At 42.5% G+C, this 1089178-nt stretch overlaps 7 protein-coding genes and 1 long non-coding RNA gene across 15 annotated transcripts; 5 read left to right on the top strand and 3 right to left on the bottom strand.

Annotated features, from left to right (window-relative positions):
- Nucleotides 1-32903: 32903 nt before the first annotated feature.
- RNF6 (ring finger protein 6) lies at nucleotides 32904-42810 on the top strand. Of its 4 annotated transcripts, XM_033237028.1 has the most exons (6): nucleotides 33031-33252; nucleotides 33703-33785; nucleotides 35341-35551; nucleotides 37018-37113; nucleotides 39974-40092; nucleotides 40797-41374. In XM_033237028.1, the coding sequence occupies exons 1-6, from the start codon at nucleotides 33144-33146 to the stop codon at nucleotides 40917-40919; spliced, it is 741 nt and encodes a 246-aa protein (XP_033092919.1). In that variant the 5' UTR covers nucleotides 33031-33143; the 3' UTR covers nucleotides 40920-41374. The 4 variants fall into 4 exon arrangements, with proteins under 4 accessions (XP_033092897.1, XP_033092919.1, XP_033092889.1 ...); XM_033237006.1 differs by having other exon boundaries at nucleotides 32904-33031; nucleotides 39974-42805; XM_033236998.1 differs by having other exon boundaries at nucleotides 39974-42805.
- Nucleotides 42811-116640: 73830 nt separating this feature from the next.
- LOC117096573 lies at nucleotides 116641-123955 on the top strand. The gene is made up of 3 exons (XR_004442518.1): nucleotides 116641-116763; nucleotides 122800-122885; nucleotides 123559-123955. It is a non-coding gene; the product is annotated as an uncharacterized LOC117096573 (long non-coding RNA).
- Nucleotides 123956-125097: 1142 nt separating this feature from the next.
- Nucleotides 125098-131556, top strand: SHISA2 (shisa family member 2). The gene is made up of 2 exons (XM_033236985.1): nucleotides 125098-125575; nucleotides 129107-131556. The coding sequence occupies exons 1-2, from the start codon at nucleotides 125245-125247 to the stop codon at nucleotides 129658-129660; spliced, it is 885 nt and encodes a 294-aa protein (XP_033092876.1). The 5' UTR covers nucleotides 125098-125244; the 3' UTR covers nucleotides 129661-131556.
- Nucleotides 131557-156389: 24833 nt separating this feature from the next.
- ATP8A2 (ATPase phospholipid transporting 8A2) lies at nucleotides 156390-805442 on the bottom strand. The gene is made up of 37 exons (XM_033236971.1): nucleotides 805146-805442; nucleotides 700041-700185; nucleotides 654828-654927; nucleotides 654262-654360; nucleotides 652862-652907; nucleotides 651670-651710; nucleotides 646994-647067; nucleotides 642898-642967; nucleotides 641234-641361; nucleotides 639877-639988; nucleotides 631441-631606; nucleotides 629026-629153; nucleotides 627891-627968; nucleotides 623607-623695; nucleotides 622844-622888; nucleotides 618556-618631; nucleotides 611551-611656; nucleotides 610414-610496; nucleotides 607245-607294; nucleotides 604976-605045; nucleotides 603218-603302; nucleotides 602161-602300; nucleotides 600157-600295; nucleotides 590695-590759; nucleotides 489044-489216; nucleotides 413788-413971; nucleotides 408175-408285; nucleotides 354477-354551; nucleotides 345540-345662; nucleotides 343332-343410; nucleotides 322395-322456; nucleotides 321791-321847; nucleotides 320248-320355; nucleotides 218977-219065; nucleotides 212039-212143; nucleotides 169560-169651; nucleotides 156390-162276 (listed from the first exon to the last, which is right to left on the bottom strand). Exons 1-37 carry the CDS (start codon nucleotides 805219-805221, stop codon nucleotides 162179-162181), a joined length of 3567 nt encoding a protein of 1188 aa, XP_033092862.1. The 5' UTR covers nucleotides 805222-805442; the 3' UTR covers nucleotides 156390-162178.
- A 3469-nt stretch (nucleotides 805443-808911) lies between these two features.
- On the bottom strand, nucleotides 808912-861199 carry NUP58 (nucleoporin 58). Of its 3 annotated transcripts, none has more exons than XM_033236961.1 (16): nucleotides 859801-861199; nucleotides 852556-852698; nucleotides 851248-851283; nucleotides 847536-847685; nucleotides 846710-846847; nucleotides 844966-845076; nucleotides 840771-840795; nucleotides 839559-839624; nucleotides 839080-839254; nucleotides 834655-834734; nucleotides 832704-832822; nucleotides 832223-832305; nucleotides 827733-827934; nucleotides 822187-822285; nucleotides 820495-820590; nucleotides 808912-809146 (listed from the first exon to the last, which is right to left on the bottom strand). In XM_033236961.1, the coding sequence occupies exons 1-16, from the start codon at nucleotides 859905-859907 to the stop codon at nucleotides 809064-809066; spliced, it is 1713 nt and encodes a 570-aa protein (XP_033092852.1). In that variant the 5' UTR covers nucleotides 859908-861199; the 3' UTR covers nucleotides 808912-809063. The 3 variants fall into 3 exon arrangements, with proteins under 3 accessions (XP_033092852.1, XP_033092832.1, XP_033092842.1); XM_033236941.1 differs by lacking the exon at nucleotides 808912-809146 and adding an exon at nucleotides 816803-819264 and having other exon boundaries at nucleotides 847536-847688; XM_033236951.1 differs by lacking the exon at nucleotides 808912-809146 and adding an exon at nucleotides 816810-819264.
- Nucleotides 861200-873861: 12662 nt separating this feature from the next.
- MTMR6 (myotubularin related protein 6) lies at nucleotides 873862-915691 on the top strand. Its single transcript, XM_033236929.1, has 14 exons — nucleotides 873862-874643; nucleotides 887863-887979; nucleotides 894469-894631; nucleotides 896078-896235; nucleotides 896416-896544; nucleotides 900570-900704; nucleotides 903624-903756; nucleotides 904466-904575; nucleotides 904982-905107; nucleotides 907416-907465; nucleotides 907871-908071; nucleotides 909844-909975; nucleotides 910054-910180; nucleotides 912405-915691. The coding sequence occupies exons 1-14, from the start codon at nucleotides 874620-874622 to the stop codon at nucleotides 912663-912665; spliced, it is 1866 nt and encodes a 621-aa protein (XP_033092820.1). The 5' UTR covers nucleotides 873862-874619; the 3' UTR covers nucleotides 912666-915691.
- A 79999-nt stretch (nucleotides 915692-995690) lies between these two features.
- AMER2 (APC membrane recruitment protein 2) lies at nucleotides 995691-1006223 on the top strand. Of its 3 annotated transcripts, XM_033236915.1 has the most exons (3): nucleotides 995691-996074; nucleotides 996268-997142; nucleotides 997521-1006223. In XM_033236915.1, the coding sequence occupies exons 2-3, from the start codon at nucleotides 996368-996370 to the stop codon at nucleotides 998396-998398; spliced, it is 1653 nt and encodes a 550-aa protein (XP_033092806.1). In that variant the 5' UTR covers nucleotides 995691-996074; nucleotides 996268-996367; the 3' UTR covers nucleotides 998399-1006223. The 3 variants fall into 3 exon arrangements, with proteins under 3 accessions (XP_033092806.1, XP_033092789.1, XP_033092796.1); XM_033236898.1 differs by having other exon boundaries at nucleotides 996268-1006223; XM_033236905.1 differs by having other exon boundaries at nucleotides 995691-997142.
- A 69730-nt stretch (nucleotides 1006224-1075953) lies between these two features.
- Nucleotides 1075954-1078174, bottom strand: PABPC3 (poly(A) binding protein cytoplasmic 3). The gene is given in 2 exon segments (XM_033236888.1): nucleotides 1075954-1076414; nucleotides 1076417-1078174. Coding segments are annotated over 2 exon segments (1911 nt in total). The 5' UTR covers nucleotides 1078089-1078174; the 3' UTR covers nucleotides 1075954-1076175.
- Between the last annotated feature and the right edge of the window lie 11004 nt (nucleotides 1078175-1089178).

The raw sequence follows: 1089178 nt of genomic DNA, 5'->3' as shown, positions 1-1089178 counted from the left end.
GCGTACTTTTAGAAACACATTTTGTGCCACTCTGAACTCCAGATGTTAAAGGCCATCATCTATAAAAACCGATATATTTGTAAACAGCTCGCGGGCCAGCAGTTGGGGTACTCTTGGTGTTCACAATCTGATAAGGGCTGCACAATGATGTCAACATACTGACATTACAAGCTCCAATAAAAGTGAATCAATGACTACTGTCCAAGCTACTTCTAAACATTGTTACTCTTGTGACAGATGACCATCCAACCTTTCCTATCCATTTACAGGAAGTATTGAGTACAGTACAGCCTTCTGCCATGCTCCCTATAAGAACACCGGTTTCTAGCTATGATTACAGAAAGGATCTAAATCCATGTGAACTAGTTTGTTAATAATTTTGCGGTAGCAATATGTCCTGCTTCAGGAGTCCTGCTTCAAGATTGATACTAATCTATCACTTTATCTTATCCCTCTTATTTGTCTGTTTTTAATTTTTGGTTTCCAATTGTTACCATTTCCGCTAAAGCTCCCCACTTCCCAAAGGGAACTTTGCACTTTTAATGTGAACTTTTTAACACTTTTTTTCCACCTTTCCTGTGGTATTTATCAAATTCCGTTTCATCTTTTATCTCCTCTCCCTTGCTAGATCCTTAGTTGTTATAGGAAGTCATATTTGCATCTTCCATAAAACCTAGTGTCATGCCTTGATAATGATGCACAGTAAACACTTGTTAAATTAATGAATGAATAAACATGTTTATCTCAAAAAAATCCATATGCATATGATGATGATGAAGATACCATCTTATGAAAAAACCGGCCGGGCGCGGTGGCTCAAGCCTGTAATCCCAGCACTTAGGGAGGCCGAGATGGGCGGATCACGAGGTCAGGAGATCGAGACCATCCTGGCTAACACGGTGAAACCCCGTCTCTACTAAAAAAAAATACAAAAAATTAGCCGGGCGAGATGGCGGGCGCCTGTAGTCCCAGCTACTCGGGAGGCTGAGGCAGGAGAATGGCGTGAACCCGGGAGGCGGAGCTTGCAGTGAGCTGAGATCCGGCCACTGCACTCCAGCCTGGGCGACAGAGCGAGACTCCGTCTCAAAAAAAAAACAAAAAACAAAAAAAAACCTCCAAAGGGCTTTCTCTCATATAATTTTTCCTTGGGGAAAATTAGTGACTTCACCACTGTGTAAAATTAAATTGTTTTTACCTAGCATACTATATAATATAAGTATTTAGCATTTTAGTATACTGGGTTTGAATCCTGTATTATCATTTATTAGTGTGTTCTTGGAGCCTAGAATTTTTTCTTTGCAAAGTGCAAAGCACAAAACAAATGTAAGCTTTCATTAATGGCATATTATTTGTTTCCATTCAGTGATGTAAATTGGGTGACTCTAGCAGAACTGCTCCTTTGCATCCTTAAAGAATTACATCATTTTCTAAATACAGATTTACAAGATTCTTCCTTAGACAGTGTGTTTTGTATTTTTTGAGGAATGTGTCTTTTGTGCACGTATTTACTCTCAGATCTTGAGAAATCAAGCTACCACACCAGAGGAGAAGTTGTGAAGGGGCCTGGGACTCAGCTTGGCCCTACACTGTATCGGGTTGCCCTTCCCCCACCTCCCGTACCAATTATACACGCTATTCTAGAACACTGAAGGTCTCAGACCTTTTTGTGTGTGTGTGTGTTTTTGTTTTGAGACAGGGTCTGGCTGTGTCACCCAGGCTGGAGTGCAGTGATGCGATCATGGCTTACTGCAACCTTGAACTCCTCGGCTCAAGCAATTCTCCTGCCCAGCCTCCTGAGTAGCTGGGACTACAGGCCTGTGCCACTACACCCAGCTAATTTTTTTTTTTTTTTTTTTTTTTTTTTTTTAGAGGCAGAGTCTCACTCTGTTGCCCAGGCTGGTCTTTAACTCCTGGGTTTAGGTGATCCTCCCGTCTCAACCTCTCAAAGTCCTGGGATTACAGGTGTGAGCCACATACCCAGCCTCAGACTTTTAAAAATGTATTTTTGTACACTGTTTTGGCTGGCTTCACTCTGGGTGAAGGTGAACTCTCCCTGAAGGAATTGAGTGTCCTCACTGTCAACTGAGTATCCTGAATGTCAATCCTGACTGTCAGTCTTTTCCTGAGGCAGGAAAAGAAGCTAACCTTGGTCTAAGGAAGAGTAAGGTCTGCTTTTCTCTTTGAAGCCAGGGTGAGAGTTAGAGGCCTAGACTATAGGTTGGAGAAATATGGTGGTAGGAGGTAAGCTGACCCTGTAAAATGGTATCAGGATGGGGAGCTGAGGAAGAAAGAGCCACTAACGGCCCTTTATAGGAGAGCATGGCTAATGCTAGGAACAGTAGCATCTAATATTCAGTTTTAAGTGTCTCCTTTTGTGTGTGGTAATTCCCTGCTGCCATTCCCAAGCTATCAGCCTGGTCTTAGCTGTAAAGACTATGTGCATGCTTGCAGGAAAGAGAGAGGCAGCAGCCAGACACTCAATTATGCAGGATGGAAAATGGCCTACAGAGCCAAAGCAAAGAGCTAGGAAGGGTTTGTAGCACTTATTACCACTATTGCAAAAACTTAAGGAGTAGAACCTGCATGGAATCAACTTCCTAGAAATCATGAGATGGAGGTTCAGCATTGTTGTTTGAATGAACTGAGCACATCAGGGACACGGAGTTGTAATTTCAGTTTGATTTTCAACCCCAGATTATACTGATGTCCCATATCTCTTTGCTCTATCATGACCTCTCCAGTGATATTCTAGAGCCTAGGACCCTCTTTGGTCCATGTTCTAAACAATGCACAAATAATGGCTATGCTTCTGTGCATAAAATGTGGTTTGATTTACATTTTATATTTAACATCACCAGTGTTAACTTGCCTCCCAAAAGCCAGTCCCACATTTCAACTACCTCCTATACTACCTAAGGGGATATTCTACTGTCATCTCAAACAAAACTTCTGAAACTGAACATACCATTCTATCCCCTGAAGCTCTCAATTCCTGTGATTAGTGATGCCAGTAAATAGTCATTTGGTTGTTTACTGCCAACTCCATTCATTTATGCCTTCATTACCTACACAATGTGCTTCATACTCATGCCAAATATGCTGTCCGGTTCTTAAGGACTAAGAAGCTTCATGGGTGAATTGATAGGGAAGGATGGAGATGGACGGATGGATGGATAGATAGATAGATAGATAGAGGTGGAGACAGAGATTTATGGAACATGCTGATCAGTTGGATGGGAAGTAAAGAAAAAGAAGTAATTAAGATGACTCCTGAGGATGTTGCCACTTACTGAGATGGGGAAGACTGAGAGTAACAAGTTTAGATGAAAAAAGTAAGTTCGATTTTGGACATGTCAAACATGCGATGCCTCAGAAATCCAAGTGTCAAACCTTTATCCAAAGTCAGACCTTTACAGTCCTACCCATCCCCCAAGTGCCTAATTTGGTCATGAAGCCTTTCCCAGTTCTTGCAACTAGATATGACCCTTCTTTACCATGAACCTCTACCCCAGCCTTGGCACCATTGCACTTTATTTGTAACTCATTATAGCTACTTTGTATTTTAATCATTTATTTTATGTGATTAAAAAAATCTACCCCTTAATAAATTTAATGACTAAGTTTCTACCTTAATCATCTCTATATCCCCTACAGTGCCAAGCACATATTGTTTGCAGAATTATATTTCATTAGAATGTGTTTAATTGGATTGATTTCAATAAATGTTGAAATGGACATTAATAATAATAAAGGTAGAGGACAGTCATTTTAAAACATTTAGTATCTTGCCTCAGTCTTGCCTCTAAAAAGGGCTTTTTATAACTGCAAAAGGACTGAGTGCTTCATGATATATTAATGCAAAAGCCCAAGTGGCTCTTATAGTTAACCACTGCAGTCTCTACAACTTTGAGTTCCACTGTCTCACTCATAACGCATGCTTTCAGTGGCAAGCAAGTACCCTCTCATTCTACAGATGGCATGTTCATCCCGCACATATTAACCATCTACGTGTGAGCACAGTGTTCAACACAAGGAAGAACAAGTTAGATTGATCAATCACAGAGCCTTTTTTAAATTTTTCATTTTTTTTTTTCACTCTGTCTTTCTGGCCTGATTTTTTAAACATTTTCAAAGAAACTATAGATGCAAAAACTTCCTTACTAACTCTGCAAGCATCCAGAATATAATTTAGACCTTAGAAATAACCAGAATATAAAAAAAATTACTTTCAAAAATATCTTACTCTTCTCCCCTTTACCATGTGGGTGTCATTTGCCTTTGTGCACTCATCTCCTCCACACAATGGGAAACATGACCACCAATAGTTGCTGAATATTGCATCAGACAATGGCTATCATTAGTGAAGAATTGACTGTTTCTCAGTTCTAGTTCTAAAAATCTCAAGAAGGGCTCTAGTATGGCTGAGTCAGGCCCATCCTAGGCCAACTAAGTGTAAGCACAGGGACAGGACCATGCAAGAATATGAGCGCTCCTTTATTAGGGGCATGAGGGAGATGGTGGTAGAGAGTTCACAGGAGGGAGAATGCCCCAAGTATTATAAAGGAAATAAAACAGGACAATGTGATAGAAAGTGGGACTAGGAGGAAATTCCTTTAGACTGGTAGATGGAGACAATGCTAAGGAGACAATGCTTAAGCAGAGACTTGAATGTTGAGAAACAAAATCTGCTGTGGATGAGGGAACAGAGTAGTCCAGGCAGATTAAACAGACAGCAAGTGCAAAGGCCAAAGCTGGGAATGAAGGCACAGAAAGATGCTAAGAATATAAAGAGTAAGAGGGGAAATTGTGTGAGGTGAAGACAGACAGGTAGACGGGGACCAGCAGGTTATAAGGAGGACAGTGACCAGATGTGATTTATGCTTTAAAAAGAACATCCTGGTGCTATGTGAAGAATTAATTGTAGAAGGCAAGGCGGATGGATGGATGGTGAGATAGATAGATAGATAGAGAGATAGATAGATGAATAGATGAATGAATGAATGAATGAATGGATGCATAATGGATATATAGATGGTTGAATAGATAATGGATGGATGGATGGATGGATGGATGGATGGATGGATAGATGAATGAATGGATGGATGGAGGGATGGATGGATGGATGAATGATAGATGGGTGAATGGATGGATGGATGGATGAATGGGTGAATTGATAGGGAAGGATGGAGATGGATGGATGGATGGATAGATAGATAGATAGATAGAGGTGGAGACAGAGATTTATGGAACATGCTGATCAGTTGGATGGGAAGTAAAGAAAAAGAAGTAATTAAGATGACTCCTGAGGATGTTGCCACTTACTGAGATGGGGAAGACTGAGAGTAACAAGTTTAGATGAAAAAAGTAAGTTCGATTTTGGACATGTCAAACATGCGATGCCTCAGAAATCCAAGTGAACATATCTGGTGGGCAGGTAGTTGTGGGAGTCTGAAGCTCAAAGGAAAGAGCAGGGCTGGAGAATCACCAGCTATAAGAGTTGGTTAGATTGCCTGCAAAATAAATATGTTACAGCAAGAAAGAACAAGTCCCTGAGGACCTCCAACATTCAAGGACCGAATATAGGAGAAAAGGCCAGAGGGTTATTTGGAAATCAGGGAATATGAAATCACAAAAGCCAAAGGAAGAACATGTTCTGCAAAGGAGGGATGGGCAATAGTACTGAATGCTGCCAAGAAGTCCAGCAAGATAAAGATTGTAGTGTTAAATGTATCACAGTTTCTCAACCTGTGTGAAAATGGTTTCCCTGCTAAGGAGAATGTTTAGATTGTTTGCTAAGGAGAATGTTTAGATTGTTTTTCTGTCTGCCCCGCATGAAATGTTAATTTTACAGATATAGTGTAACTGTTTGTGTACTGTAGCACATTGGAGGACCGCATACCATTTTAGGGTCTTTTTTTCTGAGCCCTTAAGAATCAGATTTTGCCCCTTAGTAAGTGATACTGTCCCACTGAGAATGCATGATTCATTGATACATAAATGATTTTGGACAGTAACAACAGTAGCTGTGGCAGTGAAGCGGGGGTCGAAGCCAGTCTGCATTGGATTGAAGACTGAGTTTGAAGTAACGAAACGGAACCAGAAATCTAGTTACATTTATAGCAGAAAGGTTGAGAGAACTGCCTCTGTAATCTGGCCTCTACACTTGAACCTGCCCCTAATTAACAAGGCAAGCTGCTTTATTTGTGTCTCAGTTTCCTTCTTCATCTGTAAAAGTGGAATAATAGTAACTACCTCAAAAGGTTGTTGGAAGGGTTAAGAGAGTTGATGGCAATATATGTAAAATTTAGAATTGTGCCTGGTGTTAATACATGGTATATGTTCTAAGTTAGCAGTTATTCTTACGAATGACGATATTAGCTGTAAAATGCAGATGAAAGATAGGACCTGCTGAATGTAGTTCCTTATCAAAGAGGGGACTATCACAGGAGGTGAATGTGAAGTAGAAGGAAACATTAGTCAGGAGAGACTGGAGGTATTTCACTGCTGATTAAATGGAACCACTTGCAAGAAGATACTGAGAACAATAGTTCTGTATCTCTAAAATAGGGAGAGGGAATGGTCCCAGGGCATTGGTGAAAGCATTGCTCTTAAGCAGGAAGAGGCACATCTCTTCCATGGCTAACAAACAGAAAGAAGAAAAGGACAGCAATCCTTATCACATATCTATTTCTGCCCTACACACAATGCCCAAAGACAGTGATATAAAACAACAACAATTTATGATTTCTCATGATTCAGTAGGTTGGCTGGACTCAGCCAAGTGTTTCTGCTGGTCTCATCTGACATTACTCACATGGCTGTAAGTAGTTGCTAGACTGGGGCTGGAGGGTCTAAGATGACCTCGTATGTACGTCTGTGGCCTTGGTGCTAGCTCTCGGCTGGGCCTCTCTCTGAACATGGTTTTTCCTCATTCGGTAGTCAAGCTCAGACTTTCTTATCTGGTACTGACATGCTTTAAAAGGGCAAAGATAAAAGCCATAAGGTCTCTTGAGGTCTGGGCTCTGGAACTCACACATCACTTCCACCATATCTTAGTTAAAGCAAGTCACAAGACCAGCCCAGATTCAAGGAATGGGCAAATAGACTCCACTTCTTGATAGTAAGAAGTGCAAAACATTGTGGCCATGTTTTTCTCTGTCTCCCAAACATGGATGCATATAAATCTGTAGATCTGGTAAACGTTGAAGCAGTTCCCTTTCAAATGGCTTTGGTTTTCCCTGTAAAGTAGAAAAGCTCACCTGCTGTGAAGCAGGGGAAGGAGTGGAAAGAGAGAAAGCAATGATTGCATATCTGAAAAGACTGCCGGTTTAAAATAGTGCTTGAGCAGAATGGGAGAGATAGCTGGCCGGATGTCATCAGAGGACTTCTAGCCAACGTATGGGGCCCATTTGCAGGTGCAGCCATGCGTTTATATCAATATCTGTTTGTCTTGTTGTGTGATTTTCATCTCTAGTAGTCAACAGCTCAGGTGGAGGCTGGGCAAAGACAGACGCTGGATTCATCTAGGGTTGGGGCCTTGCCAGCTGGGTATGATGAAAAGAAAATCAGGCGAGGGAGGTTAGGATCGTTGGCAGGAGAGTAGTTAAAATGACAGACCATGACACTGAAGTTGAGTAGGGAATGAAATGGGGACAGGATTTCCCCTTTTACCTTGTAATACTAGCTTGAAAATGTTTACCTTTGTGCAAGATAATTTTAGAACAGTAACCTCATTCCCTGCTTCCTTAAGATTGGTAGCAATACACTTTCATCAAATACATACTAAGACAGCTGAAGTAATAATGCAAGTGATAGGTTTAAAATGATTTCTCCTTTTCTGGACTAGTAGATTCCTATTACTTTGACTGTTAAGGGCATCCCTGACTGAAATCTCTGAGATTTGTTGTTGGTGAATTCCATTCTCACATTCTGTAAGTATTAAGGAGAAGTTACCTCTTTAAAATGATATTTAGTACTATAATTTTGTGCTTTTTTCCGCTAGTAGACACCTTTTTAAAAATAAACGGACCACTTTATATTTTGCAGTTCAAAATGTATTTTGCTACACAAGTGTGTAGCAACTAATCCATAGGAGCACAGTTTAGTTTTGTGTTCAGTTTTTCAAGGCTTAATATATTGCTCTGGCTTCTTGTTTCCGTGTGTTTCACCCTCCATTTAGCTGGACTGTGTTACTCAGGCCCAGTTGCCAGGAAAGCCAAGTCTTTTCTGGCTGGTTCCGGCACAAACATGTACCTCTCCTGTGAGCCATGCAGCTTTTTCTACCACACATAAACATGGCTAGGTCACCTCTGCAGCCACCTGATATTTGATCCCCAGGGCTGTTTGCTTCCACGCAACCCCATGCCCAGAACCTCTGGGACTCTTTCTCCCTTAGCAGCCTTTTCCCGGCCCTCAAGGTCAGGTTCCGTCAGATATCATCCTTCTCGCCCTGAAAGCCTACATCCTGTTTAAATTTTTTAATGTTTTATTTACATCATTCCTCTGCTTAAAAAATCTTCAAAGACCCTACATGATTTTCCATTGCCTACAGCTTAATTTAAATTCCTTCATCTAATATTTCAGGTCCCGTATTTACTTTAGCCTGGCTTATGAAAATACTTTAAGGCAGCTTACAATAGAAATGTTAGAATTCAATTAGTTAGCTCCACGTAGCTAAGTTTTCCACAATCTGAGCTCTTCTGTATTTCCAGTATAGCTGTTGAACAGTTTCTCATAGGCTGCTTCCTATCCAATGAAACAGTGGTTCTCAACCTTGGTTGTCCATTGGAATTACTAGGGAATCCCCCCAGCAATCCCTTTTCCCCGTTCTTAAAATTTTAATATATTTAATTGACAAAGATTATATATATTCAAGGCATGTAACATCATTATTTCATATATGTATACATTTTATAATGATTATCATGGTCAAATTAATTAATGTGTCCTTCACCACCCATGGTGTACCTTAGATCCTCAGAACTTGTTCATCTTTTTTTTTTTTTTTTTGAGATGGAGTCTCATTGCATTGCCCAGGCTGGAGGGCAGCGGCGTGATCTCTGCTCACTGAAACCTCTGCCTCTTGGGTTCAGGCTATTCTCCTGCCTCAGCCTCTTGAGTAGCTGGTATTACAGGCACGCATCACCAAGCCCGGCTAATTTTGGTATTTTTAGCAGAGACAGGGTTTTACCATGTTGGTCAGGCTGGTCTCAAACTCTTGACCTCATGTAATCTGCCTGCCTCAGCCTCCCATAATGCTGGGATTACAGGCGTGAGCCACCTTGCCTGGCCAGAACTTGTTTATCTTATAACTGAAAGTTTGTATCCTTTGACCAACATCTCCCCATTTCCCTCACACCCCCAACCCCTGACAGCCACCGTTCTACTCTGTTTCTATGAATTGGACTTTTTTAGATTATACATAAATATGAGATCATACAGTACTTGTCTTTTGATTCTTGGCTTATTTCCCTTACCATAATAGCCTCCAGTTCCATCCATGTTGTTGCAAATGGCAGAATTTCCTTCTTTTTCTTTCTTTCTTGTTTTTTTTGAGACGGAGTTTCACTCTTGTCGCCCAAGCTGTAGTGCAGTGGTGTCATCTTGGCTCACTGCAACTTCCGCCTACGGGGTTCAAGCGATTCTCCTGCCTCAGCCTCCCGAGTAACTGGGATTACAGGTGCCCACCACCACACCCAGCTAATTTTTGTATTTTTGGTAGAGATGGAGTTTCACCAGGTTGGCCAGGCTGGTCTCAAACTCCTGACCTCAGGTGATCCGCCCGCCTCAGCTACCCAAAGTGCTGGGATTACAGGCACGAGCTACCATGCCCAGCCTTCCCTTCTTTTTCATAACTGAATAATATTCCTGTCTCTCTGTGTGGGTATACACACCACTTTTACATACACACATCACTTTTTCTTTATCCATTCATCCATTGATGGACATTTAGGTTATCTTCATCATCTTTGCTATTGTGAATAATCATGCAATAAACATGGAATACAGATATCTCTCTGAGATACCAATTTCATTTCCTTTGGGTATATGCCCAGAAATGGGATAGATGGATCATATGGTAGCTCTATTTTTAATTTTTTGAGGAACTGCCATACTGTTTTCCATAATTGCTGTACCAATTTACATCCGCACCAACAGTGTTCAAGGATTCCTTTTTCTCCACACCCTTGACAACACTTGTCATCTCTTATCTTTTTGATAATAGCTATCTTAACAGGTGTGATGCAGTATCTCTTAGTTTGGGTTTTCCTTTCCCTGAGGATTAGTGATGTTGAGCATCTTTTCATATACCTATTGGCTATTTGTATGTCTTCTTTGGGAAAATGTCTATTCAGGTCCTGTGCCCATCTTTTAATCTGATTGTTTTTGTGCTTTTGGGTTGTGTGAATTCCTCATATATTTTGGATATTAAGCCCTTATCAGATATATGGTCTGCAAATATTTTCTTCCATTCTATAGGTTGCTTTTTCATTTTGTTGATTGTTTCCTTTGTGGGGCAAAAGTTTTTTGGTTTGATAAAATCCTATCTGTCTATTTTGGCCTTTGTTAACTGTGCCTTTGGGGCATAGCCAAAAATTACTGACAAAACCAATGTTAAGGAGTTTTTTTTTCCTATATTTTCTTATAGGAGTTTTGTAATTTGAGTAGAAATGTTAGAATTCAGTTAGTTAGCTCCACGTAGCTAAGTTTTCCACAATCTGAGCTCTTCTATATTTCCAATATAGCTGCTGAACAATTTCTCATAGGCTGCCTCCTATCCCATGAAACAGTGGTTCTCAACCTTGGTTGTCCATTGGAATTACCTAGGGAATCCCACCAGCAATCGCTTTTCCCCTTTTCTTAACATTTTAATATATTTAATTATATATGTTTAATTTAATATAGTTAATATATTTAATTTAATAATTAAATTAATTAATTAAATTTAATAATTTAATATATATATATTCAAGGCATGTAACATGATTATTTCATATATGTATATGTTGTATAATGATTATCATGGTCAAATTAATTAATATATCCATCGCCACCCATGGTGTACCTTAGATCCTCAGAACTTGTTCACTTTTTTTTTTGAGATGGAGTCTTGTTCCACCGCCAAAACCAACATACAAAAATCAGTTGTGTTTCTGTATACTAACGATGAACTATCCGAAAAAGGCATCATGAAAAATAATCCCAAATTATGATAACATCAAAAAGAATAAAATACTTAAGAATAAATTTAAGAAAGGAGATGAAAGATCTATACACTGAAAACTATAAAACATTGATAGAAGAAACTGAAGACACAAATAAATGGAAAGATATCCATGTCCATGGACTAGAAGAATTAATATCGTTAAAGGGTCCCTACTACCCAAAGCAATCTACAGATTCAATGGAATCCCTATCAAAATTCCAATGGCATTTTTCATAGAAATAGTTTTTATCCTAAAATTTATATGGAACCACAAAAGATGCCAGATAGCCAAAGTAATCTTAACAAAGAAAAATAAAGCTAAAGGCATCAAAGTCCCTGGTTTCAAACTGTATTGCAAAGCTATGGTAATCAAAACAGTATGGTATTGACCTAAAAACATACATATAAGTCAATGAAACAAAATAGAAATCCCAGAAATAAGCTCATACATATATGGTCGATTAATCTTTGACAAGGGTGCCAAGAATACACAATGAAGAAAGAAAAATATCTTTGATAAATGGTGTTGGGAAAACTGGATATCCACAGGCAAAAGAGTGAAGTTGGACTTATCTTTTATACCACATACGAAAATTAACTTGAAATGGATTAGAGACTTTTTTTTTTTTTTTTTTTTTTTTTTTTTTGAGACGGAGTCTCGCTCTGTCACCCGGGCTGGAGTGCAGTGGCCGGATCTCAGCTCACTGCAAACTCCGCCTCCGGGGTTTACGCCATTCTCCTGCCTCAGCCTCCCGAATAGCTGGGACTACAGGCGCCCGCTACCTCGCCCGGCTAGTTTTTTGTATTTTTTAGTAGAGACGGGGTTTCACCGTGTTAGCCAGGATGGTCTCGATCTCCTGACCTCGTGATCCGCCCGTCTCGGCCTCCCAAAGTGCTGGGATTACAGGCTTGAGCCACCGCGCCCGGCCTGGATTAGAGACTTAAATATAAGATCTGAAAACAGCAATCCTGATGTAATTGAACTGGTTATAGGTGGGCACTGGGATTTTTAAAGGCTCTTGGTGATTTTAACATGAATTCAGAGCTGATAAGCACTACATTAGAAGTTTATTAATTCTCCATATAGCATTCACTGCTTTCCCCATTAATATTACTCTTTTCTTCTTTGCTTGTCTAACCCCCACCCACTCTTTGAGATCCAACTCAAAGTGACCAAAAGGATAGGTCACAGATCTCAACTCAAAGTGTCATATAGTGATCCAAACTCATAGATCCAACTCAAAGAGTACTATGGGATCTTTCTTTACCACCTAATGCCAATACGTTCCCATAGCATATACCTTGTTTACATTTATTTGGCTCTTAGCATATACTTATTTTACTTCTGTGTGTTCTTCCTGACTCTTCAAAAGTTTGAAGGTGCAGAAGGAAAGGGATTGTTATTTTACAGCTTTTTAAAAATCCCTAAAACCTAATATAATACCTTTCACACTATGTGCCATTTTTGTGTTTTACGGGAGGTGATGATGGTAATGATGGTGATGATGAAGATGATGATATAGCAGATGCCCATTCAGTGCTGTGACCTAGCCACTTAAATTTCCTTATTTCTCTCTTTTTTTTTGTCCTTTATTTTGAGACAGAGTCTCACTCTGTCTCCAGGCTGGAGTGCAATGGCTCAATCTCCACTCACAGGAACCTATGCCTCCCAGGTTCAAGCGATTCTCCTGCCTCGGCCTCCGGAGTAGCTAGGATTACAGGCATGTGCCACCATGCCCAGCTAATTTGTGTGTTTTTAGTAGAGACAGGGTTTCACCGGGTTGGCCAGGATGGTCTTGATCTCTTGACCTCGTGATCCGCCTGCCTCGGCCTCCCAAAGTGCTGGGATTACAGGAGTGAACCACCGCGCCCGGCCCAATTTCCTTATTTCTTAATGGGGCTGCCCTGAGGCAACCGGAACAGACTCTACCTTTTTCTTTTTTCTTTTTTCTTTTTTTTTTTGAGACAGAGTCTCGCTCAGTGGCCCAGGCTGAAGTGCAGTAGTGCGATCTCCGTTCACTGCAACCTCGGATTCCTGGGTTCAATCGATTTTCCTGCCTCGGCCTCCTGAGTAGCTGGGACTACAGGCATGCGCCACCATACCCAGCTAATTTTTGTATTTTTGGTAGAGATGGGGTTTCACCATGTTTGCCAGGCTGGTCTCAAACTGCTGATCTCAAGTGATCCACCTGCCTCAGCCTCCCAAAGTGCTAGGATTTCAGGCTTGAGCCACCGCGCCCAACCCAGACTCTACTTTTTACAGACAAAGCTGAAGTGTTTGGGAATTCAGCCACTCCCGCCTTAACTCAATGACTGCGAGTGCCCCAGTTCTCCTGGCCCCCGGTTGGGACAACACTGGGGTGACCTGCACTGTCTCCTGTGTTTGAGTCAGCTCGCCTCTGAGTTTGAGTCCGTTTAGCTTATACCTCATTTACGCTTATTTCCTTCTCAGTTCCATTCCCCACTCCCTTGCTGGTTTTCCTGGGAACACTTCCTAAATAAATCATTTTTACATAAATTATTGTCGAAGGTTCTGCCTATGGGGGAGTGAGGACAGGTAGCCAACCTAAGACAGATAATAGTAATATCATAAGAGTAATAGTAATAGTGACTATTATTTATTGAATATTTTCTATGTACAAGGCATTAACTAATTTAATCCTCAGAATTCAATAGGTACTACAGTTATCCTCATTTTACACATGGGGAAACTGAGGCTTATAGAGGTTAAGTAATTTGCTGAAGGTCACACAGATAATAAAAGAACAGCTGAGAAAAGGAGAAACAAGGACAGTAGAAGCTCAAATCAAATAAAAAATTAATAAACGTCAACAAATGACCACTTTAATAAGCTTTATGGGCTGGTTAGAAACTAAACCATCATGTGTACTTTTTTTGACAAAATAACTTTTGAGTTCCAAAAAACAATTTACAAACATTTGAAACACAACAGCTTGTAGTTTAGAAACTTCATTTCTAGTTTACCACCAGAAAATCTTCTTCTTCTTCTACTTTCCTCCCTCTTCCTCACTCCTCCCTTAATACTTTCTTAATAGTATGTACCCCTGATCCCAGGAAGTAAAACCTATATTTGGACAATTAATAATTTAGATCTAGGCTGGGCATGGTGGCTCATGCCTGTAATCCCAGCACTTTGGGAGGCCGAGGTGGGCAGATCACTTGAGGTCAGGAGTTCGAGACCAGCCTGGACAACACGGTGAAACCCTGTCTCTACTAAAAATACAAAAATTAGCCAGGTGTGGTGGCACATGCCTGTAATCCCAGCTACTCGGGAGGCTGAGGCAGGAGAATCACTTCACCCTGGGAGGTGGAGGTTGCAGTGAGCTGACATTGTGCCACTGCACCCCAGCCTGGGTGACAGAGCAAGACTCTGTCTCAAAACAAAACAAAACATAGATCTAGTACATATTAAATGTGTATATCTAGGCTAGCCTGGAAACTACCATGCATGCTTTGTCTGTAGAATAGGCATTCTAAATTACAAACAATGCATTTTGGAATGAATTTACAAAATGTACTATTTATAAATTGAGAATGTTTACATAACACCATTACTTTAATAACATTATAAACTCATACATCATTTTAAATTTTATGTTTGAATTTTACAGTAGTCTGATCTACTTATATATATAGTGACCCAAAGGGAGGGGGAAAAAAGTAGATCAAAATATCTTTATTATTCAAATCATTTGTCTCCCTCTCAGAAATTTAGTAATGCAGCAGCTTTTCCATTTATAATTTGTGGGATCCTGTGCAAGTTATATAACCTCACTTGGCTTTAGTTTTCATATTTGTTAGCTAGGACTATTGCCAAGATTGTAGGATTGTTGTACAGGTTAGAGAGATTATATTTAAAGGGTTCAGTGCAGGGCCTGGCATATTGCGGACATTCAGCAAATTGTATCTAACAATAATGATAATAATTCTTCCCTGGCCAGTCTAGCCTAATGCCTTTGATGTCTGTGACTTCTCTTGAAATAAACAATAAGCATTCATAAAAAATGACACAGATGAATGGCAGTTACAAACTGAGCTTTCCGAACTATGCTTCATGCCTTGTTTTTTGTTCTTTTTCTCTTTATTCTCACACATGCCAAACCTGTGCTTCCAGCTTTATGTTCTTGCATCCTATTCTGCCCATTCCTAGCCAGTTCAGTTGCATCTCTTCCAGATATGTTATGTTTCACTTTTAATTATTTTTTAAAAGATAGGGTCTTTCTCTGTCACCAGGGCTGGAGTGTAGTGGTGTGATCTCAGCTCACTGCAACCTCCACCTCCCAGGTTCAAGCAATTCTCCTGCCTCAGCCTCCCAAGTAGCTGGGATGACAGGCATGCACCACCATACCTGGCAAATTTTTGGATTTTTAGTAGAGACAGGGTTTCACCATGTTGGCCAGGGTGGTTTCAAATTCCTGACCTCAAGTGATCCTCCTGCTTTGGCCTCCCAAAGTGCTGGGATTACAGGTGTGAGCCACTGCGCCTGGCCTATCTTTCATATTTTAAAAGATGGTTTAACAAGGCACATGTGCACTACTTGCACAGGAGGTATTCCTATTCCCCCCTGCCCTCTGCTCCATGCCTACTCCATTAGACAGATGGCTATCCCATGACACTTGCTGAGTTCCTTTTGTATACTATGCCTCACTGGCTGTTATGCAATAGCTAGCATGGTGTCTGGAACATGGTGGGTCCTTGTAAATGTTTATTCTGTTTTCACTAACATTGACCTTCATACGAAATTGTACATCCCTGTTCTAATGTCTCTTTTAGTAAAGCGGCTATGCTTTAATCTTAAACTCTTGTGCCAGGGCTATGTTTTATAAGCCTAAGTACAATATGGTAACTTTTCTAAAGAGAACGTTTGTATTTTATTTACAGTGAAATAAACAATACAAGATTGATTTTCTTCACTGAAAATAATAGCAATATTTTCTGCATTATTTCTAGGTAAACCACCAAATACTTATTTTTTGTAGATTTTTCAGGTTTTGCTTATAAATCAAGGTGAGGGCTGGGCACGGTGGCTCACGGCTATAATCCCAACACTTTGGGAGGCTGAGGCAGAAGGATTGCTTGACCCCAGGAGTTTGAGATCATCCTGGGCAACATAGTGAGACCCCGTTTCTACAAAAAAAAAAAAAATTATCCAGTCACGGCGGCATATGCCTGTTATCTCAGCTACTGGGAAGGCTGTGGAGGGAGGGTCACTTGAGCCACAAGGTCAAGGCTGCAGTAAGCCTCAATAACGTCACTACGCTCCAGTCTGGGTAACAGAGCAAGGCCCTATCTCTCAAAAAAAAATCAAGACAAGGCTGTAGATATACTCATTGACAAAGACAGAAGAAAACAGACAGGTCAGTTGTCAGTATCCATGGCCTCTGATTCTGTCTTGACCATGAAACAGAAGTGTTGAACATACACCTAATAAAAAGCTTATGAAGATGTAGCCTCAACAAAGGAATGCAGACAGCAACAACCAAATGTGAACAACAATGGTGGGCTCTTCCATTCAAACTTATTCCTTTAAGTTATTCACTATAACTTATTCCTTTAAGTTCATTTGGTAAAAACAAAATCTACACTGAAATTCTTGTTTGGCAAACTCACACATTTCTGTCTGGTAATTCCCTTTACTGTCCATTATGGATTTTTAGATATATTCTTAAAACTCCTTCAATGCCATCTCCATTAAGCTACCAATGACTTTCTTCACAGAATTGGAAAAAACTACTTTAAAGTTCATATGGAACCAAAAAAGAGCCTGCATTGCCAAGACAATCCTAAGCCAAAAGAACAAAGCTGGAGGCATCACATTACCTAACTTCAAACTATACTACAAGGCTACAGTAACCAAAACAGCATGGTACTGGTACCAAAACAGAGATATAGACCAGTGGAACAGGATAGAGCCCTCAGAAATAATACCACACATCTACAACCATCTGGTCTCTGACAAAGCTGACAAAAACAAGAAATGGGGAAAGGATTCCCTATTTAATAAATGGTGCTGGGAAAACTGGCTAGCCATAGGTAGAAAGCTGAAACTGGATCCCTTCCTTATACCTTATACAAAAATTAATTCAAGATGGATTAGAGACTTAAATGTTAGGCCTAAAACCGTAAAAACCCTAGAAGAAAACCTAGGCAATACCATTCAGGACATAGGCATGGGCAAGGACTTCATGTCTAAAACACCAAAAGCAATGACAACAAAAGCCAAAATTGACAAATGGGATCTAATTAAACGAAACAGCTTCTATTTACATAGCAAAAGAAACTACCATCAGAGTGAACAGGCAACCTACAGAATGGGAGAAAATTTTTGTATTCTACCCATCTGACAAAGGGCTAATATCCAGAACCTACAAAGAACTCAAACAAATGTACAAGAAAAAAACAAACAACCCCATCAAAAAGCGGGCAAAGGATATGAACAGACACTTCTCAAAAGAAGACATTTATGCAGCCAACAGATACATGAAAAAATGCTCATCATCACTAGCCATCAGAGAAATGCAAATCAAAACCACAATGAGATACCATCTCATACCAGTTAGAATGGCGATCATTAAAAAGTCAGGAAACAACAGGTGCTAGAGGATGTGGAGAAATAGGAACACGTTTACACTGTTGGTGGGATTGTAAACTAGTTCAACCATTGTGGAAGACAGTGTGGCAATTCCTCAAAGATCTAGAACTAGAAATACCATTTGACCCAGCCATCCCATTACTGGGTATATACCCAAAGGATTATAAATCATGGTGCTATAAAGACACATGCACACATATGTTTATTGTGGCACTATTCACAATAGCAAAGACTTGGAACCAACCTAAATGTCCATCAATGACAGACTGGATTAAGAAAATGTGGCACATATATACCATGGAATACTATGCAGCCATAAAAAAGGATGAGTTCATGTCCTTTGTAGGGACGTGGATGCAGCTGGAAACCATCATTCTCAGCAAACTATCGCAAGAACAGAAAACCAAACACCGCATGTTCTTACTCATAGGTTTGAATCGAACAATGAGAACACTTGGACACAGGAAGGGGAACATCACACATCAGAGCCTGTTGTGGGGTCGGGGGAGGGGGGAGGGATAGCATTAGGGGATATACCTAATGTAAATGACGAGTTAACGGATGCAGCACACCAACATGGCACATGTATACACACGTAAAAAACCTGCATGTTGTGCACATGTACCCTAGAACATAAAGTTTAAAAAACAAAACAAACAAACAAAAAAACTCCTACTAGTCACAGATCAATCATGAGCTTCACTGTAACATTTTATAAAATTTATTCTTTCCTCCTATACCTCTTCAACGTTTATTTCTTGGAAGAATTGATAGCTCGAGACTCGACAATTAGATCCATGGTGATAATAAATGTCATATCTAAAATGACAACTAAAACAATTCAAGAATGCCACTAGCAGAGCTCATGTAGCGTGAAACCTGGAAACTTCAGTGTCACTTTCTGGAAGAACAGATAGGTCCCCAAAACAGGAGAGTTCAAACAGAGCCCATTCAAAATGGCAGATTATCAAGAGCTAAAGTATGCAATGGGAGGCCTGTAGACAAAGACACTCAGTGATTAAGTGGCCTACATACACCTTACAGCTTTTCTTTCAAATATCAACTATAAGAGAAGCCCTATTTTTAAAGTCTCTTGGGTATTTTAACTAGTTTCTGAATTATCTGTAGGAAGCACTGACTTAGTTGTATAGAGTTGCTATATGTGTTTACCATTAAATCCAGATGATGTTTCATATCAAAATTTATGTTATGCAAAGCCAAGTCACTCAATCTTTAGTCAGTCAATGTGTTCGTCAAATATACTTTGAAATGCTTTTGTCCATTTTTATAGCACTCATTCTCAACCTTCATCACAGGAAGAATACATGAGACCTTCATCGATGCGTACACATCAATGCCTACACATCTGCCTCATGTCAGGCAGACTGAGGGCTTCATAAATGTTGATGGAAGCTTTATATCTTTTGCTCTGTGTTGCCTTTTGTCTCTGCAACAATGAAGCTCAGCTGAGAGCATGTCGGGATCTGTTAAGTCACTTCTGTACATGGTGTTCCTCTGACATACTGAGTTTGAGTTATCCCATGACTGATAGTACCAGAGATATGCATTTAAGAGCTCTGAGGTGCTGTTCTGAGGATATATCTTTCAGCTCCTGAAGAACGTGTTGCACTGTTGGAGCACTTAGGGTTTCTTTACAGTAACTCTGAGGTTAGTTGAGATTCCAAGTTGCCTTGCTGAGCTCTATGGAATTTCCCAGGGAGGTGCATTTGAATATCAAGTTTGGTTGCCAAATGTGTGGCTTCCTCAAACCAAAACTCAGGATGAATTCAATATTTTCCATCACTTTATTGAGTGCATGCAGTACAGCAGTCAAGTTATTGGCTGCAAAGAGGAAATCAGAGGTTTGCCCCCAGAAATTTTCCCCAGAGGCTCTTGTAAAAGATAGGACATTTTAAAGAACAACAATGATAACAGTGAAATCAAAATCTGCTACTGTACTACAGAGTACAAATGCTTGGCCATCTAGTATTTAGGTCACTATTTATACCATCTAAAACAAGTGCTTGCAGGAGGTCCGCTACAGTTCAAAAGCATCACGCCTGCCTGTCCACGGAGAATGGCACATTTCCTTCAGTCCTTTACCCTTTTCTTCACTGTTCTGAAAAAGAACAGAAATTACATTGCCAAGCTCTAAAAGCAGTTGCAGCCAACGATGGAAAAAAGAACAAGCTTCCTCAACTGTTCCTATAATAATTGTTATAGGAAAAGTTATAGCATTTGTTCCTCAACTGCTCCCATAACAGGCACTGATTTTGCCACCCACATATTTAAGGCACAGGAAGAGCAGAGTATGTAAACACCGTCTAGAAGCAAACAACTTCCATTTTAGAAGAAAATCCACCAGACAGAATGTAAATCTGGCCATGACAATATTACATATTTAGTTCCCACTTCTAACTTTTAGTGAGAAATTACACAGCCAGCACTTTGGGAGGCCGAGGTGAGCGGATCTTGAGGTCAGGAGCTCGAGATCAGCCTGATCAACATAGTGAAACCCCGTCTCTACTAAAAATACAAAAATTAGCTGGGCATGGTGGCACACTCCTGTAATCCCAGCTACTTAGGAGGCTGAGGCAGGAGAATTGCTTGAACCCAGGAGGTGGAGGTTGCAGTGAGCCAAGATTGTGCCACTGCATTCTAGCCTGAGCCACAGAGCAAGACTGTCTCAAAAAAAAAAAAAAAAAAAAAAGATCAAATATTGCTGGGATTGTATTATCTCAAAGATTTTCTATTAGGACTAGCTCTACAGATGGTAGAGGACTCAGAAGAGGTTGGTACCTAATTGAGAATGTGTATTTAATTAATTAGATGTTTTATCTTATAGGTCTGCTCTCTGACGTTTCTCCACCTACTTCATGCATCTGGATGGATCCTGTGGGAACCTGAAGACGACCAAGTTGGACCATGTGCTCTTCTGCATACAGGTGGGGACACCACAGAAGTTCTGCACTGTGGCCCCACACTGCCTCAGGAGGCAGCAAGGCCACCTCTGCAGGGTTTGTGCACCGACAGAGAAGCTAAAACTAGTCTGGTAACTTTTTTTTTTTTTTAATAAATAGAGATGGGGGTCTCACTATGTTGCCCAGGCTGGTCTTGAACTTCTGGGCTGAAGTGATCCTCCTGCCTCAGCCTCCCAAAGTACTGGGATTGCAGCTATGAGCCACTGTGCCTGGCCTTGGTTTAGTAACTTTATTTTTTTTTTCTTTTTTTTTTGAGATGGAGTTTCGTTCTTGTTGCCCAGGCTGGAGTGCAGTGGCACAGTCTTGGCTCACTGCAGTCTCTGCCTATCGAGTTCAAGCAGTTCTCCTGCCTCAGCTTCCCAAGTAACTGGGATTATAGGCGCCCACCACCACGCCTGGCTACGGCTAATTTTTTGTATTTTTAGTAGAGACAGGGTTTCACCATGTTGGTCAGGCTGGTCTTAAACTCCTAGCCTCAGGTGAGCCACCCACCTCGGCCACCCAAAGTGCTGGGATTACAGGCGTGAGCCACACTGCCCGGCCCCCAGTTTGGTAACTTTTGACCTCCATGTAATGTACACAAGGCAGAGAGAATTACTTTTGAAAATTGAAAGCCAGGAAAGTTGAGGAGTGTCTGGGATCTTACCTGAAGCTGTTTGAGACCACAGGAGTGTTGTCTGCGGGTCATACTCCCAGGGATATTTGTGATCATTAAAGTGAAAAATTCGGTCAGGTCAATTGTATTTATAAACGTGACTTATAAATATTAAATGTCAGGTGATGACATAATGAGGGAAAAAAAATGCACTTATCTCTCTACCTTTTACAATCACTCGTTCATTTGTTCCATATTTATTATCTGCCTACTACAGAGACTGAGGCAGGCCCTGGAACTATCTAGAGGAGTAAGACGAAAAATCAGCCACCATGGACATCATAGTCTAGTCCAGTAGTTCTCAATCTCAACTGCATATTAGAATAATCTGGGAGCTTTTTAAAAAAAAAAAATCACTGATGGCCGGGCGCAGTGGCTTATGCCTGTAATCCCAGCACTTTGAGAGGCCGATGCGGGTGGATCACCTAAGGTCAAGAGTTTGAGAACAACCTGGGCAACATGGTGAAACCCTGTCTCTACTAACAATACAAAAATTAACTGGCAGGTGCCTGTAATTCCAGCTATTTGGGAGGCTGAGGCAGGAGAATCGCTTGAATGAGGGAAGTGGAGGTTGCAGTGAGCCAAGATCACACCATTGCACTCCAGCCTGGGCAACAAAAGCAAAACTCCATCTCAAAAAATATATAAAAATTTAAAAATCACTGATGCCCAGGCCCCATACCCAACCAATCAATTCTGCATGTTTTGGGAATCAGGCCCATGCATCAGTAGTTTTAATAGCTCCTTAGAAGATCCCAGTATGTAGCCAACATTGAAAACCACTGGGCTAGTAGATATGAAAGGGTTTAGGGTAGGGCTGCAAATATAATATAATCACCTGGGAAGTTAAAAGTGTATATGTGTGTATGCCTGTGTGGGTGTATGTCCTATCCCTCCCCTCACCCTAAGGCATGCTGAGATCCTTAGAGAAGGGAGTACCATTTTGGAAAATTCCTTTCCTTAAACAAGTAGAAAGGAAATTATAATACCATCTGATAAGTGAAAGACACAGGTTACCGCAGGTTACTGTAAGATCACGTAGACAGAAAACCTAGCCAATGCTGAGGGGGCCAGTGACTCTCATCCAAAAGGAGCTCTAAGAACAATGACTCCTAAAAGAGTTAGCCAGGCAAAGGGAGATAGGGTTGGTTTTTCCAAAAAAAAGGCCTAAGCTCAGGCTAGTCTTTGGCAAATTCTTGTTCAGCTCTTTCCCCTTCCCTGTTCTTCTTCCCTCCCTACTGAAAGGTCTCCCCTGAATAGTACTTCATCTCAAATCACTGACTCAGGCTTTGTTTCCAGAGAATCCCACCTGCAATAGTTGGTGCCAGAGGAGTTCCGGGAAGCAGGACAGACTTCTGGAGTTGGATCATCTACTAGACAATGGATCATGAGGACGTTGGTGGAGTATTGTCAGTTCTCAGCACACCTGCCCAGGCTGCCTTTCACCTGTGGTGGGCTGGAATATGATGCGGGTGAAAGGGAATGCAGTGGCTGGTGCTGTCCCTGGCATTGTGGAGATATTGGAAAATAGTAATTGAAGGGACCGTAGAATTGGATGGCTGCTGCTGGTCACCAATGATGTGCTTAAGAGAGGAAATGACAGGCTCAAGTCAGCTAATCATGAATGAAAAGTGCACTGTGAGAGACAGAGGGCCTGCTAGACAGCATTGCAAGAGACTCTCGTCACCTGCAGCTGGAAGACAGCCCAACCCTTTTCTGCAACAAAGAACTACAGTGAAGGCGTAATGTTCAGTCAAAGCAGATCTCCTTCGTTAAAGGCAGAGCCCTGCAAGGGTAGGGTGGGACTCTGAACTGTGGAATAAGGCTATATCTCATTGCTGGGTAGACAGATGCAGCATTTGACCCCCAGATTCCACCAAACCAAGGTGCCTGCAGAAGTGATCCACTCCCACTGCTAAAAGATAATGCCCTCCTTTCCTTGCTATGCAGAAGTTTCAAATGAAACAGACCCTTACAGGACAATGTTTTCCTGCCTTCCACCTTTCACTTTTGGACACCAGACCAAAACTGGGGTCACACTTCATCATGACTCAATTGGGGTAATTAATGTTTGCTGTGCTGAGTGGAAAGGGGCTACAGGCCAAAGCGTTACCGGACATGGGCACTATATACCAGCAAAACAGGGAGAATGGGAGGGGACCATGAGGTGCTGGACCAAGGGGCATAGAATATCAAGCAGGAGAAGGGAGAATTTGTATGGGGTATGGGGCCTACAAGACAGGATTTGATTCGCTGGAAAGTTACCATCACAGAGAACATGAGGGTAAATAATCATGATAATAATAATAATTCACTGGGAATTGCCTCCGGGATGGTTCTATTATGCTACTGGATGACTCTTGGAAGCTTGGGGGAAAAGCGGCGTACATTCAATGAAGTGGAGAGACCAGAACTGCCATGGCAGGCTGTGGAGGAAGAGGACAAAAGGCTCAGGGAAGTGGGCATGCTGGAACAGATCTACTGTCTAACACCAGGAAGTCTACCAGTGATTACTTTCCTCGGGAGGTTCCGAGGAAACTAATGGAGTAAGAAACTCACCGGTGAAAGGGATACTGACATCATTGCGAAGCTGCCTTCTGCAGCTGAGGCTGATGATAAGCGATGCTGTTACAGAACTAGACTTCCTGGTAGCAAAGGAGATTAGAGTGTTCCAGAATAGCAGAGGCCAGGTGACAGCACTTAGCCATCAGAAGCACTTAACTATTAAAACCACTTAATTACTGTAATGGGCAGCCAGGTCAGGATGTCAGCCAGGGGCACTGACCTTTGGGGACCTATGGAGAGGACTAATCGAATATGGTGTTCCTAGGAACAAGAAAGATAAGTAGGAGAATAGTGCAACAGAAAAAAATAGTGCTAAAGGCATATAAATAGAAGATAACCTACAATTAATAACAGGCTACCAGAAGGCTGAGGTCGGGCACCCCAATAGAAAGTCATGATCTCTTGTCCCATTTCCAGACCTGAGCCATTTCTCAGACTCAGAACCAATTGACTGAAAGACAGGCTGCATTATTACGAGGAAGGCCTGATTGACAGTCAGGTGATAACTGAAGGTCTGGCCCAGGCCCATCTAAAACAGGTTCACTGAGTCTGTGGACTCCACCAGTGGTTATTCCGCTGGTTCCTTCATGGAGAATGGAAATACCTAGCACTTGGCAGGATCCTCACATTGGTTCCCTGAGCTGTGAAACTAGAGCTATTTTAGTAGGAACTTTAATAGTAGTCCTTGAAACAGACCCTCTCACACTAAGAAGAGTATTACAGGTCCCGAGAATGGCAGACATTAGCACCATCCCGAAAGACTTCAAGAATGCAGAGATGGTGCTCTTTGTCATAACCCTATTTAATTAACCAGTCTGACCTCAGAAACACTGGTTAGATCACAGTGTACTACAGTGGACTACCAAGAACTTAGCCGAATATTGGCCCCATTGCAGCTGGTTTGTGAGATCTGGTATCTTTACTAGAGCATATTACTACAGCCTTGGTACATGTATGCATTAGGTTGGTGCAGAAGTAATTGCAGTTTTTGCCATTACTTTGACTTTTCCACGAGCCTAAGAGCTATCCTTCTGTAAATGTGTTCTTTTCTATATGCACCAGGAAGAAAGATCAGAAGCAGTTTTTTTCTACGTGGCATTGACGTAATATTCTCTTGCCAGGGCAATGTTAATATCCTGCTTTCTGTCATATAATATAGTCCAAAGAGACTTGGACAACCTGGGCATCCTGCAGAACATGGCACTGGTCTCCAATATTTATGAAACCATGTTAATTAGATGTTAGAAGCAAGAAATGGCAAGTACTCCATATGCCTTGGTAAGAAACATGTTCTCCACACGCAGTCCCTGCTCCCTGCTCCGCCCACGCAGAACATGAACCTGGGCGTCGGATCCCTGCACTCCCAGGGCAGCCTCAGTGGCGCCATCAACACAAGCCTGCTGCCCTCCTCCCTCACGCAGGGCCTGATCGGCAGCGGTCTGAGCCACGTGTCCATGCAGCAGACGGCACAGAGCAGGCTGCCCACGACCTCCATGAGCATCACAGGGCCCGGCCACAGCCCCACGGGACCCACCTCGCAGGGCGTCCCCATGCAGGGGCAAGGCACCATCTGCAACTATGTGTCTCGGACCAAAATCAGCATGTAGTCCAACCCAGATAACTCCTCTGCCTCCGCCCAACCCCAGGGAGCCTGGGCCTGCCTCCAAGACCCGTGAGACATGTGGCTGCTGGACGTGTGGCGCCCCCCCACACCAACCCAGGGAGCTGCCCTCCTGCTAAGTGCTGGTGGGGAGGGTGGGGGTGAATCTCTGCTGGCCGCCTCCCCTGAGAGCTTCCGGCGGGACGGGTGCCCCTGGGTACATAGCAACTCCTCCTGTTCCCCTGATTTGAGGGGGCTGGGCTGTTCCCCATGGAATCTCAGGGAAGGCCGCTAGGAGGCGGGGGGCGGAGGGGGAGGGCGGGGGGGGGGCGGTGGGGCCTTGGCCCTGGGTCTGGACAGATAGCACTGGGCTAACAGAGGTGGGGTAGAGTCGTTCCCCGGGTAGGGTAAAGCCCGGCCAGAGGCACCGCAGTGGAGAAGATGAGGGGCCGGAAGCTCTGGGCCAGAGGCCCCAGCCTTTTTGCAGGGCAGTGGGACACGGAGCCCAGCCGGGCCGTGGTGGCCACATGTGGTGCTGAGTGCTTGAGAAGCAGCAGGTCCCTGTCACGTTTCATGAGTGTTGTAGACACATGGACTTCAGAGGTTTTGTCCCAAAAAAAGGGTGCAAAGTATCTCCTTAGTATTTCTTCATGATAATTGAATGTTAAAAATTTATTTTGGATATATTGCCTCAAATAAAACTAATGATTAAAATGGGATAACAAAAATATGTTCTCCACAAGGTAGAAGATAGAAGCTAACAAGATTCAGAGGCCTGCCACATCAGTGAAGTTTTTAAAGATCCAGTGGTCTGGGGTATGCTGGAACATCCCCTCCAAAGTATAAAACAAGTTCTTGTAGCCTGAATTCCTACCACTAAGAAAAAAAGCAGAATACTTGGTGGGCCTTTTTGGGTTTTGGAGGCAGCATATTGACTGTACTTGGCAATGTATTTATCAGGTGACTTGGAAAGCTGCTAGCTGTTAGTGAAGCCCAGGGTGATAAAGGGCTTTGTGGTAGGTACATTCTTTGGTACAAGCAGACCTGCCACTTGGACTCTGTGAGCCAGCAGATCCCATGGTACTAGAGGTGTCTGTCGTAAAGAAAGATGCTATGTGGTACTTCTGGCAAGCCCCAATAGGCGAGTCATAGACCCCAGGATCCTGGAGCAAGGCCATGCCATCTGCTGCAGAGAAATATATTCCATTTGAAAAACAGCTCTGTCATGATACTGGGCCCTGGTAGAAACTGAGCATCTGACCACGGGTCACTAAGTGACCATGAGACACCAAAGCGATCATAAGTTGGATTCTGTCAGACTCTCTGTGTCATAAGGTCAGCTGGGTGCAGCAGCAGTCCTCTGTAAGGAATCCAGTAGGTCTGCAATTAGGTTCAAGCAAGTCCAGAGAGCATGAGTGAGCTGCACAAATAGGTGGCTGAGACCCCCATGTCACCTGCTACTGTTGTACCAATGCCTCTCCCTAAACTCATAGCTATGGCCTAGGGGAGTTCCCCATGAACAGTTGACAACAAAGGAAAAACTCCAAGCTTGGATCCTGGGTGGTCAGCTGGGTGTGGATGCAAGCTGGAAATACCTGCTGCAGCACTGCTGCCCCACTCAGGGGTGGTTCTGAAAGGGATGAAGGGGAAAGCATCCCATTTGGCAGAGCTTCAAGCAGTGCATTTAGTCATCGACTTTGGACATAGAAGTATGTTGCCCATATACTCATGGACAATGACAAATATGAGCTTCACTTGTTGGGCAAGAGCCTGGAAGAAGGAAGACTGGGAAACGCTGGAGAATAGGCAGGTAAATAGACTTATGGGAGGGGCACATAGTATAAGGACCTTTTAGTACATAATGCCCATTAGAAAGTTTCCACTGCAGAAGAGGCATCAACCAACTGTGTAGACAGGATGTCTAGCCCAGCAGATATTCGGCAGCCTCTGTCTGTGGCCACCCCCGTTCTCGCACAAGGGGCCCATAGATGGAGTAGCTATGGTAGCAGAGGTGGAGGCCATTCATGGGCCCAACAGCTTGGACTCTCTCCAAAGCTGATAAAACTACTTCTGCTATTGAATGTCTGATCTGTTTGCAACAGGGACCAACACTGAGTGCTCAAGAATACCAAACAGCTGCTGGGTGGCAAGTTGATTACATTGGGTCCTTCTAGCCTGGAAAGAGTCCCATTTCATCAGGACTGGATTTGACATATATTCCCAGTACAGGTTTGCTTTTCCTGCCTACAGTGCTTCAGCCAGTACCACTACTGCAGGACTTACAGAATGTCAGACAGTCTGACACAGGATCTCACGTAACACTGCCTCAGACCAAGGGTCTCACTTTCCAACAAGAGGGTATAGTGTTGGGCACCTGACCAGAGGATCCACTGGTCATACCACATACCATACCACTTGGAAGCTATCAAATTGATAGAGTGGAGCAATGGCCTATTGAAGACGTGGCTGAAATTCCATCTTGGAAATAACCCCTTGTGAGGTTGGAGCGTTATCCTTCAGGATAACGCAAATATACTCCTTAAACCAATGGCTGGTATATGGTGCTGTGTCCACGGGAGATAGAAATGTGGACCCAGTGATCAAGGGATAATCAGGTCCTATACTCAGAGATGGGATGCTTTCATCATAGGACACAGTAAGAGTCCCACGAAACTGAAAGCTATAGTGCTCGCTGATCACTGTGGTCTTTTAATGTTGGAAGACCTGCAAGCAAACCATCAGAACAAGGTGGAGGCTGCTGCTACATAATTAGACCAAAGAGGAATACATTGGGTACTCAGGAGATCCCATGGGGGCATTTCTTGGTATTGCCGTGCCTAGTTGTACCTGTAAATGAATAAGTACAGCCACCACAGCCTGGTAAGAGCATGATAACTAGGGTCTGAAAGCCCTCAGGGACGAGTGCCTGGCTCAATCCGTCAGTCAAGCCACCTGCGCCAGCAGAAGTGCTAGCTGAGGTGGAGGGGAATCTAGAAAGGGTAGTGCAGGAGGGAGATAATGAGTATCAGTTACGGCCTTGGAACCAGCTGCAGCAGCAGGGGCTGTAGTTTGTCCCAATACCCTTGTCTTTTAAAAATTTCCCAGAAATTGGGATTAGAAACTGCTCAGATGGAGAAACTTAACATGAGAAGCAAATAATCTCAATAATACAAAGCGTGGACCATAGTGAACGTTTTTTGTTTCCTGCCCAAATCTACTCTATAAGCTCATGCATCTGTACTCCAGCTGTTGGGAGTGTTGGCTAACAATTTCAGCTGCCTTCTTCTCTAGAGAATTTCCCTTGGCTAAAACAGGAGCCACCTCACGCATGAGGTTCTGCTGCAATCCTGCCCCTGAAGATCTCACCCAGTGATGGACGGGCATGTATGTACAAAGAGCTGGCCTTGTCGGCCAGCACGTGGTGGTGAATTTCATGGGATCAGTGGAGGCTCATTCTTGTTTCCTTGTCCTTCTGGCCAGTCCTGCTTCCTCTATCCCCTTCTCCAGAGTGCACTGTCCTAATAAAACACTTCAATAAGAATCCTTGTCTCAGGCTTCATTTCTAGGTAACCTGATCCAAGACCATCTCTGGCCTAATTAAGACCCGGGTTATCAGGAGTGTCCTGGAGGGTTGTTTTCATATGCAGAAAAGGATTCTTCCGAAGTTTCTCTTGAGGAATGAAATACTGAGACATGCTGCAACATGATGACCCTTGAAAACATTACGCTAAGTGAAAGAAACCAGAAAGAAAAGAAACCAGAAAGAAAAGACCACGTGACATAGAATACCATTTGTTTGAAAGGCTCAGAATAGGCAAATTCAGAGACAGAAAGTACGTTAGTGATTGCCAGGGGCTGGGAATAGGGTGGAGTAGGAATAAGGGTAACTGTTTATAGGTGTAGGGTTTCCTTTGGGGTGACGAACATGTTTTAAAATTAGATTGTGGTGAATGCTGCGCAACTCTGATTATACCAAAAACTACTGGATTATATACCTTAAATGGGCAAATTTTATGGTATGTGAATTATATCTCAATAAAGCTGTTAAAAGAGCTATGAGGAAATAAAGAAAATATTCTTTAAAAAAATATTTGCCTTAAACAGTTAATATTCAACTTACTAGTTCCAAATTCAATGTCCTAGTTACACGTTAGGTTTTTACATTTGGTTCACAGCTCTTATTATTCTAGTGGTAAGCATAGTAAATCTTTTTGTTTTTGTTTTTTGTTTGAGACAGAGTCTCGCTCTGTCGCCAGAGTGGAGTGCAGTGGCACGATCTTGGCTCACTGCAACCTCCGCCTCCTGAGTCCAAGCGATTCTCCTGCCTCAGCCTCCCAAGTAGCTGGGACTACAGGTGTTCGCCACCGTGCCTGGCCAATTTTTGTATTTTTAGTAGAGACGGGGTTTCACTATGTTCACCAGGATGGTCTCGATCTCTTGACCTCATGATCTGCCCGCCTTGGCCTCCCAAAGTGCTGGGATTACAGATGTGAACTGCCGTGCCTGGCCAAGTATAGTAAATCTTAACAGTCATTTGGAATTAGCCTTTCACTAACTTTCAATCTCATTCACATACTTATTTAATTATCTTCAAACCAACATTTTAAACTGTATTTATAAATTTAATATTTTATCTCATTCACAAGTACTTCAAATGTTAAATTTAATTCCTTCTTGAAATCTTACACAATAATTTTTAAACCAATAATAAGACAATATGGCGAGCCTAAATTTCTCTTTGCTGTTCCGATGCCATCCATAAACTTAGTAAGATTTCAACTTAAACTTAAAAACTTGAAATCGAGTGCTCCATTTTGTTTTAAATTGTAATTAAGGCTGTTGTTGTATGAAGCCAAAATCTCTTAAACATGACAAGTACATAATTTACCAGATATACAGAAAATCCGTTTAATCTTATGGTTTTAATTATTTTACACCTTTTTATTCCTAATTGTAAAAAGTGCAGGAGTTACATGAGGCATACACACTTAAAAAGGCCAGGTACCAATCCAATAAACAGAAATTAATTAGACCAGAGACCTTGGCAGGTCTGGAGACCCAGAGTAGATATCCAGAATGATTCAGCTGTCTATTCCAGCTATTGTATCTAAGGCCTTCTTGGTAGTCATTTTTTCTTGGACTACAAAAACTGAAGCAAGGTGTTGGATTCAAGTTACATACATTACCTCTCTACTCACAAAAACCTGCAGCTTCCTACCTGGTAAATCACTTGATTGGATTTTTATTTACACATTTTTATACTTTTTTTAATTCTTAGGGTATATAATAGGAAATAGGAAAAATAGGAAGAGACACAAATGTCTTTCCCACTCAACATGTAAAAAGTATTTGCACTTGGATTATTGCATTTGATTGCACTCTCCAAAATTCACATAGATATTAAAAATGATTTCTACTTATTTTCTATGATGTGTGTTCACAATATCTGAAGTCGTTGCACTATGTGCATTAATCCTGTTTGCCAAAAGCTTGCACTTTTCTCTGCTCATACATGCAGTAGGCTGAGGAGAATGTTCTGCCAGGTGCTGTGCTCAGTTCTGGGATTACAACAATGAATAAGACCATTTGTTCACACTTAAGGAGTTGAGACTCTAGGTAGGACAAACCTAAAATCAGAAAATCATTGCAAGTATTTGCTCAATGACTCTTTTTCCAGGGGAAAAGAGGGCAAGGACTTCATTCTGTGAGGACGTGACTGTTTGTCTGATTCACTGCTGTCATTACCAGCACCTAATACATAGTCACAGTATTTGTTAAATACATGAATACATGTTAAAATGGGTTCATATAGAGGGAGTATGGGAGCCCCCAAAAGGGACATTTGCCTAGTTTTATGTGTAGATATTGGGCTCGAGGGTGAGATAAGGGTGTTATTTCAGAGGTATCAGGAAAAATTCCTTAAAGATGAGAACTGAGCTGAGTTTGGGGAGACAGAGGAAATTAGGTAAAAGTGGAGTTGGGGGTTGCTTAGGAGTTCCCGTAGCTTGTGGCGGAACTTCAAGCAGTTTCAGAGTGCCAAGACATCAGTCTGTCAATGTAAGCAGCGGAGAGATCTGGAAGGGCTTTCTAGGCTGTTTTATGTATTTCCATTTTAGTATCCATATCCATATGCTTATTTTAAAAACTTGTCCATAGATCCTTACTACACTGGTAGCTCACTGATGCTGAGGACTGCCCAGCATAATAATGGGAATATGGTAGTTCCTCAAAAGTTAATGCAGAAATGAAATAACAAACGGGGGAATGACAAGTAACGGCATTGTGAGCACTCTCCAGTGATGAAGTCATCTGGATAGTGGGGATGTCAGGAAGGGGGCCTATACCAGGTTAGACGGAGACCTACTCAGCATATTAACTAATGGTGAGCCAAGTTTAGTAAGCCTCACATCTCAGAAATAAAATCAGAAAGAGGAATGTTGGGAGTTTCAAACTGCTTTCCTAGCGGGAAGGTGAAAAAACGCAAATGTAGCGGGGTGCCTCATGCCTGAAATCCCATTTTGCTGAGGTGGGAGGACTGCTTGAGGCCGAGTACGAAACCAGCCTGGGCAACATAGCGAGACCCCCGTCTCTACAAAAGAAAAAATGTGAAATTAGTGTCAAGCGCCTGTAGTTCCAGCTACTGGGATGAGAAGGGAGGATCGCTGGAGGCTGCAGTGAGCTACGATCGCTCCACTGCACTCCAGCCTGGGCGACAGGGCGAGACCTTTTCTCCAATAGAGATGGACAGACAAACTTCAGAATTTATTAGGGTTTGTAATTTCCAGGTTCCAACGAACAGCAAGGGAAAGGGCCTGGCTGGGTAGTACGTTACACCCGGAAGTAAAGAAACGAATACACCTTTGGGTGCACTGTGTAGTCTGGCTGGCAAACAAGCAACACCGACGCGCAGAGTTAAGTGCTGGGACTTCCCAAGCCTGGAAAGGAAGCTGTGTCTCTGCGACTACGCGGCTGCCACCAGCGCTGAGCGGCCGGGTATTTGGCCTCGAGGAGCAGGCACTGTAAGGGCGGCGCGGAGAGGGCGGAACGCGGGACGCAGGCACCCTAGCTCCCGACGGACGCAGTTTTCAGTCGCACGGGCGAGCTCCGGTGCGAGCTCCGGGCCGGCTGCGGAGCGACTCCCCTCCGCCGAGTGGGCGGCCTGGCTGTCTGGAAAGAAGGGCTGGGGCCTGCCATTCCTTCCGCGGAGCATCCTCCCCAGCTGGACGACCCCACGCTGCAGCACGGGCTTCCGGCTTCTCTCCTCAGTGGCCAATTCGAGAGCACAGCGGGCTCCGGAGGCGCGGCGGCAAGCCTAACCCGCCTCCTAGACACAGCCTCCAGCACCCGAAAGAACGGCCGGCCGCGGCACACTTTTTCCGGGCAGGAGGCGGAAGGCCCGGGACTTGGAGAGGTGGGTTCGAGAGAAAGATCTGGGTCCCATCACTACTTCCTGGAGACGCCGGGGAAAGCAGGCCATCCTGCGAGCCACCCATCTCTTCTCCGATTGGTTAACTGCCCTCTTAATGCGCTCCGCTGGCTGGGGATTGGTTGGGATGCACCGTCTATCAGCTGCTTCCCTGTGGGAATCTAGGTCGCTAAGGGAAGCGTTACTTGAGGCTCGTTTGGAAAGAGGTTGGTTGGGCCCCTGGAGCCCACTTTGTTTATCATACTGGGGATCGTCCCCCGGCGCGAGCTTCCGTCGCAACGGCAGGGAAAGAAACCAGTAGCGGGACGGAGGGCGGGGGTGGCAAGAAAGTCAAGGTTTAAAAGTAAGCCAGAGACGCCTAACCCTGGTAACATCCGAATGGGAACGGGATAGGAAGGAAGGCCTTTGAGAGAGGAGGCGTAAACCCAGGAGCAGTGACAGTGTAGGACGAAAGGCCTAAGTTTGTTGCGGGAGGTAGGGGCCTTGCGGAGGTTTGCATGACCTAATTGTATGGGGATCTAATTTTCTAGATGTGTCTAACAAAATCCACTGGAGAATTCGCTTTGGCTTTGCAGCAGAGTGGGGAGACTACCACCCGTTTCTGGCCTTCAAAGAGACAGTTTATTGAACTATTCAACTCTCTTTTATTGCTTCAGATGGGCCACTCTCAAAAAAGGCACAAACAATTGAAGGATGGATACCATGGCATATGTTAAAAGCATGTCGAAAGGAAAATAAGGTATTCGCTTTGTTTTCATTGTGATTAATTGTATAAGAAAATTACTTTTAAGGAGAAGCTCTTAAGTTTTAAATAATATTAGCGTAGCTTGATTTTATGATAGGTTTCTGTAAACTTATTTATTACAAAAATCCTATTATTGCTGTACCTACGAAATATGCTCTTTGCTAGTTATGGTCCTAATCTGAAGATAGAAATCTTGAGTTTTTAGTAGTGTTAATTCGTATTTGAGTGGATAATGTTACTAGGTCATTTGTTCAAAATGACAAAATAACCACAGTGAAAAAAATCCTTGAATTTGTAATTTAGTGTTACAGGTGAAATTGAATAGTTGCTTACTCCTACGGTATTTTAGACTTGTAGGCTAATTTCACCTTATATTTAAAGCAGCTTGCTTATTAAACACCTGGTGTATTTCGAGAGGCAGAGTTGCACAGTTGCTTCACTGGTAGCCCAGCCATTTGAGCCTCCAGGCTCTACTGAATCAGGTGCTGTATTACTCATACCGTTTAGTGACATGCCAGAAGTTGTTGAGGAATAGTTTATTTCATCTGCAGAACACCCAAATTAGCCCTTAACAGCAGACCTGGTCCTACTCTGGGAAACTCTAATCAAGGATTGGGGATGAGATTTGGGCATCTGGATTTTTAAAAATATCCTTACGTGAGTTTTAGTGTGACTTGCTAAATAGATGTGTTTAAGAAATTTTGAAATATTTATGAAACAAACATCTTTCTCCCTTGATTTCCTTATCGTTTAAAAGCGAGCTTCTCAGGAGTGACATTTAAATATAATTCAAAAATAGTGTTTTCTTCGGCAAAGTCAGGAACTTTCACTGGCACTCTGAAACTCCTGGGACTAACCATCCCAGGCTTAAGGATGAGGCTTGATATGGGGAGATACAAAGTGCTCCGATGCACTTTCACAATCCTTGAGCCATACGTGATGTCTTGTTTCCTGTTGGGTCTCAAAGTCTTCCTGGTAGGCTTTAACGAGAGATCACCTCCCAGTCTGCTCAGTAGATATTAATTAGGCTAAATGATTTTCACCTCAACAAAGTACAGTGGGGGATAATATTACATTCATGAGCCTTATTTTGGAAAGAATACTTTGCTGAAAATAAATGTAAATTATATCATCCCAATATCCCTTTGCTCATTAAGTGAAGAATGTGCATAATTCAAGCCTAAACTTTGTAATTAATGTGAAGTACCCAGATACTGAAACATAAATGAGGACTTCTGGATTAACTTTTCCAGATCGTTAGCCGGCTCAAAAATGAGATAATCACTATGGTATTCAGGCATGAGCATTGTGTGGTAAACCCAAATCCAGTCTGACTTAATGGCTTTAGGCAAAGAAGTAGCTCCAATTGTGTTGTATTTCCTAGAAGTTGTTTTTCATTTTATATGTAAGGTTCTCACTGCAAGACTTGGCAAATACAGTATTTGGGTAGGGGACAACATTTAAAAATTTAAAACTGTAAGTTAAAAATACAAAGCCAAATGTGGTCCATGACTTAACACCTTGAATTTTGTTTCTGTTGTTTGAACAGAAAGCCAGGAATCTCAGGATGAATCAGTCTAGATCTAGATCAGATGGTGGCAGTGAAGAAAGCTTATCTCAAGACCATAATCATCATGAAAATGAGAGAAGATGGCAGCAAGAGCGTCTCCACAGAGAAGAGGCCTATTATCAGTTTATTAATGACCTCAATGATGAAGATTATCGGCTTATGAGAGACCATAACCTTTTAGGAACCCCTGGTAAGAGATGGGTAAAAGAGGAGACACCTTTTTTCATCATTAGGTGGAAGGATTTCAAGATAAGTAGAATTGGTATTCTTTTTCCCTGCTTCTCTTTATGAAAGTATAGTATATTGTTTTTGTGAGTTTAAGAACTTTTTAGTGTAATAAAGTAGAAAATCACTGGCTTCTGTATTTTATAAGGTGAAAATATGGGACATGGAGCACTGTTACACAAATGCCAAACTAAGAAACAGGTTAATGTACATAATGGTGTTAAGTATTTACATATATGGTCCTATTTGTAATTTTTATACAAATAAAATATGACTTGGCTGGGTGTGGTGGCTGACGCCTGTAATTCCAGCACTTTGGCAGGCCAAGGTGAGTGGGTCACCTGAGGTCAGGAGTTCGAGACCAGCCTGGCCAATATGGTGAAACCCCATCGCTATTGAAAATACAAAAAATCAGCCGGGCGTCGTGGTGTGTGCCTGTAATCCCAGCTACTTGGGAGGCTGAGACAGGAGAGTGGCTTGAACCTGGGAGGCAGAGGTTGCAGTGCACTGAGATCATGCCACTGCACTCCAGCATAGGCAACAGAGCAAGGCTCCATCTCAAAAAAAAATTTGACTTAAAACCCAATTTGAATTCATTTGGGGTATTATAATTTGTTTATTCAGCTGAATTAATAACTCCCCCCAAAGCCCAATGTGTTCCATAAAGTTTTTTACAAATGAACTAATGGAAATTTGTATATTTATATATTGTATGTTTTTATATTGATGATCCATATAATGAAGTATTGGGGATAAAATTCAAGTAACGATGTGAAGTTTTCTCTATAAAAGCTCCCTTAATTTCTTTTTAACTGACAAAAATCCACAGAGTTATTGCTTATAGATTCCTAAGTGTATCAACTGGCAGCACTTTACCAACTATTCAAATTAAATCTTTTTTTGTTTTGTTTTGTTTTTTTGAGATGGAGTCTCCCTCTATCCCCCCTGCTGGAGTGCAGTGGCGCGATCTCGGCTCACTGCAAACTCTGCCTCCCAAGTTCACACCATTCTCCTGCCTCAGCCTCCTGAGTAGCTGGGACTACAGGCGCCCGCCACCGTGCCTGGATAATTTTTTGTATTTTTAGTAGAGACGGGGTTTCACCATGTTAGCCAGGATGGTCTCGATCTCCTGACCTCAGGTGATCCACCTGCCTAAGCCTCCGAAAGTGCTGGGATTACAGGCGTGAGTCACCGTGCCTGGCTATTCAAATTAAATCTTATTTTGATAATTTTTAATACAAGATTAATAAATGAAGCACAACCAAATTGATGCGCGTTGGTATAAGTTTTTAACTGTCTTCAATTTACAGAACATATGAAAGTAATAAGACATTTGTCTTCTACAGGTTACTAAAGATTAGTCTTACGCTTCATGAGGTCTCATAAAACTTAATTCAGAATTCTTAAATGAGCAATTTTTCATTGTTTTAGGAGAAATAACATCAGAAGAACTGCAACAGCGGTTAGATGGCGTCAAGGAACAGCTAGCATCTCAGCCTGACTTGAGAAATGGAACGAATTACAGAGGTACTATGGAGTCCTTTCCGTAAGGAACAGGCTTGATTGGAGCACTTGCAGAAATGAAATTCTTAGACCTTGTATAGTATGTTTGTCTTCAATTTTTTCCAGTTTTAATGTGATACTCATTCAGATAATATGTATATGAGTAGTAAAGCAGTATGGTTAGGCAGTATAGGACGGAGGAGTGAATGCAAAGATGTCTTAAACACACAGATTGCCTTCAGAGAGCTTTATGAAATAATATACAATTAAGTTAACTCCCAGCATAGTTATTTTTAATCTTGGAATGTACACACTACTTTTTCTAAAGTGATATTTCTCAGCTTCTAAAAATTTGTATATAGAACCATGTAGAAAGACTGAGTTAGGAAACCTGTTTCTATTTCTTTGTTCTGTTTGATGGTTTACATATAAAAAGTTCTTATAAAGTACTGTAAAAGAGCTTCAAACTAAATGAAGTATGTACAGTTAAAAGTAAAAGCCACTTTTGTGTTCCTCTTAACCAGTTCTGCTTCCCTCCTCAGAGGTATTTATTAGTAGTTTCACATATTATATCAAAATCATTGTGTTAGTTACCATGAAGTCATATAAAAACCCCAAAGTGCAATGGCTCAATAAGCTAGAAGTTTCTTACTTAACAGTCCGGGGAAAGAAATCCTCCTGGAATCCACTCAGCTAACAGAATGGTTCTGCAACTGTGCTGTTCAGTACAGTAGCTGCTAGCCACATGTGACTATTTAAATGGAAATTAATTAAAATTAAATAAAACGTAAAATTTAGCTCATCATTCATACTAGCCACATTCAGGTGCTTAATAGTCACATGGGCCTAGTGGCTTCTGTATTGGACAGCACGAATACAGAACATACTCATTACTTGAGAAAGTTTTATGGGGCATCACTACTCCAGGGTACCATTTGTATGATCTGGCTAAGTTGCAACCATATCTAGGTTCTAGCTGGTAGGAAGGAGGTCCAGGCGCTAGCCTGAGAGTAGGATGTATTGCTTACTCTCCCGTTCCATTCACGAGAACTTAGTCTCATGGCCATACCTAACTGCCAGGCTGTCCACATGCCCATTTCCAATGCTTTTACAATGGAAGAAGAGTAGGGTAGGTTTGACTAGGTACTTGGCAAACTCTTTCACATGCACCATCATCGCTACACTTAATCAAAAGTTAATCAAAAAAGGAAGTAGCATTTAAAATAATTCATGTTCACCTGCCTTTTACTCATATCTTTTTCCAAACAAATGGAAAGTAGACATTAACACATTTTATTCTTTGTGTTTAGATATGTGAGTTGTACTATATAGATACGATAGTTAATACTGATACGTTTGAATGGAGAATGTACTCATCAAATATAAAACAGCTCATCATCTTTGGAATATGACTCAGTTGCTGTTTATTTTATTGGCATCAACAGCTGATTAATAGCTTCAACTTCAACATTTTAAAAAGTCTTATGACAGATTGCAGGAATGAAATGAAATCAGAATGATGTCATGTAATAGCTGTTTTATTTATTTATTTATTTATTTATTGACAAGGAGTCTCACTCTGTCACCCAGGCCGTAGTACGGTGGCACAATCTTAGCTCACTGCAACCTCTGCCTCCCGGGTTCAAGCAATTCTCCTGCCTCAGCCTCCTGAGTAGCTGGGATTACAGGTGCACACCACCATGCCTGGCTAATTTCTTTGTATTTTTAGTAGAGACGGGTTTTTACCATGCAGGTCAGGCTGGTCTTGAACTCCTGACTTTGTGATCCGCCTACCTTGGCCTCCCAAAGTGCTGGGATTACAGGTGTGAGCCACTGCGCCCAGCCTATAATAGCTATTTTTGAGTAGAACAAACTTTAAAGTTGAAGTTTGTGTAGTTAATGTGTTGATGCTTTTTATTTAGTACTTTATATAATCTCTACTGGTTATAAATGGAAAATTTAAGCTTGGCACAGTGGCAGTACCTTAGTCAAAGAAGTTTATGTGTGACACATTTACTTCTAAATTGATTAATTGAGCAATATTAATTGAAAGTCTGATTTATACCAGGTACTGTTGTAGAGGCTGGAGATGTAACAGTGACTAAAACTACAAAAATCTTTGTTTTCTTGGAGCTTACATTCTAAATGAATAGAAAATGTATTTTATTATGTATAACAGCTAACATTTATGGGGTGGCTTTTTATGTGCCAGATATTATGCTAATTATGTTATATATAGTAGCATCTTATTTTATCCTCAGGATAACCCTATGAGATTGATTCTATTATTATCTTCAGTTTATAGACAAGGATCAGCCATAGAGACCTTAAGTAACTTGCCTAGTTTCTCAGCTTCACACAAAGACAAGTACAGTAATGTGGTTTTAATGTTATATTCAGAAACTCACGTTTCTTGATACGTACATTTTTGGCAGCACCTGAGAAATAGGAAAAATTTCTAAGATTACAGAAATACCTAGTTGCCAAAATGACTGAGTTGACTTTTCCAGAAAGATTCCACAAATACAGGACAAATTTTACATAAAGTTTGAATGTAAAATTTTGGTAGTGGATATATTTCTCATTCGCCTTAGTATTTTGCTAGTAATGGGCAGATAGAAAGTAAGAATGAGGATTTCTCCATAGCGTTGCATAAATAGTATTTAAAACTTTGTAATTATGTAAATAGTAATTTAATTTTTATAATATGCTTACAGTATATATACTTTTCTTTTAAAAAGTTGTCTTTTTACCATCTTTTATTCATTAAAATCCACAGCTATTCTTTAATTTATTACAAACTTTGTTTGTCTTACAAGTTTTCAGTAAAGCTGTAAGGTGTGTCTTAGGAATTGACCTTAAGTTGATTTGCTTTGCTTTCTAGACTCAGAAGTCCCTAGAGAAAGTTCACATGAAGATTCTCTTCTAGAATGGTTGAATACCTTTCGGCGCACAGGAAATGCAACTCGAAGTGGACAAAATGGGAACCAAACTTGGAGAGCTGTGAGTCGAACAAACCCGAACAGTGGAGAATTTCGGTTTAGTTTGGAAATCCACATAAATCATGAAAATAGAGGATTTGAAACTCATGGAGAAGATTATACAGACATCCCACTTTCAGATAGGAACAGAGCTCATACTGCAAATAGGCAACAAGCGTCCACTAGTCCTGTGGCTAGGCGAACAAGAAGCCAAACCTCAGTGAATTTCAGTGGTAGTAGTTCCAACATTCCAAGGACTAGGCTTGCTTCAAGGGGGCAAAATCCAGCTGAAGGATCTTTCTCAACACCGGGAAGGTTAAGAACTGGAACTGGGGGAGCAGCTGGCATTCCTCGAGCTAACGCCTCACACACTAATATCAGTAGTCACACAAACCAATCAGGTGGTAGTGAACTCAGGCAAAGGGAGGGGCAACGTTTTGGAGCAGCACATGTTTGGGAAAATGGGGCTAGAAGTAATGTTACAGTGAGGAATACAAACCAAAGATTAGAACCAATAAGATTACGATCTACTTTCAGTAGTCGAAGCCGTTCACCAATTCAGAGACAGAGTGGCACTGTTTATCATAGTTCCCAAAGGGAAAGTAGACCAGTACAGCAAACCACTAGAAGATCTGTTAGAAGGAGAGGTAGAACTCGAGTCTTTTTAGAGCCAGATAGAGAACGAGAACGCAGAGGTACTGCATATACCCCATTCTCTAATTCAAGGCTTGTGTCAAGAATAACAGTAGAAGAAGGAGAAGAATCCAGCAGATCCTCAACTGCTGTACGACGACATCCAACAATCACACTGGACCTTCAAGTGAGAAGGATCCGTCCTGGAGAAAATAGAGATCGGGATAGTATTGCAAATAGAACTCGATCCAGAGTAGGGCTAGCAGAAAATACAGTCACTATTGAAAGCAATAGTGGGGGCTTTCGCCGAACCATTTCTCGTTTAGAGCGGTCAGGTATTCGAACCTATGTTAGTACCATAACAGTTCCTCTTCGTAGGATTTCTGAGAATGAGCTTGTTGAGCCATCATCAGTGGCTCTTCGGTCAATTTTAAGGCAGATCATGACTGGGTTTGGAGAACTGAGTTCTCTAATGGAGGCTGAATCTGAGTCAGAGCTTCAGAGAAATGGCCAGCATTTACCAGAGATGCACTCAGAACTGAGTAACTTAGGTACAGTTAACAACAGGAGCCAGCACAGGGAAGGTTCCTCTCAAGACAGGCAGGCCCAAGGAGTCAGCACTGAAAGGCATGGTGAAAACGAGACCACCCAGCCTCGTACTGGCAACAGTGAGAATAGGGGTGGCAGGCAGTTGCGAAATTCAGACAATGTAGTTGAAACTGGAACACTACCTATTCTTCGCCTTGCTCACTTTTTTTTACTAAATGAAGGTGATGATGATGATCGAATACGTGGTTTAACCAAAGAGCAGATTGACAATCTTTCCACCCGGCACTATGAGCATAACAGTATTGATAGTGAACTAGGTAAAATCTGTAGTGTTTGTATCAGTGACTACGTAACTGGGAACAAGCTCAGGCGATTACCTTGCATGCATGAATTTCACATTCACTGTATTGACCGATGGCTCTCCGAGAATTGCACTTGTCCGATCTGTCGGCAGCCTGTTTTAGGGTCCAGCGTAGCAAACAATGGGTAAAGTGGGATTTACTCAAATATTGTTTTTTAGTAGAACTGAATGTTCAAGTAGTGTTTTGCTGAGTTATTTGTGAGAAGCTAACCAGGATGAAAAATAACAGATTATATATAGTTTGAACTATTTTTTGTGTGCTTTTTTAAACTTGTTAAAAAGAAATTTATATAAAACTTAAAATACAAATGTTAAATTATCCAGAAATACAGAATAGTTAATATTGCTAGAACCAAATAACCTCTAAAATGTTTTTATTTTTGGTAATTTTGTCATGCTAAGCACTTTTGTATCTGCGCAATTCAGTAGGTTAAGAATGAATCTTTTTTTTCTTAATAGTATAGCAGACTTTAGTTTCAAGTTTCATAGGCTTAGTACTTACGTCTAGACATTTGTGTCTAAATAAGCTTTTCATTAACTTTTTATTTTAAGGACAGTATCTTTTCATGAAAGAGTATTTGGCTGAATGTTTGCTTTATATGTTACTTGAAATGTTAAATTTAATATGCAGCATACCATAGGTGTATATATAGGTATGTAATTTTAAGGTTAAAGTATTCAGTCTACAGGTTTGGTTCTTATTTAAGCTTTTGGGCTAATACTGCATATGGCACAATGTTTAATATTGGTAAGATCATCTCAGAGAAAGGAGATTCAGATATAATTTTAAAATAGAGATAATTTACTGACGCGTCTCTGACAATCTAACTTATTAGACAGCAAGCAATATATAATACTGAAAAAGTATTCAGAAATGGAAAATTTAGATCCATATAGGTTATTTAACTTGTGTTCAGCCTTTTTGTAACTTTTTTGAAAGTGCAAACAATTCTTTGGATTATTAAATAAGGTATAGAATATGCATGGTTTCTCAAATCTAGTTTTAAAATCTTAAAAAAAGTCTATAAAGAATCAGATGCATAGATGCTACGTTAAGTTCACTTGGAGGCTAAAAATCTCCAATGAAAACAAAACAAAAACCTTTAAGAGAATGTAGAGTTTATATAAACACAAAGTATGCATTGAAGATCTGTTTCTACCAATAAACATTAAAACAAAGACTGAATGTGAACTATTTTTTCTGTTGCTCCACTGTGGTTTTTTTCACCCCTGCTAATATTTCATACTAGATGCCAGGCAGTGTTATGGGATAGAGGATTCCCCAGACGACAGACAAAAGTCCCTGGCTTCATGGAAAAGATTTATTTACTCTTAGAAACTGAAAATCAATTGATAAAGTGGATTATTATTCTTACTTTCATATTTGCTTATTAATATATGACAAGGTTTTCTTGTGGTGATACCGCTTGGGCAAAATAACAAGAATAGTACTTAAGGCCAGATTCTGTGAGATTTAGAAATATCTCCACGTTTAATTTTCCTTTCTGACTGGTGACTATATTCGATTCGTTAGGTTAGATTCATGCCCGTTAAGGAGTGCATTTAACGCATGGAGTAAAAGGTTTTCATAAAAGTTGTGACTTTGTTTGGAGTAAATTATTTACGTAGGTCAGTTTGAGGACATAAAACTGGGAAGGTTGATCGATCAGATTTGAAGGCTTTACATAGCAAACTAAGGACTTTTTATCTTACCTTATAGAGATGTTAGATGTCTCTTGATTTTAGTGGCACAGGGTAAGATCATTTTTCATGGCCCAGGAAGATGGGTCTGCTACAACATATAGAACACATTGGAATGGAGAGAGGTGAGAAGCAAAGAAATAAGAGAACTATTGTGATAAAAGACATCATTATTTGTATTACCAGTTGTCATCAGTTATTTAACCTAGAACGATGGCAATGAAATGGAAAGAGACGGGTGTAAAAATGTTTTTTTTTTTTTTTTTTTTTTTTTTTAAAAAGACGTTATTTGGTGAAACAGAAAAGAGAAGGGTGTAAAAATGTTTTTTTAAAAAAGACATCATTTGGTTTCTAGTTCAGTACGAAGAGGTAGAAGAGAGTCATATATTCACAGATGAGGAGAGAATCGCCTAGGTGGAGGAGGGAGAGCTAGCACAAACTACCATTATAAGGTATGCCAATTTAAACGTCTTGCACATAGCTTAATTCATACATCTCACTTATTTTAGTGTTACAATTTGCCCCCAGTATGAGGAGAGACTGAATCTAGCGTTTATTTTTTATTTTTATTTATTTATTTTGTTTGAGACAGAGTCTCACTCTGTTGACCAGGCATGAGTGCAGTGGCGCAATCTTGGCTCACTGAAACCTCTGCCTCCCGGGTTCAAGCGATTCTCCTGCCTCAGCCTCCCAAGTAGCTGGGATTAAAGATATGTACCACCACACCCGGCTAATATTTTGTATTTTTAGTAGAGACGGGGTTTCACCATGTTGGCCAGGCTGGTCTGGAACTCCTGACCTCATGATCCGCCCGCCTTGGCCTCCCAAAGTGCTGGGATTACAGGTATGAGCCACTGCGCCTGGCCCGTTTATTTCTTATATGGAGTATTCCTTAGGAACTTCTACCTCCCTGGGCCTGATGCAATAGGAAAATTAGGAGGAGGACAAAGGAAGAGTGGAATGAAAACAGTAAGGTTACAGAAAACATAAAGGCATATGGATTCTTTGACTTAGTCCTTTGCAAGACATGCTAGTGTTACCAGCATGGAAAGAAATCCCATATATCCCGTATAGGCATTTGAAACAGAAGTAGGTTGTGTTTTGTATGGAAAATTCCCTGAAAACAACAGTACAGCTTAATGAATTTCCTAAGTTGATAACCCAGTTGAGAACAAAAAAGGATATTCTTTAATATTTTCATTCATTTCCTAATAAACAAGGCTGATGACAAATACAAAGACACATTAATCTATTTATAGTTTCTATTTAGCAATGATTATACCCTTTGTGGTTCCAATGTAGAGAGGAACAAATAGTTAGAAACTCTTCATTTGAATATTATGTTCCGTGTCAGGTCTGTAGAGGTTGTTCTTTATAGTGCGGCTGTCTGGCAACTTCTATTTCTAGATTGTCAGCTTCCAGCCGCCCTCTCACATACTTACATCCTTTTACCCTGTTTTCTCCTTTCCTAGATTTTTTTTGTTTCAGCCAGCATTATGACCCTTACTTAATTATCACTCTTATGAGGTTATTTTCCTTTCAGTATTTAATGTGAATTCATAATTGGAACCTCTGAAGGTCTCCTTTAAGTATTTTTGCTATCTAACCTAGTAACTGGCAGAGTTTAGGGAGTCAGTCACGTGGCTGTTTGCCTCCAAAGCTCCTGCTTTTCCTGCTATGTTGCATTTTGGAGAAGTACAAATGCCTTGGGAAGTTTTCAGTCTAATTCCTCCTAAAGATATTTTTCTAATTTTGCAACTTTGTTTTATCATATGTCTGATTACCCTAATTTCCATATGCAAATACTACATCCTTCTCTCTCATGAATGGAGAAGGGTTGCCCCTGAAAGATATAACAGAATCTGTATTATAAAGATGAATCCAGGAAAGAGATGAATGAGGCATCTGAAGATGCTGCATTAAGGGCCAGAGTTGACAAGCTCAGCCTGAGGCATTTTCATGTATATTACTCCCAGACAAGAACATCTAATGAACTTTTAATTTTCCTGCATCTCTGCATTGGAATAATCTGTGGCCAGGGGAGGGAGAAACTAGAAACAGCACTTTAGGAGGAGGAAAGCAGGTGTTCAGCGTAAACTATATTGTTTGCACAAACAGTTTAGGCACAGTGGTCCACCCTTCTCAGGGAATAGTGAGAATATTCCCCCAATCGACTTCCTAGGTGCCAGCTAAGAGCCAACCTTGCGAACAGGCCTCTCTAGGGCCAGCCTGACGCTTACCATGTAAATTCTTTTCTACACACACCTAAATCTTCCTCTCCATTCCAGCACATTCTCCTAAATTCTAGCACCACATGTGTGATTGCCTTAGTTAATGTCTACTAGGTTGTCCCTTTGGAACCTCAAATTCAGCATACTGGGACTGGAAATAATCATCTTCTCCACATCGTTTTCTCGTCATCTTTTTCCTAGCATAGCCAATGCCTCTACCATGCACCAGTTCAATCAAGGCAGAAAAGTCTGCTCCACATGAGGCCACGTGGGACTGCCTTAGCTGGCATGGGTCCAAGGGGCCAGAATGGGCAGCAGGATTGCCCCGTGTTCATGGCACTGGTGTAGTCAAGGGTCAAGTATGAAACTGTGACCAAGACACTGAAAAGCCTTATAGGTTGAGAACTGAGTTAAAATAGGGTGTTGTCAGAACAGGAGGGCTTGGAGATAAGGCCAAAAGGTCAGACCAGCAGTTTCCCATATCTGAGCTGGCTGGCTGCTTTGATGTGGTGTATGTTTGATGGCTAGTCAAGCACTAAAGGGCTAAGAAGGGAACAAATAGGAACCCAGACTTCTTCCTCATTCCTCCTACCCAGTGAATCAACCTGCATCCTTTGGAATACTTGTTATTTTCATTTTTGTTGTCTCAGTTAGGGTTGCCACTATTTCTCACATAGATTCGTGCCATCATCTCTCAGGTAGTCTCATATTCTGTTTCCAATTATTCCAGTGTAATTTTTCTACAAGCCTCATTTCGACTTGTCACTCCTCAGCTGTCCCTGTTAATTTCCCACTGTTCTTAGAATAGCACACAAGATTCTTCGTATTTTGGCCTCTGCCTGTCTTTTGCAATCTCATTTTTACCGTTTAGGATCACTTGCAGGGTGGCTCACCTTGCCTTTCATACTGGTAAGGTTTTGCCCATGCTGTTTCCTCTTCCTAAAATGGCCTTTCCCCTCTTGCCTCTCTGGTTCATTCCTGCTTATCCTTTAACCCTCACCTCAGGTGTCACGCCTGCAAGTCCTCATCTTGCCCTCCTCCTCTCCAGGGCCAACCTATCCATTAGGCTCAGTAGGCACAATCCTACTGAGGGTCTAGGATACGTTTAGGGATCCATGAAAATGTTTTAATTTCTTTTAAAACCAGCCACATACCAAGAGAGAATATAATCCAACTTGGATTGTATCTATACCAACACAATTGTAAAATACATTTTTTAAATTTTTTTTTTTTTTAAGGAGGAAGGGGCCCACGAAGGGCAAAGTGTCGAGGGCCCATGAGAGTCATAATGTGGACCTGCTCACTTCCTCATCTGTGTGCTTCTTCAGAGGACTGTGAAGCCCGTAGTTACTCTCAGCACCTAGCATGGTATCTGGTACACGCTAGGTCCCTCAATGGATATTTAAGAAACAAATGCGTAGAAGTTTCAGTAGATAGATAGATCCTGGCTTACAAATAGCTTCTGCATTAGAACCTTGTTTGTAAGATTTTCTTTGAAACTCAGAACACATTTCCCATAGAAATAATATCAGATATTAGTGGTTTGAGGCAAGAGAGGAAAGGCTCCCAGGCCAGTCCACGAAAATGTATATAACCCATATAACCCACAATATTTCTGAAATACTATTCAAGTGCAGCCAAAAGCAGAAAAATCAATGGTCCTGAAAGTTAACAAACAAAACAGAACAAGAGTTCTTCAACAGTTCATCTTGCACCCAAGTGTTTGACACTCTGCGAAGCCTGTCTTTCTCAAATTTCAAATTGCCCGATCTTCTACGGCCTGCTGCAGACACTGTCTGCTTAACCACAGTGGCTACACCAGCGTCCCGAACTGTCTCGTGCCACCCTGCCGGGCAGATGGTGGCTTGGGCTGTATGCTCATTGTCTTGTCTCTCACTGCATCCATCTATTTCCTCTGCTGGCTCCCCTCTCCCAACCAGCAGGGAGTAGGTAAAAGGGCCCCCCAATCAAAGGGCTGGCTGGCAGGCTGTGGCTCTTCTGACTGTGGGCAGAGCAAAGCGGGAGAGCAGCATGGTAGAGCAGGTTAACCCTTCACACCTTAATGCTGCATTAAGCTTAATGCTGAAGTGTGTTCAGAGTTTTTAAAAAATTTTTTGAGACAGGGTCTTACTCTGTCTCCCAGGCTGGAGGGCAGTGGCACACGATCACAGCTTACTGCAGCCTCGACCTCCTGGGCTCAGGTGATCCTCTTACCTCACCTCCTGAGTAGCTGGTATTGCAGGCATGTGCCACCACACTCAGCTAAATTTTATATTTTTTGTAGAGACAGGGTTTCGACATGTTGTCCAGGCTGGTCTCGAACTCCTGGACTCAAGCTATCCTCCTGCTTTGGCCTCCCAAAGTGCTGGGATTATAGTTGTGGCCACTGTGCCCAGCTTTTTTACTTTATTTTTTTAACAAAGAAAAGGGATTTAGGTTTAATCTTAAAGAGGGTTTACCCTGTGTGGTTGATAGTAGAGTTGTTTGTGTCTTGGAAACTGATGTTAGTAGACACCTTCCTATTCAATACATTACATGAAGCTCTTCAAACAGTTTGTTCAGGTGAGAAGTGAGGTTTCACTGTCTTGACCGCTGAGTATGCTGAGACAGGGACAATTACCACACCCACCTGAGCAAAATGGATATCTATCCCACGGAAAGGCATTTTCTGAACTAGTGCAGTCCTATTGAGAAACAGTGACCTCTTAACAGGGTGAGGATTACAACTTCAATGATTTTATAACATTGAGCATCAACTCTCAGAATTTCTTAGGTGATCTGGAGAGCTTAACTAATTTATCCAAGGTCAAGTGGCTGGTTAGAAGCAAGGCAAAACATCTTGTATTTTTAAATGTCTTTACTAATAATGTACATGATTTAATGTCTGACGCCATGTGTTTATTGTCAGAAGATGTCTAATTATTGGTGGTGTAAGGCTAATAACTGAAGCTCAACACAGAGAAAGACCTCTTCTAACCTATTCGGGACAAAATGATGAGCCGTGGTCTATCTGGCTTGGTAGGACTCTGGGAAAGTTTGGGCCAATTTATCATGTTGCTCCGGGGACTCCGAGTGCACTTCCCAAACCGGTTTGGAGGGCCCAGGCCTCAGCTCTGCAGCTTATGGTCTGGAGAGTATGGTCTCTGTTCACCCTGCAATAATTTTAATAGCATGTGTGTGAGTAGAGCAGGTTTCAGATCAGAGACCGTGGCAGATGCAGTGAAGATGCCATGTCAGGCATTTCTCATTTTCAATTAGATAAATACCTTCAATTAGAATTGAATACCTCTCAATTAGATGAATACCATGTCAGGCATTTCTCATTTTCAATTAGATAAATAGTCATATTTCTTAGGCCCTTCTTACATGGAAATAAACTAGGAACATTTAACCTGTTATATTGAAGTGATGAGTACAGACTCATAGAATCTCAGGCCTAGGAGAAGATAGACAATCTTCTAAACACATCCTCCTTGGGCTCTCGAGAACCTGCACTTAAAATTTCTCAGTTAATTGCCAAGCCTGCTTTTAAAGACCAAAGGGGTTATTGTTTCCCTTTTCTTTTTCTTTTCTTTTCTTTTTTTTTTCAGATGGAGTCTTACTCTATTGTCCAGGCTAAAGTGCAGGGGTGGAAATTCGGCTCACTGCAATCTCCACCTCCTAGTTTCAAGAGATTCTCCTGTCTCAGCCTCCTGAGTAGCTGGGATTACAGGCGCCTGCCACCACGCCTGGCGAATTTTTTGTATTTTTAGTAAAGATGGGGTTTCACCATGTTGGTCAGGCTGGTCTCGAACTCCTGACCTCAGTTGATCCATCTGTCTTGGCCTCCCAAAGTGCTGGGATTACAGGCCTGAGCCATTGCGCCCGGCCTTATTTCCATTTTCTATACACTCAATATTTTGTCAGTTTGGGTCTCTGAGAAGTGAACACCAACACAGGATTATACATACAGGAAATTTATTGGGGAAACACTTGTTGACGATAAAGGCAGAGGGAGTGGGAGTAGGTGAGGAGAACCTCCAGACTGCATTGTGAGTCTGACACCTTCCAGAGAAGAAAGGGAAGGAAGGAGGCCTGAGCAGGAAAAGCCTCAGACTGCATTGTAGTTTTGTTTTGTTTGTTTGTTTGAGACCGAGTCTCACTCTGTCACCCAGGCTGGAGTGCAGTGGTGTGATCTCGGCTCTCTACAAGCTCTGCCTGCCGGGTTCAGGCCATTCTCCTGCCTCAGCCTCCCGAGTAGCTGGGACTACAGGCGCCCACCACCATGTCCGGCTAATTTTATTGTATTTTCAGTAGAGACGGGGTTTCACCGTGTTAGCCAGAATGGTCTCGATCTCCTGACCTTGTGATCCGCCCGCCTCGGCCTCCCAAAGCGCTGGGATTACAGGCGTGAGCCACCCCGCCCGGCCTGCATTGTGGTTCTAAGAGAGCTCTCCAGGATCATAGAGGAGCCACCACTGGACAGAAATGGCCCAGTTGTAATACTGCCTTCATGCGTAGTCACTGCTAGGAGCAGCCTGGGGGAAGCATGGCCTGGGCCCGAGCACTGTGGCACACCCAAAGGTGTGACAACTGGAGGCTCTGTCAGTCGTGCTTCTCACGCAGGTTCTCTTAAGTGGTGCACCTCTATGACTGCCACAAATATTTAACATCCTTAGCATATTTAGAAACAATCACAGTTTGGTTCTGGCTTAGCCCAAATCCTCCTTTGCGCTCCCAAATCACCTGCATCTATTATCTGTTTCTTGATCCCAATTGCCATCAGAGAAGCTAACACTGCTAGGGACCATAGCTTAGCTTTCTCTTCTCCAGGTGAAATAACCTTACTCCACTGCTCGCCTCTGAATCCTCTGCAGGTCTCCCAAGCCTCTTTGTCAAAGCCCAGAACTGCAACCTGCACTCTGTATGAGCAGGATGCTCTCCAGAGGCAATTTGCAACCAGTAATTAGGTACACAGACTTTGGTGACAGATGTCAGCTCGTGGCCCAAATTGCCACAGAATGGTTTGGAGGCCTTATGCGAGTACCTTAATTTTCTGGTCATCTGTTTTTCCATTTGTGAAATACAAATAACAGTCACACTTACCTAGTGGGGTCAAGTAAGATAATACAGGTATACACTAAAAGCCCTTGGCATGTGGTAAGGGCTTCGTAAACATCAGCATAAAATATTGTTAACATTGTATCCAGTCTTGAGCTTAATTAACAGAAGGACTTTTGTTGCTGACTCATATCCAGTTTGTGGCCCATTTGCCTCAGCCTTGAGGTACTTTTGTTCATGGTGTGTTCACAGTAAGTAGCTGCCCATGTGATGTGAGTGTTTGTTTTCCCTTTCTAAATGCACCATACTATTTTTATTCTTGATCACTGGCCCTCTGTCTGTCAGCTTTTCTGAAGAGTCTGTTCTTCTGGGGATCAGTTAAAAGTTGTATTTTCATTTTGTTTTGTATTTTTTAAAATTTATTTTCAGTGATGCTGTGAAGCAAGAGATAAGAAGCTGCCTTGTGTCACTGCTAAAATATTTCCTCTCTGAGCGTTAACAGTTAATGCTTCTTCTGGATTCATAGTGGTTCCCAGGATTTCAGGAACCTGGAATAGCCACAGAAGCTTTTGATCGTGGTTTAATGAATTCTTCAGTATTTTAAAGAGTAATGTGGATTTCTCAAATCATCTAATGATGATCTTAATTTGATTCTCTCCTATTGCCAATAATCTGAAAGCGAAGGGGAGGGTGTCAGCACCCCCTTGGAAATGCCAAGAATAATAACTGGCACATCATCTTAATTTTCTATCACATTTCATTTTATCTGAAGAGATTCCATGCTCATTGTCTCATCTGATATTCAAACCAACTCAAGAGTAGATTGGTGAGAATTACTTGTGCTTATTTTGGAAGAAACGGGAATACAGAGAGATGTATAATTTACCCAAGTCATCTGAGAGGCCACTGGCAGCACCTGAAACAGGCCTTGGTTCTCCAAGTTTATCACTGTTAGCTTCATTTTGGCCAGACTGCCAAATATGGTAGGATAGGGCTCCGTTCGCAGAATAAGGGCCTAGTGGCACAAACCTCTCTTTCTTCCATTATCCTGGGGTCTAGAACCACACACCTTCATAAGTGGCCTCTCTTTGTGGTCCTCATAAAGAATAAGGAGTTAGTCCTTGCAGCTTCCAAGCAGATCCACAGCTGGGACATTGAGTATCAGTCAACTGGCTCTCATAGGATGAAACCAAACTTTTGAGTTGTAACATAATGGCATGTAATGGGCCTCGTTTAACCATAAATTATTATTTTAGGAATCTGAGCCCATGTCTGCCTCTTAATTATGCTACTCTTAAGCAAAATCATTAATAATTTTATACTCCCAAGATCAGAGTCGCATACGCAGTTGTGTGCATTTAATCCATGCTCAGTTGTCTCAGGAATTGACAAGCAATCTTTTGCATAAACAAGCCATTCCTCTAGATAGTGTCCTAATGTAGACTTGAATCAAACAAGTGCTTTATTGAGGCTGGCAGGAATCTTAAATTTGAGCTCTGCCATCTGCAAATGGAATATTCTCAGCTTTCTTACCTCCTTCCTCCCCTCCCCCAACATCTCCCACTATTTATCTTCTGCCTCTGTTATCATTGCTTGCTCAGCATCCTTTACTCCATTCATTTGAGAGAATTACCCCTCCTCCATTCCATGTGGTTCTTGGGCTGCCAATCATCAAATCTGTTTCACAGTCTTCGCTAGTGTACAAATGTAACCAAATTAGTTCAAACAGCTTCTGGCTCCCATGGGTCATGTGGTAAGCGTGTTGCTAACTTTACAAGAAATCACCAAACTGTTTTCCAAAATGGTTGGACCATTTTAGGTTCCTACTAGTGATGTATAAGACGGTTGGCTACATATTTGCTGGACTCAGTGCAAAATAAAATGTGGGGTCCATTATTAAAAAAAAAAACGGAAAATACAAAGCTTTTTTCTTCTGCAGTATTTTCTTGACTTGTCATGGTGTTTTTTACTTGCTATTCATGCTATTAATTATCAGCGTGAATTTTACTGCTGTTTCATCTTTATGTTATGCAATGCCAGAGTCTCTGCTTTTAATTATTTGGGCATATACAGAAACAGAATTGCTGAATCATATGGTAATTCTATTTTTAATTTTTTGAAAAATAACATGATTACTTTTTATTACTTTGAGTCTTGCTGAACTCCCATGCATTTTGCCCATCAGAATTCATGCTCATAGGTCACTGCAAACACTATATCTGAATGGGGCAGCAAGAAGCAGCACACATATTGTGAGTGTCTCCTCTGCTCACACTATCCTCCATTGCCCTATTGGACTTTGCTTACAAAACACTAGTTCAAAGGTAAAATTATTAAGAATTTTAGGCCAGGCATGGTGGCTCACGCCTGCAATCCCAGCACTTTGGGAGGCCAAGGCAGGTAGATCTCTTGAGGTCAAGAGTTCAAGACCAACCTGGCCAACATGGCGAAACCTGTCTCTACTAAAAATACAAAAATTAGGGGGGTGTGGTGGTGGGCACCTGTCATCCCAGCTACACGGGAGGCTGAGGCAGGAGAATCGCTTGAACCTGGGAGGTGGAGGTTGCAGTGAGCCTAGATTGCACCCCTGCACTCCAGCCTGGGCGACAAGAGCAAAACTCCGCCTCAAAAAAAAAAAAAAAAAAAAAAGAATTTCAAACAGTGACAGCAGAACATTAAACCAAGGGTGGGGCTCATCTGAGCATGGCACCTGTGAAGCCAAGCCTGGGATGAGAATTCCAGTTGTTCTACATTCTCCCGAGCAATCAATCCTGTCAGGCTTTTTGATTTTAGCTATTTGTATGGATAGAAATGGTATCTTGTTATGGTTTTAATCTGAATGTCCATAATGATTGATGATGTTAGGTATTGCCTTAGTCTGTTTAGGGTGCTATAACAGACTACCATAGACTGGGTATCTTATAAACAACAAACATTTATTTCTCACAGTTCTGGAGGTCGGGAAGTTCAAGATTAAGGCACGGGCATATTTGGTGTCTGGTGATTGCTTACTTTCTGGTTCATAGATGGCTGTCTTCGTAAGCATCTGGCTTCTTCCTAAGTGGCTTCTTCCACAGGGTGGAAGGGGTGAGAGCTCGCTGGGATCTCTTTTATAAGGGCATTAATCCCAAAGTCACGGGGACTCCACCTTCATGGCCTGATAAGCTCCCAAAGGCCCCACTTCCTACCACTATCACATTGTGGGTTAGGATTTCAACACCCTAATTTTGGAGACACACAAACATTTAACCCATAAGAGTTATCTTTTTCTGTACTTATTTTTTAATGTATCTTCATCTGTCTCTCTCTCTATATGTGTCCTTGCCCGTGTTACCCCATTGGTTTATTGTGTTACTATCGAGTTGTAAGAATTCTTTAGTATTAGGAGTATTATTCATCTGTAATTTATATCTACATACATATACAAATATATGTATGTAGATATATGTTTTATCCTCTCAGTCTCTGAATTTTTACTTTCCTAATAGTATCTTTGAAGAAAAAATAGTTTTTAATCTTGATGAAGTCCAGATTATCAATGTTTTTCTTTTGTGGTCCATGCTTTTTGTGTGGTACCTAAGAATCTTTGGCTATCCAAAATCACAAAGACTTTCTTCAGTTTTTGTTGTTGTTGTTGTTTTCATTTAGTTTTTTAGCTTTTACATTTATATCTATGATCCATTTTGAGATCATTTTTAGTGTGACAAGAGGCAAAAATCCAGGTAAATTTTGTTGGTTTGCATATGGATACCCATTTGTACCAGCAGCATATGTTAAAAGACTATCCTCTTCACTGAATTTCTTCAGTGAAAATTAGTTGAACATATACGTGTGGGTCTATTTCTAGGCTCCCTAGTCTGTCCCATTGTCCTATATATCACTTCTTCTATCATTCTACACTATTTTGACTGCCCTAGGTCCTTTGCATTTTCATATACATTTAAAACTCAGCTTATTAATATCTGTGTAAAAGAACATTGGGATGTTGAGTGGGATTGCACGGACTCTATAGATCACTTTGGTGAACTGCTATCTTAACAATATTGAATCTTCTAACCTATTAACGTGGTATATATCTCTATTTAGGTCTTTTTAAATTTCTCCAAGCAGTGATTTGTACTTTTAATTGTGTTTTGTACATTTTGTTAAATTTATGCCTAAACATTTCAAGTTGTCTGAAGTTATTGTAAATGTTATTTTTTCACACTTTTGATTTCCAACCATTTATTATTCACATATACCTATACAATTGATTTTCGTATTTTGAGCTTATGTTCTCTGATCTTGCTAAATTTACTTATTTAATAGCTTTTAAAAGTATTTTCTATTATGTTCTATGTACTGAATGTCATATGCAAATCAAGATACTTCTGCTTTTTCCTTTTCAATATATATGCCTTTTTAAAAACACACTATCTAGGACCTTCATTACAGTGTTAAGTAGAAGTGGTGAGAGTGGACATCATTGCCTTGTTTCTGCTGTTAGTGGAAAGCATTCAGTCCTTCACTATTAAGTATGTGAGCTCTAGGTTTTTCATAGATGCTGTGATAATTAGTTTTATATGACAACTTGGCTGGGCCATAGTGCCCAGCTATTTGGTCAGATATTATTCTGAATGTTTCTGGGAAGGTGTTTTTTGGCTGAGATTAGCATTTAAATCAGTGGATTTTGAGTAAAGCAGATTTCTTTCCATAATGTGGGCAGGCCTCATCCAATCAGCTGTTGGCTTTAGTAGGACCAACACTGACCTCTTCTGAGCAAGAAGGAATTTTGCCCGCAGACTGCCCTTGAACGACAACTGTCATTGTTTCCCGGGTCTCTTCTGCTGGCCTACCCTGCAAATTTTGGCTATACCAAGCTTCACAATCATATGGGCCAATTCCTTAATATGAATATTTCTCTCTCCTATATATACACACACAGACATACACACGCTCTCATATATATACACACACACATATACTTTCATACTACACACACATACATATTCTCACATATATACATATGTATGGATGTGTGTATATATATGTACATCCACAAATTTTGATATTTTATATTTTAATTTTATTCAATTCAAAACATTCTCTAATTCTCTTATGATTTCTTCTTTCGCCTACAGATTATTTAGGATTTGTTTTACTTCCAAGATGCTATGGGGCTTCCTGAATACCTTACTGTTACTGATTTCAAATTCAATTCCCATATGATTAGAGAACAGATGGGGTTTCACCGTGTTAGCCAGGATGCTCTCAGTCTCCTGACCTTGTGATCTGCCCACCTCAGCCTCCCAAAGTGCTGGGATTACAGATGTGAGCCACCACACCCAGCCTAAAATATGTATTTATCAGCGATAAAGTTGGACATTAGTTAAACAGATGAAAACAGATTTTATTCAGTAACTATTGCAGTAGAGAAAAGAGCTGATTTCCGTTCTGATTCCTACACAGGTAACCGGGTGTCTTAAAAGACCCATGAGAAGGAGTAGGGAGGGAGAGCAAGCAGAGGGCTTGAGCAGTGTCAGGAAAGTGACAAAATTTCAGAAAGTGGGTACGAGGATTGGCCAATGTAAATATGATTAGGCCATCTGTGTTTGTTCACTGCCATTTATAAAGTTAGACTTCTACCTTCCCACAGAGACTGAGAGACAGAGGCCCTATCCTTTCTAATGATTACATTTCACAGGAATGGCCTGTAGGTCCTCGGGAAAGAGACTCCTGAGTTGTAAGAGATACATGTATATCCCAACTGGGCAGAGAAAAGATTTGTAGTTGTAAGCTTTTTAAGGTAAATACTCTAGGAAAGGGAGGTCAGGAACCTTTCCCCAGGTGTTGGCTGGAACAAAGGGTAAATTATTTGTCAGCCTTGAGTTTTTCTAGGCAGGATCTCAGGGGCGTGCTGGATCATCCCAGGGGCATGGGGCGTTAGCCTGCCAGAAGTCATGTTAGAGTTTGGCCAAGTCTCTTAGTGCAGGGGTTTGGATGTAGTCACTCATGCTGAGAGTTTCTGCAGTTCTCAGCATCCTTAACTTATCACTCTTCCCCTGTCCCATTTCCCACTTCCCATATTTAACTTTCCATTTCAAACGTCTCACTTTATATATATAAAAACTTCAAAGCAATATAATTCCATTCTCCCATTCATCATTTGTGTTATATCTTTGATTTCTATACCTACATTATAGACTCACCTTATAATGTTAGTTTTTGTTTTCACAATCAGTTTTCATTTAAAGAAATTACAGGAAGAGGGAAGCAGCCTTTATATTTACCTACGTACTTAATATTTCTGGCGACTTGCTTTCTTTTCTATGGATTTGCATCTCTATTTGGTATACTTTCCCTTCAGCTTAAAGGACGGTGTAGTATAGAACTACAAGTGGCAGATTCAGCTTTTTGTTATCTGAAAATGTTTTCTTTTCTCTTTCTCTCTCTTTCTCTCTCTCTCTCTCTCTCTCCCCCCTCTCCCCCCTCCCCCTCTCTCTCTCTCTCTCTCTCCCCCCTCTCCCCCCTCCCCCTCTCTCTCTCTCTCTCTCTTTCTTTCTTTCCATACAGTCTCAGTCTGTTGCCCAGGCTAGAGGGCACTGGTGTGGTAACCTCCGCCTCCCAGGTTCAAACGATTCTCCTGCTTCAGCCTCCCCAAGTAGTTGGGATTACAGGACATGCTGCCACACCTGGCTAATTTTTTGTATTTTTAGTAGAGACTGGTTTTCACTGTGTTGGCCAGGCTGGTCAGAAACTCCTAACCTCAGATGATCCATCCACCTTAGTCTCCCAAAGTGCTGGGATTACAGGCATGAACCACCACACTCGGCCTGAAAATGTTTTATTTCTTCCTCAGTTTTGAAAGATTTTTTTGTTGTTGTTGGGTATAGCATTCCGGGTTGACAGTTTTTTTTTCCCTTTCAGCATTTTAATGATTTTATACTTTTGACTTCTGTCCTCCATTGTTTCTGATGAGAAGCAGTGCATGTTTGTGATAACTGTTTTCTCTTGTTGTTTGTAAGAGATTTTATCTTCAGTTTTCTACAGCTTGACTGTGATGTCCCGAGCTATAGTTTTCTTTGAATGTATTTTTTGTGTGTGTGATTTAGTAAACTTTTGGGATCTGTAAGTTTTGATAAAATTTTAGAAAATTTTGGCCATTTTATCTTGAAGTGTTTTTTACATCTCAGTCTATTTCTCTTTCTCTTTTGGGTCTCCTACTATATGTATGTCAATCTGTTTGAAATTTTTCCATTAGACCCTGGGTTTATCTTATTATGATGCTGATGAATAAATCATGTATAATGTCTGGTTGAAAATCAGGGTCAAATGAATAATAAGGTCATCTTGAGAGAAGTTACCAAAAGATGCAGTCTTGTGTAAAATTGTATGTGTGTGTGTGTGTGTGTGTGTAAGAAAGGAGGTGTTGAGGCTTGTTTGTCACCCCATGATGATACAGGGGTTAGGACCACTAGCTCTGGAGACAGATATACTTGTTTTGAATTATAACTGCCATTTACTAATTGTATTATCTTAGGCAAGTTAATTAGCCTCTTGATTTCTTTCAGGATTTTTAATTTATCTTTGATTTTCTGTAGTTTGAAAATGATATGCCCAGGTGTAATTTTGTTCGTGTTTAGCATTTATCCTGCTTGGTGTTCTCTGAGCTTCCAGGAGCTGTGGTTTGGTATCTGACATTAATTTGGGGATAATCCTAGTCTTTATTGTTTCAACTATTTCTTTTCTTTCCTTTCGCTTTTTCTTCTTCTGGAATTCCTATTATATGTGTGTTATATCTTCATAGTTGTCTCACAGTCCTTGAATATTCTGGTTTTTTTTTTTTCTTTTTAGTCTTTGTCCTCTTTGCTTTTCAGCTTTGGTTTCTATTAAGATACCCTAAAACTCAGAATTTTTCCTTAGCTGTGTCCAGTCTACTAATAAGCCCACCAAAGGCAGCCTTGATTTGTGTTAGTATTTTTTATCTCTAGCATTTCATTTTGATTCTTAGGATTTCCATCCCTGCTTACATTGCCCATCTATTCTTCCATGCTGTCTACTTTATCCATTAATCATAGTTGTTTAAATCCCCAGACTGATGATATTTCTTCTAGTATTTCTGCTATATCCTGGTTTAAGCCAGCTCTCTCTTCAAATATTGTTTTTTGGCCATTGTGATGGTTAATACTGAGTGTCAACTTGATTGGATTGAGGGATGCAAAGTATTGATCCGGGGTGCATCTGTGAGAGTATCGCCAAAGGAGATTAAGATTTGAGTCCATTGGCTGGGAAAGGCAGACCCACCCTTAATCTGGGTGGGTACCTTCTAATCAGTTGCCAGCACAGCTAGAATATAAAGCAGGGGGAAAAATGTGAAAAGACAAGACTGGCCTAGCCTCCCAGCCTACATCTTTCTCTGGTGCTGGACCCTTCCTGCCCTTGAACATCAGACTCCAGGCTCTTCAGTTTTGGGACTTGGACTGGCTCTCCTTGCTCCTCAGCTTGTAGATGGCCTATTATTGTGGGACCTTGTGATCGTGTGAGTTAATACTTAATAAACTCATATATATATATATCCTGTTCTGTCCCTCTAGAGAACCCTAATACAGCCATTATATCTTCAAATATTTTAGTATGCCTTGCAGTTTTTTCTTGATACCTGGACATGACGAACTGGGTAAAAAGGAACTGCTGTAAACAGGCCTTTAGTGATATAAGTGACGTGATGATAAGGTCTAGGGTGAGGTGAAGCATTACGTTGTCCTATTATTAGGTATTAGTCTTTTAGTGAGCCTATGCCTCTGGACTGTAAAGTTCACAAGTGTTCTTCAGTTTTTCTTCTCCTCCCCTTTGATGGGACAGAATGGCTACAGTGGACCTGAGTTAGGTATTACCTTGTATTTGTTACTCTTTCTTACTTAAACCCTCAACTCTCTTGCCTCTCTCCTGCTTTTTGGTACTCACTTGGCTAAACCATAACCACTGGTAAAATTTAATTTGATGCTCACACTCTAGCAACCTGAATATGGCTTCAGAAAAATACCCATCTGTCTATATTGACTTTTCTCATCTATATTGACTAGTCTCATTTAAATTCATTATTACCAATCTCATGTGGAATCTTACTGCTTCCCAGCAGTAATATTGTATTTCCTTAGTGCATTTGTGCCCTGTCATCCTAGGTAACTATTTTATATCTTATTATTTAAAATTCCATTACCTCCTGTTCCATTCTTCTAGATAATAATCTACTGTCTTTTCACTAAGAAAATAGAAATAATCACACAAGAACATCTACAAACTTGTGCTACTACATCTACCACTCACCTGCTTCTCTGCCCATGCATGCTCTTTTCTCACATCTTGTCTGTGCTTCAAATTAAGATCAACTCTTCCACTTGTTCAATCAACTCGTCTTCAACATAACTGCTTCGACAAATATCTACTGTATCCTGCATCAACAGATTTTATTCTTATACTGGATCATTCCTTAAGTATGCAAGTGTATTAAAAAAAAACTCTCTCTTGATTTCACTTACCCCTCCAACTACCATACCATCTCTTCACTTTCCTTCACTGCAACACCCCTTGGAAAAGTTGTCTACATTCCATATTTCCACCTTCTCTCTCCCCCAGGTCTTGCTATAACACATTCCAGTTAGGCTTTAGACCCCACCAGTCCACTTAAGTTTTTCTTATGAAAGTTGCCAATGTCCACCAGGTTTCTACATCCTTTGGCTAATTATCAATCCTCATCTTAATTGACCTACCATCATGTCAGTTGATAACTCCCTCATCCTCTCTTTCCATAGCTTCCAAGATACCAGTCTCCTGACTTTCCTTCCATATTACTGACCTCTTCTCAATCTCCTGCCTCCTCATTTTTTTTAACCTCTTAATGATGAATTTTCCCAGGCTCTGTTCTTGTACCTCGATGTACACTAACTGCCTTAATTATTTCATTAACTTTCATGGCTTTAGAAACCATTTATAAGCTGATGCCCCCCAAAGTTACATCCACAGACATCTCCCCTAAATGTAAAACTTGTATATCCAACTGCTAACAGGTTATCTTAACTTGGGTGTTATTTAGACTCACTGCTTATTTAGTAATTGACTCCCACTCTGCACTAGAATGTAGGCTACACAAGAAAGGAGATTTTTGAGTGATTTTTCCATCCACAGCAACTTGAACAGGATAGTGGCTTAATAACTATTTGTTGAATGAATGAATGTATTTAGATATATTTAATCCATCTGGGATTAATTTTTATGAATGGCTGGAGATAAGACTGTGGCTTAGCCATTTTTTCCCTTCTAAACAGATGGCCAATTATCTCAACATTGTGTACTGAACAATCTATTTATTAAACTACCCCTGCCCCCCAACTTAAAATGTCTTTTTTTTTTCCTAAATGGAAAGGCTGTTCCATGGAATATCACCTATTTATTAGTGTTTCATGTTCTCATTTTATGGCATCCTTTAATGAGGCTTGGCCTACTGAACACTGGAGCTAGATGATGGTTCTGTATTCTCAGAACTAATTTATGGATTGTCACTCTATTCTGACATTTCATGTGACTCAGCCCCTTTGGATTTATAGATTTTTGTTTCATGCTAAGTGACCAAAAGATCACAGTGTTGATATTGATGATGATGAACCCATGAATCCACTAACCACTGCAACCTTTGAGGAAGACAGGTGGCAAACCATGATGAATTAGGTCACATTAACAGTCGTAAACCTTGCCTGGCTGATTAATCATTTTATTACTAGAGCCTAGAATAGCACCCACATATCATAGGTGTTCAAATGTTCAATTGATGGACAGAACATTTGCTGTCTTCAAATATTTAAAAAACTTCATGTGGTGGGTGTGTTATGGGGCTACAAGGTGAGGTTTTCTCCTGTGCTTAAGGTAAGAACCCATGTATGTGAATTGTTGTGACTGAACAGAATAATTTTCTCACTTTTAGGGTTGGCCAACATTCTCCTTAGCAGCTTCATGAATCAGCAACCTCCACATCAGTGGAAGTACTGAGTTAAGTAAGCATCTGTCAGAAGTCACATAGGAGGGATTCCAGCTTTGAGAAGTGAGTTGGAAGAGATAACTATGATAGGCGGGAAAACAATGCCCCCACCTCACCCTCTGAAGATGTTTATATCCTAATGCCCAGAATCTATGAATATGTTGCCTTATGTGGAAAAAGATCTTGTAGATGTGATTAAATTAAGGACCTTAAAATAGGGAGATGATCCTGGATTATCAGGGCGGGCCCAATCTATTCACATGTCCTCAGAGAACCTTTCCCTGCTGAGTTGAGTCAGAGGAAAATGTGAAGAATGGTCAGAGATTCAACATTGCTGGCTTTGAAGATGGAGGAAGAGGGCCACAAACCACATTTGATCGGCCTCTGAAGGGTAGAAAGGGCAAGGAAAAGATTCACCTCTGCACCCTCCATTAAGGATCACAGTCCTGCCAACACCTTGATTTTAGCCGAGACCTGTGTTGGATTTCTAATGCACAGAACTGTAAGAAAGTAAGTCTGTGTGTTTTAGTCCATCAAATTCGTGGAAAATGAATACAGTGATCTTCGGGGCTATTTTCCATATTTTCCAGATCTAAGAATCCAAAATGCTAAACTGTCAGAGGAGTGATTGGATTAGAGTCAGGAAAACAATTCCAACAGTAAGGGTTATTAAACACGGAAGTGGTTACAGCAAAATTGAGCAGACAGTGTCAATAAACAAACATGGAAGTGGTTTATTAAGCAGATTGTGAAATCCCTATCTACAAGGAGCTTAAAAATGAGAGTGAATGAATGCTACCTGTCTCCAACTCAGTCTGAAGTTTCATCACCCAATGTCCTGAGGATGAAGCTAAATCAATTTCTACCCCTCTGGATTCTGTAAAAGGAAGCCTGAAGCAAAAACAGGCAGAGTTTCCTTAAGATTGGGGCAAACTGCCTTTAAATGAGAATAGTTTCCCTTCTGAAAATTTTAGGAGTTTTCCATTTCCGATTTGGCATGAAATATGAAATTCTGCATGAACACAGATATACATCAACAAACAATGTAGCCATTGATAGGTTTATTCCAACTCACACTCACACTCAGCCTTTTGATTTAGAGTAACTGAGGCAAGGCGGCATATTTTCATCAAAGGATCTGTTACAATAGAAAGCTTTTTTTTTTGAGATGGAATCTGGCTCTGTCGCCCAGGCTGGAGTGCAGTGACACGACCTTGGCTCACTGCAACCTCTGCCTCCCAGGTTCAAGCAATTCTCCTGCCTTAGCCTCCCCAGCAGCTGGGACTACAGGTGCCCGCCACCACACCCAGCTAATTTTTCTATTTTAGTAGAGACATAGTTTCACCATGTTGGCCAGGCTGGTCTTGAACTCCTGACCTCAGGTGATCCACCTGCCTCAGCCTCCCAAAGTGCTGGGATTACAGGCGTGAGCCACCACGCCTGGCTAATAGGAAGATTTTGATTCTTTCTTAAATTTAAGAAAGCTCCCTCTTACTTTCTGGGAGTGTAAGCCTTTGAGTCTACAAATCAGTTTGCACACAACGTCTTCAGAAATCTGTTCTGGGCCGGGCTCGGTGGCTCATGCCTGTAATCCCAGTACTTTTGGAGCTGAGTTGGGCAGATCACGAGGGCAAGAGATCGAGACCATCCTAGCCAACATGGTGAAACCTCATCTCTACTAAAAATACAAAAATTAACCGGGCATGGTGGTGGGCGCCTGTAGTCCCAGCTCCTCGGGAGGCTGAGGCAGGATAATTGCTTGAACCCAGGAGGCGGAGGTTGCAGTGATGCAGTGAGCCAAGATCATGCCACTCCAGCCTGGCAACAGAGCGAGACTCCGTCTCAAAAAAAAAAAAAAAGGAAATCTGTTCTGACTTGTCCAACTAAGGCCCCCACTAAAAGGGAGAGAATAGCTGATAGCTGCAGCTTTCACCTAAACTCCCCGTCTGCACTTCTGTGTGTCACCTGCTTCTGGCTTACACAGTGGCTGGAATTTCTGGTTATATTTGTTTTGGAAAGTAAAATGTAAATGCAACCAGACTCTGGATAATTCCAGTAGTTATTCAGCCAGCCGTGTTGGGAGGCTCTCTCTGCAACAGTGATCAGTAGCGTTTTGACTGCAGATTCACTGGTCTCAAGAGTCAGTTGCCCTTTCTCTGTGCCACAATTAAGTCCTCGTCTATGTCTGTCAGAAGTGGGGTGGAGAATGGGGTAGAAGGGGGGGATATTGTTATAATTGCCTCCCTTGCCACCATCAGCACTTCTCACCTGTTCTTGTGACTCACTAGTTTACCCTTACAGAACCCAGTTTTGCATCAGCAATTGAGGTCACTTCGCCTTGGAGCTGCTGCACCAATCTGAAAGTCTCCATGAGCCACAGATAGTTGTGATGGTCTGGATGGCAGCCTTCAAGTGAGCAGTTACACTCTCTAGAATTCTTAGACTATTAGGGCTGGAAGGGACCTTGATATTAACACAGGTTCAAGCCCATTTTATCCAGATGATGAAACTGATGCCCAGACACCTAAAGAATCTTGTTTTAGATCACTTGCTGACTTCTAGTTCTCTTTTTTGACACCTAGTGTCCAGTGTGCTTTACACTTCAGGCCACTGTGGTCTCCAATAGAGCTAGGAACCAGGTGTAGTGGCTCACGCCTGTAGTCCTAGCTACTTGAGAGGCTGAGGCAGGAGGATGGCTTGAGCCCAAGAGTTCAAGGCTGCAGTGAGCTATGATTGTACCACTGCACTCCAGCCTGGGCAACAGATCCAGACTGTCTTTAGAAACCCCCAAAATCAAACAGAGCTGGGGCTAAACATTTAACAAACTCCAGCCTCTGGAGTCCAAGAGATCTGCGTTTCAATCCTGACTTTGCCACTGATTGGCAAATAAGACCTTGGGTAAGTTACTTAACCATTAACACACCCACCAAGTCACCGAATAAGCTTCCAGAACTTGGCCTAATCGCTGGGGAGGGGACCCCTGGAAGAACTAGGGTCATTTTTCTTTTTTAACCAGTTCACCAGTTGGGGCCAGGGAAGGGCGGTCGTATGCAGCCCAGAGGAGTCAGAAATTCACCTGAAGTCCAGAAAAGAGGCATTTTTCTTGCACACCAGAGCTCATGGGCTGACATTCTCACTGGACATCTCTCTAAGTCTCCTGCTCTGCGATCCCCAAGGCCATCAGCCTTGCCTGACCTCCAAACGTTTCCCCTTTCTTGTGCCGGCTTAATTTTCCAGGGCTTTCCCCCTTTCTATTCGTCTCCTATCAGGTTCTCAGTCCGATGACTAGGACGCCCCACGTCGCAGCCAGGAGCAGAGGCGCCCAAGGTGGCGGTATAAGCCGTCTTCACGCCTGTGGCCCCACTGATGGCAGAAACAGGTCGCGGGGGCAGCCCCAGCCCCGGACCTCAGGCCAGGCAAGGCTCTAGAAAGGTCCCTGACGCTTCCCTGCCCTCCCCGAAGCGGGCACTCTAGCGCCCCAGAGATCGACACTCAGCACAGCGAACTAACGCGCTACCGGCGGCCGAGGGTAAAGCGCCACTGCGGGCCCCGTGACAGCCGAGAAGACGACGGCGGCCGAGGAGGCCCAATCCCGAGGCTCGGCTGCGTCAGGGTCCGCGCTGGCGGTGTGCGCGTGTACGTGCGCTCTGCACGTGCATGTGTCTGCGCGCGCCCTAACAGACCTGCTCCGAAGCGTCTCCGCTGACTGCCCGTCGGTGGCACGCGTGGCTGCGGCGCCCACGTGCCACGCAGACGCCCCCTGGCGCATCCCACTCTTGCTCTGCAGCCCAACGAGCGTGTTGCGGCCGCGGGACAGCCTTGCAGAGAAACGCCGTCACACACGCACTGGCCTCCCTGTCTGGGTTTTTGACTGCTCAAAGCTCCACGCGCCCTGGCGTCTCCACACAGCACTCCAGATGTGTCAGATTTCCAGAAATGTTTTGATCGCTTGCTTTTACTTTTTAAGATCTGTTTTTGAACTCTTCCTCTACAGTGTGTATATCATGACTCTGACATGTTTTAGGGCCGCGAGGAGGGGTAATGAATCTTTGACATGGGCGCCTTGGTGAATGACCTGAATTCTCACTCCTGAGTAAATTGTCTGACTGGCTTCCCCGTCGCATTTTAGGGTTAAAATGTGCATTTTGTGTTTGTCTAATATCTATGTTTATATAGACTGCAAGTTTCATAAGGGCACGGGGTGGGAGGGGCTGTGGCTCTTTTGCCTCTTACTGTATTTTCAGAACCTAGCAGAAACTAGGACATAGTGTGTGTTCTGTAAATAGATATTGAAGGTAAGGGAGGAAGGAACTTTCCAGAAGTGTGACCTTTGGTTTTGGAAAGGCACAAGGTTCTTAGGCGAACACAAGTTTAGAGTCATGGCCTCTACAGTTTTGTTGACAATACATTACTTTAACAACTTAAAAAAAAAAAAGCACTTCAAATGTATATGTATATATATTTATTTATTTATAAGTTATAAAAATGTAATGCATGCTCATATATATTTATGTATTATTACAAAGAGCTCACCAAATAGAAATTTTAAAAAGCTAAAATAAAAATAATACCTTGGTCGGGGATGATGGCTCATGCCTGTAACTCCAGCACTTTTGGAGGCCAAGGCGGGCAGATCACTTGAGCCCATTAGTTCGAGACCAGCCTGGGCAGCATAGTGAGACCCCATATGTACACAAAGTAATTTTAAAAAATTAGCCGGGGGTGGTGGTGCGTGGCTGTCATTACAGCTGCTTGGGAGGCTGAGGTGTGAGAATGGCTTGAGCCTGGGAAGTGGAGGCTGCAATGAACCGTGTTTGTGCCACTGCACTACAGCTTGAGTGGCAGAGTGAAATCCTGTCTCAATCAGTCAATCAATCAATCAATAAATAAAATGATAACAATACCTGCAAGTTCTAAAATAATTTCCTGCAGCACACTTTGGAGCCCACCAAGTAGACAGTTTGTAGGGAGAAGGCTGCCCTCTACTGGTGGAGGGCCGCTAAGGACATTTGCTTTGGATCGTCTGCCTTCTGCAGGAATACACACACAGATCTATCCTTTGTGGCCTACACAGTGTGTACACTTAGCATTCAGTCTAGGTTATTTTCACTCATAGAAAATGTAAGGCGAGGCATTGTTTTAAGCCGGAACAGCTTTAAAAGGCTGAGATACTCGTATTGTGCAGTCATTATGGACCAGGAAACGTTGAAACATCTGCGAGTAGAAACGACTCAAAACCGAACGTCTGTCTCTGTAACATCATGGCCAATACTCAATAAAGGGGAAACAATTAGTTAATCTGTTCTTATATGTCAAGTCTTACAAATCCTTTTACTTTGAAGACAACTAAATTATACTGTTGTAGTTTTGATAGCAGAATATGCCCTACTGATTTTTAAACCTTAGAGACTTTTAGAGCAAAAAGAGTAGAATAGATTTTTATAAAACAACGTGTCTTTTTCACTTGAGAGTTCAGTGTTCGAAAAGCTTTAAAGTGCCTTTATGCAGAGGCTAAACTGAGGAAAACTGATTAAAATATAATTTGAGGAATATATTGCAGATTTTTGTATGAATTTTCCAGCAAAGTAATCTGTACTTTCTGTGACAATATGAGTGAAAAGTATAGCACAGAATGCAGTCAACCATGAAATTGTTTGCTAAGCTGCAAATTGTATAGATAAATAATTCAGTTGCTATTCTGTATTAGTCCAAAACTATTCTTTACTGCATGACTAACATATTCCATTTTATCTTCTCAGTTTCACTTCTGCAAAAGTAATATGTTTCAGAATCTGTTTAAGCTGCTCGTACCTTCAAGTTGCTTACAGTCTACTATGGATATAGGCAGGAAGGCAAATGATCATAAGTGAATAAGAGTCCTGATCCCTCATCCTATCCCACAAATAAAACACCTACCAGCAAATATACACAGATGCCCAAAGTGTCTAGGCAGAGTGGGGAAAGGAAGGAAGGAAGAAAAAGTAGAATTGCTTTACGTGTCTCATTGATTTCGAGCTCCTCACACTGGCGCTTCTAAGTTGTGAGGCTTCCTTCACAATTCATTGTATTTCTCTGTAATGTCATGGTCAATACTCTATAAAGGGAAAACAATTAGTGAATCTATTCTCCTGTGTTGAGTTTCACGAGTTTTTCCCATTTGAAGACAAACTGATGACACCATTGTAGTTTAGCTGATTTTTAAGCCTTAAAGACTTTTAGAGCAAAAGCATGTAACAGATTTCTATAAAACAGCATGTCTTTTTGACTTGAATAGTTCAGTATTCAAACACATTTTAAAGTGCCTTTCAGCAGAGGCTAAACTGGGGGAGAGGCCGTCCTTGGCTCAACAACAAATGTCAGCAAAGAAAATTATGCAGCAGCATAAAATCCATCCACAGTATACAAAGGGTACAAATCTCCCAGAATTCTTACCTCAAAGCCTACATGCTAATTCAATGTTCCCAGCCATTTGGCTACTCAAGGTCACCAAAGAAATTCTTTTTTCAAATCTGTTAATAGGTTTTGTGGGATAGTAAGTTGTGTATGGTAATCAGAGTTTCTGAAAATAGCAGATTTTGTTGTGTTCGTTTGTTTTCTTGAGACAGGGTCTCATTCTGTTACCCAAACTGGACTGCAGTGGCATGATCATGGCTCACTGTGGCCTGACCTCCCAGGCTCAGGCAATCCTCCTGCCTTAGCCTCCTGAGTAGCTGGGACTACAGGTGTGTGCCACCGTGTCCAGCTAATTTTTTGTAGAGATGTAGTTTTTCCCTGTTGCCCAGGCTGGTCTTGAACTCCTGGGCTGAAGCGATCAGCCCACCTCTGTCTCCCAAAGTGCTGGGATTACAGGAGTGAGCCCCTGTGCCCAGCCACAGATTCCTTATTAATTACAAATGGAAAAAAGTACCATTTACAATGAAGAAATTTGGAAGACACTATTTTAATTAGATGATCAATTATCATCAATAGAAGGACACACTGATATTTTATATTTCATGCCCCTGATGGGATTCACTGAGGAGGCGTTCTGTCCTGTGTAACACTGTTGCCAAAAATGTGTAATCAAAATTTAATTTGAGGAAGCAAAGAGACAAACCTAAATAAGGGACATTCTTTACATCAATGGGTCTGAACTCTTCAAAAATGTCTAGAAATGAGAATAAAAGTAAACATAAGAATGATCATGAAACACCACATTTCAATCCATGCTATTTGCTTTATGTAATAATGTTTTATTGTAAGTGTGATAATTTGTTAATCATTAAAGTATTTTGTGTGTCCTGTCTCCACACCTGCTTAAAGCATTTTTGAAAACTTCTGGAGATACGTGTTTTCAATTAAATTATCAGAAGAGTTTTATAAAAACAAGCCTTAAGAAAGGTCAATGTCATGAAGATTTTTTTAAAATATGGAGGAACTATTTGTTCCAGATTAAAGACAGCTAGCTGTTTGATCCTTGATTAGATCCTGGGTCAAGAAATAAAAAAACTCAAAGGATGTGATTTAGAATTGAAGAGAAATGACTTCAGCAAGATAGTGGATGAGGAGGCACCAGCTCTTGTCCTGCAAAAACAGCAATTTATCTACCAATGAAAATAGCTCTGAGAGTGCTCCAGAATATAATTAAAAACCCGTAGCATCCCAGTGGAACACGGAAACTGAAGATGGTTGCATAGAAAAGCATTGGAGCATTTTATCTGCATCACTCTAACCTCCAGCATCACTCTAACCACTGCTGGATGCCAAGAGGAATCCCCTTGAACTTGACCTTCTCCCCTCGTTCTGTGGGGAGAGGTCCAAGATACAGAGACATACCTACCAATGGTATAGCTTGGTTTACTGACAGCTCTGTGAAACTGAATGCAGACAGAGTCCACTGGGTTGACCATCTTTTGACTGAGACTGGACATGGACATTTCCACCCAATGGGTTAAACTATGTGCAGTGGTTATGGCTGTGCAGGCCACCACTGACATCACATCTTGCGACATTTTCATGGTTTCATGGGCTGTTGCCAACAGCCTAGGCGTTTGGTCGGGAGAATGGCAATTGAGTGACTAGATTCTTAAAGGCCCAGGCAGACACCTGATTGGCCTGTACCTGCCAATGACATCCCAATCTTGGGGTTCCCAAGGATTCTTTTTCCTTTTTCCCTTTAGAGTACACATCCTGGAGGTGCTCTGCAGTTCAGGCCATGATAGTATCCCAGGCAGAGCCCCCTGACTCTAATCTGGAAACCATGCTTTCCCTGGTGCTGCTTTTCCTGGGTGCACAGGGGTTGGGAATGGAACCAAGGAGTACCTGGATCTAGTCCAGTGCCTTCTCAAGTACAGGATGTAACCCCCCTTCCTAGACTGGAAGGCTGATGTAGAAAGGCCTGAGTTAAGAAGCAGGGCAGCGGGAGCTGCAGAGGTAGTAACCTCAGGACTGGACAGACAGACTGGGTTACAATACCTGGACAGCCAGCACCCCAAGTGATAGGTGGGACCATCTCCAACTACAGGAAATGCAGGAAGCAGGCAAGGGATTGGGGAAACTAGCCCGAATACGCAGTGGGCCCTGGACTGACAAAACGTTGGTGAATATCGGCACGGCAGTGGGAGCAGGTGGTGACGGGAAGCTTTGCGGGATCTGCCACCCGGATATTTGGAGCATTTCCTCCCAGATGCCAATAGTCCACGTGTGGCCTATTGCCAATCTGATGACATCCCAATAGCCATCAACGGTTCTAATCGGGAAAAGACATCCTGAATGTGGGTTGTCTAGAATATGGACATAAAGTCAGAGACAGACTTTAAGCATCAGCAATGGTATGGCAAGGTCCATAGATTCCGCAACTTTATCCTGCTACTTAACTCATGGCTAAACCAGTCACAGGCTGTGTCCAATTGGATTAGAGACTTTTATAGCAACTGCTCTCTGACCAGAGTGACATGTGGTTCCCTGGGTTATCTGTTCCTTTGAGGGGCCTACTGGGCTGCAGAGTACCCATCACCCTCAAATGGGGCATGCTGTTTGGGAATTTGGGGTCCTCAACTGTGTGTAAAAGGTGACCCTCTAAACTGGAAAGGCCCCCCAGTCTTGCCATGTTGCAGGGTTGCTTGAGACACCCTAGTAGGACGACAAACAGACAGCTGGTTCCACTCTGCTGACTATGTCCTCATACCTGGCATAGGTGTACATGCTCTGGAAAAAAAAATAGTACACAACTTGTCTTTGATTGTGGCAGAAATAGCTCATACTACAGCTGGAGCTGTTTGGGGCCAACAGGGTCACTGAGCTCACTAGCCAAGACGGCGATGGTAACTGGATAGCCCTTGATTATCTGGGGGCAGAACGGGGTGGCATTTGGGTTATTGCCAATGCTCCTGCTGTACCCGGATAAACACCTCAGGCTTATAGGGACACAAGCGGAAGAGGCCCAGAAGCAGGGTCGCTGGCTGCAGACAACGGAGCCACCTGAGGATCCTTCTTTGATTCTTTAGCAACTTCTTGCCTGGACTGCTGGGATCCTGGGCTAGACCCTGCTTCAGGCAGGCCTGGATGTCCTGCTTGTAGTAGTAGTCCTCCTGGGCCTAGTGAAGTGTACTCTGGTGAAAGCTCAATGATGTTGCACTGAGAACATGTCAGTCAAGGTGCTACATCTATCTTAAGAGACAAACCTCTGCGTCCGGATCCAAGGACGTCACTGGGTGTGTGAGGTGGACTGACCTTGCCTAGGGGGTACCTGAGTTGGCGGAATGCGTTGCGGGAGGACAGGACCGTGAGTGGTCTTGGCAGACCTAACACTTCTCCTTCCCACTTACACTTCTCATAAGAATAGAATGTGCTGAGAATGCAGAGCTGTGAGATAAGAAGGAACTATTCAGAATAGCCAGGGCTTTGTCCTTGTCCCTCCCAGAACAGGAGGTCCTGCAATGCTTGTACTCAGTGATCCCAAGTGCCCCTGGGATACACAACCCAGAGCGGAGTGCTTTTGGGGTCTCTCAGCTACGGTGTGAAGTGAGGCACAGGCAGATGAGACTCCATTCCATGCAGCTCTCCTGATCCTTGGGAGACTGGCTTGCCACGGGTTCTAGGCTTCTGTTGATTCTTGCTGTCTATCTGTGGGTAATACATTTTCTTTGCCTGACTTGTTACGTGAGTGTCTGTCTCATCGACTAGACCTAAGAATGCAAACTGTAGAGGTCCGACTGCTATGGCAGCTGGATCTACTCTAAGCCCCGGCAGCATCAAGAGCGCTTCCAGAACTCTGGCAGCTGGGTTTGTGCAAAACCTCCTGCCAGACCAGGAACCTTAGCAGAAACTGGCAAGGTGTTTAGAGTCCACCTCTGGGATTGGTAACTGGTGCACGGTGTTCTCCTCCCGGGAATTAACACCAGTGCACAGCATTTCTGCTTACAATATACACAGTGAAATATTATTCAGTCTTAATAAAGAAGGTAAGCTTGTCCTTTGCGACAGCATGGATGAACCTGGAGGACATGACACTGAGTGAAATAAGTCAGATACAGAAAAACAAACACCGCATGATCTCACTTATATGTGGGATCTAAAACAGTCAAAACTCATAGAAGCAGAGCGTAGAATGCTGGCCGCCAGGTGCTCAGGGGAGAGGAAAATGGGGAGATGTTGGTCAAGGGGTACAGTTTTGGTTATGCAAATGAATAAACTGTGGAGATCAAATATATGTCTGAAGACTGTAGTTAACAATACCGTATTATATAGTTGAAATTTGCTGAGGATAGATCTTAAGCTTTCTTCTCACAGACACACACACGGACTAGGCAGACACCTGATCTGCCTGGGGGGAAGAAAAGAAAATGGTCTGAATGTTTTCAGGTGCCCTCCCACCCCGCTCCCCCGCCACATTCACATGTTGAAATGCTAATCCTCAAGGTGATGGTATTAGGAGGTGGGGCCTTTCAGAGGTGTTTAGGTCATGGGGATAAAGCCCTCATGAATGGGACTAGTGTCCTCATAAAAGAGGCTCCAGAGAGGCCCCTCTCCCCTTTCACCACGTGAGGGCACAGTGAGAAGGCACCATCTATGAACAAGAAAGTAAGCCCTTCCGAGACACTGAATCTGCTGGGATCTTGATGGGCTTCTTAGCCTTCAGAACTGTGAGAAACAAATTTCTGTTGCATATTAGCTACCCAATTAAGGGATTTTATTTAATTTTATTTTTTGAGATGGAGTCTCTCTCTGTTGCCCAGGCTGGAGTGCAGTGGTGTGATCTTGGCTCACTGCAACCTCTGCCTCCCAGGTTCAAGCAATTCTCTCACCTCAGCCTCCTGAGTAGCTGGGATTGCAGGCACCCACCACCACGCCCGGCTAATTTTTTGTATTTTTAGTAGAGACAATGTTTCACCACGTAGGCCAGGCTAGTCTCAAACTCCTGACCTCAAGCGATCCGTGCGTCTCTACTTCCCAAAGTGCTGAAATAACAGGCGTGAGCCACCGTGCCCAGTCGACAGTAGTGTTTTTAAGCAGAGTGACATCATATTTGTGTTTTAGAAAGAAGTAATGTGGTGGAGTAGGGCACAGCTAGAGCTGGGAGGCTCTTGCAACAATGCAGCTGAGAAATGCAGGCCAGTGGCTTGCCATAGCCTTTTGGCAGAGATGGTAGATAGGAAAATGTTTAGGAGGAAATCGTTTATCAATTGGATGTGGAGGGTAAGAGGGTAAGCTGAAGGGTGGTACTTGGGTTTCTAGCTGGATCAACAGGATAGGTTGTGAAGCCATTTCCTGAGATACAGAAAACATAAGGTGGAGGAGGTTTGGGTGAGTTGGGTTTGGGGCATACTGTCAGGACCACTCTCATGGTTATGGTTATCACCTGTGTGTTGAATTACAGATGGGCTCTCCCACTGGGTACTTAAAATTAGAAGAGAAAGGAACCAAGACAGAACTCCAACTGATAGACAGTGACATGTTGGAGAAGGGCAGAGGAAAAGGATGCTGCCAGGAGGTAACAAGAGAGACTATGAAGAATCCACTAGATCTGTTGACAACCAGGATTTTGGTGATGTTGGCAAAGTGGTCTCCATGGCGTTGTGGCAGCCAGTTTCTACCAAGTTGAGGAGTGAATGGGAGTCGATGAAGTAGAGTCGCTGGTACAGACACTGCTTCCAGGAGGTTTATCTTTCTCTCACTTTCCTAGGGCTGCCACAAACTGCTGGCTTAAACCATCATAGATGTATTCTCTCACAGGTCTGAAACCAGAAGTTCAAGATTAAGGTGTCAGAGGTTCCTTCTCCCTCTGAGACTCTGGACAGAAACCTACCTTGCCTTTTCCTAGTTCTGGTGGTCCCCGTCCATCTTTCCTTCTTGGCTTATAGACCCATCAGCCTAATATCTGTTGCTGTCATCACTTGGCATTCTCCCCCTTGTGTCTCTGTCTTCACCTGGCATTTTCCTCCTTTTTTTCTTTTTTTCTGAGACCGGGTCTCACTCTGTTATCCAGGCTGGAGTGCAATGGCACGTTCAGCTCGCTGCAACCTCTGTTTCCCGGGTTCAAGTGATTCTCCTGCCTCAGCCTCATGTATCAGGAGAGCTGCATGGAATGAATGGAGTCTCATCTGCCGGTACCTCACTTCACACCACAGCTGAGAGACCCCAAAAGCACTCTGCTCTGGGTTCTGCATCCCAGGGGCACTTGGGATCACTGAGTACAAGCATTGCAGGACCTCCTGTTCTGGGAGGGACAAAGACAAATCCTGTAGCTGGGATTACAGACCTGCGCCATCACACCTGGCTAGTTTTTCTACTTTTAGTAGATTCAGGGGTTTCACCGTGTTGCCCAGGCTGGTCTTAAACTCCTGACCTCAGGTGATCCACCTGCCTCGGCCTCCCAAAGTGCTAGCGTGACAGGCATGAGCTACTGTGCCCAGCCTGCATTTTCCTCTTCTTTTAAGGACACCATTCATATTAGATTAGGGCCAACCCTAAAGATCTTAACTGAATACATTGGCAGAGACCCTATTTGCAAATAAAGTCACATTTGCAGGTACTAAGGGTTAGGATGTCAACATATCTTTTTGAAGGACACAATTCGATCCCCTCAAAAGTCTCTAAAGACGAGACTGGGGGCTGGGTGGAGTGGCTCATGGCTGTAATCCCAGGACTTTGGGAGGTCGAGATGGGAGGATCACTTGAGCTCAGGAGTTCAAGGCTACAGTGAGCTATGATTGTGTCATTGCACTCAAGCCTGGGTGATAGAGCAAAACCCTGTCTCGATCTCTCTCTCAAAAAAAAAAGAGAGAGAGAGAGAGAGAGAGAGAGAGAGAGAAGAGCCTGGGAAAAAGAGTATGCTTAAAGCAAAAGGAAAAGTAGTTAGAGAAAACAGAAGACAAATTCCCTTACATAACAATGGCCAGCCTTGACTAGGAAGGGTGAATTTCAATTCAGAGAGTTTACCAACCAAACCCTCTGTCCTCCTTCATGCCCCTTCATTAGTTCACATCAGGCCTCACACCTTAGACAACCACCATGGCCTGTTTAGCAGAGTTAACTCCTCAGAGAGCTTTCTACAAGATTTACTTGTAAAGAGTTGATGTGTCCTCTGCCGGTTGCTACCTCACCGTATCCTTGCCGATCTTTGGCATTGTCATCATCTTTAATTTTTAGTTTTGAGCTTCACTGAGTTTGTGCATGTTCTCATATAATTATGACTCGCCCGGCTTTTTTCCTTCTCTAAATTACCGATTCATATCTTTTGTTCATATATTTTGCTCACGTTTCTATTTTTTTAGTGATTTCTAAGAGTTTTTACATAGTCTGGGTAGAAAACCTTTCTCCGTTTTCTACATTATATACAGTCAAGATATATTCTAGAACTATGTGGCTTGCTTTTAAAATTTATCTTGCTGTTTTAATGCACAGAAGTTTGTTTTAATGAAGTCAGATTAATTAGTATTTTCTTTCATGGTTTGTGTTTTTTCACCATTTTTGAAGAAATCGTTCCTTTATCCTGATGTAAAGATGTCACCAATGTTTTCTTTTGAATTTTTAAAGTTTTGCTTTTCCTCTTTAGACCTTTAGCCTATCTGGGATCTATTTTTGTGAGTCGTGGAAGGTGGAGATCTGTATTTTTCCCATAGTGCTAACCAGCTATTCAAGCATCGCTGACAGAATGGTCCATTCTTTTCCCAGTGACCTGCCACGGCATTCGTCACTTGCCAGACTGTGAGTGGAGGTTATATATACTCACTTCCCTTTGTGTATTTTTCTGTCCCTAGTCACTGTTTAATTTTAATATTTTAAAATATCAGTTATATGTCTTACTGTAGGAAAAGACATTACATAAAATTTACCATGTTAACCATTTTTAAGTATACTATTTAGTGGCATTAAGTGTCATTCACAAAGTAATGCAACTATTACTTATCTCCACTATTTCAAAACCCATTTAATCATCCCAGACAGAAACTTTGTACCCATTAAACAGTAATTCTTCTTTAACCCCTTCCCCTAGCCCCGATAACTTCTATTCGTCCACTTTTTCTGTCTCTATGAATTTGACTAGTCTAAGTACTTCATATAAGTGGAATCATGTAACATTTCTCCTTTTGTGTCTGGCTTACTTCACCAAGCATAACGTCTTGAAGGTTCACCCATGTTGTAGCATACGTAGGAATTTCATTCCTTTTTAAGACCGAATCATATCTCGTTGTATTTTTGTACCACATTTCATCCATTCATCTGCTGATGGACATTCAGGTTCTAACTCTTGGCTATTGTAGATTATGCTGCTATGAACACTTGTGTGCAAGTACCTGTTTGAATCCCTGCTTTTAATTATTTTAGCTATATACCTAGAAGTGAAATTGATGGATCACATGATAATTCTATATCTAACTTTTTGAGGAATGACCATACTGTTTTACACAGAAGCTGCACTATTTTACATTCCCACCAATGCACAATGCTTTCAATTTCTCCATATCTTAATGAACACTTGCTATTTTCTATTATTATTATTTTTATAATGGCCACCTTAATAGGTGTGAAGTGTTATTTTACTGTGGTTTTGATTTGCACTTGCCTAATAACTACTTACGTTGAGGACGTTTTCATGTGTTCATTGACCATTTATTTGTATATATGCTTTTGAGAAATGTCTACTCAAGTCGTTTCCCCATTTTTGAATTGGATTGTTTAGCTGTAGATTTTAATATGTTATAGAAATTAAGCTCTTATCCAATACATAATTTGCAAATATTTTCTCCCATTCTGTTGTCTTTTCATTTTCTTGATAGAATCCTTGATGCACCAAAGTTTTTAATTTTGAAGAAGTCCAGTGTATCTATTTTCTCTTTTGTTGCCTGTGCTTTTGGTGTCATAAGCAAGAAATCATTGCCAAACTCCAATGTCGTGAAAAGGTATTTTCCTCTATGTCTTCCAGTACTTTGATAGTCTTTGCTCTAATGTTTAGGTCTTTGATTCGTTCTGAGTTATTTTTTGTAGATGATGTAAGGTAAGGATCCAATTGTATTCTTTTGCATGTGAATATACAATTTTCCCACACTGCTTACAAGTGTGGCTCCGATATTCCCTTTCTCCAATCTTTGTAAGTGAATTCAGTTGGTTTGTGATTAAGAATCATAAAATTTATTATTATTTTAAAAATCTAATAACTTTACTAAGGAGTGTCTAGGGAGGTACTTAGTGTGTGAGCTAGGATGTTAGCTTAGGTTTAGACCTTTCAACTGGGAACATCTGGTCACCAGCAACTTTCCCTCTGGGAGCAAGAGGTCAGCACACTTCATGAGACAGTTTTGAAGATCACACTAAAATGATTTGGGCTTTATTTATTTTCAGCAGCAGCTGCTTAGCTAACTGTTACCCATCTTTTGTTCCTCACACATGGATAGTTAGTAAAATGCTTGAAGAGAAATAGCCGCACAAAACATAGAAATTACGGCGGGAAAATTCCCTCACCCAAGCATTTGAACATGTACACTGATCTTGGACTACAGGACCATTGACAAGTCAGGGAAAATTCTTCGATAGTAAAGTGCTTTTGAATTCTTCACCTATTAAATCTGGGTTTTGCTTTTGACTAAATTTTGGCTTGATAATAGCTGGTAGCTTGACTCTTCCAAGCATTTTTTGTAAAATCCAGCATTTTAAGGTGTTTCAACAGGAAGTTTGATCCCAATCAGATGACCCACCATTATCTAAAGCCTTATTTTTGTATTTAAGTAAATCACTTACTTAATGGACTCTGGTATAAACACACTCCCTTAGTGTTGAGTGCATACAGGGCAAATCCTTTCCCAGCCTGACCTCTATTTGTCATCAAAAACAAATGAAACTCACTTTAATCTTTTTGTAAAAAAAAAAAAAAAAAAAAATCCCATTTGTTTTTAGGTTAGGAGATGTCAAAGTATAAATTAAACCGGACAGAATTAAACAGGCAAGGAAGATTTTTAGAAAAAAACTATTATACTAGAGAGTGTGAACTCAGATTCACTGAAACAAAGGACTGGAGAGTTTTTAAGAGTTAGGTGGGCACAGGGAGATTGTAGCCCATCTGTATTTGCTAATTGGCTTTACCAAAAGGAAAAGTAAACTCTCTCCTGTCTTCATGACCGGAGGTAGTTTTAGAATATGGAGCAAGGCATCCACTAAAGTCAGACTCCTAGCCTCTCAAAGAACCCGAGATGGGGTGCTGTCTTCTTTGGTGGTTACATTTATAAGAGATGCCCTAGTTCCTTCAGAAAGACATTCCCTGGGTCTTAAAGCTGGCAAAAGGCTCTTAAGATGTATATATATTTCAAAGAAGATAGAGGAAAAATGTATGATTACAAGTTTTCTCAAGTGAATTTACTGTAGGACACAAAAAAACGTAGTTCAGGGGCCTGTAGTCTGGACGAAACCCATTTACGGTTTAGCCAAGCTGACGGGACACTAATGCCTGCCTTGGTCAGAGCACTCCTCTCTGGTCAGGGAGATAATGTTCTTCAGCCAAGACACTCTCAGGTGGATCTCCCCTTTCCCTCCTCCCCTTACCTCTTTCCCTACTCCTTGCGCTTCTGCCTCCCACACACTCCTTCCTTTTTTTGAGCCCAGCCTGGCTCCTTTCTCATCCTAGTCCCCACGGCTCCCTCAGCCTGGATGCCCACCTAGAGTCTGTGGAGCAGGGAGGGAATGGGGTGCGTGAGCTGCCAAGAAACCCTTTCTATGCAGCCAGCCCCCCATCACCTGGCCAGGGTAACAGATCCCTGAGGGAGAGGGCGGGCAGGAGAGGAGCTTGTGGCTGGGAGTACAGTCTGTTCCCAGGGCACCCAACACAGCTGACATCTGTGAACCCGTCTTTCTGGGAGTTTTTTTGGTTTTGGTTTTCAGACAAGGACTCATTCTATCACCCAATCTGGAGTGCAGTGGCATCATCATGGCTCATTGCAGCCTTTCCTTCCCGGGCTCAAGCAATTCTTCCACCTCAGCCTTCCAAGTAGCTGGGACTACAGCTGTGCGGCCACCATGCTCGGCTAATTTTTAAATGTTTTGTAGAGATGGGGTCTTGCTTTCTTGCCTAGGCCAGTCTCCAATCAAGCAATCCTCCTGCCTCAGTCTCCTAAAGTGCTAGGAGTATAGGCGTGAGCCACCACGCCTGGCCAGTGTCTGCCTTTGTTTGCATTTCTGTGTAGTGCCCTGTGCCTTCTGGCTGCAGGATCTACTCATTTGTCCTTGGGCATTCAGAAAGTGAAGGAGAGGGTGAGCTGGCTACAAACTATGCAAGGCTCCGAAGAGCCAAAATGCCACACCATTTACGTCAACAACCCCTGTAAGAACATTTTCTGCAAAAACTTCATCAGATAAGAAAAGCGTATGTAGCTGGGAAGAGAAAAGGAGGAAGAAGATGTGGTCCTACCCTTGCCCCAAAATGACACTTCGTATGGACCAATTCATGTGACTCAGGCTACAGTGGTTTCCTCAAACCTTTGAGGAACTTTAAATTTTCATGTGCACTATCAAAAATTGGATGTGTTTTTACCTCACGCGGAAGGGCCAATCTGCCTGAGTGGCCTCTGCTGTCATTTATTCCTGTTCATAGCCATCATCATGCAGTCCACTGAGAGAGAGAACTCTCCTTAGCAACACCTATACATATGAGGAAAAGTGCTTTCTTTCTCTTTTTCAAACTTTTATTTTAGGTCCAGAGGTACATGAGCAGGTTGGTTATATAGGGAAACTCTTGTCACGGGGATTCATTGTACTTATTTCATCACCTAAGTACAAAGTATAGTACATAATTATTTTTTTTCTCTTTCTCTCCCTTCTCCCACCCTCCTACTCTTAAGTAGGCCCCAGTGTCTCTTGTTTTCCTCTTTATGTCCGTGTGTTCTCATCATTTAGCTCCCACTTGTAAGCAAGAACATGTGGTATTTGTTTATCTGTTCCCGTGTTAGTTTGCTAAGGATATTCAGTTCCATTCATGTTCCTGCAAAGGACACGATCTTACTCTTTTTTATGGCTGCATAGTATTCCATGGTGTATATGTAGTACATTTTTTTATCCAGTCCACCAGTGATGGACATTTAGGTTGATTCCATGTCTTTGCTATTATGAATAGTGTTGCAATGAGCATATGTGTGTGTTTCTTTATGGTAGAACAATTTATATTCCTTTGGGTATATCCAGTAATGGGATGGCTGGGTCAAATGGTAGTTCTGTTTTTAGCTCTTTAAGGAATCAACGTACTGTGTTCCATAATGGTTGAACATGAAGAAGCAGAGGTGTTGAGAGGTGAAGGGATGCAACCCAGGTTCCAGAGTTAGTGATGTGAACCCAGGTCCCTGGACACAGTTAGTGTGTGCTCTTTCTTTTTGAAATTTATTTAAGGAATTTACCTATATCTTCATTCTTAGATGTAAATACTTATGGGTAGGATACATATAGCTTATATAGATATATATGTAAAGCTAGTTTTAAAATTATCCATCTAATTTATTCTGAAGTATTGACAGATGAAATTACAGGATGCTTGGGACTTACTTCAAAATAATGCAGAGGTCCGGTGGTCAAGTGAGGAGTATGGACGAAATAAAACTGGCCACAAGTTGATAATTGTTGGAGCTTGGGGATAAGTGTGGGATTTTGTTATCCAGTCTCTCCATCTTTGTATATATTTGAAAGTTTCCACAGTAAAACAAATATTCAAAAATTAGTTGATCAATAAATATTTCTTTCTGTTGGAATCAATGTGCTAGAGATGTTGTAAATATTACAATCAGGTGTCAATCATAAACTGTCATGCTATCTTTAACAAGTCTTAAGGCCGGGCGCGGTGGCTCAAGCCTGTAATCCCAGCACTTTGGGAGGCCGAGACGGGCGGATCACGAGGTCAGGAGATGGAGACCATCCTGGCTAATCCAGTGAAACCCCGTCTCTACTAAAAAATACAAAAAAACTAGCCGGGCAAGGTGGTGGGCGCCTGTAGTCCCAGCTACTGGGGAGGGTGAGGCAGGAGAATGGCGTAAACCCGGGAGGCGGAGCTTGCAGTGAGCCAAGATCTGGTCACTGCACTCCAGCCTGGGCGACAGAGCGAGACTCCGTCTCAAAAAAAAAAAAAAAAAAAAAACAAGTCTTAAAATAGCTCTTCATTAGCTAAATTTTGTCATAACTTCAATGGTTTTTAATCTTATTTTGTTAATATCTCACACTAATGTTTGGTTTTGCCAAAATAGTAGAATTCTAAGACAAATTAAAAATAGTTGGGGCTTGCAGGCTTGGGAGAGAAGCAGATTTGCTCATAGGAAATAGTCTTCTCTTCCACTGAGGAAAAACACGCCTTAATGAATGTTTCATTTTGACAGTAGTTCTGCCCTGGTACAGTGTTCTGTGTTCTTCCATGAGATGATCAGTCAGGTGCAGCAAAAGAGGAGACACAGGAGAGGTGCTGGGAGACAGAGTTTATTGCACTCAACGGGTGTTACAGAGAGGTCAGCACATGTCATGCAGGGTCACAGAGGAAGTACCAGGTTTTCCTCAGGAGGCAGAAGACAGAAAGAAAGGGAGAGTTTAGGCTACAGTCTTTACTGTGATTTCCCCAGGAAAAGCAGGGCAGGGCGTGGTGACCAGTTTAGGACTGGCTAGTTTGAATAATACTGGTGGGTTCTAAGCTATAGGGGTGGTCTTTAGTGACCTGTTACATGGCTCTGGGATGATGAAGGCACCCCCTTCTGGGGTGCACAAGCCAGATAGAGGAGGTGTGACTCTTCATTGGTTAGATTTTGTATCAAAGGCATGCTCTGGCCTAGTCCTTAGCTGTCTCTAAGAATTGGCTAGCCCTAGAAACGCAGTCTCTCACCAGTCAGAAGAGTTTTTAAGATGTGAAAACATCATAATATACAGAAGATAAAACTATAAATAATACATATAGCATAGATAGGTAATGTTTAGACAAAAGATTTAAATTTCTCAGTATATGAAAGTAATAGAAATCTGGGGGTTGACTTGGGTCAACTGACAACATGACATTGGAGTCCCTGGAAGTTAATTGGAGGCGGCTTTGAGTGGAATAGAAAGCGAAAGAGAAGACACAATGGGATTTTCTACTAGGCAGGGCAAAGGGGGAAGAGTGTGTTGAGGTGAACCTGACAAAAACATCTGAAGGCTTTTAGTACACACTTTTATAATTAAGTTCTAAAATTGCAGAGAAAACAGAAACTACTCAAACATAAAAGGTGCTAGAACCAATAAGATAATTCAGTAAGTCAGTTAGATATAAGGTCAACAGAAAAATAGTTTTACCATATACTAACAACAACCAACAAGTAAACATAATAAAAATACGCTATTTGCAATAGCAACCAAAGCCGTGTAGAGCCCTAGGGGAAAAAGCAATACGTATAATATTTTCATAAATAAAACGAAAACACTTTACTGAAGGACACAAAGGGGACCTAAATAAATAGACTTCATATTCTTGAAAGGAAAAAGTCAACGATGTTTAAGGTCAACTTTACCCAAACCATTCATAAAGTTCGTAACATTTTATTCAGAATCACAGTAGGAGTTTTTATTATGCGAAATTTAACAGGTTGAAGGCAAAGTATATCTAGAAGATTAAATGAGAACATTTTTTAAAATGTTATAAAAGAATACAGACGGGATTTGCTAATCCGGATATCAGAACACATCATAAAGGTGCAGCAATTCGACTAATATGGTATTGAGACACAAATGGTCAAACAGGTCCATGGGACAAGATGGAGAAAACACAAATAGATTCACTTTTATTATTAGATTTAAAATTAATAAAATGACATTTCAAATCAGAGGGCTGAGGATGACTTTTTTTTTTTCTTTTTATGGCCATCTGAATTTTTGTTTCCCCAAAATGCAGATGTTGAAGCCCTAGCCCCCAGTGCCTCACAATGTGGCTGTATTTGGAGATAGGGTCTTCCAAGGGGTAATTAAGTTAAAACGAGTCCATTCAAGTCAGCCTCAATCCATTCTGACTGGTGACCTTATAAGAAGAGGATCTGAGGACATCCACAGAGGCACCAGGAGCTTGCATGCCCCGAGGGACGGCCACAGGAGGACACAGCGGGAAGGCCATTTTAAGTCCGGGAGAGAACCCGAGAGAAGGCCACATGAGGACACAGCGAGGAGGCCATTTTAAGTCCGGGAGAGAAGCCTCGGAGGGAAATCAGCTCTGCCTACACCTTGTTCTCAGATGTGCAGCCTCCACAAATGTAGGAAAACAGGTTTCGGTTGTTTAAGCCACCTAGTCTGTAGCATTTTGTTAGGGCAACTCTAGCCAACCAATTCATCATCCAATTGTCTCAGTACAATTTGTAGAATAATATTAGGGTCCTACCTCACACCATGTGCAAAATAGTGTTTACATGAATTGTCGACAAATGTTCAAAAAAAAAGATAGGCTGGATGCAGTGGCATAAGCCTGTAGCCCCAGCTACTTGAGAGACTGAGGTGGGAGAATCGCTTGAGACCAGGAGTTTGAGTCCAGCTGGGGCAACACAGTGACTTTATATCTTAAATAATAATAATAATAATAAAATAGGTGATAGGATAAAATAGAAAACTTTTAATAATCTTATAAAATTATGATGATGCTATTATAAAAGCTAGTAGCCAAGTCAAAAGTAGTGAGGTTAAGTTAAAAAGGTTGATATTATAGTATGGGAAGGCCCTCAAAATCAACAGTTTCTAGGTTGGGTCTGTGTTTATCGAACTGCACATTTTTGATACTAAGCATATTCTCTCTTTAATTGACATGTTTAATATTATCACTTACTTTTTGTGCATAGCTCAATCTATTTCAAGAAAAAAGAATTTAAGCAATATTTTGTTTCTAGACAGGCATTGTTTCTAAGATTCGTAGTTCAGACAAAAATTCTTAATTTTCAATGAGTAGAAATGGTCAATAGTTTATATCATAGAAATAATTTCGACAAGATTTTGTTTAAAATTTTAGCCTCTACAAATCTAAAAATATAAGGAATTGAGTTCTTTACGTATTCTTGTATGTCGAAGCATGGTTAGTAAAAACAATGTGTTTTGAGTACTTAACTTTTCTTCAATGCTTTCTTCCTTTCATATACTCCTTATGTTCTTTATTGTATTTGCATTTTCTGGATGTCATGAGTGTTGCTTTACATAATTTTGGAGTTTGAGATGGAAAATTTGTTATTTCTGTTTTTAATTTATTCTCTTCAAATTTGAGGAATTCCCTAGGCAGGATATTTTTCAGATTCTTAGCCTAAATGGAATTGATAATTAAAAACAACTCATAATGTTTATTATACTTAATAAATTTTTAATACTTAATAAATTTTTAATGTTAACACTAAAAATACTGATACACCATTTAAGCCTATAACTACTACAATTGATGAAATAATCTAATTTCTATCTTCTATGATGTATTGCTGTTTCAAATTTTGTGAACATCTTGGCGCAAAGGCAATATAATGTCCCTGAAGTTTATGTAGCCAAAACCTACAATGTTTACAGTAAATATTAAACTGTTTTCATATTTACACATTTGGAAGTCTTTAGCAATTTTTTTGTTAAAATTTACAGCTTTCACAATAATTAATTATTGTAGTATATTTATACTTCTATTAGCTCATCACATTTTAGCATATAAAGAATACTAATATCTGAAAGCTGATATTCAAATATTAATAATAAATGTAAATAACAAGCCCTGTTCATATTATTAACTTTGTTACATAAGGTTTATGTCATAAATTATGAACATTAGAGATGGTAGAAAAGAAGTTCAAATAGGAATTCAGCTATTGGACCTTCAGAATAATGGGGAAAAAAACTTGAAACAAAAAAAGGCAAACACAAAAATAATTGTTGCCTAAAATTCTACTGTATAGAAATAACCACTTGAAGTATTTGTTAAAAATTCAATACACACCCCCACATACCCACACACACACATTCACCTACAGAGATATAGATATGCAATTTTATATAACGGGATTCTACTGCAAATATTGTTCTAAAACCTGTTTTTATCACTTAGCAATGTCATGTAAATCAATATAAATCTGCGTAGTCATTTTTAGTGACTACATGATAGTCAATTGAATAATTATCATACTTTTCTTAACCATTTTTTACTAGTAGATATTTATAAATAGACCAACTTTCACAGATACCCTAACACTATGATAAATACCTTTTTACATACATTTAAATTTACTTGATATTTATCTATCTTGTTATGGTAAATTCCTAGAAGTGTGAATGCTGACAACGAGCTTCCAGGGGCTGGATGGTCAATTCAATGCCCCAACGTACACATATATACACATGTGCTGCTCATAGTTGATCATTCCTAAGGGATAGACATCTGACCCAAGGTGAGCCCTTTCGATCCCCTCTCCTTGGAACTTGAAACTTGAACGCAGAGGCAGAGACCTCAAGTCATCGAAACTGTGTCATCATCTTATGGAGGTATTGCAGAGAGAAAGTACTTTAATGTTTGCCGAGTTACTGTAGCTTCCCTGGCTCCTCTCTCCTACTTTCCTGGAGTCCTGGAGTCTCTATCTATCTATCCATTCATCCATTCATCCCTCATCTATTCATCCATTTGTCTTTCTATCTCTCCATCCACCTATTCATCTAACCATCCAACGACTTATACTTCTATCTATCTATCTATCTATCTATCTATCTATCTATCTATCTAGCCATCCATCCATCTATCTCTTTCTCTCTGTATGCTATCTCTTATTCTGTGGGCAACTACAACAAATTAACCAGAGTAAAGGTTCTAGACCAAAGGGCACACTCTGTTTATGCTTTTATACAAGTGCCAAATAATTTTCCAGAAAGATTATGCTTGTTTACATGGACACTGTCAGTTTGAGGATTCACATTTCTTCATGTCCTCATTGATGATGGAATTGGTCAATCCTTTTAATCTTTGTCAACCTGCAAAGTGAAAAATCTCTTTTTGATTTCACTTCTTTGATTATTACTGAGGTTGACTTGTTTGTCTTTTTTTTTGCCCCTTTTAAACATAATTACTTGTTTTTGCCTTAGTTCTATTTTTATACTGTGCTATTTTATTAATAATTTTTAAAGACTTTTTGTATACTAGATATATTAACACCTTTTTCACATGTGCTACAAGTATTTTTTTTCCCAGTTGGTTATTCATATTTCTGTCTTTTTTGTTTTAGACAGAGTCTTGCTCTGTCTCCCAGGCTGGAGTGCAGTGGCCGGATCTCAGCTCACTGCAAGCTCCGCCTCCCGGGTTTACGCCATTCTCCTGCCTCAGCCTCCCGAGTAGCTGGGACTACAGGCGCCGCCACCTCGCCCGGCTAGTCTTTTGTTTTTTTAGTAGAGACGGGGTTTCACCGTGTTCGCCAGGATGGTCTCGATCTCCTGACCTCGTGATCCGCCCGTCTCGGCCTCCCAAAGTGCTGGGATAACAGGCTTGAGCCACCGCGCCCGGCCTGATTTGTCTTTTCTTACACTGGAACTGTAGTACCTGGCAGTTCTGATTTCTTATTTTATCTAAGTTCCTAAAAAATTAGAAAATCTAATACTTTCTAAATAGTTTTTATTTTATTTTTGTTTTTATTTCAGTTATTTAGTTCCAGTTTTATTGCACTGTGGTCAGAGAAACATAGATTTAGTTATTTCTGTTATTTGAAAATTTGTTGGTTGATTGTTGTAAATTTCCCATGTTTGAAAGAATGTTTATTCTTCTCTATTAAGGGTACAGGGTTTGATAATACACAATAAAATGCACACACCTCTCTCGACAAATACATATGTGGTATTTTAACTATAATACCCAAATTTAAAATATCCTTTTATTTGGGCAAAGACTGAAAGAATAATGTCAGTATTCCCCACCATTTTGTATCTGTCCATTCCTTCTATTTCCTCCATTTTTAAACCTTATATATCCAATGTATTAACTGATGCGTAATGGCTTATCACACTTGTATCTTCATTTGTGGATCGTCCTCTTAATCTTTACAAGGTGATCCTCTTTTTCTCCCTAATATTTTTGAGTTTGAATTCAATGTTGTCCAGTATTAATACTGAAAACTCTTACTACTTGATTTTATTTCTTTCTCTTCCTAATTTTCCTCCTCTACATTTGGATAGCCATTTACCTGGAACTATTCTGAGACATTTTGTAGGAATATTTCTTTTAAGTTGGGTTTTGTGTTTTGATCCATTCTATGTTTTCTGCCACTTATATTTATTATATATAATGTATATTTGGTATATTATATATAATGCATATTGGTATATATAATGTATATATAGTACGTATAATGTATATTATATATAATGTATATGTAATGTATACATTATTGTTATATAATGTATAACAGTTCTGTTATTATGTTTTCTCTCTCTTTTAAAAGCAGCTTTCATGCTGTTCTTTTTGTTTTCTGCAATCCAGTGAGCAGAATTATCTGAGTGACCCAGAAAGCTCACTCTGGGTTGTCTAACCAGGACCTGTGGCTTGTTTAAGACTCCTTCTGCCCTGTCCGCCCCTTAAACTGAAAGCGCTGCACCCAAAGCCCACTCTTCAAGGTGCCTACAGCTGGGCAGCTGGCTTTTCCATACAACCCATGGAAACAGATGACACCTGAGCCATGACTCTTGGGACCTGGCTTTCTCTCTATTCCCCTACTGACAAGGTTGTTCTCACCCTTTTCCTACCAGAATGGGAGCAACAGTTGGATGGGATCCCTTCAGACCCATTGCCCGTCCAGCAGCAGTGCAGGCTCCGGCTTGCCTTTCAGAGGCAGAATCGGGGACCCGGGCCTTCCCTTGATGAGCCTGTTTGCTTTCTATACCTATACCGAACCCAGGTGATGTTGTAGAATTCATCCTGAATCCTGTTCTATATTATTGCCCCATCCTCCACCCCACATCACAGGGATAATTTGGGATGCATGCAGTTTCGATTTTAGTCTCTCTGATTTTTAAACCAGAAACTTGTTACACAAAGCAGAATTATTAGAAAAAAAGAAACATACCATGGGGGTTTTCTCTGTCTGTGACATGATCTAGTCATTTAGATGCAGATAGATTTAGGATTTTTTTGTTGTTTATTTTAGAGACAGAGCTTTGCTTCGCCACCCAGGCTGGGGTGCAGTGGCACGATGACAGCTTACTGCCACCTGCAACTCCTGGGGTCAAACAAGCCTCCTGCCTCAGCCTCCCAGATTTAAAATATCTTTTAATAATAAAATAACTATGAGAGAGAGAGAAGGGAGAAGAATTGATGTCTCTTGTTACTCCTGAAACTATAAGACAGAGGTTGGTTAGGAGTTTTCTTTTTTTTTTTTTGAGACAGAGTCTGGCTCTTTTGCCCAGGCTGGAGTGAAGTGGTGTGATCTCGGCTCACTGCAACCTCTGCCTCCTGGGTTCAAGTAATTCTCCTGCCTTAGCCTCCCGAGTAGCTGGGATTACAGGTGTGCACCACCACACCTAGCTATTTTTTTTAATTTTTAGTAGAGATGGAGTTTTGCCATGTTGGCCAGGCTGGTCTGAAGCTCCTGACCTCAGGTGATCCACCTGCTTTGGCCTCCCAAAGTGCTAGGATTGCAGGCATGAGCCACCACGCCCGGCCGGGACTCTTGTCATAAGTATTACAAGCTAATAGAAAAATGTGGAATAAATCTTGCTTGTTGCCTTAGCATATATGTACACCTAACTTATCATGTTTATTGATTATTGTTTATATTGCTCTATCAGATAGGCAGGGATCTCTGTGTTTTCTCTGATGTATCTCAAGCACCTAGATAAATACTGGTATGCAGCAGCTACTCAATAAATATTTGCAGAGTGAATAAATGAACGAACGCTCTCAATCATTAGTGAAATAAAAGATGGTATTCTTTGTCATCTTTCCCTTTGGATGTGTTTAGATACTATGACTTGGATCCCTGGTTTTCCATGTTAACTCTATAACTACTACTTAGTTCCTGAAATGGGGAAGACTATTCTTTTATTCTGAGATTGCTTTCAGGTAACAGTGAGTACTTTCAAAAAAAGACAAAATATCTCTAGAAAAGGACCAGTGTTTTATAACTGTTTTATTTATAATCCACTTTTGATTTATAACTAACTTTTCCTGTTTTCTGCTAGTTGTTTTAGAGTTCCGAATATCAATGGAAAATTGTACTTTTCACCTACAGCACAGCCAAGTACAGCGTGTGGTCATTTCTCCCTCAATTTTTGTACCTGCAGTTTACCAAAGCTGCCAATGCTTTCTTCTTGTTCCTTACTATATTGCAGGTCATGTTTTTGAACATGTTATTAGATTAGGATTCTTAAAGAGTTTAAGGAAACACTTGTAAGAATTTCATTTAGCTGAAATTAGAGTTTCAAATTAAATTCAATGTAGAGAATACATTTAAATACTCTAAGGAGAGAACTCTCAGCCGGGTGCAGTGGCTCACGCCTGTAATCCCAGCACTTTGGGAGGCTGAGGCGGGCAGATCACAAGGTCAGGATCGAGACCATCCTGGCTAACACAGTGAAACCCCATCTCTACTAAAAATACGAAAAAATTAGCTGGATGTGGTGGTGGGCGCCTGAAGTCCCAGCTACCCGGGAGGCTGAGGCAGGAGAACGGCGTGAACCTGGGAGGCGGAGCTTGCAGTGAGCTGAGATCGCGCCACTGGACTCCAGCCTGGGCGACAGAGTGAGACTCCTTCTCAAAAAAAAAAAAAAAAAAAGAGAGAACTATCTTCTTACAATATTTCAGTCATTCAGTGAGACACTGAAATTCCATTTTGGGGCTGAAAAATACACGGATGCACAATAGATGCTCTGGCCTGCAGTTCATCCTGATCGAGATCTTTAATGACAAATTATTGGAGCAATTTGGTCATTTATGGCACCTCCAAAAAAGATAATTGTACTATATTTTGAAATAAAAAATTTAAAGGAAGTTCAAATAGTAGCTTAAATAGCATCTTTTCAAAACGAGTTAAACTCAAGGCTTGACATCATCTGGTTTATTCCTGTTTGTTCAACCTTATTTCTGGTATGAACCCCGCAATTTAGCCAGATACGTTTCCTCCCATTTACTCAATTTTCTTCCTATATCCAGACTTTGGCACCTAAACCTAGAAGGCATTAATCTATCTATGTCCTACCCATTCCTTCAAAATATCTTGGCTGGGTGCGGTGGCTCATGCCTGTAATCCCAGACTTTGGGAGGCCAAGGTGGGTGGATCACGAGGTCAGGACTTCAAGACCATCCTGGCCAACATGGTGAAACCCCGTCTCTACTAAAAACACAAAAATTAGCTGGGTGTGGTGGTGCATGCGTGTAATCTCAGCTACTCCGGGGGCTGAGGCAGGAAAACCACTGAAACCCGGAACGGAGAGGTTATAGTGAGCCGAGATCGTTCCATTGCACTCCAGCCTGGGTGACAGAGCAAGACTCCATCTTGGAAAAAAATGAAATAAAACATACAATGAAATAAAACATTTTACATCTTTAGTCTTTTTTTTTTTCTTGAGACAGAGTCTTGCTCTGTTGCCTGGGCTGGAGCGCAGTGGCTCAATCTTGCCTCACTGCAACTTCCACCTCCTGGGTTCAAGCAATTCTCCTGCCTCAGCCTCCTAAGTAGCTGGGACTACAGGCGCATGCCACCACACCTGGTGAATTTTTGTATTTTTAGTAGAGACAGGGTTTCACCATGTTGGTCAGGCTGGTCTCAAACTGCTGACCTCATGATCTGCCCGCCTTGGCCTTCCAAAGTGCTGGGATCACAGACATGAGCCACCACGCCTGACTACATCTTTAATCTTTTAAAAGCTCTAAGCCATCCTCCTCCAAACTTCAACAAATGCTATAGTCCACACTGATTTCTCACTTCTCTAATGTCTATAACAATGATCTATGTTACATATTATAACTAGTTTTGTTTCTCCCAGGAAGCTTTAAAGTCATTGAGAAACAATGTCTTAGAAGCTGCTAAACTCTGAGATAAGAATTTGATAAACTTGTTGAATTGACCTTAAACGGGAGAATTTGATTCAGTAAACATGTATAGAGGACACATAGCATGTGTCAAAACCAGTTCATGGAATTAAGCATTTAAGGATGAATGATTAGACATGCTGCCTGCCCCTGGAAAGCTCAGAGTGTAATGTATAAGATTTTATAAGACAGAGTATTTATAAAGTGCTGAAGGAACACAGCCTGCTTCTGGCTTGGGGGTGAGTGGTTTAGAAAAAGCTACTGAAAAGAGGTGACGTTGAAGCCAAACATTAAAGAAGGAGGAAAGTAATTCCATGGGCCAAGGAAGGCCTCTGGGCACAGCACGCAGCATGAGCAAATACATGGAAACTGGAAACACTGACTGCCTTTTTGGAGACAACTAGGAACCAAGGGGACAGTGGGAACTGTAGAACTTTCATACTGAATCCTTCCATATATTTTGAATTGTGAAACATGTTGAATGTGTTACATATTCAAAAATAAATAAGTTACAAATATAAAATATTACATTTTTATCTAGTATATGAAGTGTTCCAGAAACAGTAAAAATTTTGTTTGGGCAGCATAAGATAGAGTGGAAAAGCAGCTCAAGGTGTTAGCTGAGGCCAGGTTATAAAGAGGTTGGTGTGTTACCCGCAGAAGATTGGACTTCATCCTGGAGACAGTGAGAAGGCAGTGGCAGTCGTGAGCAGCTCACTGACATGAATAGCTCTGGTGCCTTGTGTGAGGAAAAGACAGGAAGGGGTCCATGGGTAGAGGGACCAGCTTGAGCTGCACCCCAGAGAAATGGAGAAGAGGGAGACATACAAAAGGTGTTTCAAATGAAGTTCATTGAGAGTGTAAGCGATCCTAAAATTTCCCCCTTTTTTTCTTCTAGTACTCAGATTCCCTTTAACGTTGTTATAATAACTACTGGAAGCTTTATTTCCCATCTTCTAAACAGTGGGTAGTCCTAGAGCACTATCCGCAACTGATTCGTACCCAAGAAACATTATTCCCTTGGGTCTCCAAAAAATGTCTCCTCTGCCTAAAAAAAAAAAAAAGAGAGAGAGAGAGAAAAGGTTCAGTTAAGATGTCAGTCCATCTGGGCTGGGCATGGTGGCTCGCGTGTAATCCCAGCACTTTGGGACACTGAGGCAGGTGGATCACCTGAGGTCAGGAGTTCGAGACAAGCCTGACCAACATAGAAAAACCCTGTCTCTACTAAAAATATAAAAATCAGCTGGGCGTGGTGGCGTGTGCCTGTAATTCCAGCTATTCAGGAAGTTGAGGCAGGAGAACTGCTTGAACCTGGGAGGTGGAGGTTGCAGTGAGCTGAGATTGCGCCATTGCACTCCAGCCTGGGCAACAGAGTGAAATTCTGTCTCAAAAAAAAACAAAAAACAAAAAGAAAAAAAAAGATATCAGACCAGCTGGATTTAACTGTTTTGAAAAGTGCTATTTCAGATTAAGATTTTGATTTTGAAATATCCTTTCAAGACATAATAAAAGTATTCTACAAGGAAGGCAACCTGTGACTGAGGTGTTAAGTACTTGCACTGATGACTTTTCTATCACGTAATAGTGTCACACTCAAGGGATAGTTTTAATATGCTAAGAGTTTCCTTCCCCTTTTAATTTAACATGTCTATTGTCTTCATGCCCTGAGTCATGTCACTAGTAGTATGACTTTGAGTGTAATAATACTGTGACTTTGAGCAAAATATAACAAGAATTGGTCATGAAATTAATAGTGTAACTCTGATTGTTTTGCAGTAAATTCCAGATGTGTCTGTCTCCAACAAGAAAATATAGAACTCTCTTACCTTTAATGATTTTTCTTATGATTTCAGGCATCGAAGAGATTATAAAAGATTATGTAAGTTTACTGTTAAATAATGAAATGTTGTTAAAAGGACAGCCGTGTACATAAAGGTATTATTTGTTCCTCTTTTTTTCAGGCAGTTGATTAAAGTTGGTGTAATTCCTTAAGTCTATAGTTGGTGTGAAGAGTGAATTAAAGTTTTGAGGTTTTAAATTTTAAGTTACATACTCTTTGGCTTATATCTCTAAGAGACTAACAGGACTTATTAGCTATCATAAGAACTACGATAGTATCTTTGGGATTATAATCCAACTGTAGGTGAAAGTCTTAAGCGTCTGAAAGGAATGTGCACACAAATTGTGCTGGATCTTCATTTCATTTAGCCTTGTCTCAGGTACAGGGACATATTTAATCTTGTTTTCTGTTTGCTCTGACCCTATCTGCTATGGCTTAGGTCACTCTGGTAGAGTCTCCTTCCTCCACACTCACAATCCTAATGATCATTTTCTAAAATCGCTAGCTATTGTTATGCGCAAGCTTCAATCTATCCTGGAAACACATGACATCACTAAATCTATTCAGTGTTGTCCTTTCAATTGGTTTATAATATGAAAGAATCATTAAAACTTGATCAGAAGCTTTAGGTTAAGTTGGGCAAAATCCAGAATTGCTAATTGTGAGTCTAACAAAATATGGTTAAACACAAGTAACATGTAATATGCTAACACTTCAAGTGTATAATACTTACTGTGTACCAGACACTCTGTACTCTGTGTGTGTGTATATATATGTATAAAAATATGTGTATACACATTATATATACACTGTGTATGTGTGTTTATGCTCATTTAAATTGAGATAGACAAGTTAATGGCTGATGAGGTTGCATTAGTGAGGAGCAGAGCTAGGATGTCAACCAAGGCATGCTGGCTCCAGAGTCCATGCGCTTCACCACTTTGCTCTATTGCCTCCAATAGGACACATCTCAGTCAAGGGAGTCAGGTAAGGGCAAAATGAAACTAAAATCAATTATAGCCAAAGAGGACTTCACAATTAGGTTGGCTGCCTCTATTCTTTCTTTCTTTCTTTGTTTAGATGGAGTCTCGCTCTGTCTCCCAGGCTGGAGTGCACTGGCGCGATCTCGGCTCACTGCAAGCTCCGCTTCCCGGGTTCGCGCCATTCTCCTGCCTCAGCCTCCTGAGTAGCTGGGACCACAGGCGTCCGCCACCACGCCCAGCTAATTTTTTGTATTTTTAGTAGAGACGGGGTTTCACTGTGTTAGCCAGGATGGTCTCGATCTCCTGACCTCGTGATCTGCCTGCTTCGGCCTCCCAAAGTGTTGGGATTACAGGCGTGAGCACTGGCCGGCTGCGTCTATTCTTTCTTAAACCTACTACATCTTGTATTACAAATTGAATTATTCAGATGGAACTTTTGATGGAATGAAATTTTCCCCAATAACAGAAACGACATATGGCAGACAAAATAGTTAACACAAAGAACACAAAAGGTAAGTGTGATGATTAATTTTGCATGTCAACTTAAGTGGGCCACAGGGTACTCAGATATTTGGTCAAACATTATTCTAGGTGTTTCTGTGAGGCTGTTTTTGGATGAGATTAACATTTAAATAGGTAGACTGAATAAAGAAGACTATATATCTACTCCATGATGTGGGTGGGTTTCATCCAATCAATTACAGGCCTGAATAGGTAAAAAAAGCTGGCTATTCCCCGAGCAAGAGTGAATTCCTCCTGCATGTTGGCCTTCAAACTGGGACAGTGGCTTTTTCTTGCTTTTGAACTGTAACAGGAGCATTGGTTTTCCCTGGATCTGCTGGCCTTTGGACTGGAATTACATCATTAGCTTTCCTGGGTTTCCAGCTTGTCAGCTCACCCTACAGATCTTGGGACTTGCCAGCTTCTGTAACCACATGGGCCAATTCCTTATAATGTATATAATATATATTTATTATACATTTTTATATATTTACACCTATCTCTCATATATATATATATATATAAAGATATTTATACTATTGTTTCTATTTCTCTGGAGAACACAGACTAATACATATTTTGGTACCAAGAGTGGTTCTACAGGAACAGAATTTTGAGAATAAGTTATTTTAACTGATTCTGGGATTTCTGGAATGTGTTCCCTAATATGACTAGATTTAAAAATGCTAATGACTTTCTTCCCAGTAGGAAAGGGTGCATTGATAGTTCATGGCTATAGATATTTCTGGCAATGGAAATATGTAATTCTCATAATTAGATCATTGTAATCAATCACTTATAAGAAGCAAGGATCTGGGTACCTGTGTGGCATGGTTTGGATCCGTGTCACCACCCAAATCTCATCTCAAATTATAATCCCCATGTGTCAAAGGACGGACCTGGTAGGAGGTGATTGGATCATGGGGGCACTTTCCCCCATGCTGTTCTCATGATAGTGAGTGAGTTCTCAGGAGAGCTGATGGTTTTAAAATGTGGTACTTCCTTGCTCTCTTGCTCGTTGTCTTTCCTGCCCTCATGTGAAGAAGGTGCTTGCTTCCCCTTGGCCTTATGCTATGGTTGTAAGTTTCCTGAGGCCTCCCCAGCCATGTGGAACTGTGAGTCAATTAAACTTCTTCCTTTATAAATTACCCAGTCTCAGGTAGTTCTGTATAGCAGTGTGAAAATGGACTAATACACTGTATATTACTCTTAAACATTTTTGTCAAACTGATAAGTATAATGAGGTTGATCTGTTGTCCTAATGTCACTGGACAAAGTGGAGAAAGAAGGGAAATAACTCAGGGATTTGAATTCCCAGCTAAAGTGCCACACAAATGACCTGAGAACTTTCTTGTGTGTCCTAAAGGAGACTCTTGTGTCCTGTAGCCACAGAGCTGAGATTGCTGAAAATAAGACCCAGAATCTTATCCTACAACTGGCTGAAGGATAACACAAATTGAACTCCCATCTTCACAGGATGTCTACCCTTAAAGTGAGAACATGGATTGGGAAAGAATGGGATCCCAAAAGTTGGGATGAGGATATGTGGGAAGACCCTGATGAAGCTGAGGACTTGACTCCTAATTTTTGATGGGTCTTCTTTGTCAGTGGAAGCAGCCTGTCTACCCTCCACCCCCACCTCATAGAAGCATCCTGTTCACACCCAGTGATATAAGTCTCTCTACCTCCATTAGTATCAGCTCCTCCACACACAGTGGTATATGCCTTCCCACCTGAATCTGAAAATATTAACCTAACATTCCTGAAGGAACTTTAATAGCCTCCTCTGAGAGAGTCGCCTTGCAAGACAATGCTCATTCTCCTCATGACTCATCCCCATCACCTCTCTTTGTTTTTAGACTTATAACCAGATTCAAGTCCCATCGGGACCCTAAAGATATAGTGTATACCAGTGAGGGAGTGCACTACACTTCAAAAGAAATACTTGAGTTTCCTAATATGCACAGGCAGAAAGTTGGGGAACTTTCTGTGGGAATGGGTATTAAGAGTGTAGGGTAATGATGGGAGAAACGTAGAGCTGGATCAGGCTGAATTGATCGATATGGGCCCTGTATTAGTCCATTCTCACATTGCTGTAAAGACATATCTGCGACTGGGTTATGTATGAAGAAAAGAGGTTTCATTAGCTCACAGTTTTGCAGGCTGCAGAAGAAGCATTGCTGGTGAGACCTTAGGAAAGTTATAATCATGGTGCATTTCAAACAACCAGATCTCATGAGAGCTCTATCATGAGAACAGCGAGGGGGATGTCTGCCCCCATGATTCAGTCACCTCCCATCAACCCTCTGCTCCAACACTGGGAATTACAATTTTACATGAGGTTTGGGTGGGGACACAGAGTCAAACCATATCAGATCCATTAAGTAGGCATTGTGCATTTAATTTTGCAGAATCTTGGGAGTTGTAAAAGATTCTAGCTACTGGGGATGGTTGGCTGAAACAGATGAAAACGTGGTCCATAGAGAATGAGGTAGAAGCATCAGAGTTGCTTTGGTTTCATACAGAAGGAAGGATTCTAAGGCTTAGGGTGATTTGATGCTAGAGTATATCTGTCATTTAAGATCTATTCAGTGACCCTAGGATGGTCCAGAAAACATACCTTTCACCATGACTGTGAGAAATAAAATTGTGAGTAGAGCTCTGGCATCCTTAAAGAGCTCTGTGATCACTCTTCTCTGTAGGCCACACCTTACAGTGGGAACTATGATCACTTAATTGAAAACCTAAATGCAATGGGAATAATTGGATCCATGGTGGCCAGGACCACGTGGCAGCACCCAACCACCAAAGGCGAGGCAGGTGTGGTTACCGTAATGAACAGCAGTGTCAATGCAACACACACAATAGTCTGACTTCCAGAAAGCTGTGTTGTTGAGTCCCCTTGAGAAAGGACCCAGTATACTGCCAAAAATTTATACTGTTAATACTTCTACCAACCTTTCCCAAAGGGATCTATAGCCTTTTAATCAGAATTACTGTGCACTGGGGCAAAGGAAATAATGAGACCTTCCTAGGGACTTTTGGACACTATCTCTGAATGGACAATGATTCTAGAAGACCCAAAATGTCACTGTGGTCTACCATTTAGAGTAGGGGTTTATAGAGGTCAGGTGATCAATGGAGTTTCTGTCTAGGTCTGTCTCACAGTTGGCCCAGTGGGTCTCCAAACCCATCCTGTGGTTATTTCCCGAGTTCTGGAATACACAAGCAGCTGGAAAAATCCTCACATTGGTTCCCTGACCTGTAGAGTGAGGTCCATTGTGGTGGGAAAAGGCAAGTGGAAGGCACTAGAACTGCTTCTACCTAGGAAAATAGTAAACCAAAAGCAATCCTGCAATCCTGCAGGGATTTCAGAGATTAGTGCCCCACTGGTATAAAGACATACCTGAGACTGGATAATCTATTTTAGAAAAGAGTTTTAATTAGCTCATGGTTCTGCAGGTTTCTGCTTCTGGGGAGACCTCCAGAAACTTACAATCATGGTGGGAGGTGAAGGGCTAACAATTGTTCTCTACTTGCTTGTTAACAGAAAGACTTGGTTCAGGTAGCCATACTTTCTTCACGTTAGTCAACTCAAAGTAAGTCCCGTTTTGGTTTAAGCCAATTATGATGGTTCTCTTTCAGCATCTGTGACTAGTTTATAAGTGGGCATGTGACTTCATTCTGGCCAATGAGATTAGAGGGGAGTCTGCAGAAAAGCTTGTAGGAGAGATTGTTTTCCTCTGAAGAAGGAGACCAGGAGCCATGGCCTCTTTCTGCTTCTGGATGTTTCTGTACCTGGATGTGATACCTAGAACTGCTGCAGCAATCACGTGAGGAGCCAGCCTGGGTGGAGGCAAGGCCAATGCTCAGATAGTGAAACAGAGCGATGGGAAAACCTGGGTCCCTGCAGTGGTATCTTTGAGCGGCTGTCTCAATCAGCAATCAGGCCACCCTTAATAATAAGGTGCCTTACCATTTAAGCCACCTTAAGTCAGGGGCTTCTGCTCAGTGCAGCTGAAGTCATCCCAATTTACCTAACATAAACTACTTTAAAAAGTACCAGATTACCATATTTGAAATGCTAGCATTTATCATTTTCAAACCTTTAAAACTTTTGCCCTCATAAACTTTAAACATTAGAGCATGCAAAAAGCAAAGGTGCAAACAGAAAACCACCTAAACTTTGAGGGAGAAGTACTTTTACCATCAATGTTAGGCAGTTCTTTAAGTCAGTTCATATTTTGTTTTTTTTTTGTTTTTTTTTTTTTTGAGACGGAGTCTCGCTCTGTCGCCCGGGCTGGAGTGCAGTGGCCAGATCTCAGCTCACTGCAAGCTCCGCCTCCCGAGTTCACACCATTCTCCTGCCTCAGCCTCCGGAGTAGCTGGGACTACAGGCGCCCGCCACCGCGCCCGGCTAGTTTTTTGTATTTTTTAGTAGAGACGGGGTTTCACCGTATTAGCCAGGATGGTCTCGATCTCCTGACCTCGTGATCCGCCCGTCTCGGCCTCCCAAAGTGCTGGGATTACAGGCTTGAGCCACTGCGCCCGGCCAAGTCAGTTCATATTTTGAAAGATCACAGGTTGATCTACACTGGCGCTATAAAAACATCTGAACAGTGCGTTTTTACAATTTCTTTCTAGTTTTTGCCCAAGACCTAATTCTAACATGAACACATAAGCCATTGGTAATGTGAACCGGATAATATGCATTTACTGTAGGTCACATCACATGTGACCTAAACACTTCTGGAGAACTCCAGATCACGTGATAAATGGCCTTCAGTGGCAGAGTAGTTGCCTTTCTCAGAGAAAGAGGCAGGAGCTGGTAACACTCTCAAAAGGTGGCTAAGATGCCCTTGAATTGTGTCCAGCACATCATAAAATTGCAAGACAAAAATAGAGAAGAAAAGATTGGAAGAGAATACAGAACCCTCGTGGGCCCACCATGCCATTGTACCCAGCACAAGAATTATCTGCAGCTTAAGGAGAAGGTGTCCCATGCACTAGTGGCCATGATCATTACTGGCAACTCCCCCAGTACATGAGCTGTGTTTACGTATTAACAAAGACAACAGGAAACTCAACCAACATCATCACTTCTCTAGAAGTTCAAAGAAGAATAGCTTGGTCATAGAGAAATATGCCTGGGAAATGCTGTAAAACAATGTATATGAAGTGAACCAAGCAGAAGCCAAGAAATGGTAGAATACATTGAAAAGAGAGTCGCCCCCCATCACAACGTAGTAAAATCCTTGTCTTATCGCAACATGACGCAATGCAGCAGCCTCCTGGGGTCTGAGCACGTTGCAGCAGGAGCTTTCTTTCTACTATTTCAGGTTTTGTCAAGTAAGACTGAGGAGCCTGTGCAACATCCACATGGAGATATAAAGGGAGCAGCTGAGCGCACAGATGGAGAACGCAGAGAAGGGGCTGCAGGCAGAGATCTCAGTCATTGGTCTACGGGAGGCTGCATGAGCTGGCTGAGGAGAACTGAGAGTAAGAAGAGAAGGAAACCAAGGCCTGAATCTCCAGATGTCTTAGAATACTTGCTATTTGTATGATAACACAACCCCAATATTAATCCCCAAGTCTTCAGTGAATGTCTAAAACACACTACCACTTTAGTAGTGTTTGGGAAATGTGGAGAAAATGCCTGGGTTCTATTTTGGGGTCAGCACATACAGAATGACTGTAAGTAAAAAGGGAACTTCTGCAGGGTCACCTAGAGCAACTCACTGAAATCTCTAAAAGGGGCTGGGCTCCCAGCAGAATGTGTGGGGGGTGGGAGAATGGGAGGAGGTTGAGTTCATGTTTTTTTTGCTGTTGCTTGTTTTGTTTTGTTTTTTTGAGACGGAGTTTTGCTCTGTGGCCCAGGGTGGAGTGCAGTGGTGAGATCTTGGCTCACTGCAACCTCTGCCTCCCAGGTTCAAGTGATTCTCCAGCCTCCCCAGTAGCTGGGACTACAGGCACACGTCACCATGCATGGCTAATTTTTTTGTACTTTTAGTAGAGATGGGGTTTCATCACGCTGGCCAGGCTTGTCTTTAACTCCTGAGTTCAAGTGATCTACCCACCTCAGCCTCCCAAAATGCTGGGACTACAAGTGTGAGGTGAGCCACTGTGCCTGGCCAGTTAATGTGAATTTAATGTCAGCACATAGAGTGTCTTCAGCTGACACGTGGCTCACTTGAGCAATTTTCAGTCCTATCAGGTGTATGATATGATTAGTCAATACTTTAATCTGCCTGTGTATTGTAATAAACGTTTCCTATGCAGCCACTCTGCCACACATTTGCTGGGACCTGGGGTGACAGCAGGAAACAAAAACCTGTTGCTTGAGCTCATATAGGTTACAGTCAGGTCAGGTAAAAATTATTAGATACACAATTCGTTTTTACAGAGTGTTATCAATTCTCAGAAAAATTCCCTATCCCCAGCCAGGAAGCTCCTTGAGAAAAGATTTCCTAACACAAAAACTAACCCAACTATGGTCCATCCTAGGTAAATCATTTGGGAAAACTTCCTGCTCCCAAACTCCCTGCCAAAGTGTCTTCTCTGCTCAGGAAGACTTTTATTTTGTAAGGCTCCCTCTTGGGATGGAACTTTCTAAAGGCAAGTGTCTGCAGTCTCTTTCCAGCCTGCCTTTCTCAAGGCTATTTGCTCAGACTTTCTGTTTGCTGTTTGTTTGGTTTTCCTAAGAAAACCAAGGATACTAGATGGAACCCATGGTCCATCATTTTCCTGCCAGTACAGGCCAGCCACTGGCCACGTGCGGCTTTGGGTGTTTCCTCCACTCTGCTGACTTGTGTACATGGTCCACTGCTCACCCTCAGCTCAGGCAGAATAAAATGCAATCTCCACTAGGAAATATGCGATTATACACCAACTACAAGATCAGGCTTTTCATGAATGTGATTTTTTACCCCTCACATCAGTATTTTTTTTTAATTAATTAATCTCAGATGAGATTAATATAGTCATATAGCCACTATGTTGCCCAGGCTGTTTCGAACCCTGTGCTTAAGAGATGTTCTGCCTCAGCCTCCTGTCTACTGAGTAGCTGGGACTATAGGCATGTGCACTGCACCTGCCCAAGTCAGGATTTGTCAAGTTATCCTAAAGACGACATTTATGGAACTATGCCCAGAAAGACCAGCCACATCTAATACTTAGAAAAAAACACAAAAATTTAGATACCCCTGGAAAAGTTGCTTCTCAAGCATTTTACTTCCATAGAACCAAGAAAAGCCATCTGCCTCTAAGGCCTCTTGGGGTTTTCATGTCGAGGAATCATCATTTCTATGCGGGTGGGAGCCGGAACCACTCCAGGTCCCAGAAAAGAGAACTCACTATATGGTTTTTGTTCGTTCGTTTGTGTGTTTTAATGTCCAGGGTGGTCCTGAAATTTGCATGAGGAGTCAGCCTTGATTTTTGGAATCCTTGCAGTTGCAGTTCACAGCCACCCATGCTTGTAACTCTGGGCTTTTTAGGGTGGAGTGAGGACTTGCGACACTCTTCAGCTGACTCAAAGGGAAACCAGCTTCTGGACGTAGCCAGGGGGAATGTGCTGCCCTCACCCGATGACACACCATGTTCCTGGTTCATTCAGTGGGTATAGCCGAAGATTGTTTTACCGGGCATATGTCACATTCTTTTAATTCTTGGGAAAAAGTAAGGCATGACTGTCGTGTTCATCTGCTGCATCTCAAAAGGGCAGTGACACTGTGTTTTAAAAATACAGGCCGGGCGCGGTGGCTCAAGCCTGTAATCCCAGCACTTTGGGAGGCCGAGACGGGTGGATCACGAGGTCAGGAGATCGAGACCATCCTGGCTAACACGGTGAAACCCCGTCTCTACTAAAAATACAAAAACTAGCTGGGCGAGGTGGCGGGCGCCTGTAGTCCCAGCTACTCGGGAGGCTGAGGCAGGAGAATGGCGTAAACCCGGGAGGCGGAGCTTGCAGTGAGCTGAGATCCGGCCACTGCACTCCAGTCCGGGAGACAGAGCGAGACTCCGCCTCAAAAAAAAAAAAAAAAAAAAAAAAAAAAAAAAAAACTATCCCCGGACCATGAGAGCATGAAGCACGGGAAGCTGTGGACTAAAACCTGCTTCCATTCTTCCCACTGCTCTGGGTTCACTTATGTCAAACCAGCGGTGTTAGGCGATAAAAAGTGTTTCTTCTTCCTTTGAATACAATTGAATTATCTTGATATTTTATTGGTAAGATAAGTTTTGTTAGCTGTTATGCCTTATGACGTTTTTGAGCAGCCACACAAATTGTGCTCTGAAAAGCAGTGCGTTTGTGATTATAATAAATCAGTGTTGGAAAGAATGAACAGGTGGCTTTCTGACGGAAATACTTTTTATTTATTTATTTATTTATTTATTTTAGATGGAGTCTCACTCTGCTACCCAGGCCGAAGTGCAGTGGTACAATCTCAGCTCACTGCAACCTCCGCCTCCTGGGTTCAAGAGATTCTCCTGCCTCAACCTCCTGAGTAGCTGGGACTATAGGTGTGCACCACCACGCCCGGCTAATTTTTGTATTTTTAGTAGAGATAAGGCTTCACTATGTTGGCCAGGCTGGTCTTGAACTCCTGACTTCAGGTGATCTACCCACTTCAGCCTCTCAAAGTGCCAGGATTACAGGCATAAGCAACTGCGCCCAGCCCAGGAATACATTTTCATTGAGGGGAAGAGGGAGTTGGTGGAGACTAACAGTAAGGTACTCTTGAGGAAATATAGAAGGATGGGTAAATATCAGCATATGAGACGTTGCTTCACAAAAATATCCAACCTACTGACAAACGAGTTGTAGAATATTTCGTGATATAATAGTAGTCATTGTTCTGTGTCTGTGAGACCTCCTTGCATCATTTTATCTTGGTTACTTCAAATCCTATAAACAAACATTTACTGAGATCTCCTGTGCAGCGGGCACGGTTCTGGGGGCTTGGTCTTAAGGCTTAAGGAGGTGGAGGAGATTGGGCTTCCAAGGAACAGGTGAATAAATAGATTCATTGAGTTGTGGTGGTTCTATTTCCTCTTCCCACCAAAACCACATGCAGGAAACATTTCCTCAAAGTCTGTGGTGTGAATTTTAATTTTGTCCACGTTCTTAGGTTTAAAAGAATTTTAAACATCAAATTTTAGCAGCTTCTGGTAGAATTGGAAGAGCAGATATAGGTAAACCATTTTCTTCACTAGTTTGATCACATTATTTGATTGGTTCTCTAAAATGGGATTTCTTTTCTTAATGGCCTCTTGTTTGTTTGTTTACTGAGAGATGCTTATTCTACTGTGTGTCTTCCAGCTAAACTAGATTGGAGCAACACTGAATTCCAGGTCTAGTCAGGTTCTTCTTCCTCCCGTGGTCCAGCGTACACAAGGGCTTCCCACCAAGTGCCCATCTCTGGTTCTCCTCCTGTCCTCACGGTTTTCCTCTTTGGCCATGGTCTCTGCTCAGCACTAGTTTTCACTTTCACACACTCTGCTGCAGTTTATAGGCACACAGCCCTGGTCCCTGTCCACCCGGTAATAATTTCAGAAGATCTCCCACGTTTATTCACGGGTAGCAGGCACCTCATCACATCCTCGAGCTCCTCTTGGCGTCCTTAATTAGCCCCATATTGCAGCCAGAGTAAATTCCATGCACACAGCCATCAGCAAACACCAGGCCTCTGTCTACCACAGTTAAATATTTAAATTATTGTCATAATAATAACAAAGGAGGAGGAAACTTTTGTAAATAAGGATGATGAATTAAAATTCACTGTGATGTAAATTGGCGGGATTTTCTCTGAAATGATTGAAAAATCTTTGGATGCTGCAGGTCAGGCCAGTAGACACTGGGGGGCATGAGAGACATTTCTCCCGTTCTCAGCCCTGTCCCCGAGCTTGTGAAGGCAGAGCATACTTGCTTCCAATGCGATCCTTGCAGCTTTTCCACCCATCTGTATTTGTTTTTTTCAATTTTTATGTATTTTTCTATCACAAACTTTGATTTTTTACCCCCTGCACTGTGTAAGAATCTATGCATTAGCTGAAAATAAAACATCTGGGCCAAAAGAATAGTAGTTTTCTGTTCCACATAACTTGCTCCCAAAGCAGTGGCCGAGCACCAGATGGCAGCATCCTTCTGCTTCAGAATCTTAGGGTGCATTGAAAAGGTGCTTCAGTAGCATTCACCATTTTAAAAACAAATATAACATATAACATTTTTAACCTTTTTTAAATGCACATAACAACTTAAAACATTATTTCTGTTTTTTCTTTAATAATACTGGAAATTTCAAAAGAAGCCTTTTATTGATTTGTTGGTTCCATTCTGCAAATAGCCACTGATCTTATAACAGTGAATTTTATCCACCAGGAATTCTGGCCTGTTTTGGTTGGGGAAGTGTCAGCTGTGGTTTGGGAGGATGAGAGTTTATGATGTAACTAATTGGAGACAAAAGAAAATATTCAGTTTGCTTCTCCTGTAGTCTCTGTCTGCCCTCCATCCAACCTGTCCAGGCCACCTGCAAACTCCCAGTGGAGTTATCTTCTAGAGCTTGACCTTGACAGATGATGCTAGCCATAGCTGAATGCGCTTCCCAGCTCCATTCCGCAGCCACTCTCCAGGTGTGGCCTGCCAGTCAGGAGGACTTCCCAGTCCTTTGTGTTTTCAGACTGGTCTGTCTTTGCAGAGTCCCCTCCTCCTGCTTGAAACCCCCCTCCCTCTTCTTCACCTAGCTTGGGACTCTCGTCTTCAGGGGAAGTTTCTTCACTGCTCCCCTCCTCTATGCCCAGGTTGAACAAGATTCACCATAGCACTCACTACGTCTTATTTAATTCATTATCTATCACATTTGTTTCCTTCCTATAGGTTAAGTATCTTTTGACTTTTATATTCTGTATTAGTTTACCACCTAGTAAGTGCTCAATAAATGTTTGCAGAGTAAATAAAATAATGGCTAATTTGATCCAGCAATCCTACTTCTAGGCATATATAACCCCCCAAAAGCGGTAAGTTTATCAGGATATCTGCACTCCCATGTTTACTGCAGTCCTGTGCACCACAGCCACAATGTGGAACCAATATAAGTATCCATCAACGAATGAATAAAGAAAATGTGAGATATATACATAATGGAATACTCATCAGCCATAAAAAGAAGGAAATCATATCATTTGTAGCAATATGAATGGAGCCAGAGGTCACTGTGTGAAGTGAAATAAGCCAGACACAGACGAATATTGCATGTTCTCACTCATATTGGGGAGCTAAAAACATTGATCTCATAGAGCAGAAGTTAGAGTGATGGTTACCAGCGACTGGGAAGGGGTGGGGGGAGAGGAGGGATGAAGCAAAGTTGGTTAATGGGTTCAAACATACAGTTAAGAGGAAATAAGGTCTAGTGTTTTTTAGTATAGTAGGATGATTACAGTTATCAATATTGTGTATTTCAAAATAGCTAGAAGAGAAGATTTGGAATGTTCTCAACACCAATAAATGATGAATAGGCCGAGTATGGTGGCTCATGCCTGTAATCCCAGCCCTTTGGGAGGCTGAAGTGGGCAGATCACGAGGCCAGGAGATCGAGACCAGCCTGGCCAACATGGTGAAACCCCGTCTCTACTAAAAGTACAAAAATTAGCTAGGCATGGTGGCAAGTGCCTGTAGTCTCAGCTACTTGGGAGGCTGAAGTAGGATAATCGCTTGAACCCAGGAGGCAGAGGTTGCAGTGAGCCCAGATCACGCCACTGCACTCCAGCCTGGGTGACTGAGCAAGACTCCATCTCAAAAAACAAACAAACAAGCAAACAAAAATAAAGAAATGATAAATGTTTGAGGTGATGGATACCCCAATTGCCTTGATTTGCTCTACGTATTGTACGTATGCATCAAAATATCCTATGTACCCCATAAATATGTATATTAGGTATCAATAAAAAATACAAGGTATGGCAACACTAACGGGATGATTCATGGGTAAACTTTTCTGCAAGCTTAGTGTCCTCAGGCAGTGAAGCATTGGCAGGTTTTAACTGGATGTTTGAAACTCATTTTTATGGAGAACAATGAATTTGGAGGGGAAAAAAGTCCAGACCTGAGGAATATTGAATCTGTTGTGTCTGTGGTAAAAGGCACTTCTGATTTCCATGCGGTATTGCACAGAGCGTTCCTGAATGTAACCAGACAGTTCACCCAGGCAAGCGGTCAACAAGGAACGCACCTTCCCTGGAGTCTGCAGGGGCTGGATTTCATCTTCTTTTTCATCTAATTCCACAGTCCCTTAAATCCCCAAAAGCTGAATTTCTTGATTCTAATTTCAGAAGGAGCTTTGTTACAATTAACTAAATTTTAGGCTATCAGACCAAAAAATTATAATATAGGAAGTAAAATAATATCACTTTTCCTCACACATTTCTTCCCCTGTATGTGCCATTTCCCAATTCTGAGGAAAAAAATATTTTAAAACTTTTTTTTTTCCTGTACATAATACACAGTCCCTCCCCATCTCACACACTCCTTTTGTCTAGGTTTAAAATAGCAACTCCAGCTGGTGGCAGACGCTCTTTGGGGATTTTAAGCCAGGAATCAATTTCGCAGCTGGAGGCAAAGCACTTTGCTTGGAAATAGTTTTCACATGACATACAAGGTGCTTCGACCTCCTCAGAGCAGCCACAGGATTCCGCTGAAGGAGAGGGGAGGCTGCTGACCTGCACCAGAAACCAGGGGAAAGTGAGGTGGTGGCAGGAGGTCACAGCCATGGGCAGCCAAGGGCAATCACTAGCTACCTTCTCCCAACCTTTTTCTCCCCTACACTTTCATTTTTAACAAACTGAGACACAGAACAAGGAAATTCCAACTTCTGCAGGAACCTCTGGGAGCAGAGAACAAGGAAGGTAACAGCTGCCTGATTCCACCTTTCTGGACTGAGAGTAAGACCCACACTTAAAGCACAGGAAGGAGGAAAGCCTCCTTTGGAATGACGCTGTTCTCTTACCTGGTGGTGCTCAGGCTTCAGCAGGATCAGAATCATGGAGAGTGTGTTGGAGACTGGGCACGGTGGCTCACATCTGTAATCCCAGCACTTTGAAAGGCAAAGGTGGGCAGATCACTTGAGTTCAGGGGTTCAAGACAAGCCTGGGCAACATGGCGATACCTCGTCTCTACAAAAAATACAAAAATTAGCTGTGCGTGGAGGCATGCCCCATAGCTACTCAGGAGGCTGAGGCAGGAAGATCACTTGAGCCCAGGAGGTAGAGGCTGCAGTAAGATGAGATCATATCACTGCACTCCAGCCTGGGCCACAGAGCAGGAGTCTGTCTCAAAAAAAAAAAAACAAAGTGTATGTTAGAGCCCAGATTGCTGAGCCTGACTCGAGTTCTGATTCCACGGGCCAGAGCGAGGCCCGAGAATCTGCCTTTAACAAGTTCCCAGGTGATGCTGATGTTGCTGGTCCTCAAATCACTTTGGGAACCACTGATCTTATCTACCCCGTCCATTTGCCTTCTATCACTGGCATCCTTACTCACAGCCTAGTTGACTTCGTTTGTACCAATCTTACAAACACACTGCTTCATTCCCCCAACAACTTCCCCTCAAATGGCAGTTTAGTTGAATCTGAGGAGACCCATGTAGTCACATTGGTGCTCTAATTTTAGAGTAACTACGTCAGGAGTGTAACAGAAAGGACTGTATTGCAAAATAATTTTAAGAGGCTGGGCATGGTGGCTCATGGCTGTAAACCCACTACTTTGGAAGGCCAAGGCGGGAGAATCGCTTGACCCCAGGAGTTCCAGACCAGCCTGGGCAACATAACAAGACCCTGTCTCTACAAAAAAGAAAAAAAATCAGCTGTGTGTGGTGGCTCACACCTGTAGTCCCAGCTACTTGGGAGGCTGAGGTGGGAAGATCACTTGAATTTAGGAGTTCAGGTTTACAGTGAGCCATGATTGTGCCACTGCACTCCACTCAGGGTGACAGAGCAAGTCTCTGCCTCAAAAAAAAAAAAAAAAAAAAAAAGAAAAAATAAGAGATTTTTCTTTAAACTGCAAAATATATTTCACTGAAATGTGTTTCATCAATTCAATAAACTTTTACTGAGTATCTGTGTGTCAGTATGTCATGGGATTATAGTACTTCCTGCTATCAGACCCTTTTCCAGAAAATCATCAAATTAATCCTATGTTTTTGAGATGGAGTCTCACTCTGTTGCCCAGGCTGGAATGCAGTGGCGTGGTCTCGGCTCACTGCAACCTCTGCCTCCCGGGTGCAAGTGATTCTCCTGCCTCAGCCTCCCGGGTAGCTGGGATTACAGGTGCGCGCCACCACACCCAGCTGATTTTTGTAGTTTTAGTAGAGATGGGGTTTCACCATGTTGGCCACGTTGGTCTCAAACTTCTCACATCAAATGATCTGCCCACTTTGACCTCCCGAAGTGCTGGGATTACAGGCTTGAGCCACCACACCTGGCCCCAGTTATTTTTAATAGTGTACACAGGTATCAGTTTTCAAATGGAAGCAGCTTTCTTCATTTTCTACCCAGAATAAATCATCTATCATGCCATACAATGACTTCTCCATTCTTGCTGGAGCTCATTCCTGATGTAGCTGGAGTTGTTTTATTTGTTTTGTTTGTTTGTTTAAAGATAGTATCTCGCTCTATCACCCAGGCCGAAGTGCATAGCGTGATTACAGCTCACTGCAACCTCGAACTCCTGGGCTCAAGCCTCCTGAGTAGCTGGGACTACAAGCACACAACACCATGCCCGGCTAATTTTTAAATTTTCTGTAGAGACAAGGCCTCTCTGTGTTGCCCAGACTGGTCTTGAACTCCTGGGTTCAAGTGATCCTCCCTTCCCGGCCACTTAAAGTGCTGGGATTACAGGTGTGAGCTGCCTCAGAAGGATGTAGCTTAGTGTTAAGAACACAGCTCTGGAGTGAGATAGCTAGAACTTGGGTCTGAGAAACCCTCATGAGCCTCAATTGTATGTGTGCTTTTTAAAAATTATTTTTAAGCTGAAGATAACAATTATTACCTCTTAGAGATGCACCAAATCCATACTTTGGCTGAATTTTAAATGGCTAAGTGGAAAAGTTGCTGCAACAAGGCCAAATATTACCATGATAACATCGATTTCTGGAATAAAAGGATAAACCTGATATTCTTATTAAAATGTAATAATTGACTGGGCAAGGTGGCTCGTGCCTGTAATCCCAGCACTTTGAGAGGCCACCTAAGGTCAAGAGTTTGAGAATAGCCTGGCCAATACGGTAAAACCTCGTCTCTACTAAAAATACAAAAATTAGCTGGGTTTGATGTCGGGCACCTGTAATCCCAGCTACTTGGGAGGCTGAGGTAGGAGAATCACTCGCACCTGGAAGGCAGAAGTTGCAGTGAGCCGAGACCACGCCATTGCACTCCAGCCTGGGCAACAAGAGTGAAATTCCGTCTCAAAAAAAAAAAAAAAAAAACACAAAAAAGTAATCATTAACTATATCATTATTTTTGTCATAACGCTGTGTAACCAGTAACCATAAAACTTCAGTTGTATTTAACAATAAACAACTGTTCTTCACCATTCTGTCAGTTCGTTGGGTGGTTCTACTGACCTGGGCCAGAACTGTAGAGTCTCAGCCAGGCTGACTCAGCTCCCGGGGTTGCAGCCACTTGCCGGGTGGGTGGAGGGCTGCCTGCCACATGTCTGTGCTCCACACTGTCTCTCATCTTCCTGTAGAGAACTGAGCTCGCCCTCATGACATGAGAGGGTTCAAAGGTTGAGAATGGAAGCTTGCAAGGCCTCCTGAGAACTGAGTTCAGAATGGTCACTTCTGCTGCATTCTGTTAGGCAAAGCAAATCACAAAGCTGCCCAGATTCTAAGTGGGAAAATAGACTCCGCCTCTCGGTGGGAGGGGCTCCAAAGTCACATTTCGAGAGTCTGAATATGTGGAGGGGTAGAGAATTAGAGCCATTCTTGCATTCAACTCACCTCATTAACATGATTTTATCATTAACGTTGTATCACTCAAATGTTATAAGTTTGACATGATGGGGAAGATACAATAATTTCTCCACTGTCAGTAAGATTTCTCCTCTGTCAGCTGCCTACCAAACATATAAATAGAGCCCACTTTCACCTGTGATTGTTAGAGAAGCAAGGTGTTTGAGTAGCTCATTTTAATATAAATATTCTACATTTCTCCCTTTGGTCTTTATTGTATCTGAATCAAAGATGATGTGTAACATACCTTGTTGTAGAATGATTTGGAAGATTTTCCTCCTTGTGATTTTTTCTTTTTTGAGACAGAATCTCACATTTTCAGAGGCTGGAGTGTGGTGGTGCAATCACAGCTCACTGAAGCCGCAAACTTCTAAACTCAGGTGATCCTCCTTCTTCAGCTCCCCAAATAGCTACATCTACAGGCTCCTACCACCACACCTAGCTACATTTTTTTTTATATATATACAGACAGGGGTCTTACTATGTTGCCCAGGCTGGTCTCAAACTCCTAGCTTCAAATGATCCTCCTATCTTGGCCTCCCAAAGTGCTGGGATTACAGGCGTGAGCCACCATGCCCGGCCTATTAATCTTTTTTTTTCTGCCATGTATTGTCATCTAAATTTCCATGTATGTTGGTGGACTCAAAAAAAGATACAGATCCTAAAACATGCTTTCTTTTACATAAGATTAAAGACTTTTGCGCTCACTGCAGTCTTGCAATAAGAAGTATGAATTCGACCAGGTGCAGTGGCTCACACCTGTAATCCTAGCACTTTGGGAAGCCCAGGCAGGTGGATCACAAGGTCGGGAGATCAAGACCATCCTGTCTAACACGGTGAAACCGCATCTCCACTAAAAATACAAAAAATTAGCCTGGCATGGTGGAGGGCGCCTGTAGTCCCAGCTACTCGGGAGGCTGAGGCAGGAGAATGGTGTAGACCCGGGAGGCGGAGTGTGCAGTGAGCTGAGATCGCGCCACTGCACTCCAGCCTGGACAACAGAGCAAGACTCCGTCTCAAAAAAAAAGTATGAATTCATACTTGGACTGATGCAATTCCAATCTCTAAACACTTAAAGGAGGTTTTTCACTCCAAGTTGAATGTTTATCTATATTTAAAAGTGAAAACTGTATCGTAATAACAACAAATTAAAATGTCACACCACCTTTGTATCACTGATGTTCTTATAATGATTAGATACAATGGTAGCCTATGCAAGTGGATGACCATTGATCAGATGCAAGTTCAGGGGTGACATAAAGCAGGCTTCCAGAATGGAAGCAAAGGCAGACAGCAGGATTTTAGCTGAACGCAAGGCCAAAGCTGAGCTCTGCGTGTCTCTATGATCCCACGTGGTGCTTAGATGATGAAAGGAGGCAATGCATGTAGAGAATATGGGGCGCACAGTACGTCTTTGATAAACGGCAGGTCTTCTTTTTCACTATTTTTCCCTTTGGTCAGAATTAGCTATAATACTGCACTGTATATTTTTGTATTTTTTTGAGATGGAGTATCGCTCTGTTGCCCAGGCCGGAGTCCAGTGGCACGATCTCCACTCACAGCAACCTCCGCCTCCCGGGTTCAAGCGACTCTCCTGCCTCAGCCTCCCAAGTAGCTAGGATTATAGGCATAAGCCACCATACCCAGCTAATTTTTGTACTTTTAATAGAGATAGGGTTTCACCATGTCGGCCAGGCTGGCCTCAAATTCCTGAGCTCAAGCGCCTGCCTCCCAAAGTGCTGGGATTACAAGCATGAGCCACCATGCCTGGCCCTGCATTGTATTTTGACCCTCAGTGAAACTTACCAGCAAAGCTTGTAGAGTCAAAGTATAGATGAGGTTAAGGACAGGGACTATCTATGCAAAAAGGATCCTAGTCCCTGGGAGATTTACACTTGATGTTGTGTAGAAACCTGTCTCCATGCCTTCTTGCTTCAATTATCCAAAACTTTCATGTTTCTTACAGTTGAGACAGTCACTACCATGGCATCATGACAATCATTTCACTTCTTTTAAGAGTATGTTGCAAATATTGTTAAATCCAGAAGAGGCCAAAGCATATGGAATCTATAGATAGGATCTGTAGAATTGTTTATGATGCTTTTAAAAACCCAAAAAGATAACAGTTAATTTTGGATGTAAACTATATACTCATTCTAGCCCACTCTGGGTCTGGAATAATTAGAACTCTAAATAGATCATTTGTTTCCACAAATAGGCTCCATCTCAGGAGCAAATCAAAAAATGTGACTACATAGACATATTTCTAGAAATATTTCTATATTTAATGTTTGTGTTTCAGATTAATTTAAATAGCATGGCTGGACATTTAAAAAAAGAGTGAATACATTAGTGGCTCATTCTTAATTCACTCATTCAACAAGACACTGTGTGGTCTGTGGATGATACAAAGATGAACAGGACTCAGTTCTCGCCTTCAAGGAGTGTAGATCTCAGAGCTGGTGTCTTGGAGAAAAGTTACCTGAGATGTAAAGTAAAATCGCAATAATCAGACCATGGCTCCCTGTGCCTAACCCCGCCTCCCACCTCTTTCTTCTCTGCCTGTGCCACCTGGCCTTACAACCTTGGCCTGCATACTCCTGACATGAGCATCACAGGTCGGCATTCCAGGTGAGCACAGGACGTCATTTTAGCTTTGTCGTCATCTTCCTTCTGATCCTGTAAATTGCTTTTTTTTCTGTGGAGGTAGTACATTTCCATGGCTATAACGTTCATGCGTTTCTTTTGCTGAAATCAGTCTAACGCTCTGAAGTCTCTACGTCATGTAACTAATTGCAATGAATGGTGTATTCAGTTTAAACATCTCAAGACCAACTTTTAGCCAGAAGATGGAGTGCAAGAGTCAAAGCTAGGAAGTCTTAGGCCTGTTACGGTGTTCGTATATTTTTCTCTGAATTGAAAGACCTAAAATTGTATTCAGTTTAGCACTTAGGCCCAAAGTTCAGCCTCATAATATGTGTGAAGTTAGCCAAGCTGCTAGCAGTGGGCTACCCAAATAGTATTTCACTAAGCATAGGATTTAGATTTAATAATTTGTTGAAAACAGGGAAAAATCAATGACCAGTGCAAGAGAATGGTTTGGGTTCTGTCATACCAAACAATGTAAAACTAGTAATGATGGTGCTTTTGTCTATAAGTCTATGTGACAGATAGCCACAAATCAGGAGTAGGGTTAATTCAATTTTATGAGTCACCGCATGGACATAAAATGGATCACCCAGAATCTTAACAATCAGTGATTCTTTTGTACTATTCTTTATTTTTGCAGCTTTTTCTCTATTTTGAAATTACTTGCAAATAAAAAGTTAAAAACAAACAAAAAACAGAGTTTCTAATTCATTTTAGTCAATTAGACATAGCATGATTTTATCACTCCGTAAAAAGCAGAGCACTTAAACTGGTTTAGTGGGGAAAAAACAATCAGTGTTGAAGTCTGCTGAGATCAATAGCTCATGGTGAAATTAATTAAGGGAGTGTGAAAATTGATACACATCAATGATCAGAATCCCAAGTTTTCTTTATTCTTGGAATCTTGGAATCTCCAGTGAGTTGGAGACAAAGCAACAATGTCAGAGTATTTCCATAGGGAGGCGGTGTTTTCTTACCGTGACACACAGAGCGGCAGAGAGGATCTCTTCTTGGATTTCTCTAGTTGTCTTTTAGAAAGACTGCTGGCTTAGTGAGCTTGCTCCCTACTCAGGACTCAGACCCCACAATGCTAGCTCACACTAGAGTTCAACAGCTGGAGGACCGTGCTTCCTGTATTTGGAAGGCTAAATCTATTCCGACACTCGGATTGTAAAGTAAGCCAGGCTCCAATCTTCAGCTTCTCTTCTAAGACTACCAAACAGAACCCACCATAATGAATAAAACAGTAGTGAGTGCTGTGCTGTGGGACCGGTTACCCATTTTTTATTACTTGGAGTTGGCTTAATCTTTCTCTTTCTATCAAATGACATATGGAGTATATTTTCCCAAAAATTAGGGTGAGTTTGACAGTCTGGTACAGATTTTGGAGATTTATGAATGAGTTCAAAAGGAAGTGGTTTGCTTTTTGGTTTGGGGGTTTTGTTTCTTTGTTTCTTTGTGTTTTGTTGTTGATGTTGTTGATGTTTCTTAGCACTTATTACCCATTCTCTACCATGGGATAGTGAATATTCAAGTGCATCTGAAATAGTACTACAGACGTTGGAAGTTCAATATCAAGAACAGAGTTTGCCTCTCCTGTGGTTTCAGCACTCAGTATCGTGACCACTGCATTCAATCCACTTGGCAAGGTTTCTCCAAGTGGGGAGAGATACGGATTTTACTGCACTCCATAAATATGACCATTTATAGGCCCCAACATATTTATGTTCCCATTCATTCAGTGCTCACTTAAACTGTCCAATTTGCTTGACCCGGTCTATAAATGTAAATTGCCTACATCTGAAACTGACTCTGGCTTTCCAGAGTGCAGAAGTCGGAACTGTGTTACTCCCACAGATTATCAGGTCTCCAGGCAGCAGGCCTGTGGCAAGTCACTCTCTGCTCTCCCTTTCTTTACACTCTCAAAAGCACTAAAAATGGTTATTGTTCCAAAGCATTGAAATACTATTGGAATCAGTTACCAGATACATTTAATAGCAGTCACAATTTTGTCTTGTTTAAAAATCTTTTTAGGCCGGGCAGGGTGGCTCACGCCTGTAATCTCAGCACTTTGGGAGGCGGAGGCAAGTGGATCACCTGAGGTCAGGAGCTCGAGACCAGCCTGGCCAACACGGTGAAACCCCATCTCTACTGAAAATACAAAAATTAGCCAGGTGTGGTGGTGCACACCTGTAATCCCAGCTACTCAGGAGGCGGAGGTGGAATTGCTTGAATCTGGGAGGCAGAGGTTGCAGTGAGCTGAGACCCCACCACTGCACTCCAGCCTGGGTGACAGAGTGAGACTATGTCTCAAACCGTCATCATCATCATCTTTTTATTTGTTTGAGGAAGTCAGGAAGATTGACCTGTGTCAAAAGAACAAATATCAACCATGTTTGCTGTTTTCTTTATGACAAGCCTCAAAATGTTTCACTGTATAGTAAGGTAGAAAGAAATCCTAGTAAGAAGTCTCCAGGATTTTAACCAGTGCTGGCCCTGTCCACTGGCATAGTAATATCTGAAGACTCCCCCTCTCCATCTAAAGCTAGAGGTGATTTCACAAGTCTTTAAGAAACAGAGGGGTTGGGAGATCTCCTCACCTCTCAAGTCATCTGCATGACCGTTTCTGCATCTATGTTGGTTAGAGAGTGTTCTTTAAATATCACTTTTCTGTAATTCAACTCCACTTCCTCTGCTCTGTCTTCTCTGTACTCAGGTCCCTCCTAAAATATTCCTTCACGTTGTTAAAGATAGTTTCGGAGCAACTTCCCCCTTTGCTTTCTTTGTGCGTAATAATAATCATCTTAAACTTTTCTATACTTTCTGTTTTGCATTTTTCTAGTATTTTCTTCTGGGCCTCATGTCTCCAAAATAAATTGTTCCACTTCCAGGAATAAAGTAACTAAAAATATGTACACCTAATAAAACTAAACCATTGTGCACCAAAAAGGAAATTAGTAATAGAAATTAAGAATGCCAGTGCTTTGTGGATTTTTTTTTCTGATAAGATATCGCATCTCATTTGTGTAACATGAGAAAACAGTTCATTGAAAATAAAAACTAGAAAAGGCTTTGTGTTAAAATACTTGGATAACATTCTGCATAGGCTGGAAATTTCTTTTCAACTTAGGAAATTTTAGAAAAGCGGATGAAGTGAAACCTTTTTTTTTTTAACCTTACTTAATAATGTATTTATTAGATGAGACACTATAATGATGTCAAAAAATTTAGCACAATGCCTGGCACAAACCAGATGCTCAATAAATAGCAGCTATTAGCTGATTGAACTTCATCTGTTCAAATATATTTTCTAACGTAAAAACAATAAAAAACAAAAAAACCGTTCCTTCTAATTTGGTAATGAAGGCTAGTTAGTTGAAGACTCTCTAGATAACTAGTATATTATATAAGAATTAACAGTATGAAGCCAGAAGTGTACTGAATGCTGTAAAGCTGTGAAATGGTCTGAAATACTTAACAAGTCTTACGGTGTTATTGGGACGATAACATTTTCAGAATATGGAACTTGTTAAACATTTTCCTGCTCATTTGGATACCACACAATGCAGAACATTCTGTTTATTCTTTCATCGGAGACATTTTGAGGAAAGGCAGATGTGGGGTACTATCCAAGGACTCCTTAAACAAACATGAAGTTTAATTCAATTGTTTCCTGAGAGGTTGACTTCTTCCAAAAGCCAAAGAAAATCTCTTACTAATCCAAAAGGTACAAAAATGAGGTTGAAACCATAGAACGAGGGAGGGCTTGGTTTGAAAAAGTTAACATATTTGGACAGGGATAATTGCGGCCACTGTGAGGCTGTGCTGTGAAGGCCATAATTCTGCTTCTGTTAAAATAAGCAGCACAATGATTCTTTATCTTTTCATGTCTTTACCAGGAGGCTGCTAAGGCAGCTTTGATAAAGGGAGTTCCTGTTTATACCAAATCTAAACACCCAGGATCAATGGGACTTTTTTCCCTACGACCTGATCATATAAAAACAATAATTTTAATAATGAGAAATCTCAAGGAAACTATGATCCAAAAATGCCTTCTGAATTATTTTATTTAAAAATGTGAAATTATATTCAAGCAATCTAGTTTCTCAGCCTGAATGTAAAACAATAAAATTTCGTACAAAACATTTCTCTACCTCCTCTGGCTCCATCCCATTCAGAAATGTGTCTCCACTGTGGGAATCCCTGAAAAGTGTCTCCAGCTGCTTCTCGAACTCATATTCCTGGTCACCAGGAAGTGGGCACAGTTTCCTCATCCCTCCTCTAGCTCTCAGCCATGCCTTCTATTCTGAGAACAGAAGTCCGGGAGAACAGCTAGTGCTGCAGAAGGCACTGGCACTGCCATTGTCCACCGATACTGAACATGAGGCAGCTACAACCAAAGTGAAGACCACCAATGACAGCACATAGCTGCCATGTCCTACTGTCCGTCTGTGGGTAGCTTACATTTTTCTTTCACATGGTAATGGAGAGGAAACAACTCGTTCCTTTTTTGCATCTTCTTTCATTGCAAAACTCTTATTTTAAGCCTCGAATCTGTGGGGGCAGGACCATGGGAGGCTATGTACTAGGAATCACTAGGAATCACCTTCCCCTCTAAAACCACCGTCCAAGGATTTATTCTCAAGCATCGGTTATTTTTATTTATTTATTTTTTAGATGGGATCTAGCTCTATCGCCCAGGCTGGAGCGCAGTGGCACAATTTCAGCTTGCTGCAACAGCCACCTCCTTTATTCAGGTGATTCTCATCCCTCAGCCTCCCTAGTAGCTGGGATTACAGGTGTGCACCACCACACCTGGCTAGTTTTTGTATTTTTAGTAGAGACAGGGTTTCACCATATTGGCCAGGCTGGTTCCTGAGCTAAAATGATCCCCTACCTTGGCCTCCCAAAGTGCTGGGATTACAGGTGTGAACCACTGGGTGCGAGGAAGCATCAGATATTTTTTTTTCCCCTAGTCTTTTCAGATAGCCTATATCTGAGCTGCTGTACAGTACTCAGAATGATTTTCACAGTTAGGTAATTTCACTGGTTTCAAATTCCTTGAAACTAATAAGTCAATATTGAGGATTTTTGTGCCTGGCATATAGTACATGCTTAATAAATATTTATTGAATGGATAAATAGAGCCTACTCTATGTCCAGCATTCAGAGCACTCAGAAATAAGCAAGGGCTGGGTGCAGTGACTCACATCTGTAATCCCAGCACTTTGGGAGGTCAAGATGGGAGGATTGCTTGAGCCTAGGAGTTCAAGAGCAGCCTGGGCAACATAGCAAGACCCTATCACCACAAAAATAAAAAATTAGGCATGGTGGCACACACGTGTAGACCCAACTGAGGCTGAGGCAAGAGGATCTCTTGAGACCAGAAGGTCAAGACTGCAGTGAACCATGATTGCACCACTGCACTCCAGCCTGTGTGACAGTGAGATCTTGTCTCAAAACAAACAAACAAACAACAACAGCAAAAAACAATGAGTAAGGTTTAGTTTCCATTTTCAAGGAGTTGATTGTCTGGAAGAAGAGACAAGGGAATAAAAGAAATCCTAATTCCATAGAGAACAGAATAAAATGTACTGGAGGAAATTGAACTTGGATATGTACAATATTCAAATCTTAGCAGCCAGTTGGCCTCACTCCATTCTTCAACCATTTCATATCAGCACACATTTACTGTCTCTTATTCTAGACTGAGATCTAGTTTTCTCAAACTGTTTCTAGGGCATACGTAGCTCCTGTCACTTCAAGTCATCCCTGTATGATCCATAGATAGAGTTAAGGCCCAAGCTGCCTTACATTTGAAGACTACGATGAAGGAAGACCTCATGCTTGCATCTCATGGCATTCCTGATGTTAGTGGAGAGGAGAAAGGGGAGGGATGGTCTGTTGGTCAACTCGGGCTGCTATAAGAAATGCCACAGATGGTGCTTAAACAGCCAACATTTATTTCTCACAGTTCTGGATCCTGGAAGTTTAAGATCAAGTTGCCTGCAAGTTTGGGTTTCTCCTGAGACCTCTCTCCTTTGCTTTTAGACAGCGGCCTTCTCACTGAGTGAGGACACCACCTTTGCTCTGTGCCAACACATGGCTGGTGTCTTCTTCTTCTTCTCATAAGGACAACCGTCCTTTTGGATTAGGACCCCACTGATTTAACCTTAATTACCTCTTTAGAGGCACTATTTCCTAGTAAAGTCACGTTAGGGATTAGGGGCTTTAACATATGAATTTTGGGGAGACACAATTCAGTCCGTAACAGAGTTTAAAACATTTAGCTTAGGGACTTGGAATCATGCTCAGAGGTATCTGGCTGTGTTTCAGACTTTCTAAATGTTTCTCTTTCTGGGCCATTCACTGTTAAAAGAATAGATCCTCTCAAAATTGGTGCACCTGCTTCAGAACCTTCAAGTGACATCATGGGCAGATAACTACTTTCACAGCTGCAGGGTTTTATTTATTTATTTGTTCTAGATTCTTTTTTATTATGGTAAAATACACACAACATGAAAATACCATTAGTGACATTTATTATATTCGTAATGTGTGCAACCATCACCACTGTCTGGCTCCAGAACATTTTCACCCCAGAAGGAAACCGTGTACCCATTAAGCAGTCACTTCCCCTTCTTCCTTCCTCCCAGCCCCTGACAGGCACTGATCTACTTTGAAAGAAAAAATTTGTAGAGACAGGGTCTCACTATGTTACCCAGGCCAATATTAAACTGCTGGGCTGAAGCAATCCACCTGTCTCAACCCCTACAAAGTGTTAGGATGACAGGAGTGAGCCACTACGCCCAGCTCTGATCTAGTTTCTGTCTCTTTGGATTTGCCTCTTCTGGACATTTTATATAAATGGGCTCATGCAGTATGTGCCTTTTGTGTCTAGTTTCTCTCACTTGCCCAGTGTTTTCAAAGTTCTTCTGTGTTGTAGCATGTATTCATGCTTCATTTCTTTTTATGTCCAAATAACATTCCAGTCGTGCGAATATAACCCATTTTGTACATCCATTCATTAGTTAGCAGATATTTTAGTAGTTTCTACCCTTTGGCTATTGTAAATAGTGCTGCTATGGACATTTATATAGAAGTTTTTGTCTCTACATATGTTTTCATCTCTTTGGGGTTACCTAGGGGTGGACCTGCAGGGTCATATGGTTATTCTATGTCTGACTTTTTGAGGAACTGTCAAGCTTTTTTGCACAGTGGCTGAACCGTTTTACATTCCCATCAACAACAGCGTTCAAGGGATCTGATTTCCCTACAACCTTACCAACATTATTTCCCATTATCATCATCATTACTGTTATTGCCATCCTAGTGAAAGTAAAGTGATATCTTGTGGTTTTGATTTGCATTTCTCTAATGATTAATGATGTTGGAGGTGTTTTCATGTGCTTATTGGCCTTTTGTAGATCTTATTTGGAGAAATGTCTATTCAAGCCAGTTTTTTTGGTTGGGTTGCCTTTTTGTTCTGGGTTGTAAGAGTTCTCTTATACTCTGGATACTAGATTCTTTTCATATATATGATTTGCTTTCCCTTATGCTATTCTTTTAGATATGAAGGCATTAGTGAAATAAGCCCTCCATGAAACACCATATCTCCAAAATGAAAATGTATCCATAGTAAACCTCAAAATCAAAAATTAAAGGGGGTTCAGTAAAACAATGGAGTAAGGAGGGGGGATGAGAGAGAACTATGTCAATAGTTTATAATGACAAATGAGAAGAAATATAATTGAAAATATGGAAATTACTTTTCTGGAAGTCAGTATGTCAATTACAAGAAAAATAAGGAGGGTGAAAAATTAAAAATTTTAAAGCAAGAACAATTTTTTCACAAATTTATGAACATTTTTATTTTTAGATGAAGTTAGGTAATCAGAAGACAAAATTAAAATAAATGTAAATTAACACATTTGTTTGGGTTTTAACAAAAACACTTTAATTTAAAAGAACTTTTGGTAAACCAAATGCCAAATTTCAATACTATTTCTATTTATGAGAGAAGAGGAGAAAAAGATGAATGAACCTAGTGAAGGCCATTCTCCCTAAACAGACTGCTGACGGGTGTGCAGATGGTAAGAACCTTCTGCTCTTGCTGAAACTTGCAGAAAAACACTGTAGATCTTGCAGCTTTTAGAACTGCCAGCCAAATGAAATATGATTACCTCCATCTGATTTGTATCAACTCTAGTTAGTAAAGTTGTAAGTAATCATTTCTTTAGTTACATGACTTGCTATTTGTACTAGTGAAGATGTGTCAGAAGTTTGCTTTTAAATCAACTGGATTTTATTATATATATATCTATGTATATACACACACAGGCACATACTGAAAGGCAAAATAACTTGAAAATACACTTTTTCAGTTAGTGTCTATAGAATTCAATTTTTTAAAAAAGGGGGCGGCACGCTTTCATATGTTTTTAAATATATTTTGGCAGACTGCCTGACATTTCATTTTGGTTATCATAAATTATGATTACTACTACCTTTATGTTGTAATTACTAGTTATAGTTTCTCAGAAGAAATGAGTAAAATAGTTTTGGTTGTCTTTTAAGACCAATGAGGGATTTTTTAAAAATTTCCTATGGAAGGAACAAGACTATTTTAACATCTCCCCATAGCACCTCCCATGCAGAACCTCACTAAATACTTGGCAAGTGATTTTATAAAATTTCAGTACAGCATTCCAGATATACAAAGAAACGATAATACAAGAGAGACAAAGTGACATAAACGAGCTTTCAGCATTGAAGATAGTCAATCACTACATAAAGTAATCGTGAAAGGGCCTCCCCCTAACTGCTAAGGAAGAAAGGAAACACAGTAATAAAAAAAAAAAAGAAGATGAATTTGCTTAGAGCACCATACTTCTAAGTTCACCAATTATAGATTAAACTGTAGACTATTTGGGAAAAACTTTGTGTTTTAAAGGTGGCACTATCTGGTCACCAAATCAATTCCAATATGAAATGTTAAACAATTTTTTTCTTCATAAATAAATTCTAACAAGTTGTGGATGTCTTGGTGAATAGGATCAGCGGATCGTGGAAGGAGGTTATGGCATAGGTACTGTCTGAAATTATACAATTCTAAATAGTATAATAAGTACAATTCTCTTGCATTAATTGTTTTTCCAAATGGCAAAAACAAAGTATTCACCCTCTGAACACCACCCAAATCAATTCGTGCTGCCATAGGAAGATGATATCTAACCATCTCATGGTCTGTACAGAACTCCCAGTTAAGCAATCCTGGGCTTTCTGTAATGGAGGCTGTGGTGACCAGCAGTGTGGTGGGTGGGCTTAGGAGTCAGGAAAAATTGGGTACAGTCCAGGCAAACTGACACTCTCTATCTTTAGGGATTGAGCAAGTATCCTCACCAGTAAAATGAGGATAGTAATACTGTCTTATTTATAGGGCTGCTGTGAGGATTAAATGAAACCATGCACGTGAAATTCTTAGCATGGTGGCTGGCTCATAGTAGGCTCTCAATAAATGTTGGCTAATGGTATCTTCTAAGAAAACGACTCATTCTGGAAAACTCAGTCTTCCCTTGGCTTCTTCTGGTCTCATTTTAAGTGTTATTCCTTTGATGATTTTTCTGACCTCCTTCCCCACCCTAACCTAGATTATGTGCTTAAATTGATGCTGTTCATTGTGGGTGAGAGCTTTGATCATACTTGCATTCTCTTTGCTTATTCAGTTCTTTGTCTTTTTCTCTGATTTCTGTGTTTTACCCAGGAGACTTTAGGCCCTATTTGAAGGAAATGGCCGTGCTGTCTGGCTTCTTGATGAGTCCCAGTAAACAGCACAGAACACAGTACACTGTAAGTGCATGGCATGTATTTCTTGAATGAATGATTTCTTGATATTGAAATTTTTTTTAGCTTACTAGCTTAAGAAATTTGGTGACTAGTGCATTTAAAATACACAATTCTGTGTAGCTAAAAATGACACACAACCAAAAAAACTGCAAGAAAACAAAGTGCAATGCTTGGAGAGAGGTTTAGTGAAAAGAATAAGGTGTGTGTTGGGGAGCGGGGACATAGGGTACGGTTTTTTCTTGGATTTGACATTGTTGGGACAAGTGGAAGAATAATCAACAATGTCTGAATCTTCACATTAACCAGAATACACAAGCATCCAACGGTTGCTTGAATCTGAGTGTCTTTGCTGTAAATAAAATTGCCTGTGTTCTGAAGTCATGAACTTGGAAGGGATCTTAGTGATCATCACGTCCTATGCTCCACTTTATAGATGAAGACACTGAGACCAGAAAAACGCAGTGATTCTCTACTAGTAGAGCTAGGTCTAGAATTCAGGTCTGCTGACTCCCAGACGGTGTGGGAAGGGGCGTTCGTTCCTTTAAAAATAATCACTGCTGCTTTAATAACATCAGCACCTGTTGTTCCAGCTTCTGGAAGAGAGAAGCTATTAATTTCTCCTTCATCAAAGCTGAATTTCTGGTCTGTCTGAACCTTGTTTTCTTCCTGACTGCAGCTGTCTAAACCACTAAGGCCACATGTTGGACGAAGGCACTTTCCTGCTGGAATCCGATAAATCACCACACCCAAATATAGAAAGAAAAAGGGACACAGATCATCCAGACCGTGGCCGAATGTGTGACATCGTTGCGGAACTCTCTCCGTTCCACCTTGTGGTGGAGGCCTCCAGCCCACCAGACACAGCCCCGGGCGTGTGAGTGAGCCACAAACATCCGAGCTCTTCCTGCATAGGGCCTGGGACCAACCGTGGCCAGGACATCAGCTGCTGGAAGCTGAGAGAGTTCATCTGAGCGGCGAGTTTATGATCTGTAGAGTGGACAGTAATCGTAATCCCTTGAGAAGTTTGCAGAAACGAACCGAATGTTGAATGCCAAAGATCTTCACAAAGCAAATTGAGTTTCTGCCATTATTATTGTTATTTGTGTTAGCGAGGCCTGGATTGCTTAGGGTGTGTTTCCTCCCGCGCCTATTTCAGCAGGCAGACCCCGCCCACGGCCACACCTTTCTCCTCGCCGGGTTAGGAAAGAGAGGGGCTGCCCTGCGCCGGCGGGGGTTCCTGGGCGACCCGCAGCCGCGCAGCGCGCATGCGCGCTGGGGAGCGGGGCGCTGCCAGCGTCTATAAAAACGCAGCTCAGCGCGCAGCTAGCGGAGTCGGAGCTGTCCTGGCGCCGGGGGAAGAGAGGTTGCGGGCGGCTGCAGCGCTCGGCTTCTCCCGTAGCCCGGAGGAACGAAACTTCCGTGGGAGGCTTCCATCGGTGCGCACCTCCCGAGGGCGAAGCAGCGACCCGGAGAGGGAGCGCCGGCCGGAGGCTGCCGGGCTCCTGTGGGACCGCGCTGCAGCCGGGGAGGCGGAGAAGGGGAACCCGGGCGAGCCGCCCGGCTGGATCCGCGCCCAGCAGCAGCCGCGGCCGCCGCCAGCCGGGCAGCCTCCGAGGACTGCGGCTTGGGGCGCGCCGGATCCTCGCCTGCGTCCTGGACGTTCCCGGGATCGGGAGCGCTCCCTCGGCAACGTGCTGGGAGGATTGGCCGTCGGCCCCGCCGAGTGGAGCGTCGGGACTGCACCCCTGAGGGCTGCCCGGGCGGCCCGGCCGGAGCCATGCGGACCAAGTTCGGGGCAGAGGAGGCTGAGCGCGGCCGGCTGCCTCACTTGCTGCCCAGAATCTTGCGCGCACTGCCCGCCTTCGCTCCTTCTACCTGCCCGAGGAGGGGATAAAGGAAGGGACACGGGCCCCAATTCGCGCGCGGGACCCTGAGGCTTAAACCCTGCGGCGGAGTCCTGGCTCCAGGTCCTTGGGGGCTCACCCAGTGGTCATCCGGCTAGACTGAGCGTCCCTTCGGGGATGCTCAGGGAGGGTCCGGTTGCCGGTGAAGCCTCCAGAGGCTTCGGGACGACAGTCCCGGGGGCCTTCTTACTGCATCCTGAGATTTCCATCAGCGAGTGCAACTCATAAGGCAGCCCCTAAGGGGACCGGGCCACTGGCTGAGGAGGGGGATGGCTTAGGAGCTCCTGGACCTAGGGCCCGGCGTCGTCGCCTCCTGGGCGTCGCGGCAGAGGTTAGTGGCCCGCGCGGAAAGCGCCGCGGGACAGTCAGCGACGAGGCCCGGGGGTCGCCGGGGCCACGACTTCTCGGAGACCGCCCTGCGCTCTCTGGAGACGCGCCGCCCGCGCCAGGGTGGTGCCATGTGGGGCGGTCGCCGCTCATCCGTCGCCTCCCGGAACGCCGCTTCGCTCCTGCAGCTGCTGCTGGCCGCGCTGTTGGCGGCGGGGGCGAGGGCCAGCGGCGAGTACTGCCACGGCTGGCTGGATGCGCAGGGCGTCTGGCGCATCGGCTTCCAGTGTCCCGAGCGCTTCGACGGCGGCGACGCCACCATCTGCTGCGGCAGCTGCGCGTTGCGCTACTGCTGCTCCAGCGCCGAGGCGCGCCTGGACCAGGGCGGCTGCGACAACGACCGCCAGCAGGGCGCGGGCGAGCCTGGCAGGGCGGACAAAGACGGCCCCGACGGCTCGGCAGGTAGGGCGGCCTGCGCCCAGCGCGAAAGGGAGGACGGTTGGCGTTGCCTGGACGTCAGGGACCTGGGAGCTTGGAGGGGGAGATTCAGGAAAGGACCTAGGACCAGGAGGCGGAGTCTGCAGTCTGGCTTATTACTTGGTCGATGTGGGTTACTAATTCACCCCCACGGGCCTCAGTTTCTCCATCTGTCAGCCAAAGGGTGGCTTAGAGTGAATTTTCCGAAGAAGATCACACTCCTAAGGCAGTGTGGGCCACAGAGAGCCCCCATATTCCTTCCGACCAGGGTCCTCCGGGTCCCTCGGGCGTCTCCTGTCTCCATAGGGCTCCATGTCTTAGGGGTACCCGAGAAGACGGTGAGGGTGCGCCCCCGCCCGTGAGGGCCTGGCAGACGTCCTTCCCTGAAGGCTCCCCGAAAAGAAGGCAGCTCCTCAGAGCTTTCCCCGGGGCTGCTGCCCTGTGCCAGACGCGGCGGATTCCCATCTTCTCCACGCGGCGGCCCCTCTTCCCTGCAGCCACCCGCCTCTGGGGTTTCTGGACTGTTTTCCTTACCGCGTCAGACTTAGTAGGTGTAACATCGGAGCAGTGCCCAGCCTTGCTCTTTGTGGCTTTGATTTCTTTTTTTTTTTTTTCAAATTGCCAAAGCCAGACTTGGAAAGTAAACCCGTTGAAGAATTTGGTAGGTTGCGTTGCACTTCACTCTTCAGAAACCTTCCGGAATGCCTCCCAGGGGTGTCTACACCGTCTCTCTCTCTCCTCTCTCTCTCTCTTTCTCTCGTTCGGGGGAGGGGAGGTAAAATGGCAAACGTATCCCCGAGGGGGCGGCTCCTCCTTTTTGTGGGCCCGCTGGGTGTACGTGGGAGACGCCGCTAGCACGCGGAGCCTGGGTTCGGGCTGCCTTGAGCTTTGGCACAGCATGGTTTGTGTTTCTAGAGCTGCCTCCCAGGACCCGGTGGGAGACGGCTCTTCTCAGTGCCGTTCCCTTTTGCAGTCAAGCATTTTATTAGCATGCTACTCCTATTGTTCTGTCTTGAATCTGAAGAGAGGGTAATTCCAGAACCAGCGCAGTCTTAAAACACAGGCTCAGCCTCGCAGACTGTGTGGCCATGGAAGAAAGCCCGGAGAAGCGAACCAGACCCCAAACACCTACAGTGAGATGTCTGCTGAATGGGGCTCATGAATGGTTTCCAAAAAGTTGGGATGGCTTTGGACTAGTCGGGACTGCTCATGACGAGACTTTTGACGCCCTGTGTTGTGCGTGGGTGCCTTCTTCATGCTACTTTTAAACGTTTTTTCCCTAAAAATTGTATTTCTTCCACTTCTCTTCTGCAGTGAAGGACAACATGCCTAATTAAGCCTGCCGGGAGGCTTATGGTAGCACTGCATTCCTTACCCCTGTGCAGTTATTTACATTTCCAATTAAAAATCCTGGAAAGAGAACAGTTATTTCTCCCCAAAACTCATTATGTGGACTGATGCTGGTTTCAGCCAGTTTCTGCTATGACTGGGGTACATTTTTTTCCTGTCTTTCTCTTATTAACTTATTTTTTGATAACATATTTAGGGCTTGTGTCTCAATTTAGAGAATGAAATATTTATAACACGCCAAGGAAAAAGCCCTGCATCCACTTCTCCAGTGATCCATAGTTAGCCTGAAGTGATAGTGTAATTAGAACAGGTCTACTGCCAGGCACCAGCTGTGCTGCAGACACTGTAGCAAGTGTTTCTACCTGCTAAACGGGCGCTATATATAGAAACTGCTCTGTTTAGCATTGAAACTCCAGGAAATCTTCCACAGTCCGTCTTTGGTTAAATACCTATAAAGTATTGTTTTACTTACAAAGCATTATTTCTCCATAATTCCACCTGGTGTTATACTTGAAAAACACTGACTCCAGGAATACCAGAACAGTCGAAAGGAGCGTAATTAGAAAGCCTGGCTGCTCTAATGGATGATCAAAGGGTATTCATAGAGCTGACCTCAAAGGCGCGGGATCCTTCCAAAAATGCTGCCCCATCTGACTGTGGGCTGGCATTATGTTTTGCCAAGACCAGTAAGACCCAATCCGTCCCTGTCTTCATGTATTTCCCAAAAATGTAGTCAGGGGGATGGGGCAAGCACACATCAGAAAATGCAGGCTGTTGGTAACATAGGGTAGAATTCCACGAAGGTGGCTCAGAGGCATTCTGCAGGTACCTCCCGTCTGATTCTACCCCATCAACCTGCGTCTAGTTTCTAAAGCCTTGTAGTGCCATCCCTATGGCTCCTAAAAGATTTAAGAAACTAATTTTATTTATTTATTTATTTGAGTTGGACTCTCACTCTGTCGCCCAGGCTGGAGTACAGGGGCACGGTCTCAGCTTACTGCAACCTCTGCCTCCTGGGTCCAAGCGATTCTTCTGCCTCAGCCTCCAGAGTAGCTGGGATTACAGGTGCGCGTCACCACACCCAGCTAATTTTTGTGGTTTTAGTAGAGACGGGGTTTCACCACGTTGGCCAGGCTGGTCTTGGAACTCCTGATCTCAGGTGATCCACCCACCTTGGCCTCCCCAAGTGCTGGGATTACAGGTGTGAGCCACCGTGCCCTGCCAGAAACTAATTTTAAAATGGAGTTTGCTAGTGGTTTTATCAAAAGGTTTTTATTTTTACTTTTTATTGTTTTCTATTTTAAAATCAGCTTCCCTGGTGAAGTATCATGGCCGTTGCTTTATGCTCTGAGGGCTTTCCCTGTGCACTTTTGCCTTCTTGGCTTGCCATGGGTGACTCTTCTTCCTGCAACACATGTCTTGTTGCTCCTGATGTTTGCTCTTGGGACACTGTTTCAGGATGGCCCAATGCCTGGAATAACTTCCCGCCACCTCCACACAGACCCCGTCACCTGGACCCAATGCTACCCAAGGACCCTGGCTTTTGCTAGGAAGGAGTGAGGAGGGTCTTTTTTCAGCCCCTCCTTGACCCTCTTGTGCCGTACAGATGCCTTTTGGAAATGGTAGTGACTTAGAGTCTGGCCTACATTTTTGACTTAACTGCTTATGAGAAAAGAACTTGTTAAAGAATGGTAAAAAGAAATTTGCAAGGAACTTAACTTTCTGGGGGAAAAAAGACGTTTAAATAAGTTACAGTCATTATTACTATGAAGATCCTACAACAATATGGTAGGGCAGACTTGTTTGCACAGTTCGATTATGGTAGGAAGTTTAGAACCATAACTGTCTTAACCTGTTAAACCCATATTTTTGCTAAATTGGATATCCGGCTCGATCAGTCTTGCAGTTGATGAGTTGAACTAAATATAAACAGTTTGCTTCTAGGGGCTGAACTGCCATGCCTGTAGGGTCTCAGGATCTTTCTAAACACTTGATAAAGAATGGTGCATCTTATGGACTCCTAATATGCGAACCAATTAGCCCAGCGTTGGTCCTTCAGCTGTGGGTTATCGGTGTTGCTCATTCATTCATTGCCATTGCCAGTCGGTGATTGGTACTGCATTCCTAGAGTAAATCATAATGTTGTGCTTCTGTCCTTTGCTTCAGTGCCCATCTACGTGCCGTTCCTCATCGTTGGCTCCGTGTTTGTCGCCTTTATCATCTTGGGGTCCCTGGTGGCAGCCTGTTGCTGCAGATGTCTCCGGCCTAAGCAGGATCCCCAACAGAGCCGAGCCCCAGGGGGTAACCGCTTGATGGAGACCATCCCCATGATCCCCAGTGCCAGCACCTCCCGGGGGTCGTCCTCACGCCAGTCCAGCACAGCTGCCAGTTCCAGCTCCAGCGCCAACTCGGGGGCCCGGGCGCCCCCAACAAGGTCACAGACCAACTGTTGCTTGCCGGAAGGGACCATGAACAATGTGTATGTCAACATGCCCACGAATTTCTCTGTGCTGAACTGTCAGCAGGCCACCCAGATTGTGCCCCATCAAGGGCAGTATCTGCACCCCTCATACGTGGGGTACACGGTGCAGCATGACTCTGTGCCCATGACGGCTGTGCCACCTTTCATGGACGGCCTGCAGCCTGGCTACAGGCAGATTCAGTCCCCCTTCCCTCACACCAACAGTGAACAGAAGATGTACCCAGCGGTGACTGTGTAACCCAGAGTCACTGGCGGGTTCCTTTACTGAAGGGAGAGGAAGGCAGGGGTGGGTTCTCGAGGTGGAAGTCCGCACATGTCGGTGGTATTTATGGCACGATTCCTTTGGATGGCTTCATTTGCCCCTAGACTGTATGAAAACATCTCCACATTAGCATTTCTGGATATGTTTCATCCAGGGTATCGTTGATTTATGATGGGAAACCGGCCTCAGCTGGAGATGCCTGTGATGTTGCTGATGGGTATGTAACAAATGCTTGAGTTCAAGTGCCCTTGAGATATGGTTGGCGAAAGAATTTTATAAACTGATAAATTAAGGGTTTTTATTATGTTGTTATTATTATTTCTTTTTTGTTGTTCACTGCACAAGATCAAAATGCCTGTTATCTCCCTTTTACCTGGGCCTTTTTTTTTTAATGAGACAGGATCTTGCTCTGTTGCCCAGACTGGAGTGCAGTGGTGCTATCTTGATTCACTGCAACTTCAGCCTCCTGGATTCAAGCAAGTTTCCTGCCTCAGCCTCCCAAGTGGCTGGGATTACAGGTGCCTGCCCCCACGGCTAATTTTTTGTATTTTTTGTAGAGATGGGGTTTCACCATGTTGGCTAGGCTGGTCTCACACTCCTGACCTCAAGCGATCTGCCTGTCTCAGCCTCCCAAAGTGCTGGGATTACAGGTGTGAGCCACTGCCCCCAGCCTAAGCCATTATTTTATTTTTTTATTTTTATTTTTTAATGCATGCAAGGTTAAGGGGAAGACACAAATAACAGGACTATTCTAAAAGGAAACCTGTTTGAACTCTGTGAGATCAGTCATCAGCCTCAGTATTCCACAGGCACACCTTACTTTCATTGTAAAAAGATATATATTTTGTCTATTTTTGTGCTTTTGGGGCCTATTTTGTGCTTTTTTACCTTGTGTAGAGATCTTATTACAAAGTGATTTTCTACATTAAAAAGAGACTGAAATAAATTGTATAGTTACTTAACTAATGAAGACATTTCAGAACTCTGGGATGATTTTAATCTTGAAGTAGTAGGTGGTGTAGTATTAAAACCATTCACCCCCTTCTTGATTGTATCTTAATTTTCTGGCTTTAAGGTGACACCTGAGAGAGGTAATGTGTTCTTTTTTATATTGAAATCATAAGCTGTCACCTGCTGCTTCTCTGAGTTACTTTGAATTTTGCCTTGTGGTTACGGTTTGGCATTTCTTTCTGTTTGGTTTTCAGATCCCTGTGTCTATATAGTCCTGAGTGCAAGTAATTACTATACTTATAAATGAAGATCAGTATTTCTGCCTAGATCTGATAAAACATTTTCTTGTTTTAGTTATAAAAATTCAAAGAAATGTGTTACAAAGATACTTAGTATAGCTCCTTAGTCATAACCTGAGACTTGGGATGAAATTTAAACCACAGAGATGATTTACTTTGCAGATCATAAGGCTTTTTATACTCTTGTTATCAAAATGGCTTATTTTTCGGGCAATAGGGACTATTAGGTCAAGAGAAAAGCTTTTCAGAGAAGTATTGCCTTTCTTCTCCCACACAGTTCTTGATTTCGTCTCTCTCTCAGGCCTCAACAGGCACTGTATTCATTGCCAAGGTTCCAAATTATCAAATTCAAGTGAATTTATTTGTGTGTTGTTTACTTATTAAAAAAAGGTAACTTTAAGGATGTGCAGGATTTTGTAATTAAACAAATCGTTGTGTGGTATTGTCTTCTACACACTTATATCTATAGATATCTATCGATCATCTTTCTATTCTGTCTGTTTCATGACTGAATAATGTAAAACCATTGTTGGCAACTGGTATCATCAAAGATACTCCTTTTTTAATAACCAAAGGCAGGGGAAAATCATTTTACTTATTAATAAATATTTTATGATGTGAATTCCTAGGGGAGTTGGGTTTCTTTTTTCATTTTCATTGTACTTGGTCATTCTTCAGATGGTCTAGTCAACCTGTTAATGGAGTAAAATTTCTCAAAATTATGAATATTGCTTTCTAGAACCAACAGCCTGCTTTTCAAAGTAATCAATATCTGGGAAGCTTACATGAATGTTCTGTGAGTCAGTGAGTATTATTTTACAGGTTTCATGCGAAATGTTGATAACAGAAAAGAAACAGTTCTTTTGGAATCATTATATTATGAGGCTAATGGGTGTTCCCTGTATTGTGTTTGATGGCAGATTCCTGCTTATCTCTGGAAGTGAAATTCTTAGAACTTTGGAATTGAAAGGGACTTCAGATATCACCTAGCCTAAAGATTGGCAAGCTTTTTTTTTTTTTTTTTTCAGTAAAAATCAGGGACTGGGTGGGCTCAGTGGCTCACTCCTGTAATGCCAGCACTTTGGGAGGCCAAGGCGGGAGGATCGCTGGAGACCAGGAGTTCCAGACAAGCGTGGGCAACATAGCGAGACCCCATCTCTACAAAAAAAGAAAAAATAAATAAAAATTAGCTGGGAGTGGTGGCGTACTTGGTAGTATCAGTGATTTGGGAGGTTGAGGCAGGAGGATCACTTGCAAGCTCAGGAGTTTGAGGCTGCAGTGAGCTGTGATTTCACTACTACATTCCAGCCTGGGTGACAGTGAAAACCTGTCTCAAAAAAATAAGAAAAAAAGATCCTGAGAGTAAATACTTTAGGTTTTGCCAGCCATATGGTATCTAGCAGCTATTCAGCTCTGCAGTAGCACACAAAAGCAGCCATAGATATACATAAACAAATGAGTGCATCTATATGCTCATAAAACCTCCTCTTTTTTCTTTTTTGAGACGGCGTCTCACTCTGTCGCCCTGGCTGGAGTGCAGTGGCGCAATCTCGGCTCTCTGCAAGCTCTGCCTGCTGGGTTCATGCCCTTCTCCTGCCTCAGCCTCCCGAGTAACTGGGACCACAGGCACCCGCCACCACACCTGGCTAATTTTTTGTATTTTTAGTAGAGACGGGGTTTCACCATGTTAGCCAAGATGGTCTCGATCTCCTGACCTCGTGATCCGCCCGCCTCAGCCTCCCAAAGTGTTGGGATTACAGGCGCGAGCCACTGTGCCTGGCCAAAACCTTCTTTATATGCACTGAAATTCAAATTTAACATGATTTTGACATGTCACAAAATAGTCTTCAATTTTTTCCCCAAAACATTTCAAAATGTAATTGTAAGCTCCAGTGCTGTACAAAAGCAGGCAGTGAGCAGGATTTCCCTGGCAGGCTATAGTTTGTCAGTCCCTCATCTAATCCTCCCTTCCCCTATGCAGGAGTCACCTCTGTGACATTTTTGGCACTCTTTTTTAAACAGAGGGATGGAAAATGCTTGCTTTTCTTAGCATGAGATTGTATAGTTCTTCTTTTTCTATGTGGTAATTAAATACACCTCAATGAATGAATTTTTCATTTAGTGAATGCTACTTCGTTTTCCAAAAGTATAACATTATTAGAAGCAACCTCAGATCTTTTCGGTTTTGGTAAGAACTGGAAAAATTTAGCTGACAAAGCAAAAATGTTCCACTACCTGGTTTAAGGACACCTTCCTTGTCATGAAAGATAAATCAGAACCTATAAAGGGTAATTTGCACCCTGCAGAAATATTCTAAGTTCTGTCATTTACAGATAGAAAAATAGTTTGCTGCTGTACATCTTCTGCTGTATCTAAACCTCTAGTGTCGGTTTATGATAGTTCTGGGGGGATTCTATATCCCTGCTTATAGGACAGAGAATCAGACTCTGACTGCAAAGAAGAAGAAATTAGCATGTTGTGTCTATGAAGAGCGTGAAAACTACACATCTGTCATTTCTGCTGCCACTGGAGAAGTTAAGATTTAGCAATAAAATCAACATCCAAAGTGGCAAAAATACCATTAAGACAAGTGTGTTTTGGTTTCGCGTATTTCCTCTGCAACACGCACTTTCACGTAGCCTTCCATTTCTGATTACGTTCTCATAAGCTTGACTAATGAAATATTTCATCTATTAAATTTACCTTGAGCTCGTTCTTTTAAGATTGCACAGTTTTATTTCACAAACTCTGTAACCCATATTTTCTCCTTGTTTTGTTACAAATGCTGATTTTTTTTTTTTTTTTTTGAGACAGGGTCTCACTGTGTCACCGGGCTGGAGTGCAGTGGTACCATCATGGCTCACCACAGTCTTGAACTCCTGGGCTCTAGGGATCCTCCCGCCTTGGTCTCCCAAAGTGAGAAATGAGGATTTCAGTTCCTTTCAGAAGGCTTGCCTGAAGAAACCATGAAGGTTAGAACAAAGTTGATGATGAAAGTCAGGGCAAATGTTCAGAAATGGACTGAATCCCAGAGAGAAAGTTTGGTGCTAAAAGTTGAGATCGTAGAGAGCTTAGAATAACACATTCTCTTCTGTTTGGCCCTTACCTTGTAGTGGCACTTAAGACTAGTCCTTTTTTCTCTCAGGGACTTTGTCTCTGTTTCCTGCAAACTCACTGTGGTCTTTTCCTAAGAGTGTAAGTTCCCTACCATACATATTCTCAATGATTTTTTCAAGTGGGTCAGCAGTTGAAATTAATAAACAGCAAGCTTGCTTTTAGTTGCTTGAGCTTCCTAAATGCTTAAAGGGAGTAGGTTTGTTTCTCTTTAGTGGATTTCAGAATGGAGACTTCTCATTCACTTAGCCTGGCCTACCTCCAGTCAATCAGAATGGTCGCATGAAAATATGCAGTGTGCACTTCACCCATGTCTGGAGCTGACTTCCTCTCATAGAAGTTGGGGGAAGCTCATGGGAATCTGGAGAGAGAGGTGATGCTGGGCAGACAGAGAGACCAGACTGACCCTGTCAGTTGTCAGGATAGAAAATAAGCATCCCAGGCACTTGCCAGCCCTACTGGACTGAGTTACTGCTAAGTAAATAATGCATCAGCAGTAATGGTTCAATGAACTTTCTAGGATTTTAAAAAATGTGGTCACTTCCCATTTTGCTTATTTCTCTTGCTTGTTAAGAGAACAACCAAACCCTCTGAGGAAGCTGCATGATCTTACAATGGCACTGCTCTCAAGCAGAGCAATCTCAAGGCACGGAATGGGGGGTCCTGAGGCTTACCAGGAAGTATGTCGGCTCCCTGTGACCTGCCAGAGAAGGGACGGGGATGACATGGGTCTCGGTCTGGGCCTGGCCATTAAGGAAGCCACACTTGTGCTCAAGTTTTGTGCACATTTTATGTTTAAAAGGGGGCAGCTGAAATATTGCAATGAGGAATGAAGCATGCATACAAAAGAGAACACCCTTCCTCATCACTCAACGTTAATCCTCCTTTTATTCTACTTGCTTAGATGGTAGAGCTTTGAGGACATATTCTCTCTCTCTCTTTCTCTCTCTCTCTCTCTCTCTCTCTCTCTCGTCTCAGATCTGGAGATTAGCTATTTTCATTCAGCCTATTCTTTCAAAAATACCTATATCAAGTATTTCTTTGCCTTCCGAAATGTTTTCTTAATTGAAAGCACTAATGCTATTGTGATTCAAGTGCCTATCAGAGATTAAGGGAGAGATGACAAAGAATTAGCAATCACTAACTCTGGCCGGGTGTGGTGGCTCACTGCTGTAATCCCAGCCAGCACTTTGGGAGGCCAGGGTGGGTGGATCACCTGAGGTCAGGAGTTCAAGACCAGCCTGGCCAAATGGTGAAACCCCATGTCTACTAAAAATACAAAAATTAGCTGAGCATGGTGATAGGCACCTGTAATCCCAGCTATTCGGGAAGCTGAGGCAAGAGAATCGCTTGAACCCGGGTGGTGGAGGTTGCAGTGAGCCGAGATTGTGTCAGTGCACTCCAGCCTGGGCAACAGCGTGAGATTCTGTCTCAGAAAAAAAAAAAAAAGAAATTACTAACTCTTCTCCTTGAAAGTCCCTGCAGTGTACTAGGTAGAATGTTTTTTAGGGCACTAATTTGCATTTTCTCTCCTTTGCTCTCTCTTTTTTTTTCTGTATAGAATCATTGACCAGTGAAAAATGGAAAAATAAAACCCTAGGAAAACACTCAGTTATTCCTGTCAAACATGTTAGGTATTTTTGGATATCAACAATAACCCTGCATCACCATGACAAAATAACTTGGAGATAAAATTACAGCTTTGAGTGGAGATTTGGCTAAAATTACAGCTTTGAGTGGAGATTTGGCTGTGAGGGTCATTTTGCCATTCCAGTTAAATCTTCGTAATATCTTTACCATTTATACTCAGAATTGAAGGACCTAGATGCAAGTTGGGAACGAGAAGTTTAAAATTAATGCTTTTTAAAACGTCTAAATGAGAAATAATAAAACAGTAAAAAAAAAAGAGTTAACGGCAGCCTTAAGACGAATTTTAAGCATGACAACTTGCATCTTAATTTTAACCATCTTGAAATGTAGGTCTTTCCATTTAGAAAAATCATACGTTACACAATACATTATTTACTCAGAAGACTTCACAGCTGGAGAAGACTGATTGCCATCTGTAACATGTATATAACATTGCCACGTGTGTATACATACGTGTATAGAAGGATCATAGGAAAATTTGAAACAGAAAGAACTTATTATATGAGGCTATCTTACCCAAGACTCTGTTCTCAATTCTTGGCTGATTTTTAGAAGAAGAGTTTAAAGTGCTCAGCATTGCTTGTCTCCGTTGTAGTTGATTCTATCAAACCTCCTGTGGAATGGGATGAACCCAGTTCTACCACTTGTGCTGTGGCCTTTGGTGTGCACTTTGTGTCGCTGAACCTTGGAGTGTTCTCTGTAAAAGGGGATTGGTGTGGGGACAGAAGGATATAATATTGGGCCATGCTAGTAGTATCCAATAGATTTTTGTAATAAGCATATAATTTAACTTCTTTCCAGACATTTTAAACCTTTCCAATACAGAAAAATATATACATTTATATTGACAAAATATGTCAAATAGATGTAGATCCTTAGAACCAGTTTAAGATATTTTTCTTATTTTTGTTCCAGTAACAAATCAATAGTATTTTACCAAGGAAGGCCTAAATGTATTGTATTTTTAGATTGACTAAGCAACTTGTACAGAACCGACTTTCTCTGTCCCTGGAGTCAAGCCCACACTTTGGAATGCCCTGAGTGGTCTTGTCTTATTTCTCTGCACGGTTGCTTTGCAGTCACAGAACATCTCATTCTTACATCTCTGCTGGGCTTGGCTCCTCTCCGTGAGCCTTTCTAGCCTGTCTCTTGCCATCTCTCTGAACCGATCAAGGTTCAATCAGGAATATAGACCAAATCATTTTATTTTACATTTATTATTTATCTATTTATTTTGAAATAGGGTCTCACTGTCCCCCAGGTTGAAGTGCAGTGGCGTGATCATGGCTCACTGCAGCCTCGACCTCCCAGGCTCAAGCAGTCCTCCTGCCTCAGTCTCCCAAGTAGCTACAGGGTCACCACCACACCTGGCTAATTTTTTAATTTTTTGTAGAGACAGAGTCTTTTCTGTGTTGCCCAGGCTGCTCTTGAACTCCTGAGCTCAAGCGGTCAGCTGGCCTTGGCCTCTCAGAGTGCTGGGATTATAGGCATAAACCACTGAGCCAGGCCTATTTTATTTTATTTTATTTTTATTTTATTTTATTTTTTTTTGAGACTGAGGCTCGCTCTGGCACCCAGGCTAGAGTGCAGTGGCACCATCTCAGTTCACCGCAACCTTGGCCTCTGGAGTAGCTGGGATTACAGGCACCTGCCACCATACCCAGCTAATTTGTGTATTTTTAGTAGAGATGGGGTTTTGCCTTGTTGGCCAGGCTGGTCTTGAACTCCTGACCTCAGGTGATCTGCCCACGTTGATCTATTTTAATTTTCTACTGAATTCATTATAACCTACACACAGTAAAGCACACAAATCTTAAATGTATAGCTCAGTAAGCCATCACCCAGATCAGGAGACGGAAAAATATCAAGTTAATAGCCCCCTTCAAAGACAAATGCTCCTCTGATCCCCATCTCCATGGATGAGCTCTGCTTGGCTTTGGGCATCATATAAACGGAATCATACCATAAGTACTCTCTGGTGTCTGGCTTACTGGTGGTGTTGTTCCTTTCCATTGCTGTCTAGTATTCCATTCTGTGACTGTACCATAATTTTTGCATCCACTCTACTATTGATTAACATTTAGGTTCTTTTCAGTTTTGTGCTATTAGGAAGAATGCTGGCAGGAAAATTTAAAAACATTTAAACATCAGGCTGGGTGCAGTGGCTCACACCTGTAATCCCAGCACTTTGGGAGGACCAAAGTGGATGGATCACCTGAGGTCAGGAGTTCAAGACCAGCCTGGCCAACATGGTGAAACCCGTCTCTACTGAAAATACAAAAATTAGCTGGATGTGGTGGCATGCAGCTGTAATCCCAGCTACCTGGGAGGCGGAGATGGGAGAATTGCTTGAACCTGGGAGGCAGACGTTGCAGTGAGCCAAGATCACGCCACTGCACTCCAGCCTGGGCAAAAAGAGTGAAATTCCATCTCAAATAATAATAATATTAATAATAAAATCGTAACATCAGCACTCAGTTCTCTCTGTGGACTCCCAGGGGTGGAGTTGGCTGTGTCACAGGGTATACGTGGCCACAGTCATACCAGTTATTGTAACAGAGAAAATCTGTATGAGGAATTGGTTACACAGATGTTGGAGAACTGAAATAGAAAGAGGCAATGCTGAGATAATACAGAAATAGTGAGTGGCAGAAGCTGCTACCACCGTAGGGCTGAGGGCACAAAGGAAGAGGCTGAGGGTATTGGAATCTAAAAGCTTGAAGGAGAGGCCTTGCCATGCTCAGGGAGGGGCCTCTGGCAGCTGGTCCTGGTGCCCCATGGGGATACAGTGAGGCTGGTTCTGAGAGTACAGAGAAAACCCTGGAGACTGGTACCAGCTGCTGCCAGGGTGAAGGGTGAGACTACAGAAGATACTGGCAGGATAGAGGGAAAGCCAGCTCCTCTCCTTCAGGCTTACAGTCTACCTCTACTGCCCCCTATTGGCAGAGTTGAGCACACCAGCTTTGCAGAGTCCAGGGTCCTGTACGGCAGAGCCTTGTATCTGGGGAAGGACCAGGTTGGAAGTCAGTACCGGCACACCTCAAGGAGAAACTATGCCTTGAGACATGAACAGTTCTTATGACATGCCTCATCTTTCTGATGTGTGTGTTGCAATTGTATTAATCTACTTACTATAAACATTTATAAAGTCAGTGATACTTAAAATATTCATACATCTCATTTTAATGCAAAAATAAAAATTGGATACTCCATTAAAACTGAGTTTAATAGCATTCCCTGGGCATTTGCATTGCTGAGGATTTTGCAGGCATCTTTTTCAGGGCCTGTTTGTAGATGGACATTCTTTTTTGTTTTTTTGAGACAGGATTTCAAGTTTGTTGCCTAGGCTTGAATGCATTGGAACGAGCATGGCTCACTGCAGCTTTGAACTTCTGCGCTCAAGCAGTCCTCACACCTAAACCTCCTGAGTAGCTGGGACTGCAGGCTACTGCAGTGGACTGCCACCACACCTAGCTAATTAAATTTTTCTTTTCTTTTCTTTTCTTTTGTTGAGACGGAGCTTCCCCAGCTGCTCAGGCTGGTCTCAAATTCCTGGGCTCAAGTAATCCTTTGATCTCAGCCTCCCAAAATGCTGGGATTACAGGGTGTAAGCCACTGTGCCCAGCCTAGAAGGTCATTCTGTTGAGCTGAAGCACAGGTGTTGGAGGACATGACAGTTAGATTTAGGTCCCTATTTCACCTCTGCCAAGTATGTGACAATCAGGAGACCTCTCTGAGCTTTGGCTGGTTGAAATGGAACTCATAGTCACACCTACTCACAGGGAAGTTATATGGATTAAGTGAGACAATATAACAGTGCCTACCACCACAGCTTTCTCCTAACATGGTATTGCTTTTGTAGGCAAGAGCTCTGATTTTAGGTAAGTGGTGGGGTTTCCTTGGTTAAATTTTAAACCATCTTTAAAATCTCACCTAGCCACATTCTAATTGGATCTTTTTTCTTTCTTTCTTTCTTTTTTTTTTTGTCAGATGGAGCATTGCTTTTGTTGCCTAGGCTGGAGTGCAATGGCATGATCTTGGCTCACTGCAACCTCTGCCTTCTGGATCCAAGTGATTTTCCTGCCTCAGCCTCCCAAGTAGCTGGGATTACAAGCATGCAATACTACATCTGGCTAATTTTGTATTTTTAGTAGAGACAGGGTTTTGCCATGTTGGCCAGGCTGGTCTCAAACTCCTGACCTCAAGCGATCCACCCACCTTGGCCTCCCAAAGTGCTGGGATTATAAGTGTGAGCCACCACACCCGGCCTGGGTCCTTTTATAGTTCCTCTGTTTTCATGTTATCCAACAATCCTTAGAAATCAGGCGACAGGAACAAAAAGCAGTAGCAATGGGTAGAAGATAGTCCTGCTGTCTGCTCCTCTCACATACATTTGGTGTAGTTAGTTCCTCTTTATTCCTCATTTCTGTAGCACTTGCTGTATTCTGATTTCATTCTGCCTGGCACTGCACCGAAATGTGTACATGTCCCCTTAGATGGTGAGTTGCTGAAGGTAGAAACCAAGATTTCTTCAGCTACAGAGGGCTCCTCAGCACCTAGTACAATGCCTGCACGCAGTAAGACAGTCCTTGACTTATGATGGCTTGACTTATTTTTCAGCTTTACAATGGTGTCAAAGCGATACGTATTGAGTGGAAACTGCCCTTCAGGAACCCGTACGGCCACTCTGTGCTTCATTTTCGTATAGTAACCAATAAATTACATGAGATGTGTGACACTTGATTATAGAATAGGTTTTGTACTAAATGGTTTTCCAAATTTCAGGCTAATGTAAATGCTCTGAGCACATTTAAGGTGTTCCACAGGTTAGGTGCCTTAAATGCATTTTCAATTTCCAACATTTTCAACTTGCTGTGGGTTTATCAGGATGTAGCTGCATTGTAACTTGGAAAGCATCTGCACATTTAAATTAATATTTGTAGAGGTAAAAAAATGTGTATATAAACATTTCAAGTATTTCAAAAGGAAGTTAAGAGATAGCCTTAGGCTAAAACAATACCATATTTATTTAAACTAAGCATTATATGGACTATATAACTGGCTTATATTGTATTATATGGACTAGCCACAGGCTTTTCTTTGGTTACAAAAAATTTCAAGCAGCCAGTGAGTTCACAATGCCTGAGATAGAATAGGAACATTAGTCCCTTTTCCTTTATTCCAGGACCTTTTGTTTGGTGACTTTTGTGCGGGTGATACTTGCTGCTTCTGTCTAGATTTTAGTTGCTATTTAGCAACAAACATTTGGTCTAACAGAACCAAGTAAGGATGGCAAAGGTTTAAAATCACCAGAGCTATCCTAAAACAATTTCTTTCACTAGTAAATTGTAAAGCTAAGCATGACTCGCAGTGGATTTTTTTCTAGCTTTTATTCTTAATGAATTTTCAATTTTTTGACCAGGGTAATATTTCTATATTAGTTTTAGTTTTAAGAAACCTTGTATCTAACGAAAGGCACATTGGACCAGAAAGACTTCTTTTTGTCTAAGGATCAGGATTCATCCAGCAACCATTTATTGAAACATAAAAGGCCAGGTGCAGTGGCTCACGCCTGGAACCCCAACACTTTGGAAGGCTGAGGTGGATGGATCACCTGAGATCAGGAGTTTGTGACCAGCCTGACCAATGTGGCAAAACCCCGTCTCTACTGAAAATACAAAAATTAGCTGGGCATGGTGGCATGCACCTGTAGTCCCAGCTACTTGGGAGGCTGAGACAGGAGAATTGCTTGAACCTGGGAGGCAGAGGTTGCAGTGAGCCAAGATCACTCCACTGCACTCCAGCCTGGGCAAAAAGAGCGAAACTCCATCTCAAAAAAAAAAAAAAATTAAACAGCCTGATTTGATTCAGTGACATTTTCACAATGTGGTTATTAAGAAGAACCGTGCTTGACAGATGGCCTTTGAGCCCATATGCATCTTTATGATGAACAGAAAATGAATTGGCTATGTTGGTATGACCACAGTTCACCTTGCAGTACATGGCACATAGTGTTCATTGCCTGCTTGTGGCCTTGATTTGCCAGAGAGAGGAATTCAGAGTGACAGGCTCTACTTGGACATCACCCACAGGCTGCTCGGTTCCTGAAGTACGCACACGTTTCTGTTTGGCGGGCCTGCTGCAGGCACTGCCAGATCAGTAGCACAGAGTTTCTTTCATGAATTTAATGGGGGTGCAGGTCAGGTCTATGTTTTATTACCTCTTACATCTTATTGATTGGGAAACAGCTGTAAAACCTTGTCTTAATATTTACTGTAGCCATCATTGATAATGCATCAGTGGAACATTTTATGGTTTAACTTTACAAGATCTTTTCACATGAATGACCTCATCCTAGAGGCAATCTTCTCCTTTTCCCTGGAAGTCTCTCTGAATCCCCCGAGTCATCCTGTCTCCACACCATCCTGTACCTTGAACGCACTTCACTTACCACATTGCGGTACAATAGAAATGACCACAGATTCTTTCAAACTCCTTCGGTGGAGAAGTGGGAGTGCAAGCCCCTCCCCTTGAATCTGGGTGGGTACTGTGGCTTTGTACCAAAAGAATTTCACTAAAGGATGCTGAGCCTGTCTCCTGGTCCAGGCCTTCTGTTTCCTGGCTTCTGGGATACTCAGTCTTGGAGCCCTGGGCTGCTGCGTAAGAAGTCTGACTACTCTGAGGCTATCGTAGTGGAGAAACCACATGGGGAGGCCACAGGGAGAGGCCCTGAGATGCCAGAAAGAGATGGAGATGCCCAGACAGCCTACTTTGGTCCGCTCCAGCTGCTATAACAGAGTTCTACAGACTGGGGACCTTAAATAGCAAGCATTTCTTTCTCACAGTTTTAAAGGCTGGAAGTCTGAGATCAGGGTGCCAGCATGGTCAGGGTTTAGTGAGAACTCTCTTCCTACTCTCTCTTCTAAGGGCACTAATCCCATCACAAAGGCGTCACCCTCATGCCCCAATCACCTCCCAAAGGCCCCACCTCCTAATATCATCATCTTGAGGGTTAGGGTTTTAACATATGAGTCTGGGTGGAGGGACAGAATATTCAGTTCACAGCACAGCCCCAGCCATTTAAATCATCCCAATTGAGCTCCCAAAACTCATGGATCAGAGACAGGTCATTCCTGCTGGGCACTCTCCAAATTGTAGATGAGAACAAAAAGAAAAAAAAAAGATTGATTTTGTAAAAATCGGGGTAACATATGCATAACAACATTTTAAGCATTTTGAAGTGGACACAGTTCAGTCCACTGAAGCACGTCCACAGTGCTGGGCAGCCACTGCCGCCACCTCCACCTCCAGCACTTTCAACTTCCCAGACTGAAACTGTGCAGGTTACACATGAACTTCCAATCCTCCCTCCCCTAAGCCCCATTGTACTTTCTGTCTCTATGAATTTGACTACTCTAGGCACCTCCTATAGGTGGAATTGTATATTTCTCTTTTTGTGTCTTATTTCACTTAGCATAATGTCTTCAAGGTCCATCCAAGGTTTATTCTTACACTTGTAGCAAGTGTCAGAATTTCTTTCCTTTGAGAAGCAAGTATTCCACTGTCTCTATAAACTACACTTTGTTACCCATTCATGCATCGATGTGCATTTGAGTTGTTTTCATCTGGCTATTGTGAAGACTGCTGCTGTGTATGGGTGTACAAATATCTCTTTAAGATCCTGGTTTTAATTCTTTTGGGTATGTACCCAGAGGTGTGATTACTGGATCATGTGATAATTTTATGTTTAATTTTGTTGGTTTTTTTTTTTTTTGACATGGGGTCTCACCATGTTGCCCAGGCTGGTCTTGAACTCCCAGACTCCAGCGACCTTCCTGTCTCAGCCTCCTGAGTAGCAAGGACTACAGGTGCCTGCCATTATACCCAGCTATTCAGTGTTTAAAAGAACTTGTTGTTACTTTAAGTTACTAAGTGCTGAGGTGGTTTGTTGCCTAATAATAGATAACTTTTTGGCTGTGTCCTGTATATTTACATATCTGTGTCCCCTCCTGGGCTGAGGTCTTTGGGTGCCTTATTTCTCTGTATCATTAGCATAGACCAGAGTGCCTGGAATAGTTATGAAATGGCATAGTTATGGGAGGAGTGAATGGAGAGTCTCCCTGAGCGGTGAAGCCAGCTGGACTTCCTGGGTTGAGTGGGGACTTGGAGAACTTTTCTGTCTTACAAGAGGATTGTAAAATGCACCAATCAGTGCTCTGTACCCAGCAAGAGGATTATAAAATGCACCAATCAGTGCTCTGTAAAATGCACCAATCAGCGCTCTGTAGCTAGCAAGAAGATTATAAAATGCACCAATCAGTGCTCTGTAAAACGCACCAATCAGCGCTCTGTAAAATGCACCAATCAGCAGGATCCTAAAAGTAGTCAATTGCAGGGATGATTGAAAACAGGGCACTCTGATAGGACAGAAATGGAACATGGAAGGGATCAATAAGGGAAAAAAAGCTGGCCACCCCAGCCAGCAGGACAACCTACTCAAGCTCAGGTCACCTTCTGCACTGTGGAAGCTTTGTTCTTTTGCACTTTACAATAAACCTTCTTACTGCTCACTCTTTCAGTTGGTACCATTTTTAAGGGCAGTAACACTCACTGCAAAGGTCTGCAGCTTCATTCTTGAACTCAGTGAGACCAGCAACCCACTGGAAGGAACAAACTCCTGACACGTCACAACCAGGGGTGTTATTATAAAAACACTTTTCAGGCTGGGTGCAGGGCTCAAGCCTGTAATCCCAGCACTTTGGGAGGCCAAGGTGGGTGGATCACCTGAGGTCAGGAGTTTGAGACCAGCCTGGCCAACCGTGCGAAACCCTGTTTCTAATAAAAATCAGCCAGATGTGGTGGTTGGTGCCTGTAATCCCTGCTACTTGGGAGGCTGAGGCAGGAGAATCACTTGAACCCAGGAGGCGGAGGTTGTAGTGAGCTGAGATTGTGTCATTGCATTCCAGCCAGGGCAACAAGAGCAAAACTCCATCTAAAAAAAACACTTTTCAATCTGAAGGGTGGTAGGCACTGACCAGTCATAATGGACAAGGACCATCATGCTAAAACGGGCCTAATTTCCCCACAGAAGGAAGTTTATGGTTCTTTTGAATAAACAGAAATGGATCCCCCAAGTCTTAACACCTGAGAAACTTGTATTTGTGTATCTGAGTTCCTTTCTCTGGAAACTGACCATCAGTTCTCCCAGACAGGAGAAAGGAACTGAAATTTATCAGATCGCTGCATCTGGACAATGGGATGCCAGACTCCTCACTGTCATGATTGCCTAAGACTACCTGTTGACCAGCTCCCCTTCCTTACCTCTCCTTAATTCCTGTTTTCCCACACGTGGTTACATTTCTTCCTTGCTAATAAACCCCACATTTCAGTTATAGAGGAGATGGGTTTGAGACTCATCTCCTATTCTCCTCACTGCAACCCTCCCTGGCAGTACTTGTCTCAGCGACTAGCTTCCTGTGTGGACAGCAACAGAACCTAGAGTAAGAGTGTTGTACGGTAAGGAGGCCCCCATGACCAGTATTACCTCTTCGTTGCTGGACTGTGGGAAGGTCCGGAGGTAGTGGTGGGTGCCCCAACTACTTAACTGACAAGAGAAATAGCTATTGATCAAACAGTAATAGTATCACTACAGTGTGGATGCAGCAGGTGAGCCCTGTTTATATCACCTTGTGAGGAGGTAGGAAGGTAACCTCCCAGTCCTGTAGGTGAGGAAAATGAAGTGCAGAGAAGTGAAATGATTTCTTCAAGGTCACAAGGCTAATAACTGGGCAAATAAATACTTTAACACAATCATTCCAATTCCAAGTCTAATGTTCATCTTGCTACACAAACCACACCATGTACTTGCGGAAAGAGGTCTTTGTGGGAAAGTTTATAATCTTCTTGGAGATATAAAGCTGACACATGTAAGATGCATGATAGAAAAAAACTACAAGACTGGGTGCCCGGATACTGCAGGTAAAGCTATCTGTGGGGAGAGAAGGGAGCACTGTTGTTTGAGAAGGGTTCATGTATGAGGTTGATGAGAACAAAGCCTCCAAGGGTAGGAAGGATTTAAGCCATGAGGGAGGAGAAAGAAGAGTCAGCAGCAGAGTTTAAGTAGGGAGGATAAGCTTGAGACATTAATAGACCCTGGGGTCTGGCTGAGGCAGAGGTTATCTTTGGTGAGCAGACAGATTGCCATCAGGTGGGAAAGAACAGAGGACATACTATACTGCTCTCCCTCCCAGGCACTTATGTGTATGGCCAACAGGTACAAGTCAAGTCAGAGTTTTAAGAGGTTCTTTTGAAAAGAGAAAGATGATGGCATTTGTTAAGACTAAAATGTCTTAATTTAATTTAATGTAACTTAATTTAGGAGAGCTAAGTAATTAAACATGAGGCCAAAGTACATAAGAAAGCGGCAGCCCTTTTTTGCAAACATGCACACACTCTCAGGCGAGGTTCTCTGGTCCTCAGGTATGGGGCCAGGGAGGTCGCGCCAGCACTCTCCGGTGAGGTTCTCCGGTCCACGAATGCGGGGGCCGAAGAAGTCACGCCAGCTCCTGCCGGCAGCGGACTTTTATGTATTGGTACTGGAAGGGGGAGGGCAGTGGGCAGGATAAGGGCGTGATAGGGGCGTCTCCATAGGCGTGGCCCGGTAAGTTTTGATCTCTTCGGATTGACGTCACCTGGAGCATGCTCAGTTGATCTGCATCTTTCCCGGGCGCGGGCTGCATTTTCCCGCGCGCGGGAAAGTTGGTGAGGAAGAACCTGGAAGCAACATGGATTGTGCCTTCTTGTTCACCTTCCTCCATCTTGTCCTTTGTCCCTTACCCAAACAGTCCAACCTTTTATTGATTATAAGAATTTGGGGCGCCGTTGTCTGTCTGGCTGCTTCCTGCTGTTAGGGGGCGTCGTTAGGGTCTGAGGTTGGCAGTTGGGTGTAGGGATGCAGGAGCATTTGGTTGAAGGTGACTCGGCTGATCTCTTGGACCCTGGCTCGGAGAAGTTTTATTAGAATGGGAGCAAGACATAACATAAGGCAGAGGATTAGTATGGGAATTAGGAATGGAAGCATCTGCTGTACTACAGGCAGCAGCCATACTGGTGGTCCAGGGGTTAAGGGGGCGTTAAATTGTTGAAGCTCCTTTTTGATTTTGTTTAATGTTTGGACGTTGGTGTCAACCAGGCCTGATTCGTTTATATAATAGCAACACTCTTCTCCTAGGAAGAGGCATGTTCCTCCTTTTTCGGCAGTAAGAAGATCTAATGCTCGCCTATTTTGTGCTGCTACCTGGGCCACTGAGATAATCTGATGCTGTAAAGAGGCCAGACTTTCAGCTGAAGCCTCTATGGCTTCCTGGACCTGAGTGGAGAGAGCCCGTGTGGACTGAATTGAGTGGGCGAGTGCCCCTGTCCCAAGTCCTGAGGCTATTAGGGACGATGCTAGGGAAACCCCGATGACTAAGGGAAGAAAAACAGCCCGTTTTTGAATTTTATTGCTGGAAGTGGTAAGCTGTGAAGCTAACTCGGACAATTCTGCTTCGCCACATAGGGTTAAACTAGGCACTAAAGACACCGGAACGCAAAGGGATTGGGTGATGGAGGTGGGGTTAAGAGTTTTAGATAAAGTTTGCTTACACCAGAAGTAGCCGCCAATGGGGGCCGTCTGGATTCCCTTGGGAGCTTGGGTGTGATTACACCATGAAGCGTTGGGAGTAGAGTAGCAAAAAGGAAGGGTTTGACTCTGTGGATTACGGTATAGTGGGACTTGAGGCAAGGATGTTGCTTGAGAGGAGCTGGTAGAGTCGGTGGTGATATTGAAAGCGGCTGGTAGAGGGACTGCCACTAAGGGAGCTTTTCCAAGTGCAGCGCAAAGGAAGCATTGGGAGAGGTTTCTTACTCCAGCAGCCTGGGTTAAGTCCCTGGCAAATAAGTGTTAGCCATGAGAATGGGTCTTCATTGTTAGGGGGGGTTGGGGGGCTTAACAGCTTCTGTATTTTTTGTTCATGAGACAAAATTTACGGTTAAATTTTGTAGGGTCTGTACACTCTTAGGAAGATGTACTTGTTTACTCTTAGGGAGGGGTACTTGTTGCACGTATACTCTCTTTACCTGGATGGTTGCAGTGGGATATGAGGAAGAAGATGATGCATATAGTCCACCTTTTACTCCCTGTTCCTGGCGAAGGGCTTTGAAACATATTTTTATGTTGAGATTATGCAAAGAAGTCATACAAAGGATGGATTTTGCAGTAATTGTATGGATACCCTAGGTTGGTTTCTTGCCAGTAGTTTTTACAATTATATTCTGTTTGGTCGTACAAGAAACATATGGCCAGGAGGCCTCCAGTGATGGAACTTAGGGAAAAGTTTAGGGAGAGAGCAGATTGACAGCCCTGGGAAGGGACATTCTGCAGTGCCCTGCATGAATGAGTGTATCTGGTTGTCTGTAGACCAGATTTCAGTTATAGAGAATCTCCATACAAAGTTAGGATTAGTAGGAGTAACTAGGGGGATTAGAGTGAACCATAATAATGGTGGTAAGCGTGTGGAGAGTAAGTTCAACACTGCTGAAATTACAAAGGGCACCCTGCCAAGCTAGGTCTTCTATGAGAGTAAAAAGTCGGGAGACCCACTGGTTGGGGGATGGGTCGGGGAGGAGGGTATCTATGGGGTTTGTGAGGAAAAAGTCAGTTAAGATGAAGAATAGTAAGGAAACAGGAAAATTTGAGGAGGGTGTGGCTCATCTAGCTTGTTTCTATCTTGGCTATTTTTAGACGGGTTGGGCAACAGTTGGGTGGACTGCCACTTAGCCTGAGGAGGCTAGGCTCTCTTCAACTGGGTAAAATGGACCCAGGAACTGTGACCTAAAAGCTTGGCTGCTGCAGAAATGGTAAGAATTACTGTATATGGGCTCTTCCACTTAGGAATAAGGCCCTTTGCATGTGGATCCTTGAGTAGAACCTGGTCACCTAGAGAAAGGGCCGAGGGGGTGTCTGGATTTCCTTGTGTAGGTTGGGGGAAGTGACCTTTCAGCATGTTCTCTAAGTAATTGTCTTAAAAGAGAAAGGTATGGAAGGTAGGGTGCTAACGGCTTGGGGAGGGTAGGGAATTCTTGTAGTGCGAGGGGGCGCCCGTATACTAGTTCAAATGGGCTAAGGCCTGTAGGGCTTCTAGGTGTCGCCTGTAGTCTGGTAAGGGCAAGGGGAAGTAGGGTTACCCACGATTGACGTGTCTCTATGGAGAGTTTGGTTAAGATGTCTCATCCTAAGAGGGGGGTGGGACATGAGGGCATGATGAGGAAAGAGTGGGCAAAACAGGCATAGTCCAGGCAACAGTTTAACATTGAGTCTAGACAACAGTGTAACACTGAGGTCTGGCGAGGGTTAGATGGCTTACTGTCTACTTCTACTACTGAAATAGTGGAGAGTTGGCTAGGTCCACTATAGGATGGCAAAACTGAGTAGGTAGTCTTCATAACGAGGAGAAAAGAAATTGGCTTACCTGCTACCTGTAGCGTTACCCTGGGCTCGGTGAGGGTGACCGGGGTCTCTGAGTGTGGGCACCGTCAGTCGTCGTCCAGGTGTAGGAGCTGGAAGGAGCCTTCCGACCCTCGAGAGGCACCACGTTGAGGCACAATGCCTGCCCTGCTGGCGGGGCAATCAGACTTCCAGTGTCCTTCCTGTTGGCAGGTTGGGCACGGCATGGTAGTCGGGTGAGGATTTGGACACCTTTTTGCCAAATGCCCAGTTGTGCCACACTTAAAGCATGGGCCAGACGGAGTGGCCACCTTGGCCTGGGGACACTGGTTTGCCCAGTGTCCTGGGTCTCTGCATTTATAGCAGGAGCCCTTAGGGAGACTTGCCCTGTGTCCTCCCTACCGGCAGAGTGGGCAACGCTGGTTGGAGGGCAGCCACTAAAGCTTGCGCCTGAAGCGCAGCCCTTCTTTTCTCCTTGTCTAGCTCTGCGGCCTCAGCTGCTTCTTCTCTGGAGTTAAAAACTTTGAAGGCTAATTTTTACTAGGTCCTGTACGGGAGTCTGAGGACTATCTTCAACCTTTTTAAGCTTTTTTCAGGAAATAAAATAGGAGGCTAGGACAGCTGCCCCGGCTGGGGAAGTGAGGTCTAGCCAGGTAAATTGGGCCAGTGCCTCTGTAAGGCGATTTAGGAAGGAAGCCGGGTTCTCATCTGGGTGTTGGATAATTTCCCTTATCAAAATTTACCACTTTGTTAGAGGCTGCCTGCATACCGGCCAAGAAACATTGAATCATAATGTCCCTCCTACAGCGGCCAGGCTGCTGTGGTTGGTAGTCCCAATCTGGTTCTATGGACGGGACAGCCATCTCTCCTAACAGGACAGTGGTGTTGGTTAAATGCCATTGATCTGCATGTTGCCTGGCGGCTGCGAGAATGCACTCTCTTTCCTCTTGGTTAAGGGAGGAGGACAAAATGACCTGTAAGTCATGCCAGGTTAGATCAGATGCCTGACAAAGGTACCTAAATTTTTTGGAATATCATGTGGGGTTGGCTGAGAAATCGCCAAGTCGTTGTTCAATTTTGGAGAGATCAGCCAAGGAAAAATGGACATGGACTCTAGCCCTTCGGCTCCGGCGACCTCTCGGAGGGGGGCCAGTAGATTGGTAGGGGAGGCAGGGTTAGGTTGGTTAGTGGAAGGCTGATTTGTAAGGTTTGGTATAGTAGTCTTTGAACGGGTATGGGCTGCAATGGGAGAGGTGAGAGGAGTGGCTGCTGAGGGAGGAGTGTCTAGAGGGGCGGTGGGAAGTGCATAGGGAGGGGTAAGGGGAGTGGCTGAGGGAGGGGCGTTGGGAGGGGTGGTGGGAGGTCCATAGGGAGGGGAGGGGTTGGAAGGTCGGGAGGGAGGTTGCCCGCCATCGGCCCCATCTGAAATGGAGGTGGACTCCTCCTCAGTTGCTGAGGTGGGGGCCAAGGGCCGGGTTTTTGCTAACAAGACCTGGGCCATTGAACATTGGGCGCACAGGTCCGGGCGAGAGCGCAAGTCCTAAAAGCCTTGGACATAATTGATTTCTGACCACTTTCCTAGCCTTTGGCAGAAATTAGACAAATCAAGTACAATATTATAGTCAAGGGTTCCTTCTGGTGGCCATTGAGACTGATTATCTAACTTGTATTGCGGCCATGCCACCGTGGAGAGGAAAATTAGTCGCTTTCGTTTAAGATCTTGTTCTAATTGTAAAGTTTTGGGATTGGCCAGAAGACACCCTAAATGGATGTCTCTTGGTATTTTGGATTGGGGATTTCCTATTGCCTTCCTCTTGCGGTAGGCGGCAGCCGAACTCTATCTGGCTCCAAAGCGTCCTTTGGAGCCACCAGAGACTGGGAGGCTCCTGGAGCCGGAATGGAGAATACCTCCAGGTGGACGTCTTCATCCTGGATGGGTCTCCCGTGGATTGGAATGGAGGGTCCTTTGGGCAGACATCTCCGCCTTTGGGAACCTCCTTGTGGGTCACCTGGTGACCAAAGAAAAAGCCTTGGGCCTGCGCAGGACTTCTGGCCAAGGAGTATGAGAGGGAGGCAAGAGGTACTCACCTCTAGGAGACTTGGAGGTGTGGAAAGCGATGTCTAGGTCCTGGTCTGTCCGCGGCGTGGAAGGAGGAGGCTCCTTGGACCTTGGGGGGGCCTTGAGGAGGGGTCTCCTCCTGGGTCTCGGCACCACCTGTCTTAATTTAATTTAATGTAACTTAATTTAGGAGAGCTAAGTAATTAAACATGAGGCCAAAGTACATAAGAAAGCGGCAGCCCTTTATTGCAAACATGCACACACTCTCAGGCGAGGTTCTCTGGTCCTCAGGTGTGGGGGTGGCCAGGGAAGTCGGGCTGGCACTCTTGGGTGAGGTTCTCCGGTCCACGAATGCAGGGGCCAAAGAAGTCACGCCGGCTCCTGCCGGCAGCGGACTTTTATGTATTGGTACTGGAAGGGGGAGGGCAGTGGGTGGGATAAGGGCGTGATAGGGGCATCTCCATAGGTGTGGCCGGGTAAGTTTCGATCTCTTCGGATTGACGTCACCTGGTGCATGCTCAGTTGATCTGCATCTTCCCAGGTGCGGGCTGCATTTTCCTGTGCGCGGGAAAGTTGGTGAGGAAGAACCCGGAAGCAACATGGATTGTGCCTTCTTGTTCACCTTCCTCCATCTTGTCCTTTGTCCCTCACCCAAAGATAAACTATCCACTAGGAGCCACAGGATCTACAGCCCTAGCACCAGGCCTTGGAGCCTATGCTTACATTACCACCTACACTGTAGGACATGATATCACATTACATTTTCCTTTACTGTCTGTTTCTCCCACTAGAATGTAAGCTCCATGAGGGCAGGGACTTTGGCTGGTTGGCCACTCTCTCTTCAGTGTCTGGAAGTCAGCTTGTATTCACAAGAATACATGCACGGGAGATCATGGCAGAGGCCCCAAAGCTGAAGCTCCCTCGGGTGGTGAGATTCCAGATTGCTAGCAAGTCCGGCCTCCCCTGCTCTAAACGCAAGGCCCAGTGCTCCCCCGCCTCTGCCCACAGTTCAGGCTTCTCCTTGGGAGCAGAAGCCTCAGCAATTTTAGCAGAAAACGCCCTGGTTCTCAGACAAACATCCAGCTGGCTGTTCAGCTGGGATTGAAAGAGCCCAAAGCATTTTCCCTTTAGAACACACAGTTTCCAGAGAATGGGTTATCTCTTGTCTCCTAAAACAAGACTTGGGTTAAGCCCTTAGTCCATGGCACTGTTGGAGCTGCTTTGTCAAATTCTCAAAGTTAAAAGTGAATTTTTTTCTTTCGTATTCCTGTACAGTGGTTTACTTCATTTTTTCCCATGGAACTATCAGGTACGCATGCATGTGTATACTCACGCACACAACTGCAAACGCATCCTGTCTGTCTGAACAGTTCTCCCTCACTCACAAGGACAGGTGCTTCTGTGGAGCACCCCTTAGCTCTCCGCTCTGCATTACAGGGGGGTTTTCATCATATAAATCGGGAAGTAGGATTGCATGAAGACATTTTCCAGCTAACGTATTAAATACATTGCTTGGAGGCAGTTTCTTGAATAAGGGCCTCCCAATCTCACTCTCTGCAACCACATGCAATTTATATGTAATATTGAAACAAATTCAAGGGCTTTTCCTGCAGCCATTTTTGTAAGTAATTTGCAGGCAGCTCCTCTTAAGGACACTGGGAAAGGAAAAAAGAGCTTAACAGTTTTGTTTGTGGCTAGTGGGCTGTGGGCTATTCTCTTTCAGCTCTTAACAGCTAGTCATACCTTCCACTTAAGGCCACTCGGGAAGCAACAGCGATAAGTGACAACCATCTGGCCTCCCAGTCACAGGGCAAGATGTGTTAGGTTGGCATAAGAGCCCCCCCCCTTTTTTTTTGAGATGGAGTCTTGCTCTGTCACCCAGGCTGCAGTGCAGTGGTGCGATTTCAGCTCACTGCAACCTCCACCTCCCAGGTTCAAACGATTCTTCTGCCTCAGCCTCCTGAGTAGCTGGGACTACAGGCATGTGCCACCACACCTGGATAATTTTTGTATTTTTAGTAGAAACACGGTTTCACCATATTGGCTAAGCTGGTCTCGAACTCCTGACCTCGTGATCCGCCTGCCTCGGCCTCCCAAAGTGCTGAGATTACAGGCGTGAGCCACTTCGCCCTGCCAGGCATAAGAGCTTTTTAATCGTACACCACAGTTTTAAAAGTTGGGGGAAGGTCGGGTGCGGTGGCTTATGCCTATAATCTCAGCAGTTTGGGAGGCTGAGGTGGGCAGATCACGAGGTCAGGAGTTTGAGACCAGCCTGGCCAACATGGCAAAACCCCGTCTCTACTAAATATACAAAAATTAGCTGGGTACAGTGGTGGTGCCTGTAGTTCCAGCTACTCAGGAAGCTGAGGCAGGAGAATCGCTTGAACTCAGGAGGCAAAGACTGCGGTGAGCAGAGATGGCCCCACTGCACTCCAGCCTGGGCGACAGAGTGAGACTCCATTTCAGGAAAAAAAAAAAAAAAAAAAAAAAAACGGGGAAAATCAGGAAGAAAGTTTTCTCAGCAATTAATTTAGAGTATTTCAAATCAAAACCCATTTTTTTAGAGTAGAGGAGAGAGTACCAGTAGCATTACATTTTGTCAACTGTCTAGTAACAGTGATATAGAAACTCCCAGGGCAGACATGCAAATCCAAGGTTCAGGCTAGTGCAGTTGCTTTAGAGATTACCTGTGCACCCTTTCTTCAAAAAGCCATTGCTCTGGAATCTTAAGTCAACAACAGTTCACTGTAGAGAAGGACGAACAGCTGAAGACGGAGCTCTGAGACCAACCCTCAGGAATTTTAAATCATCTTATTTATGTGCATGGCCTACTTTTAATAAGTGAAAGCTTAATGCTTTTGAGGTGGACCAGATGTGTTTGGTGCTTGTAGCTTTAGTAGGTGGAAGGGTTTCATTTTTGTCCCCCTTTGGTAATCAAGTCCCAGAGCCTCATCTGTAGCCCCAGTAACATTAACTGCTCGGGCCGGGCGCGGTGGCTCACGCCTGTAATCCCAGCACTTTGGGAGGCCGAGGCGGGCGGATCACAAGGTCAGGAGATCGAGACCACAGTGAAACCCTGTCTCTACTAAAAATACAAAAAATTAGCCGGGCGCGGCGGCAGGCGCCTGTAGTACCAGCTACTCGAGAGGCTGAGGCAGGAGAATGGCGTGAGCCCGGGAGGCAGAGCTTCCAGTGAGCCGAGATTGCGCCACTGCTCTCCAGCCTGGGCGGCAGAGTGCGACTTCGTCTCAAAAAAAAAAAAAACAAAACAAAACATTAACTGCTTGGCATTCCAACCAGAGCTGGAAAGTTCCCTCAAAAGACTCACATGTGGGACAGAATGAGGTGGAAGATATCAGAGGCAGAGCAGCCCCACCTCACATGCCCTGTTGCTCTGCCATACACCCAGGGATGTCTGATCTTTTGGCTTACCTGGGCCACGCTGGAAGAACTGTCATGGGCTACAAATAAAATACAGTAACACTGGCCAGGTGCGGTGGCTCACTCCTGTAATCCCAGTACTTTGGGAGGCCGAGGTGGGTGGATTACTTAAGGCCAGGAGTTCAAGACCAGCATGGCCAACATGGTGAAGTCCTGTCTCTACTAAAAATACAAAAAATTAGCTGGGTGTGGTGGCGGACGCCTGCAATCCCAGCAACTCAGGAGGCTGAGGCAGGAGAGGCACTTGAACCCGGGAGGCAGAGGTTGCAGTGAGCCGAGATCGTGCCACTGCACTCCAGCCTGGGCGACAAGAGCGACACTCTGTGTCAAAAAAAAAAAAAAAATTCATACTGTTTTAAGAAAGTTTATGAATTTGTGTTGGACCACATTCAAAGCTGTCCTGGGCTGCAGGTTGGACAAGTTTGCTATACACTTTAACCCCTCACATTACGTATGTCTCTTCCATAATACACATTTTGAAAATAGTAGCAGAAGCTGAATGATTTTTCAAAGTATCCTGAAACTTTTTCGGAGGACATCATTACAAGGAACATTGCTTTAGGCAGAAAGGTTAGGGTCTGCAAACTGTTTTCAGCTGATAAGGGCCTCGCAATGGTTTGAGTTTATTCTGCTGAGAACCAGTGAAGAATGACATTTCAGGAAAACCACTGCAGCTGCAAAGGCAGATTTTGTAAAGATATGAACAAGAAATGGCAAAGGTTGGAATTTAACACTTTGCTGTTGATTGTATTAAATCATTTTTATTTTTTCACCATTGGGGGAAAAAAAGGCCTGGCCAATGTAGAGCAGGAGATGAAAGCCCTTCCCTGGTGAGCTCTAAACTGTAGAATTCTCTGCCTGCAAGTGAGGCCTCCCGTGTCCTTGCCATGCCTGGGACACCGTCACTGAGGTCAGGACTGCCCTGGGCTGGTCAAATCCAGGTCTGATAGGAACTGGACCATCTGGGAGGAATCAAAGTCCGCTATGGAAAATTGCTATAAATTCAGAGTGCAATTAAGAAGTCTTTTGGGAACCAGGCTTAAGCCCCTACAGAGGAACTGTCATCTAACAGGCTTTCATCCCCAGGTCACACTCTGCTGGGGAAGTATAGAGCTACACAAACAAAGCCAGGCAAGGGGCCAACATCGGGGCCCCCCCGCTTCCTCCCACCTTACCCCAGGTGCGAGGAGGCTGCCTTGGCTGAGGCATCACAGAGAACCTGGAGGCAACGGATACTGACCTGAATGCAACTCCTTGTACCTAGAGAGAAAGGGCAGGGGTGTCTTTCCTCTTTTTAAAGTAAGAATGTTATGATTTCCTGCTTGCCAGTTGAATTTGAGCTGCCTCCCTCTCAGTTTGTAGCCAACTGAGATGAATTAGAGGGAAGGAAGTCATGGAGGAAGGAGGTCTTGTAAGCACCATTCTTTCTTTTGAGCGACTGAATCCAAACTCAGTGTGGCCCCCTGGACTCGCTTCTAGAAAAGGGGGCCTTGCCTCAGAGAAAACAGCACGTGTTCATCTGCAACTCAGACTCTCCTGTGCTCCTGCCAGGGAACACTGTTGCCTGGGCCTCGGCTCTCCAGGCAGTGTATGTGTCCTTGAGCCTGCACCTGCTGACAAACCCCTGTGTTACAGGCCGCAGTCCCTGTGGCAGTAAATGCTTATTAGTGGAAAAGAAAATTCCAAAATAAAACAGTCCAATCACTTCCTTTAACAAAAAATTTATTTGAAACAGGTTTACACAGACATACACCAGTCAACAGGATTGATCAAAGCCACAAATCACTACATTCTCCCAAAACTTCTAAAAATACAAGTAGATGCCCTTCATTTATTCACTCCAGGAGGGAACCCAGTGCACTATAATGTGCTGCTGTAATTTAACAACCAAAGGACATTAATAGGACGTGAAAACGGTAACACTTCTAGAGGGAGGGAACAAAAAACCCCACACACCACAGAAGCGCTCACCACTCTGCTGGGAGCCAATTAAACGTGCCCCCACCGCCCCGCTTCCCTCTGCATAACCAGATTAAAACCTCCCCGTCGCAAACAATATTTAAGCAGTCCAGGCACAGATGTGACAGCAGACAGGAGAGCACATGGCTTTGCTCGCATGAGAAAGAGGCCACAAAGATGATGCATTTGAGCGACAGTTCAGTGACCTGCAGCCCCAACCTGCAGCTGGCCCTGCTGCGGCTGCCTGCATGGCCCTGGAGAGGGAGGCTCAGAGGGAAGCGGCATTGCACAGGCCTGAACTTGGCCATCTTGGGCAACGGGGGAGAGTGGGGCAGGAGAGGAGGGTGAGTGTCAGTACTGACATTGATTTCATCCATGAAAACCCACAACTCTTTACTGTGCAGGGAAAGAGAGAAACACCATAACAGGGCAGGTTTCCTTTTTTTGTTTTTTGTTTTTTGGTGGTGTTGATTGATTCAGCTATAAACCATATATCAGGCTATCTCTAGGAATGCAACAGACTCCAATCCCATTGGAAGTGAGTTCACAGCCTGCTCTCCGGGCTCTCGCCCTCTTTCCGGCCTTTTTCACAGGAAGAGCTTACCTATAAAAGCCTCTTGATAAGCTCTCTTGACCCCCAAGTTTCCTGGGCAGGGTTATTTGGATAGTGCTATTACTCCAACTTTCTTCTTCCTCTTTCTGTCATAAATCAAAGCTACCTGACACTTTGCGCCTGACTTTTAAAACAAGCAGGTCTCCTTTCTTTCTTCAGCCAGGTCACAAGAACTGCCTATGGGCTAATCTTGAGAGCATGTTTTTCTTGGTCTGAGGCCTGGGAGAAAGAGCAGAGTGGATATCTCAAAGGCAACTAGAGCCAGAGATTGTCACTTGAAAATGCGCCAGCCTGGGTGTAAAAAGAATCCCTCTTTTGTCTCTCCTCGGTCGGGAGAGCCGAGGTGTCCCTCAGAGGTTAACACTGGATTATACAAGGGGTACGGTGCCGGGGAGCTCGTCCTTCATTTCTGCTCCCATTTGTTTGTGGCTTCTGCCCGTTAAGATTTATGCTGGCTCAATGCCCTTTTCTCCTCACCCAGCGTTACATCCCGGATTCACAAATCACTCATAGCCAACAAATTAAGAGAGCTTTAAACAGAACATTAGTTACAGACTGGGCATTAAGTGAACATCAGGTAAGGTGAAGGGGAATGCACTGATGGACAACTTGGGAGACTGAGAAAAAATAAATAAATGAAGGGGACAACACATTGAGCATGCTGGTCTGTTCCTTTCAAAGATACCTAATGATGTCATTATGGGGGTCTTGGGCCCTCACCTCTGAAACCCATCCAAAACCCTTCTAATAGTCCTTCTTGGCCTTTGAGATGGAAAAATGGCTAGAATGAGGTTAAATAATCTCCCCCACGGCTATTATGAGACGGTTAACTGCCTTGAGCCAATGAAGAACCAACAACAAACCCAACTGACGTAGATTTCCTTTTTTTGAAGGGAGGGGGTTTTAACTGTCCCCATCGTTATTACATACGTCCGTGTAAACAGTTACAGGAAGAAAGCATTTCTTCAGTGTAACAGGGGACGCCATGTTTTGACTCGACCTGATAAACTCATTTCTTTGCCAAGTTATTATTTCAGGCTCTGCTCAGCCACCATTTCCCTGTTCACATTTTTTTATGGATCCCAGGAGATAAAGGCTACATTTCAAATGCTGAAGTTAAATCACTCCTTGAATTACTTTGAGACGATGACCCTGGGCAGTAACTCAAACCCTGGTTGAAAAGTGTGCAGTCTTTTCACACGTTCAAAACTAAAGACCACCTTATCCTATAGCAGAGTTTTGCAAACATTCAATTCAGCTATAGTCTAAGACATAAATCCCTTGGAACAGAAGTACCTGATAAAAATGCTTTATGGTTCCAAACAACAAGATTAAAGGTCATTATTATAACAAATGGAAATTATAGACGACAGCTTTCTTTTTACAAAATTCAACCTTAAAGCCTGCAATATTTACTTATATATGCATTATAAGACATTAGTTACCTAGACTCACTTTTCCCCCCCATTTTTCACCGCTTCTTGACAAGTTATTACTGATTTTCACAGCCAGCTCCCCATAGTGAGACAGACCTGAAGCCTTGTCAAGGGAAAGAAAATGTCAACAGAATTCTCAGCTGAGCTCTCCCAAAGCCCAGGTTCACTTCTCAGGATATTCCTCTACAAGTGTTAAAGAAACAGCACTCCTTGCTCCAAAGCACGTTTTGTACGCTGTACTGAACCAAAAGAGTTACCATGTTTTTGTCTTCATGTGCGCATGTGTGTTGGGACGTGGGCGGACATAACCCTGGTCAAGCAGCCTGGAATATTCTGCATTGAGGCAGGACAGACAAATCAGCTCCACTCCTAAACTATGAGCGAGCCCGTTCTGATCAGCACGGAGTATTAATCCAGATGACCCTGCTCTCCTGATACGTGTTTTCCACAGCTACCCTTGCTGGCACGTGTCCGTGTGCAGTGGAAACCCAGAACTAAACCCAGAGCATAACTGGTCTCTTCCTTTTGCAGGGTCATCCAGGACGAGAGAGACAACACAGGACTGGGCTGTCTGTGTACAGCAGTAGACCAAGGGTTGGCCTAAGTGGATTCTGCCAGTTTAGCTCAATCCAGAGTCAGGCCCTGGAGCACTAACCAAGTGAGTCAGTCAGTGTGTGGCAGAGTGACAAGCCCCATGTGGCATTTTCGCTGAGCTGAGAGCCAGCGTATGCAACCTAGTCCAGTCCACCCTGCCCCAGGGAAGGGGTTGTGTGTGACACTCTGACCTCAATTTGAAGACAGGACAAATGACACAGCCCCTGAGTTGGCCCTGGCTAAACATTATATATCACATGCAGTGACAGCTGCTCCTCCTAGAAACCCAATTTAGTCATTTGGCTGTAAGAATGCTCAACCACATGAGAGGATAGAAAGTAATGTCTTCTAATGTTTTCTTCTGTGTGCATCCGTCATCATTGCAAAGATTGTTTAGTTTACTTCTCAAGAGAATAGGAAAATACACCTGTATATTTAAATCCCAGCAAATATGAACTCTAATGTAATAAATAAAAACAAAAACCCCAAACACAAACACACAAATTCATAATTCTGATTTGCAAGGCTTCAAGTTCAAGACAGAGCTATTTGACAAAGAATTGAATTTCTAATCCACTCTTTCCAAATAGGTTTATTTCCCAAATAAAACAAAATATTAATAGTTACGATGCCTAATGCGCATTCAATTCCAGTTTTCGTTTCTCCTCTGTGTTGTGGCCATCACCTTCTGGGTGTGCAAAAAAAAAAAAAAACCATACACCTTGGTTTGTCGTGTTAGTCATAGGCACATTTTGTGTTACAGTTCCTGCATGACAATCCTTCAGTCTTGCTAGGTACTCCAGTATTTAAAAATGTTTTATGCACCTTGGGGAGAAAGGAACGGCCCTTTTGGGAGCCTCACCTGTGAAGTGCATTGTTCTGCTGCCCCTCAGGCCCTCTCTGCATCCTGGTCCCCTCCTAAGTGAGGATTCGTTTTCTTAGTCAGTGCAAATCATGTTTTAAATGATTTCCATGCCCAGTAAGTTGTAGATTTCTGAAAATAAAGGGTTAGGAAGCAAAGTGCACTAATGTGCTATTTCCTCATTTAGCACAATCATCCCCACAGGGTTTACTCATCCTCTGACTCTAGAGCTAAGAGTGGCAGGTGTGCTCCTTCGCTGCACAGGCGTGTTATCAATTCATTCATTTCCCAACAGTGAAAATCCAAAACGTGCTCTGAACTCCCATTTTCACCAGTAACAATTGCCCAGAAGTATTTAGGCCATCCAAAAATCTGCTTGGCAACCAGAGCAGAGAACAGGGCTCCAGGCAGGTTGTTTAGTAAGGGCTCCAGATGCTCACATTCATGCCTGAAGGCATCTAGGTTGGGTTAAGATTTAGAGTGCGGGACTCTGCAGTTGGGAAAATCAGTGATTCAGCACTTCACTTCCTTGTCTCAGAATTCAGGATATGCCGTATTCTGATGGGTACCTGTGTCTAACACTGATGGGATACAGAAAGGAAACCATGTCGGTGTATTTAAAAAAAGTGCTTCCCTGAAATGTTTGGAATTCTTTTCAATTAAAACTGCGTGTGAAGCTCTTGTTTCAGCTCTCATACACCCTGGGCTGATCATGACAATTGTCTGGGTCTCAGGGTTTATTTCAGAGTTTCTACTGCGGAGATCTGGGGGCGATTCCTCTGTGTCCTCCTCTCAGTGTCTTCTGCGCCCTTACTTCTCCTTCTGAGGACTTCTGCGGTCGTCTTGTTCTCCCCGTTCAATGTCCTATATTCTTGCATCTGGGTTTACTCATCCTCTGACTCTAGGGCTAAGAGTGACAGGTGTGTTCCTTCGCTGCACGGGCATGTTATAAATTCATTCATTTCCCAACAGTGAAAGTCCAAACTGTGCTCTGAAAGAAGCATGGGTTCTAATGTAAGTGGATGCCAAAGACCCAGCAGTCTGGATGTTGGGAAGGGAGTATTCAGAGCCTGACCACGGCTGGGAGTGCTGAAGGGGTTCTACCACCACTCTGACCTGTGGGGTGGCCCCATGTCAGACAGAGGCAGAGACATTTAGAATATATGCGGAAAGGCTATGCTGCTTTTCTTTCTTTACAGAACAAAAAGGGCGGTGGAAGAAGGGATTTTTCGCATCTGTTTCTAAGTCTGCAGTGGAACAAGGAAAGGCGCAGGTTTGGGTTGGCTGCCCACCAGCCGCCATGCACTGAGCGCCGTGGCCAGCCATGCAGCAGGTGTAGGGGTGAGCGACGCCTGCACACGGCGGCGGGACTGGGCCGAGTGCACCTGGAGAGGGTGCGGAAGACTCTGCCAGGGCATCCGTTGGTTTGCCCTGCTGGAAATGTGGCTAAGAGGTTCAAATAAATCTTCTCAGGTTGACCACCCCGATATAGAATTTTGTGATTTCACTGCAATCAAGAAGTTTATGCCAACTTTACACAAACAAAACAGGAATCAAAGCAGGAGAGCAACCTGCTTACAGTGAAGTCTGCATGTGGCCCGTTGGACTTAATCTGTGAGTTAACCAAACAGGAAGCAAGTGTGCCCTGCTCCAATTACACAAAATGGGCTTCTCACGCAACATAAAACTTTCCCTTTCTCCCAGGACAACTAGTACTGATGTTTAAATACTGGTGAAACATAATGTTTTTAATTTCACACCTCACAGAGCACAGTTGACTGCTTCATAACGACGTAAACAAAAGTTAGGCTAAGCACTGCAGACAAGTTGGGAGGGCAAAGATAGCTTCCCCTGCGGTCTACACTCCAGGTTTGCGAGGGAATATGTAACTAACAAACTGCTTGGCTAAGGCCACAGAAATGTATTTTCTGGTGTTTTGGCTGCTGACGCCAGTCTTTTCTGACAAAGATGTGTTAACACTGGGTGCAACAAACTGAATCTCTTTCCTAAGGTCAGTCAGGAAAATTTATGTCTTATTTCTTCCTGGATTTCTTTTTGGTAGTGTCATAAGCACGGATGACTTCTTCCTGACTAACAGCTCCGTGTTCTTCTTGAGAAAAAGCATACCCATCTGAAAGTGAAGCACACAGGAGAAACTGGTTAAGAGGAGAATTGGGGGGAGCACACTTGGTTTAAATATGCTGCTTTTTTGGCAGCGTGCGGGTGAGTGGTGTGCGACACCTGGCCTCCTTAGCCTTGGAGAGTTGGAGGCTTGAGATGAAGAAACCTGTGGCCACAGAGGGGCCGTGGCCGTGGGCAGGCTGACTGGGGTCCCATGATGCTGGGATGGGAATGGCTCTGAGGGTAGGTTTCCTATTGCTAGGGGGCTGCGGCTGAGCTCAGTGTGGGAATCATATACAGTGGGTCGCTGGTCCCCGTCTCCACTTTCCCACTGCCAATTAAGAGGAAATACTCCTGTCTGCCTGACGCTGCAGGAGAGCCGGCGAATTTATGAAGCTGAAAACATGCCAGGGAAAACACACACAACACTAATAGTGCAAGCTGGCAAAATGCACGTGATGCCTGGGGCCTTCCTGTTTATTTGTTTATTTATTTGAGACACAATATTGCTCCATTGCCCAGGCTGGAGTGCAGTGGCGCGATCCTGGCTCACTGCAGCCTCCGCCTCCAGGGTTCAAGCAATTCTCCTGCTTCAGCCTCTTGAGTAGCTAGGGCTACAGACATGCACCACCATGCCCAGCTATTTTTTTGTATTTTTAGTAGAGACGAGATTTCACCATGTTGGTCAGGCTGCTCTCGAACTCCTGACCTCAAGCAATCTGCCCACCTTGGCCTCCCAAGGTGCTGAGATTATAGGCGTGAGCCACCGTGCCCAGCCCTGTTTTTAAATCAAGACTGATCTGGACTGGTAATAAGTAATCAAAGTAGGGTTGTTTTTGTGTAAATAAAGAAAAAGGTCACACAATAAAGTCAAAAGGAATTTAGTGATTGACTGGACCTGTCACCACAGGAAGACTGGTTCTTACACAATCAGTTCATATACTACTAATAAAATAAATAGTAGCCAAGACTCATTAAATGCCATGTGTCTAAGACACTGCTCTGTAACATATAGCTCATTTAATCCTCCCAGAAACCCTATGAGATAGGTGATTATATTCCTCCCACTTCATAGATGGGAAAACTGAGGCACAGAGATTTTTGTGACCTGCTCAAGGTCACAGGCCTCATGCGTGGCAGAGCTGAGAAGTAAACCCAGGATCCACACTCTGTAGCCGAGAAACGGCTTTAGTGTTCACAAGCCCAGAGTGGGGCTTTGCTGCCAACTGGCCCTTCCCACAGAAAGACATGTAGAAGGCCCGCTCTCCGTAGGCTAACCCTTGTGTGTCAGGGGTCTGGAAAAGTCCCACAGCTCAATTAGACATTCTGGCCAAAAGACAACACAATCAAAACCTGACAATCTTGACTTCCATCCATGTATGCTTACAGCTTATCAGGGGAGCTGTGAATTCACTGTCATACTCTTGAAAAGGAGAAAAGAAGTCGGAAAGTGTGCCAATGTGTCAGTTCCTAGACCGCCTGCTAATTTCCTCAGACATCTGGCTTAAAAAGGAAATTTCTAGAGTATCAAGATGTACAGTAACAAGACAGAAGAGTCCTCGTGGGATGGCGAAGAGGAGGAGATTTCAAAGGAAGACATTCAGGCTGTTTTCTCACTCTGTGTTTCCCATAACTGAGAGTCCCAGTCCAGGGCTGGCTTCCCGGCTCTCCCAGACAGCATGTCTTCCAGCCACTGCCTGAGAATCCCAAGGGCTCAGGGGGGTTATCCGGGGAGGCAAGGGCTTGTCTGCAGAGGTGGCCTGAGAATTGACTAAGGACATGGGCTGAGCAGCAGAGAGGAGGGCCCAGACCAGTGAGGCCACGGGAGGAAGAGACAGTAGGTGGGAGAGAAGGTGATGCAAGCTGAGCCAGGTGAACAGAACAGAGGAATCTTCCACAGGAGGCTTTTGTCTACTTGCTCACCTCCATTTCTAACAAAACAAAACCTACAAACCAAAAATTCCCACCACGTGAAGCAGCTCCCAGACCAGTGTGAGCCCCCAGATAGCTGGGAACAGGAGCAGGCGGGTCCCTGAGCCTGAAGGCAGCACCAGCCGGGAGGGGAGCTCCCTTGGGGGCGAACATGCTTGTTCCAGCCTTGGGCCCACACCGAGCGCACGTGAACTTCCTGACCAGGTGGCTGTGCTTTCATACTCAGGGCTTTAGAGTCTTCACAAGATCTGCTTCCAAGCACTGAAGAGCAAACGCCACCACTCCTGTTCTCCTAAGAGCTTTTGGATTTTCACCAAGTTGCTTAATCAGAAATCAGCAGGGACAAGGAAACCTCCGTTGCCCAGCTTTGGAGGAGCTGCCCCAGCCTCCTGCCTCCCTCTGGCACCGTGTGGCACACACACTCTCATCCCAAATCCTGTACAAGCAGGTCCTTGTGAAGTATTTTTACTGCAGTCCAAGAGGAGATGTCTTTCCTTGGGATGTTTCAAAGCAATGCCTAGCAAATAACACCGTCTCGTCTGCTCCAGTAACAAGGCTATGTACTGTGGTCAACTTGGACAATTTCCATTCTCCAGTTCTTTAATAAGGAACGTTTCTAGTACACATCTGATGTCTTCCTGAGGGGGCCTGGCAGAACAGCAGCTGCAATGGCAGGGTCACCACCGGCTCCACAGCTGCTGCATCATCCCAAGGGCTGCTCCTCAGTCCCACTGAAGTGGTTCTGAGTAAGGAACAGTCACCCCAAAGAATTGGACATACTCTTTATAAACTCTTCTAGTGGCAGGCTGAGGACTACTGAGCTCTCCGCCCTGAAGACGTCTTTCTCCACTTGCTTGTTTTTATCTTAGATTCTGGGGGCCCCAAGTGGCTGCAGCATGGGGTCGGGTTTATGGCCAGGAAACAAAGGGTGGTTCTAGTCCTTGCTTGCTGCTACTTGTCCATGTGACTTTGGGCTCTTTAAGCTCCCTGGGTCTTGGTGTACTTTTCTGTAAATTAAATGGCCTGGACCAGGCAAGGCGCAAGTTCTCTCAAGCTCCAATCCTCTCTATGGGCTCCAGGACATGTTCAAGACCCATCACACCCAGGCTGCAGGATCCTCTCCCTCTGTCAGTACTAGTTCGCACTGCACCGACATGGAGGCCTCCACCTCCATGCCAGAAAAGAAAGGGTTGGTGTTTGGTGTCAACAGTCTGTCCAAAAAGAACAATTAACTACGTATTATATCTCTTTTGGCCTGCTTTTTTCTCCTGGTTGTGGGGAACTCATGGAGACATAAAAATAAAATTGGGAGTGTCCTTTTGGGAAAGGTATCTTAGCCTTTGGAATAGTCTACTTCCTGTTTAAATGGCAGGTGCAAAAGCTTTTTTCTTTTATTTATCTTGTTTTCCACAACATGCCTGTGTCTACTGGAAACCCAACTCCGGGGGTTTCTTCAGCTCATAACGCTGTCACTTCTTCTGCGTGCATTAGTGCCGCGGTCACAAGGGCCTCCCACGGGATTGCAGCGGGATAATTCGGCCCCCCGGGGTGGGAAGGGTTCCGAGGTTTTCCTCTGAAGAGACAGGCAGAGAAGAGTTCCCCCTCCTGTTGTAAACCTCCCAGGGTAAGTAGAGCACCCCGAGGTCTGTGCTAAATGTCTCCCACTATCCTCCCTAGTTCCCATTGTTTGCACCTACCACCACATTTCCAGCATGTTGTATGCTAAGACTTTCTTAACCTTAACCAAGAATGAAAGTGGAGTCTACAATTTAAGAGTGAAAGGAGGATGGCCTGGTAGGTTTATCTTGGGAGAGGGAGTCCTCCCAGGTTCAGATAAAACATTTTCCTCTTAGAAAACAGGCCTGGTGGGAGTTAGAGCTGTCACGGGAGGATTTTTACTGGAAAACCAGACACCATCACCCCTCAACCATCCCTGCCTGTCCAGCCTCCGTCCCACCTGAGGAAGACACAGACCTGCTCCCAGCTCTGCCTACTGAACCGTTAACTGCCATTTGCATCCAAACAGGAAGCTCAGAGGAAGCCTCCAGGTCTTTGTATCCCCCACTTTCACTCATCCTTCAGGAAGTCCAAGCAGCCAGAAAAGTCCTGATGGGGGCCTGGAGGGAGCTCTCATGGACCCAACTTTCCCTGGCTGGCTTCCTAAAGCATCTGCTTTCTAAATAGCCACAGCCAGAATGGAGGGTGGAATCCTGTAGGTGAAAGGAGGTGGGAAGATAGATGGATTTCTTAGCTGTTTTGTCTTCTCTGGGTAGAACATTTGGTAAAATCCATAAAACCATGTCATTTTTTTTTTCATTATTTTGGAATAAAACTCCCCTTAAGTAGCATTCCTTTGAATCTGCGCTCTGATAGCATCTTAATGAAAATAGCAGTTTCCTGTCTGGAAAGATTCCTAATAGCCATAGAAATGAGAAGACCATGGGGACAATGAGGAAATCAGACTGTGTAGGAAATGCTGATTACAAATATTGTATGTTGGTGGCTCACAGGAACTAAAATACTACCAAGATTAGAGTTTTTCCTGCCAGTTTCCTGGACAGACCCGGGGGAACATAAAAGGCTGAGATCTGCTATACGCCCGTCCTGCACCCCAGGACCGGCTCTGACCACCCAATGATCTTCTCTGGCTGTTAGTGACAGAAATGTCCTAAGTTATCCATCAGGTTCTGGTACTAGTCACTGAGTGCTTAAAAAATATGGTGTGATTTTGGAAGCCTTCTTATTTCTTATATTTATTCAGTAGATTTTTTTTTGGCCTTCCAAATATTGACTTAAGAAAAGCATTTAGTAGTTGTCTTAAGACATTTATGACTCTCCCATAAAAATTCTCATTGGGTCTTTGATCATAATATGTATCTCGTGTATATTCTGTCTATGGTTATTTTGAAACATTCATCAGAGAGGCAACACGGCTCCATAGAACAGACCCTGTAGAGTTCTGGGAACCTGTATGTGTTATCTCTGTGTCTGGCATACAGAAGGTGCTTTACACCTACTATCATGAAGACTCACAAGAACTGTGTAAGATGTTTATCATTAAAATTCTTTTTCTTCCATAGGAGAAAATAAAAATTTAGAGAAATTAACTTTCTCAAAATTATTCAGCTCATGACAGAAAAATAATACCCAACATTTATTGGACTCTATATTGCCTTTACTGTTCTAGGCACTTTATGATCTCATTTAATCCTCCTAATTGAAACTGACCCAATAGTCCCACAGACAGTTTTTTTTTTCTTTTTTTCTAACATAGAAACGACCTTTCTGGTCTTAAAGCTGGACACTTAATATTTGTTTTATCTGAGTTCCTTCCTCGGTAAGGACCCCCAGGCCTCTCCAAAAGTAGCAAAGATCTGAAACTCACCCAATGATCTCATGCAGACAATGAAGATGCTAAGCCCCTCATTAATCTTGATTGCTTCCTTACCCATCCTGAGTCCTGTTTTCTTACACATTGCTAACGTTTCTTCCCTGCTATATAAACCCCTAATTTTAGTCAGTGAGGGAGATGGATTTGAGACTAATCCGCCACCTCCTTGGCTATAGCACTAGATAAAGTCTTCTTCCTTGGCAATAACTGTTGTCTCAGGGATTGGCTTTCTGTGCAGCTGTGGGTGGCAGGATCTACACCGAACCTCTAGCGTCCAGTAAGTTCTCATATTACCCAACTTTACAGATGCAGAAGCAGACATTAAGTAAACTGCCCAAAGTCACAAAAAAGTAGGGAGGCAGGGACAGGAACCCAGGCAGCCCATCTCCAGAGGGCTGCCCTACAGTTAGCACTCCTGTCCCATCAAACCTCTTGACTTGACCTCTCTTTTGGGCCAGAGTCTGAGGCTGCAATCCAGACCTCATGGCATGCCACTGAGCAATGCTGGGCCAACCACTTTCTGACCTGAGCCTCTGCTTTGTCTCTTTGGGGTGGCATTAGCCACCTCCCAGGGCAGTGGAGCATTAAAGGACAGAAGCACATCAGTCCCCTTCTTCCCATACGATATTCCACATGGCAAAGTGAGGACAGGGAGTAGATCACTGAAAAGCAATGATATTCTGTCTCCCTCCTTCTCTCTCCATTGAGAAAATCTGCCAATACCTGTTGACAGGCGGAGCTCAACTGAACACAGATCCTTCACTGCCTATACTGTGTGAACAATGATTCTTCACGTTCAGAAACCTGTCTCCTTCCTTCCCTCCCTCCCTCTCTCCCTCTCTCTCTCTCTTTCTTTGAGATGGAGTTTCACTCTTGTTGCCCAGGCTGGAGTGCAATGGCATGATCTTGCCTAGCCACAACCCCCGCTTCCTGGGTTCAAGTGATTCTCCTGCCTCAGCCTCCCAAGTAGCTGGGATTACAGGCATGTGCCACCACGCCCGGCTAATTTGTATTTTTAATAGAGATGAGGTTTCACCATGTTGGTCAGCCTGGTCTCGAACTCCCGACCTCAAGTGATTCACCCACCTCAGCCTCCCAAAGTGCTAGGATTACAGGCCTGAGCCACCGCGTCCGGCCCAACTCATCTTTTTCTACCAGTTTCCCTCTAAACTCCTAGGGAAGGGAAAAGGAAGCAGGGAGTAGGTATGGGAGGAAAAGCTGGCATGTGCACATGATGGGGGTGGAGAGGGGCTGGGGAAGGCTGCAGGACCCAGAGAGGCAGGGCTGGGTTGGCCTTGGCCCTGGGGAAGGTGGCCTGGATCTGCCTCAGCTGGGATCTGATGACTGGATTGCTAAAAACAAGCCCATGAGCTCCCCCGCGCCCGCCGAGCTCCAAAGTCGGAGGCAGGGGAGAGGGGATGTTTCCCAGCCTCCCACTCTCCTCTGGAATCCGGAGGTGGGACGGGGGTGGCAGGGGGACGTCAGCCTTAGACGTGGGGCAGCCTTCCTGGGAGAAGCATGATGTTTTCCCCCAGTGATGGTCATTGTTTCAATCAATATGGCAATACTACACAAAACAGTTCATATTGCTAGCTTTAGGGGCAACAGTTTAAAGGTCATACTGCTTCAACCTTAAAAAAGTCCTCTTGGGAGGCTGACGGAAGGATCATAACCTCATCAGGATTTTAAGTTTAAGGATTTTGTGGTCCCAGGGAATTACCTATACTCAAGCTGCACGTTTCTGGGGCCAAATACACATGTTGCAGTTCCACTTCCAAACGCGCGCCCCGCCCGCAACCCCCATCAGCACCCACCCAGGCCCCCATCAGCACCCACTCCAACTCCCCATCAGCCCCCGCCCGCCACCGACACCCACTCCCCATCAGCCCCTGCCCGCCACCGACACCCACTCCCCATCAGCCCCCGCCCGCCACCGACACCCACTCCCCATCAGCCCCCGCGGGACTCACGCGGGACGCCCTGCTGCAGGGAGCTGCCCCGGAACAGCGTCGGGGGCGTCTTCCGGCCCAGCCTCTTGATCAGGCGGTCGCGCTCGTTCAGCCTGCAGATAAAGCAAGCGCGTCAGTCTCGAGTCACCCGAACACTCGGGTTGTACAAGGAGACAGACAGAAGGGGGTGGGGTGAGGTGGGGATCACCTCCCCACGTCGGGTAAGGCTTGCTGCTTCACCAGCTGCCCGTGATTTCCAGCACATGCCATCTGGGCGCCTCGCTGCTGGCTCCCTGTTGTGGAAAACGCCGTTTCCAGTCCCTCCCGCAGCCAGCGCCTCCTCCTCGCTGAAGTGTGCCTGTGCCCGGTCCATACCCGCGGGACCCTGGGCTTTTCAGGACACTTCTGCAAGGAGAGGCCTGTTTCCGGGTAAACGTCTCAGCGCTCACCCCTGCCTGCAGCCCCCTGCCTGCACGTGGTGAGAGCCCCGCGGAGGCCTCAGGAGCCCAGCCACAGCCCAGTTTCTTTCTGCAGAACTTGATTATTTTGAACCCCAATGAAAAGTCAAGGCGAGTTTTCTAAAACAGACGCCTAAGGAGCAGTCCCTGCCTTACCTGAACCTATTCCCTTCCAGGTTGCCACTGCTGTGAAGAAATGTGGAACTGTTCGGGAGCTTGCCTATTTCTATTCTAAGTTTCAAAAAGCTGGGGTCTCACTGTTGTCCAGACTGGAGTGCCGTGGCACAATCACAGCTCACTGCAGCCTCGAACTCCCGGGCTCAAGCAATTCTCCCACCTCAGCCTCTTGAGTAGCTGGGACTCCAGGTGTGCGTCACCACACCTGGCTAATTGTAAACATTTTTTGTATAGACAGGGCCTTGCTTTGCTGCCCAAGCTGGTCTCAAACTCCTGGCTTTAAGTGACCCTCCGGCCTCAGCCTCCCAAAGTGCTAGGATTACAGATGTGTGCCACCATGCCCAGTCTGTTTATTTCTATAAACCCAAAGGGACTGCTTGAAAACCGCCCAGGCAGGTCAAAGTGCTTTGATTTTTACTATCAGGCTGTCGTTTCACTTGTCATTTTGGGAGTTTGCCAGTGACCTACAGGCATCACAGATTATGGGCTGAATGTCCCCTCTAAATTCACATGTTGAAGTCATTACCCCTAGTACCTCAGAATGGGACTCTATTTGGAAACAGGGCCTTTAAAGTGGTAATTAAGGCAAAATGAGGTCATCAGAGCAGGCCCTAATCCAGCATGGGTGCTGTCCTAATAAGAGGAGATGAGGACACAGGCACCCACGGAGGGAAGACCACGGAACACACAGCCACATGTAAGCCAAGGAGAGCGCTTGCACAAGAAACCAATCTGTAGATAGCTCGAGTTTGGACTTCCAGCCTCCAGACGGTGACACACTCAATGTCTGCTGTTTAAGCCACGTAGCCTATGGCACTTTATTGTGGCAGCCCAGGCAGACAAATACAGCCCCCATCGCGTTTGTGGGAATGTGACGACATACAGACTTGTAGAAGAAGCTGCAGGTGCTGGAATCCCATGTACCCCCCTGACCCGACTATCGGTGAGTCTGGAGCCTGAGGAGGCCCCTCCCATGACTGCAGACCCCCCTAGCTCCCCCAGGGCCATCGAAAGAGGAGGGGGACCCTGGCTGTTCTTCACAGTTCTTTGAGCTGAAGTTCATTTTGAATTTCCAAGAGAGAGCATTTTTCTGAGTGCCTTGGTTGAAATAACAATGTTTAATTCATCACCAATTAAGGGCGAGCCTCAGCTAGCTAAGCTTGGCAAAACGTCTCATGGCTGAGGAAGAAAAATACTCTCTCCCTCCTTTCACACTGGTCCTCCCTCCCCTCTCCTCTTTCTTCTGTGGGCCAAGTGAATCTCACTGGGCCCGGCTGAGCAATTGCCCTGGATGGCACGGATGTGCAGACACAGGAGGAGTGAGCCCATGGCACCTGTCTCTCTGTGTAGCTGCCATCACCGACTGTTCGCAGCTCCCTGTGCTGCCTGGTTTCAGAATGTGGCAAGTGTAAAGAAGGACGTGTCCTCCCTGTCCAACACGTTCCCAGCACTGGCCACGACTCCTGCACAAAATGAAGGGTACTGTGTGCAGAGGGGGCTCCTCCCCCTGCCTGGCCCCAAGGCAGCCTCACCAGCCAGTCCCCACATGGGGACATAACGGGCACCCGATACATCACTTCCTCAGAAGCTGAGGACCATGCAGGACTAGCTCTGCCCCCACACCCCGGACCACAGGGACGTGCCCCCTGAACCACGCTGGCTGTCCCAGAAGCTTCTCATAATGGCCTTCTGAGAATGTCACAGATCCTCAGGAATGGGAGGGATCATTGAAATGACACATGTTGGTTTCTCACCAGGCAGGTGAGAAAACAGACTCAGATGCGTCAAATAACTTGACAAAGGTCAGATGGGGCTTCGCTGGCAGGGCTCCCGTGCTGGCAGATGCCGCCTAGAATGGTGAACACTTTTCTCTCTCTTCTTTTTGTATAATGATTTTTTTTTTCTTTTTGTTTTTTGAGACAGTCTTGCTGTGTCGCCCAGGCTGCAGTGCAGTGGCGCAATCTCGGCTCACTGCAGCCTCTGCCTATCGGGTTCAAGCGACTCTCCTGCCTCAGCCTCTCCAGTAGCTGGGATTACAGGTACGTGCCACCATGCCTGGCTAATTTTTTCATTTTTAGTAGAGATGGCGTTTTGACATGTTGGCCAGGCTGGTCTTGAACTCCTGACCTCAGGTGATCCACCCACCTCAGCCTCCCAAAGTGCTGGGATTACAGGCATGAGCCACTGCGCTCAGCCTATAATGAAATATTATTTAAAAATGTGACGTCTTGCTTCAGAGGAACCCACTCTGTGCCACAGCCCTTCCTCCACACACAGTGAGGGGTCCACAGCCAAGGAGGTACCTCCTCCCATGGCCCAGGCCTGCCGTCCACCATCTCAGTTATTTGGAACCCTAGAAGTCCCAGGCCTGCATCCAAGGCTAACTTGACTTCATCCTGAGCTCCATTCCCCTAAAAGTACACCATATAGCCAGTGTGCACGCCCCAGACCTGTGGGGGTGGCCAAGGGGTGTTTTTTGCATGGGGGTGTGTGAACAGAACCTGGATGTGTGGGCTGGGATGTCCACCACACCATACGTGTGCAGATGCCCTCAGTGCAGGGCAGAGCTGGGGTTCTGAAGCAAAGACAGGGTGTCCAGGGAGTGAGCTCTTTCCCACGCTGCCTTGCTCTGGCCGAGGCCTTCAAATAAGCCAGGAATCAGGAAGCGCACCAGACTTTATGAAGGTGTCATCACGAAGGGACAGAGTTCTGTGCTAGCTTCATTTGTAACTTTCGCATATTTGTGCGTGGTTCAAGGTCTCCATGGGTGCTGTTACACGGAGTCCTGCAAATGTCAGGAGCAGGCCTAACTATGATAACTACTTCAGATTTTAATAAAATAATAAAGTCTCAAATGTAAATTCCTTATACTCCCCATTCTTCTCCCTTCTATAAAAAAGAAATCACTTTCCAGTCTACATTTTATACTGTTGCTTCATAGATACGTATGGGTAGTTAATATCTAATTATATTTAAAAATATGTATAAATGGTGTCATTTATTTTATGCTTCCTGTTTATCATGTTTTTTGCTTTTTTTTTTTTTTTTGGTTTAGAGGAATACTTTATTATTTATTTCAGTGGTCACCCTTACATTTCTAGCCTTCATATGTGACAAGGTCAAAAGTTAGAAAATAATTTAACCCCCTTCTTGAATAATGCAAACACTTTAGAACACACAACTCTGATTTTCCCATCTCTTCTTGTCTTCAGCACTGAACCTTACTCAGGTTGCCATTTTTTGCAGGGAATCTGTCTTTTCCTTCTGGTTGCTTTTACAATAATTGCCTTTGTCTTTGATGGGCTACAGTTTCATGACAATATTTAGTATGACTGGTTATAGGTTTTTTTTGTTGTTGTTGTTTTTTTTGAGACGGAGTCTCACTCTGTCGCCTGGGCTGGACCGCACTGGCCAGATCTCAGCTCACTACAAGCTCCGCCCCCCGGGTTCACGCCATTCTCCTGCCTCACCCTCCCGAGTAGCTGGGACTACAGGCGCCCGCCACCTCGCCCGGCTAGTTTTTTGTATTTTTTAGTAGAGACAGGGTTTCACTGTGTTAGCCAGGAATAGGTTTGTTTTTATATCCTGTTCAGTTGCTCAGGTCTGGAAAGCTACAACAGCTTGAACGTTTGTGGATCTTCACTTACAGAAAACACTGAGATTCCTGCCTCCCCTCCGTTCTCTATTTTACTTTCTCCTGGAGCTTCTATCTACAGTGTCTCCATATCAATCTCATTCTATCTTCCACATCCCTAAATCGCTTCCATGTTTTTCATTCCCCTTCTCCCTTCGGTTTTATCTAAACTACCTTAAAATTTTCCAATATGTTTTAATTTAAATCACTGGACTTTTCATGTCTATATGTTTTATTTTTCTTCCAAATCCACCTGTTCTTACATACTACCCTTCTCTTGCTTTTTAATTTCTGTATCTTCTTTCATCACTATTTTATAGAATCTTTCAGACTTTCCTTGCAATTCCAGCTATTGGGAAGCTAATTTGCCTATCCTCAGTACAGAAGGACTTTCTCCTTCATTGTGGTTCATTTCCTGTGTGTGCTCTAGTTCTTCGGAATGAGTTTTCTTCTGCCTCTGCTAGGGCCATGTGGGTTCCATCAATTTGTATATTAATATAGAAACCCCGTCTCTACTAAAAATACAAAACAATTAGCTAGGCGTGGTGGCAGGCACCTGTAGTCCCAGCTACTTGGGAGGCTGAGGCAGGAGAATGGCGTGAACTCGGGAGGCGGAGCTTGTAGTGAGCCAAGATGGTGCCACTGCACTCCAGCCTGGGCCATCTAAAATAAATAAATAAATAAATAAATAAATAACTATAAAACACTGCTGAAAAAATTAAAGACATCCCAAATAAATTGAAAAATACCCTGTGTTAAGATAGCAATACTAATCAAAGTGTTTTACAGATTCAGTGTAACTCCTATCAAAATCCCATTTTTTTTTTTTTGCAAAGATAGAAAAGCTGATCTTCAGATTCACATGGAATTATAAGGGACCCAAAATAACCAAAATAATCTTGAAAAAAGAACAAAGCTATAGAACTCACACATACCTATTTCAAAACTTATTGCTAAACTACAATAATAAAAATAGCATGGCACTTACAAATCAAGAGAATATAATTGAGAGTCCAGAAATAAACCCATACATCAATGGTCAATTAATTTTTGACAAGGATGTGAAGACCATTCAATAATAAAAGAATAATCTCTCCAGTAAATGGTGCTGGACAACTGGATTTCTACATGCTAAACAATGGAATTCGGCCCTTCCCACCACATACAAAATTAACTTAAAATGGATCAAAGATATAAATATATTTGAAACAAATGAAAATGGAAACACAGCATATCTAAACTTATGGGTTGCAGCAAAAGCAATCCTAAGAGGGGAACTTATAGAAATAAATGTCTATAGCAAAAGAGAAGAAAGGTTTCAAATAAACAACCTAATGTTACACTTTGAGGAACTACGAAAGGAAGAACAAACTAAGCCTAAAGTTGGCAGAAGGAAGGAAACAAAAAAGATCAGAGTGAAATAAATGAAACAGAGACTACAAAAACAATGGAAAATATCAGTGAAACTAAAAGTAGGTTTTTTTCAAAGATGAAATCTACAAACTCCTAGCTAGACTGACTAGGAAAAAAAGGGGAGACTCAAATAAAGTGAGAATTGAAAGGTGAGACACTATAACAGATAATCACAGAAATGTAAAGGGTAATTAGACATTACTACAAACAATCATATAGCAACAAATTGGATAATCTAGAAGAAATGATAAGTTCCTAGACACTTACAACCTATCACAACTGACCAATAGCAAGGAAGGAGATTGGATCTCTAGTAAAAAATCTCCCATCAAAGAAAAGGCCAAGACCTGATAGCTGCTCTTCTGAATTCCACCAAACACTTAAAGAACTAATGCCAATTATCAAACTTTCCAAAATACTGAAGTGGAAGGGATACTTCCAAACCCATTTTACAAAGTCAGCATTACCCTAACACCAAAGCCAGACAAGGACATCACAAGAAAAAAACTTACAGGCTAATATCCCTGATGGCTATAGATACAAAAGTCCTCAACAAAATATTAGCAAACTGAACTCAACAACACATTGAAACTATCATTCACCACGGTCCTGTGGGATTTCTGCCTGGGATGCAAGCATGGTTTCATATACACAAATATATAAACACACCGCATTAACAAAATAAAATATAAAAACAATGTGATCATCTCAACAGATGCAGAAAAACCATTCGACACCTCTTCATGATAAAACTCAACAGATTAGGTATAGAAGGAATATATCTCAACACAATAAAATATGACAAAACCCATAGCTAACATCAGACTCAATGGTGAAAAGTTGAAAGCTTTTCCTCTAAGATTAGAAACAAGACAAGGATGCCCACTCTTGCCAATTCTTTTCAACATAGAACTGAAAGTCCCAGCCAGAGTCGTTAGGCAAGAGGGTAGAAAAAAGTATTCTGATAGGAAAGGAAAAAGCAAAATTATCTCTGTTTGTTGGTACACATAATCTTAGGTTTAGAAAATCCTAAAGACTCCACCAAAAAACTGTTTAGAACTAATAAATTTAGTAAGGTTGCAGGATACAAGATCAACATACAGAAATGGGTAGTGTTTTTATATATTAATAATGAACTATCCAAAAATGAAATTAAGAAAGCAATTCCATTTACAAGTGCAACAACAACACAAAATACTGATGCATAAATTTAACCACGGGGTAAAAGACCTATATAGAGAAAACTACAAAACACTGATCAAAGAATTGAAGAAAATGCAAGTAAATGGAATGCTATCCTGTGTTCAGGAACTGTAAAACAACACTGTTGTTAAAATAGTCATACTACACAAAGTGATCTACAGATTCAATGCAATCCCTATCAAAATGGCAATGTCATTTTTCACAGAAAGAGAAAAAAATCCTTAAGTTTATATGGAACCACAAAAGACCCTCAATAGCCAAAACCATCTTGAGCAGTAAGAAAAAGACTGAAGGCATCACACTCCCTGTATCCAAAATATGTTATAAAGCTATTGCAAATAAAATGGCATGGTACTGACGTAAAAACAGATGCATTGACCAGTGGAACAGGATAGAATGCCCAGAAATAAACCCATGCATTTATGGTCAATTGATTTTCAATAAAGGTGCTAATAACACACAATGAAGAAAAAGCAGCATCTTTAATAAATGGTGTTGGAAAACTGGATATTCACATGCAGAAGAATGAAACTTGATCCTTATCTCACACAATATACAAAAACAACTCAAAATGAATTAAAGACTTATATATACGAATTAAAACTAAAACTACTGGAGGAAGATAGGGGAAAGATCTAAGACACTGGTCTGGACAGTAATTTTTTCAATATAACTCCGAAAGCACAGGCAGCAAAAGCAAAAACAGACAAATGGGATGACATGAAACAATAAAGCTTCTGCACAGCAGAGGAAACAGTCAACAGAGTGAAGAGACAACCTACAGAGTGGGAAAAAATACTTGCAAGCTATACATCTGCTAAGAGATTAATATCCAAAATATATAAGGAACTCAAACAATATCAAGAAAACATAACTCCATTAAAAAAAGAACAAAGGACCTGAATAGACATTTCTTAAAAGAAGATATACAAATGACAAACAGGTATATGAAAAATTCTCAAACAACTAATCATCAGAGAAAGGCCAATTAAAATCACAATGAGATACTACCTCACATATGTTGGAATGGTTATTATTTAAAAAAAAAAAAAAAAAGAAAGCTAACAAATATTGGTGAGAATGCAGAGAAAAAGGAACCCCTGTACACTGTTGATGGGAAAATAAATTAGTATAACTACTATGGAAAACAGTGGAAGTTTGTCCAAAAAATTAAAAATAGAACTATCATATGATCCAGCAATCTCACTTCTGGGTATATAATCCAAAGGAGTGGGAATCAGTACGCTGAAGGGGACATCTGTGCTTCTCTGCAGCATTATTCATAATAGCCATGATATGAAACCAACCTAGGCATCCATCAATGAATGAGTGGATGAAAAAACTCTATACACACACACACACACACACACACACACAAATGGAATACTATTCAGCCTTAAAAAGGACATCCTGTTATTTCCTATAACATGGATAAACCAAGAGGACACTATGCTAAATGAAATAAGCCAGGCACAGTAAGACAAGTGCTGCATAATCTCATTTATATATGGAATCTTAAAAAGCTGAACTCATAGAAGTGGAAAGGACAATGATGGTTACCAGAGATTGGGGTTGAGAGTGGAGGAGTGAGGGAATGGGAAACTGTTGGTCAAAGGGTACAAAATTTCAATTAGACAAAAGGAGTAAGTTTTTTTTTTTAATACTTTAAGTTCTAGGGTATACGTACACAACGTGCAGGTTTGTTACATATGTACACATGTGCTGTGTTGGTTTGCTGCACGTATTAACTCGTCATTTACATTAGGTATTTCTCCTAATGCTATCCCTCCCCAATTCCCCCACCCCACGATAGGCCCTGGTGTGTGATGTTCCCCGCCCTGTGTCTAGGTGTTCTCATTGTTCAGTTCCCATCTATGAGTGAGAACATGTGGTGTTTGGTTTTCTGTCCTTGCGATAGTTTGCTCAGAATGATGGCTTCCAGCTTCATCCATGTTGCTACAAAGGACATGAACGCATCAAAAGGATTAAGTTTTAAGATCTATTGCACAATAGGGTAACTATAGTCAATAATAATGTGTCATATACTTCAGAATAATTAAGAGTAAATTTCAAATGTCTCACCACAAAAAATGGTAACTTGGTGAAGTGATGACTATGTTAATTAGCTTGATTTAATCATTTCACATTGTATAGCTGTATCAAAACATAACTTCGTACCCCAGAGGCATATAAATTATAATTTTTTAATTAATATTAATTAAAAGCATAGATATAAGAGCTAGAACAATATAAAGTAAATCTTTATGACCTTGGCTTTGGCAATGGCCAAATGCAAGTACCAAAATAAAGGACAGATTAATGGGACTTCACGAAAATTAAGAACTTTTGTGCATCAAAGGTCATTATCAAGGAAATGAAAAGATAAGCACAAAATGGGAGAAAATATTTGCAAATTATGTCTGATAAAGGTCTAGTATCCAGAATATATAAAGAACACCTACAACTCAAAAGCAAAAAGAGAAAAACAAACAACTTGATTAAAAACCGGGCAAAAGACTTGAACAGACCCTTATTCAAAGAAAATACACAATAGCCAACAAGCACGTAAAGATAATCAGTATCATTAGTCATTAGGGAAATGCAAATCAAAACTACAATGAGATAGCACTTCACACCTACTAGGATGGCTACTAAAAAAATCCAAAAACCAAAATAACTCAGAAAATAAGTGTTGGAGAGGAGAGGGAGAAACTGGAACTCTTGCATGTTACTTGGTGAGATGTAAAATGGTGCAGCCACTGTTCCTTGGTAAGTTAGACACAGAATTATCTCATCACCCACCAATTCCACTCCTAAGAATATACCCAAATGAAAGGCTGGGCGCGGTGGCTCATGCCTGTAATCCCAGCACTTTGGGAGGCTGAGGTGGGCGGATCACAAGGTCAGGAGATCTAGACCACGGTGAAACCCAGTCTCTACTAAAAATACAAAAAATTAGCCTGGTGCGGTGGTGGGCGCCTGTAGTCCCAGTTACTCAGGAGGCTGAGGCAGGAGAATGGCGTGAACCCCGGAGGCGGAGCTTACAGTGAGCCGAGATCACGCCACTACACTCCAGCCTGGGCAACAGAGCCAGACTCCGTCTCAAAAAAAAAAAAAAAAAAAGAATATACCCAAATGAATGGAAAATGGACTCAGACAGATACCAGTACAATATCCATAGCTGCATTATTCACAAAAATCAGAAGTAGAAATGACCCAAATGTCCACCAACTGACAAATGTGTAAGCAAATGTGGTCTCTGCATACAATGGAGAATTATTCAGCCATATAAAAAAATATGGTATAGATACACACTTCGCAGGGATAAAGACTGAAAAGATTATGCTGAGTGAAAAAGCCCAACCTCAAAGGCTGTGTATTATATGATTATATGAAATGTCCACAATAGGCAACTAAGTACTGACTGAAAACAGGCTAGTGGTTGCCAGGGGCTGTAGGGCAGGGAGGTGGGGAAAGGGAAAGGGGAAGGACTGCTTCACACGTATGGGGTTCCCTTTTGGGGAGATGAACATATTTTGGAACTAGACAGTGGTAATGGTTAAACAACGCTGTGAATCTACCAACTGCCACGTAATGGCACACTATAAAATAGTAAATGTTATCTTACGTGCATTTTATCACCATTTTTTTGAGAAAGAAAGTTGAATCAAAAAACATAAAAAAAGGTGGATTGGGTCCCAAATCAAGGTCATTTCCCTCCTATCACATGAGCTGTTGGTAATGATGCCATTTTTTTTTTTTTTTTTTTTGAGGCGGAGTCTCGCTCTGTCGCCCAGACTGGAGTGCAGTGGCGCAACCTCGGCTCACTGCAAGCTCCGCCTCCCGGGTTCACGCCATTCTCCTGCCTCAGCCTCCCGAGTAGCTGGGACTACAGGCGCCCGCCACCTCGCCCGGCTAGTTTTTTGTATTTTTAGTAGAGACGGGGTTTCACCATGTTAGCCAGGATGGTCTCGATCTCCTGACCTCGTGATCCGCCCGTCTCGGCCTCCCAAAGTGCTGGGATTACAGGCTTGAGCCACCGCGCCCGGCCAATGATGCCATTTTTACAGTTTATTTCTCCCATGGTGGGGGGATATTGGCATTAAAGTACTTAGTTTTTTTTTTTTTTTTTCTGGCTCTGTACTGGCAGAAGCAGGTATGGTAGCTGGGAACTACTGCTATGAAAGGTGTTGTGTAGACATTAATTCACCAGAGATACGTGCAGTCTTGGTGCCTCCCCAGTAATGATGGTGAAACCCAGGCTCATACAAGTCCTTCCAAAAAGGTTCTTTTTAGAAGCTGACAAATCCTAGAGAAGGTGTTATGCTCCTGCCTCGAAAAACGATCAGTCTCAGGAAGAAGTGGAGAGCTGAGCTATGATGGAGAAAAAGAAACTCTTGTGTCCACGTATCTGTTAGAAAGCTATTCCTGCAAAAGTCACACATGCATAACTGCCAAAGAGTGGGAGCGTGGAGTACACAGCAAATAATAACTCCAAATCTGAATTTCAGAGCTTGTCAATAGCTACAGCTGATCGGAATCACAGCTGACATTACAACAAAGCCAAAAACAAGCAGGTAGTTTTAGAAACTTATTTTTCAATTAGCTGCTGGGCAGTCTGCACAACACAGATGTGACAGGCCCTCAAGAAAAAAAGTTGGTCCCAGGTTCCCTGTCCTTCAGGGAAGGCCAAACATCTACCAGTCCAATCCACCAGGTTGTTAACATTCTAACCTGTTTTAAAGGGAATGATATTTCACAGCCTCAATTGGCAACTTATTTGACTCATTATCATTAGGAAATGAAAACCTTTGGGGCTCAACTGTATTCCAGACCTACCTAGGCCTTTGTTTTATCTGAAAGTTTACCTCAGTTAAAGACACTTACGTAATGAAGGAAAATCACAAGAATAAAACAAAACAAAATCAGTTTTCCAGCCTAAAACTTCAATAAGAGTTATATTTATTTACCACGGAACTAGAAGCCCTGCAGAAATTCCATTCTATTAGATGGTAGTACGTGATTCCCCTTCCCCCTTTCTGCCAATCCATATGCATCTTCTTTTTAAAAACATGACTTTGGCCGGGCGCGGTGGCTCAAGCCTGTAATCCCAGCACTTTGGGAGGCCGAGATGGTTGGATCACGAGGTCAGGAGATCGAGACCATCCTGGCTAATACGGTGAAACCCCGTCTCTACTAAAAAATACAAAAAACTAGCCAGGCGAGGTGGCGGGTGCCTGTAGTCCCAGCTACTCGGGAGGCTGAGGCAGGAGAATGGCGTAAACCCGGAAGGCGGAGCTTGCAGTGAGCTGAGATCCGGCCACCGCACTCTAGCCTGGGCGACAGAGCGAGACTCCGTCTCAAAAAAAAAAGTAAAAAAAAAAAAAAAAAAAGACTTCTTGACCTCTTGTTCATTTAGCATTTGTACTGCACCTACTGTGTGTGAGACCCAATGCTGGAAACAAAGTCACCCAAGACACACCCTCTGCGCTCATGAACTCACAGTCCTCAAGGTGACCTCGCTGTGCAGACACTTATCATGCGATAAGGTGATGATGCCCTTACAGAGACTGTGCTAGGCTCAGGAGAGGTGACATGGAGGAGTGAAGAACTTGGAGAAGGGCGGGGAGAGAATCAGCACTGAAGCTGGGTCCTGAACAATGGACGGCCCTTTGCTGACCATCCAGATGCAAACATGGGAGGAGGAAGAGGTTCAGCAGGAACAACAATGAATCCAGTTTCAGATGTGGGGCCTGTGAGCACCTCTGAGGTGTTCAGAAGACAACGGACCAGAGAGAGGCCAAAGCTCAGATGCCACTTTGGACTCAGCTTACAGAAACCCTTGGAGAGCCGGCAGACTGAGGAGCGCTGTGCATGCTGATTCCTGGAAAACACCACACACCATCTGTATGTTCAACTAGAGGCTTCATTCAGCTGGAACCAAGTCTCACACGTTTTGTACATTTTTCAAACTACCTATCCTGGGCTGAAAACAGAGGATGTGGTTCAATATGTAAAATTGCATGTGGGCTTTGTATTAACTGATTCGTGGTGTGACTTCCTTCTTAGGTTGTGTCTCCACAACTCAGTCCTTCATCATTTGTCTCTTTGTCTGTCCATAATGCCCAGCATTGAGCTCAGGACACACTAGGTTTTCCAATAGTGGCCAAGACAAATTCCTCTGTATTATTCTTTTAAAATGCCAGAATATGGACACTGTCCCTATTCTCTTCCAGAGAGAAAAGCCCTCTCCAAACTCAAGAAGTTACTGTGAGCAGTGTTTGTGGATTTATAGAGATGAAACATTGTAATTTTTTTAAGAACTCAGGTTACATGGAACAGTTTGGGGGATATTCTGGCTGAAGAAACCATAGGGTTCAAGGTTAACTAACCCTAATACAAATTCCATTCCAAAAATAAGCAGCAGATTCCTCCAGTCCTCCCTGGACCCAACTTTCCTCTAATAATAAAAATGGGGCTATTGGAGAGAAGAGAGGCTTGTAGCAGCACAGAGCCTGATTTCCTCTGTCCCAGACAAGATTTTGCTAGTGGAGGCAGGGGACGATTCTGGATGTCCACAGGTATGAATAAAAGGGCCTAGCAAATGCCTTTTCTCTCTAGACAAAGGAACAGGAAAGGGGCAGCCTAGCAAAACAGAAAACGTTTAGGCCTGAACTACTCATCTGCAGCTAGATACCCCAGAGAAAAGGGTGGCCCCTCCCACCCATGCCAGCAAAGACCTAGTGGTGATCTTAGACTTCTTCCCTCAGGAGACTGTTATGAGGCTCTCCAACACCCTTATGGGGAGGTGACAAAGACCAAGCAGGGAGCCTGGACTTTCATCCCAGTCAGCCAGTAAGGCCCCCTGCCTGCTGGGGTGTCAGCAGAGATCACTTCGGATGACTAGACTTCCATGGCCAACCCAGTGAAATGTGAAGGCATCCTTTTCCCTCTTCACTGGGTGATGTCAGAAAAGGTCTCATGGAGAATCAGGACCCCTGCACCTGGAGAGCAGGAGCTCCTATCCCTACCCTGAACACATAAACAGAGGCCATTAGTGAATCTGGATTACCTCTACCTGTCAGCAGCCAGGCTGCCATGAAATCCAGAGTTCATCTCATAATAGCCAAAACGTCCAGGTTTCATTTGAAAATCACTGATTTTACCATAAACCAGGAAGATCTCAAACAAGGAGAAAAATAAAAATGATCCATAGATGCTAACACCAAGATGTCAGAAATAGTGGAACTGTCTGACAAAGATTTTAAAGTAGTCATGGTAAAAATGCTTCAGTAAGTAATTATGAACACACCTAAAACAAACAAACAAACAAAAAAAAATAGAAAGCTGCAGGAAAGAACAAATGTGAAAGTTTAGAATGGAAAAATATAACAACTGAAATAAAAACCTTAGTGGATGGGATCAACAGCAGAATGCATGGGACAGAGGAAATAGTCAGTGAACTGAAAAACAGAACGGTAGAAATTACCCAGTCTGAGTAGTAGAGGAAAAATAGACTACGAAAATTAACAGAGCCTTGGGAGCCTGTAAGAATATAAGAGAAGATCTAACATTCATGTCTTCAGAGTCTCAGAAAGAGAGGAGAAATAAGGCAGGACTAAAAAAGCACTAGAAATAATGGCTGAAAACGTCCCAATTTTGATGAACAATATAAACTTACAGAGCAAACTCTAAAGGGGATAAACCCAAAGAAATCCACACCAAGACAGACTTTAATTACACTCCCGGAAACTAACAACAAAGATTCTGAAGGCAGCCAAAGAGAAATGACACCAATAGAGGAAAACCACGTACGCTGACAGTGGATTTCTCATCAGAAACCATGGAGGCTACAGCAAATGGCACAGCATTTTTCAGGTGCTGAAAGAACAGAACTGTCAACCCATTGAAAGTATCTTTCAGGAATGAAAAGAAATCTCTCGAATGGTAGGAAAACTAAGAAAATTTGTCACCACCAGAACTGTCTTACAAGAATAGCTAAACAAAGTTCTGTAAGGCGGGGCACAGTGGCTCATACCTGTAATCCCAGCATTTTGGGAGGCCAAGGCAGGAGGATCACTTGAGGTCAGGAGTTCGAGAACAGCCTGGCCAACATGGTGAAACCCTGTCTCTACTAAAAATACAAAGATTGGCTGGGCACGGTGGCTCACGCCTGTAATCCCAGCACTTTGGGAGGCTGAGGCAGGTGGATCACCTGAGGTCAGGAGTTCGAGACCAGCCTGGCCAACGTGGAGAAACCTTGTCTCTACTAAAAATACAAAAAATAGCCAGGCATGTTGGCAGGTGCCTGTAATCTCAGCTACTTGGGAGGCTGAGGCAGAAGAAATGCTTGAACCCAGGAGGTGGAGGCTGCAGTGAGCCGAGATCACGCCAGTGCACTCCAGCCTGGGTGACAGAGTGAGACTCCATCTCCAAAAAAAAATTAGCTGTGCATGGTGGTGTACACCTGTAATACCAGCTACTTAGGAAGCTGAGGCAGGACAATTGCTTAAACCCCAGAATGCAGAGGTTGCAGTGAGCCGAGATCACACCACCACACCCTAGCCTGGGCAACAGAGTTAAGACTCCATCTCAAAAAATAAAAAATAATAAGAAAGTTCTAGAAACAAAAAGGAAATGATAAAAGAAGAAATCTTGGAACATAAAAAAGAAAGAATACAGTAAGCAAAAATATGGGTAAATACGAGAAGCTTTTCTTTTGCTCTTGATTTTTCCAAATTATGCTTGATGAGTTAAAGCAAAAATTATACATTGTCTGATATGGTTTTAAATGTATGTAGAGCTGGGTGTGATGGCTCACACCTGTAATCCCAGCACTTTGGGAGGCCAAGGTGGGCAGATTTCTTGAGTCCAGAAGTTCAGGATCAGCCTAGGCAACATGGTGAGACCTTGTCTCTATAAATTTTTTTAAAAAAATTAGCCAGGTGTGGTGGTATGCACCTGTAGTTCCAGCTGCTCAGATGGCTGAGGTGGGAGGATAGCAATCCTCCCACCTGAGAGCCTGAGAGGTTGAGGCTGCAGTGAGCCATGATCCCACCACTGCACTCCAGCCTGGGCAACAGCCTGTCTCATAAAATAAAATAAAATAAAATAAAATAAAAGTGTGTAGAGAAAATACTTAAGATAATCATATTATAAATGGGAGTGGGGAATAGAGATATAAAAGGAGGCAATGTTTCTGTACTTCACTCAAATTGGTAAAATGACTGTGATAAGAGATATATATATACGTATACGTAATGGCAATGAGTAAAAAATCTAGAGTAAAAGATGGACTCAAAACAGATAAATCAAAATGGAATTCTAAAAAATGTCTGCATAATCCACAAGAAGACAGGAAAAAGAAAACAGAAAAATGAAAAATAGAACAAACAGGAAAAAAAAAGTAAAATGGCAGACTTATGCCCCAATATATCAGCAATAAATTAAATACAAATGGTATAAATAATGCCAATTAAAAGATACAGAATGACATAATGAATTTAAAAACATGAGCTGATTACATACTGCCTTTTAGAAACTCGCTTCAAATATAATGATATAGGCAGATAGAAAATGATGGAAAAGGTACATCATGCAAACATTAATCAAAATAAAGCCTAAGTAACTATATTAATATTAGATAAAGTAGTCTTTAGAGCAAAGTAATTTACTGGAGAAAATGAAGGACATTATGTAATGACAGAAGGATCCATCCATTCAGAATACATAGCAATCCTAAATGTCTATGCACCAAGTAACAGGGCTGCAAAATATGTGAAGCTAAAGCTGATAGAACTGAAAGAAGAAATAGACAAATTAACAATTATAGTTGAATTTTTCAATATCCCTCGTTCAACAATGGGTAGCACAAATTGAAAATCATCAATAAAATTTAAAGAACTGCCAAACACCATCAACCAACAGGATATATTCATGGCATACTCTACCTAATAACAGCAGAATGCACATTCTTTCCATGTGCACATGGAATATATAACGAGAAATAGAATATTCTGGGCCATAAAACAAACTTCAACACACTTAAAAGTTATACACAATACATGTTACAAACACAATGGAATCAAACTAGAAATAAATAAAAAGATGACAGAAAAATCTTTAAACACTTGGAAATTAATAACACACTTCCAAATAATAAGGGATAAAGAAAAAGCCTTAAGACAAATATAAAAATTACTGAACTAAATGAAAAAGAAAATACATTAAAATTTGTGTACACAGTTAAAACAATGCTGAGAGGAAAATTCACAGCAGTTCATCTATATATTTAAAAAAAAAAAATTCCAAGTTCTCACATGAAGAAACTAGAAAAGAACAGCAAAATAAACCCAAAGCAAGCAGAAGGAAGGAAATCATAAAGAATAAAAACTGATAGGTTAAAACAGAGAAACAATAAAAAAAAGTCGATAAAGAGCTTCTTATTTGAAAAGAACAATAAAATTAACAAACCTCTAGCAATACTTACAAAGAAAAAAAAGAGAAGACACACATTACCAATATTAGGAATTAAGTGAGATATTACTCAGACCTTGCAGATATCAAAAAGATAACTGTGGGATACTAGAAACAATTCTACACATGTATTTGACAAACCAGATGAAATGGACCAATTCCTTGAAAAACAAGACTACCAAAAATCACACAATTTGAAATAATTGTAATAGCTCTCTAAATATTAAGGAAATTGAATTTATATGGCCTCACTGGAGAATTTTACCAAAAGTTTAAAGACTTACCACCAGTTCTACATAATCTCTTCTAGAAAACAGAAAAGGAAAGGACACTTCCCAATTTATTTATGAAGCCATTATTATACCATACCAGTCCATACAAAGACATTACAAAAAAAAAAAGCCCCAGTCCAATGTACCTTACAAACATAGATGCAAAAAACCTGACATTAGTAAGTGCAATTCATAAACATATAACAAGAATTACACAACACAACCAAGTGGAGATTACAGAGATACAAGGATGGTTCAATATTCAGAAATCAATGTAATCTACCATGTCAACAGGCTAAAGAGAAAAAAAAAAAACACAATCATATTGGTTCATGAAGATAAAGCATTTTACAAAATTCAACACCCATTCATGAGTTAAAAACAGACAAAAAATCTCTTAACAAATTAAGAAAAGAACTCTCCTAACTTGACAAAGAGCATCTACAAAAAAACCTGCAGCCAGCACCACACTTTATGATAAAAAGTTGAATGCTTTCTCCCAAATACTGGCAACAAGGCAAGGATGACCATTTTCACCACTTTTATTCAACACGGTGCTAGAAGTTCTAGCTAGTGCAATAACACAAGAAAAGGAAATAAAAAATACAGGGACCAGAAAGGAAGTAATAAAATTGTAGCTATTTGCAGATTACATGATTGGAAAATCCCAAGAAATATATATATATACACACATAAATATGTATATATATTTCTGTATGGATATAAAACTCCTAGTTCCAATAAGTTAGTTCATCAAAGTTACGTGATGTAAGATCAACATACAAAAATCAGTTGCATTTCTATGTATTATCAATGAACACACAGATCCTAAAATTTAAAATACAAAGCAATTTGTGATTGTTCAAAAATATATGAAATACTGAGGCATAAACAGAGCAAAACATTTACGAAATTTGTGTGCTAAAAGCTACACAATGCTGATGAAGGAAATCAAAGAAAATCTAAACAAATGGAGAGACTTGCCATTTTCATGGATTGGAAAACACAGCATAGTAAAGATGTTAATTCTCCCCAAATTGATATACAGATTGAAAGCAATTCCTGTCAAAATCTCAACCATTTTTTGTAGTTACAGATAAGACTATTCCAAAAAGTATATATGGAAAGGTAAAAGAACAATTGTTAAAATTTTGGAAAAGAAGAATGAAATGGAAGAAATCAGTATATCTGATTTCAAGGCTTACGATATAGTTACAATAAGCAAGACAGTGTGTCACCCAAATAAACAGATGAATAGAATAGAAGACAGAACCCAGAAACAGACCCACATAAACATACCCATCTGATTTTTGATGAAGGTGCAAAAGCAATTCAGTGGAAGAAAGCCTTTTTGACAAATGGTGCTGGAGCAACTATATATGCACAGAAAAAAAGAACTTTGATCTAAATCTCAGACCTTACACAAAAATTAACTCAACATACATACTTGAAAGTAAAATATAAAATTATACAACTTTTAGGAAAAAAAATCGGAGAGTATCTTTGAAATCTAGGGTTAAGCAGAGTTCTCTTAGACTTGACACCAAAAACATAATTCACAAAGAAAAACTGATATTTGGACGTCACTAAAATTAACTTTTCTTCTATGAAAGACCCTATTACGAAGCTGAAAGAACAAGGTACAGAATGGGAGAAAATATTTGTAAGCCGTATGTCTCACAAAGAACTAATATCTAGACTATATAAATAACTCTTAAAACTCAATATAAAACAAAACAAAGAATCCAATTAGAAAATGGTCAAAAGCCATGAAAAGACGTTTCACCAGAGAGACTATAGTTGGCAAATAAACACATGAAAAGATGTTCAACATCATTAACCATTAGGAAAATGCAGACTAAAACCACAAAGAGAGATCACTAAACAGCAATCCCAATGGCTAAAATTAAAAAAAAAAAAAAAAAAAAGCACTGAATGGCTGGCAAGGACATAGAAAAACTAGATCACTCATGCATCATGATGAAAATATAAAATGGTATGCCCACTCTGAAAAACAGCTTGGCAGTTTGTTTAAAAACCAAACATACCACAGCCTTGTGAAAACACTAAAAACCACTGAATTATACACTTTAAAATGGTGAAGTTTATGTGTTTGAATTATGTCTCTCACACACACAAATCAGGTAACCCTCCACTAATGTGCAGCCCAAACTGTCAACCCACAGAATCATGAGCTAAATACATGGTTGTTACTGGAAAAAAAAAAACAAACCTAAAACTAAAACTAAATATGAATCTACTATAAACCCAGCTATTGTACTCCTGGACATTTATCCAAGAAAAATTAAGACCTAATATTGACATAAAAGCCAGTAAACAAATGTTTGTACTAGTTTTATTTGTAAGAACAAAAACTGGAAATCCAGATCTCCTTCAACGGGTGAATGGTTAAGCAAAGTGTGGTACATGTGTGAGGTGGAATATTACTCAGCAGTAAACAGGAAGAAACTACGGACATATGCAACAACCTGGATGAAACGCCAGAGAACTATGCTGAGAGAAAATGTCACTAACAAAAGGTTCCACGTTATACGATTCCGTGTATGTGCCATTCTTGAAATGACAAAATCATAGAAATGGAGAACAGATCAATGGTTGCCAGGAGTTAAGGAGTGAGTAGAAAGTAGGGGTAGCTGTAAAAGCACAATGGTGGGGTGGAAAGGGCGGGGGAGAAGCGGTTCTTGTGGTGATGGGTGTTTTGTGTTGACTGTGTCAATGTCAGGTTCCTGATTGTGATACTGTAGTTTTGTAAGATGTTACCATTAAAGAAACTGAGTAAAGGGTACATGCGAGCTTTCTATTATTTTTTACAACTGCCTATGAAGCCACAATTATCTCCAAATAAAAGGTTTAAATAAAAAAAGTCTGTCTCTTCCCTTCTATTCCCTTTTATTTCATGTTTTTCGGCAGTTATCCCTTTGTGAGCAGCGCAGAGCAATGCTATCTCACCAGGCTTCCTTGAAAGTGGGTGGGGAGACTTCCTCCAGCATCTCCAGCAGGCACACTAGCCGAGGGAGAGGCTGTCCACGGCAGGCAGAGCCATTCTGACCTCATTAGCTGAGCAGGCAAAGAATCTGAATGACAGCCCCGGCACATATGGAAACCATTACCTCATTCCACGACTTGCAAGGCTGAGCTCTGTGGTCCTGTCGGCAAGCCTATGAAAAGGTCAGGTTGGAGTCACGGGGCTGCTAGGAACAGATAAATTAGCAGGGCACCTGGCTGACCTGGACAGGCCCCAAGTGAAATGCCGTGCCACGGGGTGAAAAGGCCTGGGTGTCACAAAAAAGTGAAGGATAGTCTAGGCTCTGTGCATTTACAAATAGGGGCATTTGGGAAATGGAGAAAACATACTATAGCAGGGAAGCACTAAGTTAACCACAAAGATGCAGCTTTATAAGCAGAAAGTTCTGTTAAAATTCTACATCCACAAACAGGACCATGCTGCTTACCTACTCAGAATCATACAATAAACGCAAGGACCCTGGCTTCCTCTCGATGCTATTTCCTACTGTGCTTCCCTCCCTCCCTCTGCTCCAGCCAAATGGCCGTCCTTGCAAGTTCCCGGATCACTCTGGTTTCCCGCCTCAGGGCCTTTGCATATGCTTTCCCTCAGCCTGGGATGTTCTTCCCATGGACAAGTCTCTCTCCCTCAGTTCACTCGGACCAGACTCCCCCGACCAGCTTCCCAGAAACCCTCCCCTCATCACTGTCTGCACCCACATCTAGCTTGGCTTTTCCGTGTCATACTTTTCATGACATTGTGTGTACTGTCTGTGTTCCTCACTAGAATGTAAGTTCTATGAGGGCAGAAATTTTGCCTTCTTTTTTTTTTTTTTTTACAGTTATATGCTTGGCACCCAAAACAGTGCCTGGTACACAGTGGATGCTCAAAAACTATTTGTTGAAGGACTGAAGAAGCAAAGAGATGAAAGAGTCAACGAAGACTGGGCCAAAGTACAAAAGCAAAGACAAAGATGGAAATGGCAAGGCCACAAGGCCTTTCTCCTGCCAGAGGCTCCTGGGAGCACCTCCCTGAAACCATGTCTGAGATTCCGCTTCTTCCTGGAAGGGGAAGGGAGGCGCTGGCCTGCTGACCTTCTAAAACCCGCTCTAAGGGAGCTGCTTTGTTAACAACACAATCTCCAGGGCCAAAGGATAACCAAGGCTACATCCTAACTTTGCCAAAGAGCAGTGGACACTTTGCAGAAAGAGGCACAATGTGGCTGAGACTTACTGTCCTGTTGAGTGGAAATCATGACTTCAGCCAAAGTTCACCCTTCCGCAAAGCATGAGAACAATGGCCGCATTTAAGGAACAAGTAGGTGGAAGTGAGGAGGAAGGAAAGAAATGGAGGGTGGGAAGAATTCCTTATAAAAAGGTAAATATAGATCAACTTTAAAGTGTCTGGTCATCACTGAAAATAAATAGAGGAGAGAATGAGCATCAGGTGCTAGAAAAAAAAGAAAAGGAAATGTCGGCCAGGCATTAAGGAGAGTTTCTGAAGAAAGCCTTTGGGCTGGAATATAATTTCCCAAGGTTGATAGCTTTATTATGTACAACACTGAAAATTAAATGTGACTGGACAAAGCACCCTATATATCAAGACATGGAGTAGAGACCTAATAATATGTTTTAATCAACTAATTATTTGAATGTGAACTTATCCTTGTATGAAAAATAAAATAAACGTGCTCATTGGAGCTTAAAAAGATTTGCATCGAGTTTGAATTATTGATCTCTCACGTGACTGATGCACTTTTAAAACTGCAAACTTTCTGGGCTCATTAGGCTGCAAATTAATCGCAATAAAAATAACTTTCCCCATACTTGTCTCTCCTCTTTTCCTAACACCTTCCTCCACGCACACAGGGTCTAGGTCTGGGCAATAAACATCCAACTTTACAAATTCAAATAAGCATCCAAACAAACAGAATAATTCAAAGCTGGCTACAAGGACTCCCTGACTGAATTGCTGAAGTAATTAAAGAAAGATGAGCTTCACCACCGATTAACCTCCTAAACACTAATTAAAGATAATGAGGGTTCAAGGTGCTTGGCACAGGCTGACCTCCATGTCCTGCCACAGTTCACAAACAGGCTGACGGCCCGTGCAAGACTCACAAGGAGGAAAAGAATAAAGTGGATGCAGGTGCCTGCTTCATGCTGTCTCCCTGGGAAAACACACTGCCCAATCAGTGGAGAACACAGTAACTCCCTCCGTAAGAATTGCAAATAGAACAATCTCCAGATCTCCGCCTAGGGTATTTGTTTCTTGGACTTCAGACCACGGGTGAGTCACTCAAAGTTCAGCCCAGCCCATGGAGAGAGCCAGAGGACTTGGAGAAATTCTTTTTTAACTATAGCTCTTTATTCCTTTCTTGAGCTCCTTGGAGTCCTTTTGGAAATAAGGTGGGGTGTGGGTAAATAAGCTGTCACGAAGGGGTGAATGAATTAGCAGTCCTGGGCACTTTGGAGTTTAGCCCTGCCACAGTAAACGGGTGGAAGTATTTTCCTATCATCCTTTTCCCACCTCACCCCACATGGAGGGAGGCAGTATTAGCAATGAAGTCCTGGGTAGATGCAGAAAAGCCATAGAAAAAAAGTAATGTGTGTGCAGCCGGGCTCCCCTTCCTTTTCCAGTGTGTGTATTTTAACTGGGATGTGGCATGGGATCTAGACTTTCCCACATGTCATCATTATGGTATTGTAGGTTGGAGGCTGAGCTGGATGCATGAGAAAGCATATGGCTGCCATCCTCATTACCAGAGAGTTGAGGCCTTTCACCATCTGCCTGTGCAGGTGCTGGCCCAGTGTCTCCACACTCACAGTGAAGACACCATCTGAGCCACGTGATGCCACAGGACCAGGCGGGGACCCCAGCGGCTGAGGCTGACATGCATAAGCTTAGCTGGACCTGGACATACAAGTGTTTCAGGCAGACCCTTCTCAGTCACCAACCTGTGACAAGTCTCCATGAACTAGCTGAGCTGCTTTGTAGCTGAAGTTACAATTTCATTTTCTGTAATCCTGTATAGATACTCATGACTTTGTTTCTTCTGGTCAAGCAGTTGGGCTAAATATATGAAAACGCCTCTTGAAAAATCCTGCATCATCCAAAATAAATCAACTATCCCATAGTCTTTAGCCAAAGGTGAATGTGACTAATGGATTTGCAAATCAGTCACACAAAGAAAGCCAAGAGTGCAGCCATTTTTCAAGGGAGGCCACACCTGGGGAAAAGTTCTTTTGTGGAACAAACAGGACCCATTCCATGGTGCCTTTTTTATTTTTAGTTGTGTTACTGTTGAGATTTAAGGTAAATGGAAAGGAAAATTAGCCTTCAGTTATCTGGTGCTGAGTGAAGGCTGTCCAGATCAAGAACCAGGCCTATCATCTGTGTTGCTGTGGGCTAAGAAACATGACCCCACCCCTGCATGGCTGGTGGCTACAGATGGTCTTGGCAACATCTTGGATCCTCTCTGGGCCTTGTATTTAAAGAGGAGGCTTCACGGTGGTGATGGGGAGGCAACAGTATGCTGACTTTGCCAGTGTCTTTCTTCATTGCTTCAGTGCAGGGTTTACTTAAAACTGATCAGCACATAGACAGACAATGCTAAAGGGTCCTTCACAGGTCAAGAACCTTTCCTCCTTCCAGGTAGAACAGCTGCTAAACCTGCCCAGTATTTCTGGCAAACCCTTTCTTTTAAAACTGCAAAATGAGATGACTGGCGCCATTGTTGCTTGTTGGTATATTCCAGTTGGGAGAACAGCTGTTATTGGAAAAACTTCACCTGGGCTCCACAAAGTGAGGCTGTCCTGACAGGTCTGGCTGAATTACCTTACTCTTGGTACCTCGCCGTCTATGAAAAGATTGACGGTAATGATGGGAGGAAGATGTGAAAGACATGATAAAATATAACAACATCTGGGGCGCAGGAGCTGGAAGCCACATTTCCCTGTCCTTTCCCAATGGGGAAAAAAAAAAAAACATTTGGGCTATGAGTTTTTCAAAGAATGAGCTGAATGTTTAAAATCAATTATTTACAAATTATTACTTGGCCTGTCTCTAGATCATCCGTAAAAATTATGAAGTAAAAGCTTAAAACCGCAATTTATCTCCAGTGTCTGATGACTGTAGTTCCTCCTGAATGGATAAACAGTACCGGAGAATGCTGAAATCTAGGAACGAGGTGCACCTCTGCCTCTGGGAAGCAATGCTTTTCTAAGGTAAATAATGGTCCTTATTCTTTACAGGATTGGTGGGAATGTAAAATGGTGTAGCCATTATGGAAAACAGTATGGAGATTCCTCAAAAGATTCAAAAATATAGAATGGTCATATGACCCAGCAATCCCAATACTGGGTATATACATCCAGAGGAGATAACAGCAGTATACTGGAGAGACATCTGCACTGCCATGTTCACTGCAGCATTATTTACAACAACCAAGATACGGAATCTACCTACGTGTCCATCAACGGAGGAATGCATAAAGAAAATGTGGTACAAATCCACAATGGAACACTATTCAGCTGTAAAACAGGAAATCTTGCCATTGGTGACAACGAGGACAAACCTGGAAGACATCACATTAGGCCAAATAAGCCAGGCACAGAAAGACAAACACTGCATGATCTGATTTGTATGTGAATCTATCAAAAGCCAAACTCAGAAACAAAGAGGAGAAGGGTGGCTACCAGAGGTTGAGAAGTGAGAAAAACAGTAAGAAGTTGGCCAAAGGTATAACCTTTCAGTTTTAAGATGAGTAAGCTCTGGAGAGCTAATGTACAGCATGGTGATTATAGTTAATCACAATGTATTGGTATAGCTGAAATGTGCTGAGAGTAGATCTTAAGTGTTCTCTCCACACACACGAGGGTAACTGTGAAGTGGTGGCTAAGTTCTTTAACCTGGTCGTGGCAATCATTTCCCAACGTACACATATATTAGACCATCTGTTGTACACCTCAAATATATACAATTTTTATTTGTCAATTATACCTCAATGAAGCCGAAGAGAAAAAAAAAGAATGACAGTCCTCAGTGGGTTCGTGAATCCTCCAAAAATCAAATGCAAAATTAACACACAGGGAGATAGCACATTGCTCTTATGAGACTCTCAGAGGCCTGAAGGAGACATGTGAATATTCTCTCCAACATCCATTTCTTCCCTCCCTGTTGAAGAGCATGTATAGCCACAGTGACACCCCCACCCCAATCTTCCTACACGGATGGGTTTTGGTAATCCCAGTCTAAACCAATCCACCGTGGTATTTCCCGGACTGTAGGGATTGGCTCGGGGTAGTCCCGGCAAGGCGAACAGTAACTTCGGTCAACTGGTTGTCAGGGGCAAACACCCCCTCTCCACTGGTGAACAAGGATGCCCATAGTCCCCATTACTTTGGGTCACCTCCCTGTTATTTCCACAGGGGCCATGGACCAGACTCAGTATAAAGCACTGGGGGCAAAGTGAAAAGATGGAAAGAGACTGGTGGGTCTCTGACAACATTCTGGGATCGACTGACCATGACTGCCCCTCAGCAGGACATTCAAATTAAACAAGCTAGGTGCTTCTCCAATCCTGAAAATCAGTTTGAAGTGGGGTCTCTGGTATTGGCAACTGAAAGCATCCTCTATTGACATAAGAGTTAGTTAAGAACCACTGGCCCAAGGACAGACTTTAAGGAACCATGAGTATATGTGTGGGGTGACAGCAGGGAGAATGAACTGAAAGGAGATGGAGAAGAAATAAGAACTTGGCTCTTTATTTTGGCCTTCTGACCTTGAGATATACACCTTGTGGTTATTTTTTTGTGTGCCTTTTGGATGTAATTGATAATAGTAATTTTAGTTTTATCCTCTTTTCCATTCTTGTAACCAGCATACACTATTTCTACTAAATAAACAGCTACCCAGTAGGTCTTGTATAACAAACCACATTCTCCGCATTAGCAGTGCCCTGGGGATGGAAGGTACTTTACGGTCAGCCCAATGCAACGTCATTCTAAATTTGCACATTTGGTTCCTTCATTCTTACGTGTAAGGTGGTTGTTAAACTACAGCTTTTCATTTCTCCTCAAAAGGGTGTGTGTGAGGCCACTGTAAGAAAACCTTTCTCTAATGTAAATTGTTCTAGAGTGGGGGTGAGAGGTGACTTTCCAAACAATCTCTGATGAAATATGTGTGTCCTAACACAGCCGTGCATGAGACAGGAATCCTCGTGACACATCCCTTTGTTTCTGCATGGTCATGCTGCCAAGATCTTGATAAAGCAAAGGCCAAGTGGCACATGTTCTCTACTCACAGGCTCTCAATCAATAACTAGTTCTTACAAGTGAGGCTTTTGATGACTCTTTGTGGCTTACAGAATACAGCCCCAACTTCATCACAGGTCTTATGATTTGGCCTTCACTTACTTATCCAACCTAACCTCTTTTTGTTTTTGAGATGGAATGTCACTCTGTTGGCCAGGCTCCACCTCCCAGGTTCAAGCAATTCTTGTGCCTCAGCCTCCCAAGTAGCTGGGATTACAGGTGTGTGCCACCATACTTGGCTAATTTTTGTATTTTTAGTAGAGGCGGCGCTTCACCATGTTGACCAGGCTGGTCTTGAACTCCTGACCTCAAGTGATCCGACTGCCTTCGTCTCCCAAAGTGCTGGGATTACAGGCATGAGCCACCAGGCCCAGTCCCAACCTACCCTCTTAGCACCTTTCTGGACTCTCAGCCTCATCATACCAAACTTTTCATTATTCCCAGATAACCTTTTTTTTTTTTTTCTTTTTCTGAGATGGTTTCTTGCTCTGTTATCAAGGCTGGCATGCAGTGGTGTGATCATGGCTCACTGCAGCCTGGAACTCCTGGGCTCGAACGATCCCCATGCCTCAGCCTCTTAAGTAACTGCGACCACAGGCACGCACCACCACACCTGATTTTTTAAAAAACTTTTGTAGAGATGGGGGTGTCTTTATGTTGCCTAGGCTAGTCTTGAACTCCTGGCCTCAAGTCTTTCTCCTGCCTCAGCCTCCCAAAGTGCTTGGATGACAGGTGTGAGCCACTGCACTCCAGCTCCAGATAACTCTTTACATCAGCTGTGTCATTCTCATCCCCTGCTTCACTACCTGCTCTGTAATTCTAACCTTCCCTGGGCTCTCTGGAATGTCACTCATCACTTTATTAAGCTGCTTTTCACATTGTGTTCTCATCCTGTGTCTACTATTTGTCATCATTACCTTACTGTTTCTCTGTTTCTTCACTGCTTAGCTTGACCTCTGGCAAATCGTAAGCGTTTGATACATGCTTTTGCCTGGATTCGCATCGCCATAAAGGATGACAATAAATACGTCTTTAAGTTAACAACTACAGGAGAGGAACCACGCCTGGAGAATTCTCAGAAGCCCTAGTTTGATCCAAGTTGACCCCTGAAGATTAGGAAGAAAACTCACCAACGTTCTCCAAAGGAAATCTACTTTTAGAACATGATTCTCTACAGTAGGATATGCCTACTCACGGGCATTTTAAAAAAACTTACAGTGCTGCTTGCTCGGCAGGTATTGTGTGTGATTTTTTTTTTAAGGATTAGAATGTCAAGGGGTAATGGTTTGTAGAAGACAAAACCGGGTGCATTATGTTCTGTGCTGCTCTCAGGTGGGCGAACAAAGTTTTGGGGGAACAAACTACAAACTCTATGATCTGGTTTTTCATTTGCTGTTGTAACTTCATTTTCTTTTGCTGTTGCTCTTCATCGTGTAAGTGAATGAGAAATGTTGCTGAATATATATCAGTTTTTAGGAATGTAAAATTATTTTCTGGGGACACTATCATGAAGGCAGCACAGAAAATCAAAGCAAACACACAGCAGGTGCATCCCAGAGCCTACACAACATTGCTAATGATGTCGTAAGTCGGACTCACTCCAACAGAGCTACGAAAGAACTAAAGTCAGAAAACATGAAACCCACGCATGGTATAAACTGCTGTGTTCCAGAAAGAAGCAAATGCAAGAATAAGACACTGACACAAACCATGAAGTAAACTTGATGGAATGATGTGGTTATATCCTTTGAGAATATTACATAAAAAGGAAGAAGAAAAAGACATCCTATACGGAACAAAAAGGACAGAGAATCTGAGGCACATAGATGAGGATGTCTGCTATGCCTAATGGAAGAATTGCCTGAAGATCCATAGAGAGAAATTTATTTACCTGGAATCAAATGGTGCACTTTGTAGATATTCCTTGCAAAACTGTACAGTTACAAAGATTAATAAATTGTTTTTCAGGGCATAGGTGTATTTCCATTTCCAAATATCAAAGAAACTAAAGTGAAAACCCTTGAGGACACAGCAGAAGTGTTATCTCCAGCTGGCTGCACTGCAATCACATAGCATATGGGTCCAAGAAGCAGAGGCCAACAGGGAGCAGAAAGGTGTGGCCACTGCATTTCTCCAGGTTATCAAATAAAAAAGCTCACTTGGATTTTATTTTGAAATGTCATTGTGTCTCCAGTGCTCCAGTGTACAGAATATCTTTAGATGTTTGATCACAGAGTACAACCAATTTGTCCAGCAACATGGCAGCAAGTTCGTGTCCAACCCAGCCCCGGTGAGTCTTTGCTTTTCAGTGCTTTCATGTCTGCCATCTTCTGCATCATGTGAAAGGCACTGTGCATAAATTGGGAACATGCAAAAGGAATTTGTCTCCAGTCTGTGACAACTTGGACAAGTCTTCAGTTTTCAACAGATTTGTGAGGATGGTGAAAAGATGATAGCTTAGACAATAAGCCCAAAGTTCCATATGACAAAAGTGTATTCAGCCGGTTCCTGTCCTCAGTTCTTTTTTAAAAAGCAAGTGCTTTTTGAATAGGTGAGACAGAGCAAGAAGGGCAAAAGGTCTGGGTGACAGATCAATGCTTTGAGAAACAAAACCACTATCATTCTAGAAATACCTTAAGGATCTAAAATTTCTCCCGTCTAAAATATTTGAGTACTTCTGATGAACCGGCCAAAAAAATAGATATGGGAGAACTAAAAATTTTTGATTCCACTAGTAATGAAAAGTTGTATTTATCAGTAAATTCAGTGAGGACATGTAAAACTCTTAAATTATACCTTTAAAATCATTAACATTTTAAATTCCTCATTTTATATTCCAAAAGTAAATGTATAATATTAAATAATTAAATGTGCCTTACTCTCTCAAAAATGTCTGTTCTTAATAAAGACCTCACATTTTCTGAGGAACGTATGCATCTGGATTTTGTGACTAAATTGAAATATAAAGTTAATGCAAGCTTTTAGGGTTACAGTGCTGTTTACTATTCTTTCAGCCACTGGTTTTTAAAGTGTATTTTTCATACATTGAATATTTTTAAAAATATTTAATTAGTATAAGAACATATGAATTGTTTCATATAATACACATAAAATCTTAATATATTGAAATCCACAGATATTTTCAAGTTAACTTGCTTCTGTCAGGATCTCAGATTAAATAAAGGTTCTTATTTTTGGTCTTAAAAATAGGCCACTGATCAGTAATCAGTAATTGTAATTACATATTGCTATTTTTCAAACAAGCATTCTTACGTGTCCACTCACATAAAATAATACTGGCAACTAGCCTATTCTAACAAAGTGCATTACCTGATCCATGTTCCTGTCTGCATAAGTCAGTCACATAAGAAGAGAACAATTATCACATGATGCTATTTTGATTTTAGAGAGAGCATGTACACAAACTGTTGGTTCTTTCTTTATATGACTTGTATATTTAAGCAACAGTTAAATATAATCAAGAACAAAAATGAGAAAGTCTGAGGTCACAAGGCAAACTATGAAAACACAAACTTGGCAACTAATCTTTATTCCTCAAGGCTTTTCTCAACACAGCCCAAAACAAAACAAAAGTAAACTAGATACAGAGATGATAGAAGGCAAACTGCCTTCCCTAACACTCGCTTCTAATTTTTGTCATTTTGAAAAACCACCTCATTGCTAACGCTAATTGACTTTAAAACAGTAACTGTCTTAACTTGAACACATATCATAAATTCATACTAATAAATATTTTGTGTATGTTTTATATACAGTATTGAGGTTTTATTTAACTTTTTCTTTATTTTTAGAAACTAGGTCTTGCTGTGTTGCCCAGGCTGGAGTGCAGTGGCTGTTCACAGGTGTAATCACGGCTCACCACAGCCTCAAACTCCTGGACTCAGGTGATCCTCCTGCCTCAGCCTCTTGGGTAGCTGGGAATACAGGTGCGTGCCACTGTGCCTGGCTAGAGATTTTACTCAATTTTTAAATTTGAGAATGGGATACTATGGCTTTTAAGTGGTATGGTAATCACACATTCTAAAAATTTGTGTCTTGTATGTTCCTTGCTTAAACTCCCTCCATGGAAATGTTTCCTGGTGGCTACAATTCAATGCTCTAGGACCTTGCTCACAAACGCCCAGGTGATCTGGCTCCTGCTGCCTCTTAGATCTCTTAGATGACTTTGTCATGCATTTCCCAGGCACTGGTCACACCAAGCATCTCTCCCACTCCCCCTGCAGGCCTTCCTATCAAATTTTGGCGCCTGGAATGTTCCTTCCCGACCTCCTCTTGGTTGACTGCCTGTTTAGGTCTCAGTTTAAAGGTTGTCATGGCTCAGAAAACATGACCCTGAGCACTGTGAACTGAAGGAGATTGAGAGGGCCTCAAAAGCAAGAGGGTTGCTCTGACCCTCCCTACCTTTCAGTGGGAAGCATGGTCATGAAGAAGCTTCCTGACCTTCCTTCCCTGAGAGGAGGTCTGCGTTCCAGAGCGGTCCTGCCTCACACCCAGCGGGAAGGAGGGCTGCGTAGAGAGGCCCACAGTTCCAAAAGACAGGTCTTGCTGAGTTCCCCACACTTGATAAATTACCCCCCCTTTTTGTCCAATCACTTTTTTCCATGACTGTCTGTTTTTCATCGGCATAAAAATACATACGTTTTTCCCTGGGTTTTTGGTCTTCACTTCTGAAGGCTCCCATGTCGCATAAAACTTTGACAAGTCAGTCTGTTATGCTTTTCTCTGATTACTCTGACTGTTGTTACAGGAGTGTCAGCCATGAGCCTTGTAATGCATGAGGAAAAGACATTACTTTTTTCTTCCCTGACACCGTCATCTTAGGAGGCTTCCCTGACTGCTCCAGCCCAGCCATTCACTCCCCATTATGTCCTCTGCCTCATTTTCCTCCTAAGAGCCACCACTCACTGTCTCCCACTACCAGGTGAGCTCTAACGCAGTAGGAATTCCCTCTCTTATTCTAGGCCGGAGTCTGGCCTGGCACTTCCTCCGTTTTTAAGAAATGTCAGTTGCATGGATACATAAATGACTCGCCCCACATTAGGCCAATCACTGGCTCTATTTGCTATGAGGCCAACATGTTTACTCATTAGTAACTGTGAAGGCCCAATTACCACCACCTAAGGGGCCTTGAGCCAATCCTAATTGCCGGAGAAAGAGAATAAACACTGAATAATCATATTATCACTGCCCTATTAGAAAAGGAAGACTTCACTGGGACTCACTGAATCACTAACAATCCAGGCTGTGTGACAGTCACTCACGTGTCCTGGTCTACAGAAGAATTTACTCTTAGGGATACCAGCCTGAGACCCATGCCAGTTTTTTTTAAACCCAAGAATAATTTTTTTTTTCTGCTCCTGTTAATAGAGAAATATCTCCAAAAATCCAATACATCTATTGCTAAATGCAGTGATTCCTGCTACAATGACCATCTCTTAGTGATAACTTTTACATATTCTCCAAGTTCCTCTCAACCACAAGGTCAATGATGTCATTCACCTGTGATCTAACGGGACCTTGACTGGCTTTCCAAAGGCTGGCTATAGATACAGAACTAGTGTACCTTACCACAGAGACCACATCAGGGGCCTGGGAGGGCATGCTCTGTGCTGTAGTGTGCAAAAGCAGCCATCAAATATGAATGGAAAACACCCAGCATTTCTCCCGAGGCTTCCTTTCCCCTCTAACAGTCCAGTACGTCCCGGGGATCCAGCAGTTCTCTCAGATGCACTACAAAGTCATTTTAACCCTGAATGCTGGGGTGCCTGGGAGTCTACACTTCTCTACGCCTTTGTAAGAACTTAGGGAGAGGCTAATTGAGAAATGAACAGTAGAATCCGGTTATTCTCAGATAACATCTAAATTGTAACTCAGTTTCAGATTGGGTGAACCTGCCTATTTGTTTTCAGGCTGGAATGTCTTACTCTCAGAGATCAGTCACAGTTGGAGGTAGGCAAAACGGGAAGCCAAAGGGAAAAGCAAACAACTCACGGATAACGCAGGAGAAAAGCGATTAGCAAAGAGATCCCAGAACCTCCTGAAGAACGAATCCCTGCCTGGAATGTATAATGTCGCTATTCAAATTACGTGACCTATACAATGGTAATTTTTTTTTTTTTTTTTTTGCACATCTACCTTTAAATGTTTCTGTTGCTGCTCAAGTGGGTTAAATAAAACTATCTTCCCCCAAAAGGGATTAACATATTTCATTACTTCTTAAAAAGGGAAACAGTGAGCTGTCCACACTAGTTTTGTTCGGAACGGACAATAAATTCATCAGTAAAAATGGTTCTTGAAGAAAAGTCTTGTTGGCAAATAGAGAAAGTTGACATGGAACTAATTTAAGTCATAATTCAAAAAAGGAAATGTACTCAAGTCATCGTGGAAATACAGCCTGAGGCTGTGTTACCAGCAAACCACTAACGCTGGTGGTTCCTCCAGGCTTACCTCCCTCCATCACCAGGACACCTCTTCCCATTTTCTCTCCAGGCGTTTCCTAAACATGCCGCACTTCTTCATCACAGCACTGAGCAAGCAGCTAAGCTCCTGATTAGACATCTGATACAGCTGCAGCACCGTTTTAAAGCTGAACAAGAAGCTTAATAATAACATCTGGTATTTAATTTTAAAAATTTCTAATTATTAAACATCGGTCCATAAGAACAATAACAACAGGCTCTTGGAATTTAACATTCTTAAAATAACAGAGAATCAATTATTTTTAGTTGACACAGGCAGCTTAGGCATTAACTAAATGCTAATGAGGTGTTTTACTTTCTGAAGAGTTTATTTTCCTCCTCCTCTCCTTCCTGTGGATGCAAACAGTCCGCAGAATCCCGGCTGGGTCATGCGGGCAGCCTTTCGGTAATTTCCTGCCCCATTCACTCCCTTTGTTCCACTAATGCATTTCCTGACCTGTCGCGAGTATTTGTCAGCAAGGCGAGAGCTTTAACTGGCTTTGCCTGGGAGCCTCATTGGCTCTCCAGCTGTTCTCCTAAGAACTCTTGCTGTTGTCTCAACTAAAATGTTTGCGGCACTCGGCTTTGCCCAAGGTTCTTCGCTCTACAAGATTAAATGCATTCAATTAATTTCTTTCATAGATCATACTAGGCTCCATGAAGGTGATTGTGGGTGGAAATTGGCTTCTTTAGCAAGGCTTCTCTTTTCTGAGCCATATCAAAACGTGAGCCGCGGCCGGGAGCCGTAGTTCAAGCCTTGAATCCTAGCACTTTGGGAGGCCGGGGTGGTGGTGGGGGAATCACAAGGTCAGGAGTTCAAGACCAGCCTGGCCAAGAAGGTGAAACCCTGTCTCTACTAAAAATACAAAAATTAGCCGGGCGTGGTGGCGGGCACCTGTAATCCCAGCTACTCAGGAGGCTGAGGCACAGAATTGCTTGAACCCGGGAGGCAGAGTTTGCAGTGAGCTGAGATTGCGTCACTGCACTCCAGCCTGGGCAACAGAGCGAGACTCCATCTAAAAAACAAACAAACAAACAAAATGAGCCTCTTTCACGCACTCCTTTCTCTGTCTTTGCTCTGAATTTGTCCACTAGTTTGGCTTCAGCATTTCTTGGGGGGAGGGTATGATTTCTCTGCTTGGTCCATGTTCTTCCTACATGTAGGGATCTAAAAGTCAACAACATGCAACTATAATTCTCTAGCTTCCTTGGACTCTGCACGAAGCTTCATCAGACAGCAGACTGTGACCCTTTTCAGTAGACCCTGCCAGAAGGTAAGCACCCCTCCTGGTCTCTCTGGGGGCTCCGTGGCTTTCCAGTCTCTCTAATAAAGATGTAATTGCAAATGCAAGCATTTGGGTGGCTCTCCATATCTTGGCTTGGTGGAAAGAGGCCTGAAGTAAGAAGATGCAGGGTTGCCTCTCTTTAGTTGGGTGACAATGAGGACAATGAGCAGACGTGACTCCATCTCTCTGAGTCCTCATCACCTTTTCTGCACATGAAGAAACTTTCATTTGCTGCATGTGGGGATCAGTGTTATGACAAAAAAAAAAAAAAAAACCAAAAAAAAAGCCCCCCCAAAAAACTAAAGTGGAGCATAATGAGTAAATCCATGGCACTAAAAACCAGGAAGACAGGTCTCGGCATGGTGGCACTTCCCTGTAATCCCAGCTGCTTGGGAGGCTGAGGCAGGAAGATGGAGCGAGCCCAGGAACTCAAGCCCAGCCTGGGCAACCTAATGGGGCCCTGTATCTTAAAAACAAAACAAAAAAACAAGAGAAGGTTCTCCAGATTCGGAGGAACTTGAGGAACACAGAAACCAAATATTATGTGCGAACCTTGCCCAGATCCTAACACCAATCAACCAATCCTAAAAAGGCAGGGCTGAGGCATCCAGAGAGTCTTTTTATGGACTAGGTGTTGGACTGATACCAAGGAATTATTATTAACTTGTTAGATGTGATCATGGGGACTGGACTTTCACATTTAATAACATAAACAAGCATGTTGTGTATCACAGATGTTATAAAGTCTCGTGGAGTATTTCGAGATGCCCCCTAAAGCGTAGGTGGACTGTCATGATGCCTGGGATTCGCTTTATGTTTCTGGAAAGAAAGACTCTGAGCAGAAGGGGCGAGATGAAGCAGTTCTGGCAGAATCTTGATAATGATTGGATCTGGGCAATGATTTCATAAGACCTTATTGTGCTCATCTCCCTACCACTGTGTATGCTTGAATATTTGAATAATGAAAATAAAACTTTTAAAATGAGTGTTTTAAGGGAAGGCCAGGCTGCCATCAGCACAGCAGGGAAGTTGGTGACATCAGAGAGTGTGTCCTGAGGTGGATGGCATTTGTTCCCAGGACAAGGCCTGTCCTGCTGCCCCTGAGTAGCCCACACGTGGTCCAGTGCTTGGGACACAGTGCGACACTGTCATATAAAACCAGTCAATCAAGAAGGGCCAAGGGTAGCGTCAACCACAGAAGGACACAGTGTGGGGAGGACGGGGAGGTGGAGGCTGAAGGTCGTACACGTCAGAAGAGAAGCAGAGGCGGAAATCACTGTGGCTCTGGTCTGCACTGGCTCAGCAGGTGGTGGGCTGAGGGCAGAAGGTGGCATGATGAGGCTGTGCTTCACAGAGGATGTCTTCAGCTGTGGGACGGTAGGTGAAGAGGGATGGGCACCACAGCAGGGGACCGGGGGGAAAACTGCACAGATGCTGGGAAGACGTCGAGACCTGGCACCCAGGGATGCTCAGGACACGAGGGGACAGTGCAGACACCAAGAGGGAGTCTGCAGTGTGGGAACAATTCATCCCGATGGAGCAGGGGACTCTGAAGGAAGGGCTGGTTCCTGGGAGGAGTGGTGAGGGCCGGCATAGATGGTACAGACAGACTGCAGCTCAGATGGACAGGGGCAGGCCGGCGGGAGACCCTGGGGCAGAAGGGACAGCCTGGACTGGGTACACTGTCCTCTTCACAAAGAGGAGCTCCTTGAAGCTGTAATCCAAAGGCTGTCTTGAGGAGACCACAAGATTCAGAACTCACTAGAGTTCCCCCCAAGCCCCCATCCAACATTCACTACGACCGATCGTCCACACCACTCCCATGTGCCTGGGATTCTGCTAGATTTCTCCCTTTTGCCTCAGACTAGGGGGCGCACCCCGACAATGCAACTCGGAGAGCCTGCTGCATTCGCATCTTCCCCAGGCTTACGTGTCAGATGGTAAACATGGCCAGTGAAATGTACTTGTTATGCAGCTTTTCAGTTAGGGGACGCTTCCTGAACATCTACATATGATATAGATTTAATCTGCATTATTTATTTAAACCTCCAAGTAAATGTATGATGAGAAAACTGAAGTTCAGAGAAGTGACTAACCCAGCCAAGGCCACACAGCTAAGCCAGAGCCCAGCTCAGGTCGTCTGTCTTCACCGTCTGCACTCGTTTCTCTGCTTCATGACAGAGTCCTGGAAAAAATGCAGCTGGAAGGAAAATAAATCTCAACCAGGTGCTGGAAGCAGACATTTGCCACCTGGCCTGGAGAGGTTTGCTGAAATGATGCCCTAATTTCCTATCCTTTTGGCTAGCAAAAAGCCAGTAATAGATATTTGAGGAGGAAAGCGTGGGAGAGGTGGGGCGAACACAAAAGGAAGACGCACCACACGTGCACTGCCAACGGCCAGTACTGTGAGAAAACCGATTTCCTAAAGTGACAGCGTCCTAAAGCAGGCAACGTCGTCGTCTCATGCAAAAGGCCAGCGTCCCTCCTGCCTCAGGCTGGCTCAGCGTCACGCTCAGCTTGGCAGTGGGACTGATTTTGACTTAGAGGTGTGATGATTCCAAACAGCTTTCTCAATGCTGTTTTAAAGATCAAAGGATTTCCGTGAAAGATCAAAGCGTGGCAGGTATTTCTGAGTCGAGTACTCACTCCGAATGCACTGGGGAGTTTGTGTTGTTTCCTTTCTTTAATACGGCTGGTTTTCAAAGGAGCACTCGAGAGCACTGCCTGCAGTGGAGGAACAATCTTGGGTTTGTTTGAAATCCTGCTGCTGTGGTTCAGGCTCCGTCCCTGTTTTTCAGCAGAGAGAGCTCCATTAGGATCCCTGGCCACCTGTCCAAGGCTGTGACCAGGGCCCTGTTTAGAGGCAGCCTGGATGAAATGGAAGCCGCAGAGCAAGCGGCCGTGGCGCCTGGGCGGAGGAGAGAGTCAGGTTTCCCTCCTGAATTCCCTGGCGGTGATGGGCTGTCCAGATTACCCTGGGTCACAGGGCCACGCACAGATGTTCACAGAACACAAAACTGAAGGGAGACGAGGCAATGGCTCGCCAGAAGGTTGAAGACCAGCCACACAGCTACCTTCTCCAAAGTCACAGCGTAAGCTACACCCAGGGAAAGCACTTAAGGGGAAGACACTGCCTTCCTGGCGAAGGCAGGGGCGGCAGCTGGGTCTGTTTGCCCTTGACAATGGAGGAAATCAGCCCTGGGCCCACCCCACCCCACCCCACTCCCACCAACTGGGATGAAGGGAGTGAAAGGCGATCTAGAAATCGAACAAGCTCTCCTTGTTTATTCAGGCTACGCATACCTCAAAAACTAGATGTTTTCAACAAATATATTCCCCCTTTTCTTTCTTGCTTGCCATTGTACCTAAAATATTACAGGGCAACCGCTTATCTCATTCCAAAAAACATTAAAGAACAAAAGTCTGTCATCTTACCTGCTGTCATCGGTTTATGTTATATCTGTAAAGGTGAGTGGCCAAAGATAGATTTTCTTTCACCAGGAAAGAAATTTGCATGGCTTACACTTCAGGAATAAAGAAGGGAAAGATGTTACCAAGACGTTATAAAACAAGGAATTTTTTTCCATTTAGCTCCTCATTGTTGAGACACTCAGAATAACGATATGCAGGGTAGACTATTTCATGTGCGGTACAGGGGGCTTCCTGCTTCCCCGGGTAGGGATTACCAGGACGACAGTTTGGGAAAAGGTATTCGGATCAGCCCAAATCGTCATGTGTCCAGTGTCCACGAGGTGCACAAACACCACATCGTGGAAAACACTCCTTCAAGAAGAACAAACTAAAGTCAAGACACACATTTTTATTCACTCCCTGAAGCACTTTCTTCACTCTGCTTTCTGGATATCTAATTCCCTTATCTCACCCTTTCTCATTATCTGCTGCTTCATGAGAACAGGCTTATCAAAGTATCAATTCCACAGGTTGATTCTGGGAGACAAGATTTACTAATGAGAAAGTGCAGAAGCGTGTTCATGAAAATTTAACTTTATCAAAATAGTATAAAAGGATGGGGCTTAGACAAGTTCAATAAAACGTTAGATGAAAATATTTTATTGAATGAATACGAGGCACAAAGAGAAACTTAGAATCCCTTGCTACAATTTCAAAATTGTAATTGTAAATTTGGCACAAGAGGGTTTTCTAAAAAGATTAATGCATAAAGACTTTTTTTGTTCTACTTCCTGTGATTACATTCCTAAGAAAAACCGCTAGAACATTTGCCAGTGACTTGGACCTGGGTTTCATAACCTGTCAGAATGTCCCTTAAGGGGCCCTAAGCAATGCCGTCAGGACTGAGCTGAGTAAGCCCCTGGGGTTAGGGATGCTGAGGACCCCCAGGGGTGCCCCGGCTTGGCTGGCACAGGAAGGCAGGAGAGGCGGTGGGCTTCAGGGAGGATGGGCTCCTGGCCTGTGCATCTTTGCAAGGATAGGATTTGCTAATCTTACATCACAAATGCCTCTCCATGTGTGAGTCTATGTTAGCTGTACTCGTAAGCAATGAGATAAACTGCCCCTCCCTGGAGGCCTGGTGACTGTCAGCATCTCTCTGTGGCCACTTTGTGCACATTTGACACACGAGCTGACACACCAGACACCCGTGTGTCAGCTCATCTGGCACTGAAGTCACCGTCCTTTCCTCACTACCACCTCACTAGACTTTGGTATTGCCAGCCAGTCAGTCAGCAAATATTGACAGAGCTTCCTGTGCGGGTAACAGCTAGAGAGATACACAAATCAGCTGAAAGATCAGATGAGGGTAGCAAAGAAGGAACAGGGAGGGGTGAGAAGAGCCAAAAGCACTCAGGACCCCTCAAAGAGGCGGGGGTCTATAGGGTCTTTAGAAGGGAGGACAGAGCTGAAGAAGCGTCTACCCGCCACCCCTCAGGAATCTAAGCAGGTGTGAAAGAAGAAAGCAAAGGTGGTAAAAGAACAATTGTGAGGCAGCTCAGGAGGCCAAGCAGGACAGCACAGTCTCCATGCAGAGAGCGGCACGCCACCATTATTTAGTTTGCAGATGGACCACCCAGAAAATCTGTGAGCAATTAGAAGTGAGAAAAACAGATGGGAGGGGGTTCCTGAGGAGGATGAGCTGTGGAGTCCCCAAACTATGTTCTGGCTAGGAATTCCAGGGTAAAGTAAGATACTAGGACTAGAAGAAAAAGAAAATGGTGCAACCAAGTGGGAGCATGCAGACCCACCCATGCACATGTGCACACGCACACACTCACACACCATCATATGAACTACAAAGTGACATTGACAAGGAACCAGAAAATAAGACTTTTAAATGTAGAAGGTAGGAAGCCACATTTAAACTCTTATTTTCTGATATCCATTTGAAAGTTTAAAAGTGAATTTTGAACAGGATCAGTGAATTGTAAAAGTAACATTCGTTTGATCAACAACAAGCAAAAATGGGCTCACACACTCTTTCAAGGCTGACAGCCCACAACTCCCGTCAATACAATTCAAGGCTGACAGCTCATGACTCTCCTGCCCAAGTGAGGATGAGCAGCTGACCTTTTACGCACCCCAGATGGGTCAGGTAATATGCTGCGTTGTACATGTTTCACAAACCCTAATGCCCCAAAGAAAATATTAGCCTTCTATGACAGAGGAAGAGACAATCTCAACCTATGAAGCATCCTGCACAAGGCCTCACCGGTAGGTTGCAAAGCCAGAATTCAAACGCAGGTTCCATATCTCTGCAAAATGCACATGGCCCTCCAAACTGGGTGGTTGGTCCCTGTACACAGTGTTGGACCTGAGCCTTGGCATGTGCCACTCCCTCTGCCCAAATCGGATTCTCGGCAGTTCTGTCCATTCAAGACCCTCCCAACCTCAAGGGCCTGGTGTTCGTCCATCTCCAACATGGAGCCTTTCTCGATTGCTCAAGCCAGATGACCCCTCCTCACATCAGAACAAACACGCTAAAGCACATTCTCACACCACATTGTAGGTCATGTTTTCCTGTAAAATGTTTGAAAGGAGTTTCAGAATTTTGCTCTGAAATTCTCATTTTATTTAGAAATGACTTATGCCCCCTGAGCAATCATTGTGTATACCTGAGATATAAGAGAGCCTGTAAGTTGTTTCTAAGTATAATAAACTTACTGTGCTTACTAAGCTTAACAGTTAAGAGTGATACGCATTTTACAGAGTTTTACATATTTATTAATTTCATTATGCAGAAATGAAATTAATTTCCTGCCCCCTAATTTTTGGAGCCTATGAAGATGTTTTTTTTTCAAGTCTCAAAGAGCATGGTAGGTGCCTGAAACTTGAAGAGGTTCTCAGTCCTATGCCTCGGCTGTCTGACGGATAGAACAGCCCTCAACAAGCCTCGACCACGCATAGTGGTTACACATACATCTGCGGTAAAATCAGCCCCCATCCCCATATATTCACAAACGTAAGCTTATGGAACACAGTGCTTTTCGTCCTGTTGACTGATGTCAACAAGACTGATGTCTCTGACTCCTGAATATGTGAAGAAGACAGTAACAGAAAGAAATGTGAGCGCACTTCAGACTGTGGACAAAGCACCAGCAAAGACGTGAAGTCAGGTTCACACAGGGTATTGTTCTGAACTTCTCTGCCTGGAACTTTATTCTGTAGAAAATGGAGAGCCCACAGAGATTTAGGACCAGAAGGAGACTAGCATAGCTGCTATAAAATGAATGCTGGATAAACTGACTAAAAAATAAACTCATAAATAAATACAAAACCACAACTTCAACTCTCTGCCATCATCCCTTTCCTAAAATCTGTTTGAAGTTGTATTTTGAAAGCCTCTCAAAACGTTTGCATTCTCTTTAACAAACAAAATTGCTTTGTCTTCATTGCTCTAAAAGATGGTGCAAATAAACACAATATAAAGCAAAACACAAAGTGAGGATCTCTGTAAGTATTTGATTTTCTGATGTTTGTTTCATTAACAGTTACTGATTTCCTTCTAAGCATTTTAGGAGAGTTGTACTCAGAATGTCATCGATATTCCATGTCCTTAACAGAGCAATAGCTTTCCAGTACCCTGCAAACTGTTCTTAGGCCCAGAGAAATTTCCCTTGATGGTACAAAGATTTTAACAGAGTGCACTCTAACGACATTCTAACGTCTTGTGATGAAACGAAAACTGCGCTCAGGCCCAGCTGTTCCTTGTGGGGAAGGGCAGGCTCGCGTTCAGGAGGAATTAGGCGAGCAAGCAGCAGTGTCAGTTCCAGGAGTTCACACGATTCCTTTCACCCCCCAGCAGAAAACGTTAACACTAAAAACTACTCCCCCACGTAGATCTGCTGAAGAGGAATGTGACAAGGTTTACCTGAGTAACAACGTGCATTATTCCACATGCAAACCTTCACCGCAGAGACTCATGCTTGGGTACGAGACTTGGGTTTGAAATCCAAAGGCCTGGCTTTAACTCCTCGGTGGTAATACTCCTAACCCCGAACTCTTCCACCTTGAGATAATCGGCCACGACGTCGACTTTCTGCACATGGGTTGTTTTGTTCACCTCCAAATCCAGTAAAACCCCCAGTCTTACCTGGAGACTTCCAGAGATTTAGGTTTCATGTGGTCACTGAGAGAGTGTGATTTAAATCTGAGAATAACCAAAATTCTTAAACCTGAGCACACTGTGCTCCCATCGAACACCAAGATGAGAAAAAGAAATACAGGAAGGAAGAAGGGAACAGGGCCGGGAGAACACGTGTTCTGTGCGGACTGGGACGGAGTTCCCCCACCTCTTTCCATTGCTATCCCGCAGCACCGCTTTTCCCAGGACTCGAGCCTTGGTTTCCAGCTCCTGCACCTCCTCCAGCAATGTCTTTTTGCAGGTGTGCTTGGCTCTGTATTATGAGGAAAAGACAAAAAGAACATGGCAGAGAGACTTGACACAGCTGGGAAAGACAGGCCACTCCCCTCTCAGGCCACAGCCAAATGCCCTTTGGTGGAGGCCGAGGCTCGGGAAGTGGTGGAGCATTCACAGTCTCCATGCATGACCCGGGTTCCACCTCCACAGCCCGGAAGCATCCTGAGTGCTGCAGACCAGACCTGGATCATGCATGTCAAGAGTCACCCCCACCCCGCAAAGAACTGGAAGTGTGCTGAGGAGCCCGCTGCTCAAAAACTGGGTGGGGTTCACGAAGACCTAGGGTCTGCCTCTAAAGCATTTCTTGGCAGGAACTGAAAACTCAGAAGACACTTTAAACCCTCAACTCCGTGAACAGGCACTGGCTGCCTGGTCCAAGGACCCCAACTACAGTCAGAGATCCCAGGGGTTAGCGAGTTTCCTCCCTCCCTCTTTCGTGTGAAAACAGCCACTGCCACAGCAGCCACAGGGCTTAGGATGCTAGAGTGCATATTCTGGATGCAAAACCATCGACCTGAAACGTGGAGTCAACACAAATCCCGAGTACAGGTTTTCCATCTTCCTCTGGCAACAACTTACCATTTTAGTCCACACATGCAGGCCTCAGTGGCATTAATACAACGTATGAAATAACCCGCAGCCTAGACAGCCCACTCGTCTTGAATGGTAGGAAGAGTTCCCTCTACTGTTTTACTGATTAAACTAAGATGAATACTTCACAATAACTGGCTGATCTCAGAATCTTCATCAAATGGAAACTAAACAAAGCTAAAATTGAGCCACTAGTTGGAAACAATCTAGCTGCTAGTTGGAAACAGTCGAAGTGAAAAGACTTTTAACAAGATACAGGTTATGTAAGAGGGAAAAACCGTAAAGGGAAAAGACTCCTAAACTAGTAACACACCAGATTGAACAGCTTTGCATCAGCTTAATTTCCATATAAATACATGTGAGGATCCTGCTACGTACTAGGACCCAAAGATAGAATGAGAACAAAAACTGAGCACCTTTGCCCAGAAATGAAAACAGTGTCGTGGGAACATTCCGAAGATGTGGGGTCTTCCTGCAGAGTCCTGTACCACCTCACCCACCCTCCACCTTCAAGGGAAGAAAGCCTGTTAAGATAATGTGAGCCATCTCCTGACACTCCGAGTTAATCTATAATGGAGTATTAGCACTGAGACACTGTCTATGCCCCTGTCATCCTCTCCCCCAAAGTAAACAAGGGAAAGCCACACAGGCTTTAACACGTAATGCCTTAATTCCATCAAACAGTGTCCTGAGACTCAGGATTGATAAAACACTGCAGTTCAAAGCAGAGCCTGTGGAATTTTAATTTAAACAATAAATGAGCAAATATCTAACAGTTTGCTGGGAAGGAGAGTCAAAAACGATGTTAAAATGTACCCTGCTCATTATTATGTAATATGTGGGGCCCCGAAAGTGGTCTTTTATCTCCCGGGCTTCTGGGGTTAGACTGACAGCAAGGCCACCGAGTGCCTGCCCCGCCTGCCCTGAGCCACGGGCTTGCATGGGTCCTAGAACAGCCTGGTTACTATGAGCAGCACTGCTGGTTCTTCGAGGATCCCTCTCTCCACCATCATCCTCCCTCTCCCCTTTCCCCTGCACAGGGGTAGAACAGACCCCATTGTTATTTCCCGGGCTGGGAGGAAATGCGGTTCCTAGGTGGGAGGCTGGAATAGGAAGGTTAGGCACTGGGAACCTACAGCTTAGGTCAAATCCAAACCACTGTGGAAGCTGCCGGTTTTCACTCAATCCCAACACGGCCTTAAAGGGCAAAGGTCTGAGCATCTCAGTGCTCCCAGGCATTGTGCGTGCTCTCAGGGGATGAAACTGCGCCCATATTCAAGAGTGACTCAGCAGTTTGATAACTATTTCCACCAGGCTAGCCCCTGTGAGCTAGCCTGGGACCTTGGTCGCTATTGGAAAACACTAAATTGCAATGCTGGGGATGATTCAACTTCTCTTTCTGCGTGTATTTAATAGCACCTGAGTAAAGGGATGCTGGCAATTTAAAACCCTGTTCTCAAGCACCTTTATCTACTAACGCCTGAATTAGAAAAACTGATTCTAAAATCTCCCGTCTAAAGGCTACATGTGAGTGGTCTAAAATTAATATTTATAGGTTATAAAGTCAGTTGTTAAGCATTAGCCACTGGCATGCCACTTAGGTCTCACCAGGAGCTGGGGTTTGGCGTGTTCTGAGCAGCAGCTTTGACAGAGTGAGCCCCTTATCTGTAAATGGCTTATTGCCTACTGGCCCAGGGCTTGCTTCCTCTAACCCCACGTCGAGGGGCTGGATGAGCACAGAAGAGACGGAGTTGGGGTGCTGGCTACTGACTCGTGAGTGTGAGAGTTGTCTGAGTCTTCAGATACACCTAAGGGTGTCTCCAGGTTCTCAGAGACTCAAAAGAAATAGATTGTTTTAGGATCTTGAACTTTCCATCCTTTTTTTTTTTCTGAAACTCTTTCCCTGGACTCTTCTTTTGTATGCAAGAATAGCAAGTCAAAAGGAAACATTTAATTCGAAATGTGGGTGGAAGCATAAATGTTACGTGCTGCCAAAGAAATTAGTTAAGTCAGAAAGTTAAAAGAAATCAAGGCCCATTTGTATATAGAAATTGCTCATTACGTCTTATTTCCATTTAACTGCCTATCTGGGATTATAATAAGGAAATGAAGTCATTCTGGAATTGGGGACTATATTGTTGATGTACGGTAAAATACAGGAGATACAGCTAGATAAAAGGAAATGGGTTCCTCTGTGTTCAGTGGCCTTGAGCTTATATTATTTTTATAAAGCAATACTAACAAATTTCACCTAGATGAGAGTGGGTACATGGCAGCTTACCTCAGCATGCTGTCATTGGTAAACATTTTGGATGAATATAAGCGAAGGGATATTAAAATAGTTCTGGGCAATTTAAACTTCATACTTCTAATAAAAATACTCATTAGCCAGGTATCACATATAATCAATCAATTATTTTAATAAAAGGTAGGTTAGTTTTGTCCCATATGAAAATTTTGGTTAGCGGGATAATAGTGTAGGCATTTTATGGCGTGCCAAATCTGACTTAAGATAGTCTAATAACGGATCTTCATCCAGAAAGTCGACAGACTTCATGGAAAAAGTGATTGAATTACCTCATTCTGGTTCTCTTTTCTTACTCTTAACAGCTCAGGTCCTGAAATGGAAGCGAGAAACTGGGCAAAGAAATGGGGAAAATGTAGAAAGATGGAGCAACTCACTTTCTTTAGTGCTCACAGAAATATACTTGAAAAGGCAGGTCTGTGTTGGGCTGGAATTTAAAAGTCTTTTTTTTCCTTCGAGACGGAGTCTCGCTCTGTCACCCAGGCTGGAGTGCAGTGGCGAGATCTCAGCTCACTGCAAGCTCCGCCTCCCGGGTTCACGCCATTCTCCTGCCTCAGCCTCCCGAGTAGCTGGGACCACAGGCACCCGCCACCTCGCCCGGCTAGTTTTTGTATTTTTGTAGAGACAGGGTTTCACCATGTTGGCCGGGCTGGTCTTGAACTCCTGACCCCAGGTGATCTGCCCACCTCGGCCTCCCAAAGTGCTGGGATAACAGGTGTGAGTCACTGTGCCTGGCCTGAAAGCCCTTTCAAAAGAGAGAGATAACCACCAAAGTTTGGAACAAAACAAAACATCCTGAAGATGGGCCCAAGGCAAGATGAGAGGCCTGCAGCACCCCTGTGGAAGCTCTCCCAGCATCGCCATGTACTGCTATCACAGCTGCCCCTGTGCCCACTCACGAAGGCACACCCCTTCTGGGAACCCCAAGGTGCATCACAGACATCGTGTCTCGGTAGATACCTGACAACTCAAATCTGATGATGGGTGGTTGGGGACAAGCAGGATTAATATTTTTGTTCAGTGCATGGTAAGAAGCAGCCAACAGCGTTTTCTAAAGCTGCAATTCAGCAAGAGAAATCTCCGCGAAGCACTGTAGCCTTCTCAGAGGTAAGTGATTCACAACAGGCCTTCTCTTTTTGCGAGAGGCCTCTGAATTTACTTGTCTCAAAAACAAGTATTTTGGGTTTGGAGAATAATACGAGACATAATGTGGGCCTCACAGTCAGAGGGAAAATGCGCCAATAAACTGAAAAATGTCTTGTTTTTGAGGAAAGGGGTGAGGGTAGTTTAGATATTAAATAGATGTTACAAACTGAGCATGTATGTGCTTTGGGCAAATATTCCAGCTCACAGCCAATATATGCTATTTTCCCTGCTCCCCTAAATAAAACAAGACAAAAATCCATTTTAGAAAGCACCTCTGGAATTCAGCAGGGGCCTTTCTGGCTCAGCCCAGAGCTGAGATGCTGTTGGCTCCCAGGAAAAGCTGAGTTCTGGGCCCATGGTGCCAGGTGCTGGGTGGCCGAGTGCTCCTGCTGCAGAGGGATGGCCCTCAGCCTCCCCTGCTTGCCCCTCCAGCACCTTCACTGCAGAGCCCAGGTTTATTCTCTGACCCAGTTGGCACACTCCTTGGAAAGGAAGTGACTTTTACTTTTTCCATATGGTGAAGCTGGGAGTAGCGTCATTTGATTTATCCGTGTTAAAATGTAAATGGTGCTAATTTTATAGTGCCAGGGGAAACCAAAAACAAGTCCTGTTTGAGGGACTAGATAATTTGCTTTGTGGTGACAGGGAATGATTACTCAGAACGCACTGGAAAAGAACCAGAAAACGGACAAAGAGGCACAGACACTTTGTCATGTATAAACATTCTCTTTCAGATGGAAGAAAGAGACTATTGCTAAAGTCTTCTGCAAATACACAGTCTCAATAGAATTTTTTTAATGACACTAATTTGAGATAGCTGAATTAAAATAAACTAATTTATAATCATGTTACAAGTTTTCAATCACCGTAAATAGAAAAGGCCAGCTGATGTGGCCAAGACTATTCTCCATTTATCTAGAACTGACTTATCTTTGCAAAACAAAGATTTTGAACAAATTCAGCAAGGGAATAGATTGTGCCACAATTGGGCCTATTGGTTGGAAGAGCAAAATAACAGAACTAATATTTTCTTTTCTTTTTTTTTTTTTTTTTTTTGAGACGGAGTCTTGCTCTGTTGCCAGGCTGGAGTGCAGTGGCGTGATCTCAGCTCACTGCAAACTCCTCCTCCCCAGTTCAAGCGATTTTCCTGCCTCACTCTCCCGAGTAACTGGGACTACAGGCGCGTACCACCACGCCCAGCTAATTTTTAGTAAAGACGGGGTTTCTGCATGTTGGCCAGGATGGTCTTGACCGCTTGACCCTGTGATCCACCCGTCTCGGTCTCCCAAAGCATTGGGATTACAGGTGTGAGCCACTGCGCCCGGCCAGAACTAACGTTTTCTTACGGTAATCTATTAGTTTAAGAAAATATTTTTTTCTGGCAGTAGTCTTTTCATTTCCGAGGATTCTGATTCTGCTATTTGCAGAACATGGTTTTACCAAATAAAATGGAAGTAATGGTAAATCAAAGGATTTAAGAAATGAGAATTGTTTAATTTTTCTAACAGTTAAAAAACTTAATGAATAGAGGGAAAAAAAAAGAAAATCCATGTTATAATATTCTTTCCCCCTCTCTCTAGGTTTGCATGAGGTATCATCGGTTGTCAAGACAATGCCAAAAGGAAGACTTTTTCAAAAGCCATCCTTAACTGTCAGGCAAGACAAATTCTCGTCGAGTGTGGGAGGAATGGAGGGCTGAGAATGAAACCTGATGTCTGCTCCTGGAAGGCATGTACTGCAGTCTCACTTCTCTATCTCAGAGCCCCCAAATGATTGTGTTTTGCCCAAAGTGAAGCCGAGCTCGGAGTCTCAGTTTGCAGAGGAGGTGGCACCCATTTGTAGGAGAAATTGGGTCAAACCAGAAAAAAACTCAGTCCCATTTCATCTGGAGCGGTCCCCTCCTTTTGCTCATGGATGAAATTAAAATCGACATGACCTTGGAACTTAGTGGCTTCTTTTACATTGTAAGAAGGTATCTTGAAAATGACATATTTTAAAACATAAAAGCAAAATTGAACATGAATGATTTCCTATTTAACCTGCATGATCATGCCATCTTTGTGACTGGTTTCCTCATAGACCCGTGAACTCACTCTGGAAGAGTTTTACTGAAAGCATTCCTACTCTGAGTTGTTTGGAAAAATGAAGAATACTTCATTCTTGTAATTTTAAATGACTTACCTACATAGCTTCCCTCTAAGCATGGGAAGTGAAGCCAGGCCATGTTTAGCACTGAGTTTATGATACAAAGAGAGATGAGTTTTGAGTCATACTTTCTCAATTGGATGGAATGGGTGTGTACTTAGAAGCTCTGCCTTACAAGCAACTTCCCTATTGATCTTCAGTTTCTCCCAGGGCTCCTTTGTGTCTGTACTTTTTTCTTTTCTTTTTGTTTCTTTTTATTTAGAGACAGGGTCTTGCTTTGTGGCCCAGGCTGGAGTATAGCAGCACGACCATAGCTCACTGCCGCCTCAAACACATGGGCTCGAGTGATCTTCCCACCTTGGCCTCCTAAGTAGCTGAGACTAGAGCTATGCGCCGCCATGCCCCGCTGATTTTTCTACTGTTATGGTTGTCTATATTTTCATATCAAGATGAAGCACAAGTTAAACGAAAAAAAAAGTTTTTTTTCATTTCTGGCAGGTGGCAGGAGACCCCTTTCTTCCGAATTCCTGTCATTCTCATACCCTGTAGCAGGGCTCATGGGAAAGACAATTCTAGGGACAGAAAAGCCAGACTTGGGGTCTCCGCTTCACTTTTAAACTTACGCTCTCCACGCCACATCTTCAATCAAACAGGCAGTAGGAACCAGAAATAATCCCAACCAGAAGTGTGCGGAGCTCAGGACCATAGTTGCCTGCAAGAAATAGAAGTGACACTTGCTTGAATACGTCCTCTTTCAAAAACAGCGCAACACAATTTAATCAAGGAAAATATTATTTCACAACACAAAAACAACAGATGGTATTAAATGCAATGAGAGGTAACCCGTGCACTGGCAGGACCATTAAGGGGACGGAAGGGGCTTGCTCCTCTCTGCAGCCCTTTCTCCTCTCACTTTCTTTCTTCTAGTTTCAGGTGTGTCCTTGCCTCTCTTTTATAAAGTGCTTCAAGCCCCTTCCGATCAGGATGCTGTCCTAAATCCTTCCTAAAGAGAGCTGTTGGAGCCACCAACACTGCTCCACTGAGGAGTAAACGGTGCCTCACTAGGCTCCTCCGTTCCCTCATCATCAGCTCCTTTTCTCTCAGTTTCTGTTCATTCACAGAGCCAGGACCCGTGTCCTTGGTACAAGGCATGATGGTTCTCCCCACCCAGGAAAGGAAGATGAGTAAGTTATAGTCCTTGCCTTCAGGGAATTAAATACCCTCTGGTGCAATCTACATTACACAGTGGAATATGGCACCTATCACGAAAATATCCGATGGGGCTTCTGGGAAGACTTCTTAAAGATGACAGAGTATGAGTTGTGCCTGGAAACATGAACAGGATTTCAGTAGCTAGAGATGGGTAGGTGGACAGAGATTCCAAGGGGAAGGATGAAGGACAGGGGAGAGCAGCAAGGAGTGCAGCTATCAAGACTTCCTTGTTCCTGGCACGCTGGTCAGGGATAGCCTGGGAGGGAACAGGTAGAGAGGGTTTTGGGGATCAGAGCTGCAGGGCCAAGTTAGATATTAGGTGAGTTGAAAAGAGAACTTAGGGCAAAAGCAGATGGAGGGAGGAGTTTACTCTGAACAGAGATGGGGGCCTGAGTAGGGCAGATGCCTTCAATTTTGTTTTTTTTTTTTTTTTCTCTCCCAGGCTGGAGTGCAGTGGAACGATCTTGGCTCACTGCAAGCTCCGCCCCCTGGGTTCACACCATTCTCCTGCCTCAGCCTCCCGAGTAGCTGGGACTACAGGCACCGCCACCACGCCCGGCTAATTTTTTGTATTTTTAGTAGAGACGGGTTTTCACCGTGTTAACCAGGATGGTCTCCATCTCCTGACCTCGTGATCCGCCTGCCTCGGCCTCCCAAAGTGCTGGGATTCCAGGTGTGAGCCACCGCGCCCGGCCCAATTTTGGTTTTGAATGAGCAAAAGCCTGGAGCCTGCAGCTGGCTAGGAATTGGGAGGCTGGCCTACAAGGTGGGCCACTTGAGAAAGGGACTCAGGTTAGTGTGACAAACCCTTCGTGTTCACCGGATTTCTTTTCTGGAGGCCTCAACCATTTGGTCCTACTGGACTAGACGTTTCGCTAGAGCTCACTGCAAAGGAGAGTGAGGCTTACAGAGGGAGGAAGAGCAGAGTGCCTGAGACACAATTAACCTCTTCTGGGACCCTCCACAGGGACTGGAAGGGTCTAAGAATCCCGGAGGCCTGGATTTATAGCTCCCTTTATGCAGTACAATGAGGGCAGGATTCACCCGACTCAAGCTGGCACCCAAGAGTCAACCCACTCTTCGGTTTCCATCCTCTGCTCCAGCTGGACGGCCACACGCACTGCAGCCATACTGCTCCCTCTTCCCTGCAGGGCTTCCCTGCCCAGCATCTATACTCACAGCATCCCCACCTGCTTACCCTGATCCTGAGCACCCAGCTTCCCCATCTGGCCAAGGCCATGCCTAACCCCAGCCCTCTGCCTCTGGGCCCCTTCACATAGGCCTGTTGGTGGTGGTTGGCATTTTATGACAATTAAACAAAAAAGCAGTGAGGTTTACAGGAAAAGAGTCAAAATCCAACCCTGGAATGGGAGGACTTGCTTTCCTTTTCAAACAACCAAGAGTACCACCTTCTGACAGAAAAGTTTAAAACCTTAAAAATGTGTGAGTACATTTTGCCCCATCAATTACATCTCTCAGAATTCATCCTAGGTCTTCATCGGAAGGAAGGAAACATGCAAAGAAGCAAGTGCAATGATATTCACAAGAGTGCTATTCTATCAAAGAAACCAGAAGTAGATGTCCCAGGAGAAAATCTATTAAATGTACCATGGCACTTACATACAATGGATTTCCATGCAAGCAGTTAAAGTCATGTAGAATTATATTTGTTGACACAGATGTCGTATTCTACTGCCACTAAGAAACATGGGTTCTATGATAACATCTCATAGAGGACCTGTCATGGCGGTTGTGGGAAAGGAAGCACCACTGGCCCAAGCTTCAAAATTAAACTTGAGGTGTCACCCCTAGATGAGGTATGCCCACACGTACACATCTTTATTACATCTTTATTACACATTTGTCAGTACATATCAATAGATACCATCATTTCTGTAGTCCTGTTTTGGTATTTCCTGACCTTTACAAAAACACTCCAGGACTTCAAAAACAGTGGGGTGTCCCAGGCCCCGATGGACCTCAGAGTGCCTCCTTCAAGTGTGGGCAGGCTTACGTGCTCAGGAACAATGCACGGAACGGTACATGGCAACGAGGATCTGGGTGGCACAACTGGTGATTTGCATTGTCATATCTCTTTGTGTATCTCCATTTCCTGTTTCTTCTACAGAAAACATGTATGTTGGCAAAACTCAACTCTCTCGAAAGGGATTGGATCAGCCTGCTCCTTCCAGATCCTGTTGTCCTGCCTCCAGGGTAAACAGGGTCTCCAGAGGGGACCTTGGGTTCTGCTCATGCTACAGATGCCCAAGGCGGTGCTTGGCCCCTGGAAGATGGACTCGTTCAAGCTGTACTTGTGCAGATACATACAGGATTATTCACTATGTGTATTTATTTAAGGAAACAGTGATTTTACAATAATGTGTCATTTAAAATAGATTATAACTCAAATGTACCCTGTAAATATGTAAAATATTATGTATCAATAAGAAACAGATTATGAAACTCAGAACTTTAGTTGCTGAGGGAAAAAAGGAAAATGAACTTTGAATTCTCTTGTTGAAAATATGAAGTCCGTCCTAAACTAATAAAGGTTACACAGAGACTTGAAAGTATTGTTCTGTTGCTGATCTTCAAAACTGGGAGCTGCGAATGTGACACATATAACTAATTTTAAAAGTGTGTCTCAGAAAGGTTCCTACCAGCCTAATTTTCACAGATGGACTGAGACCCAGAGTCCTGAAATCCTTCTAAGGTGATCTACTGACTACTTAGGTGCCATATGCCTAGGAACTCACTGCAGTAGATTACAGGAAAGTGAGGCTCAGATGGGTAGAATTATTGATACATTAGGACCAAGCTGGTGAGAGCCAGACACAGGATAGGAGGCTTGTCTGACTATAAAGCCAATGAGCTGTGCGGCACTGCCTAGACTGAGACGAAAGAGTATTAACAAGGGACACCCATGCACCTGCGGATCAGGATTCGTGAATGCATCAGCCTCAGCCATGCCCCTAATCACGTGCACCCCAGTGCCCCAGGACCAGCTGTCCACCAATGTGGTGACAAACTAAAAAGGGTTATTTTTATTTTTATTATACTTTAAGTTCTGGGATACATGGGCAGAACACGTGCAGGTTTGTTACATAGGTATACACGTGCCATGGTGGTTTGCTGCACCCATCAAACTGTCACCTACATTAGGTATTTCTCCTAATGCTATTCCTCCCCTAGCCCCCCCCTCCAACAGGCCCTGGTGTGTGATGTTCCCCTCCCTGTGGCCATGTGTTCTCATTGTTCAACTCTCACTTATGAGTGAGAACGTGTGGTGTTTGGTTTTCTGTTCCTGTGTTAGTTTGCTAATTAACCATCATTCCTGAGAATGACGGTTTCTAGCTTCATCCACATCCCTGCAAAGGACATGAAGTCATCCTTTTTTATGGCTGCATAGTATTCCATGGTTTATATGTGCCACATTTTCTTTGTCCAGTCTATCACTGATGGGCATTTGGGTTGGTTCCAAGTCTTTGATATTGTGAATAGTGCTGCAAAGAACATACGTGTACATGTGTCTTTATAGCAGCATGATTTATAATCCTTTGGGTACACACCCAGGAATGGGACTGCTAGGTCATACGGTATTTCTGGTTCGAGATCCTTGAGGAATTTTCACACTGTCTTCCACAGTGGCTGAACCCATTTACACTCCTACCAACAGTGTAAAAGTGTCCCTATTTCTCCACATCCTCTCCAGCATCTTTTGTTTCCTGACTTTTTAATAATTGTGATTCTAACTGGTGCCAAATGGTATCTCATTGTGGTTTTGACTTGCATTTCTCTAATGACCAGTGATGACAAGCTTTTTTTCATACGTTTGTTGGCCGCATAGATGTCTTCTTTTGAGAAGTGTTTGTTCATATCCTTCAGCCACTTTTTGATGGGGTTGTTTCTTTTCTTGTAAATTTAAGTTCCTTGTAGATACTGGGTATTAGTCCTTTGTCAGATGGGCACATTGCAAAAATTTTCTCCCATTCTGTAGGTTGCCTGTTCACTCTGATGGTAGTTTCTTTTGCTGATGCTCTTTAATTAGATCCATTTGCCAATTTTGGCTTTTGTTGCCATTGATTTTGGTGTTTTAGTCATAAAGTCTTTACCCATGTCTATGTCTTGAATGGCATTGCCTACGTTTTCTTCTAGGATTTTTATGGTTTTAGGTCTTTTTTTTGTTGTTGTTGGTGTGCTGCACCCATTAACTTGTCAGCACCCATCAATTTGTCATTTATATCAGCTGTAACTCCCAATGCAATCCTTCCCCCCTCCCCCGTCCCCATGATAGGCCCTGGTGTGTGATGTTCCCCTTCCCGAGTCCAAGTGATCTCATTGTTCAGTTCCCACCTATGAGTGAGAACATGCGGTGTTTGGTTTTCTGTTCTTGCGATAGTTTGCTAAGAATGATGGTTTCCAGCTGCATCCATGTCTCTACAAAGGATGCAAACTCATCCTTTTTTATGGCTGCATAGTATTCCATGGTGTATATGTGCCACATTTTCTTAATCCAGTCTGTCACAAATAGACATTTGGGTTGATTCCAAGTCTTTGCTATTGTGAATAGTGCTGCAATAAACATACGTGTGCATGTGTCTTTATAGCAGCATGATTTATAATCCTTTGGGTATATACCCAGTAGTGGGATGGCTGGGTCATATGGTACATCTAGTTCTAGATCCTTGAGGAACTGCCATACTATTTTCCATAACGGTTGAACTAGTTTACAATCCCACCAACAGTGTAAAAGTGTTCCTATTTCTCCACATCCTCTCCAGCACCTGTTGTTTCCTGACTTCTTAATGATTGCCATTCTAGCAGGTGTGAGATGGTATCTCATCGTGGTTTTGATTTGCATTTCTCTGATGGCGAGTGATGATGAGCATTTTTTCATGTGTCTGTTGGCTGTGTGAATGTCTTCTTTTGAGAAATGTCTGTTCATATCCTTTGCCCACTTTTTGATGGGGTTGTTTGTTTTTCTCTTGTAAATTTGTTTGAGTTCTTTGTAGCTTCTGGATATTAGCCCTTTGTCAGATGAGTAGATTGCAAAAATTTTCTCCCATTCTGTAGGTTGCCTGTTCACTCTGATGGTAGTTTCTTTTGCTGTGCAGAAACTCTTTAGTTTAATTAGATCCCATGTGTCAATTTTGGCTTTTGCTGCCGTTGCTTTTGGTGTTTTAGACATGAAGTCCTTGCTCATGCCTATGTCCTGAATGGTACTACCTAGGTTTTCTTCTAGGGTTTTTATGGTATTAGGTCTAACATTTAAGTCTCTAATCCATCTTGAATTAATTTTCGTATAAGGAGTAAGGAAAGGATCCAGTTTCAGCTTTCTACTTATGGCTAGCCAATTTTCCCAGCACCATTTATTAAATAGGGAATCCTTTCCCCATTTCTTGTTTCTCTCAGGTTTGTCAAAGATCAGATGGCTGTAGATGTGTGGTATTATTTCTGAGGACTCTGTTCTGTTCCATTGGTCTATATCCCTGTTTTGGTACCAGTACCATGGTGTTTTGGTTACTGTAGCCTTGTAGTATAGTTTGAAGTCAGGTAGCGTGATGCCTCCAGCTTTGTTCTTTTCACTTAGGATTGTCTTGGCAATGCGGGCTCTTTTTTGGTTCCATATGAACTTTAAAGCAGTTTTTTCCAATTCTGTGAAGAAACTCATTGGTAGCTTGATGGGGATGGCATTGAATCTATAAATTACCTTGGGCAGTATGGCCATTTTCATGATATTGATTCTTCCTATCCATGAGCATGGTATGTTCTTCCATTTGTTTGTGTCCTCTTTGATTTCACTGAGCAGTGGTTTGGAGTTCTCCTTGAAGAGGTCCTTTACATCCCTTGTAAGTTGGATTCCTAGGTATTTTATTCTCTTTGAAGGAATTGTGAATGGAAGTTCATTCATGATTTGGCTCTCTGTTGGTCTGTTACTGGTGTATAAGAATGCTTGTGATTTTTGCACATTAATTTTGTATCCTGAGACTTTGCTGAAGTTGCTTATCAGCTTAAGGAGATTTTGGGCTGAGACAATGGGGTTTTCTAAATATACAATCATGTCATCTGCAAACAGGGACAATTTGACTTCTTCTTTTTCTAACTGGATACCCTTTATTTCTTTCTCTTGCCTGATTGCCCTAGCCAGAACTTCCAACACTATGTTGAATAGGAGCGGTGAGAGAGGGCATCCCTGTCTTGTGCCAGTTTTCAAAGGGAATTTTTCCAGTTTTTGCCCATTCAGTATGATATTGGCTGTGGGTTTGTCATAAATAGCTCTTAATATTTTGAGGTACGTTCCATCAATACTGAATTTATTGAGCATTTTTAGCATGAAGGGCTGTTGAATTTTGTCAAAAGCCTTTTCTGCATCTATTGAGATAATCATGTGGTTCTTGTCTTTGGTTCTGTTTATATGCTGGATTACGTTTATTGATTTGCGAATGTTGAACCAGCCTTGCATCCCAGGGATGAAGCCCACTTGATCATGGTGGATAAGCTTTTGATGTGCTGCTGAATCCGTTTGCCAGTATTTTATTGAGGATTTTTGCATCGATGTTCATCAGGGATATTGGTCTAAAATTCTCTTTTTTTGTTGTGTCTCTGCCAGGCTTTGGTATCAGGATGATGTTGGCCTCATAAAACGAGTTAGGGAGGATTCCCTCTTTTTCTATTGATTGGAATAGTTTCAGAAGGAATGGTACCAGCTCCTCCTTGTACCTCTGGTAGAATTCAGCTGTGAATCCATCTGGTCCTGGACTTTTTTTGGTTGGTAGGCTATTAATTATTGCCTCAATTTCAGAGCCTGCTATTGGTCTATTTAGGGATTCAACTTCTTCCTGGTTTAGTCTTGGAAGAGTGTAAGTGTCCAGGAAATTATTCATTTCTCCTAGATTTTCTAGTTGATTTGTGTAGAGGTGTTTATAGTATTCTCTGATGGTAGTTTGTATTTCTGTGGGGTCGGTGGTGATATCCCCTGTAGCATATTTTATTGCGTCTATTTGATTCTTCTCTCTTTTCTTCTTTATTAGTCTTGCTACCAGTCTGTCAATTTTGTTGATCTTTTCAAAAAACCAACTCCTGGATTCATGGATTTTTTGGAGGGATTTTGTGTCTCTATCTCCTTCAGTTCTGCTCTGATCTTAGTTATTTCTTGCCTTCTGCTAGCTTTTGAATGTGTTTGCTCTTGCTTCTCTAGTTCTTTTAATTGTGATGTTAGAGTGTCAATTTTAGATCTTTCCAGCTTTCTCTTGTGGGCATTTAGTGCTATAAATTTCCCTCTACACACTGCTTTAAATGTGTCCCAGAGATTCTGGTATGTTGTATCTTTGTTCTCATTGGTTTCAAAGAACATCTTTGTTTCTGCCTTCATTTCGTTACATACCCAGTAGTCATTCAGGAGCAGGTTGTTCAGTTTCCATGTAGTTGAGCAGTTTTGATGGAGTTTCTTAGTCCTGAGTTCTAGTTTGATTGCACTGTGGTCTGAGAGACAGTTTGTTATAATTTCTGTTCTTTTACATTTGCTGAGGAGTGCTTTACTTCCAATTATGTGGTCAATTTTGGAATAAGTGCGATGTGGTGCTGAGAAGAATGTATATTCTGTTGATTTGGGGTGGAGAGTTCTATAGATGTCTATTAGGTCCGCTTGGTACAGAGAAGAGTTCAATTCCTGGATATCCTTGTTAACTTTCTGTCTCGTTGATCTGTCTAATGTTGACAGTGGGGTGTTGAAGTCTCCCATTATTATTGTATGGGAGTCTAAGTCTCTTTGTAAGTCTCTAAGGACTTGCTTTATGAATCTGGGTGCTCCTGTATTGGGTGCATATATATTTAGGATAGTTAGCTCTTCCTGTTGAATTGATCCCTTTACCATTATGTAATGGCCTTGTCTCTTTTGATCTTTGATGGTTTAAAGTCTGTTTTATCAGAGACTAGGATCGCAACCCCTGCTTTTTTTTGTTCTCCATTTGCTTGGTAGATCTTCCTCCATCCCTTTATTTTGAGCCTATGTATGTCTCTGCATGTGAGGTGGGTCTCCTGAATACAGCAGACTGATGGGTCTTGACTCTTTATCCAGTTTGCCAGTCTGTGTCTTTTAATTGGAGCATTTAGTCCATTTACATTTAAGGTTAATATTGTTATGTGTGAACCTGATCCTGCCATTATGATATTAACTGGTTATTTTGCACGTTAGTTGATGCAGTTTCTTCCTAGCCTCGATGGTCTTTACATTTTGGCATGTTTTTGCAATGGCTGGTACCGGTTGTTCCTTTCCATGTTTAGGGCTTCCTTCAGGGTCTCTTGTAAGGCAGGCCTGGTGGTGACAAAATCTCTAAGCATTTGCTTATCTGTAAAGGATTTTATTTCTCCTTCACTTATGAAACTTAGTTTGGCTGGATATGAAACTCTGGGTTGAAAATTCTTTTCTTTAAGAACGTTGAATATTGGCCCCCACTCTCTTCTGGCTTGTAGAGTTTCTGCCGAGAGATCTGCTGTTAGTCTGATGGGCTTCCCTTTGTGGGTAACCCGACCTTTCTCTCTGGCTGCCCTTAAGATTTTTTCCTTCATTTCAACTTTGGTGAATCTGAAAATTATGTGTCTTGGAGTTGCTCTTCTGGAGGAGTATCTTTGCGGCGTTCTCTGTATTTCCTGAATTTGAATGTTGGCCTGCCCTACTAGGTTGGGGAAGTTCTCCTGGATGATATCCTGAAGAGTGTTTTCCAACTTGGTTCCATTTCCCCCCTCACTTTCAGGCACCCCAATCAGACGTAGATTTGGTCTTTTTACATAATCCCATACTTCTTGCAGGCTTTGTTCATTTCTTTTTCTTCTTTTTTCTTTTGGTTTCTCTTCTCACTTCGTTTCATTCATTTGATCCTCAATCGCCGATACTCTTTCTTCCAGTTGATCGAGTCGGTTACTGAAGCTTGTGCATCTGTCACGTATTTCTCGTGTCATGGTTTTCATCTCTGTCATTTCGTTTATGACCTTCTCTGCATTAATTATTCTAGCTGTCAATTCTTCCACTCTTTTTTCAAGATTTTTAGTTTCTTTGCACCGGGTACGTAATTCCTCCTTTAGCTCTGGGAAGTTTGATGGACTGAAGCCTTCTTCTCTCATCTTGTCAAAGTCATTCTCTGACCAGCTGTGATCCATTGCTGGTGATGAGCTGCGCTCCTTTGCAGGGGGAGATGCGCTCTTAGTTTTTGAATTTCCAGCTTTTCTGCCCTGCTTTTTCCCCATCTTTGTGGTTTTATCTGCCTCTGGTCTTTGATGATGGTGACGTACTGATGGGGTTTTGGTATAGGTGTCCTTCCTGTTTGATAGTTTTCCTTCTACAGTCAGGACCCTCAGCTGTAGGTCTGTTGGAGATTGCTTGAAGTCCACTCCAGACCCTGTTTGCCTGGGTATCAGCAGCAGAGGTTGCAGAAGATAGAATATTGCTGAACAGCGAGTGTACCTGTCTGATTCTTACTTTGGAAGCTTCCTCTTAGGGGTGTACTCCACCCTGTGAGGTGTGGGGTGTCAGACTGCCCCTAGTGGGGGATGTCTCCCAGTTAGGCTACTCAGGGGTCAGGGACCCACTTGGGCAGGCAGTCTATCCCTTCTCAGATCTCAACCTCCATGTGAGGAGATCCACTGCTCTCTTCAAAGCTGTCAGACAGAGTTGTTTGCGTCTGCAGAGGTTTCTGCTGCTTTTTTTGTTGTTGTTTAGCTGTGCCCTGTCCCCAGAAGTGGAGTCTACAGAGACAGGCAGGTTTCCTTGAGCTGCTGTGAGCTCCACCCAGTTCGAGCTTCCCAGCAGCTTTGTTTACCTACTTAAGCCTCAGCAATGGCGGACGCCCCTCCCCCAGCCTCGCTGCTGCCTTGCGGTTAGATCGCAGACTGCTGTGCTAGCAATGAGGGCGGCTCCCTGGGCGTGGGACCTTCCCAGCTAGGTGTGGGATATAATCTCCTGGTGTGCCCGTTTGCTTAAAGCGCAGTACTGGAGTGGGTGTTACCCAATTTTCCAGGTGTTGTGTGTCTCAGTTCCCCTGGCTAGGAAAAGGGATTCCCTTCCCCCTTGCGCTTCCCAGGTGAGGCGATGCCTTGCCCTGCTTCAGCTCTTGCTGGTCGGGCTGCAGCAGCTGACCAGCACCGATTGTCTGGCACTCCCTAGTGAGATGACCCCAGTACCTCAGTTGAAAATGCTGAAATCACCGGTCTTCTGTGTCGCTTGTGCTGGGAGTTGGAGACTGGAGCTGTTCCTATTCGGCCATCTTGCTCCTCCCCTCGGTTTTAGGTCTTATGTTTAAGTCTTTAATCCATCTCAAGTTAATTTTTTTGTATAAGGTATGGGGAAGGGGTCCAATTTCAGTTTTCTCCATATGGCTAGCCAGTTTTCCCAACAGCATTTATTAAATAGGGATTCCTTTCCACATTGCTTGCTTTTGTCAGGTTTGTCAAAGATCAGACTGTTGTAGATGTGTGGCATTAATCCTGAGACCTCTGTTCTGTTCCATTGCTCTATACATCTGTTTTGGTACCAGTATCATGCTGTTACGGTTACTGTAGCCTTGTAGTATAGTTTGAATTCAGGTAATGTGATGCCTCCAGCTTTGTTCTTTTTGCTTAGGGTTGTCTTGGCTATGTGGGCTCTTTTTTGATTCCATATGAAATTTAAAGTAGTTTTTTCTAATTCTGTGAAGAAAGTCAATGGTAGCTTGATGGGGATAGCATTTAATCTATAAAGTACTTTGGGCAGTATGGCCATTTTCAGGATATTGATTCTTCCTATCCATGAGCATAGAATGTTTTTCCATTTGTTTGTGTCCTCTCTTTTTTCCTTGAGCAGTGGTTTGTAGTTCTCCTTGAAGAGATCCTTCACATTGCTTGTAAGTTGTATTCCTAGGTATTTTATTCTCTTTGTAGCAGTTGTGAATGGGAGTTCAGTCAAGATTTATCTGTTTGTCTGTTACTGGTGTATAGGAATGCTTGTGATTTTTGCACATTGATTTTGTATCCTGAGAGTTTGCTGAAGTTGCTTATCAGCTTAAGGAGATTTTGGGCTGAGATGATGGGGTTTTCTAAATATGCAATCATGTCATGTGCAAACAGCGATGATTTGACTTCTTCTCTTCCTATTTGAATACTCTTTATTTCTTTCTCTTGCCTGATTGCCCTGGCCAGAACTTCCAATACTATGTTGAATAGGAGACAGGGCATCCTTGTCTTGTGCTGGTTTTCAAAGGGAATGCTTCCAACTTTTGCCCATTCAGTATGATATTGGCTGTGGGTTTGTCATAAATAGCTCTTATTGAGATACGTTCCATCAACACCTAGTTTACTGAGAGTTTTTAGTATGAGGGGGTGTTGAATTTTATCGAAGGCCTTTTCTGCATCTAGTGAGGTAATCATGTGGTTTTTGTCGTTGGTTCTGTTTATGTGATGGATTAAGCTTATTGATTTGTGTATTTTGAACCAGCCTTGCATCTAGGGATGAAGTTGACTTGATGGTGATGGATAAGCTCTTTGATGTGCTGCTGCATTCAGTTTGCCAGTATTTTATTGAGGATTTTCGCACTGATGTTCATCAGGGATATTGGCCTGAAAGTTTTTGTTTTGTTGTGTCTCTGCCAAGTTTTGGTATCAGGTTGATGCTGGCCTCATAAAACGATTTAGGGAGGAGTCCCTCTTTTTCTATTGTTTGGAATAATTTCAGAAGGAATGGTACCAGCTCCTCTTTGTCCCTCTGGTAGAATTCGGCTGTGAATCCATCTGGTCCTGGGCTTTTTTTGGGTGGTAGGCTATTAACTACTGCCTTGATTTCAGAACTTGTTATTGGTCTATTCGGGGATTTGACTTCTTCCTGGTTTAGTCTTGGGAGGGTGTATGTGTTCAGGAATTTAACCATTTACTGTAAATTTTCTAGTTTATTTGCATAGAGGTGTTTACAGTATTCTCTGATGGTAGTTTGTATTTCTATGGGATCAGTGGTGACATCCCCTAGATCATTTTTTATTGTGTCTATTTGATTCTTCTCTCTTTTCTTCTTTAATAGTCTGGGTAGCAGTCTATCTATTTGGTTAATCTTTTCAAAAAACCAGCTCCTGGATTAATTGATTTTTTTGAAGGGTTTTTCATGTCTCTATTTCCTTTAGTTCTGGTCTGATCTTAGTTATTTCTTGTCTTCTTCTAGTGTTTGAATTTGTTTCGTTTTTCTCCTCTAGATCTTTTAATTGTGATGTTTGGGTGTCGATTTTGGATCTTTCCTGCTTTATGTTTTTCTCCGAAGTGGTTATTCTAGTTAGCAATTTCTCTAACCTTTTTTCAAGGTTCTTAACTTCCTTGCATTGGGTTAGAACATGCTCCTTTAGCTCGGAAAAGTTTGTTATTACTCACCTTCTGAAACATACTTCTGTCAATGTGTCAAACTCATTCTCTATCCAATTTTGTTCCCTTGCTGGTGAGGAGTTGTGATCCTTTGGAGGAGAAGAGGTATTCTGGTTTTTGGAATTTTCAGCCTTTTTGTGCTGGTTTTCCCTCATCTTTGTGGATTTATCTACCTTTGGTCTTTGATGTTGGTGACCTTCGGATGGGGTTTTTGAGTGGACATCTGTTTTGTTGATGTTGATGAAATTCCTTTCTGTTTGTTAGTTTTCCTTCTAATAGTCAGGTCCCTCTGCTGCAGGTCTGCTGGAGTTTGCTGGAGGTGTTTGCCTGGGTATCAACGGCAGAGGCTGCAGAACAGCAAAAATTGCTGCCTGTTCCTTCCTCTGGAAGCTTCATCCCAGAAGGGCACCCGCCAGATGCCAGTCAGAGCTCTCTTGTATGAGGTGTCTGTCGACCCCTGTTGAGAGGCGGTGTCTCCCAGTCAGGAGGCATAGTGGTCAGGAATCCACTTGAGCAGGCAGTCTGTCTTTAGCAGAGCTCGAATGCTCTGCTGGGAGGTCTGCTGCTCTGTTCAGAGCCGGCACGCAGGGATGTTTAAGTCTGCTGAAGCTGTGCTCACAGCTGCCCCTTCCCCCAGGTGCTCTGTCCCAGGGAGATGGGAGTTTTATCTATAAGCCCCTGAATGGGGCTGCTGCCTTTCTTTCAGAGATACCCTGTCCGGAGGGGAGGAATCCAGAGAGGCAGTCTGGCTACAGTGGCTTTGCCAAGCTGTGGTGGGCTCCACCCAGTTCAAAATTCTGGGTGGCTTTGTTTACACTGTGAGGGGAAAACTGCCTACTCAAGCCTTAGTGATGGCGGACGCCCTTCCCCCAACCAAGCTTGAGTGTCCCAGGTCAACTTCAGACTGCAGTTCTGGCAGGGAGAATTTCAAGCCAGTGGATCTCAGCTTGCTAGGCTCTGTGGGGGTGGGATCTGCTGAGCTAGACCACTTGGCTCTCTGGCTTCAGCCCCCTTTCCAGGGAAGTGAATGGTTCTGTCTGACTGGCATTCCAGGTGCCACTGGGGTATGAAAAAAAAAACTCCTGCAGCTAGCTCAGTGCAAAACGACCACAGATTTGCACTTGAAACCCAGGGCCCTAGTGATATAGGCACCCGAGGAAATCTCCTGGTCTGTGGGTTGCAAAGGCCATAGGAAAAGCGTAGTATCTGGGCCAGAATGCACCGTTCCTTACAGCACGGTCCCTCACAGCCTCCCTTGGCTAGGGGAGGGAGTTCCTCCATCCCTTGTACTTCCCAGGTGAGGCAATGCCCCACCCTGCTTCTGCTCATCCTTTGTGGGCTGCACCCACCATCTAGCCAGTCCCAATGGGATGAACCAGGTACCTCAGTTGGAAATGCAGAAACTACCCACCATCTGTGTGACCTCCCTGGGAGCTACAGACTGGAGCTGTTCCTATTTGACTATCTTGCCTAGTTCCATTTTTTTTTTTTTTTTTTTAAGGCAGGAGTAACCAGAGAGACATAAGGTCAGTTTGTGTTTCCCAGTGTGGCGTGGACTTGAAGAGATATAATAAAGGTGGAGCAGTAGCAGTTCACCTGTAAGGAGAAGGAAGCTCACATTTCTTCGTGCATCACTCTGTGCCAGGACTTCCCATAAAGCATCTTATTTAATCCCCCGTCCCCATTTTACAGAAGAAAATTTAAGTCTGCACCTTCCCCATAGCACCTGCAGGCAGAGAGTTGAGTCCTCAAGATGCTGGTCGGCCCCTGCATGCTGCTCCCTCCCTAAGAGGCGGACAAGCTGTACTCTCTGCACCTGCACCTCTCTGGACAAACAGAGCTTGTACCTGCACAACACTCACGGCAGAAGCTTCACTTCCATTTCACACCAGAAACACCAGCGCCAACTTCAAATTGTAAGTAAAAGAAAATGAGAAGCACTTGTAAAGTTACCAGACAAAAAGAGACACAGGAGGGGAATAATTTTTCCAATCCATCCCCACTCAGCATCAACAACACAACAACGAAGAAAAGCAAAACCTATCAGGACAGTTGGATTTGGAAGAATCCTTGCCGTTGCCAATGCCACCTTCTCTTCCCAGCCCTCCTTGCCCCTCAGTGTTGCCTCTTAAAATTTTGTTCCATTCAAACGTCAAGGGAGCCTCTCTGTATTGTTTTTGAGGTTTGGCTTTCTGAAAACCTTGGTTTTCACGAGTGTGCACGTCAAAAGTTAAATCTCCTTGTCTTTTGACTGTGAGCCTTTTTAGGAAGGGTGGCAATGTACATTCCAAACCTATTGGCTCAGGGTGGCTGTGCGGCGCTGACACAATGAGGAGCTGTGCACCCGCTAAAGGCCTGGCTGAGATGCAGGTGTCCTGAGCTCATCCATCATGTGCTGGGAAGGCAAACATCAGTGCAGGATGAATGAAATTGGCCCTAACTCTGCAAAGCAACAGAAAAGAAAATTGGCTAGGCGTGGTGGCTCATGTGTGTAATTCCAACGCTTTGGGACACTGAGGTGAAGGACGGATCGAGGTCAGGAGTTTGAGATCAGCCAGGACAACATCATGAGACCCTGTTTCTACAAAAAAATAAAAATAGCTGGGTGTGGTAGTGTGCTTGTCGTCCCAGAAATTTGGGAGGCTAAGGTGGGGGATCGCTTGGGCTCAGGAGTTCAAGGCTGAAGTGAGCTATGATTGTGCCGCTGCACTCCAGCTTAGGTGACAGAGTAAGACCATATCTGGTAGAAAAAAAAAAAACAGAAGAAAAAGAAAATACCACGGCCAGATAAAGCACTTAGTAAGCCCACAGTAAGTTGCCACAGGAGGGAGGAAGCAAATTCCAGGCTGAAATCTAGCTCCTCATCTCCCGAAATCATTCATGCCCACTCTCTCCCTGTATGAAATGCCTAGAACTTGGTGTCCATTTTAAGCTTAACTTTACAGCAAACAGGGAAGGTATCTCAGTTCAATATATTGGGATTCTACTAGCACTCACTTCAGAAACCCTGTGTGCATGCAAAGGAATTCTCAGATAAACAATGAAGTGATCCCACAGCACCTGCATCCCTACTATAACTTAAAAACCACCCACACACCCGATCCTGATGTTTAAATAACAAGCCACTGGTATGTCTAGGACACCTGCACAAAGGAGATGTAAACCCACAGCTTCTAGCATGAAAATCTGCCAACTTAGCATCCCTGTCACCTACAACTGATGGAGAGTGAGATTGAGCAACTACCTAAAAATGTCATTCCTACAAACTTAGTGTCATTAGAAACAAAAATAATGAACACACTTACTTTATCAGTGTTTTTTGTCACCAAGGCACAAGGGAATTTTATCAATGAACCTTGCTATTCCGAAACCACAAAAGTCAGTGGTGGTTCATTAACATAACATGGTAAGGGGTTCTCAAAAGCACCCCCAGTATGCTCTTACCAAGCACATTCACCCCCGAGGAGGACGAGGCAATGCTTTCTGGGGGTTATAATTTAAATATGCTAAAATGCACAGATCTTCAGCTATTAACACAACTGTCTACACCTGTCTATCACCCAAAACAAAATAGAGAACATTCCCATCATCCCAGGAAGTCCTCCTGTGCCCTTTTCAGTCAATCTCCACCCTCAATAGGTAGCCCTGCCTGCTGTCACTACAGCTAAGTTTTGCCTGTTCTCAAACTTCATATGAATGAAATGACAGAGTACAGTTCTGTTGAATCTGGCTTCTTTCACTCAACATGATGTGTCTGAGACGGGATCCATGCTGTTGCATGTATCTGTAATTCATTCTTTTTTAGTTTTGGAATCATAGTCCATTGCACGAATAGATCACAATTTGTTTATCCAGTCTCTTGTTGATGGACATTTGGGTTATTTCCTATAATTAAGAATAAGGCTGCTATTTACAAGCTTCCACAAGTGTTTTTGTGTGTGTGGCCATATGTTTCCAATTCTTTTGGGTCAACATCTGGGAGTGAGCTTGCTCTGTCATATGGGAAGAGTATGATTAGCTTTATCAGACACAGCCAAAGAGTTCTCCAAAGTGGCTGTCTGAACAAAGCAAGGGCACGTGCATTCCGGTTGCTCCACATCCTCAGCAGCACTTGGTATGGTGTCTGTCTCCACTCCAGTGGCTCATGGGGGAAAGGGAGTGTGCATGAGGTGGGACGACTCTGGTAAATCTTCCCACCACCCTGTGAGCTATTCAGGACCAAAGCAACTGCTCTCCACTGACTCGCAGGACGGCCCCAGGTTACAAGCTCCAGAGAGGACACTGGTCTGGAGGCGGCGAGTGACCTCCACTGATTATTCACAGTCAGGTACAGATCCAACTCCCCCTTCTTCTCTTTCCCCACTTCTTGCTACTGCCCTTGCCCTTGACTAGTCAAACAAAATTAAAAAAAAATAAACAAATAAAGCTCCAGAAAGGAAACCCCGAAGAAAACAAGAACTCTAGACTCCCTCTCCATTCAGGACATACGGAATTGGGTGTGTTTGGTTTGAATTGGTGGTAACATTTAAACTCTTGTTCACTGTTAAATAAACAGGCAGGCAGTGAGGAGAAGACATTTCCCAATTTTCCCAAACAGAGTGAGGAAGGGGAGTGCTGTTACTGTTCCTTGCCTACTTATTTGAGAGAAAGGTGAAACCCTTGACTCCCTGAAATTATTAGCTGGTTTTTCTTTTCCAGGACAGAAATTATTAGCTGGTTTTTAATTTCCTATTTTTCTCCTTAGGACCCAATTTGAGAGACCAAAATGTTGGTTTAACCAAATAGCTATTTTACATCACCCAGAACGACCCCTGCCCTACTCTGCTGTCTCTTCCTGAAGCTGTTATCTGGATGTAAAGACAGGTGGTTCCTGGGCCATTCTCCACAGGGCGTGACATGGGAAACCAGGCAGGGAAACAGCACGTTGCCCCTGAGATATGCGACTTTTATTTCCAAGGTAAAAATGGGGCAGGTTTAAAATGGGTACTGTGTGGTTTAAAAATAAGCAGTCTGAGCTGGGAGCGGTGGCTCACACCTGTAATCCCTGCACTTTGGGAGGCCAAGGAGGCAGATGGGTCACCTGAGGTCAAGAGTTTGAGATCAGCCTGGCCAACATGGTGAAACTCTGTCCCTACTAAAAATACAAAAATTAGCCAGGCATGGTGGTGTGTCCCTATAGTCTCAGCTATTTGCGGGGCTGAGGCAGGAGAATCGCTTCCTGGGAGGCGGAGGCAGCAGTGAGCTATAATCTTGCCACTGCACTCCAGCCTAGGTGTCAGAGCGAGACTCTGTCTCAGAAAAAAAAAAAAAAAAAAAAAAAAACAGGCAGTCTGTACTCTTTCACTTTCAAGAGCAACATAAATAAAGTTCACTGAAGACACATGTGCGGTCTCTATCTTCTCTGTCTCGGGGCAACTGTCCGCCTGGAGCCTTGGGAAGGGCTGCAGAGGCACCTGGACGCCCAGCCTCAACCCTTGCTGGCGCCCTCCTCTGGCAGAGGTGAGGCTGCAGCTTCCAGGAATTGTGCTGGGGGCCTGTGTGTCTCTGGCATCTTGTTTATATTGTGTGCTTATAGGCAATTTTAATAATCACTATTTCTAGATTGCAATCTTCCTGTGGTTATATAGAAAGCCAAGAGAGGCCCTGTGCAAAGTTATCCCGGTCCAGAAGAGAAAAATTGGATGCCTAACGATCGCCAAACCCCCGATCATCCAGACAATTAGGGTCAAGGTCAAAGCGCAGTATTTAGGACAGACATTGATAAAGACAGGGCGGATGGCCACCTCACCTTGTCACCATCTGAGTGGGGAGCCCTGAGATGGGTCCCCTCCCACCGGCAATGGCCTGCTGGCCTCCACAGGTGGAAGGTGCAGGGATGCAGGCACTAAAGCTGTTCTCCTGCCCCTGCAGAGCCCAGCCCTGGAACAGATGGATTCCATTTCATTTCATTCACTCACTGCTGGCTGCACTGCCGGAACACACGCCCTAGGGCACCATCCGTGAGTTACTCGCGCTTCCCACAACAGAGGGAGAGGGTACTTTGCTCACCCCTCCTCCCGCAGAGGGGGATGAAGTCAAGAGCCTGGTGGAGGCACCACTGAGGAAGGGCTTCTGAAAGGACCAAAGACAGTGACCAGCAAGTGTTTCTTGCAAGGCCGAGGAGCTGAAGCTTCCAGGAGGGACTGCACAGTCTTGAAAAGCATCATCCATGTCCCCTCGGGCTGCCGTAACAAAACACCACAGACCGGGTGACTTAAACCAGAGATATGTATCTGCTTGCAGTCCTGGAGGCTGGAAGTCTGCGATCAGGGAGCCAGCATGGTTGGGTTCTGGCAAGCACCTCTTCCTGGCTTGCAGAGACCTCCCATCTCACTGTGTGCTCCTTTTTGTGCACAAATAGTGTGATCAAGCTCTCTGCTGTCCCTTAAAAGGGCGCTAATCCCAACACGAGGGCCCCACCCTCCTCACCACAGCTAACCCTAGTTATCTGCTCAAGTCCCCATGATCCAGCCATCACACTGGAGGTTAGGGCTGCAACTCTGGGATTTGAAGCAAGACATATTCAGTCCATAGCAAGCATAAGCAGGCTGCCAGGGCTCCAATCCCAGCTCTGCCATTGACTCATTACTTAACCACTGTGGCTCAGTTTTGTCCTCTGTAAAATGGGGAAAACATACTTTGTAGGGCTACTGTGGAGTTTAAGTGAATTACTAGCTGTAAAGTACTATAAAAGGTGCCTGGCACACGGTAAGTGCCATACATGTTACCTATAACTAATGATTTTTTACACTATTGATTATAACCACCATTCTTATTCAGACATCCTAGATGTGGCCAGCGGTGATGTGTGATGATTCCTTAATGAGTTTTGAGGGGGAACTGGGTCCCAGGGAGTATGATCTGCTCCTGCTGTCAGGAGAAGGGCTACCCACCACTCCTCTCAGAGAGGTGCAAGGGTTGAGCTGTGCTATCGAAGTCCCAGATTACACTGGGAATAGGTTGCTGATTGGTGACAGACAGTAAGTGTTAATAGTGACGCTGGTGCCAAGAGAAAGCTAAATCTCTTTTTTACACTCCAACACAAACATCAGCCCCTGGTGCCCAATGCTCATTGGCTGCCTTCTATTTTAATTAATTGGTGCAGGTGAACATCCCCTCATCAGGCAGTGGCAAGCATGATGTTCTCTTATCTGCTCTTATCTCCATAGAACACCACCGAAGACGCACTCAGATCTCGCTCTTTGATGATGAAGGATGTTCACCAATAAGTCTGTGCCCAAATAGACTAGAAAAGAGGAGATGATTGCCAAGTGGCTGCACATCAGGCTGTCCGCCTGAGTCACGGCCCCAGGAAGAAGAGGGTGAGTCTCGGCCCAGGTAGTGCTCCAGAGCCTCAGCTGCTTCCACAGGGATGGGGAAGGAGTGAAGCTGCCTCCATCACACAGAGGGGAACTGCCCAGGCCACTTGCTTATCTTTATCTTAGCCTTGTCACTGAATGAAAGGGGACTTCTGAGCTGGAAGTCCTGGAGACTCTCTTGGCCTTGAGGCTTTTATAGAGACTCCCAGATGGCAGGAACCATGCACTGAAGACATCTAGTTATTGTCACTGACGATGGTAAAGACTTCTCCCACCCCACAGCGGGCCTCACCAATGCTAAAGGCAAGCAGTCACCCACAGGGCCTTACAACAGAGACGCCAGGAAGGACACGGTCCCCAGCCTCTATTTTCCTACTCGGAATTAATGAAGACGTAGAGAATGGAAATCACGTAACAGAAAGCGTATACGCATGAATATACCCTGAATATGAGATATTTCATCTTACCGAAAAGTCCCTGTCAGTCACTCCTTTGGGCATTCAGAATACCCCTGAAAATGCTAATTGGACCTGGAAGACGCATGGATCCTAAATCAGAATACTGTGTGGGCAGTTACGCCACGCCACAGGATCAACAAGACATATCCTCCTGGATCTTCAATCTCACCCATGCCACAGGATCAACAAGACAAATCCTCCTGGATCTTCAATCTCACCCATGCCACAGGATCAACAAGACATATCCTCCTGGATCTTCAATCTCACCCATGCCACAGGATCAACAAGACAAATCCTCCTGGATCTTCAATCTCACCCATGCCACAGGATCAACAAGACAAATCCTCCTGGATCTTCAATCTCACCCAAAGATTTAGAAAACAGATCCTTTCATATTAAAACCAATAACACGGCTGGGCACGGTGGCTCATGCCTGTAATCCCAGCACTCTGGGAGGCTGAGATGGGTGGATCACCTGAGGTCAGAAGTTCAAGACCAGCCTGGCCAACATGGCGAAACCCCATCTCTACTAAAAATACAAAAACTGGCCGGGCATGGGGGCGCATGGCTGTAATCCCAGCTACTTGGGAGGCTGAGGCAGGAGAATGGCTCCATCCCGGGAGGTGGAGGTTGTAGTGAGCCAAGATCATGCCACTGCACTCCAGCCTGGGTAACAGAGTGAGATTCTGTCTCAAGAAAACAAAACAAACCAACATAAAACCCATAACATTTTTACAATACATTTGAATAATTTATTTTTACCTAAAACTAGCATCTTTGAGTAAATCTCATTTTTGAGATGTAATGCCACAGAATACTTACGCAGACCTCCCAGGGCGTGTTCTCACTCTCCTCTGTTACAGGCCTTCCATGGGCGAGTTTGAAGAGAGTGGAATTAAGTCATGAATGTGTATCTGGGTTGGAAAATAACTTATATCAGCTTGCAGAGGACACCCACTGGTGACCTGAGCAGGAGCTGAAGATGCTGGGGTGGACATGGAGGCCGTGAATTCCCCAACCTTGACCTACATCATGACTGTGCTCCCAGCCAGGCTTCTCTTGCTCATGGTCACTGCTGTGGCTAAGGCTGTTTTGCCTTCCATGCAGTGGATTTCCTGGGGTGCTTCTCAATCTGTATCTCAGATTTGAGATGTATGAAAGAGACTGTCAGGAGGGGAGAGATGTCCCCTTGGGGACATGGCCACTGGCCTCCTGGACCTCACTGAGTGGCAGGACTTGCAGGGATGGTCTCTGCAGTGGAGTAAGTCGGTGAATCGGGAGTGAGGACTCGGGATTCAGATGGACCTGGGATGGAACTGTGCCTCTGAGCCTTAGACCGCGACACTCGAAAGGTTAATTAACCTCTCCGTGCCTCATTTTCCTCCTCTGTAAAATCAAGACTGCCTCACAGGGCTGCCCTGCCTAGCCTGGTCAGCTGCGCTCCCACTCTCACACGATCCTTTCACCAGAACCCTGACAGGTCCTGGAACGAAACCCTTCAAACTAAGTATACGCTTCTTCCTTCCACAAATTCTACTCCTCCCGGCCCCAAACATCTGTACAGTGCCTCATGCTGATCTTGAAACAGCTCTGACTGTAAAATAACTTAGCTGGAGCCAATGAGCTCAGTGGCTGGAGCACGGTACCAGGCGTCTGAGCCCCTGCCAGCTGGCCACGATCCATCCCTCGGGCAGCCTTCCCGGAGCAGAAAAATCCGGGGACCCCTTGATGAGACATTTTCTCCAATGTTTTCTTTAATTCTGACAACTGCAACTGAAATTTAGCAGCAGCTTCTCGCCCCTCAGGGATTCTTCTCTCTCTCTCTCTCCCCCTCTCACTATTACACTTTTTACAGCCCCTCCACACCAAAGTTCATGGTTGTTGTTGTTTTTTTTTGAAATAGAAAAACATTCTTGGGGGAGAAAAGACTTGAATTAATAAAGATTTTATGATAACCCAAAGAAAATTGTGAAAAATGTCGATCCCAAGTACCGAATTCAGAAATGAAAATAATGCTTTCTAATTTTAATGTCGATTTCTTTTTTTCATGAAAAGAATAATGTTACATCCACCACTAATGTGACTTCCTTCTGCCAGCAGTTTTTGAGAACTTATTATGTGTCAAGCTGTTGGTCACTTCTGAGACACACAAAGATGAAGAAAACACACTCCCACGGACCTCATCAATAAGCATCCAAGCATTTGACAGAATGAGGTGCATATTGCCGGCTAGCGGTTCACGCACAGACAGACACTGCTGGGGGCACAGGCAGATTCACCAGCACACCTTGCAATCATTCCGACTTCCAACAACTGGTATCCCAAATCATCAACATGTATATTTTTTGCCTAAAACCAACCCTCACTTCCTCCCCTCTGTCCCTAGTATTTCCTATTTTCATCAATGACACACTGACCTCGGGCATAAGTGAGAGGCAGGTCTTGGTTTCAGGCTCCACTCTCTTCTGTCAAACCCTTCTTTTCTGGGTATGCCCACATATATTATTTCAAAAACCCTTGTAGGGGAGATACTAATTATTCCCATTTTACAGATAAAGGAAATAAGGCTCAGGAGTTGAATGGAGAGTCCAAGGTCATACAGTAAGAGACCAACTCAGGATTTGAATCCAGGTCTCTCCAATTCAAGAATCAGTACCTGTCCCATGGTGTCAGAGATATGTACTTTTTAATTTTTTTTTTTTATTAGTGATAGATAGACTCTCGTTATGTTGCCAGGCTGGAGGGGCAGTGGCTATTCACAGTTGTGAGCCCACCACTGATCAGCACAGTAGTTTCGACCTGCTCTGTTTCTGACCTGGGCTTGTCTGTCACTCCTTAGGCAACCTGGTGGTCCCCTGCTCCCAGGAGGTCACCATATTGATGCCGAATTAGTGCAGATACACTATTGGCACGACACACTACAGAACTCCTGGGCTCAAGAAATCTTTCTGCAGGCCTAGATTCTTTTCTTTTCTTTGCTTTGCTTTTTGAGACGAATGTCGCCCAGGCTGGAGTGCAGTGGTGCGATCTTGGTTCACTGCAACTTCTGCCTCCTGGCTTCAAGTGATTCTCCTGCCTCGGCTTCCCGAATAGCTGGGATTACAGGCATATGCCACCACGTCTGGCTCATTTTTGTAGTTTTAGTAGAGATGGGGTTTCACCACGTTGGCCAGGCTGGTCTCAAACTCCTGACCTCAGGTGATCCGCTCACCTAGGCCTCCCAAAGTGTTGGGATTATGGGCGTGAGCCACCCGCCCAGCCCTTACAGGCCTATATGCTTAACAGATCATGGCTTTACTGAATACTTCATCATTTACTAATATTTTCTATATCATGATTTGCTAGCATTTAAATAACTTTCATTTTAATCGATTGCAAGCCTTTAAATTCGTATAGTCCAGCTTCAATTTTTAGCGCAGTAATCCTAGTCTGACTTTACCATACGTAAATTAATTCTTTTACTATATTTCTGACTCCTGTCTTTTTCCATTTTGCCTAAAATGTAACAGTTTAAAACGATAAACATAATAACTGGACTGTTTCCAGAGGATTTCTCTATTCCTCCAGCACACTGCAGTTGTGCTAACTGAGCAAGCAGTCATGCATCATTACACAATAAAGCAAAACTGCTACGTCTTGGTGCTCAGTTAATAAGCAACATGCAGCTTATCCATGAATAGAAGGCTGGGAGTCTAAACAGGCAGCCAGGTTTGATTGGATTTCATGGTTCCTCACTATTCCTTAGTAGTACAAGTCCTGTTAAGGTTGGGACCTATGGCCGGGCACGGTGGCTCACGCCTGTAATCCCAGCACTTTGGGAGGCCGAGACGGGTGGATCACAAGGTTACGAGATCGAGACCATCCTGGCTAACACGGTGAAACCCCGTCTCTACTAAAAAATACAAAAAACTAGCCGGGCGAGGTGGCGGGCACCTATAGTCCCAGCTATTCGAGAGGCTGAGGCAGCAGAATGGCATAAACCCGGGAGGCGGAGCTTGCAGTGAGCTGAGATCCGGCCACTGCACTCCAGCCTAGGCGACAGAGCGAGACTCCGTCTGAAAAAAAAAAAAAAAAAAAAGGTTGGGACCTATTAAACGAAAATAACAGTCTTCAAATCATACCAGAGGAGATGACAGGTTACAAAACACAGACGTATATTGCTTAACAATCGAGATACATTTTGGGAAATGCATAGTTAGGTGAGTGCCTCGTCGTTGTGGGAGCATCCTGGAGTGTACTGACACAAACCTCGATGGGACCGCACACTAGACATCTCGGCTACCTGTTACAGCCCATTGCTTGTACACTACAAGCCTGTACAGCATGTTCCTGTACTGAATTTTGTAGGCCACTGTAACACAATGCTAAGTATCTGTGCATCTGAACATATAAAAGGTACAGTATAAATATGGCATTATCATCTTAGGGGCCCCTCCATCATATGTGTGGGTCATATGTGTGGTCCGCTGTTGACTGAAGCATTGTTACCTGGTGCATGACTAGAATCATTTTTATAAAAGGGAAGTAATTTGAGTGAGGAGAGGAAGCCTCCAGTTGACAGCATAGCAGTTCTCCAGGGATTTCAAGCTTGCAACTGCTGAACTCTCCTGGAGGTATTATTATTGTTCTGAGAATCTCTGGAGACAGCACGCTTCTCCAGATGGCCCACCCTGGGTCAGATTACCTCAGGTGCTCCCTAGGTTCAAACGCTGGAGGCACATGCTCTCGTTCCTCTAACGGAACACACCGAGCAGCACAAGGGCTCCTGCTCAGACCCTTCCCTTCTGTGCAATGCCCAAGACTCTCAGCAGGCACATGAACAACCTTACTGGACAATGCTTGAAATCTAGTAAATGCCCTGTCCACGGATCGGGGAGGGAGTTCTGGCAAAGAGGCAATACTACTTGTCCCGATGGAAAACATCAGGATCTACTTTGCACTCCAGGCAGATGTTACTTCCAGGTACAGCACAGAACTCATAGTGAAAGGCATTGAACATTTTTCTTAGAAGAAAACATAGCAGAATGTCTTTATGATCTTGATTAGCTTTTAGAGACCATACCAACAGCAGAAGCCACGAAAGGAAATCCATAAGCTTGCCTACATCAACAATGGAAAACTTTCGTACTACGAAACACCTATCAACAAAGTTCAAGGAAAGCCACAGACCGAGAAGTGTGCAATGTGCATTCCATTCCAGATTACGCCCTCTTGGGAAATTCATTCATGTCTACAAACAGATAGGTTCAGGAGTGTTCACTATAGCATTTCTGGCAAATGCAAGTGAAAGAAAGGAAACTCAAATGTTTATCAATGGGTGAATTTAAAAAATGTTGGATATTTATATAATGGAAAACAACATTAAAAGGAATGTTCTACAGTTATATCACTATGATAAACTTCAAAAACAGTTGTTTTTTGTTTTTGTTTTTAAAACCCAGTGTTGAGGAAGAGTACATATAATACAATCTATTTAAAGTTTCAAAACCCCGCATGTTTAGCACTGTGTATTGTTAATATTTTCTATAGGTTTATGCACGCAGAATACACGCATGAAAACAGCCAACAGTAATGAGACTATTTCTATCTCAGGGGGACTGAGACTGGGAGGACAGCGAAGGAGGCTCATATAATGTGGTCAGCATTTTATTTATTTTCCAAAACATACGAAGCAAATGGCACGTTAATATTTAAATAGGCCATTTATTTAATTCCTGGGCTTTTGTCTCGTTGTGCAAAATTTGTCACAATTTTGATACATTCCACTCTACCCTGGTGCTTGGTGTGAGGCCTGAGATGCTGGTTTAAAGAATGGACACAGGCATGAAGTCACCACAGTTGGATTCAGTGTGTGCTGCTGCCAGAACTGCAGGGGGAATGAGACGGACGGTGGTTGTCCCCAAGCAGCAACTGGTCAGGATGGGATGGGTGAGGAGATACTTGTAGGGCAAAGCAGAGTCACACGGGTTCTGCAGAGATGCCTGTGTGGGGTTCACTGAGGATCCATTTCAGCACAGGTAAGAAGAGCACTATAGCCAGAAGAGGGCCAGACACGCTGCCTCCTGCAGAGGTGCTTCCTGCAGAACAGTGTGCTTGGGTTGAGGGCACCCATGGCAGGGGCAAGCCTGTGAGGAAGGAGGGCTGCTGAACTCAGGAGCCCAGATTTCCTTCAGGACACAACAGAAAGCCATGGGATCGTTTCAAACAGGGGACAGTCACCAAGGCACCAGCTATGAGAGCAACTGAAGTGCAGACAGGATCTGGGAGGCACAGGAGGAGGCCCCTGAAGTAGCAGAGGGGACAAGTCAAGCAAGAGCCAGATGGGAGGGGGAAGCAGGAGCAGTACTCGGGGGAGGTGGAACTAGCGGCTCTGAGGCCCCCTGGATCTCCCTTCCTGAGGGACTCAGAAAGTTCTTGATCTGGAGAGAGGCTGAGGAATTGTGGGTGTGGAGTGCTCCACAAAGATGGATCCATGTGGCCGGATGAGGGCGGCTGTGACAGTGAGGAAAGAGCCACGTGGACTCCACACACCATGGCACGTTCCCCGCCCTCTCTGTGAATCAGCTCAGCTCACCCTCCTGACAGCCCACGTGGCTGCTGCTTCCCCTCTCACACGTGAGGTCACTCAGGCATGAGGGGTCAAGCTGCTTGGCCAGGGTCGTGGCAGAGCCAGCATCCAACAAGACCCTAGAACCCAAGCTCTCAGCCTCTCTCAGAGGCCACGCTAGTCCTCTGTGGGACAGGGCCGCCTGCGTCTGCTGATGGGTGAACCCGTGGAGACTCATGTGATCACAGAGGAAAGGAGGACACCGCGGGCAGAGAACCTGGACAGAACCTGGGTGACAGCTATGCTAGGAGGTGGAGGAATAAGAACAGCCAGCCCTCCATGAAGTCCTCGTCAGTGGGAGCTGCGCTGTGAAGGTGAAGGAAATTCTGGGAGGATGGTGAGGGAGGGGAAGAGGGGGTGGCAATATGCATGAGTCAGTGTGGAGGAAAGGCCGGTGGGGCCTGGCCAGAGGACAGGAAGGCAGCAGGAAGTGGGCAGGAGGGAGAAAGGCTTGAAATGTAAAACCTCAAGAAGGAAAGTGGTGCTAGGAGGCCCTGGAGTGAGTAGAGGAACAGCTTCGGGAGTGGAGTTGAAAGCGGCAGCTCTGAAGGCCAAGGCCAGGTCTTCACTTGGAACAGGGAGGCACCAGTATCAGCAGAAGACTCCGGGAAGAGGCTTCCAGGGTGGCAAGGGGGATGCTGAAGAGCCACCGGGAAGGGGCCTCACTCTGTGGTGAGCAGAAGGCGGAGTCAAGTTCAGCGTGAAGAGCAGAGGAATCCAGCCCTTTGAAGCTGCTGCGACAGCCACGGGAAGTCAGCTAAGGAGAGCCCACCCGCCAGTGCCACTGGAGGACTGAGGGCAGGATCCACAGCCCTTCACGTTCCCGAGGACTGAGGGCAGGATCCACAGCCTGAGCGCACAGAGCCAAGCAGATGGTGGGGACGACAGAGCAGAAACCCAGAACCAAGAAGGGCAGGGGAGTTAAGGATGAGAAGAAATGTCCCACCTACATAAGTGGTTTTGGAACCCTGCTGGAAGAAGAAAGGCGAAGCCTGGGAGAACTGGTAGAAGTGGATGCCAACTGCAAGGCTGAGGGGCTGGCAATGGCAGTGAAGGTAAAGAGCAGTTTCAGTGGGGATGGTGGCAGGTGGCAGCAGAACCAGGGGTGGCTGTGAGTCGGGGAATCAGATGCTAAGATCTTGAGGATGACACAGATTCCAGGTGACGGAAGGGCAGCCCTGCCAAGGGATGGGAACGAATTGTGGACAGGGACCTCCCAGGAGCCAAGGAAATCAAAAGAATATGAAGACATGGTAACAGAGGAGTCTCCATGTTGGCACAAACGTCCCCAGTGTGGCAAAAGTCAGGAGGAAGAGTGGAAAACCACCATGTTGCTGTGATGAGGAAAGGTGGAAGATGCTAGAAGCAGACACATGAACCAGAAGAGAGGCCTGAGCGATGACTTAGGGAGGCTGTGGACTCCTCCATCCTGGTCCTATGCCCAAAGTGAGAGATGTGTTGGAACGCACATCATGTAAGTTGACTTAAAATGTTTTAAAAAATTAACCAAAATGGGCAAAGAAATAACCAGATCCATAGTCTGGAAGCTTTAAAAGGAAAGCGCTGCCTCTTAGCACTTGGAACGAGCCCTCCAAGACAAAGGGGTATGCAGAGAGGAAAAACAGTATGCTTTAGAGGCAAAAAATGGGGGTAAAAGAAGCACCCTGCTGAGAGAGAGAGTAGTTCCCATGAGGCAATCAAAGGAAAGGAGAAGGCCCGGCGCGGTGGCTCATGCCTGTAATCCCAGCACTTTGGGAGGCCAAGGTGGGTGGATCACCTGAGGTCAGGAGTTCAAGACCAGCCTGGCCAACACGGCAAAACCCTGTCTCTACTGAAGATACAAAAATGAGCTGGGTGTGGTGGTGTGTGCCTGCAATGCCAGCTACTAAGGAGGCTGAGGCAAGAGAATCGCTCGAACCGGGCAGGCAGAGGTTGCTGTGAGCCAAGATCGCACGATTGCACTCCAGCCTGGGGGATAGAGTGCGACTTCATCTTCAAAAAAGAAAAAGAAAAAGAAATGGAAAGGAAAGGAGAAGGGAGGAGCAGGGATGATAGAAATCCAATGCATTGTCTCTGGAACAAGGACGTGTTGCAGACGTCCTTCCATCTACCCATGACACTCACAACTTCCTTACAATTGTCCAGAAACAGGCGTCTCTAGCCCCTCTAGAGAACACTTTCTGAATCAAAGCCTGCCTCCCTGCTTGCTCTACTCCAAGGTGGACGAGCAGCTTGGGCCTGGAGGCTCCTGGGTGACCCGTGAAAGGAGCTGGCAATCCATTCGGTGTCCTATTAGCACCTTTGTTCCCTTTACAACCATAATTCAGGTGAAATACACACACACATGCATGTTTAGGCGTGAAAGTTAACACCACAGACGCTAATGTGAAATACTACATATGTGCAATGGGGTTAATTTACAGTTACTGTGGGATCCATAACTTTGTAATTTCCTGGCTTTGGTCTGTACAGTTTTTCAGACTTCAATATTTTATTAACTTTTTCTTTAAACTAGCTATCTGACTTTTGGCTGGTATTCCCCGTCGTATTCTCCTGCATATTTCCAAGCTGAATATCATGCCATAAAAGTCTGTCCATTTCCTCTCATCTCTTTCAGTCCATCTGTATTTTCTACGTTTAACCTCCTGGGTCTTCACCTTTTCTGGCTCTGTAAATTTAATTAATGTACTTTGACTTTTTTTTTTTTTTTAACCAGGTCACTGTTGAAAATTTACATAAAACAGATTCAGTTTTTCTCATCGTACCCTAATGGAAACACTTCAGCTACATTTCCCGTTCCAATATATTTCAATTTATCTTTTCAATACAGTTTTCCTAGTTTCAGAATTCTTAGACGTGAGCAAACAGGAATACTTTTGACTGATTCTTCTATGGAGAACTTCCTACGTTTATGGCATTTTCCCTTCTTAAAACTGGATTAATATGTAAATAATATTTGATATCATATACTCTTGATAAATATCATCCAGACTTTTCCTATGTCTTTGTTCTTTTTTTTTTTTTTTTTTTTGAGACAGAGTCTCACTCTGTCGGCCAGGCTGGAGTGCAGTGGTGCCATCTCAGCTCACTGCAAGCTCTGCCTCCTGGGTTCACGCCATTCTCCTGCCTCAGCCTCCAGAGTAGCTGAGACTACAGGTGCCCGCCACCACACCTGGCTAATTTTTTGTATTTTTAGTAGAGACAGGGTTTCACTATGTTAGCCAGGATGGTCTCCATCTCTTGACCTTGTGATCCGCCAGCCTCGGCTTCCCAAAGTGCTGGGATTACAGGTGTGAGCCACCGCACCCGGCCGTCTTTGTTCCTTTTAATTGTTAAAGGCCCCAAGGTATTTCTTTTGCTTATACAGAACTGTCTTCTTATATTTCTCCATTAATTTTGGAGAATAGAAGATGTTTTCAGAGCAAGAAAAGCAAAGGACAATAATTAGCCTTTTCTTTCATTTTCCAAAAACACAACCAATGAGGTTACTTTCGGCTGCTGTACAAAAAGGAAAAAAAAAAAAAAGAAAAAAGAAAAAAAAGAAAGAGAACAAAGACAAAGTAAAGAAAATAAAAAGCCACACAAGTTGAATGAAGGACTTCTATGACTGCACTTGAGATTTTGGTTCACAGAATATTTACTGCAATGGTACATTTTGTTTTCCCTTATAGTTTTACTTGCGTTTTTGTACGGCATTTGATGCCAATGACATACAGCTGTATGTCTCCTTTACCCCCTTTTCTTTAAAAAAATTACTCAATTATTGTCAGTTGCTTTGTTTTCCTTATTACCAACTTGCTTTCTCCTCAGATGAAACATTTCTATACTTATCCCAGAAAAAGACTCATATACAGCTATGAGGAGTACCAAGCTTAGGTTCACTAAGTCTACAGAGTGACTTGGAAACACGGAAGGAAACAAGCAGCCACCTCTGGTGAGCTTTCTGTTGCTTCAATAAGCGGAGGGCTGTAGGTGGGTGGTTCAGCAGAGGGTAAAACCCCGTCAGAGCCCACAGAGTTCCAGGCCTCAGACCTCTGACAGCATCTTGGACAGTGAGCTGAGGTGTAGACAATACCATCAGTAGAGCAGCTTGACAAAGAAACTCCAGGACAACCAGAGCAGACCAGCAAGAAAGGGTCCTGTGTTGTACTGGGGAAAATTGGGCCCAACCTTAAAAGAGTTTTCCCAGGGGGGCAGTCAGCCTTCCCCTGCTCTGCAAACTGTCTTCCGATGCTTCATCATGGAATTAATCAGAGGGTTCTACTCAGATGAGTATGTGCCGTGATCCTCCTAATGAACTCCTAGATTAGAAGTCAGATGAAAATTTGTGGGATTGGGATTATTTCCCTTTCTCATTCAGCCTGACTTGAAGATGATGATTTATTATTTTTCTTTCAATTAAGGGATACCTGGAAAACATTTGTTTTGCGCCCTGATACGCAGGCCCATTGAGACTTATTTAATCGAACTTCTCACTGAAGGCTCTGCAGGGCCTGTCTGCGTCTCCACAATGAATGACTTCCGCAGACACTCAGGCCCACAGCCTCCCGAAACCTTCTCTATAATCCCCAACATCTGTTCTGTGTCCAGTGCTGACCAATGTGGGAATCAGCAAGGACCGGCTGTCAGAGGAGCAAACACGTTCACGAGCATCAGCTGGGTCTGGATGAACATGCCAGAGGGATGCAACGCTCCAGTTCAAACCATTTGCAACACACATGAAACACCTGTTTAGAATTCATCCCAAATCAATGCGAGTTGGGTACTTTGAGGGGTGAGGGTGACAGCAGGAATTCAGATTATAGGAATCTGGGTGCTTGATGTACGACATACCCCATTTCCAAGGCTGATGCTAACACCTACTTTCCCATCTTTTGACTGAGGATGATTCATCTAAAGTTAGTTCGAATCTTACTTACTTTTGGTGACATTCACAATTTTATGAAATCCTTAGGCTTAACCTCCATCAAATGTCTCATATTACCTGCAACTCAAGCCTAATATCTATTATGAAAAATTAAAATACAATCTGCAGTTTTTAATGTAATGTTTGATTTATTTGGGGAGTGATACAGTTTGGTTGTTTGCCTCCACCATATCTCACGTTGAGATGTGATCCCTCATGTTGAAGGTGGGGCCTCACAGGAGGTGTTTGGGCCATGGGGGCAGATCCCTCACTAATGGCTTGGTGCCCTCTCCATGGTAATGAGTTTCCATGAGATCTCATTGGTTAAAAGAGTGTGGCACTTCCTCTACCCCTTGTTCTCTCTCTTGCGTGTGATATACCAGCTCCCTCTTTGCCTTCTACCACTATTGGAAGCTTCCTGAGGCCCTCACCAGGAGCAGATGCTGGTACCATGCTGCTTGTTCAGAGTGCACAACTGTGAGCCAAAATACCTCTTTTCTTTATAAACTACCCAGCCTCAGGTATTCCTTTACAGCAATGCAAATGGACTGACACAAAGTAAAAATGAATCTTTATATCAGAAAATTACACTGTAATAGTGACCCACTTCTCCTTCTCTCTAATCAACTGCCCAGCAGGGGAAGTTGACTAAACTCATTCAAGTCTGACAATGGTGGAGAGAGTTTATTTGCTTGCTGTACCAAAGTAGAATAACAATGAGTGACTATGAATCAGAAAAGTAAGACAACAGAATTTACATGATATATCAATGGAGACAACATGTCCTTCAGGGAGGCAGCTGCCCTAATCTGCCATAATTTAATAGGGTGAGTTTAATGATTAAGTAACTGAATTTCCATAAGCCTGAGTTTACTCGTCTGTATAACAGGGTGTCATCCTTGCAGAGTGTTCGCTGGACATCCAGTGTTTTATAGATATATAGCTTAGCTTAGTAGCATCCTTAGCACTTAGTAACAGCAGCTGGGATTTTTGGCACATTCTTGCAAAAGTTGGCAAATCGAACTCTCCAGAGTGGTATCTGAGTCCACTCCGGGTCTTACTCCTTCTTTCAGAACCCAGCTCCTGGCCCTTAGTCCCCAGCAACCTGCATTTCAGCCATACCCAACTGTCTGAATTTCTTCAAATCCTCAGCCTTCTTTTATTTGTCTTTCCCCGTCTTCACTCAGCTGGCAGTGCCCCTCCGCCACTGTTCTGGCCTTGAGAATTCCTCTTCCTCCTTCAAGACACACCTGAAAGGACACTGCCTGAGCTTCTCCAGCAGCACAGCCTGCTCCCTCCCGTGTTCCCCTATGATAACAGTTCTAGAGCCACCATTTATTGTATGACGACCATTTGTCAGGCACTGTACTGGTCACTGGCCTTCCCTTAATACATATGGTGACCCTACCACAAGAGCCTTATCCTTCATTTGGTAGATGAGGATGGTTTGCTCAGAAAGGTCAAATAATCTTCCTAAGGTCACACTGCTGACTGGAGGTAAAAGCCACCATTGGAATCAAGGCTGCAGACCCTGCAGAGCGTGTTCCCGCCACTGTGCCTTGAGATCTGTATCAGTTCAATGCCATGCCTCTGTGTACTCACTTCTTCACCAGACTGACGGCCTCCTAGTGCGAGGTACACGTTCTCTACATCCCTGTATTCTCAGTGGCTGCTCTGTCACGGGCAGACACTTACCTAATGGATTCACTAGAGACAATGAAAGGGAAGCTGTTTTCTACACAGCCTACCCGTACATACCATAAATCCTATACAGGCTGCTTTGCTGGGGTATAAACATCTGGAAAAGAAGTTAAGGCCCAGCACCGGTAACACCACTTCATAAACTGTTAGCAACTGACACTAAGTCTTTTCGTTTGGATTCTTAAGTTAGCATCAGGTAAACCTTTTCTCTTGGGTAGCTTTCCTCATAGGCCTTTGCACCTGAGTTTATTTTGAGCTGGTTAGCTACAAGTATGCACTCTCGGAGGGGTCTGCACGGTACTCACCGTCAGCCCAGACGGACTCAGCCCCAGGAGACAGAGCTGCCTGCCTCCAGGTCTTGCTGTGGCTGAGATCTCGGCAATAAATCCCTCTGTGGATTGGACTCTTGAGTTCCACTTTCAGAGGGAGAGTTTCATGATGTAATGACAAGCTAACTGCAACCAAGCTCAGTGCAAGAGTCCTTGTCACTTGAAATGTACTCGGGGCAAGCCAGTCTCATGGACAGGGACTCCACCAACTTCAGCTTGTGCATCTGCCACGTGGCCTTTGAGGCTGACTTAGACTGGGCTTGAGTGCAGCACTGAAGCTGGGTCTACCCCCATGCCCTTGGGAAGGCCTAGGTGCACACCCTCCCAGTCTTTCCATATTCAGTGGCTACACCTGACTGAGATGCACCTACCTACGTCCCCGTGTAATCACAATCACTGCTGTCATTTATTCAACACTCATCCTGAGCCACGCATTGTGCTAAGCACTTTAATACGAATTAAAAAGGAAAAAAAAAAAAAACAAAAACTGAATTAACAGAGTAAACCCTGTGATCTTGAGTTTCATTTTGCAGATGGTATTAAGAGGCATGAAGAGATTAGGTGATATGTCTGGGGCCAAGCAGTGACCTAGCTTAGAGATCCTGTGCTCAGAACTGCCAGGCTATCCTGCATAGCCAAAAACCATCAGGGTAAGTAGAAGGGAATCCAAGAACATCCCTGCCAAGTGAGGCAGAAAATTAAGATGGGAAACTGGGCTGGCCCTGCCATGTTATCTGGCATCCGTGGAAGGAGAAGCTGAGGAAACAGAAGTTGGAGTAAAAGTTCACACACGGCAGGTGCGGTGGCTCATGCCTGTAATCCCTTTTGGGATTACTTTGGGAGGCCAAGGTGGACGGATCACCTGACATCAGGAGTTTGAGACCGGCCTGGCTAACATGGCAGAGCCCTGTCCCTGCCAATACGCACAAAAAAATAGCGAGGTGTGGTGGCATGCACCTGTACTCCCAGCTACTGGGGAGGCTGAGGTGGGAGAATCACTTGAACCTAGGAGGCGGAGGTTGTGGTGAGCCGAGATCACGCCACTGCAATCCAGCCTGGGTGACAGAGTGAGACTCTTTGTCTCAAAAAAAAAAAAAAAAAAAAAGTTCGTGCACAGCTCACAACAATGCACTGGTAACGGGAAGCCTAACTAAGAGGATGAAAAGTGAAATTTGGGGGGCATTAACTATGGTTCCTTTCAGGTCTAAACCTCATAACTGACTTCCCCAGCAGGCTTTGAGCAATCAAAACACTCAGGATAAATCCCATAAGCCTACCTAATTGAATAACCCAGATTCTGTTTGCTTGGGTTTTTGAAGCATCGAAACAGTTCCTTTGTGTGCTGACTTTGGCTCCCCTGCCGTTTCAATGAAGCCTCCCAAGGCTCACAAGCATATGAAAATTAGGTGGAAAGAAAACTTGCAGCCTTTGACGCCAATGACCACAAGGTGCAAGTATTCAGGTTTGATCTTTTGCTATAGCAGCTACAGCTGATGCTCCAGAGGGAAATGTTCCTGTTTATTTTCCTTTGTGGGGAGGGGGCAATGGTCACTCAAGGGATGAAAAGGGTTCTTTCTTGCAGGAAGCTGTGACAAAACAGACACCAGGGAATCCCCAAGCAAAATGCTCCCTGGCGTTTCTTCTCTGACCAAGAGGCTAGAGGTAGGCGCTGTTTTCTGAGGACCACACCAGAGGCCTTCTTCCTTTCTGTTCCCCTCTGGGATCCACATTCAGCACAACATCTGCTCAGTCGCCTAAGCTGACGTGCTTCTGTGATACGTTTTTTTCTACTTGACGGGGAGCATCCATCACTGTGTGGGTAAACGTATAATAGGGCCCCAAACCTCAACTCTCCAGCGTTCCCCTTTCTTTCTTTCTTTTTTGAGATGGACTTTCACTCGTCACCCAGGCTGGAGTGCAATGGCGTGATCTCGGCTCACTGCAACCTCCACCTCCCGGGTTCAAGTGATTCTCCTGCCTCAGCCTCCCAAGTAGCTGGGATTACAGGCATGCGCCACCATACCCAGCTAATTTTTGTATTTTTAGTAGAGATGGGGTTTCTCCATGTTGGCCACGCTGGTCTCGAACTCCTGACCTCAGGTGAAATGGCCGCCTCAGGCTCCCAAAGTGCTGGGATTACAGGCGTGAGCCACCGCGCCCGGCCCCGGCTTTCCCCTGTCTTGGATGCCACTTCACACACTGATGAAGGCTCTTCTCAAGGTTGGCCACAGGCTTCAAGATTCTTCCCCAACTCAAGCTGCTTCTAATTTACTTCCATTTGATTCAGGTATTGCAGACTGTTCAGTGCTCTCAGCCTCACAGCGGGCAGAGCACCCACCACCACAGCCCACTGCTTATCCAATGTGCCTGTCAAACAAGGTTCTGCACTCGGCAGTCGAGGAGGGTGGGGGAGGACACCAGGGCCCACGGGGCACAGTCGCTTCTGTGGCATCTTACATTCGAACTGCACAGCATAGGACAGGAGCCATAGTGAAGATAAAGCAATACACACGTTGAGTATCCTTTAATCAAAACGCTTGGGGCTGGAAGTGTTTTGGAGTTCAGATTTTCTTGAATTTTGGAATAACTGCATATACACCATGAAGTATCCTGGAGATGGGACCCAGGTCTAAACACGAAATTCATTTACATTTCATATATACCTCACAGACATAGCCTGAAGGTGATTTTCTTTTTCCCTTAGGGACGCTAAATGAACCGTGTCATCCATTTGTGTTTTGGCTGTGACTCAGCCCATGAGCTCACGTGTGGAACTGTCCACCTGTGGCGTCCTGTCAGGTGTCAGAAAGTTTCCGATGTGGGTGCACTTCAGATTTGGGATTTTCACATTAGGGAGGCTCACCCTCTACTGTGGAAGAACAAGGGAGGCAGAGGTCACTTCTGGTTGGGGACAAATCCAAAATGCAGCATGAACTGGTCTTGTCAAAGTGGGTGCGGTTTTCATATTAAAATGGCAACAGGAGGGAGCTGGAGATGCAGGACCAGCAGGAAGGAAGGAACGCCAGCCGCAAGGCTGAGTAGTTCCTCCCACGTGGGGGATGCGGAGGAGGCGTGACAGGTCGGCTGCAGCCAGACCCTAAGGCCCGTGCACAGCAGCTGGGTGGCTGAGATTCTATCTGACAGACAGCGAGACGGCACTGAGCCTTCCTTCATCTGTTATCCAACCAAAAAATACTTTTGAGCCCATGTTATGTGTGAGACACTGAGCCAGTTTCTGGGCACACAATGAAGAAAAAAAACCACATAAGGTTCCTCACCTCAAGGTGTTTACATTCTGGGGAAGGGCAAACATGTTAACATGAAAGAAAGAACACAATTAACATCCTTGTCATCAATGGCAGTGAAAGAAAGCATTTTGGTGGCATTGCAGAGAGGGCTTAGGGCTTCCCTCAAGAGGTAGTATTTGAGCTGAGTCCCCCAAAAGGTGCAGAAATTGCCAAGAGAGTTTGGGGAGCTGCACACAGAGGCAATAGGCACGCAAAGGCCCTGAGTGCAAGGCCTTAATGCACGGGAGGAACTGGGCGTGGTGGGGGACGGGGGCGGAGGTGGGCAGATAGTGCTTTAAGGGGAAGCTAAGAGGAGCACAGGGCCAGGCCAGGCTGGGACTTGTTAGCAGGTAAAGGATCTGGGTTCTAAGTATAATCCTAAATCATTAAAGGGTTTGAAAGAGAGAAGGAACATGGTTTGATTCACGTTGTTAAAAGATCATTCCAGGTGCAGCACAGAAGAGGGGGGAGAGTGTCAGCATGGAGGGAGAGGACAGCATTAAATGCTGCAGGCGGGCTGAGGGGGAGAGACTGGCAGAGACCTACGGGTCTCAGAGACTAGAAAGTCCCAGGCTGGGCGCGGTGGCTCAAGCCTGTAATCTCAGCACTTTGGGAGGCCGAGACGGGCGGATCACGAGGTCAGGATATTGAGACCATCCTGGCTAACCCGGTGAAACCCTGTCTCTACTAAAAAATACAAAAAACTAGCCGGGCGAGGTGGCGGGCGCCTGTAGTCCCAGCTACTCGGGAGGCTGAGGCAGGAGAATGGCATGAACCTGGGAGGCGGAGCTTGTAGTGAGCTGAGATCCGGCCACTGCACTCCAGCCTGGACGACAGAGCAAGACTCCATCTCAAAAAAAAAAAAAAAAAAGAAAGTCCCTCACAACCCATCAGAGAAAGCCCCATGTTGTGCAAGGAGCAAAGGCACGTGGGGCGGCTCCACCTATAAGCTGGAGAGAACCGTGGAGCAACAGAGCAGAGTCATTTCAGGCATTTGGGAGTTCATGTTAGGGAAGTTAAATGATATCAGGGAAAAGCTCATGGGGATAGGGGAATTAAAAATGTACAAGTAGTCACAGGATTAGGCAAGGTTTGGATTTTGGGTTTTATTTTAGAGACAGGGTCTCGCTCTGTTGCCCAGGCTTCAGTGCACTGGCATGATCACAGCTCACTGCAACCTCAAACTCATGGGCTCAAGTCACTGTCCAGGTGCAGCGCCACCGCATCTGGCTAATTTTTTATTTTTTTTGTAGAGGCAAGGTCTCACTATGTTGCCAGGCTGGTCTCAAACTCCTGGGCTCAAGGGATCCTCCCATCTTGGCCTCCCAAAGCACTGGGATTACTGGCATGAGCCACTGAGCCGGGTCCCTGGCAAGGTTTTTTTTTAATCTTCATTTTGTTCAGGAGTAGCATGGAGGGGAGTATCAGGTTGTTTGTATGTAACCAAAAATTCAGCAAACAGTGGCTCAAACAAGCAGTGGTTGATTTGTGACCCAATGTAATTCTGAAGGATGTATCTGCCTTCTTGGTGCTCTCAAGTGCCCAGACCTTTGGGTCCTTTAACACTGCCACCCTCATGTGGGCCGCCTTTCCTCTGGCTTCCAGCCTCACCATTCCAGGATGGTCACTGTGGCAATGGGCATCCCATTTGCCTTCAGGGAAGGGAGAGGAGGCAGTCCCCACCAGCTCTGCCTGCGTGCTGGGACGTCCGGTGACTTCCCTGGTGCTCTCTGGCCCACTCTGGTTCATATGGCCACGCACATTTGCGATGGAGGCTGGGGATGCCCATATTTGTCTCTTCAGCATCCTCAGTGGGAAGTGGCAGGAATGAAGGAGGTTGTTAGCGGCTTATGAGTCAGCCGCAGAGATGCAGACCATAACTTCAGGAAGAGGTTGTGAGCCTTAAGCACATAGAAAAATTGCAGGGTTCCCAAAAAACACAGAGGAGATACACGATACAGAGAAGTTTTGAAAAAGAGAGGCTTCCGTGTTTTGGCTGCGACTCAGCCCATGAGCTCAGGTGTGGAACTGTCCACCCGTGGTGTCCTGTCAGGTCTCAGAAAGTTTCCAATTCGGAGGCAGTTCAGATTTGGGATTTTCACATTAGGGAGGCTCACCTTGTACCGTGGAAGAATAAGGGAGAACTTTCATTGCCATTTATGAAACAGTGCAGCCATCAGCCTGGGGCATGTGACCAGCCTCTGAACGCAAGGGAGGGAAGAAGAGAGCTGGTGAGTTTGGGAGTGTCACCTTGGACTGTGGTGACGGAAAGTCAACAAGATGGGTAATCCATGGAGTTCCCACGGCACAGGAATCCCAGAACAGAGTTCTGTTACTGAAACACCACTTCTGAGTGTCAGTTTCTTTTTAATGATTTAGAGTCATCATTTTCTTTCTCTTTAAAGGTTGGCTTTCAAATTTGCATGGAGTTCTTGCTCTTTCTCCCCTGCCCTCATGTTCTACAGGAGTTCTCTATGTTGAAAGGACTGGCTAATTCTAGAGAGGATGAATATCAACATAGGCTCAATGTAAAGGAAGGAGAGAGCACTATGAAAAAATTTCAATGATGTTCATTTGAACACAGAGACGTCAACAGAATAAATGATTCTTCTATATTCTTCATGACAGAAATAATATAATTCCGAGTCAACTGAAAAGATTCTAGTGTCTATGATTCCGAAGGGAGTCTTTAAATCTGCATGTCTGCTGACTCTCTCTCTTCCCTAACACAGGCCCCTGGCCATCTGCTCGGGAAAGCTCCAGAGTGTCCAGGCGGCTGTGACTTCTGCCAAGCTGGGGCCACCTTCCAACTGACGGGGAGAAGATGTGGGTTTGTAGAACTTACCCGTTGTTTTCTCTGGGGTTTGAAACCATAACATTTCCATTCAGAGGAAATAGTCTAGGATGTTTATTTTTTCAACCTTCATGAATATTAAAAGCACTGAATTGAAGCCAAAACACAGGAGAAATGAATGCAGTGATACCAAATGTGGGTGTTCTGCTCTCAAAGCCGTCTTCGTCCACGTAAAATGTTTGAAGCAAAATAAGATAAATGGTATCAACATAAAGCTAAATCAAATATAGTTTGGAGACAAAGCGATCGCAATTTCATCTGGGCTTTTGCCATACGCTAGGCAGGACGGCAGCCTGAGAGAGAAACACCTGGTTATAGGAGTGAATGGCAGAGATGGATGAATGTCTATGAAAAATTCAATGCGTCAATTCTTTTTTAAGGCTCAGATTTATTCAGCCTGGCTATACCATGAACCTCTGAGGATTGACATATCTTTCACTTGTTATGAAGAACTAATAACCAGTGAGTGGCTTTGGTAAGACCGTATGAATATTCAGGCCTTTTAAATCTCTGTGTGTGGAGACACGTATTTCTCAGCATGAACTCATCTAACTACAACATACATCCTATTATTTCTTTTCGGACTCTGCTGGCCCAAAAGCAGCGCCATGGTTTGAGAAATGCTAACTGGCATTATGACCTAAAATAGCTCAGAATTCTGACAGAGGCAGCTACCACCCTATTTGGAGATTGGAAATCATGCAGGGGCCCCCAAAAGTCAAACCTGATTTGTTTTCAAAGAAAAAAACCAAACACTGAACTCACTCCTGAAATAAAGAAGCCATGGACTTTTGTTCAGCAAAGGTGATAAAATGCAGATGTTTAATCTTTCTGTCAGACGCAGTTTCCAGTGTGTGCAGCAGCCGAGGAGGAGTGGGGCACTGGGGCCCAGGGACCCGCCGTGCAGCGTGGAGGGCAATATCCTGCTAGCGTTTGTGTGCTCGTATCAGGACAAACCACGCGTGTGAGCCATAGGAAAGGGAAGAAGGTGAATGAAGACTGGATAGGAGGCAAATCAAACACAAAACAATCACACGGGAGAGACTGGCAAGGAGGAGGGGCGGGAAGCACAGCGGGATGCAGGGAAAGTGCCTTGCTTATCTGCCCGTGGTCCTCCCAGAGCTTTCTGGGTACCAAGAGAAGTCACTACCAAGTCATTGTCAATCCATTTGTTCATGCTTTCAAACATTTCTGAGAGCTCTGCAATAATTTAAAATTTTTAAAAATTATAAAATTTCTGTAGAGAGGGGCTCTTGCTATATTGCCCAGGCTGGTCTCAAACTCCTGGCCTCAAGTGGTTCTCCAGCCTTGGCCTCCCAAAGTGCTGAGAGTACAGGTGTGAATCATTGTGCCTAGCCTATGATAATTTAAAATTTCAGTCTTTTTGTGACTGGTAATAAATCATTTATTTTTATTTTCAAATTTTAAGCTTATTTTGGGGACATGATCCCCAAATCCCCATGATCTGTTGCACATTTCATTCATTCATTCAGCAAAACAGCCACTGAACACCTATTGTACGCCAGACAGGATTCCATGCAGCAGAGACCATGGACTGTAAGGGAGACCCAGTTCCTGCTCCCCAGAGTCCCTGTCCATGCATTGGAAAACAAAGACATTAAATGAATGATGAATGGCATAAAAGTTACAGTCAAGTGCTCTGGGAGTTGACTCCCAGAGTGCAGAGTGATTGGGAAGGACCCCAGATGCCTGAAAGATGTATAGGAGTTGATTCGGTGACAGGGGAGGGGCCACTGGAATGGGAAAAACAGACGACCCTGCTCTAGGTATAGGCAAGGCCCCCGATGCTGGAGAGGACCTGGAACATTCCAGGAGCTAGCATGGTGGAGCACAGAGTGCAAGTGAAAGCTGCCATGGAAACGAGTTAGATTATGGAGGGTCTTTAAGTCTTGTTAGGAATCCTGGACTATTTCATAATGTCAAGTTGAAGCTATTGAAGCTATTTTAAACAGCATGACAATACACTCAGTCCACATTTAAGACAATTTCATTATGGAAATTTCCTGTGAAAACGGAGAACTGACTGGGTGCGGTGGCTCACGCTTATAATCCTGGCACTTTGGGAGGCCGAGGCAGGTGGATCACCTGAGGTCAGGAGTTCAAGTCCAGCCTGGCCAATATGGAGAAACCCCATCTCTACTAAAAATACAAAAATTAGCCAGGCATGGTGGCGTGCCTGTAATCCCAGCTACTGGGGAGGCTGAGACAGGAGAATCGCTTGAACCTGAGAGGCAGAGGTTGCAGTGAGCCGAGATCACACCACTGCACTCCAGCCTGGGCAACAAGAACAAAACTCTGTCTCAAAAAAAAAACACTGACAACTTTAGTCAATTTTTTTGTTCAGTGTACATATTTCAATAATTAAACATACTGTACTACATATTTGTTCCCTTTACTAGCTCTTTGAGGACAATAGCCAAGCATTTCATTACATTCTCAGCAACTAGCTCAATGCCTGTCAAGAAGGAGGCCCATCTAATATATATTTTTTTCATACAGAGTCTCACTGTGTCACCCAGGCTGGAGTGCAATGGCATGATCTCGGCTTACTACAAGCTCCATCTCTCGGGTTCATGCCATTCTCCTGCCTCAGCCTCCCAAGTAGCTGGGACTACAGGTCCGTGTCACCACGCCTGGCTACTTTTTTTGTATTTTTAGTAGAGATGGGGTTTCACTGTGTTAGCCAAGATGGTCTTGATCTCCTGACCTCATGATCCGCCTGCCTCGGCCTCCCAAAGTGCTGGGATTACAGGCGTGATCCGAATAATTTAATTTTTTAAATCCAAATAAAAACAATAAGCACCTGAAAGTCATTGTGACTTCACAAGCGCAGCTGAGAGGTGACTTTTTTCAGGGAATAAAAGTACCACATCACTTATAAAAAAGAAAAGAAAAGAAAAAAGAAAAAGGCAATTCAGTCTTTTATCTGGTTATCAAATATGATAATTTTATACAGAAGGAACCCAGAACACCTAGGATTAGTCTGTTCTCATGCTGCTAATGAAGACATACCCAAGACTGGGTAATTTACAACGAAAAAGAGGTTTCATGGACTCACAGTTATGCATGGCTGGGGAGCCTTACAATCATGGCAGAAGGCGAAGGAGCAGCAAAGGCTTGTCTTATGTGGCAGCAGTCAAGAGAGTGTGTGCAGGGGAGTTACCCTTTATAAAACCATCAGATCTTGTGAGACTTGCGCACTATTATGAGAACAACACGGGAAAGACCTGCCCCTATGATTTAATCACCTCCCATCGGGTCCCTCCCACGACACATGGGGATTATGGGAGCTACAATTCAAGATGAGATGTGGGTGGGGACACAGTCAAACCATATCATACCTCAATGAAAAAAATACCGTTATATGTTAAATTGTATTCCCCCCCAAATCAAACGTTGAAGCCCTAGCCCCTAGTATCTCTGAATATGATCTAATTTGGAAATAGGGTCATTGCAGATACAATTAGTTAGGCTGAAATGAGATAAATAGGGTGAGCCCTAATCCAGTATGACTCATGTCCTTATAAAAAGGGGAAATTTGGACAGACACGCACACAGGAAGACCTGCACGTGAAGAGGAAAGGAAAAATCAGGGTGATGCTTCTACAAGCCAAGGAATGCGGAAGATTGCCAAAAAAAAAAAAGAAGTTAGGAGAGACCTGGAACAGATTTTCTCTCACTGCCCTGAGAGGGAACCAACCCGTCAACAATTTGGTCTTGGACTTCCAGCCTCCAAAACTGCGAGGCAATCATTTCTGTGGTTAAAGCAGCCCAGTCTGTGGCATTTTCTACCAACAGCCCTAGGAAATGAATCCAGATATCTACCGGAGGTCGGGTCTGTGTCCACAGCGTTAATTGTTCTTGTTAAGCCTTCAGTAACTCTGCTCCCAGTGGGAGAGGCACAGCACACAACGCGGAAGGAGGAGGGACTGTGCTGTAGGACACCATCCATCCATTCAGTTCCTGTGCAGATGGGGGAAGCAGGCTGAAGGGTAGCTTCCTGGCTAGTACTGGTTTCCCCATCCATCTCAGCTATTTGGAAAAGAATTACCCTTTGCTACTGATGAAAGTCCATCATTTAACAAACCGGACACTGTAACGATACTATCATTTTCCTGTAATGTATATGCAGCCAGAGAAAAACCACACGGAAAATGCTAGACTTACATAATCTACCTATGTGGCAATCTTAGAAAAATAAAGCCAGAAAGAATTTAAATTGTTCAACCACATGTCTACAGAAAGATGAAGATCAAAGCCATCATAAAATATGCCTACCCTGGATCTAGGTCGCATCTTTTATGAGAATAATGGACATCTTTCATGTCCATTTTTTGATTATTTTGATGACTTCTAGGGGACAGAGGGACTTGTGATCATGCCTATTTTACAGAAAAAAAAAAAAAAATAGAGGCTAGGTGTTGAATTATCCCCAGGCTACACTGGATCTAGATGGCAGGATGGGATCTGGACTTGTTCACTGCAACTTCAGTCTTGACAACTTACAAAAAGAACTGTTGGTTGGCTGGACATCAATATCAATAGTGTCATTTTTCTTAAGTTGAAAATGGTGGTAGGAAAAAGCAGCAAAGGATTTCACAACTTGTACGTTTCATGCTCTTAGCACTCAGCCTGGCCTTCTACGGCTGTGGACTGCAACCTACCCTTTCTGTCCCAAATGTCTTGTGGTGTGCTGGCTTGTAGGAGGCAAATAATAAGTGTTCGCTGGAAGTGAAATAAAAGACTTTAATAAAATACAATTTTAGAAAGACTTCATGAACTGGCAAGTAAATTGCTGCTGCTCTTGGCAGGGCTACACTGGTGGATCTGGGAAGGGGAAAACTTGACGGGTATTGTAAGGTCAAATATGATGATTGTGATCCATCTCTGGTGTGAGCAGGGGCACTATTTCTTAATTTGTGCTCCTACTAAGACATGTGTTTCTAGGTTGTTCCTTTGCTTTCTAAAGTAAACAGGGTGGCCAGGGCTGGCTCGATTTAACTCCATTTGGCCTTTGCCCTTTATGTTGAAGATCAACAGAAAAGATCCACAACAGAAAACTGATGTGGATTAGTTCTAGATCAACACGGTGCAGGGTCCAAGGCTGGTTCCCCGTAAAAGAAGGCATCTCCTGTCCAAGGCTGGTTCCCCGTAAAAGAAGGCATCTCCTGGGCTTCCTAGCAGGCAAGGGTCTAGGTACAATTGCAGGAATGAGGCTGCCAGGATTAGAATTTGTGTCTGTCACAGTCAGGAAGCCCAGCCAGCTCACAGTTGCCTGAGATGCAAACAGATGAGCAACAAATGTGTAGAGCCTACCGAACCCCCCCTTTTTAGGAACCCACACCCCTGTGCAGGATATCTGGACACATGCGGACGTATTAGATGTGGCCTAATCATTCTAATGGCCGGCCAGAACAAGAATGCGAGAACATCACTGACCCTCCTCGTGCCCTCCGAAGAGCTCCGGGAATGCGTATGTATAACCTCTGAGAACTTGGTGGCCTTCCACAGAAGGTGCAGGCAGCTGCCTACGGGAAACCAACTCCCTGCCCACTGACTGGAAACAGATGTCCCTTTCTGTCATCTCTGCAAATAGCTGCAATTCCATAGTGTGATAGTTGTCAACTTCCTTCTATTTGTGGTTCACTGAAACATCAGGATCTAAAGATTTCATCATCTTGTCACCAGCTAACATAAATGCCTAAAACAAGGTTGCAATAATAAAAAGAATTGTACTGATTCATGTAAAAGCATCCTTTTATTCTAAACATCTATAAATCCACCAGGGCCTCTGCTCAGACTCACTCAGTTCATCCAAATTCTGAATGTTGCTTTAGAAGAAAAACTCTTAATGAGCATAATAAACTGACCACAGAGATATTCTGAAATTGCGTGTTACTGATTAGGATGATGGACCCACCTGTAGGATTTTAGGCTAAAGAGAACTTTTACTGATGATGTGGTACAATTCCACCGCCTTATCCTTCTATATTGACGTTATAGGCAATCATTTACACCAGAATTTTCCTGCTCTATTCTAAAACCCAAAAAATGCAGTTAATTCTTTTTTTTTTTTTGAGACGGAGTCTCGCTCTGTCGCTCAGGCTTGAGTGCAGTGGCCGGATCTCAGCTCACTGCAAGCTCCGCCTCCCGGGTTCACGCCATTCTCCTGCCTCAGCCTCCCGAGTAGCTGGGACTACAGGTGCTCGCCACCTCACCTGGCTAGTTTTTTGGGTTTTTTTTAGTAGAGACGGGGTTTCACCGGGTTAACCAGGATGGTCTCGATCTCCTGACCTTGTGAAAAGTGCAGTTAATTCTTATTCCCCAAACTTCACAAAACAAAAGCACCAATGGTTTTACAAAATCTAACAAGGGTTTTACAAAAATCTAACAAATAAACTATAGAAGGAAAAAGATTCACTACCTCAATAAGTGATTTACTTAATCTGGTTTAGAACTATATTAATATTTCAATATACTTTTCACTTTAATACATATTCAATCAAATAAATACCATAAACTATATTTCAAACCATAAATACTGTACGATTCTACAACATATGACCTAATCAATCAAAATAGCATATGCAGCTTTAGACCTAAGTCTTTTGTGCCAGTACAAGATTTCACAAGTAAATAAACATGCAACAAAATATGAACTTCAACTCAGTTTTTTCTTTTTTTTTTTTTTTTGAGACAGAGTCTAGCTCTATTGCCAGGCGGGAGTGCAATGGTAGGGTCTTGGCTCACTGCAACCTCCGCCTCCCGGGTCCAAGCAATTCTTTTGCCTCAGCCTCTCAAGTAGCTGGGACTACAGGCACCTGCTACTGTGCCTGGCTAATTTTTTTTTTTTTTTTTTTTTGTATTTTTAGTAGAGACAGGGTTTCACTAACCTGGCCAGGCTGGTCTTGAACTCCTGACCTCGTGATCTATCCGCCTCAGGTTCCCAAATTGCTGGGATTACAAGGTATGAGCCACTGCGCCCAGTCTCAGCTCAGTTTTTCTGATGTCTGATAATTTTTTAGATAATTTGAGGAAAACGAGTCCATGATATATACTCTAATATTAGCATACTGTTTTGTAGGAAAAGTCTTTTAGCCTCACTGTTAAATTTTGCTAAGATTGGCTGGGCGCAGTGGCTCAAGCCTGTAATCCCAGCACTTTGGGAGGCCGAGACAGGCGGATCACGAGGTCAGGAGATCGAGACCATCCTGGCTAACACGGAAAAACCCCGTCTCTACTAAAAAATACAAAAAAAAAAAAACTAGCCGGGCGAGGTGGCGGGAGCCTGTAGTCCCAGCTACCCCGGAGGCTGAGGCAGGAGAATGGCGTAAACCTGGGAGACGGAGCTTGCAGTGAGCTGAGATCCGGCCACTGCACTCCAGCCTGGGTGACAGAGCGAGACTCCGTCTCAAAAAAAAAAAAAAAAAAAAAAAATTTTGCTAAGATCTCATTCCTGAGTCATTGCTTTTAGAGAGCAATGGGAAAGAGGAAAAGAGGACTATATGGCTTCTCAAGCTACAAGGAAGGAAGATACAGTTTCTGCCCTCTGGTTTTGTTTTGTTTTGTTGTTTTTGTTTTGAGACAGGGTCTCACCCTGTTGCCCAAGCTGGAGTGCAGTGGCACGATCTTGGCTCACTGCAGCCTCGACCTCCTGGGCTCAGAAGATTCTCCCACCTCAGTCTCCCGAGTAGCCCCAACTGTAGGCATGCACCACCACACCTGGCTAATTTTTTTGTATTTTTAGTAGAGAGGGTTTTCACCAGGCTGCTCTCGAACTCCTGGGCTCAAGTGATCCACCTGCCTCAGCCTCCCAAATGCTGGGATTATAGGTGTGAGCCACCACGCCCAGCCTGCCCTCTGGATGCGAACAGTTTTTCCCAGAGCATAAATAAGTAAAAGGAAAATAAAGAAATGTTGAGAGTATTTAGGAAAAGGAGTCTGGCAAAGGCAGAGGAAGAGCGTGGGAGCCTAAGAGCACTGGAAGCTGCAGGATGGGCCTCCATGGACATCCTGGCCAGAAACCGTGAGGTTCTTGTGAGACTGGGCAGGGTAGCCTGCAAGGAGACTTGGCAAATTACCTGGCCTGGTGACTGATGAGTCTGGTGAGAGGGAGGAACTGGTGGATAGTGGAGCCATTTACTAAGGCAGAGGAGTGGACAGAGGAGATAGTGGGCAGGGGAACACAAAGACGTCTTTTTCACACGTGCGGAGCTTAGGATGTGTGTGTGTGTTAACTAGGTTGATACATCTGGAGGACATTGGGTCACGGAGTCTAGCACTAGGAAGGGTGACCTAACCTTTAAGAGATTTAGATTTGGAGGTCATACACATGCAGGTATGAATGGAGGCCAGAAGAGTACAAGGACCATTCAGGAAGAATGAGCCAGTATTTACGGGCTGAATGCTGGGGTGTAGAACCTGAACCTGTAAGTTACAGAACAGGGAAAGACCAGAGAAGGAGATGAGCTAGCTGGAGCACAAAAAGAATCTGAAGAAGGGTTTTAAAGAACCAAAGAAAGTGCGTGTGAGACGAAGCAAGCCTGGGCGCAATGGTTCACACCTGTAGTCCTGGCATTTTGGGAGGCTGAGGTGGGAGGATTGCTTGAGCCCAGAAGTTCCAGACCAGCCTGGGCGACATAGCGAGACCCCTGTTTCTACAAACATTTAAAAAATTATCCAGGCATTGTAGTACATGCCTGTGGTCCCAGCTACTTGGGAAGCTGAGGTGGGGGGCACTGCCTGAGCGCATGAGTTCCAGGTTGTGGGAGCTATCATCGAGGTTATAGTGAGCTATGACGGCACCACTGCACTCCAGCCTGAGCAACAGAGCAAGACTCTGTCTCAAGAAAATCCCCCAAAACAGACAGAAGTACAGAGAGGTCTGTAAGAAAGAGAAAATCTTTGGAATTGGAATTAAAAGCCGGCTGCCAACTCAGGTGAGACTAATTTCAAAGTAATGAGGGGCAGTGATGGGCTCTGACAGGTAAGGCTGACCTGGAAGTAGGGAAGTGGGTTGAGGGAGGGTAAACGTCCCTTAAAGTGAGACTGTAGTCTCTTAGGACGGGAGCTGGAGGAGGAGTAGAGAACCCCGAGGCTCCCGCAGCCCACCTCGCAGCACCTCCTACAAACTCAGAGCTCAGACAGCCCTCCTCAGCAGAAAGATATACATTCTTTCACATCCCGAAACCAAAAATGCAAAACCCAAATCCCTCCAATCTCTCAGATGAGGTCTGAATACAGTTATACAGGAGAGGGTACACTCAGAAAAGAATCACACCAATCCTAAACGCTGTAAGTTGCTATCCCTGGCTGACATCATCTGCCATATGCTGGATGCTTTAGTGGAGACCGTGTTTGTGTTTTCCCCAGATGAACTGATGTTGTCTTCCCTCAGGTCTGCATCTTCACTGTGGACTTACCTGAACGTTTTGAGTAAAAAGGACAATGTACACTTTTGGAAAAGAACATATTAAAGAATAGGTAGCTTCATATCTGGAAAAATATATATTCTTTTACATGTGAATTTCACTTAGTTTCCAGGCAGTACTTAGTCCAGGTTTAAAAAAGAGAATTCATTATCTATGGTTTTCATGCAACACAGTTGCTCATATCCACTTTTGAGGATCACATGTGTTAGTATCTCTGCCTATGAAGAACAGTATTTTAAACTACTACTTCTTGCTTTTTAGCTCCCATTTGAATACCAAACCCCAGGTTGCAATTTGTGTTAATAATTTTTATGAGGAATACATGATAAGTTATTTAAAATAATCACAGTAACCAATACAGCAGTCCCCTAACATCATGTTACAAGTGGGGTCCAAAACGAAACGAAATAACCAGGATGGGCTGCTGGGAGGGATGGGAGACAAGTGCCAATCAACAAACACTGAATCATGTTATCCTTGGTTTCACTGCATCCAAATTTTCTATGTGTTGACTCGTGCAATACATAGAATATTTATTGTTGGTCGGGGGCTTTCAAAAACTAGGGCAAATTCTCTTTAAAATAAGCAATTGTAATATTTTATAACATAAACTGCTGCTTATTCCCTTCCAAATTAAGAGTCCCTTTGGACCGAGGGGTTCCCTTTGGTGTCCTAGGTAGCAGACATTGGTTTTTCACTGTTGGACGTTAATATACCACGTTGGTTTCTTTCTTGTTTAACCATGGATCTGGCTCCTTGGGCAACAACAGAGCCACCATCAACAAGTAACTGTGTAATTGGAATATCACATAGTTGAAAGCATATGCAGCCCAATCAACAACTATCACACTTTGGCCTCTTCATTTCCTGTTACAAATTTCTCTCCTTCCTATTTTAATAACTGCCACTCTTCCCAGGAAAAGCTCCTATCTATCACCCAGGAACCTTGAGCATCTTGAAGCATTTTATTTTTATCAGAATGCTTTTGGAAGCCTGTCCTTCAAGCTGTACCACTGCCCTTTTATTTCTGAAATGCTCCTTATCTGGCAGTCAGCTCAAGTCCATTTATGTGGTTTGGCCAGGATTTCCACTTTACAAGAGATGAATTCACTGAATCTAAAAACATATGTCCCTCTACAGATAATTATTCTCTTCAAACATCTGCCTTCTCCTATTTCCCTCATCTTCTTCTTCATGGTCAAGCATCTTTTGGGGCTTCTAATATTCAAAGAACAAAAATGTATTCTCTGATATTTAAGAAATTTTAGAATTAAATAAAGTTTTAAAAATTCTGTAGTTCATGGCTATGATACATCTATTAACCTTTAAAATAATACATCAAAATTTGAAGAAATTATGGGAAAAATACATCTTTCTTTAAATATTTATTAGCACAGTGAAAGCCATGCTATTTTAAAACTTCACCAAGATAGAATTGTCTAGTAAATTATTTATGTCAACATTAATGAGTGATTGGTCTTGAAATTACATTTATTTGTATGAATTGTAATTGTTACAGCCACCAGCTGATACTGTACCTCCTAACACAGTAGAGTGAGTTTACAAAGTGTAATGGGCAGGTGCGAAATCCATGAGGCCCTGGGACTATAGCCTAGCTTTGCAGCTGAACATCTCTGTGACATTGGGTAGATGACCTCTTCTCTCTTTCTCAATTTCTTCATAAGATGCAGACTGTAAAAAACCCCTTCAGGGTTACTATGAGGAGTAGATACAATCAATGCAAAACAATTACTACTGTATTGTATTTGCTTTGACTTTGTACCTGGTAATTTCAGCTGCAGAGTAAGTTAAAATTGGTTCTCGGCAGATTTAGAAAGACTTTAAATGGGAGGAGAAAAAGAAGGAAGGGAAGGCAAGGGATGGAAGAAAACCAGGTTAATCTCATTATGTTTAACATTTGGTGTCAACTTTGTTAACTGTATTCATGAAGATATCTAGGACAGAAGAGACCCCTGCTCTGACCAGGAGCTGAACTGGAGAATGACCTCAAAGACAAGGACTCTAAAATTCTACTGACATGAAGAGAGTTTACTACCGGGCATGGGTGGCTACAGTCAATCCTTCCGAGTTGTGCACAATCTGTTAATGCACTAAGAAGTCAAAATAAGTGCAAGATTTAAGGACTTTATAGTGAGAGCAATTGGACTGATAGGGACGTTGGTGCCAGAAAAAAACCCCAACTTATATGGACCCTGGATATTATCTAGGACTCAGCAAGGGCTCAACACATGATTTTCGAGTTCAAGTCTCAAGGTAATAAGAAGAGGTATATAGAAAAAAATAACAGAGATAAGAGGAGGCGGAAAGAAGAGAAGCAAACTAATTCACAAATACAACAACCACACTACAATACTCTGTTCAGAGTTAAGGTTTAAAACAACTTCCAGAGCTAGAATAGCAAAACGAAAATGATGACGGGTTAGAAGTGACATGAGTTACAGGCCAAAAGCCACAAAAAGTCACTCTTTTCTGGGCTTCGATTTCCTCATTTGGAAACAAAGAACTTGGGGTGTTCTCTAAGATTTTTTCCACCCTCGCTGGACCACGTGCATCAAACATTGAATCCCATGGCACAGCCGATGCGATACCTTTACATCTGATCAGTGCAATCTGCAGAATTCTGCAGAGGGTCAGTGACAGAAAAGAGGCTGAAGGTTGACTTGCCTGTGAGATGCATGCAGCTGGACACTAGCACCACGTGCACCTGCTGCGGGGACTGTCTTCTTTGGAATGTCCCCACCAAGGGAATGCAAGACAATTTAAAAAGGAAGGCTGAGGCCGGCGACACAGTTCTCTGACTCGACCCAGTGTGCTGTGCCCTCGGCCTTGCAGGCTGTACTACAGAAGGTTTGTTCTGAGTGGCGCAGGGCGCCTGGTCACAGACCAGGAGGAGCCTGTTCAAAGGCATATTTAGGATGAATTATGTGAAAATTGTCCACAACATAATTTTTTCTCTTTCTGTCACATTGTTAGCGTTTATTAAATCAATGTCTCCATTTCCCTTCCTGTATTTAATCTGACGCACAGTTGGTGGAAAATGTTTTCAAAACCAACCGAGAGCAGATAAATAGCACTGGTTTCATGTTAATAAAGGAATAGGGTTGAGACTGAACTAACGCATGGGTTTAAGTAAATAATTACACAAACTCTATGTTAGAAAAAAAGAAAAATTTCGTGGTAAATGTTTCATGTTTCTGTTTCAACATGATGATAAATGGACCGAAGCACCGGTAGAGAACAATGTAATTCTAGTCTTGGAAGGCAACCTTAGAGTTCATTGCAATTCACTAAATACTTATTAAACCTTACTTGGTGCTAGGCCCTGCAATTGCAAAAGCAAGTAAGATGAGGTTCTTGTGTTTAAGAAAACATATGAGGGAGACAGATACAGCCTGGGTCTGTGCTGGGTCTCTAGGACTGGAGTCAGTTCTGCCTCATCCCTGCAGGGGCCAACTCATGCAGGCTGCATTTTCTTGCACCTTCCAACTGGGTCCTCCCAGTGGGAAGCACTGGCAAGAGATTAAAGGGTGAGAAGAAGAGAGAAGCCAGGATTTCTCCCTGCGTACCTGGAGGTTTCCAAAATTGGCCATGATTCACTTATGGCTCCCACCCCCGCTGGACTGGCCCACTAGGGCTCCAGCTCCTGAGCCACTGAGCCCAGCGACCCGGCTACTGAGCTCCGGCGTATTTATTGCTTCTTATCTTGGTCTTTTCATCACGGGGTGGTGGCGATTTGCCGTTGTTCACCCCCAGGTTCTCTCTCAGCCCCCTCTATTACATCTGCAATGAATTCCTTTAATTAAATGACAATATTTTAAATAATTAGCCTGGCTTCTCTGTCCCCAGTTAGACCCTGACTGATACACAACCCACTGACGGTAACGCAGTATGACAGATGCTCCTCTAGCGTGGGTTTAAGTAAATAATTACACGAAATCTATGATTTCTATAAAGAAGAATTTCACAGAAATGTTTCATGTTTTTGTTTCAACATTATGATAAATGTTCCAATGCACTGGTAGAAAACAACGTAATTTTAGAACAGAAGCACTTTAGAACAGAAATGCTTAAGAGCTGTGGGTCGGCACAGAAAGGAATGAACTCTGCTGGGAAGTCTGGAGAAGATTCCACAGAGGCAGTAACACCTTTTATGGCAAAACCTTGACAAATGATGAGACTTTGATGCTTGAAAGGTGAGCCAAATCCTAACAGGTAGGGAAGGGGGAAGAAGGGCATTCCACAGAGAGATGCATGGCACGTGTAACCCATGGCTTGGTTCCAGTCTTGGAGTCAAAAGGTGGAGTTAAACAAAGGGTGGGCAGACAAAAGCCCCGTGGGGAGCACTGCAAAGCACCTCTAAGGAGACTGGGGTTTGCTCTGTAGCCCTTATCCAGTGTCTGTGCAGTGACAGGGGTGTACCATAAGGTAAAGCATGGCGTGAAGGGGACTATGGTTTGGAGTAACTGCTGCAGTTGAGCAGAAGGTGACAGGGCCACATCAGTACAGCAGCACTGAGAATGTGGATTTGAAGACACACTGGTGAAGGAGAGGAGGGATGGAAACAGGTGGATGTGTAGGTTAGGGAATAGTATGAGCATTAAAAAATCTTCCACATTCCGCATCTGAGCATCGAGATGGATAAGGGTGCTCATCAGTCCACAGGCTGTAGACAGTAGGTTTTATTTTCAAGTATGCTGATGCTTAGGTGGCCAAACACACAGGTGTAAAGTGGGAGAGGTTCCCAGAAAAGCCAAGTCTGGCGCTCAAGAAAGAGGTAAGGGCTGGATATTTATATTAATATTTAATACACACATACACATTGCAGATTGTCATGGGAACGGAAGTTATACCAAGGAAAACACATGAAATCCAGGAAGGACTGAACTCTAAGGAAAAACACTTAAATGGAAGCCAGGGAAGGAAGAACTGGCAAATGAGATGGAAAGAGATGGATACGAGGGAACGAGGCAAGAAATAATTTGGGTATCCACAAAGAAGAGTTTCAGGAAGCAGAGGTAGCTGTGAGTATCTAATGGCACAAACATCAAGTGAGATGATGACCGGAGTGTCTTTTGGTCTGATGCTGAGGAGTCATACGAGGTCACCCGGTTCTGTCCCTTCATTTTACTGCTCAGGGGACAAGCATCCTGGAGTGATGGACAAAACCAGCCAAGGGTTCAGAGCTGCTCAGCAACGAAGCTGGACTAGAACTCTGACTTCCATGGTCAGCCAGAAGCCTTCCTGCTAAAGGATCCCCGTTCTGCGATACAAACCAGAGCTGCCCACAGAGAAGCTCAGAACGGCTTTGTACTCTCCATTAATTTCCTAACTCAAATCACTTCAAAAATTGCTGCTTTTCACCATTTTAAAAATTTGATTCACATCAACCTAAGAGAACTTAATTCCTAAAGACTGAACTTATTCTCCAGATCGAGCATCTGAACAAACACAGCATGATTTCTGATTGAGACACTTTAAGCCTAAAGGATCCTCGACACCAGCTTCAGGCAGTGGCATGCACCCCACACTCTAGTGTATAAATCAGACCTTTTTCTTTGTGAGAAACCAATAAACTTGAGAACTAACAATCAATATCTTGCTTAAATGCTCTCCTTCCCCGACAGACATTCACTAGAAAAAAGTAAATTATAGTTTTATGAAAGGAAAATAATTTTCTGGCAAAGAAGGTCAGAATGACGTATCTGAATTTTGTTATATTTATTTGAATTTTTCTTCTCACCCGCTCTTTTAAAAGGTGGAAACAACAGGCCGGGCGCAGTGGCTCACGCCTGTAATCCCAGCACTTTGGGAGGCTGAGGCGGGCAGATCACAAGGTCAGAAAATCAAGACCATCCTGGCTAACACGGTGAAACACCGTCTCTACTAAAAAAAATACAAAAAATTAGCTGGGCGTGGTGGTGGGCACCTGTAGTCCCAGCTACTCAGAAGGCTGAGGCAGGAAAATGGTGTGAACCCGGGAGGCGGAGCTTGCAGTGAGCCAAGATCGCACCGCTGCACTCCAGCCTGGGCAACCGAGTGAGACTCTCTCTCAAAAGAAAAAAAAAAAAAAAAAAGAAAGAAAAAAAGAAAAAGAAAAAGAGAAAGATGGAAACAAGCATTTCTATTTTTTTCACCATTTTTTAGGTGTTTGGATATTTTCCCTGAAATTGCAGGAATGAACTGCCAATGCAGCATCCTGAAACAGTGTAGGCTTCAGAGTCAAACAGCAGTCGGTGTGAACTGCCTCTCTATTGCTTCCTGGCTATGCAATCTTGGGGCAATAATGACAACAGATGGCCTATCCAGTGCTACTGTATATCTGGCACTGTATGGAGTAACATGACATCACCTCACTTTGCTCTGCGATTTCTTTAGAAAATTACTATTTTTAACTCTTTATCCCTTTTCGAAAGCAGGAACCAACACTTAGGGATTATAGTAACTTGCTAAAACTCACACAGGTAGCTAAGTTGGGAGAGAGACGCAGGGCTATCTGACTCAAAGGCTACTCAGTTAATCGGTGCTTTCACAAACACCTACTTCTTAGACTGGGTTGTCATAACTACAAAATGAATCTCCCACTAAGCACCGCGGAGTGCCAACTGTTATCGCAATGGAGGTCAGAGACAGCTGGCTTTAAACATTAGCCTTGATTGGAATTACAACCCAAAGCTCAAAGACTATTCTGTAGTGCATACTATACCACACTTACACAGTTCATTAAAAAAAAATTTAGGTTGTAAATTCACAGATTCAAGTTACATGTATTTATGGGATGCAAAGTGATGTCATGATTCACGAATACAATGTGGAATAATTAAATCAAGCAAATTAATAGATCTCTCACATCAAATGCATATCTTTTTGTGGAGAGAACTTTTGAAATTTACTTTTAGTGATTTTTAAGTGTACGACACATTATTATTTACTATATTCATTACTCTGTATAATATATTCCAGAGAAAAAACCATATTCCTCCTTTCTCACTGAGGCTCTGTATCCTCTTACCATCATCTCTCCATCTCCCATCCCCAGCTTCTGATAACCTCCATTCTACTCCCTGCCTCTTTCAGTTTGATTGTTTCAGATTTCACATGCAAGTGACAATATGCAGCACCTGCCTTTATGTGCTTGGCTTATTTCACTTAGCATGACGTTTTCCAATTCCATCCATATTTTTGCAAATGACAGAATCTCTTTTTTTAAGGATTAATAGTATTCCAGTGTGTGTGCATGTGCGTGTGTGTGTGTCTCACATTTTCTTTATCCATTCATCTGTTGATTGACACTTAGGTTGATTCCATAACTCTGCTCCTGTGAATAGTGTTGCAGTTAATTTGGGAGTGTAAACATCTTTTCAACATACTGATTTGAAATCTTTTGGGTAAATGCCCATGAGTGGGATTGCTGGATCACATGACGATTCTAGTTTTGTTTGTTTGTTTGTTTTTAAGGAACCTCCCTCCATATAGTTTTCCATGATGGTTATATTAATTCACATTCCAAACTACAATGTACAAGGGTTCCCTTTTCTCCACAAGTAATTTTTTAAAACAAATTCTCCAAGAGTCTCAGTACCATGCAAAACTATCTGTAAGATTTCTAGCAAGTTGGGATAAAAAAGAGTGAGGTAAGAATAGGTTTGCGGGCTCATTTAGCCTAACGTCTGAAATGGAAATGCCTCTTCCATAAGATGAGCAGCTATGGTACGTGCTGGAAATGAACCTTGTGTTTTCCTGTGTGGAAGCCAACATTTTGCCATGTTTCTACCTGTCTAGAGTTGTTGGACCCATGTCCCATCCTTGACCATATGAGTTCTTAGCTGCCAAGCTACTAACTCACTTCTTTCAAACTCCTAACTCATTCCTTTATGCAACTCCTTTATGATTCCGAGCATAAGTTTTAGTGGCTCTTAGCACATTTTCCCCCTGTTAAGCTCAAATTAGTCCCGTCTCTGGGACTCCCACTGGGCTGCCTTGGTACATCACAGAACGCTGGCTGAGAAAATCTCTTTTTAGTCCCCCGCAAATCACCCTCATACCTGCTACTCGGATAGGCCTGTGCCATGCCGTATTATGGAGTAAGAGCTGGCTGCTGAGGGTCAATTATCCCATTGACCAGGCATTACAATAATTCCCAGGAATTAAAAGAGGTACTTATGTGAATCTGGATGCATATTGAAAGAAACATTAGTCCTTTTGTCATCTTGGCAAGTCTATTGTTCCAAGCCAGGCCCAACCAATTAACATCTTTTGCCAATCCCTGTCAGCAGGGGCTTGAAAAGAGGAGAGAAAGGGGGTCAGTCAGATGCTAATTTAGATACAATTGTGTCAGGGCTGTTTGGAGGGGCTGGCTCTAAAGAAGCCACCAGGGTTTAATGAAGCAAACAGCTTGGGTCCCAGTGACCCTGCAGGGGTAATTTTAAAAAGACCCCTCTGTGTTCCTCTGCCAAATAACAGAGGACATCACAAGAAGCCCTTCCTTAAAAAAAAAAATTAAGAGAGGGATAATCATCCATTTAATCTGCTCATTAAACAAATCTCTCAGGCGGACTTAACATGAATTAGCACTTCTCTAAAAAGGTAAAATGTGACATACAGCAGACAGTTCAGACAATTTGAAAGGGCACAATTCTTTATTATAAGCTCAGTTGTTGTTAATGTATTAATACGTGGAAATTGGGCAAAGACCACCATCTTCATTCAAGCTTGTGAGCGAAACAGCGTGTTTTCCTAACTCGGAAACAAAAACACTTTCATCAGGTTCTAGTGCACATCTAAGCACAGACTAAATACAGGAGACACCCGTTGTCCCATGTTTTTCCAATACAGAAATTAAGAATCCAATCTGTTGACTCTCTCTACTGCTGTCCACGTAACACCTGCAGGGCTCACACGCAGGGCTGATAAGGTAACAGCCCAGTTTCAACTATGCCGCAGTTCTGCACGGAACTTGCCAAACCCTCTCACAGATCTCCTGGCCTTATCTAAAGAGGGATAATGAGTCTTCTCTTTACATTGACTTAATCACTTACAGGTGCCCTGAATGGGCTCGCTACTTACAGTGAGCTCGCTATTTACAGTGAGGCATGAGGACTTACACAAATCTCTCACCAGCCAGCCTAGAACCCAGAACTTCCAATAAGGGCCTATACCCATTAAAGTATTATTCCATTATGAAAACAGCCAAAACGCCAATCCTGCACCACTTCTGGAAAAATATTTAATATTTCTTGTCAAAAAGTATCACCTATTATAGGAAAAAGAGCGAGGCACGTTTCAAAATGAATCAGTGCAAAAACAGAAACTGGTGCATCCCTTTTCACTGCGGTATTCCTCACCAAAGCCACAGGCACGACCACCACCACCATCCCGCAGCAGATGATGGGACAGGCAAAATAGGCCAGTACAAGACGGAGCATTATTCAGATTGAAAAAGGAATGGAAATCGCACATCTGCTACAACATAATGAACCTAGAAAACACACTCAGTGAAATGAGCCAGATACTAAGGAAAATACTGTATGATTGCACCTGCACGGGGTTCCTAGAATACGCAAATTCATAGAGATAGGAAGTAGAACTGTGGATATAACTGGCTTGAATTGTACACTTAAAAATGGTTAAAATGTATTACTTTCCCATCCACATTATTCTGGGAACTCATAATTTAAATGTGCATTCAGGATTTCCTTTTCAAGGAAGTAAATATTGTATTACGCATTTTAGGTTGGTACAAAAGTAATTGCAGTTTACTTTTGCACCAACCTAAAATGCGTAACAGTACGAAAATTAATCAACTCTACTGTATTTGCAGAGCTTTCACACTCAGCTAAAATATATCAGCTTTTTAAAAAAGTTATTTTTAATTGACACATAATTATACATATTTATGGGGTACGATGTGATGTTTTGATATATATTTACACTGTGTAGTTATCAAATAAGTCTAACTAGCATTGTCTAGTTAGCATATGACTAGTATGTCACTAATTAGCACATGACTAGTATGTCGCTCTACTTTGCAATAGAACACCAACATTTACTGTTCCTTTCTAATTAGAATTCTGTACCCATTGGCCATCCTCTCCCCACCCTCCTCCTCCTCTGGATATCAGGCTTAAATAAAGATTTAATATGTAGATATTACTGGTAAATAACAATCCTTGAAGTTCAAGGTACATGGTACCAAACCTAAAATTTTAGTATTATCATTCAATTTAAATCCACACTTTAAAAATATTCCTTAAGGTTGTTTGGTCCTCTTATCATCCAAATAATATTTTCTGCTTTGTTGACTTGTTTTGTAAAAGTTAAGCATTGCACACTAAAATTATTCACAATCACTAGGTCCACTGTCCCCACTACAGAAAGGCTGGGAAAGGAAAATGCTGTGGAAGTCATTGCACCAGGATCAGGAGCACAGGGAAGAGCTTCTCCTCTGAAGGCAGTTTCTTTTGAAGAAAGCAGCAGTCAGTTGGTATTTGAAATGTTTTCTCTATTTGGAACTTGTTGCCTGAACAGTAAGTCATGCCAGCTTTGGCTCAGCCCCTTGAAGCTTGAACCAAGTGAAGCCTGAAGTCACCATTCAGCAACTGCAGCAGCCGTGGGGCGTCTGGAATTCGTGCAGTGCACTGAGCCTTAAAACAGAACAGCTGTTGTGGAATGCTGTTACAAGACAGCTCGGAGGGACCCGAGGCCTTGTGGACACCCTCGTCTATTCTAAATAGGAAGAGCAATCACGGCTTCATTACTTTGTTGCAAGATGTCAAGACGTTGCAAAGATAAAAGTATCCAAGATCCGTCTAACTGACTAATTAGGAAATTCTCAGTTCCTCTGTAATCCCAGCTGGACAAGACAACTTGAAGGGTGAAACTACGTTCAACACACCTAAGTCACTGTTACCACAGACCTAAAGTGCTCAGAATAGAGTTACATACAGTGACTGCTGACTTACAGAAACTACTGACACCACTGCATTAGAAAACTGCCCCCCAGACACAGGAGCAGAGAAAGCACGCCTTGGGAGAAAACCACGGGGCGTTACAGGACTATCTTTAAATGAGATTCCTAAGGTATTTATCTCAAATGATGAATGTTATATTAATTATTTCAATTTTGATAGTCTGCTGGGGGAGATGCCAGACTGTAGAGTTCACTTGTCGTCACTGAACGCTGATCTGAAAAAATATCTGAAATAAGTCAAAGTCTTAAAATGGACAAGCAATCCAACAGGACAGTTTAACTCTGAAAAGGACCTTCGAGGTCCTATTTCCTATTTCCTCGTAGAGTTGGTTCTATCATTTCACGCTTTGGTCCATCACAGAACTCTAAGAAAATCTCTTTTTACTCGAATTCTACTATGTTTATTTAAGAGTATATAGTGTTTGGCAGCTAAAAGCACAAGGGCCTAGCCTTGGTGTAGACATAAAGTTAGGACAAGAACAAATGGGTGGAGTGGAGGGAGGGTAAGAAAGCCTGTGATGGCAAAGATGTGAAAAAGAGAATCTTCAACAGGCCTGTTAATAAGCAAGGTTTTTGAGTGTTCGCTTGTCTTCAGAAAATGTCATCATCACTGTTTTACAGTCGAAAAGGCCCTTAAAGATCAACATGTCCCCATGTTATGAAATGGTTGTTGAGTGGCTGAGTCAATAAACCTCTTTACTGTATGAATGAAAACAGCCAGAGATAGAGAGAGGTCTAAGACCACTGTCATCTAGAAACTCACCAGAGGTCAAGCTCCTATCAGTTGTTAGAAAATGATTATCAAACCCGGTGTTCGACTTTAACTGAGCTCCTTCTATTTTGTTTTATTATTTATTTTTGAGATGGAGTCTTGCTTTGTTGCCCAGGCTGGAGTGCAGTGGCGTGATCTCCACACAGGTAGCACAGTGGTTACTCACTGCAGCTTCCACCTCCCAGGTTCAAGGAATTCTCCTGCCTCAGCCCCTGGAGTGGCTGGGACTACAGGCATGCACTACCACACCGGCTAGTTTTTTTATATTTGGTAGAGATGGGGTTTCACCATGTTGACCACGCGGGTCTCAAACTCCTGACCTCAAGTGATCCGTCCGCCTCAGCCTCCCAAAGTGCTGGGATTACAGGCATGAGCTACCATGCCCGGCCAGCATAGCTCCTTTTCAAAGCTATCATTTGTTGGGATACAATAAACAGTTACGTGCATCTTTTCTATCTGTTTTTAACTGTTCATTTACAAAACATTTATTAAGGACCCATGCTCCAAGCACAGAGCTGATCACCAGGGAGAAAGAGAGGAAGACATGGCTTACTCAGGGACTCCACCACCGAGCTTAGGCTTGCTTAATAAAGTGGTAAGACTTTAAGCGACATTAGAAACCAGAATTTCCTATCTGAAGGCTCTCATTCTGTCATCTCAATAGTTAGATAGAAGCAGTGACAGAAAACCAAGGGCCTGTGACAGATGTACCCACAGAGGAACAAGAAGAAGAAGAAAGGGGATATACGGCAAGAAGGGGAGAGAGAAGGCCAGGGAGCGTTTCACACAGGAAGAACAAGAGCATTCATCAGAAGGCAGAGAGGAGAGAGGAGACCCCACCGCTGCTCAGGCCTCAGGGTGCTGGGAAGTGCTAAGGTGGGGCACACTGTGGAAACCCTGGAAGACTGGGTAGAGTTACACACATAATCTTGGAAGAGAAATAAGAGCATCACTGCAGATTCTGAGCAGAGTGACACAATGAAAACAGGCTTTCAGAAAGGTCAAGTTTGTAGCTGTAATACAAAAGAAGAGATTGAAGACAGGAAGTAATACAGGATATGAAGGTTTATGCTAGGATTGGGGGGGGGGGAGGGGGCGGGTAGTGAACAGGATGCAAAGCCTGGCTGGCCATCAAGGGCAAATAAAGGGGGAGGAATACAGAGATGATCATAGACTTGGGGCACTAGAGTCAGAAGATGAATGACAAAAAGAGAGAAATCTGGAAGGACTTATTTTAAAAAGGATGAGGAAGAGAAACGATGTGTTTTAGACATGTCAAGTTTAAGGTAAGGCCTCACCACGTAGGCAAATATAGACTGGTGCTAGAATAAAAACTGCAGAGAGCGTTGGGAGAAGTGTAACATCTCAAGAGAGAGGTTTGCTTGAGGAGTACAGACAAAGAACAAAGAGGAAATAACCAAGACTGGGGAAGGAAAACACAGTGTATGGAATGCTTGTGTGGCCTCAGGCTTTCCGGCAAGTTCTCTCATTGACGGTTTGGTAGCCCTCAGGGCAAGGAAGAGCTGAGGTGGGCATGGGCACTCTAAAGGCAGGAAGGGGCCCCTGGAGAGTGGAAAATTACAGGAACCAACTCCCTGTCCTTCCGGGAATCAGAAGGCAAGAGGTCAGCTGGCAGAGGAAACCCTGGACAGAGACAGGCATCGAGGCTAGAGTGTAGACGACAACCTGTGGCCTCTGCAATTCCAGAGAAACCCAGATGGCAGCGGCCTGTGGAGGGCATGGAGAGGAGCCGGAGGTGTGAACAGAAACTCAACACACACCAACCGCTGATGGCAAAACTGTGGAGGAGGGAGCACAGGGATAGCACGGGATACCAGGCAGGGCGGCTGCTGCTCTCATTTTTATTTTATGCTAGGAGAAACCAGAAAACTGAAAGACCAACAGGGAAGTAAGAGGGGGTGGGATCGGGGGGGGGGTAGGAGGGGGAGAGGGAGAGAGTGGGACGGAGAGAGAGAGACAGAATATAAAAATAAGTGAATGAGGCTTAGAGCAGAATCAGCGTGCATTAAGAAGTGATAGATCAGGACAATAGGAAGCTAAATCCGGAGAGGACTGCTTGTCTAACACATTGTGTGTCACGTCCATATCACACACCGTTAGAGTTCCTCTTTCTCTCATCAGACTCATCCTAAAGGATGAGAACATTTCACCGGTTTATCCTCAACATTCAGTGAATTATAAGATAAGGGAAAATCTTATCGTTTTAGAAATGATGAGTGTATAAGAGATGTCACTTAGAAAGCCTCCCTTAAAAAAATTTTTTTTAAAGTAAAGTACCTGAGGAGGTTATCTGCTGAAGGAGAGAGTAGTAGAGGCTAAAGTGAGGTCTTCAGGGAGGAGGAGAAGACAGGTGAGGTCTCTGGGTAGAGAGAAGATACAACATCATGTTAATGGATAATAGCATGACAATGGGTGACATGTGCTCTCCCTTCAGGACCAAGGGACCAGGCTGGGCACACGCACTTCTCCTGGGGGCGGTGGGCGGGTGTACACATGCTTACAGACATGCCCATGCAGGTATCTGGCTACTGAATACTCAGAAAAACTTGATAAAGAGATACCTCACACCATTAACATAATTTTTGTTTTGGCACACTAAACAGCAATATTTGGCAATTTGGTAGATGCTGAGGATAAAAGAACTATAGGTGATAATTCACTGAATGTTGACGATAAACTGATGAAATGTTCTCATCCTTTAGGTGCTTAGAGTCTGATGAGAGAATGAGGAACTCTAACGATGTGTGACATGGACGTGACACACAATGTGTTAGACAAGCAATCATTAATTATCGCGGGGGGATGCGAGAAAAAGAGAGAGCATTAGGGAAAACATAGTTAAACACTGACATTTGAATCTAAAATTTATCCATGAGCAATTCACCCAGCAGACAATGGAAAGAATTTTCAGCGGAGCAACAGCACAGACAAAGGCAAGGGAGGGCACGAGGCAGCATCACACCCGAGGGAAGACACAAGCGCTTCCAGCAGGCAGGAAGGGGCGCGTGGTGAGTGGCAGGACACAAGGCCAAAAGGTCCCTGTGGCCCAATGGGTGCGGGTTTGTAACTGTCACTCTGAGTCTGGGCATGATTCCATGAGAACACGGAGAATGTCGAAGGGCATGAAGCTGGGATGATGTCCATGGTTTAGGAAATCTGTCTGGCACCAATGGCGCTCAGCCTGAGCTGGGCAGTGGATTACCTGGGAACCTTGTAAAAAATATCAACTCCTGGATCCCACACCCCGAGGTTTCTGATTTGACAGGTCCGAGGTGTAGGTTGAGGATCACGAATCCAAACACGTGAAATCTGAAATGCTTCAAAATCCAAAACTTTTTGAGTGTCCTATGACGCTCAGAGGAAATGCTCACCAGAGCACTTTGGATCTCAGGTTTTCAGACCACGGATGCTCAACTGGTAAGTTCAATGCAAATATTCAAAAATCTGAAAACATCAAAATCTGAAACACTTCTGATTCCAAGTATTGTGGATAAGGGATCCTCAACCTGTAGAGTTTGTACAACAGTGTTTTGTTTTGTTTTAATGCTCCCCAGAAGATTCACATTCATTTACTTCAAAACTACCTATTGACTTCCTGTTAGAAGCTGAGAAATCAGCAGCAGAACAGACACAAACTGCAGCCTCATCGATCTTATCCAGTGTGTGAACGTGTGTGGGAAATCAAGCCAAAGAAATAAGTAAATCCCACAGTGTGTCCAGAGGTGAAAAGTGACATGGAAACAGGATAAGGTGTCGATGTCGGTCCACTGAGGAGGGCAGTGCTGAGGATCTGAGTGACCCCTCGAGAGGGCTGAGGGCAAAGGGAACAGCAAGTACAGAAACTAAAGACAAAATCTACCCAGGAATGTTGAATAACGAGACCACCGTGGCAGACAGCAATGAGCGAGGACAGCAGGGGCAGGGATAATCACCAATGGTCTGGATCACTGCAAGGACTTAGACTTACTCTCTTAATGAGGCCAGAAGCCACTGCAAGTTTCTGAACAGAGGAATGAATGACATGAGTGATTCAGGTTCCGAAAGGATCATTCCAGTGAAGAACAGACTTAGAGGGGACAGGATGGAGGTTGGGAGACCAGGTGGGGTTAGTGGGAAGTGACATGTGAGATCGAGGTGAAGGGAAGGAACAGAGCCATGGCAGTCAGACCTAGCAGGGGGCTGTTGCTGTGGTGGAGGGCAGCAGGAAGGAAAGGAAAGATTCAAATGCAACAGCAGGGTTAAAGCAGCCGTATCTGGCGGCTGTTTGCATATGGAGAGTGTGGGAGGAAAAAATCAAGAATAAGTCTCTGGGTTCCTGGGATGAGTAACCTGAAATTAAGACAGGAGCTGTGGCAGGAGACCGGAGAGTTTTTGTTTTGTTTTGTTTTTGAGATGTCGTTTCGTTCTTCTTGCCCAGGCTGGAGTGAAATGGCATGGTCCATGCCATGCAACCTCCGCTTCCCGGGTTCAAGCGATTTGAGACAGGAGTTTCTATCTACTTTGTGCCCCAACCCCTGCCATATGCATTTACGTATGTGTGTGCGTGTGTGCATGCTGGAGATGTATAAAGTCAGTTAATATTTTGACAGTTGATTTTCAGGGACTGTAAGACCACAGACATTTAGGAGGAAATGTCCTATTGAAAACTCTGGAAATTCACTCAACCAGCGTGGGGCTGAGGTTCAGGAAGAGGTCTGGGCTGAACACATAGAACTGGGGTCACTCTAAGACAGGGGCTGAAAGTACAGGAACGTGCAGAGGAGAATGAAGACCTGAGCCTTGGGCGATCAACAGTCAAGGGCAAACGGAGGAAGAGGAGCTGCTGTGCAGCATGGTGCAAAATGCCTGCACATATACACGCACGTGCACACACACAGGCAGAGCAGACAGTCTTAGGGAATTCTTTTTTGTTTTTTTAAAACTGATGTGGTTGCTATAATGTGACCAGAAATTTCACATGAATAGATATAACCGTTTCAAACAGTTACGGCCTAAAGTGTAAATATCAGATACATAATATTTATACTCTATTCTTTGCCGACCAGATACGGGATTTCCTATGGATAGACGCTAGATGTCAGGGTTCAAAAACACCCATCATTCGGACAAGCAACCCCATCTGCTTACATAGAAAAATGTCCAGCGTTTCCCAAGGCTTTGGGAAGGGGTTAAGAAGATGTAATTGAAGCTTCACTGTGGGAGTTAAAACACACACACACAGCCTATCACTCCGAAGTCAGATACCGTCTTCCAACCGGAATTGCCTTCGCTTTTTGAAATGCAGAGGTGATGGAGGGGAAGGGTTTCGGGCAGATCTGAGCAATCTTCCATTCCTTTCCCGCTCAGTGAACTTTTTCAGTGTCCTTCTTAAACCCCATACTCCTATTCCACTAGATTGCCAAAAAAAAATTTTTTTTGTTGTCCTCTTCTATAACTATGAGGCTATTTAACAGATCCTGAATCTAGCTTAATACAACTAAATTATTGTGGACTATCTTTACTTAGGCATTTTCAGATTTGTTAGGTCAGCTAATATTGATGCGCTGTATATATGATATTTTTACTGGAGTCATCTTTGTGTGCGTGTTTAAAAGGGGATGTTCCCTTGGGCATGCAGTGAAGAGCTATTGTCAGAATGAGTAATGATCATTCACAAACAATCACCACATCCTGTTTACAGACAGTTTCCCAGCCAACAGGCTACAACAAGCCTACATGGCTTTATTATCTTAGCAAATACGATCTAGAGTGAAATCTAACCTAACTTTGAAACCTCAGCCATTCACAGTAGTTTCTTTGTTATCAGCGCCAATTTTAAGCATGTCTATTCACTCTTCTCAAAAACTGGCCTTTGAAACGACTCCGTTCCCAATTCTAAGATTTGTGTATAAAAATAATGGAAAAACAAATAATTAAAAATCTCATTTTGTCCTTTCTAGTTGATTTGATTTCTTAAGAATCACAATTTAAATTTTGTGTATATAATAGAGTTATGAATTCATATAAAATTTAATTTTTTTTTCTTTCACATAAACATCAATGCTACTGGAGCTCCTAAATTATTGAAGAAAAGTTCTCCAATCCCGTAACACTCCCAAGGCCCTTTCGGTTCAGTCCATTTTCCTTTTGTTGCCTCTTCAAACCAACTTTCTGCTTCCCTTACTCTAAATTCTACTTAAAAACCCTTGACCCAGCACTATTCATTGGCCCCTTCCAGTACAACGCAGTCTGCCCGTAGAAGCTTCCAGAATATTTCCTCTCCAATGTCCCGCATTTTGGGCCTCCCTTAGCCCTCATGGGCTTAGCCAGTTGCTTGGCCTCCTCCACCTGTCTCCCTTCAGCTCCCTGCTCCTCCTTCCTCGCTAAAGCAATGCAGTCATCCCCCAGCCCACCCCTCAGCACTAATTACACCACCCACTGGCTTCTGAGATGAGGCAGCCTTCAACAACACATTTCTTCCATCTCCATCCAAACTCCATGAAGACACTCATGGGTGTTCCTGCTGCTTCCGTGTGTCACCTGCATTCGCAATGGACACGGCTAGAAGGGAGGTGTGGTTTCCCCACAAGCCTCTCCTCTCCCAGTGTTTTCCATCTTGGTCAACAGCTCTAACACCTTCCCGCCTCCTTGCTTAGGTAAAACTAGCAGGTGCCTTGGATGCTTCTTTCTCCCTGACCTTTGAGAAATAAAAATAAAATCTTAAGCTCGCAAACAACTGAACAGACCCCCTCTTGGCCAAGGAGACTCTGGAGAAACCTTAAAAATGGAGTTCTTGACCACATCACACATAAGGTTGAACATGCCTCAGTGTACCCCTTCCTTACTAACCTTTAGCCACAACTCTTTCCTAAGGAGTAAGCAGAAACCAGCTCTGGAAAACAAGAAATGGACAACTCATTCCTTTATCACCTTAGCCAATCATCTGAGGCTGCGAACAGATGCCCCTCCCTCTTCACTGCTTCCATGTGACAGCTCACCTGTCTCACAACGCATCCCTTCGTATACACTGACCACCACCTTGGGACACATTTTGGCTGACTTTCGGAGGATGCAGTGAGCTTCTGGTGTCCTCCACTGTGCCTTTTCATGTCAGAGGGCTGAAAACTCCACCTCAGATCATGCTAATGAGGCCATTTTTTGAACATGTGATCTATGAAGAGGCGTGGAAGTCAATTGTGCCTGCACATGTTTCTCCTCTCATAAATACTCATGACTCCTCCTATAGTTCACTAAATATGTATTTCCAGCCACCCAGAACTTTCAGCATAAATTCCTGTCTTATCCTCCCTCCCTCTCAGCTCTGCCTCCCAGCATGAGGAATGGCTAGCCTGTAGGCTGTAACCCTTTATGAGAAATAAAGCTCTTCCAAATGTATGAATCTGGTTATGCTTCAGTTGACAGCTCCTACTCCAGTCCCTGTGCAGGTCCCAGCATCCTTAAACACAGTCATGTGCCTCATGTCCACCTGACTCCCAACTCCAAGTCCCCATCACCCAGCTGGCCTCCATGCCTCCACTTTCTCCCCTGTACCATTTATTTTTTCCCCATAGAGAGGCAGGGTCAGCTTTGGAAACGGACATCAGAACATCTCATTTTCCTGTTAAAGCTCTCCAAAGACTCTCCATCCCATGTGCAGGAAAATCAAGCTTTTTGCTCTGTTCTTTACAGAGACCTCCTGGGTCTGGCTACCATGCACCCCTCTGCTCTTCTTTCTGCGCTCTCCCCTGCACCGACCTCTTCCTTCCTGCCTGTCTGACTGTGGCCCTGTCCTCAGAACACACCATGTCCCGTGGTGCAGACACCGCCAGCTCTGCTCCTCACTCAGATCTCAGCCGAGATGGTGGCCCTCCTGGGAGGCTTCCATTATCCCTGCCATCTGCAGGAAGCACTCAGTCACTTGCTATTGTAATTCTCTGTATAGCCATAGTGTATTTTCAGGAGAGTACACCAGACACCTGTATGCGTTATCTGGCAAAACTCTAGAGAAATCAGGTTCTATGTCCTCAATTTGTCAGACATACCCAGGCAGGTGGTTAAATGAGTTGTAGCATGTCACACCACAAGAGGCAGGAAGGACAGCACCGCTAACACAGAACTGCCAGGCACATGGCAGGCCATCCCAAGTTGTCCTGGCTCTACGGAGCTCCAGCACTCAGACTGGGAACCCAAGCATGCATGTTTCCATGCTCGCCAGCAATCACCTTCTCTGGACTTACGCTACAACATTTGATTGATATGTCCTATGTTTGATAGAAACAGTCCCAAACCTGAGCCTATCTAATCCTAATATTACCAACCACTTAACACTTTGTGCTAACTTTAATGTGTTCAGTCCTGGGTATTCTTTGAAGAATATTTTCTATCAGGAGTCATCAAATATTTGGCCCCCATTCTGACGCAAAAAAACCCAAACACACTAAACAAAACATCTGTGCTTCACACAAAGTTGAGACCCAGCCTGTGGCCCCACACACTCCCAGACTCATCAAATAGGCCACGGCGGGGGCGGGGGGCCAGGGAGCAGCTCCCAGGTGCGAAGGAGAGCACTGCACTCTATACCCTGTCCCAGTTCACCTGCATGACACAGGTGGAAGAAAGCGGCGGGGGAGGGGGGAGGGAGGGGGAAGGAGAGGGAGAGGGAGGGGAGAGGGAGGGGAGAGGGAGGGGGAGGGAGGGGGAGGAAGGAGGGAGGGGGAGGGGGAGGGGGGAGACAGAGAGAGAGAGAGAGAGAGAGAGAGAGAGAGAGAGAGAGAGAAGTGTTTCCATTGCCTTTTTATTACTATTATTATACTTTAAGTTCTGTGGTACATGTGCACAACGTGCAGCTTTGTTACATATGTATACATGTGCCATGTTGGTGTGCTGCACCCATTAACTTGTCCTTTGCATTAGGTATATCTCCTAATGCTATCCCTCCCCCCTCCCCGCTCCATTGCCTTTTAACTTATTTTTCATTCCTAGTATACCTGCATAACACAGGTGGAAGGAGAGGGAGGGTGGAAGGGGAGGGAGGGAGGGAGGGGGAGAAGAGGAGAGGGAGATAAGTGGGGGGAGTGGGGGGGAGAGAGAGAGAGAGAGAGTGTGAGAGAGAGAGAGAGAGAGAGAGAAATGTTTCCATTTGTTGTTTCCATTGCCTTTTCATTTATTTTTCATAGGCATCAAGTAAATTCCACCCACAAAGCCAAATTGAATGTCTCATAACTAAAGAGATGCCACCCCGTGCCAAGATAGGCTCTGCACAGTAAGAGCCCAAGCTGACACTACCTACTAACAAAAATGAGAAAAAGGCTTTGAAGGTCATACACCTCCATCTTTTTAAAAGACCATGAAGTCTCGAAATCAAGCAAACCACACACACACGCGCACGCACATACACACACACAATACCAACCCACTACAATCATTCTGTTAAATATTTTACCTTGCAATATTTTTTTCAAAAAATGTGTCAGACAAAAGAAAATCTTGTTTGGCCTGCTTTTTGTTCTTTACCCAAAGTGGGACAGTTTGGACATCCCTGGTGATATCCTGGACATCCCTCATACACTTAAATGCAGAGGTAGGAATTATAGCACATCCCCTCCAACATCAGTCAGAACCCACCTCACAGAGCTCCCTAATGAATAGATACATTATCAATTAATGGAGATGAAGGCAGGGATCAAATGGCTCAGATCTGGCGGGGCACAGTGGCTCGCACCTGTAATCCCAGGACTTTGGGAGGTCAAGGCAGGCAGATCACCTGAGGTTGGGAGTTCCAGACCAGCCTGGCCAACATGGTGAAACCCCGTCTCTACCAAAAATACAAAAATTAGGCGGGCATGATGCTGGGTGCCTGTAATCTCAGCTGCTTGGTAGGCTGAGGTGGGAGAATTGCTTGAACCCAGGAGGCAGAGGTTGCAGTGAGCCAAGATCGTGCCATTGCACACAGCCTGGGCGACAGAGCGAGACTCTGTCTCAAAAAAACAAAACAAAACAAAGGCTCAGATCTAACAAGCAACGCAATTTCTATCCCATTCTGAATATGACACACTTTCAACACCATCGTTTTCGAGTGGCCTAACTTTGCCCTAAAGAAACATCACATACACGTTGAAGAGAACCACAGATAACTCCAAAACTGAGTGAGAGCAACACACAGCATCTATGAACACACACTTTCGTTAAACAAAAGTAAATCCTAGGAACAACGTAGCTTGCATTTCCAACTTTACTTTGGCTTCACTCAGTCAACTCAGGGAGAGATGCTGGACTCTGCTAAGGTGACGCGAGGTTCATTCCCTCACCCACAGCTTGACAGAGCACTCGCGGTCCACTGCACAACGTGAGTACCCTTTTATCATCACGGACTCTCCATTTCAGGGCTCTGCTGAGCTGTAACAATGTGTTCCAGGTTGTAACTTGGCAAACATGACTTAACCTGAGAGTAATGCTTTAAAACAAATTTCATAACATCTGCCGTGTCATTTTTAAGCAATACCTTCTGTTTCCACAGAACTTACACACAGCTTTGTTTTTAAAAGCTAAATTTCATAGGTCTTTCTTTAGCTCTATGGGATATTCATTTCTAGCAATAAAAGGCTCCCACTAAAGAAAAAAGAATTCCCAAATATTTTCATATTTCTACTACACAGACCTATGCTCAAAATCAGTCTGTCCCAGAAAAACGAAGAAAACAATAATTGTGTAAAATGTCATCTAAAACCCCCATATGCACTTCTGTCTGATAGAGATTTTAGCTATGAATGGACCAGTTGTGAGGCTGGTCTGCTGGTCATTAAGACAGAAGTACAAATACGTATCAGGGAAGGAAATAGCTACATTTATGCTTCCAGTACATCTTCCAGTACAATATATTTCATTAGAATAAATCCTACAATTGAAAAAGAAATTGATAACTTTTAACTGATGTACATTTTTCTTCTATCTAATATTTGTACACCAGGCATTCTGTTAGGTATTTAGAAAGATACAAAAGACAAAAAAGATCTGTCTCCACTTTTTTTTTTTTTTTTTTTTTTTGAGACAGAGTCTTGCTCTGTCTCCGAGGCTGGAGTGCAGTGGTGCGATCTCGACTCACTGCAAGCTCCGCCTCCCAGGTTCACGTCATTCTCCTGCCTCAGCCTCCCGAGTAGCTGTGACTACAGGCGCCTGACACCCATGCCCTGCTAATTCTTTTCTATTTTTAGTAGAGGGGGGTTTCAGTGTGTTAGCCAGGATGGTCTCGATCTTCTGACCTTGTGATCCACCCGCCTTGGCCTCCCAAAGTGTTGGGATTACAGGCGTGAGCCACCGTGCCCGGCCCCGTCTCCACTTTCAAAGGAAACTGAGTTGGAAGCAACTATAAAGCGTTGTGCTAAAGATACATATTTGGAAGTTGTTAGTTTTCAGCTGGAATTGAAAACTTGGTATATACAATGCAATCTAGAGAGAAGGTAAAATTTGTTTTTAAAGTTTAGAAAGTGTTAAAAAAAAAAATTGAAAAGTATCTGAGGAAAAAAATCCTTCCGACCGATTACATTTAAGGAACGGGCCATGGAGGAGAACGAAGCAATGAAATAGTGGCAAAGTCACAGTCAAGAGAGCTAGGAAGGAATTATGCTTCAGAAGCAAAAAACAAAGAATTTCTAGAAGGAACGAATGGGCAGGAGGTTAAGTGCTGCCGGAGACTGACCACCGTGAAGGCTAAGGAGAGGTCATGCATTGGGGAAGCAGGATGCAGCCGTGATACTGACAGCATCCAACAGGAAAAGAGCTAAGGTGCCTGAAAACCTATGCCAAGCCTCAGATAATCATCCTTCTTAAGGAGAGCATTAATCCACCAGCGGGCCTCAAGCAAGTGTGAACAGGGTTATGACCAAACCACATCTCTGAGCTTTTCTTAAGAACAGTGAAATTATTTCTTCAAAAGTTCTAGAGCTCAGATAAAAAGATGGTGATTTAAACAAAAAGTATTCATACAATCCTTCACCTAGCGGATTTTCAATCCTTTCAATGTAAGGATTTTTGACCATATATTATTATTATTATTATTATTATTATTATTATTAATTTTTGAGAGGGAGTCTCACTCTGTCACCCAGGCTAGAGTGCAGTGGCCAGATCTCAGCTCACTGCAAGCTCCGCCTCCCGGGTTTCCGCCATTCTCCTGCCTCAGCCTCCCGAGTAGCTGGGACTACAGGCACCCGCCACCTCGCCCGGCTAATTTTTTATTTTTTATTTTTTAGTAGAGACGGGGTTTCACCGGGTTAGCCAGGATGGTCTTGATCTCCTGACCTCATGATCCACCCGTCTCGGCCTCCCAAAGTGCTGGGATTACAGGCTTGAGCCACTGCGCCCGGCCGACCATATATTATTTTTAAAAAATCATTTAAATTATATATATGACAAAGCATGAACAAGCAAATTGAATAGCAATTAACAGACATTGGTTCCTGTTAGGAAATGGGGAAAATGATCAGGCCTGAAGCAACAACAGCAAAAACAGTAAAACAAATAAATTACTGTCTGAAGATGGTATATGAGATAACATTGAAATCTTCTGTGGAGAACGTATAACGGAAGTTTCTCGTATGTGGTAGAACTCACACTGTTTGCTTCCTGGCATAGTTGTTGACAGATTGTAGGAAAAAGATGCCATATTTAGGTGAAGAAGAGAGGAGACCTTTAGAAATAGTATTTTCACATACATAAAAGAAAAAAATTTACTGATTTTAATAAAATTTCCTTCTGCACAAATGACCCCATGAACTCTACACTTTTTTTTTTTTTTGAGACAGAATTTCCCTCGTTACCCAGGATGGAGTGCAATGGCGCCATCTTGGCTCATCGCAACCTCCTCCTCCTGGGTTCAAACAATTCTCCCGCCTGAGCCTCCCGAGTAGCTGGAATCACAGGCATGTGCCACCATGCCCAGGTAATTTTGTATTTTTAGTAGAGATGGGGTTTCTCCATGTTGGTCAGGCTGGTCTCTAACTCCCGACCTCAGGTGATATGCCCACCTTGGCCTCCCAAAGTGCTGGGATTACAGGTGTGAGTCACCACACCCGGCTGAACTCTACAAACTTCTATATACTAACCGGGTTGAACCCAGCTGTAAAACGTTGGAGCACACTGTATATTCCAAGCCACATCACTCTCTTCATTAGTTACTGCATACAATGCCCATATTTGGTTGCTTCCTCTTTTGCTTTTAGCTTTTTCTGAACTTGACACAGAAGAAAAAGGAAAGTCTCCATATCAGCCAATTTTGGAAGTTTTATACAAAATATTTATAGGCATCTTTTAGATAAAGTTGTTTAAGGAGGAAAACTGCAGTGCTACTAAATTCTCATCAGGGTATTGTTTAGGTCCTAACCTAAAATTTCAGACAGAGACAGCCCAAAGCTATTTCACTTCTATAAAGTGAAAGCAAGATTGAATTATTCAAACATCCTTACAGAGCGATCACGAACCTTTGTCTAGTTGGCCTGTGCTGTGCTACCCTTGTTAAGCAGAAGGCTGTTTATTCATCCTGCAAATGCCAGTGTTCTCTGGCGGGGGGGTAAGTCTGGGTTCTTTCCTTCCTACCTCCTTGCCTACTCTCCATGGGCAGTGTCACCTACTTCCACGAACTCAAACATCACTCAAATGGTGGTAATATCCAACTTAGTGTGTTGAAATGAATTTGTAGATTATTCATTGGATAAGCAGCCCACGGAAGCATTTATTCGAAAGTATTCCATTGAGATTCAAACATATATTGATATGATTATTGGTCTGTTAAAAGAATCAAACTAAACACACACACACACACACAACACACACACACACACACACACAAACTGGGAATCCTCAACAGACAAATCAAAACTTAGTAAGAAGTGATTAAAAGCCGAACAGATCACAGGGTGGATGTAAAGAAAGTTCCCGGCTCAGGGCCTGCATGTAGAAGACACATAGTATTAACATTTGTTGTCTTCTTTTCCTCTCTTCTCTAAATTTATTATTAATAAAAGCTGGACTGAGGGGCTGGGTGTGGTGGTTCACGCCTGGAATCCCAGCACTTTGGGAGGCCGAGGCGGGTGGATCACGAGGTCAGGAGTTCAAGACCAGTCTGGCCAAGATGGCGAAACCCAGTCTCTACTAAAAATGCGAAAATTAGCCAGGTGTGGTGACAGATGCCTGTAATCCCAGTTACTCAGGAGGCTGAGGCAGGAGAATCGCTTGAATCCGGGAGGCAGAGGTTGCGGTGAGCCAAGACTGCATTACTGCACTCCAGCCTGGGCGACAGAGCGAGACTCTGTCTTACAAAAAAAAAAAAAAGAGTTGGACTGAAGTTTTTCCTTATGATCTATGTCATACTTTCAGTGTAAACTTTTTATAGAAGTCGAATATTCGTACATCAAGTGCACAGATCACATATGTGCATCTTAAACGATTTTCCATTTTCACAAAATGAATACCCATGGACAGAACTTAGATTAAAAAAAAAAAAAACAACCCACTTAGCAAAAGCCTCTTCATGCCTCTTCCACTTCTTACTCATCCTCCCCTCCACCCAGGCATACCCACTCTCCTGACCTCCAACACCATAAACTAGTTTTGCAAGCTCTGGACCTTTACACAAATGAGTCACACAGCACGGATGTTTATAGAGCCTACTTAGACATTATGCATCGTTGGCTGGCATATGGAAAAGTGTTCTGGGTCGGCTAGCAGACCAGCCGTTGTCAATGTACCTGAGCCGATTACCCCTTTCTTCATAAATTTGACCCTACAATGAGCAACCAGCAATAGCATGTAAATAAAGCCTTTGTAGTACTAAGGGCCTGCAGATTGGAAGCCACCTCATGTTTTTCTCACCATTTCCCACTCTCTTGGCAGTAAATCTCCGGCAGTCTCTCTGGAGAAGGCCCCGAGTCTCAGCTGTTTTTCCTATACGCTATGGGAACAGCTATCGGATGGCACAAAGAGGCTCTGGGCTGCCACTTGGAAGGGATTTCCACGGAGCGGCCCTGGGAGACGCTCGGCCCATGAAGCCGAGCTCTCAGAGGCTTTCCCTTGCGCCAACGGCATCCAGCGCGCGTGGAGCGGGCGAAACCACACGAGCGAGATTGCAGCTGCCTTCCAGCCCCTAGCCTGGAATTAGTGACCTGTTTACAAGATGCACACCACACTTGCAGATGAGCCAAAAATAGGGAGGGCAGCATTTGCCAGGCATTGTCCATAAAGCAGAAGCACACCTCCCTTCTAATTATAAAAACACAAAACTCAGGCAGCCAAACCCAGCCAGGGCAAGGGTCACTGTTTTTCCACTCTGAGACTCTTGCAGAACAAGAGCTAAGTTAGCTTTATGATGTAATCCCAGCAACAAACAATGCTATTCCGCCATCGCCACCCCGACATTCCAACTTTTCTTTTGGGAGTGACAGGTGCCCTATTAAGTAATTTGGAAAGCTTAATGTCATTGTTGATTAGTTACAGATACATAAAAATATATACCTCATCCAAGACATGATATAACATTGCCTGTCAATTTCAGAACTAACTACTGTGATATTCTTGGAGGAAAAGTTTCTTTCAAACAAAATGCAACTTGAATACAGTGGAGCATCAGCAGAAGTACAACATCTGCCTCTCAAAGAGCACTCTCAGCTATTTTCCCACATCCTCTTCAGTGGGGGTGTATTCTCACCCCCCCTCCCGAAATTCTTTCTAGAATTTCAAACCTGCAATTCCCTTTGCTTTTCTTAGAAAAATCCCTTCCTTCACTAGGGATCCTGGTTATTAACAGTTAATAGTGGATTACCCAGGGCAAGAGAGAATCGTGTGAGTCTAGATAAATAAACACATTATTAAGGAGTAATGCATGAAAACAAGCCATGTGGCTGTGTCAAAGAGGAGAAATGCCCTGGCTCCACAAATACCCTGCTCTGATTGAATTCCCCTCATATCAGTTTCTGATTGTTTAATTCTAAGAGAAACAAGACCATGGAATAAATAGGAAGAAAACAGCATAATGAGAAACAGCAGGACACTGCGATTTCTCTTGTTCTGGACTGATACGCTGATATTGCTGGGGTCTCCAACCCCAGGAGCTCTGCAGATGAGCTGGGCAGGGCAGGCACTATTTCCCCAGCAGGATCCGGCCCTCCTCACCAGCCTTTAGGATGGCCTCTGTAAGGAGCATGCTGGTCACCGCAACAGAAGAAGAGAGGGCCAGGGTCAGGAAAAGAGACACCGGAGAAAAGAGGCAAGTGGGCTTGGCGTGGTGGCTTATGCCTGTAACCCTAGCACTTTGGGAGGTCGAGGCAGGCAGATCACCTGAGGTCAGGAGTTCAAGACCAGCCTGGCCAACATGATGGAACCCCATCTCCACTAATGATACAAAAATTAGCTGGGCTTGCTGGCGGGTGCCTGTAGTCCCAACTACTAGGGGTACTGAGGCAAGAGAATTGCTTGAATCCAGGAGGTGGAGGTTGCAGTGAGCTAAGATCACGCCACTGCACTCCAGCCTGGGCGACAAGAGTGAGACTCAGTCTCAAAAAAAAAAAAAAAAAAGCAAGCAGAGAAAGGAGACTCTCCAGGCTGGAGAGAGGAAGCGAGCCCTGGGCAGACCAGGACATAGAGGCCAGTTCAGGATAGTGGGATCACTGTGGGCCCTGCCACAAAGTGACAGGAAGGCATGCAGGCGAGGGCACAGCATCAAGCCCCTTACATCTCTGTAGAGAGTTCCCATGTTCCCTGCAGAGTCAACAGTCGGCAGAGGCTGGGAGAGAGGACAAGAGTGGACTCATCAGAGGTGATGCAGAAGGACCCAAGGGACCTGGGATGGCTCGTGGGAGGAGGGCAAGTGCCTGAGCGGGGGCAGGAGAAGCCACAGGGACAAGGAAATCAAACTCTGTTAACCCAGGTATTCTGACGTTTGGGCCCCATTCTCATGCATTTTACATTTCAAAGCATGCTTAGGAAAGTCTCAGGCCAAGGTTAGAGCAACAGCTCAAGAGTTCAGAGTAGCTGGGACTGCCTGCATCTGAGAGAAGATCGGGAGGCAGAAAGTTCATCACTGTCCCAGCCCAGGCGATCACAACATCCTCTATCTTCCCAAGGAAGCCGCTGGGAAGTGCCAGCCACCATCACCATCATCATCACCATCACCATCATCACCATCATCACCATCACCATCATCATCATCACCATCATCACCATCACCATCATCACCATCATCACCATCACCACCATCACCATCATCATCACCATCACCACCATCACCGTCACCATCATCGTCACCATCATCACCATCACCACCATCACCATCACCACCATCATCATCACCATTATCACCATCATCATCACCATCATCACCGTCACCATCGTTACCATCATCACCATCACCATCATCACTATCACCATCACCATCATCACCATCATCACCATCACCATCATCACCATCACCACCATCACCACCATCACCATCACCACCATCACCATCATCACCACATCATCATCACCATCACCATCATCACCATCATCATCACATCACCACCATCACCATCATCACCATCATCATCATCACCATCACCATCATCATCATCATCATCTCAGGCACAGGGGCTTTAAGGACAACATGCCCAGTTTAAGGAGAACACTACTCTCTTCATTCATAGCACTATTCCATCAGTGAGTAGACACAAGCGATTTGTGGCTCATTTTTAAGCTGCAAAACAGACATCTCTTTAGAATTCGTAATATTCAATGAGCTTCCAAAAATGACAGTACAAACAAGACCAATCTTCCAATGGTTAAGTGAGCAAGTGTCTTGCCCAGCATGCCGCATGGGGTTTAATAAACATCAACTGGCTAACTGGTGATCGCTGCCCAGCCCTCAAAACAATGAATGAACACACAATGAGCCAAACATTAAACAAATAAACATATTACAGGTTTACAGTACAATGGAGTTGTTCTTAACCTACATAATTCAATTTTCTCTTCCCTGTTTCTCATGAACTTAGTCTTTTTTGTATGAGAAAAAGTGGATGCGAAAAGGTTATTTACGTGGAAAAACTGACAGTCTGCATCTGACCATGGCGCTGTCCTACTCATTGTAACCCCCTGGAAATCTGATCTGTACTGACTTAAAAAAATAGAAGAGGGAGCAGTCAAGTAAGCTTAATCTTTCCAAATAATGAAGATTTTATCTATGCTAACACAGCCTCTCCAGTTCCACTTGGTTTGGCACTTAACTCTGCATTTAAGACTTCCCTAATACGATAATGATAATACCATCTTTTCCGTCATTATCTCGTGGTTGCAGAAATATCCACCCAATGCCGAGTCAGGTTTTTACGTCCATTGGCCCCTGCATTCCTGCCTGAGCCCTGCAGGAAACAGAGCCGCTGCAGCTGCCAGCGTTTATTTACACACATTCCTGCCTCAAATTGAATTAATGAGCATAATTTAACTCAGGCGATGTCCTTCCAGGCTCTTGTTTCTCTTTGCCCCAGTGGTCAGCCTGCTTTCCCCCTCATACCCTCCCGTGGCATCCTTACTGAAATGGACTCAGACACTCTGGTGGCATGGCATGTCACCCAGGACCTCTCTGCCTTTTAGGTTCTAGGAATGACCTGGGGCTTAAAATGTAGATTCTAGTCCAGTAGTTCTGGGCTGGGGCCTAAGACTCGGCATTTCTACAAGCCCTCTGATGAGGCTGATGCTGCTGCCTTGGGGACCAAACTTTGAGTAGCAGGGATTACTAGGGGACTCGCCTGCAGTGAGTAGAGCAATGTCCTTAAAGAGTACCCACAGGTATATAGCCTGTGACTTCTGGCTTTCTGATCAAGCTGATACACTGTAAGGTCTATCAGGAGCATCTATTCTCTCTCTCTCTCTCTCTCTCCATGGAGGACTTGTTTACCTAGTCTATCCTTTTTGTATGCATGAAGAACATACAAATATAAAACCACAAGTCCTATTAACCCTCAAGCACAGTCCTACACAAATTCCAAAGCCAAGGAGCGAAAGAAAGTGTGGAATGGGAATGCTGCGACCCCTCACTTTTACAGGAAAAGCAAAAGTAACCCCACATGAGAAACTTCAGCATGGATGCGGTTAGATGCAGGAGGTCTGTTTATTGCATTGGGCAGACCAATGAGGAATTTCCTGCATGTTATGCCAAAGTCAGAGTGCAAGCAGCTTTCTCTGAAGTCTGTGCAAAACACCAGGAGATCTCCTGTGTATTAACACATTGTATACCTTTGCTACTTACCCCTGGCAAAAATCCTTCCACATTCTACCAAGTGTGGAAAAGGATTAAAAAGAGGGCAGGGAGAAAAAAAAACGCCTCCCAAACAAAAGACAGTAGATTAATATATTCGAAAACCAGTGTCAAGGTGTTGAATTTTGTTCTTCCTGGATACGAATACATGTAATAGCTCCAGCAATAAATATCCTTAACCTTGGACCCGAAACTGTTTGCCCAGGTCTATACAAATTCAATCTTTGGCTGCTTCAACAGAGAAAGGCTTTCATGCTGAATTTTGTACAGAAAAGTAGATTTGGGGAATTTTTCTGAGGAAAGTTTGAACTTATCATGAAACATATTTCATCAAGAAACTGGTAAAATGAGCCACCTTTTTACCCAAACCACAAAGACTGCAAATTCCTTTGCTAGAAAAGTTGGCTGCTTCTGTTGAAAAGATTCACTTATGCTGAATAGCTGTGGGAGCATGAAGGGATAGGTGAAGCTGCCTTTTTCATTTAGGGGAACACAACTTGTAACAATAAATAGTAGCTCCTGGGAATGGAAAAATGGTAGCTTATCAATACCATTTCCTTATTGCAAAGGTTCTTCCAGTAGATTTGCATGAACCGACCTAACTGTGTTCTAGAAAGAAGTTCACAACGCCTAAATTCTACTGCAAAAACAAAAGTCATCTGGAATCTTTCCATACCCCTGAGGCCTCACTGTCAGGATGATGGCTGGAGAGCAACTTTCCTTGCTTGTAATAACTGACTTACTCAAGTGTGAAACTACCAGCGCCTTCATTAATAAAATGATATAATACTAATCACATTTTTTCTCTTCCTTTTTTTTTTTTTTTTTTTTTGGTTGCTCCTGACTAGACAGCATCCCGTGAAAACAAAGAAATTATACTTTTTAATCTGATGGGACATGTGGCTACTTCACAAAAAGCAAAGTTTGCCAAGAGGTAGCTGTCTATGGATTAGCTGCTGGATTTATCTTGGAAGCACAAGGGAAAGGAAAATTGTTATTCAAATTGCTTTAGACACTGACGAATTATGTATGATTACATGTAGTCAATTTCTGCTTTTAGGATTATCTGATAACTGATTATTCCTCGCTGTCACTGTGCCCAAAACAGTACCCCATGGACAGAACACTCCATAGACAGGCCTATGCCGCTGTGGCTTTGTCTAGGAGGCCACCTCTTTTTCACCATCTACCTTTTTAAAGTGTATCAAGCTCAGGTCTGCCTTATTTAAGTTTTCGCACAGGGAAAACTCTTGCTTTGTCTATGTGCATTACTGAATTTTTTTTTTTTTTAATTTCTTAAACGTACTCAATTATCTGTTGAGTTAGGCAAATGTGTCTTCTCATTGGGAGAAGACATTCAAGAAAAGGTCTAGGATTTTCCTCCTCTTTCCCTTATGGAAGCCGAATGAAAAAGACATTTTTCCTGCTATTATTTGCAGGAGAATGCGGGTATCACCAGGACCATCCTAAACCACATTTGGGGCTGTTGGCATAACTCTGCTTGAAGAACCACTGCAGAAAGGACAGAGCAGGTGCACAGTGGGAGACTTGGGCTTGTCCATCAGATGCGCCTGGCAGCACTGGGCACCTCAAAGATTACTTGGAGGGTGGAGTCCAGAATCCATCGCCAGCAGGGGTCACATCCAATGGTGGCAGTGCTAGGGTTGAGTCTTGACCAGGTGGTCTGAAGTAGCCTCCTTGGCTTCTACCAGCTTTCTGGGCTTGGTTCTTCAGCTTTTTCATATATTCAATGGATTGCCTGATAACCATCTATGCATTCTTTTTCTGTTTATTAAGCAAAGTCCATTTTTTTCCTTCATTGTAACCAAAGATCCTGACTGGCATATTTAATAAAGTTTAGCATTTTTAGGTTATAGCCCCGAACTTACAAGGTCAAGGCCAGTGGCCAAGAGAGCCTCCTGCTCTCCCTCTCACTAGCCAGCTTCAATTAGTGACACCACTGGAGATATTGTCCCAGGTGCCTGATAAAGCATTTCTCAAAAAGAGACACTAGCAGAGAATGAGAGTTTAAGATATGCTTTTGTGGGAATAAACCACAACAAAAGAAGATACCCAAAGTACTGATTCTTTGAGTTTACTTAAATTCTCGTCCTCAGTGCCAAATGCCCTCTGCTCTCCTGCCCCGTCCACATGCCCCATAGACCAAGTTTGTGTGCACAAGGCTTGTGCCCTCTGGGAGCAAATCGCATGGCGATCTGCAAGGAGAGCGGTGGTAGAATGCTATGAACACTGGGACGCACAAATGACACACTCATGACGTGAGATTGAACACTCATGACGCTGCTCTGGATGTGAGGGATGAGGGAGACAGAGTGGGAAGGTGGCTGAATTTTAAGCTCCTGTTCCTGGGGAAGTGATGATGGACATGAGTGGAGACAGGGTGAGTGGAATGTGCTGGGGCGAGAGGAAGGCAGGGACTGTTTTTCAGAGCTTTGAGAGCCTGAGGTACTGGTGTCAGAGGTGTTTGAACCACAGCAACTCCATCTTGAATAGGGGCTGGGTAAAATGAAGCTGAGACCTACTGGGCTGCATTCCCAGACGAGGCATTCAAAGTCACAGGATGAGATAGATGCAAGGTCGGCACAAAATACATGTCATAAAGACCTTGCTGATAAAACAAGGTTGCAATAAAGAAGCCAGCCAAAACCCAGGAGTGACCTCTGGTCATCCTCACTGCTACACTCCCACCAGCACCATGATAGTTTACAAATGTCATGGCAACGTCAGGAAGTCACCCTATGTCGTCAAAAAAGGGGAGGCATGAATAATCCACCCCTTGTTTAGCATATACTCAAGAAATAACCAAAAAAATGGGCAACCAGCAGCTTTTAGGGCTGTTCTGCCTATGGAATAGCCCTTCTTTTATTCCTCTACTTTCTTAATAAACTTGCTTTCACTTTACCGTACGGACTCGCCCTGAATTCTTTCTTGCACAAGATCCAAGAACCCTCTCTTGGGTCTGGATTCGGACCCCTTTCCTGTAACACTGGGAGACCATGCGTGTGGATGACATGGAATTACCCAAAATGATTTAGGTTCATTCGTTTTGATACACCTTATACAGCAAGTCACAGGGTTGTCTGAAGGAGCCCGACTGGCGGTGACTGAGGAGGGGGCTCCTGTGGTTTCTCTTCTGGCCCTCCTCTCCTGTTCTTGTCATCCATTCCTCACACATTTCCTGAGTTGTCTTCTTCACACTATAGAATATGCTGTCCTCAAAAAGTTTCTCATCTAAAGGCGTAAATGAACCCCCATTCTCCAGAACTGAGTGGAAGTGAGTGGTCAGACTGATACCATTTTGTTTACAATCCATTTAGTAAACTAGTTATTTTCTTGGGCAATCTTCTGAGTCTGACATATACATATCAGGTCTTTGAGGGTTCTCTGTACACACAGGTGACGCTGTTAAGAAGTCACTGGAAAAGCAGCATTTTCCCTTTGTCAGCAATTGAAAGCACTAAGTACTGTGCTTAATGAACACAGTTACTTTCCTTGACATGTCTGAAACGCTTGGGGGCTTACACAGTGGCTTTAGAATTCACTGCAATGGTGATTCTGGCAGTAAACAGCTTAAGAGGGGTCTCTAGGCAAAAACTGGGATTGATAAACTACACAGAAACTTACGCCACATGGCTAGTACGAAAGTTTAGAAAGGCACTTGCTCTAAGGAACACGGGAGGAAACACCCTTAAATAACTACTACTGAACTGGAAACAGAATTGCGGGGTGGGGAGGGGGATGAGGTGGGTGCCAAGGACATCAAAAGGAAAGACAACTGAGAACTAACGTGAAGGCAAGAGACATACAACATGAATGAATATTGTATCAAGAGACATACAACATGAATGAATATTGTATCAAGAGACATACAACATGAATGAATATTGTATCAAGAGACATACAACATGAATGAATATTGTATCAAGAGACATACAACATGAATGAATATTGTATCAATGAAACAAAGTAAAACGACATGGAGAAGTCACAAAAAGTACAGCTTTAAACATCGCTGTATGGGTCAGACGTTCCACGTTTGGAGCTTTAAGTGTTGGAAGCTCATTTCACCCTATCAAATTTTAAAACACAAACAAGTGAGCTCTGTGGACCATCTGGACCCAAACTATAACTTTCTAGACAACTCCTAACTCTAGCATAGTGATACTGAAGAATAAAGAGAATTACTTTCCTTTTTTAAAAAAAAGTTTTGGGGGAGAAAGTGGCCTAAAATGGCATCTGGTAGGTGGCGATCTGTCACTAAGATGAGCTATGTCAGAAGAACTGCATAAAAGTTTGAATCAAATTTACTTTCACATCATGCATGAGAATATTACTTCATTAGGTTTACTCCACTAAGTTTGAATCACTGAAGACATTGGGGGAAAAAAAAGGATTCGTTTTGTTTTTTTTTTTAAACCCCCAAGTAGATAACTTTGTTAATTATTTAAAGTTGCTTCTTGATTTTATATTTCCTGTTCAAAACAATCTCGGCAATAATGAGCTATTTTCCAAAATCATGCTCATCTTAGATTTTAAAATCTCACTTAGAATCAATTAGTTTATATTATAGAAAACTGTTATAATGCCCTAATACAATATTTAATTCTCTTTGAATAGTGGAAAAATTTTTTTCTTTACATTCCAGACAAAGACTTTTTCTTTTTTCTTATTAAGGATTCACTTTAAACGATTTAGCATTCAGAAAAAGAGCACAAATAAAATTCATATGTTGATATTCCCTCCATTTCCTTTTATTTCTAAGAATTACTTTTCCCACATTAATCATAAAAAGGCAAAATTCTGACTTACTATGTTAAAGGATCTTTTTTCATGGTCAGTCTTACTCTGTTTTGATGCCATACATAGGAAAGTTTCTCAACAGGCCTGTAATTTCCTGCAGTGAAATTTTTAAAGCCTCTCTTTCCAGGTTTCATGGCTCCACCTGGCCTTCCCCATCACAGTCAGGCTCCTCATCCTCCCGTTATCAATCACTGTTTCCTCCCTCTCTCTCCTTTTGCCAGCTCTGCTTCTTTACTGCACTCACAGCCACTTTACTCGCCGCTTTTCCTTACTCTTTCCTTTAATTAAGATGCTGTGCTGGGGATAGACTTTCCAAATCCTAAACTTTTTCTTCTCTTGTAATACAGCTTTACTTGACACTGAAATCCTACGCCCCAGCTGAGCTCGTAGGGCCAGACCCACCCTTCCTTTTCAGCCTCTTCCAAGGCAGCGGGCCTTGAAACACCCATCCCCGATTTGCTGAGGAACAACGCCCCAGAGAAGTTCCATTTCTTCCATGAAATCATCCCAGATTTATTGGAGGTCGGCTGCTATGTGTCACATTTTTCTCAACCAGACCCTGTCTCCAACACATGCTTAGATTTATGACTTTGGAAATGGCAGTCCCTTGAACATCATCATGACAATGCTGCCCAAAAATGTGTCGGTTTAGGGTGCATAAACTTCTGCTAGTGCCATCTGTGACCCACTGTCTTCCTCAGTTTTAATCTCTTATAAAACCATTGGAGAATGATTAGCGTAGTACTTCCTGGAATTAGGTGCTCAAAAATACCCACCTTAATTTCATTTTTGCCTCTCCTTTAATATCATCTCCCAAACAAACATTTTCCATGAAGAAATTAAGCGTGACTATTAACCGTTTCCAAACACCAATATCAATGAATATCATACCACAGACATCACCCACGTGGCTAAAACAGTTGGGCTGAAATTTTAAATGGAAATGTCTATCATTCCTTGGGTGAAAAAAATATGGATTGTGGTGCTGACTTTTTTTTTTTTTTTTTTTTTTTTTTTTTTTTTTTTTTTGAGACGGAGTCTTGCTCTGCCACCCAGGCTGGAGTGCAGTGGCCGGCTCTCAGCTCACTGCAAGCTCCGCCTCCCGGGTTCACGCCATTCTCCTGTCTCAGCCTCCCGAGTAGCTGGGACTACAGGCGCCCGCCTCGTCGCCCGGCTAGTTTTTTGTATTTTTTAGTAGAGACGGGGTTTCACCGTATTAGCCAGGATGGTCTCGATCTCCTGACCTCGTGATCCGCCCATCTCGGCCTCCCAAAGTGCTGGGATTACAGGCTTGAGCCACCGCGCCCGGCCAGTGCTGACTTTTTATACACACTTCTCTTAAGAAAAATGCTAAATTCATTAATCTATTAATCACTTCTTCGGTACAGATCCTGTGTGTAATTTATACAATTATAATTGTATAAATGCTGAAATATTTGGCATCTGTTTGTGTTAAGGCAGCAAACAGATACCATGCACTAACTGCACAGAGCCAACTACAGCCCAATTGTACCTGAGAGGTTGTCCAATGTTATTAATTCCTTCATTTAAATATTTACTGAATACCAAAAAGGGATGGGTACTAGGTACTAAGGATATATTTGAGAATATTCACTTCGCTCACAGAGCTTCCAGTTTAAGAGAGAAGCTGATATGAATTAGTAAATCACACGAAGGTACGTTTTAAAAATCGTGATAAAAACGTAAGATTTACCATCTTGGCCATTTTTTTTTTTTTTTTTTTTTTTTTCTTTTTTTCTTTTTTATTATACTTTAAGTTCTAGGGTACATGTGCATAACGTTTATATCATGTATAACTCCCCAATGCAATCCCTCCCTCCTCCCCCCTCCCCATGATAGGCCCCAGTGTGTGATGTTCCCCTTCCCGAGTCCAAGTGATCTCATTGTTCAGTTCCCACCTATGAGTGAGAACATGCGGTGTTTGGTTTTCTCTTCTTGTGATAGTTTGCTAAGAATGATGGTTTCCAGCTGCATCCATGTCCCTACAAAGGACGCAAACTCATCCTTTTTGATGGCTGCATAGTATTCCATGGTGTATATGTGCCACATTTTCTTAATCCAGTCTGTCACAGATGGACATTTGGGTTGATTCCAAGTCTTTGCTATTGTGAAGAGTCATCTTGGCCATTTTTAAATGTACAGTTCAGTATCGTGAACTAAAGTCACGCTGTAGTGCAACAGCTCTCTAACGTTTTCATCTGGCAAAACTGAAACTCGGTGTCTATCAAACAACAGCTCTTCATGTCCCCTCCACCCGCCCCTGGCAACTGCCAGGCACTTCCTGTCTCTACGAGTACTCACTGTATAGAAGGGGAACCACAGAGTATTCGCCTTTTGTGACTGGCTTATTCACTTTGCATAATGTCCTCCATTCTTAACCATGTTGGAATATTTCACTTTGCATAAGGTCCTCAACTCCTAACCGTGTTGTGGAATGGTGACAGGACTTCCTTCTTTCGTGAGGTTGGATAACATCCCATTGTGTGTATCTATCGTACTTTGTTCATCCATTTAGCTTTTAATGGGCATTTGAATTGTGTCTACCTCTGGACTGTTTTCAATGACGCTGTTATAAATACGAGTGTGCAAATATCTTTTGGAGGCCCTGTTTTCAATCCTTTTGGGTATATACCCAGAAGTGCGGTAACCAAATCATATGGTAGTTCTATTTTTAATTTCTCGAGACGCCTCCATGCTGTTTTCCGTATTAGCTGCACCATTTTGCACTCCCATCAACAGGTCACAAGCGTTTCGATCTCTCCACATCCTCACCAACTACTTATTTTCTGTTTCCTATTCTTGTGTTTTTTAGAGTGGCCCCCAATGGATGTGAGATGATACTTCATACATGTATGTAGAGTTTTAGTTGTGGTAAGTTACACAACAAGCGAAAGGTAAACGGTATTAAGAGAACATACAATAGGAGCATGTAGGTCCAGGATACGAGGAAAGGCTTCCCTTGAGAAGTGATCAAGCATCTGAGACCTAAACACCGTGTAAGCATTAACTTGGTAGAAGGCAGAGACCAGTACAGTCAGGAAGTGAGAGGAGCAGGTGTAAACGCCCTGTGGGAGCTCACTCCTCACACCAGGAAGTGGGAGGCCACCAGAGTGGATGGGGTGAGGCGGAGCATTAAGAGAGCAGCGGTAGGCCTCGCAGGGCCTCAGAGGCCAGGTAAATGTCCCCAGGCTTTATCCTGAGGGCAACAGGCCCCAGGGAACAATGACATCAGACTTACATTTGGCAAGATCACTTTGGCTCCAGTAGAGGAATGGATCCAGGCAGATCAGATGCTAAGAACTAGTCATGAGGCTACTGCAATCGTCCATGCAAGAAATGATGCTGCACAAACTAACTGGATGGGATGAAACTGGGTGGAAACAGATATATTTAAGAGGTACTTAGGGGTTAAAGGTTGGGTGCGGTGGCTCACACCTGTAATCCCAGCACTTTGGGAGGCACAGGCGGGTAGACCATGAGGTCAGGAGATGGAGACCATCCTGGCCAACACGGTGAAACCCTGTCTCTACTAAATATATAAAAAATTAGCTGGGCGTGGTGGTGGGTGCCTGTAGTCCCAGCTACTCGGGAGGATGAGGCAGGAGAACGGCGTGAACCCAGGAGGCAGAGCTTGCAGTGAGCAGAGATCACGTCACTGCACTCCAGCCTGGGTGACAGAGCGAGATTCTGTCTCAAAAAAAAAAAAAAAGAGATACTTAGGGGGTAAAAATGACAGGACCTGGATTCATCATAATAAGGGGGGAGAGGACTGAAACTCAAAAAGGACACAAAGGTGAAAGGTTCCCACAATCTTAGACATTAAATAATGTCTAAGAACCTAAGGTTCCCACAATCTTAGACATTAAATAATAATCTTGCTTAGAAATTGTCACTTACATAATAAAGGAATGATTTAGAAGGAACAGACCTAACCTATTTTGAGTGGCACAGATTCTTCTTGCTCAGCTGGTTGCAGTGTGACATAAATATGACCCAAGTCCCAGGTCGTGACCTCTCCCTTCCAACATTCAGGAGAAAATGATTAGCCAAAATTGTGGAAAAATGACTTGAGTCAGATCCACACTTTATAAATCTTGATTTATAAACTCCACTTAAAGCAATTAATAAGCCTGTAGATTAAGAGCTCAGTTGTTCCCAGGTTTTATTTTTAGGGAAAGTCTTGTGTAAAAGCCAAAACCCTTTCAATGATGAGTGACTAAAATAGAAGTTAGGCAGTGCACACCCCAAGTGTGTGGGAGGAACCTGGAGGATCTGGGCTGAGGCTGAGTTTCCTACCTCTTGATCTTGCCTGCACTACATTTAGCTTTGGAGAATGAATCTGCATTTCCAGATGTCTGTTGGTCAAGAGCTGTACCGTCCAACACAGCAGCCACTGGCCAGATGCTACTGAGTCTAGCCTGATTTAGGACGTGTAGTAGTTACAACACACACACTGGACTTAGAGATTTAGTACAAAAAAAAAAAAAAAAAAGAACACAAACTATTTCACTAACCACTCCTTTTTATGTTGACTACATCTCAAAGTGATAATATTTTAGAAATGTTGAGCTACATAAAATATATCAATAAAATGAATTTCTTTTTGCTCTTTTGATGGGGCCACTAGAAAATGTAAAATTATACACAAGTCTCCCATTATATTTCTATTGGACAGCACTGCTCAGGACTATTTGACTCTAAGCCATTTAGAATTGTTGGCTGCCAAGAGAAAGAGGCCTTGCTTAGAAAAGCTCCTATTTCCTTCCCTATTTCAAACGATTAGCTTCTATCCAAGGCTGTCTTCTTTCCCTTGGGTAAAGAAGCTGGGGGAAGGACATACTGAAGGCTACAAAAAGTAGACAAAGTCCCTTCCTACTCCAAGATGACAGATGCATGGTAGGAAAAGGGAACCAACAAACTGTGTTTCTGCTATAGAACAACAATATCCAACAGGCCAGAGATGGCTCTAGCTTCAGGCAGAGCTGGATCCAGGGGTGCGCTCCATGCTGATGGCTCTCAGTTCACCTTTCCTCTGTGCTCAATTCGTCCTCAGCCAGCCACCTTCTGCAGAGGGGCCTAGCCACTCCAGGCTGACACCACCCTCCTATAAGAGACCCAGCAGCAAAAGAGCTTCATCCCCCAATTAGTTTCTGTAAAAAATCCTTGAATTGTCTTTAAGCGATAGTCCAGCCTGGGGCACCATGTGCATTCCTGAATCAATTGTCACGGTCAGTGAGGCACAGCACCCGACTGACTAGCTTGGGTCACAGATCCAGACCCTAGAGGTGGCAAAGAGGTAAAATCAGCACCATTTGAATGCGTGTTCTGAAAAAGGGCAGGGGTGAAGGGAATGGATGGAGGGCGGGCGGAAGATGACAAAATGCCACTGGACCCTGCACAAGAGATGTCTTTGCTGCTGCTGGGCAAGGTGGTTAGGGTTTGCCTTCAGAGCACAGTGGAAAGCATTCTGCACATTTAAATACATCCGTCTTTCAGTTTCCATCCTGCATTGAAATCAGGTTTCAATCACTAAGAAAGTATTGTGACCTGAAGTACACATTTGAGCACAGACACAAGCAACCTAGATTTCTCTTTCCTGTCTTCAGCCAAAGGAATGCCAACACTTAGGACAGCTGGTAATCACAGTTCAGAAAGCACCCAGTTTACTCAGTGGATGCCTCGATGTGTTGTGCTGCCGACGTAAGCAATAGTCACTGAAAATCTCACCTACTTTAAGTCTGTTCAGTATTTTGGGCCTCTCAGATATTGTCCACAATAGCTTTCGCATCATCATTTACATAAAACAGAAACATCTTGGTACATGCTTACTAGCATGCTATGCTTCTCTCTTCTCTAACCTACCGTGGTCATGTTTTCTTGCAGAACTGGACTTGGTGGCCTTTCTCTGGCATTTTTATACCTTTTAAATAGGATAAACCTGAGGATCCCTGCCATCTCTGGGTTGGAGAACTGTGATGATGATGATCTCCAGCCATCAGACAAGGCCACCTCCCTCTGCAGATGTTGGAGGAGAAAACCCCTGTGCAGAATCTTAACAAGAGTGGCCCACATACACATTTCCACATGTTTCAAGAAAGGAAAAGTTCAAAACCACATCAAACGTACACTGTGACCACTAAGCATAAATATTACAAACAAGCAAAATCAGCATGTAATGTGTCCTTTAATTTGCTGACAGATATTTTAAAAATTAACATCAGAATGAATGACAAATGCCAACACCACAACAAAACCTCTGAAGAAAAAAAACACCCACTCACAATCAAAGCCGCCTGGCCTCTAATTAGCACACAGCATCCTTGAAATGAGAGGCCAGAAAGAAAATAAACTGCCACAATGGAGGAAATTGTATATGGGGGAAGGGAGGACAAGGACTGAAGAAATGAAGGCTTTCCATAATGAACGTAAAAAATCAATCCTGTTGTTTGAAACCTGCTTTACTTTAAAAAAGACTGGGCTCATGGACAGAAAACTGCAGCTCAAACATAAAGTCTGCTTATTCCTTCTAACTCAACATTCATATTTTAAAAATTCGATTGCATTGCAGGGTAAGTCACTTCAGATAAAATGTATTAAAAAGCAAAATGTTAAGGAGAATTGAGCACCATTTCTCAGACACCTGGTTCGTCGTCACTGTAGCTGCTTTCCATAGTCACGAAGTGAGAGACCCAGCCTGGAGTCCAACTGACTCCAGAGGAATCCCAGCCACTCCATTCCCTGCCTGGCCGAGAGACTGATCCTTTCTCGCTAAGCCTCAGTTTCCTCATGTGGTTGCAGATTACTGAATGAGGTGACGCTTACTTCATTACACATGTCATTGCATATATTAAACATATTTTCATGAATATGTTTTGCCTGGTATGTAGTAATTGTGATATGGAAGGGAAGTGCTAGGAAGGGAAGGGCGTGATCCCATTAAATGATGCAGAAGGGGGGAAGGGCATGGTCCCTGGCTAGGGCTCCACCCCCAGGCCTGTGTCCAGGGACCTAGGTGAGGACAGGCATTTTTGTTTTCCTGCCCACATGTTGTATTTTCCAAGACCACCCTGACCTGCCACCCTCCCATCCTGTGCCTATTAAAAAACCAAGACCCTAGCAGGCAGACACACTGGTGGCTGGACGTCGAGAGGAACACATCAGCAGAGGAACACTGGGCTGCTGGATGTCTAGAGGAATGCACGGACAGGCACCAGCGCACCGTCAGGCCACCTATCACCAGAATGACACACAGTTTGGCCGGAGCCGTTGGAGGACAAGCCGGGCTGCCAAGCAGCTCAACTCCAGGGAAAAACCAACTCCCTTCTGGCTCCCCCATCTGCTGAGAGCTACCTCCATTCAACAACATCTTGCACTCATTCTCCAAGCCCACCTGTGATCCGATTCTTCCGGTACACCCAAGGCAAGAGTCTGGGATACACAAAGCCCGCTGTCCTTGTGACAAAGCAGAGAGTCTCATTGAGTTGGTTAACACAAGCAGCCTATAGACAGCTAAACTAAAAGAGCACCCTGTAACACATGACCACTGGAGTTCAGGAGCTGTAAACACTCACCCCTAGACACTGCAGTGGGGTCGGAGCCCCACAGCCTGCCCGTCTGTACGCTCCCCTAGAGGTCTGAGCAGTGGGGCACTGAAGCAGCGAACCACACCCCTGCCACACGCCCTGCCAGGGGGACGAGAGAACTTTTCTCATTTCAATTGTTCAATAAACATTACCTACTGTCACTGACATGTCTTATTTTCTTTAATTTCCCTATTAAACCCTAAGATAGAATATTATCCCCTTCATATACCTGAAAAACAAGCTCAGAAATAGCGCAAGTATGGATATTACAGATAACAGACTTAGCTTCCTAAATGTCTTAGGCATTAGCTTAATTTAGTTCAAATCCTACTTTCACAGTTACAATTTGCACTGAATAGGAAAGAAATCGGATTCGGGTCACTTTAATCCAGGAGGATTCCGGAGAACCCAGAGGCAATTAGGATAATGGGAGTTATGTTCCCATCACTGCCTGTGGAAAGAATCTGAAACCACTTTAAGGAGCTTCCAACTTAAAAAAATATACTTTCTCCTTTGTTTTTAACCAGAAGGAGAAAAACAGAAACAAGTTGGCATTATATGTAACAATGACAAAAGTCATTTTCTGACAGAACTGTTGTCTGATGGACCCTGAGTATTCTGATTTTAGAACCCAAATATTTACAGGCTGTGAGAACTCACCTAGCTAGCACTGCCCAACTGAATGTTTCTGATTTTTCTTTTTATTACCAATGAAGAGGGTTTTTTTTTTTTGGTTGTTTTTGTTATAGTTTTGTTTTTGGTTTTAGGGCTTCCCTCAGAAAGGGACTGGTGTTGGGAGCCTTCTAGGAAGGAAATGCACACAGATGGGGGACCCTGGGGTGCAGGCGACAACAGTCACAGGTGCAGCAGAAGCCAGGAAGTCGGTGGCGTCTTAACTTCGCTCATCGTGCTTTGCATTCAGATGAGGACGTCATCCACAAACACTGTGTTACTTCTTGCAAACGAGTCTCACTATTCCACAAAACGTACGAGTTTAAAAGCCAGAATGTAAATTGGACGTCAATGAATAACTGGGCCAATTTCAATACTCAAGAAAACTGTACAGAAAGATGTCCCGATGTTATTTCAAACCAAAAGGCGAGTCTCTGCCGATGAGAATTCCTCCGGGACGAGGCTGACCGCTCCTCACCAGCCATGCCACGGGCTTCGGAAACTTGAGGAAAACTGGACCGAGTCTATTCAATATTGTATTAAAGATTAATTCCAGTAAGTGTAAGACATGCTTATTAGTTGTTTTCTGAAATGTTACTAAAAAACTAATAATTCCAATGCTAAAGTAATTTTTACCAGCTCCTTAACCAATCTGTAACTTTGAGTATAATACAACAGTTTAAACATGCTAAAGCCCTAAGCTTGTTTTTAAAAAGCGTTTCTTTCCTGGGCTGAGGCAGCTAAGGGAACATCCCAACACCCGCACCTGGGTGAAGAGAGGTTTCCTTGGCAAGGGCTGCCCACAAGGCCAGGCAGCACACGGGAAATTCTCACTGAGCGCCCCACCTGGGGTGGGCTTCGAGGCTGGCTTCATACAGTGTCTCAACAATCGCAGAGAGACTTTCGGAGTCCTTTACTTGTCAAATAAAAAATAATCAAACAATAAAAAAGAGGCTTTTGTTTTTGTTTGCCGTTTTGTCTTCCTAGTCCATCTTCCAGGCCCTAGGAGGATTCTGGGGGTGATTTTCCTCCTGTGCCTGAACCATTCCCAGCATCACAACAGCAGCCACGTGGCTCAGCCGGGAAAGCCAGTGCTTTCATGGATTTGTTTTAGGAGCAAACTCGTTGCTATCCTAGAAGCCCCCAGCAAGTGTCTCCCTGTGTCTCCTTCAGGCTTCCTGACCCGCTCACTGCGGCAGCAGGGACAGAATGAAGCTTTCCCCTGGACTTACGGATGGAAGTCACATCAGTGAATACACACTGGGCACCCTTAGGAAAGGGTGAAGGAGGATGGATGTGGGACAACCAAACATGCCCCACACCACAGACCTTCACCTGAAAACAGGTCTTCTTCCTGACCCTCAGGTGGACTCCTCCACTTAAGCTTCCATCCTCCAGAGACATCCTGGAATGGGAGCTGAGCAAAGATGGCCGCCTACCTGACATCACCCCAACTTCTCAGCTTACCTCCTAGAGCACGTACAACTGCGAAACTAACATCAGTCTTTGCAAGTTTCATGTGGAATATACCTAGGCCTGCTATAAATCCAGGGGAGATGATTGGGGAAGATGAAGAATTAATCACTGATTCACTGAGGGCAAACCATTCCTCCCTCTGTTTACTTTTGGTTCACTGGGGTTTGCATTGTGCGTACAGAAGTGTGTACATAAAACTCAAAAGTAAACCCATTCCTGTGTTAGAATGAAAAAAAAAAAAAAGCCTGTCCTATTCCAGAAACTGGCTGGAGTCAGGAGCTTGGCACTGCAGGCAGAGTTGCAGATTGTATGCTTTGAAGTCAAAAAGTTTTTTCCCCTCTCTTACTAGCAATGAAAAGAACTTTAAGGGAAACGCAGCAAAAGTTAGTTAGGAGAATTTTTCCACGATGAACAATTTCATATCTTGTGGTGTAATTCCCTATTTTGAAAGCTAGCTGCTCTGAAGGCGGTCACCATCACCAGCTGGCCATCTTATACAACCACTTAACATAAGCAATCACTCAGCTGTATCTTCAGTGTACCACCTTCTCCTGTAACACCCAGCAAGAGCTAAAACATTCTAATAGAGTCATATTTTAAGCGTTTTAAAGCAGTGGTTCTCAAACTTTAAAGGGAAGAATCACCTGGAGATTTACTAAAGCCAAGATGCTGGGGCTCCACACCCAGAGTTTGCAATTCACTATGTGTGTCTGTGTACATGTGTGTCAGTGTGTGTGCACTGTCTCTGTGTGTGTGTCTATGTGTGTGTCTGTGTGTGTCTATGTGTCTGTGTGTGTGCATGTGTGTCTGTGAGTCTGTGTGTCTGTGTATATGTGTGTCTGTGTGTGTGCATGTGTCTGTGTGTGAGTCTGTGTGTCTGTGTATATGTGTGTCCGTGTGTGTGTGCATGTGTGCCTGTGAGTCTGTGTGTCTGTGTATATGTGTGTGCATGTGTGTCTCTGTGTGTGTCTGTGTATATGTGTATCTGTGTGCATGTGTCTCTGTGTGGGTGTATATGTGTGTCTGCGTGTCTGTGTGTGTCGGTGTATATGTGTCTGTGTCTGTATATGTGTGCCTGTGTGTGTCTGTCTGTGTGAATCTGTGTGTGAGTCTGTGTATATGTGTGCGTGTATGTGTGTGTATGTGTGTGTATGTGTGTGTGTATGTGTGTATATGTGTGTGTGTATGTGTGTATATGTGTGTGTGTATGTCTGTATATGTGTGTGTGTTTGTATGTGTGTCTGTGTCTGTGCATCTGTGTGTGTGTGCATGTATGTCTCTGTGTGTGTATGTGATTGCCTGCACATATTTTTGTGTCTGTGTATATGTGCATCTGTGTGTGTGTGTATGTCTGTGTGTATGCGCACATGTCTCTGTGTATGTGATTGCCTGCACATATTTTTGTGTGCGTCTGTGTGTGTGTGTGTGTATATGTGCATCTCTGTGTATGTGTATGTATGTCTCTGTGTATGTGATTGCCTGCACATATTTTTGTGTGTCTGTGTATATGTGCATCTGTGTGTGTGTGTGTGCATGTATGTCTCTGTGTGTGTATGTGACTGCCTGTACATATTTTTGGGGTGTGGGGGTTGTCATTTTGACAAGCAACCCAGATGATTTGGATGTAGATGGTCAATAGACCTTACTGAAAAACATCCCATTTAGAACCTATAAAATGTTAAAATTCTTTGGCTAAAAGAATTTGAAATTTAAATCACAGCAATATTCTTATTGATGAAGGTTCAAAAACAGTTCATCACTCCAGGAAAAAGAAGAGCATGCATGTTTTAGATTTCCCACTAGCCTATTACATCTTCATCACAATCCTCTAAAGTAATCAGGGTGGGTGGCATTATTCTGACTTTGCTGATTAGGAGATTAATGCAAGTAAAATGATTTGCCAGTGGTTACATAACTTATCATAGCTGGGGCATGAATGCAGCCAGGTCTCCGGACGTTTGAACAGAGGTCAAGTAAGATGGTGTTCCCTCCAGCACCACTAAAGTTAGAGGTGTTGGGAAAAGCATGAAGAAAACAGAAACACATTTCCTGACCTGGTCTACGATTAAGTTTCCCTCATCTTTCCAACTCAAAGCTCTACTTCAGCAGGCAACTTTGGGGCAGGCGGCGAGCTAAGGGATTTTGTCATTTTCCACCTTTAAGTATTTGCTTTGGGGACCCATATTCTATCTAATGGTTATGCTATGAGGGAAAGAAAAGCACCTGGTCCCCTACGGAAAAACATCATCACGTATTTTCCATAGCTAAGGACTGGCGTTCTCCAGGACAGACACAACCCAAGTTTTTAATTTACTATAAATCCAAGCTTCAAAAGAGAAAAGGGAAAAAACAGGGTGCCCCTTAAAATCCCACAAATGTGGTGTATTTTCAGGAGGGGAAGGATGCAGATGACTTCTTTGATTTCAGAAACTTCCACTGGGACTTCCTGACATGTTGTCTGGCTGGGTTTCACATAGCATATCATGAGGTGATTTAGGGAAGATAAAGAGTCTTTGATAGTATAGAATAACTCAGTTCTATAGCTCTTCCTTTCCTTTGCCCTCAAGGGAAAGCCCGCATTCTCCCTCGTGACAAAAACTCCAAATATAATGGACAAGACAAAGACATATTTAATCAAATTAGTTTAGGAAAACCCCGGCAGAAACAATGCATCTTTTCAATGGCTGAAGATGTTATGAATAGAATGTTCTGTGTGTCAAATCTGGTTCTGGCTTCTGAGTGAGAAATGCCGTTTGCTATTAGGCACTAGGTTAATTCTAGAACTTCACATAACCAGGTTCACTTGCCCAAAACCTACTGTTTAGTGAACCGTAAAAAATGGTTTATAAAAATCACTAGAAGCATTCTTCAAATAGTCATTTTAAAAAGTGGCCTTTTCCTGGAATACCCTTTACTCCTAAGCATTTACCAACCTAGATCCCCAGGAATGAACAGGGCGTGGGCACGTAATTCCCCAAAAGAGCCAATTCCTTTTACTGACTGCACCTGAACCCAGTTCCTATGTCTTTTTATGACAGCATATAAGTCCTCCTGAGCCAGCAGGAAGGCTTTCTGAGACTTCAGGCTAGTCTTAGCCACTCTCCACCCAAGCAATCCTTCAAAAGCGCTTAAAACGATGTTTTGTAATACTTCCCTGCCATGTTTCAAAGAATGAACAAACCGCTGAGTCAAAAAACACAGTGGCAGACTGCAGGTGAAACAGTACAAAGGTTGGCTGTGCCACTAAAGTTACACATGGTTTCCTGGCCCCCTTTACCCACTTGGAGCCCCCTGCCCTGGAGGTAAACTAGAGATGACACATGGTTCTTTAGACTCAGACAGCAGAGTACCTACTCGGAAGTCCGGCCACTAGAGAACCACACTAATCCTCTCATTTACTGCCTAATGAAAACCTCAGTTTCACACAGCTATCCTCTATTTCACATCGTTATCATTTGCTTCATGGGAACCAACCAATCAAGTCATTAAAATGACATGTTACAAATAAAAATAAGCTTTTACAGAGAAGTGAAATGTGGTTCAATATGGTCACTTCTTTGCTTCTGGATGGTAGAAACAGCTCACTAAATGTCTGCTGGAAGAGTCCTTAAATATGTGAATGTCACCATTAATCTGAGCCTTCTAACCATACAGACCATCATGCTTGTGTGACCGGCACAGTGAAAATGTCGGCACCTTAGTAGCTGCATGAGCAGCCTGGTCCTTCTGCAGTTGGAAAGTAGGTATCTCGATGGGAATGGGAGGTGGCAAGCAGCCTAACTTATGCACATTTGGAGTTACCGGAGTACACATGGCTCCCCGGCACAGCTCTCTGTCTAGGGCACAGGAGGGGCTTTCAAAGGAATGGGCTTTTTCTGTCAGTCACACGCCAAGAGATCCCGTCCTGTCAGCTGTCACTCTCTAATTTAGAGCACTGTCTATGGCCATCGGCCGAGGCCCCATCTATTGTCCAGCACCATAAAATTCCCCAAATGAAATATTCATCACAGCAGATCCATCCTGAATGAAAAGGAAGAGAACACAAAGCAGATATTCTAAGCACCAATGCCTTACCAAAGGATCGTTGTCTTGTAGTGGATACTTTTCTTGGTTTGCTTTTTGTGGGGATCAATCACATTGCTTTAAAATAGAACTGATTGATTTAAACACAAAATACCTTTGTTGGAACATGGTCATTTTGCTACACAACAATCTTCTGGGTTCACTGAATGCCTTCTAATTTCCTCTACTGTCTGGATTTGGAAAAAAACTGAAAAGCATGTTGTATGTTTGTCCTCTTTCCTTACAGAAAGCAAAGATGCACGAGACGACATGCAAGCCCACTCCCATAGGACAGGTCCGTCCCGTTCAGCACCCACACTCAGTGGAGGTCTCAGACGACGTGAGCTATGAGCTGACAGTGCTATCAGGTGAAATGGCAAATAATGCTACCCTGGGCTATCTCACAAGAAACAGCTGCTAGACATGGTCCACACTTGGGTGGACCCAGGAGGTTTTGTTCATGTCAACAGAGTAAGTAAGGCAGAGATAGGACCCAGGTGTACCATGCACAGGCCTAGCCCTGGAGTATGTATCCTGGGGCAGGAACACCAATGAAAGCTTGACCCACAGTTCCCTTCCCATTCTGGGCTCTGTGCCCCGGCACAAGCGTCCTGCAAATGTGGGTGGGAACACCGGTGCAAACATCATCTACTCAGTGCACATCCTTGCAAACAGCTGCCCCGTTGGCCCAGGGGTGTACACACTGGCCTGGATATGGAGAGAGGACCAGGCAGGCCTGGGCAGTGGGCCTTTGGCTGTTTAGGAAGGAAGCAAGGGGTCCTGGGAGCCCAGAGAATAGGTTACAAGTGGGAAGACCGACTCTGTGCATCACAGCTTTTCACTCCGTGCCGAGGAACACACCCAGCCACAGAGGGCCAGAGCAGAGGCCCCTAAAGTGCAGGGCCCAGCAGCCTCTTGGGGTCTAAGGGCAGTGCTGGATGTGGGCCACCCCAGGGTGGGGTCTGTGGGGTGGGCTTGGAGACCTGGGCCTGCACAGCTTCCTTGGTAAACTGAGGAGGTGTGGACCACAGGATTGTCAGCTCATTCCTCTCCACACCCGATACTGTGGGATTATAGGATACAGTTTGTCACTGTTGATGGCTCAATCTCATGCACTGGACAAAGATCATATGAAAGAAAAAATAAAAAACATTAAAATGAGTGTAAAGGTCTTTAATCTCAGCCTCTCTAGTTCAAAGAGATGAACAACGAGAGATTCTGGTTTATCCATGATCTGGTTCATAAAGCTGTTAGATTCATCTCTCACAGGTGACCCAGCAAAGTATAACAACAAGCCAGAGTACAACATCAAAACTGTAATTGACATAATCACTGGATTAGGAACCAGTCAAAATAGCTCCAGTTTTCAAACTGTACATATTGGTACTGTGTGTAATTAACATATAATTCATTATGGAAATGTGGGCATGCCAATAAGCCAGAGGATTTAAGTTGACAGTTTTTGTAACACCTGAAACCTCAAATGCCATTTCTGTGGACTGGAAGACCTCTTCCAGGTGCTTTGGTTTGGTTTCTCTCCTGATAGATTCTGATGGAAGCAAGTAGGACCAGCCTCTCCTGAAGCTCATCGTGGTTGTAACACACACAGCGCCTGCTCACCCACCCATGGAGAAACACTGCTGTCACAAGACACAGAAGGCACACTCCCAATCAGGAGTACTTACCTGTCCTCTCATATCTGGAGCAATGGGAATGGTGGGCCAGATGGTGGAGTAGATGCCAAAAAACACCAGCCAGGTCAGCATGCTTCCCCAGACAGCCAGATGACTGAACTGCAGAGGGAAACAGACACTCAGACAGGCTTCTCGACGGGCCTGGCAGGTTCACTCCAACTCCACTTGCTGCAGAATTCTTGCATCCAAGCTGCCTTTCCTTATGGAAAGATGTTGATGACTCACCAGTTAATGGGAAGTTCAATCTTTCTAATTCCCATGTCTCAGAATGTTTAAACAATGAATTCAAGTAATGAATGGCCCCAAAGTACCCTGAAGATAAAGGTGCTTTTGCTGTCACAGGTGACCTTATTCTAAGATTTCTCCCATAGTGACAGTGGGCCACTCTCAGTTCATAGCAAGTGTTTGCTCCAACCTGTGGCTGTCTTACAATAAGGACTCATTAATCTGGCAACAGAGTGGCTGAACAGAAAAAATAAATAAGATGCTTTTATTTATCAAGACTTTGATCGTTCCGTTCCTTTAGTCAAGTTTTTTAATTTTTAAATCTGAAATGGATGTTGCCTCTTAATAATGCCCCTTGAAGCACCTACTGAGTTGTTCATTTTTTCTTCTTTGTCCTCTTAATATGGTGATCCTTGACTTCTCTCTTCACACCCCACAATCTAATCCATGTGCAAGCTCTGTTAGCTTTTAGAAAGATACAATGAATCCAGACTCGCACCACTTCTCACTACCTCCTCCTCTAACATCCTAAGCAGCAAAGGCATCATCACCTCTAACCAGGATTAACTGCCACTGTCTCTAGGGGATTCCCAATTCCTCATTGACCTCCCACCTCATCCCCATTTTTCTTAGCAGAGCATTTAAACAGCAGCCAGGTCATGACACTTTGTGAGAGACACACATGAAGCTTTGGTTATAATCTTTAAATGCTGGAAATAAGCAAAATGTCTAAAATAAGAGAGTGATGAAATAAATGATGGAACGTCTCTAAAACGGAACATTCTTTAATCAAGGAAAATAACTTTGTTGAATTGTATTTTAAGGCACAGAAAATGTGCCTAATATATATTTAAATTAAAAGGGATTACGAAGTCTTATGTTTTATAATGTATCATCTTATTAAAAAATACACACACATGCAGACACAGAACAAAGTCTGGAAGGTTCCACAGGAAAGCATTAACAGTGACTGTCCCTTGGTGGTAAAACTATGGACATTGTTTTTTTGTCTTTCTATATTTTCCATATACGTGTGTGTATATATGGTTTTTGTTTTTACAATGAGCATGTACATTTGAAATGAGATGAGTGTTAATAGTTTAGAGCTGTATTATGTGCCAAGCAAATGAATCACCAAGAGACTTTGGATTACAAATTTACCCTGATAAAGATCAAACCACAATTTTTACATAGAAAATCTGAAAGAAGATAGCCAGATATTGCTTATTGTTTCCCCAAGGCTTAAAAAGAAACCATAGCATGAAATATATCTATACTGAACAGAGAAACAATTCTAGAGAAATCTTACTTTAGTCCAAGCTGTGGTCTCCAAGCCAGCTTTCAGACAAACAGTAACGACAACATACTGTGAAAACAAAAAGCAGTTTGGAAAAACATTATTCTCAATGAGTTGCTTTCACTTTCTGTGAGAAATCCCATCTCCCCACTCCAGAGCTAGTTTCCCCAAGGCAGCTCTGGTTTGAAAGTATGAGCCATGTCAGGAGCTAATCCTCTAGGGGTTATTTTCAGGGAACATACAGGCAGATTCACTTCCAGAAGAGCTTTCATTCTAGTAACAGTCTTTCTCATAAATAATAGTTTTGCCCTTTTCTTAGCTTGGGAGAAATTGCCTTCCTGAGTGTTGTTTTCCTTTGCAGGCAGGTGTAAAATGGTCGTTTGAAGAATGGGGAAATCTGTTAACCACCTGTCCAGAAACCTTGACGCTGCATAACCTTCAGAAATGATGACGTAAGCATTTCACAGATATTCTGAACTTTGAAGGATATACAAAATACATTTTGAAGATTTGAAATAAATAATAATAACGAGGATGGCTCTTTTTAAGCGTTTAGAGAAGTGCAAGCCACACAAAAGCTGTTTAAGAATGGCTTAATAAACAGAGATAAACTTACTGTGTAAACAATATTTCCAACAAATAAATAGTCGGTGGCATGACCACTGGTCAACACAGTATCTGAAAAACAAAGAAGTTACTATTAACATCCAACGAGCCGAGCATGGCCACCTATTTAATTTGGAGCATTAAACAGGGAACTTTAAGAACATCTATCAACTCACAGAATATTTCAAAATCCCATCTTGTGATTCTAATGCCTACTTCTCTTCCTCATGAACTTTTTCATCTTATATTCTCTCCAAATGAAGCAAATAAAGTCAAGCTTCCAACAAGCCAACCAACCAAATGCTTGATCTGCATTGAAATTTACATTTTTATAAACATTAAAATTTATCTTTGTCCAGTTTGTTTTAAAAAAGGAATAAGAATATATTTATCTATTTTTATTAAGTGCCACCCATGTTGAGGCTTTTTCCAGGTGTTCCCTTACGATTCATGTTTAATTTTTGCTAAATGGGAATTATGGACCAATAAAAAGATAACTACATGCATATTAAACCAATTCATAATGACAACTTGGAAAGAATCTTGGGGGTAGTTACTACTCATGTTCTCATTTGCAACTGTATGAGCTTCCAGAGCCTATCACCTGGGGGAACGCAAGCACTCCAATCACAGGAGTTAAGAAAATACATGTATGAGCTTCCAGAGCCTATCACCTGGGGGAACGCAAGCACTCCAACCACAGGAGTTTAGAAAATACAAGGATTTGAAGCTTCCGTTTTCCTATATTTTCCTTTTTTTTTTTTTTCCTTCTCAATGATGGCTATGACAATGTCTGTAACAACGGATGCTAATAGAGTTGCTTCATCATCTCCACTACACCTGCATAGAGAAGTCTGTTTTTAATCCTAAGTGGTCAGAGCCTATCTTAACATCAGGCTTAGTTTCCTTGGACGACACTGCCAATCTTCCTTTATTCTTAATTCTTTCAACTTCTTTCAACTTTTCTTTTAGATTTGGGGGTGTGTGCGCAGGTTTGTTACAAAGGTATATGTGATACTGAGGTCTGGAGCACAAATGACTCCGACACCAAGGTAGTGAGCACAGTACCCAGTAGGTAGTTGTTTTTTTTTTGTTTTTGTTTTTTTGTTTTTTTTTTGAGACAGAGTCTCAGTCTGTCACCCAGGCTGGAGTGTAATGGCGCAATCTCGGCTCACTGCAACCTCCGCCTCCCGGATTCAAGCAGTTCTCTGCCTCAGCCTCCCAAGTAGCTGGGATAACAGGTGCCTGCTATCATGCCCGGCTAATTTTTGTATTTTTAGTAGAGATGGGGTTTCACCATCTTAACCAGGCTGGTCTTGAACTCCTGATCTCATGATCCACCTGCCTCAGCCTCCCAAAGTGCTGGGATTACAGGCGTGAGCCACTGCGCCTGGCCTCCCAATGGGTAGTTTTTCAAGCCTTTCCTCCCTCCCTCTCTTGTCAAGTTCTCTGGCGTCTATTGTTCTCTTCCTTACGTTCATGTGTACCCAATGCTGAGTTCCGACTTACAAGACACAACATGTGGCATTGGGTTTTATTATTTTTTTATACTCAGTCCTGGTCTGTGGCCCATCGGCTGGGTAGATAAGGATGTTTATGTTCAAATTTCCAATAAGTAGCTGCTATACATACATATCTGGGCTCGCTGAATTACCCAAAGCTTGTTGAACAATCCCACTCTTATTAGAGAATCAATATCTATTTTTTTTCCTAAAACAGCATAATGATGGAGTCATAAGTGGAACTGGGGAAGCATGGGTCCCTGAACCAAGCCCTTGGGCACACACAGTCTCCTGATTCCAGCCAGGTAAATTTGTGGATAAGGGAGGATGAACCAGGAAGGCAACATGACAGGCTGCACTAAATGGAGGGCCTGCTGCTAGGTAAAGTGAGAGTCATAACAGAAGAACAGAAGAATGGCCACTGACTTAAAAAGGAATGGTCTCAAAGCTCAGGGGAGATGGGGCAAGGACAGACTGGAGCTTAGGCAAGACTTCATTAAAAGGAAAGGAATGGAGCAAGTTAAAAGAGTAAGAGAAAGGCTAAATTAATCCCAAGAAGGCAGCACACTGATGTATTAGCAAATAGTTACTCAAAACTGTAGGGGTTCATTTTTCAGGAACTGGCCTTAAGACTGTTTTACTCACAAGTGCAACACTTTTAAATGCTGCCTCAGTGAAGAAATACTTCAGTTTAGTATAGAGACCATCTCTTTGATTCTAACACAGATTATAGCCTTGAAACAAATAACATTCTTCTTTTATGTACTCAACAAATATTTACTTACAGCCTATTTTATGCCAGGCACTATTATGAGAACTGGAAAGAGAAGGTCTCTGTCTTTATATGGAGACAGGACATAAATCCTTGAACAGATACACAATAAAATGTCAGGTGTAATAAGTGCTATGAAGAAATACATTAGCTGCTGAGAGAAGTGGCTCACGCCTGTAATCCCAGCAATTTGGAAGGTGGAGACGGGTGGATCACCTGAGGTCAGGAGTTCAAGACCAGCCTGGCCAACATGGTGAAACCCTATCTCTACTAAAAATATAAAAATTAACTGGGTGTGGTGGCAGGTGCCTGAATTGCCAGCTACTCAGGAGGCTGAGGCATGAGAATCACTTCCACCCAGGAGGTGGAGGTTGCAGTGAGTAATCATGCCACTGCACTGCAGCCTGGGCAACAGAGTGAGACTCTGCCTCAGAAAAAAAAGAAAAAAAAAAAAGGAAAAGAAAAGAAATATATCAGTTGAGTGTGGTGGTGCTCGCCTGTGGTCCCAGCTACTTGGGAGGCATGAGGTGGGAGGACTGCTTGAGCTCTGGAGTTTGAGGCTGCAGTGAGCCATGACTGCAACAGTGCACTCCAGCCTGGGTGACAGTGTAAGACCCTGTCTTAATAAAAAATAAGAATAAAACACAGGAGATATAAGGTAGAGTAATAGCATACACGGTGACAGGGTTTGCTATCTTAGATAGGGAGCTCTGGAAGAATCTTTCTGAGGAGGTGACATTTGAGCAGATCTGAATGGTATGAGGGAGAGAGTTAAATGGGCATCTACAGGGTGAGTGTTCCAGGCAGAGAAGAGAAACTGCAGAGTCTCAATACACTTGATGAGCTCAAGGATCATTACAAAGACGGGGGGCTGCAGGCACTGGGAGAAGGAAAAGGAGAATACAGACAGTCAGAGGGGCAGACAAATGCGGACCACAACAAAGAGCTTGGATTTCTTTGTTAATTGTGTTAGGTAATCACTGGAAGGTTCAGAGCTGGGAATGAAATGGAATAAGTTATGTTCTTAAAGGAATAGTCCAGCTTTTATGGGAGAATGGACCATAGATAACCATAAATGGGATAATAATAAATGCAAAGCCAGCTTAGAAATGATTGTTGCAGTCTATCCAAGAGGATACTAGTCGTGTTATAACTGTGCAGCCCAATATGGTAATCAACAGCTGCATTTAGTTGTTTACAATTAAATTAATTAAAATAAAATACAATAAAAAATTCATTCCTACCTGGGGCTAGGGAGGAAGGGGAGAATGAGGAGTTACTGCTTAATGAGCACAGAGTTTCAGTTTGGGGTGATGAAAATTTTTGGAAAAACAGTGGTGATGGTTGCATAACATTCTGTAATTAATGTCTCTGAATTGTATGCTTAAAACGGTTAAAATGGCACAGCTGATGTTTTTACCACAATAAAAATTTTAAAAAATGGATCATAGAAACTATAAAATCATTTCTAATTGATGTAAATTTAAGGGGTGCAAGTGCAATTTTGTTACATGGATATATTGGACTGAAGTCTAGGCTTTTAGTGTCTCCATCACCTGAACAACGTGCATTGTACCTATTAAAGAATTTCTCGTCACCTTTTCCCTTCCCACCCTCTCACCCTTCTGAGTCTCCAGTGTCTATCATGCCACATGTCATGTCCATGTGTACACATTACTTAACTACCACTTATAAGTGAGACCATGCAGTATTTGACTTTTTGTTTTTGAGTTGTAAAACTATAAAACTCTTATGATAAAACATAGCGATGAATCTTTATGACCTTGGATCTGGCAATGGTTTCTCAGATATGGCACCAAAAGCACAGTGAGGAAAGAAAAACGTAGATGAACTGGACTTCTTTAAAATTGGAGACTTCTGTGCTTCAAAAGACAACACCAAGAAAATAAAAAGACAGCACGATAAATGGAAAAAAGTACTTGCAAATTATGTACTGAAACTTGCATCCAAAACACACAGAGAGCTCTTACAACTCAACAGGAGAAAGCCCCCCCCAAAAAAAAAATTTTAAAAATAGGCAAAGGATCTGAATAGACAGTTTTGCAAAGAAGGTATCAAAATGGCCAGTAACTGCATGAAGAACAGCTCAACATCATTAGCCATCAAGGAAATATAAAATCAAAACCACGATGAGATACCGCTTAACACCCACCAGGGTGCCTACGAGAAAACAGACAATAACAAGATGTGGAGAAATTAGATCTTTCACACAGTGCTGGTGGGGAAGTAAAACGGTGCAAACCTGGAAAACCGTGAGGCAGTTTCTCAAAGGGTTATGCATAGTTACCATGTGACCTAGCCATTCTACTCCTAGGTACACACCCAAGAGAAATGAAAACATATGAATGAAACCCACAAAACTTTGTACCTAAATGCCATAGCACCATTATTATAACTATTCATAATAGCTTAAAATAATGAACAGCATTATTCCTTATTCAGAATAGCCTATTTATAACCCAAATGTCCATCAACTGGGAATTGGTAAGTAAAATGTGGTATATCAATATGATAGAACACTTTTGCAATAAAAAAGAATGAAGTACTGATACATGCTACAACGTGGGTGAACCTTGAAAGCTTTGTGCCAGGTGAAGAAGCCAGACACCAAAGGCCACATATTCCATCTCTATGAAATATCCAGAAGTGGGCACATCTACAGAGACAGACAGCAGATCAGTGGTTTCCAGGTACTGGAGGTGCTTGGGAGAAACAGAGAGTGACTTATTTTTATTTTTTGAGATGGAGTCTCAAAAAATACTCTGTCGCCTAGGCTGGAGTGCAATGGCTTGATCTTGGCTCACTGCAATCTCCACCTCCCAGGTCAAGCGACTCTCTTGCCTCAGCCTCCCAAGGAGCTGGGATTATGGGCGTGTGCTACCACGTGTATTTTTAGTAGAGATGAGGTTTCACCATGTTGGTCACGCTGGTCTTGAACTCCTGACGACAGGTGATTCAACCGCCTTAGCCTCCCAAAGTGCTGGGATTACAGGCGTGAGCCACTGTGCCCGGCCAGGAGTGATTCTTAATGAATATAAGCCTTCTTTAGGGAGTGATAAAAATGTTCTATAATGTTTTGTTGTAACGGCTGTACAATTCTGTGAATATGTTAAAAACCGTAGTATTGCATGCTTTAAATGATTAGATGGTATGTAAGTTATAGCTCAATAAAACTGCTGTAAAAACTTCCGTTCCTCAGTCATTTTAAATACACAACAGCCACTTGTGGCTAATGGCTACTGTATTGGGCAGTACAGCTACAGAACATTTCCATCCTCACAGAAAGTTCTATTGAACAATGCAGGCCCCGAGTAGCTCGGACAGAAGCCACTTGGAAATATTTTGAAGGTGGAAATGACAGCATTTGGCCAGGCACAGTGGCCCACACCTGCAATCCCAGCACGTAGGAGGCTGAGGCAGGAGGACTGCTTAAGCCCAGGAGTTCGAGACCAGTCTGGGTAACCCTATCTCTATGAAAAAAATTCTTAAAAACTAGCCAGGTATGCTGGTGCATGCCTGTAGTTCCAGCTATGTGGGAGGATTCCTTAAGCCCAGGAAGTTGAAGCTGCAGTGAGCTACGATCACCACTGCACTCCAGCCTGGGTGACAGAGCAAGACCCCAAGACCCTGTCTCTTATAAAAACAAACAAAAAACCATTTTCTTATGATTTGGATGTAGGGTAGACAAGAATGTGGGGAATCAAGAAAGTTTTTGGCTGGAGTGTGTAGGCAAACAGCAGTGTTTGGGATGGAGAATACTGATTCTGGTCATATGAATACAGGAAGACATAAGAAAATGTGGTACCAAATGATTCATATTTTAAGTTCATGAGAGGAAGAACAGACAGCAATGAAACATGACCATATTACAAAACAAAGAAACATGAGGTGGACAGAAGGGAACTAGGGTTAGTGGAGAGAGTCTCAGGAATGAGAGTTACCAGACCCTATTGCAGCCCCGCTCTCTGTTCCAGCTCTGCCATTATTTCTTTTTTTAAAATTTTAAGTTTTGAGTGTCAGTTCCCCACCCATAAAACGGAGATTTTTATATCAGATGCAGATGATGACAACTAAGGTATCTCTAAGGCTCCTTTCAGATACGAAACTCTAAAAGGCTAAGGCCTGTATTCTTAGCTGCTAAATCAGCCCCGTGGATTTAACAGCAGAAATCTGAGAGTCTCAGATCTTCTCCCTCCTCAACATAGCTTAGGATGTCGTTCCTCATCTCCACCTCAGGCCAAATGCTCATGAAGGCATCTGAATTGAGAAGAGCAATGATGTCTATGCTTAAAGTGCCACCTGCATTAGTCCTAAGGGGCCCTAGAGAAAACTCTGATTAGACGAAAGGGTTAGCAGGCATGGGAGACTAAGCTGAAAATCAAAATGTGTGGTTTTGGTTTGACAACTTTTTGAATTTTCTTCTAATACCAATATTTCTAATGCTGGTTGAGTCAGGCACTAAAACATACAAAGCATTTATTTAACAGGGAGGACTTAGAACGTGTTTCATATTTTATGGACATACACACAATAAACAAATTTTTTAGACATTATAAGAAATTCTATTTATTTTCTTCTTTTTTTTTTTAGATAAAGTCTCGCTCTGTCACCCAGGCTGGAGTTCAGTGGCACAATCTCAGCTCACTGCAGCCTCCACCTACTGGGTTCAAGCGATTCTCCTGCCTCAGCCTCCCGAGTAGCTGGGACTACATAGTGTGCATCACTACGCCTGGTTAATTTTTGGCATTTTTAGTAGAGGCGGGGTTTCACCATACTGGCCAGGCTGGTATTGAACTCCTGACCTCAAGTGATCCGCCTGCCTCGGCCTCCCAAAATACTGAGATTACAGCTGTGAGCCACTGCACCTGGCCAAGAAATTCTATGTTTAAAAAATATTGTATATAAGCTCTTTACTATATGACAGGCACAGTTCTAAGCACTTTACATATATTAGCTCCTTTAATACTTTAGCAACTACATGAAATAGTATAATTTTGTGCATATTCCACATGAGGAACCTGATGCAGCAAAGAGAAGTCAAATATGTTCAAGGTCACACAGTTAGTAAGAAACAGCAATTTTTTTTTTTTCTTGAGATGGAGTTTCGCTCTTGTTGCCCACGGGCAGTGGCGAGGCCGCAGGATGGTATGGGCGGGCTGGCAGGGACTCAGGGGGATGTTGAGGCAGGCAAAGGGGAGAAGTGGTGAGGCCTAGCGGGTGCTGGGGGCCTCCCAAGGAGGCCTCTCTCATCCCAGAAGCCCCTGGCTGTGCCATTTCACTCCCCAGGCTGGAGTGCAATGGCACGATCTTGGCTCACTGTAACCTCCTCCTCCCAGGTACAAGTGACTCTTCTGTCTCAACCTCCCAAGCAGCTCGGATTATAGGCATGTGCCACCACGCCTGGCTATTTTTTTTTATATTTAGCGGAGACAGGGTTTCACCATGTTAGTCAGGATGGTTGCAAACTTCTGACCTTAGGTGATCTACCTGCCTCGGCCTCCCAAAGTGCTGGGATTACAGGCATGCGCCATGGCGCCCGGCCAAGAAACTGTAAATTTTGTAAAGGAGAGTTTGTATTAATTAACTGAGTCAGAAAAATGGACTCCTAAGAATGACAGAAGATAATTTCAACAAAAAAAATAATTAGACTAAGAAGTACTCATTTTAAATACTGACACCTAACGGTAACGAAATATCCAGGAGAGAATTGTGGTGGACAGAAAATTAGACTCATATGAAATCTGAAATCATATGAAAATTAATTTCATATGAAATTTTGTACCACATAAGGAAGCACAGAAAGTGAACAACTCCAGGAGTGTCAGGAACACCTGGAGACTTGACCTTTTATTCTGAGTTGGTGTGGGCATTTCATTAGCCCAGAGTTTCTTAAAGCTGGCACTACAGACATTTTGGGCCAGATAATTCTTTGTCTGGGGGCTGTCCTGTGCATTGCGGATGGCTTGGAGGCATCTCTGGCTTCCACCCACTAGATGCCAGCAGCAGCCATCCTAGTTGTGACAACCAAATATATCTGCAGACATTGCTAAATGTCCCCTGGGAGGCAAAAATCAATGCTGGTTGAGAACCACTGCCTCAGAGGGAAGAAAAAGGAGAAGGTGGAGTAAATACAGAGAACCTACACTGAAGAGAGAATGTCTAACAGAAAGAGTTCTCATCTCTCCCATCAGGCTGAGGAGGAGACAACGGGGTGGGATACAATCCTCTACGCAATCAGGAGAGAGAACCAATATGAAGAAGTAGGCATGGTGGTGTGTGCCTGTTATCCCAGCTACTCAGGAAACTGAGGAAGGACGGTTGCTGGAGCCCAAGAGATTGAGGTTATGATCGTGCCACTGCACTCCAGCCTGCGTGACAGAGTGAGACCTTGTCTCTAAAAAAGAAAAAATAAAATTTTGTAAAGAAAATAAAATAAATAGCATGAGGCATTAGCACAGAGCAACACAATTCATGAAGCTGGATGGTCTTTACAAGAGACAAATCCTTGGATCATTCAGGACTGAATGCTAGCCTATGAAGAGAACACCTGCGTGGAGGTGGGCCCTTAAGACTATGTACAGGAGGCTGGCAATTTGGCAGAACAGCAGAAACAGAGAAATCTAAAGGATGTTTTTAAAATATAACTTCTAGAGTTTGACAATGCATTAATTTCTTTCCTTTTTTTTTTTTTTTTTTTTTTTGAGACAGAGTCTCACTCTGTCACCCAGGCTGGAGTGCAGTGGCGTGATATCAGCTTCTGCAAACTCTGCCTCCTGGGTTCAAGCGATTCTCCTGCCTCAGCCTCCTGGGTAGCTGGGATTACAGGTGTCCACCACCATGCCTGGCTAACTTTTGTACTTTTAGCAGAGACGGGGTTTCACTATGTTGGCCAGGCTGGTCTTGAACTCCTGACCTCAGGTGATCCACTTGCCTCGGCCTCCCAAAGCGCTGGGATTACAGGCGTGAGCCACCACGCCCAGCCGACAATGCATTAATTTCTAACTTGTCATGACAGTGAATGCTACTGGCATTCAATAAAATGTTAACACATAAGGTAATTTGAGCATTAAACTTTAATGAAGATGGGCTAAGCCTAATATTTCAGTTCCTCGTTTTGGAGAGATAACTCCGCGATGCATTTTAGTTTTCAGCCTAGAAAAGAGCATCTCCTTCCCTAGGCAAAGCTAACACCATCTGGAAATAAATAGTTTATTGCTTTGGAGGAGAAACTCCCGAACCAAGGTGAGATTCTCGGACTTGCCAAGAGCCTCTGAAAAGACAGCGTCCTTCAAACGAGTCACAGTCATCACCCTGCACACCCTGTGGGGAAGCCCCGGGGACTAGATGGTTCTGTTTCGACTGTTTTAGAGGCAAACACTGTGGGTGTTGTTTCTTGTTAAAACCTGCCAGTAAGCTACTCCTGGAGAAAAGAAGTCCTAGGAAAGTGTTTGTCGTGAAGGTGTTCCCAAGCTACAGCTTCCTGATAATGCAGGCTGGAAAAACCTCATTTGATTGTCTAGTTTATTTCTGAAGCAGGTTGCTGACAAGATATTCCTTCTCACTGAGCTGAAATCTGAACAGCTCTGTTACAATTCTACCACTCTGAGAGTCTTCCCTGTCTTTATTTTAGTCAGATATTTAAAATCTCAAGTGAATGTTTTCAAAGGGGGACAAAATCCCAAACCTGGAACAGTTGGGTTCCCCAAGCCAGCCTTCGGAACAGTATTTACCCACCGTCTGTGCAAACCGTGGTAAGAGCATAATTTCAGAGAAAGTAGCGTGGGGAGCAGAGATGGATATTGGAGTGGGGGTCAGTTGAGAGGGGAAAGGACATTTCAGGCAAAAAGAAAACCAGCCTGTATTGGGCACAGAGGTGGAAAGGTGAGCTGATGAGGTGGGGGTGGGGCTACAGTGGTGAGGTCAGCAGGGGTCAAATGTATGAGGCTCCAAAAAAGGTCTCTATAAAAGAAATTCATCCAAAGTGCATACAGAGAGATGTGATCTCACCAAACCTGTGTTCTCCAAGAGCCAAGCTCTTCCTTGCAGACACCCATCATTGGTACACAAAGGCCTAAAGACCAAGGAGAAAGGTAAGAAGGCTTCGTCTCCCCATTGCATCAGAGGGACAGGCATTTACCGGAACTAGACTGAGATCAGTTAGCCTTTTGCAAATCCAGGATGAGGTCCACCCTTGGTGAGGGCTGAGATGAGAGAGGAGGGCATCACCCATCTCAGAAATCCAGAGGACAATTTCTACCGGGTAAACAACAACAACAACAACAAAGGTAACACAAGTTCCCCATGTGCTTGCTTTGATAAAATACGAAGTCACATTTAGAATGATCTATGATTGCATGTGATATAAACCTAATATAATGATGGGGCTTATGGCATGCATGAAAAGTACCATAAAATGAAAGAGACAGAAACTCAGTCCCAGATGCTCTCTTAGAGACAATTCAGTGTTATATATGGCTCCAGGATCCACTGACCCAGGGCAGCAGGTGAGCCTGTTCTTCCAGACTCCTATCAGTCGTCAAATCTGGCTGGGGTTCAGGAACAGACATAATTAACATAGGATTAGCCAAATGAGGTCTGGAAACAGTCACTAAACCAGCTTACTGTGAACAACTGGCACAAAACCACACGGGCCCTCCAACATTAGCAGTAACAGCCCAAAAACGTTGTCTGCAAAAATCTCTTTGAAAATATTTGTGGGAAAAGCCACAATTTATAAGAAAAGCATGTCTCATTTTCTAAACAGACAAAATGATCAAGGAACTTATTTCAGAATATTCCAAAGAGCTAGGTTGATGCCATTTTATAAAGATGCCATTTCAATTAAATGCTCATTAAAAGCATTACATCATCATCCAGCTAAACCACAAAATGTATTCAGAAATAGCTCTGACAAAGGCAAAATTTCAAGACAACGTTATAACATAGTGGTCAGAAGAGACAGGGTTTAACAACCATGAAAACAGATGGGCTGAATTTACATGTATACTTTAGATGTAGTCAGAATCAGTGGCACAGCTGAACTGAACAATGCAGGCATCACACTTATGCAGGGCTCAGGAGGGAGAACTGAGGGAGAGGTGGCACCATTCCCTGAACTCCAAGGCATTTGCCAAGACATTTTGGTCTAAGAGCAGATACTAAGTTTCTCCTGCTTTTCCTCTCTCCTCCTTCCCCTTCAGGAGCTTCCAGCAGCACTGTTTCCGAGCAGCCAGGATTCCAGCACATTAACCGACCCAGCCCCTGCCCCCACCTTACTCTCTGGGCCTCTCAAGACTCCAGTGGCTCAGAGGAAGCGCACCCCAACTAGCGACTTCTAGATTTACATCAAGAGTGAAGATGTATTCCAACTTTCAGGTCACTAAATTACAAACTTTTAGAAGTTAACCTGCGTATGCCTGTAGTACTTGTACTAGAATTAAAATTATGCTTTCTGCCTCCGACACTATGAATTCATGAAGAGAAAATTTACTTTTTCCTCCCCGTAAAGAGTAGTATAAAGTATTGGAGGTTGCTTTATAAAAAGCAGGGTTTATACAAGTGTTAGTGATTACAATTACATTCACAACCAGCGCTGCTGGGTGAAGCTCCTGGTTATATAAGCCTATTGCTGGATTTTCTCCTCTACTGCCATTTCTGCTGGATGAAGTTAAGGACACGAAACTTAAATTTCAATCTTTCTCTTTTATCACTTTTGTTTACTGAAAATAAATGTGAAAAAGGAAGTAAAAATGATGCAAAGTTAACTTGATTACCAATGCTCAGGCAGTCACCCAGCGAGGCCACACGTGTTTCTTACTCCTGGGTACACACCTAAGTGATATCCCCCAGCACCCCACACCGTGCTAGGCCCTGGGACTAGTTCTTGCCAATCAGATGTGGGCAGAACTGATGGATCTCTTCCTGCCAGACACGGGTAAGAACAAATGATCCTTGCCCTGCAAATCATCCTGTCTCTCCCCTTCCAGTGTTGAGGCTGAGGGTGTACTCCCGGAGCCTCACTGTGTTGAAATGAAGCGGGCTTAGTTTTAACAGATACAGTAAGACAGGCAGACCTGGAATGATGGTGATGGAGGCAGAAGTTCACACTCACAGATGCTAGAAGCAGGAGGCACAGCATGCCAGGCAAAGCCATGCCAGGCAGCACCACGGAACTCAGGAGGTTGGAGAGACGCTGAGCATGGCCCAGGCCTCTCCTGGGGGTCTCACAGGGAGGAACCGGTGAGGCAGGGTAGGTATGCTAAACGAGGACATTTACGATTGTATAACTGGAGTAATTCTGGCAGGCTCGGGGCTGTAAGGACGGTCCCCAGTTGTCGGGTACCTGGCCTGGGGTGCTGTTGGGCAGAAGGAACACTGGCTCAGTGTGTGAGAGTTTGATAAAGGAGGGGGGCTTTACCAAAGGGGGTGTGGGCTCACGCTTGATTTGTATGTCAAAGGGGTGCAGGCAGGGGAGGCATTTGCTATCTTCAGGAATTAGCTAGCCCTGGGAGGACAGTCTCTCCGGAATCAAGGCTCCTAATGCCAGTGCAACGGGAATACGGAAAATAAGAAAAATATACTCAACACGCCAGTGAACAATGCACTCTTCCACTGGCTAGGGACATGGGTGGCAAATAAATCTTTACTGGGTTAAGCCGGTGAGCTTCCCTGGCTAATCCATCTCGATTCAACTTCCTGCTAAGAGTGAAATCTAGGAACTCTGGCTCACACTTCTTACAACATGACACCGAACCCAACTGTCTAAAACACACGCACCACAGTTTATTAAAAGAGACACTGAAACACAAGAAATATTAAACTGAATGAAAACAATGACCCTTCCAGCCCAATTCTGGGTTTCAGGATGTGTGAGGTACACTGTCACAATACAGAAAAATAGCTAAAGTCAGAGTTTTACCACAGTTCATAACTGCATTTAAAACAAAACAAACAAAAATTTTGCATTTGAATTGGGAAACCCGTTTATATTTTAAACGTACTATGATTGGGTTAGTAACCAGTTACACAGATTTATGAGCTGTGGTTTCATTTGTGTAAATCTGAAAGAATCCCAGAATGTTCTGTGTTTCTAGGTTTTAGGGAGCAAGTTCCACTAACTTCAGGGTTTTATGAACTTCCACCACACTGTTCTCTCTGCAGGTCTTCCCAGATGGCAGAGGCCACATGGAGTTATTACCCTCTTTGCCTGTCCCATTTAGCATTTAATGTTTGTCTCTGAATCTTTTAAACGTATTTGAGATCTTTTCTATGCTGCACACAACACTGTTGGTGACTTTATGCGGAACAAAATGTGAGTGGATTGTTTCACGTACCTTAGTGTAAAATATAATATTTTGTTGCCCTTTATGACTGCATTAGCACACTCTTCTGGTGGGTTTAGGACATTGTGCAACCAGGTGGAGAAGGGGATTATTAATTAATGCAATACTGAGTCCTTGTAGCTTTGCCTCCAACCCATCCACTTTTCTCAAGTGCCATTATGGCTAAATTAGATCAGCAACAGCCCAGGAACTGGACTCTAATCATCATTCTGGCCTGTGTGGTTATATTAAAATAAATCGGACTGCACAGCTCCCTGCTTAGAACCTGCCAATGACCTTATTGCACTTATACTCCTAAAGGCTCATTTATTCCCAAAGGCCTGGAAAGGTCTGACTTCTCTGTCTCCACTCTCACCATCCCAAGGCAATCTGTGTCTCACAATCTACTCCCCGACTGCTCCATGCCATCTTTCTCTTGCAACTATTCCATTCCTGCAACCTGAAGCGCTTTCCTCTCTCCTCTTCTTCTACCTCACTCCTACTCATCCTTCAACTGTTGCCACACCCTCCAGGAAGCAGTCCTTAAAGCTCAGTCCAAGTCAGTTCTCCTTGGAAGACATTCCACCTGACCTTGACCTTCTGCTTTGCTAACATTTCCTGTTCAAATCCTGCCTTCTCTAGGTGTCAGTTCCATGAGGGCAGAAACTCTTCTGCTATATGCACTACTGTGTCCCCAGAACCCAGGAGGAGCCTGGTATAAGATAACATATTCTTTTATCTTTTTTTTTTTTTCTTTGAGACTGAGTTTCGCTCTTGTCACCCAGGCTGGTGTGCAATGGCACGATCTCGGCTCACTGCAACTTCTGCCTTCCGGTTCAAGCAATTCTCCTGCCTCAGCCTCCCAAGTAGCTGGGGTTACAGGCATGCGCCACCGAGTCCGGCTAATTTTTGTATTTTTAGTAGAGATGGGGTTTCACCATGTTGGTCAGGCTGGTCTTGAACTCCTGACTGTCACGCACGTCCATGGGAAGAGACCACCAAACAGGCTTTGTGTGAGCAACAAGGCTGTTTATTTCACCTGGGTGCAGGCGGGCTGAGTCTGAAAAGGGAGTCAGCGAAGGGACATGGGGTGGAGCTGTTTTATAGGATTTGGGTAGGTAGCGGAAAATTCCAGTCAAAGGGGGTTGTTCTCTGGTCGGCAGGGGTGGGGGGTCACAAGGTGCTCAGTGGGGGAGCTTTTGAGCCAGGATGAGCCAGGACAAGAAATTTCACAAAGTAATGTCATCAGTTAAGGCTGGAAGCAGCCATTTTCACTTCTTTTGTGATTCTTCACTTGCTTCAGGCCATCTGGATGAATATGTGCAGGTCACAGGGGCTATGATGGCTTAGCTTGGGCTCAGAGGCCTGACACTGACCTCAGGTGATCTGCCTGCCTTGGCCTCCCAAAGTGCTGGGATTACAGGCATGAGCCACCTTGCCCAGCCACTCTTTTATCTTTTTACAAAAATGAGTGAATAATTGAGTTGAAGAAGTTGCAGTCTCAGAGAACACCGGCAATCTTGCCCAAATTTAGCTTAATGTGAAACGACGCAAGTCTCAGGATTTATATGGTATGAAATACTCAAGTTTTCAGTAATAAAGTAAGGGTCAGAAATAGTTTAAACTAATATGACCCAACAATGCCATGGGCAAAGAGAGTCACACTAAGTTTTATTTTATACCTGTGCACCACTATTTCAGTATGTAAAACATGCCTGGTCTTACAGGAGCACATTTATTAAAAATTATAAAATAGCCTTCTCCAAAAATGTCGAAAGGCCCAGTTGCTTAATGAGTGCCCATACCTAAGAATCTGTGTGGTATTCTCCTTAAAGGGTGAGGGAACAGTTTCTACGGTGTGGACTCTGGGGAATCAAGAACAAATGTTTTTAGGAGCTCTTTTCTTCTGTTAAGTATAGTCTCTTTCCCATTACCTCTCTCTTAAATTTTATCATCTGAACACTTCCTTTTTTAAAATCAAGACCGATTTTGTATTATTTTGCCAATAACATTACACTTCGATGAGGGTTGCTCAGCTCTGCCGACAGGACGCACCAACAGGAAACGCGGGTGTGGGTTGACACCACGGCTCCGGATGGACTTGGGTCCCGTGAAGGTGACATCCTAGGTCTAACCTACCATCGCTTTCCAGATCAAAGGTGAGGAGCTGCAGGCAGACCATGGCAGTAAGTGTACGGCTGTGATGGTTGGAAGAAATCTGATTTACTGAATTGCTTCAGTGGAAAAATTTATTTTGAAATTTGAAATGAATCATCACAAACTCCATCAGCAAAGGAGTGCTTTGAAAAGTCTCTCCAAAACCACATGAAAATAAGCAAAGCAGAATTCTTGGAAGCATTCTAGATGAACAATATACCTTCTCGAAAATGTTTCTTCCCAACAAGAAGTGTGTTTCTGTTGCCTTGCCCCAAGTGAACACCGCTGATCTACACCTGAGGTTCTCTCCACAGATGGTGGAGGCAGAATTTTCTAGTAAAACCTCCTGTCTTTGTGACATCATCCACACCGTACCAAGGGGGAAATTAAACTACTCTAGTCAAACAAAACTCCTCTGGGTCTCTGGATGTGGGTGGGCATCTGAGGGACAGCTTCAGGCAGCTCTTGGGGGAGGGGGAGAGGCCAGAAGGCGCCCCTCTGTTAGACCAAGGGCCCCCGGCTTTGACAGTGCCCTAGTTTGTCTCAAACTGGTACCATGTTCCTATGCCTCTTTGGGGGTGAGGAGGATATACATTCTCCTAAATGACAATTAAGAGTGTAATAAGGCCAGGCGCAGTGGCTCAGGCCTGTAATCCTAGCACTTTGGGAAGCTAAGGTGGGCCGATCACAAGGTCAGGAGTTCAAGACAGCCTAGCCAACAGGGTGAAACCCCATCTCTACTAAAAATACAAAAATTAGCCGGGCGTGGTGGCACGAGCCTGTAATCCCAGCTACTCAGGAGGCTGAGGCAGGAGAATTGCTTGAACCTGGGAGGCAGAGATCGCATGAGCCAAGATCGCGCCCCTGCACTCCAGCCTGGGAAACAGAATGAGACTCTGTTTCAAAAAAAAAGTGTAACAAGAATTCACTTGTACTCAGGACAGCAAATCAGCACACATAAACAAGTCCTCCAGTCAGCTGGCATATCCCGGTCCTCTGGTGCTTACAGTCTTTATCCCTGCCACTCCCATCCCCACCAAAAAAATCCCTGCTACCCCCACTCCCACTAAAAATACTCCCCATGGCCTCTGCAGCTCAGGTCCTGTGCCACCGCATGGTCCTGGCACACTCTTGCCAGGTCCTACATGTGTCTTTACAGAGCAGTCTTCATCTTCTTTACAGGCAAATCTCATCACATAACTCTCCTACCTCCAACCTTGCCCTGAGAAAAAGTCCCCCCCCACCAGCTGTTAGTGATCAGATCCTCCCTCACTTATTTCCCCCTTTTCCAGCCCCTACCTCCTCTCTATGCTGTAGTTGTCTTGACTAGGGGTGGCTGCCCACTACACGGGGGATGCTAGAAATGTGTAGAGATGTGTTTTGATTGACAGTTCCAGAAGGATAGGGAAAGAAGGAGAGGGAGTGTCTTAGTTCTTTCGGCCGACTATAACAAAATACTCTAAACCGCATGGCTTATAACCCCTGGAAATTCATTTCTTATAGTTCCGGAGCCTGCGAAGTCCAAGATCAAGGAGGTGGCAGTTGTGGTGTCAGGTGAGGGCCCATTCCTCACAGGTGATGTCTTCTAGCTACAGTCCCACATAGTAGAAGGGGCAAATGAGCTCTCTAGGGTCCCTTTTATAGGTACACTAATCCCATTTCTGAGAGATCCGCCCTCAGGACCTAATCACCTCCCAGAGGCCCTATGTTATCTACCATCACCTTACAGTTTGAGGTTTTCACATATCAATTGGGGGGCAGGGGGTATATGAGCAGTCACGCACAGCAGGAAGTTACTGGTTTTTCCAGTCCAGGGCAGGAGTGCCCAGTGTCCCAAGCCTCTCACCAGAGGTGGATAAAGAAGAGTCCAGAGTCCAGGCACCCCCAGTCCCACTAAAATACTTCCCATGGCCTCAGCAGCTAAGGTCCTATGCACCTGCGTGGTTCTGGCCAGGAATGTTCCTTCTCCCAACCAGGCCCTTGTCCCACATCTCCCTTGTCCCACGTGACCACCCCCTACTCCTCTTTTAAGAACTTCAATATCACTTCCTGGAAGAAGACGCACCTGGACTCATTAGACTAGGTTGTGTCTCTTTATTATACAAGCTCCACTCACAGATCCTAGGACTCAGTGCACTGGTAATTAAGCAACATGTACGAAATTCCTGCCCAACAACTCTGACCTCAGGTAAGCCTTCAGAGGGCAGGACAGGCAGTGCCTGGCTTGCTGATATCTACATTCACTGCGCCCTCAGAGAGCCTCTTACCTCACAGATATGCTACAATCTCAGCAAACAAAGAAGCTCCTTTCAAAACACCTTCTCCAAACACAATCCCATTCCTGGGTTTAACCCTCCCTAAGCTTTCCCCTGGAATCTCTACCAGTAGTTTTCTTTCCACCGCTCACTTTACAAGACATGACAGGTTTATTTTCCCAAATTGCCCTGATCATAAAGGTCTAGATCTAAATTCTATACTGACCCTTCAATGTCTAAACAGTTAAGTCCCAGTTGCTTTCCTTCTTTTTTTCTCTCCTTCCTTCCTTTTCCTTCCTAACTTCCTTTTCTTTCTTCCTTCCTTCCTTTCCTTCTTTCCCTTCTTTCTTCCCTCCTCCTCCTCCTGCTTCTTCCTCTTCCTCTTTTCTCTTTCCTTCCCTCCCTCCTCCTCCTCCTCCTTCTTCTTCTTCCTCTTTTCTCTTTCCTTCCCTCCCTCCCTTTTCCTTTCTTTTCCTTCCTTCCTTCCCTTCTTTCCCCTCTTCCCTCCCTCCCTCCTCCTCCTTCTTCTTCTTCCTCTTTTCTCTTTCCTTCCCTCCCTCCCTTTTCCTTTCTTTTCCTTCCTTCCTTCCCTTCTTTCCCCTCTTCCCTCCCTCCTCCTCCTTCTTCTTCTTCCTCTTTCTCTTCTTCTTTTCCTTCTCTCTTTCCTTCCCTCCCTCTCTCTTTTTCTTTCTTTCTCGTTCTTTTCTTTTTTCTTTTTTGACAGAGTTTTCCTTTTTTGCCCAGGCTGCAGTACAGTGGCATGACCTTGGCTCACTACAGCCTCTACCTCCCATGTTCAAGTGATTCTGCTGTTTCAGTCTCCCGAACGTAGCTGGGATTATAGGTGCCTGCCACCACACCCAGCTAATTTTAGTATTTTTAGTAGAGACAGGGTTTCACCATGATGGCCAGGCTGGTCTTGAACGGACGTCAGATGATCCACCCACCTCGGCCTCCCAAAGTTTTGGGATTACAGGCATGAGACACTACGCCTGGCCACGTCCCAGTTTCTTAACCTCATACTCAAAGCCCTCTGTAATTCAGCTTTTATCTGCCTTCCTAAACTTCCCCATCTTCCACCCTTCAGCTGCTCAGTTTTCCACACCTGTCCTCATTTCCCCACTTTGCTGGATTCTTCCTTCTGTTGGATTTCATGGCTAAACTTAAATATTACCTCCTCTAGGAAGCTATTAATAACTCCAAATGAAAGGCATCTCTCAGTCCTCTGACATCTAATAGCATTTTATCTATGGTTTACTCGAAATAGCTATTTTCTACCTTGTACTAGAGTTATTCATTTGCAAATCTGCTCTGGTTGGAATGCAGCCTGCAAAGCTCATGTGTTGCAAGTTTGATCCCCAATGCAGAGGTGCTGGGAGCTGTGGCCTGACAGGAGGTGTTTGGGTCATGGGGACACCACCCTCATGAATGTATGTGATCGTAATTCCAGGATTAGAAAACCATCGTCTCCACTGCAGAACGGCCACATTAGTTCCTTTGAAGCAGGGAAGTAAATGACCATCTTGTAAAGCTTCTGAGTCAACAGGCAAGCACTTCTGAGTTAGGACCACAGTAGTATGTCTAGATAAGAAGTGGTAAGGGGTCTTCAGAGAGTACTTGCGGCTAGTTCACGCTATTTGCAGACTCTTCTAAAGTACTAAAGTCTGGGCTCACGTATGAAGGATGATTGCTGAAATTTCTCTTATGCTCATCAGACATACCACTTCCCATCACTAATTCTTCCAGCTACAATGATGGCTGAGTCTGTCACCAAAATATCACAACCTCTGACACAAAATCACATCCCCAACTCTTCTACTTACACACTCTTATTTACAAAACCATTTGAAAATAAATTAAATCCACTGAGTAAAGATGAATCACAAGAAGGGTTTCACGTTAAAAGACAACGATTTCACTAGAATGCTCTTTTCTGGGGTGGGGCTAGAAAGCATAAAATTGTATTCTCTGATTTAAAGACTTAGGAACCCTCTAAAGGAAAAGGAGTTCTGATGAAATTGAAAGAATATGTTCACGTGGCATGAGAAAATGGCAGTGCACGCATTTTCTCTGTCAGTATTTAATAGGTTAAAGAATATCAGTGAGGATGAATCATTTCTGTTGGAAGCCTAAAAACTCACTGACACAGAAACAAAGACGCTTGGAAACTTTATATTCTTTGGTTCTTTGAACAATAAAGGGCCTTGTCTAGTCAACATTTGGAGTAATTTTTCCCAGGGGGATTATTACTATTTGAGAGGGATGAAAGAGTAGCATTCTCATGATACATTTTTATTTTCTGAGAATAAAAATATGTCTCTTTAGGAGGCCACGTTCTGGATGTATTAAGAAGTGTGGAAAAACACGAGTCTGCCACAGTTCTCAGATATCCTCTTCTCGCTGTAAAGACAAACATCAATCTAAAGAATTAGTTCTCAAACCCTAATTTCAAAAGGCATACATCAAGGACAGGACACTGTTAGAAAGCTAGGAATAAGATCCAACTCCTATAAGATCTGAGTTATTCTGCATATGGGTAGGGGAGGCTCGGAAATAAAAGTCCAAGTAATTAACAGAGAATTTCAAAGCACGGACAAAAAGCATCAACATTTCATTATAGTACAGGGCTTTCCTTGAAGATCTCTGACTCAAATAGTGTTTACAAACTGAGTTGAGAATTCCTAGTACCCAAACTATCCAGTCAACTGGAAAGAAAATGGGTTCTCGAAGCCAGAACTGATGAAACCTACCAGCTATAAACCTGAGACGAGCTCTCATTATGCTTTAGGTATGTTTTCACTCTAAAATGTATTCCTGTGATCTCTCGTTCTGCAGAACTGGAAAAAAACATTGTGAACACACAGGCAGCAGAGCGGCTGCAAAACTCCTTGCTGACAGGTGAAATCACACAGCCCTTACCATGCTCCAGAGCTTTCATGGGAAACCAGAAGAGGATGAGGGAGTGGACCAAGGCGTTGATGCAGTGACCCCAGAAAACCTAAGGAAAAACAAACCAAGGGAGTCAGGAGCTGCCCCAAAATGCTTGACCTCTGTGAAACTCGTAACAAACGCCACATTGTGAAGGATCCTGACCGAGCGCTGCACGGTTCCAGCAGTAGCACATTATTCTTGACTTTGAAAAACAAAACAAAACAAAACCCTCACCCAAATCAACTATTACATTTTTACATAAAATGACTGGATTATCTCCAGATCATATTACTTTAGTTACAAAGACCTAAATATCTACTCACATGTATGCAGACCAACACAATCTATCCACATGTGAAAAATTCATTCTGATCAGTTTTCTTTAGCATTGTAAGAGAGACAACAACACTTTACAAACATCCAAAGAAAGGATAGTAGCTCAAAACTGTTAAGAAGAGACTAAAACTGTGTCTCTTCTTAACAAACTGTATCGGGGCGGATGGGATGTCTTAAAAGCACTGAAAACATTGCACTCGTAAATTTTTGCACGGCATTCTCACTGTTTTGTTTTACTACTTCAAATCCCTCTCATTCAACTTTTTCTATTACTTTTGGGATTTTAGATAATATGCATATTTGAAAGTTCCCTTTATTTTAATATTTAAAGGTCAGAAAAAAGGACGCAAGGTTTAGTTTATTCTAAACTTTAGTTTCACTAATATATCACAATCATTGTTTTAACCACTGTGATGACAGAATTATTAACTATTAAAGCCAGATTAAATTTACTTAAACATCTACCAGTTGTCCCTGGGAATTATCATATAGTTTGAGCCTAAGTAGTGGTGAGACGACAGAAAATAGTGAAAAATTTTATTATAAGACAATGGAATTTCCCCCTGCTTTAAATGTTCATTTTGCACCATCTCTGACCTATCCAAAAAAAAAAAAAAATTCTTCAAAGTGCCTGCAGATGTTTCCGTGCATCCTCAGCTCCTACTTACTTCCCACCTCAAATGGCCTTTGCATTCAAATTCTGTAGAAAATGGATTTATGTAAATAATGCAGTGAAAATGGGTCATATTTTCCCATTAATGGAATCACAGTCAACAAGGATTGGTAAAAGGAGTCCCTCAGGTCTCTTTGGATATGGGAGACGGCAGAACCAATAAGGAGCCCTTCTGTTTCCTCCCTGCCTCGGAGGAAACTAGTGAGCCTCCCCAGAAGGCGGCGGCTGCAGGGACGTCAGGAACATCTGGCTCAGAAGAGAGGCCCTGGGAGACTGTTCGCTCCTTGAGGCCTGGAGAGGTGACTCCCTACGTCCTTCTCACTGACCGCCCAGGAAGCACGCACGCAAATCGTGACCGCCACCAGCACACAGTACTGGAGGTCAACTGTGCAACGGACCTCTGTCTAAACTTCTGAATCCCCCCTGAACGAAGACCTGAGGCAGAAACAAGGCCATGCAGACATGCTCACATCTCGCCCCTCCGCGCCCAGGCACACATCTCTCTTTTCTTTGGATGGGGTCACCCGAGCACTCTGCCACTTTCAGCTGCAAATGGCATCTGTGTGGCAGACCCCTCTGCTGTCTGAGACTGCCGACCCCTTTAACACCCCACCCAGCTTTGGGCTGGGTTTGTCAGGATCATCTATACCTTTTTTTGGGCTCCTTTCTGATTCTCTGGTCCAGAAAAACAAAACCAAACAAAACCCTTGCAACTTATGGGATCCCCGAGTTCATATCTAGACAATTTCATACACCAGCTAAAGACACATTTTATTTCAAATGACAAACCCAGCAATAGTTAGGTAAGCTGCCATCGGGCCTCCACATAGGGCTGCAGGACCGCACAAGGGGGGTCTCTGACAGCGGATCCTGAACCTGGGCTGTGGGAACTGCTGCCCACACTGATGTCAGGGGCTGACGGGGAGAAGCGGGAAGCAGTCAACATGCTGGGACCGGAGGTTGCAGCCCACACGGCACGGACCCGTCGCCTGAGAAGGCGTCTTGAATTCACTGGGCTTGTGGGGGTGTGTGTGTGTGTGTGTGTGGTGGTGGTGGGGCGAGCGGATCATGTTCTTAGCACTTCTCAAATGTTCTTTCTCAAGCTTCAAATATCTCATAGGCAGATGACTAGAATCAAACAGCCATGCCTTTCTGAGGTGACAATTCTGAGATCACACCCTGTTTACCTTTGTGTTGAAGCCTTCGCCGTTCTGGGTGATTTTGTAGAGCTGGGGAAACCTGAGCATGCTCTCCTGAGTGCAAGACCTCTCAAAGATTCCCAGAGTGAAGGGCGGCAAGGCGGTGAAAATCTGCAGGGAGAACAATGAGCCATTAAGAGCAGTCCTTCCGACCCACACGGCTTCAGTGTTCCCTTCTACCAAATGATGACTTCATTTCCAGTCAAGTCCAAACCTGAGACTTCATGATTCACAGATCCCCAGACACCCTCCAAACAAAGGAAATAAATGAAAGACCATTTTACATTAATCACTATCAAATGAATACACTGAACACTAAAAACATCATACATTATCCGATTAGCCAAGACTTCTTGTTAAATTAGCAACTACCTTCCTTTGTCAAATGAGGGCTGACGTGGAATCATGCCACAGTTAGCTCTGTGAAGTGCTGCTTTGTTTTCTGTTCACGATAGCAGAGGTAAAATTTACAACTTTCCATCTTGACGTTATACTAAAAGTTCAGGAAGCATAATGTACTTCATCCATTTATTCATTTAGCAGACGTTTACTATAAATGAATTATGGGCTAGATACTGTGATAAGCACCAGGCATGGAGAGATTTACAAACAGAAGAAAGAAGGAAAGGAATCAGGTCCCTGACCTCCAGGAACGCCATCTACTGCAAAGGTCGGGGAGGGGAGTGGGGCAACAGGCATAGAGATAAATACACAAAACGGAGGGCTCTGCAAAACTATTTATACCTGTTGAGGGAGGACACAGAAGGAGAAGGGAGAGTCACCAAAGGATTCTTGCACCAAAGAGTATCTGACCTGCAAGGTATTGGACCAACAGGATTTGGCAAGATGATAGGGATGTGGGTGAGGAAGCAGTCCCACGAGAGACGCACCCCTTACAAAGCTGAGACATCAGCATGCCTGTTTGGAGGTGTTGAACAAAGTTTATAGAAGGCCACTGTTTGGACTGAGCTCCTGCACTCAGCCCCAGCAGACCTGACCAAACCAGAATGGAGTTACTTGTGCTAAGAGCTGTGCCATCAAACTAAACTTTAAAACAGGCCAGTTTTCCAAAACCAAACAAACCAACAAACAAAAAACACAGGCGATTCACAGCAACCAGTTTACCTGGGCACCAGGAAGGACCCAGTTTGCCTGAGGCAGCATGATGCGGAAGTCCTCTCTGTTTCAACTCTGTAAAGAAAGTCACTTTGGAACAACCCATCACTCTTTGCTCTGCTTCTGCTTCCTGAGCCGCTTCCTGCCTGTAAAGCTGGCCTCCTCTGCTCAGCTCATCAGAGCACTCATTCTGTTTCATGGAATGAGATGCTACCCAATTCCAGAATGGCTAATAAAAGCCAATTCAATCTTTACATTGTTGTCATTTTGTCTTTGGACGAGGAACCTTCTAAGATACACAGGATGGTGGCTGGCTGAGGGGTGCGGTGTAAGGCAAGGACAGGAAGGAGACCAGACCAAACAGTCTCCAGTGACAATGAGTTCTTGGGCAGACGGTGTCTTGCAAGACCTTTGACTTTCACCTGTACTCACATTTGTGTATTAGAAAGATAAAGCAGGCGCTGAAGAAGGTGCTTGGAAGAAACATGTCATTTTAACTCAGGACATGTTGGCCCTGAGGGTCCTTCTGCTTGGTTCTGGGAATGGTTCACAGAGACTGGGTCACTTGCTGCTGAGCATCCCTCAAATCCCCACCCACAAGCCCAGCAAGCTCTCAGGCCTGTGGGAATTGGACGTGCATCTGCAAGAGAATTCTGAACTCGCACTAGCTATTTGGAGATGGAGTGTGTGGCCAGAGGAAGCTGTTCCCAAGTCTACTGGGAGCAGCCAATTGGATGTGTGGTGAGTAGAGCCAGTAAAACTCTCAGGCTCTTCCTTCAGCCCACAGCAGAATGGAAAGCAGCCCTGGGATTTCAATGTGCTACAAAGACTTCAAGGAGAAATCCACAGGAGACTTGTTGCACTCACTTCCCTCACAACAACAAAAGTTGTCTGTTTTATAGCTGGACAGAGCTTCTACCAGAAGCCAGGAGCCATGCACACTTTCTTAGTACATACCCTCACCTCCACTGCTCTGCCTCCGTGTGTACGTGTGATGTCGTGCCTACTGTTTACGTGGCAGTCTTTTTCTTTTTTTTAAACTTGAGCTCTCCTTCTACCCATCTTCAAATTCTCCCCTGCCCTTCATCACCATGCTATAATGAAGCCCAGCATGCCTACACATTTTCCACTCTGCCTACAGCATACTGCATACTACACACACACACACACACACACACACACACACACAAATTAGGGATCATAATTTGTTTCATCAAACGTTGACACTGGCCAGTCGTGGTAGCTCCTGCCTGCAATCCTAGCACTTTGGGAGGGCAAGACAGGAGTTCGAGACCAGCTTGTGCAACACACCAAGACCCTGTCACAATTTCACAGAACACACCGAGGTAGTGTGTGCCTGTAGTCCCAGCTACTTGGGAAGTGGCAGCAAGAGGACTGCTCCAGCCCAGGAGGTTAAGGCTGCATGAGCTATGATTGCACCATTGCATTCCGGCCTGGGCAACAGAGTGAGACCCTGTCCCCTGCCAACCAAAAAAGTATACATTATACACATTTTTCTTCATCATGTTCTTCTCGATAAACAATGCATTACAGAAAGACCCCCAAGTCCCTTGGGTTTGATGCTAATGCAGTCTTTTAATGCTCTCATAATAATTCATAGTACGGATGTACCATTTTTTTTAACCATTCACCCACTGACAGGCATTCATTTTCTTTCCAGTTCTTTGTTACCACAAACATGTACTACATATCTATACTATATTATAACATACATGCTTTTTCTTTTATCTCTATGGGAAGAAGGCCCAGCAGCAGAGTTAAAAGGATACCTGCATTTTTAATTTTACTAGAATCTGCCTTTCAAAGGATTTTGAAAGCATTTTCCTCTCCCATTGCAAAAGACAATCACAGATTTTTCCCTATTTCCCTATCAGCAAAGGTTGTTACATTGGTCTTTTAATGTTCTCCAGTCTTAAAAATTGAAGATGTTACTTCTAACTTTAAAAAGCTGCATTTCCCCAACTACCAGTGAGTTTCAGCATGTTTTCATACATTTGTTGGCTATCTGCATTTGCAGTTCTGTGGAATGTCTACTCATGTCTTTTGTCTACTTTGTATCCATGGCTTATCCTCTTTTTAAAGAGCTCTTTGAGTAGAATAGATAACAACTCTGTCTTTATGTTATGAAATTTCATGCAAATGTACTCTTTGTCTATTGGTTTTTAAAGTGGGTTCTTTTGCCATATAAAAGCTTTTAATATTTAAATGGCCAAGAAATGCTTCTGCGTGTCCAATTGTGGCTACAGAAGTTTCTCCTCCATGAAAATTACATGTTTTCAGGAGTGTCTTGTAGAATTTTACTATTTTATTTTCCACATTTAAGTCTTTAATATATCTGGAATTAATTTTTCTATATAGGAGTCCATTTTTTTTTCCAAATAAAGAGTCAGTTGTGACAACATAATTAATGAGGCCAAACTTTCCTCAATACATTGAAAGATCATCTTTAAGGCTAATCAAATTCTCATGTATTACACATGTAGACCCTAGAATGGGAATGTAGTTCTAGAATCTCCAACTTATTTGTCAATAACAGTGATTTGGTTATGGTGGCTTCATAGTATAGTCTGATATTTAGTAAAAATAAGTCTACTTTTATGGTCTTTTTTGGGGTGTGCTTTACATATTTATTCTCAGATATGTGTAAATTCCATTAATACTTTAATATAACTATATGCAACTTCCCCCTTTCCTCCCAAAACATTCACCTGTTGGGATTGAGTCTATGTGGAATCACATATATCTACATTAATTTTAGAAGAGTTGAATCTTTTATGATAGTAAGTCTTCCCGTACAAGAAAAGAGTATGCTTTTCCATTTGTTCAATAAGACTTTTAAAATGTAGGTACTGTAAACATTTTTCCTATGCAATATACAATTGCAATTGCTTTATTGAAAGAATTCTTACTTCCTTTGCATGTTTAGGTGTCCATTACTAGAGCAAAAAAAAAAAAAAAGCTATTTATTGCTAGGCTAGAAAACGGCTATTGATTTTTAAAATATATTTATCATGTATCTGGTCACTTTATCAAATTCTCTTATAATTCTAGTATTTCTCTACTGGTTTTGTTTTCTAGATAAACAATCATATATGAACATATTTACATTACTATATTTCTGTGAGCATATTTGTATAAGTACAGAGATTGTTCACTGTTTTCCCAATATTTGCAATCTTCTTTGCAGTTGCCAAAAATACGAAAACAACGAATTATATAGTGATGGCAGGCATCTTGATTAACTTCTTATTTTAAATGAAATCATTTCAGAATTTTACCATTTTGGGCAGCATGCTACTGGTTTTTGTAAATGGTATGAATTCTGGTTAAGTGGCTTTTTTCTATTCCTATTTTATGTAGAGTTCTTATTTTGGGAATGGCACCTGAATTGCTTCAAACATTTTTGTAGCATCTGCTGATGGGATCATGTTTTTCTTATTTTATTGATATAGTGATATTTACAAAGATGTTTAATTTCAAGCCTCCTGTATTCCTAAAATAAATCTTACTTTGTCACATACTTTTTCTTGTAACATATCATTGAACTCCATTTGCCAATATTTTATTTAGCATTTTTGTATTTCTGTTTATAAGTGAGACTTCTTCCTCAAATGATGCTGGCTTGACAACAGGATTCATTTTCTGCAAGAGGTTAAATAATACTAGAGTGTTCTCTGCATTGTAACAGACATAAAATTTAGCTGAAATCCATTTGATCCTAGTGGCACTGGTTCCTGGTGACATTTTTAGTCTCATTCTACCCACAAAACAAAATGATATCGAAATTGGACTATAAGCCGGGCATGGTGCTCACATCTATAATCCCAGTACTCTGGGAGGCTGAGGTGGGCGGATCATCTGAGGTCAGGAGTTCAAGACCAGCCTGGCCATAGTGAAACCCTGTCTCTATTAAAAATACAAAAAAGTAGCTGGGTGTGGTGATGCACACCTGTAATCCTGGCTACTTGGGAGGCTGAGGCAGGAGAATCACTTAAACCCAGGAGGCGGAGGTTGCAGTGAGCCAAGATAGTACCACTGCACTTCAGCCTGGGCAACAAGAGCAAAACTCCATCTCAAATAAATAAATAAATAAATAATCAAGTTGACTATAGATACAGTGAAAATCTTCTGGGACAGCATTCATTCATTATTTAGGAAGAAGCCTGTTTCTTGTTGTTGTTGTTGTTTTTGAGACAGAGTCTTGCTCTGTTGCCCAGCCTAGAGTAGAGTGCAGTAGTGTGATCTCAGTTCACTGCAACCTCTGCCTCCCAGGTTCAAGCAATTCTCCTGTCCCAGCCTCCCAAGTAGCTGGGATCACAGGCTCACATCACCACGCTCAGTCAATGTTTGTACTTTTAGTAGGGATGAGGTTTCACCATGTTGGCCAGGCTGGTCTCAAACTCCTGACCTCTGGTGATCCACCTGCTTTGGACTCCCAAAGTGCTGGGATTACAGGTTGTGAGCCAACGCGCCCGGCCTCAAGCCTGTTTTAATGCTATTAACTTGTTATGAAAATTAGTTTGAGAGGCCAAGTGTGGTGGCTCACACCTGTAATCCCAGCACTTTGGGAGGCCAAAGTGGGTGGAACACGAGGTTAGAGATCAAGACCATCCTGGCTAACACAGTGAAACTCCATCTGTACTAAAAATACAAAAAATTAGCCAGGCGTGGTGGCGGGTGCCTGTAGTCCCAGCTACTTGGGAGACTGAGGCAGGAGAATGGCGTGGACCCCAGGAGGTGGAGCTTGCAGTGAGCCGAGATCGCGCCACTGTACTCCAGCCTGCGTGACAGAGCGAGACTCCATCTCAAAAAAAAAAAAAAAAGAAAGAAAATTAGCTTGAGAAACAATGACTTGCTACTTCAGCTGACTTGTGGAATCAAAGAAAGAGTACATTTAGAGGAAAAAGCAGGAGAGAAATACTGCTTGAAGAATACGACAGGGGAGAACCCAGCCCAGAGGAAGAGGATCACTAGCAAATGCCTTCCACATCACAAATGTTCTCTTGCAGGTGGTCTCTAGAATGATCCTGGGCTGGAAAAATTGCTAAATAGGGCATTATTGGAGCAAGAATGGCAAATTGGAATATGGATTAAGATGAATTAGATAATAGTATTAAATCCATGTTAAATGTTTCAGATTTCATCATTATAGTTTGGTTGTATAGGAGGAAGATCTTGCTACTATTGACTAAAGTATTAAGCAGGAAAGGGACATGATGCTTGTAATACGCCGCTGGGTCAGAAATCAATGCATTCACAAGTGTGTGCATGAGTGTAGGCACGTGTGCATGCAGACAAGTATGGAGAAAGAGAATGCAGTAGGGGGAAATGCTAATTACTGTTCAATCTGGTTGAAGGGTAAATAGTAGTTCTTTGTACCTTTTTTGTAACTTTTCTCTAAATTTCCTTTTATACAAATGTCACAATTATCATGGGGGCAAATTTTCATGTTCCCAAAAGGTTTGGCCCCTCCAGTATGAGGAAGTCCAGAGCCCAGTGGTGCATTTGAGTTCACTTGGCAGATCCTTGACCATTCCATCCCAACTGCCAGCACTCACCAGCAGCCCACTTCAATGCCTGCACTGTGGAATCTGTGGTAATCTAGGACCTTTCACCTTGAAATATTTTTTTCTATCATAGTGTACTCTCTCTATAGTTTCGGGGACAGAAAAACTGCATAAAATATAAACCCAACTCTAACGTCATGCATAACAATAACTAGAAAATTTGTGGCTCATGACCGTAATTCTACCACTTTGGGAGGCCGAGGTGGGAGGATTGCTTGAGCCCTGGAATTTGAGATCAATCTGGGCAACACAGTGAGACCCCGTTTCCACACTTTTTTTTTTTTTAATTAGCTGGCTATGGTGGCACTTGCCTGTGGTCCCAGCTATTAAGGAAGCTGAGGTGGGAGGATTGCTTGAGCCAGAGAGGTCAAGGATCCAGTGAGTAGTGATGGCACCACTGCACTCCAGCCTGGGTGACAGACCAAGACCCAGTCTCCAAAAAAAAAAAAAAAAAAAAAAAAAAGGCAAAAACTGCAATATCTCTGAGATATTCTTTGTTAATCTGAGGCGGGGCTCAGGAATCTGCGTTTTTCAAATAAACCCTAGTTATTCTCCTGCAAATGGTCTGTGGGCCTTATTTTGACCAACACTGCCTCTAGCCTGTCAGCATCTTGCGTGTAGTAGGCACTCAATAAAATCTGCTGGATTAATTTGAATTGGGCAAGACTGCATGCAGCTAAGAAAAGAATCCAGCCCTCATGCCCTGAGCATGGAAATTGGGCTAAAATCCACTCATGCTAGAAGCAGGTGATTGTTTTTCACACTACAACAGAATCTCTCCTAGGTCTCAGCATTTTGTTTCTAAAATAGGGATGTGGCATGTGTTTGTGTGAAGTGTCAACTCCAGGGACACCTGACCCTTTCAAGTCCTGAATAATCGTGGAGCATTCTGCGTATTTCCCCCAAATGGTAGGACAGCTTTAACCTACTCAAAATAGTTCCAGGAGGTGCAGAGTCAGCAACCTGTGGTCTACCCTTAGTACACAAAGGGGAGGCCCTGCAGCCCCTATCCATGGGTAGGTGGTCAGAGTAGCTTTTCTAGCACAGGAGATGAATGGACATCAATTCTGTCCTGTTCTTACCCCTCCTAATCTTGGTCTTTTAGAGCAGCAGTATCAGCAAGAAATACACGAGTGCACTTTGCAGCAAGTTAACACAGTTACTCACTCACCAACACAATATTTAACTCAAGATCTGGACCCAGTCCTCCTTGGAGGTGTCTGAATCCACGTATGTGACCCTCTTAACCTGCAAGCTACACAGGGCCAGGGCAAACTACTGCATTCAGCATTTTACACCAGCACCCAGCACTGAGGTTGTTCAATAAAGGCAGTTTCGTGAAAGCATGGAAGACTTAAACATCTAGCCACCAATGGATATGCACACTAAATATTTATAGTACCATAGGTTTTATTATTGTATGCCTGGCAACTTCCATCTACATCTATCTATGATGGCTGCTTCGGAATGTAAATTCCCAAGTGAGAGAACAATTCAAAAAATGGGCCGTTCCAGGGTCCCTAGAGGGCTCAGCTACAAGCCCCTTAGTTCTTCCTGCCAGTGAAACAAAAAGCAAGAAAGCTAAGCAGCTACTGAGCCATTTTAGCTACAGTTTGTATTTATTTATAGCTTCTGAATTCATCACAGTTATAAAAAGTAATAAAAAAGGAACTTGAATATCATAAAAAATACCAGATGAGCTGATTACCATCCTCCACGGTAGCTGGAAGTCAGAATTCATTATTTTAGCTCTAATTGCAGAAGGAAATGTTCTTCCACAAGGACAGATGCCCTTTCAGGAAGGCCAGAAGGGACACCAGATCACACACTGTATATTCGTATCTATGTTTAAGAATTCAAAACAAAAATAATGAAGTGGAATGAGTTTAGATGTAGTTCAGAAATTTGTACTTGAGCTAAAAACACGAAAGTGTTGCACAGGCATTTAGTGAGGGGGTAACAAGGGTCTATTATCAAGATATATGGGTTAATAATTTCATGGGGTTATTCAAGAATGATCTGCTATGATTGAAACCATGTGTGGAGAGTTTGGGCTTCTGCAGGATGTTTCACAGCAACAAAGGGCCTAAAGATGTATTTGTGCTGCCTGCTAAGTATACAGATGATTGACTTAGATACACTTCCCAGACATAAACAGTGAAGGAATGTCACTGAAGTTCTCAGTTCTGCATGCTATCAGATAGAGATAAAGAATGCTTACCACATTGTACAGGCCGATGCACCAACGTTCAAATAAAATCTGCCCAGAAAATCCATTAACAAAGGCGAACCAAAGCTGCAAGAGAAGAAAGTTCATGAAGTTTTATATCAATATTGACCTAAATGTTTCCATTCATCGAAGAAGTAGCGGGAATGTGGACCAGCAGCTGGACACAGCTGCTGAGGAATCACGAGCCACAGGACTGCAGCAGTTGTTCCTTTATAAAACATAGATTCCCGATATCACAGAAATCCGTATTGTAAGGAAAATTTACATTTAAGGCATACATCTATTTTAAGAGACAATATGCACACGTTCACAGAAAAATATATTTAATTTGTTTTTAATAGGTTTGGTATCAAAACTTTCTCATTGACTGGAGGAGTCTCAGCTTCACATTCTTGTTTTTCTCTAAAGTGGATTTGAGCAATACGACATGTCTTTGCAGGACTTTCAAATAAATATAAATCATAAATTAAAAACAACAACAAAAACTCCTCTGCTCTGTGTTCTGAGTTTATAAATTATTGACCCTCCTTAATCGGATGCCTACCACCTTGACCAAGGTCAAAACAGAATCATATAAAAGAAACATGCTCAAATTATTTTTTGAAGTAATGAGAGATGTATAAATAAATAAATAAAATGTGGACTGTTATTCATGCCTCCAAGTAGTCTATGATTCTAACTGATTAGGCAAGACTGATATGAAAACAAATATAGAGCCAAGTGCCAGGATATAATTAGTGTGCATGACAAAGGATAAAACACTGTCAGAGGCCAGGTGCGGTGGCTCACGCCTATAATCCTAGCACTCTGGGAAGTGAGGTGGGCGGATCACCTGAGGTCAGGAGTTCGAGACCAGCCTAGCCAATTATGGTGAAACCTCATCTCTACTGAAAATACAAAAATTAACGGGATGTGGTGGCAGGCACTTGTAATCCCAGCTACTCGGGGGTGCTGAGGCAGGAGAATCGCTTGAACCTGGGAGGTGAAGGTTGCAGTGAGCCAAGATGGTGCCACTGCACTCCAGCCTGGGCGACAAGAGCAAGATTTCATCTCAAAAACATAAAAACCAAAAAATCCAAAAAGCACTGTCAGAGATGGAAAGATCACCGAGATGTAGTCTGTGTACACGGAGGCAGCAGGACTGGGGTGGAAGAGGGCCGAGCCACTGGGAGGTTCTTCTAAGACAGAAACCTGAATTAGAAGGAAGCAAACGTGAAAACATGGAATTTTAAAAGTTGCTGTTGAATAATCAGCTACATTTATATGAGATGTGATTCCAATGATTGAGGGCAGACTTGAGAGTGTCCCACATAAATCACAGAGTCAGCATTAGCTGTGTTACATCATCACAGACGGAGACCGCTGTTGGGGTAGAACCTAACTGGCAACACAGAGCAGACACCACGGCAACCAGAGTCGAGGTCAGCTCTGGTACTGAAATTTTAGTGAGGCAGATTTTTCAAAGTCAGTTTCTTGTGTCCACCAGTTTAAGTTTCTTGAGGCAGGAAGTGTTCCCCATGCTGCTCTGTGCACTACTCTATCCAGCATGATACTCGGTACACACAGGGACTCACCAAGTCCCCGTGAGCTCAAATTAAATGCCAATTCAAGTGCTAGTTCAAGTTTTCCTTAAATACAGCTTTCACCTTGTCATTCCTCTGTTCAAAAAACTACTAGGGTCCCCTCTTCAATCCAAGATAAACTTGCTGACTTTCAAAAATCCTTCCACACTTCTATTCACTCTTCATTTCTTTCTCCTTTTAAACGTTTTATTTTATTGTAAATTGACCCTTTATAACTGCATGTATTTATGGGGTACAAAGTGATATGAAACTTTCCGAATACAGGGTAGAATAATTAAGTCAAGCTAACCAACGCATCTATCACCTCAAATACTTACTTTGAGGGGGTGAGAATATTTGAAATTTACTCTTAGCAACTTTGAAATGTACAATGCACTATTAATTATATTCACCACACTGCAAAATAGATCTCAAAAAACCCCATACAACTTATTCCTCTTGTCTGAGACTTTGTACACTTTGACCATCACCCCGATTCCCTCCATCCTCTGTCATCACCATTCTACGTAGGATTTGATGCTCTCTCTCCTAGTCACTCAATTTCAACTACCCTTCCAATAGGTCTGGCTATTCTCAGTGAGGAAATATTGGTGAAGAACTAAGAACCAGAGATTCATGCTGTGTTCTGTGCTTGGAAAATTCCTACAACATTTATTCAAATACTAGCCATCCCTAAAACCACAATTTCAACCCCACTCTCTCCCGACCACTGGAGGTCTTGGCAATCAATACTTCAACCACACTTTTAGTGCAATGAGAGCCTGGATCCATGTCAGATTCAAACACATTAGTAAACTGTTTCAAGGGTTTTAAGTTAATTTTCCCAAGACTGTGCTATAATTCTGAGTTCTCCTATTCAAACAATTGACCAAAAAGATACCTAGTGAGTATTTTATTGTATTGCAAAATCCAGTTAATATGTTGTCTTGTTGAAGGTAGTAGTGATATTTCTACTGCTCTGCCCTCCCTGTTATCAACTGAAAATAGCAAACACAAATAAAAACAGAAAAAAGCTGGGCATAGTGGCTTAAGCCTGTAATCCCAGCACTTTGAGAGGCCAAGGGGAGACAATTGCTTGAGCCTAGGAATTCATGACCCGCCTGTGCGACATAGTGAGACCCCCATCTCCACAAAAAATAAAGTTAGCTGGGTGTGGTGATGCATGCCTCTGTAGTCCCAGCTCCTCAAGAGGCTAAGGCAGGAGGATTCCTTGAGCCTAAAAGGTGGGCAGCTGCAGTGAGCTCTGATCGTGCCACTGCACTCCAGCCTGGGCTATGGAGTGAGACCATGTCTCAAAAAAAAAAAAAAAAGCAAACACACAACGAAACTATGAGTAGCTTTACTTAAAACTACAAATGATATACAATAGAGGCAACCAAATATGATCAGATTAGATCAAATCAAGGGAGAATGCCCACAGCAGACAGAACCTAATACATTTTATTAATTTCTTAGATTAAACCAATTAAAAAAGGTTTCAAAGAAATAGGTGAAACAACCCAAGAAGTAGCCAAACTAACTCTCATTTAGAGGATAAAATATAGAGGTCAGGGCAAGCAGTGGCAGAGGTTGAATCCTGGATGGATTCAACACAGCAGGCGAATTAAAGCTGAAGGGCAATATGCTCTTTCTCTCCTTTCTTTCAGGAATCAAGCAGGGAGGACCAAGGACAATCAACTTGGCAGACACTGATCAAGTTTCAAGGTGAACTGAAAAGAACAAAAAATGCAGAATCATCCAAGAGAAACTTATAACACACAGAAATTTCCTCTACGGAATGCAGGCCTCCTCTAAGGGAAAGAAACAACAGCAAGGGAGGTGCTCATGACTGCAGAGTGATAGGAGACCAGAGCAGGAAGTGCTCCAAGACAACGTGGAATCCCCTTGCCCCTAGACATCTTCCAAAAATAGTATAGAAAAAATAAGAGGACATGACAAATGCACATGAAATAATCTTTCCAGGGGAACAAGGCCACACTGCAGAAGAAAATCTCAAACATTCTTGGTGAGACTAAGAGAGCTAATAAAAACGTGAATTTTCTTAGAAATGAAAGTTACAATAAGATGTCTAATACAGAAAACAAAGACACAAATAGAAAGATGTCACAGACTGAACCCACCCTAAAGAGAAATGAAAGCCAGAATTGACACTGTTAGCAGGGCGCAGTGGTTCATGTCTGTAATCCCAGCACTTTGGGAGGCCAAGGAGGGTGGATCATCTAAGGTCAGGAGTTTGAGACCAACCTGGTCCAACACGGTGAAACCCCACCTCTACTAAAAATACAAACATTAGCCAGGCGTGGTGGTGCATGCCTGTAATCCCAGCTCCTCCAAAGGCTGAGGCAGGAGAATCACTTGAACGTGGGAGGTGGAGGTTGCAGTGAGCCGAGATTGTGCCACTGCACCCCAGTCTGGGTGACAAAGTGAGAGTGTCTCAAAAAAAAAAAAAAAGAACTGACACTGCTGAAACCACATGTAGAGATAGACAGTGAAGCTTGAGGAAACAATTCTCAGTAAACGTCAAAAGGTTAATAAAGATTTTTAAGAGAAATGGATAGAGTTAAAAGCCCTTAAAGATAAGCAAAAAAATTCCCAAAAAGATGTACTTTAAAAAAAGAGGAAAACAGATTTTTTTTTAAATGTTCAAAGATATAACAGAAGAAAATTCTCTGAAATACTCTAATCAGCCAGTAGAGAGGGGATCCTTCATCCAGGAAACAAAAGAAGCAACAGACACAGAAAGATCAATACCCACACATGTCCTGCTATAGGAATTAATGAGTTTTAAGATTTTATAGGATCAATTCTTCAGTATATTCACACAGAAAAAGTAACAAAGAGAAAAAAAATCAAGGAGGCTTGCTACTTCTCTCAAGAGGTACACAACACCAAAAGAGAGTAAAAGATGTTTACAAGTCCTTAGGGAAATAAAGGGTGATAGGAATTTTAGTAAAAGATAGAAACCAAGGAAACATCAAAAGCTGAAAACTAACATAGAATGTGATGACAGAAGTAATATTAAACATGTGTGTTATATTAATAATAAAAAATAAAAGCTCAGGTGGATAAAAAAATAGAATCCAAAATACATGCTACATACAAGAAACATGTCAAATGAACATGAAAAAGACACTCTATTCAAAAAAGATCAATTTCTTAGCTTGGATTTACAAAGCCCAACACAATAAGGTCCCCACCTATCTTTCTGACAACACTGCATCTCCTTCAGTCAGCTACAATGGCCTTCTGTTGGCTCCTTGCAAGCACCGAGGACAGATGCAGCTTTATTATTTTGCACCTAAATATCAGCAATTATGTCAGCAGAATTTGTTTAATAAGTCATCTTTATCCCACTTGTTTGAAATGTCCTTTATCACATGATAAATTACCATAGTATTTGGAAAAGAATATGCGGAATTTCAGTCTCCATATAGTCAAATGAATTTCAGATGCCTTGAATATTTAAGCATAAAAAACTCTGAAAGCATTAGAAGTAAACATGAAAAACATTATTTTGCTGTATGTGAAAAATGACTCTTTGTAAGAAATTATACTTAGAAATGAGGGACAAATTTGAAACTAATTTCTATAGAGAAAAATATTAACAAAGTTGAAAGAAAACTGATATTAAATAAATAGTACAAACTTATTTGAAATATCTAGGAAAACAAAGGCCCAATTTCCTCAATATATAGAGTTCTTACAAATCAGAAAGAAAACACCCTACAAGCTGCTAGAAAAATTGGCAGAGTATATGCAGCATGATCACAGAGGGAGAAAAGGCTTAGAAACACAGGAAATCTCATTTTTATTAAACATGTACACAAATGGATATAGCTTTTTTTCTTATCAGATGGGTAAAAATATAAAAGTCTGATAAACTGGGGAAACAACACTGTAATATCCAGCTGGTGATACAGCATTATCTATAAATACGTTTAATTTAGTTTTCATTTGAACAAGTGATTCCACTTGTAGGGACATACTCTAAATTATACCTTATAGCTGTAATCACATAATGGTCAACACAAAAATAAAATGGTATGGTATTATTTTGAAAACAATGCCACATCCTTATATATGGAAAACAAAAAATCAGAGCCTGCATGTATACTGATAGCTGGTTAAAGAAATGATGGCTCTTCCTGTAAAGAACTCTACGTAATTTTAAAAAGATTTCATTTTAAATATAAGTCCGCATGCACTGCAATGCAAGAATCTCACAGATACGTTAAAAATGAAAAAATAAGGGTAGCACTGAATGGCCATGACCATGCAGAACAGATGTACCTCCTCATATATGCATGGCAACTTTCTGGGAAACATAAGAGATCATTAATATTCATCATCTTTAGGTGGTGGACGTGTTCTCTGGGGGAAACAGGGACACTTGCTTAACACATTCATGTTTTATTTATATAACTGTTTCAGGCAGTAATTCTCAGCTAGGGGTGATTTTGCCTCTGAGGAGACATTTCACAGTATCTGGAAATTTTTTTTATTGTCACACCTTGGGGGAGGGGCCTACTGACACTGAGTGGGCCAGAGATGCTGGCTGCTAAACATCCTACAAGGCCCAGAAGAGCTCTCTACAGCAAAAAATTATACAATCCAAAATGTCAACAATGCCACTGTTGAGAAACCCTGGACTAAAGAAATAAGTTTATTTGGTTAACCTGATACAAAACTTAGAAATCTTGTTTCTAACAGATGTTTGTTACAAACAAGATAATAACACATGGCTGGTTGCATGAAGCCATGATTCTGCTTATTATGTATGAGGGCTTGGGTTTAGAAAGCTTCCCTCTTTTATGAATAAAAGAGTAATATTGTCAGGATCCACAAATTTGGATCCTGAAAACAAACACATAACTTTATAAATTATTAATGAGAAATTATTTCAAAGACTGAGTGAATTTGGTGTAATCAAGACACCCGAGTCATTGAAAATATAGAAGAGGGTAAAAATCTTAAGAAATACAGCATCTCCTTCCATGAACTGACCTTGTTGACATTAACATTGTTCCAAGCAATACTGAGCCATGTAAGACGTTTCATTCTTCATTTCATTTAACATTGTTGATTAGATGAATGTTGCGGTATTTCCGCTGGGCAGCCAGTGTTCTGATTCTGTCCAAGTTGGCACTGGATTGGCCACATGTTTCTTCAAAGACTTTTGATATGTTTGTGCTAATTTTTATCAGTTGCAGGTGCTACAGCTTTTTGAGAAGCATAAACAAGCTCATTTTCAACATTTTCAGTTCAATTTCAATATGCATTCAAAAAATCCATCATTAGATGATTGGACCTGTTTATTTCATTGAAACTATTTACTTGGTAGAGAAAACAAAAAACAAACACAAAAAAGCCAAAACCAACATAAACAAAACAAAACAAACAAAAATCCACTTCTTAATTTTAAAATCCATGAGCTGGTTTTCTCTTACGTTGAAACGCTCAAACTTGATTTCATTTTGGCAAGATTTCCATAGGTGAAACGGGGAAAGTATGAGAACGCAGTGTATTTTTAAATATTTATACAAACGTACTTACTTTCTATTTTACTTATTCACGAGACAGGTAAACGATGGCTCTCTGACACATTATAAAATCAGACTTTCACACTAGTAAGTCATACACAAAAGTTAATTCATACACAAAAAGGACGGCACCACCCAATTCCTAAACACAAGTGTCATTTTTGGTGGGCCACACGTTCCCAGCTGTGTACGCCAAACGCAGAGCCCTCAATACAAACAGACGGTCCGTCCCCCATCTGACGTGCAGTGACTTGGATGGTGGCTTGCTTATAGCCACTAAATTTTACTTTTGGATTGACGGGAAAACAGACTCCTCTGCCTTTAGTTTCTTGTTAACTAGGAATGTTAAACGAATACAGTCAAAGCCCAGAGAGCCAGATCCCGGCAGGATGGCCTCAGACTTGGTGAGTTGGTAGGAAAACCTGCCAAGCACTGCTGGCTTGCCAAGCTCCTGGGGTTTTTGGTCCTCAAATGTAGCGTTGTTATGAGCAAACTGACCCAAACTTATTAAATGGCTTTTCCTTCTTGGAAAAAAGACCCTTCTTTGCTTTAACTGCTGCCTGACTGCCAAAAACGCAGTAACCGTCTTGGCTAATTGCACAGGCTCCTGTCTGGACGTCCCGCTGCCACCGTCCAACCTCGGCGGGTTGTACCTGCCGCCACGCTCAGGCTCTCAGCTAACAGCCGACACTTAACAGACGACTACTTCATGTGGAAAAGGGATGACCTGCTCCTCTGTTTACTCTGCTCTTTCAGGATCCCTGGTAGAGGACTGAAGAAAAAAAGTACCCTATGGAGAATATTGAAGCAAATTAACATACGGTTTCTCACTGAAGTGGCAATAACATCATGATCTACTAATTTGCATATCAGGTCTGGGCTGATAAACTGGCACCAAAGGTATCTGTTTAAATGTCAAAATGCTTGTTTTTTTTGAAACTTGATCTGGCCATATGTAGTCAGATAAAATATAAACATATACTTTGTCTAGAAATTCTATTTCTGGAAATCCACTTCACATAAATGAAAGTACCAGTATATAAAAACCCATCTTGTTTTCCAGTACTGTTAGTAGCAGAAAACAAAATAGGAAGCACAGACAAAAAAAATCTCTAAAGTTCTTTAGTAGGGGGTGATTGTAGCAAATCATGAACTAGAAACACCTGTCTTTTAAAATGTTAAATTTATAAGTATGGAAATGAAGGAATGCCCAAGAAATAGCATGAGATTGACAAAGGAAAAGGTAAAATAAATAAATAGGTAAGCAGGTAGGGAATCAAGGGAAAAACATCAGAAATGCTATCACAGAGCAGAGGTTGTCAGGAATAATAATAACAGTAATAGTAGTAGGACATCCTAGAGTATCTTTTTCTTTTTTTTTTTTTTTTGAGACAGTCTCGCTCTGTTGCCCAGGCTGCAGTGCAGTGCCACCATCTCTGCTCACTGCAAGCTCTGCCTCCCGGGTTCACAACATTCTCCTGCCTCAGCCTCCTGAGTAGCTGGGACTACAGGCGCCCGCCACCACGCCTAGCTAATTTTTTGTATTTTTTTAGTAGAGACGGGGTTTCACCGTGTTAGCCAAGATGGTCTCGATCTCTTGACCTCGTGATCCACCCGCCTCAGCCTCCCAAAGTGCTGGGATTACAGGTGTGAGCCACTGCGCCCGGCCTAGAGTATCTTTTTCTGTTCAATAAATTATGGGATGGAGTGGCCAGAATTAAATGGAGACTAGAAAGGATATTGTGGTAATGACAGGTCTCAGCTATAAAATCTTTGTAGCGTTTTCTGTTGCTGACTGAGTCTTAGGCAGGTAAAATGACCAGCAGCAAACATCACACATTAACAACACTTCTAAGGACTTTTCAAGGCAAACCAACAAAGTTACAGAGTAATGCCTAGAATCCATTTTTGTTTTTTGTAAAACCACAACGAAAATGCTATATGTTTACATACATTTGTATTAGCGCAAAGAAAAGTGTGGACAGTTGACCAAACTGTTTCTATGGATTCCTGAGCAGACATGGAGCCAGAAGAGGGGATGTTATTTTTTCCTTATACATTTTTATTATCAGTGCAACAAATAAACATTACTTCAACTTCAAAGAATTATGTAGAAGAGAACCTGCTCGTCTTTATCACCACACCACACTCATTGTTCTCTTTGGGCTTGTCGCATTCTGTCATTTTTATTGTACTATTATCTGGCTGCTCCAGGTGCTCAGAGATTATATTGGTTCCACTCAATACTGTACATCTAGGATCTAGCACACGGGTGGACACACAGTAGGTGCTCAATAAATGGATATATGCAGAATATTAATACTTAAAGGGGAAAGCTCATCTAAAAGAGGATTTTAAATAAGAAAACCACACACTGCAGAATTGTCGTTTCTGTTATTTTTGATGATGATAGAGGCTAACGTGTATTTATTGCTTATTCTGTTCCACGAACCTTGCAATACTCTAAATGAATTATCTAATTTAAATATCTTAACAATCCTAACAAAAGGTGTTATTCCATTTCACAAATGAGGAAATCGGGGCACGGAGAACATGAAAGATATTATGGCTCATATCAAATAGGTGTTTAGTAGACTGCAGTGACTAGCAGTCAATTCTACTTATTTAAAAGTAAGTAATTTTTAAAACATTTAAGTTAAGGCAATTCAGAATCAAATGAGTATTCATGGCTACTAACTTATTATATTACTGATACTTTAAGATTGTCACGTGAACAAAACACCTAACTATAAGCACATAAGCACACCAAAAAATTTATGAATTATCCACATATTTTTTCTTGAATGCCAACGGATCCTTTTAAGATTAGGGTATAAACTGTTTGAAAAGCAAGCTTTAAAAATCTTCCCCATTTTGTACAACAAAATGCAACCACTCCAGTTTGAAATATTATCTGGCAATATTTTGCGTGAAAATATTGCAATCTTTTGCTAAAATGGTTGAGACTGACCTAGCAGACAATGAGAAGTAATCTTCTCACCCTTCATTATCCAAATTCCTTGAATAAAAAACAACACAAATTAAATACTAATGGGAAATCCAGGTTATGTTTAAAAGGACTTGAGGTGTCCTTTTAACCTAGAGGGGGTACAGTGGCTCCTGCCTATAATCCCAGCACTTTGGGAGGCTGAGGCAGCAGGACTGCTTGAGCCCAGGAGTTTGAGATCAGCCTGGGCAACAGAGTGAGACCCTGTCTCTACAAAAAATTTTTCAGATATTAGCTGGACATGGTGGCACATGCCTGTAGTCCCGGTTACCTAGAAGCCTGAGGTGGGAGGGTCGCTTGAGCCAGAGAGGTTGAGGCTGCAGTGAGCCATGATTGTGCACAGGCTCCATGACAGAGTGACATCATATCTCAAGAACAAAAAACAAAACCAAAAAAGAAAAAGAAAGAAGAATAAAAGGACTTGAATTTTAATCTCGAGAGTTTAAAATAGAAATTATAACATGGATATAAATGTAGCAGATGATGTGCACACATACATTTTTTACTTTAGTCTGGCATTTTCTTTTCCATTAAAATCCCAACTAATGCAAGAAAGTTGAATCTTATAGCTCAAAGTCACAAAAGTTAGTAAAAAGAAGTCTGGTCAACATTTAAAAATTCTTATTAGTCATTTCTCAGCGTTATAAAACGTCTCTGTTTCTGCAAAACTACATGCTTACTCGATGGAACATCAGGTAAACACAAAATCGTGTTCTCCCCCCATAAAAGACCGTAATACCGACCAGATGGGGTATGCACAATTAAATTGATTTTTAATAAGAAATTCTTGGCACAATAGAACATAATCGCTCCACATTGTGTCAAGGACTTCGTAAATTTTTTTTATAGTTCAAGGCTCAGACTCTTCAGTCCAAATCCTGAGCTGGCTTGCTAGGGGACTGAATAGCTCTCGAGACCAGTAAGGAAATAATGAGCCTTTCATCTGGAGGTCACTGGTTAGGATCTGCTATCGTTCATTAACGACACAGCTGTTTCCAACCTCCTGGTGTTGGAACAGTGGCAGGGGGTTTATTATGGAAGGGGTAGCAGAAATATGTACAAGATCACTTCATTTATGGACAGGATCTATGGCAAATATTTGAGAACATGTGTTTTATAACCAATAAAGTCACACTCTTAACTTATTGAAAGTAAGATTTAGTGCCTGGCTGCATAGACTAGGATCATCAGAAGAGATTTTGACGCTATCCCTCTATTCCCACCTGCCACAGTGAGCCTGTGGCCTGGATAAGGTGTGAGCTTGCTCTGTGTCTTATTTTCTGGTTCTGGAAAGTAGAGCGAAAGGTCTGTCTACTCTCCCAGAGGAGGGTTATAAGGAAAGAATCACATATATAGATTTGAAAATTTCAGTTACTGAACTGTTTACTAAGGTCCTGCTTCAAGTTTTGCTCTGTGCCATGGGTAGGACTTGCCAAGGTGAGACACCATCTCTGTCCAACAATTCACTCTGTTTGGGGACAGGCATGGGACATATGTGAGGTTCAGAAAAGTTCTTTGGGAACACAGGAGAGGGAGAAACAGGTTCGGGAGGGAGAAACAGGTTCGAGAGGGAGAAACAGGTTCGAGAGGGAGAAACAGGTTCGAGAGGGAGAAACAGGTTCGGGAGGGAGAAACAGGTTCGAGAGGGAGAAACAGGTTCGAGAGGGAGAAACAGGTTCGAGAGGGAGAAACAGGTTCGGGAGGGAGAAACAGGTTCGAGAGGGAGAAACAGGTTCGAGACGGAGAAACAGGTTCTGTCTGGAGGAGTGAGCACAACTTTTCCAAATGTGGTGGCCACTTGGGCTGGGTCTTGAAGTATCAGATTCCATTCATCAACTGGGTGGGGGGAGAAGGGGCAGTGAAAGTAGAGAGAACAACTTGTACAAAAGCCTAGCAGGTGTGAACTGCCAGGTGGCTGGAACAAGGAAAATGAAGTGAGACAAGAGGGCTGGATTCAGACCGTGAAGGACACTAGACAGGAATTCTCCAAATACATGAGCAGCTGTGCACACATTCACTAAGAGAAATCTAAAGATCCGTGTATCTACAAATCTCAAAAACTATCTCAACATGTTTTATGTACTGTTTTGTATGGTAAAACATACAGAACGTAACATTTACCATTTTAACCAGTTTCAAGTGTGCAGTTTAGTGGTATTAAAAACATTTACCTTCATGTGTACCCATCACCATCATCCATCGCCAGGACTTTTTCATCACTCCAAACTGAAATTCTGTATTAATGGTATTAATTAAACCATTAAATGGTATTAATTCATTAAACCATTAAACTCTGTATTCATGGGTATTAAGCAACTCTCCTCTCCCGACAATCCCTGCTCTGCCTCTATGAAATCACACAATATTTGTCCTTGTCTATGTAGCTTATCCTTCTTAACAGAAAGTTGTATTCATCCATGTTGTAACATGTACCAGGACTTCATTCTTTTTAAGGCTAAATAACATGCCACTGTATGTATATAGCACATTTTGTTTATTCATTCATCCATACATGGAGATTTGGGTTGTTTCCACTGTTTGGCTACTGTGAATAATGCTGCTATGAACAGTGGGATAAAAACATGCGTTCAGGCCGGGCGCGGTGGCTCAAGCCTGTAATCCCAGCACTTTGGGAGGCCGAGACGGGCGGATCACGAGGTCAGGAGATCGAGACCATCCTGGCTAACACGGTGAAACCCCGTCTCTACTAAAAATACAGAAAACTAGCCGGGCGAGTGCGGGCGCCTGTAGTCCCAGCTACTGGGGAGTCTGAGGCAGGAGAATGGCGTGAACCCGGGAGGCGGAGCTTGCAGTGAGCTGAGATCCGGCCACTGCACTCCAGTCCGGGCGACAGAGCGAGACTCCGCCTCAAAACAAAAAAAAAAAAACAAAAAAAAAAAAACAAAAAAAACATGCGTTCAGTCCCTGCTTTCGATTTTTTGAGATACATACCCAGAAGTAGAATTGTTGGATCATATAGTAATTCTATGTTTAACATCTTGGAGGTACAGCCATACTACCTTTCAAGTGGCTAAAGCATTTTATTTTCCCACCAGCAATGCACAAGAGTTTCTTCTACATCGTCAGCAACTTTTTTGTTTGCTATTGATAGTAGCCATCCTAATGGGTATGAAGTGGTATCTCAATGTGGTTTTAAATTGAATTCCCTCAATCATTAGTGATGTTGAGCACCTTTTCATATGCTTGTTGGATATTTGTATATCTTCTTTGGAGAAATGTCTACTCAAGTCTTTTGCCCATTTTTGAATTGGTTTTTTGCTGCTGTGTTTGGGAGTTCTTTAGATATTTTGGATGTTAATCTCTTATCAGATATATGATTTATAATATTTTCTCCCATTCCATATGTTGCCTTTTCACTGTTGATAGAATCTTTTGAAGGGCAAAAATGTTTAATTTTGATGAAGTCCAATTTATCTATTTTGTATGGTTGTTGCCTATGTTTTTTTTTTTTTTTTTTGAGGCGGAGTCTCGCTCTGTCGCCTGGACTGGAGTGCAGTGGCCGGATCTCAGCTCACTGCAAGCTCCGCCTCCCGGGTTCATGCCATTCTCCTGCCTCAGCCTCCGGAGTAGCTGGGACTACAGGCGCCTGCCACCTCACCCGGCTTATTTTTGTATTTTTAGTAGAGACGGGGTTTCACCGTGTTAGCCAGGATGGTCTCGATCTCCTGACCTCGTGATCCGCCCGTCTCGGCCTCCCAAAGTGCTGGGATTACAGGCTTGAGCCACCGCGCCCGGCCGATTGTTGCCTATGTTTTTGGTGTTCAAGTAAACGTTGCCAAATTCAATATCATGAAACTGTCCCCTTATGTTTTTTTCTAAGAGTTTTATTGTTTTAGGTCTTACATTTAGGTCTTTGGTTCATTTGAATTTTTTTTTTTTTTTTGAAACAAGGTCTCACTTTGCCGCCCCAGCTAGAATGCAGTGGCATAATCATGGCTTACTGTAGCCTCAACCTCCCCAGGACTCAGGTGATCCTCCCAATTCAGCACCCCCCTCATCTCCATGAGCAGCTGGGACTACAGGAATGCACCACTGCAACTGGCTAACTTTTTTATTTGGTAGAGATGAGATTTCACCACATTGCCCAGGCTGGTCACAAATTCCTTGGCTCAAGTGATCCACCTGTCCTGGCCTCCCCAAGTGCTGGAATTCCACGTAGGAGCCACAGCATCCGTCCTGCATTAACTTTATCATATGGTGTTAGGTAAGGGTCCAACTTCAATATTTTGCATCTGGATATCCAGTTTTCCTAGCCAAATTGTTGAAAAGACTTTTTTTTTTTTTTTAATTGAATGTCAGCACTCTTGTTGAAAATAATTTAATCACACATTCCAGGGTTTACTTCTGGGCTCTCTATTCTATTCCAGTGGGTCTACGTATCTGTCTTCATAGTAACACACACAGTTTTGACTACTGTAGCTCTGTAGTAAGTTCTGAAATCAGGAAATGGTGAACCCTCCAAATAGATTGTTCTGGCTATTGGGGGATCCACTGGGATTCCATATGAAGTTTAGAATAGGTTTTCCTGCTTTTGCAAAAAATGTCACTGCAATTTTGAGTCTCTAGACTCAATGCAATCTCCACATATTTGCGTTTAGGTAACATCTAACATTTTTAATGGTAAGGATAAATGGTTTTAAAAGATATAATTTCTGGCATATTATAAATATTAAAACTATAAAATAAATTTACATCACTTTTTAATGTGGCTAATGGATTCTAAATACCAGACATTCATCACAACCCACTTTTAAAAAGACATTAACAAGCATTTTGTGCGCGCGCGCGCACATACGAAGAGATTAATTATAAGGAATTGATTCATGCAATTAGAAAGGTGGGCAGGTCCCAAGATCTGCAGAGGGAGTCTGTAAGCTGGAGACCCAGGAAAAGCTGATGTTTCAGTTCCAGTCTGAAGGCAGGAAAAAAAAGCTGATGTACCAATTTGAAGGTAGCCAGGCAAGAGGACTTTTACTCACAGGAGGGTCAGTCTTCTGCTCTCTTCAGGCCCTCAGCTGACTGGATGAGGCCCACCCACATTAGGGAGAGCAATCTGCTGTCCTCAGTCTCCCTATTTAGATGTTAAGCTCATCCAAAAGCAGCCTCACAGAAACACCCAGAATAATGTTGACCAAATATCTGGGCATCCCATGGCTCAGTAAAGTTGATACAACATTAACCATCACAGGGTACTGGGGGACACATAGCTAGAACCTCTACTCTGGAAATGCTTCCATGATTTCCCCACCTCCACAAGATTCCATAAAGTGTCCTTTCTCTGTTCCCACAGCCTCATCACAGGCTATATTATATCACATCATCATATCATATATCATATACCATATCATCAAATTCCATAACATATATATCACATCGTATCTTATATCACCATATCGTATCATATCACATCACATCATATCATATATCATATATCACAATCCTGGCTGGCTTGCCTGTCTCTCCCACCGGACTGTGAACCCCTTGATGTCTCTGCAGTGCCCTTAAGACCTCACTCTGGAGTCAGACCAACTGGCTAACATCCTGGCTCTCCTACTCTTAGCTGTATACTTAACCAACTTCTTAATTTTATTTTGAGTTCTGGGGTACATGTGCAGGATGTGCAGGTTTGTTACATAGGTAAACATGTGCCATGGTGGTTTGCTGCACCTGTCAACCCATTACCTAGGCATTAAGTCCAGTGTGTCTTAGCTATTTTCCTGATGCTCTGCCTCCCCAACCCCCACAGGCCCCAGTGTGCAGCGTTCCCCTCCCTATGTCTGTGTTCACATTGCTCAGCTCCCCATGGAGTGTTTGGTCTTCTGTTCCTGTGTTAGTTTGCTGAGGATAATGGCTTCCAGCTCCATCCATGTCCCCACAAAGGACATGATCACATTTCTTTGTATGGCTGCATAGTATTCCATGGCATACAGGTACCACATTTTATTTAACCAGTCTATCACTGATGGGCATTAGGGTTGATTTCGTGTCTTTGCTACTGTGAATAGAAACAAGCATTTTTTGAACAGTCAAAAATTTTGTATCATTCCTTCTACCTTAAACTTGTTTGCCATTCCATTTGACACATATAGTTTTACCATAATTTAATGTAGTTTTGTTTATTGTATTGATCACCTGTTATACTTCACAGAAATGGTAAATGGAAATAAAAAGTAATTTTGTTTTCATTTCTATTCCTGTTGCTCATTTCTATAGATCTCAGTCCTGAGAAATCTATTAATAGTTCACATATTGAAAAGAATGTAAAGCTTCATTATAGCAAGAGCCATCAATACTTCAGATTTCTTCTGAACCATATGCCAAAAATAATATGCAAAGTTATTTGAAATCTTCTATCTGCTGACATTGTGATTAGGTCATTTTCTAAATTTCTAAAAAGCAAAGAAACAGAAACCACTGACTTGTGAAAATATTATTAATTAGTCACAAGAACCATTTACTTTCTTAACTTCTGAGAAGTATGTATCTGGAGGTATACCAAGAAGTTTCAAATGACCTTGAATTATCCCTGCTGTGGTCTCATTTAGATTTATCTTTTTTCACTCAATATACTCAGCAAAGTTTGAGGAAAGTAAAAATGTTTCATTTGTAATAGCCTCTTGCTACTTCACTGCCATTTGATAAAATAGTTTTCTCTTATCACACATGGCTAAGCTTCCTCATATTGTATTATTTGTGAAAAAGGTTCTCCCTAACATAATCGGTCACTCAACATATATCATATGGCTCCTCTGTTTTAACCTGAAGTATTTATTCAGGGGCAGAGACTTCATCAGACATCACTGGCCACAATCAGGAAGCATGACAACCTCCACAGCCATCACTGAGAATGCGAGCAGGGAAGAGGTGACAGAAGAGGTCAAGCTGGCCCAATGGCCATGTCTGTCCAACAGATCAAAAATGAGAGGAGACAGTCACTGAAGGTGTCACATGCCTTAAGTGCTCTTTCAAACCCTAAAGTTGCAGATTTAGCTCATTCAAGTTTTGCAAAATTTTTGCCACACTCTGACAACACCTCTGTCTTTACCTTCTACCCAATCAGTTAAATCAGAATAAAAGACTGATTTCATATTTCAACTACAATGCCCATGTTAATAAACATCCCATGATGACTCTTTTGCTTCTGAGCTTTCATTCATAGACACAGATGGATCCGATGAACAGAGTCTGGCCATGACCTTGGTGTCTCCACGATATCAGGGGCAGTTGCCTCCCATGCTTCTCACCAGCAATTTTTTTGGACTTTTGCTCAGGAGCAAGGTATCGCTGACCACTGTATACGGTGAGAGGGTGGGCTGTACCACTGAATAGATACTGTCTCAACTCCATGACAGAAGATAAAGGTACTATCAGGGTCCGGATATAATAAACATAGGTAGCCTTTTTTTTCCCCACTAAATGTTGTCTCATTGGTTTGTGTCCCTAAGATTTTTGTATCATGGGACATACACCACAGTAAGACTTGAAGAGGTCAGATGTATTCCTTCCTTTTGTAAACTGGGAAATGTGGGCTCTGGAGAGGGAGGTGGGGAGGGACAGCACCGAGTACCATGGAAGTTAACCACTACGAATGGACTCTCGTGGAAAGTTCATCTGTCCTTAGGAATACTTTCTGCTCTCGAATCTGCTTTCTCAAAGCAACTGGGAACACAGGGTAACTACATCAAGGTAGTGGGGCAGGGGGTAGCATGAATTTACTGACAGTTTTCGTAAGTCTAACCTAACCACTGACTTGTGAAAGTATTTGTTAGGTAATTGTTAATTACCTAACAGAAATGTTTAGGAGGCAGGCTGGAGCATCAGGAGAGGCAGGAATTCCAGATAGGTCAGGAACGGTGGTACATGCCTTTAATCCCAGCTGTTTGGGAGGCTGAGACAGAAGGATCACTTGAGGCCAGAAGTTTGAAACCAGCTGGGATTAGTCTTGAAGATCCTGAGACGGACCAGTTGATGGTCCTGATATAGGATGGCAGCAAAGAATGACTCCAGGCCTCTTCTGATAGGAGACAGGAGAGATGGTAATGACCCCAACCAGAGATGAAGCTCGGGAGGGACAGGGCCAAGTGGCAGATGAATGTATTTTGTGGACATGTTTAATATGCAGTACCTGTGGGCTCTTCAGGAAAAAATCCAGAGCACAAGGCTGATGCTCAGGGGAGAGTTTCTGATAAGAAAAATGTTTGTAACATTAGCAAATATGCTATAACCACAACAGTAGAAGTCTCCAGCGAGGGAACCTATGTAAGGAGGCAAAAGAAAATCCACTGTGGGCCTCTGGGTGACATAACACTTAAAGGTCAAGGGCAAGGACAGAAGCAAATAAAAGACCCTTTGCAACACGTTTCATAAATGGTACCTAAAGTTTATGGGTCCTCTGTTTTAACCCTAAGTAAGTATGTATTCTGGGACAGAGACTTCATCAGACATGACGGGCCACAATCAGGAAGCATGACAACCTCCAGAGCCATCGCTGAGAACGGCAGCAGGGAAGAGGTGACAGAAGAGGTCAAGCTGGTCCAATGGCCATGTCTGTCCAACAGATCAAAAACAACAGGAGACAAACAAACAAGGCCTAACCTGTGCCGCCCATGGTAAAAACACTCTCCTCCTTGGCCCTCCATCCCAGCTGGTAGACCCCACCATCCTGGCTATCAGCTTCTGGTCCTCAGAAGCGGCGGCTTCCTCAAGGGCCCCACACTGGGAGCTGCTGCAAAAGGCTTAGCACTAAGACCCCTGCAAGAACAAAAATGGCAGACAGCACCAGGAGCCCCACCTCTCAGTCAGCACCACGTGTCCCTCCCAGGCCTCAGAAAGCTGCAGATGGATGATGCTGGTGCATTCAGCTCACAGCTTCTCACGGAAAAACATTCTTGAACACTTGTTTCTTTCTCCTTCCCCTTTCTCTTTGCTCTCAGTTTTTATTTTCAGAAGGAACAAGTAATATTGCCTTTAAAAATTCCTAGCAATCAAGCTACTATCAAGGTCATTTTATTCCCTATGCTTAATTATGGCATTATTAATATTCAGAAAATAACAATTTATTGCAAATAATTTTAAGGCATTGATATAGCAAGTTGTCTATTGTAAGTGCATACTTTTATGACTTCAGAATAGCTGAACAATCAGTAGAAATATTTTTCAATCCTGCTGAAAAGCCTAAGAATACTAAAATAGATAGGGAATCAGCAACTGCTCAAGGCAATAATTACAGCATGGAATGTGTTTTATGAGGAGTAAAATCCTCAAAATATATTTTATTGCTGCAGATACTTGTATATTAGACTTTCACTAAAAAAGCTAATGGATGATGTAACCTGAATATATGACACAATCATGAACATCTGGAAAAGAAATCCACAGCTAATTCCATGAACGGTTCTCTTAATTGTCATCCAAGTATCAATAAATATATAGTTAAAATGCAATATTCTTTGTAACTGCACAGTGTAAAATCCCTTTCCACAATAGGATTTAAAGGAGAGGGATAGTGCTTTTCATTATCTATATCTGCTAACAAGTTTGTTCCCTATTGTTTTCATAACAATAGAAATTCTATTGCTTTCTGGAAGTTCTTCCAGGAAAGGAAAATAAAAGTGATAAGCAATGAAAAAAGCTCTCACCTTTCATCACAGGGCCAAATTACTGTGAACATATGTTAATTTTATTAGCATCTGAAATGTATTAGCCATTCAGTATTTCAACGTTTGCATTATTAGATGGATGTTAAACAATGTAATTAAGAAATAAAAGCTAATTAAAGAAAGATTGAACTCACTCACTGGAGCTTTTAAGAAAAGTTTTCACAAGAAAGAACACAGAGAAAACAGAGATAAATGAGAGAAGAAAAGAAAACGTTAAATAAATGTTATTTCATATCCTCAAAGAGATAGAAGAAGATATTACATCCGTAAACTAAGATCAGAATGCTTGTAGGGAAAAAAAGACATAGAAAAGCACTTGAAAATTAAAAAGAGAGAAAAACGTGGCTTATAAAAACCCAATCCTCAATAGAGGACCTAGAAGATAAGTCACGGAAATATCCAAAACAGTAAAAGGATAAGATTAGAATGTAAACCCAGAAGAATAAACATATGACTAAGTTGTAGAGAGACAAAATGTAGAAAATGCAAAGGAGGATATTACCAAAAAATAACAGAAGAAAATTTCCCAGACTAAAGAAAACCAGTCTTTAGATTGAAAGCACATTAAGAAAAGGAGATTCACACAAACACATATCTTTGTAAATTTCAGAACACTAAACATAAAGAGAAAATGGAGTCCAAATACCAAGGATGGAGAATCAAAATTGTATTGAGTTTCCAATCAACCAGAAGGAAGCTAAACAACACATAGCATTCTGAGAGAAAAAGAATTTCAGTCTAGAATTTTATACCCAGCTAACTTACCAGTCAAATATAATAAAAGAATAAGGATATTCTGGCTATCCAATGTCTCATAAATATACTGCTGATGTAACAGTAAAAATCTATTGATATATGTGCTTCAGGAATGAGAGTGAAGAAACTGAGAGTAAGGAAAACAGTGAATCCAGGAAATGGTGCCCTCCTGGAGAGCATCAAAGAGAAGTGAAGTTCAGCAGAAAGCAGAGGCCTAGAGAGCAAGCAGTCCAGATGGGGACTGGGGCAGAGGGTGCTTCAGAAGGAAGGGGAAGGTGGACAGGAGACTCAGGAAAACATACACTATAATGGAACATCTGGAGAGTATTAAACAAATGTGGGATGCAGTTAGGGTAAAAGACAAAAAGAAAGGCCATTAAAAACTACAGAGAAAACCGAAACCTGAACAAGAAAGAAAAAATAATCATACTTCTTAGCCCTACAATGAACATTATTTACATAATTTAAAAAGGTTATCACGGATAATCTGAATTAGTTAAAATTAGAGATGTAACTATGTGTGAAGGGAGAAGGAGAGAAGATAAGGCTGCAATGTAGAGAGGGAAATCCTCATCTGTTGAAACAGGAAGTCAAAAGATAATGTCTAAAACCAACAAATTTTGGTATATTGCAAAATAGGCACACATATTCAGAGATATGAAGATAACTTCCAGAAGAAACAATTGGGTTTTCTTTGAGACAGGGTCTCGCTCTGTTGCCCAGACTGGAGTGCAGTGGCACAATCATGGCTTACTGCAACTTCAACTTCCTGGGCTCAAGCGATCCTCCTGCTTCAGCTATCCGAGTAGCTGGGACTCCAGGAACATGCCACCACGCCTGGCTAATTTTTGTGGGGTTTTTTTTTGTAGAGATGGAGTTGCATCATGTTTCTAGGCTGGTCTCAAATTCCTGGGCTCAGACAATCCACCCACTTCAGCCTCCCAAAGTGCTGAGATTAAAGATGTGAGCCACTGCGCCTTGCCCTAGAAGACACATCTAAAGAGGCGTTCTTTAGGGTTTATGACTAGACGTACAATGAGGGCAAGGATCATCATTGTTAATGACATTAAATATATTCATACGCTGTATATACACACACATACACACAAGGATACTAGGCCTCCAGCTTCTGTAACTTTTAAACTACCTGTTTTATTTTGATTTAAAATTTAATGTAATTGACTTCATTTTCCCAAGACATTATAGAAATCATTGACTAGCTAGTACTGTTTTCATTTCTACATTGACATTTGGATTATATTTAGCATTCTTCTGCTGCCAAAATTATGTCACTGATATTGGTATGTATTTCATTGCCAAGTGCCTTTCACACACTAATTATCAATTTTAAATCATGTGATTACATCCCACTCAGTATAGCTGATATAGTTAAGAGGGAAAAAACTCCAGGGAAACAGCTGCCTCTTTGTTAAGATGACAGGATCTTTTAGTACAGTTGTGAATATTTTTTTTTTTTAAGGGAGGCAAATGACAAACATTGTGCATAATTCTGTATTAGATTCATCCCTTAAGATATCATAACGTCATGGAGAAAATTCACAGGGCAAGTTGAAAACAAAATGAAACAAAATATAAACATAATCAGAATTATATCCTTTAATATTTTCCAAAAAAAAACCTGGCAAAGTTCATCAGCAATTTGATGGCACAGACATAATCACACCAATAACTGTTCAAAAACTCAAAGTCTACTCAGGAAACAACTGACTGACTGAACTGCAGTGTACATCCAGCTCCCTCTGCTTGCTCCCTCTCTCTCTTTCTCAACACCCTGTTGCTCTCAGTGAGCCATTCCTGTCCTGGTACTTGAGCTTTCTAGAAATTTATTTACTAAGAGAGACACAGTCACATACTATTGTTGCTGGAAAATGGATCTATCAATCAGAGATATCTGTAGTTTAAAGTTGGAAAGGATTAATTAATTCAGTTTATTTTTATTAAATATTGAGTATATATCAGGTTGTGGAGATAGTCTGGATTTTCTGTTTTTGTTTTTTTAAAGACAGATATTCTCTGCCCTCAAGGAGATTTTTAAGTTGGGGCTGGGCCCAATAACAGATCGCATATTAGCTTTTTTCATCCCAAACAGAGTCAGTGCTATTTATCAAAGACAGTAACATGTGCCAAGGACCTGAAAGAGGATTCCCTGAGGAAAGGCCACTTCAGCTGAGCCTTGAGAGATGGCCAGGAGCTGGCTGCATGGGCCTACAGCAGGATCAGCAGTCTCCATTCAAATTTTCATCTTTAACTTACTATCTAAAGAAACAGACTTCTCTGCAAATTAGCAATAAGATTAGAAGTACGGATAAATTCAGAGACAGTAAGAAGCCTCATTCGGAGAGAGTGCTTTTCCCACAATAATCAATGTTGAATGGAGATTAGAGACTACCAAAAGCTGAAGGAAAACTGTATGGCAACTATTCTCCTGGGGTTCAAAACCTGATGGAAGAACAAAAACAAATGGAACTGATATAACTTTCTCCTTGACTGTATTTAGATGGTTGAAGCGGCCAGAAGCCAGCTCCCCAGCAAGCAAACAGTTGACGTGATCCTCTCTGAGGCAACGCATTAATTATGGCTTGACGCATATGCATGTCTTCTCCAATGCCCCAGGGTTTTGACCTTTGGTTATAACTCACTCCTGCTTGATCATTATTGAATACGTATTTATGGAGCACCAACTATGGACTAGGCTCTATTCCAGCTGCTGCAGATTGAGGGGGAAAGACAGATAGAACCCTTGTCTCCAAGGCACTTATAGACCACTGAGGACACAAGTAATACAGAAGGAAACGCACAAACAAGAACATCAGAGCTCTGAAGAACATAAGGTGTTGTGACCTAGAGGAGAAACCCACCAACCTTTCAAAATGGGACAGAACATTTGGGAGCAAAGCAGCTAGAGGAAGAAGAGTGTCACCGGTTCAGATCAGTAAAGAGGGCAATACAGCTGGAGCATAATAAGGAATTATGAGCGTGGTGCCAAAAGGTAGGAAGCTCGGCAGGGGTGGATCACAAAGGGAGGAGAAAGGACAGGGCAGGGGAAGACAGAGCAGGAAGAACAAGTGTTGAGATGAAAGAATCAACAGCTCTCTTTTGGACATGTTAAGTTTGAGAGGGCAAAGAAATATAGATTTACATTTTTGGTAAGACACTTCCTTTTGATTCTTTGTTTTATTTTAGATTCGGGGGTACATGTACAGGTTTGTTACATGGGTATATTGCGAGATGCTGAGGTTTGGGCTTCTAGTGATCATGTCGCCCAAATAGTGAGCACAGTACCTAATAGGTAGTTTTTCCAACCTCCGGCCTCTCCCTCTCCCCTTTCGGAGGCCCCAGTGTCTGTCGTTCCCATCTTTGAAGATATCTCATTTCTAAAAGCAGTATTTCACTGTGTAATCATTTTAAGCTAATATTATTTCATATACAAGCAGTGTCACTGTCCAAGTCAGACAACTGAAGACATAGCACATACATTTCAACAGCACCGTCTGCAAAAAGTGCATGTGTTCTTCATGCCTACCTCTTAGGCAGGACACAGTTCTTCCTTCTGAGATTTGTAATTCCTTAGCTCTCTTTCAGCTCTGTGGAAAACCTCTCAGCTCTCTGAAAATATGGCTTGCCAGTTTGGTTCTCAAGTAATCTCTGTTTATAAAGTTACAGAGGTTTGTAAAAGTTAAGGCATGCATATTAAAGTGTAAGTTCCTGAAAAATTAAAAAAAAATTTAAGTAGAAATACACTTTAAATAGATATTTCAGGTATAAAAAGTATCTGGGGGGCTGGGCACAGTAACTCAAGCCTGCAATCCCAGCACTTTGGGAGGCTGAGGTGGGAGGTTGAGCCCAGGAATTTGAGAACAGCTTGGGTGACATAGTGAGACCACATCTCTAGAAAAGAAAAAAAAAAAAATTATTTATTTATTTATTTGAGATGGAGTCTTGCTCTGTCACCCAGGCTGGACGGAGTGCAGCGGCATGATCTCGGCTCACTGCAATTTCTGCCTCCCCAGTTCAAGTGATTCTCCTGCCTCAGCCTCCCGAATAGCTGGGATTACAGGCACGCACCACCATGTCCAGCAAATTTTTAGTAGAGACGGGATTTCACCACATTGCCTAGGCTGGTCTCAGACTCCAGACCTCAAGTGATCTGCCTGCCTCGGCCTCCCAAAGTGCTGAGATTACAGGAGTGAGCCACTGTGCCTGACCTCTACAAAAAATTTAAACATTTAGCTGGACGTGGTAGTGCACGCCTGTAGTCCCAGCTACTCAGAAAGTTGAAGTGGAAGAATCGCTTGAGCCCAGGAGGTCAAGGCTTCAGTGAGCTATGACTGTGGCACTGCACTCCAGCCTGGGTGACACAGCAAGACCCTGTCTCCAAAAAAAAAAAAAATAAGTTTTGGGGAGCAAAAAAGCCAGTTTGAACTTGGGCTAAAAAATGTTTGTTTTGTTCAGAATGTTCTCTTTCTTGTCTTTAAATTAAGGCAACTTGTGATTTAAACCACTGACGACAATATCTCCAGAAGTGTACTAAGAGACAGACTAAAGTGCACGGCTGCTGTAGAGCCTCAGTATCAGATGCAGTAAATGAGTAGCTTACTGTAGAAAATGGAACAATAAAACATAAAATATTAAAAGTTTACCCTTTCTTCCTTTCTTCCTGTATGTGTGAGACAGACAAGTGATTTTAGGAGTTATGCTGCTTTGCGGTGTTACTTCTGGCTTCTCCAGTGCACAGGAAAAGAAGTAACATGAGCAGAGTGAGCTAAAAAAAGAAACAGGTAGGAATAGCTGTTGTAAAGGAATTAAATGGTCTAAGTCTCACTCAAGGGAAATACAGAAAAACATTTACAGTAACAAGATTAAAGATACTTTTCCATTCTCTATTTTTCATATGGATTTAGTAATGGATCCATGAATTACTCACACTGGATTAATGTGCTCACTATTTGATTTTATTAAAATAATTTTGAGGCTAGACGTACAAATAAATGGGATAGAACTGAGAGTCCAGGAATAAATCCTTCCTGATTTAGTCATTTGATTTTCAACAAGTTACCAAGACAATTCAATAGGAAAAAGAATAGTCTTTTCAGTAAATGGTACTGGTACAACTATATATCAACATGCGAAAGAATGAAGTGGGACAACTACCTCACACCATTAAGGAACAAAAACTCAAAATAAACAATAGTCCTAAGTTTAAGAGCTGAATCTATAGAATTCCTACAAGAAAACAGAGTAAAGTTTTTTGACCTTGGGCTAGGCAGTAGTTTTTTAGATAAGATACCAAAAGCAAAAAGGACAAAAGAAGAAATAGATACATTAGACTTTATCAAAATTACAAACATTTGTGCTGCAAAAAAAAAAAAAAAACCACCATAAAGAAGGTAAAAAGACAATCTACAGAATGGGATAAAATATTTACAAATCATATATCTGATATGGGATTTGGGATTTGTATATAGAATATATAAAGAACACTTATAGCTCACCAATAAAAAGACATAACCCAGTCTAAAAATGGGCAAAGAATCTGAATAGACATTGCTCCAAAGATGATATATAAATGGCTAATAATCACATGAAAAGATGTGTAACATCCTTACTCGCCATGGAAATGGAAACCAAAACAACAACAGCATACCACTTCAAACCCATCAGAATGGTTATAGTAAAAAATAGACAATAACAAGTGCTGGTGAGGATATGGAGAAACTGGAACCTAGCGCATTGCTGGTAAGAAGGTAAAATGAGGAAGCCACTTCAGAAAACAGTTCGACAGCTCCTCAAAATGTTAAACATAGAGTTATCATTATGATTCACCAATTCCACTTCTAGGTATTGAAGAGAACTGAAAATATATTTCTATACAAGAAAACTGCATCCAGATGTTCACAGCAGTGAAACCAAGAGGTTAATCTGATCACAACTGTTGCTCTGCTTGTTTTTGGCCACTTGCTTTATGTTATTTTTGTCCCTTTTCCATGAAGTTGAAGGCCGTGCCACAGAACACTGAAACTTAACCAGCACTGGCTGCATTACAGACGACATTCCTGGGTCACTGTGGCAATGTTGGCTTCAGTTGTTTTTCAGGAACTTGGGCCAGCTGCTGTTCAGCTCAAACCAGTTGAGACCATCAACCCTTCAAGTGGGCCTGTGCAAATGCCTGAGGTGGCCTTTTGAAGCCAGAGAACCAAAAAACTCCACCCACAGATCATGCTAAAGCTGCCATCTTCTGTATATATGTCATATGAAGTGCCATGAACCCCCACTACGCTTGCACAGATGAACCTGTTTCTTCCTAACCCAAAAAATACTCCTAAGCCTATGTACAGGGAGGTGGATTTGAGAGCTGTTCTCCTGCCTCTTCAACTCAGCCCTGTGAACAAATCTTCTCTCTTTTGGAGACCTCATGATACGCGCTGCTCCACATATGTTTCTTCGTAACGCAAGCATTCCCAGGGCACGAAATAAAATTGATCTTCCAACAAATGAAGAATGACCTCTCATCTCATCACCAGCAGCCTGCTCTTATGCCCTGCCCTTCAGAGTAGCAGATATTATATTAGAGCACTGCATACTGTTATTTGAGATTAAAGTGTTTGCATTTTTTTTTTTTTTTACTTTCTTATACATACTGGATATACCTACCCCACGAATTAAACAGTCCAGAAAAAAAAAAAAGAAAGCTATATTGGCAATCATTTAGCATCTTTGAATGCCTTCAGATCAATGTGAGAACTAGTAAGTTCTCACACTGATCTACAGCCTTCATCAAGACAGTAGTTTAAATATTTCCACAGTTTCAAAATTAAATGCCATGTGCCATTTTATAAACACTCATACTCAATCCCTGGAACACCAGCATGGTTTACAGTATGGACTAATATGGAGACTATATATGCACTGCTTTAAATTTTAAGCATGTAGAGATTTCCAAAGCAAGCTCTGCTTTTGAGTAAATTACACATATTACAGCTTTTATTACAATCAGACAAAAGATATCTTACCTCGTTACTTTTTTTTTTGAGACAGGGTCTTACTCTTGTTGCCCAGGCTGGAGTGCAGTGGCATGATCTTGGCTTACAGTAGCCTCAACCGCCCTGGGCTCAGGTGATCCTCCTGTCTTAGCCTCCCAAGTAGGGAATACAGGTGTGCACCACCATGCCTGGCTACTTTTGTATTTTTGTATTTTTTATAGAGACAGATTTTTGGCATGTTGCACAGGCTGGTATTGAACTCCAGTGATATGCCCACCTCAGCCTCCCAAAGTGCTGGGATTACAGGTGTGAGCCACCACACCTGGCCTCTTCATTAAATAAAAGGTAGAAGGAAAAAAATAAGGGCAGAAGGAAAAAATAAGCTAACTCCAAGTATCTATCTGTTGGATTCTAAAGCAACGTCTGAATTTGTAGGAAATGAGAATGCAAACAAGAAAAGTTATTTTAACAAAATCCTTAGCAAAGCACCTAAAATACATAGACTGAAAATTAATGACCAAGAAAACAGAAGCTGGCAACTGCATGTTTAATGTCAGTGAGTTGGATAACTGTTACATTCTGGACCTAAGACCTCCATAATTTAAAACTATTAAACAATGCTAAAAATCTGCTGGCAGCGTTGAACTGTTTAACGCCTCATTTTTCTCCTACACAAACCTCTTAAACCTCAGCTAGCTTCTACCTTTTCTTGATGCTAGAAGTCCCCTTGGGCAGAGACTCTGATTTTAAGTTCACAGAATTCATTTTTCTGTGCACTAAGTTGAGAAATCACTCAGCAGTGTCTCCAAAGCAGCCTGCGGCAGCTTGGCACCCACAGGGCACGGAGTTCGGAGTGTCTCTCCTGGAGGAGCCCCTTCAGAATAAACAAAATGCCAGCCCAAAGGAAGCTCTGTCTTAACAGAAAAAGAGGAAAAGCTCATTTTTTTTTTTTTTTTTTTTTTTGAGACGGAGTCTTGCTCTGTCACCCAGGCTGGAGTGCTGTGGCCAGATCTCAGCTCACTGCAAGCTCCGCCTCCCGGGTAGCTGGGACTACAGGCGCCGCCACCTCGCCCGGCTAGTTTTTTGTAGTTTTTAGTAGAGACGGGGTTTCACCGTGTTAGCCAGGATGGTCTCGATCTCCTGACCTCGTGATCCGCCCGTCTCGGCCTCCCAAAGTGCTGGGATTACAGGCTTGAGCCACCGCGCCCGGCCGAAAAGCTCATTTTTAAAGACACTTCTATATTTAGAATATGTTTACAGAACGCACCACTGTGTGAGGGCACCAATAAGAGAAACTAGCCACACATTCTAGTCCTATTGGTGTAGAAACAACTGCTTTTCTCTATTTAACTGTTAGATTAATATACTTATAAAGCTACAAAACTAATTATATAAAATTGGTTAAAATTATAGAAAATTAAACTGTAAAACACACGGAAGTTACATTTCAGAATTAAAATTAGCTTTACCATCCCTGTCAGAGCAGAGAGGCTTTTAAATCTTACAGCTTTTCAAACAGTCACCGCTTATATCTATCTTCACACTTTTAATACAAGCTGTAATATCTGGTAACAGTCCTTCATAGCCAAGAATCCACTGTACATTAATATCATTAAAACAGCCATTCCTTACCCTACCCCCAGCAGAAAATGACTATAAATTAAGATAAGCATTTTATACATACTGGAAAAAACTAAAAGGTAAAGTTTAAACAAAATGCTTTGCCAATGTATACAATGTATGATATGCATAGGCAGTTACTTCGCCAGTGGAATATTATTGCTAATGTGCTTTTTTCTCTAAAAACTCATCTCTTTGTCCTTGCTGTGTATAATCATTCGTTATTTCTTCCAACACAGAAAACAGAAGTTCTTGTGCTGCTTGTCATACGATTTCACTGTGCGCTCTTTAAAATAAGTTAAGCAAATGTGCCAGAGATGGCATTTTAGAAAAACTAGAGATTGGGTACTGTGTACAAACACATACACAGTTCTCAGATGCCTCTTCAGCACTGTGATTCCAAAAACCATAGTACTAAGCACCACTTCTAGCTACAGGAAACAGTAGGTAATATTCCAACGTATTAACGACAAACAGGTTTGGCTAAGTGAACCACAGTTTGATGTGGAGAACCTAGGCAAGCCTTCAGGTAATGGTAACATCTGAGTCAGTTTTTGAAGGATTGGCACAACTTCAATACTAACATACGGGAAAGAGAGATGTGGCATTTTGGGTCCAGAGGCTGATCTGTGCACACGCACAAGAGGTGGACAGCACAACTAATCTGTGTGATATTTATTTATTATATGAATGGAGGTAAACAAAGTTTATATCTGGGCCACATCTTTACAAATATACAATTTAATAATATATATATTTTTACATATCATGGGATATTCCTTAAATTGACTCCGTGAACCTCTACTAAATTACTATGTTGTAGATTTAACTGTTCTCCAAACATTGAGGTTCTCATTTTGATATTCAGTTTCAACAAACTGATGAGTTTATATTGAACTCGTTTTTTAAATCTCGTACAATCCTGTCATCCAATTTACTTAAGACCTGCAGTCAGTCACTTGAAAAAGCCATGAAACCTGACCACATACATATTGCATTTAACTACAAATACATAAACATAAAGTCATTCAACCAAAATGTGGTTCTGCATCCAAGAACTGCTCTCCCAGCTCCATATTCTCCATCACACATAGATACGACAATGTGTCAATGTGATTTCAGTTAGAAAACGTACAGTTTCAGGGGGTTTAAGTAAAGGAAAAATTACAAGGCAATTTGAGTGAACATCCTTCATGACTTTAAAAAAAATTCTCCAGTTTTTCACAGTTGTCTCACCCATATCTAATTCACTTAAAAAAATAACAAACTCACCTTTGAGTCTTTCCAAAGCATACAAATTAGTTTTTATTTTAAAAAGCTCCCTTATTTTCCATGTGCATATTTCATCATTTTATGTAACAGTTTATATTCTGTGGTTCTAGTAACTTGCACGTCTAGGGAGGCAGTAACCACTGAAGGGGCTCATGGAACGAAAGGGAAGTAGAACCTCATTTTTCTTCTTTCACAACCACAGGAGTTTCAACATGTTAGGTGGGAGGTTGACTTTTATGATGAAATTGAAGGTAAGTCTATTTTCAGACTTATCTATTGCTAAATTAATATCCAGCACCTCAGGCTTCTATTTTACAGCTCAATCAGAACTGATACACATACTGATAACAGAATTCCAGCATCTACATTTCCTACTGCCTCACAGACTGCCTTTCTGCATTGAATTTGAGAAAAAGTTCTCAAGCACAGTGAACATGTATCATCTTCTTACATTTCGTGTAAGAAATGAAGCTCACTTAGGATTGCTGTAGTTTCTAATTAAAACATACCATTCGTATCTCATAATACTAAAGTCACTTTTTTTTTTTAAAGTTGGCGAGCATTTAGCAGGCATTAGTCATCCCATCTTTCAATACTTTTCCTACCCCTGGATGATCAAGACAGCGAATGTAGCTGCTGGTCTTCAAGCTCTCCATCGAGTTGCCAGTATAGAAACTGAGCCTCAATCACTGAATCTTAATCACTTGTTTCCCTGCCATTACTCATTGTTCATATTTGTAAAGACAAGTTCTAAGATGATGTATACTTATTTGTAACAATAATAGGAAGTATTTTATGCAAGACAAAACTTTAGAAAATTCTGTTATTCGTGCAACAAATCTCTAATGCAGGCTACCATGGGATACGGTTTGGCTGTATCCTCACCCAAATCTCATCTTGAATTGTAGTTCCCATAATCCTTACATGTCACTGGAGGGACCTGGTGGGAGGTAATTGAATCATGGGGGCAGATACCTACCTGCTATTCTTGTGATAATGAGTGAGTTCTCATGAGATCTGATGGTTTTATAGGTGGCTTTCTGCCCCCACTTTGCTCTGTACTTCTCCTTGATGCTGCCATGTGAAGAAGGACATGCTTGCTCCCCCTTCCACCATGATTATAAGTTTCCTGAGGCCTCCCCAGCCCTGCAGAACTGTGAGTCAATTAAACCTCTTTCCTTTATAAGTTACCCAGTCTCAGGCAGTTCTTTATTAGCAGTGTGAAAACGGACTAATGCACCATGTATATCATATTTTTAATATGTGAATAGTCAAGTAACATTTGTTCATACCCAACCACTTCATTATCTTCACGTTTCAGAGTATATTGCCAAATCTTTCAATAGCAAATTCAAGGCCTCTGGCAAGGAGGAGGAGGAGAAGGAGAAGTACCCAGAAGCAGTTCTTCTCTGATCATTTGGAAACTTCTGGAAAAGTACCATCTTCAGGAGAGAGCCACCCACAGACACGGATGTGGGAGGCAGGTTGTAAGGGCAGCACTGGCTCACGTTTACCTGTATGAGCTGCAAAAAGAGTTATGTGTTTGGCCAACGGGCCAGAACTATGGGGCAATGCCGAAGCCCTAGAGATTTTGGCTTGACACTGAGAAAGACGGGGAATTTTCCTCAGGTCAGAGCAATAACTCATTCCAAGAGAACGAGTCTAGACAGCTCATAAAGACTTGTTGAAAGCCTTAGAGAGAGATGCCCTGGGCTCCACAGCCATCCCAGAAGAGCGAGCGCAGGCTGCACTCCCTAGTAGAGTAACTACAGCCTGCAGGTGGAGCATCTAGCCAGGCATAAACTCTACCCAGCAAATGTTCATTCTCTTTCCATAAGGCAGATTTATTTTCCATTGTAACTTGGATGTATGTTATTCAGACAATAACCCAGTGTTTTTCTACAAATAGACCTCAGAAGCTCTGAGCAAGATTAGGGCTTGGATTTCAGTTTCCACGGCTGCCTGGAAGTGTCGTTTTCCTGACGGTTAAGATCTCAGAAATTCTCCACCCTGAAAGATGCTTTCTGCTGCCTCTGCTCAGAATTAATACAGAATTGGGCAACAGAACACTTTTAAGGTGGATCTTAGGATCATAAGCCCTTTTTGGCTGCCAAAACCATCTCTCCTGTAACACCCTATAGTTATTCTCACTGTTGCTTACTGAGACTTTTATGAGGGTTAGGTTTTCCAGGCCTGGGTGGAGACAAGGAGGCAGGCTGCAGCAGGGCTTGGAGATGGAAACAGGCAGCACAACGGCGATCATCCAGGGAGCTACTTCTTCGCATGGAGACTTATGTATTTCCTGTGAAATGTTCACTTTCTCAGTTCAGCAAGTCTCCTTCCTGTGGATGAATTTTTAGGCAGAAATTCATAGAGTGCCTCCAGGTGTCCAGGAACCTGCCACACAACTCCTTTAAAGTCAAAATGAGTTGCTTCACCCTATATCATATGCAAGATTCTTGAAAAACCACTGGAAAGAGGCTTGTTTTAGATACCTGGACCTGATTCAAGATATTGTGCAATAACGTCTGGCGTGAGCATCTTTTGGTTGACTTTTCAGGACTGACCTTACTATCCAATTTGTTGTTTTCTAATGATGTAACTGTGTTTATTTCCTTTCCTGCTCTGGCCAAGTCTACACAGATTCCTGGTACTGGTTCCCACCATTCTCCATTGTACACTTTGACCCGTCATAGATGCAGCATATGCAGTCAGTGTTCTAAAATCAGCATGTCTGGTTTAAATGCCGGCTTCGCCGCTGTTTGAGTGTGGACAAGTTACATCGCACCTTTGCGTGCCTTGGCTTCCTCACGTAAAATGAAGATCATCTAACAGGGGCTTAGGAGTTGGCGGACATTAAAGAAGTGAATACAGTACGTGTAAAGCACTTAAAGCAATGGACGGTACATTAAAAGGCACAATAAATGTGAGCTGCTGTTGTTACTATGATTATGGTAGAATATATGGAGCCATATATTCTCCATATATGGATAAAGATGAAAGGTTTCATCTTTAACCTCCTTTAGGAAATACGTTACATTTTCCTGAAGATCTGAGTGTTCTATTGGAAATATCCAATTTTGCTTTCATGAAGTAGAGTTACTATTTTGCTCTTCTGGGTTGAAAGAGAAAATATGTTTTGCTAAATCACATCCCCCTGCTTTACCGCAGCTTCATCTGTCATCAGCAAGAGCACCTGAAATGCTGTGAGGGCAGCTGCCAGAGAAGGGAGTCCTTAATATCCATGCAGATAAATGTTCAGGGGACAGGTCCTTGTTCATCTAAATACACTCAGGGACGGAGGCAAGTCCACAGGGACTACTCTCTCCAGGCTCTCCTGCAACCCACAGCTGCGCTTCAACGTGGCAGACTTCTGCGAAACTATTTTCAAGTGACAAACTTCTGTCAGATCCCACATAATCATCTATGGCAGTGACTCTGTGTCTGGGAAGGGGCTGCATGTGTTTAGACTCAGGCAGGAGCTCCTACATTCATGCCACCAAAGGAGTTAAAAATAAGATGTTCTGGCATATTGACTGTTCTGATTTAAGGGAACCTAAACAACAGGAGTCACAAGAAGACCACTGTGACCTTCGTTCTGTTTCTGAAAGGCAGGAGGTGAAACTCCCAGGTGAAAGACCCCAAGAGGAAAAGTAGCATTCTTCCTACCCCAAAAGGAAAGTAGCATTCTTATCACCAGGGATAGAAGGCTGAATCCAAGGGAAATCTGTGTCAAGGTTGTTAACTCACCCTCATCATCCTAGCTCCTTCTCCAACAATTACCTATCCTAGGCCAAGCCTGCTGGCCTTATCTCATTTCACAACTTATCCTTGTTTGTCCAATTCAATATGTAAAAATACCTGACTCTGTGTTTTTTTTTTTATCTTTATTTTCCTTTGAGGGCTCCCATGCCACATAAAACTAACATTAAATAAATTGGTATGCTTTTCTACTGTTAATTTGTTCTGTCAATTTTTTTTTCTCTTAGAGATGGGGGTCTATGTTGCCCAGGCTGGTCTCAAATTCCTGGCCTCAAGCAATCCTCCTGCCTCAGCCTCCCTAGTAGCTGGGATTACTGTGCCTGGATTAATTTGTCATGTCCATTTAATTCTCAGATCCAGCCAGGACCCTAAGAGGATAGAGGTAAAGCTTTGCCTCCCCTGCATCATTTAAGTGCCATGACTACCCTGACAGGTCAATGAAATCTTATTTTATAATGTTGACTCTGAAGTACAGAAAGACCATTCAACCGGAGCTTCAATCTAAAGCTCATGTTCTCTGCACTGCAAAATTCATGTCTCTCAGCTCTTTCTTTCTAAAAAGATCCCTTATAACACCCCCACTCCCTTCAAATATTGTCAATGCACAGCAATTTGAAATTATTTTCTTATTAAGGATTTAACATTTTTTGCAATAGTTTTTATCCATTGAGGATGGGCTTTCTATTATTTAAAAAGCCATCTATAAGAAGATACATCTGTACTTTGGATAGGCCAGTGGGACAAGAGTTACACTGAAGTGCATGACCACAAACTGTTGTGTGCACCAAATCACCAAACGTAACACCATGCCACCATGTTCCTGTGCCCTCCCCTAAACAAACAAAAAAAGCTGAGGAAGTTCTTAGAGAACGAGATGACACTTTTCACAAATAAATGCCTCCCTGAGGGATTTTCAGTTACGTGCATCACTGATCATTTTATGTATGTCTTCACAGAAGAATAACTACCATTTCTTACAAGGCAAATGAAACAAACTTGGTTTGATTTCAGTATGGAAGCTCATTATGTGACACATGGTGGCCACCAGTAACTAGGAGATTCTCAAGAGTGAAGGAAACTTGCATTGAGGAAGTTATAGCCTCTGTAAAATTAAACAGGGAAAATAACATGGAAGTTAAGGAATTCTTGAAAAAAATTAATCATGGAATACAAAAAGAGATTCATTCCCATTGGATATAGATCAAACTTTTGTAAATTAAGCATTTAAGATTCACTTATCTCTTAAATAGGTCAGATTTAATCAGGGTAGCCTTTCCATAGATAATTATTCACAGTGTAAACAGAATCAACTGCTAATTCTATACAGTTTCTCCCTTCAGTGATAATGAAATATCAACAATTTTAATTTTATGAATTCAGATGAAATGCTTACCAAAACTTTAACACTTAAAGGGTCATTATGAGTAATAAACTTGCATTCAAACAGCTAATCAGCTCTGGGAGACTCCACCCATGAACAGTCATGCCATTAAATGAGCAGTTTGGACTCTAAAACATAAAAATACTACAGAAAAGAAAACCTAAACCAAGTAAAACCTATGGTAGTAAGACAACCTTTCCATCAAATTCCTAAAAATGTGGGAACACCTGCCTTAACAGTCTATATAGTTGCAGATGAAATCGTTTCAAGTCTGAATAGTTAATGCAAAGTTTTATTCATTTCTCTAAAGAACTTACTATAACCAATTACCAAAATGTAAATTATTTTATTTTATTTTTTAAATTTTAAATTTTTAGTTTTTGTGGATACATATTAAGTGCATATATTTATGGGGTACATGAGATATTTTGAAATAGGCATTTTACCTCAGGGTAAATGCCGTATCCATCACCTCAAGAATTTATCCTTCCTTTGTGTTATAAACAATCCAATTCTACTGTTTTAGTTGTTTATTTGTTTTTTGAGACGGAGTTTTGCTCTTGTCACCCAGGCTGGAGTGCAATGGCGCGATCTTGGCTCACTGCAACCTCTATCTCCTGGGTTCAAGCGATTCTCCTGCCTCAGCCTCCTGGGCAGCTGGGATTACAGGTGTGTGCCACCACGCCCAGTTAAGTTTTGTATTTTCAGTAGAGATGGGTTTTCACCATGTTGGCCAGGCTGGTCTCAAACTCCTGACCTCATGAGCCATGGTGCCTGGCTGTTTTAGTTATTTTTAAATATACAATAAATTATTGTTGACTATAATCACCTGGATGTGCTATCGAATACCAGATCTTATTCATTTGATCAAAATATAAACTTTTAAATAGCCAAACACAGATTTAAAAAATACCACCAAGTAATACAGAAGAACCAAATAAAACACAATACAGTCCACTACCATGGGAACTACACTGTTCTTTGCTACAATGTCCACATTTAATGAGTAATACACCTGGAATTCAAAAAAGTAAAGCAGGCCAGGCGCGGTGGCTCATGCCTGTAACCCCAGCACTTTGGGAGGTCAAGGCAGGTGGATCATCTGAGGTCAGGAATTTGAGACCAGCTTGGCCAAGGTGGTGAAACTCTGTCTCTACTAAAAATACAAAAATTAGCCAGGTGTGGTGGTGGGTGCCTGTAATCCCAGCTACTGCAGAGGCTGAGGCAGGGAAAATCACTTGAACCTGGGCGACAGAGGTTACAGTGAGCTGAGATTGTGCCATTGCATTCCAGCCTGGGCAACAGAGTGAGATTCTGTCTCAAAAAAAAAGGTAATGTAAAATTAAAGATTAAAATAGATTTTGCAGCAGTGCATTTTTGTGTACCTTGAGTCATGATAAATTTATTATGATATTTTGGTACATTTAAAATCCAACTTATGCAAAAGTATCTACACTATCAAATGTCCACTAGAGACTCATGAAGTGGAACTTTGTGACACCACGCTGAGGTGGACTAGCGTTTTGAACAAGTACTGAATAGTATATAATGGTAATATAAAACATGAGTATTCTTGACAGCAAAATAATTTAAATATTTTAAGATTCTGTAAGTGATACTCCTTCCCATAATATCCTAATTTTTCTTGCGGTGGGCCACTTTTGTTTCTATGGGTTTTTGGGGTAAGTATTTTGTTTTTAATATGCCAGCACAACTCGTGGTTGGATTTCTCCTAAACCCCTTCTTTATAGAATCAATTCGAAAACATGTATTAATTAAAATGTTATAAAAATCAACACAGCATTTTAGAACATGAAAAAAATCTGTAAAAGACATAGAAAAAAATCATTCATGAATTTACCATCCAAATATATGCACATTGATATATTCTTTTTCATCCTGCTAGTCTTTTTTATATGTGCGTATTTTGCACAGCTCAGTTTATATGATATGAAAAATTATCATTATTTACCTTACCAAAGCTTTCTCTTGGTCATTAAATATGCTTGACAATCATAGTTTTAAGTACAAACTTTGGCTCAGTAACTACAAATAAAGTTTCCAAGTGCTTCCCACCTAGATGATCCTTCACCCAAGAAGGGAAGGCTGACACAGGCTAAGACCAAGGGCACACCTTTGTCAAGGGGCACAGTTTTAGGGTCAGAAGTGAAGCTGTGAACGTCACTCATTCCGCAACTAAGTTTTAGTAGCTTTATCTTTGTATTTGTTGTTTTTAAGTTACCACTGTAGGTTTCTTTTATTCCCTCCTCTGGTGCGATGGGTAACGCCTTAAAGCCTCCTTCCCTTAAGGAGAAGGGAAAAGCCTTCTGACAGCTGAGTGAGGATCTGGATAGTGCAGGGCAGGTAGCACGGCTCCTGAAGCGTTGAGGGGGCACTTCGGCCCCCAGCGCCAGAATCTATAGAGCGAGATCCACATTCTCACTGCACGTTTGTGGATCTGCCTGAAAAAGCCCTACTGGCGATCATACCAAGAAACCTACGGTGTCTGCAGGTAGCTGTTGAAGGTCCCTGGAAGCTCTTCATTGTTTTTTCCAGAAAAAAATTAAAACTGTTTTATCTTCTACATAAAATTTATAGGTGTTTTCTCCTCCCTGGGTTCCACGTCCTTAAACATCTCTCCTTTAAAATCTTTGTGGTTTAAAAGAAATCCAGGTAAGGGCTGTGTGTGGCACGGTGGCCATTTCAAATGACTATGGAGAAATACTTTCCTTTGGGCCAGTGCTGAATGAAGATCTGAGACAGCCCCTTAGGAAGCCAGGCCTGTTCTCTCCTCTCTGGAAATTGCTCTTCCTCGTTAGGTCCCTGCCCAATTTCATCCTCTGGGGAACCAGCTTGGACATTCCTTCATTAAAAGGGGTTTTGGCCGGGCGCGGTGGCTCACGCCTGTAATCTCAGCACTTTGGGAGGCCGAGGCGGGTGGATCTCAAGGTCAGGAGTTCGAGACCAGCATGACCAACATGGTGAAACCCCATCTCCACTAAAAATACAAAAATTAGGTAGGCGTGGTGGTGCGCACCCGTAATCCCAGCTACTTAGGAGGTTGAGGCAGAAGAATCACTTGAACCCGGGAGGCAGAGGTTGCAGTGAGCTGAGATTGTGCCACTACACTCCAGCCTGGGTGACAGAATGAGACTCCGACTCAAAAAAAAAAAAAAAAAAAAAGGAGGGGTTTCATGTGTGTCCCAGCTTCCTTTTGGAACTCCAGTCCTCATGGCCCCTACGCAGTGAAGACAGGGTCCCAAATTTTTGGAGAGAGTAAACAACACACACCTGCCTTCTTATTGAATGATTTCCAGCACTTCCAGCAGTAACTAGGTCATAACCACACAATCAGCCCTTCATCCTGATGAAGTACTTTTCTGAAGAAACCAGGATTCTATGAAGTAATCAATCATAGTTTTAAAACTAGATATGAGCCAGGTGTGGTGGCTCACGCCTGTAATCCCAGCACTTTGGGAAGCCAAAGTGGGTAGATCACCTGAAGTCAAGAATTTGAGTTCAGCCCGGCCAACATGGCGAAATCCTGTCTCTACTAAAAATACAAAAATTAGCTAGGTATGGTGGCAGCGCCTGTAATTCCAGCTACTAGGGAGGCAGAGGCAGGAGAATTGCTTGAATCCGGGAGGTGGAGGTTGCAGTGTGCTGAGATCGCACCACTGCACTCCAGCCTGGGTGACAGAGCAAGACTCCACCTCAAAAAAAAAAAAAAAAAAAAAAAAGAAAGATATGTTAGGGAAAAGATGTCCTGTGAACTCCATATTCTAGTTCCATCTCACAGATAAATATAAGCAAAGGCTGTCTCCACCTACCAAGTTTTGATGGTTCTTCTAAGGACTAATTAAGTAATGAAGTACAATAAAGGACCAGAAAAAAATTTTAGATTATTCTTAATTAATTTTTCTCTATCTTGGGCAAGGGAGATTTGAGATAAATTTCTTTACTACTTGTCAATAGTGCTATTCTACTAGATGTTAGGACGTTTTCAGCAAATTCCAAATTTTCTATTTTATTAGATACTCATTAATAATTGCTAATTAGGTTGACTATAATCCAAAGAGGGGGAAAAAACTCCTGTAAGCTTGACACATGAAATAGCAACTCTTCTCCTTGTTATTATATTCCCGAAAAAAGCTCACTTAAATTTCATTCATTCCCACTAAAAATATACATCTAAAACAATCTATGTCAATGTGCTGACAATCTGTCGTCCTAAAGAAATTTCTTCAGCTGTCATTGAGTGCCATGGAAGAGAAATAGAACAAATATGCTAAACACGGGCACAGAAGGTCTTTGCAATTGTGAAGTATGATTTATTATTTACTATAATATTCATATTTAAAAGATTTAAAAGTTAATGTAATGTATAGAAACATAAGCACTTTAAATATCTTCTTAAAACTTGAAAATAATGAGGGATAGGAAGCTCTGACAGCCCAGTGAAAAGCCCTGCCCCAGCACATTTGAACCATCTAACCTCTCGGGAATAAGAAAATTCCCTGCTACTATTCACATACGCATATACAAAGTGCAACTTTTCCAGGCTTCCCTTGTCTTAAAGGAGACTAAGCTTTAGTTTTTTTCAACTGCTCCCTGGTTTATAAGGTATAGAATCAATATCTTGATCACAAGCCCTGTTTCTTGAATCAAAACTCAGTCACGGATGGATGGATTACTCTCGGGAGGCTGAGCTACCGAGATTACAAACAAGAGGCTGTCGCTTGTGCATGAGCTGGACATCCTATAAATCCCATAAAAATGATTACAAAACAGCATATGGGATTATGGGAGGGAGGGAGAGAGGGAAGGAGAGGGAGAGGGAGGGAGAGGGAGGGAGAGGGAGAGGGAGGAGAGGGAGAGGGAGAGAGGGAGAGAGAGAGAGGGAGAGAGAGATAGGGGGAGAGAGATAGGGGGAGAGAGATAGGGGGAGAGAGAGATGGGGGAGAGAGAGATAGGGGGAGAGAGAGATAGGGGAGAGAGAGATAGGGGGAGAGAGAGATGGGGGAGAGAGAGATAGGGGGAGAGAGAGATAGGGGGAGAGAGAGATAGGGGGAGAGGGAAAGAGAGGGGAGAGAGGGGAGAGAGGGAGAGAGGAGAGAGAGAGAGAGGGAGAGAGAGGGAGAGAGAGGGAGAGAGAGGGAGAGAGAGGGAGAGAGAGGGAGAGAGAGAGCGCGTGCGCGGAGGAGGGGGCATGTGTTGGGGCAGAATTTCAAAATCAGTAAAAGACCTTTCTGATAGATGTTATCCTTGGCCTGATTCAATTACCAAGAAGCAATTACTGAAATATATATATATGTGTGTGTGTGTGTGTGTGTGTGTGTGTGTATGTGTACCTGCTTATTTCTTTTTAGATATAATTTGCATACAGTAAAATTCATCCTTTTTAATGTACAGTTGTGAGTTTTGATAACTGCACACCCTTGTGTAACCACCATAATCAAGACACCGAATATTTCTGTCACTCCCCCAAACCCTGTGTGCTCTTTTGTAGTCACCCTTTTCCTCCACCCAAACACCCTGGAAACCACGGATCTGATTTCGGTCCCCACAGTTTTTGTCTTTTTCAGAATGTCAAATAAGTGGAATCATGCATTTATACAAAATCATACGAAAGGGTGTCATTTTTTTGAGTCTGGGTTCTTTCATTTAGCACAATGCATTTGCTCAGCAAAGCCCTGTATTCTGTGCATTGCGACTTTTTGTTGCTGAGTAATATTCCACTGCAGGGATGTAGTGCACAGTTATCCACTTCTCAGTCAAGGAACACACAGGTTGTTTCCAGTATTTGGCAAGTAGAAATAAAGCCACCATAAGGCTTTACCAAGGCAGCTGCACCATTCTCAATTCCCACCTCTCCTTTCTTCAAGATGGAAACATGCTACCAGGCCAGCGCTAAACTCACAAACTCCTTGAAAGCCTCTGTCCTCCCTCTGTCTTCTCCCCACCTCAAAAACAAACAAACCAAGTACAAAATAGATACAAAAGTTTGAAAGAGGTAGGGATGACGTATCGACGATGATTACCTCCTTCTCCTCTATGTCTGTGCTCCTCAAAATGGCTTAAACCATTCTTCAGGGCCTTCTGGCCACGTGCAACAGGATGAACAGGGCACACGTCTTCAGACGACAATCTTAGCTAAAGAACTGGGGTGTGCAATTGTTTTTAAAAGTAAAAAGATTCAAAATGTAGTCACTTGAGTTCACTCATGACATCAGAAAAATCCTGCATTCCAACGTAAGCTCATACCAGTGGCCTTCACCAGGACATATTAGATAGCAAAGGATTTTCACAGCATTGCCTCATTAATGGCTAACACCAAAGGTCTTTGCTATTACCAACAACATTTTTTCCAGTAAAGATGAAAAGAACACTAAGTCTCTGAGAAAGCCTGATAGTACATATAGTATTTGTATGTGTGTATTTGTGTATAATTATATACATGTATGTGCATACATATGTACTTCTACATACATGTGTGTATAATACACTTACACACACTCGCACAATATAAATATAAAATACAGACAACCCATGGCATTACACAGAGCGCATAGGAGAATTTTGCCTAATCTAGTAACTACAATTTTCATCTCTATGCTTGCTACCGTGTCATGTAGAAATGGCTGGGTAGGTTTTCATAAAATATTTGGGATGACCCAACTTAATATAAAGTCTGTGTAGTACTCTTGGAATTGACTCTGAAAACCTCTAGGGAATAACTCAGAGAATCAGGCATTCTCCAGAGCCATTAAAACAGGTATGTGAAAAAGTCTCTGTATTGATGGTCACTTGGTCACTTATGCAGGCAACCAGGACAGTTTCAAATATTAACTCAAAACTGAATAGGGCAGATGTTGGAATAGCAAGCACTGCTGTGAAAATCCCTTTGTTTCTCTGAACTTTTTACAGTCAGTGTGGGAAAAGGTACCACTCTTTTTCTACAGCCTATACACGAAGTCTCCATTGTTGATCTTGGGCTTTCTACCACCCTAAATCAGTTATTACTGAAATCCAGTTAGAATGGTGCTATTTGGGTATACAGAGAGAAAAATCAGTGGCTCTGTGCTCAGACATTGTCACAGAAGTCGTACACTTAAATGAAATCTGATTTCAAAAGTTTTAGACAACTAGGTCTCTACTGGCAAAAGAAAGAACAGAAAGAAAAAATGAGACCAACACAAACCAAAATGGCAAGAAAACCTAGCAGGGAAAAACCTAATTGGTAAAGTCAACTACATAAGAATGAAAATCTCTGAGAGTTTCAGCCAAAATAGAATTTCTATTAAGAGAGAAATGTGTTTAAATCATTCAATTAAAATTATTGTTGTTGTTGTTATTATTATTTTTGAGACAGAGTCTCACTCTCAGTTCATTGCAGCCTCTGCCTCATGGGTTCAAGCAATTCTCCTGCCTCAGCCTCCCAAGTAGCTGGAGATTATAGGTGTGTGCCCCCATGTCCGGTTAATTTTTTGTAATTTTAGTAGAGACAGGGTTTCTCCATGTTGGCCAGGCTGGTCTTGAACTCCTGACCTCAAGATCTGCCCACCTCAGTCTCCCAAAGTGCTGGTATTACAGGCATGAGCCACTGCACCCAGCCAAAATTATTCTTTATTTTCTCAAAAGATAGGGTTAAACACAATATAATAGAAACGTAGGCCAGGTGTGGCTCACGCCTGTAATCCCAGCATTTTGGGAGGCCGAGGAGGGCAGATCATGAGGTTAGGAGTTTGAGACCAGCCTGACCAACATGCTGAAACCTCGTCTCTACTAAAAAACAAAAATTAGCTGGGTGTGCTGGCGTGCACCTGTAATCCCAGCCACTCAGGGGGCTGAGGCAGGAGAATCGCTTGAACCTGGGAGGCAGAGGTTTCAGTGAGCTGAGATCATGCCATTGCACTCCAGCCTGGGTGACACAGTGAGACTCTTTCTCAAAAAAAAAGAAAAAGAAAAAGAAATGTATCTTCTAGTACTTGAAGGGTTTGGTTCTCTGCATGAAAATTATACCAGGAAAGATTTAAGTTAGATAAGAATATGCTACTTATGTAATCTTCTCTTATATTTTAAAAAACCAAACAAAATCCCAAAACCAAAATGTCCAATAGATTCTTACATGTGTCCCTCTACTGAAATGTAGGCAGGACTATTTGCCCTTAGGGAAGTCACAACCAATTTGGAAAAACAAAAGTAACATTCACCCCTTGCAAGCAATCAGTACTAAACTATGTGGATGCTGTCTCTGAAATGCAAGAGGCCTTTAAGGAAGGGAAGCAAGTTGGAATCTGTGAGGTGAAGTGGGCTGGATTCCCATCACTTCTGCCACAGTAACAGGTAGGGTGGGAGAGAGGCAACCAGGCTATGAAGCACAGCTCCAGCATAGGGCTGACCTCTCGAAGCTCAGGTGAGCCCTGGAAGTTCTTTGCATGGGCTGTTTCTGGACTTGCATTTTTTTTATTCCAAGGAGATTTAAACATTTTATAGAGTTCCAAAGACTCCATTTTTAAATCATCAATGCCTAAAAACATTTTTTTAGTGCTGGATCTTCATAACGATCCTTTTAGTAAGGCGGCTGCAAAAACATCATTAGAAAAAGCACAGATTGTCACATGGAAAGGGCAGTATAAGAGTCTATTTTTATAAAGTTCAAAGTGATTGTGTATCTTGTAGGGAATCCCTCCAGACTGCTAGTATTTCTCTGGCTTAATACCTCCCTCCTCCCTGTCCTCTCACCCCCTCTCCACCTTTTGCTAATAAACTCCCAGCTTTATCAACCAGCAGCAACCAGCTGGCCTTTCAGAGAACATTCCTAGGCACATGTTTAACTAGTTCTCCAGCCATCTTCTGACTGAAATATAAAAACGCAGCATAATGCATTTCTTCTCTGTTGGGTACTAAGGGCTGGGCTAATTGCTGACATTTATCACAGAGCTGGAACAGACAGAAAACATGGACGAGAAAGGCAGGTGCTGGGCTCTCTTTGGCACATTCCCTGACCCTCTCCTCCTGCCCCTTCACCTGATTAGCTGCTACTCATCCTTCAGGTCTTAACTCATTTCATCCTGGGATCCTGAAGCCCTACCCCACCAAGCCTGTAAAGCACCACTTCTAACAGTTCTCATTGCAAGCTGTCTTCCTCGAAGCCAGCCCCACCATGCCATATTATAATTGTGGGAATTCTTATCCACATTCTCTATTTGATTCCAAGAGGAGGGACTGTCTTGTTCCTCTTGTCCCCATGACCCAAGAGTGCTTAACTTGGAGCATGAGGATGCATGAGGCAAGGAAAGCAGAATTCAGAATGTTTACATTTCTAGTGAATTCCCATTTTTCAATTGTCCAATGGGAAATTTCTCTAAGTAGTTTTCCCACCAACATATTCCGATTGCAGTTATGACTCAATAATAATCAGCACAAGATAGGGACCACCCAGGTAATCACAAACTGTAAGCCCAGAGGCTCTTGGGATGGGGTTGGCACCAGGCCTGTGCATGCAGAGGTCTCTGTGCACACAGCCATCAGAGCACTGATGCTGTACAGCCGGGCTCTCTGTCTCCACAGATTCAACCAACCACAGGAAAAAAAAAAAAATTCAGGAAAGAAAAACAGTAAAAATATCAATACAACAACAACAAAATACTACGTATTTAAAAACTGGGCCAGGCAAGATGGCTCACACCTGTAATCCCAGCCCTCTGGGAGGCCAAGGCAGGTGGATCACCTGAGGTCAGGAGTTTGAGACCAGCCTGGCCAACATGGTGAAACCCCGGTCTCTCCTAAAAATACAAAAAATTAGCCAGGTGTGGTGGCACGTGCCTGTAATCCCAGCTACTTGGGAGGCTGGGGCAAGATAATTACTTGAACCCGGGAGGCAGAAGTTGCAGCGAGTGAGTCGAGATCATGCCATTGCACTCCAGCCTGGGCGACAAGAGAGAAACTCTGTCTCAAAAAAACAAAACAAAAGAAAAGAAAACTGATACAGTGTAACAACTATTTACATAGCATTTACAATGCATTAGATATTTAAGTAATTTATAGATGATGTAAAGTACACAAGAGGATGTGCATGGATTATATGCAAATACTATGCTATTTAATATAAAGGACTTGAGCATCCACAAATTTTGGCATCTGAAGGTGGGGAGGGTGTGTCCTGGAACCAGTACCCTGTGGATACCAAGGGATGACTGTCCTCACCTCTTCCCCAACCCATATTAGATGGGGAACTCTGTGGGGCATGTCCCAGTACCCCAGTCTCAGCATTCTGCCTGCCTCAGAGGAGGTGCTCAATACTTATTAGAACTTTTAATAGAAAACGGATGGCTCCACACTTGATGAAGCCACAGCCTTTACAGAAAAGTCCATATGTCAATGGTATTTTTTCAATTTGCCTTTTACTTATTAACATTTTAACACCGCACTCATAGCTGCCAATCTATTTCCTCAAATAAAAGCTGTAACAGGATCCTGGCTAACACGGTGAAACCCCGTCTCTACTAAAAATACAAAAAATTAGCCGGGCGAGGTGGCGGGCGCCTGTAGTCCCAGCTACTCTGGAGACTGAGACAGGAGAATGGCGTAAACCCAGGAGGCGGAGCTTGCAGTGAGCCGAGATCGCGCCACTGCACTCCAGCCTGGGCGACAGAGCAAGACTCTGTCTCCAAAAAAAAAAAAAAAAAAAAAAGCTCTAACAGGAAACATAAAGCTACCTCTGCCAAGGCAGACGCACAGGACAGACGAGGAAAACTCAGCTATTAGGATTTTATCTTTTACCGTGTAATGAAATTTCTTGTGTCCCCCACATGAAACACATTGTTTTGAGGTACAGGTAAGTCATGCATTATATCCAAGAGGGGAAAAGTTACCGGACGAAATTTTGATCGTGGTTTAAATCATCTACTCTCTGATGATTCTAACATTTAAAATGAAATCCAGCCCAAAGCCAGCGACTTCTTTCATCATTTATAATGAAGCATGGGTTACTAACAGGACATAGATACCAATTTGCAATAGGGTTGACCAAGTGCATAGCATTTCCCTGCATTAACATATTTAACTAAGGCTCCCCAAACAAGAAGCTAATCACATAATAATGGAAAGAGGGGGCAACCTAGATATGATTTTTTTCTAACAATGTTGGAAGGTCGGGCAAAGGGATCATGCCTGTAATCCCAGCACTTCAGGAATCCGAGGCAGGTGGATCATTTGAGGCCAGGAGTTTGAGATCAGCCTGGCCAACATAGTGAAACCTTGTCTCTACCAAAAACACAAAAATATTAGCTGAGTGTGGTGATGCACTCCTGTAATCCCAGTTACTCAAGAGGCTGAGGTAGGAGAATCGCTTGAACCCGGAAGGCGGAGGTTGCAGTGAACCAGCGCTACGCTCCTGCACTCCAGCCTGGGCGACAGAGTGAGACTCTATCTCAAAAAACAAAAAAAGTTTGCAAAATAATGATTATTTTCAAACAATAATAAAAAATTGATGATAAAACAAAATCTCTCACAGGTCCAACAGAAAAAAGCTGTAAAACAGCAAAAGGAAATATATGTTTGCAAAACAGTTTTTAAAAAATCAAAGTATTCATCTACTGAAAACGTTTTGGATTACAATGGCAATTTATACATGAACCATAATTCATTTCACTTTTTAAATTCGAAGACACAGAAAACAAAATGCCAGTAAAGGTTTTTCTCATATCCTGTAGTGCAGGGGTCCCCAACCCCTGGGCCACAGACTGGACTGGTGCTGGTCAGTGGCTGCTGGGAACCGGGCCATACAGCAGGAGGTGAGCGGAGGGCTAGCGAGCATTACTGCCTAAGCTCCACCTCCTGTCAGATCAGTGGCAGCATCAGAATCTCATAGGAGCACGAGCCCTATTGTAAACTGAGCACGCAAGGGACCTAGTCTGCACGTTCCTTATGAGGATCTAATGATAAATGTATTGTGCTTGAATCGTCCCAAAGACATCCCGTCTGTGGAAATATTGTCTTCTCTGAAACCAGTGTCTGGTGCCAGAAAGGTTGCGAACCTCTGCTGCAGTATAATAAAAGTTTGTTTGCTTATTTTAGGCTTGTCAGATATTGACAAATGTTTAAATGGCTATCAACTAAATTCTGCGGTTCAGTTTCATTTGGTCCCCAAATTGTTGTGGTCTTAGAATCTCTATGTCTATTTCAGTGATAGTATTTCCAGACCTTCATGCTAAATATGCATCTCATTTCCTGGCCTTTATCCCGTATCAGTTTAATCACCCCCAAGAAAACACTAAAATTTCTTACATGTGTTGCCAAAAATAAGTAGACTCCAAGCTGTACATAATATCCACTTTTTCACATCAATATACATATGTTATGGTTATTCTTTGTATTAGGAACCACCAACTAATCACCATTATGATTTCAGACTCATCTCTATTTCAAAAATAATTTGGCATATTTTCCTTACGTTATACCAAAGTTTACAAGAGATACCTATGATAATTTTTTTTGAAATATAGGTTAAGTTCAAATAACGTCCCTATTATTTTTCTATTTGAATTTTATGGTCACTAAAAATTTTATGTATTCCAAATAACCTTTTCCCAGGCGTTCGGAAAGTCCACAAACAAATGCATATGCCACCTAATACATGCTTAAAATGCTGATGCTGCTGTGCTTTGAAACTGTACTGTATTAAGAAAACTCCAAACACCTAACTCATAGTTTGTTAGTGTAGGAGCGTTAAAGAATTTACGCAACCCCTCTCCTTAAGAGACACCACACAGAGGTCAATCAGGACTTCAAAAATTTATAGGAACCTTTCCTAACCTCTTTACCCCTAATCTTTACATTTAAGGCAAATTCCTCCCATTGTCAAAATCAAAGAGTTTTAAAAATCCGTCTTTGCTTTCTGCTTATAAATTACATGGAGAGATAGTTACATAACGGCATGATTTATGCTCCAGGCTTAAAACTACAAAATTACATGTAAGTTCTCTGCTTGCCATCTGCCCTACATGTTGATAGACAACTTTTCCTAAATCACATTTACTATGTAATTTAACTATTGCAAAAAGAGAAGGAAAAAAAGGAATCAAAAAAAGGAATCCCCGCTTCTAATGGCAATACAACTCCGAATGAGCCATTCAGATGCCCTTCCCTCGTCACGCACATATCCTTACCCAGCTCTATCTCCTTGCTTTTGCTAATTTTATCCCATTCCCACCCTCAATGCAGACACACAGGGAACACACCCCGCCCTCCTGCCCCGCCCACCCCAACCCCACTCCCAGCTGGCTGCCCTGCAAGTCTCTGAAGCTCTGAGCATTCTAGACAACGACAGGATTTTACCTTCTGAGAAATATGGTCCATCTGGCCACGACCATGAAACGTAGCATTTAATTAGCTTAATGCAAAAAAAAAAACTATGTGTAAAATTTGTTTTCCAAACCTTCAATAAGCTCGCCAAAGCATACAGTCTGTCCTTATACATTTTTGTCTCTCTCAAGGCGATGAAAGCAGCCAAGTGTCTGTGACATTTTTCTCTCTCTCTTTTTTTTTTAGCATCTTAAAATGGTTGTAAAGTAGAGATAACAAAGTCTGCCGCCTTGGCCATTTTTAAGTGTATGGTCCCATGTTGACACTTGCACTGCAGTTCTAGCGCCCAGCCTGGTGCAACCATCACTGCCATCTGTCTCCAGAGCTCTCTGAGACATTCTTGTCACCGTCTATGGGAGACAGACAACATCCCCAGTGTGTTTCTAATGATAAAAACCCAGTTTTAATTCACAGAAAGGAACACTTAAAAAGTGTGTATCTTGCTGTACATCAATCATACTTCAGTAACACTGATTACAAACAAAGTAAGGAGGATACAGTGGCAGAGAAGGCTGGTGACAGTTGGAACCCAGACCACAGAGGGGAAGGTGATGGGACTGAGATGGGCATTTCATCAGAAGGCATCAGCCTGGGAAGGGGCTGCAGGGTGCAGCAGCCTTCATCACTCTTTCATTGCCAGCATTTTCGAGCACCTCCGTTCCAGACGTTGTGCCAGACACTGGAATTGATCAGATGTATGTTTCAGAAGTCGTATCCTAACTACAGCAGAGATGGTCAAGGAAGTGAAACTAGCGGTTTTTGTAATCCACCAGGAAAACAGTACTAAATTAAGGCAGTTGCAGGGGGATGGAGGCACAGATTGTAGTATTTTCAGTTTTACCTATGAATAGGGCTAACATGAAACCATGTATGGCATAATTTTGTTACTATTTTTTAAATCACTCGAACCAATAGTGATTTTGGCTTGAATTTTATGTGGCACACTCAAGTAGCATTTAATAAGATTTGTCAGCAACAAACAACTTGTTGTATAAACAAAAATACATAAGCATGTGTTATGTTCAAGGCACTGTGGTAAAAATGGTCTAATTTGATCAATTTCATTTGGGTGGAATATTTATGGGCTAGTGAGAAAGCTGTTATTCCACAAGGCTTTTGGGGTTTGAAGCTGGAGAGAAGTGGAATGTTTATCAGTGCAAGGAATGGCTGAATAGATTGCAGGAAATCTCTCTGTGAAATGGTATGCCCTGGGTCTATACATAGTAACTGGGAATGGTCTCCAGAATACACTGTCAGGTGAAATGAGTTGCAGAAGGCTCTGCACAGCATGACGACATTTATCTAAAATTCTTGATTTGTTTGTATACATAAATATCTCCATACCTACAGAGAAAAAGGTCAGGACAGATAATATGGAAGGAGGTTTGGGGGTGAGAGTGGGGAGAACGTTCAGTTTGTGTTCCATATAGCAACGTGAATATATCCATGTGTTCCTTATACAGAAAAATCCACTTTTATAGGTTAGTACGCCAAGTGAGTAGACTGCATTACATCACAGGCTTACAGTTCTTCCCTACAGTCTTTATTGGCAGTTCAAGTCCTATATATAATGATCCTCATAATAATGGCTAAGGCCATCAAGTGTGTTGTGCATGCACACATGTGTAGGCTTCTTTTTTTAATTTGTCAAATTGCCTTTAGACTACATTTTTAAGTGATTAGTAGTTATGTATCTTAGAGGGCATTGGAGATGACAATATGTTGGCTATTGTAAAGAATCGCTCCTTGAGTTACAAGAAAACCATTTAAGATAAATAAGTAATGTGTTTAATTTATTCTCACTTAAGTAATTAATTATAAGGGTTACCGTTAGAACAAAAAAGTATTCTTTGCAAATAAGCAAATCAACTTACAATAATCTTTGATCTTACAGTTCACAATACACTAAAATGGCATGCAAGTAGTACTTTCCTATTTTTAAAACTATAGTTGAAGTGTATGTTGATGCCAAGGAAGTAATTTGGCAGTGGTAGGTAGGCTTTGCCTGAGTCAGTGCTCCAACCACATGGGCTCGGTCAAGGACTTTTCTTTCTTGGTTTTCAAATTAATATCCCCGAGAAATACTAAATAGAAAATTGGGCATGGAGGGATGGAGACTTTCACATTTTCTTTAACTTGATAAAGAATGTTTAAAAGGCTGTTTACAAAAGACCATTTAACAACTGCTGCTCAGCTACAATTGAAATATTAATTTGAGGCACGCATGTGGCACTTTCAGGGCCTCCTTCCAAATAGGATTTTTCAGGCAGACTAAAATCGCACTTTTCTCAGACTCAGCCCACCTGAAGTCAAACAAAGGAGGGGAAAAAAAAAAAAAACCACCAGCAAGATAGTAGGTGTAAATGACTAAAAAGGGGGCCTAGGGGACGATCTGAAAAGTGAAAGGGTTGGGAGCTCCATGCAGAACGTCTTGATAAGAAGTCTAGACAATCTGTGTGAGCTCCATGCAGAACGTCTTGATAAGAAGTCTAGACTATCTGTAATGTGCTGATTGTGAAGAAGACCAGATTATTAAGAAACCGTGAAAGCCAGCAATTACAGGAGCACAAAATGCTGGGAAGCCTGGGATAGCACGAAGAAACGGGGATTCCAATACCCCTTTACACGATGGTCCATGACCCTATGATACCTCTTTGCACTATTGTCCACGACCCTAAGTGACGTTGAGGAGTGACTCCTACCACAGACACAAAAAAATGTGGGAGCAGGAGGGGGACAAAGTACCAAAGGGGAATTTTAAGTACCAAAAGGGAATTGTAAAAATAAAGAGAAACCACTAAAGCTCTCACACCAACATCTACAAGTTCTTACCCAGAGTGAACTGCATTGAATACTACAGCACAAGACCAGCAGGCAAATTATGAATAATTTTTTAAATTATTGATTTTAACCTCATTACACCGAATAAAATGTCAATTATATCAGCAAATCTCTCAAGTCTCTACTGTATATTTTCTCCCTAGGGAAATAAGGCTTAAGCAGACAGGACACCTCCCACAAAAGATTCAAATTAGGAAGAACGGGTCAGTTTCAGGACTTTAACCGGATCCCTTTTGATTGCTTGGAACATTCTTTAAGAATCAAGGCTGCCCGGCCGGGCGCGGTGGCTCAGGCCTGTAATCCCAGCACTTAAGGAGGCCGAGGCGGGTGGATCACGAGGTCAGGAGATTAAGACCATCCTGGGTAACACAGTGAAACCTCATCTCTACTAAAAATACAAAAAATTAGCCGGGCGTGGTGGTGGGCGCCTGTAGTCCCAGCTACTCGGGAGGCTGAGGCAGGAGAATGGCGTGAACCCAGGAGGCAGAGCTTGGAGTGAGCCGAGATCGTGCCACTGCACTCCAGCCTGGGCAACAGAGCGAGACTCCGCCTCAAAAAAAAAAAAAAAAAAAAAGAATCAGGTCTGCTCCTCAGCCCACAAGGGGCTTTTGTGTGAACTAGAAGAGGCATCCTCTCTGCAAATGCACACATCGTGGCGAATACGTTGGCCCTTGTGCAACTTCGAAAAATGCATTGCTGTTTCCAGTTGGACTCCGGGCAACTGAAGAATGAAGCAGCACAGGTTATGCTGCTGCTTCATTTACTCTTTTCGCCGAGTTGTCTTGGGCTGTGAACAATCTGCACAATTTGGGGAAATCACTCCTTAGTAGTTTAGTTACCAGATGTGTGACAAGAACTTACATGTTTGACCTGAATGACTGAGTAGGAAAGATTAGAAAACCCGGTAAAGAAGTTGTTAGTTACAGCTACCTTAGCAAGGCACTTGTTATTACTAGTTATTTGAACTGAGTCTTGTCAGAGCTTACATCAGAAAAAGTTGATTTCTTCCTTATTATTTTTACTAAGAGTCAAGAAATCAGACATAAAATAACCCATAGTAGAATGAAGCGTTAAAACACCATAAACAATTAACATTGCCTTCCTCCACAGACAAACATATTTGGAAATCGATTAGTCATGATGGCCTCAAAAGCCACCCCTTTACAGCAGGGCTGTAATCCCACTAATAGCAAACATAAAGTGACTTTTCCACTTCTTCCTGGGCCCACTCCTCTAGCAAGCACGTTTGTTTTACTGGTAACTGAATCAGCATCTTGGAAAATTGTCTGACAACAGAATGTGAACTCACTGCAATACTGTCAATGACCTCGCTGGTTTACTCCCCACCGTCCCCTCACTCCCACACCCTTCCCACATAAGTGCCAGTGTCCAAGTATACCAGAAGCATTGAATGGATGCTAGAAAACTTGCAGAGTCTGTGAGAAAGAAGGCAGAAATCAGGCTCCCCCGTTCATTCGAGCAACACCTCAGTGTTCACCTGGCGAGGTGTAGTGGGTCTCTGCTGCTAGGATCTGATTCCTCTGGAAGGGGTGTGAGTGTCAGCAAGATTCACAGCCAAGGACAAAGAGGAAGAGGCACGGCAAAGAGGAACACAGGAGGAGAGCTAGGGAGGAAGGCACGTCTGGGTAGGGAAAAAAGGCTTCAGATGTCTGCTTTGGTCATCCAGCATGAGGATCTAGACCAGGATGGTGAGCCCAGCTTCATGGGAGATGACATGTGACCCAGGCTATAGAAAGTCACAGCAGCATCTTTTAATTTTACAAGAACAAAACCCTGCCTTGAAATGATTTTAAATACCTCAAGATATCCTCTGAAAAGAGCTTTCCCTTCAAGGAAAAAAAAAGTACTCCTTCTTACCTCAATAATATACAGGACCACGTTCTTATAGAAGCAGTACAAGATGCACTTGGTCACCCGGTTGTAGCTCCAGGCTCCATGGACCAACAGAAGCTTCTCTAAGTAGGAAAACTGAAAAAGGAAAATGACAAAGTTCCGAAGAGCCCATCATTGAGGAATAAAAGTCACAAACAGAATGTCCTTACAAACAGAAGTCAGATAATGTAGGTAGAGGAAACAAGATTCTGCAGGAATCTCAGAAAACCATTCTCTGACGACAGAGCTTTCAGGCCCAGTGAGAACAACTAAAATCCTCTCTGAATTCTACATAATTATCATTTTCCCGAAACATACTGCTGGACTTCTAATTGTTATTCTTATGAAATTCTATTTAAACAAATGCTTTTTTGTAATTTAATTTTAAGTTCTAAGTAGGATGTGCAGGTTTATTACATAGGTAAACATGTGCCATGTTGGTTTGCTGCAGTTATCAATCCGTCACCTAGGTTTTAAGGTCCAGATGCATTAGCTATTTATTCTGATGCTCTCCCTCCCCCTGCCTCCCCAATAGGCCCCAGTGCGTGTTGTTCCCCTCCCTGTGTCCCTGTGTTCTCATCGTTCTGCTTCCACTTATAAGTGAGGACATGTGGTGTTTGGTTTTCTGTTCCTATGTTAGTTTGCTGAGGATAAATGGTTTCCAGCTCCATCCAAGTCTCTGCAAAGGACATGATCTCGTTCCTTTTTATGGCTGCATAGTATTCCATGGTGTATGTGTACTGCATTTTCTTTATCCAGTCTGGCATTGATGGGCATTTGGGTTGGTTCCATGTCTTTGCTATTGTGAACAGTGTTTCAATAGGGATTCATTATTAAACAAAGTTGAACTACTAAACTGAAGGAAAAGTACAGTGCAAGTCAGACATCTAAGCAATCACAGATTTTTCAGTGACAAAAAGAGCAAGGGACAGGGACACTCACACAACAGAGTCTTGTTTAAAGGAAAGGTACACACAGGTGCACACTCACTACTTCCACTAACAACTGCGTAGGTTAAAAAGTTACACACACATATAGATACACACGGATATACACACAAAGATACACAGAGACACATACAGGCAGACACACATACCTAGACACAGAGGTAGAGGCACACAGGACAGAGATACACAGAGACACACACACACACACTCACACAAATACACATGTACACACAGATATACTAAGACACACACACACTTTGCCTCCACTTCTTGACCCATTTTGTCTTCTCTCTTTTTGCCTCCAACCAATACAGAGCACCTCTGGCCAGAGTGCTATGCAGTCAGGAGCGGCTGGTGGGTCCCAAGCTGGGAGTGATGTGATGGCTCCTGTGGTCTGAGTTGGAGCCATAGATATTCCAGTAACATCCAGGAATCCTCATTGTGGGAGAAGGTCTCTGGACACCACTTGGATCGTATCTCCTCAGCCACCCCTTAGCCTGGCTTTGCCTTCTGTGTGCCGTTTCAAAAAGGTCCCAAAAAGTGTAAACCTTGCGCTGGAGGGAGGGAAACGAGTTTCTCTGGTCTGGTGCATGGTGTCCTGCTCTGGCATAAATGTGCCATTAAGGGCAATCCTGTTTACATCATGTTTCTACACATTTGATATGCCTTACCCCAGATTTGAGTTCCTTCTTGGTTCCCTTGCAGGAAAACCTTAATGCCTCCTGTTCTAAGTCAGAGAGTCAGTAAGTCCACAAGTCTGAACCCTATTACACTACTAGGAGAGACAAGAAGGCTGTATTGAGAATGCCCCAGAACATTAGAAATTCTTTTGCAGTCATACGCTTATTAATTTCAGATGACTTTTGAAATTAAATGTAACTCTCAGCTGGGCAGTGGCTCACACCTGTAATCCCAGCACTTTGGGAAGCCAAGGTGGGCAGATCACCTGAGGCCAGGAGTTCAAGACCAGTCTGGCCAACATGGTGCAACTCCGTTTCTACTAAAAATCCAAAAAGTAGTCAGGCGTGGTGTTGGGTGCCTGTAATCCCAGCTACTTGGGAGGCTGAGGCAGGAGAAGCACTTGAACCCAGGAGGCGGACGCTGCAGTGAGCTGAGATCCCGCCACTGCACTCCAGCCTGGGCAACAAGAGTGAAACTCTGAAAAAAAAAAAAAAAAAAACACAGAAAAGAAAGAACGAAATTAAATGTCACTCTCCATAGAAAAGAAACGACCAGACTGACAATACAATACTTAAACAAAAAACTTTCAGGAGGAAACTGCATAATAATCCCCATTAGCACTAAAGAAAGGACTCCATCCTAGGCAGGGTTGCAGCTCAGCGTGTCCTTCCAGGAGGTGAGGGAAGGCGCAGGGCTCACCATGCACTCGGGATCTAAATCATCGCTTCGAAGTGGCAGAAGTAGGTGCACATGGAAAAATAAAACTCCCCATAAAGGCTCATTAAGGATTCCATAGGGGAATGGGAAATCATAAAATAACCGGCTAAACAAATAAAAAGGAAGTTTGTATTTGACCGGGACCCCCGATGTGAAACTTCAATGGGCACAGAAACCATCTGCTTGAGTTGTCCTGAACGCCTCAACTTGAGTACTACAGTGATTTGTTTTCAGGGGAAAAAAACGTGTATTCTAAATCAAAATGCTGTCTTCATGGGGTCGTTCCGAAAACATTAGGAGGGCAGGGGGCGGGAATGATTCTCCCGAGGAGAAGGGCAAGCCGAGGGCTAGGGGGGCACCATGACGCAGGGACGGCAGCAAGGTTGGCCAGGGCAAGGCAGCTGAAAAAGGATGGCGCTCAGTCTCGGGCGACCCATGTGCATAAAAGCATGAGGCAGGCCGGGAAGAAATAGAACCAGAGCTTTGCCTGCTTCATAACTTTCCCAAGGTAAGTCTTTGAGCTAAAATTTTTTTCCTTCTGAGTATAATAACCCTACAGGGTACTTCCTCCAAAGCGTAATAAAAAAAAAAATGCATCCACATTAAAATGAACAGATGAAGCCCAAGGTGATAAACAACCAGAGATGTTTATCATTTCAAGAGTGGCAAAGAAATTCATCAAGCTGTGGCTTTTCTGGCTTGGTGATTAAGGTAGAGGCAGCATGCTGGTTGGTGGAAAGGGTGTGAGTACTTGGAACCTGAAGTAACAGCACCCCCGCCTAATCGGCAATAGGACCATGGACAGGAGAAATGAGGGTGCACAGACACATGTGGGCTGCGCCAGCTCCTTCAGCAGAGGTGACTATGATGCTGGAGGGGCAGGAAAACCCCCAGTGGCGTTTTAGAGCCTCACACCCTGCTCCACCCTTCTTTGACACTTTTAATTTGAAGAGAGCAATTGCTCTGGATAACACATCCTATTCGTATGCAGTTTCAATAAAGCAGGTCATGGGATCTCCCTTCCCTAGACATTTTAAAGAAAAAGACAAATATTTGCCTGGAACTCCTAGGAAACCTCTTAAGATCCCTTCCAGCCATATGATGTTATAACTCAAGTATTTAATAATGCTGGAGTGTATAACATCTATGGTTGCTGACAGACTACAGGAAGTGGGAGTCCCACAGGCCTCAAAGCATTTGACTCAGGAAAGTAAACAGGCAGGTGTGTGTGGGGCCGGCCCCCAAGTTCATACTCAGGTCCGTTGTTTTCTGACCCCAAGATGCTCGCTTGCTTGGACCTGAAGTAAGTCACCTGATAGGAAGGAACCCCAGTTTTCCCACCTATAAAGTCAGGATTCCTTCTCTTACCTACTTCAGAAATTATCTTGAGGATTTATTTGAAATCGGCAAAGGAAGAAGATTGATTGCATGCGCTTTTCAGAGCCAGGAGGATTTTGTAATTCCTCCCTGCATCTGTGGAACTGCGAGCTGAGAAGAAACCTGAGAGGTGATCTAAGACAGAGCCCCCACTTTGGGGAGGTGGAGCCCCAGAGCTGCAAAGGACTGGCCTGAAGCCCTGGGGCTTTCGGAAGCTCGTTCACATTGTATATGCAGCCCTGATTTCAGCTGGAAGGGGTGGATAGCCTTTTTTTCCTTGTGTTCGTGTGATTGAGGTGAACACACTCTTCAAACACCTCAACACTGTAGAAACACAAGGGGATTCCTGCTACCTGCCGATGGGCAGGCATCTACTCACGATGTGTCGTAATCTGGAGACAGACGGACATGCCCTAGGTTCACTGTGATGTCCAGGTTTTCTGGATGATCCAGTAGGCCCAATCACCTAGATATGGAACCACCCAAGGGGTTCACCTTGCCCGTTGCCTAGACACAGTCGATTCATCAAGACAGAGGAATTGCAATGAATAATTCACGCAGAGCTGAATGTGACGCAGACTGGAGCTTTATTGTTCCTCAAATCAGTCTCCCTGAGCATTCCGGGAGCTTTTAAGGAAAACTTGGTGGATGGGGGTAGCCAGTGAACCAGGAACGCTGACTGGTCAGGGAAGAAATCATAGGGAGTCCAGAGCTGTCTTCCTGTGCTCAGTCAGTTCCTGGGTGGTGGGAGCTACAAGATTAGATGAGCCAGTTTATGGATCTGGGTGGGGCCAGCTGATCCATCAAGTGCAGGGTCTGCAAAATATCTCAAGCACTGACCTTAGGAGCAGTTTAAGAGGGTCAGAATCTTGTAGCCTCCAACTGCATGACTCCTAAGCCATCATTTCAAATCTTGTGATTAATGTCAGTCTAGTCCCCAGGCAAGGAGGAGGTCTGCTTTGGGAAAGGGCTGTTACCATCTTTGTTTAAACGATAAACTAAGTTTCTCTCAAAGTTAGTTCAGCTTACGCCCAGGAATGAACAGGGACAGCTTGGAGGTTAGAAGCAAGATGGAGTCGGTTAAGTTCGATCTCTTCCACTGTCTCAGTTATAATTTTGCAAAGGTGGTCTCAGATATGCACCCTACAGGTCAGGAAATCGGCTATCTTCCTTCAGCTTTGGGCTCTCCCTGCGGAGGGGACCTTTCTTTCATCCTCAGGCCACCAGTGCAGTATAGCACATCAGGAGCCCTGGTATGCGAGGCTCAGATCAGAGAGGAATGGACCGAACTTGGCCTAACTTCAGGAGGCTGTTTGCTACTGACCACGGGTCATTACGGCCCAAACTCAGCTCATGCTCGTGGCAATTCACCTCACAGGGCAGCGCCCCGTCACAACTACAGGGAAGACGACAGCTGTAAATCACTACTCACCCCTGATCTTAAGCACCTAACCAGGGGGTGTCCCAGCTCCTTTGGCAGGGGTGAGACCAGAATGGGATTACAGAGAAAGGCTGTCATGAGCACAGCTGTGCTTCAGCAGGAAAAGCAATGCAGCAGATGCAGAAGCTGAGGGTGAGAGGTTATTATTAGCAAGATCAGGGACCTGTCTGATAGGAGCAGCACCTTGCCTGGATCACAGAGCAGCTTGGCCAACCCCACAGCTGGCCAAAGAAAACCAACCAGCAGGACAGGGCCTCCAAACTGCACAAGATCACAACCACAGAGAAATCCAAATATCCCCGGGTTTTCATCTAGACAGCAACCTTAAGAGGAGTGGCAGAGGTTTGGGGCTGCACTGAAGCTTAAACACCAGGTCCTCATGCCCAGCTACCATTTCTCAACAGGATGGGGCAGCTGGACGCCCAAACTGCTGACCTGTGCGATGGCGTAATCCGAGTTGTTGGTGGCCTGCATGCCTTCATTCCCACTGATTCCCACACCCACATGGGCTGTCTGGATCATCCCAACATCGTTGGCGCCGTCTCCGATGGCGAGGGTGATGGCCTTCACCCGCTTCTTCACCACATCCACTATCTCAGACTTCTGCAGAGGAGACACTCTGTGAGAAAAGAGAGGGAAATCAGAACTATGCACATCTTTCCAGAGGAAACAGCTGTAATCTACATTCCGCTGCATTAAAAGGACAGTTACTGGATGATCTCCAAATTCAATACATACATTTTATGCTCATGTGCAAAGAAGCTTTCAGAAAACAGGAGCTTGTGGCTTTCAAGTATTTGCCAACTTCTCAGATGAAATACACAACAGAAAACTAACTTAAAACACAGCCTATTTGTAATCACTCTGCTCAGCGGGAGGCATCTGCACAAACTCCTCAGGGGTATGTGTGCCCTGCTGAATGATAAAGGCAGTCAGGCTAGTTACAGGGGTCTTCGGAAATGTCTTTCCAATAAATCAGAAAGCCAGCACAGACCTCCTTTTGCTTTATGGTACATCATATACAACCTAGGGCTGGCCAGGGAATTTTCTGTAAAATCTGCTTTTACAGAAGGGAAAGGAAATGGGCAGGGCATGAGAACGTGCAGAAAGAGGGCTGGGGTAAGAGGAAAGAAAAAAAGACTTCTCTACATCCACCTCAGAAAAGGAAGCTGTGTTTGAAGGTCAGCCAAGGCAGAGGATTTAGGATGGGGGCAGGGAGTGGAAGTCTCCCCTTGCTGAGCAGCGCAGAAGCACAGCCCTCAAGGGGGCGACATCAGCCCCTGCACAGGGGCGGTTCTTTCCGCAAGGAATCCAAGATGGCGGCCAAGCTTTCCCAAGTCCTCAAGTTGTCTGGGAAGAAGAGCCAGTATAAATCTGTGGAGTCTAAAGCAGAGGGGTATTCATGATAGTGAAGTGCTTCTTCAGAGTGTAGACCAGAAAACACAGCAACATGAAGCAAAGACTAGCATCTCAGGACTGAGTGACTCTACATTCTGAATTGGTAAGCTGATGCTTGATTTGGGGAATTTACAGGTGAGCTCTTGGATCACTTCAACAGCCCCACAGTCCCCCGCCGCCACACACACAGAATAAACGCAAAGTAAAAGATTTTTCTGGATGTCCCAGAGGTCTGCTGGCCATGCCCACATTGGACTTCATGCATCAGCTACAATGGACACTCAAAGATTTGCCCAGTAAGAACTTCAACTGCTCCTAGATGGTCCCTGTCCACAAAGATACCTGTTCCAAATAGAAAACTGAAGTGCTACCTGACATCTCATTCTACCAACTTGAGAAAGAAATGCATTTGGTGAGACAGCAAACTGAATGTAGAACCAAAAAGCCTTTGCTCAGTGACAAAGATAAAAGTTAGAAAGTTGGAAAAACATGATGAAAGGACTTTAGGAGCTGGGTTACACAACCTGATATCCCTTTTAGCATTTTCACAAGGGTTTGCAATGGCAGCAGTTCGATGCCTCCTGGAGTAGGTGTGACCACTGGAAATTATCATTACTTTTTTGTTGTTACTGAGCATACTTAAGAGTACTAACTGTCATTTGGGGCTAAACAGGAAAAGTCTAACTTCTCTTACAAATATTTGGAAGGCTGAAATATAAAAATAGCTATCACATCCTTCCGCCCAAAGTTCTGTTGCTGCTTGCTAAATATTCTCAGGTTCTTCAACCATTATTTAATAGGCATGCTTCAGAACTTAAAAAATAGCCTCCACGTATAATCTTTTAGGCAACAGAGAGCATGATAGAACAGAATCACCATCTCCCTGGTAGCAGATGCCAGATTCACTTTAATGTGACCTAAAAGAAAGTTACTTGAGCTTTACCACTGATTATCAATGAAGCCTCTAGTCAACTCCACATAAGCAATTTTCACATGAAGGGATATTAAGCTGTATGTATTCCCTCCTAGTTTGTGCAACTGCTACTTAAAGCCAAGGGCTGATCTTTCTGGCAGAGGCAGTCCACAACTGTAACTGGCTACACAAAAGTGACTTCCCATTTTGTTTTTGAACTCCACAGAACCACAGACCAAATATGGTTGGAGAAAACAACCTGGAAGCCATGGTTAAAGGCCTGAGTATGACCTTTTCCTGTGCACCACACATTAACCATTTAAGCAGGGAGAGGAGGTCCATGAGGCCCTGCTTTCCATGAGTGGGACTGGGGAAATGAGAACCAGCCACCTCATAGAATGGTTGTGATGTATTAATGTTAAATCACTGTGTTGACTAGCAAGTATAAAACAATTGCATCTCCTACTCCACCTAGCATAGGATTATGTGAAACATCTTAACTGTTGGAAAAACAACACAAGACTGGACACTTCTGAGAACTGCATGCCATCAGACTTGTGGTTCCCAACTGGGTGTGCAGGGGCCCTGGGGATGCTGCAGCAGAATTTTTTAATTTTTGAGGGAAATACAGCAATGTTTCTCAGGTAACAGTGAAAAGTACTAGCTGGAAGTAGCTCACAGTTTCAACAATAAATCACACTGCATCCCTTTTCATGATATGTCTTTGTGAAGCTGAGCTCTCATGGTGGTGATGATAAAAAGCAAATGCCTTGTGAAAATCGATGTGGAATAGAAAATGAGCAAGACAGCAGCTATGCTTAGCCTACAGTTCAGGAAGTTGTGCAGTGCTCAACAGTCACATAACCACATGCCATTGTCAACAGTAATGATTATTTAACAATGGAGGAAATAAGGATTTTTTCTTTCAATGTATGTCTTTCAATGACATTATTGATTCAAATGTCTGCTAAGTTGTAGGGTCATAAATACTTCTTAAATTTTGACTTTACCTACTTAATAATTAGAAACAAGTTTTCCTTTTGGTCTAAGGGCTGTGCAAAGGAATTTCTGAGACACTGAGGACATAGTGTATCCAGAGTCTGGAGTCCCATGATTACCTTAATCACTCTTTAATTAAAATCGTTCACTCACTGAGGTGGAATCTCACTAAGGAGGCCATCACTTAATCTACAACTCTTCTTGTGCATCCATGAAAGTATCACAAGAGAGCGTAAAACAGGAACTTAAACAGGAATCGGGAGGCCCGAGGCTGCGACTCCTCCTTGAGTCTGTATGTCACTCAAGCAATCAAGAAAGCTGGCTGCTTCTTAAGCAAATTCGAGGTGGTCTGGAGAGAAAGGAAGCCCATGGGCAGAAGGCTTGGTCACTTCACACTGCAGGGGTCGGAAAATCTCGGGAGCGGAACAGGAAAGGACCTCAACAGACCCGGGTTTTCTTTGAGGTTAAAGTCATTGGTTTTCTATTAGGGAGGTTAGCGAGAGGCCAACCAATGGGAAATGAGGAGCAAGTCAAATAGACTCACTGGGCTTGCCACTCTGGGATTTGGATCTCAAGTCAGTCAAGTCAGGATTCCAATGGCTTAAAGTACAATCTATGAACATCCAAACAGCTGCCTTTCCCAAAAAGCAAAAATTAGGGGAAAACCCAATCAGGGTATATAAAGTAAGTCATACGGCAGGGTTTTAGGAGCATGAAATTCTCATCAAGGATTTATTACGCCTTCAGCTGTAATGCCTTGAGAAAACATAATTCTAGCACACACTAGGGGTTCAAAACAGATGTCCAACAGCCAATGTCTACAGAACTGAAGAGGCACCACCCCGCTTTAGCCATATGCAGTATTTTAGTATACGAAGTTGCCAAGAAGCACAAGCCGGTTCTTTTTTTTTTTTTTTCTTTTTTATTTATTTTTTTATTATACTTTAAGTTCTAGGGTACATGTGCATGACGTTTATATCATGTATAACTCCCCAATGCAATCCCTCCCTCCTCCCCCCTCCCCATGATAGGCCCCAGTCTGTGATGTTCCCCTTCCCGAGTCCAAGTGATCTCATTGTTCAGTTCCCACCTATGAGTGAGAACATGCGGTGTTTGGTTTTCTCTTCTTGTGATAGTTTGCTAAGAATGATGGTTTCCAGCTGCATCCATGTCCCTACAAAGGACGCAAACTCATCCTTTTTGATGGCTGCATAGTATTCCATGGTGTATATGTGCCACATTTTCTTAATCCAGTCTGTCACAGATGGACATTTGGGTTGATTCCAAGTCTTTGCTATTGTGAATAGTGCCGCAATAAACATACGTGTGCATGTGTCTTTGTAGTAGAGTAATTTATAATCCTTTGGGTATATACCCAGTAGTGGGATGGCTGGGTCATATGGTACATCTAGTTCTAGATCCTTGAGGAATCGCCATACTGTTTTCCATAATGGTTGAACTAGTTTACAATCCTACCAACAGTGTAAAAGTGTTCCTATTTCTCCACATCCTCTCCAACACCTGTTGTTTCCTGACTTCTTAATGATTGCCATTCTAACTGGTGTGAGATGGTATCTCATTGTGGTTTTGATTTGCATTTCTCTGATGGCGAGTGACGATGAGCATTTTTTCATGTGTCTGTTGGCTGTATGGATGTCTTCTTTTGAGAAATGTCTGTTCATATCCTTTCCCCACTTTTTGATGGGGTTGTTTGTTTTTTTCTTGTATATTTGTTTGAGTTCTTTGTAGATTCTGGATATTAGCCCTTTGTCAGATGAGTAGGTTGCAAAAATTTTCTCCCATTCTGTAGGTTGCCTGTTCACTCTGATGGTAGTTTCTTTTGCTGTGCAAAAGCTCTTTAGTTTAATTAGATCCCATGTGTCAATTTTGGCTTTTGCTGCCGTTGCTTTTGGTGTTTTAGACATGAAGTCCTTGCCCATGCCTATGTCCTGAATGGTACTACCTAGATTTTCTTCTAGGGTTTTTATGGTATTAGGTCTAACATTTAAGTCTCTGATCCATCTTGAATTAATTTTCGTATAAGGGGTAAGGAAAGGATCCAGTTTCAGCTTTCTACTTATGGCTAGCCAATTTTCCCAGCACCATTTATTAAATAGGGAATCCTTTCCCCATTTCTTGTTTCTCTCAGGTTTGTCAAAGATCAGATGGCTGTAGATGTGTGGTATTATTTCTGAGGACTCTGTTCTGTTCCATTGGTCTATATCTCTGTTGTGGTACCAGTACCATGGTGTTTTGGTTACTGTAGCCTTGTAGTATAGTTTGAAGTCAGGTAGCGTGACGCCTCCAGCTTTGTCCTTTTGACTTAGGATTGTCTTGGCAATGCGGGCTCTTTTTTGGTTCCATATGAACTTTAAAGCCGTTTTTTCCAATTCTGTGAAGAAAGTCATTGGTAGCTTGATGGGGATGGCATTGAATCTATAAATCACCTTGGGCAGTATGGCCATTTTCACGATATTGATTCTTCCTATCCATGAGCATGGTATGTTCTTCCATTTGTTTGTGTCCTCTTTGATTTCACTGAGCAGTGGTTTGCAGTTCTCCTTGAAGAGGTCCTTTACATCCCTTGTAAGCTGGATTCCTAGGTATTTTATTCTCTTTGAAGCAATTGTGAATGGAAGTTCATTCCTGATTTGGCTCTCTGCTTGTCTGTTACTGGTGTATAAGAATGCCTGTGATTTTTGCACATTAATTTTGTATCCTGAGACTTTGCTGAAGTTGCTTATCAGCTTAAGGAGATTTTGGGCTGAGACAATGGGGTTTTCTAAATATACAATCATGTCATCTGCAAACAGGGACAATTTGACTTCTTCTTTTCCTAACTGGATACCCTTGATTTCTTTCTCTTGCCTGATTGCCCTAGCCAGAACTTCCAACACTATGTTGAATAGGAGTGGTGAGAGAGGGCATCCCTGTCTTGTGCCAGTTTTCAAAGGGAATTTTTCCAGTTTGTGCCCATTCAGTATGATATTAGCTGTGGGTTTGTCATAAATAGCTCTTATTATTTTGAGGTACGTTCCATCAATACCGAATTTATTGAGCGTTTTTAGCATAAAGGGCTGTTGAATTTTGTCAAAAGCCTTTTCTGCATCTATTGAGATAATCATGTGGTTCTTGTCTTTGGTTCTGTTTATATGCTGGATTACGTTTATTGATTTGCGAATGTTGAACCAGCCTTGCATCCCAGGGATGAAGCCCACTTGATCATGGTGGATAAGCTTTTTGATGTGCTGCTGAATCCGGTTTGCCAGTATTTTATTGAGAATTTTTGCATCGATGTTCATCAGGGATATTGGTCTAAAATTCTCCTTTTTTGTTGTGTCTCTGCCAGGCTTTGGTATCAGGATGATGTTGGCCTCATAAAAAGAGTTAGGGAGGATTCCCTCTTTTTCTATTGATTGAAATAGTTTCAGAAGGAATGGTACCAGCTCCTCCTTGTACCTCTGGTAGAATTCAGCTGTGAATCCATCTGGTCCTGGACTTTTTTTGGTGGGTAGGCTATTAATTGTTGCCTCAATTTCAGAGCCTGCTATTGGTCTATTCAGGGATTCAACTTCTTCCTGGTTTAGTCTTGGGAGAGTGTAAGTGTCCAGGAAATTATCCATTTCTTCTAGATTTTCTAGTTGATTTGCGTAGAGGCGTTTATAGTATTCTCTGATGGTTGTTTGTATTTCTGTGGGGTCGGTGTGATATCCCCTTTATCATTTTTTATTGCAACTATTTGATTCCTCTCTCTTTTCTTCTTTATTAGTCTTGCTAGCGGTCTGTCAATTTTGTTGATCTTTTCAAAAAACCAACTCCTGGATTCATTGATTTTTTGGAGGGTTTTTTGTGTCTCTATCTCCTTCAGTTCTGCTCTGATCTTAGTTATTTCTTGCCTTCTGCTAGCTTTTGAATGTGTTTGCTCTTGCCTCTCTAGTTCTTTTAATTGTGATGTTAGAGTGTCAATTTTAGATCTCTCCTGCTTTCTCTTGTGGGCATTTAGTGCTATAAATTTCCCTCTACACACTGCTTTAAATGTGTCCCAGAGATTCTGGTATGTTGTATCTTTGTTCTCATTGGTTTCAAAGAACATCTTTATTTCTGCTTTCATTTCGTTATGTACCCAGTAGTCATTCAGGAGCAGGTTGTTTAGTTTCCATGTAGTTGAGCGGTTTTGATTGAGTTTCTTAGTCCTGAGTTCTAGTTTGATTGCACTGTGGTCTGAGAGACAGTTTGTTATAATTTCTGTTCTTGTACATTTGCTGAGGAGTGCTTTACTTCCAATTATGTGGTCAATTTTGGAATAAGTGCGATGTGGTGCTGAGAAGAATGTATATTCTGTTGATTTGGGGTGGAGAGTTCTATAGATGTCTATTAGGTCCGCTTGGTGCAGAGATGAGTTCAATTCCTGGATATCCTTGTTAACTTTCTGTCTCGTTGATCTGTCTAATGTTGACAGTGGAGTGTTGAAGTCTCCCATTATTATTGTATGGGAGTCTAAGTCTCTTTGTAGGTCTCTAAGGACTTGCTTTATGAATCTGGGTGCTCCTGTATTGGGTGCATATATATTTAGGAGAGTTAGCTCTTCCTGTTGAATTGATCCCTTTACCATTATGTAATGGCCTCTTTGTCTCTTTTGATCTTTGATGGTTTAAAGTCTGTTTTATCAGAGACTAGGATTGCAACCCCTGCTTTTTTTTGTTCTCCATTTGCTTGGTAGATCTTCCTCCATCCCTTTATTTGCCGGCTCTTTCTTAATGTTAACTTGTGACCTGGAATCACATGCCACACTTAATAAGTATTCCCAACATATAATAATTCAACCTATAAAATAAAAACTCCAGACCACAGCTGAGCCAACCTAGGTGCTTGGGGGCACTTCTTTAATCCTATTTTGGTGTATTATGAATAGAAATATAAACCAAAAGCATTCAGTTGACTGGAGTATTCTATCTGCTTTTTTGGATAATATAATAGATTCTAAAATGAAAAATAGGTTTTTCTTTTGAGACTTACAAAAATCAGTTCCTGGAGTATCTCATTTTATGGGATACACATCCCTGAAATTTAAAAACTAGCTCTCTAAAGTTATTTCAAATATAACACTTAAGTGAAACCTTGAGTAACTGCTTTTATAGAACTAATGATCACACATTAATTTATCTGATATACATAAATCCTGCTCTCAGAGTTTCTACTTCTGATCTTGCAGTATCATCTGAGCAAACCTAATGTTGCAGGAAGTCAGGGACCCCAGAAGGACTGGCTGGAGCCATGACAGAGGAACATAAATTGTGAAGATTTCATTTTAATATGGACATTTATCACTTTCCAAATAATACCTTCATAATTTCTTACGCCCTTCTTTATCTTAATCTCTCAATCCTGTTATCTTCATAAGCTGAGGACGTGCATCACCTCAGGATCACTGTGATGATTGTGTTAACTGTACAAACTGATTGTAAAACATGTGTGTTTGAACAATATGAAATCAGTGCACCCTGAAAAAGAACAGAGTAACAGCAAGGGAACACAGGAAGACAACCGTAAGGTCTGACTGCCTGCAGGGTCGGGCAAAAAAAAAGCCATATTTTTCTTCTGGCAGAGAGCCTATAAATGGACGTGTAAGTAGGAGAGATATCATTAAATTCTTTTCCTAGCAAGGAATATTAAGTCCCTAGGAAAAGAATTGCATTCCTGGGGGGGAGGTCTATAAACGGCCACTCTGGGAGTATTAAGGACTGAGACACACCCTGGTCTCCTGCAGTACCCTCAGGCTTACTAGGGTGGGGGAAAACCGTGCCCTGGTAAATTTGAAGTCAGACCAGTTCTCTGCTCTTGAACCCTGTTTTCTGTTGTTTAAGATGTTTATCAAGACAATACGTGCACCACTGAACATAGGCCCTTATCAGTAATTCTGCTTTTGCCCTTTGCCTTGTGATCTTTGTTCTCCTTTTTGCCCTTTGCAGCCTGTGATCTTTGTGACCACTCCCTGTTCGTACACCCTCTCCCGCTTTTGAAATCCTTAATAAAAACTTGCTGGTTTTGCAGCTCAGGTGGGCATCACAGTCCTATTATTGATATGTGATGTCATCCCTGAGGCCCAGCTGTAAAATTCCTCTCTTTCTACTCTTTCTCTTTATTTCTTGGACCAGCTGACACTTATGGAAAGTAGAAAGAACCTACTTTGAAATACTGGGGGCGGGGTTCCCTGATAAGCTAGGCAGATTTTTTACCTCCTCTGATCTTGCCTGCCCAGTTGTCAAAGCGGGGCTGGATCTCGATTGCCGATTTGTACACTGAGCTCACTCGAGCCAGAGAGGTTACAAGGAACTCCACCCAGGAACCCCCAAGAGACCCAAAACACTTATTAATTAACCAGACTCACAAAATTCTTTCACTATCTGGATTTGAAAACCTCTTTATTACATACAGCAGTCCTTATGACTAAAAGGAAGTTTGGAAACCACTGTCCTAGATCAATGAGTTTCCAATTTTAAGTGAGCATCAGAATCACCCAGAGGGATTGTCAAGGTACAGCCTCTGATCGGAAAGTCTGGGCTGGGCCTGTGAATGTGCATTTCTAACAAGCTCCTGACTGCTGCCGCTGCTGCTTGTCTCTGCACCACACTCGAGTCACCAGCACTGGCCTAGACAATACCACAAGTTCTTTCTACTACAAATGTTTTCTAGCTAAGCCTGAATTTCCATAGCATAAGATACATACACCGTTACCATACTGACAGTTAACAATTACAAGAAACACTGAATCTTATCCCCTTTCTTAAAGTTTTGCATATGTAGGTTTTTCTTCTTCACTTTTAAACAGAAACCCAGAAAGTATACATTTTGTTTGGTATTTCCTTAGAAATATTCTTTTAATCTGAGTGTTTCAAATAAGAAGGTTGTAGGGGCAGAAACTAACTGAAATACAACATACAATACTTCCTAAGTTGTTTTTTATAGAGACAGAGAAACCAACTTATCAATACAAAGCCTAAAATACATAATATTTAACTATAAAATAAAGTGCTCCAATATATCAGAAGATTTCATTTGGAAAAGTGTTCATTTTCCTGTTGAAAATACTATCCTATGAAAAGGATTTTCTTATTAAAATAGTTACTTAAATAAAATATAACGTCTTCTTTTTCACAACAGTCAAAAACTTCAGTACCTTTAAAAATCTCATAGCTTAAGTAGATAGAAATACAAACACTCAATATTTGAGTCTAAAACCAGTTAAATTAATTAACCAATCCTATTTGTTAAATGCCTCCATGGCTGACCACATCGCTTCTGACCACTGTGTTCTTTCTTCAGATGCATTTAGTACATTTGTGCAGGATGCAACCCAGGGTGTCCAGGTCTTCTGGACAGTCGTTCCCTGTTGGAACATCTGTGCTCTCACCCAAACTGTGCGGCTCCCTCAAAACTTAATCTCATGTACCAGATTTTGGTGTATTTCATTGTAGCCCTAAATTCTAAAAGTAGATCATTTGGGCAGCTTGGAATGGCCACTGGAGCACAGTGGCAGATGTAGAATTTGGGGCTGGGAGGGCAGTAGTGGGAAAGGATAGTGGTAGGAATGGGGGTACATTCAGGCAAGCCCAATACGTACCTGTGGGTTAGCTTATTTAGAGGCACAAAGAAAGAAAATTGCCACTCAATAGTTCTAAGGGAGATGTAAGTGCTCCCTCACTATAAAAACTTACACATGGCGGGGAGCTGTAACTAAGGAAGCTGCAAGAGAGTGTGCCTTAGAGACACGCAACAACAAAGGAAAGGTGAGAGCAGGTCAGTTTTTATTCCAAAGCATGCAGTGTTTGACCAAGAGGCAGCCTCACAAGGGTTGGGTCTAAGGTGGGACATATTTTGAAAAGCAAGGTGAGTGCTGACAGCAGAAAGACTAATCCATGAGCAAAGGGGTTTCAGAGTGACTACGTGCACCTCACTGGTAAATGAACCACGTGTGCAGACTTTCAGGGATGAGCGTTTCTAGCTTTGGTTGCTTTTGCAGCAAAAAATTCTGGAAATCTTACGCCAGTATTTCCTCTAAAGATGAAGGTGTTATTGAGCCCCTCCCATGGAAGCATTTCTCGGAATCCTTACATGTTCCAAAACCACATCTGAACATAAAAGACGGGATTTCCTACAAAATGCCATGTGATTTGAGTTACCATTCTTTCCTAACACCATCAGCTGCACTATGAAAGAGCAGACAGGTGACATAAAAGTTTTAAGAATTGGCTTTTTAAAAAAATTATTTAATCCGTACATTTCTTTCCACAAACTATTCAATGCAATTGGTTATATCCCTCCTGGGGGAGTAGGTTTTTCTCTCTAACCTTCACAAGGACAGAGATGACATTTTTCATTTCTTTTCTATCCTGCCCTTTCCTCACCCTTCTGCAAATGTCTAATATTTAAGATTTGTACAGCAGACATTCAATAAATGGTGACTACCAAAATCATGATTTCAAGACTAGTTACATCGCCACCCATAATTAAGTGTAATAGAAAAAAAAATACAGTTCTATTTAAACAAAACGATCTTAACTTCCATATAAACAACAGACCTAGGAACATGCTATTAGTGTGCAGTTCTGAAAGCCTACTCGCAGATGGAGAGGATGAAAGAAATACATAAACGACTGGCCACCTCTGTGAGATCTCAATGCATCATTCATGGAAAGCAGATAAAAACACCCCACTTGTCCTGTGATTCAAGAGAAAAGATATCGTTTGCAAACTTCCTGACCAACATGCTAGTGGTCTTGATTCTATTTTCTCCAAATACCCTTAAAAACATTCTAGGCCTTCTGGGAAAGCTCTTTTATTATTTTGAGACAGAGTCTCACTCCATCGCCCAGGCTGGAGTGCAATGGGTACTATCTCGGCTCACTGCAACCTCCACCTCCCAGGTTCAAGCAATTCTCTTGCCTCAGCCTTCCAAGTAGCTGGGACTACAGGCGTGCACCACCACACCTAGCTAACTTTTTTCTTTTGTATTTTTAGTGAAGATGGGGTTTTGCCATGTTGGCCTGCCTGGTCTTGAACTCCTGACCTCAGGTGATCCGCCCGCCTCAGCCTCCCAAAATGCTGAGATTATAGGCGTGAGCCACGGCACCCAGCCTTGTGACAGCCATTTTTTTTTTTTTTTTTTTGAGACGGAGTCTCACTCTGTCGCCCAGGCTGGAGTGCAGTGGCCGGATCTCAGCTCACTGCAAACTCCGCCTCCTGGGTTTATGCCATTCTCCTGTCTCAGCCTCCCGAGTAGCTGGGACTACAGGCGCCCGCCACCTCGCCTGGCTAGTTTTTTTGCATTTTTTAGTGGAGACGGGGTTTCACCGTGTTAGCCAGGATGGTCTCGATCTCCTGACCTCGTGATCTGCCCGTCTCGGCCTCCCAAAGTGCTGGGATTACAGGCTTGAGCCACCGCGCCCGGCCCTTGTGACAGCTTTTAATGATACATGGCTGACAACAATCTTTGTCCTTAGAAAAGGGCTCTCCTGGGAAAAGCTAACACCCGAGCTTAGTTTTTTTTCTTGGCCTCTTTAGATCACAATGCTTTGACTATTATAAGCCCATCTCTAGCCCCTGCATAACACCTGACAAAAGCACTTTGAGGGCTTAACAGATACCAGCTTGCCAAACATTTACAAGTGGTCTTGGGGATGTTGTGTGACGCAAATCATTTCAACAAATTATTTATATTTAAGTACCTTATCATATGTGTGTGTATGTATACTGTACTAACATATATTTTACACACATATACTTTTTTTTGAGACAGGATCTCCTTATGTTGCCCATGCTGGTCTTGAACTCCTGGTCTCAAGCGATGCTCCTGCCTCAGCCTCCCAAGTAGCTGAGGCCACAGGTGTGCGTCACTTTGCCCAGCTTAGCTCAACCACCTGTTCGTTCTTTGTGCAATGATTTAAGCCTAGAATCAGATTCCATCGCAATAGAATACCTGTGTAATATCTCTGCACTACAAATGACTATTTAACACAGTGCCCAGTAGGATAAGGATTCTTGCTGACTGACTAGTATGACAAACGTGTATCTCATTATTGGTGATAAAACATGCATGACCTAATAATGAACCCTGATGCTATCCAGCCACGCTTGAGAAATACAGGTCAACACGCTCCAGGATTTGTGGAGCAAGTAATCTAAGAGCCCAGATGTACTGACGGCATTATTTTGGTATGGCTGAAACATGCATGTTTTGATAACATCCACCATCTTTTGGCAATACCAGCCATAGGTCCTTTCGTTTTGGTGACATGGCAATTGAACGGGTGCTAAGGTCACAACACCAGGAGTCTGTGCAAAAGAGAGGGGAGAGGCAGGCAGCTGTGCAAGCATCTTGCTTTTTATCTTAGTGCTGCAATTCCATGGTAATTTTAGGAATTCAACACATATATTTGGGCATGTATAAATTGTGGAAAGCTTGAAGTTTCCACAGCATTGTATAAGTATAAAAATTATTTAACAGGGTGTATCATTTTTCAAAAATACTAAGGTTAAATGTTTCCATATTCCAAAAGAGATTCTTTATAACTCAACTTTCAAAAACAGAATTTGAGCTCTTCTTCACACTCCACAAATGGAGAGCTTTTAGAAAATATTTATGTTAATATGCTACTGCAAAAACACATTAACATTTACTAATAATTCCCTTGAACAAAGGGTTCGTTTTACTCATTTTCAGTATTTAATAATAAGAAGTTCAATTTTAATTATTTCAGTGTTATATACACCTCCCAACGTATGCACACAAAATACGAAGAATTTTAAGATTAGCTATTCTATTTACCTGAAGATACCTTTATATGGCATCTAAATTCTGATTTCAGGCTCTAATAATGTCCTTGAAAACCAAAAATTTTTAAAGGGAAGAAGCTGTAACAATTGATTGAGACATGCGGCTGCTCTCTCTATACATTTTACTGATCTTAATTACTACATGACGACTTGTGACTGCTTCAACATCCTATGAGCATCGTCTTCTTTGAAACAGGAGTTACAGATCAGCCATCCTGCAGTTGTTAGTGGTGAGGGCAACTTGATATTCTTTATTAACTGAACAAAACCCTTAAAACTCGATCCTGCATTCGAGCCGTAAATGCTGCCTCCGCAGCTGAGACTTGCAGAGGGGCTCTCAGAAAAACAGGAGGACACCCTGTCTGCTCAAGATCGGTTTACTCCACAACTGAGAAAGGCCTCACTTTGAAATAAGGATACTTTGCTTGGGGGTTCAGAATTTACGCATCGGTACTTGCGTCTGTGACAATTTTATCGCATGTCCAAAAAAACAGAACAATTAAAGTGGCATTCTGACAGAAGTCTAGCTTCTGAAAACCTGACATCTCTACTAAATGATGTGGAATGTATTAAGATCTGGGCAAGTGCATTTTATGTAAAAGTTGAATGTGTTGTATGTTGTGAATTATATAGTTTTATAGTCACTGAAATCAACTGGTTATAGTCAGTCTCTTCCTGTACTAGACTGAAAAGAATGGAGCAGTCTAGGAAGGCTGGGATTTAAATAAAAGATATTAGATCCTTCTGTTCCCAGGCTGAAACAGGGATTAGAATAACACATTTAAATACCTTAATGTTTTTAGCACAAAAAGCATGAATTTGATACTCTGCTTCCTTGAGATGCTTTATTAACGCCCCCAAGACCCTTCTCAGGAGTGTCTGGCTTCCTTGAAGTTAACATACATGTATTGTTCCCCACTGCACATTTTACTAGTATTTCAAAACAGTGTGCCTGACCTCTGCAGTGGGGAAGGTGGGAATAGGAATCAAAACTGAGAGGAAAGCTGGGAAGTGTTTGAGTTTTGACATTTCAGAGCAAACTTGTGACTCCCGCAGGACCAGGCATCATGAGCTCATGCATGGCTGAAAATTAATGACAACGGAGATGCTTAATATACTGGATGGTTTTAATTAGGCCTGCCCTTCACCCATCACCTGTGCACAGAACAAAAGGTCATCTGATTACCAGTCCCATATCTACACAAACTAACTTCCTGCACTCTGGAAATAATGGGCAGGCTATCCAGTTCTGACCTTCACCTCAGTCCTAATCCAAGCAATTAAGAGACCCCAGAGCTACAGGGACAGGGACAGCAACGGCCAACACCATGTGTGCTTCACACTCAGGGGGTAGTTTCCAGATTAATATCTCTCTCTCCCTCTCTCTCTCTCTCTCTCCCCCCGCCCTTCCTTCCTTTCTTTCTCTCTCTTTCTTAATTTGGAAGTAGAATTTCTTGGGTGGGAAAGGAGGTAAGTTACACAAAGGTCTTTCTTCCAAGTAGCATACACACCTTCTAAAACCTGAAGACTGTTTAACAAGCCACTTATTCTAGATCTCAATAGCGGGAAATAATAATGCTTTTCTTTTTTGTAATCGTATGTGTAAAACTGTTTTAAAAAAACAGGAGTGGCATTCTACCGTTCCAAAAATGGGACATGAAAATGACTTCTGGTGATTCTGTATGTCTGATAAGGTCCTGGGGAATGACAGAAAAAAGATGGACAGACAGATTTCAGATAGATGTGGTGGTGCTGGCAGGTGGATGAATGTAAGTACAATGGTCAACCACATGGGAGCCTGCATATAGAGAGGACATGAGCCCCAAAACATTGTGTATCGTAGAAGAAACACATTTTTATAGCTAATTGTAATAGCAGTTGACATACGCTAGTGTAAAGGTTATTTTGCAACTTGCTTTCCTAATTGATTAATACCATCATAGTAACACTTCCTTGGACAAAGTCTGATCTGAAATGTGGTTGGCTATGTGCTTCCGTCTCCATAATTAGGCTACAAGCTACTTGGTGTTAGGGATTTGTTTTACTCATCTTTAGGCCTCTTAGCACCATACACAATAGGTAACAAACAAATATCTGTTGAATTGCCCATGTTTTTGCAATGGTTTTTTGGACTTAAAACACAGCTCATTTTTCTTTCTCTTCCTCAATTGTTTCCATTTCACGTTCAAGGACACACTTATCATATGAAATGAGTAATGATCATCTTGCAGTTTTTGATCAAAAGAGGTGAAAGGTTAAAGCTATGAGTTTATTACACCCCCTGTTCAGAGAAGCCAAATCTCAACTTTTGACTCCACCTGGTAGCTATTCAGTATGTTTCAGAGTAAATTAACATGAGGACAGCCATGTTTATCAGGTTACCTCGTTTTGTAAGTTAACAGCAGCAACCTGTTATGCCATTGTGGTGGCTTCATGGGTGGGGTCAATACTGCGGACACCTGCCTCACTCACCTGGGCTGTAAGCTGCAGCATGCGGCCAGCAGGACCCTGTGCCTTCAGAGCAGAGCTAGTCACTGAGCTCAGAAAGGAGATAAAGGCCAGAGTGAGCCAGACACACAATTGCCTGGATTGGGTGAGTACCAAAGGGGGAGTTGAGAATGAAGAAAGTTCCAGCCACAAAGCTTGAGAAATGAGGGGGCTGGGGGTCAGAAATACATATAACAGGGGTTTCAGCTGACTGAGAAAAAGCTTTCACTTCTCATGCTGTAAAGGTCTTGAAATATCATGCCTGTGCCTTACAATTACACTCACTTCTCAGCTGAATATGGGAGTCATCAACTCAACTGTGACTGAACGTGATAGAGAGAGCGGTTAAGGCAGTGGAGTAGCAAGCAGCCTGGCAGAGGCTCTTCTGCATGCACGCACACACACAACACACACAGAGTATACCGTTACATTGAACTGGCGCATGGATAGAATTTAAAGTAGTGACAACTTTGGTGTTGTAATCTTTTCCCCAAACCATGTAACAAAATGACCTGCCATCCACTTAGATCAGAGTGACCCAGCTTCCAGAGCACAGTGGCAAGTGCATGCTAGGTCTTGGGGCCGTGGTGATGGAAAGGTAAGGAGAGCATGCGTGTGTCCACTGCAACCACAAGGAGGAATGCTGCTTCTTTTTCTTCTATGGCCACCCTCCCACAGTGGCACAAGGTCCAGACCAGATTCTGTGACCAATGGTCCGAGGTGATAAAAACCAACATGTGTGGAAAAGCCTTTATGATCCTGTGGGCTACTTGGAAAATTCCACCCTCCTCCCACCACCCCATCCCCTGGAGAGTAGGTGTACTCTCTCCCGTAGAGATTTCAGTGTACGCTGTGGGGAAGGAGAAAGGAACTCAGGCAACAGCAATGTGTGAACAAATGAACAAGGAGGAAGGGTGGGGAATGAATGCACTGAGCGAACAGGATTCAGGGGATGGGCTGTACAGGGGCTCCTGCTTCTTCTTAACCAGACGGACCCCCTCCCTGGTCCTCTTTTTCCTCCTCTGTGAGGAGGCCAACGAGGAGGATTTCTAATGCTCCTTAAGCCAAAGCCTATGCTTTTAAGTTGAAAACAAAAATATGGGATTCAGTAATAATAATGATGGGGCAGCAGCAAGTGCTGATTTGGCACATATTATCTGATCATCAGTAACTGGGCTAAGTGCTTTCCACGCATTGGCTGATTTAATCCTAAGCACAACTCTGCACAGGTGGTGCTGTTATTCTCTCCATTTTACAGGTGAGAAAACCCAGCTCAGAAAGACTGACACAGTGTGCTCAAGGTCACAACCTATCAAGTGGCCAGGACAAGACCTAAACACAAGCGTCTTCTTGCTCCAGGCTCCACACCCTCGCCCGCTATTACATTCTTTCATTTCTTCAAAACACACATTTGGAAGCTTTCACATAGTTCTGCTGAGGAAGTGGGCTGTGGGTGGAAGACACAACACAGGTACCACAGTCTCCACTCCCAACACTGTAAGAATCCAGCAGAGGACCTGTGACCACTTCACTCCAGCCTGGATGACGGAGCAAGACCCTGTCTCAAAAAAAAGAATCCAACAGTTACCTAATCCTGCAATTCACAGTTTTCTGCTTATAATATGGGGATACCACCATTGCCATCTGCTTCGCAAGATAACCGTGAAAACCAAATAAATTATAAAGATGGATGAAAGGTGAAAAAAACCTATCATGGCTGCTACCTGGAGTAGGTGCTGCTGCTGCGTGCTATCCTGGAGCACCATCCCCCGCCTCTGTGAGGACACCATCCAGGCTGAGAGCTAGTCCTGGCTGGGAGTGCCCTTCCGCTCTCAGCTTCTGGCTTTAAGTCCTCTCAAGGTCTTCAGGATGGAGGTGGAAAGAGAAACAAGAAGAAAGTCTTGGCTGATGTGTCCCTGTTTGAATTTATCTCCCTTCCCTTCAAGTCCACTGTCTTCATGTCGAACTCTATATGGGGTTTCTTCTTTCTTTCTTTCTTTTTTTCTTTCTTTCTCTTTCTCTCTTTCTCTCTCTCTCTCTCTCTCTCTCTCTTTCTTTCTTTTCTTTCTTTTCTTTCTTTCTAAGATGGAGTCTCACACTGTCGCCTGTGCTGGAGTGCAGTGGTGCAATCTAGGCTGTCTGCAACCTACACCTCCTGGGTTCTAGTGATTCTCCTACCTCCACCTCCCGAGTAGCTGGGATTACAGGCACCCGCCACCACAGCCAGCTAATGTTTTGTACTTTTAGTAGAGATGGGGTTTCACCATGTTGGCCAGGCTGGTCTCAAACTCCTGATCTCATGACTTGCACACCTCAGCCTCCCAAAGTGCTGGGATTACAGGCATGAGCCATTGCGCCCGGCCTGGAGTTTCTTTGTATATCAACCTATTGTATCATATTACATATTCACACTAAAATTATCATTCACTGAATATGAATAACAGAGATAAGACTGTAAGTTCCTACAGGGAAAAGATTCTGTGTTCGCTGTTTAATTGCCCCTACATCCAACAGAAAGCTTTGCACACAGCGGTTCCTGCCAGTTTTGCCCATGTGAATCAGATTGCAGCAATAATGGGAACAGTTTTGATAAGCAGTATGAGGGCCACAGGACACAGGTGGGTTTGCAGATGGAATGAACGAGCAATGAAGAAGGAACTCTGGCCGGGTCAGGACGCCTCGCTTTCCATAGCTTTGTCCCTGGGTGAAGCTGGGAGCTACAGTGCAGAGGGCCTGCCTCTGGAGGTGGAATTGTGATAGTACCATCGTTTGTCTTGATTGATTAGAACTGTACATTTAGCGCAACCTGACCTGATACCCTAAAACAATATCAGCTGTTCACAAGAATTACAAACGTACGATCATGTGCAACTGTCACAAACATTGCCTCCTCAAGCAATGTCAAACACAGCAAAGTGATTCTTTTCCATTCATGTGCTGGTAATAGTTTTTCTTCTTACTTGTATCTCCAACAACAACAAAAACCCCAAAAAGCAAACCAGCAAATAATCCAATCAAGGTGCAATTAGTATAAATGGAAGTCTAGAAACAGTTTTTCACTAAGAAAATTGAGAGAAATTGACATAAAATAAATTTTGAAAAAGCCTAACTATGTAAAATAACACCAGACAATTAACAAGTGAAAAACAGAACCATGCACTCCAACAGACGACCATTTTTCTTAGCCTAAAATCCTAATGTATTCTCTACCATAATCTGTCTTTTGCTATATTAAAAAACAGAAGTACTTTATTTCTGAAATGATTCTTAAATATTATAAAAATTAAAAATTGGATTTTTTGCTTTATATTTGACTAGAACAATTTTTTTAAATGAGCTAACACCGCTCTGTTTTTTGACATCAGATAATTTTCCAAGATTCCTTTAGTTACATGGGGCTGTATTTGCGCTATAAACTTCTATCTGGAGTTCTTCTAAATTGAAGGTATTAATTTCCAGTCAAAGGAAAATGTTTCAACATTATTGAAAAGAGAGTTTTGACTGGCTTCCAAGAAGCTATTTGTAGCTCATATCAGTAAAACTGCAAAAAAAAAAAAAAATCACATACATCTTTTTTTTCCATTTAAAATGTTTAAAAGGTGGAGTTTTCCTAAAATGCAAACAGAAAGTCATTCCTTCCTATAACAACAAGTGCAGAGTCTGGGCAGCTGGCATAGTGGTATGCCTGTTCTGTTCAGGGCCAGGGCCAGTTCGTTCTTTGTCAGTTTTCTTTGTACGTTTTAGGATTCTTTATCAGCCTGTAATGAAGTTCAGGTCATTAGCAGAACAAAGAAAAATATATTAAACAACCCAGCTATGCAGATGGCAACAAACTAGTCAACCCCCATAAATGCACCACGCAATTAAGGGAGATGTGCAGAGATAGCCTATGGCCTCCAAGGCGTTACGCTGTGACAAGGCAGGGCTATCCATCTTGACTGAGCAAACAGTATCTGCAGTGCCTAATGGCTCATTGACTAAGTCACACAGACACCATGCTAAGTGCAAGGGGTGCAATTTCTTTGAAAGTCCTTGAGTGAATGAAGGAGAGGAAAAATATACATGGATGTTGGCTTAATACACTTTAACAGGAATTAGGAAATACCCATTTTCGATTTCTTCCAGATGCCATGTTAGTGACAGACAGACTTTTCCTTAGCTCTGGGGGCTGCGTTTTGATGCAAGCGGTGTTTGTCTTTTGGGTGCACCCCAAGCACTCAGGATACTGAGACCCTTCCACAGTCAGGGAGCGACACACGGCTCTCATGTGGCTGCCGGTTCCAAAGACAAAACATCTCTAAGAAACAAGCTGGGAAAGGACATCACTGAGCTAAGGAGCCATCCCTCCAGGTTGAGGATCATTTTCCCTCTGGTGATCTCCCTGCAACACCAGCAGCGTGTTTGCTCTTTTCCCAGCATAGCCCTGGTGGTGTTCATGTCAATAGCCGGCATGGAGCTGGCACTCAGAGAGTATTTGTGGACTGACCTACCGCACTAGAATGAGATGCTCAAATTTGCAGCTATGCATTGCTGTCCTCTGTGGAAAGGCAGACAGAGGACTGTATGCAGCAAAGGGAGAGGAAACCAATAACCACACAGGCCAGAGCGTCTGGCCAACATTCACATGAGTCAGCACTGAGCTGGGGGCTGGAAACAAGCTAGAAATGCCTTTATCACATGATTGTGGGCGGAGCCACAGGGCAGCTGTGGGACCACACCCTGTTAAGTGTTCGCACTCGGTTTGTGAGCTCCCACTTCCCGGATTTCCCTGCCACTTTTGCTCATACACTGTTCTTGGATGCGCTGCTGGCCGCCCCGCTACCCTTTCATTGATCAGCGGCGCCCCATGCCCACTCCTCGTCTGCCCTGTCTGTTCCTTCTCTTGGCACAAGAGCTCAAGGGCCCAGCTTACTGAAGGAGACCAAGGGAGGGCACAAAGACCCCACAGCAACCAGCGCTGGTGGTGGCCCCCAGTACTCCAGACTCCAAGAGGGGAGACATGACCTATTTATAAATCACCCCAGTAAAAACTGCTATCACACACAGCTCCAAGACACACTACAGGGTGGTGAGGAAAGGGAAGGAGGACAGTTAGAAAAATCAGAGGAGCCTTGCCATGAGCTAGTTCTGAGACCATGGATAGAGATGCTGAACCAAAACTAGCCAAAAAGAATCTGAGGTGGAGGAAACACTTTGAACAGAGTTTGCCAACAACCAAGTGGACTAATATTACATAACGCTGATGTGTGGGCGAACAAGCACTGGCCCGAGTGGGAGGCTGCGTTGAGCTATGCTTGCGCCGCTGCTGCACTCCAGCCTGCGCAACATAGTGAGACCCTGTCTCTAACAACAAAACAAAACAAAAGAACACGCAGTCAGCATATGTCCATTCTCCCAGAACAATACATTTTACATCTACTGTACTCTCAAGGACCTGCTGATGAGCAATGAGCTAATGACTGTACCCATGACCTTGTCTACTTATTCATTAAGATACATTCCCCTCCCCTCCCCTCTCCTCCCCTCCTCCGCTCCCTTCCCCCTCCTCTCCTCTCCTTTCCTTTCTGAGTCTCACTGTGTCGCCCAGGCTGGAGTGCAGGAGTGTGATCTTGGCTCACTGCAACCTCTACCTCCCGAGTTCAAGCGATTCTCCTGCCTCAGTCCCCTAAGTAGCTAGGACTACAGGGGCACACCATCACTCCTGGCTAATTTTTTTCTTCATAGTACAGATGGGGTTTCACCATGTTGGCCAGGCTGGTCTCAAACTCCTGACCCCAAGTGATCCACCTGCCTCAGCCTCCCAAAGTGTTGGGATTACAGGTGTGAGCCACTGTGCCTGGCCTCTTAGGATAAATTTCTTAGCATAAATAGCCAAGCTGCCTATTCAGAAGTTATGCACATGTTAAATTTGTATTCAGGTTGCCTTTATGTAGGATTGCAACAATATACATGCCCACTGGTACTCTCTTGCCTTCGACCCCCAAAGTGCTGGGATTACAGGCATGAGCCTGAGCCACTGCGCCTGGCCTTCACTACCTATTGTTGAATGAAGAAAGCAAGTTACAATAGTACATGTACAGTCCCATCCAATTTTAGACACATACTAGATGTATACATACATATATATGCAGTGATAAAACTTCAGGAGAAAATGATTTAGAAAGTGTTTATCTCTGATTTGGGTGTATTATTCCTTCATTTTGTTCTTTCTGCTTAGATTATTAACATAGATTACTTTTGTAAAGAAAAAGCTAATAATTTATTAAAAGCAGTGTAAATACAATGCAGGCCAGGCATTATAATCCCAGCACTTTGGGAGGCCAAACTCCTGGACCTAGGTGGGAGGACTGCTTGAGCCCAAAAGTTCAAGACCAGCCTGAGCAACATAGCGACACCTTGTCTCTACAGAAAATTTTAAAATTAGCCAGTCATGGCAATCACGCCTGTAGACCCAGCTACTCAGGAGGCTGAGGCAGGAAGGTCGCTTGAATCCAGGAGTTAGAGTCTGTAGTGAGCCATGACTGTGCCATAGCACTCCAGCTCGGGTGACAGAGTGAAACCCTGTCTCTTAGAAAAGGAAAAAAAAGATTATAAAATAAAATAAAATAAATAATAAATACACTTCAAGGTTTCAGTCAATTTTAAAGCTTTACAATCCTTGCCTAAAATGTAGCCATTTCAGTGATGCTACATTACAGGGTATTTCCATCATAACTTTCCAAGTACAAGGTATTTGAAGAAGTCCTGGAAAACAAGATGTGGCCATTTCTTTGCACTGAGCCTTTATCCGTCTGGTAGGCACTGTAGCCGAGCTGCTTATTGCAGTCTGGGGCCCTCAGGGCATCTGTTGACGAAGGCTGAATTCAAAGTAAGCCAAGGTATGGGAGGTTGACTTAGTTACTTTCAAATAACCACAGAGAATCTCCTTGTAGGAGAATCAGGAAACCCACCAAATAAATCACATTTGCACAGTAAGCTAAATTTTATCAAGAAAATGGAGCCTTTGTCCACCAAAGACAGCAGTAGTAGCTGGGAGCCCATGGGCACCTTTGTGGTTGAGGCTCGCAAGCTCTCTGTGAGTGCTCTGATACACTGTGACGCTGAAGACCTCCAAGACTCCAGTTCACTCTTAGACCCTGGACAGAGAACACCACAATCTCGGGCTTTAAACATGGCTATGTTGTCACCAGGAATACTTTAGTGAACTACACATGTAATTCCAAAAAGATTTCTATTTTTTCCCCAAGCAATTCTTTCAAAATAGAAGTTTTATATACAGAGAGCAGAAGAGGATTTTTCTTCGTAAGCTTTTTGATGCCTTTGTGCTGGTATAAACTCAATGCCAAAACTACACATGTGAGGTGCTTAACGACAGGGCCCCCAGGCTCCCCACACTTCCTCCCTATTACTTGAACACACTCGTTTCTGGAATCCCATCACGTGGTGGGGAGAAGGGCCCTGCGGAACTGAAAATATCTACGGTGTTCCCAAAGCTGGACTGAAACCACTGGCCTTCCGAATGGGAGCCGGGCAGAGCAACACGGAAGCGGTGGGAGTCAGAGTCGTGGGGAGGGCTGTGGGGAGGGAGGCTGCTTCAGTGTGGGGGTGGGCACAGGGGATGGCCCGAAACTAGCGACAGATGAGAGTAACCAGGGAAGAGGGAGCCCTAGCACAGAGAAACTGCCCACAGTTAGGGCCCATGTTCCTGGCTTGGATAACTCTACACACAGGTGTGTACTATTTTATTTGGTCTCCTGACAAGTCTAGCAACTACTCCGGAAAGCCGCCCTCTGAGAAATGCAGCCTGCTCTGCCTGGGTCAGGAGCCACTGTCTGGACACTGGCCTGTCTTCCACACTAACTGGACCAGTGACCCTTCAGGGAGGACTTTACCAAGTTCTCCTTACTGTGGCTTTAGAGGGACACAAGTAAGTAAATAAATATGGAGACAATCAGATAATTTCTAAAGATGAACTTGGTTGTTTCATACACAAACAGGAGCTCACATACATGCAAATACTACTTCTTCATGTTTTTGGTTTGTTTTATTTTTTAGAGATGTGGACTTGCTGTGTTGCCCAGGCTGGACGCAAACTTCTGGGCTGACGCAATCCCCCAACTCAACCTCCTAAGAAGCCAGGACTAGTGGTATGTGCCGCCATGCCTGGCCAAATAATTATTTTAAAAACAAACTTAGATGTCAACAAGGAGCAACTGAAGAGACAGTATGATGGTTATCATCAGTCACTCATTCTACTCTGTAATGACCAGAATGTCCCACTCTAACTTCCTTTCCAGTTTTAAAGAAAACCGGAAGGAACACGAGTTGGCTGCTGCCTGTCTACACTGCAGCCTTAGTCTGCTCCTAAGGCAAAGCCGCCCACTTCACGCTTTCTTAAATCCCCCCATCCCCCTTGCCCCAGGAACAGCCTAAGCTCCGGAGCTGCTCACTCAAGGGGCTTCCTGACCGCTCCCACCTAGCACAGCCTCCCGCTCTGACATCGATGTGACAATGCCTGCACCAGAACTGCCTGCTGCCTACACCCCCTCTGAACCCACATTCCCACTGCTCTGCTTTTCTCCAGACAAAATCTGCACTGCAAACTCCCTCGCATCTGGACTCCCCTCAGCTAACTTCAGCTCCATCCTGAAGACCACCTCCAATGTCGCCTCCTTCCTGGCGGGGTCCTCTGATGCTTCTCCCATCTCCATGAGGCCCTCCTTCCCCTCTGCCAGTTTCACTTCCCCCTCCTCCACTCTGTTCCCATCAGAATACTCAGCCCATGCCCAGAAACCACCATTTCCAGGCCTGTCTTCCTGGAGGGACTCATTCCTGCAAGGCAAAAATCTGTTCTCTTCAGCATATGCAGTGCCTCCCAAATGCCTGGCCCACCCACGGCCAATAGTTAGAAACGTGTCAACTTTTATTTCACGGAAGACAGAAAAACAACCTAAGCATCCACAATTTCATGTTAGTCAAAACTGTTCTGCTATCTGCTGTCTCAACTGGCATTATAATTTCATTGTCCTCTCACTACAAGCCATGGTGAAGACACACATTTCGCCTTTCAAACTTCATAGAAATGTCCACTGATTTTAATCTCCACATACTGTTACTGAAATGCCTATGTGCGTATACATGGTGGTGATAGGGGGGCACTCTTTACAAATGCTAAAAACACTAAAATAAAGAGGAGAAAACACATTTTGAAAACGCTATAACCCAAACCAGAATAACTGCTAATGCAAACAGGCCTCTTCCCAAATGTAAGCGGGTCACAAGTAACGGCTCACCTCAAAGTGGCCGCAGCAACACTGTTTACTCTCCATTTAGGGTTTAAAAGCATTTTAGTTGATGAACAGGCCCTGAAGCAGAAACGTCTAAACCCATGCTAATGCCCAGCAGAGCAGTAACTTCTTTTGATTAATTTACCAGTACTGAAAGCACAAGAAAGAGATCAGACCGCGCTCTGCACTAAACAATTAAACAAGCAGCCGTGCCTCCAGTATGGTGTGCGTCAGGATGAAAGCTAGATGGGGTCGAATGAAAAAGCAACAAATATCTTACACTGATTAATGCTTATAAATTTTTTCCCCTGAAATGTCATAACATTTCATTCAATGCTCGAACCAAAGAGTTTATGTAACATTTAAAACAAAACAAAAAAAAAGAGTTCCAAAAGCTTAAGAAAATTCAGATGTGTCCTGAGGAGAAAAATCAGGTCATTCCAAACAGTTCTAAAAGAACATTCAAAACACTTTGGCAGAACTCTGACCAATTTGCTGAACTATCTTCAACATGAAACAGCATGGGGGATAAATCCTATCACCTCCTTTCATCAAAAAATAATTTTTCTACTATGAGTGAAATTGTTCTTAAGTTAAACTAGCCCATTCACAGCGTCCAATACCATCTATATACACTGCTTTGGAAACCCAGAGCTTAAACAAATATGAGATACAAATTTATCTCTACTTAGTAATTTTTTTCTCAAATTGGAATTTAAACCATACTGTGATTCCTAAATCAGAATGAACTACAAATGTTAGCAGTTAACCCTTCTAGATTTTCTGAATGATGGGCTGAATGAATTTTTTAAAACCCAATAAATGTCTTTGTAATAAAACAAAACTTATATACTTGTAGAAAACTATCTGAACAAAGCCAGCTAAAAATGTCGGCTTATTGGAAAGTCAAACTTGGTGCATTTTACATCCCTGAAGAACATTTCTTGGTAATTCAATGTTATTTTAGTCCATGCGTGGGCATGGCTTTGGGCTAGTCACTGCAACTCTGTCCTAATCTGTAAAATGGAGCTGATCCATACTTTGGGGGATTTTAAAGATTAAATGAAATCATATCTATAAAGCACATATCCTGAAACTCTTCCCTAAACAAACCCCTCCCCATGCACTCTATCCCCAGGCGATGCTAAACCCCTTGCAGAGCTTTTGGTCTACTTAGCGCACCTCCACGTGCCTAGCTCCTCCTCCATGACTGAGCTTACCTCCTCCACTGCAGCACATACTGTTCTGCAAGAGTTATCAGGTATGCGGAAGACATGAAACAAACATGAATAAAAGGACCTTCAGGATACCCTTTGTTACATCTGCCAAACAATGCGAATTGAAGCCCTTTATATTTTCAAACTCTTATGTGGAAAGACCACAAAAATTTGGAAACACAACACTGAAAACTAACTTCTCTACTAACCTTCCCACAATACTGTCCTCCTTAGGAAGATGTGAGCCCAAGGAGCACAGACGGATGAGGCCTGTTTGCCTGCTTAAGCGCTGTGGCTCTCACAGGCACTAATCCTCTATTACTACTATTGAATAAATAAATGAATTGTAGCTGAGGTAGACCTACGTTTCTACTGATCCCTACTTCCAGTTTTCTTATATGTGTACAGGAAAACAAAAATGTGCTATTTGAGATCTTTCCAAAGACAGTGATACCCTCCCTTAAAAATAATGCAAAAACCCTTAGATGAGGTCAGGAAACATGAGGAAAAGGAGCTCTCATTTTACAGAGGAAGCAGAGGCTCACAGGACAGAATGACCATAGGCTCTGTCTTTCCCCACAACGGAGCAAAACATATCCTATCTAAGGAGCTTTGATCACGCGGGTATTTTGAAAGCATGGGCCAAAAAGCTGGAGATAATCTACCACCATGTTTAACATATGAAATTAAGAATGACCTATGAATTATTCCACACTGATTTTGACTCTGGTTATAAAAATTGACTTTCACTCTGACCTGTTTATACGGTTCAGTCTTCAACGCACTTTTCTCTAAACACTTCAGCTAGAATCAACAGATTTTTAGCTCTTGAGGCAAGGCATTGTTGTTGCTGTTGGACCATGGATAATGTCTGTCCAGGGAAGAGAAGGTGCTGGTCCAGTTTCCTTTCTGTGTGGGATCACCAGCTTTCCCACAACTGAGCAGGAAATGTAATAGACTCAACCTGGGTTAACTGTTTTCTAACTATAATGCAATTTCACAAATATTTGAACCTCTCTACTATACAGAATGACCTCAAATATTTACCTACAAAAACACCATTACATACATAGAAAGGACTACAGAAGTCCTTTCACGTTCAAATTCAAATTCTTTAATCAGCTTCATTCTGCAGAACTTTATTTGCCTACATGCTAGACTCACTGTTCTCATTTCCCAAGTTAAATATCCAATGCGATGCGCAGCCCTTGCCATCCATCTATCCTGCTTTAAGTTCATGTCTGTGTGCAAATTCCTACAGACATCCCGAAAGCCATGAACAAGACTTCCTTCTTTTCACGACAGTTTTGGGGGTTTGGGAGGTTTTTGGGGTTGGGGGGTCTTGAGTCGGCTTTATCATCAGTTTACTGAGAACATCGAGAATGCCAATTTCGGCTGGAGAAACAACTCGTATGAATGAATTGCCTTTACCTGAATTTTAAAGACTTTTCTGAAAAGTATTATTTGCAACAGGATGTATCTCTTGGGTATTAGAGAACATTTTTACGGAGGCTCACTGTAGATGAATGAGAATTTAGCCCCGACAGGCATCTGGAGTGTGGTGAAAACAATACAAACCATCAACATGATAGGATGTAATCAGCCTCCTGCCTAGCGTGCCGTCACATTCAGGGTGATGTACCGTGACACTGTTTCTCTTTTACTAAAATGCCCTTTTTGGCACCACAAAAATACTGCATTCCTAAGAAACTGAACTAGAGGATGACTCAAAAAACTCAGGTGGTTTTTGTTTGCTTGCTTAAAAGTAAACCTACTTAAAGAATAAGCAATCAAAGTTCTATTGGCATTAGAAACCAATACTGGCTTTTATTTCATTCATACAATTATCATCTCATTCCTTAAATACTACCCTCTTTTTGTATCAATTATATGTTGGCTGAATTCATATTTACTCTACTTACAAACACTCCAGCCCATCCCCCGGCATCAGGAAAATTCCACGTTTGATCACAGAACGGATACAAAGTCCAGAGCCTAGATAGATGTAGACCAAGCAAATGAAACATTCCAAGAGTCCTCATGAGATAATACTGAAAACGATGCCAAATCAAATGTCCATGTCCAGTCTTTGGAACCAAAACAGGACATAAATAAAGATAAGTTCATTGTAAGTTGACTTTATAGTCTAGGCTGGCTCCTGTCACTGAGTACGCCACTTCCCATTGACATCAACTGCTCGCGGCATAACATATGGGGCTTGCCATGTCAGCTTCAGGAAAACAAGTAGCAAGCTGAGTCCTATGCCATGAGCACCCCCAGCCACATCCGCCAAATTCCTAAGCCAAGTCAGAAAAGCCGGGCCCTACGCGGTGGCTCACGCCTGTAATCCCAGAACTTTGGGAGGCCGAGGCGGGGAGTCACGAGGTCAGGAGTTTGAGACTACCCTGGTTAACGTGGCGAAACCCCGTCTCTACTAAAAAGACCAAAAAATTAGCTGGGCATGGTGGCAGGTGCCTGTAGTCCCAGCTACTCGGGAGGCTGAGGCAGGAGAATCGCTTGAACCTGGGAGGCAGAGGTTGCAGTGAGCCAAGATCACGCCACTGCACTCCAGCCTGGGCGACAGAGCAAGAGACACCAAGAAAGAAAAGAAAAGAAAAAAAAAAAAGAAAAGAAAAGAAAGAAGAAAGAAAGAAAGAGAGCGAGAGAAAGAAAGAAAGAGAAAGAAAGAAAGAAAGAAAGAAAGAAAAGAAAGAGAGAAAGAGAGAAAGAAAGAGAAAGAAAGAAAAAAGAAAGAAAAAGAAAGAAAGAAAGGAAGAAAGGAAGGAAAGGAAGGAAAGGAAGGAAAGAAGGAAAGAAAGAAAGAAAAAAAGAAAAGAAAAGAGAAAAAAGAAAAGAAAAGAAAGAAAAGAAAAGGAAAAAGAAAAACTGGGCCTCTGCTCTAGTGCTCCCCTACATACTCCCCAAGTCATGTCACGCAACTGTAAAAACATTCTCGGAAAATGTATTTAAGGTCCTTTCCTCTGAAAATATAACCTGTTTCTAATTAGCAACGATAAGAAACTCCAGGATTTCTCTCTAGATGAATGCATTTTAATTTCACAACATGCCTTGTAGCGAGTTTTTTTTATTACAAGCACTGTCTGAGGCAGGTTCCTATCACCCCAGTGGCTATTGAGAATTCTAACCAATATCTCATAATAAGGACATAGCTGGGCTAGGATCAGTAACACCATCTTGTTGCTCCCAATCTAATTATCAGCCTACTATTACTTCCTAATTATTTTTATCACTGATGTAACTGAAATGATGTCATTTTGAAAATACAGAACAATCTGTATAAAAATTGAGTTCTCCCCTCCCCCCATTTTAGTGCTTTTGAAAGGACTAAGGGAAGTACAGTCTAAACGAAACGCGCAAACACACGCATAGCTTCCCGCTTCTCAGTACCATCTCTGACCCACAGACTTGCATTTGTGGGCGGCTGAGCCACTGGCTCACAGAAAGGGGCGCACATACACACGGTGGGTAGTGAGTGAGCCAGATGCCGTGTGCAGGCATGAGAGCTGATTTTAATAGCTGTGAAGCAGCTGCCAAGGAAGAAAAGATATGCTGCATACAGTTTCAGGATTAAGTAAAATCCACTGCATTCAAATGGGTTTATAAACAGAAAAATGAAAAAGAATAGGGCAATTGCCTAAGAAAATTCACACTGAATTTCAGTGTGTTCCCTCCTGCAAGATCAAGGCACATGCTGCAAGATGTGAGTTTGTAAAAATTACTAAACCAGACCCACAATATAAGATAGTTAACGACTTTAAACATTTATACTGTTCCAAATGACAGTACATACTTCTTTCGTAAGTAGTAGATGTAGTCATAGGATTAACTGACATCCTACAACATTTTGGAGCTTTTCTTATAATCTGATATACTCTTTCCCAGGGCAGTCCACCAATGAATAAATCAATCGCTAACGGAGAGTATGCATGTTCCTCACAGCCTTCACCTCATTCATCAATACAGGTTTTCATAACTAATTAGTGTTCTTGCTAAAGTTAAGAAAAACCCAGCAACAGGTGAAGTGGATGAAACTGATCAACTTGTTGAAAGCTCTAGAACAAATCACTGTGGTACTCTTTCAGTGGTGCGGCTGGACACCTCAGGACACATTTGTCTAAAATTCCTTCAGGCGTTTCCTGTCCCACACATGCCAGAACCCGATGCTACATCTACCATTACAAATGAAAAATGTGGCTGGCAAATCCACACTTTTGTGACCACCCACAAAGGGAACGATTCTCATGATTTCCACGCTTTCCCTTGAGTGGACCGTCCACCACTCTGCTAGAATTCGGCTGGAATTCTCCATGCTAACATCTCCCCTTGTATTAGTTTCCTGGGGCTTCTGTAACAGAGCACCATAAACTGGGTGACTTCCACACCAGAAATTGATTGTCACAGCTCTGAAAGCTGGAGCTGTCGATCAAGGTGCTAGCACAGTTGACTCCTTCTGCGGGCTGAGAAGAAGAATCTGCTGCAGACATCTCTCAGCCTCTGGTGGTTGCTGCCACCTTCAGCATTTCATGGCATTCCTTGGCAGAAGCTCCACCCAACCTCTGCCTTCATCTTCACATGACATTCTTCCTGTGTGCCTGTGTCCAAATTTCTCTTCATAAGGACACGCCAGTCCTTATAAAGGTATATTAAAATGAGGTCCACCCTAATGACCTCATCTCAATACATCTGAAATGACCCTAGTTTGAAACAAGCTCACATTCTGAGGTACTAGCAGGTTAGGACTTTGACATGAGAATTTTGGGTGGACACAGTACAACTTATAACACCCATATACCTTTCACCTCTTTAATAAATCCCCTCCCTTCCAAACTGGAAGCTGGCTCCCCCAGAAATGGCTGTGCTAGAAGAGCACCTCCACCAAACTTGTCCATTCTCTACCTCTTCCCACATCCCATGTGCTCCAGACTCGAAGGGGTGACCAACTTCTCTTCCACTGCCCAAGGTCATTTCCCAAACACGGCTTCCTCCATCTTTTCTAGAATCTCTGGTCATGAGTTCCCAGCCCATATTCTTCAGAGCAACTGATCCAAAAGATTCACCACCCCCCTCCCAAAAAAAGAGAGAGAGAGAGAGAAAAGTGGAGCGGGGTTGGAGGGAAATTGAGTCAAATATGTTTAGGAATGACTGAATACTATTTATCTCCCTTCTGAAAATTAAATACGAACAATGACAATAACTGAGACACTTGAATGATGAGGCGGTGGAAGTAGAAAACATTTTGAGAAGCACACAGCCTCAGTTTCTAGTTAGCCCCTAACTTGTAGTGAAACTTATTTATGATGAAACACACGTGTACCCCTAATTTCTTGTCTGTTTCAGACACTTGGTCTTTGCCTACATTAACAATGTACTTTATATATATACATCATCTCCTATGCCTCATATGCACATGAAGGCATTTGACTTTTACAAATACAGTCATGTGCCCCATAATGATGTTTTTGCATATACGACAGTGGCCCTATCAGATTATAATGCTGTATTTTTACTGTGCCTTTTCTATGTTTAGGATGTGTTTAGGTCACAAATACTCACCACTGTGCTGCAATCACCTACAGTATTCAGAACACTAATGTGGCATCGGTTTGTAGCCGAGGTGCAACAGGCTATTCCACACAGCCCAGGGGTGCAGCAGGCTATCTCATCTAGGTTCGTGTGTGTACACTCTATGATGTTCACACAATGATAAAATTGCCTGACGATGAATATCTCAGAATGTATCTCCATCATTAAGTAACGCATGACTGTACCTCTAAGGAAGGTTGCTGGAAATTTCAACAACGAACATTTACGCCTCCTGAAACTCTACAACGAAGATGTGAAAGGAAGGAGTGGCACCTGTCCTTAGGCATTATAGACTCAGGCTCAGGTATCTCAAGAGCCTTGCATCTAAAATGGGCAGATACTGCCCCAGAACCCAAATCTCACATTTCTGGGTCCAGCACCTTTCCCCCAAATTCTGTGATGTTGAGCCCTTGTTTTGTGAAGGTTGCATGTTAGTTGAAGAGCAATAATTCAACTTTCCTAAGTTTTCAATTGAGATCTAAAATTTTGGCCAGATACGCTGGCTCATGCCTGTAATCTCAGCACCTTGGGAGGCTGAGGTGGGAGGACTGCTTCAGCCCAGGAGTTACAGATCAGCCTGGACAACATAGTGAGACCCCGTCTCTAAAAAAAAAAAAAAAAAATTAAAAATTAGCTGGGCATGGTGGTGCACACCTGTATACCCAGCTATTCAGGAGGCTGAGGTGGGAGGGTTACTTCAGCCCAGGGAGGCCGGGGTTGCAGTGAGCCATAATCATGCCACTGCACTCCAGCCTGGGCAGCAGAGCAAGACCCTGTCTAAAAACAAACAACTAAAATTTTGCTTGAGTGTATGTTTCAGCTATTTTAGGGACACTTCTGGTCTGGGTACTGTGCTCATTAACAGCTAATTACTATCCAGGGAGATCATCAGTCCCGATGTCTTCAGAAACGAGGCAACAATCTGACTTCCAACATGGCTTCCTTAGAATGCAGGACTTACATCCAGTGCTCATCAAAATGTCCATGAGTTTTGAGAATTGGTGATGATTTTTTAATTCATTTTTTCAAACAAAAATTTTTCCAATAAAACTAAATTTGAGAACTCATACGCTTTCTGAAAAATCCTTATTTTCTTATATAGTTCTTAAAAACAATATGTGTTTTTAAACATTTCGTTACTCACATAGCTTTATCTATAATACCGTAGCCATATTTAAGAAAGTTGAATAAGCAGAGTCTTATGTAAAGATGTCCGTTTAAATGATTGGCTTCCGTTGGCTCACCAAAGTGTCTGAGGTTCTCACATTTTTCAGCCTTTTGGGATAACATGCTCTACAATATAATTCTATGAAATTTCCTATCACCAACACTTCAAATTAGCTGACACACTAACCAGGTCAGACCTTAACAGTCATTTACATGCCAAGAACTCCTACAGCTGAACATCCTTTCAGCTCCAACCAATTTAAGCAACTCAACCAATATGGAATTCATTATCTTCCATGCCAAATCTGCGTTTCCACCTATAATCCCTCTGGTGGGTAGGGACAATGGCCATGTGCTCCATAAAGCCATGAAGCTACACAGAATCAGCTTCAACTTCTCCTTCCTCCCTGTTGGATCTTCACTGTGTTGATTTTTCCCTCCTAAATTTCATTTCAGCCCCCTATTTCCACTTACCCTGCTACACTGTCTCAGTTTGGACATTCATCATTCCTATTGTCATAGAGTCCCACACTCCTTATGTTGTACACTCCTTATGTCCCATACTCCAGTATGTTGCTTTCTGCCAATGACTGACTTACCATCTCTTTATCTCTTCAACAGTGAAATTATGGAAATGAAAAATAAACACTGCTGTTCATCCTTCTGCAAAAATAATCACCTCTTTCTCTCTCTCTGTTGAGGATGAGCAATGTAGGTGGCCCCTAAAGGTCAGCCCACTGTGGTGGACTGTAGTCCAATGTATACATCCAAATATTGCTTGCCTTTGGCATTGTGGTGCACATTTCTTCTGTTCACTTAGGTTCTGCATTTTACATTATTTTTTCCCAGCTGCATTAATGTGCATTTTCCAAGCTGTATCTCATTTTGTTATTTCCTGCCTATATTTTTAATCTCCTGAAGGCATAATTATAATATTTCTGTCCTTCCAGATTTTTGATATCTCCCCTGATTCAGGATCATCTGCCAACTTCATTAACATGAAGTTTAAGTTTACTCCTCTTTAAATAAAATAGGATACATCACACTAATCCTCATAACATAAAGCTACAAGTGGTTACTCTGCCATTTATTTATTTATTTTTTTTACTGTCTTTCCACTGTTTTCCATCTGTGTGGCTCTTCTCCAAGATGAGTTGAATTTATTTTGCAATAGAACAGGCTAAAAAATTTCTGCTAAAAAAATAAAAAGAGAAAACCTCCCTCTACGCTATATTAAGACTGCTCTCTTCTGTCGGTTGACTTCGTTATACATAAGCAAGTTAAAAATCCATAGGTTTCTTTCTTTAAAACTTTCTGCTCCACACTCTTTCTATTCCAGTATAGTTTGATGATAGAGAACAGAATTTCTCATTCAAAGAAGGGCATGAGGTGAACAAGCTCCATTTAGGATACGTGAGACACACTCAAAGTCCCTGATGAGCAGACAGCAGCTCCTCCTGGAACCTCCCTAAAAGCATCGCCAAGATGCTCTGGGCCCTGCATTCAGCAAGTGCCATGGAAGGCTGGCACTCCAGCATTTGGGCTCTAGATGAGGTCGGTTTGTGCAGACACCTGAGAGAAACACCAGAAGGTTTTCTTCCCCTGCTCAAATCCCAGGATGTGACTCTCCTGCTCCAGAAGTTCAAGAGAAATGGAAGAGCTTTTCCTCAATTTCACTGTCAATATATCTTTCAGTCGTGCCTCCCACCCACACTCATCAACAAGATAGGATAAGTTGACTTATGGTAAGTTCAATTACCATCTCAATAATGTACACTATTTTTAGACCTTGAAACTTTTATGTTTTCATGTTTCTTTTAAAAAATAAATCAACATATCCTGTGCCAAACAGCTGTAACAGATGCAGACTTACCTTGCCACCTCATTAGAAGAAACAAACAGCTATAAATCTTGTATTACATCCAAAGAGTTGTCAGCCTGAAACAAAAGCTGGCAAGGATCCAAGTGGCATGTGCCCTTGATTCCAGCCATTTTGCCTGCAGTTCTTACATATGTAAATTGAGAAACTGTGAGCAGAAGCAAGGCAGCTGAAAACAGAAGTGTTTAGGGTACACAGACACATTGGTGGGGCCCTCCAGGTCCAGGCCCCTTCCCACCCTTCACCACAAATCCCTCTCTGCTTCCTGTGTTCCCTGCTCGCTATCCACCTCCTTCCAATCACAGCATATTTTTATCATTTACCACTGGCTGGGTTCACATGCCCAGCCATGGTGGTACACCTCAGAATGAGAAGACAGGATGTAACAAAATTCCACACCCCTGCAACCTTCTTAAACTACAGCAACTACCAGAAGTGTGTGTGTGGGGGGGGGGGGGGGCGCGGTGGGGAGGGGAGCACAAAAAGAAAAGAAGCAGAGACAATGGGATCAAAGCAAGAGACAAGAGGGAGTGCCATACCTGTGTTCCAGAATTTGCCATCAGTTTATGTTACATTTACTCTACCTGTGAGAAGTCTCTGGGACATTGGAGTTTAAATCCCAGTCCCCAACTTACTCTGGACAGCATCTTGCACTCTAAAAGGAATTTCTCACTGACAAGAAAGTGATGCAGAGATTAACCAAGCCAGTGTGCCTAATGTATGACACAGTCTCCAGACCCAGAAAGAGGCATCATATCTACACTAAATGTCATCTGATCTCTGTAACTGAAAGTGATAGTCTGGCTGGGAGTGATGGCTCACGCCTGTAATCCCAGCACTTTGGGAGGCTGAGGGGGGGCGGATCATGAGGTCAGGAGATTAAGACCATCCTGGCTAACATGGTGAAACCCTGTCTCTACTAAAAATACAAAAAAAAATTAGCCAGGCGTGGTGGCAGGTGCCTGTAGTCCCAGCTACTCGGGAGGCTGAGGCAGGAGAATGGCGTGAACCCGGGAGGCGGAGCTTGCAGTGAGCTGAGATCAGGCCACCGCACTCCAGCCTGGGCGACAGAGCGAGACTCCATCTCAAAAATAAATACATAAAATAAATAATAAAAATAAAAATTAAAAAGTTAGCCAGGCGTAGTGGCATTTGCCTGTGGTCCCAGCTACTCGGGAGGCTGAGGTAGGAGGAATGCTTGAGCCTGGAGGTCAAGGCTCCAGTGAGCCATGATTGTGCCACTGCACTCCCGCCTGGGTGACAGAGTGTGACCCTGTCTCACACACACAGAAAAGAAAGCAGTAATTTACAAAAACAGAACCTGTTTTGGGTTCTTCTATAAGGGTGGCTTCTACCTGTGAACTCAACTGGGGATCAGTAAACCAACAGGTTAACTCTTCTTGGTCAGACCAGAAAGGGTTCTCTCAACTTGAAATTTTACAGAATCACCAAGAGAATTCACTGGGATCCAGGTGGCTATAGTAAAAAGTAAAATAAAATAACACAAACATAAGGTGCAAACACCTGAGTGCGAGTTTTGTCTCAGACTTGAGCTATTCCTTTTACTTCCGAGGACCTATTTCCTCATATTTAAAAGTGGAGTAAATAGAGCTGCCTTCTTCCCTTGCAGTTACGATCTCTGAATGGGACAACACACAGAAAACACGGCCTAGAATTCCTGTCTTCACTTCACTTCACTTCTTGCCTCCTGTTCGCTGTTAAAATTCCTTCTGCCCCACCCTCCACTAAAACTCCCCTCCTAACACACAAATCCCACAAGCACTGTGGGTTATTATCTCTGCAGTCCGGTTATCTCTGTGACAGCTGACTTCAACACACACACCCTCCCTAACACTGAAAACTCTCCCACTTCAGTCTTTCCCCTATCGATAGTTATCTCATTTTTCTTTGCTGGTGTGTTGTACTCTGCAATCACTGGTTATACTCCCTGGGGTACCTGTCCAGGCATATTCACATAGGACACCCCCTCGCACACTCCCATGATCAATTAGAACCTACCTGTTGATAATCATCTAGACAAGGGATCAAAAAACTATTGCCCTGGGTCAAATCAGGCCCACTGTCCATTTCTGTAAATAAAGTTTTATTGTAACACAGCCACGTTCATTCATTCATTCATTCATGTGCTGTCCATGGCAGCTTCTGTGCAGCAACAAGAGAATTCAGATGCAGAGAGATCACAAAACCTAAAATATTTACAAAACGATCCTTTACAGGAAAGGTACACTGACCCTTCATTCAGACTTGTGTCCAAAGTCACACTTGTATTCATGTCTCCAAAGAATCCTGCCAACCTCTACACCTCACAGGCCCCTCCGAAACGTCGGACAGTCAACAGTTTACAAATAATCATTTCAACCTCATGTCTCGTTGACGTTAATACATGATTCCTACCCAGGAACACAGGGTTCATCGCAGCAGTGCCTTCTGTGACGACATACATTTAGGACAAAGTAAGTTCAATCCTCCTCCTACTTTCTAAATTTTTCCTTATCTTAATCCACTGCCTCTCCGGCCTTTTCTCGAGCTGCCATCTTTTCACCCTTGGAATGTAGTCATGCATCTGGTAACAAGGGGGATGCAATTTGAGAAATTTGTCATTGTTCAAACATCATAGAATGCACTTACACAAACCCAGATGGTATAACCTACTACACACCTAGGCTATATGGTATAGCCTATTGCTCCTAGACTACAAATGTGTACGACATGCTACTGTACTGAATACAGTAGGCAACTGTAACACAATGATAAGCATCTGTGTATCTAAACACATGTCAACATAGAAAAGGTATCGTAAAAATATGATGTAAAAGATAAAAACAGTAGTCCCGTATAGGGCACTTACCATAATCCCAGCTTGCAAGATTAGACGTTGCTCTGGATGAGTCAGTGAATGGTGAGTGAATTTGAAGGCCTAGGACATTACTGTACCTACCGTAGACTTCATAAATACTATACACTTAGGCTACCCTCAATTTATAAAAAATGAAGTATTTGCACTACGACATTACAACAGCTATGATGTCACCGAGTGAACGGAATTTGCCAGCTCCATTATAATCGTATGGGACCACTATGGTAGATGTGGTCTGTTATTGACCAAAATGTCATCATATGGTGCACGACTACACAACAAGCCTCCTGTTTCACTTATCCTCCTGACTTACCTTCCTCTCATTCATCCTCCTCCTGCTGTCAGTTGTTGTTGTTGTTGTTTTTTCTAACATAAGAACCTCCAACCCTTGCTGGTGTGGAGGTTCACGCCTATAATCCCAGCACTTTGGGAGGATCACTTGAGCCCATGAGTTCAAGACCAGTCTGGGCAACATGATGAGACCTTGTCTCTACAAAAAGTTTGAGAAATTAGCCAGGCATGGTGGTGCTCACCTGTGGTCCCAGCTAATTGGGAGGCTGAAGTGGGACTTCACATGAGCCCAGAAGGTCAAGGCTGCAGTGAGCTATGATCATACCACTGCACTCCAGCCTAGGTAACAAAGCAGGACCCTGTCTCAAAACAAAAAGAAAAAACTTGCAACCCTATTTCTCCTTCAGTGTCCTCAAAGATATGACCCCTAACTCTTCAGCTACATCTCAAATCATTTCTTCCTTGCCATCCAATACTCTAGCCAGCCAGCAACCTGCAAATCGATTTCCAAAACAGAAGACCAGTATCTACCTTCAAGACAGGGGAACGGAACCGTATTAAATAAATTACATTTTAGGTACTGTGCTACAGCCCAAGTCAACCACCTTTTCTGGAGTCTCACCTGACCATCAGATAGAACTGATCGCTTGTTCCTTTCTGCCACCATTGTGCCTTGATCTCATCTCTATTAGAAACCTTATCACGGCTGGGCGCTGTGGCTCACACCTGAAATCCCAGCACTTTGGGAGGTCGAGGCAGGTGGATCACTCGAGGTCAGGAGTTCAAGACCAGCCTGACCAGCATGGTGAAACCTCGTCTCTACTAAAAATACAAAAATTAGCCGGGTGTGGTGATGTGTGCCTGTAATCTCAGCTACTTAGGAGGCTGAGGCAGGAGAATCGCTTGAATCTAGGGGGCAAGGGTTGCAGTGAGCTGAGATCACACCACTGCACTCTAGGCTGGGCAACAAGAGCAAAACTCCATCTGAAAAAAGAAAAAAAAGAAAAAAGAAACCTTATCACAACGTGTCATGATTTTTTTTTGTTACATTCCAGGCCCTCTACTAGGCTGTAGCTCCCTAAAGGCAAGGGTTTCTTTAAGCAACCTTCAAGCTCTAGTACTTGCCCACTGGGTAGCACACAGCAGGCACTCAATAAATGCTTGCTAAGACACTAAATGCACTGTAAACTATAAAGTACTACATCAGCTGAAAAGAGATAAACCTACGCTACCTATTGTTCTATGTTCAGTTCACTACTCACTTCCCATCCTCGACATAAACTGAAGACGGGAAAAGGATGTGATCAAGTCCTTGCAAATGGTCTTTGCAAGTGCTGTCTCAGCAGTGGCCTAGCTCCTACTCCCAGCTGGACACAGGGCCTTTCCCAGTAGCACTGACCAGTACAGGAACGGGGATGGAATGGGAGAAGGTAATTAGGAGGGAGGGTGATGCTTTATTTACACAGCAATTAACAATGCATACTGAAGTTTATTCAGTCAAATAGGCATTTGTTGAATGCAGACCATATGCTAGGCACTATGTGGTGTGCATAACAAGCTTTTCATGGTAAAAGAGAAGGATGAAAAGAAGAAATGTAACATGAAGAGAAAGTCAGAGGGTAATGTGATCTTGTTTGTATATTGGGAAAAGGTAATTTTTACAAAAGAGGTAACCAGCTGTTCCTCATCGCCAATGAACAAAAATCAAAAGGAAATGGGGTTAAGCTGTGCCATAAGGTACTGAAGTTAGGTAGAAGAAAAAAGTTGCTGACATCAAAGGGTGTTAAACACTATCTGTGGTTTACAATTTTGTGTTCAGCAGGTCCTTAGTTTCACAGGATCTGAGCAGTTCTATTTGAGGAAAGGAGACAGAACTGATGAATTCTCAAGATACTTCCTGGGACCATGAATGACTTTTGTTTGCTTTTTAATATGGACCCATCTATAATATAGATTGTTTCAATGTTTTCAACTTCTGTATACCATCTCCTTCGGAAAAACTATTAAAATCCAGTATGTGAGACGGCTGACAAAGCACGAAGAGTAGAATAAATCATACATGACTACTGAATGGGCGCAAATCAAAAGACAAAGGTTCCTAGTGGAAAGAATATAACTTTAGAGTGCTAATGACAGAGGCTCCCAGTCTCTTTTTGTCATTTATGGCCTACTGGACCCTGCGGAAAATGTACACAGAGCACACCATGCAAAACGAAGCCCGCGTGCACACACAGGTATGGGCATGCCACGCATGTATACGCGAACACCAAGTGCCGACGAGGAAATAACAGTGGTCCTCTTAGGAGACTGACACCATTAGCAGTTTCTATTTCCTTCATCGTTTTCCAATTCTACAATTAGCATCTCTTATTCTCACAGTGGGCAGTGGGGGGTGGAAATACCCCGCTTTGCTCAAAAACAAAATCTGGCTCGGTTTTTTCAACAGTATAATTCTTCATGCCATTCTTTATTATGCTATGAACGAACTTCTCTGTTAATCAGAACACCTGCTGTCAGTCAGATTATTTCCTTGTTAGTCAGTGAAGCCTTCCATGACTTCATGACACGCAGTCCCCACCTTCTGTGGTATTTCATCATAAAGGCATGTAAAATTGCTGTTTAATAGCTTCTTATTCTTAGATACTACCCATTCAGATTTCTTACTTGTGGGAAAACTACACCATTGAGATATAAGAAAAACTGCAGCCAACTATAATAATTCTACATTTTGAGTGGAAACAAAGGAAGGGTGGGAGTTTTGTACTACATTTTCAATAAATTTCAATAACTTCCAAATGTTTATGCTTTCCAGGTTTATTCACACCTGTGGGACAAAAAAAAAAAAAAAAAAAAAAAAAGCAATAATAGAGGGTACATTTTTTTTTTCAGCAAAAGGCTAGTTCTTTTACTGGGATAAATTATATATATTTTTTCATAATTGTTATCCCTTTGAGAACTGGCTGATGGATTCATAAAACACAGAATCTATTCTGTTATCACTTAGCATGTTAGACCAGCTCAGCTCACAGACAAGCTGAGGTACGTCACGCAGGACCCAATGGAACTGAAGCACTTCTAGTGAAATACAATCCCACAGAAAAATTACAAAGTCCTTCTTGAAACGATTCACTTCATCAGTTAATATTCTTGGCCATGAATTACATATTAAAAATAAATTCAGGAGATGTTTCATTTATTTATCTGAGGTACTATAATTTAAATAAAACACAGAATTTCAGAACAACAACATACCACAGCTCGGAGTTCACATGGCCCCTCCGTCGAATTTCACCAACAGGAAACGGAGGCCTGCAGTGTGCAGTTTGCTCCAGGGATTGTAGCTGGTCAGTGACCTCATTGCTACGTGGCCACAAGCCCCGTATTCCGAATTCTGGTACGGATTCTTTCCCAACACGCAAGGCTGCTCATCCAGCAAGGATATTGGAGATAACAGCCCGGAAAGCATCATCCGTGCCTCCTACTTCCAAACACTGCTTTTTTAGGAAAAAGCTGCCTCCTTTTCCTAAACACAATAGTGAAGTAGGGAAAAGCCCAGCTCTTTGGGTTAGGGAGAGAAAAGCTTGATTTTTCACAAACACAGGGAAGACAGAGCCGTGGGGGGGAGGTGAACAGCACAAGAGAAAGTGGAGAGGCTGTGAGGGAAAACTCGCAATTCAGGGACCCCGGAATCCTGAGAAAAGGACAAGCTGCCCCCCATGGAAGCAGTCTAGTTTCCCAGTTTCCATTTGTCATCTTCAAATCAACCACTTCCATTTTCAGAGCTTAAGCTTTCGATGACCTTCAATATGAATGAAATAAATGTGGATGTTCGCCAGACTCTTTTGCTTAAAAAGAACAAGCGCTGTGCCCTGTGACAATGGATTTTCCCAGTTCTAAGTGACCCATGTGTATTCGTCACCTCATGGGCTTCATTTCTGCGAATGTTAGCTGGATTCCGCCAGAAAACCCTCTGCTTATTTTTTTAACCAAGAGGGTGTTATACTCTACATTCTGTGAATTTGATTACATCAACAGGCACATTCCACTTACCAGTGGGGTGAGGCCTAAATATCGTATATCGGCACTCTAGGATTTAGTACCCTTACCCAGAAAAACGAAAGTTTAAGGCTGGACAACATTTACCCGAAATAAAAAGCATTCTTTGGTCAAAAGCATTTGGGAAGAGAATTTTAAAAATGGCAGGCATGAGAGTTCAATTGGTCAATATTTTAATTATTATGGCTTTAAGCCTTATCTTTATTCCTACCTCTCTCTCTCTCTCCCTTCCTTTCTTTCTTTTTTTCTTTCTCTTTTCCTCCCTCCCTCTTCCTTCCTTCCTCCTTCCTTCCTCTCTCTCTCCTTCTTTCTTCTTTCCTTTCCCTTTCTCTCTCCTTCCAGTCTTTCCTTTTCTTTCTCTTTTCCTCCTTCCTTCCTTCCTTCCTTCCCTCCCTCCCTCCTTCCTTCCTTTCTCTCTCGCTCCTTCTTTCTTCTTTCCTTTCCCTTTCTCTCACCTTCCAGTCTTTTTCTCTCTTTCTTTCTTTTATCTTTCCCTCTCTCTTTCTTTCTTTCTCCTTTCTTCCCCACTTTCTTTTTTGAGACCTGGCTGGAGTACAGTGGGAGGAACATGGCTCACTAGAGCTTCAACAACCCAGGTACAAGAGATCCTCCTGTCTCAGCCTCTCGTGTGGCTGGGACCACAGGCATGTACCACCAACCTGGCTAATTTTTTGTAGAGATAGGTCTCATTTTGTTTCCCAAGCTGTTCTCCAACTCCTGGTCTCAAGCAATCCTCCTGCCTTGGCCTCCCAAAGTGCTGGGATTATAGGTGTGAACCACTTATGCCTCGCCTATTCCTTCCTTTAAAAAACAAACAATAGGCCAGGCGTGGTGGCTCACGCCTGTAATCTCAACACTTTAGGAGGCCAAGGCAGGTGGATCACGAGGTCAGGAGATCGAGACCATGGTGAAACTCCATCTCTACTAAAAATACAAAAAATTAGCCGGGTGTGGTGGTGGGTGCCTGTAGTCCCAGCTACTCGGGAGGCTGAGGCAGGAGAATGGCGTGAACCTGACAAGCAGAGACTGCAGAGAGCCGAGATCATGCCACAGCACTCCAGCCTCGGTGACAGAGCAATACTCCATCTCAAAAAATAATAATAATAATAAAAATCCAAGAACTCCTCAAATCTCAGCTTACATAGTAAGCGTTTCCAGAATAAGTAAATTGGGCATGGATTCTACATTTGGCCTTCTTTATGGCATCACATTTGGTCTATTATACATGAAAAATTATAAAGTAGGAATATAGAATAAAATAAAGAAGCTCAACCACAAAGAGAAATCAGCAACGGATATTACACGTGAGTGTGACAGGTATCCTGTCGCTTGAAGCTATAAACTAAGCAGAGCCGAAGCTGCCCTATGAGCCCTAGTTCACATGTTTATTAAAGTTTAGACACCAGAGGTAAAATCAGGACCAGTATAATAGAAGGTAGTCCCCACACATCGCTGAAACTGCCAAACCATGATACCCTTTCGTTCTTCAAAACAAAAGTCAACTTGATCGAGTTGAAGACAAACCTGTCTTAAAGAGACTTTTGCTTTCTAATGATTTTGTAACTGTTGTTGAGACAGGGTCTTACTCTGTCACCCAGGCAGGAGTACAGTGGCTGATCACAGTTCACTTGTAGCCTCAACCTCATGAGTTCAGGCAATCCTCTCAAATCAGCCTCCGGAGCAGCTGGGACCACAGGTACACGGCACCACGCCCGGCTAATTTTTTGTCTTTTTTGTAGAGATGGGGTTACACGATGTTGTTCACGATGGTCTCAAACTCCTGGGTTCAAGCAATCTGCCCATCTCGGCCTCCCAAAGTCCTGGGATTATAGGCATGCACCACTGCACCAGGCCACTTTTTAATAAATTAAGTTAGATGTGAACAAACACAAGCTGGGGAGGTGCAGTATACTATATTCCCTTCTGGCAGGATGCACATGATCAGGTTAAAGATGCAGAGGGAAACAATCACATTTAACAATTATACATATTTATTTGCACAGACAGCTATTTTTTCCCACACATTACCCTTAGCATCCTGAACAATTTTTCTTTAACTACAGTATAGGAAGTGCTAGAGTGATGAGTACCTAGGTCTCCTGCAAATCTGCTATCGGATCAACATTTCTAGCTTTTTTTTTTTTTTTTTTTCAGTTTAACAAAGTCATCTTTAAAAGGATTGGAAACAAAAGTCAAATAAAACAAGCTAACAGGTATAGGGCAGGACTAACTTCATGCAAACCTTGCCAGGGGAGTAACCACCAAACCAGGAAAAGACACGCATATCGCGACACAGCCCACATAAATGACATCATGGTTGGACTCAGATACAAACCCAGATCTTAAACCCTCTGAGTGTGACCCAGTAGCTATTCAACTTCTTTAAAGCACAGTTAAATGGGAATATCATGACCTGTCCCAAAAGGTATGAATCAGGGTTAAATGAGACAACACGCAAAAGTACCTGCCACAGTACCTGGCCTGGCCATGCCTCAGGCATTCCACACCCTTAAGTCACTTTCCATCCTTCCCTAGTTCTCTGCAAGACAGAGGGCAAGAGGCTGAGACAGTCACAGAAACCAAGACCAGGTCATCTTGATTGTGTATTACAAGGTAACAATTAAGTATGCTCAGCCTGTAGTCCTAAAATGAAAAAATGTGCAAGAGCACAGAGGAACGAACAGAAGCAATTCAAGGTCATAGTCACATAAAGGCAATTCAGTCAACTAACTGAAATCTTGCACAAGAAAGGAGCAGGGGGTGGGAAAAAACAGTGAAGGAGGAAGGAGAGAAGGAGAAAGGGAGACAGAGGCAGAGAGAAAGACACCACTCCAAGGTTAGCTCTGAGTTTTTATGAATGCAAGAGGAAAATCTCCATTTAATAGGACCTGGAAAGAAGTTACGTTTGCAATCTGAAAAACTAACAGTCACTTTCCAAGGAGCACACGTATGAGAACTAAAAGCACAGCAGTTTCGGGCACACAATTCTATATGCAGATGCATTTGCTAATTACACATTTTCCCATCACTCAGGATGCAAGGAAGGTGTCTAATCAAAAGTCCGCAGTGGTGAAACAGAATGAGATAGAGGATACAGGCAAATTTTGTCCACAGACAGCCCTGTGACCTGGGACACAGTGCTCCCCCCTTCTCAAAACCTGGGGTGTTTCGCTTGCACGGTTTTTAGAAGCCATGTCAAATGTCTGCTAACAATAGTGTGCTGCAATCCTGGTTACCTAAAAAGTCAACTTCTTCTCTAAGACAGAGACATTTTATCTGCCCATCATATGGATCAAATATCCTCAGGAATACTGAAAAGTAATATGACCTTTATTCACAGCATCAACTCAAGATGTGGCTGGAGCTTGGTATAGCTAAAACAGTAGACATGACATTGCAGCTACTGTTACACCGACTCTCTTAAGCAGGTAATATTGTTAGCCAGGCACTGTGCTGAGAACCTTACTTCTGCATGGACTTTTGCATGAAGTAATCTCACTTCACCCATGAGCAAACCCCTGATTCCACCCAATTCCTTCATTAAGGCCTGCAGCTGGCAAGTGGTGGAGGCAGAATTCCAAGCCAGGCAGGTTTCACTTCAAGACCTGTTCCCTTTGTCACTAATAGCTGCTGCTCATTCACACGAGGAATGTAGATATTGTTACATGTATTCCAAGTTTTTACATTTTATAAAGACTATAAAAATCGGTTTTTGCTTTAACAAAATCTGACACAGTATGTGATTCCTTGACAGATGAGCCGCGTGCAAGCTGAGGGCAGGAAGGGAACTTGTGGGTGACCTGATCCTCAACGCCCCCTTGAGCTTGGGATCTGACAGGCGTGGGGGCATCTGCACAGGTGAGCAGGGTCACGTGACCACCTGGTGAGCCACAGTGCCAAGACCAGAGCACAGGGCTTGGACTGGCCAGTTTAAGATTTTCATCTGGGGTCGTTTCCTAAATATAGATTTCGCAGAGTTAATGTTCCATTCATAACTAGGGCAAATCGGTAGGAAATTACAAAGGGGAGTATATTCCCAGTGCTTTGTCATACTTGAGGAAATGAAAGGATTTAAGCATATCTGGCTTGAAAAAATATTTTCTCTATAAAAGTTAATCTACAATTATGTTTAATGTGAAATATTATATAGAAAAACATCCCATGTGTTTTTGTTGCTGGAGGACATTTTATAGTTTATGTTTTATTACTGGTCCCTGGTGTGTTTCTGAAAAACTCCCTCTGGGGAAGTTTATTCCGGATAATGGTTGACTTTAGCCATGAGCATTTCCAATCATCTCACACGCAGAGTCTCCCGGGCACGTGAGAGTGTATCGTGTTGCCCAAAGACCTGTGATACCTGCTTTTCAGTAATGCAAGTACAGCTCTGGCATCGGGCAGCTCCCTTGGCGTTGACAAAAGAGAACACAAATAGTAACGGTGCCAAAATCACTTTCCTGGTTGGCCACAGCATTTTGCGGTACCTAATGTTTTGTGAAACCAAACACCTCCAAAAAACTCTCTAAACTTCTGTAATGTTCCGATATATTCAAAAATATTTCCAAGACTACCAAAGTTTGTGACCTAAAGGTGAAGCTTGATCATTTATTGTTTTGTGGTTTCTCCATCACACCATAGTTAGGTTAATTTACATATAAATGTGATTTTCTGAGATCTGAGGGAAAAAAACACACCCCGAGATGTGCCAGGTTTGCTCTGCGGCTGGCTTCCCCCAGCTCTACATCACGTTCATGCATGTGCCCCCGTTGCAGAAGGACGGGGATATGGTATTAAAGACACCAGGTACTACACAGAAAATCAAGACAACGAAAAAATGAGGCTGAAATGTACACGTATGTGTGTCTGCCCACTGCACCCCCTTCTCCTTACGGTGGTTCTCTTTTCCCCATGGAGGCTTTCTCCCAGCATTCCTGGCATATTGCAGGGTATTTTTCCTCCGGATCCTCAAAAATCTAGCATTCTTCCTGTAAAAAGGACTCCCTGGAATTGATAATTCCTATATCCTTTCAAGGCAACTGTAGTAGGCTGAATAACCGTCCCCAAAGATGTTCACACCCTAATCCCTGAAATCTGTACGTGTTACTTTAGGTGGCAAAAAGGAAATGTGCAGATAAAGTGAAGGATCTTGAAGTGGGGAGATGAGCTGAGATTGGGTGAGCGCTAAATCGAATTCCAAGTATCCACAGAGAGAGAGATTTCACTACAGGATTGGAGAAAGCCAAGTGACAACGGAAGCAGAGAATGAAGAGATGCATTTTGAAAATGAGGGAAGGGGCCACAAGCCAAGGAAGTTACTATTTTTAAAAAGTCATCAGGCCGGGCGCGGTGGCTCACGCCTGTAATCCCAGCACTTTGGGAGGCCGAGGCGGGCGGATCACGAGGTCAGGAGATCGAGACCGTCCTGGCTAACACGGTGAAACCCCGTCTCTACTAAAAATACAAAAAAATTAGCCGGGCGAGGTGGCGGGTGCCTGTAGTCCCAGCTACTCGGAGGCTGAGGCAGGAGAATGGCATGAACCCGGGAGGCGGAGCTGGCAGTGAGCCGAGATCGTGCCACTGCACTCCAGCCTGGGCGACAAAGCGAGACTCCGTCTCAAAAAAAAAAAAAAAAAAAAAAGTCATCGAATCCAGCATCTACTAGAAGCTGAAAAGGCAAGGACACATTGTCCCCGGACGGAGCCCACAGGACCTAAGAAATAACTTACTGTGGTCTGAAGCCACTACGTTTGTGATCATCTGTTGCAGCGGCCACAGGAAACGAACATGCCCACCGTCCAGGTGCCCTTCGCCTGCCATTCTCTTCACACTTTCGCGCCTTTAGTTACAGGGACACCGACGCGTTTAGTTACATTGACATGCAGTGATACCCACACTTTACTACCTTCTCAGCAAGGGTACCCTAGTTCAGGTACTTGTACAAAACATTACAACCTGCTTTACATAAATTAGAAAATTATCCTCTTTACAAAATAATTCTCTTTAAAGAATTTTTTTAAATAATAAACACCATTGATGCATTTGAAACAAATGGGTCCCATACATTTCACCTTCGTTTTCTTCTGAATGCGTGTCTATCTACAGACCAAAGTAAACATATTTAGCAACTGTATTTGAGTTACTTATCCTTTCTGAGCTTCAGTCATCTCACCAAGAAAAAGGTGTTGCCATGTGAATGAAATAAATAACACAAATAAAACTCCTAGTATACTTCCTAGTACAGAATGAGTGTATGCTGGTAGGAGTGTTTCTGCCACGGCATGTGACATCTAGCTATCAGACTGATCTTTTGTGGTCCTTATGGAGAGCTGCCTTAAAAGCCACAAGAGGCTGGGTGCGGTGGCTCACGCCTGTAATCCCAGCACTTTGGGAGGCCGAGGTGGGCAGATCACGAGGTCAGGAGATCTAGACCATCCTGGCTAACATGGTGAAACCCCGTCTCTACTAAAAAATACAAAAAATTAGCCAGGCATGGTGGCAGGCACCTGTAGTCCCAGCTACACGGGAGGCTGAGGCAGCAGAATGGTGTGAACCCAGGAGGTGGAGCTTGCAATGAGCCGAGATTGCGCCACTGCACTCCAGCCTGGGCGACAGAGACAGACTCTATCCGAAAAAAAAAAAAAAAAAAGTCACAAGATTGATCTACAAGATAAAAAAGAAATCATTCTAATTTCTCTCTCTGAGCAAAAGTATAAAAAGCATTCAACAAGGCGGGGTCAGAATGTGCATAGCTAAGGCACGCCACTCGACAGCATCGGGTTGAAGGCACAGGAGAATCACGTGGCTGGTCCACCTGGAGTCATTCCCAGCAGCCTGGCTGCCTCCACTAGACAGACCATTTTATGCCCACAGCATGCAGTGACCAGCGCTCCAGAAGACCCAGCTCACTTACACCTGCACCCTAGCACCCCTGTCAGAGAGCGTTCTCTGTTGTCCTTGATGCTGGTCTTCAGTCCCTCAGGTTTGGGAATAAACATCTCAGAGGGTCAGAGTCAGCACAGACTGAGCCTAGGGCCTGAAAAGGACTTAGATCCCACTGTGGTCCACTTCAATGGAAGAATGGCCAATTCCTAGCCCTGTCACCATTCCTAGCCCTGACCTGCAAGACAGGCATGCAGCTCGTCCCTAAGGCTTTGCCCGAAACCTCTGGGTCCATTCGTACTTAACAGTACAGACACGTGCTCACAGAGGACAGGAAGTAAAAGTAAAACGACTAAGAGAAACTGGAAGAACGAAGGGAAGTTTTTCTTTTTGAGCCTGTGCTTTCTCCTGTTAGTGGAAGAACATTCCTCCAGGTTACCAATGGCCTTCAGAGGCGACAATAATAGAGAACCCAGCATTCATCACAGCTTCTTCAGAGTGCTTGTTTAAAGGCTACGCTCCCTGACAGATAACAGGCTCTGGGAGGACAGGAAATCTGCCTATCGAGGGTGACATTTACTCTTCAGTCCTAGCAGAAAGTCTGACACGTAGTATTTCAATCACTTGTTTACTCTGAGAATTTTTTATTTAAGACACCTAGAAACTGGAAGAGTCAATGATTTCCTGAACTGGTATAGGATAAAATTAATCTCGGCTTTATACTGATTGCCCTCACTGAATTGTCTACACCCTTTGTGGGCCCCACCTGCGGTCAATGGGCCTAGGACATCATAAAAACAGGGACCTCATTTTCTTCTACTTTTCCATGCCTACCATAAGATATCCCTGCTGGAAGGGAAATATAACAGTGATTTATTTTTCTTCCTTACTCCCAGGAAATGACCCAAGGACTAGACAGCAGCCTGCACATGCTGTGGAGCCCAGAGAAGTTAGTGTGAATTTTTAAAATGGAGAAATAACAGCAGATGAGGCCACTGGGCATTTTTGGAAACAGTCAGTGTACAATGGACTCTCAGCTCATAACAGAGTCATAACTCATCAAGGAGATAAAACTTACAATTGTTATAACTTATTTTGCCCAGAGCTATCAATTTTCAGGCCCTCAGGCCATCATTCACAATTCGACATTGGGAAATGTGGCCCAAGCTTCCCTGTTCAGCCTCTCCCTGCCTGTTCACTCTCTCTCTCGGACTGACCTCACCCACACGTCCCATTTCTACCGCTTGTTAGTGACAGCCATGGCGAATCCATCCCCGGGCTGACTCTTTCTCTGGAGTGCTGGGTATTTAGGCCCAATTACCTTCTAAAAGTTCCTGATCACGGGCACAGAGTCCTCCCAAATGCAACATGAATGCATTTCTTTTCTATTTGCTGCATGACAAATTAGAACTGGTTTTCTTCTCAGGGTCTCCGAAGTGTAAAATCAAGGTATCAGCTGGGCTGTGTTCTCATCTGGAGCTCAAGATCCTCTTCCAAACTCCCACGGCTGTGACAGAATTCAGTTCCTTAGAGTTGTAGGATTGAGGGCCCCATTTTCATGCGGGATGGCCATTTGGGGGCCACTCCCAGCACCTAGAGGTCACCTACTTCCTGGCCACGCATTCTCCTCCATCTTCACACCAGCCACGGCCCATCAAATCCTACTGCTATCTGAAATCTCCCTGACTTCCCCTGTCTCTGTTCTCTCCACCCAGATTTAAACGGCTCATGTGGTAGGTCACGCCTGCTCAGATCATCTCCCTTTCCTAAAGTCAGCTCATCATGAAAGTAAAAGTCATCCCAGTTGCAGTCTCGGGGGTGATGTGGAGGGAGTGCCCCAGCGGGTGACAAATCCTGGTGCCATCTTAGACTGGAATGTTGTCCAGAACAATGGCTGTAAGCAAACTCCTCTCTTCCATTTTTCACCTACCCTAAACAACAGCTAACAATCACGATAGCCTCTGTGCAAAGAACTGAATTATCCAGCTTCAATGCAGTTAAAAACAGAAAACAAACAAAATCTGGCTAGATGATGTTTAAAATGAATACAGCAAAGCCAAAAGTAAAAGGAGGTAAAAAGATGTGCCAGGCAAATTCTAACTACAAGAAACTCACTGTAGACAACTTAATATCAAGTAAGAGCCTCTAAGGCAAAAACACATTGCTAAAGAATGTCATCTCCTTAGCAAGAAGAAAAGTATAAAATTAGAAAAAGGAGATAGCATTTAATATTCATGAGGCTGGTAAAGATTAAAATAAATTGAAAATACAAGTCTTGGCAAGAATGTAGATCTAAGGAAACTTTTATAAACTCCTGCCAATTCACTTAAGAATATAGGTTTGCATTACTTAGTAAAGTTAAAAATGCACACTCCCCACTACTAAGCAATTCTCCTTCCAAGTATTATGCCTTAAAAAAAAATGTGCCCAAGACATTTACTAATTTTGTAGCCACATCATATGAAACAGTCGAAATCTGGCAAGAAGCCAAACGTCTATCACCAGGAGAATGATAAAGTAAATTAAGGTAAAATTCATACAATGGAACTTTATGTAGCAGTGAGAATGAATACACTCCAGCTACATGAATTAACATGGAGTAAACTCAAGCAATCTTGAAAATAACCCATAATGCAGAAAATGATAGACAACAATTCCATTCAAATTATGCATATCTGATTATGGAGCAAATAAGCAATTTGATTCATTATAGAAATTATGAAGAAAAGCAAGTGAATGATAAAATTAATAAAATTAGTTACCTTTGTGGGACAGAAAGGAGATGATTTTACGTACACGGGGATCTTGAAAAGACTGAGTATCTTAGCCAGGGAATTAGAAAAAAATACTTATTTTATTGTGGCTTTTATAAGTTATATGCATTTTTGCTACATACAGACAAAAGTCAAAATAGACAGCTAACATTAAGAAATGAATTAGTGCCAAGTGTCTGCTACGAATGATAAATTCTGTAGCAGCACAGAAGTCCCTTCTGGCTGGCATGGGGAGAAAGTGGATCAAGAAAGAGAAGTGTCAAAATACACAGCATGTACAGGATGCAAAACATATACCAGTCTCACTGGTCAGAAAGTCTGCCTGAGAGAAAAGCAGAATGCAAGGCTGAGGCCAATAATGGGGTACCTGTAACCCCAGCAAAATGCAGGCAGCACCCTATAGGGAGTGGGGAACCTCCTGATGGCCTTGTTCAGGGAAGTCCTGGGACCAGACAGTACTTGAGTAACCCTCTTAGGTAGCAATGTATTGGCAAAGGCCCTGGAAGCAAAAGGGATCAGCTACTGCCATCAAAGAAGAAGGGGAAATTGAACTGAGGAGACTACTCAGGAGCAGAGGGTATTACCGCACGGGGGTTCACAGCCACAGCTCCCACACTGAGTTACCACTGCATGCCCACTAGGATGGCTATAAGCAAGAAGTCACATGACATCACATAATATCAAAAAGTCACATACCAGCATTGGCAAGGATGTAGAGGAATTAGAACCTTTCCACACTGCTGGTGAGAGTGTCAAATAAGGCAGCTGCTGCGGAAAACAGTTTCATGGTTCCTCCAGAGGTTAAACATACAGTTACCATTCAGCCAGCGATTCCACTCCTGGGCATATACCCAGGAAAAAACGAAAACATATCCTTGCAAAAACTTGTACATGTGTGTTCATAGCAGCATTATTTATCATAGCCAATAAAAGGTGGAAATAGTCCAAATGCCCACCAACTGATGAATGCATAAACAAAATGTGGTATATCCATACAAATGGAATATTATTCAGCCACACAAAGGAATGAAGCACACATACACGGATGTGGATGAACCTGGAAAACACCGTCGTAGCGGAAGAAGCCAGACACACGCAAGACTGCATGACGTATGATTCCATTTAGATGGAATGGGAAGAATAAGCAAATCTACAGCAATGGGAAGTAGATAAATGGCTGCTTAGGGCTGGGGGCTAGGGCTGTTCAAGTGTACCGGGTTTCCTGTCTTAAAAACCTGACACATAAAAGCTGTACCTATTTAGAACTCTCTCTCTCAGCATTCAGTTCAAAATGGATTAAAGATGTAAATGTAAGACCTGAAACTGTGAAAACTGCTGGAAGAAAACATTGGGGAAATGCTTCAGGACACTGGTCTGGGCAAAGATTTTTGAGTAAGACCTCAGAGTCAGGCAACCAAAGCAAAAATAGACAAACACAAGCTTTCTCCTAGAGGTGATGAAAATGTTCCTTAATTTAGTGTAATGATGGTTGTACGTATCTGTAACTATATTAAAAACCACTGAACTGTGCTGAATTATTTAGTATATGGACTGTATCTCTACAAAACTGTTATTGGGAAAAAACAGCTCACTTGAAGTCAGGAGTTTGAGACCAACCTGAGAAACACAGCAAGACCCCATCTTTACCAAGAAAATAAAAAGATAATAATGAGCCATTTGGGGTGGCAAGAGCCTGTAGTCCCAGCTATTCAGGAGGCTGAGGTGGGAGGATCGCTTGAGCCTAGGAGTTCGAGGTGTAGACTGCACCACTGCACTCCAGCCCGGATGACAGAGTAAGAGCCTGTCTCAGGGAGAGAAAAAAAAAAGCTCCTAAAGTTCTCACAGCTTGGACCAGTCAGAGCTGAGGCCTCTCTGCCCAGTCCAGCACTAGGTTCAGCCTTGGGACATGGCATCGAACCTGCCTCCAAAAGTTTCTTACGAAGCTATCATAAGAGAAGTTGCATGAAGTTCTTAGCAGAGGCTGTCGTAGCACAGGGAATGCTGAAGGCTGAGTGAAAAGTTAGACTCAAAAGAAGCAAGCATCAGGAAGCAAGAACTGGAGAGCAGTTAAAGGGGACGAGGAGGAGAAATGCACATGGTTCTGAGGTTTCACACCTGAGGGGTGGGCAAGATGAGACATCATCAACAAACGTCCCAGAGTCGTCTTCCTGTGTAAGGGAAGAGGCCACGTGTGAGAGCAGCGGATGACCTGAGGGAAGTTGAGAGTTTCACACGGAGATCCCAAGGTCCATAAAGATGAACCTATTTTCTTTGCCAACTCTGATAACTTGTCCCACGGAAGTATACATGTATCAGAGGTCATGTGCAGATAACCGAAATCATGCTGGGCATTCTAACCAGAAGGTAACTTTACACAAGAATTCGGAGCTTATAAAATCAGGAGAGAGACTAGAAGAATAGCCTCTGAGCTGTGCCTCCAGGATGACCCCTAAGACCCAGACACCAGCACAGAGGGGAAGCCACATGAGGGAACCTGTCCTCACACCGATGTCTCCAAGGAGGGGCACAGGGGCCACCAGAGGCCCCACCAGAGCCCCATCCTTACATCGCCTCCAAGCATGGGCCACAGGGACCACCATGGGGGCCCCACAGCAGTGCCAGCTCTGGGCACAGCTCGCCTACCAGTCAGGCCAGCAAGCTGATGTCTGGACCACACCATCCCTCTACCCACTTCATTCTGCTCCGTGTTCAAGTTTTACATAAGTGATTCTGACAGGCTAACTAGTCACTTTCAGAACTCTCGCTGCCCGAGGATGATTTTCAGCTTTCTAGTGTCTACAGGACAGGAAAAGATACAGACTGGAGATTGGAATGGATGTTAAGTGATTCAATCTACCTTATCTGCCACATCATCTCAAAATAACAGCAGCTTAATTTTAGTGAGGTGAGTAACAAATATTCTGGGAATGCTTGCCGCAAGTATCTAATCTTATCTATCTCCATCATCCATTCATCCATCCATCCATCCATCCACCCACCCACCCACCCAGCCTTTCAATTTAAGAAGCAATGTTCATGTCCACCTCAGAGCTGCTAAGCCAGCTTCTCTTACTAACTGCCACATAGACCCAGCAAGGCTGTAGCATCCTTAGAAAAACCAGTCTTGCCAAAGTAACAAATTGTCTGTTTTTCTTTCTCCTCTGTGAATCAACCAACTAAAACCAGCAATCCCTGAAGGAAAATGAGTAGCTGCCCAGACAGCACAGGGCTGTCATACTGTGAAATTGTTTTATTTTCAATGACATGAAATGACAAGCCAGTCACAACTAAAGCGTAGAGCCCAGTCACGGAAGTCTCCGATGCCGAGATGGATTCACAGGATCTAAGTGCTCCGCTGAGAAAGTCCAAGGAGAAAAGCACTCCCAGACACTGACCTCTAAGTTTTTCACAGTAGGTCTAACTTAAAGGGACAGAACAAGGCAAGTCTCCTGAAACCCTGAAACATGCAGAAAACGCCACTGTTGTCCCCACACCCACACCGTATGTTCTTACACATGAACAGGGGCCCATTCCCTTTCACTCCTGCCATGTTTGTACCAACTTGTCTATCTAGTTCTAATCAATGCAAAGAGCCAACCCATTAAACAGAAGAAACACTTCTAAGCTTCATCTGTCACTAAATAAACTACATGTTTGTAAGCCTTTACTTCCAACTAACCTTAAAAAATCAATTCAAAACAATTTACTGGTGTTTTAATCTTTCTTATTTGGGGCTAAAAAAAAATCTGATTTCCTTTCTGTGACTCACACTCTGTCTCGGGGGTGTTCTTGGCGGATGTTTCCTAGCTTGGTGCTGGCTCTTTAGCATTCTGTTTTTCAGTACACTCCCGACGTCGGCGCCGCATCAGGCAAAAACAAGCAACCCCCTCCCTGGATATTTCTCTAGACACAACAGAATGGCAGCAAAAGAACAGCCCACTGGCTCTCAGTGTTGTACACCAGAATGCCAGTGAGCATTCATAACCCAAACCAAAATGATACGCACGAAAAGAATGAGCCAAGAGACTCAGAATACCAGGGCAAGAAAAAGGGGAAAAAAATCAATAGCAAATGAAAACCTATGCTAATTCATATGTCATTTAAATTTTTTCTGATCCCGAGTCTCTGTGATATTAAGATGTTCCTTAACAAAGTTTTAAATTTGAGGCTTCCTCCAATTCAAGGAACTTACGTAAATCTGTTTTGAAAGATTTACTTTAATTTATTAGGACAAAATAAATGACAAATTGACCTCAACACGATTTTCTCAATGTTATTATCCTGCTCTAAAAGGCCACCACACCACATAAATTAAAATCTGATCACCTGCCCAGTGCCGACATCAAGGGAATAAATGCTGGGGTGCACGGGACATAATTTTGAAACAGGCAACACATACCATGCCCAGACCCCTCCTGCCACCTGCTCCACTGAAACCCTGGGGACATGCATACGAGATTGTTTCCTTTTCCTTGTAAGCCTGGACTTTAAAGCACTATCATAAAAAACATACATAACGTAGTAAGAGGAAGGAAATTAAAATGACAACGATAAGCGAGGTTAACTTCAGTCTTCAACCCGTGTGCATTAGGTACGTGCCAGACCGCAGGAACTACACTACAAGCCAAGCACATACTACAAGACCAGCAGCATCTACACCAAGGGTGGCATTCAGATGAGGGTTGATCTCTCGAAAAGGAAACATATCCACCACAAGACAGCCATTCATTATACACAGTCAGTGAGATGACGAGAAAGTGGTTTTGATCTACTTTTTCCCTTCAAAATTTCTTCATTAAACATTTAGTTAGAATTGTTGTGTATTTCTTCATTCAATCTTCAGATACTTTTTGAAAAGAAGAGCTCAACAAAGTAAAAGTAGTTCATTAAAGCAGCCCATGGCACCATCACTTATCTGGTTTCATAGTTTTGTGATCGAGGGTGAGTGACCTGACCTCCCCTAAAGCCTTTGTTTTGTCTCCTGCTGCTGGTGGTGGTGGTGCCTACCTTAGTGGGTGTTTTTTTGTTTTGGTTTGGTTTTTTAATTTTTTCAGGATCATACGGAATTATGCCTGGACAGAGCTCGATAGAGAGCCCAGCCCATTCTCAGCACTCAACGGCTATCATCACTACCAAAATCCCAAATCCCCGAGCCCATTCTCGATAGCTCCTTCTTCCTCACTCTTAACCTTTCATATATGACTACAAATCCTCTCCATTTTACATCTAGACCACCCTCAAATCTCTTCACTTCTCTTCACCTCTGTAATCCATGCTACCATAATCTGATGGATGAATGAACGAATGAATAAGCAGCCATTCTTTCAGACTGCCGCTCTCTGGCAATGCTGCCAGCAGGTGGATATGCATATTAAGTGAAGACTCACCAGTGATAGTGGCATGTATAGGCAGCAATGATTAAAGGCACCTTTCTTTCCAAAAAGAGTGTTTTCCTAACTCTGCTCTAACCAACCTGCCTCTGAGTTGGCATGTTTGACCCTTTGAAATTAAAGGAAAAAACTAAATAAGCAATTTACTTTATATATTCAAGTCATATAACTTACACTGCACAACACCATTTCTTCTCTCACAACTTGTCATCACTGCATTTGCTTTTTTTCCCCCTCTTTCCTGTTAGATTTGAATCCCTCATCCTCAGTACCAGAATGTAAGCTCCATGAGGACGGGGCTATGTCTGACTTGTTTATGATCACAGTTCCAGTGCCTGGAACAATGTTTAACACATAATAAGAGCTACATAAATAATTTTCAAATTTATCTCCCCACTTCTATTCTTATTGCTCCTCCTTTAAACCCTTCACACCCTGCTGACAGTGATCTTTTAAAAATATACACCTGGCCAAGACCACTCAAAAAGGAAGACTGTCTCTTTAACAAAATGGTACTGGAAACACTGAATATCTATGTGCAAAAGCATGAAACTGGACCTTTATCTTGTAACAAAAACTAACTAGACGGAGCTGCAAGACTTACAGGTAAGAGCCAAGCTATAAAACGTGTAAGAGAAAACATACGAGTAAATCTTCATGACCTCAGATTAGACAATGGCTTCTTAGATATGACTCCATAAGCAACAAAAGAAAAAGTAGATAAACCTGGTTTCATCAAAATTTAAAACTTTTGTGCTACAAACAATACCATCAAGTGAAAAGACAGCCCAATAAATGGGAACAAATTTTTGCAAATCGTGTATCTGATAAGATACTGACATTAAGACTATATAAAGAATTGCTACAACTCAGTGATAAAAGACAAGCAATCCAATTTAAAAATAGGCAAAGGATTTGAACAGATATTTCCCAAGGAAGATATTCTGGCTATTTGTAGCCAACAAACACATGAAGAGTTGTTCAACATCTTTAATCATCAGGGAAATTGCAAATCAAAACTACAATGAAATACCACTTTATACCCACTAAGATGGCTATAACTTTAAAAAGATAAGTTTGGGCAAGGATATGGTGGAACTGGGATCCTCATACATTGCTGGTAGGAATGTAAAATGGTGTAGCCACTTTGAAAAAGAGTCTGGCAGTTCTGTTTTAGAAGGTTGACCGTAGAGTGACCATATACCCCAGCAATTCCACTCCTAGGTATATACCCAAGACAAATGAAAACACAGGCCCACACAAAAACTTGCAGATGAATGTTTATAGAAGCATAATTCATCGTAGCCAAGAAGCAAAAAACAACCCAACTATCTGCCAAGTGATGAATAAACCACATGTGATATATCCATACAATGGAATCTTTTTTGGCAATAAAAAGAACTGAAGTGCTACAATATGAATGAACCTTTGAAGACGTTACAGTTAGTGGGAAAAGCCAGTTGCTAAGAAATGTCCAGAATAGGTAAATCTATAGAGACGGAAAGTAAATAAGTGGTTGCCTTGGGCTGGGGAACTGGAGAGATATTGGGAATGACTAATGGATACAGGGTTTCTTTTTGGGGGTGATGAAATGTTCTAAAATGGAATGTAATAGTGATAGTTATACTGCTGTATGAATGTGCTAATTTGACTGAACTGTATACTTCAAATGTGTGAATTACATGGTACGCTAATTACATTTCAATAAAGCTGTTATTTTAAAAATACAAATCTGACCACATCATTCCTTTGCTAAAATTTTTCAAAGGTTTCACACTGCACTGAGGAGCAAGTCCAAGTTCCAATGAGACTTGCAGACCTGGGTGATTCGGCCCCAGTTTTCTCCTCCAGCCTCATCTTGTACCACTCCCAACACAACACATACACATAGTAGTTGCTCAATAAACACTAACCTAATGAACTGATTTTACAATAGACTTCAACAGTATTAGCTGTCAATGAAGCCAACTTCACCCTTCATAAGCGGCATGAGAATGGGAAAGCAAATGCCAAGGTATAAAACTTTCAAATGAAGCATTTATCGAAACTTCCTCATACATTTTTTTTCTATTTCTAGTGTCCAAGCAGAGATCTTAAGAGCACGCTGCACTCATGCTAACTTAGAGACATAAGGCTCCTTGGTTCCTCCAAGAGACTTTTGCATTCTCTTACATGGGTGTCAATTTCCTACAAGTAGATGGCCAAGAACATGGAGATAAAAGTAGCTAAGCAGGTGTCCTGCACTGGAAAAATAACCAAAGGAGGAAAAAGTTGACCCTGATCCTCTAAACATTTTCCATAGTTACAATCACCACTGTCCTCAGCATAACTTCAGCAACTGTCATGAGAACGGAGTAGGCTGCCTCCAAGAAAGTAAAGGTTTGGGTAGTCTATCACATCATTCATCCATTCACAATATTTATTGAGTGTTCGTTGCATGTCTCACGTCATTTCCAGTGCTGAGGATGGAAGAGAAGGCTAAGGAGACACAATCTCTTCTCTAATGAAATGAACATTCTGTTGGGTGGAGACAGATTATCAATAATCAGGCGAAAGTGTAATAGTATGTCAGGTAGTGGTAAATGCTATCAGGCAAAATAAATATATGGAAAGCAACACTAACAGAGCCAGAGTACTCAAGGCACCCTGCCTTGAGCTGAGAAGTTGACATTTGAGCAAAGACACGAATCAGGTGAGTTTGCCATGTGTCACTGGGGCAAAATCCTGTTATAGTCCTGGGGCAAAGTCTGCTTGGAGAGCCAAAGGAACAGAAAGGAGTCCAATATGGCCGGGACACAGAAAACAAGGGAGAAGCAGCATCCCGCTAGGTTTTTTAATTTAATTCTGAGAAAGACAGGAAGTCACCAGAAGGTGGTTGTTGTTGTCTTTTACTTTTTCTTTCTTTCTTTCTTTTAGCTGAGGGATATAACTTCTCTTTTAACACCAAACTCTGGGTTAATCAAAGCTGATCATTAAGGATAGCCACAGAAATCTACATCAGCCTACGGCATTAGAGAAGCTATTAAATTTAAGATTTCAACGTACCTAAGATCAAAGGCATCTACTTGCTGAAATACAAGAGACCAAGCATCTAATTCATAATTGTACAGTCTACGTAATTTTTACCAGCCAGCTCTTCTCCCAGGCCGAATCTCACAGAGGCAATGGTTGTGCCGGGCTGTGCTGACCTCGTCCACCGTGGTAGCTGCTAGGTCCCCAGGACCCAGAACAAGGCACGTTGTTTGTCAGGAAACGTGTTTGCGGCACATATGCTCAGTATTCATTCAGCACACACACAGATGGATTTCAAAGTCATCTCAAGAAACACATAAGTGACCTGCATCTGAAATAATCCTTAGGAGACTTGTGAATTGGCTGGAATAGCTTCAGAAAAAAGTACTAAGTTATAAACAACAAAAACTTATGAATCACTAACTACTAGATGCAAGACAGACTTGTCTAGAATCCGGACTGAGAATCTCGGTACGTGGTAATGGGAGCTTTCTGGTTTTTTCCTGCAGAATGTCTACATGAAAGCTGAAGCACCAAAAATCATGCTGATTAGCTGCGGGGTTTTGAAAAGTGGGCTAATATGAATTTGTTCTAAATCAATATCCTTTCATGCACACATAAAAGCAAGTTTGAAGAGCATAATGCATATAAACTGGTGAAAAATTCTAAATCAATAAAACTTGCCTCTTAGCCCTATCGGAAAAAAACAGACGTAGTGGGAATGATGAAATTTGTTACACAGAGTTGTAAAAATGCCTTTCAAGTTGGAAACAGAAGATGTGATTTCTGCTTTCTAAAACTTACAGCAAGACTGAAATATGGAGTGGACTAACAAAGTTGAGAATTTAGTAAAAGAGAAGCACACATCATTTTGGGAAAGGGGAGAATTCTATACAATGAGCACTGTCTACATTTTTAGGGATTAAATTGCTAAACTTCAACTGAGACAAGATAAATCAAGTTAATCTCAGGATAGTTTTAATGAAAGATATGGTATAGTAAACTATATTTGGTTCTATGATGATAATTCTTACTTTTGCTTTTATCAAATGAAATAACTTATCGCTGCTGGAATATCATAATTTTAAACATGAAGAATTCCCAGGTATATTTTGCAAGGAAATATTCTTAAGGTTATTATCTCTTACTCAAGCAATTCTCCCCACCATCGTCTCCACCCAACTTTCCGACCCTTTTAACATACACAAATTCAGTTTACTAGGAAACTCCAGTCGATTAAAAATTCTACAGCAAGAATTTTTATGACACAGCCTGAGCAGTATGGAAATCTAAGCTTAGTATTAGGTTGGCTTTTATTATGTCTTTTGTCTTGTGTTACACACTCGTGGGATCACTGATATCCTTTTTATGTATCATGTAGTCCCTTACGGTTTCAGCAAATCCACAGCGTTACCCTGCTATCAGTAGCACATGGATTCCATACCAAACAGGCTTATTCTTCAGCAAGGATACTCAAAGTCTGGCCCTGCCAGTCACCTGCACAGGAGGATTGAGTTATGGGAGAATCCTTCATCTTCCTCAACATTTCTCCTAGTCCTGAGTGTGCACCTAGAAAGAAGGATTTCCTACAAGGCTCATCTTCCAGGCTCCAGGGTTGCTAGGAGGCAGCAGCACTGACTGACATAAGCCACCGCCAAACCTGGAAGATGAAGACCTTCATGGTCCTGTGCAGACTGAGAGATAGGTAGAAGAATTCCTTTCTAATGGGGAACTCTGTGGACACCCCTGACTCATAAGCCAAAAGTCAAAGAGTAGTCTAATAAATACATCTGGTTGAAGCAAAGTAACTTGATACAGGAGTGAGACTGTATCCTCAACTCATGGTTTCTCGTTCCTTTTCATCCTATAACCCTATACACTATGGTGACTAACCAGAAATGGGCATTCTGTAAATGCTAGATACAAAATAAATAAATAAATAAATAAAGACAGATTTTTTTTTTTTCTAGCTTCAGATAGATTGATAGCCTGTAACTGGGAGAATACGGGCTTGGCAGAATCCTATCAGCACCAGAACTGAACACCCAGCAGCTGGTGGCAATTCTAAACATCTCACAAGGCTGGAAATGAAATCCTCCTCCAGGACTCCCTCTGACACGGGCTGTCTTACAGGAGTGTTTCACCTCTACCCCTCTCTCACCATCCCCAAGTACATTCAGTCAGTCACTAAGAATGACAGATTCTAACTCTTACATGACTATAAATCCGGATCATAGTCCATTCCAGAGAATCTAGGAATTCAGTTCAACTTTTCTTTTTAACACCTACTATGTGGCAGAGACTTGGGACCCTAGTGGAGGTCTACCCTGTCCTAAACTGAGGTAGGACAAGGGCCTCTACCTTGCATATGAACTCTAACTTGACCTCCATAGTGTTGCCTTCTCCTAAGGCTCTGCTTGCTTTAAAAAAAAATTTTTTTTTTTAATATAGAGATGTGGTCTCACCGTGTTGCCCAGGCTGGTTTAGAATTCCTGGCCTCACACCAGCTTTTTGCCTCAGCCTCCCAAAATTCTGGGATTACAGAAATGAGCCACCATGCCCAGCCTGTGATCTAGCTCTGTTACTCTGCTCAAAATACTTTAATTCCACACCATTATCTTTAGAATAAAGTCTTTCAGCATGGACTCCGGAGTTCAAACCCTGGAACCATTCATTAATATCTACAGGACCAGCCGGGCATGGTGGTGGCTCACACCTGTAATCCCAGCACTCTGGGAGGCTGAGGAGGGCCAGTCTCTTGAGGTCAGGAGTTCGTGACCAGCCTTGTCAACATGGTGAAACCCTGTCTATACTAAAAATACAAAAATTAGTTGGGTGTAGTGGCATGCCCCTGTAATCCCAGCTACTAGGGAGGCTGAGGCAGGAGAATTGCTTGAACCTGGGAGGCAGAGGTTGCAATGAGCTGAGTTCGCACCACAGCACTCCAGCCTGGGTGACAGAGTGAGACTCTGACCCAGAAAAAAAAAAAAAAAAAACCTAGATGACCTCAGGAATATATCTTTGTTCATCTATACCTCAGTTCGCTAACCTATCAAAAAAGAGCAATAACTTTCCTCTTCATTTTCAGGATTCTCAGGAGTAGATGCTAAGTGTTTGCAGAGGGTCTGGACATTGCAACAGCTTAAGTGCTAGCATCGTGATGGCATTAGGATATCCCACCACACACTCATCCCTTGGAGCTTACTAGGTTCTGTCATCTTCCAACATTCGGCGTCATAGCACCTCATGCTATGACTGTGTTAGTATTTGTCATAACCAGACTGGCCTTCCCACCAGATTGAGTCCTCTAGGCAGGCAAAGGCTGTGCCATTTGTGTTCACCCAACAACCTTAAACAATAGGCACTTCCTTAGTTGGGTCACAGTGAACAGCCTGGCCAGTCCTGGGAGTTGGCCTGACAAGCAGTGTGGTCACCTGTTCAACCACACTAATAAAAGCCTGTTTCGAAAAAAGATTAGGATCAAATACAAAATCGATCTTACGGAGACCTATAAGATGTTTAAAAGTCCTCTCCTAAGCAGAATGCTGGGTACCAGAGGCTGGGAACAGTGGTGAGGAGGGGAGATCCAGAGGGGTTAGCTAATGGGTACAAACATACAGTAAGATAAAAGGAATAAGATCTCAAGCTCAGTAGCACAACAGGGCAACTAGAGTTAACAATAATTTATTGTATATTTCAAAATAATTAAAACGGTGGAGTTGGAATGTTCCTAACACAAAAAATATGATAAATGCTTGAGATGATAACACCCCAATTACCCTGATCTGATCATTACACATTGTAGGCCTGTATCAAAACATCGCATTTATCCCATAAAACAGTACAACTAGTACGTATCCATAATTTAAAATAAAAAATTTTAAAAAATAAAAAAGTCTCCTCCTTCTCCCGCAACATTATCTAAACACAAGTGACACTAAACCAAAGAAAACTTCAGCCTGAGACATTCTGAAACAGAAATGTACAAATGCAAGACACCCAGTGATGAATTACACTGAAGACTCTTGGCGGCAGATTTCAAATAAAGGAAACACAAATATGACCACAGAAAGACCCTACTGTTTAACCTCTCTCATTATAAACATTTCAAAACTTCATGAAATGTTGGTATCAGTCCTTAATTGCATTCATTATTCATTATTTTTAAGTATGATAACTAGGTTTATATTGGCATCGGCTAATACTACAGTTACAGGTATACAGGATTATCAATTCAGATCTAAGTGTCATCACTAAATTAATATCATTCAACATTGACTTTTTTCCCTTAAAAAAAGACTCAATCTCCTTCTATACTATTGTTAAAACTTGTTTCCATATTTGATCATTCAAAATTCATTTCTCATCAGGGTTTGAAAACATTGAGCTTAAACGTATATTCATGTGTTCATGTATCTACATAGAAACACAGATTCCCTACTATTGTTATTCTGTTTCAGAAATAGAAAAACTCGGTATCTATTCATCATGATTTTTTAAAGAGAAATTAAGAACTTAAGGTTCAATTATGTGTAAAGAGGAAAGATAATTGTGATAACCCGGGACTCCTAATTTCTCAAGCTGTAATATCTTCAAACAACACCCATCCATTAAAACAAACAAGAGTAAGGAAAAATGCACAAATGATTGACAGGCAGTTTTAACTTCGCACTTGTATATTTGTGAAAGGATTATCTTCAACTTGGTGTATTTACTTTGGTCTTTAATGATTGGTGTGGCCAAGTGGTGAAAGGACGCCACTTACTTGCTTAGTAAGAGAAAAAAAATGCATGTTCTGTTTTGCTCAGATGACCCAGGTGCCAAGAATTTGATGGGATGGTTGGGGAGGGGGTGTCTGTCTGTCTCTGTCTGTCTGCCTCTCACACTTACAGGCCTCTCAGAAACTAAACCACTGGCGACAATTCAGCCCTGGGACTCTCGCAGAGCTCAGTTAACTGGTTAACAAGAAACAACAGAAACCAAATCATTCAACAGACCCTCTCAGACGCTGCTGACCCAGTGAAGCTCTGCAGATGACAATGGCCATAAGGCGCCGACATCACCAATCAAAAAACTCAAACCAAGCACAGGCTCCCAAAGTTTGGCAACTTTAGTTAGCTCTGTCAGTCTGACCTAGCTCCTGCTGACAAAATCTACTTGTGACCCTCAATAAGACTAAACACTAAAAAAGTATAAACATTCCTCTTTGTCATTTGTTTCCTCTCTCAAGTTAAACGAGTAAGAAACAACGGGAGAGGCTTAAAACAGAGAAACTGCAGTCTAGATGTGGCGTAGAAGCAGATGTGGCTTCACCTTGCTGACTGTAATCTTGGTGCTTCCTATTCAAACTGGAGGACAGTAAAGCTCCCGGTATGGAGGTTTTCTATGGTTTTTAAAGTCATAGGCAGAACACTGGCTGTCAACATCAGGCAAGGGAAAGCATTGATAATTCAGGGGGTGACAGATGAGGGAAAGTGTCAGATGTATGGACAGGAAAACGGATAACATAATTTTCTTTGGGACCAATTAACGTAAGAGCTGTTTTGCATACTTTCAATCAGAAAGGTGTCAGTGTTGTCAGAAGTGAAATTTTTTCCTAATGAAAGCTGACATGACACGTTCTTGGATTAATGAAACACATTCTGAGCGATTTCACAGGAAAGAGAAAAAGCACTTTCAGTGCGAATCCCATCACAAGGCAAGACTTGGGGACATGAATATGCATGACATAGTCCGCATGCTTAATTAAGCTCTGTTCTTGATTTTCTTTTTTTCTGGTTTGTTTTTCTAGCAGGAAAGATACCAACTATTATGAGCTTCTACTTCAGAATTTTAGGCCACAGTGTGACCTTGTATCACCCTGTTTCATTTGGCAAGCAGTGTTGTCAAAAATGACATGCACTGATGAAGTCATCATTCATGAAAAAGGGGAAAGGAAAGAAAAATACAGGAAGAGTCCTGAAAAGTCATGTGTCTGTGAGCTCTTCTGGTGTCTCACAAGGGTCCCCGTGTGTTGAAAGCTGCAGAGGGGATGCATGGGAGATCAAACAGACCCTATTACCGTAATTCTTAGACTACTGCCAAAAGAGGAAAGGGCTTCGTGACTTCCACTGTTCAGTTTGCATCTCAGCTTCTACAAACAAACATTAGTGTGTGGAAGGGAACTTGTGCCACGTAAATCAGGTTTCAGAACCATCAGGAAAAGTAGGCTTACTACATAAGCAAAATGATATGTTAACAATCTTATAAGCCAAAAAAAAAATCTCTGAAGAGACGTGTTCCCAATTACATAGCATATTATTATAGATCAACCCTCATTATTAAATGCCCCTTGGCAAGTATTCCCAACATGTTATCCGTGTCTGTTCACTCAGTCGCTCATAGCTGACATATAGAAGAGCTTCCCGTATTTTCAATCTTATGCTGAATATGTGTCCACATTTTTATCACATGTACTATATTGCTCCCCACCAAACTGTTTTATTGGTCCAGGACATAAGACACAAAGTTGACACGCTAATTATTTTTAATTTCTGAAATAGTAACACCCAGATAGTGATGATATTTAACTTTTAGTTAGGGGGAATCAAAACATCAGAAATCCTTAATAGTTAGAAGTTGATCTTACAGAGTAATTCATACACATTATTTGCTGCAATAGGTATTTAAGATGAGACTTGCCCTCCATCTCTAAACATGTTATCATCAAAATTAGCTTTAATTTCAAAAGGTTTCTTTTGTTTCCTAAGTTGTAAATAATTACTTAGAAACAGTTTCCTTTTCCTACTTTAGATTAATACTCAAGTGTCTACATATTCTGGCCTCTACAATGATTCTAGCGAGCTATTTTTAATATACTACAAAATCTGCATCAGTCTAGTTTTATTCTAGAGAAACTATGGTAAGATCTGTGGGTGGAAAAACAGTGTTTAAACTTTGGGCTTTGAGAAATTGTTTTTTTTTTTTCTTCTTCAAGATGGTGCTGAAGAACTATTACATCTGATGACGCTCATCCTTAACAAAACAATGAAGCCATTTAGAACCAAATAAAATTGCTGTAATCCTTTAAATAACAACATTCATTTTAGAGCTAAATTTAAAAAACCTATCTAAAAGTGAATTCTACATTAATTGCATGCAATCAACAAATGGGCAAATATACGCTAAGCCACAATCAAACAACCCAAGGATAGACTTACAGCCTCGACAAGTTAATAATGCTCTCTGGAATAGGATGTCAAAGTAGGAAGGTGGCTTAAAACTAAACATTCAGGATGCTGAGAAATCACATCATGAATGAAACTAAAGAAAAGTTTTATTTGTGCAAGTGATCCCTACCAATATGGAGGCCAACTAAAACACAATTGGTGGTACAATTCTAATTACTGCATCTGAACTCTGTTTTGACATAATTCTGTGTGTAGTTCACAGGCTGAAAGACACCACACACAAAATGCATAACGTTCTGATTTCCTATTGTCCATCATGCCTCATTCAGGTAAAAAAGTTAAGCTGGGGAAGAAACCAAATCAGAAGAGCCAGTTCTTTTCTACATTAGGTAGTCTAAAGTTAAGACAGATGTCCACCAGGTTTTTTAATGCAGGCTGAGTGATAAGCTTAGGATAGTCTGGAAGACTGACCTGACGTTGGGAATGATACACTGCCAGTGTGTTAAAATGCTGGACAGGATATACATACATATATACATATATATACTTTCACAAAATAACCTCTAAACTGTTCCCCTTTCTTAGTGAGGCTAACACACTCCAAACAGGGGCTTGGAATCCATACTATGCTTACTAAACAGACGAGAATACGTTTGTCCCAGCAGGGACTAAGCTACTAGTCATCTCTCTCTGACTCTAAGCCAATTCATCTTACTTTCTGAGGCTAAGGCTACAAGCCCTTTTGCAAATTTCTATGTTGCTTATATTTGAATCCACTATTATTTTATAGAAATCATCAAGTGTCTTTCCAACTATTCATGTAAAAATCATTGTTAACCTGACTAGCCATCAATTAGGAATAAATTAATTGCTGTGTTTTCATATAACAGAACACCATTATGCTTTTAAAAAACACATTTATATTCAAATTTGACACAGGAACTGTGTATAACCTTTAACTTTGCATATTGTAAAAGGTGTAACCCTTCGTCCATTGACAAGTGTTTTCACAGAAGGAGATCAAGACTTCACAACCAACTGTCAACAGTGCTAATCTCTAGTTGGGGGGATTGCGAATGCCATTTTCTTTCTTCTTGTTTATCTGCATTTTCTAACTTTTGACCAAAAAATATAAATCACTCTTACAGTTAGAAAAATAAACCCAAGAAGTCTTTTTAAACACTCAGTGCATGCACTCTGCCTTTTTCTCTCTCCTGTTTTTATATCTATGATATCACAGAAGGCTTATACATGTTTATCTTTGAATCTATCCTGAAAGACAGAAGTCTAAACATATCAGAGAAAATAAATGATGCCTTTGGAAACCCTTAATTTGCACATCCCACGGAAATCCCTGACGCGGTGTTTTCCTTTCACTCCATCTCCTGCCCAGAGACGTGAAGCCGTAAATCACATCTACTAACGAGGCGGTGGCCAGAGGCCCCCGTGTCACCTGCATTTGCTGGGGACTCCGATGGGGCCATCACTAACGTCCTCACAGGGGGAACACTAATGATTCTTTCATGACTCTTTCCCTCACGAGACAGTCACTTTTAAGATTTCTGAGTGTTCTCAAGAGGTCAAAGTCCTCTCCCCTGGTCGTCTGTGCTAGAGAAATTATCTCCGTTTGGACAAAAATAAAGACCTTCAAAGAAAAAGGGAAAATGACAAAGGGGGAAGAACAGAGAACTCTTTCTTGAACATATTGAAAATGGTTTACACATTTTCCACATAATTTTTACCCCTTTGGAGAATGACAAATCCTACAAGATTTTATATTGATTTCTTGAGTAAGTCTAAACATATAAGACAGTTGAAAAATACGTTAAAAGCAAAATTTTTGTGCCAAATTGTATTATCAGTAATAAACGTGTGACAATGAATTAGCTGACACAGCCAACTGTGTGACTTAAGAGCACAGGCCCTGATATTATTCAGATAGAACATAAAATGCTGCCTCTTCCACTCCTAGCTGTGACCACAGACAAGATGATATAATTTTTCTGAGGCCTTTATTTCCTTATTTATAAAACTAAACACGATCCTGAAAAGGATAAACAAATTAAGAGACTTTAATTTCTGACTTCAATGTAATAATGTGCTTATATGGTTCAATCTCTCTGAAGGTCCCCTACATATAAAATCATGCTTGCTAACGCTGTCAAAAGGCCCTGGCACTGTGGTTCACGGCTATAATATCAGCACTTTGGGAGGAGGATGCAGGAGGATCACTTAAGCCCAGGAGTTTGAGAGCAGCCTGGGCAACATAGCGAGCCCCCAGCTCTACAAAAATTTTTTTAAAATTAACCAGGCATAGTGGCACGCTAGTCCCACCTAGTTGAGAGACTCATGCAGGAGGATCACTTGAACCCAGAAGATCAAGGCTACAGTGAGCTGTGTTTGTGTTCATGGCACTGCACTCTAGACTGGGCAACAGAGCAAGACTGTCTCAAAAAAAAAAAGTCGTAGATGCGGTTGGATGTACAGATCTGGAGCTGAAGTGAGGGGCCACGCTGGACAAGCAGATGGTGGAAATTGCCTTCTCAACCCTGACTGCTCATTAGAATCAACAGATAACTAAGGAAAAGAGAGGTGCCATGGGGAGTTTGTAGAATTTCTAGAGTTTTGATCTTATTGCTCTGAGGAAGGGCCTGGGAATCAGACTCTTTTGTTTTTCTTTCCACAAACGTTTCATTTAAAATAAAACAACTTCTGCTCAAAGGATTCATTTTTTTGTAATCAACAAACATTTCATTCAAATGAGTGAACTTTCATTCAAACATTTCAGTTTTTTAATTCAACAAACATTTCATTTAAATGGATGAATTCTTTTATTCATTTATTTATATTTTACTGAGGTAAAAATCACATAAGATACAATTGACCATTTTCAATTTAGTGGAATGTAGTATGGTCACAACGTTGGGCAATTATCCCCTGTAGCCTGTTCCAAAGCACTTCATCCTCCTCAAAAGGAAATCCCATACCGACCGAGCAGTCACTCGCCATTCTTCCTCCTCCCAACCCCTGGGAACCCCTAGCCTGCTTCCTGGCTCAGAATATATATTCTGACTATATCACAGGAATGGCATCATAATAATATGTGGTCTTTTGTGACTGGCTTCTTTCACTCAGTCTGTTTTCAAGGTCTATCCACATTGTAGCACATGTCACTACTTCATTTTTTATGACTCAATAATATTCCACTGCATGGATTCTTACGTGAGTTGTTTCCAATTTGGGGCTACTGTGGGCAGTGCTGCTATGAATATTATGAACATCCACATACAAGTATTGTCTGAGAGCCTGTTTTTAATTCTTTTGGGTGTATACCTACCTAAGAGTGGAATTTCTGGGTCATATGGTACTTTCCAGATTTAGCTTTTCGAGGAAAATATGTTTTTAAACAGTTCTCAGCCGGGTGCAGTGGCTCACGCCTGTAATCCCAGCACTTCATGAGACCGAGGTGGGCAGATCTTGAGGTCAAGAGATCGAGACCATCCTGGCCAACATGGTGAAACCCCGTCTCTACTAAAAATACAAAAATTAGTTGGGCTTAGTGGGGCACGCCTGTGGTCCCAGTTATTCGGGAGGCCGAGGCAGGAGAATTGCTTGAACCTGGAAGGCACCACTGCACTCCAGCCTGGCGACAGAGCAATACTCTGTCTCAAAAACAAACAAATAAACAAACAGAAGTTCTCCAGATGATTCCATGTGAAGCTGGTGTGAGAAGCCACTAATGTATAAGGTGAACGAGGGCACCCTACACATTAGATGGAAGGCACATGGGGAGATGCAGAGTGGGAACATGATAGGACCAGAGGTAAAACCTTGGGAAAACAACATTTCACAGGCAGCCAGAAAGCCCATAAAGGAGACAGATAACTAAGGAGAAGAGAAAGGTGCCACAGAAGAAAAAGAGAACCCCACAAGGGAAGAACCCTCAACACCAGATGCTGAAAGGATCTGAAAATCAGGAACAAAAGGGAGTCTGCTGCATGTGGCCAGATGGAGACCCGGCTATGCTTTCTTCACTAAGGGCCAGGTTTCAAGGAATTGGGATGTATGTGAGATGCAAAGGAATAGAGGCAGATACAATAACATAGTCTCTTATTCACTACTTGCACTTGTATGCCAAAGACCATGTCTCCTCTCTGTATTCATCCATGACACTAGGAATCTGCAATGTAAATGTCACAATACTTGCAAGCCCACAATAGAAACCTTGGACTGGACCAGTTTGCACTTCAACAAATGACATGGCAACATCCCTGCCAGACACAAAGTCAATTGTACTGGAGTACTGACTGCATATGACCTCTCTAGGATTGTACCCATATGGAAAGTATTTGGGTACAGAAACGCATCATTAGGAAATTGTTTGATTCCAATTTCAGCAACATAGTTAACAAATTCTTGCATTCCCGTCTTTTTGCCACCTAAAATACTGTTTTAGTTTAAAGGTATTTATTTCTGTACAACTTCACCAATCTCTGAATCAGTATTGATAAGAACACGCTTCATGACTTCATAGGCCAGTTATTTTCTGAAAAAAAAATTACTTTTTTCATTATTAGAGAAACAGGTACTCTCACAACTATTATATTTTGAAGATGAAAAGTGAAAATTAAGGTCAAATTTATGTTTGAAGCCACATATTGAATGTAGCTTATGTTTAAATGTTCAATGAATAATAAGTACATCTGAAGTGTACAAGTACTTTTTTCTTTTATTTTTAAGTACACGTTGATTTTTTTAAAACCTTAAGTATGAGATCAGCCAGGAAATGTCTCCAAGAGCAAGAAAATAATGCACTATCCTAAATTCCCTTTTTCAATTAATGCTTCCATTTTGTAGACTGTAACAGTATTTAATTTGAAATTTCTTCTTTCTGTGCCAATTCCAGTTTGAACTCCCCTGAGAAGTCTTCAAGCATACAGCCTATGAGACACACAAAGCACTGTGAAGCAGTCACAACAAGAAGGGGAAAAAGGTATGGGTGTGTGTGTGTGTGTGTGTGTGTGTGTATTTTAGTATCAAGCACCTGGCAAGAAAAGAGCATGTTCCTGTAAACCCTTACAGGCATTCCTGGCTCTCCCCTGAGAATCCAACGGACTCATTTTGATTTCCCTCTTAAAAACTTACAAGGTTTTAGCGTGTTTGCATTGGGTTATACAGTTTACCAGACTTTTCCACATTGTTACTTGTTTTTGTCCACCAGCAAGTCAGGGGGACGACCCCTTGATCAACAGGGCAGTGACAGCAGAAGCGGCTGACTCACCGTGACTCACGGCTCTGAGGTAGAGTAGTAACAATCTCCAGTGTGGAGACATTCATATCATCAGGTACCCACCTACTCAGCAGCTTTACAATGAAGAAATAAAGGGAAATTTATGAAAAGTATTTCCCCACCATTCTTTCCATCCTTCTTTCCATTTGCATAGCCCTAATCTAAACGGCTCAAATATAATCCAGGAAAGCAAGCACAGGATCAGTACTCTAAAAAGAGAGCTCATTCGCTATGACATCAAAAGCACAAAGGAAAAAGAGAAATCGGACTTTGTCAAAATAATTTTGCTGCAAGCAATACCGTCAGGAAAGTGAAAAGGTAACCGAACGGGGCAAAAACTGCAAATCACCCATCTGATGAGAAACTTGTATCCAGAGCAGCTAAAGAACCTTGATACCTCAATAATAAAAAGATAATCCAACTTAAAAATGGGCAAAGGATTTGAATAGACATTTCTCCAAAGAAGATATACAAATGGCCAATAAACACATGAAAAAACGATCAACATCATTAATCAACAGAAAAATTCAAACCCAAACTCCAATGCAATACGACTTCACATCCACGAGGCTAACTAATCAAAAAGACAGCTAGTGACAAGTGTTAGCATGGATATGGAGAAACCGGAACAATCGCACATAGACAGTGGGAACAGAAAGGGTGCAGCCACTTTGGACAACCATCTCACAGTTCCCCAGAAGGTTAAACATGGAGTTACTGCGTGACTCAGGAATTCCACTCCTAGGTACATACCCAGGGGAATCAAAAACCCATGACCAAACAGAAGCTTGCACATCAATCTTCACAGCAGCATTACACACAACAGTCAAAAAGCGTGAAAAACCCAAAGTCTCATGCACTGAGAAATGGATAAACATGTGGTACATCTAAACAATGGAATATTACTCAGCCATGGAAAGAACGAAGTACTGCACCTGCAACAACAGGGATGGATAGAAGTCAGTAAAAAAAACATCTCTTTTATGGCTCCATTCATGTGAAAATGTCCCAAACAGGCTAATTCGAGAGCCAAGTGAAGTAGATGATTGGTTGTTCGGGGTGGGGGTGAAGGAGTGGAGGAAGATGGGATTAACTGATAATGGATACAGGAGTTTCCTTATGGGGTGACGAAAATGTTCTAAAATTGGTTGTGATGATGGTTACATAACTTTGTGAATATACTCAAAACCAATGAATTGCTTTCAACAGGTGAACTGTAAGGTATGTGAATTGTATCACAATCAAGCTTTTGAGGAAAAGAGAAGGAGGCCATCCTAAAACCCAGAAGCAGTGTATTTCACTTTCAGGTGCTCTGGCCGTTGCTCCCTGCACCAGGTCCCTCACAGCTGCCCCAGGCTTCCTGACTTAAAGGTACAACAGACTCATCGTTCATTGTTTCAAACACATTTGAATTTGTCCTCATCCCTATGGTCCCTGAATATCCTGTGATCACAGGCATAAAAGTGACATGCCTTTCCACTACCCATGCTCCACTAGCCAGCCCCTCCAGCTCTCTGTGACCTTTCGTGACCACTCATCTTTCTAGTGGTTTTTTGCCCTTATAATTCTGTCTGACTTTCATATTTCTATCAGAACTAGACCTTCACGTAGCCAGCAGTCAACGGAATGGAACAATACCCCACCACTGCCAATGGAAAAAAAAAAGAAAAAACCTTCCCAGACTCCATGAAGAACCTACAAAGATTTCTGGTTAGATCTTACCACAAAAATTGCTATCACATGAACCCGACCAAAGCTCCTCCTTAACTGAAAAGAAATACCCCAACAGACGTCAGAAAAGCAGCATCCAAGACCCATAAGTCTTGGAAGTTGAGCTCAGACACGTGCAGTAAGTTGGACCCCAGTAATTTCTCGAAGGGGCTTGAGCCAGTGTTTTTCCCATTTATCCCCCATGGCGAATGTGACTGGAAGCCCTGGTCCTTACTCTTTTTATCTTCTCAGAAGACAATACACAAAACCAAAATGTAAAAGCCACTAACTGCCTCTGCAAAATCTGTGCACCAACAGTTAAAAATAAATTTGTACTCTTGTTTTGGCTTTTGTAGATATGAAACTTTAAACCTAGAATTCCCATGCATCCCTTTATTTCATATCAACACGGGATACAGACACAGCAGGGCGTGAACTGTGCACCGCCTGCACGTTCCTACCTGCAGCATATGACCGCTTTGCACGAGAGTGCCAAATCCAGGAAGCTCCTCCGGACTTCGAAGGAGAGCGCGTACTTCAGGGTGTGGCCATCGATGATGAGGGCCACATCGTTTTCCTTCCCCAGCAAACTCCCAAGGTCACTGCAGTGCTGAGTAATGGCTGCCCTGGTGGCCTGAAACAAGAGTACAGGGAAAATCACATTTTTTGCGTGTTTAATACCAAAAACAAAATAGAATTCAAAATTAAGTTTCTTGAAATGAGAACACACTCATTCTAATATAAATACACTAACAGTTCAGCTTTGTGCATTTACACATTAAAATTTCATTGGAACGCCCTCTGGGTCTGTTTTACGGGTGCAAACATCTTCACAGGGAGATCTGTTTGAAATTTACAATAATCCACTTCTTTACGCTACATACACATTACTCTTGGTGCCTCTAGAATAGAAAACTCCATATAAACAAATATGCTTTTGGGGGAAAGATAGCATTATTGGAACTTGAATGGCAAACACTAACATTTCTCAGTTTGCACAAGATCATCTTTAAAGCATCCAAAAGATATCAAGGGATATAAAAATATGACAAAATATTAATTTTGAATCCTGCTGAGATCTTCGGATTAAACCATTCTCTCCGTGCATCGCCAGCGTAAGAAACAAGCTCATCATTTGTCCCACGTTATAGAAAATATCTAATCAGGTTAAACTGCCGACACCTGCCAAAACATGACTACCAGTCTTAAAAGCATCTTGGTGTAATGTCCATTATCACATGGAATGAAAGCACGGAAACATGTTTTAGACTAAAAAAAAAATGGGCTGGGCATGGTGGTTCATGCCTGTAATCCTAGCACTTTGGGAGGCCGAGATAGGAGGGACTGTTTGAGCCCAGGAGTTTAAGACCAGCTTCGGCAACATGGAGAAATCCCATCTCTAGAAAAAAAAATTAAAAAATTATCCAGGCATGGTGGTGCATGTCTGCTGCATGTCTGCTGCATGTCTGCTGTCCCGGCTGATGTAGGAGGATAGCTTGATCCTGGAAGGTGGAGGCTGCAGTAAACCCTGATCATACCACTCCAGACTAGACAACACAGTGAGACAGTTTCTTTAAAAAAAAAAAAAAAAAAAAAACAGACGTTCTTGCTTTCACAGTGATTTTATGACTATGAATAGGATATCTCACTCAAATATAAGAATGTAATTTTGGACTCATAAAAAATATAGTTTAAGTTAATCGGGAAACATAGAATTCTGCTGAAATTATTCTGTCTGGAAGATGACTATTAAGTAACATTCATATGCAATTTATTACATGATAATGTAAATTACAATCTTAAAGAAATATGTTTAATGAACAAGAATCCTTCTACCTCTAGTAATATTGAGGATCAGCTACTATTAAAAAGTGAGAAACAGGTTCCAGAAAACTGTCTTATTGTTCAGTGTTTATTCTCAACAAGTGACTTTTGACAATTTCATAAAGATTTATTTAAGAAAGATGTGGTCTAGAGCCCTGCACTGTGGTCAGATGGCCTGGGTTCTAGTCCAAGCTCTCTACTTGTTACCTCTGTGACCTTCAGCAAGATACTTAGCCTCTTTAAATTGCCATTATTCTCATGCGTAAAAGGGAGCTAAACACACTTTATAGCACTTTTCTTATGAACAAATAAACTAATCAACATAAATTATTTAGCACGGGGCTTAGCATACAGCAAACACTCAGTAAAGCCCATTCTTCCTCCTGTTAGTATTTATTCAACAAGAATTTCCCCTATCTGGGCCAGGTCAAGTGGCTCACGCCTACAATCCCAGCACTTTGGGAGGCCGAGGCAAGTGGATCACTTGACTGAGGTAAAGAATTCATGATATAAATGATGAATTGATGGGTGCTGACGAGTCGATGGGTGCAGCACACCAACATGGCACGAGTATACATATGTAACAAACCTGCACGTTATGCACATGTACCCTAGAACTTAAAGTATAACAAAAAAAAAAAAAAAAAAAGAATTCAAGACCAGCCTGGCCAACATGATGAAAACCCATCTCTACTAAAAATACAAAAATTAGCTGGGCATGGTGGCGCACACCTGTCATCCCAGCTACTCAAGAGGCGGAGGCAGGAGAATTGATTGAACCTGGGAAGTGGAGGTTGCAGTGAGCCGAGATTGCAACACTGCATTCCAGCCTGGGTGACAGAGTGAGGCTCCATCTCAAAAACAAAACAAAAAACAAAAAACAAAACAAAACAAAACAAAAAACAAAAACAAAAAGAAATTCCCCTATCAAGGAAAATACACTTCTACTTCAGGCAGTGAATACATGCCATCATTGGCATGTATTTATGCATGTATTCGATAGGCCAAAAGCAAGGCCTCTTGCACCAGTTAGCCAACTTGTGAATGCATAGGAAAAGTTCTTGAAGGAAATTAAAAGAGCTACTCCAGTGAACACACAAATGATAAGAAAGCAAAACAGCCTTATTGCTGAGATGGAGAAAGTGGTCTGGAACCACAACATTCCCTTAAACCAAAGCCTAATCCAGAGCAAGGCCCTAACTCTCTTCAACTCTATGAAGGCCGAGAGAGGTGACGAAGTTGTGTTAAGTCTGAAGCTTAGCAGAGATTGGTTTACGAAGTTTAAAAAAGGAGCTGTCTCCATAACATAAAAGTGCAGGGTGAGGCAGTAAGCGCTGATGTAGAAGCTGCAGCAACTTCTGCAGAAGGTCTAGCTAAGATAATGGATGAAGGTGGCTTTACTAAATAACAGATTTTCAGTGCAGATGAAACACCCTTCTATTGGAAGAAGATGCCATCTACGATTTTCATAGCTAGAGAGAAGTCAATCCCAAGCTTTAAAGTGTCAAAGGATAGGCTGACTCTTGTTAGAGGCTAACGAAGTTGGTGACTTGAAGTTGAAGCCAATGCTGCCTTACCGCTCTGAAAATTTATGCTAAATCAATTCTTAGAAATGGAAAAACAAAGCCTGGCTAACACTACATCTGTTTATAGAATGGTATACTGAATATTAAAGCCCACTGTTAAGACCTACTGCTCAGAATAAGACTCCTTTCAAAACATTACTGCTCAGTCACAACGCACTGGGCCACCCAAAGCTCCGACGGAGACACTGTTGATGAATGAATGTCATTTTCATGCATGCTTATCTGACATCTATTCTGCAGCCCATGGATCAAGGAGTCATTTAGAGTTTAAGTCTTATTACTTAAGAAATACATTTCATAAGGTTATGGCTACCATAGACAGTAATTCCTCTGATGGGTCTGGGCAAAGTAAATTGAAAACCTTTCAACAAAGATTCACCATTTTAGATGTCATTAAGAACACCTACGATTTATGAGAGGAGGTCAAAAGATCAACATGAACAGGAGTTTGGAAGAAGTTGATTTCAACCCTCGTGCATAACTGAAAAGTCTGAGACTTCAGTGGAGGAAGTAACTGAAGATGAGGTAGAAACAACGGGAGAACTAGAAGTAGCAGTGGAGTTTGAAGATGCGACAATGTGCTGCAACCTCATGATCAAACTTGAATAAACGAGGAGTTGCTTCTTATGGACGAACGAAGAAAGTGGTTTCTTGAGGTGGAATCTACTCCTGGTGAACATGCTGTGAACATTCTTGAAATGACAACAAAGGATTTAGACTATTACATAACCTTAGTTGATAAAGCAGCAGCAGTGTTTGGGATAAATGATTCCAATTTTGAAGGAAGTTCTATGGTGGATAAACGCTATCAAACAGCATCATATGCCAGGATAAATCTTTTTGAAAGGTAGAGTCAACAGATGCAGCAAACTTTATTGTTGTCTGATTTTCAGAAATTGCCAAAACCACCCCAATCTTCAGCAACCACCACCTTGATCAGCCGGTAACCATCAACGTCATGGCAAGACCCTCCACCAGCAAAAGATGATGACTTGCTGAACGCTTAGGTGATCGCTAGCATATTTTTGCAAAAAGTATTTTTAAATTAAGGCACACACATTGGGTTTTTTAAAGACATAATGCTATTGCACACTTAATAGACTACAGTACAATGTAAACATAACTTTTATATGCACTGGAAAACCAAAAACACAAAAAAAGATAGTGTGACTTGCTTTACTGCAGTATTTGCTTTATTGCTGTGGACTGGTACCAAATCTGCAATATCTCTGAGGTACGCCTACAATAGACAAATCATTAACAGAATAATGTTCTATGCATAAAAGTTAAATGGACTTTTATTAAAAACAAAGAAGCCAGGCATGGTGGCTCACGCCTGTAATCCCAGCACTTTTGCCGAAGAGGGAGGATCACCTGAGGCCAGGAGTTTACGACCAGCCTTGGCAACAGAGTGAGACTCTGTCACTACAAAACAAGGGACATATAGGCACAAAATTGGCCAGGCGTGATGGTGCAAGCCTGTAGTCCCAGCTACTCAGAAGGGTGAGGTGCAGAGATGGCTTGAGCCCAGGAATTGGTGGCTGTGCTGAGCTATGATCATGCCACTGCAGTCCAGCAATAGCCTGTCTCTAAAATAAATAAAGAAAACTTTATACTTTTTATTGTCAATTAGCTTTGTAATTCTGAATCTCAAACAAGCATCCTGAAAACATCTATGCCTTCCTGATGTAAAACAACAGCCTGCCCTTTAGAATTTGGGTAGAGAGCAAAAAATTATCCTGACTTGGGAAAATGCCAGCTTGGCAGCCTGGGTGTGTTCACCAGGAAATTCAGGTAAGTGTGGGAAATTCTAGAGGGCGTGCCTGCTGGGGGTCAATGAATGAAGGACAGAAAAGCCGCCTGAGAAGCACGTCACCAAAGACATGAGACAAGGTACAGAGATTTGGCCCAGGGAGAGCATCCAGGTGCTACAGTAGAGGCCCAGTCTAGTTCGGTGCCTTTTAGACCCATGGGCCTCCCCACTGGACTTATGCCTGGATCCAAGGAGGGAAAGAGTGACGAACAGAAATCTCTGAAATGTGGAGACCACTGCCTGTGGCTTTTTGTAAGAGGGCACACCATAAATGGAGACATTGATGGTCATCTTAGGCAGGGTGCTTTCTCTACTTAGGGTTATTTCTGCAGCACACATGAGGACAGACTGGATGCCAATACATGGTTCTTCTTCCTTGGCAGGAGGAGGAGAGGGACTAGCCTGGCCAATGTGGTAAAACCCAGTCTCTACTAAAAATACAAAAAATACAAAAAAACTAGATGTGTGTGGTGGTGTATGCCTATAATCCCAGCCACTTGGGAGGCTGAGGCAGGAGAATCACTTGAACCCAGGAGGTAGAGGTTGCAGTGAGCCAAGATTGTGCCACTGCACCCCAACTGGGCAACAGAGCAAGACTCCGTCTCCAAACAACAACAACAAAAACCCAAAAATTAGAAAAGTGTGGCGGTACACCTTTGTATTTCCAACTACTTGGGAGGCTGAGGTGGGAGCATCACTTGAACCTGGAAGGCAGAGGTTGCAGTGAGCCAAGATTGTGCCACTACACTCCAACCTGGGTGACAGACAAAATAAATAAATAAAATAAACATAAATAAATAACTAAATATAAACAAAAGAGAGAGAGGGCGAGGCAGATCTGAGGCACGTCTCTTTCTCTGACCTTTTTGTGGGCTATTCAGCCTTCCTGGTACATTTTGAGTTACATTTTGCTTGAAAACGACTGGTTCTCAATCCTGCTTACCCTTCCGTTCTCTTCTCTCCCTGCCCTTCATCTGCTCAGACACACTCCTTTGCCTCTGGGATTGAAGTTCTTTTCCTACCACTAAGAGCTCTCCAGGTCCATCCAACACCATCCTTGACGTGTCTCCAGCCTCTGCTTTGAGTTTAATTCCTGCACTTTCCATGCCCACTTGGCAATAATCTTTGATCAAACCCAGATGAGCTGGGTTCACCACACACATGTGGTGGAATATAGGTCCCTTCTGTGCAGTTCTCAAGCGAGCCAGTCGAAGGTATTACTATCACAAACAGTTCCTTATTCTCAAATGGACTATGATTCAAGAGTCTATTTGTAAGGTAGTTATTGGGCACTTAGAATCCATTTTCCCAGAGGAACGATGTTACAAATTATGGTTGGATCCCACGGCCTGTTAATGCCTGTTTAGTCCAGTTGCTAAAATTTATACTACAGTCTCTTATTTTAATAAAAAGCCAATTACTGAAAGTTACAATGGACTTAACTGTTATAAGAGGCATAGAAAGTCGGGGCTGGAGGTTTCATATCCAGAAAGATAAAAACTATTCCAAAATCCTCAGTTAGAATTTGCTTTTAGGTGTTAATATTAAACTGTCTATTTCTAGCTTTTGGTGCATGTTCTACAATTGTATTTTCCTTCACAATTAAACACACACACAATTTAATGTTGAAAGTGAGTGACTGTTACTGACAACTGTTCCCTACCTTTTTCCCCAGTTTTGTTCTCCTGTGAACCTCACATTTCTTAGCAAGGTCAGCATTGCCTTTGCATTCCCAGCTTATAAATTAAAATTATGTTATCACTACAGACAGTACCACCTTCCAATCTCAGGAGATGTCGTGCCTCTGCTGATTCCTAGAGGATCCTCAGAGGTTCATCTGGTGAACCCTGAAAGACAGTGGAAGTGCAGCCCTGCTCAACCTAGGGGTACATAGGATCCAAAAGGTGGTTCCACTGTTAATCACTTCGGATTTAATAAACAAGCCAGGACAGATGAAAATTTCTAGAACCTAGATGCATTTCTACCAATTTGCAGACGGCACGAGTCTCTCTTCAAAACTGAATGGTTCCAGCACCACTGAAATCTGCACAGGCAGGAGCCGTCTTCCTCCGTCAGCTCGGCAGGGCCATGAGGGATTTCCAGACACCATGGAGCAGCAGCTGCTGCAGCCCTCACTTTGATGTCCTGTAAATTCCAGTGGGCTCAGAGCTGACCATGCCCAAAGCAGAAGGTTCAAGTTTCATTAGCAGCACTTCAACCACACCATGCTTAGCCTTCGAGTACCAGGGCAGACTCCCTTCTCCTGAATTAATTGGGCTATTGAGTATCTAATGATAATGCTCTTTCTTTATCCCACACATTCAATGTTTTTTCTTCCCCTCCATGAATCTCTTTTTCCTGTCCCCTGACGACCATCACCTGTGTCTTTTCTCACCATCGCCTTCCCCTGTTCTTCAGATCATTCCCTGCCCAGCCTCCCACACCCAGTGCAGCTGCACTCACCATTTTCCTGCCACTTTCATGTTCTTTTTACTATCACGTTCAATTCCAACATAATCACACCTCTTTCTCGACAGCACTAATACTCTCAATGCTTTTGTATTTATAGAACTTAATGAGTGTAAATGGTAAAATTCAAAGCACAAATATAGCAAATCCACTCCGGGCTAACAAAAGCGGCCAAGGCTGAAGTCAAAGTAATGACTTAAGGCCTCCACTCTGGCAGCTGCTGGTGGCAGGTAAAGCTTGTACCTTTTTGCTCTGAATATTGCTTTGTTCCAATCTAGGAATATCCCTAAATTTAAAGTCCATAAGTAGATAAGAGAAATTTCTGTTAAACATATAACATTTCAAGGACTACCTATAATACCAGTAATTCAAAGGAAGACAGGATGATATCTCACAGGCATTACGCAAACATTTTCAAGAGATGTTTGGCTTCTCACCTGCAAGCACCCAGGTGCCAGTCTGGTACCCTCAGGTTATCTCTTCTCACTTACTCCACGACACGTTTCTCTACACTGGCCATCCCTACCTCCCACAAAATATTTCTATTTCCAAAACAAAAAACAAAAAAAAAACAAAAAAACACTCTTATCCTCAGAATAAGCCAACCCAATTTATTGAATTCACACTAGCATACAAGCCTCTACAGAAATACTCTTCTGTTAATCAGCTTTATTAAGATACAACTGATATACAGAAAAGCTGACCCATTTTAAGCACACGATTCAACAAGTTTTGCCAAAGGTACACAGAGTCAGGTAACCCCGGCCACAACCAAGATACGGAACCCCTTCATCATCGCCCAAGTTCCCTCCTTCCATGCTGCACACAAGTCCCTTCCTGCACCCCAGGCCCTGCCGACCTTTCGTCTACCTCTTTTCACTACAGTTTGACCTCTTCTAGAATGTTACATAAACAGAATCACAGTTTTCAGTCTTTTCTGTGTGGCCTGTTCACTTAGCCTGATGCTTTCAGATTCATCCAATATTAATGCACATGTCAACAGTTTATTCCTTCTGTTGCCAAGCAGTATTCCAATGTATGGACACAGCACAATATGTTTCGGTGTTCACCCATTATTGGACATTTGGATTGTTTCCACTTGGAGGATATTATGAATAAATCTTCTATGAATCTATGTGACTAGTCTCTGTGTAGACTTATGTTTGTATTTCTCTTGGGTAGAAACCCAAGATGGGAGTTACCCAGTCATACCACACATACAGACACACACAGATCAAGTGCATATTTAACCTCCCAGAAACTGTAAGGCTGTTTTCCAAAGTGCCTGAGTCACTGTGGGTTCCCAGGTGAGCTCACAGGTGAGCTCTGCCACGAGTCCATGCTCACCAACACCTGCAAGCTGAGTCTCCTTAATTTTAGCCTTCCAGTGGGTGCATGGTATTAGATTTAGTAGTTCTAATTTGCATTTCCCAAATAACCAATGGTGTGTTGAAGACCTTTTAAATGCTTAATGAATGAACCGAATTTCTGTGTGCTGAGATTTCAAGACACATACAGTGGGATGATTCAAGAACACCAGGGACGGTCGGGCACGGTGGCTCACACCTGTAATCCCAGCACTTTGGGAGGCCGAGGCCAGTGGATCACGAGGTCAAGAAATGGAGACCATCCTGGCTAATAAAGTGAAACCCCATCTCTACTTAAAAAAAAATATATAAAATTAGCCGGGCGTGGTGGCGGGAGCCTATAGTCCCAGCTACGCAGGAGGCTGAGGCAGGAGAATGGCAAGGAGGCGGAGCTTGCAGTGAGCGGAGACCACGCCACTGCACTCCAGCCTGGGCAACAGAGCAAGACTCCATCTTAAAAAAAAAAAAAAAAAAAAAAAGAACACCAGGGACATACTGTGTGCATGAACTTGCCTTGTCTAAGAAGCTCTCTCGCAGGGTAGCTGAGATACACTAATTTTAGTTTCTTTCTTTAAAAAAAAAAAAAAAAGTCACAAATTTCTTAAAAACCCACATTTTCCTGATAAAGCATCCCAGGCAGTGTTAGAGGACAGACTGAGGAAGTGAGATGCGTAAACTGGCCATGCTGTTAATGAACAAGTGTCATTTATAAGAAAGAGACTATTTATGTACTCGGCCTCCAGAGCCTAGAAAGTTTGAACACTATGAATTACTACTATTTACTGAAAGAAAATTTGACTAACAGTGTGACAGGGCTGAAATCATTCAGGTAAAAAAAAAAAAAAAAAAAAAACTCTGAAGATATTCCTGTTTTCATTTCTCAAAAGGTATTAAATAGCAACACTTAATACACTTATTCTTTTCCCCCAAACTAAATTTTTATTTTAATACCAGGAATCCTCTTATATGCTAAATAAACAAATCATTGAATAGCTCTGTACAGTAATCTCTCAAAAATAAGGCATATGTTTTAAGAAGCATTTACTACTTGACTGTGGATCCTTTTTGTAGTTTTTAGAACATGGAATTCGCCTTAAAATAGATGGTTTTTTTCTATAAGAAAATTATTTCAAAGTGGGATCTTCCTACAAGAAGAATGTGAAATCAGCATTTGCAAGCCACCACTCAGCTGTGTATCAAATGACCTCCACAATCCCACGGAACAGTTGCTTGTCACACCATTTGCCCAGAGTGGATCTCTGGAAGTCCCTGTCTACTTCAGGGACACAATGAATCACTGCCACATTTAATATCATCACTCTAACTAGGAATAGTTTTACCATGAACATAACGGACTTCGCTTAATTAATTGCCCGACCTTTGAGGATTAACAATTTCAACTTTAACATATTAATGATACGGCGGTTCCGCTTACTATTTCTAAAGCCTCCTTGATAATTGGGAAAATTCTCAAGTGCCCAAGCAGAGCACAACGGGGATTACATTTACAAACTAAAAATGAAACTACTGGATAAATTATTTTCTAGACAACTTAAGTTTACAAAGACCGTTTTTAATAACTATGTGATTAAGTATATCAGGTAAATTTTACTAAAGGAAGATAAAGGGTTATTAATGTCATTAAGATCTTTATTTGGCTCGCAGTGACAAATGTTGATCTATGTTCCATCAACATAAGCAGCACGTAAGTGGTGCAGTCGTTACAATTCTTGAACTCATTATCTGCTTTAAGATAAAACCAGTTTCTTAAAAGACATGCTAAAACTTTTAAAGCAAACCTCACAGATGCTGTATAAGAAAATGAACATGTTAATCTCAACTTAATTATTTAACTTCCTGACTCCTGGAGATTTAAACTTAGAACTTCAATATTTTGAAGACACAGTCACCACACTTACTGTCTCCAAGGTCTCTGACTCTTTTAGCAAATATAATGTGCCCAGGCTGTATTTAGTCTTGTGCAAACAGCAAATGAAAACAGTGACAAATTTCTGAAAGAGAAACAGTGAAGGGAGATCATTTAAAAACATTCTAAATGCATGTGTGGCAGCTGCAGGTTGTGCAAAGTGGCAGTGAAGATCATAGCCACAGGACGAAAATGGGAGCACAGGCTCACATTTGGAACCTGCTGAAGCAAAGGTGCCAGACAGGGCTAAAGCTGGGCTGTCCCCTACAGGCTCCCAGGCTGCAGGTGAGCCCACAGGGCATGGTTCTGGAAAGCCCTGCCAGCAGGACCTCCTCAGTGCTCCCTGAATCATCAGACGCTGGGGAGTACAGACAGAGTTACATGAGAGAAAAGAACAGCTGTCTACAAATCCTCTGCTATATCAGGAAAATATCTCATGCTCACATGGGACACTGTTACCACATTTAAAATTGGAAATACTTTCTACATGAGAGTCTCCACTTGGTAATGACATTGGCACACTCTAGGATACATTTCCGCTGGTGGCCTCAGCACTGAAGACACAGTGAGGAAGAAGTCTCATCTTCTCCCTGACACACACCTGGCCAAAAGACTCCTGGCTGTGCAGAACCCATAACCAACTAGGGTGGGTGAGGGTGGGCTTTGGGGCAGGCGGGGCTCTCCTCACCATTCTTGATCCTACACAGACTACACAGTCAAGATCATGGAGATAGATGTTAACACTGAAATACAGAGCAAGAAACAAAATCCTGTGATTAACTCTTAGGCAGGAAGGGCCTAGAATGTGCACAGGATCCTAGAGACCCAAGAGTTTCAGAATGAAACGCGACACAACAGCACAAAACAGCCAAAGATCCCCGCATGTCTGGCTGTTGGCGCAGTGAGTATCCCAGGCCTGTCAAGTGTGGTGAGCCACAGGCTTGAGTCAGGAAGGTGCTGGAGGGTGGGGATTCTGGCAGGCTGGGAGGAGGCACTTGGAATTCATCCCAGAGTCTACAGGGAGCTTGTGAAGGTTTGTATGGATAGAAATAGCATACTGGAATTTTTATTTGTAGATCACCCACCAACAGTATGGAAGATGGATTGGAACAAGGACCCAGGTCAGTTAAAGAGGTTTAGGATGCTGGGAGCCTAACTTCTGCCTATGGTTATCACCCCTGCCTGCGATAACAGACAAAACCAAGAAGTGTATTTACTGAAAAGAATAAACAGTGCTCGGTGAACGGTGAGAGGACCAGAGAGGAAATGGGGATAATAGGTGTGTGGCCAGCAGAAAAAGGAGCCAATCCCTAAGAAAGCAACAAGCAAAGAACTGGGGAGGGGTGGGGATCAAGAGACGGCAGATCAGAAGTCGCTGAGTATCAACGCCATAGAGAGCTGGCTCTTTGGTTGAAGAGCCGCCTACTGCTCCCTGCGATTGCGAAGGGAAGGCCTCCTGGGATGGTGGGGGATCAGGAAGCCTCTCTAGCCCCTGAAACACCCAGAACTGCTCTCTAGGGACACTGCTGTGCCTGGAGACAGCCTGATGAGAGTCACTTCCGCCGCTACGACCCCCGTTAGCGTCTGTAAATTTCAAATGAGCATCCGGCAGCTGTCACTTGCTCTTTGTGGATCATATAAGCTTTCGATCAATGTGGGCTAAAGAATGCAAAAAGATCACCTGGGTCGCTTCCTTACCACTCCCACTGGGTGAAAAAAGCAAACAAACAAATCACCTAGCAAACTGCAGGTGCTGAAGAAATGCTTGCCACCTCTTGTTTGGGGACTATCTGCTGCCTCCTGAACTCGTGACCCCGGCCAGAGCACCCCGCTCATGGCCGCTGTGGGCCATGTGCTGTCCTCTGCTCCACGACTACCTTCTGCACTGGGGCAGCGACAAGGGCCTTCTGATAACATTTAGGAAAATATTTGAGACTTTAGCTTGGTGGGCCATTCATACAGTCAATAAGCAGTCATGAAACATTGACTGCTGTGCACAAAACTTCCAAGGCCCAGCTCTCAATGGGCTTACACATTAGTGAGGGGACAGACACTACACAAATAAAAACAGAACATGGTGTCATGAGCTGTCAAGAGCCATGGATGAAAACCAAGCAGGGTTTGGGAAGCAGGAGCCCATCAGAATCTTGGGCATTCAGGGCCGTGGTCAAGAAGACTGAGACTTACCTGAGAACGGAAGTAGAACAGCTTGTACCTCAGTGTACAAAATGTCCTGACAGTGAACTTGAGTGACCAGGAAATACACTCAGTAGGTTGACAAGAGGTTAATTGTTCATTCCATTAAAAAAATATATTTATAAGCCAAAATTTAAAAGCCAAGAGATTCCACAAGAAAACTCTGTTATCTCCCTTCTCTTGAAACATTACGGTGTCTGGGAGTTCTGGGCCCACGTTCCCACTGAACTTGTTACCCCTGAAAAATAAACATACTCGCTCTTGGCAAGGTGCCTCCCAGTCCCTACTGCCTCCCTGATACTGGGATACTGAGTGTCACTGTCATTTAGCATGTACTGCTTGTTTTTTCCTCTGGACCCACCTCGCCATTAAAAGTGGGAATCAAGACAACCAGTGCGGCTGTAAGTTTCTGGTTTGGAGACGGGTCTCCTTGGAGCACTCCATCATGTTCCTGCCCCACAGGCCCGTGCTGCATCCGCTCCTTGTGAGCCCTATTCTCTGTGATTTCCAACAGGACAGAACTCATCCCAAACAGTAGTCTGATCAGGCATCCCAAATACAGCATGCCCCAAACTGAGTTCCTGGCCCCCTCCCTCCCATGCCCGCACGCCCCCTGCATGGAATAGTTATGGAACACCATCCAGAGAAACACAGCAGTGAACACTTCTATCTCTTTCAGTCCAGGACAGCTCCATGCTTCCAGGTACTCACACCAAGAATATGAGAGTCATTCTTCTTCCATTCTGTCATGCCCCATATATTCAATCAATCAGCAAATAATGTTGCCTGTGCCTCTGAGATGCATCTAGGCCCTGACCATATCTCAGCAGGCCACTGCTAGGGTCACCCACCCTCACCTGGACCATCTGAGCAGCCTCCTGAACTGTCTCTGGGCCTCCACCCAGCAGAGAAACCCTGTTACCATGGAAGGCAGGTCCTGCCACTGCATTCAAAGTCCTCCCAAGCTTCTGGTCTCCATCTGAGTAAGAGCCAAGCGACTTCTGATGGCTGGCGAGGCCCAGCACCCCTCTGACCATGTCTCATGCCAGAGCCCCCACTAACTTTCTGCTTTTCTTCTAATAGGCTGACCTGCTGCTCCCTTGCATCCACTCCCCCAGATTTCCATGTGGCTCACCCCACTTCAATGTGGCTTCTTAGGGAGGCCCTCCTGAGTGCCTCCATTTAAAATCACACTTCCCCACGCAAACTCCTTATTTCCCTTTCCTCCTTCATTTCCCTCGGGGTACGTACCATGTTCCATCTTCTACATCTTTTACTGACACATTTTGCTCACTGTCCACCTCCCCACTAGAGAATCAGCTGCAGGGGCCAGGGATTTCCTGGCCTATTCTTTCACGATTGTATCTCCAGGGCCGAGGGCACAGCCTGGCCTGCAGGGTATCTTCAAATATTTACTGAATGAAAGAATGACATGAAAAAGGTAAAGATGGGAAACAGGGAGTCCAGTTCAGAGACTACGCCATCACCCACATATCTAATCGGCCTGGTCAGAGGGAGCAGCAGGACTGAAGTCTTTGCAGAAGCAAAGGGGACTGGGCTTGGCAACTGAGTGTGAGGCCCAGGCAGGGACTGTGTCTAAGGCTGTCACCTCCAACTACAGCTTATCAGCCTTCATGGAGATGGAGGAGGCCAGGGGGTGACAGGATAGGAGGGGTTGGGGAGGAACCACAGGCAGGACGAGTCAATTTTTAAGCAGGTTAATTAAATGAGTTGATTAATATATATATTAATACATTCTTCTCAGGCATAATTCAAAGCCTAACAAACTCTTCCAAGACAACTTTCAAGGTTTAAATTATTTCTAAATGTATTAAGCCCAAGATTCAAAAGAGCTCAAATTCACTCCAGTATATACGCTACAGGTTACACTCCATCCTCCAGAACAAAAGAAAATTTACAAACACCAGGAATACGTGGGAGATGATGACTTGCAGAAGACCAGTGTCCCCAGTGCTTGAAACTATGTGGAGAACAAAAAAAAAGAGAAGTGGCTCTGTTTTCCAGACTTACATTTAATAGGTTCTAAATCCAGCACAGATTTGACCTTTGCTTTAAATAGATTTTCTTGGAGAGGAGGGAAGAAAACATTGATTCATCCAAGACTCCTGAACGACCTACTGTTCCCATTACTTGGAATAAAGTCTGCTTTAAATCAGAATTCTTGAGACATAGAAATAAATATACCAAGAGGTTTCTAATTTTGTGCTTTCACCAACTGATTATTTTCATTCACAACAGTGGACGAACTTGATATGGTCTTTCCAGAAGAATGCCATGGCGGCCGAGCAGAGAACACAGCAGAATCAATCAGATCAATGCAAGCAGGCTCAGACTTCAGCTTGTCTTGAGATCAACACTTCCAATTGAAAAAATAAGAGAAGTATGTGAAATGGAGATGACTCTTCAGGGTTTTCCAAGGCCTGAGTTCATTTAGCAACATTTGAGGAATAAAGGAAATGGAGGAGCAAAAATATTTCCAGTAAGACTGAAAAAGGTTAAACCAGAATCATTCACTATTAAGACAGTTCACACAGTAAACCTGAAACATACAAACTTCTCACTGTTAAGCGCAGTCCATAAGATCAATGTCAAACACTCAAGGGCTAACTAGCTGGTTAATAATATTATCCTGGACGGAAGCCTTTTTATTATAGCTTATTCGTTAGCAATTTTGCTTCCTCTCAAACCTTTTAAGCATCTCATTGTTCACTTTATATCACAGTTATAAGATAGTTGGAGAAACAAATAAAAATAGAAATCTGCTTTACTATTTGATTCTCTTTAAGGAAGAAATATGAAAATGTACTTTGTGTTTGTGTACCATGCAAATAAATGACCCAAAGGCATCGGGCAGGTAAAAAAGATATGCCAGGACATTAGGAGTAGTGAGGACTGTGGAAAACTGGAAAGTGCCTGCCCCCACCTAACGATGTTCACAGTGCTGTCCAAACAAAACACCACCGCAGGCTCAACTTGGCCTTCTTGACCATCCATTTGCCACAAAATCAAGAATGACTAAAAATTCATAATTAAAAAAAAAAAAGGAAATGATGGTTTGGATAGCATTTTTTTTTTTTTTTTGAGGCGGAGTCTCGCTCTGTGGCCTGGACTGGAGTGCAGTGGCCAGATCTCAGCTCACTGCAAGCTCCGCCTCCCGGGGTACGCCATTCTCCTGCCTCAGCCTCCCAAGTAGCTGGGACTACAGGCGCCCGCCACCTCGCCCGGCTAGTTTTTGTATTTTTAGTAGAGATGGGGTTTCACCGAGTTAGCCAGGATGGTCTCGATCTCCTGACCTCGTGATCCGCCCGTCTCGGCCTCCCAAAGTGCTGGGATTACAGGCTTGAGCCACCGCGCCCGGCCTGGATAGCATTTTGTTGTTGTTGTTGTAACTCCTTGAACAGGCTTTCACAAGGCCACCATTTGTAATTCCACATGGCTCCTACCTCCCCCTACTGGTTAGAGGAAAGTAAGGGCAACGAGACACTTCAGTTGAGACGAGAATTCATTCCTGCCAACTATCATTTCAGAACTCGAATGACAAGAATAAAACACAAATGTGTAGACTGAAACCCACATGAAGTATTAGTCCACACACACAAAACTACACACAAGATCTAGTAGAATTATATGACTCTACTACAAAATCACACATTTTGAGAAACTTACATGTCTAGAACACTAACAAGCAAGAGGACCAACTGCAGCCCACACAGACAGTGATGATGCAGAACTGCATACAAATTGCTCACTAGAGTCTCAACCACAATCTCACCTTGGATGTTGCAGCTGCTACAGGCTTCATTTCTAAGGGCAATGTGCGAACGTGAGGCCCTCTCCTTCCAAGTTGTTTCCTGGTCTATTTCATCCTATACACCATTACTAAAATAATCTCAAATGTAATATCAGCAAGTCACTTTTCTGTTTATGATCTTTCGCTACGTATATCTTATCAAACACAATACTTAGAGATCCAATTAATGCTTACATTCTGGGTTTGTTTTATGTTTTACCTTATTAGAGCTTTCAACCTTTTATGGTAAATGACCACAGAATCTCCCCCTAATTGCATGAAGAATTTTTTCCCGAAAACCCAAAGCAAGCCTATTAGGTGTAAAAGAAAGCCATAAATGTATGTGAAACCAGCCAGAAGGGAACTGGCTTATACCGCAGGCCAACGCTGAGCTCCAACTCCTGTGAGAGCACTACCTCATAGTCCTAAAAGTAATCCACCCACCTGGGGGCAGGCAGGGTGGGGAGTTCAGGGAACGCTTTAATGTTCTTGTAAACCAATACACCTAAGTGAATCCTCAGGGTAGGCCTAGCAGTACAAGAACTTTGGGGAAAGACATCCTGCAGCTGAGAACCAGGTTCAACATTCTTGAGGCTGTCACTCAATCGGCCAGCCTGCAGAAACTCAGCAAATAACGGCTTTCTCGAGAAAGCGAGCAGAGAAGCCTTCCAGAGAGTCAGTGGTGTGCCCCGTCAAGAGAAAATAACTCGTAATAAAGAAGGTGGAGAAAATTACTCTTGTATGAGCTTTAAGAGTCTTCATGACAGATGAGGAGAACTGTGGCCAATTAAAGCAGCGCACCAACTAAGAAAACAACTGCCGGGGAGCGTGCCAGCCTGCTCCAGCCTCTCAGGCTGAAGGTGACTGAAGTCCCAGACTCAGACTCACGGGAAGGATTTCATGCCTGATTATCATCTCTCAAAACTATAAGGTGTTTGCAGAGGAGGGGGGAGGCAGGATCTGATTAACAGGGAAACCCACAATAAGAGTGGAAGGTCGAGAAGATGGGCCATGGCAATGGAGTGCAGCTAACAGATACCAGCATCTTCACGAAAGCTGCATGGCACTTCTTATTACAAAAAAGAGTCTAAATTACAGAGAATGGTGATCACGTTTTTTTTTTTTTTTTTTTTTTTTAATTTTGCTTTTCTTCCGCTATAGTTACGCACAGAAATGGATACACAGTAATTTTGTTTCTATCTGACACATTTTGGTGCATCAGCCAAGGACACAGTGCTCTCTCAGCCTGGGTTCTAGTCCAACGCTGTCACCCGATGGGGGCCCATCACTCTGACAGTTACAGGGCAAACCAGACCACATCCAGGGCAGCCAGTCCCAGGTCTTCCTTTGTTCTCAACTATTTTCAAGGATAGGTAAGAATGGAACAAACCACTGAGGGTTGTTCCCACCCTCAACAACATCTAAGATGATCATTTTCACGCATCTTTGGCACATAAATCATTTGGAGGTGTTTTCAAAGAGTTGTCTGTTTTGTCTTGGTAGAGAGAGGGAGCTAAAAAGAGAAAAATTAAATACTCATCTCTAAGAAGAAGGAAACACACCTGTCCACAAGTTCAGACTATCTCTATTTCTCTTTTTCCACCAGGAGCCATCTTTTGTTGTTGTGGGAGCAGCCATTCTCTTAATCTGCCTGGAGGCGTTTCCGACGGCTCCCTGCCTGCACGTTTCCCTGCATGGACTGAACAAGAGGTACCACGCCCTAATCCTGCAGCACCAGGACTGGAGAGTACACACAGCACGTGCCATCATCCAGAATTATATACCTGCCAACCCCTCAAGAGTGTGGAAAAATTAAAGTAAACACTAAGTGAGGGGTACGTAAACATTTAAGTTTACACTCAATGTGGGAAAAATCTTCTAAAATGTTAGCATTAATCCCAAAATCATTTTCCAACGCAGGAGAAGCTCCAGGCTAACAAAGTAAAGACACCCATTTTCATCATACCCTAACTGGAGTCATGGGAGGCGGAAAGACAATCAAGCAGTCTGGGTATCCGGACACTCCCTACATCCTCCATATTGTCAAGTCTGTTTCCTTGGACACAGATTTTTCTTTACTTTCTTTTTTCTGAACAGTTCCCCAACCCCTTCAAAGACTTTTCTCCAGAAAGCCATTCTAGAATTTCTAGTTTTCCTAGAGGATCTTGCAAAAGGAATAAGTCACTTCAATTCCAATTGTTTCCCTCCCTTCAGAAAAATATACTGAGTTATATTGTTTGAATGAGTTGTCTGCAATTAGAATTCTTTTGGGCAGGGAGTGGGAAGCACCTTGACCCAATTTAACCTGAAGTCTTCCATGCTATTTAAATATACAGTTTCCCTTTTATAATACTTCTAAAAGAAACCAAGTACCCACACCAAGTACAACCTAAACCCAAATGCCAGGAACTGACAGGCCTGGGCCGCTGAGATAATACAAACATGGTTGTAGAGAGCACCTTCGTGGCAATGGCAAAAGCCCCTCACTTTGCTTTCAAAGAGACTGGGGTACAAGAAGCCTTAGGATGACATGAGCAGTTAGCTATAGAGGCTACAGAACACTCCAGAACATTCCCCTTCCATTTTCTTCACTCTATCTCTCTGTGTCGTGCTCCAAATTTTCAGCATTGCATCCATGGTTCCTACCCTGGTCTCCATGATCTTCGTTTCCACTTCCCTCGAGCCATGGTGTCAGTTTCCCGGGGCTGCCGCAACCAAGTACCACGAACTGGGTGGCTTAAAACAACAGAAAAGTACTCTCTCATAGCTCCTGGGGCTAGAAATCTGAATTCAGGGTAGCCACAATCCCCCTGAAACCTGTAGGGAGGATCTTTTCCTAGCCTCTTCCCCACTTTCGGTGACGGGCTGCCAATTCCTTAGCACACAGCTGCAGCTCACTTCCGTCTCGGCCTCCATCAGCTCATGGTGATCCTCCATGTGTGTGTATCTCTTCCCTCTTCTTAGAAGAACATCAATCATTGCACGAAAGCCTCAACCTATGAACTCATCTTAACTAATCTGCCATGATTCCATTTCCAAATCAGGTCACATTCTACAGTACTGAGCAGGAAGGTTTAGGACTCAACAACTCAATGTATCTTTTCAAGAATGCAATCCAACCCACAAAAGCCCCACAATTAGCACAGCCACACCCAAGAACCTAGAGTATGAAATTTCTCTTCTGTTCAATTTCTGCCCCCACTTTAATTCCACCTGTCTTGTTTGAAAAAGTGTTTTGTTCTATAAGCCACTGTGAATCACTCTAGACCGGCATTCCTCGGTTTAACCCACCTCTCCAACTACCTTGAACTTCATGAAGACGGATGCTGTCCTAATCCCCTGGACCTCCTATCTTCCCTAATCCACAATCAACAGTCTATGTTCTTAACTCAATCTATAGAACGTCAAAGGAGAAAGACACTGACAATGTCAACTGGTCTCTTCATGTCACTAACCTGGAATGGGCACAGGGTGGTATCCTTCACCCAGGCCTCTCCAGATCATCCTTAACAATGACCACCTTTGTTTCAGAGCACTGATTCATTATTTCAAAATAACACACTCAAATCCTGACTGTGTGCTAGTAGGCATTTAGCTTATGTTCAGATGTCTATGGTATACAAGATTAATAGAATCCCTTAACTCCAAGAATTGAAAGTATGTGAAAAATACGAACACATAAACATGTAGTGCTAACAGCCATAAGTGTCATGGCCACCATACAAGCAGTAAGAAAACTACGCTTACCTTGAGGAAGACCTAACACCCAAGGAAGTCAAATTGCATTATCTGCCCCAAAATTTATCCCTGGCCTTCCTATAATGCTACACGGCTGCCTGGGTGATAACATTCTCTTGCCTCTTGCAAAACCTCAGACACTGCTTCTGGTGGTTGGCTTCCAAAACCAATCTCAATTTGTTCTCTGTGCTTACAACCAGCAAGTCCTGTTACCATTTTCTATCAGGATGTTCCAGTAGTATAGAGAATTTAATAAGTCCAAAACAAAGCCTATCATCTGGATTTCTAGTATTCCTCTCTTTCTGCCTCTGACAGAGCATGTCTCCGTTAACGTTAACGTTGCCACCATTCTCTCAATCATTCAAACCCAGAACCCTATTATCTTTTGTAAGCCTTCATTCTCCTTCATCCTATTGCCTTCCTCCCATTGCTTACCTGGTTTCCAAGTGTAATTTTAAAATTCTAACTAGAGGCCTTTATTTCTGTTGTCTCCCTAATTTTTCCATTACCATATTCTTTTTTTTTTTTTTTTGAGACGGAGACATGCTCTGTCACCCAGGCTGGAGTGCAGTGGCGTGATTTCCGCTCACTGCAAGCTCCACTGCCTCCCGGGTTCACGCCATTCTCCTGCCTCAGCCTCCTGAGAAGCTGGGACTACAGGCGCCCGCCACCACATCTGGTTAATTTTTTTGTATTTTTAGTAGAGACGGGGTTTCACCGTGTTTGCCAGGATGGTCTCGATCTCCTGACCTTGTGATCCGCCCGCCTCGGCGACCCAAAGTGCTGGGATTACAGGCGTGAGCCACCGCGCCCGGCCTGCATTACCATATTCTTGATTCATGTTGTCGTTAACTCACAGTGGTTACTGTAAAGACACCTTCACTGGATTGTCTTTCTTTGTCCCTGCAACCCAACTTATACATAATTTGCATTTTCGTAGCATGTTACAGCTTACTGCATGCTTTCACATACATCACTTTCCTCCACACAGCAGCCTCCAGTCATAGGGAGATTAAGAATTATTCTCCTCATTTTATGAGGAAGCCAACAGCCTTAAAGGTGAACTGATTTGCCCAAGGTCACAGAGCACAGCGACAATTCAACTCCAGGACTAATTTCCAAGGTAGGGCTTCCCAGCTATCCTGCTACCAAAGTTGTCTTTACAAACAACAAGGCTTTACCAGGTCTCTGCTGCATAAAACGTGTGCCGGAAGGTAAGCTGCCACCCAGGAGCTGGCTCCTCTGCGTGACTCCACCAGTCCTGCCCTCCTGCCTCAGAAGAATCCCACCTGTTGGCACACTCTCAGGGCCACAGGCAGCACTACAGAAAAGTGCCAGAGCTGCCCCAGCAGCATTTATCTTGGCATCTGGGGTCTAGGGAATTCAATCAACTCAGCAGCTCCCCAGTGGGGCCTTTTTATCCTATAAACTCAGCAGTACTCCCGGCCACATCCTCTGCCTGCTGCCAGCCTGTCACTAAGGGCCTCTACCCTTCTCCCCAGGCTATTATCTGCCTTCTTCATTTGTTGCTGAAATTACTGCCTGAGACACAGAACTCTGTTTTCCCCCATACTCCACAACTACTAGCTTGGTGAGCCCAGCCTTCCCCACAGAGGCAACAAATGTTTAACAGAATCCATTAATCACCAAGTGCCTCGGCAGGTGCTAGGCACACAGAGTTGAAGGCCAAGTTCTTGTCATCAAGAACCACCTGCACCTCTATTACTTATCCACTCTATCTTCTGGGCCGCCTGAGCTATCATGAGTCATGTTCTGTTCCTTTTGAAGTTCTTACATTCCTGCCTTCTTTCCATCATTAAAATTTGACTTTCTGTAAAGGTATTACTTGCCTCATAGCCCTCTATAATTTCCCCCACCTCTTCTCATTTGCACCAGATCACCACAGTGCTCCTTCCAGAATCTGTGGACCACTAACTCTCCTCATCATTCCTTAAAGTCCAAAGCCCACACTATCCACTAACACCCATCTGCTTTGTTCCCATCTGCTTTGCCATGAGTGAACTGACTCCTTCATGTTCTTTTTGAGGACAGAGGAGACTGAAATGTTTGAATTCAAACACAGGCTGAAGACCATGAGAAGACAGTCCCCTATAGAAAACTATAACAGAGCATACAGGCCACCTATCTCTTCCGTTGTCCTCTATTCACCTTACACTTCACCAAGGCCAAGATCTTCTATACTCCTCAAACTGATCTTCATGTTCACACATTATCCCAGAGCTACCTGGACCACCTCCTGTCTGTCCAAGTGCCACGCCTTCTTCAGAAGGGAATTAAATGTCTCTCCACCATCACCCGGGTCTCATATGAGCTACACCAACATGGCTTTTCTTGACTACCTTCTGCATTCTCCCTTCTGATACATTATATTCAATCTGTACAGATGGCAAAATTTGGGCAGGTTTAGAGGCCGGGCTAAAGAGTTCACATTTAAAGTCTTAAAGAAATTGAAAACCATTATGAGTCTGGATCAGTGTTGTCCAGTAAAACTTTCTATGATGTTTTAATGTTCTGGACTGTCTACAGGTGGCTACCGAATGCTTGAAATGTGGTGAGTGCCTCTGAGGAACTGAAACCTTGATTTTATTTAACGTTAATTAATGTGATTTTAAACAGCCCCATGTAGCTAGGAGAGACCATAGTGGGCAGCAGACTTCTAGACTAAGCTGATGCCACAACAGAAGAGTTTTAAAAAGGCGAGTCTGCTGCAGTAGGATGGAAGATGGTGTGCAGGGCGTTTAGCAAGAGAATCCTGTCCCAGGCAATGATCTGGCCCAGAGATTTCCCTTCCTCTGGAAAGGAAAAGAAGAAACTCCTCTTCCCTATAACAAAGGCACAAGGAAAAGAAAAACAAAAAAAGAAGTTGGAGGTTTCCTAAATCCCTTCAAAAGAACAAACCTACAAAACATAAGACACCTTTTTGTTTAGGGGTTTTCACTTGTCAAATTGGGAGTTCCCTGTTGAATAACTCTAGCAACAAGAGATTTTATTCGACTACAGAGAATACTGGCCTGTATTCTCTGCTATAGTTTTCTGTAACATGCATACAAGTATTTATGTATACTTTCATCAAGTCAAACACAAAAACAGGTTCCAGAAGGGATATATAAAATTTTTTAAAAATAACTTAATATGTTGTCTGTCTTTTCCTTTCCACTTGGCAAACTTCAACCTTTTTTACTTTCGACTGGTAAAATAGGGCTTTCTGGTGAGGCATGGTGAAGCTGGTTGAGCTGGTTGGGTAGTGTGAGGCACTCACTTGCAATAAAGTGTGTGACCAGGACAATGACTGCAGTGTCCTGAGGCAGAGTTCATGTGTGGTCTCAGAACTCAATTACATGTCACCCTTCTGCAGACCCCTGAGATGACCTCTTACTTCCCTGCCATCCTCCACCTCCCACAGGTCTGTACCTTTCCAGGACAACTCAAGTCGGGGAAAGAGCTACTGAGATAAGATGTACTGAGGATAGCAAACGTAGAAATATCTAAGCTAGATGAGGGAAGAAAGAATCTAGCTCATTCTTCCCCCAAATGCCTGTGAATATTTAAAGCATTTAAAAGACATCTATGCTTATGATGTCAAGTCAGAAACATATTCTCTAATTTGAAATTCCAGTTTTCTGATCCAGACCACCAATCAGATCATTTGCAGCTAACCACTGCCTACCTATCAGAATATCTATCCTTCAAGGCACTACTGATTCTTTAAATATACATATATAATTTGTTTTTCTGTTATTAAGATACAATATTTTACACACTTATGGGTTACGTGTAAGTATTTTTGACATGCATAGAATATGTAATGATCAAGTCAGGATATTTGGGGCCTCCAATACCTCGAGTATTTTTCATTTCTATTAATATATGATTGTAAAAATATACATAATTTAATTATGTTAATTTGATTTCTATAACATGAATCAAATCGGGAAATGATTAATTGCGGCATTTCAACTACAAATGTTTTTTTCGCATGCAAAGCCCTCTCTATAACTCCATCAGCAGCATCCAAGCCTGCCTGTCAAAGGTGAGCTTGTCCAACCCGGGAACACCGGCACAACGCAGGAGAGTATTTTCAAGACTCTTCCAAACATGTTCCCTCTCGGAAATACACTAATCACAACAAAATTAAAGCCCAGATCTTTCAGAACATGTCTATATGATATTCATTTCTTCCTACTTAGAGTGTAATGGTTTCACATTCTGTTAAAAGAACAAAAGATATTTACCAGAAAAGGCTGTGTTATCTCATTTCCCAAAATATGAAAATAAAAAGCTATTTGATAAAACTTATTACTTACGCATATGTGCAAGTGTCTGAAAACAACTGGAGGTATTTCCCAAGGAACACCTCTACGCCAGGCCTGATTTGGTTCTGTCTGTCCTGTTCTACAACTCCTCTAGCCACCAGGCTTGATTTCCACTGCGGAAATGTGTAAACACAGGATGCCCTCTGGAAAGGAAGAATGCTAGACATTTTTAAGCACTTACAGATTGACAACTGCTGAGGAGTGGCCCCCAGAGAAATTCAACATGGTTTCCTCCACCTGGTGTTACGGGTCATGCAACACAAATGTAAAGAACAAAGCGGACACTATAGAGGTAACATTGCTGCCATTCCAAAAATTCTGCACTACGAGGGCCCCAAGGCTCCACCATGTCTGTTCATAGGCTCAGCTTTACAAAAGGCGAACCATCTAGCTGAACACTCAGACAAGCAACTGAAACTTAGGGACAAAGGGAAAAAGAAAGAGCAGGATGACTCCCATTTGGTTCCAGAACGCACCCATTAAAACAGACAACAGAAAGAAGTCAAGGGTCCTTCTAGACTTACGTCCATTTTGGTGACTGAAATTCGCTTTCAAATTACTCAGTGGCACGACCAGCAAATCTGATATGTTCACAAGTTCAAAATTATCTTTGAAGGCGAGTGAGAAATAATTTGTACTTGGTTTAATCCTATAACCAAATTCTTACTTCAATACCGCTCCCATTCTGTCCTATTTACTATTGTGGTCATTCTAATTTTGAAAAAGTGTTCCGGTTTTGGCTGGGCACGGTGGCTCACGCCTGTAATCTCACCACTTTGGGAGGCCAACGCAGGCGGATCACGAGGTCAGGAGATCGAGACCATCCTGGCTAACACAGTGAAACCCGTCTCTACTAAAAATACAAAAAAATTAGCCAGGCATGGCAGCGGGCGATGTAGTCCCAGCTACTTGGGAGGCTGAGGCAGGAGAGTGGCGTGAGCTTGCAGTGAGCCGAGATCACGCCACTGCACTCTAGCCTGGACAAGAGAGTGAGACTCCATTTCAAAAAAGAAAAAGAAAAAAGTATTCAGGTTTCGCACTCCTAATAGTCACTACACTGGAGGAAATGCACTGCTGAGGATCTGGGGATGGGGAGAATGTGCCAAGGCACACTCTTTCCCTCAATGTTTCAATTGCATTTAGCTCTCCAAGTCTGAGGGGAATTTTATGCTCTTTAGAGAAAGGAGGAATTTGACACTCCAGTCTGTGGCAGGCACTGCACAGCGCTAAATACACCACTTCCCCGCAGCCCTTCCAGTGAATCCATTCTAATCCTCTCTTGCTGAAAAGGATGGGCCAAGAGGCATGAGAGACATAAAAGCGAGCTTCTCTCAGCCAATTCCAGAGAACTAATGATCTGGTTTGGGGGCCTAAAGCTAACTGGAATGGAAATGATATATTATTTAAGGACGCATAATTTATTAAAAAGCCTATTTTGCACACTCACTCTCATACATGGTTGAAGACAAAAACTAAAGCAGCTAAGAGAGCCAAAGGTCCTTACAGAACAGATTTAGTTTTGGGGGGAACACATCTGGATCCTCATAGGAGGTCTGGTAAGACAACATGGCCAGGATGAATTTGTTCACACTAGCCTCAACAGGGACAGAGGCTGGGTGGCTTCTCTAAGTGTGGAAATGTTACTTTGGGCCAGACAACCGTGAATGGTTGGCTTTTAACTGAAGACACTAACACCACAACATTTCCTAGACCTTCCCGAAGTCTCCGTTTATGACAGGATGTAGCCATGGTGGAACCAAAGCCAGGCAGGATTCCATGACTGCAATCACACTGCCGAGTTTCCTCTGCTGAACCACAAAAAACAGCTTGTTGAAAACATTAGCTCAATGATGACAAAGCAGCATATGGGCTATGTCATTTTCACCAAATTTTTGTACCATCTTTCACTTTTTCCCCTAAAATTGTTTCTTTTTCCCCTCCTTTCCCTAGGCAGAGCCAAGTCTAACTAGGACCACACAGGCAAATAAAATTCTAAATACATCTGAATTACTGGATTCGTTTTATAAGTTACTTCAGTCGCTGGCTTTCTTTCCATTGCTGTGAATCATTCTTTATCAGCCTAAACCATTTTTCCTACTCACCAATAGCTGTTTGGGTGGGATATATGGAAGATTATGATCCGATCTGTGTTTAGGGTAGGAAAAAGCAAGCTTAGTAGAGAAACGAGTCAGCGTAGACAGGGAGCAATAAATGCCAATTTGTAAAACATCATGAAATGAAGGAAAATTAGCCAGTAGGGCTGTATGATTTTCCAGTACCACGTTTGTTAAAATATTTTTGACTTCTATTTCTATAATTACATTGGTATCGTACAAGACAGTAGGAGAGTAAGGAGACTCAGCTTCCTGTGCAGTATACAGAAGTCAGAGCCACTGCTTTGCAGCTACCCCAACTGGTCTCATCTGCCACATCATGGGTAATCTTCTTGTATCCTATCCAAAATCTCTGTGGCATTAAACAAGAATCATCAAATAGAATTCCACATACATTTAGAGACGATCATCAGTATTCGCTGTTATAGTGGCTGCAGAACTCTACTAACAGTACAATCTGAAAATCACAGGAACAGTGAGAGGTGGAGGAGAAAGCATTCTGTCCCTCCTCTCCTTGCCGTGTCCATCATGGTAGGAAAGAAGCAGGGTTGAATGGAGAGTCAGCGCTAGCCTGGGAGTCCTGTGATTTTTAATCTAATACACTATTCATGTTTTTGTTCTGAAGAAGCTGGACAGATTATTTCCAGAGAATACTGACCCTAAAAACTACAAGCTGACCAAAGGTTCTTGTCTCTGCCCTGCTCCCTCCCTCTTTTCCACCAATCCCTTATATTATTCATGTCTCCCAAAGTCTCCAAACCACCAAAGCCTGCCCACTCCCCCTCTGTAATTGCCTCCTTCTTCCTCTGTGACCCAGTCTCTTCCGGTCTTAAATAAGCATGTTCACAATCTTAAAATGTTTTAATCGCTATCATATGTAAGGGAAATTAAATTGACTATATTAGCTCAAAAAGCCAGAACTGGGACCTACTGGTACAGATTTTGATCCTACCCTGGGGTCAGACTCATCTTTACTCCAAAAGGAGTAAAGCCAGTGCCTGGCAACCAGCAAAGGCAGCTTCAGAAACGCTGACAGAATAGATTTAGAGAATGAAGAAAATAAATAGCAGCCAGAATGAGAAGTTTGGACTTGAGAAAAATTAAATGTCCTTAAAAAAATAATAATAACAAAGGTGGTACAGATTTGAAAAACCAATTCCTTAGAGTTTTGAATTGAACTCCCCTTGCCAAATGTGCTAGAAAAGAGTATCTTCCTGCCTCCATTCCTGCCCCAAAGAGAAACGGAAAGACTCTGCCAGCATGACAACACATTGCAGTGATGTTGTGAGAGGCAGCCACAACTTTGGAGAAAAGCTGATGATGCCACAGTCTGAAAAAACAAAAGACCTAAGATACCTTCTCTATGGTGTCTTACAAGGAAAAGTTGAAAGGGAGTCAAGAACATCCTTGGGTCTCTGTTATTGCCTCTCTATGAAAAAAACTGGAATCTTCAAATGACACAGAAGCATATATACAGATAGCTCCCCCCAAAACAAACATATGAGAGACAGGCAGGCAGGCACACACTAACTTCAAGTTGATACCCATCCAAGGTGGACTCTATGACCTACAGTGTCCTCCATTAAGCTCCACTATACCTGTCCAGAGGCTGCAGACACAGCTGAAGCAAGACACTTAACAGAACTGCCAACAAGAATAAATGAAGTAAACAAAGTTTTAAGTCATGAAACTGATGAGGAACTGGCATCATGATTTCACATATAGGTCAAGCTTGCAGTGTTAGTGACCCAGGGTGAGTTGGACAACAATCAAGTTGTGACTCTCTAGGTAAAGCCTTTAGACTAAACAATGCAAATGAGCACACAGCTGGACTGCAAGTAATCTACAAGTTTCTAATTAAGGCATCGGGAGGAACATCCTCTAAGACATAACGTGTTGCTACCTGTTTTTCTCCTGGGTAGTCAAAGAAGAGGATCTTTCAGGCTCTGCAAATTCATTTAAATTTTAAATCACATTTGTGTTAGCTATATAGGTGTGCCAGCCAAAAGGTAGTAAACCATTCTTCTGAAAATGGGAAACCATTTTCACCTCATATAGCTAAACTGAAATAATCATTTACTTAGCAAATATTAGTAAACATTTAAGACAGCAGGGCATTATGCCAGGAAATTCAGAGAGGGACCTGCAGCGAGAGGGAAGAGGATGAGAACAACTCATTTCAGACACCATCCAGCTCCCAGGGCTGAACACCAGGGCAAGAGACTACAGAACGTCTGATTCAATAACCCCAGGCAGAAAAGGCTGCCTGAATAACAGCATGTTTCACTGAAAATATTCATACTTAGATTTCTATACAGTGGAACTATCTTCCTTCAGAAAGAATTACGAAATGACATCGAAGGAATCACCAAACGACATCATACAAAATGGTGGAGTAGGGCACTCAAACAAGTGGTCCCTGAACTAAAATAATGAGTAAGCTAACAAATACTGACACAACCAGCTTTTTCAGAACTCTAAGAGTTAATTAAAAACCTATGATAGTAAGGAGTATGCTGAATGAAGAAAAACGCAGCTGGATTTGAGTAAGAACGCATTGGGGTCTTTTCTCCCACTTGCCCACCACACTGTAACCCCAGCACCATGGGGCAGCCATGGCGAAGGTGGCCTGCTCTCCTAGTGTGGTTTGCTGGTATCAGGGAGTTAAAGTAAACCTTATTCTTAAAATACTGCAGGTATGTATTTTGACTTGCCTGGTGGTTCCCTGAGGGGCTGTACAGAGGCTGATACTTGCTTCATTCCTGTTCCCTTGGGCTGCAGTGGCGTTTCAGGTAGCAGTGGCATTTGTTGAAAGATTTAAAGATGCACACTACCTATGCCTGGGACAATGGATGGGCAAGCAACAGACAGACCAAAAGGCAGGAAAGGCAGAGGCTAAGAAGGAAGTTTCTAGAGGGAATAAAAACTGGTAAAGGGCACACCAAAAAGCAGGGAAGGCAGAGGCTAAGAAGGAAGTTTCTAGAGGGAATAAAAAATGTATATGCTGTGGAAGCTAGGGTGAAAAATACATGCCTAGGACGGCATGCCACATGCTCAGAGAAGACCTGAGAGGACCACAGGTTTGACCCACTGGTGGGTCTGTGGGTTCTGCACAGCAGGAGGTGAAGGCTAAAGGCAGAGTCATGGGTAACATGAGGGAATGATTTAGGTCAGAACTAAGCTGCAAAGACTAGAAAAAAGTTTGGTGTTTTTTCTTTTTTTTTCTTTTTGGTTCCAGACATTTAATCCTCTGTCACGTAACCAGCTGACCAGTGAGATAACAAAATGGAAATGTCAGCAACCACATGTCAACAGAACAGAAGCTTCAGTAATGATACACAGTAAAGAATGCAGTCTTTGGAAAAATCACTAAACAGATGGCAGTCCTCAACAGTAAACAACAATAGACCCTGGTTAGGGGAGATAATCTGATTTCTGGGTATACCACATAACAATATTCACAACAACTAGTTTTCAAAAAAAATTACAAGGCATACCAAGAAACAGGAAAGTATGTCCCATTCATAAGAAAAAAATAAATTGACAGAAACCATTCCCCAAGAAGCTCAAACACTGGGCTTACTAGACAATGACTTTAAATTAACTGTCTTAAATGGAAAAGGAAATATGGACAAAAAAAGTAGAGGAAATAAAGAAAGCAATGTATAAGCAAATAGCTAATATCAGTAAAGAGATAGAAATTATAAAAAGGAATTAAATAGAAATTCTCAAATTGAAAAGTGTAACTGAAGTAAAAAATTCACTAAAGAGGTTCAATAGCAGAAGTGAGCAGGCAGAAGAAAGACTCAGCAAATGTGAAGATATTCCTATGCGTATTTTATATACTGTTAAATTATACTGAGAAGTAGAAAAAAAAAGAAGAAAAATAAGCAGAGCCTTAGGGACCTGTGGTATACTATCAAGCATACCAACATATGCAAATGGGACTTCCAGAAGAAAACCAGAGAGATAAAGAGCCAGAATGAATATCTGAATAAATTATAACTGAAAACTCCCAAATTTGATGAAAGACATGAATCTATATATCCACAAAGCTCAACAAACTCCAAGTAGTATAAACTCAGAGAGATCTATGCTGAGACACATTACAGTCAAACTGTCAAATGCCAAATACAAGAAAGAGAATCTTGAAAACAGTAAGAAAGAGGCAACTTATTATATACAAACAATCCTAATAAAACTGACTGCCAATTTCTCATCAGAAACCATGGAGGCCAGAATACAATGGGGTAAAATATTTGAAAAGCTGAAAGACAAAAAAACTTAACCAAAAATCCTATGCTTGGCAAAATTACTAAGACAAAGGAGAAACGAAGATATTCCCAGACATACAGCAACTTAAGGAGCTAGGCCTGCCCTACGAGACATGCTAAAGAGAAATACTTCAGACTGAAAGGAAAGGATATTTCACAGGAACTCAAAGCTATATGAAGAAATAACAATCATCGGTAAAGGTAACCAAAGGTAAACATAAAATTCATTATTTCTGTATTTTGGTGTTGTATCACTTCTTTTCCCAGATGATTTAAAAGACTCGTGCATAAAACAATAACTATAAATCTATATTAATACAATATACAAAGATAAAATTGTGAAAATAACATAAAGGGGGAACAGAGCTATATAGCGGCAGGGTTCTTATATGCTATTGAAGCTACACTGGCACCATTTCAAACTAGAATGTTATAAACTTACAATATTAATTGTAATACTCATGGTAAATCAGTAAGAAAATGACTAAAAAGTATACAGAAAAAGCAGTGAAAAGGGAATCAAAAAAGTACACTAGAAAAAAAAATCAAAGACAAAAGAAGGCAATATTAGATGTTATGTGAAAGCAGCCAGGCATAAAAGGTTACAAATTGTCTTAGTCCATTTTGATTTGCTGTTAAAGAATATCTAAGACTGGGTAATTTATAAAGAAAAGAGGTTTATTTAGGTCACAGTTCTGCAGACTAAGGAGTTCAAGGACATGTCCCTGGCATCTGGCAAGGGCTTTCATGCTGCATCACAACATGAGATGGAGAGCGGGAGAGAAGGTCAAAGTGGAAACAAACATATGCAAAAAGAGGGAAACGCAAAAGGTGCCTTAAGGGGGTTAACAACTGACACTCGTGAGAACTAATCCTTCTCATGAAAATTAATCCATTCTCCTAAAAATGAGAACTCACTCACTACTGGGAGAACAGTACCAAGACATTCATGAAGGATCCACTCCCATAACCCAAACACCTTCCAGTAGGCTCCACTTTCCAATACTGCCATGCTGCAGATCAAATTTCAACATGAGTTTTGGTGGAGGCAAACAAACTATATCTAAACAATGGCACATACAGTGTGATTCTATTTGCATGAAATAATCAGAGTGGGTAAATCTGTGAAGCAGAAAGTAGACTGGTGATTTTGAGGGGAAAGGGTTGAATTACTGTTTAATGGGTACAGGATTTTAATTTTGGGGTAATGAAAATGTTTTGGAACTAGAGGTGGTGGTTGCACAACATAATGAATGTACTAAATATACTGAACTGTTCACTTTAAATGGTTAGTTTTATGTTATGTAATTTTTACCTCAATAACAAAAAGTAAGCCGGGGGAAAAAAAAAGTAATGACTTCTAATTTTGTTTTCATTCTGCTTATGGTAAAAATGAAAATAACCACACTTATTTCTTATAAGAACAGACTGAATAAAAGTAGTTTTTCTAAAGAGATAGCAGAAGTAGTTTTGGCTATCTCAGCCTTACCTCTACTCAGAAAACCTTAATTCAGTCACAAATCCATTTTGAAGTTTTACACCCTTGACCTAGTCTCCCTGAAAGCAAAGATAAATGTATATGCGCATTTGTCATAGTGCCTTTTGATGTTGTCAAAAGACTCAGAATTTAGCATATGTAACAGAAAAACGAAAAACACCAAAAATACCCACATTTAGCTCCCATAACATCAACTGATAATTGTCATAATTAACTCCTATATTTCCAATAGCAAAGCTTAGCTTGGAATCATTAATTTAAAAACTAATATGCTGTCCGGGTGTGGTGGCTCACACCTGTAATCCCAGCACTTTGGGGGGCCAACAGGTGGGTGTATCACCTGAGGACAGAAGTTTGAGACTAGCCTGGCCAACATGGTGATATATACACACACACACATATATATGTATATGTGTATATATATCATATATATTATATGTAAATATATATATATAATATACACACACACAAAAAAAATTAGTCCGGCACGGTGGCAGGTGCCCGTAGTCCCAACTACTTGCGAGGCTGAGGCAAGAGAATCACTTGAACAGGAGGCAGAGGTTGCAGTGAGCCGAGATTGTGCCATTGCAATCCAGCCTGGGCGACAGAGCAAGACTCGGTCTCAAAAAAATAAAAAATAAAAATAAATAAATGGTGAATTAATAAAAACTAATATTCTTAAGATTCAACAATTAAAATGCTCCAAGAAACACCTTCCCAGGGAGTATAAATAACTAAATTATACAATAACAATACTTGAATACATGAAAGTAAACCAGCCTTGTCCTGGGTAAACATTTTATGAATTTGGCCTATAATCACTTGATGTCCTTTCCATTGGCCAACAGAAACTAAAAAAGAGAAACAGCATTCTTAACGTTAAAATTTTAAGCCTTATATATATTTTATAAATATATATTTATATATTTATTTTATAAATATATCCTGAATATATTTTATAAATATATATAAGGCTTAAAAATCAAGCTCTGAGACAGGAGTGGTGGTGCACATCTGTAGTCCCAGCTACCCAGGAGGCTGAGGCAGGATTCCTTGAGCCCAGAAGTTCAAGTCCAGCCTGAGCAACGCAGTACGATCCCCATCTCTAAAATAATAATAATAATAATAAAAACAAATAAGCTCTGGGTTAGAGAACCTATCCAATATGCTTATTGTATGCATCCATGGTTTCTGGAATTTAAGACGGAGGTACAGATGAGGCGCTTACCTGGCACAGGCACAACTATGCAAACACATATTAGTACTCTTCCACACAAGCCCCATATCCTTGGTCACATGTCACACATATTACTCAGCAGACCAGAAAGAAAGTCATATACCAGGGATTGAAAGTATGCGCCTACCATCTCTGCACCTGAGGAAAAAAGTCATGCAAATTCTGATCTACATGTTCTTTTTTAATATTTATTTTTAGAGACAGGATCTCCCTACGTTGCCCAGGCTGACTTGAACTCCTGAGCCCAAGCACTCCTTCCTCAGCCTCCCAAGTAGCTGGGACTACAGGTGTGTGCCACCATGCCCACCTTTGACCTCTGTATTCTAAAATACCACTCAAAAAAGGTGAATAATCAGTTTTGACTTAGAGACAGGTTGATATAATCCTATCAACTGGTTATTTACCTGAATGCCAATGCTTATTAGTAAACAGTTTTCCTGCCCTGTGAAGGAAAATCCTGTGTTCACTGCTGCACCACACTGTGCACGGGAACCTCCGCCTACCAGGGACTCTGCTGGCCACGGCCTTTGTTGCTGGCCACAGCCTTTGTTACTTAAGTCTGCTGCCTTGTACATCTGGGCTCTGGAAGGATTCACAGCCACACTGCTCCTGGTCTCAATGGCTTTTTTTAATCTCTGATGCCACAGAAAATTATTTTCTTAATTCTATAACATTCTAGACCCAAGTGTAGATCTTCTTGACTATTTGCAATATTTCATTTTGTCTTGAGTGTCAATCTTCTTTTAGTTAAAGCTCTTTCGCATTCAAGAAAATCAGTTATGTCCCATGTTACCACAAGGAAAAAGGTATATGGTCAGTAGATTCACAGGAGAAAATGAAAACCAAGTCTCAGGAATCCAGGTAGCAATCGGGATGTGGACAAATTTTTCACATGTCTTGGATGGTACCTCTGCTTCTCTCTGGAGATCTTTCTATATCTTCTTGATCAAGTGGCTCCTTCTGGCTACCTGGTTTTGGATTCACAAGACCCATCAGAGCCAAACCCATCAGACTTCATCTGGCATTCCAGCTCCAGTAACCACTGCCCACTGGCAACTGCTCTCTCTGGCTTGAACAGTTTCTTACGGTGTTCTTACTAGCACAGCTGGTCTCTGAGCCAGTCTATCTCAGACTTCTATCAGCAGACCTACAGACGGGTATGTCCTGACAGTAACGGCCACAGTCCAATCGCTGAAGCGGGGCAGGATCATGTGACTGACTGCCCACTCCAGAAGAGGCTTGGGTGAGGAAGGAAATGAAGAAATCAAATATTGCTACATTTTAGCTAATTTCATATTGTCTCTTACAAACTAATCAATATTTAAGGCCATTTACAGGTAACTTACTTTATTGTAAGTAAAGATCTTTCTTGTAAAGTAGGTAAAGATCTTTCCTTAGAAGAAAGTAAATTACCACAGCCGTGAGTCATCTTCTAATTTCTTCAGTTTTTGTTTGTTTTTGTGAGACGAGGTCTGGCTTTGTTATGCTCCCAGACTCAGGCCATCCTCCTACGTCAGGCTCCCGAGGAGCTAGGATTACAGGCGCCTGCCACCACACCGGCTTAATTTTTGTATTTTTTGTAGAGACGGGGTTCTGTCATGTTGCCCAGGCTGTTCTCAAACTCCTGAGTTCAAGCAATCCACCCAGCTCGGCCTCCCAAAGCGCTGGGATTACAGGCGTGAGCCACTGTGCCTGGCCCTCTAATTTCTATAGTTTCTAATTAAACTTCAGAATATTCTCTCCTCATTCTCCCATAGGAACTCTTGAAAGTTACAGGTTTGACAATGGTTTTAAATCACTTATGGTTAATAAAAATTCCTGAGGAGACCGCCACAAATGTCTTTCTTCTCAGCAAATGGCTAGAATAGAGGCAAAACTCAAAGCAGTACTGTACACTATGGGATACTGTAAAGTTCTATAGCCAGATAGTAATCAGGTCGAAGATTGCTTCCCCTCTATATATCACCCAAATAACAGGTCTAGAACAAAGAGAATTCTAGTTCAGAAAAAGTAGCTGGTCTGCGATCCTTGAAACAGATAATCTGGGATGCAACTCTACAGATCATGGGATAAAAGCCAGTGGCCCAGTGCACCTCGGTGACATACAAAAGATGATGGATGATGAGGCCATGTGACTATTATATCAGGTATGAAGGTTAAACTGAGATATTCATACTCTAGTTCATTTTAACTGCAAAGATGACTTAAAAAATACCTCTCCCATCTGCAAACTCATAAATGAGATCTGCCCAGCAATCGAAGAAAAAGTTCAATTCCAACTGTAGGGAAACAGTGAACTTGAAATAACTTATAAGAAAGAAAATTAAATTAATATTGATGCTAAAGTCACTCCTGCATTGAATTAATTTTCAGAAGGAATAGGCTGAATTTTATTAAACCTACGCATTCAGGTACTGCATTGGCTTTGGAATTATTCAAAATTGAATTCGAATCCTGGCTCTGCCATGTCCCACGTATGTGATCTTGACCAAGACAGTTATCTTCTGTAAGCCTTAATGTCCTCAAATCTGCCAAGCAGAGCCGCTACACTGCATTTCAGATGCCTGTGCAGGTGCCCTGAGATGATCGCCTAGTGGTACTCGCACGACGCACAGGGAAGGACAGCCATCAGATATCCATCTCCTGCTCCCTTCCTGCTATTTCATTACTGATTGAACCCCTTTCCTTTGCATTTGCGCTGATGCCACCCATCCATGTACTGACAGGGTGCTTGGAAATGAGATAATGCATGCATATAAAGAGCTCGTCGATATTCTAAAAGGATGCTGCATGCAAATATGACAGTTTACCTAAAGACACCTTCAGCATAGACCCAGGCTTCCTTAAACCTTTCAGGTGCTGAGATCCACCGGCTAATAGTTTCAAGGACCATCTGCAGCCTAAAGACAATGTTGCCAAGGGATCATTTCTCACCCCCAGATTGGATTACTCACTAATTGATTTTAGGTCCAGTGATTATAAAGTTATGTTTCCTTGAGTAATTGTTTCGGTCTGCAGTGACTCACTGTTCATTTCCAGTCAGGTTTTTGACAGTAACAAGATGATTTCAAGAATATAATTTTATGCCAAATAATCTAAAAATCAAAAGACTCTTTCCCTGTTTGATAAAATTAAGAAAAAAAAATATTCACTACGTAAAGTTAGAACATCAAAGTTAGTCAGAGAACCAGAATCCCATATAGAATCAGTCAAAAGTTAGACTTAAATCAACCACATGCTAAGCCTATGAATTCTTTTTTCTTAAAAATGAGAAAACTATCAGGGGCAATGATAAAACATCACCAAGAATGTAGCCCCCAAAACAACTGGGGTGTGAGCTTCCTTTGTCTCCTGGTTAACCTCTGCACACTCATCACAGCAGGTAATGACAGTAAATGTGTGTAACAGTGCTTAAAATATGCTATATACTCTTCTAGAAATCTGCATATATTAACTCACTTTAATCCTCACAATAACGCTATGAGGTAGAGGTTATTATTAACACCATTTTACAGATTGGAAGGCCTAGACAGAAACAGCTTAGGTAATTTGCTCCTGGTCAGAGAGTTAGAAAGGACTAGAACCAGGATTCAAATCCAGGCAATCGGACTTCAGCATTCTTAAGTTAGTCACTACCTAATGCTGCCTCTAGTGTCCTGGGAAACAGATACTCAGTCCCTAAGATCCTCATTGTTCTTACCACCCATCTCCAAATGGATGATTTCATGTGTATAAATCACAGCTTCCCATAATCACTTAAATCAGCATCTCATCCTTTCTTCTCATGTTTAAATCTGATGCTTATTTTTGAAAAATCTTTATATAACAATAAATTTACCCATCACTCTCCAAGAATGTGCTGAATCGATTTCAGCGCCCACTGGGAGGTTAAAAAATAGGTACTGTGGGTAGGTCACACTATCCATGATTCAGATAATAGATCTCATCTCTTCTAATTTTTGCTCTACCCAAGTAATGCAAGGAAAGACAGACTCTCCAGCACTGTGCAAATTGGGTTTAATTCTTCTGAAGTTCATCATCAATTTTTCACCCTTTACTTAGGGCAATTTTGACTTTCTTAAGTATATAAGAGGTATTACAAGTTAATGAGCAAGAAAGAAAAAGACTATCTCACGCTCCTCTCAAAAGCCGATTTAAGTCATGACAATCAAAAACAAAAATTGTGTGGCTGGACTACAACGAAAACACCAGTCAGTAAGCAAAATGGATGAGTATCATCAGAATCAATCAAGGTACAAAGAGATAAATAATTTTGACCTTTAATACCATGAATTATTTTAAGCTAATGTACACACCTAGACTTGGTAGGGGTAGCCTAGGCAGTGGCCGATTTTTTGGAGGTGGAAAGGTACTAGAACAGATGGTTCCTGTGGTCCGTATCTGACAGGTAGGCCAGGCTGTGTGTCTGGGTCAAAGCATCTGCGCATCACAATATCCTTGAACTTCAAGGAACCTGCACTCCAGGAAAGGAATCTAAAGAGACAGTGAACTCTGTCTCTGCCTCTCAGAGACCCACGTGTGAACACAGACACAAATGGGCCATCATTACGGGCTTATTAAAATGAAGAATCCCCTATATCTGTAACTTCCCAGTTCTCAAGAGCTGAGACGTTGATCTGTGAGCTCCCACTTCTCCATTGCACGACCATCACCTGCACTGCTTGGCACTCACTTTTGGTTTTACGTATTGTCTTCATGATGCCACACAGGAAAGAGCCCCTTTTGGGGTAACCGGAATCCCCAGTAGCAGCATTTCCATGGGGATGGAAACATCTAGGTAATTTGGTAATTACCCAGCATTGTTGAATTAACCTTAGCAAATGTGTGGAATATTACCAAGTTGTTGTGACAGCCTCTGTTCTTAAAGAGGTCTTGTTTAATGAGGGAGTATCTCCAGCTATGTGACTTGGTTTATTGCCTGAACATACTCTCTTTCTTTTTTCCTTCTATGTTTTCCACAATTCAATAATTCATCATCTTTAAATTTAACCTAGCGCACCCTTTTATGTTTGTTTTAGGTTTACAGTGTGGGATTTAAATTTTGGCTCCAAACTGCCATCTCTCTCTGCCAACATCATTCGTAAAAACTTCTTCGGTCTTATTTGAGAGTGTTATTTGATATTAAAATTGATCCAACTTGCTTGCTAGCTATTTCTCAACTGCCCTCTGGGTTTCTAATCATTTACATCAGCCCAGGAACCACCTGCCTTAAGGACTGGTGTTTTAAATTGGGCTCTAGTGGTTGATGGGTTAAATACTCTTTAGATGCATTGTTACAGAATATACCATTGGACTTTGGGGCCCATGTATATTCCACACGAATTTCAGAATCCCACAAAGGTTTAAATGAAGATGATCTTTCTTACTTTAAGGAAGAAAACTCACACATCAGGAGGCATTCAAATATAAAATTGGTGAAAGGAACCCACTGGCTTCTCCCACTCTAACCAAATTAAGAAAAAAGCAATAGACTTTGTAGAAGTCTTTCACAAATTCTGACATTTAGAAGAGTTAAACCTGTCCAACATAAAGGGCCTGATAGTAAAAGATTTTTTTGTTCCTTTCTTACTGTGTACTATTACTAATAGAAACAACCGGCTTCAACTTGTTCTAGTTCATTAAAAATAAAAGAGAAAAAACGGCTAATAGCAAATTCAAGAGGGTAGCTTGGCTCTTAGTAATTTAATTCTAAATGTAATAACACGCTTATTAGAAATGGAAGGTCACTCTCCCAAAAATTTCCCTAAAGGCACAGCTGCCAAATTGACTTCTGATCTAGCCTTTACAGTATTATTAATTCAATGACATCATAAAGTTGGCAAGGGAAAGCTTCACGCTTGCCCTACAAAGACAGATAGCAGTGCCTTAGAGAGGTCCTTGCAAGTTTCTTAGGAAAGTGACTTGAAAAAATAAAAGTCAGCTTACTTTTGCTTTCTCCTCCACTGTCCTGATAAAGGACTACAAACGCTTTTCTCTTGCTTTTGGGAAAAGCCTACCAAACTGGATTTCCCACTTATTTGCCTTACATCTTTGCTCTGCCTTCATGCATTAGCAGCAAAGCATTCTCTTTCCAGTGGTGTAGAGATGGCTTATCTCAGGGCAAGCCCCAGAGATCTGGTGTAAGGTTAATACTGGAGAAAGGGCAGAGCATCCTCCAAGGTTCCCCCAGCTTAGACAGACAACCTTTGAAAGGCGCCTGGCATGCAGTTGGCCTCAAAACCATGACTTGGCAGCAAACCCTAATTAAATGAAACTCGATAGCAGACTGCTTGTTGATCTTAACTTGTCTAAAGTTCCAGACTTGGACAGCAGGTTGAAACCTGCTATGATCATAATCAGCACAATCGATAGCTTTTAGAAAGAACTTTTTCTAAATAGGTTTCAAAGGATCACCTCCTACTATCTGTAACTCGAATCAAACGACTGTCTGCAAACCTGCCTGGAGTGACGCACTGGCTCTTCCAGACAATGAAGAGCTTGCACATACATAACCTTCTGAGGGAGACGATTTGTTAGACAGCTTTCACTGAAATAGATCATTCCATTTTTACCATCAATCTTCCTTTCCCCCTATGATAGGTCGTGCTACCTTTAATTTTTCACGAGTGCCAGTAAGTAAATAATGATGTAATAGTATCTCCAAATCTTACCTAAGTAGCAATACCCTTCATCCACAGGTCACCAGGAGCAGACTATAGTGGTACCAAGTTGAGTTTATTGGCTCTTTGTAATCAGGGAGCCAGCAGTCTGTGGGAAACTATGGGGTGGCTCTGAGCAAAAGAACTTTAGGAGGGACTTGCTGCAGATTTGGGCCCTTGTTAGAGGATTTTGGGGAAAGTTCACGGAAGTATGGTTTTGCTCTGGATTTGGCAGCGTCTGAAAGCAGAGGCAAATCTGTGACTGAATCTCTTGATAATTTTATCTGGAAGATAGGAAGAGCAAACAAAGTGAAGCTAACTCTTTTTGGGTTTTGTTTGTTTGTTTGAGATGGAGTTTCACTCTTGTCACGCAGGCTGGAGTGCAATTGTGCAATCTCAACTCCCTGCAACTTCCGCCTCTCAGCTTCAATTGATTCTCCTGCCTCAGCCTCCCAAATAGCTGGGATTACAGGTGCGCACCACCACCACTGGCTATTTTTTGTATTTTTAGTGGAGATGGGGGTTTCACCATATTGTCCAGGCTGGTCTCAAACTCCTGATCTCAGGTGATCTCCCTGCCTCGGCCTCCCAAAGTGCTGGGATTACTGGTGTGAGCCACCATGCCCAGCCAAAGCTAAATCTTTAATAAGTCAAGAAGTAGCAGTCACTCATATGAAGAAAGGGCCATGTCTGGTCATTTTTGGTGTTCTGGATACAGGTAATTCCAGATGCACATCTGCCTCTATGGTAACACGTTTAAATTCTAAGTTTTCAAGTAATACAACTGAGATAATTTTTAGTGACAGCCAAATAACTAACTGGTGGCTGAGGCAATCAGTCAGGAGTTCATCATCTCTAAGTCATTAAGAAGAGAGTGTGGGCCAGGTGCAGTGGCTCAAGCCTGTAATCCCAGCACTTTGGGAGGCCGAGATGGGTGGATCACGAGGTCAGGAGATCGAGACCATCCTGGCTAACACGGTGAAATCCCGTCTCTACTAAAAAATACAAAAAACTAGCCGGGCGAGGTGGCAGGCACCTGTAGTCCCAGCTACTCGGGAGGCTGAGGCAGGAGAATGGCATAAACCCGGGAGACGGAGCTTGCAGTGAGCTTGCAGTGAGTGCATCTGGCCACTGCACTCCAGCCTGGGTGACAGAGCGAGACTCCATCTCAAAAGAAAAAGAAGAGAGTGTGTACGTCCCTTACCAGTGGCCTTGGTGCCAAGTTGCCCAACCTACTCAAATCTTTCTACTAGTTCTTAATGCTTTCCTGAGTTCACTACTCCAATCTGTACAACTGAAATCTTTGGAAGATGATACCATCAATTAAATATAAGAGAAGAACCAAAGTAACATTACCTCCATCAAATTAATGAAACCTAAAAGGCAAAAGATAGGCCTTGCAAATATTTTGCAGAACGACAATCTGCTGCTTCTGGGCCAGGTTTCATTTGTAGCAACTGCTCATTTTAAAGAGAAAATATGTACTAAATTATGTGTTACGCACACAGTAGGTATTTCCTGAATGACCAAAGTCAAGCACTACATAATATGTTTTAACAAGGTCATCAGACTTCATTTTACTCAAAGATTCTAGAGTAAAAGTATCTGTTTAACACCAACATTTGTGTGTTACATAGATCATAAATATTTCCTTCCCATTATAAAGATTGCAAACTGGTGTGACTGCAGCCAGAATCTAATCCAAGATTTATTTGGGCTACGCAGTACAATTTCTGTCTCTTCTTGAAAAATCAGGAGTTCTGGAACAACGGGCCTGAATTCCTACAGGAAACAACTGCTTGGCAGTGAGTAGTGGCTAAACATGTTCTGCCGCTGGTGACAGTCCCCATCTGGCCCACGACAGACATTTATGTTGCTGTCTCACCTCTCCAGGCATCTGAGCGTGTAGCTCCTGCTTCATGGAGACGGATCCTGGGGCACAGAGTCAGTTTCTGAGACGGGAGGGAAGAGATAACTAATGTATTGCAGTGTGCTCACTAAACCATTCTCGGCCTCCTACACATCTCTAGACAAGGCATAAGAGGATACAGACAGCTCCTCCTCCTGTTTCACCCTTTGTTTCCTGACCTGAACACCAAACTCATTTCACGTGGCTTTCTGGAGTTATAAAGTCAGTGTGTCAGGTCTCAAGTCTAGGCTTTTTCCCAACTCCCCTGGACAATATATATCCCGAATTAACGAAGAAAACTTTTTTTTTTTTTTTTTTTTTTTTGAGACAGAGTCTCACTCTGTCACCCAGGCTGGAGTGCAGTGGCGCAATCTCGGCTCACTGCAACCTTCATCTCCTGGGTTCAGACGATTGTCCTGCCTCAGCCTCCAGAGTAGCTGGGATTACAGGTATGCATCACCATGCCCAGCTAATTTTTGTAATTTTAGTAGAGATGGGGTTTCACCATGTTGCCCAGGCTAGTCTTGAACTCCTGGTCTCAAGTGATGCACCCACCATGGACCCCCAAAATGCTGGAATTACAGGTATGAGCCAACACACCCAGCCGAAGAAAATATATCTTTTTTTTTTTTTGAGACAGAGTCTCACTCTGCTGCTCAGGCTGGAGTGCAGTAGCACAATCTCAGCTCACTGCAATCTCTTCCCATGCCCTGCCAGAAAATATACCTTAATAATAGGTTACAAATCTCAATGATGTGAATCCATTGGGACTTTTAAGTTTTAAAAAAAAATCAAACTTCAGCTGGGTGTGGTGGCTCACACCTGTAATCCCAGCACTTTGGGAGTCTGAGGTGGGCAGATCAGCTGAGGTCAGGAGTTCAAGATCAGCCTGACCAACATGGTCAAACTTTGTCTCTACTAAAAATACAAAAATTAGCCAGGCATGGTGGCGTACGCCTGTAATTCCAGCTACTCAGGAGGCTGAGACAAAAGAATCACTTGAACCCAGGAGGCAGAGGTTGCAGTGAGCTGAGATCATGCCACTGCACTCCAGCCTGGGTGACAGAGCGAGACTCCATCTCAGAAAAAAAAAAAAAAAAGTCTGTAAGTAACAGTGTAATTCACTACGAATCACTTAATTTCACTCATGTGAGCATTTGAGCGCTGTCAGCTACTGTTCTCCATGCATTTACGTGTGTAAACCTACTTGGTCCTCATGGTGTTGCTGAGGACGACAGTGTCCACATTTTACAAAAAGGATACGAAGGCACAGGGTTTCGGCCATTTACGTGTGTAAACCTGCTTGGTCCTCAGGGTGTTGCTGAGGACGACAGTGTCCACATTTTACAAAAAGGATACGAAGGCATAGGGTTTCGGCAATGGGTCCAAGTTTACACAGGGCGGTCAGATCCAGCCAGGCACTGGGCCCTGCCTGTGAATCCCTATCCCATTTGTTCAAAGACTCTCAGAAATAACAAATGCAGTTGTATTTGGAAAGAAGAGCTTGTTTATCGACATGCATTGAAATCTAGTGACATCTTACAAGCTGGCAAAGTGACCTAAACTCCAATTCATTCTGCCCATTTGCACACGAATACTTCTAAAACCACATAAGGTACATATCACATTCTCTAAAGTTTTACAAATGGTTCATTTTAACTACAGAAAATACATTGTCAATAATTGTATTGCAAGATCTAATAATGTACTTCGGGGTTTTTTTTTTTCTTTTCCCCCTTTAAAGAGATTTCGTTCGGGGCCACGAGCTTGGGAAGCAAACTACTGATGCTTAAGGTCAGTAAGGAATCTGTGAGACCTGTTCCCAGTTAGCGGCATCTGAGAGCTGCTCGACCATCCACTCCTCTGGAGTGTCTTACCTCTCTACTGTGGGCAACAGCACAGCTGAGGGAGCATCTTGTTTCAACAACTGTAGAACTTCACTATTTCCTACCATCTCCAGTTCAGCTGCAACAATAATAGTGCTCTAAATGACATTAAGAACTCCACCGAAGGCTCGGTGTGGTGGCTCATGCCTGTAATCCCAGCACTTTGGGAGGCCGAGGCGGGTGGATCACCTGAGGTCAGAGTTCAAGACCAGCCTGGCCAACATGGCAAACCCCCGTCTCTACTAAAAATACAAAAATTAGCCAGGCGTGGTGGCAGATTTCTGTAATCCCAGCTACTCGGGAAGCTGAGGCAGGAGGATTGCTTGAACCCAGGAGGCAGAGCTCAATTGCAGTGAGCTGAGATTGTGCCACTACACTCCAGCATGGGTGAAGAGGGAGACTCTGTCTTAAAGAAAAAAGAACTCCATTGAAGACACAAGGACACTGGACCACCCACCATGGGTGAATGCCTACTTCCTCAATGTAGAATGTAAAACTCCTCTAATTCTTCTACCCTCAGACAACCAACCACTTGTAAAAAATATTTAGGCTAAGAGATTAACTCAGTCTTTTTCCACCTGTCCACATCACCCTTCGGTACACTGGGCAGTTAATATAACCCTGGATGAGTGCCAATTTGGGAGACTTCTGTTGAAAATAGTTGAGTGTCAACAAATATCCCATAGAGAGCACCTATAAGTGGGAAAATTCTCAGGATCACAGCAGCATCAAAACAGGTATCACTGATGGGCATTTCATTGAACCACCTGCACAGGGTCACATACAGTGAGACTTGGGGGGGGGACTGTCTCCCCACTGACAATGAAGGCAGAAAGGCGAAATGAAGGGAGATGTCTGTGTCTCTGCCTACAGTCCAAGGGCACAGACTAAGGACAGAACTCTCCCATTAGCAGGACTGTCCAACCAATAGGAAACCCAGCACCACCCACTGTCTGGCGATGAAACTCCCACATTTTATGTCCTGTAAAGCCCAAGGATGGCCTAGTGACTCAGGGCAATGGCTTATCATCATAACAACTGTCTTCAAAACTCTACCAAGGGCAGGGCACAGTGGCTCATGCCTCTAATCCGAGCACTTTGGGAGGAGGCTTAGGCGGGTAGATCATTTGAACCCAGGAGTTTAAGACTATCTGGGCAACATGATGAAATCCCATCTCCACAAAAAATACAAATATTAGTCAGGCATATGGCACACATCTGTGGTCCCAGCCACTCAGGAGGCTGAGGTGGAAGGATCACCTGAGCCCAGGAGGTCTAGGTTGCACTGAGCCCTTATTGTGCCACTACACTCCAGCCTAAGTAGCAGAGTCAGACCCTGTCTAAAAACCAAAAACCAAACCAAAACAACAACAACAAAAACTCTGCTACCGTCCTTAGAAGCAACTCACTGAAAAGTATTCCATGAATGAGCAAAAAAGAACTGCTCTCTTTTCAAACCTAAAGAGAATTTTGTTGGATTTTCAGGCAAACAACAGTTCCTACAGGGCATTCTCCCTCGTGCCTTACCTTCACGGTGTACAGGGAGGAAAGCACACGTCCCCACCTTTCCCTCACCTTTCTTCCCAAGGCCAGCTCCTCCCAGAGGTATCCCATGCACCCAGTTCTCTCTCTCGCCAGCATCCAGTCAGCACCTAATTGATGCCAATCACAACTCTTCACTCTGAAAGCTAACCCTTACCCTCTATCCTAAGTCTACCTTAGCTCATACACTTACCCTCCTCTGCCTGAAAAGTTGGAACAGATTTCATTTGGCTTCTCTATGTCTTCTCTCCTATTCCACCACAATCTCCACGTTGCCAAAGTTATGTTGCTGAAGCAAACATTCATGCATTCATTTAAGCTATTTATTAAATACCCATTGTGTGTGGTCTGCTCTCCTGATTAAGGAGACAACAGCAAAAACAAAAATGAAATACTGTTTTTAATTTAACTTTTATTTGAAAGTTAAGGATTACATGTGCAGGTTTGATATATAGGTAAACGTGAGTCATGGGGGTTTGTTATACCGATTATTTAATCACCTAGGTATTAAGCCTAGTATCCATTAGTTATATTTTCTGATCCTCTTCTTCCTCTCACTCTCCACCCTCCAATAGTCCCCAGTGACTGTTGTTCCCCTCTATGTGTCCATGTGTTCTCATTCTTTAGCTCCCCCTTATAAATGAGAACCTGTGGTATTTGGTTTTCTGTTCCTACATTAGTTTGCTAAGCCTAATGACCTCCAGCTCCACCCATGTTCCTGCAAAGGACATGATCTCATTCTTTTTTATGACTGCATAGTATCCCATGGTGTATATGTACCACCTTTATCCAGTCTGGAAAGAATTCCATATTCAATAAATGGTGCTGGGATAACTGGCTAGCCATATGCAAAAGATTGAAACTGGATTCCTTCTTTACATCATATACAAAAATTAACTCAGATGGTTTAAAGACTTAAACCAAACCAAAAACCTTCCTGGACCTGAAGACATTTCCAATCCAGCAGGGAAGGGTGACTGCACTGAAACAGAGCACAGTAACAGAAGATGTAGATTGTGATGAAGTACACAGCAGGAGGTCATGACCTAGTGAAATGTCTGAAGGAACATCCAGGGGAAGGGATGATTCAGCAGAAATCTAAAGCTTAGGAAATCATTAGGTACAGGTGGGAGTGTGGGGAGTGATGGAGAACATTCCAGATAAAAGGAAGAATGGCACAGTCAGTGGAAGGGTAAGAGACACAGCCCAGCAACTGAAAGAGCCTCGGCAGAGCCAAAAGGCAGAGTGCGCTTTAAAAACTCTACTGAAAGAAAATCCGGAACTTTCCTATGCACCAATAATAGCCAGTTAGAAAATCAAGGAAATTACGTATTTCTCACAAACGCAAAGAAAATAATTACGTAACGACACAAGTTTACATACGGAAGAAATAATCTTAACAACAAAGCAGTGGAAATGACTTGGAAAAGGTGATCACATACAACCAACCTTGTTCTGAATTACATGTTTAAATGAAAAAGATCCTACATTTTTTGAGGAGAAAGATGAGACACATTTGAAAAAATAAGAATAAGGAAGAGGGAGGTCTAGCATTAATAAACCTTAAAATATGTCATGAAGTTTGAATCGCTAAGTCTGTGACGCTGATACGAGCCTGTTAATGGAATCAATGAGTCACTGAACAATCCCGAGCATACCCTGGAGTTTAACACACACGGTCAAGGAGGAATCCCAAACCAGTAATAAGGAAAACGCTTGCTCAGTGAATGGCGCTGGAACAATCAGGTAGCTATTTGGAAAATAAATACATTTAAATCAGTGGTTTCCAAACCTGATTGTGCATCAAGAACTGTCTGTGATATACATATTTTAAATATTCTGAGATTTTACCACCCCATCCCACTCCTACATTTAGTGAGTATGTAAGGGAACTGGGCAAATGTCTCTAAAAAGAACTTCAGGTGATTCTACCATAAAGCTGGAATTTTCAACCACAGATTCGAAGTCTTAACATCACAGGTCAGAATAAAATTCCAGATCAGAGACATAGTTTGATTACAGTTAGAGACACAAATAAAACTAATGTTGAAAAAATTTTTTTTGGCCGGGCGTGGTGGCTCATGCCTGTAATCCCAGCACTTTGGGAGGCCAAGACGGGCGGATCACGTGGTCAGGAGATGGAGACCATCCTGGCTAACACAGTGAAATCCCGTCTCTACTAAAAATACAAAAAATTAGCAGGGCGAGGTGGTGGGCGCCTGTAGTCCCAGCTACTTGGGAGGCTGAGGCAGGAGAATGGTGTGAACCCAGGAGGCGGAGCTTGCTGTGAGCCGAGATCGCTCCACTGCACTCCAACCTGGGCGACTAAGCGAGGCTCCGTCTCAAAAAAAAAAAAAAAATTTTAATCTTTCATTTCTAAATAAAGGATGATTCTCTAAGTATAAAAGTAATAAAATTATAAACAAAAAATTGACTAAAGTCAAAATTAAAGAAAAACAGATTATTTATAACCAAGATATCAGTTAAATAAGGAATACCTTAAATAAAGACATACTTTAGAAGACACTGACAAGAAAAATACTAATACCACAATAGATAAGAGATAAATTAACAGATATAATTCACATACCCAAAATGTCGAACAAAGCCAAAAGGTTGTCCTTTGAAAAATCTAATAAACTCCCCTGATCACATTTCTCTAATAAATAAAATCTGCAATACATACATAACTTGAATAAAACTGAGAGATGCAATAATCATAAATAAAAAAGGATGATAGGTGTGAACAACTTTAGGCCAATAAATTTGAAAATTTAATAAAATAAATCTTCAGAAAAAAAAGCTTACTATAACAGCCCGACTTCTAAGAAATGAGAAAGTGGCCGGGCACGGTGGCTCATGCCTGTAATCCTAGCACTTTGGGAGGCCGAGGCAGGCAGATCACAAGGTTGGGAGATTGAGACCATCCTGGCTAACACGGTGAAACCCCGTCTCTACTAAAAATACAAAAATTAGCCGGGCGTGGCAGCATGCGCCTGTAGTCCCAGCTGCTGGGGAGGCAGAGGCAGGAGAATGGCGTGAACCCAGGAGGCAGAGCTTGCAGTGAGCCGAGATTGCGCCACTGCACTCCAGCCTGGGCGGCAGAGTAAGACTCCGTCTCGAAGAAATGAGAAAGTATGAATAATCTATTTTTTTTTTTTTTTTTTTTTTGAGACAGAGTCTCACTCTCTGAAGTGCAGTGGCGCGATTTTGGCTCACTGCAACCTCTGCCTCCTGAGTTCAAGTGATTCTCCTGCCTCAGCCACCTGAGTAGCTGGGACTACAGGGACACACCACCACGACCAGCTAATTTTTGTATTTTTAGTAGAGACGGGGTTTCACCATGTTGGCCAGAAGGGTCTCTTTCTCTTGACCTCATGATCCGCCCACCTTGGCCTCCCAAAATGCTGGGATTACAGGTTTGAGCAACCATGCCTGGCTAAATAATCTTATAATAATTAAAGCAGTTGACTTAGTAGTTTAAATTGTCTCACAAAGAAAATTTCAGGTGAGTTCTATCAAGCATTCAAGGAAGAAATAATTTCAGCTTTACATAAACTAAGCCAAAGGAGATAAAGAGGGAAAGTTTCCCTAACCCATTATCATGGGTAATGTAACTGTGGTATCATAATCCAATAAGGACAATGCAGGAAAATGAACAGTAGAGGCAAATTACATTCAAATATGGATATAAAATGTTAAACAAATACTGAAAACAAAATCAAATCATGTATTTTAAAAAGTAACACATCATGACCAAGTTGGCTATTTCTAGGAAAGCTAGATTGGTTTAACATTGGGAAATTATTGAATGTAGTTCACAAATCCAAACATTAAAAAGAAAAATCATAAGATCACCTCAATAAATACAGGAAAAGTAGTTGATACAATTCAAACTATGTTCATAGTAACCTGATAAACAGTACTTACAGAAAATCTACAATAAGTATCATCATTAAATGTAAAACATTAGTAGAATTCAGATTGGAAAAAAAGCAAAAGTACCACTAACACTACTTCTATTTGGCCCCAACACTACTCTATTTTGCAGTGGAGGTTCTAGTCAGCTACATAGGTCAAGAAAAAGAAACAGACCATAAAAACTGGAAGGACATATCAAAACTGTTATTCAGAAGTGGTATTTTTGTTTACATTTAAAAATCCAGAATAATCTACATATTAGAATTAATAAGAGAGTTCAGCAATGTTTCAAGATTACAAAAATAATGTACAAAGAAAATTCAGAGGACATCCGCAAGATGGTGGGATAGGAGGTCACAGGTTTCACTACCCCACCACCCCACAAAAACTTCAACTAGCAACTATCCATAGACAAGAAGGTCTTGGTGAAAACCCCCCAAGTTAGGAATAAGTCAGAGTAACCTGTGTGGTCCACAGCATGGAATAAAAGCCACATGGAAAGAGAGAGAGAAATTATCTCACTTTGACAACATTGCCCCACCCCATCCCTCAGGTTGGCCCAGTGCCACACAGGGGATTTCCCAAAAACCATGTTTCTACAGAGGGAAAAAGAGAACCTGAAAGCAAACATCCAGCTTCCCTAGCATTCCAAGATGCTTCTTAGGAAGTCCACTCTGGTCTCACCTCAAAGGAAACACAGGGGAATACAGCACAACTAGACCACCCTGGGTCAGGTGGAAACAAAGCAATGAGTGTACAGATCTTGGTGGTAGCTCTGCATACCTGGCAGCAGAGGTACCAGCTAACAGTGTAGCTCACAGGCAAAGCTGAGCTGATCGCTCCTGGAAGAGGTGGAAAGCGCTACCTGGCTTGAATTCCTAGATAGGCACAATCCAGGACCAGCCTTGGACCCTACCTGAGGGCCCTGCCCATGCAGGGCAACGACCACCAGAGGGAATTGCAGCAAAATGGAAAGCTAGTTGTGCCACACCTGGGAGTCTAACAACACCTGGTGTGACCTCAAAGCTTACCCCCAGACCCTACCCAGGCAGGGAGACAACCAAGGCATCAAACTTCATTGAAGAACAGGGCAGAAGAGGGAAAGTTTCCACCACACTTAACCTCAACACTTAACTCACACTAAGTCCCCACACAGGCAGGAAGGAAAACTTCAACCATGCATTTCTATCGTGCATAGCATCTGGTCTTGTCCACCTCAGTGTCTCCACTTAACTTTGGGGCCCCTCCCACAACCCTGTCCAACTGCAGAACTCAAATAGTGGTACCACCTGAGCAGAGAACACACCCTGGCCTAACCTGAGGCTACCATAGTGCCCATCCAGCAGCTCAGCCTGATTGTGAAGTTCAGTCCAGCCAGCTGCCCCATGTGAATTCAAGGCAAAGGCAGCACCCCATACATCTAGAGAACCCCAAAATAACCTCTGCCTGCCCAAGGCTATTAGCAGCTAGCCCAACCAGAATTGCAGGTTAGACTACATAATAAAGGCCTGTTCCAAAGAATGTCTGTGAAAGCTAGAAAAGATTGTTACCTCAAATACACAAACACCAATGCAAGGACACAAGGATTACATGGACTCAGGAAAAAATCATGACATCTCCAAAAGAAACTGACAAAGCTCCAAAAATTGACCCTAATGAAAGGGAGATCTATAAAATGATGACAAAAAATTCATCAGAATCCTCTTAAAGAAATTCCATCAACTGCAAGAATATAGTCATAATACAGTCAGTTCACCATATCCATGGGTTCCACATCTGTGGATTCAACCAACAGCAGATCAAAAATATTCAGAAAGAAACAATACAAAACCCACAACAATAAAAAACGATACAAACTTAAAAATACAGCATAACAAGTATTTACATAGAATTTACATTGTATTACGTATTACATGTAATCTAGGGATGATTTCAAGTCTATGGGAGGATACGCATAGGTTTTATATGAATACTACACCATTTTTGTTTCGTTTTGTTTTTGAGACGGAGTCTCGCTCTGTCACCAGGCTGGAGTGCAGTGATGTGATCTTGGCTCACTGCAACCTCTGCCTCCTAGGTTCAAGCAATTCTCCTGCCTCAGCCTCCCAAGTAGTTGGGACTACAGGTGCACACCACCACACCCAGATAATTTTTGTATTTTTAGTAGAGATAGGGTTTCACCATGTTGGCCAGGATTGTCTCGATCTCTTGACCTTGTGATTCACCTGCCTCAGCCTCCCAAAGTTCTGGGATTACTGGCGTGAGCCACTGCACCAAGCCTACTACACCATTTTGTTTAAGAGACTTAAGCATCTGCAGATTTTGGTATACATGGGGGAGAGGAGGGTCCTGGAACTAATCCAAATGGCAAGACTGAGAAAGAAATGGAAACAATTTTTTGTAAAAGAAATCAATCATAGAGACGAAGAAGCAATATCTGAACTGGAAAATGCAATAGAAAGTTTCAACAGCAGGCTCAATTAATCTGAGAAAAGAATCAGTGAGCTCAAAGACAGAACTTTGAAATTATCCAATCAGAGAAATAAAAAGAAAAAAGAATAAAAAAAGACTATGAAAAGTATGGGATATCATCAAGAGACCTAGCTTACGCATAATAGCAAGTCAAAAGGAGAAGAAAGAGAAAAAGGGCCAGAAAGCAGATTTTAAGAAATAACGGGCTAGGTGCAGTGGCTCATGTCTGTAATCCTGTCTGTAATCCCAGCACTTTGGGAGGCCAAGGTGGGTGGATCACCTGAAGTCAGGAGTTTGAAACCAGCCTAGCCAACATGGTGAAACCCCATCTCTACTAAAAATACAAAAAAATTTAGCCGGGCATGGTGGAAGCCACCTGTAATCCCAGCTACTTGGGAGGCTGAGGCAGGAGAATTGCTTGAACCCAGAAGTCAGAGGTTGCAGTAAGCCAAGACCGCACCAGCCTGGGCAACAAGAGCAAAACTCCAACTCAAAAAAAAAAAAAAGAAAGAATGGCTGAAAGCTTTTCTTACTGGTAGGAAAATGCCCATATCCAAATACAGGAAGCAGAGAGGTCTCTAATCAACTTCAACCCAAAGAGGCATTCACTAACACACATAATAATCAAACTATCTAAATCAAAGACAAAGAAGAAATTCTAAGCACAGCAAGAGATAAGAAATACATTACATACAAAGAGGTCGTAATATGAGTATCTTGGCAAATTTATTAGCAGAAACCCAGCAGACTAAGAGTGGGATGATACATTCAATGTGTCGAAGGGGGAAAAGAACCTGCCAACCAAAAATATTTTACATAGCAAAGCTGTCCTTCCAAAATGAGGCAGAAGCAGAAACTTTTCCAGACAAACAAAAGCTAAGAAGTTTATCATTGTTAGGTCTGTTTTACAGAAATCGCTACAGGCAATTTTTAAAGCTGAAACAAAGGCTGTGAATTAACAACGTAATAGTTAATGGTATAAGCAATACAGAGCTACATTCAGAATACTCTAAGACTGTAACGGTGGTGTGTAAGGCACCTTTATTCCTTGTACAAGGGTTAAAAGACAGAACTACTAATAACAACAATAGCTAAAATAAATTATGAAGGAATACATACTACAAAATGACAAATGCTGACATCAAAAATATAAAATGGGGGAAAGAGAAGTGTAGAGTTGTTGCATGTAACCAAAATTGAGTTTTTACCAGCTTGAAATAGACTGCTAGAAGTATAATACGCTCCATGTGAACCTTATAGTAACTACAAAGCAAAAATCTATAGTAGACAAAAAAAAAAACAGAACGGATTTAAAGCACATCATCACAGAAAACGATCAAACCACAAAGGAAGGTTGCAAAAATCGAAAAAAGGAACAAAGTATCTTAAAATAACCAGAATAAAACTGACAAAATATTAAGTCCTTGCCTATCTATCAATAATTACCTTGAATATAAATTGATTAAATTCACTAATAAAAAGAGTGACTAAATGATTCTTTTTTTTTTTTTTTGGAGATGGAGTCTCACTCTGTTGCCCAGGCTGGAGTGCAGTGCCACGATCTGGGCTCAATGCAACCTCCACCTCCTGGGTTCAAGCAATTCTCTGCCTTAGCCTCCCGAGTAGCTGGGATTACGGGCACTCACAACCACACCCAGCTGATTTTTTTGCATTTTTAGTAGAGATGAGGTTTCACCATGTTGGCCAGGCTCATCTTGAACTCCTGACCTCACCTCGTGATCCACCTGCCTCGGCCTCCCAAAGTGCTGGGATTACAGGCATGAACCACCATGCCCGGCCCTAAATGATTTTTTTAAAAGGCTAAACTATGTAATGCCTACAAAACATTCATCTCATTTTTAAGGGAGCCTATAGACTGAAAGTGAAGAGATAGAAAAAGATATTTCACTCAAATGGAAAGCAAAGGAGAGCAGAGGTAGCTACACTTAAATCAGATGAAACAGACTTTATAAGTAAAAAGCTAGAAAAAGAGACAAAGAAGGACATTATATAATAATAATGGGTTCAATTCATCAAGAGGATATACCAGTTGTAAATATACACGCATCCAGCATTGGAGCCCCTAAATATATAAAGCAAATATGAAAGAATCTGAAGGGAGGGACAGATTCCCATACAATAGTAGCAGGGGACTTCAATACTCCACTTTCAATAATAGGTCATCAAGACAGAAAATTAATAAGGGAACATTGGACTTAAACAACACTTTAAACCTAATGGACTTAACAACAGACACAGAACATTCCATCCAACAACAGAATACACATTCTTCTCAAGCACATATGAAGCATTCACCAAGACAGATCATATGACAGGCCACAAGACAAGTCTTAGAAAATTTAATAAAACTGAAATCATACCAAGCACCCTTTCTGACCACACTGGTATGAAACTAGAATTCAGTAACAGGAGAAATTTCAAAACAAAAATTCACACAAGCATAAAAATTAAACAACATCCTTCTGAACAACCAATGGATCAATAACTACAGAAAAATTAAAAAATATATTGAAACAAACAAAAAAGAAAATGCTACATATCAAAGCTCATGGGATGCAGCAAAAACAGTTCTAAGAGGAAAGTTTACAGCAATAAAATGCCTATATTAAGAAGAATGATCTCAAAGAAAGAACTTAGTATTATGCTTCAAGGAAACAGAAAAAGAAGAACAAACTAAGCTCACTGTGAGTGAAAGGAAAGAAATAATAAAGATCAGAGCGTGATATGGTTTGGCTGTGTCCCCACTCAAATCTCATCCGGAATTGTATCTCCCAGAATTCCCACATACTGTGGGAGGGACCCAGGGGGAGGTAATTGAATCATGGGGGCCAGTCTTTCCTGTGCTGTTCTGGTGATAGTGAATAGTCTCACGAGATCTGATGGGTTTATCAAGGGTTTCCGCTTTTGCTTCTTCCTCATTTTTTCCTTGCTGCAGCCATGTAAGAAGTACCTTTCACATCCCACAATGATTCTGAGGGCTCTCCAGCCATGGGGAACTGTAAGTCCAAATAAGCATCTTTTACTTCCCAGTCTTGGGTGTGTCTTTAGCAACAGCATGAAAATGGACTAATACAGAGCAGATATAAATAAAATAAAGACTAGAAAAATAGTACAAAAGATGAACAAAACCAAGAGTTAGCTTTTTTAAAAGACAAACAAAATTGACTAACCTTTAGCTAGACTAGAAAGAGAGATAACCCAAAATAAGACTCAAAATAAATAAAATCAGCAATGAAAGAGGCAATATTACAACTGACAGCACAGGAGTCCAAAGGACCATAAGAGAACACTGTGAACAAATTATATTACCTAAAACTGGATAACCTAGAATAAGTGGGTAAGTTTCTAGATATATACAACTTATTAGGACTCAATCATGAAAAATAGAAAATCTAAATAAACCACTAACAAGTGAGAAGATTGAATCAGTAATAAGAAGTCTTCTATTAAAGAAAATCTCAGGGCTAGATGGCTCCACTGTTTAATTTTACCAAACACTATAATGAAGAACTGACACCAATTTTTCAGACACTCCTTCAAAAAAAATAAAAGAGGAAGGGATCATTTTATTAGGCCAGTATTACTCTGATACAAAAATCAAACATGGGCATCACAAGAAAAAAAAAAAAAAAACTACAAGCCAATATCCTTGATGAACATAGATGTAAAAATCCTCAATAAAACAGCAAATTGAATTTGCCACCACATCAAAAGAATCATTCACCAAGATGAAGTGGCATTTATCCCTGGAATGCAAGGATGGCTCAACATATGGAAATCAACAAATGTAATACAATATATTAACAGAATGAAGGACAAAAACTATATGATCTCATTAGATGCAGGAAAAGCATCTGACAAAAATCCAACACGTCTATTGAACATAACATTGGAAATCCTTGCAAGAGCAATTCTACAAGAGAAAGAAATAAAAGGCATCCAAATTGGGAAGTAAGAAATGAAAAAAATCACCGCTGACCACATGATCTTATACAGAGAAAATCTGAAAGATTCCACCAAAAAACTGTCAGACAAACACAATAAAGTTGCAAAATCCAAAGTCAACAAACAAAAATCAGGAGCATTTCTATACACTAACAATGAACATTCTGAAAAAGAAATCAAGTAGAACAATCCCATTTACAATAGCTACAAATAAAATAGGAATAAATTAAACTAACGAGGTGAAAGGCATGTACACTGAAAACTATAAAATGTTAAAGAAAGAAATGAAAAAAGATGCAAATAAATGAAAAGATAAACAATGTTCACAGACAGGAAGAATTAACATTGTTAAATTGTCCATGCTACTCAAGGCATGCTAAAGAGTCAATATAATACCTACCAAGATTTCAATGTTATTTTTCATGAAAATAAGAAAACAATCCTAAAATTCATATGGAACCATAAAAAAAAAAAGCAATCATGAAGAAAAAGAACAAAGTGGGAGGTATCACACTACCTAACCTCAAACTATACTATAAAGTGATAGTAATTAAAACAACATGGTACTCACATAAAAAAAGACTCACCAATAAAAGGCCCAGAAATGAACTCACATATACGGTCAATTGATTTCAACACTGGTGCCAAGAATATACATTGGGAAAAGGACAGTCTCTTTAATAAATGGTGCTGGGAAAACTGGATGTCCATACATGGAAGAATGAAACTGGACTCTATCTCTTACCATATATAAATGGTAGAAAAAGCTTCATACAGCAGGGGTTATATACAAGAATGTTCACAAAGACACTGTCTTAACAAAAAACTGCAAGCAACCCAAATATCCATCAACAGGAGAAAGGATGAGAACATGATGCTACAATGCAACAACACACAGCAAGGAAGAGGAACTATACCTGTGTTAAAACATGGATATTTTTCCAGCAAAAACCAGATGATCACAATTTTTTTTTTTTTTAAGACAGGGTCTTGCTCTGTCACCCAGGCCAGAGTGCAGCGGTGGTGCGACTCAGCTCATTGCAGTGTCAACCTCCCATTCTTAAGCAATCCTCTACCCTCAGCCTCTTGAGTAGCTGAGACTACAGGTACGCACCACTATGTCTGGCTACGTTTATTTTTTGTAGAGATGATGACTCACTATGTTGCCCAGGCTGGTCTCAAACTCCTGGGCTCCAGCAATCATCCTGCCTTGACCTCCCAAAGTGTTGGGATCACAAGCATGAGCTACCACACCTGGCCACAATGTTCTTTAAAGCTCAAAAATAAGCAAAACTAAACCATAGGTTGTTTAGAAAAACATACATGTATGAGGAGAAACTGCTTCTAAAAACCAGGGAATAATAAACACAAAATGCAGAACAGGAGTGAAGGTGAGATTGTGATAGGCGAAGATCAGGTGGAACCAAAAAAAATCTCCTAGACGGATGTCAGGTTCATGTTTGTTTATGTTTCATGGATTATCATACCTGTTTTGTGTCCATTGATATTAGATTTAGAAAATAATAATAAGATGCTATTTTGGGGAATACTAAGAATGCTGGGCAGATTAAAGACAGCAATTCCTAAAGCAAGAATTTACAAACCTATCTGTGATTTGACGGAATCAATGACAATCCTCATCATAGAATTAGGATTCTATTTCGAGGATACCCCATGCATAGAAAACACTTAACTAAAAGTAGCTGTTAAAACTTAGTAGCATAGGATTTTGCACATTATAAAATATAACCATCTGTCAACTCATATTTCTTAATGTCTACTCTGCTGAGCAAGAGTCTAGACAGAAACACAGCAGGAGGTTAGAAAAAAGGGTCCTGCTACAGGGAATGTATTTGACACTAAGTTGTTTGAGACAAAAGCTTCCATAATTTTGAGATATTCCTTCCTGTCCTCAAAATCCACTCCCCAAATCCTGCCAGTTTCACCTTCTACCTCTTTCTCACCAACTCCCACGGCCTTCACTATGGACTTCCATCAGTCCTTGATCCTGGCACCACCACATCCCCCACCTCTTCCCCCACACTCATCCATCTTTCCTCATCCATCCTCCAGGCATTCAAATCTGGACTTGAAGCTTTAGTGAGTCCCTGCAGAACAGGAGGGAGTGCACTGTCCTCGTAGAAAGCATTTTGCAAAAGCTCCGTTTAAAATAATTATGTTATGTGTCACAACAGTTTGCATTTCTGTCTTCTCATTAATCTCTGAGCCCCTTGAGGATAAAGGTCCAGCTTTTCCTTTTATGTCTCTCCAAAGCAGAGAGGCTCAGTATAATTAGAGCAGTTCCATTTCTGATAAGGGATGTGAGGACACTAAAATTTTTGCACAGAGGAAATCTTCAAAACTTGAGCATGCCCTACAGGGCCTCCTATACCTGACCTCAGCCAAGCTTTCCAGTCTGTCTGATGCCTCCAACAGACAGCATTCCCTCAAGCCATTTAACAGAAATCATTCTGTGGAGTATTACAAGGACTCCATGCTCAACTGAGTTTGAAAAATCCTGCAATAAACGGATTTAAACAGGTTTCCTGGCAAGAGGATGTCTCAGAGACTTTAATATGGTTCTGTGATTTGAGAATCTCCAAAAGGGGAGTGTGGAGATGTCACATCCTCAATCTCAGCCACAATTACCTCCTCACATGGGACATTCATTTACCCAGCCTGCAGTACAAATATTTAGTAGAACCCTCCCCAAACTATGGCTATTTCTGTTAAGCAATGGCTTCACACACCTTATTCTCCCCAAGTGCTTTCTCCCCAAGTCACTGTTCAAGTTTAACCTTCCTCAATCTAGCACACTCCTTCCCCACCTTCTCCTTTATTTCTACAATGCTCTCTAAGTCTATTTATGAAATGTCTCTTTTAAAATGTTATGTGGGTCATGCTTCATGAGACTGAAGCCATGAGTATGGTGAGTTTGGTCTTACATCCCCAGCACAGAGCAAAGCTCTGACACACAACACAAGCCTAACTCATGGTGATGACACTGAAACAGCACACACCAGTGAATGCAAATTCATTTTCCCCCTTTACTTTTTAAAATTAGAGGGAGCATCCCTAAGAGCCATTTCAGGAGATATTTTGCAGCTTCTCCCCCATCCAAAAATAAAAGTGCTTGCTAATGATCTAGTAATTGTTCTTACAGTTTCCAAACAATTGCTAAATACTATGGTAAGTGTCCATAAGTTTAAGCCTTCACAGTCCTTAACTCCCTAATGTGGGAGGCCTATGCTTGGTCAGAGATCAAAGAGTTAAAATTACAATTCTGAATAAACTTGAACAGATTTAGAGAAGGCAAGTAAAAGAAATGCTTGGTACAGGTCTTTCAGCCATTTTTAATTTCAAAAAACAAAATAAACAAAACGCAACTGCATGAGACAATGGCAGAGCCAAACCAAGATGCGTGGACTTACTTTCAATGCCACTATTCGGTAAAGATCGATTTAAAAGAAAACTTCATCAGTTCAGACTTCCAAGGGGGCCTTAAGCAATCATGTAAGTCATAATTTCAAAGGCTTAAGACAAACTATTACTCACTAATTTATAGCTTAGTTTTGGGTTCCATTTTTGATGTTAGAATTTTATTTATGAATGGGCACTTTATGGGACTAAAAACAGCGCTCTAACAGGACTTACTGCAGTTAGAGCATAACGTCACCATTTTAAAGGCCAGTATTTAGAATTACTGAGTACTTTAAAGAAATTACTAATATTCATGAGTCCAATTTATGTGATGCCTACTCTATCAGGAGCACAATTCCCAGTTGTAGCTTCGGTCCCTCGAGAAAATCCGGCAGATTTTCTGACAACTCATTTTGAGATGCTGTCTCCTGAAACAGCTGTAGAGACCAGAAGTAGAGACTGCTAGTGTGTGTCAAGCTTGACTGAGTTTATCTGCTTTGAATTCATACATTTCCTGATGAAGTTTTCAGATTTTTAGATACGGCATGAAGTTTGTCTCTATCACTCCTAATAGTCAATTGGTTTTTCCATCAACAATAAAAATATTTGTGAAGCAGTCTCATTTCCTTATGATCTTGTATTTACTTATTTATTTATTTTTTGAGACAGGGTCACACTCTGTTGCTCAGGCTGGAGTGCAGTGTCATGATCTTGCCTCGCTGCAGCCTCAACCTTCCAGGCTCAAGCCATTCTCCCACCTCAGCCTCTGGAGTATCTGAAACTACAGGCACATTCTACCATGCCCGGCTAATTTTTATGTGTTTGTAGAGACAAGGTTTCACCATGTTGCCCAGGCTGGTCTTGAACTCCCGGGCTCAAGTGATCCAACCACCTCAGCTTCTCAAAGTGATGGGATTACAGGCATGAGCGACCACGCCCAGTCTCCCGATGATCTTGATTTTAAATAATGTTACTTTACATCCAACTTATCTCACACCTAAATTACTAGAATTCAAGACTTAGCCAAAGACAAAATTACACAAGTTGGCTACTTCATTGTTGTCATTATAATTATTTTGTTGCTATTACTGAAAGGACATAAGAAACTCTAAATTAGTTTTAATGCCCACATACAAGATTTCTAGAAAGACAAAGAGGTGATCTCGCTTGTATTCCTATGCACTCTCTTGCTCTCTCTCTCTCTCTCTCTCTGTAAAGGAAGGCAAGGCTGAAAAGTAAGCTGTTCTGAGGTTCTTGATGTCTATTATCTGCCCTTGAAGCCTGAGAAATCATACTATACGATGACTCACCTTAAAAGCGGACTGCCGAGCACTGCGTGTAGAGTGTATAATGAAGCCTCCAGGAGGGAAGGGATTTCTTTACATGCCATTCTGAAAGGGAGGTTCTCCAGCTGGTGTGCACACTTGGAGTACCAATACCATGCCTCATTAATACAACGGATCTCTAAAGGTTATTATAAAAGATATCATCAAGCTCAAGAGAAATCTAACTGCATCTTTCTTTGTTAACAGGGATCAAGTAGTGGCTGAATCTTCTTTTTCAGTACTTTGAGAATCAAACATTCTTAGATACTGAACATGCTTCCATGACTCGGGAGTTTTACTTAAAAGTAAAAACTTACAGTTTGTCACTTAGGCATAAAAGCATAACCAAACTGTCGGCGGCAAACAGACTGTGACTCTGAGAGTAACTTCTAGATCCTCCTCACTGGGAAAGTGAGGAAAAGCTCAGAGGGGTGAGCAGAGCACAACTTCTCCCACGGAAGAGGGCAGCTTCCCAGCTGAGTTGGAGGAGTAAAAGGCACCCTCATCACAGAAGACACAGACTGTCAATCTTCCTCTAAATCTCTACCAAATTAAAGGTACTCCCAGGGCCTGGCCCACAGAGTAGCTCAGGATTCTGTCTTTACCTAAGGCCCACCCTACCCAATGAGCTACCCCTGCAGGGATTTAACGCAAGGCCTGCAGAAGCCAGTCAGGTGAAAGGTAGCATGAGGTGAAGGACAGAAACATTAGAGCAAAAGTCAGGGGGGTGTGTAATGTGCGTGATATTGTGAAATATGTATTTGCTCTTCATCCCTGTTACCTGGCAGAGCCCCAAACGCCTTTGGAACCTCAAGAGTGATGTCTTTTGCATGTTAATGAGATGACTACCACTGACCCCTAGGTCACCCTACCCTCTTGGTTTCCCTAGGTAGCTTCAGGGTGAAACAGGAAAGACCAAGGCAGGATTAGAGAGTCGGGACTTCCAGTCCCACCCCTCAACCTCTAGGGAGAGGAGGGGGCTGAAGGCGAGTGAACCACCAATGGCCAGTGAGTTAATCAGTCATGCCTACATAACGAAGCCTCCATAAAAGCCCCAGGTTGATGAACATATGCAGGTTCCTGAGGAGGGCAGGGAAGCTCTGAGCCTCTTCCCATACTTGACCTGTGCATCTCTCCATCCGGCTGTTCATCCATAACATCCTTTATGATAAATATGAAAATATAAGTAAAGTGTTGCCCTGAGTTTTGTGAGCTACTCTAGTAAATTAATTGAACCATGAGGGGTGTGAAGGGGTGGGGCTTGCGAATGGAATCTAAGGTGGAGGAGAGCCTCATGGGGCTGAGCCCTTAATCTGTGGGCTCCAACTCCAACTGAGTTAAATTGTAGGACACCCAGTTGGTGTATGCTGCTGGAAAACTGCTTGGTTTGGTATGTGGGGAAAACTCCCCACATTTCTGGTTTCAGAAGTATTGTAGTGAGTGACTGAGAGTAAGTAAAACACTTTAGCTTTTCCTATATCCCAGTCTGTGTAAAGCTGAAAGCAGCGGAGGGCATCATGCCTGTACGTTGGTGGTGGCAGCATTTTGAAAATACCCCTGCCAAACATTGTAATGATATTCCATGAGTCACTAAAGGTATACGAGCACCCACTGAGAAAGTACAGTGCCTAGTATAGGTATAGCATTTGTCCCCTCCAGCTTGTGAATGAAGTAGGAGCTCACCAAATTACTCTTTTCACACATAAGCAGCAACCATTTTCTTTCAGAGTGAATACAATCATTATCCAGCACTGGAGCACTTGACAAAATATTGTTTCATAAATATAAAGTTTACACGACTTCAAAAACCTAAGGCTCTTCGCAAATCGACTTAGGACCAAAAATATCAAAAATACCTGGAGTGGACCTAAGTACGTCAAATTTACTATAAATCATCAGGAAGAGCTGTATTTGGTCTTCAAAGATATTCTCCATCAGCACCATCCAATATGGTAGCTACTGGCTGCATGTGGCTAATTACACATAAATTAAAAAGAAATAAAATTTAAAATTCAATTCCTCAATTGCACTAGCCACATGTGAGTGGAGGTGCTCAACAGAGTACAGATGAGCCTCGCCATCACTGCAGAAAGTCCTGTTGGACAGTGCTGCTGTCAATTTTGAAGATGAGTTTTTCTCCCTGCAAAAACCACAGGTATGTTTTTCCTTATTTAACATTGCCTGGGAAACGTTATTTTCTTGCTGGGTCAGAAACTGAAAAGCAAATCACACTTAGCACTCTCAAAGTCTTAGAAAACCCACAGTCAACAACTCAAGATGCAAATTCTGTAATTAAGCTATGACAATACAGACACCCAGGCAGTTATTTCACACTGAAGCCTATGGCCTCCGGCACAGCCAAAGGCCTTTGAACCAGACTTAATCCCCAGAAAATACTCCAGTCAGTCCCAGAAGCAGTTACTGCTCTTGTAAATTAAAATGAAGGATGAGAAAGCGGACCCTAAGGATTTTTTTTTTCTCAATAGATGATGCAGTTGCCTTTGGTATGTCCAGAGTAGTAACAGAAAATAAACATCCTGTTCATTAGCCAGGCACATTGCTCAGGTTCGCAGTCAACACTCCCTTTATCTGATTATCACCACCATGTATTATAAAGAAGCGTATTTTACATGTATCAACTTAAGGGTTGTCTCAAGATTTCCTGTAGAACCATTCCCTCAAGGAAATATTCGGAAGATCTTTCTATTCATAGGACTACATGAGCATCAGCTAGTTACCTTTAGCAAACCACAGTTCTGCCACTTAATATTGTTAGCCTCAAGCCAAGTTTCAATGAGGGGAGAACAGTGATGCATGTGAAATGAGGATTAGGGCTGGGGCACACTGGCGGGGAAAATTGACATGGTGAAATTAGTGTCACAACAAATAAATGCTGTTGCATGGAAAAGGGAAAGGGCTCAGTCTCAACTGATTAGTCATCTGTATGGAGATCAGCGCTGCCACTTCTGTGTCCACAGCCGTAAAGCCCGGAAATTGCCGCGGCCTCTGTTGCTTAAACTCCGCATTGCGGAGACAAGATGGCACACTTCCTGGTTCTTCATCATCAACTTTTCCCGTGCGCGCGAACTTTTCCCGCACGCGCGTAGATAACTTCCGCCCGGGAAAGACTAAGTCTACCGAGCATGCGCCTGGTGACATCTCTCATTATTCTCCTCCCCGCCTGCTCTGCCGCACTTCCTCTTCCCTGCCAGCCTATATAAGGCATTGCACCGCCGCCATTAAACGAGACTTGATCAGGATACTGTCTTGTCTCCATTTCTTGTGTCTCTTGCCTCTCTAAATTCCCACCCCCTCCTCCAAGGTCTGTGTTAACGATCCCGCTGGACGGGACACTTCTGTACACACGCAACAGTATCTGGAGTGGGCTTTTCACGAGTGGGTCTGTGTGAGTTATAAATTGTTCTGTGAATGCATTATTTTCCACTAATTGAAAGCAAAACTAGTATCACTTCAAGGTCACAAACTGAAATCCCTGCACCACCTAGCTTTGGGTTTATGTGACCATATGGTCTTAATTCACTTAGAAATAAAACATTAGAAGCAAGCACACAAAATTTGAGGCCTGGTTTTCCCTCCCAGTTCCCTGCTTGGTGGGGGCGGGGGACAAAAAGGTATCTTAAACAGCATGAGGGTGGTGTGCGTGTCTATGATATTCTAAGAATTGCTTTCTTTGAAAGAAACTGCCAACACAAAGCTACTATAAATACTGCAGCATCTCTAAAGTCATTGACTTTGCCATAAAATTAAACTGTGGCTGCCATATGAACTGCAATACTGTATTACCCTTTCCCTCTCAAATATCAAAATAAAAATATTAGTATCAAGTTTATAGAAAGCAGAACAATTTACACCGTATATGTTAAACTAGTATTTCTTCACTTGAGGTCAGGGGTTTTATGCTGGAAAACAGAAGCCACGCTGATCTAACACAGTAAAAAGGCAGAGGGTGGAAGGGGATGGGTGACCACAGAGCAAAAAGAAAAAATGAAAGATGACATTCTGATGGGCCTTGCCACATAGCTTATGCTATTCCTTCAAATTAGCCTCCCGAAAGCCACAGGAAACTGCTACAGATCATATGCACCATCTCACCTAACTCAAAATACTTGGCAGCTCTTTAAATAGCAAATAAAATAAAGATATTTATATTTTGACCTATTATTTCAAAAAGGAAAGAGTATTACTAATGGTGATTGGAAGAAATTTATGAAGATCATCTACAAGATTAAACGGCTGATTAAAAGGAAAATCATTAATTTTTCATCTTTCATACCAAGAAAATAGACTTAATGTAACTGTGCCTTTATTATAGTGTATTAACTAGTCTTGATTTTAAAAATATTTTTAGCCTCTATGCTTTTCAATGATATGATTTGCCATTCTATTGCTTCTTCTAAAAAATTTTTTATTGAGCCAAATTATTCTTAGACTGAAGAGGTTACAACAATCAACAGCCAATATGTTTACTTGAGACTGCCCATGTGTTCTGTCTATGGACGCTTTCTATGTGCCCAGGAGCAGGTTTGATCCCTGTCCTCAATGAGACTATGGTCCATTGAGGGTGACAGGCAAGTCAGAGAAGAAACATGACAGAAGAGTTACAAGGACAGTGGCCAACAGACCTATTAGTCTAATAGGTGACCAATCACACTCCCTTGGAAGAGTGGTGATCACCCAAGTTATCAAACAAGGGCTTAGGATGCTGGTGATGTGATGTTCCCCCTCATGGAGGAGAGAAGGGGTATGTGGGTTAAATAATGTCCCACAATAAAACGTATGTTGGAGTCCTAATCCCCAGTGCTCTCAGCCTGTGACCTTATCTGGAGACAGAGTCTTTGCACAGGTAATCAAGTTAAGACGAAATCATCAGGGTGTGCCCTAATCTATCATGACTGGTGTCCTATAAAGTGACAATGTGTACACAGTCATGTACAGAGGGAAGGTGATGCCCACGCACTCAGAAGCTGGAGGAGAAGCCTGGAGCAGACTCCCCTCAACTGTCAGAGGAGGTTGATCCTGCAGAAACCTTGATTTTGGACTTTTAGCCTGCAGACTGTGAGATGCCAACTTTCTGTCATTTAAACCACCCAGTTTGTGGTATTTTGTCATAGCAGCCTAGAAGACTAATACAGGCAGTGTTGTCCTGAGTTAGGAAGGGAGGAAAGAGTACTCAGGTAAAGGGATGAGAATGAATAAAGGCAGGGAAGTATGAAAACGAAGTGCATTTACAGGTGTGGACTACAGAAAAAGAAGCTCAGAGTAATGGCGGTGGGCTTGGAGAGACATTCCACAACTGGGACATAGAGCAGGATTAATTAACAGAAAGGGTAAAGCAAAGCTGTGCGATGCTATCTGAAAGAGAATGAACGGCTCCCAGACCCAGTGGACCTCCACTGTAACTTGACTGAAGGAATTAACATTAAAGAAAAAAATGTGAGTCAGAAAAACGTCTAAAATGAAAGACTATAAGGATGGTTACAGACAGACAGCATGGGTTTCTAAGTCAGCAAGAGGGAGGGTGGCCTAGGAGTGTCTAGTCAGGCTTTGCGGAACCATAGCCACACATCTGACACCAATAAACAGGGAAATGGGAGAATGAAGTGCCCTTCTCTCCAGAGTCCCAGTTCACCATGCAATATGGGTAACATGGCTTCTCAATGTGATCATGGCTTCTTCTTTGTCAGCCCAAGCCATAGACTCAGTTCACCTGATGGGTAAAATTTTCATTGTCAAGTAAAACCCTTGCATCCTGGCTCATAGTACTTATGAGCCTTGATGGCGAGAGTTGGCATCATCAACTGCATTCATAACAGAATCCAACAGGGAAGAATGTGTTTCAAAACACTGAGGTCTAATATCCAGCCCAAGTGGCCTTGCCAATGATGCATTTCCTCCGAGTATCTCCATCTCAGTTAATGACAATACTTTCAGTTCCATCTCAGTCTGCTCGGGCTGCCATAACAAAATGCCACAGACTAGGTGGCTTAAACAACAGGCATTTATTTCTCAAAGTTATGGAGGCTAGAAATCAAAGATCAAGGTGTCAGCCAATTCTGTTACTGATAAAAGCTCTCCTTCTGGCTCATAGACAGCCACCTTCTCACTGTGTTCTCACATGGTGTTGAGACGGTGGGGAGAGAGATTGAGTGTTTCTCTTCTAAGGACACTAATTTTATCGGATTAGGGCTCTACCCTTATGATTTCATTTAACCATAATTGCTTCCTTACTCCAAATACAGCCACACTGGGGGTTAGCGCTTCCACATACAAATCTTGGGGGAACATAATTCAATCCACAGCCCTGTCCATGGAGTCACATTGCATCTAGAACAATCTTGCTTCCTTCCATGTTCTACAGGGCCCTGCATGGCACGCTCTTGCTTTGTCTGCTTCTTGACCTCACTGGGCTTATCTTGCTCCTGAGGTTCTACCTCACCACCTCCTATATATTCTGCCACTGTACCACCTTGGCGGATTTACATTGCTATCTCCTCTGTCTGGCGTATCCACCCCTGGTCCCATCCCATTCTCCTGGAGTCTCAAGCCAGAAATAGCTCCTCACTAAGGACTCTCTTTACCATCCTACCTAAGTGATATGGTTTGGCTGTGTTCCCACCAAGATCTCATCTTGAACTGTGGCTCCCATAATTCCCCCGTGCTGTGGGAGGGACTGGTGGGAGATAATTAAATCATGGGGGCAGTTTCCCCCATACTGCTCTTGTGGTAGTGAATAAGTCTCATGAGATCCAATGGTTTTCTAAGGGGAAACCCCTTTTGCTTGGCTCTCATTCTCTCTTTGCCTGCCGCTATGTAAGACATGCCTTTGCTCTTCCTTCACCTTCTGCCATGACTGTGAAGCCTCCCCAGCCATATGGGACTGTGAGTCCATTAAACCTCTTTTTCTTTATAAATTACCCAGTCTCAAGTATGTCTTTATCCACAGTGTGAAAACAGACTAATACACTAAGGGTGACTTCTTTACTCCCCAGACCACTTCTTAACACACCATCCTGTTACTTATCTTTCAATATACTTATGCTATCTTATTCATTTATTCATCTACCTTCCCCCAGTTGAACTCTGAGTTCTATTTAAGGAACTGCTATCGTGTAAATATGTTCCCCAAATTTCATTCATTGAAAACTTAATCCCCAAAATCATATGCTGATGGAACTAGAGGCTTCAAGAGGTAATTAGGATTAGACAAGGCCACCAGGGTGGGATGCCCATGATGGGACTGGTGACTTTAAAAGAAGATCTACAGAAACCTGAGCTGACACACATGCTCTTGTGCTCTTGCAATATGATGCCCTCTCCTGTGTTATGATGCAGCAAGAAGGCCCTCACTAGATGTCAGCACCGTGCTCTTGGACTTCCCAGCCTCCAGAACCATTAGCTAAACATACTTTTCTTTGTAAATTACCCTAATCTGTGGCATTTTGTTATAGCAACAGAAAATGGACCAAGACAGGAAGGAATCTTCTAGATCCTTTCTAATCATGCATCCCCAGCTGCCTAAAATTGTGCTTAGCACCCAAAAGGTGCTCAGTAAATTTGCTGAACCAAAGAATAAATCACTTGTGTTTAGTGAGTATCTAGTATTCGTTTTCTTTCTTTGGAAAAGCACATTACAATCACATTGTTTCAATTTTGACTGTAAAACCTTTGAAACATCAGATGGCTAAGACAGTTTTAAAAAATGCAGTCTCAGCAATTCTACTTAGTTGTGTGACCTTTGACAGGTCACTTCTGAGCCTAACATATTCACCCATAAAATGGAGACACAGCCATTTACATCATAGGCTGTTGTGAGGATTAAATAAAAATAATTGAGTTATACACCAATTGTGCCTTTTGGTTCATAAGTAAATTTTTTAAATTTCTGGTTATTCAGAGATCAACACAAAACTTGCAGTAACAGTCATATGATGCAAGAGAGCTCCACTTTTTTTCAACATTCTACGGAATGAAGTGTTAGCAAAATCTTTCGTCTTGAGAAAAAGCAACAACTCTCAAGAGCTCTGCCGTGGCAAACGCTGTAATGAGACACCCGCTGCCCCTGCCTCCCCAAAGACCTTCCCTACTCACTGCTCAAACACATTGATGTTGGTTCCCACAAGAAGGTGTAATTTAATAATCTTTGAATTGCTGAGGCCTGTGTATTTTTAAACCTGAAGGCTCAATGAGCAACTAGAGTTCAATCACTATAGTAGCACTTGTAATTTTAGACAATTACTTCACGTTGTGTGGAAGGTTTGGACATAAAAAGCCTGTATGTTTTAAGGCACATTTGTCCTCCTACATTTCTGCATCCTTTTCTAAATGCTTAATGTTTTCAAAAACTGCATTTGTTCTTCCTCGAAAAGGGATCTGACAAAATAAAAGGTTTTCTCTTGTTAACATTTCTCATGTCTCTTGATTATGGGGCTCAAACTTGAGAGTCACTCCTCATGAAGACTAGCTCCAATTCTGCACTTGTTGAGGCAAGAGTAATCCTCAGATCCACAATGAATCTCTCATCCCTTCCACCACTAAATGCACATTTTCTCGTTGCCTATTCTTGCTTAAAGCTCCCCTCAAAATGCGACTACATAAAACTGATCATGCACAATCCATTGTTGCTATTCGGTTTTCCTAACACCATTAAGGAAAAATAAGACCACTTTATGTCTTCAGAGATAATTCCAATGTAAAAAGCTTTTAGATTTCAGCTGATTCAAATGTATCAGAAGCAACACACATCTGCAGATGGAAGGAAATTCTTTTAAAATGATCATCTTGTTAAACTTACAGGAGCTGAAATAGAAATGAAAAACTTAAGAGGACTGGTCATCAGGAAAATTGTACTAATCACTTTACTTGGGTGAACTACTTTTCTGAAAGCAGCTCAGAGACAAGACCACCCCGTGCAAGTGTAATTCACACAAGTTGTACTTACCCAATTAATAGCAAATCACTAACTTGATTAACACATAATTACATACATACCTCAACTGCCTTTAGAACGTATAATTTGAGGAAATACTGTAAGTTGTGCTTGGGAAGTACGTTGTTCACCTACATACAATACTCTCTAATAGAGGCACCACTGAAAATATTCAGAAAACTAGTTAACAGTAAGTATCTTGTTAAGGTTAACTGGGCCACCTAACAACTTAGCAAAATATAAATTGCATTGAGGTGAAATAAAAAAGGTAAAGCACTTGCCTAGAGCTATAAAAATTAGAGAGTTAAGGTTATAACTCAATCAAACTGAGGCCATTTCTGTAATTTCATTTGTCTCCTTTTCCTCTTGTGTATTTATAAACCATAAGTCCTGAGGTGATGAAGGAACCCTGACCCCTTGATTTAACCCACAGTCTCTTCCAAAGTCATAAATGCCATATATCAGTAGCTTGTAAGACCAACAAGGAAAGAAACGCCCACCGTCCTTGTCCTGAGGGTTATGTCAACTAGTTAGGTGTAAATGAAAACAAATAAGGCAAGACAGTTTTCTTTTAAGAAATACCCTTCTTGGAGAGTCCAATTCAGTAAGCGGTTTAAGCACCAACTATGTGCAAAATATTTTAAAGATGAATACAGCAGTTTCTACCATGAAGTCTTAACTAACAAACAAGCTTACAGCCCAGGAAGGGGAAGGATGGCACTCCATTCATACACATACACACACACACACACACACACACAATATAGATATACATGTATCTATATCTATGCATGTATATATATACACCCACATACATGCATTATAGATATATGCACATATCTAGGTATATGCATATATATATTCATAATTTGTGCATTTATGTATATCTAGATGTGCATACATATATATGTATACACACACACACATATTTCTATAACACAAGAAAAGTCTGTGCAGTTTTACTTCCATCAGGATAAAATTCTCCCATGTCCAAAAGTCCATGAAGGTGATAAGTCCACAGCAAAGACAGAGATATTGGTCTTAAGGATAGAATTAGAAAATGAGACTGATAAATTAGAAAAACTACTATGTTGCAAAATATGTATTTGGTGAATTTACAAAATTTTTCTATTTACCTTTCAAATCTTTACTTCTTATGAAAAAACACACAAAGAAAGGTGGGGAACTTTTTATCACTTCTGAGCTGACACTGAGAAGAACTTTTGAAAGAAAAAAACAACCATACTCCTGGCTTTTTATTGTTGCTGTTGTAGAGACAAAGTCTCACTCTGTTGCCCAGGCTGGAAGGCACTGGCACGATCATAGCTCACTACAACCTCAAATTCCTGGGCTCAAGTGATCCTCCCACCTCAGTCTCGCAAGTAGCTGGTACTACAGGCTCACATCACCAAACCCAGGTAGTTTTTTACAAATTTTTATTTTATTTTTAGTAATGACAAAGTCTCCCCATGCTGCCCAGGTGGTCTCGAACTCCTGGGCTCAAGCAATCCTCCCGCCTTGGCCTCCCAAAGTGCTGGGATTACAGGCGTGAGGTACTGAGCCTGGCCAGTCCTGGCATTTTGTCCAAGTTCAATTTCTTTTGAAGTGAGGACGTCTCTGGGAATATGCTCTTTAAAGCTCAGTTGCTCATTACTTAATTTATAACCAAATAGTAAATATATTTAATGATGAAGATTTCTACTGGACTTAAACACCGATTCTAAAATGATCAGAACTTTGCAAATCAATTTTTCACTTTAATATGACAGCACATCTGAAATAACCCTACAATAAGTACTACATGTTGAGTATCCCTTATCTGAAATACTTGGGATCAGAGGGTTGCAGATTTCTGAATTCTGGAATATGTGCATATACATTATGAGATATCTTGGGGATGGGACCCAAGTCTCAGCTAAAGGGAGCTAAAAAGGTCTTTTATTCCCTTGGAGATACTGAAGAAGCTATGTGTTGTGTGCCTGCATTTTGACTGTGACCTGTCACATGAGGTCAGATATGGAATTTTCTATTTGTGGCCTCCTGTCAGCACTCAAACGTTTCAGATTTGGGGGCATTCTGGATTTTGGATTTTTGGATTGGGGATGCTCACCCTGTATAAACATTTCTGTTCCAGATTATTTCACCATTTCCCAAAGTATGGGAGGGCAGAGAAGAGAGGACAAGATGGGATTCATTACTTTTCTGGGTTTCAAAATATAATAATTTCAGCTCTCTCAACTTTCCCACTTTCACGTGGCAGCCTTCTCCTTCCTTCTGCTCTTCATCATTCCTCTCACTGTTGCTTACCTGATTGTTACTACTTCCATTTCTGTGCCTCCCCTCTCCATACGAAACTGATTTGGCAGTTACCAAAAACCTGCTTAGCTCTACTGACACATCTCCAGCTTGGCATGTACATTCCTTGAAGGCTTAATTTTTTTTTTTTTTTTTTTGAGACAGAGTCTTGCTCTGTCGCCTAGGCTGGAGTGCAGTGGTGCCATCTCGGCTCACTGCAACCTCTGCCTCCTCGGTTCAAGCAATTCTCCTGCCTCAGTATCCCAAGTAGCTGGGATTACAGGTGCGCACCACTATGCCCGGGTAGTGTTTTGTGTTTTTAGTAGAGATGGGGTTTCGCCATGTTGGCCAGGCTGGTTTTAAACTCACCTCAGGTGATCCACCCACCTTGGCTTCCCAAAGTGCTGGGATTACAGGTGTGAGCCACCACACCTGGCCTGAAGGCTTAATTTATGAAATAAACACATGGTCAAGGTGTGACTGAATCTCAGTCGCAGGACAAAACTGTGGGCTCACTGTGGATTTTAAAGGAATCCATTTTCAGGTAAATTAGGTCCAAATTCAGTGCAAAGTTGTTTCCTCTACCATTTCCAATTTTGATAACCCTCAGATAGTTCTAAAGAGCTACAAGCACTGGAGGGGAATCTACTGTTTTATGAGCAATCCTACCCTTTTTTCAGTTTGCTTGGTGATGGAAGCTTACTGATGTATCAGGACCGGATTTGGTAAACGTCAGCATTAGCTAGAGTGAAGAAAAATGAGTTCATTCTAAAAAGGCAGGACAGATTTCAGTCTGATAACAAACAATCTCTGCAGATAACATCTCTGGTTGGGAAGAACACACATTATAGAATACAAGAGTATTTGGCTCATAAAAATCTGAGACAAAGGCAAGAAAGCGCTAAGTAGCAGAAAAGGTTGAGAAAAACAAAAAGAGAAAAATGGAAAGATTAAATCAGAAACAGAACGTATCTCATGGTTAATTTATCCTCTAACGTTTCCACCCACACTCAGCCCAGTGATGATGAAATCTGACACTTAACACACGTAGATTTCATACGTATTAGTTCACAAAACAAGTTACATTAGGAGTGTCTTTACTAGTTATTAAGTAAACATTTTTTGACACATTTCAAGGTACCTTCTAACGCACTGGTGAAGAGCCAGACACAAAGGTACCTAGGATAAGATGACTTCCCTGGGAATGCAGAGTCTGGTGAGGAAGACACAGATTAATAAATCCAACAGCATGGGAGTGATACCATGGAGGCCCAACAGCAACATCGATAATCCTTCCACTCGCACTCCTAGTCCCAACCGCCCACTTCTCCACTTCTCTCAAAAGAATTTCCCATCATGAGCATCACAGATCTGTTGAGGTTTTTCTTATTATTTAAGTCTCTCCTCCCCTTTCTCTATGGCTCCATACAATTTTACTAAAAAACAGTGAAATGTCGCCATTGGTTCATTGATCTCCACTTCCCCCTTGATTACCGGAATCATGTAACATGCTACATTGTGCCTCTTTCTAACATTTTGTTCAATTATTCAACTTAAAATGGAGTAAAAAATTTTGTCTTAATTTCATATTTCTATCAACTATAAAACTGTGCTTAAAAATTATTTTTCAAGGTAATATGAGGATTTTAAAACATATCTATTTCACACTCTACTCAACTTACAGGCAATTGTATTATATTTCAAGTCAATGTTTCTAAAACCCCTGAAGATGTTTTTCCATATATTCAGTATTAATCTAAGTTTTATCACTGATTTCCCACTTTCTTTGGTTTTTATACTTTGAACAGCTTAGATCTTCCAAGCAAGATCATTTTTTTCTGCACAACATGCAACCTTTAAAATTTTCTTTAGTATGGGTTGGCTGGTAGCAAACTCTCAGCTCTTTACCTTCGTGAGTGTTTTGATTTTAACCCCATTCTTCAAAGATTTTTCTGCCTATGAAACTCTGGTTTGGCAGGTATTTTCTTTCAGCATTGAAAATGGCATTCTGCTGTGTTCTGGCGCCTCTGTTGCTGGTGAGAGCTCACCTCTCTGAGGAAGCAATGCTGTACCCATCCCCTACTCCTCACTTTCTCTTAGTATCTGCTGTCCTGAAGTTTCACTGTGATACACCGTGGAGAGAATGTATTTACCGATCCTTGTTAGGACTTACTGGGCTTTCTGAATCTATAGATTAGTATCTTTTTATCACCTTCAGAAAATCCCTAGCTGTTATTTCCTCAAATATTTACTCCGCCCTAGTTTTTCTCTTGCCTTTAGTCTGATCAAGCATGGTCAACTTCCTCATTCTACTTTGTACGCCTCAGCTGCCCTTCCGGGTTTTCTCGTGACTCCTCTCTTCTTTATATATACAGATTGGGGTTAGTAAACTACGGCCTGTGGGCCAGATATATCCCATGGCCTGTAATCTAAGAATGGTTTTCACATTTTTAAAGGTCTGTAAAAACAAAATTAAAATAGGGAAGGCTATACAATAGAGACCATATGCGGTCCACAAAACCAAAAGTATTCACTAGCAGATCCTTTACCGAAAAAGTTTGTTGACCTCTGTTCTAGATAATTTCTTATTTACCTACTACTTTCCTCATTCTTTTTAGAGTATTACCTGATATACTATTCAACTTTTCCTTATAATTTTTAATTTGTTGTGATAGTTTTCATTTCCAGAAGTTCTATGTACTCATTTCTCACATCTGCTATGCTACATTTTATAGTCTGCTGGTCTCCACAGATACCCCTATAGGGTTCCTGTCTATGTTTTTAACATAGCATGGTTGTTTTATTTTCTGTATCTGGTTATTCTAGTATCTTCAATTTCTGTAGTTTATTTACAGCATCTTTTTGTGCTAATAGCTGGAGATGTCTTCTTTCTTGTGCTTTATGATTTTTTGAAAGTGAATTAACAGAACCAAAGTGTCCTCCCAAGAAGAGGAGCTGCATTAGTTTCTGAGAAATGTAGTCTGATGTAGTACATTTGTATCTAGTACAAATGTAGTAGAAATGTAGTACTTCTGAGAAATGTAGTCAGGGCCCTGAGAGCATACGGGGGAGGAGAACCCAGGATTCATATCCTCAGGAAGCCTGCCTGTCTTCTGTCACCTTATCCTGCAGGTGTGGCCCTGCAAGACCCCCGGCTGAATGGGAGGAAGCTCCCTAGACTGCAGACCCCGTCCTCTGCTCCCTGAAAAGCCTCCACACAAGGTGCTCTGCATCCGAGGCCCTTCTCGCCTCTCTGGCTTCCTGCTCTCCTTCAGTTTACCTAAGAATCCCTTACTCTCCTTTCTTCAATGCTTGAAAAAATGTATTTTTAACTATTTTATTTAACAATCTTACTTATTTTCAGCAGGAGAAGTGGTCAGGGTAACCTAACCTACCATGACTGGAAAACAGAAACCCAAGCTCAAGTTTTTAATCACATCGTTGCCACTCTAAGAATTGGGAGTTCTTTCATTTCGATGCTAAGAAGCGGCTTGAGGAAGTCCTTTTCCATCATCCAAGAAACGAATGAAACGCATGCTGGATGTAGCCCAGGACTATGCTATTCTATGTGACCCTGCAAAGTCTTAAGGCGTCAACTACTAGTAACCATTGTCTTGCTCCCAGCAGCATGAATCTCCCTACCCTACCCTACACAGGGATCTTGCTGGAAAAAAAAAAGAAAAGAAAAGAAAAAAGAAAAAAAATCTATTAGAACTTTAGGGACATAATTGGGTTTCTGTCAAAAAAAAAAAAACAAAAAGTTTACTGCCATTAATAGAATTTTTCACTGTTCCAGAGCTTAAAACAGACAAAGCTGCTAATGAGATGTTTTCAAGCATCCTAAACATGGGTCTCCACTGAAGTAAACCCAACCTAGTGAACATCCTACCCACAGGAGAGCCACTGTGTGCTGCCTCGGGGCCGCTCCACACCTTCTTCCCGAAAATGACAAATCTTTCCCCTCACTGCAATGAGGCAGTCTCGAGGCAGTGACGACAGCCGGCATGAACAACCATCTGTATCAATATCATTTCCATGTCTTCCCTTTCCACACCGCCCTACACATTCCCCAGGTCCTCCTACACAGACCCTCCCTTGCGTTTATAAACGAGTGCTCCTAACCAATTCTGGCCCAGTTACCTCAGCAGATCACTACTCTCAAGCTTTCCATTCTATTTCAAGCCTTAAAAAATTACTGAAGACCACTGTAGAACAGTATCAGGTATCATGTGTACCAAAAGAAAGCAAAACCAGAAATCTAAGTAAAAGGAAGTATAAGACTTATGTCAAATAGGTCAAATAGCTTATGTTCTTGGGAGTACTGGGAAATCTTTTTAATTGCCACCTAAACATCCATCCACATTCACCGTCCTTCAGCTCCTAAATACAATTTTACACTATGGGTACCAAGCCATGAATTCTAACACTGACTTCATATATATAACATGCTTCTATGTTGGGAACTTTCACATAATTTACAGATCAATAATCAATCTCTATATTGTCTCAACTCATAAGATTTTAGGTGTAAATACTAAGATTGATGAGGGGAAGCTCAAATGAAAAAGGACAGGATGTATCTTAAAATAGTCTCCCTAGAACTACGTCAATTTTTCAAATGCTGCATTAATAAAGAAATACCATGGAAAACAATTTAAATCTATGTAACTCAGTAAATTTCATGATGGAACTGTAACAAAACTTAATAAATTCAAGGAATTCTAACATAAAACCACAAAAAACAGTAAAGTCAAGGGAACACCAAGAATGGAGTTAGTGAGGCAAGTATCTAGTCCTTGTTTCTGTACCAAACTTAAAATTGAGTTTTGTCAGACGAATCAGTTTTCAGTTTTATTCTGCCAAACTCTTCAAATCATTTTCTACTCACAAAAGTATCCTCTCATTTCTCAGAGGGAACTGAAATAATGAATACTGATTATAACTCATGGATTCAATGAAACAACAAAACCTAACATTGAAATAAATTGAGTTATAAATATAATCACTCCCTAAAACTACAAACTAATATCTGACTTTCCTGTAAATGCCACATAAATAACAAGAAAAAGACCTTCAAATTAATCTCTTAGAAAATGATAAAGAAATTGTGTATAGCCATTAAATAATGACTGTATGGTTACAGTCAAAACAATTAACTTTGAGGAAATGAACAAAGTTTGCATTCAGTTTGGCATTTTAGCTTTTGTTGTTTTCATGCAAGTGCAGTGAGATTTTCAGTCCTACTTGACTCTCCTTGTAGAGATTTATCAATTGAGTCTTGTCTGCTACTAAAACTGTAATTAAACTGTACAGTAAGCTATTTACGTGTCTGCAATAATTTCCTTTTCAAGATAAACCAGGCTTCAGTTTTATTCTATGAAATCATTTCCAATTACGTATTTAATCTTTATGTTATTACTTAAATTACACACGTACCACCCTCTAGCCTAGATCCTGGCTGGAGACTCTGGCAACAGCTGCCACACATGTCAAAGGGCTGTTATTATATTCAATGGGAGCCACATGCATCAGTCTGCACAGCACTTTGTACCCTGTGACCTAATTCAGCCTATGAGATCTGGCTAATATTTTAGGGTGAACCCTGGTGCTCATGACTCAGAAAAAGAAAATGAATGTTCCTGAAATTGAAGCATCCTAGAAGTATCATCTCCTCTCCAGCTCCCAAATAAGAAATCATTAGAGACTTGCAGAATCTGGTAAGTTAAGCAGTTACCAAATACTACTCTTGAAAATTAAGTGGTCATGATTCACACCTATAATCCCAGCACTTTGGGAGGCTGAGGCGGGTGGATCACCTGAGGTCAGGAGTTCAAGACCAGCCTGGCCAACATGGTGAAATCCCCTTTCTACTAAAAGTAACAAAATTATCTGTGCATGGTGGCAGGTGCCTGTAATCCCAGCTACTTGGGAGGCTGAGGCATGAGAACCGCTTCAACTCAGGAGGCAGAGGTTGCAGTGAGCCGAGATGGTGCCACTGCACTCCAGACTAAGTGACGACAGTGTCACTCTGTCTCACAAAAAGAAAAGAAAATTCAGTGGTCACTAAAGGATGAAAATAAGGAAAAGATTCGTATTTATGCATCCAGGAAGAAGGACTGGAAGAATGTTGGGTGGCATGGGTTTGACAGATGTACTATCAGTTTCAGAAAGTTGAATTCCAGCATTGAACGTGTGAAAGTGTGTTGTTGGGGGTGGTCAATGATAAATGAATGCTAATTATTTGGGGGCTTTTTGGTCTGCCTCTAATAAGATAACTGGGGTACAGGAGAAAATGGCAGACAGGGGGCAGGACTAACTTGCAACTCCCACTTAGACAAACAGAGCAGCATGTGGACACTCATATTGTGAACTTTTGCTCCAAGAACTACCACAGGAACATACCAGGAAAGCCGAGAGAATCCACAGACCCTTTGAAGGGAGTGGATTACTGCTGCAGGCTCCAGGAGACAGCTCAAACACTGTGAGTGCCCAAAGTGGGAAAGCGGGAAAGGGGGACAGTCTGTCCCTGAACCACAGGGGAACCGAAGGTCCAGATTATGAGAAGAGGATTTGACCTTACATGGCGCTGAGATGAATTCCAAGAGCTGAGTAAAATACAAAGGTAGAGGAAGAAGTGGGAAGAGTCCCGCGGGATCTCTCGGTCCCCAGAGAACACAGTTTTGGTTTTGTCTCAGGAATCCTTGGGGAGGGCTGCCATGGAATCAGGGAAAGACTGCAGGGAAAATACCTCCAGCTGAACTTTGTAATAATTTCAAGTGAACCTGAAGTTTCCTGGACAGAGCCCAGAGGAGGGGTTGAATCAGGAGTGCAGACAGGAGCACAGAAACCATGGCAGGTGGGAAGGTGTGAAACCTGAAAGCCCTGCTTGTTTTCTCAGTGGGAGGCTGGTAGCCTGGGGCAAGTTCTCAGCCCTGCTCACCCACTGCCTGGAAATAAACTTAGTGCCATTTTGGGGAGACATGGTAGGAATGAGACTGGCCTTTTGGGCTTCACGGGAGCTGAGCTGGTGAGGCCTGTAACTGCCAACATTCCCCAGCTTCCCTGGTGACCTGCATGACATAGCAGAGGCAGCCATAATCCCCCTGGGAACATAACTCCATTGGCCTGAAAACCACACTTCCATCCGCCACAGCAGCGGAAGCAAGCCCTGCCCAAGGACAATCTGAGCTCAGACACATCTAACCCTGTCCTCACCCGATGGTCTTTCTCTACCCACCCCTGTAGCCGAAGACAAAGGACATAATCTCTTCGGAGCTCTGTGGCCCTGCCCACTGCCTGAGAAACCCCAATACTTACCCAGGTGACCCTAGGGCAAGCTTGTATCCTCCTATACCACCAAAGCTGATGCTCTTTTGAAAAGTGCCACCGCCTGGCTGGAGGCCAACCAGTGCACTAAACAAAAATACGACCAAGTACCCTCCTAGAGTCTACTTCACTCCCTTGCTACCTCCAACAAAGCAGGTGCTGCTATCCATGGCTGAGAGACCTGTAGTCCACATCACAGGACTCTTTGTAGACACTCCCCAGTGGCAGCCTGGAGCCGGGCAGCTCTGCTGGGTGGCTAGATCCAGAAGAGAACTAACAATAACTGCAGTTCAGCTCTCAGGAAGCGCCATCCCTAGGAAAAGGGGGAGACCACCACATCAAGATAACACCCCATGGGACAGAAGAATCTGAACAGCGGCCCTTGAGCTCCAGATCTTCCCTCTGACAAAATGTGCCCACATGAGAAGGAACCAGAAAAACAATTCTGGTAATATGACAAAACAATGCCCTTTAACACCTCCAAAAGACCACACTACCTCACAGCAATGGATCCAAACCAAGAAAAAAAAAGCTCTCAACCTTCAGGAGGTTGCTTCTTAAGCTACTCAAGGAGGCACCAGAGAAAGGTGAATACCAACTTAAAGAAATTTTGAAAATGTTACAAGGTATGGACAGAAAAATCCCCAGAGAAATAGACAACATAAACTTTTTAAAAAATCACAACCTCTAAAAATGAAGGACACACTTAAAGAAACACAAAATACACTGGAACGTCTCAGCAACAAAACTGAACAAGTAGACAAAAGAACTTCAGAGCTTGAAGACAAAGCTTTCAAATTAATACAATCCAACAAAGACAAAGAAAAAATACAAAAAAAAAAAAGAACAAAGCCTCCAAGAAGTTTGATATTATGTTAAACGAACAAACCTAAGAATAATCGGCGTACCCAAGGAAGAAGAAAAATCTGAAACTTTAGAAAACATATTTGAGGGAATAATTGAGGAAAACTTCCCTGGCCTTGCTAGAGATCTAGACTACAAGAAGCTCAAAGAACACCTGGGAAATTCATCGCAAAAAGATCATCGCCTAGGTATACAGTCATCAGGTTATCCAAAGTCAAAACAAAGAAAAGAGTCTTAAGAGCTGTGAGGCAAAAGCAACAGGTATCCTATAAAGGAAAACCTATCAGATTAACAGCAGATTTCTCAGCAGAAACTCTACAATCACCACCTCTGGAAATGAAAGACACACTTAAAGAAATACAAAATACACTGGAACATCTCAGCAACAGAATTGAACAGAATTTTTGTCTACTGACACAAGAACTTCAATCTCTAAAAGAGACTGGGGTCCTATCTTTAGCTCCTTAAACAAAGCAATTATCAGCCAATAATTCTGTATCCAGAGAAACTAAGCTTCATAAACGAAGGAAAGATAGTCTTTTTCAGACAAACAAATGTGGAGAGAATTTGCCACTACCAATCCAGCACTACAAGAACTTCCTTTTTTTGTTGTTTTGTTTTTTTGAGACAGTCTTGCTTGGTCGCCAGGCTGGAGTGCAGTGGCACAATCTCGGTTCATGGCAACCTCCGCCTCCAGGTTCTAGCAATTTCTCCTGCCTCAGCCTCCCAAGTAGCTGGGACTACAGGTGCACACCACCACGCCAAGCTAATTTTTGTATTTTTGGTAGAGACAAGGTTTCACCGTGTTAGCCAGGATGGTCTTGATCTCTTGACCTCGTGATCTGCCCGCCTCGGCCTCCCAAAGTGCTGGGATTACAGGAGTGAGCCACCGTGCCCAGCCAAGAACATCTAAAAGAAGCTCTAAATCTTAAAACAAATCCTCATAACACAACAAAGTAGAACCTCCTTAAAGCATGAATCTCATAGGACCTATAAAACAGTAACCCAGTAAAATAAGAAGGTATTCAGGTAACAAATAGCATGATGAATAGAGTAGTACCTTACATCTCAATGTCAGCACTGAATGTAAATGGCGAATATGCTCCACCTAAAATATACAGAATGTCAGAATGGGTAAGAATTCACCAACCAAGTATCTGCTGTCTTTAACAGACTCCCCTAACATGTAAGGACTCACATGAACTTAAGGTAAAGGGGTAGAAAAAAACAGACAGCAAAAGCATGCAGAAGTAACTATTCTTATATCAGACCAAACAAACTTTAAAGCAATAGCAGTTTAAAAAGACAAAGAGAAACATTATATAATGATAAAAGGACTTGTCCAACAGGAAAATATCACAATCCTAAATATATATGCACCTAACACTGGAGCTCCCAAATTTATAAAACAATTACTACTAGACCTGAGAAATGAGACAGACAGCAACACAATAATAGTGGGGGACTTCAGTACTCCACTGACAGCATTAGACAGATCATCAAGACAGAAGTTCAACAAAGAAACAACGTGCTTAAACTACACCTCAGAACAAATGGACTTAACAGTTACTTACAAAATATTCTACCCAACAACAGTAGGGTATAAATTCTATTCATCGGCACCTGGAACATTCTCCAGCATAGACCATATGATAGGCCACAAAACACCTATCAATAAGTTTAAGAAAGCTGAATCTGTATCAAGTACTCTCTCAGACCACACTGGAATAAAATTGGAAATCAACTTCAAAAGGAATCCTCAAAACCACACAAATACAAGGAAATTAAATAACCTGCTACTGAATGATCATTGGGTCAACAACGAAATCAAGAGAAAAATTTAAAAATTATTTGAACTGAATAATAACAGTGACACAACCTATCAAAATCTCTGGAATACATCAAAGGCATTGCTAAGAGGAAAGTTCACAGCATTAAACGTCTACATCAAAATGTCTGAAAGAGCACAAATAGACCATCTAAGCTCACAACCCAAGGAACTAAAGAAACAAGAACAAACCAAACCCAAACCCAGCAGAAGAAAATAAATAACCAAGATCAGAGCATAACTAAATAAAATTGAAACAAAAAATACAAAAGATAAATGAAATGAAAAGCTGGTTCTTTGAAAAGACAAATAAAATTGATAGACCATTGACAAGACTAACCAAGAAAAGAAGAGAGAATTTCCAAGTAAGTTCAATTAGAAATGAAACGGAGTTATTACAACTGATACCACAGAAATGCAAAAGATCATTCAAGGCTACTATGAACACCTTTACATGCATAAACTAGAAAACTTAGAGGAGATGGATTAATTCCTGGAAAAATACAATCCTCCTAGATTAAACCAGGAATAAATAGAAACTCTGAAAAGACCAATAACAAGCAGTGAGATTAAAATGGTAATTTTAAAAATTGCCAACAAAAACTAAGCCCAGGACCAGATATATTCACAGCTGAATTCTATCAGACATTCAAAGAATTGGTACCAACCCTGTTGACACAATTCCACAAGATAAAGAGAGAATCCTCCCTAAATCATTCTATAAAGCCAGTATCACCCTGATACCAAACCCAGGAAAGGACATAACAAAAAGAGAAAACTACAGAACGATATCCCTGATGAACGCAGATGCAAAAATCCTTAACAAAATGCTAGCTAACCAAATCCAACAGCGTATTGAAAAGTTAACACACCTTGATCAAGTGGGTTTCATACCAGGAATGCAGGGATGATTTTACATATGCAAGTTAATAAATGTGATACACCACATAAACAGAATGAAAAACAAAAATCACATGATTATCTCAATAGATGCAGAAAAAGCCTTTGACAAAATCCACCATCTCTTTATGATTAAAACCCTCAGCAAAATCAGCATACAAGGGACATACCTCAATGTAATAAAAGTCATCTATGACAAACTCACAGTCAAAAATATTATACCCAATAGAGAAAAGTTGAAAGCATTCCCCCTGAGAACTGGAACAAGACAAGAATGTCCACTTTCACCACTTCTGTTCAACATAGTACTGGAAGTCCTAGACAGAGCAATCAGACAAGAGAAAGAAATAAAGAGTATCCAAATCAGTAAAGAAGAAGTCAAATTGTTGCTGTTTGCTGATGTTATGATTGTATACCTAGAGAACCCTAAAGACTCATCCAAAAGGTCCCCAGAACTAACGAATGATTTCAGCTAAATTTCAAGGTACAAAATCAACGTACACAAATCAGTAGCTCGTCTATACTCCAACAGTGACTAAGATGAGAATCAAATCAAGAACTCAACCCCTTCTACAATAGCTGCCAAAAAAAAAAAAAAAGGAATATACCTAACCAAGGAAATGAAAGACCTCTACAAGGAAAAATACAAAACACTGCTAAAAGAAATCGTAAACAACACAAATGGAAATACATACCAAATACAAAACACTGCTGAAAGAAATCATAAACAACACAAACAAATGGAAATACATCCCACAAATGGAAATGACCACCCTGACAAAAGCAATCTACAAATTCAATGCAATTCCCACAAAAATGCACCATCATTCCTTACAGAACTAGAAAAAAAAAAAAAAAAGTCCTAAAATTCACATTGAACCAAAAGAGAGCTCGCATAGCCAAAGCAAGACTAAGCAAAAAGAACAAATCTGGAGGCATCTCATTATCTGACTTTGAACTATACCATAAGGCCATAGTCACTAAAACAGCATGGTACTGTTATAAAAAGAGGCACATAGACCAATGAAACAGAATAGAGAACCCAGAAATAAAGCCAAATACTTAAAGCCAACTGATCCTCGATAAAGCAAAGAAAAACAAAGTGGAACAGGACACCCTTTGCAACAAATGATGCTGGGATAATTGGCAAGCCACATGTAAAAGAATGAAACCAGATCCTTATCTCTCACCTTATACAAAAATCAACTCAAGATGGATCGAAAGCTTACATGTAGGACCTGAAACCATAAAAATTCCAGAAGATAACACTGGAAAAACTCCTGTAGACACTGCCTTAGGCAAAGACTTCGTAACCAAGAACCCAAAAGCAAATGCAACAAAAACAAAGACAAATAGATGGGATTTAATTAGACAAAAAAAGCTTCTGCACAACAGAAGAAACAACTAGCAGAGTAAACACACAACCCACAGAATGGGAGAAAATCTTTGCAATCTATACATCCAATAAAAGACTAATATTCAGAATCTGCAAGGAACTCAAATCAGCAATGAAAAAAAACAATCCTATCAAAAAGTGGACTAAGGACATGAATAGACAATTCTCAAAAGAAATACAAATGGCCAAACATATGAAAAAACACTCAACATCACTAATGATCAGGGAAATGCAAATCAAAACCACAATGAGATATCACCTTACTCCTGCAAGAATGGCCATAAAAAAAAAAAAAAATAGACGGTGTGGATGCAGTAAAGAGAACACTTTACACTGCTGGTGAGAATGTAAATTAGTACAACCACTATGGAAAACAGTGTGGAGATTCCTTAAAGAACTAAAAGGAGATCTACCATTTGATCCAGTAATCCCACTACTGGGTATCTACCCAGAGGAAAATAAGTCATTGTGAAATATATATATATTTCATTCACAGAAAGGAAAGAAATAATGGCCTTCACAGCAAACTGTATGGATATGGAGACCATTGGTCTAAGTGAAGTAACTCAGGAATAGAAAACCATATGTCATATGTTCTCACTCATGAATTGGAGCTAAGCTATGAAGACACAAAAGCATAATAAGAATGATACAATGGACTTTGGGTACTGGGGGGAAAGGGTGGGAGGGGGTTGAGGGATAAAAGATTACACATTAGGTACAGTGTACACGGCTTGGGTGATGGGTCAACCAAAATCTCAGAAATCACCACTATATAACTAACTTATTCATGTAACCAAACACCACCTGCTCCCCAAAAATCTATTGAAATAAAAATAAATGAATAATGTGGTACAAACTTATCAGTGGTGAAAATGTTCCAAATTGATTACTATAATGTTTGTACAACTCTCTGAGCATATTCTGCACCTCAAATGGGTAAATTTTATGTATGTTAACTATATCTCAATAAATCTGCAAAACAAAATCCAATTTAATCATAACATATGCTTTTTTTTTTTTTTTTACATTATTGGATTTAGTTTGTGATATTTTATTAAAATTTTTGTCTGGTTCACAACTGACATTGGCCTGTAATTTTCCTTTAACATTCTGCCTCTACTCGTTTTAGTTTAAAGGTTTTACTAGCATCAAACTACACTAAAAAGTGTTGACTGTTTTCCCATTTTTCTGGAACACAGTGTTAAAAACTGGAATCTTTTAATGCTTGTCAGAACTACACTCAAAGCATCACATGGGTTTCTGGTGTTCTGTCTTTAAGAGAAATTGTACGTAATGAGGCCACTCCTTTAATAGTTGCAAATCTATTCACATTTTCTATTTATTCAAGCCTGATTTTGAATATTATGGATTCTTCCTAGGTAACTGGCCATTCCATCTAGGCTTCAAATTAGTCCTTCATTGTACTCTCACATTATTCTACTCACTGCTCTACCTGTGACTTCTCTTTTCTGATTCCTAAAATTGTTTATCTTTTTGCTTTTTTTCCTTGACCATCTTGCTTCCTGCCTATCTCATTAGTTTTTTTTTTTTTTTGAAGAATTTACTATTGGTTTTGTTAATCTTCTCTTGCTCTTTTATTAAAATTTTAAATTGTATGTATAGCTTCTTCATTTTAAGTCTTTTTTGTTTTGTAATATAATCAGTAAAGCTTCAAAAATTTCCCTCTTTGGGATATTCATATCCCATGAATTTGATGCAAAAGTATTTTTTAATCATTCAGTTCTAAGTACTTTCTAATTTCCAATGTGATTTCCTCTTTGACACCAGATTCGTAAGTACAGGTTTTTAATTTTCCAAGAATATAAGATTTGTATGATGACCTTTTTGAAGGTCTTAGACAAGGGCACAGTACTCACAGAACATGAGCCGAACGAAAATCAGTTCTCTAAAATTCTGTTAATACTTTATGATTTGTATGGTAATTTTTGGAAAGTGCTCGAGAAGTGTGCAAATGCAGACAGATACAGATGTATGTATGGCACAATCACACTGGCATATTTGTCTGTGTGATATGTGTCTGCGTGTCATCTGCAGCTGCTTTCTAATTACAACGGGAGAATTGAGTAGGTGACACCTAGAGCATATGGCACACAAAGCCTAAAATATTTACTATTTATTCCTTTACAGAAAAAGTTTGCAACCTTTTTCCTAACCATATATACTTAGCATCTTAGACGTTTCCTTTGTGGCAACTGTCACAAACAGAACTTAAACCTAGAGCTGAGATTTAATGGTGACTGCTCAAATTCATAACAGCACAGAAATTTGAGAGTAGAGAACATACTGTCGTGTAATCCTATGTCCACAACCTGGGCAAACTGCCTGACCTATTAAAAGTGCTCAAATATCTGTTGCTTTAATGGAAACCCAGAAATTAAACATACACTCTATGATTTGGATATGCTTTGTCACCCCAAATCTCACGTAGAGATTTGCTCCCCACCGTGGGGCTCAGGCCCTCTTTGCACACCTGCTCCCTCTTTGACCTTATCCACAGGTTTTTACACAGCACAAAAGCCTTCAGCAAAAGCCGAGTTGATGCTGGTGCCACGCTTCTTGAGTAGTCCCAGAACCATAAGCCAAAAAGCCTCTTTGGCTTATAAATTACCCAAGCACATGTATTCCCTTCATAGCAACACAAAGTAGACTAATTCAATCCATTTATCCTTTGTCCTACTCTGAAGATTCTCTTGCACACGCTTATTTTACTATCATCTATTAAGAAGAAAACTCGCTATTTTTAAAAAGCAGCATTTCTAACTCTGTGTCCCTTATAACAAGAGTTACCAAAAAAGAAAATCACTGGTCAAGTAAGTTTGGTTAACAAAATATTCTATATAATAAACCTCTGCACGATTTATAGTGAAATAAGAGGATTAAAGGTTGTGTAAAAACTGTAGTAGACGAATCTACTTATTTATAACTCTGCATCTTCTCAAAGTAGCCATAGATCCCAATTCTCCCAAAATGCTTGTTAACATTTTTAAAAACACTGCTTCAGAAACGCAGCTACAGCAGACAATGGAACTGGAACTGGGTCAGCTTCCATCTGATTACACAGGGCAGGGGGGTCACTAAACTTTTGGTAAACCAGGTAGTAAATATGTTATGATTTGCAGGCCATGCAGTTTGTGTTGCAACTACAGGTGGTCACTGACTTTGATGGTTCATCTTATGATTTTTTGACTTAATCAGTTTATCAGAGTATTAAATGTTATTTTCAACATAACTTACAATGGGTTTATCCAGAAGTAAACCCACTATGAGTCGAGGGGCATCTGTACTGCACTCTGCCATTGTAGCATTAAAGTGATCATTGACAGTACATCCATAAGTGTGCATGGCTGTGTTTCAATAAAACTTTATTTGTAAAAACAAGTGGTGAGCTGGATTTGGCACACTGACCAGAACTGGCCAGCCCTTGTCATAGGGCAGCGGTCCCCAACTGTTTTGGCACCAGGGACCGGTTTTAACACAGGTTGTGGGGGATGTTTTCAAGATGAAACTGTTCCACCTCAGATCATCAGGCACTAAATTTTCATAAGGAGCGTGTAACCTAGATCCCTCACATGCCCGGTTCACAATCGGGTTCGCATTCCTGTGAGCATCTAATGCCGCCGCTGATCTGACAGGAGGTGGAACTCAGGTGGTAAAGGGAGCTCGCCCTGCCACTCACCTCCTCTGGTTGTGCGGCCCAGTTCCTAACAGGCCACGGACCAGTACTGGGGGTTGGGGACCCTTGAAAATTACCTACACTCTGCTGCCTTGTACAACAGCCATTAGCCACACGTGGCTATTAAAATTTAAGTTACTTAAAATTGATAGTTCCTCAGCCACACTATTTACTTTTCAAGTGATTAATAACCACATGTGACTAGCAACTATTACAATGGATAGCACAGAAAAGTATTTTCACTTCTCATTAACCCTCTATAGAAAATGCGTGGGTGCATGGGTGTATACCAATCATTTTGTTTCACACTATTTTTACATTTAATTTCCTGGTAATACAGGGCAAAAGTACCTGAATAAAATGTTAAGGCCAAATGAATATACTCAGTTGGAGTATATTCTTTCCAATAGGCTTATAATTTAAATTTAAGTAGAAGAACCAGACCATTCAGCTGGATGAAGAAGACTGCGGCAATTTAGTAAGTCAAGAATTTCCCGGGGCCGGGCGCGGTGGCTCAAGCCTGTAATCCCAGCACTTTGGGAGGCCGAGACGGGTGGATCACGAGGTCAGGAGATCGAGACCATCCTGGCTAACACAGTGAAACCCCATCTCTACTAAAAATTACAAAAACTAGCCGGGCGAAGTGGCGGGCGCCTGTAGTCCCAGCTACTCGGGAGGCTGAGGCAGGAGAATGGCGTGAACCCGGGAGGCGGAGCTTGCAGTGAGCTGAGATCCGGCCACTGCACTCCAGTCCGGGCGACAGAGCGAGACTCTGCCTCAACAAAAAAAAAAAAAAAAAGAATTTCCCTATTGAAAGCAGAGTAGAGAGCTAATCTCTAAGGAATAACAACCATGTTCCAACTTACAGAGTAGGCTTATTTTTATCTGCCAATGAATTATTCTTCTTCAACATGTGCTTAAATCGTACAATTAAGATTGGAAAATTGAAAAGAAAATAATCACTCAGAAGCAGCATCAGCAACAGTTACTACTTTTCATGGTTCACCTCCCATGGCACATCAAATGGGAAAGCCAGCAGAGAGCTATGTAAATGGAAAGTTCATCAGTGTTAACAGATGCAGCCATCTATTAAGATATCACTTTTGCTATGATAGCCTCAAATTTAGAACATATTAAATACAACCTCATTTCAAAGGATTTTAATTCCACAAACAACACTGAGAAAATACCCACATTTCCAACATTTATATTACCTGTACAGAACTGTGATAAGCTCTTTTCATCCCCAAATAAATTACAATTAAACTGGCAGAACTTACTTGGAGGGCAAGAAGGAGTATAAGGATTTATATGTACATACATGTGTAAGTGTGTGTGAATACAGATCACCTGCATTCAAGAAGGCATATTTCTCTTGACCTAGGAGCCTTCTAGGAATTTATTTGAACAAAATAAACAGCAGAAAACAAAATGAGATCTTTTCCTAGACATTAAAAGTTAGAAACAACCTCAATGTCCAAAAGTAAGAAAAGGGTTAAATAAATCACAGAAATATACAAAATGTTATCTACCTAGTTCTCTAAAACCGAGCTGCAGCCACATCTTAGTTGATCTGGAGATACAATCTCAGCTACAAGAGAAAAAAACTAGGTTAACAAGAATATCTATTGTGTGTAGCTGCTTTTTTTAAAAATGGCTACCAATATACACACAGGCATATATGTATATATGCTACATACACACAAGGTTATTGTATTATTAGTGAATAAAAAAGAGCCAAAAATACATATAAACTATATCCTTCTACTTATTCTAGTTTTCTGGGTAATGGAAGTCTACCCAGAGAACATTTTTTATTTTTCTTTTTTCTCATTAATATATATTTTTCACCATTAAATGAATTGGGTAATTTTAAATGGGGGCAAATGAGGTTTAAACCTATTAGATTGCCAGAAAACCTAAATCATCCTCAGAACAAAGCTTGATGGCTATAATCCCATTAATCAAGTGAACTACATCAAAGGTTCTGTCTGAGCCACATCATGGAAGTCATTCCAAATAAAACATGTCCAGGTCTACATAAGTTACCCTATATAGGAAGAACAATGCTTAGAAACCTGACCACAGAAGAAAGTTCACTGATGAAGGAACTTGACAAATGTTAGCCTTTCATATAATAATTTTTCTCTTACAATACCCTGAGACTCCACTGTCACAACAAAGTAGGTTGTTATCTCAGCCTAAGAACCATCATTGCTGTTGACATTAAACATTTTTCATGATATACCTTTATGATGTACCATGTAATTACTGATTTTCTTCACTTAGAAAGCCAACAGTGGTAAGTCCAGAGCTGTCGGCCTCCCTGACAGATGACACATGCCTGTCTCTCTCTGCGAGTTGGGGCTTTCAAGAGTACCATCAGCACAAAAGATGGACAAGAACTTTTGAGTTCCAACCCTTCCAAAAGCTAGATTTCACAAACATGGACTATCTATCAGAAACAGACCCACTGGATGGGAAATATTTGTTAGGTAGCTACAGTAGAATACAGGAATACTAGTACTATCCACCTTTGTTTTGTGAAAAGCATAAACAAAAGTAAGATTCTTAGATTATAAAGAGCTTGGTATATTAAGTTGAAAGTTCTGATTGATTCAAGTAATTATTTCAAAACCATTAATAACAAATATCCACCACTTTCAATTAAACAGAGGAAATGTTAAAAGGAAGAATATTCATTTTATTGGATGAATTACTTTAAAAATCATGGTTTACTACACATTTTGGAAGAATAAAGTTACCCATTAATTTGCTCATCATGATAGGGAAATCAATTACCATGCTAACCTAAGATCTACAAGAAGTTTCAGCAAAACTCACTGTAAACTTCCTTTTTCTCCAGTTGTTCTCCACCCAATTCCTTGTACTCACTCCAATCAAGCATTCATCTTCGTAATGCCCCAGATAGCTCCTGACAAGGTTACCCATGACCTCTCCACACTGCTAAATCCAATAATTAGTTATCAGACCTCATTTCACTGAACCCATTAGCAGCAGTTAATACATCAGTTCGTTTCCTTCTTCCTGAAAGACTTCGTTTTAGTTGGTTTCCAAAATGCCAAACTCTCTTGCTTCTCTACTTACCTCAACATCCATATTTTCTCATACTCTCTTGCTTCTCTGCTTACCTCAGTGGCCACATTTTCTTGGTCTCCTTTGCTGTCTCTCCTCTCCCAAATTTTTAAGCAATGAATTACCCCACACACATGCCCACCACCAGAGCTGAATTCTTGAGACCACTTTGCTATCTCTTATCAATCCTGGTGACCTGATTCAGCCTCAGAATTGAAAACACTACAGAGACTACTCCTAAGTATTTTTCTCCATAACAAACCTTTCCCCTGATTTCCCAGACACACTTATTCAACTACCCTAAGGATATCTAAGAGTTATCTCAACCCTAAAATGCCCAAGATTCCTTATTCCCCCCACCATATCTGCTCCTCCTACGGTCTTCCTCATCTCAGAAATGGCAACCTGATCCTTCCAGTTGCTCAGATCCAAACCCCTGGGGTTTTATCCTCCTTCTACCCCACATTCAATACATCAGCAAATCCTGTCAGCTTTACTGTCAGAATACTATACACCCAGAATTTCACCACTTCCCATCACCAATACCGCAACCTCCACTCCAACACCCCCGTCATCTTCTGCCTGGATCAGCACCTCCAGCTACTAGGTGGGCTCCTGCCTCCGTGCCTTTGCCTCCCTTCAGCTTTAGTCTCTGCTTACTCCAGCAGCCAGATACCCTTTTTAATTTATTTATTTATTTATTTATTTTGAGACAGGGTCTCATTCTGTCACCCAGGCTGGACTTACTGCAGCCTCTGCCACCTGGGCTCAAGCCATCCTCCCACCTCAGCCTACCAAGTAGCTGAGACTACAGGCATGCATCATCACATCTGGCTAAAATTTTTTTGTAGATATGGGGTTTCACCACATTCCCAAGATGGTCTTGAACTCCTGGGCTCAAGCGACCCACCCACTCTGGCCTCCCAAACTGCTGGGATTACAGGCATGAGCCACCGTGCCTGGCCAAGACTTCTTTTAATGGTAGAGTATTAATTACTAAGTCAAAGGGCAGTAAAACTATTACATGAGGGACCTAGAGGAGTCAAATACACACAGACGCAAAGAAGAACAAATACCCTTTTCTAAATTTATTTATTTTGAGATGGAGTCTCACTGTTGCCCTGACTGGAGTGCAGTGGTGCGATCTTGGCTCACTGCAACCTTCACCTCCCATGTTCAAGCGATTCTTTTGCTTCAGCATCCCAAGTAGCTAGGACTACAGGCGCGCACCCCCATGCCTGGCTATTTTTTTTGTATTTTTAGTTGAGACGGGGCTTCACCATATTGGCCAGGCTGGTCTTGAAATCCTGACCTCATGATCTGCCCTCTTCTGCCTCCCAAAGTGCTGGGATTATAGGTGTGAGCCACTGTGCCTGGTCCAGATACCCTTTTAAAAAGTAAATCAGATCATGTCACTCTTCTTAGATTCCACCAATGACACCCATTTCACTCAGAATATCCTAACGATGCTCTACACGGCTACAGGATGAGTCCATGCTGTCTCTCTGGCTCCCTCTTCACTCTCCCCTCCAGCCACATGCTGCTCAAATGCAGTGGGGAGCATCGGCCTTTGCCTCTGCATTTGCTAGACCATCTGCCTGAAGCACAATTCCTCCAGATACAGGGTGATTATACAATTTTACCCTCCAAATCAAGGCACTTTGGGGAGTAAAAAGGGGGAGTTTTAAATCTATGCCAGGAAAATAGGTGCAAACAGACTGCTCCAGGCAAAGTGGGAGGTGCCATCTCCCATCCAGACAGTCCCACGGCTCCCTCCCTATAAGTCGGTCGGCTCCAAAGTCATCTCATTAGAGACCATTTCCTTAACCACCTACACAACACAGCAGCTTCTCCCCTCCCCGCCAGCCCCGTTTCCTCATCCTGCTGACATTCCGCAATCACACTTACTACAGAACCCCAAGAAAAAATGTTTTCTAATAGTCTCTCTGACCTTTAAATGCAAGCGCCTTCAAAGGATTAAAAGAATTATTAATTGAACATGCCTAAAAATAAATTAGAAAAAAATTGTTCAAGCAACATTTCTAGTATACCACAGTCTTACTACCTTCACACACACACAAAATGTTGATAAGCAAGTTTAATCACAAAGTAATCTTACCAAGTAGGCAACAGTAGCAGGAATTTTTTTAGCAGATGTTAGGAAAAAAAAAAATAGAAATTTTCTATCAAAAATTTTAGCAATAACCTTGAAAAAAAGAATATTTCATGACCTTACCGAGTTGCTAAGAGGGTTAAGAGAGATAATTTATATGAAGTTCTAGGCACTCATGAGAAAGCACTCAACAGACCATGAGCTCTTTTTACTGGAGAGGCTGCTTAGTACTCTGGTTAAAATATGTGACCCACATTTTGTGTAATAAAAATCACGTTAACAATACAAGCATTTCTGGCCCAGCGCAGTGGCTCATGCCTGTAATCCTAGCACCTTGGAAGGCTGAGGTGAGTGGATCACTTGAGCTCAGTTCGAGACCAGCCTGGCCAACATGGTGAAACCCTGTCTCTACTAAAAATATAAAAAATAGCCGGGCCTGGTGGCACGCGCCTGTAGCGCACCTGTAGTTCCACCTGCTTGAGAGGCTGAGGCAGGAGAATCACAGAAACCCAGTAGGCGGAGGTTGTAGTGAGCTGAGATGGCACCAGCATGGGTGACAGAATGAGACTCCATCTCAAAAAACACAAACAACAAAACAAAACAAAACCAACAATTTAAGTATTTCTAAACATCTCTCTTCAAAGTGGTCTCTCTAAACCCAAAAAAGCCTCCATCATATCCCACATGAAAACATCATATTCATCTTAAAGCAATAAATGATGACATTATGCCTGTGCATATTATACACAGGCTTACCTGTGTAGATATGTGTAGATAGCTTACCACGAGCCACCTGTCATCAGAGAAAAGATCAAATTGGAAAACTGGACTTCTGTAAAAGAAACGTTGAAACTAGTTAACTATGACTTACTATGAACATTTACCATGGGGCAAAGACTTTTCGTAGTACAGAGAGCAGGATTTTCACCCTGTCAGTGCCCCAGATGTTCTCTTGACCCTTAAGCCGTCCTTCATCACCTTTAACCTGGACAACTGTTCTTTGTCATGAGAATAACAACAGAAACAAAACAGTCAACTTCTGTGTGGTCCATGGTCACTCTACCTGTCACTGCAAAGTACTGTAAAGGATCGACTGAATGTTAAAGGTCTGACTCTTATGGAATTGACCACATCCACGCAATCTTGTAGTATCCCATGTCCTCCTGATGCCTACTTCCTGCCTACAAAGTGAGCTGGTGCTAGATATTATTTGCTGGCTTCAGTATTTATTTCTGTCTTCTTCCATGTTCTTCCCTGTATTACAAGGACTGGAAGCTAAAGCCGTATTTCTTAGACTCCTTTATTACCAAGATGCTATATGAATTCTATCAACAACATGCATTTGCTTAAGATTGGGAAGACAGAGACAGAGCATGAAGAGACCACATTCTACCATCTCAACCTGACTTCATAGGTGTGAGGATGCTGGGACGTCGGCAGTGGCTCCCTGAGGTCTCCTGGGTAGCAGCAATAGGGCTCTGACTCCAGGAACGAAGCAGCAGGGTCATGGACCTGAAGCCTCTCTAGGGCTCGCTGACTTCTGCTCCTTCCACTTTCCCAATAATTTCACAAGCACCTAATTTCCTATTTTAAGTCTTTACACTTGAAATTAGTTTCTGTGCCAGCTGTTAACATCTATCAGTGTCCAGGCTCCCTTCTGTGCTCAGTCTGTGCTACTGGAGCGGGAACTCTACCAACCGTACTCCTCACTCACAGGTGGCTCTAGGCCCCGCCAGCAGGACAGGGGCAGAGAGGGAACAAGAGACTCCAGGTCTGGAGACAAAGAAAGAAACGTGCTCCTTCTTGTTTGCCCCTTGTCTGCTCGCAATTCCCTTGACAATTACTTCTTCGACCTAGCCTTGGGGATGTCTGTATTCAATGAAACTTTATTTGCAGGAAGAGATGTAGGATGAGATTTCTCCTGAGGGTTGTACTTTGCCAATCCCTGCCCTAGAGTTTTCTTTCTGCACTCTTAGTTACCTAGTTAGCAAACTCTATACTTAATTAACAATTCTTAACATTGAAACCACTCTGTTCAGATACCAGATGTGGTTTTCAATCTCCTGAACAGAACTTGACGGTCACCATTTCCTGCATGGAACTCCAACTGTTCCTATAGTTGGTATCAGAAGTGGTTCTAAGAAATATTCCAACGATGAAAAACTGGCATTAACTATTTCTTTTGCTTGGGTTTGAAGGTACTGATGACCTAATCATTGGTGGAAAAAAAGATACTAGCTGTCCATGGCAAGTAGGACTGAAATAGCTACTGAAATGATCATGTATGACCTGCTTTCTTTGCCATTGCAGTCATTGTCCTGCCTCTTCCATGGAACCCAGAGCTGAGACAGATGCACTATTCTGGTATTCTTTTCTCCTGATCCAGCTAAGTTTCCCTGGAGTTCTCAACCTCAGAGATAACTGGCCACACTCTAGGAGCAGCAAATTATTACAAAAGAAAAATCCAAGTGATAAAGGTCTTTAAACTGGAAATTAGTATTTATCAAAGACAGAGGCAGAGTGATTACTCACATTTTGCCTCTAGGTGTGATAAAGTAACTAGTATAGGAGACTTGTAAGCAGCCAGAAAACTGGGAAAGTGTATGAAGCACACTGTTTTCAGACAGTGAGTAATAGGCAGCACAGGGGGACAATCCTCAGGAGAAGAGAAGTTCACGAGGTGAGCCAACGACAGCTGAAGCTTTCTCACTAGAGGTACTTTCCAAACTGTGATTCAGGGAAGAGGAACCCAGAGAATGATGTTCTCACTGCTCTGAGGAGACAGAGAATGCTAGAGAATGCCGGGTGGCTAGGGAGAGAAGTGCTTAAGGGAGAGAAGGAACCGCACAGAGAAAGAGCTCGAGCGTCTGTAAGGGTCCCCTTGAGTCTTCAAGCAAACAGGAATTTATGCACATGTATGGGGACATGACATGAGATTTGGGGGAAAAAAACCCTAAAATAGATACATCCAGTTTTTCATATATATATGAATAAAGAACAACTATCAGTGCTGTTTAAAAAAAAAAAAAATTCCCAGGGCTCACACAGGATTGGCAGATACTTAAGTTTCAACCATCCACAGTAGAAAAACCGTAGTGAACACCTAGGGTCTTAGGCAGCAGCACCAATGAGTTGTAACGTGGTAGGAAAGCTGTAGTAGTTCTAGAGTCAAGGCTACTATAAACTCACAAGTAACTTTCTGCCAAAACACAATACTCTTTAAAAGCAAACAACAGAATCTAGACACTTGATCACAAAATATTAACGATAACCATCACACAGAAAAAGACTACTAGACAGGCAAAATAACAGAAAAATGTGACATATAACAAACAGAAGTAGGTAGCAAATAGAAGCAGACCCATAAATGACAGAAAAGTGGAATTAGCAGAGGAAGAATTTAAATGAGTATCCTAACAATATTGAAAGATTAAAAGGAATATATAAATATAATGAAGAGAAATGGAAGAATCAAAAGGAGCCATTATAACCAGAAAAAGCAAATTTGACATGCACAAGTCCTATACACTGAAAACTACAAAATACTGCTGAGAGTAATTTTAAAAGACCTAAGTAAATGAGAGATATCCCACGTTCATAGAATGCAAATATTAATCCTATTTAAAGTGTCAAATTGCATGAAATCCATACATAAATTTGGGGGAAATCTCCATAAAAATCCCAACAGGCTTTCTGGAGGAATTTACAGCCTGATTCTAAAATGTATACAGAAATGCAAAGGTCCTGAAATGACCAAAACAGTCTTTCAAAAAAATAAAGTTGGAGGATCTCAAGACTTGTTATAAAGTTATCACATTGAAGACAAGGTAGAATTGGGCACTAAGAGGGATACATACACAAATGGAATAAATTAGAGGGTCAAGGAAAAGAGTCACATATATGCTTAATCAGTTCCTAACAAAAGCACAGGTATTTCAATGAGGAAATAATAGTATTTTTCACAAATGATGCTGTAAACACTAGATAACTATATGGGATATAAACTGGACCTCAATCCTTACCTCATACCATGCACATGAATGGATCCCAGACTTAAACTCACAAGCTAAAACTATAAAACTCCTGGAAGAAAACACAGGAGGCACTCTTCCCAGTCCTAGAGTAAGTACATATTTCTTAGAGAGCACCAAGCTCTAATCATAGCAAAAGAAAAAGAAAATAAGAAAGAAATTTGGACTTCAACAACAACAACAACAAAAAACTTCTGGCTCTTCAACAGGTGTTTATACTACTTTTCTATTGTTATAAAACATATTAACAGAAATTTAGCAATGTAGAATACCACATACATTTATCATCTCAGTTTCTCCTAAGAAATCCATGCACAGCTTAGCTTAATCTGCTGGTCAGGACCTCATGAGGCTGTCATCAAGGTGTCGGCTAAGCTGGGGTCTCACTTGAAGGCCTGACTGGAGAAGTACCTGTTTCCAGCCTTCCTCAGGTTGTTGGCAGGATTCATCTCTTTGTGATTGTCAGACTAAGGTCTCCATTTTCTTGCTAGATGTAGACTTGGCCACTCTCAGCTCGTAGAGGCTGTCTGCAATTTCTTGCCACATGGCCCTCCCCATAGGCCTTCTCACAACATAGCAACTTACTTATTAAAGCCATAAATGGAGAAAAGTCTCTCACTCTAGTCTGCTAAGATGGACTCTTACATCATGCAAGGGAGTGACATTCCATTACCTTTGCCATATTTTACTGGTTAAAACTAAGTTACAGGTTCCACACACACTCAAGGGGAGGGAACTAGGCAAAGGTGTAGACTCCAGGAGGCAGGAATTATTGGAGGCCACCCTAGGGTCTATTTTCCCTAAAACTGGTAAGAAAATGGATAGGCGAGACAAAGATTGGTTAAAAAAAAAAAAAAAAATTTCCAACAGACGTCTATGAAACAGGGTTTATATCCAAATTACATGTTTAGAAAACTCTTAGAATTCAGTAATTTTAAAAAGCATAAAACATGTTTTTTAAAATGGGTGAAAGTTTGACAGAGACTTCAACAAAGGAAGATTTTAAATGACCAATAAGCACAAGAAAATCAGCATGATTAGTCATCAGGGAAATGTAAGTTAAAGTCACAATGAGATATTATCAATAATACATACCCACTGGAATGTCTAAAATTAAAATGATTGGCAATACCAAATAGTGGTGAAGATATGCAAAAATGAGAACTCACAGGTAATACTGGCGGGAGGGTAAAATGGAAATTGTTTGGAAATTTCTTATAAAGCTAAACATATACCTTCCCTCTAAGAATGTTACTCCTGGCCGGGCGCGGTGGCTCAAGCCTGTAACCCCAGCACTTTGGGAGCCGAGGCGGGCAGATCACGAGGTCAGGAGATCGAGACCATCCTGGCTAACACGGTGAAACCCCGTCTCTACTAAAAATACAAAAAAACTAGCCGAGCGAGGTGGCGGGCACCTGTAGTCCCAGCTACTCAGGAGGCTGAGGCAGGAGAATGGCGTGAACCCGGGAGGCGGAGCTTGCAGTGAGCTGAGATCCGGCCACTGCACTCCAGCCTGGGTGACAGACCGAAACTCCGCCTCAAAAAAAAAAAAAAAAAAAAAAAGAAAGAATGTTACTCCTAGGTATCTACCCAGGAGAAACAAAAACAGATGTTCACCAAAACTTATACAGAAAAAAACCCTCATAGCAGCTTTATTCATAATAACCTCAAACTGGAAATAATGAAAATGTCCTGTAACAGGTGAACGAATAAACAAATTGTGGAATATCCAGAAAATGAAATACCCAGCAAACAAAGGAATGAACAGATGATACACAGAGCAACATGGATGAATATCAAAATAATTGTGTTGAAGAAACCAGACAAAAAGAGTCTTCATATGAAATTCTAAGCAAGCACAATTAATCCATTGTGTTAGAAAGAAGGTCCATGGTTGCCTGGGGAAATGGAAGGTTGGAACTTTCTGAGATCCTGTACATGTTCAATATTTTAAATGGAGTGGTGATTACATGCATATATACATTTGTCAAAACATATCACCATGTACACTTAAAATGGGTACCTTTATATGTATGTAAACTATATCTCAATAGAGCTGATTTAAAATCATTACCTGTGATCGCTTTGTAACAACTGCCTATTAAAGCCAAGTCTGTGGCAGATCAAGCAGCTACTGAAATACACCATTAGGGCAGAAAGAATACAAGATTAAGGATAGGTCAGCCACCTCTCACTGCACTGGGAAGCTTAAAGAATGAAAATTGCAAAATCAGAGGCCAAGACAAAGTCAGAAGACAAGACAGTCTCTATGACAGACTAAGAGAACCTCTTCTCTCATAGCAGCTCAACATATGCAGCCTAAAAAGTTAATTCTGTGGGTTGCAGAATTCAATGAATGTTGTAGTCATAGACTAATCAGGTCTCTTCCATGAAAGTTAGGGCACTGATGGGAAAGAGTGAGGACATATGTATTGGTTTGAATGAATCCAAATCCCTTGACCTTCAAATCCCATTAGCTCTCCTTGGCCAACAGCATCAGACCCTCCTCCTTTCTGAGGACAGCCCTGCACTGTGTCATGCTGGGGGAGCATGTATTGACCCTACTTTTAATATTATGTTCCGTACGATTAGTAGGGTGAGGATAAACAAAGAGACTACCCCATGCAATAGTTCAAACTATATAACCTTTTCTCAGAAAAATATTCCAGAAGGAATCTGCAGATTCTGTTTCCCAAAGTCATCCAGGGGCCCAATCTAGGGAAGCAACTCTGATTTTGCCAATAAATAGTCCCCAAAGTAGCTCCAGCCTTATACCATTTTCAGCCAGCAAAATGGGAAGAGCTGAGGAACCAGGGCAAGAGATTTCCTTCTCGATGGGTAATGCACAAGGGTCGCACATCACTTCTGCTCACATTCCACCAGTGAGAATTTAAGCTCATGGCCACACCCATCCACAGGGATGCCGGAAAATGTAGTCTCTGCCACAGGCGTCATTAATGAATTTTATCCGATTCCATTTTCATTGTTCAGTAGCCATTCCATCAGTGACTGGACATCCTTTTGTGTTAAAGAATGAATGCTTGCTCTGAGCAAACACATCTTTGCCAGTACATCTTTCATTTGATGGCTTCTCAACAACAATAACCTTTGGTTTATTCCGTAAGGTGAAACACGTTAGAAACTATACTTTTATCCAAATATGTAGTAAATCTCTTATGTTTCACAATTTGTTCAATTACTTGTTTCTTAGAAACCCTGGCAGGTGCCATTAATTCATTCCTTTTCACAGCTGATATATATATATATATATGTGTATATATATGTGTGTGTGTATGTGTGTGTATATATCAGTTTCTTTACTTATCTGATGGGCATTTGTGTGGGTTCCATGTTTTTGCAACTGTGAAGTGTGCTGCTATAAACAGGTGTGTGCAGTTTTTGTATAATGACTTCTTTTCCTCTGGGTAGATACCCAGTACTGGGATTCCTGGATCAAATGGTAGTTTTACTTTTAGTTCTTTAAGGACCCTCCACACTGTTTTCCATAGTGGTTGTACTAGTTTACATTCCCACAGTGACCTGGATGAGATTGGAGACTATTATTCCAAGAGAGGTAACTCAGGAACAGAAAACCAAACATCGTATGTGCTCAAAGTGGGAGCACATACTAGATGAATAAAAGTATTATCACATTTACTGAAAGATGAGAAGGAAATTGTTAAGAACTAGGAGTACTTTTGTTCCAAATAAGCCTTTTTTTTTTAAAGCCTTTTTATAGTAACAACCAAAAAAAGACTTCAGTAAAAGCCAGTTCTCACAACAGGTTTCAAAGGAATACATTGAGGGAGTCACTTTTCCTGTGAAAAATTTAAAGTAATCCACGTTTCAAAAAAGTCTTTTTTTGGTTGTTACTATAAAAAGGCTTTAAAAAAAAAAGGCTTATTTGGAACAAAAGTACTCCTAGTTCTTAACAATTTCCTTCTCATCTTTCAGTAAGTTATCTCTACAGGTTAAGCAAGATACTATTTTCTGCTTTCCCTCCCAGCAGAAGACCATATTTCCCAAGAAGCCTTGGGCTGTTTTCTACTCACACTTTGCCCTGGGTGAGCACTCGTGGACCACGCCAAGCACCTCTCGCGATGCCTCCCTCCAATCCACACCCTTGGTGGTGAGGAGTCTAAGCTTGCCGTTTTGATGTTTAAAGATAAGGCTTTCTGACATCCATTCATAAATATTAACATAAACAGAAAATAAGCAGTTTTTCGTAATTTTTTTTTAGCAAAACATGATGCCTGATTATCAACGATAGTGGAAACAACGAGTTTAATACTGTTATAGCAAAGCAAACACAACTTTGAAAAACTACTTACATCCAAGGAGTCCTCCTTCAATAGGATGAGGGCCATATTCTGTGATACCAATCTGCAGGAATACCCTGAAGTGGAGGAAGAGACAACGTGTGAATTTTTCTTTCCTTCCGTGGGCTCCTTACATTCAACCTCCTTGGTTCTATCTGCCACTTTAAGCCCTACCAGCTCACAGAGAGGATAGGGTAACGGTGAGGAGTAGGACAAGTACATTGATTTTGATTCTTGTAGACAGATTGAATAGAACTAGTTGGGAATGTCTTTACAACTAAAGGCTAAAATAAATACTTTCCAATTTTCGGTGGATTTTTCTGTATCTGTTATCCTTGTATATCATTAAGATAAGCTTCGGATTGTCTAAAGTGACAGTGAACACTTTAGGAAGGCAGTGGACCCCAATGGTGCACCTAAATCAGCCCACACATGCCCACTGGGATGGCCACCACTGGGATGGCCACCACTGGGATGGCCAGCTCCCTCCCTTCCTTTAAGACAGCAGCCAGTTCTCACAACAGGTTTCAAAGGAATACATTGAGGGAGTCACTTTTCCTGTGAAAAATTTAAAGTAATCCACGTTTCAAAAAAAGTCTTTTTTTGGTTGTTACTATAAAAAGGCTTTAAAAAAAAAAAGGCTTATTTGGAACAAAAGTACTCCTAGTTCTTAACAATTTCCTTCTCATCTTTCAGTAAAGTTATCTCTACAGGTTAAGCAAGATACTATTTTCTGCTTTCCCTCCCAGCAGAAGACCATATTTCCCAAGAAGCCTTGGGCTGTTTTCTACTCACACTTTGCCCTGGGTGAGCACTCGTGGACCACGCCAAGCACCTCTCGCGATGCCTCCCTCCAATCCACACCCTTGGTGGTGAGGAGAAGGCTCTAGCAACTCCAAGACCAGAGGTGTCCACCAGCGCACTGGCCTGTCTCTCAGATCACCCTGCCATCCTCTCAGTGCCTTGAGGGGTTAGCGACCACTTGTGCTTTCCACCAAACCCCAACTCAATCTCTCTCATTGAGAAAAGGCAAGAAAAAAATCCTTCTCCACAGAAAACCGGCCCTCACAACTAGTTTTGTCTCAGCACCTTAAGGTAATGGATTAATGATTATAGAAAAGGGAAACCAATCATCAGCCTTCAAGCAAACAGGTGACAATCTCAAGGAAGGGCTTGGCTAGTACTGTTCCTAGGGCCAGGGGGAGCAAGGATTCTCCTCACAGGACAGGGAAGAAGACGTCCTTCTCACAGACGCTTCACATGGCTAGAAAAGAGGACGGCATTTACCTGAGGGACAAGCAGCAGAACTGCTGCATTTATGTGCTCAGACCTACTAGCAGATTCTCTTTTCATCCCTAAGAAATCCTCATAACAGGCACAAAATGAAATTCAAGACAGACAAAAATTAAGACCAAGAAAACCCTGTTGTGGGTTTTTGGGGGAACAAAGGGATTGAAGGAAACAGTAAAAAAAATTTCGTTTGCTTATCTGCGAAAGTACATCCTTCCTTAGGACCACCCTGTAGAACATTTTGTAAAGCACCTCCGAGATCAAATTTTAACGGGCAAAATTACAGCTTTTCATCCAAATGTGAATTTTTTAAGGCAACATGAAAAAGACATAGCCAAGTTAACAGTTATCTCAAGGGAATCAGATTATTTCTCTTGTTAAAACAAACACATTCTTGTTTTTAAAGCCAAAACAAACTGAATAATTTTAAATCACAATACCACATGGGCAAATACCTGTTAAATCTCTTTAAAAAAAAAAAAAAAAAGAAGGCGGGAACAAGAAGCAATTTTCTATACATTTACAAACTAGTTCAAGTCTGTATTTTAACAACAGTGATGGATAAAAGTGAGACCCTCTCAAAATGCCATTAAAAGGTCTGCCTAGTAGGACTAGAATAATCGAACTCTTTGTTTCCCATTAAAATTTTACAAATGCATTCTTCCTTCCTATAAGTTCTTAGATTAGGTCCAGAAGGGAGGTCTACATTTTCTTTTCACTTGCAAAGAGGGATATTGCAACTTTAATCATTTCCCTCTATGTCAGATTTACTCTTTCTTCATCCCCAGAGACTTCCAGCAACTTCATGCAATGTAGACTGTTACAAATTTACTGTAACTAATGCAAAAAGATTTACTGGTAGTTTTTTATTTGAACAACAGCTGCAGAAGCTGGCTGTAATTTTTAAGCCCTCGATTGCTGCTTTATTTTATATTTTTCAATTTAAGCAAAATGCCATTTGACAACTGAAGCTACACAAAGATACGGAAAAACTCTTAAGTCTTTTTTTTCTAGCCATGGCTGGGGGAAGAGAAAAAAAAACTACTGACACTTTCATGAATTTAAATGTACAAAACTAAAGACTTCTGAGAAGAAACAGGTTAAGGGTTTTGCTGTTGTTTTTAGTTTGGATCCGGAAGTGAGATTTTGCTTAGAGAATTATCAGTCAGAGCACTCGCACTAGACAGACCAGGGAAGTTTAACCCAGTTAATTGTGGCTTAACTAATGTAGCAAATTAAATTGTGTCAATCCACATTTGGTGTGCTTGATTTCTAATGTTTTTGGATAAAATGAGATCAACTCTTGGAGAAGAGCCAGGTATAGAATGTCAGTCCACACTTGTAAATTGAGGTCTACTTCTTTAATCTCGCAATCTAACAAGACGGCCATAAAATGACTGAGAGGAGAACCTCTGGGATTTCATTTTTTACTATAGTTGACATTAGCAGTATACTACAAAAGGGTTTATTCTACTGCCTGAATATAATCAACATTCAAAGAAACCAAAGTATTACAGAGTCTATGGTACTTACAGCAGGACTTGATTTTAATACAGTTAGTAATGCTTCACACTAGAAAATACTACCAAACCAAATCCCTCAGCTCTCTCAACCAGTTTCCTCCTTAAAAACAGAGAACACTGGTTTTGATATCAAATCCAGATTTCTCTGGAGACATTTTTGAACAAGTCAGGAACAATGTATCCTTACAAACCATGTATCCTGAGATCACGAACCCACCAAGCTACCCATCACAGGATTCAACACGGTACCAACCTACAGTGAACATGTGACTGGTTCACAACAGCTTTACAGACAATCTGGTCAGTCAGTGTCTGCACGTATGAAAACCACTGGCAGACAACAAGAATGCATGACAAAAGATGGTCTTTTTTTTTTTTTGAGATGGAGTCTTGCTCTGTTGCCCAAACTGGAATGCAGTGGCACCATCTCGCTCACTGCAAGCTCCGCCTCCTGGGTTCAGGCTATTCTCCTGCCTCAGCCTCCCAAGTAGCTGGGACTACAGGCGCCCGCCACCACGCCTGGGTAATTTTTTGTATTTTTTTCTTTTAGTAGAGACGTGTTATCCAGGATGGTCTCGATCTCCTGACCTTGTGATCCGCCTGCCTCTGCCTCCCAAAGTGCTAGGATTACAGGCGTGAGCCACTGCGCCCAGCCTAAAAGATGGTCTTTTAGGCTATTCCGGGTGGGATCAAAGGAGCCCGTCCAGAGCTCCTTATCATCCAGAGAACCAGGGAGCTGAGGCCTTGTCCATGGAGCACACGCCTGGGCACCTCTCCCTCAAGCCCCTTCAGGCCCTTCTCAGGAACCCTCGCCACACAGGAGAAAGCGCTGCCTCAGCCTCACCTCACGCTCCTCCCCAAGATGGGACATCCTGGCCCATTCTATTTTCAGGCATTTTTGTTTTAAACAAATTCTGAAGGCTCAAGTTTTAAACGTGTCTCATCCAGGAAGACTCCCCTGGTCCTTTACAACTCCTGTTGCTCCCTCTGAGAAATGAACACTGTGTGTTGTGGTTAAGTGCTCAAGATTTTCAGCTTTCTCACATCTGCGTGACCTAGGCTAAGTTACTTCATCTCTCTGTGCCTCAGTTGTATCTTTAAAGGGGGATAATGCCTTTTAAATTATCCAAGGGAATATAAAACATATGTAAAGGACTTAGTGCAGTATCTGGCACACAATAGATAATATTTGCTAGTAACTATTAGAAAAGCCAGTCATGATTAACATCTACACTGCACAACTGGTGCTTCCTCATCTATTTCATTCTCTGACTTGTCTCATAATTAACTCACGCCCCAAGTGTGGAATGGAAGTTCCCCAAGCTTATAGTGGAGCACCTGGCAATGTCAGCTGCAGGTAATCAAGAAATACAGGACTGAATCTTCCGTGAAAAACAGCAGTAAGATTGAGAGCATTACCAGTGTTGCCACCCTCACAGTCCAGCTTCACCTGAGAATGGCAACTCACCTTCCTTTAAACGAACAAGAAAATGTACGGGCAATTACAGGAGGGGCAAGTGACATATTGAGTCACTTCCTAAAATTAAACTTAAAAAATAATCTACATGTATCTCACATCATCCTATTGTTTACCTTAAATATACACAATAGAATTTATTAACGTTTTAAAAATAAACCTCTAAGACCATAAGAAATGGTTTAAAAGTACCAAATGATGGGTAGCAAAATACAGGGAGGGTGGGGAAAAGACTTGAAATTTCAATTCAGAAATGTTTTAAGAGGAAAGCTAATGCCAACTTAATTACTTTAAAATGGAATACACACTAGGATTTTGTTCTCACTCATCCTACATCCATTACAAAAAAATTACAGACTCTGAAAATTCCACATCTACTGCATAACTATTTAATAGATATTTTATCCAGTGGTAATAAGGAAATGACCACTGCGAGATTTACCAGGGCTACATCTGAAATTTCACTTTAGACCAGCTGATGCCAAATTTTTCAGCTAAAAGAGAAAATCGCCAACTTCTCAAAACACAGCTAGTTAGCATAAATGCAAGCACAGCATTGCAGCATTCTGGCAACTTGCCCATTTCAAAGGACTAAAACCTATGCACAAGATGATTGTCTATCTACATAAAATTCACTGGCTCACAGGAGACACATGTCCTGGTACTTGATTTGACTAAGTGTATTTTTTTCCCAAGGTATGAACAAAATGTTAAACTTTGAAAATAAATTCTCAAACTATGAGATAGATATACTTAAAAAAAAAAAAAAAGAAAAACAAACTCTAAAAAGAGCCAACACCCCCCAACACCAAAGATAATTAACGTCACCAAACCTAAAGATGAACTCTAATGGTACATACCACTTAAGATAATGCTGTCAATTAAAAGCGTAAAAGTCAACAACCATAAGGCACCCCCATTTCAGAGGCATCAACATGTAAAAACAATGTGCGCCTTGGAATAGATAAATATACTACCATTCTCCGTGCTCTTTTAAATCAAATTGCAGAAAACATTTTTTGCAAAAGCTATGTGAATCCCTCTAAATAAGCCCCACACCAGAAGTCAAGAGCCCTGAAACCTAGTAGCAGTTTGGTCATTAAGTAGGGTATAGCCCTGGGAAACGTACAATTTCCTCCTTGAGCTATAAGACTGTTCATATGTAAAGATTTAAAAAAGAGTTTTCAGAACTCTTGCTTGAAGGTGATCTTGAAGCAAGTGCCTGGCACTTGCCAGACACTCCATTAACTTGCTGTTTCCCTTTTTTCGTCTAGAAGGAGAACTGGTAAATACTTCATCTTCCCAAATATCTTCTGGATACCTTAAAACCCACACAGGATGCATGAAAATGTAAAGTATTATGGAAGACAAGTCAATAATGGTTCATACCACCAGGAGTATGAGGGCTATATGACGAGAAAACAGGCTTAGAAACCCACCCTGTATCTAGAGCATGACCTCATGCTGCTGACAGCTGCCACCTGTGGTCTGACACTGATAAGTCTAATAAAATGTCTGGACGTATATGCTTTCCTGAGCCTTCTGCATCATTTGTAGGCTCAATAGATACCTTAAATCATAAAATGACATTTAAATTCTCAACATCACCCAAGGCTACAAGCTTGAGTTCCAAAGGCGAAGTGAAGAAACAATTCAGACATAGCTATCTCAAAGAAATCAATTCTCCAGCTGTTAGCAGCTTACTTAGTAACACCCAAGATGTGTTTGAATCTGACTAATACACTAGATAAAATGTGAACAGAGAAAGCCTCCATGATAAACGTAAGACTTTGACAAAAAGTCATCAGGTTATAAAGCATCATCTTCTAGTTGTCTTGGAGAGTACTTGCTAAGAAAGATCAGTTAAGAAATAGCATAGGTTTGGCCGGGCGCGGTGGCTCAAGCCTGTAATCCTAGCACTTTGGGAGGCCGAGACGGGAGGATCACGAGGTCAGGAGATCGAGACCATCCTGGCTAATACGGTGAAACCCCGTCTCTACTAAAAAATACAAAAAACTAGACAGGCGACGTGGCGGGCGCCTGTAGTCCCAGCTACTCGGGAGGCTGAGGCAGGAGAATGGCGTAAACCCAGGAGGCGGAGCTTGCAGTGAGCTGAGACCCGGCCACTGCACTCCAGCCTGGGCGTCAGAGCGAGACTCCGTCTCAAAAAAAGAAAAGAAATAGCAAATGATGTGAGTGGTTCTGGCACCAGAACTACACATGACTACACCCTCTTAGAAAAAAGTAAAAAATAGTAACAATCATTTTTAAAAAATTGTTTGGAATGGTATCAATTATCTCATAAGGCTCAGAGCAGCCTCATTGCATACAAGTAAAACTTTCCTTTTCAATTAATAATCCATTTGTGTTTTCTGGGTTGATTTTCAGTGCTTTTCAGTGTTTATCCCAAATTTAGCTAGATAGACTCAGGTATAACAAAATGAACATGAAAAAAAAAAAAAAAAAAAGGCCGCATGTGCTCCCAGGGGCTGGACAGTGTAGTGTGGATGAGAGGCAGTGAGAGGGAGCCGTGGCCCTTTTCCAGCCAGGGCACATCCAAGAACACACTGAAGGTAGTTCAGTCTAGGGCCAGCGACATGCACAGGTTATTAGGCCAGCAGGAACACTCAAGATCTGGAAAACTAAGAAAGGTTACCACTTTACAGCTACATTTTTTTTTTTTGAGTCATCATTTTATTAACCCAAGATACTGTATTTTATGGCCCATCATCAAAAAACTCTATGCAGGCTATATTGTGATAGTAGGGGCAAATTTGAGGTATTGTTTGCAGGTTAAAGTTATAATACAGCTCAATTTTAACTTCATCAGTTACCCACTCTTTTTTCACATTGCTCTAAGAGGGTGGAAGGCATGCCACCTACATTTTAGGTAAGTATTTCAGGGTGGCAGTCGACTTAGCATGCCATCTGTGAAGAACAGGGGCCGCAGATCCATAGCAGGTGTTTTAGGCCAAACTCATATGAAAAATAACACATAAAGGGCCAATCTATATACTTATACAGAAACATAGTATACAAAAAGCAAATGTGTTATTCTTCATCTGTAAAAATGCTAGACACATCATCAAAGCGCTGTAAGCTTGGGGTGTGTATTTTCTACTAGCAGTGATGATTCTGCACTAAAATATCATCATACTCTTCTCCAAAACCAAGCATTTGAGTGACAACCAGCACAAATCCAGGAACACAGGCCGGGCGCAGTGGCTCAAGCCTGTAATCCCAGCACTTTGGGAGGCCGAGACGGGCGGATCACAAGGTCAGGAGATCGAGACCATCCTGGCGAACACAGTGAAACCCCGTCTCTACTAAAAATACAAAAAACTAGCCGGGCGAGGTGGCGGGCGCCTGTAGCCCCAGCTACTCGGGAGGCTGAGGCAGGAGAATGGCGTAAATCCAGGAGGCGGAGCTTGCAGTGAGCTGAGATCCGGCCACTGCACTCCAGCCTGGGTGACAGAGCGAGACTCCATCTCAAAAAAAAAAAAAAAAAAAAAAACACAAATCCAGGAACAAAATCTATGGCTGATTTTTCAGGAACTGTTTATGAATCCTATGTCACTCTCTTGTGAGCTTAACTTCAGTTGTTTGGGAGCCCAACTTCCATTTAATTAGCTATATCCCTGACAAGAAACGATTATACGGCTTTTGTCTTTTTTTTTTAAATTCAATTTACCCAAGAAGGCAGGTATTATTTACAATTGAGGTTGTAAGAGAGACAAAGATGAAACAAAGATCAGGTTTTCAGGAAAGGGACACCACTGGATTATGTTGAGAATATTCCAAGCAGACTACTCTGAAGAGCACTACAGTCACTTGAATACAGAGGCTGTAGTAGGTTTCCTCCTAACACACAGAGCACAGACATAGAAACAGATATAGAAATAGAGTTCACTTCGGCCAGGCGCGGTGGCTCATGCCTGTAATCCCAGCACTTTGGGAGGCCAAGGAGGGTGGATCACGAGGTCAGGAGATGGAGACCATCCTGGCTAATACCGTGAAACCCCATCTGTACTAAAAATACAAAAAATTAGCCAGGTGTGGTGGCGCCGCCTGTAGTCCCAGCTACTCGGGAGGCTGAGGCAGGAGAATGGCATGAACCCAGGAGGCTGAGCTTGTAGTGAGCCGAGATTGCGCCACTGCACTCCAGCCTGGGTGACAGAGAGAGGCTCTATCTCGAGAAAGAAGAGAGAGGAGAAGAGAGAAGAGAGAAGTCTACTTCTAGCAAGATATTGTAAGTTATGCAGTCCTTATGTGTTCATTTTACCACATATGCACCAGGTCTTGTTACACTATAATGGTGATCAAAGTACCAGACAGACCAGGCATGGTGGCTCATGCCTGTAATCCCAGCACTTTGGGAGGCCGAGGCGGGTGGATCACAAGATCAGGAGATCGAGACCATCCTGGCTAACAGGGTGAAACCCCAACTCTACTAAAAATACAAAAAATTAGCCAGGTGTGGTGGCAGGCACCTGTAGTCCCAGCTACTCTAGAAGCTGAGGCAGAAGAATGGCATGAACCCAGGAGGCAGAGCTTGCAGTGAGTCGAGATGGCGCCACTGCACTCCAGCCTGGACAATAGAGCAAGACTCCGCCTCAAAAAAAAAAAAAAAAAAAAAAAAACGAGTAGCTTCAACTCCTTTTCAAACTTAAAATGTGCTCCTTTAACAATGGCATAGTTATCCTGACTTAAATTCCTTTTCTTCAAGTTTCATCTCTGTGATGCTCTGTAAGCAAGGAAGTTGTCATCAAAGCTGGGCAGGGAAAGATGCAAGGCTCTTAGAAAAGTCCATTAATGGGCAAAACTATTAAAATGGTTATAATTACATAAAATAAGGCATATTTAAACCTAGTGAAAACATGCTTCGTCTCAGACTAAAATCTTGTGAAGAAAGCAACAAGAAAATCGAAGCTGTCAAATCTTGAATTCTATGCCCTACGTAAGTGTGTCTAACCCTTTTCTAGGAACTATGATGGTTTTAATGTTTGTAACAGGAATGAGGGCATCTTCATTTGATTCGGGTCAATTTTTCTTAGCCTTGTGAATGAAGAGTCCTGTAAAACGCCATGGGTCAATGAATTTGAGAAACATTTAGACACATTTACGAGATACTCGAAAAACTAATACAAAAGGCAGCATCAGGAAATTATTTGTAAAAATCATTACCTATATTAATCGCAGTTTCTTGTTTGTCTCCTGTCAACACCCATATTTTAATTTCTGCCTTCAACAGAGTTGCGATGGTTTCTGGAACTCCTGCTTGAAGGCGATCTTCTATGGCTGTGGCTCCAAGTAGCAGTAAATTCTAGATTGAAAAAATATCCTCAGTTAAAGACTGGCACATACTTAAGAACAGCACTAAAATTCTGGCAAAGAAAGGCAATCAAACTGTTCTGAGACAGTTGTTCTATTTCCTCTATTTTACACCTATGTCTGCAGACGGCATCTGGATGGGTGGCATTTCCAAATGCCTTGCAGTGATGGACTCACTCTACAGACACAGGCCGCGCAGTATTCATCACTGATTTCTCGATACAGGAGCTTGTTAGAATAGAAACCATCTGGCAGCAGGGCAGATGGGCAGGTTATCCCAAGGACACTGACAGTACCTGAGCCCTCCCTTTCAGTCCACAAATGAGTAGCACATTATATCACATTTAACCAACGATGAGAACTAATTCTAGATGATATGGCAAAATAGGAATAAGAGACTTGTGGTGCTAAGGATTTAACAGGGAGAGAAAAAAAACATCCAAGTATCTTAAGATGGAGGGTACCTTTAAAACGTTGCCCCTTTTGGAGCTCTTTAAGGTCCAGGGCAGATCAGCTCACATTGAGGATGGGTGTGGATGTGTAGTTCCCTCGGGCTGCCTGTGCTGTGCCTGCTGCTCTGGCAGATTTCAGAGACTACACAAAGGGCCTGCTCCATGTACCCACATCCCAAGTCTCTCCAGGATATAGCACCTCTGCTTGGTCACAGACTGTGGGAAGATCCAGCTACTGCTTGAGCACCCACCATAGGCACGTCACCTATTTAATTACTTTTTTCTAATTCTAAAAATAATGTGGGCTATTTCCAGTAAAACAGGGCAAATAAACGCCTGAATTCAGTTTTTTTCAGTTCATTTTAATTCAGTACATTAAAATGACTGAATATACATAACTGAATATAAAACTTAAACCAAAAACTGTATAAAAAAGCAGAGAAGAATTTTTTAAAACCAACAGAGGAATGAAAAAAAGTTAATAGGCGATGTTTTCAAAGTTATGGAAACTGGGCCAGACATGGTGGCTCACACCTGTAATCCCAGCACTTTGGGATTTGGGAGGCCCAGGCATGCGGGCTACTTGAGCCCAGGAGTTTCAGAGCAGCCTGGGCAACATAGCAAGATCCCATCTCTACAAAAAAAAAAAAGTGAAACTTAGCCAGGCATGGTAGCATGATACTGCAGTCCCAGCTACTTGGAAGGCTAAAGTGGGAGGTTAGCATGAACCCAGGAGTTTGAGGCTGTAGTGAGCTATGACTACACCACTACATTCTAGCCTGGGTGCTGGGTAACAGAGGGAAACTCCATCTCTATATTAAAAAAAAAAAAAAAGTTATAGAAACTGGAAATTGGATGGCCCTATGGCTGCCAACATGAAACAGAAAAAGCTGCAATCTGGCTCCCACACTTGAAGGAAACCAATAAATTGAAAGTGAGCTAATGCCTTAGGATAAACTGAAAAGAACAACAACAACAATAAAATCAAAGTAGGCAATGCGGAGCAGCCATTGCAAAGCTTAAGTATCATTAAAGTAAGTTAGTGCGAGAAAGCTTAGCATTACAACATCTAACCCACCTCCACAGCATTCTGATTGCTCCTGTAACTCAACAGCATGAGCTAATCTCATTAAGCCTAATCTTAAGCAAAGTCATTGATGCTGTTTTTGACCTGATATTTCTGAAGCTATCAATAATGCTTAGCTGAGGGTGGCTAGACCTTTCAGAGAGACCATGCAAATCAAGTGCTTCCTAAAGCAAAGAAAATGACTCAGAGCTACTGGTCCATTAAGACACAAGAAAAGAGAACATCCCTACACAGTAAAAGGATTCTTGGTCAGAGACTTTGTGAAATAGGTGGTTAAGTCCTTCATGGAGCTGTGAAGACTGTATTGTGTGCGGTTACCTTCTCAATGATCTCGTAACACTCTTCCAACCGTTGAGCTCTGTCCTTCAATATGGTGCTGGCTTCCTGATAGACTTTCAGCCACTCCTCATACTCATTCTCAGAGAGATCAGCATAAGCCACACAGAGAGTCCGCAAGCCTGCAAGACAGCCACTGGTGAATGGAGGCAGGCAGAACGCGTGATCTCCTAGGGGACAGCCTGTGCTCCCTTTCCCATCAGTATGCTCAAAAAAATTGAAGAGACTCGGTACTTTAGGTCACTCTAATTCAACACTCCCATATCTACCAAGGGAAATTTAAAAACAACTCGCCTGTATTCTAATATAAACTACCTCTTCTGTAAGTCTGAGTGCACAAGAAGTCAGAATAGTGAATTCTCCGTGGCCGAGAGGTTCACGGCTGTGCATGATCCACGCACAGTAGGCAGGTTTCAGCACGCACAGGAGGTGGGAAGTGGGTTTCAAGACAGCAAGGAAAGGCCCCATGTGCTATCCCATGAAAGATCCAGGCTTTCAGGCAGCCACACCCATGCATGTGTGTCAGTGTGTACTCACATGTGCATGCATGCAGAGCCAGAGGTCAGAAAGCAGCAGTCAGCACTTCAGCATGGCTCCAGCTATCGTGCTGAGTATCATGACATTCGCTAGCAGAAACACCTGACACCAGTGTCGTTTACAGCCTTCCAGAGAACTCCTTTCCTGCTGACTATGGGTTCCAAGAATTATTATTTCCTTCAGTCATGGATAAGCCAGTGACATAAGGACACCAAGAGAGGAACCGGAAAATAACCACATGAGTTTTCTGAGAAGGGGACTAGTAACTAAAGGGGATTCTACATGCTGTGCATTGGCCTGCCTCTCCCTCTGCTCCAGTGCTGATGAGTGACAGAGGCATCTACAGGTAACTGAGTTTGGATTTGGCTATGCATCTTGTCACTGCCATGGGCACAGGAGGGGATGGGGCAGGCACTGGAAGAATGTGCTCCTGGAAATCAAGACAACATGCTTGAAAGTACAGCTCCAATGGCCAAAAACAGCATTTCCAAATTCCACTTACCTTCCGTGGCAAAGTATTCCAGATGGCATAATGTTTCCTCCATATATTTTGAGTCTTTTGAAAGTCTCTCAAAAATTACATTATCCTATAAAATAGGGAAACGTTGTGACTGGCAAACCCTTCAGTAAACCTTCCAGCCAGCATGCTAAGCACGGCTTTGTTTCTGTTTATCTAACATGCATGAGAATACCCGAGTGGGTAAGTAGGAATTTAGCATTTGGCTGGGCTCAGGCATGAGCTTTGGAAAACAAATTGGGTATGAATGTGTCCAACAAAACCGAAATCTGTATCTTAAAAGCCAAACAAAAATGCTGGGGAGAACCAGAAGTACGGGAGAATCATCGGAACACAAGGGGGCCTATATTCACCAAAATTTGCAAAACTCATATCCTAAAGTTTATCAGGTGCTTGTGCAGAAGGGGAAAGGGTAAAATGCACATCCTAAGTTACTCAAATACAACCTTGCTTCCCAACACGGGAGGCAATCCTAAGCATAGAGGGCACAACCCACTGGGCGCTGAACTCAATTCTGTTGAGAAACACACAGGTGCACAGCTCATCTGTCTACAACTATTTCCATGACTGACAAGAAGGGTTAGGGGACCAGATCCCACAGATAATCCATCAACTGTTACAAATTGCATAGTTTTAGGCTTCTAAAACAATTTTTTTAAACTGAGTTTGGTTTTGGAGAGAATTAAATCCTATAAAAATAAAATACACCTTTGCAGCATTTTCCTATGTACCTCTTCTATATTGACAGCCCTCCTCTCTCTACCACCTCACACTGACACCTGTTGTACTCAATGTGGTACTTAGAACACAACAGCAAATGAATAAACAAAAAGTTTTAAAAATATATCATATGAGAACAAAACCTAGATGAGCTCAATTCATTTTGCCATAAACACAGAATTCTTTAGCAAGTCCAAATATAATGCCTTTAAAATTCCCATGCATTCTTTCATTTGTAAAAAGCTCTAGTCATCATGTACTCAAATAAAACCACTCTTCTTGCCACAACTGGTAAAGATTAGTAATACTATCAACCACTAATTAATCCTAGGAGAGCTTTGTATTCTTGACATAGTCAAATAAAATAAGTTTAATAATTCTTTCCCTCAATACTTAAGACTACAATTTAACAGGATGTAGTCTTAAGATTCATAAGCAATAACATCTTTCCTTTGAAATAAATCATTTAGATTTGGCTACTAGAAGGTACACAGGACACAAAGCCTGACCTAGGAAACTGACTAAAAGGGGCAGTAATAATGCAGCTACACATGGGCATTGCCTTTGTACCTACAACACGGCTCTCTATACCGTACAAAAAAAAAAAAAAACATAACAATTGAGAAGAAGAGGTGCTACAGAACCAATATATATCAGAGTACTTAAGATTATCATACGTCAACACAAATAACTTTATCTTCCCAAAGTCAAAACACAATGCTGGTAAAACTGGAGTAAGAATTCATATTCCAAGGATTTTGCATGACACATGGAGTCACTGTTTCTGAAACCAACGATTGGCTAAAAGTAAGCTTTGCACTGACCATCTTTGCCACACTGCCCTGAACCACCATTATCTTCAGTGGGCTTTTACTACGAAGTCAACTTCACAGCCCACCTGAAAGAGTCTTTCCACTCTGGACAAACAGTCAGGGAGTGATGAGGAAAGCAGTTAGGAAAGGCAGCAGATTAACAAAGCTGCCAAGAACTCTCTGCTGTGCACACCGCTTCTCCGATACTTACAGCTCCTTTACAGTAGAGTCGAAGTCGTCCTGAAGGAGTTCGGACAATTACAGACATTCTTTTTCTGTCACTGGGGGAGTGAAAAAAATAAAGTCTTCACTGGTCTGTTTACAGGATGCACGTCCCCCAGCTGAACACCAGTCAAAACAAAAGATGGTCTGGGGTTCCTAAAAATGGTCAAGGTCTATCTTTCCCTGCCTTTTTCTTCAAAGTAGGGCCTAACTGTGTATCTCCTACTCTTTTTATTTACATCTAATGAACATATGCTTATTTCTTTCCCTGCCATGAAAATGGACTAGCCCCGCTATTTGCAGTAGGAAAAACAGAAAAGGAGAATTCTAGCACTGACAGTCCACATCCGATTGGCTTCTGACTCTACTCTCTAAAAATATTCTTTATTTTCCACCTCTAAGCTATCAAGTAACGTGCCTAGTAGGTACAAAAGTGGGAGACTCGGTATAGATCCACTTAACTCGGAAGCTCCTCCCTGTGTCATCTTTTAACTGGAGTAAAAGAAATCACAAATCCACAGAACACTCCCAATTCAGCACCAAGGAACTCTCTCCCCCTCACCGCAGCATCTACACTTCCTCACATGGTCTTTCCTCCTGGCCCATCCTCACCCACCGAGTCCTCAGTGAGTCTCCACCGCCCACGAATTATTCTTACTGCTCGCCGTCCACCTGTGCAGCCTCGCCTCATCTCCCACCAACACTCCCATGCACGACCACCAGGCTTTGAGCACACACGGGACTCACCATTCTCCTCTTCTACACATTCTGATCCTCCTTTGCCAACAACATTTCAATCTCCTGAAGCACACCCCAACTACAGGAGGCCCTACACCCCCCATCTCTGTGGCCTTTCAGTGTGGTGGTTCCCAATAGACTATAAGTCTCTAAGAGTGGGGGAGAGGCTCTCTTCAGTTCTGGATAAATTCCCACATCCTAACCCATAGCGCTCTAGCTGACCTGGATTTGCTTTCTGTCAACCGTCTTACAGGTAGGCACTCCCGGCAGTACTCAAAACCCACGTTTCAGTTTCTCAATGTGTAAAGCAACTACTTCAAGGGAATATTATCAAGATTAACTGGCACTGGGAAAGAGACGAGTCCATGAAAAACAGACTCACCACTATAACCACAAATTATCTTTCTGTTCCTTCTTATTCTCCCATAAATACATTTTAATACATCCTTGTGTCTCTATCCATAGTCACCTGTTTTTATCTAACTCTCTTTTCTCCTCCTCCTTGCCTGTCCAATAACTGCTGGTCCCAGTTAATGCACTCACAGGGCACTGCAGTTTCCAACAAAAGATGGGGCACGAAACAGTCTGGAGAGATGCCTAGCACGTCGCTCACCTCCACACGCAGGGACACTGTCACCACTTCCTACATGAGCCACCACCGTCATCAACCATCCCTCCTCCCCTCCCCATGGTTCCAAGTCCAAGCCTGCAGTCCTAAAACTAAAGACTAGGGCTGGAAAGTATTTCCTATACAAAGATACAAAACTAATCCTTATTTAAAAATAGCTTACAAAATAGAGCAAACAATTTGTGAATCATTTAACAAAGGTTATTGAAAACTCCACCTAATTTTAATCATAGGAAAAGATGCTTTTGAGATAGCAACAGAACTTTCCTTTAGTACTGACAATTCCATGTTAAAAAGAGGCAAAGAAACAAAAAATTAAGATATGTTTCCTTATAACAATGAATGTTCTATGTGAACAAAAAAGTCCAACAAATATTCCTGGGTCTTACTTTTCAAAATTGTACTGGGGAAGAATGCTTCCAAGTAAGTCCAGGAAAACTGCCCTACGTGGACCCAGCCTCTAATGAGATAAACTGATTTCATCTGTCATCATTTGTCAGTTTCTCAGATCTCCAGAGGAGCGCTCAGATGGAGTAAGAGGAATGACCTCATGGGACTTGGGAAACACCAATGAAAATAATGCCCTCATCACATGCGCCAAACTATTCAGACATGTCTGCAGCTGCTGATGCAAGAACATCAGGCTCTGGCAATCTAAAGAAAACGGAGGACATGGAAGTAGAGCATTTCTCTTGAGTAAAACAAAGAAAAATAACCTGCTTCACTTTCCTTAATGAAAGTCACAAATTCCAAGGAGAAGAGAGTTTATGGAGATACATTTATTATATCTAATACTTAAGTACTATATTGGATCATACCATACAATCATGTAAACACTCTGATGAAGCTGGTAAATAAATTATTTTCTTTCAAATGTATAAGAGAAACATACCTAGAAAATTCCAGGACATTAAGGATTCCAAACGTTTGTTCCTGTCCCATCTAAACGAAGAAAAATAGGCTCTTACCCAAGGTGCACAGTATTAAAATCTGAAAGCAATTGTCTCCAAAACATAAACAGACGTAGGCTCTCTCTCTCTCTCTCTCTTCCCACCTCCTAGCCCTTTGCAACATGTACTGGTTTCTCCCAAGTCTGGTGGGGTCAGAGCTCCCTCTTCTGGTGGAAGCTTCTCATGTTTCTTCAGTGCTATGGCTGTCCTAACAGGTGACTGGTGTAGACACTTCCAAGAGATGGAGATAAAGGACACCAGCTGCACAGGTCCGTCAGAAACCTGTGGCCCAGTTATGCTTCTGAATTCAGGATTTTACAAATTTTATAAAAATATACGCATATTCTAGACCATCTACCATAATGTCTCCAACAAGGTCTGGGGTAACATGCCGTTATACAACACATCCACGTTCTCCAGCAAAATGTATGCGTATCACAGGAAGTGAGATTCATAAAGATCATAAACAGCCTCATTGCTTCTGATAGGTTTTGCTCCCAAATAACTATTCACCAAAGTTAGGAAAAAATCTTTTGGAATTCAAAGGCATTTGGGTTTTGAATTTGCAGATAAAGAGACGGTGAATCCGTACCTGGTCTCAGAGCAATCAATCAAACGCTCTTTTTCTTTGGGTTCTTTCAAGTGAGAATGTCAATATTCACAATTTTTTTCCATCTAAAAATTCCAGATGGTGTGTACACTATTTTCAAATTTTTAATCTAATCTTTCCATTTCCCCAGCACTTCACAGTGGAAAGAATGTGGCCTTTAGCATCCAATACATGTGACTTTGAATCCAGTTTCTGCCTCTAAGTGTGTGACTTTCTGATGCATGGCAAAAGCATTTGTCTGTTAGGGCTCAGAGAAGTAATCAATGAAGTAACACATTCAAACTACCAAGTAGATGACGGAATCATGATCTTCATTCACACCCACAACCCTCCACTCCTCCTCTCTGCATCCCACAAAACAACGAATGATCCACTTCACCCAGCCTTCCTCAATCTTTATTCACCTCTTCGGAACCATGAATTCCGAGTTCCCTTTCTCCACAGACTGTCCCAACTTTTCATCATGTCCCCATTCAGAAGACACCCAGTGCTACCACCACCACCCAGCACCAGGGCTGCCACTCCCAGGGGCCACCTCCTCTCTGCACCACAGTTATACCAACCACCTCCAGATGCAGCCCATGGACGTGGCTGTTCTGACTCTTGGTGAGGACACTTCATGTAAATATGTAGGAATTTGAGAATTTGTTCCTGACTTGGTAGTGCAGCAGTAAGTTTTTTCTTTTACTTATATGCAAAACCTGTAATTTGAGAATTGGTGGTTTGATGAGTGGTTGAAAGGGACTCTTTTTATTATTGTTATTTACGAGTCCTAACTAATCAGGTAGTCTTTTGTGACCCCCAGAAATACGACCTTAAAACTGTAATGAGGTAACAAAGAGGGATCAATGCAGCATATAACACCAGGAGGACGACACCAACAGGCTCTCTAGGTTCCACATTTACCTGGCATTGTGAGTGAAGGGGAAGCACCTGTTCTCTTCTGTCTCTCTCACCTATGATCCAAGCCCCCAACTCCCAACCTCGATTTTTGCAATGCAGAGACATGCGGCAGCACCCACACAACTGAAAATCCTACGGCTAAGATTAAAATTCTCCTCCAACTGAAGGGGAGAAAAGACCTCATTTTTAAAAAGCTTCTGTAAGTGAAATTCTATATTCAATCAGTACTTCATTCTACTTTTAATGATGGTACCTTTCCCTAAGCTAAATTCCCTCTGTTGACTAAAATAAGCATAGTAAAAGTAAACATCCACATGATCTCATCTCTGTACTCCATAAGAAACTGAAGATGCCAATAAATGGGTACTTTGTATAAGATATATTTTATAGGTTTTGCATATAACTAAAAGAAAAAACTTACTATAGTACTCCCAAGTCAGCAACAATATCAAGTTATTATAGCATTTGGAAGTGAATTTCAAATGCATTAAAGGTCTATGGATTTAAGGATGCATCCACAAAGCCAAAAACTATAATCCCTGAGTCTTCCCCAAATGGAGGGGTAGGGAAAGGCAAGGGATGGCAGGGACTAGCCCCAGAGCCTCATCATCAATCCAGACAGTAAGAAAACCGCCCTTCTAACTGGTTATCACGACCACCACCACTGCCTCACCAGTCGTAACCACCATTTTCCCCTAAGGCCCATTCCAAAGGTCTGTATTTGATCTTCTTGTTGATATAATTATTTTTCTATCACTAAATTTCTCCCTTTGGCCTGTAGGTACGGAAACTCAGAAGAAAATCAGAAAATACGTAAACCCCTTGACTTCAGTTGCAGGGGGGATCCCTCATACAGATAAAAGAGATCAAAGCTGGACACAGTGGCTCACGCCTGTAATCCCAGCACTTTGGGAGGCCAAGGCGGGTGGATCACTTGAGGTCAGGAGTTTGAGACCAGCCTGGTCAACGTGGCAAAACCTCGTCTCTGCTATAAATACAAAAACTAGTCAGGCGTGGTGGCACGTGCCTGTAGTCAGTCCCAGCTGCTCGGGAGGCAGAGGCAGGAAAATTGCTTGAACCTCGAAGGCAGAAGTTTTAGTGAGCCGAGATTGCACCACTGCACTCCAGCCTGGGCAACAGAGACTACATCTCAAAAAAAAAAAAAGACAGATCTTAACTCTGACTCCTCTCCCAGCTGAAGAGACTTCTGAAGCCCAGTGGACTGTGAGGCTCCACTGAGTAAGAACTCTTGGGCTCTGAGGCTACAAAGAGATGTACAACCTGCCCTCAAAGACAAGTGGGCTGCTAAGTTATTTTCCCAATTATTACAGAACAAAGAGTAGATTTGTGAAGTTCTATGCTACAAATAATTTCACATCAGTGTATGAAAGACACGTGGAAAAGCATCCTTAAGGGCGAAACAGTACTGCAATGCAAAACAACTCAAACAAGCTAGTATCATCCTATTAACTCCAGTTTTTCACAGGTCTGATTTTTCACCAAAAGAGAAGTTTAGCTATCACAACAGACATGCCATTTCACATGCACAACCTTCACAAAAGTAGGTGGTCTGAAACGTGCATACGCGTGTTACTCACCGCTTCTATGATGACTGAGAATGGTGTTCTGGCTGTGAAGACAAAGCCCAGCTTTTTAGCTCCTTTCACCAAAGCAGCTTCATCTGTCAATTGGGAGTTGGTGAAACATTCACATATCACTGGTAATGACAGAATTCTGTTCAGTGTCACTTTTCAAATTGACAAAACCCACTCTACTGAAGGAGGCCTGGTGTCATCTGCGCAGTAGTAAGGACTCGGGGTAGAGAAGCACTTGCTCTCCCTACCACTAGGGTCTGAAATGAGCACTTCTGTTAGGTGGAGGGCTCGGATCTATGCTAATTCACCAGGACAAGAATGATTTCTATTCTTGCTACTCTCGCTTGGGATCAAGTTCTCTCCAATAAACCTAAGTAATAGTCCCACGACTCCCACCAAACATCTCCTCTGAGCACGGCGGTATTTTAGTTGTGCTGTGGGATTCCCAAGCCCCAGGAAGTGGGTAAAGAGAACCCCCATGCACAGCTTCCCCAGCAGGTGGAGAATCTGTGAGGTGGGGAGGATGAGGAAGAAGCCAGCTGTGTTCTTTCTTCAGAGCTCTGTCAAGCCCAATCACCACCGCCGGGAAACGCAACATAACCAGGATCCTCCCTTTGCTGTTAAAAAGGGGTTACGAGAGGCCGGGCGCGGTGGCTCAAGCCTGTCATCCCAGCACTTTGGGAGGCCGAGACGGGCGGATCACGAGGTCAGGAGATCGAGACCATCCTGGCTAACACGGTGAAACCCCGTCTCTACTAAAAAAAAGTACAAAAAAACTAGCCGGGCGAGATGGCGGGCTCCTGTAGTCCCAGCTACTCGGGAGGCTGAGGCGAGAGAATGGCGTAAACCCGGGAGGCGGAGCTTGCAGTGAGCTGAGATCCGGCTACTGCGCTCCAGCCTGGGCGACAGAGCGAGACTCCGTCTCAAAAAAAAAAAAAAAGGGGGTTACGAGAATCAGGAGAGCCCACCCCGGACTCTCTACGGCTTTGCACCTGTAGCCACAGCCTGGCCTCAGGACGAGGCCAACAGAAGACAGCTGGGTCTATAGGGCAGACTACATGGCAGCATCTCCAAGAATAACTGCAACACCCAGGTCTCCTGAGAAGGGGCCAGCAGGGGGCACCCGGCTAGAACCCTCACCTGGGGATGAGGCCTGGTAGATGATGTTATCTCCATCCTTCTCAGGAACAACCGTGTGGCACACGGCCAGAAGGGTGAGGAACTCCTGAATGCAAGGGGCTGTGGGCTGCAAACGTGAGGCGGGATTAGTGTCAGTCACAACACCTTCAACAGGCACCAGGGCTCACACAAGCAGATCCCCGCCTAACATCCAGTCATCCTGCTGCTCCCTGTAGGACAGGGTAGAGGTCCTTAATATGGACCTCAGAGCCCCCTCCTACCGCTCTGGAGTCCCCAAGCCGGTTCTCGCGCGCACTGATCCCTGGGTTTCTCTTGGGATGCAGCTCCTGCGCTGTAGCTCAAGAGACGGGGAGAGAAAAGACGAAGAGCCTTCCTGTACCTCAGCACACCCTGCCTGCCTGGGAGACTCGGCCTTGCCCACGTGCTTCCATTTACCCACGTGCTTCCATTTGTCCACGTGCTTCCATTTACCCACGTGCTTCCATTTCCCCAAGTGCTTCCATTTACCCACGTGCTTCCATTTACCCATGTGCTTCCATTTGCCCAAGTGCTTCCATTTGTCCACGTGCTTCCATTTACCCAAGTGCTTCCATTTACCCACGTGCTTCCATTTACCCACATGCTTCCATTTGCCCAAGTGCTTCCACCTCTCCATGTGCTCCCACTTCACCACGTGCTTCCACTTGCCCCTCTGCTTCCACCTCCCCTGTGCTTCTGCTTCACCCACGTGCTGCCGCCTCACTCCCGCAAGATCCTCCGGAAGTGTGTGTTCTGCCTCCCCCACCGCTGTACCTCAGGCCCCATAAACAGAAGATGCTTCCGTCTCCAGGCTCCCATCCCCTCCCCGACATCTGTTCTATGCGGTGTCCATTCTTTAAGTGTATAATCTCTCAACACCTGTAAAGCAGTGCATCTCTCACCCATTACTCTTGAACAACAACAAAAAACCAGAATTGCCCTGGATATGTATTTAATAAAATTCTCTTATTCTCTCTGGGAAAAAACGTATACTTTTTTACTGGTATTAGAGCACTTTTATAACTAGTGGGAAAATAATGCTATCTTCCCATCTAAGAAAACAGTGTGTCTTCCTATGTATTAAAAGCTTCTAAATATTCTAAATATAAGACCTAGCATATGTCTATTAATTATTTGCTCAAAAATTATTGTGGTGACCATTGTACACGAAGTACTGTGTAAGGCATTTTATCTATTGCCTTTTATATTATGAGTGGAATCTCATTTCCATCACATTTTACAGTAGTTTCTTGTTGGGATGTAAGCAGAAACATTGATTTTTGTAAGTTAATATCCAATGGTCACTGAGCTCCTACTCATTCTCTGAATTGCCGTTGACTATTCTAGGTTTTCAATGTCGACAATTATTTCACCCACAAATGAGAAGTTTTCCCTTTTACTCCCAATATACAAACTTTCAATTTTCACCTGTCTGCATGAGCTAGCACTTCCAGAATTATGTTCAAGGCAGGGGTGATAACCAAGCTGCCTTTTCCTGCGGTTATTTTAACATCAGTGTCTCTAATGCATCCCTTTTAAATAGGCAACTGGCTAAAAAATTGAGACAGATTTATATCATCGTATGAAGGAAGCAGCTATGTGCTTCCTCTTTTTCTAGTTTTCTGTTTTTTCAGTCATAAATGAATGACGACTTCCACAAGAATATTTTTAGTTCCTCTCTGTCTTATGAATGTGACTTAAGAGGAATTTCATGGAATCAAGTCACAACTATTCACATGGCTACTTCTTATCATGAAAAGAAAAGGCACATTAAATTATAGTTCAGTGAAGTCATGAGCTTAAGGAATGTACACATTCCTCAAGGCCTGAGTTGCAAAAATGGTAAGACACTTTCCCCAAAAGCGCTTTCTGTGAGAATTTAGCTTCAATTCAAGGTTGCCTTCCCCTGTACCTGAGAACTATCCAATTCTGAACATAACCTTGTCCCATAATGAAACAACATAAAAAGGGTCTTAGATTTTACAAATAAGTAAACCTAGTAGTGAAATATTTTCTAAGAGTTATAAAGAATTACACACACAAATAGAGCCTTCCACCGCAAATGGTAAGCCAGACAAAATCCACGAAGATCTTTTTTTAATCCTAAAATAAAATTAACCTATCATTGGTTTTCTTCCTATTGCATTCTATAATAAATTAGGGAGAAGAGACAAAATTAATCTGAAGCCTATGGATGCTTATAGTCATGTGTGTATGTGTGTGTGTGTGTGTGTGGTGTGTTGTGTGTGTGTCTTCTTAGATGTTAAACATTTGTATTGTGGTAAACTATACATGTAATATCTATCATTTAACCATTTGTAAGTATAAAATTCAATGACATTTTAAATACATTCAACAATGCTCCACAGCCATCACCACTATCTATAAACAAAACTTCATCTTCCCCAGCAGAAACCCTATACCCATTAAACAATAACTCTCCATTCTCTCTTCTCTCTACCCCCCAGTAACCTCTATTTTGTTTTCTGTCTCTATGAATTTGCCTATTGTATGTACCTCATAGAAACAGAATCATACAATGTTTTTCCTTCAGTTAACAGCTTGTAATATGTACAAAATGCCATATATCTAGAAATGAATATTTTCTATTTATTTGGTGAATTTAAAATAGCAGAAAATGATACATGTCTGAATTGTTTTGCAAGCAAAATTGCAGCTACAAATTATCCAAATCATATACATATATAAATGATTTCTTCTTGAAGACTCAAGCTCAGAAGTCTTAGGCATAATGATTCAACAGAAAGTTGTATCTTCTTCCTTGTGAACCTTCGGAAATTTATCCCACACACTGGGTTAGCCATGTAAGCAGGTGGTTGCATAAACTGTCCCCCGAAATTTCTCACAGGTTGATTCTCTAAGAGCCAAATTCCATCTTGGCTATCAGCCCACACAAAGCTTAACACAGTCCTAAAGGACCCAGAAAATGTGAAATGATGATATAGGAAAAGAGAAAATTCTGTAGCAAATGCAAGTATTCCCTTGGGAGGAAAGTAAGGGTTTTCTTGGACCAAATGCTTTAATTTTAGTCAATAGTCCCAAGACAATATAGATGAGAATGTGGGGCATGTGCAGCCACAAATCCTCAAATACTTCTTCCCTCTCCACAAACATATTTTCGCAAAATGAACAAGTAATCTAATTGGCCCTGGTTTTAAACTGCTTAAAAACATCCAATGGGTACATTTCATTCAACCCCACATCTCCCCAAAGAAAAATATTGGAGCCTATTCTATGGTCTTCATTATTATGGTGGAGCTAGAAGTTAAATGTCAAAGAGTTTAGTTAACACAGTAGCTAAGATGAAGGGTACCTCAGAAGGCCTCAAGGATCCAAGAAAGCTTAAAAATGGTACACATAGGCTAGGAGGCTTTTACTAAAAATTAGAAAATAAATTCCCAAACCAATCAATCAATTCCTCATCATGCCTGTACTGAAACTCTATGAGTATCCAGATTATTAAAATGCCCTTGAAGTCTCTGTGTTTGGATGGTCATCACAATGTTCCCACGGCAGGGCTTCCTTTTCACAGGGGTTGCACCTGTCCCTACTCTCAATGACTTTGCCACTAAACTAAAAGGAAATTTGGCTCAGGAGGGCAGACGACGAGGAGGAAAGGAAAGAAGAAGAAAGATCACTAACTTATATAAACAGTAGGATTTCTTCCTAAAGTGCTTTCCACTCACCATGGCCACCAAGGAGGAGTCAGGAAAAAAGCAGTGGGCAGGGGAAGGCAATGGGAGAGGTAGTAGCTGTGCTCAGATCTCCATTCAAACATCAGCGGAGGACAGGCTCACGAAGAGTGTGGGATGGACAGTCAAACCCCCAAACCCGCACAGGGACCCAGAACGCCAGTCCCGGGCCAGCTTCGGAGAGAACACCAGTGAGAGTCAGAAATTAACCGAGCCAAGCATTGAAATCTTTCAAACACTAGGATCTCAGAAGCATGTAGGGGGCCCCCAAAGAAGTAAAGATTTGCCTCAGGCCACTGGGTTTCTACGGCATCCCACCTTTATGTCAGTGCAAATACCATTCTGTGTGGGTGGCCACACTGCTCACATGTCAACAGTGATGGCAGCCATGACAGTCACCAAAGAGAATGGGATTCCTCTCTGTCTACACAAACCAAAATCACCTCCTCAGTTGCACCTGACCTATCCTGCAAAAGCATACTATGACTCCTAAGAATTTCCCACGTCTGCTTCCCCAGTGAACAGGAATCCCTCGGGTATTTTTTATTCATCTCTTCCCCTAGTACCGACAGCAAGGTATTTCATAGAAATGAGGTCCTGAAACTGTTTGCAAAATGAGTGACTAAATAAATGAGTCTCTGAGGTAAATGGGGATCCACCAGTTTGCTGCTGTTCCTAGCCCAGTGCTGGAATTCTGTGGTGTTCCACACACTGTGCTCATCCTATTTCCGTTGCTACTTTCTCCTTGTTGATCTACGAGAGCAAACTCGTGAAACTGGACCAAGAGCAGTCTCCAGAGCTCCTATGTCACCCTTCCACTTTCTCCTTTTCCATTCACCATCCCAACTTGAACAGATATATTCAGTTGCCCACCTGTGTGGTTACCCTCAACCTGAATACTATTTGAAAACACTTGTTTCCTCTCAAGTGCTCAAAGTATACTTGTTTCTTTGACATCTTTGATTAAAACCACCTTCCTGCAGAGATGATTCTTCAGAGGCACCACTCTTCTGCTTGGAGAACCTCTAGACTAGTAGCTGGATCTACCTCTAAGATCAGAATCCAAGAAAGAATTCTGTCGCTGTCTGTGACTGAAACAGAACATAGACTCCAGCAGCATCCTCTGTGGGCTTGGACCACTTCACCAGCCTCACCAAGAACTGAGTGGGGATAGCAGCATCACAGCCTGTGGGTGTGCACGCCATATACACCCACATTTCAGAAGTGCTGGCAACAAATGGGTACTAACTGTGACAGAGGAAAGTAGGATTTCCTCATGAAAACTTAGAAAAATCTTAAATATATCTGTCTCCTAAAATTTCAGAAATTTAGAAAGATAAAGTTTTAATTTTGCTCATGTTTACCTAATTTTAAATCTAGACATTTTTTCAGGAAAAAAAAAACATATGATATCTAATTTATACTGACTTAACTAGTTGTGAAATGCTTTGATCAGTGAATAATTTTCTAAGTTGGCATTTTTCAGAGTAGCCTTTAAAATAACAGTGAATTACCCTTCTAGACATTGGCTTAGGCAAGGATTTCATGACCAAGAATCCAAAAGCAAATGCAATAAAAACAAAGACAAACAGCTGGGACCTAATTAAACTAAAGAGTTTTTGCACAGCAAAAGGAACAGTCAGCAGAGTAAACAGACAACCCACAGAGTGGGAGAAAATCTTCACAATCTATACATCTGACAAAGGACTAATATCAAGAAACTACAACAAACTCAAACAAATTAGTAAGAAAGAAAAACAAACAATCCCATCAGAAAGTGGGCTAAGAAAATGAATAGACAATTCTTAAAAGAAGATATACAAATGGCCAACAAACATATGACAAAATGCTCAGCATCACTAATGATCAGGGAAACGTGAATGAAAACCACAATGCGACACCACCTCACTCCTGCAAGAATGGCCAGAATCAAAAACTCAAAAACAGCAGATGTTGGCATGGATGCGGTGATCAGGAACACTTCCGCACTGCAGGTGGGAGTGCAAACTAGAACAGCCACTATGGAAAACAGTGTGGAGATTCCTTAAAGAACTAAAAGTAGAACTACCATTCGATCCAGCAATCCCACTACTAGGTATCTTCCCAGAGGAAAAAATACTTGCACACATGTTTATAGCAGTAAAATTCACAACTGTGTATTATGGAACCAACCCAAATGCCCATCAATCAATGAGTGGATAAAGAAATTATGATATATACATATATAAGATATACATATACACACACACACACATAGAGATGATGGAATACCTCTTAGTCATAAAAAGTAACAAATTAACAGCATTTGCAGTGACCTGGATGAGACTGGAAACTATTATTCTAAGTGAAATAACTCAGGAATGGAAAACCAAACATCATATGTTCTCACTGATATGTGGGAGCTAAGCTATGAGGACGCAAAGGCATAAGAATGACACAGTGGACTATGGGGACTTTGGGGGAAGGGTGAGAGGGAGGCGAGGGATAAAAGACTACAAATATGGTGCGGTGTATATTGCTCAGGTGATGGGTACACCAAAATCTCACAAATCACCACTAAAGAACTTACTCATGTAACCAAATACCACCTGTTCCCCAATAACTTATAGAAAAATTAAAAATACATACATAAATAAAATAACAGTGAATTGATGTGATTCTGCAGTTAATACTGATTTGAAGTGGTGTGATGTCATAGTTAAAAATCTAACAGACTGAGGTTTAAGGCTCATTTCTACATTTATGTGCTGGGCAACTATTTGCCAATTTAATCTTTTATTTAACTTCCTTGTCACCTCTCAGATGTGATTCAGATGTTGACTAAAATGTTGAAGGAAATATATGTTAGTTGCCTGGCACACAGTAGAATGCAATAAATACTACCTGTTATTATATATCTTGCTTTTGTTTCCTAAAGTATCCTAGTCAAAGGACATGCAGTTACACTTGGCCTCTTAGATTCACAACTGTGACGAAACAGTACTGCAGAAATCTTACAAAGCAACAGCAACTGGAACTGTTACAGAATTCTGTGGTAAGGCTTGTCTTGATCTTGGTGCGCTACTTTACAAAGTCATCATGTATTTAAATACACTAATTCATGCACAGTGTTCACCACAAAGCATCTCAGATCACTTCTCAGAAGGACTCACACCATCAAATTGAGACTTTTCCCAGCCTCTACAACTGCAACTTGCAAAATACTACACGCATATCTACAAGAAAGGTGCATAGTAAGCCGTTTGCTGTCTTCAAAGTAAAATAGAGCACTTACATGGCGATCCTCAATGTTCTTCAACAGCCTGGGGTCATCAAAGTCACAGGAATCACTACAGGGAGGAGGCATCCGACTATAAGAGAGAACAGAGAAAATGTATCCAATTCAAAAGTTTCTGTTAAGTTAACCCAAACCTGGAAGGAATCTGCCTTCCAGAAGAACCATCCCTAAAGTCCTATAGGAATTCACATTAAAATTTCAAAGGCTTGGAATTCTGTATTATTATTATTTCAAACCTGAAAACAATTAATCCTGGAGTTTACTATAAATAAAATATTTCACGAGTTACTGTAAAGAACAACAGTTACGAGGAACAATAGTTACAAGGAGAAGAAACAGAAGCCAGGGATCAAGACTATGACTGTCATTTCAGTTGGCCCTGAGTCACTTCTACCAGAAATAACTTCCAAGAGTGTCCGCTCAAAGCAAACAAAACAAGAGGAAGTACTGCACTGTATACATGCAACCATTTATGGCCAGAGCTCATATGTAGGAGAGAGAAGACAACAAATAATTACAAGAAAGGAAACGATGTGATGGCTGTGAGCTATCACACTGAAGAAAATGTGAAGAACCAACTGTATATTCATTTATCTCCACTCCCTCCTGAATTTTTTTTTTTTTTTTTTTTTTGCAATGAAGTTTCACTCTTGTTGCCCAGGCTGGAGTGCAATGGCGTGATCTCGGCTCACTGCAACCTCCACCTTGCACGTTCAAGCAATTCTCCTGCCTCAGTCTCCCAAGTAGCCGGGATTACAGATGTCCACCATCACACCTGGCTAATTTTGTATTTTTAGTAGAGACAGGGTTTTGCCATGTTGGTCAGGCTGGTTTCAAACTCCTGACCTCATGCGATCCACCTGCCTCGGCCTCCCAAAGTGCTGGGATTACAGGCATGAGCCACTGCATCTGGCCCCCTCCTGAAATTTCATCATTGTCAAGACAAAGACAATGAAAGAAGACATGACAGCAGAGTGTATGTCAGTCTTAACTCGAAATAGGTATCAAGGTGTAGTACAGCACAGAAAACAGCAACCAACAGCTTGCAGGGGGGAGCACCTATAATGCAAGCTGATGCCCTCCACAGAGTGTCGGGAAGGTGGAACAAATGGCAGTACAAGGCACCTGTGAGGTACAGGGAAGGAGGAAGACAGCATAGCTGCCACGTCCACTTGTGAAACACTTCAAGAATCCTCTCATATCCCATGCAGCCAGACAACTGAACCTTCCAGAGCCAAAAAAAAAAAAAGCTTATCTTTTACAAAAATTAAACCAGAGTAGTCCTGAGCCGAGGGACACTGGGCACAGAGGCACACATGTGGATAGGCTGGGGCAACCTCCCAAAACAGCGTTTTAAATGAAATTCTATATATGCTGAAAGGTACAATCACTGGCCCGCTGCCTCCACACAGCTTCCAAAACAGTTACACCAAATTTATAGCCCTTGGCAGGAAACTAGAAAGTTCTTTTTATGAAAAGAAAGCTGACTGGCTGACAAGAAAGACCCACAGACACTGACATCCAGGGATCCCTTAATACAATCATGGGTCCTGGCTGATCATTCTCCGGGAGGGCGATCAGTCATCAACCACAGGGTGCCCACTCCACACACAGCCCTAGCAATCAGGTTTCTTGTGTGTAAGCTTTAAAACACATGCAGACAGACAGCATCACTCTTTATAGGGGAAACAGAAATCAAAACTACAGTAAGGTACCACTTCATATCCATTAGGATGGCTATCATAAAACAAACAAAACCTGAAAAATCACGTGTTGGCAAGGATGTGGAGAAAGTGAAACCCTTGTGCACTGCTGGCAGGAATGTCAAATGGTGGCTCTGCTATGGAAAACAGCAAGGTTTTTCCTCAAAAAGTTAAACACAGAATTACCATATGACCCAGTGATTCCATGTTTAGGTGTATACCCCCAAGAATGGAAAGGGGAGACTGCAACAGATACCCGTATGTCAATGTTCACAGCAGCATTATTCACAGTAGCCAAAAGGTGGGAGCGACACAAACGCCCGTGAACAGATGACGGGATAAACAACGCGTGGCATATACATGCAATCGAACGTTACTCAGCCTTCCAAAGGGAAAAGATTCTGACACATTCTACAACATGGATGAACCCTGAAGACACGCTAAGGGAAATACGCCAAACACAAAAACACAAATACTGTACCATTTCACTTGTATGAGGTACCTAGAACAGGCAAAATCATAGAGACGGAAAATAGAATGGTGGTTACTAGGGTCTGGAGGCAGGCAGCAATGAAGAATTTTTGTTGAATAGATAGGGTTTCAGATGAAAAAGTTCTAGAAATGAATGGTGCAGATGGCTGCAAAACACTATGAATATACTTAGTGCAACTGAATTATACATTTAAAAGAGTCAAATGATAAATATTATGTTACACATATTTTACACAAAAAGAAATAAAAATATATGAGCACACAGTTAATGATCACCAGGTTTTTGAAGAAAGCCTATAGAAAATAAATCAAAACACCAGGGGTGAGCGGTAAAGAGGGTGGGAGAGGAGAGCAGAGAAAACACGGAATGCAAAAGCAACGTCAGGGGAATGCTTTCGAAAACCGAAAGTGAGATCATACGAAAAACTCATGACAAAGGATAGAAGACCAAGGTGAAAAAAATACCAGGAAGTAAAACAAAAAAAAAAATATGGAAAATGAGAGAGAACGATAACAAAATTGGAGGATCAACCCAAGAGATTCAATATCTGACTATCAAGAGATGCAGAGGGAACAGGGAAGCTGGAGAGGAGGAAAATTATCATAGAAATAATACAAAGACACTGCTGAGAATCTAGAAGAGGAAATTCAGAGACAGAAATGGCTCACTAGTGGTCCACTGAATGTCCAAAATAACGGAAAAAATTCACTTTGGGAGGCCGAGGTGGGCAGATCACAAGGTCAGGAGATCAAGACCATCCTGGCTAACACGGTGAAACCCCATTTCTACTAAAAATACAAAAACTTAGCCGGGCTCGGTGGCAGACGCCTGTAGTCCCAGCTACTCGGGAGGCTGAGGCAGGAGAATGGCGTGAACCCAGGAGGCAGAGCTTGCAGTGAGCTGAGACGACGCCACTGCACTCCAGCCTGGGTGACAGAGCAAGACTCCATCTCAAAAAAAAAAAAAAAAGGAAAAATTTAAAAACCTGCCCAAAGCTTCATGGTTGAAATGGCATATGCCTGAGGAGGTACAGAAAATCTGAAATGCTTCCAAAGGGGACGGAGCAACAGTAGGAGATAAACTCTCACCATCCACCATAAAAAGTAGAACAATGTCTAAATGTTTTTAATTTCTTTGTCTTTTTTGTTTGTTTGTTTTTGAGACAGAATCTCGCTCCGACACTCAGGCTGGAGTGCAGTGGCACGATCTTGGCTCACTGCAACCTCTGCCTCCTGGGTTCAACTGATTCTCCTGCCTTAGCCTCCTGAGTAACTAGGATTACAGGCGCTCACCACCACACCCGGCTAATTTTTGTATTTTTAGTAGAGACAAGGTTTCATCATGTTTGCCAGGCTGGTCTTGAACTCCTGACCTCAAGTGATCTGCCTGCCTTGGCCTCCCAAAGTGCTGGGATTACAAGTGTGAGCCACTGCACCCATCCTAAATGTCTTTAATTTAAAAATTAATATAAACATTACCTTGAAATATAAAAATAAAATTTTTTAAAAAGCAAAAGCACTGAGGTTGACTGCCTCCAGGGAACAGGGAATGAGTAGGAAGTACTGAACCAAGGGCAGTCGATTTTTTGGTTAAAAGTCCTGTAGTATCCCCGGACTTTTCAAACCATGTTCATCCTTAAATTTATCTGGTTTTCTTTCAAAATAACATATATGCAACTTTTATTTACATAAAAAAATAGGCAGCTGAGAAATGCTAATAAAATTATTCCAAGGCGAGCCTGGTTTCTCACACGTGTAATCCCAGCACGTTGGGAAGACACAGCGGGAGGACAGCTTGAGGCCAGGAGTTTGAGACTAGCCTGGGCAACACAGTGAGACCTCATTTCTACAAAAAATTACAAAATTAGTCAGGCATGGTGGTGCCTGCCTGTAGTTTTAGTTACGCAGGAGGCTGAGGCAGGAGGATCACTTGAATCCAGGAGTTCACGACTACAGTGAGCTATGACTGTATTACTGCACTCCATCCTGCGCAATAGAGTGAGGCTGTCTCTAAAAATGTAAATAAATAAATAAAAACTATTCCAAAGGCTTTTCCACTAAAGTGTCAAGAAGTGCTAGAATCTACTTACCAGAAGTCATCTGAGGACGGCTCTCTTGCCAATTCTGGGAAGTGACTGCCAAAGAAAGGGAAAACAGAGTGGTCACAAAACTGTGATCAAAAGGCAGACATTCGGATCAAAACCTGAGTAAATGTGTAATTCTTAGATTACATATACAAACTTACAGATTCTCAGGGACTTCTTATCAAGTTAATATTGCAGAAATAAACCACCTTTGTTGTTGTTGTTGTTGTTGTTGTTGTTGTTTGTTTTGAGATGGAGTCTCACTCTGTCACCCAGGCTGAAGTGCAGTGGTGAGATTCCAGCTCACTGCAACCCCTGCCTCCCGAGTTTAAGCGATTCTCCTGCCTCAGCCTCCCAAGTAGCTGGGATTACAGGTGCATGCAACGATGCCCAGCTAATATTGTATTTTTAGTAGAGACAGGGTTTCATCAAGTTAGCCAGGCTGATCTTGAACTTCCAACCTCAGGCAATCCACCTGCCTTGGCCTCCCAAAGTGCTGGGATTACAGGTGTGAGCCACTGCGCCCGGTCAGAAATAAACCATGTTTTAACTGTTCAGAGTTTAATTTGGGATCCATTCAGCTAGAAACACATTCCATAGTAACTACATATCTAAATCTATTGTAAAGGATTAGATTTTTTTTTTATTTTGAAAGGATCTTTATCCTTTCAAAACATCAGAAAGTCAAGATATTTGACTAAGTAGCTAAAAATAAACTTACTTTCTTGAAAGAACACAAGTAAATTTTCAGTAAGTAATAAACACTGACCCATAGGTTACTCCGGCAATGCTGCACTTCTTGAAGTTCATGATATTGCACGTAAGCGTTCCAGTCTTGTCAGAAAAGAGATATTTCACCTAAATCAAAGAATAAAAGAAATATACATCAGGAAGTATTGAGATGCAAAGATCAACAAATGAAATCTTCCCTTCTATATTTTTCAAAACCTGTATGAAACGGGTAGATTTCCTTAAAGCAAGCAAATTAGTAACAAAAAATATATTAATACTTTAATGTTTAGACCACTTAAACCTTCTTCCATAACTAATTATATAGTCAAAGTGTACCAAAATATGCAGACGGAGCTGCAATAAGAGCTCTGACTGAATGATATGCTACTGGTTGATATGCATTATCACTCTACACGTAACATTTCAGAAATGATGTCATGGATTAGCAAGGGAGAGGTATTAACAGAACTGCCTGCAGAGGAATCTCCAGTTTCTCAGTCGTCTTCCAAAGAGGCATCAGGACTTGCTAAGTGCTAGATATCTTCCAGAGATCCCAGAGAACTGGTCTAGGGAAGCAGTGTTTTACTGTTGTATAGAAGAGGGAGTGATTACATGAATTCCTTACTCAGTAATTTTTCTTAATGATACAATATAGACAAATACACTGGGAAGTTTTTTGAAAACGATCAAAGGGACTTCAAGTATTCAAGCTCCTAAAGAAGTCAAATACTACTTCTAAATACAATATTAGTACCCTAGGGGTAATTTATACTTTAAACACATTTTTACATGCAGTAAGTCTAGGGGTATGGAAAATTTAGTAGAATCTGCCTCTTAGTTAGCAGGGATTCTTTCTGCATTCTTAAGAAAATTAAAATATCATATAAAAAATTAAAGGCCAGGTGCGGTGGCTCACACCTGTAATCCCAGCACTTTGGAACGCCAAGGCAGGCAGATCACCTGAGGTCAGGAGTTTGAGACCAGCCTGGCCAGCGTGGCAAAACATCATCTCTTCTAAAAATACAAAAAAAATTAGCCGGGCATGGTGGCAGGTGCCTGCAATTCCAGCCACTCAGGAGGCTGAGGCAGAAGAATCACTTGAACCCGGGAGGCAGAGGTTGCAGTGAGCTGAGATCATGATATAAACAAATCTTGCACTCCAGCCTGGGCGACAAGAGCGAAACTTTGTCTCAAAAAAAAAAAAAAATTAAAAATGAACATTTTGTAATAAGGGCTTATCAAGATTTGCTATCACTTTGCCTACTAAATTTTAACTTGTCCTTAAAGTCCCAACTCAAAACTTCTTCCCCATGCAAACATTCCCCATATCCTCAATTAGGATGAATTACTGAAGCATCCACGGGTACTTTCAATCCTTGAATTATTCAGGTACAGTTCAATGACACTTGCAGACAATTATATACTGTACACTGTGCTAAACTAACAAAGGCAACCAAAGAGCTTGTCTGGGGCACACCCACACCCTCACAAAGTCTCCAGAGAGAAATGGACAATACATCACTCACACCCCTTATTTTACTGTATTTATGTCTGGAAAGACTGTTATGGGAACATAGAAGACAGACTATCCAAGCCCGGAAAACTGGAGAAGAGTTCAAAGAGGACGCAAATTTAGCCTGATACGCACCAAGAACTCACTGATTCTTACAGGAGAAGGATTTTACCAACAAAGGCAATGACAAAGCCATTCAATGAGGATTGAAAGCCCAAGGTCCAAGGCCTGCTCTGGGTGCTGTACCCAGCCCTAGGTGACCAGAGCCCCAAAGGCAGTGGGAGGATTTGTGTTCTGTGCCAAGGACATTCTCTGTAATAACAATCCATCCTATTATACTAAGAATTTAAGAGCACTTATAGAATACACATAATTTAAGGCAAGATAAAGCAAATATTAAGTAGGTTTGGAAAATTATATCAAAGAAACAATCACCTGCTTTTTTTGTCTACAAAGATCTATTTTTTTTTTTTTTTTTTTTTTTTTTTTTGAGACGGAGTCTCGCTCTGCCGCCCAGGCTGGAGTGCAGTGGCCGGGTCTCAGCTCACTGCAAGCTCCGCCTCCTGGGTTTACGCCATTCTCCTGCCTCAGCCTCCCAAGCAGCTGGGACTACAGGCGCCCGCCATGTCGCCCGGCTAGTTTTTTGTATTTTTTAGTAGAGACGGGGTTTCACCATGTTAGCCAGGATGGTCTCGATCTCCTGACCTCGTGATCCGCCCGTCTCGGCCTCCCAAAGTGCTGGGATTACAGGCTTGAGCCACCGCGCCCGGCCCAAAGATCTATTTTAATCTACAAATTTGACCCTCAGTTTTCTGGCAATAAACTCAAAAATGATACACAAAAACCACCACAGAATTCACTCTATCCTTGAGGAAAGAAAAATGAAGAAAGCAAGCCTACCTCCAAAAGGGAGTTTTTCTAACCCTCAGATGGATGAGCCAAGTCTCCTGCATTTTCACAGAGGGACACTGAGGAGCAGGGGAGATGGAACATGGTAATATTCTTTCACCAGGCAGGGAAGCTTGGGAAGTCCAGATCTCTACAGACAACCCGAAGTCCCCAATCTGACGCTGAATAACCAAGTGTCCTTTGATAAGTTACTCCTTTCCTTCTCTAGAAAATGAAGGTACAGCACCCTCCCCTTAGGGTTCCTGGTGGGTTTGAATAGGGTGTATGAAATGAAACCAAAATCTTTAACGGCAAGGCATTCAAAAGAGGTTAGTCCTCAAAAATCAACAAGTAGGACCTAATTAAACTAAAGAGCTTCTGGACAACAAAAGAAACTACCAACAGAGTAAACAGACAACCTACAGAATGGGAGAAAATATTTGCAAACTATACATCTGACAAAGGTCTCACATCCAGATCTACAAGCAACTTAAACAATTGAACCAGCAAAAACCAAACAACCCCATTAAAAAAATGAGCAAAAGACATGAACAGACATTCTCCAAAGAAACATACAAGTGGCCAAAAAACATATGAAAAAATGCTCCACATCACTAATCATCAGAGAAGTGCAATTCAAAACCGCAGTGAGATACCATCTCTCACCAGTCAGAATGGGTATCATTAAAAAGTTAAAAAACAACAGACACCGGCAATGCTGCATGGAAAAGGGAACACTTATCCACTATCGGTGGGAGTGCAAATTAGTTCAGCCACTGTGGAAAGCAGTGTGCAGATTTCTCAAAGAACTTAATACAAAACTACCATCTGACCTGCAATCCTGTTACTGGATATATATTCAAAAGAAAACACATCGCTCTACCAAAAAGACACATGTTTATCACAGTACTATTCACAATAGCAAAGACATGGACTCAACCTAGATGCCCATCAACAGTGGATTGGATAAAGAAAATGTGGTACATATACACCATGGAATACACTGTCAGAAAAAAAAAAAAGAAATCATGTTCTTTGCAGCAACATGCATGGAGCTGGAGGCCATTATCTTAAGTGAATTAATGCAAGAACAGAAAGCCAAATACCGTATGTTCTCACTTACTAAGTGGGAGCTAAACATTGCATACTCAAGGACGTAAACATGGGAACAACTAACACTGGGGACTACTAGACGGGTTTGGGGAAAAGCGTTGAAAAACTGTTGGGTACTAGGCTCAGGTATCTGAGAGATGGTATCATTCATACTCCAAACCTCAGCATCACATAATACACCCACATAAAACACCTGCACATGTACCCTCTGAATCAAAAATAAAAGTTGAAAACAGAAATTAAATTAAATTAAAACATTTAAAAAGAGGTTACTCCTTACAGGAATTTCAATGTCAGACACAGACATAATGCAAAGCATAACTTAGTAAAGGCAAGAGGAGTTCAGGGGTAAAGGTGCAAAAGATACTGTTCCCTAGAATATTCCAGAGACAAAATCCAGAACATGCGAGAAATGCATGTCCTTTAAATTGGCCTCAACACGTTTTGAAGGGTTACTCAATATCTGAGTATCTTAGCCATCGTTTTCCCTGTTATTTGCTCCTGATAATACTGTTTTAAGGGTTCCAAGTGATGTTGCACTGTATTTTTTAATATTACTTTTTTTTTTTTTTTTTTTGCAGGTTACTTCTGGGTGATATGATATGGCTGTGTCTCAAAAAGCAAGACAAAACCAAGTAACGCTTATATCTAATGGCACACTCAAAAGTATTATATAGCTCTTCAGATGTTCTAGCCATGTTCATGGAGAGGCATTTTTGCAAAATCTCTCCACGGTTCTTCTGCTAACACTCATGTCCCCTCATGCTCATGTCACCATTCCCAAAATTCCCAAAGAGGCTTTTTCACCTGCCCAAGCTCTTCATTAAGGTTTGATGTCCTGGCCATGGCCGGAGTGTCGTTTCCTATATAATACATATCTGTGTCCTGAGAGAGAGAGAACAAGAGACAGGATTTCAGAAAATATATACCATTAATCCTTCATTCACATTAACACAGAAAAGAAGCTAAGAACGGGTAATTTAAAACACTTTTATTTTAATAGAAATGCTCATTTTGGCTGAGGGCAGTGGCTCACGCCTGTAATACCAGCACTTTGGGAGGCCGAGGCGGGCAGATCACGAGGTCAGGAGATCGAGACCATCCTGGCTAACACAGTGAAACGCTGTCTCTACTAAAAAAATACAAAAAAATTAGCCAGGTGTGGTGGCTGGAGCCTGTAGTCTCAGCTACTTGGGGAGGCTGACGCATGAGAATCGCTTGAACTCGAGAGATGGAGGTTGCCGTGAGCTGGGATCATGCCACTTCACTCCGGCCTGGGCGACAGCGCAAGACTTCATCTCAAAAAGAAATATATATATATACACATACATATATATACACACACACACATATATGATTTATATTTATATAATATATATGAGATTTGGTTTCAAGATAATCATTTCACAACCTAGACTAACTCACGATTCTGACCTTGTTGACAGGATTGCTGTGAAGATCAAATAAAAATGCATATCAAAGTGCCTGGTCTACAAACACTGGCTGCTGAAGTCCACTGCTTAAGGGCCATGGCAGTCCTTTAAAAATCTTATCTCCACCCCTACAATCAAATCCAAGTTGACTATCACAATGAATTTTGATATGCGAGTGACCACTATAGTAAACACACCCAAGAGGCCTTTTCTTCAGCACTAACTACATGTTAAAAGCATCAATAGCAGGTGCAGCCAGATGACAGGCGCTGGCTCAGCATTCCACCCCATCATGTGACCAATCCTCACAACAACCCCTTGAATAGGAATCACTGCCCAAAAACACCCTCGCTGGTGATCCCTGGCCAGTTCTTTGTATGGCCAGGTTAAGCCCCTGGACCTAATAATGGCAAATGAACACAGTTCTTCTTTTTTGAGCGCTCAATTAAATGCCAAAAGCTGTGAAATAACATTGGAAGATAGTGACTCAACTCTGCTTTAATACTCACCCAGTTTATGAAAAGGGCTTGAGTATACTTCACAACCTCAAGAGTCACCAACAGACTGATGGGAATAAGATTGTTGTATAAAATGATGAACGTCAGCAGGTTGTATCCAAAATTATCTGAGGTGGTGTCTGTGGAAGGAAACCAGAGTATCTGAAAGGTGTTCACAACCAAAGTCTATTGGCTTATTTAGAGATTCATGTTAAAACAGTTATTGAGCACCTCCTGTATGTCAGGAACTGTGAGTTCAAAGGCTGCTTTCTGTAGGAGGCACACAGGTCCCACAGTGCGACTGCACAGCAGGATGCATCTACTAAAGAGAGGCTCACAGGGCGTGGCGGGAACCAACACAGGAGGCTTTCCAATGGGAAGGCATGGTCACTGAAGGCCATCCGGAAGAAGAAACGCTGGTGTCAAGTTTTGAAGAACAGAGAAAAGAAGCAAACTTGAAAGAATGTGGAAAAGAAGACAGGCCTTTGAAATGGTTGTAAGGAATACCTACAGTCTCACTAAGGTACATGAATATTGCCGATACTCCAAAGAGCTGGAAAGATGGACAAAAGTGTGAACAAGAGAAGCAGACAAAGAGAGAGAAGTCTTGAGCCCAACTAAAGATAAAAGAAGGGATATCTGGAAGGAACAAGATCCCTAAGGATGGAACAGGACCCTAGGGGATGGAGTCCACAGCAGAGGCAGCATCAGCTCCAGGGGGAACAGAGAATGAGGCAGGGAGAGGGGAGAAGGTCTGGGGGCATCAAAAGGGAAGTTCTTTCCTTGACAGCCATGATCTTCTGCTTGAAGGGTAAAGTAGTGAGATCTTCTTAACTTAGCAAGAGGCTTAAGGAAAACGTTGCTGCAACAGGGTTGAACTGGTATTAAAGCTGTCTATGAAGGGAACTAGAATGAGAATAAAGATAGGAGCAGGTTAGGATTGGGGGGAGATTGAGAATTTGTAATGGCTCCAAACTACAGTTATTGGGTTTTTTTCCCAGGAAATTACATCAAATGGTGGTAGTATGATTCCGATTTAGAGTTCTGGAGAGTGGCTGTGATGGAAAGACAAGGAGCTGGGAAGGCACAGGAGAAGCAGGCATACACTGGCCAGTAATTTTACCTTTCCACAATCCCTTCACTTCCTACTCACTACCAAGCCTTCCACTTTTCCCGCTGGTTGCTTTTCTTCCTGACATATTACTCTGCTCTCCTGTTCTCCTGTAGAATTAAGGAGTTTCTAAATAAGATCTCTAAGTTCCAATAGTTACAAATATCTCTAAGGTATAAACAAATGTCTACCTGACAATTACAAATATAAGAAATACTAAAGAAGCTCTCCAGGATGAAAGAGATACCAGACAATAATTAAAATCCACATAAACAAAGGACACTAGTAATGGTAATTCTATAGTATTTATAAAAGATAGTATACTTATATATTCTCAATTTTAAAAAAGCAATTGCAAAAAGCATCATAAAATTGCATTGTTGAACTTATATACAGATGTAATATATGTGACAGTACAAAGGAGTGAGGAGAGAATGAAGATACATGAAGCAAAGAAATGACACCAGCTGTTAACTCAAATCCACAGGAAGAAATGAAGAGAGAGACCTGGAAATGGTAAGTAAATATGTTAATATAAAACAACCCTGACCGGGTGTGGTGGCTCACGCCTGTAATCCCAGCACTTTGGGAGGCCGAGGCAGGTGGATTGCCTGAGGTCAGGAGTTCGAGACTAGCCTGGCCAACATGGTGAAACCCTGTCTCTACTAAAAACACAAAAATTATCCAGGCATGTTGGCACATGCCTGTGGTCCCAGCTACTCAGGAGGCTGAGGCAGGAGAATCGCTTGAACCTAGGAGGTGGAGGTTGCAGTGAGCTGAGATCGCACCACTGCACTCCGGCCTGGGTGACAGAGCGAGACTCCGTCTCAAAACCCTAGCGATATACTTTTTTCTTTTTTCCCTTAGCTTCTTTAAGAGACATAGATTATTATAACACTGTATTTGGAGTTGACAACACAGATAAATGGAATATAACAATGATAGCACCAAGCAGGAGAGGAAATGGAGGTACACCTGGAGTAACGTTTCTGTATTTTGCTAGAATTAAGTTAGTATTAATCAAAAGTAGATTTGGATAAATTAGGAAATACATTGTAATTCCTAGGGCAACTACTAAGAAAATACTTTAACACAGAGTTTAAAAATAACCATTTGGGTATAAAACAATTCCCCAACGTGCTGTCTTCGCTTCATCACATGATCCTAATCTCAATTCTCCTCGAAGGGCTGGCATTATGTACAGTAACCGAAGGGAACAGAAGGACGGCAGGGACACCACACATCAACCATGCCTGCAAGAACGTCTCAAGAATGGTTTTCTTCCACTGGAGCAAGCAACCCACCCCGACACTTACCCATCTTCTTGATGTACCAGTTCTTTTCGCCGTGAGACCTGTTCCAGTACAGGGCCCCCGCCGAGCTCACCAAGGCCATGACCAACAGGATGCCAAACAACACCAGGATCTGTACGTTAGTCACTTTCTCCACGTTTGATCTCTTGAGAGGCGCTTTGGTTGAATTCTACACAACAGCGTTGAAAGTCAGTAAGGGTCACAGAACAGATTTGGGGCAAGGAGTTGGGGGAAAGAAGGTAAAACAACCATATTTAACAACTGACAAGTAAAAGACTATTTTTTTTTTTGCCAAACAATCAATGCAGTTCGAAAGTGTACCATGCTCCTGATCAATAGCTAGTTTTAAGTAACGAAGAAAGACGACATACTCTACCAGTTTAGAGTACACATTCCAACATTACATGATTTATTCTGTACTTCTTATGATTATATCATAGCTTAAAATTGTCACTTTCCTTATCTTAGAACACAACAGGTTCTAAATATAGTCCAGTTTCAAAGAAATCAGAACACTGGTAATTCAAGAGAAACTTAGAAATTCCATACCACAAAAATCTAGAGAAGACCTTCACAGTAATAGCACAGTTCTACAATAAATATACAGAGATATTTCTAAAACACATATTTTCCCTCCTGGAGCTCAGAATTTGAGGAATAAAAAAAACATACACAAACGCATACACATCAATAATGCAAAACAGAACATTAATGGGTTTCAAAATAAGTGGATGGACAAAAAGTTCACTTGGAGAACTCTGAACAAGAAGCAGGAGCAGCAGGAAGAGTCAGGAAGGGGCTGGGCAGGAGAAAGCTGAGCGGCATCATGAATGATGGAGACAGCAAAGGAGAAACAGAAGGAGAACAGCAATCTTATCACAGACTTAGAACCTGCCTTCTCACTGCTGCGGGGAAACCAGCCCAGCTGGAGCCGAGGCCAGTGTTGGCAGGAGAGTTGAGAAAGATTCATTAAAGCTGGATTCAAGAATCACTCTAGTTCAGGTGGAAAATTTGGGACTAGATCCTCCTCTCAGCCATGGGAAAGTCTGTAGAACTATTTGAGGAAGACAGTTATGCACCTGAAGTCATTTTATTAAAAAATATCTGAAGGTACTTGTGGTGGGCAAACTAATGACCCCCTCCCCAGCCAGTGATGCCCACATCCTACTTGTGGGGCACTGCGAGTATGTTATATTATTTTTTGAGATGGAGTCTCACTCAGTTGCCCAGGCTGGAGTCCAGTGGTGTGATCTCAGCTCACTGCAACCTCCACCTCCTGGGTTCAAGTGATTCTCGTGCCTCACCTCCCTATAATCCCAAGTAGCTGGGATTATAGGCGCCCACCATCACGCCCGGCTAATTTTTTGTATTTTTAGTAGAGATAGCATTTCACCATGTTGGCCAGGCTGGTCTCAAACTCCTGCCCTCAGGTGATCCACTTGCCTCGGCCTCCCAAAGTGCTGGGATTACAGGCGTGAGCCACCGTGCCTGGCCTGAGTATACTGTTTCATACAGCAAAAGGGACTTTGTGGATGGGATTAAATTAAATTAACAACTGTGAGACAGGGAGCGAGTATCCTGGATCACCCAAGTGGATCCAATCTAACCACAAGGGTCATCAAAAGGGAGAACCTTTCCCAATTGTGCTCAGAGGGAGAGGTGGGGACAGAGAAATGATCAGAGCGATTCCCCTCTGAAGCCTGCAGAAAAGAGCAGCCAACATCTCGAGTTTTAGCGTAGGGAGTCTACTACTCATAGTAGACTTCTGACCTACAGAACTGCAGCATAATAACTCATGTTTTTTTAAGTCACTAAAACTATGGAATCTGTCACAGCAGCCAGAAGAAACCAGTACAGTAATACAGCAGGCTGGGGAAGGAGACACTGAAGAGAGGAAAGCCACAGGGGAATTATTTATAATCCATTCCTGGAGGTGAAATAATTCCTGACTTAAATTAGAAGCCAGGAATTGGACAGGGAGAGGCTCACAGCATGAGCCTGTAGGTCTCCTTCCATGAATCACCGGCCCGGGCTTTTTTTTTTTTTTTTTTTTTTTTTGAGACAGAGTCTCGCCCTGTCACCCAAGCTGGAGTGCAGTGGTGGGATCTGGGCTCACTGCAACCTCTGCCTCCCAGGTTCAAGTGATTCTTCTGTCTCAGCCTCCCAAGTAGCTGGGATTACAGGGGTGTGCCACCACGCCTGACTAATTATTTGTATTTTTAGTAGAGATACGGTTTCACCATGTTAGCCAGGATGGTCTCGATCTCCTGACCTCATGATCCACCCGCCTCGGCCTCTCAAAGTGCTGGGATTACAGGTGGGAGCCACTGCACCCAGCCAGGCCCAGGCTTTTAGGAGACAACACTGATGTGCCAAGTTTGGATAATCTGAAAGTTTACAAGGCACTAACCATAAAAATGGTACCTTGTGCCAAACTTAAGTCAGCATTCTTCTTCACTAGCCTCCATGGATCTGATCATTAAAAGAGCTAGGATGACAATGTCTCCAAAGATAAGAATGCAAATAAAGTCACAATGTGAAAATAAAACTGAGATGAAAGCATGAGGCAATTCACTCCTAAGCTCTGAGAAAAATGTATACCACATCACTGAAATTGTTATTTGAATTCTATTAGCAAACCAAAAATACTATTTCCCCATAGTTTTCTTTGGGGGTAGAGGAGTTGGGAGATTGTACTGGTGATTCTGAAAAGCTAAGTCCTTTAAATATTTAAACAACACAGCAGCTTTTTCCTTTATTTCTACTTTTTTCCCTTTTACTTTATCTCTCTAAATTATTCATCCTTTATGGACTTTAAAAAAAAAATTCCTCAGGAGTCTAAATGGAAATCCATTAGTAAAAGCCAACTTATCATCAATCAAATACTACATCAAGGTCAACCGAGACGACACATCCAGGTCTGGCCTCATGGTAAGGGCCGGCAGGCCAGGTCCAGGACTGGTCATCCTAACTCTTAAAAATGAAGCATGATCTCATCATTCTTCATAAATATTCACTAAATGTACAGGCAGGAAAAAATGACCATAAACCTCATTTCTATACCGCATTTGTTATTGGCTTCTGATCTTTTTCAGTGGCTGAATTCTGGCCAATTAGGAGGATTAGAAAACTTTATCTTTCGTCTAAGATAAAGTTTAGAACAAGATAAAGTTTAGAAGAGGAACAATCCCAGATCTTCAAGCTTCAACATGTACACTTTGTGGAAAGTCAACCTCAGCCTACTGACTCCCATCCCCTGAACACTTTTACTTGCAATGATCAATGATGAGGTTTTGTTTTTTTGTTTTTTGTTTGTTTGTTTGTTTTTTGGAAACAGAGTCTCATTCTGTCACCTGGCTGGAGTGCAGTGGCACGATCTTGGTGCACTGCAACCTCCACCTCCCAGGTTCAAGCTATTCTTGTGCCTCAGCCTCCACAGCAGCTGGAACCACAGGTGCACACCACCACACCCAGCTAATTTTTTGTATTTTTAGTAGAGACAGGGGTCTCACCATGTTGCCCAGGATGGTCTTGAACTCCTGAGGTCAGGCAATCTGCCCACCTCAGCCTCCCAATGTGCTAGGATTACAGGTGTGAGCCACTGCACCTGGCCCAATGATGAGCTTTTAATGTTAAATTCCCACAGGCATTATAAGTTCTTCCATAAAATTCTTAAAGAACCTGGCTACTTCAGTGTCATGGAATTATAAATAGAAACAGGTCAAAATGTCAGATTTTGAAAAAGCTAAAATCAGATCTGTATCTTAGATATTTTCTTCCCTCCTGAGGAAACAGGCCATTGAATTCTAGTTAGAAAAGCTGTCCCCAACCTTTTTGGCATCAGGTACTGGTTTCATGGAAGACAATTTTTCCACAGACTTGGGTGGACATGGTTTTGGGGTGATTCAAGTGCATCACATTTATTGTGCACTTTAATTCTATTACTCTTACATTGTAGTGTATAATGAAATAATTACACAGCTCACTATAACACAGAATCAGTGGGAGCCCTGAGCTTGTTTTCCTGCAACTAGACAGTCCCATCTGTGGGTGATGGGAGACACTGACAGATCAGTGGGCACTGGATTCTCACAAGGAATGAGAAACCTAGATCCCTTGTATACGCAGTTCGCAACAGAGTTCATGCTCCCACGAGAATCTAATGCCACTGCTGATTGACAGGAGGCGGGGCTCAGGCAGTAATGTGAGGGATGGGGAGCTGCTGCCAATACAGATGAAGCTTCGCTAGCTTCCTTGCCACTCTCCTCCTGCTGTGGGGCCTGATTATTCACAGGCCACAGACTGGTACCAGTCCGTGGCTTGGGGCCTGGGGACACCTGGGTGACACTGACTCTGGAGTTTGACTGTTCGTGTTTTGTTTCTTTTATTTGTTTGTTTGTTTGTTTATTTATTTATTTATTTATTTGCGATGGAGTCTGGCTCTGTCGCCTAGGCTGGAGGGCAGCAGCACAATCTTGGCTCACTGCAACCTCTGCCTTCTAGGTTCAGGCAATTCTCCTGCCTCAGCCTCCTGAGTAGCTGGGATTACAGGTGTGCACCATCATGCCCAGCTAATTTTTGTATTTTTAGTAGAGAGAGGGTTTCACCATGTTGGCCAGGCTGGTCTCGAACTCCTGACCTCAAGTGATCCACCCGCCTCGGCCTCCCAAAGTGCTGGAATTCCAGGCATGAGCCACTGCACCCGGCCAGACTGCCTGTGTTTTGAATCCTACTAGTTTTGTAAGCTTGGGTTACTCTATGCCACAAGCCTCCTCATCTATAAAATGAGCACAATACTACCTAGTCATTGTGAGGAATAAATGAGTTGATATATGTGCATCACTCAGAATAGTGCATGATTTCTTGTAATTATGTTTGCTGTAATTAGTGTGATAATCTCTCTTTTTCCCATTGAATCAACCAACAGAAATAATAGACATAAATATTTCTTTTTTTTTTTTTTTTTTTTTTGAGACGGAGTCTCGCTCTGTCGCCCAGGCTGGAGGGCAGTGGCCGGATCTCAGCTCACTGCAAGCTCCGCCTCCCGGGTTTACGCCATTCTCCTGCCTCAGCCTCCCGAGTAGCTGGGACTACAGGCACCCGCCACCTTGCCCGGCTAGTTTTTGTATTTTTTAGTAGAGACGGGGTTTTACCGTGTTAGCCAGGATGGTCTCGATCTCCTGACCTCGTGATCCGCCCGTCTCGGACTCCCAAAGTGCTGGGATTACAGGCTTGAGCCACCGCACCCGGCCGACATAAATATTTCTACAGGTAAGTAAACTAAACATGAACTGAAGGAACCTTGAAGGAAAAAAGGCATTGAGGTGAGAGACTTTAAAAAAAAAAAAAAAAAACGGTAGAAGAACCCAAAGGCAATTGAGTTTCCTCTCTGTGGTCAAGTAGCACAAGCACAGACAAACAGTGTTATTTCACAAACAGGATGGCTTCCAGCTATGTGTGTTATATTATATTCCTTTTGAAAGCTCATTATTTTTACCTGTTGTTTCACCCCTAAAGGTACAGCAGGTCTGGCACAGATGTTTCTGGGGTTTTCCATCATTCTATACAAGAGCAGTCAACAAGCAAGAAGCCTTGCAAAGGGGTTTCTCACCCCTGGGGCAAGGAAAAGTGTCCCTCACACTCACCGAATGCAAACTCAGTGCATGCCTTCCTCACTGAAGAGAAGACGGGAGCGTGTTAAAGGATCATTTAACTCATGTAATATTGTTTTTCTAGAGCAAAAACTCTAGAAAGTTGGTAATACCTTGTATTACCAATGTATGCTCCAGGAAAACAATATTACAACCTGCAAAAAAAAAAAACACCCAGTGTATAAGAAATGTTGGAAAGTGCTTAAATTTATAGTATGCACAATCTTAAAACTAGTATTGGGGCCTTGACCAAATGTGAGCTAACTACCCATGACCTCTCAGCCACTTCATCACAAAAAACAGAAGTAGGCTGGGAACTGTGGCTCATGCCTGTAATCCCAACACTTTGGGAAGCCGAGGTGGGTGGATGGTTTGAGTTCAGAAGTTTAAGACCATCCTGGGCAACATGGTGAAACCCTGTCTCCACAAAAATACAAAAATTAGCCAGGCCTGGTGGCATGTGCCTATAGTCCCAGCTACTCAGGAGGCTGAGGTGGGAGGATGGCTTGAGCCTGGGAGGCTGAGGTTGCAGTGAGCCAAGATCGCGCCACCACACTCCAGCCTGGACAACAAAGCCAGACCTTGTCTCAAAAAACAAACAAAAAGCCAGAAGTAGTGATTTGTGGTTAGCAGAGCTCCCAAAGTGTTCAGCAAGGGTTACTGACACTGCACTATGGGAGTTCAAGGATACTTTCTAGGTGGCAGGGTACTAAACTCTTTTTATTTTTTTTGAAATGGGGTCTCACTATGTCGCCCAGGCTGGTCTCAAACTCCTGGTCCCAAGTGATCCACCCATCTCAGCCTCCTGAGTTCCTGCATGGCTAGAGCACTAAACTATTCATCAAGATAAATTCTCCACATGCAGGCCGCTCAGAAAAAATAAACTTAAAGCATTCCAGTCAGCCCTTGTAAATGGATAAGGACCTAGGAGGAGCAATGGATCAAGCACACCTCAGATGCACTAAATAATCCTGATGCACCCAGGAGCTGCCTCTCAGTGTTCACCAACTCTTCATTTTCCTAGCTGCCGTGGGGTCCTCCCGCCTTGCTTCAACACACAAGCTCTGCAACAGGCCACTGCGCCTAGGCCCTACCCTTCCAACTCCTGAACTTCCCTCTGCACTCCCACTCCCTCAAGAGCGATCTCCTCCTTGCCTCACACAGTCAAGGACACGCCTCCTTTGAGCACCCCCAAGCAGAGGGTGCGCCCGTAGACATCTGCATCCTTTGGCCTCTGAGGGTAGTATTCCCGGATGTATATTCAAGACCTGGTAATACTTCTGGACCTTTATTCCTTGGATGCCATGTTAAAAAAAAAAAAAAAAAACTCACTCATCTGGCTACACTACCGACCTCTCAGTTGCTCCCCATCACTCACTGAAGTCTTGACAACTGGCTCATGGCATTCTTCTCTGACCCAGCCTCACCATTATCCCATCTTCAGAATCACAACGCTGACCCATCAAATGCCTTAGTCTCTCAGATCCTTACTTGTCAACATCGAATGGCCTTCAACAGCTCTGCCTTTGACTTCCTGCTCGCACGGGTCACTCCCAGGGCTCCCATGTGAGAAACTCTCTACCCCCAAAATACAAAGACAAGATGCTACCCACTGATCAGCCTGTCATTCAGCAACTCCAACAACCCTCTTCAACTTCAGGGAGTCTCTCAACCCTTCTAATCCCATCTGTCCTCCTGTCTTCAACGTGTGTACTAGCTGGGGTGGCCACCAGGGTCTACTGCTTCATCTCCTCTAATACTTACCTCTTTCATCTGACTATCATTTGACCTCAAAGAGGAGATCAACCCAACAGTCTCCCTTCCCTAGCTTGATATCTAAAATGTGCTTCTGCCAGGGGAATCATTTTTAGCATGCAGTCAACTGGCTTCCAACCTAGGTTGAATGACCCTCCTACACACACTGACAGCACTTAGTAATGACACACATTCCAGTGTTTCTCTCTCTACTTTGTCATTCTATATTACTCCTTAGCCCGACTGGCTCCCCGAGGTAAGCCTGGGCCTTTCACTATTGCATCTATATGATCTAGCACTGGACTTGGTATGTGGTCGCTAAATATTTTTAAATCAAGAAATACAGCCTAGTGTGCATTGTAGAAGTTACACAAAAGAACAGAGAAGCTGAAAAGCCAATTCTCATTAATAGCCACCATTAGCAAAAATAAGATGCCAAGTGATACCAAAGAAATGTCAGAAATGACATAGAGGGACACTGATTTATGTAGAATTTCAAAAGCTATCTGGCAAAATACGTCATAATATTAACGTGACCTATAAATTCACAAACAATTTTTTAAAAACATTAACAGGGAAAAAGAGCAAAATGATTTTAACTTGATTTTTTCTTTGGTATATGAAAAATAAACAGTTCAAAAATAACTGATTTTAAAGTGTCTAAAGTTCAGTTAAATAAGACAATTCGCTATAAAATTCTACTTAATGGGATAAAGAGAAGAATTAGAAAGAGAAATTTAAAAGTTAGAACTAATCCCCACTTAAGTCCAGAAGATAAAGTAAGTTAGAATTGATTGTTCCCCTAATCCAGAAAACAAAGACCATTTGAATTTCAGGCATAAGGTAACAAAGAGCAGATATCTAGAAGAAGCTACCTAAGGAACTAAATAAAATAAAGGCAGTTTCTTTCCAAATGTAGGTTCATAGACAAACTCTAACTTCCTAAATGCAACATCTGCATTTTCCACCTTCTAGTCAATAAAAGCAGAAAGAAAGAAAGAAAAAGACTGAAATCAGCAGAGAACTGTTTTACCTGCATGAGTTTGGTGTCGTGCCCAGTATAAACAACTATGCCAAAGACCCACTGAGTATTTCGAAGCTGCGTGCCTCTTAATAAGATCTGGTCAGGCCCCAGGGCAACAAGGCTAAAAAGAAAAAGAAAAAGAAACGACAGTTAATGATAGTCTGGAAAATGACCATGGGTTTTCCCCTTAAACATGAACCCACAATAAATCAAATGTTCCCTTTGCTCCAATTTGAACTACTTCACTGAGAAACACAGGCAACAAAGGTTACCACTGGCTTAATCTACCCCAGAAGGACCCATAGAACGTTTTATTTTACATTCATCACTACAGGAACAAAAATGTTTTTTCTATAAAACGTTACAGGGAATTACATCTTTCATGATCCTGTTACGGAACTCAACACCCAGAAAGGAAGTTGCTAAAATAATCCCTGAAGCTGATTCATTTGTAATAAGTATTATTATTGGAAGTACTACTATTGTTGTTCTTTGTAAAATAAATCTAGTGTATTTTACAGACTATTATTAGAAGGGAGTAAAATTTTAAAAAGCAGCAACCTATCATGGTATCAATTTTTTAAAGGATGACTTAATGAGTAAATAAAGACCTGAGTGATAATTGAGAAATTCAAAATGGGGAACCCGTAGAATAGCTCTGTAAGCTAAACGAAACCAAGAAGCAGTCACACTTAGTTGTCGTATTTACAATCATTTGGGTTGATTCCCATAATCAGGTTCTTCCAAGCTTTGCGTCATCAAAATATAAAGGCCATCCCAAGAGGCTGGGTTACAGGGTTGGGGGTGCACTGGCCAGAGGCACAAGACAAAAGATGGCCAGAAGGTAGAAACTGCTCCCCAACATCAGAACAAAAGACAACTCCGGAACAACATAACAAATGCCAGAAGGACAAAGATAACAGAATATAGACAGGAGGGCACTGAATACTCTAAAGGAAGAATAAGCGTTCATTTCACTCAACTTCCTAAAAACAAACAAATGCTCCTTAGAAGAAGGTTAGCAAACACACACAGATACACACATTTCTGTAACAAGTGTATTAGCTTGTATACACCTCAGATAACTTCCTATGCTTTTCTGGACAAGTTTAGGCAGCTAAAACCATTTCTCCTGCCTGGCAGAGAACAGGCACAGAAAGAATATGCCACAAGCTTTGAGCCTCATCTGAGGCCCTTGGGCTCAGGGTTTTTTTCTTAAATTTAAGGAAGCCTTCAAATTAATGGAAAGGGTATGAAATCTCACTGTTTCGAAACATTACAAAACTAGGAAACAAACATCTTTTCCAAAGCTCCAGTAATTCTTAGTCACAAGTTTAAAAGACAATAAAGAAAAGCCATGTAATACCTTTTCCCATCTAAGTTCAAGTTTCCAGTGAAGTCATAAAGGTGGCGGTTCGGCCCTTCACACTCTATAGTTCCAGATAACTTCATCAGAACCTCACGTGTTTGCATGTCAGCAGTGTGACTCAAACCCTGCAAGATTAAACCAAAGGAGGAAGTCACACACAGTCTTCTGTGCTTAGGGACACCATTCAGCATCCCTATGGTTAATCGAAAAGAAAAATAAGGCATCTCCAGTGCAATAATTTGGGGGGCTAACAAGTCAAACTGTCATCCCCTCAAGGCAGACTTTGCCAGTAGCTTTTGCCACAACGATCTAATGCAAAACTGGCAAAAGCATGTTATGAAGCCGAAAGTTAAGATTCTACTACTGTGCTGGAGACATCCGTGCACAAGTAAGAATTAACACACCCCAGTACCTCACAGCAAGTATAATCTACTAGCTGTACTCTAACACTGGTCATAAAGATAGAATAGAGTAGCCCTTCAATATTTTACACTATCTAGCACTCTTCTCTTTTTCTTTAACAGACAGGATCTCACTCTGTCCCCCAGGCTGGAATGCAGTGATGCAATCATTGTTCACTGCAGCCTCAAAATCCTGGGTTCAAGTGATCCTCCCACCTCAGCCTCCTAAGTAGCTGGGACTACAGGTACATGCCATCATGCCCAGCTATTTTTAAAGTTTTTTGTAGAGATAGGGTCTTGCTATGTTGCCCAGGCTGTAACTCTTCTTTAAATGGAAAAAAAAAAAGTCTAAAGCAAATATCTACAGTAGAAAAGAAAGATATATGCACAGAATTGCTGAATTCAACTTTAAGCAGCAAACATTTTTTAAGTGTCAAAATGCTTAAAATGTTCATATGTTAAAGACCATTCTTCATTCTTGACTGGGTACAGTGTCTCACGCCTGTAATCCCAGCACTTTGGGAGGCCAAAGCAGGTGAGTTCAGGAGTTTGAGACCAGCCTGGCCAACATGGTGAAACTCCGTCTCTACTAAAAAAATATAAAAATTAAGCCAAGTGTAGTAGCATGAATCTGTAGTCCCAACTACTTAGGAGGCTGAGGTGGAAGAATCACTTGAACCCAGGAGGCAGAGACTATGGTGAGCCGAGGTCGCATCACTGCACTCCAGCCTGGGCAACAGAGCAAGGCTCTATCTCAAAAAAAAAAAAAAAAAAAAGAACCAGAAAAAGACTATTCGTAATTCTAGAATTAAAATATATGGTAAGAATAGTTTTCTTTAAGGCATGGAAGTTTTGTATCTAATTATATCACCCTCTAGGATTAGAATCTTTATTAAACAATGATGTAAACTGGGGTACCTGGAGCTTTTCTGCTCCATTTGTCCACTAAGCTGTGCCCTTCCCAGCTGCTCAGCTTCGTTGAGATGTCCCCTTTCTCCAGCATCACAGACAGAGAGCTCAATAAGACGCTATATGAAGGCCTGACACCCTTCGTGACCTAGAGTTTGACGCAGCCTGCTTTTTCCAGCTCTCTACATATTCTCTCTCATCATAAATGGTATATTCTTCCCATAGATTCCATTAAGGCTAAGGTATAAACCTTTGTGGCTGAATATTTTATTTCTCTAGAAAAAGATGTGTGGGGACCACATTTGCAGCTGTGTCTACCATAACAACACAAGTCATCAGAGGTGACGTTACCTGACGTATTTTAAGGTTCGTCTCCCCATCCAGATTAGCTGTTTCAACATAACACATTGCCTGAGGTTCACTAAGGAGAGAGAAAAAAAGAGCCAAGTTTCATAAGGTCCTTTCCACAAATTCACAGCTTAGAAAATCTCCATCATGGAATCTATGTCTGCTGATTGGCCCTTCAAAATAAATTGTTATAAATAACCACTACAGTAGGAGTAATGGATGAAAACGGAAACACACACTTATCTTTGGGACTCAGCACGAGTACAGAGTCATTTGCCCAGATGATCTCCCCTTGTGAGCCCCACAAAGGGACTGCTGAGCCTCAAGAAGACAGGAAAGAACTGAAGATGAAAGAGAAGGGAAAACGCGTGATGTCCCCACTCAGACCCAACCACTGGGTTCAGGCAATCCTTCAAGTCTGGGGCTGGGCCTGACCGAAAAGGCTGCCCAAGGCACGGCCAGTAGAAACACACATTTTTTGAAGAAAACAGCAGCCAGGGGAGTTGAAGGATCAAGGTATAGGCTTGGCAAGGCTTTGCTTCTATGCCATTTTTACAATCTTAAGGGCCAACTTTTTAATCAAAACACATAGCATTAAAGACAGAAAACTCAAAGAATAAAAATAAGCATAACAGATATTATACTTCTATTTCTAATCTTTGAGTTTAGCTACATCGACATAGTTAGTGATTAACCACCCTCTGCCTCAAAAACTAGAAAAAAAACACTAGTTAAAGTAAAATCCCCTAGCACTGCCTTTATGGGCTCTAAGGTCTTAGCAAATTGTTTATTCTCTCTGTATCTTAGTCTTGTCATGTACAAAGGAAGTCTATCCAGGGTTACTGGGAAGATTAAGTGGGACAACCTCCTCAACAGGCTGTTTGGCACACACACAGCACACACTCAGACACTAATAGTGAACATGCTGGAAACATGATGTCAGCTCAAGCAATCCCGTATTATGACCAAGTCAAAAAAAAAAACAAAAAACTGGCTGGGCACTGTGACTCACGCTTGTAAGCCCAGCACTTTGAGAGGACGAGGCAGGAGGATTGCTTGAGGCCAGGAGTTCCAGGATCAGCTTGGTCAACGTCTACAAAAAAATTTTAAAAATTAGCCAGGCATGGTGGCATGCACCTGTAGTCCCAGCTACTCAGGAAGCTGAGATGGGAGGATCACTTGAGCCCAGGAGTTTGAACTTACAGTGAGTTATAACTGAGCCACTGCACTTCAGCCTGGGTGATGGAGTAAGACCTTGTCTCCAAAACAAAACACACACACACACACACACGCACTAAATTTTCTAGGGTCACAGCCAAGACTTAAAGTCCGAACTACCAAGTGATGAATACTTTAATATTTCTAAGAGATTCTTTGTTGTCAATGAATAGGGACAAATACAAATCCTGCCCTGTGTTACTGGTTCCTTCTCCCCCTCCATAGGCCTGGGGTCCTATTTTTAAATCTATTATCTCAAGCAGAAAATTAATGCTTAGGCTTAAAATCCAATGAGTGATTAACTTCAATACAACACATGCCATCTGCAATCAAAGAAAATGCAAACGGCCTGCGGATCTCTGATTCCCAACAGTGTATAAATATAGGAAGTTATAGTCCTAACGTCACACAAGTTAATCTTGAATTCAAGAAGAGATGTCAGTTCTCATCCTAATTTTGGCTTTCTTTCCTAGCTATATACTTTCACGCATCGAGCCCAAAAAAAGTCAAGAAGTGCACTGAGTGATGATGCCTTCCTAGAATAAAACTACCTAGAGAAAGTGAAAATGATACTTGGATAGCCAAGGGGCAAAACATGGACGGATGAAGAGCAAACACCATCTGCTGATCACGATTACACTGAGAACACACCCGAGGTTCTTGAACAGCTACTAAAGTGCAGCACTGGGTTCTGCAGGACAGACTGCTGATCACGATTACACTGAGAACACGCCCGAGGTTCTTGAACAGCTATTAAAGTGCAGCACTGGGTTCTGCAGGACAGACTGCTGGTCACGATTACACTGAGAACACGCCCGAGGTTCTTGAACAGCTATTAAAGTGCAGCACTGGGTTCTGCAGGACAGACTGCTGGTCACGATTACACTGAGAACACACCCGAGGTTCTTGAACAGCTACTAAAGTGCAGCACTGGGTTCTGCAGGACAGACTGCTGGTCACGATTACACTGAGAACACACCCGAGGCTCTTGAACAGCTACTAAAGTGCAGCACTGGGTTCTGCAGGACAGACTGCTGGTCACGATTACACTGAGAACACGCCGAGGTTCTTGAACAGCTATTAAAGTGCAGCACTGGGTTCTGCAGGACAGACTGCTGGTCACGATTACACTGAGAACACGCCCGAGGTTCTTGAACAGCTATTAAAGTGCAGCACCGGGTTCTGCAGGACAGACTGCTGGTCACGATTACACTGAGAACACACCCGAGGTTCTTGAACAGCTACTAAAGTGCAGCACTGGGTTCTGCAGGACAGACTGCTGGTCACGATTACACTGAGAACACACCCGAGGCTCTTGAACAGCTACTAAAGTGCAGCACTGGGTTCTGCAGGACAGACTGCTGGTCACGATTACACTGAGAACACGCCCGAGCTTCTTGAACAGCTATTAAAGTGCAGCACTGGGTTCTGCAGGACAGACTGCTGGTCACGATTACACTGAGAACACACCCGAGGTTCTTGAACAGCTACTAAAGTGCAGCACTGGGTTCTGCAGGACAGACTGCTGGTCACGATTACACTGAGAACACGCCCGAGGTTCTTGAACAGCTATTAAAGTGCAGCACTGGGTTCTGCAGGACAGACTGCTGGTCACGATTACACTGAGAACACACCCGAGGCTCTTGAACAGCTACTAAAGTGCAGCACTGGGTTCTGCAGGACAGACTGCTGGTCACGATTACACTGAGAACACGCCCGAGCTTCTTGAACAGCTATTAAAGTGCAGCACTGGGTTCTGCAGGACAGACTGCTGGTCACGATTACACTGAGAACACACCCGAGGCTCTTGAACAGCTACTAAAGTGCAGCACTGGGTTCTGCAGGACAGACTGCTGGTCACGATTACACTGAGAACACGCCCGAGGTTCTTGAACAGCTACTAAAGTGCAGCACTGGGTTCTGCAGGACAGACTGCTGGTCACGATTACACTGAGAACACACCCGAGGCTCTTGAACAGCTACTAAAGTGCAGCACTGGGTTCTGCAGGACAGACTGCTGGTCACGATTACACTGAGAACACACCCGAGGCTCTTGAACAGCTACTAAAGTGCAGCACTGGGTTCTGCAGGACAGACTGCTGGTCACGATTACACTGAGAACACGCCCGAGCTTCTTGAACAGCTATTAAGTGCAGCACTGGGTTCTGCAGGACAGACTGCTGGTCACGATTACACTGAGAACACACCCGAGGTTCTTGAACAGCTACTAAAGTACAGCACTGGTTCTGCAGGACAGACTGCTGGTCACGATTACACTGAGAACACGCCCGAGGTTCTTGAACAGCTACTAAAGTGCAGCACTGGGTTCTGCAGGACAGACTGCTGGTCACGATTACACTGAGAACACACCCGAGGCTCTTGAACAGCTACTAAAGTGCAGCACTGGGTTCTGCAGGACAGACTGCTGGTCACGATTACACTGAGAACACACCCGAGGTTCTTGAACAGCTGTTAAAGTGCAGCACTGGGTTCTGCAGGACAGACTGCTGGCAAGGCCCATCAGGAAACAGATTCTGACATCTCGGATATGCTGCCACCTGACATTAATGAATGGACCCCTCCACTGCTCTTGACTCAGTATCCCTATAAATAAGAAATACCCACCACATAGCCAGGAGACTAAGTGGAGACAATACACACAAAGGAGTTCAGAAAAAGCACAAAGGAATGAACGGGAGAAAGAAACCAAGGGTCATGGCAGGAGAAGGCAAATGACAAGAAATGGAGGAATGGGACAGAGAGAGGACGGTAGAACGAAACATGTAGCTCAAGACTGCTCCAGTCGCTGCTTAATATTTTACGGTTCTTAACATTTATTGCAAAAAAAAAAAAAAAAAAGGTGCCCACTAGCACAGCTAACCTGGAGGACAGCAGGACCACATCGGCTGGAAGATACTGCCCATTGACGACCTTCACGATGTCTCCCACTGCCACCTAGAGAGCCAGGGACGAGCACAAAGAGGCAAGAAAGAAAAGAAACAAAACACACACGGTGAAAAAGGTGCTTCAATATTTGAAGGAAAAAATTATTATATAACTAAGCCATGAAGTTTAAGATGCAGAAGCCCAAATTATTTTCCTCGACAAGAACAAAAGGAAAGTGCTTCCACGCAGACACTGGTAATGTTGCCTTTTTTGCAATGATGTTTAATAAAAAAGGAAAGGGAGAGGGAGTCAGAACAGCTATAAAGATCTCGTTTTCTTCCAATTATCCATCCATTTACAAATACTTGAGCATTTCCATAGCTGTACACAGTAGGGTAGAATGGTCACCCACACACTGCCAAAGCCCGCCTAATGCCTGGGCTCAATCCCTACTGCACCCCCGATGAGCTGTGTAACGATGAACAAGTTATGTAAACTCTGTGTGCCTCAGTTTCCTCGTCGATATAATGAAGGTAAAGGCACATATTTCATAGAGAGACTGTAAGGATCAACTAAGTTAACACACGTAAATTTTTCTCTGTTTTACAAATTGAGATGCAGAAAACAAAATAACTTGATCACAGTAATACAGCCACTGAGCATTAGAACCGGGATTCAAAACTGGCAAGCTGCACGGAAGACCCATGCTCTGATTAAAAGGCAACAGGAAATTCACCCATGAAAAGTGCACCTAAAAGGCCCCCTCGAAATACACCACATAAAATGGAGAAGATTTGTACAGCCTCAAGAAATTTCCAGAAAAAGGATCACGGCCAAAGTCAGAGACCACCTTGGGGAACAGACTCCACCAGACAGAAGATCCCAAGCCAAGGAAAAGGGCTGTAGTCTCCAAAACGGCACCACGGCCAAGTGTCTACAAATCCTTTCAGTAACATTGCAGAAAGCACCAGGGTGGAGAGAACTGGGGCTTTCAAATCAGGCAAGCCTAACTCCAGTCCTAGCTTTATAACCGTGTGCTGGCTTTGAGATCTCGGCAAGCTGCTTCGCCTCTCAGCGCCTCAGCATCTCACGTCTGAAACAGGAAAACAGTGCCACCGGCCTTGTAAGGTGAATGCAGTGACTAAGGAAGTATACACAGCACCTAGCATAAAGCAGGTCCATATAAATGTCAGTGTCCATCAGCGGGAGCATAACTGAAAGGACATCGTGAGTGCGAAAGTCAAGGACATTCGAATTCTCTGATGATACTGGAAGACCATTCCGAATACAGTAATAATTGCAAAGCTCAAAATGAGCACTTGTGCTTTTGATTTCCTATTCTAGCCATGTTACTATTCTCTTAGAAACCAGGAATTTCAAGTGATATGATACTTGTGAAAAACTACCAGATCTTAGAAGCTAGCAGGTGCGCATGTTTAATTTTCTACTGGGAAAAAGGCAAATGTACCGAAAGGTATCCTACTGGTGCTTTAAGTTGTTTATTGAAGTGTCTGGGGAAAATGCCACAAAGCTATTTTAACAACCACCGGGTACAAAAGCAAGGGATGTTATGTGAATCGAAAGTGTTTTTTAAAAGTAAAACTATTTGGGCCAGGTGCAGTGGCTCATGCCTATAATCCCAACACTTTGGGAGGCCGAAGCAGGCAGATCACTTGAGGTCAGGAGTTCAAGACCAGCCTGGCCAACATGGTGAAACCCTCATCTCACTTAAAAAAAAAAAAAATTAGCCAGGCGTGGTGGTGGACAACTGTGGTCCCAGCTACTTGGGAGGCTGAGGCAGGAGAATCGCTTGAACCCAGGAGGCAGAAGTTGCAGTGAGCCGAGACAGCGTCACTGCACTCTAGCCTGAGCAACAGAGTGAGACTCTGTCTAAAAAAAAAAAAAAGGTAAAAATATCTCATATAAATAGCTTAATTACATATAAAAATCAGAAGAAGTAATTAGTAAAGAAAAAATCACTAGAAAGGAAAATTTGTCATGTTTTCCAAAGAAACAAGGCAGTGGATTTTTTAAAATTCCAAGTGGGAGGACAAGAGAAATTATGGCTTTCTCTCATCTGTACTCTCTAAATAAAGCAACATTCATATGCCAGTAACCAAGTACTAAGAAGTTTCATGTACATGAGAAACGACTTACTTGGATTTTGCTTGAAAAAAATTTTTTTTGGTTGTTTGTTTTCTGTTTTTGAGACAGGGTCTCACTCTATCACCCAGAATGGAGTGCAGTGGCGTGATCAAGGCTCACTGCAATCTCCGCCTCCCACGCTCAAATGATCTCCCACCTCAGCTTCCTGAGTAGCTGGGATTATAGGCACGCACCACCATGCCTGGCTGATTTTTGTATTTCTTTGTAGAGATGGGGTTTGGCCATGTTTGGCCAGGCTGGTCTTGAGCTCCTGAGCTCAAGTGATCCACCCGCCTCAGCCTTCCAAAGTGCTGGGATTGCAGGCGTGAGTGTGACCAGCCTGGAAATGGTTTTCTATTTAATGTGCTTAAGTGATTGTTCCTTGTGTGTGCAATACTCCCTCAAAGAATTAGTACAGTGAGAACAGAAACCCTCCAGATCCCTGAATCCACTCTAGCCTCAGAGAGTTCCTCAAGTCTCTTAATTTTGAGGAAGTAGCTGAAAGAGCCTCTCGAAGTCAATCAAAGCCACTGAGATCCACCTGAGAGCTGCCTCTCGGTGCTCACCACTGACTCAGCTACAGCCCAGGGGACGGCAGACCTGAGCTTCAGCACTTCAGATTAGATTACTATCATTTGGGGGACCTTAAGGACAGCCAGCTCCCCCTTGCCTGACATCTCTGCCCTCTCCTGTATTCTCATCCTCACACTGAACTACTCACAGTTCCGCAGCTAGTTACCCCCGATTCACCCTTCAAGAGGCACTACAGCGTCTCTGGAGGGCAGACTTTCCTGATCTGAACCACTGCATCTAGATAGGTGGCCCCTCCCAGCTGTTCCCAAGGTGGACGCTTTCTCCTACATAGAGCTCAACAACTGCCCTGCATTAGGTTAGTTGCCTCTCTCTCCCAGGACACCGATGGTTCTTGAGTGTGCTCCCTACACCATTGGCTTCAGCCTCAACTAATAATTTGTTTAAACGTGCAAATTCTAGGGCCCCACCCGAGACCCAGTGAATCCGATAGCCTGGAAGTGGGGCCCAGCCATCTGGGTGCTAGCAGCCCTGCGGACGGTGACTGGGAAGCCCACTGAAGTTTGAAACTCCTTAAGGGAAGTGCTGTGCTTCATTCTTCCCATACCTAGTACAATCTCTAACACATGCCAGGAGTCCACTGAAATACAACAAGTATATACATTTTAAATGAAAATAAAAATGCATGTGGTACAATATATAACTGGTGTTTCTTTGTTATTGTTGTTTTGCTCCCAAATGAACATTGGGAACAGTCATGAGTTTCAGGAGTCTGCAAAGCCGTCAGCTCCTGGACCATCAATCAGAGACCATCACTCCATTTTCTGCTGTTTCAAGTAATGTCAGGCCCTCAGAATCCAAATCATTCTTCACTCTAGCTGATACTGATACCTTTCTGGGGAGGGAGTAACAAGAAGGACCCTAGAGAAATAGAGGGGCAATTTCCCAGTGCTGGGAGAACCCCTGAATCCCTTCAGCATTGGGAGCGTTTCTCCCACTGTCAAGAATTCCCAACCTCCTGACGAAGAACCACGACCTTTCCAAACGTGAGGCTGATGAACATTTGCAACACAGGACTTCAAGACTGCTGCAAAGGTGAAGGTGTTACTGCAAAACACTTTTATAAAGGAGAAATTTCTTTAAAGGGTGGGGGGATTCTCCTAAAACGAAGTAAAGTAAAACGAAAACTAAAGCAAATGCTGCAGTTATCATATCACGGGCATTTTTCAGATATAAAAGACTGTAAGAGGCATTTAAAAACATTGTTTACTAAATGTTTGGCAAGAAACACTATTTCAAGTTACTTTTCTAAAACGTCATTTTCTTTTGAAATCATGTTAATCGGCTATGAGAGTCATCCCCCAACACATCCTGTGTCCATTAAGAAGGTCCAGCTAAAACACTCATTTTATCAGATATAAAATACCCAGACGGTATGGCAGATTTCTTCTACATTTTCTACTCATCACCATAAACAACCAAAAAACCACACTATTCTTCAAGCCTCTAAACCTCATACGTCCGGGGACGTGGAGGCAAAGCTTTCCTTGCTATTATTAAGAGCAGCTAACCACTGTGCTAGAACGGAAACCGGGTGGTTTCTTACCCCCATTCCACCATTCTGTAGTTAATGACCTTTCCACCCAAAAATGTTAGAAGTGAGAATCACAAATGCTAAAAACAAAAATAAACTTTGACTTAGATTAAGACAACAGAGGACCAGGGAAAATGTTTCTCAAATTGGATTTAGAAACCAGAAAATACTTTGAGATTTCAGAAATGTCAGTCAGGAGCAATGAAGTTCATAGCTTGAAGTGACACATTGAGCCCTTACTGAAGGGGCAGGAGACAGAGTAAACATGACTCAGGTCTCAGCAGACCCCACGGAAAACTCTACCATGTCTTAACACAAACTCTATACTGCAATCCAGACTAGCCATTCATTACACGTCTTCAAACCAAAAGTACTGGTACATCTTTAAAATTAGTTTTTACCTCTTTCCACATAATGGTATGCCACATACCATTTCTTAACACTGAAAAAGAGAAATAAAATATTGGTTAATACTGGTAATAAATCGAATCAGTTTCCTAAAATCCAAAAGCCTTCTTTTAGAATTCCATTTATTAATTCTAACATACCCTATCTTTAGCCATGATGGCATAACATCAGCACCCCCATTCAAAATGGAACATCAGTGTAGATATATTACACCAGTGTATATATATTACCTCTGTAATATATATACATTATAATGCATACACATCAATGTTTATGTATGTAAGTTAAATCTACTTATTTTCAGCCCAGAAGAAAAAAAAAAAGGCCTGTTGTTCCACAATTTAAAAAAAAACTAAACAGCTGGGCACGGTGGCTCATACCTGTAATCCTAACACTTTGGGAAGACAAGGCAGGCAGATAGGTTGAGCCGAGATGTTTGAGACTAGCCTGGGCAACATGGTGAAACTCATCTCTACCAAAAATACAAAAATTAGTCGGGGGTGATGGTGCATCCCTTAGTCCCAGCTACTCAGGAGGCTGAGGTGGGAAGATCACCGGAGCCTGGGAGGTCAAAGCTACAGGCACCATGATCACGCCACTGCCCTTCAGCCTGGGGAACAGGAGTGAGACCCTGTCTCAAAAAATTAAACAAACAAACAAAAAATTGATGTTGTAGAAATAAAACAATAAGAAGTAGAAGATGGAAGTAAGGAGAGATTATAAATGAAGGACGTGAATGCTTAGACTTTTTATGGACATAAAAACAGGTAGAAGTTTCAAGAAAATAAGCCTCAAAAATTAGTAGCAATAATGTTTACTTTTTCTATCAATATTTGTATTTGTTCTAAGAAGAAATGTATACCCTACATTTGGAGTCTTCAAATGTAACAATGGTAACATATGAAAATAAAAATGACATTTTAAATTAAAAAAAAAAAAACTATCTAGTTCCTGAAAATTACAACCTTTTCTAACATTCTAAAATACACAAATGCTGTTCAAATCTTAATTATTAGGACTAAAATCATGTTCAATTTGTTTGTTATTTTACTATTTCTTTGAAGTATTTTATAGATCATCTTCCCAATTTATCTCAATACCATTCACTACTTATTTAAAATGCCTTAAATGCAGGCCTTATTCTTAAGTTTTCCAGTGGAAAAAGTGATTCAGCTGGGATCTTACCTATGGTTTTCTTTTTGTTAACTGCATTGTCTGCCTTGTGCCGCTTCTGTTACAGAAAGAGAGAAAATAGTTCTAACAAAACTTCCACACGAATAATTGAAATAGCAAACGGAACAATCAGGAAATTACAGGGGACAAGGAAACTAACTGCCAACAACGCTCATGCTGTAAAATCCAATTCAACAATTTTGTGATCTATCAGCACTCCCTAAGTTTAGAAGTGCTCTCCTCTAGTTTCAATTATTTTATTGCGGTTCTAGCACTTGGAAGTACAAAACTTTTCACTCCTTGCTTTAGATCAGACTGAAATGATTATTCAGTATGACAAACCCAGCAACAAACAGCCAACTTCATTTTATTGATAAAGTAACGTTGCTTCAATGTGTACAGGTTGAGGATCCCTTATCTGACATGCTCGGGACCCAAAGTGCTTCATATTTCAGATTGTTTCAGATCTTGGAGTATTTGCATACACCCAATGAGGTAGTATCTCCGGGATGGGACCCAAGTCTCAACCTGAAACTGATTTATGTTTCATATTCACTTTATACACATAGCCTTCATACAGTGTTTATAATAATTTTGTGCAACCATCACATGAGGTCAGGTGTGGAGTTTTCCACTTGTGGCATCATGTCGGCATGCAAAAAGTTCTGGATTTTGAAGCATTTCAGATTTGGGGTTTTGGGATTTAGGGATGCTTAACCTGTATTATATTTATTTACATACCTATTTTTTTAAACATTCATTTACATACCTATTTATTTACATACCTATTCTCAGAAAGATGCATATATGTTTGTGAAAGCAAGGTGTATGTGTGTGTGTGTAAGGGAGGAGAGGAAGATCTAGAGACAGAGAGACAGCACATACAAACATATATATATGTTTGTGTGTGTGTGTGTATGTATATATATACGTAGACACACACACACAAATATATAGGGGGAGACAGAGTAAGAAAGAGAGAGAAAAGGAACATAGTTGTTGTAGCCAATGAACTTGGAGCTACACTAGGATGATTGTGAGGGGAGAAGATTCTTGTAAAGTTGCCTCAGGCATAGCGAGACAGTGCTGCCATCCTAGACAGCACAGCAATCCTTCATTTGCTGCCCAAATTAGCAAGCTCTAAAGCAGGCTATAAGGAACATCAGTGAAAAAAATCAATGGGGCTCCAGAGACCTAATATTTGAAAACAAAGTTGGAACTGTTTAGTGTCACTGTACAGGTATTTAGGACACTCTGAGTACACATTCCCTCCCCTCAAAAATATCATCAGGCATCTAAAAAGGCTGGTTAAGCTATAGCCCAATTTTCTGCCTTAAATACATCACCGAGGCAACACATAAGTTATGATCTACTGCATACAATGATTTCATTATCCAAAAGCAAAAACTTACAAAATCTTCTACAATCTCTTTGATGCCTGCAATTGTTAAAATAATGATCAATGGCACCAGGGTGGTATATCTTCCTGTTGGAGATACATCTGGAATTTGCTGGAAGATAAGAGACCACAAGTAGGAAGTTGGCACATAAAAATCCTCTCCATAAGAAGAAAATTATGGCAGTCACGCACAGTTCACACTTTTGCAGTTCTGTTCCATTTCTGTTACTCAAAAATAATTACCTTACTTTAAAAACTAGCTATGTATTTTACATATTTTTTAAACTTTTATCCAACATTTGTTATGTGTTTGGAACAGAAAAAGGCTTAAAAGTATGGCCCTAAGGCCACTTTTCAATGCCTCTTTCAGTCACTGCAATCATCCTTAAGACCATAGCAAAAGAAATCTCCCTGTAGACAAAGTCAGGCTTGTTCCCTCTATCAAACAATGACCGGAGGAGGGAAACAAACTATATTCCAAGATGATAACACTTTAGCAGTTAAGGAACCTTTTAGCAAAATCTCATTTTACATTTAACTAAGGTTGCGAATTCCAAGGAACTGTTAAAAAACCATTACCTGTAATAAGGCAATGAAGAGAAAGAAGGCATTAGCAGCTCTTCTAATCTGCTCATACAAGAATCGAGGTAGAAATGTCAACACGCTGTACTTGGCCGTACTGTAAGGGCAAAGAAAAATAATACTATCAGTTATAGATGTAAACTCTAAAACACAAGAACAAGACAAGAAGTTTCGAAAGCTTTACAAATGGTTTAAAAAAAAAGTATCAAAACTCAGAACAAGGAAATTGCTGTGCATTTTCTCCTAAAGAACTTCGGTTTGTAAAATGGCGCCCCGATGAGAAAATCTTCCAATGAGGTCTTTTTTTTCCACGTTGGAAGACATACGTGTGCTTCTTTAATTTTCACACAATATAAGCAGAGCCATCTACCCACCTTCTAGGAGCTACACGCTAGGAGCAGCAGGCGTGTGAATAACAATTCGACGTTCCCTCTGGGTACCCACCACAGGTGGTTCATGCTTCAGTCACACCCAAATAAATTCCATTCCTTCCACACACCCTTTATTTGACCACCTTTGCTCACACTTTTGCTTCTGCCTAGGATATCCTCTCCCTTACACCCTACCTGTCTCTCCATGACTAAAGTGTCCTTCCTCCCACCCAATCTTACATCTTCTGGTAAGTCTGGTCAAATTTATAATGACTCTTCTTCATGGAAGTCCACAGTACAGTGTTTACACCTGTATCATATAGGTGTAATGCTTTGCTTTGCATTTTATCTATCCCCAGAACAGATTATGGGAACAACAAGAATGTCTACTTCAATTCCATATGTTCCTAGCACATAGCAGATAGTGAGTGAACAGTGGAATAACCCAAAGGCAAAATGAACCAAACCAGCTGTGGCTGCGCACAGGTTTTATTCAAGTTTGCACCTTAGAAGTACCTATATGATTCCTAGCTCACCCTCTGAAGACATCACTCTGAACCCATTCTTAATTATAATATATTCTAGCAAAATTATCTAGCAGGTTTTTAATTTACAGCAAGTTAGAAGCACCACAATAGAAGGGCAAAGGGCTCAGGAGACAGAATACACCAGAGGCAAGGTACACTACTGTGAGACTGGACAGCAACCAAGCCTGGAACAGCAGAGTAAAACCAAAGCAGACTACTCAAAAATATAGCAGCCGGAGGTCATTTGATGGAACAAGGAATAGTCCCACTGCCAATAGTCCCATCTGCCACTGCCTCAGAGAAAATCATGCCCCATGGTACAATGGTCTCGTATTTCACAACACAGTGATCAGAGTTATCCTTAAAGACAAAATCATTTTCAGCACCTTCTACCTAAGGTGCTAAAGACGTATGTGATGTTATATGAAGACCACTTTTTTTTTTTTTTTTTTTTTTTAATTGAGACGGAGTCTCGCTCTCTCGCCCAGGCTGGAGTGCAATGGCCGGATCTCAGCTCACTGCAAGCTCCGCCTCCCGGATTTACGCCATTCTCCTGCTTCAGCCTCCCGAGTAGCTGGGACTACAGGCGCCGCCACCTCGCCCGGCTAGTTTTTTGTATTTTTAGTAGAGACGGGGTTTCACCATATTAGCCAGGATGGTCTCGATCTCCTGACCTCGTGATCCGCCCGTCTCGGCCTCCCAAAGTGCTGGGATTACAGGCTTGAGCCACCGCGCCCGGCCAAGACCACTTTTTAAAGAGTCAAAACTTAAACAATATGAAACTTGAAACACTATCCCTGAATTAGCTAGAAATTTGCTGACATGGATCTCCTCTTTGTTTACATGGCCCTGTGGTATAACAGGATGTCACTGTGAAATTTTGCCAGACAGAATTGCCTACCTGACATTAAGCTCATTAAAAAGTAGGGAAAATACACCAAACTCACGTATGTGATGGCTCACAATACAAAGTTAATTCTTACCTATGGCTTAGAGGACAAAATCAAATGGAATATCATGCATACCTCTACAGCAATCCTGACCACTGAAATAACACAATCAACATTTGTCAGCAAAAAACAAAAAGAAAGTTCACATACTGTGAAATAAGAGTGTAGAAACTATCTTGCAAGACAGCTTGATTATAACATTGGAACCTGAGATTCCATCTGTATAAACCAGATACACATGCACACAGTTGGCACATGACCCCAACGATATACGAACATTTTCCACTTGAACAAAATGCTGACTTGCTTAGGGACCTACATATCCCTGAGAAGCATGAAGATGGAGAGTTGAGGAGAAAAGGAATGCTGCTTGTGGGAAGAAATGAAATATAAGAGGGTAGAAGTGGAGAGGGAAATGTATACTAACTTTCACTCTACTAGAACTTGAAAAATGAGCCCAAATGCTTGCATCCTGAGACACTGTCAGCATGATCAATAATTCAGAGACACTAACATTCAACCAAGAAAAGGTTATTGTGTGGCATTAAAATAATTGCCAAAATAGACAGCCATTAGCTGTTGGGTTACAGAATTAAAGATATAACACTATGAACAGCTAAAGGCAGCACCTGTCAAAACGAGTCTACCAGAATATTGCAGGACAGTGCTTCTTGAATATGAAGGTATATACCAGTCTCCAGGGCAGCTTGTTAAAATGCAGATTCTGATTCAGTAGGTCTGGGGTGGTCCTGAGATTCCACATTTTTAACAAGTTCCCAAGTGAGTTCAATGCTGCTGGTACAATGACCACACTTTGAGTAGCAGGGATTTAGGATAGTTGCTGAGGAGGTAAATTTGTTCAAATTTCCTATCTGAATTTAATTCAGCAGAGCACTGTAAGGTATAATACAATGAGGTTTCTGGTTCCAAAATGGTGGCTTGGAAGCAAGCTGGCTGGCTTCATTCCCCACACAGAAAACAAAAACCAAATTTACAGCACTTAGATTATCACCACAAATATCCCAGAATGAAAATATGAGAATGAGACAGTTCTCAGTGCCACAGAGAAGTAAAAAAGCTCCAAGCAAACGGTAAGAGAATGGGACATCCATAGCCAAGACACTCCTTTCCCCAATCTGCTGGCACCAAGCATGTGGAAAATCTCCCCCTGACCCTCAGTTTAACACTGGAAAATAGGAAAATCAAGGTGATAAGCAGCTTCCCCATCATCTTGAGTTCCCTGGCAGGACACTCGCTCCTACCTCAACTCACAGGAAGCATGAGGAATGCCTGAAGGAAAAAATATCCCTGGGGACAGCCAGAGACAAAGCGGGGAGGCAGGACTACTATCCCCAACTCTGGAAACTTTACTTGATAAGTTGGCCAAAGGAGATACCAAATCGGAGTGTCTGTTTAACAACACCATGCTGTAGGAGGTTCATCCCACAGGTCCCCTGAGCACAAATCACTACTTAACCTCCCCACAGTGCTAGGATATCCCCTTTGGCACTATCCCCTTTTGGGATGGGCAGTGCTCCAATTCTTTATTAGAGCGGAGACAAACCTGGGCTTAAGGAACTATCTAATGCTGAAAAGGAGGCAGTGACCTAATGGGAAAAGAAAGAAATTCAACAGGTAAATTACAACGAATCTCTAAGCAAATATATCCCATAAAAAACAAAAGAAGCCAGACAGAGAAGACTGAAATCATGAATTCTCCAGTGCAAACACATAGACATACATTCATATGTGACAGCAGCAAACAGGGAACCATGACTTCCCCAAACAAATGAAGCAAGGAACCAGTGACTAACTCTAACAAGATGGTGATATGTGAGCTCTCTGAACAAGAATTCAAAATAGCAGTTTTAAGGAAACTCAGTGATTTTCAAAATAACACAAAAAAGCAACTCAAGAATTTATCACAGAAATTTCACGAAGAGACTGAAATAATAAAAAAAACAAACAGAAATCTTCAAACTGAGAAATATATTTGAGGAACTGAAAAACTCATTAGAGGCTGTCAGTAGGAGAATGAATCAAGCAAAAGTAAGAATAAATGAGCTCAAAAACAGGCAATTTGAAAATACACAGAGAAGAAAAAAGAATAAAAAAGAAAAAAGATTGTCAACAAGATAAAGAAAATTACCTCAAAAGACAAAGTCTAAGAATCACTGGTGTTCAAGAGGGAGTTAAATAAGAGCAAGGAGTAGAAAGCTTATTCAAAAGAATAATAGAAAACTTTCCAAAACTTGAGAAAGAAATAAACATCCAGGTACAGGAATGTCAGAGAACAACAAACAGATCTGACCCAAATAAGACTTCCCCAAGGCATGTAATAATCACATTCTCAAAGATCAAGGACAAAGAAGATCCCAAAAGCAGCAAAAGAAAAGAAGTAAATAACGTATAAAGAATCTCCAATTCATCTGGCAACAGACTTATCATTGGAAACCAAACAGGCCAGAAGGGAGTGGAACAAAATTTTCAAAGTGCTAAAAGAAAAAAATTCCCATCCAAGAATACTGTATCCAGCAAAGCTGCCCTTCACCTATGAAGGAAAAATAAAGGCTTTCCCAGACAAACAAAAGCTGAGAGAATTTACCATCACCAGACCCATCTTATAAGGAATACTAAAGGAGGTTCTTCAATTTGGAAAAAAAATAGAAAACATTTGAAGGTATAAAACCCACTAGTAAAATTAAGCATATAGACATACCCAGAATAAACTCCAATACTGTAATTGTGGTGTGCAATCCACTCATAACTCCAGTATGAAGCCCAAAAGACAAATCTATAAAAAACAAAAACACATACAGCAACCTGCAGTATAAATATATAAGAAATAGGGCCGGGCGCGGTGGCTCAAGCCTGTAATCCCAGCACTTTGGGAGGCCGAGACGGGCGGATCACGAGGTCAGGAGATCAAGACCATCCTGGCTAACACGGTGAAACCCCGTCTCTACTAAAAACTACAAAAAAATTAGCCGGGCGAGGTGGCGGTGCCTGTAGTCCCAGCTACTCGGGAGGCTGAGGCAGGAGAATGGCGTAAACCCGGGAGGCGGAGCTTGCAGTGAGCTGAGATCCGGCCACTGCACTCCAGCCTCGCCGACAGAGCCAGACTCCGTCTCAAAAAAAAAAAAAAAAAGAAAAAAGAAATAGGCAGTATAAATATATCCAAATTGAGGTAACAAAAAAATCATTAAGCAGGGGAGATGGAGTTAAAACACAGAGGTTTTTTTAGTTTATTGTTTCTATTCCTTTCTATGATCTAAGATAAGTTATCTCTTTAAAAATAACTTGTTATATCTACAAGACGTTTTTGCAAGCCTTGTGATGACACAATGCAAAAACCTATAATAGACACACTAAAAATAAAAAGCAACAAATTAAAACATATTACCTGAGAAAATCACTTAACCACAAAGGAAGATGGAAAAAAGAAAAGAAGGATTGAAGGAAGGAAGGAAGGAAGGAAGGAAGGAAGGAAGCTGGTTACCAAACAATGAGAAAACAAGCAGAAAAATGGCAGTAGTAAGTCCTTACTTATCAATGATAACACTGCATGTAAATGAACTTAATGCTCTAATTAAAAGATATATATAAAATAAAATATTTATTATCTTAACCACCTCTCCACGCCTTGCAGGTGGAACGCTCACTATACAACTCAGACCAACAGCACAGTGCCCTCTACTGGCCAGCCAGCATAGCACTGTTTTCTGCAAAGTAAACAACACTGGGGTCCTGCGCCAGATGAAGCTCAAGTTCTTCATCAATGCTCTAATAAGGATCCTCAGAGAAGCGATGTTTAGCCTTAGAACTGTAATAGCCTTATTGCATTTGGTTTTTGCATATTCACTTATAGCCACTTAATTTAAAAACACAAAGTACTATAATTCATTCCTACGTAATTCTAAAATGTTTAGTAATCTTTTCATTTCATTTACTCATTAGTTTACCCAGAAATCAGAGGAGGAGAATATTAAATGTTGTGGGGACTGGATGCAATCTGTATACAACATGTATACAATTTGGGAATCTTGCTTTAAGAAAAATACAGTGTTACAAAAACAAAATTGGGCACAGAAGTGAAGTTTACTTATAATGAAAAAAAATCACAACATATTACAAATTCATGAAGGCTGAAAACTACATCACTTTATCCAGAAAACATACTATTTTTATTAAATACTACAATATTAATATTAATAGTCTATAATGCTTCCCCTTCCATATTTTTAATTTTATTTGTATGGATAGTTTCTTAGAAAATTTTGTAAATAGTTTGTACAGAAAGAATAGAGAATTCATTCTTTCCTTTAGCTATAATTGATCAATTATTTTTAATTGATCTTTTGGTAAAGATTCTTTCAGCTCCGCAACTTATCAACATATGTCAGGTAAATTTTTATGATCGTTGTCAAGTTTAGAGGAATTGCTATGAAATTTCCTTCATAAGTGAAACTTAAAATCTAGCTTCTGGCTCTACACATTTCAAACACTGTCTCTCCACTATGACTCACATACTTCAAGTATAACATACCACACTGATCTTTTGATACTTCTAGAAATGCTACACCATATCATAACCTCAGGTGCAGAAGTGGCCAGGAAGAATATTTCTGGTCCTTATTTCTATGCTGAGAGAACTAATAATTTACCTGTTCACAAAAGTGACTACACAACATGTAAATACATCTCTAAACCCAACAAAATGTTATTTCCAACTCAACTTTCCCTTACCCAGGTCCCCAAAACATGCCTCCTAACAGAAGAAGGATGAGAGAGGGGAAAGTCTGGGTGAAAAGACATTGTGTTCTTATCCCAAGCAAGGCTCAAGTCTATTAAATTATACAAAAATAATTGGCCATGTTGACTGGCACGGTCCCTTCTGGGGCCCTGGGGCAGACATCCTGAAGTGTAAATACCATTAGCTTCCAGAAAATCTGCTTATGTGGATATATGCATCATCTAATATAAATATGTAAGTGATTTACATGTGGTTATTTTAATAACAACCTATATACGTTTCCAGACTTTTCTCCAAGTTTATACAATCTTACATAGATGTCTCAACACACATATTTACACATAGAGGGTTGCCAGTGTTCCACGAGTATGAGACATTATGCCATTTTCTGAATTTTTTTCTCTCTCAACAATATTGCAAAATCCTTGCAAGCCAATTGTACTAATTCTTATTCATCCTTTTTAATGGTGATATAATATTCCATGATTTATTCAGTCATTCTTCTATGATGAGCATTTACTTTATTTCCAGGCTTTGTATACTATAAGACACGTCTCAATGAAGACCCGTGTTCATATGTCCATGAATACTGATGAGTTTGATTATTTGAGATCAATTGTCCTGAAGTGGAATTAATGAGTCTAAGGGTCACGTGGTTGTTAAAAATTAAACTACCGTCCACACTGCATTCATATTTCCTAAGTTCCTACCTAATGTCTTGTTTCTGTTCCTAGAGGAGCATAAATTTTAATATATAGTAGATAACATGCTAAAAGGATTTTAAAACTTCACATTTCTAGCAGCAATGTGTTGGAGTATTATTTGCATGCATATTCCTGCCAGCAACAGATATTAACAGTTTTTTTTTTTTTTACAGTACTCAGTCTTATGTCAAGTAAGACATCACTGTCACATTAATTTGCATTTCCTTGACTGCTAATCAAGTTGAATATATTTTCATACATTTGTGAGCCGTATCATCTCCTCATACACTTGGCCCATTTTCCCACTGGTTTGTTGATCTTTCCAGTGTCCCTTTGCAAAGCCTCTTGGAACTGTCTCTTAACTCTATTTTATATTATGTAGTTTACATTTAGTAGTTTTCTAGATCACTTATTTGTATATCAAGTTTTTAATGGCACCTTTGACATACAAAGAGGTACTGGACATTGGACGTGTTCCAAAATATTTATAGCACCTTGGATTAGTATTAAGAAGTTCTTCGCCAACCTCATTATATATGTAATGGCTAAGACTGTCTTTACTAATTTTTTTACATCAGTCTTTAATTTCTGCAATCAGAATTTATTTTCATATATGATAAAAGATAGAATTCAGTTCTGACTTCATCCTGACACACAGCCACTTATTTAAAAATGGTACCAGCACAGCCTGGCGCAGTGGCTGACACCTGCAATCCTAATACTTTGGGAAGCCAAGGAGGGAGGATCACCTGAGGTCAGGAGTTCTGGACCAGCCTGGCCAACATGGTGAAACCCTGTCTCTACTAAAAATACAAAAATTAGCCGGGCATGGTGGCACATGCCTGTAATCCCAGCTACTCAGGAGGCTGGGGCAGGAGAACTGCTGGAACCTGGGAGGTGGAGGCTGCAGTGAGCCAAGATCGTACCACTACACTCCAGCCTGGGTGACAGAGCAAAACTTCTTCTCAAAAAAACAACGACAATAACAAAACACAAACACACACACACACACACAAAGAATGGTACCAGCACAATTATCCACTCCCTTTAACTGAGACATCACTCTTCAATATATTGGCATGTATTTAGTTCTGTGAATACCTTTGTCAATTCCCAACCAATATCACATTAATTTACAATAGTTTTATACATGTTCTGGCTCTTGGTAAGGTAATATCTCCCTCTACACAATATTATTCCTTACCAAAATTTATATAGAGATATATAGATATACACACACATATTTAGTTTCCTATTTATAAGTTTTATATATAAAATAAGTTATTTTATATATATAATATATATATACTGTACTGTACTGTATATATACACACACAGGTTAAATATCCCCAATCCGAAATTTGAAATGCTCCAAAATCCAAACCTTTCTGAGCACTGACATGACACCTTTGCTTTCTGATGGTTCAATGTACACAAACTTTGTTTCATGTACAAAATTATTTAAAATATTGTCTAAAATAACCTTCAGGCCAGGCACGGTGGCTCACACCTATAATCCCAGCACTTCGGGATTACAGCGTCACGGTGTCACAGTTGCTGCTCCCCTTTAGATCCACAGCCGTGTTCCACACGAGCAGAAACAGAGAACTGGGCAGCTCAATCGGGAAGTGGAGCTTCCTCAGATGCCCTCAGCAACCATCGCGTCGGCCAGAACTCTGTCTCATGAATGTTTCCAGTTTCAAAGTTTTCCAGTTGAGCACATCTGGCACAAAACTGGCGGGCAGTATCTGCCTTGATGCCTTTTTCTGAATTAAGCAAATGTCCAAGACATGGCCTCATGGCTTCCATACATGAGGTGGGCCAGGTGGTACATCTGGCCCCAGTCCACCCTATAAGGGAGTCAAACTGGGACTATTCTATATCTTGCATAAATAGGAAAGAGCAGAAATATTAATGGTTTGTGTCTGAGGCATGACAAAAAAAGCATGTACCCATTATACCATCCATAGAAATGAATGACCTAGAATCAGGAGCTAAAAATCTGTCAGCTCCCCTCGAATAAGTCCCACTCAACTAGAAAATCAACAACCTTCAGCAGGCACAGCGGAACAGCTCTCTCATCATTAGCTATTATCTAGGAGAAACACACAATTGGATTTTCAACAAAGCTAAACATAACTGTCCTTTATAGGAAGCTGTAACCAAACACTTGTTAGATCCAATTTCCTCAGAATAACCAAAGCCTGGTCGGGGACATGGAAAGCTGGTTTCTAATCCCTGCGTCAGCTTGGAGAAGCTGCTTGACTTTTCCACACCTCTATCTCTACACTCTGCCCTGGAGGCCACCATTTTTCCTTTCTCTTTCGCAGGCCTTGTGAAGTTGCAGTTAATTTATAATTCTAGAGCAGGAAAGAACGCCTGCCTGTACAGGAGAATACAAAGGAAGGCAAGAATATGTCTGATACTAATAATATCTTGTTAATGATATTTAATATTATCATAGAATATGATATAGCATATATTGTATATAATAATATTAAGTCATGTAGAGCCATCAACATGGCAGCCAGCTGGCAACAGTTTTGAAAGGGAAATAAGTGAGTAGGCTTTCCTGGTAATGTCCACCAGAACTGCAGATGTGTGCAAAACAGGGATGTGTACGTCCTTCTGGATACAGATTCAGAACTATAATATCTCTAGAGAGATACAGTCTCTAGGTCAGATACACTGAGAACAAAAAATATAAAGGGTTAAACATGTGATAAAAGTGAAGGTACTTACATCAGGTTGTGTTTTAAGAAGTCTATGAAGTTAAATTACACGTGTGAAGGTGACTTGAACATGTATAACCAGTTATGAAACACAAAATGATTTTACTAATCAGACTTTAAAACTAGTATCAGACATTAAGGTTATATGAAAAGCAAGAAAGAAAATAATGGTCTTATAAAAGGAAAAATAAATCAAGTGGGTTTATGTGGTTTTGAGAAAAGAAACTGGAAGAATAAAGGGTATACATCGATAGATCTCGTGAGAGAGAGAGAGAGATTGATTAACAGGCATTTCCAGTGGGTTGTGACCACCACCACTCCCGAAAAAACAAATCCTACTTAACAAATCTAATAGAAGTTTTATCATCTGCAAACTTGAGACTGCAGTCAAAGCAATTTCAGATCCATTCAATCCAATAATTCTAAAACCAACACAGACACTACTTTTAGTAAAGTGACTACTATCAAGTTATCTCACATAAGAAAAAGGAAGATGGGTAAGAGCAGTAATTTCTCCAACAACTAAACAATAACTGTAAATTCTCACTAAAAAAAAATACAATTCTGAGAATACAGACCAAAGTTAATGGTGTCCGACGGCCTCAAGCCGACTGACCCAAGCAAAGATTTAGAAGTAATGAGAACAATAGCCTGGTTTAGGGACATGCACTTACTAGCAAGGGGACCACAGATCGTTATACATGATCTTTCCCATCACACTGTAAAGTGACTCTGTCTGAACACCGTATACTTCTTTTTTAAAAAAAAAAAAAGGAAAGGAAAGATTTTTAAAAATTGTTCTCAATAAATAATCTCCTAACTACAACTGCTGAAAAAACATAAATACATGTTAGATGAAAAATGATTTTTTTTTTTTTTTTGAGACGGAGTCTCCCTCTGTCGCCCAGGCTGGAGTGCAGTGGCCGGATCTCAGCTCACTGCAAGCTCCGCCTCCCGGGTTCCCGCCATTCTCCTGCCTCAGCCTCCCGAGTAGCTGGGACTACAGGGGCCACCACCACGCCTGGCTAGTTTTTTGTATTCTTCTGAGTAGAGACGGGGTTTCACCATGTTAGCCAGGATGGTCTCGATCTTCTGACCTTGTGATCCACCCATCTCGGCCTCCCAAAGTGCTGGGATTACAGGCTTGAGCCACTGCGCCCGGCCGAAAAATGATTTTTAAATAATAGGGTACCATTCAGTTCTATCTCTTCCAAATCCTATACCAATTACCAATCTACAAATAATTCTGTCAGTATAATACCTAATCCTCATACCATGTATATAGACAATACTGAATACTGACAGTATTCCATGCAAAACGGGACTGGGGTAGCAGGGCAGTGGGGCAAGAAAGTACCAGTGAACAACTCTCCGCTGGAATGAGGCAGAGGGAAGCAGACTGCAAATCCCCCTGGGTTCCTTCCAACATGCTCTCTAGTGCATTGCATACCCATGGACGTGACAGAATCATCTCTTACAGCTTGAGGAGTTCAGATAGAGAACGTTACTTCACAGTGCTTGTAAACATTTGGATAATCATCAATGAAGGACAATCCCAAAAGCCTACTGGAGAAGTTTTTTTTAAACATCTACATGCCTTGTTTGGCTCTGAGCTGCTATCTTGCCCCCAGCGTGTACGCACGCACATCTTTACGCCTCTACCTACCGAATGCTGGCAACAGGCTCAGAGTCACACGCTACAGCAAACTTGCCATTAAGTATTCCAGCTTTATCCGGACTTTAGTTTTCTTCACAACTGACTGTATGACTATCCTTTTCAGCATCAGAGTGTGTGGCACCTGATCAAACTGAAAGATCCACAAGAGGAAATATCCAGAGTGTTTAATTATTTTCCCAACATCTTACTCCTTCCAAGAGGGAGTTATTTCTTTCTACTGAGCACATGAGGTCTTGTCCTGGCCCCGGGTGCAAATGGAGGCTGAGTTCTTGTGGATTTGGATCCTCCAAATGCCCAAGGGTAGCACCAGTACCGAGTGTCTCATCCAGAAAGCAAACTTCCATCTCAGCACAACTCCGGCAGCTGGAAAGTTCTGTAAGAACGCTGCTTCACGGCTTCGCTCCCTGCTAGCATGCCGACCACCCTTTCCCACCTCACAAACTGTAGGACTACTTCCCTTTTCATTCCACGCTCTAACAGGCTGCTCTGCTTGGGTATGTCATCGATTTCTTCTCAACCAGTATGCATTTCCACAGAAGGAGCCTCGGACTTGGTCTCGATGCTGCACAGGGCAACCAGGCCGAGTCTGGCTAAGCTGTCACCAACTCATCACACAACTTTGCGTAAGTCGCTGTTTGAACTATACAGGGAGGGGTGAGGAGTGAAGCCAGGTTGCAGCTCCTTTCTCTTCCAGACCCAATATCAGAGAGGCGTTTCCACCCAGGCAGTACACTGATCCCACGTGCATAGTCCTGGACATTCTGCCCCCGCTTGGACACCTCCATGACAGCTCTCTCCCTTGGACAGCTCTGAATGCTCAAAAGCTCAGTCAAGTCTTCCCCAAGTGGTCTCTTCTTAAGCTAATAAACAAAACCACCACTCAAGTTTGACAATGCCTCTTGCAATGCATAGCAAAACAGCATCCGTGAAAACACCCACTATACCTACACACGATTGTACTACAAACCAGAACCCACACAATGCCAGCCTCCAGGTGTGTGAGTCTAGAGCACGGCACGCAGGCCATGACGCTGTGCGGTGCCAAGTATGACAGCCATAACAAGCAGGTGTTACGACACGCGCACGCAGTCACATCTGAGTCCAAAGGACAAGTAAGAGTGAATTCATCAGCATTCCAGGTAGAGGATCCACCCGCTACCACTGTTCTTCTGAATGTTATCATAGCAGTTACTATTTGTAGCTACTATTAGCAGCTTAAAAAGTTAACTTGTCCTGTATCACCCAAAAGCAAGTGACAGAGGCCTGCTTCACACTCCTGTCTGCCCTACCCCAGACTCGGAATCATTTTCATTGGGTTCTAGTTCCCCGTGGGAATCAGATGACAATAACAGATACCCTCTACAGAAAAAAAGAACACATGCCCACTGGCAGCATCCTAAGCTTCAATACTTGACAGTAAATTCATCTTCCCAATGATTAATCGATGATGAGCTTATAACGAGGCTCGATGAGGATTTATCTGAATTAAACTATGTAGCCAAATATCTCCCATTTATTTCTCCTTTTTCACTGCCAGTGTCATCATGGCCTATTGGAAACCCTCACCACATCACACCTCCTAATTGCCTGAATCTATTCACAATGACACATGACTGCTGTCTGACATGCCACACAGCGTGTTTAAAAACACCCCGTGATCCAACTCATAGCCAGCATTTGAGAAATTATTTTTGAGGAGTTTGACATGACTTCAGAGGGTTGCTTTTTAACTAACAAAGTTTGGAAGCAAAGCCGGGGTATGGGATCTGAATTTGCATTGTTAATACATTCACAACGCCTCTCTTGAGCTCCCCATCCTGGAATTAAAGGGTGCGACACTTGCTTCCACGCAATGTCTTTCCAATGGGTGCTCCCCGTCCAGTGCAAACCTCTGCTTCAGACACGCATGTCTTTCTGTGTCCTGAACTCACCCTCCTTTCTTCTGGTCCTACTCCTTTCTGGAAAACCCTGGGCTGTTCTACCATCCAGTAAGCCATCTCCTCAGAGCCCCAGGGGACAAATCCCCCTTCCCTGAAGTCTGGGGAAATGACCTCGCCCATCAGCATTGAGCTTTTATGCTACCTTCCATTACAAGTCATCCACGGATGTGTGTCTTGTGTCCCTTTGATTATAAATAACAGAAGGCTTCCCCTAACATATAATAGTTTAATAACTATGTTTTCTTATTTTCTGTACCCTAATGCTCTGGCCCCTGAGGCCTCACTGACCCTGGGAGGGGACAGCCCGTTCTAGGGCTAATTCCTAGAACCAGCAAACAACTTGCTAGGGAATATGTCTTTCACATGCAAACCAACCGATCCAAAGTTTGTGCTGTGCCTCCCAACGGCCTCCCTTAAGAAACTCTGGATTAAGAAAATGTGGCACATATACACCATGGAATACTATGCAGCCATCAAAAAGGATGTTTGCGTCCTTTGTAGGGACATGGATGCAGCTGGAAACCATCATTCTTAGCAAACTATCACACGAACAGAAAACCAAACACCGCATGTTCTCACTCATAGGTGGGAACTGAACAATGAGATCACTTGGACTTGGGAAGGGGAACATCACACACCGGGGCCTATCATGGGGAGGGGGGAGGGGGGAGGGATTGCATTGGGAGTTATACATGATATAAATGATGAATTGATGGGTGCTGACGAGTTGATGGGTGCAGCACACCAACATGGCATAAGTATACATACGTAACAAACCTGCACGTTATGCACATGTACCCTAGAACTTAAAGTATAACAAAAAAATTAAAAAAAAAAAAAAGAAACTCTCGTTCATCAAGCCTTCCCTGATCATCCCAGAGCCAGATGCCACACAACCAGAGCAGCCCGTATGTCCAGAGTTCACTGAAATTACTCATACCAGCCAATTCCAAACTTGCTCACCCCACCTTGCCCTTCCCACGGAAACCACACTTCCTAAGCCACCTGGAGCTCCCGTGTGTGGCCCTGCGTGGTGTGCCAGCCTCGTGTTTCTAGGGAACTGTGAGTACAAACTTCTTGCTGATGCCCCTTACTGTGTCTGCAGGTCTTAACATCCTTGATTAAAACAAATCCCAGGTACATGTTGAAACACGTGACTTCTGCATCTCTTTCATGCCTCCCCCTTTCTGCCCAACCACACTTCTAAAATAGTATCACATCATCGAGTAGGAGTCAAGTACGTCAAAGAAATACGAACACGGGTTGAAGAAGACAGGCATTCAAGTTTAGTTTTTCAGAAGTGAAAAAAATACATAAGGCGTACAAATGAAAAAATGCACAGGGAATATATTTACATACCTCAAAAATGTAAAAATACACAAAAATATTTTAACTTAAAATTATATATATTGGGGCCAGGTGGCTCACGCCTGTAATCCCAGCATTTTGAGAGGCTGGGGCGGGTGGATTGCTGGAGTCCAGAAGTTTGAGATCAGTTGGTGCAATGTGGCAAAACCCCACCTCTACAAAAAGGACAAAAAAATTAGTCAAGTGTGGTGATGCACGCCTGTGGTCCCAGCTACTCAAGAAGCTGAGGTAGGAGGATCCCCTGAGCCACGGAGGTTGCAGTAAGCCATGACTGCACCACTGCACTCCAGACTGGGCAACAGAGTGAGACCCTGTCTCAAAAAAAAATTATATATTGGGTCTCAAGTTACCACTGTTATTACTCTCATGGTCTTTATATTGTGCTTTAATTCCATTTCACTTTAGTTCATTTCTCTAACACTGCAAGAGTACTCCACACAATATTATGGAGCTAATCCATGCCTGCAGTGTAACACTGATGCACTGTTTTAATTGACTAAGACATTTAAAACCTTTGGTAAGTTTAAAGGTGTTATTTCAATGAGACAAATCTTACCTGCATATCCTATGATGTTACACCTGAATATTTCAATTACACCTTCAGAAAAGCTCTACAATAACATAATTGAGTTCACTCGAATTCTCTAGGGCAAACAAGAGAACTCTCTCCCTAGCAACTTCTAATAACTTGTGTGGAACCTTGCTCACCCTATTGTGCCTTCCTTCCAAGTTCAGGGAAACAGGAATCTTACTGATCTGTACCATACTTCAAGATAAGAAGGGAGCAGGCAATACATTTTTGGAGGGCACTTGGATAACTATAAAATGAAGGATTTAGGAGGAAACAACCTATTCTTCCCCCACGACACACACGCCTTGGTGAACCATGGAGTTGTCATGTTTGGGGAGTTTCAGCTGTGCTGCCCTGGGACTGGGGGTAGCATAGCTGTCCTCTGCCCTTTCTGTCTTCTCTGCCTGGTATCTTCCTCCCACCCTGCTCTACCTCCTCCTTCTCGCATCTTAACACAATCATCGCCTCCACAGTAGGTTGCCCACTGGTCTTCCCCCACCCTATCCCAACTTTTCCTCATGTCTCCTGTTTATTTTCTTAACAGTTCTTACTATAATCTGAAGTTATCTAGTTATGTGGTTTACTGTCTGTTTTCCTAACTGAACCAGCTCAGGGAAGTACTCTACAAACATTAAATAAGAGAGTACACTGGAGAGGAGAACCAGTACATGTCTTGGCAGAGTTTGAGATAATAGCCACACCATTCCTGAATGAATAGAACATGATGTCCCCAACGAGAAATTATTGGCATCCAACCTGGTAATTAATATATGCCCAGCAATTGACCTTTAAACAAATCTGCTAGATGAGCACCAACTTACAAAGGTGGAAACACTCTCGAAGAAGGTGCTGCCTGGCCCAGGCTCACGTAGCTACGCTATAGCTAAACCAAGATTCAACCCCCAAACATGACAACACATGGTTCACCAAGGTGTCTGTGTCATCAGGGCCAAGCATGTCTGGCTCCAAATCTCACGTTCTGAAACATTCCACCAGATACAGATTCAGAACTAGGCATTATTTGTGAAGTAGGGTCTTACATATAGCTCTACCTGCAAGTCACACTCAAGACTCACCTCCCTCTTGGTTTGTTTCTGTGAGCAACACATTCACCTTTGCCAAGTCTTCCTTAAATGCTGCATTGAATCTAGTGAGGGTTACTATACACTAAGGTCTGGGCCCATAGTTGGCCTGAGGGAATACTAACATGTAATTAGGCCAGAATACAGGGCAACAATTGGCGCGGGATAGAGAATGGATCTTGGGGGCAGTTATCACCTGCCATGTGGAGATTCTATTTTATTGTCAAATATAAGGAATCTCAGTTTTACTTTCCTTAGGCAAAGTGTCCATGTCCTCCTAGGTACTGATTAGAACAACATTAGCACTACTCTGTATACAAACAGTCTCTGGGTATGGGACTCAGCATCCTGCCTCCGAAGATGAAGCAGAGTGGCTAAAAGCATGAGCTCTGCCGCTGCACTCCTGGCTCTGCCATGAGCCCCAGGCTTGTTATTTAATCAGTCCATGCCTCAATTTCATCACCTGCAAAATGGAAGTCAAGCATGGAGTTAACAGAAACAAAGTGTTTCTAAAGGCATTGAGGACATAGTACGTTCTCAACAAATGTTAGCTCTTCCCAATATTATTGAAACCCCTACACTCAATTTTTACTTGAATACATCTGCAGGGTTTAAAAAAAGCTTTTCAGACTAGATTCACGCCATCTAATATCATCCTCTGAGTTTGGCTGAGGCAGGGTATTAACAGGATTATCCACATCAGCCAATTCTATGACCAAAAAGACGAGCTTAACTGTTAGGCACATCATCAGTAACAAGACCCGTGTGAGAGGCTGAAACTGCAGTATCGTTGGAGAATTTGTGAGAACCAAAAGAGACGTGCACGTGTAGAATAAGCATTCTGTGGAATGGGTGATCACGGAAGGACTCAAGTCCCTTTATAACGCAGAGCTTACTGGTTTACTTCTATGATGAGAGATTTTAAAGGTGAAATATCCAATTCTATGAGTCAGAATCCACTACCTGAAAATCCAAGCAGGCACACAAATATTGCTGCTGCATTTGCTGCCTTGATACTGATATTTTCCTCACAAATATCCACCACCATCTGAAAATCCAAGCAGGCACACAAATATTGCTGCTGCGTTTGCTGCCTTGATACTGATATTTTCCTCACAAATATCCACCATTCATAGTATAAGCACCTGCTTATCTCTCCGACACTGCAAGTCTCACCCTGTTGACCATTAAATCCTAACAACGAGCAGGACACCTGCCCCGTATTGGGTGCCCAAAATTTTCAGCTCATATTCAGAGCACGTGTCCACGTGTATGGGTAGACAGCATATGGATCAAGTGAAACAGGCAACAATTATAATGAACAAGTGCTAGACAATGAAAATCTTTTATTATTATTATGTATTTATTCATTTATTTTTTGAGACAGAGTCTCGCTCTGTCACCCAGGCTGGAGTGCAGTGGCGCAATCTCCACTCACTGCAAGCTCCGCCCCCCGGGTTCACGCCATTCTCCTGCCTCAGCCTCCCGAGTAGCTGGGACTACAGGCGCTGGCCACCACTCCCAGCTATATATACTTTTTTTGTATTTTTAGTACAGACGGGGTTTCACCGTGTTAGTCAGGATGGTCTTGATCTCCTGACCTCATGATCCGCCCACCTCAGCCTTCCTGCTGGGATTACAGGTGTGAGCCACCATGCCCGGCTGAAAATCTTATTTTTAAATAGTTATCTTTAAGAGGGGAGATAGACTAGGAAAAAAGAAGTGGTCTAAATTATAGATATTTGCTTAGGTTGGCTTAACATACCTTCAAATTCTCCCATTAACGGAAAAATAAACTAACATTGCAGAATCAAACAAACATTCATGAGCATTCACACGTTAAAACAGCCTTTATTTTCCCCTGAAATCGGAAAAAGTATTGTCTAAACCAAATGAGATAGTGCAAACTCAATTTTCATTCAGCTATTAAACTTTTTATTTCCCTTAATAGTCAGGAATTTAATAGGCAATCAGTCCTAAAACTAACCATTCTTTTGGATGGTTAAATTAAACCTAAAAAGTACTGTGTTTAACTCAGTCTAAAATGTGTTAGAGTAAAATATGAAGCCTACAAATTTCACAGGAATAATAGCTCTTTTCACGACTTTAATCACACATAATATTCCTTCTGTTTTTGATACTACTAATGGCCTACCTCAAACTTCAAAGAATTTCTCAAATCAGGTGATTGACCTGTGTTGATCATGACACATCACATATTGTGGACGCCCCACCACCGGCTCACATGAAGAGCACACACCTGCAGGAGGTCCTCTGAGGGCCCCGCAGTCTGCCGAGGGAGTCAGACCCTGCACTCCTAACACTTCAGCACTGTGCCAGCCAAACACAAGCCGTGCCCAGAGTAGCTTTAGATCCAAAGGGCTGAATTAACACATCAACCCATACAAGCAGATCATAATGCTGAGATTTCCCATTTCCTCCTGATATTTTAATAAGAATATGAAATACTCTAGTACAAAAGCACAGCAATGCATTCATCTACAATGTGACCTGCATACAAAGGTCAACTCCACCTCTGACTCTCTAAGAGAACAAATTCTTCCTCTGAGTAAACAGGACTTTTTTTAAAATCCTGGGCTATTAGAGATCAGAGCACCTGATAATCATCAAGCCCTGTTACCTTCCAATTTACTGATGATAAGGAAGACAACATTTCCTGAAAATCCAAAGTGTTCTGGGCACTATGTTCATCATGTGTTTGTTTACTTGTATTTTATTTTATGTTATTGCATCATTTATTTAGCCTTCAAATATCCAGTCCTTTTTGCCAGTGAGGAAATCAAGGCCCCTTTAGATTAAGTCACTATTTATTTTTTTTCAAATTTCCTAACTAAACTGTTTCTTTCAGCAATTAACTATAATGTGAAAAGAAAAAAAGTATTCTCTCCTCTTCAACGCAGATTTCATGCAGGGGTTCAAAATAAGCCAGAGGCAATAGGAAAATGATCAGGTGGTCTAACTTCCAAGCTGGAGGCGGCACGTGAGCCAGGGACGTAAGACTCTCAGTTTCCCCAGAGCTGCTTCCATGTGCCAAGATGCTCCCAATCCTCTTTTTTCCCACCCGGTCTCCTCTTCAACAATGATTCATTTAAATTACATAATTACATAAAGTCATTAATTGTAGGAATGGCTTCCTGCAATTAAACTTGATAAAATAGGCAAGCAAAGAAAGCCCACACCCTCACTCCTTCCCCAGGACAGCACCTTTCAAAGAAGTCAGACAATACAGGCAGATTGCCCTCGGGTGATTCGTGGGGAACATCTAGTGTTGGAGCATCTAGCCTGAATGTGCATGAGCCCTGGTGATGAGAATTCTGGTGGATAAACTGCTCGGTTTGTGCTGCCTGTATAAAGATGAACAAGAATCCTATTCTCTTTGTTCAAAGGGTTTCAATCCAGAAAGATGAAATATATTCAAACCAAGCAACTTGATGTGTACAGCTCAGATCAAGGTATACACCGTATGAAACTGTCAGAACACAGCCATGGGAAGTACAAAAGTGACTGTAAGCTACAAAAACAGACAGGGGTCTAGAGCAGTGGCTCATGGCTGTAATCCCAGCACTTTCAGAGGCCAAGGCAAGAGGATTTCCTGAAGTCAGGAGTTTGAGACCAGACTGGGCAACACAGTGAGACCCCATCTCTTCAAAAAAAACAAAAAGGAAGACATGCGTGGTGGTGCATGCCTGTGGTCCCAGCTTCGTGTGAGGCTGAAGCAGGAGGAGGGTTTGAGGTCAGGAGTTGGAGCCTGCAATGAGCTATGATCGCACCACTGCGCTCCAGCCTGGGTAACAGAGCAAGACCCTGTTTCTTAAAAAGCAAAAACTAAACCAAAAAGCCAGATAGGTGGGAAGAGAGAGCAGAGAAATGGTAAGGAAGGGTCCCTCCACCTCCATCTGTGCTTTCCAGCTCTTCTCGACACGAGACTCACAACCCCACAACACCTCATCCAGTCCTCATCAACCCTTCCAGATCCAGTCCTACTGCTTCTCAGACTCATTCAACCCCCTTCCCAGACTCTTACACAGGCCATTTCCAAGGCAATGTCACACTCTGGCCTTTCCTGAACAAAGACAGGTGGTCAAGTGGGTTGGAAGAAGCCCAGCCCCACCCTGGAAGGGCAGCAGCAGGAGGTTATAACTGGAACGTTGTCGACTTCCTGTTCTTGTTGTGTTTGCCTAAATGTCCTCGATGTCCTCAAGAACAACACCCAAGGCGGGCTCCCATAGGTGTTTGGTGTGGGAGGTAGTTGGCCACAGGGGAATCTGCAGAGACACCTAATTCAGACAGTTTAAGAAGCAGAATCTTAAACAGATTTGAGAGGCAAGAGATGTGGAGAGAAAGCAAAGCTGCCACCCAAGGGCTGCCAGCCAGCAAAGGGCCTCCAGGGAACTAGAAGGACATGGCAGAGCTCCAGGCTAGACCCCTAGGTCTGTGTGATTTTGTTGACATCACTGCGAAAAAAGAAATTACAAAGTCGAATTCGCCCACAGCTAGAAGGATTCGGACAGAAGGTGTCCAAAACAGTAAAAGGGAAGATGCCGTTAACTGTGTTTGAAAACAATTATAAAAATGTCAGAAGCTTCAAATCAGTTTTTATCCTTATGTTTTCAGTGTTTTAAACACAGATGAAGGCCCTGTGAATATCAGAACAACAGCAAAGCGCTTCTAAAATATAGATGCAGATACCACAGAGCCTGCCCCTCATAAAAACAAACAAGCAGACAAACAAACAGAAAAGCGGGCTGTGTCCCCACAGTCTCCTCTCTTTTCATATTAATCCTTCCTACATTCATCCCTGCCAAACAGGCTTCACACTCTTTGCAGCATGGCTTTGTTCCCAGGAAACCTAATAAGATATTTATGAATGTTTCAATATTGGCAGCAGGAGTCTCTGCAGTGGCAGAAAGGTCAAAGCGATCCCTCCAGCTACCCCCATCGCCCGCCTTGGAGATTACATCTACTACACACACAATTAAATGCAGCAGACCCAGACTGATCTTTTCCTTGTAATTTTTTTTAATCACCAAAGGATTAAAAAACAGAAGTACATTATTCAACACAGCAATTCTAACAGTCATTGACCCACATGTGTTTTCTGATGTCACCGTGCCACAGACCTTGGACAGCTCCCTCTCCCATGCCCACACTGGCTGTTTCCACCCTTCTCTTTCCTCCAACTCTCCACCCTACCCCAGCCCCTTCACTTTAAGCACTCTGCCTCGTCCCCATTTCTTGGGGTAAACTGGAGCTTTAGAGTAGACGTGATGGACCTTGACACTCACACACACAAACCGACTCCCTAAGCTCTTTCCACCCTATTGATAAAGAAGTGTCTCTTCTTCTAGTCCAAGTCCATAAACACTGCACCTGAGCTCAGCTGCTGGCAGCCCTCCTTTCCTGGTTAGCCCCTACACCTCTCAGGGCTCCCTGAGAGGTGCAACCTCCCCTCCACACTCCTTTTCCTGACCCTGAAACAGAGATCATCCCTGAGGTTTTCTGCCTTTGGTGTTTACTCAATGCACTGAGCCATCTTTTCCGTGGATGGCTGAAATTGTCACCCGTGTACTCATCAGATGCTTATCAAATTCACCCCCAGCTTGGACGTCTACCACAAGCTCTGTCTAGACCAGCATATTTAACTTCTCTGGATACACCTGCCTGAATGTCCACAGACTCTGCAAGATCAACGTGATGACAACTGCTGACTTCACTTCCAGTTCCCCCATGCAGTTAGTAATCCCACAATGAGCTTCCTCAACCAAGCCAAAGAGTTGAGAAAACAGCAAGGAAGCAAAAATAAGAAGCATAAAACAAAAAATATCCTACCAAAAAGTTACAACAACAAATGGTTTAAGCGCCCCCATCAAATGAAAAAGGATCTCTGCGGGGATTTTCTTATGCAACTTCAAAAAATCAAAAACAAAGTTATGAGTAGTTGTATAACACCAACATGAGCAAAAAGACAGGAAAGGTTAAAATAGTAACGTCACCACCAAGTTTAAGACAGACATAATCAATGAGTATAAGGCCAGAGTAAAAATTACAGCCACATTCCCACCAGTGTGGTACACTTTCTTTTACATAAAATTAAATTTTACTCAAAATGTAAATTACGTTTTATACGAAAACATGTAAAACAAAATTCACAAGCAAATGGACCAAGAAAGTTGTAACAGGAGACTGATGCTATTATCAAACTGACTAATTGGACAAGCTAAAAATACAGATTGAAAAAAAGTAATTAAAATGTCTTTTGGATGAATTTTGGAGCCTATGGAGAATACGTCTTCCTTCCAAGCACAATGGGAAACCTGGAATAAGTCCCTTGCTCCTCATGCAGGCACTAAAGCAACAGGGAATGGACTGCACATCGTTGGACCACCTCCACGTTTTGCCAGTTTCTTCTTTTGCAAAAGGAAACCGGGCCCCACATGCCTCAGATACTCCAAAAGGCAGGAGCTGCAGTCACTGTGATAACCAGCCAACAGGTCACGGAAACACCTTCCTCACCACGGTCAGGGCACAGCTTAGGGGCCATTCAGCCACAGGACTTCAGAACCGGGAGAGACCCTGAAAACTCTCACTCAAGCCCTTCCCTTCACACAGGAGGAAACTGAGGGCTTGTAAGATGCGGCGCTAAATCTACAGAAACACGACTGCATGGGATGGGAGGAGCTGCACTCAAAGGTTAGGAACAGTGGGAGGGTCCAGACCAGGTCAAGGCTGGGCTTCTTGTGATGATGGCTGAGGGCGGTAATGTCCCCAGTGTGTTTGACACCAAGAGAATTTTTTTCGTAAGCAATTCCCTTCTCTATATGGCAAAATTTCTTTCAGTGATAACCATAAAGAACATAAAATTGACCAACAAAGAAACAAACAGCAAAAATAGTCTTTATTAAACTTGCATCTAGGCCAGGCGCGGTGGCTCATGCCTGTAATCCCAGCACTTTGGGAGGCCCAGGAGGGTGGATCACCTGAAGTCAGGAGTTCAAGACCAGACTAGCCAACATGGTGAAACCTCACCTCTACAAAAATACAAAAATTATCTGGGCATGGTGGCAGGTGCCTGTAATCCCAGTTACTCAGGAGGCCGAGGCAGGAGAATCGCTTGAACCCAGGAGGCAGAGGTTGCAGTGAGCCGAAGTCGCACCATTGCACTCCAGCCTGGGCAACAGAGTGAGACTCCGTCTCAAAAACAAAAAAACAAAACTGCATCTAATCATGCCAGTAAATAAAATCATAAAAATTTTATAGTCCAAAAACAGAGAAAAAAGCACAAGTATTTATTCAATGGTTTTTATATCTATCTATGTAGCAACTCAAACTTTGATCCTTTGGTTACAGACTGATACAATATTTATGTCATTAACTGGCAAGTAACTAATATATGAAATCTAACAAAACCAATGCTCTGTCAAAGGTATAAACACCTACTAAGTCATACCACTAATGTCACATTTTCTTTTCTTGACTTGGTCTTCAATTTTAAAACAATGAATAATTATGAATGAATTTCAATTGTAAGAATCTAGAAAAAATGTACCAGACTAAAATATGCGCTTACCAAACAAAATATCATACCCTGCAGTTCATATTCTGTTTTGCTGCCTTAAATGTTAGATGTAAAAACCCCATGTGGTCACATAAAATGACAGAATTGAAGTAACTCAAGTTCTACTTTCTCAGTGTTTATAAACACTGTGCTGTCACTATTTCATAGCTACTGTTTAAACTCAGGTGCTGGGCATGGTGGCTCACACTTGTAATCCCAGCACTTTGAGAGTCTCTGCTAGAAGGATCACTTGAGGCCAGGAGTTCAAGACCAGCCTGGGCAACACAGCGAGACCCCCATCTCTACAAAATAATCATAAATAAGTACATAAACTAACTAACTAACTAACTAACTAACTCAGGAATATGTAGCACGATGGGGCTCCTGGAGAGCACTGTGTCCAAAGGGAACTCCAGACCTGTCCTAACTCTTAGGACCTTGCTCTCAAAATGCACATGTACAGTTCAGTTGGTTATAGGCGCTGGAGACAGAGGGTTAACTGGGAGTGCTCCCAATGGATTTCCATGCAGAATATAATGGTCACTTAAAAGAAAGAAAGCAAGTCCAACAGCGCTTAAGAAAAAAGAAAAAGTAAATAAAATAAATATGTGCTACATTGAAGAAAATATGTGTATATTTTACATATGTATATACTATATATGCTATATATGTATGTGAAATCTTTAAAACTAGCCAGGCTTGTGACTGTAATCCCAGTAACTTGGGAGGCTGAGGTGAAAGGATCACTTAGGGGCAGGAGTTTGAGACCAGCCTGGGCAACACAGCAACACAGCAAGACCCTGTCTCTAAATTTTTTTTTTAATTAGTCACACATGGTGACGTGTGCCTATATTCCCAGATACTTGCGAGGCTGAGGTGGGAGAATTCGAGGCTGTAATGAACTATGATTGTACCACTGCACTCCAGCCTGGCCCACAGAGTAAGACCTCCTCTCTGAAGAAAAAAAAAAAAAAAAAGCAATTATTTAGAACTTAGTCCAAATGAAGGCTTTTGCAGGGAGGAGAATGTTACTGCTGGTACATGGGATAATTAAAAGCGGATGGACTTTTAGGGGGTTTTATTGCGTGTACCTTCTGATTGCCTGTACCTCAGGCAGATCACTGCCCCCTGCACCCCACACAGCCTTTGGTGCTCACTGACTGTAGGAACTAAGGCAAGTGACGTAACTCTTTCTGGTGTGTTTCCTCATCTGTGCCATGGAGCTGCCAGCTGGGACTGGCTCTGCCTCACATCTGAGGCTCCTGGAGGACTGCAGCCTCAGGCGTGGGAGCCCCGGCTCCTGGCCCGGCGTGCTGTGCTCTGCGAGGAGAGCTTCTAAGGAAAGTGCTGTGGGAATTAAAACTACACGAGGGTAGCCCTGTGAAGAGTGAAGCACCTGCCTTATGGCTCAGGAAAAACAGGCCCGGAGACTACTAGGACTTTCTCTCCCGTAACTCTTCTTTCTTTTTTTTTTTTGAGACGGAGTCTCACTCTGTGGCCCAGGCTGGAGTGCAGTGGCCGGATCTCAGCTCACTGCAAGCTCCGCCTCCCGGGTTCACGCCATTCTCCTGCCTCAGCTTCCTGAGTAGCTGGGACTACAGGTGCCACCACCACTCCTGGCTAATTTTTATTTTTTTTTTATTTTTAATAGAGACGGGATTTCACCGTGTTCGCCAGGATGGTCTCGATCTCCTGACCTCGTGATCCGCCCGTCTCGGCCTCCCAAAGTTAGCCACCGCACCCGGCCCCATAACTCTTCTTTAAGAGGCGAAGGGCATGAGCCAGAGAGCAGGGAGGAAAAAGGGGCCACGAACTTAGCCATGGAAATGGATCATTCAACCTGGGTGTTCTCTACCACACTTCCCTTACTCAAATATACTCGGAAAGCGAAGGAGTAACCTTGCAGGCAGAGTCCTCGATTTTCCACCACTGCACTGTCACTCCGAGCACCAAGACAGTATACACCAGCTACTACAAATAAATTCATTGAACACACAAGTTTTAAACCTTGACCAACATAAATGACTAAGGATGCCAGCTGTCACATTAAATCCCAAATGTACCTCCATTTGAGGGTAGACATCCATCTGCCATGTCTGAAGAAATTGGCATTAAAAGCATTTAACTTGGCAGCCCCCTTTTAGTTTATAGAGGAAAGTGCAACATCAACACTACACAATACATCAATTTCCAAGGCATAAGTAACTGCGCGTCCCCATGGGGGTTCTACTTTGTTCAATAAGCAGTTAAGTGTGAAGGGATATCTGAGAACAACACGTTAAGCCAATTCCCATTTTCTGTTCAATTCTGACCTTCCCTTGCAGAGCGCAGTCCTGCAGCAAAGGTTTCCCACTTCCCACTGGCAGGAAGTGTGCGCCATGCTGGGGAGGATGCGAGGGGAAACAGACAGATTTTGTCATCAAGGATGACGCAGCAGAGCAGGAGAGTCAGAGATGGATAAAAATAGATGTGGTGCAGCATGCTAAGTTCCAGAGCAAAAGAGTCTGAGAGATGCTGCGGCACGGAGGGGCCGCCTCCGCCTGCAAACGGTGGAGATGCAGGACGAGAAAGAAAATACTGCTCACAGAGCTGCGACCTGAGCCTGAAAAGACAGGGCCCTCCAGGAGGACGAACTTGAGTAGGTTAGATGATAGTGTTCCAGGGAATGTGCCGTGATTAAAGGCTGCAGCCAGACACAGGAAGAGGAGCCTGGGGAGATGGTGCGGTAAGCCGGGAACAGAACCAGAGTGACCTTGTGTATCTTACTGGAGACAAAAGAGAAGTAGCGCTCCCTCAACAGGGAGAATCTCAGTGCCTTGGCTGTTTTAGAACGATAACCACCAGCAATTGGGAAGATGAAAGGGAAACCATGTCACAGGTAGAGACACCAGAGACTGAACCAGCACCAGTGCCATGAAAATGATCCACTCGACAAAAAAGCAGATCTGGTTTAAAATCTGCACCCACCCCACCAAGCGTCCTCCTGGGCACTACGACTCTGCACCCCGGTCCTGGTGTATCCCAACCTAGCCAGGGTCGTCAGGGAAAGACGCGAATGGTAAAGTCAACCAGACAGCAGAAATGGGGGGTTGGGGGTGGGGGAGTCATCTGAATTTCCATTAAACGTTTATACCTATTTTTTAAAAGTGGTTCTTACTGTGGTACACAGCAAGACATGAGATAAAGCATAGAAAAAGGACAAAAACACCTCCAAAAATGACCATGTGATAGAGTACTAAGACTCCTTTTGGTTTTTCTCTTTTTGAGACGGGTATGGCTCTGATGCCCAGGCTGGAGTGCAGTGGCATGATTTTGGTTCACTGCAACTTCCACCTCCCAAGTAGCTGGGACTACAGGCACATGCCACCACACCCGGCTAATTTTTGTATTTTTCATAGAGACAGGGTTTTCCATGTTGCCCAGGCTGGTCGCGAACTCCTGAGCTCAAGCAATCCTCCCACCTCACCCTCTCAAAGTGCTGGGATTACAGGCATGAGCCACCATGCCCAGTCAAGACTCCTTGTAATGATAAAGTTTTAATGACTATGTCAACGAGCAATAAGACTATTACATGAGGGACCTGGAGAAGTCAAATACACAGGGATAGAAAGTAGAACAGTGATTGTCAGGGGCAGGGGGAGGAGGAACAGGGAGTTGTTTAACAGGGACAGGGTTTCAGTTTTGCAAGATGAGAAGCTTTCTGGAGATTGGTTGCACACCAGTGTGAATATCCTTAACACTACTGAATCATACACTTAAATATAATAAAGAAGACACATTTCATGTTATGTGTATTTTACCACAACAAAGAGAAAAAAGAAAGAAAAAAGAACAACAAGCCTATCCAACCTGTCCAACAGGGTGGGATATACGATATTTACAGCCACTGTACTGTGTTCTAGGCATTCTTGCAACTGAAATCTCATTTAGCTTCCTGACATGCTTTCTACGGAAGTGCGTTTCCATCAAACAAACAAGGAAAGTCAGGCTCAGCGAAATCATGGACTTGACCTAAGGTCATTCAATTGGTCCCTGGTAGAGCCAAAACTTCCGTACCTGCTATCTTTTGTTCCTTATACTATAGCTAATTACCCTCCCACTCTGGCTATTACAAAAACAAAAAAGAAAGAGAGAAAGATTACACTGCAAGTTTTTTCCATCACATGTTTAATAATTTAAAGTTCTCCATGATAACGTCAGGCAAACTAGAGTTAACCTTCAAAATCAGGTTAGTGCAAAAAGGAAACATTTCTAGTTTGTTCCTGAAACACATTCATCCTATTCGATATGCACCTTACCTTTTAATCTCTACTAATGCAAGTCAAAACCTGATTTTTTTGTAAAACTCAACTGGTACATTCCAAAATTGGTGGGAGAGTTATTGTCAAACACACTATCTAAAATGCAAACGACAGCAATAGCAGAATTTATAAAGCACTCAGTAAGGTGCTGTTTTAAGTGCCTTATGCATATGAACTCATTTAACCTCCACAAAATTCCTATGAACTATCATCACATAAGGGTGACAGCAAACGAGGACCACCTTCAACAAAATCACCAGGAGTGCTGGCTGCAAACAGAAATCAGAGCCCGCCCCAGACCAAATGAACCTAGATTTTTCTTATGCAATGTAAGGCTAAAAATAAAATATCCGATGTATATATCATGGATTTGCTAACCAAGTTACCTTTATATGCACAAAACAGAAAATGAGAGGCACGTGACAGCCTGTGGAATACAAACATGCCAAGAACGAGAACTGGAAAGCAAAAGTAAATACTAGCACTGACATCATTCTGCAAAGACTCCACAAAATTGTATTTGAGAATTTTATGGAGAACATAAACCTTGGCAAAAACGTTTTACAAAACAATTCACCTTTTTAGTCAGAGACTGTCTTTCAAGTCTTACTAAGCAGATAATACATCTTAGAAGTTACTACATAGCTCGTCACTTCTACAGAACTCAACCACAGCTCTATTTGTTATATTGTTACTACTGATATTTTTAATTGAGACAGGGTCTTGGTCCCTCACACAGGCTGGAGTGCAGTGGTGCAGTCTCAGCTCACTTTAACCTCTACCTCCCAGGCTCAAGCAATCCTCCACCTCAGATTCCCGAGTAGCTGGGACCACAGACATGCAATACCATGCTCAGCTAATTTTTTGTGCTTTTGGTAGAGATGGAGCTTCATGAGATTGCCCCAGGCTGGTCTCAAAATTCTGAGCTCAGGTGAACCACCTGCCTCAGCCTCCCAAAGTGCTGGGATTACAGGTGTGAGCTACCACGCCCAGCCTCTATTTGTTATATTATAACAATTATTCCATGGGCATATGTGGAGCCATGTTGATGCTGTCCTAATTTTAAAACATTCCATGTATTTCAGGAAGTAAGCAGCACATAAGTTTCTTTTAAAGGGCTACATATTCTGACTGCCTTCATTTTTTCTAATGGTAGTATCTCAAAATATCAAAATAATTCATGCCCCTTAACAAAATAGTTCAAAAAAATGATGCAGAATCAATCTATCTTCAGGATATATAGGAAAACATACTTGGCTGTGAAGAATGCTAAATCAATATCTTTTTTTTTTTTTTTTTTGCAGTTGCAAGATTTAATAGAGTGAAAACAGAACTCCCATACAAAGGGAGAGGACTCAAAGAAGGTAGCTGTTGCCGGCTCGAATGCCTGGGTTTATATCCCAATCAGTATCTGTAAACTATTTATATAAAAAGTACTATGGTTTAAAATACAAGTCAGTTAACTTTCTTATAATCTACTATTGTAAAATCTTTATAAATATAACAGGTTGATTTCTATAAAAAATATAGTTAACTCTGTAGCAAACACCAGTACTGAATTGAAAATAGCTTCTTGTCTAATTAAGTGCATGACACATGAAAAAAAAAAAAAAAGTTTGGAATACTGCATTGCACATTGCACCCATCAACCCTCCATAGAAAATACTAGCAAAGGGATCATAAAACTAGACATAGAAGGACCTCAGAAGGTGAACTAGACACATGAAAAGACAGTCAGCAGGTAACAGACAGTCTCCAGCTTTCTCAGCATTTCCTCAGACTTCGTACATACTAACATGGAGTTTTGGAGTTTGGGGGTACAATTTTAGGGGCAAAAAAATTGAAAGCTTTTCCAACCCTCATTTACATTTTTGTTGAGTATAGGAGCAATGTTGTCAATTGGTGGAATAAGAAAACTCACTTTTTCCCAATGATGTAACGGAAGACGCAACAACACGAGGCCACACATGCTCCCTGGGACGGCCCAGAAGAGTCATGTCTATAAATGGGACTGTGACTACCAAACTAAACATTCAGAGAACGACTGAATTCCCGACAGTTCAATACTAACTCAAGTGTGATGTGAGAACTCACGTTTTGTTACAGTGATTAAACCTGTTTGCAGTTGTTATGGGTCCACTGCCGCTTGTGTGTCGGCCACAGTCTAGAACCACCGTCTGGGATTCACAGGAAGCCTCGATGCAGGGGAAGAACGTTCACCACTAACTCACTGTGGACTAGAATGATTTCCAGGTGAACCGGTGTGTCCCTCAGGAAGACAGATGTTCATGGGTAGGCCCGGTGAATTGTAAGGGTTGAAAGATATGGTATGTGCCTATGTGTGCACACATTTACATAAAGCAGTGGAAGGAGGTTGGTAAAAGTATGAGAAGAAATCTTCCCTTATGTTATTTTCTGTCTTGGAGTTTTTTGACCTTCCAGTGTCCACAATGTTTGGCTTACAAATAGGACTAACCCATGTACAGAGAATAATGGTGGTACCTCCCCAACACACACACACACATGCACTATCCTGTACTTAAAATTACTTCCTCTGCTATGTCTAATCTTATGCAGTGAAAAAAACTTTGTTAAAATAGGTGTAGTGTTGAAACTGCATGACAGCTGGCAGTCAAAACAGTGATACTGAGAGAAGTTCATCTTTCTGCCCTCACCACGGCATCTTCATTATGTGAAATCATTTAATTTACTCTGGTACATCGACGTTAGAACCGTTAACGAATTCTAATTTGTAAAGGTAACATGAAAAACGAGTATGAGGCAGTTTTAACAAGGCTGAGTACTAGAGAAACAATTGTGATACTACTCAGCAAATGGCCTTACTGCTTTAAAATACAGAGCTCTATTTTTAAACTGTCAAGCTTGGTAACATGTTTCATATGCTAGACAGCAATACTTTCAAAACTTCCACCTTTCACTGGGGTCAGAACAGAAGAGTCATATCTTTTATTCAATAATTTAAAGAATATTCCTGCCGGGTGCGGTGGCTCAAGCTTGTAATCCCAACACTTTGGGAGGCTGAGGCAGGCGGATCACTTGAGGTCAGGAGTTCGAGACTAGCCTGGCCAACATAGTGAAATCCCATCTCTACTAAAAATACAAAAAAAATTAGCAGGGCCTGAAGGTGGGCACCTGTAGTCCCAGCTACTCAGGGACTACAGGAGCCCAGGAGCAGGAGGTTGCAGTGAGCCAAGATTGTACCACTGCACTCCAGCCTGGGCAACAGAGCGAGACTCTGTCTCAAAAAAAGAAAAAATTTAAAAAAAAAAATATTCCTTTATGTCATTGAATCTACAACTAAGTATTCAGTTTCCATACTATGCACAGTGCCAAGTTCCTCAGAGATATTCAAAGCAGAGCCCCACAGAGCCAAAAAGTTGGTGGTCCCAAACAAGATGGAAGGAGAAAAAGGAGGGAGGGTAGAAAGACACAGATGCAGACTTTAGAGTCGCAATTCAATAAAACTCTAGTCATACGTGTGGACCAAGTTTAAGGTAAAACTCTAGTCATACGTGTGGACCAAGTTTAAGGTTTTAACTATTCTATGATAAAGCATCTTGGTGTTTGCGGAAGGAGGTGTCAGTGAATTCAATGTGAATTTATATGCAACTGTGTTCTTTCACGACACCAAAAGGAGAAGCCAGTTTCTTGATTCCACACCAATCCACACATGCACACTCAAACACATTTTAGATTTGCCTTACGCTCGCAGTCCAGCCTGCTTGTTCCTAGCAGTTACAGGCTAGAAAATATATACGTACAAAAGACCCTAATGCCCAAAACGTACTTTGTGATTCTTCAGCCTGCATATTTCTCCTCTTGGCAACGTATAACTCTTGGGCAGAGTAATATGCAAGTCCACTTCCCTTTTCCCTGAGTTACAGCTTATAATTGATTGTTTTGGGTATCAAAGAATTAGAGAGCAAAATGAGCGGCAAAGAAGAACAACATTCGTCATTACCAGGTAACTGGTGGCAATGAGCAATTCTGTGTGAGTCTGTGAGCTCTTACACAGTGCGGCCTTAAACAGGTACATTCTCATCTAATTATTTTTTTCTTGTAGAGATAGGGTCTCACTAAGTTGCCCAGGCTGGTTTCAAATTCCTGACCTCAAACAATCTTTCTGCCTTGGCCTCCCAAAGTGCTGGGATTAGAGGCGTGAGTCACTGTGCCCAGCTGTTCTCATCGAATTCTCACCATGCTACAAGCTATGACATTATTCTACTTCCAGTTTACTAATTGGAGTGTCTTGAAACCAAACAGATCTAGAGGTAGGGAAAGATCTGTCAAAAGTTTGGTGTCTCTCCAACAGAGCCAGCGCTGCCCCCACCTTGCTGGAGGAAGGAGCTCCTTCATGACGCAGCCAATAGAGGTCTCCCCCTATACGTGTATCTCTGCTCCCCTGGGTGGTGTCCTACTGGAGTGAAAGGGGCCTTCTGCTATTCTGAGGTCAATCACCTTGCCCCAGTCCACAGTTCAAAATAGTTCAAAACAAAACTCAGAAACACAAGAAACAGCATCAACACCTTCCCCGTCACAAACACTGGAACCTGGGAATCACACTCGCGTAGTGCTGTCCACTTACAGCCCCACTGCTAACCATCCGGAGTGATTCTTTTCTCCTCAGCCCCACTGCTGACCATCCGGAGTGATTCTCTTCTCCTCAGCCCCACTGCTGACCATCCGGAGTGATTCTCTTCTCCTGCAGCAGTACAGCCCTGCACTTCCTCCTGGGCAATGACGGCAGCCTCATGTGCTTATTCTAAATGCAGAACAGGTGGCCGTGCACATCAAACCCGAGTACTATCACTTTGTCACGTGGCCCGTAAAAGATTTTCCTGGCTACGGCAGCTCGTCTGCAGTAGCCTGGCCTTTCACAGCACTTTGTCCATCATCCCTTCTATATTAGTCTGTTTTCACGCTGCTGATGAAGACATACCCAAGACTGGACAATTTAAAAAAGAAAGAGGTTTAACTGGAATTACAGTTCCACGTGACTAGGGAAGCCTCACAATCATGGTGGAAGGCAAGGAGGAGCAAGTCCCATCTTACACGGATGGCAGCAGGCAAAGAGAGAATGAGGAAGATGCAAAAGTGGAAACCCCTGATAAAACTGTCACATCTCGTAAGATTTATTCACTACCACGAGAACAGCATGGGGGGAACCGCCCCCATGATTCAATCATCTCCCACCAGGTCCCTCCCACAACACATGGGAAATATGGGAGTTACAATTCCATATGAGATTTGGGTGGGGACATAGAGCCAAACCACATCACCTTCTTCTTCCACATCTTTTCCAGGAAGACACACATGGCCATTACACTCTTCTGCACCTCTGCACGTGGGGTTCCCCATGTCTGGCCTGCCCTCCCCACCAAGCCCCACCCAAGTTTCCAGGCTGACTCCTACTCATCTTTCAGGCCCAGCTTATTGCTCTCTACCAGCAGCTTTGCCCCATCCTTCTACTTTCCCACCCCTGCAGTGCTGCCACTAACCACACACCCCCAGTTATTGACAGAGAGGGACTGCAATGCTTAACTCACATATACCAAATGTAGGATTACGAATGGTACTTAAGGAACAAGACTTATAATCAGTCGCAGAGTTCCCGGGGCCTAAAGTAAAAGTCAGACTGGGTCTGACCAGATGACTTTCCTCTAAGGAAGGAGGGCCCTAATCAACTGAATCTAAAGCAGGTGGCTCCCAAGTGGGGTTTGGAAAGACGCTATCAGAGCTTATATTTATATAGACCTTCAAAAAATAAGCTTCAGGAACACTTATTAAATGCACTGACATTGGTGTCCCAACATGATACTATGTAATGTGGCTGGAGAGGAACCTCCTTAAATGGGAAGGGTAAGTGGTGCTATGGACTGAACTGTGTCCTTCCTAAAATTCATATGTTGAAGCCCTAACCCCCAGTGTGATGCAATCCTATTGTTGGGCCCTTTTGGAGATAATTAGGATTAGATGAGGTCACGAGGGTGGGACCCTCAAGATGGGATTAGTGCCCTTACTAGAGACTGTCTCTCCCTCACTCTTGCTCTTGCTCACTCTCTCTGTTCTGGGAGGACACAGCAAGAAGGCAGCTATCTGCAAGCCAGGAGAGAGCCCTCACCAGAACCGGATCATGCTGGCACCCGGATCTTGGACTTCCAGCCTCTAGAATTATGAGAAGACCAACGCCTGCTTACGCTCCCCAGTCTATGTATTTTGCTATGGCAGCCTGAGCTAATACAAGGACAACAGTGACACCCTCCCTGTCTGTCTCTCTCCTTACTACTACACATTTCAGGCCCCAGCTAGGTGGAGTCATGGATCACTTTATCTAACTTAAACTAAATTAACCCTCCCAAAAGAACAAATGGCTTACGAGTCATGCAACAAAACCACAAATTGGAAATGATACTTATTAATAATGCAATTACAAGAAAATAAAAAGCAGCAGAATTGACACCTACATTCCTAGTAAAAGCTCTTTAAAACCATTGTACTAGGTTAAACATTAGGGTAATTTAATTAAATCTGACAAATCGGCCAAAAACATTCAAAATAATAGAGAAGACTGTGAACACTATGTATTTACATCCACAATTCTTAACAGAGAACCTTGGTAATACATACTGGGTCTTCAGTAATAACAATGATAGCACATGTATACGAGTGTTTTAAATATAAAATATAAATATCAAAGGTTCATCCTAAAACATTTTACAGGCTGGGTGCGGTGGCTCACGCCTGTAATCCCAGCACTTTGGGAGGCTGAGGAGGGTGGATCACGGGGTCCGGAGATCAAGACCATCCTGGCCAAAATGGTGAAACCCCATCTCTAATAAAATACAAAAAATTAGCCAGGCATGGTGGCACACACCTGTAGTCCCAGCTACTTGGGAGGCTGAGGCAGGGGAATCACTTGAACCCAGGAGGCAGAGGTTGCAGTGAGCCGAGATCGCACCACTACATTCCAGCCTGGTGACAGAGCAAGACTCTGTCTCAAAAAAAAAAAAAAAAGATCTACAAATGGGACATCCAATGGAAAAGTTTTGGAGACCACTGATATAGACAGAGAACTTACGTGAGAGTTAGGTCCACTCTCAAGCTGAAGTCTTTTCTAAGCTGAAACCTGTCAATGGTCTCCAAAAAAGTCTTTCAAGTGATAGTATACGTTACACGTATACTGAATATGCCTAGAATAATCCATCAGAATGACTAACGCCATCCCAAAATCAGCCCGAAATCATTTTTAATGACATCTAATATAAAATAGTACCGGCTAAAAACGTATGATTTCAGTTTTGAAGAGCTGGCTTTCATTTAAGAGAAAAGAATGGGTCAGCATTTGAATGACCAAACCCAACCTCATGGATTTCAGGAAATTTCTTTGTTAAACATCCCTACATCCCCACAATGGTCAGACCTCTCCTTTTGTTCTCTCTAAGCATTGTCCCTCTTGAAAGGGTTGCTGATTAGCATTTCTGAGTCAGCTTTTGCTGTCTGTTGAGTGACTCAGCCAGAAGTAGTAGAACAAACACTTAGATGCAACTTTCTGGATAACGACACAGAAGCTCACATGACTAAACTGAGCAGAAACAGAGCAGTCTACTTTGCTACCTAGTTTTTCAACTTAAGCAACTAGATCAGACATTAGGCAAACCCTTGGTGCTGTTTGTGAGCATAGGGAATGTTCTCTGATGCCCAGAGAGCAAGGGTTTTCCCATCTACTCATCACAACAAACATAGGAAGATATTGATCCTTTTTCCGTCTGACCATCTTCCCTTCAAAATCGTGTCTGTTTCCAATTAAAGACCCAAACATTTACCAAAGTATTCAATAGAAAAACAAGAGTTTAGCATTTCTAGTTGATTTTAAGATTTGTTTAGTTTTGAGAAAATTGTACACTTTTTTCTTTTTTGAGATGGAGTTTCACTCTTGTCACCTACGCTGGAGTGCAATGGTGCGATCTCTGCTCACTGCAACCTCCGCCTCCTGGGTTCAGGCGATTCTCCAGCCTCAGCCTCCTGAGTAGCTGGTATTACAGGTGCCTGCCACTGCGCCTGGCTAATTTCTGTATTTTTAGTAGAGATGGGGTTTCACCATGTGGGCCAGGCTGGTCTCGAACTCCTGACCTCAGTTGATCTGCCCACCTCAGCCTCCCAAAGTGCTGGGATTGCAGGTGTGAGCCACCACACCTGGCTGAAAATTGTATACTTGTAGAAGAGTTGCAAAAATAATAGAGCTGAAATCTATCCTTCGTCCAGTTTCCCCACAATGTTAGCATCTTACATCACCCATCACCATAGCACAATTATCAAAACTAAGAAAGCAACACTGGCACAATGCTAAACTAATTACAGACTTAATTCAAGATTCACCAGTTTTTCCACCAATGTATCTTTTCTGTTCCAGAATCCAATTCAGGGACCCACACAGTACTTACCTGACATGTCTTGGGTCTCTTCCGATTCTGGTTGAATTTTAATTTGTCTCACAAATCCTGATGCTTAATTCTTTTTAATCAAGAATCATAAATGCTCCCAAGTTCACAGCAGACAATAAGAGTTAACAGAATTTGGGAAGAGGAGAGAGGGGAAATAAATTACTGGCCAAAATTCTCAAACCAAATGCCTTTACCTATTTTAAACAGTGGGAATGGCACAGATGTTTCTTTGGTCAAATTCAAACTGGGCTCCATTATCCACCCACACAGGGGTCAACCTGATAAAGAAATCACCATGAAAGTCTGTCCTCTCAGACATTTGCTGTTTCCTTAGAAACACCAAATATAAAACTAGCCCAATGCTGAAAGGCTTTTCTGTTGCTAAAAATACCCTTCAAGAAAGCTCACACATTCAATGGTTACCTGGAATGTACCACGCCAAAGCTCCCTCAATTCCAGTATTTTCATCTGCAGGATTCCTCAAAAGACTTGTCCAGGGGTGTAAAGCTGGTAACAGTTCTCATTACAAGATTCTTCTATGGCATTAATTGCTGCTGGTACATCCAAAATAAGAACTCAGGATTGTGGTGCCATTCACGTTCAGAAAATACAGTGCCTGGCTTGGAAATTACCCAAGTGTATCTGCTTCTAAACCAAAAGCAGCATACCCAGAAGGAAAATCTTGAGACTATTTCAACATCAACAATTACTCTTGATGAGGAATACTTTCACCTTTGTCAAGCTTGATAAACTGCAATCTCAAACCAGAGATTATGTAAACCTGGTTTTTAAGATAATGATCTTTACATCACTCAAAAAAAGTTATGATTCTGCCAGGCGTCATGGCTCATGCCTGTAATCCCAGAACTTTGGGAGGAAAGGGCAGGAGGATCACTTGAGGTCAGGAGTTCGAGACCAGCCTGGCCAACATGGTGACACCTCGTTCTCTACCAAAAACGCAAAAATTAGCGGGCCGTGGTCGTGGGTGCCTGTAATCCCAGCTACTCAAGAGGCTGAGGGGCAGGAGAATCGCTTGAACCCAGGAGGCAGAGGTTTGCAGTGAGTGGAGTTCACGCCATTGCACTGTAGCCTGGCCAATAGAGTGAGACTCCATCTCAAAAAAAAAAGTTATGATTCTAACTAGGATGCTGGTATTGCTTCTTTGCTAAACTATAAGCAGCTTGTGCATTAAGACCAGATCCTACATAAATTCTGTAGCATTAAAACATTTAGAGAATTCTTCATCCTCACAGGACTCAATGACATTGAATCTAGTACCACATATATAATCTCTCTCCACTATTCATGGACCAATTGGTTATTGAAGATTATTTTGTTCTTTTTATTCCTTAAGACAAAAATATTATTTTAGAATTATGATCCCATCTAATTAAACTTAAGGGCTTCTGCACAGCAAAATAAACTATCAACAGAGTGAACAGACAAGCTACAGAATGGGAGAAAATATATGCAAACTAGGCTTCTGACAGAGGTCTAATATCCAGCATCTATAGGGAACTGAAACAAATTTACAAGAACAAAACACTAACAACAGCATTAAAAAGTGCACAAAGGATGTAACAGACACTTTTCTAAAGAAGACACACATGCGGCCAACAAACATATGAAAAAAAATGCTCACGATCACCGAACATTAGAGAAATGCAAATGAAAACCACAATGAGATACCATCTCACACCACTCAGAATGGCTATTAAAAAAGCCAAAAACTAACACATGCTGGTGAGATTGCAAAGGGAACACTTGTACACTGTTGGTGAGAGTGTAAATTAGTTCAACTATTGTGAAAAGCAGTTTGGAGGTTTTTCAAAGAGCTAAAAACCGAACTACCATTCAACCCAGCAATCCTATTACTGGGTATATACCCAGAGGAACATAAGTCCTACTACCATAAAGGCACATGGACTCCAATGCTCACTGCAGCACTATTCACAACAGCAACGAAATAGAATCAACCTAAATGTCCATCAATGACAGACTGGATAAAGAAAATGTACATATACACCATGGAATACTACACAGCCATGAAAAAGAATGAGATCACGTCTTTTGCAGGAACGTGGATTGAGGGGGAGACCATTATCCTTAGCAAACTAACACAGGAACAGATAATCAAATACCGCATGTTCTCACTTACAAAAGGGAGCTAAACGATGAGAACTCATGGACACAAGGAAGGACACAGACACTGAGGCCTACTTGAGGGTGGAGGGTGGGAGAAGGAAGAGGTGCAGAAAAAATAACTATTGAGGCCGGGCACAGTGGCTCCCACGTGTAATCCCAGCACTTTGGGGGGCCAAGACGGGTGGATCACCTGAGGTCAGGAGTTTGAGACCAGCCTGGCGAACATGGCGAAACCCCGTCTCTACTACAAATATAAAAATTAGCCAGGCATGGTGGCACATGCCTGTAATCCCAGTTACTCAGGAGGCTAAGGCTCGAACCCAGGAGGCAGAGGTTGCAGTGAGCCAAGATTGCACCACTGCACTCCAGCCTGGGCAAGAGAGTAAGACTCTGTCTCAGATAATAATAATAATAATAATAACTATTGAATACTAGGCTTAGTATCTGGGTGATGAAATAATATGTACAACAAACCCCTGTGACATGAGTTTGCCTGTATAACAAACCTGCACACATACCCCTGAACCTAAAATATAAGTTAAAACAAAACAACCAAAAAAACAAGGTAAAAAAAAACTTAGGATCTCAGCATAATATTATAAACAATGATACTGTGCCAACCTCGCACACAGTGCTCAATTCCTTTTTCTGTAAAGGTAATACTCTATTTAAAATTTACCTTGGCAAAGCCAACAAAAATTTATCAAAAATTTATATGAAGTAATTTTCCTTTAAGGCAAACCAACCTGAAGAAATGCAGTAACTTGACAAAGCTCGAGTTATCACTGTAATTAAGTTTTTGCTAGCTAAAACGCCCACCTGAAATGAATGAGTCATTCAAAACTGAGTAACTGTAAACATTCCTAACTAGCTTTGAAGACCTCATTTCGAATATTGAAGAAAACTGCCTTATGGCTTTGAAATTCACTATTTCAAATGGCATGCTGATAATCACATAGAAAGATTACATATGTCTGATAGTGATGACGTAAGTATTGCTCATTCCTTTGATCAGTACATTATTTCAAGATTTTTCTGGGGGAAAAAAAATTTTAACTTTAAACGTTTTTGAAAATTTAGATATATAAAATTAAAAATTCAACACCCGTTTCCTCTAAATAGTGAGCTTTCGTAAGCATTTAATATTTAACTTAAAAGGATATGATGCTATTTATGCAAAATGTCCAGTACAGGGAAATCTATTGAAATACAAAGTGGCCGGGCGCGGTGGCTCAAGCCTGTCATCCCAGCACTTTGGGAGGGCGAGACGGGCAGATCACGAGGTCAGGAGATCGAGACCATCCTGGCTAACACGGTGAAACCCCGTCTCTACTAAAAAATACAAAAAACTAGCCGGGTGAGGTGGCGGGCGCCTGTAGTCCCAGCTACTCAGGAGGCTGACGCAGAGAATGGCGTAAACCCGGGAGGCGGAGCTTGCAGTGAGCTGAGATCCGGCCACTGCACTCCAGCCTGGGCGACAGAGCGCGTCTCAAAAAAAAAAAGAATATAAAGTAAATTTGTGGTTCCTTAGGGGTGGGGTGAGGAAGGGATGGGAGATGATAGCTAGAGTATAATATTTATTTTGGAGGTGATGAAAATGTTCCAAAATTGACTGTGATGATATTTGCACAACTCTGTGAATATATTAAAAATCACTGAACTGTATACTTTAGATGGCTGAATTATGCACTAAAACCTTTAAAACATTTGAAAGGAGATATGATTGTACACTTCAGGAAAAGGAGATCTTGTTAGGTGGACACATACATAATCCTACATATGTATATAAACATTGAATCCCATTAATTACTATTCACTTCTAGAGGATGAGGAAAGTTATTGTTCTCATAGTTAAGGTCCTAGAAAATCAATCCCTAGTAGAAAAAGACTACTTCATCATTCTCCATCATCTGAATTTATTGGCTTCAATAATGAAAAACTTAATAAACCTACCACAGGCTTCGGATCAAACACTGGTGTTACTTTCAGTGCCAAGAACAAGAACAAGGTTTGGTGAGACATCTACATACATGGCACAGTCCCTCCCAAAAATTCAAGGAATTGGCCAGAATTTGGAGTTCTCATGTAGTGCATTCCCCTGGGGGTGCTAAGGCCACAGTGGACCCCAGAGGGGATCTCACTCCTGCTTTCTAGGCATTTCCCCAGACCCACCCTCTTTTTTAAGTCACATCAATTCCATTCCAGTAACCTTGGGCTATGGAATTCCTGTCCTGAATGACAGCATGTCGCCCCTCGCTGCCCTCCCTCTCTCTGCATCAAACTCCCATTCCCAGTCAAACGCCAGCTGCCCAGAAAGGCAAGCGCAGAGCAACTGCTATGATCCAGAGGGTTTCAAGCCAAAACAGGCTTAGGGTTGAGGAAAGTAGGGGAGAGAACTCTGTTCCAGCGAGGACAGGCCTGCCAGAGGGTACAACATTCAGGTAAGTCAGACAGCCCTGAGTCTGCAGACTAGCCTGAGCCTCATCTATCCCATGTGGTCCTGTCTTTTCAAAGAGCTCAATTTAGGCGCAAGCGACCTGGGATAAACTCTCCATGCCCCTGCCTCTAAGAAAACCATTAACCTTTTCTCCAGAAAAACTGTATTAAAAAAGAAATCCTTTATCCTTTTATAAAAATATTCCTTTGAATAGCTTTACTAACTTTTAGCAAACATTCATGGCCAAGATAAAAGGCCTAACTTGAGTTCAGTAACATTAAAGTGCTAAAATAACACGGCTCGACGTTTTCTAAAATCCTTACACCATAATGCTAAGAAGCTTTATAATCATTTTTGTTTGTTTGTTTGTTTGTTTGAGACGGAGTCTTGCTCTGTCACCCAGGCCAGAGTGCAGTGGTGTGATTTTGCCTCATTGCAATCTCCACCTCCTGGATTCAAGTGATTCTTGTGCCGCAGCCTCTCAAATAGCCGGGGACTACAGGCATGCACCACCACACCCAGCTAATTTTTGTATTTTTGGTAGAGATGGGGCTTTCCCATGTTGGCCAGGCTGATCTCAAATTCCTAGCCTCAAGTGATCCACCCACCTTGGCCTCCCAAACTGCTGGGATTACAGGTTACCATTGCACTTGACCTATAATCAATTTTTTAAAAAACTACAAGTCACTGATAACCATTAGTAATTCCTATTTAAACACACCGTCAAGGTGAGCCAAATACTCAAAGGCCATTTTAAAGAACATCAAGGACCACATTTTCATTTCTTAGACCCTATCCAATGCACACAAAAACTTATGCTCACAGTATAAGCCATGAACTCAGAAATTATATGAATTGTAACATATTTCAACTAATTCAATTACATACTTATATAAAGCTTTAAATAGAATAGTTGGTAACTGCCTACTTTATTCCTAACTGACCCACTGTACATCCACAACTTACTCTGCCTCTCTCAAAACAGTACAAATGAAACTGCACAGCAGGCAGTCACTCGGAATCCCTCTGGCTAATAATACAATCAGTCTGGGTCAACTTTCAACCTTGATTACAGAACAGGTAGTGAAGCTCCATGATCAGTGCTCTTAAAAATCTTTACCTTCCAGCTGGGCGTGGTGGCTCACGCCTGTAATTCCAGCACTTCAGGAGGCTGAGGCAGGTGGATTACCTGAGGTCAGTAGTTTGAGACCAGCCTGGCCAACATAACGAAGCCCCGTCTCTACTAAAAATACAAAAATTAACGGGCACAGTGGCAGGCACCTGTAATCCCAGCTACCTGGGAGGCTGAGAATCACTTAAACCCAGGAGGCAGAGGCTGCAGTGAGCCGAGATCATACCACTGCACTCCAGCCTGGGGGACACAGCAAGACTCCGTCACACAAAAAAAAAAAAAAAAAAAAAATCTTTCTCTTCCATTAAAACAGAAGAAGTTAGACAAAAACAAAGGTCTCTATTTTATTCTCCCAGACTTAGGCATACACAAATGGATAACAAAATTAAAGGAATTCATAGGAATTAAGCAAAACTACAACTTGAAAACACACTAGAGTGTAAAAAGGAAAGTAGCTCTTCAATTCCCATATCCTTATACAGTGTATATATTTTAGAAAATCACCTTTTTGAAAGCAATTCAATAGAAACACATATGAGAAGGTGTGAAGAAATGGAACTATATGAGCAGGGCAGGATTCCAAATGGTTTAGGTAAAGTCACAGAGTTGTGCAACCATCACCCCAAAATGAAACCTCAGCCACATTCACAGTCATTCCCACTTCCCTCCAACCTTTTCCCTCTTCTCCCGCCCCAGGAATCTACCTCATAACTCTATAAATCTGCCTCTTCTGGATACTTCATATAAATGGAATCATGCACTATGAGGCCTTTTGTGACTGGCTTCTTCTACTTAGCACAATGCTTTCAAGTCTCATCCATGTTGTACAATGCGTCAATATTTCATTCCTTTTTACGGCCCAATAGTATTCCATTGTACGGATATACTTCATTTTATTTATTCACTTATCAGCTGATGGACATTTAGATTACTTCTACTTTTGGGCTATTCATAATAATGCTGCTGTGAAATATATGCATACGAGTTTTTGTGTGGACGTAGGTTTTCATTTCTCTTGGGCAGATATACCCAGGAGTGGAATGGCTAGGTCATATGGGAACTTTACACTGAACCTTTTGAAGAACTACCAAACTGTTTTCCAAAGCAGCTCCACCGTTTTTCATCCCCAACAGCAATGCATGAGGGTACCAAGTTTTCTAAATCATCGCCAATACTTGTTATTTGTCTTTTTGATTGGAGCCACCCTAGTTAGTGAAGTGGTAACTCACTGTGGTTGATGCTCTGTATCTTAAACGAAGCCCACACATTCTGAAATGGGGACTCAGCTATTCTTCTAAGTTACACTTTCAAGTATAAAATATGCCCAACTGTCATTCTTAAAATCCAAAATAAAGCTGCATAATCTAACACCCCTTTAATAAGTGAAAATTCCACCTCCACATAATATGCACCATTATTCTACCCCAATAACGTCCAACAGCTTGACCTTTCTAAATAAAGATGTCAGGCTAAGATGTCTGTACAAGTGTTAGTGCAGTAGTGGAATACTTGAACATATAACAAAGTTTTTGTCTTTCAAAAAAGAACACTGGACTGGAACTCAGGTTTGTCAATAATCTACGTGTAACTTGATAAATCACTGAACTTCTCTACACCCAAGCATGGTGATCTGAGCAGCTCACAGAACTACATCCTCTGAAGTCACTCCCAGATACAAAGTTGTTTAAGCCTGAAAGTTTAATGAAATTTGAAAATGTACACACACCCGTGCTAAAGAACTAGCTTTGCACAGCAGGAAAAAAAATTTACCCTTAGCAGTCAGATGGGCTGGATTCAATTTCCAGGTCTGCCATTTAGGAGCTGTATGACTATAGGTACATTATTTAGCGTCTTTATATTCCAGTCTCCTGGCCGGCTTCAAGAGGTTATGAAGATTCACCAAGCTGCTATAGCCAGAGTGTGTGACATAGCCGCCAGCAAAAGTAGACATTTAAACGCTAGCTTCTCTCCATCTTTCTGCTAACTCTGGGCGAAGTTTCCCAGCAAATGAAGACCTCTTAACAATTGTCGTGGGCCAGTGACAACTGAATGTGAGTCCTTGTGACTTGTGGGATTCCCTGATGAAGCACGTCCCCCATAGCATGGTCTGCAAATTGCTAAAGAGAGCTATCAACTGGCTTAAAACAAGGCTAGAAGGGGGTTCCGGGAAGGAAGCCCAGGCATGAAAAGAGCAGAGACCTCATTTTTGTCGGTGACATTAGAGGGAAAACTTCTCGGGGCTCACAGGCAGGCTGGGCGCAGAACGGATGCGCAGGAGAGGACAGTGAGGGCTGCATTCGCACGAGCCCATTGGAAGCGCGGGGCTGCACTGCGGGCTGCTGGGGTGGGGAGGGGGCAGGGGAAGGCTCTGGAGATGGATGGGGGCCGGCCAGGTGCACGGCCAAGCCCCGCGCAGGAGGGCGAGCCCCTTCCCAGCTGCGACTCCACCGCCTTCCGCGCGAGCCGGCCGCCTTCTCCTACCTGATCTGGTTGTCGCGGAATTTGTTGAGATGCGGTTGGTTGAGGTAAATGGTGCGGGCGGGTGCCTCCAGCTGGTCTCCAACAGACGTGGCCCGGGACATCTCATCCTCTGCCTTCTTATAGCCCAAAGAAGAACGAACTGGTCCTGCAGAGACAGGGCGCAGGCAGAGAATACGACACAAAGAAGTCAACTGCCAGGCGGGAGGCGGCGAGCGCGGGCCGCGGGCGGGCGGCCACCGGCGGGGAAGGATGCTCGGGCGAGGCGGGCGTTGCCTATGTACCTTGGCTCCCCCTGGAGACGCCGCCGCCGCCGCCGCAGCCCCGGTCGGCCCCGCCCCCGGCCCCGCCCCGCGCGGCCCCCGGCGCTTGTGGAGCGAGCCCCGCCCCGGGTGAGCCGCCCCCAGCTCCTGCGCTCCCTCCCTGCAGGGCCCTGGCCGGGCTGGACGCCCAAGCTGTGTACGAGGCCAGGGAGGGCGATCGCGCGGGGATGGCGGGGGCGCCAAGACCCCCAGCGGTACCCCCAGCCATCTGGCCGACCGTACCCTCTAGTCCTGGGGACTGAGCTCTGGAACTGGGTTTTCTGGGCTCCTTTGATCTTCCTTAGGAACAGAGACAGCAGCAATGGGAATGCACCCTGCAAGCAGCCACCGCAGAAGGAGATGGCGAAAGCACACCTCTGGGCAGTAAAAATGGGCTTCCCAGACCCCAGGGTGAAGAGCTTGCTCCCACCATGGTCTGCAAGGGATCCACTGCTCTTCTCCCTACATGCACCTGGAGAACTGAGTACACTAGCTGTCCCAACCCAGCTCTGGACCAGCGCGCCAGCTTTCATTTTACTGCTTAAATTACTGTTTCTGTGGCTACGTGGCAAGCCAGCCTAGCTCAGTATTTGATTTCAGTCCTATGGGTCAAGCCTTTTTGGGTGGCCCCAAACCCCCGCCGCCCAATAACCTTCACTTGAGACGTTCCAGCCTAGACCTAGAGAAGGATCCAGGTATTACTGAAACTGGTACAGGCACGTAGATCCTAACCTCATCTCCAACTCTAAAGCAGCATCCTTTGTTAGAAGGGGCTGCCCAGCTTGAGAAGTGACCTTCAGAGGAGAGGCGTCTTTTCAGAAAAATTAATACCCTACAGATGAAGCCTTACCTTGTTTTTCTTAAATATACATTAGCCCTCTAATACTTGCCATGCTTTCCAACGATTAAAGAAACGGACGTTGCACATCATTAAAAAACTGACATCTTACACAAGCAAACCTTCACTTCCCTGTTACAAAGAATACTTTTCACTGTCATAGAGAAACACTTTGAAAGAGAAAGTTTTGGCTACATCATCTTTTTAAAGTGATTAGAAGGGTGATCATCTTTATCCTAAGAAAGGGACAAGCGAAATGTAAACTCGTTTACTGAAAGCTGACATATTATTCTGAATATTAAGTAAGAGTTAAGTCTGAAGTGGGCTAAGGCTTCTCCCTTCACCCAGATGGGGACGCCTCGTGGATGCAGGCTCCGGGGCTCAAGCCGGGTCCCTGGTCACAGGCCAGGCACACTCCAGTTTTCCTCCTGCTTTTCGTGTGTGCCCACAATGCCCTGGCTATTCCTCACTGAGACATGATCCCTCACCTCCTTCCCTCCAACCTCCCAGTCTCGGGGGTCTTTCTGGCTCCATGGGACACTGCTTGGTCCACTACTCATCAGCAAGCGGCAGCAGAGAGCAAGAATCCCTTCTTCAAGACTGTCTGGCCCACCAGCTGGGGCTCCCGGACTGCAATAAGGGAAGGACAGGTGTTGGAGCATTTGCTGATGTAAGACAGATGGAGAATATTTTTGAAGCTAGCCTATATGGAAGTATTGCTTTTCTCTCTGCCCACTTACCCTGCCTTGTCTTCCTCCACAGTACCAGATATCATCATTACCTGAGTTTATTTATGGATGCTCTGTCTCACTGCACCCAGGAGCCCAAGCTCCAGAACAGTAGGGACACGCTGGGTTCACTGAACAGTGCTTGGTCAAAGTGGTTCATTGCTCACCAAGTGGCTCTCAGTTCCCCTGTGCATTCGTATTACCAGTGCAGCTCTCACAATGTTCCTGGGCCCTGCCCTCTCAGATTCTGTGGTCACTGTGTTTTGTTTCTCAAGCTCACTAAGTGATGCTGATGAGCACCCAGTCAGGATCACTTGTTAGACGCCGCTGAGAACACAAAAACAAAAGATCAGGTTCCTGCCCTCGAAAATGTTCCCTCAATTAAGGCATGAAGGTGTAACCCTGGTTACTTACCAGTGTGTGACCAAGAGTGGGCCCAAAGGTGCTAAGGAGGCTCAGAGGTCAGCAGCTTCTTTGTGCTGGGGGAGGGCAGGTGGTGGAATAGATTCTGAGTACAGACAGAAGAGCCTGGCAATGTGGGTGAGGTGTGGATTCGGAAAGGGAAGGGCATTGTGGACAAGGGCAAGAAGAGCTTAAGCAAAGGCCCAAGCAGACAAAATTGTATTGGGCCAACTAAAAAAACAAATCAACCCGGAGGGTCCAAATTGGAAAAAGGAGAAAAGAAGTTCACCAAAAAAAATAGCCTGTGGCCAGACTGTGGATGACTCAATGTCAAGCAAAGAAGCTTGAACTTCGTCCTGAAGGTCACAGGAGGCCACAGAAGATTTCTGAGCCAGAGAGAAGAGCATCCAGCAGTGATGGCAAAGGGGGAACAGCAGGAGAGGAGAATTTTCAGATAAGGGGACCGGTAGGAAATACATTCTATAAACTAGAAGCAAGATGATAAAAGCATGAATTAAACAGAGGATGGGATAAAAGGATGGACATGAGAAACATCTCAAAACGAAACCCTGAGATGGGCACGGTGGCTCATGCCTGTAATCCCAACACTTTGGGAGGCCAAGTTGGGAGGATTCCTTGAGCCCAGGCGTTTGAGTCCAGCCTAGGCAACATAGCAAGACCTCATCTCTACCAAAAATAAAAAAAGAAAGAAAACGCTGCAAGATCTCTGGGGAGGTGAGGTTTAAATGTGTGCACCAGAAAAGGAAGAAACACGAGACCAATGAGGTTTGAAGAAGACTGGGACAAAAGAAAAAAAAATCACTGATAGAAATAATAACAGGAACAATAACTTTTCCAAACAAGAATTTAGATGTTGGATAACAAATATTGTAGTGAAAAAAATTATTGACATGAGTAAATAGTGATGACAGAATGAAGCGGAATAATATCTCCCACTTTCCTACCTAGCATGCTTCAGGCCAACACAGCTTTCTATACCACGGCAGGGGAAATCTGGGGATTTTTTTCTAGGTAGAAATAGTTATACCACCCCGCACCTGTCCCTGAGACTCAGATAAATTTTTTCTACCTCAGTGGCCTCATCTCAACCTAACCCTGTATTAGAGAAAAACATTAATATTTTCAAAAAAATCTGTGGAAAACATATTGCCCAAGGAAACATTATACCATCTACAGCAAAGCACATTATGACTAAGGTTTCAAATTCAGACTCATGAGATAATTCTGAGTTAATGCATTTTGCAAATACCACCACATAAAATGAGTATATGCTTACACCTCCCCCATATAATCAGGCACCGTGTCAGCAGAGAGTGGGAGTTCGATAAATATCTATTAGTTGAGAAAGAAACCAAAGGGAAGGGAAAGAACTAAGAGAACAAGAGTAAGCAAAGAGAAAAGCACTAACTTTGCTCCCAGCCTGCAAAATGGAAATGCAGACAAGACAGTGGAAGGTCAAGGCCGTGAGGGCAGAGACTTCGTCTCGTTCACAGCTCCATCCCTGGATAGAGTGCCCTGGACCATGCCTAGCACACAGTAGGCAGTCTGAAAGAATATGCCAAATGAATACATAAGAGGCTAATGTAGTAGGTGCCTTTTAAATGGAACCAGCCTTTTCCTTGTCTGTCTCCCTTGAACCAGACCTCTTTCGTCATAAAAGCCAGGCAGCCCACGAGCTGAGTCATACTGTGCAATCCCGTCTACTTGTTACAGCTCTTTGGACCAGGGATGGTTACTTGGTCCAAATTGGGCCACCAAGGGTCTCTCTTCTGGGAACTTTGACATGGGAACTAGTAGGGACCATTTCTGCATGTGGCTGACCTATTAGCGTACACACACCAGGTCTCTACATGGCCATCTTCTACCCTCTGAGTGGCCCAGGAGACAGAGAAAGGATTTTGTGTGAGATAGAGATGGGGCAGCTGCATGGAGAGCTGCGGAAACAGCCCCAACAGTTTTTTGGGTCCTAGGTCCAGTCCTCTCCAAGATCCCAGCTGCATTGGGGGGTGTGGGTTCCATGAGCCACCACTGGATCATTCTATCAACTTCTCATAACCACACATCTTAACTAGTATGGTAAAGCAGTATGCAGAGAACCTGTTTTCCCCTATAAGATGGAAAAGCAAGAAGGGTTAAAGAGGAAGGACAAATTCCTATTGACCTGTAGATCACCACCAGGTGCCCAGGATTTTAGATAATCTGGCACAGATGCTGTTAGATGCCACAACCCAGACCCAGGAGGCTGAATCTGACAGAGGAGAGTTTTCATGGCAACATCTGGGCCAGTAGGTTTTGATGAAGCCCCAAAGTGGGTGGGAAGTGCAGGACTAATGAGATAAGCACCCCTGTCCTCCTCCTCCTGCCTTCTGAGTTTCTGCCCGGGGTTGGAGAAAACAGAATGTTAGGAAATCAAGAGAGATGGTAGAGAATGCCCACCAGAGACCAGCAATAAGAGGACAGGTGAAGAACAGGGAAGGGCAGAGGAGAGCAGATCGGTTACAGTAGACACACCAGTGACCCACAGAAGCATGAAGGGGTGGAAGGGGAGGGACGCTCACTAGGCTGCTCCAGTGCCTCCAGCAGCTCACCCTCCACCAGCTCTAGCTCTCTGGCTGATGTCTCCTCCATGCACTTTGTTCACTTCATTGTACAAAATGTATATTCTCATATTTTTAAACTTCTAAACACGATTGGTCATGTTTTTCATTTCACTGAACAACTCAAATTCCTCATGATTTCACTCACTTAGAATGTGTGTGTGGCAACAAGAATGTGGAAGTCCCTGGTGAGGAAGCAGGGACAATGGCGGACCTCACATTATCAGGGGAGCAGGTAAAAGTGAGGGCAACACCCAGTTTCTATCCATTACATAAACCAATTCCATGGAGATGGTTTTGGGGAAGAAAATGAAAAATGCTGACAAGTTTTTGAAATTTGCTCCAATATATTAAATATTATAATAATATGTATGTATTAGTTTATTTATGATAACTTTTATGTAACATCCATAAATAAAAGCATAAACTAAATAAGTCAGGGAGTTAAGAACTTCAAATAAGGGATTAAACACGAAAGAAGAGTCAACGTAAGGGTAAATTATTACTGTTGCATTGCCTTAAGTAACACAGAAACAAAATCCTTAACTCCAAACTGCAGTATTTTCACCCTAACTTAATTCAAAATGTTTAAAACTCCAAAACATGCTTGAGACACATCTAGTCCATTTCCCTGGCAAAGAAGTTTCATTATCTCAAAAAAAAAAAAAAAAAAAAACTTTGGAAAGAAATACCTTCACCTTCCTCCCATCGCCAGTCACACAGGCCACCCTCACCTTCCTCCCATCGCCAGTCACACAGGCCACCCTCACCTTCCTCCCTCGCCAGTCACACAGGCCACCCTCACCTTCCTCCCATCGCCAGTCACACAGGCCACCCTCACCTTCCTCCCATCGCCAGTCACACAGGCCACCCTCACCTTCCTCCCATCGCCAGTCACACAGGCCACCCTCACCTTCCTCCCATCGCCAGTCACACAGGCCCCCTCACCTTCCTCCCATCGCCAGTCCACAGGCCACCCTCACCTCCTCCCATCGCCAGTCACACAGGCCACCCTCACCTTCCTCCCATCGCCAGTCACACAGGCCACCCTCACCTTCCTCCCATCGCCAGTCACACAGGCCGTCCCACATCAGTCAGGCTGTAACTGTGCTCCTTACGCACAGAATGAAAAGTCAAAGTGGAGTCAGACCGGGCTTGGACACTGTTGTGCAATACTATGTCTGGTCTTTGTCTTCAGTTCCTGCGAGGCAGCCTCTAAAACCTGGAATTTCCCAGTGATAGGAGCATCTTTGTTATTCATGGTGGACGCCCCTGTGCACACCTGAGTTCATGCTAAGATGATGACTCATGGTGGGTTGCTCGATGGTTTAAGAATGGGGTCCAGCCATCCCAGAAAGGCCAATCATGTGGTTAGAGGGTTGGGGGTCTGAGCTGGGTGATTCAGTCTGACCTTCCAACCTCTGCGGAGGGGAAAGGGGGATGGAGGTTAAATTCATGTGACCAATGATCCAATTAATAATGCCTACATAATGAAACCCCAAGAGAAACCTGTGGACACTGAAACTCAGGGGAGCCTCCCAGGTTGGTGATTCACATCAATACGCCAGAAAGAGACACACCTTGAAGACACACAAGCTTCATGTTCAGGACCCTCCCAGACCTCAACCTCTGTGTCTCCAATTGGCTGGTCCTGACTTCTCTCCTTTGTAATAAAACTGTAACCATAAGTGTAGCATTTTTCTGAGTTCTTTGAAGGGGCAGTGGGACCCTTGAATATGTAGCCAGTTGGTCAGATGTGCAGGTGGTCTGGGAACCCCGGAGCCTGCAGCTGGTAGTTGAAGCATGGACAGTCTTCTAGAGGACTGTGCCCTTAACCTGTAAAGTCTGACCTCACTCCAGGTAGTTGATGTTAGAATTGCATTGCAGACATTTCTCTGTGAACTCTAGAATGATAGAGCCAAAAGGGAAACCTTATTATCAGTCACAAAACCATATTAGCTCAAATGAAAGATAGGATTCGAAGCCACATCTGCAGAAACTTGAATCCAGTTCTCCTTTAATAGAACAGGCTGCTCCTTGTGAGCTTAGGTAAGCAGGCTACCATCTGAGCCTTGCTTTCTTCATCTGCAAAATAGAAATCGATTACATAAATCAAGGGTTGGCACATTTTTCTGTAAAGTATCAGTTGGTGAATATTTTAGGCTTTATGGGCCACACACGGTCTCTGTCTTATAGCCTCCTTCTTCTTTCTCTTCTCCCTCTTCTTCTTCTTCACACATCTTTAAAAATGTAAAAACCAGTCTTACTTGACAGGCCATGGTTTGCTGAGCCCTTATATAAACGAAGTTCTTTTGCAGTTCACAGCCTGATTATATCCCAACTCCCAGCTAAATTTCTATTAGCTGAAATTTTCTGGTAAACATAGGTATTCAAACTGTTATTACATGAATTAAGAAGTTGGTTATGTCTTTTTTCTAATGTTTTAGGTACTTGAAAAGTACGTAAAGGTAGTTTTCTCTTTGCCCCCAGAAAAATCTCTAGAAAAACAGTGCAGTCATTACAAAGCCTTTGTAACATGAGGCACGTGCACATGTATATACACACACATTCCGCTCCTCAAAAGAGTTTCAAGTTCAACTATGGCCTCTACCCCATATTTACAAAGATGTTTTATAATCCTTCAGAACACAGACACATCAAAAGCAGTTCAGCCATTGGGGAAGCACTTGGGCTGATTATTTCTCCTAATCAAACAGACACAATGAAAATGCTGTGCAAATGCAAAATGTGATTATTTTAGCCTTGCCAGACACATTTCGAAGGCCTTTTCAAGACCCTCCTTTGCACAAACCGCATCTCTCCAAATATAGCATCTGCAATCCACTTCTATCCAAGAATTCAAAAGAAATAAACACAAAGGGAAAGCGACACTGATGGGTCAGGATTTTTTATTACTGCAAATACTTGTTGGTTTCTTTCTTTTTTTCAGATTAGAGAAGATGCAAAGAGAGGTAACAGGCTGTGGATTCTTTATGATTTAAAATATTGTTGGGTGTGGAATGCATTCAGTTATTGAGCACCTCCTAGATAGAAGGCATTTTGCAAAGCAGTGGGTAGGGAGAGGGGCATAAGCTTCCATTTTTGCAGCAACAGAGAGGAAGAAATGTGGAAATTCAAAGCACAAAGATGGCTGCCAGTCTCCGTGGGGGCCAAAGAAACAGGGCGATTTCATTCAGGAAGCCATTTGAAGTAGGCTTATAAGAATGATTATGATTTGGCTGTGCAGAGAAAGAGCAGCGCATTGCAGGTGTAATTGCACGTGAGCAGGGACACATGCTGGTGAGACTTTATTTACAACCTAGTTGGCTCCAGCACAGTGGGTGAAAGTTGAGCCGTTGTCATTTGAAGCCTTGTTTCCAATAAGTACAGCAATATAAATTGGGCTTCTGTTCCTTAAAACCCATTTTATACCTTAGATATATTAAATTCATCCTGCAAATTAAATGAAAACAAATATGCTTTTAAGGAAATGTATTTCATATCTAAAACCAAAAACCAACAAAAAAAGAAAAGCTATGCTTCAAACACTCAATTCAGAGTAATTTTTCATCTGGGCTGGATTGGTTGAGGTTTAAAAATACAAGTCCAGTGACTTCTCCTTAGCAACTTCCTCTGTTGCTAGGATAGACATTCTCCATTGTTCCTAGGACCCCAACACTGACCCAAGTTAGGGATACCAGCTTTAAAATCTCATTGCTGATTCAATATGCATAAACACCATCTTCGAACAGCTCATCTAAGAGAGGGGCAGTTTCCTTTGAAGTTGTGGTTTGCCTGTCCTCAGCATATTTTGTTTGTTTGTTTGTTTTTGTTTGAGACAGAGTCTCTCCCTGTTGCCCAGGCAGGAGTGCAATGGTGCAATCTCGGCTCACTGCAACCTCTGCCTCCCAGATTCAAGCAATTCTCCCACCTCAGCCTCCCGAGCAGCTGGGATTATAGGCACCCGCCATCACGCCCGGCTAATTTTTGTATTTTTGTAGAGATGGGGTTTCACCATATTGGCCAGACTGGTTTTGAACTCCTGACCTCAGGTGATCCACCCACCTTGGCCTCCCAAACTGCTGGGATTACAGGCATAAGCCACTGCACCCAGCCTTGTCCTAAGCATTTTGAAGACCCACACAGTTTGGCCAAAGGCACACATGGCTTCATTGCAATCAGCCCCATAGCCAGCCCACCTCCCCAGTGGCATCAATGACCCCTCTGCTGCTGCTCCTGAACCCCACCCATGATGACCTTCTTTCCTCAAGACATCAGCTCTGTTCCTTCTCCAGAGACCTGGTTCTTACTTTTCCTTCACCTCAAATGTCATTCCTTAGGCTTTGCTAACTTCTTCCTGTCACTCAGGCATCAGCTTAAAGGTCACTTCCCCACAGAAGCACTTTGCGACCACGCCCTCGCTACACCACTCCCATTCTCACTTATTCCCTAACACCACACGTTATTTCTTGCATGGCACACACCACTCCACAAAACGTGTGTGTTCGTTTTCTGTCTTCCACCATTCTGTAGGAGCTCCAGGAGGACAGGGCCCATGCTCGTCTTCATCACCTCTGCATCCCCAGGAAATGGGACGCAGAAGGCATTCAGGAAACATGTTTGACGAGTGAATCACGTAAACACAAAATTTCATATTCTGTCTTAAGTGGACAGAGAAAAATGCAATTCTTTAAATTTCGTCTGCAACTAATCTGACCCACCTCCTGAGGCATCATCCAGTATAGATAGCTGGGAAAAAATGAGAATGTCCAGTTTTGCTTGTAGCTCAGTCCAATGTGAAAAGTTTAGATAAGTGGTATTCAGTCTTTCTTGAATAAGGACGCTTTAGCTCCCAGATGACTTCATCCTCCTCTGGCTTCTCTCTTGAAAATGGTGCTCGGTCCATGGAGGGTAGAGATGGGGGTGTGGGGAACAGTTAGGATCCTTGCACGTAAATGCCTTCTGCCTCCTCTGGTCTGCAGAACAACATCCCTGGTCCCCTTGCTGGCATTTGGGCTATGTCTGTGACTGGTGTCGCTTGGCTTTGTCAAAGGGCATCTGTGTTCCCTAGATGGCTCTGCCTCACCTGGGCTCCCTCTGCAGAGACTACAGAGTCTGCTGTGCTCTCTCTGCCACCTTCTGTCAGCCTCAACCCACAACCCTGCCAAGCCAGGCCCCAGGGAAGCCCCAGGAGCTTTCAGATCAGCTCCCAGACCACATGAGAAGCACAGGTGGGCAGTTTGAGAAAAGAGGACCTCCCTGTTGCTCCTCAGTCCCCTCACTTATCCCACATACCTCATCTCTCCGACTGGGGAAACTTTCCCCAGGGAGAGAAATATCAAGGTGTATCTCATTACACCGCTTTCTTTCCTCCTCCCGCCTTCCATTCCACCTTCTGGAAATTCAAAACAGGTAAGTGTTTTAATGCACTTCCCTCACGCCATTCTTCTGGATTCCAAACAATCCTTAAAATGACAGTGACTGGAACTGCAGGTGCGCCCCAGCACAGGCGGCTTCTGCAGGGCGTGGCGAGTGCACCTGTAAATTCCAGCTCCCCAGGAGGCTGAGGCGGGAGGACTGCTCGAGCCCAGGAGTTTAAGGCCAGCATGGGCAACAGAGCCAGACCCTCGTCTCAAAAACAAAAACCCTGCTCACACATCTCTTCTTTAATATGGAAAATGTTGAGAGTCAAGCCATCCAACTCTTAAAAGTATGAGATATTTATAATATAACTATATAATACAGATTAATATATACAATTAAGTATTGTATGTATTACAAAGAAGAATTAGTCTACAAAGTCTCCTCGTAAACAAAAAGCTGACTTGCCTAATCCTACTATTTTTGAAAGACATATGATGAAAACGCCTGATGTTTCTCTTGACATTCATTCTAATCTTTCTCGAGGAGGTGGAGGCTCCAAGCAGATGGAAGTCAGCAGCCAAGTACAAGACAAAAACACATTCATGTGCTTCAACGATCACGCCAGTTTCTCCTGCCAATCAGCCTGTCCTGTTTGCTTACAGTCACTGGTCCTATGAACCCAATGCTCTACTTCCATCAGCAATCTTAACCCACTAAATACATGCAGTCAGATTGGAGCAAGTCATTACAGAGACCAACTCATTCACCTTCATTCCCAACTCCACTGACATAAAATAGACTTTCCCAGTAGGATGGCTTTTCCCCAATCTCTTGTTGAGTTGACATTTTGTGTATCACGTTTTCTTCTCAGACACAGAAGTGAGAAAGTTTAAAATATGAGAAAATCTTTAAAAAAGCAAAAGCACTGCCAAAGAGCTGCATACGGAATCATCTGAATCCAAGGCCTCCACAACCGACTCAGGTTGCCAGGTCAATTTGTTGTCTTTGCCATGTCACTAAGGTGCCATAGACGAGTGTGATAAAAAGCACAACTATTGTTGAGCCTACTACTGTTCTAAGCATCTGTATGTGTAAATCTGTCCAATCCTCATAACAATCATATGAGGAGCATGCTTATTTTTAGAGATAATTTTTTAGAGATAATAAAAATGGGGCAAAGAGTAATTAAGCAACCAGCTTAATGCCCACAGGTGCATTTTTTTGTTTGTTACTATAAGAATCATCAATATGACCCTTATCTATATGATCATCGATATGACCTTTTACCTACATAAATCATCTATCTGACCTTTATATAAATGAGCGTGGCATTTCAAAGAGTTTCCTGAAATAGACAATAAAATATCTGTTGACTAACCGAATCTTTTATCTTTATTAAGTTTTGTGGGGTTGTTAAAAATAAAAGTATACTCCTAGAGTCTATGCATTAAAAAGAAATACCAATAGCCATTCCAGACTCACAGGCTTTAGTGGTGGTAGCAGTGATGGTACCGGGTGCTTAAGCCAGGAAAAGCCAAGTCCCAAATACTAAAGATTAACGTATTCTAGAGCAAGCTTGTCCAACTTGCGGCCCACAGGCCATGCGCCGCCCAGGACAGCTTTGAACGTGGCCCAACACAAATCTGTAAACTTTCTTAAAACATGATGAGTTTTGGGGGATTTTTTTTTTTTTTTTAGCTCATTAGCTACCATTAGTGTTAGTGTATTTTATGGGTGGCCCAAGGTGGTTCTTCTCCTTCCAATGTGGCCCAGAGAAGCCAAAAGATTGGACACTCCTGTTTAAGATAAGAACATGTATAAGAATTCAGTAAGTCAAGGAGGCAGGCAAAAAGGCTAAAGCAGACAAGAAGTCATTCCATCACCATAAATTCTGGGCATTCTGTGTGCATAATGCAGTGGTTAGAAAACCCTCTCCCTGCCTTCAAAGGACTTGTAGTCTGGAGAGGAAACAGACCAGTGCAGAATAACTAAGACAGCTTTGAATGTGGTGTACTTCCTTTCACCTAGACCTCCTTCCTCTCCACCGGTTCTCTGCCTGCTTACTACTCACCCCTAAAGACACAGCCTAGGCTTTCTCTCCTCTGAGATGTCTTCCCTCATCACACATCCTCGGGTTGGGTTAGATCCCCCTCCTCTATGCATAGGGCCCCCAGGCACAGGTGGGCAGACAGCAATTCCAGAAAGCACATTTCTCAATCTCACACGACCAACGTAACCATGTGCAGCAGTCCAGTCTGTGCATTTTCCACGTTAGAATTATTCTGCTTATGTGTCTGCCTTTCCAGTTAACAAGATGTCCACTTGTGTAAGTGTGGACTGTGCTCTACTGATATTACCATTCTCAGCACCTGTGAGAGTGAAAGAAGCGGAGACGTGAGAGCTATGGATGTTCAGAGTCTAAGAGAAAGACTAGTATTTCCAGCTGGGGAAAGGGGTGATTGGTTGGAGAGATTTAAGATGCCTTTCACTGTAAAGTCAGCAGCTGGGATTCATCTAAAAGCTTCCAAAGCAAAAGGTAAAGATGGAGAAGAACATCCCATGCAGCAAGACAAAGCCATGAGCACATATGCTGCAACATGAACAGCTATGGTCTGGGCTTCCCAGAGTGCCCCGTGCTCTCCTCCACCCCATAGCCAGACAGACACACAAGACAGACAAACCCTCCTAGCTCTGGTTCCCTGCATGACACTTCTCTGAAGAGGAGGGCAAAGAGTAGAGAATGGGAAAACTACTTTGATAGACCAACGATAACAAGCCAAAATGATCTAGTAGTGGAAACTTGTACAAAATTACAAGAAAGGAGAATAACATATGTTATAGCAGATACAAATCGGGTAAGGTGTTTCCACAAAGGAAGGGTCTCTAATTATGAGTCAGAGGGTCTGGGATGCCAAGGGGGCAGCAGCTGACCTCAGAAGCAGATCAAAGGAATGAACGAACGGAGTCTGGCGGGTGACTGCTTGGCAGGGATAGGAAAGACAAGAGGCCTGGCATTCTTGGCACTCTTTCTGAATTGATTGAATTTCTAGCCATCTAAATTATTAGTTCCCCCTTGAACAAGAAAGGCTTTTTATATCAATGAGCTATGAAATGAAATGTATAAATATAACCAAATATACCACCTGTACAGTATGATATCCTTATGACCCATAATTCCATGAGGATAAGGAATTATAGGCCTAAGTAATGGAAGCATTGTGCTGCTCCTGGGCAGAGCTCACCATTCTGCCAAAGGCACTACTTACAAATGAGCCAAGTATTACAGAACCCTGATGGAACGGTGCCAGGCTCTCAGCAATGTCTGACATACAATCTTGAATCATAGCTAAGTGTCTATGGCATACTCGACTCTGCACATGCTGCCAACGCACTAGCAGCAAGAAGGGCCACAATCAAGGAGTCTCGTATTAGGTCCAGAGTTCCCTTTGTCTGTGCTGACAGTCAGATGCTGAGCCACACCCCCGTATCAGGAGACATTGCTGCGGGGGACAGTGAGGGGGAGAAGCAGTAATCAAGGGATTATATTCCTCCAGAGTTGAGGAACGCTGTCTGAAACTGAACTCCATGCAAACACAGACAAAATGGATTTACTTATAAAATGCAAAACACCAGCCACTCTAACAGAAGATCAGTAAATGTGATGCTCCCAAGACCAGAGTATCTCTCAAAATTCTACAAGTAGTTAAAGCCATTGTTTTTTGTTTGTTCGTTTTGGGTTTTTTGTTGTTGTTGTTGGGTTTTGTTTTGTTTTGGGGTTTTTGTTTTGTTTTGTTTTGTTTTTTTGAGGTGGAGTCTCACTCTGTCGGCCAGGCTGGCGTGATCTCAGATCACTGCAACCTCCACCTCCCGGGTTCAAGTGATTCTCCTGCCTCAGCCTCCCGAGTAGCTGGGATTACAGGCGCCCGCCACCACGCCCAGCTAATTTTTGTATTTTTAGTAGAGACGGGGTTTCACCATGTTGGTCAGGCTGGTCTCGATCTCATGACCTCATGATTTGCCTACCTCGGCCTCCCAAAGTGCTGGGATTATAGGCAAAAGCCACCGCACCCAGCCAAAGCCATTGTTAAGAAGGCAACTGGGCCAACGGCTCTTCGCCGCCAACCCCAGTATAAGAGGGTCCCATCGATGGGTAGTGTGGTCTGAGACCTGCCCTGCCCTGCCCGGCTCTGCTTGCTTCTCCCATTTCTGTCACAGGCATCAGATCAACATCTCAACATGAAGGCTTTCTGGGCCCAATCCCACCCCCTCCCCACCTTCATCGTTCAGAGAGGTTGTCCCCAGTAAACCTCTCTCACTCCTAACTCCGTCTCTGTCTGCTCGGCAGAGGACCTGAGTTGATGCTTCTCCTCTAGCTCCAGCTGACATGTTCACACTCATGCAAAGACAGTTTCTAGTTTGATTGGAATAATAACAACAGCACTTGAGCAACTGCTATAGGGTGGGTTGACGACAGGCATGCCAATGGCAAAGCAAGCAAAGTACACATCACATCTGCCAAGAGAGAGCCCAGTCACAAACAACACAGGGAGCCAGACGCAAAAAGACCACGCACTTCACCCCTGAGTGACACGCTCCACGGTGCCAAAAGACCATGCGGTTCACCCCTGAGGGACACATGCCACAGTGCCAGTTTAGCAGTCACAACCTCATTATTAATGACTAACCATCTTACCGCTCATCTCTTTCTTTGCTGCCAACTACCAAACCAGTTACTTTCCTCCCAGCACAGCCCTCCCCACTTCTCAGTGAAATCCATAGCTTGTATCTAAACGAGGAAACAGAATTTCAATACCAGCTTCAGGAAAATCTATCAAAAAACACAGATCCGTACCCAAATACACTGTACCCTAAAGCTAAGTATTAACACCTCACCGGCCTATAACTTAGCCCTCTGGCAAACTCTCCCAACCTCCTGGGACTTAGGAATCAAAAACTCTGTTGAGAAATCTAGTTCACTCCAGAAAGTTCTTCACAAAATCAAAACACTTTTCTTATAAGAGAATGTTAGTCTTTCTATAGAAACAAAGCACATACTTAGTTTACATTTGTTTCTAATAAGATTAACAGGCTAGATACAACCCCACCTCAGATTAGGGACGAATAGAGGAAAATAAATGGCTACAGGCAGGCACACTAGTCACTAGTCAGAAATGACAACTCAGGCCACAACTAGCACAGAAGAATAAAAGCGCACAAGCAAATACCGAGGCTATAAGCCCTAAAATCCCAGCCATGAAGACGGCCCTGCTTAGGCACAATATAATCCCTTGTATTCACACTTACCATCTTGAGTCATTAAGAAAAGTTCTCCCAGTACTCTGGGAGGCCGAAGCAGAGGGATCGCTTGAGGTCAGGAGTTCGAGACCAGCCCGGCCAACATAGTGAAACCCCTCTCTACTGAAAATACAAAAATTAGCTGGGCGTGGTGGTGGGCACCTGTAATCCCAGCTACTCCGGAGGTTGAGACAGGAGAATCACTTGAACCCTGGAGGCAGAGGTTGCAGTGAGCCGAGATCACACCATTGCACTCCAGCCTGGGCAATAAGAGCAAAAATTCCATCAAAAAAAAAAAAAAAAGAAAGAAACAAAAGTAAGAAAGAAAGAAAAGAAAAGAAAAGTTCATATAACACTGTTTTTTGGTTTTTGTTTTTTAAAGACAGAGTCCCGCTCTGTCACCCAGGCTGGGGTGCAGTGGCGTGATCTCGGCTGCTGCAACCTCTGCTTCCTAGGTTCAAGCAATTCTCCTGCCTCAGCCTCCCAAGTAGCTGGGGTTACAGGTGCCCACCACCGTGCACAGCTAATTTTTGTATTTTTAGTAGAAACAAGGTTTCCCCATGTTGCCCAGGCTGGTCTCAAACACCTGGCCTCAAGTGATCCTCCTGCCTCAACCTCCCAAACTGCTGGGATTACAGATGTGAGCGATCCTCCTAACCTACCCTAAGTTATTTTTAATTCAAAAGTTTCCTATTATGTTTTGTAAAATTAAACATTTAATTTTAAAAGTTTAAAGTTGCATTTTCAAGCCTCAACCTTACCTATTTAATTCAGTACCTACTGATGAAGCTAAAAAATGTATTTACTGTTTTAAATATTTGCGATCTTCCCAGAAATATAAAATGTCTAATAGAACATATAATGATGTATCTTAAATGCATCTGTGTCTGTAAGTGCTTTCATAGCCAGTGAATTACTACTACTACTGTATACTTAATACAGCCTGAAACAGGGTATCAATCTTTAATAGCGCTTTTCTCAAGAACACTATATTGATGTTTGACTTACACAAAAATATCATAGCCAAGTGGAAATAGAAACCAGTCATAATTTTACAAGAAGAGGAAAGCATCTAAATAGAAAAAGAAGTATTTTGGTGAAGAAGAGACTGAGAATCCTTCAACCCTGTTGCACCTAAGGAACAGAACTGACCTCCTCTCGGTGTGCGCTCAGCCCGTGGTGGTGGGCCGATGCCAGAGGGGAATGTGGGTGGCTGCCCGCTGTTCCATTCCCAGCGTCCACCATCTGAGCTGTGTTGTGACCTTCCTGCTCTCCAAATTCTCTCACTCAAACCTGTGGATTTGTTTAAACTCACGAAGGTTAGGCCGGGCCCAGTGGCTCACGCCTGTCATCCCAGCACTTTGGGAGGCTGAGGCGGGCGGATCACGAGGTCAGGAGATCGAGACCATCCTGGCTAACACAGTGAAACCCCATCTCTACTAAAAATACAAAAAAATAACCGGGCATGGTGGCGGGCACCTGTAGTCCCAGCTACTTGGGAGGCTGAGGCAGGAGAATGGCGTCAACCGGGGAGGCGGAGCTTGAAGTGAGCCGGGATCGCGCCACTGCGCTCCAGCCTGGGCGACAGAGGGAGACTCCATCTCAAAAAAAAAAAAAAAACACTCATGAAGGTATATTTGCTTATAGGAGAGGATACCTCTTCCCCTTTTAAACTCTACATTGAGATTCTGAAAACTGAACCCAGTGGGACACCTGTGGTTTTGGTCTGAGGTGACTTTTCACTACTGTAAAACAAAATAAAACAAAACAAAACAAACAAAACCCCATGTGAGGTGATATCCAAGCAACTGACTCCCTCAATCTGTACTGTCGTGAACCTACGAAGTCTAAGCTAACTTAAAAGACAAAAAAAATGCACATCAATTACCAAGGAAATAGAAATAAAATGACATGATCTTACCACACAAATCGACAAAGTTTAACATAAACTAATTGCATTTCTGTTTCTGACCATGAGGGTGTAAGGAGGTGTAGACTAGCCATTCCACTCTAACAACTAGAAAACAGGAAAAAGGATAGGAAACAACTATTTTCTGATATCAAAAAATAGACAGGATAGAAAAGCAATCCCTGAGAGAAGAGAAACAAACAAAATGAGCACTAGGATCGTACTCTCTTTCTAGCTAAAAGTAATTTCTGAGCCAAAGTACAGTGAGTGGGGAACTCCAACAAAAGTCTCGCAGTCTTACTGAATTGAGTCTGTAATGGAAACTAGAATACCTGAAATGAAAATGACACGAGGTGGGATTAATAGCAGATTAGGCACTGCAAAGGGAAGGATGCATGAAATTGAAGACAGCAATAGAAACTCTCCAAAAAGAAGCACAAGAAGAAAAATAGTAACAGAGCATCAGTGACCTATGAGACAATCTTATGGGGGTCTAATGCATACGTAATTGGAGTCCCAAAGGAACAAAGGGGTTAGAAAGGAAAAGGATATAAATATCTGAAGAAGTAATGTGGAAAAATATTTCCAAATTTGCTGAAAACTATAAACCCAAAGGTCCAGAAGCTCAATGAACACCAAACAAAATATTTTTTAAAAACACATCAAGGTCCAGCACAGATGGCTCACACCTATAATCTCAGCACTTCGGGAGGCTGAGGCAGGAGGATCACTTGAGCCCAAGAGTTTAAGACCAGTCAGAATGGCCCTTGTTAAAAAGTCAAAAAATAACAGATCCTGGCATGGTTGTGGAGAAAAAGGAACACTTATACACTTTTGGTTGAAGTGTAAATTAGTTCAGCCTTTGTGGAAGCCAGTGTGGTAACTCCTAAAAGATCTAAAGACAGAAATACCATTCAACCTAGAAATCTCATGACTGGGTATATATCCAAAGGAATTTATATCATTTTATTATAAAGACACATGCATGCATGTTCATCGCAGCACTATTCACAATAGTAAAGACATGGAATCAACCTAAATGCTCATCAATAGTAGACTGGATAAAGAAAATGTGGTACATAGATACCATGAAATACTACACAGCCACAAAAAAATAGATCATGTCTTTTGCAGGAACATGGATGGAAGTGGAGGCCATTATCCTTAGCAAACTAATACAGGAACAGAAAACCAAATACCACATGTTCTCACTTCCAAGTGGGAACTAAACGATGAGAACACATGGACACAGAGACAGGAGCAACACACACCGGGGCCTTTAGGAGGGTGGAGGATGGGAGGAGAGACAGGATCAGGAGAAACAGCTAATGGGTACTAGGCTTAATACCTGGGTGATAAAATAATCTGTACAAGTAACTCCCATGACACCAGTTTACCTATGTAACAAACCTGCACTTGTACCCCTGAATTTAAAATAAAAGTTAAAAAAACAGAAATATTACAAGGGTAAAAAAGCACATTTCATAATGATAAAGGGGTCACCTCACCCACCGGAATTGATACCCCTAAGCATTGACGCATTTGATAATACATACAAAATGGAAAACTGACAGATCTGCCAGTTGAAATAGAAAAACCCGCAATTACACTTGGAGACTTCAGTACTTCTTTCTCAGTAATTGATACAACACGGAGAAAGAAAATAAACAGTGATATATACGATGTGGGCAAGACTCTGAAGCCCTGGACCGGCTGACACTTGGGAAACACCGCATTCCACAAGTGCAGATGCACATGGAGCCCTCCACAAGATACACCACCGTCTACAGCACACAAGTCTCAGCACACTTAAAGGAACTGAAATGATGTAACATACGGCTCCAACCACAATTACAAATCAATAGCAGAAAGCTCTCTGGGGAATCTCCATACACTGTAAATTAAACAACACATTTCTACACTGTAGGGTAAACAAAGATGATTTTTAAAAATCAGGAAATATTTTGAACTAAATGAATATAAATATCAAAATTTGTGTGATATGTTAGAAATGTATAGCCTAAATGCTTCCATTAGAAAAATAGAAAGGTCTAAACTAAAGATGCTTTATTTAAAAACTAGAAAAACAAGAGCAAATTATAAACACAAAGCAGAGCAAAAAGAGAGAAAGATGAGAAGGGAAGCCAATAAGAAAGAAACGCACAAGAAAATTAAAGTCAGAATTGGTTCTTTGAAAAGATCTTTCTAAATAGATTTATCTTAGGGAAATCAAGAGGATTTTTTTTTTTTTTTGGCAGTATTGTTTATCATAGCAAAAAGTCAGAAATAACTAAGAACTTTAAGAACTTTATTGGCTGGGCACAGTGGCTCACGCCTGTAATCCCAGCACTTTGGGAGGCCAAAGCAGGTGGATCACCTGAGGTCAGGAATTTGAGACCAGCCTGACCAACATGGTGAAATCTCATCTCTACTAAAAATAAAAATACAAAAATACAAACATTAGCCAGGCGTGGTGGCAGGCGCCTGTATTCCCAGCTACTCAGGAGGCTGAGAAAGGAGAATCACTTGAACCTGGGAGGTGGAGGTGGCAGTAAGCCAAAATCATGCCACCGCACACCAGACTGGGTAACAGAGTGACAGACTCTGTCTCAAAAAAATAAATAAAATAAAAAGAACTTTATTAAATTATCCTCTGTCTTCATGAGACTACTATGCAGCTATTTAAAATGTTACAAAAGAATATGTAATAAACTTGGAAAATATTCATGAAACTGTAGACAAATAAGACAGGTTATAAAACATGACACCATTTCCCTCACTTTTACAAAAAGGTTATTTGGGGCAGATTAACTATCAGAATGATCTAGGCTCATTCAGAGTGATTTATTTTCCTTATGGGTATCGCCCTCAGTTTTTTCCTCTTGACTTTATGTGTATTTTCAGATTACAAAATTAATTTAACCCTAAATATTAGTCAAAACTCTTCAAACAAAAACTAAGCTTTAAATTTCCCTCTAAAACGTTCCATTAAAAGGAGCTCTAGTGTTTGACAGCACAATAGGGTGACTATAGTGAACAATAATTGATTGTATATTTCAAAATATCTAGAAGAGCAGATTTTGAAAGTTCCCAGTAATACGGACAGGAAGCAGGGGGAATACTAGGTAGAAAAGGGCAGAGTCCCTGGCACGGGTTCCACCCTCAAGCCTGGACCCGTGGCCCGAAATGAGTACTTTACATCCCCATTTTCTGGCCCATATGTCACCTTTTGGCCCACAACGCCCCATCCTGTGCCTATAAAGTCCCGAAGATCCACTGGTAGAGATGTAAAACAGCATGGCAGAGAAGGCAAGAAAAGAAGCATTTGAATGTTGAGAAGCAGCTGGACATCAAAGACTATAGTTGGAGAGGAGTTTGCCTAGGGATAGTCTGAGAGGACTTCTTCCCCCTCCAGGGGAAAATTATCTTCCCACTCCATCCCATCTCCAGCTCCCCATCCCACTGAAAGCCACTTCCACTGCTCAATAAAATCTCCACATTCACCATCCTTCGAGGCCACGTGACCTGATACTTCCTGGACACTGGACAAGACCGCATGTACTGAAATGGCAGGGTGTAAAAGACCGTCACCCTGACCCTCCACTAAGCTGATTTAACACTTAGCCATCTGTGGACAGCAAATGCTAAAACAGCACTGATTGTAACACACGCCCTCTGGTGCTCCAGATGTCGCGGGCAATCCCTAGACACTGCCAGGGCTGGTACTGAGTTTGTTCCTGCTGATGCTCAAAGGCACTCACCCCAGCTCCTGCACCTGCTCCCTGTGTGCTTCCCATTCCGCAAGGGGTTTGAGAATGGCAGCCAAGTAAATTAGTCACCCCGTCACAAGTCCCACGAGGGGGTCAAAGGAACTCTCCCATCTGACCAACATAGAGAAATGATAAATGTTTAAGGAGATAGATACGCTAATTACCCTGATTTGTTCATTACCCATTATGTGCATATATCAAAATAACATGTACCCCATAAATATGTGCAATTATGTATTGATTAAAAATAGAAAAAAAAGTTTTTACTTAACAATTAAGGTGAAACGATCTAGTGTGCAAGCTCTAGGCTAACCCCCCAAAAGTTATTTATTTGTCAAAACCTAAATATCTCTGCTATTTTACTGAGAAGGAAATATATTATTTAGAACAAAGATAAAAATTTTAGTTTGTTTGCTTAGCCTAAAAAGCAATTTGAAGGTACCATTAAATGCAATTAGGAATGTTCTACTTGTTTTATTGTTCTTTAGAACTAGGTTTAAGGCCAGGTGTGCTGGTTCACGCCTGTAATCCCAACACTTTGGGAGGCTGAGGTGGGAGGATTGCTTGAGCATGGGAGGTCAAGGTTGCAGTGAGCCATGATTGTGCCACTGCACTCCAGCCTGGGTGACAGAGCAAGACCTTATCTCAACAAAACAAAACAAAATCCTAGGTCTATAAAAATTCAAGTTCTCTTACATAAACTTCTAAGACTTCTGTATGACATTTAGGGGAAATTTTTATTATTCTTTTCTGCTTAGCAAAATATATTTTGTTCAGCTGTAGCCAGATTTATTTTAGATAAACTGGATTTCTAATGTTCTTCTCACAATAAATACTTCATTCAATGAGAAACTTCATAAAAATACCAAATGATTCAGTACTGCAGTCTCATTAGAAGAAGATCTGGGGTTGGCAAAGTGATTTAGTTCCAAAAAAGATAATGGAATGAACAAAAAACTCAATGTACTGCGGGCGTGGTTCCAGGCTTTGGATCCCTGGGCAGAAGCATTTGTCCTGATCAGTTACACAAGTTATAAATTAACTTACTCAGCATATTTGAACGCCTATGACAGTGAACTAATGCTCTCATTTGGGGGTGAGGGAGGGGCAGGCAGCAGTCTGAGGAGCAGATACATAAAGATATTTAAAACAAATTCTGTGCTAATTTGGGGAAGAGGGGGCTAGGTGAAAGATAAGTGGTATACATAAATATACATTCTTTGTGGCATTCCAAGCATCATTAGAGTTATGAGCCATACATTCAGAAATAGCACAGCTGGCCTTTCTCTGATTTGGGGGTGGGCAGGAGACAATGAGGGCAGGCCTGGACGGACAGCCAGGGGAGCAGAGACTGATAGGACAGCCCCAAACGGTGAAACTGAAGTCTCAGGAAGACCATCACTGACATTCAGAGCACTTACGGCACTCTATGGATAATTCCACGTACCATATCTCTCTCTGTTTATTTCTGTCACGCACGCTATCATTTAGAGCAATTCCATGGTGTACACATGAACTTCATTTCATAGATAGGAATCTGATAAGTTGAGTAACCCGTCCAGGTTCTCAATAAGTAGTAGCGCTGGGAAGGAGGTCACACTCCAAGCTCCTCATCACTGCCTGTCTTGTACGTTCATTGGATGACCACCACTGGGTTCTCATCTGCAGGCGTCAATCTTACCCCATCACACTTCTTGGTCTTCGCTAATCCACCAAGGCCATGCATGCATTTACTCCTACTCTGCCCAAAGTCTCCTTCCTACACCCAGCCACCATCTACAGGAATCTTAATCATGATTTGATGCCAGTGAGTCCTCCTCTATAACCTTCTCTGCAGGCCCTGTAAAATTCAAATGGTATTTTTCTTACATAGTCTCTATTTAAGAAGCATAGTAAGAGTTTACATCAGGACACAAAGATGTATATTTTGGCTAAAAAAATTTTTTTAAATCAATATTTGAGTAAAGTCAGCATTCATGAATTCAGTCAATAAAACCACTGGCTACTTTGTGCTAGGAATAGTGTAGTGCACTGAAGACAAAGATGAATGAGACAGCTGCCGTCCTTCACCGATCCTCCAGGGCAGGGATAAAGGAGGCAAGCCTGCAAGTCATTTCCAAAGAGAACACTAGGTGCTACCAGGAGCTTAGGTACCCCAGGAGGGGTTTACATTTCAAAGTTGTTTAAACTTAACGCTTTTATTCTTTCAAATAAAAGCATCTAATTCAACCTTATTTTAATTGTGCTAACTGTATTAATGCCTTTAAAATCATTCCAAGGGAGGCAAAGTTTCCTTAAACACAACGCAAAAGCAATAAAGAAAGAAAATTTGATACATTTGACTTCATTAAAATCAAAAACTTCTGTTTGTTGAAAAGTATTAGGAAGTGGAATAGGGAAATCACAGACTGGGAAAAGATATTTGAAATACATGTATCTAATGCTTGCATCCAAAATAAAGAATACATGTAAAACAATAAAGAATGTGAAAAGCAAAAGTGCAAAAGTCTTTGACAGGTTCTTCACAAGAAGATACCCAAAAAGGCCAATAAACATATATAAAGATGCTCGGGGCCAGGTGTAGTGGCTTACACCGGTAATCCCAGCACTTTGGGAGGCCGAGGTGGGTGGATCATCTGAAGTCAGGAGTTCAAGACCAGCCTGACCAATATGGTGAAACCCTTTCTTCACTAAAAATACAAAAATTAGCCAGATGTGGTGGTGGGTGCCTATAATCCCAGCTACTAGGGAGGCTGAGACAGGAGAATCATTTGAACCCGGGAGGCGGAGCTTGCAGCGAGCTGAAATAACACCATTGCACCCCAGCCTGGGTGACACAGCAAGACTTTGTCTCAAAAAAAAAAAAAAAAAAAAGATGCTGATATCATTACTCATTAGAGGAATGCAAATTTAAACTATAAGGAGATACCACTGCATACCCATAAGTATGGCTTCAAAAGAAGAGCAACTCCTCACATTCTCCAGAATGTGCGACAGTTGCCAGAGAGAATATAAATGAGTTCAGCCACTTTGGAAAACTCTTTGGCAGTTTCTAAGAGTTAAGTATACATCTACCTTATGACTGAGTTAATTCTACGTATTTTATCTAAGGCAAATTAAAAGTTATGTCCACAAAAATGCATACAAGAACTTTATTCATGTTAGCAAAAATAATGGAAGCCACCTATATGTCTTCTGATAAGTTGATTAACCCATCCAGGTTCCCAATAAGTAGTAGCGCTGGGAAGGAGGTCAAACTCCAAGCTCCTCATCACTGCCTGTCTTGTACCTCCACTGGATGACCACCACTGGGTTCTCATCTGCAGGCGACAATCTTACCCCATCACACTTCTTGGTCTTCGCTAATCCACCTTGGTCTTCGCTAATTCATTCCCTTTATTCATAAGGGAATAAACAGGTGGGGATCAATCACGCGGCAGAATACCACACACCGCTGATCTCACAGACGCAATCTGCCGACCAGAAGAAGTCAGACCAAAAGAGTGCATATTGTACAATTCCACTTACATGACATTCAAAGGCAAACTAATCTATGGATGAGAAAAATCGGAACAGTGATTGCACTTGGCAGGAAGCGGATTGTCTGGGAAGGAGCAAGAGAGATCTAGAAGATCTAACTTAGAAGGGGTAGATGGAACTAGGCTACATTTTTATTTGGGTGTTAATCACAGGTATATAAAAATTCATCCAGGTATGTACCTTACATTTATATACTTTATGCTAAATCTCAAAAATAAAAGACATTAAAAAATAAAATGTGCCAAATGCATTTATTTGTCATTTAAGTGGCTTATTTTACTTTTAATATTATATCACTCAATGGATATTTGCTGATCACCCACTGGGTGCCAGGAACCCTTCTAGGCATGAGAGCTGCAGCAAGGAACAAAACAGATCTAATTCCCTGCCCTCATGTACCTTATGTTTTAGGGAGGAAAGAGAGACAATAAACAAAATAAACAAATAATTTATGCAGTATTTTATAAAGAGAAAAGTAAAGAACAAAAAAAATCCCAAAATGGAATGGAGACAGGGAATGTAGACTACAGTCTCAGCATTGCCCACGTAAGCAGCTGTTTAAACTGAATCATGATAGGCGCATACAACACATTCCATGTGTAGTTTGTTTTTCAAAATTGCATTTCTATGTGATCGTTGTGAAGTGTGACCCATTCACGTTACATACTTAGAGCAGCAGTTGTCTCATCTCCCACGTTACCTTTATCTAAAATTAACTTACTATCCTTCTTTCTTTCTCACTTTGTAAGACACAGTTTCTATTATTTATGAAGCACTCAAGGGAGGAAAAATGCAATAAAGCTCATGTTCACCCTTCGCCGTATCCCAAGGAAATGGCAATACTTCTTCCCAGGAGACTTTTCCGGTTAAAGTAAACACAAAATTCCATCTGAAGTGAAGAGTCATCACCAGGGGTTGCTATCACTTAAACTCCACTTTCATTCAGTAGGTTTCATCTGCTATACGTAATGGCACAACAAGAAACATAATCCATCTCATAGTTATAAGAATGAAATTAAACTGTAAAAAACAAACTTCGTCTATTGAATTTGGCCATGATTTCTTAGATATGACACAAAAGGCACAGTCAACAAAAGAAAAACAGACAAATTGGACTTCATCGAAGTTCAAAAACTTGTGCATCTATTAACACTATTAACAGAGGAAAAAGGCAATCACAGAATGGGAGAAAATTTTGCAAATCTCACATCTGATAAAGGATTAATATCTAGACTATACAGAGAACTCCTAAAAAGTAACAACAACAACAACAAATTGACAGAGTCTTGGGCTGTCACAATACTTGAATGGTCAAATGTTTCACAGATTTTAAAATGGGCAAAGGACTTGCACAGACATTTTTCCAAAGAAGATATGCAAGTAAATGGCCAAAAAGCACAGGAAAAGATGCTCAGCATGAACTAATAATCAGGGAAATGCAAGCCAATGAGACACCACCTCACACCCACAGCACTTTGGGAAGTCGAGGCTGGAGGATCACTTGAGCCTAGGAGTTCAAGAACAGCCTGGACAACATAGCAAGACTCCTCCCAAATCTACAAAAAAAATTATTTTAATTAGGCAGGTATGGTGGTGTGCACCTGTAGTCCCAGCTCCTCAGAAGGCTGAGGCAGGGAGATCACATGAGCCCGGGAGTTTGAGGCTGCAGCAAGTTATAATTGAACCAATGCACTTCAACGTGGGTGACAGAGCCAAGACTCTGTCAAAAAGAAAAAACAAACAGAAAATAACAAGTGTTGTGTAGGATGTGGTGAGAGTGGAACCTTTGTGTACTGTTGGTGGAAATATAAAATGGTGCAGCTGCTATGGAAAACAGTATGGCAGTTCCTTACAAAATTAAAAGTAGGCCGGGCGCAGTGGCTCACGCCTGTATTCCCAGCACTTTGGAAGGCTGAGGCGGGTAGATCACGAGGTCAGGTGATCGAGACCAACCTGGCTAACACGGTGAAACCCCGTCTCTACTAAAAATACAAAAAATTAGCCGGGTGTGGTGACAGGCGCCTATAGCCCCAGCTACTCGGGAGGCTGAGGCAGGAGAATGGCGTGAACCCAGGAGGAGGAGGTTGCAGTGAGCCGAGACTGCACCACTGCACTCCAACCTGGGCGACAGAGCGAGACTCCGTCTCAAAAAAAGAAAAAATAATTAAAAGTAGAGTTATTATCTGATCCAACAATTTCACTTCTGAGTCTATATGTACCCAAAAGAATTGAAAGCAGGGTTCAAAGATGTATTTGTACACCCACGTTTATAGCAGCACTATTCACAGCAGCTACAACGTGGAAGCAATCCAAGCTGGTTTGCTTATCCACGGATAAATGGAAAAGCAAAATGTGGTCTATGCATGCAATGAAACATTATTCGGCCTTAAAAGGAAGGAAATTCTGACACACGCTTCCACATGGAAGAAGCTTGAGGACATTATGCTAAGTGAAATAAGCAAAACGTGATTCCACTTATAAGAGGTACTTAGAGTAGTCAAAATCTTAGAGACAGAAAGTGGAATTCTAGTTGGCAAGGCCTGGGAGAAGACAGGAAAGGAGAGCTGGTGTTAAATGGGCACAGAGTTTTAGTTTTACGAATGAAAAAAGTCCTGGAGACGGATGGTGGTGATAGTTACACGACAATGGGAATGTACTTAATTCCACTGAACTGTATACCTAAAAATGATGAGATAGTAAATTCTATGTTATGTGTATTTTACTGTAATAAAAAATTGAGGAAAAAGCAAACAGTCTAATTGTTGAAAGAAAGTATATATGCAAAGCAGGATGTTGTAGGGTTGGGTGTTTGTTTACTATGGCAATTTTCCTGGAAATACAATAATGTTTATTAAAAAGTATGTCTAAAAGAATCATAATTTGTATCTAGATTGCAAAAACCTGAGCCCCAAGTTATAGGTGGGTTGATAAATGAATGGAAAGACCAGGAGAAGATCAGGACGATCAAGTATTTCACAGTCGACGCCGCGCTGACTGCCCCAAGCCTTCCCCTCATGACATGGATTTGATATAAATCACTGTCAGTTCTTCTGTGCTCAAGTCTGTGACATTGTTGTTCCAACTGTAAGGCTGGGACAAAAGCATTCAACTGCCAAAAGGAATACATCCTGACACACAGTGCTTTAGATTTTTCTCCTAACTAGAGTTTTCATCAGTTATAACTTTCACCAAGTACAAGAAGTTGCCCAGAAATTCAGAATTCCATTCATGTTCTTTGGATTTCTATACTTTAGCAGCCATTTCACCACTGTTCTAAGCTGCAAGAGCAAATTAAATATCTAACAAAAATTAAGCATGATATTTAAACTGAAATAAATAACCTGAAAACAAACTGGGGGAGAGAAAAAGTAATTTTAAAGTAACAGAAACATCCTGTTCCCCAATTAGGAGCTTATAGTTTTGGGCTTATAGTTTTTCTTCGGATGACACCTGAGGCAGGAACGTATTCCAAGACCACAGAATACTATTAGACCATATTCACATGTAATTGCTGGATTTCTCGCGTCTACATATCATTTAATCATTTTAAGTATTCATCTACATAATTTTAACACAAAAAGCTTTTTCAAGGTCTCAACAGATTGAAAATATATCTGGCTAACAATTGCAAACTGAAAAAGAACTCCATAAATAGTCATCAAGGCTGTTTTTGCTTCATTCTAAGCTATATGACCTGTAATCCATATCTAGAAGGCATCAGATTGCAAAATTGTTAGCTCAAAAAAATCACTGTTTGTCACACTGTCCTCTTTCACCCATGCCTTGTGTAGACTGCATCTATATTTTTTGAAAACTCTGTAGACGTGTCCATTACCTATGGAGCAATATCTTCTCCAGCCACGGGTGAGAGGCATGGTGTTCAGTCCTTTACATCCATTACATGAAGACAAAGCAGCAGTGACGTTTCTAAGTATTAAGAGAGCTCAAGGCTGATCCTTGATAATCTGGGGGAATTATATCATGCCCTGAGACTGTCCTGTTCTAATTCACCTGGCATAGCTCCTGAGTACAAGTAACGTAGGATGGATGGTAGAGAGTTATACAGGACGAGCGGGAACAATGTCTAATGGTGGTGGGAGGGGAGACTTTCACCTACCAAATTAGCACAGGAAAAGGGGGAAGGAAGAATAACACCCAGTGGTATATCCTGACACACTACAGTACAATTTCTAAACTAATGGGACCTCTCCTTGGCTTGCTGACTTTCCCAGTGACACTGGATGATTCATTCCTAGAGCCTGTGAGAAAATGACTGGGAGAACCACCGCCGAGAGCCAGGCTTCCCCAGCATCTGTGCAGAGCTCCTTCTGCTGACCTACATCTTTGTGCACAATTCAGTTACGCCAACACTAGCACCCCCTCCAGATCATTTAAGAAGAAGGACAAATGGGTGGCACGTGTACCCCTCAGAACTTCTCCCTTGTTAACCTTCTCTCATAAAATGACCTTTGGATTTTAATATTCAAACTTCTTAGACTACAATGACCTCTCAATATCATAACTTTTGGTTGACTTTTAAATTTTTTATTTTGTATTTTTTATTTTTTTTTTAGAGACAGGGTTTTGCTCTACTGCCCAGGCTGGAGTACGGTGGTACAATCATAGCTTACCATAACCACAAACTCCTGGGCCCAAGCAATCCTCCTGCCTCTCCTGAGTAGCTGGGGACTACAGGTGCACACCATCATGACCGGCTAATTTTTGAAAAAATTAGAGACAAAGTCTCACAATATTTCTCAGGCTGATCTCAAACTTCTGGGCTCAAGCGATCCTCCTGCCCTTGGCCTCTCAGAGCACTGGGATTACAGGCACGAGCCGCTGTGCCTGGCCTTGGTTAACATTTACAAAGAAAACATATAGAGGTCCCCAAACTCAGTACGTTTAACAAAACCATATGCGGCAAATGTGTCTAGCTAAAACCAACAAAACAAGTGGTAGAAAGTTTTAAAAGCCTGACAAGCAGCAAGCAGGTATGCAAAGGCGACAACATACATTATGTCTGAACGTGAGGGCAAAATAACAGCCTCTTTTTTCATTGAAAAAGTCCGAATAGAGTCTGGAGCTCCCCATACAAAGACATTTATGGAGATCTACAGGAGGGTGAGCAAAGCTCCATGATGTCCTTTTTTTCATCCTGAAGCATTTCCTGCCTCCCAGGAAGATTTCAGGTGCTTCCCTATTAGGGAGACCCTGCAGGCACCAAGGCCACCGGCCTGGCTTAACGCCCTTGAGTTGAAACACTGGCAGGAATTGCCCTGAGCTGCCCTTGCCAGGTCCTACGGCACGCCCCGGGCAGCCTGTCCTTAGGTTTTTCTTCAGGGATGTTGTGGGGGATGCGGTCCTGTATCACAGCACCTTTTTGGATTCCTAAGGGAGAAGTTCAATACTGGGCTCAGTATCAGAAATAGCTCGATGTCTCTGGAGCAGAATTTATCTCCTCTAATGGACACTAATTCTCGTGAGGGATCATGCCTCCTTTCCACTTTGAATTCTTCAATGGTCTGAGCCAAATATATTCTCTCTGACCTCTGATTTTGTCTTCCTTTCTTTTACTCCTATTTTCTCTTATCCTGATCCTTTGTTTTCTCATTGATTTTCATTTATGACATACTGTGTCATATAGATATATGGGGTAAAAATTCTACCACAAAAAGGTCTAGAGTGAGATAAAATAAAACAATAAGTAACATAGAAATAAAAACCCAGCCAACTAGGCTGAATTTACTAACAAACTTGGTTCAAAGCTGGGAGATGAAGACTGTATGTTCTTTCTCTTTTCTTCTTATCTCTTTTTTGTTTTGTTTTTTGGAGACAGGATATTGCTCTGCTGCCCAGGCTGGAGGGCACTGGTGCAACCATAGCTCATTGTAGCCTCCAAATCCTGGTCTCAAGTGAACTGCCCACCTCAGCTTCCCAAGTAGCTAGGACTACCAGTGCACACCACCATGCCAAGCTAATTTTTGTATTTTTTTGTAGAGATGCAGGTCTCTGTTGCTCAGGCTCATCTAAACTCCTGGCCTCGGCTGGGTGCGGTGGCTCAAGCCTGTAATCCCAGCACTTTGGGAGGCCGAGACGGGCGGATCACGAGGTCAGGAGATCGAGACCATCCTGGCGAACACTGTGAAACCCCGTCTCTACTAAAAAATACAAAAAACTAGCCGGGCGAGGTGGCGGGCGCCTGTAGTCCCAGCTACGCGGGAGGCTGAGGCAGGAGAATGGCGTGAACCCGGGAGGCGGAGCTTGCAGTGAGCTGAGATCCGGCCACTGTACTCCAGCCCTGGCGACAGAGTGAGACTCCGTCTCAAAAAAAAAAAAAACTCCTGGCCTCAAGCAATCCTCCCTCCTTGGCCTCTCAAAGTGCTGGGATTGCAAGAGTGAGCCACGGTGTCCAGCAGAGATTACATTTTCTAATTCATCTCTTACTGTCTTTGATCTTTTGTAGAAAGTGAAAATCCTTCTATGGAAATCATCATGAAAGGTTGATAATATATTTTAAAGCTTTTTTGAAAATAAGAGAAGGCGGGTTTTAGATGTAGGCTCCTCTCTGACATTCACTAGATGTCTCTGGCTTGTCAACCTCCTACCCAGACCCTCCCTCATTTCTCATCTGCCCTCATGGTTGAACTATCTCACAACTGAAAATCAACTAAAGGTCACAGAATGCCCTAAAGACATTCACTGATTTAAGACTTTCAAACAATACAAACACAATAATAATCATTATGAACATAGTTCGTAATTAGAAAAAGACTAAAAGGGAAAGGGTTGTTTTCTAAAGGTTGTTTTCTAAAGCCTTAATAAATAAGGCTACCTTATCTAATCATCAACATATAGTATTATACCTAAATTAGAGGTTGCCCAGTGGCAAAGAATCCTTTTGGGAATTATAAAGATTCCAGAATATCAATTTGTTTAAAACTTGTCTGATTCCTTCTCCAAAACAATATATACACCCTCTCACCCTTTCTCCCTACCTATTCTTTAGACTTCAAATAAAGCAGGAGCTTCCCTTAACATATTTTCTTTAAAATCCATTTGTAATACTGACTCCAAAAGATATATGACTCTTTCATTCTGTTTGATGGTAAGGTGTTACCATCAACAATCTTTTAGAAATGCTAAATGCAATCTCCAGCAACACCAGAAAAAGCTTTATTTTAAAAATAGTCTTATCGATTTTATTTACACCAATTTCCTGAACCTATCGCAGCTTCAAAACCTTTGACAAGTGACTTTATATAAGAACTTTGATCTGTTGAAAAGTCAGCAGATTTCTTAGCATGAACATATCCCTGGAGGAGGTGGGAGCAAAATATGTAAACGTTAAGGTTTCGATTAAAGTAGCAATGTCAAGACCATGGAAACCTTGTTCCAAATCCATCGATTGATTAATTCTGAATCTGATTGAAAAGGTTATGGGCACACCTTCCAAGCCATCTTGGAATTTGACTGAAGGCATCTTTGAAAGCTCTGGTGCTAAGATGAAGTATTCCAAATAACCTCATTTAAAAGTAGGCAAAGAACATGAACAGAAACTTCTCAAAAGAAGACATATAAGCAGCCAACAAGCATATGAAAAAATGCTCAGTATCACTTATCAGAGAAATGCAAATCAAAACCAGAATAAGATACCATCTCACACCAGTCAGAATAGCTATTACTAAAGAGTCAAAAAACAGCCAGACATGGTGGCTCACTCCTATAATTCCAGCACTTTGGGAAGCCGAGGGTGGCAGGTCACTTGAGCTTAGGAATTAAAGACCAACCTGGGCAACATGGTGAAACCTGATCTCTACAAAAAATACAAAAATTAGCTGGGCATGGTGGTGGGCACCTGTAGTACCAGCTACTCAGGAAGCTGAGGTGGGTGGATCACCTAAGCCTGGGAGGTCGAGGCTGCAGTGGAGCTGTTATCATGCCACTGGACTCCAGCCTGGGTGACAGAATGAGACTCTGTTTAAAAAAAAAAAAAAACCATCAAAAAACAACAGATATTGGCAAGGCTGCAGAAAAAGAAGGGTGCTTATACGCTGCTGGTGTGTAAATTAGTTCATGAATGTAAATTAGTTCAGCCACCATGGAAAGCAGTTTGGAGATTTCTCAAAAAGCTTACAACAGAACTACCATTCAATCCAACAATCCCATTAGTGAGTATATACCCAAAGGAAAAGAAACCGTTCTACCAAACAGACACATGCCCGCTTATTTATCACAGCACTATTTACAATAGCAAAGACATGGAGTCAACCTAAACGCCCATCAACGGTGGCCTGGATAAAGAAAATGTGATACATATACACCATGGAATACTACGGAGCCATAAAAAATAATGAGATAATGTCCTTTGCAGCAACATGGATGCAGCTGGAGGCCCTTATCTGAAGTGAATTAACCAGGAACAGAAAACCAATTACCATACCTTCTCATTTATAAGGGAGAGCTAAACACTGAGTACATGTGGACATAAAGATGGGAGCAATGGATACTGGGGACTGCTGGATGGGGGATGGGGTAGGGGCTGAGGGACTGCCTACTGGGTGCTGTGCTCACTATCTGCGTAACAGGATCATCTATACCCCAAACCTCAGCTTCACACAGTGTTGTCATGTGACAGACCTGCACATGTAACCCCTGAGGTTAAAATAAAAGTTTAAATTCTTTTTTAAAATAAAAGTAAAATCTATTAACAAGTCAAAAAAATAAAAAAGATGAAGCTTTATGGCTACAACCCAATAAAAAGATTGCCAGTGGCTTAAATTTAGTCCAAAAGACACACACACACACGCACGCTGCTTTTTCTTAACTGTGCAAAGTTTTTCATAAGATCATTTTAGTCTACAGTTTAAAATAAAATTTAGGGAAGCATAAATAAGATCCTTGTTCCATGATTGCTCCTAAAATTAATAGTCTACATTAGATTTTCCTTATGCAGGCCTCTTGAATAAGAGCAGGGACATAAATCAATATAATACAATAAGTGTATACCTCAGTAGAGAAAAAAAACCACAAGATCCCTTAACTGTGCAAATAAGGCAAAAGAAAAGAAAAGAAAAAGAACAACAAGTAAAAGCCAATAAAAACCAAGACGTAACCTATGCCATCAATTCCAGTGACATTTACACCCAAGAAGTACTACATCGCACTTGAAGCTAGATGATTCCAGAAGAAAGAACCTGCGAAGATTATGTTGATAAAAACAAAACTTGAGCTTTACTGGCTTTCTCTCCCTGCAGATAAAGCCCACATCATTTAATTGATTGTATACTTAAAGATTTCCAGCTGGGCGCGGTAATCTCAGCACTTTGGGAGGCTGAGGCAGGCAGATCACGAGGTCAGGAGTTCAAGACTACCCTAACCAACATGGTGAAACCCCCTTCTCTACTAAAAATACAAAAATTAGCCAGGTATGGCGGCGGGTGACTGTAATCCCAGCTACTTGGGAGGTTGAGGCAGGAGAATCACTTAAAACTGGGAGGTGGAGGTTGCAATGAGCTGAGATCGCGCCACGGCACTCCAGCCTGGGCAAAAGAGCAAAACTCCGTCTCAAAAAAAAAAAAAAAAAAAGTTTTCCTATGCCCAGGAACTCCTAGAGTTCTGAATCAGTGTCCAGCAGAAGAACACATAAGAACTCAAGGTGCCACAGCATGGAACGGGTGCACAGATCACAAGAAGAGCAGAGGGCAAGAAGCACTTCTGTGGTTTCTTTCTCATTAACGCCATCATCACCCAGGGATGAGACAAGATGAGATGTAAAATGCTACACAAGCCATACTTGCATCAGCAATGCAGTGATATGTCCATATCAACAGAACAACGTGCACGCTGGAGAAAATACCAAGTATGCAGCAAGCCTATTTGCACTTCATACCTCTTACAGCATGTGGTGCAAAACTGAAAAAAGAGTGAGAGACAAGTCATCAATAAAATGCACAGGGCTGGGTGCTGAGGAACATAGGGGAAAATAAAAAAGAATGGTATTTTAATTCTGTGATGGGGCAGTTACTGTGCTTGAAAAGAAAGTGACGCCATGCACAGTGGTTCATGCCTATAATCCCAGCACTTTGGAAGGCTGAGGCAGGTGGATCACTTGAGGCCAGGAGTTCAAGACCAGACTGGCCAACATGGCAAAACCCTCTACTAAAAATACAAAAATTAGCCAGGTGCGGTGACACACGCGTGTAACCTCAGCTACTTGGATGGTTGAGGCACGAGAAACACTTGAACCCGGGAGGCAGAGGTTGCAGTGAGCCAAGATCACACCTTTGCACTCCAACCTGGGCAACACAGAGAGACACTGTCTCAAAAAAAAAAAAAAGTGGATAAGAAAAAGAGGCTCGTGCACCTTAGGCAGTGAGCCCAGGTATGAGTCCTGAATAAATGACCAACTGTGGGTCAGTGTCCTGAATGCAACCTACAGGCACCAAGAGCCTCAGTACTGACCATCTCTGAAGAACTCCTTGCACCACAGAGGGGTTGACCAATCTTCCCCTTCCGCTCCCATCAAGTGCGAGATTTCTTCTTTTTTAGATTTGGGAGTGCATGTGCTTGTCTGTTACACAGGTATATTGCATCCTGGTAGGGACTGGGTTTCTAGTATACCCGTTACCCAACTAGTAAACATTGTACTTGACAGGTCATCTCTCAAGCCTCAGCACTCCCACTCTTCTGGAGCCCACAGTATCTATTATTTCCATCTTTATGTCCATGAGTACCCACTGTTTAGCTCCTGCTTGTCAGTGAGAACACTCAATAGTTTCTGTTTCTGAGTTAGTTTGCTTAGGATAACGGTTTCCAGTCCCATCCGTGTTGCTGCAGAGGACATGATTTCATTCCCTTTTATGGCTGTGTAGTATTCCACGGTGTATATCTACCTCATTTCCTTTTCCAGTCAACCGTTGATGGGTACTTAGGTTGGTTCTATGACACTGCCATTGTGAATAGAAGCATGTGATTTCTCATGCAGGGTAGTTCTGTGTGGAACTAAGCATTTCATCTGAAACACAAGAATCATGTATGTACACTCTTACTTCCGTGTATACAAACAACACTTGAAAAACAGATGGGAGGTCGGGATCCATGGCTCACACCTGTAATCCCAACACTTTGGGAGGCTGAGGCAGGAGGATTGCTTGAGCCCAAGAGTTCAAGACCAGCCTCAGCAACAAAGCGAGACACCTGCCTCTACGGAAAATACAAAAATTAGCCAGGAGTGGCGATTCACACCTATAGTCCCAGCTACTTGGGAAGCTGAGGTGAGAAGATCAGGTGAGCCCAGGAATTCAAGGCTGCAGTGAGCTACGATCACACCACTATACTCCAGCCTGGGAGACAGAGAGAGCCTGTCTCAAAAACAAAACAAAAGGAAAAGAAGAACAGACCTGAAATGAACTTCAGGACACACCAGAGATTTTCAGAGAAAATCCATAACACTTCCTTCTCTCCTTTCCCATCCCCTACTCATCCGGGAAGAAACCTATGGGAAAATGCCTTTGACCTGTGATCGTGAAAAGACAGAGTACCAAGGCTTAGGAACGCAGACAGACCTTGCAACAACTCAACTCCCACAGATCAGATTTAAAAGAAATAGAAGCCATTCTGCAGACTAACTCAGATTTCTCCAAACTGTGGAAAAGTACTGAAGCTGACTACTCCCCATGCCACACAGAGCCAAGAAAACCCCATGTGTGGCTGTGTCTCTTTAGGTAACACACGGGCCGGAAAGCACCGGTCACAAACTGACCCTGTCATGAACTCTGTTCTAGTAGATACAAAACGCATGCATTGAAAAAACAGCCAGGCTCCTTAAAAGAACAACATCCACCACTTAAGAACATGTAAACACCCAGGAGTTCACCTAGTTATGCATCCTAAGGGAGTTTTTTCTGGGACTGCTTCCCTTTGAGAAGCGTAAACATGGTTGTATCATCTGCAGAAAAAAAAATGACAGGAAGAAAATGAGCAGGCTAGATGCTTGCAGCAATTCACGGAACGTCACAAAACTGGGGGGCCCCTGCCTAGGAGCTCCGAGCCCTCTGACCGGCCCACAAACACGTGATGAGACACATCCCTAGGATTTGGGTAGAAACCATCAAAGCCCCCAAACTAAAGAAGTCAGGGTTCACACCAGAAGAAAACGCTCTCTCTGTGTTTATGCAAATCTAAAGACCCCCAGGAAGGAATGTCACCTGACACGCAGGGGCTGGGGTTTCTGTTCTATGCTGGGGTCCTCAGAGACATCCTGTCCCCTGCGGGAGCCCTGTAGATCAGGCACAAAAGTTGTCTTCCGGCCATGAGCACCCAAGCACGTGGACACACGAGGACCTCCGAGGCAAACTGGCAAATCCCCAGCGCCATCTCTGCCCTGGCTCCTGGGCTGGGTGAGGTGGGCTCATACCAGCTACCATAGCGTTCTTCATGCACAAATCAAGCCCCAGATCTTCAAAATGAAAACATTAAAAAGCAATTATGGTCATTAATTGATGCACGGATAAACAAAATGTGGGATATCTGTGAAATGGAATATTATTCATCAGTAAATAAAAGAATAAGATTCCAATTCAAGCTACTACACAGATGGTCCCGGCAAATATTCTACTAAGTAAAAGAAACCAAACACAAAGGCCACATACCACGTGACTCAGTTTAAAGGAAATGCCCAGAACAGGCAAATCCTTAGAGACAGACAGTTGATTAGTGATTTCCAGGAGCTGGGAGACGGGGAGAAGGGGAGTGACTACTAACAGGTATGGAGTTATTTTGGGGGATGAGGAAAATGTTCTGGAATTAGATAATTGTGATGGCTGCACGACTTTGTGAATACACTAAAATGAACTTAGTGTATGTAATTTATAGCTCAGTAAACAAAAAAAATTAATTCCTGTATTTTTCTGTATATAGCTTATATTTTAATCATGAGGTAAGCTTTAAAAAATAATACAAGCCCGCCAGGCGCGGTGGCTCAAGCCTGTAATCCTAGCACTTTGGGAGGCCGAGACAGGCGGATCACGAGGTCAGGAGATCGAGACCATCCTGGCTAACACGGTGAAACCCCGTCTCTACTAAAAAAAAAAATACAAAAAACTAGCCGGGCGAGGTGGCGGGCACCTATAGTCCCGGCTACTCGGGAGGCTGAGGCAGGAGAATGGTGTAAACCCGGGAGGCGGAGCTTGCAGTGAGCTGAGATCCGGCCACTGCACTCCAGCCTGGGCAACAGAGCGAGACTCCATCTCAAAAAAAAAATAATAACAACAATAATAATAATACAAGCCCATACTTTACAGAAAAGCAATTCATATTTATTTTTTCACATTAAAAAAAAAAAGTTTGTTAGAAGAAATCAAGCTAGTACTAGAACTGGATAATCTCAAATTGTTTTCCAGAGCTCAGGGGAGAGAAAATCAATTCCCATTCCGTCGTAATTGAGATTTTTCCTCCTGCAGTAAAAGTTACTATTAGAATTCATCAATTAAAATCTGTTTAGAGAAAGCACATATACTTAACAATGTTGAGGTTTTCTAATCCATTCAAAGGCTATGTTATCAAAATAACCAGAAGACAGACTATATACACACACTTGTTATGTGTATGTGTGTGTATATATATACGTATATGTGTGTGTGTGTGTGTGTGTTTTAGGAAGGAATAGTCACTTAAACAAGGAGTGACAATATTAACTAGTTTCTTCCCGTGACTTATAATCATGCCTAAGAGACCACTATAAACTATCCCCTCAGCTGGGGGCAGTGGCTCATGCCTGTAATCCCAAAACTTTGGGAGGCCGAGGTGGGTGGATCATCTGCGGTCAGGAGTCTGAGACCAGCCTTACCAAAATGGTGAAACCCTGTCTCTACTAAAAATAAAAAATTTGCTGGGCATGGTGGTAGGTGCCTGTAATCCCAGCTACTCAGGAGGCTGAGATAGGAGAATCACTTGAACCCGGGAGGCGGAGGCTACAGTGAGCTGAGATTTCGCCGCTTCACTCCAGTCTGGGCAACAGAGTGAGACTATGTCTCAAAAAACAAAAACAAACAAACAAACAAAAAAAAAAAACAAAAAAAAAACCTACCCTGTCATTTGCCTCTCAAAACATCTCAAACTGTCCTCTAGTCTGATCGTTATTCATTGCTCAGTCGCCTACAGTGGCCTCCTGCTACCATCTTCTGAAATTGCTCTGCCGAGGGTAATGACGAGTCTTTGCCAAATCCAGCCGTGCACAAGCACTCCTGCTCCTACCAAACTCCTGCAGCATTTGGCAGCCTCTATTTTTGCAGCAATCCCTACTTGGGCTTCTAGGAATTCGCGCTGTGGTTGTTTCCTTCCTGTCCCTCCACACAGGCTCCCCCATGTCCATTTCTTACCGGACACCCCCTACAGTTGCATTGGAACCCCCTGCTCAGGCTGCACATTCGCCCAAGGTCACAGCCTCCTTTTCTGAGGTAGGCTGCGGCCTGGACTCTCTCAGGGACCTGAGCCCACGTTTATAGCTGTTTACTAGACATCTCCACCTGGAGGTCCCGCCTGCTTCCCCAGCTTTCTAAAACTGGAATGGAATTGTTCCCCTTTCAGCAAATCTACCATGTATCTAAGGGCTCAAAACCCAAACATCACAGCCACGACTGATATTCTCCCTCTGGGATAACTGGCTCCTAAACCTTCCTGGTTTCCCTGCCAAACTGTCTAAAAGCCCAACCCCTCCTCACAATCCCCACAGCCATCCCTCTCCTCCAGGGCCTCATCTCCCAGCCTGGACCACTGCACCCTGCTGACTCCTGCCCAGGCCACCTCCCTGTCACCAATGCCTTACCCCTGGCTCCAAGCCCTGGAGAGTGCTCCCTGCCCAATGCCGTGGCCTCCTCCTGGCCCACACGAGGAAGCCTAAATGCCTCAGCGATCAGACAAGGCCCTTCCAAGCCGGGCTCAAAGGGACATCTACTGGCTCCTCAAACAGCAACTTCACCCAAGCTTGTGAGGAGTGTGTATCTCCCCACTGGGACCCAGTGCCCGAGAACCACAGGGTTTCCCACACGTTACGTAGCAGTCTATTAAGGTGACTCATTTCTTTAATAATTAATACACTTGAAAGGGAAACATTCAAGGGTATAAATGACTGCAGCATGAAGAACTATCCCACTCCACCCACCCAGCCATCCAGCTGCCCATTTTCCTTGGGGAGAATGGGGTAAATTCCCTAGATTTGGGAGAGTCCTTCCAAAAAGTTAACATGCAGTATTACTTCTTTTTTTGTTTTGTTTTCTTAGATGGAGTCACACTGTTGTCGGCCCAGGCTGGAGTGCAATGGCTCAATCTCAGCTCACTGCAACCTCTGCCTCCCAGGTTCCAGCAATTCTCCTGCCTCAGTCTCCCAAGTTGCTGAGATGACAGACATTCGCCACCGCACCAGGCTATTTTTTTTGTATTTTTAGTAGAGACAAGGTTTCACCATGTTAGCCAGGCTGGTCTCGAACTCGTGACCTCAAGTGATCCAACCGCCTCGGCCTCCCAAAGTGCTGGGAGTGGGTGGCATGAGCCACCGTGCCCGGCCGCTAGATTATTTCTTTAGACTTACCTCTCTACTTGCCCTGGTATGGCAGGGAGCACTCACTATCTCTTAAGAACCTTCAGCCTCCCTTTCCATGGCCTGGAGCAGTGTCACCAGCTGCCTAGCTAGGGGCATTTCCCAGACCTGTTCTGGGGTCATGCTATGAGCTCTTGCTAAGGGGACTTGAGCAGAAGTGACACATGTCCAGGCTGGGCCATCAAGCTTTTGTGCTGCCTCTTCTTCTCTCCCTTTTTCTCCAGCTGATGCATAGAAATGAGGCAACATTGGAAGGACCCTGGGATCTCAAATACTGCTGGCAAGTGGGCTGCCTGCTGAGCCATTCTACGAGCAACACGTAACGCTGCCGTGTTCGAGCCGGTATGTACTTGGGGGTTTGTTATACTTGCGAGCATTGCCCCAATAAACACACACCTTGCCACCTCCTCACACTTAAAACACACCTAGGTCGGACACACCCTCCTCTCGGAGGCTCCTCTTGACTCCCACAGGGAAGGTGAGACAGTGTTCCCCGTGGTCCCACAGCACTTTGTTCATGTCTTTAAATATCACACCCAGGGGTTTAAGCGCCATTCACCTGTTCATATGTCTGTTTCCCACAATAGACTAAGATCTCAAGGAGTAGACACTATGGCTCATCCTCAAACCCAGCACATCTAGCGTTCAGTGCTCAATTCACATTTACTGAAAGAGCAAGTCACCGAGAAGTAGTGGACAGGGTTGTAATGGTGGCACCAAGTGCACAGAACTCTGTAGGAAGTAAGGATTGGAAACTGAGGCATGATTCATAAATATTTTTGTCACATGACCAGTTAAATGTGCCCACTTCTCTTTTTTTTAAGTTTTAATTTTGTTAATTAACAGACTTTTTATTCAGACAGGGTCTTACTTACTCTGTCACCCAGGCTGAAGTGCAGTGGTACAATCAGAGCTGACCACAGCCTCAACCTCCTAGGTTCAAGCGATCCTCCCACCTAAGGCTCATGAGTATCTGGGACTACAGGCGCACATCACCATGCCTGGCTAATTTTTGTAATTTTTGTAGAGATGGGGTTTTGCCATGTTGCCAAGGACTAGGCTGAAGTCATCTGCTCTCCTCAGTCCCTCAAGTGCTGGGATTACAGGCATAAGCTGCCGCACCCGGCCGACTTGCTTTTTTTCTTTTTTTTTTTTTTTGAGACAGAGCCTTACTCTGTTGCCAGGATGGAGTGCAGTGGCTCCATCTTGGCTCACTACAACCTCCGCCTCCCAGGTTCAAGTGATTCTCCTGCCTCAGCCTCCCAAGCAGCTGGGACTACTGGCACGTGCCACCATGCCCAACTAATGTTTGTATTTTGGTAGAGATGAGGTTTCACCATGTTGGCCAGCATGGTCTCGATCTCTTTACCTCATGTTCTGTCCACCTTGGCCTCCCAAAGTGCTGGGATTACAGGCATGAGCCACTGCGCTCAGCAGTTTCTTTTTTGAGAAGTTTTAGGTTCCCAGGAAAATTAGCAGTAAGTGTAGAGTAGCGGTTGCCAACCTTTTTGGCACCAGCAACCAGTTTCATGGAAGACAATTTTCCCATGGCCTGGTAGTGGAGGAGTAGTTTCAGGATGATTCAAGCACATTACATTTATTGTGCACCTTATTTCTATTATGATTACATTGTGATATATAATGAAGTAATTATACAAATCACCATAATGTAGAATCAGGGCTGATGAGAGAGAGTGACAGATCATCAGGCATTAGATTTTCATAAGGAGCACGTAACCTAGATCCCTCGAATGCAGTCTAATGCTGCCACTGATCTGACAGGTCGTGGAGCTCAGGCAGTAATGGGGAGCTATGGGCTGTGGCTGTAAATACAGATAAAGCTTCACTTGCTAGCTCACCCACTGCTCACCTCCTGCTCTGCAGCCTGGTTCCTATGTTGGGGGAACCCCTGGTGTAGAGAGTTCCCAAATACTCCCTCACACCCCCTCTGGCTTTTCCCCTTTATTAATGTCTTGTGCTGGTGTTTTACACTTGTTACAAGTGATGAGCTGATACTTATTTATTATTATTATTATTACTATGAATTTTCCAAGAGGGAGTCTGGCTCTGTCGCCCAGGCTGGAGTGCAGTGCACCAATCTCAGCTCACTGCAACCTCTGCCTCCCGGATTCAATCGATTCTCCTCTCTCAGTCTCCCAAGTAGCTGGGATTACAGGCATGTGCCACCATGCCCAGCTAATTTTTTTTATATTTTTGGTAGAGACAGGGCTTCACCATGTTGGCCAGGCTGGTCTCGAACTCCTGACCTCAAGTGATCCACCCGCCTCAGCCGCCCAAAGTGCTGGGATTATTGGCATGAGCCACTGTGCCCAGCCCTGATACATTATCATTAACTAAAGTCCACAGTTGGCATTTTGGGTTCACTCTGTGTTGTACAGGCTATGGTCTGAACAAGTGTACGATGATATGCAGCCATGATAATGGTATCACACAGAGTAGTTCCACTGCCCTCAAAATCTTCCATGCTTGATATAGTTTGGACATTTGTCCCCTCAAATCTCATGTTGAAATACAATCCCCAGTGTTGGAGGTGGGGCTTGGTGGGAAGTCTTTGGGTCTAGGGGTGCGGATCCCTCATAGCTTGGTGCTGCCCTCACGCTAACGAGTGAGTTCATGGGAAACTAGTCATTTAAAAGTGTGTGGTGCCTCCCCCACCACGCTGCCGCTTGCTTCTACTCTTGTCATGTGAGGGGGAAGCTCCTGCCCCTCCCTTTGCCATAAGTCACAGCTCCCTGAGGCCTCACCAGAAGCAGATGCTGGCACCACGCTTCTAGTACTGTGTGCAGATCTGTGAGCCAGTTAAACCTCTTTTCTCTATAAATTACCCAGTCTCAGGTATTTCTTTACAGCAACACCAGAACAGCCAAACACAATGCTCTACCCACTCATCTCTCCCTCCGCCAACCCCAGCAAGCACTGCTCTTTCTACAGTCTTCATAGTGTTGCTTTTTGCAAGATGTCCTTCAGTAGGTGAATGGATAAACAAACTATCATCCATCCAGACGAAGAAGTACTAGTCCACAATACAAAGATCGAGCTATCAAGCAATGAAAAGACACAGGGAAACCTTAAACGCATGGTGCTGAGGGAAAGAAACCAACCTGAAAAGGCTGCACACCGCATGATTTCAAATTTATGGCATCTTGCAAGTACTAGAGATCTAGTACCAGAAGCTGATGTTGTTTCCTAGTTAATGTTTTTCAGGTGTTGGGGAGTGCTGGGGGGAGCGTCTAGCATTACAAATAGAAGCAAACTGATCTTGAGCAGTAGTTGGAGGCACTTAAAAAGCAAAATGTATATTCACAACACAGCACTAATGGAACCCAAGTGCTCTAACGATAATATAAGAAAAGAGGGAAATGTGTCGAGACTTACACACAGAGTACATATTTCAGGGTGTGTACCTCAGTCCATTTCTTCATTTTTAAGTGATGTGCCATGTCATTACCTCTTTGAAAACCACTAGTAGCTAGAAAACAAAATGAATCTCCACTGTCATCACTGAAATGCACATGATCTATCAGGAAAACTTGCAAGAAAATTCTTTAATGACATAAATCAAGCCATCTTTATGTATTTATTTATCTGAGACCAAGTTTTGCTCTTGTTGCCCAGGCTGGAGTGTAGTGGTGCAATCTCGGCTCACTACAACCTCCGCTTCCCGGGTTCACGCCATTCTCCTGCCTCAGCCTCCCAAGTAGCTGGGACTACAGGCACCCACCACCACGCCTGGCTAATTTTTGTATTTTTAGTAGAGACGGGGTTTCACCATGTCGGCCAGGCTCGTCTTGAACTCCTGACCTCAAGTGATCCTCCCACTTTGGCTTCTCAAAATGCTGGGATTATAGGCATGAGCTGAGGCGCCTGGCCAAGCCATCTTTATTGAATGGCTTAAGTGAACTTGTTTCCAAAAAGAAGTTTGGCTGAGTATTTTATCACTATGTTTCAAAGGAACCCTGTAAATATTTTAACGTGTTTTACAAGCCACTTTCTATTAAGTGTAACAGCAGTTAGACTTAAATATATGCCTCTGACTAAGACATCCTGATCAGAAATCCCTGCAGAGATCATGAGCAGTACTCAGAGGAGAAGAAAAGGGAATCACCAATTAAGTTCCTCCTATAATGGAAGGTGACTGAAAAGCCAACTCACCTGTGTTGATGATGTGATTACAGAGAACCTAAGGCTGAAACAACACTGCCGTGTGTTAGAATGATCTGCTATGGAAGAAAGGACACAAGAATGGGAAGAATGCACTTTGGGCCAAGCAGATAAGTGAAGACGTGGAATCATCACCTTCAGTCAACACAATTTATAACAGATAATAAAAAGTATTTTATGCAGTGACAACAGGATTCCTGGACCCTGCGCTGGGCCCAGGAAGAGGTTTCTTCCCCTGATCTTGTCACAGCAGGTCCATGATCCCCTTCCCAGCTCCATTTCCCACACCAAACCCTGTAGGACAACTCGCCTTTCTAAGACACCATGTGCCGACAACTTCACATTGTTGATGGCCCTCCCCATCTGCCACCTGGAGAAATCTTCAAACCTGGCTCAACCCTGACCCTCTGAAATCCTCATCCTCACATCCCTCTTCAAACTTTACCCACGCTGTCAATGGACGCAACTCACCTTGTTAGGATTATTTGTGCATACCTCACTGCTGTTCCCTAGCTTGTAGATTTCTTAAAGGGAGACATTTAACCTCCTTAATCTCTAAATCCCAAGCGCTTACTAGTCCTTACTAGACCTTCAGTTATATTGTTATAAGGAAAGATCTATGCCAAACATCTGATCTCCAACTAATAAAATTGACCAAGAACTTGTAAAAAGATGCTCAACTTAATAGTAGTCACTAATATACAAATTATAAGAATTAAACACGGCCAGGCGCGGTGGCTCAAGCCTGTAGTCCCAGCACTTTGGGAGGCCAAGATGGGCGGATCACGAGGTCAGGAGATCGAGACCATCCTGGCTAACACGGTGAAACCCCATCTCTACTAAAAAATACAAAAAATTAGCCGGGCGTGGTGGCAGGCGCCTGTAGTCCCAGCTACTCGGGAGGCTAAGGCAGGAGAATGCCGTGAACCTGGGAGGCGAAGCTTGCAGTGAGCTGAGATCTGGCCACTGCACTCCAGCCTGGGCGACAGAGCGAGACTCTATCTCAAAAAAAAAAAGAAAAAAGAATTAAACACATATTTGACATCCTTTAGATTACACAACCCAAAAAGACTGATAATATCCATTGCTGCTTTGTCTAAGTGGAAATAGGTGCTCTTGTAGACTGTCTTATAAATACAGACTGGTACAGCTTTTAGAAAAAAATCACATGGAAGTGTACTACAAAATTCAAGACCTGATTCCACCCTTAGGATTCTATCATACAAAAATATTCGAAAATGTACACAAAAAATGCACATGGCCAAGGATCACTCAGCAAGCTTTGTAAAAGCCAGACATCCTAAACGTTTATTAATGCAGATTCATTTCATTACCTTGGTACACACCTACTATGAAATATATTATAGTGCTTTAAGATAGGGTAGACATCTACAAATAAGGAAAGCTATCAAAGATACATTAAGAGAAAAAGGAAGTTGCTACTATGTATAATCTGATCTATTAAAAAAAAAAAAAAGAAGAAGAAGGAAGGCTACGTGTGGGTAAAAAGGCCTAGAAAGAGCTCTGAAAGTGAAGCTTAAGTGATACCAGTGCCCATCTGTCCAAGAGTCAGAGGGCGGAAGTTGATGCCTTCCGTCACGACGCTGTGGTGGGGGTGCAGCAGTGAAAGAAGACGCGAGAAAGTTGTCAGAACCAAAATGGAGTCACTAATGTTAAGATAACTCTGACAAACAGTGCCAGGGAAGGCCATGAAGAGAGGGTTGTCATTCATGTATGCCTGATAACAAGAACTATTACCAAAAGCTGCAAAAACCACAACCATGCACAAAGGCTATCAAAACCTGACATAAAAAAATACTTTTGTGAGGACATTTGCCCCAGCCACAACCTGTGCAACCTCAGACTGGCAGCACTCTTGTTACTGATCTCTGTAGCCAAGGAAAACGATTTCGAACAATTACATAATCCTCCTCATTTTTTCCTTTAAAAACTTTGCTTTCCCTTTACCTCTCTGAATATACACATAGTTTTCACTGTGGCATGTACATTCCCATGGCAATGCCTATTTCCAAATAAACATCCTTCCTTGTAGAGAGCCTCTTTGTGTGTGTTATGTAGGTTGACTTGTGTGAAGATCAAGTTCGTTGTTTTATTAAAAGCATGAATAGTAATGGGAATTTCTTATGACAATGTATGCAAGCATCTTTTGGTAACTTTTTAATAAGGCCGTACTAAACGCAAAACAGGGAAGGCAAGGATGTTTATTGACAGAAGACTACAATGATAATGGGGATTTTAACTCATTGGTCTAATGGGAACCTTTTAGAAATCTCTAAATAGAACCAGTGGAGCCTTCCAAGTGTGTGCCCTCAAACCTCACCTGTAGCCCGACATGAAGCCTTACAAACAGGTGAATGCTTTAAAAATAAACACTTAGTAGTCTATTAAGCCAATGCTTGTGCCAAAATATATTACTGAGATCAATAATACTTGCTTTCAAAAACGCCTCTGTATGTATTTACTAAGTCCTTAAGAAACTATTTATATTATTATTCTTGATTCATAAGTGTTTTTGACTGTTTAAATAATACTATAGGAACAAGCCAGGAAAAAAAAGAGGGGGAAATGATACTGCTTTGTCTTTTCTGAAAACCAGAGCTCAGGGTTTGAGCCTTACACCTCTTTTCATCACTTTCAAGAGCTGTTTCTTATCACCATTTCATAACCGGTGGGACTGAGGTAGCGAGGATGTAATGAGCAGATCTGTTCTAGGTACTGCATGATATGCAAAAATGCTGATGAATTTAAGAGAAGCAAAAAAAAAAAAGGAAAGAAATTGAAATATCCTCAAAGGGAACTTTCTTTTTTTTTTTTTTTTTTTTGAGACGGAGTCTCGCTCTGTCGCCCAGGCTGGAGTGCAGTGGCCGGATCTCAGCTCACTGCAAGCTCCGCCTCCCGGGTTTACGCCATTCTCTCGCCTCAGCCTCCCGAGTAGCTGGGACTACAGGCGCCCGCCATCTCGCCCGGCTAATTTTGTATTTTTTTAGTAGAGACGGGGTTTCACCGTGTTAGCCAGGATGGTCTCGATCTCCTGACCTCGTGATCCGCCCGTCTCGGCCTCCCAAAGTGCTGGGATTACAGGCTTGAGCCACCGCGCCCGGCCAGGGAACTTTCATCAGATGTTGCCTTTATCAGTCCTGCCAAGCCGCGAAATTTGGCATCAAATATATACACACGGTTGCTTCATCTGCAGCAATTTCCATGGCACCACGGAGAGCCACTGCAGGCTACAGAGATCAAACTCTACGTTTGTTTTCTTTTCTCTAGTGTCTACTTCCAGTCCTGCGCAAGTAAACACTAATAGTTGCTTGTGTAATTTTCAAGTTTCCATACAGTTTACTTCTCTTTTAAAAGGAGAAGAGTGCCAGGCACGGTGGCTCATCCCCGTAATCCCAGTCCTTGGGAGGCTGAGGCAGGAGAATCACTTGAGCCCTGGAGCTCAAGACCAGCCTAGGCAACACTACAAGATTCTGTATCTACGAAAAATTTTTTAAAATACCCAGGTGCGGCCGGGCGCGGTGGCTCAAGCCTGTAATCCCAGCACTTTGGGAGGCCGAGACGGGCGGATCACCAGGTCAGGAGATCGAGACCATCCTGGCTAACATGGTGAAACCCCGTCTCTACTAAAAATACAAAAAACTAGCCGGGCGAGGTGGCGGCGCCTGTGGTCCCAGCTACTCGGGAGGCTGAGGCAGGAGAATGGCGGGAACCCGGGAGGCGGAGCTTGCAGTGAGCTGAGATCTGGCCAGTGCACTCCAGCTTGGGTGGCATGGGCCTGTAGTCCTAGCTACTCGGGGGGCTGAGGTGGGAGGATGATTTGAGTCCAGAAGTTCGAGGCTACAGTGAGCTATGATCACGCCACTGTACTTGAGCCTGGGCAACAGACAGAGACCCTGACTCTAAAAAAAATTTAAAAGAGGAGAGACTACAAGTTTTAGAGAAACATGTTTAAAAATGTGAAAAGGACAGTTTCTGTGTCTCACACATAGTAAAGAATGGGGCTCGGGAAGGACCTAGAAAACAAAATGTACTCCTAAGTAAGCATCTGGTTATCCACTGCAATGCTAGAACCACTACGGGAATACTCTTTGCAAAATGATTTTGAATCTGTGCTTTCTACGTCAAAGTGATTAGTAATATTTCTAAAGAATGTGAGCTCTCTGTTGATCCAGAGTTACATCACACTTGACACAACAGACAAAATCCTAAATACTTCATGTGCAGTCTGAGAACCTCAGTCAAAGCTCTAGAAATAAAGGGAAGGCATGGTTGAAATAAAATAACCTCAGGAAGGCATCCCATGGAAGTAATTTTTTTAAAGTAGGTGGAGGTTTGTACAGAGCTGTTTCTAGCCACACCAGTTAAACCTTAAGTTTGTCATTTAATGCTTGAGCTCACTAAGAACAGAACAGAGACTTCAAATGAAACTGAGCTTCTTGTGTTCAAGTTGCCTGCTTGGATATCCATTCTTACCATCAATATTCCAGAAATATCTATAGGTAACTATCTGTGACCATGTGAATGAGAGCATTCAACTTTTTTCTTTTTTAAGTTCTGGGATACATGTGCAGGATATGCAGGCTTGTTACACAGGTAAACATGTGCATGGTGGTTTGCTGCACAGATCAACCCATCACCTAGGTATTCGGGCCTGCATGCATTATCTATTGAGAGCACTGAATTTTATAAATCAAATATGAAGCTCATTTCAATTATCACCAAACATTTTATTTTGTAGTCACCAAATTGCATCTAAAAGCCTCTCTATTGTTCAATGTAATAAGCTCAAGGATGTGACATTTCCCAGAGAACAATTTTTAAAATGCTAACCAGGGAGGCACAGCCTCTTCCAAAGCCTTGTGTCTGCTCTAGCCAAAACCACTCCTGGCCACCTGGTCCCACTTCATCCTTGTCTTTGATGGCCACAGAGCCCTGCTGTGCCACCTTCCTGTCTGTATTAACCTCCTTCTGGCCAATTCATTGTAAAATGGCTCTTTTCAAATGGTTTTTTTAAAAAAATGAAGAATTGGTAAATTACAGAAAGAAATAAGCCCAAAAGGACAAGGAGGACTCCCTTTGGCCTCTCCCTACCTTTCAAAATGAAATCAAAATCTGAGATGCTCCCAATCTTAAGTCTGAATACTGAGTTGGTGACTCTATTTTCCACAGAAACCCTTCAGCTCTGGGAAGATAATGTACCCATGACCAGTGTGTACATTTTTCCATGAAGTACGTATCGTATTCCTTTCTAGAACTATTCGTCCACCTGCCTCAATTCTCTGTTCCTTTCAATTGTCAGTAGAATCCGGGTCATAACTGCCTGCATGTGCATTGTCAGAAAACACAAAGTAAGGGCCAGGGTTCTCTGCAGAGCACTCTTTCCTGACCACCTAGAGCAATGATCATCTATTCACATTGCACCACTTAACAGCCCTTGATTATATTTCACTCTCGCACTTGCTGTTTCCTAATCATTAATCTTGTATTTGCAATTTGATATAAATTCCCTAAAGCAAGATATTATATCCATTCTTTAGAGGCCTGCACAGAATCAACACTTGCAGTAAAACATGACAGTTGATGAGAACAAGCAAAAACCTCACTGCTGGTTCTCAGGGGCTCTTCTCTGTTTGCATCATGGAACTTCTTGTGTTCCTGGAAACTCCAACTGCCCAGTGAACGAGTGCGTTGGGCATTCGTTAAAATAGCCTTAAAATAGCATAAAAAATGCAAAACACCATAAAAATGTATTTCCTTGTTTCTTTGGGTCTTCACTCCTGAAAGTCCCCAGGTCACAGAAAACTTACATTAAATGTGTATGCTTTTCTCTTATTAAACTGTCTTTTGTTACAGATAGGGGCCTCAACCATGAGCCTAGTGATGGGGGAGGAAAAGAAAGTAGATTCTACTTCCCTACAATAACAACATCAGTACTTCTCCATGTTTTAAATGAGGATATTTGGAGTCAAGTGATTGGATCAAAGCCCCAAGGGTGCAAGTCACTGACCAAGACTAGAACTAAAGTCTCCAGGGTCAAGTGCCTGGAGTCACTGCACTGAATGATGACAATGGGAACCTAAAACTTCAGAGCAGTCAAGTATCTCAGCAAGGGTTTGAGGAGCTTTTCCTAAACACACGTGTGCACACGCATGCACGCAGACACACACACACACACGTACACATGGCCCTGGTTCTAAGATGACTCTGATACATCCTTCTTCCCCCTCCCTTCTCTTCCTTTTTTTCCCCCTCTTCCAGCCCACTACCTTAAGGATCCCTTCATTAGACGATGTGGTTCTGTTTCTGACAGAAAGAGCCAGATGAGAAATCTCAGAGCAGCCCAACTTAGGATGAATTCTCTCTTAAACTGACTGTTAAACACAAGTACATATAGTCAAGGCAAGGAAAATTGGTGCTTCAATAGAAAATGATGAACTGTTGAACTCACACCCTTCTGAGATGTTTGATTGTACCATTTCATTGTCTGAGCTCTGCGAATTGTGGATCTTGGAAGGCGATACAAAATCATCCTTGTCTGTAGACATGGAAATGCTATCGGGAGGCAGCTCAGCTCACTGCGCCCACCATACTGTGGAAGATGCCAGCTCAGCCTCTATTTGCAAATTCATTTCAATCTTCTTGATCTACAAATGCATCTGCTCTTTGGAATCTGCCTGGAATCGATCGTAACATCTTCCCACTTCTCTCTTTAACACTATGTCTATGAGAGTTACGATTTAACTTTTTGGAAGAGAAAAATATTCTTTAACATGATACGGTACTAGATATAGAGAAGGCAGAATAGCCTTGTCCCCAAGGAGACTATGGAGTTTCTCAGTGAAGGTCTGGCACTGCAAGGCTTAAAACCCTATTTGTTACCTTCTATAGGGTACTGCCATTTATCAAGACTTTAAAAGACCGCAAGAAAACATCAGCTGATGCCGCTTTAACATAGAGCCTTTTCTTGTTCCATGCAAATATTAGGGGCATTATTACAGGACAGTGGGGATCTTTTGATACAGGTTCCTGTTATTCCACATCTGAGGGTATTTATTTATTGGGAGCTATGTCCTGGAGAATTAATGGGCTTCCTGAAGCAAGCCACTGAAGGAAAAGGCGGGTTGAGACAGTCTGTTAACAGGGGGAAATGAGAGTTTATGGGACATATGGGTATGAGAAGTGTAAGAGGTAAAATCTGAAGCCTACGGCATTAACAAGGAGACCTGGGAGCACAGTACACAGAGCACCAGTTAATTTTACTTTCAGACACCTGGGTGCCAATCAACTGACTCCACAGTAAAACTGACTGCATATTGTGTCCATTGTATATCTGTTTATGCTTAAAAGTTTTAGTACTGACTTGAGATTTGCTGTGCATAAGTTCAGTCAATGAACATTTGGTGAACATCCCTGCTGAGGCAAGCACTTTGTAAGCACAGAGGCGCAGCCAGCAGCCTCCTGATCAGAATCATGCTATTGCTTATGAGAAATGCAGATTCCTGGGCTCCAACCCAAATACGGTGAGTCAGAAATCTCTACTGTAAACAAACTTCCAGTCCTACGCAACGAAGTTTCAGAATCACTGAGCTAGAATAATTATCCTAACAAGTCTAAATTGAACAATTGGGCTACAGAATCATCAAATTTGGAGTGTTAAAGAGGCTTTAATCTCATATGTACCATGAAATTAGTAATATCAGACTTTCACCTGCCTCACAGGACTATTGGGATAAACAAATGGGATAATACATGAGAAAGTGCTTTGTAAGCTAATGAAGTAAAAACTTATCCAGCTGCCTTAAATTCTTTCTGAAACAAATTAGGAGTCCATGAATCAATCAAGGAAAATTTATCCAGCATCTGAGATGACAGTCCATAAATATCAGCTCATAAATGAATAGACTTACAGATTGTCCAATACAACTATCTCATCTATGGATGAAGAAGACGGAAGCCAAAATGGTAAAGAAACTGGCCAGTGTCTAGCCCAGACCAAAAAGGCAGGACTTAGAACCCAGGCATTTGGGGAAAGGGGAGAAATGAAGTCAAATAAGTGCAAATGTTCCTGGGTAGTTAGGACCCAGCTTTGTAGAAAGTGGGGACTCAGTGACACCAACAGGCTGAAGATGAATGAAACACCTGGCTCAGCCTAAACTGGGGGAAACTAAACCACACCTGTCTCCATAAATGGCCAAGAATTAATGGGAAACTGGGGACAAAAGAAGGCCTCAGGATGCAAAGACGACAAGCAAGTGAAAAGAAAATACCTCAACACTGATAAATGGCTTTACTTGATCTGGAATCCAGTGTTCTAAACCACCCCCTGTGGTAGCCCAACTTGTCAACCACACGGCAATTCCAAGCAGCAAAAGTGCTCAAGACCGTATATCACTCATCAAGAAACACAAGTCACAAGCACAAAATACGGCTTGGCTTATGGCTCCATTCAGATATCTTTACTTTGTATATGCCTCAGTATTTTCAACCCGAAAAGAAGTTGCTTTGTGCATCTCCCATGAATAAAAGAAAGTCAAAAAGCTGAACGATACCATTCAGAGGCTAATCATAAATATGAATAAAGTTAATCCCTCTGGAAGAAGTATTGACATTTATGCTTCTCCTTGGCAATTTGTAAGGCATGTGATACAACAAAGTACAGCTAATGTTTCTTGAGGGCTTTGCAATCTGTCCATTTTGAGAGGACTGGGTGGGAAGGTAATACGGGTTCTTGAATTTCTGTAAAGGAGATAAACACGCAGACATTAATGCTGTCCAGAATCGATGCACACTGTCTGCACTTGCTCTGAAAACACATCATCCAGGGCTCTCATCTTCTACCCCTGGTGCCAGGACTAATCCTGGAGTCTTCCAAGAGACTTTCAAGTGAAATCTATTGATAACATTTTATTTTATATGGGGGTAGGGGTGGGAGCAGGGGAACAGCAGCACAAACAAGTCCAGTGGCAATGAGAGGACAAGCCCTAGTGACTTACCATCTGCAGGCTGCCAGTGCCCTTTCAGTCGTATGGGTTTTAACAGGAATTTTAACCACTGAAACACAGTTCTCAGATAATCCCAGTAATTCATTCCACAGATGTTTATTTTCTATAGTGGAAATAGTGAACCAAACCCAATGCCTGTCTCATGGAGGCTGCAATCTAGGGGGTGGTTGGGGGTGGGCACATGATAAATGAATGAATGTATAAAGTATTCAGTAAAGAAAAAGAGGCCAGGTGTAGTGGCTCATGTCTACTATCCCAACACTTTGGGAGTCCAAGGCAGGAGGACTGCTTGAGGCTGGAAGTTTGAGACCAGCCTAGGCAATGTAGTGAAACCCCATCTCTACAAAAAATTTTAAAAATAGCCAGAGTGGCAGTGAACACCTGTGCTCTCAACTACTTGAGAGGCTGAAGCAGGAGGATCCCTTGAGCCCAGGAGTTTGAGGCTGCAGTGAGCTACAACTGGGCCTCTACACTCCAGCCTGGGTGGCAGAGTAAGATCCTGTCTCAGAAAAAAAAAAAAGATAGGGGGATAGAGAGGGACCAGGTGACTAAGAGGATCACCTTTAGATGTGGAGGCCAAGGGGGCGTTTCTGAAGAGATGACATTTGATCAGATAATTGACTGAGATGAGGAAAGAAACCCAGTGAGAGAACAGCACTCAAGACAGACAGAAGAGCAGAGGCCGAGACAGGGATGTGCTCACTGCTTTTGAAGAAGAGCGGGAAGCCAGCGTACGCGCATGCAAGTCAAGAGGAAGAGACTCAGGATGTCAGTTAGGACTCAAGAGCTGGACCACAAAGAGCATTTACCCTGTTGAGCTCTGGTTCATGTCTACATAGAACTAAAAAAGCCACTTTGTGATTCAAGTGGGAGTGTCATTCGATCTGATGAAATCTTCAAAGGCTCAATCTGCTGTAGGCTAGAGAAGAAACCGTTGAGGCAGGGAGCAGGGTAGAGGATCAGTGCAGACCCCCGCTGAGTGATGACACTGGACTGGCCCAGGGCCTTAGCTGTGCAGGTGGTGGGAAGTGGTTCTACTGGGGACCTTTTTCAAAGGCAGAGGCAGCAGGATTTGCTGAATGGGGTGGGGTGTGAGAGAAAGGGCAGTCAAGCATTGCCCCAAGATTTGGGGCCACATACTGGATGCATGGAGAGCACATGGGGAGGAGGATATGCTAACTGTAATATACCCACATATATGCCTGTGAATATATGTTCATAGGCAAATGCGACAGTGAGTAACATTCTGTGCTATTGGATCTGTAGTGGTGAAAATGTTATTCTAATGCCAAAGCTTAGAAACTCTCATAGCTGTCACAGTCTCAGTTGGCTTTCAGCATCAGTTTTCTCCGAAACCATCTCTCTATACCATCTCCCTGAGCAAAAGCACCATGCTCTTTTGCTTCTTCTCTGGCAAATGGGCAATGTGCGTGCTCCCCTGGTAAAGTATTTACCCAGCACCTGCTCTGCATGACCCTGTGCCACAAGCATGGGACAGAAACTAATGAAGAGATGAATGATAGCTGGGTTATAGGGAGAGCACAAAAGAAGGGAAAATAAGCATATAACAACCAAGGGCAATTCTCTCAGAAGGAAGTATACATCAGGTAATTAACCACAACTTGGGCAATGAAATTCAGCATCATGTGTGCTTTTGAGACTTTGCAGCTTGGAATTAATACTATGAGTGGGGTTAATAATACGTAAGAAGCCTCAGTTGAATAGATGAAGGCACTCAACTTGTGGGAAAGTGACATAAACATAAGATGCATCCAGGGACTGGTTAGTATGACATTCCAGACTAGGTCCTGTAGTTGAGAACAGCCAGCTAAATCTCCTAAAATTTATTACATTTACTTATATAATTTATTATGATGGGTACTTCTGTTTAAGAAACACAGCCCAACTGGGCAAGGTGGCTCATACCTGTAATCCCAGCACTTTGGGAGGCCAAGGTGGGTGGATCACCTGAGGTCAGGAGTTCAAGAGCAACCTGGCCAACACGGTGAAACCCCACCTCTACTAAAAATACAAAAAATTAGCCAGGCATGGTGGCACACGCCTGTAATCCCAGCTGCTCAGGAGGCTGGGGCAGGAAAATCACTTGAACCCGGGAGGCAGAGGTTGCAGTGAGCCAAGATTGCATCACTGCACTCCAGCTTGGGCGACAGAGCGAGACTCCAACTCAAAAAAAAAAAAAAAAAAACACAGCCCTTGTGATAAGATAATCACAGAGTCAAGTGTCAGGATGCAATCACGGTTCTAGTTATTGACAAGTCATCTGGTCTCTGTGGATCCCAGTTTCCTAATTCGGGAGCGAAAGTCAGGCTTAGTGATCACCAAGGTTACTCCATGGTTCTACTCTCTGATCATCATCACTCCACATGGCAGATACTGACCATGCCTCACGCTCACTCCAATGCCCTCATGAAGGGAAGAAAAGAGCCACCAACTACAAAAGATTTTCAGTCAATCCATGGAAAAATGATAAACCTCATTAGTCATCAAAGAAATAAAAGAAGAAATAAAAATTAAAACAGGGGATTGTTGAAGAATAAAAATAGAGCAGCCTTTAAGGGAATAAAGAGCCCTTCTGAAATGATGACAAGGTCTTTGGCCAGCGATGGAAGAGAGACTCCAGGGAAGAAGACCTTTGCCCCACACCTGTTTGGCCTCTAAATCGCTGGTAACTTACCCTTCTGGCCTCTAGATTCCCATTAAAAAGGAAAAAACAGAATGGCTTGAACTCCACACTACACGTTAAGGATAAGTCAGAATCAGTAACAGCAACTAGGCTCATTTAGATTTTAACTTAGATTATCACATTATCAATTAAGGGTAAGTCTTTGGAAAAATAACACTTTGGGAGGCCGAGGCGGGCAGATGACCTGAGGTCAGGAGTTCGAGACCAGCCTGGCCAACATGGCAAAACCCATCTCTACTAAAAATGCAAAAATTAACCAGGTGTGGTGGTTGGCGCCTGTAATCCCAGCTACCCGGGAGGCTGAGGCAGGAGAATCGCTTGAACCTGGGAGGTGGAGGCTGCAATGAGTCAAGACCATACCAATGCACTCCAGCCAAGGCGACACGAGTGAAACTCCATCTCAAAAAAAAAAAAAAGGAAATAAAAAGAAGTCTGACTACAAGTATAAAAGATATTGTCACCAAAACTACTAGAAGAATTACTTCTATTGCAGTATTGCACCAAAAAATCAAACACAAAGCCAGATTTTTGTTTTGGTTTACTGAATTTACAAACCGATCCCTTTGGGGCCAGGCACAGTGGCTCACACCGGTAATTTCAGCACTTTGGGAGATTGAGGTGGGTGCATCACTTGAGGCAGGGAGTTGAAGACCAGCCTGGCCAACATGGTGACACCCCATCTCCACTAAAAATACAAAAATTATCCAGGTGTGGTGGCGCACATCTGTAGTTCCAGCTACTCAGGAGGCTGAGGCAGAATTGCTTGAACCTGGGAGGCAGAGGTTGCAATGAGCCAAGATCATGCCACTACACTCCAACCTGGGCAACAGGGCAAGACTCCATCTCAAAAAAAGAAAGAAAGAAGGTAGGAAGGAAGGAAGGAAGAAAGGGAGGGAGGGAGGGAGGAAGAAAGAGAAAGGAAGGAAGGAAGGAAGGAAGGAAGGAAGGAAGGAAGGAAGGAAGGAAGGAAGGAAGGAAAGAAGGAAAGAAGGAAAGAAGGAAAGAAGGAAAGAAGGAAAGAAAGAAAAAGAAAGGAAGGAAGGAAGGAATTGATCATTTGGCATCACTGGGGTATGCTCATGTAGGTCCTACCTGGACGCTGTCGGGTCAGAGAGGGAACAGGCTGGTGGGTGACCAGTTGGCTTTGCTGCTCTGTGATGAATCTATGATTCCCCCATTTCCTAGGCCCCTATCTCCTTCTTACCATTATAACTAGATGCACTAGGCCTAAGGGAGGATGTTCTCTACCTTTTACTCCCAAAAAAGTCTTTCAAGAAGTCTGAAGGCCCTTCTTGTAAGTCCTTCAGCAGCCACCTGGCCAGTGGTTCTGTGGATAGTAGGTGTTTTGAGCTTTGCTTTCCTTAACTGGATTATTTTAGCATCTAATATAGTTTGAGCATAGCCGGTGGCTATAGAAGACAGATGATCTCCAAACAATCAGACACATGCCCTCCATCAGAAACAAAGTTATTTCTTGGAAGATAAATCCCTGTAGCCTCCAGTCCCCAAATATGGTGGCTTAAGCTATAGACCTTATAGAATAAGCAATTAATCACTCTTGAATACTGCTTTATGGCATCGTAGGTATCCTGCAGGAATCATTAAACTGCTGCCCATCATTAAATAACTGCCTGGTACTTCTGCCCCTGAAGCACCCCTGTATAGAGTTGTTCATTTATATGATCCAAGCAGCTTAACCCAGTCTATACCTATCCCCCTCCCGGAAGATGCCTGCCTGTCTCTGAGAGGGACACCCACCACCCTCTGCCAAAGGAACTTTCTGTTTACAAAGTAGTCTGTATTTTCATCTAAACTATTGCCAACATTCCCTACAAATCTTTACAGCTAAAAATAAATCTATATGGGTCTGATGCAGGAAGAGACAGAACTATAGGCAGACAAAAACTGCATTTTTATTTAGATAGTTTTAGGAGGAGAAGAGTTTGGGCAGGAAGATTTAAAGTTCTTTTTATTAATTTGTTTTCAATACTGCGAAAGAAAAGGTAAAAGTCACCCAGAATCCCACCACTTAGAGAAATGTAGATATCAGAAATGAGATGAAATGATATTAACTCTCCGATCACTTTGCACTCACAGTTACGTGTGCTGCCTTCCAGTATTGGCTGCTTTTTAATGCATGTATGTATATATACATATGTATATGTATGTACATATATATACACACAAATAAACATGCACTTTTTAACATAAAATGGAATTATGCAGTAGTTTTTTAAGACAATACATTCTAAGCATCTTCCCAGAGCAGTGAACTACAGAGCTATGCCACCTCACTATATGGCTACACTTAATTTGTTAAACCAGTCTTCTCAGTCTCCTAACAACAGTATAAAACATTTCTGCTGACAAGATAGACAACTCTCTGAGATTGACAGTGACTATTATTCCTGCTTTCTGTATCGAAAATTAGGGCTCTGAGAAAGCTAGGTGATTTGTGAAAACTTATGTAATCTGATAAGCAGGCAGCCATGAAGCAAACACTAGATTCCCCCTCTTCATCCAGCTCTCTTCTCTTAGTACTAGCCACCTCTCAGGAACCAGCAACCATGTAGAATCACACTTGATACTCTCCTTCTGGCTGAGTAGGACAAAGCATGAGCTGCAGCAGGGGAAAAACCTTTAGTCTTTGCAAAAGAGATCACCCTCCTTAAAACTTATGAATAGTATGGTATATCCCTAGTATAGAGCTAGTTTTAAAAGAAGGTTGTAAGAATTTTATAAGTTGGACAACATTATAAATAAGCCATCATCTTTTGCTAATATTGTCATAATGAATTGCTTCCAGGAGAAAGGAAAAGGAAAGGATCTGAGAGATTAAGAGTCCAGAACTCCTGGAGTACAGTCAGTAGGAGAACAGAAATGCTAAAAACAGAGCAGAAAAACTGGATGAACAGTTTTTGGTTTGGTTATATTAAGACCTAGATAGCAAAAACAAAGGAAAATGGTTAAAGGAGTGGTCGTGAAAACTTGGAAGCAGGCTGCAGGCCTAGAAGGGAGTAGAACCAGTTCAGAGAAACTCCCAAAGTGAAATTCCAGGGATGATGTTAGCTCAGTCAACAGCCAACAGAAAAATTCCCAAGTGACAGCTATGGTTACTGTAGACTGAGCACCTATCTCACATTAGACACTGAGCATACAAGTGACTCGATCTTCAGACCATCCCACTTACGGATGAGGAAGCTTTCTGTGCACTTTCTTCCAGCCCTTACAGCAAGGCTTAGCAGAATACCTGACCCTTACTCAGGGTCTTGCTCACAGGAGTAGTGAAAAACTGTGTTGATTTAATGAGATCTGCTGTACAAGGTACTAATCCTTTTATTTTGTTTAGAACAAATTGATATGCACCATGCACAGTGTTGTGCATTGACATTACAAATAAGAATAAGATATGGTCATTGAGTTCAAATAACTTAAAATTCAGTGGGAGAAGCAGGTATGTAATGACAGCAGAAGAAAGTGAATTAACTTCTATGTAGGAATAGACGCCACTGGGGCTTTAAGGAAATGTTAAATTCATTCTGACAGAACAAAAGATGAAAAGCTTCCCAGAACAAATAGCATTTGACCAAGGTCTTGAAGATAAACATGAATTCAATAATCAGAAACTGGAGGGAGAACATTTTACCATAAGGGGAAAAAAAAACCACTAAGGACTGTCTACATAAAATCATTTACACTTGTAAGTGCCATGGCTGATGGGAGAAGCTAATGGGGTCTATGTGGTAAACCAAACCACTACAGCAAGAGCCGTGCAGAAGGCTGAGCATACGTTGTATGTCATGTATTCAGAAAATCATGGTCCTAATGGGTTCAACCTCTTTGGCTAATTAGAGTCAGACTATACCCTAACCACAACTACTTGCCATCAAAGTAATTATGGTGTCATTGCAACACAAAATCAGGTGTCATTGCAATACAAAAATCCTATTACCTCTACTGGCAAAACTTGAAAGGCATGTGATCCTTCCTGATTGCAAGGCTGTATCTCCTGTTTCATTGATGTACATCAACGTTTTAAAAATTCTCAATATTTTCCCTAGTTATTCTCTCTGGGGAGGTACCACACTTGACCAAGCTTCATGGTGCCTGACACAGTGTTTTTGCTCTGTCTGAAGCTCATGATGAATCCATACAAGAGTCTGAAAGAAGATATTATCATTCTCTTGAATCACTTTTTCCATGGACTCGTCCAAGTTACCTGTTTTGCCATGTCTTTCATATTTCAGCTTGGCTATTTGCTGTGATATTTGGAATATTACATCTTAGATCTTGAGCCCTGGATGTCCACGATCTTGTCTTTTTGTTTTCTGTTTTTCCTGCTTCAACACAATTATGCTAAAGTTGATATATAGATGTCTATAATTATTCCCTTTCTCCCCGAAAGAAAATGAGGTCCAGAAAATTCCTTTTCCATAAATAGACACAATAGACATTATTACTGAGCCTGCAGACTTTAAGTCAATACTTCAGTAGACAGCATGTACCAGGTCTGAGAAGAGATGAAAGCAGGCCTGCTGGTCTCGCCAATAGTGTTATTTTCAGAAATTGTTGTTTGCAGAAAAAGAGTGCTTTACAGAAAGATCAAAATAGAAAAGGGCAAATACTAGCACAGAAAAATAAAGAAGAAAGATATTGAAATAACAATTCCATGAAATGACCTATGAATTTGCAAACTATAATTGAAGGTACTAAAATCAAGCATCACAACAATGCTTTATTTCTCTAAGTATTATTATAATTCTTTGCATGTTTGCAGAAAGCTCATTATTTCCATATTTAAGCTGCTCCTTTAGCAGCATTCCAAGAGGATCATAATATTGTTCTGCATCTACAATCAGAAATTAAAATTATTGAATGTAAAATTAGTTTCCTTGAACTAGCTAAGCAAGGAACGAAGAGAGTGGTCCCAGAACGTAAGAGATCTGAGGAGTCTCTAACTATAAACAGTCTTTTAAAATCAGGCCAAGATTATTTTGGGAAAGTAAAGAGTTTAAGGTAAGAGCTTAATGTAGATCACCTATAAACAGAACTCATTGATAAGACATTACTACAATACCTTGCAAATCTTTACCTCATTATATTAAAACTTAGTTACCGAATAAAAACCCAATGACAGAAGACAGAAGAAAAGTATCTTTCAACAAGGTTAACACATCAATGTGCATGCGCCTGCCACAGTGAACCGTGTACGAGTCTTCACTGCTCACCATCCTGTCTGTGGGAACCCAGAAGGGCAGGGCCAACTCACCCGGGATCCTGCACAAGCATTTTATGTTATTTTATTTTATTTTTTATTTATTTATTTTTTTGAGATAAAGTCTTGCTCTGTCACCAGGCTGGAGTGCAGTGGCACGATTTCAGCTCACTGCAACCTCCGCCTCCTGGGTTCAAGCGAACCCCGTGCCTCAGCCTCCCAAGTTGCTAGGACTACAGGTGCGAGCCACCATTCCCGGCTGTTTTGTATTTTAGTAGAGACGGGGTTTCACCACGTTGGCCAGGATTGTCTTGATCTCCTGATCCCGTCATCTGCCCGCCTAGGCCTCCCAAAGTGCTGGGATTACAGGCATGAGTCACCACGCCCAGTCACATTTTTTTTTTTAATGCCAAATACATTTTTTTTTTTAATTTTAAGTTCCAGGATACATGTGCAGAATGTGTAGGTTTGTTACATAGGTATACGTGTGCCATAGTGGTTTGCTGCACTGATCAACCCGTCCTCTAGGTTTTAAGCTCTGCATGCATTATGTATTTGTCGTAATGCTCTCCCTCCCCTTGCCCCCAACCCTCCAACAGGCCCCTTGTGTGGTGTTCCCCTCCCTGTGTCCATGTGTTCTCATTGTTCAACTCCCACTTATGAGTGAGAACATGCAGTGTTTAGTTTTCTGTTCCTGTGTTAACTTGCTGAGAATGACAGCTTCCAGCTTCATCCATGTCCCTGCAAAGGACAGGATCTCACTCTTTTTTTATGGCTGCATAGTATTCCATGGTATATATGTGCCACATTTTCATTCTCCAGTCTATCATCGATGGGCATTTGGGTTGGTTCCAAGTCTTTGCTATTGTAAATAGTGCTGCAATGAACATATGTGCTCCACAAGCATTTTAACACTGGAGGAGAGGAAGCCTTCTCTTTGACCAACAGAGACAGGAGCTCCACATCAATAAAAATCAGACAAATTATACCTACTGCAGCAGCAAAACCAACCTACATCCAGGCCTGCTCACATCATCCCATGCAATAGCATATCTCCTGGAACAGAGGCCTCAAAGCGGCCAAGTAAAACCCTACGGAGACAGTGACAACAGGGGAATATGGGCAGCCAGCACAGAAAGTAGGGAACAGGGCATGAAAGAGGTCTATGTGAAGAGGCAGGACTGGGAATAAGTTTCAATCATTCTGTTCCTTCCAGTTCAGAGACAGAAACTACGAAACTATCCCGAGCTGCTGCAAAGGTAGGATGATATGATCATGCAAATAAGTAAGGGGTTAATTTACCCGTTGAAACCAGATTTTTAAAATTTCCAAAATTTCCTTATAGGACAGCGCTTTAAAGGGACAGAGCTTTTCTCCGTGGGCAACCCTTTCTCAAATGCAGTGCCTAAGGGACATTGGCCATCCAGACACCCATATCCCTTTGCTTCTGTCTCTATACCAGGTAGCAGCCTGAGAGCTACGACGGGTCTACCAAAGAGGTTAGAATATTATTCAGCACTGAAAAGAAATGAGCTAACAAGCCATGAAAAGACATGGAGGAATCTTAAATACACATTACTACGTGAAAGGAGTGAATTTGAAGTCTACTTACTGTATGATTTTAGCTCTGACACTCAAAAATGGCAAAAGACCAGTGCTTGTCAGGGGTTAGTGGGGAGGGAGGGATGCACAGTTGAAACACAGGGAATTTTTAGCCAGCGAAACTGCTCTGTACGATGCTGTAATGGAGGATACATGTCATTACACATTTGTCCAAACCCACAGAGCATACGACCTAATGTCAGCGATGGACTTCGAATGATAATGATGTGTCAACACTGGTTCATTGTATGTGCAAACATGAATTCTGGTTCGGGATACTGATGGGGGCTGACAGTGGGGGAGACTGGGGGGGGGATGAGGGCGATTGTGCTTTCCACTACATTTTTCTATGAACTTAAAACTGTTCTAAAATATAAAGTCTATTAAAAGGCTGGACGCAGTGGCTCACGCCTGTAATCCCAGCACTTTGGGAGGCCAAGGTGAGCGGATTGCTTAAAGTCTGGAGTTCAAGACCAGCCTGGCCAACATGGCGAAACCTTGTTACTACTAAAAATACAAAAATTATCTGGGCGTGGTGGCACATGCCTGTAGTCCCAGCTACTTGGGAGGCCAAGGCAGAATTGCAATGAGCCAAGATTGCGCCACGGCACTCCAGCCCAGGTGACAGAGTGAAACTCTGTCTCAAAAAGAAAACAAACAAACAAACAAAAATATGATGTCTATTAAAAAACAAAAGAGGTTGGGATCAGGCCAGATCCAGAGCGCAGAGTGTTCAGGAAAAGTCAGAGAGAGGACTGTGAGGAAAGGAGGTTGTGGCTGGTTGATGGGGGCTGAGTCAATCACAAATTGTGAAGGCAAAATATTCTTTACCGTACTGATTTTTGAAAACTGTTAGAAGATTAATTCATTCTCTTGGATAAATGGCTTTGAGAGGCTACGGAGTCTGTTCCCCTCAACTCGAACCATATCTAAGTGGGAGTTCATGTCTTATGCTCCGTGGTGTCTCCCACAGGACTGATGTGATGCCTTTCAAGGCATGTTTGCTGATTTATTCAACGTACAGGCGGACAGACTGCAATCGCCTTTGGAAACCCATGTAGATCTCCCCAGCAAAACCCAGGGAGGAGGTCTTTCTTAACCCCTCAAACATCCTCTTCCGTTCTAATCCACTTTCTTCTAGGTCTTTCCATTGTTCCCTCGTGTGCAGTCTCTTAATAACTGCTCATCATTTTCCTCATAAAGCTCTTTTATAACCCTCCTCAAAATCAAATAATCCCTACTTGTCAAGCTCTTAACCACTTCCCTAGGCCTCAATATGGAGGGAAATTCTAGGCAGTGGGAAGATAGCATTTGTTCTTACTCTTTACTGACTTCACTGAATATTTGGGATACGAGTTTCTCATTTAGATTATGTTTCAGCATTACCATAACTGATGCAAATTGCACTTTCCAAAATACATACAGTTGGAAGAGTTTGGTTTTTTAAAATTGCTTCCTTGTCTGCTGGGTTTTAACTCTTACTAGTGAGGAAGGGTCTTCATAGGGAGCAAAAATTCAATTAGCCTTCTTCTTCCTCAAGATTCTGGGTACAGGCTGGGAAAGAAGCCAAATGACGAAGCTTTAAGAATTCGTCTGTCTTGCCTCCCCCAAACAGCACAGCTTTCCTCCTTGGCTTGCAGGCCTTGGTACTTACCAGCGCGACACCTTCCCAGAGAGTCCTCTGAGTTACAACCAACTGATCTGTGCTGAAATGGGACTGATTCTTTCAGAAATGCTTGCATTTGCATAAGAAACCCTGGATCTAGAAGAATGCCGAGAAGAAGCCCAGCCTGTCCTCTGGCCACACCAACGCTTGATCAGGACATTGGCTTGTCTGGACATTAGGGCCCACCAAAGCTTCTTGGGAAAGAGGGTGTTTCCTCTCTTCATGAGGACCAGTTCCTAAGCTATCAGGGTGCATACCAGGCAAACACAGCCTGCAATAAGAAGCCAGAGTTGCATCTAAATGCACAGGAAAAGAGTCTAGATTTCTCACCGGGTGGTTTCCTTCAGTACCTGAGGATATATAATTTCCAGATATTTCTGGGTAGTGAAAATAATCAATCCTGTCTGCAAAGACAGAGTTCACTAAGTCCTAAGATGAGAAGAATAGTTAAAATTGAAGAAGAGGGGACATCAGCAGCTGCTGCTCAGTTTATTTATTGTACTTTTGTAAGTACTAATTGGGAGAGAGAGTCCTCAGCCTTAATTCAAAGGCAGAAAATTGCAACTGCTACGGTAACCTTAAACTTTCACAGTAATTTGGTCATTGCAGTCACAGGGAAATCTCTGTTCATTCTTTCCCTCATTTGTATGTTTAACAAACATTTACCATGTACCTCTTACGTCCTGAAATCTGTACAGGCATGGGCAATGCCACAGCTTACAAATTACCTTTTGCAAAAATCCATTTCTCTCCTCATTGAAACAAACACATAAAATATAGTCTAGAAACAAGCCTCTATATCAGAATTCAAAGACGTTCTTCCTTTTATCTGAAGTACGCCATCCAGAAAGAATGCCTAAGTTTTGCTTTCTCTTTAAATTACCCTGTAAGGAAAAATATATGTCTAGGATGATAGGACATCCATTCTCTTCTCAAGCCAGCAGTTTTCCTAGTTTGATTAGATTTAATGGTATAGTCTTTTCTTTCATGAAACCTTGGGTGGATACTGAGAATATCACCACAACATCTGAGATCTAGGCAGTCTCTTCTGCAGTTCTTAATTCAACCCAATCACGATATCTTTAAGTGACCCTTAAATCACAACTGCCAGGTAAGTGTCCTTTCTCAGCAATGCCGTTGCCGTGTACAGAATTTGGAAGCAGCGGTAACAGGCTGGAGCCAATGGAGAGGGGAAGCCACCTTGGTGGCCTGACGATCTGAGAGGCATGACCATCTGCCAGCCTAAGAACGTGGCCCACATGAAAGCTACTGCTTGGGCTGAGGCATTACCTATACAATGGTTTGTGAAATAAAAGTATCTGACCCAGAAGAGATAACATATTTTCTGGCAAGAGTAACAAAACTGCTTCAGCAATCCCTCACCCTAGAGCTGACTTTCCAGAAGTGAGGTGGGTCCCCAGGAGGGAGATGAGGCAGGAGATTCCAACCCCAAGCATGGTCTCAATGCCAGCCACCTGGAGAGAGCCAACTCCAGGCTAGACTCAGATACCACCTCCTCTGGGAGCCCTCCTCCTCCTTTCTGCACTCCCAGGCAGATATATGAGTGCCTTCTGTTGGGCTCTCACTGTAGTGTATGCACAGTCCTATGAAAGCATTGGCCATGTGAAAGTAAAAACAATTCCAGCTCCATCTTGGGAGCTAACCCACCATGTCAGCTTTTGATTAACTCCTGTTTAGGGAAGCCCTCTAAGATTTCCAGTTTACCTATTATTTCTTCTGTAAGAGCAGGTATTTACCATAAATCTTGCCCTTAGGTCAAAGCAACCTTACGTTATCATATTTCAATTGTCTACACCTCCCTTCTGAACCACCACTCCCCCATAGTCTGTAAATCCTGGATTTGAAGGATAATAGCACCGGGGTTCCACCATCTCTCCACCACCTGAGACAGAGGCATGGCTCCTGTTCCTAAGTCCCTATTAAATGCTTCTTTCTGAGAAACTGTATATACCAGCCTCTTTCTTCAGCCTCTCTGCTTCCTCAGAATCTGGGAGTAGGTTTGCATAGACCTGACCACAGTGGAACAGGTCATACTGCCCCTAACAGGCAAAACTCTTGGTTTACCCATCTTTGAGTTCTTTGTGACAACCAAGTCCTGGAAGATGAGTCCTCAAAATATTTTTGATGAATGAATAAATGAATGAGTGAATGGACGAATGAATGAGTCATGACTCAACATGCCAGAAGCTAGGTTGAGAGGAGACAGGGGTAGGAGAATAGAAGAAGAGTTAAAGGGAAAGCAGAGATGGCCGTGTACCTGTGGATAAACCACTTTTTCCATTTCCCCCAAAATGCTCCTGCCTAGGACATGCACTTGGAAGTGCAAGGCACTGTCTAGCCTAAAAACATAGCACAAGAGTGTATATAATGCTGTATCTTAACGCTTTGTTTCTAATATACGATGTCTAGGATTTTGTCCATGTTTTCAAAACTCATGATCCAGAAGGTTTGGCCCTGAATCAGCTTGATTTGTTGGCTGGTCAAACTCTCCTGGAGAGGCAGGTTACAAGTTTGGGCAGTACCTCACTGCCCAGCAAGCTTTTCAGGGTCTCAAGAGAGTGCACTGGGAGTACCCCAAGGAGAGAGGACCACAGCAAAGGAGGATGCACCTGCTGGGAAGCTGAGATATGTGGGTCATACTCAGAAGACCTGGGGACTCCTAGAAAAAATGAATGAAGGGAGATGAGCTCTACTGCTAAATGTCTGTGCATTCTAATTTAACTGGATACAGAAGGGCATCCATGACTCATCATATGCGGTAGATACCATTTCTCTTCAGGACTCCATTTGCTGAACTCGGATCAACTTTTCAGCAGCCTTTTCCCACCCCTCCCCTTGAAGCTGAGCTTTCGGAAAGTGCCGTCTACACTTTCGAGTCTGCTCCTTCCCTCCTCTTCTCCTTCTGCACTGCAATCCGGCCTCTGTCCTGAGCCTTCCGTGGAGCAGCTCTCATCAAGGTCTCCAATAGCCTCTTGCTCCTGAACCCAAACACCCTTTGCCAGCCTTCATCTGACCAGCCCAGCAGCATTTGGCCCTGCTGAGCACACTCCACTTGAAATTCGGCCATCCCTGTGCTTCCGGGAGACCACCCTCTTCTGCTTTCCCCCAGCGCTCTGGCCACTTCTCAGTGGCATTTCCAGCTTTCTCTTCCTCTCTCTGCCTGTTCCTTAGATGTTGACCTTTCACCGAATTCTGGCCAGGGCACTTTTTCCTCGCTTCCCCTGTTCCCAGGGCTACTCCTCCACCACCAGAACATCAGTTCCCACGAGTGCCCACTGATGACTCTCCAGTCTCTCACCTGCCAGCACCACACCCTCAGATCCAGCTGCCTGCTGGACACCTGCCCTCCCCCACACAGACACCTCACATCAGCACAGCCAAAAAAGAAACATGATTATCCCTACACAACCCTGCTCTTCCTCCCGCGTTCTGCACCCACCCAGTTGCGTAAACCAGAAATCTGAGCAGCGCACTCGCCTCCTCTTTCTCCCTCCTTTCCACATGGATCATGTTTCTCAGATGCACATCCACTGCCCACCACCCTCACCGCCACTCCTCTGGGTGATCCCCCGCTTACTCCTCTCCTCGAGTGCTTTCCTCACTGTGACCACTCTCCTCTCCAAGCCACTCTCCACAGTGAACCAGGCCAAAACCCTCAAGTGTGAATCTCACTGTGGCAAGGTCACATCCTCCAAAGGATCTCCACCACCCTGCAGATGAAATTCAAACCCTTCAGCCAGGCTGAGCTTTTCAGTCACTTCTGCCTCGCTCCACAAATGCCAGCCAGGTGGATGCTTCCAGCTCTCCTCCCTGGCTTTCACACATCTCCAGGCTTCTGGTCACCTTGGCTTTGTTCATGCTTGCCACCCCCCCTCCCGCCCCCAGCTTCCTTATCTGCATAAGTGAGGCTTCAGTCTTAAGACCACGCCCCTCAGGAAGCCTGCTCTGGCCTCTAAGTCCGGGTGGTTTTCCTATGTGCTTCCTCTACTTTCCCTGCTGAAGCACTTACCAATCAATCTATGTCTCCCACTGAGCCATAAGTCCCAGGAGAGCAAAGATTATACCTAATGCTCCAGTACATCCTCAGCACTTAACACGGTGCCTGGCATAGAGCAGGTATTCAATAAACATTCAAATGGATGGATGAGTGAATGAATGCATGGATCCCTTCCTGCAGCCCCTCTCCCTCCCTCATACTTCTAGGATTTATCTTACCAGGGACAAATAAAACAAACCGGTAACTTTTGTATTGATTACAGTGACTATCTGCATTGGATTTTAATGGACAGTCCCAACTTCAAGTCATCTACTCTTTTAAACCACTAATCTCCAAGTGCCATAGCTGCAACGTGGGACCAAGGAATTAAGTTGGCAGGCAACATTCCATTCAAAATAAATACATGTTAGAAAAAATATTTCAAGACCACATGTTCCTACTGTGTTCTGGAAAAAGTATGGTTGCCACACAGATAGAGGCAACCACCTAATCTCCTGATCTAGAAAGCTGGCCTAGAATGAAAAGTCCGGATGCAGAGGAATTGAAAATGGATTTGAGGTCACTCAGTGAGGTTCCAGTGAAGCTGGCAATAGGATCCACAACTCAACTTGAATTCTTTTTTCAAAGAATTTTCTATACTTTTCTCTAGCACAGTACATTGCTGTACTTTCCAAGCCTGATTTAACTCAGTATAAAAACTCAGCTGGACTGGTCTGGGAACAACCGTTTTCCCAGGCAAACCCATCTGGGACCTTTGTCTTAGTCTCTTCCTCCTGCTGTAACAAAATGCCACAGACTGGCTATGTCTCACAGTCATGGAGGCAGGGAAGGCCAAGATCGAGGCACTTGTAGATTCAGTGTCTGGTGAGGGCTGCTCTCTGCTTCCAAGGTGGTGCCTTGTTTGCTGCGTCCCCTCATGGTGGAAAGGCAAAAAGACGTGCTGTGGTTAGAATGTTTGTGTCCCCTCCAAAATTCATATTGAAATGTAATCCCCAATGCAGCAGTATTAAAAGGCGGGGCCTGTAGGAGACGGTTAGGTCATGAGGTCTCTGCTCTCAAGGACAGGATTGGTGCCCTTATAAAAGGGAGTCAGGGAGTGAGTCCGTCCTCTTTTCCTTTCTATCTCTTGCATGTGATGACATGGCAATGAGGTATCATCTTTGATGAGATACAGGCACCTCATCAGAAACTGAATCTAACTGTGCCATGATCTGAGACTTCCTAGCCTCCAGAACTGTGGGAAATACATTTCTACTACTTGTAAGGTGCTTAGTGTAAGGTATTTCATTATAGCAGCCCAATCAGATTAAGACAGGGCAAACTTGCTCCCTCAAGCCCTTTCCTAAGGGCACTAATCCCATTCTCAAATGTGGAGCCCTCAGGGCCAAATCATCTCCTAAATACCCCACCTCTTAATACTGTTGCACTGGGGACACAAACATTCAAACTATAGCAACCACATATCCATGAGGGTCTTTTTCACGGGAGCCCAACCTGACTCAGCTATTCCCCGCTGAACAGGCAAAGAAAGAATTCGATTGAACCAGTAAATCATATGTTTGATTTGGTGCTGACCCAGGAGCCAGTGCCAGGACACACCAGCACAGAAGTAAAGAAATAATACTTTTTTTTTTTGAGACGGAGTCTCGCTCTGTCGCCCAGGCTGGAGTGCAGTGGTGCAATCTCCGCTCACTGCAAGCTCCACCCCCCGGGTTCATGCCATTCACCTGCCTCAGCCTCCCCAGTAGCTGGGACTACCGGCATCTGCCACCACACCCAGCTAAGTTTTCTGTATTTTCAGTAGAGACGGGGTTTCACCGTGTTCACCAGGATGGTCTCGATCTCCTGACCTCGTGATCCACCCACCTCGGCCTCCCAAAGTGCTGGGATTACAGGCGTGAGCCACCGCACCCGTCAGAAACGATGCTACTTTTAAAGGACCTTTAAAATCATCCCGGCCTTTCATCCATGCAGAAAGACATTCACACGCTAACAAACGCAGGGCCAGGAGTCCACGAAGCCGCTTTGTGTCTGACACTTTGCTCTCATACACAGCAGTCGCCTTGACCCACCGTTTTGCTTTCTGCAGTTTCAGTTCCTTGCAGTCAACCATGGTCTGAAAATATTAAACGAAAAATTCCAGAAATAAACAACTCATCAGTTTGAAATTTCATGCTGTCCTGAGTGGCATGATGAAATCCCGCACCATTCCGCTCCTTCCCACCTAGGGCGTGAACCAACCCTTTATCCAGCGAATTCACTATAAGGATGTTCCCAGTCAGCCCATTTAGTTACTTAGGAGTCTTCTTGGCAGATCGACTGTCATGGTATCACAGTGCTCGGATTCAAGCAGCCCTTATTTGACTTACTAATGGCCCCAGGCTGGGTGCAGTGGCTCATGTCTGTATTCCCAGTATTTTGGGAGGCTGAGGAGGGAGGATCGTTTGAGCCCAGGAGTTCAAGGCTACAGAGAGCTATGATCATGCCACTGCACTCCAGCCTGGGTGACAGAGTGAAACCTTTTCTCTAAATAATAATAATAGCCCCAAAGCACAACGGTACTGATGTTGGGATATTATTATCATTGTTCTATTTTATTATTGTTGTTATTAATCTCTCACTGTGCCTAATTTATAAATTAAAATTTATCATAGCTATGTACGTACAGGAAAGAGCATAGTGTATATAGATTTCGGTATCATCCGAGGTTTCCGGTATCTACTGGGTGTCTTGGAATGTGCACCCCGTGAATACTGGACACCACTACTGCTTTTTCCCTCCTGAACCAACAAGCACTTATTTCTGTCACTCACAATCTAGCCTAATCATATTCACTGCTAAAAAAAGAACAGCTTGAAGCAGGAGAATAATAATGAAAAATGGTTATTTTCAGAAAAAAAAGCTTTTGGCTGCCACTTAAAGGAAACAAGAGCCTTCTTACCACAGCCCAAGAGCAAAGATTTATTAGTAATCTTGCTGCTAGCTCTTTTATCAGAGTCAACTTATAACTCGATAGATATCAGCATTTGCTACAGTAGACTATTTCAGGTTGAAAATATTTAAGAAATGCCACTTCTTTTTAACACTTTCAGTAAAAATCATAACAATCCTTTTCATTTGCCCAATACTCATTTTAAACGGCACCTTTTAAAGGTCTTTTGCATCCTCTTTCACTTTTATCCTCACTATTCTGCAATATTGGAAGGACAAGAACGTACTCAAATTTTACTGAGAGTGCTGCGTCTCAGAGGAGTTAAGGACCGTATCTCATTTCTGAGCTGTGCAGCACACTCACTGCACATCTGGTTCATTTTCCTCTAAACCCAGAGTGCCTGGCAGTTATTCTATGAATGAAGAAAAGTTAAATATAAATTATTCCCCAGGACTTGATAATAAAGAAACACTAGACAAAAACTTCCTGTTAAGTGGGCAGTCACAGAACCAATGTGTATTCAGGGTTGACGTGCATAATACATCCTTCCTGTTGTTGAAATATCAAAATGCTTCCACATAGTGATATATAGCCACTGTCCCAAGGCCTTCTGTGGCCCCACAATGCCGGCCCTCTCAGACCCTTTCCCAGAACCCTCAAGGCCTTCCCATAAGCCAGTAACTGCCACAGCATGGGAGGCCCAAGAACCTTTCTGCACCACTACAGCAAGAGTCTGTGTTCAGCAAGACTTCATGCCGTCTGGTGTTAAACGATTTGAATACCCACCCTATGTATTACTGTGCAGAACCATAATGGATGTGCATTAGAATAATCCTGAGTCATCGGGAAAGGATTCAGTGGTGTTCAGAATCCTCTGGTTAAGAAAGCAAAGGAGGGCCGGGCGCGGAGGCTGACGCCGGTAATCCCAGCACTTTGGAAGGCCGAGATGGGCGGATCACGAGGTCAGGAGATGGAGACCATCCTGGCTAACACGGTGAAACCCTGTCTCTACTAAAAATACAAAAAAAAAAAAAATTAGCCAGGCGTGGTGGCGGGCGCCTGTAGTCCCAGCTACACGGGAGGCTGAGGCAGGAGAATGGCGTGAACCTGGGAAGCAGAGCTTGCAGTGAGTGGAGATCGCGCCACTGCACTCCAGCCTGGGCAAGAGAGCAACACTCCGTCTCAAAAAAAAAAAGAAAGAAAGAAAGAAAGAAAGCAAAGGAGTGTTAGCAACAATATTGTGTATATTTCAAAATAGCTAGAGAGGACTTGAAATGATACTAACACATAGAAATGATAAACACTCAAGGTGATGGATCCCCAAATGCCCTGACTTGATCGTTACACATTCTATGCAGGTAACAAACACTCACATGTACCCCATAAATATATAAAATATCATGCGTCAAGAAAAGAAAGAAAAGAAAGCAAAGAAATGGAAAACTTATTTCAGTAAGTGTTCTTTTAATATGACCCAAAAAAACAAAGATTTGGCATTTGAAGAGATAATCTTTAGTTATCCAGATCAGTCATTTACGTGGAACACTGTGTTCCTCAGAAGCACCACGAAACCAGGTGTGGTGGCTCACACCTGTCATCCCAGCCACTGTGGGAGGCTGAGGTGGAGGATCTCTTGAGCCTAGGAGTTCACACACTAGCCTGGGTATCACAGGAAGACCCTATCTCTAGAGAAAAATTAAAAATCAGCTGGGCGTGGCAGTGTTTGCCTATAGACCTGGCTACTTGGGAGGCTGAGGTGGGAGGATGGCTTAAGCTCAAGAGTTCAAGGTTGCAGTGAGCTGTGATGGCACCACTGCACTCCAGCCTGGCTGACAGAGCAAGAGCCTGTCTCAAAAAAGGAAGAAGAAAGAAGAAAAGGAAAAAGGAGAAAGAGAAGAAGAAGGAGAAAAGGAAGAAGAAAAAGGAGGAGACGGAGAAGAGGAGGAGGAGGAAGAGGAAGAGGAGGAAGAAGAAGAGGAGGAGGAGGAAGAGGAAGAGGAGGAGAAGAAGAAGAGGAGGAGGAGGAAGAAGAAGAAGAAGAAAGGAGGAGGAGGAGGAGGAGGAGGAGAAGAATATGAAGAAGAGGAGGAGGAGGAAAGAAACGAAGAAGAGAAGGAGAAGGAAGAGGAGAGAGGAGGAGGGGCAGGAGGGAGGAAGAGGATGAAAAAGAGGAAGAGAAGAGGAAGAAGAAGAAGGAGGAAGAGGAGAGGAGGAGGAGGAGGAAGGAGAAGAAAAGAAAAACCACCAAGAAATCAGGATCTTACTATACACCAGTGATTCTCAAAGTGTGCCACAGACTAGCAACAGTAGCAGCAGCATCACCTGAGAATTTATGAGAAATGCAAATTCTTGGTCCCATCCCAGACTTCCTGAATCAGAACTTCTGAGGGTGGGAAACAGCCACTTGCATGTTAATAAGCCTCCAAGTGACTCCAGTGCATGCTTCAGTGTAAGAACCACTGCTATGCCCAGCAGTCCCCACACTACGTAGTATATCACATCCTCCTCAGAGCTGGTTATACATGCAGATTAGATACCCAGGTCCTGCCTTCTGGGATCGTGCCTCTGCCAGTCCACAAACTGGCATTTGTTGATAACTGTTCTAAACTGCAGCAAATTTTCAAGTAGAGGAAAAGACTAATAGTAGTAAAAATATCTTATTATACATATGTACAGAGCCTGAAGTTTATGATGTCTGCCACCTGTCTTATTGTCTTTCATACGCATTACTTCAGCTATGGATGCACATTTTATGGCAGACAGCACCCTTTTCTCTCATGAAGTCTTACCTGGTCACCCCCATACCTGGTGAGAAGGATGCTCTTCTCTTTCCCGCCACTTCTCAACGTCACTCATAGCTCTTAACAGAGCTTATCACGTTGTATTGGAAATAATTTTGCAGACACCTTCCTCCCCTTCCAAGTTCCTCATTCAAATTTGTGTTCCCAAGTCTCATTCAGATTTGTATTTCCAGAAGACAAGACTCCATCTGCCTTGGGCAGCTTTCCTGAATCCTGAGGGACTGGCCTGCCCTGGGCCTAGGCTTCTACCATCTCTTGCTGCCTATCTGTGAATAATAAAGCTGCTTTGCTGAAAGCTTGCTGTGTGAGTGTTCTGCCTCACCACAGTCATGCCAGTGGATTGATAACATCGCATATACTGGCAAAGTTTTTAGAGTCCTCCCTGCGATAGATGCGTCTGAAAAGTCTGAAAGTAGAAAGGAAAGGAAATGCACACTTGCTAGTGGCAGGCGCTCGCCCACAACTAAGAGTCAGCGTTAAAAACATGAAATTTCCAGCCCCAAAATAGAGTTCGTGAGCGCAAAGATTGGGAACATGAAGATCATAATGCACCCAAGAGCACCCTCCTGATTGCAGGCTACCCGGGGTCAAGGGCAGATTAGCCCATGTTCCTAGAGGCAAGAGCCAGGACAGAAGCCTGCTGGGACTGGGAAAACAATACCCTAAAATCAAGGCCTCAGAAGCAAAAGTTTCCCTCTGACCTTCTGGCCTATTGTCTCTCAGGCCCATTATTCCCCAGGCTAGCCATAAAAACTAGAATCCGTCTTCTTCAAGGCAGGTCATAGAAACCAGAACCCCTTTTCCCCAAGACCAGCCATAAAACCTAAAAAAGGCACTCAAACTTTTCCTCTTTCTGCGTAAAAACTGGCCATAAAAAAAGTTACCTGACTTACCTTGTTTGACTGTAGGTCCTAAGTTCCTTATTGCAGAAAGGACCCTGCTCCACATCAAGAAGGAAGATAGACTCCTTCAAGAGGCCGAGAAGAATCTAGACAGACAGGCCTTGCTGGGTTTCCCCACTCAGTCTATTAACAGTGGATCAGGGCTGGGAGCGGTGGCTCACACCTGTAATCTCAGCACTTTGGGAGGCCAAGGCGGGCAGACCACGAGGTAAGGAGATCGAGACCATCCTGGCCAACATGGTGAAACCCCCTCTCTACTAAAAATAAGAAAGTTAGCTGGCCGTGGTGATGCGCACCTGTAGTCCCAGATACTCAGGAAGCTGAGGCAGGAAAATCTCTTGAACCCGGGAACCAGAGGTAGCAGTGAGCTGAGATTACGCCACTCCACTCCAGCCTGGAGACAGAGTGAGACTCCTCTAAAAAAAAAAGAAAAAGAAAAAGAAAAATTGGATCAGCCAGACACAGTGGCTCATGCCTGTAATTCTAGCACTTTTGAAGACTGAGGCAGGGCAATTACTTGAGGCCAGGGGTTTGACACATCCCTGAGCAACATAGCAAGATCCCATCTCTACAAAAAAATTCAAAACTTAGCCAAGCATGGTGGCACGTGCCTGTAGTTCTAGCTACTCAGTAGACTGAGCTGGGGGGATCATTTGAGCCCAGGAGTTCAAGGCTGCAGTGAGCTACGACTGGCCCTTTCTGTCCAATCATCTCTCTCCCTGGCTCTCCATACTTCATTAAACCTAAGCATAAAAATGGACAATTTTCCTTTATCTTTTGGTCTTTATTCTGAAGACTCCCATGTATACGTTAATAAATGTGTACGCCTTTTCTCTAAGTAATCTGCCCTTTTTGAGTAGATTTTTCAGCAAACTTTCAGAGGGTGAAGGGAAAGCTTTCCCTTGACCCCTACAAGCCACAAAACTGAAGGTGAGGATGACAAGCAGAGTCTCAAGGCCTTTTTAAAAAAGACAGAAGCCCCCTCAGGCCCAAGACAAGATCTCTGGCTTTGGTAACTAAGTGGACCCATTGTGGATGGACCAGCAGCCTACTGAGGGATGACCAGAAGAATGCCAATAGTGGGTGAAAAACCCTGCCCCTCTACCATCCTAAGTTCAGCAGCGAGGGCCCTGCTAATCAAACTGACAAAAGACAAATGAAGAGAAGTAAAGACATGCACATTTTATTTGATGGTCATTGTTTCAGGAAGACACAGAGTCTTTGTATGTATATGTAGAGAGAGACCCAAAGAAGTACATAGGCTAGAGAGTTTACATACCATTTCAACAACGAATGATAAATTGTGAAGCTGTGACAAAGCAAAGGAAAAGGGAAGGCTTCTAAGGGCAGTAAATTGTGGGAGAGTAAATATTGTGGGGAAATTAATGGAAGATAAGGCTGCTTTAGTAAGGCTTGTCATGCAGGCTCCACTCAGTGCTCTGGGCTGATAAGACTCTAGTCATCTCAGGTGACAAGAGTTGTTTTGCTTTTTCTGGTATGGGAGAGGGAGACACTTTTACAAATGGAAATTTATGTTCTGCTTTTACCCAGATAGGGGAAGGACAGTAAGCTTTTTTTTTTCTTTCTGCATCTGATGTTTCTTCAATGCCTTCAGCTCAAAATAACCCTTAGCCCAAAAGGCATATTTCAGGGTGACATATTACGGTCCCCTTCATAGGCCTGGCAAGCCTAGATCTGACCTATGTCATCAACCTGGCCAGCAATTGGTCTCTGCCACCTCCTGCTTTGTCTTTATCTTCCTCTTCTGATTGGCTGCCCCTCAGGCTCAGGGGCACAGCCTGGATTCAGCCTGCCACATCCTAGTTAGACTTGGAGTTTTATTTTGTCTTGGTTTTCGGTTTGCTTCTTTTATTTTGTTTTCTATTGTTAAGTAAAACACAGATACCAAAAATTACACAAAGCAAGTTTATGTCTTAATGAATTATCCTGACCAACATCTTTGCTGATGCCTGCCTGAGCCCAACTTCCCTGCATCACTACTAGCCAGTAATGAGCTCTCCTCCCACTAGACTACCCCCAGCTCACTCTCAGCCTATCAATGGCCAGAACAGGCAGACACGTCTAATCACACTCTACAGAACAAGCCAAGCTCATCTACAGCCTGTAAACTCCACCTAAAATACTGAAACCATCCATCAGAATCTTTACAACCTGTGTTAAAGATGCACTTACAAGGTGTAACCGTTATAGTGATCATTCACTTCATTTTTTGATAACAACCAAGACAATAAAAACAGTACTTACAGAATAACTATCAAAAGCTAGGCAGTTTGCAGACTGTCTAGTTCCTCTCCTTGATCCTAGTATTCCTGTTTTATAGGTTACTACACTGAGTCTTGGAGAAGCTTCAGAGTTTTCCCAAGATCTCATGATCAGTGTTCAAGATTCAACCTGAGTCTACCTAATGCAGAACTCTGGAGTCTTCTCAGCTAACCCCACTGTCATGCCAGATTGTCAATAAATGTGTCCTGAGCATGTGTCATAGTCAAGGCATGCACAACACAAAATGAACCTCAGATTCTTAAGATGCTGAAAGTTATATAGAGGAGTTTGAAAGTATGTAAATAGGGGCCGGGCGCAGTGGCTCGCCTGTAATCCCAGCACTTTGAGAGGCCAAGGCAGGCAGATCACCTGAGGTCAGGAGTTCAAGACTAGCCTGCCCAACATGGTGCAACCCCATCTCTACTAAAAATACAAAAGTTGGCTGGGCATGATGGTGCACGCCTGTAATCCCAGCTACTCAGGAAGCTGAGGCAGGACAATCACTTGAACCCAGGAGGCGGAGGTTGCAGTGAGCTGAGACTGTACCACTGCTCTCCAGCCTGGGTGACAAAGTGAGACTCCATCTCAAAAAACAAAAAAAGTATGCAAACAGGTTGGGCATGGTGGCTCACACTTGTAATCCCAGTACTTTGGGAGGCTGAGGTGGGAGGATCACTTAAGGCCAGGAGTTTGAAATTAGCCCCGGGCAACATAGTGAGATGCCATCTCTACAAAAAATAAAAGATAATTAGGCATGCACGGTGGCACCCACCTGTAGCCCCAGATACTCAGGAGGCTGAAGCAAGAAGATTGCTTGAGCTTAGGAAGTTGAGTCTGCAGTGAGTTATGATCATACCACTGCACTCCAGCCTCGGTGACAGAGCAAGACTCTTGTCTTAAAAAAAAAAAAAAAATGTAAATAATTTGGGGGAGTTTAAAAAAAAGGATCCATGAACTAAAAAGTGGTACAGATAAAGTGCCACTATGGCTCAGGGAAAGAAAAGCTTATCAACCTTTATCAGCCATGAAAGTTCCCAGGGAAGAGGGGACATTTGGGTTTGAAAGGCCATGCCAACCTGAAATAATCAAAAGGATCAGCATCCAGTTCATTTTTGTTGTTTGGGTTTTTTGTGGAGCTGAGGCTTCACTGTGTTGCCTAGTCTGGTCTGAAACTCCCGACCTGAAACAATCCTCTTACCTCAGCCTCCCAAGTCACTGGAACTACAGGGATGAGCCGCCACGCCCAGCTTAGAATCCAGTTTTTAAAAGTTTATTCAAGCACAAAGTTGTAAACTGGCATCCTAGAAACATGTGCTCCAGAGAAATGGAGTCAGTGCTCTGAAGGTCGAAGTTCAAGTCTTATTTATGTAAGAAGAAAACAAAGAAATTTAACAGGATTACAACATTTTCTATAAAAAGCTAGTGTTTGAGTTGCAATAATTTAATTGGTTACAGTTTGTTTTCTTTTCTGAAAGGCTTTTTATTTCCTTTCTAATTTATTCAACCCAGAATTTCATATCCAGCCAAACTAAGCTTCATAAGCGAAGGAGAAATAAAATCCTTTACAGACAAACAAATGCTGAGAGATTTTGTCAGCACCAGGCTTGCCTTACAAGAGCTCCTGAAGGAAGCACTAAACACGGAAAGGAACAATTGGTACCAGCCACTGCAAAAACATGCCAAAATGTAAAGACCATCGATGCTAGGAAGAAACTGCATCAACTAACAAGCAAAATAACCAGGTAACATCATAATGACAGGATCAAATTCACACATAACAATATTAACCTTAAATGCAGAGACACGTGAGACGGGTCTCCCGAATAGGCTCAAAATAAAGGGATGGAGGAAGATCTACCAAGCAAATGGAAAACAATAAAAGGCAGGGGTTGCAATCCTAGTCTCTGGTGAGACAGACTTTAAACCAACAAACATCAAAAAAGACACAGAAGACCATTACACAATGGTAAAGGAATCAATTCAACAGGAAGAGCTAACTATCCTAAATATATATGCACCCGATACAGGAGCACCCAGATTCATAAAACAAGTCCTTAGAGACCTACAAAGAGATTTAGCCTCCCACACAATAATAATGGGAGACTTTAACACCTCACTGTCAACATTAGACAGATCAACGAGACAGAAAGTTAAAAAGGATATCCAGGAATTGAACTCAGCTCTCCACCAAGCACACCTAATAGACATCTACAGAACTCTCCACCCCAAATCAACAGAATATACATTCTTCTCAGCATCACATCACAGTTATTCCAAAACTGACCACATAGTTGGAAGTTAAGCACTCCTCAGCAAATGTAAATCTCAGCAAATGTAAAAGAACAGAAATTATAACAAACTGTCTCTCAGACCACAGTGCAATCAAACTAGAACTCAGGATTAAGAAACTCACTCAAAACCGCTCAACTACATGGAAACTGAATAACCTGCTCCGGAATGACTACGGTACATAACGAAATGAAGGCAGAGATAAAGATGTTCTTTGAAACCAATGAGAACAAAGAGACAACATACCAGAATCTCTGGGACACATTTAAAGCAGTGTGTAGAGGGAAATTTATAGCACTAAATGCCCACAAGAGAAAGCAGGAAGGATCTAAAATGGACACCCTAACATCACAATTAAAAGAACTAGAGAAGCAAGAGCAAACACATTCAAAAGCTAGCAGAAGGCAAGAAATAACTAAGATCAGAGCAGAACTGAAGGAGATAGAGACACAAAAAACCCTTCAAAAAATCGATGAATCCAGGAGCTGGTTTTTTGAAAAGATCAACATAATTGATAGACTGCTAGCAAGACTAATAAAGAAGAAAAGAGAAAAGAATCAAATAGATGAAAGAAAAAATGATAAAGGGGATATCACCACCAATCCCACAGAAATACAAATTACCATCAGAGAATACGATAAACACCTCTACGCAAATAAACTAGAAAATCTAGAAAAAATGGATAAATTCCTGGACACATACACCCTCCCAAGTCTAAACCAGGAAGAAGTTGAATCCCTGAATAGACCAATAGCAGGCTCTGAAATTGAGGCAATAATTAACAGCCTATCCACCAAAAAAAGTCCAGGACCAGATGGATTCACAGCTGAATTCTACCAGAGGTACAAGGAGGAACTGGTACCATTCCTTCTGAAACTATTCCAATCAATAGAAAAAGAGGGAATCCTCCCTTACTCATTTTATGAGGCCAACATCATCCTGATACCAAAGCCTGGCAGAAATGCAACAAAAAAAGAGAATTTTAGACCAACATCCCTGATGAACATCAATGCAAAAATCCTCAATAAAATACTGGCAAACCGAATCCAGCAGCATATCAAAAAGCTTATCCACCATGATCAAGTGGGCTTCATCCCTGGGATGCAAGGCTGGTTCAACATACACACAAATCAATAAATGTAATTCAGCATATAAACAGAACCAAAAACAAAAACCACATGATTATCTCAATAGATGCACAAAAGGCCTTTGACAAAATGCAACAGCCCTTCATGCTAAAAACTCTCAATAACCTAGGTATTGATGGGACGTATTTCAAAATAATAAGAGCTATTTATGACAAATCCACAGCCAATATCATACTGAATGGGCAAAAACTGGAAGCATTCCCTTTGAAAACTGGCACAAGACACAGATGCCCTCTCTTACCACTCCTATTCAACATAGTGTTGGAAGTTCTGGCCAGGGCAATCAGGCAGGAGAAAGAAATAAAGGGTATTCCATTAGGTAAAGAGGAAGTCAAATTGTCCCTGTTTGCAGATGACATGATTATATATTTAGAAAACCCCATCACCTCAGCCCCAAATCTCCTTACACTGATAAGCAACTTCAGCAAAGTCTCAGAATACAAAATTGATGTGCAAAAATCACAAGCATTCTTATACACCAATAACAGACAAACAGAGAGCCAAATCATGAATGAACTTCCATTCACAATTGCTTCAAAGAGAATAAAATACCTAGGAACCCAACTTACAAGGGATGTAAAGGACCTATTCAAGGAGAACTACAAAACACTGCTCAACGAAATAAAAGAAGACACAAACAAATGGAAGAACATTCCATGTTCATGGAGAGGAAGAATCAATATCATGAAAATGGTCATACTGCCCAAGGTAATTTACAGATTCAATGGCATCCTCATCAAGCTACCAATGACTTTCTTCACAGAATTGGAAAAAACTACTTTAAAGTTCACATGGAACCAAAAAATTGCCCACATTTCCAAGACCATCCTAAGCAAAACGAACAACACTAGAGGCATCATGCTACCTGACTTCAAACTACACTACAAGGCTACAGTAACCAAAACAGCATGGTACTGATACCAAAACAGAGATACAGACCAATGGAACAGAACAGAGCCCTCAGAAATAATACCACACATCTACAACCATCTGATCTTCGACAAACCTGACAAAAACAAGAAATGGGGAAAGGATTCCATATTTAACAAATGAGGCTGGGAAAACTGGCTAGCCATATGTAGAAAGCTGAAGCTGGATCCCTTCCTTACACCTTATACAAAAATTAATTCAAGATGGATTAAAGACTTAAATGTTAGACCTAAAACCATAAAAACCCTAGAAGAAAACCTAGGCAATACCATTCAGGACATAGGCATGGGCAAGGACTTCATGTCTAAAACACCAAAAGCAATGGCAACAAAAGCCAAAATTGACAAATGGGATCTAATTAAACTAAAGAGCTTCTGCACAGCAAAAGAAACTACCATCAGAGTGAACAGGCAACCTACAGAATGGGAGAAAATTTTTGCAATCTACTCATCCGACAAAGGGCTAATATCCAGAATCTACAACGAACTCAAACAAACTTACAAGAAAAAAACAAACAACCCCATCAAAAAGTGGGTGAAGGATATGAATAGACACTTCTCAAAAGAAGACATTTATGCAGCCAACAGACACATGAAAAAATGTTCATCATCACTGGCCATCAGAGAAATGCAAATCAAAACCACAATGAGATACCATCTCACACCAATTAGAATGGCGATCATTAAAAAGTCAGGAAACAACAGGTGCTGGAGAGGATGTGAAGAAATAGGAACACTTTTACACTGTTGGTGGGACTGTAAAGTAGTTCAACCATTGTGGAAAACAGTGTGGCGATTCCTCAAGGATCTAGAACTAGAAGTACCATATGACCCAGCCATCCCATTACTGGGTATATAACCAAAGGATTATAAATCATACTGCTATAAAGACACATGCACACATATGTTTACTGCGGCACTATTCACAATAGCAAAGACTTGGAACCAACCCAAATGTCCATCTGTGACAGACTGGATTAAGAAAATGTGGCACATATACACCATGGAATACTATGCAGCCATAAAAAAGGATGAGTTCATATACTTTGTAGGGACATGGATGCAGCTGGAAACCGTCATTCTCAGCAAACTATCACAAGAACAGAAAACCAAACTCCGCATGTTCTCACTCATAGGTGGGAACTGAACAATGAGAACACTTGGACACAGGAAGGGGAACATCACACACCGGGGCATGTCATGGGGTGGGGGGAGGGACAGCATTAGGAGATATACCTAATGTAAATGACGAGTTAATGGGTGCAGCACACCTATGGCAAATGTATACATATGTAACAAACCTGCATGTTGTGCACATGTACCCTAGAACTTAAAAGTATTAAAAAAAAATTAACAACAACAAAAAATAAAAAATAAAAGAATGTATTTAACATTCCCATCTTAGACTGTGTGATACTCACGAAGTCTGTGTGAGGGAGCAAAGAGGGAAGTTAATTTTATGATGAAGATGGACAGTGGAGAGGGAAGAGGTCTTCCCTGAGACTGTTGAGTCATTTACAACATTTTACAAGACAACATAGGTAAGGAAGAAGGCCAGTCTATAATCAGAGAAACTAAGGTTACAGCTCCTAGGTGACAACTGCCTGTCACATGACTCAGGTCCCATAGTCACATTCCTTTAAGGTTCAAAATAATTGAAAGTTTCAACAGCTTAGACTTTAAAATTACTTATTTTCAAAGACATGTGCTGATGTGCAAAGGAAAGGTACAGTATGCAGTATGCATTAAAGAAACAGAATGTCCTTCTGACTAGTGCATCAGGCACTTGGATGGTGCCCACTACCCATTGCTGTGTGTGAGGTCAGCCCCTGAGAGCTGCTGTTGACCGGGGTGGGCTGAGCTCACTGCGCTATCACATTGCACCAGCTCAGCACCAAACAAGTAGACCCAGCGACAAAGTGGCTGCCTTTGCCCATCCACCTCCGCAATGGAATCTGATAGTTTTAATTTTATATTCATGCATTTATATCGAAGCGTGATAGATGCCTGTTGGCATTTTCCAAATCGTTTTTTCAACCGCGTATTCTTGATGAGGAAAATGTAACTGTTCCACGCTGCGATTTTCCCTGAGCGCTCCATCCACTCAAGACTGCCTGTTCAAGGATCCCTACTGGGGCCTTCCTTCTGTACGGCCTCTGTATGGCCTCCTGTAAGGGAAAAAAGGTCAGCATCCATACACATAGGTTTCTTTCTTTTCCAAAGGCCAAAACTAAGCTACAGGGCTGCAGTTTCAGCTATTTTTTTGTTCTCGTTGAACTCTCTCTTTTTTTTTTTTTTTTTTTTTTTGAGACGGAGTCTCGCTCTGTCGCCCGGGCTGGAGTGCAGTGGCCAGATCTCAGCTCACTGCAAGCTCCGCCTCCCGGGTTTACGCCATTCTCCTGCCTCAGCCTCCCGAGTAGCTGGGACTACAGGCGCCCGCCACCTCGCCCGGCTAGTTTTTTTTGTGTGTGTTTTTTAGTAGAGACGGGGTTTCACCGGGTTAGCCAGGATGGTCTCGATCTCCTGACCTCGTGATCCACCCGTCTCGGCCTCCCAAAGTGCTGAGATTACAGGCTTGAGCCACCGTGACCGGCCCCGTTGAACTCACGATATTCAAGGCACTGAAGTAGATGGCAAGGCGAGCTTCCTGCCCCCAAGGACACACACGGAGAGTAAAACAATGATGCAAAGCAGTATACAATAACTGTTATTAGCTTCACCTTTCTTGCTGTTTCCCCCAGTAGATTCCTAAGAACTTCCTGGGGGCAGGGATTATGATTTTTAACTTATTTAACCTGTTCGTGAGTCAGCGACTGGCATGTTGGAGACCTGAAACAAAGGTCATTAAATGAAGGACAAATAAAATAAATAGAGGATGAAAGAATGGGTGGATCAATGGTGGATGGATGGGTGAAGAATGGACGGATGAATAGAAATTCAGAGTAAGGAGAATTTACTGCAGGTTGAAGTATGAAGGAGGAGATAAGGCTTGAGCTGGATTCATTTATAATAAAAATGCAGATAAAGCCTCATATCCAGGAGTCGTCTTCTCTGATTTACTGATTCTTCCCAGAAGCAGGATGCGATACATCTCAGTGACTCATTCTATTCTGCCTTATGCCATTTGACCTCCAATTATCCCACTTCCCCTCTCTCCTGACCATTTAAATCTACTGTCCTTTGAAACTTAGCTCAAAGAAGCAGGGAAACTAATGAACAAACTGCAGTCCATCCCTATAGTAATAGAACACGACTCAGTAATCCTAAGGAATGAAACCACTGAGACATGTGGCAACATGGATGAATTTTTTTTTTTTTTTTTTTTTTTGAGACAGAGTCTCGCTCTGTTGCCCAGGCTGGAGTGCAGTGGTACGATCTTGGCTCACTGCAACCTCTGCCTCCCAGGTTCAAAAAATTCTCCTGCCTCAGCCTCCTGAGTAGCTGGGATTCAGGTGTGTACCACCACGCCCAGCTAACTTTTGTATTTTTAGTAGAGACAGGGTTTCACCATGATGGCCAGGTTGGTCTCGAACTCCTGACCTCAAATTATCCACCCAGCTTAGCCTTTCAAAATGCTGGGATTACAGGCATGAGCCACCGCGCCTGGTCAGATGAATCTTAAAAGCAGTGTGTAAGTGAAAGAAGCCAAAGAAGACTGCACACTGGATAATTCCATTTGTATGACATTCTGGGAAAGACAAAGCTACAGAGTCAGAAATCAGATCAGTGGTTAACAGGGGCTGGAGAGGGGAAGGGAACTGAGTACAAAGGGACAGGGGAGAACTTTAGGGGTGATGGAAAATCCCTATCTTGACTGTACACAGCTGTGTTTTTGTCAAAGTCATCAAGCCACATTATACACCCATACACTATACATACTGTATGCCCCAAAAGGGCACATTTCACTGTGTGTAAATTATACCTTAATAACCTCGACTTTTTAAAAAGCAAAAAAATGGGCTGGGCACAGTGGCTCATGCCTGTAATCCCAGCACTTTGGGAGGCCAAGGTGGGTGAATCACTTGAGGTCAGGAGTTCAAGACCAGCCTGGCCAATATGGCGAAACCTCATCTGTACTAAAAATACAAAAATTAGCTGGGCGTAATGTCACATGCCTGTAATTCCAGCTACTCAGGAGGCTGAGGTAGGAGAATCACGTAAACCTGGGAGGTGGAAGTTGCAGTCAGCTGAGATCACACCACTGCACTCCAGCCTGGGAGACAGAGCGAGAATTCGTCTCAAAATAAAACAAAACAAAAGGTAAAAAATTGAAACCTAACTTGTGTCCTCTTCCTAAAAGTTTACCATGACCACTCTTTGCTTCAAGTGTTCACTTATCCTCACAACTCCTTTAGCAATTAATTATGCCTTGTGAGCATCTTTTCCAGTATTGTCTTGGACATCACCTACTTTTTACTATTTCCTTTCTACATGTCCAGGTCTTCTCTCCCCAATCAGATGGTAAAAACCTTGGAAACAGGAACCATGCAGTATTATGCATCCTTCATCCACAACTAGGAATCCAGGTCACTGACTGACACGTTAGACACAAGAGATGTTCAACAAATATGTGTTGATTTGAGCAAAAAGCAGCTAAGAGAAGCTACTTGGTGTACTTCTTCATTCCAAAGTTGAGTTTGGTGAACAGGCTCACAAATGCATTTCTGCATTAATTACCAAACACAACTTTTCTCAATGCCTCTCAGGTTGTCTAAGTCAATCAGTCATACATTTCACCCTCCGTGCTCTAGTTCATTTGTCCCTGACTAAAAGAAGAGGCAGAAGGCTTCCAAGTAACCCTAGACCAGTTTAGCACACCTCCCAGAAAGTGCGTGGACTGTACCAGTTTAGCACACCTCCCAGAAAGTGCGTGGACTGTACCAGTTTAGCACACCTCCCAGAAAGTGCGTGGACTGTACCAGTTTAGCACACCTCCCAGAAAGTGCGTGCACTGTACCAGTTTAGCACACCTCCCAGAAAGTGCTCGGACTGTACCAGTTTAGCACACCTCCCAGAAAGTGCGTGGACTGTACCAGTTTAGCACACCTCCCAGAAAGTGCGTGCACTGTACCAGTTTAGCACACCTCCCAGAAAGTGCGTGGACTGTACCAGTTTAGCACACCTCCCAGAAAGTGCGTGGACTGTACCAGTTTAGCACACCTCCCAGAAAGTGCGTGCACTGTACCAGTTTAGCACACCTCCCAGAAAGTGCGTGCACTGTACCAGTTTAGCACACCTCCCAGAAAGTGCGTGGACTGTACCAGTTTAGCACACCTCCCAGAAAGTGCGTGGACTGTACCAGTTTACCACACCTCCCAGAAAGTGCTCGGACTGTACCAGTTTAGCACACCTCCCAGAAAGTGCGTGGACTGTACCAGTTTAGCACACCTCCCAGAAAGTGCTCGGACTGTACCAGTTTAGCACACCTCCCAGAAAGTGCGTGGACTGTACCAGTTTAGCACACCTCCCAGAAAGTGCGTGGACTGTACCAGTTTAGCACACCTCCCAGAAAGTGCGTGGACTGTACCAGTTTAGCACACCTCCCAGAAAGTGCGTGGACTGTACCAGTTTAGCACACCTCCCAGAAAGTGCGTGGACTGTACCAGTTTAGCACACCTCCCAGAAAGTGCGTGGACTGTACCAGTTTAGCACACCTCCCAGAAAGTGCGTGGACTGTACCAGTTTAGCACACCTCCCAGAAAGTGCGTGGACTGTACCAGTTTAGCACACCTCCCAGAAAGTGCGTGGACTGTACCAGTTTAGCACACCTCCCAGAAAGTGCGTGGACTGTACCAGTTTAGCACACCTCCCAGAAAGTGCGTGGACTGTACCAGTTTAGCACACCTCCCAGAAAGTGCGTGGACTGTACCAGTGCTGATGCCGCCTTTTTCAACCTACTGTCTTATTTCCTTGGCTGACAATTACTGGCCTCATTAAGTCCAGAGTTTTAGTATTTTAGGGGGAAATCATGACCAAAATAATTATTATACTCAACAAAATCATATTCTACTTTAATATTACAAAAACCCAACAATTTCTATTTGATTCTCCTCACATCTAAAATGCTGGGGTTTCCTATTTCCAAACTTGCTATTTTCAATTCCTGGAAGTAAAACAGCGGCTACTTCCAGCCTTGGATTCCCCCATATTTCACTGAGTGCCACTATCTTGACTAAGTTCTTGTTTGTCTTATCACAACCTTGTAACAGGTCATTTAATTGTGACGAGTGTCCTATTGGGTGCGGGCAGTTGGTGCTACACTCACTGAATCCCCCTGCTGCAGAGCTGCATTTCTTCCACATCACAGAGCTTTGCCCAAGACCCTTTCATTGGATTCTCGTTGGCTTTCTCTTTCCTGGTGAATCTATTTTCCATCAAACAGGTGGAGACATCATTTCCTTCAGCATGTGTTTCATGCACACCTGCCCTCACCCCAACTTCCCCTCATGCCCATTGCTGGCCGTGCCACTGCTCCTGTGTTCAGCTCACTTCTGAGACAAGCTCTCCTGACCACAGGAACTGGGAACTGTGCTGAAGTGTCCTTGATGTGTTCCCCAGGAGCCAGCTTTCTTCTTTTCACTTCCTTTATCCCTTCCTTCCTTCTTTCCTTCCTCCTTCTTTCTCTCCTTCCCTCCCTTCCTTTCTTGATTCTGACACTAAATAAGATAACACAACAATATCTCAACCAAAACAGCCCTCACCATAAAAATAACTCAAAACACTAGTAAAGATTTTTTTTTTTTTTTTTTGAAATGGAGTCTTGCTCTGTTGCCCAGGCTGGAGTGAAGTGGCACCATCTTCGCTCACCGCAGTCTCTGCCTCCCAGGCTCAAGTGAATCTCCTGCCTCAGCCTCCCAAGTAGCTGGGATTACAGGCACGCACCACCACGCCTGGCTAATTTTGTATTTTTAGTAGACACGGGGTTTCATCATGTTGTCCAGGCTGGTCTCAAACTCCTGAGCTCAGGTAATCCATCCACCCACCCCCGCCTCCGCCAAAGTGCTGGGATTACAGGCGTGAGCCACCACACCTGGCCTAGTAAAGTGATTTTAATCAATATATAGAAACATTTACAGATTAAAGAACGAAACCCCTATCTTTAAACTTTTTTTTTTTTTTTTTTTTTTGAGACGGAGTCTCACTCTGTCGCCCAGGCTGGAGTGCAGTGGCGCGATCTCAGCTCACTGCAAGCTCCGTCTCCTGGGTTTACGCCATTCTCCTGCCTCAGCCTCCCGAGTAGCTGGGACTACAGGCGCCCGCCATCTCGCCCGGCTAGTTTTTTTGTATTTTTTAGTAGAGACGGGGTTTCACCGTGTAGACCAGGATGGTCTCGATCTCCTGACCTCGTGATCCGCCCGTCTCGGCCTCCCAAAGTGCTGGGATTACAGGCTTGAGCCACCGCGCCCGGCCATCTTTAAACTTTTAAGTTTAAACACCTATCAAAAACTCTGAAAATTATAAAATTATTCAGGTTTTAGAAAATTACAGCTCTAAATAGTTTCCGTCACTCCAATTGTTCTCCTCTTTCTCTAGGTGTACCTTGAAGTAAGTGGATAAATGGGTTTGTCACTTATGCCCATTTTAGTGACTGGTGAGGTCGCTAAGGCAGTGCAGCTGTGCACATCCCAACAGTCGAGGCGGACCACCATTAAACCTGGGCTGCAGCAGGTGAACCCCGCCAAGAGCTCAGCCCAACACCCGAAATAGTTAGAATGTGCTACAATCATCGAGACGTGACTAGGACTCAGCCCACCTCAAAGTGACCCACGAAAGCAGAAGCAAGTGCTTAGAGATGAATGTGTACAAACACACAAACAGAAAGAAACGTTTCGGGTGTGGAAAAGACAGGGCCATTTAGACCCTGCAGCTCAGACCCATTTGCGCTATTTAAACTCAGGCTAAAGCATCCAGCTTGAGGCTCATGGTTGCTCACTGCTGCCCTGGAAATCCTTGATTGTTTTCTTTCTTTTTTTTTTTTTTTTTTGAGACAGAGTCTTGGTCTATCGCCCAGGCTGGAGTGAGTGGCGCGATCTCGGTTCACTGCAAGCTCCGCCTCCCGGGTTCCCGCCATTCTCCTGCCTCAGCTTCCCGAGTAGCTGGGACTACAGGCGCCGCCACCTCGCCCGGCTAGTTTTTTTGTATTTTTAGTAGAGACGGGGCTTCACCGTGTTAGCCAGGATGGTCTCGATCTTCTGACCTTGTGATCCGCCCGCCTCAGCCTCCCAAAGTGCTGGGATTACAGGCTTGAGCCACTGCGCCCGGCCCGGAAATCCTTGATTGCTTTTTAGGCAGAACCACCTCCGCAATGTTTCTCCCGTTATTCACTGTCTTAGTCCCAAGCACAGAATGAGCCAGTTCTCTATATTAACAAGGCTAAAGAAGTGGGAAAATTATCTTCAGAAAAGTCCAGAGAGAAGTGACTGAATCCTGTGTTTTTTTAATAAATAGTTGAACACGAAGAATCCTGTATTGACAGGATCCACCGACAAGAGGTCCCCACAAGATGTGTTCTGCAGGGAAATCAAGGCAGAGAAAAAATGCCACCAATAAATTGTTTCAGAATCTGGAATTAATGTGGAGGTCACAGCTTTCATTCTTAGAGAGAAGAGGAAATGGCTATTTGGATTCCAAGGGAAGAACCATCCATCCCTATTAATGTTTAGACTACCACATGGCTTGGCATAGTTCACTGAAGTGCAGGTCTGAATGGGTGCCACCTCGGCCTGCCTCGATATTCCTATCAGTGACCAGGGTAGGGGTCCCCGGGGAGTTTGGTTAATAGGACCCTACACAATGACTGAGTTCCTCTAACTTTAACGAAGCACCATCATTAGAAAGAAAAGTGGTTTTGTTTCTCAGGAACGACTGCATTCTCCCATGCACTCACCGATGTGAGCAGAGTTTTTTTTTTTTTTTTTGAGACGGAGTCTCGCTCTGTCGCCCAGGCTGGAGTGCAGTGGCCGGATCTCGGCTCGCTGCAAGCTCCGCCTCCCGGGTTCATGCCATTCTCCTGCCTCAGCCTCCGCAGTAGCTGGGACTACAGGCGCCCGCCACCTCGCCTGGCTAGTTTTTGTATTTTTTTAGTTGAGACGGGGTTTCACCGTGTTAGCCAGGATGGTCTCGATCTCCTGACCTCATGATCCGCCCGTCTCGGCCTCCCAAAGTGCTGGGATTACAGGCTTGAGCCACCGCGCCCGGCCGTGAGCAGAGTTTTATAATGCTCTTTGAAAATTAAACCCAGCCAGGGGTGGTGGCTCACACCTGTAATCCCAGCACTTTGGGAGGTCAAGGTGGGCAGGTTACTTGAGGCCAGGAGTTCAAGACCAGTCTGGTCAACATGGTGAAACCTCGTCCCTACTAAAAATACAAAAATTAGTCAGGCATGGTGGCTCACGCCTGTAATCCCAGCTACTTGGGAGCCTGAGGCAGGAGAGTCGCTAGAACCCAGGAGGCAGAGGTTGCAGTGAACCACTGAGGTCGAGCTACTGCACTCCAGCTTGGGCGACAGAGCAAAATTGTCTAAAAAAAAGAAAAAAAAAAACGCTTAAGCCCAAGCTTGGGCAACACAGGGAGACCTCGTCTCTATCAAAAATTTTAAAAATGAGCTGGGCATAGTGGTGTGTACCTGTAGTCCCAGCTACTCAAAAGGCTAAGGTGAGAGGATTGCTTGAGCCTGGGACGTCAAGACTGCAGTAAGCCATGATTGCACCACTGCACTCCAGCCTGGAAACAGAGCAAGACTTCGTCTCAAATAAAAACAAAAAAACTTAAGCCCGCCGGGGGGACCATTACACTTTCCAAAGGAATTGTATTCACATGAAATTCAAATTATATGAAAAGAAGTTACCAATCAGTTATAGACAAAATAAAATGGAAGAGGTTCAGCTCTCTATGCCCCTGGCATATTATTCTGGAAATAATAACAATCTTTTTTAATTATTAATTTTATATGAATAGGTAATACTAAGTTTCAGGTAGTGTGAAGTGCTTTATATATGTTACCTTGTTCAAGTCTCTCCATAATCCAGTGAGGGAAGTATTACTAGTGACATTTTATACAGGAGGAAAGTGAGGCTGTACGAATGAGGTAACCTCCCCAAAGACACCCAGCTAGCAAGTGCCAGGATCAAAACATAAAAGCAGGTCTGGCTGGAGTCATCTGGACTATACCCTTGCCTAAAGAAAGGGCTGAATGCCGGGCGCGGTGGCTCAAGCCTGTCATCCCAGCACTTTGGGAGGCCGAGACGGGCGGATCACGAGGTCAGGAGATCGAGACCATCCTGGCTAACACGGTGAAACCCCGTCTCTACTAAAAAAATACAAAAATCTAGCTGGGCAAGGTGGCGGGCGCCTGTAGTCCCAGCTACTCAGGAGGCTGAGGCAGGAGAATGGCGTAAACCTGGGAGGCGGAGCTTGCAGTGAGCTGAGATCCAGCCACTGCACTCCAGCCTGGGCGACAGAGAGAGACTCCGTCTCAATAAATAAATAAATAAATAAGAAAGGGCTGAATTCAGGCTAAACTGCAGCACAAGTCACATGAAATAGCACAGCTCAGTTGGCTTCCCTCCTCCACCAGCATGCAGGCATTTCAGCAAAAGAAAGGAAAGAGCACTGATTATTCTAGGAGGGGGAGGGGGGAGGGATGGCATTGGGAGTTATACCTGATGTAAATGACGAGTTGATGGGTGCTGACGAGTTGATGGGTGCAACACACCAACATGGCACAAGTATACATATGTAACAAACCTGCACGTTGTGCACATGTACCCTAGAACTTAAAGTATAATAAAATTAAATTAAATTTAAAAAAGAAAGGAAAGAGCAATATAAACTTCTTGCATGGCTAATGTGGTCCCTAACGACACTGGGTTAAGGGTTAAACCACTAAAACGCTGGCCCTCTGGACATCAAAATACTAACTAAAGCCCTTTGGAGAGGGCTTCCCCGCAGTTTATGGAACATGGAGCTGCTTCTGTGGAAGAAACACTGAGCAATATAGCTCAGCAAAGCAGCCACTGGTGCGGCCCAACCCGTGGCATGTCCCACCCATCCCTGCACTTGCTCAAGGCAGTGTCACACAGCCCTGCAGCTTTTCACTGCCCCCTCCTGGGACTCCTGACTGCCAGAAAATGAGGGTGGGGGTTCTGGAATCATAAGGCATTTGAGATTCATGAACACCAAGAAAAAGAGGAAGCAAACAGAACTTAAATAATAAAACAATCAGAAAAAGATGTTAAAATAAGTGTAATTCGTAACCTCCAGGAAATGGGTGCATATTCAATACATGAAGCAATACTAGGCTGTTATGAAAAAAGAGTCAGAAATCTTTCCAAGAAAAAACAGGATTGTTGAAATAAAAACTTAATAGATACTACGAACTGGAGAGGAAAAAACAAAACAACGCAAAACAAAGCTGAAGAGCGAATCACCGAACAAGAAGACAAAGCCAAGAGTTCTTCAAAAACGAGGCCCAAAGAGATTTAAGGAAAATTAAGAAAGCTGGGAGCAAAGACAGAAGTGGCAAGAGCAGTCTAATTCTAGAGTTGCCACCAGAACAGGGAGAATGCACAGGAGGCCACTCTTGAAGACGTGAGACATGATGACTTCTCCCCCAAAAACAAAGACCCTGTGTCAGACTGCAAGATCTTTCCAGTGTTGACCAGACAACAAATGGAATAAAAGAAATACTTAAACCATCGTATTGAAATTTCAGAACATCAAAGATAGATATATCATTAAAAACTAATCAAAACGAAAAGAAATAGCTAAGCTACAAAAGAACAAGAACCAGATTGATATCTATGCTCATCAGCAAAACTGGGTACGAGTAAGATAATAAAGCAGTGTGCCAGAGAAAAAGAATTTGAATCTAGAATTCCTCAGACAGCAAAACTGTCACTTGTGAAGATGACATGAAAGCATTTTTAGGGACATGAAAAAAATCAGACAGATGGCCGTTCACAGACGCTCCCTAAAAGATCCTCAGGGATCTACTCCAGCAACAGGAATGAAACCCAAGGAAGCACAGCTGAGTAAAGAAAGTCACACACACCTGTTATCCAGAGAAAACTCACGACTCTCTGGAACCAAATCAGGTGACTACGACAAGGAAGAAAGTAGGGGAGAGTCAGGGGTGGGGAGTAAAACCGTGCCAAGGTTTTTGCCTTCTTCTTGTTTTGAGAGGGTCACTATGGAGGGGAAAAGGATATATATACTAATTAACTCTAGCCATTGCTAGGGACAGAGTAAGTAAACACTATATTCATAATTTAAGTATACCCTCTCAAAGAATAAATTTAAATATATAATTTCAAAAAGCTAAGCGAAAATATTATGAAAAAAACCTTGAAACGCCAAAAGTATAATTCATGAAAGAACATATTGATGAGTTGGATTTCGCTAAAATTAAAATTTCGCCCTTGCAAAAGACACTATTAAGAGAATGAAAGACAAGCCATGGACTGAGAAAGGATATTTGGAAAACATACCTCTGATTTTTTTATAAATATCCAAATATACAAACAACTCTTCAAACTCAAAACCAGGAAAACAAACAATCCAGTTAAAAAATGGACCAAAGATGCATGTCTGTAATCCCAGCGCTTTGGGAGGCCGAGGCGGGTGGATCACAAGGTCAGGAGATTGAGACCATCCTGGCCAATATGGCGAAACCCCATCTCTACTAAAAACACAAATATTAGCTGGGCATGGTGGTGCATGCCGGTAGTCCCAGTGAGGCAGGAGAATCTTTTGAACCCAGGAGAAGGAGATTGTAGTGAGTTGAGATCGTGCCACTGTGCTCCAGCCTGGCAACAGAGTGAGACTCTGTCTCAAAAAAAAAAAATGACAAAAGATCTGAACAGATGTTTCACCAAAGAAGATACACAGATGGCAATTAAATATGGAAAAACACTGAATGTCATATGTCATGAGAAAACTACAAATTTAAATAACGAGACACCATTACACATCTATCAAAAGGCTAAAATTCAAAACACTGAAAGCACCAAATGCTGATGAGGATGTGGAGCAATAGGAACTCTCATTCACTGCTGGTGGGGATGCAAAGTGGTACAGCCACTTTGGGTGACAATCTGGCAGTTTCTTCCAAAATACTCTTAGCATATCAACCAGCAATCACACTCCTCGGAATTTTCCCAAAAGACATGAAAACTGATGTCCACACAAAAACCTGCACAGGAGTATTTATAGCAGCTTTATTTATAATTTCAAAAAGTAAAAGCACCCAAGATGTTCTTCAGGAGGTGAATGGATAAATAAACTGTGGTACCTCTAGGCAACGGAGTATTATTCAAGGATAAAAAGAAATGAGCTATCAAGCCATGAAATGACATGGGGGAACATTAAATGCATATTGCTAAGTAAAGGAAGCCAATCTGAACAGGCTTCATCCTATATGATGCTAACTACATGACATTGTGTAAAGAGCAAAGCTGTTAACTATGGAGAGAGTAAAAAGATCAGTGGTTGCAGGAGGTTACAGAGGAGGGATGGGATAAACAGCTGGAGCACAGGGGGATTTTTTAGGGCAATGAAACTCTTCTGTATGATACTACAATGGAGGATACCTGTCATTATACATTGTCACGGTGTGACACAGTGTGACATCATGGTGTGACTTCTGGTGAATTCATAGTGTTAACACAGACAACATCACACTGTTCACACAGATGGCATCCCACTTCCTCTACACAACACTGCCGACATTGCCCTGTAATATCTTGTCAACATATCATCCTGCATAGAAGAGCCTGGCAGGTAGTCTCAGAACTCCGGACTAGCTCTCCTATCCTGGGGCTCTTCAGCCACCTCTATACCCACGCTCAGAAGGCCAAGATCTCCACTGAAAAATATCACAGACTGAGGACAACACAGCTCTCATCATGTGGACTCACAAATGATGAGTGAAATCAAAGTAACCACACACTGATACAGGTTATCAGACTACTAATCATCACCCAGTATTCTCTGGGTTGCCAGCACTGTGTTTATTATCACAGCCCATAATTTCATCAATGTAATTTAAAAGAAAGGCCTAAAAACTCAGTCTTGAACAATTTTAGAAGTCCAGCTGCATCCCCTGGTAATAAAACTACCTTTGTCTTCCTAGCAGGACTCAGAGCCACTCACAACCTAATGGTATTTGAACATTATCTATTCAGACTTTTTCTCTTTTGTATTTACTTTCTCCATTTTTCCGACAATGGAGAAAGTAACGTGTTATGGAGAAAATGTGCACTAACGGGAACACATTTTTAAATGTATTGCTTTAAAAGGTGCTCTACTCCAATCAATGACTGGTCTCTGAGAAGAAAAAAGTGCTGCTGAGATGCCCACTGGTCTTAAAGAAGGTTGTTGTGTAGGGTACTAAGATTTGTCGGCCGGGCGCGGTGGCTCAAGCCTGTCATCCCAGCACTTTGGGAGGCCGAGACGGGCGGATCACGAGGTCAGGAGATCGAGACCATCCTGGCTAACACGGTGAAACCCCGTCTCTACTAAAAAAGATACAAAAAACTAGCCGGGCGAGGTGGCGGCGCCTGTAGTCCCAGCTACTCGGGAGGCTGAGGCAGGAGAATGGCGTAAACCCGGGAGGCGGAGCTTGCAGTGAGCTGAGATCCGGCCACTGCACTCCAGCCTGGGTGACAGAGTGAGACTCCGTCTCAAAAAAAAAAAAAAAAAAGATTTGTCATGCAGTCAAAAGTGAGATTAACCATAAATCTCACTTTTGGAGTGAGGAGTGTGTTGAAGATCCTCTCCATATATATGGACTGATAATATCAGACAATACTAAAAGACTCAGGCAAACAGATTCTATTAGAGATTAGGTTCAAAGAAATATAATAGTATTTCCTAGTGCCATGGCCCCGTTCATTTTCAAAATTCACTTAAGTTGGACATCTCAGAGTGTGCCTGAAGGAGACATTCACTCAAGAGGAAGATAAATAACCCTGAAAAAAAAAAATGCTGGAGGGAGGGGGCAGGGAAGAAAAACAATTTTTTTTTAATGCTTGGAGAATCCAAAGACATGGCTTTAGCTCTTTCACGCTGGCACTATCCTTGGAAGATCAGACAAGTCTCTGGATCTTCACCTTTCATGACCTTGCTGTCCCTGTGGAGCAACGGGGGTGCTGACTGTCAGATAATTTTATTTCTGAAAGTCTGCAATTCCATAAATAATCAATTAAAGTATTTGGACTAGATGATCTATAATTTGTTCACCAATAGACATTCATATAATGCAGACCACATATACAATTTTAAACTTTCTAGCAGCTGTACTAAAAAAGTAAAAGGAAATACATAAAATAATTTTAATAATATATTTTATTTAACCTCACATATCCAAAATATTATTTCGATATATAATAAACAGAAAGCATGGTGAATGAACTGTTTCATTTTCCTTTTTTGTACTAAGTCTCAGAAATCCAGTGCATATTTTACCGTTACAGCCCAGCTCAGTCGCGACTCACCATTTCTTCAGCCACAGGCAGCTAGTGGCCACTCCACTGCACAGCAAAGATCTGCAAAGTCACCTTCAACTTTAATAATCTGACTCCACAGAGTATTGCCTGCTCTGTACAAAGTATCTCGGGCTCTCTAAAGGACAAATATTAGACAAGCAAGGTACAAGCTCAACAATTCTACTTGCACATAGACCAGGGAGAGCTCCTCCCTCATCTCTCATCTCACTGGTTTCCATTTGTAGGGCTTGATTGCAACCCAGCTGTTTTCCATTATCACTTGCACTTGTCTCTGATGCTGCACAGGTTCAGGTCTCATTATTTTGCACCTGGAGTCTTTAACAAACAGGCCCTAACTGCATTTCATTTACAGTCTTCACTCATCCCTGTGTTTGCATCCAGCTGAGAAACCTATTCAGTTGCCTGCCCACACTGATGTGTTCCCTTCCAGAAAATTTGCCCAAACTCTAACACCAGAAAATCAGACACTAGAAGAGTTCAGTCGAGTTGAATAAATGTATTTCCAAGCTTCAGGAAGGGGCAACAGGAAAATGAACTTAGAGTAGATCCAGAAAGACTGTTTATTTCTCTTCTTCTCTCCAGCACAAATGGACCGCAGAGTAACCTGGGGACACGGCAGGATGGGGCAGGGGACGCCGCAGACACGGCACACTATCTTCAACGTTTAGCAGGGCCCGCTCCGCCGAGTCCCAGAAGACTCCTTAGTCTGTTTGCTACATATACAGTAACTACTGCTTTAAGGGTTAAAAACAGAAATTCTGCAGTTTTAAAATCAATGTTACGTTTCCTCAATGCATTAGAATAAAGATAATAAAAAGAAAATGGAAGAGACTTAAATAAGGATAATCATTACGTGGCTAAAAATAGCTGATAAGAGGCCTGATCCCACGGCGCAGCGACTGGATATATCATCAGCCAGCCACTGTTCTCTCCTTTGAACATGAATGAACTGCGCCCCAATACTAACATATCATGACCGTGAAAAAAGCAACTGTCTTCGAACTAAACATCTGGAATGAGATTCCAAATGTCGGCACAGAGAAGTACTCACTCACTCCATGGAGTAGTTTGCTTACCCTAGTTTCCTCTATAATCAGTCACTGTAATGTGCTTAAAATATTTACAGTAATCCTGGGATCCTCGGTGCTGCGTTTGGCTTACACAGTATCTCTAGAGATAGAAAAGGGAGAAGGAGCACCCGAATGCTTCCCTGTAATGTGTGAAATGTACATTGCTGATGATTTGGCAAAAGATTACACAAGACAGGAAAACTTACTTCTGAATGCAAAACCTCTGAATCAAAATTAACGAGCCTGCCTTAACATTCTCTGCAAAAGAGCGGAAAAGGAAAAAAAACATTTCTCCTATCTGGAGTATTTCTTCTCTCCTGCCTTTACTTAAAAAGAAAAGTATACAAGTATGTATATAGAATGTTTAAATGGGAAGTAATAATAATATATTTCTCAGAGGGATGGTGTGAAGATCAGTAAGAAAAATATGCGAAGAACACTAAAGATGTATTCGTAATTACCTTTATTCTCTTTATTCTCACACCACCAGACCCACTTCCTTTGCTCTCTTCCCAACAGCACTGCCTGCCATCAGTGGCGCAGTATCAGGTGGGCAGAGCTACAGAGTAGCTAGGATAGCAGGGACGGAGCTAGGACAGCAGGGACAGAGCTAGGACAGCAGGGACGGAGCTAGGACAGGGACGGAGCTAGGACAGCAGGGACGGAGCTAGGACAGCAGGGACGGAGCTAGGATAGGGACAGCGCTAGGACAGCAGGGACGGAGCTAGGATAGGGACGGAGCTAGGACAGCAGGGACGGAGCTAGGACAGCAGGGACGGAGCTAGGATAGAGACGGAGCTAGGACAGCAGGGACGGCGCTAGGACAGCAGGGACGGAGCTAGGACAGCAGGGACGGCGCCAGGACAGCAGGGACGGCGCTAGGACAGCAGGGACGGGGACAGCCAAGTGCTGCCAGCGGCGCGGGCGAGTGAGGACTGTGTGGAGGAGGAGGACCTGCGTCCCTTGCAATTTGGGAGCCCTGCAGCTACTCACCCTGTATATGGAACAGATGCTAAAAAGAGAAAAACATGTCAGCTTGGAAAGCAGAAACCCACGCTAACCAACTCTGAAGTGAGAACTCCAGGGAAAGCCAAAAATAACAAAGTTCTCTTCTCTGTGACAAGAAGAGGGTATTAAAAATTCAGGCAACCTGAAGCAAACCAATCAAAATGGCATAAATCTTCCTGTAACATTTTACCATATTCCTGAATGCAGCTTTTTCTACACTCACCTGGGAGTGATCATGATGGAAAGCAAAAATGGGCAGTATTTATAAAGTAATGATTACCAAAAAAAAAAAAAAAAATGCAAAACTCTGGGAAAAAGACAGAATGAGGATTAGATCACTTTTGAGCATGAAATATGAGGAAATATTATATGACAAGCTTAACAGGGGCAGGGCAGGAGGGAAGAAATGAACCATCAGAGCAAGAGACCTGTTCACACAAACACGTGCACACGCATCAGCGGTAATATTGGGCCCAGTAGCCCTCCCCCATCACAGCTGGGGAGTGACCAGCATCATTCATGTGCTTTTTTCCTTTAGAGAAAGGGTCTTGCTCTGTTGTCCAGGCTGGAATAAGGTGGTGCAGTAGCTCATTGCAGCCTCGAATTCCTGGGCTCAAGTGATCCTTCCACCTCAGTCTCTCAAGCAGCTGGGACTACAGGCGTCTGCCACGATGCCTGGCTATTTATAAATTTTTTGTAGAGATGGGGGGGGTCTCACTATGTTGTACAGGCTGGTCTCGAACTCCTGGCCTCAAATGAACCTCCCACCTGGACCTCCCAAAGTGCTGACATTACACACGTGAGCCACCAGGCTTGATTATTCAAGTACTGTTTTGTTTTGTTAGAGACAAGGTCTCACTCTGTCGCCCAGACTGGAGTGCAGTGATGCAATCTTGGCTCACCACAACCTCCCCCTCACAGACTCAAGTGATTCTCCTGCCTCAGCCTGCTGAGTTACAGGGATTACAGGCACACAGCACAACCACTTGGCTAATTTTTACACTTCTAGGGTTTCTCCATGTCGGCCAGGCTGGTCTTGAACTCCTGACTTCAAATGATCCACCTGTCTCGGCCTCCCAAAGTGCTGGGATTGCAGACATGAGACACTGTGCCCAGCCCATCCAGGTACTTTTACGACACATCTGTGCAGGCAGACCCAGGAAGCCACTGGGGTGTGACAGGTCCCCACTCCTTACTCTATTCCCGGAAGGGCTCTCTCCTTTCCTGGAGTAGGTCCTGTTTCTGTGTTTGTCCTTGATGATGATGGGGAGAGACTCCCAGGGCATGGAGGTGAGATCACTTTATTTTTAGCCCTTCTTAATGGTTGTTAACATTTGTGCTGAGCACTTTTCCCAGCCTAAGTGGATGTAAATAACATCTTGTATCCAGTGTGGTATTGACCAGAAATTATATTTAGTAAACGTAAAGATCCAAGGAGGAAGAATAGAGACCCTTCTTTAGAGGTACTGTACACACTTCCTCTCATAAATGCTTAAAAACTTTTTTGAAAATAACTATAAAATATTCCATTTGCCTAGCGGGCACCTCTGTCTGAGGGGGGTTTAAGATAACGCATCCGTTGTGAATGTAAAACCAATTATTGGACAACAGAAGGCATCCACAGAGGTGCTTATTGGCCACGTGTGGGGTAGAAGACAGCCTTGTAGGCAGGACTCCTTTCAACAGGGGATGACCTTCAGAGCTCCTAGATGATGAACAACACTCTGGTGCGTAAGCGCTTATTTCGGTAACCATTTACACCTGGTGAGAAGCGCTTATTTCGGTAACCATTTACACCTGGATCATCGCAGTAACAGGACATTTCCATTCTCCTGTGATGACTATGCAGTCCTCTCCTAGTTAGGCCTCCATCATTAGATTTAGAGGAGAAAATAATAAAGGAAGTTTTTGCCAATTCTTCTATGACACAGGATAAATGCCTAGATGGAGGACTTTGCCTTCGATGACGATGGGCAGCATGGGAGAAATCTGACATGCTGTTGATATCATCTTGATTATGTGTCAATTAATGCATGTACTTACATGCACATACCCACACACCACTACCACCCACCCACGAAGTGCAAACTCTTATTTTTATCTTTATCTGTAACAGAAGTAAATGAACCTTTTGAATGTCATATAGGTAGAAATGACAGTGTTAAAACCTGAATTCAGGCAGGGTGCGGTGGCTCACGCCTGTAATCACAGCACTTTCGGAGGCTGATGAGGGCGGATCATGAGATCAGGAGATCGAGACCATCCTGGCTAACATGGTGAAACCCCATCTCTATTAAAAATACAAAAAAAAAAAAAAATTAGCCTGGTGTGATGGCAGGCACCTGTAGTCCCAGCTACTCGGGAGACTGAGGCAGGAGAATGGCGTGAACCCAGGAGGCAGAGCTTGCAGTGAGCCAAGATCGCACCACTGCACTCCAGCCTGGGCGACAGAGCAAGACTCCATTTCAAAAAAAAAGAAACTGAATTCTCTTTAACCCTAAAGTCTGGGGTTTTAACCCCTAGATATACTGCCCTTAAGAAACTTCCAAACAGAATCTAGACCATTAGACCAAGTTCAAAAGCTGCCCATGACAGAGATGAGTAAAATCTGTAATTACTGAGCACACACAGGGTAGTACAGGGAATGGAAGCAGGAGAAATTAGATGATTATCTTTCTTTCCTGTCAAGGAAGAGAAAACAATATAGAATCAATGAGAGTATTCTGGTCCATTTAGATCTGATATTGAACTAGGCAGGTGGACAATAAGAACCACATTGGACTTGCTAATTAGCTGGTCCTGACAGAAATTACACAGCGAGTAAGGAATTTCTCTGAATTTTTTTTTTCATTTGTAAAGTGAAGGGATCAGACCATATCCTCCAGCTATTACATTCTCACATTAGCTCTGCTTATATTTTCAGCTGCCCTGATTCTCCTCCTTGAAACTTAAGGCAAGTTGTTCTGGCAAAAACAGCAAACATACACTTAAAAAACACCTTTGATGACCAGCAGAGGGCAGGGTGAATTGGGCGTGGAATTTAGAGGAGGGCTCCAGGGGCAGTTTCTAGAAGATTTGTAGCCCTGATTGGGGGCCGTGGCTCATGCCTGTAATCCCAGCACTTTGGGAGGCCGAGACGGGCGGATCACGAGATCAGGAGATCGAGACCATCCTGGCTAACACGGTGAAACTCCGTCTCTACTAAAAAATACAAAAAAAAACTAGCCTGGCGAGGTGGCGGGCGCCTGTGGTCCCAGCTACTCGGGAGGCTGAGGCAGGAGAATGGCGTGAACCCGGGGGGCGGAGCTTGCAGTGAGCCGAGATCGCGCCACTCACTCCAGCCTGGGCGACAGAGAGAGACTCCGTCTCAAAAAAAAAAAAAAAAAAGTTTTCTGGACTGTTTCCAGTTCCTGTCCTGTTACTCTCTTACACCTGCTCTATGAGGCATTGTTCCTCACAATGATAGGTTAACAGCTCTTTTCAAGATCACCAGTGACCGCCACTTACACGACAGTTCTCCAGTCTCATCTTCACTGAGCTCAGCAGCACTGGGCACAGGTGCACCCCACCCCTCCCTGAACATCTCCTCACTGAGTTTCAGAGCACCCCCTCTGGGTTTCCAGGGACCTCCCTGGCCATCCTCTCAGGCCCTTTCTGTTGTCCCTCATCTCCCTGACCTCAAAATGTTAGAGTGCCCAGGAATCTATCCAAGGACCCCTCTTTTCTAGGTCACATCTATACACATTGACAGCTGATCACATAATTCTTAGGGGCCAGTGTAAAATGAAAATGTGGGCCCCTTGTTCAAAAATTAAGACTTTCAAGACAGCAACAGTGGGCAGAACATCCAAGCAAATGCCTACTCTTATAAGAGCCAGACTCTGAGCAGCTGCAGGGGATACACTCTTGGAGCCGGTCCTGCCGACGACTCTTGAATGCAGATACCTTGCACACTCCCCGGAGCCCCAGACTCATAAATCCAGCTCTCTACTAATCATCTCCACTTGGCTCTGTGGTAGGCATTTCAGACCAAATTCTTCACACCTTCCCTCTCCGCAAAAGAGAACCCTGGTCCTCCGCAGCTTCCCCATCTCAGCAAGGGGTGCATTCCTCCGGCGTCTCAGACCAACACCCGTGGGGCCATCTTTAATTCTTTTATTGTACTGAAGCCCCACATCCAAATCACAAGCACATGCCTTTGGCTCCACCTGCAAAGGTACAGAGAGTGTCCCCAGGTCTCCCCAGGCTGCCGCCACCTCACGCCTGTATCCCTGCGCCCTTCCACTGTCTCTCGGCCGCAGCTCTTCCCCGCTATTTAGTCTTGACCCTGCGCCCCGTGACCCCTTCAGGCTGGGATTCTCCTTAAAATGAATATGAAAGTGTCCTGACTTTACCCAAGTTTAACAAACACTGGCTTAAATTACCTGATACGCTTGCTTCCCTCTCACGTTACTCAACTACAGAAATACGAAAGTCGCTTATTTTCATGTTTCTGTTTTCTCAAAATAAAAAAGCACGAAGACAAGTGACCCCACCTCCAAACTGTACACCCTCTACCTTCCTCATGTCAAAGATCTGCCTGCAAATTTGCCGCAGTCCTGAAACGGTAAGAAATCATTTGGGGGTTCCTCTTTACGTCTGCATTAACTAATGGTCTCGGTAACCTTATCAAGTGTCATAGCCACATCACATCCAGCCCCACGACATCATGGTTTCTAAACGTGCTCTATAATCATAGAACGCAGGCCTCTAACAGTGCAAGGGGTCGGGGATGTTATATGCGTTTTTGGCTTTAGGTTTCGAGTTCCAACACCCAGGCGCCGGCAGGCAGGGTGTGTGTGCACGCGTGCGTGTGTACGTGTGTACCTGTGTGTGTGCGCGCGCGTGTGCGTGTGTGTGTTCGTCTCCAGGTGGTTGTATGCACGGATGGTTATGAGCCGGTACGTCACCGCTGTGCGCGCGAGGACCCGGGGCTCCAAGTGGTGAGAATCACTGGAGGAACCTTTCGGATGCCTTTTTCGTCCTCTGCCTTTGAGCTCTGCAGCACCGCGGTGCCGGCCGCCGGCGGGGAAGGCTGCATCTTCCCTGCGCCACCAAACAGTGCCCACCACCGCGGGGACTGCCGCCTAGGTCACCTCCCTGAGCCGCATCCGCGCGTAGGGGCGCACGGGCACGCGCACAGGACGCGCGCGCGCGCGCACACACATCTGTACAGGGACGAGCCGGGGGGTCTCTGACGCCCGCCGCTCCCGTCGCCCGGGCCTGGGGCTTTTTGGCCCCGCAGGTGCAGCGACGCCCAACCCCCGTGCGGCCAGCGCGCGGCGTCGGCGGATCCTGCAGCCCGGGGAGCCCGGGGAGCCCAGGGAGGGGAGCAGGGCGCGGGCGGGGCAGTGTCGCAGAACCGCAGGCGCGCCCCGCGCCGCCCCCGCCCCGGGCCCACCCTCCCCCGCCGCGCCCCTCCCAGCTCACCCACGGACGAGCGGATCCTCGACCTCCGCGGCAGGGACATCTTAAGAGCCTTGTCCAGGCCTGCGCCGTTCAGCATCTCGCCCGTGTGGGGGGCTCGGAGGCCCCGGGCGAGCGACGGAGGCTAAGCGCAGGGCTACGCGCAGGGCTGGGCGCAGGGTCCGCGGCCCGAGGGCCATGGGTGGGCCAGCACCTTGCCGGGCTGCTAACTGGCCGGGACCGCCCGCGCCTGTGCCGGGCAGCGCCCGAGGCTGCGCCGTCCGTGCCGCAGCGGCCAATGCGGCAGCGCCCGCGAACGCCACCGCGGCGGGCCCCGCTGGCCCGGGCTGCGGCGTGGGGGCGGGGGACCGGCCCTGAGCGGAGCCCCGCGAGAGGAGGAGCGGACGGGAGGCTGGAAGGGATCCGTAATATTACGCCGGACCGGGGGGCTTTCAGGTGTGGGGGAAGGCGATGGGGAGGGCTTGGTGGGGTGGGGGATTGGGCCTGTGATTTCGTGGGCTCTTCGAGGAGAGGGGTGCCCCTGGGGGACTTGGAGTCTCTGCCTGTTTGCTACCTATTTACCTGCCTGTCACTTGTCATGTGGAAGTGGAGGCGCTGTGATCCCCCGGGACTCATCCTGTCCCTTTCTTTTCGCAGTTTCTGTTCTTCCGTGCCCAGCCTGCTGGTATCTGTGTAGGGTCTTCGTGGGAGGGTTATTTCCAAAGTGTCTGATGTGGCTTGGCACTCAGAGAAGTCGGGGGTCTCCAGCCCCCCACTCTACACAACTTGCCTGGCATTCTAACCACGCATATTAAAGCTGCAGGTAGCCCTAGGGAAACTTAGCAGCACTCTCCCACGAGCGCACACGCACACGCACACACCCATCGACACACACACCTTTCATAAAACAAAACCATCGAGAGGTAAGGTGACTTGTCCAAGGTCACTTGATCTATTTTTTGTTTTTTCTTATCGCATAATGTTTAGATTGTGCTTGATCTTTCTGGGCACAATCCCATGAAGATAAAAAGCTAAATCTTTATTGTGCCTGATGACATTCTGACCTCGGGGTAAAAACGGAACAAAACAAAAATAAAACCGTTCAGGTGAACGTCTGACCTTGCATTTCCTGATGCGATCATTACATTTCTTTTAACCTACATTAACATTAGGGACTGACGAGGAGTACACAGTTCAGCAAAAAGAACCTGTGCTAGGAAAAACAGCGGTGCGGCCTGAGCTCCTCCTGCCTGGCCTCTGCTTCTGATTTTATTTTCTTTTACTTTTTTTTTTTTTCTTAAGACGGAGTTTTGCTTTTGTTGTCCAGGCTGGAGTGCAATGGCGCGATCTCGGCTCACGGCAACTTCTGCTGCCCGGGTTCAAGCGATTCTCGTGCCTCAGCCTCCCGAGTAGCTGGGATTACAGGCGCCCGCCACCACGCCTGGTTAATTTTTGTATTTTTAGTAGAGACGGGGGTTTCACTATGTTGGCCAGGCTGGTCTCGAACTCCTGACCTCAGGCGATCCACCTGCCTCGGCCTCACAAAGTGCTGTAATTACAGGCGTGAGCCACCACGCCCGGCCTGTGCTTCTAATTTTCTTAAGAACATCCAGGCCAGGCAAGTTACATTGAAAACTGCAGGCTGGTAAGAATCTACACTAAATGTAGCTTCAGTTAGGGTTCTTTACCTGTCTCTTCTGGGCCCTCAAAAAATTTTCTGATAAAAAATGCATCTTTGGCCGGGCGCGGTGGCTCACGCCTGGAATCCCAGCACTTTGGGAGGCCGAGGTGGGCAGATCACGAGGTCAGGAGATCGAGACCATCCTGGCTAACACCGTGAAACCCCGTCTCCACTAAAAAATACAAAAAACTAGCCGGGCGAGGTGGCGGGCGCCTGTAGTCCCAGCTACTCGGGAGGCTGAGGCAGGAGAATGGCGTAAACCCGGGAGGCGGAGCTTGCAGTGAGCTGAGATCCGGCCACTGCACTCCAGCCTGGGCGACAGAACGAGACTCCGTCTCAAAAAAAAAAAAAAAAAAAATGCATCTTTGGCCGGGCGCGGTGGCTCACGCCTGGAATCCCAGCACTTTGGGAGGCCGAGGTGGGCAGATCACGAGGTCAGGAGATCGAGACCATCTATGGTATTAGACCCCCATGTACGTGGCATATGAATAGACAAATAGATCACTGAACAACATTAACAAAATTAGATACCATTACCAATCAAACAGTATTAAGTATTAAGTAGCATTAAGTCCTTTAATGTTGTTCTTACAGACATGAGCTACTGCATCTGTCTACATAAACACTTGTATTTTTTAATAGAGACGGGGTTTCACCATGTTAGCCAAGATGGTCTCGATCTCCTGACCTTGTGATCCACCTGCCTTGCATCACCAAGTACTGGAATTACAGGCATGAGCCATCGCGCAAGTCTTTTTTTTTTAGACAAGATCTCACTTTGTCACCCAGGCTGAAGTGTACGGGTATGACCTTGGCTCACTGCAGCCTCGAATTCCTAGACGCAAGCCATCTTCCCACCTCATCCTCTCGGGTAGCTGGGACTACAGGTGAGCGCCAACACTCCCGGCTTATTTTTGTATTTTTTGTAGAGACAGGCTTTCACCACATTGCCCAGGCTGGTCTTGAACTCCTGAGTTCAAGTGATCCGCCAGCCTGGGCATCCCAAAGTGCAGAGATTACAGGTGTGAGCCACTGCACCTGGCTCACACCTTGAAAACCTTGAAAACCTTATGTGAAGTGAAAGAAGATGGTCACATTTATATAAACTAATCCAGAACATGCTAGAGAGGCAGAGTGTAATGATTACCTAGGGCTTAGGGTGGAATAAGGAGTAACAAAATGTTCTTACAGGGCTTGTTTTTTGGAGGGGGGGAGGTGACAAAAATGTTCTAAAACTAGACCGTGGCCAGGCATGGTGGCTCATGCCTGTAATGCCAGCCCCTTGGGAGGTCAAAGTGGGAGGATCATTAGAGGCTAGGAGTTCAAGACCAACCTGGGCAACACAAAGAGACCTTATCTCAAAAACAAAAACAAAAAAGAATTTGACCAGGTATAGTGGCACGTGCCTGTAGTTCCAGCTACTTGGGAGGCAGATGCTGGGGGACTTTTTGAGCCCGGGAGTTGGAGGTTGCAGTGAGCTATGATCACTCCACTGCACTCCAGTCTGGGTGAAGAGACTATCTCTAAAAAAAAAAATTTTTTTTTTTTTGACAGAGTCTCACTCTGTCACCCAAACTTGAGTGCAATGGGTGCAATCTCAACTCACTGCAACCTCTGTCTCTGAGTTCAAGTGATTCTCGTGCCTCAGCCTCCCGAGTAACTGGGATTACAGGCACCTGCCACCATACCCGGCTAATTTTTGTGTTCTTAGTAGAGACGGGGTTTTGCCATGTTGCCCAGGCTGGTTTTGAACTCCTGAGCTCAGGCAATCCGAAAAAAAATTTTTTTTTAATTAAAACTAGACTGTGATAATATTGTACAACTTTGTGAATACACTAAAAACTACTGAATTTTACTTCAAATGGATGAACTGTAATGGTATGTGAATTATATCTCAATAAAATGTTATTTTTTTAACAAAAGAGTGAGTTGCATAATTGGAATTTAAAAGTATTTAATTCACTATACTTGGTCAATTTTATTTTGCACCGACTTTTCCTACTCAGTGAGTTTTCTACCAGTGTCTTCTATACATTGAATTAGTGGTCTGCTTCCCAATTCCTCTAAATACTCCCAGGATCTGGTATACGAGCCATTAGATTGTCCTTTAACACCAAGGGCAAGTTTTATTTCCTTAATTCTAAACATCTTGACCAAACCTACTCTAAATTTAACACGCTTTGCTTTTCTTAAATAATGGGATTTACAAAATGAGAATTAGAGGTTCCTTAAAGGTAGATATTTGTTGATTCAAGGACTGCTCAGAACTGGATTTTTCTTCCTACTTCATTGGTTTCTGTAACACTGGGTTTTCGAAATTCAGTTAAAACCTGTGATTTGTTGCCTGAGAGAAAGAGAAAAATTGTTTAGACTGTATTATGACAATAGTTAATACTTATTGCATCTTGCAGGAACATATTTAAGCACCTTACATATGCTAACCAATTTTAACCTTCACAGTCAACCTACAGGATGGATTCTTATCTTCATTTTACTAACGAGGCACAAAGATGTTAAATAACTTGCCTAACTAGAGCCACCAAGTGATAAAGCTGAGATTCTAACCCTAGTAGCATGGTTGCAAGGCCTATATGGAGAAAGATCAGCAGGGAGGGTCACTGAAGTAACCCTTTTCCCACTGCATTATTTAATCAATAAACATTAATAGAATCCAGTTAAACGGTAAGCAAAAACAAACCCAAACTAAAACAAGACAGGGCTCCTGTCCTGGGATTACACAGCCTAATATGGGAGACAAAGATACCACCAAATAATACAAATATAACTTGGTAAGCCTGTATTAGAAGGTTCAAAGTCCAACCAGAGTGAAGAGGTACAAACTAACTTTGTCCAGGGGAGTTAGAGAAGGATGAGGAAAGACGCTGCTGAAGGCTAACATTTACTCCATACAAAGGAAACAGCTCCTGGTGTGAAAGACCATAGTGTTTGGGAATGGCCTTGGTGTGGGAAAGTGTCAGAAGGGACTGGTAAAAGTAGAGGCCAGACTCTGAGGGGCTTTTTATGTTATGAAAGAGTTTGAAATAAAGAGTACCGATGAGTATGGGCTTGACAGGATCCTGTTTGTGAAGATAACTGTAGGAACTCTGATGATGAACAACGGTAGACAAAAGAAAGCAGGGATACCAAGTAGGAAACTGCTTTAACAATCGATGTAAGAGGCAAAAAGAAGCAAATTAAATTATCTGTAATTTATTTCTCTTTTAGACATATAAGCCATATTTGGTCCTAGAACCATGGTCTGCACCATCTAAAGCAGCATGGTGTAACAGAAATAAAATGCGAGTCATATATATAACTTTAAATTTTATACTAGCCAGGTGTGATGGTGTGCGCCTGTAATCCTAGCTACTTGGGAGGCTAAGATGGAAAGATTACTTGATGCCAGGAGTTCAAGACCAGCCTGGGCAACGTAACAAGACCCCTCATCTCGAAAAAATAATAATAATAATAAAAATAATACATTTTATACTAACCACATTAAAACAAGTAAACAAACATTTTGAAATATATTTAACTCAATATATTTCAACATGTCAATACAAATCATTAACAAAATATTTTGCATTTTTCATACTGTCTTGAAAATCCAGTGTGAATTTTATACCTAAAGAACTTTCCATTTGAATGCTAAGTTTCCTTTGAAACTTAATTTGCATTTAGATTTTATAAATTTTACTATTGAAAATGTAGACTGATGTACTCAAGTTTTTCCAAACACACTTAAATGTTGCCCAATATTTGAATGGTGTGTCAGTTTTTAAATTTTAATTGATAAAAATTAAAGTTAAAAGTTCAGTTCCTCAATCATGCCTACCATATTTCAGTGCTCAGGAGCCACACATGGCCAGTGGTTGCCACTGTGGACAGTGCAGACTGCACTGCTTCTCAGCCAAGGGAGAACAACTTGCCAGCCACTCCCTCGTTGGATTATAACAGATGTCCACAAAATGTTTATTATCAGGATCTAAAAAGGAAGAATCTCTCATTCTAAACTAACTGCAAGTAAAACACAGTAGAGAGGAGTACAAATTCTTGACACCTGAAGAAGCAGATGCACAGCACATGATTGTTTTTGGTTAAGTTACTAAAAAAAAAGAAGAGTATTGTTCTTTTTTTTTTTTTTTCTTTTTTTTTGAGACGGAGTCTCGCTCTGTCGCCCAGGCTGGAGTGCAGTGGCCGGATCTCAGCTCACTGCAAGCTCCGCCTCCCGGGTTCACGCCATTCTCCTGCCTCAGCCTCCCGAGTAGCTGGGACTACAGGCGCCCGCCACCTCGCCCGGCTAGTTTTTTGTAGTTTTTAGTAGAGACAGGGTTTCACCGTGTTAGCCAGGATGGTCTCGATCTCCTGACCTCGTGATCCGCCCATCTCGGCCTCCCAAAGTGCCGGGATTACAGGCTTGAGCCACCGCGCCTGGCCGAGTATTGTTCTTTAGAGCAATCCTTGTTTGGCTAATAGAGAAGATGTAAACAATGATTTGAAAGAATTGTTATGGATGTACCTATAAAAACATCTACAAAAACAAGCTCCATTATGGAACTTTAACTCATAAGGCCTTCTGTTTAAAACTGTATATGGAGTAGACTCCTAAAACACAGCCCCATTAGAACACACCTGAAAATAATGAGGGCAATTTTTAAAAACATCTTTTAAATGCAGAGCTGAATTAGCAATAAAATAAATTCTTGGAAGCCAAAAATGAAGTGGAAGTGTGAGAACGATGGAGCACTGAGACTTGTGGCTGCTAACAAAGACATTGAGGTTATAACCCTGCTCAGGAGGCAAGCCGAGGCCCAGCAGCCTGTGGAGATTTGCTTACTGTACCCTAGGTAAATTCTGCCCTCTTCCTTGCCAGTAGGAGTTTTAGCTGAGTGCAGGATATCTAGCAAAAGACATTCCCCAGACCTATTTGCAGCTACGTGACTAGGTGCTGGCCAATGTGGTATGATAGAAGTATGCAACTGCTGGCTCACACTCCTGAAAGGAAAGGTATTCTCTTCACTCGTTCCTTCTTCCCATGAGCTGGAATGCAAATACAGGTTGAGAATCCCTAACTTGAAATGTTCCAAAATCTGAAACTTGAGTGCCAACATGGAGCCACAAATGGAGAATTCCACATCTGACCTCATGTGAAGGGTCAGTCAATACTTTATTTGACACACAAAATGATTTAAAATAGTGTATAACATTACCCCCAGGCTATGTGTATAAAAAACATAAATGAATTTCATGTTTAAACTTGGGTCCCATCCCCAAGATGTCATTATATATATGAAAATATTCCAGGTCGGGAGTGGTGGTTCATGTCTGTAATCTCAGCATTTTGGGAGGCCGAGGCGGGTGGATCACTTGAGGTCAGGAGTTCGAGACCAGCCTGGCCAACATGGTGAAACCCTATCTCTACTAAAAATACAAAAATTAGCTGGGTGTGGTGGTGGGTGCCTGTAATCCCAGCTACTCAGGAGGCTAAGGTAGCAGAATCACTTGAACCTGGGAGGCAGAGGTTGCAGTGAGCAAGACTGCGCCACTGCACTCCAGCCTGGGCAACAGAGTGAGACTCTGTCGCCAAAAAAATATATATATATAAGAAACACACTTCTTGTCCCAAGCATTTGAGAGAAGGGATACAAACTTCTCTGGAGGCTGAGGTATTAGTTGCTTTTTATTTTGAACCCCTTTATGTTGTTCAAATTTAACATTTTAAATTAAATACATGGTTCTTTAAACTTGTAAATACTTCACAAAATGTAAACCACATTCATATTTATTCCTCAAAGCCACATATTTTCTTGATTGCCTCAGGCCAAATTAATCTCCTCATACACTCGAGAATTTTTCTTGTATCTTTATAACTTAAGAAAGCCCACTTTATATCAATTTATGTAAAGTTAAAAGCCTGCATAGACTGTACATAGACTGCCTGGGTTTGAATTCTGGCCCATTCGCTTGCTAGTTGAGTGGTGACTATTATTTAACGACTGTGCCTGTTTTCTCACCTGGAAAAAAAAAAAGGAACAACAGTACCCAGCTCACAGGATTGAGGACTAAATGAGTTAATGTATGGGAACTCATAAGAGTAGATCCTGGCACCTACTCAGCACTGTTAGCTATTATTGAGTATAGACAGTATCCTACCCATATATGTATTCCGAAATTCCCAGCAGTGGAGCACACAAATTATTAAGTAATGTTTACTGAATTAAACTGACTTGCTACCAGGAAGATTAAAAGAGGGGTGGTGATGACAAGAAAGTTCTCCCCAAGTTAATTCAGCAGCACACTTGTCAGCAATGAAAGCTTTGAGAGCCTGGTAGGTTTTTTGTTTCTATTAGCTGACAGACTAGGTAGAAAAAACAAATGCATTCTATTGAATGAATGTGAAAAAGGCAAAAACCCTTCTGAGCCACAATCAATTTTTCCATTCATCCCTACTCTCTCCTACGTATGTTGCGGTCTCTCATTCTTGCCTGCTGTTTCCATAGTTCTTTTTTTTTTTTTTTTTTTTTTTTTGAGACGGAGTCTCGCTCTGTTGCCCAGGCTGGAGTGAGTGGCGCGATCTCGGCTCACTGCAAGCTCCGCCTTCCGGGTTCCCGCCATTCTCCTGCCTCAGCCTCCCGAGTAGCTGGGACCACAGGCGCCGCCACCACGCCCGGCTAAATTTTTTTTGTATTTTTAGTAGAGACGGGGTTTCACCGTGTTAGCCAGGATGGTCTTCGATCTCCTGACCTCGTGATCCGCCCGCCTCGGCCTCCCCAAGTGCTGGGATTACAGGCTTGAGCCACCGCGCCCGGCCGGGTTCTCTTGAGCTTTTTCTAAAGGGCCTGTTGAAGTTCATCTGTACCGGCAAGTCTCACTTGGTCTCGGCATGTGAGAGGGGAGTCATACAAGCCTTCCAGGAAAGGTTTTCTTGTTAAACTTCTGACAGTTCATAAAATTCAAATAATCAACATTGCTCTGCTTACCTTTTCCAAGGTGGACATAACCCCCCACCGCCCCCACGGCCCAGCTGCTGGGATGACGCTTTTCTCCATAAACCTCTTCATAGGGAACCAGCAGGAAAAGGTCAAAGATGGACTGCACAAGTCCAGCTCTTGCTTCTTTATAACACTCTTTACACCACAGATATTATTCCCTCTCCTTTTAAATCACATAGACCTAGGTACTTACCTTACTTTGCCCTATCTGGTCTATTACATACTCGTAGTTTCCCCCATATGAACTGTGTAATCACATTACCTTCAGTGCCTTTGTTAGTCATGAAAATCAGCATGCTATTCCTGTATCAGAGACAGGCAGTAAAATATTGTGCTTTGGAATTAAACAGATCTGGGTTTAAAACCCAGACCTATGACTTAGCTATGCAACCTCAAATAAGTTGCTCAACGTTAGCCTCAGTTCCTTCATCTATAAATTGGGTATTTCTGCTTTATACAGTAATATTCAGACTAAACAAGGTCAAGTATATAAAGTGCCGAGAGTGGTACCCAGGACAGACTATGCACCCAATATATGGAGATGTGATGTAAGAAGAAAATAGGACTTTGTGCAGGAGATTTAAGTTAGGTATGCCAGCTCAGACTCCCCAGGACACTGGCTCATGTTAGCAAGGCCCAGAATCCTGTGACTGAACAAGCCTGTCTTGGTGTGTGCTTTAAAAAGTGTGGCAAAGTCAGCTTTATTCACAGAAAAGGTAGGACATTACTTCGGATTTACTATATGATCATCAGAAAGGACAGGTAAATTAACTGGTTGTAATAATGTAAATGACCTCATACCTACTACGGGATAAAAATTTGCACTCAAAATCAAGATGGCTAGTAAAAATAATCCAACAAGAATCTAATAAAAAATTTGCTAAAAGAATAAAAGACTCAAGAAATGCATATATCATGCTGTCCTTATTGTTGTCAATTTCCCCCAGGACATATTCTTTTGTGTAAATCCAATAAAAATCTCAGTAGAATTTTTTGAAGAAAAATCAAACTCAATAAAGTACAGACTACAGTTCATCTTAAAGACTAAGTGTCCTAGAATAGCCTCCCCACACAAAAACAAACAAAAAGGATAAGACAGACCAGCTTCCTATCAGGTATACAAATAAAGCATCTGGCTACAATGATTAATGCAGTGGGGTATTGGTGCAGGAACAGCTAATGCTTCTCAAGTGTCAGGGCTTACACTACCCAAATGCTTTAGATTATATTATTAATATAACCACCCATGTATATTATCCTCATTGTCCAGACGATAAAGCTGAACTCTAGAAAGGTTATGCAACTTGCTTATTAAGATCACACATGGTCAAGGCAGGATTCTGAACACAGCTGACTAGACATACCTCTCAGGAAAAATATTATTACCTATTATCTACAGAGGTCCTCCAAATCATTAGGAAAAAACCCTAATTTCGTATAAAAATTGTGAAAGGATATAATAAGCAATTACACTCACATACAAATAGCTGGTACATATTAAAAAGTTTGACCTCACAAGACCTAGGATTACAATTAACTAGGATCACAAAGAATACTAGGAAATGGATACACATACTGGTAGGAGTATATATTTGTATAGCATTTTGGGAAGGCAATGTGACATTTAAAAACACAATTTATATGACTTTTCAGCAATTTCTTTCCAGAATCAACCCCAAAGAAACTGAAAGTCAAATGAACCTAACCGTACATCAACAGAATAGTTGGTGTGGTGTGTGTGTGTGTGTGTGTGTGTGTGTGTGTGTGTATGATGGAATACCACACAGCCACTAAACGGAATGAACTGAAGGGGCATGATGGCTCACATCTGTAACCTCAACACTTTCGGAGGCTGAGGCAGGCAGATCACCTGAGGTCAGGAGTTCCAGACCAGGCTGGCCAACATGGTAAAACCCCATCTCTACTAAAAATACAAAACTTAGCCAGGTGTAATCATGCCTGTAATCCCAGCTACTCGGGAGGCTGAGGGAGAATTGCTCAAACCCAGGAGGCAGAGGTCGCAGTAAGCCGAGATGGCATCAGCCTGGGCGACAAAAGTGAAACTCCATCTCAAAAAAAAAAAGAATTAATGGCATTCGCAGCCTAGATGGGATTGGAGACTATTATTCTAAGAGAAGAAACTCAGGAACGGAAAACCAATCTCTAAGTGGGAGCTAAGCTATGAGGATACAAAGGCGTTAAGAATGATACAATGGACTATGGGAACTTAGAGGGGAAGGGGTGGGAAGAGGGTGAAGGATAAAAGGCTACAAATTGGGTTCAGTGTATACTGCTCAGGTGATGGGTGCACCAAAATCTCACAAATCACCACTAAAGAACTTACTCATGTAACCAAATACCACCTGTTCCCCAAAAACCTATGGAAATAAAAAAATTTTAAATAAGAATTACATTTCCTAAGAAAACACAAAACAGAATAGTTGGAACAGATCACTGTACACCCATTCTATGGGACAGTATGTAAAAAGTAAATCTACATGGACACAGAAAAATGCTGATGATATACCAATAGAAGGGAAGAAGAACAAGTCCGGAACACAGACTTTTTAACCCATTTGTTAAAAAAGTAAAAAGAGGGATCTAAGAGAATAAAATGTGATAAAAAAAATCAGAGAGAATATAAGAGAAAAAGAAAAGAGAAGTAACATTTATATACTCTTTAAGACACATTTAAAAGGGTCTACAAGGATACATATCAAACTATTAAGAGTGCACACTAGGAAATGGAGGGGAATTAGGGCCTAAAAGTTCAAGGGGATTTTTCCTTTACTCAATATTCTTCTTTATCACTAAAAATGTTCACGGTTTTTGTCATTTTGAGAAGACAAAAGCAAGTGAGAAATAATTTACTATTTTATGTTCACTCTTCTGTTAAAGAGCAAGATATATAAACCAATGAAGGTAATACACTAAAACCCAAGCGGAGAAGAAAAGAGCAATAATAAGAAAATTAGATATTAAGAACAGCTACTGACACCTATAAAGAATCAAAGCAACTGACACAATAAATTTTATTGTTTCCATAATAATAGGCTCTGGACAAAGACAATGGAGACAATGACAACACATTTAAACTCCTATAACAAATTAACCTTACAAATTTCCAGTGGCTCAACATATTAAAATGCAAAATATATAAAGAAAAAAACAAGAAATATAAATATTCAGATTTTTGCAGTACAATGAAATGTCTTTTAAAAAAAGTTTATTGTAATTGTGTATGTAATTCTGACAGTAATTCAAAACACAAAATCACACCTTTTCCCTAACTTCCCACGATCTGGATCTGGGTATTGCAATATTACAGAAATAAGCAAAAATAAGCTTACTGCTCAGAGATAAATAATTTTCCTTATTTCAATGCATCAATGCACAAAAATTTCAATTCAAAAAAGCCAATCACTGCTATATGCAGATAAATAGAACAGATTTGACAACACTTTTATAATCAAACCCAACATTATACAAAAAATATGTGTGTGCGTGTGAGCACGTACATGTGCGTGTGTGTATGCAATGCCTATTTTAGAAAAAAGTCTTGATGAAAATGATTTTGAAAATAGTCACTGACACACATTATATACAAAACCTTTTATATAAAAAATTAAACTATTTTCAATGAAATTCCATGTTCACATCCTATCTGAAAACTGTAACTGAATCATAAATAGGTCTACTAATGGTTTCTCTCTGAAATCATGGCTAAGGCAGTTCTCTTTCCAAGGGTTTTCTTTTATATCCACCTGACATCACTAATACTAATACTAATGTAGTCAAATACACAGATGCAACCTGACATGCCTATGCGTTATTACCTGGAGCTCTGTTCACTGTTATAATGGGAGAATTTACAGTTGCTACAAAGAATATTTTTCTTGTTTAAAATATACTGGTTTCTCTATTCCAAATTAAGCACTTACTTAAGACATTAAGAGGCTGAGAAGCCACTCCATTTGGTGTCAATATCTATAGCCCTATAAGAAAGAACTCTGTATTGGAATAGCTAGAAAAGGTCTCACTAAAGTGAGAACTTTAGTGCATCCTTCACCTGCATAGAATCAGTTTGGCTAATAGCTCTTTGCCCCAGAACACCAGTCTGGAGTTCAAATATGCTCCTGAAAGTTCATCTCAGATAAGAAAAAAACATCTCACAGAAGCAAATAAGGACACACAGGAAAATAAAATTGTTAAAATCTGTTTGATGAGTCTTACAGCATTCCTCATTTGGAGGGGCTGCTACAGGTTAAGGTGGAAACAAAAATGGAAAAGGCCGGGGCAATAAAGTTGAGTTGGCCAAGTATTTACGCCAGTAACCATTTCAATAAGTCTTTAAGCAAACAACTGTAATGACCTGGTGCCTCTAGCTCATCATTCTACAAGCACTGAGGATATGAAGCTTATAAAGGTGAAAACTTGAACACCCTTAGAAAAGGGGAACAGTCTGAGGCAAAAGTTGTAGGCCTGTAAATACATATTTTATTTTCATTTTTTTGAAGACAGAGTTCTGCTCTTATTGCCCAGGCTGGAGTGCAGTGGTGCGATCTCAGCTCACTGCAACCTCCACCTCCCGGGTTCAAGCGATTCTCGTGCCTCAGCCTCCTGAGTAGCTGGGATTATAGGCGCCTGCCACTATGCCCGGCTAATTTTTATATTTTTAGTAGAGATGGGGTTTCACCATGTTAGTCAGGCTGGTCTCGAACTCCTGACCTCAGGTGATCCATCTGCCTCGGCCTCCCAAAGTGCTGGGATTACAGGCGTGAGCCACCGTACCCAGCGTAAATATATATTCTATATGCACACACAACTGTGTGTATTATTCTGTATATATTTACATACATATTCACAAGATGCCCTGCAGTGTAATTCAAAAGGCCTTTATCAAGGAACAAATTGATTCTAGTATAGGCCCTAGAGTTCACACCATCTGTATAAGAAACAAATTTGCATGTATTCACATAATGTAAACCTCATCAACAAAACACCAGGTTAAATAGTAAGTGTTAGGTTAATGGTTTCTAACCATTATCAATCACTGATGTAATGAGAACATTTCTTACACTGAGAATCAAACTAAAAAGAAAACACAACTGGACTTTAAATTCACAAGAAAAAAGATGTTCAGTATGGCAAACATGAAGAAAGTTCAAATTCCAGAGTAGGGAAAAATATCAAAATTTTATAAATCTCCTGGGATGCAATTTAATGACTGCATCATTAGAAAAATAGACTCATAGAATGAACGGTGCTGCTATGGATTCTCTCAACACATCAACCCATGTTTATCTTTTTCCTCTTTTGTTTCCAGCTGGAGGTTTCTTCAACTGAAGGAGTTGTCCTCCTGTTCCAAAACCTGCAGAGGCAGGATTGGACACCCCAAAAGTCAAACCAGCGGATGCCGTGATGCCAGGATTGCTGAAGTTAAACCCAGATGTACTTGAGCTGCCAAAGCCTTATGTTTAGGGAAAAAAATATTCATATCAGAAGTTGAATTCCAAAAACAAATATAAAAACAGGGAGAAGCAGTAAATTTCTATCTAAAAGAATACATAATCTGTAAGAAATGCAAATATCTTAAAGCCCTAAATTTCTCACATGAAATTTTAACAGGAAAATTTAGCTAACAACTAAGTGGCACCTTGAAAGAGAGTTTAGTGATGCAGGCCAAAAGAGAAACCTTAGCACAAATAACTAAAATCTATACAAACTTCAAATTGCCAGAAACTTTCCTGTTAATTAAATATGTCAAGGTGCCTTCCTCCTTAGCCCCAACAACATTTTAGCCACATGTAGAAGAGGGACATTCACATATCTGGACCTACCCTTGCTATCCCACGCACTCCAGGAAAGCGTCAACCCACAATGTTCAAGACAATGAACAACAGAAGAGCAGTACTCACTGTTCTGATTTTGTAAGAGCTTTTGCAAAATTAAGATCTAGTACTACTACTGCCTAGTTAACTAATACAATATTTTGATTATAATCCTGATAACATGGAATCCTATTATTATCTTCCTCCACTGGAACTGCTGATTTTAAACACTACTTGTATTAAGTGGAACTTCCTTTAAATTCTCTAAATTTAAACACATCTTTCACAGTATTATGTCATTATATTAGATATGGTATTTGTCCCTAAGCACTGCACATTAAAACAAGCCATATTTACCAATATAAATGCAAAAGCAGATGAAATTTGGAATTTCTCATAAGAAGAGTCAAAAAAATTATACCTGTTTCAAAAATGAACAAGGAACTAAATTAATAATAAAGATTTGGTATTCTCAAAACCAGAGGGACTCTGGAATAGAAATCATTCTCCAGGATGAATTATGACAAGAAACTTGGTTAAACTTTCACAATGATGGGTTCCTTTTTGCAATAATGAAGAAAATGACTTAACCACGAAGTTAGTCACTAGGGTTCAAATGAATCTCTACTTAATTAGAAGATATAATTATTAAACTAAGAAGTCTTGTTAGAAATATTTTACAAACCTGCCCTTTAGTTTATGAGAGAGATAAAGTAAAATGATTAGTTAGGCTTGCACACTTCATCCAGGGAGTAAAAACTGAATCAGGGAGGGAAATTTTTGGGTTACTGGAAATAACAACACACACTTTTAAATTAAATAATTTACACCTTTAAATTTGCCTGAAATCCAGGCAGAAACACACAAACCTGCACTAAGACTTCCTGAGGGTTTATTTGTTGTTCCAAATCCAAATGTGGAGGCCCCTGTGGTGCTGCATCCAAAACCAGAGCTAGTTCCAAATCCTAGTGGAAGGGTAATAGAAAAATATACAATGGCACATAAAACACAGGTTAAAGGATACGGACAAGTACAACCGAAAATCATCAGAGGTCTAATAGATACAGTGTTGAAAAACATGGCCTTATTAAGGAAATCTGCTTACTCCTTTGCATGAGACTTTTAGAAGAACCAGACTAATTCTGAAATAAAACGTTTATATCTATTTAGACTATGTTTGTGACCCAATTTTTAAAGAACAAGGCCATAAAAAAGAAAGTATTAGTATTTTCTATTTTAAATGTGCTAGAAAATTTTACCCACCATTCAAGTATGATTTCAGTCAGTTATAAACATTTCCATTTTAGGGGTATTTCATTTCACGAATAAAGGACTAAATACATTAATAATAAGCATGACATGCACAACAATGTAAACACTAAATACTACAAGGTTATTTTACTCTGCTCTTTCCCAAAACATTTTTAGTTAATTAAGAATCTGTAGCACTGAAAAACTGCATAACTATAGTCAAACACTTTAAATCTACTCAGTAACAGTAGATTGCTGCCATACTACCAGCCAGTGTAACAGTGAAAAATTGGTGGTGAGAAGATCATGGTTTTTCTCTTAACAGTACTATCTTAATCATTTAAAAAAGGAAAGATTTTTCATTACACAAAGGTCATGACATTCTAAGTACGTGCAAGACTACTTTCCACTCTCCTAAGAGCCAGGTGCTCTACAAATAAAGTTCAAATTCTTTTTTGGTTACTTTGCAACAGCTTAGCTAGAATAGTGAGTGTGGCAGTATCACTGCCTGTAACAACAAGAAATGTGATGGCAAATTAATTATAGATTATAGGAATTATGCTATCTACCATGATTCTAATAATTCCTAATTTAGAACAGTCTATATTAAACAACCATAGTAGCTTATAGGTCTCCTGTCTTACATTTTAGTGGAAATAAGGGCAATTTATTCATTACATTATAATGTGCCTGTGAAAATACAACCAACTTTCAGTTATCCATATCAAAGAATTGTGAATGTATTTGTATTTAGCATGATGTTTTTGCAGAGGACTTACCTTACTAAACTTATGAAAGTATTATTAAAATAAGCTTAATTGCTTATGTAAACAAGTATGTATATAGGCAAATTTGCCAAATGTGCTTAGAAATGGACATGAGTTTAGCTGTTCAATTCATAATAATTTCCCTAAGTACTCATTTTCAGAAAAAAGAAGATACTGATTAGGAGAATGTATATCATCCAGAAGTAGTTCAGACTCCAAACTAACATTAAGACTATTAATTTTAAGATTTTTAATTATGATTAAAACTAAAGAATTCTCAAGTTCATGTGTCAGCATATTGCTCTGAAAACATGAACATGCCTACCACTTAATTTTAATACTTTATATTTACTATTCACAGAAGATGGAATGATACTAAATCTAATATTAGAAAGCAATAATTACGTTTGAGAATCGTTTTTGCCAGATGGAACCTTAACTTCCAAAACAGCAGCAGATCCTCTTAGAAATTTTTTTTTTACAGGCTAGTATCAATTCAAATATATAATAGTTCAATGATATATTAGAAAAGTTAAAGTGTACCTCCAAGGTTTGAAGAACCTAAGCCACTTGATTGCAAGCCAGTGCCAATACCTGAGCCGAATGGCGTTCCAAAACTAACTCCCAGAGATGGCTGTGGCCCTGGTATAAAAAAAAAAAAAAAATGGGGGGGAAAAAAAAAACAAATTTGCCTTACTCTTTCAAGATTAAAGATTCTTTATGAAATTATTTTTAAAATGAACAGTGATTACTTTTAACTGATTCCATTTGTTAAAACTTAGTTTTCAGGATGTCTCTCCAGTGTAACTTATCTATCCAAATTGATTTATCTAAAAATTTAAAGAAAGATTTTTAAAAAATTAACCTGTTCAGAACTAGACAATTAAAAGAGGCTTACCGTAATGAAAGATGAATGTTAGTTTAACCTACTAAATAATTTGAAATCTTTAATGTATCATAAATTATAGTTCCTTTAGATTTACTTCTAGAATTATTTTAGATCTCCTCACTTGTTTCTGATAAAACTAGTTGGTATAATCAGTAAGCGGTTTTTAATTTTTTTTAATCAAGTTCCTTAGTGTTAGAGTCAAGTCTCAACTGATGAAGAGAGACTGACACTAACATGTCAAAACTATCACGTTATTTCATAAGAGTAAGTACCCAAAAAACTAGGCATGATTTCTCATATGAAATATAAATGATATATACAATAAGTAGATAAAAAACAAGACAATGTTTTATTTTATTAAATTTATTGTTCATTGTAAAGCAAATCAATTACACAGTAACATGACAATTCCAACTTGTTCACAAAAAGTGATAATTGAGTTCTATTCTTAAGCTCTGCTACATTACACCACTTATCACCTGATTAAATAAAGTAATGAACATTTACAAAGGCACCGCTGTGTACCTTGACAGATTCAATACATTCAAGATTTCAATTCAGAAGTTTCTTTCCAACGTTTTGGAAAATGTACTCAGAAGCAGAACGATTAGTCATCCTTTTCCCACTTGTTACTTTAAAGATTTTGGCTGAGTTTGTTTGGCAAGAATAGCATCAAACTTACTAGCCTCTCTTTTAAACTACTATTTTTTTTTAAACTAAGCAGAATACAAAAATCTAAAAATCTCTCATTTGGATAAATAATTTATGAAAATTATTCACTAAACTTCATAGTACAATCTTCAGTATTGTCTTTTTCAAGCACAGTGATCAGTGCATCTCAAAGTTGAGGGAACTGTCAAAGTAATACGCACATTAAAATTTAAATTTTTAAAGAAATCAAAGCCTTCAAGTTGTCCAATGAAGAATGAGGTTTGTATATTAAAAAGGTAGTGTAAAATTATAAAGCATTTAAAGAAAAACAACCGAGGAACTACATTTTGCTACACTGGGACAGAAACTGGACTTTTCGAATAGCTTCTACCCAGAAAATAAACAATAACTAATAGCAGCCAGAATTCTTATACCACTATTAAAAAAATAATTTAAAATTTTACATCCAGTTTGAGATCAATTTGAGAATAAAATACCTGCCTAGCAGCTCTTTTGTAAAATGTTACTATAGGAAAAAGAAACCAAGCATATTATTATACTTTCTGATTCCTAACAAAAAACATAAAAAAACACATGTCCAGTTTAACATTGAGAGACTTGTGTGTCACAGGTTAATAGGAGGCACTGCTGGTGGAAGACCCTAAAGAATAATGCACACCACAGCCCTCAGCCTTGTAAGTCATAAGAGTTACTCAAATAGCATGCTTTTTGTTGTGTGTGGGTCTATTGTTAAGAGCAACAGAACATAAGATTTTTCTAATCACCAATATTCATAATATAGATAATCAAGAACTCCTAATGATGACAAGACTTCTCATTGCACATCAGATACATGACATTTTTAGTTTTGTACCTTCACACAAATTCTGAAGGCAACATCATTTAAAAAACTCGTAGGCAAATGTATAACATTTTTTAATAGTAAAAACTCATGATAAATATCTCCCATGCCAAAGTACTAGCATATATTACACTCTGGCCACTATATATATTAGTTTCACTATTAGAAAGCAGAGTCTAAATCCTTCAGGCAAAAGTTACGTAAACAACTCAAGAAGTCTGCTTTGAAATCTGAACTGTCATTCAATGAGAGGTTCTTACTTCCATAAATAAAATTAAGTTAGTAGTGATATATATCAATGACTGGCCAAAGTGAAATCTTCATGTAGAGTAACATTTTACAAAAGTTACCATATAATATATTCACACACAACAAAACCAGGTTTAGCACTGTAATTCATATTTTCCAGAATAAATTCTACTTTCTTAAAAGTAAAACTGCATTAACAGAAAAAGGACTAAAGTGCTAAAAATATTTTATAATTTTCCATGATCACCCAAAATGCCTAATGTAATTAATATGGTTATTTCTAAGTCACATTTTAAAATAATTTTTCTTTAAAAAACCTAAAATGCCTTTTCCCCAGTTTGAAAAGTTTTACTCTTACTGATTTAATGGGGAATGTTCCTTTGGTTATTAAATACAACAAAATCACAAAACCACAAGAAACTAAGATGAAATACTTAACGTTTCCTATTTAACACTACACCTTAAATGTCCAAACCTACACTAAGCTAAAAAGGAGGAATTCCTAACAAAACGTCTTGGCTCTCCTTAAAACAGCAGCTAAGTCACATACGAAAAGTCTTATTATGTAAACATCAAGAACTCTTAAAAGTGTCAAAACACAACAGCAAAACTCAATCCCAGTACATTGCTAAAAAACCTATCCTAAATTAAAATTATACTGAAAAGCCTAATGTAAATGTCTTCAGTTTTTCAGGAGGCTTGGGAAGCACTTATAGACAAGCGTCACGTTCTGCCAACATGAAACTACGTTACCCACGTAATGATGCTCATGATTTCATACACAAACAGCCTGCTGGATTTTCAATTCTCTGCAGCCTTCAGAACAAATAACTGTAAATCATACATGCCTAAGCCCTAGTATATAGATTTTTTCATTTAAAAAAACTGAAGAAAGACAAGTCATTTAAGTCTATTACTCCTCCTCTGAGAAAGATACAGAAGCCACCTTCAGAAGGCAGCAGTCTAAGAAGCTATTTGCTTTGTGCCCATATTCATGTTAATAAAAATTTCATATGCAAATAAAAGCAAAATCCCTCTGAGAACTCAAATCTTGTAGAGATAAACAGTGATGTATACAAACAATGCATAAGCTCTCTCTCTCTACCTTCATCTAGATGGTCTAAAATTTGTTACTGGCACTTAAAAGATTTCACATAAGTCACAGAGCATAAGGGATAACTTACGGGGTACAAAACACCATTCAATAAATAGGGACATTTCTAAATGTATCTAACAGAGCTCATAAATCTCACATCATGGTGACATGACTAAAATAACTAAAATTTTGACTGGGAAGGCCTGGGAGACCTTTAGAGAAATAAAAGGAGAAAGAAAAGATAATGTAAAATTGTTATCACCATTGTTTAGCTTCTCAGTTCTAAGAATTCATACAATTCAAAGCGAAAACACTGTAAGGTTGTTTAGGTTAATAAATAATAATTTCTGCCATCTGATTAGAAAGCCCTTACGTGGACTTCAAAATATCAGGGAAGAGTGAAGGCAGTCAATTTCCCCAAAGCCTGGCAAATGTCACAGGCAAAATTAAAGCCTATGAGCAAAAGGCTCAAGAATACACCAAATTAAGCTGATATTCTCAACCACCACAGAGGACAAAGACCAAATCTATATTGTCTACTTTTGCATTTCCCGAACCCAGCACATAGTAGGCACTCATTTAGAGAATGAACACACATCTCCATATGTCCACGAGCTCAAAATGTATGAGTGAAAATCTATGAATTTCTCAAAATAATACTGTCTAGATAAGAAAGTTACACACACACACACACACACACACACACACACACACACCCTTGACAGGAGGTTTTGCTTCAAGTTTAGGTATTTATCATAGAATATATTCACTTACAACATAACTTTTTATATAACTGACATTTCTCAAATTTTATTTAATAGAATGGAAATTCACTATGTTTAAAGAGCACTTAACCAAAACTACACTTATCTACTTTAGGATTAATACTGGCTCTAAAAAGTAAACTAGTACTATGGTTGGTTTGATTAACTGGTTAAGTAATAATGAGAGCTGATGGCCATAATTATGGGATTGATTCCTTTTAAGAAGAAGTATCAATCCTCAAAGGAATCAATCCCAGCATGACTTTTTCCCTCCGTAACTGGAGAATGCAATCCTACACTCCAGTCAGTCAGAGAGCTACCAGACAGTGCTCACTCCAGTCAGCTAGAGAGCTACCAGACAGTGCTCATGCGAGCCACTACTCACATGGGTCCAGCCATGGAATAGAGAGGATTTGACATAAATCTATCATCAACCCTTTACTTATGGCAAGTCAATTCTGTCATCTCCAAATGTGAAGAACAGTGTTTTAAACTGCCAATAGTGAAAACCAGAGAATGCTTCCCTAGCATAGGTAGCCTGAATGCAATCTAAATATGTATTAATTTTTTTGTATTATAATGTACTACTGGACTATATGGAACTCTCAGAAAGACACATGCTATTGAGTAATAAGCATTACTAAGAAGTTTATGATGATTAAAGCAAAAAAATCAGTATCAATTAAGACTATTTTTCCATCTCAAGCTTCAAACCTGACAAAAGGGATGGCAGGATTAAGATAATTATTAACCTCCGATAGACACAGGACCAAATAAAACACTGCAGAATGACCACAAAAATGTTTCTCTAATTAGAAGTGTAACTAAATCAAGGAATAAAACAATCTGCTTTCCATGTCACCGATTATTTTCATCTGTTCAACTTCTCAGTTGCTCCTTAATGTGCAATCTACATCTCAAAACATCCTTCTCCTGTGCTTAATGTGCAATCCACATCTCAAAACATCTTTTTCCGGCTCTTGCTGTTCTGTTCACCTTGAAAAGGTACAATTCTAGCATGTATCTTCTTCAAAAGTTGGTTTAGAGGGCCTGTATTCTGTTTACAGTCAACGTACATACAAACAAGCCTACTGATCTTCAACACAACTTCAGTCAATAAAAGCATACTTCATCCTGAATGTGGGTAATCGCTATGTATGAGTAAAATGAGAACGCACCATCTATCAGTATCATATATGAAAAATTCAACATAAGGATGGATGATCTCTGACTTTAAAACAATAAATGGTACAATCATGATTTCAGAATCTAATGTTATTCTTCAATGTAATTCACTAGTGAAACACCATATTCTAAAGGGCATTTATAGCAATACAGCAAATAACATTAAGTCAAGTCACAATACTCAGTATCTAATTGATGTATAATTATTGCTAAGACTACCCTGCCTTTTTTATCAGGTATGTTTATAATTGTGTCCATCACAATTTTAGATTGTATTGGAACAGCTACTCATATAAATTTCTTCAGTGCTCACACAAATGGAAGACTTATAAAAACGCACATAAATGTTCTGCATTGGAACAGTAAGAAGCTATAACTTGAATGCGTTCAGACCTGTAGCAGGCTGCTGCTGCTGTGTGAGTGTTGCAGCCATGGCAATGGCCGCTGCGTTTGGCACGGTGCTGAAAGGGGTGGGTCCAGTAGTAACTCTGGGTGTGTTCTGCCACTTCTTAGCTTCTGCTCGCCTTGTTTCAAACACATCAACAGCATCTCCCAAGAACATTTTCCTGTAGCCAAGGTACTGTTCTTTCAGAACCTAAAGAATAAAAAATAAACAAAAAGGCTAAATGAAGTTCCACATTGACTATGGTAATACGTGGATGAAAATACCAATATACCAAAGACACTGCCAATATTATACATTCAATCTAAACTGCAAATGAGAGTGCTAATAATGCACTTTCGTGTAGCAAGTGATGAGTTCAAGAGTTCTACTGCTCCCTTGAATAGTTTACTCCCTATCTTTACAATATGCGTCCTAAAATACTGTCTTTGTGAGGCCTTGTTTGAAATAAATCAGCTACGTTTTTAGACAGAGTAATATCTAAATAAACACTCCATCAATGTGAAGATGGATGGATGAAGACTTTAAAATTAAATATTCCAGTTTTTCAGGAAACTTTCCCCTCAAATGTCCAATCTTTTCATTGCCTTTTCATTAAAACAGTTTAAAAAAAAAAAAGTCAGTACTAAATATATACATTTTTAAATACATTTTTTAGAAGGCACATGCTAAAATAAGATGTTGCACCTCAGCAGAATGCTTGCAGGGTGTCATGAGGGCTTCTACTTTATTGCTATTATTTGACCAGTGAACAATGAGACTTGATCCATGTTAAAGTTATGAACCCAACCACCCACCTCAAAGAAAAAAAATGAGTTTATAACTCCAAAGAAAGAAAAATTTCCAAGTTCATAAAGTGAGCTGCTTTTACCCAATGCAGCATCTGCCTTGATTAAGGCCATTAACAAGCAACAATTCTGTTTCTTTTTTTTTTGAGACAGAGTCTCGCTCTGTCGCCCAAGCTGGAGTGCAGTGGCCGGATCTCAGCTCACTGCAATCTCCGCCTCCCGGGTTCACGCCATTCTCCTGCCTCAGCCTCCGGAGTAGCTCGGACTACAGGCGCACGCCACCTCATCCGGCTAGTTTTTGTACTTTTTAGTAGAGACGGGGTTTCACCGTGTTAGCCAGGATGGTCTCGATCTCCTGACCTTGTGATCCGCCCGCCTCGGCCTCCCAAAGTGCTGGGATTACAGGCTTGAGCCACCGCACCTGGCCAACAATTCTGTTTCACTTTAGAATTATTTTATGCTTTCATTGAAGATTTACCCTAATTTAGATAGGTTTTTAACCACTTTTTGAAGAGACACAGATATTTCATATTTCTTCCATTTCTTAGCAGAAATTAATAAACATTAGGTTCTGATTATAACCAGTACAGCACTTAAAAATCTGTTGTTTACAGTATTTAAAAGCTATCATCGCCCTTTTTGTGTGGCTATGTTTGATCTTCCAAACTTTGCTACATTTATGATGTATTAAAAAAGGGGGCCTGCCAAGAACTGGATATTGGAGAAGATATAAAGCCAGAATCAAGACATATGATGTAAGAAAAACAAGCATTACCGATCTCTTGCAAATCTACCTTTCCTTTTCCTGAGCAAGCATCAGTATCCCATAAATTTTAGTTCTACTTCAGATAATGGAAAATAATGATCCACCTTAGATACTTAAGACCATTAGTTGAAAGAAACAGGCTGGCTGCGGTGGCTCCCATCTATAATCCCAGCCCTTTGGGAGGTCTAGGCAGGAGGACTCCTTGAGGCCAGGAGTTAAGATCAGCCTGGGCAACACCAAAAGTCCCCCTCTCTACAAAAAGTTAACAAATTAGCTAGGTGTGGTGATGCGTGCTTGTAGTCCTAGCTACTCAAGAGGCTGAAGCTGAGGCAGGAGGATCGCTTGGGCCCAGGAGATTGAGACTGCAGCGAGTCACGATTATGCCACTGCTCTCTAGCATGGACAACAAAGCAAGCCCCTGTCTCAACAAAACAAAACAAAAGAAAATAATAAAACAAACAAAAACTTTGACATCAGCCATGATTTATAAAACAAATTGCTAAAACGTCCAAATGTGTTAATGTTCCTAAGGCCTGGCTGGATAAGATAGTTAATGCCTGTTTCAACAGATTACCTAATGAAAAACAAAATGAACAAAAAAAGTCTTGTGAGATTTTTATAAGAAATAAAGAAGCCTAGAGCTTAGTTTGCTCACTAAACTAAGCTAAAAATAATGGCAACATACCAAATCTGATCATAAAATATTGTTTGGTTCTTGGGAATATCCTTTTGTTCTTGGGTTGCTTAAAGAGTAGGTCAAAATTTCACGTCTACAACGTTTATTTTGACATGATCTAGGGCAGTTTTATGTGGTCTTCGTCTCACTGTTTTATGGTCATATTACCAAAAATGATATATTTTCCAAACCAGAGAGGAGAAAGTGCTGTTAAAAAAAAAAAAAAAAAAGTATATTTACACCGGGCATTTGCTCTAAAATACTTCGAGGGGTAAAAAAGCATCTCCTGTGGAGCAAGTTCGGCAAGGTTCTGATAATGGCTGCAGTTACGTAGTCATACCTGGGCATTCATTATCATGATAGCCTCCTTTTGTGTATATTTGGAAAGATTTCATAATAAAAATTAAGGAAAAAAATTCTGCACAATGGACTTCTAAGTGCCATACATTAATTTTACTAAAAAATTAAAGTAACATTTATTATAGACTAATACAATTTTTTAAAATCTGATAAAATTCCTCCTTTAGGCCGGGTACGGTGGCTCAAGCCTGTAATCCCAGCACTTTGGGAGGCCGAGACGGGTGGATCACGAGGTCAGGAGATCGAGACCATCCTGGCTAACACGGTGAAACCCCGTCTCTACTAAAAAATACAAAAAACTAGCTGGGCGAGGTGGCGGGCGCCTGTAGCCCCAGCTACTCGGGAGGCTGAGACAGGAGAATGGCGTAAGCCCAGGAGGTGGAGCTTGCAATGAGCCGAGATCCGGCTATTGCACTCCAGCCTGGGCGACAGAGCCAGACTCCGTCTCAAAAAAAAAAAAAAAAAAAAAATTCCTCCTTTAGAACAAAATTTAAAGATTTGAGTTACAGTTTTAAATCTACTAACGCAAAAGGTCTAAACTGCACTACCATTTCAAAAATAGTGTAATTTAAATGGTTAACTTTAAAAAAAATTCTGTTACTATGCATGAGATCAAAATAAAAATGAAAATGTTGATAATTCCAATTAAACTCTATTCTACACAGTTGATAATTTATCTAGACTCAGGTTTGGTGGCCTGAATTTTAAAGGTTTTTTTGGACCACATATACTCTAACATTAAAGAGTTTAATTACATTTGCTCAGTTAGTTAGAAAAGATGTACTCACATTTAATATTTCACTTAAATACATTTTCAAAACTAACGTTATTATATGAGAGTCAAAATACTCAGGCTGGGTGCAGTGGCTCATGCCTGTAGTCCTAGCACTTTGGGAGGCCGAAGAGGGAGGATTGCCTGAACTTAGTAGTTCGAGACCAGCCTTTGCAACATGGCAAAACCCTGTCTCTACTAAAAATACAAAAAAAAAAAAGAAAAAAAGACAGCGAGAGTCAGTCTAAATATTCAGTGATAAATCATTTTATTTGCATTATTTAATAAACACAAACAGTTCCCTGCATTTAGAAGGGAGAAATGCTGTAAGCAGGTTTTTAATGCAGTGGCCAATAAACACTTAAAACACACATAAAATTAAGGTAGTATAAAATTATTTTCCTACTAAGAATGTTCTTTTTTTTTTTTTTGAGATGGAGTCTCGCTCTGTTGCCTAGGCTGGAGTACAGTGGTATGATCTCGGCTCAGTGCAACCTCCACCTCCTGGGTTCAAGCAATTCTCCTGCCTCAGTCTCCCAGGTAGCTAGGACTACAGGTGCTTACCACCACGCCTGGCTAAATTTTATATTTTTAGTAGAGACAGGGTTTCACCATATTGGCCAGGCTGGTCTTGAACTCCTGACCTTGTGATTCGCCCGCCTCGACCTCCCAAAGTGCTGGGATTTCAGGTGTGAGCCACCACGCCTGGCTAAAAATGTTTATTTTCTATAGTGCTATTTATAGTGGTAAAGAAATAGAAACCACCTAAATATCCAACAGAAAACGGGTTAAACAATGTACAAACACACAACAAACTCCTACATTAACTATTAAAAATGATATTCAGGAAATATGTGTATTAACATAGAAAGGTATTCACAATACACTGCTAAAAAAAAGCTGTAATAACAGACTGTACAGGGTGCTTGGATCTTTTTTAAAAGAACAGATACTATCAATCATTATGTCTGGGTATGTTATGGATTAGAGTAGTTTTCATCTTTTCACTTATATGTAATTTTAGCTATTTCTGTACCAAGAATGGATACATTTGTCCCCAGAAGAACAAACACTTGGGTCTAGATATCCAGGTAGATAAATGGGCAATGAAAACTTACCTTTACATTTTCATGAATAGACTGAAGTTGTGCCGCTAAAGCTACAAATGTTTGATAAATTTTCTGCATAGCCATTGACAAATCTATAAAAGAAAATTACATTATCACCCAAATATATATATATAGCACAATCCGTTTTACTTTTCTATTTGAGTCCAATTTTTGGCATAGTTAACATGTAGGAGAAAAAAACTCTATCAATGTTCTAATGTCTAGACAACATACAAAGTAGTAGACTGAGAGAAGAATGTCTACAACAGTAATCTGGGGGGAATGCCCTAAGATTTCTGCCCTTGTTACCACAGTAACAATTCATATAATAAAGCATATTACATTTATAGGGAATAAAGGAGTAGTAAATGACTTCTAAAGGAATTTTCTTAAAGGGGCTACCAGTAGTCATCCAGAATACCTATTATATAACCACATCTATCTCCTACAAACAAAAGTTCAAAAAAAATTACCACAGTAAGCATGTTACCTTGAGGGGTTATATGTGAGTTATTTGCTTGAGTGGCAAGATGGTTTTCTAGTTCTTCAATCTGCTGCCTGTACTGCTGAAGTTGTACCTCAAATTGCTGAACCAAGATTCTGAAGTAGCTTTAAAAAACATTTAAAAAGTCAGATCAAATGTTTTTTTAATTCAGGGTGACAAATCCAAATTAAGGAATATTCTGCAATAAGTAACAGTCTTCAAAAGTATCAAGGTTATCCAAGGAAAGGAAGGACTGAATAACTGTGATTGGAAGAGATTAAGGAGAAATTACAAATGTACTGTGAATCCCAAATAGGATGCTGAAACAGAAGTACATTAGTGGAAAAACTGGCTGAATTTAAGTAAGTTTAGTAGTTTAGTTAATAATATTGTACAATTTTAGTTTCCTGTTCTTGGCAATTATACTATAAATGTTAACATTAGGGGAAGCAGGGGAAGTGATACAAATAAATTCTCTGTACTACTATTTTGGAAGTTTTCTGTAAGGTTAAAATAAATTTACAATAAAGTAGAAACGTCTACCAACCAGACTGCAGAATTAAGAATTTATAGTTATTTTATCAATGAAATTTATAATCTGAGAACACTATAGTATACTACAGAAAGCACATGTAATTATTGCTACTTTTCTAATAAATTTACCCACGGAGAGTGCTAGATAGATTTAAAAAAAAAAAAAAAAGGTATCTTGAGTAGTATACAAAGGAATCTGAATGTTTTTCAGTAAAAAATGGGCAACCATGAAAGCATTTTGCAAAATTAGCTTTGATGGCAGTATTAAGAACAAGACAGAGGGATAAAACAGTAGAGGAAGTCCAGTGAGGAAGCACATCCCATGCCGATCTGAGTAAGAGGAATATCATGGTCATTATGAATTTCCTGATTTTGAGAATTGTTAAGTGTAAGAATATCCTTATTTTTAAGAAATATCCACTGAAGTACTTTAGTATAGTGAACATTATTTCTGCAAATAAACCAAACTGGGGGAGAAATGTATATATACATATAGAGTGTGAGGAACAAAAATATGGTAATAAACATGTTAATATGTAGGAAATTGGAACGAAAGACATACAGGAATTTTTAGTTCTCATCTTGAAACTTTTCTGTTAGACTAAAATTATAATAAAAAACTAAAAGAATAACATAAGTAAGGGGCCAGGCGTGGTGGCTCACATCTGTAATCCCAGCACTTTAGGAGTCTGAGGCAGGAGAATCACTTATAGCCTAGGACCAGCCTAGGCAACACCGTGAAATGGCATCTCTACAAGTTAATTAATTCATTAATGGTGAGGGATCAGGAATCAAACAGATCTCCACCACTCAACTCACTTTTGCATACTTCAGTCTATCGCTAAAACTGGAATAACATCAGCTACAGAGGTGTTGTGAAATATGAAGGTAAAGCATGTATAGTCCTAAGCACACTGCACGGCAAACAGTACGCATTTGGTAAACATTAGTTATTATTCATCAACATGGAAGGACAGAAAGAGACAAGATGTATTTTACATGTATGGAAACCACATGTATACACAAGCTGAGTGGTGTGACTGCAGGTTGGTTTCTTCTACTTATCTATATTTTCTACTTTTTCTTCCAGAACATGTATTACCTATGTAAATGAATAATCGTAATTTTCCATTACCAGCAAAATTTAATAAAATGGAGCAGACTCTGTAAGTAGTATGTACATGAAGTATAAATGCATAATAGTGGTGAAAAGCTCAGATCTTAGCCTTCACTTACCCTGCAGGAAAATGGTGTTAATGGAGATAAACCTTTTTAGGGTTATTATGAAATTTAAAATCCATGTAAAGTGCTTTAGCTCAGCCTTTCCACACAGTATACTGAAAACATTTAGTTTGTATACTATTATTACTGTTCTGCTTTCTGAAAGTGAGAAACATTTGTTTTTAAAAATCCAGCAACTTACTCAGCAGGAGCTGCATATTCATGTTGAAGTCCAGGTGGTGTCTTCTGGGTTCTTAAAGCTATTTCAGCATTCTTTAACTCCTAATATACCAGAGGGTTAAAAAAAAAAAAAAAAAAAAGCCAGTTAAGAGTCAGGTTAAAAATACCACACTAAAAAAAATACTCAGTCTCTAGACTGAAATTTCAAACAATACCTTGGAGGTTCATGCTATGAGAACATATTAGGGATGAAGCTGCTTCACAAGTTGCTCAAACCTTTCAAGAGCAGACAAATTACAGTTTGTTTAACAAACTTTACGACAAAATTATACAGAGCTGTAGATCTATTTCTAAAACTATGATTTCTGTAGGATTTATGAAGTGAATTTATTGACAGTGTAAAGATTATATTACTACTTAAAATCTTTAATATAAATGCAGAAAATGCTTTTTTTAAAGGCAGGCAGCAATAATAATGTCGAGGCTGAGTCAGGCACAATTAACATTTGGGTGCTTGGCTATGTATGTACCAAACACTATGCTAAAGGTTACTTCTCAAAGACAACACTACAATGCAGGCAATGTTTCTCTTTTTACAGATGAAGAAATGGATTTACAAAGCCATTAAGTAACTTGCCCAATAACCATGTTGCTAGAAGACCGGAGAACTGGATCTTTTAGAGCTTACACACTCAACCATTCTTACCTTGTTTTCTACAATTCTAGCCAATGTTTTTTCAAGATTAGTATTCTGTTTACCCCCTTACATTCCACATTCCTATCATTTCACTATATTTTCGAACTCTATTTAAGTATTCTTTATTTCACAAAGAGTTATTTTAACTTTATATTCCCTGTAGCAACATCTCTCCCTCATTAAACTGCCAACCTGCTAAGTTGATGACTGTTTTTTTTTTTTTACATCCTTTTCACTCAACTCAGGCTTCCATCCCACCCCACTCCAATACAAATATATGTGTAGATGATTCAAGACTCTGACCCTTGCTACCACTCTAAGCACTGACTCTAGCCAGGCCCAGACTCTTATAACACTAAACTGCTTGCAGATCATCAGACATGCCCATACCCTCATTCATGATACTTTCCTCTTTTTCAAGACTCAATGTAAAGGTATTCTACACTGGACAGATGATAAAAGTGCCCACTTGAGGCCTCTGTGCCCCTACAAAACCCTTGTACCTGGATCGTATCACTTGATGGATTTAACTCTCTCCCTAATCTAAGTCTTGATCCCTAATGGCTGCTGAAGCGCCTGGCACACAACAGATCTTTTAAAAATGTTAGCTGAATGACTGGAGAGCTGAACTCAGCAATTTAACTTCAATAAACCATGCAGCTCTGACTCACCCCAAAAGAAGAACTAACTATCCTATTTTAATTTAAACTCAAGTTACTTACTAAAAATGAAGTACATAAAAGACTTTGTCTTCCACAAGAATCTGGTCTACATCACTTCTAACTGCAGAACTTATATTTCCCAGAAAGGCTTTCTTTGAAGAAAACGTTTTAGGGTTACGTTTTAGGGTTAAATAAGATTGATACTTTATAGAGGATTCAGAACATTTTTTTTCAATTGGTAATTCACTAGACTCTTAGTAGATTACTAGTTCTTGTCTACTAGAAATTGGAATAATCTTAGATCAAATTTCTTTAAAAAAATTTTTTTTTCTCTTTTTCTTCTTACCCTTTGACCTGGTGAGCAGGAAATAAAAATCTGTTTTTTAAAATTTATTAAGTTCCAGGATAGATGTGCAGGATGTGCAGGTTTGTTACATAGGTAAACATGTGCCACGGTGGTTTGCCACACCTATCAATTCATCACCTAGGTATTAAGCCCAATATGCATTAACTATAAAATTCCTGAAATTCAGCTCAGATGATTCTTCCTTAAGGAAACTTTGACTCCCAACCTCTTATTCCTTTGCCACCTTTACGCTCTTCTCAATCTTTTATTATTTCATTCACCCTCCTAGACTTTTAGTACCTTTTTATCTCTAAAAGACTATTAACGTGCTCACTATATGACAGCGACTCCACAAACATCGGTGAATGGAATCATTCAGTTTCAGAGTTAAAATGGGTCCCATACGGCATTCACTTCTTTCTTTCAAGTTTGCCTCCTCCACTATTTTGCTCTAATGATGTTTCCCATATAACTTATATATAATTTCAAATATTTCACATAATTTCATGTGATATTTAATCACAGTCTAAACATTCTCCAGTATAAAAACATAATTAACTCTTTCTATTCCCTAGAAAGGACATACGTGATGATTAGGAAGAGTAAGTGGAGAGGAAACATGGGGCAATACAGGTGTAGTATCCCATATTCAAAAAGCTTGGGACCGGAAGTGTTTCGGATTTCAGAATTTTTCTGATTCTGGAATATCTGCACACAGCACCTTGGGGATAGAACGCAAATTTAAACGCAAAATTCATTTGTGTTTCTTATACATACAGCTGGAAAGTAACTGTATACAATTTTCATAATTTTGTACATGAAATGAAGTTTTAACTGTAACCTATCCCACGAGTTCAGGTGTGGAATTTTCCACCTGTGGCTTCATGTTAGCACTCAAAAAGTTTTGGATTTTGCAACATTTCAGATTTTGGACTAGGGATGTTCAACCTGTATTACATTCATATTTAACCAAGTAAATGTGTTAAGAGACCAGGAAATCTGAGGACAATAATATCTTTGAAATCCCTTTAGCCATTACAGTTTCGAGTAGCTCTTTTAGTAACACATCATTATTAAAAAGATTACAAGATATTCTCCAACAGTGGACTTAAAGACCCAAAAGCACCTTTAAATATTTTACTTAAAATACTACCTTTTCATGCCGGGCACGGTGGCTCAAGCCTGTAATCCCAGCACTTTGGGAGGCCGATACGGGCGGATCACGAGGTCAGGAGATCGAGACCATCCTGGCTAACACGGTGAAACCCCGTCTCTACTAAAAAAATACAAAAAAACTAACCAGGAAATGTGGTGGGCGGAAACCCCATCTCTACTAAAAAAATACAAAAAAACTAGCCAGGCAAGGTGGCGGGCACCTGTAGTCCCAGTTACTCGGGCGGCTGAGGCAGGAGAATGGCGTAAACCTGGAAGGCGGAGCTTGCAGTGAGCCGAGATCGCGCCACTGCACTCCAGCCTGGGCGACAGAGCGAGACTCCGTCTCAAAAAAAAAAAAAAACTACCATTTCATTTGTGAAGATCACAGCCCTCTGATAAATCCACAGCAAAAAGGTGTGTCTCACATGAAGTTCATTAACAGATCAGTGACAATTTTATGGAAAGATTTCTAGACTGCTATGATGAGATCAAGTATATTCCGTAATTATGATAAACACAACAAAAATAAATCACCTATCATCATCCTTTCCCACTGAGGTAGAAACGAACTACATATTAAATATGTATTGTATATTACACCATAAGGAGGAAAAACAAGTAGACATTTACACTATTTAATTTTTTGAGACGGAGTTTTGCTCTTGTTGCCCAGGCTGGAGTGCAGTGGTGTAATCTCAGCTTACTGCAACCTACGCCTTCCGGGTTCAACCGATTCTCCTGCCTCAGCCTCCGGAATAGCTGGGATTAGACGCATGCGCCACCACGCCTGGCTAATTACTGTATTTTTAGTAGAGATGGGATTTCACCATGTTGGTCAGGCTGGTCTCAAACTCCTGACATCAATGATTCACCTGCCCCGGCTTCCCAAAGTGCAGGGATTATAAGGCATGAACCACCAGACCCGGCCTACTACTTTTATCAACTAAGATTTAACCACGACTTGCAAGTCATCACTCAAATTTACAGAGTTAAAATACATTATTTTCTGACTAGCTATGTTTCCTCTTATATAACAGACCAATTAAGCTAGCAACCACGCTTATGAAACCTATTTAGTTAACAGCATAAGCTCTGGAGTTGGATTACCAGGGTCTGAATCCAGGCGCTTCCATTTACTAACAAAGCTCTGTGCTGTTTTTCTATATTTTCTAAAATATAATTGGTAATAATAAGAATGACCATCTTCAAACATCTATATGATGTATATGGAGGCTACTCTCCTCACTGAAAACACCAGGACATAAAATGGGACTGGCACAATAATTCATATCTTTTTTAAATGCTCCAAAGGTAAATGGGAATAATAATACCTACCTTGTTGGGCCTTTTCAGAAAATTTAATGGTTTAAACAGATTTAAATTGCTTAGGATACTGTCTTGTATACAGAAAATGCTTAATAAAAACTCATTATTAAAGTGTATGAGCTATCTGGTTTCCTACCAGTATGTCTGTATCAAACTTTATAATTAAAAACAAACAAAACAAAACAAAAAACACCTTATTTCAATTTTGGAAAAAAACAAAACAAAAAAACCGTAAGGCAAAATGGCCACAGAATGGTATACCTGAGCAGTTTCTATTTTCAATTTGTCAATGTTGAGAGTGTTTCTCTGTATTCCACTGGCAGCCAATGACAGGAGCTGCTTCAGAGCTTTAATATCTTCTTGTACCTTAAGCATTGCTTTTGAAGACATTCTACTAATTTCTTCTTGAACTTGTTTCTGCTCCTTCACAAATTTCCTAAAAAATATATATTTAAAATTGAGTTTTTAAAAATATATCTTTGGTTTCCTACAAAAATATATATATACTTAAAACAGTCCAAGTGTTTTAAAAAACAAAACTAAAAATTCATCTACAGTTCACACTTTTTTACAGAATGGCAGTTATAGAATTTTAATTCCCGTTGTTCTGCTTTCTTTCTGATTTCTAACATGTTAACCCTAGTTAAGAGATGCTCCTCTAGGATGCGATTTGAGGAGGAAGAGATGCTCGCCTTAAGAAATATTCTAGAATTCTGCAAGTGTTATTTATCTTCACTTACTGGAGATTTTCAACATCCTGGCAGATGACAGGAGGTAGATTTTCATCCTTCAGAGCTTTACTATCCCTAAGAAAAATGCAAAACATGTATAAAGATCACTGAGATTTTAAAAAGTTGATGGCTGAGTTTTAATAGAGTATTAGAGTATTAAGACACAAGAAAATACAGCAAAAAAGCACGTATAGCTTCTTTGGATGATTTCAAAGTTCTTTATAAAAAATAAATTTCTTAAAAATAGGATCTATAAAATAATTTTAACAATTCGTCTGACATGAAGATTTCTTGTCTAAGAAGACTGGCATCTATTAAAAACATATTTAAAAGCTTTTGACCAAATGTCTAACAAAAAAATCAGAAAATACTGCAAATTGGGTGAGATGTTAAACTAAGTTCCCTCTGGCTTAAAGATTCTGACTGATAATTTGTTCAGTTCTAAAATATTAATGTATTTATTAAAGAAAGCTACAAAACTTCTCATTTCAATTAGTTCTTCAACATGCATTAGAATGAAAAAGTAAGACCTAGGCAGAGCTTACAGGAATAAAAAATATTTAATGAGAACAAGAACAAGTGAAATTTGGCATGCTGCAATGGAATCATGAGTTAGATTTCATAACCCTTACGCAGATCTTAGTTTCTCTAATCTTCTTCATTTAAATAGTAAGCTAAAATACACATAGGATGTTTGTAAGGAGTGAATTTGTCATGCATTTATGAATGCTTTATTTAATATAGTACAAATCATGTAAGAAAATATAATTGGTAATAATAAGAATGACCATCTTCAAACATCTATATGATGTATATGGAGGCTACTCTCCTCACTGAAAACACCAGGACATAAAATGGGACTGGCACAATAATTCATATCTTTTTTAAATGCTCCAAAGGTAAAATTCCATGAGTTGTTCAATATTTAATAGACTAAAGAAATAAACACACATATTTGTATTTATTTATATTATTTAGGGAAATACCAAACACCTTTCTAGAAAGAGCTTTAAATTTTTTTAATGACTAAAAACTAAAGATTTGACCTTTCATTATCTTTCCAGAACATGTCTATTATTTTACTTTTAACAAATACCGTTAAAAAAGTTTTTTCTCCTAAATGTATATGATTCTATTTACTTCCAATTATACCATCTGTCTACAATTTAATAAGTTAAACTCTTCAATTAAAATGTCTTAAGGGTAAATTTGTAAACTTACTCTGGTCTTGTTCCCGTTTTATCACCTAGAAAATTCAAGAAGCTCCATGTAAAAAAAGTAGGTAACTGAATACCATACTCCAAACACAAGTTTTAAATTAACACAAATTAAAGTACACATATAAACTGTTAAGCATTTTTTTGCTTGCCTCTTAAACATCACGTGATGTCATGACTAGTCATGAACTCAGAAGCACAGCATTTTATGAAGACATCAGTACACATAAGCAGATAGATATGGCAGATGTACATCTACTTTCAAGGGCAAGAATCTTCCTTTCTCAACCATCTTCCATGAAAAATATCCTGTATGGAAAATGTACGTTGTTGCCTACCAGTTTAACTCCTGAAAACTTTACCTGACACTTTTTAAGGTCCTATCAGTACAGAATACTATGTCAGATTACTTGAACTTCTCCAATCTGACAATCCTTTAAAACAATTATCACAATTTATCTTCCCCCATCTGCCATGAATACCTTATCACACCCTCACAACAACAGACATATTTTTTAAAAAACCTTTGCCAGTTATGTAGGTGAAAAATGCCACTTCATAATAATTCTTAGTTTATATTTGGTGAAGAAAACCATTTTCTTCAAATGCTCATGAGACAAGTATATTTCTCCTTTTGTGAACTGCTTGTGATATGCACACTTTTCTTGAGGTATTTTTCTTATTTATTTATAAGAGCTTTTTCAACATTAAGTATATTATTTGTCTCCTTTACATAATTTCATAAGTATTTCTAATATTAGACCCTTGTTAAGATATATCTCAATTTCAGAGATGTTAAAATGTGAAAAAATAAGCACCTAAAAATCAAGCATTTTGGACAGACTGCATGAACCCAGGAATTGGAGACCAGCCTGGGCAACAGGGCAAAACCCTGTCCCTACAAATTTTTTTTTCACTTTTGAGACGGAGTCTCACTCTATTACCCAGGCTGGAGTACAGTGGTGTGATCTCAGCTCACTGCAACCTCTGCCACCGGGGTTCAACCGATTCTCCTGCCTCAGCTTCTTGAGTAGCTGGGATTACAGGTTCCTGCCACCATGCCCGGCTAGTTTTTGTATTTTTAGTAGAGACTGTTTCACCATCTTGGCCAGGCTGGCCTTGATCTCCTGACCTCGTGATCCACCTGTCCCGGCCTCCCAAAGTGCTGGGATTACAGGCATGAGCCACTGCGCCTGGCCAAAAAAATTTTTTTAAATTAGCTAGGTGTGGTGCTGTGTACTTGTGGTCCCAGCTACTTAGGAGGCTAAGGTAGGAGAATCACTTGAGCCAGGGAATGGAGGTTTCAGTGAGGTGAGATCACACCACTGCATTCCAGCCTGGGTGACAGAGCAAGACTCCGTATCAAAAAAAAAAAAAAAAAAAAAACAAGCATTTTACTTTCCTCATTTACATTTTACCTCTGCACATGGGGTTTTACTTTTCTACCTTTTTCATCCAACTGTAATTTATGTTTCCGTGTTTTGTATTTTACCGATTTTAAGATTTTTTAATTTCATATTTAGTATCTCTAATATTGCCACCTATCTTCTACAGATGTCCTAGATTTTACGAGATATGGAAATAAAATTAGGGATTTAATTTTATGTTTTTCCAAATAATTCACCAACTTTTACATTGACTAGCATATTATTTCTTTGATATGACATTTTATTATATTTTGTAAATACTTAGGTACACACAAACATGTATATAAAAAACTTGAGCCTGTTTTTACCATGGATCCCTGATTAACATGGACCCCCAATTAATCTACCTACCTTTGCCTCAATAATACACACGGACCACTACAAAAGCTTCCTAATAGTTCTCCATGTCTATTCTTCCCGGATGCTATTTTCCATATGGCTGTCAGAAAGCTCTTAATCTTAAAATACAATTCTCATCACATCCCTTTAACAGACCCAAATTGCCTGAGGTATTAATATAATGACAAAACTCAACGTGGCAAATAAGGCCTCCATGACTTCTGGAACCTCATCTTTCTCCTCTATGGCTAATCTGGCCTTCAGTCATTTCTTCAAAAGGGTCAAGGTCCTTCTCATCTCTAGTCTCACTCGATGCTGTCCCCTCTTCACTGAATGCTGTTTACTGCTACTCTCCATCTGGTTAAATCCCACACTGGTACTGCAGGGCCCAAGCTAACTGATACAACTACTAGAAAAAAAGTAATCATTTGGATTAAAAAAAAGAATCCCCTGATATGAGCACTAGATAAAAGGAAACTGGGATGTAGTAATCAGAGATCGATAGTAGAAACACACCCAAGTTTTTTATATATATGTTTGTGTATACATAAATATTTATAAAATTTAATGTCATATCTAAGACATTTATTGCATTTATTCTATATATTCTCCTTGCTCAATCTATCTTAGGTACACTATGAAAGCAGGAAGATGTGGGGAGGGGCAGAAGAGGGGAGACTAATTTCTCCCATTTATTTATCTTACTCTTCTGCCTTAGCCTGCTCTTTCAGCCTAAAAACAATTATAATAGAGAAGCACTCTCATGCTTAAAATAAAAGTAATAAAAGTGGTACCAGGCTATTCCATATTGAACAAATAAGCTGCTAAGGCGGCTTTCCTAATTATGGAGTTGCTACAGAGAAAACTAAGTAAAAACAAACTTTGTTTAGAAATTAGTCAATTTTCATTGAAAGAGAAACCTAAACTTTGTAAAAGTTTAAAAAGGGTTTACCAACTTTTAAAACAGTAATTCAACCTAGAATAGTATCTCCTTATGATAAAACCTAGAATAGTATCTCCTTATAATAAAACCTGTGTCTGTTTTTTTTTTAAAAAGTCACATGGATACACAGATACTATTTCACATCTTCATCCATTTATCTCATTCTTCAGAGGTCAATATGTATGTATACATCCTAGTATATATGGTATATATTCTAGTGAAACATGCTTTCATCAGAAGCAGAAGAGATGGTGCAAAACAAAGTAACACACAGAACAATAAAAACATTTTCAAAATGAATTTGGATTAGCAAATTTTTAAAACCAATATTCAATGTGGCAAGGGCACTGCAAGAAAGGTATTTTCATACTGGTTGGGGGTAAACTGGTAAAATCTTTCTAGGAAAGCGATTTCACAATCTATATACTAACAGTCTCCAAAGTATCCCTCTCTTTAAGCCAATGATCCAATTTCTAGGTATTTTCCCTCAGAAATAACCAAAAGTATAAACAAACATTGATAATAAAAGGAGACACCTACGTGTCTGGCTCTGCTAAGGTTTTACAAATAGCAACCCTGAAACCATTTAACAGATAAGGAAAACTAAAGCACACAATATAAGTAACTTCAATAAGGTCACAGAGCTTACAAGCAGTTCAGCCAGGATCTGAACCCAGGCAATTCCACTCCATAGTAGACACTCTTAAACTACTATATTATGTTGCCTTTTTAGATAAAGATGCTCAATGTTTTATTTCCCAGAGTAAAACATCTGGAAATAAACATCTAACAAGCGAAAAATGGTTGACTAAATTATCCATCCATAAAACTGATATTAAGCAGCATTAAAATATTTTTTAAAAATTACCGAGAGACAAATGCTTCTGATATGCTACATAAGAACAGACTACAAAACAATACTGCATATGTATCATGATCCCTATTAAAAAATACATATTCGTATACACATTAAGATAGCTACATAAGCCCAGCACTTTGGGAGGCCGAGACGGGCGGATCATGAGGTCAGGAGATCGAGACCATCCTGGCTAACACGGTGAAACCCCGTCTCTACTAAAAAAAAAAAATACAAAAAACTAGCCTGGCGTGGTGGCGGGCGCCTGTAGTCCCAGCTACTCGGGAGGCTGAGGCAGGAGAATGGCGTGAACCCGGGAGGCGGAGCTTGCAGTGAGCTGAGATCCGGCCACTGCACTCCAGCCTGGGCCACAGAGCAAGACTCCGTCTCAAAAAAAAAAAAAAAAAAAAAAAAGATAGCTACATAAGACATGCACATACAAATCTGTTACCTACAAAAATAAAACCTTAAATGAACACACACAACAAAATTTGTGAAATAATACAAACAAATTTAAAAGTAAAAACTGTACTAAATATAAACTACTAATCTTTCACACAAAAGAATTTACAGCAACCTAGACATTCCCTCAACGGTACTGTTAGAACATAAAAGTTACAACAGCATTACTTACTCTTTTTATCTGAGGAGCTACTGAAATCTATACCACCAAGGCCTTCATTGCCTGCAGTTGAAGTAGCTGCTGTAGTTCCCAAAGTCAACCCTAAAGCATTCTGTCCAAGTCCTATAAATAAAACATCACTTATAAATTCCATTGAAAGACAACAAATTTCTTTCCTTACTGTTCAAAGGACTCTAATGCTTTTAAAGTTAGATTCTAGATTTTCTTCATATTAAGCATAATACATTTCTTCATATTAAGCAAATAACAAGAAACAGGTCTGGAGCCTGTTTTGGTCAAAGACTGATACCCTTTCTTGAATGCAATGGTATATGTAGTTTGGATGATGCAATTTGTCATTATTAGAAGGGCCAGAATGTATATCAACTTAATATGTAGACATTCAATCTTTATTTGTTATAAAGGGGTTTTGTTAGAGAGGGTTTTTAAATCCTCTCTACAAAAGCAGTTTCAGTTGGTGTATTTTCAGGTGAATACATCTTGCCTTCCGAACACACTTCAGAAGTGCATACTTTGAAGAGAGCCTAGTGTGCATTTGTAAGATTTGAATATAACATGTATTGAATATAATTTCATACTCCCAAGTTCTTTTCACAAAACTTAAAAAACAGTATTAGAATTCATTTGTTTATTTAAATCTTCCCTCCCTGACAAAAGGAATAAAAAGGACCAGACTATGGTTAATCATAAGTCATTAATGTATACTCGTGAGTCAAGTAGCAAAATTTCAAGCATCTTGTGTTGATAAATCTGTATTTCTTTATTATTATTATTATTGTTTTTGAGATGGAGTTTCACCGTTGTTGTCCAAGCTGGAGTACAACGGCATGATCTCGGCTCACTGCAACCTCCGCCTCCCCAGTTCAAGTGATTCTCCTGCCTCAGCCTCCCAAACAGCTTGGATTACAGGCATGCAGCACCATACCCGACTAATTTTGTATTTTTACTAGAAAACGGGGTGTTTCACCATGTTGGCCAGGCCGGTCTCAAACTCCTGACCTCAGGTGATCCACCCGCCTTGGCGTCCCAAAGTGCTGGGATTACAGGTATGAGCCCCCGCACCCGGCCTAATAAATCTATACTTCTCTAAGACCATGCATTCCTGAGCTGATATAACTTTTGTTCTTTTTAGAAAAAATGTTATCTCTAGATCAATTTACTGACTCCTTAAACAGGCTCTTCTTTGTTTTCTTATCTAGTTAGTCAATATTGAGAAAGAGGAAAATGGATTTCTAAAATACAGCTAATAGGTTGGGTGCGGTGGCTTATGTCTGTAATCACAGCATTTTGGGAGGCCGAGGCAGCCGAATCACTTGAGGTCAGGAGTTTGAGACCAGCTTAGCCAACATGGTGAAACCCCCATCTCTACTAAAAATACAAAAATTAGCCAGGCGTGCTGGCACACACCTGTAATCCCAGCTACTCAGGAGGCTGAGGCAGGAGAATCTCTCTTGAACCCTGGAGGTGGAGGTTACAGTGAACAAAGATCACGCCACTGCACTCCAGCCTGGGTGACAGAGCAAGACTCCATCCCAAAATAAATAAATAAATAAACAAAATATGGCAAATACATCCAATTATGTATGAAAACCATCATTTTATAATGTAGTTTTCATATTTAAAGGAAAATATGCAGATTAAAGAGAAAAAGTGATCTGTTCAAAGAGCTAAAACAAAAGTAAGTACATTTAAATATAAATATTTACTATTCTGGAGAATAAATACCATCAATCACCTGATGTTCCTGTGTTTGTACTCTGGAAAAGTGAACCTCCCAAACCAGCTAAGGCTCCCCCTAAAGAGAGGCCTGTTGATACAGTTGTAGTGGTGGCTGTTGTCCCACCCAAATTATTTAGAGTAAATCCTGTGGATGCTGTAAAAAAAAGATAGTAAGCTTTCAAAAGGCAACTTATTTAACAGCACCATAGAAAAATACAAATACAATGTTTTTAAAAACTGACATCCATGATAAAATTGGCTCTTTGGAAGAACTACTTGCTAAAGATAAAATTACATGCTTAAGAATAAAGAGAAACAGCAGCTTTCAAGCAAAAATCTGGGACAGAAATAAGGGCTTTGAGGAATATTACAATGGTACCAGGTAACTAATTCTAGACAGCAATATTGTCTTCAACCCAGGCCATCAACTTCACCTTCATATTAAATGAATCATAAGATAGGTGAAGTTTATGCCAAGTCTTTGTCTTTCCCTGTCACTAAATGGCTCCATGAAAACAAAGTCAATATTAACAGGTTTACATTTTACCTCTCTAGCCCTCTCCCCTGCTTTGCTCTTTAAATAGGGATATCTCCCAAGAGAGCCTCTCCTGCTTCAATGCTCAAAGTTTATTTATTTAAATTTTATTTTATTTATTAAATTATTTATTAAATTTTATTTAAATAATTTTTAATTAATAATTAAAAATTATTTTCTTTATAAATCAATAATTTCTGTAGTCAAAATCCTAAGTTATGTTTAGTAAAGGTGACTATCTATGTCCTCTAACCAGATGAAATTGAAATTTAACCATTGAATGCAACGATTTTTCATTCCACCTCACCTGCTGGAGTGGATGTCAGAGCAGACGAAAGAGTCAGACCGCTCGCTGAGGTAGAAGCAATAGGTAGAGCAAACGGTGTGGCAGATGCTGCAGGTTTGTTGAATCCTAAACTGAAGCCTGTTGTAGCTGCAGATGTAGTGGCTGGCGTTCCTATTTAAATAAATAAATAAGTAAACAAACAAAATTCTACTTTACCTGTAAGTGTTCTATTATACTGGTTTCAATACGGATCCCTAAAAGTTTGTGATACTACCTTTTGCCAACAGAAGGAGGATACATCTGTGAGAGAAAATATGTAGAAGTAGAGACTAAACCATGGTGAACACAAAAAAGATGGCTCTTTGAGTTAAGAAAAACAAAAGAATGGCCTGGTACAGTGGCTCACGCCTGTAATCCCAACACTTTGGGAGGCCAAAATGGGCAGATCACTTGAGGTCAGGGGTTCGAGACTAGCCTGGCCAACATGGTGAAACTCCTCCTCTACTAAAAATACAAAAATGAGTCGAGTATGGCGGTGTACACCTCTAACCCCAGCTACTCGGGATGCTGAGGCATGATAGTCACTTGAACCTGGGAGGGGGAAGTTGCAGTAAGCTGAAATCACACCACAGCACTCCAGCCTGGGAGACAAAAGACTCTGACTCAAAACAAAAAAAAAAAGAAAAGAAAAACAAAACAAAAAAGAAAATCCAATCAATGTAATATATCGATTTTAATTCTACTCCTAGATTTACCTCTAATGCAGCATTTATCCTCCTCCTTTCCCTCTCAGCAGAAAAATGGTCCCTCCTCTCTAATACTTTAATAACCATTCTCTATTCCTTTCTTCTGGCCCCTGTGTCTCTGTCCACCCCCAGCTGTCTCCCTATTCCTTTTCAGCTCTTTTTTTTCTGCAGCTGTCTTTCCTCTGTTCATGTCTTAAATGACACTTCCTAGGGTTCCATTCCCACTTCCTTACTTCCCCAATGACTCACCCACTTTCATCATTTCAACTACAGGTGATTAAGTCTAAACTGACATTCACCTAAGTCCTCATTGCCTAGTTCTATCTTGATGCCCCTTTGGCCTCCTACATATCTCACCACAAAAACTTTTTGCTAAATCTCCAACCTTGCTCAGTTCAATTCCTCAAGCCAGAAACCAGTCATTCTTGACATCCCTTCTTTCTCCTGTACTCCACTAGTCACAAATCCTGTCGACTGCACTTCAGAAATATCCTGTACTACAAGTATCCTTAAAAACCTTAGCTTAGGCCACCTCTCTTAAGAACAACTACAACAGTATTTATTTCTCTGGTATCAGTCTCTTCTAACCTCTAATCTATTCTTAAAATTATCTTGGTTACCTCAAAAAAAAAAAAAAAAATGGCCGGGTGCGGTGGCTCACATCTGTAATCCCAGCATTTTGGGAGCCTGGGGCGGGCAGATCACCTGAGGTCAGGAGTTCAAGACCAGCCTGGCCAACATGGCAAAACCCCATCTCTACTAAAAACACAAAATTAACTGGGCGTGGTGGCACATGTCTGTAATCCCAGCTACTCGGGAGGCTGAGACAGGCTAATTTTTTGAACCTGGGAGGCAGAGGTGGTAGTGAGCCGAGATCATGTCATTGCACTCCAGTCTGGACAAGAGCGAAATTCCGTCTCAAAAAAAAACAACAACAACAACAACAACAACAAAACACCACTACCACCAAAAACAAAACCCCCCCACAAATATCCTGGTGATTCTGCCCAACTTAAGGATCCTATTAACTCTAGATTGTCTTTAAAATAGAGTTTAAAGGCATGACATATACCTCCCTTTCCTATCTGGTCCCAACCTGCTCCTCAAATCTCAACTCTGCCCACCATTTCCACCTCTGAATTCTAAGCTCCAAGAACAAAATATTTCATATTTCCCTGAATGCTTTTATGACTGGGCGTTTGCATTTGCCAATCCTCTGTCTGAAATGCTTCTTGCCCGTAAAGTAAACCATACTGTTTTCTTCCTCTGCCTTTCATGGTGCCTCTCCCACATCTTTTAGGAAATTTATCAGATTATACAAGAACATGTTAATATACCTGCCTAACCCTTCCACCTCACAACAGACTGTCTTGCTCCAACCCTTAGCAGTTCCCAATGTCATCATCAAGGACCATCCTCACTACCAGTGCCACAAGATAATATTCAATGTTCAAGGCATCATGTATACACAAGGCTGCATGGTTAGGAAGTAATAACTGCTCAAACAATATTAAGTAAAGAAATGTATGAATGACCTGCATTGACTTAACCTGAAATCACTGAGAGAAAAGAAGCCAGAAACGATGCTTCTAGATTGCCCTGATCACAACTAGTAAGTTCCTGCCAGAGTACAGTACTTTGAAATCATGTATGGGGTTGCAACCTCAGAAAACAAGACTCAGGCGTAGTGTGGCTCAAGTCTATAATCCCAGCACTTTGGGAGGACAAAGAGGGCACGCGGCTTCAGGCTAGGAGTCCATGACCAGCCTAGGCAACATAGTGAGACCTTGACTCTACCAAAAAAAAAAAAAAAAGCCAGGCGCAGTGGCTTACGCCTATAATCCCAGCACTTTGGGAGGCCAAAGCCCGTGGATCATTTGAGGTTGGGAGTTTGAGACCAGTCTCACCGACCAACATGGAGAAATCTTGCCTCTAGTAAAAATACAAAATTTGCCGGGCATGGTGGCACATGCCTGTAATCCCAGTTACTTGGGAGGCTGAGGCAGGAGAATCGCTTGAACCCAGGAGGCAGAGGTTGCAGTGAGCCGAGATTGCGCCATTGCACTCCAGCCTGGGCAGTAAGAGCAAAACTCCATCTCTTAAAAAAAAAAAAAAAAAATTAGCCGAGCATTGTGGTATGTACCTATAGTCCTAGCTACTTGGGAACCTCAGGGAAGATCGCTTGAGCCCAAGAGTTTGAGGTTGCAGTGAGCTGTGATGGTGCCACTGCATTCCAGCCTGGGCAACAGAGGAAGAACCTGTCTGATGGGGGGGAAAAGAAAGCAAAAAAGAAAACAAGAAGATTCACTTGCTTGTCTTTGTAGCCAATCCAGTCCAAAACTTTGGTGATAAACAGATGTGTTGTGTTTTCTGTTAATAACAGCTGTAGCATCCAAATGAAGTCTGCCAATCCTTGTTTTAAAACTCAATTTAAGGGCTTCTAAATGTTCTTTCATTTCCTTTTCCTTTCCGTTCACATTGTTTACTGCCATCCAGATTGAAAGCTGGCTGAAACCCTAGTTATTCACATTCCCTTTAGCGTAACACTACAGAAGGTATTATGTATTTGGATATTAGTCCAATACCCTCAATTTTTTAGATAACTAAAAGCCCCCAAATATTACCTAAAGCCTCACAACTATTTTAGAGGCTTACTTCCAAAATTTCTGGCTTAAAGTTTGGTGTTTTTTCCACTAAATGAAGTCAAATGACTAAAAAAAGTAATATGAAATAAACTTCCACATTAAAAACAATTTCTGCATTTAAAATACTTTTCTGAATTATAAAAGTACTCTACAAAGTCATTCCTTTTTTTCATTACTCAAATACTGAAAGGTTCTCTGATAAGTCACCATCTGTGATACACGCACTTTTTTCTATACCCCAGCTCTGTGAGATATTAGAAGACAGAAGAGTAGAAAGATCACTCAATTTATTAAAATTATTAGAAGACCACAGAGCTGGGATCTTTCCTCAAAAATTCTTACCCAGAGTTAATCCTGTAGTTATAGTTGTTGCTATTCCTGGGGACAAAAAGAGAAATAAAATTTAATCATCAATGAAGATGACATTCTTTTGGTTTACTCGTCATAAGGCGAAGACTTAAAATCACCCTCAGGGAGTGACAATACTTCTAATTAGAACAATACATATCATAGTATCTGCCACCATAACCATTAATCACGCGTTTTTCCCATAGCACTGGTTTTCATATTACAAGCTGTGCATAATTTGATTAAGGAATAAAATTTATAAAATGCAAATAACTATTGCTTATAACAAAATTAAGCAAGACCAAAAAAAGCAACTCCAAACAAAATGTTACACTGAGCTGTCTCAAGCAGCTCACTGACTAATCTGCTCATATTTATTCCTGTCATTCTCCATTTTATAGATGTGGCTGTGAAATGTGCTGCACTCAAAGCTGGAAGTTCAATGCAAAAAGCAGTAAGAAAACAAAGTATTAGAAAATAAAGGGTAAATAAAGAAGCAAACTTTTTAAATGGTCAGCTCCAGTGAAACACTATTTTTCCAGCTGTATTAAAAACAAAAATTTTCCCTTGTTTTCGAAACCTTCAAGTCCTTTATCTATTGCCCTCTTCCCACTTATATGTTTTAATAATGCGAAAATGTAAAACATCTCTTAGGAATGTAAATTATAGACCAGGCATGGTAACTCAGGCCTACAATCCCAGCACTCTGAGAGGCCAAGGCAGGAGGATCACCTGACCTCAGGAATTTAAGATCAGGAGACCCCTTCTCTACAAAAAGTAAAAAAAAAAAGAGCCAGGCGTGGTGGTGCACACCTGTGGTTCCATCTACTCAGGAGGCTGAGGTGGGAGGATCACTTGAATCCAAGAGGTTGCAAGGCTACAGTGGGCCATGATCATGCCACTGAACTCCAGCCTAGACAATAGAGCAAGACTGTGTATCCAAAAAAAAAAATGTAAAATATGTTACAGTAAGGGTGCTCATTATCTCATGTATGTTAATGTTCCAAATTGATAAAGCTGGCTGAAACAACAATCTTCACTAAGGAAAAACTCTACATTATACAATCTAAAAATTTAATGTTTGTACGTTTTCCTTCCTTCCTTCAGAGTAGATGACAGTCACTGATCGGGCCTATATCACTAGCCCTTAATTCCAATTCCTTGTATTTCTTTTCATCTTAGTATTTACCATTTTTTAAGGTCTACTCCCAGTGATGATCCTTGTAAATGGAAATACAGGACAGAATTTAGGAAAGGATATCCCAAGCCTACTCTCTGACGATGTGGTCAGATCCTCCTCACCTGTATTTGTTCCTCCTAGAGTGAACCCAGTGGCAGGTTTAGATCCAAAGAGCCCAGTTCCAAAACCACTTGAAGCAGCAGATGTAGTTGCTGGAGTTGCAGTACTTCCAAGATTTCCAAAATTGAGCCCCACAGAAGGGTTGCTTATTTAAAAAAACAAAAACAGAACAAAAACTACATGCACAAAAGGAAGTCTACTAGAGCCAATATTTACTTAAGAAAAATAAAACTTAACTCTTCAAGATAGTTTCATTCACGTAACATATCAAATACATTGTCATAGGACCCAAAAATAAAAATAAATTTACCTTTAACCCATCAAGTTCAAACACGTTTCTGTTCTTCCATAAAAATAAATCCACATGTAAACGTAGTCTTAAAAAATACAATACTACCAGATTTCACGCTGGGCGTAGTGGCTGACGCCTGTAATCCCAGCACTTTGGGAGGTCAAGGCTAGTGGATCACGAAGTCAGGAGTTCCAGACCAGCCTGACCAACAGGGTAAAACCTTGTCTCTACTAAAAATACAAAACTTAGCCGGGCATGGTGGTGCCACGTGCCTGTAATCCCAGCTACTCAGGAGGCTGAGGCAGGAGAATCGCTTGAACCCGGGAGGCAGAGGTTGCAGTGAGCCGACATAGTGTCACCGCACTCCAGTCTGAGTGACAGAGCGAGACTCCCTCTCAAAAAATAAAAATACCAGATTTCAAGAAAAGCAGTCTACAGCAATAAGGATTTCAGATCTCAAGGTAATCGTAAGTAAGGATCACAATTATTCTGCTTTCATCAATCTTTGAAACCTAGCATATTTTAAAATGGTCATAGAAAAGTGATTTTAAGTTATCCTCACTAGCTGTCCGTTGCTACATTACCACATTCATAGGGCAATGTGGGGTTGGGGAGAGCTCATAGTTAGGGATTTTACCACCAAAAAAAGCAAAATAGAAAAACTAGTGGGCACATTTCCTGGCAAAACTTAAACGCAAAGCAAAATCACCGTGTCTCAGGATCATGTGTTCATTAACAGAAACTCTTCAGAGAGCGTTGGAAAGCTTAAAAAAAGAACAGCTGATAAAAGCAAGTGAACGTGAACAAAGTTCACAACTTTTCAACTACCCCTATCAAGACTCAGAGGTTCAGATTTGCTAGAAAAAGGTGGGAAGACAAATTGTGAAAGCAAGGAAAGTTTGACAAGTTGGCACTTCAAAAATTATGTAGGAGAGTTAAGGGAGATTATATAGCATAATGGGGAATCCTCTTTATCGTACATATTTATTACTTCCTTTGCTGCTCTTCCATAAAGAGTAATCACCATGGGAGAACCCAATATCATTTTTAAAGTCTCAAAATCTCTGGCAGCAGTAGTGTGGCTGGGTTCCAGTACCAATTCCCCCAAGTTCTGGTACTTGTGTGCCATTCCTTAACCTTTCTGAGCCTCTATTTCCTCATCTGCAAAATAGGAATTAACAGTACCTACTTAGCATAATTTTTTTTTTTTTTTTTTTGAGACGGAGTCTTGCTCTGTCGTCCAAGCTGGAGTGCAGTGGCGCAATCTCGGCTCACTGCAAGCTCTGCCTCCCAGGTTCACGCCATTCTCCTGCCTCAGCCTCCCAAGTAGCTGGGACTATAGGTACCTGCCACCACGCCCAGGTAATTTTTTGTATTTTTAGTACAGACAGGGTTTCACCGTGTTAGCCAGGATGGTCTCGATCTTCTGACCTCATGATCCGCCCGCCTCGGCCTCCCAAAGTGCTGGGATTATAGGCATGGGCCACTGCGCCTGGCCACCAGAATTTTTTTTTTAAATATAAGACTTCAGAAATTGCATAGGATGAATTAACTTCAATAAATGTTGTTATGACTGTTATCATTATGGATACTTATAAATTCAACTAAATATATTATGTACAAGGCATTATGCCAGGAATAGCAAGGAAGCAGAAAGATGACCAAGTCCCTAGTCAAGGAACATGCCGTTTACCAGGGGGAAAACAACACAAATAACTGTACTCCGAGCCAGAAGAGCTTCTCCAAGTGACTTGGGTCTGGGTGCCTTCAATTGCATAACCAGCTTAAGAAGCCACTCAGATTTTTGCAAACATTGGGGGACAAGGAGTAAAGGAAATACTCAAGCAGTAGATCATTCAAGCAGCAGAAATGTACACACCTTCAGTAAGTTTACAATTACTATAAGGCAGATTATAATCAAGTGCCAAATGATGGCAGAGATAATGCACAAGTTTGAGGCAAAGAGCTAACCACTGTGAGGGGAACAGAGACGGAGGAGCCTATTAAGGGGCAGAACTTGAGGTGTGCCATCCATACTGAGTAGGTAAAAGGAGAGGAAGTACTTAGTTCACCGCTGATCTTTAAAATGTGTTTGTGTGCACCTTGGAGGTATAAAGGCGAGGTGGGAGACAAAGTAGTGCTGCAAGCTCTCACTAACAATTAAAACACAGATCTTGACCAGACCGGGTGGCTCATGCCGTAATCCCAGCACTTTGGGAGGTTGAGGTAGGCAGACTGCTTGAGCCCAGAAGCTTGAGACCAGCCTGGGCAACATGGTAAAAGTGTCTCTACTGAAAAAAACAACAAAAAACTTCCACAAAACAAAAATTAGCCAGGCGTGCTGAAGCATGCCTGTAATACCAGCTACTCAGGAAGCTGAGGTGGAAGGATCACTTTAGCCCAGGAGGTGAAGGCTGTAGTGAGCTGAGACTGCATCAAGGCATTCCAGCCTGGGAGACAGAGCAACGCCGTCTTACCAAAAAAAAAAAAAAAGCCCACAGATCTTCAAACATTTAGTCTGAATTTAAAAGGTATTATTAGGCCGGGCGCGGTGGCTCAAGCCTGTAATCCCAGCACTTCGGGAGGCTGAGATGGGTGGATCACGAGGTCTGGAGATGGAGACCATCCTGGCTAACACGGTGAAACCCCATCTCTACTAAAAAAACTACAAAAAACTAGCCGGGCGAGGTGGCGGCGCCTGTAGTCCCAGCTACTCGGGAGGCTGAGGCAGGAGAATGGCGTAAACCCGGGAGGCGGAGCTTGTAGTGAGCTGAGATCCGGCCACTGCACTCCAGCCCAGGCGAAAGAGCGAGACTCCGTCTCAAAATAAATAAATAATAAATAAATAAATAAATCGGCCGGGCGCGGTGGCTCAAGCCTGTCATCCCAGCACTTTGGGAGGCCGAGACGGGTGGATCATGAGGTCAGGAGATCCAGACCATCCTGGCTAACACGGTGAAACCCCGTCTCTACAAAAAATACAAAAAACTAGCCGGCGAGGTGGCGGCGCCTGTAGTCCCAGCTACTCGGGAGGCTGAGGCAGGAGAATGGCGTAAACCCGGGAGGCGGAGCTTGTAGTGAGCTGAGATCCGGCCACTGCACTCCAGCCCAGGCGAAAGAGCGAGACTCCGTCTCAAAAAAAGAATAAATAAATAAATAAATCGGCCGGGCGCGGTGGCTCAAGCCTGTCATCCCAGCACTTTGGGAGGCCGAGACGGGTGGATCATGAGGTCAGGAGATCCAGACCATCCTGGCTAACACGGTGAAACCCCGTCTCTACAAAAAATACAAAAAACTAGCCGGGCGAGGTGGCGGGCGCCTGTAGTCCCCGCTACTCCGGAGGCTGAGGCGGGAGAATGGCGTGAACCCGGGAGGTGGAGCTTGCAGTGAGCTGAGATCCGGCCACTGCACTCCAGCCTGGGTGACAGAGCAAGACTCCGTCTCAAAATAAATAAATAAATAAATAAATAAATGGTATTATTAAAAACACATTGCTACAACCAAAACTAAGTGAGATATCACACACACAGAGACCTGAGTGTGACAAGCAAAAGAATATAGTATGCAATGGCTATACCCAGATAACATAGGTATAACCATAAAAGGGGCATATATGCCAAAACATTTAGCTTAGCTGTGGGTAGTCTGATCGTATTGTTATTTCGAAACTGTTGTGTGTATAACGTGGAGTAGAACAAATGAGTATCTAGGGATACTAAACCATTATTGGTGGCTGGGCGCAGTGGCTCACGCCTGTAATTCCAGCACCTTGGGATGCCGAGGAGGACGGATTACCCGAATCAGGAGTTTGAGACCAGCCTGGTCAACATGGTGAAACCCTGTTTCTACTAAAAACATCAAAAAAAAAAAAAAATTAGCCTGATGTGGTGTAATCCCAGCTATTCGGGAGGCTGAGGCAGGAGAATCGATTGAACCCAGGAAGCGGAGGTTGCAGTGAGCCGAGATTGCGCCACTGCACTTCAGGCTGGGTATCAAGAGCAAGACTCCGTCTCAAAAAAAAAAAAGGCCAGGCGTAGTGGCTCACTCCTGTAATCCCAGCACTTTGGGAGGCTGAGGCAGGTGGATCACGAGGTCAGGAGATCGAGACCATCCTGGCTAACACGGTGAAACCCCGTCTCTACTAAAAATACAAAAAAAATTAGCTGGGCGTGGTGGTGGCACCTGTAGTCCCAGCTACTCAGGAGGCTGAGGCAGGAGAATTGCATGAACCCAGGAGGTGGAGCTTGTGGTGAGCCGAGATCGCGCCACTGTACTCCAGCCTGGATGACAGAGCAAGACTCCGTCTCAAAAAAAAAAAAAAATACATACATACATATATATATATATATAAAATAAATGTCTTGACAACATAACTGAAGATATTATGAAATATTACATAATGAAAGTTGAAAATACTGCCAAAGAAACACATTGAAATGAAATTTTATCACAAAAGCAAAAGAGAAATTTTGGTGTCAGTGAAATTTACTAAATTCAAGAAAAAAAAAAGCTACCCTAGACTTGACCAATTATTGCCTCAAACCAACGTTATGTGCCAAGCACTTGACAGGATGTGCTGTATAAAAACCAACTTGACTCAATCACATCAGGAATGTTATTTTAACTTGCCCAGCTTGCCCTAATGTGGACTTGGCAGCTAACATAATAGCTAACATTTACTGAGCACTTAGCAAGTGCCAGACTTGATGCTAAATATTCAAATGCTTCATCTCACTCATCAACTCAGGTAACCCACTCCTTTTCCAGATGTGAGAACGCCCCTAAAATGACGGACCTCAAGACATCAAATCACCAGGTGGCACTAGGGGCTGTCAGGCCTCCCAACCAGCACTAACAAATTTATGTCAGACTGTCTCCTCTTTCATTAATTTATCCAAGCCTCTCTAAAACTTGCGTAATTTTTTATAACTTATTACTAATAACTCATTTGCTCACTCATTCAAATTGTTATTAAAGCCCTTTTTCTATGCCAGACACTGTCCTTGGGACTGAGGAAAGAGGTGGTAAGACTCAGACCCTGCCCTCAGGCAGTTTCTAGTCAGTGAGAGACACAGATAGTAATTATTCTAGTGCTGAGATCTGACAACAAACAAGTTAACAATAAATATAACAAACTGATTACATTTTGTGATCAGCACTCTAAGAGTATTAGGAGAATGGAAATCTCCCCTAGACTGACAGGTCAGAAAAGGCCTCTCTGGGGAAGAGACCATTTGATACTTGCAAGGAAGGGGCTGGCAAAGTCCACTTGAAAAGAGAAAAGGTCATGTTGCTAGGACAGGCTTTCTCACACTAAGATCAGGACCGTGAGAGAAGTATAAAAATTAATCCAAGTCATAAACAACATTAAAAAAAGAAATAGAATAGAAAACATCAAAGTGCATCCCATGAAGTAGGGGTTAGTATCTTTCTCCGAAACTTTATTTCAGTTATTTGTGTGCAGGTAGTGGTGTACCGGCTGGTAGTTGCGTGTTTGTTTTTAACAGTGGGTCTGGATACCTAAAATAAAAAGACGGGCTCAAGATGAGTACTCAGAGGTTCCAGCAGAAGTGGACCTTGCAGACTATGGTAAGTTTTTCTGTCTGTTTTTTTTAACTTCACTCTAAAGATAGCGGGAAATGATTAAACGGGGAGCAATGATAATTTTTTTTTTTAATTACTCTGGCTACAATGTGGCAGAACAGATTGAAGAAGTTGATGGGAGTAGTTTTCATCTAAAACAAGAAAGACAGCTGGTTAAAAATCTGACAAGAATCAGAGTATTTTCCTAAGAATGGTAAGGATCAAGAGAGCAAGACTCTTAATACCTAAAACAGAGCCCTGCACATGGGAATCTGTCCAATAAATATTTGTTCCATGAATGATAATAGCCTGAGCAGGGTGGTGGAACTGGAAATAAAGACAAACGGAAATGGCAGAAGTAAAATTATTAGGACCTGCTGTTGAGCGAGTAGAGTAAGAATAATGGAAGTACGGATGAAAATTCAAATTTCTGAATTGACTGTGTAGCCTGTGATTCCTCCTCCCTCCCTTTTTAAACTGCAGGTCATGCTTAAGTTTTTGCCTTTTAAATCTACAGCCGCATCTTTTAAGCTTCAGGAAGTATCTTGTTGACAGTGTGCACACTCCTTAACTTTATGAACCCCTCCACCTTTATCTTTTAAAAAATTGAGTTCTAAAGCTTAAATCTCTCATTAAAATAAATGTCTCACCACTTTGTCTCCTTCTGCACAGTTATGTTTTTGTCGCCACCTGGACTAATGGGTTGCACAAAAACGAGAAACATGCTACCTACGTTTTGAAACTTAAGTAAAAGACAATATTGAGTTATTACAACACAACATTCTTGCGTCAGATATACTAATCTGCACATAGTGCACAAAATTACCACTGAAAAACACTGCAAAAAAGTGTTTCTTGTTGTTTTAAAACAGATAAGGTCACAGAAGCTTGAAAAGCTAGTTAAAAACAACCACAAAGTTATTAAAACACTGTAATATCCAAGACCGCAAATGCTGCAATGAAATTAGAATTATCTATCATAAAACTCCACAACATGCTATAATTTCATTCATTCATTCAACCTTCATTCTACGCCTAAGACTGACGCATCGCTAAAGCTCCGGGGAAGACCCCCAGGCCCCTCCAAGCAGTCAAGACCCCACTAGGTCCAAACAATGCCTAAACTATACGTGGATTCTGGAAACCTCACAGCACAAAACCCATCCCGCCCTCCACTTCACGAGGCCGCGCTGGGCCCGGGTACCGCGGCGAGCTCGAGGCCTACGACGCGGAGCGGCTAGATTTAAGTGCTTCTCTCCAGCCTCACCGGGAAGGAAGCCAGCGGCAAGAGAGAGGATGGGAACACCAAGGGAGCTTTGCGGGGGTGGGACTCGGGGGGAATCCGGCCCAGCAAGGCGAGAAAGTGCGTTACCTAGACGCTCCCGTTCCGAAGGAGAAACCGCCGCCTGTGCCGGTCCCGCCTGCGGCCACGGTGGTGGAGCCCAGAGTCCCGGACCCGAAGGAGAACCCTGTGGACATGTCTGCCCGCGGCGCGACGCCGTCAGCAAGATGAAAGGGCTCTGGGACACTTCTCTCGTCTCAAAGCCGAGGCGGGCCGGGGAACATCTCTCGCCCGGCACCGACCTGGCGGGAACTTCCAACCCCAACGGCAGCGAAGGTAAGGCTGAGGGGGTGGAGCAACCACGCAAAAGTACGCGCGTCGCTCGCCGCGCGCACGTAGCCCGCCGGAAGTGAAACTGCCTCGCAGGGAGCCCTGGGACGCGAGTGGGGGTCGGCGAGCCGCGCAAGGCACCCCGGGACCAGGTGGCATTGGCGCACGGCTTAATCTCTTAAAGGAGTAGGCTCCCAGAGTTTAAAAACAGTGAAACCATTTCTGTCATTTTTTAGTTCTTCTATCGTAGCATCCGTACTGACATAATCTGCACATTAGAGTGATGAATGTCAATTACTGCTCATATGTAGCCTCCTGCCAAAAATGATGCTCAGCATCGCAGAATCGGGGAGGTCCCTCCTAAGCATCTCCTAGCTCCCCACACAGAAAAGGAGGCGGCTTCGGGCCTTCGTTGGCTGCCGCCCCATCTCTAAGAAGGAAGGGGAGCGTGTCTGCTTCCTGAAGGTTCGGAAATCAATCGAAAATAATCCGTGCAACCGTCCGACGACGTGAGCCCCACCCCTGCGCCTCAGGCCAGTTGGACGCCGTTCTTGGGAGCCCGACACGCGGCCCTGAAGTGGGCCCAGAAGAGCGTCCCTGGCGTCGGTGGGGTGGCCGGCTGTGGTCCTGGCGCCCAGAAGTGGCCACGCCCGCGGGATTTCCTGGCATGCGGTCAAGTCCACAAACACCGTCCGCGCATCCTGATGCGGGAGGGCGGGACCTTGGGCCCAGCGCGGGTGGCTGCGCCAGAAGGACGCTGCAGGGCTGTAGGGCGCTCGGACACACCGTGTGCTGCAGGCACTGTGAAGTGGAAGTAACCGGTTAGGAAACGCACAGGAACATGTACGAGAGAAGGCGAAATGTGAAGGGAAACTTACATTTCTAGGGTAACTCAAGAAAAATTCGCGTTTAAGGAGAACCTCTCTGGCGAAGCGTCGGGAGAGGCTTCCTGGTGGTGGTGCATTCGAGGGTTGTTATCACAGTGTTCGTTTTTATTTTTCCTTCAGGAATTGTTCTATTACTCCCCCAAATGGTTTTCCTACTCGTGATCTCTAACAAAATCCATCCTATAAGCAACCCCCGGATTTATGATCTAAAAAGCCCAGTGGCTCTTTAGTCTGGCACTTGATGACCTCCGTATGATGAGTCTTTCTAACCTCATCTCTGTAATTCGGTAATTCAGTACTTTAATCTTGCGTTGAGCTTGGGCATTGCCACCAGCTGTGGACTGAACTATTTCCCTCCTCCCCCAATCCATATGTTAAAGCCCTACCCCACCCCGATATGTTGGTATTTGGAGATGGAGCCTTTGGGAGGTAATTCAATTTATATGAGGTCACCCGGGTGGGTCCCCCATGGCTAGATTAGTGCCCTTAAGAGAAAAAACAACAAAGAGTTTGTTCTCTGTGTGCCATGTGAGGACAGAGCAAGAAGGGGCTTTCACCTGGAACCCAAACTGCCCCATCTTTATCTGGGACTTAGCCTCCGGAATTGAGAGAAGTAAATGTTGTTATAGCCACCTCAGTCCATGGTATTTTGTTACATCAGCCAAGCAGACTAATACACCACCTCTGTGTTTGTGTAATTAAAAAGAAACATGGACATTTTATTTTTTAATTTAATTTATGATTTTTTAAATTTATACTTTATTTTGAGATGGCATCTCGCTTTGTTGCCCGGGCTGGAATACAGTGGCCTATCACTGCAGCCTCCGCCTCCTGAGTTCAAGCGATTCTCCTGCCTCAGCCTCCCGAGTAACTGGGATCACAGGCGCACACCACCACGCCTGGTTAATTTCTGTATTTTTAGTAGAGATGGGGTTTCACCATGTTGGCCAGGCTGGTCTCGAACTCCTGGCCTCAAGCGATCTGCCCATCTCGGCCTCCCAAAGTGCTGGGATTACAGGCGTGAGCCACTGCGCATGGCCATAACATTTTAAACGTCATGGAGGTCATAATGGGAATGATAAAAAAGAAAAAAAGGATCTATTTGGATTAAGATATAAGTAAAAACTTCATAGTTATCGAACAGGAGGCAAAAATAAAAGATTGTTGTGAGTTTTAAAGCTTCCGTGATATAGAGAATGCTATTTTCAGTAATGGCTATAGGATGGTCAGTAAGAGGATTGTTCGCATAAAGTCTTCCTTTTGACTGAAAAAAAAAAAGATCCACATGATTTTTATGGGAAGATAGAAAGGCACTCCCTATGTCTTTTGATTTTCTCGTGTATTCTTTCCAAAACTTTTGAAGAATATCAACCTACAATTAGTAATAGCAAAATGGCTGGCACTTAAGAAATATATGTTAATGAACAAGACTTGTAATATTCTCAGGAAGGAAAGAGCATGTAAAAATATAGGAACTAATATGTTCATAATAGGGAAACTGGGTTGTGAGGAATATGAGCACTCTGTGTAATTAATCATTCTGTAAATCTATAACTTTTTTTTTTTGGACAGAGTCTCTGTCACCAGGCTAGGGTGCAGTGGCTAGATCCTGGCTCACTACAACCTCCGACTTCCTGGTTCAGGCAAGTCTCCTGCCTTAGCCTCCTAAGTAGCTGAGACAGGCACATGCCACCGTGCCCAGCTAATTTTTGTATTTTTAGTAGATGGGGTTTCACCATGTTGGCCAGGATGGTCTCAATCTCCTGACCTCGTGATCTGCCTGCCTTGGCCTCCCAAAGTACTGAGATTACAGGCGTGAGCCACCACTCCCAGCCAAATCTATAACTGTTTTAAAGCTAAACGTTTATAAAAGAAATAAAGGAAATCTGACTTAGATTAAAGTTCGGGTTTTGGGGGAAGCCATTCCAATTAACAAGCAAACTATCCTTTCAACTTTGTTTTATCAAAATTTTAGTGTAGCATTTCTTGCCTTGTATCTGACAGAATAGTTTTAAGTTATGCTACAGTAATAAATCCCCAAATCACTCAAGGAGGAGCACTGCAGAGACAAAATCTGGAATATCTGATGAGCAGTATTGCAATCTACCACTACATGCACCAAGTATAAGACTAGATCTCAGAGATCCCTTCTCATTTCATATACCTTGTACTGTTTGTCCTATTAGTGAAGAAAGAAATTACATCCTTACATTCGACTGAAATGAAACTCCAAAGAAAGCAGTTTTCAATAAGCTCAATGGTTTGGTTAGTGAATTGAAAACAGTAAAATCGCAGTAACTGAGCATTATGCATACATAAGCCTGAATCCTATCTGCAACTGAGCAGAACCATGGAGCACTGGAATCTGGCTTAACCCTGACCTAGTCTAGGTAGAGTAACAAACCTATCCCAAAGGATCTTCCAAATGTTACTCTTTTTAACCTTAGAGGACTCGAACTTCTGTGTCAGTTCTGTGTGAACTGCTGCTTCCAAGGATGAAGCAAGTGCTTCAGATTCTAAATTGTAGAGCAGGCCATTTTGTCTTCCCTTGCTTCTTACATTGTAAGCATTCTGTGAAAGAACTCCATCTTTTGCTGATTTGCCAGCAGGATGATGAGATTGTTAATGTCATAATCAAACTGAATTATCCAAACAGAAATAGCGCTGTAAAAAATTTTCTTTTTTTCTTTTTTCTTTTTCTCCTTTTTGAGACACGGTCTGGCTCTGTGCCCAGGCTGGAGTGCAGGGGCACCATCTTGGCTCACTGCAACCTCTGCCTCTCTAGCTCAAGTGATCCTCCCACCTCAGCCACCTGAGTAGCTAGGACCACATACAGGTGTGCACCACCATGCCTGGCTAATTTGTTTATTTGTAAAGATGGGTTTTTGCCATGTTGCCCAGGCCAAAATTTGTGTTTGCATTAATATATCTAAAATAGGTTTGCTTTGGTGGGGGGTGTTCAGATCAGGATAACCATTTGAGAACCTCTCTCAGCAGAGGTTCTAACACATAAAGGAAGTGGGAATCTGAAGTCTATTGAAAGGAATCTGTAATATCTCTAGTTCTGGTCCTCTGAAATATCCAGAAGAGAGGTTATCTTTTAGAAATAACATGTAACCATTTGCCTTCAATCACAGTCTTTATCTTGAAAATTATTCTCAGAAAAGGTCTTAAATATTTTAGGGTTTTAAATATTTAAGTAGTGTCCTTCCACTTTAAAAATTCATTAAATTCTCAACTGATTCAACAACCACCACCACCAAATGTATATAGAGAAATAAATCAATAATGCAAGTTATTGGATGACTGTCAAAACAAGGTATATGGGTGTTCATTATAATAATTTTACAACCTTTCTGTAGGTTTGAAATTTTCAAACTAAAAAGTTAAGGGCGAAAAGCTTAAAGCTAAAACAAAAGTTCCCAATCACAGGTCAGAACAGTAAGGGTCTATTTCCTGATGACTTTTTTCACTCATCACCCAAGAAATGAGAAAAATAAATGTAAGGAGTTATCCCTCAAGCTAAATGTATTTAATTCAAACAATAGTCATTTATTTTGAGATACACCCTTCCTATTGGCAGAGATGGGACCTGAAAAAATTGTTTTTATGACTTAACAACTGTAGTGGATAAGGAAGACAGAGAAGAGAAACTAAGCAATGTCAACATCAAATAAACGATGGAAGCTATCTTCTGGCCACCAATATTTATTCTTTCCTTCCTTCTCCCTTAAAACCTCAGTGTTCTCCAAAGTGGCAAACTAACCAGATAAACAACTATATGTCTCCATCTTCCTTTACAGGTAGAGGTGGGTAGGAAACATGAGATGAGACTTCCTGGATCACTCATTGTCTTGGGGACAGATAGCTGGCATACATCCGTTTCTACTTTCTTCTCCTTTCTTCCTGCTGCCTGGAACTTAGACACAATGGCTGGATCTCCAACAGCCATCTTGGTCCATGAATGACTTGAAGAATGGAAGTCGTATGCAAAGGAGGGTATCACAAAAAAATAGTATGAGCTTAGGTCCCTGATGGTATACTATAGAGGCACCATACCAAACCTATACTACCTACCTTCAGATTTCTTTTAAATGAGAGAAAAGTCAATTTCTATGTTATTTAGTCCATTAGAGCTGAATCTGTATTATTCATAACTAAATGCAGTATACCTTTTTAGTAGGCATTCACCCCAAAAGAAGAATTTTACATGTATTACTGAGGAAACCTAGGAAATATCCAAGATTGGCAAAGGTCAATAGTATATATAGGACTGGAATATAACAATAAAAATGCCACCAACGACCTGTTATCTAATTGCCTTGAAACATGCCAACAGAAAGGCAGTGGTCAACATGTAGTCTCAAAAAAATGGGAGCCAAAGAGGAACAATATATCTGCATTTATTGCTCTCACCTTTCATGGAAACAAGTCATTGTGCTTGATGGATACACATATTCTGGTCACTAGAGAGATGCCCACCTCCATGAAGCAGGAGTACATTCATGTCTTTTCCATCTCATGGATAAAAGTGCCCTAAGCCTGCCTAATTCCCTTTGCTCTGAGCAGTTTTCCCATAATCTAATTAGACCTCTTTTATTGCAAAGAATAGGAACTCTCTCAAGGTAGTTCAAGCACAAGTGTGTGCATATATGGTGGAGGTGTGAGAACACAGAGTTATTGTACAGACAGACAAGTTTCTAGAAAAAATGGGAGTAGCCAAGCCTTGTGTATATCAGAAACCAAGAGCCAGCTTATAAGAAATGAAGTAGAGAGAGCTGCACCTACTTCAGGGAATTGAGGCATTCTGCAAGCCCCAGAGGTTAGATGAAGGGTTAAGTAATTGACCAAGTTGCCCAGGGGAGAAAGAGGAGGCATTCAGGCATCTGCTGCACACAAATCAGTGATGCCAGATTATAAAAGGTTTTATCAAGTAAGACCTGATGCTCGGGGAGCCAAAACAGGAGCTAAAAAGCAAGCAGGAAGGAAGTGGGCCAAGACAGATTCTCCTACCCCGTCCCACCTGCATCCCATTGTCATCAAACCTGGGTGGTATAGGGAAAAGGAGAAGCTTTGAACTGCATACATTTTGATGAATATACATCAGATTATTCTAAAATACAAGAGAAACAGGTACTTCTCCAGGATCAGCTCAAGTTCCTGTTGAGGAGAGGTAAAGAGAGCCAAGAAAGCAGGCTTGAAGGGTAGTGGTGGAGCAAAAGAAAGATATAGTCTGCTCGCACCCCACAGAACCCAGTGTTCAATAAAGTGGTCATGTAGAATACAGCATGACTAACCACTGTATCGGCAATATTTGCACTGTATCAATAGCAAGTGCAAAAACCCAGACACAGATACCACTTGGCCAAATCATCAAGATTTACTTATCGAAAGGATTTAGAGAGAAGGACACTTAGCAAAAATAATGGCTAGTAACCTTTTTAAAGACAGAATGAACAGCAAGTCTCTGAACCCCCAGATCCTGAAAGAGTGAGGATCACACCAACCTATGGAAACATAATACTAGTATTGTCTTCCTACAACCCAGCATGAAGATAACCTGGACATGTGCACTTCTTTGGGCCAGGTGTACCTACTCAATTGCAGAGATATAGAATACGTAATGTGATCACTTGAATACAGTATACAGTGCATTCAGACAAATTTCATCCTGAGACAAGATCAGTCTCCCCAAACGAACACAGCCTGACCCAAGTACATTTCTGAACTCCATGGTGAAGAACTAGAATGAGGATCGACAGGTATCTAGATATTTCTGGGAACTCTAGGACTTATTCTGCTTAACATGTATATACAACTATTATTTATTGAGTGTTTATTTACTGTGATTATTTTTAGAGATGGGGGTCTTCCTCTGTCACCTAGGCTGGAGTACAATTGTGCAATCATAGCTCACTGCAGCCTCGAACTCCTGGGCTCAAGTGAGCTGAGTGAGCTCTGATTGCTCCTGCCTCAGCCTCCTGACTAGCTGGGACTACAGGCATATGCTGCTATATCCAGCTATTGAGCACTTATCGAGGCCAGCTACTATGCTAAGTACTTCTGTTCATTATTTCATTAATCTGTACAAATAACTCAATGAAGAACATAATGATAAGTACTACCTATTTATACAGATAAGGACATCAAGTGTTAGAGACGTTAAATGATTTGACTAAATTCACAGCTAGTAAGTGGCAGAAATGAGATCTGAATTCAGATATCTTTGACTTCACAGAGAATTCTAATCATAGACTTCACCTTCTTCCATGAAACTCCTAGAAATAAAAGCCAAGAAATGAAATCAAGTGAAATATTCTTGCTCTTTTAATGATTTACACTTACTTAAGAAGCACCAAGATTAGGAATTGTGATTGCTTTTATAATATCCAATTCGCTGGTAAACAGTAAACATAATTATAAAAGCATCCACTATTTACAATAGCAAAGACTTGGAACCAACCCAAATGCCCATCAATGATAGACTGGATAAAGAAAATGTGGCACATATACACCATGGAATACTGTGCAGCCATAAAAAAGAATGAGTTCATGTCCTTTGCAGGTACATGAATGAAGCTAGAAGCCATCATTCTCAGCAAACTCACAGGAACAGCAAACCAAACACCGCATGTTCTCACTCATAAGTGGAAGTTGAACAATGAGAACACATGGACACAGGGAGGGGAATATCACACACTGGGGCCTCTCAGGGGTTGGGGGAAATGGGAGGGAGAGCATTAAGACAAATACCTAATGCATGCAGGGCTTGAAATCTAGATGGGCCAGGCGCGGTGGCTCATGCCTGTAATCCCAGCACTTTGGGAGGCTGAGGCAGGTGGATCATGAGGTCAGGAGATTGAGACTATCCTGGCTAAAGTGGTGAAACCCCGTCTCTACTAAAAATACAAAAAATTAGCCGGGTGTGGTGGTGCGCGCCTGTAGTGCCAGCTACTGAGGAGGCTGAGGCAGGAGAATCACTTGAACCTAGGAGGTGGAGCTTGCAGTGAGCCGAGATTATCGTGCCACTGCATTCCAGCCTGGGCAACAGAGCAAGACTCCATCTCAAAAAAAAAAAAAAAAAAACCAAAAACCTAGATGATGGGTTGATAGGTACAGCAAACCACCATGCCATATTAATACCTGTGTAACAAACCTGCATATTCTGCTCATGTATCCCACAACTTAAAGTAAAAAATAAAAATAAAAAAATTGCAAGACAACAAATTTCTGTTGTTTAAGCCAACCCCCCAAAGAGTATCAATATTTTATTTTTAAATGTAAAATATTTTCTTACATAATAATCAAAATATCAAATATCTCTTGTGCCTTTTATGGGGCATTTTTTATTTTATTTTATTTTTTAGCAGTGTAAAAATAAGCATTAAACATTACAGAGAAACAAATGTAGAAGACTCTGATTACATGATGGCTCTTGGAAGGCCGAGGTGGGCAGATCACTTGAGTACAGGTGTACGAGACCAGCCTGGCCAACATGGCGAAACCCCGTCTCCACTAAAAAATACAAAAATTAGTTAGGCGTGGTAACGTATACCTGTAGTCCCAGCTACTCAGGAAGCTGAGGCTTGAACCCAGGGGTAGAGCTTACAGTGAGCCGAGATCGTGCCGCTGCACTCCAGCCTGGGCAAACAGAGTGAGACTCTGTCTCAAAAAAAAAAAAAAAAAAATCTGATTCCTCATTATTTCAAACCATAATAATAGTTTCTTTGATGCTTTTTGTGAATTTTTAACTTTTAACTTTTTGTGCAAAAAACACCATCTTTAAATGCAAAGTAAATTAAGAAAATGATATTTTATTAAAATCATCAATTACTAGTCATGTCAATATTTTAAGTTGTTTTTGTAGGCACATGTAATAAAACACCTGATGTCTCCTAGAAGTTGGATGATAAAGGAAATTATAAATATACACATTAAAACAAAATTAAGTTACAGATATGTCTTCTTAAAAAGACAGCAGAGCTTCTATACCACCTCTTGATAGGAACCTAGCAGATGGAATGGCATATCTAAAGAAAGAATAGGGCCCTTAGAAGGAGGACTGTTCAACAATGAGGCCTCGTTTAGGGAAAGCTAATATTTCCCTCAAATAATGAACCTTCAGAACTGCCTCCAGAGGCTTGCCTGGCCCAGAGCCACTCCTGCCTTTTCTTGTGATTGGTATAGCCCGATAGGGTTGACTGATGCATCAAGATCTTTGCTGAATGGCAGCAGCCTCTCCTGTCATCCAGCTAGTTTCCCCTGCTCTGAATTCATGCTCACTAAGCCATCTTCTCAACTGCAATGTGACCTCCCCCAAAGCTTTACAGGAAGAGAACATGTGGACCTTCATTCCCATCTGCTTTCTTGTGGTCAGTGATTACCCCGGTCTTTTGATATTCACCAGTCTAACCTCAAAGACAGGCCTCTTCTTGATTGTCTGCCTTCAGATTAGTTTTTAAGTTGCAGTGGACTACTCAATTGAATTGTAACTGTATTAAGTGCTCTATTGGCATAACGGATGAGATCAGACAGCAGAAAATGCTTAATCTGATGAATGTTATTGGATGTCAACTTTTTTTTTTTTTTTGAGACGGAGTCTCGCTCTGTCGCCCAGGCTGGAGTGCAGTGGCCGGATCTCAGCTCACTGCAAGCTCCGCCTCCGGGGTTTACGCCATTCTCCTGCCTCAGCCTCCCGAGTGGCTGGGACTACAGGCACCCGCCACCTCGCCCGGCTAGTTTTTTGTATTTTTTACTAGAGACAGGGTTTCACCGTGTTAGCCAGGATGGTCTCGATCTCCTGACCTCGTGATCCGCCCGTCTTGGCCTCCCAAAGTGCTGGGATGACAGGCTTGAGCCACCGCGCCCGGCCGGATGTCAACATTTTTTAGGGGAAGGATAGGAAAGTAGGAACACAGGTGCGTATTGAAATCCTCTGAGACTGGATCATGTGCTTTATAAATATTACTAACAATAAAACAAGTATTAGTGAATGAACCTCTTCTCTTTCCACTGTTTCTTCATGTCCCACCCCCTGTATTGCGGGGAAATGGGTCTTTTAAAAGTTCCTTGCAGTAATCACCAAGGGGAGAACTGGCGACAGAGAAGCAGATGGCCTGGATCATCTGGATCCTATATATGGTACCTGACTGGGGCTTCCACTCAGCTACTGCTGCTAACAGGACACCTGTTCCCAGAGCTCCCTGTGCCCTTCACATGCACAGGGTCTTCAAATAATGATGCGGGGACCTCCAACAAAAGTACCAAATCCCTGCTCCATCATTCAATAGTGAAGCTTGCCAATAGGCAAGTTCTCCTATAAAGGGTAAGTTTCCAATCAACATTTTATTGCTGGAAAGGACTATTAAAGATGATCAGATATTGGAGGATGGCTTCTGACATCAAAGTCAGAGGCCAAAACAGCAGAGAGAGAACCTAACAGCAATAGAGTCCAGGAAGCAAAAATTACAAGAAATATATAAATAAATAAAAACTATTATTCACCTAGGAGAGATGAGATCTTACATGTATCAGAGCAGGAGGCTAGAAAACAAATAAATGAACAAACTGAAAAACAAAGAAAAATAGGAAAATGTATGTAACCAAAAAGATCTCTTCACTTAGAAACAATAACATTCTAGTAGACAAACCTTGTGCTCAGATTTTGGATTCTTTTTTTTTTTTTCCAGTTAGGTCATCTTGGGTTCAGAACAGATCTTGGATTCTAATATCATTTTCCAATAAAAGGAACCAAAGCTCCTTGGAGAAATGGATGATTCTAGGGCTGGGGTGGGAAAGATGCAAGGTGAGCCTGGAACATCTTGTGGTACAGCATACCTGTATTCCCAGCTACTCAGGAGGCTGAGGCAGGAGGTAGCTTGAGCCCAGGAGTTTGAGGCTGGAGTGCACTACGATCATGCCTATGAACAACTACTGCATTACAGCCTGGGCAATATAGCGAGACCTCATCTCTAAAAAACAAATAAATAAATAAATAAAAATAAAGTCTATTTAAAGTGAAAACACTTAGAAAATAAAAATATAAGCCAGGCACAGTGGCTCATGCCTGTAATCCCAGCACTTTGGGAGGCAAACCTTGTGCTCAGTAGACAAAAAAGAAAAAAGAATCCAAGATCTGAGCACAAGGTTTGTCTACAATTATATATGTATGTACATGTATATGTGTATATATATACACAATATGTATATATAGACACACATACATACACAAATATATCTATATAATCGCAGCAATTAAAAATATTAGAAACATTGGAGTATTAAGTTGTAAGAATTTCCTAGAGAGTAGATTAGAAAGGCAAATACTTAAAAAATAGGAGTGAAAGGATAGTAAAATTAGGGAGTCAGACCAGGAATTTCTACTTAAAAAAGAAAGGGGCTGGGCACAGTGGCTCATACCTGTAATTCCAGCACTTTGGGAGGCTGAGGCAGGCAGATCACTTGAGCCCGGGAGTTTAAGACCAGCCTGGGCAACATGGAAAAAACCCGTCTCTACAAAAAATACAAAAACTAGCCGGGCTTGGTGGTGCCCACCTATAGTCCCAGTTACTCAGGAGGCTGAGGTGGGAGGATTGCTTGAACCTGAGAGGTCGAGGCTGTAGTGAGCCGAGATCGTGCCACTGCACTCCAACTTCAGTGACACAGTGAGACCCTGTCTCAAAATAAATAAATAAAAATAAAACAAAATAAAAAGAAAGGAGAAAGGACAAGAGGGAAATAGGAAAGAAGAAAGATGAGGGAGAGAAAACAGGTGAGAAGAATAAAAAAATTTAAAAAGGGAAGAAAGAAAAAGGAAGAAGGAAAAAGAATGAAACAGTAATTATTACAGAAATAATAAAAGAAAATGTCCCAGAATCGAAGGACTTATGTTTTCAGATTACAGAGCTCAAAACACTAGGCAGAAAAATAAACAAGAAAGCTAAGGTTTATTGTTGAAATTTTAGACCATTGGAGATAAAGAAATCCAAAAAGCATCCTGAGAAAGTAGAAGCAATACCTAAAGGGAAATCAGAACACCATCAGATTTCTGAACTGCATTGAAAGGTAGGATACATCTCCGGGAGCTTTCAAAATCCTAATTAAAATTACAGAATTCTAGACCCAGTCAAACTTCCCATCAAGGATTTATGCTCCATTCACCCTTTCTCAGGAAGTTAATACGGAATATACTACATCAAAATAAAACAATGCAAGTAAGTAAATCAAGAAAGATAAACCACAGGATCTAAATTTCAGCACAAGTAATCAACACATTTCTCAGGCCCATGGTGAGGAGAGTCCCAGGATAATATCCATTCAGTAAGCTCAGAGAACACAAGTGCAAACTGGAGCAAAAGGAGAAAAGGCTCCTAGAAGCATCTGGAGACCTCTAAAGAGAGGTCTTGAGGAAAAATAATGGAACTGAGTGATTGTCAGATTTAACCATAAGGAATATTCTATCTAGTGCAAGAGTAGTCAACTCAAGAGTCGAAGAAATGTCATTTAATATTTTGTCTGTTATTTTACTTTGTTTCTCTAAAGCTAGGTCATTTTCTAGACTAGCATATTAACATAAGTAGAACTTTAATATGGATTTTGAGAAGCCAATCAATATATAACAGTTGTCAAGAATACAGACTTTGAAGTCAGCCTGTCTGGCTTTATAACATGGATCTTGGCTTTATCTGCTATGTGATATGGGGCAAGTTACCTTACTTCATTGTGTCTCACTTGTCTCATCTCTAAAATAAGGAAAGCAATAGCATTTTCCTCCGAATACCCGTAAAGCACTCAGTACCTTTGGTCAGCTGACATCATTGTGATTGCCTCTCTGTGAGCGTTGGTAAAGAGAGGACACAAGAAGTAAGGAGATGGGAAGAGGGAGGATGATCTGTAGGGGCATGGGGAAGGAGGAAGATATAAATTGGGAGGAAAATGATATAAAGAGGTTTTATTAAGAAAGTCTTGCTGTGTGCTATACAATTCACCTCTTTCTGTTTTCTCAGAAAGCAATCCTCAGTAAAGACCTACATTTCTTTTCTCTTTCTCTCTCTCCATATATATATTCGTATATATATATTTTTTCTGAACAGATTTTGTGAGTTTTTTTGGGGGGGAGGCGGTGGATGTGATACTGTACTAAGGTTGGTTTCTAGGTGGTTTAATGTAACTCTTATTACATATTTACCTTAAAGGAGTCAGCAACTCCACCACAAAGGCTGTTGTATTTAATAACCATCTCCATTGTGTTGGCAATCTGTCTGAAACATAGTAGGCACTCAAAACAAAACAAGCCAAGACAACTTGAACAAAATGAAACAAATAAGTGAAACAAAAATTTTAATTATAAAAGAAAACTTAGATGTTAGGCTTTTCTAACACCAATCGCAGTAAGAAAGATGAAGGTTACAAACCCTAATTCGCTTAGTACAGAATATTTACAAAACGTAGAGCAGGGTTTCTCGAACTCGAACTCCTGACTTCAATTGATCCGCCCGCCTCAGCCTCCCAAAGTGCTGGGATTACAGGCGTGAACCACCGCGCCTGGCATAGAGCAGGTTTTTTCAACCTCTGCACTGTTGTCGTCTCTGAGCCGGCTAATTCCTTGTTGTTAGGGGTTGGTCTGGTGCCTAGTAGGGTGTTCAGCAACTGACTTGCGACTTGGCCTCCACCCACCAGTTGCCCCCCGCCGCCACCCACCCCCATTTGAGACAACCAAAAACATCTCCAGAGCTTGCCAAATGTCCCCTGGGGAGAAAACTCACTCCAGGCTGAGAAGTACCACATTAGACGTATTCGAACAAAAATAACCCTCATCTAGAAATGTAAACTTTTTGTTTACATAAATAAAAATTACAGAACACGGTTACATCGAACTTATTGTTCTATAGCCAGTTTTTTTCTTCCCTCGGTAATGCAGCATTCACATTTTCATTATGTGATATCCCTCAACAGGATGAGTTTTAGTGGAGGCTGGTGCTAACATCGTATGAAATTGAGGTAGGAGGCGGGACTCTGACAACAGACCAGATTGAGGACTAGCTAATCATCGTACTTTACATAAGGAATCCGTAGTATTGGAGATTTGATTGTTTCAAATAAGGCTGGTTTCGTTATTTGGTTATTTCCTTAGAAGAATAACTCCAAATCTAATTATTTCCTTAGAATACATTCTTATGAGTAGAACTGCAGCTCAAACTAAATTTGGTGGTGTCTATTGGTATGGCGATGGACCTCAGAACATCCTCCAGTCTTGCTCTCACCCCACAGGAGCCCTTTACTGGGGATCCATTCTCACGCAGTCTTCCTCTGCGACCGCCCCGCGTGCGCTGGGCGGGATGACAAAGACGGCCTCGGGAGGGGTGGTGAGCAGTATCGACCTCCTCCAGCAGGGGGCGCTGTGGGATCCGCCGCGGTCCGGGACGAACCAGCAAGCCGCTCTCGGTCCGCAGACTCTCTGCCAGTCCACCAGCCCCTTGTTCCCCGGGAGGCCGCGGGGTTTGGGGAAGTGTTTCTAGGAGACGGCGCTCGCCGGCTGCGCCTGCGCGGTTGACGCTACCGGGGCCGGCTGACGGACCCGCGTCGCTGGCTGGCGGAGGGAGTTCCCGCTTGCTCTCGGTCGCTGTCACCGCCCTGTTTCTCTAGCCCCATGGTACGCCCGTGAGACCGGCTGCTGGCTGACGTCTCCTCGCGATGGAGCATATCCGGACGACCAAGGTAGTCGAGCGCGGAACAACCAGTCTTCAGGGGCCCTGGTCTGACCCGGCTGAGGCAGGAGGAGACGAAGGCTCGGCTGGCCTGACCGGGGCTGGGGGCCGGCTCGGCGGAGACCCGGCCCGGGACGGGAGGGTCTGGCCAGGCCTGGTCTTGGAGGGCAGGGTCAGCTTGGGCCAAGCGGGGTGCAGAGGCCCCCTGTGCCTACGGGAGCAGGGGTCCCTCCTGCAGCATCTCGGAGTGCGTAGGGACAAGTCTGGGAAAACTGGTCACCGCCCTCCTAGCCCCACGTTTTCTCGGGCAAAATTGGGGCTCCTTTAACTTTGGGGTCTTTCGGCCTTTCGTTGCCTCATCTACTGGAAAATCGGTCTTTAACATTATAATGCTGTGTAAGCTTGTCCTTGCTCACATTTCATTGTCCCGTGTCGCAGATTCACAGTACGAGTTTTGGAGGAACGGAGATCAGCTCTCCGCGCCACCTCCCTTTGCTGTCTCGTCTCCAGTCTTTCGGATCGGGTGTTCCCGTGTAGGGGCTTCAAACTTCAGGCATTGTCCTAAGTGTCAGTAGTCAGTTTAACAGGAGTTCTGGAGAAGGGAAAAATGTTATTCCATATTTCAAAAGGTGGGATGCAGCTTTATTCGATTAATCTTATTACACTCCAGCCTTAATTTTTGTGTGTGGAAGACCTTTATTTTGAGAACGAACAAATATTTTTATTTCATTACACATTTAAAAACGGAAGGAAATGACATCAGAATATTACCAAATTACGTTTCCAACGACATTTAAGTTTAACTTTGGGAGGGAGAAAAACATAAATCGAGAGGGGAAAAGTAACATTTTAAAATCACTGCGAGCCCACTGCAAGGCAGCCTCTCCACGTTTTGACAAAGCTGAAACCCTGTTAGGTGCTGCCCATCTTAAAGTTCCTGCTCATTTAGGGAACCAGCAGATGTTCGTTATCTTCATTATTCCAAGAAGAATTTGTGTTTTTAAAATTTTTTTAAATGTTTCACAAACCTTTTAAAGGTACCCATGAATTTTTATTAGAGTTTGTCTTTAACGTTGTGCATACCATATCTAATAAAATTGAAGATGCTGAAAACTAACCCCTTAAAACATTTTTTAAGAGAAGAAAGATAAAATAACTTGAGAATTCAAGTTGTTGGTACTTAAATTTTGAAAAAAGAAGGGTGCTTAAGTCTATAACCAAACTAGTAGAAGGTGTACAGACGGAAAAGAGGAACTAGAGTAGACATTGGATCAGGTTCTTGTGTTGGTTCCAGATACGTATTATATAGTAGCTAAGTGCACGTGACTTACTTCTGCATCAGTTCTAACCTCCTCTGTTTTTCATGTGCTTTCTACGGTGCATAGCACACAATCGAAAACCAGTAAAAGGCTGGGCACGGTGGCTTACACTTGTAATCCCAACACTTTGGGAGGCCGTGGCGGGCAGATTGCTTGAGCCTAGGAATCCGAGACCAGCCTGGGCAACATAGTGAAACCCAGTTTCTACAAAAACAAACAAACAAAAAAATTGCCTGGGCACGGTGGCTCACGCCTGTAATCCCAGCACTTTGGGAGGCCGAGGTGGGCGGATCACTTGAGGTCAGGAGCTCGAGACCAGCCTGTCCAACCTGGCAAAACCCCATCTCTACTAAAAATACAAAAAATTAACCGAGCGTGGTGGCAGGCGCCTGTAATCCCAGCTACTCAGAGGCTGAGGCAGGAGAATTGCTTCAACCCGGGAGGTGGAGGTTGCAGTGAGCCAAGATGGCGCCACTGCACTCCAGCCTGGGCAATAGAGCCAGACTCAGTCTCAAAAGAAAAAAAAAAAAGCCGGGTGGGGTGGTGTGTACCTGTAGTCCCCAGCTACTCGGGAGGCTGAGATGGGAGGATGGCTTGAGCCCAGGACTTGGAGGTTGCAGTGAGCCAAGACTGCGCCATTGCACTCCAGCCTGGGTGACATAATGGGGGCGGAAAAAAAAAGAAGAAAAAAATCAGTAAAAGTAAACTGAATCTGATCAACTAGAGCAAATCCTATTCTTAGGTGGATAAGAGTGAACAGACTTGAAAAATATTTAGGATCTCTTGGTTATTTTAAATCTTTCCTCCTTCAATGTATTATGAATATATATCTTTGTTTTTATTTGTAGAGTTGTAGCCCCTCTTAGTAGCTCTTTGAAAGTTGTCACCATTGACTTTCATTTTGTCTGATATTCCTCTTCATCAATGGATGAACTTTTCTTCAAGTAATGTTCTGATTTTGACTTATCATTACACAGTGGTCCCATACTGGTGGTATAATAAGATCTTTTTAGAGATTAAGAAATTTCTGATGATTTTCTATTAAAACTACTTCTCAAATATGCTCTTTTATTACTTTGGGTTGTTTTTCTAGTATTGGATCACTACTCTGGAGTAATATTAAGTGAGTGTATGTAGACCGCAAGTAAATATTTGCTAGGTACCTAGTATGTGCCAGATGCTCTATTGACACTGGGTATATCACAGCAAGATGGAGGTGGACCTCAGGGTACGTTCTCTTAATTGTTGTGGGGACTGTAACATTTTCTTAAATTACTAATGTATTGGGAAAATAACTTACTCTTAAAAGATTGGTTTGAACATAGCCAACCTTTTGTTTCCATTATGAATAGCCTTCATCTGGATTTAGTTAGTTTGCTGCAAAAATAAGTGTAAGTATTTAAAAACCAAAAGTGGATTGTTTTAGATTTATTAGGTGTTTTGACCTTTATGTAGTTTAGTCATTAGGATCAAAATTGACTGTAGAGTGTCCTTTATAACTATTTAGTGATTTATGTTGTTCAGTCAGCTGTATTTGGAAAGTAGTAATTACCATTTGTTGAGCAACTGTATGTCAATATAGCCAATTATACAATATTATTTCTTTATAATATGTACAATTGCATAAATATGTTAATTTATACAGTATCATCACTGATCTCTTAAATAACCCTGTCAGTTGGGTAGTATTATCTCCATTTATAGGTGAGGAGGAAATAGGCTTAGGAATTTAAGAAACCTGCTCAATTAGCTCATGAGAGATATAATTAGTATTTAAACTAAGGTGTGTTTAACTCCAAAGACTATGTATGCTTTTTCCAGTGCCCCTCTAGTTTTAATCTAATTGTTAAATGTGCATTAGTATTAATTCAGAAATAAATGCTGATAATAATTCTAAGAGCTTTTCCCCCCAACCTCTTTTTGCCATAAATAATATTTATGTGGTATTGTTTTTAAATAATATTTAGGATTATTATTGCTTGCTAACCAGAATTTTATCAGATTAAGTATTTTAGCTGAATACTAATGAACATATATATCATTCTGTTTTGGTCACGTTTGGTTTACTAACTGTATAGCATCAAAGATGTCAAGTCCCTGAATCTGGATTTCTGAAAGAGCATTTCCAAGCTTCGCTTATGAATCTTGTAGCTACTGCCTATCGCATTGAGCTCTAATTTTGCCGTAATGACATAGTCCTGCCAAGAAACAATGAGAAATGTGCAGAGACGGTTCTTCATGCAGCCTTTCTCCTTTCTCTGCCAGTGCTTTGGCTGACATCTTATGTTGATGTCAAATGATACTGTCTTATCTGTGAATGGAACTTTACTGAATGGAATGGAAGAACTTTTTTAAAGCTATAAATGAAAGACTGACTGCTAGAGTTTGTAATCAAATGGAATGTCTCATAAAAATCTGGTGATACTAAGGCCCAAATTGAGTTATTACAAAAGTTAATGCCTAACTTGTTCTTTAGCTTGCTCCCTCTTTTTGTCATTAGAATGTGATATCATCCATGTATGTATACAAATATATCTTCCCTCTGAAAGAAGGAAGGAGATATAGAAATAAGAATGAATCAAGAGTAAGGAGAAACTGATAGTATTTAAATTGTCTTTGAAATAAGAGCCAATAGGTTTTGAGGAGCACCTGAAGGCTTTTTTCCAAGTAAAGTGCTGTTTTGATTTTCACTAATACTATCCCATTTTACAGGTGAGGAAACTGAAACCCTGAGAGAATAAATAAAATAACTTGTCCTGGCTCGCACAATTAGCTCTGCCATAGAAGAGGTGGAGGTGGAAACTTGAATTTAGGTCTTTCTGATAGCAAGCCTATTCTCTTAACCACACTCTCTTGCCTCACAGAATAATGATCTAATCAAGAGATTTGATTAGTTAGTTGGGGCAGTGTGAGTAAGAATACAGAGCAGGGGATGAATAGGAGAAGCTTAGGTGGTCAGACTTTTTCTAGTAGCTAGCTGATTGTGAGAATCTAGTGTGAGTGGCTTCAAGAGTAGATTTGGGAGGGAGTTGTGTTTAGGTAAATCATTGAAATATTTTGGATGAGTTTATGCAAGAATATGTTGAGACTCTGTAGAGAATAGTCTAAACACTTAAAAAGGGCAAGCAAGCTGGGCATGGTGGTTCATGCCTGTAATCCTAGCACTTTGGGAGGTCAAGGCAGGAGGAGCACTTGAGGTCAGGAGTTTGAGACCAGCCTGGCCAACATGGTGAAACCCTGTCTTACTAAAAATACAAAACATTAGCGGGGCATGGTGGCGGGTGCCTGTGATCCCAGCTACTTGGGTGGCTAAGGCATGAGAATCACTTGAACCCGGGAGATGGAGGTTGCAGTGAGCCGAGATCATGCCACTGCACTCCAGTCTGGGCGACAGAGCAATGCTCTGTCTCAAAAAGAAAAAAAAAATGGGTGGGGGGCAGGCAAGCAGAGGAGGAGAAGCCAGATGAATTTGGAAGAGGTGAAGCACGGATGGGAAGGGGACAGTCTTCCCTGTTCTAATTTCCTTCTCTGCTCCATCCTCTGGCTGCTTCCTCCTCCTTGGGCCAGGCACTGTTGTAGGTTCCGACAAAAACTCCTGCCCTTATAACTTATCTGTTTGGAGAAGAGATAACAATAAACAAAATTAAGTTCAATGTATAGTATGTTAGATGGTGGTAAATGCTATGGATAAAAATAAAGCAAGCCAGGGCTCTGGAGAGTACGAGGGTTGAAGAGGGGGTTTAAGGGAGGACCGCTGTAAATCGAGTGGTTAGGGAAGCACTTACAGAGAAGGTGACTCTTGAGTACAGACCTGAAACTGGTGGGGGCGTAAGCCATCCCCACATGGGGGATGTGGGGGAGAGTCCCAACAAAGGAAACAACGGGGGGAAAATCCTTCGAGGGCATGCCTGGTTGCCAAGAAGAAGCAAGACAGCTAGAGCAGGGTGAGTGAAGAAGAGCATAGTGGAAGATTAAAGTTGGGGGACAGGGGCAAGTTACTGTAGTCTTGAAGGCCACTATAAAGTCTTGGTTTTTTTTTTGAGTGAGATAGGAAGCCATTGATGGAATAAGCAAAGTAAGATAAAACTGAAAAGTGCCCACTGGATTTACCATCTGAGGTTACCCTCTCCCCTCTTGAGGTCTGTGACTGTTTCATTTCATCATTTATGCAGCCAGACACTGTTCTGGAAATTGGGATACATGAACAAAAAACATAATCCGGCCGGGCACGGTGGCTCAAGCCTGTCATCCCAGCACTTTGGGAGGCCGAGACGGGCGGATCACGAGGTCAGGAGATCGAGACCATCCTGGCTAATACGGTGAAACCCTGTCTCTACTTTAAAAAATACAAAAAACTAGCCGGGCGACGAGGCGGGCGCCTGTAGTCCCAGCTACTCGGGAGGCTGAGGGAGGAGAATGGCGGGAACCCGGGAGGCGGAGCTTGCAGTGAGCTGAGATCTGGCCACTGCACTCCAGCCTGGGTGGCAGAGCAAGACTCCGTCTCAAAAAAAAAAAAAAAACATAATCTCTGCTCTCCACTTCCTGCACACAACTTGAAGTGCTCCCTTTTTGAAAGCTAATTCTTGGCAGGATGTCAGTGTGGAATGATTCTGAGAGTCCCAGATGAGTGCCTGGCTATAGGGAAGTGCGGCAAACCAGAGGAGCAGTGATGGTGCACTTTCTGCTTCAGTAGCCACCGTGTCTATTGTTGTAGTCGTAGAATAAGTACAACTGTTGGTCACAGAAGTCTGATTGAAAGCCATGGGTCCCTTCCTGTCCCAAAGGCCACTTTTTCCTGAGGGATAAAGAGGTGTCTGAATTTTCTGAATGTGATTCTGTTTGTGTGACTCCCTTTGTTTTTCATTTCCAACATTTTCTTCTTTCTTTTCTTTTCTCTTCCTTTCCTTCCTTTTCCTTTCCTTTCTTCTTTTCTCTTTCCCCTTTCCTTTCTCCTTTCTTCTTTGTCCTTTCTCCTATCTTTCTCCTTTCTTTTCCAATAGGATCTTGCTCTGTCACCTAGGCTGGAGTACAGTGGTATGATTATAACTCATTGCAACCTCTACCTCCTGGGCTCAAACGATCTTCCTGCCTCTGCCTCCCAAGTAGCTGGGTCTACAGGCACATGCCACCATGCCTGGCTAATTAAAAAACATTTTTTTTCCCCTGTAGAGATGAGGGTGTCACTGTGTTGCCCAGGCTGGTTCTCAGACTCCTGGTCTCAAGCAGTCCTCCTGCCTTGGCCTCCCAAAGTGTTGGGATTATAAGCGTAAGCCACTACACCTGTGATGGCCCCAACATTTTCTGAATGTGAATCCGTATGTGTGGGGTTCTCTGTGTTTTCCAGTCCTAACTTCATAATTGGCTGAAATTTGAACTTTCTCCATAGACCATTAGGGTACCTTTTAGTGTAGGCCCCTAGTTGGCAACGATTCAACTAAATAGTCCTTAAAGTAATGTGTGTTGGCCTTTACCGTTCCTCACCGAAGTGACATCTTCCAATTCCTTTCTCTTTGCCCCATTTCTATTCTTCGTTCTTTCTTTTCCCAAAGGCTTTTTTCTTTTTTTCCGTTTTCTTTTTGGCTGTGATGAGACCTGTAATTTAAGGATCCTGACGGTTCCTGCAGTACCTCAGTGATAGCGACCTGAGAGAGCTGTAGTTGCCTCCTGAACATCTGACTTAACACATTTCTCAGAACAGACTGGGGAAAATCTGTAGCAACATCTGTAAAATACTTTTAGTTCCTTGGTGAAAAGGGGAAATATAAAGAAGCAGTTGGTTTTTAGAAGTTGACGAAGTCTGTGGTTTGAAATTTGTATGCCAATGATTGTAGTAAAGAGAAATATTTGATTTCCCCTCCTTAGAGGTGAGGGGTGGGATTTGCCACAAAGAGCAAAATAATCAGTGTATTTTCTTAGAAATTCTCTTATTTTCTTGAGAACTTTAGTGTAAATACTAAATAAATGTTTTGGAATGATTTCAGATTGATTTCACTATCTGTCACTTTCATATAGAGATTACCCTATTGAAGCAGTTGTATGTAATGATTTTCTTTTATATAACTTTGAATATAAGTTGGCATATGCTAAGATAGTCCTCAGTTTGTTATATTAAAGACATCCTTTCTTTCAGACGTTTTCTTCTCTGTACTACTTTATCTTAGTGAATGGCAACCAGTGTGACAAGCTTAAAACCCTTAAGGAACCTCTGTTTTTCCTCCTCTCTTCCTTCCCCTATCAGTTTTGTTATTATCTCAAGATGGACTTCCTCTCTATCACAGCTTACTCCAGGCCCTAATATGAACCAGTCACCTAGATGGCTTCTTTAGCTTCTTACCTGGTTGCCCTTAATCAACCCAGCATTTTCTCCACATTGACACTGGAATGATCTTATAAGCGATATTTCTTAATAGACTACTGTGCTTAAAAACCTCTTATCTTTTTTAATCTACAGTACAGATTTTGTACCTTAACATGTTTTTTTTAATCAGATAAAATGTTGTGCCTCTGCTATTGAGACATAAATGTTGTATTTCCTATGTTGAGAATTTTGTATTTTCTGTATTCCCATTAGTGAAGAACATTTTGCTGATCTTTGCTTTCATCATTTACAGTAGTTTTTTTCAACTATGGAGCACCTTTAAATATGGAATTTGCTTTTTAAACTCCATATGTATCCTTCTTCCTTTCTCCATTTGAACTTCACTGGACAGTAGCTTGACATAGAGGACTGTCAGGGCTCTACCTACTTGACCAGATTACTAACTACAGTAGTTTTGCAAATATTTACTAGAGCACTTTGTTGCTTATATTTATTAGGCAGACAAAGATAGAGTATGTGTATTCGTCCATTTTCACACTGCTGTAAAGAACAACCCAAGACTGGCTAATTTATAAAGGAAAGAGGTTTAATTGACTCAAGTTCCACATGGCTGGAGAGGCCTCAGGAAACGTACACTCTTGATGGAAGGTGAAGGGAGGCAAGGCATGTCTTCTCATGGTGGCAGGAGAGAGAGAGCGAGCAAAGGGGGAAAGTGCCCTCCTTTAAAACCATCAGAACTCAGGAGAACTCACTGTCAAGAGAGCACAGCATGGGGGAAACCACCCCCATGATCCAATCACCTCCCACCCGGCCACTTCCTCCACACATGGGGATTACAATCCAAGATGAAATTTGGACAGGGACACAGAGCCAAACCATATCAGTACCTGACATTTATTATCCAACCTTTCAGTGCTTTCTGAAAAGAGATTATTTTAGAGATTCAGATAGATTGGCCTTTAGTTGACAGCCAGTACATTTTTGATGAGTGAATCAGAAAGCTCTTTTCCTGATATATATATATATATATTTATCTGCATGTTCTTCAAAGATGTATGTGTGTTTGGGTGTGTGCGTGCATGTAATGCAGTTATGCATCTTGTTTTATTTTATTTTATGACAGAGTCTCGCTCTGTCACTCAAGCTGGAGTGCAATGACTCAGCCTCTGCTCACTGCAACCTCTGCCTCCATCCAGGGTTCAAGCAATTCTCCTGCCTCAGCCTCCCAAGTAGCTGGGATTATAGGTGCCTGCTGAGCTTATTTTTGTATTTTTAGTAGAGACAGGGTTTCACCATGTTGGCCAGGCTGGTTTTGAACTCCTGACCTCAGGTGATCCACCCACCTTGGCCTCCCAAAGTGCTGGGATTACAAGCGTAAGCCACTGGGCCCAGCCGCTGATTTTTATATTTTTAGTAAAGAAGGGTTTCGCCATGTTGGCCAGGCTAATCTCAAACTCTTGGGCTCAAGTGATTGCCTACCTCTGCCTCCCAAAGTGCTGAGATTATAGGCGTGAGCCACCACAGCCGGTAGCAGTTGTACATTTTAAAGGATCAAAGTTGTAATAAGGTCCTTTAAAAAGTGGGAGAGGTGGATAAACTGAGCCCGTAAATATTTGGGAAAAGAGCCTAAAGGTAGAGAAGGGAGCTAACCTCATGTTGAGTCAGAGGAATTAATTTGGAGTTAAAAGTTAGAAGAAATACCAGTTGCATAAGAATGAGCAGGTGAACTTATGAAAAATATGGATTCTTGGTCTCCATCTTCTCAGATAACTGAGTGAAGTTGGGGTGAGGCTTTGGATTTGTACTTTTGCAGAGTTTTGGAGGTGATTCATATGAACAGCTGGGATTTGAATCGTGTATAGCTGACCAAAATTAAAGATCTAACAAAGAGAATTTCAGATTATTTGCATATAAAACTAGGAGGAGTCAGGAAATAGGCTTAGAATGTTGGAAAGAGCATTTTCACCAAAAATTTCCCGCCTTGATAAGAGACCCAGCCAGAAGGAACTGTGCAGTTCTAGAAGAGTGATTTTATTCTAATGAATGATGGAGTAGAGATAGAGGATTAAAAGTCCAGATACGTACTACACACAGAAAAAAAAACCCAAAACCCAAAACTGAACTATACATATGTATTCTATTAGTAGTTTTCTATTTGCTTTTAGTTTGTTGCTGGTTTATTCAAGAATTAATGAATACCTACTGTTCACCCACTGTGTAGGGAAAAGATAGAGAGATGAGGAAAAGTATAATGGGATAAAGAAGAATCTTATTTAATAAATCAAATGATTTCAACAAAAGGGATCACTGGTAAATTGGGCACACCTTCTGGTTTTCACCTGGGGAAAATAATTTTTCTGTGGCCGTTCATCTTAGTTCAACAAACATTTATTATGTCAGACACTCTACTAGCTGTTAGGAGATATTCGTGCATAAATGAAAGACAGTCTTTGCCGTGGGGTATGTTAGTCTTTAGTGGAAAAGACAGATACATGAACAGAGGCTTTCATTGTAATTTAGGAATTGCTTTAATACTGGTGGAAGGGGCAGATTTAAAAATATTTAGGTGATAAAAATCATAGGAATTGGTGATTGATGGAATGTTGGGGATTGAGAAGAAGTCATAGGGTGATTCACAGATTTCCAGTGTGGGTGACTTGATAAGGATGGAGGATGAACATTAACTCACATCCAAAATACAGAATTAGAAACCTATTTGTGAGGGGTGAGGGGGAAATCAGTTTTGCTTTCAGTATGTATAACATGGCTCCGACACATCTAGTGGAGACAGTATAGCATAGTAGGAAGGTGTTTTGGCTTGGGAATTAGATCACGTAGGTTTATGACTAAGCTATACCACTAGCTGCTTCTCGCTGTGTGACTTTGAGATGACTAACCAACCTCACCAAGTCCCAGTTTCTGTGGGGACAGTACTAGTACATACTATACAGGAGTTGTCAAAATTAAAAGAAATAATGTATGGTAAGCACTTGTCACAGCAATAGGCACATATGAGACCTCACTAGTATGTCAGGAAATACTGTCTGTGTAGCAGACAGTATGAACTCAGGAGAGAGCGGAGCTGGACGTACAATTTTGGGAGTCATTAACATATAGGCTTACATAATGACAGTAGGTAAGTTCCCTATGGAGAATGGACCCCTGAGGAAGAGTAATAGTGGACAGGGGATGGACAGAAGAGGAATAAAATCCAAATGAAAAGTGGTGTGATTGTTTTCCATGTATAGAAGCTTTATAGATACTTATGCCTCATAGGTAAGTTACAATTTGAGATTTATAATTGGAGCAAGCACAACCAGGAATATTTATGATCTTCAAAAAATCCACAAATTTAAAATTTCACATGGATTTCTTTTTAAAGCAAACTTCCTATTTAATTAAATAGTAATAAAATCAGCCCCTCCCCACTTTTAAACTACTTGCCAGTAGACTTTTTAATTTTTTCTGAGAAGCTATTTGAAACTCTACTGAATGATGTGGACACAGATTATTTGCTTGAGTAGTGTTGATACTTTATGGTAACCTTTATTTCCATATATATTCATCCGTTGTCTTCTTGTTAGAGCCTTAAAAACTTGGTTTTAATAGCTTAGGAGATGATATGGTTTGGTTCTATGTCTCCACCCAAAAAGATAGGTGAGATCTACATTGCAGTAATTGCTCAGTGCTGGTTGGCCACAGTGCCCTTTCCAGCCAAGTCACGCTCAATGAAGAGGAATAAACAGTAATTGATCCCATTTGTCTTGAAAGGTGTTTAAGTTTGGATTTGCAATGTGTTGTAAACTGAAGCTAGATTTTTATTTAAGGAAGAAATGGTCCTAAACAATGAAATAAATGACCTCTAAGAGAAATCTTTATTCAGGTTTATAAGTAGAAAGCCTTCCTCTCTCGTCTCCTGCCCTCCCCTCCTTTCCTCTTCTTTTTTTGAGACAGAGTTTTGCTCTTGTTGCCCAGGCAGGATTGCAGTGGTGCAATCTCGGCTTACCACAACCTCTGCCTCCCAGGTTCAAACGATTCTCCTGCCTCAGCCTCCCGAGTAGCTGGGATTATAGGCGCCCGCCACTATGCCCAGCTAATTTTTTGCATTTTTAATAGAGACGGGGTCTCACCATGTTGGGCAGGCTGGTCTTGAACTCCTGACTTCGTGATCCACCCGCCTTGGCCTCCCAAAGTGCTGGATTATAGGCGTGAGCCACTGCACCTAGTGGTGATGAAATATATTAATATATGGGAGAAAATTGTAGAATTAATGAGCTAGTGGTTAGCTATCTAGATGATTTTAAAGATATAAACAATTTTAAAAACTGTCTACAACCTGCTGGTACACATAAATTAACTTTTTTTTGCTTATTTGTTTTTTTGAGATGGAATCTCACTCTGTCGCCCAGGCCGGAGTGCAGTGGCACAATCTTGGCTCACTGCGACCTCCACCTTCCAGATTCAAGCAGTTCTCCTGCCTCAGCCTCCCAAGTAGCTGGGATTACATATGTGTGCCACCATGCCCATCTGCTTTTTGTATTTTTAGTAGAGGTTTTATCATGTTGGCCAGGCAGGTCTTGAACTCCTGACCTTAGGTGATCCACCCACGTTGGCCTCCCAAAGTGCCGGGATTATAGGCGTGAGCCACTGTGCCTGGCCCAAATTAACATTTTTTAGGTTGGTAGTGGTTATTTTACTTTTTTTCATAAGGATGAATAATACAAAGATTCCCAGCAGTACTCTCCTGCACATTCCTGGTTAGTCCTAGTCCCACTCTCCACTCCAGCAGCAACATCGTGTGTGTGTGTGTTTGTGTGCGTGTGTGTGTGTGTGTCTGTCTACTAGTATTCATAAACACATACTATGTGCCTTACCAGCTCAGGCACTAGAGGAGGCCAAAGCAGCATAGGAGATAATCTGTGCCAGGGAATTCAGAGCTACAGAGGAATACGAAGCCAAGACGTAAGTAATGAACGAATTATCTAATAAGGATTAATGTTAGGAGGCAGGATGTTAGTGAGTCTTGAAGAATGCTTGCCACTTAGCTAAGCAGAAGAGGCGATTTTAGAAGCAGAGAACAGTGTGAGTAAAAGCCCAGAGGTGGACAAAAAACAATCATTGCCCTGGTGTGGGATAGTGAGGAGAATATAGAGACTAGTCAGAGTTGGCAACCATTTAAATGTTTCCTGATTTAATTTTTCTGGTAGTTTACTTTAAAACTCTGGATAATAATATATTTATGTTTTGATTTTCCAACTTTAGATAAAAGTGTTGACTCTTGGGTATGAAAAATGTTTTTGCTTATTTGTACTGCACCCCTCTTTCTTGCTACCCTCAATATAAGTGTTACTGTTTTCTACAATGTGGTTCTCTATTGGTTACATTTGTAACTGTAAATAATCTCTATGTTATTTGTGGCTTATACATTCCCCAAAAAGATATATGGAATTTAACAGTAAGAATTAAATAAGCTCTTATGATTTTAGACAGAACGAAGAAAAAAATTGAGAATGGTTCATGTAAGTCCTGGGCTAACAGAAAAATAATTTATACTACTTTTGAAATGAAAAATAATATCTTTTTTCTTTTAGGTAGAACAAGTAAAATTACTTGACCGATTCAGTACCAGCAACAAGTCATTAACAGGAACACTGTATCTTACGGCTACACATCTATTATTTATAGACTCTCATCAAAAGGAAACCTGGGTAAGGAGCACCGCAGCTATACTGTTTATCATACTAATAATGGACTTAGTCTGTCATGTTTTATTTTGAATGTGTATAACACAATATATAACACAATTTTTAATCATTGGTTACCTATCTCAACCAAAATATTTTTTGGTCTCCAGATCACTCCTGCCCTCCCTTCTAATAATCAGTTACAGAAGAGTGTGTAACATGGAATTCTATAAAATACCACACTCTTATCTCCATAAATAATTTTGAAATACCTGTTGTTCCTAGGCTGGACACGGTGGCTCATGCCTGTAATCCCAGCACTTTGGGAGTCCAAGTTGGGTGGATCACGAGGTCAGGAGTTCAAGACCAGCCTGGCCAACATAGTGAAACCCTGTCTCTACTAAAAATAACAAAAAATTTCAGCAGGGCGTGGTGGTGGGTGCCTGTAATCCCAGCTACTCAGGATTGTGAGACAGGAGAATTGCTTGAACTCAAGAGGCGGAGGTTGCAGTGAGCCGAGATTGCACCATTGCACTCCAGCCTGGGCAACAGTATGAGACTCTGTCTCAAAAAAAATAAAAATAAAAATAAAGTACTTATTGTTCCTTTTAATTTTTAAAAATCTAAAAAATATGTACATGTTAACAGATCAAATGGATTGTTTGGTATATTCCACAGTGTGTTTATGCAAATTTTAATTAGGGTATTTTTTTTTTTGCTAGTATAAATATTGCAGTATGCATATACATGTAAACAACATTTTGTGTATTTATATGAGACATATATGTTTCTTTTTTTTTTTTTTTCTTTTTTTTTTTTTTTGAGACGGAGTCTCACTCTGTCGCTGGGGCTGGAGTGCAGTGGCCGGATCTCAGCTCACTACAAGCTCCGCCTCCCGGGTTCACGCCATTCTCCTGCCTCAGCCTCCCGAGTAGCTGGGACTACAGGCGCCCGCCACCTCGCCCGGCTAGTTTTTTTTTTTTTGTATTTTTTAGTAGAGACGGGGTTTCACAGTGTTAGCCAGGATGGTCTCGATCTCTTGACCTCGTGATCCACCCGTCTCGGCCTCCCAAAGTGCTGGGATTACAGGCTTGAGCCACCGCGCCTGGCCCGAGACATATATGTTTCTTTCTGTATATTTGCCAGAGTTCCTCTGGGATATTGCCTGGGAGTAAAATTATGGGGTCTTGAATAAGCGCATATATAACCTTACTAAGTATATCACCTCTTCAAAATGGTTGTTCCAATTTATTCTCACTAGTGTATTACACAATATTGTACATCCTCAACAACATTGATATTGTCAGTTTAAAATTTTGTGCCTATCTAGTAGATGTCCAATTGTAATGTTAATGAGCTGATTACAAAGAATTTACCCTTTTCAGATAAAGAAAAAGGAAAGAGTTTCCTTTTCTTTTTTTATTACATTGTCTTTTATTGATTTTATAAGAGTTCTGGGCTACAAATAGAATTACCATTCAACCCAGCAATCCTGTTACTGGATATAAACTCAAAGGAAAATAAATCATCCAACCAAAAAGACATGGGCATTTGCATGTTTGTTGCAGCACTGTTCACGATAGCAAAGATACGAAATCAACCTAGGTATCCATTAGCAGTGGATTGGATAAAGAAAATGTGGTGCATATACACCGCAGAATACTATGCCCCCTTAAAAAAGAACAAAATCATGGCCTTTACGGCAACATGGCTGCAGGTGGAAGCCATTATTCTAAGTGAATTAACACGAACAAAAAACCTTATACTGCATGTTCTCACTTACAAGTGGAAACTTAACATTGGGTACATGTGAGCATAAAATGGGAACAATAGACATTAATAGACTCATAGAGGTGGGAGGGAGGGAAGTAGAGGAACAAGGGTTGAAAAACTACCTGTTGGGTACTGTGTTCACTATCTGGGCTATGGGTTCAGTTGAAGCTCAAACCTCAGCATCATTCAATATATCCGTATTAGAAATCTGTACATGTACCCACTGAATTAAAAAAAAAAAAAGTATTACTCAAGAAAAGAAAGAGTTCTAGGTTATAATGCTTTGTCAGATGTGTGTGACGTAGATAGCTTTTCCCAGTGGGTGGCTTGTGTTCTGTGTTTTTTATGTGTCTTTCAGTTAAAGTTTATATTTTTGATGTTATAGATTTTTCATTTTTTTCTTTGTTTGTGCTCTGTTGTGACTTAAGAAATCCTTTCCTATGTCAAAGTCATAAAGGTTCTTCTGTATTTTCTTCTAAAAGCTTAAGTTTGATCCTGTAAGTTGTTAATACATCTGGGAAATATTTTGGTGTATGACGTGAATAGGGATTCATTTTTATTTTTTCTTATAGACAACTGGCGCCATTTATTGACTGTTTCATTTCATTCATCTTTAGTACCAGCTCTGTCATTAAAAACATCTTCCATGTATGTGAGGCTTTGCTTTTGAGTTTTCTTTTCTATTCGTTTGGTATACTGACTACACTGTACCACACTGTTTTATTGACTATAGCTTTTAAATGAATTTTGATATCAAGTAGAGCATACCCTCCCAACTTGTTCTTCAAAATTGCCATGGCTATTTTGGACTCTTTGTTTTTCCTTTTCTGTTTTAGAATTCATTCACTTATTCATTCAGCACACATTTATTGAGCATCTACAGTGTGTTTCATATCACTATTCTAGATATTTTGGAAACAATAGCCAATAATAACAGGTACGAATTCTGCCCTCATGGAGCCCACATTCTAGTGCTGAGAGATATGGATAACATCACCAATAAATAGGTAAACAAGTAAAATACATAGTGATAAGTGCTAAGCAGAAAAAGAAATAGAAAAGGGAGTTAGAATATGGGGCTTGTGTCTCTGTGCTTGAGAGGAAGAGACTTGGGCATGTTTCTGTGCCACTAGCTCTGCCAGGTTTTAGAACCTCCACTTTATAGATGAAGAAGGTGAAGCTCAGCGAAGTGGTAATTCATTCAGTGTTACACAGGCAGTGTAACATAGTAAAAGGAGCTCATGTAGGCTGTGTTGTCAGGTAGCTTTGGGTTCAAATGTCAGCTCTGCTATTCACTGCTTGGGTGACTATGTTAGGGTACTTTTGGCTGTAAGTAAATGAATACCTGACTGAACATGGTGCCAAACCTTGCAAAGCAGGAGAGGTGGGTAGGCTTTCCTCAGTAGCCCCCTCTCCTTTTATCAGGGAGGAGAGACTCTCTCAGAAGGCCCCCTCAGCCGACTTTCCCTAACATCTGATTGTTTGAAAATCCAGTCACTTGGCTACTCCTACCTGAAAAGGAGGCAGAGAATGCAGACCCTAGTATTTTGGATCTCTTGAGGGAAAAGAGTGTTTACAAGTAAGGAAGGTGGGGAGGCATGGCAGACCAACAGTGTCTGCCAAAAAGTGTGTAACTTTCGAGCTTAGCACCCACGTAAAATGGGTATATAGCATCCATCATCATGTAGGGCTTTCGTGAATCTTAGATGAGAGAAAGTACGAAAAACATCTGTGCCTAAAACATAGTAGTGGCAGTAAATCATAGCTGCTCATACTACTTTTCTAAGCAGTAGAATCAAGATTAGAGGTCAATTATGCCTCCCAGTCCAGAGATTCATGTTGCTCTGTGGTACACCCCTGTACTGCACATATTGTACTCTTCTCTGTCTCTCTTTGATTGTCCCCTTCTGATTTCCGGAAGAAGGCTGACCAGTTGATATATGATTCCGTATCAGCTGTTAAGGAAACTCACTTGAGATACTGATCTCAGAGAAGTTGTATTCCCTAGAGGCACTGGATCCCTTCTCCATCCAGAATTGCCAGAAATTTTGCCTAGCAGTACCTTCTGAAATAATTAGTCATAATATCATCCACTCCATCTACCCCTCCTTTGTCCACGTGCTTCAGTATATTCTCTGTTGTCCATCTCATAGAGATATAAATGAAGGCTTTCCGTATAGCTATTCCTTCAGCTGCGAGGAATATAGTTTGAGAGGCAGCAAAAAGATATCTGTGTTGTTCTCTACTCTCCTATTGTTGTCTTTTAAATGCTTTCTTATCAGTATATTCCCTTATGTTTCCCCTAAATGAAGTGTGTTTAGTGTACTGGAGCTGTAGAAATGAACATTTAGAACCAGAAGGGGCCTTACCAACCTTATGTCCTTTTTCTCACTTTATAGTTGATTGTGTTTTCAAGATCACATAACTAGTTAGTGGTAGGACCAGGTTTCTTCATCATTTTCTTCCTGCAAATGCTTTTGGGTCTTTATAGTTAAAATCAGAACAGTGATATACAGGTTGGATATCCCCAATCCCAAATTGAGCACTGACATGATGTTCAAAGGAAATGCTCATTGGAGCATTTCAGATTCCAGGTTTTCAGATTAGGGAAGTCAGTTGATAAGTATAATAAGTATAATGCAAATATACCAAAATCTTTAAAAATCCAAAATTTGAAATATTTCTAGTCCCAAACATTTTGGATAGGGGTTCTCAACTTGTAATATTACAGTTAGCTTTTGTTCCTTATTCTCTGTTTAAATGTTATTATTAGATCATTTTTGGTAACTTATCACAGTCCCATTAATATAAGTGATAATGGTGCTGAATCTTAGCCGTAAGTAAGGGCCATATATGTGTGTGTGTGTTAATTATTTGTTCTCTGTGTAGTTTTAATTTCCATTGACAGCTGCTTCTCATTATTGTTTTTCAAGCTTTTCTTGATTATGTGCATTTAATTTTGCAGGTGAACTTTAGATTTAATATGTATAATATTAACATAATATTATAATTATATATGTGTATTATATAAATAATCATCCCTCACTCACTACAAAACAAAGCAGATTGGAATTTTTAAACTGAAATTTATGTTGAATTTTTAGATTAATTTGGGATTAATGGATCTCCTGCCATGATTAGGAGCCTATGGTCTTTTGTTCTCCAGAAAAGTTTTCTATAAATATTTTAATAGGAGTGGTATTAAGAAAAAGTAGGCAATTTTAGTAGCAAACAAAATGTTATTGGTAGTAGGTGAGAATGGTAAGCATATATTTAAAATACCATCAAGTATTGAATTTATAGTAGGACTTTTTATTCATTCATTTAGTAAACTCTTATTGTGATAAAGGCGGTATCAGGGATGACATCCATATTTCTGGCTTGGGCATTCACATTTAAAAAATTAAAGTTGAGTGTGTGATATATAACATTTGTAAGCTTTTTGATCTGAGGGGGGCAATTATAATGTTCCAGGTACTGTGTTAGGTGCTGGAGATGTAGTGTTGATCAATGCCGCACCATGCCACCCGCAGGCCCTGGGCCTCCTCCTGTGCTCATGGGCACCCAAAGTTTCAGCCTCAGAAGTAGTTTCCAGAGGGGCCAAGGCAGCCAGGGGTTGGTGTGTCAGTGCCGCCCCAAGCACATGTACAACCAGCTAGGTCACGGCAGTACCTGGGCTGGGCTATCGGGATATGTCCACAACTTTGCTCTACCACAGAGCAGGCAATGGGAGTGGGAAGAGGCCAGGGAATGGCAGCAGGCACTTTTGATCCTGCAGGGGGAGGGGGTTTCCTAGGCCCCCAGGAACACAGGGATGCCTGGGTCCAGAGCCATGGCTGGGTGGCTGCAGCTGTGCCCAGGAGTGTGGCTCCTGCCCTGCCAACTCGGTAGGGCATGGGGCTTCCGCTGGGATCACCTGTTCCCAGGTCTTGCCTGCTGTGCAGAGGATGCAACCCTGGCTGCACCTCCCCCACTGCAACTGGCTTCCTCACAGTGGCCACTCCAGACAGGCCGCTGCTGCCATCACTATGAAGGGAAAGTACAGTTTGAGCTGCAGTAAGAAAAGGGAGGGGGCTAACTTACTTGGGAAGGGTTGTGGGGCATGTCGGGCTACACTTTTGGTGATATTATGAGTTTTGAGCAAAGGCCAGTAATGTGTCTAGAAGTTCTTAGAGGAAGAGGTAGAGTTACAGTGGGAGCATCTGACCATGTGTGAAGGAGCTTGGTGCATTTGAAGAGCCAAAAGAAAGCTGTTGTCACTAGAATATAGTCAGTGATCGGGAGAGGGACTTGAAATGACTAGATTGCCTTCCTTTTTTTAGTCTGCTTTTCAGTGTTCACTACTGTGTTGTAGAAAATGGGTCAGAGGGTCAAGCGTAGGTATGGAGAGAGCATTTAGGAGGCTGTTTATTTATAGTAGTTCAGATGAGAAACAGTGGGGACATTACAACTAGGGATGTGACAGTAGATATAGAGAGAAGTGGATAGGTTACAGAAGCATGTAGGCGATGCAGTTCCCGGGGTCTGATAATGTATTGAGTATGTGGAGAGATGGAGGAGGGATCAGAGTGACACCCATATTTCTGACTTGGGCATTCAGTCATTTAAAAACTTGAAGTTTGAGTGAGTATGTAACATTTGCAACTTTTGTTGAGGAGGACATTCTTAAACTTGTGCATTCTAGAAGAGAATATTTAGTGCTTTCCATGTTGATGACCGGGATGTTTTTTCATGCTGTAGATATTACACCACCATATTGCCTCAGTAGAGAAACTTGCTTTGACTACTTCTGGATGCCCCCTTGTGATTCAGTGCAAGAACTTCAGAACCGTGCATTTCATTGTTCCCAGAGAAAGAGATTGCCATGATATTTACAACTCTTTGCTACAACTGTCAAAACAAGGTATTGTTCTTAGAGACCAAAGCTTAGATGCTCAGTTTGAGATGGATTATCTAAGATACTTTATTAAATGTTTTATTATTGTTATTTTATCCTTTTTTACTCTGACAGTCAGGTTCTTGTGTACTCTATCTCCCCCAAATTGGCCTGAAAGTAATTAGAAACTATTGATCTGATATAAGAATGGTATAATCGGAAGGGGTAATGTAAGGAAAAAGTAAAGCATTTATAGTAGAGACTTACAAAACCACAGTTTTATATTAATCTTTTAAGTCTATTGATAGCAAGTAGCACAACATATTTTTTAAGAGGGTATTTCACAATCAAAGAGAATGACTTGGAAATTGATAGTACGGAATAAAAAGTTAAGGAAGAAGGTCAAGGTCCTTTGGTAGCAGTGGGACTAAAATATTTAATAGATTTGAGTGGGAGATACAGAAGATGAGCAGAGAAACAAGAGAGGGTGAATTCTATTTGAGTAGAAGAACTTTTTTTTTTTTTTTGGAGACGGAATCTCACTCTGGTCCACACTGGAGTGCAGTGGCGCCATCTCAGCTCACTGCAACCTCTGCCTCCTGGATTCAAGCAGTTCCCTGCCTCAGCTTCCTGAGTAGCTGGGATTACAGGCAGCCACCACCACACCCGGCTAATTTTTGTATTTTTAGTAGAGACGGGATTTCACCATCTTGGCCAGGCTGGTCTTGAACTCCTGACCTTGTGATCCACCCTCCTTGGCCTCCCAAAGTGTTGGGATTGCAGGCGTGAGCCACTAAAGAAGAATCTTATCACTACTTATGCCCTGTGGATCTGGTGACTTCCTTCCCCCAACATGACTTGAATTATATGTTGGACTGGATTTTGGTTGAGCAGTCTGGGTTGCCGCCTGCAAGCGTGATCTCAGAGCAGGTCTTTGTTCATTCTTCTCTCTGAGGACATAAGCCTGTAACGTCCCATTGTCTCAAGCCAGAGTTTCTAGTAAAGACGATTCTGAAGCGCCCCCAGAGCTCTGTGCAACAGTTGCCATTTTTAGTCAACAGTGTCTGATAGGGATGTATAATGCAATTTCACGTTCTGTATGCTATCTCTAGCTTCTCATTATAACGTTAGTCTATTTTACATCTCATTTGGGAAAGTGATTAGTAGGAAATGTCTATTAGTGTCTTTATAATTTTACTTTTAAGAAAAAGAAATATTGCAGTAGAGGATTTAACATGTAAGTCTAACTGTATTTATTAGCTTTACTTTTGCTGATGACAAAAAATCCAATCTCAGATTGATATGTGTGCTGTTTAGGTATAATCATTTGCATACTGAATATCAAATATATTCAGGTATTAGCCATCTCTGAAGATTTTGAAGAGAAAAATGAAGGAAAAAACTGAAAAATTACATTTATTTGTAGTGTTTCTTATCAATTGCACTTAACACTTAAAATTTTGTATTCTGTAGCAAAATATGAAGATCTCTATGCATTTTCTTATAATCCCAAACAAAATGATTCAGAACGACTACAAGGCTGGCAGCTCATTGATCTCGCTGAGGAGTATAAGAGGATGGGAGTGCCAAATTCTCACTGGCAGTTGTCTGATGCCAACCGGGACTACAAGGTACCTTAACAACGTTTTGGAGAAATTCAGAAAATGTTAGTACCAGAGGGTTAGCGAGTGTCAGCATAGCAAGTTGTCTGTGTGCTGAAATGTGCTGTTCTTGCGTTTAATAAGGTTTCAGGGTGTTTAAAGAGGTTTTGAACTGAGATAGAATGGTTATGTTTTGTTTGATATTTACAGATTTGTGAAACGTACCCCCGAGAACTGTACGTTCCCCGGATAGCAAGCAAACCCATCATTGTTGGTAGTTCCAAGTTCCGGAGCAAGGGAAGATTCCCAGTTCTTTCCTACTATCATCAAGATAAGGAGGTAGAATGCTTTTCTTTTGATTTTAGAAGTAAGGTATAACTCATCTTCAGGGTTAAGTATCTAAAATAACACTTTGTGTTTTTTTTTGAGACAGGGTCTCGCTCTGTTGCTGAGGCTGGAGTGCAGTGGCACGATCTTGGCTCACTGCAACCTCCACCTCTTGGTTCAAGCAATTCTTGTGCCTCAGCCTCCTGAGTACCTGGGACTGCAGGCGCATACCACCATGCCTGGCTAATTTTAGTAGAGACGAGGTTTTGCCACGTTGACCCAGGCTGGTCTTGAACTCCTGACCTCAAGTGATCCGCCTGCCTTGGCCTCCCAAAGTACTGGGATTACAGATGTGAGGCACTGCCTGGATCAAGAACACTTTTTTACATTAAAAGATTGCTAATGGAGAAGCACTGGCTTTTTGTTTAATTACGTTTTTGCAAATTTAAAACAAAACTACTCAAATATAGAAATTTTCGTACTTCTTGTCATCTTTTCTTGACCCTCCCTTCCTTCCAGCAATGACTTGAAAATAATACAGTTAGTTAACAGATAGGATCCTCTTTCTTTCCTGTGGTTCTCTTTTGATTCTGCTTATATTTGGGAAAACCTGTTGGTTTTGATAAGATGACCGCTGAGACAAGGGAGAGAACCAAGAGCATTTCAGAGTCCCATTTTAATAGTAAACTCAAATCAAAAGGATTTTGCAACATGAAGCAGTGGAGGAGGCATCTTTATAGTGAGATGCTGTAATAAGGTTTGCTTATATTAGTAAAATTTAACCTTTGTAGCCTGCTAATAGAAGGCCAGGAGGCACTGTATGTTAAATGCTTTATATGCATGTCTTCCTAACTTTGTAAGGTAGGCTTTACTAATTACCTGTAACTTTCAAGTGGGGAAACAAGTTCAAAGAGAGTAAATCACTTCCTTGTCTCACAGCAAGTAAGTTGAGGAATTCTATGCCATTTCTGACTCCCAGTCCTTTGTGACCTGGTTTTGTTTTCTCTGAGAACCTTTAGAATCTTCTTTTTCCCCAGTGTTCTGAAATTCCTTTTTTTTTTTTTTTGAGATGGAATTTCGCTCGTTGCCCAGGGTGGCGTTCAATGGCGTAATCTCAGCTCACTGCAACCTCTACCTCCCGGGTTCAGGCACTTCTCCTGCCGCAGCCTCCCAAGTAGCTGGGATTATAGGCACCTGTCACCATGCCCAGCCAATTTTTGTATTTCTAGTGGAGACGGGGTTTCACCATGTTGGCCAGTTGCTGGTCTTGAACTCCTGACGTCAAGTGATCCACCCGCCTCGGCCTCCCAAAGTGCTAAGATTACAGGTGTGAGCCACCGCGCCCTGCCTGTTCTGAAATTTCATCCAGAAACTCAGGTCTCAATTTTGGGAGTTTGCTTCTCTATTTCTTTGATAGTTTCCTCTCTTCTGTTAATTTTCTTTGTACTTTTAATTTATTAGTTGACAATTGGGCTTTGTAGAATAAACTTCTACTTTCTTTTTTTAAAACTTTCTCCTTTACTTTTCTTTTTTTTGTATTTTCTGGAAGATTTCCTCAACCTTATCTCCAGTCTGTGTCTTAGATCCTTTTTTTTTTTTTTTTTGCTATGGTGTTTTTAATATCTGAGAGCTTTTCCTATTTTCTGAAATTTTTTAAGATAGTTTTCTATTCTTGAATGTGATGTTTTAGTTCTTTGAAGATGTTAAAGATTTTTTTAAAATTCTCATGCTTCCCACATTAGTTATTGTTTTGCTAAGAGTTCCATTTTTTTCTGTTTATTTAGTGTTTTTGTCTTTCATGTCTTTCAAATACCTGTTTCTTGGCCAACTTCTCATATTTAAGCTGTTTTGAAGTTTGTGTGCAGGAATGGTTTGTATCTTGGGATTCTTTCTTTTTTTTTTTCTTTTTCTTTTTTTTTTTTTTTTTTTTGAGACAAGGTCTCGCTTTGTCTCCCAGGCTGGCGTGCAGTGGCACAATCTCGGCTCACTGCAACCTCTGCCTCCTGGGTTGCAGTGATTCTCCTGCCTCAGCCTCCAGAGTAGCTGGGATTACAGGCATGTGCCACCACGCCTGGCTAATTTTTATATTCTTAGTAGAGATGGGTAGGGTTTCACCATTTGGCCAGGATGGTCTCGAACTGCTGACCTCAGGTGATATACCCGCCCCGGCTTCTCAAAATGCTGGGATTGCAGGTGTAAGCCACCATGCCTGGCTTTGGGATTCTTTCTGTTGTATAAGTTGGTTTCCTTAAAGAAGAAACCTCTAATTTTGGTCCCACTGTGTATAGTAAGTCTGGCCGTGATCCAAGGGTGAAAAGAGTGGTGGCAGGATCTCACATTTTGTTATGTAGACTTTACTTAATGCTCTCAGTTTTTGTGAGTATAGGGCTTCCCCTGCTCACAGCTGTGTGTATTGTCTATAGAGTCTTCAGGTTCATCCTCATCATAGAATAAACCTTGTCTTCAAGGTAAGGGAGAGTCTGATGGTCTTAGCTAGCCCTCATGCAGACATTCCACCAGTTCTCTTTTTTTTCAGTTATATCCCTGCTCAAGCCTTCAGAGGTTTTGAGCCTTTTGGGATTTTGCTGCACAAAATACCTTGCTTCTTATTGACTTAAGGGAGTTAGCAGCTTTCTTTGTCCTGTAAAATTGGGTATCACTTGCTAGTCAGCTATCATCTCCCCAAATTTTATTGACATCTCTATGTCTTTTTTCCCATTCTCTTTGTCCCTGTGGTTTTATACATTTTAACTTTCTTTATTAGAACCTGACTTGGATTTTGGGAAGGAGCAGAGGCAAAGGGGTAAGGGTTTAGACAGAAATTTCTAATCTACTTTTCACAAATAAATCATAGAGAGGTTAAATGGTTATGGCCTCTCGACACAGCCATATGTGTAAACATTGTTTGTTGGAAAGTTGGGCTGAAAATAGTTATTCAGTGAACAACTTAACAAATCAGAAAGTAGGTCTGAAAAGAATTTAATTAGGCAATACTCATTTTCTACTATTTTATCATATTTTCATGGTTTTATTTTGTGAGTTTAAAATATGCAATTGTGTGAATTTGTATGTATTTTTGTTTTCCATTGGAGAAAAAGTATATGGGTCTAAATCTTTTAAATCTTTTTTTAGGACTTTAAACAATAGTAGGCTGGGCATGATGGCTTATGCCTGTAATCCCAGCATGTTGAGAGGCTGAGGTGGACAGATTGCTTGAGCCCAGCAGTTGACAACCAGCCTGGGCAACATGGCAAAAACCCGTCTTAACAAAAAATACAAAAATTAGTCAAGCACGGTGGTGTGTTCCTGTAGTCCCAGCTACTCTGGAGGCTAAGTTGGAAGGATTGTTTGAGCCCAGGAGGTCAAGGCTGCAGTAAGCTGTGATCGCACCACTGCATTCCAGTCTGAGCGACAGAGCAAGACCTTATCTCAAAAACCAACCAAACAAACAAAAAACAGTAAATAATGAATCCAACCATTCACTACTTATAGATTTTCTTGCTCTATTCGATTGACTGTATTTTAACCCAAATTTGAATTGAAGCTCATATTTCTCATTTTATATTAAGATTGCTGATTTCTAATTAGAGATCTTAAAGCCTTTAGAAAGTAAAAGTTCCAATGATGCTACTTAAAAATTCTTGTTCTATTTTTATTGACTAATCTTTTACTTGAACGTCATTTGGAAGTATCCTGTAATCTAAATGGAACGCAGAATGCAGGTATCTTAACAGTAGGTTACTTAACAGAAGATTACTTAACAGAGAATTGACTGGGTGTTATTTCTTAGGACCCAGGGTTTTTTCCTCAAACTGGATAAGGAGGTATTTAGTTTTCTTATGAGAAGAGAATATTGGGAAAACTTAGGGAATGTCAAGATATTGAAGTAGTATTTAATTCAAAGAGGATCTTAAAGTTAATGCCTCCTAATTGTTATATTTGATTTTAACACGTTTGGCTTTTTTTCTTGTAAGCATTTTTCAAGATACATTTTAGAGATATTTGCATAATCTGTTTTCTGTTCTTTGAAAAAATAGGCTGCCATTTGTCGATGTAGCCAGCCACTCTCTGGATTCAGTGCCAGGTGCCTGGAGGATGAGCATTTGCTTCAAGCCATTAGTAAAGCCAATCCAGTTAATCGCTCTATGTATGTCATGGATACCAGGCCAAAAGTATGTATTTTAAAGACGGTACAGTCTGCTGGTTTAATGATCTTTATTACTTTACTTAATGAGAGTTAATAAACTTGCCCATATTTAAAATATCTGAATCCTAGTTTTAAATTAACTAAGGTTCATCATACTAAGGAAATCAATCCTTTATTTAAAGGATACCAATTTAGAAGACCAGTTTCTGAGTAGCTCATGGTGATTTCTTATGTCTTCTGATGTATATAAATTCAGGAAAGCTGAATTGTATATTGAGAACTCTTGCTAGTATTTAAGTCTTGTGTTATTGTGAAGAAATAGTAAAATGTGTGTTGTGAAAAATAAATTGTTACTATTCTTTTTTTTTTTTTTAAAGACAGAGTTGTGCTCTGTCACCCTGGAGTGCAGTGGTGTGATCTCAGCTCACTGCAACCTCTGCCTGCCCGGTTCAAGCAACTGTCCTGCTTCAGCCTCCTGAGTAGCTGGTATTATAGGCACGCACCACCATGCCTGGCTAATTTTTTGTATTTTTGGTAGAGACGGGGTTTCACCATGTTGGCCAGGCTGGTCTCGAACTCCAGGCCTCAAATGATCTACCCACCTCAGTTGACCTCCCAAAGTGCTGGGATTACAGGCATGAGCCACTGCGCTCATTCTAAATTCTTATTATTGTTTTTTGTAGAACAGAATTTTCAATTGGCAAAACATTTTTATGCTAAAATAATGGATTTTAGCTTGAAATATTCAAGAAAATAAGGAAAACAGTTAACTTAGGAAACAATTTGAACCAGAGAATTGTAAATAGTGAACAGGAATTTGGGTTCTCTTAGGTATCTGTTCTATGGGGCCAAATTGTTATCACTGGGACAAATGTCAGAGTCCCGTCTTTTTATTAACATAGTTAAACAAGCAATTCATATAGGATCCTGAGACTAAAATAACTAAAATCCTCAGTGGTAATAGCTAACATTACTTTTAATTTTTGTTATAGCGTCGCATGCAGAGCTGGTGGGCTACACAAAAGGACATTGGCAGAATTATAGTGAGGATTTCTTCAAAAATCCGGAATGATGAGAAAATAAGAGAAAGCAATGAGAAAAAGCGAGTGAGCAATATAGAACGCAAGTGGTTTTTAGGCAGCTTTGTGAAGGGAATGAATGATCACTATTTTAGAAGTGATCCTTATCATTATGCAATTTCACAAAAGATAATTTAGAAAACAGAAGAAGAGATTAAGTTGAGTAAATTGCACTTTGGGAGGCCAAGGCGGGTGGATCACCTGAGGTCAGGAGTTTGAGACCAGCCTGACCAACATGGAGACTCTCTCTGTACTAAAAATACATAATTAGCTGGGCTTGATGGCGAATGCCTGTAATCCCAGCTACTCAGGGGGCTGAGGCAGGAGAATTGCTTGAACCTGGGAGGCGAAGGTTGTGGTGAGCCGAGATCACGCTATTGCACTACAGCCTGGGCAACAAGAGCGAAACTCTGTCTCAAAAAAAAAAAAAAAATTATTTGGCCGGGCATAGTGGTTCACACCTGTAATCCCAGCACTTTGGAAGGCTGAGGTGGGTGGATCATCTGAGGTCAGCAGTTCCAGAGCAGCCTGGCCAACATGGCGAAACCCCGTCTGTACTAAAAATATAAAAAATTAGCTTGGCGCGATGGCCGGCGTCTGTAGTACCAGCTACTTGGGAGGCTGAGGCATGAGAATTGCTTGAACCCAGGAGGCAGAGGTTGCAGTGAGCCGAGATCGTGCCATTGCACTCCAGACTGGGTGACAAAAAATATATATATAATTATTATTATTATTTAAAAATAGAAATTGATAACTGATAATCTTTTATTAAAAATAAAAGACTTTATTAAGAGTTGAGAGTGTTGGTGATATCTCAGAAAAATTCTAGAACACTTTTTCGATAATATTAGATATAAAAGGCTATTGTAATATGAGAATTTTTGAAGATGAGGTCTGATACAGTGATTTGTTTTTCAGGACCTCGTAGCTCTTATTTATATAATTATCTTCTTCCCAGAAAATATATCATTCTTTGTTTTACTAGTTAAATGTAAATCAAGTAGTAATAATGTGGAAGCATTTTTTAGCATCTAACTGTAGATTTTACAGTCAGGAGGATACAATTTAACTGTACTTGTTACCAAACTGAGGTCAAATGCACAAAATGAAGAACTCCTTTTCTTCTAATTTAGGCTCCATTTTATCCATGTTCATAAGAATTTTTAATAAATTGTGTTAACATACTATATGAAATCCTAGCCTGGAAGAATAGAGCATGACAGATCCTAAGGGGACCGCTGACAACATTTTGATCTAATAGCTAAAGACCATGGGCCTATGAGCAATCTATTTTTTTCTGGAGACCAGTTTATTTTTGGTCCAGTTCTCAGAGATGTATCTCGATAGCGGGCCTCCAATAATTTCTCATATAGAAGACCTCAAGTAATCTGAAGCATATTTCAGATCTGATTTTCAGTTCCCTGTGGCTTTCAGAATGATCAGTGCTCTAGGCTTGTTCTGAAGTAAACTTATAGGTTCATGCTGTAAAAGAAAAGTCCCCCAGCCAGCTCTGCTCAACTGAATCATTTAAAAATTAGATAGGAGACATTTATTTCTAATTTTAAAATATTACAAACATATGGAAAACTGACGAAAACATAAATGAATTGGTTTCATGAACTTATGAGAACTTTGACCTTTCCATTATATAGCAATCATATTACTTTATTATTTCCTTCGTTACTATTTAATAACATGTGGCATTTTTACTTATTAAAAGATGGATGGTAGCTTATTCAGTTTTGATGAGTTCCTTTAAACTCTCTCCTAGCTAAAATACAGCTTATTTAGTATTTTCATGACATTTTGGTAAATTAAAAGAGAAAAGTGATTTGTCTCTAAATTTCTAAAACTTTTAATTTTAGCTGAATGCAATGGCCAACAGAGCAGCTGGAAAAGGTTATGAAAATGAAGACAACTATTCCAATATTAGATTTCAGTTTGTTGGAATTGAAAATATTCATGTCATGAGGTCCAGCCTTCAGAAATTATTGGAAGGTATATTGTTGCTTACTTTTTTAGGCACCCTTGTACAAAAGAAATCTAATGCTAGTCACATGTAATTTAGAATTTTCCAGTGGTCACATTTTAAAAATTAAAAAGAAACAAGTGAAATTAATTTTAATGATATCCTTACTTAATATATTAAAAACATTATTTTAACATGTAATCAATATAAAAAATCAGTAATGAGATATTTTTCTTTTCAACAACTCTTAGAAATCAGGTGTGTATTTTACACTTACTACACATCTGAGTTTGGACAAGCCATATTTCAAATGTTTTGTAGCCATATTTGGTTAGTGGCTACTGTATTAGAACAATTCTAATGGTTTTGCAAAAAAATTGTTATTAGATAGATATTCTTGAGTAGTCAGTACAGTAAATACTAATTTATGGTAATGTTCATTTAAATATTCCAGTCATAGTATGGAATTTAAAAAATTAAAATAGAAGATTATTTTTAGTTAGATGCTTTTGCTACAATGTTTTTAAAGAGATTGGAGCATTTTTGTAAGCACAGGAATAATAGAAAAATATATCCAAGAATCAGTTATTGAGCTTTTAATAGCATCTTTTCATTTATAGAGTCTTGCCTATTTATTTTGTCTTCTTTCTTAATTCACTTATCTAGAAAGATCTTGAAAAAAAAAAACACAGAAACTCTAGCCATATTCTAATTGAAATATTTTTATCCCTCTTTTAGTCAATGGCACTAAAGGGCTTTCTGTCAATGATTTCTACTCCGGTTTGGAGAGCTCAGGATGGCTTCGCCATATCAAAGCTGTTATGGATGCTGCAATCTTCTTGGCCAAAGTAACACTTTATGTTTCATATTTGGTCTTGGGGTCTATAATGATTGGGAAGGCGCAGATTCATTCTGTTGGGGGCTGGTATCTATTCATCAGGTAACTTTTATTATTTTTTACTTTTTTAATGAGCTTCACTTTATTTTCACCCTTAAAAATATCATGTAGCACTTCATGTAGAAACTTAAAAAGATGTTCCTAAATACTTTGAAGCAACATTTTCTCTTTGTTTTTTGTTTGTTTGCTTGTGTGTTTGTTGTTACCGTGTTTTGTTGCATATTTTGGAAATGTTGCTGTGACGTTATTACTGCAGGCATAGCACTTCTTTGTGACAGTACCTGGTAGTATGGCTTTCAAGTAGAACTTACTGGTTTACCTTAAAGTGTGCTAGAATGTGTGTGATCTTTTTTCAGGCAATCACAGTTGAAAATGCAAGTGTGTTGGTGCATTGTTCTGACGGTTGGGATAGGACTTCCCAGGTTTGTTCCCTGGGTTCTCTTTTATTGGATTCCTACTACAGGACAATCAAGGGATTCATGGTAAGGATTTACTTGGTTAGACCAATGGTTCTTAAGTAGGAGTAATTTTATGTCCCTCCAGAGGACATTCGGCAATGTTGGAGACAAGTTTGCACTAAAGGAAATGATGAGACTGGCATCTGTGGGAGTGGCCAGGGATATTGCTGACTAAACATTTTATAATGCATAAAATTTTCGCTGGGGGCGGTCAGCCCCACAGCAAAGAATATTTTGGCCTGTAATGTCAGTACTGTTGAGGTTGGGAAACCGTGAATTAGACTCATTTCCATGTGTGCTAACGCTGGCAATAAACTTTAGATTTAAATAACTTTTTTTTCCTAAAATGTTGCAATGGAAATATTCAGTATTTTGTCCCTCATTTTTATCTAAAAAATACAAATAATGTAATACAACAATGCACAAATAACAGTACTTAAAATTAAATTCTGAAGGAAATCTTCTATTTAAAACACTTGCATTTGTAAGTGTAATAACATGTTAGCCATGTTTTATATCTGAAGATAAAATTTCTGGTTGAATAGATTTTCTCCTTTGTGAAGATAAAGGCCTGGTTCCTGCTTTTTGTTTCTTTGCTTTTAAAGGTATGATCAGATTTTTATTTGCTTGCTTTTAAATGTGTGATCAGATTAACTTATGTTTTCAAAATTTACATCTTAACTCATAATTAAATGAAGAGATGTTAGAAAATTTTCATTAGTTTAGAATTATTAAATACAGTGCCATCTTAAAGCAAAGGAAGATTTAAAATCACCAGTCCCTTTTCAGCACGACTATTTTGTGCTGCTAACATACTGACTCTCGGACAGGCCAAGCGGGAATGCTGCTAATAAGAAAATAATGCTCAGCTTACCTTGAGAGTATATGATAAGGAATATTTTCTTTGCCTTGTTTGGCTTTAATTATTTATTAGACATCCAAATGAAAATAGGTAATAAATGGGGATGATGTGAGAGCTTCCCAGGCAATAAGAACAGTGTGAACCAAAGCATAACCTCTTTTGGTGACTGCAGGTAATGTGTGATGGATGGAGTTCAGAGTGAGTATTAGAATGGAAGGCTTGGCTGCAGAGGAATAGAGTGGGGTCAGGGCCTGAGGAAGAGAAGGCTGGAATGGGGCTTTCCCCTCTTTGGATAATGGGAGCTATTAAAGAGTTTTAAACAAGCAAACAGTAACTTGATTAGATGTGCTTTTTAAAAAGATGGCTTGGTGTCTTGAAGGCCAGAGGGAGTGGGAATGGAGGCTAGGAGGCCAGTGTAGACACTGTTACACTAACTTACGAGACAAAAGTTTTTAATTTTACCACACTAAAAGAGTAACACACAAGTGAAGGGGGAAGTGATGGGTTCCAGGGATGTTTAGAGAATAGAGTCAGTGGCTGGGCGCAGTGGCTCACTCCTGTAATCTCAGCACTTTGGGAGGCCAGGGTGGGTGGATCAGGAGGTCAGGAGTTTGAGACCAGCCTGGCCAATATGGTGAAATCCTGTCTCTACTAAAAATTAGCCGGGTGTGGTGGTGTGCACCTGTAGTCCCAGCTATTCAGGAGGCTGAGGCAGAAGAATCACTTGAACCCAGGAGGCGGAGGTTGCAGTGAGCCAAGATTGCACCATTGCACTCCAGCCTGGGCAACAGAGTGAGACTCCGTCTCAAAAAAAAAAAAAAAAAAAAAAAGAAAGCAGAGTCAGTAAGAGTTGGTCATGGATTGGATGTGGGATAGAAGAGAGGAGTCTTCCTCTGGGATGATTTCCAAGTTTCTGAATTAGGTGCCAGGATGTTAACACTTGGATGTGAACATGAACTCAAGTAAGATGATTTGATTAAAATAATTGGTCTTTTTATCATCAGTTTTTTTTCTTCAAAAGAGTAGTATATAAATATAATATAAAGAATGTACAAGTAAGCCGAAAGGTTTAAAATATCCACCTCAGTCTACCACCTAGAGTTAACCTTTGTTAGCAGTTTTGGTTTACATTTTTCTAGCCTTTTTCCTATGATATATCATCTTCATACATACAAAAACTTAAATGTAATACTGCTTTATAACATGTTCTTTTCACTTAAAATGTAATAAGTTCAATGGAAATAATTTAAGTCACAAAACTACTCTATTTCTTTTTATGCGTTTTTATTCTTCTTTAACCCCACCTCGAATCAAGGTTTTGGCATTCTTCTGCCTGTGGTTTTTTGTACTGTTTTGTTTATAAGTTAAAAGTGTACAGTAAATACTGTTTTTAAACTAATAAGATTTAATCCAGCCTAAACAAAATAATTGAAAGTAGTCAGAAAGTGAATTTTACTTTTTCTCATTAAGGTTTTAATAGAAAAGGATTGGATCTCTTTTGGACATAAATTTTCAGAGAGGTGAGTCACAGTTACACAGTCATATATTTTATAAAATTAGTAAACCAAGTTTAGAATGCCAAAATGTTTCTGTTCCTTATGAACTCACATGCGTGGTGGGAGGTAAGAGTGTCATGGTTTTTGCTGTATTTTACATGAAGATGTTTAATTTTTTTCTGTAATTTCTTTCAATTCTAGTACACTTGACTATCACCTTCCTTTTTGGCTGCATTATATTTAGAGATGGTAACAGATCCTTTAAAGCTGTGGTTTAAAAACTCATAAACGGTTTCAATAAAAATTCTAGTTTTTTGTGCTAACATAACAGTGCTTTAGGAATATTTTTGTATGTTTAAGATTAACAATACCTGAACAATGGACTCTTTCAGAGGTGTTTTTAAAAGCGTGTACTTTCTGTGGGGTTAGGTGTGGCCATTTGGATGGTGACCCAAAGGAAGTCTCACCAGTGTTTACTCAGTTCTTGGAATGTGTGTGGCATTTGACCGAACAGTTTCCACAAGCCTTTGAATTCAGTGAAGCATTTCTTCTTCAGATCCATGAACATATTCATTCATGCCAGTTTGGAAACTTCCTTGGAAATTGTCAAAAGGAAAGAGAAGAGCTCAAGTAAGATGATTCAATTAAAAGGGTCTCCTTTTCCCCCTACTTAGCTGAGGTCTAACAAAAATCGTGGTTGAAACTTAATAAAATATCTTGACAATTTGAAATTTTGTTGTAAAGATTTTATTTTTTGTATTTCTAAAGCTGAGTACCCTTCTAATATTCCCCTGCCTTTCAGGTAATAGTAAAAACACATTATAAAGTGTGTTTTGAAGTGTAGCATACATACAGCAAAGTACATAGAGCGTAAGTATGAAGCTCAGTAAATCTTACCAAACTCACACACCTATGTCACCAGAACCCAGAATGTGAAATGTTGCCAACACCCTGGGAAGTCTCCTCATGCTTCTTTCCAATCTTCATGAATATATTTTAGAGCAGAGAAATCCTTATGCTGTTTTATTTCCCAGAGTGTGTTGGTCGCTAGTTTTAAAGTGTAAAATATTTTAAACTGTTGGTTTGTTTTAAGGTAAGATGGAGCCTTATAGCTCTCCCCACATTTCTAAACAGACAGTTCTTTGGGGAAAAGAAATCTAGCTCTGTTGACTCTAGTGCGTCTGTCCAGAGAAAAGCTCTGAGACGCTACTTGACCCTAGTTCATGTTATTTCCTGACCAGTCTTTGGGGATAGGGGGTTTTGCCTGAATTCTGCTACAAGGAAGATCTCTGGAGTAGGTCTTAGAGGTCCTATGTATATTGTTTTAGGTTGGGCTTCTGAGTTTGGATTTCTTTATTGCCTCTTACAGTAGGCAATAAAGAGCACTTAACAGACTTTTGAACATCCAAGGGACATACTGAGGAAGCTAAATCTGGTAGTATTTGAAGATAGCCACATGCTCACACTCCCAACAGAGTTAACAGCAGAACTGAGAGCATGTGGAAAATTCTAAAGGTGTGTAAAGGGAATAAAAAGTGAATAGAGAACGGCGGAGATGAACAATCAAAGAACGTTGAGACTTTAGCTCTATGCTACAGTGATTCAAAATAGTTTATTATAATTTGGAGCACAGAGGTGACTCTTTTCCTGGAGTACAGAGCTATTTTAGGAAAAACTATTCTTAATTAGTGCCAAACATTATCAAAAATGGAAAGATGGAAATAAAAGTAGATATTTCCTAGTAGTTTTTCTCTAAGACACACCTATGGGTCATCTTAGGAGTTATGGAAAAATGAGGAGATTTTCCGCTTTCCCTCTGGATACCTACACTATGTTTACTTGGCAAATGTGCAGTCTAAAACCATTCTTACCTTTGCCTACCTACTCTTAGATTTGCAAAATAATTGGCTTTTAAAATTCTTGCATAACATCCTGATTTGGCCTATTTCCCTTTTTGTGCCCACTCACACTTACGTGTGTTCCTGCCCTGTGGTACTTGCCCCTACAGCCCAGATGTGGGGTTAAGAGAAGAAGGCCAGACAGAAAGATACATTAGTGTATTGTTCTATGTGTGTGTTTGTGGTGATTTGAAGTAGGTGAAACAGACCAGGTTTTTGAAATTGTGTGAGTTGAGAGGAATCCCTTAAAATGTGTGGTTGTGAGAGAAAATGTTATACCTGTGTTGTGTTCAAGAAACGTGGCTTTATTTATCACCTAATTATGAATGAAAAAGGAGAATAGAGAGAATATGGAATTCTGAGACGAGGTTAGACTGTGAATAGAAGAAAAAACTAAAATTTAAATCTGCTTCCGAAGCCATCGCCTGATTTATAAAAGTGAATATTAGCATTACTACTTTGCATCTATAGGAAAGATCTCTGTGTTTTTCTCATTACGTTAAGGTTGAAGGAGAAGACTTATTCCCTGTGGCCATTTCTTTTGGAAGACCAAAAGAAGTATTTAAATCCTCTCTACAGTTCCAAATCTCACAGAGTTACAGTTTTGGAGCCAAATACAATATCTTTCAATTTTAAGTAAGTTGACATCATTGAAGTATTTATATTTGAATTTTCTCAAACACAATTTATTGAAACTTTTTTTTTGTCATAAAGGTTTTGGAGGAACATGTACCACCAATTTGATCGAACGCTGCATCCTAGGCAGTCTGTATTTAATATGATTATGAATATGAATGAGCAAAATAAACAATTAGAGAAAGATATTAAAGACCTAGAATCTGTAAGTATTCTGAAGTATCTAATTTAATATATTTGGAATGTGAAATTAGTTTACAATTAGACTAATACTTGTATTGTTGTTGTAAATCAGCATATAAACTTGTGAAGTAAGCAGTTGCTTCAAAATCAGGTCAACCCTACTTTGATTGAATATGTTAGTTCGAATCACTTTCTTTGTATTTTAAAATACATTAAAATACTGGAAGTATATAGCATAATGTATAGATAAATACAATAACTATCTGTGTACCCACCAGCTAGCTTTTGTGGGATTTTAACATTTACTATATGTGCCTCAGATCTTTCTCGTTCTTGTTTTAAGAAATAAAACATAGGCTGGCGTGGTGGCTCATGCCTGTAATCCCAGCACTTTGGGAGGCCGAGGTGAGCAGATCACGAGGTCAGGAATTCAAGACCAGCCTGGCCAGCACAGTGAAACCCCATCTCTACTAATACTAAAACAATAAAAAAAATTAGCCAGGCATGGTGGCGTGTTCCTTTAATCCCAGTTACTTTGGAGGCTGAAGCATGAGAATTGCTTGAATCCGGGAGGCGGAGGTTGCAGTGAGCCGAGATCGTGCCACTGCACTCCAGCCTGGGCGACAGAGCGAGATTCCATCTCAAGAACAAATACAAACAAAAAAAAGAAAAAAACATAGATCTATTTGAAGACCCTCTGTACTCTTAGCCAGTCTTCACCCATGTATTTTGAGGTCTGCAGATTCACTGTGCTGAATTTGCTCTTAGTCATTCTTGTGCATGTTGTTATACTTTTACTATATATGTGTGCATCCACAATTTGTAATACTGTTTTTCTTGACTTAAAATATTTTTATTGTGTATTGAAAAAATACCAAAGACTATCTATAATGTTTGTATGAGGTGTAAAAGGAAACAATGTATATGCCCATATACCCTCCACTCTGCTTAAGAAACTGATGTTTTAAAACTGTTACCATACTGTTTATGTGCTTCATTTTGCTCAACATTGTTTTGACATTTATCCGTGTTGATACATGCAGCTTTTAGTCATCTGTTTTTTTAGTAACTACTGTATAACTTTCTATTGTATGAATATATCACAGTCTATCCATTCAGCTATGAATGAATATTTAAATTGTTTTCAGTTTTGGATTTCCATGATTACAAATGAAGTTAAATGACTTTCCATATTTGTTGGCCATTTGGTTTTCCTTTTCTGTGAGTGGACTGTTCAAATCTTTGCTCATTTTCTGTTGGCATATTTGCCTTTTTCTTATTGATTTGTAAGAGTTGTTTATATGCCAGGCACTAATTCTGTTAGTTATATATATTACAAATGGCTTTGTCCAACCTATTGTCTTCCACTTTATTTATGGTATGCTATATATAGATGTTTTGAATTTTCATGTCAAATTGGCCAGTGTTTTATGCTTTCTGGGTGTGTCTTGTTTAACACATCCCTCTCTACCCTAAGACTTTCCTATAATCTTTTTTCTGCCATCCTATATAAGCAAAAAGGATCAGTAAGTACATATATATTTTTAAAATCGTAGACAGTTATAACAGTAAGACTGTCTCATCTACCTCTCAGGCAGGAGTCTCCCTTACTCATCTTTTGTGTAAGGAGGTAATGACTGCTTGAGTAAATTGTAGAAGGATATGGTCAAGAGAGGCAAGCCCAGGTTAATAGGCAATACAGGATTATCAGGACAGTCCAAGAATTTAAGAGAGCGTGATACTCTGCCACAGGACACTTTAAAAATCTTCTGTTAAAAAAATAAAAGTTCTGTTGTGTTTAAAATCTGTTATTTTTACCTAACAAATCGCTGTAGGAAAACCATGTAAGAAAAACTCTTTATACAGTGAGCCCTTTAGCTACACAAGATTATTTGTTGTGTTTTCGTGTTTCATATACATTTTTTTTTATAAATGTTTAACTGTTATGCTTTCTAGGTAATATATGTCCATTTCAAGTGTGGAAGCCTAGTGATCGCCTGCAGTCAAGTCTTGCTGGATTGTTTGTTTAATAAACATAAAAACTAACAATTTTCCACAGCAAAAAATTGTACACAATTAGGATTTTCAACCATGTCATATGTATTAAATGTTTCTAATTTTTTGAGATTTAGTTGTGTTATACATACAGAGAACATATTTTGCAAAAGCATGTTTTCTTTTTTTCATGTAACATATTGTGGTATATGCAATTAGTAATTTTCTTTTCAAATTTGTGTTTGTTCTAGAAAATTAAACAACGCAAAAATAAGCAAACAGATGGCATCCTCACCAAGGAATTGTTGCATTCAGTTCATCCTGAATCACCTACCCTCAAAACTTCCCTGTGTTTTAAAGAGCAGACTCTGCTACCCGTAAATGATGCTCTTCGAACTATAGAGGGCAGCAGCCTGGCAGATAATCGTTATAGTGAATATGCAGAAGAGTTTTCTAAATCAGAACCTGCTGTGGTCAGCTTAGAGTATGGTGTGGCAAGAATGACTTGTTAGACTCCTAGAGTTTTTTCTGCAATGATTGCAATACAAGAAAAGGATTATTGTGAGGATGGTCTGTAAGCATGACCAAGAGGAATTTGTCTAATAACAATTTTAGGGTTTAACAGTAGGCTAATAGTTGAAGGAAGGATAATAACTGCCCTTGTGAGAGAGATAAGTCATTTTAATTGCATTTCCGGCAAGGAATGACATTCAATTCTGTAAGAAACGAGTGGTATTTGATGTATTTACTCAAAACACAATTTGCTGTACACTAGTGAATTGACATTTATGATTTATGTTAATTCAGCCAAACATAAATAGCCTTCCTTAAGTACAATTTAACTTCAAGAAAACAAAATTTGACAACATAGTTTCCTAATAAATGATATGGCATGTGCTTTCAATTATGTAGCTTTGTAACTCTGAATATTTACATCTTTTGCCTTTTAGTGATATTTAATGTTGAAGTGCCATGAAAAATATTTCTAAGGAAGCCTTAAATTCCCAGTGGATTCTTTACCCTTATGTTTTACAGCCTACAACAAGATTTTTTGTTTTCTTTTTCTTTTGATCAGCCTTGTTTTGTTTGTAAAGAATTGTGCTCTCATTACTGCTGGGGTTGCATGCTACAATACTTCTATATAAACACTTGTAGAAGTATTTATACATTCACATTTAGCCTGCCCCACTTTCGTATTCAAAATTAATGAAACTGAAGGTTTATTCTGATCATAATTTGTTTAGTGCTATTTGGTAATTTATTATTTACAGCTTAGACAGATTATTGATTTCTTGAATACGTATAAGCACATTTGACTGTCTTTTATATATGGATTACTGCGTTCCATTGATTCTTATTTTGTGGTTGGCTTTATTTCTTTCACAACTATGTAAGTTTAAAGAGCTAAAGCTCTAAAACTGTTCTTAGAAACGGTGAATAGTATATGTATACGTATATTTTTAAACTGCCTTATTGCTCAGTGAGTTGCTGTTCCAGGAGTATCTAACTTTCAGTTTACCCAAAAACTTTTGGGTAAACATGAAAGGGAAGTATAGATAGTTTAGGTTGTGCATGGTTGCATGAATTTTGAAGTCATTTCTATGTGGAGCATTATTTTTCTTCTTGTTAAATATAGAAAAAAAGAAAATTAAAGAGATTCTACTACAAAGTTATTGTTTAACAAAAGCAACTTAAACTCTGGGAAAGATTTCATTTTGCCATGTTATATTTACTGTTTATTCTGTTTATTAAAGTACATATCTTTAAATTACCAAAAAACAAGAAACAAAACATAAAAACCCCAAAACTATCGCTTGGAATTAGCAATATCACCCAACTGGCTTTAAATTTTAAAGTTTATATAACATGGTGGCATGAGGTACAATTTGAGTATTAGGCAATTTGCATAGGGTCCCTCATGCTGCTTTCTGTTATACCTCTATTATATTAGTTTTGAACATAAACATCTTTTTCAGACCAAAAAAAAGCTTTATTGTGTGAGAGCTTATCTAATCCTGTTTATTTTTCCAATGCTTTTCTGTAATACATTATGTAATTTTAAAAATACTCCTTTTTAAACAGCAACAGAAATGCACTATAAAATATAGTATGTGATTAACCAATACTGCTTCCATATTTAAGCACTGGGAATGGAAACTTAATCTCTGTGACTACAAAGGGAAGTTTTTGTGCCTTGGTGTTCCAGTCACTGATTGTGGTTTTAGACTCTTCTGTGGCTGACTTCTTGTATTCAACTCTGGTGTATTATCTTAATCTTCAACTTTAGACATATATTTGTGTGTTTATATGCTCACAGGTGGACTGAGAAATCAGTTACATCTTAAGTGACCTACAGGGTATATGTTGGCAAAAGCAGGCTGTGTATATGTCTTATAAAGTTGGATTTGTGTTCAGTGTGTTTGGAAGTGTATAGCATGTAAATTATTTCATATATTATTTAAAGGTAATTAAATATTCACATTTAACTTTGAATGTTTTTCTTCTGGATAAAACAAATAGAATCAAGTTGTAGTTTTTTTTTTCTCTCTTCTCATGTGGGCAAGTAGACTTGCCCATTACATTAACGTAACAGCATAAGGTTTGAGGAGTTTATTTTCCAAAAGTTTGTTGATAAATCATACCTGTTTCATACAAAAATAATTTCCAGAATATTTAAAATAGGTATAGTGGGCTAAAAGGCCCATCAGATGTAGGTAATAATGTCATTAAGTTTTCCTTTTGTTTCTGTCACTTGCTCATGTTACAGTCAGTATTCTATTGTGCCCTTGCCAGCTTGATGGAAGGCAGGGTCCAGTGAGTACAGACATTCAAGGTGAAATGTCTGTCCAAAGGCAGATCTGGATGTAAATATGAGGAAGAAAATGACTGGCTGAGAAGAGGATAATTTTATTGAGGGTGTTTTGAAAAGGTCAGCTAGGCTAGAAGTAGCTCAGGGAATCTTGAGTAAAGATGAAGGGAAATCTTTAAAAACAAATTGAATTTATTTGGTCGGGCAGCAGAGCAGGGAGATGGTGTCAGTCAAGCCTGTTTTGAAAAAGGGGTTTTTGCAGAAGGCCAGTTTTAAAATTTTGAAAAATTTCCAGTTGACATGCTAAGTTGGATTAAATGCTGATCATCTATAAAACTACATAGTTGCTGCAAAAGTAATTGGGGCTTTTGCCATTGAAAGTGGTGACAAAAACCACAAGTACTTTTGCACCAACCTACTACTACAGTTGCAGACTTTTATTAGTGATATTGATCTTCATTAGTCAAGTTTTAGTTATTTTGTTGGCTTTTCCATGTAGAATTCCAAGTGACATTAACATGCCTTGATTAATTAAAGAAAATTTGGAGACTGTTTAAGATATATATCTAGATATCAATGTAAACTAAGTTTTAGGAACTTACATCTAGAAGAAAGCCTATATTCTAGAATAATTATCTCAAAAAAGAATATATATACCATTGTACTTGATATAAGAAAATGTAAACATGAAACCCTGACATTTTAATAAACAGTATTTGTGCTACTCTAGTTAGTTCTAGCAAAGTAAAATATCCATTTAAATGGCAACTTTTATAAAATAGTGGCCTGCATAACTGAAAGGAACTTTCAGAAGCTAGTAGTAGACTCTCTAGCCCTGGTGTTCTGTTTCTCATTCAGTAGTTAGGGGTTGGGACTCTGGAGTTAAAATTATTTGCATACCAATAAATTGTTTGCATTTAGCAGTATTTTGGATATTGTGATGCAAATGGTTGGGGAATCATACTTTGAGAAACACTGCTGTAAACCATCCATCATGGTCAGTAGACATCTCGTTCGTCAAGGGATGCAGAATTATTATTATTATTTTTTTTTTTTTTGAGACGGAGTTTTGCTTTTGTTGCCCAGGCTGGAGTTCAGTGGTGCAAGCTCGTCTCACCACAGCCTCCGCCTCCGGGTTCAAGTGATTGTCCTGCCTCAGCCTCCAAAGTAGCTGGGATTACAGGCATGCGCGACCACAGTTTCGTTGTTCTAGTAGAGACGGCGTTTCTCCATCTTGGTCAGGCTGATCTCAAACTCCTGACCTCAGGTGATCCACCCGCTTTGACCCCCAAAGGATTACAGGCGTGAGCCACCGCAGCCACCTCAGAATTACTCTTGCATAAAGAGCAACAGGCTGGGGAGCATCACACTTCTGAAACATTGTGATACAAGTGAGAGGGAGAAATAAACCTTTGTTTTAAGCCACTGAGATTTTGGGCTCTTTTGTTACTGTGGTGTAACCGTGCCCATCCTGAGGGATGAAACCGTTTGTACAAAGTTCTGTTTTCCCATTAGTTCCCAAATGGCCTTCGTCCTGCTATTTTGCGTCAGTATCCAGCTGAGGTTTGTGCACTACATTTGGTTATAGCCCATCAGTCTTTGTGTTGAACAGCCGGTCACCTCTTCCCCTCTGCATTGACCTTTTTGCACCAGACCAGTTGTGGTTTGCCCACTTTCTGCTTTTGTCTGATTGTTTCTTCGTGGTGTAATTTAACTTGTTCCTCTGTCTACTGTAGCTGCTGTCAAGTAGGCACTAGATGAAATTCAGAGTTTGCATTTCAGGAAAGATACTGTGTACTTCATATTGAATTACTGCAGGAGGATGTAATGCCTGGTGGTTCCACTGTTGGTGACGCTAAATTTAATCACTTGGTTATCTTTTCCTTGTAAAGATACATTTTTTTCCCTTTGAACTCAGCAAATGCTCTATGGGGCGATATTTTGGCATCAAATTGAATATCTCATCCCTAACAACCTATCCATTAATTATACTTGCCCAAATCAGTTATTTCATTGGTGTTACAAAATGCTGATTTTCTGATTTTGTCTTAACTTTTTACATGCATTTGCAGGCCTTTGTTTGTTTGAGACGGAGTCTTGCTCTGTTGCCAGGCTGAAGTGCAGTGGCGCAGTCTCGGCTCACTGCAACCTCCACCTCCTGGGTTCAAGCTATTCCCCTGCCTCAGCCTCCTGAGTAGCTGGAACTACAGGCGTGTGCCACCATGCCTGGCAATTTTTTTATATTTTAGTAGAGATGGGGTTTCACCATGTTGGCCAGGATGGTCTCGATCTCCTGACCTTGTGATCCCCCACCTTGGCCTCCCAATGTGCTAGGATTACAAGCATGAGCCACCACGCCCGGCCTTGCTGGCATTTTTAAAAGAAGTGCTGGGTCTAGTGAGTGCACATACACTGGAATGCAGTGAGAGGTGAAGCCAGCTGGACTTCCTGGGTCAAGTGGGGACTTGGGGAACTTTTCTGTCTTGCAAGAGGGTTGTAAAACGCACTAATCAGCGCTCTGTATCTAGCTAGAGGTTTGTAAAATGCACCAATCAGTGCTCTGTAAAAACGCACCCATCAGCATTCTGTGGCTAGCTAGAGGTTTGTAAAATGCACCAATTAGTGCTCTGTAAAAACACGCTAGTCGGCGTTCTGTGGCTAGCTAGAGGTTTGTAAAATGGACCAATCAGCAGAACATGGGCGGGGACAAATTAGGGAACAAAAGTTGGACACGCCCCACCCCGCAGCCATCAGCAGTAACCTGCTTGGGTTCCCTTCCACGCTGTGGAAGTCTTGTTCTTTCGCTCTTCACAGTAAATCTTGCTGCTGCTCACTCTTTGGGTCCATGCCACCTTTAAGAGCTGTAACACCACGAGGGTTGTGGACTTCATTCTTGAAGTCAGCGAGACCGCGAACCCACCAGAAGGAACAAACTCCAGAAACAGCAGGGCCCAGTGAGCGCAAACATTCAAGGTGAAATGTCTGCCCAGAGACAGATCTGGTTGTAAATATGAGGAAGAAAATGACTGGCTGAGAGGAGGATATTTTTGTTGAGGGTGTTTTGAACAGGTCAGCTAGACTAGAAGTAGCTCAGGGAATCGAGTAAAGATAAAGGGAATTTTTTTTTTTTTTTTTTTTTTTTGAGACAGAGTCTTGCTGAGATCACCCAGGCTGGAGTGCAGTGGTGTGATCTCAGCTCACTGCAACCTCTGCCTCCCTGGTGCGCGATTCTCCTCAGCCTCCCAAGTAGCTGGGATTACAGGTGCCCTCCACCACGCCTGGCTAATTTTTTATATTTTTAGTAGAGACAGGGTTTCACCATGTTGGTTAGACTGGTTTTGAACTCCTGATCTCAAGTGATCCACCTGCCTCAGCCTCCCAAAGTGGGGAATTCTTACTTATTTAATTACTTAGAGTCTCGCTCTGTTGCCCGGGCTGAAGTGCAGTGGCACAATCTCGGCTCACTGCAATCCCTGCCTCCAGGGTTCAAGCAGTTCATGCCTCAGGCTCCCAAGTAGCTGGGACCACAGGGACATGCCACCATGCCCAGCAATTTTTGTATTTTTTGTAGGGTCTCGCCATGTTGGCCATGCTAGTTTTGAACTCCTGACCTTAAGTGATCTGCCCTCCTTAGCCTCCCAAAGTGCTGGGATAACAGGCATGAGCCACCACATGTAAGTAAACATCCTCCTGAGACAAGATGATATAAACAAGTCAGGAGACAGACAACAAAGGCACCCTTTATTAAAAATACTATACTGCATTATAGCAATGAAAGAGGAAACTCTTGAACTAAGAAAACTGTTAAGACATGCAAACTCTTCCGTTCTTCTACATAGGATTGTAGTCTGTAAGTTCTGAGCATGGTAAAGATAGCATTGATGGATAAGGCATCAATTATTTTTTCATTTTTTTCATGTACTTAAGGTCATTTGCACTTTTTCTATGAATTGTCTGTATCTTTTGTCTATTTTTTCTAAAAAAAAAAAATAGGTATTTTTCTTAAGAGCTTTTTATATTTTGTGATATAATGTGCAAAGGAACAAAGGTTCTGTTGGACAAATGGTTGATTCCAAAACTGAAGGGAGAGGACAAGATGAGCCTGAGATATGGGAAAACAGACATGCAAATGATACTTTCCCAGTTTGTCATTTGCTGCTTATGTTTTTTGCCTTGTAAAAGAGTTTGACATTTAGGAGGTAGAATTTTATTAGTCTTATATTACTTCTTGTTTTGAATCATAATCTGACTGCTCTAATAATAGGTATAAAGGATTCACTCATGTTCTCAATATTTAAAGGGTTTTATGTTTTTGCATTTGATTGATCCATTTGGAATTCATTCTGATATATAGAAAGATGTATGGATCCAAATTTATCTGTTTCCCAAATGGCTGTCTGGTTGTTTGAATCATTTATTAGTAAGTTCATCTTGCCAGTGATTTGAGATGTCACTTTTATGTAGTTCTTGATTCTGTTCTGTAGCATGTGTACCTGTATTAATGTGCCGAACCCATCCAGTTGTATTTATCTAGGCTATATGGTAGAGCTAGCTCTGCCTCATCACTCTTCTTTCTCAGGGTTTTCTTTGCAATTTTTTTTTTTCTATTTTGAAACAATCCAGCCACACTGAAAAATTGGCAAGTACAGAAGGGACATTTTTTCCTGAATCGCTCTGAGAGTAAGATGCTATGATACGATGCCCTGTGTTCCTTAAGTATTGAAAGTGAGTGTTCTGTAAGAACAAAGCCATTTTCACATGACCATACTCACACTTATTTCCTAGGTTTTCTTGAAAACGTTATTTCATTATTCTCTTGCTTTGTAACATCGTCAAGAAGTCTGAAGCCAACCTCATTTCTTTCCCTTGTCAGTGACTTGCCTGAAAGTCCAGTGGGGGGTTTTTTTTTTTTCTTTTTAAAGTCAATAGTTTTGCAAAATTATGTCTTGACTCCTCTAAGTCAGTTTTCCCTGTGTACCAGCATGTAGATTCAAGTCTGCTTGTATTTAGACAGTTTTCTTGAATCAGTTTTAAACATTGTTTCTCTTTCCTTCTTTAGGGACTCAAATTGTACACGTATTAGATCTTGTTTATCTTCTATACGTATTATTTTCTCTCTGATCCTGTTACCATCTTTTGTTAATTTCTATTTAATTTTTTAGCACTTTTAATTTCTTTCCTTTATGATTCTTATTGTATGTTGTTATTCATATTTCCCTTTGCAAACAAAATTTAATTTTTATTTCTGAAATATTTTCATTTTGCTTTAGCTTATTATTTAAGTTCAGTAGTTCTTGTTTCACTTTGTTCCTTTGTTTTTATTCTGAGTTTTTGTATTTATGATAAGTGGTTGTTTATCATATCAGTACTTGCATTTTTACTTATATTTTAATCCATCTTTTAGTTTTGGTACCATTTGCCTCTGCCTGTAATCTTTCTCTTTTGGGTTTCATCTATTGAAAAGTTTTATGTATAACTTTTTTTATTAATAACTTCACATGAATGCTTGTTTGTTGTTTTTCATTTTCTGTTCATGAGTATTTTTGATGGATTTGCCTGGACCAGTGATAACAGACAGTCCTATGTAGAAGAATGGAAGAGTTTGCATGTCTTAACAGTTTTCTTAGTTCAAGGGCTTCCTCTTTCATTGCTGTAGTGAAGTACAGTGTCCTTAATAAAGGGTGCCTTTGTTGTCTGTCTCAACTTGTTTATATCATCTTGTCTCAGGAGGATGTTTATCTTTAGCTGTTTTCTTCTCTTCTGTTACCTCTACCCTTCCAAGATATTCTTTTCAAAGATATTCTTTTAGAAATAATGTTTTCTCAAGACTGCCTTTCTTTGACTCCCCAGTTTCAGACATGGTGTCACTATTTTTACTGAGAGAGGGACCCTCTCTTTCTGGGAATGAGCTCTAGTTGACATTTACTGATCCATCACCAGCAAAACCTCATTGTACTCTGTTCTGCACATTCTTTACCTGATTGTGTCCACTCAGGTATAGACGGTGAAAACTGGAACCAGAGCTACTGGTCTCAGGCCTTTATTTCTCCAGTCATATTTAAATTGAAATTTATAAAATTCTCTGACTCTTAATCATGCTGCAAGTGTACACCAGGGGCAACCTAGTTTGTCCTTCCTGTTGATCTGTATGGTTGTTTTGGTGGATGTGGAAATTCTAATTTGGGTAGCTGCCATTTATCCTGTGGGAACCCATTCCCCTCAAGTATTCTTTTGTTCATTACTATTGTGGTAAAATATACCTAACACCAACTTAACATTTTAATGATTTTTAAATGTATAGTTCAGTGGCATTAAGTACATTCACGATGTTGTACAGCTATAACTATTACCTCATCCACTTTTCATCATCCCAAACAAAAACTGTGTACCCGTGAAACGGTAATTCCTCATCACCCCACCCTCAATCCAGCCCCTGGTACCATCATTCTACTATCTGTCTCTATGAATTTGACTATTCTAGTTGCTTCATATAAGTAGAATACGGTATATGTCCATTTCTGTCTGGTGTGTTTCACTTAGCATGTTTTCAGGATTTATCCATGGATTAGCATGTATCAAAATTTCATACCTTTTTTCTGGCTGAATAATATTCCACTGTATGTATAGATCATGTTTTGTTTATCCTGTCATCAGTTAATGGACACTTGTGTTATTTCTACTTTTTAGCCATTGTGAATAATGCTGGTGTGGACATTGGTGTATAAGTCTTCAAGTCTCAACAAGAACTGAATAAGAATTTTAATTCTTTTTTGTATATACCCAGAAGTGAATTACTAGATTCTATGATAATTCTATGTTTCATTTTTTGAAGAACAAACTTTTCCATAGCGATTGTTTTACATTCTTACCAACAATGCCAAAGGGTTCCAGTTTCTCACATCCTTGCCAACACTTGTTATTTTCCACTCTATTTTTATGATAACCATCCCAATGGTCATTAGGGTATAAAGTGGTATCTCAGTATCTCATTGTGATTGTTATTTGCATTTTGGTAATGATTAGTGATACTGAACATCCTTTCATGTGCTTATTGGCCATTTGTATATGGCCAATATTCTTTTTCCTTTTTTTTTTTTTTTTTTTTTTTCTGAGATGGAGCCTTGCTGTTGTTGCCCAGACTAGAGTGCAGCAATGCGATCTCAGATCACTGCAACCTCTGCCTCCTGAGTTCAGGTGATTCTCTTGCCTCAGCCCTGAGTAGCTGGGATTACAGGCACACAACACCATGCCTGGCTAATGTTTGTCTTTTTAGTAGAGACAGGGTTTCATCATGTTGGCTAGGCTGCTCCCAAACTCCTGACCTCAGGTGATCCACCTGCCTCAGCCTCCCAAAATGCTGGCATTACAGGCATGAGCCACCATGCCAGGCCTGTATATATCTTCTTTAGAGAAATGTCTACTCAAGTCCTTTGCTCATTTTTTAATTGGGCTTTTTGTTGAGTTCTAGACATACTTTATATATTCTGGATATTAATCCCTTTAGATATATGACTTGCAAATATTCTCTCCCAGTCTGTGGGTTGTTTTTATAGTGTCATTTGATGTACAGAAGTTTTTACTTTTGATAAAGTCCTATTTTTTCTTTAGTTGCCTGTGCTTTTGGTGTCATTTCAAGAAATCACCACCAAATCCAATTTTGTGGAGCTTTTGCCCTGTATTCTAAGAATTTTATATTTTTATGTCTTACATTTAGGTCTTTGATTCACTTTTTGATTCACTTTGAGTTAATTTTTGTATATAGTGTTAGGTAAGGGTCAAACTTTATTCTTTTGCATATAGAGAGACAGTTTTCCTGGTGCCTTTGTTCCTTTCCTCCATTGAATGGTCTTGGCACCTTTGTTGGAAGTCAGTTGACCACATATGTGAGGGTTTATTTCTGAGCTCTTTATGTTATTCCATTGGTCTGTATGTCTGCCCTTATGCCATTACTACACTGTATTTAAATAAATAAATAAGCTTATTTATTTATTTAATAGAGACGGGGTTTCACTATGTTGCCAAGGCTGGTCTCAAACTCCTGGCTTCAAGCAATCCTCCGGCCTCAGCTACCCAAAGTGCTGGGATTACAGGCATGATTTACCCTGCTAGCCAACACTGTTTGATTATTGTAGACTTGTAGTACGTTTTGAAATCAAAATATGAGTCTTCTAACTTTATGCTTTTTCAAGATCGTTTTGGCTATTCAGGGTCCCGTGAGATTCCATATGTATTCTTCCATAGGTTTTTCTATTTCTGCAAAAATTGCTATGGGATTTTGATAGTTATTACAGGGAATCCATAGATTGCTTGGGGTAGTATTGACAAATTAACAATATTGTCTTCCAGTCTGTGAACATGGGATGTCATCTCATTTATTTGTGTCATCTTTAATTTCTTTTAGCAATATTTTTTGGTTTTCAGTGTAAAAGTCTTTAGTCTCATTGGTTAAGTTTATAAGTATTATTTTTGATACATTTTAATGGAATTATTATTATTATTATTGAGACAGAGTCTCACTCCAGTGCCCAGGCTGGAGTGCAGTGGCGTGACCTCGGCTCACTGCAGCCTTGACCTCCAGGGCTCAGGGGATTCTCCCACCTCAGCCTTCTGAGTAGCTGGGACTATAGGCATGCGCCACCTTGCTCAGCTAATTTTTTTTTTTTTTTTTAATTTTGTCTCACTATGTTGCCCAGGCTCGTCTCAAACTCCTGGACTCAAGTGACTCTCCCGCCTTGACCTCCCAAAGTGCTGGGATTCTAGGCGTGAGCCATTGTGCCTGGACTAATTGTTCTGACTAGAACTTCAAGTACTATATTGAATAAAAGTGGTGAAAGCTGGCGTCCTTATCTTCTTGATCTTAGAGGAAAAGGTTTTAGTCTTGCACCCTTGAGTATGGTGTTAGCTGTGGGGTTGTCATATGCTGTATGGCCTCTGTTATGTTGAAGTACTTTTCTTCCATTCCTAGTTTGTTGAGTGTCATTTTATTGTGAAAATGTGTGCATTTGGTCATGTGCTTTTTCTGCACCAAGATGATCATGTGGGGTTTTTCCTTCTTTCTTTTAATGTGGTGTATTACACTGATTGACTTTCGTATGTGAACCACTCTTGCATTTCAGGAATAAATCCCACTTGGTCATGGTATATAATCCTTTTAATGTGCTGTTGAATTCAGTTTGCTGGTATTCTGGTTGAGGATTTTTGCATCAGTATCCTTTTTTTCTTGAAACATCTTTTCTGGCTTTCATTCAGCTATTCCCTAATGTTGGCAGAATATAGGTTTGTAAACTAGAGGAACGGTGGTCACCATGAAAAGCTGACCACTTCGGCAAGGAAGAAGGAAGAAAAATGTTTCTCACCTTTATTAACTGAACCGTCATCCTTTTGCTCATCTTAAATTGCTCTGTTGGTATGGTTGTCAAAAATATGAAAATTAAACACACAAGGATAATATACGATATATGAGAAATTTTAGGTGCACTCTAGCCCAGCTATCTGAAAGCAAACATGGACTATCATAAAAGAAATGAAGTTGGAGATGTTGAATAGAACACTTGAGTGTGAAATTGGCTGAATGAGAAGCTCTTATTCAAATTATCAGATCACCAGACATTATTATCAGAGGATGTTGCTGTTCCTCAAGTTAGTTTCAAAAGCTTGACAGAAGAAATTGTCAGCTTCTCTGCCCTCTGTTTTTAACTGATTCAACTGCATGCTTGTATACAAGACAGTTCCTCCAGGAAGATGTAAATTCCGAAGTCTTTATCTAATAATGTATTCGCTAGAAATAGCAGACATTGGGCAGACTGTCAAGAAATAAGGCCTCGACAAGCAATCTTGGCATTTGAGGAGGGGAAGGAGGGCTGGTTGCAAAGGCATTGTGGCAAGGGAGGGCGTAGGGGAATTGTGGAGGATTTGGGGCTCACTGGAGCCAGGAGAAGGTAGATTATTTTGAGCAGCTGGTAGATAGTGAAACAAAACATCAGAGAGTTTGGGAACATAAGTTGAGTGGGCAGAGAGGGTGGCCTCTTCCTTCTTTGCTTGTCTTTGCGTAAGTCCGAGGGAGGTGTGTGTGTGTGAGAGAGAAGCAGAGAGGCCTGTGGGACTGGGTGACTGAGGTCTCAGGGCTCAGCATCAGCTCCTCTGCTCATACAAGCCGCAGCCTCGTTCTGTATTCCCCTTCAGCTCACTCGAATTCCTCACCCGCCACAACGTCTGTTTAACATAATGAATATATGTCCTTCGAGATGCTTGTCCTGCGAGTGTGTATGTGTGTTTAAAATTTACATAGGTGTACTGAGTTCCTCTTACTGCCTCTTTTTTTTTTTTTTTTTTTTTTGAGACGGAGTCTTGCTCTGTCGCCCAGGCTGTAGTACCGTGGCACAATCCCAGTTCACTGCAACCTCCGTCTCCCGGGTTCAAGCGATTCTCCTGCCTCAGCCTCCTGAGTAGCTGGGACTACAGGCGTGTGTCACCACACCTGGCTAATTTTTTGTATTTTTAGTGGAGACAGGATTTCACCATATTGGCCAGGATGGTCTCGATCTCCTGAACTCATGATCCGCCCTCCTCAGCCTCCCAAAGTGCTGGGATTACAGGCGTGAGCCACCACGTCTGGCCCGCTGCCTCTTCTTTCTGTCCTTGTCTTACTCATATTATCTCCTTACTCTTCGTTCCTGTAATTATTTTTCCACTTTGCCCCCACTCCCCCCAATTTCTTTCAGTCACTTGGCATTTATTGAGTGCCTAGTGCATGCCAAGTAGGCTGCTGGGTACATTATAGGCATTATTTGGTTCCAGATTCACAGTAGCCCTGCAAGGACAGTGGTGTTTTACTCATTTTTGTAAAGAAGCCAATTCAGCAGTTAGATAATGTGCTCACCATTACACAGCTAGCAATCTGCATTCACACTTAGCCTTGCTATTCCAAAACCCTTCTTAATCTTCATTAAAAACAGTTCACCCAGCTCTCTCTTAAATGAAGAAATGATACTGACCAACGCGTCCATCTCTTAGGACTTAGGTAATCTCACTAATGGCAGATTTGTTGGCGCTCCCAGCTAATGTGTGTTCAATGCTCATGGGAGGCAGCACAGGGCAGTGGTTAGAACGCAGACCCTGGAGCCTGGCCGGTCCCTGCCCTGCCCTGCCCCAAGGATCTGTGAACTTTGGGCAGGTTGGTCATCCCCTCCCTCGAAAAACAAGCCAGGTTCGATGTGGTCAAGTGATGAAAAAGAGGTTTGCATGTTTTTAAATTCATTCATTTGACAAATATTTGATATGCCTACCACATGCCAGGTATTATTGTAGAAACCAGGGACATAGAAGAGGACCAAATACAAAAGCCCATGACCCCAGGAAGCTTACCTTCCAGTGTCAGCAGTAAGATGGCTGCTATGAAAGGAAGGACAGGGGCCAGGCGCGGTGGGTGACACCTGTAATCCCAGCACTTTGGGAGGCTGAGGTAGGTGGATCACCTGAGGCCAGGAGTTCAAGACCAGCCTGGCCAACATGGTGAAACCCCGTCTCTACTAAAAATACAAAAATTAGCCGGGTGTGGTGGTGGGCACCTGTAATCCCAGCTACTCGGGAGGTTGAGGCAGGAGAATCGCTTAATCTGGGAGGTGGAGGTTGCAGTGAGCCAAGATGGCACCATTGCATTCCAGCCTGGGCGACAAGAGCGAAACTCCATCTCAAAAAAATACTAAGGAAGGACAGGGACCCTAACTTGAGGACAAGCAGTAGGCTGATAACAGTGATGCACCGCTGTCTGCCGTGTGCTGGAGCCTGCTTCTGACTAATTGTATAGTTCATTCTCCAAGGGCAAGATTTTATTTTCTAACAGCTTTATTGAGATATAATTTACATACTTAAATATTCTTTAAGTGTACAATTCAGTGGTTTTTGGTAAATATAGAGTTTTGCAACTGTGACTTCAATCCCGTTTTAGAACATTTCCATCACTCCATAAAGCTCCTTCACACAAGAGGAAGGTGTCGTTTTTGGAATAAATGAAGGGAGGTGGTGCTTTTTGAGGAGAGAGTGCTGGCCCAAGGACCAGGAGAACCAGGACCTAGTTCCAGCTCTGTACTGGCCTCCGGGAAAGGCACCTCCTCACAGGGTCTCATTCTCTCACCCTTTACGTGAAGGCATTGTTTACGTGAAGGCATTGCCATGTTCCCTTACAGTTCTAAGATCTTGTGATTTAATTTAAGGAAGATCCATGTATCTGGCAGTTAGAGAGGGATGGGATGGAGAAGAGAGATCTAAAATGTAAGAGGAAAGGGAGTGTTGCTAAGAAAATTATCAGAAGGCATTCATGTGGGGAATATGGGGAGTTAAGTAGGGAGGGGAAGACTCGGGGCCTTCGAATCCAGCCCAAGCATTTGAGTCCATCGACTGTCAGGGAGGTACCAGTGAAACTTTTGGTCATTACTTTTTTATAACAAAGAATGACCCAAGATATTGTAGGCTGAAATGAGGCTCAAGTTTAAATCCTATCACTAGGAATGAGAGTTTGAGCAAGTTAACCCCTATAATCTTCTGTTTCTTTGTAGAGAATATCAACCTCACTGAATTGAAGTTAGTTGACAGCTGTGTGTGAAGCACACAATCAGGCTTGGTGCCAAGTACTTGATGTTTTAATACAAAAGCTATTTTATGAATATGAATTTGGTGGCAATATAGTGAGTGGATTGGAGGAGAGCCAGTAGTTCAGTGTTTCTCAGAATCTGGTTCCCTGATCAACTGTGTCAGCATCACTTAGAGTACCTTGTTAAAAATGTAGTAGACTCTTGAGCTCAGTCCCAGATCAGATGATCTGAGCATCAGACTGGGCCTTGAAGACCAGCATTTTCATAGGCTCCCAGGGGATGCTGATGCACATTTAAGAACCAGTGTGACTAGTTAGTCTTTAGTAAATGTTACTTGTTTTGTTGTTGTTTTGCTGCTGTAAATTATTGCTCTTACAGCACAGAGAAGTCTAGCCTGGGGAGGGGTCATCAAAGGCTTCCTTTTGACCTGCCTTCATATAGGAGTAGCCTTTGGATGAATGTGTAGGCTTTAGCCAGGTAGGGAGGGGAAAGTTATCCGGTTAGAATATATACAGAGGCAAATAAGGGAGATCATGGCTTTTGGTGGGGAGCAACGTATTTAAAAATTTGGTCATAATGAAAATGTGACTAGTGAGTAGTAAAAGCTGTATTGGATGTCACATTGAGGAAGATGGAGAGGCAGTTTGGAGCTTTGGTTTTAAGCAAGAGGGATATAAGGTCAGATTGAATTTAGAGGGCCTAGGTATGAGCATGGGTATAAAGCAGTGGTGACTTCCAGGTTTTTCACAGGCTGACTGGGATGGATGGGGCTGTCGTTCATCTAGGAAGGGCGTAGAAGAGAAGAATCGGGTATGTGGGAAAAAGGCTTGGGTTTTAGGTGTATTACATGGAGATGTCTCTGAGACATCCAAGTGGAGCTATTTTATACAAATTGAAATGTGGGACTGGTGTTAAGGGAAGAGACGTCAATTAGAGAGGGAAATCCGGAAGCCACCAGGTTATAGTGCAGAATTAAGCTATGGGCATGCGTAACATTTTTCAGTTCTTAAAATAAGATAAGAGATCTGAGACGGAATCCCTCAAAACTGGGCAGACCTTAAGAAAAAACAGCAAAAGAGAGAGCACTGGAAAACCGAAGAGAGACAGAATGCAGGGAAGAAGTTTGAGAAAATTATTAACTATGTCCAGTGCCACCTAGAGGTTATTTATTTATCTATTTATTTTTGAGACGGAGTCTCGCTCTGTCCCCAGGCTGGAGTGCAGTGGCGTGATCTCGGCTCACTGCAAGCTCTGCCTCCCGGGTTTACGCCGTTCTCCTGCCTCAGCCTCCCGAGTAGCTGGGACTACAGGCGCCCACCATCTCGCCCGGCTAATTTTTTTTTTTTTGTATTTTTTAGTAGAGACAGGGTTTCACCGTGTTAGCCAGGATGGTCTCGATCTCCTGACCTCGTGATCCACCCGTCTCGGCCTCCCAAAGTGCTGGGATTACAGGCTTGAGCCACCACGCCCGGCCCAGGTCATTTAAAGGGTAGAAATTGTCCGTGTTATTTTCATTTGGCAAGAGCAGTTTCAGTAGGGAGCAGAGGCCGACATTAGGTAGTAGAGGCTTTATAGTTTAATGGGACATGAGTAAATAGAGACCATGAATGCAGACTACATTTTTATCTATATAACTTTTCTAATAAAATAATTGAAGTAGGGCTGGGCATGGTGACTCATGCCTGTAATCCCAGCACTTTGGGAAGCCGAGGTGGGAGGATCGCCTGAGCCCAGGAGTTCAACACCAACCTGAGCAACAATGAGGTTCCATCTCTACAAAAATTTAGGTGTGGTGCCATGCATTTGTAGTCCCAGCTACTTGGAGACTGAATTGGGAGGATCATTCAAGCCCAGGAAGTCAAGGCTACAGTGAGCCATGATCTCGCCACTGCACTCCAGCCTGGGTGAAAGACCAAGGCCCTGTCTCAAAAAAAAAAAAAGAAAGAAGAGTTGGAAAAACAGAATCTATTAAAGATGTCCTAGGGACTGGACGTGGAAAAGGAAAAATGACTCATTTCTTGTCCTGGACTGTTAAGGCTTCTTTTAGTGGCAGGAAAGTATTGTCCTCTTTTTATCCTCAACACTTAAGCACAGTGCCTGCCATCCCGCTGGTGCTCAGGAAGTCCTTATTGATTGAATAGATGGGTGGATGGATGGATATACAGGTCCAGACTTTTGAGGGTTATTTTTTTCAAATTTCAGATTGAGTTGAGAGGAAATTTAAAGGAACCATGTTAAAATATTGCTACATACCAAGAATTGTACTTTCAAATTTCAGATAGCTTGTGGCTTTTCCATTTGCTAGAATTGCTCTTTTTTTTTCTTTTTCTTTATTTAATTTTGAGACAGAGTTTCACTCTTGTTGCCAAGGCTGGAGTGCAATAATGCAATCTCTGCCTACTACAACCTCCACCTCCCTGGTTCAAGGGATTCTCCTGCCTCAGCCTCCCAAGTAGCTGGGATTACAGGCCTGTGTCACCATGCCTGGCTAATTTTGTATTTTTAGTAGCGATGGGGTTTACCATGTTGGCCAGGCTGGTCTCGAACTCCCGACCTCAGGGGATCCGCCCGTCTCTGCCTCCCAAAGTGCTGGGATTATAGGCGTGAGCCACCGCACCTGGCCCTTTTTTTCTTTTAATAGGCTTTCTCTTTCCTTCCCCCTAATTTGAGGCAAATATTTATTCTAAATATTTGAGTGCATTACAGAGTTAGAAGTGAGTTCGGATTTCAGTTTGAATATTAATACTAGATAGAAAGCAGGATCATAATGGGATGCATCCAATACGGCTAAGAGCCTTCTGCCATTGGAGAGACCCCACTTAGAGGACCTCTGCGCTGCAGCACCTCCTGGCAGTGGGGCGGGGGCGGGGGACTAGGGCCACACCTCCAGGAGTCAGGCCAGGTGGCTCTTTGCCAAAAGCTTTCTGAAAATGTGCAGTAGTAATAAATGTTGCATGCTGCTCCTTCCTGTGCAGCTGCTAGGGGAGCACTTTCATCTCTGGGAGATGTGTTAGTGGCTGTTTTCCCTGACTGTTCCCACTGCTGTAACCCAGTTTCTCACTCCGCAAGGACCGTTCATTTCTCCACGTACCCTTTCTGGAGGCATTTCACTCCAGATCCTCTGATTTAGTGTCCATTTTCAAGTCCCTGGGGATTTTGACGTGAACTAATAAATGTACAGCGGTTGCTCTTCCAGGACTATATTTTAAAGGATATAAAAGGGAGGAAGCTTCTCTGCATGGTGAAGATGAGTAAGTGGTAGAGGAATGGAACCCTCAGCTGTTCACATCTGACTCTGTTCATTTAACCCCTTTGCCTGACCACTGTTGATAAGGGTTTCAGGTGTACTTTATTAGGACAAATTTTTGATTCCTCCATGCGGTTACGTGGCACATGGATTAAATACTTAGCAAAGTGGCTAGTTCATTATACGTGACTAATTCATGTTGCTCTTCAGGAAACATTTTGTGAGTGACTTATGGGTCAACCATTGTTTAAGGCACTGAAAATGCAAAAATAAGACAGAAGAGTTTCTGCCCTGAAGGGTCTCATAAGATAGTTGGGAGAGAGGCGGCATGTAATACAAGAAAATGGACAGGCCGGCTACACCATTCCACCCATGACATGGCCTGTGATGACTGGGTTTAGGAACAAGAGAGGCGTGCTTTGCTCTCCCCCTCTGTAGGCCAGATGGGGGCATGTGGTAGGAGTCAGGAGGGCTTCACAGGAGAAATGATAGTTGGAATGAGTTTGAGGTGATAAGTAGGAATTCACCAGGTGGAAGAGAAGGAACATTCAAGATAAAGAGATTAACAAAAACAAAGGAATGAGGCCAGGTCATGGCTCATGCCTGTAATCCCAGCACTTTGGGAGGCCAAGGTGGGTGGATCACCGGAAGTCAGGAGTTCGAGCCCAGCCTGGCCAATATGGTGAAACCCCCCATCTCTACTAAAAATGTAAAAATTAGCTAGGTGTGCGGTGGGCACCTGTAGTCCCAGCTACTTGGGAGGCTGAGGCAGGGGAATCGCTTAAACCCAGGAGGCAGAGGTTGTAGTGAGCTGAGATGGTGCCACTGCACTCCAGCCTGGGCAACAAGGGCAAGACTCCATCTCAAAAAATAAATGAATAACAAAGGAATGACAAAATCATGACTCGTCCAGGGTGCTGCAGGCACTCTGATGTGTTGGTGGGGATAGGTAGATGGGAGATGAGGTCAGAAGGTGGCGGTGGCCAGACGGTGCAGACTGTATTCTACTGGGAGCAGTTGCTGCGCTGTAAGCCTCCGGGAGCTGGAGGATTTTAAGCAGGAGGTTACATAATCAGACACACTTTAGAAAGATCTTTTGGAAGGAGGGCAGATTTGGGTTATCGGGTGTCAGATGCCTCTGGAGCCTTGCCCCACACCCCTTCACATCACTTGGGGCAGTGAGCACTTTCCTGTGGCTTGGATACACCTGGCACTAAAGCTTTTTTCCCAAGAGTACACCTCACACCTTTTGCACCTGCTCCAGGTATTCTCCAAAGCCACTGACTCCAGGTGGGGGTGCCCAGCTCAGAACCACCCAGCTCCAAAGTGCAGGAGATTTAACCCTTTCAGGGGACTCCCTCACACAGGGAGGGATGGAGCCAGTGGCCACATGCTCCTCCTGGTCCATTCAGAGAGGCAATCTGCATGTGCTCAAGTGGTGGCATTGAGCCCCAGTTGCCTATAGAGGTGATCTCAGTAATTCATGTTTATGTTGGTTTTGCTCCTCCCATTATTAACTGGGCTCCTTCATTCCTGCTGCTTTGAGTAGTTCCCAGGTGGGCTACCTGCTCACAGGTTCTAGCAAAGCTCTGCTTTAGGGAAAGGAGGAGAGTGGGAATCCAGCATGAGATGACAGGTTCCAATGAGGAAGCTTTTGCAATTGCTCAGGCAATGATAAAACAGCAAACATTGCATACTGGGATATCAAGTAGGGGAAGGAGTAGAGAGGGTTGTAGTGGGGAGAATCGAAAGGTCTTGAGGACCAGTTCAGTGTGAGGGTACAGCAGAAATAGGCATTTCTGACATCTCTTGGATTGCCAGCTGGGACCACAGTGTCATTAACCAAGTTGAGAAAGCTGCAGGGGTTGGGTGTATGTGCAGAATATTGTGGGTTCTGCTTTTCACAGGAAGGATTGAAGGCACTGTGGAAAGGCAGGAGGAGATGGTTAGTAGGAAGCTGGGTTCAGGAGTCTGTAGCTCAGAAAACAGGTCTGTTTCTGGCAGTTCTGTGACTCATGAAAATGCAAATACTATCTCATGTCATTTGCATGCAGATCTTTTCCCAGACCTTTGGGGAAAGGGTCAGGTGCAATGAGAGCGCCACAGCAGTGCCCCTCTTTCCCCTGCCTCACTGTTTAGTTGTCTATCACCATCTTCTTCCCTTTTGAACATTAGAGCATTTGCCCATTACAAATCATATTATTATAGCTTTATTATTTAATTTTGTCTTCCTGAGAAAAGGGTTCATGGTAAAGACAGAAATGCCTCCATCGCCCAGGAGAGCAGGACATACAGGAAGGAAGGGCAGGTGTGCAGATGAGGGGCTCAGGTTTTGTTCCAGGGCCGCTGGGAAGTCATCAAGAGGTGCAGCCACCAAGGACCATATGTGCTTGGGTCAAGAGGATCCCTACCTGGGAGTGGGAAGGGTTGACTGGCCCTGCCAGTGTAACCCATGTTCTACTCTCCCCCTTGCCCTCTTTTTAGCTAACCTCTACTCATTCTTCAATATCATCTTAGGCCAATGGATCCTTGAATTCATGGTCAACAAGAGGTCTTCCGTAGGCTGAAGTCAGGGCTGAGTGGTCTGCTTGTGATCTCCTAGGAATTCAAGTAAATCCAAGTACTTCTTGAACATAGCTCATAGCAGAGGACTGAGCCGTGAAAATGCTAACATGCCTGCCTCCTCTGACACATTATAAGCTCCCTGAGGATGGGGACCAAGGCTTATTTCATCGTTGTATCCTCAGCGTCTGACCGATAGCAGGTACTAAGTCATTACTGCAAAGAACCAAGCATGACACCCAAGGAAACAGATGAAGTGGAGGTAGGACAAGGGAGACTGAGGAGTCTCCCTGGAAGCTTCGAGGGAGAGACAGTCACTAAACTCTCATCAGTCGAAGCGATTTCTATTGTACAGTGCAAACCTATGCGTGCTGTGAAAAACAGTAAGGCAATAGGGCTTAGGAGGAGGAGAAGGCTGTGGGTGCTTGGAGTGGCAATGGGGAGCCTCACTAAGGAGGCAAAGATGGAACAGGTGAGGGTCAGCCTTCAGATGGAAGGCTGTAGGGCAGGTATTGCCAGGCAGGCGAGGACCAGGTGGTCCGAGCAGGCGCTGGCTTCAGCGTGCCCCCTCCTGCCCACCGTTCCCGTCAATTTCAGCACTGCTGCAGAAAGAGGCTTTTAAACAGCAAACGTCAAGCGTACGCTTCACGAGGACAGGGACCTTCATGTGTGGGATGTCACTCAAGGCCCGAGGGCATAGTGGACGCTCGGTGAAGATCTGTTGAATGAATGAAGGGATAGGGAAAGTCAAGAGGGGAAAGGTTTGGAAAGCGGCGTGATCTACGGTGCGAAATGCAACGGGGTGAAAGACAAGAAGCACCCACAGAAACTTAGACTTTGTTCTCATTTATTTACCTCTTTTTAGCATCTCCTATTTATTTATGGTCTCAAAGGCTGACCTGTAGAATGTTCAGTTGTTCTCCACAGTGGATTTACCAGTGTGCTTGGAAAATAGGAATGAGCTATTTAGAAGATTCTCTTAGAGTCCTATTCCAGAGCTTAAGTGAAGCCAATGAAGTGCAGCTCGGTGGTGTAGCGTCACATCTACAATGAAGTCAGTATTTCACTCTTGGAATATGGACTGCTTGTGTCTATATCCTCACGGGTATACAGCTTACGTTTAACATTGGCACGGAAATAAGTGAAAGTCAGGTAGTCAAATATCCTTTTGTAAATAGTAATAGGGTAAAAACCCTTTAATATAGGATTGTAGTACCTGGCATTCAATTTATAATTTTTGTAGCATTCAATAAATAGATTCCATTTATAATGCATAATTTATTTTTATAATTTTATAAGATTATATATTTATAATTAAATTTACAATTTATAATTTTGATTGCATCCTTGTAAGTTCCATTTGCAACTCCTTGTCTGCCACAGAGACTTAACATCGTAGGGAACACGTGTGGAGAATCTCTTACTCTTTTAAAATGGAAAGTCATGACTCATGCCTGTAATCCCAGCACTCTGGGCCAAGGCAGGCAGATTGCTTGAGCTCAGGAGTTTGAGACCAGCCTGGACAACACAGTGAAACCCCGTTTCTACAAAAAATACAAAAATTACTTGGGTGTGGTGGTGTGTGCCTGTAATCCCAGCTACTCAGGAGGCTAAAGAACAAGAATTGCTTGAGAATGGGAGGCGGAGGTTGCAGTGAGCCACGATGGTGCCACTGCACTCCAGCCTGGGCAACAGAGCAAGACTCCATCTCAAAAAAGTGAAAGCCAGTAATTAGAAAGCCTAAAGATTAGGTTGGAAGTGTTGTCTGGGGTGTAAGCCTGAAAGGGAAGCCTCTTAAGTTCTGTGGGATTCACTTTTTGAGGTAAACTGCAGTTGTTTTGACAGGGGAAATCTGCTTTTAGCCATTTCAAATATTTATATACTTCTTCCAATTCCCTCATAGACTAGGAGCACATTCAAAGATAAGCATTTAAACCACAGCGGAAAGTAGAGGCCTCCGATGGAGCACATTTAAAATGTGTCCTTATCTGGGGAATGTCCTCATATTATTCAGTCAAAACAGAAGTGAGTGCAAGAAATAACCTCCACTAGATTTTTGCAATTACAGGGATCTATGAAAGTGGAAAAAAAAAAAACATTCACTGGAGATCTACATCAGTGAAATCCAAACATTTTAAGTCCAATTTTCCTCATGGGAGAAAGCCCGCATAGAGGAAGACTTAGGACTATGAGGAGCTCAAGGTTCCCACCGGGCCACCAGCCACTCAGCCCTTGTCACCCACTCAGGGTTTCCAGGAGCAATCCTGTCATTCCCTCCACAGACTCTGGGGATCTGGTACATCCTTCCAGTTGCCCAGAGGTTCTACCCCTAACATTGGCTCTAGAGTGCAGTTGATCTGGCTTTTACTCTTGCATCCTCTGAAAGAAATACAGACGTTATGGGGACTTGCTGCTACAGAAATGTTTGAATGTTTGGAAATTTGCATATGTTCAAGAAATCTCAAAAAAGTGCCAACCTTACTCAGTACTGTCCCCTTCTGTGGATGCCCACACACGTTCTCTCCTCCAGCCTCCAGCATCCCCTCGCACCACTTCCTTCCCTGTTTATAGACAACACAGACACCATGAGAAGGGGCGGCCCCTGATTCCACTCCCCATGGTCTCCACGGCCAATGGTCCGTTTTCATTGCTCCGTTTCTCTGGTTCATTTAAAACATTTGATGTGTTTGGTCATCCCTCTTTCATGGAACATTTTATGCTGTTGGCTTCCAGATGCCACAACCTCCTCCATCATAGTATGTGGCTGTGGCCCTATCTACCTGCATCCCAGGAGGGCTCTGCACAGCCACCAGCTCTTCCTGTCCTTGGATTTTAATTTAGGGTCTAGGACTCATGTCTTAGCACAAAAGGAGCTGGGAAAGCATCGGGGCTATTCATTTAAAATATGGTAGGTAGGTTCTGCTTTATATGGTGGGGAGTTCCTCAAACTTAAGAGGGTTAAAAATCATGGTAACTGTCCACGTGGGGCCATGACCCAGTGAAATTTGGGTCACCAATGCAAGGCCATTAGTGCCCAAGCTGGCAATGTCTGGGGAAACTAAGATTTTGCTACCTATCAGATTTATAGGATATACTGAAATCAAATATGTGTGTGTGCGCACGTGTGTGTGTGTGTTTTCTTTTTTTCGATGGAGTCTCACTCTATCGCCCAGGCTGGAGTGTAGTGGCACGATCTCGGCTCACTGCAACCTCCAATTCCTGGGTTCAAGTGATTCTCCTGCCTCAGCCTCCTGAGAAACTAGGATTACAGGCATGCGCCACAATGCCCGGATAATTTTTTGTGTGTGGAGACGGGGTTTCACCATGTTGGCCAGGCTTGTCTCAAACTCCTGGCCCACCTCGGCCTCCCAAAGTGCTGGGATTATGGGCTCCACGCCCAGCCTGTTTCTGTTTTTAAAGAAAGCAACAAACAAATGAGCTAAGCTTAAGAAGCGGAAATGAGTAAAAACAACAGAAAGAAAGAAGAGAAAAAGCAAAGATAAAAAACACTGTTAATGAATTTTTAAAAAGAGAACATCAAAAAAGTCAAGAAACCCGAGAGCGGTTTCTTAGACAAAAATGAATCAAGTAGGCAGACTTTCAGCATACCTACTTAAGGGTGACAAAGACAAATGAAACAAAAGAGAAAACTAATGTGGCGATACCTTCAGCTCTCTCCTGGGCATCCACAGAACCCCCGACTAGTCTCCCAGCTGCTACTCTTCTTCCCAGCCTGAGTGTTGCTGTTCCCCTAAATTCATATCTCAGAAACTAATACTTGCTGTGGTGGTGAAGCCTTTGGGAAGTAATTAAGTCATGAGGGCTCCACCAAATGCATGGGATTAGGGCCCCTGTAAAAGAGGCTTGTTTAGGGAAAAAGTCTCTCCCACCTCATTTTTCCTCTCCTTTCCCACCACCATAACAGTCAACACAGAAAACTTTTGTGACCAAATGTGTGGGTATTTCTCCCCACACATGAAGCAGCAGACACCAGCTGGGTGTCCTCCAATTCCATTCCAACACTACTGGGAAACAGTGTCAGATCCCACAGGTTGGGGGCTCCCTAGCACTGGGGACTGGATCCCACAGTCCCCAAGATTCCCCTCGTATGCCCTGACACCAGCTGCAAGTCTGGACCTCCGGAACTTCTGACCAGCCATCTTCAAGTTAGGGTTCCTACGACCCCTGTTTGGGTTTGATTAATTTGCTGCAGCAGCTCACACAACTCTGGGAAACACTCACTTGCTGGCTTATTATAAAGGATAGTACACAGGATACAGAAGAAGAGATGCATAGGGTGAGGTATGGGGGAAGGGGCTCCGAGCTTCCATGAACCTCCACGTTTTCAGTCATCTGGAAGCACTCTGAGCCCAGTCCTCCTACTGGGTTTTTATGAAAGCATTCCTTTCCCCGATGACATGAGATGGGACCCACTCAGGGGAAGGTCTTAAAACCCGCAATCAGAAAGGCAGGAAAAGACTGGTGTTCCGCCTTGGGGCAGGTGACAGGAGGGCGGGAGAAGGTCAGAGGCTGTCCCGAGGCCCAACACACCCAGCATGATAACAAAAGACTGTAACAAGGTGATAATGGTTTGGCTGTGTCCCCACCCAAATCTCACCTTGAATTGTAATAATCCCCGTGTGTCAAGGGTGGGGTCAGGTGGCGATCATTCAGTCATGGAGCAGGTGTCTTTCCCTTGCTGATAGTGAGTAGGTCTTACAGATCTGATGCTTTTATAAACGGGAGTTCTCCTGCCTGCCACCATGTAAGATGTGACTTTGCTCCTCATTTGCCTTCCTCCATGATTGTGAGGCCTCCCCAGCCATGTGGAATTGTGAGTCCATTCAACCTCTTTCCTTTATAAATTATATACTCTCAGGTATGTCTTTATTAGCAGCAGGAGAGCAGACTAACATAAGGGAGTTAGCAGCGAGGAACCGTGGAGGAACGCCTACACATATACCATACGCATATACATCTCATAACACCACAGGCTCAGAGGAGCTCTCCTGCCCCTTCCCATGTGAGGACCAGAAAGCACCATCTAGGAGGAATGAGCCTTCACCAGACCCTGAATCTCCTTGTGCCTTGATTTTTATTTCTCAGCCTCCAGAACTATAAGCAATAAATTTCTGTTGTTGACCAATGACCCAGCCTAAGGTATTTTTTAGCAGTGAAAAAAAAAAAAAAAAAAAAAAGACTAAGACACTGCCCGAACTCCATGTACCAGCCCAACTGATCATAGAGCATACACTGGGATCATGTCACCATCTACATAAAATCCTCCAGTATGTGGCCGTTGCCCTTAGAGTACATGCCACCTGCTCATGATGACCTGGAGGCCTCTGAATTCACCTGGGCCTACCTCTCTGGCCTCCTGTATCATTGCCTGCCTACCTATTCTTTCTGCTCTTGTTACTGTTCTTTAACCTATCAAGCTTGTTCTGGCTTCAGAGCCTTCTACTTGCTACTCTCCCAGCCAAGACGTGCTGGCCCCTGACCTTGGCAAGCCTCCCTCCCTTAAAATCGCAGCTCCTCGTCTTCCTGGCCACCCTGTCTCTGACCAGCTCATCCCAGGCAGCCATGTCCGCCTACCTCCACCGTCTGTAATCCATTTGTTGACTCTGTCTGTGGTTTCCAGGACTTTTCCAGTCGTGTTCACAACTGTGTTACCAGCAGCAAAATCAGCGCCAGTCATAGTGATTAAATCCTTAAAATGTGAAGTGGCAGACACCTTACTATGAATTAAATCTATAAAGTCCAATGTAAGCAATCAATATTTGTCAAATGAAGGAGGGAATCAATAAGTATGCAGTTTTAAAAAATTATATCTCACAGTAAATGCATATAAATAGAAAAATCTTTATTAACTGGACAAAATAGGAACTTGAATAGACCCATAAAAAATAAACTTAAAAATTTCAATAAAGATTTATTTCCACAAAATTCCAAAACAGAAAACTGTAGACCAGACTCACCTTTTAACATAGATGTGAAGTCTTCTATAAAATACGAGCAAATTACCATAGGCGTGTGCCGCCACGCCCAGCTAATTAATTTTTTAAAGTTTCCTGTAGAGATGGGGTCTTGCTATCTTGCCCAGGCCGGTTTCGAATTCTTGGGCTCAATGATCTGATCCTCCCACCCTGGCTTCCCGAAGTGTTGAGATTACAGGCATGAGCCACCATACTTGGCTGAGTTTTAGTTTACATATTATAAAATTCACTTATTTTAAGTGTACATTTTAATGTTTTTTTAGCAAATCCACAAGTTGTGCAACCATCACCAAAATCTACCCCCAGAGCCCTTCCATCACCCCAGAAAAATCCCTCATGCCCTTTTGCAGTCATTCCCTCCTACCAGCCCCAGCTCCAGATAATCACCGATCTGTTTTCTCTATATGTAAATTTTTATTTTCTAGACATTTCATATAAGGAGGGTAATGCGATGTGTGTCCTTTTGCATCTGGCTTATTCCACATATTTTTGAGATTCCTCCTTGTTGTATATCTATCAGTAGTTCATTTCTTTCTATTGCTGAATACTATTCCATTGTCTGAATGAACCACATTTTAGCCATTCACCAGGTCAAGTGCATTTGGATCATTTCTAGTTTTGGGTTATGAATAACGCTGCTGTGAACATTCACATACAAGTGCTGGTGTGGATATATGGCTTATTTCTCTTGGGTAGATAGAGAATAATTTATCGATCAAACTGAAGTTTTGTATCAAGAGCCAAATGTTGTTTTGTAGATACTTTGTCATTTTCTTTTTCATGTGGTATTGTATTCAGACCTTGAGTTACATAGCTAAAGATTAACATATTGATGAATATGTGAATATGAGATGTGCAGCTTACAAGGCTGTTAAAATTTATTTGGCATCTGGTATAATTTACTGTCATTGACTAGTAACGACCTCTATGCTTCCTGTCTGGAATAAAAATGACATATGCGTTATATGTACTATTCTGCTAACACCACCAGGAGTCCTAGCAACTGTCATTTCAAACTGTCTGCTGTGAAGTGACAAAGCCATCTAATTCTTTACAACTTTTTCCTTGTGGCCAGTCCTGGTGGCTCACACCTGTCATCCCAGCACTTTGGGAGGCCGAGACGGGAGGATCGCTTAAAGCAGGAATTTGAGACCAGCCCAGGCAACATAGTGAGACCCCATCTCTACAAAGAAAAAAAACAAGCCAGTCATGGTGGCTCACACCTGTCATCCCAGCACTTTGGGAGGCCGAGACGGGAGGATCGCTTAAAGCAGGAATTTGAGACCAGCCCAGGCAACATAGTGAGACCCCATCTCTACAAAGAAAAAAAACAAGCCAGTCCTGGTGGCTCACACCTGTCATCCCAGCACTTTGGGAGGCCGAGACGGGAGGATCGCTTAAAGCAGGAATTTGAGACCAGCCCAGCAACATAGTGAGACCCCATCTCTACAAAGAAAAAAAACAAGCCAGTCATGGTGGCTCACACCTGTCATCCCAGCACTTTGGGAGGCCGAGACGGAGGATCGCTTAAAGCAGGAATTTGAGACCAGCCCAGGCAACATAGTGAGACCCCATCTCTACAAAGAAAAAAAACAAGCCAGTCATGGTGGCTCACACCTGCAATCCCAGCACTTTGGGAGGCCGAAACGGGAGGATCGCTTAAAGCAGGAATTTGAGACCAGCCCAGGCAACATAGTGAGACCCCATCTCTACAAAGAAAAAAAACAAGCCAGTCATGGTGGCTCACACCTGTCATCCCAGCACTTTGGGAGGCCGAGACGGGAGGATCGCTTAAAGCAGGAATTTGAGACCAGCCAGGCAACATAGTGAGACCCCATCTCTACAAAGAAAAAAAACAAGCCAGTCATGGTGGCTCACACCTGTCATCCCAGCACTTTGGGAGGCCGAGACGGAGGATCGCTTAAAGCAGGAATTTGAGACCAGCCCAGGCAACATAGTGAGACCCCATCTCTACAAAGAAAAAAAAGCCAGTCCTGGTGGCTCACACCTGTCATCCCAGCACTTTGGGAGGCCGAGACGGGAGGATCGCTTAAAGCAGGAATTTGAGACCAGCCCAGGCAACATAGTGAGACCCCATCTCTACAAAGAAAAAAAACAAGCCAGTCATGGTGGCTCACACCTGTCATCCCAGCACTTTGGGAGGCCGAGACGGGAGGATCGCTTAAAGCAGGAATTTGAGACCAGCCCAGGCAACATAGTGAGACCCCATCTCTACAAAGAAAAAAAACAAGCCAGTCATGGTGGCTCACACCTGTCATCCCAGCACTTTGGGAGGCCGAGATGGGAGGATCGCTTAAAGCAGGAATTTGAGACCAGCCCAGGCAACATAGTGAGACCCCATCTCTACAAACAAAAAAAACAAGCCAGTCATGGTGGCTCACACCTGTCATCCCAGCACTTTGGGAGGCCGAGACGGGAGGATCGCTTAAAGCAGGAATTTGAGACCAGCCCAGGCAACATAGTGAGACCCCATCTCTACAAAGAAAAAAAACAAGCCAGTCATGGTGGCTCACACCTGTAATCCCAGCACTTTGGGAGGCCGAGATGGGAGGATCGCTTAAAGCAGGAATTTGAGACCAGCCCAGGCAACATAGTGAGACCCCATCTCTACAAAGAAAAAAAACAAGCCAGTCCTGGTGGCTCACACCTGTCATCCCAGCACTTTGGGAGGCCGAGACGGGAGGATCGCTTAAAGCAGGAATTTGAGACCAGCCCAGGCAACATAGTGAGACCCCATCTCTACAAAGAAAAAAAACAAGCCAGTCATGGTGGCTCACACCTGTGGTCTTAGCTACTCAGAGGCAGCAGCAGGAGGATCCAGGACTCGAGGCTACAGTGAGCTATGATCGTGCCACTGCACTCCAGCCTGAGTAACAGAGTGAGATCCTATCTCAAATACATTAAAATAAAATAAAAACTGTTCCTTGAATATATCATTTTATAGTATCCCTTTTTGCCCTTTTGTGTTTGAAAGACATTTCACACTTGAAAATGGGATTGAGGCTTAAAGGGACGAAGAAAAGAGTAATTTAGTTGAAAACCTTTTCAAATCCAGAACAACATGTAGGATAGTTTATTGATTTCACAGAGATGCTAAAAGATTAGGAAATTTCGCTTGCCTTGATTTGCTATTTTCTGACTTCCTGTACTGCAGAGAAATCTAGAGTGTAATTCTACATTTACACATTTTTGAAAGTATAAGTAGAAAAGTGTGTGATGATGAGGAATTATGAGGATGCACTTTTGGGATAAAATATGTGACTTTATGAAACAATAGCTAAAATAATAAATGTGAAACTCAGAAACATTTCCTATAAAGTTGAAAAGAAAACCCAAGAGTATCTGCCGTCACTATTAGTACTTACGATTTCCGGGATTTTCTGGGCAATGCAATTAGATATCAAACAGAAATAAGAGGTCTAATTATGTAATAGGAGAAAAAAAATCACAGGAAATATTATCGTCTACCTAAAAAAGCACCAGATAATCTACTGGGAAAGCATTTCCTTTAATACAGAATCAGTAAAGTGGCTGAATGCAAGATTTTTTTTTTTTTTTTTTTTTTCTGAGACAGAGTTTCGCTCTTGTTGGCCAGGCTGGAGTGCAGCGGTGCAATCTTGTCACACTGCAACTGCTGCCTCGCGGGTTCAAGAGATTCTCCTGCCTCAGCCTCCGGAGTAGCTGAGATTATAGGTGCACCACACTTGGTTAATTTTTAGTAGAGATGGGGTTTCACCACGTTGGCCTGGCTGATCTTGAACTCCTGACCTCAGGTGATCCACCCGCCTTGGCCTCCCAAAGTGCTGGGATTACAGGTGTGAGCCACTGTGTCCGGCCTGAATGCAAGATAAATACCTAAAAATTATTAGCTTGCTTCTGTCCCAGCAACCTGCTTCATTCTTTCCTTGGTCTAAAACAAACAGTCTGTTATAATTCAGAAGTGTAATCGCAGCCTCCTTCCTTAAGAAAAGATTGTGGTTTTGTCTTCTTCCTTCCTCTGGAAAGTTTATCACACAATACAACCCACAGAGAAGTTGGGAGGGCTGAGGAAGCAACTCCACTTAAAATTCATCTTAAAGGTAAAAGAGTCACTTAGATAAGGTACGGGTATGTGTGTGTGTGTGTGTGTGTGTGTGTGTAGAGGGATAACAAACATACAACACAGAGTTTTTGTGCTGTTTAAAGCGTGGCTTGAAGAAAGAATTACCTACGGAGTCAATATCAGTTGGTACAAGTTGAATAATTTAAGACCTTTAAGTCTTCCTTTTAGAAAAAAGAAATCAACAATTTATTGATTACTGGAAGGAAATGCATACACGAGGCAGTGGAATTGGAATAGAAGAAGAATGTGGAGTGAGGTGGCGCCCTCTCTCTGAGCGAAGTTATCGGGAGACCGAGTTTAATAGCCCTTACTTTCACAGTAGTGGACCTCGCAGATCAGAGGCCTCCGCTGCCCAGGAAAGAGCAACACACACATAGGATGCAACACTCTGTTGCTTCACATCACACTTTGCATCCCTCCCACTTAAAAGAGAGGGCTTCTGTCAGTGGGGTCAGCTTCTGGCCCAGTAGCTTTAGACACCAGATAGCCTGAGGGCTGCTACTGGCCTCAGGCCATGATACACCTTTTCCAGTCTTGGCAAAATGAGTGAAGGGTGGAGAGTATAGTCTGTACATGTGTGGGGGGTCAGGTTGCTAACTACCTTCTCTTGGGGCAGATGATGCTTGTTTCTGGGGGCATACATCTCTACATTTTTTTCTATTATAATATCATTTCTTTGTTTTTGTTTGTTGATTGCTTAATGAATGCATTTGGTGTAGTGGAATGCTACTGCCTAACTCTATTTGTTTGTTTTTTGTTTTTTTTTGCAAGACAGGATCTTGCTCTATTGTCTGGGCTGGAGGGCAGTGGCATGATTATATCTCACTACAACCTTGACCTCCTGGACCCAACTGATCCTCCTGCCTCAGCTTCCTGGGTAGCTGGAACTATACGTGTGCACTACCATGTCTGGCTAATTTTTTAATTTACTTGTAAAGACGAGGTCTCACTGTGTTGCTCAGGCTGGTCTCCTGCCTCTGCCTCTGAAAGTGCTGGGATTACAGATATGAGCCACGGTGCCCAGCCTATTTATTCATTTATTCTTTTGTTCAACATATAGGAACCATCTACAGTGAAATTCAGTGAAGCTTACGCCAAAAGCAAAGAAAGCAACTTTGTCCCCCTAAAATGTGCTTTGAGCTTCATCGGTTCCTTAAATCTCAAGATGGGTAAGTTTTAGATTCTTTCCTGAGAGGAAGGAATGAGGAGAGAGAATGAAAGATTTTAGAATTCTAAGGAGAGTGGCAAGGATACGGAAAGATGAACGTGAGGCCCCCAAATGCAACCTTGTCAATGTCCCAGCTTTTCAGGCATCTGAATGGATGGCTGTTGACCTTGGGAAATTCATTAATGTCAATGGAAAAAGTTGTTCTTAAATCACATGCATGCTTTACAGATGATTGAAGGAGGCATCAAACCTAAATAGCTGCTGGGTCTCAAGCCCAGAGACAATCTGGGAATCATTCTTTCAGATGTTTAAACTTGGCATGAGTTGGTCAAACTTACAAAAGCCTGGTGAAACCAGAGGTGGTCTTTCCTAGGCGGGTTCCCCTTTACGGCCTCTCTCTAGCCCTGGGCTGGCTGTACGTGACTTAAGGGCAGGAGCAAAGTCTTGCTTTCTATGAATCCTGGTACCCAGCACAGTGCCTGGCACATTGCTAGTGGTGAAGAAATATTCATTAGTGTATGAATTAACAATTGTTACCTGATGGCCTAGGGTTCCAGGAGCTCCTTTTCAAATGAAAACCTGAGTCCATCTTCTTGTGGGATCCCCTGAAAACAGCTGCTTGTACGGGAAACCCTTTTAAGAGACCAAAACTTCAGGGAATTGTTTCTTTCAGTCCCAATTTTCTACCCTGTCATTGAAATGTACACGGGCCATAGCAGAGCCACTAAATTTGCCCCCAGTTCCAGGCAGATCTCTTAAATTCCCCAGCACACACTTTCCTTGAATGGTTGCACCTTCCAACGCCTTCCCAGTGCAGTGGGAATAAAATCGAACCTCCTCACCACATATGTAACCTTCTCTCTGCCGGCCTCCCTCTCAAGCACTTCACTAGAATGTGATGAAGGGAGCCTTTGTCTTCCGCGTGAGTCCTTTCTTAGGAAGACAAAATCAAATGCACTCCCAAAACGATGTGGTATTACCACTTCTCCTGTATGAATGCTGGCTCACTGAAAAAGACAGCGATGGGAACTGACACAGTGGGATGCAGGAAATAAGGGGCATTTTCACAGCACCCTTAGCCTGGGAAAAGAGCTACGTTTATTATGGAGTCGGCCTTGAAGAGTGGGGCCTCATTGTGCTCATCTGGGTTTCCCACTGAGCTGCCACTCAAATGGCAGCTTGATTGGAAGCCGACAGCCCGTTGCCATGGCCAAGTGAGCGTCCAAGTAGCATCTCCACTGAGAAACAGCTGTGGGAAAGTGCTGCTGCCGCCCTGGTATCACTGGCATCCATACCAGCACTTTTGGAGTTAACACTCTAACAAAACTGTAAATCCCTGCGGTCTCCCCTCATCTAGGAGAAGTTGCTTCTGGTGGTTGATTCAGCATCATCAGGCAGCTAGAATGCAACGCGATGACTGCATTGCTTCATCACCCTTTCGTGAACATCGTCATCACGCAGGAGGAGGACATTCTGACTCAAACACCTTTGCTGTCATTGCAAATGCAATTTACAGTTCAGAACTGTATCCAATCAGGATGACGCAGAAGAAAGGAGAGCAAAATTTGAAATTCCAAATTTAAATGGAATCACCATCTGGTTTATCTTTTATAATTAATGACTCCATGTCCCGTCACTGATAATTTCAAAATTCTAAATCCCAAATCTGAGGTAATTATAATTTAGTAAAGTCATTATCTCTTTTGATTCCATTTGTGTCCTCTTAACTGCTGTTTTAAGTAACAGGCTCCAGGTGTTGTGAGGCTTAGACCTTTTCCCTCTGGTTTTCTATTCCTTAGTCTCATATTAATGACTTAAGATTGTTTTGACTTAGATTTATCTGACTTTTTAGATGAGCTCTTTAGTTTTAGAATAGTCTTAGATTTACAAAAGAGTTGCAAAGATAGCTCAGAGATTTCCATATACATTCACCCCTCAGTATCCACAGGAGACTGGTTCCAGGACACCCGCCCAGTACAAAATCTGTGGATGCTCGAGTCTCTAATACAAAATGACATAGAACTTGCATGTGACCTACACACATCCTTCTGTCTACTTTATTTTATTATTAGTATTATTTTGAGACAGAGGTTTTTTTGCTCTGTTGCCCGGGCTGGAGCACAGTGGCACCATCTCGGCTCACTGCAACCTCTGCCTCCTGGGTTCAAGCGATTCTCCTGCCTCAGCTTCCCGAGTAGCTGGGATTACAGGCACCCGCCACCATGCCCAGCTAATTTTTGTATTTTTAGTAGAAATGAGGTTTCACCATGTTGGTCAGGCTTGTCTTGGACTCTTGACCTCCAGTGATCCACTCACCTCAACCTCCCAAAGTGCTAGGATTACAGGCATGAACCATCCTTCCATATACTTTAAATCATCTCTGGATTACTTACAAAATCACATACAATGTAAATGTTGTGTAAATAGTTGTTTTACTATATTTTTAAATTTTTGTACTATTTTATATATTACTTCGTGATTTTTTTGATTGGCAGGTGGTTAAACTTGTGGATGCAGAACCTGCGGATATAGAGGGCTGACTGTACTCCATGCCACTTTCCCTTTGAAGCAACTGTGAATGGGAGTTCACTCATGGTTTGGCTCTCTGTTTGTCTGTTATTGGTGTATAGGAATGGTTGTGATTTTTGCACATTGATTTTCTGTCCTGAGACTTTGCTGAAGTTGCTTATCAGCTTAAGGAGATTTTGGGCTGAGACAATGGGGTTTTCTAAATATACAATCATGTCATCTGCAAACAGGGACAATTTGACTTCTTCTTTTCCTAACTGAATACCCTTTATTTCTTTCTCTTGCCTGATTGCTGTGGCCAGAACTTCCAACACTATGTTGAGTAGGAGTGGTGAGAGAGGGCATCCCTGTCTTGTGCCAGTTTTCAAAGGGAATGCTTCCAGTTTTTGCCCATTCAGTATGATATTGGCTGTGGATTTGTCATAAATAGTTCGTATTATTTTGAGATACACCCCATCAATACCTAGTTTATTGAGAGTTTTTAGCATGAAGGCTGTTGAATTTTGTTGAAGGCCTTTTCTGCATCTATTGAGATAATCATGTGGTTTTTGTCTTTGGTTCTGTTTATGTGATGGATGATGTTTATTGATTTGCGTATGTTGAACCAGCCTTGCATCCCAGGGATGAAGCCAACTTGATAGTGGTGGATAAGCTTTTTGATGTGCTGCTGGATTCGATTTGCCAGTTTTTATTGAGGATTTTTGCATCGATGTTCATCAGGGATATTGGTCTAAAATTCTCTTTTTTTGTTGTGTCTCTGCCAGGCTTTGATATCAGGAACCATAAAATGAGTTAGGGAGGATTCCCTCTTTTTCTATTGATAGGAATAGTTTTAGAAGGAATGGTACCAGCTTCTCTTTGTACCTCTGGTAGAATTTGGCTATGAATCCATCTGGTCCTGGACTTTTTTTGGTTGGTAGACTATTAATTATTGCCTCAATTTTGGAGCCTGTTATTGCTCTATTCAGGGATTCAACTTCCTCCTGGTTTAGTCTTGGGAGAGTGTAAGTGTCCAGGAAATTATCCATTTCTTCTAGGTTTTCTAGTTTATTTGTGTAGAGGTGTTTATAGTATTCTCTGATGGTTGTTTGTATTTCTGTGGGATTGGTGGTGATATCCCCTTTATCATTTTTTATTGCATCTCTTTGATTCTTCTCTCTTTTCTTCTTTATTAGTCTTGCTAGCGATCTATGTATTTTGTTGATCTTTTCAAAAAACAAGCTCCTGGATTCATTGATTTTTTGAAGGGCTTTTTGTGTCTCTATCTCCTTCAGCTCTGCTCTGATCTTAGTTATTTCTTGCCTTCTGCTAGCTTTTGAATGTGTTTGCTCTTGCTTCTATAGTTCTTTTAATTGTGATGTTAGAGTGTTGATTTTAAATCTTTCCTGCTTTCTCTTGTGGGCATTTAGTGCTCTAAATTTCCCTCTACACACTGCTTTAAATGTGTTCCAGAGATTCTGATATGTTGTGTCTTTGTTCTCATTGGTTTCAAAGAACATCTTTATTTCTGCCTATATTTCGTTATTTACCCAGTAGTCATTCAGGAGCAGGTTGTTCAGTTTCCATGTAGTTGTGCAGTTTTGAGTGAATTTCTTCAGCCTGAGTTCTAATTTGATTGCACTGTGGTCTGAGAGACAGTTTGTTGTGATTTCTGTTTTTTTTTTGCATTTGCTGAGGAGTGCTTTACTTCCAGCTATGTGGTCAGTTTTGGAATAAATGTGATGTGATGCTGAGAAGAATGTATATTCTGTTGATTTGGGGTGGAGAGTTCTGTAGAAATCTATTAGATCTGCTTCGTGCAGAGCTGAGTTCAAGTCCTGGATATCTTTGTTAACCTTCTGTCTCATTGATCTGTCTAATATTGGCAGTGGAGTATTAAAGTCTCCCATTGTTATTGTGTGGGAGTCTAAATCTCTTTGTAGGTCTCTAAGGATTTGCTTTATGAATCTGGGTGCTCTTGTATTGGGTGCATATATATTTAGGATAGTTAGCTCTTCTTGTTGAATTGATCCCTTTACCGTTATGTAATGGCCTTCTTTGTCTCTTTTGATCTTTGATGGTTTAAAGTCTGTTTTATCAGAGACTGGGATTGCAGTCCAAGCTTTTTTTTTTTTTTTTTTTCTCCATTTGCTTGGTAGATCTTCTTCTATCCCTTTATTTTGAGCCTGTGTGTGTCTCTGCATGTGAGATGGGTCTCCTGAATACAACACACTGATGGGTCTTGACTCTTTATCTAATTTGCCAGTCTGTGTCTTTTAATTGGCACATTTAGCCCATTTACATTTAAGGTTAATATTGTTATGTCTGAATTTGATCCTGTCATTATGATGTTAGCTGGTTATTTTGCTCGTTAGTCGATGCAGTTTCTTCCTAGCATCGATGGTCTTTACAATGTGACATATTTTTGCAGTGGCTGGTACCGGTTTTTCCTTTCCATGTTTAGTGTTGCCTTCAGGAGCTCTTGTAACGTGGGCCTGGTGGTGACAAAATTTCTCAGCATTTGCTTGTCTGTAAAGGATTTTATTTCTCCTTCACTTATGAAGCTTAGTTTGGCTGGATATGAAATTCTGCATTGAAAATTCTTTTCTTTAAGAACGTTGAATATTGGTCCCCCACTTTCTTCTGGCTTGTGGAGTTTCTGCCGAGAGATCTGCTGTTAGTCTGATGGGCTTCCCTTTGTGGGTAACCCGACCTTTCTCTCTGGCTGCCCTTAACATTTTTTCCTTCATTTCAACCTTGGTGAATCTGACAATTATGTGTCTTGGGGTTGCTCTTCTCGAGGAATATATTTGTGGTGTTCTCTGTATTTCCTGAATTTGAATGTTGGCCTGTCTTGCTAGGTTGGGGAAGTTCTCCTGGATAATACCCTGAAGAGTATTTTCCAACTTGGTCCCATTCTCCCCGTCACTTTCAGGTACACCAATCAAATGTAGATTTGGTCTTTTCACATAGTCCCATATTTCTTGGAGGCTTTGTTCATTTCTTTTTACTCTTTTTTCTCTAAACTTCTCTTGTCACTTCATTTCATTCATTTGATCTTTAATCACTGATACTCTTTCTTCCACTTGATCAAATCGGCTACTGAAGTTTGTGCTTGCGTCACGTAGTTCTTGTGCCATGGATTTCAGCTTCGTCAGGTCATTTAAAGTGTTCTCTACACTGTTTATTCTAGTTAGCCATTCGTCTAATCTTTTTTCAAGGTTTTTAGCTTCCTTGCGATGGGTTTGAACATCCTCCTTTAGCTCAGAGAAGTTTGTTATTACCGATCTTCGGAAGCCTACTTCTGTCAACTCGTCAGAGTCATTCTCTATCCAGGTTTGTTCCGTTGCTGGTGAGGAGCTGCATTCCTTTGGAGGAGAAGAGGCGCTCTGGTTTTTAGAATTTTCAGCTTTTCTGCTCTGCTTTCTCCCCATCTTTGTGGTTTTATCTACCTTTGGTCTTTGATGATGGTGACCTACAGATGGGGTTTTGGTGTGGATGTCCTTTTTGTTGATGTTGATGCTATTCCTTTCTGTTTGTTAGTTTTCCTTCTAACAGTCAGGACCCTCAGCTGCAGGTTTGTTAGAGTTTGCTGGAGGTGCACTCCAGACCCTGTTTGCCTGGGTATCACCAGCAGAGGCTGCAGAACAGCAAATACTGCTGCCTGATCCTTCCTCTGGAGGCTTTGTCTCAGAGGGGCACCCAGCTATATGAGGTGTCAGTCGGCCCCTACTGGGAGGTGTCTCCCAGTTAGGTTACACGGCGGTCAGAGACCCACTTGAGGAGGCAGTCTGTCCGTTCTCAGAGCTCCAACTCCGTGCTGGGAGAAGCACTGCTCTCTCTGGAACTCTTTTGTACAAGATAGTTGTCTCATCTCCTCCACTTATTCATTCATTCATTCATTTTATCAGTCAGTGTTACCAGATGGGAAGGTCTTGACTGTGAGTCATCCAGGTTTTTGGCGTGTTGAACAAAGAATTGAACAAAAAGCACAAACAAAGCAACAAAAGAACGGAGTAGTGAAAGCACAGATTTATTGAAGGGAAAGTTTACTCCAGAGTGGGAGTGAGCTTGAGAAAGCAGCTCAAGAGCTCCCTCATCAATTGCAATGTTTAGGGTTTTTATTAGGGTGAAAGAATTTGGTAACACTCCTAGGTGCCCTTTAGAGGCCTCCAATTGGTTACACCCTATGAAGGATTGGCCCACAACCAATCAGGGGCTGAAATGGAAACTTGACCCGCAGTCAATCAGAAGCTGAAGTGGAAATTTCTGTCTTGTTATCACAGGAGTGAGGATGTGGCCTGGATGCTGACTAATCTTGCCTAGAACTGGCTGTGCCTGCTGTTCTTTTGCTTATGCCTTAACCCTTAGTTACCCTAATCCTTATTCTCCCGCCTCATGAGAACTCATGGACTTTTATTTTGTAGTTTGGATTATAAATGAATACAATGTTATTTACTTTGTTGCTCAAATTGTTTGAGCTTTGACCAGTGGAACTATTTCAGGTTGGAAACTCATCTACTATTAAAAATATAAGGTGACTGTGAAGTTTGGAATGTCAGAGAGAAGCCAGTGGCTCCAGGGTTAGTTCCTTGGGGTGTCTTGTTTTAATTTAATTTTAATTTTTTTTTTTTTTTTTTTTTTTGAGAAGGAGTCTCACTCTGTCACCCAGGCTGGAGTGCAGTGGCGTGATCTTTGGCTCACTGCAACCTCCACCTCTTGGGTTCAAGCGATTCTCTTGTCTCAACCTCCCAAGTAGCTGGGGCTGCAGGTGCACACCACCACGCCTGGCTAATTTTTGTATTTTTAGTAGAGTCAGGGTTTCACCATATTGGCCAGGTTGGTCTGGAACTCCTGACCTAAGGTGACCACCCACCTTGGCCTCCCAAAGTGCTGGGATTACAGGTGTGAGCCACTGTGACCAGCCAGGTGTCCTGTTTTGAGAGTAGCGAAACCTGGAACAGGTGACAGTAGATGGGTAGCTTGTCTCTAAGATGCCACCATCAATTCCTCCCCTCCCTGGATATGTAAGCCACCAAGCCACCTCCCCGTTGGGAGTGGAGTCTGTTCCTCCCTCCCCCTGACTCTGAGCCATCCTCAGAGACTTGGTTAGCCACTAGCATGTGGCAGAAGTGACATGTGGGACTTCCAGCTCTGCAGTTTCTCCAGGCCCTGCTAGGACACTTACTCAGGAATGTCAGCTGCCACCCCAGGGAAGATGTCTCAGGAATGCCTGCACTCACCATGCTGGAAACGCCACAGTGTGAAGCCCTGGACGAGGAGCTGCCAGGAAGAGAGGGAGAGGCCAGGAAGTCCCGAGGTGGCAGACATGGAAGTGAAGATGCCATCGTGGAAGTGGCTGCTCAGCCCCAGCTCCCAGCTGACTCCTCATAGGTCCGAGACAGATTGCTCCCATCCCCCTCCCACACTGCGAGCAAAACCAGATGGTGGTTTCTTGCTACTAAGTTTTGGGGTAGAATTGGAACTGTTAAAGAGGAATTATTCTGAACTTGTTAAAAATGGCAAGGAAGATTTTATTCCAGACTGTTGGGGTAGGGGTGTCTTAGTCTGCTTTGTGTTGCTATAAAGCAGGGTGTCCAATCTTTTGGCTTTCCCTCGGCCACGCTGGAAGAAGAAAAATTGTCTTGGGTCACACGTAAAATACACTAACACTAACGATAGCTGATGAGCTGGGAAAAAAAAATCTGTGCATAAATCTCATTATGTGTCAAGAAAGTTGACAAATTTGTGTTGGGTCACATTCAAAGCCATCCTGGGCCTCATGCAGCCTGCAGGCTGCAGGTTGGGCAAACTTGCTATAAAGGAATACCTGAGACTGAGTAATTTATTTTTAAAAAAAGGTTTTTTTTTTGGTCCATGATCCTGCTGGCTGGAAGACTGGGCATCTGTTGAGTCCCTTCGGTGACTTCCACTCATGGCGGAAGATGAAGGGCAGTGGTGTGTACAGAGATCACATGGCAAGGGAAGGGGTGAGGGAGGGAGGTGCCAGGCTTTTTTTAAACAACAACTCTCATGGGAGCTAATAGAATGCGAACTCACTCATCGCCTTGAGTGTGGCACCAAGATGTTCATGAGGGATCTGTCCCCATGACCCTGACTCCTCCCATTAGGCCCCATCTCCAACATTGGGAATCAAATTGCAACACGCAGTTTGGGGGACAAACGTCCAAACTGTAACAAGGAGTCAAGACTACTGCAGTCAAGACTACTGCAATAGGGGAGGGAGGCTGAACTCTGCTCCAAACACAACAGGGACAAGAGGGGACTTATAGCCAACAGAAGGGTAGATGGAAAATTACTAAGAGGAACATAGTAGGATTCTTTGCTAAAACTAGGCTTGGAGGCCAAGGATGGGGACCCAGGGTGAGGTCTAGATGAAAGAGGACTCAGAGGAGCTGACTGAAGTTTGGTCAAGGAAGGAGTCCTTGTCATTGTGCAGCAATAGATGACCAGAGGCTAGGAGGGAGGTGGCCAGCAAGTGTGGCAGAGGAGGCATGAGCTTTCCTTGACTGCGGCTGTTCCTGATGTAGGAATTGCTGCAGAGGCTGGCCCCTGGCTCTCTGTCCCTATTAGGACTCGAGTGAAGGTTATGAGTCTTCATGCTGCCTGCTGACCAGTACTCTGCATGGCTTCCTGGAGGAGCTGGGATCTGGGATCTTTGCTTCAGTGTATCCTTTTGACAGTAAATCGTTGCGCATCTCTGTGAGTGAAAGGGGTCAGGGCCAGGGCTACCCCATCCCCATTGCTTGTCTCCCTGTGGCACTGTCTCTGATAAGCCACCTGCCATAGATGCCAGCTGTTCCAATGTCAGCCTCCCCACGGTGGTTGCTGGGAAACAGACGCATTTTCTCTGAAGGCATCTTTGTAGTTATCCATAGCCCCAGGGTGATCCCTTATGGTGTGGTGTGAGGCCACTGCCGGGCAGCTCCTTTGCCAGGGCTGGTCCCTCGGCGGCGGTGTGCAGGGACCCAGCATGCACTCATAACCTGGGGAGAACCCACAGATGGCGGAAACCTAGTTCGGGGGCATAACAAGGACTCCGTGGAAGGTGCTGGCACGTTCTCTCCCCTCCCAAATCCAGACAGGCCCCATCGTTCCTCAGCAAATCTGGGATAGGGCCCAATCAATCAGCCACTCTGCAGTCACCCCCAGGGGCTCCCCGGAAGACACCAGGAGAGATGAGGCCCCCAGCTCCACAGACTGTCATCAGCCACTGTCAACCTGGGTCTCAGAGAACAGCAGGAAGAGGGGAGACGTTTCCGAGAGACCCAGCATTTTACCTTACAAGACTGAGCGTATCCTAAAGGTGACGCCAACATGATTCTGTCAGGTTGAATTCACTGGGTCCCGTTCAATTTTGTCCTCACCTCCCTCCCTGCAGTGCGAACAGTTCTGGAGAAGCAGCCGCTCAGGTGCAGAGAAAGCGGAAGCCTTCCTCTCTGCTTACCAGGGGGAAGGGGTGAGTGTGGGACCCACCCTGCCACAGCACCATCCATTTTCCAAATATAGTTTTCACCCCATGCCACAGCTACTGGGGGAGTCCAAACACCACTTTCTAAGTTTGCACACTCCCAGCATTTCTTCCCATGTTAGCAGCACAGATGGGCTTTGAAACTCCCTAGTTCTGAATGTCTTCTTTAATCATCACTCCCACGAAGGGACTCATTGCTGGTTTCGAGATAATCACAGAGTCATGTGATGAATGAAGCCCAGAGCTTGAGACCTACTTGATGTGGCATGAGGACCGTGGCCTGCCTAATGAGGACCGTGGCCTGCCTAATGGGCTCGATGAGATATTTATGACCCTCATGTTTCACTTTCAACCAAAAGCCTGGAGTATTTCCTAAATATTATTTTTAATCGAAATTTGCAGAATCTGTATTCCAGAAATATTTGATCAGTCATACATTTTCCTTCTGAAATGGCTCTCGGGAAGTCAGAGCTCTGTGACTGTGATTACACGGTGTCCGTGCGTTTGGAGAGCCTCCGTGCAGCCCTGGGCAGGCTCTATTGGGAGCGGCTGTGGTCATGAACACAGGTTTCCACTCTGCTTTACTGGCATCAGTACTGTGCACGGAAGAGAGGGAGTCTGAAATGGAATTTAAAAATGACATGAGGCTGGGCGCTGTGGCTCAGGCCTGTAATCCCAGCACGCTGGGAGGCTGAGGCAGGAGGATTGCTTGAGCCCAGGAGTCCAAGGCTACAGCGAGTTATAATCACGCTATTGCACTCCATCTTGAAAGACAGGGTCAGATCCTGTCTCTAAAATCAAAAAAACAAAAACAAAAAGGAAACGACATGAAACCTTTGGATAGTTCTAATTTTCCCTCCTGCCCTAGGGTCACACAATTAGGCAACTACAATGCTGTACGAGGGAGAACAACAGACCTTGCCCCTAAAGAGGGAGTAGTAATATCTCACCCTTGGGTAGAGTTTTACGCTTTACACAGCTCCTCACAATCCTTCTCATTTAGCCCTTGCAATACCCCAGGGAGGGGACGTGCTTCCTGTCCAGTTACAAAGCGGGAAGGAGAGTCTGACAGGTTCCAAGGACTTGGACCAAGGTCCTGGGGCCACTGCACGGGAGCCAGGGCTGCCTGAGCTTCTGTTACCACAGAGAGACTGCTGGACCGAAAACCGCAAAGCCCAAAGACTTCATGTGTGGAGTCCTTCAAAACGTGTAAAGAATGGGACCATTTCTCATCCCATTCTCTCTTCACCGTGAGCCTTTAGAGTATGTGTAGCCGGATGTGGTTTTCTCATTTCACAGTTAAGGAATCTGAAGATGAAAAAGATGAGATGACATTCCCAGGGTCGCAGAGCTCGTGGGCCAGTGTGAAAATGTGGACCCCACTGCCTTGTCTGGTGCTTGTTTCTGGAGAGAGAAAAGCACCGCTGGGCCATGGGGGACACTGGCCGGTGGCAGCTTCCGGCATCTCACCTGTTTTTGCGTGGGTTAAGGCAGTCCTGGTGCAGGGACACACAGCTGTGGCTGTCTTCTCCTTCCAGACCCAGACCTGACAGACAGCATGGGCTGGAAGGACAAGCCCACGGGTGAAAATCCCGCCTTTGCCCCAAGACCTGACATCGTCAGGGTGACCTCCCACAGTTGTCTTTTAGGATCGCTCCGCTAACCCTGTCTTCCCCTCTGCACAGTGAGAATTGTACAGCAGCAAATACGTGCCTGTGGCACTCATACTTGCACATCCATTGTCAGTTTCCTGTGAGGATGTACTTGGAAGGCTTCTTGAACGACAACAGTCAACTTTTGTATCAAAGGCTTTTTTTTTTTTTTTTTTTTCTTCTGGGACAGAGTCTCGCTCTGCCACACAGGCTGGAGTGCAGTGGCGCAATCTTGGCTCACTGTAACCAACCTCCACCTCCCGGGTTCAAGGGATTCTCCTGTCTCAGCCTCCCCAGTAGCTGGGATTACAAGCACCTGCCACCACACGCAGATAATTTTTTTTTTTTTTTAACTGGAGACAGAGTTTCACCCTGTTGGCCAGGCTGGTCTCGAACTCCTGACCTCAAATGATCCGCCGATGTCAGCCTCCCAGCGTGCTGGGATTACAGGTGTGAATCACCACGCCCAGTCTTCAGAGGCTTCTGCATGGGCCACTCAGCATCCTGACCCCTGATCCTTGTCACTGCCCAGATGGGGAGTATCATAGTCCTCACTTTACAGAGGAAGGGAAGTCCCCACCTGAGGCCACCTGCTGTACAACAGAACGTGGATCAAAGCAGAGCTTCACCCAGTCATGCCTTGCTTCTCCCAGTGCTGGCACAGGGCAAGGGCTCCTTGAGTACTAAACGCTGGTGTTAGACTTACCTTCTCCACGAAACCAGGAGGTTTGGAAAATGCCCCTTACCAGTTCACGTGAGGGGTGGCCTCTTAACAAAACCTAGAAAAACCCAGTGACAACAGGCCTGATTTTTAGTTTCTGTCAGAAAGCCTACATCATTATGCTCAGAATGAGGGAATTGGTGATTTTATAGAAATGGCTTATTTAAGAGGCTTAACACAATGTTATCTGGGCCAGGGCATTTTTCCCGTGGGAAGCTTTTGAAAGCATTTATCTTTAATGAAACAGACTAATATTAAAATGCAGTCAATACCATAAAACCAATATAATTTCGTGAGAAAATTTCCTAAAATGACTGTTTCTTTGCAGAGCATGGGATGTAATGAAATGAATCGTCTTTTGGAGGCTATTCATTAATTCCTCCCTGCCTGTCTCTGTGATACCTGTAAGTCCATGGGTAGGAAGCAGGGGACTTCCTAAAGTAAGGAGCATCCGCCACTGTCTTTGCCTCCCACCCCTTCTCCTCTTCCCTCCTTTCTTGCCCTCCACCCCGCCACCTTCTTCATTCCCTTCCTTCCAATATTCAGTGCTTATCTGCGCTGTGACAGGTAATGTTTCTGGGGGCCAATTAATGAAAAAAAGTCAAGCTTTTAAAGAATTAAAGTTAGTGTTATTCAAAGGTCTTAGGCTGAGGCCAGGCGTGGTGGCTCAAGCCTGTAATCCCAACAGTTTGGGAGGCCAAAGCAGGTGGATCCTTTGAGGCCAGGAGATTGAAACCAGCTGGGCAATATGGTGAAACCCCAACTCAACAAAAAATACAAAAATTATCTGGGCATGGTGGGGCATGCCTGTAGTCCCAGCTACTCAGGAGGCCGAGGTGGGAGGATTGTTTGAACACAGGAATTCAAGGGTACAGTGAGCTGTGATTGTGCCACTGCACTCCAGCCTGGGTGACAGAGTTTCACTCTGTCTCAAAACCACCCCCCAAAAAACCCAAAACCAAAAAACAAAGGTCTTAGGCCAAGCATGGTGGCTTACATCTATAATCCCAGCACTTTGGGAGGCTGAGGCAGGAGGATCACTTGAGCCCAGGAGTTCAAGACTAGCCTGGGCAGCATAGCAAGACCCCATCTCTAAAAAAAATTAAAAAATAAAACATACACAAAAAGTCTTACTGACTGGAGCCTAGAGCCCAGAAGCAGCCCTTTAGAGAGGTTCTGTCAAATGCTCCACCACAATATTTCAGCCTACAGCTTATATACAGGTGGTGGAAATTCAGCATGTGCAAAAATCACATCAAACTTGCGCAGATGTTACACTGACACGCAATCACATCACGGTTTGGGTGTAAGAGCGCATCTGGTTCTACATTACAGAGGAATAATCCCTAACCCCATCAGACATTTTGTGTAGGAAAAGGCAAGGACTATGGTCATTTATCTTTTAAGGAATATAGTGACTCTGGCAAGACACACAGGGAGCCATGTGCTCTATCCTGTTCTGTCTTCAAAGCATCTTTTCGGAGAGCTGCTGTATGTCGTCACAGAGTCAGGGGCTTTGTGAAATTCTGCTGAATGAGCAAGCTTGGCTTGGCTTTTGCTACTTTGCCTCTCATGGGGATGATGATGAGCAAGACGGATGAGGTTCTGCCTCATGGAGCTCATGGTCTGAAGGGAGAGGCTTACATCGGTGAGCATCTGTTTCCAATGGAGAGAGTGCTGTGAAGGACAGATGAGGTGGGGGCAGAGCTGGAGTAGGCTGAGCCTGAGGCAGCAAGCGAGCGGGTGGCACTTGGAAGCCAGGTGGCCAGAGCCCAGTGGATGAAGGGGACAGGGGTGGGAGGTGGGTTAGGACAGAGTGTCAAGAGCGAAGCCGCGAGGGGTAGGTAGACTGGATTAAGGAATTCAGACTTGATCACCCTAAGAAAAAGGGGGAAATTCCTGGAAGGTTTTAAGCAGGAGAGTGACTTCATTTATTCTAAAAGTGGAAATAGAAGAGACGATGCTGGTGTGGTCTCTATGGAGCTCCTACTATCCACACCACCTCTGGAAGCTTGGCCCATCCTGTAGGACCTCCATGCTCCCTGCAGTTCCAGCCCCAGGTGCGGAGACACCTATCTCCTGCACTGGTCCTGCACAAGTGGTCTTACTTAGAGGGGCAGGGCAGGCAAAGTGAGCTGGGACAACCGTGTGCAGATGGACAGAGTCCGTGCGGTGTGAATCGCTCACTCAACAAATACTTACTGAATCCCTCCTGGGGCCAAGCAGTGTGCCAGGCAGAGCGGGTGGTGACGTAGCCACAGCGCCAACCAGGCAAATGTAAGAGCCGATTGATTTCTTTATTTATTGAGATGGGGTCTCACTCTGTCACTCAGGCTGGAGTGCAGTGGCACCATCTTGGCTCACTGCAACCTCCGCCTCCCTGGTTCCAGCGATTCTCCTGCCTCAGCCTCCCGAGTAGCTGGGATTACAGGCACACAGCACTACACCAGGCTAATATTCGTATTTTTAGTAGAGACGGGGTTTCACCATGTTGGTGAGGCTGGTCTCAAACTCCTGACCTCAGGTGATCCAGCAGCCTTGGCCTCCCAAAGTGTGTAAGCCACCGCACCCGGCCTATAAGAGCTTTTATTTATTTATTTATTTTTCTGGTGAAATTTTATATATATATAATATATAAATAAATATATAATACATATATATCCATCCAGCAGGACTCAGTTGAGATAATCCCAATTTTGTTGACCATCCAAAGCATGGTCTTCAGGAGCTAGTCGAACATATGCCTTTTTCTCTCCATCAGGCCGAATCATGGTGTTGACCTTGACTGCATCAGTGTCATAGAGCTTCTTCACAGCCTGTTTGATCTGGTGCTTGTTGGCTTTAACATCCACAATGAATACCAGTGTATTGTTGTTTTCTGTCTTCATGGCGGACTCAGTGGTCAGCAGAAACTTGGTGACGGCACAGTAGTCAAGCTTGCTTCTCCTGGGGACACTCTTCCAGGGGTATTTTGGCTACCTTCAGAGTTGCGGTGTCTTGGACCAGTGTGCACTGCTGCTGCTGCTTCCTTCTTTCCTCTTCCTTCCTCCTTCTTCTTTCTTCTTCTTTCTTCTCCTTCTTTCTTTTTCCTTCTTCTTCTTCCTTCTCCTTTCTTCTTCTTTCCTCCTCCTCCTCCTTCTTCTTCTCCTCCTCCTCCTCCTTCTCCTCCTCCTCCTCCTTCTCCTCCTTCTCCTCCTTCTCCTCCTTCTCCTCCTTCCCCTCCTCCTCCTCCTCCTCCTTTTTCTTCTTCTTCTTCTTCTTCTTCTCTTCTTCTTCTTCTTCTTCTTCTTCTTCCTTCTTCTTCTTCCTTTTCAGTGGCTGTGGATGCTTTTCTGCACTGCCTTCTTGGCCTTCAGAGCCTTTGCTTTGGCTTTAGGAGGGGCAGAAGCTTCCTTCTTCACCCTTGGTGCCATCTTGTGAAAAGGGTCCAAAGAGCTTTTCTAAAAGCAGAAGTTGGAAGATCTATTTTGTGGGTGATGGGTGGTTTGTTTTTCTCCATTTGCTATCCAGATAATTGGACAAGCCCAGAGTGAGACGTGCCTCTGGCTGGAGACTGTGGAGTACTCATGGGCATCGGGTAGCATGGCCAGGGAGGAGAAGGGGGCTCTTGTTCCTGCAGATCAACGACTCTTTCCATCTGACAGAAAGGAGTGTCCTTGGTGTCAATACATAACATACATGAGCAAACAGGACTGGGCCAATCTCCTAGTCACTCCTCGAGACACTCAGCCTCACAGGTCTTGTGCGCTCCTGGAAGAAGTGAAGCAAAGCTATGCAGTCTTGGGTCAGGTGAACTCAGCCAGAGGGGTGAGAATTGTGTTAGTATGAAGAGTCAAAAAAATCCATAGTCTTTATCCAAAAACTTTACTTTTTTGCTTTATTGTGTTTTATTCAGATTATTAGGTTAATTTCTTTGAAGGCCCATGGCTTGTGAGTTGAAAGTCAAGGCTCTGTTTCTTACCAGGTGCTTCCCCTCCCGAGCCCGTGTTTCTTCGTGGGTGGGTTCAAGCCGGCGGTGATGGGTCTCACTTGTACTAAGTAAGAGCAGGGTCGTCGAGGGTGATGTGGAATGAAGCATTTCACAAACTTCTCAGTGGCTGCTACTGTCTCTGAGCAGTTCCCATGCAGTATGTGAGTCCAGGCAGTGATGACATGAAAACAGTCAAGGTGAGCATAAGATCATTATGTGAGTGTGAAGTCAGACTACCTTAGTAAGAAAAATCGTTCTTGACTCCTTTTTAAAAGTGCACTTAGCGCACATTTCTCACAGCAGGTTGGAAAGATTCTGAGAGAGTGCACGAATCATTGGATTTTCAGGTGACACCACTTTCTAAAAAGAAAACCATGTAAGTGAAGTGCAAAGGCATCCAGCCTTTGATTTCGGCCTTGAATCAGGCAGCCAATGAGCTGCTGCACACCCGCTCCTGGCCCCAACTCCTCTATTGTTCTAAATGTAAGCAGCAGGTGCTTCCGCGCTCTCTCATTCCAGCACAGACCTGGCATCTGACACACAAGTCTCATTCCTTTCCTTTCCTTGGATGACCTCTGAAACCCTGGCATGCAAAAGCACACATGTCTAGATGGCTCTTTTAGATACATCATTTACAGTGCTGTTAATAGTCACGCTAGGACACATACACCTTTATTGTTTTTCAACTTTCTTCCTTCCTTCCTTCCTTCCTTCCTTCCTTCCTTCCTCTTTCTTTCTTTCTTTCTTTCTTTCTTTCTTTCTTTCTTTCTTTCTTTCTTCCTTCCTTCCTTCTTCCTTTCTTCCTTTCTTCCTTTCTTCCTTTCTTCCTTTCTTTCTTTTCTTCTTTCTTTCTTTTCTTCTTTCTTTCTGACAGAGTTTCGCTATTGTTGCCCCAGCTGGTGTGTTGTGGTGCAATCTCAGCTCACTGCAACCTCCACCTCCCAGGTTCAAGCGATTCTCCTGCCTCATCCTCCTGAGGACTACAGGTGTGCGCCACCACACCCGGCTAATTTTTGTAATTTTAGTAAAGACAGGGTTTCACCATGTTGGCCAGGCTGGTCTCGAACTCCTGACCTCAGGTGATCCTCAGTCTCCCAAAATGCTGGAATTATAGGTGTGAGCCACTGTGCCTGGCCTATCTTTTCGATCTTAAAAGCCACGCACCTAGCTGCTGTTGCCCAGCAGGCAGGCAGCATCCCCGATGCCGGCGCGGCACTTGCTGACAGAGACTCAGATGATGGAAGCACCAGGGTGGAGGGGGCTGTGCATCAGGGGTGCTGGCAGGAGACTTTTCACGTTGCCCCCGAGGACAGCCACCACCCTGGAGAGGACCAAGTGGCACTGAGGGACATGTGCTGTGCACATACGGATGGACCTTCATTGCTTTCCTGTCCCCTATAGAGACAGATGGGCTTGTGATCCTTTCTCTTTTCTTCTTCCTTAAGCCAGTGAACGTCTTTTAAATCTGTCTTCCTCCATAGTTCCTTTGTCTTTGGTTTCAGTTTTTCTACGCTCTTTTCTGAGGCATAAAATATTCTAGATAGAATCACAACCCTTTAATACCATCTTCTTCACCTCCGGAGCTTCATCACCTGGCACCCGGTGTGCGTGTTAAAAACATGCATGGTGAGTGAATAAACTACTGAATTTATTTTTTTGTGCACACACAGGCACTATCCATGCATACCAAAGTCCCAGCAATGACGACATTCATGAATAGAAAACTGGAATATATTTCACCGTGGGAAAAATGTTCTTATTGATTCAGGATCAAAATGGAGAAGTAAGTACAGGATGATGATCTTAATGAGCTCTTTTAGAGTCAAAGAAAGGTACTTATCTGGTTACTTTAAGTAAGGAGGGTTTATTAAAGGGACACATGAGGAAATAAAGAAATGAGGGATGTGTCACCTGGCAGGGGTCAGAGGACAGAGGGGAAGCTTTCTCATTCTGAGTGCAGGGCAGCTGTAGGGATGGGACTGTGCGGTTCCTGGGGTAGCAGGAGCACTGACCTCCCTTCTGTGTCTCAGCACCGCTCCCCTCCCTGGTACTGGCACTCCCTCTCCACCCGGACATGACTTATTTCTTCAGGGATCCTGTGGCCCCTGCTTCTTCGCCTCAATGCTTTCCCAGGCTCCGGGGTCTCCAGGGCTCTGCTCCTGCCTTCCCTTCCACTTTACTGACCCTATTTTCTAACTCTCTGTATTTCACATTCAGACTCCCTGAGAGGAGGGTCTGATTCGTCTATGACAGTGGTGAAAGTTAAATTCACCCCTGAGCCCGGAGCATGGATATTCAAACGAATGAAAACAAGCCACACTATAACCTGCTTCAGTGATCGTCAGAAACTAGCTGGTTTAGAGACGCTCCTTCATTGGGGCTCTCCCACCACCAGCCTCTTAACGTGGACATAAGCTCCCCCTAACTCACTTCCTTTCAGGAGAAAACAAAGAGAAGTCCACCCTCTAAGAGTGAATCTGCAAACCCAGGGGAAAGGACCCTTTTCCCTCCCCATTCTGCAGTCCCTCCCCACCCTCTCTACCTCCACTCACTGTTTTCTCTCCCTTCCTTCTGGATTCAACTCTCATCTCATTGCCCTCTGAGTCCGCTTCTCAGGGCGTCCTGGCAGCCGCCATCTGCAGGCACTGTACATTCCTACACCCCTCAATCACACTGTGCTGGTGGATTTTCACCTTATGTCCCCACTGCTCCCTGTTTGTACGCTAAAGGCTGTTTGTGGTTTGTTGTTGTGTCACAGCCATGTTGGTCCTTAGCTGAGTGCCACAACCCCCCACGCTTTCCCCTGCCCCGACTCCATGCATTCCCGCCTCCCTGGTTCAGCAGACCCAGGCTTCCATCTGGGGAAGTTGAGGCACATGCAAAGCCAGACTGGCAGTGTTGCCCAGTGAAGGGGCATGGCTGGAACCCCGCCCTGCAGCCCCGGAGCTCATGTCCTGGAGTAGCACTGGGCCTGTTTCCCACTCTTCGTTCAGCTTGTTCGGCACGTCAGGGCACATGAGGCAAGAACAAACCTCTTCACATTGGAGAACGCAGCTTCATTCCTGTCACCTCAGTCACGTGCATGACTGATTTCAACTCAGAAGGACTGATGAATGCGGTCTTAGAACTTGCCTTGGGCAGCACTACGAGGTGGAAGTAGGTGGTGTTTGGTGCCTGTGGTGACAGTGTGGCGGCTCGCCAACAGCCAGTCCCCGCCTTTCCCTTGCTAACAGACTCCCAATTTTGTTCTGGGATAGGCTGACTGAAGGAAGATGGAAGCAGTTCCACAGGAAAAATCATTAGTCTAAACCCACCATGAGAATCCCAGTCCCCTTAGAAAGGGATTGGGTTGGGGCAGTGGGGAGTGGGAATATGGGGCCCCATCCTGGCCAATGAGATGTAAAGTCTGTTGGGGAATTTGGTGAAGGGTTTTCCATTCTGTTGAAAATAGAGGTCCACGAAGAGGATTTACCCTTTCCTTCCTGCCTTGGCATATTTTTGTGTGAGGACGTGATGCTTGGAACTGTGGCAGCCACCTTGTGACCAAGAGGGGAAAATACAGAGACAGCAGAGAAGCTGACGCAATGCAGAGCCTCAATACCATCAAATCACTGGATCAATATGGAACTGTGTTCTTCTTTTTTTTTTTTTTTTTTTTTGAGACAGAGTCTTGCTCTGTCACCCAGGCTGGAGTGCAGTGGCACAATCTTGGCTCACTGCAAGCTCCACCTCCCGGGTTCACACCATTCTCCTGCCTCAGCCTCCCATGTAGCTGGGACTATGGGCGCTGCCACCATGCCCAGCTAATTTTTATATCTTTAGTAGAGATGGGGTTTCACCGTGTTTGCCAGGATGGTCTCGCTCTCCTGACCTCGTGGTCCAACCGCCTCGGCCTCCCAAAATGCTGGGATTACAGGCATGAGTCACTGCGCCCGGCCAGAACTGTCTTCTTCTATACTTAGTATATGTAATAACAACCCCCTTTGCTTTAGCCGCTCTTAGTCATGTTTTCTGTTACTTGCTGCCAAAAGCTCCCTGACTGGTGTAGCAGACACCAACACACCCCCAGGCCTCCTGGGACAGGCTCACAGTGGTGGATTTAGCCTGGGGAAGCCTGTTGCACACAAGACTGAGAGGATGGGTAGATAGGAGGGTGGATGGATTCCTCTACTGACAACCTGAGCCAAGAAATGGCACCAGTCCCCAGAAGGTGACAGGATCTGCTGTTGTTCCCACTCATGACCCCAGATACCACCCCAGTCAAGTGTCCCTATTTGTGTCTCTCAGGAGATGATTTGGAAAGGAAACAAATGAGGAGACCCAGAAGTCAATCCCGTTGCGGAGCCACTGGGCTAGGATGAGGTGTGGTCTCCATGGAAGAGGGAACCCACCCAAAGCCATCGTAAACGGCTGACATCTGAGAAGGCCAGGCTGGAAACCCAAATGCATGGGGCAATGGGGTGGGGAGGGGGGGATAACCAGCAGCCAGCCAGAGGAGCTGCTGACCTGTGGGTGGGAGAGCCCCAATAAAGGAGAGTCTCCACAAAATAAAGTAAAATCCACCCAACCCCAGAGGAAAAGGAGCTGTGACCTCTCCCAGGCCCAGAAAACACCAACCTTTGATCACAAAGGCACCTGTTGGGTGAGGAAGTTCCTATTCTTACTTTTCCTTTGGAACACTGGGTAAGGAGGAAATGGAAAACGTATGGAGAAACAGGAACCCCTCTTTTCCCTCTATACCTTCCAGCCCAAAGAAGCAGCAAGCTGGGAGATGCTTTAACATGATCAATTTTTTTTTAATTATTATGAAAAATTTCACATATATACAGAAAGACTACAGTAATGAACCCCCATTCACTCATCCCCTACTCTCAACGATTATCAGTATTCTGCCTTTTACGTTGTATCTATTCTGCCCTGGTACTATTTTTCCTAGAGTATTTTAAAGCAAATCCCAGACATTGCATCACTTTACTGGTATGTACTTCAGTGTATGTCTCTAACAGATAAGGATATTAAAAAAAACCATAACCACAATAACATTATCACACCCAACCAAACTAATACTATTCCTGTAATATCTAATATCTCATAGGCAGTCCGTGTTCAATTGCCCCGCTGGACTCAGAAATGAATTTTTCAGCAGCTTTATTCAAATCAGGGTCTAAACAGGACCCTTGCCTTTCATTCACGGGATAGGCCTCTTAGCACATGGCTTTTCTCCCGATAGATTTTAGCAGCCACTAATGATTGCCGTGAAGCTCCACTATTTCTTTCGGGGGTTGCAAAATTGTGATTTTCTAACAGTGTAATTACTTTGCTATCAATTAGGTGGGTTCTTCTATGAAGCAGAATTTTCCCCTATTGACTGGCTGGTTACTCTGAAATGCAGTCTGTATACGAAAAGCAGAATGGGGCCGGGCACGGTGGTTCGCACATGGAATCCCAGCACTTTGGGAGGCCGAGGCACGCAAATCACTTGAGGCCAGGAGTTCCAGACCAGCCTAGCCAACATGTTGAAACCCCATCTTTACTAAAAATACAAAAATTAGCTGGGTGTAGTGGCAGGCTCCTGTAGTCCCAGCTGCTCAGGGGGCCTGAGGCAGGAGAATCACTTGAACCTGGGAGGCAGAGGTTGCAGTGAGCCGAGATGGTGCCACTGCACTCCAGCCTGGGCGACAGAGCAAGACTGTCTCAAAAACAAACAAATAAACAAGCGAACAAACAAACCTCAGAATAATGCCGGATTCTTCTCTGTTATATACCCATTTTCAGAATAATGTGTAGGTGTCCCAGCAGCCTCCAAAGGGAGCTGATAAGTTTGGTATGTTTGTTTGATTTAGTGTTACTATAAGCCCATGAGTTTTTCCTATATTTGATTGCCATCATCTTTCTTTTTATGATGGTCAGGTTGTCCTCTTTGGTGAGCTAGTGCACCTTCAGGCTGGGTCCTGTGTTGTTTTGAAGATGTGGTCTGATTATTTCCTTGCCTTTAGGGTCAAGAAATTTTAGGCTCGTCGTATACATTTTCTGCCCCAACTCTGACACCGATCATTTCTCCAAGGAATCCTGGTTCCTTTTAGTGTAGATTGATATTTACAGACCAAATCTGTCTGGAGAAGCATCTCCCTTTAAATTAAGTTGGAGACTCAACTATTGCAGGAAATTGGACATTTTTAATTACAGAAATGAGACTCACTAAAGTGCATGGGAAGACTTCTATTTTCTGACACTGATGAGTCTTGGGACCTGCCCTAACTCACATCTAGCTCTGGGTAAGTGAATTACCATTTCTAGCCTCAGGTTTTCTCATTCATAAATGGGAAAAGCAACACCTACCTCAATGGGCTATGATGAGAACGAAGTAAGAGAGTTCACGTGTAAGGATCTTCGTCTCATACATATTCACCGAGCAGTGGTAGTCATGATAGTTGTCATCTCTGAAGCCCAGAACAGAGACCCACCCTGCCAGAACACCAGGGAATGCCTGAGTACCGGAAATTACCCAGAGGATGGAGGGTTCAAAAAGGATGGCCAGATGGGGACTGGCACAGGCCATCTCACAGCTGAGCAAGGGTTCACGGTGCACATGTGCGGATGTGTAGATACACATGCACAGGCACAAACACCGCTCTGAAGCAGCACACCCCACACTGCAGGCTGGGGGTCACGCTGAGAGCACGTCAGGCATTCGGATGATGTGTGGGCTATTATTAGTAGTAATTGCAGTAATCACATATGAACCCAGCATAGGAACTGCTACTATTGCCCTGAAAATGTGTGAGTTAGCAGCCAATTCTTTGGAATACTGAACACACGACTGCACCCGGCGATGAAAGAAAAGGGAGAAACGGCACATGTCTGGCCTCACTTAGAGGTTTGGCGGTGATTTTACCCACTGCTTCCTATGGTTCTGCTGAACACAGCTGGCCAAGTGACCTACAACTGAGGAGACACAGGGCTTCAGATGACAAAATGAAGCCAAATGCCCGGCCTTTCCTAGGAGAGCACAGCAGGTATGCAAAGTAGCTACGAGTGCCAGGAATATTTCCATGTGGAGAATGAAACAGGAGCATGGCCATGAGGGAAGGCGCGTGTCTGTGAGGGAGAACTGTTTTTGGTTCCTGCCCACTGAGATCTGGGGTTGCTGGTTATGAATCATGACTGTAACAGAAGCTCACTGATACATGGTAGTCTTTCAGAACGCCTGGCACTTCGTGGTGAATAAATATTATTAATAAAAAAAGAGGCCGGGCGCAGTGGCTCAAGCCTGTAATCCCAGCACTTTGGGAGGCCGAGACGGGCGGATCACGAGGTCAGGAGATCGAGACCATCCTGGCTAATACGGTGAAACCCCGTCTCTACTAAAAATACAAAAACTAGCCGGGCGAGGTGGCGGCGCCTGTAGTCCCAGCTACTCGGGAGGCTGAGGCAGGAGAATGGCGTAAACCCGGGAGGCGGAGCTTGCAGTGAGCTGAGATCTGGCCACTGCACTCCAGTCCGGGCGACAGAGCGAGACTCCGCCTCAAAAAAATAAATAAAAAATAAATAAATAAAACATAAAAATAAAAAAAGAGCCTGGATGCCAAACAAACTATGCTCTCTCTACTCACAATTTTTCTCTGCTGAACAGATCCTCTGAGCACACTGGATGGGAGGCGGAGGGTGGGCTCAGGGCAGGGTCCAGGCACTCTGTCCCTCCAGCTCCCTCAGCCCCTCACTCAGGATGTGCATTGGACCTTTCTCTACATTGGTGCTGTTCCTTGCAGGTCTGTTTTTACTCCCGCCTCTGGTGGAGTTTAGGGAGGACCACTTGGGGCCATGTCTCCAACTTCAGCTCCCTGAGCCTCCCGCCCACCCAGTTCTCCCACCTGGAGGGCACTGCAAGGCCTGCATTAATTAGGGTTCTCCAGAGAAACAGCCACACATATCTGAGACACTCTACACTGACAGGATGGGTGTAAATAGAGAGAGGGATATATTTTAAGAAATTGGGCTGGGTGCAGTGGCTCATGCTTGTAATTCCAGCACTTCAAGAGGCTGAGGCAGGTGGATTGCTTGAGCCCAGGAGTTTGAGACCAGCCTGGGAAACATGACAAAACCCTGTCTCTATGAAAAAAATACAAAAATTTGCTGGGTGTGGTGGTACATGTCTGTAGTCCCAGCTACTCAGGAGGCTGAGGAGGGAGGATTGCTCGAACCTTGAGGTCGAGGCTGCAGTAAGCTGTGATTGTGCCACTGCATTCCAGCTTGGGTGACAGAGCAAGACCCTTTTCCAGAACCCCATCCCCACACACTCAAAAAGAAATTGGCTCATGTGATTGTGGGGGTTGGGAAGTCCAAATTTCGTGGGGCAGGAGACCCAGGCAAGAGTTGATGTAGCTCAAGTGCAGGGGCAGTCTGGAGGCAGCAGTCCCTCTTCTTCAGGAGGCCTCCATTGTTTAACTCCTTTAACAGATTGAATGAGGCCCAACCCCATTAGGGAGGGGCATCTGCTTTACTCAAGTCTACTGAGTAACTGTAAATCGCATCTAAAAATGCCTTCATAGCAACATCAAGACTGGTGTTTGACTAAGTATCTGGTGGCCTGGCCACATTGACGCATAAAATGCCCCATCCCAAGGCCTTCCTCAGCATGAGAGGAGGCAGCCACCAGAGTTGATCTCCATCACACAGGTCTACTGAAGCAGCTGGAACACAGGTGACAAACACCACGGCAGTACTTCTCTGACTCAAAGGCATTCTGAGCTGGGAACAAACCTGGTGCCTAAGTCAGGTGGAATTGTCAGTCACCTGAAGAAGCAGTGGAGGCAGGAAGAAGTCGAGGTGTTTATTCACTGCTAACTAACATGCTTCTGTGTTGGGCTCTGCAAAGGTCTGTTCGGTGAACTTCACTCAGGGCTCCTGAAAGCTGCCCCAAGCCTGAACGCAAGCACATGAGGAGACACAGGAACATCTGGTGAAGAAGCACGTGACACCAGAAAGATGATTGTTTGTTTACCCTTCGCCATTTGGGAGTGAGTTTGAGGGCAGGACTGTGGCACAGTGTGGTGGATTAAGGATTCTTTGCCACGTCTATCACTGAGAGGTACAGGCAGCTTCCCCTCCCCTTGAATCTGCACTGGCCTCGTGACTCGCTTGGCTAATAGAATGCAGAATCAGTGTGCCAGTTCTTGGGAAAGCCTGGAAGCTTCATGTTCGTGCTCTTGGAACCCAGCCGCCACGGTGTGAGGAAGCCCAAACTGTTCTCCTGGAGACAGCAGCAACATGGGGAACCCTGGAGGATGAAACACTACATGGGGACAGAGAGATCTGGGGTGGGGAGCGAACCCATGATCTCCAGTGTACAGCCAGCACCCAGCCCTCAGATGTGCAAGACACCTTCATGGTCCTTTTGGCCAGCCCGGCCCCAAGACAGACACATTGGTGTGAGCAATCCATGGGGACACCCATGAAAAGCCACCCACGCAGGTCACAGGACCACGGGAAATCATCGAAGTGTTACTTTGAGTCACGATGTTTCACGGTCATTTGTTATTCAGCAATAGGTCACTGAAACACATAGAGTGGCAAGATGAAAGCAATTTATCCAGGAAAACATTCTGCTCTCAGGAGACAAAGGAGAATCAAGATTTGATACAAAGAAGTGACCCACTCATGACTTACTTTGATGGGAACTGTTCAAAGAACGTGAAAGAGTCTAATGATTGGAGAAAAAGAACAATTTGGTGGCACAAAAGTTTCTGGGTGCTGGACAGAATCTAATCTTTGTCATAGCTGGCTGCAGACTTTGGGCCATGACTTTTCTGACTTGGGGCTTAGAAGGCACCCCTGAGGGCCGGGCACGGTGGCTCAAGCCTGTAATCCCAGCACTTTGGGAGGCCGAGACGGGCGGATCACGAGGTCAGGAGATCGAGACCATCCTGGCTAACCCGGTGAAACCCCGTCTCTACTAAAAAAAAATACAAAAAAAACCAGCCAGGCAAGGTGGCAGCGCCTGTAGTCCCAGCTACTCGGGAGGCTAAGGCTGGAGAATGGCGGGAACCCGGGAGGCGGAGCTTGCAGCAAGCTGAGATCCGGCCACTGCACTCCAGCCTGGGAGACAGAGCACGTCAGAGGCACACAGGAGGAATGGCATTGGTAGTAACCTGGAAGATCATCTGAAATGAGAGCCCAGCCCCTCAATCCTCGTGGGCCTCCGAGTAGTGGCAGCAGCAAGTTTTGATAAACTAGGAAAGGATGAAAACAAAGGTGTTCTGACTGAACTTCATGCTCCTAGTGTGATGAATTAAGCAACTTGGAGCCCAGGTATGAAGAACTCAGGGCAAGGCGTGGTGGCTCACACCTGTAATCCCAGCACTTTGGGAGGCCGACGTGGATCACCTGAGGTCAGGAGTTCGAGACCAGCCTGGCCAACATGGCAAAACCCCATCTCTACTAAAAATACAAAAATGAGCTGGGTGTGGTGGCGCGTGCCTGTAATCCCAGGTACTCCGGAGGCTGAGTTAGGAGAATTGCTTGAACCTGGGGTACGGAGGTTGCAGCAATCTGCAGAGATCGCACCATTGCACTCCAGCCTGGGAGAGAGAGCGAGATTCCATCTCAAAAAACAAAACAAAACAAAAAACTCAGGAGGAAAGTAAACCCACCTCTGGTTATTCTCAGAGACACGTGAAACCACAGCCAGTGATGTGCACTCCACACGGGCAGCCTGGGCTTCCTGATTTGCTACTTTCTTCCCATCGGTAAGAGGTTAAACTCGGAGAGATGAAGGCAGATGGGAAACAGGTGAAGTTATTAGCGGCCCACAGTGAGAAGCTACACCTGCTCTGCAATCAAAAACGAAAAAATGCCCAGAAAGCTCAGTAATGCCGTAACCAAAGGAAGCACTTTGTAACAGGCCCCTCCAGCCAGGACAGGAAAACCAATGGATGCTTGGACTGGCACAGGGGAGAGGTGCTCTTCCTTCTGGATCCAGAGGATAACATGAATGAGATCTGAATCCTGCTGAGTTTCTTAGCTGCCCTCTCCATGGGGACATGAAGACCAGCTGATGTTGATGGTTTGGGGGAAAGTTGTTTGTGTTGAAGCAAATGTTGTGGGATTGGGGAGATTACATCTGGAACAGTGAAAATAAATGTTATAATATTATGGTTTCAACATATTATGTTTTAATGTGTTTCTATTTTTAAATGTTTGCAACATAAACGTATTTTAAAGTGTTATAATTTTCATTTTATTTTATGTATGGTAATATTTACTGAATAGAAATTATTGATTTTTATATATTTCCTCACTATACATTTTTAGTAGACTATTTTTGTAGAGTAGCCTTAAAGTCACAGCAAAATTGAGTTGAAGATACAGAGAGTTCCCATATACCTCCTGCGCCCCACCCCACCAAACCTCCCCTTACTATCAACATCCCACAAGAAAATAGTACATTTGTTACAACCAATGAGCCTCCATGGACACATCATTATCCCCTAGAGTCCATAGCTGACGTTAGTTCATCCTTGGTATGGAGCATTCTATGGGGCTGGACAAATGTACAATGACATGTACTCACCATTGTACCATACAGAGTAGTTTCACTGTCCTAACAATCCTGAGCTCTACCTATTCGTTCCTTCCTCCTCCCATTTAAAAAAAAAAATTTTTAATAGTTGTGACTTTTCCAGAGTATCATATAGTTGGACATCACACATTATGCAGCTTTTTCAGATTGACTTCTTTCACTTAGTAATATGCATTTAAAGTTCCTCCATGTTTTTTCATGGCTTGATAGTTTAGTTCGTTTCTTTTTAGTCCTGAATAATATTCCATTGTCTGGAGGGACCACAATTTATTTGTCCATTCACTTACTGAAGGACAGCTTGGTTGCTTCCAAGTTTTAGCAGTTATGAATTGAGCTGCCACAGACATTTGTGTGCAAGTTTTTGTGTGGACATAAAAGTATTGCTTTCAATTCATTGGGTAAATACTAAGAACTACAATAGCTGGATTATATGATAAGAATATGTTTAGTCTTGTAAGAAACTGTCCAATTGTCTCCCTACCTGGCTGTACCATTTTGCATTCCCACCAGCAATGAATGAGAGTTCCTGTTGCTCCACATCCTTGTCAGCATTTAGTGTTGTCAGTGTTCTGGACTTTAGCCATTCTAATAAATATGTAGTGGAATCTCACCATTGTTTTTATTTGCATTTCCTTGATGACATATGACATATGATGTAGAGTATCTTTTCATATGCCTCCGGAGTGGCTGGGACTGCAGGTGTGCACCATCACAGCTGGCTAATTGTTGTATCTTTTTGTAGAGATGGGGTTTTGCCATGTTTCCCAGGCTGGTCTTGAAATCCTGAACTCAAGCGCTCTGCCCACCTTGGCCTCCCAAAGTCCCAGGATTACAGGCGTGAACCAACTCACCTGGCCATAAATATTTGTTGACCAAATAAATGAATGAATGTGATTATCTGTTTGTCAATTAATTCAGTCTGTTTTGTATGGATTTTTTAAAGATTATATTTGTTTTCTTTATGAGATTGCACAATTTAAAGGCAGAGATCACACCTCATGTGAACTATGTCCATTCATATATTCATACATTGAACAAGTATTTATTGAGAGGCTACTATATGCTTGCTAGGGACTGTGCAAGTCATAAAGGATACAGACAGATTTGATCCCTATTCCTGTGAAATTTTCAGCTCAGTCAGGAATGCAGACAACTAAATATGGAATAAAATTAAATAGAGTGCTTATTTTACTAGGAGATGCCTATGTGAATTCTCCAAGATTAACATAGTGCCTGACACATAATTGTTTTTCAGTCAAATAGTTCTTCAGTATGAGCTCTATTGATATTGATGTCATATTACTACTGAGAGATTATAAAGAAATTAATTTCATGCTTGTTTTCACAATTGTTTCCAGTTCAACTTCAAAATTAAAATGGAAGTAAAAAATGTTATTCTAGTGACACACTTAAACCAAGCTAATATAAATCTTACATCAGCGTAAGTAGTAATAAGATTCAAGCATCTGTTGTCTCCAGAAGACATTGTTATGTGTTAACCGCCCAAGAACAAGCACTTGTTCTCAGCTCAGCAAATGACTGTGCCCACAGTGAAGTATTACGTCTCTCCTTGAACTCCAACCCAGTTCATCTCTCCAATCTCAACTGCGTTCTCCTCTTCTCTGCCTAGAATCTCCCTTGTTGTGGATTTCAGACCTTGAGTGTGCAGCTCCCCATCTGGACTCTCGTGAAGGTCATGGTAAACAACACACACAGCATCCCTTTGTCATGGGCTCAGCTGACGCGTCTCCCTCCCTCACCGCTGCCCCGCCAGCCTCTAGCAGCACATCTGCGGTGGACAATGAGTCTCATTTCACATTTTGGCTCTGCGGTAGGCATCATCATGGGGACGGAATACACACCATAGGATAATAAACAAGGGACTGTTCAAGAACAAATATCAAAATAAAGACAAAAGGAAAGAGGAGCTGTTTGTCTCTCTGTTCCTCTAGTTTCCCAGCATTTCTTCACAGGCTTCATGAAAACCTCCAGTTCTGTCTGCTGTAATGTTTTCCACCTTCAAAGGCTTCTCTGAAGAGAGACTGTAGTGTTTGTCTTGGGATAAAATTTGCTTTCTCCGGCGTGTCTGTCCTGTTGAGCTTTATCCAGTGTCCAGGACAAGAGACAGCAGCATATAGGAAGGACGTTGCTGCTGGGGTCACCAGCAGGAGGAGCCTAGAGTGGCAGGGGAGGCTGGAGTGGGGTCCGAGCAGAGCCATGGCCCCTGATGCCTGCTGTTGGAGGAGTCAAGTGTTGTGGGGTGACGCTTGGGAGTCAAGTGTGACGGGATGGTGATGGGGAGTCCAGCAAGAGAGAGAAGGGAGAAGAGTCAAAGGGTGCTCCCAGGGGGGTCCTCCCAAAGCACTGCCTCTCATGTGGGCAACTGTCTTCTCCTCCCCACCCACAGGGCTTCTGGAAGGCCTCTTGCAGAGCCTACCTTTCCCTGAGCTGGTCCTTATTCACCTTATTCACCTGAGTCTTAGGGACTCAGAGCTCAAGGTATGCATCTTGAGCGTGTCACTGAACCACGGAACTCATTCTGCCTCCGTGTTTGTGGGGTGCACACAGAAAGGTCCACAAAAGCCATGTGTTTGCTCAGGCAGAGGTCACACACACAGGGCTTGTGTGCTGTATTTTCTTCCTTTCTTTTTTTAGAGACAGAGTCTCACTCCAGTGACCCTCCTGCCTCAGCCTCCCAAAGCACCGACAGTACAGGTGTGAGCCACCATGCCTGGCCCCATGTACTGTGTTTTCTTTTCCACATACACAGTAATACTATTTACTTTTTAACTAGTAGAATAACCAACTCCTCCCGGTTTGCCAAGGGCTTTCCTGATTTTGAAGCTGAAAGTCTCGTATCTTGGGAAGTCCCTCCGTTTCAGCAGATTGAGATGGTTGGTCACATCTTGTCAAGGAAGTTTGTAAATTACAAACTTACTCTCAGGAAAATTGGTAAAATGTCCGTATGTCCTCTTTAGGTAGGGTCTGTGTTTTGCTGATTTTTGCATCCCCTGGCTGGAGCAGCCAGCCTTGGGCATGATAAACAGGTGTTCACCATTCACTTGAGAAGTTATTCCTCTCTGCTAGTAGAGGTGGAGTGTGCCAACTGTCCATGCACTCTCGGAGGTCACTCTGAAATGAAAACCTTGCATTTAGTACTTAGCTGAGCTAGAGGGAAAGTGAGAGGCTGTAGGACAGAGATTTCTCCTGCATAAAATAATCTGAGGGCCGGATGCAGTGGCCCTCACCTGTAATCCCAGCATTTTGGGAGGCCAAGGCCGGAGGATCACCTGAGGTCAGGAGTTCAAGACCAGCCTGGCCAACATGGTGAAACCCCATCTCTACTAAGATCATAAAAAATAGCCAGGCATGGTGGCGAATGCCTGTAACCCAGCTACTCGTGAGGCTGAGGCATGAGAATTGCTCGAACCTGGGAGGCAGAGGTTGCAGCGAGCAGAGATTGAGCGACAATCTCCAGCCTGGGCAACAGAGTGAGACTCCATCTCAAAAAAAAAGTAGCCTAATAGTTAGGTTAATATTTAAAAGATTTGGTAAAGAAATCACTAAACTCCAAAGAGGGTAAGAGTGACTTCATTTCAGCTATTCGAAAAGGAGGTAGAAATATTTAATAAATATTTAATAAAAAACACTCTTGATGGGAAGAAAGATGGAAGGATTCAACAGAATTACCCTTTAGCTTCTGGATTTTATAGGCTTTTCCAACATTAAGAAGATGTATGTGTCTCAGGGAAATAACATGATATAGTTTGAAGGCTAATCAGTGACTTTTCCTCATTTGTAGAATGCGAGGCTAAAGGAGGGAGACAAGACTCGCTCTGCACTTCCCCAACCTCAGCCTCTTTAGGCGACATCTGTGTGGTAGCATTTATTATTCATGAGTGTTCTTTAAAACAAGAAAAATTTGAGGATCAGATAGGATCTTTCAGGAGTTGAGACTATTGGACATGACTTGTTTATCGCAGTCAGTAAAGGATGGTGAAATAGGAGTGTGATTGATTTTAAAGGCACTACAATTTTGCTTCCTTTTAAACATTGCATTTGGCTAAGGAAAATCAGTTCCTTTCCCAAGCTTTTAAAAAAGGATACAAAGATGTTGCCTGGCTTACATATCACCAAAAAAAAAAAAAAAAACCAGCACACATTATTTTTTCTCAGCACACATATGCCACAAAGTCACAATTATCTATTTATTCTGGGATTAGACATAGGACTGCACCAAGAACAGATTAAAATGCTCTGACTTCATTCGTTTAATTAGGGAGTCCCAAATTAGATTTTTGCAGCTAAATTCTTTGGCCATGCAGGGTGAGCAGCTGTTGCCCAGACACTGGCCTCAAAGGTAGAGCTCCCAACACCACGGTCTGCAGAGCGCTTGCTCCTCCCAGGCTGGCCTCGGTTGGCCACCGTCAGGGAAGCCCATGGGGCCACATCCTGCAGTCCCAGCTTGCAGGACCTATAGAACCACTTCAAACAGTATTTCCAAGAGAGACCCCATTGACCTCTTCTGTTACTATTCAGACATATGCTAAGCTCTGCAGCAGGACTGGCTAGATCATATGTAGTGCCCAGTGAACATAAAAATTCAGGGCTCCTTGTTCAAAAAGTATTAAGAATTTCAAAACTCCCCAGCGGGGCATTAGCCCAGCATGGGCCTGGTGCAACTGATGCCGCACGCCATGAAGCCGCCCTGCTTTGCAGTCTCAATTATGCGTACGATCTGAGCTGGGGTTCTTTCTCTCCATCCCTCTCTCCTCTCGGGTTCTGCCATACTCTTCTACACAGGAAGCCAGGCTGAGGTTGAGAGTCATTGTGTTCTGTACACGATGCATACATGGTGGATTATTTACCAGGTGAGGGCCTCTTTATTTGTACATCATGATATAATTCCTAAAAGCTTCTATTCATGAAAGGGAATGTAGTATTCCTGACTAAAAAATACAAAATGTCCTCCAGCCTAAGATTCAAATATTGTTGAGTGTCTTTGAGATCCTCAGCCAGGAAGACATAAATACTATTTATGGAGATCTGAAAGACTCACAATGCAGAACTATGGTCTGATTTAAAAACCTGAAAATGAACAAGTTCTAATTGTACAACAGAGATTTTGTAAAAGATCTTTCTCAGCAGCAGTATTCTGTTACTTCGGCATCATAAGGTCCAGTAAAGTAGAGAGAGATACCCAGACAAGCAAGCTGGAGGTCATTTGGAACATTAGCAGGCCAGCTATTGTGTCAGGGTGGCACCAAGTTCCAAACAAATTAAAGGTCTACAGAGCAGGGCTATCAACCAACCTCTTGATCACTCTGCTTAACCTTCTCCTTCTTGACCCTTAGCTGTGGGTTTTCTACAAGATGAGTCCTTTACCTCCTTTCCTTTCCTCCTCTCTGGTTCTTCATTATTTTTTCTCCGCAGTTGCATGCACTCCCATTGCTTTAACTGCTGCCTCTAAGGAGAAGGCTCAGAGAATTATTCCACTCTGGTTTTCCTCAGTGTTAGCTGTGCGTGTCCATGTACCTGCTGACCACCTCGGCCCTCCTGTACCAGATGTACCTGAAATTCAGTTGGAGAGAAATGAACAGCAATTCCCAACTCCCCTAGTCATTAAACTTCAGCATCCTTGAGTTCTCTTTTCTCTCCTCTGTTCACCCTTCACATTCAGCCAGGTAATTACAGTATGGCTCTATGCCCACACTGTTTCTAGAATTTACTCTTTCTTCCTGTCTAGCAGCAGAGGGGCGACTGAGCTCCGTGCTCATGTCCCGGTTTGCCCCCTGTAATCTGCCTGCCTACAGACAATGATAAACTCCCTCCTGCCCTGAAACTTCAGTATTTCCCTTTGCCCATGGAATAAATCCTTTAATTGAGCATTTATAGCCTTCCTTAAACTAACCTTAATCTACCTCCAAGCTTCCCGTCCCAATAACGACTCCTTTGTGAATCTTACCCTCCAGCCCGAATCAGCATTCACACCTTTTGAGGACACTGCACACTTCCCTATCCCCAGCTATTCCTGTCCTGCCCCATAGGCCTCTGCGTGTTAGGAAGGCATCCTCTTCACATTTGCTCACCCACACCAGGGAAGCACCCCTGGTCACCACTGTCAGGAGTCATTGTCCTCGTTTGGAGGGTCTGAATCCCACTGAATTGTGCCTTTCAAATGGCACTTGTTCCACCTGGTTATAGGCAAAATTTCTGTCCTGGATTCTGTAAGCTACTTGAAGATAGGGTTTGTGTCTTATTTTGCTTTCCTGAGCTCAGTAAATAGCTTTGAATATTAGTGACTAGATGCAGACGTAGTTATCACACCTACCACATCCAGCTATACAAGTGGCTCTATCAACATCGTGTTTAATGTTAACATCATGTTTAATGTCACTGACAACAAGGTCTGAGAATGTGGTCTGTTAACACATGTCACCACCTCTTCCTGTCTCTGTTGCTACCACCTTAGCCGAAACCACCAGGAACCCTCCTAATTGGCCTCCCATGCCACCTTGCCCCTAGATCCAATCTCCACATAGCAGCCAGGTGAGGTTCTTAAAACGTAAGCCAGTTCTCACCAGCCCATGTTTAGAACCTTCTAGAATTTCTGTAGAGAAAGGTCTGTAGAGAAAAGTCTCAGAATCCTAACCTCATAAAAAAAAAGACGACTAGAAGAATTGTTTCAATGCTGTATTTGTACACCAAATGCACAATGTCATTATACACTTAGAGGGTATAAAATCAGGGCTGCTTTGGGATTGCTAGTGGAGAAGCTAAAGTATTTCCCAAATCACCTGAGCTGCTGGTACCTAGGTTCCAGCTGGAGCGTGTTTATGTGGGAAGAATCAGAAAGGAGATGGGGATCCCTGCATGTCTGGGTCCTGCCTTGGTTTGGAAGCTACTAGACAGCCATTTCTCTCTCTCACGCCTTCTTCCACCCTAGCCACTGATCCCTTCCACACTCTCCGGTCCTGCCTTCTCCCTACTTCGCTGCAGGGCAGGCTGCAGGTCTAAATGGAGCCATAGCCCTTTCCTTCCAGGAGAACTTTCCTGTTGCTGTAAGGACAGAGAATTATTGCCTGGTTTCCTTGGGCTTCGTTCCTGCCTGAGAGCAGAGAGTGGGAGACACGGGAACATGCACTGGAGTGTCTGTTGTCTCCAGCCATCTGTGTACAAAGTGGGAGGACCAGAGGTTTGAACTCAGTGTGAATACAATGCTTCACAAGCGCATGAGAACAATTCTGCTTAGTCAGAATGACAAACATCATTTTCACAGGTGTAAGAAGAAACTGTCAGCATACAGGCTGGGCACCAGGGCTCACACCTGTAATCCCAGCACTTCGGGAGGCCAAGGCAGGCCGATCACCTGAGGTCAGGAGTTTGAGACCAGCATGGCCAACGTGGCAAAACGCCTTCTCTACTAAAAATACAAAAATTAACTGGGTGTGGTGGCAGGTGCCTGTAATCCCAGCTACTTGGGAGGGTGAGGCAGGAGAATCACTTGAACCTGGGAGACGAAGGTTGCAGTGAGCCAAGATCACGCCATTGCACTCCAGCCTTGGCAACAGAGTAAGACCCAGTAAAAAACAAAAAGGGAAGAGAGGGAAAGAAAGAAAAAGGAAGGGAGGAGGGAGGGAGGGAGGGAGAGAGGGAGGGAGGAAGGAAGGAAGGAAGGAAGGAAGGAAGGAAGGAAGGAAGGAAGGAAGGAATTGCCCGCATATACAGAGCCAATCTCTTATAGTGATTTTGTTTTGTTTTGTTTTTCTTTTTTTTTTGAGACAGAGTCTCACTCTATGCCCCAGGCTGGAGTGCAGTGGTGCAGTCTCGGCTCACTGCAAGCTCCGCCTCCCGGGTTCACGCCATTCTCCTGCCTCAGCCTCCCGAGTAGCTGGGACTACAGGCGCCCGCGACCGCGCCCGGCTAATTTTTTGTATTTTTAATAGAGACGGGGTTTCACCGTGGTCTCGATCTCCTGAGCTTGTGATCCGCCCGCCTCAGCCTCCCAAAGTGCTGGGATTACAGGCGTGAGCCACCGCGCCCGGCCTCTTACAATGATTTTTTAAAAATGAAAGAATAGTGTCTGCGTGGACCACCTACAAGAAACTTCTTGGCCGGGCGCGGTGGCTCAAGCCTGTAATCCCAGCACTTTGGGAGGCCGAGACGGGCCGATCACGAGGTCAGGAGATCGAGACCATCCTGGCTAACACGGTGAAACCCCGTCTCTACTAAAAAAAAATACAAAAAACTAGCCGGGCGAGGTGGTGGCGCCTGTAGTCCCAGCTACTCGGGAGGCTGAGGCAGGAGAATGGCGGGAACCCGGGAGGCGGAGCTTGCAGTGAGCTGAGATCCGGCCACTGCACTCCAGCCTGGGCGACAAAGCGAGACTCCGTCTCAAAAAAAAAAAAAAAAGAAAGAAAGAAACTTCTTGCACATTAGTAACAGGGAGTTATTCTGGTGCTTCATGTTACTGGAGGCAGAAGGGGAAGAAAGAAGCTTATTCAAGGACGACCCACCTGCAATCCCCTTGTCTGTTCTCAGAGAAGCTGTGAATTGCTACTGTGCTTCTGAGACCTCGGAAAGATGTGTGCGTGACCGCATGTCTATTAAATTTCAGGGATATCGCTTCAGATGGAAATATGAGGAGTCCTTCCCGGTCCTCATGAATTCACGTCTGTCAGCTGCAGAAAGTCTGCAGTGGGGTGATGGTTTCGGATTGATTAGTCAGAAGCTAAATGTCTAACAGAGGTAGCAAGATGAGCACTTTCTGTGGGTAGCTCCCTGAGTTTTGCTAGTCTGCCAACAGGGGAACCATCTGTATTGGAAAGTGCAGTTCGTGGTGCAGGTACTTGCTGAAGGTGAGTTGGGGAATCTGTAGGGTGGCCCGAAACCAGCACTTGTACCCTTCGCGCACTCGCAGGCCACAGGGTCCTCACCCACCCTCCTGGTGCCTTCTGTGCCCTTATAGAAATCCTGCCGGTGTGTCACGGAGGCAGTCTACCAACAGGACGAGGAGAAGTCAGAACACCGAGATCTGCCTTTTACAAACGTCCAACTTCCACTTTGAGGTGGTAGCTACCAGTGCAGGGTAAGGAGGGCAGGAGCACCCATTGGCAGGTGTACCGCCTGCGCCCGGAGGGAAAAGGAAACCGCGGCTGCCTTTCCCACCCCGGCTGCTGACCGCTTTTTGATTTTTTACAATTTTTCCGAATAGTAAAATTTCCATTTTCCCAGGTACCTGGGCTCCAAATATGTGTTATCTTTGTGTAATCTCTGAAGACTTGGTAAAGAGAGCAAATTCATGTAGAAGAATACAAATCATCCAGTGTCCTATTCCAGAGCTGGCCACTGCTACCGTTGATTAGATTTCCCTTGATGCATATTGTTTTACATGGGTGACACTATCCTGGGTGGAGTTTCAAGACTGTGTGTTGCTTTTTCCTTGCTCAGAAGGGAGTGGGGAGAAATGTTATCATAAGCATTTTCCCATGTCATGAAAAAATTCTTCATACAATAATGTGAGGGGAAATGTGTATTATTAGCAACTGATATGAGAATTCCTTTTAGGGGAAAACTTGCCTTTTTAAAGAAAAAAGCTCTGAGGAGGAGTGTGGGGAATCATTTGTCAGTTGCTCGAGGGAGTAGAGGAAGCAAGAATGAGTGAGAGACAGTGGAGTGCACAATCCCAGCCCTGTCCAGGAGCCACACAAGCGCAGTCAATCACCCAAATCATGAAACACTCGAGGGAAATAGGAGCTGAATTAAAGCAGCCCTGGGCAAGGCATAGCCAGAAAAAAGTACTTGAAAAGAAGCTCTTGGTAATCTACAAAGTTAATGGGAAAGATTTGCATTTTCATAAATTGTGGAAGGGAGAATCAGGGCATGTCAATCAGACATCTGAGAGACCACGGGGAGAGCCCCCCGGTCCCTCAGCTGGCATCAGGTTGCTGTTCATAAAGTCTTAGTGGTTGCCCTGTGTTCCATTAAACAGCAGTATCCTTTAACTAACAGTTTGAATAAGTTTATGTTCAGATTATTTACTTGGACTTTGAAATCACAAGGTTGAATGGCATAAGCATTTTAAATTAATACCTGGTCATCTTGAAGAATGTCTATGAATTTCCAGACCTACAGGCAGCAGTATGAGAGCCACTTCTCTGCATACTCGCCAGCACTTACCTGCTATTTAGAATCTAGTCCATATGCCACTGCCTCCATGAAGCCTTTTGTGACCTGCCCAAGTGTAAATAAGGTGTCTTATAAACCCTATAATGTCTCATGTTCCCTGCACCCAGGCAGTGATTCTATTTTGTTCCATATTCTGACTATTAGCATGTATACCTCCTCCTGGAGCTATGCTGTAGACTCTTGAAGGTAGACTCTTGAGGCTTTCTTTTGCTTGTTGTAAAATGAATAGTGAAGGGGAGCAGAAGCTCATGTTTCTTAAAGAGTGGGCAGCCCCTGCTGCTCTGATTTCATGTCTCCTGTCCCAGATTAATAAAAGGATCAGGTTCTAAGATCCTGCTGTTATAACTGATTTGGTGCCTGCATCACTGAGGTTATCTCTGGAGAACTCTGGAGAACAAATGGGTGAACAGTGTTGAGGCAGAAAGGGCATGAGGTGGGGTGAGATTCCAGCATGGAGTGTTAAAGAAATTATTTGAGAAGGGAAGTTGTGATTGCCAGGAGTCAGCAGGGCCTCAGTAAGAACATCCTGGCCGGACACAGTGGCTCATGTCTGTAATCCCAACACTTTGGGAGGCTGAGGCAGGAGGATGACTTGAGCCCAGGAGTTTGAGCTCAGCCCGGGCAACATAGTGAGACCCTGTCTGTACAAAAATACAAATTAAAAAATTAGCTAGGCATGATATTGCATGCCTATAGTCCCTGCTAGCCAGGAAGCTGAGGCAGGAGGATCACTTGAGTTCAGGAGTTGAAGGCTGCAGTGAACTATGATCTTGCCATTGCACTCCAGCCTGGGTGACAGAGTGAGACCCTGTCTCTAAAAGAAAACAAGACACATCCAGACTGACCTAATTTCTTTTGCTGCCAAGATCATGGGTGAGCACAGTGCTGGTGATGGTTCTTTTGGCTCCTGAGTCAAGAAGTAAAAATGTGTGCTCAGGCCGGGCGCGGTGGCTCAAGCCTGTAATCCCAGCACTTTGGGAGGCCGAGACGGGCGGATCACGAGGTCAGGAGATCGAGACCATCCTGGCTAACACGGTGAAACCCCATCTCTACTAAAAAAATACAAAAAACTAGCCGGGCGAGGTGGCGGGCGCCTGTAGTCCCAGCTATTCGGGAGGCTGAGGCAGGAGAATGGCGTAAACCCGGGAGGTGGAGCTTGCAGTGAGCTGAGATCCGGCCACTGCACTCCAGCCTGGGTGACAGAGCAAGACTCTGCCTCACAAAAAAAAAAGAAAAAAAGAGAAAATGTGTGCTCAGACAAGTTGGTGGATCCAGAATTGTCTGAACAACTCTGTCTTATCAGTTTGCATAGGTTGCAGATCAGTGTCTGGGTTTTAATACGGAGAGAGGTTTTCCATGATGTTCCTCAGAGCTCCTTCTTTTATCTGAACAGGCCAGTAGTTTTATCGATGACTTGGAAGAAATTGTGGAAGGAGGAGGTAAGTCAGGAGTCAAATGCAGGTTTGACTGAAAGCTGAGTGGACCATGACTGCAGTGGAAGATGAAATCAATGAGTAAGAGTGCTAGGCCAAATTTCATAAAATAGAATTTAACTTTGGTCTTTCAAAACAATTGCACAATTACAGGGTCGGGGGCATCAGAGTTTCAAGTAACAGAATTTCTATATGTTGGTCAAGAATTCCTGTTGATTCAATCTCCATATTTAAAGACAGAAGATGATGGGCCTTCTGCTCTCACCAGGCCAGGCATACCTTGGAGTATGACATTTAATTCTAGAACACTTCAGAAGAGAGGGACAGTACCATTCCACATTTTACAAGAAACACTTGAAGAAAGAAGAAGCTTGAAGAGCAGGAGACTTGGAGATACTTGATAGCTAGTTTCAAATACCTGGAGAGATGTCGTTTGGAGTGTGCACGAATTAGTTTTCTAGAGGGGCAGTATGGTGTTAAATCTTCTGGTTCTTGGAGTTTCTACACTTGGATGCAATAATATATGCCATCTTACGTACTCTTTTTTGTTTTCCAATAAAGAGGCAGAACTTAATTACCCTCTGCTTGAATCTGGTCTGGCTCTGTGACTTATTTTGACTGATAGAATATGTGAATGTAATGCATATAACTTCTGAGGCTGGATCTGAACAGATATGCAGTATTCACCTTTTCTGATGAAAATGCTTGTTTTTGGGGTCCAGCTGTCATGAAAAGAAGCCCAAGCTAGTTCTCTGGTGTCAGCCACATGAACTTCCCCACTGTTCTTGCCAGATGTGTGAGCGACACCATCCTGGACATCCTGGTCCTAGTGGCCATCATACTGCAATCCACAAAAGACCTCAGCTGATGCTGTGTGGAGCAGAAGATTCACCCAGCTTAGCCCTGCCAAAATATCTGACCCACAAAATTATGAGCAAATAAAATGATTATCACTTAAAGCCATTAAGTTTTGGAGCAGTATGTTACTCAGTAACAGATAATCAAAACAGTGATTAAAAAGACATATTATGAGGCTGGGTGCAGTGGCTCACACCTGTCATCTCAACACTTTGGGAGGCTGAGGAGGGCGGATCACCAGAGGTCAGGAGTTCAAGACCAGCTTGGCCAATATGGTGAAACCCCATCTCTACTAAAAATACAAAAATTAGCCAGGTGTGGTGACACACACCTGTAATCCCAGCTACTCAGGAGGCTGAGGTATGAGAATCACTTGAACCTGGGAGGCAGAGGCTGCAGTGAGCTGAGATCATACCACTGCACTCCAGCTGGGGCAACACTGTCTCAAAAAACAAAAAACAAAAAACAAAAAAAAAAAGAAAAGGAGAAGAAGAAGAGATACTAATGGAGCCAGAGTGCTTTGCCACTCACTAGTTACTGATCTTGAGCAAATCATTTAATTTCTTTGTGCCAGTTGCGTGATCTGAAAAATGGGAGAGACCCCACCTCATGTGGTGACTGTGGACTTAAAAGATTGAATGCATGAAAATCACCTGAAACTGCATCTGGCACATAAAAGTTGCTCAACGCAGGAGTATAACTAGAACTAAGGGATAGAAGCTGTGACGGTTTTTTAAAAATCAGCTCTAAAAAGAAATCTCTAGTGGGATTGTCAGGATGTGGAGTAAACTGCCTCTGGATGCAGTGAAGTGCTTTCCCTGGAAGCACTCCAATCATGAATGGCTGGCTGCTTATATAATTTTGGATCGAGGACCCTGCTGACCTTAAGATTCTGTGTTTCCGTTGTGCTGGGGGTGAAGTAGGCATTCAATGTGCTCAATGGGCTTTTCTCGAATTGATTTAAGTTAGATATATAAGAGAGACGTACTCACCCAGCTAAATCATGGTAATTTCAAGATTACCCAACATATTTTATTTGGCATAGTGTTTTCTCATCAACCATTAAAGTTCCTGAACACATCCTTTATCTGTAAGATAAGGGACTTGAAGCAGAACTAAATGGCTTATTAATTATTGAATGGACTGCTTATAGTACCTTCCTGCCTGCGAATTCAAGGCTGGAACATGAAGCAAAGTCACTCAGCCTCCCTGCCCAGAGAGGGACTGTCCCAACTTCCCCAATGCAGGGGCAAAAAGGCACAAAGACACAGATCTCACTTCACCCCTCTGCAGCTTCTGAGACCACTTAAAAGAAAACAGCCCTAATGTAGCCCCTGAAATGCAGAGGTTCAAGAAAGGAGGAGGTGCCGATTTCTTCGATAGTTAACAAAGGAATAGGGAGGTCTGAAATGGAAACCTTTCTATCTGTGACAGTCTCATAAAGTGTCCCCAGTTTGTTCCCAAGGGCCCTGGGCAATAACAACCCTAAAATCACTTGTAATTCAGCTGAATATTTCTTATCAGGTCAGTCTAGGGCAGAGCTCCAGATAGGGACAGAGACTCAGGAGAGCAGTGCTTCTGGGCCAGACAGGGGTGGGGCCCCAGCTTGCTTCCTGGGCTATTCAGTTTCTCCACACTTGGACATCAAAGACAGTGATCTTCAGAGTCTAAATGAGGGCAGACTGACCCAAGAAACAGGGACAGGTGGTTACTTTGCTACTCACTCCGAAACCCCACATGGGGTATTTTAATAGTGTTCTCCATCTGTCCAACCTCAGGGGTTAATCCCTTCCTAATCTGAGCTGTAATAATTGGGTAATCAGACAAGACACTGCAAAGAGCCCAGGCCATAGTTTTGCTGTTCTTTTTGGCTAGACTTTTCTTTTATTAGAGAGAAGTATAGCTGACCTAGAAATTTCCTGTTTCAGCTTCAGTCTTCCACTAAACAAAAGCAGACACTGCTAAGAAGTGTATGCATGTTTAGAAAGCACAGCCCTCCTTCTTGGGGGGAATTTCAGTCACTGCTCACTGAACATACAGGAAGGAGAGCTGCTATGCGCAAATCACATGATCCTGCTTTTTGCTACAAACTGAAAAAAAAAAAAAAAAGGGGAAAGAAAAGGCCCCCAAAGGCCCGTAGTTAGCCTGGGCTAATGAGTTCACTGGTGTGAGTCCAGGACACATCCCAGAATGAATACATCTGCTGAGATTTCTGTCTTTTGAAAGAAGTGACCTTGCTGTGGTGGATAGCAAATGAAACATCAATGAAAACTGCATGAAACCGGATCAGGGACTTAACCTAAAGCCCACGAAGAAAACCCGGTAGGTGGTTAGGATCTGGGACAGAAGTAAGCCTGACTATTTGGGGATTAACCATCATGGAAGAAAACACAGATTTTTTTTTGTTTTTTTCGAATAAGAAGAAGAGAAAACTAACACCCAAGCTGCTGAGGCCTGATCACACTGACCTACAACCCGAGATGGAACAATGGTGCTGTCGGCCTAATGAGCTGGCGAGTTCACACTGAACCAAGTCTCACACTGACGAGCCTCCTGGTTACCGTGCAAGGCAGGCATCATGGTTTATTCATGGTAGCACCCAGCACACGGGAGAGACTCTACAAATGCTCATGGAACAGAATGGACACCATGGAGGTCCTTCCTACGCTACTCTGGAGGTGGGAATAACCACAATCAGGTTTTTAATCTAGTGCATTTCAAACATTTACTAGACGTGTTTGCTTGAACCAAAAAATACATTCCCCTAAGGGAAGGCTGAAGGGTATGAAGAGAGCTGGGAGCGGGCGATAGAGATTGGTACAGGGAGGTCTTGAGAGGGAATGCACTGTCTTGTGGGAGGGGGAAGCGTGGAGGAAAGTGAACCCACTGGGGAGACGAAACGCTTCCTTTCCCCAGCACAGCTACTGAGTAGGTTGATTTGTAGCACATTCTGCCAGCTGCCTGCTCTAATCTGTTCTCTCCTTCTGTAGTAATAGGAATGTGGCCAGGCACGTGGTTAGACCATATTTCCCACTCTCTCGTAGCCAGATGTGGCCATGTGACTAGATGTCACCAACAGAAGTGAGAGGAAGTGATTTGTTCCATGTCGGAGTCAAGCTTCTTAGAAATGGATGTGCTTCTTCCAGGATCTCTTTCTCCTTCCACCAGCTAAATGCAGAGAGCAAGAACCCCACAGTGGGGACACAGAGAAGTGAAGCCTGGGACCCTGAGTGATCGCATGGAAGAGACTCACCCTTCTGGTTTCAGTACTTGACTTATAGATGAGTGCTATGATCTGAATGTTTGTGCCCTCCCCAAATTCATATGTTGAAATCCTAACCTCCCAGGTGATAGTATCAGGAGGTGAGATTTTTGGGGAGAGGATTAAGCCACGAGGGTGGTGCCTTCATGAATGGGATTAGTGCTTTTATAAAATAGGGCCAAGGCAGTTCATTCCCCCTTCTACTATGTGAAGACACAGGTAGAAGGCACCATCTATGAACCATAAAGCAAGCCTTCACCAGATAGCGAATCTGCTGGTGCCCTTGACCTTTGACTTTTCAGCCTCCTGAACAGTGAGAAATACATTTCTATTCTTTATAAGCCACTCGATCCATGATATTTTGTTATGGACGTCCAAATGGACTAAAACAGTGAGTAAGAATAGACCTCTATTGAGTTGACCTGTTTTATTTTGGAATCTATTTTGCTACACAAACTAGCCCAATCTTAAATAACATATTTGACTACCAAGGGAAGTAACCCACCCTGCCACGTGACTCAAAGGGGGAAAGGAGGTCATGGCCCAAGAAGAGGAGTCATCCACCTCTGACTGAGATGGTTGAGCCACTCAAGTGCAGCTCTGCTGGTTGGCGGATGTGCCTGTCGCAGAGCGGAAGAACTTCTCACTCTCATCACAACTCTCTTTCGGTAAAAGTCAGAGCCAACTTACGGGAAGTCAGCCCTGGGGCACCGTGATGATTGACACTGTATAGAAGTTGGCCTGAGCATTTTTGTGATGTATCATGGGAATATGCTGGGCCTCTGACAGAAACAGAGGATCTGGGGTCCCAGCCATTACATGGGGAATAGATAGAAATTCATTAGCTGCACAGAGTGGGTGACAGCATCTCAGATGACAGCTGCAGTGTTTAGAAAAGCAAGAGGACAATGATATCTTCAGGAAACATGCTCAAAAGTGTTGGCGCATAGACTGTGAGAGCATGTGTGTTTGTGTCTTGTTTGCAGGAGGTTAGGGATGGGGTAGGGCTGGGCAATGAAGCTGGAATAGGCAGGCAAAGCAAATGGTAAGACTCAGCTTTCAGAGTTCAAAATATGTGTTTGAAGTCCATGATATCTTTGGGGGAAAAAAGGTTTATTTGTTTGCCAAAGCTATGGTCATTTGAACTTCAGGAGCTGAGATCTTGACCTAAGCGGTAAGTTGCAACAAACATGTAATTGCTCTGAATGTGGTTTTGTCTGTTGTCTAGACGAGTTAAGATCCCAAGACTTTAAGAAATGGAAGAAAAGAGTTGCAGAGGAGGAAAGGGCAGGACAAGTCCCCAGAGGGCCTGGGACAACCAGCTCTTCCCCCATTACTTGCCTGTAGTTCTCAGAATAACTGTAGAATGTGCTGGGAATGCAACATCCTGAGATAAGGAGGAACTGGCTGGGATAGCCTGGGCTCTGTTCCCATCAGCCCTAGAACAGGATGTCCTGCAATACTTTATCCCAGTGATCCATGGGTCCCCTGGCATAAAACCTAACTCAGAGTGTGCTATCAGGGTCCCTCAGCTGTGGCGCAACACAGGGCACATGCAGATGGGACTCCATGGGGCCTGGGCAGAGCTGCTGAGCCTTGGAGGACTGCCTCACTTCACTTGCTGAGTGAGTGCTCTGTCTCACTGCACTTGTACAAGAGGATTGCTACTGGTGCATGGAGATTGGTGAAGTGTTTAGAGTCCTCCCCTGGGATTGATACCTGTGCACCGTGAAACTGCTCCACAGAAAGAATGCAAGAACCTGCTGAGGGTCTTTAGGAAGGGGCTGTGCTCCCTGCACCCTCCACCCACATTAGCTCCTAAGGAGTGGGGATAAGACACCCCTCCCCTCATGAGCTTAGGGACCTGAGAGTAGAGAGGACCCTGCTACTGTCTGAAACGCTCACATATGTCCTCAGAGCTGCCATGGCAGGGCCAGTGGAGGGGATCTTAAGACAAGGGGCAGGGGCAGACCTGGAGTGGCATAAGAAAGCAAGAGAACTTTCCCATGTCTTTTTGACAGAAGTGGAAGTAGTTGGGAAAGGGGGCCATGATTCAGAAGAGTTGCAGGGTTGTGATGTGGGGATGCCATGACAGAAAGCAGCTTGCTCATATGGCTGGAGATTGGGGGCAATGAGAAACCCGGGCAGAAGGCCTACCTTAGCTACACAGGGTGGTTCATACTGTGTACATGCTGGGTGGGCTGGACCAAGGCCTGAGTGTGAGGCCAGCTTTGTTTCAAGAAGCAGATGCAGAGTCGAGTTTTTGTAAAATGAGCACAAGTACACCCAAGGGGCAGGGGCGTGGGCTTCCTACTGGTGTCCCACTGTGGGCCAGATCATTTCTGCAGCCTCCCTGCAGCTTCCCAGTCTCGAATCTCCAAGCCTGGCCTCCTCATTCACAACAGAGGGCCCTCATCTTGGGCTCTGGTTCTGGTTTGCATCCCTGCTGGGGTTAGATGATTCCCACTGCTTATTTGGCTGCTCTCTAACAGGGCATCTATCCATGCCCAGAGCCCTGGCATCCCGTCCATGCACCCTCTGCTATCTGACCTCATTCTGCCCTGTTTTTGGCTGCACTGTACCCACCTTAGTGCCAACAGCTGAAGAAATCCCACCCTCTTTGCCATCTGAGATACAATGTTTTCTAAGAGTAACTCTAGCTAAATGGCAGCGCCAGAGAAAAGGGAATTATTGGGAGGAGCAGCTATGGTGTGACATGTTTCTCAGGCCATTCTGGCTTCTATGCAGGGAATGGAGAACAGGGAGAATGACAGTGGTCCTCTTGTTCTATCCTTTCCACTACATGGGAACTTTGATACCTGTCTTAGGTTCCTCCTAGAAAATTCTGAGAGGTCTCACAGGTATACGCCAAGATCTACCCTTCTTGGTCAATACTGTTTCCCTTCTTGCTTCCTCTGGTTGGCAGTGGTGCGGTCCCATACTGCTGGCAACCCCAGAAGTGCCATCAGTGACCCCAAACTCTGCTGAAGGCCTACACCTGATGAAGAAGCTCATGCCCAGGTTGAACCCACTGATGACTGAGCCCAGGGATAGTCTTGTCTGTGTCAAGGGTCCTGGTGGCTGCGTTGAAGGACTGAAGGAGAGACGGATTGTCACCACTGCTGACCATGTTTGTGGTGGGTTGAACTGTGTCTTCCAAAAGATCTGCTGCAGTCCTAACCCCGGGTCCCTGTGAATGTGATGTTATTTGGAAATGGGGTCTTTGCAAATGTAACCAAGGTGTAAGTTAAGAAGAGGTCAGACTGGAGTAGCGTGGGCCTTTAATCAATGTGACTAGTGTCACTCTAAGAAGAGAAGAGACACAGACAGGCACGCAGAGAGGAATATAACATCTTTGCCTCAGACCGAGGCAGAGATTGGAAAAATGTGTCTCGAAGCTAATGGACTCCAACGATTAAACAACCAGAAGCCTGGGGGGAGACATGGAAACTGCCCAAATACCAGTGCTGTCAGCTGCCGCATGGCCTGTGCCCCCTTGGTGCCTACCAGCACTACAGGGAAAAGCTCATTTTGCTTTTATTTGGTCTTCTGTGGCACTCCCCTTGCCTAGAATCCAGGTACAAACCCACGGGAGCTATTAACTCACAGTCAAAGCTGATGTTTGGGGAAATCAGGAATCAAAATATGCTAAAGAAAACACAAGAACTTCAGTTTAGCTCGGGGCCTAGTATTGTCAGACCTGTAGCCCTCATGCTGCTTGTCCTAGCCTCGAGCCTCATCTTCCCAGGCAAGGGGGGCACAGGAACATGCCAGCAGCATTGCACCTAGGGCCAGGCTTTCTGCAAGGAGCATCCACATATTTCTCTCCTGGCACCTGTGCACTTCACATTGTGGTCTCAGCTTCCACGAGGCCCATGGAGGGCAAGGACAGGCCTCAGATACAGGAAGAGAGTGGACAGCAGGGAACTTTAAGACTAGTGGCTCTGAGCTTTTTTCTGTTCATCTCATAAAGAGGAACTGGGGTTGGACATTTAGGGGTTCTCACCGGCAGCACAGCTTCTCAAGTCCACCTTGGAGGCTAATCCCATGTGGGAATGGACATGGGCAGGGAGGCAGACATTTCAGCCTGGGGTGAGGTCAGGAGCTGGCCAAGCGGTCTGCGGACGGGAGGTGGCAGTCTCAATCTGGGCATTGTTTCCAAACCACAGTGATGAAGCATTATCCCTTTAAAGACCCACAGCAAGTTTAAGGTAAAGCTAGCAGCCTCCTTAAGCAGAAATGCTGTGACACACAAGAAGTCCCTTAGCAGCAGCCACACAGCGGCTCCAAGGGAAGCTCCTTGGCGGCTCACCTAGGATAGAAAATTCCACCCAGTGCTGGGCATGGTGGCTCATGCTTGTAATCCCAGCACTTCGGGAGTCCGAGGCGGGCAGATCACTTGAGGTCAGGAATTTGAGACCAGCCTGGCAAACATGGTGAAACCCTGTCTCTACTAAAAAAAAATTAAAAATAAAAAAGCACACAAAAAATTAACTGGGTTTTTTGGTGCACACCTGTGATCCCAGCTACAGGGGAAGCAGAAGCAGGAGAACAGCTTGAGCCTGGCAGGCGGAGGCTGCAGTGAGCCCTGAGATCACACCACTGCACTCCAGTCTGGATGACACAGCAAGACTCTGGGGAAAAAAAGAAAGAAAGAAAGAAGGAAAGGAAAGAGGAAAGGGAAGGGAAGGAAAGGAAAGGACAGGGGAGGGGAAGGGAGGGGAGGGGAGGGGAGGGGAAGGGAAGGGAGACAGAAAGAAAAAGAAAGAAAGAGAGAGAGAAAGAAAGAAAGAAAGAGGAAAAAGAAGAAGGAAGGAAGGAAGGAAGGAGGAAGGAAGGAAGGAAGGAAGGAAGGAAGGAAGGAAAGAAGGAAGGAAAGAAGGAAGGAAGGAAAAGAAAAGAAGAAAGAAAAGAAAGAAAGAAAAAGAATTCCACCCAGTAAGTTTTGGGCAAAGGGCTGGACTGCTTTGAAGGAAGCCTAAAAAAGGAAATGCTGATGATGATGATGTTAAGTTCTTAAATGGTCCTTCCTGTGTTTCTCTTAGTTTTTTTCCTTGTTTTGAGTACCATCCTCCAGAGAACCTCACTACCTAGCAAAAAAAAAAGCCTCAACAAAATGACAAATACTTCCTGGTGCCAACAAAGAAAAGTCCACACATGTCTTCCAGCAAAATCCACTTGCTGTTTGCATTTGTGACGCATCTTAATGTTTTGGAATGGCTTTTCCCCAAAATGTTTCCCCTCGGCCTGTACTCTATTCCTTTCTACTCTAATTTTCTGTTCACTCCCAAGCTGGAGCAGGATGGGGGAAAAGAATGAAAGAAGAAACCATAAACAAAAATGGGAGTGCTCATGGTAAAATTATCTTCACTGTCATGGTCTGTCTTTCAGGAAAAAAAATAAATCACCATTTTGCTTTCTCCACTCTTGACTGTGAAGTTTAATATAAGGTATGGCTCAGTCTTTGTGATGGTTCATAACCTGACTCTAACCATCAAACCATCGGACCATTCTGCACCTCATCTCTCTCCCCTGCAGACTCTCTCCTTACCTCTCTGGCTCTTGGGGTAAGTTCCTTTCAGCTGGCCTCACCCTGCTTTTTCCCACTATCCCTATAACCAGGATGTTGTGTGATGTTGTGTAGGAGGATGCTGGAGGGTCCTCACTCACACTGCAGACTCTACAGCTCCCATGCCCAGTGTCTTCAGGTGGTTCCAGGGGTCCCTGCTTTCTTCTGTCTCAGGGCCAGGCAACTTCCCCAGACTGAAGACAGCTTTGTCTCTTTCTGTTTGAGTGTTGATGTCCCAAAGGAATGATACCCATTCCAAAGTCCTCTATCAGATTTCTCCCAGGAGGCCCAAAGATTCTCATGTAAATTAGTCACATTTGACCTGTCCTGATGGGTGAATAAGCAGACCACTTTCTCCCAGTGGAGAAAGGGAGATTTTTTAATAGGCGACTTACTTTTCCTTGATCCCAGTCACAAACTCTTCCAAACTGACAGAGCTGCATAGTAACTCACAAATCTAAGCAACTGTATGGGTGTGTGTGTGTGTTTGTGTGTGTGTGCATGTGTGTAAAATTGAGACTTTCTATTGTTCTTCAAAAGGTTGTAAAGACATAACAAATGGGTTTCTCTTTACAGTTCCTTACACCCGGTCTCCCCAGAAAGCACTGAGGAGTCTGATTCATGATGTCAAGCGGTTAGTTAGAATCCGGGAAAGCCTCTCTGGCCTCACCTTACTTCCTGTTCCAGGAGAGACGCTCATTGATAGTGAGAGAGAGTTGACGGGATTAGAGTTCGGAAGTAACAACCTCTCGTGAACCTGAACTCATTGATTTCTTTGTTTTACAAAACAGTGTTCTTGATAAAAATAAACAAAAAAGGAAATAATACAACTAATAACTCCAAGGTCTAAATGTAAACCAGCTGTATCTCATAACAACAGAAGCTGCAATGGCCAACATACGTCATTAATAAAACGCCAACTTACGTGGATGGGGATTGGAATTTCTTGGCATAATGCAAACAGCACATAAAAAATGAGTAGGGAAGAGACTGGTATTTGTATACACATGTAATTATTACATATATTCTTAAACGATATCTAATAAATAATCAAATTATTAAATAACATATACTATATATACTATATTATATTAATATAGTTATATTAATTATGTTAACATATTAATATATGTATATGCTTATATTAATATATGTGTATAATATATGTATATACTTATTATATTAATATATGTATATAAATATATATTATATTAATGTATTATTGATTATATTAATTATTAATATTATATTAACATATGTTATATTAATATATGTATATGCTTATATATATTATTTTATATTAATATATGTATATGCTTCTCCAAATTTCTTCTTTTTGCTAAAAAGCACTCATCTGGGATTAGGAAATCAGATGTCACGATTAGAATATTAGCAGTCACTTTTAAAATCAGAACACAGAAGAGATCCCTAGACTGGGCTGTTCCCAGAAAAAAGGTTTTCCCTCTCCCCAGTCCAGGCAGGTAGGAATGTCTGCAGAGACCCCTGGACACACAGGGACCCCTGCCAAGCTTTTTCTGCTCTGTCTGTTGGGGAAGGGGGCTACAAGTCAGTCCTGGTGGTATGGGGGAGGGGAGTGGTACAGCAGTGACAGGAATAATGCCAGTGTCCTGCTGAGCGGGAAAGGAGAGGGCAGAACCCAGACTCGAAGGCCCACCTGTGGAGTGGGTCTGAGATTCCCAGCCTGTGTTCTCGGTCAGCTTGTCTATTGTTATCAAATGCGGGCTGGGCCCTGGCGTCTGTGACTTCATCCCATGGTGGCTGGAGTCTGGGGTAAAACTCATGGTTGTCCCAAAGGTGCAGGCAAACTCCACCCCGGGGAGCTGTTGTGCCTGCATTGCCGGGTTGCTGATCGACTGACTGAGTGGTGCCGTGTACTTTTGTCGCAAGAACCATAACCATAACGACAGCCACACAGCATGGACCTAGCGTGTGCTTAGCTCTGGACAAGACATGGATGGAGGCAGACGTGCTTCCTGCCTGCTGCGCTTAGTGCACTAGTGCTAAGGACAGACATGAAGGGCTTGGGAAAGGCATGAAGATGCATGGAGTCCAGGAGAGAGGATAAGAAAAACAAGCATTTTGTGCTGGGTTGAATTGCGTTGTCGTTTTTAGAGGCATTTCGTGATCCGTGGTTGCCCTCCCGCGAAGAGCGAGTCTGCAGAAGGATTCGGAAGGTGGGTGAGAGTTGAGGGAATTTGAATTCCATAATTACGACTCGAATTTCTGCAATCAGCTCGCGGCTGTGTTGCCTGCTCTTGCCAGAGAAACGCCATGCAGCGCCGCGCCAAGTCGGATGGAAGTGGGTTAGGGTATTACATAAGCCCTTGCGGGAGGGAAGATGGTCTTTTATGTGTGTTTCTTTTGCAGCGGCGGCGGCGAGCGCGGCTCAGGTTGATTTAGAATACGGGTGACAGTGGCCTGGCGCGAGCCCACTGCTGACGAAAGCGGCTTATCCCGCGCGGTTTCCATGGAGACGAGCCGGAGCCGCGGCGGCGGCGGGGCTGTCAGCGAGCGCGGCGGAGCTGGCGCGTCCGCGGGGGTCTGCAGGAGGAAGGCGGAGGCCGGGGCCGGGACCCTCGCGGCAGACATGGACTTGCATTGTGACTGTGCCGCCGAAACGCCGGCCGCCGAGCCGCCGTCGGGGAAGATTAATAAAGCTGCCTTCAAATTATTCAAGAAAAGGAAATCGGGTGGCACCATGCCCAGCATTTTTGGGGTCAAAAACAAAGGGGACGGGAAAAGCTCGGGTCCGACAGGTCTGGTGAGGAGCAGGACCCACGACGGCCTGGCCGAGGTGCTGGTGCTGGAGAGCGGCCGGAAGGAGGAGCCGCGCGGCGGGGGCGACCGTGGCGGGGGCGGCGGGGGGCGGCCGAATCCCGGGCCCCCCAGAGCCGCAGGGCCCGGCGGGGGCTCCCTCGCCAGCAGCTCGGTGGCCAAGTCGCACAGCTTCTTCTCGCTGCTGAAGAAGAACGGGCGCTCGGAAAACGGCAAGGGAGAGCCGGCAGACGCGAGCAAGGCCGGCGGCAAACAAAAGCGGGGGCTGCGGGGGCTGTTCAGCGGCATGCGCTGGCACCGGAAAGACAAGCGGGCCAAGGCGGAGGCCGCGGAGGGGCGCGCGACCGGGGGCGGCCTGATCCTGCCCGGCTCGCTCACCGCCAGCCTGGAGTGCGTCAAGGAGGAGACGCCCCGAGCCGCGCGCGAGCCGGAGGAGCCCAGCCAGGACGCCCCGCGAGACCCAGCAGGTGAGCCCGCAGGGGGAGAGGAGGTGCCCGCCCCCGCCGACCGCGCCCCAGCGCGGAGCTGCCCAGAGGCCGAGGGCCCCGCGCGCCCCGGCGACACCGGCGCCCGGGGAGAGGACGCCGCGGGGCATAGGCGCGCCGAGAAGCCCCGGGGACCCCCCGAGCCGGGGCCCGGGGAGGTCCGCACGGCCGAGGACGCTTCCAGGACGGGGGCCGTTCCGGTAAAGACGGTCCCCCTTATCGACTCCGAAGGCGGCAGCGGCCGGGCACCCGCCGCCCCGGACCCCGCCTCTGCGGATCCACCCTCAGACCCGTCGGCAGATCGTATTTGTTTGATGTTTTCTGACGTGACTTCACTGAAAAGCTTTGACTCTCTTACAGGCTGTGGAGATATTATTGCAGACCAAGAGGAAGAGGCAGGTCCCAGCTGTGACAAGCATGCCCCCGGGCCAGGCAAGCCGGCTCTCTCTAAAAAGAACCCCGGCGTGGTGGCCTACCAGGGAGGCGGGGAAGAGATGGCCAGCCCGGACGAGGTGGACGACACCTATCTGCAGGAGTTCTGGGACATGCTGTCCCAGACCGAGGAGCAGAGCCCCGGGCCCCAGGAGGGCGCGGCCAAGGTGGCAGCTGCGCTGGAAACCAAGGTGGCGCCCGAAACCCCCAAAGACACCAGGTGTGTGGAAGCGGCCAAGGACGCGTCCTCGGTCAAGCGCAGGAGGCTCAACCGGATTCCCATCGAGCCCCATCCGAAGGAGGAGCCCAAGCACCCGGAGAAGGAGCAGCAGGAAGGCGTCCCCAACAGCGACGAGGGCTATTGGGACTCCACCACGCCGGGCCCGGAGGAAGACAGCTCGAGCAGCGGGAAGAAGGCGGGCCTCCCCCGGGATAGCTACAGCGGGGACGCGCTCTACGATCTCTATGCTGACCCGGACGGAAGTCCAGCAACCCTTCCTGGAGGGAAGGACAACGAGGAGACGTCCTGCCTGTCCCGGTTAAAGCCCGTATCTCCAGGCACCATCACTTGTCCACTGCGAACACCAGGCAGCTTGCTGAAGGACTCTAAGATCCCTATTAGCATCAAGCACCTGACCAACCTTCCATCTAGCCATCCCGTGGTGCACCAGCAACCCTCCAGGAGTGAGATGCCCAGAACAAAAATCCCGGTTTCCAAAGTGCTGGTCCGCAGAGTCAGCAACCGGGCCTTGGCTGGGACCACCATCAGGGCAACGGCCTGCCACGACAGTGCCAAAAAGTTGTGAGGTCTTCCAGGCCAAAGTGGATGGGCCACATGTCAAGGAATACAACTTTTCCCTGGAAACCACTGAAGTTAGTTTTGCTTTTCCTAAAGAAAGTCTTTTAGGACACCACCCGTCCCCGCCTGCTCCAGAGCATGGACCGAGGAGGTCTTTGTGCCCTGAGCAGGGACAGGATAACACCAGAAAGAGGGATGCTACACTTGGGATTCTCCTCTCAGGATAAGTCCCTGAGAATTATTTTCAAGCACTTTTTTCTTTTTTACCTTTAAGTTTTTCTTCTTTTTTCTTTACTATAGTGAACACTTGGAAGTCACCTTTACTTGCCTTTGCAGAAAACAGGACTTAGCCAAACCTAAATAAGAGTCATGCCTGGATATTGGGATGAGCCAGTGTCCAGAGGCCTGAAGGAACCACTGAAGAACCAGAGGAGATCTCCTCTTCCAAGACAGATTTCCTTCCTTCCCTTCTTTCTTCTTTCCTTTCCAGGAAAAAAGAAAAGAAAAGGAAAAAAAGAAAGAGCCTTTGCTGTATCACTGTGTGGAAAACACCTCCAAAGCTGAAAGAGCCAGGTATTTACCTGATGAGCAGAGGGGACCACTGATTGGCAGAAAACTTCCCTACTTCAGTTGCTAGATATGCAAATTGATAAGTATCTAACACTAGGAAAATAAAGGCGGGTTTTGGTTTGGTTGATTTCAATAATTTGTTTGGGGAGATATAAAAGGCTCAGGAGAGCAGGCTTTTGGTTTTATTTGTTTCTTCCCCCACCCAGTGCAGAAATCAGGATCAGGGAAAGATTTTACTAAATGCCAATAGATACAGTATTTAAGCGTTTATAAGCTGAAACCTTCTCATGTGAAGATAATGCATAGTTTACAGTTTATCCAGCTGTTAACATTTTGTAATCGTCAATAATCTAGAATATAAAATCCAGTCTTACAGCTAGACGTGATGACGGTCCCCAAACCATTGACGTTCTATTATGTACTGTAATGGGAAGAGATTCTGATTTTGTTTTATGTGGGTTCTCTGGTTCTCAAAACAGCAACAACAACAAATCTATTGTGCTGGTGTCCCAGAGGAATGGCTCTGCCTTGTTTTGGGTAAGAGTCTGTTTCTCACCCCAAAGCCTCTTTTCAGATATTTTTTTTAACCTTGGTTATAAAATTTTGGATCCAACCATTCCTCAATATGGTGAGTGCAAAATGAGGAACACATAAAGAAAAACAATAGAAAGATACAGTTTTTCACATCATTTGCCTTTTGCTTTATGGACTTATGATGAAGACAAGTGTGTGCAGAATATGATATTGGCAAGCTTATGTATTGTATAGCCTTCATGCCAAGATTTTTTTTGAAAAGTCGTTTGTCTCTTTGTATGTTTTCTAATATTTCAGATGAAACATCTGTTTCAGAAAGGGTTATTATATGCCTAGTTTCAATGATAAACTGAAGCAGTTCCTAGAATGCTATTAGTGTCTAATGATGAAATTAATATCCTTTTTTAAATACACTTCAGTGTATTTAATCAAAAGACCAGAGCTTCTACTAGCAGGTGATTCATCATAGCAGGAAGATTATGCATATTCAAGTGAAACTACACATATGTAAATGACATGAACACTTCTGTATAAGTCTCATTTCCAGAGAGATTGCATTAGTAATGAACTGTTATTACATGCTTTTTAAGTTTGTTTTCTGTTTCGTAAATGAAAGACTAAGGCAAGTTAAATATCTGAAAACCTATTTTAATAATATGAAGAAAGTAACAAAATAAATGGGCATCAAAGGAAAGCAAATTTGAGCCAGTAGCAGAAAGTAGGCCATTCCCCATTTTAAATTTGCAGTGATTCAATTAGGAGAGGTTTGCTGAATTTCTTCATTAGTCATATGACTGGCTTTTATTGCATTGTCTCAGATCCATAATGCTTTTTCAAAGTAATCTTTTAATATTTAATTTCTTTATGTGTGTAGCTGAGGCCCTATATGCAGTCATAGCCTTAAGCATTCTGAACACACGACCAGGAATTCATGTGAGCATCTCACACTCACGTGCTCTTGCACACAACTGTGTACAGACTAACAGACAAAAGACATCTACTCTAGATTTGAAAATTATTTTTGAAATTATTTCTGTATTAAACAAGGGATTTAAATTTGATTTCATGCCGATAGTACTATTTAGACTCAAAATACATTCATCTTCCCCTAGTGAATGGAGAAAATATAAATTTTATTCCTAGCTGTAAAACAAAGGATCTTGATTTCCTTGTGGTACATTTTCCTGCAAGGGTTATATTCTCCTTTGCATGAATCCACGGCAAGGTTATGTTCGTTCATTTGTTCAGTTGTACAGGAAAGTTAAGAATACCTGAAAAACTTATGAGAACATTGTAATAGTAAAGGCAATCTATTTCTTAAGCAGTAGAAGAGAAGTTTTTGCTTTCCTAATTTTCGGACTTATTCCTCCATTTACATCGTTATGCTGTGTCTCCTCTTTATAAGAAAAGGAACACGTGAGCAAAGTTTATCTTAATTTCCACTGGCCTGTCAATTAACCAGTTATAAGAGGTATAAAATATTTTCTTTTTAAATTTATATTTTCCACTTTTTTTTTGCCTTATATTTTTAAGAATTGCACCCACACCAATCAAATAAAGGATTTGGGCAATGAATTAAGCAGCCTCAATCACTTGATGGGAAATCCCTGGAGTGGCAGGAAGAGTGGATTCTCAACTTTTTCCAACCGTGGAAAAGGGATCATAGTTGCTTTCTTGTGCCAAGGGCTACTTTCTCTCATTTGTGTTCATGGAGATTGTTTTTTCAAGAATTTTCCTAGATTTACATTCCAATTTTTATTAATGCATTATATCTAATGACATTGTGAAGATGATTCAGGCCCATATTTGCTGACTTTTTAAGGGAAGGATTAGATAGAGGCTAATTGTATCTTTCCCATGTATGTATATTCTAAGATAGTTGGTTGATTGACTTCCTTTGGTTGAAAAGCTGCCCAAATTAGACAGGAAAAAGTCCAATCAACTGTTGGACAAAAATGTATCAGTTGGTTTAATAGCTCTGCACAAAGATAGCCTGACTTTAATGTCTATATTACACATACACTGTTATTTGAAACACTCTGCTTTAGTACAGATGGTGGTTGATGCTTTTAGCCTGCCATTAGCACCAACTGGGAGAAATTTTACTACAGCATTTGAAATAATCACAAGAGGAAATAGATTTTTTTATTTTATCTAAAAACAACAATAGAATATAGAATACAAAGGACTTCCTTTAGATACATTTTCCACACATTATCTGCTTATTTAAATACAAAGGGTTTAATATCTATGAAGGTAATAACTCACTGTGTTGAAAGGATTTATTTCTTCATCTCAGAGGTAGTCTTCAAGTATTTGCAATTAAACCGTATGCAAATAGCCCTTTGCTTACACATTATCCAGGTAAAAAGACTATGTCAGGTGTTGAGATTTCTTTGAATTTTCTAAGAGTTTTCATTATTTACACCTTTGTCAGATTAATTTTAAAGGCGACTCCTGACTGTTAGCTTGGTGTGAAGAGATCCACTCAGGCAGCTCGTGTCTCCTAAGTGCCCTCAGACAGCAGTGACGGGACACTTCACATGACGCTAGCATGTTTGCTCTGTCCGCATGGCAGAATGCATTCCCTGCTGTTAGTCATCTAGATTTCTCTCCTGAATTACAAATAATGAATTTGGCTCCCCTGATGCTTGGTTTCTACTGAGACCTGTTCCAGTCCATTCACATATGCTTTGCTCCCCTTCTCATCGTTAAGATATTAATTCAAGAAGTTTTTTGCTGTTAAGCATAAGGAAAAAGCATCACAATTGCCTCGTCTCATCACTGAGGAAAGCTAGTTTAAAGTATCTGAGTGACATAAGAGAAAAAACCCAAATACCTCACCTAACCCAGTTTCCCTTTCCCCGCCTCCAGGCAGAGCAAGGAAAGGAACAGTTCTTATTTGTGTAAACTCAGCCTTAGAAAATTTCAATTCATAACACACAAAAATATTTATGAAACGGTTTGGGACCAAGGGGGTAGTATGGTAGACGGGTGTTGTATAGAGCCTGTGTGGGGAAGCAGAAGGCAAGGGTGTAGTTCACAGGCAGAAGCGAGCTGTAACACTGTCAGTGCAGTGTGTAAGGGTGGCTCCTCACAGGCGGCCATCGATTGTGAGACCTCATCTTGGTCTGCAGATTTCCTGGTGGCTGTCATGCATTGCTTCTCAAAATCCTTGCACTGTGATAGGGATTTAAAGGAGACAGATTGTTGCAACAATAGCCACTTCTAAGGAATGTTTTTATGTCACTGCAGATGATGTTTTTAAGAGGTGATTCAGAATGATAGTTTCATGATTACGGAAAGGAGTTCCTTCTCAAACTGCCAAAGGAAAGATGAAAATAGTCACGAAGCTTCCAGAACTGAAATTGGGCACCTTTCATCATTGATATTTACTTTAATTCAATACCACACACATTTATGGGGCATCTACTGTATCGAATACTTAATAAAACCCCTCAGTTTGGAGCTCACACCTAAGCTGTGCTGTAACTGGATTTTCTTAATATACATTAAAAACACAAAACAATTTTATTTTACATTTGTTTGGTATTTGCATTTGTTGCTTACAGTTTGTGGGGTGAAGCAGAGTGGTGTGAGGCCGAGGAAGGGCGCTATGAATTAAGCCACACGAATGCCTCTAAAAAAATAGTAAATATAACAATGGTTAACATTAGTTGAATACTTACGATATGTCAGGCACTGCTAGGAGATTTAGAAATAATTACTTAGTCCTCTTAACAGCCATATGGGGTAGGTAATATTATCTCTCCAGTATGACAGCTTTAATTCATCCTTTTTGTTTCTATCCCTTTCCATCTCTCTCTCTCTTTTTTCCCCTAGTCTCTAGGACAAGGATATAAACTCTTTAGTGATTTGCAGTAATAGAAGAGCTAAGTACTGCTTAGTGTCATTGTCAGCTCACTTCTAATAGAAAGAGCTAACCCATGTCCATGCAGCTGCAAATTAGTTTTGTGTCTGAGATGACGGTGCTCACAATCATGTGCAGGGAACCCTGCCACTATGCTACGCTGAGTAGGCAAACATTGGCCTTCCCTTGGACGGATCCTCTTCTCTTAGGATTAACATGGGAAGTACAGACAGAAATCTCTTCTGTTGTCATGACGATATTTCTTCCCTGATAGGGTATCATGCATTCCAAGCGTGTTTGTTTCATTTGTTTTTATTCCTACCTTACGCCCAGTCCTGGTGGGTTCTGGGTGGCCTATGCATATGTGTGTGTGTTTTAATTGAAGTAAGAATATTGAATATGAGATCTACCCTCTTTTTTTTGTTTGAGATGGAGTCTCATTCTGTCACCCAGGCTGGAGTGCAGTGGCGTGATCTCAGCTCATTGTAACCTCCACCTCCCAGGTTCAAGCGATTCTCCTGCCTCAGCCTCCCAAGTAGCTGAGACTACAGGCGTGCACCACCACGCCTGTTAGTTTTTGTATTTTTACTAGAGACAGGGTTTCACCATGTTGGCCAGGCTGGTCTCAAACTCCTGACCTCAAGTGATCTGCCCACCTCCACCTCCAAAGTGTGGGGATTATAGGCATGAGCCACTGCGCCCAGCCTACCTTTTTTAATTTTTAAGTACACAATAGAGTATTGTTAACTATAGCCACAGTGTTGTACAGCAAATCTCTCTAACCTATGCATCCTGCGTAACTGAAACTCTATGCCCATTGAACAGCAGCCCCTCATTTCCTCCCCCATCAGCCCCTGGCAACCATCGTTCTACTCTCTGCTTCTATGAGTTTGGCTATTTTAGATCCCTTATAGAAGTGAGAACGCGCAGTATTTGTCCTTCTGTGACTGGCTTATTTCATTGAGTATAACATCCCCCAAGTTTACCCATGTTGTTGCATATGGCAGGATTTCCTTCTTTTTTCAGGCTGAATAATATTTCCTTATATGTATATGCTGCATTTTTAAAAACCCATTCATCCACTGACAGACATTTACATTATTTTCACATCTTGGCTATTGTGAGTAATGCTACAATGAGCAAGGGAGTGAAAATATCTCTTAAGATCCTGATTTCAGTTTTTTAAAATAAATACCCAGAAGTGGAATTACTGGGTCATTCATATGGTAATTCTAATTAAAAATAGAATTATTTTTAATTTCTGGAAGAACTTCTGTGCTGCTTTCCACAGTGGTTTCATCTGTTTACATACTTAGCAATGGTGCATAAGGATTCCAATTTCTCCACATCTTTGCCATCTTGTTATCTGTGTTTGTTTAAATGACAGCTGTTTGAGTTGTCCCTTGCCTTGATGCAATTCTGAACTTCAGAAATAAGCACCTGGCTCCTTTAAAAGCCGTCCATCCTATGTTGTGTCCACAGCCACAGAATCCTGTCCTACATTTTCTGATTCATTAACTCATTCAACTAATAGCTATTGAACACCTTCAATAAGTCAGTCACCATGAAGATGAGTATTTTATATTGAATTCTATTAACATATCCTCTATGTTTACTATGGTGCCAGAGAGGATGCTGTGTGCTTTTTTTTTACATTGTTATCTTTACTGTTCACAAGAACCATGTAAGGTAGGTATTGGTAAAATTGGGTAATTTTGGAAATTCTTCAATCATCGAGTAGAATAACTTTCTGCTCTATGTGAGAAGATATGTTTTAAATAAGATATGGCTTAGGTTTCTGGTTACTTGAGACATATTATACTTTCTCAGATACTCTCAGACCTGAATCATTTAACAAAATAAAGCAGAAATACTAAAAATATCTGGTTCAATAGATAGAGGCATGGAGTAGACATGCGGAGAATGCTTGTTCACTTGCCTTGAAATGGCTCCAGGTGGCCTGAAGGAATCAATGAACCTTCTCAAATATCTATATTATAACCATTGGTCCCTACTACACATTTATTTCTAAATAAAGGAGGAGAAACTCTAGCAAAGTAATATTTAACATTTTCACTGCTTCCAGGATAAATCTTACTGAATATGGAGGATCTGATAGTTGTAGGTCTATCAGGAATATCAGGGAAAATGCTTTTGATGTTGTAGGCAAAGTAGATTCCTATCATTTGTACTTGACACCAGCTACCTAGCAGGCTCATTGTGAACTTCAGGTTTTGCCCATGTTATTTATATAAAGTATCTTAGTGTAATATAGGGAATTGCAGGTTATTTGAAAATAGTAACAAAGAAAACCCGAACGAGAAACTCCATTTCTATAATTAGTTTTCCTGAAAGTCAGGCATGTCTTTGAGGACAAGCTTTTGGCGGTATTATTTTTGTGCACAGGAGGAAAATTGTTAGTAGGTTTATAGATATTATTTTTATAATAGAATGTTAAACCCCTGAAAAACATCAAAAATTGTCTCCTAGAACTAATTCTATGTTTTAAAAACTTGTTTTAAAAAGGGATTCTAAATAGCAATAGGGTCTTTTCTCCTTTCTCCACTCCAATGGTTTAATGGGATAGAGGAATCAATGTTTATATTTTTAAACCTGTAAATATTTTATTTTGGGTATTTTGTATATTTGTTGATATAATTCCATTTTGTGCATATGTACCATTGTGCATGTTGCTGTTTTTGATAGTCACTCTTTTAATGAATGTAAGAAGCTTGGACTAATAGCACTTTTCTTGTTCCGTTCAAACATCTGAAAATGAAACTACCACACTGCCATTTTAACTGTTGTGTTTAATTTCAGTCAATAAATTTTGTTGCTCCTTTGCATTTAAAGTGAATTCTGGTTATTATTTCTCCAGGATCAATTTTATTTCCAGTCTTTTCAATTTTTATAAATTATACTAATGATGGTGATAATCAGGAGATGATGATGTGTGCGACTGTCTTGTGGAAAGACCAATGGGAGGCCCATATTTCTTTCCACACTTTGTAAACAAGTGAAAAATTCCTTGTTTGGTTTGGGCAGCTGCCTTTTGAAAAGCTCATTTGTTATTCTGACTCTGATCTGAATTCTGAGCCCTTTACTTAGAAAATCTCCATTCCTCATCATCTCTCATGAGGCCGGCTAATCCGGGCTGACTGTCAGGTAGCAGCAACATTAGGGCCACTGGAATCTTTCTAAAAAGTTGCCTTCTGGTTTTTGTTTATTTTGTTTTTGGTGGTATGTTTTCATTTTCTATGTGTAACAGGTAGGGAAGCCTCTCACGGAAGGGAGGCCGGAAACCCCCAGATGTAGCTACTGATCCCTGTAGGCCAAGAGCTTTCCATGCCATGGTCCAAGAATGGGCTGAGAACCTAAGGGGAGGTGGATGCATCCACAGTAGGACAGCAAGGACTGTTTCCTAGACCTTTTTTGGTAGCTGATGGTCAAGCACAGAAAATCAGTCAGGATAAAGATATTTGAGCAACACCTTTGGCCACATATTATAACCCTGGACCAAACAACTAGATAATCCACATTCTTTTCAACTGCAAATAAAACATTTGTGATATTGATTATATCCTAGACGATGAAGTAAGTCTTGACACATTTCAAAAAATAGTTCCTCACAGAATGTGTTCTCTTACCACAACACACCTACACTAGAAATTAGTATTACAAAGATAATTAAAATCACTCCATACATTTGGACATTTGAAAAATGCACCTTTCAATAATAGCTCATGGATCAGAGAATAAATGAGTAAGGATACTAAAAAACCATTAGACATGCATAATTATGAAAATGATCTATATTAAGACATGAAATATAACCAACTCTGTACTTAGGAGAAATTTTATAGCTTCAAATAGGTTGTAAAAGATAAGGAGCTGAGGATTAATAAGCTGAGAATCCATTTTAATTAAATGTAAGAAGTTAAGAAAAGAATAACAGAATAAACACGTAAGAATTTTAATTAAGAACTGGCTAGGTGCGGTGGCTCATGCCCGCAATCCCATCACTTTGGGAGGCTGAGGCGGGTGGATCACTTGAGGTCAGGATTTCGAGACCAACCTGCCCCACATGGTAAAACCCTGTCCAAAAATCCAAAATTAGCCTGGCATGGTGGATGAGACCTGTTAATCCCAGCTTCTTGGGAGGCTGAGGCAAGAGTTGCTTGAACCCAGGAGGTGGAGGTTTCAGTGAGCTGAGATTGGGCCATTGCACTCCAGCCTGGGCAATAAGAGTGAAACTCCACCTCAAAAAAAAAAAAAAGAATTAATATTAATAAGAGCAAAAAGCAATAATACAGAAGACAAAGATACCCTAAAGTAGATCAACAAAGATAAAAATTTTTTGAAAACCATCTAACAATATTTTTAAAGAAAAAAATAGAAAAGATAAAAGTATGGTTCAGAATTAGACGGGCATAACTACAGTTGCAGTAGAGATAAAAAGTATAATGAAAGAATGTTAGACATATTATGGCAATAATTTTTTTTGGAGACAGGGTCTAGCTCTGTTGCCCAGTCTGGAGTGCAGTGATGTGATCATGGCTCACTGCAGCCTGGACCCTTGGGGTTAAGCGAGTCTCCTGCCTCAGCCTCCCAATTAGCTGGGAGTACAGACCCACAACACCATGCCCAGCTAATTATTTTATTTTTTGTAGAGATGAGTTTTCACCATGTTGTCCAGGCTGATCTCAAATTCCTGGGATCAAGTGATTTCCTGCCTCAGCCTCCCAAAGTGCTAGGATTACAGGTATCAACCACCACTTCTGGCCTATCATGACAATAGATTTTTAAAACTCAGGTAGAGTATGCAAATTCGTGTGTGTGTGTGTGTGTGTGTTTGTGTGTGTGTATAAAACATTGGAATATATGTGAATATATATATATAACCAAAAGTGACTTGAGAAGAAATGGATAACCTAAAGAGTCCTAGAACTATGAAAGACAGTGAATTGGTAGTTAAACTCTTTCTCTCCCCCTCCAAACAAAACAAAACAAAACAGAGCAAAGCAGTAAAACCAGATAGCAGAACAAATGTTTCAGCAAAATCTAGTGATTAGGCAATTCCAAATTTATAGAAATGTATAGAATTTATATAAATTTATATAATTATAAAAAATTATAGAAACATCTCTATTGTGAAATTCAACATTTCTACATAAACTATTAGAAAAAACTGAATCTAGTCATCTGTAAAACCAACCATACATCACGATTAAGTTGGGTTTATTCCAGGAATACAAATATGGCTTCCTGTTCAAATGAAATCTCTAGAAATATTTTTTACTACTTTAAGAGACTGAAGGAGAAATATATGATATCTCAAAGTGATAAATTCACATGACTGAAGCAGTTCTTAGTGTCCCCTAAGAATTCCAGAAGTTGGATACCTAATTCCTGTCGTACTCCTGAAGAGTACTTAAGCTCTTCAGGACAGTGGGTTTCTTTAAACTTTAAACATTTAGTCTAGCAACACTATGTTAAGCAGTTGCTCACATTTCATTCAATTTAAGGTACTATACATGTACTCTTCTCTCATGTGTCACAAAAAAAGTCTTCCAATCATAAGATGCACCCAATTTCAGAGATATAAAAGTGTGAAAATGTGCCTCTTAGAATGGATGAAATATTGATGTATTTGTTAAAAGTTGTAGCAATAATATTTTTCCTCTTCCCTTAGAGAAAGGAAGGTTTTCTGGTTTTTATTTCTTTTTGAAAAAGACGGTTATCTACAGATACCAAATGTCCAGACGTTTGGAAGCAATTAGTGTTTAGTGAAGAATGTATGAGGCAGACACAATCAAGATCTCAGACTTTAGGCAAGTTGTATATTCCTCCTTGTATAGAATTTTACATACTTTTTGTGAAATAAGCATGGAAAAAACTCGCTTGTACTCAGGGTTATTTTACAAGCTTCTCACTTTGAAGAAAGTGAAGGCCTGCGTGCCTGACATTTTTACCTCTTATCTTTCTTCATCAAGAAGATCTCCCAAGTTGGCAGGCAAGAATTCAGTGATCATCATTTTATCTTTCCCTGTCAGCTGCTGGCACCTCAGTGTTTCCCAGAAGACACCAATTTCTCACAGATATATGTCTGGTACTTCTTTCCAGATGGTAATGTGTTTCTTAACAAGCTTCTGGCTCTTTCTTTTGCCCATGGGACTGCATTTCAGAAGATTTGCATCACATCTTGTTTTCTCAGTCTTTCAGAAATGCACCGGGTCTGATGCATGTCTACAACCAATAATAGTGGCTGCCTGGTGGATGCCAGGTGGATTTCTTCTCTCCTAAGTGAAGTGCCCCATCCATTGGCAAGTCTAAGCCCAACATTTAGTTCAAGGAGTGATGGTCCACCAAGATTGATATCCCAACCTGCAGGTCTTTAAATAGCAATAAAAGATGATGCTGTACTTGGCTGCACTATTGCAAATGGTCTACGGTGCCACCTGCCCAAGGACTTGCATCTTTTAATTGATCATTTCTTTTCACACTTTTGGTTTTAATCTTTCCTTCTCATTAACATCATTATTTTTTATTCTCTTAACTGCCTTTCTTCATACTGACCTTTAGCCCAACATTATCTTCCCAATAATTCATTTATTTTTTCTTGGGGGGAAATCCATACAACTCTTGCTTTTGGGGAAAATTTGTTCTGAGAATCATGTTGTATCGGGAGAACCCGCTCCCGATGGTTGCGTGAGTTCTTTTCTATTTCCTAAGTGTCTCAGCTGGTTTGAGAAATAAAGGGAAAGAGCACAAGAGAGAGAAATTTAAAGCTGGGTGTCCGGGGGAGGCATCACATGTCGGCAGGATCCGTGATGTTCCCCAAGCAGTAAAACCAGCAAGTTTTTATTAGCGATTTTCAAAAGGGGAGGGAGGGCACGACTAGGATGTGGGTCACAGAGATCACATACTTCACAAGGTAATAAAATATCACAAGGCAAATGGAGGCAGGGCGAGATCATAGGACCACCGGATGGGGCGAAAATAAAATTGCTAATGAAGTTTCGGGCACACATTGTCATTGATAACACCTTATCAGGAAATAGGGGTTTGAGAGCAGGCAACCTGTCTGACCAAAATTTATTAGGCAGGAATTTTCCTCCTCCTAATAAGCCTGGGAGCGCTACAGGAGACTGGGGCTTATTTCATCCCTTCAGCTTCGACCTTAAAAGACGCTTCTAAGGGGGCAGTTTATAGGCCTACGCTCAGGGCACATTCTCTTTCTCAGGGATGTTCTTTGCTGCGAAAAAGAATTCAGCGATATTTCTCCTACTTGCTTTTGAAAGAGGAGAAACATAGCTCTGTTCCGTCCGGCTCACCGGCGGCCAGTTCAAAGTTACCTTCCCTGTTCCCTGAACATCGCTGTTATCCTGTTCTTTTTTCAAGATGCCCAGATTTCATATTGTTCAAACACACATGCTCTACAAGCAATTTGTGCAGCTGACACAATCATCACAGGGTGCTGAGGCGACATTCATCCTCCTCAGTTTGTGAAGAAGATGACAGGATTAAGAGATTAAAGACAGGCATAGGAAATCACAAGGGTATTGATTGGGGAAGTGGTAAGTGTCCATGAAATCTTCACAATTTATGTTCAGAGATTGCAGTAAATACCGGCATAAGAAATTATGAAAGTATTAATTTGGGGAACTAATACATGTCCATGAAATCTTCGCAATTTATGTTCTTTTGCGGCGGCTTCAGCCGGTCCCTCCATTTGGGGTCCCTGACTTCCTGCAACAATGTGGTAATAAGCTGGTGTTCTTTGGGATTTTTGTAGAATAAGTAATTTGTCTGGTCTTTGCTCCTCTTCCTAGGAGATAACCTCTAAATCCTTGGAAATTCCTGAGTGATAAAATTGTCTTCATTATTCATGGGGGGCTCCCAGACCACACCTGAGTTTATGCTAATGAGATGACTTAGGATTGGGGCTGGTCGCACCAGAAATACCAACCCTGTGATTAAAGGGTTGGAGCTCTGAGCCACGACTTCCTGACTCCTGAATTCCAGAATGGGGAAGAGGGCTGGAGATTGAGTTCAAGTACATGGCCAGTGATTCATGGAATTAAATCCTAATAGAATCTCTGGACGCTGGGGCTTCTTGGATGAACTTCTTGGTTGGTGAACACGTTGATGTGTCAAGAGGGTGACATGTCCCAATTTCAAGGACAGAGAGCATGAAGCTCTGTGTTCAAGACCCTCCCAGACCTTGCCCCATGTGTTTCTGCATTTGACTGGTCCTGAGTTGTATCCTTTATAATAACTGTAACAGTAAGTTTAGCACTTTCCTAAGTTCTCTGAGTGGTCATAATGAATTATCAAACATAAGGAGGTCATTGGAACCCCCAAATTGTGCAAGTGACCTGGGACCTCTGAATATGTGGCTGCCATCTGAAATGAGGGCCTTCTTCTTCCCTTCACCTTATGGAATCTATGCTGAGTGGCCAACGTCAGAAACGAATTGCAGTATTGCAGAATACAGTGAAAAGAAAGGCTTAATTTTATCAGGTACGCATAAAGTATTTTAAAAAATTATTTTCGTTATGTTTTCTATAAATAAAGAAGTAAAAATTGATGGTATGTTCTTAGAGTTTGTATGCCCAATTGCTCTCCAGCTATACTGGTTTCCCAGCTATTTCATGAAGCTTTGTCTCCCTGAAGCTATTTCATGAAGCTTTGTTTCCCCTCCCTGCTTGTGGCTTTCACTGGATACTCCTCAGAGGTGTGCTTTGAGGAACTGATCCCCTCAGCCTTCAGGGCAGCCTGGCGGGGACTGGATTGGCTGGCCAGCATGCTGGCTTGGCGTTCCTCTGAGTCTGGCTGGAAAGGAGGTGGGGGGCCCAACACTGTCCCACGGTACCCCCAGGACTGAGCATGGATGAGGAACGGTGGGACTCCCTGCAGCGCTAGGAGGGGCAACCAAGGTGACCCAGCACCTGGAGATGGACTTCAGCCGCCTGCTCCTTATTTAGTGGACAAGCGGGTGGAGCTGCTGGTGGAGTTCATGTTGGAAATGTCCAAGGAGCAGGTCTCCATGGCTCAACGTGTAGCCTTTTTTGGGGTGGGAGTGCCAGGTGGGCCAGGCCCCAATCTCTGCCTTCCCATTCACCAGGCTTGTCTGTTTCTGGCTAATGGGCACTTTGAGTGGAGTCTCTGTCCTCAAATAACTGCTCTAAAGCATGTAAGATAAACATGAAAAAGGGAGAGCTTTTTCACTGCAAAATGTTTAAAGCCAAAAAGTCCAATTGGAGTCAAAATCTATATGTCACTATTGTAAGACCTTTCGCCATGAAAGAAAAGAAAGTGTTGTTAGATTCTTTAAATCTCATTTCAAGGTGTTTGGAAGATTTGCAAAATGGTTTCCAACTTATCACCCGTTCGCGTGAACACGTTGTCTCCTGGATGGCGACTATGGAGAGTTAGAAAAAAAATGTGGAGCCACTTTTGGCTCAAAACCCAAGACACAAGCTACGCCCAAGGCAGCAAGCCCGCATTTTTCAGTGAAGTTCTCAAAAAGATTTTATTGGAAACTTTTATAGAAAGTTAATATGAAATATTTCCCTGGATATTTATTTTTCTTGACATAATTATGACATAATATGAAGAAAATGTAATGCAGTTTACCAAGTCCCATATGGTTGTCCCCAGATCCCCATTGTGCTGTCTAAATATTGTCATTTTCTATGAGCGCCATGACAGGAAAACCTTGGGAGGCCCTTCCCTTCTCAATGTCGTGAGGTCTCCAAGCTCATGTGAGATTCACTCACCTCTTAGGGAAACTCCAGACTGCAGTCAGTAATTTCAGTTATTCTCCCTGTTTTATACTGGAATAAAATGACTTTCTACTGCTCCCTCCCCCAGTAGCTGTTAAATAATAGCAGCAATAGCACCAATGAACAGCATAACGAATCTCAGTGGATTCTAGTATGAAATTCAATGACAAACATAAGTACACAGGTTTAACACATTTTTCATTTTAAAAAATCAGAAAGCAATATAAATGACAACCTGGTCTTTTGAGTCAAAATGCAATCCTTCAAATGGTGGATGTCTGAGTCCCTTTTCTGTTGCTGAAAACAGGATACCAGAAACTGGGTAATTTATAAAGAAAAGAAATTTATTTCTGACAGTTATGGAGGCTGAGAAGTCAAAGGTCAAGGGGCCACATCTGGTGAAGGCCTTGCTGGTGGGGATTCTCTGCAGCGTCTGAGGTGGCACAGGGCCTCACATGGCGAGGGGGCTGATTGTGACCATGTGCTAGTTCAGGTCTCTCTTCCTCTTCTTAGAAAGCCATCAGTCCCACTCCCACGATAACCCATCAATCCATTAACCAATCAATCCACGAGTCCATGAATGGACTAAGCCATCGCGAAGGCTCTGCCAATCACTTCTGAATACCGCCACGTTGGGGATGAAGTTTCAACATGAGTTTAGGAGGGGACAAACATTCAAACCACAGGAGTGGGCAATTCAGTTGAGCAAAAATGTGGGTTCAGAGGAGCTCTGGAGCATGTATTTCACGACAAACCCTGAGCCACCTTGACACAAGTGAGTGGGCTGTTTCTTCTCTGCGCCAGCCAGCTTTGAGCTGGGAGACTGAGCATCTTTTTCTGTACTTACTGGCCATTTGGGTTTCTTTTTCTGAGCACCACCTGCTCATAGTTTTCACTTGGTTTCCTCATCTCCCTAAAGCCTCTGCTCTCAACCTGCCCAGATAACAGGACAATTCAAGTGTTTCCTTAAACAGGTGTTTCCCTAGTAACAAGTCTGATGGCAGCTTGAAAAATAATTTCTCCCCCTTGCTACCTATGTAATTACATAAAAGAGAAAACAGTGAAGGCAAATGGAATGGAAGGAAGGAGGAATTCTGCTGCAGACACTAGGGGAGCCCTGCCCAGGTCTCCAGGGAGGCTCAGGTGCTCGTGCTAATAATAACTTGAAGGAAACAAAGACATTTAATCCCATAATATCCTTTGGCATATTTTGAGATGGCCGTTCAGAGGACCAGCCTGGACCAGCGAACAGAACTAGCCTTGCAAAACTGCCTTTGTGAGGGAGATTTGCATCTGTAGAGAAAACCCGGCTTGAGGCCATCCTGGTTTCTCTGAGGCCTTCCCTTGTCTGCATCTAAGAACAATGAACTGAGAGGCTGGCAGTTGAACACTGCATGTTCTCACTCATGTGTAGAAGCCAAAAAAGTTGATCTCATAGAAAGTAAGAAGTAGAACAGAGGATACTAGAGGCTAGGCAGCCTAGGGGGAAGGGAAGACAGGAAAAGATTTGTTAAAGGATGCAAAATGGCCGGGCGCGGTGGCTCACGTCTGTAATCCCAGCACTTTGGGAGGCTGAGACGGGCGGATCACGAGGTCAGGAGATCGAGACCATCCTGGCCAACATGGGGAAACCCCATCTCTACTAAAAATACAAACAATTAGCCGGGCATGGTGGCAGAAGCCTGTAGTCCCAGCGACTCGGGAGGCTGAGGCAGGAGAATGGTGTGAATCCGGGAAGCAGAGCTTGCAGTGAGCTGAGATCGTGCCACTGCACTCCAGCCTGGGTGACAGAGCAAGACTCCATCTCAAAAAAAAAAAAAAAAGGATGCAAAATTATAGCCAAACAGGAGGAATAGCTCTAGTGTTCTGTAGCACTGTAGGACTGTAGGGTTACTGTAGTTCACAATAATACATCAGATAGTTTCAAATAGCTAGAAGGATGATGCTGAATGTTTCCAACACAAACGATTAATGTCTGAGATGATAGATATGCTAATTGTCGTTTTCTGATCGCTGTACATTATATGTATTAATACATCACTGTGTGACCATGAATGTAACTACTGGTTGTCAATTTAAAAATTAAGAAATAAATAAAAGGTAAATCTAAAGAAATAAAAATAAAGGTCTAAAAAAAATTGACCATTTGTTCTCTCTGAAGGCTGCTTTCCCCTCTATAACAAGACCACCTTTGCTGGCCAGGCCTCCTCTTCTCCCTGCTCCCATAACCTGTTTTGCCACAATGCAAGCCCCCATTTTTCCTGTAACCTCAAGATGGTATAGAAGCTTCTGAACCCCATTAGAGGTGGGGGCAATGGCTCTCTGGTTCTCCCCTGTGTGTGTTTAATAAATGTGTGTTCCTTGTGTGAGTTGATTTTTCAGTGAACCTTCAGAGGGTGAAGGGGAAGCTTTCCTTTGGCCCCTACAGACTCATCTCTGCGACCTTCTCTTGGCTGGAACTCCCTCTCCAGGTGTGTCTGCAAGCCGCCCTCATGTGCCTGGAAAGGGGAGACAGAGGCCCTGCTCCCTGGACTGAAAGCAGGTCAGGCTCTCAGGTGAAATCTCTGCTCCAGGCCCCCGTGGGATCTGGCAGAGGGTAGATCTCCCCAGAAACCGCATCCTTGCTCACCCTTCCTCTTGCCTTTCTTCACCCTTCCTTTCAGGATGCTCCTAGGAGCCCTCCTGGAACAAAACACTGGCCCAGAGGTCCCACCTGGCCCTGATTTTGGGGAACTCAGCCTGACACGGAAGGGGAAGATGGATTTTTCTTGAGATTGAGATTTCCCTAGTAAGATTTGGAGTTGGAGGACACAGAGAGAGGGAGTGGTGAGGACAAGGGAATCAATGTGTGTACACGTGAATGTGAGAGAGGCAGTCTAGTTGGAAAGCAGCAACGTGGGCTGAGAAAGGAGAGCAAAAAGGAAATTAGGAGAGGCACACATTCCATGTTTCTTACGAGGAGGAATAAAATTGCCAAGAAACTGTGGTTTCCCGAGCCCAACGAGGTGGCCAGAAAGAGCTCTGATGGAGCCTGGGACGTTTGTGGTCATTTGTGGTTGGGGCACTCATTTCGACCCCTGGGGACCTGGTTTCTGAAGGCTGCACACCAGGTAAGGTGCCTTCTCCACTTGTCCCTGACAGTCTGCAGTCCTGCTGCTGTACGGACATTCTCCCGGCAGTTTTTGTTTCATCTGCTCTGACTTCCTAGCTCTGCTCACCTAGGGAGCTAGTGCAGCGAATGTGGCTTCTCTGATAACGGGTAGACCACATTCTAGGACCTGGTAAGTGATGACAGGGTTCCCTTTTTATATGAGTTAATTGAATAAGATAATGAGTGCAAAAAGCTTCACAAAACACCAGGCACACAGTAAGTGCTCAATACATGTTAGCTATTATCATACGTTTAGCACCAGGTGGAGAGGACAGTGATGAATTAAGGGTAATTAATCATACGCCTAGAGATTTAAAACCTAATAAGTCTTAGGTTTCCAGCAGGCTCACACATATTACCTTTGATTTTCACAATAACCCAGTGAAATGGGTAAGGCGGAATTGTTGGAACTAGAATTCCAGGAGTTTTGAGTTGAAAGGGGCCTCAGACATTTTGTCTCCCAACTCTTTTATTTTACAAATGAAGAAACTCAAGTCCAAGGAGGAGAAATGACTTTTCTCTAGATTCCATGGGGAGTGAGGGGTGGTTCTAAAGTCAGATATGTGTCTGCTTCTCTTTTCCAGCAGTGGTGGAATGCAGAGGGGTCAGACTGGAGGGGAGAAACTTGTTCTCAAGCTTTTGCTGTACCTCCAGGCCTTGTGAATTAAGGCAGGTAGAGAGGAGGAGGGGGAAGATACAGATTCGAGGGCGATTTAGAAGCTGGTAACAGTACTTGACAAAGAACTTGGTATGAAAGAAGACAGAGAGAGAGAAATGGCGTCCGTGTGAAGAGACCACCAAACAGGTTTTCTGGGAGCAACATGGCCGTTTATTTCACCTGGGTGCAGGCGGGCTGAGTCCGAAAAGAGAGTCCGTGAAGGGAGATAAGGGTGGGGCCGTTTTATAGGATTTGGGTAGGTCAAGGAAAATTACAGTCAAAGGGGGGTTGTTCTCTGGCAGGCAGGATTGGGGGTCACAAGGTGCTCAGTGGGGGAGCTTTTTGAGCCAGGATGAGCCAGGAAAAGGAATTTCACAAGATAATATCATTGCTTAAGGCAAGGAATGGCCATTTTCACTTCTTTTATGGTGGAATGTCATGGGTTAAGGCGAGGCAGGGCATTTGCACTTCTTTTGTGATTCTTCGGTTACTTCAGGCCATGTGGGCGTGTATGTGCAAGTCACAGGGGATGCCATGGCTTGGCTTGGGCTCAGAGGCCTGACATTCCTGCCTTCTTATATTAATAAGAAAAATAAAACAAAATAGTGTGAAGTGTTGGGGGGCGAACATTTTTTGGGGGGTGGTATGGAGAAAGAATGGGCGATGTTTCTCAGGGCTGCTTCAAGCGGGATTAGGGGCGGCGTGGGAACCTAGAGTGGGAGAGATTAAGCTGAAGGAAGATTTTGTGGTAAGGGGTGATATTGTGGGGTCGTTAGAAGAAACATTTGTCGTATAGAATGATTGGTGATGGCCTGGATACGGTTTTGGATGAATTGAGCCGAATAAAACAAGGAGAAAAATGGGTATTAAAGGACTAAGAATTGGGAGGGTCCAGGACGTCCAATTAGAGAGTGCCTAAGGGGGTTCAGCATAGCCTTGCCAGCAAAGATTATTTATTTACTTTAAGGGGGAATTTAGAGTGGTGGTTTGGGATAGCACTAGGAGATATCAGCTGTGATGGCTTGGAGAAACAGTATAAACCGGCAGTGTAAGCACGAGCAGGGCATTTATGAGTAGTTGAGAACGGTGAATAGGAGTATGACTAGACAGAAGATAGTCGGGATGACAAGTTTTTTGGGGTGCAGTCCAAGTTGGTCTGGTGTCTGGAATGAGACTGGGACTTAATAAAAAGGAGTGTCCACACAGGAGCTCAAATGGGCTGTAACCTGTAGCATTCCGAGGACAGGCCTGAATTCTGAGAAGGGAAAGTGGTGAAAGTATTATCTAGTCCTTTTTAAGTTGGTGACTGAGCTTGGTGAGGTGTGTTTTTAAAGGACCATTAGTCCGTTCTGCCTTTCCTGAAGATTGAGGATGGTAAAGGACATAAAGGTTTCACTGAATACCAAGAGACTGAGAAACTGCTTGGGTGATTTGACTATTAAATGCTGGTCCGTTATCAGACTGTATAGAGGTGTGAAGGCCGAACTGAGGAATTACATCTGACAGAAGGGAAGAAATGACTGCGGTGGCCTTCTCAGGCCCTGTGGGAAAGGACTGTACCCAGACTAAGAGATATTTTCGTTTTCTGACTTGGGGCATGTGAGTAAAGTCAATTTACACAAATCCTCGAGCTTGACGTGTAGGAAAGGGAGGGGGCCTGAACAATCCCCGAGGGGCAGTAGAACAGCAGATGGAACACTGAGAAGTGATCTTCTTGAGGATAGATTTCCATGATGGAAAGGAAATGAGAGGTTCTAAAAGACGGGCTAGTGGCTTGTAACCTACATGGAAGAGGTTATGAAATGACGACAGAATAGAATGGGCCTGTGAGGCTGGAAGCAGATATTTTCTTTGGTCTAAGAACTATTTGCCTTGTGTGGGAAGAGATTGATAGGTGGAAGTTTCAGCGGGGGAGGAGGTGGGAGTGGCCGATGTGAAGGAGGAAAACTGCCATGAGGGATAGAAGTTGGAAGCTAGCTGCTTTTTTAGCTAATTTATCAGCATAAGCATTGTCCTGAGCGATGGGATCTGATGCCTTTTGATGGCTGCTTTTTTATCTAACTTATCAGCATAAGCATTGTCCTGAGCATGGTTGGGGGAAGAAAATAGATTTTGGAAGTTATGAGAACTGTAGAGTCGAATAGTTGGTGATTTTTAGGGTGTCTAACAGTATTAAAGCAGTGGCAGCCGCTGCGCGCAGACATGAGGGCTAGGCTGAAACAGTAAGGTCAAGTTGTTTGGACAGAAAGGCTACGTGACGCGGTTCCGGCTCTTGTGTAAGAATTCTGACCGCACTAACCATGCCTAGGAAGGAAAGGAGTTGTTGTTTTGTAGAAGGGATTGGGGTTTGGGAGATTAGCCGGACACGAGCAGCTGGGAGAGCACATGTGTTTTTATGATAATTATGCTGAGATAGGTAACAGATGAGGAAGAAATTTGGTCTTAACTGAAGTAATGGGGGCTGTCTGTGAAGCCTTGCAGCAGTACAGCCCAGGTAATTTGCTGAACCTGATGGGTGTCAGGGTCAGTCCAAGTGAAAGCAAAAGAGAGGCTGGGATGAAGGGTGTAAAGGAATAGTAACGAAAGTATGTTTGAGATCCAGAACAGAATACTGGGTTGTGGAGGGAGGTATTGAGGATAGGAGAGGATATGGTTTTGGCACCACGGGGTGGATAAGTAAGACAATTTGGTTGATAAGGTGCAGAGATCTTGAACTAACCTGTAAGGCTTGTCTGGTTTTGGGACAGGTAAAATGGGGGAATTGTAAGGAGAGTTTACAGGCTTTAAAAGGCCATGCTGTAGCAGGCGAGTGGTAACAGGCTTCAATCCTTTTAAAGTGTGCTGCGGGATGGGATATTGGCGTTGAGTGGGGTAAGGGTGATTAGATTTTACTGAGATGGTAAGGGGTGACTGATCAGTCGCCAAGGAGAGGTATCCTATGCTTGCCGGTTAAGATGGGGGGATCAGAGGGGAGGATGTGAAGGAGGCTTTGAACTGGGGGAAAAGGCAGCAATGAGGTGTGGCTGTAGCCCAGGAATAGTCAGGCAAGCAGGTAATTTAAAATGTCTCGACCTAATAAGGGAACTGGGCAGGTGGGGATAACTAAAAAGGAGTGCATAAAAGAAGGTTGTCCAGGCTGGGTGCGGTGGCTCACGCTTGTAATCCCAGCACTTTGGGAGGCCGAGGCGGGTGGATCACGAGGTCAGGAGATCGAGACCATCCTGGCTAACAGGTGAAACCCTGTTTCTACTAAAAAATACAAAAAATTATCCGGGCGCAGTGGCGGGTGCCTGCAGTCCCAGCTACTGGGGAGGCTGAGGCAGGAGAATGGTGTGAACCCGGGAGGCGGAGCTTGCAGTGAGCTGAGTGAGATTGCGCCGCTGCCACTCCCGCCTGGGCGACAGAGTGAAACTCTGTCTCAAAAAAAAAAAAAAAAAAAAAAAAAAGAATGTTGTCCTCCAAGTTTGCACCAAACTTGGGGAGTTTTAAGAGGTTTAGAAGCCTGACCGTCAATACCCGCAACAGTTATGGAGGCAAGGGAAAGAGGCCCTTGAAAAGAAGGTAATGCGGAGTGGGTAGCCTCCGTATGACAGACTTGCCCTCCACTGTAAGAGTTACTCAAAGCGTCTGTGATGGTCCAGGAGGCTTCCAAGGCGGTGGGGCAGCGTCAGTCTTCAGCCGCTAAGCCGAGAAGATCTGAGAAGGAGTCAGTCAGAGAGCCTTGAGCCAGAACTCCAGGGACTCTGGGAGTGGCTGCCTGACAGGTTGGACAGTCCGATTTCTAGTGGTGTCCCGCTCAGATGGGACACGGCTTAGGAGGAATCCCGGGCTGCGGGCATTCCTTGGCCAGTGGCCAGCTTTCCGGCACTTTTAGCAAGCTCCTGGGGGAGGAGGTTCTGGAGGAACCCGTGGCAGCTGCGGTTCAGGCATTCGGAGTTGTGTGCTGTGCTGGAGATGTGGCTGGGGTTTGTCTCACAGTGGAGGCAAGGAATTGCAACTCAGAAATAAGTGGCTACTTGGCTGCCTCTACTCTCTTATTGTACACCTTGAAGGTAAGGGTCATTAAGTCCTGTTGTGGGGTTTGAGGGCTGGAATTTAATTTTGGGGGTTTTATTTAATGTCGCGAGATTAGGTAATAAATAAAATGCCTATTGAGAATAAGACGGCCTTCTGACCTTTCAGGGTCTAGGGCTGAAAAGCGTCTCAGGGTTGCTGCTAAACGGGCCGTGAACGGGGCTAAGTTTTTCATATTTGATGAAAAAGAGCCTAAACGCTAACTGATTTGGGAGAGGTCGGTTAAAGAAAAAGGAACATTAACCTTGACTATGCCTTTAGCTCTAGCCACTTTTTTAAGAAGAAATTTCTGGGCAGGTGGGGGAGGGCTAGTCGCGGAACGAAACTGTAAGTCAGACCAGGTGTGAGGAGGGGAGGTGATAAAAGTATTATAGTGGAGGCTGAGGAAAAATTGGGACCTAACTTGGCCTGGCGAGGAGGACAGAGGTCAGAGGGGTCTGTAGAAAAGGAAGACTGGAAAGACTCAGCGAAGCTTGGGGTTGGGACTGAGGGGACAGGCGGGAAGGAAAAAAGGAAGATTTGGGACGAGTTGCATTGGGAACAGAGACTAGGGAGGGACCGATGTGTAAAAGAATGCCTGGACGTCAGGCACCTCAGACCAGTTGCCCATTTTATGACAAGAATTATTTAGATCCTGTAGGATGGAAAAATCGAAAGTGCCGTTTTCTGGCTCTCTGGAACTACTGTCGAATTTGTATTGGGATCAAGCGGCATCGTAGAAGAAAATAAGGCATTTAGGTTTTAGATCAGGTATGAGTTGAAGAGGTTTTAAGTTCTTGAGAACACAGGCTAAGGGAGAAGAATGAGGAATGGAGGGTGGAAGGTTGCCCATAGTGAAGGAGGCAAGCCCAGAGAAAAGAGAGAGTAGAGACACAGAATAGAGACACAGAGAGAAGAATTTTGGGGGTTCTTGCCCTCCAGAAAAGTGGGAAAGGGGTCGGGGCATGGAAGTAAGGGATTGGGGCACAAAAATAAGAGGTCGGGGTTCTTGTCCCTCCCCTCAGAAAAGCAGAGAAGGGGTAGAAACAGGGAGAGAAGGGGGTCGGGGTGCTTGCCCCTCCCCCAGAAAAGCGGGGCTTGCCACTAAGGATGAAGGACCAAGGCAGGCATCCCTGCAGCGTGGTCAGACACCTCTGAAATGTGGGTGAGTAATCAGAGAGGCGTCCCTGCAATGATTAAACACCAAGGGAAGGCTGCCTTCCCCAGTCCGTGACCGTTTTGGGTCCACGGATAAAATGTGTCTCCTTTGTCTCTACCAGAAAATGAAAGGAATTGAAATTAAGAGAAGGGAGAGATTGAAGGGTGGCGCCAAGACTGAAAGGAGAAAGAGGTCGAGCGATGGTGAGAGAGGTTGGAGAAGAGAGTACAAAGAGGCCGCTTACTCGATTTAAAATTGGTGAGATGTTCCTTGGGCCAGTTGGTCTGAGGGCTAGAGGTCGTAGGTGGATCTTTCTCACGGAGCAAAGAGCAGGAGGACAGGGGATTGATCTCCCAAGGGAGGTCCTCTGATCCGAGTCACGGCACCAAAATGTCATGCGCATCCATGTGAAGAGACCACCAAATAGCTTTTGTGTGAGCAACACGGCTGTTTATTTCACCTGGGTGCAGGTGGCCTGAGTCCGAAAAGAGAGTCAAAGATGGGAGATAAGGGTGGGGCTGTTTTGTAGGATTTGGGTAGGTCAAGGAAAATTAAAGTCAAAGGGGGGTTGTTCTCTGGCGGGCAGAGTGGGGGTCACAAGGTGCGCAGTGAAGGAGCTTTTTGAACCGGGATGAGCCAGGAAAAGGAATTTCACAAGATAATATCTTTGCTTAAGGCAAGGACCGACCATTTTCACTTCTTTTATGGTGGAATGTCATCGGTTAAGGCGAGGCAGGGCATTTGCACTTCTTTTGTGATTCTTCGGTTACTTCAGGCCATGTGGGCGTATATGTGCAAGTCACAGGGGATGCCATGGCTTGGCTTGGGCTCAGAGGCCTGACAACTCCGAAGTTTCTAATTTGGGTAAAGGGTAGAAGATGATTCATTGAAACAGGGAAAATATTGAATGAAAAGCAAATATTGGAAGGAAAATTAGTTAATTAGGGCGTGTTGGGTTGTGAGCCTTCGTTACATGAGTTGAAAGAGTAATTGAATCATCTGATTTGGAGGTCATAAGGATTCACAGTTCTGTTCCTGGGGAAGCATTAATAATATGTATATATGTTTTAAAAAATCGGCCTGGCGCAGTGGCTCATGCCTGTAATCCCAGCACTTTGGGAGGCCGAGGTAGGCGGATCACGAGGTCAGGCGATCGAGACCATCCTGGCTAACACGGTGAAACCCCGTCTCTACTAAAAATACAAAAAAATTTAGCCAGGCGTAGTGGTGAGCACCTATAGTCCCAGCTACTCGGGAGGCTGGCGTGAACCTGGGAGGCGGAGCTCGCAGTAAGCCGAGATCCCACCACGGCATTCCAGCCTGGGCAACAGAGCAAGACTTCATCTCAAGAGAAAAATAAATAAATAAAAAATAAAAAATCTCCTGTGGACGGAAATGTCTATGCCCACCATTCTGACAAAGTGAGCTGGATTATTCAACAGCAAACAATTCCATTTTCAGTGGAAAGCCAGAAGGAATGTGAGTCACTTCAGAATATTGTTTACCATTCTGAAGGAATGGATGAGGAATACAGAGTGCCTCTCCTTCTAGAAATTTCCTTTCAGCTGGATTATGTCTTCAGGTGACCTTAAATTTCTGTTTCACTGAATGGAAATAAAGTAGGATTTACCTCCAATAAGTCAAGGGGTAAGTCAAGGCAGTAGCTGAAATCACACTACTTTTTGAGAGTATCCTGGTATAATTGATGGTCTTTTTTTCTTTTTGGTAGAAACAGGGTCTCCCTGTGTTGCCCAGGCTGCTGTTGAACTCCTGGCCTCAAGTGAACCTCCTGCCTGGGCCTCCCAAAGTTCTGGGATGACAGCATGAGTCACCGCACCCGGCCTATAACGGGCAGTATTGATTTGCCTTCGCAGCATTGAGCCTCCGCCTTTTGGTGGCTTTTGGCCCCCAGTCCCTGCAGGGAGATCCTGCCTGAGAGAAAAGAGGTGGCAAACAGAGTGGAGAGCTGGAGAGAAAGCCAGGGAGCGGGAAGCAGATCCTGATGCCCATGCTCACCTGACATAAATGTGACCAAACTCTGCTCTTGAACTTTTTGACTATCTGAGCCAATTAATTCCCTTTCCTACTATAGATGATTTGAAGTGCAATTTCCAACACTTGTAACAACAACAGAAATCCTTACTAAAGCACTTAGAAGCATTCATGTTTAAAATGTGGCTCTTGAACTTCAGTCCCTGGATGCTGTGTTTGTGGGTAGGTGGTGTTACAGTAGATGGGTTAGTAGCTCCCATTCCAGCCCTTCCTAGAGTGCAGAAGTTGGAAAGTTGGAAACTACATTCCCACTCGCTTTGAAGCTGGTACTCTGGACAAGGTTTAGATTCTGCCAGTAAGATGAGCTTGTGCGAGACCTTGATTAGAAACAGGGTCACCTGGAGACAGTGAGCCTCAGGCGAGATTTGATCAGGGATGGAGTTACACAGGAGGAGAGAAGAGTGGGGTGTGGGGCTCCCGTTTTGCTGGCACAGATCCTGGTGGAGGCGGACTGCTTTTGTGCCAGTGCTGGTGGTGGCTTTTGATTGGAAGCTTCCTCGCTGGGCAGAGGCAGACCAGTTCTACTGTAGGGCTGCAGGCTCCCCGCTGTTGTGTGAGCTATCTGTCCTCTGAGCAAAGCCTCTTCTGCTTCAACTGCTGTACTTTGTTACTAAGAGCCTTGAACAGTGATATGCAAAGTACATGTTTCTAGGGAAACAAACTGTGAACTTTGTCACATTTTCAACAAGTTTTGTCATCCAAAACTGGTTGGGTTCAGGGATGGAAAGGGGTGAAAGGGCCACGGAAAAGAAGCATGAGATCCATGAGGGAGCCCTCTCGGATGCTGAGGAGGATAAATCAGCAGAACCAATTGTGAAAGAGGAGTGAAATAGTGAAAGTAGGCCACTGCACTTGGCAGATTCCAGAGCTCTCCAATTAGGATGCAGAGGGGCAGCATCCTAATTGCCATGAATGATGGGAGAGTAGAGCAAGGACAGGAGATGTTTGAACAAAACATGTTCTGAAGCAAAGAAAATAGAAGAATGAGAGATTGATTTTCTGGAAGAAGAAAAGTTGTTTTTTCCACCCTCCCTTCCTCCCTTTCTTTCTTCTATTTTTTTAAAATTTATTTTAGAGATAGGATCTCATCCTGTCATCCAGGCTGGAGTGTAGTGGCACAAACATAGCTCACCGTAGCCTCAGCTTCCTGGGCTCAAGTGATCCTCCCACTTCAGCCTCCTGAATAGCTAGGACTACAGGCGTGTGCCACCATGCCCAACAAAATTTTGCTTTTATTTCTTTTTTTTTTTTTTTTTTTTTTTTTTTTGAGACAGAGTCTCGCTCTGTCACCCAGGCTGGAGTGCAGTGGCCAGATCTCAGCTCACTGCAAGCTCCGCCTCCCGGGTTCACGCCATTCTCCTGCCTCAGCCTCCCGAGTAGCTGGGACTACAGGCGCCACCACCTCGCCCGGCTAGTTTTTTGTATTTTTAGTAGAGACGGGGGTTCACCATGTTAGCCAGGATGGTCTCGATCTCCTGACCTCGTGATCCGCCCGTCTCGGCCTCCCAAAGTGCTGGGATTACAGGCTTGAGCCACTGCGCCCGGCCTTATTTCTTAAAGGCTTGGTCTCACTATGTTTCCCAGGCTGGTCTAGAACTCCTGGGCTCAAAGCAATCCACTTGCCTCGGCCTCCGAAGTGCTGAGATTCTTTTTCCTTTTTTGACAGTGAGAGACATATGTAAGTTCATGTGCTGAAGAGCAAGAGCCGTGCGGCAGGAGAGATTGAAGCTACACAAAGAGGAGGGAGTAACTGATAAAGCTAGGTGGAAGAGGAGGGCAGGCAGGCGGGCAGGAGCAGAGGTGGCAGGCTTTCCTTGGACAGGACGCCTTTTCTGATACTGCAGCAGTGGCGGAGGTGCAGATAGATGAGAAGTCAGAAGAGAGAAGCTGCGGGCTCTGTGCCTGATGGTTTCTCTTTTCTCAGTGGCATACGAGGCTGGCCATTTCTGGAGGGTGAGAACAAGGTCTGCCTGTAGCCTGGAGAAGGACTGCAGAGGCTGCTTTGGAGAATGAAACAGGGCACTGGGTTAGTCAGGACTTCCCAACAGCAGGTGACAGAAAACCCTGCTCAGACTCACGGAAACAAAGAGGACAGTCACTGGTTCATGGAAAGGCCAAGGGCAGGGGTGGTTTCAGGAAGGTATGTATCTAGGAGTTCAAACAGTGCCATCAGATCTTGCTTTCTTTCCCTCTCTGTTTCATTGGTTCCAATTCTCAGGGGCCACTGCTTGGTCCCTGGCTCATCCTCTTAGGATCCAGCACAAGGAAAGAAAAAGGAGGTTTCCTCCTGGAGGTCAAGTCCAAATTTTGGCCTTGACCTGGATTCCACTGACTGGGGTCTTCATCTCATCTTTGAGCCAATCATCGTGGCCAGGGATTTGCCTTACTGTGATTGGTCAGCCCCTGAGACATGTGATCACCTCTGATCCAATCATTGCTGGGTGCTGAAGAGCCACATGTTCCATCCCTTAGCACAGGGCAGGAACCACACTCAAACTAAATTTCCCCCAAGTGGAAAGAAGATGAGGAAATCCACACAGGACAAGCAAGGGTGATAAATGTGAACCACAGGCGTTGCTTCAGGTCCAGGAGAGTTCATGTTCTTAAAGTGGAAAGGAAAGCCAGAAAGTGGGAGGGACTTAAGGTGACTGCCAAAGTCTGAAACAGCACCGTGGGGACTGAGAAGAGACAGTTTACACATGAATACAAGATTATAAGCACCACCCCATCCCCAGGTTAGATAGCACAAATACATAGATGAGTCAATCAGCACAACTCTGAGAGTGTTTTTTTTCTTTGTTTTGTTTTGTTTTTAAGCAACACTTGGTAGCCAGCCCTGGAGTGTGAAAGCAGAAATGTTCATAGACATGTACCCAACGTAGTCAGAGTTATAACTAGAATGGAAAGTGCCCTAAATCAGTCACAATGTATTGATTTGTGCGAAATTCCTGGGCATGCACAGATCATGCAACAAGTTGACAAGTTATGGCTAGGGAGCAGGTGTGGGTCTTCAGCTTCTCTTACAGGTGAATTTACTCTTGGGAAAAATGTAACTACAGGCTTTGGAATGATCCCTCAGCAGAATAAACACGGTGCATTGCTGTGAGGACTGTGAGTTGTGTGCCTTCTTGGATTTGATGTGCTCAAGTTAATCACACATAACTAAGCCAGTACTTAAAATAGATGGGCCACCAGTGAATTAGCATGTGATTTGCACAAAATCTGCTTTCAGTTTTAATTTTATGTTGCTCCCCTTAGGGTATTCTTAATAGAAGCAATAATCTTTTTTGATTCCTAATTGCCTCCCCAACCCCAGTCTCAGTTTTTCTCATTCACTCTTTATAGTAATCAAAATATTTTCTACAAATCTACAGTTAAGTCAGAAAAAAACGTTGAGCCTGATGGTGAGATGGGACAGCAAGTGCTCCAATAATCCCTACAGGACAACTTTTGAGAATATGACCATCAAATTCAGAGATGGAGTTAATTATGTATCACAGAAATTTAAAAGCAAGAGATTTGCATATATATTTTAAGCAAATTTTTGTATATTTTCTAAGTAATATAGGTTGCACCATATTTCTTATAATAGGAATTTCACAACAACTTCCTAATACACGTCTTTGCTTCCAGCTCATCTGTGTATCTATTCTATGTGGCTGGGAGAATCATCTTTCTCCAGAACAGCTCTGACAAGGCTTTGCCTTGATCAATCAGCCTTATTGCTTAGAGAACAAAGATTGCATTTTTATGGCCTTCTAGGTCCTTTAAAATCTGTCCTCAAACTTCCCTTTTAATTTTTTGTGTTTAAACATTAAATATTTCGATACAATGAAAAGTTGACAGAAGGAATAAGAGACATCCAAGTGCCCACAACCAAGATTAGACTGTTAATTGGTTTTCCATATTTGTTTCCTATTTTTGTTTAAAGAAAGTCTTACAGATAATCTTAGAGATGGGGGAAAAATCCCAACCAAGATGTTTGGTGGAGTTTGATATTGAAATATTTGATAGTTTTCCTAATTTCACACACCACTCAACACAATACTCCTGAAACAAAATGTGTGGGTTTTTTTCCCACACACCAAACAATTCTAGAGTGGACACCAACTGGGTATCCTGAAATTCAGTTCAATTCAGTTCTGACACTATCTCCTTGGTGATAGCCTCAGATGCCACAGGTTAAAGACTCAGTTGCATAAGACTGCCCACACCCTCCCCTCCCCTCTTTCAGATGCCAATCTAAGGCTCATCTGTGACCTGTGCTTCTGTACAAGCAGCTATAAATTGGGGTTCCCATGGCTCCTCGTATTTGATTAATTGGGTGAAGCAGCTCACAGAACTTACGAAATACTTTACTTACCATTGCCTATTTATTATGAAGGATATTACAAAGGAAACACATGAACAGCCAGATGGAGATGCACAGGGAAAAGTATGGGAGAAGGGCCCTGAAGCTTCCATGCCCTTTCTATGCCCTTTCTTGGGGCACCATCCTCCAGGTACCTCCATGTGTTCAGCAACCCAGAAGCTGTCCAAAGCCAGTCCTTTAGGGGTTTTTATGGAGCTGTCATTATGTAGACATGACTGATTCAATCATTGGCCATTGGTGATCAACTTAACCTTTAGCCCCTCTCCCCTCCCTGGAGGTTGGGGGGTGGGGCTGAAAATCTCAACCCTTTAGTCATTCCTTGGTCTTTCCAGTGATCAGTCCCCACCCTGAAGCTATCTACGGCCCCCCAGCTACCAGTCATCTCATTAGCATACAAAAGACATTATTATTATTATTATTATTATTTTGAGACGGAGTTATCACTTTTGTTGCCCAGGCTGGAGTGCAAGGGCACGATCTCAGCTCACCACAACCTCCACCTCCCAGGTTCAAGTGATTCTCCCGCCTCAGCCTCCCCAGTAGCTGAGATTACAGTCATGTGCCACCACACCCAGCTAATTTTGTATCTTTAGTAGAGACAGGGTTTCTCCATGTTGGTCAGGTTGGTCTTTAACTCCTGACCTGGGGTGATCCACCTGTCTCGGCCTCCCAAAGTGCTGGGATTACAGGCGTGAGCCACCACACCAGGCCAAAAGACACTCTTATCACTGAAAATTCCAAGGGTTTTAGGAGCTTTTATCAGGAAATACGGACCAAGTATATCTTTCATAATATCACAGATCTGGTGGAGGGTCTCTGCTGCTCTGCATCCCCATCTGGCATTCACAATGTAGCAGCCACCAGATTCCTCTCTTTGCTGCCCTGAAGAGAATCACGATCCTGAAGTTATGGATATTTTTTATCCATGTTTATATATTTTTGTTAATCATATGTGGATGTATACATATGTAAAAATATGTATATATTTCTGTTAATTATACAATCTCCTTCACTGACATATTTTCTTTCTTTCTTTCTTTTTTTTTTGAGATGGAGTCTCGCTCTGTCGCCCAGGCTGGAGTGTAGTGGCCGGATCTCAGCTCACTGCAAGCTCCGCCTCCCGGGTTTACGCCATTCTCCTGCCTCAGCCTCCCCAGTAGCTGGGACTACAGGTGCCCGCCACCACCTCGCCTGGCTAGTTTTTTGTATTTTTTAGTAGAGACGGGGTTTCACTGTGTTAGCCAGGATGGTCTCGATCTCCTGACCTCGTGATCCGCCCGTCTCAGCCTCCCAAAGTGCTGGGATTACAGGCTTGAGCCACCGCGCCCGGCCCGTATTTTCTTACTGTTACAATTTTTGCAAGGGTGGTTTTCACTTTTTATTTAATGTTTTTGAGATTTATCTGTACGGGTCTAATTTATTTATTTTAACCTGCCATATTATATCCCAATGTATGGATATATCAAAATTTATAGAGCTATTCTCTCTCTCTCTCTCTCTCTCTCTCTCTCTCTATATATATATATATATATTTTTTTTTTTTTTTTTTTTGAGCGGGATCTTGCTCTACTGCCCAGGCTGGAGTGCAGTGGCATTATCACTGCTCACTGCAGCCTTGACCTCCCAAGGCTCAGGTGATCCTCCTGCCTCAGCCTCACTAGTAGCTGGGACTACAGGGATGTACCACCACGCTCAGCTAATTCTTACATATTTTTAAATTAGAGATGGGGTTTTGTCATATTGTGCATGCTGGGAGCCATTCTTCTACTGATGAAAATTTCATCTGTAATAAAACAACGCTGTACAAATATCTTTATGCATGTTTCCTTATGCCTGTAGTATGAGTTTCTTCAGGGTAGTGTTTTTTTAAAATTGTGTTCTATTAACATATTTCAAAAACGATGCAGATAAGTGCAGAAAGTAATGAAACAGAAAACAAAATGTACTGTTATTTAACAAATCCTTTGAGAACTTGCTGTCATGAGACAAAATAGAAAATTTTCCAATTCTCATAGTCAAGAAATGCTCTACTTCTGAAAAATTTTTTCTGTGAACCTTGTAATAATTGGGGTGCACTTTTTGCTTTGGCTGCTGAGAAGCTTGGCACCAAATCTGTGGCTCAGTCTGGGAACTGTAGCTCTGTATGGTTTGTATTTTGTGTGATAATCTCTCCCTGGCTTAATTCTTTGTCATCTCAACTATTCTCTATGTGTGTGTATTTTATGTATGTGTATGTGCTTTCTAGAATCATTTGTGGAGTGCAGCATAAATGTATCAGCGAGTAAATAAACAGATTAGTACAGCAAGACTACACAGGGTAGAATGGGCAGATCAAATAAGCTGTACCCATTATAGAATTCTGCCTTTAAACTAATTTCTGTCAGGATGCATTTCTCTTTCATAAATAATGTAGTTTATAATTTTATAACTTTGGCATTTTTCTCCCAGGGAACTAAACCCTGCCCCACACTATATAATCATTTCAGAGGTTAGATTGTCATGCTTTCTTGTCTTGATCAGAGTGTTAATATGTAAATCAAAAGGACAATTTATGAGCTTGGTAATATTCAGTGGTTAGAAGCAGGAACAACAAAAGCTGAAAAACTCTAACATTATCTAAAAGAAATCCATTAGTCAATGGCTCCTTCTCTTTGAAAAACAAAAAAAAAGGTTAGACTTGTGAACGCCGTAATCTGCCTGCAAAAAGATTATATGTAAATCATATGCAAATTATCTCCACTGTGCTGACAGTGACTAAAAGCATTTATTGTATCTTGCATGTTCGGCTAACAAGAAATATGGTGAGTAACTCATTCTTTAATAGCGTAGTATTTTGGGATCTAAGCCATTCTCTGGCCTCAAATGAATAGGACTTTATGCATGTTGCCCTGATGAACCTTTACAATCACGTACTGGGGTCATTTTCCTCCTCATTTTAATTACATCTTCTGATGTTCAGCCACTCATTTCATTATAAATGTCATATTTTTTCCTTCATTATGATGGAAGCTACAGATCCTATAATAATGTAAAAGGTATTTTAAGTGCCTGCTTTTTTCCCTGTGCCCCACTGTTCTGCCTTGGCTCTATTTGTACACACAGATTGGCTTGGAAGTTTTTAATGACTTGGCAGGTCAAAATAGTTTCTGGCAAAAAAAAAAAATAATAATAATAATAATTTAAAGAAACAACCAGTCATACCAGAAATTTTTTGTCTCGACTGACCTAACCAGTCATGACAATCGCTGTCATTTTCTGGTTTAATGAACAGTGAAATAAAAATTAAATGAATGTAAAAGCCCTACTTAAATTATTTTAACATGGATGGTTTTCTCACCCCTCCCAAGGCTGATTTTGCTCAGTTTGCTTCTATCTTAGGTGTTTTCAAAGTGCACTGGGTGTGGACAAATTGGCCCACTGGGTGAATAGGGTTTGAAGGTTGTTGAGTCTGTTGATGGGCTTGTAGCACTTAAGTGCTGGTTTGCTTGTTTCAATTACAAGCTGAATCTTGTATCACATCCTAGAATGATTTTTTTTCTTTGTTTGTTGCCTGAATAACATTAGAGGAAGATTTAAAATACAAGAAAAATCATCTGAGATCTTACTCTCTTGATAACAATTCTTACCGTCCTTTACAAAGGATTTGTCCACAAATGTATTTTTTACTTGGTTACCTCCAACCACTTATTCCCCTACTTCAGAAAAAAAATCCTTGTATTATCTCCCTCTGGACACAGATGAAACCAAATGACCCTTTTGGTCTAGTTCAGGGCTTTCCACCCAGCACCTCAGGGCTGGACGATTTTTGCTGTGGGGCTGTCCATCCTGTTCATCGCAGAATGATCAGCAGTACTCCTGGCCTTCGCCCACCGATGCCAGTAGCACCCTTACTCCAGTTGTGATGGCCAAAAACGTCTACGAACTTTGCCAAATGTCTCCCAGGGGTGGGCGATGTGGCAAAATTGCCCCAGTTGAGGACCACTGGTCTATTTTTTTCTTATCTGAGGAAAATAAATGATGAGAATGAAATCCCATGGTCTAGGCAGGAAGGCAGAATGGTCCAAGTGGCAAGGCAGCTGGCCCCTGAGGTCAGCATGCCAGCCTCCTTGGGCCGATACTTACCATGAAGCCAGCCGTGTGGGCACAGAAACCCCAGACCCAGCTCTAGTAACGTTAGAAACAAATCACAACTCTCTCTGGGAATGTGTGTCGTGTGTCGAATGTGTGTCTCTGGGTCTTAACCATAATCTTCTGAGGAAGATAATATCATCTGTGTTCTGTAGATGGGGAAACTGAGGCCCAGACAGGGTAAGTAATTTATGCACCATTAAGTGGGGAAATCCAAGATTTAAACTCCGAGCTGTAGGATAGTAAAGCTTATATTCTACCTCTTATCACTACACAGAAGGGGTGATGTGTGATCCAGGCCTCTGGGTGGAAGCAGGGTAGGGCCCTGCGGAGGTAAGCTGCCCACCCATTTCTGGAAAGTAAGAAAGCTAGAAGGTTTCTGTTGTGCCAGGAAACCATGCCTTTTGTTCAATTCCTGAAAGGATGTCAATGGCTTTGTACTCTAGTTTGATTCATTTCATGGCTGATGAAGGAGTGGAGGTGGGCATCTCTGATATTCTTGTTAAACTGCACTGAGGTAGGATGAGACAGAAACATCTTTCATCTGCGTAAGGCCCAGGAGAAACACTTGTGGAGGATGAAGAAGGATAAAGCCTTGGAGTCAGAGGTTCTTAAATCCCCCTGGCTGTGCCAACTGGAGCATCCCAGAGAAACAGCAAAGGAATCAACTTGACATTGTTCACACCGGGGTTGACTTGTCTTGTTTCCTTCCCCAAGGACAGGGGAGAGGAGAACCCGTTAGAGAGATGATTAGGCCAAAGCTGTGGAGCTTCAGAATCACACCAGGCCAGGCAGGCATTTGCTGACCCCAGCCCTGTGTTTTTCAGTATGGGGTTTGAAGCTGAAGGTGAGGACTGGACCGCTCAGAGCATCAAGCAAGATGTTTAGATTCTGTCTTGTGGGGAGATAAGGAGAAGGCGTGGGGTTGACAGGCAAGGAACGTGTTAGAAGAGAGAAGTTGGTGTCTAATGGGGAATTTCATTGTTTCCACTGTGGGTTAGGTGTTGTGAGTCCTCTCTATGGAATCCTCATGAAATCTTGTATGGATTTCCCATCATTGCATCACGGAGTTGGTTAGCCACAGATGGGAGTTGGGTCCAAATGCTAACCCTGCTCAGGGCACAGGAGAAAACAGAGGCTGCTCATGTGGGGCTGGTCCATCCAGGTTGTTCTGATGATCACAAGAGAAGAATGGGAACAGAGTCACCAGCGTCTTCCTAAGCACCAGACATTCCACGCTCACCAGCAATCAGTCCTCATCACAACTTATGAGGAAGGTGACTGCTTCCACCACATTACAGTTATAGGAATTGAAGCTCAGAGAAGTTAGGCAACTTTCCCAAGATCAAGCAGGTAGTAAGTAGCAGAGCAGAGACTGAAGTCCATCTGTGATGGGCTCTAAGCTGGGACTCTGACCTGCTGCACCAAACTGCCTACCGAGAAAGAGCAGACTTTAAAATATCTCTGTTCTTAGGTTTCTTCGCTGGACAGAAGTGAATACTCTATTGAGGTAGAGGAGTGAGGGTCCTCACAGGGGGTCCACACTAGCTGGGTCCTATCAGCCTCACTTTGTGGAAGATAGGGCAGGTTTTGGCAGAGACAGGCATCGCCATCCGCCCACGTCTTGTGGAGTTCCTGGTTGCAATTTCTGTAGTGCCTTCTCAGCCTCTCCACGCCAAGGTCCCAGCAAACACGTGATTGTGCTCAGGCCTGCTAATCTCAGGGAGGTATGTAATTCTTTCAAAGAGGAAAAAACAGTGACTGCCTCCAGATGGCACCTGTCTGGGAGCGACCACGTCAGCAAGCCCATCACTTTAGCCCATCCCCAGCCTTGTGGCCAGTCTTGCCTTTGCTGCGCATGCCTTGGTGTGCAAAGGGACTTCTCCAGCAGCTGATTTTGTTCTCTGAGAGCTGTGGGTGGTATATGGTCGAATATCAACCATTGGCACCAAGGAAAAGCCAATAAGGATGCTGCCATGCTTGGAAGAGACAAGAAGTCAATGATGTCACTGTCAGCTACTATTTGGAGACGGAAAGGAATATATCAAAGTGAAGCAAAGAAGAATCAGGTACTCTTTCCTAGTTGGGCTTGCGGGACACAGGATCAGGGACAGAAGCAGTGCATAGGGCTGGACCATGAACCTGGTAGACCACAGTCAAACTGGAGAGGCCAAGTGCAGCAATCTGGGGAGCACTTGCCAAGTGTCAGGAGTCTCAGAGCCCACAGAACTGTGACCCACGCTCACCACGTAACTGGAGCACTGGTGATGTGGACTCCAACAAAGACAGCTCACAAAGAAGATCAATGAAAACCTTTTTGAACTCTGAGAGGGAGAGGGAGAGTCTTCGTATTCATTCGTGTGTGTGTGTGTGTGTGTGTGTGTGTGTGTGTGTATCTGCAGACTATATAGATATTAGAAGACTAGGCCTGGTGCAGTGGCTAGGCCAGGTACAGTGGCTCACACCTATAATCCTAACCCTTTGGGAGGCCAAGGTAGGCGAATCACCTGAGGTCAGGAGGTTGAGACCAGCCTGGCAAACATGGTGAAATCCCATCTCTACTAAAAATACAAAAATTAGCCTGGCATGGTGGTGCGTAACTGTAATCCCAGCTACTCGGGAGGCTGAGGCAGGAGAATTTCTTGGGCCCAGGAGGTGGAGTTTGCAGTGAGCCAAGATCGCGCCATTGCACTCCAGCCTGGGTGACAAGAGTGAGACTCTGTCTCAAAAAAAAAAAAAAAAAAAAGGAAGGCTATATCTGTATATAATCCTCTATGTGCTATCACTTTTCTAGGTGCTTGGGATAAAGCAATGAATAATGTAAACAAAACACCTTGCTCATATGGAGATTCCATTACATCTACAGATCTATATTATGTCTACAACTATATGCATGTGTACGAATGTGCATACGTAGGTAATTGTCAAATCATGTCCACTTGAACCCATACTGTGGCTAAAAAGGTATTAATAAACTGCTATTCTTTCTTTAGAGAATAGATGACAAACATGAAATCTAGAACATTTTTATTAGCTTACAAATTATGTTGCAAAATACAGAAACACTTTATTCTTGTAATTAGATGAGATATTCCCTACTATTATTTTGTTTATACCACTAATTGATTTAACAACCTTTTTATGAAGAGCTTATGCTGGGGAAGGTAAGTGTCAGTTCATTATCTGCTCAAACACTCATGACTTAGACATTAGTTTTGAGTAACGGGTTTCACTGTATTCATTTTCAGCAGAATTTGCCAAGTTAGAACTAGAGTTTATTGAAAGTACCATGGCAAGGCGGGTGGATCACTTGAGGTCAGGAGTTCAAGACCAGCTTGGCCAACGTGATGAAACCCCATCTCTACTAAAAACACAGAGATTGGCCCAGTGTGGTGGTGGGCACCTGTAATCCCAGCTGCCTGGTAGGCTGAGGTGAAAGAATTGCTTGAACCCGGGAGACAGAGGTTGCAGTGAACTGAGATCATACTGTTGCACTACAACCTGGGCAACAGAGCAAGACCCTGTCTCAAAAATAAAAATAAAAATAAAGAAAGTACCATGGATTAACTTAAGGTATTGACAGTCTTTAAACAGAATAAAATATGTATGGAAATGACCCATCCACTCAGGTAGAACTTTCTCATGGATGTTAATCTATTTTTCTATTTCAAAGCTTGGGAAATCATCCACTGCAGCTGAAAATAAAACCTGTGTGTCATTTAACAGCAAAATTTCTTTATTCCTATCTTGGTTTTGTTGTTGTCGTTGTTGTTGTTTTTGACTTGGAGTCTCGCTCTGTCACCCAGGCTGCAATGCAGTCGTGCAATCTCGACTCACTGCAAACTCCGCCTTCAGATTCGAGTGATTTTCCTGTCTCAGCCTCCCAAGTAGCTGAGGTTACAGGCATGCACCACCACGCCTGGCTAATTTCTGTATTTTTAGTAGAGGAAGGTTTTTACCATGTTGAGCAGACTGGTCTCTAACTCCTGACCTCAAGTGATCCACCCACTTAGGCCTCTCAAAGTGCTGGGATTACAGGCGTGAGCCACCACAGCCGTGTGGTGGAAACACAGCCTATCTTGTTTCCAAGAAGCAATAGCGCTGGGGTATCCTAATCCATTACTGTAATATACTGCATTTTTCAAGACCCTTTGCAAATCTCACTAACGGGTTTAATGAACCAGAACTTGATCGTGCAGATATTACCAATCAGCTGGGTCTTGCTCTAAAATTGCCAGTGGGACAGGTAATAAACTTGTATGGAAATGTCTGCTAGGGGGCCTTCAGCAAGCTCTCTGGGCTTCAGTGTTGTTTTTTGCCCTCAGCAAGATTTGCTGGTGCAGCAATGGTGCATCCCCCGTTTTTATGCCCAAAAAGCAGCATTGTGTAAATTCATCCTCCGTGCTGTTGGCAATTTTCACGAATTGTTTACAGTGCTCTAATTTTTACACTCTCTTTAAAGGATCTTTGTGTATGCTGATTGCAGAAGGTAATATTTCTGGCATCAGTAACCATGGTAATGAATAATTCTCCTCTCAGAATTGGTGCCAGCTGCACTAGTGTCTCGATAGTAGCACCCCGGTGTTTTGCTAATGAGCGACTTTTCATTTGCTGTAGGAGGACATTTCTACTTCTTCACATCTTTGCTTGTGCCTTGTTAAAGGCTCTTCCTTGAGACCAACATTTGAAAAACTAAATGCCATTTGGTAAAACCTTGATCTCAAAAGAAAAACATTCCTAGTTCCAGAAAGCAGAGCAGGCTGAATGAAATCCTTTGAAGGTTCTATGGGGGGGCCATCCCCTGCCCGCCGCGGTCCCTTCCTAAGCCCCCAGCATCGATCCTGTCTCTTTCCGTCACGCGCAGAGAGCTTGCCATCGGCCGTCTCCTTGGACTGCTAGGGAAAGGACTTTCAATATTTTAAAGATTTATGGTATGAATAATTTAAGAGAAATAAAGAAGGCTTCTAAACTCTCTTTGAATTATGTAATGGGAGCTTTGAAATACGTTAGCATTTTGCCTTATCAGATTTAATTTTTTTTGTGGGAAGGCTGAAGTGGAAATGTAAGCCACTGCCTCCCTTTATCCCTTGCTAACGATGAGACCAGGAGAGACAGAGGGCTGCTTACCCTCGCAGGAGATAAGGGCCAGCAGCGACGGATACTCTTTCCAGCTGTGCGCTATTTCCACAAACAATTGGCTGAAGACCTTCCGCCGCTTTTTAAACATCTGAATCCCAAACGACTGCTACTTCCAGCCTGGGTGGCATTTAAAAGAAAGTAAAGGGAAATTGATATCCAGAATCACTGCCGAATTTTCTTTTTTCCTAGTCGTTTTGGTAGGGATCCCCGATCGCATGACTTTCTGGTGTGGCCACTGACTTTTATGCCAAACACTGACTGGCAGTCACAGGCCATCAGGGCATTCACAATATTGTGACATTCACAACAAGGCAAATGTATGGTGCTTCCTGTGCAGGTTACACACTTCACGTGTGTTCACTTACCTTATTCTTACACTGACTCTGTGTTGTCGCTATTATTATTTCCATTTTACAGATGAGAAAACTAAGACCCAGAAAGGTTAGGTAACTGGCCCAAGGCTACCTAGGTGGTAAATTTGGGGCCAGCATTCATATCCAGGAGGACTGAGTGAAGAGATTCATTTTTCTCCTCCCAGAAATGATAACCTGACTCTGATTTTCCCCTTGAATATTTCCCAGTAGATAAAAGGATCACAAGAATATAAAATATACTTACATGGTTCTCTCAAATGAACTAAAATAATCACTTCCATGATATGGAGATTTGTTTTTTGAACCTAGTTACTTGTAGCCAAGAATGGTAAATCTTTCGTTGTCACAGCTGTATTCCAGAGTTGAATTGATAAGTGGAAAATATGGAGGCTTTGGTTTTTTCAACAGTCAGTCACCATCAGCGGCCTTATTGGTATTATCCTTTAAGAGAGCACAACTGTATGCTCTTAAAAAGTGAATTTTAGCGTTGCGTTGATGAGTCACAAATGCTTACACTTCTGAGAAGCAGAGCACAGGGAAGAACATCTTTATTGGCACCAGTGAGAGTGGGGAACAGAACAGCCTTCCTGGCAATGGAGCATTTTTGCACACATTTATCCCACATCGGAACCTGCGAATGTCTTGGAAGGGATCCATTAATATAAATTCAAAAGGACAGATGGTGAATGAAGGCGAGAGAATGCTACTGTAAAAAAGGAGATGAATTCACTTATTAAGAAATCAGCTACTTGATATAACATGGCAAGTTTCCACGGAATACTACAATTTTCAGTGAGGAAAGGGATTTCCCGACAGCTTGCTTTGAAGGAAAGATTTGTCCTTGGATCACCATGAACCACAGTGATTGTACAAAAGTCTTCTTCATCGAGTCTAGGATACTCAGGCTAACTCCCCTGTTCTCACTTCCACAGCCATTCCTCGGGGGCTTTGCTTCCCACCTGCTCTACATTCTGCTCCTCCTCAAGAATATACAATGTGATAAGCATGGATCAGCAATCCAGTGCAGTGCTGGCTTCAGGGGGACAGCCATTACTAGAAGACATGCATTCTTTCTTTTCTTTTCTTTTTTTTGAGACGGAGTTTCACTCCTGTTGCCCAGGCTGGAGTGCAATGGTTTGATCTTGGTTCACCGCAACCTCCGCCTCCTGGGTTCAAGCAATTCTCCTGCCTCAGCCTCCTGAGTACCTGGGATTACAGGCATGCTCCACCACACCTGGCTAATTTTGTGTTTTTAGTAGAGACAGAGTTCCTCCATGTTGGTCAGCCTGGTCTCGAACTCCTGACCTCAGGTGATCTGCTCGCCTTGGCCTCCCAAAGTGCTGGGATTACAGACGTGAGCCACCATGCCTGGTTGAAGACATGCATTCTTGTGAAGCTGACAGTTTATAGGAGGAGACAAATGGGAGAAAGACATCATTTCGTGATGGAGGCAGAGTGTGAACAAATTTAGCTGCCAGAAATAAGACCTCAGAATGTGGTGGGTACTGTGGCAAGCCAGAGAGAGCAAACGTGAATATATAGATTTTTGTGTAAAAAATTCTGATTTTTAAAACACATGCAGTGAAGCAAAACACACCGTGAGCTGAATTCAGCCCCTGGGCTGCCAGTTTGCATGCTCTGGTGAAAGGTGACAGGACAGGAGACCAGAGGAGGGGACAGCCTAGGACACACCTATCTCTGCCTCTTATCTCTCTTTAGGACTGTAGAGTTAGGATAATCAAATAAACAAACCAAAGCAGACACTCTAAGCATCTTCGTTCCTTTGTGCTGCATGGACTGGGTAATTATATAAAAAAGAAATTAATTAACTAATTTTAAAATTATTATTATTATTATTTTTTTTTTGAGACGGAGTCTTGCTCTATCACCCAGGCTGGAGTGCTGTGGCCGGATCTCAGCTCACTGCAAGCTCCGCCTCCCGGGTTCACGCCATTCTCCTGCCTCAGCCTCCCGAGTAGCTGGGACTACAGGCGCCCACCACCTCGCCCGTGTATTTTTGTAAAAAATACAAAAAAAATTTTTTTCGTATTTTTTAGTAGAGACGGGGTTTCACCGTGTTAGCCAGGATGGTCTCGATCTCCTGACCTCGTGATCCGCCCGTCTCGGCCTCCCGAAGTGCTGGGATTACAGGCTTGAGCCACCACGCCCGGCCTAAAATTATTATTATTATTATTTTTTTTTTGAGACGGAGTCTTGCTCTATCACCCAGGCTGGAGTGCTGTGGCCGGATCTCAGCTCACTGCAAGCTCCGCCTCCCGGGTTCACGCCATTCTCCTGCCTCAGCCTCCCGAGTAGCTGGGACTACAGGCGCCCACCACCTCGCCCGTGTATTTTTGTAAAAAATACAAAAAAAATTTTTTTCGTATTTTTTAGTAGAGACGGGGTTTCACCGTGTTAGCCAGGATGGTCTCGATCTCCTGACCTCGTGATCCGCCCGTCTCGGCCTCCCGAAGTGCTGGGATTACAGGCTTGAGCCACCACGCCCGGCCTAAAATTATTATTATTATTATTTGAGACAGGGTCTTGCTCTGTCCCCCAGGCTGAAGTGAGAAATTTATTTTGTGCTATGGTTTTAATGTATCCCTTCAAGTTGACGTGTTGGAAACTTAATCCCCAATGCAACAGTGTTGAGAGGTGAGGCCTCTAAGAGGTCATTAGGTAATGAGGGCTCCACTCTCATGAATGGCTTAATGCTGTTATTGTGGGAGTGGGCTTCTGAGAAAAGGGTAAGTTTGACTTACCCTTTTGTCTCCACTCCACTGCCTTTTGCCTTCTCTTACCCTCTCACCTTCCACCATGGGATGACACACAGCATGAGGGCTCTTGCCAGATGTGAGACACTTGAACTTGGACTTCCCAGCCTCCAGATCTATAAGAAACAAACTTCTTTTGTTTAAAAATTATCCAGTCTCTGGTATTTTGTTATAGCAACACAAAATGGACTAAGACATTTGGCTTATGATTCTGGAGACTGGGAAGTCCAAGGGCATTGCGGGCATCTGCTCAGCATCTGGTGAGGGCCTTCTTTGCGTCTTCGTAACATGGCAGAAGGAATCACATGGCAAGAGAGCAAGGGAGAGACTGAGCTTGCAGCCTCAAGTCCCTTTGTAATTGGCATGAATCCATCCACGAGAGTGTAGCCCTTACACCCTAAACACATCCCATTAGGCCCTACCTCCCAACACTGTTGCATCAGAGATTAAACTTCTAACATATGCTTTCTTGGGGGACGTATTCAAACCATAGCACCCAGGAAAACAAAAAGAACAAAATGCAAATACAAACAGCTTAAGATCCTGCAAGGCACAAGAGCATGGTAGTAAAGGATGGCACTGCCTGGGTTTTAATCCTGGTCTGGTACTTGTTAGCTGTGTGGGCTTTTAGGGGAAGCCACTTCACCTCAGTGCCTCGATTTTCTCATCTGTAGAATGGAGAGACTCCTAGTAACCCCCTTATGGGTTGTGAAGATTAAATGCGTTGATACAGGTAAAGTGCTTGGAAGAGTGTCTGGCACCATCAAAGTCTCAGCTACTATTGGTTTTATTAAGGCAGATGATTTCAGGTTGTAAGGAGAGGTCCCAGAAAAAGCAGTGAGCAGTTTATTCAGTATAAGATGGGCTCATTCCCTGGGCAGTCCTCTGTAGCAGCACTGTCTTGGGCTTCTTTGCATTGTGCCTACTCTGTCTCCTCCAACTCTTGTCTCCATCCTAGGCTGTAGCTTTTTTCCAGGTCTAGACTTCTGAGATAGACCCTAAGCTGTACGTTCTTGCCAGTTGTAGATCAGCACTTCTGCAACTGCTTATGAATCACCTGGAGATTTTACTAAATGCATATCCTAATTCTGGAAATCTGGGGTGTAACCTGAGATTCAGCACTTCTGACAAGCACCTAGTTCTTGCCAACTTTGAGGAGCCAGGAGCCAAAGAACCTGCTGCCTCGACATCTTCTTCCAAAGCAAGTTTTACAGCAAATATTGCTTTCTGGAGTCTTCATTCTCCTTTAGCACCTGAGGTCCAGTCCATATACAGTCCCCTCCCACTTCACAGCTCATTCGCACGGCAGTGATGAAAGATGGACCCTGCACCTACAAAATATTCTGGCTCATGATATCAGCTCCATCTGCCTGCTCAGCTTCTCTATGACTCAGGAACACACTCCTCCCATGGGAGTGTTCTAGTAAGCATCTAATATGAACAGAGTTTTCCAAATTGTTTTCTAATTTCACGACACCATAGATACACTGTGAGGGGAGCAGTTTTTCCCCAGAATAAACGCAACAAACAGAACCTTCTGTTGCAGCCTATTTTACTTGCCTGTCGACTCCTCTGTCTTTCTTTTGAGAAAATGATCTCGGAAAGGCCAGGATGTCTTGTTCACTGTTGGACTCCCGCCACCCGCTCTCTGCTAGACCCCTGCTTGTAGTCTATAATATATGAGGAGGAAGTGAATGCAGTTATACACTGTATGAGTGATTTGGCCACTTTCCACAACACACTTTTGTTCCAAAATGCCCAAGTCACCCATAGCTCATTAAGGTATGAGGATGCCACAGTTTACTTGGCTCAGATGTCCCCCAAAACCTGGGAAAATGGAACCAAAGGGCCTTTCTTTATGTTGGCACCGATTAACCAGCTTATAAGCATCCCAGCTGCAGAGAAGCAGAAGAAAGTAAGTATTCTTAAAAGAAAGAATAACCTAAAGCTGGAAAAATGACAATAGCTGGAAGCATGATAGAGTTACACAGTCTGTCCAAGTTGCCATGTAAGTAGTCCTTGGTGCCATTTGTACTTTGTATTTGGCCACCCTTAGAGGCCACCCTCAGTGGAGTGTTGCTCTGTCCTTACCCTGGCTCACACAGCCCCAAGAGTTAGCTATCACACCACTGACTCTCTTGTATCTGTATCACTTATTTATTCATTGATTCACATTCATTTCAGCTGCTCACTGGCTGACAGGCCAGAACAGAAGGAACAGTACAGCTTATTTGAGTTAGAACAAGAGGAAAGGATGAGAATTCAATAAAGCACAGATGATGTGTGTGTGTTGGGTGTCAGGGAGTTTGGGGAGGACAGAACTGAGGTCTGTATCAACCCCACTCTCCAGCCAGCCCTTGGGGCAGGTGTCTCGGAAAGATCAGTGTGTAGGTGTAGCCCTTTGTCATGTATTGAGGGACTGTTAACGGAGGGTGTCAACCAAGGGTCAGAGACAGCTTTGGACAGGGAGTGCAGGAGCAGTGAAGCCAGGAATAAAAGCATCGCCAACCAAAGTTGGACCAAGTCCCAGGGCCTGGGTAAAGTCTCACGGGACTCCCTATGGCTATGATGTTCCAAATCTGTCTCAGACCTATGCTACTGACAGCTCTGCATCTGCGAGTGATTTTCATGACGAGATTGACAGTGCAGGGGCTCGAAGAGAATCTGTCACAACTGAAATGCAACTGGATTAAGACTGACTGACAAAGATCGTCTAAAACCCAAAACTCGAGAAGGCCTTGGACTTTGAGGGGAAAATGGAGAGGAAAAAAAAAAACCACATAAAGATGTGAAGGTTAGAATGCAGAGTGTGACACAGAAATCATAAAAGACTCTGTGCCCGATGTACTACATACCTAGCAAAGAATCTGGACTATTTTAGTGGGGGATACAAAAGGTTTTATGGGGAATAATAGAAGTTTTATTCACAGAACGTTCTGCAATTGTATAGTATCTTCAGTTTACAACGTAATTTTATATAGATTATCTTTTTTTCTGCTCACTGAGACCTCAGGAGAAACACAGGAAAAAAATTACTCTAAGTTAACTCATAAGAAATCAATCTCAGTTTTTCTCACATTATAATACATAGATCATCCACATCAGAAGCATTTATTTAAAAATTGGGTTTCTAATCTCTGCTCCTGGCACAGGAAATAAGAACTTCTAGGATGAAGCTCAGAAATTTGCTTTTTAAAAAATCTTACTCTTTATTTTTGTCTCTACTGAGGTGTAATTAACAGACAAAAAATATATCTTAAGGTGCACAGTGTAATGTTTTGATATACATCTACATGGTGAAATAATCACCACAAAGAAACTTGAATTTTTAACAAGTTTGAGAATGTGGGCTCTAGAGATTAAGGAACTTGCCCAGGTTCACACCCTCCCCCACTCACTCTCACACTCACTCACACTCACGTGGCGCGATCTTGGCTCACAGCAACCTCCTCCTCCCTGGTTCAAGTGATTCTTCTGCCTCAGCCTCCTGAGTAGCTGGGATTACAGGCATGTGCCAACACGCTCGGCTAATTTTTGTATTTTTAGTAGAGACAGGGTTTCACCACGTTGGCCAGGCTGGCCTCGAACTCCTGACCTGGTGATCTCCCCACCTCAGCCTCCCAAAGTGCTGGGACTACAGGTGCAAGCCACCAATGCCTGGCCGACTTTTTATTCCATGTCATTACCTGACCACCTCTCACAAGGTCAGTAGCCTTTTAGCTAGACTCACCGCTACCAGAATTTCTAGAATTTCCGCTCTAGAAAATTTCTCGAATTTCTGCTCCTTTACATTGCTATCCAAACAGTTTTTCTAAAAATAAATCCTAATTGTGCCATTTCTTTAAAAACCGTAGTTGATGTCTAGCTTTTATAGAACAAGTCCACATTTCTCACTAAAATCTTAACCCTTTTTTTTTTTTTTTTTTTGAGACGGAGTCTCGCTCTGTGGCCCAGTCGGCTCACTGCAAGCCCCGCCTCCCGGGTTCCCGCCATTCTCCTGCCTCAGCCTCCGGAGTAGCTGGGACTACAGGCGCCGCCACTACGCCCGGCTAATTTTTTGTATTTTTAGTAGAGACGGGGTTTCACCGTGTTAGCCAGGATGGTCTCGATCTCCTGACCTTGTGATCCGCCCATCTCGGCCTCCCAAAGTACCGGGATTACAGGTGTGAGCCACTGCGCTTGGCCTGAGATAGTATTCTTGATATGCATCGACCGGGGTGATGACGGTGCCTTTAGATGGCAGGAACCTTCAGAGGACTCCTGGCCCCTGGCCTCCCCACCTTCTGAACACATCCTCTGAGTGCTGCCTCAGATGGGTGCTGGTGACACGGAGGATTCAAGGGGCTGTTTCTTTGGTCAGCCAGGAATGCCGGGACCAAGGCGTTGAAAGATATGGAGGATTCAGGGGTGCTGTCAGAGAACTCCATTCCTAGACATTTCCCTGGAAGACCACCTCAGGGTTAGAGAGCAGGCCCGGCTCTCACCTTTGGATGCCCAACAAGAGACATCTACCCGGTGGACTGAGTTCCAGGAGCCTGCCCCGGCTTTGTAGGTACCTTCCCAGGTGATTGCAAATGTCTCCTATCTAATGGTGGCCAAGTTTTAAATTTGTTTTTCTGAAGAAACATGTTCAGATTTAACTTTTATTATTATTTTATGTATTCCTTATGGATACATAATGATTTTATGTATTTATGGAGCACATGTAATATCTTGATACACTATGTATCAAAATATGTATGTTCATACAATGTATAGTGATCAAATCAAGGAAATTGAGGTAGTCTTCACCTCAAACACTTGTTATTGTTTTGTGTTGGGAACACTCAGAATATTATTTTCTAGCTAGTTAAAAATATACAATAAATTATTGTTTACTATATTCACCTAACTGTGCTATCAAACATTAAAACTTATTTCTTTTATCTAACTATATATTTGTACCCATAAACCAACCTCCCTTCATCCTCCCACTCCCATCCCCTTCCTAGCTTCTGGTAACTGTCATTCTATTCTCTACCTCCATGAGATTAGCTGTTTTTTTTTAGCTCCCACAAGTGAGTGAGAACATGTGGTATTTGTCTTTCTGTGCCTGGCTTATTTCGCTTCACATAATGTCCTCTAGTTCCATCCATGTTACCGCAAATGACAGGATTTCATTCTTTTTTTGGCAGAATAATATTCCATTGTGTATATACCACATTTTCCTTATCTATCCACTTGTTCATGAACACTTGGGTTGAGGGCGTATCTTGACTATTGTGAATGGTGCTGCCATAAACATGGGAGGGCAGATATCTCTTTGATACGTGGATTTCCTTTCTTTTGGATAAATACCCAGTAGTGGGAATGCTGGATTATAGGGTAGTTCTATTTTTAGTTTTTTGAGAAAACTCCATACTGTTTTCCACAATGCCTATACTAATTTACATTCCCACCAACACTGCAGGAGAGTTTGCCTTCCTTGGCTTGCTTGCCAGTATCTGTTATTTTTTGTCTTTTTGAACACAGCCATTTTTACTGGGGTGAGATAGTATCTCGTTGTGGTTTTGATTTACATATCCCTTATGACTACTGGTGTTGAGCATATTTTCATATACCTGTTGGTCATTTGCATATTTTCTTTTGAGAAAAGTCTATTCAGATCATTTGCCTCTTTTCATTGTATTATTTGGGTTTTTATTGTCTGTTGAGTCACCTGATTTCCTCATATATTCTGTCAGACGGATAGTTTGGAAATATTTTCTCCCATTCTGTGGGTTGTCTTTTCACTCTGTCGATTGTTTCCTTTGGTGTGCAGAAGCTTTTTAGCTTAATTCCGTTTGTCTGTTTTGCTTTTGTTGCCTTTTCTTTTGAGGTCTTACTCAAAAAATCTTTGCCCAGACCAATGTCCTGGAGTGTTTGCCCAGTGTTTTCCTGTAGTAGTTTCATAATTTTAGGTCTTACATTTAAGTCTTTAATTCATTTTGATTTGATTTTTGTATATGGCAAGAGATAGGGGTCTTGTTTCATTTTTCTGCATATGGATATCAATATTCATTTTTCCCAGTACTATTTATTAATGAGACTGTCCTTTCCCTAATGTGTGTTCTTGGCACCTTTGTCAAAAATGAGTGGGCTTCATTGAATGGGCCCAGAGGTATTCCCTCCTCTACATTTTAAGATTGGTTTGAGTAGAATTGGCATTAATTCTTCTTTGAAAGTTTGGTGGACTTATTTCTGGGTTCTCTATCCTGTTTCATTAGTCTAGGTGTCTGTTTTTATGCCAGTACCATGCTGTTCTGGTTACTATAACTTAGTAGTACAATTTGAAGTCAGATATTGTGATGCCACCAGCTTTGTTCTTTTTGCTCAGGATTGCTTTGACTGTTTGGAGTCTTTTGTGGTTCCATATTAATTCTAGGATTTTTTTTTTTTTCTATTTCTGTAAAGAATGTTCTTGGATTTTTTGTTTTGTATTTTGTTTTTGTTTTTTTTTTTGAGACAGAGTCTTGCTTTGTCACCTAGGCTGGAGTACAGTGGTGCCATCTCAGCTTACTGCAACCCCCCTCCTGGGTTCAAGCAATTCTCCTGCCTCCTGAGTAGCTGGGACTACAGGCATGTGCCACCATGCCTGGCCACTTATTGTATTTTTAGTAGAGACAGGGTTTCACTATGTTGGCCAGGCTGGTCACGAACTCCTGACCTCAGGTGATCTACTCACCTTGGCCTCCCAAAGTGCTGGGATTATAGGCATGAGCCACTGCACCTGGCCAATTACTGGTATTTTCATAGAGATTGTGTTGAATCTGTAGATGACTTTGGGTAGCATGGACATTTTAACAATATTAATTCTTCCAATCCATGAACATGAGATATCTTTCCTTTTTACATGTGTCCCCTTCAACTTCTTTCACCAGTGTTTCACAGTTCTAATTGTGGAGATATTATACTTCTTGGGAACTATCTGTAGAAGTAAAACTGAATTTTCTTTGGAAATTTCACTGCTTATTCTTAGGTATTTTAATTTTTTGTAGGTATTGTAAATGGGATGGCTTTCTTGATTTATTTTTCAGGCTGTGTGCTGTTGGCATATAGGAATGTTACCGGGTTTTACATGTTGATTTTGTATGCTACAACTTTATTGAATTTGTTTATCAGTTCTAAAAGTTTTTTTGGTAGAGTCTTTAGGGTTTTTTAAATATAAAATCATGTCACCAGCAAACAGGAACAATTTGACTTGTTCCTTTTCAATTTGGATGCCTTTTATTTCTTTCTCTTGCCCTACTGTTCTGGCTAGGAATTTCAGTACTATGTTGAATAAAAGTGGTGAAAATAAGCATTCTTGTCTTGTTCTAGATCTTAGAGGAAAAGTTTTAATTATTCCCTGTTTACTATGATGTTAGCTGTTTGTCACATATGGCTTTTATTGTTTTGAGATATGTTCCTTCTATATCCAATTTGTTGAGGATTTGTATCATGAAGCAAGTTGAATTTCATCAAATGCTTTTCCACTACCTACTAAAATAATCATATAGTTTTGTCCTTGATTCTGTTAATGTATTGCATCACATTGATTGATTTGCATATGTTGAATCATCCTTGCATTCCTGAGCTGAATCCCACTTGATCATGGTGAATAATCTTTTCAGTGTGTTGTTGGATTCTGTTTGCTAGTATTTTGTTGAGGATTTTTGCTGCTATGTTCATCAGTGATATTGGTCTGTAGTTTTCTTTTTTTGTTGTTTTTGTGTTCTTGTCTGGTTTTGGTGTTAGTAATATTGGCTTCATTGAATGAGTTCAGAGGTATTTCCTCTACAATTTTAAGAATAGTTTGAGTAGAATCGGCATTAATTCTTCTTTGAATATTTGGTAGAATTTAGCAATGAAGACATCAGGTCAGGGGCTCTTCTTTGATGGGAGACTATTACAGCTTCAACTCTCATTACTCATTATTGTTCTGTTCAGGTTTCTATTTCTTCATGGTTCAATCTTGGTAGGCTGTATGTGTCTAGAAATTTATCCATTTCTTCTAGGTTTTTCAATTTTTTGGTATAAAGTTGTTCATAAGAGTCTCTAGTGAGTGTATTTCTGTGGTATCTGTTGTAATGACTCCTTGTCTGTCTCTGACTATTTATTTGGATTTTCTCTTTTTCTTAGTACAGCTAAACATTTATTGATTTTTGTTTTGTTGATCTTTTGTATTTTTTAGTCTCAAGTTCATTTATTTATGCTCTAATCTTTATATTTCTCTTTCTTTCTAATTTTATGTTTGGTTTGTTCTTCCTTTCCTAATTCCCTGAGGTGCATCATTAGGTTTATTTGAAGTCTTTCTACTTTTTTGATGTCGGCATTTATTGCTATAAAATTCTCTTTTAGTATTGCTTTTGCTGTATCTCATAGGTTTTGGTATGTTGTAATTCCATTTTTATTTCTTTTAAGAAATTTTAACATTTTCTTCTTGACTTCTTAATTGGCCTAATGGTCATTCAGGAGCATATTGTTTAATTTTCATTTATTTATTTATTTATTCATTTATTGAGACAGGGCCTCATTCTGTCACCCAGGCTAGAGTGTGATGGTGTGATCATGGCTCACTGCATCTATGACCTCCTGGGCTCAAGCAACCCTCCTACCTCAGCCTCCCATGTAGCTGGGACTACAGGCAGCTGCCACCATACCCAGCTAATTTTTGTATTTTTTGTAGAGATGGGGTTTTGTCATGTTGCTCAGGCTCGTCTGAAACTCCTTAGCTCAAGCAACTCTTTTGCCTCAGCCTCCCAAAGAACTGGGATTAGAGGTGTAAGCCACTGTGCCCAGCCAATTTCCATGTATTTGTAAAATGTCCATAGTTTGTCTTGTTATTAATTTCTAGTTTTATTCTATTGTGGTCAAAAAGATACTTGATATGATTTTGATTTTTTTGAATTTTTTGAGAACTTGTTTTGTGGCCTAACAATCATCCATCCTGGAGAATATTCCATGTGATGAAAAGAATGTGTATTTTACAGAAGTTGGATGAAATGTTCTGTAAATGTCAGGTCCATTGGTTTAGAGTGTCAGTTAATTCTAATGTTTTGTTGTTGATTTTCTGTCTGAATGATCTAAAGTGGTGTGTTGAAGTATCCAACTCTTACTATATTGAGGTCTTTCTTTTAGATCTATTAATATTTGCATTACATATTTTGGTGACCCAATGTTGGGTGTACAAATATTTATAATTGTCATATCATCTTGCTGAATCAACCCTTTTGTTATTACATAATTACCTTCTTTGTCTGTTTTTACAGTTTTTGACTTGAAGTCTATTTTATCTGATAAAAGTATAGCTACTCCTTCTTTTTTGTGGTTTCCATTTACAGGAAATATCTTTTCCCATCTCTTCACTGTCAGTCTATGTGTATCTTTATTGGTGAAGTACATTTCTTGTAGGCAGCATATAGTTGAGTTTTTAAAAAAATTTAGCCACTCAGTGTCTTTTAATTGGACAGTTTAGTTTATTTACATTTAATGTTATTATTTATAAAGACTTACTACTGCCTTTTTGTTATTTATTCTCTGACTATTTTGTAATGCCTGTTTTTCCTTCTATCTTCCATTCTTAATATCTTTCTTTGTGGAGAGTGATTTTTCTTCTGGTGGTATGTTTTAATTCTTTGCCTTTTATTTTTACTGTACTATTATAGGTTTTGCTTTGTGATTACCATGAAGCTTACTCAAAACATCTTACAGTTATAACAAGTTATTTTGAACTGATGACAACTTAACTTTGACTGCAAAGAAGAGAAAAGAAACAAACAAGCAAGGAAAAACTGAAAAACTCTGCGTTTTAACTCCATCTTTCCTTTTACATTTAGGCTTTTATTGTCTTAATTTATATCTTTTTATGTTGCCTGTTTCTCAACACATTGTGGTAGTTGCCATTATGTTTAATGGATTTTTTTTTAGTTTTTATACTAAAGATATGAATTTCTACATCACAATCACATTATTAGAGTATTCTGAATTTGTCTGTGTACTTGCTTTTACCAGTGAGTTTTATACATGTCTGCCTGTCGCAAATTAGTATCCTTTTCTTTCAGATTGAAGAACTTCCTTAGCATTCTTGTAAGACATGCCTGGTGATGATGAATTCCATTAGCTTTTGTTGTCCAGGAAAGTCTTTAACTCTGCTTTATGTTTGAAGGATAACTTTTTTGGTTACAGTTCTTGGTTGGCAGTTTTTTCCTTCAGCAGTTTGAATATGTTATCTCACTTCCTTCTGGCCTGTAACGCTATCACTGTGAAGTCTGTGGCCAGATGTACTGGAGCTCCTTTAGATGTTACTGCTTCTTTTCCCTTGTTGCTTTTAGGATCCTCTCTTTGTCTTTGACTTTTGGGAGTTTGATTATTATATGCATCGGAGTAGTCTTACTTTGGTTAAACCTGCTTGGTGACCTTTGACCTTCTTCTACCTGGACATTCATATGTTTGTCTAGGTTTGGAAAGTTCCCTGTTGTTACTTTGAATCAAATTTCTACCCCTCTTTAAGGGCCAATGACTCTTAGATTTGTTCTTTTGAGATTGTTCTCTAGATCTTATAAGTGTCCTGTTTCTTTTAAAAGTTATTTTCCTTTTCCCTTCTCTGACTGTGTATTTTCAAATAGCTTATCTTTGAGTTCATAGATTTTTTTCTTCTGTTTGATCAGTTTTACTGTTAAGACAGTATTGTACTTGTCAGCTCATCAATTGAATTTCTCAGCTCCAAGGCTTCTGTTTGATTTTTAAAAATTATTTCAATTGTTTTGTTAAATACTCATATATTTTTTGATTGCTTCTCTGTGTTATTTGAAATTCATTGAGCTTCCTCATAAAAACTGTCTTGAATTTCCTGAGAGGTCACACATCTTAATCTCTCCAGGGTTGGTCACTGGTGCCTTATTTAATCCAAGAAAACACCCTAAGCTCAGGTATGCTGTAATTTTTTTTGCAGACTCCTAAACACCTAGCTCTGATGTTCCTGAGTAAGATTAGGGAGAATTCTCTGGGTTTCCAGGCAAAGTCCCTCATTCTCTTCCCTCTCTTTTTCCCAAGCAGAAGGATTCTGTCTCCATTCTGTAAGTCTGGAGTTGGGGGCGGGATGACAAGGGCACTCCCATGGCCACTGTAGCTGGCACCATGCTGGATCATACTTGAAGCCCATGACCTCCCAGGCCAGTACAGTATCAGGGCTTGTCAAGGCCTAAGACAGGTACCGCCTGATTTCCGCTGATGTTTATTCAAGGCGCAAGGCAACTTTAGTGAGCCAGTGGTGAAGTTGGCCAGGACTGAGGTCTGTCTCACTGTTGTAGCAGATTCCCTACTGGCCCAGTGAGGCTTTAGACACATTGCCCAGGAGCAGCAGCTTAAAACTGGGGGCTTCCGGGTTTTCCCTACTGCTCTCTTTTATTGTGGCAGGGCTGGTAGCAAGTTCCAAGGCAACATCTTCTGTACCCTTCTCTCTCCTTCTTCTGAGCAGGAGTCTCTTTCCACAGTGTTCTGCTTGGAGTTGGGAGAGGTGTGATGTGGGCACTCCCATGCCTGCTGCAGCTGGTGTCAGGCTGGGTGGTATCCCAAGCCCACAACCTCTCAGACTAGTGCAGCACTAGGGCTTACCAAAGGACCACGGTCACTAAGGCCCTGCAACTACTTTAATCGGCCCAGTGATGAAGCAGGCTGGATACTGGGTTCCTCCCACTGGGGTGGTGGATTCCCCTCTGGCCCGGGGCAGATCTAAATTTTCCATTTGTGAGCACTGGCCTGGAATCGAGGGCATGGAAGTCTGCCCGGTGCTGTGTTCCACTGTGGTGGGGCCGGCAGTGAGTTCCAAAGGGAAGTGCCGCACTCACCTCCCTCTCCTTTTCCCGAGCACAGAGATTCTGTCTCCGCACCGAGCTGCCTGGTCCTGGGGAAGGAACAGTGCGTGCAGTGCGGGATTGTCCTTCCTACCCTCTTCAATGCCGCTTTTCTTGTTATTATGCTAAAACCGGGTCCTGTGATCCTTACCTGATATTTTAGCTCTTGTAAAGGTGTTTTCTCATGTGGGTTTGCACTCAATTCAGTGTCCTGGAGGGGAGGGTGGGGCATGATCACTGCACAGTTCGATTCAGACATCTTGCTCTGCCTTGGATTTCACCTGAGTTGTATTGATCCCTCTATTCCCAAAGCCTGTGTTCAATAAATGAAAGTTCACAGAATAAGGGAATGGTGAATTTATTACAAGAGCTTTAAGGGATTTCTTTGTTTTCTTTCTTTTGTTTTTTAAGTAATGCATGAACAGGGCAGATTTTCTTAGGAAACCATTGCCCTAGGGGCGCTTTACATGCTTGGGGTAGGAGCCACAGGTTCCTGAGCTCCAGCCTAAACACCCTAGGTTTCTCTCGTTCCTCTGTGTTGACCCTGGGCGGGATCAGGAGATTCAGCTGTCATGAGGTCATTAGGAGCGTGCCACAAGGAACCCGGGGACAAGGCTTCAAGAGTCAAGGCAACCCTTCCCGTTTTGGAGAGAGTCAGGAGAGACAGGGTGTTAGCTGCAGCCAAAAGGACAAGACCAACTTTACCACTTTCTTCTTTCAGGAGGAAGAATTCACTGAGTGAATTAGTCCCCTTGAGCCTCAGCTTGCTCCTCTGTCAAATGGGACAATAATTCATTTTTAATTGTACAGCATGGGGAGGAGTACACTAAGCCAGTGCCCTGGGACTATGGCCTGTTATTTCTTTTCAGTAAGAATTTTTGTATTTTTGCCTGATAGTGCCAGGGGCACAGCCAGTACTTCATTTGTGGTGTAATTTATTAATATTCCTATTTCTCCTACCAAAATCAACTCTTCTCTGACTTTGAAATCTCAGTGTGTAACACACAGTAATGATTCAGTAAATATTTGTTGGATGAATAAATGACTATGGAAAGAAAGAAAGGTCCTGGGAAAGGTGGTGCACACTTGTAATTCCAGCACTTTGGGAGGCTGAGGTGGGAGGATTGCTTGAGCCCGGGGGTTCAAGGGCACAGTGAGCTGTGATTGCACCACTGTTCTCCAGCCTGGGTGACAGTGCAAGATCTTGTCTCAGAAGAGACCGCCAGCCAGACACACACACACACACACACACAGAGAGAGAGAGAAAGCGAGAGAGAGAGAGAGAGAGAGAGAGAAAGCGAGAGAGAGAGAGAGAGAGAGAGGAGAGAGAGAGAGGAATACATTAACCACAATTTACCACCTTCAACAGGACCCATAATATATTTGTAATTTGTTGTGAGGTTTTCAAATCTTATACAAGTGTTGAATTGCTGGTGCCAAAATTCAGAGCCACTTTACAAAAGGTAAAAATTCAGCATGTGAACTTTGTTTTTGGACCTAGAGAAAGAGGTGTGCTGAGAAGGCTCCAGGGGAGCAGCCATCAGCAGGAGGGTGGGTGGTGTCTCCTTTAGTCTGGGAAGGGAGGTGTGGTTCTCAACGGAGAAGCTGCCTACCATCAAGGATTGATGTGGAGATAGGAGAAGAGAAGTAATTGCAGCCTGAGCCAATTGTGAGCAAGCTCATGGGCTTCAGAGTTTGGGCCTGCATGGGAGGCAGGAGGAGTCCCTGGAGGGGCAGCACTGGCAGTGCCCGTGGTCCATGGGTCTAGAAGCTGCTGCTGGTCATAGCGCACTGGCTTCATCATAGGCAGGGTGCTACCTGCTACCAGGCTCACCCTCACGGTGGTTCTGGGGACCATGTGCACTACTGGCCCCTCGCTATGTGAGTTGGGGGAGAGACTCTTACGGGGTCTGGGATTCATTTGCTGAGCTGCTTTTTATTCATCTTTAAAGTTGTTTCAAAATTTGCAGGGAGAGCTCACCAGGAGGAAGCATGGAAAAAAATAAAAAATAAATAAAAAAAAAAAAAGCTTACTCAGAAGTTCAGTGAGCCACCATGGAATTTACATTACCTTAGGTTAATAAATAAACGTAAAATTCTTAGCAACGTGAAATAAGAGGTCACAGGAGCATGCAGAACATCATGATCTTGCAAAAAGAGATGAGGCTGTCGGCAGATGTTCCAGCCAAGCACTTCCTGCTTTGACGTCTCCGTAAAATGCAGGGTTATCTGCAAAGCAGGTCTGAGGGGATCAGTGTTTCCATTCTTTACATCTCAAATGCCAACGGCAAAGAAGAACTTGGGAGTTCTTAATTCAAAACTATGTCACATAAGAAGGTAGCAATGTAAAAAACCTTCGCATGATAGAACTTAAAGGAATTGTAGTGAAAAATCTAGTCCAACCCGCTCATTTTCAGGTGAGGAAGCAGAGGCATGGAAAGGTCACACAGTGACAGAGCCCACTGATTGCAGAATTGGGATTGCTGTCCCCAGTCGGCCTCTTTCTGCTACATTGTTGCTTCTCCTGAACAATTGAGTAGCAAAATAACAATTTTATGATTTCTAAATATATCTAGACATTCCCATAAACCTCTACCTTCATGGGTTCCTAGCTGGGCGTCTCTCTGTAACAAAAGGCAAATTAAGGAGAAAAACTAACAGAAGTTGAACACTATGTGTGTCTCCTGGATACCTGGGTGATGATCCAGAACAATGAGGAAGTCTCTAGAGTAGACCCCAAACAGTTTAAACGTCATGCTTGAGTACCATCTTTGTTTCTTTGAAGCAAAGAAAGAAGGGTGCCTAAGCCTGGTGGTTCTGGAAACACTTTCTAAGTTTTTCCTATGAGGGGCACTTCATACCTTGTGCTGAAATGTGATCACCAGCATTCAGAGGGACGAAGTCCTTCCTGAAAGGATTCAGGTGGGCTGGAACTGTGCCACAGGGAGAGCTCCTCTGAGAGTGGAAAACTGTCCTGAGAAGCAAAGCACTGAGGCCTTGGGACCAAGGAGCAGCCTCAGGCAGTGCAAAGGCACATGCCCTCGGGGGACAGGAGCTGTGCTTGGCCCTGCCTTAGAGAGAGCGGGAGCAGGCTTATCAGCCAGCAGCTGCACGAAAGAAAAAGACAGAGTGGCTCCGGAGTGTGAGGGGACCGCGGGCAGCACTGGGACCGGGTGTTGCAACGGATCTGAAACAGCCACGGTGTCACACGCGAGGGCCTGGCCCGGTGTCTCGTCCGGTATGCTGAGGCCGCCCAGGCATTCAGCTGGCACTGATTGCATCAGACACAGAGCCCAGGAGCCTGATCCAGTCACGAAAGCACAAGGCCAGCACGGGAGGACAGGAAAGAGCGGAGCACTGAGCTGCGGGCTCTCATGAAGACTGAGAAGCAGCGCTCGGTTCAAAGGCCGCGCTGGGATTGCCAGGGGCAGATGGGGCTCTTAGTTGGGGCATCGGGAAAACAGGGGCACAAACATAAAAAAAAAAAAAAAACTCACCGAAGTTCTGATTTTGCAATGAACATATAGAAGACGCCTCTTCCAACTTCAGTGTACATGCCCTGCTTGACTATTTTTGTGGCACCACAGTGTCCTCAGTGCTAAGCGCCTCTAAAACCTTACGATGTGGCTGAGAAGGAAGCTCGATGACGGCTCCGGAAAGAGAAGACAAAGAAAGCAAAACATCATTAGTCTTCCGGGCATTCAGAAAAGACTGCGCACTGAATTTTCCTCTTCGTGCCAAGTGAAACTGAAGATGCCTCCATTTTTGCCAGAACTCACCTTCCTGGTGTTTTCACAGCAGCCTCCTCTTCTCTAGCCTTGTGTCCCATCCCGAGGGCTGAGAAGGCAGGGATAGGCCCCACCATTTGCCTCATGATGGCGTATCTGTGGCACATTCTCCACCAAAATCCATTCATCCTGGTGCCTCTTTTCTGGTCTCATCTCCCACAGCTTTAATTCACCTCCATAAAGATTGTTCCAGCTGGGCACAGTGGCTCACGCCTGTAACCCTAGCACTTTCGGAGGTCCAATCTGTAGGACGGTTTGAGGCCAGGGGTTCAAGACCAGCCTGGGCAACACAGCGATGTTACCGGAAAGGAGTCCCGATCCGGACACCGAGAGAGGGTTCTTGGATCTCCGGCAAGAAAGAATTCAGGGCAAGTCCACAGTGCAAAGTAAAAGTACATGTATTAAGGAAGTAAAGTGGTGAAATAATAGCTACTCATAGACAAAGCAGGGCATTCTCGAAAGTAAGAGAGGAAACACGTCCTCCCTAGGTGTATAAGGATAAATCCTGTTTACATACAGGATTAAAAAAAAAAAAAGATCATGGGGAGATGTACTCTGCTACAAGGGTCTATGATAAAGGGTTCATTTTCTTAATTACTTTATTTTGCAAGAATTGATGTTATCTTTAAAGCAAAATTAGGAATGCATCTGTTCTCAAGATATTGGGATATCAGGACACTCCTAAGTCTGGGTCTGTTTAGTAAACATTATCAATCTGTTCCCTTAACACCTAGAGGCTAAGAATACCTAACTTTCTGGGAATGCAGCCCAGCAGGTCCCAGCCTCATTTTTCCTATCCCTCACTCAAGATGGAGTTGCTCTGGTTCCAACGCCCCTAACAGGGAGACCCAGCTAGAAACCTATGAAGGGTAGAGGAGAAAATAATTTTCACTCCCCTACACAGGCACCCTCATTCTCCTAGTCATCCGGGTTTATGCCAATAGAACATTTTTGAGTCTTTCTTCTCTGGCAAGTTAACATTTTTTGTCACTTATTTGGTCCTGTAAATCTTCCCAGTGGCTTCTGAAATCTATATTTTCATTTCTCAAAACAAAATTCCTCTAGAATTCATGTCCTTATGTTATTTCATGTTTGGCAAGTAATGATATCATTTGATACATGTTTTGGGGGAGAAATGATGGAAGAAAGTTCATTTACAAACCCTCATCAGAGGTGGAGTAACTGGGAGGCAGGGACAATGTGTGAATCATTCCCAGGGTGTAGCAGGTCCTCTATACAGGCTAACTGAATGCTAATTAGAAGGAAAAGACAGGAGAAGACACCCACCTGGCCTTTCTTCCAGTCTCTGCTCTTGCTAATCTAGCCTATTCAGTGTTCACAGATACTCACATTTCCATGTTCAAAATGTTCAGCCTCCTGTTAAATACATCCTTTTTGTGTCATCCAAGGATTCACATATTTGACTGTAAGGCAGAAGAGAGGGCAGTGTGTGTGTGTGTGTGTTGGGTGAGTGTCTCTGAGTTCGTGTGTGTGTGTGTGTGTTGGGTGAGTGTCTCTGAGTTCATGTGTGTGTGTGTGTGCACGTGTGCCTGTGGTGGGTGCTTAAAGAGAAGATGAGACTAGACTGTAAGGAGATGCAGGAGGACAGCAAACAGCCCCGCCATCTCCCCATTTCCCCCTTGGTATTCCTCTGGGTCACTGAAGCTTTCTGAACCTTGAGAAGGGTGACTTGATAGATCAGGGAGCGTTTCCATATATTTCCAGGGCAAGTTTGCACCGGGGCAACCTCCTGTGTTGGGAATTCCACCCAGTATTTTCCTTTGGCAGAAGATCTGCCTTCAGCAACTGCCCAGGGTTTACAAAGTGGGTTGGGACCACTCGCTGGGCCTCTGAGGACACCATCTCCTGTGGGGTCTCTGAGTTGAGAGAGGCCAAACAGAAGAGAGGGCTGGTCAGGGCCAATCCTTGGAGATGGCATGGAGCCCTTGCCCAGGGAGCGCTCAGGAAGTGGCCTCTGAAACTGCACAGAGGGAGGAAGAGGAAGCAGCACTGATTATTATTAATTTATTTTTGGACAACAACCCTATCAAGCACCCTGACATCATGAGACTGGACAGGGAAGACACCCAGCCCTCTGGTGATCAGACGCCATCCTGGTTGGGATCCTGGGGCCCCAGACGGCTCCCTCTAGCTGCGGGAGGGCAGGTGGCCTTGTGTTTCTGCCACTGTGCTTGAAAACACGCAGAGGCAGGCCTAGGGCCCCGGGAGAGGATACTGTGGGCTCCGCACCTATTTCTGTTTTCAATGGAGGAAGGGAAGAGGGAGACAAGTCAGGGTTTTGATATCTAAGACGGGTTCCACTCATTAGCTATTGTAGTCACTTATAATACAGTTTGGGAAGGATGCCTTGCCTCCTAGATCAAGCCTTCATGATTTCAGCCCATTTCAGGAAGGCTTTTCCTCCTGTAACCACATCCACACCCGCAAATGCAGCAGGGCTGGCTTTGTCAGTCAGTGAGGTGAATCAGCTGGAGGTGATCTGAATGTTAAAACCATCTGCTCACAGCCGCTGAGCCTGGACCCTCCAGAAGATGGCAGCAGTGGGACACTGTCACCCAGGAGTCAGGCTTTGAGGGACTAATTCCTCTTATTGGAGCCTGTATTACTTTGTACTTCCAGTAAAAATATTCACTGTATGTAGAACAGTAACAACAGGATGAATCTTTTGTTCAATATGATTGAATCGTATAGTGGAGAAACAGAAAAAAACACTTTTCCTGTGGTCTCTAATTCAAGTGCTGGGTGTTATGTCCCAGTTTCCAGAAAATAGATCTTGCATGTGCTGTTGGAAATCTTTGCTTCAATAATGAATAAGATCTACTGCTTGAAAACTTGCTTTTGCTGCAAGAGCTGGGAAACTGCAATTTGAGTGAACTCTCAACAAGGAGAAGTTCTTAATATTTTGTGTCTCAGAAAGGACACTCGTTTCTTGTTTTGGTTTTTTGTTTTTTGTTTTCCCAGAGCCTTGCTCTGTCACCCAGGGTGGAGTGCAGTGGCATGATCTCAGCTCACTGAAACCTCAGCCTCCCGAGTTCAAGCAATTCTCCTGCCTCAGCCTCCCAAGTAGCTGGGATTGCAGGCGCGCAACACCATGCCCGGCTAATTTTTGTATTTTTAGTAGAGACGAGATTTCACATGTTGCCCAGGCTGGTCTCGAACTCCTGACCTCGTGATCTGCCTGCCTTGGCCTCCCAAAGTGCTGGGATTATAGGCATGAGTCCCTGTACCCGGCCCAAACTCATCTTTTTCTTAGACGATAGTTTAAGACTTAATTTTATTCCTAGAAATATGTTGTTCTGTAGGATTGCATATGCTCTTCTCATTAATATAGACTGAAATCTATTTATATTAATGAGAAGTATATTTTGTATAGTAATTACTAATTACTATATTAAATGCCTATATTAGAATGTCTGTATATGTAAATGTATATATTTATAGTTTAATATATTGTTTATGCTTTAAGAATAAATTATATATATATACTATAAACATCTGATATATAAATACAGATCACAGATCTCACATAGTAGGAAAGTTCTTTCAATTAATTTCATTTTATATTAAGACTGTAGACAACTGTTATATTAGAGGTCTGTAGCATAGCCAAGTGATATTTTTAAAAGCAAGCCAGTCTACGGCTGGCTGTTTCTAGCTGGCAAAGACTGAAGCTAATTCTGAAGCACAGGGCACCTTATGTTAGCAGGTTGTCCTGAGTGATGGAAATTGCACTTGGGATCAACACCAGTTCATCTGGATTACCTGAAATTCCTTAGAGGCCGTGGTGGAAAGGATCAGCTGTTCTCTGAGAGTGGGATACACTCTCATTCTCAATAATCCTCTGTCGTTTTTACACTTGCTTTGACTCAGCTGCAGAGAACCTAAATCACAGTCCCACCAGCAAAACTTCTCCAGGCAGACAGCATCTCCAAATGGCATATAGGAGGGATGACAAAGGGACTAGAAGCTCTCACTAAAGTCACAGTCTGCCTTTCCTCAGTTTCCTTGTTTGTAAAATAAGAACTGGAGAGACATAGCATCTATGAGCCCTTTCAGTGTTAACATTTCAGTCTGTTTCTGAAGGTATTAGGAGAGAATTAATGATTTATCATCACCTCCTTCATTACTTCTGTCTAACTCTGCTAGAAGTAAGGGAAAGCATCCTCTCTTTGTTTCAGCACATTCACACAGGCTGGCTAACGAGACCCCACACTGAAGAAGCCTAGGACTTCCACGGACTCCCTGAAATCTAAGTCTTTATTTTTAACATACAGCTTTCAATACTAGCTTCATAAGTCCCAGATCCCTGCAAAGGTAAATGTTTTATTTTCTGTAACTATATTCAGAGTAGCAGTTCTCTGAATCTGTGTATTGCTCCTGGCAGAAAGCAAATGTCAGCTCATTCCTGTGTAATTGATATGTGACATGTTAGTTTCCAGACCTAGCTAAAGTACTTACTAACAGATTTTAGATGATGGACAAGACCTTTCTTTTCTCTCACCCTTCAATGAGAAAATCAGGAAGATAGAACTCTGATACTTTTTTTTTTTTTTTTTTTGGCTGGTCTTACAGTAATTTTGGAAAGCAAAAGAAAAAAAGATCAAATTTTTGGAAAGAGAATGATCAAAACAATATTAAGAAAAAATAGTGGAATATATATATATCCATATATATGGATATATATCCATCATCCATGTGTATATATATACATGGATGATGTTTTACTTGTCTATTTAGTGAACACAAGTTTGTTGAATTCATTTGGGAGGTAGTGATTTTTAAATCACATTTATCAGATTTCATTCAACTGAGAATGACATATAAAAGCACCAGATCAATGCATGGGGCACAGTCACTCAGCAAATGTTAATACTATTTTTTACAACATGTACTTGAAGGGTGATTATTTGCAATCATCTCAGGAACATCTATATTATTTGCATGATAACAGCTCATATGAAGAGATTATGATAAGCAGATTGTTGGCTAGTTTCACTCAAGGTTTTCTTAGACTAGGGTCTGCTGAGACCTAATACCTTTGAAGATGAATCATCCTGTTAGTGAGAAAATGAACTTGGCTCAGGTAGCCCATTGCATCCTTTTTGGTCTGTTTTCCCTTAAGTTCAGGGTCAAAATCTCTTCTCTCTAGAAGAAGTAGAATGTGTTTTACTCCCACAAGGGATGGGCCCACCTGTCTTGGTAGTTGGGAAAACTTGCTAGTGGTTGCTACAGTTTCACAAGAAGCTCTGCACAGACAGAGCCTTATCTCCTAGTGTGATAGTTGTGTCTTCTCTTGATAGTTCCTAAACAGTAGAGGCTCAACCTTTGGGATGGGGCTAACGAGAGAGCAGAGGAGCTTTATTCATTCTCAGGTGCCTGCAGCTGTGAACCAGACAGGGAGCAGTGCTGAGCACCAGGATCCTAAGACAGGTGCTCATTGATTATGACAGATGCAAATTCAATAAGCATTTGACAAAAGCACAGTATTTTTTTTTTAAAGAAAAACGCCTTTTCGTTTGTAAGATTGCTCTGACAAAGTAAATGTCAGTGTAATGCAACTTATAGCCTATTCTATTCTCTATCACCATAGTTACTGATTTAGTGAGTCGTCTTAACTCTCAGAACATCAACATTGAAGGGCTTTATTTTCCCATTAACAACCATTAGCTGCGCTCTGTTAAACACCACCACTCCATTCTCTCAGAGAGGAATACTGCTTAATGACATATCAGTCCAATCATATAAACCTTAGTATTTTCAGTTATTAGAACATTCTCATTCTAAAAATAACTAGTCCTGTTCATTTTTTTTAAAGAAAGACACTCTTTTTTTTTATTGAGGTATACGTTGAAAACTATAAAACCTTGTTGAAAAAATATAAAGATATAAATAAAACGAACATTCATGTTCATGGATTGGAAGACTTAATATTGTGAAGATAGTAATACTCCCCAAACTGATCTACAGATTTAACATGACCTCTATTAAAATCCTGGCTTCCTTTCTTTTGCAGAACTTGACAAACTGTTCTAAAATTCATATGGAAGTTTATAGGACTCAGAATAGCCAAACAATCTTGAAAAAGGAGAATAAAGATGGAGGACATTTACCTCCCAACTTTAAAATGTATGCCAAAGCTCCAGAAATCAAGGCACTATAGGGTTGACATGAGGATAGACATATAGATGAATGGAATTGAATTCAAAGTCTGGAAAGGAAGCCTTACATTTATAATCAGTTGATTCTTGACAAGGTTGCCAAGACCAGTCAATGTGGAAAGAATTGTCTTTTCAACAAACGGTAGTGGGGCAACTGGATATCCACACACACACACAAACACACAAAATAAAGTTTGATCTTTACCTCACACCATATACAAAAATCAACTCAAAATGGATCACAGATCTACATGTAAGAACTAGAAGCCTTAGAAGAAAACTCTTACAAGAAAACTTTTTTTGCTTTTTTGTGCCATATCTAAGAAACTGTTGCCTCATTCAAAGTAAAAGAACATCTGGTGGTACATGCCTGCAGTCCCAGCTACTTGGGGGGCTGAGGCAGGAGAATCTCTTGAACCCAACAGGCAGAGGATGCAGTGAGCTGAGATCACGCCATTACACTCCAGCCTGGGCAACAAGAATGAAACTGTCTCAAAAAAATAAATAAATAAAAAAGAATATCTACCTTAAATTAGGCAATGATTTCTTAGATATGACACAAAGAAGCACAAACTTCAAAAAGAAAAATAGATGAACTGGGTTTCGTCAAAAGCAAAAACGTTTGTGCTTTAAAGAATTCCGTCAAAAAAGTGAAAAGATAGTTCATAGAATGGGAAAAATATTTGCAAATTGCATCTGATAAGAGACTTGTGCCAAAATATATAGATTCTTTTACAACTCAACAATAAAGTTTGAGTAGACATTTCTAAAAAAATATGTGAATGACCAATATATACATGAAAAGATACTCAACATCATTAAGTCATTAAGGAAATGCACATCAAAATCATAATGAAGCACCACTTCTCACACACTGGGGTAATTAATATAAAAAAGAGACAATAACAGGTGTTGATGAGAATATGGAGAAACGACAGTCCCTGTACATTGCTAGTGGGATTTTCAAATGGTGCAGCCATTTGTCAGTTGCTCAAAAAGCTAAACATATACTTACCATGTAACTCAGCCATTCTACTCCTAGAGGATTGAAAACATCTGTCTATACAATAACCTGTACATAAATGTTCATAGCAGCATTGTTCCAAATAGTCAAAAAGTGAAAACAACCCAATTGTTCATCAGCTGACGAATGCGTTTTTAAAATGTGGTATATCTACATAATGAAACATCCTTCAGCATAAAGAGGACTGAAGTACTGATTCATGCTACAACATACATCAATCTTGAAAACATCATGCTGGGTGAAAGAAGCCAGTCACAAAAGGCCTCAAGAAAGTGAAGAGAAAACCCACAGAATGGGAGAAAATATTTGCCAACTATCCATCTGATAAGAGATTCATAACCAGACTATGTAAGGAGTTCAAACAACTCTGTGAAAAAAAAATCATAATCTGATTTTTTAAATGGGCAAAAGATCTGAATAAGCATTTCTCAAAAGAGACATACAAATGGCAAACAGGTACATGAAGAGGTACACAACATCACTGATCATCAGAGAAATGCAAATGAAAATTGCAATGAGATATCATCACACCCCAGTTAAAATGGCTTTTATCCAAAAGACAGGCAGTAACAGATGCTTGCAAGTATGTGAAGTAGAGGGAATCTTTGTACACTGTTTGTGGGAATGTAAATTAGTACAGCCACTGTGGAGAACAATATAGAGGTTTCTCAAAAAACTAACAATGGAGCCACCTTATGATCCAGCAATCCCATTGCTGGGTATATACCCAAGAGATTAGTATATTGGAGAAGTATCTGCACTCCCATGTTTACTGCAGCAACATTCACAGTACCAAGATTTGGAAGCAACGTAAGTGCCCATCAATAGACAAATTGATAAAGAAAATGTGATATATATACACAATGGAGTGCTATTCAGTCATAAAAAAGAATGAGATTTTGTCATTTGCAAAAACATGGATGGAACTGGAGGTCATTATGTTAAGTGAAATAAGCCAGGCACAGAAAGACAAACTTCACATGTTCTCATTTACTTGTGGGAGCTAAAAATTAAAAGAATTGAACTCATGGAGATAGAGAATAGAATGATGGATAGCTGGGAAGGGTAGTGGAGCAGCGAGTGGTGATTGTTAATCAGTACAAAAACATAATAAGGTAGAATGAATAAAACCTAGTATTTGATAGCATAACAGGGCGACTCAGCAGTAATTTATTATATATTTAAAATAACTAAAAGAGTATAATGGGATTGTAAAACAAAGAAAAGATAAATGCTTGAGGTGACAGATACCCCATTTACTCTGATGTAATTATTATGCATTTATTTCCATATCAAAATATCTCATGTACCCCATACATATATGCACCTACTGTGTACCCACAAAAAAATGTAAAACCCAGGCAAACAAACAAAGGCCTCATATTTTGATTCCATTTGCAAATGGTCTAGAAGAGGCATATCTATAGAGACAGAAAGTAGATGAGTGATTGCCAGGGCCTGAGGGGCGGGGGAGGATGAGTATGGGGTTTCTTTCTAAAGTGACAAAGGGTCCTGGAATTAGATTGTGATGGTGGTTGCACAACTCTTGGAATAGATTACAAATTACTGAATTGTATACTTTTTGAAAAGAGTGAAGTTTATGGCACAGTATGTGATTATATCTCAATGGAGCTGTTATAAAAATGTATACACCTATGTAATCAATCGATTGGTTCATTTCTAAGCTTCAACCTCATGTTCAATTCCTATGTCTACTCCAATACCCCCACTAGACTTATGTTCTCTCCTTCTACCCTGTTCCATGTCCCTTGCTGTGAGGGGAGGGAGAAGAGAGGAAACAAAATATGGCTGCCTTCTCCCTTGACTGTCCTTTGCAGGTGGCCATGTGCTCCTTGATTGGCCATGACTTTTCTTCTAGCTCATTGTCTGTACAGGCTTCATACAGACAGGTAGTGGCCATAAAAGGTTCTACCAAGTAGGAGCTCATCTCTTCCAAAGTGTTCTAAACACTGAGGGTCCTTGAGAAGCTTAGCCACATTTTTGGGCGGTTAACCATCTAGTGGCCTCAGCCACTATTCCTTTAATGTATGTGAGTCTGGGATCCTACACATTCCCCAGTCCCTAGCGGGACCCCCTAATCTCATAGTCCCCAGACAGTAACAGGTTGTGAAGATAAGGGAGAGGTCTAAAACACAGTCCCTGCCACCCAGGTACTTACAATCTTCTTGAGGACATTGTATTGGATATTGTCTGCGGCCAACCCAGCATCAATTTCCCAGCCCCGCTTCCTCGTTCTAAACAGAACCCTGATTTTGTTCCAGTATGCACCCTGTTATCAGCCCTAGGGTCGCCCTCATTAGACTAAACCAATCTGTGTGTTCCCACTGCCAGTGATAGGTTTAGACAGAACTGTGACTAAATTTGGGCCAATGACATGTAAGAAGTGGTTTGCTAGAGGTTCTGGGGACATCCTTCCTCATTCTCCTGGGAGATCTAGTAGTAATTCTCCAGGCAAAAATGAAGAAGGATGTAGCCTGGACTGCAATGGTCTCCCTGGTCCCCCAACAAAGGGAGCCAGCTGACACTGAATCCCACGCTGTGTGTAGTAGAGGAGTGAGACAGACAGCGGAGCTGTCAGAGCTGGGACTGAGCAGTTGGGTCAACCAAACACGAATCTTTAGACTTCCCTCTAGCGTAGCCATACATTTCTTTAAACCAGTTTGAGTTGGATTTTCTGAAATTTTCAATCAAAAGCTTCATTAGCAGTGTGTCCTCATCCATGGAGGCAATGAATTAGGAATGCTGTCTACGGAGTGTGACTTTCTCCTTACTAAGAAAGTTTCTTGTGTTTGGATCAATACCACTCTGACACTAGGGCAGGAACTTGGTTTAGCAACTCTCAGGGGAATGTATCGCTTCAGCTTCTCTTCCACCTTCTTTTTTTTTGAGACGGAGTCTCGCTCTGCCGCCCAGGCTGGAGTGCAGTGGCCGGATCTCAGCTCACTGCAGGCTCCGCCTCCCGGGTTCCCGCCATTCTCCTGCCTCAGCCTCCCGAGTAGCTGGGACTACAGGCGCCTCCACCTCGCCCGGCTAGTTTTTTTTTTTTTTTTTTGTATTTTTAGTAGAGTTGGGGTTTCACCGTGTTAGCCAGGATGGTCTTGATCTCCTGACCTCATGATCCACCTGCCTCGGCCTCCCAAAGTGCTGGGATTACAGGCGTGAGCCACCGCACCTGGCTCTTCCACCTTCTTTAATTTTTTTTTTCTTTTTTGTTTTGAGATGGAGTCTCGCTCTGTCACCCAGGCTGGGAGTTCAGTGGCGCAATCTCAGCTCACTGCAAGCTCTGCCTCCCAGGTTCACGCCAGGATTACAGGCGTGAGCCACTGCGCCCGGCCCACCTTCTTTAATTTTTAAAAGTTGATCTATAACTGTGCAGGTTGGTGAGTTTTCACACATCAATAAACTCATTTACCAACTACCCAGGTGAAGGTATAGAAAGTTATCAGCACCCCAAACGGTTCCTTCTTGCCTGTTTCCACTCAATGCCCCCACCACTGGCAAAGTCAAGCACCTGTTCTTTTTCTACCATCACGATTATCGTCGTCTGTCCTCCATCTTCATATAAAATGGGTTAGTCAAAGTGTGACCTGTCAGGTCCAATTCCTTTTGTTTATCGTAATGTCTGCGAGTCATCCATGCGGGGTGTTCTCAGTGGTTTGCTCTTTCTCGTTGCAGTGTAGTGCTCCATTCTTTAATGTTTCCATATGTATTTATTTTTCTGTTCTTTAGTTGATAGACATTTAGATTTTCCAGTTTGGGGGTTTTATGAAGAAAGGTGCTGTGAGCATTCTTGGACATGTTTTTCTGGTAAGGCCTCATTTCTGTTGAATACATACCTATAAGTGAAAATCTTAGGATGTATGTACATTCCGTTTTTGCAGAATGCCAGTTTTCCAAAGGAACCATTTACATCCCACGGGCAATATATGCAACTTTCAGTTGTTTCATGTCCTCTCCATCACTTGATATTTTTAGTCTTAATTTTAGCCATCCTGGTGGGGGTGTAGTAATAGCTCATTGTAGTTTTTTCTTTTTCTTTTCTTTTCTTTTTTTTTGAGATGGAGTCTCGCTGTTTTCCAAGCTGGAGTGCAGTGGCGTTATCTCTGCTCACTGCAACCTCCACCTGCCAGGTTCAAGTGAGTCTCCTGCCTCAGGCTCCCAAGTAGCTGGGATTACAGGTGCCCGGTACCACACCCAGCTAATTTTTGTATTTTTAGGAGAGATGGGGTTTCCCCATGTTGACCAGGCTGTTCTTGAACTTCTGACCTCAAGTGACCCACCTGCCTCAGCCTCCCAAAGTGCTGGGATTACAGGCGTGAGCAACCGGGCCCGGCCTCATAGTGGTTTTAATTTGTACTATACAGGTAGTGAATCCTGCTGAACACCTTTTAAAACATTTACTGACTATTTGGGTGTTTTCATTTGTTCATTGTCCATTGGAGTCTTTTTCTCATTTAGTAAGAAATAATAAATAAATTCAAGTTGCACTGGGTGCTGTTTTGTCGGAGTTCTTTGAATATTCAGAATGAGTCCTTTGCCAGACATAAGGATGGCAAATGTCTTCTCCCAGTCCATGGCTTGCTTTTTTACTTTCAATGTTGCCTTTTATTGAACAAAAGTTCTTAATTTTAATAAAGACTAATTTATCAATCTTTTCTATTATGGCTGCTATTTTTGTGTCCTGTTTAAAAAATGTGTGCCTACACATAGTCTTAAGTATTCCATATTTTTTCTAGACGTTTATTGTCTTATCTTACACTTTTGAGTCAATGGTCTCAGATTATGTTTTGTGTATGCTGTGAGGCGGAAGTCAAGGTCATTGGGTGTGCAATTGAGCCAGTGTCTGACTTTATTGTAAATCAAGTGACTCTGTGTGTGTCTCTTCTGGATACTCTAATTTGCTTATTATTCTATTTGTTTATCTTTGCACAAATACCATAGTCGTAATCATTGCTGTAACTTCACAGTAGGTCTTGATATTTAGCAGTGTCAATCTCCACCTCTGTTCTTTTTCAAGATTGTTTGGCTATTTTAGGTTCTTTGCTTTTCTTTCTTTCTTTTTTTTTTTTTCTTTTTTTTTGAGATGGATTCTCTCTATGTTGCCCAGGCTGGAGTGCAGTGGCACGATTTCCACTCACTGCAACCTCCACCTCCCGGGTTCAAGCAATTCTCCTGCCTAAGCCTCCTGAGTAGCTGGGATTACAGACACCTACCACCACACCCGGCTAATTTTTGTATTTTAAGTAGAGACAAGGTTTCACCAGGTTGACCAGGCTGGTCTCAAACTCCTGACCTCAGGTAATCTGCCCGCCTCTGCCTTCCAAAGTGCTGGAATTACAGGCGTGAGCCACTGTGCCCAGCCAGTTGTTTGTATTTTCATATAAATTTCAGATTTCATTTGTTCATTAAAAAATCCTGCTGAGATTTTATTTGGGATTTCATGAATCTGCAGAAAATTTTGAAAGGAACTGCCATTTTGTCATCGTGAGTTTTCCAGTCCATGAGCATGGCATATGCCTCCATTTATTTAGGTTAAGATTTCTTGCTACAATATTTTGTAGCTTTCAATGTAGCATTTTTGCACATCTCTTGTTAGATGTATTCCTAGATACTTGATGAAATGGGGATTGTTTATGCTATCGGAAATTGTATGTTTTTTCTGCACAATCCGTTCATTTCTTTATTTTAAAAACTTAAAGAGCTTTATTGATATGTTATATACTGCACTTAAGTGTAAAATTTGATAGGTTTTTTTTTTTTTTTTTTTTTTTTAGACGGAGTCTCGCTCTGTCACCCAGGCTGGAGTGCAGTGGAGGGATCTCAGCTCACTGCAAGCTCCGCCTCCCGGGTTTACGCCATTCTCCTGCCTCAGCCTCCCGAGTAGCTGGGACTACAGGCGCCTGCCACCTCGCCTGGCTAGTTTTTTGTATTTTTAGTAGAGACGGGGTTTCACCGTGTTAGCCAGGATGGTCTCGATCTCCTGACCTCGTGATCCACCCGTCTCGGCCTCCCAAAGTGCTGGGATTACAGGCTTGAGCCACCGCGCCTGGCCAAAATTTGATAGGTTTTGACAAATGTATACACCATCAAACCATCACCGCAATTAAGATAACAAACATACCACTTTGAGAGGCCGAGGTGGGCAGATCACCTGAGGTCAGTTTGAGACCAGCTTGGCCAACATGGTGAAATCCCATCTCTACTAAAAATACAGAAATTAACCAGGCGTAGTGGTGGGCACCTGTAGTCCCAGCCACTCAGGAGGCTGAAGCAGGAGAATCACTTGAACCCCAAAGGTGGAGGTTGCAGTGAGCTGAGATTACGCCACTGCATTCCAGTCTGGGTGACAGAGCGAGACTCTGTCTCAAAATAAATAAACCAACCAACAACCAAACATATCACTTTCAAAAGTTTTCTCCTGCCCTGTGAAATCCTCTCTGCCTGACCTGACCTTCCCACCTTCCAGCAACCACTCATCTCCTTTCTAACATTATAGATTAGTCTGAACTTTTCTAGAATTTGTATGTACTCTTGTCTTTGGCTTGGGTTTTTTTTCCTACTCAGCATAATTATTCTGAGATTTCTCTGTGTTTTTGTCCATATCGCTAGTTCAGTCTTTCCATTGCCTGGTAGTGTTCTACTGTGTGACTCCTTCACAATTTGTTTAGCCTTTCGATGGGCACTGGATTGTTTTCAGTTTGGGGATATTACCAATGCAGCTGCTATGAACATTTGTACAACTCTTTATATAAACATATGTTTTTTTTTTCTCTTGGGTAAAACCCCAAGAGCAAAATGCTGGATCTTCTGGTATGTATAGGTTTAAGTTTTTAAGAAAGTGTGAAGCTATTTTCCAAAGGGATTGTATTGATATTGGTTTTTAAATTGTATGTTTAAATTGGTTTGTGTATGTAGAAATACAATTGATTTTCAGTATATTGACCTTGAATCCAGTAACCTACTAAGTTCACTCATCCTTTCAATTTATTAATAGGTTCTTTGGGCTTTTCTGTGTATGCACTCATGACATTTATGAATAATGACAGCTTACTTTTCCTTTCCTGTCTTTATGCTTTAATTTGTCTTTCTTGCCTGTTGTACTGGTTAGGTTTTTTAGTCCAATGTTGAATAGAAATGTTGATCATGGATTTTCTTTTCTTATTCCTTGACAGGGAAAACATTCAATATTTCACTATTAGAACAACATGATGTTATTCTAGATATTTTTAAAATATACTTTATTCCTAGTTTACTGAGCTTATCTATTCCTAGTTTACTGAGCTTTTGCATTTTATGACTAGATCTCAAATTTTATAAAATAGTTTTTTAATATTACTGAGATGACCATATGGGTTTTCTCTTTTATTCGCTTAATATGATGAATTACATGGATTGATTTTTAAATGTTAACTAACTTTGCATTTCTGGAATAAACCTCAATAATGTTTCATGTTGACAGCATTCCTAGGAAAAGGAGGTTTCCACATAAAGTTTATTATCACCTTAAGGAGAAAACTCTTCTTTAAAAGTTTTCTTTGGGGAAAGATATATTTACATGGTTTTGCCTGCTTGCATGCCTTTTTAGTGACAATAAACTGAGGACAATCTCATTTTCTCCTGTGGACTCAGAGTTGCCATTGTCACTGACATTTGTTCCATTTTTGTATATATGTATTTTTTGGTAGAGACAGGGTTTCACCATGTTGGCCAGGCTGGTCTCGAACTCCTGGGCTCAAGGTATCTGCCCACCTCGACCTCTCAAAGTGCTAGGATTACTGGCATGAGCCACCTCACCTGGCCTGCTGATGCTCTTATTGTTGAGTACTTATATTGTTCTTTTCCTGTTTCTTGATATTTGAGTACCAAGCATTGCTTCTTGCTGCTTTTAGTGTATTTATTTCTGTTCTTTCTCTATTCGATTTTTTAATAAGAAGGAAATAACTGTGTCAGATTTATATATATTTACATATATATAATATTTAAATTTATATCTATTTATATAAAATAAGAGTAGCTTGTTTCTGAGTGAGGGCATATTGGATGTTCCAGGAAGAAGAAAATGTGTGTTCTTTGTATTATTAATTGCAGCTGGCTAAAGGCCCTGTTTGCTTATGATACGTTTTCCATTCTGTATTAGGTAGTCGATGCAGTGGACTGAATGTTTATGTTTCCTAGAAGCTCCTATGCTGAGTCCTAACCCCCAATACGATGATAAGAGGTGGGGTCTTTGAGTAGTCATCAGGTCATGAGAGTGAAACCCTTGGGGAAAAGATTAATACCCTTAGAGAAGAGGCCCGGTAGAGCCGACTCCTTCCCGTTTGTGGGGATACAGTGAAAAGATGGACTCTATGAACCAGAAAGCAGACCCTTACCAGGCACCAGATGCTAAATCTGCTGGCACCTTGATCTTGGACTTCCCGGTCTCCAGAACAGTGAGAAATAAATTTCTGTTGTTTACAAGCCACCCAGTTTATGGTATTTTGTTATAACAGCCTGAAGGGACTAAAAGAGTTGAGATTGCTGGATAAGTAAATATTATGATATTTTAATGTATCACTGATCAGGCAGTTGGACTTAATTCAAGTTTGAATAATTGACAGTAATAATATTCAAGTCAAATACAGTCATGTACACATTTTATATAAAACGTAATTTTATGTAAAATAAAATATATCTAGGCTGGGTGTGGTGACTCACACCTGTAATCCTAGTGCTTTGGGAGGCTTGAGGCAGAAGGATTGCTTAAGCCCAGGAGTTCAAAAACAGCCTGGGCAACATAGCAAGGTTCCTGTCTCTACCAATTAAATAAATTAGCTAGGCATGGTGGTGTGTGCTTTCAGTCCTAGCTACTTCGGAGGCTGAGGTGCGAAGATTGCTTGAGCCTAGGAGTTTGAGACTACAGTGAGCTATGATCCCACCTCTGTACTCCAATATGGGAGACAAAACAAGACTTTCTCTCCATATATATATGTGTGTGTATATATATATATATACACACACACACACACACACACACACACACACACTCCCTCTGCCCTGCGGCTCCTCTCTCAAGGAATTGCAATGTTCTTCACCTAGTGGATGGGAAAAGCGACATTGGAAAGCCCATCAGTTTCTTAACTGCCTTGTCTTGAAAGACACGCATCACTCCCACTAACATCCCCTGGGTAAGGGCTAGTGACATGCCCTGTACTGATGCAGAAAGGAGCTGGGACACACAGCCTCTAAACAAGCAGCTGCTTCTCAGAGACAACACCACTCCAGGGAATGCATTGTCAAATTTGGTGAAACATCTGCCTTTGGTCAAATTCCCTTGGCCTCGGACTCCTCTTCTCTTCTTGACTATCCATCAAAATCCTACTCATCTTTGAAGGCTTGGCTTACAAGCCATCTTACGCACAAGGTCCTTCCAGATCTCTCTACTGGGGTACGTTGTGCTTCCCCCCATACTTTGCTCATCCCTCCATATGGCCGGGAGCTACTTATGAACATGTGTGTCCTTCAGTATAGGGGGCACTTCTCAAGAGTGTGGACTGGAGATCATTTCTTTCTGTTTGTCCCACATCATCTAGAATAGCACTGCACACTCACACCAATATTCCCTCAGCTGTTCTGAGAAGTCTTATGAGAATTTAAGCACTTGAGTGTTTAGTATATGAAATTCCTCAGGACATATGATGTTGGCCAATCAACAAGCATTTTATTGTCTGCTTTGCAAACCCAGTTTCTGTATTAAGGAAGCTTATAATCTAATTTGGCAGGAAGTCAATAGTTAAGTTGTAAGATTGCTGACCGGGCACAGTGGATCACGCCTGTAATCCCAGCACTTTGGGAGGCCGAGGTGGGTGGATCAGGAGGTCAGGAGATTGAGACCATCCTGGCTTACACAGCGAAACCCTGTCTGCACTAAAAATACAAATTAATAAATAAATAAATAAAAATTAGCCAGGTGTGGTGGCAGGCGCTTGTAGTCCCAGCTACTTGGGAAGCTGAGGCAGGAGAATGGCGCGAGCCCAGGAGGCAGAGCTTGCAGTGAGCCTAGATTGCACACTGCACTCCAGCCTGGGCGACAGAGCAAGACTGTGCCTCAAAAAAAAAAAAAAAAAAAGATTGCTAAACCAAGAATAACCCATTTTTAAAAAGAAGGCCAGGCATGGTGGCTCATACCTATAATCCCAGCACTTTGGAAGGCAAAGGCAGGCAGATCCCTTGAGCCCAGGAGTTCAAAATCAGCCTGGGCAACATGGCGAAACCCTGTCTCTACAAAAAATACAAAAAATTAACCTAGTGTGGTGACGCACACCTGCAGTCCCAGCTACTTGGGAGGCTGAGGTGGTAGAATTGCTTGAGCCCAGGAGGCAGAGATTGCAGTGAGCCAAGATCGCACCTCTGCACTCCACTGTGGGTGACAGTAAGACCTGTCTCTAAATAAACAAAACAAAAAAAAAGAAGAAGAAAGTATTTAAACTATTGGGGTACTTGTGACAAGACCTTCAGCAAACTTGTATTTAACAACCTGGAAACTGGCAACATCTGAGGACTGAAGCCCTGCTGTATACACCACGTATACCACAGACATTGTCAGTGAGTAAACAATATACCCCAAACCATCTTTATATTTTTTCAAATACGAACATTCTAATCTTATGAAAGTCATTTAACTTTAACCAGAATGAATTTCTCCATAATTTACCTACAGGCCCCCAAAATCGGAATGAATAAAAAGCATGTATTTTTTATATATGTGTGTGTGTTTGTGTGTATAACATATATGTGTGTATGTTATATATATGCACACACACATTATATATATGTTCGTATGTGTTGTATAGCTATACCCACACATTATATAGTGACCTCTCTCTATATATAGTTTATTGCAAAGTAATATGGTATAGTTATATTTCTATGTAGTGCAATGTCACAGCCTCATCCTAAAGGAGAATGCTCAAATGGGCTGTCCTTTTATACAATTCATTATGTGTAACATTAATTATAAATATTTATATTAATTAATATTACCAATAAAGGAACTACAAGTGGTGATAAATTACATTGGGAGGAGGAGGGATGGTGGGAAGGGGTAGATGAAACATATCCTTTTTTTTTTTTTTTTTTTGAGACGGAATCTCGCTGTGTCGCCCAGGCTGGAGTGCAGTGGCCGGATCTCAGCTCACTGCAAGCTCCGCCTCCCGGGTTTTCGCCATTCTCCTGCCTCAGCGTCCCGAGTAGCTGGGACTACAGGCGCCCGCCACCACGCCCGGCTAGTTTTTTGTATTTTTTAGTGGAGACGGGGTTTCACTGTGTTAGCCAGGATGGTCTCGATCTCCTGACCTCGTGATCCGCCCGTCTCGGCCTCCCAAAGTGCTGGGATTACAGGCTTGAGCCACCGCGCCCGGCCGAAACATATCCTTATTTGTTACAGCAGGAAGTCAAATTACAAAATTGATAAACCAAGAAATAACTATGTACAATTATTATTGAAGAAAATCAACTACCAGAAACACTAAAATCAAATGATTAAGTGATCATCTCTGTGATCAGAACCAAGTTTAGCCTCCTGTTCAATTAGATTTTTAAAACTATATTTTTGACTTAAAAATAATGCAATATAAATTAATAATTCTTACCATTTTGAACAAATGTTACTGAATTTATAATTACTATTTTGTCATTGCATATTTTCATCTATGAATATTAAAAATAAACACTATATGTAAAGACCTAAAATTTTGGTGAAAAGGTGATTTTCAAATTTGAAATATAGAGATGCAGTAATAGAAAATGTAAAGAAAGACAGTAAATTCACGATTTTTCTTTTTTTAACTGTTTAAGAAATTTTTATTAAAGCAAGAATTTTATAATCCAAACTATGTTTCCTTGCTCAGTTATCAATTCTGTTACTTAAAACAGAACTCACATTTTGAGCTATTCCACAGTAAAGAATTAAAAAATTAAAGAAAGGAATGCTTTAAATTTTTGTACTTTGCTGAAAATTCTTTTCCCCAGGGTCTACAAAACATTAACTTGTTTTTATATTTTACTATTTTTTTTGTTTTTAAATCAATTAAGTAATCTTTTTTGTTTTTTGTGTTTTTAAATCAGTAAGTAATCTAGGACTAGCATCATATTTGCTAGACCTGGCATTTGCTGGGTACATAAGTTTCAAAGTTTCCTTTCCATTTTTTATTTATTTTCGATTTTGCAATTTTTTTTCTCATAGTATTTAAGTTTCTCGATGTTTAGATATTTTTCTTCGGTGAAGCACAAGGTTCTTTTCGTGGTCTCTGATCAATTTTAAATAGTTGGAACACCGGTGGCACTGTTAACTTCTTTCTGGGTAGCCTCTTTAACTTGGTGGGCTTGTAGTACAGCTACAGCTTCATCAACCTTAGAACGGAGTGACTGTGGAGACTCGAGCATATGAAGAAGTTCTGAATTATCAATCTCCAACAACATGCCAGTAATTTTACCAGCAAGAGTAGGGTGCATGGCTTGAATAGGAGGAAAGAGCCGTTCACCCAACATTCGCTGTGCTCTTCAGGAGGGGCAGATGCCAACATGGAAGCAGTCAAAGTTTCCTGATCCTGTACATGAACAGCAGGCTGTTGCATTGTAACTTGTGGCTGTGCATTAAGATGTTGCTGAGGATTGCGAACTCCCGCAGCATATTTATACCGTGGAACCGTGCGCACAGCAGGGGTAGCTGCAGCAGCAGCAGCAGCTGCAGGACGTGGACCCACTGTCGGTGTTGATGTGTTAGCAACACGCTGCGTTGACATGACTCGTGGAACCTGTGAGGAAGTTGGTCTCATAGTACTAAATGGTAGCCTAGGAGCAGCTGGGCGGATAGCACTGGGTTTATTTTGGAATGGATGAGGTCTGGCACCCTGAGCAGTCCAGCAAAGACTTGGTCTTAGTTGAGCATTTTGGCTAGGAGGATAGTATGCAGCACGGTTCTGAGTCTGTGGAACAGCTGCCATGAAGTAACCTGAAGGAGGTGATGGCTGGTAGGGGTTGATTACAGGGTTGGGCACAGCCCGTACACTTGCCATTCTCTGCATATACTCGTTAGTGAGGTGAGCCTGGCGCTCTTCTTTGCGCTGAGCTAAAGCTACATACAATGGCTTTGTGGCCACAATTCTACCGTTCATTTCTGCAACTGCTTTAGTGGCTTCTTCTGGGGAGGAGAAACATACGAAACCAAACCCTTTGCTGCGACCACCTTCCATCATCACCTTTGCACTAGTGATTGTACCAAATGGAGAAAATGCTTTCCGGAGACGTTCATCATCAATATCATCATCAAGATTTTTCACATAAAGATTAACAGCCTGGTATCTGGTGATCCTATCTTGCTTCATCTGTTCAAATTTGCGCTTAAGTTCCGTCTGCCGTTCCACTTTTTTCTGAGCTCGACCAACGTAAATTTGTTTTCCATTGAGCTCCTTTCCATTCATCTCATCTACAGCTTTCTGTGCATCTTCATGTCTTTCAAAGCTCACAAATCCAAATCCTTTGGATTTTCCACTTTCATCAGTCATTACTTTCACACTTAAGGTGGGCCCGAACTTGCCAAAGAGATCCTTAAGGCGCTCATCGTCCATGTCTTCTCCAAAATTCTTGATGTAAACATTGGGGAACTCTTTTGCCCTAGCTCCAAGTTCAGCTTCTCGTTCTTTACGAGACTTAAAACGTCCAAGAAATACTTTGCGATCATTTAGGAGCATTCCATTCATTTTTTCAATAGCTCTTTCAGCCGCTTCGTGTGTCTCAAAGTGTACGAATCCATACCCCTTGGAACCATTTTCATCACAAACCACCTTACATGAAAGGATGTTACCAAAAGCAGAAACTGTATCATACAGTACTTTATTATTAATGGATTTATCCAGATTTTTAACGATTATGTTGCCCACTCCACTTCTGCGAAGTGATGGATCACGCTGAGACCACATGATGCGCACTGGCTTGCCCTTTATAACATCAAAATTCATGGTATCCAGAGCACGCTCCGCGTCCTTTGGGTGCTGGAAGTTCACATACGCGTAGCTGGAGGAGCGGCGGGTGATCACGTCCCTACAGACCCGGATGGAGAGGATGGGCCCCGCCCGGCTGAACTTCTCATAGAGCATCGCCTCCGTCACGTCGGGGTGGAGGTCCCCCACGTAGAGTGAGGCCGTTGGGTAGCTGGGGGTGCTGGGGTTCATTCTCGGCACGGCTGCCCACAGGGACACAAGCCGCAACCGTTCCGTGACAGTAGAGCGAGTGCCAGGGCGGGGACCGGAACCGGGGGGAGGGGAGCGAGGGCAAGCGTAGAGGGACAAAAATCAACCGAAATCGCAACCTACTCAACGGTCACAGAATGTGGTGGATCCACTGCCGCTGGCTGCCGGCTGCCAACTGGGAGCCAGAGGGGCGGTGTGGGGTCCGGGCAGCGGGGAGGCCTTGGTCTCTTGGTTCCTTTTTGGAGCTGCTGCGGGGCTGCTGGCGGGCGGCTCGGGCTTAGCTGCTTCACCGGGTTATTTTGTAAAAGAGCATTAATGGTTTTTCTAAGATGATTTTTATCATCCAAATTTCAAATGCCTAGGAAAAAATAAACGAAAGCATTTTTTTCTCCTTTCTACTTTAGTATGTTTTTATATATGTTCTACTTTACACAAATATATTTTTATGAAATATTTTCTACTTTTTACCTCGTCTGTACTAAAAATACAAAAAATTAGCTGGGCGTGGTGGTGCTCACCTGTAATCCCAGCTACTCGGGAGGCTGAGGCACGAGATTCACTTGATCCCAGGAGGTGGAGGTTGCAGTGAGCCGAGATCGTGCCACTGCTGTCTAGCCTGGATGACAGAGCGAGACTCTGTCTCAAAAAAAAACCAACCAAACAAAAACAAAAAAAATGACTTTTTATGTTATATAACAATGTAAAACATAATAAATATGTATTTTATTTTGTTTTATTTTATTTATTTATTTTTGAGACAGAGTTTCGCTCTGTCGCCCAGGCTGGAGTGCGATCTCGGCTCACTGCAACTTCTGCCTCGCGAGTTCAAGCAATTCTCTGCCTCAGCCTCCCGAGTAGTTGGGATTACAGGCGCCCACCACCAGGCCCGGCTAATTTTTTGTATTTTTAGTAGAGACGAGGTTTCACCATCTTGGCCAGGCTGATCTTGAACTTCTGATCTCGTGATCCACCCACCTAGGCCTCCTAAAGTGCTGGGATTACAGGCGTGAGCCACCACACCCAGCCAATAAATATGTAATGTTAATATAGTATTATATATGATATAGTCTCTTGAGGTCAGGTTGGGATTCATTGTTAAGTATAAGTTTTATAATTATAAGTACACAATCTTAATCTTGTGACCTAATATAGCTACATATCTAACTAATTGATGATCTGAAACAATTCTATTTAAGAAAATCCTTTAAGAAAGGCCCAGTCCGACAAAAAATACCAGTTGTGGGGAGGATCTGTTCATTCTGTTCATGTTACAAATAATTTATTATAGACTTTTTTTTTTCCTTAGATGGAGTCTCCTTCTGTCACCTGGGCTGTAGTGCAGTGGTGCGATCTTGGCTCACCGCAACCTCCGCCTCCCGGGTTCAAGGGATTCTTGCACCTCAGCCTCCCGAGTAGCTGGGATTACAGGTGAGCACTGCCATGCCTGGCTAATTTTTGTATTGCTTTTAGTAGAAACGGGGTTTCGCCGTGTTGACTAGGCTGGTTTAGAACTCCTGACCTCAGGTGATCCGCCCACCTCCGCCTCCCAAAGCTCTGGGATTACAGGCGTGAGCCACCGCGTCTGGCCTAGAGGGTTTCTTGAAATAGTGTTTGCCACTAATATAAAATTCAATTAAAAGTTTAAAAATTAAGTTGATACACAACTTTTTAGGAACACATCCATCTTTCAACAATGTAGGCTTGTAAAAAACAAGTGCTAGGAAAGGTGTGATTACTCAACAATATGAGAGCGATTTTCTGCCTCATTAACAAAAGCAAAATGCTCTTCCAGAGAAAGGCAGCTTTGCAGAACCATGTCAGTGTGTTTATGGGCAGGAAAGCAGATTCACAAAGATGTGAGAATGGACTTCCTCTTATTTCCAACAGACGCAGCCTACGGAATATACACTTGGGCGGAAGAAAACCCGGATGAATGTATCAAAATTCCAGGCTTCTTGGAGACTTATGATTTAATTTGTGACTTCATTTTCAGATTTCCCAGAAGTTTTGAGGATTGCAATCCCAAGCCCAGTGATGGTAGAGCATTTAAAACAAGCCTAGATGCAGGAGGTCATTTCCACTGGGCAACTAATCTGTCAATTGTATTATGGTTTAGAGAAAACCCTACTGGAGTGCAGTGGCTGTAGCTCACTGCAGCCTCCACCTCCCAGGCTTAAGAGATCCTCCCACTTCAGCCTTCCAAGTAGCTGGGACTAGAGGCTCGCGCCACCACACCCAGCTAATTTTTGTATTTTCTGTAGAGATGGGGTTTCGCCATATTGCCCAGGCTGGTCTCGAACTCCTGAGCTCTCCAACTCCTGAGCTCAAGCAATCCACCCACCTCAGCCTCCCAAAGTGCTGGGATTACAGGCATGAGCCACCACGCCTGGCCAGAGAAATGTATTCTTTCCCAGATCCTTCTAAGTTTATACTGGCATATTATATGGTTTAATCACAGCTCTCAGTCACCATGGTTTCCAAAGTAATGGGGAACAGAAATCCCCACGTCTAATTCCTACACTTTCCCTCTTCCCTTTTGTGGAGCTTCCTTTTCATTTCACAATTTTTAGCAATTATAAGTTATTCCCTCCTCTCCTGGGAGAGTTGGTAATCTGAAAGAAAACATCTCGTCTTTGGTTTGTTGTCAGATAAAACTGAAGGTAGTCTTATGCACAAATAAGGCAGAATAAAGTCAGTTCTTAGGTTTAAAAAAGAATTAAAATGGAAAGCCTCAAATATGGACTGTCAGGCTACCCTGTTGACATATTATTGTGGTCAATGGTGTCGAATTGTACAATGGGGTTGTAAATGTTGCACCTACACATATTGTCCAAATAGAAACGTACAAAATGACACTTTTGTCCTTGTCCAAATAGAGAAGTACAAAAATACACACTTTTGGGCAAAGAACATGAGTAGACACTTCTCAAAAGAGGACATACATGTGACCAACAAACATGAAAAAAAGCTCAATATCACTGATCACTGCAGAAATGCAGATCAAAACCAGAATGAGATACCATCTCACACCAGTCAGAATGGCTGTTACTAAAAAGTCAAAAAACAACAGATGCTGGTGAGGTTGCAGAGCAAAACGAACACTTTTACACTGTTGGTGGGAGTGTAAATTAGTTCAACCATTGTGGAAGACAGTGTGGTGATTCCTCAAAGATATAGAGGCAGAAATGTCATTTGACCCAGCAATCCCATTACTGGGTATATACCCAAAGGAATATAATCTTTGTATTAAAAGATACATGCCCTCATATGTTCATTGCAGTACTGTTCACAATAGCAAAAACATAGACTCAACGTAAATCCCCATCAATGATGGATTGGATGAAGAAAATGTGGTACATATATACCATGGAATACTATACATCCATAAAAAGAAACGAGATCACATTTCTTACAGGGACATGGATGAAGGTGGAGACCATTATCCTTAGCAAACTAATGCAGGAACAGAAAACCAAATACCACGTGCTCTCACTTGTAAGTGGGAGGTAAATGATGAGAACACATGAACATGTAGGGGGAGAACAACACACACCGGGGTCTGCTGGAGGGTGCAGAGGAGGAGGGAGAGCATCAGGAAGAATTGCTAATGGATGCTGGTTTAATACCTGGGTGATGGGATGACTTTTGCAGCAAGCTACTATGGCATACGTTTACCTATGCAACAAGCGGGCACATCCTGCACATGTACCCCTGAACTTGAAATAAAAGTTGGAAATTAAAAAAATATTTTGAGCCGGGCGCAGTGGCTCAAGCCTGTAATCCCAGCACTTTGGGAGGCCGAGACGGGCGGATCACGAGGTCAGGAGATCGAGACCATCCTGGCTAACACGGTGAAACCTCGTCTCTACTAAAAAATACAAAAAACTAGCCGGGTGAGGTGGCGGGCGCCTGTAGTCCCAGCTACTCGGGAGGCTAAGGCAGGAGAATGGCGTAAACTCGGGAGGCGGAGCTTGCAGTGAGCTGAGATCCGGCCACTGCACTCCAGCCCGGGCGACAGAGCGAGACTCTGTCTCAAAAATATATATATATATATATTTTTTTTTTTTGAAGAAAAATACACACTTTCAAGACTATGAAAATCAGCATAGGTAGGAACCCAAAAGACAATGAATAGAAAGAAAATCATAATTAAGACCATTTTCATTGGTCAGAGTCTGTAAGTCTGGTGAAGAGCTGAAGAAGCAGCATGTCTAATCCCATCTCATTAATCAAGCTGGCCAATGAAGACAGATGCCTGCTCTTGGTCCATTCTGTCTGAATGAGGCTAGAAAATGTTCACCTTACAACATGGGAGTTAACAGGCATGAGGAGCTCTAAGCTTGCCAGCTTGGCCCTTCAAGCCGTTTTTCTGTTAGAAAAGAAATGGTTTGGGGGTTGCTTTTATTAAAAGAAAAAGCCTTACCAAGAACTTCATTTACCCTATCTGCCTAAAAATTATTTCTTAATAACTCCTGTATTATTTCCCCCAAGATAAGCAAATTTAACTACTTTTAGGGGGTGTTGAAAGATGATTCTTTTTGGCTATTTCCCACTGAAAAGGGGTGTCATGTGGAGGAACAGCAGCTGGGCCTTCTCCTGAGGTTGATTTAATGGCTCTTGGAAGAATGGCATGTCCATGTTTGGCTCTGCTCATAGCACTATTTGGAGTTTGATTGCTTCTAGGCGAAAAGAGATAAATTTTACAAGAAGATTTAAAATATAGGGTTAGAATATAAGCATTAAGATTGCCACCATTAGTGGGGGTCTTATAGACCTTAACTGATAGCAGGGTTTGGTACCTGTTAGTTACACCAATGGATTGCAATACCAGTTTGCCTGCACTAGATGTCGCTGTACATTACCAGAAATGTTAATATAAAAGTAAGACTTTCCTTGAGAAATGGAAAATATTTCCCTCTTGACTTGCCATTAGAGAAGAAATTTAGTCCAGGCCATCTTTATAACTTGCAATATGATTGGGAGAAATACATTATTGGGTGGCTAAAATAACTTTAGCATTAATTTTGACAATTCCTTTTCTTTATTTTTTCATGACTTTCACAGACCCTCTTAAAACACACTTCAACTTTACGACTTGTCTTAAACATCCTTCCTTTAAACAACCAGTCATTTCTTTCCAGGACAAGTATTTACAATACAAAATCCTTTCTTATATAAAATTTCTTTCTTTATAACCTTTTTTTTTATAGCTTAGAGTGCATTATATTACCAACCTTTAGTAAAAAGCTCTATTAATCTTAATGATAGCAAAACTTTTATGCTTGCTTCTTATCTGTAACTATTACTCCTGCTATAATCAAAACAACTTTGACTAAATTTCTCCTGCAATTATTAATCCTTTTATAAGGATGATAATCAGCCAAAATATTACAGCAATTAGAATTTTACAACCAGAATTCCACACTGGGTGCCACAGTGTATAGTCCTATTGCAAATAGTAGCGTGACTGTAACAAGTTCCACAAGAGTGGCATAGTAAATAATTTTCGTTTAAAACTTTGCTTGCCAAGATATAACATTTCCCTTCGGGGATTTACAAGGTTACAAATGCAATTTCATGTATCATTAAAATTTCCCTGCAAATACGTGTTAAAAAGAAGTTCTAATATTTGGTGGCAAATTTTGAGAGGAAAGGGCAGAAATGACAAAAAGTATCTATTGAGGTAAAGGTGGGGTTGAGTAAGATGAGGAGCCCTCCCTCACTCAGTTGCTTATCTTTTATGATTTTTAGCATAAGATCTTCTATTTCTCTGCATTCATATTTGGGTCATTCCTCTGGGCTGTCAGAGATTGCTCCCTCAGCTCTTCAGGCTTTGACTTCAGTGTGATGTATCCAGGAGTTGATTCCTGTAACTTTTACTGCTGAGAGGGTTGAAAGAAGAACAGTGTAGGGCCCTTCCCAGCTTGGCTTAGGGAAGGAAAGAGATGAGAGTTTCCATTCATGCCTAATTTCCTGGATTATATAAAGGTGGTTTTATTTCCTGGGGTTGGGCTTCTCCTAGTTGTGTTAATTCCTGTTGGAAATGAGCTAGAGAGGTTACATGCTTAACCAATGTAGAGGTTCTCTGCCTGAAAACAGTCTCTGAGCACACTGTTAAGGTGTATCCTTTCCCAACTGAAAAGCTTGACAAAGGATTTTCAGGACTGTCACTGGCTGGAGGCTGGCAAATAGAGTTTGCCATCCTGACTGTAAGCATCTGAGGGCTGAAAAGTATGCCCTTGAGAAGTGGCCTATTCTATTTCTGCAGCAGAATACTGAGATTTACTTTCTTTTATGGAGCCCTCCTACATTAGAAAGGCTTGAAGTGTGTCAGTGCCTTGAGGCTCCCTTGCCTTTGACTTAGCTGCCTGATCAGCTCATCTATTTCCTTCAGCTACTTCATCCGTTCCCTTTTGATGTTCCCTACCGTATTTCCCTGCTATCTCTCGTGGAAGAAAAACTGAGGATTATAATCTAATTTCCTGATGATATTTTATAAGAAACCCATTAGTGGTAAGAAAATGCCTTTACTTTCAAATGGCAGCATGAGCATGGAAAATCAGGAAGGCATACTTGGAGTCAGTATAAATGTTAGCTACGTTTCCCTTGCTTATTTTAAGTGCTCTTATAAGAGCTATTAGCTCAGCTAATTGAGCGCTTGTGTTTGGGGAGAGTGACTACTACGTACTTCTTTGCTTTACCGGCGGTTTGCTAGCTAAGAGCTCCCCCTAGAGGACAGTGATTTTGCCACGTTATGTGGGATGTAAACAGTTATTTCCTAGGGTTATTTCCAACAGTTAACTTGAAGGCTTTTCTAACTAGTAGAACTATCATGACAATGGCTTGGAAGTATGTGTAAATAGGTCCTCCAAACTACAACTAAGGTTGAGAAAAATACTGGATTAGAGTTTTTCCTGAGATGCCACTTATGGTCGTGCTATAGGAAGAGGGGAGGCCTAGATGAGAGAGGAGAAGAGAGAGAGAGACTGGCTCAAGTGTTTAGAAGGAGATCTACTTTCATTTTCTCCCTCCCTTCCTTTGTACTGTTAACATATATTTTTACTTCCACATATTATACACTTCACACATTTTTATTACTTTTACTTTAAATAGAAATAAGATATTTATTCAAATGAGAAAATAAGATGATTTTATATTCGTACCAGAATTACTATATTTCTGGAGTTCTTTATTCCTTTGTGTAGGTCAGACTATCCATCTCTTAAGCTCCTTCTGCCCCAACAATTTTCTTTACTATTTCTTTTGGTTCAACTTTGTTAATGATAACATCTCTATTTTCATCTGAAAATAACCTCTTTCCCCTTCATTTTGGAGGACAGTTTTACTAGCTACAGAATTTAGAATTTCTTTCAGCAAATTGTCTTTTGGCTTTTCTGAGAAGTCATGGTCATCCTCTATTTGGTTTCCCTTTGATAACTTGATAACATGTTTTTCACCTTTGGCTGATTTTAATATTTTTTGTTTTTTTCTTGAAATTCAGCAAATTGATTATGATGTATTTTGGGCGTGCGTGTGTTTAGCCTACTTTGGGTTGGTTGTGCTTCTAGGATCTTGATGTTTGGAAAATGTTGTGCCTTTATTTATTCAACCACTTTTTCTGTTCCTTTCTCTATTTGCAGTTCCAAAGTAACTTATAATGCATGTAAGACTGCTTGATATTGTCTCATAGGTAGCTGAGGCTCTCTTCGATTTTTTGTTCAGCCTTCTCTTTGTGCTTTAGTTTGGATAGTTTCCATTGCTATGTCTTCAAGTTTTTATTTTTTATTCTGCAGTGTGTAATCTACTGCTAAACTTATTCAGTGAAGTTTCCATGTTATATATTGTATGATTCAACTCTACCAAGTTTTATTTGTTTCTTTTATTACGGTTTCAATTTCTCTCCCTGTCATATTATCTTTAATACCTTAAACATATTTACAATGGCTGTTTTAAAGTTCTCACATACTGGCCGGGCGCGGTGGCTCAAGCCTGTAATCCCAGCACTTTGGGAGGCCGAGACGGGCGGATCACGAGGTCAGGAGATCGAGACCATCCTGGCTAATACGGTGAAACCCTGTCTCTACTAAAAAATACAAAAAACTAGCCGGGCGACGAGGCGGGCGCCTGTAGTCCCAGCTACTCGGGAGGCTGAGACAGGAGAATGGCGTGAACCCGGGAGGCGGAGCTTGCAGTGAGCTGAGATCCGGCCACTGCACTCCAGACTGGGCGGCAGAGCAAGACTCCATCTCAAAAAAAAAAAAAAAAAAAAAAAAAAGTTCTCACATACTAATTCCATCAATCCCTGTCATTTCTGTGTCTGCTTCCGTTGACTTACTTTTATCCTGATTATGGATGGTATTTTCCTGTTTTGAACAGCATTTTTGACTGGATGTTGGACATTGTGATTATTACATTCTTAAGTGTCTGGATTTTGTTTTTTCCCACTAAAGTTTTTTGTTTTTTTTACAGGCAGTTAAATTCGTTATGAAGCCCCTTGATGCTTTAGAGGCTTTTTTTTTTTTTTTAAACATTTAAGATAAATTTTGTTAAAATAATATTAAAAGTCTGGAATAGTTCTTGCTTTAGTGCTAGTTTTGCTCTACTTTCAAGTTATGGCCCTTATGGGGTCTCTGCAGAATATCTCAAGTATTCCTCAAGGTCTTTCCACTCTGAATGGTTAGATCTAGGATCATGTGGGAGTTGTAAGAATTGTTCAGCACAAACAACCCGAAGGAGGCTAAACATGCACACACAATACACCATAATCAATCTGCTGAATTTCTCTGATAGTTTGTCTTTGTTCAACTTTATTCAGTTTCACTCTAAACATGTACGACTTAGCATCCAGCTATTCACTGTACAATATCCCTATGGAAATTCTTAGAGTTCTTTCTGTGTATAGCTTGTTTCTCAACAGTACTCTGTGTAGCAGACTCCAGCTGCCTTAGCCTCCTCAAACTTTGGTCTCTGTTTCCTCAACTTAGTGAGACTATTAAGCTTTGCATAGGTACTACTTCCTGGCACCGTGGTCCAAAAACTGCCTCTAGGCAGAAGGGCTGGCAAAGGTTTGGCTCATTTAGTTTATTTCCTTTTCCTTAAAATTTGTGCTGCCCTTTGTCCAATGTCTGAAGATAACAATTTTTTTCTCAGTATTCTAATAGTTTTAAGCAGGATGACAATTTCAGTACTAGTTACTACATCATGAGTAGTAAACTGAATTCCCCTCGATTTCTAATTAATTATTTGCGGAGATGGGGTCTTGTTGTGTCACCAGGGCTGGAATGCAGTGGCATGATCATGGCTCTCTCCAGCCTCCGAATCTTGGGCTCAAGCGATCTTCCCACCTCAGCCTCTGGAGTAGTTCGGACTACAGGTGTGTATCCTCATGCCTAGCTGGATAATTTTTAAAAACAGCTTTATTAAGATTTTAATAACCAATTCATTCATTTAAAGTGTATAATTCAATGGTTTTTAGTATATTAATGAATGGTGCAACCATCACTGTAGTCAATTTCAGAAAATTTTTATTGCCTCAAAAAGAAACCCTATATACTTAAAAGATTAACTTTTTACCCCCTCGTCTTCCCCCCTGACCTAAGCAAGCACTAATCTACTTTCTATTTCTCTAGATTTGCTTATTATGGACATTTCATATGAATGGAATCATGTTGTATATGGCCTTTTGTGAACATGGTGAAATCCTGTCTCTACTAAAAATGCAAAAATTAGCTGGGTATGGTGGCCTGTACCTGTAATTCCAGCTACTCAGGAGGCTGAGGCAGGAGAATTGCTTGAACCTGGGAAGTGGAGGTTACAGTGAGCTGAGATCGCACCACTGCACTCCAACCTGGGCGACAGAGCAAGACTCTGTCTCAAAAAAAATAAATAAATAAAATTAGCGTAATGTTTTCAAGGTTGATCCATGTTGGAACATGTATCAGTACTTCAGTCCTTTTTATGGCTAATAGTCCATTATATGGATATACAACAAATTGATAATCCATTCATGGATAACTTTTTGAAAATTTCATTGTGTTTTACTTCCTTTTTCCTTTTCGCTTTATCTTCCTTCAAACTGGTATCAGGATTTTTAGTTCATTTGCTCAGAGGTGTCATTTTTGGCAGGAGAGAAAATAGAAGTAGCCTTCAAGAATTTCTGGTCTTTGTCTGTAAGAACCCACTAAATAGAATAGAGTCTGAAAAACGGGGTTTGTTCCTGGACTAGAGGAGCGAGTTGAAAGGCATCTCCTTGTTCCTGGGAAAAGCCCCAGGAAGACAATGTGCTCCAGGAGTGGCATGGGGGTTTCTTGGGGATGTGAGGCGTGGGTATGGGGATTTCCAACCTCCCCAAAGGTTCCAGCTCCCCACACCTGGTACAGAAGCCTCATCGAGCTGCCAGACCAAAAAGGACCATGTGTCTTACTGGAGACTGTGTTGGCAGATGACAGAAGAATGAAGTGTTCAATGCTTTGCACTGTGTAAGACCCTGGAAAGTTGGTACTTCTTGAGGCAGAGCTGCAAGAATGATTGAGGTTGAATTTTTTACTAGTCGTGTTGGATAGGGAAATTGGAATGAAAACTAAACTGGTTTATAGAAAATAATGAGATATATTCATTCTTGCACACCTGATTTTGAGGCCTGAGATGATCCTCACTATGTGAGTTCATTGAATTCAAGAATACAGTGTGAATTTCATAGAAACAAAAGGTGATTCAAAGAGACAGGACACTATGCTTAGAAAAATGTTTTCTATGCCTCATCTTGCCTTTAATCTGTGAGTTTTCTTCATGACCTCTTTCCTATTGGGCATGATAGCTTTATTATGCAACACGAAGTCTTCTAATCATTTTCCAAAAACAACTTGTATCAAAGTTTAAATTTTGGTGAAACATAATGCTCTCAATTTCATACTTTAGGCTGAGCTGATAAACAAATTACCTTTCAGACACGGAAAAAAATACATTTGGTAAAACATTGAAGATACATTAAGAAAAAGCAGGCCGGGCACGGTGGCTCAAGCCTGTAATCCCAGCACTTTGGGAGGCCGAGACGGGCGGATCACGAGGTCAGG

The sequence above is a fragment of the Trachypithecus francoisi genome, unplaced genomic scaffold (assembly GCF_009764315.1).
Source record: "Trachypithecus francoisi isolate TF-2019V2 unplaced genomic scaffold, Tfra_2.0 Contig01461, whole genome shotgun sequence".
NCBI lineage: Eukaryota > Metazoa > Chordata > Mammalia > Primates > Cercopithecidae > Trachypithecus > Trachypithecus francoisi.
Note: the sequence above shows the minus strand (reverse complement) of the source record. Positions and strands in the feature narration are given on the sequence as shown.

Excerpts from the sequence above, each read along its gene's own strand:
- NUP58 (XM_033236941.1), bottom strand. The coding sequence starts at position 859,907 with ATGTCCACAGGGTTCTCCTTCGGGTCCGGGACTCTGGGCTCCACCACC. Across the intron at positions 847,689-851,247 it reads AACTACAGGATTAACTCTGG|TAGGAACGCCAGCCACTACA; the intron begins GTAAGAATTTTT and ends TATTTATTTAAA. Across the intron at positions 846,848-847,535 it reads TCTGACATCCACTCCAGCAG|CATCCACAGGATTTACTCTA; the intron begins GTGAGGTGGAAT and ends TTTTTTTTACAG.
- MTMR6 (XM_033236929.1), top strand. The coding sequence starts at position 874,620 with ATGGAGCATATCCGGACGACCAAG. Across the intron at positions 896,545-900,569 it reads ACTATCATCAAGATAAGGAG|GCTGCCATTTGTCGATGTAG; the intron begins GTAGAATGCTTT and ends TTGAAAAAATAG. Across the intron at positions 910,181-912,404 it reads ATATTAAAGACCTAGAATCT|AAAATTAAACAACGCAAAAA; the intron begins GTAAGTATTCTG and ends TGTTTGTTCTAG.
- RNF6 (XM_033236998.1), top strand. The coding sequence starts at position 33,144 with ATGCGCTCCGCTGGCTGGGGATTGGTTGGGATGCACCGTCTATCAGCT. Across the intron at positions 33,253-33,702 it reads TGAGGCTCGTTTGGAAAGAG|ATGGGCCACTCTCAAAAAAG; the intron begins GTTGGTTGGGCC and ends TTATTGCTTCAG. Across the intron at positions 35,552-37,017 it reads TAACCTTTTAGGAACCCCTG|GAGAAATAACATCAGAAGAA; the intron begins GTAAGAGATGGG and ends TCATTGTTTTAG.
- AMER2 (XM_033236898.1), top strand. The coding sequence starts at position 996,368 with ATGGAGACGAGCCGGAGCCGCGGCGGCGGCGGGGCTGTCAGCGAGCGC.
- SHISA2 (XM_033236985.1), top strand. The coding sequence starts at position 125,245 with ATGTGGGGCGGTCGCCGCTCATCCGTCGCCTCCCGGAACGCCGCTTCG. Across the intron at positions 125,576-129,106 it reads CGGCCCCGACGGCTCGGCAG|TGCCCATCTACGTGCCGTTC; the intron begins GTAGGGCGGCCT and ends CCTTTGCTTCAG.
- ATP8A2 (XM_033236971.1), bottom strand. The coding sequence starts at position 805,221 with ATGCTGAACGGCGCAGGCCTGGACAAGGCTCTTAAGATGTCCCTGCCG. Across the intron at positions 590,760-600,156 it reads AGAAACTGCGATTAATATAG|GGTATTCCTGCAGATTGGTA; the intron begins GTAATGATTTTT and ends CCTCCACTTCAG. Across the intron at positions 489,217-590,694 it reads TGAAGGAGGACTCCTTGGAT|GCCACCAGGGCAGCCATTAC; the intron begins GTAAGTAGTTTT and ends CTCTTGTTTCAG.